Raw genomic sequence first — 1,013,428 nt, 5'->3', positions numbered from 1 at the left:
CTGCGTTTTGGTTAAAATGCTTTTGTTGAAACCTTACCAGTCAGCTCGGATTGCTGACTGATCGTACAATGGGGAACCTGGGGAGGCATTGGTAACTTGTTTTAAATCAATGGACCAAGTCACAGGATCCCATTCCCAATCACAAATCCAGTTTCTCTCTCTCTCTCTTGTACCATTACCCTCTCTCATTATTACTCTCTCTCATTGATTTTTACTCCTATTCATCTCCATAGAGCTCATGTTTTTACTCATATCATTTAAGATGGATTAGGAAGGTACTAGAAAGAAACACCAAGATGCTGTATGCTCAAATGAAAGTCTATATTCTTCACATCACTCTGTTGTCACTGTGCTTAGCCACAATATGCACCTGGATGAAGGACAGATGGCTGAAGATGAAGATGATGTTAAGTAGTCAGAGGTAAAGACTCTGAAAAATCAGTCAGCACTCTAAAATAGCCATCTGTCAGAGCTGTCTTCCCCAATACAGTAAAGATGGTTTATTGTCTTGGGGCTCTTCTGGGCTGCTACTGGACTGTCAAATAGCTAAGGCTGCAATGATAATAATAGCATCACAAACCAAACCTTGCTATTGTCTATGGCTCTCCTTGAAACTGTGCCTGGTCTTGCACGTTATCTTTGCTCCTGTCGACTCTTGGCTACTGCAGAACACTCCATGTTGATATAGAAGAAAACTTCAGCTTCTTCCGCATTTACAATCCTGTTCTACTTAGCTATTGAGGTCAGAGACAGTGAATTTCATTTCAAAGAAGACTTAACTAAAAGATTTTGAAAAGAACATTTAGTGAAGCATCAGTCTCACAGCCATTCTCTGCAGAGCTCATCGTGCAAGTAGTCAAGACAACAGACTCCAAGTCAATGTGACCCCAGTTCATTTCAGACTACTAACCTCAACCAATACAGAGGAATCAGATATATATTTATTTTTTTTACCAGCTAGTGAAAACTGTAGATTGTGCAACAACTGAATATGACCAAGATACCCATCATCACCTGGACATTTCCCAAGCCAGAGTTTTCCCCAAAAGTGGTCAGAAAAGGTTATTAAAAATGACCATATCAGACCTATGAAGTACCATTTTTATAGCAGGATCATTGGAATCGCCATACCTTTTGTGGTATAGTCCAGCTACAGTGGTCACGTAATCAGATAATCAATATGAGTTTCACTTTTTTAAAAGATGTTTTCTGTTGAATTTCCCTAAAAGGAGGTGAAGGAGTTGACTTGCTGATGAAACAAAATAAGTAAAAAGATGAGAAGAGGAGACAGTGATTGAAAAGTTGCTTGAAAGTTTTTTTTCATTTTTAAAAGCCTAGGTTCAAAAAAAAAAGAATTCAAGTTAATACCCATAAAATCATTCCCAAACACTTTTCCAAAAGGACATAGGATTGATTTACCCTGTCTAAAGACACGTACTTTTCTGATCATTCCACTGCATGATATGAGACATTTACAAGAATGAATAATGTGTTGAAGGGAAGACTTTGATGTTTAACGTATTTGAACACTAGCTTTAAAAAAAAAAAAAAAAAAAAAAAGGAGGGGGGCAAAATATTATACCAGTGAAGATCTGCAATTGTAGATTCCAGCTGTGGTTATTCATGCATACTAATATCACCTGTCATTTTCCTAATGAAATCCCAGTTACTTTTAGTAGCCCATCAGCTAGAGTTTTAGCATAGCCTACTATTTTTTGACTTTAACTAGTGCTCATTTAGAAGAAAACAGCAACAAAACCAGACAACAAAGTTTAAGATCTGTTAAATTACCCAGATATACAGAACTGAGGCCCTCATCCTGTTGCAAAGAGGTATTGCAGTCCACCAAATAATCTTGCAATCTAGTATTTGTGCAGCCCTCTTCTTATTATCGTTTCAACAGACTATAAGAAGAGATTTGAACAAATGTGATATTTGCATGAAGTTGCACAAAGTGGTTTTTTTTTTGAAAAAGTAGGTAGCAAGTTAGGAGAGAAATAAATAACAAAGCCTCAGCTGTCTCATACTTGAGATGTTTCCAACCAGTCTCTTATCTTTTCTGCTGCAGCTTCAGAAAAGATGGCAAGCTGGTATTATAGTGGCATGAGAAGGCCAATAGCCAAATAATTCCTCTTGCAGCGAGACACTGCCAGGTCCCTAAGGCTTCAAACTGCCACTCTGCTCATGCTGATGCAGAGGCTTTGGAGCATGTTCACTGTTGACCAAATGCCTGCTACAGCTGGTATAGAAGCAATGTAGCTAGATAGGGCAGAGAGAGGAATCCCCAACCTGGTATCCATCTCACTGCATTAAAAAGGCTGGAAGCCCAAAAGCCACGAGGGATTTCCATGCAGTGATTATATGCTGTGAACATTTAGTGCTGGTTCAGAAAGTAAAGGTGTGTGATGACTGGATAGCCCTGAATATAATCAATGTCTACTTTACTTAGAGCAGAATGACAACCCGGCATGCTGTGCTGTGGTTTCAGACAAGATGAATGTGTTTACTTTAGTAAGATGATCTTTCTGCTATACCTATCACAAACTCGGTGCCATCAATGCTCATTAGTGGGGTCACAGTTACAGCCTGCGAAGACTCTCGTTCATAACCAGCAGACCTACTCAAAGCAGCAGGCACAACACAAGGGTTAAGTACATAGGTTAACCTATAAGTGCTGAATTTTAACACCATCTTGAGGATGGTTCTAAATCAAATGAGGTACCTTAAAATCTGAACACATACTTCAGAAGCTATATGGAGATACACACCCTTTTAATTTTGGCTGGATCAGTCACTTATTAAAGTTACAAAGAATTTTTCTAAATGGAATTTGGGGGACTCTTCCTTCTAACACTGCAGCAATTCACATTCAAACATGGGACAGTTCTTCTAATGTACACACCGCACTGTGTTCTAGCACCTGTTGCTGCAACACAACGATGCACTGCCTATAAATTCCTCATATTGTATTAAAACTACAGGTTGACTCCACAGAGAGGATTTATAATACCCAGCACAATTGTAGGCAGATCCACTGCTTTAATGCTTGTGATATTGTGCTGGTGACCACACTGTAGAAAACAGCACACAGATAAAACCCAACAATTATCCAAACACGCATTAAAAAAACCCAATAAACCTGTCATTGTAAAACTGGAATATAAATAACTGCCAAGTCTAAAATATTCAACCCACATGCTTATATTTTACAAAGCTGTAATTTATAAACATTACGGCTCTCACCCACTTTAATAAGAATGAGTTGATCTCCCATCTTTTTAAAATCCAACTGCATAGTCCTCTATCCATTTTCTGTTATTATCTCCTACTGTAATTTCAGAATAGGTGCTTGTTTGCTAAGAGAGGATTATCCCTGTTCGCTGTGATCAAAGACTATTTGCATGGTCTTAGATTTACTCCACACAACAGAAAGCAATACTTGACCTTGTCTCTCAGAAATGTCAGAGAGGCTCAATCCACCTGTGCCTCAAAAAGGGAAGGTGGTTAGAACCTGCTTGACAGCTCCTGCACCAGGATCCTAGGCTGCCAACTGATGCTTTTTGATAAAATAAGAGGTACTGTGATAAGACAGAGAGAGACTCACACACTAGACATAAATCTATGGAGTTTTCAAGGACAGCTTGTATGTTTATAAGAGTTCTAGTAAAGAAAATAAGCGTTCAACAGATATATAAATGTAGTTTAATATTTAGCTATTACAGATACAGAATGTACCTCGTTATACTCCTTAAAATCCATCTCTACTTGTTCCTTTTGCATACTTTTTGCATGCTGAGGCTTCTGGTTTCTACGCTGTCTAATATCGTCTTCTGTCTTATGGCATTGTGTACAGCCTGAAACTGCTTTTTGATAGTACTGTTTTTAAAAAATTCTCCATGGACGCTGTTCCTAATCCCTGGAACAAATTGGTCTTTGGCTCTATCTGTCAGCTGACATCCAGGGATGATGACCTTTAAGTTCCTCCTTGGAACCCATTTGTCTCACTTCCACCTTTAGTCCTAAACAGTCAAACTTATGGTAATAGAAGTCAGTCAGCTCTTACATCAGTATTTACTCAAATATTATCAGAAAATACTGTCCAGGTCAAGTTTTATATCAAGGCACATATTTAAGATAGCTGTGCTTTTAGGTAGAAGTCTGTTTACTGAAAGGACTGGCAAAAAGACGTGATTTTTCTGAGATAGATGTTGAACTTAACAGTTCTCAGCTTGCACTAAAATTGCCAGGAGACCCAAAGAGAGGAGCAAATACAGCTGGAAGGATGTCGGTCCCTCTCCAACCCACCTGAAAGCCTATGAAAAAGTTGAACATTATAACTGGCTTAGAATAGTTAAAAATATTGTGGTACTGGAACTGCACTGAATTCAGTAGCTTATATTAACCTTTGGCCATCATCATCACAGTTCCAGCTCTGCCATGAGGCACAGAGGCTTGTGGACTTCTGCAGGTATTTGCCCAGGCTGATTCACTTGTAGAAAAAGAGCCTCATAGAATATTCATTACTTATTTGTCTCAGTCTTGATGCACGTTATTAAGAGATGCATGGCCCTCCAGCAAAATCTTCACAACAAAATTAAGAAACACAGCCAGTCATCATGTCAAAGTCATAAGAGATTAAATATTCTAAGTGCAGCAGCACAGGGGTAAATTAGTATTGTTACCTCCTGACCCTCAGAGCTGCACCCAATGCTGGCTTTAAACAATAAAATTAATGAGATTTTTAGGTTCCATTTCTTTTGAAACAACTACTGGCAGCTTGGGAAAAAAAAACAAAAAAAACCCCTCCCAACAAAACCAACATATTTTGGCAAATAAAGTTGACATTGACATTTTTAGCAAAGAGTAACTCTGTGGTGGTTTATCCCTGGGCAGGTCTGAAGAATCACTGCTGCCTCCAATATATGATGTTTTTCACAGGCACAGTGCATGTGTGAGCAATAAAGAACACTTAGTACTGTTTGTATCTGCCTTTAACAGAGATGTTCAGAATATTTAAATAGAAACCAAACCATTTCTAGCATGAAAGTCTTTAACGCCTTTTTAAAAAATATCATCTTAAAAAGGTAAGATCTAAGCTGATGATGGTGAAATTCCATCCGACTATGCCAGTGAGAAGCCTTGACAGATGGAAGTAGGATGACAAAACCAAACTCCTCTAGTTGAGTTGCGTTCACAAATATTCCCAGTAAAGGACAAAGTCCCATTTAGCAGTTCTGAAGGCTTTTTTTTTAATGCACTTGAAAATGAGACAGTCGTTAGGAAAAGAACACTTAAGTCTATATTGGACTATGCAAATGCCTGTTTCCTGTTCCAGCAAACACAACTTCTCTAGTTTTCAGTTTCTCCATCTGAAAATTTGGGACAGCTTCCCACAAGGGAAGTGGCAGAGTTTACTTTTATTAGACTTCTTCTCAATTGATTTAGAGACCATATGCAGCTTAAAGCAAATACAAGTCCAAAACAAGAAAAATATGGAAAACCAATGGATCTGCTACAATGCACCAAAAGAGCAGCACGGTGAGGGAAGCTGCAGGTAGACAGAAACACATAGGTATGACACACACGTTTATTCATAAACCCTTTAGCTGTAGATGCTGGGAAGACATTCTCTATTATTCATTAATTCTATGGTGAGCAGATAGATTAAGCATTTTTCCCTCTTAATTAATCTTGCTCTGGGCTATGAAATTGAAGAGCTTAATTTATTTATATATTTACTTACTTTGAGGGAAAAGTATTTTTCACCAAAAGCCTCTATGGTGAAACTACAGCTTCGAAGTCTCTGGCCTAACTCACAAGCATCTCACGCTGTATGTGCCTTTAGCCACTACATCACAGTATATAATTGCAGATACTGAACACTTACAGCTTTTGATGCTAAATACAGGGAGATATGTTATGTTAGTGGCTTGATTTTCCCAAGTACAGACATTAATAACAGCCATAAAGGAGAGATCATATTTCAGCTACAGAAAGAAGAAATGAAATGTAAAAGATCACATGCGTCGTTTTCTTTATGCTATTTATTACTATATATTATATCCAACATGTGTCCAATTGTATCAGCTCTCAAAAATTTCCTGACATTACATCCTTTAAAGTCTATTGAGCTGCTTTTGATTTACATAAACCAAAGATCAGCAACAAAGCAGTGAATAGGATACCTAGTGCTGAGCAAAGCTTGTGTTCATGCTGGTTATTCTCCTCCATCCCTCAGGCAAACAGGCCCCTAGGAGGATATGCCCTGACACAGGTTAGCGTGGACCTACATCAGCTGAAAATACGGGGGTTTCAATCGCTCTTTAATAGAGACAATGCTGCATTGAGCAAGCACCACTGCTTGTTAGCATGCTTTGTTCAACACAATTAGTAGGGTATCCTGCCAGAGTAAATACTAGAGGACCACTCAGGTGATAGACTGAGGTTATTCAACGTTTGACGAAAGGTTATGGGAATTCTCTTGAAACAGTAATTGTCTGTCACATGAAATACTGCAACTTCTTCAACACAGGGAAGAGGAAACCATAACATCAATTGGATTAGGGCAAGAGGAAACTAGAGGCATGCAGGTTAATACAGCAGAATCTAATGGACTTACCAATAGAGTCTAGGGTAGACTGGACAAAAAATAAAGAATAAAAGGCAGTTAACAAAAATCTCAAATTCAACTGATGTATCTGTATCTGAAATAACTGAGGCTGGTTTCCTCCTAGGTGTTAAAAATTCTTGCGGTCAGTGTGTGAATAGGGAACTTTTCCAGTATCAAAAATTTGAAAAAAGGATTTGGCATGTGATGCTTTACCATGCAACTCAAGAAAAGACAGAATGGCACAGGAAGAATAATGTATTTCTAGGGGTGAAAACATTCACTACACTATAAAAACAGACGCAGTAGTAATACATCATCTTAAAGATCCAGAGTCCAATACAAACATACAGCCACTGTTACCTGGCTAATTGGAGGTAAGTGAAGTTAATTGCCTGTACAGGCAAATGTTCTGGAGGTATGATTTGAGGAAATAATATTTGGGAAGTCTTCAGAATGGGCATACATTTTGATGCACACGGGTGCACCAGTCAGGTTTGGAACAGAGGGTACAGAAAGGCCTGAAGTAAAAACTTGAAACAATCTGGTAGCAGAGCCAGTAGTAACAGTCACAGAAACAACCTTACCATTGGCTTTAACTGGTCACAGACGCAGCTACTGAATACGGTCAAATTTGTTCTTTTGATGAATCCTTCAGTCTGTTTCTTACAAGCCGCTTTTTCCCTATCACACCTTCCTAAACTTTTTGTTCTCAATGCTTGAATGGAATATTTATTTACCATGGGACCCTGATCTTGACAGGGAGAGTGAGATGTTTTCATTTGACACATAATACATAAACAAGACAAATAATAATGGGCAGGAGCGATAGCAATACTGCATCTTTATAATATCCACTCGACATACAACATAAATGAATATATTGGATCACTCTCAAAATAGCCCAGTCTAAAATTAGATAAGTGAACACTGCCATGCAACACTATCATACTAAAGTAATTGGAAGAGCTGGGTGTAGAGACTAGATTTAGTGCTAAGAACATTCGCTGCCTTCAAAATGTAAGTTCAAGTAAGTGCCACTAATTGTGCATAGTGTTACTGTAAATTCAAACATGAAAACTGAATAATCAGTAATGAGTCTGACTTTTGTCAGGCAAAACCTTCATGTTAAGGAAAATCTGTATCAGAATAAGAGAACATGTGTTCTTTTACACCCTCCTAGCTTTCCAAAGCATACTGCCGGCAACTACAAGGACAGTAGTAAGATAAAAATACCCCAAATTAATCTCAAGTAAAATGCAATTTCTGTGGCATGTACAACAGTTCTAAACCATGTCCTCCGTCACTTTGTACTTCAATTGCGCAATTGTCTGAACTTGCAGCATAGATGACAACCAGAAAAAAAATATTGTTCTTTAAATGTAGCTGACGAGCACCTGAGCAAAGTGTGGCCACACGAGGGTTTCCTGGGCTAAGGTGAGTAACTGAACCATGGTCTTCCAGGGATTATGGCAGAACAAAACCGCTTAACTTGGAACAGTATCAGACTCACATTCCTCTGGACACAACTAGACTGTCGCGTAATGAGCTGTCAATACAGGAACGCCTGGTCTCCCGGCTAACAGAGTAAGCAACATCCAGGGCTGTATACACAGCCTCTGGCTGTTGAAGATGAAAGTCAGGTTCTACACATGTGAGCCACAATACTTTCACCTATTCGTAAGCTTCGCAAAGACAGGCATACACAGTAGATTAAAAAAAAACACTGGGTGACATTTGAATTGTGCCATTGTGGACTTACTGCAAAGCCTCAGAAACAAGATTTGGGGTGGGGTGTTTTTTTTCTTAATAATTTCCTTTGGTTTTTTTTACACAAGAAAACATCTTGTTTACCCTCTTATCACAGAGCATTTGTTTGAGATAGGTTGTCTTGGTTGAGTCCAACTTTCACATAATAAAAAAGAAGCAAACCCTAAAAAGCCTACAAAAAGCTTTAGCTACAACTATAAATCCTTCATGTTTTGTAAATTCTGGAACATCACCTTGAAGACAGAAGAAAAGACAGATAATGCGATTATGGCATCTGCTGCTACCAGTGTATTCCAGCCCACCAGAGAACTGGGCACCAGCAAAACAATGCCTGGGGCACAGTGCAATATCAGCATTAAATCCCAGACTGTAAACTAGCAATAATATCAAATAACACCAAAAGGCAGGGCTGCATCTTGGGAAATCTCCTTACCAAAGAAAGCATTAAAGTCCCATAGCTGTAAGATAACAAAACCTTAAGAACTTGCAGCAAGTTACAATTGGCAAGAGTAACCCTTTTATCCACTTTTTGTCCTCTGAAATCTCTCTCTTAAAGTTGTGGTACACGGTGGCAAATCTTATACTGTCTTTAAACAGCAAGAGAAGTAGCTGAATGCCTTTCTAGCCACTCCTCTGTGTCACAGTAAATCCTACAATAGATAATTCAGCTTTATACAAATTCTTAGCCTAACAGGAATTTGGGGATTTTGAGGTGCACAGAAGACAAAGGAAAAAAAGAAGAAGAAGAAGGAAGACAAGACCCTTTTTTTTTAAGGAATGAAAATCTATACCTGATAGCCAACAAGACACTAAACAGTGCCATGATGACAGTGCCATGATGGACAGAACCTGGTATGTTAGAGGAAAATTGTGTATTCTTCTGGGAATATATTGTCACAAGCCAGCTGCTTATACTGGATTAGAAAAGGGAATTAGAAAATACACAACCCAATTAAAAAGTAATGTTTTGTTTGTTTCTTGCAGTTCCTTTGCTCTTTCTTACTAATTTCTTCTCTTTTTCCTATTTACTTAATATAATATTAATATTGATATTCGCAAATAAATCCCAAGATTCATGTCTTTTTAAAATGCCTTCAGCATTTGTTTTCACACCATGGCCTGATCCTACAGCTGTAAATGGAACTACGCCAGTTTCCATCAGCTCAGAATACAGCCCCAAGCATTTCTTTGCTGACTTCAGTGGAAGAAAAACAGTCTCTAAACACAGTAAATTTTTCATATCATCATACCAAAACAAAAGAGTGCTCAACCTTTCAAGCAAAGACATTCAAACAAATATATAACATTTTCACATAGATTTCTAGAAAAGTTAAAAGAACAATTATACTGAAGGCAAGACAGGATAGGATTTTTTTCTCTTGCTCTGTGTTCCTCTGAAATGGAATTGTCAAATAACAGAAATACCAGTATGTTAACTCTGTTACCATCTAGAATAGTCCATTAAAACAACAAAGAGAGAAACAGGTGATATTTTAAAGCAGGAATGAAATTCCAGAAAACGAACTGTAGAACTGTCTGTAAAAACCTACACAGACTTTTAAAAAAATACCCATCTCAGATTTGCCAGATTTCATAGAATCATAGAATCATAAAATAGTTTGGGTTGGAAGAGACCTTAAAGATCATTCAGTTCCACCCCCTGCCATGGGCAGGGACACCTCCCACTGGCTCAGGCTGCCCAAGGCCCATCCAACCTGGCCTGGAACCCCTCCAGGGATGGGGCAGCCACAGCTTCCCTGGGCAACCTGGGCCAGGGCCTCACCACTCTCATGGGGAAGAAATTCTGCCTTAGGTCCAGTCTAAATCTTCCCCTCTCCAGTTTATACACATTGCCCCTCATCCTGTCACTACAAACCTTTGTGAACAGCCCCTCCAACTTTCTTGTAGCCCCTTCAGGTACTGGAAGGTCACTATAGGTTCTCCTGGGAGCCTTCTCTTCTCCAGGCTGAACTCCAACTTTCTCAGCCTGTCCTCGTATGGAAGGTTCTCCAGCCCTCTTATCTTTGTAGCCTCCTCTGGACTGGTTTCAACAGTTCCATATCCTTCTTATGTTGAGGATTCCAGAACTGGACACAGTATTCCAGATGAGGTCTCACAAGAGAAGGCAAATTCCCATTGTCCATCAAATTGAAAAAAACAGAACAAATCCAATTACACGAATTCAGACAGACCTGTGGACCATTGAATTCTCTATTGCTCTTAGAATGACAAGGATTTTAAAAGATGCAAAGCCCCAACTCTTTGTTGTTGAAGAGAAGAAAGAAATGCAGTTATTTATTAGGTTCTTTTAAATCCTCTGCAAAATTTTCAGACAAAAAGCTTACGGCAACTCCATTTATTCTAGCTTTCATAAGGCAACTTATACGATTAGAAAAGAAATAAAACTTTCTGTACTGAGTTGAAAGAAAAGGTTAAAATCAGAAAAGAAAAAACAGGGAAAGAAATCCTTACAAAAACTATGATCTTGCACTTCTAGTAAATTCCATTAGTCCTCAGATGAATAAACGTGTCCCAATGTCACGTGTGACACTCAGAATAGCTTCAATCCAAATAACTTCTCATTTTGGGAAGAAAAACTTGTTGAGAACAAGGAATCATTCAATACTCGTGTGCTCGCAAGTCCATTTTTCTGTTAATCACTGGCTGGTGTTCCCCAGCTAACCCAGCTCTAACCTCCCAGCAAATGGGCTCTCAGGGTGCTGGGGACCTACTGCGCCCTCGAAAGCATTCTGGTGAGCTTATTGAGTGCGATGCATTTGAATTTTAGATCGCAGAATTCCCTCCATCTTTCAAGAGATTCTTGTTTGATGCTTGAAGTCAGGAAAGTCAATTGAAGTATCATTCTTTTCTTTTTTGATTTATAGCATCTGTGGATTAAGTACCCGTTTTGGGACACTTAGTTTGTTTTCCTCATTGGAAACAAACTAAGACTTTTTCTTAAGGTTTGCACCTTGAATAATGGTTGTGTGTGTTTTACTGTATTGCACCACTATGTTTTATAAGAAAGCATTAGTCAAGCCTTATTTCCTGGAAGTTCACCAGTGATGCATTTGTATGTTGTCAGAATATGGCAATGACTCAAAGCGCTCTGTGATCAAGACACATGGGGACAAAAGGCTTGACTAACCTGGAAGGTTATTTCATTCATTGAAAAACAAAATCTAGACACCAAAAAAATGGACTAAAACCCATTTATCACAAAATGGTAATTTTGTTTCAAAATTTTCCTAACTTTCCACCCTTTCAAGTTTTGCATTTCTAAATGACATCCTCGTACGAAATGGGCCTAATTCTGACCCTAAGGAACTTTCAAGACTATTTTTTATTTCAGTGAAAAAATTTAAAGTATTAATTTCTCATCTGAATATTTCTCTTCACCAATGTTTTCATTGAGCCAACAAACAAAAAAACCCAGTTATCTGTAGATCTCCAGGGTCCATACCATAATCTCTGCTTTTTAGACCTTATAGGAGACAGCCTATTTCAAAATAATCTGCTCTGATTTGGGGCTTAGAGGAAAAGATGCTTAGTTCATATAAATCAATATATCTTCAGTGAGAAACACAAAGCTGTGCGCTTTCATGCCAGGCCAGGAACCGACCCATTTTCACTATCTCTTTTCAGAGATAATTTATTTTTTTTGTTTGCAAATACATGTGTTTCACTAGTCATAAATATTTAGTTAAAAAATGTAATTACAGAAAACATTAATGCAGCATTTCCCTATAAAAGTGCACTGAAATGCACAAGGTATTAAAAGATAGGGACATCACGCTATACAAAAATAGGAACCCTTGACAAAAGAGTAATGCTTTGAAAAGATAAAGGGAAGATCAATATGTTCCATCTTTATAGACTCTCATCTCGTATTCTCCTGTAGTCTCAAGGCAAAGCCTACTTTTGTCTGTAGTCTAACAAAGGGTATCAGTGTTATGAAGCGTACAGCAGTTCTTTCTTTATGCTCCCTGATAACTTGTCATTTATAATCAGTCTGAAATTCAAAACAGCTTTTTCTTTACCTGCCTCGTTCCCTTTGTGGTACAGCTCACAACTGGCCGCAGCATGGTACCTTGTTTCCCTGTATATAAAAGTTTGTTCCTTTTGTTTGGTTCCTCCCTGTCAAGCTGTCTAAATGCCCCACCAACAATAGCCGAAGAAGAAAGCTGGGTGAAGAATAAATCTGTTTAGCTGATGTACCAGGTGCTGCAATAATTCATCGGACAGTAAACTTAAAGCTAAGTTACATATTGAAAAGAAAAATACACCTCAAATATACCCCCATCCACCAACACTACTAATATTAGGTGATATGTGGGGTGGCACATCTGCACCAAGGGCATGCTGTCTTGGAATAAGCAGAATGGAGGCATCCAAATCCAGAGGTCAATCCAGAGATTCAGCCAAGCAGCCTTCTTTGCATTGCTCCTGAAAGTTATGGAAGGGAAATGTAAAACATTGCCCTTCAGGGCAAAAGCAATTGAAGAACAAAGCTTGTTACCTGTCACAGAAGTGCCTCGGCGTGACAGCATTTTCTTGTCTATGAAGAGAATATTTTCTTCCCTTTTTACCCAATTATCTGTATTTAAGATGTATCTGTTTACAAGAAGTCATACAAGATAGAAAAGGAAGTACAAAAATCCCACTCGCTTCTTCCAGAATAATTTAAAATAGATTCCTTATAAACACAAAGTCTCTGTGATATTCCCTGGTGTCTCAGCCAAGAAAGCTTACAGAGTCCTTCCGCAAGGTACACTCTGCCTCTGCTATTTATGCTCGTATTTAGAGGATGGGTTTCTGCCCAGTTGAATAGCAGAGTTTTGAGAATTTCTAGAAAAGTTAGCTTAGGAATAGAGGGAAGGCAAGAGGTCATTTGAGGAATCAGTCTGGGAAGCAACACCCCTGTATAAGTTCATGGCAAGGCAACTTACTGGAGCACCATTGTGAGTTGTCACTCACTGGCTCTACGCAAGAAAAAGGAATTCTCTTAAACATCAGGTGACTGATTCTTTTCCATGCGTCACTACTGTGGCTACTTACAATGAGATCAGAGGCAGAATGGTTATTTCACAGCATTCTAGAAACACTGCACAAAATAAGAAGTGAGATATTAGAGGGTGCAAATGACTCAGCTGAACACAAACTTTGTCCTCCAAAGCTGCTAAATGTACAAGATCGCAGAACATGGTACAGTGCAATGCTTTTTCAATTAAAAAATAAACAAATAAATAAAATTGCTGATGAGGTACTCCAGCACTTCTAGAGTTACCACAACTGACTTTTATACAAAATAAACAAAGCAATTTTGAACTTATTTTCAAAATTTAGTACTTATCAAAGATTTTTTTCCTTGATCATGTTTGAAAAACGTGGAGATCAAGGAGGACACAAACTTTTCATAGTTCTTGTTTCATTTCTGAACCCCCAAATCCATCATTGCAACATCTAGGATTGCTACGAAGCAGAAAATACTTTTCCATATTGACTCTGATTATAAAATCCCACTACTCCATTCATACAGAAGCCCACAAAAGTACGACGTGGGCTTTTCTAATCTGAGAAATCAGTCAAGACCTACACTTGCTTGTGGCCCATCAGCACTGTGCCTACACCACCAGAAGGAAGACCTTCAGTCTGGGGCAGCACAAGACGACTTGTATTGTTTCTTCAGCAGAGGCTGCAAATCAGACACTTGCTTTATTCTGACATAGTTGCATTCATTACACGTGTTAGAGCAGATAAAATAGTAGCTGCAAAGACAACAGAGTAAACGATGCCCACAACCAGCTCTCGACTTGCTAACACAAAAGGCAGCTTCTTTGGAAACTCAAAACTCCACTAGATTAACACCTGAGTTCTTCATTAAGAGGCGAATGAATACATGGAAGAAATGCTAAAAAGACAAAATCCTTTTGCCACAGACAAGGAACTGCTATGAGGAGTGAAATCTTCCAGTGAATTTTTTGTCTGGATGCTATTAGCACAGCATTCCTCTGCTCATTTGTAAGTGTAATTTATTAGTCATTGCAGAATTTTTCTCTGCAAAGTGGATTAGATGGTCCAGCCTTCCTTCTTTCAGATTGCAGAACATGCTCTCTGTTTAATAAGGATGTTGCATACTGTGTTTTTTCAGTTTATGCTTCAGTGACTATGACCCATGCTGCACTATAATGAACCAGACCCTCTAGTAAACTGCTGAATGTGTGATACATGAAATGCAGAGGATCACACTCTCAGATTGAAAACTTGCACTCATTTTCCCATAGAGCTTTCTCCAAGTCACCGCTTATTCTGTCTGGATGAGAAAAAGAGGGCTGATCCCACAGAAAAGCAGCTGCATGAGCTTCCCGCGTCCCCAGGGCTCTTGTGCAAGCAGTGATTTCTGGCCCTATTCAGAGCTGTCTCGATGCAGCTGCACTGCTGGGTTGACCCCTGCCCTTACACCCATTTTTGTTCCCTTTTTTTCCTCACCAACAACAGCACAAACAATATCAGTTTGTATAATCAAAATTATCATTTATGTTCAGTCTCTTCTCAGAGGTAGTGGGGCACACAGAAAGAGAAGTTTCATTTTGATCCTATGCTAAGAATTACCTACTTCTTGACCCAAATCCTACCTGCAGATAGGCCTGAAATTCATGCCAGTAGTGTCCATATTAGAGGAGGACTGGATGTAGCTCCTCTCCAATCCCACCTAAGCAAAAAAAGCAAATGCTACCCTACCATGGCATCTGAATAGGAGATGAATGAGGTAAGGACAGTAGACATGGCAATCAAAGCTCTTACGATGCCACACCATAGACAGAACTCTGTTTTGGCTTTAATTGATGCATTTTAAAATTAAATAATTTGAATTTTTAAATTCCAAGCGTCAAATAAATATGCCATTGTGTGAACTCTGGACCAAAGGAAGCAAAACATTGTATGTTTACTCCTAGTTTAGCCTGTAAGGTGCCCTCGTTTCTAGGTATTTTAGTGACAGCGTTCAATTCTGAAATGCCTCTAGCTGTTCATTAACGTCAAAGGAGGAACTGGAAGTCTCTTTGTTGAATTAATTCATTTCCTTCAATTCATGCTATGCTTCTTCACAGTTTGTGATCTAAGAAAGGATGTCTTAATGTTAAATATGCTTCAGGTTTGACAGTGTGCTATCTGCTACTTTGGTTTTCACTTCTCTAACAAATCTTTTGTTTCGTAATCACATCACACAAGGACTGTGATAAACACCACACAGGAACAAAAGAACAAGGGCGCCAAGCCCAATATAGAAGTTAAACAAGAGCCAGTTGCTACCTTATTTATTATTGCCCATCCTGAGCTAAAACAACAGCCAATCTCCTCCAAATCTACCACCTACAACCTCATCAAAACACAACAATAAACAAACACCCCCAGTTTTGGGATCAATGCCATTTCTTTCCAGAGGAACTCAAAGTCAGCTAGGGAAGCAAGCAATTCTTGAACGCTACAAATACCATCCTGGTCCTGCACTCCGTAGGTGACATTGGGCTCTCTCTGTGTTGCAGTACGCGGAGGTCCCAGCCACGCAAGCGGCTGCTCTTTCGGCATGCTCTGATGCTATGGAGCTGGTGCAACTTCAAAGTCAATAGGACTACACTCGCCGCACGGCTGATCCCAGCCCAATGCAGAGAATTATGTCATGTTCGCCAAAATATTAATGCGTGTTATGCTCCAGTGTTAACTAAAACAATTTCTTAATCTACTGCCTAATCCAAACAAACAAATTAGTATAATTGGAGTGTTTACGAATACAAAGCATAAAGAGAGGCAACACATTGTCTTGTTGTCATTCCTATCAGGCACCGATGTTCGCTTAGTTCTGCTCCTTGCAGTCTGAGCATACTGGTGTAATTGATGGCAACATTTATCATAACAGCAGTGCAAAAGCATCAATCGCTTGATGAATTTATTTACTCCTGCCCAGAAGTGAAGCTATGATTGGATCACTTTATAAACATCAAAGTGCTGTAGTCCTGGTCTGTTGTTGATTGCACTTAAAGGGGAAAAGAGAAAAAAGAAAACAGAGGGAAAAGACCATGATTGGGAGGCTGGAGACTGAGTGAAAAGACAAATCTCTTTGATTAGAGGAAAACAACCATTATCTTACCCAATAGAAAAAAATAAAAATCAAACACACTTAATACATCTGCGATCAACAGCCGCGATATTATCTGCTGCATAGTTTAGTCTTTTCTCCAGCAGTTTTTTTTCTTTCAAACCCACAGTATTCCTAGAGGTAGAGAGCTGTAAAGAAAGTATCAATCTCCCAAACCAACATGACAAGGCCCCTGGGCTTAGCAAAGCAAAAACACGAACCACATCACATTCCTATTTTGTGAACTACTTGTCTTCCACAGAGAAATATGGGGCCATATTCTCTTCACCCTGACATTCTGCAGTCATTTAAACCTGTACAAAACTCTGCTATTTTTCCTAGGTGGATTCTACACATTTTTGCAGATGGAAGTAAATCCAATGGGAAATAGGTCCTATGGCTCTACATATAGCAGTTTTCCAGATTCACACTCTACCTCTAAAGAGGCCTGAAAATCATTGCTGGAGATGCAAATGGTCAATGACACTCAGTCTGCATGCTAATGAAGTATGATTGTTTTTCAAATAATAACAACTAAAAGAGAAAAAAATATATTTTTTTTTTATCTTGTTGGCTCCTTTGACTCCTCTCTGAGGAGAACGGAGGACAGCAGGGTTGGGAGATGCAGGTTTCAAGCATGCAGTTACTATTTGAAGCAGTCTCTATCCAGTCTACATCACAGCCAGCAGTATCATCACAGGATGATTCACACGCTGAGAAACACACCAATGGCATTGTGGGCTTCAGCAAGGTAAAGAGTTCATGCTTAACGAGATCTTAATGCCTCATAACTCACTAGATAAAATTTATTTTATGATATTATGCTAAGAAAGCAAAGTGTAGTCAGGCCTGATACAATCAGGCTCTTAACTCCATGGTTAAGACTCTTAACTTAGTGCTTCAAACTGCTGAGAAACATTCCCAGAATAGGAAACCACAGGCACATATGGTAGTTCCTATATATAGACAAAGGAAATCAGCTTTAGGTAACCTTTAAAAGAAACCAAAACAAAACAATTCTGTGCTCAAGGCGTAAAATGGAAGAGTAACCCCTTTAGGGTCCCAGTTGGGCCAAGAGCTGCGACTCACTGTGGCTCTCACATATAATGTCTCATGAAGTCAGATGCTCACAGGCAGAGCCCAAAGCTGAAGATGCATCAACCATGCAATGCTTCCCATCTCTGCCCACTGGAGGAACCCAGGAAATCCTGATGTATCTGGTTACCGATGTTACACACCCCATGGAAAACCAAATGACAGCACAAAGACAGCCACTTGCTTGTGGATGTTTCTCACCCCTGAAAAAGGATGAATGGGGAATCGGACACCTCTTGTGCGTGAGATTCCTGCTTTCAGGGCAGTTGATGGGATATAGTAACATTACCTTTAGATAGCAAAAATTATCAAAATACAGGCTTCCCTGTAGAAGCAGGCAATTAGTATTTCCTACTACCTGCAGAGATATCTTTTAGATATTTTAAAGGTTTTTATGGCTGAACTGACACCTTTGGCTTTTGTTCAAGGGTTTTGCTGGTGCTACTTGATGTAAGTTTCAACCATGAGCTCTCAGAACACAGAAGGGCACTGACTTTCTTTGCCCTGAACAACTTAGTGTACATTTTTTGTTGCTCTTTCAAATAATAGCTTTTGTGCTCAAAGGTGTCACCTTTCACAGTACTAGGACAAGGAATTCCAAACTTACCTTGCAACAAATGAAATTTCAAGGCACGCTGTGGTTCATCCCAAGGAGCGCTGGGTGGTGAAGCCATCATCCAGAGCCTGTGCAAGCTCAGCAAGGTTAAACAGAACGCGTAGGTCAGAGATCAACGTGTTCTACAACCACTGTAGTAACAATGACTGGATCAGGCCCCAGGCAAAAATAAGTGGCATCTTAGAAGCATGCATTGGCCTCAAGAGCACAAAAGTCACCTTATTTCTTTAGTAGTTGCACTCCTTAATGACTCAGGGGCTTTAGAAAATTCCTGTTGAAACCTTTTAAATTCCCTTCCTAATTATGCTGCACCTACCTTTGAAGAGCCACACATAGGGCATTTTGTTATAAAAAGGTAGTACAAACACTCGTGCTCCCAATAACAGCCTGTGAAGGTGAATGGGAACAAGCATGCTGCCTCCTGAGTGCCTGCAGGATCACACTTGTTATAATCTAAGGATTGCTTTATGGGTTGGGCTTGTGCCTCCTTTATGCTTGATGCAGCACTTCAAAAACTCGCAGTCAGTGTCACAGAAAGAACAATAAGATAATCATAGTAATAAAACACTAATCTATCCTATTAACCTGTGCCTGGAAAATTGCAGCAGAGTTGGCTTTCAATAAAAACGAAGAAAGGTCTGAAGAAAAGGCAGATGGGGCAGATTTCCAGCATGGGGAAATAACCCACCAAATCCTGCAGCATCCAGTTACTAATGTTACGTACTCCATGGAAAATCGGATGACAGCAGCAAGAACTGCTCGTGGCACAGTTTCCATCCTGCTAGTCTGCTGAGCACACGACTTAAGTTAGTCCCTGGCAGCCCAGCCAGGGAGAGGGATGGCTATTAATGTAAAAGAAAAGCCTGCATAAGTAGGGGTAAGCAGTTTTTACCATCCCCACTGCTGTTCAATGAAAGGCACAGCTGCACCTTTCTCTGAGTTATCAAAGATCGCTTCAAAAGCGCACAGAATGGCTTTTACAGCAAGATACGTCCCATCCTCTCTCTATTACTGTTCTCCAAAGCAGTGGGACGTATTACTCTCCCATTAGCACAAACCTCTTGGCTAAAATATTGCTCCCTAGGTGAAATTGCTGCTTACAGGTACCCCACCACTACCTTGACCTTAGTTAAGTCCTTCAGGCTGAGGCTGTGCTCCCCTTGCCACAGAAGTGGAGACAGCCTTCCTGCTGCTGTACTTGGGACTAGAGAATTTACAGTCTTCAGGCAAATACCTCGTTAGATGAGCCAAGGTGGCCCCTGTTTGCCTGTGCTAAAGGATGTCGGGCAAAGCTTGGCTCTGCTGGGAGTTGGCTGACTAAACAAATGCTTTGAATGGAAGAACTGAGCACAAGATGATAAGACCACAGAACAGGCTTCAGTGGTTTCCATTTCACCATGAATCTCTTTGGTTTCTTCAAAAACCCTGGCAAGGAAGGCAAAAAGGATGCTCTAGTGACTTTCAAAATTCAGAGGCTTTCAACTGAAAGGAACAAATTTCTATCAAAGACAATTATTCTGCTTTTATTATAAGTAAGACAAGCTTAGTTCCTCAACAAAAAAATCACAGCAGCGTACAGCAGCTGAGGACTTTGCTCCAATACTAACAGCAACTTTACTGCAGTCTTTGCTTTGCTTCCTTTTTGCATCACAGTTCAATGACAGAAAGAAAAGATGATGGCTTTTCTATGTGGTTACTGCTCTTTTCACGTAATAAAATGGGAAGACTTCCTCTGGAGTTACACCTTCATGGAAGTCTGAGCAGCTCTTCAAGCCCTGATGTCGGCTGTTGTCCAGCGGAGGCTTAGGGGTCTGGAAGATGAGACGTGCAGATGGCCAGCTGGCTGGTCATGCACAATACAAAAGCTATGGAGCCAGATGGCTGATGTTAGGAAGAGCAGGAGAGATCAGCTTGATTGAACTCACTGGCATCATTTATGGTCATTTCAGGACAAGCATGAGAGCACCATCACGAGTATTGCTCTAAGCTGTTCTATCATTTGTGCATACCCTTGCTCAGAAAACAAAATCACATTCACCATCGCTTGCAAAATGCCCTCGATATCATGAAAGTAAATCCTTCCTTACTATCCAGATGTCCTTACTGGAGTCACTGTATCGCAGCTTTCATAGTTATTTAACTATTAATATTATTTATATATTACTTAACTATTCCACAAGCAAGCTGCAAAAGCCTAGCTAATTGACAGGAAATCTGAATTGCAGAAATACCTCTCAGGTACGCCCTGGGCTCCAGTAAGATTACTTGAGGGCGACAGTGAGATGTACAGCTCAGACCAACATCAGGACAACACAATCCCAGAGGCAGGAACAAGCCACAGAGCTGCCAGTCATATTGCTTTAGCCTGAGTCTGGTGAGCAAGACTGCCTCGCCCCAACCCGTGGAGGATAGAGCTTTCCTGGAAAAGTACAACACCACGGACCACTTTATAAACGCACAAAGAGTTTAGCTGTTCTTTTTCCATTGTCTTTCCACTCTCTGTCATCTCTTTCTGAATAATCTCATTCACTCATTCCTCTACACATCAAAAGGGTAACTAAGAATCACCGACCTTACAACCTGAAGAGACAAAAGGGAATCATGCTGTCAGGAAATTGGCAGGGCAGAACTATTGCACAGTCACAGAGGAGCATTCGCTTGGGTACAGGATCCAGTCTGGTCCTGACAGCGCTAATCCCCATGGGAGATGATCTCCTCAGGGTTCATCTCGCTTTCCTGGGGAGCTCTGCAGGAGCTCCAGGCTGATGGAGCCAGACCACAACGAGGAACGAGTTTAAACCTAGACTGAGGATGCTGTGGACCAAATCTACAGGTAATGTGAATGAGCACCAATGTCAAGGCAGATTTATACCAGTTGAGGAATTTGTTTTCCCCCCAGCCTACCTTGCAAGAATAAAGCATTTTCTTCCCTCAGTCATGAGACACTGGCAGGGTTTGCAGGGCTCTGTTTCCAACTCCCTCCAGAGCCAAGCCTGCCTCCTGAGGGCTGCAGCAGTCTCGCTTAGAATGTTTGGTCTTTTAATTCAATTCCCTTAAACCAACAGCATTGTCTAGGCTTCTGATTAGCAGACCAAATATGTTCTACATGAATTGCATAATTATATCAGCAAATCCATTTTCTTTTGTAATTTTTTTCCAGTTTCCCAAACCGTAGGGCTTTCTCCTCTGCCGAACTCCCCAAAGAGATGCCACAAAGCAAAGCAATCATGCAAAAAGATTTATGACAGTCATTTGTATACATGAGTATGCTCACAGACATTCAAGTTCCCTCTTCTGTCTTCTCCTTTTATTTAGTGTGAAAGCACAAGCTGTTCCCAAGTCACATTTATACATTTTTCATAAATCAGATACAGTACACATATCATTTTAGAGATGGACATGAGTGGGATTTGTGTGTTTTCTCTTTCCAGGATCCCAGCATATTTCATACTTTGTCCATAGTCGTTAGGAAGGATCAAATTTAATGAAAAGGGACACTCACCTCGTTGTTAATCATGACCTGACCTGGGCCTTCGCTCAGTGCCCCCGTGCAGGATTGGCACTACCTGAGCTGCCTGAGGAAGGAAGTGCGACTCAGATTCAGCTCCTGCCTCACCACTCTACTGTTTGGTCCTGCAGGTCTTAGCTGGGTACAGCCTGCTCCCGTGGAGTTAATTTCTGCACCTTCCAGGTTATATTCCTCCTTTGGGGGAGTGTGAGACAGAGATGAGCAGTAACACAGCAACAAAGCACACAACAGGCCTTACAGCACACTGCTCTGCAAGACCCAGCCGCAGCCCGGTTATTCATTAGCATTAAAAGAGTGAGAGGTGGTTAAAGCACATGATTTATAAAAAGAAACACTGCTATATGCATCTGCTATGAACTTACAGAACAAACATAGACATTTCAGTTAGCTTTTTCCCTCATCTCATTTATTGCAGATGCCTGTCCTATTTCACAATACAACAGAGCAGATGTAGAACACCACACCTCTACTAGAAACAACTTCTTTATCCTCAGGTTCTTGTCTTTAACCCATCTCATTCCCCTTGAAGAATAAAGAAAACTGCAAAGGCTGAGAACACATCTACATTTTTGCCCTACAGAAACTAACAGTATGCATACATCTCATCTTTCAATCTCCTGCTGAAAGAGCAAGACTAGTAGCTTGCTACTTCATTAGCCCATATCTGTCTTCTGCAGTTCTCTACCTTGTGCAAGCCGAATGTAAAAAATCATGGTATCAGAGAAAAGTTTGGGTTGGAAGGCACCTTAAAAATCATCTGGTTCCAACCTCCCATCATGGGCAGGGACACCTCCCACTGGCTCAGGCTGCCCAAGGCCCATCCAACCTGGCCTGGAACACCTCCAGGGATGGGGCAGCCACAGCTTCCCTGGGCAGCCTGGGCCAGGGCCTCACCACCCTCATGGGGAAGAAGTTTCTCCTTATGTCCAGTCTAAATCTGCCCCTCTCCAGTTTATACACATTGCCCCTCGTCCTGTCACTACAAACCTTTGTGAACAGCCCCTCTCCAGCTTTCTTGTAGCCCCTTCAGGTACTGGAAGGTCGCTATAAGATCTCCTCGGAGCCTTCTCTTCTCCAGGTTAAACAATCCCAACTCTCTCAGCCTGTCCTTGTATGGGAGGTGCTCCAGCCCTCAGATCATGTTTGCAGCCTCCTCTGGAACCATTCCAGCAGCTCCATACCCTTCTTATGTTGAGGATTCCAGAGCTGGACACAATCCCCCAGATGAGGTCTCACAAGAGAAGAACAGAGGGGCAGAATCCCCTCCCTCACCCTGCTCGCCATGCTGCTTTGGATGCAGCCCAGGACACGGTTGGTTTCTGAGCTGCGAGCGCACACTGCCAGCTCATGTCGAGCTTCTCATCAGTCAGCAAATGCTCAAAATCAGGAAGGATAAGCTCTGGAATTTGGGACCCTGATGGAGTTTGGACCGCCCTGTGACGGAAGGTGTTTTATAGCATTTGCAGAGGTTCCCCAATTGTTACAAACCAAGGAGGTGCATGGATACATATCACAGATCCACTTGGAGCGTACAGCACACATAAGACAGGGAACAGCAGGCGCTCACTCCATTTCAGCAGTTCTTTCTTCACCCCATTCATAGCAACATATATAAAACAAATGCAAGTGGCAGAATCCCTTTACGCTGCTTTGCATTCACTCAACACAGGTATAAACAACAACCTGAAGTGCGTGGCAGGGGGGAATCAACCCTCAGCACATCATTCGTCATGAGCGTCTGGCTAGCAACTCGTCTCATTATAGTATAAACTAGAAACACAGAAGCAGACTAGAGGAGTTCCTGAGTAGAATATCTATCCCATTACTCAGCTGAGTGGTTGCAAATAGTTACCAGAAAGCATTAATCTTCAGTATTCCTTGGATCATGTTGATGCAGCACGTAGAATTATAGGCCAGGGAAGATTTCAGTCTTCCACAAGTATTTTAGCCATTCTTTGCTTAACACCCAACCTCCTCTTACGATTGGTCTCTCAGGACACATAGTCTGGCTCTGTGAAAACTTCTAATTTAATTGAATAATCAGTTTTTATAGTGATGATGTTTGCCCAATACACAGGACTAATGGATCTTTATACAGAAAAGCTTTGAAATGACACTAAAAGATGTCAGTATCAGAAAATGTTCCATATTTTAGCAGTTCAGAGTAGCAAGATCACTTAAGCAGCTGAAGGTGGTGAAAGGAAGTCTATCAACTTACTAAAACAAGCTGAGAATCTGTCCAGTTTAGAGGAATGTGAACAAAATGTTTTTTTTATTTCTAGATACTATGTTATTCTAAGCCTAGCATGACCAAATTATGCTGAAATTGCTGATGTGTGTTGAAAGAATAAAGATAAATATGAAAAAAAGAGAGGAAAACCAGTAACCAATATATTAAGAAGGAAAAAAACAAAACAAAACAATTTCTAACAGATGGAAATTAAACCTGGGTACAGAGATTAGTCTCCTGATGTGGTTTTATTTCTAATCACTGTAAATGTCGATATGTGAAGCTCTACAGCTAGTCAAAGTGCGTCTGTCTCAAGATCTATGGGGTTTATACTTGGCAGAATGTTTCTTACAGGGACATTATCAAGCCACCACTCCAACTATAAGCTTAAATAATCCTGTAAAGATAACAACTAATGTTCCAATTAAAAACATTTTTGCCATCAGGTAAATCATTCTAAAGATACCTGAGTCTGATACGATAGACATTACAAATGCTGGTAGCATCCACCTGGCCCTGGGCCAGCAGCACACCAGCATATAATTTTATAAAAATTGATCAATTAAATTAAAATAATCTTTGAAACAAGCTATAATAAAAGTTGTGTAATTCCAGTGCTACCTATTATTTTCCTTGCCACTTTATCTACGCTGTCTCACTAAAACATTCTTCCAGGTCCTGGGTGAGTAATAAAATGGCAGTTTTGATGGTTTCATGACAGAACAGTAGATGAGCTACAGCTGAACAATTCAATTAATTCCAGTCTCTCCCTATGTTAAGCATTTCTTGCTCTTATAAAAAGTATTGAACCAGATCCTTTTCTAAGTCCCAGTTACTTCACCGCTTACAGCAAATCTCAGCCTTTAGAAGACAACCGTAATTAACAAAACCACTCGTGAGATGGCAGTTTTAGACAGAAAGTTCTTCACTGAGATATTGGCTTTCTGCTGGGCGTAGTCAGGACTTTGTACAAAAGAATGCCCACCAGTTCCTCTAGACCTCCCACTACAGAGGTGCTAAAACTCTGGCAAATCACATGAACTCACATCAGGTTTTGGGGCCATTTTGTGTCAGTTCATTCTCCCCTTGGCTCTGTACGCGTTGTCTATTTTCTTACGTAACAGCATTATCATCTTGCAGGGAGAAGCAGATGCTGGCTGAGACATGGAGCCTTCGGTCAAAAAGCTTTTGCTGGGGAAAACAAGTGATTTCATGATTAACTTAAGAGCTAAAAGTAAATGCTAATATGTATTGAAATGCATGGCAGCTGGTCGCCAGGTTGTTCAGTCCCTCTGACAACTGGTGAGGCTTGAATTTTTCTGGAGGGATTCTGCCTAAGGAAAATTATAAACATGCTATTGAAGTAGTATCTTTTCATTTTAAAGATGAGGTTCCCTGCTCAAGTAAAGATAATGATCATGTCATATGCTCATCCAACACCTTATGTCACAGAATCATAGAATAGTTCGGGTTGGAAGGGACCTTAAAGATCATCCAGTTCCAACCCCCATGTCCTAAATGGCTACAAGATAGCTGGAATTTTATTTACCTTTATAACATGCTCACTACCACACACTCATCTAGAGTCTGCAGGCTGGAGCACGAGTGCTTACAGAGACTCTGGAAGGAGTATTTTACTTAAGAAGCTGCTCATATAAAAAAATCCCATGTGGTCTATCTCTGCTGAGAAGGAAGCAGAAACCTACGCTGAACACCGCTCAACTTAAGATGCAGCTTTCTCTGCTACAGGGAATGTCTCTAGACAGTGGTGAGGCACAGAACAGAAAAGCAGCTAAGTAGCAAAACGCCCATCTATTTCCTTGGGTCTTTCAGTGCTCACTCACAGTGTTTAATTCACATCATTTGGAGAAAGCAAGATTTTTTTTAGCTTCAGATAAGAATTTAGATAAAAAGTCATGATTTCCGCACTGACAGAAAAAGTAGACTTTAGAGCTTCATCAGTCACCATCAGCTGTAAAATAGACTTATTTCTATTTAACATCTACCTGGACAGGGCTTAACATGCATTATAGTCACAGTCATCAAATTAATTATCATCAGTGCATCCAGATTTATTGCAGAAGAATATGGTCCATATGGTCTTAATTCCTATTTTCCCTTTAGTGACTGATTTTTTTTTTTCACCAGGTGTGAGGCTTACTGTCTCCACACATCTATAATTCTATTAAATTGATCTTTCTCCTTAGTTTCCCTTTGAAATTACATCTTCTAGTTCATTGGTATATAAGGAATCTTTGTTGCAGGTAGATAAGTATAATCCAATCCACCACCCACAAATCTTAGTACTTAACAGCATTTGCTAAACTTGCATACAAACACCATCCAGGTGTGACGAGGGGCAAGTTTCTGGTATGAGTAAGAGCAAAGAGTCAATTCTACCAGATCAGTTCAGCCAAAAACAACTTAGCACTTTAGCCAAAGCAAGAAAGCACACGGTTAGAAGTACAATCCCTCCCCACAGGAACTATTCCCATGCTCTAAGGTCAGGTTTGCTAAATGCTTTGCAGAATTGATGTTGGTGTATTCATCACCTTCAAGGATCAAGGTGTTGCTAATACTTGAAATATCACAATAGGATATGGAGGCAAACAGCCAATCCTAGAAAGAGATCATGGCTTTGTGGAAGCCACATACAGGTGGTTTCTGAGCTCAGTGTCCTATGAATAGCGAGAACATGAGACTGCCTCAGCCCCTCGGTCTTTTGCAAGAAATAGCACGTGTAATATCCTTTATCATGTGGAATCTACAGGCAGTTCTAGTGGGTTCTGGTTGCTTTACATGACTTTGGAGGGGAAAAGATTCCCCACATAAGCAGGCGCTGAGAGAGAACTGAGCTGTGGTGGTAGCACAAAAAAAGAAAATGGCAGAAGGAGGGAACAGAAAAACTGGAAGAGAACTGCAATAAATTCCATCTGATGTCCTTCACAAAGATCATTTTGTCTTTCATAGGCATTTACAATCATCTTGTAAATCCTGAAGAAAGAAATCTAAATTCTCAGTCTCACTTGCGAAAGAAGATAGAAGAGAGATGCTGCCCTGCCCAAATGATGACAGACTTCTTCAAGACGCTAATCTCAGGAGGGCGAAGTTTCCACTTTTTCACAACTCAGTATATTGCAAATGAAATCTATTGGCTCAGGCAGACAGAATGGGGAAATTCTATTTCAGTCAGCCAAGATCGATGAGCAGACTACTGACCAGTAAAGAGAATCAAGAATTAGCAAAGCAAAGGACTTTTTATAGAACTTTATATTGTTGATCTCCACTTGGCATCAAGAGTCTTCAGTCACAGCTTGAAATTTATTCCGACATTATAACCACCTACCCTTACTCCGACACTAGGACTTAACACGCCTTCTCTTGTTAATATCATTCAGCAACAGCTGCATTATATTACCTGTCAAATATTATTAATCCAATTCTGTTTTCATGTATATTTATCATTTCACTGCCAACCACAGTCAAATGATTCTGTAAGACATATTGATTTCCTGAATGAATTAAATGAAAAGTATCTGTCATAAGTTTTACAGGCAGTGGAGTGATTTTCAAGTACTCTTGTTTTTTTGGCTCTGTTTTGTTCCCAGTAACTCACAGATAATAATTAGAGAATAGAGATGTGCAACTAACGTTTTTTGCTTCCTATCATTTTACTTGCTTAGAGGAACTGTGGCACAGAGCCAAATATCCTCACCCTCCTCATACACCAATTCCACTTAATTTTACCAGAGGTCCGTGGGCAAAATATTATTTCACCACAACTACACATCTGAGTTGTTCCCAGAATCAGAAGTAACCAAGTCCATTTTAACAAAACCAATCTGTGCTCCTGCCCTTGCATTCACACCATAAGACCCAAGATATAGCAAACTATTGTGCATCTCCCACCACATTCAGTGGTGGGCTTTCACCAACTTCACCAAGGACAGATTTGAGCTTCACATCCTGTTCAAACAACTCCCCATTTACAAAACACTGCCTAGGTCATTCAGTGGACCACAGACTACACTCCTCCTTCCACAGCTGGGTTGCTACATGGCAAGAAGGGCAACATCTCCCCAGTTAATGGATATTTACCATTTATGTCTAGTATCCACATAAAATAACCAAGATGGGCTTGTTAAAAGACAGCTGGAGGTCTTGGTCATTGAACCCAAGAGTCCTGAGGAAACACAACCATTTTCAAGCAAGCCCCTTTCAACATTTTCTTCAAATGCAAACATAATAAAGTTCACTCCACTTAAAACAAAAAATAAAGTCCACAAGGACTTAAAAAATGACAAACGGAGAAGAGATATGTTAAAACAAACAGACAGTTTCCTTCAACCCAGAGCAGGAGGTGCCAATCACCTAGAGTTAACAGATGGTCCCTCTCAATGACATTCAAGTGACCGCTGAGAAAAAGTAATTTTTCCCCAAAACATCTACCTTTTCCTCCCAACTCCCTTCAAGTGTTGACAAACTGAATAAGAGCCTGTAAAAGCTTCTTTATCTCTCCTCCAGCCCATTTCTGAGGGCACCTTGTAGATGGCCCAGTGCTTGGAAAAAGCCATGTTACAGACAGGTTCAGCTCTTGCACAGGAACACAGCTGAATGGTGAGGCAGAGTGAATCTGATCCATCTCCATTTGATAATGTCAGTGAGAACGCCCAAATGACCCCAGAGTTGTTCATCTCTCAAGCTCATTGCCTCCATCCCATTCCCTAGGACACAAGTTCACCTATCATCATTATCTGCAGGCTGTAAATCTTCCCCATCTTCCAAAGGACAGAGATGCAAAATGAAGCTTGTTTTCAAAGATCATGCTGCCAGCAGCTAAGACAGATGTTCCTCAGAACGATACCAAATGAGCTGTGGAACACAGGCCGTTATGAGTTGGACCTTGTGTGCAATACATCAAGCTTTTAATAGTCAGGCCACAGCACTGCACAGGTGAGGTTTATTGCATGGTTTGTAGAACAGGTGTGAGATGTTGCTGAGCTGGGTAAAACAACAGCTGAGCAAAGCATTTGCTGCCTGTATCCTGAGCTTTGAACTTGCAAAAAGCACAGCAGCTGCCGCCCACACTGACAATGACCCTACCCGGCAAAGAAGACATTTCTCGAACAAGTGTTTCCACATTAGTAGATCACACAGAGAAAGATTCAGGTATAATGATGCATTTTTCCATGTTTTCCACATAAATACCTAAGGAGAGTTTGCCCACTGCTATTATTCACAGATGCAAATAAATATGAGAGATGATGAAATGGGACAAAAAAGGGACAATCCCTCACTCCCTGCCTTCCTCTTTTGGTCAACCTAACCTTACCCAAGTAATTTCTTAGCAGCAGCACAGAAGAGAAAGAGCTTGAGACAGGCTGAAATTGCAGGTGCCTCAGGCCAGAGTTGTGCTCCACGCAGAAGGATCATAGAAGCAGAAAAGCACAGCAAAAATATTTTGATTTCCAAGGGTGAAGTCAAGCAGCAGAGTCTGGAGAAATGGTGGGTTCCCACATGAAGGAGTTCCGAGGAGAACAAGCAAAGTGAGAATCAGAAAGGTGATTTCAGCATTTGCAATTGTGTCTGGGTCAGGGAAAACTATGCAGATTAAGGACACTAAGTGAGAGAAGGCTACAATATTTTTTATTCAAGGGAGTGACAGTCCAGATAGGAAGCCTGACTGAGCACAGAAAAAGAGTTTCTTAGAAGTGATAAAGCAAATGTAGTCTGTCCACTGCCTGAAGGAAGGAAATTTGGGGTAAGGCAGGGAGGAGATGGTATCTAGGTAATAGGCCTAGGTCGAACTGGGCATATTTCCTATGTGTTACCCTGATGCTTTATTACTGCATCTTGAGGTAAGATGCAATGCAGCTTGGTTATTTCAGCTTCTTTCAGGCAATGCAGCTTGGTTATTTCAGTAGGATTGCCTTGATTTTGTCCTTCTCTTTGAGCCCCAGCTCCCTGCATTTGATATTTCCTCAGTGAATTTTTCTGTAGCCACTGTGAATAAGAAAACTATGCTACCTCTACTCTCGCTATTCCCAGTTCTGCTGCTGCTATTTGCTCTGGAACTAGAGCTCTTTGCTTTGGCGGTATTGACTCAGGGCTCCCACAGCCCAAAACTGTGCATTAGTGCTGTTTGTAAAATTGAACAGTTACTCACTGAAATGCTTCATTTTTCACATACAGCCTGCACTTACAGTCAGCTCCCTGTGAAATACTAGAAAATATTCCGGAGGAAAGGTGAAATAATGGCTTTTCTTTTTCTTCCCCACCCTCCCATTGGATAAAACACGAAACAGCAAATCTGCACGCAGTGAGAGCAGTGCCTTAGCTTTGCCTTGACCCGGGCAGTTGAGAGGTTTCCTCCCTTCACCAACCTGCAGGACAAGTAATGTCTTTTAGAGTACATAAGAAGTGGTACTGGTATCCCATGACAATGAATGCTGCACACAGAGTATATCATGGACTGTAGAAGCATATATAATAACCCCTTTCCTTTTCCCTCTACCTTCTCCTCAGTATTACCAAAGGAGCTTGTGCGGCTTGTTGAGGAAGCTGGAAAATAAATTACAGTTTGCTCAATGGAGATTCAGACCTGGACCACGCACTTATGGAGAAAAGGCAGTCCCCCACCCCTAAGCAGGCTCCCCAGAGCTGCGGCAGGGAAGAAATACTTGATCTGAACATTCAGGTGCAGATCGGTGCTGTGCTCTGAAGGGGACAGCCAGACAGCTTTCATCTGTCAGCTGGACAAACCCCCAGGTCAGCTCAGCAACCACCGGGAGGTGACACAGAGGGGTATAAATTGGTAGTAAACTTCTCCTGGTCCTCCCTGGGAGCAGGAATGGCGTGTAGTTCAGAGGCTGCTTCTGAATCACAGCACTGCACGGCTCACGAACAACCTCAGCATTGCCGAAGCCACCCACAACCCTAAGGAACTCTCCAAGGAGCATATCAGTTTGCGGGAACTTTTGTCCCAAAATAACCATCTGAGGCTTCGGCCGGAAGAGGAAGCAACACAGTGTACATATTAAAACTGCTACAATGGAGGAGGAAATCGCCTTTCATTAATTTTCTGTAAGTGGATTACACCAAGCAGAGCATAAACAGTCCCACGGGCACCAATTACCAGGCTTATTCTATAACTGAATTGTCCTAAACAAGCAACATTTTAATTTGAATATCAAATACTTTGCACAGCAGGAAAGGGAAGGAAAAAAAAAACCCAACCTAACAATGCATTTGTTATGGATTTCTACAAAATTGCTGTGGAAACCTCTGTCTCCCCAGTGGATTGTGGATATTCTCTGCGCATATGCTCTGTCTGCACACCTCACTCAATCAGATGAGAGGCAGCATAGGTACATGCCACTTATTGTGCCAGTAACAAAATTGCTCCAGAATTTAAGGAGAGGCTAAATTAAACAAAACAAATTAAAACCAAAAACCACCACACACTCACAACAAAACAAAAAAAAAACCCCAACCCACATTGTTTCACTTTTAATAGACTAACTTACTAGACTTATTTTCTGTTTCTAAACATTTTGATGAAACTAGCCTTTGGGTATGATTTTTCTTCAATAAACTGCAATGCATAAAATACCTCATATCTCCAGGAACGAGTGAAGCCAATGGCATTAAAGAAACAGTACCCAGCACTACCCAGATCAGTCCACCAGCACCATAAAGCATATGTTCCCATGAAGATTTAGGGTTTTCTTCGCATTCCCCATCCAAGGTCTACCTTGTTCCTGAACTGCTATTCAAACTCCTAATCCAGTGGTAGAAGAGTACGTCACCCTCACATGATGAACCACTAGGCAGAGATGTTTGCTTGCTGCTCTGCAGCACAGATGAAAGGCTTGAGGCACACGCAATATAAAATGTTAAGGCCAGGTAGTCTAAGAAACTAGGTAATGGAGAATTCTAGTTCTCACTAGTGGGAACAGTAGAACATGATGCAAAGCTCTTGCCCTCCCTAAGACCTGAGCTAAAGCAAACCAGAACCAGTCAAAAAGAACAACCAAGGGACATAGCTTGTGTGTCATTGGTCTGATGGCAAACTTGGTATGAGTTGGTGAATTCAGTCCTGCTGTCATTAGCAGTATCAGCAAATGGCCAAAGATTAAACAGATGAAATTAGAAACAAGACAACCGAATGTTCTACTCTGTCCAAAAGAAAGCATGAAACTTCAGGGGACATGACAATTTTTAGAATCCCAGTAAAACACAGGAGTTTTGTCTTTATATTTCTATGCAGCGCAGTTGTAGCTATTACAGATCAGCCCTTTTAAGTCTTGGCCTCACTCAAAGACATTTTCAAGCTCCATAATTCCTGTTTGTGAAACTAAGAATTAGCTACCTGTTCAGGCTAGAGAAAAGTTCTAAGTGACAGAGTGGGTTATCCCAATATAAAAGTAGAAACTGCAGCAGGCAGTCTACTCAATGAAGTTTACACACACAGTCTGAAGGACATCTACTGTTTATACCACAGTGCACCTCGCTCTTAATTTTCACTCTTGTAGAACATAAGTTCTCCAAAAACAGTGACAATGCTGGTAAAAAGCATCAGAAAGTATATCTCCTGATCTGAATCTCCAACACACCAACTGACAAGGCAGATTTGCAAGAAGATATCCAGAGCCTTTACTGGTATAAATTCAGCAATCCTGCCACAGAACACTCGCCACTGCAATGTTCCGACAGACCACACTCTAAATTGAAAGCAAAGTGTTCTCTGTACAGATCTTAAAGAAATAATTTGGTTCTTAGGTGCAGACAGTGTTCTTAAATATCTTTGAAACTTGGAATACTAAACAGACCTTTTTTCCTGCTAGTATATTTTGAGGTTGTTTAATATATCACATAGATGAATGGGCAGGCAAGAGCAGCCTTCTGGAAACTGAGTTTGGTCTTTGCCCAAAACCATTATTTATTTCCATGTGGTAACAGAATGAACTGCATCATCTCCACTTGTAGGAAGTCCCTAAAGAAAAATGTGAGGGGAATTTTTTACACATAGAACAGAAGCTATTAAGTTACCTCTTCCTCAGTTTCATTAAGCAGAAGAAAATTTAGCAACTACTTACACTGAATCTAATAATCTTATTTAATAAGCAGCCTTAAACAAGGCCAAGTCACAGTGTCCATCCATTCATGTCTATCTATGTGAGGGCAGGATTAAGCCAGTTGGGTCAACAAGATCCTAAAGGAAAGAGTTTGTTGCCTTCTAAGTCCATCTGGCTGTTCCTATGCAGAAGCAGAAGTTGACCCGCTTCGTCCTACAAACTCCTCTGCTTCATACTGACGGATTAAAGGTAATCAGCCAGAGGACTTTCTGCCCAGATACAAAGTGCCTGGGGATCCTCTCCCCATCTGTAATCCCTCCTGTGCCAGCCTATGTCCTTCTGAAGCTCCTTCTGTCGTGACTTCAGTCCTGCATGGCCATGGTATACAGGCGTGACTGCTGGTGTAGAGCACTACTATACTGGTATCTCCCCTTTCTCACTGCTTTTTAAGGCTAATGTGTATTGCATGATTCACAGAAGAGGTGGAGACTGGAAACATCACTGAATCAGTTTCAGGTACCATTAATTTCCAGACTGTGCCACTACTGAAGAAACAGGAAGGACAGGCACGGGATATAATTTTTAGCCTTTCCTGTGGCTGTCAGGAGTTCAAGCAATTCTCTTATTCATTACACACGTGCTGTTCCTGCATTCTGCTTGCTGCCTGAATCTGGCAAGAGCCCACAATTCTCATTGAGCCCCATCAATGATTGCCAATTGAGGTCCCTGCTCCAACACAGACTTTCTGTGTCATCTTGACCAGGTCACTTCATCTCAGTTCTTCACCTGGGAAACATCCACAAGCTCTTACTCCAATGGAGCACTGGGATAAAATACAATTCACTGGAACAGATAAATAACCCAACGCAGGGATAATGATTCAGGGTGGCCCTACTTTTTCCAGCTAATTGGTTGTGCAAGCAATACTTTACTACAGAGGTCTCTAGGTTCTGTCCTCACACTTGTACAGCCTCCCTACAGTCCCTGCAACCACCACTGCACCCACACAGCTTGAATAGAGATGTGTTTTGTTCCAAGACACATCCACAAGTCTCAGTTTCAGCCTCTGCGATGAGATCTAGTGAATGAAAAATAGGAGCAACGAATTTCAGTCTCAGTAGAGAAGTTCCCTGTATATTTATGAGCTTAAGTCCAACCTTAAAAAACTCTTTTCCCCAGTACAGTTTCCTTCAACAGGAAGTCATGGATAAAACACAGAGAAGCTGCTAATAATAAAATGGTCAGGCAAAAAGAATAGATTTAGATTTTTTTTTTCCACATTACTACAAGCACAGTGAAATAGCAAGGAACACCAATAATTTATTTACTGGTCTTCAGTACTTCACATCCTGCTGTTTTTCTACCCCCAAACAAGACCCTGTGGGTTTAATTAAGTTTTCAGAGGAGGCATGGGAGATATGATTTCACTCAGTCTATGTCATTTATTCCATGTTTTCTACAGATACATGGTGAAAAACCTACATGGCACAATAAATCTAACATGGTGCTGATGAGCAATACACTAGACACACACAGCAAAACCCCCTTGTTCTAATGCTTTAATACTGTAAGGGATGACCCAGACTGAGGGAAGACTAGAAAGCCTCTGTCTGTACAGGGCAAGACAGCCCTCAAGACTTAGCTATCATGGACATCATTCTTCACCATAAAATGGGAGGAAGACGCGAAGGAGTCCCCTGACAAAGCTTTCCTCCCTCCTTTACAACATCTACATTGCATTAACTTATCCCTGGATATTTATAATATAATAAGGCTGGCATTTCTAGTCATACATTTGGGACTTCCACCGGCAATAAAGGAATGCTATGATCTGGACAAATCACCTAGGTGTGGGTCCAAAGCAGTAGTCAAACCTCTGAAGATGCAAATGGGCACCCATGACTGGGAGTTCAGCACTTGCAAAATCAACCAACAAACAGACTAGGATCTAGAGACAAGTTAACAGCTTATGTATTTGGCCCTCGGACTTTCTGTCTCGCTATATCACCTGCATTCCAGGAACAACATGAATATCTGACCTCTGAGGTTCTGCGTTGAAAGACTAGGGAAGTGCTCAGATACTACAAGGAAATGCATACACGCATCAGTACTTGTGAGGACAGAGATGCATGAAGACATAAGTCTTCCTTGGCTCACTTTCCTGCCTTGGACACAGAAGAGGCCTGTGTCTTATGACACATTTAGATTTCCAGAATTGATATAAAAGCGTGAGACAGAGGGTTATTTTCACTCTTCTGATGAAATCCCGGACTTGTTAACAAGCCCTTTTCAAGTCAAGCAGCTACTGCTTCCATTTCATAAAATGCTGTTTTCATGTTGAACACAAAAATACCCAGCAGCAAGATTATCCTGTCTTTTGAAGGTCATTTCTACCAGAATTGGTATTAACACAACCTAAACTTTCTGCCTCCAGGTCAGTATCAACATTGTCTCTTGACTGTCTTCACTTTCATGCACATTGACTCTATTGTCACTCCAGAGCCAACTTTTCTATCCTGCCTCATCTAACTTGTCTGTTCACTAAGAGTGGTTTGGGCCTAGACCCCTTGAGATCCTTCCAGGATAGACAACAAAAAGAAAAACTAGTTGTATTCAAGTTTTCCTAAGAGAAAATGGGCCACCAATCAGCATGTACTCCTAAGAGTCAATAATCTCCAGCAGAGCATCTGAATTTCCAAGCAGTTTCGCTCTGGCATTTTAGATGACCTCATGTGAGTGACCATTTCCTGCAGTTATCTTAAATGAAGAGGTTTTACTCAACCTACTCAACGCCTTAGCAGAACGCTACAAGAAGTAAGGCATTCAGGTATCATCCTTTGAGACCAAATAAGACCAATCCATGTTTGAGGAACATGACAAGAGCTCCAGAACAATAACTGACAATGGTTCCCAGCCGTAGGCCCTCTGTCTAATTCTGTAGGCAAAAAACCCTACTTAAGCTTGGAAGCCATTGTCAGTGTATTTTTCATGATCTAAAAAAATGACTCTCTCTCCCTGTTGTTTTTAAGTCAGCATCATAGAAGCCTGAAAGTGAAATATATTTCTTTATCAATTCCTTGTTTTTCTCCTCCTCTGCCACCCATGCACAGTGGTTTTCATATTGAGGTTCATTCATGTGTAGGGGCTGCTGGCATTGATGTATTTTGTTAGTGGGGTGGAGAGGTTTGTTTTTTCCCTTTTCTCTCTCCTTTTTTTTTAGAGCAGACTGGCACATTAATTCAGGCTGGCAGAGCGAGCAGATAAAGATGATGCTAATTTTGCAAGCAGAAACAACAGCCAGGCAGAAATGCTAGGCTCTTCATACCCAAGACATCACAGTAGGCTACCATGCAGACAAGCTAAGGACTCCCAGGCTGCAGTCCTGAGCCAGCTTTATTCTGACTGTACTGTGACTGAGCACCCACAGGTAGAAGGTTTCACTTGCTTTTGAAAGTACATTTTGTGGGAAGTTTCAAAAATTGTTTTCCCTCTGGCTCATGGAACAATCAGATTTGAGCCCACGTGCAGAGAGAGCACTCTCCCCTAGTTCCCTCCACAAGCCTCCCTTCAGTCTTGCTTGTTGTGCTTTCAACTTGCTGTTGAAAACCGAACTCTGCATCACACAACTTCATGTCCTTAAGGAAAAATGAGAAAGCTCTCTGTAATGATATTAGGGTATCTCTCAGACAAAGAGGATGAGAAATATTCTGTGAGCATCCCTTCCAGTGAGAGAGACAGCTGCCAGGCTTAATCGAACCAGTACAAATATTTTCCTCTCCTCCATGTCTGAAAATAAGGCAATCATGAAAGAAACCAGTTAAGGAAGAATTTTGATACAAGTTAAACCATTATTTACGCAGGTGCAAGTGCTTTAGCCCTACATCAGCGTAAGACACCAGAATCATTCTGCCATTTTCAAACCAAACTCTTTTACCCTATCAACAGTGTAGCCCATTTGAAGATGCCTGTTTCTATCCTCTTTATGTCAAACTATATGACGAACAGATCAAGGAGCGAACTACAGTTACTGCCCTTTTGACCACCTAGGCATGATCACTTGATCAGCAGCTCTAAGAACAGAGAAGCAACAGATGGACAACATACATTTCAGCAGAAAGAAGGTGGACCATATCATGCCTGCACGTGTATCACTTAAACAATGTCCGTTAAAGCTGTTCTCTCCTCTAGAGTCCACTTGATGCAGGAGGCTATGAATTCCACCCACTCCCTCTGAACTCCTCAGCAGGCCAGAGCACCAGCATCCTGAATTCCCAGAGAGAAACATTAACACGGTGAAGCTGCATCACCTAGCTTTTCACCAGCCAAGGTCAGTAGGCAGTCAGTTAGTTGGTCAAACACAACTATTTTGCTAAAGCATTCCGCTCATCCCGTGATTCTGCATTGCGCAACACCAAGCTGACAAGTTATCGGCCACATGACTGCCTTCTGTGTTGCTGTATCTCCCTTGCCAGGCTACATAAAAATTAGCTTTGATTTGGGTTTTTTGAGGGGGTTTGCCTGCCCTAGAGGGATGGAAAGCTGTTCACAATGTAGACAGAGGAGGTTCTGCTCCAGCAGCAGTCTGCTGGATTTATCCTCCTCTTCCCACGCAGCTAGTAGAGAAGTTCCAAACACAAATTTGAAGAGAAAGAAAAGCTGCTCAGAGGATGAACCTCTCCCACTGGTGATAACCTTAGCATATCATGTTTCCACCAGGCAGTATCTTTGGAAGCTTCAACAATGATAAAGTTGGGTTCTAATGGAAAGTTAAGAGACAGGATTGATCTTGGTCTGTCTCATGTACTTGGACTTTGTTGAGATTTATGTCAGAGTAAATTTATCTAATGTAGTTCTTTGCATAGTAACAACTTGTAGGTAAAATATGGACCTTTCAAGCAGTAGGGAGGAGCTCTCTCCTCCCCCAGGAAGCTAAAAACACACCAATTCACATGCTTCCCTTTCAGCCATTTATCATTTCATTAACACTACTTAGTGCCTCATTCAAAACTCTCTTCATACAAATAAAAAATAATTAAAAGAGATAGCGATTTGTTTATAAATGTTCCTGTACGAGCATCTTACTTTTCATGGGAACACCAGCTGTGGTAGCCACACTTCAAGCACTGTCTACAGGCACACGTACCACATATAATTTAGGCTCTTGAATAGAACTACCTCTGGGGTCCCCTTAGCAGGTAATGGCATCTTCTAAGGCTTTTGGCTAAGATTACTCACTGAATCTGTTTGATAAAAGATACACCATCTCCCATCAGGTTACATCCTGCTTTTTACGGGGAAGAAACGTAATGATCTAAAAGGCCTCTTCCATCCCTGGCATTATTGAGTAGGGCTTGAATAATTCAGACAAAAGTTAATTGTGGCTAGAATCAGTCCGACTACTTTCATTAGATGCAAGCTCTTTGCAGTGAAGAGGGAGGCTCTGTCTTCACTTCTAAAAAGAGCAGCAGTATTTATCTGAAGCGACCAACCTGCGCCAGCTATCCTGCAGCAGAGCCTCATGACACTGTGAGATAAAGTCATCACAGCAAACCCAGGGGAAAGGTCCAGGGTTGATCTTAGCCACTGTAATTCCTTCCTGAGCACCAAACTTAACAGATGTCTTTTCCCTTGCAAACACGTTGTCATGCTCCCTGATGCAATGGAGAAACCAAGGGCTTCTCTCACCCTGCTGCAGATGCAGGGCTGCTACCCAGCTCCCACAATGGAAAAAACACACAATATCAGTAACTTTGAGCTAAAAATCCACCTTTTAACTCCCATGTCTGTAATGGCTACGTCTGCTACCTTGTACACACCTTCGCGAGAGCTTTTGTTTGTGCATGAAGCCATTTAGCAGCAGTCATATTCCTACAAGGTATACATTTCAGCCCTCCCCTGAACACATGCACGTGCTTATATCTAGACAAGTTTGTGTCTGTAAAAGCTGTCACCTACCTTGGAAACAGGGAGCACGTTCTTGCACCTAAACGGAGGCTGCCTTGAAACAAGAGCTCACTTAGACATACGCTGCTATTTCCACTGAAAAATAATACTTCTACAACAATAGTGAAAACGTGGAAGAAAACTGAGAACAGGGAGAGCTTCAGGCATTGCTTAAGGTCTCTTGTAATATCACAGATTATTATCCCTCCATATTTGTTAGACGAGTTTGGGAGAAAGAGGAGGGATTGCTGAAAATTGGCTTTTAAATCTGGCTTCCCCTGAGAAAGATGGTCATGCTCTGATGTTTGTGGTATTACTTGATAAGCAGTGATTAAAACAGTAATCCCAAATTGTAATCAAAAGCAGTCAAGGCTCTGAAATTACTTTTCACTAAGCTTTTTCCCCTTTCAAAGACAGCCCTGTATGGTGAAAGATAATAAAACCACAGACGCTGTTCCAGTTTCATTTAGAAATATTTGATCCATTAATTTCTAGTTCGGGAAGGTTTTTCTCTTTTGTTTGTCTTTAAATCCACATCAAAAGTGGGTCTATAGTCTAGGAAGATGGAGGAAATTCTTTTTGCCCTAGCTGTTCACTCTGGAAGAAAACCTGATATATTTATACATCAGCACAGTATGAAGTAGTGAAAAGGTTTCCCCTTACTTAGTGAAGTGTTAGCTAAAATCAACCTTACTCATGCTTTCCCAGGCAATAAATGTCAGGCTGGTCCGTGTGATTGTTAGCAGCCTTAAGCCTCTCCTAATTGAAATGGTTTTGAGATTTCTAAGAAACAAAGCTCACGATGACTTGATTTCATGAGCAGAGTTTACTGCTCTGACTTCAGGATGATCTCTGCAGGATCGCTCGATGAAGACCCCATACGGAGTGGCTGTATTCAATAACTTCTACTTCAGCCCATTCAGCCAGAGCAACTGCTATGTGTTCCTGTTTCTCACATCAGGTAAAAAGCACAGGCAATAACTCATGACAGTTTGATTTTCCACATAGCAAATGGCAAACCAGCCATCAGTTTTTCAACAATGATGTTTCCAGAGAAAAAATAGTCACAATAGGATAGTCCAACACACAGGCGTATTAAAATTTCAGCCGTAAATAGAGAACTCCAAGTTTGAAAACTCTCCATTGGTCTGTGCAATGATTTGTGATTTTTCCCTTTCTGCTGATTTTGCAAGAAAACAGAAATAAAATTCATCAAGCTGTAAAAAATCAATAGTGATGCTTTGTCCTGTGTAATAGAAAACTGCAGAAGTTTATCAAGCTGAACTGCAAAATTCCCAAAGGACAGCAGGTCATATCTGGCCATGGGAGGAACTCCAACCGCTGTTTGTATGTCATAGCCTAGCCCCATGCTCAAGTTTTAGTCTTTATTATGGACATAAGGACAATACTCCGTGCTACCTTTTACGAAACACACTCTTCTAGCTCTAGAGCCACACTCATTTCTTTTAGAAACAACTTAGAGATTTCCACGTAGTAAATGCTGCTCATGGGCTACCCTGAAACACAGTCACACAGCAATCACCACTCCCATTTCCTCAAAAGGTAAGTTCTTTTCTAGTTGTATCTCTCCACATCAGTAGTTTTCAGTGTGGCATTTACCCACTGTGTCTCTCCTAAAGCCACCTGCCAGATGATACCAGATCAGCTGCTTCAGATGTGATGGAAACATAGATCAGCTTAAGCCTGAGAGATTGAGGATAGAGTGGAAAGCCTCCACAAGGCACCTTCCCATCCCAAAAGTGTTTGAAAGCACCAGCCTTTGGAATAACATCATTGGACAGTGAGACAGCAAAGCTTCCTGTGTGCATTGATTAACCAGTCAAACTCATGAAAAGGCCCACTAATGAAATTTAAATGTCCTTGATTTACAGAACTTGATGAAAGCAGAGCTATAACATGAACTTTTCAAAAACAAATTTCCTTGGTGATAAATGTTTCCCTTCTGTTTCATTTAACAGCTGGGTTGTGAAGATGAAGACAAAGCACATGTTTTATCTGTGGATTAAATTAAGCCCTGGATTACAAATCGTAATTGAACATAATTATTCCAATAGTACAAAAATTTAAGGTTGCCCTTGTGAGACAGAATCTACCCCACAGAGTAGCATTAACATGATCAAAATGGTTATCTTCTTCTAAAGCACATTCTGGCATTCTATTTTCAAGCAGCTAGAAAAACATCCTCAGTTTCTTGTAGAGGAACAAAAAACCCCAAGATACCTTTATGTTTTATGCTAGTCTATAAAACTAGCAAAGTGTAAACTCTATAAAATGGCTTTTAATCTAGAAAACGTTTACTTTTTACTGTACAATATAATCATCTAGAATAAATGTTGTGGGTTAAATTTGGAAAACAGGAGATGAAACCTAAAAACCCCTCCCTTTTAATGTCTGGAGAACAAACCCCAGCTGCCTTTCATAATCAAAAGACTTGAACTCAACAGAATATACCATTAGCAATGCTGGTCAGGTTAGCGTTGTCTCCATAGAAGGAAAATTCCTACTATTCTTTGCTCACACGGGTGCTACTGCTCATGTCAGTGCAGCAAACTAGATCTGACTTACAAAAAATGGCTATATGCAGGATCTGTGATAAATACAAATGCCTGTTTATCACTTTATCATTCAATCTCATGTTCTCACACTTGTGTAATTTTATTGAAATAAATGTAATACAAAAATGAAATAAGAAATGCACGAATTGGACTCCGTGTCAGAAATCATAAAAATCAAGACTACATCAAGGAGGAGGACATTTATTTTTCAGCACTGAGTTCACATCCTTTAGAGACAAAAAAGGTACTCTGTACAACGGATAAAAGTTGCTAAGCTGACATCATGTGTGCTATGAGGACATGCAACTCCCTGATCATGTCTAAAGGCATCAGCTCCTAAAATACAGAAAATCTCCACTGAGCAGAATCCTCAAAGAAACAACAGCTTGTTGTATCACAATTTAATAGCCTAAAATGCAGGTTTTGCCTGCTCAGCTCGCTCTGGCTGCATGCAATAGCTGAGAGAGCCCATTCGTAGTGGGGATTATGCACAAAGCACAGCCAGGATAAACAGCAGAGCACGCGTCACACTCACGGCGTACGCTCATGCCCTTTGGGCTATGCTATAAACACATGTGGGAGCATTACTCAGAGATTTCACCCCCAGGAGTAAACAGCATATTGCAAAGCCAACCAGTGTTCTTCTGTGTATCTGATGAATTATAATAGCTGGGAAAGGCACCATCCACGCTGCAACAGCACTATAACATATAACCCGGAACATTCAATCACAGTGTTTAGAGCAGTGAAAAACAAGCAATTTCCAGAAAGACGTGTCACATGGAATCATTGGAATTTTTAAAAGTACAACATGGGTAAAACTGTCAGTGTGTTGTGTGTGACATAATAAAAGTGAAACAAGTCAAAGGCAAAATTAACTCCGCTATAATTGTTCTACCAATAGCAAGAAGTATCTGACTCATCAGATGATGATTTTATCCATCCTCTCCAGAAAGATGGACATGAACGTGTTCAGTAATCCTCAGGATTATTTGGGATCCTATGAGAACACCCAGAGTGCAATGGGAATTCATTTTTCCTAGGCAGAAAGGAGCAGTGGACTCTCTTTGGAGCACATGAGTGATTACAGATAGAGGCAGGCAGAGCAAAAACCCGGTTCAGCATTAAGGTGAAGGCAGTATTTATAGTAACAGTGGTTGCAGTTCCTCAGCTCCCTTACTGCTAAAGTGGAATAGAACCGTGATTCAGAAATAGGAGAGAGATGACAGCAGAAGGATATGATTATTACAGTGGAGGGGCTTGGTTTGATGAACTGGAGGAGACGAAGCCCTCCTTAATGTGTAAGGCGGTCAGAATAACAAAATAAGAAGGTAACTCCATTCAAGACATAAAGATGAATAAGGCTGTATCTAGGAGAAAAGAAATAAGAACAAAACACAAGAAAAGGGAATACCTCAAGGAGAATCTTTGTTGTGCAGAGGACTACACCTTAGGTATACTGGATAGGAAGATAATAAAATAGAAAGGAGGATGAAAAATACACCAAGGAATGCCATAAAGCCTATGGCTCTCTTGACTCACATGGCACTGACCAAGAGCATTCTTGGGTTAACCATCTCTGTGTTTCTGGGATTTTGGGGGGGTATTGCTTCTATCACTTTGTTTCTATTGCAATAAATACAACAACATACTAATAATTTCAGTGCATGGTGAGCTTCCGTGCCTGACTTCTGTAAGGCTCAGGCATCTCCAGATGTGGACAGAGACTGTATGTGCCCATGTACCATAGACATATATACATCATATGCAAACTTCAATAAAGGTTAGACTGTGTCGTTAAACTGCATTTAGGATTCTTCATCACTACTGTACTACACTAAAGACTTGCAAACACAAACTAAAGCAAGAGCTCCAAACCTAGCAGAAGATTAACATAATGGTGGGTCACAAGGAAGAAAGCAAGACATTACTGGCTGACAAAAGAAATGTAATTTAAGCAAATATACACTCTGGCTGTGGTCAATTTTTCTTGGCATCACAGCACATGACAGTTTGAAAACTATGATTTAAAAGAAATTAACAGCAAACCTTTATGGAAGTTTAAGGGAAAGGTTTTCTAATCCACCTCAGAAAACACAGGTCTTGCTTTCCTCCACATATACTCGAGACTTGCTGTAACAGCACTGCATAAATACATATTTAAGGCAGAACACAGCTGTGCATCCAGTTCTGCCTCTCCTTGTAAACAAGTGAATTGGGGTCATGATTTGCAAAAAGAAGAAATTTTCACTCTACATTCAAAAGGTAAATAATGACTCTGACCTGTTCTGACCCAAGACAGTGCAGGCTGTTCCTTATCCATCACTTACTCTCGGTAGCATTCAGAATAGTACAATCTGGGAAGTAAATTAATCATTTTCTTTCTGCAGTGTACAGAATATAGACTTCTCTGGCTATAAAGACAACTTCTTTATAACATAAAGTTAATCAATAAAGATAATTAGGCACTTCTGGTTAATACGTCTATGTCACTGAAAAAAGGACAGAAAGTCCTGCCACCCTCTACTGAAATACAAACAAACACTGGAACAAATCCAACGGGCACAAAAATGAGCTAAGCCTATGGAATTTCAAAACTTGGATTACAGATCCTGTGTGGTTCACTCCAACCTGAACATTTCTGAATCTGGGAGGAAATCACATCCTACCTTATCTCCCACAGTCTGAGTCAGGAGGTTAAACCTCTATTCACCTGAAGCCATCCTGATTTTAGCGGATCTTTGAGAAATTTGTGGCAAGTGTCAATTGGTGAAATCCCTTGAGGTGACAGCTGCATCTTGGCACAACTCACCAAGATAAAACCCAGCTCTGCTCTGAGCACAAGGTTCCCACGACAACAAAAAAAGTGCCCTTACAAGACTGAAGCCTCCTTTGCTATTTTTGGGCCATGTCTACACAGCAGTTACAAAACTGGAGGCTGATTAACCTCACCCCAATCCCACAAACTCTGCTCAGGCTTCCTTTGATGCAAAGGGAGATTTAAGCAGTGGGAGTTTGTCCAGAGCACCAACAAGTCCAAATGTCCCACATCGCTCCCTCAGAGAAGTTCTTCTTTCCAATTGCTTCTGTGGCATCTACAGCTTTTATTTTTAATTCCTGTAAGCCACACTGTTGGTCTCAGATCACTGCTCAGCTCTGAACAGAGGAGGGCAAGATAAACCTCTCCAGCTAAGAACCAGAAATCTATAGCGATGGACAACGGGCAGATCATCTAGCTAATCTCCGCTTGTCCCACTTTAACTGAAGCTTTTCACAAACAAGTATTGATCCATTGTTCCACAGACACAAATCCTCAAGTAATTTTCTGTGAAAAGAGGAACTTCTTTTCTGAGGAAAGGGAAGATTTCTTTTAACCAGGAGAGATAGGGGGCAGTGGGGGTGGAAAGTAATCTGTGGCACCAGCAGCCACTCAGAAACTTTCCTTCTCACACAAACCAAAAGCTCTCTCACAAAGTCAAATAAACATATCTTTTGCTTCCACTACCCCTGGTGGTTAACATTTCATCCAAGTAGGATTTGGACTTCAGTTTTACTTTTCTTAGAGCTGTGCTATCGAGTATCTTCTGCTTTCCTTGCTCACACAGCGCCTTTACGCTGGGACTGTACTAAGCCTTTCCTGACTTTCAAATTCTGTACAGTATTCCTCTTTCTTGACTTCAAAATGAAGGTAACAGACAGTGCCGTGACTCTATCGGAGTTGTCATCCTCTTATTTTTGCAGGTCCCAATCTGCAGCCACATACAGTAGTGACCGGTCAGAACTACAGAACAAAATACCTAAATTTAGCTTTTCCTCTTCAGCATTTGAACTGTAATACTGTTTCTTTTCTACCAGCACATCTCAGCATGCCCACCACACTGATGTTATTTTCACAAAAGTGGTTGCATTCCAAAAAAAAAAAAAAAGAAAAACAACTAAACAACAGCTTACGAAAAAACTAAAAAGTGCTGGGCTCTGGTGGAGCTGAGTAACATTGTGAGATGATGACCAGAACCCAGTGGCAACATTCAGAGAACTGGAAGAACTAAAAGCCTGAAAGGATGGGAAGAGAAGCACAACTGGGCCACCGCGCCCTTACGACATAAACCACACTAAGATGCTCCACATCACTACTGGATCTTACTAATTTGCACCAGAATGGTGCTACAATTCCATGGGAAAGAGGCTGAAGAAGCCAGGCAGGACAGTGCCTGGAGTTTATCGTCACTACATAGTATAAACAGGAGAAAAGGGAGGCAGGAGACACGCCCAACCCTTCTATTCTATTTTATTTTATTTTATTTTATTTTATTTTATTTTATTTTATTGCAGAACTCTTCAGAAATTAAACTAGTTCACTATCTGGTTCCTACTGAGAGGAACTCAAAAGATCTCTGTTGCATTTTGAAATTTAACTTGTGTTAGCAGGTGGATCTCTCACTAGAATTTACAGGTCCTCAAACAGAATCTCACTTTCACCCCTATTGCCTGCGATAAAAAAATGGAAAGCAGATGATCACCATCTGATCCTGCAGATGAAGAATTAAGTATTTTTTCAGGTGAACAGGCATTTACAGTGCAGGAGAATAATAAGAAAAAATGCTCAGTTCTTCCCATTTTTAGTATTACATATTTTTTTTTGTTGTCCTAACTCAATGTCTAATTCTGAGGTCAGAGGCAATTTCACTACAATCAAAATGCCCGATCTATCAAAGATTATTCCATATCCTTATGTCACCCAGAAAAGTAGTTTAATTATTTTCATTATCTTTCGAGTTTTATTATTCTAATTATCTGTGTGCTTTTATTATCCTAAATATTGATCTTTCCTTCTAATTAAGCTTATAATTAGGATAGGAAGATATTGAGTCTGTAACAAATGGCAACAAATGGTATAAAGCAAATTAACCCTTTGGTGCCATGGGGGAAGAGGGAATCAAACATCTGGAAAACTTCTAATCCTCTCTCCACACACAACCAAGGATCAATCCATTGCCAGCTTACTGACACAGGTAAGTGGACTGCAAGGGCTTCAAAGAGAAGAGACTTTTCATTCTGTACCTGAGCTGAACTTTGCACAATATTCTTCTGGCCCAGGGCTACTCTGTGTGTCAATGCAATGCAAAGCATCCGCAAACAAATTATTCTTCTCCATATCTTGTCTTCTTCTGCTCCAGTGCTTAAGAAGTTATCACAGGATGTCATATTTCATTTGGGAAATCTATTTCACATAGTTTCTTCTACAATTTGCATGTGTTTTGTTTGCTTTTCACAGCATTTCACATGTAGCAGGCATCGGTACTAAAGGAAGAACTTACTTAGTGACAAATAATCATCAACATGCAGCACTACTGCCCTTCTGTTCAAATTTGGTCTTGCTCCCACTGAAGCAAAACTGACACGAGACAGCACTGGAAGTAATACTGAACTCACAGCATTAACGTATTTTGTAAACTTTTCCAGAAACAGAACATATAGACTATTAACAGCTCTGGGGCGAACTCATGATTATCTCTTTAAATGTACAATAACATTTTTCTCTTGCATTTTCCTCACAAAAAGACCCTCATTAAATATTTATGCAATAAAACAGATGAAGGTGACAATGCTACCTAACAAATAATTAGGCTTTCTTAACAAATTCCTCCAGTAAATTAAATCCCATATTTCTCAATGTTGAAATCTTCTTTCTCTATTTGAAGTTATATTCCAGGATTGTATTTGGCTTTTGGTATATTGTTTCAAATGGAATTATGTAGACAAAACTAAAACCAAAAGATCAGGATAAAGATGCTTATCGTAAAGGAGGTATAGGACTACTGAAGGCAGTTCAAACCAACACACGGGGCTCCTGTCTCATGTCTTCTAATGCACACTGTGCACAGCTTTAAAATTCCAATAGTCCCAGGGGCTTGATTTGTAAAGTATGCAAAATCCCTTAGTTGGAAATGGAAAAGCATCCAGTATGAAGCTGAGTTCTGCAGACAAAACATTATCATAATATCTGAAGAAGTACAAGTGGTCATTTAATTCCTAAGGAGGTATTTTCCAAGCACCTCTGCAAAAGCTAAAGATATTTCTGATTTTAATTCTAGGGTGTGTCTCAGAGAATGGCAGCCTGGCCAGACACTACCACTTTGCATCTTCAAGCTCATATTCAGATTCAGTTGACTGCGCACAAATTGTACACTGGGAAATTCAAAGGAGCCTTCTGCATTGTAACTGCTTTATCATCTGCTTGAGTAGCTCTGCGCTGCCCATCTGGAGTCACTGTCAATTCACTCTTAGGCTTGATTCTTAAAAGTAGATGCACAGCTTCTAAACCTCCTGGTCTGTCGCATACAGAGATGCCATCTGACTTGTTTCTGCTCCAGTATGACCTCCAGTATGACCAGGTCACTCTGCTCTTTCCTTCAAGGTCTAATGAATGCTAAGACAAAACGAACTTGCTGATAGAGGAGGGAAGAGGTTCCGATTGGCTTTCGTTCTGCCATGACTAGGAGGATGAATAGCAATAGAGACTTATTTTAAAGTACCACATAACATTAAAAAACATAAGAAGTGCATTTAAAAGACAAGTGTAGCTGAATGGGTGAATCACTCGCACAGTAAGCAGCATGTTCGTTTATTTTTCATTAAGAAGCCTGAAGTGCCTAGTCTTTCCTAAGGCCATCTGTGCACAGCTCCGACAAGAAGAGCATGTACCTGTCATCCGGGTTTCTTTCTTCAGTTTTGGTCTGCATCAGAATGAGACAGGTAAATTAAAGCAGTTTGCTGAAACATTCTACCCATTCAGGTAAATAAAGCACTCAAGTTTTAGATTAGCGCTGGATTATGCAGCCAGAATGCGTATTTGTAAGAGTTCAGACACAGATTTTTGTAAATGATGAATTGGAGAATCATGATTGAGACCTGAAACAACCATTAGAACTGATAGACAAAAATCCTGTAGATCAGGGTTTCTGGCTTTTATACTACAACCAGGTCCAGCCACAAAAGCAGAACTGTGGAAAGCATACTTCTCACTCTTCTAGATCTGCTGTGCCCATCATTCCTAAAAAGCCAGGAAGAATGACTCAAAAGAGCTCTCTTGTAGCAAAGAAAAAGAAAGTCTTGTACAGAAGACCCTAAATCAAAATCCTGGATATCACAACTAAATTAGCAGCTTCAGCACGTGATAATAACGAGAGCTTGCCTTCTCCCTGCATCATGCTCCCTCAGTCATGCATAGGTAATGCTCACTTTACCCTTCCTTTTTCTCATTTATCAGGACTAAGCTTTTCAGGACAGTGACCATACTCCTAAACGTCCCCATGCCTCCCACAATTTGAATGGAAGTCTCCATTTGTTACTGTACAAGAAACGAGAGGAAATATGAAAGGATCGTGAGAGGGCATCAGGCAAAAAATACTATTCAGATATTTTAAGTTCATCACCTTTAATCTATAATAGCTTTCAAGCTCATATAGATCTTGATATTGGCAAATCTTTATTCTGAATAAAGATATCAGAATTGGAGTAATATATTTAGACTCCACTATATATGGTTATGATTCGTGCCAAATTCCACATCTTTGACAGAACATGTACAAGGCCTCTGAAAATAATCCAGTCTAGATAAGAGCATTTATCAACAGCCTTAAGCCATTCACACGAGCAAATGGTCATAACCTGACAAGGCCAGCCAGATGATGAAATGAAGTCTTAATAACAGACCTAAGATATAAGTCGTCTGATAAACGTAAGCCACGCTGCTGCTGTCAAAACAGCATTGCTCTGAGAAACCTCCCATGCTAAAACAGGAGTCACAGTGGCTTCGCAATTGCAGAAAGCATTGTAGGTGACTCAGAGTCTACTAGGATTACAAATCACCCTTCAGCCGTTGTGCTGCTGGTGCTTCAGGAAAGGTATTCAAAGAAAACTCTGTGTTATTAATACACAGAGTTTAGACCAGATTGAAATATCTACTCTGCGTGAGTAAGGGTGTTCTGTTTTACTGAATTGCTCCCGTGCTGTACTAAGAACTTTTCTCAAAGTTTATATTTCAGAAAGGCACCTGTCTGTCGCTAAAAACTGCTGGAGATGGGGAAGCCATCACTTCCTTCTGCATTGTGCAGTCAACCTCAGTTATAATGCTGCCTTCAGACACATGATGTAATCAAACAGACGACCCTATGCTTTATTTTGTCCACTGAACACACAGGCCCTTTTCAATGCTTGCAGATAAGCCCATCACCCATGGGGATTGCAATACCCTCACTGTATTGCTTCAGTTTCCTTTGCCATGCCAGGAGCCATGATGATATCAGAGGGAAGTCCGTGAAGGTTACATAACACCAACATAAAGCACATAAGACAGTATCCTTCTTCCTGGATTACTCCTCCAACATGCTGGAAAAAAACCCTCTTACTGAGAAGAGTTGATACTAATCAGCACAGAGCTTGTTAACAACAAGAAATTGGCAGCTTGTTAGCCTGGTCACCCAAAGACACATCAACGTCTCAACAAGGAAATCTAATTGTATCATGATTAATGCTGGTCATTAATTCTTCGCCAGTCCCTCCCTCTCTCCCTATGTTTCCAAGGATGGTGTTTTTCCACCTTGGCATCTATAATATAGTTAATGCTGTGCGGCTAAAACACTGGAGAAGAAATGAAAGAACTTTTGTGTAATGCCAGATGGAAATAAGAATACGGGGTATAAGTTGCCTATGAAATGGAGATGATTATAGGCAGCGCAATTAGCAATCTGTGTATCTGCCTCACTATGACTCCCCAGGTCAGAACACACTCATATTGCTTCAGCGTCAAAGAAAGTATTTCTTTTCTACTGCAAGAGAATACGAAGCAAAAAATCTCCAAATAACCCAACTCCAAAAACATGTACCAAATTAATGGCAAACACAAGAGGACTCCAGTAGAGCGTTGGTGTTTCTACAGCAAAGACTACAGCAAGAAAACTGCCCCACACCTACTTTCAGAAGAAATATTTTTCCTTTACAAGTTAAGGGTGCATGAATGCTTCACTTACCTGCAGTGAAAAGATTCCTTTAATTCAAACTGAACTCAAGAAGCAATAACACTGCACATTTTTTTCACATTTTTGCTCAGTTAGCTTCATTTCCATTATTTCACCTGTGCTCCATCGCAAACAGCCCTATGGAGATCATAGTCTTTACTGAGCAAGAATGTGTGAGGCCACCTGAATCAACAGCCACAAAAAGAAAGATAAGAAGATTTGATTCTTCAGGGCTGACGCACCAAAACGATTTTCACACCACTTTGAAAGCATTAGCTTGGGCGTGACTTCTCATGAACGCCTTGGTCCAGCAAGTCCATGACCAAAAGTAACGATGCAATTACTGACAGCTCTAAAGTAAGGCAAGTAAGGCTTTTCTGAACTGGCAAAACCACAAAAAAAAGTCCCAACAATAAAACAAACACACCCCCAGCCAAAACCACGCAGAGGCAGCTAGAACAGGAGAGGTGGTGAAATTCCCTCTATTACCTTCAGCACTTTCTTTTTCCAATCTTCAGATTTTAAATGCACAAAAATCTCAGAGGAATTATACTCATTTTCTGAATGTGGCTGTTTCTTTTTTTAAAACAATTTAATATATTCCTAACATGAAACATTTAATGTCGGTTGCACAAACGTGTAATAAAATTCAGCCCTGTGGCTCTTTTACTGTCAAGCTAAATAGGATCCATTTGAAACAAACGTGCAGCTTTAAAATTTCTTCATCTGAATGCTCCTGTCTTTGAAGGGAGCAATTCTCTTCTCCTGTTCCCTACAGATCAACAGGAATTTAGAGGAGCAGTAGGAGGGAATGTTTCATCTCTGGTTTTGTTATGCCACCCCAGGATTTTGGATGGCAGAGCTGTACCCTACTGCATTGAAGAAAATGAATCCTTCCTTAGAGGCATTGATTTTAGCGGGTATTGGGAGCACACACAAACAGAAGAATAAAAGCAGCCCCAGATATTTTCAAAGGAAAGAAACAAAAGGGATTGAGATATGGTACAAGGGATATCTACTGCTAAGAGAAGACTTTTCCAAACCTAGATCTCACATCACTCCAGTTTACTACCCTATACAAACATAAAGGAATTGTTAGTGGTTAAAGGTGATCTGCTACACCGCCACTGAGAACCTAGACTGCTTTTCCATCCAGGAGAAGCAGCCTTTTGGTGGACAAGCCATACTTTTAAGGTTGTGGAACAGAGATGCATCTGAAGCCCTGAGAGGCTTTACTGCCTACACTTCACCACTGATCAATTCAGATTAAGCTCTAGACTGACACACACACACACACACACACACAGAGCATTTGGACCATGTCTGCCAGTTCAGTTCTATGTCAATTAATGTATGTGGGAATGACTGGGAGATTTACTTGAAAGTATGTTCCTGATCCAACGTAAAACAGTCCCGTAGGTGCAGCCATAACGTCTTGCCAAACGCTGTGTTGCAATCAATTATTTTGCTGTCAAACACGGAAGGGTTGCAACTCCAAAGCCGAGCAAGTTTAGTTAATATGAATGCAGTGTTAAACCAAACTGCTTTAGTATTATACATAATGTTTCAAACTGGTTTCCTAACACCTGAGTTAGGCTTCAGTCTTTGAAGAGAGCTGTTAATTTTAAGTTTTGTTCAGCAGTCACTCTTGGAGAAAATCAGTGGTGACTAGCAGAGTTCTGGGGATTTCTACCTACTCTCTATAAATATGTAAGCAATTTTCAGGCTAGGAAAGCTTCCCAGGAAGGTGTCATTAACTTTCAGGGTGGCATTTGTAGAAGGCAGAATTATCAGAGTACTTGCTTTGTGGCGTCCTCTGTTCCAGCACTGGCATTGGTATGTAAATAGAGAGATGCATTTATTATCCTGATTCTCTGTTGTCTGCTCCACAGGAAAGCTGATCTGCAAATCTCATGTTTCTTTAACATGCAGTAGTTGCACTACACAATGTCCACAAGAGACATCTCCACTTTCTGAACAGTCAACCATCCTTTTACTTTGCAAAGAAAAATATCTCATTATAAAAGTACATGCTGCAAGTATTATTGGATTTAACAAGTTTTCTGATTAAGCATGTACATGCAGCTTCGCAGGTGGAGAACAGACTAATGCGATTTAACGGGTGCGCTTAAAGAGAGAAAAGAAAGTTATTACGCCTTCATTTTGTTAAAAGTGTAGGTAGGGAGTTTTAAACACAAAAGGGGAGAGAGAAGGATGTCATTCACACAAGAACTTCAGTCTCACACTTACAACACTGAGCTTGCAAACAAAGCTTATATCTAACTGATTTTAGAACTGTGTTGAGTAAAATTAGACAAAACTACAGCAGAATAAAAATTTCTTTTAAATGAATCATGATATAAAAGCACCGATTTATGTTTCTAATTAATTTTCAAAATTATAATCACATTTCTAGTAATTAGCATTTCTGGTTTGCCAGCACGCATTAGCCACTTCATTCTTATGCAGCACAAGAATAAAAGATGAGAGTAGAAAATAAAACCAAAAAGCCCTCAATGCTGTGAGTTCAGAATTAAAAGGACAATGGTAACCTCCAGTGATGTGTAAAGCCCTACGGGGCATCTCAGTTTTAATTGGGTAGCAAAGATTTCTGCAATACCAACTACCATCAGTTACACAACGCCTTGCATCCTTTTGTCTGTGGCCATTTCTGCGGTGTTCCTGCAAACTGAGGCTATTCCAGAGCTTTTAGCAACAGGTTTGTTTTACACCTCTCCTTATGAATATATAACGTGAACTCGCCTGACGCTGGCAGAGTCCTGATGCATAGACTGCTCTTAAGAACATCCTTGCTGAGGTGAGAAATAGAAAGCTAATGCCAAAAATACACGTTATTCACCCAAGGTACTTTAGGAATGTGCCTGCAGAGGGCTGGTAAATGACGACAGGGTGTAAAACGTTGGGCAAAACCATTCTGGGGAGCAACATGCCTCTTTGAATGAAATTTTTCACAACTCCTCTTTCCTGGGTCACACACGTTGAATAGACCCAGGATATGCAGCGCTCTTCATTTGTATTTCTCCAGCACCATGTGCCTCAGTTGAAACACTCGGAAAAATTTACTTGTTGTAAAAGAAGAGTGGAAGTTAAGCCCTTGCAAGAGCACTGACAAGATAGGTTCAACTCTGTACTACTAGTCTGGTATCGCAGACCAAAACACTACATCCTATGGAGTATAAAGTCTCAATCACAGATGACCCAACCTGACACTGCTAAAGCCACGTAAGCCCAGAGTCATTCAACCGACTGGAAAGGAGTTATCTTTGAGCACATCGGAATAAAGTTATCTCTTTCCACTGGGCTTAGGCATCACCGCACAATAATTCCTTCAGTATCTGCATTTTAAAATGTCACACTTTCCTTTAGCCAGTAGGCTGTACTGCTAACTTTCGGTAGAGTTCATCTGTGACCAAAAGAAACACAAAACCAGTCCTTGCAACAAGTAAGCAATGTCGATTTTACATGAACAAAAGTCATATTCATTGAGAGATAGTACAGAGCCAGCACACCACAGCTATTCCAGAGATCTTATTTCATCATTTTCTGGCCCTTTTCCCAGTACACAAGATTCTTGAGCAAGACACTTGTCATCTGAGCATCTGACAGCAGTCACCAAGCACGGTCCATAGTGTTTCCTTTTCCTTTTATGACAGTGATGTGCTTTAAGTGCTCACGCTGTTCTGCACAACGTGGTCCCTTCACATGTAAGCGTTTTGAAATTTCTCAAGCTCCCAAGCTGTCAGAGGTATCTGTATAAAACCACGGCGTTGCAATGGCCATGCCTTGTGTGGAAATGATTTTTTGCTTAGTGATTTACAAAGTCCAAGTGCTGACTAACACCAGACTTCGAGGTCTATCCCTAAAATTCTGTCTACTTTTTATTCTGCTGTTTTGTCTATCCACACTTTTTTAATAGGAAAGCTCTTTCACATATTGATTAGGCCAGTACTGGAAGGAGAAGGCAGGTGATTGATGAACATACCTGTTCATTTGAAGTAGGTCTGAGGCAGCAATGGAATTAGTTGCTGACTTAAGTAATTTAGTCACAAAATTATGCTCAAGTAAGTAGCAAACAGAGTATTTCTGCTGTTCAGTCAGAAAGTCAACTTTGGATGGTCACAACAAAAAAGAAATTCCGTGCGTGACTTCTTTACAGCAACTTGGACAGATTGGTGACAACCTGGTGGATTCATGCAGGAAATCCATAGAACTAAGGGTTGAAAAAACACACCGTTTTAGCCAGTGATAAATCATCCCACATAGAATTTGTGTAGCTGTTATGTACTGACTGAGCAAATTACACCTTTTCCTTTTAGCTTACATCATGACTAGAAAGAATTACAGTGCTATACACACATAGTGAAACCTGTTCAGAGCACGCAGACACATTGATAAGGCAGAAGCTGCTTTTGAAAGACTTAAAAAAAATTAAATCTATGGTTTGATTGTACCGTGTTTCTAATAGAGGCACAGCAGAAATGCTTTCATGGCTTTGGCAACAGCTTTAGGCAGGCACCTAAACAAACACACGTCTTAAAAGGACAGGAAGGCTGACATGCAGCTCCATGGAAAGGTTTGCCCCATATTTACAGAGCCCTCTTCTTTACTATGGGCCAAATAGGCCCCTGACGGGAAATACTTGTTTTCCACCTATGGGTCAGGCATGCCATCCTGTTGAGGATGGGAGTGCACTTTTTGGTAGTCCATACAGAACAGCTCTGTATCTGTACAGTATTTACGGTACTGAAACACCAACACACCTTTGTCAAGTATCATTATGCAAAATTCTATGTGTATACAGACTGAAACTCTCCCTGCATCCCGGACAGACCCACGGTCCACAGGGCAGGTGCACCACGAGCTCAGTGACATAGCAACAATCCCTTTTCTCCACTCCCATCAGTGCTCAACACGAGCCAGATGCAGTGATGAGCAGTGATCACCATCTCCTCTGCTCCTCCTTCACAGTTCTCTGGATTTTATACAGTGGATTTACACCAGCAAAAGCCCTAATATAGATACAGTTACGCCAGCAAAAAGCCTCAGTCAGTGCCCTCTATTTTCCTGGAGGAACTGTATTTAGCTTCATGTCTACTGAGAAGTTCACCAGAGTATTTTAAACCCTCCTGTTGGAGAAGCCATTTGTGTCCATGAGGTACTTTGGCTCATATACTTGTACCACTTTTTAAGCATAGCCACACCAGCAAAGACTTTCTGGCTTATCAAGATACCTGAAAAGAAGTACACAGGCCACGAGCAGACAAGAAAACACAATTCAACATAGTTTGGTCTTGCTTAGTACTTTCAAAAGTGACAAACATTTCCACTTCTCCTGGCAACGAGGACAAGGTAGTCACCTCTTCTGCACACAACGCAGCCATTTTCATTACAAGAGCAGTACTCAAACCCTTCTCAGCTCCAGGTCCTTGAATTCTAAGTCTTATTAAGTTACTGTCAGGCAGAAGAAAGCGGCGAGTACAATAGCATAAAGACAAAGAGTCGGCATATCCTCACTGCAAAACGTAGTTGAAGAGATGAGTGCCTTACCTGGCTGAATCCACAGGACAGCAGCACCCACTACAAAGCTGCATCCATGGCACCAGAGTCCACCTTCCAGATCTTGCAATCCCATCACACAGTGACTGGGCAGAGCAGGCGAGGCAGTAGTTCCCTCATGGAAAGTTCTGAACAAATCTGAAAGACAAGACAACACATTGTTTTAAAATTAAAAATTATTGTTACATTTTCAGGATAACAAAGAACAGATGAAGAACAAGTTCATTTTTAAACCTAACCACCAGGCCCACCTCTGCCAAACACAAAGACATCTCATGAAATCACAGGCAAGGGAGCGCTGCGGAGGAATGACCCTCTCAGCCCAAATTCTGGCATCTCTGGGCAAGCATTTAAGCTACTGTTCAGCCTGTAGGGCTGGAAAAGTGCTGCCCTGTGAGCTTTACTGCCTCTATGCACCAAGGGTTACTCAGAGGCAGCAGCCACTGTAAGACAGAAGATGGGACCAGGGCTGTGACCCAAAAGAGCAGCTACTGTCTTCTCAACAAGATAATATATGTTATAGAAATACAATAAACAATGATACCGCATAATACTTCTCTGGTTTTGTATCACTTAAGGTTTGGGGTCCCTTCCCCATAAGTCACAAGCAAGTGGCTTGGTATGCATCTAGAATAAATATTTTAAACACCAGAGCAAAGACAACGTCCCTCTTCTTTCTTTGCCAGTCTCTTTACCTTTCAGCACTGCTAACAGGTCTGCTGTTTACAGAGCAGTGACAAAGCCTGATTAGGGATGCATCTTTTTCTTTTTTTGAAAAAAAAGATATGAGGAAAGGAAGGAGCAGATATCCTTGAGATCAGATGGTTCCACAAAACGTTTGATCCCTCAGATCAAATGCAATGTTTTTCCTCCCACTGTGTGCATGTGCACATCTGCACCAGCTTACTGGCAGGTACCACAGTCGTTAGAATTCCTGATCATAGTCACAAGAGAATCATAGCAGAAAGGAACAAACATTGTCCATTAAAAGACAGCCTTGAGTTGTTTTTTGCCAGTTTTCTTGCTTTAGGCTGATACTTTGGTGTTCATTCAAACCACTGAAGTCTCTTATCAGGGACAGCACAGCATAGAAGTTGAAATGGAAAAACACAGGCAATCCGAGTTTCCTTAGAAAATATTAGAAGGCAAAGTTTGAAATGTTCATTTTAAACTTCTTTCTCTTCACAGTTCTCTCTCCCTCAAAGCAAAGCAACGACAGTAAAGCAGGGAGGAAAAAAAAAAGAAACTAAAAAAAAGGAAGGCAGACGAAAAGAAAAACCTAGGAAGAAAAGATTACATCCTCAGGTTTTCCATTGTACTTTTTCATATCTATCCTCTTCCTAACCACAGAACAGGAAAATGATCTTCTGTTAATCACATTAAATTTAACCACCCATTAAAAAGTATTTTAATATTACCAATGTCACAAAACAGAGAAATCTCATACAGCCATATCATTGTCCTGATGCGCCCACATCATGAAATACAGTTTATATCAAAGGAAATCTAGGAAACCTAGGCTCTGTATCATCCTACTACCAAACTTTAATAACTTGTGTTTGCTAAGGATGGGAATGTAATGGTAGAACTAAAACTTCCACCAGAGCATACCAGAATTTGTCCCTTTCTCACTATTCATACAGATTTAGCTCAAAGGCAGAAGCAGAGCCTATGATGAGTGCAATGTCACAGCCGGGTACCTCACCCGGGACTGGGGGGCCCTTTCTTGGTCTGCTTGCCAACCTCAAAGTTGTCCTTGCCTGATCTGTGCCTGCAGAGTAGTGAAAGCCACTGCCCTTACAACACGAATGATTTCTAGATGCAAAGCTGTGCAACCCAATACTATGGAGTAAGTGCTCTCACACGGTTGCTTGTTATCTAACAGAGCTCACATCATACCATAGCTCAGCACTTCACTAATTTGTCAGACTATAAGATATGGAGAAATCCAAGTCCCTCTCATTATTTAACAGCCCTTGCGGTACAAATTCATTGGAGTAACCTGCCAGAAGTATCTCATCTTTTAAGCTCTTATTTTGAATCCATTTGGGTTTTCAGGTAACCAAGAAACTCATCTTTATTCGTAGGCAATTTGTTTTACAGCTGCCTGTAATCTCCCAACTTCCAGACCGAAAATCATTTAAAAACAAATGAGCTTCCCCGCAGATAAAATTCAGAATCTCTCTGAGCTTTCAAGATAATAAAGCTAAAAGGCAATGTTAAGTTGAAAGAGGAGATGAAAAACAGAGGAAAGTAGAAAGTTCCATAAAGTTCAGAATTCGACCTTAAGGCTAGAAGAAATGGGCAGAGAGTAAATTCTTCATTTCCATATGCCATTTTATGGAATTGGGATGAGAGGAGCAGCAGAGCACAGTATCTATATCTTGTTAGCATTGTTCATATCCTCGTGTGCTTTTGTATGCCTGTGTTTGCACTCCAGCTGGGCCCAGTGCCATCACACATTACACATTCACAGCTTCAGACTTTACAGCCAAGATTTTCTAAAGGCTGTAGGAGCTGGAGGTGCCTCCAATGCTGAAACATCCTAAGGCTTGGCAGCACTTTCCGTAACGCAGGCCTTTTTAAGGTTTCTCAGACTGGACATTCAAAGAGACCAGTACCATAATCATCAATTTGTGACAAAATCTGGCAGCAGCATGAGGCACATTTCCATATATATAAGCTGCTGATGGAATTGGTAGCCTGGTTTGCTTGGACATTTCAATACCACCTGATATCAAATACTGGATAATTGTAAATCTGCCTCTCTTTTCTCCAGTACTTTAGTGTTTTAATGAGCTGCACCAAAATGCTTTGCAGAACACTCTGCTTACTGTGGCATGTCACCTGTGAAATGCATCTCTCTGTGCTGGTCGGTAGCACTAACCCCCTGGTGCCCAATGACGGCAGCTCCTTCGTGATGGGCTGCAGAAGCACAGCCTCTTGGTGTCAACGGTGTAGCACAGTATCCACTCAGACTGCTACAGGATACAGCCCATGTCAACTAGCGCACAGATATTAAAGAAACTGGACTTAGACCCGACACGGGATGAGATTCCCTTCCCAACAAGCAGTGGAATCTTTGCCACTGAATGTGGAACGGCAGTCTTTGGTCTGTCTCTGAGTATTTACCACTCTCATCTTTATTTCAATTCATGCAGATGCTTTAAGTCCACTCTGAGAACACAAGGCAACTGCATGTCCCGTTTGTCTAATGTCAAGCATTAAAATAAATATATTATTACACTTTCCTGCTATTTTTACAGACTTGCAAAAATCTTCCCATGTATCTGTGATAATTGCAATCATACTCACCACCTGATTTAGTCACTTTTAAAAGGTTTCCCTCTAGACTTAAAAATTGCCTTGAAATCAATTAAAGTGCAAACATCCTTAATGTGTTTTCTCTCTCTACTTCCATGAAAATTCAGTAGTACATCATCATTCTTGTTTAGGCTCATTCTTTACCCCTTCATTCCTCTGAAACTGGTTTGCCACATATATGCTGCAAATGTCCCTCTCCGAGACGGTTCAGCTGCACTGGTCATCGTACCGTGGAAGGAACTGTGTACCGGTGGCTGCAGGGGAACCATCCTCCTCCTCTTTTACTCTACAAGATCCAGCCTTCGGTTTGTCCTAGAGCTTACACCTCTCAGCACATTTTGTAAGGCTCGGCATAAATGCTAATGTCCCCCCTGTGCTTCTGCACATCAGCACAATGTAAAAGACTAGATGAGCCTGAAGGGAGGAGGAAAAAAGAAACAGTTCAGCAAAGGAACTCCTGTACACACAACTGTTCTAAAAAACTTAGAAAGAAAAAAGGAGAAAGTGGGCAGTGCAATAATTTGCATGGATTGATTACAGATCTCACATCCAGGTATTTCAGACAAGCCAGGCTGGGAGAGTCAGCTGCATAACCACGGAGCAGGACACCGACAGGGTCGCTGTTGAAGGAACAGAAGACACTGGCCTCTTGCAATAAAGCCAAACTCTTTGAATCCCCATCTTCTCCCCACACAGGACCTTTATGAGAACAGAAGGAGACTGTCCTTAAAATAACTGGCACTGTGCCCCTCTAAATCATCGGTGCAAAGCAAACAAGTACCAATCAATAGTATCACAGCCACACTGCATCCCGATATGAGCCTAGGCTAGCAGAGCACCCCAGTACTGATAGTCCAGAAGTCTGGCATGAAGAGCGTTGAATTAGAGCCGGCCACACAGGCCTCCCAATCAAACATACCAGTTTCAGGCAGGCAGGAATGGTACAGATTTGAAATCACAGCCTTGACTCTGCAAAAACACATCACACCTTTCCCACTGCACCTCTGTGTTAGAGGAGCATGAAAAATCCCAGGGACTCAAGGGCTGATGGCAGCAGTAATTCAGCCTATGAAAAGTAACAGTCCAAGAGAGCTTAAAACAATCATGAAAATACATAATTTGAGATTAGTCAAAGAGCAAATACGTTTTTACACAACCGAGTTTCTGTTTCTAAGAGCACACACAGTGACACAAACACATACCAAACAATGCCTGTGCTCCAGTAGTGCCACGAGGGCTTCAACGTCACACATTACAAAGGTGTTACCCCACCAAGTGCACAACACCCTTGTGGAGACTCAATATTAAAATGCTGAAATAAGCACTGTGTTTTCTTTTGAAGGGAAAAAAACCCAACTATTTGACCTTCAACTCCGCAGCTTCTTCTGCACCCACCACATTCTTAAGGACGAAAAATATACTCCTTTTTCCAAAAGAAGAAGGCAGATCCATATCTAGCATACAGGCAGATCAAATGAATCATCATTTGTAGAAGAGTGATTATCAACATGAGCTGAGGGGTATATGATCCTGTTTGCACCATAAGAGCAACAGCAAAGCTTCACTGGAAAGATCCCATTAGTTTTATCTCACAGCAGATCCTCAAAGCTGCCCTAAAGGCACAACGTATTCACAAAGAAATATTTATTAACAAGATCCAGGCATTTTTCTATCTCTCTGGTTTGTAAAGTTTCACCATTGTCAAGAAAGATTTCCAAAATGAATTTTTTATTTTTCATTTTAAACTCAATGAATGAAAATAAAAGTAGAATAGAATTACCCTCAGTTCACTGATTCACACCAGCAGATGTCTGGCTCTCACCCTCACCCTCTTTCTGTCCAAAACAATTCATAGTATGATGCTCTAGGATGTGTCTCACCCTACTAAACCTGCACTCTCTGACTGTAAAATATATGGCTTTGCACTAGGGTTTTGAGCCTCATAAACATTTGTGACCATATTGAGGAGATCAAAGTCAATGAATGATGCATATTTTCAGCTACAGCGTCTTCAGTTACTTAATTAAATGCATCGTCACTGGAATACGATAAATGTAATTATTTCCATTGGATCAGCAACCCAGAATGCTAGTACTGGATTATCTAATCAAGAAAAAAAAAAGAAAGATAAAGAAATAAAACAGAGAAAGGCAAAAACAGAATTCCCAGCCTAGGACAAAGCGCCAAGCAGGACTGCGAGACAGGTCAGAGGAAGCAGTATGATAAAGTGTTGCCACAAATTTTGGAGATGAGAACTGCAGGATTTAATATCTGCAGCCACTTTCAGAAGCAACAGAGGCAGCACCTCCACCTTATCAACGTGAGCCAGAAAGCAGCCAGACCAAGGAAGCTCTTTGCATTATTTTTCTGCTACTCCTGGAGAATAAGGTGAACCCTAATCAGCAACGCATGAAATTGAGACCCTTTATGGGGAATGCTGGGAGAGGTCAAATTTCTTTAAACTTTGCACAACAGTTTTATGCCAGTCTTTAGGAAAATGGCAGATCACACAGTGAGTTAAAGATACTCAATGGTTTGGGCTGCTAGTGTCAATTTTCAGAGTGTATCTGCAAACACACACCCTCACGCACACCCCAAACAGACTGACACCAGGCTCAGTGGAACCCAGCATTATCTAATCTAACTGTAAAATATTCAGTAGTTTAAAATTCAGTTGTGTCAGCTGGAGTCTAATTTATCTCTTCCCTGCGGATTCCAAGTGTCTTTTCAAAGCTTTTTGGCATTAAAAAGCACAGCCAAAAAAAAGAGCGCAGAATTTATAGTACAAGTTCTATATCTCCCATACAGCTTTGTGCCAATATATGGGAGTTTTGATCAAAAGAAAAGACAAGTGTTAAGATAAGGTCATCTCCTCTAACATATACAGCACCTGAAATCAAAGGCTTGTTCAATTTGTCAGTAAGAAAATGGATATTGTGACCTAATTCATCTTCAAGAGTTAACATTATGTAGAAGACATGGGCAGAAAAAAATTTTTTCATCCTGTAAAATTTTGATATTTCCACTTGCCTCTCATCCTTTTTCAGGAAAAAAATCCTCAACCAACAAACCCCCAAAACCAGAGGAAATAATTAAACCATCTACAACAGCAATGACTGACCTGGAAGGTGGCAGAGATGCATACAAATCCCATTTCTCAATCAATTCAAATGAAACTTGGAATAGAAATCTCCCAATAGCAGCCTAAGCTCTGTCTCATACCACAATTATTTTAAATGTACAACTCTTAACAAAACAAAAAGCAACCCGACCCCCACCTATGGGTGTGAGTAACAAATTCTTTGAAATAGCCTTTCAAAGATTACTGTTGTGCCTTAAGATAACTGTGAAATCTTCTTGAAGTTGCCTCTTCTGAAAACCAAAGCTATGGGTGGATGAGAGATTTCAAGAATGGAATAAGAAAGTATGAGCTCTTTCAGCATTACAAGGCAAAACCAACAGGCTGCGTTTGAAAAAAAATGATGAAATCCAGCAAAAAAATAGATTTTAATCTATGTGTTTAAATTGTACAATTTAGCTCGTGCCCTGATGAAAAGACGGTCTGGAATTCTGGAATCTGTGTTTAGTACAAGGGTCATTAGAAACTATTTAAAGGCCTGTTTACATGTTGCTTAAATTCCTACACAAGTTGAGAATTAAGTTATCATCAATAAATTATTAATAAAGTCACTATATTTTTTTGCTTGATTATTTAACTGTGAAGCATTTATTGTCACAAAACTTTTATATGAACTTGCAGATTTCATTCAGGAAAGTATTTTGCTCCACCTTTCAGACAGCTTCAAGTTTTTTGCCTCTTCCTTTCTTTTATCCAAGCATGGGATTTCAGTCTTAAAATTCCACTGCACGCAATCCCAAGGAATGTATTGTCACAAAAAGAAAGTTCAAATAAAAAGGAAGCACCAGTTCCATTGTTTGATGCATTTTGTTAGAACATTACCAATTCTTTCAGAATGGACTACGATGAACAGCTTTGAGGACATTTTCAAGTTCAGAGAGTACATTAGTTGTGAAAGATTCGTTGGTTGAACTGTTGCCCCTAATACGCCAATGACAAAACAGCCTGTTTATCCAGCAGGAGTAGATATTCACCTTTAGAATTTAGGGCTACTCAGTCTAACATCCTCTACCGTCTAAAATAAACACGCAAATAGTTTCTACAAGTAATTAATGCTCCAAACTCCATTTTATAAAATTATCAATCTTAAATATTCAGAGTTTATAACATCCTTTAAATTCAGAGAATGTGAAAGGGTTTCATGAAAGCCCTAAGGAAAACCATTTATATTTTCTTTTAAAATTACCTGCCTTCCACCCTGGCTAATAATATTCATAATAGCAAATCAGCTGAGCACAAGCAAATTAGTATTACATTGGAAAGTGATGCATAAGTTTTTTTTTCCTGTCCCCCACACTGAATGCGTGTTTCCAATTCACTACAAATCTATCTTAAGAACAAATTCATGACCCTTTTGTTGTCAGATTTTTGTTGTTCTTGTTGCTGTTGTATTAATAAATGGAAATTGTATTTAATTCCATCAAAGTAAGCACCAGCCAATTTTTTCTTTCTCCAATCACGAGTGGAATTACAGTACCTTGTTTCCTTTTGCACAGCCTGTCTTTCCTCTGCCCTTTTGATTGTTGTCGATTAGTTCAAAGAGCAGCCAGTGGAAAGAAAAGATGTTAAAATAAGATAGCAAAGTCAAGCACCTTCAGTTCTGAAGATGTGGTGTACAATCTAATCCAGATTTATTATGATGATTAGAGGAAATCACAATTTAGGGTAAATAAAATAATTTGCTAAAATCTACACCGCATTGTAAGGAAGCAGACATTTCCATTTTTATGCAGATCCTTCTTATGAATGAAATAAATATTAATTTTACCGGAAAACTATTAAGAACTCAACCCTAAATAATACTTCTGCTCTAGGAAATTGAATACATGAAAATTCAGATCAGCTATTCATATGCTTCTGACACTATGAAGAATGTGAATCTCTCATCCAAAACATTAGACTAAAAAACAGCAAAAAGGTATCTGGGAAGAGAGGAAGATGCCACATTTGAAACAAATGCTTGTGCTCTTAAAAGACAATGGGAGTGAGTTAATTGCTTTGTAATGGAGAATGTATTGAAGTATGAAAACAATCTGCAATTCAGAGAACTGTTCTGTGTCCACAAGTCAAGAGTTCATTACCAATGCTTTACTCATTTATTTGAACATTGCTGTGCTAATTCCTACTATCATTTTTCTGCCTGTGTTAGATCTCCTTGAAGATCCTGTGTTAGATCTTCCTGTCTGGAAGTGCTGGAAGCAGATAACTCAAACCAGATGGTTATGGGGATACAATTGTTTGATAAACCAAGGTAATGAAACACCCTCCATTCTGCAACTAGGAAAAGTACCATGGTTTCTGTTGAAAAAAGAAATAAACAAAAAACAGGCATCAGGAGCTTTTCAAACACAAAATCAAGAGCAGTTATTTCCTGAGTTTTTTTAGAGAAAAAAAAAAAATTTAAAAAAACACCGTTTCCTGTAGGCAGTTTTGGAGACTAACACCGGGCCAATGAAGTTAGTCCTAAACCACATTTTAAAGCATCATTATTTTGTCCAGAAAGCAGAGGCTTATTATGTTAAGTACTTAAAGCTCAAACCAGAACAGTACCGTACCTGTTCTTAGGAAAGTAAGCCCTTCCCCAGTCATATATTGACTATATAAGACCTGTGATAAAAAACATTCTTGCATTCATTTCTTGAAGTCTCCTTGGCCCTTTTGGAACATGGCCTTGTTCTTCCACCCCAGAAATACTAAGTAATTACAGCTTGCAGCCTGGGACTCATCAAATATTCCACCTAAGTTCTCAGTTTCCCCTCTCTCACTGCAGGTCTCTCTCTGTGCTGTAACTCACGGATACTTTTGGCATCAATCAGAGTAAAATAAGCTGCTTACTTCCACACTAAGCTGAAGCACTGCCCTTGTGGGCAGTTTACACTCTGTTGTTAATATATTATATATTACAAGACTAGGCACTTTAGAACTTATTCACAATATAGAACGTCCACATCAATAGAATAAGTTCATCGTAGTCTGTTCTTACTTAATTGCTTTTCAGTAAATATCTTCAACCAATCTGTCCATCAGAAACCTCAATTCATTCAAAATTCATCAACATAGACAAATGATCTAAAATATTCCTCCACACAGTTTGTCAGGTGAAGTCCACCTCGGGTGGATTTGCCTAGACTGTTTCAGAAGCACGGAAACACTAACCCAAAGCTTCCTTTAAATTATAATTTGCAAACCTGACATGTTATTTATTTATCAAAGGGAACTGGAATTGTTTCCATGTTTCCCTAAAATAAATGTACCATGGAGCGTTGAGTCAGTTTAAATAATGTTGCCTTCAATTTAACCTCTTCGTTGCATATCAGTAAACCTTCAGACCAGACCTCGTCTCCAATGAAACCCAAATTCTAACAACAGCAAGTATCCTCACTGCAGCGGCTGCAGTGGCCTTCAAAACCCCAATCACTGGAAAATCGTACTACGCTAACGGAAAATGTCCGGTCTGTCTCTGAGAAAATGTGAGCTAATTCATATGTAAACCCATGTAACACAGAGTTTCATTTCTTCAAGCCTGACTCCCACCGATAAGCTGTTAGCCCAAATAAGGGGAAAACAGTTCTTTTTTTAACATAAAATTAGCTGCTGAGCAACCTGCTCATTCATTCCGTGCCCGATCTGAGCTTTCTCATTCAATGATACCGTAAACAGCGGGACCAAAAAGAGTGCTGGAAGACCTCAGGGCTTTTCGTTCCACTACTGTTAACACAGGATGCTTTGGAGCCCTGAGGGTATCTCTTGTCCAGTACTGGAAGAGAGGAAGTCAGACGCACCACGCAGAAAAAGCACCTTAATGCTGTTTTGAAGGCTCATTTAGCAAAATTCATGCATTACACTTGTGTTTCTCTGGTGGAATGAGAGGAGCGTTCCGAGAGGGCTGCGGGAGCATCACTAGGATGAGTGTGCTGGAGCACACAGCTGCACCCCAGCAAGCAGCCTCCCTGAAGCATCCACTGACACCCTTCCGAACCCTCACAATCTAAGTATTTTACTGCTTATTATTCGTATTTACCAAGATTGGATCACTAAAGGACTTGAATGAGGTACAGCCATTTATCCTTGCTGCTAATTAGTCTTCAATTACTGCTAACATAAGGTATCTCTGATAATTTGTCAGTTATTTGAGTTTAGGAACAGCCTTGAAAAGCATTATTTGTGACCACTCTCAAGCAGTTTGTTTTAAATCCACTTTTTCTTCCTTTCTACAGGGCTTCAATTCCAAATGAACAGCCTGGGTTTTGTTTTTAATTGCTGCTGCAAGAGGTGTCGCACTTAACTTATAACAGTACATCTCAGGTGGAATTAATCTCTCTCAGCTCACATTACTAATTATGTTGCATGAACAACTGATCTTCATCAGTGAGGAATCAGAAAAATATAGTGGAAAACTGTTTCAGATGGATCCCAAGACAAATGTGTTTGTTTTTTTCCAGACAACTCCCTAACAAATCCTGATTAACTCCAAATTGATTTAGGTTATACATACTGCTTTTGTTTAAAATTATTTTTCTTTGTTTGAGGCTATTGTTTTTATCATTTCAAAAATAGTTAGAACGTTTGGTGTAAAATGAAATTGAAAGCTGAACTATATTTTAAATATTATCCTAAAAATACCATGGACATAGCTGGGGAAAAGCCTAACTTCCTTCCTGAAAGCTTAGCCCAATGTTATTTTAATATTCTCTTCTGTTAGGACTAAAACTGTCCCTCAGAAAAATTAATTAAGCCCAAACAATACAAAACAAAATCCTGTGTCTTGCTCAAGGAACCTGCTGGGACCTATCTGCTCTACTGTAAGATCATTTAATGAGCACTCATTAAATTAACATCTACCCCCACAGCAAGTTCAGCAGTAAAAGATATAAGCAGAAGAGCTTTAAATGTTTTTTTCTGCTCTCAGGGCTCCTGCTGTCTCATTTGGTTCAGGCAGCTTGGATTCAGCGCCTCCGCACTCCCTGGAAGCTGGGGATGGCTGCAGAGCAGGTTCACAAGACTTCATTTTTACTGTAAATTTCCAGCATTAAGAGAACAAGAAGGCTTATTAGCCTCAAGCACAGCTGAATGTGAAATTAAGAATACTTCCCCAAAGGAGCTGTGCGTGGATCTGCACACAGCTCCACAGGGTGGCTTAGGTCATCCCTACCCCCTTGAACCTGAGAAGTCCCAGTGTGGGATCCCATCACTAGTTCCCCTTGGGGCTTCCCTTCAGCCAGGATCTCAAGGCAAGATGCTGCCTAATCTACTCTGCAAGCTTTCGTTTGTCTTCTTTATTCCTTGACTTTCCCAAATGCAGGGTGTTTGCGAGAAGCCTGTTGTCCAGCAGGGAGACTCTTTGCTGGCTTGTGACAGCCCTTGCCTGCAAACGGCTCATACCTTACAAAGCTACGCTAGAGTCAGACGGACACAACGGGGACAGAGATACAGTTTAATCTTACGCTGTGTTTCATATGCTTATTGCCCGTTAACTAAATAAACAAAAGTTTTCCTCTTGTGAGTGATTTGGATGTACTACTAGAGTGCTATGGAGACCAATACGAAAGTATCAACGTTTTATAGCAATACTTAGATGAACATAGAGAAATCTCAGTTAGGTTTCCTGCTGACTCATACACCCTGGGCAAAATGTAGATACATTGCTTAGAACTAAGAATGGGTTTGTTTTTACAGAGTTTGCCATGCTGTTTGCTGACTGGATAATGCACTCGGTTCAAAAGGCATCTATATGTACTTGGCACTTGGAAAATGCACACAATTTGATACAATTTTAATACTAAGGCACTACAAAATAAATTGCCAAGTGTTCATGATCCCTCAACTAGCAAACATCCTCGGCATAAGGGGAGGTTCAGGCTGGATATCAGAAAAAAATTCTTCACAGAAAGAGTCATTGGGCACTGGAACAGCTGCCCAGGGAGAGGGTAGAGTCACCTTCCCTGGAGGTGTTTAAGGAACGGGTGGATGAAGTGCTGAGGGACATGGTTTAAGGAAGTGTTAGGAATGGTTGGACTCGATGTTCCAGTGGGTCCTTTCCAACCTTGTGATTCTATGATTCTACGATAAGGCAAATAATGGCACATTAGGATAATCCACCAAGGACAATGACTTTCTTTTATAAAACCAGCCTTTAACACCTCCTGTTGGGGGCTACTAGATGACCTGTAAAGGTCCCTCCCAACTCAAAGCATTCTATGATCCTTGCTGGGCTAGAGCAGACTGCACTATCAGTTAAAACAGCACTAATGCAAAATCTATTCACATGCATGAAACGTTTCTGAATGATACTGGACTGTATAAAGAAACCGTATGAGTCAAACATAACTCCTACACGTGATGAGGAAGAATTGACTGGTTGTTAGAAAAGCAGAGTCCCAAAACGTCCTACAGGTTCTTGGCTTTTGCAGAGCTCAATTCCAGCACACAGCCCCTAACTAGTCTTGAGATTACTGCTGCCAGTACTGGCAGCTCTGCCAAGGTCAAGGAACGCTGGGCTACGTGCTGTACAGGCAGAGTAACAAACAGCCTCTTAAGGCACTTACAGCCTATATAGAGAAAAAGCAAGAGCCGGTGAACCTTGTTGAATCTTTCTTTGTATCCAAAAACAATCCAAAGGATTGCACTGTTGAGCTGGCAAGGACTTAGTTACCAACTTCTAGTCCCTTGCCTCCAGGTCTAGTCACCAGATGTCTGCACTTGAAGTGCAGCAACTCCAACCCACAGGACAGCGTTTCAGGAGTGTACTGCTGTCAGCTTTGGAGGCAGATCCTAGCAGGGGAAAAAGAAGCATTTTGGAGAAACAGTCACGGGATGCATATCAGCCATTTACAATAAACCTCTCTAAGACAAGAGCTGTAGCTGTTCCTCCAACACATTTTTTGAGGTTGTGCTGGAATCTTTTGGGAAATAACGCCTGGGGCAGCGTCGCTAAGAACAAACAGATCCTCTAAGCACAACTGGGACATGGCAAACCGGCACAGGGATATCAAGAAACAAAACTCTGCAGGGATATTGTGTAAATATAGCTTATTAAAGTCTTGACAGCACTTTAGCCTTATGCAAGCAGTAGTAAAAGCAGTGACTTCCTAAATAGTTCTCTTACTGAACAATGACAAAGACATTTCTACCCTATAACAGGCACTACGGAGCAGAGAAATTTTTTCTGGAAATTGAAGAATATTATATCTCCACTACAGTGTGCAGGAGATAAAAAGCTGTGGCCTTGCATGGCAGGAGTACACAAGAGGGTTGTATACAAGAGGTAGAAGTCTTTGATTTTGTTGGTTTATTTTACTCTTTGTGTTGTGTTTCACCCTGGGTCATTTTTCATTTGGGTACTCTTGACAGAGCAGGTGAGACAGAATAGTTTTGCATGGACAAGCTGCTTTAAAATATTAAGAAGGAAAAGGGGAATAGAATTAGAAGTAAATTTATTATGATGGAGTTTATTACAGGAATGATTTCTAGCGGTTAAGGATTTTCCTTCTGCCTGGAGTTTTTTGTTTTCTCCTCAGCATTTTTATTTTACTGTGCTTTAAGGAAGGAAGAATTTAACATGCACACTCACTTTATCTGCTCTTCCCTGAATCCGTAGCCCATTTTTCTCTCTGGCTGCAGCTGAACTGCAATAATGAAACTTCCTTTTGTTCTTGAAGCCGACTGCTGGGAGTAATGGGGGGCATCAAGGTCAGCAAAGAATCAACTAATGCATAAAGGACAAAGCACACAAGTTCTCTCCAGATAAACTAAGGTGATGCAGGATAAGAAAGCCTGAACTGAGGTTCTGCATGCTGCAGATCCCTGTAGAGAATTTCACCAAGCTCAAATCGGTGTTAAATTACATCTGAAACTGAGCAAAATTTGGAGGCATTCTACATTTACCCTGGTGTCTTTGATGTTGCTGCCTAGTCATACTTCTTAAAAGACTGTTGAAGCAGAGACTCTGGAGCCTGGGTTGCTTTGCAATAATGCTGTAGCCCTTAGGCCTCTGCTACTCTTAAATCTACTTTTATGAGCAGGCCATAAAGCTTGATATGGTGGAGCAGAATTACACCCTATGGCCAGAAGCAGTGCTCATCACTGTGGAAGGGAGGAAACAGAATCCATGCCCACAAACACAGCTTATGGCAATAAAAGAAGTCACACAGTTTAAATAAAGCTCAAATATGGAGATGCTCTTTCATGACTGACCACCCCCTTCTGTTCTGGAGAGCTGAGTTGTTGTTGCCATAGGGAAAATTTACTTTACTGATTTCTATATGAGTGATTAGTTTTAACGAAGAGCCAGGTATTTCAGTCTCGTATGTAATACAGGAAGAAAACACCAGCAGGCATCAACTAGCCTAGGATAGCCTAAATTTTCCTTCAAAACTCAAGAAGAAGTACTGATTAGCAGACTAGATGCCCCTAACCCATGTTCAATGAGTTTCCTTCTGTTATGGTGTCCCAACCTCCCTGTTTAAACCTACTCCTAGATCAAGTCCTCTTTGCTGTTTGCTAACCTTTCAGATCCCACTGTCCTGGTAGTCCAAATCCCAGGCCAATGTCAGCAGCACCTCCTAGCCCCGGATCAAAATCTGCCCAGACGGACATGTCATCCCCTGTCACCCCACACTTTCATGCACCACACCCTTCACCAACAAGCGTGTTTGGTTTTTTTTGGCACCTTCTGTCCTCTACTCCAATTATAATTCCTATCCAGTAACTCCCAGTTCTACTCCCAAACACTGTCTAACTCTAGAAACAAAATCTAGCGCAAACCAATGCCCATAAGCTCCAAACTCCACCTTTAACCATATGGTCCTCAAGAACAAGCAAATCCTACCTGCTCAACACCAAAGCTAAGCTGGTTCCCTGTCTTAACTGGTCATCTTCTGTCCCAGTCACATTCCTGCTGATTCTTTGTCTCAATATTCCTTCTCAGGACTTCACAGGCACAGAGGAGCTCATTGCCACTACCAGCTGCGAACGAACATGAATTACTTCCGAAAGAGAGAAAGGAGTGGGTGGAACAGTAGGCAGCATCCTGTTCTCTGATAGTTATTTCCATTCAGATGCTGAATCGGGGAACACTTTCAGATTAGTGCTGCCACTGTTTGGAACACACATCTTAAATGCTATTGATTTTTAAGATGATGAGTTCATTGGAGGAATACTTCACCATCTACAATGTTTTAGATGAAGTCATCATCAACTTTCTGGTGGCATTTGGAAAGCTACATTCTGGACAAAAAAGCTCTCAGGGAACATATAAATGCCGGGCCACTTTCCATTTTCCTGACCACTGTTCAGCTACAGCTAAGGAATACTTAGGCATTAATTCATCTCTGTAATGTTTTTTACTGAGCTACAGTCAAGATGGTTTCTCACAATTACCATCTCTGAGATGCTTAAAGCCCATGCAGTACATATCAGCTTTCAGATGCCTACACACGTTAAAGACTAGGTAAGCATGCATTCTTTTACCTTGCAAGTGAGGCAGCTGAAGCACAGACAATGCCCGGTGTCAGAGCAGTCTGCAAGCACCATTCATTTTACTTAGCAGAGCAAAGGAACGAGGTCATCTTGACACTGAAGATGAAGGTGTTTGTAGTTCTGAGCTATGAGCAAATCGTTTGAAGTGAAGCTGCAGAGCATGATGTTAAACAGACTTAGTCTTCCTCCGCAGCAAACTCATACCTGACAAACACACCAGCAAAGGGCCAGCAAGCACCACCTCAATTAAGAACGACAGTTTTTGCCATGCACTGACTGTAAAGTGGGACATAAACCTCCCAAATCTGATGTGCATTTCAACAGAAATAACTGCTTTGAGAGATCAACTAAAGCAAGTTACAATTTCAAGGCTACTGGCAGCCTTAACCACAGCATCTCTCTACAAGGCTTGACAGAAACAGGGCTGTAATTCCAGCTGTGTCAGCTTTGTCATCTTGAGAAGACTATTTCCAACTGCATAAAAAAATGTGACAGTCACCTCCAGCATCTGCTTCTTGAGTGCCAGGAGGAGTCCAGCAAGAGGACTTGCTGTTTACAAGTTTACTTACAATTTAACTTGGCTCAGGGCAAAGAGAGATCAGCTTATTTTTTTCAATTAGCCATTCCACGTACTGATGTGCCCAAGCCAACGCAGTTGTTGACGGCAGCACACATCGGCAGATCCGATTATTTTAACCTAGTTGGACACATGAAAGACTCCAACAAGAACTGTGCCTCCAGAGGATTTGCCCAAGAGGCAACCGCTTCACTGGGCTCCAGACAAGAAGTTAGTTTGAACAGGAGAAACTTATTCAGCAGAAAACATTTCCAAGGGACCTATAATTAAAACATGGTGACTTCACAGAAACAAAGCACGATCAGAGCGTGCAAGATAGTTCATAACGCAGATACTGCTTTCCTCTTAGGAATGGTTAAAACTCCTGGGTAGTTGCCTTTTTATACACACTACCTAAATGCTGTGTCTGGCACCAATTGATTGGAAATGTGCTAAGACATGGCTCTTCTTCCGAGAAGACCAAAACTCCATAGAACACCATGAAATTTTTTTTTCCAGTAGGAAGGGATTACAAGAATCAGAGGCCAAGTTTTATTTATACACACACACACAAAAGCATACAGTGTGTGTGCGTGAGCGCATGTGCACAAACTACTGTAAAACAGCCTCACAGCCCAAATGGAAAGATTAGTTTAGGCTTTCTTTAATACGACACTGACTCCTGACATTTCCTTTATAAGCGTTATCATACAGTCAGGATTTGCTGCTAGCAGAAGCTGCCAAAACCCTTATTCCCAAACCCGCTGCATTGCTTCCTTTTGCAATTGCTGCCAATCCCTCTTTCACACGTGACAAACACTTCACTCTACACAGCAGGACCTCAATAAAAGAGCCAGAAGGAAAGGGTTTTGCAGGCAGGGTAAAAGATCAAACAGAGAAGCAGAACAAATTCCACAAAGAACGTTTCTTCACAGAGAATTTTATGCCAGCAGCCACCCCTCACATAACAGGAAGCATCTTGCTCACATCAGCTTGGAAAGAGGTGATCAGCCTGGTGTCTGGAGTGTGCACCGTGCAGAACCTTGAGGATGCTTAGCTTTCTAAAAGTATCTGTTTCAGAGCAGACTTGATTTATGGCTTCATTGACATTGCATTACTGAATTACAACAGTGGGTGACAATGACACGGCAGCAAAAGAACTCCACAACTCCAGGCAGGATCAGCCGCACACGAGTGCAAAAGGAAGAAATGGCCCATGTGCACAATGGAGAGAGAGCGCACAAGAAGCAGGATGGGGTCTTACATGCTGAAAATAAGTATCAGCATTGCTAGTGGCACGCTGTTCTCCTACTCAAGACCACGTCCAAATGCATCTTAATAATGAAAAAAAATGACAACAATGATATGATGTCCTATACTAAATTTTTGAAATGTAATAGTGTTTTTTAGCAATGAACCAGTGACGCTACACAGACATCTCAATGACCCATGGCCAGCTATCAGGGAAAAACAACATTAAAGCAGATCAAATCGCACAACTATATGGAGGTAGACTCAAACTCTGGAAAATTCTTTTACTTATAGGCAGTGTAAGCCCTAAGCAATTAGTCCCATTAATGTCCTTATATTACCTGAAATGCTTGAAATCTAGACACTTGCCCAAGTTCTTTGTTCAATTGGTAAAAAGATGAATCAGAACGCTATATTCACCTATAAGTGATAATTCCAATTATAAATACCAAACTGCATTCTGCCTCACTAAATTTGATGTGAGCCAGTAATAACATGAATCTGAAATAGGCTTGGCTCAGCATTCATCATAATTTGGAATCACAAAATGACCCACGCAATAAAACTTCTGCTATTTTGTCCTGAAGTCTGTGATAGCTTATAACTGCCCTCCTGCAGACATATCAGCAGTGTTTTCCCTAACAATTTTTTTCCTTAGTAGGTGTAGTTGGCCAACAAGAACTGCGAATTGATCCATGCTTATCTTCTACTGGCTATTGCAAAAATCAAGCCCTTCTGAAACAGTGTCATCTGCGGTCTGCAAGATGAAATTAAACCTAAACTTATAGGCTTAATCATATTACTTTGAATGGAGTATTGATTGCAGCTAATATTATCATATGTTTTGAGAGGTTTGCTTGCTTGCTGGCTAGCTGTCACTGTGATAAATGGGAGCCAGTGGATAGCTGAAGGGGGATTGATATTTGTATTTGAGAAAATACCACTGGTAACTGTACAAAGAGAAACCTTCCATCCTCTTAACCAGCAAAATCACTAGATTTGAGGAGTCACAGTCACACCTACCCTAAAAGCAAAGGTCAGTGCAGAATATATGCCTATTTCAAATGGAATTTTGTAAGAGTCACTGCAGCTCAGGTGAGTTTGGCCCCTGTGTGAATAGCAGTTGCCTCTTTGAATTTCTGTAATGCTCTGCCGCAAAGCCTCTCAGGACAGTCATGCGGTTTAGTTTGGACTGCCCATGGCAGGTGGGTTGGAGCTAGACGATCTTTAAGGTCTCTTCCAACCCAAATCGTTCTATTATTCTATGACTGTGACCATTCAAATGCTGAGGAGGCATGGACACCAGATAAAGATGGTCCCGAGAAGCAAGTTATCAGTCTGGATTTCAGCCTTCCATGGTCACCGAGGCTACCTGCCTGCCTCTGCCTACCTGGCTGAAGCACCACAGGCAGCCGGAGACGCATGTATGTCCAGATGTTTTACCCAAGTGGAAGTTAAACAAATGTTCCTGGCCTGGGCTGTCTTCTATTACAGCTGCCTTCTGCAAAGGAATACCAGTAGGAGAGAGGGAAGCTCTGACTGGCAGGCAGTGTTAGGGAGCCAGGGTGAGTCGTAAGTGATGCAGTCTTTGCTCTTCCTACTTCTATATCCTATTTCTATGAAAGTACCCGAGAACTGTTAATTCTTGGGGCATTGAGGTTAACAAAACCTGCTTTCACATTCAGTATTTTAGCTTTTGCTGCATGATAAATTCATATTAATGGTAGAAGACAAAAGAGACAAGATGGAACAACATTTAACTTACATTTAGTGAAAATTAATACATTAATATTAAATGCAGACGTTACATGGAATTTGCTTACTCAGACTCACTCTATTACAGATTCACTGTATAAACAATTTTCCCTATTCAGTTTGCTTCCTAAGGAGAGCCTAAACAGATTTTACAGGATTGAACAGCAAACATCAGCTAAACCTGCCTAAAATAAAGATATCTGTGAAACTAAATTCAGGTGGGAAAAGCCTATCAGGTATTTTAAAACAAAGCTCAGTGTCATTAAAAAAAGTCTGTTGCTTCAGGTTACAGAAATAGCCCATCACCTACTCGTTTAATGTTTCAGAGTTACTTAGTAAATTCAGATTCTTCTTCAGATAGAGATTATGAAACCATTATCTGCATTTTGGAATATGTAGCAGATTGTAGTACAATCAGATGCAAAAATCTGTTTACAAGTTATATAACCTTGGTCCTTCCTTGGATCCTTTTCAGATGTACTGTCCCTGATAATGGCATCTGAATTACAGTGTATTTCTCAATGCCAATTACAGGCCTGTGGTTTCCTTCTGAAGTATGCTTCTCATTCCTCATTAAAGCATGTTCTTATCTTCACAAGTTCAAAGGATTGAATCCTGTTCTTTTTTTCCTTTCTCCTCTCGCTCTGTTCTTGCCACTGCTCCAACATACAGCAGAATTTCTAATGAGATCTTATTTAGTTTTTGGAAGCAGAATGGAAAAAGCATAATCCTTCTTTTCAAGTGACACGAGCTCAGAGAGGGCAGTCCACCTCATGAGGTGGTGGAACATTTTACCTGTCTGGCACACATACTTTTACCTGATGTCGACTACCAGGGTTTCTTGTACCTTCATGCTTGGACATAACTCCCTACATAGGCCAAATCTAGAAGAAATCACTTAGGTACATCTGATGCCAAGGACAGACCTGCACTGCCCCATTTCCATATTTACTGCCATGAAAGAAATAACAATATGAAAGTTAGATAAGACTCTTCATCGTGAAAACTCATCTGTCTCACAATTCAAGCAAACAATCAGCTTACGTTGGCATACAATTAATTGCATTTCCCTCAGTAACAATTACCCTCAGTAACAACTGGGCTTTTGCTCTGTTACTTTTGATTCTTTAAAGAAGAAATCACTGCCAAAAGCCTACTATTTTATCTGCATAATTTTTTTATCTTTATTAAAAAATTAGTCTGATTCATCAGAATCCTGAATACTCTAAGCAAAACTTAAAATGAGGCAATGAACGATTATTCTATCCATTTCAGAGACAAACAAAGAGATTGAGAGATGCCTAATTCAGGCACAGTCTGAGTACAAATTTACAACTCGTGTTGTACTCAAGATCCACGAAAGGGATCTAGAAACATCTAAATGCCCACCAGAGTTGTTCTGGTAAATATTAATCATGCAGAACTCAGTAGTAGTTAGTTTGTGAAAGTAACTGTTTCTGGACAGAAGCAACCCTAACTTAAATGTGAAACGTCAGCCTATAGATTATCCGTCAACTATCCATCATTCCAGGGGTGCTCATGGGTGAGGAAGAGCCTCATCCCTCTTGGTCCCCTGGACAGACATAGCTGTATATGACAGTGAAGGACAGGACTGGAAGGCCCAGAAGGTCACCCAGGGCTCATTCTGCAGGAATCCAGAAGTCTGGGTCCCAACTGTGTTCTCCACTAACTGGCCTAGCCAGTTCTTACCTTCATCCTGTATCATACTCTTGATATTTGAAATTCATCATGCAACACTGAGGTACTGTAACAACAGGTAAAAAGATTTTACCAGTTTTAAAGCCAGAAATGTAAACTGCTACACAAGACAGGACAAAGAGCATTACACTTTCATCCTTCTACAAATGCTTCCTCTCTCTCCACGTCTGAAGGAAAAACACTCCCCGTCCAATTCATCATTCAACACTCACCAAACCCCAGGAAAGGATTTTCATTGGTGTTAGATGAGACCATCCATCCATCCATCTTGTCTACTTGAACTACAAACACTCAAAGTACATATATCGGTGCTACAGAGAGCCCAAAGAGCCACGAGGCACACGGGTGGTGGCATGTTTGGATCATGAAAATTACCACCTGATGATCAGCAACAACTTCATTTTGAAAGGTTTATTTATACACGTAAGCATTTCCATTGCATACATCATAAGAATTATTACTCTATTCTTGAGTTTCTTTTAGTTTAGTCACAAGAGCAGGATTAAGATACATATCAGACAAGTCTCATTTTTGACTGCCTCCTCTGATGTTTCTAATGAGCCATCTGGATGACCTCTTTTTCTACAGTTGCCCTTACAGCAGCTTCTTAACATAAAAAGCAGTGCGAGTATTAAACTGTAATGGCATAAAGTTACTTTAGAAGCAAAGGAGAATGGTGTAGCTAGTTAAAGGAGCAAAAATCCTAGCCAGCTATATTCCTATGCACTCCCAATTTATGCATTAACTGGTACATTTCTTGCTGCAAAGCTATTTCAGAGTGGTCTGTGCAGGCAAAGCATCTTGGCTAACACCAGGCAAGCTGCTGTTGTCATGCACGAACAGCAGCAGTCTCGGGCAGGGAGGCCTCGGAAAAGCAGGCACTGCCATCTAACAACCCACCATAGACCATCGGCCGTGACCACCCTGATTGAAACAGAGACCTGACAGCAGAGGACCGAGTTACACCAGAGAACGCGAAGCAGAGTAAAGGCTTAAGAAAGGAGGAGAGGGAGAGGAGGAAAAAAAGAAATCGTGAGGCTTAAAAAAAGAAAGAGGGAGAATTGGGGGAAATAGCACTAAATGCAGAGTGTTGAACTGGGGGGAAGAAGGTGAAAGCTGCAGAGAGAAACAGAGCCAGAAAATAAATATCATAATAATAAAAGCTACCACAAATTAAAAACAGGAGAAGAAATTAATAAAAGGAAGAGTATTAAGGATTTAGTGTGATAGCTTTATTATTCTCCAAAAACCCCTTTAGTACAAATAACAGGAGAGACGAATGATATTTCTCTCGGCCATCAAATTTTTAAGATATATTTCATCCTACTGTATCTTATTCTAAATGTAATTTCTGCAAATACTGTATCAGAAGCTGGGAACACTTTCATGTGAGACTAAAGCTGGTATAAAGTCTGGAACAGGCATCAAATAGCAGTGTGCTGAACAAGGCATCATGGCATGAAATGAGATTTGGGTTTGGTTTTTTTTTTTTTGTTTATTTGCTTTTTAATATCAAACAGAATTTGAATTCTGAAAATAAAACCAGTATATTCCACCTTTGTTGCATTTCTTCCCTTTGCAAGTTCTATCAAATGGCTCTCACTGAAGTCTGAAAAAAAAAAATGTTATTGAAGGTTTCGGTAGACTCAAAATTACTGACCCTATCACAGTAAGACTAAATCTGTCCCTAAAAACATCTTGGGCTGCAGGTGGTTTCTCACACATATTTCCCAAGAGGTTTACTTGCTCACCAGCTGTAAGCACCAGACATGGAAGGGTACATGGACGACTCTCTCAAAGCTCACGCAGTACCCCAGTATCTCTTGAAGATGTTGCATTTCTACCTTCAGCTATCTTTCATTAGAGAAACTTAACAGGATGGCGCTGCCAAGGCCAGGGCATGGCCGATCGCCCCAGAGCCTTCTCAGGTTTGGCTAGAGCCCTGATACAGAACCACAACGTAGATCTTCAGCTTCTGCCTTTCAACACAATGGGTTTTGTTAACAGTCTCCTCATTCACATCTCCATCTTTCTGGGTCACTGCCCAGAAATGAAGCGGGAAGCCCAGAATGCTGCGTGTTAGTGGAACCTACACTGATTTGCTCCTTATCCCTTTTCCGAGATGGCTACTCTCCTTATGAAGAATCATTTTAGAAAATAAATTCCTTTGAAGTAATACAAAGCATATCCATGACTGAAGAACAGAGGCCAGCCAATAAAATGAATGGTTCGTATACTAGAACAAATTAAATGCCAGACTCTCATGCTTATCACGTGAACATGCTCAAATTCATTAATAGAAACTAGTCGATTCCCTGAAGTACATGCTGGGATAATAGAACAAATGCATTTGTACTGACAGTCATTGGTAAATGGCTAATCAATCCCTCAGTGCTTCTTAATTAGTGACTGCAGGAGACCCATTTAATTGGCATCTGATACTTGATTTGAACAGACAAATAAACTCCCATTCAGCCCCTCATTGGCAATCAACCTTTTTTTCCCCTATTAACTCTACTGTAGCTCCTGAAGAACGCTTCTGAAGACCAGAGCAAATTACCAGCTCCCTGCCATAGACTAGCTTGGCACCCTGAAGTATTTTATCATGATTTCAGTGCTGATGTTGCATTGAAACACCGCATATGCTCTACTGATTGCTCAATATGGTTTATATTAATACAAGTTGTAGGCTGTCACTGTTCAGAGAGTAGGTAGTTACAAGGCATGCATTGGTTACTTTATAACTGGAATAATTTATTGTTGAACAAGCAAGTTCAACAAGCACTATAAAATCAATTTATAATTTTTATGCACTTCATCCGTGCTGAAAAATGGTTTTGTTCTACGCTATTTTCTGACTATACCTCTTTGACAGAAAAAGGGGGAATAAAGCTTTTAAAATTGCATTTTGGTCAGCAATGCACTCTGGTAATCAAGATTAAAGATGACAGATTTCACATGCATAAGTTATGCTTACTTTGGTTTATGGACCTGAGGCCACCATGGAGTCAGGCATTCCATCGCGAAAGGAAACTATCCAAAGGTTAAAGAAAGAAATATACTTCGACAGAGTCAACCAAAAACTTAGGTAATTTGCATTAGCTGAAAAGCCAGTCCAGTTTTGTTTACTCCTTCACTGATTCACAAAGGCAGCTGGTGGTTATTCAAAGTTTCAAGAGGAACGGCAGTTTTGGAGGAAGTAAAACAAGGAGTACTAAAATCTTCAGTGGCTGTGCCTGTAATTGCTATGCATGACACAAAACACCCACTTTCCCAGTAGCATGAAATCCAATTAATACAGTTCTGGGAAGACTCAGTGCTCTAGTTCTGATGAAGATTTAAAGGTGCAATGACAGATTGTAACAGAGAGCTTGGCATAGCATCCCTAAAACCCCTGTTAATACCAGCTAGATTTACTCAGCTAGTGTCCAGCTGGTCAAGTTAAAACAATAGTTCATCCTCCCTCCTGCCAGTAGTCTCTGTGCATTGCGTTGTGTCACCAGATCAATTGGAAGGCATAGATTACTGGAATGGGTCATCCTGCCAGATAAATTGAACGCCCTAGTGTTATACAGTGAATAATCTCAGAAGAGCAGCCCACCACCATGCATCTATGAGCTGTTAGGGGATTAATGCATCACTGTCACCAGAATGCCCGGCTCAAACGCAGATCCAGCTGCTCCATTTTGTAGTGCTCTTTGCACTACATTGCACTTACAAAATTAAAGTCACACTTGCCTCAGCAACCAAGCTTTCTGTGGCCACCGCGTGACACACTGTTTCACAACACACACATATTTACTAAAAGGCACACTTAAGTTATCCTTAGCTGTGATTAACATTAGTGAAATGCCCCCTATTCACAATCTGAACTTTTCAGGGCCTTGTTATCTATTACTAAATCAGTTCATCATATCACAATCACCCTCTATACAGTCTGAACTGCTGTGTAGTTTGGAAATACAAATACAAGGGGTAATGGCTATAAAGTGGAGAGGGGCAGATTTAGACTAGACGTAAGGAGGAATTTCTTCACTATGAGAGTGAAGGCCCCAGGTTGCCCAGAGAAGCTGTGGCTGCCCCATCCCTGGAGGCGTTCCAGGCCAGGTTGGATGGGCGTTGGGCAGCCTGAGCCAGTGGGAGGTGTCCCTGCCCATGGCAGGGGGGTTGGAACTGGATGATCTTTAACATCTCTTCCAACCCAACTATTCTATGACTCTACTCTAATGCTATGCAATTAATTTTTACAATATTCAACCTCTTGGAATCAAACATCCTATGAAGCTGTTGCACCAGGAACTCAACAGACTGTAAGGGTGAGGAACACAGCGCAAGGCAAGTCACAATCATACTATGTCCATCTGAACAGAACCTATTGCTTTTTTCCCCACTGTGCAAGGTCAAAATCCTGTGTTTGACACATGACTGCTTAAACCCAGAGGGAAAGAGTTGAGAAGACACCGTTTGAAAGAACATGTAGCTCCAAAAGCTAAAACTCTAGCTGAAGTTTGGCAGAAAAAGGAATAAATATGCATGTTGGAGAAACTGTGACCTCAGAAGGTGGTGGCAGATAATATGCTCACACAAAAGTTCAAGTTTTACAGGATCATCTATCACCCGTGACAGTAGCTTGCAGTAAGAAAAGTTCAAACTGTGTAAAGCATCAGCACTACTTTCCTTCTGCACAGGAGGAGGATACCTCTCTAGGATTTTTATCAGTGGATTTTCAATGTCCTACCTATCAAACCGTTTAACACAAATACACATCTGAGAAAGGCTTAAAGTAGTAAACCACAAAAGATATAAAGGAAGATACCAATTTGAATCAGCCAAGCATCTTCCCCTTCTACTATCCGCAGGTTTCTCTTATTCAAATCTACCATGCTCGTAGACTTTTCAGTTGAGAAATACTCTAAATTCATTATGCATCTGTAGAAACAGTCTACCAATTTTAAGAGAAATACTGAGGTAATCAGTCCCAGTGCGTGAATTTCAAGAGTATGTAAGCTATCAGTGTGGGAGGAAAGATGACTTCCTATGGAAAAGGGAAGGAAGGGGCAATGATCATAATTTAGAAAATTTTGATTGCCTTGTTCACCACCGAAGGAGACCACAATTTTTTTTGTCTTAGAACACTTAACAGAGGAAAGCATAGGTACAATAGCAGCTATGAATAAGAAGGAAGATAATTTCAGGGATATTGAAGAGAAAGTAAACAGAGTTTAACTTAAATGGTAGATCTGTTAAAAGAAAGGTGGCAATATAAGGTTTTGAAGAAAAACAAGGAAAATCATACAGTACTCCATTTTCAAGTGAAAATTTCTGCTTCCGATTTCAGTTTTGCAGTTGAAATCTTGTAGCTGAAAGCAGGAAGATTATGGTTTGGGAATGCTGCTGCCTTGCCCAGGGAAACTGCAGCTTGGCTGCTCTTTGTTTTAATTTCCTTTTGTGGACCAGAACCCAGATGGATACCACCATCGAGGAGACCTCGCAGTTTTTCCTTATGCACAAACAAGGACAAAGACACTCATAAGAGCCGCCCAGCTCAGGAGCTCCAGCCATAACCGAGTAAAGAAAAATGAGACCACTAAATGGGAATGCCTACAAAATGTCACCAAACCTATTCTGTAAAGAGCAGTGATTAGTCAAGTCCCTTTAACTCACAAAAAAAGATATTTCTGCCGAAGGACATTCAGCTAGGCCTCCTGCTGAGCAACAGAGGCCTCCCCGCATGCTCTCACCTCTGTGCTGTTTTATTTATTTCTTCATCAACTATATCCAGAGCAGCGGGAATCTGCATCCAGTTGGCAAGAAGCTGTCTCTGGGTCTGACAGATAGAAGCCTTACAGCATAGGTCTTGCCTTCAGAGACAGATCCGCTAGCTCAAGCGATCTTGCAGAAGACACCACCAGAGTACAGCGTTATTTAATTAATCTCATTCCCAAAACTCAGCTTTGTGCATGTCCTTTTCAAATCGACTATAGGGTTGCCTCTACAGCTATGCCATTTAGATAACATTGAAGCAATAATACAATCAACACCTGAAGGGAGGTTTGAACAGCCTGGAAATGCAATTACTCTAAAACTGGGCAACGAACTGTACAAATTTCTTCCCCATCAGATCAGAAACAGCACTGCTTTCAGATTCAGTGTGAAAGTAATTTTCCCAGCCTAGCTTTTCCCCAGCAGCAGACTGATGAATCTTCACAACGCCTAAGGGAACGGCTGCGGTGCTCTTGGAAGATGCAGCTATAGGATGCGTAGGCATGTGGCACGGCTTTAATCTGCTACACGGGGTGGGAGCTATGAAACTTCAACAGGGCACTTTTTAAAGCATACCTCTGGAGTCCATCTGGAGCCACAGACACTTATTCAGCACCTCAGAGACTGAACCACGGCAACTGCCCTCGAGATCCATGCTGTTTAAAACAGAGCCAACCGCAGGCATACTGCACATCTTCGATCTCACCTATAAATACCACATTAAACATTGAAGAGTAATGACAGGCTAGCACGGCTCAGATACCAAGACATTTCAGCTTCGTAATGCACTTTGCCCTGACAGTTTCAGCCAGGGAAGGCTGCAGATGGGGGACTGATACTGCATACAAAGTGGGATTTGCCTGTCAGAGAATTATTGTCTATATAATTTAAAGTCATGCATACTTAAAGTATCTGGCATTTGTTATTATACTTTCCAAGGGCTTTTTAAATGGTTCCAGGAAACATTTATAGGGTGAAAAATAGTCCAAGACCTGGACTCCCCAAGATATTTCATCATTAATGGATTACAGAATTACCAAGGGAGGGCTAGAAATCATTCCTTAAATAGTCTCAAAGGTAATAAAATAAAACCCACTGAAAGACAAATAGGAACATGAAAGTCTAAATATTACTATTTCGGCTTTAATCAGGTTCTTGAGAGACCTAAATCCACTAATGTTAGTTAGCAATAAACAATAATAGCACTTACATGGACCTATTCAACTCTGAGATGTTATAAGCACTCATTCATGAGTGCAGAGGAGACCAGTGAGGCCAGTACCATTCTTCAATATCACCAATATTGGCTAAAACCTGAATTTTTGTTCCAGGATAAATGCTCATGGAGTGTAGTTTCTGTTCCAAACTTTAATAATAATCCTAAACCTTTCATTTCCCAGGCATTTCTAAACACACGTTGCTTCTTTTTAATTGACAAACCACAAAAACAATTAATGTCACTATCAGATCTGTTCCACTCTAAAAGTGGACCTTTTTCAAACATTTCAACTTAAGTTTTCTCTCAAAATCTAGTTCCATCTAACCAACACATACTGCAAAGTTGAGTTCTGATAAAGCTGCCTTTTCTAGGAGAGAAATGTGCTGGTCCAAAGGAAACTGCTGCAGCAGAAAGGATGAGGCTCACAGACAGTTATTCACATAGTGGCTCGTTTTCCAAATAAAAAAGTTTTAGATATTTTTCAGCAGCATTAATACAAAGAATGGAAAATGCAGACAGACTTCAGGAACTGGCAGGCGTGAAAAAAAGCCTTAGCTATGTAGGGAACACAGGCAGCAGAGTGACATGCTAATTTTCAATAAACATAACTGCCATAGCAATAAGTTTAATTTCAGCCATCCGGCTAAGCTAAAGGGCACTTATATGTAAGCCCTATCATAGAGAATTCCTTTTCTCCAAGCACTTGCCTAACGTATGATTTTTGGCAGTTATTAACAGTAGGAACCATTCACTTCTCAGATGCCAATTCAAAAATTATTAAACACACACGTACACAAATTACCCTGTCTTAATTATGTCTTCATCAAACGCAATCACAAAGGCTTGAACTTTCAGCTCAGCCACCTTGTGCATCAAAGTAAATGTAATCCTTCAGGCAGAATGTTTACCAAGTTGCATAACCCAGAGCAGTGGGAAACCAGTGTCACATGAAAAATTAAGAGCCTTAGTGTTTCTAAAAGCATTCCAAACAGTGGGGAAAAAGCAATCAAAATGCATTAGCAAAGGAGGGCATTCACACCTCCTCTGTACCTTTTTTTAAGCTATAAAAGCAAACGCCACACGAGCAAAGCAAATAAAGCTTAAATAGACAGAATTAATTAGAAAACAAAATAGTAATGGGAAAAGCTGCTGTGCTCTTTTTTTTTTCCCCATGCAATTTTCTGTTCAATAAGTGGGCACTTACAAAACCCAAACAAAACACTCAAAAAATCCTAGCACGGGATGACACCTCCTTGTCTTTCTTTGAGTAATGAACCTATTTTCTTGTTCCTTGAAGATAAGGTAACTTTTGACTATGAGAAATATAGGAGAAAGTTTTCTATTAGAAGTATAGGTCAGCTAGAGAACAGAGGCAGAAAATTGCCATACAGCAGTGACAGAAAGTTGTGGAAGATAAGTTTTCCAGATGTGCTGCCATCCTGTCTTCTTTTTTCACTTTCTGGAATTTCAAAGGCAGGTACCAAGAGACAAGACGAGTCTCTGATGGGAGCTGATTCATTATAGGGAATGGATCACTGAGAGGAGGATAACAGAAAAAAAAAGAAAATGAACTGAAACTTTTCTGTTGCAGTGCGGGGGTAAGCGAGGCTTACCGAGGGCTGCTTGTTCCATCAAGTTAATGCTGAACCCGAAACTTCAAATCACTAAGCTTGATGTTCCTTTGGAAAGCAAGGGATACAGAGCAAATTTCTAAGCTTCCCCAACCCTGCCCTGAATTACTCCGATGTCAAAGCTGAAGAGGAACACTGTTTATCTCAAATGAAACCAACATTTCACCAGCCTCTTCTCCCAGGAAGAAGCAAGGAAACTTAAATCCCTTGAAGCGTTTGAAAGGAAACTGTCTTTGTGTCCAGCTCCCTACATCCCCTGTTTTCTTTGGAGTACTTTGCTGGGTTGTGGGAAATGCTGAGATCTAGGATGCGAGTTCATAGCCATCTCCCACACGGAGCAGGATGTAACTGGCCCTGACATAAGGCTGCTTACACTGAGCAGAGCCTCCTGCAGCACCTACTGAAGTAGCAAAACCCTTCCGTTCAGAATGCACGCAGCTCTACTGCCACGGAATAGTTAAAATAAAGCACAATACATATAGAAAGGGCCTAAGTTCTTTTCTACATATGTGTGTGCACATACATAAACAAACATGGAGAGAGAGACTGACTCGAAACTGCCTGCGGGCAATCTCTCTTCCATCCTTACAGTTGCATTGGTGGGGAGGAAAACAGTCATCAAAACATGCAGCACCGATGTGAAGAACTGAACTGCTTTTGCATTTTAAATATTAATGGGGGAAAAAAAGCCACAAAATAAAAACTATTTTACCGCATTTTCTGTGTTTTATAAAAACCTCTCAAATGAAATGATTGAGACAACCACCATTAGGAAGCAAAAAAACCCCTTTTGAAATATTCACAGCTTCCTTCTGTTTTAGATACAGACTGGGTTTCTGGTTGTTTGTTTTCTAACACAGATGTCTAAGATCTTTAGACACATTATGCTCTCAATAATTATCTTCAGCCATAACCACCGATGCAAGCACAGGTAAACTTTGTGAAGTTAAAGTATTTTAAATAACAATGAGTGCTGTTTTGCCCCTTTCAATTCACTTGGCTCTCGCATTTGAAAATGACACCATCATAGACAACTGGCTTCTTGTTATCTGAAGAGCCATACTAAGAAAATCCACTCTTTTCGAACTATATGATATTTGTAGCTGGGAGGCAGGCTTATTTATACTCCTCTTGTTCCTTGTTTGGATGCAGATGAAATACTGGTGATGCAATACCATTGGTGAAACAAGCAGCAAAGAATTTAGTGATGCCCTTGATCTTCCCAAGTGATCAGACATAAGTACAGAAAACCCTCCCACACAAACGAATTTAATTTTTGGAATTCTTACTAGGATGTGAGGCATCGACATTTTCATAAGACTTGCAAGATTAAATACTTCCTCTCTCCTTAGAAATAAATGAATAATCTGCTGTTCGGTAAGAGCTGCCCTGCATACTCATGTCAAGTACATTATTCCATAAGCGTTCCATTCAAGCTTCTTGTTATTGGTCATGTTAGAATTGACAAAATCTCACTATGACATACATAAAGGCTCCTATCATCTCCAGTATTGTGGCTGTACTCTTGATCCTGTCAGGAGAGCTTAAAAACAATGTGTCGAGTCACTAAGCTGCTTAAGCAACAGATAAATCAAGGATTTTATAACACAGAAAGCAAGACTGGGTGACACCAAACCAGAATAAGAGGCGGCTTATTAGTACTGAGCTGAGGAGCTGTGCTACAGCATCCCTGTAGCTCAAACATCACTCCAATGTGACAGGGTGACATGAGAGATGGGGAAGGATCCTTCAACAATAGCAAAGAAAAGAACAAAATTAAATTCCCTGTCACTCAGCTGTAAGTGGTCTAATGAAGTGACAAGCAGATTTCCTGAAATAAAAGGAATGCATGCCGCTCTCTAAATAAAGACCATTCAACTGAAACCTAGAAGACGTTTGTGAGCACAAACGCTGAACTGGAAAAATCAGTTTTTTCGCAAAAAAAAAAAAAAAAATTCTGGCAAAAAAACATTGCCTTCCCCAGGTATCAAATGCTGTGTCTCAGCAGCAGAACTCTCCTAGGCCAAGGGCAAACATGGGTTCAGCAAAAGCTCGTCCTGCACTCAGTGCTGTGCTGGCTGGCTCGGCTCTGCTGGAGCGTCTCTGGGGAAGGAATGCACTTTCCTCAAGGACAATGCAAACCTACAGTTATAAACTCACTCTTGTCTTGAATCAAGCTCTTTTCGCAATCAAGAGAAACTCCAACAGAACCTCTCCAAACTACTTCCAGAGTGAAGGCAATTAGCACACAAGTCCAAGACTGACAGCACTGGATCACTTCCAGGGTCCTCCAGTGAAGCAAATCCTTCCCTCAGCACCTATTTAAATTGCAAGTAAAAAGCTTATAGTTTGTTTCATCACCAGAGTGCTGTGGTCACCTACTCAGAAACCACAGGCATTCAAGTCATCCCTCATTACAAGTATTGATCACTAGCCAGATATTTCAAGCACCAGTCCTCAGAACTCTGCACGATGGGAAAAAGAAATCTAAAGCAACCCGTCAGCGGCTGGAGAGAGGCCTTCAAAGGTGTGTAGCAGAATGAAATCACCACACTTCTGTCCCGGCCCCTGAACGGCCCACTTGGGTCCTTCCCTAGCCCTGCACTCCCATCCCTATACACAGCAGTTATGTGGAGGACATTCTCCACAATATAACGGTTCATGGTTCACTCAACGCCTTTCTTTTTTGAATAGCACCAAAAAACCTCAGACCTTTGACATGTAGCACTATATGATCACTGGGATACATTCTCAGTCTCCTTGACGTGTTATTTATCCCTCGCTTCCTCTCTGATGAAAATCAGGAAGGTCATATACAAAGATATAATTTACATTATGTCATGTAAATCATGTAGCTAATTAGAAAATGTTTTAACTGACATGCTCGCAACATGCATTTTCCCCTAAGTGTGAATGATGTACATCAACCGTGCTTCGGTATTCACTGACTGGTTTCCTATGGAGGCACTTCTGAACTCAGAAACTGGCCGTGAGAGTCCTACTTCCTCCAGTTTGTCTTACTTTCCTTTTGTTCAGGTACACGTCTGAATTTGTTCAGGAACCCACTCACAATTCAGCGAAAAGGCACCAAGGACAAAAGAGTTTGGGTAAATCATTTTAGCAACAGCTAGGGATGCCTTTTTGTTAGGTATCTTCTGAGAACTAGTCACACGTCAGCAGCTCATGCTCTGTATAAACAAAAACAAACTGAAGTCCCTGCTCTGATCACTTCACAGTATGATTCCAGTTAGGCAATGAACACTCCGAATTTATTTACAGTGACAGATACTTTAAATGTTGATGGTTCTCAAAGGTACTTTGCATGGCAATTGCCCTTTTGGTTAAAAAAACAAAAACAAAAAAAAAAGCTTACCTAACAAAGCAAGATGCATCACTTTGGGCCACTTGTAACACAGTGAAATACACAAGTCTGAATTGAGCTGGAACATATCCCATAAGGATGCATTAATTCTGCACACTCCAAACCCAGCAATGTTGAACACATCTATCAGGAACAGACAATTCAGATCATAACAGAGAGTGATTTAAGATGGTGCACCGAAGGGGCACGTATGCTGAGCCTCTCCTTAACTGGCCCATTTTTTTCAGCTGAGTTATCATTAACTGTGTCATATTTCATTACTGTGGAATCCCTGCTTGCAAACAGCATCAAAGGAAAATGCCCATTACAGTGCCTCTGCTAAAGAACCTGTTACAAATTTCCTTACAGCCCAAGAGGATTTCAGGTATCAGGATTCTTTTTTTCCTTATTCCAGCTACCATGATATGCACAAAAAAATAAGAAACATATTTTTTGCATTTTGGTGTCAGGCAGGAACCACAAAGCAAAGCCTTTACACTGTTCCTAGAGATAACAATTTTCCTGATCCTCCTACAGAGCTCAGGTAACGCCCAAAAGGCAGAAGGCCTCCAGCAAATCCAGAAAACTTCAGAAAAATCTGTTTTCTCATCCACCTAGATGGCTCCCAGGCAACACTGTTAACAAGACAAATGGTGCTCAGTCATTTTAACCACAAGCCCTCCATGTGGGCAGTTTCATCGTGTCCATCATCAGGGTATTCTTTACATTTAACCTTACGATTTACCCTTTCTCAAAACTGAAATAGGTTAGAAAGGACAGGTTTGGCTTACTTGTTCACAGCATTTTATCGACCTGAAAAGGTTATTACGATAGACTGCAAGTCCACAAGGTCTCTTGCACTGCAGCTCTGATTTCCATAAAGCTATAGATTTTGTGATTACAGCTGCTCTGTAAAGGTGTATTTAGCTAACGGTTGCAACAAGCTACACCCAATCCAGACCAGCCGAAAGCAGAGCCCCAGCGAGAAATCTTAGTGCACAGTCCGCTGTGAGCTATTGCTTATGAATTTGCCTTTGTAGAAACACAGAGCATTTGGCCATGCATACAGAGATGAGGTAAATTCATGCTGAAGACCCACAACTCCAGCTACACAGCGTCTTCCATCACCAAAGCTGGTATCCGGAATGTGCCATATAGATATAGCCCAAGTATTCAGTATCAACCATCAAGTATTTGCATCTCACAAGAGCACATTTGGGTCCACAGAGGACCTCACTTTGCAGCCCCGAAAGCTGATATTCATCATTTCTTGACACTAGAGCAAGGAGGATGCAGTCTCTCTTCTGGCTGCCATTAAGAAGGCCAAGTAAGATAGCTCAGGTGTAACAACAGCTCTTACAACCACACTACAGCTCAGTACGGCCATTAAGCTTTGGTGGCAGAGCAACAAGTCCTGCTTGGCATTCAAAGCCCAAGCCCAGTACAGCATTTCCCAGGCTTCGTTCCTGGATAAATCATCCTTCATTTTGACACTCTTCCTTCATCTGCCTTAAGAGGAGCTCCTCAAGGCCACGTGGGCAGAACAACCCTGACACTGCATTTTGCCTGAACATCTGTCATGCTTAGCGGTGGTCAAGCCATTTTCACCAGTGCACCTTCAAAGTACAGAAACACTTTAATCCAGGTGAATTTGCAGCAAGGAAAATAATGACTAATGTTTTCATGTCTAACATCTATAGTCTTCTTCCTCCTAACAAGGATATCTATCAGTGCTACGATAGTTGAAGTTAGCAAAGAAAAAAGGCCCTGACACAAGACTATCTTGATAAGAGATTGTAGCTGGGTTGCACGACCAGGACTGTCTGTCTTTAACACTTGTCAGCCTAAAATACAGCCATGCCAGGCATTCAGTGTCCACTTTCCTCTTTACAGGATGGCCCACGATTACAGAATTTGGCTCGTATTTCAGGACTAAGCATGGGCTTGAATGCCCCAAACCATATTTTTCTTTCACTCTGATAATGAGATATGTGGGTCTAGCAAGAGATATTAGCCCCGCTTACCACACTGCCAAGATTTTTCTCAGATGTAGTTCCTTAGACAGTTAAATCTCTATCCCCAAAAGGCTAAGGCACTGACAGGATGAAATAGTAGCCTATGCCATACTTTTCATAGTATTTTACCTTCTGTCTTACATGGTATTTTTATTTGCTTGTACAAAAGACTATAAAACTGGATTGAATTTTCCTGAAAAAAAAAAAAAATCACATAGACCAAAGTATTGCTGTGGAGCATTTTTCCTGTGCCAATCAACCTGCACAGAAAAACTTTAAGGTTTCTAGTCATAAGACCTTTTAAAAACCATCAACTATCCTCAGAGGAAAGACAGAAATCTTTGCATTTATTTGCTAACTTGATTGGTGCTTTATTTTCCTTTCAAGATCTGCTGAGTCTGCTTGGCTCACAGCCAAGGGATGCATTTTGCCTCTCTATTTGTATCAAGTTAAGAATGACCATATTCAAGCTGATGGGGAACAGGCTGGTAGGGAAAGACTATTAAATACGCCCATCTCCTTAGCAACAACCCCTTTTTCTCCAGCACTTTTCAAACTCTGGGTTTCAGTACCACTCCATGCTGACACAAACATTCTGCATCTTGACCTTAAGCAGATCAGAGCAGTGTCAACACTAAGTGTCAAATTCAGATGGAATAAACTGCTCTGAATCTCACCTTTCTTGCAGTCTGCCCTTAAGCTGCCAATGCTTTGTATTCAGGAAAGATCACTACTCAGAGGGACTTGTGGCATTTAATGTGGATGAACCTTGCACCAAAGGGCACCCGGACATTTCCAGTACCATATTGTTATTCAATCAATGACATTCTTAATTAAAGCCAAGTGAAATCTTAATCCGCAATGTGTCTGTTCTTCAAAAAAGAAAAAACCATCTTATCTCCAAGCATACAGTATACTTGGTAAGGGTATAAAAGTTTCTGTGCTTAACACAAAACCTTCAGTAGGAATGAAGATAGCATTTCTCTGCCCGTTCAGCAACTGTAACAATTAGTGCTCAGAGCTGTGTTCAAGCATCTTTCCCTAATGCCACAAACGTCAGCTACTGCTTCACACTGAACTTCCCATAAGCCTAAAATCTGTCACGTCTGTTCTATAACTTAATAGAGCAAAACCCAAATCCCTTCTCAGGGGGGAAAAACTGTGACCAAAGCACAAAGGGATTTAATTAAGAAACAAATCTTAATTTATCAGAACTGCTATGAACATGTAAAACCCCACAGGCAGCTCCTAGCAGACATGAGTCTCAGGAACAAGAGAACCTACCTTCTATAGGTTTGTGGTTGCTCTGTTTTCATCAGTGCTGAACAGGGGCTCCTATGAGCAACCAATGCCCAGTGATACCTCATCTGGAATACTGTGTCCAGTTCTGGAATCCTCAACCTAAGAAGGAGATGGAGCTCTTGGAACGGGTCCAGAGTAGGCTACAAGGATGATAGGAGTGCTGGAGCACCTTCCCTACGAGGACAGGCTGAGAGAGTTGGGTTGTTCAGCCTGGAGAAGAGAAGGCTCTGAGGAGACCTTATAGTGACCTTCCAGTACCTGAAGGGGCTACAAGAAAGCTGGGGAGGGGCTGTGTACAAAGGCTTGTGGGGATAGGACAAGGGGCAATGGGTACAAACTGGAGAGGGGGAGATTTAGACTCGACATAAGGAGAAATTTCTTCCCCATTTCTGGCCCAGGTTGCCCAGGCAAGCTGTGGCTGCCCCATCCCTGGAGGGGTTCCAGGCCAGGTTGGATGGGCCTTGGGCAGCCTGAGCCAGTGGGAGATGTCCCTGCCCATGGCAGGGGGTTGGAACCGGATGGGCTTTAAGGTCCCTTCCAACCCAAAACATTCTATGATTCTACAATATCAGTGAAGATCATGGAGAACCTTACGTGATCGGGCATGTCTTTCAAGAGAAGAACTCGCATGCCTCTCTTTTGATTAAAATCTTTTATAGGTCAGAATCAATTTGGGGTCTGAGGCTTACATCCATTTGCCTCGACAGCCTGAGGTGCAGTTAATCCATTTACACAAGCCTGATTGACTGTTAATTACTCCAGCCCAAACAATTGGGAATAACATCTTCCAGATCCACAGTCACCATTTGTTAGGCAATACCTGGCTCAGCATCGTCAATCTAGCAGAAGATCATTGTTTTTATGATTTCAGAGAAATTGCTCACACAACTGCTCACAAACTCAACTTTGCATACAGATGGTTGCAGGACACAGCACAGAACCAGAAAAATGAACAGTACTGCCACAATACAGCAAATTTTTCATTTGCCTCCGGAAGCCACTCTAAAACAGGTGTTCTGCTGGGCTTCCCCACTGGATATGCAACTCACTAATTACCGGATTTGTCTCAGGACTACTGGCACTAATTAACACTGCAGTGTAATTAATCAGAAATTCAAATTCCACTAAAGAGTGTCTATGCAGCTATTTCTGCTAGGCACAATACAGGAATTTTTATTGTTGTTGGGTTTAGCTTTTTTTTTTGCTTTGAACTCGCAGAAAGATTAATACTCCCAATATGAACAGAACTGATCACTTTCTGTTAAATAGCTTTTTGTCTTCTTGTATTTTTTTAAACTAAAATTGCTCTTACCAATCTCAAACACACATCCTTCCCTCTGCTTTTTATTTTTTTCTCAAAATACTGTGTTTTATTAATATGACAGTAATCAATACCTTAACCGTTGCTTGCTATGGCTCTTTCCCTCTCTGGCCTACGAGCAGCTCGGGCTCAGCCAAGGATTCACGCTGCCACAAATTTTAAAGGTATCTGCAGTTCTCTTGGTGCCAGAACTAAACTTTGCCTGCTCACAAACACACATTCAACACAAATCACAATTGTATTCTCCAGTTTACCTCAACACTAATTTCTCCAGAGACAAGCATGTTTCTTTCACTTTCTGGAACAAACGTGATGTTTGATCTGCCCTTGCAAGAGGCCAGGCCCCCAGATTTTTCAGGAGTCTGAAATACTCACAGCAAAGTGCAGATTCTCGGCTGCTTGGGCACCAGCTACGCATTATTGACACCAGACCACTAACACTTCACACAAACCCCTTTCCCATTCAGCTTCCCAGGCATCATTTTCTCCCCTTAAAAGTTTGAAACACTGGTGTCCTCTGATGGTAAACAAGAGAGGATCATGAGATACTGCATGGACAGGACAAGAGGGAATGGCCTGAAGCTCCGTCAGGGGAGGTTCAGGTTGGATATCAGAAAAAAATTCTTCACAGAAAGAGTCATTGGGTACTGGAACAGCTGCCCAGGGAGGGGGTCGAGTCGCCTTCCCTGGAGGTGTTTAAGGAACGGGTGGATGAAGTGCTGAGGCACATGGTTCAGGGAGTGTTAGGAATGGTTGGACTCGATGATCCAATGGGTCCTTTCCAACCTTGTGATTCTGTGATTCTGTGATTTCCCAGAATCTCTATTAAACAATTAAAGTGGAAATAACTGTTCCCCTTGGAACATTCTCAAATTGATCTCTGGATAACATTAATTTTAGCCACGCGGGAGGGAAACATCCAATTTTATTTTTACTAAAGCAGTGATTTTCGGTAGATGTGAATGAACGTAATTGGCTGCTGTAACTAACTAAATAAACTAAACTATGAAACACATAGCAGGCCATAAACACTAACTGCCTTTAAATAACCCTCCCTCCCTACTGTTACTCCTCTGCATCTCTGGGCAGGTTTGTTAATACTTAGCACTACAATCTATTATTAAGGTACTTCGTTAGCTATTTGTACTTTGCACTGCTTAAATAATTCAAATGCAAGCAACTAGAACGTTACATGAACCTACACTACAGAAGGTTCCAGCAGACGTTGTTTTAAGCAAATGCAGCACAGTTTGGTCACACACTATTTCACCAATCTGAGACAACCCTTCGGTCCCCATTCCAGCAGGACTTGAAGAAACTAGGACTGGAATATCCTATCTGATTTAAGGAGGCAGGAGGAGATCGTGCCATCAGCAGCTGCCTTTGAAAAAGTACATTACATTCAGATCAGCTAAAATCCAGATAAGCTCCAAGGTAAAAAGAAGCACAAGAAACCCTCCCACTCCGGCTGTCCTGGAAGATGTGGTGCACTGAGTGGTTTAGCAGCTGAAGGCAATGGGAGCTACAGGTGCTCAGCACATCTGAAATGTCACTCTTACTGTGGCAAGTGCGCTGGAGAGAGCAGAGCTGCAAACTAGCACAAACAGGGCTCCAGCCTGATACACTTTTAATGACTCAATTGGCCTCAAGATAATCAAAAGTTAACTCGTATCTTGCTAGCTCCTACATGGGGTAACATGATGTCCTTACTGGCTGTACACTCAAGAAAACTCCAAAGCCACACGGAGAAACTCCAGATAAGCTGCAGCAACTGAACATCAGCAGTTTGCTCACAGGACACACACTAATGCAGGTGCTTTTAAGCTTGTAAAAGAATAATTTAACACAGGTCTTGTATCCTGCTGAAAAACATGGCATGTTTTCAATCTCCCATTATATGTGCATGCATCAATGAATTTGTTTTCCAGAGTTCTTGTATGGAAGGAAGAGGGACTTTGCAATCATCCTGCTGATTATACCTACAGCTGGCAAAAATTAGGGAAAGCCAGATGGTGTCTCACCAATTGTCTGCAGCTGGCCACAACCAAAGCAGCTGGGGGAGAAAACACTCCCACCATACTCATCACAGAGAACACCACAAAAAAGAAATGCACCTCCTCCTAGCAAAACTCCAACTCATTTCTCAAAAAAAAAAAAGTGTGTTGCAGAAAATGGTTTCATGCAATTGTTGGGAAGAAGAGGGAAAAAACAAAAACAAAAACAAAACACGAACTTAGAAGTTCAGTTGTGTTACCAAATCAGTGTACAAAACTTAAACTAACCAGGTTGATTCCCAAGACATGGGAGGGAGGGATGTCCTTTGGCTGCAGATGCCATAGCTCTGTGTGTTTCTTCCGATGCTTCACATTTACATCTGCCAGCTTGATTTCCTACCGTCCTCTGTGATGCTAAAAACTTCCCCCCTCTAAGAAACTCACCATTGAGAACAGATGAAGCCCTAAGGCTCAGAAGCTGAACTACATATTTTTGAGCAAACACAGGCTGACTGGCAAAGAGAACCACTCATTAACACAAAAAGTGAGATGATATCATAGGCTGCAACGGAACACTGCTCTACTGAAGTGCTTACCTGAAACCCAGGCCTCTGATTTCATTTTACACTGTGCATGCAGCCCTGTCTTTGAATGTTACAGTCACTGCAAGCTGCAGGCAGCCATCCTCCTACCTGAACTAATCACAAAAGGAATCTGTATCTAAAGCTTTCCGTAACTCTCAAGCACCAGCTGACTATGAGGTAGGAACTGTCATTTTGATGATTTCACAGATGACTGGGAAAGGCAATTCCTTAAAGGGTCACTGACTTGTCTCTCTACAGCTTTAGCTTCACTGCATCCAAGGGCTCTTCAGTTCCCGAATCCATTCCCAGAGCACTTTCCATTACATCTCTCTAGCTAGTCACGTCTTTTAACCTTGCAACCCTAAGCTGATAGTCCCATAGCCCTAGAAAAATAGTGCTTCCAGACTCTGAATCTGTTTTTTCCAAAGCAGTGGTGGTAGCAAGCACTCTTAAATGTCTACAACAATTGTGCACATCTTATTATTCCCCCCTGCTTTGCTTCAGCAGGTTATCTTAAACTGCTAGTGAACACTCAGGAACACTTACACACCTGCTGGACCTTCACTGTGCTCAGTGGGTCAAAAAATTGGTTGGGATCCATCAAAAAAAAACAGGGAAAAAATCCCCTCCTGAACATTATTTCAGTCTTGGCAGGCTAAAAGCCACCGATATTCTTCCAGCATGACAATACAACACTGAATGACATCTCTTGTCTTTGTCAGAAATTGCAAAGGATTGCAAATGAAGTTGAAATGCTCATTTTCTTCAGAAGGAAAAAAAGAGAATCTCCAGAGATGTGGTGACAAACTATCAGTGTTCTTCCATCACTCCACACGATCGGGCTTTTGTTCTCATCCAACAGTCCATCTTTTCAAACTACTGATATTTTTGCAGCCAAGTACCACACAGCACCACTACAGAGCCTTAGAACAGCTTCTGCACTTCATCCCAGAGGTTTCAACATTTAAACATCAAGGAAAGGGATTCTTATGCATGCAGATTAGCCAGCTGTACCCTGCCCAGCTGCCCAGCATGAGACTGAGGATATCACCACCAGAGTTCGTGATGCTTCACAGATTGGCTTTTCAAGCAGGGACAATCTCACTGTTTGTGCATCTGACCTCAGAAAGAAGGAACATACACAGCTGATTTGGGAAAAGTCAATGTGTTCATTGACACTATAGCTACATAAGATGCTTCTTCATCCATAGCTTGAAGAATATTATCTGCCAACCCAGCCTAGCCTGGCACTAAAATCAGAGGTGCTGGTAGGTAAATACCTAATGGCTATAAAGTGGAGAGGGGAAGATTTAGACTAGACATAAGGAAAGAAATTCTTCACGATGAGAGTGGTGAGGCCCTGGCCCAGGTTGCCCAGGGAAGCTGTGGCTGCCCCATCCCTGGAGGGGTTCCAGGCCAGGTTGGATGGGCCTTGGGCAGCCTGAGCCAGTGGGAGGTGTCCCTGCCCATGGCACGGGGTTTGGAACTGGATGGGCTTTAAGGTTCCTTCCACCCCAAACCATTCCATGATTCTATGATTCTAATAAGAATAGTACTTTGGCATTGAATAATATGGAATGAGGAAGATTTTCTACCACCAGCAGAAAAATTATTAGCCTCCCCCCATGCCTATCCACTACTAGACCCACCTGCTTTGAAGACAGCGAGATTTCTTTGGTATGTTAGGACAACAGAGGACCATAAATTAATCTCCATTTATTTAATAAGCTCAAACCTATAATGTGCTGAATGTTTTCCCTGAATGAGTACCAGGTATATAACTGTATGGGCTTCACAAGATGAGAATGAAAAAAAGAATAGGTCAAACTTTTGTGCTTTAAGAATATCATGTTTACTTTTTAAAATTAATATTGCTGAATTATGCCTCTCTGTAAGTTTGATAACTTACGAGGGCAAAAATATTACCCCATGAACTTTTACCTCTAATCTTACCATATTGGAATGTAGATACCAGTAATGATGAAAAGATAAAAATGGAGATATATATTTTTCTTTTTTCATGCAAGAAACCTAAAACGCTGTAAACTGATGTCTTTCTACAGGTGATGATTCACTCATTAAAGCTAGAATCATTTTCAGACACTGAAGCAGAATAACATATCTGTGTGGGTATGGGGTAACAGGAAAACGAAAGTGATGGATAATTTGAAATGTTAAGCTACTATATTAAGAACATGTATTTATGACCAGAGCTAAAGAGCTTCAAAATTTTCAAAAAAAATAATTACTATGTTTTGGTTCTATTTGATTGATTTTCCTAGAAATGTTTGTTAAGCCGAAGAGAGAAAGATACATAAATACATACATAGATATATAAAAATAGAGATATTCTATATCTCCAGATAGATAGATATCTAAGTAGATAAATAAATAAAGTACCAGAAAAGAAAGCCAGACTAAACTGGTACTGGGACTGCATTGCTGCTGCTCTGGGCTCTGCTTTCAGCACACAGCTCCCACATCCCCAGGGAGCTCTCAGCCCACGCTATAAGGTACCACGTCAACCAACTCCACACGGACCAGCTCCTCATCGAGTGCAAACTGGCACTGCTCCAATGACTTAATCAGTATCTCGCTAATGAGCACCAGCAAACAACTGATGACTTTCTGCCGGAGGAGATGTGAACATTTTTCCTGCCTGCTGGCCTGTGACAAGCTTTTGCTAGCATGGGATGGTCTTTCCTGATGTGGTAGAAAAACAGTTGCGTATTGCGTTTGCATTTCTGGAAAGAGCTTCAGTGAGCGCTTGCTGCACCGATGAGACAGGCTCTCGCAGACTGCAGTCCTGTAAGACCCGGTCATGTCAAAGAGGACACTCTGACCACACAAGTCAAGTGGAAAAGTGTGTTTCAGACACACTGCCAGAGGAAATGAGCTCTCCTCATCCATGGCACATAGCTGTGCTGAGCCAAGCAGTTCCCCCCTTTACAGTGAAATCCCAGCATATGTGCAAAGTAATTAACGGCTACTGTTTAACTCCGAAAACCAAATGAACAGGGACAGAGCTAAAGAACATTTAGTGCCAAGAAACAATGGACCAGTTCTAATGAGGGACACAGCGCAGCACTTCCCCACTCACCCTGCACTCAGGTTCGTGTACACATAGGGCCACAGAGAAGAAAATAACTCTGTCCTACTATCCTAGCAGTGTTTATTACTGATATTTGTAACAAAGAGTACAGAGATGGAATCCAGCTGTGCTACACACAGACTCTGCCTCCAAAAGCATAACACAAAATAGACTGTAATGACAGATGAAGCATTTGTTAGCGAGTCACAGCCAGATTAAATGATGTGACCAAGGTTACACAAGCCAATGGACACCAGAATCTGTGTTACAGTCCCCTTTGTCTCCTACACCAGTAAACTGAGATGGAGATAGACAATAAAAACAGAGTCAATACTGCTTCGGAACTTAGGCTTAATCAGAGTCACTCTGATTTGCATTGAGATTAATGGCAGCACATAGAAAAGCTTATCAGTTTTATTGAGTGAAAACTTCATTAGATCTAAAGAAGCCGGACAATAATGGGCATGAAATTAATAGATTAAAAGCAATACAGGATCATGTAAGATTACAGACTGATTTCTCTCTAATAAAAGATGACATTCAAAGAATGGTAAAGGTACTTCCCCTAATTAATTAAAGGTGTTTGATCATATCTTCTCTTTCATTTAGACTCGATTTTGTAGTTGCATCACTATACTGGCGTTAAGAATTGAGGCAGTAGAAAACAAGCACAGATATTTTAGCTGACCTGAAAATAAGTGCTCCCATTCTCATCTTCAGCTGCTATTTCTTTCAATGCTGCCAAATGTTAAACAGACCCCTAGAAGCAAAGAGCTCAGCAGTTAATGTGATACAATTTATAGTAGGAGCTTCACCTATGTAAAATACAGCTCTGTGTCACAAACCTCAGTCGCATGGATTTCATACAGAAGATGCAGAGGCTATGCTGCCTTCCAAAGTTATAACTCGGCAGAGGAGCTGGAGCAACAAGCATATTTTATTATGAGAGGCTGCAGGCTTATTTATTTATCCAGGTTGTGCACCAGGCAGATGCTAGAAAGAAGATGCAACCTTTCCCCCAGGCTCGCACACATGGGCAATTATGCGTCTAAACTGCTCCCTCCCAGAGAGAGCCTGGAGTCTTGCTCTGAAGAACAGCAATTCAACACTGCGGGAAGCCCACACAAGTCAGGGAAGGATGCTGTGGGAACACAAGATAGCACCACAATTCTCCACCTTTTCTGAACTCTGCTCTTTTTCAACTGAAAACCAGTAGCAATCCAGCATTACATTTAATATCTCAATAAGGCTGGCAGCAAGAAGCCCTGAGCTAACAGGATATTAATCTCTCCATGTTTGGAGCAAGCACAAAGTCCAAGAGCAAATATGACCCAAATGGGTATATAAAAGGACTCTGGTTTTTGCATTTGCTTTTTGGGGAATCCCCTCAGAACTTTTGATTCAGACGGAAACTAGCAGGGGCAACAGGGGATAAAGAGGCATCTTCCAGCTACGGTGGCACATATACCTGACCTAAAGTGTTCAGGCACCGAGCTGGATGCTGCTGGGACCACCTCAGCTCACACTGATTGCCATTATCCTCAAGGGGCCACCCAAATCCAGGAGGGAATCAGTATAGGCAAGTATTAGGAGCTGCCGGTAGCTGGAAAGTGCCTTAGGATTTCCTTATAGTGAACTCCTATAATCATGCAAGCTGGTTTTACGGCAGCTCTGCAGAACAAACTGCACTTGAGGAAGACAAGTTTGGATGCTTCCTTTCTGGAGCAGTTGGTGGAGTTTCTGCAGGAATGCACCAAGACTACAAAGGGGATAGGCAAGCAAGATTGGCTTTTAAAGGTAAGGTCATGCTCTGGACACCTTCCCAGCATTAATTGCAGAACTGCCTGCAGTGAGCTCTTCCTTGTCGCGTTGCTATTTTCAAAATCATTGGTATACATCATGACAGTGTGACTTCAGCAAGGAGAAGGGCTGCCGATTAATGTCTTGACAGTAGCCTTTTCACCTCACTAAGACATTTGGCTTGTAGAGGTAACTGTCCATTTGTAGCTTCCAAATGAAAGTTGTCAGCTGTGTAAATACTGTTGGCCCCAAGGGAGTTGTGTCTCCAACCCTTATTCCAAATAGGACAGAGGCTGAGAAATCCAACAGACAGAATTCTTTGTCAGCTCCCTCTGAAGTGTTTATGCAAATGACAGTCCAGAGCATCCTTCCAGGCTTTACATTTTCCTTCCTTCCTGCATCTGCAGGCAGCACATGCTCAGCAGCTGGGTCCCTACCTTCCTTCTAGTGCCAGCTCCTGGCATCAGGAAATGCCAGCCTCTGAAAATACACATCTTTGAACTCCATTACAATTGGGACAAAATTCAACATGATTTGCAAAATTCCGAGTGCTTGGGTTTTGATCTGTTTGCAATATAAATCTCATGAGCTGTAAGATCACTTGGGGGCTCTAAACCAACTTGTGTACAGGTGAGAAAAATGTTCATTTAGTTTCTGGCAGTTTCTCACTGAGAGTTGTGTAGCATCTGTGGAAGGCAAGTATTCACTTTTGATTAACGAGAAAGGTTAAAAAACCAAGACGACTGTGAGCACAGCTATTGGCTTTACTCACATCTAGCACTCAAACACACAGGATACGAGGACAGGGAACCGGCCTCACAACAAGACATGAGCACACTTATGTATTCACATGAGACACAGTCCAATGAGACTTGCAGTCTGGAACCCAGATGCCACAAGCCTTTTAAGACCATAAGGAAAAGCCCAGTATCTAGAAGGATGCAGTCACCATCATTATGGGAGGACTTGGTCTGTCACACGCCTATTTCAATCAGAGTGGTGCTATGCCTATGTCATTTCATGCTGTCTGCCATTAGTCCAACCACAGTTCATTTGTAGATATTCTCAACAAAAATGCCATCGTTGGTGGTTCTGGAGCCACCTTGTCTTTGCTGTACTGGTTCCTCACCTTCCAGCTACGCTGACAGAGCAGACCCTAGTGAGCTCGGTGCTGCAGTGGCCAGCTGGGCAAGGCGGTCTCTACTTAAAGTTTTGGTTTATTAAGGCCATTAAGGCCCATCTCTTTCCCCACTGTTGGAGACACAATCATGCAGAGGCTTTTACTTCCGTATGGGGCACTGGCTTCCACTTAAGACAAGAGATATACTGACAGACAGATACAGAAATCAGGCTACTATGAGGCTCTAAAGTGCATCCTATCAATGTTTCCCCCTTGGTCTTCCCTCTTTCTCAGGTTTTCCACTTCATTCTTATTTTGCCTAAAAATCATTGCCTGTACTTCCTTTTAAAAATCCACCTGAGGAATTAGGTTTCTATCTTCTTCTGGCTCTGTATCTTAGTTTGTTTATATACCTCTAACCTCTCGCTTGCTTCCACACAGCTTCAGCTCCACCCACCTTCCCCATCCAGAATTTTACATTTCAGTCATGTTTGCTCTTAATCTCCTGTCTTCTTAGGAATTCACGCCTAATTTTCTTAACTTCTCCACATGGTTCTAAACCATCAAGACCTTTTATCCTACCAGTTACTCTCTCCTGCACCTTTTCTAATTCTTCAATATGCTTTCTGTAATAAGAACAAACCACTAAAGGCCTCTTTTCTGGCAAGTGGAAAGAGATTTATTAGAAAGAATAGAAGAATGTTAATAGCAGCTGTATTTCCTTTCTGTCTGTGACAGACGCAGACACCCATTTACAGCCTGGGTAGATCCTGAGGAATCAATCCTGCATCAGTGGCAAAATGGGAACAGCTGATCTGTAGGGGATTCAGTCTCCTTCCTCATCCACTCACGTTGTGCAGAGTACAGCTAACTCAGGCGACAGAGCAGTAAAAATCTGATGCCCACCTCAATGACTTTAAAGAAATTTCAGCACTTTTGCACAGTGCAGATACATTAAGGGCTGGGGCAGAACAAGTTCCTTTCAGCAGTTTTACCAGTCTGCTTCAATCTTGACCTAGAGAGATGGGGTCAAGCATTTCATTCTAAGAGCTGTCTATCAGCCTTCCTCATCTCTTTCCCGGCCATACAATACCACTGCAAATTCACAAGAGAGCTTGTTCTAAAGACAGAAAGGGTCAGCATCCTTACACCCTGGATGCCACCTGTGGAGTGGTCTAAAGGTTTACTGATGCCTAAAATAACTGCCCTGAGCAAAACCCCAGCATAGTTACTGCAATGTCACCAGTAATGGGCAAAATGCAAAGCAGTTCACAGAAAGTTCAGAGACTTGTTCAGACATCTTCGACTCACCAAGTTGAGACAATATGAAGGAGACTAAAGCATTTGCCTCATCTTCATTAACCCAGGCAAAACACGCTGCAGTAACACGTTGCCAGTTGTCATCATATTCCACCTCTTAATACTCAAACTAGGAGAAGCAGCAGAGTCTCTAGAGTAGAAACACCTCTAGCCTCTAGAAAGTAGTCCGAAATTAATCTCTGAATAACTTTTACTCTTCTGAATTACCAAAGCATTTCAGTTCAGCTCCTAATTCCCCATCTAACTCATAACTTGTAAAAGCCTAAAGTAAATTAACCATGCTAAACCATAACTAAACTTAGAATCCAAATCAAGATCTGAGCTTTGCCACTTTTGGTAGAAAAGTTTGGAGCAGTTTGAAGCTCCATTAAAAGCATTTGAAGCAACAGTAACCCATCCTGCAAAGATGATGATGACGATGATTATTATTATTATCGTTATTATATGTTGATGTTATAAACTGAGAAAATACAGTCGATATTTTAAGTTACTAGAATTTTTTTTCTTTCATCCTTGCTTCCAACTGCTGCACGTTTGATCTCAAAACCCCAGTCAGGCCTGCCAAAGATCATTTTTGCCTGGCACTTGTGCGTTTGTCAGTTCAGCCACTGAATTCTGCCACACTAGTAAAATGCCATCCAGTGTAAAGGAAAACCGGGGTGAATGGAGCTCTGCCAAAAGATACTCAAACTCATATTCCCACTTAAAAAGAGGAGTATACAGCCCACTACTGAAACGGGTGGGGCTCTAGGAATTAGAATGGGGTTTTTTTTGTGGCTATCCAAAAGGCACAGGTGGTTTATAGGGAGTAAAGACAGTGCTCCAGTTGTGGGAGCTGCTTTCAGAGCCTTTCCCTTCCTCTGCACATTAGCTCAGCAGGCCAGAGTGAGCAGATTGCTGAGGCCAAAGGGAGACTTAACCCCGAAAACACAACCCTCCAGGAACATTTTTAGGTTTGGTTGGATTTTTTTTCTTTTCATTTCACCTACTCTTCTAAAAACCTTGATGTTCCTTCTAAGAAGCAATGAGCAGTCCCAAGTGCTTTTACAGCAGCTTCCTTTGTTATGTATTTTCCTTGGTAAGAACACAAGGATATGAAATTAAACATTAGGGATTCCCAGGGTAATTGAGCCCATTACATTTCATGAGATTTCTACATTTCATTTAGCTTGAAATAAAGCAAAGGTTGTGCGTCTTTCCGGAGTCTATGGAGTGAAAAACCAAATGTACCTTTAACAGAGCTGCAAAAATTAGTCTCTTCTTATTAAATCATACTTAACAAATTATAGCAGTGACACAAGTTAATTGCAGAGTTATCTGGAGGATGGTAGAGTTATCATGAGTCACTCTGTAATTAGGAACAGAGCGTGACTTCTAACAGTTACCAAAGCTACCACACTGGAAGAAATTCTTGCAGTGAAATGATGAGCAGTTGCCTGTTATGCTCCACCGCGTTGCAGCCAGACCCTAATTACACGACTGCCATCAACGTCTGCTCCAATATCACTAAGTAGAAGCCCAGTTGCAGAGGTATTCACTGTGCCATGAAGATAGACCCTGTTCAGGAACTTTGTGGTGTGAGGAATTATAGCCTGAAAGGTGACAGGCAGACATGGTCACCAACGCAGTGAAGAGACGAGTGACAGCACCTGGTAGCACAAACCCTGTTTACATTCAGGGTGAACAGTTAACCACAGACTACAGTAGAAAGTAACAGGATCCCATCGCCAACTACATTCCTCTCACACGTTCTGATGGGACAGGAGATACAGCATATCACGTCTCTGCTGTTGAGAAGCCCACGGTCAACCATATGGGAAAGTTGAGAAAAGCAGCCCAGATTTAGTCTGAGAAAGAATATCAGCAGCATATTACTGGCTACAGGTCAGAGACCTGGTAAAGTGACAGCTGAGAGCTGTGGCACAGAAGATGATAAATGTAAAGCAGAAAATCACCCACATCTTGAGAACAAGAGGCAAAAAAAAAAAAAAAGGATAAGTAGGAGGCAGATGCTGTGACACTTTTAGACACCAGATAAGGAAGGAGAACAGAATAAAAGCCAGAATTTTCTTTCCACTAAAGGAATTGGCCTCTGTGGAGGCTTCTTTGAAGTTTCCTCCGGAGAGGTTCAGAAATGCACTGAAGCACCTACACATTGAGAAGGGTTTGGATGATCACAATAACTTCACACTGAAGAGCAGTAACATGTACTGCCCAAGAATGCCAAGAAATTCACAGTGCTCCTTCCCCACCCTCAAGTGTCAGGCTGCAATTGTTAACAGATAAATATAGAGACAAGTAGAAATATTTAATTAGCTTTAACGGGACGAACAATGTCTCTTGAGAAAAGTATCAGGAGTATCTAGTGTCTGCTCAGTACAGTCCTACAATTTCTTCAGAACCTCCTAGTGCTTTCTGCCTGCGGTTTCTCTTGGGTAAGAGAGTAACTGCTGATAAGAAGCCTGCATCAGTGTGGGGGTGCTCACAGTCCCTGAAAGATTTAGTGCTGCATTTCAGTAACAGCCCACAAAACATGTGGTGAAACTTCCTCGTTAAGCTGCTTTACAGTAAATCACTGCTAAACTGTAATTGCAATTTGCTTTTCAAGAATACCCATTTCTCAGAAGTCCATAAAAGTTCAGGATGAACATCAGCTAAGCCAAATCTTGCACTTCAGCCTCTTTGTTTTTCAGATATGAACTATCCCCAATTACCTTCCTTATACACCTCTGACATTTATGAGATCTATAGCCAATGCGTTCTGTGCCTGCTGGCAGGAGCACAGCATTATTCACACTACCAGATACCACTTTCTGTAATAACTCAGAGTGAGTGAAAGGAGCAAGCAAGGCAGACCAACCTATCTGCAAACAAAAATAATGTATTTACCTCTTCTGCACTACAAAAAAATAATTTTTCCCCCCCTTGCACATCTAAAAAGGGAGATTTGGGAAACAAAACTCTCATTTTAAGCTCTGTACTCTCCAAGGGTATGAAGTACAATCTCAAATGCTTGAAGGGCAGCGAAGCAAACAGAAATAAAAGAGTAATGATAGTCAGCTCTTTCTATTCAGTTCTGTCATTTGCTATCACAGCCACACATACCTTCCTCATGTTTCTGAGTTCACATCCCATCAACCTGGGGTTTGCGCGTTCCTAAAGTAATCAGTGTTTTGCAGAGGGTCCGTGGAGTACACAGCCCAGATTACCATTTTAAGAAAGGAGGCATTTGGAAGCTTAGTTCTGAAATGGTCTCTCCCAAGGCTCCCAACGTAATCACATCCCTGCATCTACTTTTTCACAAAACAGTTGCACGTCAGGAACTGCCTCTCAGTGATAGTGTCTGCAAAAAGCAGACCTGGCCAGACACATCACCGATTCGGCCACTTCTAGCAAGGTCTTGCAGATTCCCTGGAAGAAATGAGGGATCACCTGCCTTTGGGACTAGTTTCATTAACGGCCAAATCCTGATATAGCTGTGCCAGTGCAAATCCCTGGGACAGACATCTAAGCCACCCATCCAGCGTGAAAACAGGAGTGCTATCTTGGTGAAAAACTGCAGCTTACAAAAGATAAGTGCAGCTACATGGGTAGCTGAGAAATGAGAGCTGGATGGTAGATGCCTATTTCAGAGAAGGCTCTTTGGGGAACACTCTAGTGGAAAAACCATATGCCCTTCTTTCATATCAAATTCTTACCATTCTTGAATGTCAGAAAAGGGAGCTGCACAGTTTAGTACAATTTCTAACTCTCACACCAAGAATATAGCATTTTAGAAATGTAAATATAGGTACAAATGCATGTAGGGATAATGGGATCAAGAAGTGACACGGAAAAAAAGGATGGTTAATTGGATCTGGGTGGCATTTGCAGAGAGCAGCTAATCAACATGCCAGATAACGCAAGTAAATTTCATTACTGTCATTACTACATTCATTATCAGTGGCAATTTTCTCACTTTGGACAATGGAACTTACCTTGCCAGTGTCACCTTCCAATTCAACTGTACTTGGAGAGTACTGCTGTGAATTTTGTGTTTCTAAAATATAAACTGTATGTTTCATCCTCCTCTGTCCATTTTTTCCCTTCTATATTTGTGCCTTAAGAAACTCAGTAGGAAGAGTCCACTGATGTTTTAAGCTTATTCTCAGTGCACAATCAGTCAGTCCTTTCTGCAGATGTTTGTCATTTAAATATGTATTCCTAATTTTCAAAGTTTAATTGTAAGAATTGTTTTGCAGCAATACCAATTTTCAGGATACATGTATGTGAAGAAAATGGACTGTGGCAAATAAATTGTAGTCAACGTAGCCAGTTGTTCCTAGAAAAACTTGATTTCTATCTTTATTAGCTCCACTATCTGCTTATAAAAGGAACCAACCAATGAATTCTACTTACGAAAAAGAGGACGGGGAAAAAGGGGTTTTCTCTTTTGGCACTGACTTCCTGATCGCTAGAGAAATACATGTTGCAGAAACAATACACGCCGTGCTCAGTATTTTAATGTAATGGTCATTCTCTAATTTGTACTGCAGACAATTTCATCTCTAGGACTTTAACGGCTAAATTGCATAGTAAGATAGCAGGAACTAGGAGGTCACAGAGGAGTTTAAGATCTGTTTAGGATTTCTCTCCACAACAGAGCAGCATTTTTCACTCCTGCTCAATATTTGTCATCCATTAAATCTGCTTACAAGGTTAGTCGGGCAGTTCACACACACTCCATCTGGTTTCACAGAATGTCACATCCCTTGGTGACTAGTAAAGCTAAGGAAACCGAACAGCGAATAGACTGTGTTGCCTCAAACAGCGCAGGAACACAAGTAATGATGAGCTACATCCATTTAAGTTCACCCTCTGTAGTGCAATGTAATATAGGAATGAGTGGTTTACGATGCAAGAATTGAAATGATATATTTGTAGTTCCCCTGTAACAGCTCAAAGACACTTTTACCTTTACTGAGGAATTATAATCCCCTCGCCTATCAATCTCTGGGCAGCTCATTGAGAATTCTCTTTCAGGATTTGGCCCTGAATTCAGCAAGACTGCATAAGGCAAGTAGTGGGGAACATGCTGCCAAGGGGGTAACGAATAGGCCATGCTGTATTTTAATTATGGAAAAGAGAACAAGGTATTCTGACAGATGATGGCAGGCTGCATTGATGGTTTCTTTGATGGAAGCCTGTCTTGGTGAATGAAGCGTCTTTCAGTACAGCAAAAATAATGAGCTCCCTAGTGTAGGCTCAGCTATTTTTAAGAAACCATTTTCTTTCTGCTCCACAGTTATCAGCCAAACTACACCAATCCTTTCAAACACAGCTCAGGGTAAAAAAGAATAGCTGGAAAGGCACAGCAGTCCAGCCTGTCATTATGGATAATGAAACAAACTGTGCCGAGCAGCACTTAACTATCTGATTTAGAAATGCCACAATTTGATCAACAAGACCCTTTCCTGACTGCACAGCCACGCACTCACCGGCAGCACGGATTTTAAATGTAGATAGGCATCATCTCTGTTAACAGTCAGGTTCACCCACTACGTTCCCCTGAATGCTGCCGCCCTGGCCGTGGCACCTGGCTCCGTCATGGCACCTTCAACCGAGTCTTTATGATTTTGATTTTTCTGCTGGATTCTCCAATCCAGTCACTACAGCTCAGCTCTCAGACCCAGTGATAGCCTTCCCATAGCTTATTTAGGACTACCCTTCTCTCCAGGGACCATCAGACCCATCTGGCTCTGATTCCTTTAGAAGTACTTTACCAGAAGGCTCTCAACAGATCCTGTTTCCTCCTGGTCTATCCTAAACTACGCAAAAGGACACCAAGGATTTTATATGACAGGGTATCATGCGTATCATCCACAGCCACATTTCCCACAGATGCCACTGTTAAGGAGATATGATTTCTGATTCCGTTTAGCTAGGAGAACTGAGCATTTGTTGTCTTAAAATCATAATCCTCCATCGACAGGCCAACTACAACCCAGAGCAAAGGTGACCGTGTTGTACACTGGAGGAAAACAAACTAACCCCAATGCCAGGGCAAGTGTTCTTAACAAATGGCATATTTATAAGCAGACAGGAGGAGAAATTATTAAGCACCGAAATGAAAACTGACCATAATAAAACAGGCTAATAAAATGAACACCACATTCTAATTATGAGAAGGAAATAACTTCTAGCAATAGCACAGCCTTAATTAACCGCTACAAAAAAACATCGGGGTAAATTAAAACAGTAGCAAAAATTGGAAATCAGAAGCTTAATCAGAAGAAGTAATATTTTCCAGGAGAAAATAGGAGAGTTTGTCCCCCATTCCACACCCTAGAATATAATTTACTCCCTAAAATTATTCTGAGCCTAACTCTCCTCTGCAATGAGTGAGCATTATTGCAGTAACTTCAAAAGCAAGAGAAGCCCAAACCAAAGACCTCATTCTGAAACCTAAGGTGGCAAAAAAAAAAAAAAAAAAAAAAAAAAAAAAAAGATAGGTCTTTTCTACTATCATTAATCTTTCATGAGCCACCTCTGATTTCTGCAAATCTATTCATTATTTGAAAGTATTTCCCAAATAATCAATACGAATCATTCCCAGACTTTTACGAAAATATCCATTTCAGCAGCACACAATCCAAGTTATGCAGTTTTGTAGCACATTTCTTCTTCTACTTTGCCACCAGAAATGTTTCAGCAGGGTTGTAACAACAAGGATACAGGAAGTGCACATCCTGCCCAAGCTGCTATACTGCAGGACACGGAGAACATTCTTCAGTGAATTCAGACACAAAGATGAATTTCTTATACCCCGCCAGCATCCTCAAATATCATAAGCAAATTATTCATAAGCATAATTGAGAGGGATGCGGTGAATTCAGTTGCATCTTTCAGTCAAGCTGGAGCCCATTTTCAAAAACTTAGCCTTAGTTCATCACTGAGTAAAGCTCATTAGCCTGAATTATGACAAAAGGTAAGATTAGATTATAAAACTAATTCCTAATTAACAACAAATCTCTCTCACAATTCTCTGCTTTTAATATACATGAAGTTTAAAAAGAGATGGCCAAATAGCCATATAATTGCCCAAGTGTGACAGCCATGCTTGGAGAAACAACATCTACCTGCAGGACAGGTAGATGGGAGAGAAACTCCAGTTAAAGTCTGGACACAGTGCAGCATTTCTTCTCTGCATAGCTGCTTGGTCCAGAAACCAGGAAACCCTAAGAGTTACCAGGATGAACCACATTTCACGTGAGTCAAAACTCACCTATATATTTCAAAAAGAAGGAAGGAAGAGATCACCAACCAATTCACTCACCAAATACATACGCATTTATTTATTTATTTCAAAGAAAAACTCCTACAGCCCTTGCCCTGTACAAATTGTTGTATAGACCACTCCTTATAAATTACTAGTTGGCCTAAATCTTTCTAACCAAGTCAGCCCGAGGCATCATTTGCTAAAAATAATTAAAATTTGGAGAAAGTACAAAATACTTCTGACAGAGGTATTGTACCAGGCAGCCTCAGCTCCATGGACTGACATTCATAACTGCTGTAACTTCATGGGGAACGTTATTCCTTTAACTACAGCCAGTGCACCTCAGGAATTGGGCTCATCCAGCTGCATTTTGGCACAAGAGCCTTCCCAAACAATAGAGAAATCCACAGGATCTCTTTGCTTTTGTCCTGCCTCAGTTTGGATGAGATGAAACGCAGCATTTTACAGAGTAAGCCTGTAAGGACATACGGGTCCTGTATTTCTTCTAAATACCCTTTCTCACTCACTTTGGGCAGGGGAAGAATTTCATCGTACACAAGACAGACCGGAGCCTATGTGCAAACCCAGTCCTTACCTAAATTCTTTCACTCCGCTAGGACAATCCCCCTGCCTGAAGGTCCCCACTGTGGGCAGAATGGGATTTACCTCAAGTACAGCCACGACTCAAGCATGTCAAAGAACTGCTGTGGGACGCTGAGCGGTATTGACAGCTGAAGACTCCGTGCCTGTCATTTCCGACCCTTTGTGCAGGCATCGGCCAGAGCACGCAGCATCTGACAGCCAGAGAATAACAACCGACTGTGCACATCCCAGCGCTGCGGGGGAGAGACTTTGACAAATCAGCCCGGGCTGTCTCGAATTAGAGTGAACTGATGTTTTCTCCATGAAGCTGAGGACAACATAAGAAATCTGGGCTGTACATCCTGAAATAGAATTGGAAGTAAATATGGAATAGGTTCCCAGGGGGGCAGATAGTTTACATACTTGGACTTGGCACTTCTTTCCCAGCTGTCACTCCCAAAGAGCACCTGGCACTGAATGCAGATAAAAATTGTTTCTTTGGTACCCAAAGATCCCTTGATTGCTATTAAAGAGTCTGATCTAAAACCTCCTCCCTGAAAGCTTGCATCTGCAGGCTTACAGCACTTTATAGCACTTCCAGAGCACCTGGCTGCAGGATACTCCAGGGGCATCTTGGAGTCTCCAGGGTCTTTTGGGGTATGTCGCAGGAAGGATTTAACAGAACAGAGCTTCTCTTGGCACTTTTTGACTCCTTCACGGGCAGTCATGAGGCACACGCCGTTTTCCTGCCACAGCTGTGGGATGCAGTGCAGCAGCCTGCAGATAGCCTTCCTCATCCCCCTTCACCTCCCTCACCATCTACTTGGCCCCCACCCCTTCTTCTCACCAGCACCAGGGCTGCAGCAAGCCCTTGCTTCCCTTTATAGAGCTGCCGGGACTGCTGTGTCCAAAGGACAGAACTGCAACCCTAATTAATTACATGAATGCAAAATAAGTCGATATAATCACTCTGGGTCCCCACCGGTGCCAGTGGCTGCGGGGGCCTCCAGGAGGAGAGGACACTGCCAGTTCTGGCCACCCCACCACAAGGCTGAGCCCGGCAGCCACCACAGAAAGACCGCGGAGGAGCAAGGGAAGGGGATGAGGAGAAAGGAGCGATGGAGATGAGCTGTCATGGACTGAACGCATTCCCTGTTCCCCGTGCTGCTGGGGGGAGACAGGAGTCGCAACGGGAAGCAGAGGAGCTTTGAGTAAAGGAGTGAAGGCAAACGCAGAAACAGGGAGGGGTGGAGGGAAAGTGTTGTTTTACACTATATAAACCTATTGTAATTGGCAATCATAGAATCATAGAATCACCAGGTTGGAAAGGACCCACTGGATCATCGAGTCCAACCATTCCTAACACACCCTTAAACCAATAAATTAATTTTCTCCAAGTCAAGCTTGATTTGTCCATGACGATAAGTGTTTTTTGTCTCAACCCATGAGCTTTTTTAATCTCATTTTCTCCCTGCCGACATCCTGCTGAGGGGCAGTCAGAGCACAGCTGAGCGGGCAGTGCGCAGCCGGCCAAGGCCAGCCCACCATGAGAATACATCAAAATCTACTGCTTATTGTCATTTACTGCGGATAAGGGATTTTAGATGATGAAGGCTTTCTAAAATTAGGGAAAATATAGGAGACAGCGGTAAAGTGTAAAGGCGAAATTTCCATCTTGAGATCTTAAGATATTATACAGAGATGAAAGACCACATTATACCCACCTTTGTACTGGTCCTCAGAGCAAAAAAAAAGAAAAGAGAACAAAAGAACAGTATTCTTGACCCCATTCTAGCATGCTGGCAACATATGCGGCTCTATCACCGCTAATGGCTGAACACTGGAGCTGTGAACAGTAAAATTTAGAACATCTGCTATCTTATTGACAGACTTGCAGTGGGGAAATACAATCCTAATAGCTAGTTTTGGATCAGGCCTCCCCGACATCCAGCTGCCAGGAAACACTGTCAAAACACGCTTGTGGGGAACAAAGTTGTCCCCAGTTCAGTCTTCAGAAACAGTTCCAAATTTCTGCTTTGTCAAAGTAAACCAGTTCTGTAGATGCTTACAAAGTTCAGCACTATGGAATGGAAAGTAGAAGAAAAATAAAAACCATACTATGAACCCTATTTTTATGCTAAAACATGGGTTTAGTTGAAGAGCTGTATTAATCTTACATAGGATGGATGATTAACGGAGAAGCTGATGCTCCTGCTGATCAGTGGGAACACCAGAGAGACGATGGCGGTGTTAGGTAACAGTGTTATCACCTGATATATGTGCATGTTAGGTCCTGACAAATGAAGCTTAACGTTCCATAGGATATGTAAACAAATGGAGAAAAAGCTATGCTAAGGTCCAGCAACAAAGAGCATTGAAGAAGCGCAGACATTACTGGGCTGGAGAAAACTGAAATTCAGAGTAACAAAGTGTGGCTAGTGCAAATAGTGTTCTGTAAAATCATTGGCACAGCTGACACAAAATGCATTATCATTTATAATCTGACCGTGCCAATCTAGATGGAGAATCTGCTGAAATCAGACGGGGTCTTGTCCACTAAAGAGCTCCACACAGTGAAAGAGAGAGCCAGGTAACGAGACACAGTTGCCTGGCGATCCTCTGCCATGTCACGCTGAAAGACAGGGACATGGATTCTGTCAATAGAAAAAAATGAGTTTAATATGTATACCGCCTGGCCCTGCCTGGGGATGTTCTGGTTTTGTTGTGCAGGATCCCATCCCTACTTCGACTTCTTCAGCCTTTGGCTGTGCTGAGACACAACACCGTGAGCAAACTGCAGCCTGCGAGGGAGATGGAAGCACGAGGCCTTCAAAGTGCAGCTTCCATCTGGCTCTGCAGGAATGAGGTATTTCTCTTCAGGGTGATCAGGACTTTAGAAATATTTTCTTTCTTTTTCCAAAAGTAAATTCTGCTTTTAAACAAAAGTGTTTTCAGTCTTCTCTATGGCAAAGGAATAGCTGTGCTCAGACCTTTACCTCTCGCTACCCAAGGATTCCTATGGCCCAGAGCTGCAGCATCAAGGAAGCCATGGAAAGCTTTTGAAAGATAATGTGCATTTTAAGCCTTGCAACATGCTGAGAGGGAGGCAGGTCACCTTTGCTATATCTATCACCAGCGAGAGCTATGTTCCCTGGAAGGGAAGCAATTCTACTGACAATTGCAGACTCCTGTCTGTTTATCTATTTCTAAAACAGCTACAATGCAGATGCGAGAACAACGTTTGTTTGGATCAGTCCCCATTTTATAAAATCTGCTTTGTTGATGGGAAAGCAAGTCACACCATAGCTGGATGCAATTTAACTGGAAGACTCTCCTGTCACCCCTGGCCCCTGTATGTTTTTCTTCATGATCACCTAACAGCGACTGCTGACAGTGTTTGTACCTACTGCTGCATGAGTTTCAAAACGAAAGAGGACTAAGCCCATTAACTTGATTTTTTTTTTACTTGTACCAGTCTGATCGTAGCTCCCACCACAACTGTGGCACCACTCCCTCCAATCTCAAATCTGCAGGTGTAATTCCTAATGGGACGTGTCTCTGCCTATAGCAGGGGGTTGGAACTAGACAATCTTTAACGTCCCTTCCAACCCGAACCATTCCATGATTCTATTAACCTCCTTCTACAAGTTTATAAGCCTCCAATTGAGTTGTAGACAATGGGATTTATTATTTCTTGCCCTAATTAAAAAAAAATACATTGCTCATGTCACTTTGCATACGCTTCCACTGGCCCCATCTCTACTGCTTCACTTTCCTGAACTGAATCCTTTAAAAGTTGTTGATTGTGACTGTAGATCTCCTGCCACAGAAACAAGTTTTTTCTTTACAGTGTTAAAGTCTGTCCAGCTAACAATCTCCCTTTCTACATACACATAAATAAAGGAGCTGCTGAGAGCATTTTCAGCCTCTTATCACTATATTGGATGTTCCACACAGAGAAAACTGGAGCAGTTACAGTACACATTCTTTTATTTAATAGGTATCAATGCCAACTAGTATCTAATGGATGTAATGACTGAACATTGACATGCATATATTTCCAGCCCAGTTATTCTTTGGCAATAATGCCTGACCAAGATTGATGACTCTAATACCAAAGCAGGCTATTTGTTTCTTCTATAGGCTTCATTTTTCAAATAGCCTCAGATTCCCCTTCCCTACCCCAAGAAGAAGGGTACAGAAAATTGCAATGACTACCGAGATACCTATAATAGTTGAGTTGCTGTTTTCTCGGGCCACCAAACCACACAGGTCAGATTCACTAATGCACCAACTTGGTTTATTCTAGCATACTTCACATGGTTTTATACCAGTATAAAAGGCTCTGTCACAGTGACACATGCAGCTCCCTTGGTGAGGGATTCAGCTGCTGGTGCAGAACGAAACTTGAGCAGGTCTGATCTGAACACAACAGGCACATTTCACACATACTTATCAAGTGTCTACACAAGATTCAAGGCACTTCTGAGGAATAAAAGAAGAGTGTCAGCAGCACAATCAAAAAAGAAAACAACCAAAGCAGACTACACATGCAAGGCACCGTTTTTTCTGTTTTATACTGTCTTTAGGAGTTCCCAGCAGATCCCAAGGACATCTAAGAACGGCAAGGAAACATAGATAGGCAAAGTTGAGCTAGCAGGGACCAAGACCACAGTGTATGTGACTCAAAAATAAGACAGTTAAAGTTTGTCTTGCCTAAGGAGAATCCACTGGGAGGCAAAGTATACTGCGGCATGCTACAGATGGCAATTAACTAGAAAAAGAACAGAGAAAATGGGACAAAGCTCTAAAACAGGAAGTGGATATATTTTGCTCTACAAGGAGAAACCTGGCAATGTTGTATTTGTAGATCAACACGCCTGTGTTGATTTTATCAAGAGCAGTTTGAACCTGGCCTACTGCTTGGTTTTGTTGTTATATCTCTTCACTTTTTATATGCTTTTTACATAGTAGTCATCTATGTCTTGGGGTACATTTAAGAAACAAAGACACGAGCTTTGCTCCTTACTGGCAGAGCACATCCATACAACAGAGACTCAAAGGTTAGACACAGGAATGTATCTGCTTTTCCTGAATTCTACCCTTGTCAGAAACTGCTTTCACGTCCCTGATGTAACAACAGGGTCACTGTGACCAACACAAATGAAACAACAAAAAAAGGGCTGGGGGAGAGGGTGTCTGTCTTCCAAGAGCCTCCAAATGCAGCACAGTGAATGTGCACAAGCTCAGTAACCAGCTGTCTCTTTCTCAGCTCCACTCAAGATGCAGCACATAAAAGAGGCTGAATTTCTTGTGAGCCATAAGCACAAATAGCCTAACATTCCCCAAGTCCCATTTATATGAGATCTTAGAAAGCAGTAACACTTGTATGTCAGAGTCAAAGACAAAAAGCAATTGTAGAGATGAGTCCCCAGAGGGATCTTAGCTCATCCTTAGCCTAGAGAACTTCCTGCTAGTCTATTACACTCTTCCTAATTTGAAACAAAGTGTGATATATAGGAAAGGTTAAATAGGACTGATCAGCAGTGGAAAGTGCATTTTACACTGAATTAGGTAAGGGTAGACAGGAGTCAGCAGCTATGCTCTATGGTAGACCTGCACTATAGTGATCCCCTACTCTTCCTGAAAATCCTCTCCTTAATGACACATCACCACACTTATACACCCAAAAAAGCCCACAAAATATCACCGTGACAAATATCTTCAAAGAGAGCTCCGTCTTAGCTTTGAAGAGACAAGCAAGAACTTTCATTAAATTTTTACAACCTTGAGCCACGATCTCAGCCATACATCCCCGGTAACATTTCTCACACACTTCCTTCAACCCACTGATTCCACCCCATTTCTTTGCTTCAGTTTCCTCTCCATTTACACCAATATTTGCAGAAAAGTGGTTGAAAAGCTCACAATCCTGTAATTAAAGATTACAGGTTAGACAAAGGCAAATTACAAGGTCTGGATAGAGCACAAGGTCATTTGGTGAATGTCATTTAGGGAACACAAGAGCTACAAAAAAAATCCCAGACATCTATTGCTCTGAAGTATCCTTTGCTCTCAGTAATACCTCAGTCTAACTTATCTACTTCTTATTTGCTTCTCATTTTATTGGGAGGGTTTGCCTTTGAGCAAAGGTAGATCAACCAAGAACAAAGTCTTCCTTAAGCAGAAGTTGAGAGAGGTTAAATGGTTGGGAAAGGGGGCAGCACAGCAGTGAGATGCACCATTAAAATGTAAATACACAGAGTACCTTATATGACCTGTGGAAATAAAAACACAGCAAGCTCTCACTATGTTATTACGTACTCTAGTTATCAGGATACTCTAGTGAATGGCAATAGAAAAAATATGATCGATGTTATAGGCACACATACGTACTTCCATAGCCACATTTGTACACGAACAAAACCTGAGTTCTAAGAACTGAAAACAAATTAATGTCTATATTAATAACAGGACTATAGCATCTTTGTATTGGATAAAAACCCTCCTGTCTCAGAATCCACAACAATTGCACCTAATGCTGAAGCTCGGGTACCCCTCCAAAAACATCATGAAAGTTATCATAGTTTTCTTTCACAGCATTGCAGGATTGTTTTGAATGGAATCAGTCTCATAACTGGAGATGATTAACTATGAGTGTAAATGTATAATATCCTTCTGAGATGGAACACCATGTAGCACTCCCACCAACATCCCATTCCAGGAAAGAACAAGTGACCACTAGATACTTTGCAGGAGTGTTATTGTTGTTTTAGAATGCTATCATTACTTTCAATGCTCTCAGATGCTATTCATAGTAAAAGATACAAGGAACTCCTGAAAACCACAAAAGAGGCTGGTTTCTTTGTTTGTCAGCTTAGGTAGAAGTAAGGAACCAAAAGGCCTAGAAAGGAGCACAATGCTCCCATGGAGCACACTGCGTCTTGAAGATATGACGCTCAGGAGTTAAGACATTTTCTCCTCGAAGAGCTGTTTCACATTTAAAATCATTTGCACGATATGGGAGATACAGTACAATTCCCAGGCTCCTAGATCTCCAGGTGCTGAGAGATGCCTCAGTGTTAACTTGGTGAAATAACCTCCGATATATTGTAATCTGTTTCCATTTTGGTCCAGTAGACTGACTCTCAGTACAATATGGCAGGTGGTGATATGGCACTAGGAACTGTAACTCATAAAATAACTGGCTTCTTTGAGGCCCTTTGAAGTGATGTCACTATTCTTGGGATATTTTATAAAAGCCCTTGCTAAATGATGCATATCCTCTACTGCAGCTAAACAATAATTGATTTTTCTGTTCTGTCTACGCATTGTCCCATTGCCAACATATTTTTTTTTTTCATTTAAGTTCCCAGAACATTTTGTTGCCTCTTCAGCTTAATCGTGCCTTTCCATAAACGTAGTTTATGAGCCTCCCCGCCTGTTTCTGTGAGATGTGTGTGCATGTTCTATACATGTATCTCTCTATATAGCTACTACCTAGACAGGTGTATGTTTACTGACTGCACAGCATGTGCACGTAGCCTGTCAGGAGCTGCCGTGACATTGCTGTAAAATGAGATACTTTATCTACTTTGCTGCTGATCCTGCTCCCTGTTAAATATCTGTGACTGTGATGAATTACTTTGGACATTTTGGCTTATCATTACTGAATTGTACCCTGCAACATAACAGTCTGTGTAACACTAGGGAGAGATGCTTTGGGATTACGAGCTCTTTGTGTGCATTAAGACTCCATTTTTGGCCCTTTACTATTCTGGATTTTATCCTGATAGTAAAGCAGATTGTTAGCATCACATTCCTCTTTATCTGTTTGCCAATAACTTGTAACATCAAAATATCGCTGAGTGAGGAATCTTATTGCACTGCCCAGCCCTCCTATTTAATATTAGTACCTCGGGGAGAGGCACCTTACATAATGAAATAAAGGTCAGTCCTAAGTGGGTTTGGTGTTGAATAAAATGGATCCTCCTACTCCTTAAAAAAAAAAAAAGACATTAATGTCCGTAACACTAACAAGGAGCCCCGTATCAACATGCCCCTGGGGCTCAATGTGCCCATGGTCATCAGGCTGAATCCAGCCCTCTCCATCCTGCTCTCCAGCTGTGGACAACAGCTCAGCAGTTGTGTAAAGCCCTGGGAACAAGATCTACCTCGAAGGGCTTTTTCATTACTGCAATAAGCACAGGATTGAAAAACACAGCGTATTTTAAAGTTTTCAGGATGGCTTTGTGTAGTTCAGTCAGCTGAAGAGAGTAGCAGCCAGATATCTTCTGCTCAAACCACTGGTCCTAGCAGGCAGTGTCGTCTGTTGGTACTCTGTCCCATTAGGTCTTCACAGCAGTCCCTATTTTGGCTGGGGATGAAAGACAATACACATAAGGCTCTTCTTTGCACAGGAGCATTGTGCTTGATCAGCCCAACACCACAAAGCAGGGTGCATGCACTGCAGGCCCAGCTGCTTCACTTTGCATGCATGCTAAGGGTTAAAACACATCACCAGATTTTGTCTTTTTCTGCACTCGGGTGACTTTTCATAACTGAGGATGTGCTCTCTTAGTTTCTCAGCTGGGAATTTCACCTCACTAAGCTCCTGCGATTGCAGGGACCTATGACCTTCAGCATGCCTTTGAGCCCTCCTGCTCTTTTCTTATAGCACAGCATAGCTGAAGCTTGTGATTTTTACTTAAATTTGTACAATGAAGTATTTTGTGCTTTATGGCTACGTGAAGCCTTCAAGACGGATTCTTTGAGATGCTGCATTTACCCACACCCCAATCTTTTTTCCAAACTTGTCTTTCCAGGACTTGGAAGACTATTAGTTGGAACAAACAGCTGAAAAGCAAAAATAGTCTTTCCGAGAATTTGCAAACCAGCATATTTTTCTAGGAATTGAGCATTCCTCTCCCTGTAGATGAAATACATCTTGGGATCAACAGCAAACATTACTTCATCATCAGGGAAACATGTCTAGCAGCTCAAAAGAGTCCATGTTCGAGGACAGATCGGGTTCCTTCTTCACCAGACCTGAGCACATAAGGTTAAAGGATCAGTGAACACACCACACCTCAACACTGCCCAACAAGTACTTGTAGAAAGGTCTCCTCCAGTACCAACACCACATCATTAAATACAGCACGGCGTTCAAGTGCCTGAGACTCTATTTAAGTTCAAGTATCCCATACTTCAAAACACTGAATTTATGAGCCCTGGAAAGGGGCAAGATCCTGCCTGTGCCTGGTACTCCAGGTAAGAGTTCTTAGGGAAGCACTTCTAGATCCACTGCCACTCAATTTTCTTAAGTAAACAGTTACTATAAAGAAAAATAGAGACAGAACTTCTATCCAAAATGCCTGTATTTTGGTACCAGACATGTTTTTCAGACACCTTCTGCTACTGCTACAGCCAGACTCCTTGGGTGCCAGCGGCCCGTGTGGCAGGCTGGCAGCTGTGCTGTGTCTGCTGGAGAGGTAAGGGACAGCACAAAGAAATGGGGAAGCATCTCATTTACTTACCTTGCCCAGACTGCAACATCCAGGCTGCAGACAAGAAAAGGAGGGAAGACCATCAAACTAAAAGGTTTGCTTTGTTTTTGTTATTTTTTTTCTCTTAAATTAAATACAAAGTCTAAAGACTACAGCTTGCATAATTTAACATGTCTGTAAAACATGGAACATGCATAATTGATGCTAAACAACATGCTAATCACAATCAACTCATAACGTGAATAAAGGAGCAACCTACCCTCAGTTTATGTATAAGTAACAATGTGGAAACCTGCTGAGCTCTGTAGAACAGTTTTTCGCCCCCCTCTCTTACATTTGTGTCCCAGCATGATGGTAAGCCACAGCTTAGGCAGAAACCTACTCTATTATTTATGCTGAGCTTTGAACTAAAATGCTTTCCTCAATTTTATAAAAATATATATTACTTCTTCAAACTCATTGGTTTATTCTGTCAGGTCACTGTAAGAATAAGTTCCCTGCTTTAATTAAAAATGGGACAATCACGCAGTGGATGTCAGTAGTGGGGCAAGATGCTTGTTTCTCAGCACAGTGCAACAGAGTGGGGAAGTGATTCTGCCTCCATACCTGGCTTTAACGAGGTCACACCTCGAATGCCATGTTTGGTTTTGGTCCCCTTGTTACAAGAAAGAGATTGAGGGGCCAGAGTGTGTCCAGAGAAGAGCAACAAAGCTGCTGAAGGGGCTGGAGAACAAGTCTTATGAGGAGCCGCTGAGGGAACTGGGGTTGTTTAGCCTGGAGAAGAGGAGGGTGAGGAGATCTTATTGCTCTCTACAACTATCTAAAAGGAGGTTGTAGAGAGGTAAGTGTTGGTCACTTCTCCCAAGTGACAGGCAACAGGACGAGAGGGGATGGCCTCAAGCTGCGCCAGAAGAGGTTCAGACTGGACATTAGGAAAAATTTCTTCACTGAAAGGGTTATCAGGCAGTGGCAGAGGCTGCCCAGGGAGGTAGTTGAGTCACCATCCCTGGAGGTGTTTAAAAGACAGACTGATGAAGTGTTTAGGGACATGGTTTAGTAATGGCCAGGTAGAGTTCGGGGTGATGATCTCAAAGGTCTTTTCCGACCTGATGATTCTAGGATTCTTCCCATTCCTGTAGCTGCTTTGGAAACCTCACAGATGTCAACACAGTTATACAGGTGTCTATGCCTGAGAGCACTGCAAGATATGCCTGCATAGATGACCTGAGATATTGACCTCTGCCAACTTTAAGGCATCACTGAATCCCCTGGGGAGTTAAGTACTGCCAAGGGGATCCACAGCTGTTACTACTTCTAAGACCAAAGTCCTGCTTTTCTGGAAACTAACACTGATCTTTGCATGCAGTGTGCCAAAGCAAACTGTTCAGAATCAGACTCCAAAATTATGGTCTGGCTGGATACACAGATCTTGATATGCAGAGATCCTGATCCACAATCAATTCTGCTGCAAATATAGATGCCATCAGCAGTGATGAAGTACCTTCCTTCCAAGTATTCCCATTCAGAATGAAGAAAGCTGGTGTGTCTGCTCTCACAGAAACGGAGGATTTCTATGCAGAGGGGAGCCGAGGCGTATTAGAGAAATAAGGGAAAACATCAAGGAAATAAACCCAACAGTAAAAATACATGGAGCAGGAACTGCAGAGCAAGAGCAACAGGCGTGTCCTGCTTCAGCCAGCAAACAGCAGGCATTACTGCTAAGCCAGAAAGCCATGAACATCAGGATACTGAAAGCAGGGACAGAGCTCCTGTTGACTTCAGAAGGAATGAGACTGAGCTTAGGAGCAAATGTAATGTGAATTTTACGACATTTTCTCGTCCCAAGATGATGGCCTAGTTGGACTAAGAAGTATTGCAGAAAAACATAGTAGTGAATCCGCAAGAAGCTGACACAATACATACGACTTCTGCCTTGTCAGAGGTCTGGCTTTAATTAGAATTGATCTTAAATAATTTACATGGCATTTCATTCAATGCATGCTGAGTTAGACCAGGGCACTACCAGTGCAATTTGATGTATCCAGGATATGAGCTGAGAAGCTAAGGTCCTAACAGTGCATTTCTGTTTCTTTCTCCTTTTTGAAACCTGCTGTTTAAAGACAAAACACCAAATAATTTTAACCTTGCTCCAGGCAGACCTGCTCTCTCCCATGGAATATGTTAGCCGGGTAATTAAAAGACCACAGATAGCTACAAACAGATGTGAGTCATTCTGTTTTAATGCCAGAGCTGTTTCACCAGTGGCACTTCAGAACTTTGACATGACTTCCAGTGTGCCAAAACACTGCTCTCAGCTGATGGGTAAATGTTTAATGCTGGGGGGGGAGGGAGGGGGAAGGGAGGGGCACAACAAGGCAGACAAAGAAACAAAATATTGAAGAAGAATTGAGTAAAAGCCCAAAAGGAGGCAGACAACATTGCTAGGACCAGCTGTACTGAAGAAAAAGTGGCTTTTCTCTCATTGAAAGTACAGGCACCCCTTTAGAACGATGGCTGTACTGCCTGGAAAACTTAACTGCGCAGATTAACTGTAGTTTCATTCCCACTGCCCACTCCACTGATGCCTGTTAGGGCGAATTCTCAATCCTCTTTAACTTCATTCACTTGGACTTCAACATCTTAAGACATTAAATATTGTGTGCTTGGTAATTTAGCTAATTTTGGTGGAGGTGAGTTCCAAAGCTCTCGCACAACTCCTTGCACCAGCAGCTTGCAAGGATGCAAGCACAACAGGAGGCAAAGGTTAAGTAGAGAAGTATCTACACTGAAACAGTCTGTTTGCTGCAAAGGAAGAAAGAGCACATGGGACACCTTCACTGGGGCTCTGAGAGGCTCAGCCCCAGAGCCGCAAAGTGCTACAAAGCCAACTCGGCTTGTTTAGGTACCTTTGTGCACAAAATGTCTCCCCAGCCAACATGGGATAGAGGCAGTAGATCCAAATCAGCTAAAGGCAAGGACGTTATCACTGTCCACCATCAGTTTTCTGCTGGATATGTCAGTTCTTTCAAGGACCAGATACATAGTAGACAAAGAGACACCTTTGCATTCCCTTCCTATCTTATTCCTAGGGCAGTCCTGAGAGATCAGTATCTCCAGCACACCCTGACTGGAAACAAGTTTTGCTCAGTTCAAGTTAATCCTCCTGTGACAAAATTTTAAATGATGGAGGAGATGATGATGATGATGATAATAATAATAATAATACTACACACAGTCTTACATACGATTTGCAAAGTCATGCTGCTATTGGAGAAATCTGCAAAACAAGAGGCTTTGAACTGCAGGAAATTTGCTTCCTTTCCTCCTTCATACCTGAGACGTAGGAAATGCTTCATCAAACCACAGCCAGCAAGGACTCAGGGAAATGTTGATCAAGGAAGAGCAGGGAAGGCACGGTTCTTTCTAGCTGCGCAGCAAACCTTTCCTATTTACTAGTCAATGAAAGAAACAGTGTGCACATGTGAGAGAAAGATGGATTACACAGAGGGGAATCTGTGAGAATTACATTGCTGGGAATGGGAATGAAATTCATCTCGAAGACAGATGGAGTCGAGTTTGTTTACGAACCTGAACTGTGATATCCACTCAGTCCATCTGGCTGGCGCTGAAGGGAAGTCCTCTCAGTGGATACCCTGAAGTACTGTTCTGCTCAAGTTTGCATTTCATCTTTCCATGTTAATCCGTGTGTTATCTAGACTAGTGGCAAGGATATAACGTAGAGAAGACATCCAGGTAGGAAATTCCACACTCTCTTCCTGATCAATACTAGTAATTAAAAAAAAAAAGAATATCTCAAGGAAACTTGGCCAGATTTCACAGCGTTATCGCTGCCTTATCATGGCTGTAAACTGCACCAACACCACAAGCCTTGTACCACTGCCAGAATTTGGAGATCTCAAGATCATAGAGTCATAGAATCATAGAATAGTTTTGGTTGGAAGGGACCTTAAAGATCATGTAGTTCCAACCCCTTGCCATGGGCAGGGACACCTCCCACTGGCTCAGGCTGCCCAAGGCCCATCCAACCTGGCCTGGAACACCTCCAGGGATGGGGCATAAACAGGAATGTTTTTCTGGACTATTATATTTCATGCAACAGTTGAGGGGTCCAGACTGTAAGCACACTGATGTTCAAAGGGGAAGATAAAATATTGGATATTCTGTGTCAAAGTACTGAGAGCCTTAAGGAGACTGTGTGGATATAGTCAACAAGTAGCCTAGTAGAAAAACAACAAAACAAAAACAAAACACACCACCTCTTCCTCCTTGTTGTTACAATGAGTTGCTGACATGCAATAATAAACTGAAGTGATGCTGGTGACACGACTTAGAGTTGCCCATCTGAAGGAGATGAAGGGCTCAACAACCATAATGGTAGAACTATGCACTACAAACCATCTGTCTTTTTATATAGCAATAACATGCTATGATACAAAGCACAAAGGGCCACGAAAAGTTACCTGCGAAAAGTTCACTGCAATTTACATTCAACCTAGTTTGGCCACACAAACATTTCAGCAGAATTTGTATTTGTAAGGAAACACTTAATGTGGTTAAACTCCTCAGTCCACTTAAAGAGTTTTGCCAGTGGAATAGTTTCACATCCTGCACAAGCACAGAAATAGCAAAGCTTGCTACAAATGCTCCTGGGAGAGCTGAACCTTTGCTGATGAATGGGAAAACGAGATCTTGCAGAAGCTACACACAACATGACAGCTTCGTTGTACGGTCCAGACCCCGCCCGGGATATGCCACCACATCCCTCTATGGATTAGCTGATGAGAGGCTTCATTTTCTCACAGACAACAAATAAGTCATATAATAAACAGGTTATATTGCTACTTCTTTTCCACCAGGAAACAGAGCATATTTCCAGTTCTGCATTACCAAATAGAATTCCTGTTAGAGGGTCTAAAAAAAAAAAAAAAAAAATCACAGTAGACTTCCACACAGATGCCTTAGAAATCCAAAATATGTTGATGCCACTCACCAGGGAAAGAGAAGGAATCTCAAAGTAGACAGAGTTATGATCACAGACCCAACAGCTCAGGCTTCTGGGAAGCCATTTGCTTGGGAGCTTTCAGAATAGCACTCTTCTTTTAAGGCAAATCTTCCTCCCACAACAAGTAACTGAGCTCTGTTGCTATACTGGACAACTATGTGGAGAATTAGTAAGGATTTTTTTGTTGCGGGTTTTTTTTTTGTTATTATGGAGGTTGTTATTGGAATTTTTTTTTTAATCTATTGGGAACCAAGAGGATTACTAAAATTAGAGTTCAAGCTAATAGACCATGAAGGCAGAGAGGTCTTCCATAATCCCCTTCCTGATAATAAGGGAATTTGGAACACATCTCTGACAAATCAGTCTCTCTGCTGACTTCAAAGAAGCACCACAGAGGAAGAGATGATCCTTTGATTAAAACGGCATCTTGTCAGCATGGTCCAGGTCTGCAGTGGACCAGGTATAGTTTTTAACTTCGTTCAGTGGGGAGCATTGCAAACCCAAAATACATCCTCAGTACTGGTGCCACAACTTCATTAGACTCATTTGTCTTCAGGAGCAATACAGGCTTAACATCCCTAATTAAACAGAATGAATAAACTGAAAGCAGGTACCCTTCCTTTTAATATTTGCTGTGAAAATTGCCTCTGATTTCAAAGGAGAAAATAGAAACAAACCAAGAAACTGAGTAGGGTAAAGGATGATTATTGCTTTCAATTTAGCAGAGCCTGTTCTTCTCCACTGTGGATGCAGCCAAATTAGTCCACAGAACATCCAGTTTCTAATATAGCAGAGTGAGTCTCCGAGACAGCACCGTCATCTAGTGGGCAACTGCAACTACAACATATTTCTCTCCTCAAGCTCCTCCTCATCTGGGATCATGCTAAGTGCTCTTCTGATTTGGCACAACACTCCTGGAAAACCAAGCTGAGGATCCACGTGAGAGTGCTGCTCCTTGAACTCCCTTATCACCTCTATCACCACCTGGTACAGCGCACAGTTCCCTCTGGACTTCCAGCTATAACTGGCCATATTTTCAGGAACAGAGCTGCCTCTATCATACCTTCCCGCACTAAGTCTCAGATACTTCTTTTTGGCAGTCAGTGGAAAGACTCCTTTCCAGTGACAAGTGAAGAGTTCAGGCTGGGAAATAATGGACATTCATACCCGGAGGTATTTTTCTACTTGCAGTTCACACAGTAAACCAACCTCAGAGATCCCCAGTTACCACTAGTGCCCTCTTCAAAATAAAGCTTTCTAATAAAGCTATAGCAAAAATTTTTTTCTTAATGGTGACACTAATCTATCACTCAATTCTCTTTGTAGAAAACAGTAAAACCACCAAGCCTAGAAGAGTTGCAGCTACTCCTGATTCTCAGTGCTTAGGTCTGCATTCAGATCTTATTCTCCATGTTCATCATCAATCCATCAGCTATTCTCCAACACGTATTCCTCCAACTCAGCTCTCTTGCCTTCCTCTAACTCCTCTCTCAGTTCCTAAGATGACAGTGTCACCAGCTAAGCATTAGACCTTTCTTCCAGAGGTTGCTTATCAGTGAGGCTGCTCTCCCTTACCTCTAGCTGATGGAAGCAAGAGCAAAGTAATGAATTTTTACTATAGTCTTACATTTTGTCCTTCTGCAATCTCTCTGGGCAGCATCTAAAGCCTGAACAAGGATGAAGCTAGGACTGGGAATATCATATGGAAGTTACAACACTTACAAGTCTTTAATGTGCTGCTTCAAGCTCCTGGTTAAAAGCGGAGTCTTTGCTGTCAAGACATCTGCCTAGCTTTGAGTTGCAAAGTTTTTCTTCCATGTTCCCATTCATCCCCTTTTTCTAGCAGTCCCTCTTTCCTTTCAGTTTTATATCCTGACCAAAGTTTCCCTTTACAACACAGTTCACCCCTCCTCCAAAGACACAACTTCATTTGCTGCCTGTTGTGTTAAAAAGATAAAAGGACTCCACTTGTATAAATTTAAACCCTCTCTTAATAAAGGAAACCAGAGCATTTATGCCAGCAACTATTTACCTCATCATGTGGAATTATAGCCACATATGTGCTCCAAGTGGCTAAAATCCCTTCTCTATTTCTTTCTCTAAGAGGAATGCAATCAATTGCTAATGAGACTCCAAATGCTTCATTCCCAGCAGAGGAGGACAGAGCTATATTTAAAAGCTCAATGGCATAGGAAAAAGTGGAGTCTTAATTCCAAAGCAGACATGTATAACACAAATTAAACAGTCAAGATTAACTGCGTCACTTCGGGACCATGAAGTTTGCTATGATGAATATATTATACAAGCCTCATCAGATGCTATTGGCTCTTAAGATGCAGGAAGGTCAGACACACTGTCATCGTCCTTGGAGCGTTCCACTTTCCATTGTACACAGGGAAGACCAGAATACACTCAAACATTACCTTGAGGTGCTTCTACAATCCCTTTCTTTTGAGGGCTACAGGTACTCGGAAAGTATCTCCAGCTCTGAATCAGCCAGATTCATCAGCTTGTTGCCTCACTTTTAGATGAAATTATATTCAAATAAAGAGAACCCTCCCCATCCTCTTGAAGTGCAAAGATGCCATCATGAATACCAATCTTATTTTATCTGTCCTCAGAGTTCTACCTCTTGCCGAACAGCTGACACTCCATACCCAAAATGAGGTACTGATACCTTTAAAAAATGTTTTACCTAAAGTTTAACATTTCTAATTTTCAAATGACCAAACATAGTCAGAACAGGCTCACTGTGAACCTGCAGAACAGGTGTTTTTCCACTTTTCCCACTGTATAAGACCTCTTCCGCCTCTTAAGTTTTCCGCTTTCATGATAGAGCAGTACTGGAAAACCCGTGGACATGGCCTTTACTTTCATTTTGACTTAAAGTTAAGAAAACAAATATTAGTTTAGCTTTGTGGTGTAGATGACATTCATTTACCCAGAGGGCAACTAATGTTTCTAAGATTACATAAGCTTTACTGAAACTAAAATGAAGTTATAATCACTGAAACCAGCAACAGCAAAGCAAACCTGAAGAGAAAGCATCCAGCTTGCAGTATGTTTTTCAATGGGTAGGTGGCAGGGATATAAAACTAGGAGGAGGATCTCAAGCATAAAAACAACAAGAGAACCCCCTGATCCTTTGCTTTAAAAAAATATTCTCATAAGATTATATGACAAGTCTCACTTGAAGCCACTAGATGTCATTCTTGGACTTTCAGTTGAAGCAATTGTTTGGGCTCTTTTTTCTTTCCCTCTAGGTGTTGTGCCAGCTGCCACAAAGAATGAAAACCTTGCTGTCATTTTACATCTTAATTTAATATGATGGTTCCACAAGAATATATTTGGCTTAATGCTTATGGGAGAAGACACATGCCAAATGCCCCCCATATGAGATGCTGATAATTCAGGTCAGTGCATGATATTCTTAAAAGGAACACCAGCTTCAACAACTTCTTGTTTAAATACTGATCTTATCTCCTCAGCACTGGTTAATCCATTTAGAAATGCTAGAAGAAAAAGGTACCTTACTGCATGACTTTTTTTGTCATTTTCTATTTGCCAAAGCTAGAGGTGTAAAATGAGACAATGTTTCTGGAGGTATTGTTATTTAAGGAAACTCTCTAATGGAAGCAAAGTGCACCACTAACCCTCATTGCAAAATCCTTACAATTGACCTTGTGAGGACGGAAGAATACGAGTAGTGGAATCGAAAGGCATAAAGCAACCGGGTGAAAAGAGGAGGAGGAGCAAAGCAGGAGCACAGCACAGTGAGCAGACCAAGGCAGGACACCATCATCAAAGGGAATTTGAGAACAAACCTTATAAATTGCCAGCACCAGGATACGACTCCTCTAGCAAAGAGCCCTACATATGGCCATGGTTAACAACATGACAGAACTTGCATGCACTCAGCAACAAAAAGCACCCTGGTGTCAGATCAGACCACAAGGATATAGAAACTTGACACTCCAGACAGCATTATTCCAAGTACAGGGCTGTACAGCCCTTACACACACATGTGAGCTTATATGTTTTGCCATGAAGGTTACTTAGACGCTTGAGTAAATCCATCTGACCCTTTTTCAAGGCTGATTAATCAACGCACTGGATAAACATTCCCTTGCCAGCAGCAAGTGCACTTAGGCACGGAGTGATGTGCCCTCTGAGCTGATCCCAGCCAGGAAAGGTCAGTGCTTCACAAGGCACAGCCTCGCCTTGGTCCAGGCAGCAGCTTTGACATGACCAGATCTCAGGAAAGTACAAGTTTCAATCCTGGCAGGATTAACCCAGCTCCTCACCTTGCAATTTACATTTATTCAGGGGCAGGGGTTTTTAGGGGGAGTACACAGAACCACCCATAGAACTAGCAGAGGTATCTGCCAGCTCCTCCAGCTGGGGTCAGTTCCTTTGGACTCCTTTTTCCTTTCTACAGCCAAGTGGGAGTTTGCTGGTCACAGTCATCCCTGTTTCTCCCTACATAATGTAGAAGAGAGAGCAATAACCAACACAGGCAATATGTGCTGCCTTATTTTCACCAAAGCGTGGATGGAGGATTTCCACAGCCAGGACTCGTGGGTGCCTGTTCTCAGCAAAACAGCAGATGTGCTCCCGTCACCTGAAACATATCTCACTTGTGCTAACCATCATAACAGCCCTTTCCTGTTCCACTCCCCACAAGATCTGTCATGTTTAAGCATGTGGAAGTGATGATCTCAAGACAAATAGGCATACCAAAAAACAAACAAACAAACAAGCACGAAAGACTGAAAACATAAAAATTCAGATCAGGAAACTTGAAAAAAAAATGCATCTCATATAAGCAAAGCAACCTGGATGCAACAAACTCGCAAGAGAAAGCTGCACACAATCTTTACACAGAGGAACCACTGGAGAGTAGCGAATAGATCTAAAAAATGCAGTCTGTTTGTGAAGAGAGTAGGGTATTTACCGCTTGTGCAACACTGAACTGGAAAAAAATCTATCCAGCATCACTGAAAGGTCCTATTCTAGAAGCATCTTTTCTCCTGAGGCATATTCGGAATCGAAACTCTTACGCAGGGATTGTTTCATTTATTGCAAGCCATAGCCATCAGACAACGTGGTGACCACCGACAAGCAGTGCCACACAAGAGTTCAAAATGCAGCTGAACAAAGCTGTTTCTCCTGGACACGAAGGTATTGAACTTAGAAGTAGTAAAAGCTGTGGCTGAAGAAGCTTCAGTGGTCCTTATGACAGACACACAGCTGTAATTACAGCCAAGCAGCTGCTTGCTCTCAATCTTGACTCAGTCTTTTTATCATATGAAGCTGCTTCCTAATATAAGCAATCAACTTGACATCAACCCAGATGTTTTCTCCCTCTCCTGCACTGTCACAGCTACGTAAACTATGAAGTTCTTGAGCTTCAGCATTCCCTTCTCCTGCCCAAGAAATAGGACATCTGCAGTTGGAATTTGGGATACAGTATTACATCGCTCTCACAGAGGTTGTCAGTGTGTCCCCGTTCTGCTTTGGTGCTGTGAATCCAAGTGGCGGAACAGCCTCACCGCCTGATTAAAGAAGCCTTAATTTATGCAGACAGTAGACTGTAGCTACAATAAATAGATTTGTAACAACACGACATGACCATGTTACGAGGGGTAGCTGGGGATGAGTTCAGGGCAGGTGTTGTGCAGGATTTATAATCTACATCTGTACCACGAAGCAGCAGGCAGCTTATTTAAAGAGACAACGAGGCCTTGGAAAGAGCCTGAACAGTCTGACTTTTCTTTTTTTTAAGGGAGAAAAAAAAAATCCATCCAGCATTTGCACCGAGCCAGTGGTCCCACTGTACTTCTAACATGCTTAACATCGGGGAAAACATCTTAAGGGAGTTTGAAGTGGTAATGGGCCATGAAGCATATGGCAGTATTGTGCCATCTCGAGAGCCATATGTACAGGCCTACAAACTGTCGGGATGTGATACACTACAGATAATATCCATGATAAATTATTCACTTAACCAAAAATTGTACATCAACCCTCAACAGCTGGTAAAAGCTGGATCCTTGCCCAGTACATTAAGGAAGTTTGCTTCCTCAAAGCTCTACTGTTCTTTGGGGGATTTGAATTATGCATGTTACCATGAAAGCTAATGCTGTACATATGCATTCAAAGTTATTATTAACCTCATCAGGCAGAGAAGGAGCAGAGAAGGCAGCTGTTTTTCTAGCTCATGTGCTTAGGATGTGGTGATGTTCTAAAGGACTTGCTGAGAGCAAGGACATAGGAGAGGTTATTTTTCCCCTCAGATTACCTTGACAGTATCCAGTTCAACCTGAACCATCTCCTTTGAGGTGGTCACTGACAATGCTCACCCTCCTCTTCACCACTTTTATACTAGAAGAACTGAAAAATAATTCGTGTGTGTGTGACCTACCTTACAGTTCTACTGTACCTCCCAGTTAGGGATCTTTAAATGCTTTCCAAACATGTGAAGGGCAAAGCTGACGCAGCTCCCCGAGGGCAAAGCTGCTACATTTAGTGACAACACCAAACTCCACAGTCTCTTCCAGACACTTGCTTGAAGGGTACAACGCTGCAGAATCTGATCTTCTAGAGATGGACCATGCTGTCTTTGCTCGCAAACACATTGGCAAGCAGGGAACTGACCTCAGATCCTCAGTATACAAAACCTGAGAGGAAGCATTATAAAATTCTCGTGCATCTTTGAAAGCTGGAATGACTTTTTGTCAGATTTTGCACATAACTGCAGTGCTCAACAGGTGTGAGAAAAGCCCAGAAACGCATCTACACTACTGCTAAATTAACTCAAGCAAAAATCCAACTGACTCTCAATTATCTACCACACAGTGAAAGGGGCCGACGTAACAGTTCCTACACGTCAGCAGATCAGTACTGCATTAATGGCAGAAGCCAGGAAAAAACTAGAACTTACAGCTCCTTAACGTCTTCCTTCACCTCCAAAGTTGTCCCTGTTTCTCCTTCTTCCCTCCTCTGAGACAGGATAAAAGTTAAAACAGACCTGTTTTCTATTCAACTCGTGTATAACTCAGTCTTCCACTCACCTAAGGTCCAGAAAACAAAAATACAAGGCAGCTTTTCCTCCTCAGTGCAACATCCAGTATTTTTCGCAGCCACCGGTTCACCAATCCCCACTTTCTCAGCCTCTCCCAGCCCCTGGGATTGATTTCATAGAATCATCGGGTTGGAAAGGACCCACTGGATCATCGAGTCCAACCATTCCTAACACTCCCTAAACCATGTCCCTCAGCACTTCATCCACCCGTTCCTTAAACACCTCCAGGGAAGGCGACTCAACCCCCTCCCTGGGCAGCTGTTCCAGTGCCCAATGACTCTTTCCGTGAAGAATTTTTTTTCTGATATCCAACCTGAACCTCCCCTGATGGAGCTTCAGGCCATTCCCCCTTGTCCTGTCCTCTGTCACTTGGGAGAAGAGCCCAGCTCCCTCCTCTCCACAACCTCCTTTCAGGTAGTTGTAGAGAGTAATAAGGTCTCCCCTCAGCCTCCTCTTCTCCAGGCTAAACAACCCCAGCTCTCTCAGCCGCTCCTCGTAAGACTTGTCCTCCAGCCCCTCACCAGCTTTGTTGCTCTTCTCTGGACACGCTCCAGAGCCTCAACATCCTTCTTGTGGTGAGGGGTCCAGAACTGAACACAGTATTCAAGGTGTGGTCTCATCAGTGCCGAGTACAGAGGGGGAATCACCTCCCTGGACCTGCTGGTGACCCCATTTCTGATACAAGCCAAGATGCCGTTGGCCTTCTTGGCCACCTGGGCACACTGCTGGCTCATGTTCAGTCGGCTGTCAACCAGCACCCCCAGGTCCTTCTCTTCTGTGCAGCTCTCCAGCCATTCTTCCCCCAGTCTGTAGCGCTGCATAGGGTTGTTGTGCCCCAAGTGCAGGACCCGGCATTTGGCCTTGTTAAACCTCATCCCATTGGTCTCAGCCCAGCGGTCCAGCCTGTTCAGATCCCTTTGCAGAGCCTCCCTACCCTCCAGCAGATCCACACTTCCTCCCAGCTTAGTGTCATCTGCAAACTTGCTGAGGGTGCACTCAATGCCTTCATCCAGGTCATTGATAAAGACATTGAACAGAGCTGGACCCAGTACTGAGCCCTGAGGAACTCCACTTGTGACCGACCTCCAGCTGGAGTTAACTCCATTGACCACCACTCTCTGGGCCCGGCCATCCAACCAGTTTTCAACCCAGGAGAGTGTGCGCCTGTCCAGGCCAGAGGCTGACAGTTTCTGAAGCAGAATGCTGTGAGAAACTGTGTCAAAGGCTTTACTGAAGTCCAAGAAGACTACATCCACAGCCTTTCCCCCATCCAGTAGTTGAGTCACTTTGTCATATAAGGCGATCAGGTTAGTTTGGCAAGACCTGCCTTTTGTGAACCCATGTTGACTGGGCCTGATCACCCGGTTCTCTTGCGTGTGCTTCATGATAGCACTCAAGATTACCTGTTCCATGACCTTCCCTGGCACTGAGGTCAGACTGACATGCCTGTAGTTCCCCGGATCCTCCCTGCATTCTTAAGAAGCCTTTGATTTTCTCTATAATTTTATGCTGTATCTTCAAATACTGCCTGTACGACTGACACTTTTGTCTTGATCCCAAACAGCAGGAGCACAGATTTTGCATGAACTGCAGATGGGATGCCTGGGTCAGTAAAGGTAGCACCATTATCTCCTGCTTGGCACACACATGCTCTTGGCATTCATTTCCCGTAGCTCCCCTAGTCGCTCATTTCTCTCCCTTTCAAATATTTTGCTCTGCCAAGAGATTCAAGGCTAGGCTATCCGGATGAATGACCAGCTGCTGGTGTAGCACTGGCTAGAAAAGGGTTTGAACAACAGTTTGAGGGCACTTCACAACCCTTGGACAAATTAGACAGGGAAGACAGACCAGACATGCTGCTGGGACCTGGAATAAGATTTTGCAGCATTAAGTGATCCATTCTAGCAGCTGCTAGATAGAGCAATAATCTTTGAACATGGCTTCTTGGTCTCTTCTTCCAGAAAGAGAAGCTAATTAAAAAGGGGTTACAGAGAGATTATGTAGACTAAGGGGAGATTTCTGAAAGGCATAAAGAGCAGCTCAGCAGCCAAGATCTCCCCAAAAGTCAATGTGAATTAGGCAAATAACTCCCACTTGTCTTTTGAAAAGCTCTACACGCTTTTTAAAGCCTGTCCTCTGGTTAAAATAAGTAAATAAATTAATCCCAATCTCTTCTGGCAAAGCTGTGCATCACGTAATACATATTTCTGACCCTCTAGAGGATCAGTGTGCAATCCCTGTAAAAGAATTTTTGGTAGTTCCATTCCTTATTCCATCCCTCAAAAGATCAATCCTTTAAACATAACCCAGCAACCCATTCGACCTTTAGCGAATAAGGCCAGCACGTCCTCAGTCCTTTGTGCAAACAGCATTCATTGCCACTTATTGTGGCAATGCAACAACTAACTCAATGCGTCCCCAGTTTCCTAGAGACACGGAAGGAAGCAAAAATCCCCCAAAAGAGAATAAGGCTCTGCTTGCTCACTCTCCTCCCTAAACAGCAAATGGCTTGGGAGGCCAAAGCAGCACCTATTGCAAACGCAACAGCTCTTCGCTGCAGGCTCTTCTGGGAGACCCTGGGAAGAATTTGCAAGCTGCTGCAAAAGCCAACATCTCATCCTGAAATTCAGTGTCATTTACACAGTAAATGTCACTTAAAGCTAACACAGAAGGAGCTTGTTGCTATAATTCAGCAAGAAGTGGCAACAGCACCTTAGCAGCTCTTTTCCCACATCCATGTGTATATATAAAAATACATTTACCTAAAATTGCATTTAGACTCTCAAAGGTTTTCTAGGGCTAACATCAGAGCACCAAGCTTGAGTTTACAGTAGTAAAGTCTTCTACATGGTACAATCGTGTGCCGCAAGCTAGATATAGTTTAGACACTGTTTCTAATGGTGCGGGCAGTTTATTGTCAGTGTTGGCTGAATCTTTGGCCGCTGTGCTTAGGTAAGGGGGCTGGCCTTGCTGGTGGTTCTCAGACTAGACACACTTGCTCATCCATAACAGGACTGAGAATTATTAGCATAAGATGTGCAAACAACTAAACAACAATTCAGCTCAAATGACATCCGGTACTGCTAGTCTGGATTTTGGCTGGGAGGTGGAAACAAGAGAATAGTTTCTCTGTAGCAGACTTCTGTTCTCCAAGCCAAGTGTCAGAACTGCACCTCAGTATCTTAAGTAAGCTGATATCCTGATCCCAACACAGCAAACACAGTTGATCTTCCTACAGAGATTCAAACAGACACTTGGATTAGTGTTTCTGATAAGGGGAGGGAAAAATGAGGGAAACCCAGCACACAGATTTCATCATTCCTGGCTCACAAGCGGCAGAGGAGCTGCAGAGATCACTGCTGCAGCTCATTTCCCCTCCAGAATGAGGTATGGGAAGCTGGCACCTTGCCTGGGGAATCCACTTTGGATACTTACTGGGTTGACTCTGGTCATGCACTTGCAGCCCTGAATACAAGATAAAGGTATTTACAGCATTTAGTACAGACAAAACCTGAAATTTGTAATTGAGGCATCCCTTGAACCATTAAATCATGTATTGGTGTCCTTTAGGATATGCTCATCTGCTCTCAAACTCATCCATGCAAGTTACCTGAGAGCTGTAGAGCAAGCATACGGCAGGCTTGAGAAGCAAATACAGAAGAGCTGTGCATCAGACAATATCTTTTCTGTAGCCACACGTACATTTTGCTGCTCAAACCCAACCCACATGCTTGACACATGCAAACAAAATGTCCACCTGTTGAATGACATTACCTACGGTGATGTGCAGGATATTGTTATGATGTAAAACACTGGAATCTTCATTTTCTCCTTCCCTGACATAATGCAGCTGCACAGAATTGAGACATAATGTGAGAGCCTCATGAATCCAGAGCTAAGCTGTGGGAGACCAGAAGCAAATAAATATTTCACAAAGTGTTAGCACAAGACACGACAGCATAAATAAAACAAAAGTGTGAGGATAATGGCTCCAAATGCAATTTGGCTTAAGTCATCTGTGCCTTCAGAAATAGAAAGATGATTTATTTCAAACCTGAAAGACCTGAGAGCGAGGCAGCGGGGTTTTCTCGAGTTATTTATTTATTTATTTTTAATCATTATCTTTGACCTTTATGCAGGCAGCAAAGGGAGGAGAAGCTGTGGGTTGCTGACACAGTAAGTAGGTTAGCACTGAAAACATTCCTCAGTGGTCTGACAGACACCTAATGAAGTTACCTGAGATGATCAGTGCAGTCCCCAAACCCCTTTTTGCTGGAACTTGTTAACCGTGTGCCTGTACCATAAGCCCACGCTGTGGCCAGAGCCGATGAAAGCTTTTATATTTAATAGCCCTCAATGGACATTTCTGCCTTCAATTCATCCAATTGCTTTTTGAGCCAAACAAAGAAAAAATCAGCATCTACAACACCTTGTCCCAAGGCAGGGAAAAGCATGGCATGCACTGCGTGAGGAAGGACGTCCTGTTTGATTCAGATCTGCTGTCTGACAGTTTCATTTAATGCCCCTTAAGTCATATCCTGGAAGAGGCCATACATGGCTATGGCTGTTCCCTGTTCAGTTTTCCTGTTTCACTCAAGATTTTGCAGCCCTCGATCATATTCTTTTCAGTTATGCCTTTCCCAGGAGGAGAGTCCTGGCCATTCCCTAAGTCCAGTGGACCCTATTCAAGTCAGAGCAGGGCCCAAACCCAAACACACCTGTCCTGCTGCAGATGTCCCATGAATTCAAGCAGTTGCAGAACAAGGCTGGGCGTGTTGTAGCCTAAAGTGAACCAAGCTGCTGGAGTGAGGAAAACAACACTTCAAGCTAAGGCTTGCTAAAACAGCATCCTCGATCTGCCTTGCTCAAAGATCCAACCCCAGGCCGGAGGGGTTGGCAATTATGGGAGAGAAAATGTGCCTTTAATGCATTCCTCATCTCAGAGCTTAACCCCTTTTCTCATATTGCCTCTGTTCATACGGAGTCAGGCACTATAAAAACCAGGGTAAATCTTTGGCATTTATAAAGCCTTCATCAAGTATTAGTCCCTAATCTGAAATACTAGAAAACAGTAATGAAACAAGCATGAAACTCTGGAATTTGCAAAATATAAATTAGCACAAACTTAGGCCTTCAAAACACTATAGAGTCAGCTTGTGAAGCAGAGCAGTTGAGGATTTATTCACAGATAAGGGTGCTGGGACTCTCAGTAACACATACAAATTCCCATTCAGCAGAGGAATGAGTATGTGTTATGTTTAGCCACGTCCTAAGTTTCCCACTATCTGGAGCCTGATGGTGCTTTCAGCCACCAGCAGCCCTCTCCGGCTGCAGAAGAACCTCTCCCCTTTTCCACTGAAGTAGCTGGAATTTACCCACTCTGATTTCCCACTGCAAGAGGCGTGAAGGGGGGCTGGCAAGCTGCCACCCTCTTTCAGACGCAAATCTCACAGGCACTGAGCCAAAGGCAAAGCTGCATTGGCACCTCCAGCTCTCCAAGCAGCACAAGATAAGAGCAAGGTAAGGGAGAAAGTAAAAGCCACGTAATGCTTGAGGTAGGAGGGAAGACATGGGTTATGCACAGGCTGGCAAGTGAGTCATTTCCATTTAGGCAGCTGCAAGAAAAGTGGCAAGCAGTCAACATAAGCACCTTATCTCCAGCCTTAATTCCTATCACGGGCTCAAGCTCGTTCTAGGAAGAAGACCCCACTGGGGAATGCTGTTCTTGGCACTGCAGCTGCTCTAGCAGCTACTTTTAGATGCTCTCTAATGTTAGAGTAGGAGGCAGATTTGAAGAAGTGTGCAGATAATTATTTCCTCCTCTGAAAGCCCCGCCTGACTTGGCAATCCTGCAGCAAGTGCTTTAGTGAGAGTTAACTAGAAGGCCAGCCCTTCTTCTGCCTTCCTGCTTTGAGTGACTGGCAATAACACATTCAAACCCTAAGTACCCCTTAGCCAAAAAAAAAAGAAAAAAGAAATGGAACCAGTTACTGCACTCCTAGAAGCATAATATCTGGTTCGGGAGCAGCGCTCTCAGCCAAAGGCAGCCTACAATTTTCCTTTGCACAAAGACAAAGCAACAGTGACCATCTGCAGTAGGGCTGAATCGCTACTTAAAACCAAAGAAAGTGCCAAATGGCTGCCACGTGCACACAGATCCACCCGTGCAAGTCCGGTAGCTCCAACGGCACATGGCAGGCCATGCTGACACCCGCCAGGTCATCAGGAAAGCAGCCAGGAGGCAATGCTTTACTACTTTAGCACTGCATTCCTCCTCAAGAGCCATCCTAGAGGAAGACAAACCAGAATCTGCCATTTCCAGGTAGGTAAAGAGCGACACAGTTGTGGTAAAGAAGGTGGCTTTTACTGTGGTTTTGCAACCTGTTTTTGTTAATTCAACACCATGTAGGCTCAGGCACCTGTAAACCAGTTCGGCCCTGCTGATTTCGGTGGACTGAAGCCTATACACTTCAGTGGAGGACTAGATCCTCTGCGTTACAGCAGCAGCCTAATTGAATCCAACCCATTTGACTCTGAGGATGAATGCAGTAACACCACAAATATCCCTTACTGCCAAGGGAGTGGAGTTAGGCCAAGGCTGGATGTTTCCAAAATCCTACCCTGGAGCTATCATGAGGGCTGGCTTCGGCTCAGGAATTTAAGAGCATGACAAGGGTTAGAAATGTTACTCAGTAAAAATGATGGTCACATTCTCAGCTGGTATAATCTGGCGTAACTCCACTGACTTCAAGTGGAGCAACAGATATTTAGACCAGCTGACAATCAAATCAAATTACCCCAATTTGGACTGCGGGGAGGTACACAGTTCTCAGCTGCAGAACACAGCCACATAGATCAAGGCCATGTAAATACACACAGAAAAAAGGAAACTCTGGCCAAAAGAAATTGTAAAATCTTTAGTGAGCTTACTATCTAGTTCATATTGTCTTATTCAATTAGATGAAAATCATACTTGCCGAGGATTGTACTGTAAGCACATCCCACTCCATTGCTGTATGTGCCCTCTTCCCCAAAATGCATTTTCTTATCTCCCGTAAATATGTCCTATTTGTGTATGCTTGGCACAAAGTAATGCCATAGAGGGAACTCAAACACACCCAGTTAAGGTTTAAGCAGATAAAGAGCTCCACCCAGGCATGTATACGACAACCAAGACTAATTAGCCCTACCTGAACTCTGTGCAAGTTCAGATATGCTGCTTTTAGTATCCAAGCAGGATCATTTAAAACCAGCTAGAATTCCCCATGGCAATCTGGGCTTTATAGCCACATACTTAGCTGTCTTCATGAAGATGCACTTAAGAGTTACCTTTGATCGAAGAACGGTTAATCTTTTTATAGTCTAGTGAGCTTTATGTTGCCTCACTTACAACATCATGTTTAGGTAGCCCAATTTTCAAAAGAGGGTCCCTAGCACCTCCTGAATAAGAGATTTCTTCAAATTGTCTCAAATCCTCAGCAAACAATGAAAACATAAACTTCTGTGGTCCCAAAAGACTCGGCTAAATACCCCACCTTCCAACAGGAACCACCCCATCATAAGGTGATGGGTAACTCACACATCCAGCAAGATTACTTATGCAAGAAGGCAGCAATTTTCCTGGAATATCATGGCCAATTCTGAGTGATAAGAACTTTAAAAATCATCCTGTACCTATTGCTATTCATCTCGGTTAAATCTATCATCAGGGAGTAGTAGATTTAAACCACGACACAAAGATGTGCCATGAGCATTTGGAAGTCAAAGTTGCACTGCCAGAGTAATTCAACCTCATTCCTACCTTACTGCTGTTTATTTTCACCTTTCCTGATGATCCAGTGATTTTAAATCAAAAAGTTTCCATTTGCTACTCCTCCCAATAATCCTTCCATCATCAGTCAAGTAGCTTTCAGATGGTCAGAGTCACAAGCTAGCTTAACTGTGACTGACAATGGAAAAGCCAAACTCTTCCCAGCACATCCAACAAAAGAACAGAAAGGGCTTTTCAAGTGCCGAGTTTATTTTCTGACTGCAGAACCATCTGTAAACAGAATTCTTAGCCTTGACTCAGATTTCATGGGTCCCAAGGCACATGTCGGAATCTCTTGCAAACTCACCCCTTGCATTTATCAGCAATTTCCTTATCTGTGAATCATGTTTTGATTCTCAAGTTTATCAGACTCCCTCCTTCATTTATCAGACTCCCTCCTTCACATTCACCTTGTTTTTTCCATGACAAATGCAATCAACGCATTGCGTGTTGTATTCCACATCTTCTTGTATTCCCATAAACAGATGCTATGCATTCTGCTATTATTTTTCAAGCAAGAGCTTGGTAAGGCGAGTCCAGGTGCATCCTCTAACTGCCTCTCAAGTCATAGTTCCTATTCTCAGCCTCCCCTGTTCTGTCGCCGTTTCATAAACCAGAGTTGTCAGAACACAGCACATCTTTTCTCAGCTTGCCTCTAAATCACCTGCTTGGGTTTCCTCTTGTCTCATCTGTCTCGGCAGAACTTTTTTTCTAGACACATTGTTAGACATTCTTCACAAGCACACACACTAAACTAAGCTCATTCCCCTCTTTCTTGTGCCACAGGCTGCAGGTAAAGCAAACGTCACTGTCCAGGAGTGCGAGCAAGTCCTATGCATCCAGCAAGGTACAGTTGTAGCAAGAGAAATCAACCGCTTGCATCCAGCAGGCACTAGCTAAAATAGTCCAATTGCCTACATTTTTTTTCCCTTGGTACACTCAGGCTCAGGGAAGCAGTTCCAGGTTACCTCTCATCAGGCAGATGTTCTTTAAATGATTTATGCTTCTATCAAGCTTGATATTCCCACAGAAGATTGTTAGTGAAAAGCTCTGTGTAATCATTTATAGTGGGATTTACAATGTTTAACTTAGTAACTCTCTAACAGGATGAAGGTGGGCTGTGGGCAGTCAAAGGTCGGTCCCAAAGGAAGCCAAATACGATGCTAAGAGGAAACCAGAATAGGACTCTGAAGGGCTTTGTTCACATTAGAGGGGAAGCAGCAGAGGCTTTAATCATCCCTACCAAAGGCATGCACATGCAAGGAACAGAGGAACCGAGAAAGTTTGCCTCAAGTTGTCAAGGCTGGTGGGAAATGTGGTTTTAGACTGGGTTTTGGCTTAATCTTGCCCTCATTTCTTTCTCTGTTTATATTACTTAAGTTGCCTCGATTAGAGTCCTCTATTAAGGAAGCAGTCAGTCATGCAAATGGTTTTGTTGATTTTTTTTTTTAAGTGTTTTTAATTTATTCGCAGGCCAAAATAAACACATCTAAGCTAGAAAAAACACTAAAATGTAGTGTAAATAGCAAATAACCAATTGCAGCAGACTTTGGTCCCCCCTTGCAGTACCAGCATACTTGGGGGAAGAGCTGTTAAAGTCATTTCAGTGACATCTGCAAAGCACTAGGACACTCCGGAATTAAATTTCAAGTTTTAGTCATTTTTGTACTTCCCTATTTCTTCCAGGACTGGGAGGTAAAGTGATAGAATATACCCAAAAGGCTAGAAACACCACAAGAAAAGCTCAATAACTCCAGAAGCAGGAATCCCTGACAGGCTCCTGGGAACATCCTGAGTTTTCCTGCTCTGCGATGCAGCCTCCCCTCAATGCTCAAATAATTCAAATCAGGATTTTATGTAGCCAGGCTAACTTGAACCACCTGGAAGTGCCTGCTCCTGCAATCCAGGAATCTCACATTTATTACTCTGAGGCATTTTAATTGTCCTTGCTCCAGACTTCTGGCTGAATGACTACCCACTTCTGGTCCTGTGCATGATGTGCTCAGCAGCTTACCATCACGGACAGGACCACTGGGCAAGCTGGGAAGATGTATTAAAGAAAACTGAATTATAGTTCATTGAAGGAAACAGCGTTATACAGAAGGACCCTGGGAGAAGGAAATAGCAGCCCCACATTCTCCTTTTCAACGTACCCAGCAAAGCTTCTACACAGTCTGCCGCTATCTGCTTTCTGTCTCTGTTTCTTCACCTGTACAATAAGGTTTTATTTAAAAACCTCTTTCCAGAGCATGCTGTGAATACCCCTGCGGCAGCAGCTCTCACAGAACTAAGCAGTTCACAAATCTCTTATGGTTTTATGCGAAGTAGCTAACAAACATAGGCTTTTAAGGTCCATCGTACAGTAAGGGATGCTCGCTATCCTGAAGAGGTTGAAAGTAAAATAGCCTGGACATTCCCACAGTGGTGGGAGGAAACAGCAGATACAAAAGCAGCAGCCCCAGACAGAACGCGCCCTGCTCCTCGCCTTCCCTCAGCACACACAGCGCGGGCTCTGCAGCAACGGTAGATCATTAACAGTGCTACAACTGAAATCCTGGCTTTTCCACAAAGCCCACAAATACTCTGAGAAAAGCCTGACTGTTTCCTTCCCACCCACTTCTCCCCCAGGCCAGCTCCACTGGAAAATCCCATCCTCCCTCCTACATAGCACAGAGCAGGGTTTTGACAGTTTCTGGAAGAAAATCTTTTAACCATACACTTGCACCTGCAGCGCCTGGCCCTGTGTGTCACCAAATTCAGAATTAAGTAGCGCGGCTATTGTAAAAATGAGTTACAGCAAAAGCTCCTTCATCTCAGTCATCACAAGGGCTATATCCCACTTCTGTTTTGGTACCAGATGGCTCAAGGTCTATTTTTCAACAAGTGCTGTCTGCTGTACTTGCTGACACAAAACCCTTTGAGGTACAAGCCAAATCTCTCCCCTTAATATCTTTTTCATCCTCTTTTTTCCTCCCTTTTGGAGCTCACAAGTATGTCTTTTCTTAAGAAAAAGAAAAAAAATCTATTATACTTCAAAGGCCCAGTTGTGTCCTTCATTTACTAAAGTAGTCAAAGAATATTATGGGTCATTTTGTCACCATGGAAACCATAAATAGACCTTCAGGGTTTTGGAGAGGTGATATAGGGTTCTTTGTAGGGTGTAGGGTTCTTTGACAGAAAATAATAGGGATGGCAAATCAAGAAGACCTTTCATACGGACTGTGTGAAATGCTAAGGGTATCAAACATCATTTCTCTGCCACCGAAGACTACTCCAGGCAGCAGTTTAATATGGTATCCTCTGACAGCTGAGCCCAAATGGAAAATTAATGAGGCAGCATGATATATGAGTCTTTTTAAATCTCATAACCAGCCTCCTTTATATAATAAAAATGGCCAAATCAGTTTAATATTAGTGGAGAGGTTCTCGGTGTGTCTTTCTTCGGAGTCTCGTTAGTGCAGTGCTGAAGAGACAGTTTTGTTCTATTGACAGTGTAAGCCTAGCTGTTTCCAAGTTTTGGATTATCTAAATCAAAATAATTCAGAGCTTTATTGGTTTCTCAGAATACAGCAAAGACATGAAAGTGTAAGGAACACATGGGCTCTCCGAGGCACCGTGTCCTGCCCTTTGGGACCAGCAGCACGGGAAGCAGCCCGAGGGCAGTCCTGGCTGGACGTGGGTAGCCTGGGACTGTAGCCCCTCCTCTGCCTCCTGCCCACACAGCTTTCCCAATCCCACCCAACACTTGTCACTTCTGTCATTTTCAGGCATGCATGAAAAGAAGGTTTCTGATATGCTAGCTGCTATCAGAAAATAGCAATGTAACCCTCACTAGGTTCAGTCCCTGCTCATGCAGATAGTTCAACTCTGAGACATTAGTGTGGAAGAGAGACAAAATCTACTTAAAGCACAAATTTTCCATCTGGGTGCAAAATGCCTAACTCCACTGCTCCATCTTGGATGGAGCTCTTCATGCTACAGAAAGCAGATAACTCCCTCCTCCTCCAGCATTTCTGATCCTCACAGCCCTACAGGCCCCACCTGCACTGCAGGTCTGAGACCTCTTTCATCTTTTTTGTTAAGAACAAAAGCACACCATTTGGCATCAGATAAATTTTAAAGGTTCAGCTTAGCACTAGCTTATCAAAATTCTTTAAGTGTTGCATTTGACAAGACTTGTTCTTTCACAAGAAAAACTCTTTAATTACACAAACAACTAAAATCATGCAATTCCCAGATCAGACCTTTTCCACAGGTACACCAACAAACATATTCTCACAACCAAAGGCCAAGCTAAAGACCCACAGAGGTGAAAGAAACAGCAATTACAAATGCAGCTTAGAAAAAAAAGACTGTGTGGAGATGGAAGAATTCTAAACCTACAGTCTCCCAGCGTTTCAAAGGTTGCTGCTACTCTGAACTAGAACAAAACTCCAAGTTACTCGGCAGAACAGAGATTTCAAAATGCTGCTGTCTAGAAACATCCAACCACTTCACTAAAGTATTGAAGAAATAGCTCGAACAAAATAAAATCAAACCAAGCAGTCTTTTCCAAACTTTTGCGCCAAAACATCTTTGAAATAGACATCTTCGCACAAAATATTTCAACTGCGGCAGAAAAAAAGCTTCATTTGGTAAACTGCTTTATAAGAGATATTAACTCCACTAGCTTTCTCCTTGGAACAGTTATAAGCAGATCCATAATATAAAATCACCCAATGTGGTTCAAAAGTTGTGGCTTCTCTCTCATCCCCTAGCTAGAGCAGTATAATTATCTGAGCAGTATAATTATCTGAGCACCTTCAGCATCCAAGTCTCCAATAAAACACAGCGCTCTAAAGACTAGAGCTTCTTAACGTTCAAGCAGAGGGATCACCAGAATTTAGACAAAGACACCTCGCTAAATTTAAACCCTCAAGAAAAAAAAAAATTAACATACAGCAACAGAAGGAAATTGCTTTAATCTTCATTTAAGCTTCCTACCTTGTTAAGGCACCTCCCGGTCCTTTGAAGTATTATCCAAGCTTCAAAACACACCAATGCTCCTTTGCCTCTTACATGACAACTTCACCAGCTGTGGTGGTGCCGTGCATCTCTTACAAGGAACCACGCTGCAAACAGCCTTGGAGGAGCAGGAGGAACTTGGGCTCTCACTGTCTCCTTCATGGCACTCAACTCCAACACAGCCGCCTAGCTGTTTTCATGGTTTCTACCCCACTGACCTCCACAATCAAAAGGACCCACGTAAGCATATGCTAGAGCAACAATGCAGAGCAGGAGCAGCGAGCAAGAATGAGAGGTGGGATCCCTTAATTAGCTGCCAGGTCACCGGAGGAGGAATTGGATGAAGCTGTGTGAAAAAGGGTAGGGACTGGAGCATCACTGGCTTCAAAGATGCCCCACTTGGTGTGTTTATACTGAAATGAGTGATGCAAACCAGGTTGAACCTAGCCTCTCTGGTTATCTGTGGAACCTCCTGCACTTGTGCAAGGCAGAGGTGATGTCCATCTTCACTTATGCAGTTTTCTATCCTTGTTAAGGACATGGCTACTCGACTGGGTGCTGCTAGAGTGCCAAACCGGTGTGTGCAGAGATAAATACCCAGCAATATAGCAGAGAGAGAGAAATGCTAATAAGAAGGCAGGGCTGCTACTGCACTAACATTCCAGGTATTGGAAACTCTGGAGTGCCTGGGATTTTAATTCCTGCATTGTTTCTTGTATTGAAGATTCTGATTGGCTTTATTTCCCTAATGAACAGCATCATAGTACCAACAAATGCATTTATTGACTTAATAATATCTCCATTCCCATTTCAACAAGGAATCTTCACTCAGTGGGTGGAAAGAAAGACAAGGAGGTTATTTAGTATTTCATGTGAAAATACAGTTCATTGCCCAAAGCAAACAGTAAATGTGGAATAATGTGCACTTGTTTCCTTTATCATCTACTGGTGTGTGGGTTTTGTTCAGGTTGTAGATGCCAATGCTGTTACAAGTCCTCCTGCTCCCTGCAATACTGGCCACACTGCAGTGGCTGTAGATGGGCTGCGCTAGATTTTGCCTGGTTTACTCATCCCCACCTAAGCAATACCATATCCTAGGAGGAGGACTCTGAATGGCATGAAATACTGCCCAGTGACAGCAAGAATACAGCAGCCCCGTGTTTAAATTCTTCCTCCACTAAGTACGCAGAGACCTTTTCTTCCCTAGGCTCCCTAAATGCTTTATAAACATTTATAAACAGGCAGAGTGAAAAATCAATGCAGAGATACTGTGGGGAGCATAAGAGAGCACGGAAAGAAAAGACAAACTCAATGAAAAATGAAATAGTGCCCATACATTAGCTACCATCAGCCTTGCTCTTTCAGGGGTTTTTCCTTACTCCTCCCTATCCCAGGCTTTCTGCGCAGGAGGAATAAATCAGACCTTTTGTTAAAATTACCTGCAAGAAATAATGTGGTTTTAATAACGGGATTGTTTTTTCCCCTCCTTTAAGCAAAGGTTAGGTTTGGAAACTCAAAGATGGTTGGAGAGTTCTGCCAATAACTTCATTCTGCAGTCCCGACCGCTCTTAACTGCAGTAAGGAAATTCTTCAGTGACCATGCCCTGGGAAGGACGTAGGTTAGGAGAGAGAAGTCTACTAGCGCGTCACTGAAGAATTTCCTTGGTCAATCTTAAATAGTAAAAATTAGTGATCAAGCACTGAAAATTCATTTCATTGCCTAAGAAAGGTTCCTATATGTCAGAGTTCTTTCCCTGACCTCTAATTGGATGCTCCAGTTACCTGTATCAGTGACTCCCCACCAGACATCCACTTTATTTACTGCAGTTGTACAACTGAGATGAGATCAGTCAGATTCCACGGCAGCCCTTTTCTGTTGTCCGCATTTCACTGGTGAATTCAGACACCCTTTTAAAACATTGTAAATTTAATAACTCAGCCACAAGAAGCTTGGAACCTCTGCAGAACCTAGACAAGGCATGGTCTTGGCCTGACTTAACCTGCTGTGAGTTTTCCTTTTGCCTTCAGCAGGATCAACAGCAGAGTCTGAGACTACAACATCCGCTAAGAACATGCTCAGTGCACCTCGCCCGGGTACCTTATGTAGCCTAACGCAAACACAGTTATCTCCCTTACTCTGGTAGACCGCTAATAACAAGTTTATACAGTTCATCTTAAACAAATACTGGGGAAGTCAGTCCATACAGGGTCTGCTAAACTGCAAAGACGTGTTGCAATTGATGACACAGTGCTGAATTATACAAAGGAAGAGGTCAATGCCAGTAAGGCCATTTCTCAGAGCAGATTGCATGGAGGTTTCATTTAACACTGCCAACTCTGAACATGTGCACGGTATAAAGCAGAGCTTTTATTGTTCTATCACAGGTCCCTTATTTGGCTCTAGGAGGAGATTTAATAGACGATCTGGACTGTTAGGGGTTCTTTTTTGTCATTGTTAAAAACACCTAAAGCTTAGGCATTTAACAGAGAAAAATACTGCAGAGATATAATCCTCCGTACAGTAAAAATGGGGAGAAATAAATGCACTCAGCTTTGTTTAATTTTGTCTCCTAAGCAACCAACATATTGGATATTGTTGAGACCAAACCTTAGGTGTGTGAAAGTCATTAAAGCAGCCCTTCCAAGACTGCTGCAACTGCATTATTAGGAAATTTTAGATAAATTACACTGTCAAGACTGTTAAGTATCACCTTGTGCTTTTATCAGCCACTAATTAAGACTGAAACACAATGTTAATACCTGTCTTACTTCAGCTAAACAAACACAGATAATGTACACAACACTACCTATACACAGATAATAGGCACAACACCCCCTATACACGTTTGTCCTGTATTTTCCCGTGCATGGCTACGTGATCAATAAAGCCACAATGTTGCCAGAATAAGGAACCTTTAAAGAGTATACTTAGCACTGTAGGCAACACTGGTGACATTTTCATTTATCTTCCAAGGCAACAATCTTGAGATTGTGCTTCCAGATGAGCATGAGAGGAGAAGTCAGGTTCACAGAATCACAGAATCACAGAATCACAAGGTTGGAAAGGACCCATTGGATCATCGAGTCCAACCATTCCTAACACTCCCTAAACCATGTCCCTCAGCACTTCATCCACCCGTTCCTTAAACACCTCCAGGGAAGGCGACTCGACCACCTCCCTGGGCAGCTGTTCCAGTGTCCAATGACTCTTACTGTGAAGAATTTTTTTCTGATATCCAACCTGAACCTGAACGACTTGTTCTCCAGCCCCTTCACCAGCTTCATTGCTCTTCTCTGGACACGCTCCAGAGCCTCAACATCCTTCTTGTGGTGAGGGGTCCAGAACTGAACACAGTATTCAAGGTGCGGTCTCACCAGTGCTGAGTACAGAGGGAGAATCACCTCCCTGGACCTGCTGGTGACCCCATTTCTGATACAAGCCAAGATGCCGTTGGCCTTCTTGGCCACCTGGGCACACTGCTGGCTCATGTTCAGTCGCTGTCAACCAGCACCCCCAGGTCCTTCTCCTCCGTGCAGCTCTCCAGCCACTCTTCCCCCAGTCTGTAGCGCTGCATAGGGTTGTTGTGCCCCAAGTGCAGGACCCGGCATTTGGTCTTGTTAAACCTCATGCCATTGGTCTCGGTTCAGCCACTCACCAGGCCCCAGCGCTGGATCTCACCGTGCAGATGATCTACTGGTGTGATTTTTTAAAAAACCCGAGCTGACATAAAGGGACGCCAGTCCCAATTCAAACAGAAGCAGCAAAGCCAAACCATGAGTTGCACGGGACCACTCCAACAGCTCAAACACCAGGGATGATCCTCAAAAGGTGCTTCCCAAACCTCTCCTCCCCTCCTGACTTGGGCACAAGGGCAGACACATGCAGTGAGTGGTCTGCAGCCCCAGCAGCTCTGCTCTGCATTATTCAATGCAGGCGTTTCTGGTAAGATGAATGGCTGCAGCACATGCTGCAGAGCAACTGCTCTTTGTGAACCTGGGCAGTAACTCGTGAAACAAAAAGCCTGCTCCAGCCACTCATCCTGTGGCGTCCAGCTGTGCCCGAGAAACCAACGGGCCAAAGGGCCCTGACCAAGAGATCTGAAGCAAAAGGCTTGTGAACATCCACCCCATACCACAATTACTCACAGAGGATTCTCACACCCCTGCTCCCCAAAATATTACTTGCCCGAAATTCAGATGGGCTTTCTTTGTTGAAAACTATTTGCTTCTTTCACAGTAGCCATCTGCTTTTGCTTCAAACCTTGGGTAATGCTTGTGTGCTGTCAGCCTGAACGATGTCTCCAGCCCTTCGCAGCTGGACTTGCTTTCTTAATGCTTCCATGTGCAATCAGTGCAGCGCAGATCTTCCTCATTCAGACATCGACTTACTAGGAAAGAGAAGTAAAACCTGCATGAAAGAGGCAGGATTCAAGCCTCCTTAGCTATCATTACCATGCAAAATTCATGTCTTCTCCCATCACCATTTCTCCTCCTCCCCTGCATCTCATCTTTGGAGAAATGGTTAAGAACCCCAAGCTGGTCCCTAGTGAGGCTGAGACCAAGTCACTCATTCAACATCTCTCTCTGCTGTAGGTGGACATTAGCTTTCCAGCAAGAGTACGGAATGAAGACTTCAGCTGATACAAAATTAATGCAGTGCCACTAAAAACAGCCCACCATCTCCAGGGTTCCAATTCAATCACATTCCCTCATTTATAAAGAGTCTTGAACAAACATTTTATGCAAAGGTCTCAGATTTCTCATTTCAAAGGCTGTGAATCTCACAGGCAATTTAGAGAGTACAGAAACAGGTTAGAGGTAATTACCTTTAACTGGGTTGTATGTAAATTCCCTTGTGAATTCAGGGCAAGGAGCTGGCAGCTGAGCACTTCCCCAAGATATTTTGCACAAAATCAAGGGCAGTCACAGTGGTTACATGTGTTGGAGTAAGACAGTAGGAATGACCACTGGACACGACAATTCACCTTGCCACCAGAATCTCTTCAAGATTTACTTTAGTAAAGAGGTTTTACCCTTTATTCATGCAGCTGTTTGCAGGTCAGACTTCTTTATCTGGGTTATTTCCTTGATTCAAGCCAGTAGGTAGGAGCACAACTAAGCAAACAAAACAAAACAAAAAAAAGTTAAAGACCTAAAGCAGTTTTGTTACAGCAATAAAGATGGGAGAGAAAACAAATTACCAACCAATTTACTGAAAAGCTACGGTACATCTCCTTCTACTGGCATAATGGAAAGTGCTTTGAAAATGAGTTTCCAGATTTCTCATTTGTGGTGTGTTATAAGGACATGTGGATTTAATATCATGGGTAAACCCATTAATTATACAAGAAAGAGTGTGCTTTGAGTTCATGGTATCTTGTGATCCAGTATGATTCCTTCTCATTCTTAGTCCATGGTTCAGACAGAGTATGTCCAGTTGTCGGGGAGGATGGTTCTCCCTAGGCTGGATATGAAAGACCATCAGCAGCTGACTGTCTTGTACTCAGAGAACACAGCCTCTCCATCACAGTTATCTGGGGCAGCCTTATAAGATATAGATTATCCTATAAGATCTAGAATATTATAATTAATGTTATTAATTACATATCCTATAGGATATATATTCTATAAGTCATCATACATAGTCACCCGCAGCAGATCTCTGATTCACAGAATATGAGTGAAATCTTGAGGTCAGAGTCATTGCTCCTTTGTGCAATGGGAAAAGCACCCCCTTAGTTCTCAGATAGGCACAGCTTCAAGACAGGTCTCTACAGAAAATCCTACAGTGCTTTTCCTTGTGGTGGTGTGGATTGCTACGAACACGACCTGGGCGAAAACCAAAATCTAAGTGAGGAAGGGAGCACAATACTAACCCTTTACAGGAGTCTAATTCCTGCAATTAGCAGATCATAAGAAGAAAATCAGAGGAGAGATGGGGAATCAGAGGAGAATCAAGCCTTAGCATGGGAGCTAGGTCTGTCGGTATGCGAGGATAGACCAGAGAAAGCCTGATGCAAATCCTGGCACTGCATTCTGGCACTCTGATTGACCTCTTGGAGGAGATAACTTAAAAGTCCCTCTGTTTTTGTTCTTTTAAATACATGTACTGTCTGCTCCAGCTGCTTGGCTCTGGTGCTAGCTCGTGGTGCCAAGCCAGACATATTTGGCTTTGATACATAGTTGGCTCAGCCTTCAAATAAACCACTCCTGTATTGTCGTTACAAAACAGGAGCTCTTGAGTGATTTTGCTGGAGAGATCTCAGAGCAGCGATACCAGACAGTGCTGGGGTGCAGCCACGCTCAGGAGCAGCAGCAGACTGGCTGGAGGCAACAGACTGCTGAAGAAAAATCTTTCAACATCTGTCATTTATTCCTCAGTCCTGCATGATTTGCGACACATTAAAATTAGGCAGTGTTTGGACAATCTGTATATTGAGCGTGACAACTTATTAAAGTTTGGGTTTTTCTAATGTATTTCAGGATTTTAAGGATAACACTGCCCAAATCTAAGGCTGGTAACACTAAAACTGGGGTCCTTGATGAGCTTTGCATAGGAGCTCTGTTAATTCATTCACTCAGTTAAACTTGTGTCATCCTCCAAGGCAAAGAGAGCAGCCAGGCTGAAGAGAGTGATGGGAAGGTCTATCCTGTCACTACAGTTAGGATAGCCTGAGAGCAGGACTTTGATATCTGCATTGTCTTCATTGTCCTCTCCCAGTCTTGGTAGGATCATCCCATTGGCATTCATAGCATATCATCTCCCTACTGTTTAGTATACACAACATATGAAACACTGTAAGCACCAGCCAGCTGCAAGAAATCATCAAGCTCGGACTCATGAGAAAGCAAAGACCCTCTTGGCATCCCAGTGCGGCAGTTCTCTACTCTCCATCGCACAGCTCACCCCAGGGAAGCCTGTGTTGGGAGATGGGAACTTTGCGGGGTCTGACTGCAGAAGCACTGTTGGGGCAGGGCATACCCAGAAAGCAGAAGCAGAACAGAATCAAGTGCTTTTCAGCAGCCAACAGAGTGATCTTGCTTTCATCTGCTGTTAGAAGCTCTGACAACTGTGTATAATCTGCCTGATTTTCTCTAGTCCAAATAGTCTTAAAAATAGAAGTAGTTTAGCTTTTACGGGAGCTGGTCCTGGAGAACAGAAAGCTTGCTAGACCAAACAGTGACCATAGAGGAAGACTCCTCACTTTCATTCTTCCCATGTCTTCAGTATAACAGATTCAGGAAAACAAACACATCCATCAGACCCGTTCCCCTGAAACGCCAGAAGGGAGGGAGACAGGGAAAGATCGAGAGACATCGCTCTATTTTTAAACACTTGAGAATGGCTCCAGAATTACTGGGAATAGCATGGGAAGCACTTAGACAGGAAAAATCACCCAAGTACACATCCAATCTCTGACTGATTCCATGGGCTTTCCACTCAGCCAGACTTAGCAGGGATGTTTTCTTTCCTCCTGGCTGGGCTGGCTCACATCCCCTGCCAGCACACAACGGAGGAAGGCACCAACCTGACCCAGAGACAAGGCTACTGCTCTGCCCAACACGGCCTCTGCTCCTCCTCTCTGTGCTCCACACAGCCGTCTCTGTTTGCCCCAAAGGCTCTTTGCTTCTCCTTCACTTTGCCCACAAGCCCCGTGAAGGCTGCAGTTCCTGCTACAGATTCCCAGATAACTGCAGGGCAGTGCGTAAGAGGTGAGGGCTGAGGAGAAATGTGTGTGACCAGCAGAAGCCCAGAAACGATGGAGTCAAAATGTTGTTCAGAACAACAGAGGACTAACTTGCTGGAAATTAAGAGTAAAATCCTGACTGATATCAAAAGATCCAGCATTTTTTATTCACTTCCCAAAACTCCCAATGCCATCACAACAGTCTGGCAAAATTTAGGAGAAACTTATTTCAGATCTGAAAGTAGTCTTTTTGAATCATATTCTGGCATTTATGCAGAGGTGGGAGCTAAAAATTACAGCTGTTACTTATTTCATCAAATAATATTCTATTAACACAAAAAATTGAATCACTACCCAGATGTTAATACAAAACAGGTGTTAGGCTTTAAATATGATAGCATTTATGGATTTAGCCACATTAATATTATGGTTAAGACATACTATACTGATTACAGCTTTCATTTAATAAATGTCAGTGGCGCAGAGCATCATATCCTTTATTTACACATGGCATCCTTCCTCCACAGAAGAAAGAAACCAGAAAAACAAAGGGACTTTTAACCAAGCAAAGTTCGCCTCGGATTAAAGAAAGCTCATAGATTTAAGGTTTTATCAAACAAGGTGGTACGCAGCTGAACTACTGGCAACACTGCACTGGTTTTTATAATTTCAGGAAATACCAGCGATCTGATATGATATCCTTGCATGAGCAGTGCTGCTTTGCCCCTTCCCCCAACAACACAGGTTCATTTTCCCCTTTTCCTCTCAGAATTGTTGTACAATTTAGTTTGGAAAGACTTTGTAATCTACTGCTCCTGCTCTGCTCCAAAAAATGCTGACTCTGGAGTTGGCCCGAGTAGCTCAGGACAAGGTTTCTTTGCCAGGGATAAAGAGCTCAGCTCGGGGGCTGCTGGGTGAATGGCAGTGCTGTGGGGCAGAAGGGCTGCACAGATTGTCAGTCTCTCCACTCATCCTTTTCCTTCAGTTTTGGGAAGAACAGGCAAAGAACCCTGTTCAAAGAAAACCCTAGTATTTATAGAACGCAGTGCACCGCCCACTTCGGTCATGGGTAAAAGGCAAAGATGAAAAAAAAATTAAACAAAGCAGAATATTCTTTTGCAAAATTAAGGAAAAAGGTGTCCTTTGACATCATGGAATCCTGATGTGGTTGATTAAAAAAAAAAAAAAGAAACTTCAAGAATCCTCAGAAGCCCTGGCAAACCTTAAAACAAAAAAATATGAGATAAAGGGGAGAAGAAAGAAAAAGTGAACAAATAAATACTTCAAAAGAAAGGAAGCCAAGTACTGCCAAGGTGTAAATTTAATCTGCAGTTACTTTCTCTGTATATAAAGACCCCCAGTATAAATCTGCCACTTGCTAACAGGCAGTGGGTCCCCACAAGAGCCCACAATAACACCATCAAGCTCACACTTACTCCAGGGCTGCTCCACAGGGTCAGCCCGTCAGATACATTAGGAAGAGAGGAAAGGTTGATAACCATTCCTAATAGCATTTTGAAAGTAATGTTTGCACAAACCATAAGAACAATAGCAATAACATTCTATTGTCTCTAGGTTTCAGAGCCACTAAGACTAATGAGTTCATTTATAGCCCTGATGGAAGTAATTAAATCTGAAACTCAAAGCACAACATTCTTGTTTAGTGCTCTTTGAAACCAATATTCTAATGGAATGCTATCAACAGCTAATTGAAGCACTAATCTTGCTCAGGGTTGGGCCCATTGCCCAGATGGCTAATATGTCATTTTCTAGTCTGGCAAGCAACATCTTGCACCGGCTGGATAGAGCTGCGATTAGATATTTCCACATGATGCAATGGAAGCACAAGAACTTTTTTCAATCAGTCTTGATAAAGTTGTCCTTTAATGTCAATCATTTGATAAACTTCTTGCTGAAGTACAAGGACACGTCCTTGGATTTATAAATCAAAAATCTGCTGCCTTATCCAAATCAAAGTTCCTACCAACTGCACAGGAACTGCGATAGAGACACACTAGCAAGGTAAGTGCCCAGTGACTGCGATGAGGACAACTGAGAAGCTGAACAGCTTAATTTTCCTCCTATAGTTGAATCACTTAACGAATAAAGGTCAATATATTCTGCCAAAACATGTCCTTGCTGCAAGGTTTTGCACATTGTATATTCTGACAAAGGGAGGAGTGCAGTCATGTGTAAGATATATCTGACAAAGATGTCTAATCAGATGCGCAGACAGGAGGATTCTCATCACTTAATATTCATCATAGGGTGCCTTCACTGTCTGTGCCTGGGATGCAATACTCTGCTATTCTCAGAACTGGAGATTAAAAGTATCAGGGACCACGTTATCACATTTTATATGCAAGCAACGTGACTAATGTGATTTCAAATCAGCATATCAAATTATAAATAATTTTTTTCCTGGCAGGTTGTTAATTCCTTTTTTTAACTTCATAATGGGACAGCTTTGGCTTCTATTCTTTTCCCACTGTCTGCATATTCAGGTATTGTCACTCAATTGTATAATGTTTATTCAGCCAGACCCTCAGCTAGTGTAAATCAGCATAATTCTGTGAACGTTAGTGGAGCAGGGCCAGCCTACACCAGCTTCAAATGCCCTCCTGAGCATTCAGTGCACTCAGAAGCAGGGAGTCAATGAAGCAAGATAACGGGAAGAACATCCTTAAGGTGTCCAGTGATCTGTGTCTGCACTCTCTGAAACTGCGGTTTGAACTTCAGCCTTGAACCATGAATTAAGAACTACTCGCAGCATGTGTTTTTTCTTGTCAAGCACTGCACGAATCCTGGAGTTTACAGAGAAGCACGGATGCTATTACGCTTCTGTTATTGTGCATGCTGCTCACACCAGCTTTTGAAACTGTACAACTGGCTGTGCAAGCACCAAGCCCTCTGTAGAATGCATAAATAATCTCAAGAATATCCTGGTTTATTTATATTTTTCCAGCTGAGTGGTCAGAAAGAGTATTTTAAAAGTTACAAATGCTTTTAAATACTAAATGGGATATGGCTTAATGTCAGTAGAAGTCCAAATGCAGCATTATCTGGAGCCCTAGAAGGAGGCAGCTACTGCTGCCTATCGCGATACAATGCTATCTCGCATCAGAAGACAAGGAATTTCCTTGAGAAGTGAGAGAACAAAATATCTATGCTCATCCATAACTTGGTTTTATGTATACATCAACTAGCTGTTATTTTTGGCCCTCTACCCTTAACACAGGTTTTGTGGCTTTTCTTGCTATAATATAAGCTTAACATCTACTGCTAAGCATTTTTAAGTATTTTCCTGAAGTGTCTAAGAAGTGTAATCATTTGAGACTCCCTCAAAGACAGTGAAAGAGAGAGGCAGCTTCAAAGGACTGTTTAAGCTATCTACAGTATTAATTCCTCCTCTCTCTTTTCTTCCACTGAGTCTAGGAGTAGCCTAGAACAAGAGTTTCCCAAATTAAACATCATTTAGTAACTGTCCAAATCCCAGGTTATCTGGAAAACTGAAGTTAAATATGGTTCTTGACCCTTAAAAACTCAAGAGTGAGCAGGTAAAAGAGTAAAGGCAAACTTTACTTTGAGTTGGTGCTCAATGCACCAAACTGAAGCTTTGCTTTTCTCAGCATATATCTCAGAGTCAAGTAAACATACAGAAACAGCAACAAATTACAACTTTAGTGGTTTCTAGCATATCAGGACAGATGCTTTGTGAATCTGGCATAACAGACTGAAAACAATGTTGTCAGATGACCTTAAGGACTACTAGCCCTGCTTGTTCACTTTGCTTTGGGTACTTCCCACCACATGAGGGATCATCCGAACTGAAACTGCAGGCACAGAAAAGTATAGTTAGCTTAAAAATCCCCATCATGTGCTCCACTTCTTAAATAAGAACCGAAATCACATGTCCACACTTGACTGGGACAAGATGATCTGGCAGGGCACAGATCTGATATTAATGACTGTGGAACCACATTTTTCAGCATAAAGGAAACCTGAAAACCAAGGTAAGGTTTAGCAGTCAGGGATGTGATCCTGCTTCTTCAAGAGCCCTACTGAAAAGAGATATTAATGTCTCTGGTGGATTCAAGTGGCTGGGAAGCCTCCTTCAACAGGCATTAAAGCAAACACATAAAGAGTCATTCAAAATGTTTGGTTTACCATTCGTTCCTTTCCCTAGATTAAGAGTGGATACAGGCACAACAGGTACCGAACAGTGGTATCATTCCCCAGAAGCCTTCTGAAGACATCAGAGATTCATTGGCTTTTAATAGCAAAGCATGTAACTGTTACCACCGTATTCTGAAATACTGTTACCAGGACACATTTCCTATTATTTTCTTGTTACCATCCCCATTTAAGTTCTTAATTGGGCAGAACCATTTCACTCAAGCACGAAGAAAACCCACATGTGGCATGTTTAAAAATAATAATTAAAAGGCATGGTGAGCGATCCTTCAGCACAAACTCAACACAAAAACATACTAAAGCCTGTCTTGAAATGCACCCAACGGGTCGAACTGCTCAACAAGGTGTGAGCAGGTCCCGTGTTAGGAGACAGCACACATGCGTGAGGGTACAGGGGAAGGTATGGAGGGAGACGTGGTGCAAAGCTACACTGGGGAGGTGGGGATGTTAAGCACTTGGGTGATAGCTGTTAGGAATAATGAACTTGACCTTGTCAAAGGCCGTCATTATTGATAATAACAAAGTTCAACAGCATTATTATAGGATTTCAAAACTGTTAACCTTTATTGCTGGAGGGCTAATTGTGACCTTCCCTGTGTCTCCTTCACACCTAATTAGGTTTCTGTTGTAAAGAGATAAAAGAGTGTATCAGTGGGGCATCTTTTTCTGCAGCTGAATGAATTCATGAAAGAGGGAGATTGTTAAGAGAGAGACAGAGAGAAGGGGGGGAAATACAGAAAAAGGCAGGAGGTATTAATAGACTTTAGAATAAAATCCTGACAGATTCAAATTGATTCTGCTGCCTGAGAAAATTGAGTGCAGAGGGAATTAGATTTATGCACTGTTAAATGTAACTGCCTGGCACTATCCATACAGAAAGCTGTTAAAATGGTAATCTTTAGAGATGTATGAAAATTGTGTGTGAATAGACCAATGAGCCATCACTTGGAGCATGCCTTTTCTAGCCAAATAACACAAGACAGTATTATTATTATTAATAATGTATTACAAACACAATGTATTATGTATGTAATTTAATCACAGTATCTAAATGTATAAACAACAGAACGGGCACTCTGTAACTTTCTGTGCTTGTAGTTATATATTAACTTTTTTCTTTAAGGATCCCATGAGGAAAGGGAGAGTGCTGTTGGCAACCCTGTACAGCTGGTTACCAGCTGAGCCAGGGCCCCTTGTACCCCACATGGGAGAGCCTGGCTGGGTACAACGGGCTCATGATGGATGTCAATGGGTGTTTGGTACTGCAGCAAGGCAAGAAAGCAGGAGATGGCCTGAGAAAGGGCTCCTCTCAGACAGGCAGACTGGGTGGATGCAGGCAGCCAGCCAAAGTATCTCTGATAGCATTTTTGTGTTGTTGTTTTAACCTTATCAGCTAAAAATACCTGCTTGATAAACCTTCTAAAGGCCAATTTCTAGCAAGAGGCATGGACAGCACACCAAGTCAATGAGTGTTTTGAGTTACCATCTGGGAAGCTGGGAACAAGTTTCTAATAAACATACCGATAGCTCAGATTGAGTGGGAAAAATTAAGCTGGAAATAAATTCTTGATTTCCCCATTTGAATTCAGATCTGTGGTTCTTATGTCAGGCTTATCTCTGGCATCAAAGCAACTCAGAGTGAGATGGATGTTACCACTGATGATAGGGACAATGAGTGACTGATCTTTCAAGATCTGATTTAGATTAGAGGCTCTGATTTAGATTAGAGGCTCTTTTTATAACTCTAATGGCTGTAACTTTGCTCTACCCATATTTAGAAGTGCACACTCTGTAGTAATTGAGCTATTTCAAAACACAGCAAGTCACTCATTGGTTCTTGCTTCATCCCATCCAGTACAGGGGGCTGTGAAAAGCTGTAAATTCAGAAACACTTCCAGGTGAGCCAGATAGTTCCTTTGGACCTCTCTGGTGCCAAGCTTGAGCTCCTCACATACTTTCTTCTATCAAGAAAATGCCATTTCTACACAGAACATTTAATTCCCTAAAGCTTTGCAAAGAAGCATAGCCATTTCCCAGGCCCAACCCAGTAAACCATCAGCTAGTACCCAGTGCAAGGAACTGAACAAACCCACTCACATTTCCAACCAACTCTTTTATTTGCGAGCTGTGTGGTTACCTTGAAAGCTGCACATCATATTGTTTCATGAACGCTATTCCAGTTTTGTTCCAGTGCAAATACCAACAATTACTCATGTGGAACTTCTGTTTTTCAGCCACCCTGATGATGGCACTGATGCACCAGCCAAGAAGTAACAGTATTCAACGCTCCAGTCCAGACTCTGTGTGCTTATCCCTCTCCTGTACACAGTAGTATGTGGCACTTAACATTCATAAGGAGTTATACTGCCAAATGCCTACTCCAGATGATCTTTTTGGAGTAAGAATCCTCCTTACATATATCTATAGCTCACACTGCCACAGCAAAGCACAGTAAACCGGCATTTGAGTGAGGCACTGGGGGGAATTTCAGCATCTACCCATAGACCCACCACATCCCACATGTGCACCGCACCGATTCCTCTGTGTTTTCCACTCTGGTTTTGGAGTATCCAAGGTTCGTCTCCATCTTAACGCTGTGCACAGGTACCAAGAAGTACAGTATAAAGACACATAAACAGAGCATTTGATAAAATAACATGGACAAGCTAAGTCACTTGCCATGACTTCAGGGACTGCCTGCCACCAAGCGGATGGGGCGGCCACTCAGACGTACCCACTGCTGAAAAACAGCAATGTGGGCAAAGTTTTGGCTAACATGAGATCATTTTCCCTACCCAGTTGATTTAATTTTCTCTAGTTCTTACCTTCGTTCTTTATGAGGCAGCACTGAAAATGACTTGCTCGACTTGTAACTGAGTCACCTAGAGCAGTTTTCTTCTGTGCCTTTGAAAAATAGGTGTAGCCCTGTGCATTTAGCTAGGAACATAATTCACGGATATCTTTCCAGCTGAACTAAAATGTGATTAATCTGTGTTGAGTTCACGTAAACTAGTAGAGGATTTAATCTCCAGCAGATGGATTTTTCATTCTACTCTATTTTAGTAAAGGACAAGCCTCTCTGGTTGCAGAGTGGCTGTGATATTGGGAATTCCTTTCACGAGAGCTTTTAGAAGCTCTGAATGTAAAAATATTATAAAAGCCTCACATTGGTCAGATATAAACTGAGATATATTAATTTCAAAATGAGGTTTCCTGTTTTAAACTATCTAAAGTGCTGGAATTAGTTAAAGCACTTGCTAGTTATCCAGGAGAGCAAAGCACCAAAGCTGTGGAACAGCCTTATTTCCCTGGAGAGTGTTACCCTCCGAGGCTGGCCCAGCTCCTCATAAAGGAGTTCAAAAGGCAGGAAGAGCCCTTGATCCTCCCATATTTGAATCCCATACATAATATAGGACTTCAAGAAATTCTAGTCCACACAAGCACATGTACCTCTCCTTTAGAATTCCCTGAACTTAGGCAGGAATGCCAGTGGGATTATTACCTATGATGATTGTAAGCAACTTCATATTTAGTCTTAGACACAATAGGAACAAAAGAATATCAATACTGGAGTATTAGCATTGCCAAAATCGACAGTGTGGGAGACGCCTGTGTAATTTCATGTCTCCTGTCTGAAAAACACTGGTGTAAGAAACACATGGAAGTAACAAAAAATAAAATACTTGGCAACCTGCAGAGAAAAGCCATTCCTGCCCAAGTCCCACCCTGACCCACAGCTAGAGCATGCCCTGAAGGGAGGCTGTTTATATCCTCCTCTGGGAAATAAGATACGTTATCTACCACATCTGGTTCCATTCCAGTAACTCCAGAGTCAACATACTCCATCACGCTTCCTGAGCTACTAAGCCAGAGAAACAGGGTAGACCATCCATGCTTTGCCAGATAAGCAAAGAGTTTAATAAGCAAACAGAGAAAAAATAATGTTTTCAAACATTTTGGAGAGATCTATTAAATGCTTACTATAAACACAGAAAACTATGAAAAACTCTCATTGGTTTCTTACTTCAGAAGTATCCAAAATTTTCCTGGTATATAAAGCCTGTCTTTTATGGGCTACAGACTTGGCTAAAGATATATTTCCATGTGTATTTATGGAAAAACTCTCAGGAGAGTACAGAGAATTAGGGTCACAAGTACTCACAATTACCGGGATTTACTGCATAGGGATTTTTTTATTCCTAGACACTGTAAGATGTTCCCCACAACTGTCCTGGTTACACCTTGGCAGAGCACTAACCAGGCCAGTGTAGGTCTGATGATGATGATAGAGTGGCTGTGGAAGTTCATTGTCTTGTTTCATTTCCAAATAAAAGGGAAAAAGTACCAAAATTAAATGCATTAACAGCTTTTTAAACAATCAATAGCATTAACATTTTAAATGTATTTCAGGTCAGCAGAAGCAATGCAGTGACCACTCCACCAGGCTAGCGGAGCAGCAGGATTTTTAAGGATAAACAGAATAGTTTGAAGCACAGCTGATAAAGATCCTGGCCACATAGTAGGATTCATTTTTGAAACCTAAATGCTCGCAGGCAAAAAAAAACAAACACCAAAGCAGACAATGGGAGAAGAAACTCAAATATACAAACATAAACTGGAATTAGATCCAACACATTCACTAAAAGAAAAACTTCCTTCACAAAGAGGGTGATCAAGAACTCCCCCAGAAGCCGACATCCACTCATTTTCAGGTGAAAATGCCACTGTTCAGAACAGTCCAGAAAAGGAAAATGGAGTCGAAACCAAGTTCAAAACATGACTATAATGTCACAGTGCAGTGAAAGCTACCCATTCTCTGGCTTACACCATCCTACTCCAGCGCATAGGGTTGAGCGTGGTACAACATAGCAAACCACAGCACAAGAGCATCTGTGTTTCACTTTTGTTAAGCAGATGTTTTCTGGGCACCACACACTCTTGCTTTAATTTGCCTTGTTTATAATATCAAGCAGAAAACCCTGATTAACAAAATAATTGACAAGCATTTGAAGGTTTGAGGGTTTTTTTTGGTAGCATGTTTCATTGCAGCAGCTAATGTAGATTGACTCTTTGAAGTGGAGGAAAAATTGGGTTATGGTTGAAAGAATAACTTATCTTGCTCAGCAAAGCTAATGAAGGGCAGAAATAACTTTAGTCTTTGAGGAAACTCCAAATCATACTTAGGGATGTAGCCCTAAAGTGACCTACTCTCTCCAAAATTTGCTTTTTGCTTCCTCTTCCCTCAAAAGGATCCATAATTTTGATGCCAGCTCTACATGGCCAACACATCCAAAATGAAGCCCAAACCGTGCTCTGTCCCCAAGAGGTTTCTCACCCAGCTGCTCCACAGCATAGCTCACCCAGCAGGGCCATGGCTGCCTCCTCCATCACCTCTTACACTCTACCTGGATGACACACGGGCTCTGCTGCTGCCCTCCTGCAGGACACTAACCTCAGCGTTTGGTCCTCATGGAGAATCCAGAGGAGTGCAGAGCAGGACAAGGTCGGTGCTGCAAGTGCCGCCTTACACAGGAAGAAGATTCAGGGCTACACAATGGGACACAATCATCCTCTGACCCACCAAGGCCCACAGCCAAGCCTCTCCCATGGGGTGGGAAGCACTTGAGTACCATCTCACACACCCCATGGCCCAAACCAGCATACAAAGAGTTCCTTAAAGCCGTGACCATGGTACAGTCCAAGGTCATGAAAAGCCAAGCAGACACTTGGGCTGCTAGGAATACACAGGGAATAAACTTCCCTTCTGCCCTGCATGTTCCTCCTGGACTTTGGGGTCAGGAATTACCCAGCACTGCCTGCTCATGACTTCTATAATCCCCACCTCCAATCATTACGAAAAGCAAGCTCTCTGGGAACACACTCAAACTGGTTTACTGCTTAAATAGGCATATGCAATAACGTGTTGACAAAAACATATGGGGAAAATATTCCTCAGTATATTGCTGTGTGGAGATAAGTATGTTAGCAAAAGCAAGCGTTATGTTTTATTTACCAGGTCGGCTCATTTTCAGACTAGCTTTCTATAACAAAATGGCTTAATAATATTGTTGACGGCAAGAAAGACACCTATAAATAGGACCAAGACCTGTCTCTGGAACTTTTCCATTAAACTTTAATGGCAAGAGCAATAGCCTTAGTGTATCGCACTCGGCAAATTCTTTATTGCATTTCTGCCTACACTAACTTACTGTGAAAGTAGGTAACAGAATTAAGAAAAGATTTCTTTATTTGTTCACGAGTCAGTTTTCTTTAGGCTTCTCTATCCCAAAGCTTGGGTACTGGCCCCTCTAATACCCTTCTTGCTCTACCCTTAGATTCGGGGAATGGAACAGTAACAGCACTGCTTGCCAACACTGGCAGTTACCTGGTGATTCCATTCCCATCCCCATCACCATCCCCATCCAAGCATCACTGCCTTCGTCTACAGTGGGGACAGCTGGACCCTCCAGCCAAGCAAAAGGCAGTATTTTCTTTAAAGGAAAAAAAACAGTCCCACAGCTTTCTCTAGAAACTTTCACTCTCACTACAGTGCCCCGCTGTCAGGCTCACCAAAACTCTGCTTCTGGATGAGGTTCCCAGCAGGTAGGGTTCCAGAAGGATGCAGCTGCCTTAAAGTTGGCCCAAGCCATCCTCTGTTTCTATATTTAGTCACACCTTGGCCACACACAGACATTCATGAAATGAAAGACCAAACCATTTGCTTTCATTAGTTCCAGTGGCCTTTGCTGTATCTATTAACTACCGAATGTCCAGTCTATCAAAAATACAATCTACTTTCCAAGACTTTAAAGATTTTATGTATGTGCCCTCTATGCACATACTGCTACGTGAAACGAAAGAGATTTTATTCTGGGCGGCTCAAATGTTACATATAGCCCACTAGGAGTTCCAGGTGAAAAAAAAAATTTTAATAAGAAATGGTAATTTCTAGTACTGATTCCCATTTTAATTATTTTTATTTATGTATATTACATATCTATTATGAAATACTGATAACAAATGTTACTGTTTTAATTACTTATAACTAGTAATTATTTTAAGTGTGATACTGTTGGTTGCAAAGCTCTTTGTCTCTCCTTCCTCTTCAACACCTCCCCTCTTTAAATCTTTGTGGTGCGTACAATAAAAACAGCAGTGTACCTAGCCTGAGATTGCTTAGAAAGAATCCAGAACTGCATTTCTATTACTGGCTCTGGGAACGTTTATATGGATTTCTGAAAAAGATTATATATATCTCTACCTTTTAGTCATTTGGCTTCCTACAGGAATATTTCTGGTTAACGCCAATGCTCACCTGTCAAGCACCTCGGTGTCATTGTGGTGTGTGTGTCTCTAGACTCAGGGTTTTCTTTTTTCTCTCCAGACCCAAGGTTTTCTTTTGCTTTAGATGCATCCCTAGAGAAAGCAGTAGCAAATGTCACATATCCCAAATTGCTGCTTGGACTACTCCGCAGTCCTGTAAAAGACTGGGATCTGCAAAGGGAGCAGCACCCAAATCCTATTGATTTCAAAGGGGTTTGGGACATCAAAATTCATAGCTTAAAGGAAGACTGCAGTGTTGCTGAATTCCCAAATACTCAGAGCAGAGCCAATAATATTGTCACATTGATTAATAACTAGCAAAGGGCTGGGCAAAGCCCAGCTGGAATCTAAAATACACCGGAAAGCCCTTTGCAGAGGGGCAGGGAGGGCTGTTGCAGCCAGGGGTGGCAGAGCAAGAGGTGTTACGCTGCCAGGGGTCTGCACATAAAGCAAGACATCAGGAAAAAGCCAGGAAGAGAGTATATCCACACGACCTATGGAGAAGAGACTTGCAACAGCAGCTAATTTAAATATTGACAATGAGGGCTCAGATGAGAATTTCTCCTACCTCTCCCTCATTCATGATCTTATTTCATGATCAGAATTACAGACTGTCACTACGCCCACAGTGTTTAAAAACCAGCTCGTGCTTCAAGGAAAATCACTTCCACAGCAAGTACACAAACAGACACTTGGCATCTCATGCAGCCTGAGAAGAGACAGCAAATGGTGATGGCTTTCTTAGTCCAAGAGGTGTTTGAATCTTGTGGCCAGAGAAACAGACCCCACAGGTGCCTCTCTATAGCATCTTCCACGCAGTCTGTCCTCTCGAAGATGACTTCATTTCACAAGTGCAAAATTACCTGCTGGTTTTGATGTCCTCAGTGTCTGAGGACTAAGCCACCAACAGCTGTTCCCTTCTGCAAGGGAAAAATCCGTCACTCCTGCCCATCTTAGCAGCACAGCTTATGGTAACACTCACCCCGTTTTGCTTTCCCAGCTGTGTTCAGTTAAGAGCAAAACCTCATTTGCAGCTCTGTTACTCAAATTCTCTATCAGGTCCTGAACTTCCACCTCCATCACTTCTTGCTGTCACGGTTGATGGCTATCTCCTAAACACGATAGAGCTGCAGCATTTTGAACACCCGTAGCTATAACAGCCCTAAGCCGCAGGGCATCTGCAGCCACCACGGGTAATCCAACTACCAGACACTCGCCCGCTTCCAAAGCTTGACTGAAATGTCTGGCTGGAAATCATCAGCCGCTGCTCCGCACCAGGGCCGGTGTTTACCTGATCTGCAGACCAGGCACATCCACTCAGGGAGAAAAAAAGAAAATCACAGGCAATTTGTCAGAGCATTAGCTGATAATTCAGACAGAAATGTTAGATCTTGAGGCACAGCTCCGGGCTGCAGGGGAACCGTTATTGACTCTGACAGGTCCCTGCTGACATACCCACTCCCCCTCTAGGGGCAGGGCTACATTTAGAGACACTTAACTTGTATTCAGATTCCAGATGAACACAGCAAGTGGACAGCAGGGAAAGAAAGGGAGAGAAGGTCAGTGGAGGAAAAGAGAGCTTGCATGGTTAGCATTTGGCTTTTCTCCCCACCTCAGTAATTGTGGCCTAATTATTTCCTTTAAAACTCATTGACTTCACCATGATAATTATTACTCGGGCTCAGAAATAATATTCCTTCTGCTCAGAGACAGCTATTCCTGCCTACTTAATGCTACTTATTTGCTGTAATAGCTCAGAGTTCAGATTTAGACAACACTGAATTCTTTCGAGACTTGATCAAATGTTTCACAGCTATCTTCCCATCACCACTGGCTTCCCAGCCAGCTGCATTTATTCATAGTCTCTCAGGCACAGATTTTAAGCACCTTCAGGTTATTATTTTTTCTTCCTAGATGTATTCATAGCATCCAGCACAAAGCTGTCCTGAGCCTTCAATGACAGCTGTTAAGTAGCAAATAATAGTAACAATTGGAGCATATCTAATTGGGCTGCAGTTTTCAAATTTGGGTGCCTAAGGAGGTACATTATCGTTGAGCATGACTCTGTTCCGAATTTACACAAGTTGCCTTGACAATACCACACTTGCTGTCATATTTAGGCACCTAAAGACTCACCTGCACTTTTGGAGAGGCTGAGTACTGATTTTGGTAGAGCTTGGGTCTCCCACCTCTGAACATCAGAATAACATCTACCGATGTTTAAATGTATGTGCTCAATTAGATGGCTTTCTTGAACATCTGCGTACAAAAATATTGACTCTTTCTTTCATTGAAGCAAATGATGTTCATTTGTTTCATTTCCCTTTACCCCCGTTTCCACTAAACAATCTCTGAGTGCATTTAGTATTTCTCAGTTTTCGCTTAATGCTTTATTTCAGCCAACAACACTGCTATGAGTGGCAACGTGTGGTCCCAGATTCAGCTGCTCACACTCCTCTGCTAGGTGAGCAGAACACAGCCTGCTCGGGAACGGCATTCACACGTACAATCGGTGACTCTTTGCCAACCACCAGCAGCAGATGCAACGTCCCAGAGATCAATGAGTGCGGAGTTCAAAAGCACACACCTCCGGTGAAGCCTTTTCTCCTGCTTTCCCTCAAGATAGGGAGATAACTACATAATCTCCAAATGCCTTCTTGGCTCTTCCAGACTGTACTTAGACTGCCAGACTACCACCCAGACTACTGGGATTGTGGGGAATATTGTTGTACTGGTAGTCCTCACAGTCGATTTCAGGTGGCCTCTTCCTCAAAAAATATGGACACCAGCAACCTTCCAATACCTGAAGGGGCTACAAGAAAGCTGGAGAGGGACTGTTCAAAAAGGCTTGTGGTGATAGGACGAGGGGCAATGGGTATAAACTGGAGAGGAGCAGATTTAGACTGGACACAAGGAGGAATTTCTTCATGATGAGAGTGGTGAGGCCCTGGCCCAGGTTGCCCAGGGAAGCTGTGGCTGCCCCATCCCTGGAGGTGTTCAAGGCCAGGTTGGATGGGCCTTGGGCAGCCCGAGCCAGTGGGAGGTGTCCCTGCCCATGGCAGGGGGTGGAACTGGATGGGCTTTAAGGTCCCTTCCAGCCCAAACCATTCTATGATTCTAATTTTTTTATGTAACCCTAGGAGAAATCTCTTTGTTTGATTGTGGATTTTTTTTTAACGGAACTTTCCATTTTCGATTTATGATAAGTTCTGGGTCTACAAAACACCAATATCTCAGTGGAAGAAAAACATATTTCATTTGATTTTTCATCAGAATTGGGCAATTTTTTTTACACGGTTTGATTTTCAAACACATGGCTTGCTCCCAAGTTGGTCAAATTAGGCCTGGTTAAAATAAAAAATTTGCAGACTTTAGCATAACCGTAACTAGAAGTGCTGCCCAGTCATTCTAAATATCACTGAAGGCACCTACCTTACCCATCAAACAATTCATCCCTTCCATTAGACTATAATACCTTTTCAGGCTGCATATTCCTTTCACTCCTGCCCAGGTATTTCCACTGACTTTGGGAACGCTGCGCGTGGATTCAGCTAAGATCTGCTTGACTTCTGGCAGGTGACCAGACCCAGCTGCTCCAGTGGCTATCAGTGCATTTAAAATGGCATAAAGCCTTTGCTGAAGCAAGCACAAGTGCTCCCAAAGCACCATGTACCGATGAATCAGGGCCACAATGAGCATGAAGGAAACAGGATCCCATTTAATCCTGGACATGTGCAATAATTTAAAGAAGACCCTCTTACATCCCAGCTAGCATATAGGATGCAGCTGTTAACTTTCAACATGTTAAAGGCCAAAGACAATGAAAAATCCAGACACCGTGGAGGTTAAATCAGTGCATCATTTGACAGGGAACTGTAAGCCATTAACCTTTCCACTGGCACTCGCAATGAAGAGCTGGAAGATAAACACATTGGGTAGGAAACAAATTGGTTCATTCGAATGCTATTAATGTGCGTGCCCTTCGAGGCCACATTTATGTTTTTGGAAAATTACACATTCATGCATAATGAAGTGTGATATAGCTCATCGATTGCCAACAGGGTGCAAAGCCCATGATAAGGATTTATAGCAGGTGCCTAATTTTCTAAACATTTGCAAATTAAGTATTTACAAGCGTAATGCTGGCTATTTTATTGCCAGTTTAAGTTACTGTCATTTGAGCTTTTTATTTCACACTGAAACCGAGCTGAGCATTTAATACCCATGATGTGTAATTTATTCAAGAACAATTTGGTGATGTTATAGCGGGAATTCAGGCAATACCCAGAGACCCTAATTATGACACAGCTACACATAAACATAAGAAGAAATCCTGTGTCCTGAAGAACTTGTTCTTAGCTGACAAAAAACCAGACAAAGATTGTAATACACACTGCAGAGGAGAGAGATGTAAAGAGAAACTGAATGCTTTCCCCAATGCCACATGAAATGTCTACCATAGCTGCAAAAAATTACAGGCCTCCTGCCCTACACACCTGAGGCATAAAAGTAGATTCTTTAACTGCTTACTGATAACGGGTGACTCCCCCTGCCTGAACACCCTGGACCCCAGTGTCAGTGAATATAACCCAGCTACTGAAATAACTTGTTTCCTTCGGAAGCTGCCGCAGTTTACAAGTGAGCTAATACAAAGATTTCAAGGAATACTGAACAGAGAGAGCATGCATAAAAGGCAAAAGTATGGCTAAAAGAGGATACACCAACTATTATAAATATTCCTATTGCATCTGTTTCCTATGGAATACTCAAGGAAAACATGGGGATTCACTCTGGAGTGAGTTCATAAGAGACATTTTGCACAGCAGCAGCAGAACCAGATTTCATAACTCAGGACTTCCCTTTCAGGCTAATGTTACTGCAACCTGCATAAATGAACATAAGCATTTCTATAAACCACACAACCAATTTACACAACTTTTTTTTTTCCATTGAAAGACTGCTTTTCATATTGCAAAATTTCACTAAGTTGTTTCAATGACGAAAAAGCGCCTGTGACTTCTGCTGAAAGACCAGACCTAGGTCTGAAGTGAAGGATCAACCCCAGACAACTCATTGCCCCTCAGCCAAACCAAGAGATAGTCAGGAACAGTCCAAAGCTAGAGAGATGCTATAGCCATCCATGTGACCTGGTCTAGAAGACACATGGTGATATTTGTACCCAGGACCCTCATTCATTCCCCACTAGTCAGGAAGTTTATATTGTTTAACCATTTCCCACACACTGCACCATGCACAAATTGATGGGTGTACCTGGAGGACCATCAGCTCATCCCCAAAGAGGAACTGCCAGTGCTCAATCAAAATTCAGCAATATGTCTTTAACACTGTCCCTCTCCCACCTTCTGCTGCAGCTGCTGCAGCCTGGCTGGACCACGGGAACGGGGTCTTTGCTCTGGAAGGTGCTCATTTCCCCCCAACACTCTGTCTAGAGAAGGAGAGCATGAATGGGCAATCAAGTTTCAGACATGGAAGGGCTTTAAAGCTCAACATAAATGACTCCCAGGAGGAGGAATGAAGGGATGAAATAGTTCATACCGGTATTCTCCTCATAGGTAGAGAAAGCACGTTTGTCTCTCTCCAAAGGAAGGAGCAGGATCTCTCTCTCTGCCCCAGCAGTTGGTGACATATTCAACCTGTCAATCTCCTACTCTGAATCCACTGGTCAGCCATCTGGCTGGAAGGTAAGTAATTTCCCTGACTCCCCGCTTTGTGTTTTGAGGAGCTAACAGTTTAGAGAGAAGAACAGGAAAGATTACTCATTCATTAAAAATGTGACTTTCAACCCGGCCTAAAGCATTATTCCAGGACTATCATAATGAAACATGTAAAGGCCGCTACTTTTCGCTCTGCATCCCTGTTATAAGGAGCTATTGCTTTTCAGGAGATGTGTGCACGTTTGACAGGTACCACTGCACACCCAGAGAAATGTTCTCCACTGTGGAATCTAACTCATCCCTTCTGGTATAGATCTTAGCAGGATCTACACACTGTTAGGTATGTAGAGGATGATATTCTAGAGCACTTCTTGGATACTTAGTTCCCCAGTTAGGTTTCTCTCCTTAAAGAGGTCTTCACATGCTCACAACAGTTTTCCTGAAAATGAACACAGGTGTTGGGCTGAAGTGGGCTGTGTGAAGCCACTTCCATTTGGATGGCCTTACCTGATAGGAGCAATCCTCCTGCCAAATCCACTGCCAGTACCCACTCCTGTTGGATGCCAACAGTATCCTAAGCAAATTAACTTAGGAATCATAATTTAAAGAAGCAGATTTTGAGCTATGAAATCTCTCTTGTCCATATCACCTCATAATCAAAACCAAAATAGTAATTGCCTTTTGACACTGCCCAGACACATGTGATAGGAGCAAACTAGTCTTTGCTGCACATAAATACAGGTCTTGTGAATCAAGATAGAAATGTCTGACACCTTTCCTACTGTAGAGTTTTTAAAGATTAGGATCAACCGATCCAGCTGAATTCATGCCACACCCTGGAAGCAACTAAAAACATTAAGTATTTCTGGTCTGCTGGCAAGTGGATAAAATGATATCATTATGGGAAAACTGTTAATGCACAGTGGTTCAAGAAAAAGGAGAGAAGGGAAAGAAACCAGATAGGACTGGAACAACTCAAAGTACTTAAACTATTTTCCACTTCTTGAGAATGTATTTTCAAGGGTAGCAGGGGATGTTGATAATAATTGGTGAGCAAGCCCTGATGATAAGGGCTGCACATAGCTTTAGAACAATTGACCTTTGTAGAGGTTAAAATGGAGATTCTTAATCCTTAAGATGTTACTTCTTTTTCTTCTAGAGAGGTTGAATGAAACACCCACAGCTACAATGACAGATTTAGAAGAGCTGTTAACACCGGGGAGCATTTGAAAGCACCTATTTTCCTCCAAGAAGCTAAGTGGGGAAGCACACATGGGGCTCTAATTGTTTTCCTTAAACCAACAGTGCTGCCTTTCCATTCACTCTCGGGTATTACTCTCTCCTGGGAACAGCAGAAATAAAGAATTTTCAGCGTTTGAGTTGAATTTGGTGACAAAGCAAAAAGGTCAAGGCTGTGTGACTTTGAAAATCCCATCCTTTACCTGTGCCTGAAGCAACAACAGGAAAACAAGGGAAGAGATGGAAGACACAAAGTATTGTTCCACTCTTCTGAAATCAAAACATCTCAGTCCACTAGCAGAAAGTTCATGGACGCATGCACCTTCCCATATTGATTCATTATGAAGCATTTCACTCCCTGTGCTTAAATGAGTTTGAAATTGTTCTTGAATTAGTTCTTCAGACTATCTGTTTTTCCTTTTGAAGACATTATTTTCATCTTGCTATAGTTTTATAAGCTTGGAATAGAAAAGAGCTTGATTTTTAATGATAGCGTGCTATAAAGACACAGGCAATTCTCTTATTTCCTCCTTTTTTCCATTATCAACCCACATTTTCATGGAACTTCTCTATGAATGTGTGAAATCATCTCACTAAACAACAAAACATTGACATGGGGCAAAACTTAAAGTTAGAAGTGTTAAGTGAAGTATGGGCCCTGCATCGATAAAAGAGCTCTTGAAACTCGGCTAGGTCGAGTTCAACAAAACGAAGGATCCATACCAAAAGTGCTGGTGATCCTGTTATCTTCACGTTCAAGAAACCTCTTTCATCCTTGCAGTGTCTGAAGATCTTCACAAACTGAGAACACACTGAAGTCAAACAATTGGTTTGGACATTATTTCAAACCACTTTTACTTGTTTAACTTTCAGGATGGATATATTCCCAAATATCCAGCAGCATCCAATAATTTTGCATATCTGCAGTTCTGAAAAGCTTTATTTGTCAGAGACACAGTGTTCAACACTGTGACATCCAACCCTGATGAGGCAACCAAGATGGGCCACTGAAATCACTGTTCACTGAAGGAAGATCTTGCAGTCAACAGCATGTTAGCAAGTGGAGGAGGAAACTTCCTTCATTTATAGAGCAAATACTTAAGACTGTGCAGCATACCGATGGCTACAATCAGACATTTTTATTAAGGCTCCCCTCCCTTCAACCACATGAATGTTCAGGCATGGCTTATCACCTGTACAAATATTATTTCTGAATGCAGTTAAGCCTATGCAGGGACTCTCTTGAGAAATAAGCCTAGAGGAGCCAGTGATTCGTCATGCATGTCACGGATATGTTTATAGGGAGTCTGTACTGGAAGCAGAAGTCATGAATAAGCACATGATTTTGCATAGAGACATGAGAAGTTGCTGCCAGATACTCATAAAAACTATACAAGACTGGCACAGACAAGCTCTATAAAACTTCTGAGGTGATAAGGATGTGATCTTGGAAAGACTGACAAAAAAAAACTGTCACAGAAAGAACCTTTTCTCCGAAAATATGACTTATTTGGGACTTTCGATCATTCTAACCTTCCAGACTAAAAAGATGAGAGCTTTGAGGCTGGCAGAAAGCTCAGTCTACCCCCCTACATTTATCTTCTTTCTTCGCAACACAAACCTTTGCCCACTAAGAAAGACACCTTTCTCAGAACCAGGAGAGAGACATTTATTCACAGTCATGCTGTACTTGGACTTTTCTTGTGAATTTGTTAAAGAAACCTGGTTTTATTTCAAATTACAAAAGCAACCTGAGCAGAGGAGTGCCTTTCATAAATCACAGTGAGAACATATTGAGGTGATCAGAAAGCACCCTCGGCTGAATATTAAAAAAATGACATCTGCTAATGCATCCCCAAGCAGTTCTAGACCATGATTCACCCGAGGGCAACCACACAAGAGAGGTTATTCTTTCCTGCCCGAGGAGGGAGACAAATGCCTGTGAATCTTAAAAGCTGAAAACAAGCTTCCCACAGGAGCAGAGGGAGAACAGATGAGTCTTTACCCAAACGTACAGCTGGGGAATGTCAGCTCCTGCTACAGCCTCATGAGATTTCTCCATTAGGAAGCAGTGCCCCAGTTCAAACCTGCTGATGGGAACCCAGTGCCAAGCCAAACACAGAGCTGGCTGGGGCCAGGACAGCACGGGGGCTTTGTGGAGCCCAAGTGCCTGCCGAATAGCATCACAGCCCTCTCCAGCGGACCTGCTGCCTTCATTATCATCACAGAAAAGCATTTGCTGAGATTTTTTGTCAAACCATCAGCATTAGTTCACCTACAATTTACAAGCAAATTTACAATTGCTTGGTACCCTCCTTTTGGCTGCTTCATGTTTGCCCCCAACTAGTATACCTCAGCTCGAGATAAGGGTGTTGTTTTTAATTGCTATTTTTATTCTTAAGTTTAGAAGCAGCTGGAGAAGGCTGTAAAGTAGTAGTGCGTGCTTCCTCCCACAGGCACAAGTCCACAACCCTACCCCAACACACTCATGATCCAAAATGCCTCAACTGTGGTGCCAACAGCAAGACACAGAATTCAAACATGAACTCGTCAGGTTACAAGACAGCACTTCGGAGTGGTGAAAGGCACTACTGACAAGTGGGGGCCCCCCTGTCATCCGTGTACACTCCTCCTCCAGCTAAAAAGCAATGGAGGAAACCTGTATGAGCCTGAATGCAAAACAATCCCGCGCCTCTGAAACAAAGCCAGACGTGTTCATGTGAAAGGGAGACAGTTGTCAACCCAAGCAAGGCTCACGACAGCAGAATTACATCTCTTAATTATTACCAGCCTGGCTCCCCGAATGTTCACATTTTTTCACAGTTACTAAATACGTTAATCACTTCATGAACAAGGAAATCTGCAGATGCCTTTGAGGCTTTGTTAACACAGTGCCTAAGCCAGCTTTACACTCTCTTCTAATCCTCTTTAAGACAGTATGAGGCAGTGAAGTAGCCTATAATCAGTTTTTAAGGTTATAGACAATATCCCCACTCAAGCTGGTTGCCTAGAGCAACAGTGCAGGAACTGAATACTAGCAATGAGATTGGATTACTTGCCTTGTTTATTCATCCATATATATTTATCCTCTGCTCTGCCTACAGCAGAAGCAGGGATTTTTGTAGCCTGTGCCTTACACATCCGGATGCAGAGCAGAATTTATGTAAAAAAATGCAGACAGGCTTCAAGAATTAATCTCTTTCCACTTCTGATTCTCCCCTTTCACTCTCCACCTCAATACCTGAAAGTTCAAAACACTTCCAGAACTGAGACTGCTTGAGGTATCTTAGCAGCCATAACAGTCTTCCCACCGTTTCACATCTACACGGAAGCTGAAAGCCCTCTTCCGTGACTGCTGGCATCACCAGCAATAACTGGGCACCCCAAACCGCCTCCCGAGCTGGTGTACGCTCACCAGCAGGCTGCAGGAGCTGCTACTGCACCCTCACAAGCATCTGTCTCAGCCTGACCTGTGGGAACCCCCAGCTACCGTACGCATAAGGCAAATTGCTCAGTATTTGAAATCCACTGGTGAGAACTCAGCCCATCTCCCTGTTTCTCTCAGTTACAAGCATTCTAACTTCACCTCTCTTCTTTGAAAAACTGGATTTTCCTTCTGGCCACTTCCCTTTTGTACCTGTACGACCCAGAGGGCTGAGCTGGAGCTGTACCTGTACCTGTGGAGGACCAGGTCTCAGGGGGAGGTCTCAGGGGAAGGTCTCAGGGGGAGGTCTCAGGGGAAGCACCACGTATTTTTTAACATAATCTAGAGCATGTAACTTTTTAACTCAGCTCTTTACCAGTAAAATGATGTACTCATTCATGAAAAGAGATTAGAGGGTTGACAGATAATAAATGTGCCGAGAAACTGAGTTTTGAAGAGATCTAACTGAATGGCTGCTGAACTTGGCCAACAGTTGTCACTGAAGCAAAGAGGATGAGGGGCAGGAGTAGGGAAACTTAAAAAAGAATTCAAGATATTCCATTTCAGGACACTGTTAGAATAAAAAGCCTCATTTTGGGAAAGACGAAGTGTATCCCTTCAATATTTTCAAAAAGAAACTTTCTGGCTTTTCAGTTTGAAGTGTTTTGTTGTTTTCCTCACATTAAGTCACCTAAATTAAGAGGAAGAGACAGAGTTAAGTATCCACAAATCAAACCAGAACGTTTCATTTTGGATGTAACCGGACATTTCAGGCTGATCTGAAATGAAAGTTTTGTGGTTTTCATTTCATTGAAAAAAAAAGAAACCAAAAATATCTGTCTCAAACTGGCACAAAATGTTTCCCCCCACACCTCCTGCCTTGAAACTTGTCTTCGGTTTCTTGTCTAACAGAACAGGCCAGTGATTCTCACATCTTATTGCCTGCACTGTTCCTCCAGCTGTGACATACAGCCTGAGCCCTTTGGGCCCACACACTACTTGTCTGTGAAGTGTCTCCCACAGGGGGGTCCTATGTTCTACGCCATCTCTCTGCTTTTCCCAAACCCTCAGGAAATGAGCATCTCCTGATGGGACCCCCCTCCCGCCCCATGCCAGGAATTCCTGCAGATGGCACTGTGGGAGCATCCCAGCCCCCCTCTCCCAGAGGAGCCTCCACATCCTCAGCTCCCTGCATTACCCCCTGCACTCAAATTATTTCCCTGGCCTACTTTCTACTTCTTTTTTTCTCTCTTTTTTATTTTTCCCCCTTCCAGAGAAATTATTTATCGTAGGGATTGCCAGCGCTTAATAAACATCCCTCCAAGAATAAATTTGTTTATCTAAGGTATTTTATTATGCTGCCTTAGATAAAAGAGAAAGGGGAAAAAAAAATCCTCCTCAGAATATTTGTGACTGTGCAAACAGTGGAAGAGCGGTGTCCTTGAGCACAGTTTTCAAAAGGGAGGTTTGTCAGAAGCCATTTCAGCTGTTAAGGAATGAGTTATCTCCCAAATGAACAAAAAGAGGTGGCGGCGTAGGCCCTGGCAATTGATCCAGTGTGACAGAGACAGATTTGGGAACCTCAAAGCATTTTGTTCCAGGGGCTGCGCCGGTTGTCCTCCCGTTTCACCTTCTGTTGTCATCCAGCCTGGGTGGCGGGGGGAGGAAGATGGAAGCATTTTAAATTCAGGTTGCACAGGTTTCGAGTAGCAACACCAGACAGCAGGTCATGGGAAATCAAGACTTCTGTCACTCAATCCGACAGCGGCTTCTGCCTCTGCCTCACCCCCCTCCTTTTGCTGGTGTCGGAGCCGGTGTCTCTGTGCTGATGAGCAACGCGCGAGCAGGCAGATCCACGACACCAGTCAGGCTCCCCACGCCACAAAGCCATCGAGTAACACCAGCTGGGTCCCTGGCAAGAGCAGCCCTGGGCTGTGCGGGGAGATAATGCAGTGAAAGGAATGCTTATTAGAAGCAGGAAGCCTGGCAGTAGGATTTCTCATCCCAAATACAAGGTTTGCAGCACTATAAATAATGCATGTCAATCACCAGCATCCTGAAAATTAGTTAAAGTAGGTTATGAAAAAAAAAAAGAAAAAAAATTCACATTCCAATGTTCTCTATTTAAAAAGAGTTAGCTGATCATAATAGGCCAGTACAGGAAGAGGAGACAGTTATTAAAACCTCATTTTTTTTGCATGTAACTGTGCTACCAAGAGACAATATTTTCCAAGTTGTTGGATCCAACCCTTCAGCTTCTTCCTCCATGGCACTGCTTTGCCTGTCACACTCATGGCAAATCCTGTGCTCTAGGTCACAGCAGGTCAGCCAGATATGTGTCTGGCTCTCCCTCTAAGAAGACATCTGGAAAACTGCTGCCCATGGCTCCCAGCACAGCTGGCCCGTTCCCCCACGGATCTACATCACTCCCAGAAGGCAAAGCCCTCCCTGGTGTGCTCAAGCACATCACAGTCATGGAGCAGCAGGTGATCTTCCAAAGCTCTGGAAGGACTTCACTGAATTGGTGCTTTCAGTCTTCAGACTTCTGAAAATTTGCCGGAACCGGCCACTTTTCTCCCTGGCAACTGAAGGAGGGGAGAGTCCCTGTCTGCTTCTCTCTCTTATAGCAGCCCCAACCTGGGGACTCCCAGCCAAATCCAGCACTGCACAGCCAAGCCCTACCAAGCCCAAACCCAAGGTGTCAGCAGACACGCAGGGAAATTGCCAAGGAAACACCAAGGGAGACCGCCCTTGCTGAGCGGGGACAGCCCAGCAGAAGCAGGACCTGGTAGGAGCAGTCCTGAGGGCACAGAGGAGCACAGCTGGCAGCAGCACACCTGCTCTGGAAATGCAAAAGATAGGCATGAAACACACCAAACACTCACTATCTTTACAGTTTTCAATCCAATTCCTTTTTTGGTTTGGGTGATGGGATTTGCCAGTGCAGTGTTCAATGCCCTGAACATCACTGCTGCTAGACCTACTTTACTTTTTCCATGTTGTTGCTCGAGTAGAACTAATCGACAGCCTAAGCAAAAACAATTAAAATGGAGCCTTTTAAATTCCCCATCTTCATCCAATCACAACCTGAGTACTGCAGATACAATCAGTGTACTGGAGGCCAGCATCTCCCTCTGACTAGCCAAAAGCAATTTCATTACCAGCAGCAATTCAAGCAATGAGTCGTCCCCTTCAGGTCTATCCAAATTCCAGCTCCCATCGAACTCCTCCTTCCCTTGGCTGCAATCTTCTCCCTAATCTAACAATAATTCCACCAGCAACAAAACACAGCCACACTGGTAGAACACTTCCTCGCTAAAATTCCTCTGTGCACATCAATGATGATCTCTGCAACTGTTAAAGTAAAAAGAATATCCTAGGGAAAAAAGTTCTGAATGATCTGAACCATGCCTGACTTCCACCACCTCTAAGCGTACGGTCCTTTAGAAACCACCAGATATCATGGAAAAATGGTCCCCAAGGAAAGTTAAGTACTAAGCCAGTGATAATCTCATGTAATCACCACATGCATGAAAACAATCATCCTTCTGCATATGGCAACAAACCTTTCACTCCTGCTGGACCACACATAGGACTTCATAGAAGCTTTCCAGGAACTAACACCCATCCAAACATGCAGGATGCCACTGGCTGTTCCACCAGGCAAGAACATGTCTTCACGACAGCGGCTGGTAGATCTGTCAGCATTACAGGAATTAAAAGCTTTGACTCTTATCACAGCTGGGGCCTCCAGAGACTAAAACTCTTCATAGCATGGGAAGCAATTTGACTCAGAAAATACAGAAACATCCCCATCTGGCTTCCTGTCTAACCTGACCCAAACTTCGGATGCCACTCAAAAACACATCAGGGATCCAGAAAACTGCTGCCTCTTTCACATTGAAACAAATCATCCATTCAAAACATGGCACTTCCAGTGCAGATCCTGGGAAATAAAACATCTTCTGTGTTACTTCTAGAGTATAAAGTTCCATGAAAAGCAAATGGGACCCACGGAGATTTTTATTTAAATGAGAAACCTATGGGTTTCCTCTTCAAAAACTGAATGATTCAGCATAAGAAAGGAGCGATGTGTCACACTTTGTAGGCAAAGCAGAATATCTTTCTCCTAAGTTATAATCACTTTGGCTTTTTCCCAGAGGAGATCTATAGGTGTTCACTAGATCCCAACCTGTTTTGCAACCAGATTAAAACTCTCTTCACAGGGTCACATCCATGGAGTTAACCCCTTAAGGCTGTACTTCACTTAAAGACCAAAGAGCTCTTAACAAAGACTGCAAAAATGGGGCAAAGCTCCTCCAGGTTTTGCTGTATGTTTCCAACCAGAAGGGAATGAATGACTGACGGAGTCAGAGGATGCACTTGATGTCACAGTCAGGCAAGGATTACAACCATTTATATATTCTTAAAGGATAGTTAGACCCTGGTGTTAACTTAAGAGAAGTGTTAATGCATCAACAGAGCTTCCCAGTCCATCAGCCAAACCAAACACATGAGTGTAAGATGTCACAGGGGCTGGCACAAACCAGCAGCAAAAATACTAAATAGAACACCAAAAAAGCTAGGTATGATCTAAAGAAAAGCACCTGCTTCAGCTCTTCAACTGAATTAAGACTTTCATGGCACAAGTATGTTTTTGGATGTATTTACTGACTTCTGTAGCTATTTAGACTAGTCCTGACCAGGCTGCATTTCAAGTGAGGCTGCACTTCATTTCCTATGGCTTACACCATGCGGCAGAGCTCCTGAACTATCAATAAAATCAAATCCACAGAGAGTGCCTTACAGTCTTCTGTCCTGGGGCATTCTGTTGGCATGGGGACCTTGCCTATGTCTCATTTTTGGATGGCAGTCAGCATAGTGGAGCCTTTGTCCAAACTGGAGCTTCTTCTAGACTGAATCTCAGGAGGCCGCATTCAGCTCCTGGTTATGTCAAGCCTCCCACGTAGCTGTGAGCAGTTGTATGTCTATGTTACATCTCTGTTAAATAGCAATAATAATTCATCCTATGTCCTTTGTCCATTTCTGTTAAGACTGAGCTGTGCATCACAAAAAGCATTTCTTGCAATGTGTAAATACAGCATCTGGAATAATTCACCTTCACTACTTCTCTGTTGAGATGCTTTTAAGATAAAACTGAATCACAACAGTGTAACAGAGTTCAGTTTCCACTTAAAAGAGAAGTCTCTCCTCACAATATGGGAAAGCCTTGAAATGAATGTGCTTCCTATGCTATTTTATAAAAAGAGTGTTCAGTGAAATGCATAACATAATAAATACATGTGTTTAAATGCCATTTACACGTTTGTGACAAGTTCCAAAGCACAGATTCTAGCATTGGGATCAGACACATTTCATAGCATGACTACATGTAATAGAGTTGTAAACAGGAGACAATTTCATGGGAATTGGAACAGAACACGACTTACCTTCTACAGATAAAGAAGAAACAAAACTGGCTTAAGTTTGATTGTGATCACCACTGCCAGACACTGTGAGTTCAGTAGGCTCTTTTAAATGTTTTCACTTCTTTGCTTATATGGTCTGGATTTATTTTTTTTTATTTACAATGGTCAAATGCAGATCTTTTCTCTTAAGGAGAAAAAATAAAACAGTAATATGAAAATTGCTCAGGTAGTCAGCTGAGGTACAAGATTGCTCCTCGTTCAGGGCAGACCGGTTGCCTTACGTGCCCCTACAGTGCTCTGTATTGAGTACAGTAATTACACCACTTCCTTCCCATATGGGATTCAGTCCAAAGACATTTTACCAAGTTACAATGCTTTCTCTATTCACCCTCTTCAGAACAGAATAGTATTGTTTAGTTCAAATGGGCTTCCAGCCAGAAGACGGTCAATCATAACAAAGCGGTGACATTAAGATAAAGGCAAAAACTATGCATTATGAAAAGTATCCAACCCTTGACAGTTGGCACTTGAGTGACAAGTTTGCACTGGGGGCGTTTCATGTACTTAGCTTTTGTAATTTGGGTAGCGTTCAATTTCGCATTTGTGTTTATTTATTGCAAACCACAGAATCACCCTCCAGGTTTTCTCAATTTTCTCTTAAGGAAAATACAATGTTCTATTGCAATTAGGTAAACAAAGTTGGTTTTAACATAGACTTTAAAACAACATTGGTTTTTAAGACTGCCAGTGGCTCAGCTTGTTTACAGTTCGCGGTCTTGGGCATTTTCCCTCTGGTTCTCTATATGGTAATTTTGCTGTAGAAAATAGCTGGCACTGTCTAGTCTGCTTTTGTTTGATGATGTTTGTAAGGAAAGCTATCTCTAATAAAGTCATAAGGCTGAGACTATCTTTCCAGCTATCACACACCTACAGATTAACAGTGCTTCCTTTATTTCTACTTTTTTTCCCCTAAAATAGCACCCTTCGACCTCTGGTCTAGACTACCCCTTGTGTTTCCCTTCTGTGCTTCAGTACACCCCACTTTCGTACCAGTTCTCCAGCAAGTCTCTGGATATCCTCAAGAGTACCTGTTTGAAGATCTGCTGCGTCTCACCTTTCAGACTCTCCATAACAGACTAGTTTTTGCTCTTTCAGTGTAGGATTAGATAACCCTTCTGGGTTAATTTTCCTTCCATTCTAATATAATGGGTTTCAAACTGAGATCCAAGAGGGGAGGACAGTTACATGATTTAGACCCTAGATGGGAGCTGGGGAGATTCATAGTCTCTATTTTCTCATTTAATTTTATCTACATTGCTCAACAACACCATGCTTCCACTCCCATCTATAAAAGAGGACAATTCTTTCACTTAATCCACTTCTTTTCTTCTTTTTGCTTGGCTCTTTAGAAGGTAGGGAGTTACACAAAGCCCAGCACAGTGAAGTTCCAGAGTGAAACGGGGTTTCCAGCTGCCAGTGTAGTCCAATTACCTCTTGCATCCTTCCACTGATGTTATGTAGCAATCATACTTTCTGATAAACATTCTTGCATACAGAAGGAGTCTGTGTCAAGTTAAAATGTCCACAAAGAACATCTTCATTGGTTACCACATTGTCACTGCCCTCCTATTGCCAAAAGGCAAAAGGCAAAGAATGAGTACATATTTTTGAAAAATAACAAGATTTTGTGATACACAGCACACTGACCAAATACTTAATGCTTGTCTCAGTCAAAAATTCCTCCATTGCCTCTCATATAATCCACATTTAAGTGCTCCCCATGCACCACATCATCTAATTTCTCCCCTCTACCAGCCAGTAAAGGAAGAATTAACACCTCAGCTTTAAAGTCAAAACCACACTGAGACCCAGATTGATAAAAAGTTCAGGAGTGAAGTCCTACTGATGTCAACTGCCTTGCCTAAGAGCAGCAGCTAACAAGAAAATTATAACAGCTCTCAGGAGTCCCCTGGACTGTCACTGCATGGATGCCCCTCCTGCCCCTTAGTAGTTATCTTCTGAAATCTTCCAGGGTCTACTACTCAAGCTAAATGTGTAAGGAGAAAGAGGTACTGCTTCTTTTCATGACAAAAGAAGAAATAACAAACAAACTTCCAGGCAGCAAGCCTGTTCAGACCTGCCAGACAAAGATATTTTTGTGAGCTTATCAGATTTTGGTAACTGCCATCAGCTGATCTAATGCAGGATGGTGTGTTTCCCCGAAACCTTGCAAATCTTACATCCTTCAACCACTGCACTAATAATTCATTTGAAATAATTTATTCCTCCCACCCCCTGGAAATCTAGAACTACATTAAAATATTCATTTAAAGTATGTATGTTGAGGGAGAAGGGAAGCGAGGAGAGGAGGATGAACTTGTGCATTAGGGACATCAGACAACGCAGGGAACTGCAGTCTTGGGAGAATTCCACTTTTCTGTCTTGCATCCATCTCTCATCAGCCACATCGTTATCATCAATAGCCCCTGCACAGCCTGCTGCGCTGCCGTCATTCACTAGTCTCTACTCGCTTTCAAGTAGACACAAATCCTCACGGCAGAATTCACCCTTGTACTAACCGAAAGCCCTACTGACAGCATGGCATGTGCTATATGCAATCTGGAGAAACTGAATCACCCTTCATCTCTGCGTATGGATCTCCCTGGGCAGGAGAGTGTTAATGAGCTTGTACGTGATGCCTTGGATAACTGCAGTTATCCACGCTGTGTGGTGTCAGCTGGCTTTACCCTCTAAGCTAGTTAACTGGTTCCATTTGTCAGAACTAAAATTAATTCACACACACTCTCAACGTTATCTTAATTTGCTAAGTTCTACAGTTCAACCTAGATTATCCAAACTTCAATTATCCAAAACTCCCTGGTATTCAAAACAGGGTCAAGTCTCTTGACATCCATTAAGTACATTGAAAATTCCCTCAGTTATCAGAGACCTCATTTATATGAACATATTCCATATCCCCAATGGTTTTTATATAATTGAGGCTGAATATCAGTAAGGTTTTGATATCAGGATATTTTGACTGATAATTGAAATTTTCAGAGATAGCAATTATTTCACTGTATTATTTTTTGCCATTTTTTTTCTCCTGTCCCGAGAAGTCTATTTTATTAAATGTTCAGATTCTAACTAAAAACTCCTTTTGACACCCCACTGTGCACTTCCAGACATTCACCACCACTTCAATGTGACACATTGCTCTGCAGGAGCCCCTCAAGACCCTGAGCGAGCTGGGAGTGAAGCACAGAGGAAGACTGTGCCTCAAGTGCTCCTCCACTGGGATGTAAAAAGGGAGTTAGAGGTGGGCTCAGATCGATCACAAAATCTACAGTCACACTCAAGATAAGTCAGACTAGCTAATTGAAGCACGCAAAGCAACTCCAGCTAAGCACAAGGGACACAGCTACAGCCTGAAACATGGGTTTGATAACTGAACCCCAACCCCTGGAATATTAGACCAGTGCCTTAACAAAGACTTTTCTTCTCTATGTTTAACTGAGATGCTACCCAGTGCGAGAATCCAAGTTCTGTGTCATATTATCTACAATAAGAGATTCCACAGATTTCAAAACAAACTTTCTGCAGCTAAACATGGATTAAATCCACCTCTATGTTTTCAAACAGTGAGACAAATTTCACTGCACGTTTATCAATGTGTCCAAAGCAAAAGTTAACAGCAAAAATATCAATTAATATGGATTTCAAATACTTATGAAATGAGGCTTCCATAAATATTGCAAGTCAACTACTTTGTATCACAACTTATTAAAATTTACATTCTGTACTTATTTAATTAAAATAAGATACATTGCAATCAGTATAGGTAATGGAATGTGTACATTTTGCACAAAATTCAAATGTTTTCAGCTGGCTTAGCATTTCACTGTTGCAAACACTTTGCATAATGTATGAACTGGAGCTATCGATGCAGTGAGCACGACCCTGGACAGGACTTATCTATGAATGTGAATTTTGGAGCCACAAGCAATGAGCAGAGCACATCTAATTCACTGAACCACCCCTGCTCTTCATGTGCGATGCCATCCAGCCTGGAACAGATCTGCAGAGCTGTGAATAGGAGTGATGACAATGCTAGGGAAGGAACGCCAGCTCTTCACCATTTCCTCACCTACAGCCTTGGAAGGAATGGGTACTGTATGGATCTACCAGAGTTAGAACAGGTGCTACCTCTCAAATTGGCTCAGGATTATGCAGGCATGTCTTTCTTCATAATGTATCATAGAGTGCTTTTACGTTTCCGAAGCTCTAAATACACCAGCGGCACATCTCAGTGAACAGAAAGGCAGTTTGGCTTGTATCACAAAGAACATTTACTAAGATCTCACACACAGCTCAGCACTGTTCTGTAAACATTCGAGAGATTAGGCTGTACCTCCATTCATCACACATGGAATATGAGCAAGCCCGCTAGGTACACATTGCGTGTGAAGAGGCTGAGAAGGATCGCAACACTGCATGGAAACTACAAAGAAACACTTGAATACACTTTATGAACTACTTATGCAAGGAAGCGCAATCTAAAGTGCCAATAGACAGCCAATGGCTGTTACCACTAAACTCTCCAAGTTCCTAGACATGTCACAAGGAAGAAGACTGAAAAGGTTGTATCTCCTTTCTCCCTATATGGAACACCTGCTCCTGATGCTTATAGCACACGCATTGCCTCATCAGTAAATGCCAATAATATTCGTTAGTTGGTTATTATTACTTCCTTACTGGAAACTTTTAAGAGTGAGCTTAAGCATTTGGTGAGCGAAAGACTGCTGTAATTATAGAGATAGAACTGTTCTCTGGAAACAGCTTTTTTGATTGCATGCTGTGTGCATGAAAAATATGTTCCATAGCAAACCAAACTACTAATTCATATGCTTAAACATACACATGTGTACTATTAAACTAACTGCTAGCTTTAGCAGAAGCAACAGTCTTAAGATACAAGAGCTGGTAAGAAAAAGCACTGGCATCTCAGCGTGAAATGATTTGATGTGAAAAGCACAGACTGGAGGTGATTGTGACATGATACGTCACCATCCCGCTCATCCTGATGCTCATTAGTTATTTGTCCTGTCTCTATCCAGCTTGAGAAGGGAGGCAAAGAGGAGAGAAGCAATGCTGTGAAATCCATGAACAATCTGGACGCTCTTTCAGCTCACACTAATTCCAGTTGATACGAACTTAGTATGCAATGACAACCACAAAAACAGCCTTGTTAGCAGTGTCCTGGAAGACAGACATTCTTTTTGCTTACCAAATCTTTGGTTAAAAATAGCTGCGTTGTCTAAGCAAAGAGCCTTGGTAGAGTAAATTTGCTTGCTCTGGGGGAGGACGGCTCATCCTTCAGCACAAAAAACAGGAGAACAAAGTGTAGGGATGAGAAAGGAAGCAATAAAAGTAGAATATTAACAGCAGCAATAAAAAAAAAAACAGACAAGGAAGGTTGAAAAAGGTCTTATGAGGCAGGCAAGCCTAGGAAGTTTTGGGAAGGAGGAAAAAGCGTTGTGTTCTTGTAACAATCAGATCCCTCTTGGACACTGAATCAAGAAAAGACCAGAAGAGACAAGTTATAAAGTGTCCTGTTTCTTGGGCTTAAGATAGAAAGCTGCCTTTGGGCGCCTTCTGTAGACCTGTCCAATTAATGTGTTTCTTATGCTTTAAATAAAATCAAGATATATTCAGAAATTCTGGGAAGTTCCATGAAAAGGATTCCAGAGCTACACTTGCAAACTTACATCTTCAGAAGTATTCCAAGAGGAACTGCATTATTTAATTTTATCTTGAGAAGTCAAACCCCGATGTCTGAGAGGAAGAAATTAAGTTCCTGTGAAGTTTCAGCCACTGAGAATCCACACATCTGCCTTCATCATGTACCTCAAGTCACAACTTTCCAAGAAGCAAGTGATATAAAGAGGATAACTTTCCTAGATTTGCCCACTTCAGACAACAGAATACACTCACTACTCACAGAAAAAAAGCCTTCTGGATTATTTTCAAGACATGGTATCAGCAGGGGAATCCAAATCTGTCCCTTCAAACTGGAAAACAACCTTGCACTCAACAGCACTTGACTTGAGAAAGAATTGCAGAAACAGATCCTGGCAGACAGCAAATCTGGTTTGGATACAAATTAGGTGGCAGTGAGGCCTGGAAGCAAGGGACACTTTCCTCCACCTTAGGTCAGTCTTCAGCACGCTACCCTGATAAAGCTAAAACATATCTTGAATTGCCTGCTTTCATAGGCTTTATCAAGCAAAGTTGTTTTCCGCTGATCAGCAGCTGCACCACCAGGAAGTGAGCAGCTCTCCTCGCTGGCCCCATGTGCATGCCTACAGTAACCACATTAACCGCAAAGCATGTTTTTATCTTGTTAAGCCGCTAAGCTCTGAAGTGTTCCGTTTAGTATGGTAATAACAAGGCTGAGTGATAAAGCTTTCAGTGGGTAGAGAAATAGCAGCCAAGATCTCCTGTGAAGGGGACATGCAGTTTGTTTTCTTTACACGGATTCTTCTGGACATGCCAACACAGAAATAAATCAAATTCCGTACGCTAGATAACACCCCGGCTATGAGACAGACCAACAAAAGCTGGGAAATCAACATTAAAGAGATGCTGTTAGCTAATTTAGGCCAAGAAGTTGCCCTGTCAAACCTGATAAGGATATCGTCTAGATATTAACCACCCAATAGAATAAACTACACTATTTAGGTACTTAAATGTTTTTAAATAAAGCCAATATATTGCTGTCAGTATCTACAAAAAGAAGTTACTTTTTCCATGTTTTGGTTCTGCATGAGTAGTCCCTTTATGAAAATAGGAGCAGTAAATACACCCACCCAAGGTGCTGCCCCCATCTTGCTCTCTGCCACGAACACACTGAACAGTCATTCTCTCCACCCAAAACACTGTCTTCATTCAAATTAGGAGACTGATCAAGAACCTCTCTCACAAATTGGACCTGGAATGAAGGTCGTGTGAAAGGGCTCAGGGCTTGTATAACCTCAGTGGTGTCACTGCCTTTGGGCAATCTACATCAGTTCTCTGACCAGCTCCCCACTGGCTGCCAAAGATCCACCTCCACTTTTCTTGCCATAGAATATCTCAAATTGGAAGAGATCCCCAAGTATCAACATAAGGATGTTCTGTCTCCAACCATGCTAAAGCATTCGTCAGGATTCAGACTATTCTACTGGTCTCATCAGTGTAAACTGCTTTTCATTTTTTGCGCTCAGGCCTCTCTGATGGGAAAGTCCCATTATAAATCAAAGGTGATGTTCATCTGCAAATCAATTTAAATTAATGGGAAGTTATTCAAGCATCTACAGATGAAGGAACCCAGACATTAATCACTTATCTGGCTATCACACCTCTCTTCTTCAACCAGCCTGCTTCATCTCAAGGCAACTACTCTCAGACAGCTGGAGATCAGTGGTTCATTTTTCACCGCCACACATTTGTGCTCTCCCTCCAAAGGGTAGTTTCAAGTCTAACAGTCTGCTTATGGCCATCTCCTGTACTCACCCAGCAGTTCTAAACAGTTAAAAAAGGACAATTTCCGTAGTGTTTCTTTGTTTTGATCACTTCCAATAGAAAATAAAGTTAACAAGGGGAAAAAACTTTCACAGAAAAGGTAGAAATCTGGTTGCCAGCTCCTAATCCAAGTGATTCGTTCTCCATCCTGCTGCAAAACAGGATCCAAAGCAGCCACATGCATAAAAAGACTGAGCCCACCATCATCCTGCTGTTAGTGATGGGATAGTCTGCACACTATCTGTCCCATGCAAAGATGATCTCACAAACATTCCCCTCGGCAAAGACCCTTTTATTTTGCCCAGTGGAGATCTGAGAACCATGATAGTCCCAAGAGATACACAGTTTTGCTTCACATTCCTGGTGCAGACTGAATAAGGAATAAGATCTTTATGAGTGGAGCTCTTAGCACTTGGAATCAGCCCCAGGTAGTCTGCATTTTCGTTCATTATTTTAACATCTAACTATCTTGTCACGAACAGCAGCATCAGTTGCTAATTTGCAGATTAACTGTTCTGGTCACAGAAGCCAACACCTTCTGTCTCCAATATCACTGGCCTCTGCCTTTTAAGATAAGAGAAACTTTATTTTCTTTTTAGTTTAATCACTGTGAAACAGTCTTTTTGGAGACATAAATTATGCTACTTCTGACCGGCCAGCTTTCTGTTCAATGCACCGTTTTGCAGCAATGCACATTTCCTCTGTATATCTACTCCGGCAGAAAACAAGAAGTTCAAATACCAAAATGGTGAAAATACCTTCAGATTTAAATTTACAATATTCTCCTGCAGACAGCAGAGCTCTCATCAAGTATATGGCCTACTGCTCCGATGAACTTGCTTCTCCGAAGCTGAGGAGTGAGGCTTATTAATTCACGATTCGCATCATTAGAAGCCAGAAACAAAAGAACTAAGATCTGATGCCAATAACTACACCTGTCCCCAAAGACAGCATAGACATATCTGCAGAGTATTCATACAAACAGTGTGAAGTGCTTGGTGGGAAACTGGAGCTCACGTACTGAGGGGTGGAGAGGCCCTGGCCCAGGTTGCCCAGGGAAGCTGTGGCTGCCCCATCCCTGGAGGGGTTCCAGGCCAGGTTGGATGGGGCTTGGAGCCCCTGACCCAGTGGGAGGTGTCCCTGCCCATGGCAGGGGGTTAGAACTGCATGGGCTTTAAGGTGCCTTCCAACTCAAACCATTCTACGATTCGGTGATGATGACAGACCTAAACAAAGGAAAACAGATCTCCCACTACCTGCTTACTTATGTACAGGGTTCTGACTGATGCTTTTCCAGACTTTATAGAAACAGCAGGTTTTGCAGCTCCTAGCAGTCTGCCTGGCGAGATAACTGCCTATGCCACTCATGCCCAAAGCTGCGTCTGAATGGGCAGGGAAAACAGAAAAATGTCAGGTAGATCACCAAAGCCACGATTGCTCCAAACACATGCTTTAAATTGTCATGACTCTTCAAAGACTAGCAAATCTGGGGCACAATCCAAACTGAATGCTCCAGCAGTAGAGCAAGGCTTGGAGATGTTACTGCTCTCTGTCACACCGGACCAAGGATTTGGCCGCTTTGCAAATCAACAGGACAAAAACACTCAGAAAGGTCAAGTGCCATAGGCTGAAAGCAAAGGGTGGGATGCAAAGAACAAAGAGAATAAAGTAGGATTTTTAAAATTCTTTTTTTTTTTTTTTTTTAAGGATAATTGCTGCCCACATCCCTTTCAGAAACCCATCAATACTGCCATCCCTCAGAGTTGTAGGCACTTGTCTGGGAGACCAGCAGCTGGTGTTGAACTCACTAATCTTGAATTATCACAGTCTGATCAGCAGATTAATCTGGATAACAACTCAAAGCCATATTGGACTATTGGTGCTCACAAGGGGCTGCATCTCTCTAAACAGCTCTGTATGGCACGGCTGGTATCTTTGCTGTGGACAACCATGGATGAACCCTGCAGAGCCCACTCAGCTACCTAGAAGATACTTTAATCTCTAAGAAAATCGACGGAGCACTTGGAGGGACTGCAAGAGAAGCCTGCAAGTTTGTGCTCTGCAAGGGGAGCTTTCAAGCCACCTTCCAGACATGGGTTTCCACGTAGAAGCAGGCAGACTCCACCCTGCTACACACCAGCTGGGGAAAGAAACACATCTCCACCTTACACAAGCACAAAGAGTTAAAGTGATCTCCAGCCTCCGCTTCCCAATTCCCCTGCACAAATAAAGAAAAACACCAATCAAAACACAAGCGATCCCCCGCTGCAACAGCACTAAGCCTTTTGCACACAAGGAGTTAAGCAGGAGCACGTGGCAGCCCACTGCAAACTGTCCCACCGCAACTTCTGCAGCTGCACCAACAAGTAGATTTGCAGGAGTCTCAGCCCCTTCTTCACAATCCCTAGTGCTCTTTTCAAACACCATTTAGCAAACTGTGTCAGTCTCCACCTGCTCCCCCCAACAGACCTTCCAGCACCCTGTCTGACACCACAGTCATTAACTGAGGTTGGTGGAGAGGCAAACACATTGTGACCATGTTCTGGACTATAATCTCTTACACAAATCTCAGTGCCTGACAGTTCTGGTAGTTTTATCAACCAGGGCTCTCCAGCATGTGGCCTTTAAATTTCATTCTCCACAAACACTTTTGTTTCCATTCCTTACTATTCTTCTCCATCCTGTTATCACCACATCACATATGTACTCTTCCTGACCCTGCCACCTTCCACCCTTTCTTCTCAACATTCTTCTAAGCATTCCCTGCTCTTCCTGAGGCTGTATTTTAAAGAGCCATGAGTTGATAATGGAAACCCATGCTAAAGTTGCAGAGGAGTTTACTGGCATCATCTAGTAAGTAGATGATAGGCTGCAGAAGACAGTCTGCAGGTCTCCAGCATGGTTCCACTCAACCCCTGTCCAGACTAATACCTACACACTCAGGCTGGGAGAGCTTACAGAGCAAGGGAATACATCCATCAGCTTGCAGAAACAGCAGAAGCAGACACTCCTGTATCACATTCCCATTCATAAATGATAAGCTGAAGCTTTTTGTTCACTCTATGAACAAGCAAAAGGGCTGAGGCAAAGACCAGTAACAACCTCTGTTATCTGCAGTGGGTTCAGGTAAGGACTGCCTTGGAACAGCAACTAAAAACTGAGTTAAGCCCTTACGTATATTATAAATTCTTAGACAAACATTAACTTTACAAACAGGCTATATAAGAATATTTTGGCGCCTGCAACTTATGAGGTAGATATTCCAGTATTCTCTTTTTCATAATATTTTAACTCCTATGTAAGCTCACTAGAATGCCTATCCACCAACACAAAGCATGGAAAAAAATGAAATGAGTAGTTAAGTCAGTCAAGCGCCAACTCCCCTACAGTTACCAGTTCCCTACTGGAACCTCAATTACCTCCCTCTCACCACCCACAGCCCACGTCTCCCCACCCTCACCCTAAGGAGCTGGCACGCACGCTTCATTCCCCTCTCAGTCACTGCTTATTCCAGCTGCTTAGATTTGAAAGGGTTGATGTGGCTTTCTTCAATTAGGCTGCAGAAAGTTAGGGTTGCCTCATACAAGGGTGGCACAGAACTAGGATTACTGCACAGGTTTCTCCTGACGAGCATTGGAGGAGGTTGGATTGGGATCACTCCAAGAACTTCAGAAAACCTCCAGATGCAGTATGCAAATTCCACCAGAAACTTCAGCTTGAAAGTAACGTTAAGCATGTGATTTTGGCTTGGTCCTTTCTCAACGACTGGACTGCTGCAATCCAATGCAGTCTGTGGGAGTTCAGCTGCCAATTCTTTTAAAAATATCAGTATCTGGGAGGTATTGCTTTCACGGTTGGAACCTTGCACAAATCAAGCACTCAGCTAAACCTCAGGGGGTTCACGCACTGCAGGGCACTGTGGATTCAAGAATGAAGATGCAACAGAGAGTGAAGAGAGGAGGAGAAATTAAGACCTTGAACATTAAGATTTGACTAACTGGATGAGACAGGATTATTAGAAAAGGGGGAATGGGAAGGGAGGGAAAGGCAGACAATTTTCCCTAACCTGCCCCATCCTGCCATTAACATTTAAATTGAAATGATGAATTACTGAAATAGCCATGGTCAGGGCCTCTGTATCCTTCTCTCGCAGTAAGTACCATGATGCATTGTCATGTACAAACAGCTCCTTCATGAGACACCAAAAGGCTCTTAATAATGGATATTACACTTCTGCAATGATCGCAGTGGAAAGCACCCAAAATTACCAGCTTTCTTTGCAGAGTAATTTGTTATTTTAATGCTGTCAACCTGCAGAAATAGATTTATTGTTATTAATAATAGTGATTTGCCACATTTTGCTAGTTAAATTACAGTGCTGTATAGTTAGTTCCACAATAAAGGACTGGAAGTGTGCCAGGAGATTGCTCATAGCTCAGTGTAACAGCAGTTGGCACAGTTCCCATTAAGGCATTAAAATTTGAGTCAGAAACATAACAGATGCAAAACAAAACATGAGGTCGCTCGCGGGGATTATATAAAAACAATTAAAACAAATTAATTACCAGTTATGTTAGTGTTGCTCCGTGTACACGTAGAATGATTACAAATCCATGCAGAGGTCTTTTAAAGACCATAAAAGTCAATAAGGATCCCTGAGGGACTATGAGGGAACTTTCGGTTTCCAGCATAGCAGTGGGTTTAGGGAGACGAAACACAAGGAAGCACGGGCTGTGGGACAGGCTCAGCTTCCCAGGAGCAGAAGCAGCTTCTGGAGGCTCTTGAGGAAACCCAGGTACATGAGTTAGGAGTGGAGAACAAATTACAGTCTCTTGGTGCTACAGATGGAGGAGGAGCCCAGGGACACAAAGCTATGAGCTATTTGGGCAGCCCTGCCAAATCACCCTGACCCAGCTCAGAAAAGCTGAACTGGAGCCAATGAGATAAACTGGGGTCGAGGGGATGCTTAAGAGCACACAGTAGGATACACTTCATACATATGAGCAGTTTGTTGAAAGAGGCTGCATCAATTTTCTTCTCATCTACCCCTAAGCAAAACTGAAGGTTTCTGCTCCTTACAGAAAATTTGCTGGGAAAGCTCTATAAGGAGTCCACCCGTACCTACACTTATTTTCCAGCCATTTGTGCTACTCTTTGCAAAATAAAAAGGGGAATTATTTTTAGCATGTTAATAGCTTTCATCATTATCCTACAGTCGGGGCAGAAGCTGCAGTTTTCCTGTAGAAGGAGGGATCAGCCACTACCAAATACTGCTGAAGACCTTCTCACAAGCCTTCTCTGTCCTCCTGCTACTTCAGAAATAAAACAGTTTGAAACTTGAGGGTCTGAATTTCTTCTAGTACCTGTTTAGCCCCAGTGACTTCAGTATTGTTGCTCCCAACAGTCATTGTCGAGTCACTCCTTCAGTACTGTCTCCCCACAGAACCACTTTACCAGCAGGCCAGCACAGCTCAACAGAAAAAAATATCAGAGCTGTTTAGCTCTTCTTACATCCTAAACCTGTGATGTGGTTGTTACAATCCTTATCTCCCTAAGATCAGCAAGAAAGAATTGCCTTTGAGTTTTCTATTAATTCTTTAGTCTTTGGACAGTATGATCTCAAATCACGTCAGCCCTCTCCTTCCCAGTGGCACAGGCAGAATATGCATTTTCTCCAAAGGAACAATTTGCCTGGCACCACAGATTTAGTTGACATGGTCTGACCAGCAGACATAATCATTTTGCCCAATTCTAGCAGCTGTGTTTGAGCAACTATCTTTTAAAAACTAAAGGGTGTTGCACATGGCACATACTTGTGGTTTCTCAATAGGATTCTCAAAGCATCCGTTCATATGTACAGATGTGAGCCATGGTTTTACCTATGGGATATTTTCTCTCCCTCTTCTTGAGATCATGGGCATTATGTACTTTTCAATACATCCAAATGTAAGTCTTTCCTTGGATATTCACTGGTATTTTCTGAAGATGTGAAAAACAGCCTCATATCAGAAACTCCAGGCACACACAAACCAGAAGAAGCAGTTAGAGAGGTACAGATTGCCTTAAGAGAACCAGGACTTTCTGGAAAAAATACAGCAGCTGCAGCTTTCAATTATAGCAAAGTTTCCAGAACTGAAAGAAAACTCCTCGGGCAGCATATGAGGTGTTACCTTTCTGTTTGATTGTTGTGTCTAGTTTTATATTACCTAGTAAAAGTGCATTAGTATTCTAGCATCTGATTAATGGTGTGAAAACATTACCTTAGTAGTGCTCTCCAAGGGGTGATTTAGTTCATATTCCATCCTTTGCAAAGAAACAGGTATGAAATAATCATACCAATTCTGCCTATTGTACATGAATAATATCTAATAACAAAAAGAGGAATTTGGTCTCACTACATGCCTCTCCCTCTGTCCCCTATGTTTGCATATCCAAACCCCCATTTTTCTTATTAGAAAACTTAGTTCTTTGTTAAGTGTCATTTATATGCCTGAAAGAGCACAGGACGGCACCCAGTCCCTGCCCTCAGGAGCACAGCTCTCTTCTTCTCAAGACACTAGCAGCAGGCAGCACTGCTCCGGGAGGTGCTCTAGATGCACTACCAGGACCAAAGCCACTTATAATCACTTGAAGAGATTATATCACTTGATTTCTCTCCAACACTCCATGTATCCAAATTAACCCACAGAAACTTCTTTTTCTGATTTGTTTTTTTTTTTTTTAATTCGCACAAATGTTGGGGAGGAGGAGAAATAAGCGACACACAGCTCTGCCGTACATAGACCTTCAGGTGAGGACAGACAGGTCAGGAAACGTCCTCCACCACCATTCAGCGGAAATGCACCCCCCTCCCACGGATCGTGTCCCTGGGTGCAGACTAAGCAGCAAGGCAGGGAGAGGCTGTATTTAAGAAAGAGGACGGGTCTGTTATCACTTCCTGCAGGACATTCAGAAATGGAGAAGGGGGATCCGAACTGGTGGTTCTTCTCACTCTTTTCTTCTTCACTGTAAGGAGGCTGTGGTCAGCAGACAACCTGTCTGTGTCCATTCCCCTGATGACAGAAGGACCCCCAGGGAATAAACTGTGGCTTTAACCATACATCTACCACTAACATTTCACTATTTGACCTTTGGAGAGTTGACACAGATCAGCAAAATATTTCTCATCAATAGAGAGCATTTCCCATCTTATGTAAACAGTTTCCCCCTAATAACTAGAAAGGCTGAAGAAGTTTGGACAAAAGTAAGGCCTAGTCAAGACCTGAGGTCTGCAATGAGAACGTACTTTAAGCAGGGATTGCAGTCCCTGCCCGTCAGGATACATTAATAGGAGTTGTGAGAGGAGTCACAGAGATTTATGCCCCTTTATTCCCACCGGAGCAGCACAACACAGCCTGTCACCCAACCCCACTCCACACGCAGCAGCACAGCACCTTTTCCTGCAGACATCCCTCTACATCCAGCCTTTGACCATGAAACATCAGCACACTGTTTTGCTGACATACCCAAACCAAAGCCCGTGAGCTGGCTGCTGGGAGCAGCCCTGGCAGGTGGCGAGTCAAACCCAAGCGCTTTGCTCTAACTTATCTCTCAAGCAAAAAGAAATCTGCAGGCCCTAACTTCATCCTGTTAAAAAGCAGATGGAAACAGTAAATCTTGATGGGTATCACCAGATGTCACTGTTGTACAAAGTCATCCAAGTTGCATTTCTGGGAGAGCAGAAGGGAAACCTGAAAAGACCCCTCTGGCTTTTCCCTCCCCTGTCCCCTCGGCCTCTCCACACCCTCAGCAGTTCGAAAAAGCGTTCTACAAGAGAAGCAGCAGCAAAGTTTGCTCTCTGGCAAGGGATGATTTCAAAGCCAGTTTCTTAAAGCAGAGGCATCTGGGGAAGGAACCACAGTGCACCACGACAGCTTTTGTTTCAGGTTTGATATGTTTATAGCAAGGTTTATTTTCTAGTTTTGTTCCGATACCTTTCTTTCTGCTGGAAAGCTAAATTGCAGGGCTGCAACCACTGCTATCAGCTAGCAAAGAGATAACAATAATTAATGCTTGGTAATATTGAGCCTAGAATGTCTTTTGCGTGATGCTGCCTTATTAGTTTCAGCAGGGATTCTCTGAGATAATCAAACCCAGGATTTTAGGCTTCATATGCTTGAAGTCTGTTTCATAGAGATTTTTGTGTACTTCCAAGATGGCTTGGATCTGAGCATTTGCATTCCAATAATAGAATATTGTTCTCTATCTGCAAGATATCTATCCAAAGAGCAGAGCAGCAGCTAGATGAGCTTAGGTTTGAACGAGAGATGCACAGAGCAGTGTCCTTTAAAAAGCAAATCTGTTGAGGAAATAATTTCAGCTAAGAAAATAAACATAACTGGCATTGCATCAGAAGAGCAGCACAATAATGTTGATCTGCTAAAGGAACACACTTGATGTTTTAAAACAAAACAGATCTGTGCAAGGAAGTGCTTGCTTAAAATATGAGAGTATTTTTATTCTTCAAGACACATTTAAAAACAAAGAGAAGACAAAATATACACACACACATAAAGCCCTTCAGCCCGAGCATGGTTTGTTATGTATCGTTAGCTATTCCCAAGGTGCCGAGTGTTATCTGAATGCGGTTTGTGCAGTAATCCAGAACCAATTATGTATAATAGTTCTTCAGCAAAGTACATTGAAGAAAATAAAGAAAACATGCTGATTGACAAATACACTTCTTCGCATTCAGGTCTCATGGTGGCACTTGGTCGTTGGGTCCCGGATCCCCCTGAGCTCATGAGCAAAACCAACAGTGGCAACAGCTCCCAGCCTGCAGCACAGGTGAGGAGAGGGAGCACTGAGACTCCGAGGAGCAGGGGGATAGAAACGTGTCACCCCCTCCAGCCTGGCGGCACTCTCTCCCAGCCCACCGAGGAACGCGTATGCTGATGGCTCGCTGAGCGCGATGCTAAGAGAGATGGGCATAGCAAGTCTCCACCGGTGCCACGGAAGCGCTGGCCTGAGAGACTAGTCAAGGTATTTCTAGGGCAAGCATTAATGGTGATTAGCCAGGGTTTTGCTTTTCACTATCAAGGCATTTAAAAGGCAGCTCTTTCTGCCACAAGTCCTGCTAGGAAATCATCTGGAAAGTTTGACTTTGGCACCAGGTAGGTGGCACAGTAAATACATTAGTGGTTAAAGGTAACTACTAAAGAACCTTCAGTTACTGTCAGTCCTCATTCCAATACATCAGCCGTACACACTCCACACTTTTCTTATCTACAACAATTTTTCCAGTGTAAGACTCCTGCTCCCCACAGCTGGGTGATCAGGGACGCACACACCTTGCTAAGGCCACAGTGCAGGGACACGGGCAGCGGCCAGGTTCCACGCCTTGTTCTGGCACACATGTAGCTCCTGCTGTCCCATCCCTGCTGTCTGCTGATGGATCTGTGCAACCACATCCACACACAGACAATGATTAAGACAGGGTTCTCCTAAACTGAAGATCACAGCATCAGAGCTGTGCTGGGTTGATACCTTCAGTCCTTATGAACATTAACACAACCCATTCCCTTTCCTCATGGCTGTGTTTTCACATTAGGCTATTTTACCTCACTCCTCGTTTCACAGTTTTAGAGCAATTTATTTTATTTCTCATCAGCTTCCAATTAGGCTCAGCTACACACACCTCCGTCCCTTTTTATTGCTGCCTTAAGCATAATGAACAAAGGAAAAATAAGGATGGGAAACATATCAGCTTGAAGGGAGAAACTCACGGGTTACTACAGGGATATGTCTGTACCTCAGTACAATTTAAATTATTATTTTATAAGGTACTGAAAGAAAAGCACAGAGCAAATGGCACGTGAATTAAGTTCAGATCATTCCAGAGTGAAAAGTACTACAAATAGAAATAAAAGAAAAAATAACAGGCCTACTGACTTTCCCAAAATACAGGCACGAAGTTGCAAAATGATATTACAGCCAGAAAAATGCAGAGCTAATGTGTACTGTGGAGGTTGGAGAAACAAATCTGACATGCAACAGTTGGAGAAGGAAGATGCTCATGAGGCACGACAAGGGGAAAGCTCTGGGCTGATAGCAAGCGCATTTTCTCCTCGGGGCCAGCACAGTACCACTGCAAAACTCTCTCCCTCTCCCCACTATCCCCTGCTTTTCCAAGGGTCATAATTTCAAATCACTTCTACTCTCAATAGGTCACAGTAGAAGTCTGAAAATCCCCCAGACTTTCCTCCAGCTCATAAACACACTTTCTTTAGGGCAACCACTCCTGCACAGGTGCCCACCAGCGTTGGTGCCTCGCGCTGAAGGCTCTCCCCAGCATCGGCTGTGCAGCACAAGCACCGCACAGCAGCACTCGCAGCAGGTTTGGCTCAGCGAGAGGATGGGCTGTTCCTGGCCAGTGGCGTTGGGGCAGGCAGGTTTGAGGCCGTTAGCTTGCGAGGCACAGACGGGAAATGCAAATCTAGGACAGGGATAGGAAGGAGAAGGAGGGGGAAAGAAATTGCCCTTCCTAATTGAGAACAACAGTTGTCTGAAGCAGATCTTTGAAACAATTTACACCCCACAATTAAGCAGATTTTCTTTTGCTGTCAAAAAAACCCTTCTCAATGCAGCACAGACGAGCAACACACATTGGAAAAACACTCAACCAAGAGGCACAGCAGCAATGCTGCAGACTCCAGCTGCACTGGAGGATTCCTAAAGACAAAGAGGTGTTACAGAGCTGGAGCAGCTGCTTATCTTTACTCTCATGGCCTTAACCCCTGCAGAAGGCTGGCAGAGCAATTACAGCCTTTCCGAGCTGGTGGTTGGACCCTCTGTGCTGACTGCTTGCTCCTGGCTCCTCACCTACCATTCCCCCACTGACAGTGCACCCAAACCCCCCTTCAAAGGAAACCCCAGCCTCGCTATTCTTACGAGGCACGGGGGACAGCTTGGCCTCTGAGAGAACAGCCCAGCACTGGAGAACGGCTGGAGTACTGACAGGGGATAACTGCTGTCACCAAGCCAAGAGCAGAGTCATCGGGGGCTAAAGAAAAGAGCAAATGTTTGTAATCAGAGCTGCTGCAAACTCACTGGTTCCTTGCTAAGCCCTAAGAAAAACAAGGAGATGAAAAGTTGGCTTCTGCTCTTTTTAGTAGGCACTGGAAGTGCCTTGGCTCGGTGCAAACCGATGGTGTTTACACAGCCTCCCCATTGCCTCCCGCCTGCATTCACTCTCTAAGCGGCTTCTGTTTACAAGCAGCAGGGAATGAGATCTCTCTCCATGAAAATGGATCATGTCAGGGTTAATTAATCTGACCTGAAGTGACACAGCCAGGAGCAGCCACTACGTCTCCTGGTAGGGAGAAGCTATATATAGAGCCATGATATGATGAGACATATCAATCACGGAGCAAAGAAAATAAAAAGGCACTTTGATCTAACAGCAAATTGTGCTTTGCGCTCCCAGGAAGGCTGTCCAGCTGAAACACTGCATGGAAGTTGACTATGGTATAAAATGTATTTTCAGATGTGGCATTAGGGATCTGAACAGGCTGGACTGCTGGGCCGAGACCAATGGGATGAGGTTCAACAAGGCCAAATGCCGGGTCCTGCACTTGGGGCACAACAACCCTATGCAGCGCTACAGACTGGGGGAAGAATGGCTGGAGAGCTGCACGGAAGAAAAGGACCTGGGGGTGCTGGTTGACAGCCGACTGAACATGAGCCAGCAGTGTGCCCAGGTGGCCAAGAAGGCCAACGGCATCTTGGCTTGTATCAGAAATGGGGTCACCAGCAGGTCCAGGGAGGTGATTCTCCCTCTGTACTCAGCACTGGTGAGACCGCACCTTGAATACTGTGTTCAGTTCTGGACCCCTCACCACAAGAAGGATGTTGAGGCTCTGGAGCGTGTCCAGAGAAGAGCAACAAAGCTGGTGAGGGGCTGGAGAACAAGTCTTACGAGGAGTGGCTGAGAGAGCTGGGGTTGTTTAGCCTGGAGAAGAGGAGGCTGAGGGGGGACCTTATTACTCTCTACAACTACCTGAAAGGAGGTTGTGGAGAGGAGGGAGCTGGGCTCTTCTCCCAAGTGACAGGGGACAGGACAAGAGGGAATGGCCTGAAGCTCCGTCAGGGGAGGTTCAGGTTGGATATCAGAAAAAAATTCTTCACAGTAAGAGTCATTGGGTACTGGAACAGCTGCCCAGGGAGGGGGTGGAGTCGCCTTCCCTGGAGGTGTTTAAGGAACGGGTGGATGAAGTGCTGAGGGACATGGTTTAGGGAGTGTTAGGAATGGTTGGACTCGATGATCCAATGGGTCCTTTCCAACCTGGTGATTCTGTGATTCTGTGATTCTGTGATTTCCTGGTAGTGATTTGCACTTTGAAAGAAGGGACTGTTAGAAGATTTGTGCATCTTTAATAGGGAAATTTCCTTATTAGTCTGGAGGTTACAGCTGTGAACTCAGCAGCTTTCCTTCATGAGGGTGTGTGAACATTGTGCTCAGTTCAAGCTGCAGATTTTGTCTCCCCCCAATTTCTCTTGCAAATCTGTCTGAGCCCAGAATGCAAAGCAAAATTCAGTCAAATATCCAGGCAAGGCCACACAAAGCCATGAATTTCTGATGGGAAGCTATAAATCCATCGACAGCTGCTCCCAAACATTTCCCAAACCTCGAGGAGACTTCAGGAAACAGGTTGCAACTGAGCTAAGAGAACTCTGTCAGGGTGCTGTGCTTGTTCCTCACCTATTGTCAGAGCTGATGGGGAAAAGCAAAAATCCTCCTTGCTTTCTCTTCCTTCTCATCAATTACCTGTCTGTAGAGTCAACTTGCTGAGATCAGGGCCTTCAGGGGCCATTTCAGGAATCAGCTGATGTTGTTGGACAACATAACGATCAGATTAGGCTGAAATCTCCTTGTAACACAACACAACATGATTTCACTGCATGTGGTGTAGAGACACATGTTGTAGAGACAACAGCCCCAGTATGTACTATCAAACACACACCAAGAAGAGATGACCACCACCCCAAAAGACTATGAACCAGCACCAAAGCACTATGTCAAAAAAACTAGATACAAACAAAAAAAGCACAAACCAATACAGAAAGGAAGGTCTTGTTTCATTGGCAAAATAAAGCCTGTAGCAGCAGTGGCTGCAGCGTAACGCAGGGTAAGCGGGCAGCAGCTTTCCCTAACTGCAGACGCTCTACAGCACCAGCGTGCTAGCAGCCACCTCGCTGAGCTCTTACTGCACCAGACAAGAGAAGCGGGAGCTGGAATGTGGTCTTCAGAGAGCCCGAAAGTGAGAAGGGAGCCAATGCAAGGTGCAGGAACAGACTAAGGAAAGATTGGACATACTCAATATTGAGGGGGTCCTCACAAAGCAGCAGCTTTGATTTGGTGGCATGTTGTTGCTGCTCTCTGAGGAGAAAGTTAGCAGCTCAGAGCAGTGTTTTGACACGCTGCCCACTGTGTGGATGTGGGATGCTCCTGCAAGGAGGCAACTTGCCTGCATCACACCAAGAGGACACCTTAAATTCAGATAAATCCACCAAGAAAACACCTGCCCTCATTGCTGATTTCTGCTCCAATCAAGATATCGATCCCCATATCCTGGATTGCAGTCAGGATCAACAGGAGGCAAGATTGTATTGCACTGCCCACAGGCACTGGCTGACAGGCCAGGCTGATGCGGTTCTGCAGCCTATGGAGAGCAGAATAGATAATGAAAAATGCTCCCTCTTGGCCTTCAAACAGATTAATCTATAAATATTGATAGCCCCAAAGATTTAAGTGCTCTATTTATCCATGACACAGGTGAAATCTTAGTAACAACCAAGTATCTTCCTGGAAATGGCTTGGGTTTATGTCCTTTCCCAGCCTGGGGAGAAGAAATGGGCAGCACAGTGCATCACCAGCCTACCCAGAGATTGCCACGTAGGGCTAACACCACTGCTGGCTGCTACAGGGAAACCAAAATGAACAGCCAATATGTGTTACGACAAAAGCAGAGCTGTGGGATGGGGGCTTTTCCAGTCTCAGCTGAGAGACAAGAGGGAAAATTATTAAAAAAAAAACCCAAATTCCAGCAACTCTCTGTCTCTGAAGTAAGGCTCAAGTGACTGCACAGGGTAATGACACAGTGCAGGTGCAGCAGGGATTTGTCAATGACAAACATGTGTGAGAAGAGTGTATGTTTATCCTGTATGTACACCGTGAAAAATATAGCCCCCCATCGGTACCACGCCTGAGCGCTGCCCTGCTCAGCACAGCCCGCGACTCAAGACAGGCTGACAGCTGGGTATTATTTATGGCAGCTTTTCCAACTAGGTAGACATTTACAAATCAAAATAACTGTCATCTGTGTTGTCTGAATGCAATTTTTGTTGTGTTTTATCCTCTGCTTTCCTCCACCTACTGTATTATTAACAGCCCTCAGCCTCTCTCTGCCAATCTCCGTCTCCCTGCGGATCCTTTCCCTGTATGCTGCAGCCCCCAGAGCAAAGCCCCTTGCCCGGCAGATGGCACTCAGCAGCTCCCAGGAAACCCGCATGCTTCCAGAAACCTCTACTCACCAGGCAAATGATGGGGTAACTGAGATTTTGTTCTGGTTGACACTGTGTCAGGGATGCTAAGCCCCTCAGGGCTATCCAGGGAAATTGGAACGCAGCCCCCCTGCCACCAGGAGGGCAGGACACGGATGGGTGCTGTGCTGTCACCCAAAGCGCCCAGCCTGGACCCAGGGAGGGAAACAATATCTGCTTCTCCAAAGCACATCAGCCCATGGTGTATGGCTGAAAGGAAGGGAGGAGCAGGGTGAGTTTTGTATTGTCCTTCAAAAGCTGCTAAGGCAGCCAAGAAGGTAAGCCTTAGAGCAATTTAATTACTAAGAGGGTGGCAGGAACCATCCAGTTCATCACTTCCTGAAACTCCAAGCCAAACTATTGAATTTCATGGCGGGGGGGAGGGGGCTGGAACTAGATGATCTTTAACGTCCCTTCCAACCCAAACTCTTCTATGATTCTATGATTCCTTCTTCCCTCTCAGATGTTTTCCCTGAAAAAACAAGTATGGGGCAGCTCCTGCTGGAAAACGCCCAAAGGGAATGTGCCCTAGGAGCAGAATTTGGCTGTGAGCCTCTCAAGAGGGGAGATGACTTCCACTAGTGCATGGCAGCCAGCGCCGAGTTCACCTGCGTTCTCGCCCTGGGTTTTCTGTGCAGCCACGCAGGAGCGAGTTCCAATGATAATGAAACAAACTCCGCCTGCAGTTCTGCTTTCCCCCACAGCAGTTTCATTATGGGAATAAAAATAGATAAATAGATAAATAAATACAACCCCCTTCCTTACCTCCAGAATAATAATCACCAAAAGGCTGCAGAGAAAATTTATTTTTATCCCTTCACTGCAATGGGAACATGCATTTGTTTCCTAAGAATTGCATCTCTTGAATCCTGACCCGTGACCTGCCTGTAAGCAGTACCTGCCTCGAGTAGAGCGTGGTACAGCGGGACGTATGGCTGAGAAGCTGGCGGGGGGTTGGATTAACGAGGCCTTAAGGAGGCTGCAGCCCTCCCCATTAGCTCTCTATCATGTGCAATAAGAGCAGCCATCCTACTGTGCAGCCCTTCCCATTCCCATGGAAACCATTGGTGCATCCAGCAAGGAGTATAAACAAACCTCTCGTATGAACTTCATCCTCTGTGTTATTTTACAACCATGATGTCGAACACCTTTATTCGTGGACACAGACACCTCTCTGTTTGCAGTGCACCAGCACAGTGCTCTTCCCCTTTGTACCTACATACAAGCCAAGGGAGAACAGGCAGGCAGAGGCACGAGAGCCCAGGGAAGTGAGAGACTGTATCAGGGAACACAACAGGACATGGTCAAACATCACATCTAACAACCACATGGAAGAAATACTCCTACAAGCAATTTTAATTATCCTGTATGGACTTTTAAAGTGACAACACAGAACGGTGCTGAAGAAGCATCTACAATACATATAATCAAGTAGCCGTGCAAGAAATAGTCCGGCATCTTCCACTCCGACTGTAACGCCCATACTTTTCGTAGAGGAGTGCAGGCTCACCTCAAACATTATGACTTCTGTTAGATACTGAAGATGATTGGGAATATCTGTTCTGAACCCACCCACAATGCCGGACAGGGACTTTTGGGCAACAAGTCCACCACTCACTCATAAATCTCTAGAGCTCAGTGAGCAGTTTTTGTTTCATTTAAATGATGATTTAAAAAGGTCAAGTCCTGGGAGGGACACACAATATCCTTAGGTCTAGTTTTAGTGATCCATCTTTAATCTACACACACTATCCACTCACTCACACACACACCCTTCCTGTCCTTCCATAACCATTTCCAGGGAAGAGAGTCTGTCCAAACAATTTCCACATTTGCTCCACAGAAAGGATTAGATACTGCATAGTATAAGATCACCTGCTGCTGCAAATCAGGATCAAAATTGCAAGTGCTATCAGCTGCCACGCAGCACTTCTCCAACTCCAGCCCTTACACACAGGCAGAACTGAACATTAGAAGGAACAGCAGCAAAGAAAATGTCAAATATTTCCAGGTTTTTTTTGCCAGGTCCCCAAAGCCTGCTGCCACCTCCACTTTATCAATTATTATTATTATCACTAATAATTATCAGATTAAACTCCATGCAGAGGAACTTCTCCAATTAATTACAGCCAGAAATAGTACCAACAGAAGCATTGCCAGACCTAGATCAAACTCCTGAATGACTCTGTGAACCTGTATTACAGCGGTGAGACTCTTGACAGCAAGGGGAAAATATCCTGCTTGACTTTGTTGGAGTAATTTTATTAACTCTGGCTGGTTCTCTTAGTTGACAAAGTGACAGGATCCTGGGCAAAATTTCTCTATGTGCTTAGTACATCTTTGGCAGGTGTCAAGGTATATTCTCTGGCTTGTCACTCACCATGCTGCCCTTTAGATAGTTATTATTTCATGTAATTATGATTATTACATGCTGAGATGCCATCCTTATGAATAGCCTCTGGTTGCTGTCACTCACTGCAATGTGATGCGGGAGGATGAGCTGTCAGGGGGAAACTGAAAGGTATGAAATTGCCACATTTCTCTGTTTTAAAACAAATAACCTCATGCTTTTGCCGGTTATCCCATTCCAATCCGAGTGGCATGGTCAGGACAGAAGCACTTGGGCTGCAGGGACAGAAAATTATCTGCTATGAAGCACCCATGCCGGAGCCGCACAGTAGCAGTAGCTGTAGCCCACCCACAAAATAACTGCGACGTGAAGGTGCCAGGAGAAGGAGAAAGGATAACAACCATTAAGATGCACACCAGTGCTGTATTATGAATTCTCTGTGGCATTTTTCTTCCAGATACGCATTCTCCTTGGCTTCTCAATTCAAAATAGATTCTACTTTGCACGGTGCCTAACTTCCAGGCAGAATGCGCACTGGGGTATCCTAACTTCATCCATCCCAACTTCACATGCGCACGTGGCAGCTGAGCTGCCTTTTGGAGCCCTCCATTTACTACAGAGATGGCAAATTGCACAGGATTCCACGCCACCTCCTCAAAACTCATGCGGTCAGATAAAATTCTGGATTTTGCAAAGGTGAGGTTTCTATAACAGACATACTTAATGTTAGCACTAACTGCCAAGAACTCTTGCTCTGTGACTGTTTCATGTGAACACTAAGTCAACTTGGATTCCTTCCAAAGTCTGTTATAGACTGCTAATTGGCCTTGGGCAAGTAATATCGTACTTCTGTAGCTCTGTTGTAAAATGGAAGTCATGGTATTTTCTGTCAATTCTTTGGACCGAGTGTTCCTTCATACATGAATGTCTGAAAAGTGCAATGCAAGAAGGCCACAATCTCAACTAAAGCTTTTTGGAGCAGCTGCAATATTAAAAAAAAAAAATTAAAGATACACTTTTTCAGTTGATTTCTGATACCTAACACTTTGTACAGTACAGAGCTTCCACGGGGAGATTTTCACAATTACAAACGGGTCCATACTCATAAATCATCTCCCTACAACAGCTGAACAAATCATTTGTAATGATTCATTTCCTTGATGAATTTTGCCTCTTTTTCTGTTTGCAAATTACACGTGAACAGAATGAGATTTTCAAAATTGATTTTTTCCAAGCCCTCTCCTACCCCAGGGAATTTTTGAGAACAGCTTTAAGCCTTGAAAGAACTCCAGACCCAGCATCCTTGCCTACTCAGAGCTCGTGGTCAGACCATAGTCGCCCTTAGCAGCCACCACCTTATTACAAGCACAGTTGCCGTAACCACAAACTGTCCCAATGGCATGCCTGAGCTGCTCAGCTGCTCCTGTTTCTTACCAGGATGAGTACAGCAGTCACCATCAAGTTTCTAGTGCAAATACTCAGAATATCTAGGTTTGCAGTCCTCTTGGAGATTAATTTGAACAAATATTTCCCTTCCCCATGAACACTGCTGCCGGTAAATGTGCTCACTAAAATATTCACAGAAAGCTAACACAAAAAAAGGTGAAGCGAAGGTAATATCGAAGCCAGGCCTGCTGAAGCATTTGCTCAATTTAATATCTGGTCCCGCTCAGACATAATTCTCCCTGCTCGGGAGTTTTCCCATATCTGGAGCCATGGACCATACATAAAGCTCTCAAGTCATGGATTTTCCCCTCGATGCTCTGAGTAATCCCTGTGCATCACTCCCTCTTCCCCAGCGTACGGAGCCATCTCGAGCCACAGCAGACCCAGAAAGGATGTGGGGGTCTCTCTCAATGCTGAAATGAAACATTTGCATCAGATTTGTTGCGTGAGCAAGACCTGCAGTCTAAGACCCAAGGAGCAATCGACTAAAAATAACATCAGAAAGCCACCATCGGGTACAATCCTGGACCAAAGGAGCACAGATACACCCACAGCCCAGCTTCGTCTGCAGGCACAGGGCAGGGCAAGCTGCTCTTGCAGACACTCAGTGGAGTCTTTTTGGGTTGCAGCATGGAGCACGTCTCCGACACTGGCTCCAGCCAGCCACCACGGGGAAGAACCCCCACCAAGGGGCAAGAACAGTGCAGACACATGGAGTCTGTGCAAGTTGACGCCACGTTGCTAATGAAGTGAAGGGCGGCAGCGTAGAACTGCAGGCTGTGAGCCCAGACAATGAGACTATCATCTTCCCCAGTGCCAGGAGCCATTTCTCTTCCCCTGCTTAGCAGGCCCACCTCCCTTCTTCCAGAGCATCCTCAGGTTGATTTTCAGCACTCCTTGCCCGAGCCGTGCTGCTGGGGTTACCCCGCTCCCTCCAGCTGGAGACCTGCTCTCTGGCTGGCTCTGCACCTCCGCACTCGCCTCCCGCAGCCATCAGGGATCCTGTTTCCACTTCGCCAGCACTGAGCTCTGCTCAGCTCCAGGGGGGCAAGGCAGATTGATAATTAAATCCGCTATTGAGATATTCACATTCTGTTCCCTTGCCATTTAAGCAGACATAAAACATTTTATTATTCTGCTGATTTAGGAACCTGAATTTAAATATTAGAGTATTAAAGCGATACTTAATTAGTTGACTGAATGTTCTCCCTTTTATCAGTGTTGACAGATCTTAATTATAGCATGGGCTGTGAAAGCTGATAGAACAGCTGATGGCAGCAGTACCGCCAGGAATACTAAAGTGTGTCAGAATTACTTGTCTGTTTTCCCTCTTCCCTCTTGCTCTGTTCTTCAGGCACGCTCTGAAGTCCTTGGCAAACAGACCCAATGCTGTAGCCAAGCCTGAACAGTTTGGCATTTACTCTCAAGGACATGAGAAACTACTCACCCTTGAGAGAGCCAGGATAATCCACAGGCCCAGACTTCCAAAATAAAACCCAAATGATGCGAAATTATCTCCTGGTGAATCGTTCTCCTATCCACTAATCAAGCTGGTATGAGGATTACCATGGAATAAGAACACTGAGGTTACTTATTTATTTAATCCCCACTTCAAAGTGCAGTTTATGCATGTGGGAACGGTTGCCTCAATGAAACCTGACCTTAAGGTTTTCGGTTGCTGTCACTCATGGCAAGTCCCTGTTCCCGTGACAGCAGGGCTGGCTCTGAGGCCAGTCTGCCAGGTAGATGAAGGTGTGCCCCTGGCTCCTACCTGCTCAGCCAAAGCCAGCCCTCACCTTTGGCCAGCACGGAGCCACCACCTTGGCACTGCGGTTTTTTGATGCCACCCGAAAGAGGCCGATGGTACAGACTACTCGTTCACAGCCCAGGGCTGCGCTCCTCCCTCCGCCGTGCTGCAGGGATGGACGGCTCTGGCAAGGGGCCTCTGCTGGGGTGAATTACATCTCACAGCAGCATATTCTTCACCTTCCTGGGATAATAACTATTGTCCACCTTCAGGGAAGGTGGCTAGCAGCAAGAGCGTCTTGAAGAACGTATATTTTACCTGCCCCCTGCAGAGGCCATTCCCTCTGAAGCAGCAGTATTTAGCACTGCTTTGCAGCAGTACCAGGGACAAAACACAGCATAGGCACGAGGAATGAAGTGGCAACTTGGTTTTGTAAAACCAAGCCTTCATGAGCCCATGAAGTCGGCCAGTCGCTTGTCCTGGATTCCCAGCTCACTTGCTTGAAATCTACCGTTAAGCCTGGCCTAGGGCAACACTATATTAGATTTTGGTTTTATTTTCCTATATATTTCTTTTAACATGAATTAGGACATCTGCAGCTTTGTTTAGAGCCTGAAGTCTCACAAAGCACTAGCAGAAAAACTCCACGTCACCCAGGAAAGCCATTTAGCCCTGTTCAGACTCCGAACTCCCAAGTACAGCAAATACTGTCCCTTAAGTGCTACGACAGAGATGGTGAAGGACTACCAAGCTCCAGTTTCATTTCTGCAGGTCTACTGCTTAGTAACTGGTGTAGTAGAGTCTGCTTACACTATGTCGTTTGCAGAAAAAATTGCTATGAAAAACGTGTAGTAAATGAGGTAAAAGCAACGCGTTGAAGCCAATTGTCTAATCAACTGAAGTTAATATCCTAAAACAGTCGCTAGACACCAGAAATACAACATAGTTCTCCAAAGTGCTGAACACTGACTACATTTTAGCTCCACATCCCTGCCCAGAATACTTAAGGATTAGTAAATTACCCAGAACCAGTTTTATTCTGGGAAAAAATGTGGTAAAAATAGTGAATAAAATTAGTAATTTTCATCAGTTTGTGCATTCTGCCTTTAGCTCCTTCCTTTTATGTCTGCAGAGGAAAAGAAGTTTAAATCCCTACAGTACATTGATGCTTTATAAGTTATTCCAGCATGAATGATCTCAACCTCAGGAATGATATGCGTAACCACTGCCAGACTGGAGAAAACAGGCATAGAAGAAGAAACCCTTTGTTGTCATCATTCAGGCATGTGATGGGTCACAATACCTTTTCTCCAAGTACCATCCACTGCTCACAGATGTTCAGCACAGAGCCACACCACCTCCTTGCCAAAGGAACATTTGATTTCCACAGACAGTCACAGCTGGAAACAAGCCCTTTTTCTTCCCACTGTTGGATGAGGTAAGTAACTATTTTGCGCTTAGTATGTGCAACACACTGGGCAAGCAGAGGACCTCTGCACTGCCTAAAGGCACCTCTCTGCTACTCTGTCTGTAAGTGCAGCCTTACCCCATGAGGGCAGCAGGACACTCGTCCATTCTCCAGTGATGGCCAGTGCTCTCCAGGAGCTCAGCAGGGGCTGCTGCATGCACTCTAGGCTCCAGAGGATACATCAGAGGTTCCCAACAACGCTCATATCCTGGTAAATTACCAAAGTAACAGGGAATCATTTTACTCAGGTTGGCAAAGAGCCGAGGCACAATTATTTTAAACAGTTACAACAATCCAGCCATTCTTAAGCTGGCCACCCAGACCACATCCAGGAAAGCAGAGACTGGGAAATCTGGAAATTATCATTAGAAGGGTAAAAAAATGGGTGTAGAGTCTTTTCCGTAAAACTGTTTTCCATTCAGCACTGATAGGAAGACTAGTTCTTCCATTACTTGTGCCACAAGCCCAGCAAAGCAACAAACACTGATTGCTCTTTAGTAACAGCTTTATAGCGGCCTAGCCAGACGATCAGGTTTTTCCATGAGTAGATGTTCCTCGGACATGGTTTCTTATTGCTTTCTACCTCTGATGGTGCTGGAAAACCAACTTCCTACCTTGCAGTAATTTAGGCTTTTCTGCTGCTGGCTGGTACCCAAATAAACCAGAAAATAATGGCTTAGAGGAGAAGGGAGATATTTACTCAGCTTCTACTAACAGTCCCCAAAAGTTCAAGGGGCAGCTTTGACTTGAAGCCAAATGATTTTTCCAGATCAGGCCTTCATCCATCAAGAAGGCAAAGCTGGTGTTTGCTGTTTTCCTCCCTTGTGCCCACAGCTAATTCCAGCCTCAGCTGAGGTTGAGCTGGGCGAACAGCACGATACAGTAAAAGACCACACGAAGTGACTGCCAAGGGCACGTGGTTTTGCTTCAAAGGTTCCTTCCTACCCTCCTCAAAATCCTTGCCGCCAGTCCATTTAGAAAACCTAGAGGCAGGATGGCAGCTAAGGGTTTTGTTCTTGCCAAGGCTGGTTTTCTTCTCTAGCACCGCCACATCTAATCACTCTGGCCTTTGTCTGGGCCGAAGGAGCACTGAAACCAAAGCAAGTTCACAAACTTTGGAGAGCAGGTGCTGGCTCCCTTTCAGAGCTTTTCCACCCAGATAAGCTGTGCCAAGAACCCATTGCGGAGCACATTGTTGTGTGTCAGCAGCGGCAGATGTGAACAGTGGCACGACAACAGCCAGCAAACCGGACCCCGTGCCTGCATCCAGCTTCCTGGAGCGTGTGCTGTGCAGAGCAGCTGTGCCCGGCTTCTCCAGGACCCCGCGTGCCACTACCCATCTGAATAACCCAGACCTGGGTGCTCTGGCCCCTGTGCAGCCGTGCAAAATGACAAGTCTCTTGCAAGTAATTTGGTGGGTGTTGAAACAAAAAAAAAGAAATCATCCTTGTAACAACTCAGTCCACAGGACAGTGCACGCTAGAGGAAGGATTACTCTGCAAAGATTGCTCCTTTCAAAAACCCAGTGCTTACCTGCATCCTGCCCTCTGTGCAGGAGCAGGAGCCAAGGAGGACGCTCCTGGCCCCAGAGCCATCCCTCCACCGCAAGCAAGTGGCAGCTCTGTCAGCTGCTTTGGCAGCTCAAGTCGCCCTGAGGCCATCGTAGGGGCAAAGCACGCATCCCCAGGGAGGGCACCACTGTCCCCAAACGCTATCATCACCACGCTGCATCCAGCAAGCAACTCAACCAGTCTTTGGACCTGACTCACATTAAGCTTTTCTAGTTTAAAAGCTAAACTAGCTGGGAGCAGAATTGCCCACACTGCATCCCTCTGCCTCTGGCTCAGCTACAGCAGCAGGATGGGATCAGTGGGGCCCTTCTGGCTCCTGGCCTTGCCTTTATAAACACACTTAATGATCAGCAATGATGTCTTGGCGGCTTCACCAGCTTACACTAATGCCCATGTGCTAGAAGGGCATTTTGCCTGCTTGCAAACAAACCAGTCCCTTTTAACAGGGCAGAGATTTAAGAGAGGCAGCCTGCAATGCGCAGCCGAGTGCCAGGCAATCCTTCCTCTGCACCAGCCCGGCTCCCTGCTGCCACAAAGCTTCTTCATTTAATGAACCCGACTCCCCTGAGGAGGGAAAAGGCATCAAACAGAGGCAGCATTTCTGGAGGTCTACTGATGTTGGTTCACAGCAGCCCTTTCTGACAGGCAAGGAGACACTTAGCTGCCTCTCCTGCTCCCCCATGCAGTGACTGGGACACCAACCAACAGGGACAGGCAATGAGTTAATTTATCTAGTTGAGATATGCAGGGCTAAACGCCACAGCAGCATCCTGCCCAGACAATAAATCCACCCGCGCTTGGGCTCAGTGCACTGTGCAGACTATCCAAGGCAAGAGGCAACAGGCAGGCAGCAAGAGAAATGGTCTGCCAGACTTCCAGACCCCTCTCTCCACTAAGGGTGCCCCGACGCTTTAGGTGCTATTCTCCATCAGTTCCTCAGTGACTCCCAGCCCTAGACTGGTAAAAAGGCAGCAGGATGCAGTTAGACCTGGGCTGAGTTTGTCAGGATTGAATCATCATCAGTTTGCATTGCCAGCATGAGATTTCACATCAGCCATCCCCAGTGTAGCCCTCTGGTTTTGCTCGCGTGACAGCAGCCTCTAACCACCTGCCTGGAGGATGCTCAGCCAGCACAGCTGCTGCTCAAGGACTTCCCTGGAGCAATCAAGCCTTGTGCGTGTCAAAGGATAATGTTATTTTTTTTCTTCAAGGTACCCCATTACATTGTCATCCAAAGCAAATCCAGCATGTTGCAGAAGAGCACATTTCAGAGGTCCATACACCTGGGAAGCTGCCCTCAGAGGGAGGAGAAGAGGGGACTGTCTCAAAATTGGACTGTGCTTGACAAACCAACTCTCATCACTGACCTCAGCAAGCTTTCTTCCCACCCTCAACACTTTTCCGCTGCGACAACTGCACTGAATGAGTTGTAGCTTCTTCCTGGTGTATATTGCCTTTCTTTGGACACCGTCCAGTGCTTGCCCCACCAGTTCCCATTCTGTCTCCAAGAAGCTGTCACAAGTGGAGCCACAATAAACGTAATACACAGACCACAGCTTTCCAAAGAGTTGGCAGGCACAGCCAGCAATGATAAAAGATCAATGAGAATTTCAAGTGTTGTTTTAAATGCCTGTTAGGCTGTGAGCTCCCTACCTTTGATCTCCAGCCACACGCAGTGTGGGATTTCTTTTCTTATTTAATTTATATACACACAGTGGCTGACATGGTTAGGGTAGCACAGTGACATGAGCACTAGAAACAAAAGCTGTTGCACGTAGAGTCCTTCCTTCAATGATCACAGAATCACTTACTTTGGAAAAGACCGTTAAGATCACTAAATCCAACCACGATGTACAGGCTGAAATAGAAATACAGAGAAAGCAGATCCAATGTGCAGGCTGTGATCATGAGAGATCCACAGGTAGCTATACAATATTACAAGGTAGACACTAAACTGACCCTTCCACAAACCCTAAAGAAAAGAATATTCACTAAATAAAACCCTCCATACTATCACACAAAAGAAACACCAATGCCTCTTCCTCCAGATTTCTCTGTAGCTAGGACATCATTTTTCTTCAATGACCATCAACAAGAAGAAGCTGCATCAAATATTCTCAGTGCACAGCCTGCAAGCCTGTGTGTTACTGCATAGGGCTTCTCACTCTACACAAAATGGGCCAGATCCTTCCACCACCGTGCACCCGGCCCCAGTGCCCTGGTGCGGCGCTACCCTGGCTTACGGTTGCTGCGGCTGTGACCCTTCCTTCCCAATCGCAGCTGGCATTTCTCAGTCTCCCACTGGCAATGTAAACCAGTTTGCAGCCAGCTGTAATATCATTTCAGCAAGCAGCACAATAAATCAATGGCTGCAAATTAAGCATTTTGTTTACAGTCCATGCAGCAAGGCTCCTCCTTGGATGCAAAGCCAGCACCAAAGAGCGCTGCCCTTGGATTTCATCGTATCCAGCCTGAACTGTGCCCAGAGGAGCTGACTGGCACACTGAGCTGGTGAGCAAGCTGTGCCATGCTGCAGGGTATTGCAATACGGAGATACCCATGCAGGGACTGCTCCAGTCCTGCTCTGCTCCTGCTCCTGGCAGTTAGCGGTTTGCTGATAGCTCATGCAAGCTGCCATTTCCAGCACCGCCTGTGCCTGTCTGGAAGGCTCCCAGGGACAGCGAGAGGTCTGCCACTTCCCTGCCTCTCTCCAGCTGTCCTTGGGAGGCAATGTGAAAGCGTGCAGGACCCCTACATATGGAGCAGCAGAACAGGTAGGAAGGAGGAAGCGGAGAAGCTTCTGCCATCAAGACTCAGACTTAATTGCTGTCACTGCTGAGGCTGTGACAGACAATATACTCTCACCACCACTGAGGGATTAGTGTGGTCCTTTTCCCATACAAACACTTCCAGCCCCAGTTCAACTCCCAGCATAATGATTCTTGCCCTCACTCCCACCCTCCTGATGTGTGAGTGACAAGCTCTTTATTGGTGCTTTTTACGATTCCCTGGTAACGGGTATATATCTCCCTTTTGGCACTTTACTGCAGAGGTGAGACTTCAACTCCTATAAACCACCAACACCAACGAATCAAACAAGTCCCACTCCCCACATAAGAAGCACAGAATAAAAGCACAGCAGTAATTCATCTACACTTTCTGAGGTTATTGTCCTCTCCTTTTTGTTTCATTCGAGCTGCCACTTTCACCCTCCCTCCCAGTTACCAGCTCTCCCTTGTCCCAACTCTGCTATCCACGCTGGCTTAAGGAAAAATCACTTTAGGAGTTTTGTTACAATTGTCCATCTAGCAGTCCCTTCCTACACAGTTTAACCACTATAACCCCTGCTTCTGGGCCAGAGGTAGCTCCAGTCACAGAGCAGACAGGTTTGAAAGACCTTAAAACAACTGCTTTAAGCTAAACCCTAAACAGCACTTGGGTATCAGAGGACCCAGAGGACCGCGGTACAAGATGCCACACTGACACAAACAGTGGTAACCTCAAAGGTGCACTGCACACACACACAGGGACAGACTAAGAGAAGAAACGGAGGCAAAAAAAAGAGGAGGGGAAAGAAAGAATTACACATCAAGTTAGGCAAACGACACCCGAGTCACAGCCCCGACAGCCTGGCCAAAAATCAGTGAGTTCTTTAGGCCTGGCAGAGTGGCGCCACACTCTGCTCTTCTTGTTGGAAAAAATGAACAGAACCATGCCAAAAAAAAACCAAAACCCACCAGCAATCCTGGCAGTATGCAGCAGATGAAACACTCACGTCCAGGCATGGCTGTACCTTACTGCCACAACAGGTTGTTCCTGGAGCAACAAATAGTGGCAGAAGGCAGGTCAGAAGCAGATGCTGTCTGACTCGTCAGAGGCAAGAGTAGCTGTGCAGCCCTCTAGCAGGATGCTACGGACAGAGGGAGTTAGCACGATGAGAGACTAAGGACATTGGGATGAATCAGTCTCCTCTCCCCTTCTGCAGAGGATCTGCTGGACAGGAGCCCTGCAGCCAAAAGCCCTTCTGCTCCATGGTTAACAGTCATGAAAACCAGGCTGCTACAGTTTTCCCACTGAACTGTGGGCTTACATCTGAACAAACAAACCTGAAAATACCAATGTATGCAATCTGTCTTTCTCCTGCACATTGGTCCGGGAAGCATTACTTGTATCCTTCCCCAGACGCAGCTTGAAGGTGACTTGAGAACAAATAAATGTTACTTCTGAAATCTGATGCCGGGGAACGACAGGACTGCAGCTACAGCACAGGCACCTGGGGCTGAGCCAGCCCTTTAGATCTGCCTGGTCGACTGTGCTGCTCCAGTCCCCAGGTCTACCTTCTGCCTAGGGGAGCAAATGGTGATCGATGAGCAGTTGGAAAAGAGATGGAAAGAATAAGTTGAGGTCTGCACACATGCTTTGTTTCTTCTGAGCGCCCACCCTTGTTTCTGCTTGCAGTGTGCACTAGTATGGAAAGCCTATAAAAGGAGTTGTTGCTCCCGTCCCTGGCCAAAGGCTGGTCACCTCCCCCAAGAAACATGCAAAACGCTGTTTGCTGGTAACGGCCATGCAGCTCTTTCTCTATACTCAGGAGAGGGCTGCATTTTAACAGCAAAGCAACCCCTGCACTTACTTGTAGTTAGCACAGTGGTTGTGGATCCTTTGGGATTGGGGACATTATGTATGTGAATGACAGCAATATTTCATAGGATGACAGTGATAGCCAATACAGACCGTTGAGCTCTCTGTGAGGAAGCATTATGAAGCCCATAAAAGCTGCAAAGGACTTTGGAATTGCCATCAATTTAATGGAGAAGATACTGCAGTGATAGGCAACAGGTAAAAACATGAGAAAAGATTACTCAGCTGAGACACGAGGGAAATGGAGCATCTCAGCTAAAGACCACAAAAGGAATGAAGCAAGCTGAGGACTGAACACTGGTGCCTGCACATCAAATCATGGCCGTAGGCAATCACACAGTAAGATTTTGAAGGTAACAAAGGGAATTCATTCCGTAACTTACTGTGAGAGTTTTGAGGGGGAGTCTGTGGTGTGCGGGTTGCTTGTTTGTTTTTCCTGTGGACTGTTGAAAATTGATGCTATATAATTATGTGTGAACACATCTTTTCCACATTTGCAGCCAGCTCACACTTTGAGGAAGAGAGGAAGCTATATTTACTCTAGTTCAAGTGCTTTGACTCCACGCAGAGCCAGTGTGGAACAAGCCCCCAAGCATCCCATGGGGAGTGCACAGACCACTCTGTACTCTTCAACCCCAATATTATCCCTCACTTGCTCCACCATCCCAGCCATAGCAATACAGATACGCTGCTTCCCGCAAGCTCAGAATATAGCTGGGAACCTCTAAGCCTTTGCTCATATCTCAGATAACGCTTTCATTTCAGAGTGAGGTGGGTACAGGTACCCTGGGATGAATTCAACTGTAAATATTCAGAGTGATTCATTGTTTGGCTTTTCTCTCCTATCTAAATAGCTGGAGCTGTCAAAATTGATCTGAGATTTTACAGTACAATACTTTAGAGAGAGAACAAACCGTGGATTTAATTTGCCGTTGTGGCCCAAAATAGTTTTCAAATATCAACACAGGCAAGATACACATAAAAGAGACTATTTCCTTGTGAAGGAAGGCAAGTCCTCACATCTCCATTTAACTGTCTTTCTCCCTGGAGGAGCACAGCAGAAAACTGAACATTTGAACTGCCTCCCTCTCTGTTTTCCCGTAGCCAGATTAACTGGGAGCTATGGAAAAATCTCTTTTGCTCATGAAAAATCCCCGCTTGTGCCCAGTAAGCTGCCCAGGGTAGGAGCAGAGCTCAAAACAATGAGTGGCCCTTGCTTTCTTATATGATTAATGCAGTGTTTATAAGAACAAAAGATTATTTTTGTTCAGTGTGTATAAATGCTGATTTCTATTTCCGTACACTACAGCCTCCCTGCTCCCCAGTGAAAAATCAAAAGGAGTGCTGGTCATGCAGCTCTCGGATCCAGGCATGTTCACAGGTTTGTGCACTCCTCTGCGAGCACGCTGGTGTTCTTACTGTGCCAACAATCCTCTTTCCCCCTTGCAATAAAAGAGCCTGACTCTGCTTCCTCCTCCATTGCAGGGAAGCTGCAGACACAAGAGACTGATGGCAGATGGGAGACGAGTATCCAAGTATAAAATTAGCTGCTTACAAAAATAAAAACCAGATAAAATCTCATCTGGTAATTCCCACATCTCCAGGATCTGAGGTGATGAGTAGCCTCTCATGGTTTCCTTCCAAGTTTGCCACAACACCTTTAGTAGGTATATAAAGACAGATGTCTATATCACCACATATACTGGCTCGTCATACTCCCCTGGGACACACTGTTCATCTTGGGGTTTAATCCCAAGGTACTACACACTACAAAACACCGCCCTGTTGAGTTTGTCCATACAGCATCAATAACTTGGTTTCTACCATCTTTCTTTGGGATAACACGTTCTCCACGGGTAAGAAAAAACAATTTTTTCCAGCTGGAAAAAAAACATGGGTGCTCATCACTAAAGCTTTCTAAACACAAGCTACTGCTTAGGTAAAAGGCAGCCAAAGATACGGGTGGGTGCTAGTTGTAATTCAAGGCAGTTCACATCCCACTATGAGCACAGAAACATTCCAATTACACGAAGTGCTAGAGGAAAAGATAACATTTTCTTTTGTTGGTTTCACTTAAGGAAAAAAAAAAAAAACAGAACAAGGCAGTTTCTTGAGAGAAGGACAGCTTTCGCAGCCGGCACCTTCCAGCATTTCATGCAAAAACTATCAAGCAAGCCACTGTGAGGCAGTATTATATTGAAAAAGAAAAAAAAAAAGAAAAAGAAAGAAAAAGAAAAAAGGCAGCATTGGCAGGTGAAGTTTCATGAAAAGAAAATTAAGAATTCCTCACAGACATACCACCACGATCATCTCAGGGGTTGTGGGAAAGCAAAAAAAGGACACAAGCAAAGAAAAAAGCAAAGAGTGCTCTCAGTTTTTACAACTATTTTTCATTGTTCTGTTTGGATATCAAGTAAAGCTTTTTCTTTGTTTGAGGACACAACATAAAAGTCACCTCATGTACATTTTGACCTTTTACTGTGTGACTTATATATTATACTCGGTCAAAACAACCAGCTTTTAAATCAGGTGAAGACACAGTGCTCCCACCAAGGTTAAGGGCAGAGGCCAAGGCACACTCCTTGGGTGGAAGACCAATGATTATTTCAAGATAAACAGATAAAGCAATTAACGTTTGTTACAGATTAGAGATTTGAAATAAATTGGTCTTCGCCCAAGACACAACCACATTGCAGGTGAGACCAGGAATTATCTGTGCAGTCTAAAATACTAAATATTGGGCATGGGAGCAAGAGATTGAGCAGAAAACCTAGGTGACCACAGGAAAACCACTGGCAAAAGAAAGAGCTCTCCAGGTCAACTGTTGACTGAAAGAGACCTGGAGCCAGCAAAACACTTCAGAGTCTGAAACTGTGGTGAAAGAAATGGGACTTGTTGCACCTCTGCTAAAGAAAAAGCTGTGCCAATCACCTACCTCCATCTTCACACATCCTCCCAATGACCAGGATAAGCTCTAACTGGAGGAAATGCCATGAAAAGATGCTTGTTGCGCTTCCATGGCCTTTGTATCCATGTGACAGCAACTTCGTGCCTCATTTTCCCCTGCACAGCTAAGCTTTTGCTTTGCCCGATTTCTCTGAGAGGTAGAGTGCCTTTTACCGCGGGTTTCTGCGCTGTGATGCACAGAGCAGGAGAGATGCTCCAGTGACACAGTAAATCAAGAATACTGCGCAAACTCCATGCCTTGAGGCTTGTGACTGCAGCCACGTGGACACCATACAACGAAGAAGCGTTTCCAAGGGGGAGAGACACATATATAAAAAGGAACCTGGAGACAGGAGGAAGGGGCTGCTTCCCAAACCACCAGGCTACTCTCCAGAAGCCACACTGCATCCCACTAGACTCCCAGCAGCAAGCAATTAATAATGCAGCGGCTGTCTGCTCCTGCAAGAGACCCAGGGGAGGCAGGCCAGCAGCTGCCTACTGCTCTATTATTGAACAGATCTGAGAACAAACGTAATCTGTTTTTCCATTTACTTTCCAGGGATTACTGCATGCTGTCTTTGTCTAGAAACTGCCTCCACTTTGCAAGCCCTCTTCCATCCATTTGCATATCCCTGATCAGGCTCTGTCTTCAGAGGGGCTCCTCACTTCATGGCACATCTCTAGTTCTCAGACCTCGTAGCCAAGTCATGCTGCAAAGTTAAACCATGAATGTCTAAGAAATAGGAGAGGAGGACCCAGTCTCACGGGCTTCCTCTGCAGAGTATGTGAAGAGGAGAGGAGCTGTAGATGAAACAACCTGAGGAAAGCTTGGAGATACTCTTACAATTTTTAATTTAAAATAAAACAACCCCCAATACAAGGAATTGGATATTCATTGAACTGCAGCCACCTCTGCTCACTCTCAGACTCAACCAACAGGAGATACTCCCACTGCCAGGGATGCAGGCGTGGCTCCGTCAAACAGGGGTCAATCTGTCACTTCATTCACTACTACTTTGTTTGCCTTACAGTAAGCAACACCCGAGTCATCAAGGAAAGAGGGACAGTTATCTTTTGATTTACCCAGGACGACATACTGTAGCAGAGGTCTCTAACAACTCTAACAGATCACAACTGCAAAGTAAACCTCATCTCTACACGCATCTAACAGAGGTGAGTGGAAGAGGACAGATTCTAATATGAACCCTCTGAAGTGACTTGGACCATATCACTACTAGCACCGAGAAGAAAAAACATCTTCCCAGCAGATCATCTTCAGCTGGATCGTTATGGCTGTCCCACTAGCAGATCTACAGAGCAGTGCCACTCCGGCAGTTTGTAAACAAGGTTGGTCAGAACAAGGCTCAGATTTGTTATTGAGCTAAGGACAGATGGATGATAAGGGTGACTAATCCCTGTTTGCTGTCCAAGAGGCTTTTCTGCAAGATCTGGAGCAGAAACATGAAATTACCATTCTCCAGGCTATTTCTACACAGTTCCCATTTGCATCTGTCAGCAGGTGGCATGGGAAAGAGAATCTCATCTCTGCTGCCAGAGGCAAGGAGACCATGGATGACTCTTAGGGATACAAGATTTTCTGAAAGCACTGTGTAACTTTCAGGCTCACTGTTTCTGCTTTAATCCTCCCAGCACTCACTACACCTTTTCTACGTGAAGAAACAGCTTCAAGTGTTGTCGTGAGCTAATAGAGAAGTCTTAATGGGTCTGCACATCACTGCCCAACCTGGAGGCAAATGTTCCTCTGCATTAGAGCAGGGTTATTAGAGGAAAAGACACCCTTTGCCGTATCAGCTGGCACTTCCAGCACCAAACAATGCTTTCCCGGCAAAGACATGAAAACTTAAGAGGAGAGGAGGAAGAAAAACAAGATGAGAAGAAAGAGAGAAAAATATATGGGGTCTGTCAGTGTTACAAGATGTGCTAGCAAGGGAGCAGACAAATTCACTCCCATGGGGAAAGGACATCTTATCATAGGCTTAGGCATGAAGAACTTGGCTGTTGTATCTGGTAAGCACATGCTCACTTCCATGTAGTTATGTGGCGTCTCTGTAATCACTGCTGGCTACCAGCATTTCACTACAGAGTTAAGTCTCCATCTAAGGACATGGTGCCCCCATAACAAGACCTCAGCATTATGGTAAGGTGCTGTTACTCTCAGGTCTAACCTCAGAGGTGAAGGAGTCAGAAAAGCTTGTTTGCCAACTACACACCAGAGACCATTTAAGAGTTACTCAAAGAGGCTTTGTGAAGGCCAGGACTGAGAACAAAAGCCCTTTTGGTACAAATCTGTGACAACACTGAGGTATATTAAACCACGGCACACAAACCCTTTAAACAGCATGAAGAAACAGTTAAGCAAAACCCACCAAAAAACATATAAAAACCATACTTGCAGAGCAGGAAAGGGATGGGGGGAAATGTACAGTGCTTTCTGAATGTCTGGCTGGGGAGGAAATGTTTGCGAAAAGAAAGCAAAGACCCCAAGGAATCCATTAAAATCAGCTTCACCACAACGCATTGCTAGGGTGGAAGGCCTAATAATGCTCTAAACACAGCCTATAACCCAAAGCACAGACCTGCTTTTTTGAGATTTGCACCCGGGGAGCATATGTAGTACTACTTTTCAGAGATATCTTCCTGCTACAACATCTTCCTCTACCAGGAGGATATTTGATGTCCACGTGCAGTGCACTGAACCAGAATGCACTCCCATCTCAGCGTCTTGAAATGCCTGAGAGTCTCTGGAGCCAAACACAGAACTGGCTGAGGCTGTAGCACTTTGCTCCCATACTGTGTCTTCAACTGAAGGCCTCAAAGCTCTTCAAAAACATCACAGTGCCAGAAGGACCTTGCTGGAGCCAGTATTAAACTCATTTAGCTGGTGAGTAGACAGAAGCCCCGACATGATAAACAATCTTGAATCAAGATTGAAGAGCTATGTAATGGCAACCCAAAACAATCAACTCTTATTTTCCTTACTTATCCCAAACCCTTTTCTGTTCCACTGGTAATGTGAAGGGACATTATTGCAAACTTCTCCCTCTTCATCCCCGTTTGCTTTGAGACAGCAGTGGCAAGAGAGTTACCATGGCTGCTTTTACCTCTCTGCTACTCAAACAAATGCAGTCACAACCGCCAAACTCTGCTCTCAATCTGTAATCATCGTGGGCAGAAGATCAGCCTGCAGCATAACAACAGGTTTTGGTAAGCAAGAGTGCATGCTGCACATCAAAGTGCTTGGCTAGCAAGGCTGAATACATTGAAGTAATAACTTTGAGCCATCCTTCTGCCACATTAAGGACACTGATCAATAAAAATGCCATATTGAACAGTGTAATAGAGTTGTTAAAGATCATTGCTGCTTCTTTAGCTAACAAGTCAGTTTTTGAAAGATCAGTTTTATATGGAACTTAAGAAGATATATAAACATTGGCAGAGATGACCAGTGGGTACAAATTGATGTAGTTCCACAGATGGCAGTGGAATTGCTTTGATTTAAAATCATGCAGTATTATGCAGTGGTAAATAATACCCATTAAAATTACATGGAGGGTTAGAACTGAAGCTATTTGCTGTCTTTAATCTCCGTGCCATGGAAGTCTCCATGGCACTTTACTTTAAACATTGCCAAGATACTCGGGGTCACCTCTAGGGTTCTAGCTGGTATCATTGATCTGTAACTCATGAGTCAATTTGTTTCCTTCAGACTGAAAACCAAGGATGGCAATAATGCAATCGAACACTTCAGAAAGGATTCCCCACCCACCACTGATACCATACATTCAGTATAACCCATCACACCATGCAATTACAGAAGAGACCAGCAAAGACGGATGTGCTTGGGAATATTTTATGATCTGCATTCATAAGCAAACACAGGACATGTGGTCATAATTTCCATTTTTTTACCTTACAGAATGTTTTGGGGTATTGATATCTGCCACCCAACTGCAGATATCCTATTCCAGTACAATGTGCATGGAAGAACAGGCCCTGAGCACCTGCTTATCCTCAGTTCCTCCTTACGAAAAACACTGGTAGCCTGTTTCCAGTCTCACCATTTTCCCAGTCTGGCTCAGCCACCTCGCTTTAGGAGAACATTAGTGCGTAGTGTTGCAATATGAGGTTGACCATCTCCATCAGTCTTTCTGGAAGCTGCTCTGTCAGCAGCCAGCATGGAAATAGAATCATCTCATCTGATCTCTGGAGCTATGTAGGGTCAGGTCTGGTCGGTACTTGGACAGGAAATTAGTTGAGAAGCCAGGCACTGTAGGCTTAGGACCTGATAGGATGCATCCATGAGTGCTGAGGAACCTTCGTTGATGTGACTGTGAGACCACTCCATAACCTCTGAAAGGTCGTGGCAATCAGGGGCAGTTACTGAGGACTGGAGGGGACCAAATGCCACTTGAATCTTGATGAATGGCAAGAAAAAGTGTCTGAGAAACTACACCTTGATCCCTGGGGAGCTGATGGAGCAAATAATATTGGAAGTGTTTTCCAAACACATGAAAGGTATTCTCTTCCTGTATCAACCCACTAGAAACAGTGGGGGGTAAGGAGGAGGAGAATGCAGGGCTCCTGCTCTTGTCATAGCTACTGGTATAACCCAAACTGATTTGAACCAGAAGCCCTGCTCCAAAAAGAGCTTTATTTAAACAAATGTGGCCTCTGTTAGGAGAAAGAAATAAGGCCTTCTTTCATGACTCTTCATGCTTCTAGAAGTCTCCACCCTGATCCCACGAATACCCGTTGAAGGAGTAAAAACCTTCACCAAGGTGGCAGACCCTTCAAGGACCATGTACTGGGGTGGGCATGGGGGCTGGTTCAAAAACCAGGGGTACTTTGTGAAGGAAGCGTCTGCTATACACACAGCATCAATGATCCGCAGAAGCCCTAATCTGATCAGATCAGATTAAGCCCAGTGAGATCATTAAGATTAGCAGGATTCCAAGGCATAATATCAAGCTTACTTCCCACAGGAATTAGACAACTCAACTCAGTCCTTGATATCTTCCCCTTTGGCTCAGGCGCTATATTTCAGCCACTGCAAGCAAACAAAACTGGAGAGAATACAATCAACGCAACAGAAGAATTTAAAAAAATTGAACATTTTCCTGCAAAAGTCCACCATACGCTTTGCCTGGAAGTGGATTCTGCGAACATGACTATTATCAATCCCAGAACAGAAGAAAAGACAAAGTGACAAAGAAGTAAAGCATCTCCCCTACAGCTGTGCCTAAGGGTACCTGAGCTGGTACCACCCATCCAAGGAAGGTACTTTGGTATCAGCACGGATGTGAGAGTTTCAGCCCAGATTCCTGCACCCAGCCTAGGTCAACTAAACCATGCACACACCGCTGGTCAGCAGGCTCAGGAGCTAAAACTGTCCTCATTGTCCCTTTAGGCACCACTGGCTCTCAGATATTGTTTTAACCCCATGAATCCCAGAGCTCAAAATAGGCTTTTTCATCTTTCAGAGAAGGAAACCACTTCACAATAGAAGGCAAGAGATTAAACGGGTTGTTATCAGGGCCTGATTCTTTATACCAAACAACAGGTAAGTGGAGAGAGAGAGATCTCCTCCTTCCTTTCCTATCCATTTACTTCTCTAACCACAGCAGACATGTCTTTAGACTCCTCCGTGACTGGTGTCACTGAGCACAGCAGAGCAGACAAGCTGCACGCAGCCCTTTGCTGGCATAGTTTGCTGTACTGCCTTCCAGATGCTTGGCAGTCAGCAGCTTCCCAGCTCATAAATTGTACAAGACTCAAAATGAAGTCTCCTGACACCACTCCTGGTTTATTAACCCCATGAGGCATTAGGGGACATTTTAGAAGCAGAATGACAGATAAAGGGAAAGGTAATGAAGGATAAGTGGCTCCCAGACAAACAAGCTTTACCTCCCCACACAGTGGTGCTTTTGGTCACATCTTTGAAAAATTAATTCTTGCTATGGCTTTGCCACCTGCCTGCCTCATCTTCACCATTTTTGCACTAGAAATGCACGTGGTTACAAACAGCTGATGACTTTCTAAAGACCCTGGTATAACCGTGAGGGAATAAACAGCAACGCACCACATTGTCTTCAGCAAGATATTTTGAGCAGCAGTATGCCTTGCCCACAAAACTCATGTCTCTGTGATCCAGCATCTTTGAACACCTCTCCAGGTGCTGGGTAGTCAAAGAATCCCACTTTCCCTGACTTTTAGGAGGAAAACCTCCAACAACTTCAAAAGCAGCAACATTTTCACCTTATGAAAGCAACAGCTGCACAGGTGCAAAACAAAGATGCTCATTTCATCTTGTACCACTTGGCATAAAGGACAGCACATAGGGGGACCCTGGTGTCACTTCTGTCTCATTCCAGCCACGGTCAGGTAGAGAAAAGCACTGTGACACCCAGACCAGGGCTTATCCACCTCCTTATCATCAGAGCCGCATCAGCATGGCAATGACAAGGGATGTTACGGCGACCTGTACCGCTAATAAGCTGCAAGGTCTCAGCATTTCTTCACCTTGCTGGCCCTGTCTAGTGAGCAGTATCACACTAATCTGCTTATTTCACCTCACCTCTGCCTCAAGTTTCCTGCCAACAACAAAACCCATTCGGTGCATTAGGCACGCCTTTGATTGCAATCACCCTGCTCCATGTTACATCCCGCTCCCGGGAGAGGAGAGCCTGTCGTGTTTTCCAATTCCATGCCCCAATCTCTTTAGACAGATTTCACAGTAATTGTAAAGCTGAGCCGCCCAGACTGCACACAGCGCCTTCGCTTCAATGTTTATCCAAGGTGCCGCACATTTCCAGCTGTGATCTGTCAGTGATTATTTCCATACCCTTCACTTCACCCTTGTATGCAAGCATGTACCGAGGAGCGAGCAGTAATTAAAAGAATTGGGGTCTATTTAATTACCTTCTGACACGATAACGCAACGGCTGCCTTCAAACCAGCACGACTCCCAGCAAATCGAATCTAACGGCAGTCGAGCAGCAGCGTGGGACCTGCATCCATTAGCTCAGGTTGCCTCTGTTTGCAGGGAGGAAAAAAGCAGCAATTTCCATTTAGGAAGGGAACAGCCACTTTCAGACCAAAATCTATTGCAGAAGCCAATGAAATCGTAAAAAGGGAAACTGTCAGTGTGGCCTTTAGGTTGTGGAAGCTTTTGGCCCTGGTAGGTTTAGTAGGGAGCAGACCGGGATTATTGCAGAAAGGAGGTGGGGGTTGCCCAAATCCACCCACATGAACCAGAAATTTTAGTTGCATGCAGATTTACAGTAATTTGTTCCTCAAGCAGAGGAAAGGTCTCTTCCCACACACCTTTCTCCTCACTCCTTAGCAGCAGCACCCGCTTTTAAGAAGTTAATAGCTTGGGAAAGCAACACAGAAAAGAAGCAAAGCCTGTGCCTCCTGCAGCCCAGAGACCCTGTGAAGGCTCTCAGGAAGGATCCAGACTGTTCATTCACAGCTTCTTCCACAGGAGAGATGAACTGTGAATGTCTACCACTATGCAGACTCAGGTCAGGCACCTCAAAGCCCTGTGGTCCCTAAAACAAACTCCAGTAGCCTGCAAGTCCCAGTGTGACCTCATGCAGTGGGGTACTGGGACTGAGCAATTCCACATCCACCTGCTCTCAACTTGCTGTTGTGTCAGGACATGACTGCTGTTCCTCATTGCCCTTTCACCCTGGTTTGCATGCGCATATGAGTTTGAACTTGTGAAAGGTCGTGGTCCTGCAGAAGGTCTTCTCCAGTTTGGGCAAAGGGCATGGAGCTGTGGGGGAGGATGCCCACTTCCCTGCCTCCCAGCAGGTGACCTCAACCGTCCCTCTGAAGGAGATGGCTTTTAGCAGCTCTTCTTCTCTAACAAGTCTCCCCTCTGAGCTGTACCCTTGATCCTTTCACACACCTTCTGCCTTATGGGAAGACAATTATCTTCAGAGATCTTTGGAAATTAAGGAAGTAAGGGCTCAAACACCCCTGTACCAGGAAAAACAGAGCATCTTCAGGCTCTTTCAGTCCTTCCTTTGGGGATGGTGGCTTCCCACACCAATCCATTATAAGCCCGTGGTAAAAAAGAGAGGATGTAGAACCCACAAACCGATAGTCTGCAGAAAAGAAAGAAAAACCAAGTCGAAAAATGTAACCACACACTCTTGAGCTCACCAAGAGACAACCAGAATGAACAAGGAAGGGAGATCTTACCAGATGACAGCAGAGTCCGTGCCATCAGCCTGATTCACACCAATGCAGAAGGAGCTGCAGGAGCGGAGCTCCTCGGAAGACAATGCGCTTTGAGTGTTGTAAGTCACTTAGGAACTCACAAATACAGGCCAGGTGTTCCTTGAGCAAGATACGCTACCATTTCCTCCTTAAGCAGAAAGCCCTATACATACACTGTCAGGGATATTAAGCAAGACTTTTTTCCTGCAAAAAATTAAGTTAGGTGAAAATCTCTCCCCCATATACCATTCAGTGAATTCTGTCCCAACTTATTTATTTTTACTGGTGCAAAACAAGTAAACAAGACAGGTATCTTCCAAGGTGTTTGCTGGACATATTCAAAATACATGATGTTCTGGTTGATTCTGGATGTAAGAATTCACATCATCTCTGTTCTACCAGGGGCAGTTTCTCTGAGAACCCAGTGAGAATATTCACATTAATGATTTGAAATTCATTCTCTGGAAAAGTCCTGCATGCTTTGTTTAAAATTCATTGTTTCTTGTAAACTCATTCGCTAGAATATTAATAGAAGGAAAACATATAAAAGGAAGAAATGCAGCTGACAGGAATTTGGTTAAAAATTCAAGCCAATATTCACAGGACTTTTCAATTTCCCAGCTCTGGGTTGCATAATTTTCAATGCACAAGCCCTAAAACAGGCCTGAATTCTTAATGCTATTTTGAAAAGAAAAGACATGATGAATGTTTTGGCAGATTCTTGATTTCCTTTTTAGCTCACTGTGAAGTTGTGATTGAAAATGCAAAGAGGCATCGCAAAAAAAAAAAAAAAAAAAAAAAAAGAGAGAGAGATGAAGGACAGGATATTATGCAGGAGGAATAAGCATGAATAGCCAAAGGAACCAAAAATTAATACAAGTTTGGGTCCAAAGCAAGTCTGAATGGCGCACAAACCCACTTGCCTTTGGTGGTGCCCTGTAGGGGTGGAGAGACTGCTAAAGGAGACAACTGATAAGGCCAGTGGCTTCGAAAACACCCGTGGATTCCTCTCACACAGCCATGGAGGAGAACTCCAGGGGCCAACAATGACTGCTTGGGTGGCCAACCCAATAAAGCACTCAGACCCTGTAACTGATATACCATTGCATATAATTCCAGTAGACAAAATAAACACTTATGATCTAGAGTAATATTATTCTAAGTTGCAGAATAAAAGAATTGTTGGGAAAGGTGGGAGGGAGAAATTACTGAAGTAGTTAACAATGAAGAACTACCCTGCAATTACACAGATTGCTGCCTTTTGATGGGGTATTGGTAAAGCCACGCTGAATTAGCACCCAAACGCTTCCAACAGGCATGAACTATTCCACTGCCAAAGCTGTACTTACCACAAACTCTGCAAGAAGCAGAAGACTTGGCCTTAGAGATGGCATCTGCTCTCTCTCCACCCCTTGTTTCTCCTTTCTCTACAGCCGTAATTGAGAAAATCACCAGCAATGAAAGGAAGTCAGCTGCTCCCAGCCCAGAATGAAACAGGGCTGGAACAGCTGTACTGCATCTTTTTACAATAATCCTTTCTCTACCTGTCTAACTAATAACAGTTTCATGAAGAATAAACCCTGCTACACCTGAAATACTGCAAAATAAAGGGATGCCCTGGCTCTGCTTCATCAGCAGCAATGAGGGGACAGCACCAGAGCAAACTGGTGTTATGGCTGTTATAATACCACTTGCAAGAAGAGCCAAGATGTGAGCTGGCAGCACTGCTGCAGGGGGAAATAACATACAGAGGGAGGGGGGGAAAGCGCATTTGAATATACAAAGGCAGCAAAGGAGGAGCAAAATGAGAAAGGATCTCAGCAATGCTAGACATAATGAAGAACTGCTTCCCCATGAGAGTGGTGAGTCCCTGGCCCAGGTTGCCCAGGGAAGCTGTGGCTGCCCCATCCCTGGAGGGGTTCCAGGCCAGGTTGGATGGGCCTTGGGCAGCCTGAGCCGGTGGGAGGTGTCCCTGCCATGGGTGGGCTTTAAGGCCCCTTCCAACCCAAACTATTCAATAACTGTATGAATGCTCCCTACAATACAGGTGACAACAGGACGTCCCTGAATTATTTCTTGAATTAAAGCAAGGGGGGGTGACATCTAAAGGTATTAATAAGGACTGAAGTAAAACGAGCAGTGTACTAAAGCAATCTCAAGGCAATTTCATATGTAGGGAAGACAAACTGAGGAAAACCGGTTGCCAAAGGGAACCAAATGATGGTAGATAAAGTACTGGAAGGACTAACAGTGACCAAAAAACATATTGTGAATTGCAAACAGAGTCATTTCTCCCTTCTGCACTTTGTAACATGAATGTAGAGGCTTGACGTGACTCTGTTACACTAAGTAAAGGAAAGACAGCAAGAGAGAGTATCATGTGTTCCCCTCATACACATGCCAAGACCACATAAGACAACCTGAAAAAAAACCCATACGCAATGAACAACAGTAACCAAGAAAATAAATAGCAGAAGATATTTCACTCAGTCTTTATCCAAGGACAAGCAATTAACCAGGATCTGTTTAGGAGCTGGAACATGACCGACAGTAATTAAGCTCACCAGTATAGGCCAGAGGAGTGAATATCCTTCACGGAAATTGCAGCTGCAATTTCAAATGAGCAGAGCACAACCATCTGCACTGGAGTCTGGCTGTGACAGCTGTGTTTCAAGACTTCTTCAGATTTCCAACATCCTTTTAGCCATCTTTCATCTGCCACGCCAGTCCCCTCCCTGAAGACAGCCCCTTGTGAGAATGCCAGGAAAAATGAACCATCGAGCGTCAACTTAATGCAGGGAAAGAGTGGGGCCAAATTCAACACCATCCTCCATGCAGGGCATGACCAGAGAGGAGCAGGTCAAGGACACGTAGTAAGGTAGTTCAGCAGTGCTTCCTCCACTTTGTAAGTGAGAGTAAAACCGAGGATGACTGAAGCCCTCTTCCTTCATACCTACGGTCCCTCCTTACGCACATCATCCATGTCCTGGCACTCCCCTCCCTTTCGGAAGCATAAAATGAGCACGAAGAAGCAGCAAGGAGTTCATCCACAGAACATTGAGCCACTGATGGGCAGACAAGGCTGGGACAGCAGTGCCCAAACACTCCTGATCCTCCGTGTTTACAAACAGTGGCTCCAAGGGAGACCTATCATCATACCACACCAGCAATGCATTGGCCACAGCTCCAAAAGGAGGTCCCAGCAGTGTAAAAATACCACCCAGAGCACTGTTTGGTGTTGTTACTAAATCAGCCTTTGAGTGTCATTACCATGGTAGGTGGCTGTGACACCCTGAAGCCCTCCCTGCTGGGCTGACAACAGCATCACTGCGTGGCTGCCAGCGAAATCCTCCCACCAGAAATGGGATCTGAATCCGACCGCGCTCCCTCGTTCACCCCAGCCACAGGCACACGCTTCTCAGAAGGCAACACGCTCTTTGCAAGAAAAACCCAAACTGCTATCACTTTAGTTATGTGCTCGGAGGGAATACTTCACTGGTGAGAAGCATTTGCAGAGACTCTTCCCAGGATAAAAATCTGCCAGCACAAAGTGCTGGCTCCCCAGCAGCTAAAATCCCCATTGCTGAGCGTGGTGCACCTCCGAGCCCAGCACAGACAGGACAGGCCCCTGGGTACATGTCTGCAGCAGCGGAGAGAAGTCTGGATAAACCACAGAGCCATTATCAGGGGTAAAATTAGCTCCTGTTACTGACAGCATCTATCACTCATTCCTACTCTAATCTCTACCAGGGGAAGGATTTACAAGCAACAATGATGAAAGAGAAAAGGGAAGAGGAGAAAAAAAATCAAAGCAATACAGAGGGGAGAAAAAAAATCAAAGTGAAGATAACAAAAGCATTTGTGAGGCTGGAAGAAACAAACTACATTACATTACAGGGACCAAGGGATCCTTATCATGCCCAGATAAGATTTTCATTCAACGCGTTGGGATTTTTTTTTTTAACTGCTTAAGAAGATTCAAATACATTGCCAGGTAGCTCCAGCTCAGGATTTTCTTCTAGCCATGCACTGTTGCAGCAGCGTGCCTCAATAAAAATTCTAAGGAAACAAATACAATGGGAAGCACATCAAAAGGACATAGATGATGTAAGAATCTTACTGAACAGTTACAGGAACTAACATTGGGGAAAAGATAAAGCGCAGATTTGATGTCAATGTTATCCTTTATGAGGTTTATGAACTCTTAAAAAGTTTATTAAAAAAACTATTAATCGCAGAATAATCAGTTGTGATGAACATACAGATCAATGGATAGCAGACTATTAGATAGCATATGTTAGTAAATGCATAAGGCAGAAACTAATAAGTCATTATGAAAATGATTCTTAAATATGACGAGGAGAAGAAAGCAAACCACTAATAGTGCTGTTTGTTAGCTCCCAAATAATCTTTACTTTGTTTGCCCTCATTAGACCTCTTCAATTCTTGCCAGAGTTAATCATCGTTAATAAATGAAACTTCTGGATGCGCTATTCCCTGAGCAGCCTACAGGACAGCCCTTGTCCTGCCCTGGAAGCATGCCGCTACTGCTGCCTGCACTGCAGACACGGATACCTCAGCTATTCATACCAACGTCATCCAGAACAGTGCAATTAAAATGTGCCTTTTATGCCCAGGTTTCAGAGCACCTGATCAATAATTCTTAATGGAGCCACCCAGCGATCCATTCACACAGCTCCTGCTCACCATTGCTGCGTCAGAGGGAGAGCTAGCCCTGAGCTTCCAACCTGACTTCATTTCACGTCACCAGCTGGAGGTGTCAGGGGCCCCTCTGAATCAAATTATAGAGGAGAAGTCAAAAAAGAGAGCAAAGAGCCTGCCCTGTCTCTGGAGTCTCACAGTAGACAAGTCTCCGAAGAGGCTTCTCTAAGCATTATAGGAGACTTGTGCTCCTGAGCACCCATTTGGATGGGAATGCCTGCAGGATACAGGCTAATGGGAGCTGGGAGCCCAGTACTCACAAAACACACCAGCCGGAGCCGCTGCCGTGGCAGGTCTTATGATGAGGAGCAAAAAGAGAACTGTGTCACTATCTTGCCACCCAATAGTGTTCCCCTTGTTCCTCTCCCTCCCCTCTTGGCAAAGGGAAAGCATCAACATCTCTCTTCAAACAACATGGAAATGAATGTGAGGAAATTACCCATTTGCTAAGAGAGGCTATGAGTATGCGTTTGGGGAAGTCTAATTTACATTTCTGGGCCTCAGAGCACCCCTAATAGAATTTACAGAGGTTTGTGAAGATTGCCATCCCAGCTAATCAAATATAATAAATAGCTCTGACTGAGCAGATGACTCTCCTACAGCACTGTGGTTATCAGAGGGATCGGTCTTGATTTGAGACTCCATTCATCAGCCTTGCTAACAGGATTGTGCAGAGAGTGATATTTGACAGAAGCGTTTTCGAAATTCCTAAATGGAGAGTGCACATCGAGGGAAACAAGATAGATGTTTCCATTACCGTGACTGTGCAGGATGTCTCACCGCCCCCGGCTTCCCACCCAGCAACAAACGACTGACGAACACATGCCATTACGGTGAATATGGTGGCCACCGATTCCTCCTTGATTTGTTTATCTGAAAAAAACAATGACTTCATTCTAGGGATGAAGGGTGGCAGGAACCCAGAAGTAGCTTGTGCTCACGGGTGTATATCACACTGACATGCAGTGCTGAGGCTCTGCCTGAAGAAGGTGGCAAGGGCAGGGCAGCCCAGGGGGACACACACATGCAGGGAGTCAGCATCAGCTGCTGCAGCACCTTTCTGCAGCTCTGGGCAAAGGGGTTATTAAGGACTAAAGGCCAGAAAGGACCTCCTGATTTAGTGACTCGTGTATTCCACACACAGAAACATCATATAATCCCTTTCTCCAAGTTATCATATATCCCCTTAAAATCAGTTTGGATTTTAGACTCCACCGCTCTCACTGGGCACCCTCATCACTCTGTGTTTTGTCTTGATCTTAACCTGAAAGAATGGCTCTCTGCCATGAGTGTTTATCCTTAACCATACGTTCAAGGAGGAGCAGTAATCCCTCTCAACTTTTGCTTTGCTAGGCTGAACGTCCAGGTTTATTTAACCTCCACTCACAAAAAAACCCTAAAGTGACTTCTTTTTGCAGCCATGCCCACCTGAGCTCATCTTTCTTGGTCACCTGGGGCAACACCTTTGTACAGCAGCATTAACACATCTCTGCTTCTACTAGAAACACCACAGAGGATACATTTCAGATTTGCATTGGCATAATAATAAGAGTTTGGTAACTCTTCCATACACGTTGATAATCCCCAGTTCCATGAGTGGCTGCAGCAGCGAAGGGAAGGAGGCCGATCTGATTTACACTGCAACGGGTGTAACGGATTCCACAGCCCTGGGTGGAGCATGGGTGTTTGCTTAGGTCCTATTGCAGGTGGGTTTATCCCTTGCAAATGCTTGTCCTTCCCCACCTTCCCAGGATCCTCTAGACCACTGAAGCTTGTCCCAGTCTGCCTCCACTGCCTAGGGATGCAGGGGGATTCACTCACACTTGGAAGAGCTGTGATGAAATAAGCAGTTTAACAGTGAGAGGTCGAACTGGCCTCACTGTAGTATGGGCAGGTGAGACCTGTTTGCTTTGAGAAATTTCTCCCGCAGCAGATTAAGCCTATGATGAAGTGTTAATGACAGACACATTAATTATCATCACCACCTCCCTACACTTGCACAGTTTTTGAGATATGGTTGAGATCAACTTTCAGCACAAAAATATGCTCTTCCATTTCCAGGGAGGAGGCTAACGCAAAGCCATTTTCTCCTGTCAACAGCACAGGAGGAGGGGTTGATCAGATATAGCAAATTGCTGAAGGGCAGCATAAGAAACTCCATTCCTGGCCCATCTGCACAGCAGGCAGGTACACACGTCCCCACAGCACACAGGGAGCAGCAAGTGCTCCTCCCTGTCACAACCTTGGACCTGGGGGCCTGTGAAGGTTGGTGGCTCCTGACAAAGAACAGGGAAGAGGGGCAGAGACGAACAACACAAAAAAAAACCAAAAAAAACCCAAAAAAAAAACCAAAAAAAAAACCCCAACCAAAACAGGAATCAACAAGTTCTCTTGACTCATCCGTCTAGGCAGAACATTTTGCCCTAGAATTTTAAACAACACAGTAGAAAATGGTAAATCATAAAAGTTGAAGTGATCCCCTGTATTCTTCCCACCTTCCTGGAGCCACTGCCTTTGGCAGAAACAAAGGGGACATGAAACATGCTGGAAAAGGCTTCTCAGTTCATGCTTGCTTCTTCCACAATGACCTTGAAGGGCCACAGGGCTGCAATTTGCTGTCCCAATGTGAAACCAGAATCACTGAGAATCCTCTTCAGAGAGAGCGCCGTGCTTATGGGACAGAGTGGAGCGGGGGTAAGTCAGCAAGGAACAGAGGAAGAAAAAACTATTTAAAAACATAAAAGGAAAGAGGGAAGCTTATTCTGCAAGTCAAAACCAGCTTGGCATTTCCAAGCTAAATACAAGAGAAGCCTCTGTCCGCATGCTTCATTGTAACACTGTTGCTCTAAATCCCCTTTTATCCCTTTAATTATGCATGAAAAAACCACACGACCTCCCTGCTCGTAGGCTCAGCCGAGCAGTGGCTCATAGAGCAGAAGGCTCATTATACAGCTTTAGCGGGGCTGAGTGCTCTGAATTATTTAAATCTCCATTAAGCCTCCACTACGGCATATCTATGTGATAAACGGATCAGGTGCCGCTGGATTTCTCCCCTGGCCAACCTCCTCTTCCTTCTCCTTCCCCCATCTCTCCTTCCTCCTGCAAAACTCAGTGGGAAGGGAGATAATTGCCAAGAGGGAAGGAGTTTGCACTCGTGCTACCAAGTGTTCCGTTGTCATTTAAAAAAGGCCAACTGAGCCAAGTAATAAAGACACTTAATCAGGATTAGCACTAGAGGGCATGATAATGTGGTCAATGCATAACTTGTTTAATGGCCATTTCATTGTTTAAATTAAATAAAACTTCAATCATTATGTTTTCCTTCAGCAGTGTGAATGCCCTGCCCCATTCCCGCAACATCACTGCAGAGGCACATAAAAGCGATGGTGTCTTGCCAGAGACACGGGTTGTCCTGATGAGGAGGCTCTGAGTAACCAACACGGCGGGTGATCTATTTTGTCCTGCCCGTTTTCTGTTCCTATGCCCACTGTTCTTCAGGCCAGTACCACAAGGAGAGAAATGGCTCAAGGAGAAGCTCGGAAAGGTGGACTGAGGGATCTCAAAGCACAAAGCATGAGGGATTTGTGGAACAGACTTCTGGCTCCAAAAAGGGGGGAAGATAAAGCAATCACAGTAAAACCTAGCAGCCCCTGCATCTTCCCTAGGATTCAGAGAGCTCACCCCAGATCAAGGATCTGTGAAGCAAAGGACAAGATTTGCTCTCCTTAGAGAAAGTTTCCTGCTGCCAACGACCTCTTCAAGCATGAAGGGGTGGAGAGACGGAGGCAAAAGCTTCTCATGCTGCTATTCAAAACACCCCTTCATGGCATGAGCAGACCTACCAAACAGCACCACAAGGGTGGGGAAAGCTCCGCATAACACTTACAATTTCCTTGTTTTCTTGCACCCAAGGACAAGCAGGCACAGGTGATATCAAGTCTGGACACTTAGCAGCCACAAAGTTTGGAAAAGATGTAACAGAAGCCCTAAGTAGAAATGCTTTCAGAATATTTTTAGTTTGGGGAAAAAAAAATCCTTTTTAATGGAAAATATTGACAGCCATTCATGTATCTCTCCTTGTCCATCTCAACACTAGGGAAGCAGAAGGATGCCATGGTCCTTCTATCACATCCCATCACTGGAGACCAGGCCAGGCTGACAGGGACCTGGTAACCACTGGCCTTGGTACCCCTGAGAATTCATCACCATAGCACAGTCAGCTCACCAAGAGCTGTGTAGCACCTGTACACCATCAACAAGCCACGTGCATCTGTCACCTGAGGCAGAAACAGCCACAAAAACACACCTCAGTAAAAGAAACACTCAGAGCAAGTCAGTCCGCAGTGGTTGGTAAGGGAAGCAACAACCAAAAACCACATTTATTACATCAAGTTCATTATTCCCCCACACACACCCCAAAAAAAGAAGCGCACAGGATTTAGCTCCTGGCTACCACAAGGTTCCTGGGTGAGCATTAATAAGACCCAGATCTCTGCACACTTTGGCTTCTTGGCTGCAAGATGGAGATGAGAGTCCATCTGTCACCCCTCATGGCTGCAGCAGGCTGGAGCACGGTGAGGGGAGTTTGGAGGTCGAGATAAATGGTGAGGTCTCCACACTGCCTCAGGAAGCACTTGCTGAACAAGGCAGGATGCAGGTGGAGACAAGGAGCCGCATTCAGTTATTTGTTTGTGAAAGCAACTGAAAATGTGCTGAGGAGGAACGAAAAAGTCTTTGGTGTTAAAAATAACCTCTGCCAGAAAAAAAAAAAAAAATTTTAAAGGCTTCTTATTTTAAAGGTTTCTCTCCATATTTACTTGAGTTAAGTGGAGGCAGCTCAGTGGCAGCATTTTCTTAAGACTGGAGAAATAGATGCCAGGACTCTAGAGACAGGTTTCACTCATATATCATTCCCTTCCCCTCCAAGAGACACGTGTTACTTTGACATCTCTTACTAGAATTTACAGTGCAGTCATCCTGTCAGGGATGTGAAGGCAGCCTTGCTGCCAGAAAGCTGCTGTCAAGCCTGCACTGTGTTCAGGAGACAGCAGTTAACCTTGTTTAACCACGGTTTTTACCTAAAGAGGCAACAGAGACAAAGAAAAAGCCCGGTCTGCCCCACCTGAAGCTGCTTCTGCAAGGGGACTATTTGATGTCTGCTTACACCACCAGTTTTTTAAAACTAGTATTTATTTTGCTGCTCTGGCAGTGCTTATTTCTTCAAGATGCAGGAAGGTGATTAGAGCTGGGTATCCTGTTCCCGGCTCCGCTCTTGGTTCCCTCTGTGTTACCTTTGGGAATGGCAGGGGGGAAGCTGGACCTCGTCTGCATCTGTGGCAGCGCTGGGGCTGCCCTCACCCTCCCTCTGTGTCTCAGTTTATCTCAGCCTTGCCAACTCCCATCTGTATTTTTAAAAACAGCATGAGTCAGGCATGAGTCAAAAGTTCTAAAATGTAAGGAACTGGCTTAAAATTCAGGCTGCATTTTAAAGAGGAAGGTGCCAATTTATTATTTTTTTTCTTGTGTGTACATGAAACTTCCATAATGACCTCTACATGCTGAGACTTTCTTTTAAAAGTCTGAGATTGACAGTAAATACACAATATTTACAAGCATGAATCATCTAGGTTTACTCAATAAGCATCCCTTTTGCTGACAATTCAACTAACTTAACGATAACAAGACAGACTTTCCTAGGGAAAAAACATAAGGCACTGCCTCCCATTACTAGTCAGGCCAGGATAATAATAATAATTAGGTCAGGAGGGGCACTCAGACCTCAGGGCTTCACTGGGTGCCCCTAGACCAGAGCTGAGGGGCTCTGCCAAGGGGAAGGGCAACCCCCCAGCCTGCCCCCACCCTGGGCAGCCAGGAGGCCCATGGGCCGCTCCTAACTTCAGCAACTCATCATACTTAAGTGCCTGGAGATGGATAACCAGAGAAACTTCAGTATTAAAAGAAAACCACTATCAGTTTCTAATGCAATTAACAGCCCCCTGCCAAGGGAGCCAATAAGAGCACTTCATCAGGCCATTATAACCCTGGAGGGTAGAGAGAAGCTGCCGCGGTAACTCCTTTAATTGCCCTTAATGTTTCATTAAACACAATTACATTTAAACCTAAACTGTGCCATTTGTTGTGGTTTTAATTAGACAAAGGGCAAGATAAAAGGATTGGATTAACCCTCTTCTTCCCTCTCTCCCCTCTACTAGGGGCTGGAAACTGGATTGACGTAGGGACGGAGCACATACACAGACACACACGCCTGGAGAACACCAGACTTCAAGGAGGGGAGAAGATGAGACCGGACTTGAACTCATTAGGCTCTCCCTGATGGGGAAGGTGAAGCAGGGGAGGTGCCCTTCCACAGACTTCAGAGCCCTCATTCTGCCTGCCACTCACCCACCAGCAAGGGTCCCAGCCCCTCCCGAGACCCCAGATCCTCCCCAGCTCTGCAAAGTTCCCGCTGAAGTCAGGATTCCACAGGTAATTTCCTTTGATCAGTTCGGGCCACGTGTGGGGGGGCTTCCAACTACAGCCCAGCCTGAGCGGCTGCTGGGGCAGAGTGGAGGAGCGAGGCTGGGAGCTCCAGGGGAAACTGCCTGGGAGGAAAGGCATCCTCTGTTTCCATAGCCACATGGCTAAGTGTGAACATTTCTCGAGCTTGTGCACATCCTAGCTCTCCATTTTAACCTTTTGACATCACTTCAGTAATTTCCCTTTTATATACCCCACTTTACACCTCACACCATTGATTAAAGTCTCTCCAAGATTACCAGCTTGTTTCCACGACCTGCTCTGCTGACTTTTGCAAGGGGAGCTGGCAGGACACCTCTGCTCTGAGCCCTTCTTCCAAGTCCTTGCTACAGTTCCAGACTTAGTTGGGTTTTTTAAATACATTTCTACAGTTTTATTGGCACCATTCGCAATTCCCACAGCCACACTCGTTACTGATGCCTTTCCTCTGTTGGGGAGATGTGTCAGCCCAACACTTCTAAAGAGAGGCTACTATGCTGGATATACACAGTCCCATATGCTTGTAAAGCCATTCTTGAAACACACACACAGAAAAAAGCATTCAAACACTTATTCTAGTCTACTAAAAAGGAAAACCATTTTTTCTTTTACCAAATCTATTCAGGACTTGCTTACATATTGCTTCTAAGTTAGGTCGAAATCTTAAATGCTGAAACTCTGCACCCCTGTTCGATGTCGCATAAAGCTTTGGCAAACCAGGCTGTCTCCTCCGTCTTTTCTGAGCTTTTCAGTGACTTAGAGGAAAAAGAAAAGCAGATTCAGCTGCAGTGGCACACACCCAAATCAGACCAAACTGCTGAAATGCTGCTCTGATCAGAGATTTATGATACAATTAACATTTTCGTTGGTTTCTAATGACTTCTTTCTTCCTTTTTCAAGCTGACAAGAGAGTAGGAATAGCCACAGGGTATAATCAGACTGTCTGCAAGGTGGAAGGGAAATGAAGCAGAGCAGAAAGGGGCCCTCTCGGAAGCAGGCAGGTATCATTATTGTCTCTTTGTGGGAGCATTAGCACCATTGGAGGGCACTCAGGCACCACTGGAACAAGAGCAGCATAAGAACTTGAATAGAACGGAGAAGATGAAAAGAATGAAACAGGCACTCAGTGACAGGTCTGAATGGTCTCCTTTGTGCCACAAGACTTGCTGAGATTTTGCTATCACTTGACAAGTGCCAAAACTCCACAAGTCTGATCCAAAGACTACATCTGTCAACAGGAAGCCTCCCATTAGCTCCAGGGAAACCTAGCCCAAGCCAAGGTATAATAGATCACATACCACCGTTCCAGGGAAATAAGTGAAATCCATCTTAGAATTCTCACTACTAATTTTCAGTGATTTTTCACAATGTATTTCATCATCAGAGCGTCTACTCACATAATAAATCAATGCTTTTGCAGAGCTGCAAGTAAAATGAGGGGATGGAGCAGATGAGAAAGATGGTAGAGAAAATGCATGCCGTCGCGGAGAAGGAAGTAATTGTATCCAGAACAAGCTCCCCTTAGTCCATTAACACAGCTAATTGTGTGCTGCAATGGTTCACAGTGACCTCACCAGTCTTGGAGGCAAAACCTTAATATTGCCACTTGAGAGGGAACTGAGGCACAGGCTAGGAGGCTAATTAACACTGCAGGAGGGCAAGAGCCATACCTGCAAACTGGGTCAGTTCATACACAAAGCAGAGGCAGGAGACTTCGAGTGGGAACCCGAGCTTGTAGAAGAAGTTACCAGTCTTACTAACTAAGTGGTTGTTGGCCAGCAGCCAGCTGAATATGAGCCAGCAGTGTTCTCAGGTGGTCAAGAAGGCCAGCAGCATCTTGGCTTGTATCAGAAATAGTGTGGCCAGCAGGACCAGGGAAGTGATCGTCCACCCTTTACTTGGTGCTGATGGATGAGGCTGCACCTCGAATACTGCGTTCAGTTTTGGGCCTCTCAGTACAAGACAGACACTGAGCTGCCCGATCATGTCTAGAGGAGGGCAATGGAGCTGGGGAAGGGTCTGGAGCCCAGGGGCCAGCTGCATGGAGCAGCTGAGGGAACTGGGGCTGTTCAGTCTGGAGAAAAGAACATCGTTCTCTACAGCTCCCTGAAAGAAGGTTGTAGTGAGGTGGGTGATGGTCTCTTCTGCGAAGTAACAAGCGATAAGACGTTAGGAAATGGCTTCATGTTGCACCAGGGAAGGTTTAGACTAGATATTAGGAAATATTACTTTGCCAAAAGAGTTGTCAAAAAATAGAACAGGCTGCCCAGGGAAGAGGTGGAGTCACCATCCCTGTAGGCATTTAAAAGACGCATGGATACAGCACTTAGGGACAGGGTTCAGCAGTGGACTTGGCAGCATTAGGTTTTCAGTTGAACTTGGTGATATTAAAGGTCTTTTCCAACCTAAACGATTCTGTGATTGGGCTAACTACTAGGGGAGAGCGCATCGTTGCTCAGCATGGGGAAATAAGTGCCACCAGAAGCAAAAAATGTCAGAGTAGCAGCAGTGAGACGAAAGCTAGACTTCCACTCTGAGGCTGTGGATAGAGCAGAGCACGGTGGCTGAGGGACCAGAGTGCCACAGGGTAGAAACACAGGACTTTGAAGCAGTCAAAAATGGCAAAGCAGGTTTCAAGCTGGCAACTCCCTGTTACTAGATGTGCACTTCAAAGCTACTAAAAGAAAAGATTCAGGGAGGAAACGCATCTAATGTTTCATTTCCAACTTACCCCATCATTCTTTTAATTCTCCATTTTCCCAGAACTAAAGCTGTGAGTGGTCCAGTTAGAACAATGCTGCCTCTTCACCTCCCTGCAAGCCCCATGGCAGCCTCTTTCCTCTCTGCTGAGGTACAGAGAAAAGAACATCCCTTCTGACCATTGCCATGGCCAAGACAACCCAACATTGGCATGATGCTATTGCATAACAGAAAAAACCTGCAGGAGCTGGGGACTCCATCAGTGGAGTCTGGCTGCCTACAGGAAAGCTCCACCCACTGTTGGAGAACATGTGCTTCACTCCTTCTACCTCCAGCATTAAGGAGTGACCCTTAGGTTTGAGCTTTGGGGAGCAAGAGAGAGTGAGGGGCAGCAGGGTACAAGGGAGTGGGGAGAACAGCTGTTAAGCTCTTACAGATAATAAATTGAATAGCTCTGAAATTGGACCCACAAGGATAAAAGTGTTTTTAGTGCCTATAAGATCGACTATAAACTCAATCTGTCAGACAGCAGCAGCTGTTAAAGATAATGGTCCTGGTAAATTTAACTTCCCAACTGCCACAAAGGGATTAGTGTGATGTTAAGTTTCTCCCTTCTTTGAAAGGGAGTGAGGCAGGGGGAAAGCAAGCATCAAAACCCCACAAGATCTTAAACATGCATCTCCAGTCAGCTAATCAAAAACCTGCTTTGAAGAGCAAGGATGGGCTGAGCCCCCATGGGGGAGAAGAGATCTCCCTGAGGCTTTCAGGCAGATGAATACCTCTAGGCTGCTTTGATAGGATTCCACAAATGATACCAAATATTTGCTAATCAGCCAAGGTCAGCAGGGAAAGAAGCAATTCTCTGCTCCGAAGCCAGACATTTCCTAATTATTTAAGTCCACGCTGTGACTTTATCATAAGCTCTAAGCAAAGAAAAGCATCTATCTGGACTACCTCTGAGCAGATGGTGACTCAGAAGCGTTCCCTTTCCCTCCATCCTGCCTCGCCCTGGAAGACAACAGTCTTTCATCTGCACCAGGCCCTTTTGGGACCGATGCTCCTTCCCATAGGGGCTGCCTCACTCAGCCTCGGCATAGGGTGCATCAGGGCAACGAGAGACAAGTCCTGCCAAGAGAAGCCTGGAGCTGGCACAACACAGGCAGGCAGTGGGTGTTCTGGCTGCTCCTTGCCATGGATGCACTTGCCAGCTCACAGCAGTGTTGCTCGTACCAAGTGCCCCACCAAAATCCCAGGGAATTCTATCGTTGAACCAGCGGTGTCAGGGCCTGGCCCACAGAGAATCAGACAGAAATCTCTAGATTGACAATGTAATTCTTCCAGACCTATTTCCCCTGCCAAGCAGGTAATACAACATGATTGAGAATGTGTTTTATACAGGCCACTGCTCCAAAGATGCCATTCACAGCATTTTTAATATGATAATCAAAACTACTTAGGCAAAGGCAGCAGGATTTGGCTACAAGAACAGACCAGAGCAGTTAACTTCACCTGACAAAGCACCTATTGCAACCACGTAACCATAATCAACTTTCTACCGAACAGAGCAAACAAGACCCTAACGGTCCTGGAGAGAAGCGAGGAGAAGGGCTGGCCTCTGCACTGCATTCCTACCCCTGTCCAGCTCCATACAACCACACTTCCAGCATGGTTCACAGCACAACCACTTCTCCAGCCCCAACCCTTCCCAGGGCACAATGCGGGGATGTGAACCTTTCCTTAGCACATATTCCCAATATCCTGCTTGCTTCGGGATTACAGAAGGATTTTATCTCTAGAGGTTTTCTTCGCAGCTCGTTTTTCAGCTGCCTGAGTGGGACTCTTGGACTCCTGCCACTCTGACGGAAACCTAGAAGTGACTTTTAGTGAGGAGACAGGGAAGAAGTGGTTCCTTTGGAAATGTTTTTACTCCAAAGGGGATGAGATTTCTCATGTGCTTAGCATAATATCTGGGCCTTGATGGATCTGGTGTTCACTGGAGTGAAGGATATGGTGTCAAATGCAGCATAACTTCCAATCAAGTCCTTGGGAGAGGATCATGCAACTACTTCGGAGCAATATCCTAGAATTACTTCCCAAGACAAGGACATTTTTCAAGGGGCTGGAGGACTAACTCCTTTTGGATGCATTTCAGCAATACTTAGCACTTGTAAGGTCTCAAGTCAGAAACAGAGCAAAGTAAACTAGCTTTAAGCTACTTTGAGACAAAAAAATCCTGATTTTATTCAACACTATCGATAATTTATCATTATTGTTATTACCCAATGATGGAAGAAGAGTCCAATCAAACCTAAATACACAGAATATCTGGGGGAGTTTACAGATACACTAATGATCTCAGTCTTTAGACATCTCATTGCCACTGGAAAGCCCTGATTCAAAAGCAGCTCCTCCACCTCTTGTCTCAACAGTGGTACATAAGGACAGTACAGAAAGGATGTAGGATTAACCCCTGTAAAATTCTTTATCACTGCAACCATGTACAATGCAGCTTCTGTCACTGTTGTCTAGCCCCTCCCAGCACTGAACCTGGGAACTTTACTCCCAGGAACATCCAAGATTGCAATGTGAGTTCCCCTAAAGTGATACCCCAGCCATCAGCAGCCCCATCCACAAGGCACACACAGAATCACAGAATCACAGAATCACAGAATCACAAGGTTGGAAAGGACCCATTGGATCATCGAGTCCAACCATTCCTAACACTCCCTAAGCCATGTCCCTAAGCACTTCATCCACCCGTTCCTTAAACACCTCCAGGGAAGGCGACTCGACCCCCTCCCTGGGCAGCTGTTCCAGTACCCAATGACTCTTTCTGTGAAGAATTTTTTTCTGATATCCAACCTGAACCTCCCCTGACGGAGCTTCAGGCCATTCCCTCTACTCCTGTCCCCTGTCACTTGGGAGAAGAGCCCAGCTCCCTCCTCTCCACAACCTCCTTTCAGGTAGTTGTAGAGAGTAATAAGGTCTCCCCTCAGCCTCCTCCTCTCCAGGCTAAACAACCCCAGCTCTCTCAGCCGCTCCTCATCAGACTTGTTCTCCAGCCCCCTCACCAGCTTTGTTGCTCTTCTCTGGACACGCTCCAGAGCCTCAACATCCTTCTTGTGGTGAGGGGCCCAGAACTGAACACAGTATTCGAGGTGCGGTCTCACCAGTGCTGAGTACAGAGGGAGAATCACCTCCCTGGACCTGCTGGTGACCCCATTTCTGATACAAGCCAAGATGCCATTGGCCTTCTTGGCCACCTGGGCACACTGCTGGCTCATGTTCATGGCTTCACACACTGGCAATCTTCTCCTTCCCCCCACATTTCGTCATGATCTCAGAAAGAAAAAAGAAAAAAAAAATAAGGGGGGGGAGGGGCTGGAAAAAAAAAGCCTCTCCAGGCCTCCAGGTTAAACTGTGACCTAATTCAATCCACACTGCTGTCCATTATTACCAATGCAATTATTCCAGACAGGTTAACTCAGCTTTAATTTATGTCAATCCAATTACCTTTTTTTTATTATTATTTATTAAATAAAAAGATCATTCTTTGAATGATTTATGAATACTGGGTCAGCCTCCCAAGGAAAAGACTTGGGAATGCTCAAGGTCAAGGTTGGCCTCATGCAGGAAAACCGTCCCAGAGTTTGTAGGGAGAGCTTTACTCACCTTGTCTTTCTCTTTGTATTTTAATTGGATCTCTCATACAAGAGCCTATGGCTCCCAGGATTCTGCTCAGTGAGCAGGAATGGTATTCTGATTGCAAATATGTTTCAGCTGAAGTAAAAGGCACTTAAATTAACTAGATCTCCTTGTCTGCTGTAGAATAATGTGACGGCTGAGCACAAAGCCTTCCCCTTCAGGGGAAAAAGGAATCCAGGATGGAGATTTTTCAAAGGCACAAAGGGGAGTCAGATATCTAATTCTCACAAACACCCACTTACTTCTCCTTTGTCAGCCTTCTCTAGAAGTCAACAGCGGGCATGTTTTAAACAATCCTGTCACTGCCTTCACTCCTACTTTCAGTCATTTCCAGGGTTCTGGCAAACTTCTCTGAGCAACCAAATAGCTTGTTCTAAGGTGGTGTTAAAACATTCTCGGCAGCTCCTCCTCAGCTGCCTGCAAAGCCTCAGCCTCTCTGCCACCAGTGCCAGGACTGAGGCTTCAAGAGATGCTTTGCTTTCGTACACTTTTAGAGCCGAGAGGTATTCCACCTCCCTCCAAGCAAGCACTACAGATGACTCAGTCAACTCTCACTTCTGTCACTTACTCATCCTATGACCTTGGCAAACTCCTTTTGACTCACGTGCCCCAAAAATTTCCTCTCCCACAGAGTCACATAACCTCTCTGCCTCCCGCCCACACGCAACTCAGACCAGGCAGTATAGCCCCTGCCAGGGAGCAAATGAAATTGTGACCCAACAGCTTTTTGACTGAATATCTCCCCAACTCCTAGGCAGGCCACGAGCAGAGCCGGTTAAGTCTTTAACATATATTCCTCAATTATTTTCCCCCAGTGTTTCTAATTAGGACAACAAAAGTTTTACTTGTGGATCCCATACCATTTCAAAGGCTTGGAGTTAAAACCCTGAGAGGTACCTTGACAATAACAGACAGTTGCTGAAGTCAGTAAGACCCAGTTTCCCAAGCCCAATTCCAGCAGCCAGGAAGAGACTCTATGTGGGATGGTGCTTCCAAGGGAGCCCTGGAGAAGAGCCCCAGGGGTTAAGGCCACAGAGGCATGGTGAGTCACAGGAAAGAGGATGTAAATCCTAACTGTATCCAGATGGGGAAATAAAGGGAAGAGACATTTCACAGATGAAGAAGAGGAGGGGGAAAGCATCTTCAATCAAGAATACAACTTTAACTAGTCTCCTGAAAGTTCTTCCTTCATCTCCTTAGTTGAACCGAGGATTACCTACACCTCAGTCTTAGCCAGACAATTGGACAACAGGGCCATCCAAAACCATCTTTATCAAGGACAACACAGCAAATCCTGTGCCTGAAACAATGTCCAGACATCCAAACACGAGTCACTTCAGTATCCCAGCCAATTTTTCCTCAAGGCAGAGAAGCCAGGCACTCAGCTGGAGGGACACCCCACAATGCCAGACACCCTCCTTAGGGCAGAGTCACTTCAAAGCAATGCCATTCAGAGTGAGGATAAGAGGCGCTACCTCACCCTTTCTCCACCTCTCTTGCCTTTTCATCCTCACTCTACCCAGTAACTCCAAGACAGCCAGGGGAGCATTTGTTCCCCAACCCACTCACATGGCCTTAGAAACGGGACTATCCCTTTTTCCCAAATACAGCTTTTTATTTAATATCCTGAAAATAATAATCCATGTGCACACATTACTTGTCATTGACTAGATATTGCCATCCTACCCCAGCTTTCAATGAGGACACAAGAAAACCTGTAGTAGCCTACTAACAGGGTACTCTGTTCCCAAAGACACCACATTATGTGGTGAAGGACTTTGGAACCTTTTACAAAGTTATTTGCTGGATAAGGAAAACAGCAAAATGCACAAGCCTATTACATTATTCCTTTCCTTATCCTCAGGCTGTGCCATTAATAAAGTACCGGAGGAACTCAAATTTTGCTGTACAGCTATAATAGATGTCCATGTGCTTCTCTTGAGGACTTCTCGAATGCTCCTTTGTGGAATGCACAGACTAAACTCATTACTTCTGAAGCAGTTATTGAGTTGTCTGAAAACAGACAAATGAAAATAAAACATCAACCAAAAATAACAGCTTTTGCAAAGAGAAATGCGTTACTACAGCCAGAGAATGTAAAGTTCCCCATTCGCAGACCAGCAAAGCAATGTGGATGGGCTTCCCTGGAGGGAAAGAAACAAACCAAACATTACCAACAAAACAACATCAACACCCAAAACAAAGCTAAAAAGAGAAGTTCATGCCCACCCAAATGGCTTTGAAATTTCCATCCCAAACACCAAAAGGGTCATCTCTTGGGCTGGGACAGCTTTGTTTCAAGTAGTGCTGCTCTGTCCAGCCTGACTGTAAGGGCTGGAAGCAGCCAACATTCCCAAAGGCCCAGAGCTCCTTCTCTGTTGTTTTAGGCAAAGCATCGAGAGAGCATGTCAAGGAGGAGTAACAGTGACAAACATGAGGGGAGCAGCTGTATTCACTTTCCCCAGGGCTATTTTTTGCCAAGTCTTTAAATAATACTGAAATCCTTCACTCTCCTCCCACCACACTTTCTGTCACGGATGCCAGGTTTCTCCCAAGTTACCTATGACCTGGTACTGTATTTCCCAAATGTGACCCCTACTTTTGAGGACAAAGTCTAATATAGGCAGGTGAAAGAAAAAGCCTCGTAGTTCCTGCTGTGAGAAGGCTGTCTTTGGGTGAATACAAAGGAGAGTTTGCCCTCTGCAAACAAGGACTGGAAACACTTTCAGTTCCAGCCTGAGTATGCGCTGAGGGGAACCAGTCCTGCAGAATCCCATCTCTGCCCTTCATTCTGAAATCATTCCTTGAGCAGGCTCCAGCTCAGCATGTATTTTCATTTCACTTGTGACACACCAGTGCTGGTTTTCTGCCCACCCTTTTCAAAAGCAAGAAAGAGAAGAGGAGACAAGAAAGAAAAAAGTACAGCAAAAAAATGATGCCACTCAAGAAATGGCACTTAAGGCAGTCTCCACTACATCAGTAATGACAGTCAATAGTGCCTCCAAGGACTTGCTTTCTTCAAGTCAATACTACATTCTGACAGCCAGTTTATTCCTAGGATCCATGAGCCTCTCTTCCAGATTCAATCTTGCTCAGACAATCATTCCTCCGAGGCTTTTATCCAGCTTACAGATAGTACAGCGATACAAGAGACAAACAGTGAAGAAATCTTACTGCTGCTCTGCAGAAATGTACTTCAGTAAGTGGTTTTTCTTACCTGCCGGGGTCACCCGCGGCACTAAGGAAGTCAGAGGTCACTAGAAATAAGGCAGAGATGCTTAAACAAATACCTCATCCATGATTCCACACAGCTTAGGCTTCAGGCAATCCTCTCCCTACAGCTTTCCCTCTTAAGAGATTTACCACTCTACTGGCTTGCGTACACATGCACAACGGGAAGGCCAGGCAGAGAACATGACCTTCTAACAATCCAAAGTCTGCAAAGCTCATTTCAATGATCCGGCTGCCTAAACCAGAGCTGAGACGGTATCCACTGACACTTATCACCAGTTTGGGTGTCTCCGCACAGAATACTCCATCTTTGTTGGAGAACTGCCCATCCACATCACTAAAACATCTTCAGTGGACAGTCTGTTTCCTCAGGCACCAAAGAATAAAAACATAGTAGTCTTTAAAGTAGGCTTAGAGAAGAGAAAGCATATACTACATTAAGTTAGTTCAGTGCAGTAAGCCCCTGGCTTTCACCTGCAAAGACACAAGCATAATTGCAATAGTAAACAATCAGAGGAAAGACACCCCCCCCCCAGGACGTTAATGGGTTCTGCAGAGATCAACAGCAAAGTCTATGCCTCGGAGAAAGCAGCCTTAGTAGCTTCCACACCAAAAGGCAGGTGCTTTGCATTCATCATCTCCATTGCTGTCCCACTTCTGCTCACGCCCTTGTATTTCAGGAAAGCCCATCTCTGCTATGAACCCTGGATGGAGCCTTATCTGGAAGGCACATTCTGAAGGGACTCGTTCCTGCTGCTGCACAGGTCTGTTTATAAGGTGCCTGCCAGCGGTGGGTTGCTGGAAGGAGCAGGGGTTTCCTTGCCAGCTGGTGACCAGCACAGGCAAAAAGAGAGTCACAGTCAATGCACCAGCTGCTCCCAGCGCTGAAAGACCACGGTGGGAATGTCACGTCACAGAGTTGCAGTGGTGTCCCTGGGGTGCTACTCCTTTCCCTTCTTATATGCCAAAAAGACTTTGATGAAATGAAAGCTGTCTGTCAAAGAGCACCTCTCCCACCAGCTAAACTTAGCTCTGCTTAACACGTCACCGAAGCCTCTGCCCTCTTTCCTGCACATCTGATGCCTGGAGTGAAGGGGTTGACACGAAGCTCACACGTACCACAGAGAAGCCACACAGCTGGTGTTGTTCAGTGAGCAGGAGGGCAAGCCTGGGAAACCAAGAATGAGATTTTTTTCCAGCACCCTACACCTTATGCCGACCTCTGCCACACTGGTAATGGAGAATTACACTCCTGAGGGCAAAACTTCCCAGTGTCACAGAAAGTTCACCATCTCAACCCGAGAATTTTAGATAAGGTTGGTGACTAATGAGGTCTGGGGAGGTATGGATTACTGCTGTTTGTACAGCTTTATAGAGGAAGCTGCAGGAGTGCTCTGTAGATGAAATCAGTACATATTTGCACATTAATGTAATTTAACCTGAACTCATTCTATCTTTTAAACCTCTGGAGTGGCAGGGAAGACCCATGAGCAAATAGGCAAAGAATATCTTTATTATAGAAAGGCTAAGGTGACAGTCTACCACACATCAGACAGAGAAGGCTAGCAGGAGTCTGTAGATCCAAGTGAGAACAAAGAAGACTTCAGCAAAGAAATACCTTGAAGGTGCTCTCCACTACACACATAGAAAAGGAGAACTTTGCCTGACAAATGCAGTTAAAGCGTTGTAAACCTATACACCCACAAATAACTTGTTTGCAGAGCTGTAGTCTTAGAAGGAGCTGCTTTACCAGAAACAGATGTTTGCACAAAATCCCCAGAGGCTTCTGAAAATCCCCTGCAGTTAGGAGCTGTCATTATCAGTATCTGGCATAAAATAATGCCAAGGACTGCTCAGTTCCCCACAGGGCAAGGTAACTCTTTTAGAGATTTTGTCACCTCAGCCCTCTTTTGCTTGTTCTGCTGATCCAGGACAAACTCACCTTGCTGGCCCAAAGCAATGACGACAGGTTGACTGTACTGCTTGGCTTTGTACCAGCTCAGCCTGTCCTTCCGCAGATGGTGCAGAAGCATAACAAGTCACCTCCGGTGCTCTAGCTAATTCAGCAAATAAGAGTACAGGCTGGGTGAGCTCGTAGCACGCAGAGCCTCAAATACCGACTGTGGACCCCTGACCTCCCACAAAACCTCCACGGAGATTGCCCTTCAAGTGCAGTGCATTTCAGGAGACCCACATCTTCAGCCCAGCCATGGCCACTGTACAGCATAGACACACCCTGAGCTGGCTCACCCACAGTTAGCAAGACGGGGCTCAGTAAGGGCTATCCATGCAACCCAGACAGGTGTTCCAGTCATGCTGAGCTCCTTGCTATCCTTCCTGGGCAGATCCCAACATCTGGCCCAGGTCCTCACCCTGCTGTATTCACCCCCCCTACAGCATGACTGCTAGCCTAAACCTGCCAGCTTTGCCCAGCTGGAGTCAAACGTCTTTATCGGTAATAATGAGCATGGCAGTTCGAGGAAGGGACTGAATCAGAACAGGCTAAGCAGCAGATAATGCTGAGTCAGACTAGATAAACTCATAGCATAACCCACTTTGAAGCAAGTTTCCTCCTAAGCACATCTCCCTCAGCAATAAGAGGAGAGGGAAATAAATATACATCCTGGGAAGTGACTAAGGACATTGCTATGGGAAGTGTCATGAGCTGTAGGATTTTCCATCACACCTTCAGGGTGAAACTGCACCAGGGAGAAGGCAGAGCTCTTTCCGACACAGCTCCTTTGTTCTGCACTGCAGCCTGCATGCAGGAGAAGCACTCCTCTGGCTCTCATTAGACTGGGTCTGCTGTTACCCAGCCTTCTGACTGGAATTGCTCAAGTCAAGGAATCCAGAAACAGTCTGGACCCCAAGTACATTTTGCCTGGACCCCGTGAGAGTCTCAGATATGCAGCATATCCCATGTGCTTGTGATCTTGTGCTGCTGCCTCATCTCAGCCCCACTTCCCACCATATGAAGTACAAGACAGTGGCCAGTCGATCCCAAGTGAAGGAAGCAGACTGCTTCCTGCCAGGCCGATTGCAATAAAATTACAGAAGGAGCTTCAGTGAATTTAAGCAGCCTCTGGTAAATACTGCACAGGCTTGTTTAGCCTGTGGCTCTTTACACGCACCCACCAGACTCTTTATCTGTTCCAACATAATGTTTCTTGTGGAGGGTAGTGTTATGCAAGGCTGAGCAATGAAAGCAGAGATTGTTACCAGCTTTAACAAGCATTGGATCATGCCAAGAACAAGTCCCACTCTGTTTTAGTTGCCTCAGTACAATATCCCACATCTTTTCTATAATAATCAGATGCTCCCACACTGCAATCGGGAGCAGAAGAAAAATGACTAGTAAACAGACAAACGACAACCTCTTTAAAGAGCTGAGAGTACTGCCAAGAATATTTGTAATCTGATTTCATCCCTACCTCTTTGCCTTCCCTGACCTGTCGCTGGACCTCAGGGTGATCTGCCCAGTGGTTTCCAGGCTGTGGTACACAGATTACTTTTAAGTGTACTAAGAAAAGCAAACTGAGTGGCAGGCTGAGATTCATTACAGACCTACATCACTGACTTAGACTAACCATTAGCTCATTTATGAAGGAGTTTCACTTTGTTATAAGTCATTGAAAAAAATTTAGTCTAGACGGGTGATGTATTTACTTTATGAAAAAAAATCCACTTAGTAGACTACAACTTGAACATTACTTCCCCACTATCTACAATGCCAAAGACACACTTGAGATTGAAACAAACTTCTAATCATTTCCCCGATACAAAGACTTTTGTTGAAAAACATGTTGGGGTGTGCTCCCTCCTGGGCAGAAACATAAAAAAAAGTCTATTTACAGCAGAGATGAACTGTAAGAGCACAATGTGCTCTGCTCTGTGCAAGAGAGCAAGAACTGCAGCCACTTGTCACCTCCTCCCCTGCTAGCCGCAATCCTGAAGTGACACACACAACAGATTTTTTTGAGGCATGTAACATAACACACACAAAAAAAGCAAAAAGCAATCTGCTTAAGCAAAGGGCTTGAACAGCATACCTTGCTGGGAAAGAGAAACCCTAAGATATCAGCTTGGAGAACAAGAACAATTGCTAGCACACAAGACTGATGCAGACAACACACTAAGTGTCATGCTACTATCCCAGATGTCCACAAGTGGCCATCCAGGAATCCAGCTGCTATCTACACTCGTGCACTATGTCCAGCTTCACAGATCACCACCCAGGTTTAAAGGGGTCAGGCTTTAAGGGACATAAACTTCAGAGGCATTTCCATTACCCTCACTGAAGTGACGCTGGTTCAACAGCTGAAGGTCACCACCACCCTAATTTAGGGCTCCAGCTTGCCAAGAACAGCAGCCTGTACCAAATCGATCATTTCCTTTGTGTTTTTCCTAGGCTGACTTAGCTCTTTTTTCGGGAACAGCTAATGGAAAGGAAAAAAAATCACTGCCTCCAGATGAAGCCCCAGTCCAAGCAAGCACTGTACTAAAAAATTAACACCACAGTACAGGTGGTTGTCTGCTGCTCAGGTACTGCTACTAAAATGGGTATGGTCAGGGTGGGGAGGGTGGTCAACAAAACAGCCCCTGTAGTCACAGCGGTTAGTTCATATGACAGCTCTCACAAGCATCCCTGCAGCTTCCGCACACTTTAGTGGCCGCACCAAGACCCTCAAGAGCACACAGCACAAGAATGCTTGTGTGTCACAGGAGCCCGTGGGGAGGAAAAGTAGGAGGCAGAGGGCAAAGGGTTAATTTACACCTTTCTGTTGGAAAATAATCACTGGCTTTAACAGTTTCCTGCAGAAGATGGGGCAGAAAGGGGAAGTGTACCACGGCTTGTAGCACACCTAAGGACTCCTAGCACCTCCAAGGCTCTTTCTAATCTCGTTCCAAACCCAGCCACATCCCCACACTGATGAATGCAGCAGCAGCACACAATTTCAATGCAATCAGAGGAGACTGCTCCTTCTCTGAACGCTACTCAGGACTCAGCCTGGGTGGTGGTATGCAGCTGTGCAGGAGCAATCCTCAACAGACAGAGTGAAGCTGCAGTTTGACTCCAGTAAAATCTGGCAGTAAATTCCTCTCCTCTTACCTCTGAGAAAGGAGGTCAGATCAGCTGGGAGTGAAAGCAGAGAAGATATATGCATTGCTTCAGGCCAGGAGAGATTAATTAGTTAAGCAGCACTTATTACAGTGAAGCAAAACTTCAGTTGGCCTCTTTAAGGCATAATGGGACCCATCCTCATGGGCAGACTGCCACCACCACACAAAACACAGTGGTTTCAGAGGGACTCTGCACTAAGCCAAACAGACAGCCACGAAAAGACTGAGCAACAGCAAAGTCCCTGCCTCTGTGGGGTTCTGCCATGGGGTTTAAGGTCCACAGTGAGAGACCGGTATGGAGTTTCCAAGAGCTTCCCTGCGATGTTCTTCCACTAGGACATGAAGTTGGGCTCTCTGCTCCTTTCCTGGTATGCAACTTGGACATAAGCTCAAAGCAAATGAGCTCAGTTTGTCCAGTTGTCCCTCATAGGGCTGGAGCAAATGTTTCCATGGGTCTAGACTAATACAGCTCTATTTGAGGATTTCCTCTCTGCACATGGCAGTGACCAGGAAAATGTATAGTTCCAGATGAGGAACTAATAAAAAGAAAGATTAATTTAGAAGTTAAATTAGAAGGAAAAAAAAAATAAAGAACTCCCATCATGTACTCAGTTTTGATCTTACTGAGGTTCTACCTTCAACTTCAGGAGGGATAAACTCAAAAATGAAAAGGCATAAAATTAAAAATAGAGTCTGTGATCTGTGGTTCATCCCTGGGTAGAAAATGGGAGATTTCTTTAATTCCTACAGACTGGTGGATGCTTTTGTCCCTTCTCTCTCCAGAAATGAGTAATCATCCCACCCCTTGAGCACACAGACCTTACTGTTAAGGGGAGACAGAAAATGGTATAATCTTCACAGAGATGTAAGGGAATTGCCGTGTTCAAAGAGATGTAACCACCCCAGGAGGAACATCAGAGAACCTTTACAAGAGGAAAAAGCTCAAAAGAGCAGAGGGCTGGATATCCTGCAGCACAGACATTTCAGAAAAATGCCAGCCTTCAAAGCCTCACAGAGCCCTGTGACTGAGCACAAGCCCTCGAGCAGGTCCCAGCAATTGCCTCTCCAGGCCTTTAGGCTGCTTCAAATGCAGAGCTAGCACAAGACACTGACAACACAAGTCTTTCCTCAAGCCTTCAACCAAACCTCACCATCTCTTCAAGTTTCTGCTCCTCTACCCTGCTAGGGAGCTGTCTCTAGCCTTCCGAGGTGGACATTGAGGGCAGGTTACAACCAAATACATCCCCAGACAACTGCTTCCTGCACACAGGCACAGCAGAAACATAAATCAGTGTTCCTACAGGGAAATTCCACCCCAGCAAACTGGATCTTTTCCATGATGGTTTCATCCTTAATTCTGCTCACCATGCTTTGTCCAATGGGTTAAAACCCAAAGTTATTTATTATTAGTCAGATGGTCAGAGTTCATCATCATCCCTAGATTTACATCTATAAGTCTATTGCGTATCAAACATGGTAAGGTCTACCCTCAGCCTCCTTTTCTCTAAGCCAAAGAACTCCAGTTTCCTCAGCCACCTCTCAGAGGGCTTGTTCTTCAGCCTCTTCACCAGCTTCGTCACCCTTCTCTGGACACACTACAACACCTCAATGTCTTCCTCTCAGTGACGGGCTCAAAACTGGACACAGTATCCAAGGCACAGCCAAGTGGCAAAATAGTAAGATTTGGAGAAGATGAAGGCTTATCTAGTGCTTCCCAGCCCCACAAGACCTATAGAAGAGTGAAAAATCTGATTTCCTGAAAAAATACCACGATCTCTGTGGCAGCACCATGACACTTTTGCACAGCACAGCATTATTCCACTCAGCCAAGGACTTTCCCTACAGGATGCACAGTAAAACAGCTGCAACAAGTGCTTCGATGCCTTCAGAGGGATAATATTCTTGACAGTAAAAATACGAAGCCAGCACAGCTATTCACGCTCATTTACAAACAAGACAGTGCACTAACTTATACTCATTTGCATGTGAAAATTATTTAAGCATTTACTATACATTGGGGTGATCAGAACAGCTTTGGAGCCGCTGTTCTGTGGCCATTGTACCGTACAATTAAATACATTTCATTACTCATTTCAGGAAAAGCATCCACAGTCGCAAGGGAGAGCTTGAAGCAGATGACAGGAACGTTACATAAATGTTATTGATTTCGTTTCTCCAAACGCTCACGGAATAAGCCAGATAAACATGCCAACCAGTTTTGCTCAATAATACAATGCATCACTCAGCTTTTCAGCAGAACATATCAAACATCAGCTGTGCATAGCGTGTACACTCGATGCTGCCACAAAGGACCGAGGAAGGAGGAAGTGGTGATCAGATAAAGGGTCCATATTCACTCCACAAGAAGCAATTCAGCAGCAGCTAAATTTCCCAGAGGCAGGAGAAACATAGTGGTATTTCCCATATACACCTAACATTTTAAAATATTTCTTGAATTGGCCTATTTCTTAGCAAGAGCTGGAATAACACAGGGGTCCTGCTCATCAACACAGCAAGAAAAACTTCAATCCTAGTTCTATAATCAACAGTAGACAAAGACAATGAAGGAGAAGATATCTTGTTCTTCCCACTTTACAGATGGAAGATCCAAATGCTTAATGTGGTCATACAAAAAAAAAAAAAGTCTTCACATTTTTTTGTTAGAGGCAGGAAAAACAATGCTGGGGAGGAAATACCACCAAAAAGCGCAGCAGATACTTATGGGCAGATCATCTGTAAGAGACGGCGTTCCAAAAAAAACAAACCAACCTATGTGGCCAAGTACAGGGATAATGTTGTCCTCATCTCACCCACACCCTCTTTCCCAATATGTCTCTTTTTTCATCAGCTAGAGATCTGACAAAAATTCTAGATTAAAAAAAAAAAGTAAAATGATGTAACTCACAATTCTTCCATCTGCTCAGTGCCTGTTAGCTCACAAACCAGGAAAATGTTCTAACAGCCGTGGCAAGGGGTGGATGGACACACAAAACATGACAACAAAGCCCAATTTTAGTACGTGGACCATCTTGGTGATGATGAAATCTGTTGCTACAAGTAATTAGCTTTTAATGCCTAATGATCTACTGTTCTTTTTTTTTGGACAGAGGGAGAAGAAGAGGGTGTAGAAGACATAAAATACTAACTGCTTTAATCTTTCAAGGATTTGGGAACAGAGTTTGCTCTTTGATACATCTAGTTCCATAAATCTCAAGACACAAGGACAGAAAAATCAATGGGTAAGAGAGATGGATCACTCACCTGAACAGAGAGAAATGAGTCAGCTTGTATCCAACTTGCCGATGAGGCCTAGGCAATCTGTCAAAATGTGTTTTTCAGGGGGAATAATCCCTTTAACTAGGAGGGAGAAGCCACAAGTAACAGTGAGGTGAAAACTCAATGAAGGAAGGTAAGAATTCCCAAAATAAAAACTGCCTAAACTGTGAAGTATTGTTTTTCACTCCATTCAAAAAGTACAGGACAGCACAGACACATTATAGCCTCACTGCTGTATCACATGCCAAAGAGATCTCACATGATTAACCAAAAAATATGGACATTTCATCTGTTACAGAAGCTAAAACTCAGCACGGGTAAAAAGAAGGTCAGAACAAGTATCAGGATTTTAGATCTTAATTACAAGAGCTTCTTACTCAAGCCTTAGGGTGGGATGTTCAAAAGCATTTCACTTCTCCCACTAAAGCCGGATGCAAATTCATTCATGTATTCAGAGCATTTAACGTGGGAACAGAGTGAATTCTTCTCCTGCTCTTGGTGTGCCTGGGTTTTTTTTAAAAAACACATGGCGATACCCATTACGGTTCCTCAGGACAAGCCCAGGGAGCCAGCAAAGGAAGAAGGAAAGTGCCACACAAGCTGGCCAGCTGTCTGCAGCACCCATCTCTGTGGGGAAGGGCTGGATCACTTGTCCTACAGGACTGCCACTCAGGCACACAAACCCAGCTGTTACCAGGCCACAGCGATAGGGAACAGCAAATGCTTTGGCAAGGCACACTCAAACCATTTGAGTTCAGACTCCTTTGTGGACCACATGTAGCTCAAGTTTCCCCTCTAGTGACTCAGCTGCCTCACCCTCAGGTATTTTTAGCCTGCTTAGTTAAGATTTTTTGGCTATTTCCTCATACCAGAATTTCACCTGTTGCAACTTGCAATCAGACTGTGTGGGGCGTTCTTAATTTCCTCTCAGTGCATTTTGTGGGCAAGTACTTGGGTGTCAGATGGGGGCCACGAGGAGGGAGGCGAAGCAGGTGGTAAAGAATTGGAGATGCTTTTCCTTCTGTTCCTTCTGTGCTGGCAACAATTACTGAAATGCCACACCAAAGCCACCCTTTCTGAAAAACTTCAGTGGGTACAAACGCAGCAGCGCCCATCTGCTTAGCAACACGTAGTGCCAGCAAACACTGTTTCCAAGTCTTAGGATGAGGTTTGCAGATATGGTGAAGTTACATCGGGTTCCCAACTCCAAAGACGGGCATTCAGACAGGGAGCAGGGCAAAAGTGGCCTTCCCACAGCAGGATGCACCTATGTTTCCCTTTTGACAGCACCACACACCAATAACAATCTACTTTATGATCTTGTTATCTTCTGTTATGACATTCAGATGCATCCTCTTCCTCTATTCCTTCAGTACAAGGATCCTAGAGCACAGGAGGAACATCTCTAATCAGACACTAGCTTTCCCCTCCTCTCCTCACCAGCCACCCCAAACATAGCTTCAAATTTTCCCAAATGCATTTTGACACTTAACCTGCTCTCCAAACCCAGTTCTATAAGAGATGTCTCTATGGCATGAGCTACACCTTGTAAATGCCCAGTTACTGGGGTGCTACATGATTTCACATTCTACTCCTTCCCATCTCTCAGTGAGCTCCTTCACCTTTCTCAGTGAAGCTCCTGACCAAGAGAAATCCTGCTTTTTGACATTTCAAAAGAAGACAGGGATAAGTCCAAAAATCAGTTTCAACAAAAACAACTGAAGCCAAAGGAGCTATGACTGCCAATGCCAATCCAAGTTGCTCTGCATGGTGACAGAGTTCCGGCACTTGAAACTCTCCGTGGCTCAAGTGGGACTTCAGAGAGATTTATAAAAGAGAAAAGGGAGACACGTGGTGGAAAGTGAACCAAAAACCCGTGCCAAGCACTAGAAAAGGCAGAAAAGGCCCAAGAAAGTCAAGAACAGACAGAAAAAAAGACAAAAGAGAGAGTTAGAAGTGCTTGAGTGATCATAAGAAAATGATGTGATCCACAGCCCTCTACTGTGGGTGCTGTATAAATAATTATTAATTATGTTGTTGATTATCTGTATGAGCAATAGAGCTAATGAGCTGGTTTCTACAGGAGACAAATACAGCTTCGCAAGAGCAGGGCAGCCATTCTGCCAAAGGCAAGTAATTAGAAACATTTCTTCTCTGCTGAAAGTTTGCTTTTTTTTTTTTTTTTAACCTGAAGACAACCAATACACACTGTAGATATTTGCTATTAAAAAACCCACTCCCTTCACAGTCCCAGTAGACATAAACTGAATTTCCCTTAATGACTGCGCCCTATTAACTGGAACCTGGAGCTCTACTTTGTAAGCAGCAGGGCTCCTCTTTGGAGGCTTGGCCCCAACGGGCAGGAGACATCCAAAGGCTGAGGCTTAAAACTGCTTTGTTTCACTGTGTACACCATATTGCAGGATGGTTGGCATGGGAACACAGCTATGGAGAAGCCTGTAGTGCACAATAAACAGCCTCCATAAAACTTAGAAGTAAATAACCGGGGACATAAAGGGTAAACCCTTCACCCATCACTGGGAGAGCTCGGCAGGTTGAGGAAGAAGGAACAGCCCTTCCCATGGTTCTTCATCCATGCCTGAGAAATGCCTGCTTCCAGGATTTTTGTTCTAATGTTATTGCTTTAAAAGCCTTCAGCACAAGCATATACTCAATATACTCAACCCCTTTCATCTCCCAGTGTCTAAACCACAGGGATACGAAAGAGATACAGTTTAGCTGCTGTCATCATTTATAGCCTTGAATTGCAAGGTGCTGGTTAATGCCAGGACAGAATGTGAGAAGCAGGCTGGTACAAAGGGGCAGGATTAGACAGTCAATATTACATGGGTTTCTTTGTGAGAGCTGTCAGTAAAATCCTAAAGCTACTTTCTGGCAGTGGATGTTCAGGTCCTGATCCAGCTAACTAAATACAAACAGTTCTAGTCTAGTCAACAGAAGAGCTCGTGCAGGTTAAGGAGGTACATAAATACCTGTTTGGCTCCAATACTGAATCAGCAAAGCAAGAAACAGTATCAGTTAAGCTGCCTGATCAGCAAACATCATGTGTCCGGTATGTAACTGCAGGACCGTAAATACCATCGCATCCCCTGTGGGGTTTTATTTAGCTGGTTGGGCAAACACCCTATCAGTTACAGCATCTTATGCAACACCATCTTGCCATATGTTCACAAGATGACACAAGAGGCGTGAAGAGGTGACTGACAGGACAACTACTGCCAGTCACCACATCTACAAGCAGGGAGAGTGGGATACCCTGACCCACTGATTCCAGCCCAGGTGTCCCACAAGCAGGCTGGCACACCTTGGAGAATCATAGAATGGTTTGGGTTGGAAAGGACCGTAAAGCCCATCCAGTTCCACCCCCTGCCATGGGCAGGGACACCTCCCACTGGCTCAGGCTGCCCAAGGCCCATCCAACCTGGCCTGGAACCCTTCAGGGATGGGGCAGCCACAGCTTCCCTGGGCAACCTGGGCCAGGGCCTCACCACCCTCATGGGGAAGAAATTCCTCCTTATGTCCAGTCTAAATCTGCCCCTCTCCAGTTTGTACCTCTTCACCCTCATCCTATCCCCCACAAGCCTTTGTGAACAGTCCCTCCCCAGCTTTCCTGTAGCCCCTTCAGGTACTGGAAGGTCGCTCCAAGGGCTCCTCGGAGCCTTCTCTTCTCCAGGCTGAACAACCCCAACTCTCTCAGCCTGTCCTTGGATAGGAGGTGCTCCAGCCCTCGGATCATCCTCACAGCCCTCCTCAAGTCCTTACTGCAGTCACCTCACCTTACCTGGTTGGCCCACCAGCTGGAGACACCAGCGGCTTCCTCGTGGACTGCCACACCTAGCACCCATCCATACTCTGTGCCAGTGCTCACTGGAGAGAGCAGGGAGCACCTTCCAAGCGAAGTGGGTGGCTTAGGGTTAGCCAGGATTGCAGCCTCACTGCAGGCAACCATCCAGTACTGGAAAACCTGGAGATATTCAGTGCCTGTGTTATGAACTGGAATTTAGCACTGCAAACACTGAGTTCTGGAAACAATCTACAAACATGTCTGGCTGCACAGACAGCTGCCTCCTCCTTCTCCTCCCCAGGGGCTGCGAGGAGCCTCCAGGAACACAGTCGTGTTTGTGCAGCAGGAGAGCAGGCAGAGCCCAGGCAGCCCTAACACCATGCTCCGCCCAGAACCGCAGAGTCCCCAGCTGATGGTTTACATTTCCAGGTGAATTTCTGCCCAAGCTTACACGTGAGCCTAATGGGACATCTGACTTACAGCTACGGATTAACACCTTAGTACTAAACAAAAAAAGCTCTTCCATCTTCACTGAAAAGCAGTGTTAACCCTCTTCAGTTCAAACCAGGCTGTGATTCATTCTCCCACACAACTCAAAACCCCAAAGCTCATCCAGCCCTTCTAGCACACCTTTAATACAGTTATATAATGATTCAAGATAACAATTTTCTTATTTCACATGGAAAAGAGTGTGGATATCTTACATGTTTGAAAGTATCACTACGCAGTAAATACTAAAAATTCCCAATAACTAGGAAAGGCACCCAGGTGCCATTGTGCTGGTGCAAGACAAATTCTCCATCCTAGCTACCTCTCTGGCTCAGAGCTAGCTTTCCTCTACTTGCCAGTCTCTGAACATCTACTAATAAAAGGGAAAGGGCAAGTTTCCTCTACAGAAAAATTCTCCTTCTTCCTCAAAGTCAGATGAAAATTAAAAGTAGTTGGATCCCAAAGCCACAGAAGTATCCTCTGCCACAAATCAGGAATAAAACTTATAACGCTGCTTCTGCATAAAACAGGGGGTAGGGGGAAAGGAAGAACAGTAAGATGATCAACAAACTTCAAAAACCTGCAGCTTCTCTCCTAACATTCAATTTTGCCTCTTCTTTTACAGCAACACGATTTGCAACTGAAACACCACAAGCATCTTCTGGATGGTCCTTTTTTCTGATCTCATCCAGGGCTGTTGTTCCAGCATGCTGACCTTCAAACTGTAGAAATTTCCTGATTCCAACTGAAGCACTAGATAAAACTTACAAAACACTGACCCTGTGGATTTTCTCAGGAGACAGGAACGTGGAGGATCAAATAGACTAAGCTGGAATTCACAGGCTTGCCGGCACTCTGGTTACAGTTTGGACACTGGTCTTCTGCAAGGGCTGGGAAAAGTCATTCTTCATTACATGCAAGACAGACCAGAGCAAACAGGATCACCTGTAGACTCAGAACTATGACCTCTAAATAACATCCATTTTTCCCACCCCCTCTAGCAAAAGCAGAGGCACATCTTATGCCAACTTAGCCTGAAGGCCTTCTGATGCAGCTTTGTCCACAGTTTGGAAGGGTGCAGTAAGGAATTAGTACACATTTAGTCCTTCAGGGAACATTTTTTTTTCTTAGTTTAAAGAAGAAAGCCACGGTGCAATGAAATAGGAACTTTAAAAATGTAACTTTAAAAATTAGCACCCTGGGCACTGCCCTACACAAGCCGTTTCACTCAGCCAGGCCATCCGCTGCTGTATTAGACACAACCCACAGCGCCCTACGTACTCCCCTACACTTTCAAGGGGTCAGACCAGAGCTCGCAAACAGGCTTAGAGCTGCCAGACAGACCTGGCTTTTTCCTCCCGCTTTTGTTCTTCAGTAGCCATGTGCTGGTAGCAGGGCTCTGCATCCTGAGGTTATTACACATTTCTCTAATGGATCCCCACGCATAATAAATTACCTCATTAATGAATCGATTTGAAGGAAGAGTTCACTGCAGGGGCCAGGAACCTAAAGACACATGCCTATGCCTGAGCAAGTCAGTCAGTTCTGCAGTAGCACACCGTGCGTCCTGCTGATGAAGGTCCTATTAAATCACCTTGCATTTCTGCTGCTCCTTCTCCATCCCTACCATTACAAAAGATATATAAGAACTCCTTTTGCCTTCGTAAGTACTTGTTTGTGGAGGTCTGGTCTCATTCCTCACAGGCCTTTCCATTTTGGAATGTTTGTTGTTCACGTTAAGGGAGTTTGTGATTCTAGCCCTAACTTTTGCAGTGTTTGATTTATTTGGATTGCAGTTCATTTGGATTGCGACTAGAGACTGCAGGGCCACCCTGAGGGCTGTTTGCAGTCTGCAAAATCCCAGGACTACAGTGTTTGCTCGCTATTGCTGTGCATGAGGAGGGAATGAAGTCTGGAAACAGCTGTCCCGAGCTGCTAACTGAATATTTCCAGATGAACCCGGGAGCATACCTCCATGCTCCAGCACCAAGCACTACCTTGTAAACAAATGCCCTTATATAGGTCTGTGTGGGCAATGTTAATTATCTCGAAATAGCTTCCAGAAGCCTCAAATCAATTTATGAAAACAAAAATTAACTTTCCATATAAACATAATTACAGTGAGACAACAGTATCCAGCCTGGTGCTAGTGCTGTTTTTGGAAGCTGGGCAGAAAGCCAAATAAGTTCATTAGGCAGTGTAATTAATAATGGTTTTCCCCTGCTTTAGGAAGCCCTTTATGGTCCTGAGAGGCAAAGGTACTGGGGAAAAAACCCACAGGTGATAAGTTTTAAAAGGTGCTTCTGTAACAGTGATTTATTTTAGAGCCTCCATGTGAACATATATTATTTAATGAACATAAAAAAACCCCAGAAAAAATAGCACTGCAGCAAGATCTGTTCAGTCTGCTCAAAAAGGTGCCTAGGAAGACTTTTCTTGAGAGGTAATCACCAACTTTCTCCTCAAGAAATGAGCACCACCCTCTTTGCAACACAAGAGGAATCAATCTAGCACTACGTAACCAGCTTCCCCTGTTCAGTCCCCACCTCCGTTGCGCTGTGAGCCTAGAATAGCGGGAGGAGAGGAGAGAGAGGAGCCAACAAGCAAACACCATTTCGTGTTTCTGATCCAAGCAAAATACTATTATCAAGTAAATCTGCTTATTTCCTATCAGCTCTGAACTTTAGTCTCTTATTATCTGGCTACAGACAAACATGCACATTGAAAGCACGGATCATTTTGTCTCTCAAAGTGCTTACTGGCAACGTGCAATCTGAAATGCAGGTCTTCCATGCATGAGAAACCCACATCCATCATCTTCTGTTCCACTGAGCCCAGAAAGCACATGCTGGTTTTACTAAGGAAGAGCCGGTCAGTGGTGATAGATACTGCACTAGATGATGAAGATAAGAGTACAAGAGGCGAGCCATGTTTCACTGTGCAGTCATTGCCAAGGAAGCAGAAGGTCAGAACTGTTCAAGTCACCCAGCATCTAATTAAGAGAAAGTAAAAGCAGAGAAAGACAGCACCATCTCATCATGAATATCTAAATACTGAGACTTCTAACAGCACAGCCTAAATGCCACACCCTTCTCTACCCATCTCTGACCAGGCTCCCCCTTGGAGCCTTGCGCAGCCCACAGACTAACATCATGCAGCAGCAAAGAGCGGCCAACGCAGCAGCTGTCAGTCACCGGCTACTCTGCTGTCACCCATCTAACAGCAGCAAAGCCACACTAACCCCCTCATACAGTGGAGCCGCCCGATCTCCAAGCGGCCACTGTCACTTCCCACCTGCCAGCTCTCCCTGGCGCTCTATCCCCCCTCCAACTGCGGATTGACAGGATGAGTTATGTAGCTCTAAGGAAAGGATTGTTTGTGTATGCATGCCCTAAAGCCAAGAAGGTTGACAACCCTTGCTCTCTAACATCCCAACTCAGCTTCTTGATTGGTTGCTCCACTTTCCTATAGCAGGGGAGAAAAAAAAACCCAAACCATTATGTATTGCCTGGTGGAATAGACAAACCCACTGCTCAGTGCCTCTCAGCACACCGCTGCAGAGCAACGTAATCTATTTATGAATGGCAGCGGAACCCCTAGATTGAATTACAAGGCAGGTATTCAATCAGGCAGGATGTGTAGCTGCTTTCTAACAGACTGGAGGATTAAGAGAGCGATAGCATACATGCTTTCCTTCCACATGACAGCATCTCCCTCTCCTCCCCTCTCCAACGAAGCAGCTAGCAGAGGCTGTACTTAAAGAGAAGAGGATTTGCAGTGCTCAGGACCCACAAGAAGGATTAGAGAAAGGTTACAGAGAACATGCGTACAAAGACAGCTCTCCTGTATCATCCCCAGCAGAAGGATTATAAGACAGTCTGCGTGAGACAGGGCAAACACACCTGAGCTACCAGGAGGAGAAGAGGGTGCAGCTGGAAGAGCTGGCGGCTGCTCAGTGCCGCACAGCCAACAATTTGCACAGCGTCTCAGGTAAGAAGACTGCAGCACCTGTTTGCAGCAGAGATTGAAGACAGGCTTCAGTTTTTTAAAGGCCTGCGCAGTGTAGAGAATTGCAGGAAAGAGACTGCAGTCAACTATTTTTAATGTTCCAGTAACACTCAGGGTTTATCATCTCCAAACTGCACTAGGTCCTGCACAAGCAGAAGACGGAAAGAGCCCCTTGTCAGAAGAGCACATCACACGCAACATAGAGATTCCTACTTCACCCATCGCTGCCATTCCCAAGGACACAGGTTGTAGCAGAGCGTGTCAAGGAAACAAGGGAGTTTGTTGCTTTGAGCCCAGAAAAGAACCACAGTGCATGGATGTCAAAGTTGTCAGACAGAAAAAGACTGCAGTCTGGTACAAGAAGACAGAGGACAGTGTTTCACATGATGTAGGAGAGAAATCCTGCCTGATGCAGCAGGATTACATCATGTCTGACGGCAGAGGCCCATTGTGCTCTCGCTTGTAAAGGAGGATTACTGTATATCTGATCTGCAAGAAGGATTATTGTGTTTGAAGTGGGTCGAGTACAATCAGGACAAACTGAAAGGCAGTAATACGCCGGTGGAAGGTTTCGCTGGATTTATTACAGGGCAGATAGAGAGCAGTGTATGAGCAGTGTATCATGAGCAATGATGCACCCACACACGGAGACAAAGCCCCGCACCTCCTAGAGATTATTTTACACGTGACACAGAACCACTGCTCTGCCAGGCCCCAGCTCACCTGACAGGTTACTGGACAGGAGATATCTCCAAGTTTGTAACAAAACCCCATGCAGTTCTTGGGGTAAAAAATAAAAAATAATAAATAAAAAAGCAGCCAACTTCTCGTAGTTCTCTTAATTTCAGCCCTTTTCAGTCCCATCTGATTCAGCGCCTGTTTTCAGCCCTTTCTTTGCTCATACTTTCCTGTGCTTGAATGATCACCTCTTTTTATTTATAATTAAAATCTTAATTGAATTTGACAGTGATAAACATGCAATGCACACTGTAATGTCTTACAGTATATTAACTTTGGGACATGCATCTATTGCATTTTCTGTTATCAATACTCCAATAAACTACCCATTAAAACTTATTACAAGAAAATTGAGTTTTCATTGAAATTTACAGGACTGGTCTATTACTGCAGAAAACGTATCAGGGAAGACATCATAGCCATCCTAAGCCAACATAAGCCAGACAGCACTTAAGACACCGGATGGCATTTATCAAGATATTGACTATAAATCATTGCAACTGGAACTGGAAGAGAAAGCAAAGTCTAGCTGCCTGTTGGGCTCTTGAAGGCCTTGCTTTGTTTTATGCTGGGTCATCCCTAGATTTACCTTTAAGAATTTTTTTTTTTTTAGTTACCATCCCATCAGCAGGGGAAAGCCCTGTATCTCACCACCCGACCTAAAGGTGTTGCGTTAAGCACCACTTTGAGCTGAGGAGTAACAGCCATGGGGGTTTGGTGAGACTCATGCCAGGTACAGAGTATGCAGCCTGTAGACTGCAGATAACCCTCACAGCTCCTCATCTGAGCTACGAGGAGGTTCATACTCGGGTCTGGCACAAAAAGGCATCTCTTCATTAATATTCCCCCACAAGACACACATTTCATTCTTTCCTCTTTCTCACCAAATCCTCCTGCTAGAATCTGTCCTTCAGGAAAAACAAAATTCTGCAGCAAAGCAAGAGGATTTGCTGTACTTTCAGTATATGACAGAAGGGAGAACAGATTGGGACTCCATGAAGAATGACTCATTATCAGCAAATAGTTTTAAGTGATGATTATTTCATCACCACCCACCTAGCTCTCCTCTCTGTCTGCAGGCTAGCGCAAAAAGAGGGCAAGAGGATGACAAGAAAGAAAAATTTAGGCAGACAACCTTACCTCTTGCTTCCTTCTCCCAGGATCAAGAGCAGAACTGTCTAAAAAAAGAATGTGCAACAGGCTCCAAAAACCTGGGGTTACAGATTGGGGGCTTAAGGGTTTGGGTTTTTCCTTCCAAAAGCAGCACGTAACGTTGTCTCCTTTCTTAACCTATCCAAGAACGCTGAAAAACACTTTCAGATATCTGCCCTCTCCCTGTGCAAACATATGCTGAAACTAACCCTTAGGGACACTAACACCCTTGCAGTCATTTAGCAGATAAACCCTTGCCTGGAGGATCAAAGCTCAGTTGCAATGTGCCAGTTGATGTTGCTGTAAATGAGCATTAGCACATTTGGGATCCAGCAGGACTGGTGCCTGAAGGTGAAGAATCCCACCCTCCCAGTTAAAGGCATCAGAACTCCATCAATAGCAGGGTACCGAAGGTCAGAGCAGCAAGAATGAAACGCTTGCAGGAATACGTTGCTCTCAGCAACTACTTCCAGCAGTGAGCTGCGTTTAGGAGAATAGCTGTAGAACAAATCTAGAGAGAGAGAGAAAGAAGAAAATCACCACACACACTTTAACTAGAGAGGATTTTTGAAACCGTATGACTCAAGGGCAACCATACAATAAAGTGGAGATGTCTTGCTCCAGGCATGATAGCCTGGCTTCTCCAGTCAAAAGCAGGAGAAATGGTAGAAGGCTGGAGGCAAGGAGAAAAGGCAAGAGAATGGGGCACCCCTCCATGGCATTGTGTCCCCCCACACAGCCTCTGAGCAGAGGCAGCAGGTTCACAGACAGGGTTTTCCAGGATGGTCTCTTGTCCAGCTCTCCACACAACAAAAAGCTGCTTGAAGTTCCCAAACACTCTCAGAAGGATCCTCTGCAGGGGAACCCACTCACTAAAGAGCTTTTTCCACCACCTCCCCAACCCTTGCTGGTGGGAGAGGAACATGGGGAGTTCTGTTATCAAGAGATAATCACGTCCTCGGGGCATTACCAAGCATAAAATGCAGCTGTGCCTCTGATCCTCTGGCTGCATTTACCTCCTCATAGGCCATCTTCCACCTGCCCTAAAGCTGCTTTTAGTGCTATTATGAAATTGTTTGTACCTCTACATTGCTGTAAATTATTGAGTAGTACTGGAAACCCTGGAAGGCATTACTTTGCATATCTAAAAATAAGAAAATAAACAAAACCACTTTCCATCAGAGCATCCACTTAGACATGGATATTCCAAGAACAATAAAAAAATTGCCACAAAGCCTTAAAAAATTCCTGGCAATATTAAACACAAACCCACACTGTGAAAAATGGCTCACAACTCCTATCATTTGAATATCCACACATTCTCACAAGCATTTTGCATCTCAGCTACCAGCATAAGTTGCATTTTGCCGGCTTCACACGGCTACCAAAGCTGGAGACAACCACCATCATCTAGTTTGCCAAGCAGTAATACAAACTTAGAATATTCAACTGCTTTTTTTGCTCTGAGGGCTACCAGCCTCACCTAGTTTGACCAGTAAGACTTACATCTTTTGCTTTCTTCCAAGACTCCGGGGAGTATAAAAACCTATACAACGGAAAGGAAGGATTTTGCATATAGTTTCTCCTGCAGAATTTATTAGGAGGAAGAATTTAAAGCCAGATGGGTTTTTGAGATGATCCCTAAGGTCCATTGTCAGGCAGGAGCAAATCAGGAGGTAGATCCCCATCCTTCCATGACCTCTGTCAGGATTTGACCAGAAAAAACACTGCCACGCTGGTACTTGCCACCACTTTGTCCAAAAGGACTTTAGAAGACAACCAAAGATTGGAAGAATATAGGAAGGGAGGAGAGAGAAAAACTGCCATCAAAGTAACATAGCTGACCTCCCTGTCTGACAGAGGTGGAGTCTGAAAGTCTCCATTACCCAACAACTCAGCCCGCACAGGGTCATGCAAATCACCACACAAGACAAGGTCACCTTTTGTCTCCATTAGCATTAGCCCTTGTTTATTTTCCAACCTTTACTCCCAGGAAGCTGAAAGCCCAAAACAAAACAAGAGATACAATTCCTTTCCCTGGACACTTATTGCATTATTAAGCATGGATTTAAATAAAGTTTTCTATCTGTATGCTAAATTGCCTTTTTTTTTTCCTTCCAACTTTGCCTGAGGGAAACCACTCTTTGTTTTGGTTTAACTGAACACACATTAATTTTATAAGAACGGGCAGGGGGAAGGGCTTCTGTCTCCACAGATTTATAGTCTTTTCATGCCAACTGGGAAGGAAATTCTCACATGCTCATGTAGCATCAGACTTCTCCCACAAAGCTCATATTTACAGAAGAATGTAAAGTTCCCCAAGGGAGTCTAGGAGCTGAGGAGACTATGAGGATCTGTTATTTATATTATAACAGTGCCCAAGATTTTTGGACATTGCACACATTCAGGGGAAGACACAGTCCCTCCCTGACAGGGTTCACGCTCCCAGCAAATTATTCACTTTCAGGGAAATCAGCAGGAGTTTCACGTGTTTTTCTGGAACGGAGCTATTAGTTCACACAACCCAGAGGCAACCGGATGCCTACGTCTGGCTACTCCAGCAAACAATGAGCTACTCATTCAGATCATAGTTGCTGTCCCAAACTTGCCAGACAGGATTGTGGTCAAGCAGCAGAAGAGCCACGCTGTCCCAGATGCACCGATGTACCCTGGAAGCAACACCACTGAAGGCACTGGAGCTGATTGTGAAAGAAATTTGTGTGTAATCTGACTGATTTTACGAACTTGCTGAATTCCTCAGAGTATGCTGAATCAACCAGCTGCTGACAGAGCCGGTGTCATCACTTCTCCTTCAAGCCACAAGTGATTCATCGTAGTTCATGTAACCCGTTCTCGACTTGTGTATGCTGGAGGCACGGAGCGACGGAAAGCTGCGGCGTGGTTTGCCCTAGAGCCAGAGAGCACTTTTTTTCATAAGAAATCCTTTACTGAAGGGAGACAAATTGTTTCACACACCTGAAGACACGCACTGAGCTTACAGAGCCTTCCAGAATGAAAAAGGCTTATTTAGACCTTAACCTTCCTTTCATTCATTTTGGATTTGCCCAAAGTGTCTGGTGGAGGTACCATGAGAGCTTCCTAAAATATCTACCTACAAAAAAGAAAGGGCAAGGTGGGGAGGGGGGTGGCAGGAGATGGAAGAAAGCACACAGGCTATTCAGTCTAAGAAAAGGCCCAGGATGGGTGGGGAAAGAAGAGAAAGGCCCAGTGAGGGTCTAATGCATAACAACCTACTGCAGGCTGGGAAGACCTAAACCTATCATCTGCAATGCATGTGCAGAACAGAGAAGCGATGGATTTAGGATTACAGAAAGGAAAATGTAGTTTAGAATTAAGAAAACTCTTTCTATCCCAAAGAATAAGATTCGTGAATAGGAGAGACCATGGCACCTCAGCTTAGGTGGTCTGCAAAGGATGGCTCAAGTGCACATGGCCCCATGCAGGCTGGGAAAAGAGGACTAGATAGATTCATGGAGTCCTTTCTGCTCGTACAATCAACAGGGAACTCCTGAAAAAAGTAGTACAGACATTAAAAAAAATTCCTGACGGTAGAGCTCTGGGCCAGGCACATGGGGAGTATCACCATTACATCCAAATCCCTCAAGCATATACCAGACAGGCTGCAACTGAATGACAGAGCTCCAGGAGGCAGCTGGAACCTGCTCAGGGGACCACCACAGCCTTCCCATCCTATCAACAGATTTGAGTACATCTAAGTCACCAACACGGACCAGAGGCAGAACTAGCAGAAACAACTCTTTCCCAAAGCTTGCCCATGGCAACTCTACACACAGGATTTAGCCAGAAGTGCTCTCACTCCCAGACCAAATCTTCATGCAGCTCAGGCTCTCCTGCAGGTGATCCAAGCGCCCCTGCCCTCGGGGCAGCAGACAAGTGCCTACCAACTCCCTTTCCACATCAGTTTTAATTTTTCTTATTACTTCTAACTTCTGATAGGAAGCAAAGTCTGTTCTCATACAGAGGTTTGTGAGTGATGAACATCTGTCCTTCTGCGTACGGAAAGCTGCCAAATCATAAAGCTCCATCCTGTTTGTAAAGCAAGCCCTGGGGTATTATTTTTCCTAAAGTCAATGATGTCACAGAAATACTACTTGAAAACAGGATCTAAAATTACACTCTTGAGTGCAACACATTCTGGAGTTTTCGTTGGCACTGCTAAAATTGTTCTGTTGTGTTTTTCTGGCACAGCCCATAGTCAGATAATTGCTTGGGGCTAATCTTGAGAAGGCAAAATACACAAAACCAGCACAATTCCACTTCTGCTCCATCTTCTATTAAGAAACAAATATTCTCCACAGCATGAAGTCAGGCTGTCTTTGCCAACAAATTCTACTAAATGGAGCCAAGTGAATTTGGGGAGCAGGGGTAGGGAGTGCAATTTTAACAGGGCCAAAAGCTTTTGTGAATGCTTGCATAGCCAAATTGTTACTTTTTTTCCTTTTTACAAAAAGGGGGGAAAAGAGGCTATATGAATTTGTTTTATTTAGTCTGAACAACCTCAGAATTGTCCCCCTCCGCTAAGAAATACACGTGAATAAGGGAGAAAAGGGGACACATAGGCATTCACCCTGGTCTGGCTCCAAGCAGAATTTCATAACTGTTCCAGGCAAGTTAAATCAGCTCTTTAAAGACCATTCCACATCCTTAATTTACTGGTTTATAAAAGATTTTTTGCATTATCCCCCCTTATGTTCAGTAGAAGAAACTCCATCCCAAGAGCCAGAGCACATACAGCCACCATGGTGAGGTGATAATAGGCAGTGCCAAGTCCTGCTTTCAAGAATATGCTTGCGCTACCAGCAGCACAATTGGGACAGATATTATGTAATTTAACCAGATATTCACTTTACCGTATCTGGTAGAAATAACCATCAGACTGGCATTTTCGCCTTGACTTTGCTGCTGTTTATGGCAACTTGCTGTACCTCCTGTTGGCATCCAGATACTCCTTCACACGAGCACCTTAGGATACATGGAGGAACAGCCTTGCTCCAGCTAAGTGGCACATGCAATTTGACTCAATATCTTGTTTCCAAAGGTTTTACAGAGGTTAAACCACCTTTAAAAGTTCCATAATAAGTCTCTCTCTGTGAGGAGACATTGTACAGGAAGAACAAAAAAAGTATATATTTGACCACCAAACCAATATACTGCAAGGGTCAATGAGTGCCAGGGTACCTAGCTTGGATCAGAAGTCATCCATAGTATTTGATCTGACAATACAAGCTGAGACTGCTATAGGAAAGGCCAATCCCCTGGGCTTAGGTTAAGAAAAATCTTTGGCAAAAGCTGACTGCTTAATACTGTACAAAGCAAAGTTCACATTCCTTTTTGAGCAACAAAGTAAAAGTCTGCACGGGAGAAAAGATGGAGAAAAATACATAGGATGCCACCTTTCTTTGTACTCAATATCTCAAGGTGCTCCTAAACATTGTATTTAGTATCTCAAATAATTTCTAACACGGTCTGTTAACTTTCTCCAACTTCTGTTAGAACGCTGAACTAATCTGAGAATCCCAAACCTGAGTGGCCCATTTTACAGGTGGTAGGCCAGCAAATATCAGTCTTCAGCATAAACCCAGCATCCTACCTCTGCAGCTGCCTCAAGACACTCTATTCCTACATCTTCTATATATTAGCACAATAACAAACAAAATTCTATAGGGGGAAACAGCAGGATGTAAAATCTGCTTATTTAGGTGCATTGCCAATGCTTTCAGTGAAGCCATCCCATCCTCCAGCCAGCTAAGAGTTCTAATCAGAACATGAGGAAATTCAGCTTTAGCTGACAGCTAAATTCTTGAAATAACCACAAGCCATGGTAATTTTGGATTCTGGTTTCTGTCATTCCCTGTCAAGCTGACAGTATAGCATGCAATTTCTGCAAAGGAGAAAAGTCAAGTTTGTTCAAGATAAGGCCCTGAGATGGTTTATTTATTTGCAATCTTTATGGACTGTTTAATGACCTCTAGAAACAGGCAGAATAGGGAGTTATATGACAGATTTCAGTGATTTAGTGCATCAAGAAGTTGCACACAAACTCCTCTGCCCAACAGAACACTTCAGAGAATGCAAGTCAAGGCACAGACAGTGTCAGGGGAAGTCTGCTTAGGGCCCAGGGAAAAGCGAGTGAAAAAGCTGAAAGCTCTTTAAGGCTGAGCACTAGGCTAAAACCAACCAACCGACACAAAAGAAGTCAGCTTCCTATTCATCAAGGAATGCTGTTATAATTTCACTTAGAGATACGCTGCTTTTCTTTTGAAGCTTTTATGACATTTTGTTTGCAAACACTTTAGTAGTGCAGTGATGTACATTTCTCATATGCCAATAACTCTTATTTATGTTTCTCCTGAGCCACATCTCTGTGAGCTGGGATCTTGCTTGGGAGCCAGGACAAGTGACATCTCTTTCAAAGCAGTACAATTCAGTGGCTATTTCAGTGTCTCTCCAGAGAGATGAAGGAAAAAAAAAACCAAACCCAACATCTTAACGTGTGCCTTCCTCAGCAATTTATCCAAGGGGCCCAATGCCTCCCAGACAGGAATTAATATTTCATATAAAGCCCACTGATTATCCTCACAGAGCTTCCCAAAATGGCTGGAAGGAAAGCGATGCTCTGTGTTGATTTCAACTGCTGGATTCCTTCAAGACAGATTGCTACACCATGAGGTAAGAAAACACCACAGCAACAGGCGCTTTTGCTTTCTTATTTTCTTTGTCAGGCTTGGAAAAGCCCAAGAACAGCCACTCCTGCTTTATTTTGGCACCTTTGCTATTGATCCCAGATGCAGCTGCAGAAACATTAAAGAGAACTGCTCCACACTTCATCAAAACTCAAACCCCAACTCTTCCCAGTTTGGGCAAGTACTCAAGTCAGTTTTGTTTCATATAAAGTTTGATCCTGATTAGAATATGCAGATATGTTAAAGAAAACAAAACAAACAACTATGCATAGCCTGAGTGTGCAGACACTGAGGGAACACAAGAGATCAGGCTTCAACCACACACTCAATCACTTGCTTATTTTTGCACATCTTACCCTTCTGATTTCTGTTTGGGACAGGAACCTCACGCTGAAAACAAGAGCAAATACCTGGAGATCAGCCTTGGCACAGGAGTAGAAGTTGTAGGAAACTCCCAGGAAAGCCAGCACTTGCACACTTTGAATTCCTATCCTCCTGGTTCAAATCAGCCTCTGAACTTGATGCTAAACCAAACCAGAATCTCAAGCCTCCGGGGCTAGCTTAAGGCTAGCTTATTATAATAAAGTGCTTATCAGCTATATTCATCCATGCAGTCACCCACCAGTTGCTCTGATGGAACTTGGTCAATAGCACTTCCAGTTGATGTTATTTAGATTATCCCTGGAGTGGTAAATGGCATCAAACCAAAGGGAAAAAAACATCTATGAGTGTGGAGCATGTGCTTCTTTCTTGCAACTTGTTAACCTGCTCTTGCTCTAGCATGCATTACTGCCATTCCCTTAACGCCACGGCTAAGTACTCTATTCTTTGCTGAGAACATACTTCCACAGCAGCACAAACTGATAAATCCTGGGAGGCTGCAGGTGTCACTGCTCAACCATGCACTCCCACACACTGTACAAGAAAAGTTTCCAAACAGGCTGCAGATCTTGAGAGGCTACATCCCTCGTAGCACGGGTTGCACAAGAAGAGTACGCAGTAGCTTCATGGGCGTGAAGCACCTGGAGGGCTCCCTGTCCTCCCTGGAAGGGTTTCAAGGCCCTCAAAGGACATAAAAAGGTGAAGGGAATATGCTAGTGTGGAATACCAAACTAATACTGAATGAAACTGAGTGACCTGGGTGTCTCTGCACCAACAACTGAATAATATCTAAAAGGAAACAAAACGTGGCTCCCGAGTTCCCTCCGTCCGAGGCTTGCTACACAGAAAGCAAAGAACATTGGCTTTTATACTCTCTCAGACAAATAAAATATTTGTGCCTTTTGCCTGTGGGCTATGCTGATAAGAGCTGTGCCTTGCGAAATGAACAAGCTGCCCTGGGGCTGACGGATGCAGGGAACAATCCCCAGGGGACTTGGTACAGCAGCCAGGGAGCAGCCTCAGCCAAGGGGCAGCGCCTGGTCTCCAACTGCATTTACCACCAAGGACTGGACCGGCCGGGGTAAGACACCGCAAGCAGGCAGTGCCGAGAGCCTCGTATCGTCTTCCCTTCCCAACCCTCACTCCCAAAGCGTGAGGTCAGCGTGGTTGTCTTCCTCACAGGGGAGGGTGTGTGTGGTGGGTGACAGTTTCAGAGAAGGAAAAAGAGATGGAAGCAGGAAAATGTCAGGAGGGGTCTTTTAAGTGTAGCAAATCCACTATCAGGATGAAGTTGACACCTTTGTAAGGCTGGCGTGCGAGTCCAGCTTCAAAGCCAGAAAAGCTTGAGGCAGGAGTTCCTAGAGGGTTTCAGCCTTTCACGGGGAGCTCCCGTTATCTGCACATCACTGGGCTGCAGCCTCACATTCACGTTTCCTTCAGCATTATAAGGAATTTCACTGCAGGCGAGTGATGCTTTCAGAAAAACAGCTGTGTGGGAAGGCTTTATAAACAACATCTCTACTCCACAGCTAACTCATTGCTATTCCAGGACACAGCCTAAAGCAGCTCACAACATTCAGTCGTCCCTCACAGGTAGCCAGAAGATGACAGACAGCAGGAAGGTCAGTGCCTTTGCTTTGTAGTCATTGAAGACAAGTAATGGCAGCAACCTACATGCTCAGCTGCAGCTGGTCAGCAAGTCTGACCACACATCTATTCATTGCAGTGTCATTTTTTAACAATCAAAACTTCGCAGAACAGTTTGATCAGGTACTAGAGTTGGCAAAACCAGAAACAGCCTGCTGTCACCCCAGAGGGCAGCCTGCCTCACTTGGGTCAAACGAGGACTTGAGCCCAGTTCTCCTAAATCACTGGCAATCTCTTAACGCACTATACTTGCCATTCACACTAAATTAAAGTTCACATGTTCCTGTGGCTTACAGTGCTTATCTTGCAGATAAAAGACAATGATTGGAAAAAAAGTGAGTCATATGAAGACCCACAACCAGAGACAAAAACAAGAATCACCTGAGCCTTTCCCTAAAAAGCGTCCTACCCCTTGACTCCCTTGTGTTTGAGCCAGTTTCTCCACGTTGAGCACTGTGCTACAGCCACCAAGTCCCAGCTGACAAAGGCAGGCAGGGATCCGTGCTCTCCGGGGCTTGCACAGCTAGAGCAGGAGAACTAGAAGTCACCATCAGAGGGCTGTAGCAGCAGCCACCTCTCATGCTGACTGATGTAGGCTGCAGTCGCTTCACGTTGTTTTCTCACCTGTGTCTGAGGAGAGCAAGAGACAGCCCTACTGACACGGCAGGCTGGCGCTGCGCAGGGAGGGAGGGCAAGCAGCACTGTTGGATTCCAACAGTTGTGTTTTAGCACTGCCCTGAGGCCCCGTGTCACAGATAAGAGGCCTGTTAAGCCTCAGGCTGTACAAGTACAAGACAGGCAGGTAGCTCCAGGCCCAGGACACAGGTTATTTCAGCTAAAGATAAGGCAACAGGGGAACAAAGTTAGCATGAAATGAAAGCGGGTAGCATGAAAGGAGCAGTTCTAGGATACCAGCCACTTGTTTGCAGATTGCATCAGCTCAAGAACAGGTTTAAATCTGAACTCTCGCTAGTGTCAGAGATGCTGGCCCTGACACATGCCTTGGAACAGCTCTAAGGCTTCTGCAGCCATTCACCAAGTAAAAATAAACTCCAACCATACACCCGCTCCATCTTCTAGCACTAAAGTAGCCTCTAGAGAGGGACCAGAAACGCAGAGGCATGCCGGAGACTGGGAAAGCTTCTCTTCCGATTTTGGTTTTAAGATAATACTGTGAGCAAGGGAGGTGGTCCTGCAGGCATTTATTGGATGACAATCCTCTGCCTGACAGCAAACAGTGAAAATGTTCTGCTTAAGTGTGGCAAACAGGCAGTGAAAGCTGCAGCTCTAACCAACACCAGGGAACAGCAGCACATAGAAAGGGGCGAGAAGGCAAAGTGTTTATGATAGACTATTGGAAAAAGGTCAAAAAATCAAAGTGACTATCAGCTTTTTGCAACAGCATCTGGACACACATTTACTGAATGCACTGGTGACTAGTGTAGAAATCCCAGGAAGAAGCAGGGGGCTGGAGCATCGATGGAGCCGTGACATCTAATCTGGGGTGACATCTCCCTCTGGCTAGAGCAGCAAGATTGGCTTTGCCACTACTGGAAAGGAGACTGCGGCAGTTAAGAACAGAGCTGCTCAGGGAAGAAAAAAAGTAGTATAGTGGAGAGAAACCAGAATTCAGTATTATTTGGAAAGCTGAGGTACAAATTAGACGTGGTCTGAAGAAAGAATAAAGAAAGTGCTAGAGTATGATCCTCATTGTTTATATGTAGTGACTAAGGAAGAAGGGACACAGTTTGGGGAGAAAGGCCAAGTACCAACTGTGCATCAAGCCGACATTACAGTTGTGGTGAGAGCCGTTTGACACAGATACTGTCTTGAAGTGGGGAAACCACTTCCAATAACACAACCTGCAAAGCCTGAAATCAAGACAGAAGGAAGATGGGTGCAAGCAAAGGCACAGATTGAGCAGGTCAGATCAATCTGAGCTTAAAACTAAAGACACCCTAGAAAGTCAAAATGAAACACGCCTGTTTATTGATAGATCTTCGACACTGAGCTAAATTTATAACCAAGAACACTTGAAAATGAAACATTCTGCAGAGACGTGGTTATTTGCACAGCTTTGGTTAACACCCTTCCTGGCAGTGAAAGGCACTTTATTGCGGTAAAGGCAGTGCAAGAACATTGCTGCTGTCTTGTCACCGTGCCTCACATGTGTTAATCTCTGCAGATTTTTGCTCTATGGGTCCCTGTGCAGCCTTCATATCCACAACCAGAGATCCTAGGTTACTCAGGTACCAGAAGGTCATCAGTTGCCAGCACCACATTACATCCCAACCACCAGCCAGAACAGAGCAACCAGAACAGCCTGCAGAGCATGAAGACAGTCTCATATCTTCCTCCACATCATCCAAGCCTAAAGAAAAGAATACCCCTTTCCAATAAATCCCAAGTCTGTCATTGCAGAGGGTCACAAGACAGACTCCTGAGAGAGTCACAGGCCTCATGCTGTCACTCATATTAATGATGCAATGCTTTATTAATTGGAGTTTTCCTGAACAGCATGTGTAGTAGCAGCGACACTCATAATTAAATAGGCAGGCAGCATTTTTTTTTTAAATGAGCAGAGAGTTAATTGAATTCTGGAGTCCCTGTGATCAGCTGTGAAATTTATACCTGCAATTTGTGCAGGCAGCAAGAACTAGAGCCTTTGGGGCCTTGTTATTCATCAAAAATAGGCTGATTTATTTGTGCCAAGTATCTCTGTAGGAGGCTCTTGGGCCCGATGTACAGTCACTTTCCTCCAATTAACCTCCCTGGCCTAGAGGGAAAAGAGAATTAGACATCTGTTAAAAGCACAAACCTAGTCTTGAGAAAGTAGGCACATTTCAGTGGAAGCCAGCTCTCATGCGAGTTAACCTCTGGCCACCAGGAGTTGAGGAGTTCCCAGCATGAAATACGTCAAGAACAGCCATGACAAACTACGGAGCTAAAGTTACTCACAAATGATAGGAGGTGGAAGAGACCTGACATGAGTTAGCTGGACCAACCTGCTTCAAAGAGAGCAGGCTTCACACTGATCCGTCTGTGAATATCTCTAGTGTCTGTTTTAAGGCTTCTACCGATGTTAGTACCTTAACAACTGCTACCCCTCCAAACACCCAATTTTCCTATCTCTTAGCTGGCCCCACATGTAACCTCCATAGGCACACAGCTAGTTTGCAAAACTCATTTATCTTTATCAGTGGGTACATGTTGCTTCTCCTTTTATTTTGGGCAGCAGTAGCTGTTTGCTCACTGCTATGCCCTGTGACATACAGCTTACGTAGCCCAGAGCCTCGTGCATTACTGTACTTGGAAAGTCAGCCTTAGCTGCAGAGCAACAAATTCTGGGTTAACCGGTCACACTGGATCCCAGCAGGGACATAAAGGAGATCACAGGGATAAATAGAATCACAAGCACTAAACCCTACAAGCTCATCAGCAAGCAAAGAGCCTCAGTCCTCCAGACCTGACAGGGCAGGGAGTCCCTGGCTTAGGGGCCAGCTCTGAGCCCCCTGGTTTCATTAACAAGTCCTACGGTGCAGGCCAGTAATTCTTCTCCCCCTGTTTTTTCTCTCACTTGTGCAAAACTCAGTTCCCAGAGGCCTGTGCTTTGGTCAGCCACTTTTCATGCCGCCTTTCTTTCAATTCCTTCTCCATCTGGATAAGTCCTTGTACAAAGACTGGAATTGGTTCACCTTCTTAGCTTCTTTAGGTTGGAGCTCAGCACAAAGCTGCTCAGCATGGTGAAAGCAGTTGTTTCTTAGTGTGAAGAGTTTGTACACGCTTTCCGGATACTTTCCAGCCACAGGCCACCTCATGTCAGCATCTCAAAGACCAGACAAAAGTCAAGCAGAAGTCTTGGGGACGGGAGCTGTATCTCCATGCTGTATAAGTTCTTTCTAGACCTCCTCTTAGGACCAGTCATCGCTCAAGAGCACCCATGAAGCCATACAGCAGAGCCAGGAACCAATAATACGCTTGCTCAATGGATTTTTCAGTCCAAGGCAAACTCTGCCAACAATATGACAACATTGTTCTTCATCACTGAGACACTGCACCAACGTGCATTAGCTAATCCTCCTCAAGTGCGTGGGAAACAGTCTGGACTTCAACAGTTGGCTTTTATAAAATCTTCCATCAGAAATGGCTCCAAGGCATAGGCAGATCTGCCATGTGGAAAGTCTGGAGAGCCCACAATGTAACTAGTTTTGCATGGGAGAAATATAGGCCAGCATTTGTATAATAATGTTTGCTTTTACACAGAAAATCTGAGATCAGAATGGCACCTGCTAGTCTCAAAAGCACACCAGAACAGCATAGCCGAACAGTCCACGCTGCTCTTGTCCACAGTAGATAGCAGCATCAAGTTTTTATCTTCACCATGCTGTTTATAGCTATGGGACTCGTGACTTTTGGTTGAGGCTTTTTTATTTGTTTGTTTTAATGCTTGATTTCCTTTGAATGGTTGGAGTTTGGTTTGCAATTTATTTGGACTGTCTTGGATATAAAGTTTATCTTGTCCACCATCCAGGAAACCCCATTACATATCCAAGTCTGCTGGAAATTGTGGGTGGCCAATACCACACCTACCTTGAACGGTTGTTCTCCCCCATCCAATACCACTGGTTGTTTTCAGAAACATTCAGAGGAAAAAAACAAAACCCAAACACATAAACCACAACACATACGCAGTATTGACAGCCCAATTAGTTGTCAAAAAATCTTTGTTTCCTCATAGCTAAACGCAGCCATTTAAAATGAGCAGTCAAGACTTGTTAACAACTCTTGTAAAGATCTTCAAGGATGCCCCGTGACATCAACGTGACAAGAATCTATGAAAAACTGTTTGTATAGAAGCTGGTTTCACAGGCAAACTATTTTATAAACAGATAGAAACTCCTGTTTGTATTTAAACTGGTTTTTTTTATAAATATATCCAGTCAAATGCAATGGAACCACCAAGCAGTTTAGGTGGCTGTTTACAAAAGACGACAATAGCAGCAAGTGCTCCCCGAAGCTGGCCTGAGAACCTCTTAATGGGACATTTAGCTCCCCAACACACTTATCCTTTTGCCGAAATGCAGTTGCCATACAACAATTGTAGCCTGCCTGCATTGGAAAGTCTCTCCAGTAGGTTAAGAATTGCTCCAGTAACTCTGGAGGTCTGCAGCAACCTCACGACAACAGGAGCCCTCCATCTGAATCGAACCATTCTTTAAGGGAGGCTGCTTTCAGCAGGAGTCCAACAGGTACCTTTGCTCACTGAAGTAGACAGTCCTGAACAACAGTCCAGGTCATTTGTGCTGACCCAGGAAACTTCCCGTTGGCCTCCTGCTACACACGCTCCAGCCCTCCCAAGCACTTAGATCTACGCTTAACCACCACCTATCGCGTACAAGTTCACAGAGTTGAGGAAATGCCACAGTGTATTTTCAGGAAAAGATATAATACACGTATAAGTGCAGAGAAATACATGACGGGTGCCAATAAAGAAAATGAGAGTCACAGGTCCAGGGTTATCTCAAATAAAATAGGCTGGCATCAGTTTGGTCTCTAGAGCCACCTTCCCAAAGGTCCCAGACAACTCATAGACCACAGACTGAATTCAGAGATACGTTAGAGCTACTGCAGAGAAGTCAGGGCACAGCTGCAAAGAGGAGAGGGTTTGCAAAGCAGTTCATGACAGAAGGTCCTCAGGAAGATATTTGCTTTAAGAAAAAAAAAAATATATGCCTACACGTAAACACTCTTACAATGAAATCAGAACATTTACTATGAAGTTATTTATGCGACCTCTGCAGGTTTAGTCATAGACAAAAACATTGCATCCATCTGTCATCCTGGATAAGAGAAGCGATCCATCAAACCTAATAACTACTTCTGGAAAGTGGGCGAAAACCACACTCGCTTAATTGTGCCTCTAAGAGACAAAACCTCTCTTCTCTCTCTGCAGGCAGACAGGAGCAACCGAGGTTCAGAAAAGGTCCTGTAGGTCCTGAAACCCTACCGGACACCAAAGGTTTACTTCAGGTCTCTTGAAAAATCCTAAGCAGCAGGAATTAGAGAAGGATAAAGCCCCGGGAGGCTCTCCGGATGGGCCGCGCAGAAGCGACCTTAACAAACAGGGGGGTCATCTCCCGCCTTCCTTCATCCTTCCAGTTTCCCGATGGCACAGCACACAGAGGGGGGGACCCCCACACCTCCCGGCAGAGGGGGGCCGAGCAGCCCCTCTTCACCCCGAAGGAGCCGCCACAGCTGCTCCCGACAGGACACAGACCCGGAGGGCCCTGGGGCGGCCCCCCGCCCCCCCAGCCCTCCTTAAAGCAAACCACCCCCCGAGGCCGCTCTGGCTGGATACGGCCCCGCCAGGCCGGGGAGCCCCGAATGGAGCCCCCAACCCCTCCTCCACAACTGCCTCGCATCCGCTCATTAGCCCTCACTAATGAGCCGCGGGGGGGGGGGGGGGGGGCGGTTAGTTGCCGGGGCAGCCGTTCGGAGGAGGGCAGGGGCATGTTCGGCAGCCAGGTGGGAATAGGGAACCCCCTCGTCTGCACAGGCGAAGAGGGGTGGGCTCCGCCTGTGGGAGCCCGGGTGTCCCAGCCCGGCGGTACGGGTGTCCCGTGCAGCCCCCGCCCTGCCTGCACCGCGCTGGGACCGGCCTGTCCGCTGCCTAACGCAGCACCCCCCGCCTGCCCGTGCCCCGCAGCCCTTTGCACCCCACAGCAGCTCCTCTGCCTGCCTGCACCCCTCAGCCCCTTGCACCCCGCAGCATCCCCCGCCTATGCGCACCCTACAACAGCTCCTCTGCCTGCCTGCAACGCCCCGCAGCATCCCCTGCCCGCCCGCATCCCGCAGCTCCTCCGCCCGCCGCGCCCGGCTCGCTCGCCACAAGAGGGGGACAGAGCACCGCAGTCGCAGCCCGGCCCGGCCGTGCCCGGCCGCCTCTCCCGGTGCGGGATGGGATGCTCCCGGCCCCGCGGTAGCTCCGCCCGCCGCTATCCCCCTGACCCGGGGGGAGGGCAGCACCGACGCCGCCGAGGCGGTTCGCCTCGCTCCTTGTCCCAAACATCGGGGTCTTGGGTCTCGCGTTTTCCTACATTTTCCTTTTCCGTGTGGGAGAAGATGGGGTGGTTCCACACACCACCCCCAGCCGTGGTCCCGCACCACAGTCAGATCCAACACCGCGAATAAAGTTGTTTATTTAAAAGATATTTGAGCAGCCATAAGTGACAAATCATTATTTAATTCCTTCAGTACTCCTGGAAATAACATCAATCAAAATGAATGCATCTGCTAGCTAAATATGAATGTAATCATCCATTAAAATGTTAACATTTGTGAAGACTGTTTATTAAAATAAAGCGATAAGAACCTCATTGTGATTTGACAATAAGCTAATGTCCCCTTAAGGCAGAATTTGAACACTAAATGTTTGGAACTAGATAACATTTTAAATGCCCCGTCAGTTTATAACTCCAGTTCTTCTGTAACACGATTAAGCTTTGCATTGCAGCCCTGGAAATGCGTGTCCTTTTTTATCCTTGTGCGTATACATCGCAACATGGGCCTTCCTCTCCAGCCATGTACACAAACGGTGAATTCACATAAAGAGCAGAAGAGATGAGTGCATGGGATAAACTGAAATAAAAGCCGGTTAGTATAACCCTACCTGATCCAGTAGGTCTCACGTGGCAGCAAGAAGAGCTGAGTCAGGAGTCAGCTTTCCTGCAGGCATGTTGATACTGGGAGAGGTGGACAGAGGAGCACCCTTGGTACCCAACAGTACCCGTGGGGAGTCCCAGGGGGGACTCTCATGGAACCTACAAGCTGTCCACCTACCCAAGCGTGCGTGAAATACATGGCCCTGCAGACCACACTTCGCTTTTATCCTTGTATACATTCCACTTGGACATGCACGGTGGTGTCCTCTACCTCAATTCAATTCTTTTTCCTCTTCTAAGAAGCTATACATGTAATTAGATAACATTCTGCTGTAGGACAGCTGACAACTATAGGCAGGTTTCATTTTGAGTTACACTTTCAATTAAGCACATCATGTTGGGTCCGCTTGCTTGTACATAAGCCTCAGCTCCACAAAGAGTTTGCCGTGTGCCCTTACTGGCGTGCAGGAGCCACACAGCGCATCCGTGGGCACAGAGATCTTTGGCCTTCCCTGTTCTGCTAACTTCAAATAGGACTGCGACAAATTCAGTTGCCTCCTGTTTGCTATGTCTAGCGTTTCACTGGGCAATTCCAAGGGATCCAGGCTCTGAGTTCCTTCTGTGCTTTAATCTCCAGACTTGAGCTAGATCAGTCGTATCGCCATAGAAATCTCATGTATGCCATTGTCCTTTGATAGGTGCGGTTTTATTCTGAAGTACTATATTCACCACGTTAATTAATAATAATCATATGGTATTCATCTTGCAGCAACTTACTCAGGAACTGAACTATTTCAGAACCCATGAAACTGTTAAGCTTAGTCATAAAATCCTATGTTGAAAGATAAAACTTTCAATAGTGTGGGGAGAAGGGAATTTTATATCCTTGTTGGTTTTAGTGTGTACTCTTTAAAAATCTTAAGGATTCTTCACACATAAATAAGGACCTTCTCTACAATTGTATTTCAGCTATTCTGTTTGGATTTAGTAAACAGTGGCTTCATAATTCCCAGTCAATTCAGCTATAAACCCCCAATCACCAGCAATTCATTACATATTAGCTTTAACAGGATAAAACCAAATTCCTTTGATAACCACAAGAAAATTCTGAGAGGTGCCTTTGTCCTGGAGAATTTCTACTATCATTCAGCGTTAGTCAAGCACTAATGGACATTAAAAAATAAAGAATTGCTGGAGACTGTAAAAAATACATCATTTCAGCTTTCCCATGTGACTGAGGCCTTGAGAAATCGACTGGCATAGCTATAACAAAATAATTATCCTGTTATAGCTGTGCCTGTATAACTCCTCCACACGGACACTCTATTCTAAAATTTAAGTGACTTTATTACAGAATAATTACTCGAGGACTTGAGTCCAGAATGAGGTTGTGCACAGGAGAGTTTTACCAGTGTGGCTCTGGTGATTTAAATTCGCTGTACTAAGAAGGTGAATTTTGCTGTGCAGACTCTCAGGAGAGTCTGCTACCAGCATTAGATAAGACATCCCAATTCTGTATTATCTGAAAATTGAGCTTGTCCATTGTACGTGGCACGGCATGCTATTTTCCATGCACTCTCAAAGAGGCAGGGCATCTGCCTCCCAGGGGAATGTCCTTTTGCAGCTCAGACGGAAGGACAGACAGATAGCTCACAGCTGGGGAAAAAGAAGTGGGATTTGGTAAACCTAAGGTTGCATTTTTCAAGTGTACTATCAGTTCCGTTTGCAAATACAAGCTCTGGATGTCCAGCCTTCCCACCCACTTACCAACACTTCTAGCTGGAAAAATACACCTCCGATGCAAAATTCGCTCTCCTTACTGGTGTTCCCCTCAGAGGTTTTCAGAAGCATGCAGGGATTGCATGGGTCACAGCTGACCTTTTAAAAATGCTGTGCTCTTAGCAAGTGCCGTGTACGCGTGCTGCCAAGCGTCTGCCTTCGGGAAGCCGCCTCTGCCCAGCTGCTGGCTGCCAGCCTGATTTGGCTGAGTCATCCTGGCCACAAGTGATTCATTAAAGCCGTCATCACAAGCCGCATTCTTTTAACGAGACTTCACACGTCTCCATTAATAAATGTTGTCACGATTTGGGATGTGGAGACACAAGGAGAACCTCAAACATGGAACACACAAGGGACTTGTAACATCCTTCTCCTCCTCCTATCGATTACCTGCCCGATGAGACGGCGGGTGCTGACCGCGCTAGAACGGGGAGCCTCGTCTCGCCCGATCTCGGCAGCAGAAGCAGCCGTGGTCTCTTTGCAGAGACCACCCGGGAACCTCGGGTGCTTCAGACACAGAGTCATTTACCGCGTGTTTGAAATCGAACTGGTGGAAAGATCTTGTTCGGTCCCAAAACACAGCTGAACTGGCGCACAGGAATCAAAGGAAACAAGCAGTCCTATTAACAGCAGAATCAGTGAAGCCTGGTTTGCTGCACATTTCTTTCAAAGTTGAGCTCCTCTGTGGGTTCCCTCATGCCTAAAAAGACTGAGTCCAAGCCTTTCCTTTGATGCACATGCGTTTAACAGGGTCTCTTTTGCCTATTCAATGTGGTACATTTACTTAATTGTAAAACCTCACTCCCCCAGATCATATTTGCCCAAGATTAAACAATAAGGTGTGATAATGTGTGTCTCCATCGGAAACAGTAAGCATTACCCACTGGTGAAGGCAAACAGACTAAGAGGACAAGAGCACAAGAATGAGCTAATTTATAGAAGTTTGAGGCCTTTAACTCATGCAATTCCTGCATCCAAGACTTTCTGGTGAGTTATTATAGCCTGTTCCAGCGCTTCCCTGTCTGTCAGACAAGGATAGTACCACCAGGCTCCACACTGATATAATGCAATTGGAGTAGAATCATCATAATGGCATCTGGAGACCAGGATAGGTAATTTCTATTCAAATCTGTTTTCAGTGATAGTGAATTTTCTTGTTTTAGTTCAGTTGGACAAGGAAAAAAATATTGAGGAAATTTAAAGTAAATAACTCTACCTGTTAGTGAGCAAAAATTAGAAAATACCCATTTGCCCAAACTGAGAGCAGGTGACCGCTGGTTTTGTTACGCAGTAATGCACTGACACCTCTGTTGCTCTGCAGAACAACTTCCAGCTGTGAAAACCCTTCTGGTGTCTCTCAAAACCAAGCCACTACCCTATGCTTTCTCTGAAAGCGCTGACTCTGGTACTCCAGATGAAGTCTGTTTGGTGGGAAAAGCAGAGCTCTGTGCTCTCCCAGGGATCCCTGTGTGAGAGGGGTGGCTCCTCAATGAGCTGTGAATCACTGCACAGGGCAGCTGGGGAAAGGAGTGGGCTGGAGAGAAGACATGAAACCTTTTTCTATGCATCTTCCTTCCCAAGTCCAAAATCAAGGGGACTAGCCACATATGGAGCGTCCTGCTTCCAAAGAGCTTTTTTGAAACTGCTCCTGTTTTCCCCAGAAGTTTTGACATTCCCCATTCTGGACTCCTACTCGCACTGTAATGGGTTTTATTTCATAGAGGGGAGAAGGAGGTTCTGCAGCATTAGGAAGCAAGGAAATACTGAACAGTTCATGCCTTGCAGTTAAGTGTGTTCCAGGCTCCATTGCAGTCAGAGCCAGGAGCCCAAATGACATCACTGAGGCAAGGATTTCACTCCTGGAAACTTGGGTTTTGCTTTGTGTTTGTGTTAAAGAGCCTGGGAACCCATGCTTGCCAAGGTCAAGCAAAGCTAGCAGGGGCAGCACAATGCTCTTCTCCCCTTTCAAATCTCAGGCACAGCCCAGACCACTGCGTGTATGTCTGTGTCTGAATTATTTAACTGTCCAGCTGGTTAAAAATAGCACACCAGCAACTCCCTTTCCAGCCTTTGACTGTTAAATGGGCGGTCAGAGCCCAGCCAAGTGCGGAGGTCACGCCTGGGCTGCACATGTGGACGGGGCGAGTTGGATGCCTGAGGGAGAGAGAAGCATGTCACTGCAAAGCCTGGTTCCAGCACGATGATATCAGCCTGCAAAAGAAAAGCAAGGCAAACTCAGAACATTATGAAGCTGCCAAAGAAAACACTGTCTTCACAATGAACAAAAGTCTGATTAATTATTAATTGCCTGCCAGCTAATTAGCATTCCCTTGGGCAGCTGTCTACAGAATGCCTTATATTTCCAACCCACCCTGGGCCAACATCATCTATGCAAATGGCTTTGGATCAGAGTTAGCAACTGATTTGTTGCCTGAAACAAGTTTTTCCCCTCCTCTTTCCACGCTTTTCTCCTGTCACCCCACTTTTCTCCACCCAGGGGCTTGAGCTCATTACAGTGTCAGCTGAGCAGAAAACATCTCTTGCTGATGAATTTCTTTCCTGTTCTGGTGCAGGTGGTGCATTTCAGACCACCCCCCAGCAGCCACCCCTGTGCGGGCGGTGTGACGGGAGGGTGTCTGCGGTGCCCCAGCCCTGGCAGAAGCCTGGCTTGGCTGCTGTGTGGCCAGAGAGGAGGGGGAACAGCTCTGGGCTGCAAGGAGCTGACGAGCTGCAGAGGCAGGGACCAAATCTTGGCTTTAGAACTGAAGGCAGCATTTAGGAAATTTGGCATCAGCTAATGCTTGCATTCAGCTCCTATTAACGTTAATGGGACTTACGCACATGCATCAAGGGCAAGCAGACCCCTTACGAGAGCAAAAGCATAAATTACAGCTAAGTACAGCCAGAGCAAGCCTTCAAATTGCTGTTTTACCATGCGAAGAAAGATGCACTTTCCATTTTAAGAACTTAGCAGCTTTAATTATTTTTTTTTCAAAGGGAACAAGCCAATGCTGTTGGTGAAATACTGCAGCAAAACACGAAATTATCTCCGTTTAACATCACACTGCTAGCAAAGGCTATCCATAAACCTATGCAAACCAGGAATCTAGTTTAGGATTGCTGGTATCTCCAAGATGTACCTCTCTGGGGCTTAAGTGTGTATCATGCTGTTCCTGTAGTACAGGACAAATCCCAAAGAGGGTTTGCCATTTCCCCCAAGAACTTCACCCAGCCTCTGTATTTTACACCCGACACCTGCACATACCTGCCACTCATATTCATTAGATTCAAACGTGCTTGAGAACGTAACAAGAAGCAGGCAAAATTTAGAAGGAAAGATAGTGAAGAAAACAAACATCAACTACGGAGTGCTCTCAGGTGTCACATCTGACCATCAGTAACCAGGTGTACCAGGGAAGGTGAACTGACCTGGAATCCAGCAGTGGTAATGGGTATCTCTCCAGCACCTTCACTGAAGCTCATACTGATGCTCCAGCTCCAGAGATCTGAAGAAAGATCACTTCCCTTGCAGGCAAGACCAGGTGATGAAAGATGGGGGTGATTAGAGAAGTCCTCATTAACAGGAGCAAGGGATCATCTGGCCAGAGAGAGTTTTCATGGTCTGTTTACACATATTTTTAGAACAAGGAGTCCTGCATCTAAAACTGTGCGTCCTCGCTATTACTGCAATATGAACATCATAAGTGGGCTGTTTTCCTACCCCAAAGCCAGAAAAGAAGTTCTGATGCAGCAAGGCAATTGAGTTAGAAATGGTTGTTTTCAGGGTGAATCTGTGGGAAGTTCCTTGTTTTTAGGCAAGGAACTTGATCTGCCCAGTAAAAAATAAAAACGCCCTAATTACCACAGTCAAATTCTTATTCTCATCCTACAGGTTTACTGTGCCTGCTGCCTTAGCTCTAACACCCCCCCATGCCAAGAAGGCAGTGCGTTAGTCAAGTATGAGACCATTAAGCTACATCTCTATAGGTATGTGATATAACCCCTTGAAATATATAGGCACTGCAGAGGAGCAGAACATGGTTTTGTAGTACCCTTGTTAATAGTTCTGCAAAGAACCTGCAGCCACGATGCACAGCCAGATATTTTATTAGACTACATTTTCCTCGCGTACATGAGTCATATAAAGTACATAAACTCATGAAGGCTGACTAAGACTAGCATAAATCAGGGATAACGCCACTGAAGCCAACAGAGTTGCTCTGGGGTGAAAGTGGCATAAATCAGAGGCTGATCAGGTACACATTTTCTTTAAGGTAGACAGACCATTAAGTGGCTTACATAGACTTCTTATCACATTACAGTTCTGTAAGGTAAATAACAGTCACCATGCACTGGATATAATGAATTGTAGCCTGCAACATAGAGCAAATGGCCATTTTTCTCAGGGAATCTTTCAACTCGGAGCTCTGGGACCAAAAATAATGGGCAATATTCACCAGCATTCACGTGTGAAGTTCCCATTAGTATTAACAGGTGGTGTGTGCCCAAAGTCAGGATGTATTCATCAGCAATCTGAATTGGGTATTACCGAGGCTGCTGGTGTACATTCCAGTTTCATCCCCAGCAATGATCCTCCCAGGGAGCAGCCACAGCTCTTTACTCACCTTTGCACAGCACTTGCACAGGAAAATATTTACTCAGTGGCAGGTAGAGCTGGAATCGGAGGAAGTGGGGCGGTCTTGTATTGCTTACTTCGGAGCATCAGCCCCCAAAGCAGCATTGCTCAGCTTCACACTGATGGCGCCGCTCAGCCCAGGGCTCAGCGGTGCGTGCACTGAGCACCCACGAAAGGCGATAGTGTCAGGGCTCGAAGGCTGGACGGTAGCTGAAGCCTGAAGCTGGTGAGAGAAGGGAAGTCACAGGGCCAATTGGTAACAGAGCTCATGAAGCCTAGTCTTCAGCTATAGTCAAATATTCTGTTGTATGCTACCACCTTCCCACATACACTCTAAAAAGCTGTAATCTCTCTCTCGCTTTCCCATAGAGTCAACTATATTGACTTCAGAGAAGTTTACACCAAGTTTACATTGAAGAAGGTGTTAAAAGAAATCTGATCCCCAAAATGCAACACAAATATAATTTAGAAAACTTACTGATGAATTTTACAAGATAAATGCCCAACCAGCCCTTTTCCCTCCCAATAAAGCCTGCTTTCTGCCTATCTACATGTATGTGTTTTACCATACCCTGCCTAATTTTTGTGTTACATTTCAAGATGACTTGAATACTGAGCTAAAGCCAGTGTAACAGGCGACCAGACTTTAGCTAACACAGCCAGCCTGTGCATAAGTACATAGCTTTACTAACAAGGACAAATTGCTTCCTGCCCTGAATTGCACCTAAGAAGAGCCGTAAGCTGGTTCAAAACTAAATATACGCCACAGCATATGTGCTTGAATACACACCGCAGTGTATGTGCTTGCTAAGAAGGTCATTAGAACACAGAGCTTGGGGAGAGTGGTGTGGCAGGAGAAAATAAATACAAAAATAAGATGCAGTGGAATCTGCACAAGATTGAAGAAGTGAAAGATACGGAAGGCCAAGGAGCACAGCTGCTTGAAATAATTCCTTAGAGAAGAAACAGTATGGCTGCATGCCTTACCCTAAACCCCCACCTCTGAAAGTATGAACCTTGGCAATGCTATTCCTGCTCTACCCAAGCGATAGGATCTGGCACTACAGAGTACCCTGCAGAGTGCACAAAGATGAGATGGACCATCCAGCCTAAAGCATTAGGTACCAAGATTTTGAAGTTGTTGGCTGTGCAATTTAAAAGATTTTGTTTTGCAAAGACTTTCTTCAGTGCAGTAAGATGGACTGCTTGCCGCTCCAAATACAAGGGCTTAATCCCAGAGTTATTGGCCCGTAGATTATGTGTCCAAGAATACTGTCCGTACCTTTGACAAGCTGTAATTAGTATAATAGAACAATGTAAATAGGACTCTATCTTATAGATGACTGTCAGGGATACAATAGAGGGGTCGGGGGAAGCTAATCCAGAAACACAGTGTGCACCCCCTTAAGCAAGGAATTTGAGTGCAACTAAAAATAGAAGGTGAGACTATCAGACAGCTAAATTGCCAGTGGTATCTTAGCATGGATTCAGTTACATTGCTCAGCGACCCTCAGTGAATTAAATAGATTGAAATGCTAATGATAGAGTGAATTCCCAGTGTAGAGGTGGAATAAAGTAGTCAGATTAGGTTTCAGACAAGGTGAGTTCAATGGCGGCAGGGAGATCAGAGTTTGTTTAGATCAAAGGTACAAAGGTAGTTTGTCTAGATGAGGGTAAGGAGATGCTTCTTTAAAGTTTAGGGGCTCCCCCATGTTAAGTAGAGCCCCAAAACCAGTGTAGACCTGTCAAGCTATTTCAGTGACTGTTATTTTATGTGATTTCTATCAACATTAGAACATTTTTCACTGGTCTCAATATACTCTTCATGGCACTGTCATTTATCTCCTAATTAGTTAAATGCTACTCTGGTGATGGATGTGTGATAGTTCACCTGGGCTGTCACTCAGATTTTACTTATTTCTTCTCAGGTATTCTAACCAGCGTACAGCTTTGATGAAACCATAACTGTGGCATTTATTCTGTTTGCAGGCTCACTCATACTATGACATCATATCTTCAAAGCAAGCAGAGGTTCATCCTCAGTGCTCCTCCAAAAGCTCAGGAAGCAACATTGCCACAGAAAGGAGACACAGGCTTGATCGAATGTCTCACCTGCCATTGCACAGATTGAGCCCAGGCCACCTGCTTAACAAAATTTAAACCCTAGACTAATGATAATGCAAAACGATACCATGCACAAAAAATAAGAACTGAGCCTGAAACTCCATCCATTTAGAACAACCCTGGAGTCTCTCCATAGTTCGTATGTTACTACATAAATTCCAAGATCAATTTAGCCTTAAACAACTGATCCATCCCTTCTCATCCAAGGTCACACAGCGAGTCACTGCCATTAGATTAAAAAAACCTTGAAATAAGATGCACTGTCTTAGCAGTGAGGGCAATTAAAGACCTTACTTGACAAGATAGGGGGCTCACCATCACTTGGAGCTTAAAAAATGAGATTAGGCATCTTTCTAAAGAATGTGTTTCCATTCACTGCCCTTGTAATACAGGATAGTTATTCTCATAAGAAAGTGACATAGCAACTTGTCATTCGACTATAAGTCAGTGGTGTTGTAATACGTCAGTGTCAGTTGTCTGTTTTCATTACAATAAATAAATAAGAATTATGTATTCCAGAGAAGAAAAAGCAACCTAAGCCTATGTAAGGTCAGAGGAGGCGTAGCATGTCATGCCTGTGGGAGTTTCTTTTGCTGTAGTGCTTACGAAGCTGTGGGCAGGAAATCTGAGTTCTCTGACACCCATGTTTTTGGTCTAAACACGAGACCTCACTGCGTGGTCATAGGGTTAATTACTATATAAGAGAAAATACAAGAAACTAAGATTTTCCATAGTAATAATTTGATTTAGGTTGCTCTGTTCCAGTGATAAGATTCTAAAAGAAACGGTTTTCAGCTGGCAGCTGACGCTGCAGAAATCAGCCCCTCAGCCAGACGAGCTGCTTTTTGAGCTTCTCAGACACTGCATATGGGATGGGATTCACTTCTGCCTTGCTCTTCACTGGGATCAGTTCTTGGTTTAGTCTCAGTATTGCTACAGGAAAAACACTATGTGGCCAATATTTGGGAACTGCATGAGACTGCTTTGATGACTGCCCAGGAACCATCATCCTCAGCATTGAAGGGTAATAAGAGTCTGGGACCAATTCTCTGCTCTACCAGTGAATATCTGAGTAGCTATAGTCACTCAAGCACAGAGAGGCTGACAGGAGAGCCTCACCCCTTGCGTTTGCAGTCCAAAATGAGATTCAAGAAGTGGAAACAATTCCTGAGAAGCAGAGCCCTGGTGTGCTCCCTCCATTCATAGTAACAGTCCACTTTATGCCAAGTGACTCATTACCATGAGTGGAGGTAACGCGATTCAACCAGAAAAGTACATGCAATTTGCATAGACTACTTTCCCATTCGGTTTCCATGCTGTATAGTAACAGGGACTGCCTTCAAGACGAAAAAAGGAAAGTCCCATGAGTAATTCTTTGCTTCTGTGTTAAGAGGTAAGAGATTGAAGAGACATTTAGATATGGCAGTCTGGAAAAAAACCCTCATATTGTGAAGAAGGAAGCCTTGTGTTCCAGTTATTTCTAATGTTGTGGAAGTGAAATGAAACTAGTGTTTGGGGGATGTTCCAAACACCACTTGAAGTAAGAATAAATGTTTCTTTGCAGCCCATGGAAGTCAGTGCTGGAAGGAAGAAAGACGAGGGAGCCTCAGACATGAATTGGATGTGTTTCAATATTTGCTTTTCTTCCCCAGCTGGATACACCACCTCATCAGCCTCTGGACAAAGATGCACCACTAGAGAGCTGGTGATGGCCTTCAGACTCATTCCTTGCTCTGGACACTGCAGCATTTCACAGAATGAAGCTCAAAGAGAGATTTCAGAATTCATGTATCAGACCATTAACCTAAAACGAGGATGTGATTTCACTTATAGCTCTGCACTGAGATGCAGTAACTGCAGAGGGTTGTTTATCATTTCTCTCACTGAAGCACTTGCCGGCAGATAGGAATAAGCAACTGGTTCCAGTGAAGTCTCAAGGGCAAACCCAAGCTGCTTACTTTGTGCATAAACGGTTTGATGTGACAGGGCATGGGGGAAGCAGAAAATCTGTCAGGCAAAATAAACAGGAAAGAAAATATTACTTCAGAATAACTCATCCCAAGTAAATTGAGCTTTCTGAAGAAGCAGCATGCAAACTATTGGGTTTCAAGAGTTTCACCCTGGCTCCAGGCAATGTGTGATGCTTCACTTGACAAACAAGCCAAGCTCCAGAACGACAACTTCGCTAGAGTAACAGAGCAAGGAGGGATCAGAGAAAACTGAAGTGACACACGGCTCACCAGATACAGGGTTTATTTTACCGTGGGAGAGCAGTCGGGCTTTGGGCAAAGTGGATAAGCATACAAACTTGAAACCCACAAAACCTTTCCACACACTTTGAATCAACTGCAAAGTCAACTACACTGTATTTTAAGAAGTATGCAGAAGTGAAGTTGCACCTCCTTACAGCAACACATAAAAAGATATGCAAATCAGCATCCAACTACAAACCTGTGGCTTTACTCAGTTTTCCATCCAAAGGTTTATGTCTCATGAAGTCTGCTCCCTCTGCTTTGCATTTCTTATCCTTCCGACCCAGTGGCTCAAAGGTCATACCTACCTAAAATTGTGCTGCTGCTGGAAAAGGATGTTCAGCTCTGCCCTCCTGGAGGATGGGATGTGTCACTGCAGGGCTGGGTGAAATTACACCGTCTACAAAACGCTTCCTTAATCTTCCGAGGCACTTTTCTTAAACTGCATACAAGAAACCAGCTGGAAACTAAAGACAGGTAATAGGAGGGCACTGCAAGAAAATATAGAATTCAGCAATAACAGAGGAAAAATCAAATCCCTATGAAATATCTGAAAATCTGCTTCACATTTTGATCTGGTTCAAAGGATGCATCCCCTTGATAGGAAAATCAGGGCTCAGGAGAGAATAGCAGATAGCAAAGTCTTCTCTCAGCACAGGATCATTCCTGGTTCCCACATCCCAGATAGTCCCAGAAATCCTTCCCATTCTTACCACGTAGTTCAAACTCCTTTGCTTTCCCACAGCATTTGAGCTGTGCTCCCAGCCACACAGGATGCGTTTGTTTGTGGATGAATCCCTGTGAGTCTGTTCTCAGCAAGAAACATCATCCAGAACTGGGACACAGAACTAAGACATAGAAAGATCCACAGTTGCTTCAGAACTTCCTTTGAAGTGGAAAAGCGATGCCCGTTCTGGAAGACCTTGCAACAGGGGAGACCACCCAGGTGACGAGACCATTGCTTTCAGCTGATGAGCAGAAGGGTGTGGGCTCTCCTCAGGACCTGGCAGAGGTTCCACAGCAGTTTGGGGATCTGCTTCATTTGTGCTGCAGGAAAATTTCAGCAGACCCAGTTCTGGAGTATGTTTAGTACCATGCACATTAAATAATCCACATCAGATAAAAGTGGGCATGGATTATTTTAATGTGAATTAAAATAACCTGCAACTAATTCCTGATATAGGTAATCTCTGCTAATCTCTGCTGCAACCATCTCTCCAGGATTCTGGAGACAGCAGTTCCATCCTAGCAATCTCCTCTCACATCTTGACTCCCTCTCCCACCTCTCACCCGTCAGATGGCCAATGCTCAGGGCCCACATGGATGTTCTTGCTCTGTGCATCCTTTAGCAGACGGAGGATGAGACAGCTCTGTCCCTTCGCTGTTGCAGAAGCGCTCTATGAGGCACTGTCAAACAGACACACAGCATTTCTCAACACTACCAACTCCTTGGCTTTCCCTAAGAAAAAGGGTTGTTAACTAAGGTTTGTTTCATTGTTTGTCTGTTTCAGAAGAGGGGAGGGAGGAGAGGAAACCAGCCGCAAGCTCTTGTAAGCACTGATACAACCCTAAGGGCTTCTCCACATTAAAGCTGATACAGCAGTGTAACTCCTACAGACTGCTATTGTGGTTTGTGTTTGCACTCTCTGTTCTTTAATTACAACTGTTGCGACAACTGTTTACAAGACCACTTGCGGCTCTGTCTTGGAAATCAATTCAGATGTCAACAGTTACATCGTGAATGGGCTTGCAGCAAATGGTTAAAGGCCATAAACTTGAGATCAGAAAGTGTAAATCTTAAAAAAAAGAAAGAGCTGTCTTCTCAAGGCATATGACAGGGAGCTCCTTGACTAGGGAGGACACCAGCGGACACCAGTCTCTGGTCACCAAAGGGATGCATGCACAGTGGTGTGTGTGCACCCAGTGGGTCAGTAGTGTTGTTTTCTTCTTCATTGATGACATGAACACATAACGTTAATAATAATCCACTTTGTAAGTAGGGATAAAGCCTCTAAAACATAAATCTTTGTCTTCTCAGCATTTCCCAGGTTCTTTTGCAAGTGGGCTACAAGTGGTAGTGGCTGGAAAGCTCATCTCCAATCGAAACCCCCTGGGGCAGAGCTCCGTGAGGAAACGGCAGTCAAAATGTATGAGGTGAGGCTTTACAAATGGGGAACCGAGGCACAGGATGACTAATAATAATGATACTTAGCATTTATTTATTGCTTTAAAAGGTCCACGCCCTTTACAGACGTTGACCCTCACAGGACCCTGGGGAGAGGTGACTGGCTATTATTATCCTGTTTTTCACAGATGGGGACAAAGAGGCTGAAACGTGGCATTCCCCAAGCCAAACAGCTGACAACCCGTAAACATAATTCTGTGCTTTAAGTCCAACTCAAGTGCTCCACAACCTTCACAAAAGAAAAAATTGCAGTCATTCTCCTTCTGACCAACTTTGTCTTATTGCTCCTTGTAGTTGCAGACATGCAGAGCATCCTCAACCCTTTTGTAGAAACAGTTGGTTCGAGGCCAAGCTGAGGTGGCTTCAGCCAGGAGGGACAGATGACTCCTTGCCCCCGGACAACCATCTCCCCCAGCCCTGCCTGCCACAAGCACTCTAAGTATGCATCCTTGTTGGACTCTCAACTCATACACATCCAGCAAACCATTGATTTTATTCCTCTGGTGCTTTCTATAACAATCCTCTCTTATCCTCCTGCTTTTCCAGCAGAAGGGGGACCACACAGGGCTGAGAATGGGTCTGAATGATGATTTCTTGGAGGATAAATTAAAAAAAGGGAAGCAGATACCAGGCAATGTTGACATAAGTCTGAGTGGAAATTAAACAGTTTCTCGTTAGCAGAGTGAACTCCTGGCACAGACCTGGGAGAGCAGTAGTGGGGTGTAAAAATCAAGGACAAAGAATCCTCTGCCAGCCTATGTAGTTATAAGATGGAAATCTTAAATCTGTAAGAATAGCTGCCTGGGACACATGGGATCAGACCTGCTGATGGAAAAGGTCTCTCCAGCTTAGTGTTCCTTCCTTGAAATCACTGAGCCGCTTAGCTCACAGCTCCCAAGGTTCGTTTATTTAAAACGTTCAAACAACAAAGTTGGGGCACCAAAGTGGTAATCAAGAAAATGGCATTGCAACACGCAGCTCCAGCTCTGTTTCAGGCACTTTGGGCACTAATGTCTTTATTTCCTGAAGGATTACTCCCTTCCCCACCTGTGGCAGGAGCTGCAATAGGAAAGGTCCTACTTGCCAAGGCCCTGGGATGCTTTGCTGTAACACTGGCAGTCCCTCACTCCAGCGGCACTCGGCCTCTGTCACACCCAACTGCTCCGATTCATTTGGCTCTGCTACTGAAATAAACAGCCAGGGTTTCCTGTGGTCGGCATGCTCTGTGGACACGGATCATAGCCTCATTTTGTCAAGACTGTGAAGAAGGTTGTAACGACAGCAATGGGAGTTGGTGAGATTGAGTAAAATGTTAAGAACTTAAGTTCAAGAAAGGAGACTCTCCACTCCCCTCCTTGCTCTCCCAGGGTGCATTCTTCGTCCCCCCAAAAATTGGTGATGCAGTGGGCACGCTTCCAGCCAGAAGGGATGAAAGGGATGGGTCAGAGGCCAGGTCCTCTGTCCTGACCCACGGGGGTGTAAGAGGCAGCTAAAACCCATCCATCAAATATAAGTGCTTGGTTATCGCAGAGGGAGTGCTTGGGCCTTTGTCTCCATGGGAAGATTTCATTGGTATCGTTCAAGGTATGAACACAAATTGCTGAGATCCCTCGGGACCCTTTTTCGCTAGAAAAATGTGAGTCCTTAATGCTCATTAATTAATTCAAAGTAGGCTTTGCGGGAAATGGTACTTTTCACATGAATCAGTGGGTTATATTAAAGACCAGCTCTGCATATTTTATTTGCTGTATGATTCAGCAAAACTCAAGTATGCACTTAAGTTTAAACACAGGCTTAGTGCTTAGTAAAGTCAATGGAAGGTTGCTAACATGCTTCAGTGAATTGGAGCTTATTTAGACTGTGTGTGATTTAAGGATAGGCATCAGCGGTCAAAAATTGCCAATACTTTACCTCATGCTGTAGTACCTGAACACATCCTCCTTTTCTTTTGGCTGGAAAACTGCTAGCACTAAAAGAATAAACAAGAAAGACTCAATAAGATTCAGGTGAGGCTTGCTTAAAACGCAGCAGAGATTCGTGGTCATGAGGCAGAAATGTGTAACATTTTCTACAGGTCTAAGTTAGCCCCTCTGCAATAAGGGCCAATATCCCAGTTTTCTGCTTTCCGAAAGCTGCTGCACCAGCAGATTGAACTGCTTTGTGCCAAGAGGCTACAAGGCACTGCCCAGATATGTTGGAGAGAGCTTGTGAGACTGCTGTGTGTTTTTGGAAAGCATTAGCAGCCTTGGAATGACAAGTTAGTGCTATAAAGTAGAGAAGAGCATCTACAGATCATCTGTGATTTTTCTGCCTGGAATGTAGCAGGCATAAAGCAAGAACCACAAGAAGGCAATTTCCCATAGCTCTCTTCTTCTGCCGTAAGAAGACAATATAAGAGGGTCCCAGAAGCAGTAAATACATCATCCTTCAAGCTGGGGTTGCCTTGCAGCTGAGGCAACGGCTGCAATATTCAGGCTGTTCCCCATTCTCTCCTGCCCTGCGGAGCCTTTGAAAGGGCTCCTCTTTCTCCACGCATGCAGGGTGGGCCACCAATGCCTGGTCATTGTGCTTTCACCTTAGAATATGGCAGCGCTGTGCTGCACTTACGTGATCCTGTAATCATATATTCCTACAGATGCCCTTTTCATACACCTTAAATATTTCACAAATACATGTCTAAGGACAAATCTACTGCATTAACTCGTGTATAGAGCGTACTTATTTTCAGTGAGGTGGCTAGGATTCCTATAAGTATAATTTACCATGCAGTATGACAGAGCTGGGCTAGAATGCACCGCTTTTACTCGCTAAAATACAATAAAATATGCTACACCATGTTTCACAGATGAATCACTTCTAAACCATGCCTTTAAGTATTGTCTGTCACTGCAGTTCCTTGTTATAAAGCTTTGTGAAAGCTAGAGAAAAAGAGAGAGAAATTGCCCTTTAAATCTCAACAAAGCCTACCATCCAGGAGAAATTAGGGACATTTGTTCTTGGAGTCAGAAGGGTTATGTAAGAGAAAGCTATACACAACAGGTTTTATTGAGGTGGAGGTGAGGGGAATGTATTTTCAGTTATTTATTTATATTATGTTTTATTAGAAGATTGTTGAAGGGCCAGCTCACCAACAAAGTGGCCCCCAAGCTCTCTCCCAAGCAGCTGTGGCCCAGCAGGTGCAGAGAATCACTTCACACCCCCCAAGCTGCCAGGCCACCAGGGAGGAGACCCAGTAGAGCAAAACTTCTTGATACCTGCTCTGAATTATCTCCCAGGCAGAGAGTCAACAGCATGGGGATGAAGCAGGGGAATGGGTCAGCCAAATCCTCTACAGACAGCGTGATGCTCCCACGTTTAGTAGAGGCAGAAAGCTGTGTAGTTTATGCATCAAAGGAGGACAATACTAGAAAGAATGTCCTAGAGCCCAAGTCCACAGCAGTCACAGACAACCTCAGGTGCTCAGACAGTTATGTGGGAAACAGCCATACAAAATCCATGCCAAAGGCCTTTAAACACTTTCCAATATCTAAAATAAAATGTCAGTGTGAAAGACTCAAAGGATAAAAAGAGAGCAATAACAATCTCCAATGAGATGTTGTGAGTCCGGCCAAAGACTTTCTGTTCCTGATGCAATTGGAAGGATGCTATTAAATCATCTCCACTCACCAGATCCTAAGGTTTTCCAGCATTCCCTGGCTTGCCTGCGAGGGCCCTGGGGCCAAGTGTCAGGTTATCCCCTGGGCGGCTGAAATCCTTCGCAGCCCCAAGTGTTTTTCTGTAGATTGCAGCGGGTTGTTTCATAGCCAGACTCCCTGTGGGCTTTTCTCTCTCTTCTTTAAAGCTACCACTGAAATCATGTAGTAAAAGCAAAGCTGGAATTACAGGGCTGTCACAGCTGGTGGCCACAGCTGCAAGTTTGGGCTAGAACACATTGTTCTTCCATCTGCAGATGTTTTCTGCTAATAAGATGCTTACTACTGAGAGATTTTCTTCTTTGGGGATCTACAGCATGATCCAAAACCAAGGTCAGAGAAGAAGTCCACTTTTTCATTTACCATTTTGGCAGGATAAACAAGAAACCAGGAATGCTTCAGTCCCATCTGACATGAATATATAATGCCTTTGTTATTCACTGCCTGTCAAAAGTTTTATCAAGACACAAGCTCAGGTTTAGAAAGATATTCAAAAGCCATTAAAATGCTGCATGATGGAAGAAAACTTGACCTTCAGAGAAGAGCAGCTTGGCGCAAGCACAGGAGTTATGCACGCCTGGTGCAAGGGTGTGCATACACAAACGGCCTGATCCCTGCAGGGACCAGCGTTAGAGCCGCACGCGCCAGCTTGCATGTTAGAGCTCCACAGCCCCTTGTCCACTGAAGATGAATATAAATCCAGAAAGTTTCTCCCCCTTCAATACATTGCAGAGAAGCCTCCTCTTCTAATTATCTGAAAGCAAGCATTTCGACTATTTCATCCTGAACCACAGCGTTTGGCCGAGTTTAAAAGCCACTGGATCATGTCCTACTGCCTTTTGTTCACATATATCTGAAAACAATGTTATAAGGGGAAAAAAACCCTGAGTATCAGCTCAGTGCCATTTTTTCTGCCACCTTCAAGGAAAAGTGTGATTCAGGATGACCAGAGATGTTTTTCACACCCCACAGAGCTCCGTATAGCTGGGAGCAGCTTCCCGCTTCGCTCCACCCACAGAGTTTTGGTTTTCTGTCTTGGGCTGCACAGCTGAGTGTGTCTCAGTACCAAAAGCATTATGAAGCCAGTTGGACTAATGCTCCCTGCACATTTTGTAAACAGTTTGAGACCACGGGGTTTCACTATGCCTCATGACTTCTCCAGAAGGACAGTGAGTCAGAACTGGTCAGTGAAGGAAGCTGTTGCGTCTGGGACCCCCACTTCACTTCTTTCAGAAGCTGGAAGTTGAACATTATGCTTTTCATGCATTTCTAGTTCACTTTCTTTAGTTGCCCCAGCGATCTGGGAAGGGGAGGCATGGGAAACAGAGATTTTTTTCTTTTCTCTTTTTGACAAAACCAGAAAAAACCCCAAACTCAGAACTACCAAGTCTCAGTTTTATGCAAGAAGCCTCACGAAGCTCTCCTGATCATTTACATGCAGCGTACCTGTCTCCAGGAGGCTGCAAGAGCCACTTACGCCACTTTCCATTCAGGATCACCAAGTATCGCCTCACCACGTGCCCTGTGGTCGCTGCAGTTGCACAAACACAAACATACGATGTTCACACCAGCGCCTGACAGTTTTGCCTGCCCCTCACTGCCTTCCTGCCTGCATAAGCCGCATGGAAAGGCTGAGTGCATTTGGAGACAGCACAAATCTCCACCTTATAAAGCGGTCCACTCAGCCTCTCTTTTACCCCCAGAGATTTATGTATCCCCACCATTTTAAGTAAACTCTCTTCCAAGAGCATGACTGTAAAGGTAAATTCAGGCATAAACCCCCTTAGGTTATACACTTTGAGTTCCCTGGGGATTTGCGTGGTTCCTGCAGTCTCTCCGCTACTCAAGCTCTCCCACGTACTCCATAATCATTTCCAGCTTCCTTCACACTCCTTGATTCAGGGCTATAACTCAGACTGTCACCCTCTGTGTTCAAGAGGTCTCTTTGATAACTCCTCAACTCAGCTGGGGCTCAGCGTTCATGCAGAGCTCCACATCCCTGGGTTGAAGGCGCTCAGTGCAGCGATGCCCTCCGAGGTGCCACTACAAGAACTCTGCATGCAAGACCTCCAGAAACAAAAAACAGGAGACAGAGGTGAACCTGCCGTGAACTGCCTGAGATGAGACCTCTGAGGAGGGCAAGCACTAACAAGCCCCTCGTTGGCCAGGTCTGGCAGCAGGAGCAGTGCAGCACACTGCAGAAAACCTCCCTGCCCACAGGCAGCTTAAGGGCTGTTATTGAGAGAAAAAAAATCCTGTCCTGGACTTTTATGTACCTTGTACTGGAAAATACGCATCCATTTATTTGGGGACAATGAGCTCTTGGCTCATGAGACCTGTGTGGCTTTTAAGACCATGTATTTTACATCCGCCCTTTGAGACCGAGTAGAACTTGTCCTTGCTGCAAATAGCTTCCATAAAGATCAGAAATGGACATTGCTTTTTGCCTATTGATTTCATGAATGAAAAATGTGCACATGGCATGAGAACTGAGCGTTTGCACTACCAACACTTGTATAATTATGGCAAAACTACACATTAATGAGGGATCGACTATGTTTTCCTTAAGTGCAACGTGTATTTAAAAGGCGACGGCTCCGAGAGCTTTTGAAGTCAGAAGCTGTTAAACAGCCAGCGGCTGGAAATTTAAAATTCCTTCACATCGGGGCTCTTGGATCTGTGATCAATAAAGATTAAATCAGACAGAACTTTTCAAAGCCTCCAGCTTTATTAACAAATAGGAAACTGAAATACTCAGGCACAGCTGGAGACACCTGTAAGGAAGATCTTGGTGCCAGGAGAGAGGTGAGTGGAAAGAGCATCGCTGCTGCAGTGTTGCAGCAGCCACACGAGCGTTGTACCAGGCTAACTCATCTACAGCCACAGAAATGAAACCTAGATGCTAATTTTCCTTTCTTTGGTGCTTGCTTGACTATGTTCTGATCGCATGCCAGTCTGCAGAGGTTTCCTGCCAAATTTCTAGACACCCTATTCCTAATTGTGCTATTGTGTCCCATCAGGAGCTCTCCATCACAACCGCACAGCAGTTGGTATATGAGGTTTTGCTTCCTTGTTGACCACAGTATTTTTATCCTTTTCAAAGAAGAGGCTAGATCTCAGCTGCCCTGGGGTGATGTTTCTGCAGGACACCAGAGCACCTCAGGCAAGGGAGGTGGATGGAAGGAAGCTCTCTGGAAGCAGCTCAGATAGTCACCAAGTCAAAACCAGTTCTGGAAGCAGACACACCTGCAGGCAGACAGCATAGGGGGAGCAGAGACAGCTGCTTTGGTTTTTTTTCCATTTGCAAAGTTCAACGTCCCTGGGTTTATTCCAATAAAACCTGGTTGGTTGGGGTTTGTTTGTTTGTTTTAGTCTTAAAGCCTTTCAAAATCTTATTTGGGCACCTCGACTGAAGATGGAGCAGGTCCTCTTCAAAGCTCTGAGTCAGGATGCCATCACAGGGGACTTATGCAGGCTCTTCCAGAGCCTTTTGTAGAACTTGTTTCTGCTGTTACTTAAAGTCCTGAGGCCTTCAAATTACAAATGAAGTAGAATTCCCTCTGCTTCTCATTCATATCACAAAGCAAGTGGACTGATTTGTAAAAAAACCACTTTATGTTACATGAAGGTCAGCTGTTCAGATTTCTGAACATTTGGACCCATCTGACTGCTTGCAGATCCGCTTTTTATGTTGTCTGGTCTTTAGATCACTATACAAAATGGTTCATGAAGCTGCACAAGACACGGGTTTGCTTACGCACATCAGATCAGCATTTGGGCACACCATCTGCACTCAGCATGCTGTATTTTTTTGTAGCGGCACCACTTAACTTGAATGCCATCAGTGATACCCTACAGGCTGGCCTCAAGGTTAAATCTGCTGTTCATGTGGTGAACCTCGCCCACTGAGGCATACGCGCATGCTAGCAATAGCCGGGCAATTAGCAGGAAATTTTTAAGCGAGGTTAAAGAGCTGAGTGCATCACAGAGAAGGCCAAGGACTGCAACCTCCAGGACAGGAGTTAAAAATAGGACATTTGTACAGCACTAGAGCCTCCAGGATGGGTTTTAATCTCTCCTTCAGCACACTGTCCCCAAATCTGATCAGTCTGACCGGGATTCACTCACTGCCACTCGGCTTAAAACTCCCAGGCACAAAGAAGAGCAATCAGAAGTTTGTGCTCATCTGTGCCCGCTGGTAACAACCTCCAAAACATAGCCCACAGCTGTAGCTGCTGAGGTCAATGAGTCTGTTCCTGTTCCTCTGTGCAACCTCGTACCATACCTTGCCCAGCTCTGGAGCAGGGGCAGGATCGGGAAGTCCTCTGTATTCTCTGAGGTGTGCTGTCAAGAAATGCCTCGTTAAGGGCTTACAATACAGTCTCCCTTTGCTCCTGCACAAAAAGCAAAGGGGAACAATTGATCCAAATATCTTTTTTTTTTTTTTTTAATCAAGAAAAAAGAAAAGAAATTAAGATTCTGTCCCTTTCCTGGCAGTTTTCCATTTGGGCATGGATTGAATAAAGTGTTAGGCCCAGGGCCCATAGAAGCCGAGTCCAGGCAGCAGTTCTATAAAAGAGGAGCAAAGATTAAGAGCTTTGCTCTGATCGGATCCAGAAATCAATTTCTTCTTCTCATTGCGTTCTTTTTATTTACCAATGTTTGCAGTTTTACAAGAGTTATAAATATGCTGCCTTTTGAGAAAAAAAATAGACTGCTGCAAAATTAAGAAATCCAGTCCCTTTCTTTTTATATCTAGCAAGTGCAAGCTACAGAAAGACATTTCCTTCTCAGGAGACACTGTATCCGAACCCTGTGGTTTCATTTACAATATTTCCTGCATGAATGAGCTAAGCCCTGTTGTAGCCACATCTTTGGATTTACGATGTGGTCAACAGTTTGTTATTTTCTTCTCTGCCTTCCAATTGCCTTTGTCTCGCTCGGGTGACAAGAGAGGCTGAGGTGAGTCATCTGGCCCTTGGAAGCTGCTATGCATCTTAACCAAGTGGCAGCTTGAACCTCCAGGAACCCCGGTAGCACGTCTCAGCCCAAGATGCATTTTAATGACAAATCGCCGAGATGAACACGGCTCAGAGCCCGAGTCTGTTGTCCTCAGCACAACATCATCGCATTGACTAGCGGAGCAAAATGTTTTATGTTGCTGTGAAAGGAACCGACACGGCTGGAGATTTAATCATTTTGGATTCATCCTGGCATGACGCCACTAGTGCGTATAAATGGAGCGTTTAATGTTTAATGTGCTGTTCTGACTGAGCTGTGACCTTCTCGCGCAATTGCATGTTGGGGATTTCCAATGCCATGTCACTACAAGCAGCATTGCCACTTGAATCGTTTGAAGTGGGTGAAAACCACACAGGCTGACACAGCAGCCTTCCCATCAGAGAGCCTGGTGTTCCACAAAGGCCGGGCACCAGCCTGGGACTGGCACGCTGGCCAGAGCGCTCCGCTGGTGGCTTCTTGGCTCAGCAGCACACGGCTGCGGTGCACAGCGCGACACTCCAGGATGCGATTACACTGACCGTGTCAGTGCCTATTAGATCACTGCAGAAGTTCGTCACTGGGTTTGGAGAAATATAACAAACTGGAAAAGAAGGTTTCACCACCTGCAGGAGGCTTCACTCCAGCTTTCCACGGCTGAAGACCACAGTAAGAGGAGCCTGGATGTCCTGTATCCCTGTCAAAGCATCAGGAGACCTGGATCTCTGCGTTACATTATGCAGAAGTAGAATAAGTACTGAACTATTATGGAAATGGCATCAAAAGGGGAAATGCTTGTTTTGTGCATATATTTTTCTTCCATTGCTCTCCCCAACCCAGCAAAACAGCAGACTTCTACAACATGCAAGCTTCCTGACGATGCCTTTATCAGCCAAAACAGGGATTGTTTGCAATGTTCCTCTCTTTCCCTCTGCTACATCATTTTTATTGGCTTACTCCATTTCCACTGCATGTGCTTCTCACTTTTTCACCAGAGGAAATGAGCAACACACAGGTTAGACACGAGAGCAATATTAAAGAGAAGGATTGAAGAGCACTTGATGCAAATTAACCTAGCTACTGCTGGGATAGCCTAGCTGCAAATTAGCCTAGCTGCTGCTCCCGCTCTGACATCGTTATTGTTTTTTAAGAAATATCTAAATGCTGGAGGAAATTCCAGGTGGTGGTGTTTGTACTTTGCCCCAGCATGGGTCAGACGGAACACAAAGCGAACTCCCACACGCTCTGCCCCAAGGAGGCTGCACTCTCATTTCCTCCCGTCCTGAGAATCAGACATTATTATTTGCCCAAGCATTTCAAATACCAAATGTGGCAACATTTGCTCTAGCCAAACTCGGCATTACTGCTGAGAAATCATCTCTCAATCTGAGATACCTTTTTTCCTTTGGAGGCTTCCTCTTTATTGCTAAACCTTACATCCCTTTCAGTATCTGTTGAGGTTTTTGGTTGGGTTTCCTGGGACTGGAATGGACCTCAGGAAACTGCGTAGTTCATCTTCCTCAGGGAAGGACTGGGTAATGATGTCATCCTGCCAGATATTCACTGTTCTTAATGACCTTTCCAAGGTGGAGGTCTTGTAACCTCCTCAGATGGGCCATTTGAGTGCTTCATAATTGTAGAAAATATCTGTCACCTTGAGAAATTCTCCATAGTATTATTTCAATCCTACTCTACCGTCTGCTTCACTTTTAGTAATGACATCTCTTATCATCAGTGAAAATCTCTGACTCAGTATTTGCAGGACAACAGCACTCACAGGCATTGTTGCAGTGAGAAAGCTCCCAGGGACAAATGGATTTCAAGAGATCTGCTGAGCTATAGTTGTAAGGTTAACTCTGGATATAAGGAGAAAACACAGAGGGCTTGTGAGATATCAAGAGAAGAGCCGGGTTAGACAGAGGTGTGGAATTGTGCAGACAAGATCCGTCCTGACAAGCATCAGTATCCAGTGGGAGTCCAGTAGGAGGTATGGCCTTCTACTGGGCAGCCAATGCAGTCAAACGTCATCCTTTCTGGTCAGTGCCAGGAGTGGACTGTCTACAAAGTAAGCGTTAGCCTGCTAGGAAGGGGGCAGGAACTGGCAATTCAGAGCAAAGCACTGACACCATCAGAGAAACTATGAGGACATTTGCTCATTATTAACATGGATTGATCTTGAATCTATGTGATGGAAGGGGAAACACCTCCAAGTCATCCCAACTCTGTTTACTGTTAGCAATGAGCGCTGAGAAGGGAGCAGCCTCCTGGAGTGCCTCCTGCCACATAGCCATGTACAAAAGGGCAATACTTTTACAGAGCAAATAGAAAGGCTGGCAGCTGCAGCAAGGAGTTTCCTAGTGGGAAATGGTTCAGAGCAGAGTGAGGCTTGCTGTGGTTTCGGTTTGCATGGTCCATCAGCTTTCACCTCCAGCAAACGCTAGTGCATGCCCAGTTCTCTGCAGTATATGTATCATGATACATAATTCAGCTTCTCTGGTAGGAAGTTGATCGGGGTTCCTCACCGAAGCACTTAGCCAAACTGTTCAGAAAGACTGTTGCACCTCATTCAACGGCTTCCAGCCCCAGCTGTTTCCCGTGCTGTGAAAGGCAGTTGCAGCCTAACAACCTTTCTTGTTGCTCAGGCCTCCAGAATAGAGAACTGTTTCTACTTTTCTCCTGAGCCACTCACATGGCCCATGTCTCTCATCCCTCATCAGCTCTGGGTGCAAGGAGCTGAGTCTCAAAAAGGACACAGCTGGACACGTGGCTCCAGGGGTTGAGCTCACCTACTAAATTCAAAGTCAATACCACTGAGGGGCAGAAGACCCTAAGCACCTCCAGAAGGATGCACCTTGCCAGCTTTTGAAAGTATTCCCAGATTCCAACGTGATTTTTTTTAAAAAAATATGTTTTTTTAAAAATCCTCTCACATAGAGAGGATTTTTTAATAAAATACTATTTGAGAAAAGAATAAAGTTGGGATTTTGTTGAGGCCAGAGGGCCTAGATAACACCACTGAGAAATGAAATGGTGCTCAGCTAACCTGACTAATGGGCTTATCTGAATGGTCTGTGGGTTTTCCTTTGTCTCTTGGCCAAAACTTGAGAAAACACCTGCAGCAAAAATCTTATCTGCACTCTTCAGTTTTGTTTTCTTCCCTTCCCCATCTCCTGCACCATGTGTTATGAATCGTTTTTTTTTCCCTCCCACTATTCCATTCATCAGCACAGCACTGGTTTTGTTAAAATAATGCTAATTTATAGAACTAGGCTCCAAGCTTAGATTTGGAAGTCTAATACATCTCTTTTGTTCTACAAACAGCAACAAGATGGAAGTAAATCAGTGAAGGAGGTTCAGGTTAATACCCCTGAGCTCCCAGGAGAGACCGCGTCAATGCAAGGCAGTTACGGCACTTGATCTGAGCAGTGGTGACACAAAGGTGCTACGAGTCCCTCTCAGTCAGGTGCCAGTGCCCACCCTAGTAGATAACACAGAGATAGAAAAAGGCAATAACCAAATCCCAGCTGGGGACTCCAGCTGCTTACCAGCAGTTTAAGGAAATTTTGACCAAATTAGAGCAGCTAAGTGTTAGCTTAAGGAGGATAAGGACACCTGAAACGCTTGCGTGTAGCTTATGTGGAAGGACAAAGCAGTGCATGTACCTGGCTGCAGGGAAATCAGGTCCCTGGGATTGTTTCACTGGAGAAGGAAAAGGAGGGATGCACAAGAGAATAAAACAAAGCTCCAGCTGTAGGTTTGGAATAAAAGTGACTCAAGCCTGCTGACACTGAGAAGAGGAGAGGGGCAGGTAACTGGGACTTGTCCTTGATACAACTGCAGTGAAAGCTACAGGGACAAAAGTGGCATCCTAGTCCTGAGTTAATTTATAAAGTGAAGAGCAAGAAGTAGACAGAGGATGTCAGAAAGATGTGCCAACAGAAATACCACAAATACCAAGAAACATATCTGGTATGGGATGCATCCTAATGTTCTTCAGAGTCATCTCTGTTCCCCTCAGCCTGGTGACTCTGGACTCTCCTTATAGTCACAGGAGAGAGGCCCATTTACAGAATGATTCATCTGCCCTATTTTAGACACTTACTCTAGCATACAGTGACTCATGTCCTTGGGGTGCCCATTTCTTTCCTATAAACAAGAGTCTAGACAAGTAACTCAGATGTAGACATCCACAATTAGATGTCTACATTTGGACAGATGAATTCTGCCTCTAATGTTCGACCAGAAATCAACCTACAAGCTATGCCAAAGACAGCCGTGGTTGATAGCCACGATACGAAAGAGAAACAGGGTCATTCATTCTTCTTGATGGGGCATAGCTCCCTGCACACAGCATTTAAAGCACTAGCTAAAAGATTAACCATCCTGTGAATAGCTGTGAAAGTACTACCGGAACAGCAACAGGGGCCAGTAAAATGAGATTCATTATTGCAACTATTTTTCTAACCTGCACCTGTGTCTAACTGCTGTCTGATCCCTTTTCAGTCAAAGCCATTTGGCAAAAGGAGGTACAAATCAAGCGAGTTGGTAACGCAATCTGCTCTCAGTGTGGGTTGGTAATGGCATGGGTGGGCATCTGATCATGAGCTTGCACTCTCCCAGGCTTGAGAGGCCACAAGCAAAGCTAGTTCTGAGTCTTTTGTTTATCCCACAAAGGTCCCCTGTACAGCTGGTGCTCTGTGATGTGTGACTCTCAAAAGCCCCTTGAGGCTGGGGTAGCTGGCAGGATCATGGGAGGCTTTAGGAACCAATAATCTAGGCAAAAAGTCAGGTCAGACCACTGGAAAGGCTTTTTGTTTTGACAGTTTTAAAGTGTTTCTCATTTCAGCCTGTCAGTCTGATTTCCTATGGCTCATACATTCACACTGTCTGTGTCTCCCTCAACGACTTTGAACTCATTGAGCAATTTCAGCCAAATTTGACAGAGAGATAACAGCCTCAGAGACGATTCAGTTCCTCAAAGGTTTGTAAAAATAGACATCCAGCATAAAGGAGAGAGATGTTATGAGTAACCTCATCTGAACGAAAGGCTGCAGTGTGTGCTAAGCCATGATTGGGCACCTGAGAATCCATGAGGAAAAGAGCTGTTGTACATCTCTCCAAGCCCAGCCCTAAGGAGGGTTTTCCTTAACTCCCTCAGCAACATCCACACAGCCTCAGAGCAAGCCAGGCTCAGTGGAGCCCAGCAGCCATAGAGCCCCTGGGTTATTCCTTAAATGCATTTGGTAACAGTCAACTGACTTTTCAACATAAAGTCACCATCCTAAAAAATAATTTTGTTTCAGTGTTGCAGCTGCAGTGTAAATTCAGGATATTTATCTCACCGAGCTGAGTGTTGGAAGAGAAAGGTAAGCGTTTTCTAGTGTAAGGTGTTTGATGGAAGGTTCCCCAGCAGCTCCTGGCGTCGGACCCCGTCGGGCAGCAGCTGCCTGGGCTGCGGTTCTCAGCACTGTCCCTGAACTGACCCTGCGCTGGGAGCACACCACAGCCCTCGCTGCTGGTCCTGGTGAGCCCACGTCCCTGCCCTTGGAGGGGGATCCAGGAGCTGCTGGCTGTCCTTCCCACATCCAATGGACCAGGTTGGGGAGCTGTCAGATGGCTCCCGGTGACACTGAGCTTCAGCTGTGCTTTGAGTCCCTCGAAATTCTCCGTGTGCTCTGCAGCAACCGGAGGAGACACCTGGTAGCTCAGTGAAGGCCCCAGGGGAGCCCTCTTGCTTTCCACTGGTAAGGAGTGAGCAGACAGGAGGCTGCCGACACCACAGCCACAAACCCAGGCAGGGACCAAGGAGCCTTGCAGAGAGGAGAACCTGGAAGGGGGGTGTAGCTCTCAGTCGGCTGGCATCGCAGGGGTCAGCCTAACCAGGCTCACATCAGGATGCTGCGGTTGTGGATGAAAAAGAAAAGCTCTGTGTCAGCAGGGAACCTTACGGGCTCTGGGCCAACTTCTCCATGGCTCACTCCCCACCAAGAGCGCTGCTCTGGGAGCCCAGGGATGGAGGAAGCCAACGCTGAGCTACACCTGGATGCTCCTTGTGCAGGGTGGCTGGGGGCCATTCCCTCTGCGTGCCAAAAGGACTTGACTGCAGGAAAAGGGCAGCTGAAGAGTGACTAAAAAGTGAAACCCTTTCTCAGCATGAAACAGCCGTGGGCACTCCCGAGCCAAAGCTGAGAAGCAACCAAAAGGGCTTTTCTGTCTTCACCTCCTGGCCCAAGTGGTGGGATTGGCATCAAGTCTGCCAGGCCAGTGTTAGGGTTTCATTATAAGGAAACACAGTTTTATCAGCCTGCACAAAACCTTGCAGCATCTGGGCACAGGAAGGGCAGGAGCTGTGAGAATGGGGACTGAGGGGGAGGAAATCTGCAGTACCGTCTGATTTATGATGTTAACCTCTTAACCCTCTCCTTTCCCTTCCCACACCACCCTAAGCTGTAGCACCTGCAGAAGCCTCAAACAGCTCTGCTGTCCCAGAGGAAGCAGTCACTATAAAACAGCAAGCGCAGGGCTCCGGCTTCCCCTCTGCTGTCCCTCACCAGAGCACTGCGGTCCAGCCCTGCATAGCCAATACCTGGGAAATTCCTCGGGGATAGCTGGAGGGGCAGACCAAAGCACTGTGTTTTTATTCCCTGTCTGACCTCATCACTCCCAAAAGTGGCAGAAAGCAGGAAAGGCCATAAATGCGTGCTTGCGGCCTGCCACACTTTGTGGCAAAAACAAAAAGCCACCTCACCAGCATCAGAAGTCGGGGGTGACTCCAGGGGAAGAAGCACATAAAAAGTTCCAGACATCCTGAAGTGCTCAAACAACGTGAAGGCAGGTTTTCAGCTACCCTGAAAAAACACAGATAACCCAGAAACCCACATCTCTCGCTTGCCAGAGCTCTGTGAGCTGGAGAGGAGCTCAGCCGCTGGGCAGCCAGAGCTGCCTGGTTGCCAGAAACTCCTCACCAGCAGCCATGGAACAGCAGGTGGAGGGGAGATGCTCTCTCTAGGAACCACCTATGTCACTTAGGCATGCACCATCCACAAAGGCATTAACTTACTCTCAATACAGGTGTTTCCCCTCAGCATAGCTTCACCTGCAGTTCAAGTGGCGTGAGTGCAACTTGCTGTCCGATTTATCTTAAATGAGCTCTATGATGGTGTTACAGAAACAAACCTCTCTCCCCTTCACAGACAGGATGTTAATGGGCAGGACCAAAAGCCAAAGAATACCAGGCCCTCACACTAGCTCTACAGCAGCTGCTGTTCCATCCAGACTGACAGAGGGACTGAAAAAATCACATCGCACTCAGCCAAGCTCTTTCAGGTGGCCTCCATTGACCAAACGCTCTCCCTGCTACCTTCTATTCCTAGATAGCATCACTGTCTCTGATGACACATTAGGGCTGCAAAGCATCCTCTGGAAACCACATGAGAAGTGGGCTTTGCTCCACCAGCTGAGCAACTATGGAAGAATCTGCTGGTGGGGTGCAGAGCTCACACAAACACACCTGGAGGTCTTTTCCAAGCTGGTGATTCTGTGGTTCTACGTGCCTGTGGGAGACTGTGTTTACAGCAGTGGTTTTTAATGGTTTCTTACACACTGTTCTGCTGATTGATAGCTTACCACAGAGCTGTTAACGCAGCAATATCCCAACCCTATTTACAGACATCTCTGTACATTTACTTTGTCACAAGTAAACTCTACATGTGGTAATAAAGCTTAAGGTAATGACTTCTTCAGCACAAACCCAGCAATTTCCTGTCAGCTTGGTTTACAAATGGCTAACTCTGGGGTTAATTTTCAACTGTGGCTCCAAAGATGGTGACGCAAAGTGAGGATGAGGGGAAGGAGAAGCTCTAGGCTGTGCCACTGTGAGCTGTGGCACCCCTGCTCCAAAGGATGAATATGATGGGGCAAATCCACCCCATGTTCCTGTGCCTTTGCCCACAGGCACACTGTTTTGTCTCTTTTCACCAACAGGAAAGCAAGTGAATGTCAGCCTCTGTTCTCAGGCTAACTTCACATTTTAATGCATCCTCGATGGCTATACACAGGGGGTACGGCATTACACGCAGCAGAGCAGACGAGCAGCCTGAACCAGCCTGCAAGTATCTGTGTAGGCTTCAACAGTTCTCTCTGGAGCATAGAGAAAGAGCACCGTGATGCTCTAAGCCAGTGAGCTGGGCTGCAGATTGCCTGCACGCACTTCCTCCAGCCATCTCACTCTCTACATCAAGGAAAACAAAGAGGTTATTATTGCTCTCTCCTGCGTGCATCAACCTTCACTTGAGCTTAACATCTCCAGCCTCCTTCTATAATTAGTGCAGAGAGAGGATGTCTGAGAACAGGAGTCTATTTTAGGTGTTGTGAGTCACCTTCCAGAGATGAACATCTTTTTTTTTTTTTTTTTTTGCACTGACCATATAGAAAGATACCCAATATAGATTATATAAATATGCATCGAAAGCTTAGAGTATACTGCCCTTTAACTGGGTTATGATGTTCTTCCTTAAAAATGGTGTGAAAACACTTTGTCACACTGAAATCTAAACCTCTGCACCTAGGAGGGCTGTCAGCAGCCAATGCAGGCAGAGGGAATAAGACTATGCTGGTGAAGTTTTTGCAAACCACCTCAGTCCAGCATGCTCATCCCACATGAAAACAGCAAACCGCTCTGCCCTTGTCCTTGTGGGGACCAGTTTTGCTTTTACAGACACTGAACTGTAAGAAAACAAGAGAGAAAAGTGAATGCGATTCCATCTGTGAAAAAAAAAAAAGGCCGAAGGATCAAGATTTCCTCTTGGCTTGGTCTCCAAAAGGTAGGTTTGCATATAAGGCTTTCATTTTTGGCCATGGCTAAAAGAAGAAGAAATTAAATACAGGAAAAGGAACTCTCTTGTTGCAGTCCTGCATATTTGTGGAAGACACGGCATTAGGGGAAGGTCTGCACTGAAGCTTCAGAGCTTTTCACAGTGCAGCCCATGCTCTAGGGGCTTCTTTTCCCCTCATCTTTCTAGTTTTTCTTATTTTTTCCACTGAATGTCTCTCCACTTATTCACAACTATTTCAGATACAAGATTTGCATTGTTTATCAAGATCTATTCTGTTTGCAAGAGTCCAGTCCTTTACCTTTTTTGCTTATTCTTATTGAGACCTCACTTCCCACTGTTTCACTTCTGCCTCGAAACTCCTTGGTCTCCTGTTTCCATTATGAGCTGTCGTGCTTTTTTTCCCTTTTCCCTCTCCTTCCCTGTTCATCTTCTCGCAAGATCCCCCTTCACCCTCCCCAGCTTCCACGAAGGTTTCCTCAGCCTCTCCCGCATATAGTTCAAAGCTTTAGAGACTGAGCCACGCTTCAGCTCTGTGTCCTCTTGAACAGTGCGCAGAATATGCTTCTTGTTATTTTTAAGAATTTGTTAGAATTAAATTCCAGTAAGAAATCTGCCACCATTGCGTGAGATAGACCATTAATCAAAGACAGGGGCCTCTCCCCAGCTGCCTGGGCAGAGACCAGTCTGGGATTGATAAATCACACCTGGACGTAACCAATAAATCTGAGCAGTCAGTTGCTTTTTATGAACAGAAATGGTGGGGGCTCCAGCCACCAACAGAATTTGGGTGGAAGGGGAGCAGCACCTGGGGATCCTGATGTGTTTCTCTTCCTATTCCCTTGTTCCCTGTTGCACCTGATATCCGCTGAGCAGAGCATGTCCTGCTATACTTGAATGGGAAACATTTAAATTAGTCTCTGGGGCTTTTTGGAGGAGCATGGCAGGAGCACAGCTAGCGCGTCCTTCTGCTGGTACAGGAGGATGGTTGTGGCACAACCAGCACAGCTTTGGCCACCTGGGCTGGCAGAGTTGGGGAAAGGATGCACTAGGGTTACAGCGCTGCCCCAGGACACAGCAGCTGTGCCATCCTGCCGGGGACTTTGCGAACTTGGGACACTTCCTCCTTCTACACCTACTTGTGCTACAGGAAAAAATTCACTGTTCTGTCTTAGTGAAGCAGAGAAGGTCCTCATGAGGGGCAAGTCTGGACTTGGATGCAGCGTCCTGGGACTTCCCAACTCCTTTCACCCAAATGTCACTGCCTTCCTCTCCACCAGGTCCTTGAGCAATTCTCATGGTTCCCACGCTCTCTTTGAATGCTATCTGAGCTATCTGGGAAACATATTCTTCACCCTCCTTGGTTGGAAATGATATACCCACATAACAAAAATCTGCAAAAAATAGGATAAATCATTAATTACATATCTGGCCCTAGACAACAGAGCAACCGATTTTGTCTAAAAGCACAGGGTCAAGACAAACCCACGTGCTGTAGTAGTGCCCAAAATATCATTTCCTGTTTTCTCCAGATCACAAACTCCCCACAGTAAGCAGCCTTTCATACCTATGCATTTCACAAAGCTGAACACATGGTTGCTAGTAAACACACACCAACCACCTACACTTCAGATATTCTGAAGGGAGGATCAGAGACATGATGTGATCACAGGAAAGATCAGGCAAGACATGGGATAAATGTTTCCTCCCACTGTCTTCCTTTTCTTTTCATGTGAACATCATCAGGATGGCCTGGAAGAGCTTTCCTGACAGAAGCAGCAGTTTCTCCAGAGAGCCAAGAACACGCACAGGCAGCGTGGCTCAGCTCCTGGTCCAGGAGGAGCTGTCTGCCAGCATTTGCTCAGTCAATCATGGGAAAAAAGTGCTGTTCACTGATACGGGATCTATTAGGCATTAAAGCACAATTTATGTCTAGAACTTCAAATTACAAAGCTGCATTAAAGGCTGTATTTCCCTACCGACCTTGCTGCAACTGAGGATCAGAAACTCGCTTGGAAATTCAGAAGTGTTTTGCAGTGAAGCACTCCATGCTGAGAGAGAGACAATCATTACTCTGTGATGGCTTTGCTTGCCTCTCCCCAGGCTGTGATTCACTGGATACCAAAAAGGACCTCTGTTATCTAAATGTCCCTTTTTCAAAGCCAATCTCTGGGCAAGGAGGAAGAAAGCAGAGTCTCTTCTGGGCCTGTCAGTACCATGTCTAGGGGATAAATTTGTCTGCTCTCCTGGGGCATCACACACAGATCTGGTTTAGGTGGTGTGACCCTGCTGTGTCTACCATCGATGCAGAGCATCTGGCCAAAGCACCCACAGGGGACAAGCACTTGCTGTGATGCTTACACTGAAACACACCAGTGAGGCAGAGGGTTTTGATCCCACTCTGGCCCAGCTCAGGGCAGTGAAGAATCCCAGGAAAGCTGCCAAAGCAGCGTGTCCTGCTCAGACCTCTGACCAATACAGGAACGCGCCCCTTGCCCTGTGGGAAGCACCACAGAGCATCCCCATTCTCTAGGTTGTACAAGAAACCACAGCCGTGCTATGCTGCCAGTCCCCAGACTTTTGCTGTGATGGCAGCCACAGCACCAAGCAATACGCTCTCCTCAGCCACATAGAAATGCGGCAGATTAGGATGCCACAGACAGTGAGAGGTTTCGTAACACTCCTGGTTCACCTCTGGTGTCCACAGCATGTGCCTCATCATGGAACATCTACCCAACATCCACTCCCTTGGCCATAATCAGCTGCTGTGACATTTTTCCCCCTCTCATAAACAGGGCTGCTCCGATATTTGTTCACAACATGGGCTGTGTGTAGCATCAGATGGGGATTACTTACTGCCAATTACTATGTTAAAGTTCAAGTGGAACGATGTACTAATTGCCTTGTTATAGCTATTAAAGCTATGTTATGCAAGCAAGGCACTCTTAAGCGTATCTGCATGCTGCATGGTGATACACGAGGTATAATGTGATCTGCTAAGAAATAATTACTGATACAGTCATAGCCTCTTTAATAATGTATAAAATATATTTTGTGTATATATATACACACATTTAAAGTTGTATTTATATAACAGAAACTCTCAAGCTCAAGGTTTGCCAGTGGGATCTGCAAGCTACTGAAAGCAACACTCAGTGCCTAGCCACAAAAGCCATTGCACCCTACTGACCAAATCCAAACCCCTAAAAACTACAAAATACATCAAGAAGTACCACACCTACAGAGAAGAAGGGAGGAGGCATGTCATCTCTTCCCAATAACCTTACAACTGAGGGTTGCTTTACTGGCTGGCAACTGGCCAGCACAAGCATTTCAGTGATCCCTGCCTTCCCGGAGTCTGATCCCTTGCTGGAAGGTTTTGGATGTGCCTGTGTAAAGGAAGCCCAGTGAGATTTCAGGCAACTAAGCTCTCTCTCTTGCATCTTTGCGAGGAGTTAATTCATTGGATCTTAGAGGGCTTACAGGAGGGCAAATGGGAGAGCTGCTGGGGAGATTGGCAGCTGCTGGGGAGCAAGGTGATGGGAACCTTGGCTTTGTGCAGCTGCGAGAAAAAAATAGCCTTGCAGATCCTCACTTCCCACCAACACGACCATAGCAGACCCGTGGATCAGGTGCTTAGCTGGGTTCATCTCTGCTATTTGGAGACTATATGAAGCTGTCAAACTGTCGGTAAGACATAACTATTCCCTCATGGCAATGTTTATGGAAGGCAGGATGAAAGGACAGAACGAGATAAAATTAACAGACAACTGTAGAGTTTTATCATCAAGCAGGTTTACTTAATAGCTCTCTTATAAGTTTGTTTTTCTGCAGCTTCAACAACACTCCTTGCACGATTCCTGTAGAATGTCTTTGTGGTAAGGCCATTCCCCGGCCAGATATATACTGAAGTGTTTTACAGCTGAGACACAAGTCCAGCTTCCAAAACCACAGTTCAAACCCATCAGAGAGGAGTTCGCCTCCCCAGATTAGAGGCCATTTTAACCCAGAAACATAAAGACTCGGAGCAAGCTAGAGGCGAAGTGCAGAGCATGAAGCTCCCAGCCTGAAAGAGTAAGTACCTCCATGTCCCGTGCCGTTTGCCAGGTGCCTCTGTCCCTCACACAGCTCCCAGCTGGCAGAAGGTGGCTCTGCCTCTCCCAGTCCTCTCATGGTGTGCAGATGTGCTAAAATAATCTCAAACCGTCGATTGCTGCTGCCCCACTGGTCTCCAGGGGATGCTGTGTGGCCAGGGAGGTTTCAGCCCCCTCCATATATCAGCAGATACCTCACTCACTATTGCGGGACCAGAGCAAGGACAAAGATCTCAGTTTTGATTTCTTGAAAGGCTCCTTTGCTGACTGGTTCTCTTCAACAGAGCAAATGCTGTGGCCAGCACCTTCCTCCGTGGTTGGCTGATTGATTTTGGAGATTAAGGTAAATAATATGGAGAAAGAATCGTCTTTTTGTGCCATAAAAGCACACAGCCTGAAGCTTTTTTCAGCATGCAGAGGACGAGGACTGTGCAGACCTATTTCTAACACCCAGTAAAGTTGATGGAAATACTGCCGATTGTTTCAGTGGGCCCAGCTGAGGAAAGGCTGGTGTTTAAAGAGTCCTTTAACCCTAAACTCAGTTCTCTGGGGCCCAATCTGGTCACATTTCTACTTGTGTTTTTCTGGGAGATTGCTGGGGAAGAGGAGGCAGATAACAGCTGGATTTCAAAAAATAATCCTTGTTTTCTTTCTGACTATTTGATACTGTAGCTTAATTTTATCAGTAACTCAGCAGGGTAGAGCAGTGGTACCAGCTAGCACTGGGCAGGCTGGTTGGTCTCACCACAGACATGCAAGCCTTTCAGTTTTTATAACCTTGCATCAAAGGGAGGGCAGAGCAATGAACTCACTCTGGTGTAATCTTTAATAGGACATCTGCGAAAGAGCAAGAAGCAAGTAGAGTTTTACAAAGACAGTAATGAGAGATTCAATAATATTCAGGACTAAATATGAGCTCCTCTAAACTATTCAGGTTAAGCTCCAGTCTGGATGCATCTTATAAAGACTGTACATCATGCTAGACATAAATCTCCACTATAAGTAAGCAACTTTTAACAAAGAAATAACACTGCAAGCTAACCAAACAGCTTCCACACAACTTCACCTCCAGCTTTGTCTCTTGTTAACCATGGCCCAAGCCTTGCTTGGGTGTCCCTGCTTCGCATGGAGACCTTGAACAGCAGCGTGACCTAGTGCACAGAAACCCACACCTGTGTGACCATTTGTAGGGCTCAAGCTCACTTCCCCCAGGCTCCCAATAAATCCGAGCTCATCTGGAACAGGTGCACTCTCAGAAAGTCAACAAATCCACCTAGAATCAGCAGGACTCACGTTGGTCCCTCTACAGTCCAAGAGATTAAAGCAATATGCCAGCAGGCCTTCCCTAACGCATCATCGTGTGCTTTAAAGCCCCGCAGGGGCACACTAACTCAATTATCGCATGATGTGGATTCCTCACCAACCCATCCCCTAATAATGAACAGACCTGCAGGTTCCAAATCTTTAAGGGGAAGGAAAACATCACCAAATAGATTAGCTCCACAGTTGTGCTCTTAATTATGGGTCATTTAGTTCAGTTAATCAATAGGCAGACTTCTTTAACCGGCTAATTATGCCAAACTGTTTCCACAATGAGCAGGTTTGCTGCTAGTTGTTAACCATGAAGGGATAATATTTCACTGTAAAGATAAGGACTGGCCCAGTCCTCAGACAAATGCTTTGCAGTCCATGAGTTTGCATTGTCATTGGCTGCAATTTAACCTGTTCCACACCAAATGGATTTACAGCTGGCACAAAAAGGCTGGCTTCTCAGGGCTAAACCACTAGGGTAAACATCTGGCAACCTCCTCAAATGCACCATTCTGATAATTTACTCTCCAAATCCCTCACTGTTCAAGCTAATCGGGAGCTAAAAATTACCTATGCAATCCAAGGAGCTGAACTTCTTGGTGGTAGCCCAGGTAAAACCCACCAGCCTGTGTTGCCTTTCATGCTGCGCTTATAGTTCCTTCCCTTGCTTTGCCAGGTTCCTGGAGCCTGGAGGGCCAAACCTCCATTTGCTGCCTTCAAAGAGCAGATCAGCATGTGGAGGAGGAGGTTTCTCTAGGCTCCTGGTTTCTCAAAACAGATAAAAGGTCAAGACAACCTCTTGTTACTCATAGTCATTTAGAAAAAAAGTGGATTTTGTTGCACACTTGAAGAACAGATTGCTGGATTCAAGGCCCCTGTTGAGGTCATCAAATAGTTATTGCAAGAGAGCAAGATAAGAGCTGAGTGATAGCAGATGTTTGTAGCTGAATTTCCTGTCTATTTGTTTTAACAGAACAAAGTAATCCATGCTTGAGTTTTGCTAGCAACTTACTTTAGCTGAAGAACAACAGCTTGCTGAGTGAGCATCCTCAGAGACAGTTCCTTTAGCCAGTTGGTGGTCTCCACTCCCTGATGGGGTGTTTAGACATCCCTCACTGGAATGGCTTCACTCCTAGCAGCAAAGGATAACAGAGCTGGCACATCAGCTCAGAGACTTTGCTCGGTGCTTGCACTGACTTCTTGAGTGACTCTAATACAAGCCACAGTTCTTGCCCTACTCGTATCTCCTATTCCTATTTCCCCATCTTATTTCCCCTTCCTAACTCCCATCTACCGGCAAACAAGACCTTGGCTTTCACTGCTTGAGAAAATCCATTAATTGTACTAAATAAATGCAAATGTAAGCCTTGGCAATAAGTATTTGCTAAAAATTTATCTCCACGGAAAAGCCATACTGTCGTAACTACACCAGGATGACTGTTATAGTTCAATGCCATTGTAAAAACACAACTAGAGACAACAAATAAGCTATACTAGCAATATTAGCCATCTTTACCTAGAGGAGAGATCAATGTGTCAACATGAGCACTCTGAACCACTTCAGACTATGACATGGCTAACTCAGCCCATCAAAATGCACTGCATCGGGTGGCGCAGCAGCCGATGGCCCACAAGTTGCCTCTGCTACCTCTCTCCGCATTTCTAGTGACATTTTTGGGACCACTTCACTGCATTCTCAAGCACAACAGGCCTCAATAGCTACAAGCAATAAGTTTGTTGCAGGTAGAATTTTTATCTTTGCTTCCCATCACCTTTTTTTTGGCACATGGAGCCGTATTGTTTTGGAAAGGAGCAAGGCCTAACTTCCACATTTTTCTGCAATCAGGTCTTTCTAAAATATATTGTTGGAGTGAAAGCTTTATGTAAGCTGTTCAGTTTTAGGTGCTATTTTCTAACCTCCTTCTAAGTTTACTAAAATATTAAAAAGATTGCAATGTTGACTAGGAAAAACAGAACTTAGACTTACAGAAAAAAAGGGCTTCATTGAGTCACAAAATCTTGAACTGGTGATAAGGTTTGTGGCCAGAGCAGGTTTGTTAACGAGCTGCAACAATTTCTTGTTGGAAAACAAGGTGTTACAAGAAAGGGTTGCAGCCAGATTTCAGTGGAGTTTGGGCAGAACTGCAGGATCGACTTCCAGGCTCATTCTAGGTTTACTTTTGAAAAGTGCTATTGAGATTTAAAACCGCTCCTTGGTAGTAGTATAAAACATAGTACATTCCCACATGCAACCAATTTACTAAGCTTCAATGCATCTGCCAGGAGCTGGAATTCCAGCCTAGAAATTGGGAAGCAGAAGCTTAAAGATTTGTGTAAAAAACCCAGAGAGTCTGTTTTTATCCAGATTGCAAGAAAACAATGGGATAAGGAGTATTCCTTTGGGACACACGGTGCCAGACTGCAGATGTGATTCACAGAGACATTCAATCAGATGGCACATCAAAAGCAATGGTAAATTACACGTCTTCAATAAAAGAAAAAAGACATTAAGTCATAGATACATGGCCATGGAGGAAGGCAATTAGACTTCAGCATTATTTGTTAAACAGGCAAATATGATACATAGTGAATTTTTTGCGGTAATAGCCATTCCTGGTCATTCATTTGGAAGAGAATATATCTGTCACTTGAGTGAAAACAATTGACAGCACCATTTATTACCTTGCATGCTTCAGAAAAACAGCACAATTTACATGTTGCCCTTTGGCACCAAGACTCTGAGCTTGCTCAGAAAACAAAGCAAAAATATCCACAGACCTGGCAGCAAGGACTGAAGCAACACCTGACCTTATGTGGTTTAAACTTCTATAACAGTGAACTCTTGTTCAGCCCCTGGTTATAGTGGAAATAGGTTCTTGTGGAGAATCCACTGTTTCCAGACTCGGAAACACAAAGGGTCACGCAGAGGTCTCTGTATCTGATAGTTCAGAGAGTAACATTTTAGCTCAGATCCTCTGAGTTGTCTCCTGGGAGTTAAATATATTTGCTTTCCTTTCAGAGGCTTTAAAGGGCTGGATCCATCAGACAGGAGGAAATTTTGCCACAGCTCACTAAGATAGATCTTTGCACTAAATCTTATCTTTACTTTTCATATGAAGGCAGCCAGATCCTTGGTGCATCTGAGCCCTTTAGCCCACTGAAAAACAGGCAAACAAACCTAAGGGAAACACTGTGTTACTGTAATAGAAAACACACAGCCAAAAAATAGTCTAAGTGTGCTAAAATGCTGCCCTTTATAGTAATGTCTTTGCAGTATTAGCTGTTGGTTGGTGTTTCTTTAAGAAGTTTAGTAGGTTTCCTATGGCACTTGTTACAAATACATGAGATTCTTGAATCCAACAGAAATATTTAGCTTGAGAGCGGCTATAAACCTCTATCAAGTACTTCTGTATACCTCAGCAGCAGGAAGTGGTCCTAAATGGATCAACTGGAAAATATCTCACACCCCTCCTTACTGGATTAAGCTCGGGTTTCAGGTTTATGAATGGAGGCTCATCACAGCCAGGCACTGGCGAGACTTTTTCTCCCTGTGCAGAGAGGACTCCACAGCTCCAGCACACCGATGCAAGAGCCAAAATAGACTACTTTTCCCACCACAAAACTGCTCAATTTAACAAAGCCCATTCCAGCTCCTTTAGGATCATGCTGCTCTTCCCTTCCCTGAACCTGCAGAATGGGCAGGCCAATGGCTTGTAACTCTCTCTCCTTAGATTCTTGTTAGACTTTAATTTTTGAGCAGGCTGTTATGTTTATTTTCATTTCCCCCCCCACTGTTTGAAAGGTTGAGAGACTGGCCATTTACTAAGATGCTCTATTATTCCTGAGCACTGTTCTACACATTGTAAAAGCCTAGGGAGATTAATACAGCTGGTGATAGCACTCACTTATATTCTTAACACATATCTTAAGCCTTCATGCTTCCTCCCACAGCATCCTGGTCTTTGTAGAGCTATGAAGAAACTGTCACTCTGCGGTGTCCTATTCTCAGCACTGGGACACAAGTATAAGAAATAAAATGAGACCTCGTGTTTTGGCTGTCTTAATAGACGATGTTAGCCTTTTGCTGTTACAGATCATTTGCAAAGATCCAGGCTGTATCTGGTTTCTTAGGTGCCCCCCCCCCAAATTCCTAGAGATGATAACATATAATCATATAATATATAATAATATATAACATATAATCAACATATAATTTTTTCTTTTTTTTTTTTTTTTTTAGAGTTGTCACCAATCTGTAGTTATGTTCTCAAGTAAACTGCTGATACAAGTGTACCATTTACTGTAATTTCTAGCAATGCTAAGTAAAGGTTTATTTTTTTTTTCTTTTAAATACTGCAGCATAAAATTCCACCTGACTCATGGATCATCTCAGAGCTCAAAAATACCCTAATCTAAAACCTTCATTTGAATTAATTGACTTACCATGAAAAACACTAGAGAGACCTGGACAGCCCGGAGCCGTGAAACCCCCTGTCTGCAGCAGCAGATCAGAAACCACTGATGAATCACAAGCCCTTGTTATAAACAGCAAACGTCTGGAGGTTTAAACATCTCCCTCTCCAGTAAAGAAACAAAGACTCTAGGTAGGGGTTACTTAATGTTTCAATATTCAGAGGTTACAGCTTCTCTTCAGAACATACTGTAGATGGCTCTCATTTTTACACTGCTCTCTGCACAGCCAGATGTGCAAAATCCATGTAATGGGATTTTGGTTTTGTTTCCTCCAGGCCAGTAGTGTTTATTCTCTTTTTCAGAGCTGACACAGGGGTCCTGAAGAGGAATTATAAAGCTATGCCCAGACTGGTCATAAGGCAGAGTCCAGATTTCCTCACATTTGGAGTTCCCTTAACCAGATCTAAAATTCTTTGTCCTGTTCCCTTCTCTGCCTCCTGCTCCACATTTGCCGTCTTCTTAAAACAAACAAGATTTGGCAGTGGATGAAGTAGCACAGTATCAGGCTTGTAAGGCAAACAGAGGTCACCTACTCTATCTCTATGGAGTCTAAAAGCAGGGTACTTAGTGTTATTAGCTTTTCTGCACGAGTGATCAATCCCAAACTGGACATATGGGTGCCACAGACAGACTGATAAAAGCAGCATTTATTTTTTCTGAACGGGTTATTTGCTACTTACTTGCGACTGCGATAACAAACAGCAAGCTCTACTTCAGCGATATGCTGCTATCATACTTTGTGACAAGGCTAAAACCATCAGGCAGACAACGAATAAAAAACAGATATATAAAAATAGAGAAAAGTGCTCATGTAAATGCAAAGGGAATACTGTAAGGCTAGATGGACGTCTGCCTAGATAGACCTAAGAGATAGACACCCTAAGTTGCGTCCTTGTCATCCTTGTTCCCAAAGCTACTTCTGGTACTTCTCTGTGGGGATACCTGAAGGTATAAAACAAGCTTCTGCCTATTTTCGGTAGGCGGTGTAGGGTTGCTCTACCCACAAAGACTTCACCAGAAAGGCTTTACAACATGACAAAACACTGCTTCCCTTTCTCAACCACACTCAGAAATAACAAGATGTCCAGCTCTTTCCTTCACAGCCATCAGTGAAGGATGAAGCTGTTGTTCCTGAAGGTGACTACAAGACCCATCACATCCCTTATTCGGCCTTCTGTATTCTTGAGTGTCTAGAAGGAACTGAAAGAAGCCATGTCCTGGGATCACGGAAATCCAGGCAGGTCACTGCCTCGAGTCCAGTCATAGCCTCTTGCAGCATGAGCACATCACCCATTTCTTTAAAATACTCCCCCAGCTGCTTTTATTCTTGTTTCACTTCCCTCCTCTGCCCTGATCTTTGACACTGCCAACCTCACAGATCTTTCAAGTCCAGGAGTCAGCGGCTGCGCTCACTCTAGTCACTTCTCCCACACACATCCCAGCAGTGCCTGCTTGCGTTGCTGCCTGGCCTGAGGCCTTTTGGAGAATCACCTGGTCCACCACAGCAAGTGAAGCAGGGAACATCCTACAGGGTCTGAAATTCACTGCTTTGCTGCTCCTCAGATAATTCCATTTATAAGCAGCACCCTTTCCATGTGGTGAGCATGATGATGTACGCTAACAGATCTGAGTTACTTGGCTCCAGAAAGGTCTTTCTCCCACCAGGAAACCACCCCATGTGGGCTGAGGATCAGAGTCTCGTCTGAGCGCAGTGGACGCCAAAGGAACAGCACGATAGCCAGACCCTGTAAAAATCAGGGCACAGAATTTCCCTTCACCAGAAGCCTCCACTTAGATCGCCTTAAAGCCACAGTGAAATCACAGCCCAAGCTGAATACACCCCCTGTTAATAACAGGAATTTTTTGTTCATTTCCAGATTAACTTGAAAAAAATCACTATTCAAAATAAGGAAAAATATTTCCATTTCAGATGGCTTTACGAGTTGCTTCAAGTCACTTGCAGCTCAGCAATTCGAAATGTCGGCTCTTGCAAATCTGTCTACATTTCTTGGCACAGCTTAGTTTTCCGCTGCAAATCCCATGCGATTAATCTGTTCCTCAGAAAGTGAAAAGCAAGCGAGGAAGTCCAGTTGCAACAGAAACCTATGGGAATCTTTTAATGAGTTTTAATAGGAACTGAACTAAACCCTGGGTTAACTCGAGACGTTGGAACAATCCCCAGCTTGAGACAGACACAGTAAATACTTGGGATGCCAGACATCAGGAATGGACTGCAAAGACTGACCTTTCTTATCCCTAGATAGCGATACGCCAGGCTCTGGCTGACCAGCACAGACACTTGTAGGGCACACATAAATAAGAGCTGTACCCAACAGACCTGGGTCTCCAGGGTTTGTGATAGTCAATTATCATGGCTGCCCCTCAAGGGTGATCAATAAATGAATACAAACAGGGCATATATACACCAGCCGTGTGTGCAATGCATCTTTTATGGGAGCCACAACTAGCGGTATACCGGCGTCTGGCAATTTGCTTAACGCACCCCACATGTGGGCCACCCACGTGCTGCAGGCCGTTAGACTCACGCACGCCAACGAGGGGCGGCTTTGCACCAGGGGAGATTAGGAAATCTCCTCAGGAGCACCTGTTCCTCTCAGCTTCATCCCCGGCTGCAGAGACAGCATAAACTACAGGAGATAGTGTCAAGGGAGAAAGTCTACCCGGGTTTCAGATAAATCACAGGAATGAGACACTTCACAGGTCACCTTGCCCAGCTCCCTCGACAGCCGCAGCCACCACCACCACAAGGCTTTCACCTCGCCGGTGTGAGTGCCTCCAGCAGCCATCCTGCAAGAGCTTGTTAGTAAAATAAGCCCACGAGCACCTCTGTTCTCCAAGTCAGACACTTGAATCATGAGATCATAAATAGAACTGACTGAATCATAACTAATGTGCTTGATAGCTTTCACTGCTTGCTCGCCTTTTGTCTCGCACGACAGGCAGAAAAGAGGACTTGGAGATGAAACGAGAAGCCCATGATATTTTGTCACAGCCTCGGAGATGTTAGTGAGATTTGCTGGACAGCAAACGTGCTTCTTGCAGCGCAGTGTAAAACAAGCTGGCTGCGTCCTGTCCCGCGCGCCCCAGCACTGCGGCGATGGACACGGTGCAGTCAAGCTCTGAGCACGGCAGAGGAGGGCCCAGCAGCAGCCCCTGCGGGAAGCGTACGATGGAGGGAGGGGAGCAGGGGGTGCAGCCCCTGCACCCACCGTGCTAGGCTGTGCAGATGGGGATGTATGAGAATTGTGGTGAAAGTGTGCTTTTTGTCTATAACAAGAGAGTGAGAACCACAATAAGTCATAGAAATGAAGGCAACTGCAAAAAATCAGCAAGAGCAAGGAAGATATGCTTCCTTTCATCATCCATAAAACAGGGATAGCAATATTTCCTTACCTGACAGGTAAAGCATTTCTATAGGTCACCAGTTATTGGGTCAGGAGCGTTTTCGGGGACTCAAGAACAAGTCAATGCTCAGGGAAACAAAGGCTCTTGTCCCAGGGAGTAATAGGCAGGGCAGCTGCAGCCCTGCCCCTGAGCACCTGGCACCACAATGGTGATGGGTTAAAGTTAAAACAGACCATCAAGTCCATAGGTGGTGCCTGTCTCAGCAGGGCTCAGGGCTAGACAGGGCTGTGGCAGAGCTGGAGACACCTTACAGCATTCCTGGGAAGAGAGGATGGCCCTAGCCTGAGCTGAAATGGGCTCATGGATACCCAAGTGGTGCCCCTCAAGGCCATCAAGGCTTATTAGTGCCCAACAGTCAGGTGCAGGGGAAGGTCTACTACAATCGTCCAAAAGCAACTACCGTGAAGACAACACAACTGTTCAAGAACCACCCCAGCCACAGCAGTCCCCGTGCAAGACATGAGCCACTATACCATGGGGCCACTTGTCCCATTTCGTGTGCCCCGTTGCACCCAGCCCAGGCTTTGATTCAAGGGGCAATCCAAAATGCAAGTGGATTTGTAATCCCATGAGCAGTGTAATCCAAAGGAGATCGTGAACAGCTTTACTCCATTGGGTTGTAAGAAACATGCTCAAAACTGCTGATGAGGTTATTTTTATGAATAGCAAATTAATTATAGGTTTTTGGAAGGGAAATTGATGTGGGAGAAGATAGATTTTCCAAAATGTCAGAACATTTTGTTTCAACATTTTTCAAAATGAAAATGTTGACATTTTGCAAGGAAAAAAACTAATTCAGATTCTAGTTTAATGTTAAATGTGGATTCATCAATAGGAAAACTCAAGAAAATAATCCATTGTATGTCAAGCACTTTAGAACTTACCTCAAAATTAATTTTGGTGTGGGATTTATTTAATTAATAGAACTCCTCTAAAAAGCACAGATTTCAGCTGCCCTGAAGTGACACAAGCCGGTTTACACATTCAGGAATTGAGACAGAAACTCTACCCTCAAATTAAAGGAAGGGGGGGAGGAGATAAACCAGCTTGAAAGAGCAGCACTTACTGAGACACAAGGAACAGGTTGGGAGAGGACATGAGATGTACAGGACTGAACAGTACAGATCACAGGGGAGATTATTTTAAGCAAAGAAAATGTCCCCCCACTGGAAGAGGATAGAGAATTTGACATAACAGGGCAAAAAGTCGGATGCAGAAGAAGACAAGGGGCTTTGCAAGCACATCCCCATCAGGCTAAGCCCAACTTAGGAAATTATAAATGCTTAAATAAACATGAGCCACTTTATTATTCCTCTGTGTCTCAGATCTTCCTCACCTTCTGCCTGGCTCATTTACTACAATTATATGCTTGTAAACAGTTTATAACCTGAAAGCTGCATTTTCCCAGTAAGTGGTCACCTTAAACTCTTCTGCTTTGACTGTGGCTAATTTTCCCCAGGTCACACTGTAATCACTGAGTAATGGGACCAATGTGAATTGCTAGGTCACTTGGTTCAACAAAACTATCTCCAGCATCCAAACCACACATGCAACTGTGCTTTGCTGATTACTGTGACGAGCACTGCTTACACAGTCAGAGAAAAAATAAGTCATAAGTCTTAAAAAACTTACCTAAATTTGCCCTGAACACAGGACACGGGCTGCTGTATTAAACCAGAAAGCGTAATAATGAACTCTACACTCATCTAGTTTTGCTTTCTTGTTGGTTGTGGCGTACACATTATGAAACCAACAAAGTGGAGCCTACTCTGCAACGGTGTAATTTTCTGGAAACCTAGATAAGCTTCTCCAAGCCATTCAAAGAACTGGGGCTCAATTGCCTTGTTTCTAACTCAGTCCAAAATCAGCTTCATCAGAACCTATACAGACAGGGGGAACTGTATGAGCAGCTAGAGGAGCCATTAACAAGACTGGCTTTTTTAATGCTTTGTTTGGTTTTAGTTGCAAGGTCTGAGCTGAAATACCACTGACAGGGACAAAGTTTATTACAGCTTCTCAAACGGGAAGCAGGTTTTGAGATGGTGTAGATGAGTGTGACTCCACTGAAACAAGTGGGGTTATAGTTTATCGTAATTGGTAGTCTTAGTCTGTATTTTCTGTCCTCTTTGACACTGACTGTCAAACTGCATTGATTGCCTGTACTGGCAAAGAAAACCCAAACCACAAACAGAGAAGAATAACCGTTCCTCCCACATTTACGTTAGCAGATTTTGCTCTCTCCTGAATAGGATTAAGCAGACCGTTTTTCTCCTTATTTATATACCCCTCTTCTCTCTTCCAAAACCCACAAAATAAAAATAAATAAGAAATGTGGAGTTTCTGTGAAAAGAAATACATTGCCTAAACCAAGCTTGCAGCATGAGCTTCACAGCTAAGCAGTGTGATGTCTCAGCTTCCCTTTGGAGAAACAATCTGAAAGTGAAGACCTGTGCACTCCCCCAGGCCAACACACTGTGCATTCCTCGACTGCCTAAACCCTAGCAGCGGAAAGGAGAAAGGAGGCTGTTGCACGCAAGGCACTACAGGAAGCCGGCTCTTTGTTTTTGACATAATCATCCGTATTCTAGCTTTATGAAAAGTTCAGAAAAGGGAAGGAACGGAAAATCACTGTGACAGTGCAACCAAAACTCAGGGATGCAGTGCGGTACTTAGCAGTGTTTACCTGCTCCAATAATTCTGATCCCAGGGCAGAGTGCTGAAGATTAGCTCCTGGCCTCATTAGGCAGGGTAGAATTATGTGAGTTAACAAAGTAATGCTCTTGGCTTTCTTTTGCATTTTAAAAGTGGCTTGAGACCTATAAAATCCCTTTGAATTTTATTAGAAGTCTTCCGCAATCATTTTTCATCCTGCAGCCCAGTTGAGCCGAACTAATAAATTAGAATGTTATCTGCGTGGATATCCATTAGAGCTTCAAATGAAGATTATTAGAGCCAAAAACCTAACAATGCTGATTGCAACTGGGGAGCAAGCAAGCTGGTCCACCACACAGTGGGCACCAAGGATAATGAAGGAAGGACACGTACCCCATGAGCCCACAGGGGATGGGCAGCATGAAGAAGAGTATTTCCAGCTGCCGGAAGAGCAGGCTTTGGACACCCTGAGCAGGCAGCCAGAGGCTGGGAAAGCCAGGCAGGAGCCCATTAGAAGTGAGTATGTGTGAAAGGCTCATCAGGCTTATCCTTACTGCACAGTCCAGGTGAGATTTTGATCATAACGAACCAGTACTGGTTGCCAACATGCAAGTCCGGGGCACAGGTGAACTGTGCTTTTCTCTTGAGCTGTCTGCCTCAGCTCAATCCCTGCTAAACGCAAGAAGGCCACAACACGAATATAAATAACACATCTTCCTAGTTGCTGCAGCTCCAGGCAGTGTAGTGACAGACACAGTTTGAAGTTGGAGTGATTTATTCATTCTTGGCATCAGCTTCCTCCAAATCTTTTGCTTTTCTTCCTCTCCTATTTTGGGATTTCTGACCAAAACATCAGCACAAGTAGAGTGTAATACTATTTTGCTGTTTTGCGAAGTTCACAAACAAACAGGCAAACTGTAACAATGAAGACAGTCCATAAAAAACAGGTGTAAGATGGAAAGCAGATGCTGGGAAATTGTCTTTTTAATAAACTTCAGCAGCAGTTCTCTTGGCCTGAGTGCTACTCGCCCAGTGAAAGCTGGTAGGATGCTGGCTACAGTTCTCACTGTCCTGATCAGAGAGTGGAGGAGGGCAGCGGGTGGCTGGGTTTGAGGCTCGTTGGGGTAACGGGAACACATTGCAAGGGCAGAGCTGCTGCAGCCCCCGAGCTCTCCATGCCAGTCCCAAGTGGAGACCCAGGACTGCCGGGGGCCTCTGGCCACTGGGGAGCCACGTGCTGCTCCCCACAGGTTCTCCAAGAAACTAAAGGGCCCGATAGAGCCACAATGAGGAATTTAAAAGAGCTCTATGCAAACACACAATGAGCCTTCAACAGGCCTGGCCACTGAATGCCTCCTTCAAAGGGAAAGCCGCCATGCAAACATGCTTCCATCTTCTTGTGCTCCTCTTCCCTACCCTGGCACTCACTCATTATTCTCCCTGCTTGCCTGCCTTCCCAGACTCATTCTCCTTCCTTCTTTTCCCTACTGATTTATTTCTGTCCCCTCTTGAAGGAGTTTTTGAGTCGTTGTGAGCAGGAGCCTGAGGGTTAAGGCACAAAAAAGCACCCAAGTACGCGCAGGCAGGGGAGTGCAAAGGTAGGTTAACTTTCTTTGTCTTCAAGGTATTTCCCAAGGATTACTTTCAACTTCTCAACTGCTCCAATTGCCACGACTCTGTTTCCCAAAGGACAGGCAGCCGGGCAGCCCAGGTGCATCGCGCAGGGTGCTGTGCACCCAGCACTGCTCTGCTGTGAGCTGCCAGTGTCTCAGCTTCCCTCGGAGCAAACTACTCGCAGGGCAGGAATTTAAGAGAAAAGCCATCACACACCGCCTGGTTCACCGAACCACAGCAGCTTGGTCATGCTTTCCTGGTTTCCTTTTGCTTACCTTATGCAAGATCCATCTCCCTGTTTCAGGGCTCCAGCCAACACTCACCTCCGCAGCCCCCACCTGTATTAACACCACACTGACATTAATGCAGCCATCACTTGTTCTTCCCCAAAAGAAAAAAGCTCCTGCCTGAGCTGGGTCTCCTGATGTACTACCCAAAGTGAATTTCAAGATACATCTCCAAGCTGCTGCTCTTCCCCTGGGGTCATACTGACACCATTTTAGTATGTCTTTATTTCCAGCCTGCCTCCTGTTCATCTAATTCCCTTTCACCTCCCACTCCTGTCCTTCATTATTCTTCTTCTATTCTTTTCTAAGAGGAAAAATGATTCTTTTTACTCTCAATCTCTGTTCCTTTCCTCCTGTCATTCCCTTCATGTCTCATCCACGATGATACTTTTGTTCATGCAGTAACTAGTTTGCTCTTTCTCCTCTTCCCGCTGGGCTACTTTGATCTCCTGTTCCTGTGTCTGTTTTACACATTCCTTTTCCTCCCTCCAAAGACACATCAGTGTATTTTCCATCCCCTCCTTCTTAGTCATCTCTCTTTTCCTGCTCTGATCTATTCTTGCTGCATCAAACTTGTTCCATGTGTTGACGATTTTAAAACCTGTTCTATCACCCCGATAAGCATTGCTGTAAATACTGGAGGATACAGTCTGTCAATCCAGTCACCCTAAACCAAAACAGGATGCCACTTTAACACCCTGCCTTAGCCATGCTTTATTAAGAAGAACATCTGACTCCCAAAGGAAGACCGAACACAGGGGGCACTTAGGATGATAATCCCTGGGTCACTTCAAGTTCAGCAGATCACATTGCAGCACAAACCTGGAAGAGCCCCTGGGGACTCACCCCTGTCACTGCCCAGATCTTCAGCAGGAAAGGTGCCAACCAACAGGAATGGCCTTTCCATTGTCTGTAATCCCATGAAAATGCATAAAACTCACTTGCAGCTTCATAGAACTGTGGAGAAAGGAACTTACAGAGCTGTGTACTCCCAGTTACAATAAATCACAGCAAGATTTGGTGTCAAGCAGCAAGGAGCCTGCTGGACCCCACAATGGGACACCTGAGGGTGAAAGGCACTCTTCCCCTCCACTTGACAGCCTAAAAATCATGCCTCTCTGCCCTGGGCTAAAGAAGACATCAGCACCTTCTGCAACGTCTCTTCCTGATGAAAACTCACTTTTACCTGACCGGGCCACTTTGGGGAGAAAGCGGCAAATAGCAGGAACGGATGGCATAGGTACTACTCTAGCATCCTCTCCCAACACTGAATAACACTCCCTCAGGGGCAGGCCCTGCAAAATGGCCTTTTGCAGCTGGAGCATTTGGACACAGAGCACAAATGCTGTTAGGTGCCCAGCAGGTGCCCCTGGCGCCCAGGCTGGCTGCCAGGCTGTTTGCCCTGCTGCCTCACCTCTGGGCTTGGATGAGCACCACATAATCTGAAAGTTACAACAGAGTATTTTGGCCACTTCAATTCACAGAGCATCATCCAACAATTTGGAGCTGGGGGACTGGCACAAATGCTGGCATTCAGGCCTGGAAAAGAGAAGAACCACTTACTTCATTTTCCCTGGTTCCAAAGTGCAAAATACGAGAGCAAAGTGATGTCCTGCTCATGATATGACTGGTTTAGCAGCAAAGTGAATCCAAGTTAAAAAGCATCATTGATAGCAAAGGAAACATGCTGTTAATTTACCAGAGCATTTACAATGTCTGTCCCAGAAACCTGGTATTGTTTTCTTTTACCTTTCACAGCCATTCCCAAGATAACGAGACTCATGATAAGGCCAAGATTTCCTTCCTGATCACCAGCCCTGAATCTTCCAGGCTCGCTAATGACAGCAACCTGTAAGTGAGTTCTGTGCGCGATCAAGCATCCATGAAATCATAAAGTGGCCAAAGCAATATTTATGTCATTGCAAAGGTTAGGTGCAAGACTGCCCTTTGCATGTCCCAGATCCAAACCTGGTTTGTGTCTGAGCTGAGGGGAAAAAAAATGAAACCGTCAAGGTGAAGCAAGTCTCAGTGATTGCTTTACACACACACATGCAGTGCGTTGTTTGATAATAATGGCCTGAAACATTATGCTTCCACAATAATATAACAGCATCACTTAGAGTCATTACATGAGCATAATGTGGCTCAATTTGGCGGCACGGAGTTTGCCTTGGTTTTTTTTTAGTGCAGAAAGGAAGGACTAGAAGCCTCGTGCACCTTTGTGAGCCCATACTAAATAATTCCACTGAAATAAAAGTTGCGATGCCTAAAGTCAGATCAATCCCTGGGAAATTAAATTACCCATTTAATGAATAAATACAGTTATTTCTACATAGAGGGGAACAGTTCAAGTACCTGACAGGCATCTATTGCCACTTTGACACCCAACTGCGCCTGCTGCAAGTGGGCACGGGTCTTCTGCGTCCTAGATGCCAACTCCATGGCTGTGTCTCAAGTGCAATAGGGGATCTATTAGAGAATGACACAAGGCACCTATATTTGGGCACCTGATTCACTCCCCCATCATCCTGCAATACAGGTGATGTAGCATGATAAACCTCAGCATGAAATTGTCCTCTGTACAATTCCCAGCCCACCTCTTACTGGGAGCTCATCAAGACCTCAGAAAATCACCTCTTGGAACCAAGCCAGTTGGTTTAACTAGAAAGGCATAATAAATATTAAAGAGCCTATATATTCATGGCATAGATATAGCATATATTTGGGCCTCCTGTTTGAGGTTCTGCTTACCAATAGCAACCAAATTCTGCCCTGGGAGATACAGTGAAAACCTGTGGACTCAGATCAGACTATAGTCAAGGGCAGCATTCGTTCATAAATTGAAGTGAGACAGGTTAATGGAGAAGAAAGGTAATTTCATTATCTGAATCTGAACAGATCTCATCATATAAGGAAAAAACCCCTTAATGCAGTGCTGATGGCAAATATAAGTAGATACCTTAATAGCTATCATCACTGACCCAACCAGGCGAATACCTAGCACAACTGCTGTGCTAGAAAACAGCTTCAGACCTACCAGTAATATTTCATTTTGAACTCAGCACTAGCACAGCACCCAAGTATTTTGAACTTGGAAAGACATATACACTGCATATGCAGTGAACTCCTAGCCTTGAGGCTGAATGTTGCTTTATTTGGTGAAAAATTGATTCAATTTGTCAGGTGAATAAAATTCTTTATTAAATTTGCCTCGTTGAAAGTGTGCCTGTGTATTTTACTCTTTCATTAGAGTGCCACTGAATTTGCCTGAAGTAGTTAAGAATATCATAAGTGATATATAAGTAACAGTTGGACCAAGCCACAACAGAAACCTCCCATGCTTTGCCTATGAAACTGAAGGCTAAATGATGCTGGTTTCAATTTCTCCGTACCAGAGGAGAGCAGAAGAGAAATTAGACTAGAAAAATGTTTAAAAAAATAACAAATGAAAGAAAATGAAAAAAAAAGAAAAACCTCAAAACCACCTCTCTTCACTCATACACACGTATACAAACACTGTCAGGAAGGACAGCACAAATATTTCAGAATTAGCTGTGAAGCTTGTGAAGTTCAGCAACAGGCACTGGATCAGGGCACTCGGTGGAGCTGCCTATTCACCCTCTTCTCCCTCCTCCCACCCTCTCTGCACAGAACGCGCCTGACATCCTACGCCTGGGGAATTAATTTCAGCCGCCTGGGTCTGATTTCTAATTAAGATGCAGGATGCACAGTGATAAATTTCCTATGGGACACTCATTATATAGAGCATATGAATGTGCTGTAATCAGGCGTATTTGTTGCTATGGAAAAACACAGCAAGCATGCAGAACCTTCTGTGTGGCATCTTTAGTGTCCCTGCACTCGAAGTACTCAGATTCCTTGGCAGCACACGGCATAGCAACATGTTATCTGGCACAAAACCAGAGGACATAAAAGTTTCAACTGAAAAAACTTGCAGGGCTTGTTAGCCCGTTGCATCTTCAAGGGATGTTAGACTTGATGGTTTTGCATTATTTCCTCCTAAAGTGCAGAGATCAAAGAAAAATATCACAGGCAGCACGAGTCTGACTGTATGATCTCTTCCTCCTCCTTCCTAAAGCCTTTTGTCTTCCTCTTGTATATAGTGGTCTCATCCATTTTAGGAGGGGAAACGCGACTATTGAGCCATATCTTCAAAGTTTTCCCTGCCATGATTAAACAGGTAAGGGGTATTAGCCTGAGCACCACATAGGACATGGCCCAGGTAGGACAAGCTGTGCTAAAACAAACAAGCAAAAGGAAAAAAGGGAAGAAAGTCACCATGCCTATTAATTAAGACCTCCGCTAATCCTTCTATGAGCAGCTGATAGAGTTGGGGAGGGTGCCAAAGTACAGCCCTCTCTGTGCCACTGAATTAATGGATCCAAGTGCTGCACGGAAATTCTCAGACCATTTGTTTTTATGCCTCCATTATTTTAAAACATTTAACCTATAGTCCAGACCCACAGTGCTGGAGCACGTTCCCCAGGGGCTCCCTCAGTCTCCACACACATCGCCTGCTCCACCAAAGTGACAGGGAGGTAACGTGATCACTCCCATCATCTTTAAACAACACCTAGCTCTGTGTTTCTGGAGGCTTTGACCCAGGAAAAGCTTTTTCTAACACTGTGCTTGAGGTGAGAAGTGAGATGGTGTAGCTGTGAAGAGCTGCCAGTTGCGTTTGGGTGGCTGGAGTATCGGCCACGTGAAAAGCCACTGGAGGTGCTGAGCAATGCGGCTGCCGGAGTCTCGGTGGTGAAGCAGGCATCATTAGCCGTGTGCTGCTTAATGCGGAGAGAAAATTAGTTGCAATTCGGGGTAATTTCTACACCTCCCCTTTGCAGCAGGCAAATTAGAATATATTGTCTGGAAATAAAGAGGGCCATAATAACCAATTCTGGTTAAACACTTAAACGTTCAATGCAGATGTAATGAAGAGTAGTGTTTTTTTCTTCAAAACATGAGTTTCCTTGTATTGCACTACAGCAGCACTCATGTTTCTGTTCACCTCAGGCTGGAGGAGAGATCCCATTTGTACTTGGGGGCTTAGCACTGCTGAGCCTATTCAAAAAATAAAGGTAGAATGAGTTCATCTATTTTCTTTTTTAAAGTTAGCACCAGTCCGCTGGATTGAGGGGCACTAAGCAGAGATTCCACCAACTCTTTCTGTGATTTCTTTCAAGATTAATGGATCCTACTTCAGTAGGAGGATTTTGGAAAAACCTAAGTGCATGTGTGCATGAGAAGAGAGTGTTAAAGCCACCAGGCTCAGAGAGACAACTCTCCACTTTCCTCTGCTCTCACTTCCTTGCCTGAACTCCCCAGCATAACACCATGCTATGATATCCAAGAATGGGACAGTCCAAGCCATGACAGCCACTTCTGCAAACAGCTGGAGCAAGACCCCACTAGCTTGTTACAGATTTCCACTCACCCTTCCTCAAAATTAATCCATCCTTGTTTGATTTCCCTGTGTATAAGAGCCAAAATCCTTTTAGAGAGATCAGGCATGTGAGGGTGGCACCAAGAGCTGCAGCAAGCCAGGAGACGAATGAGACATGTACCTACGCACATGCTGGAGATGTGCTGGCCACGCAGCTATCAACCTCACTGCTGGATTTGGCTGACAGTGCTGAGAAACCCTGCAACGTAGGAAGGAAATCCAAGCAAGCTAGTAATTTACGGAGACCTCCACGTGTGCATGGCCCACACACAAGTTAACAGCAAAGGAGAGTCTTTCCAGCAGTCTTCTGCTGCCATGGCCAGCTGCCCAGAGGTATGTGGGGCCTCCCAGAGTAGCAGCAATCATCCAGACTGGCGCTGCTTATCAACTTTTGCTAGCGTGTGTGCAGTAAATTGGGAACAGGCCAGTTCTAACAGATAACAGCATACAAACAGGTTTCCTCACAGCGCAAGAGAGATGGACTTGGCTTTGCTTGAAGTGTGGCTGCCCAGAGAGGAACACACAGCCGGGGAGGGACATAACTGTTCAGGGCACCCTGTGGCACCACTGTCTTTCTTGTGCTGATTCTCATTTGAGCACCTCAGGGTACTGCACAAAATCAGGTTAATGCCACCAGCCCTGTTGCTTTTGAAGACTGCCATCTGGGGAACAAAGACTAACAGGGTTCTTCTGAGTCACAAATAGAGTAGTGAAAAAGACGGGGGCTTTGTTCAGGTTTGCTGCCCCACTGGAAGAGGTGGCGTTTCCTCCAGCTCACACAACCCTAACCACCACCACCTCCCAGACCATCTCCTCTAACGCATGGGCAGAACTGTGCACACAAACTGAAGGTAAGCAGGATCTTCTGCTTGATTGCCGCTTCACATTAATTCTGAAGAAATTCTCCCTCACCCAAAGAAGTTGTGTTTCATTTACCTGCCCCCTCCTCCAGTCTGCAACGCATTTTGAGGAGGCACCGTTATCTATGTACAGCATGTCTTATGCCATCCCAACAGCCTAGATGGTGTAAAACGTAAGCCTACTAACTTAATAAAAACTTAGCAGCATCTCAAGCTCATAACTGTCTCCAGAACCAGTACATTGATGAAAACTAATGTCTCTACAAAGACGCTGGGATATAAAACCAAGCTGACAATAGATGGGCAATTGCCACGCTTCCAAGTCCCTGGCAAGGGGACAGGTTGATGGTGAAATGATACTTATCGAACTCAAAGGAAAACTGTTCAAAACATTCTTAGTCTTGTTAGTGGTGCTTATATATGAGAAATTTGACAAGAAATGTGAACACGCAATTTCTCAAACAAAACACACAAAAATGAAATTCCCCTCCTACTTCAAGGGAAGAGTGTCTCATTCGCTGATGCCAAATACTGATTTAAAACACTGACAGATGCAGACCACTAAAACTTCCCGTAATGAACTGTGGTTTTCAGTGTTGGTAAAAAACCTCAAAACACAACAGGAAATGAGGCAAAGGTTTTGTTTTATTTCCCCTACTGTTGCTTACACAAAGGGGAAATCATGATCATTTGTTGCTGAATCCATAACGCAAAAAGTAGTTCTGACCATCTCATCCCTCCCACCCCAGCACAAGGCCCTCGGTGCTCCCATGCACAGGAGCGTCTGGAGGAGCAGCACCGAAAGCAGCACAGGTCTAGGTTATGCATTGCTAGAAGGTCCATTGCTGATTTAAGGTCTTTGGACTGCTGCTTTTTTGGAAACAAAAGTTGCAAAACCAGTTTTCCTCTGTGTCAGTTCTACCTCTCCAGCAGTACTACCCTGGTTACCACCGGGGGCTTTGGTTTTAATAGTTTTGGGGGACTTTTTGACTCTGTTGAACGGATTTAGCTTTGATCTCTCTGCTGAAATGTTTGATAATCCTGTGGGGTTTTTCTTTCCTCAAGCAGCAGAAACTATCGTATAGGAAGTTTTGAAGAAGTGATTTTTGTGTTACCCTTTTGTGCACGTGCAGCCTCCTCACACTTCCCATTGCCTCCTTCCCATTCTAACTGCTCCATGGTGAAATTGCAACACTAAACAAAACATGATGAAGCGCAGAGAGGTGAAAGCTTTTTAAAGCCATGCAGTCACCAGAGAGACAGCTGAGGAGTGCAGGGGTTGCTGTATTACTGCACCCGTTTCACCTGCTGGATAACTGAGTGTTTATTCACAGAAGCAGAAAGGGCTGTTGTGAGTTCACTTATTTCTTATCTGAGTGTGCTCATGATGCCAGCTATGAGGACAGTACCAGTAAGTAACAAATGAAAAAAAAACCTCAAAAAGACGGCCTTTCTTCCTGCTTTTAACTTCTGGACCACACATCAAAATCTCCCTGATTTCAGTGCTTAAAATTAATGACAGTTTCGTAAAACTTATAGATGTCTTCAACTCCAAATTGAAGGTGAATACAAATATTTGAAGTTGCACTCCCGGTCTTGAGGGCTGACCACACTCTCAGGCTAACTAAGCCTGCAAAACTTGAAGTACAACAGCTACTCTCCAAAACAATTTGTGGCTAGAAACTACAGACAGACCTGTTTTAAAACTCCATGGAAATATTGCAGACAATATTTCCCCAACTGCATTCAAATTAGCTATGAATCTGAGCTGTTAACTAAGGCAATATTAACATACACGTAGCAGAGCAGTTATTGGCAGTACCAGTCTGCCTGTGTCCCACTGCACCTATTCTCAGAGGACAGCAAAGGCACAAGACCAGCTCTCTGAAGCAAGTGGGAGTGCTGCTATCCTGTGAACAGCATTAAGCATAAGCAGTTGTAGACAGGGAAGGAAAAAAACCAATGACCTTGTTTCTTTGAGGACAGAGTCCAAAGAAAAAGCAGTAAAGATCCCAGGACTGCGTCACTTTGGTAATTCAGCCAGAAGGTGCCATAAATAAGGTCCGCAGGCCAAGATACATTAAGGAGTCATGAAGACAGTTTTCCCAGGGATAGAGATGGTAATCTCTGCTCAGCTGCAAAGGGCTGCAGCTGCTGAATAATTGCTTCAATACCAGTGGTTTCACAGACAGCTTATCAGCCTGCCCTGTCCTGCCCTTGGAGTGGGAGGTTAAAGTCCAGGGACAGAGACAAATTTAGAGGGACAAAGAAACGATAAGAAGAAGGAAGAGGAAGGCCCCTGTTTGCTTTCCATCCCCCTTCTAGTTCAGAAAGATAAGGACCCTTTTCTTTTTGTTGGAGCAATAAAGGGAAGTGGATTAGCTGTGTTGGCCAGGATTTTCCTTGTGGACTTGAGGGACCGGGAAGCAGTGAGTTTGAGTTGTCCAGCTCCCTCCTGATGTCCAACTGCTGCTGCAACAGTAGTGATGCCAACTGTCCCAGAGGTGATCAAAGCCTCTTTCAAATGGGGATTCACCCCGATGTAGCTACTTCCTAATTAAGGTGAAAAAAAAATCATTAATTTCTACCACTTTTGTCAGATCAGATGTGAATTTTCTAGCAAGAAACAAAATGTATTTATTAGCTGGGGCAACAGCTGCCAGCTAACAATAAAACAATACCCAGCAGTTCCGCACACAGGAGTTCAATTATGTCTGTTCCAGCCTGAAAGAAGACTTCTTAAGGCATTAGAAATAAATTAAGGACATCTTTTAAACCTGCATCCATCAGTAGTGAGACAGAGGACAGACGGAGGGAAGAGGGAATCCAAAAGCTCCAACAAAGAATTTAACCTCCTATTGTTTTCAGGAATAATATATTATAGAATGGTTTGGTTTGGAAGGAATCTCAAAGCTCATCCAGTTCCAACCCCCTGCCATGGGCAAGGACACCTCCCACTGGATCAGGTTGCTCAAAAACCTCATCCAGCCTGGCTTTGAACACCTCCAGGGATGGGGCATCCCCGACTCCTCGGGGCAACCTGTGCCAGGGTCTTCCCATCCTCACAGGAAAAACTTTCTTCTTTATATCTAATCTAAATCTCCCCTCTTTCAACTTAAAATTATTACCCCTCATCCTATCACTACACTCCCTGATAAAGAGTGTCTCCCCATCTTTCCTGTTGGTCCCCTTTAGGTACTGGAAGGCTGCTGTAAGGTCTCCCAGATGCTTCTCTTCTCCAGGGTGAACAACCCCAACTTTCTCAGCCTGCCCTCCTATGGGAGGTGCTCCAGGCCTTCGTGGCCACTTCTAGACTCGCTCTCACAGATCCGTGTCCTCCCTGTGGATATACAGCACAATGTATGATGTAGAGCAGTATATTGTGCTGAACAGCATTACTGTGCTTAGAAAGTACATCGTCCTCTCTTGGCAGCAGGACTACATTCTGCTTCTGGACTCAAAAGCTTTGGAGCAGTGGGAGCCTCTTGCCTGCAGGGCACAGGGAGCAGACAGCCCCTGTAACCTCAGCCCAGGACATCCCACTTGACTTTACACCTGGAAAGGGCCCCATGGAGAGGCACAGCAGATATCTCAAAAAAACATTTTGAGTGGTTATCCATGGTTACACTTGGTTTTGTCAGACAGTACAGCACAGCGATGATGTCACTTCTGAAAACCACAGTTTAGCATAATTCTTAGGTGCCTTGATAAGTCTCATTGAACGCACAGGAAATTAAGCAGATGATTATCTAATCAAAAGCACAAACTGCAATAATTTTCCCTTATCTCCCCATCAACCTGGGATCTCAAAACAATTTACAAAATGAGTAAGTCAAGACACGTAATAATCTCCAAGAGCTGGTACTGTGCCCATTTTACAGGTAGGGAAACTGAGGCACATAATTTCCAGGCAAAGATAAGCATATTTTCCCATTACACTCTCAACAGACTCACTGAAACCAAGGAGATGACTGTTGAAACATTAGGATTTGCCTCCTGAATGAAAGGAATAGAGATGGCCTCAAAAGTCTGCATCAAGTTACAGAAGAAAGCATGGATCAGACAGGAAAAGATGCAAAGAGCACCAGCTTCTTGGTGCAATGACAGGTCTGCCTGTTACAGGCACATACAGGAATTCTCCCTCTGTTTATGAACAAGTACATGCATACGTCCCTCTTTGAAATTCACTCTGACGTTGCACTGTTGACTTACCGGCCCCTCTGCAGCAAAGGAGGGGTGATGGATCCACATTAATGTGCATCCCGGGAAGCAAGCACATCCTCAGGGGAGCAGCATGATTCATTTTTAATGATACATCCCTGAGTCTGTAGGCCCCATAAGCCAAGAATTACAAGCCTTGAAAGTCATCATCACTGACGGAGCTGTTGTTGGTGAAGGAGGGTTTCCAGCCCAAGTGGGAGTCGTTACAGCAGAGGGATCATTTTAAAATAAGTGACAAGAATATATTAGGGGAAAGAAAATTACACTTTTCAACAACTGAAGAAAATAAAAAAAAAAACACCACCCCAAACCACTTCCTGCCAGAAAGTCTGATTCAGAAACAAGACAAGAAGGCAAATTACTTCCCCCTGTCTACACTGCATGGAGCAAACCTACACACATAGGTCAGAGGCCTAGCAAGAGCCTGAGGCTAAACTAATTATTGTGATTTGCTCGTCTTTTGTAATTAATCTAGGAAAGGCTTAAGGCTGTTAGCAGCTTTAAAGAAGTAAATCTGAAGGACCAATTAATTAAAAACAGCAGTGCTTAATGAGGACCTTTTGGTTCTCTCATGTTGATTGTTATATTTGTTGAAAGTTAAGTTTCCGCTGTCTGTCAGATCTTGTCTGGTCTTGTAGAATAGATCTTCTTACTTGGTGCTTAAGACTTGACACTGGAACAAAAGCTTTCGATTACAAAGCAATTTGTGGGGATTATAATGGAATGAGCTACACCCACGCTCCCTGATTTAACAATCAATTTGAAGCAACGTTCAGTTCAACCAAGAAGCCTTAAGGACGCTGAAACTACAGTTTCTATCTTCTGGTTCCTCTCCTCCAGACCGGACCCCACGGGTGTTAATCACGGAGGAAGGCTGAAACACGAACCTCAAAACTTCTTTTGAAAGTGAAAATAGAGATGCACTTTTCCTTACTCAGTCTTGCCTTAAATTCACAATTAAGCACCCATCTCTCTCCGCATTTTCTGTGTAAGTGTAAATCTAGTGCAGATCATGAGAATCATGGCTTGCTTTAACCCACAAGCGACAGCTAAGCATCACAGCGATACAGTCATGGCTTTATCTTCATACACTCAACATTACATAGCCAAGAGTCAAACCACGTCCTGAAAGCATAGTCACACCCCTGGGTCTGCTGTTACCAACAGTCCTTCAAAGTAAATGCAGTTGGGTGCCAGAGAAACAAAAGATGTTACGGAGGTCACAGTCAGCAGCTGAGAGAAATGGCCAATTCCGTTCCTGCTGTCTTGGGCCTGGTATGTTTAGGAAATCTTATGCAGTATTCTTAAACATGTGGAAAAAGTGTTGATGCTTTAGTTTATTTAATCGAGTGAAAAATTAATTCACCCCAAGAACATCCAGGATTTGTTTCTGTTAAACTGGATCTATAAACCAAGTCCTAACAGCAGAGCTCTGCCAGGGGGGAAACATGGACCAACATGTTACCTACAGACCCTGAGGACCTTACAAAGAACAATAATATTACTCACCAAGCAAATGAGGCATCTGTCATTGGCAAAAATCAGGACCCTCTACTTATTTGCTGTCCTTATATAAAATATGCAAAATTGCCAGAAAAAAGACTGTAAAGGCTTAAACAAATATGAGAGGAATAAAGATCAGGTTACCAATTTCGCTCCCGAGACAGCCCTTTGTGAACAAAACTGGACTATTTTGCTTGGCAAAAAGAGGAAACATATCCATGCTATTCTCTTTCCGACACCTTCTCTGTCATCTGTCCCTACAGCTAGCATTTTTCACATGCAGCAAATTAATTTTACATTCTCAGCAGGCATCCCTTTCAGAGACCAGCCAACTTCCTGATATTTTGTGTTCATTTTTTATATCAGCAGATCTATTTTAAATAAAAAGCTATGTGTTTTACAAAACATGAGTGCCAGTAACACAGAGGAAGAACGTGACATTTTTCTCTGCAGGATATTTTGACTGACACATGAAAAAGTCTATAATCTTCCATAGGCTCAAGCTGCTCATGTTGACATCCAAATGTTTGGTGAAAAAGAGCTTGATTGCCGTCCATGAAAGGTGTAGGCTTCTGATTTAGTCTCTCCAGCCCAGAAAAGAAACTGACCTGAAGCTTTTTCCCAAGCTATTTTATTTTATTCACCAGTCACAAATGCAGCAGGTGATTTGTCTTTCGACTGCTTAACTGAATCTCCACACAATATCTTGTTTATCTTCTTCACATTCTCACACTACCAGCTCATCTGTGCCAGCTGAGCCTGTCCCAAAAGCCATCTCAGCTCATTGGTCAGCTTGGTGAAAATGCTCCCTAACTCTCACAATTACCTGATCCTTAGCTCAGAAGCCCCCTTAAAAGCTCCACAGCTGTGATGCCTCTCAACGCATGGAGATCCACCATCCTCCTGGAGAATCAGTCACTCCCGGCAGAACGGAAGCATCTGACACATCTGTGGAACTGAGAAAGCCTTCCCCATCCCACACAACCACTGTACTGCCTCATCTCAACATTATTCAGCTTCAAAATCCTCCTAGACAGCAGCACACAGTCTCCTTGGAGCCTGCTGTAAAATTAGTCAAGCTCCAAAGAAGAGCCAGAGCAAAACTTTATTAATTTCTGGAATCCTTATGGTTCTGTACTTAAGTAAAAGCACTCCAACACTAAGACAGAAAAACATCCCCTAAGTGTTTTTCCCCCAAACACAACAGTGTAAACTCCACAAGCTTTGAGTCATCATTTCAGATGGATTATTTCACCGGTGATGGGGAGAAGCAGAGGCTGAATTCATCCCTCAGCACCTGTATGGCATGGAAAACCTGCTAGAACTGGGTGCCACTGTGCAGAAACCCCCAAAATCAGCTCCACCTCCCAGCAATGTGCAAGTAGACATGATACTTGTGTGAACAAGTAGCTAATCTTTCCAGGACGATGAATGAATACAGATTTCAAACTGACCCTTGGGTCCACATCAGCCTTTATGAGTAAGTTTACAGCTGAGCCATAGCAGCACATAAGACAGGAATACACGACAATGAAAGACCTTATTTTCAGTGGAGAGAGAGGCCACCTCTCTGTGCTTCAGACTAGGTTCACATGGATCTATTAAACAGTTTTGGGGTTGGGAAAGCTGGTAGTTCTCTGCTGCATTCATGGCACTTGAAATGTTGGATGCACATCTATGTTAGCAGGTGTTGATAGGCTCATATTTCACTTCTGAGCCAGACAGATTCGGGGAACATGGTGGAAGGAGGAGGTTATATTCTGGTTCTTCCAGATCCACAGAAGTTTAGTGAAGGAACTGAAATGGGGAAAAATGCACTTCAACTCATCCATTGGGGTGCAGGTACACACCAACAGCTTGGGGTTTGGACATGGGTAGCCAATTTTGGAAAACTTGGAAAACTGCAGAGCTAGAAGAGGTTGTTACAGAGTCACCACAGGGCTAGTGCTTGAAAGGACCAGAGCCCTAGAGTTCAACCCTGAGCCTCTCATGGTCACATAGCTGTGGTTAACCTAGGATTTTTATCTAATTTATTATAAGGAAAAAATAAAAGGCAGGAGTGTAGGAGACGAGGGACATTTGCTGCCAAGCTGTTTAGAAACAGGGCGAGCCTGAAGGATGAGGCTGGCAAAACCATACTGCCTATATTCAGTGTTAGTACAAGCACGAGTGGGCATCGCTGGACCCAACCAGCTTCAGAGCTGCCAGAGCTGGTACTGAGAAGGGCTGAATAGTCTTAGGCGCTCTGGGACCTGCTTCTTGCAGAGTTCCTGGTTTGGGAAAGAAGATATTCATACATGAACTTTCCCCTCTAACTCCATGCGTCCCAGTGGGTCTCTGCTTTGACCCATCCCGGCACCAGCCATGGAGCCATCCCCATGTCAAAGCCAGGTTCAGCCAGGGTCCCCAGAGCTCTGTTGCTCCAGACCTCGTGTCTTTGTCAGCCCTCCCAGACAACAAGAGCAAACGCAATATGCCACAGATCAGAAGTGGAGCCAACAATTTTCATCTGTTGATACTAAATAACGAAGCAGACTGAATGCCTCTGCCACAATGCAAACAGGAGCCTTGCCTGCATTTTTGCTTCACTTACTGAGGGAGACTGGGGTTTTTTCAGCTTAAAGGCACGAAAGGGAATATGAGCTATTTAACCGAGTGCTAAAAATTAAAGCCACTTTAAGATATTTTTCTTCTTGGCATAAGGCCTCCCAGATCCTGATTTCCAGCAGATCTCAGCTTGATGCTGTCAACAGCTTTGCATACACACTCCTCAGCCTCAAAGCTTGGGGAGAAGCATTTTAGATACCCGTGCCTGCTGAAGCATGTTATGAGGGTAAAAGGGGCTGCCCACAGTGTGCAGCATTGACCTTGGCATTACCTCCCACGTGGGTCCCCATGGCTGTGACCACCACCACTTTGGACAGGGCTGGAGACCTCTGAGGAGCATTTCAAGAGGAATGGGCTGAAGAACCATCACGGAAGCCCCTCCCTCATTAAAAAAAATGAGATCAGGAAGATCTCTGAAGCCAATCAACGACTAACCCATCTTCTCTCTTTCAACAGTTCAAGCTGAAGATCTCAAACAAGGAAGTTCAACCACCACAGCATTTTGTTCCACTAACATGACTGTTTCCTCTTCCATTTTCTTGTAGCACAGGGATAAAGCAAGATTTCCAGGCATACACAAATCCACAAAAATTAGGACCCCTTGATCCCATTTATTTCACCTGTGTAACAAAGAGCATTTAGCACTACAGCTGTATGAACTTTTGGTGATAACCATAACTGCCTCAGTTGCTTCCTAAGAGATAGACTTGTCTTGGGAGCAAGACCTGAGGAACCTCCTTGCCAGCCAGAATGAGCTGTACTTGATGCTCTGGATTCTGCCTTTATTTACCTTCATAGCATCACACGGCATCACATTGCCCAGGAATAAAACGAGATTTTCTTCATGACAGAAACCTGATGCTCAGGTCACTACCTAGTAGGAGGCAGAGGGAGAAGAGCAAATAGTCCTATAGAGAAACCCCTCCTCCCCTCAAACCGGAGTCTGGCCACAAACCAGTTTGTCTCCAACAGCTGTGGCAGTGTTGTGCGTGTCCATGCAGTGAACTGAGTCATCAAACTGATCCATTATAAACTGTGTATAGACAATTTTGCAACTTCTCAAGCATGAAGGCAAGACTAATCACTCTGACTAGTTGGCGTCACAGACCCAGTCCACAGTAGCTGTGAAGGGGACAAAAAAAATCCTGGTCCAGCAACATTAATTTATTGTTTGCTTAGTCTGATTTGATAAAGACCATGGCAGCATCTGGCTGCTTTTAAACAGAGGGGGCAGAAGTGCATGAATATCTGATTAGTTGAGTATTATCTCTCTAGATCTGGACATCAGCATCTCTCTAGGATTAGGAATTTTGCATATTCACTTCAGAGCAAGACCCTGCTGTGAATGAGGGAATCCAGTGGTGGCTGGAAACATTGATCTCAGACTCCCTGCAAGTCACAAAGCAGAGAAAAAAATAATGTTTAGTGCTTTTTCCTTTCCTGTAATTTAAAGTATATAAAATAATATAGTAAGATATTCAGGAAAGGAACATCTAACTGCTGTCTTATTGCTTGGTAGCAATCAGAAGATGCTTGATAACATGTTTGCAGCTATGTCACTAGTGACCTATCAGCCTCCTTACATATGAAGATAGATGTCAAGGCTGAGCCATTGCGTATTCTTGAGATACAAAGGAGAATACTTTGAAAAGTAGTCCCAGAGCACTCCAGTCATCACCATGAGACGAGGCACAATAAGACATCTGAAAAGCTGTGGCAGTTGTTTTATGTCTGATATGTGTTTTTGTGAATAGCAGCTTCAGTAATTTATGTTCTTGTTTGAAAAGCTTTTTGTAGCCTTAATACACACAGTGGTTAACCCTTCTACTCCTCAGCTCAGGAATCTGTACAAGTCACTGAAAACAAATAGTGCTATCCTTGGCTCCATCTTCAGCATCCTTTTCACACTGACACACTAACGCTCCTTATTTTTCATGCATGTAGACTAGCTGTATCCCTAAAGCACAAAAGATACCACCAAAAAAGTATTAACACCAGACTTCCTCTACCTTTCCACAGCCTACCCCTCCCTCAACATCCTTCATTTTATTTCTTTGGGGCCCCCTCCTTTCCTTCCTCAGGAATCCATCCTTTGCTGCCTGTACAAACGCTGCCATCCAACCCTTCTGCAAACATTTTGCAAGGAATCAATTCTCTAAAGATCAATTCAACACCATTTCCAGACTTTCTTGGGAAATATAGGTTTTGCAGAATGACCTCTATGAATCACTCCCAGGTACAAGGGAACCAAAGTCGTACCCAGCAGCAGCTAACATTTTTTAGCTGGTAGAATCTCAACAGAAATATTTACAATAGTTCTGCATGTGCTTGTACATGCATAAAATGCAGGAGACAATTCAGAGAACAATATCATGCACAACAAGAATAGAGTGAATAATTGCTTATAACAATAATACCAGGACAAGAATATTTAGTTTTATATGCCAGGAAAAGAGAAAACATCCTTGCCGTGTAGAGGATACTCTTCTGCCTAGATGCATCTCTCCACCCTTAGCCTGTACTGTCCTGCGCCCTACCCTGCAGGTTTGAGACAGTCAACAAAACCCTCTCGGGTAGCTAATGCAGGGACACAACATACACCGAGATCCTCCAAGGTGTTCACATGTCAGTGGAAAAAAGTGATACAGTAACACATTTGTATGATGTCTGCAGCTGCCTCTGTTGCATTGTGCTGCCACTGCATGTCACTGTTAAGACAGAATGGCAATGAACAACAGGGATTTTAGGGAAGGCTACAGAAGTCTTGTAGTGATTGACCCCCCCCAGTTCTCAAAAGTTGCCCTTGGTTGTGTCTTAGTCAGCCCGTCCCTCCTAACACAAGAGCAGAGTTGAAGACCTGAGGCCTCATTAGCATTTGGGCCGAGCTGAAAGCAGCATCAGAATAAGTACATGTGCTTGGAAGAGAGAAAAGGGGAGAAAAGATCTGTGAAAGAAAGGACACCAGAGGGAAGGGAAAAGACCAGTGGTTAAAGACCACTTGCAGAGTTGAAGTTAAATCATCACATCTATCAGTGTTCATCAGCAATAAGGTCCTTATGAAGTTCATAGCAATAACAATATCTATTTCTCTACCAACACTACCACCACCACAATCTCAGTCTTCTCAGAATTAATAGCAGCTAAACAGACACCAGTTCTTTCTACACCTTGCTGGTATGCTGACAGCCTGTCAGAAGAACAACTCTCAGCACCACTGTAACAGTACAACCTAAACAAGACATTAATCAGATTAATCCGTACTCTCTCCTGCCCCTACAGCCACAAGAGACTCTTCACTCAAGTGCAAGTCCTAGACCATCTTGTGGTTGGCCTTCTGTGTTGTCCTCATTTCTAGTTTATGAGATCTGAGAGACTCATTTGAAATTAAACAAAGAAGTAAAGATTAGGTGTTCTGTAATTTAGTACTTCCTTTGCCTGCTTTATCTTTTGCAGCTTTTGGCAGAGAAAAGAAACAGCAGTAGCCAAGATGGGCTTTTTCTGTGAATCCACATGGCCTAACCAGACACAAGAGCAAGTCACTTGACTCTAGTTAGCAAGCTGAACTTTTATCCAGGGTCTCATTCCAAATGCTACACTTGAATTCATTTTGCCATCAAGCCATGTGGTTAATGAGACTCATGGAAAACATATTAAAAAATAAACCATAGAGCAGATCCAGATGTTCTGAAATGCTAAACTTAGTGCCTCATAGTCTTCCTTCTCTATCCAAGCTTTAAAAAATTCCTAAAAAACTCAAAAGCATTCCTGAGCTGGTCTGTAATGAGCCATTACTTCATACTAAAAAGTATACTCTAACACAGACTTAAATAATCAATCTTTTAGCCATAAACACAATTACCAAAACACTTTGAAGGTTTGGATCAACTTCATGGAAGGATAAAAATTCTTTGCTCTCTTTCTTATTTTAAATAAGACTCTTGTTTCCAATAAAAGTTAGTTTTCTCATTGAAAATATACACACAGAGGCAAGATAATATCCCCGAGTATCAACAGAGCAGTAGCCAAGGAAGGTTTGCAGGAAAGGAGGTAAAGGCACTTTGCACCTGATTTTCAAGGTGTTATGCACAAGACAGGAGAAACCAAGCTCAACAGCACTGCCTTGCACAAGCGGCTCATCTCTCACCAGCTTAATTAGCACTCATCACCCATCTTACAGGCACAGAGGTTGGAGTTAGAGGGCTACAGCGTACCACTAGCACTGCTCTTCCCTTATTTGAAATCACTGAAGATCTTCACCTCCCATGTAAATCTACATTTCTTAAAACCTTTCTGTTTTTTGAGAACCTCACAGTTTCAAAAAGTTAGTGCCTCCATCACCATGATTTCTGTGGAAATACTCACGTGTTTCTGTTCCTTGAAACAGAAAATGCAAAGCGCTTAACTACAAGCCTTCCTGTTATACAATGAAAATGGAAAGGAAGAAAGGAAATCTTTGCTAGTTATACTCAGTTCTGGAATCAGCTGCTATTTGCACATTACTCCTTCCTCCCACTCCTATATTTTATTTTGAATGCAAAGATACTTAACCTGATCTTGTCCCCTTGGGCTGGCCAGGAACCTCCTGAGTTCCCTACTCATACCACAAGTTAGACTCATTGTTAAATAACTGCCAGGCCAGAATCAGTTACATCATTTTTCCCCTCTTCTTTTCCATGTCTTGTCTAATAGTTCCCAGCTCACCCCTATAATACAGCTTCCTATAGCTTTCAGACGGTCTGAGAAACAATGGAGATCAATATTTATTTTTTATAATCCTGGGTGCGGTAATTGAAGCCTTACGTCCCTGAAAAGTAGTTGGGGGTTACTCACTGGATGAATATTTCAAGTGCATTAATACAGCCAGCCTTACTTTCAGCCATGAGAAGCTTTTTACTGGGAAAGAGATTAAGACTAGGACACCAGGATGAGCCAGTTCAGGTGATGGCCATTCTCTGTGTCCCTCAGGCCCAGTTTTCATGCTCATTTATACCCAAATACCAAGAACAAACTAGTGAGTCAGTATGCTTGGGCGCTTTTAAGAATCCCCTTAGGGAACTCATCGCCAGCTATAAACACTTCACTACATTTGAAGTCTTGTCCTACAAGCTTTTCTTTACCTATGGAGTGCAGAAGCCCCATAAGCCTAGTACACTTCCTAGGTGAGAAAGTGTTTCTAATCAATGAAATGGCCATGCTTCAAATTCATCCACTGAGTTACATTAAGATCTAGAATAACAATAGATTTTATGCTTTAAAAAGAAAGTGAAAATGTATGTTTTTCTATCAAAACTTGCATCAAAATTGTCACTAAAGTCTTCCCATTATCACAAGTTTGGTCATGTCTGTGTGCCCTCTCTGCACCTCCCTCTCTTTGCCAACCCAACTGGAGGTACCACTTTATCCAGACCAGTTCGTGTCCAATGTAAATTTTACGCATTGGTGAAGATTTCCCCAATAGGCTTTACGTAATAAAAAAGAACTGTCCAAGCCTACCTGCCAAATAATTTCTTCAAGTTCTGGGCCTTTGAGACTTATCTTAATTACATGTTGCAGATCAGCTTGAAAATCAGTTCCAAAACATTTGGAAATTAATACAGTCTGCTAGCTTTGTAATTATAAAAAGCTAAAATTACTTTGAAGTTTCAGTTAGAGAAGACTGATGTTGCAATTACTCAACAGAGCCATTTGCAACTCGATTGTCAATGGGGGTCATATGTTCATACCTGTGCATGAACCTGAACCACTGAAGGGCTGGACACTACAAAACACAAACATCCAGGTATTTCTTCTTAATATGCCGCCCCATAAGACAATCTTCTATAAACTAAGAAAATTAATATATTACATACTGGTTTAATTGTTAGTTACAGTTGCCACGTAAAGCAGTATATATAAAAGGGCACTGTGAAAAGCTGGTATGCTTTATAGAGGAGGCCAGCAAATTATGGCTCAGCCTTATGGAAACGATTAGCACCTGCGTATCAATACAAAGCAGTAAAGTTCAGAAACCATGATCTCAGCTCTTGGCAGAATGAATGTCTTAAGCTTTCCCCGGCAATAAATCCAGTGATTACTGAGATTATATTAATTTAAATTAACGTCCATCATTTGGTTTTTGTAGCAGCATAAACAATCAGTTGGGCACATGTCTTAAAGGTATTACTTTTGCAAACAGGAAAGATGAGCCCCACAGGAAGACTCGACCCTATGACCCATACTCACATGACTCTAGGTCTGATATACATGCCGAGTAGTTAAAAATCCATCAAACTTTAGAAATGTCTATGATGAGAATGATTTCTATGATCAAAATCTATTTTTCATTAAAAATGGTAACCTCACTCTCCAAATATTTTTAAACATATATATACACATGCAAAAGTAAATTCACTCTGCCAGCAGAGAAAAAACTTTGCAGGAATTTAGTGACAAGCAACTATATTTGCCAAACATCCTAACAAAATAAAAATACAGTTCAAAATAATTCCTATGTAAAAATTGCAGTTTGGTATTTTTGAAGTTGTTTTGGTTTGGGGTTTTTTCTTACTTTGTTGGGCTCATTTTGATTACTGTTATTTGTATGATGGAATGTAAAAACCTAACTGTGAAAATAAAGATTGTAGAATTAAGGTCCCTTGAGTTATTCTGTCCCTTTCAGCAGAACACTGCAATCAAGGGGGTATTTTTCCCGAGAGAAACGTACCATGCAAGGGCCACCACAAGGCCTGTTCACGAGGGCTGGTGCACAGCCGTCTGGGTTGCATCCAACCCACATGGCATGCAGGAAGACTGTTCACTGGGAGACCTGCTAGGTCATAATATTCATTTATCCTTCATTCATATATGCTGTAATTCAGGAAAAAAACAAAAACCCTCAGTTGCTGCTGTGGTAAAGTAGAAGCAGCCAGGACCACGGGCTGTGCATCCAGGCAGAACCACCAGTCTTCTCCCACAAACACACATATGCAGTGAGGAAGAGGAAGGCAACTTCCCCACCTAGTCACTTCTTGCAGTCTTGGTTCCAGTTCTTCTTACAGACGTGCAGCCCTTTTTCATCAGTGGACCTGCACGGGCATCGCAGGAAGGCCGTAAATACCTGTGTGTCGTTAGTATTGACTGTCTTGGAGAGTAGAAAAAGTCATTCTTCTGTGTATCGGCACCAGGGGGATGATGAGCTTAGTAAGAACTGGAAGAAAACAGCAGGATAACAGACATCACCTCCAGCTGCCTGCAGGGAGCTAGAGGAAGACCTGGCATCAGCCTTGGTGCTGCTCGCTGGGGCTGTTGATGCTCTTTGCACAGCTGAGCCCTTTGCAGCAGCAGCTGTCAGACTCCACGCAGCTCCCACCACACTCACAGGGTTCAGCACCCAACCAGTCCTGCAACCTTAACACAACCCTGCAGCACTAAGCGACACACCATGGCCCAACACCATCTCAGCCATCCCTTAACTGGCACCTACAAACTCCTTCAGCACAGACGGGAGCTCAGGCAGACAGGGCATTACTGCATGCCTTCCACTAGGCACCACTTAAAGAAGAAAAGACAGTATTTTGTCCCTGGGTAATACTACCACTTTCACTTAATTAAAATCTTTTAACAGGCTCTGCCTCCCTCACACCTCCCTATTAGCAGACGCTTTATTCAGAATAGAAAGATTAACAGCATTTTCATCGCTTTGATGTTACCCAGAACAAATTAAAAGTTAAATGACTCTAGTTAGTCACTTCTAGAGTACAACGCCCTGTGTTATGTTACCAGTTGGTATTTTTTGCTTGTAGCCAAGCTAGAAAGCAATAGGATATTTGTGTGTTTAACAGCAGGCAGATCTTCTGTATTACTGTAACACTGTCTTAAAGTTTTGAATAAAAATCGTGAGATCACAGGTATTTGAGGAGTGGGAATAATCTCTCTATTCTACATTGTTATGCAAAATTATTAAGATCACTGGTTTATAGCTCTGTTTACCCTAGGGGTTTGTTTCACTGCCATATCCTGTTGTTTGGTAGCTTGACTTCGAACCAGAACCCACACAGCATCACGGCAAATACCAACTCAGCCTGTCAGCAACAGGAGAACCACTCAGAAGTGTCCCTACATCAGACTGCCAGATCAAGAGTCTTGAAAAATTAACACTATTTTAGATGATCTTGTGCTTTGAAAGTACAGAAAAGGATGGGAACAAGAGAGGGTATGAAAATAAGCCAAAACCCAAACTTTGTTTATATGCCTTTAAAAGAAAAACACAAAAAAACCCCACAAATTTGGGTAGGATCTTTTTGGTTTCTAGTAGGGTTTACCCCACCTTTTTATACTGCCTGTGCATTTCACCATGTCACAAAACAACTGCACACTGAGAAAGTTCATTTAACTTCATTTTACACTTAAAAGAGGGACTCTAAGGCCTTGATCCATTTTAAGTCCGTTCTCATCAAAAGGTCAGTACCTGCAACCAGAACTAACCCTTGCCTTGACTTGTCCTGGCTCAGAGGAACTTATTTACTGTCAGGTTAAATCAGATCCCAATATCCATCTAATTACAGATCCTGTTCCTGACTTTGCATGGCAGGATATGCCTCAGAGGAAGAGTCAAGGACTCTGTTGGGGCAGAGGGAGAGGCAGCTGCCCTTGCCAAGACCCCTTTGACAGCAAGACTGCAGATCCAAAAAATCATTCAAGTTATTCCATATCAGAACAGCCCGAACAGCAGAGCCAGAACATGACACAGTAAGGCCCCTGGTCCAACAATCCAGCTCAGAGCTGCTCCAATTAGATCAGGTTGCTCAGGACCATCAGGTAAATCCTGAGCATCCCCAAGGATGGAGACCCCCACATCTGGGCCCCAGTTCCAGTGTTTGACCATCCTCATTGTGGGAGGGGGGAGAAATCAACAGCAGCAGGAGCAGCTCTAACACCGCAATGTCAGTAAAGAGATTTAGCCATTAATTTTTTTTATTGAATGTGCAATCTAAAGAAGTGATGGTGTAATTGCATTACTGCCTCACCCCCTTGACATCTGCCAAGCAGGGCTGACGAGAACATGTGCACAAGAGGGGAAGAGAAACTATTTGGAGAACTCCTTGCTTGCTGCCCATTTGATTGCTGAGGGGTAGGTTGTTCCTCTCCCTTCACGTCAAAGCAAGCTGTTGTTTCACTCCTCCGATAAAGCTGTTGGTATGGTAAATCCAGTATCAAGATAGAGAAAGTTCAACAGTGCAACAGTTCACTGAGTGAGCTGTGAAGCGCACCCATCAGCAGAGACGGTTCCTGCAGAAGCGACTGCTCAACCTGTTTCTATTAAAAATGTTCACAAGAGCTGCTCCCATTCCATGTGGGTATTTAGATGCCACTTTCCTTCCCAGACAGAAGCTTTTTCCTCAGTGTAGCTCATGGCAGAGGATAAAATCTGTAAGTTGTGAAGCCCAGCAATTCCTGTTTACAGGCTTCTTACTGTAAGTTGAATCACACTGCTCCTCTCGGAATATTTCATCTGCTCCGAGCAGTGGGGGAAATTGGCTCCTTCCTTTTGTCCTTCCATTTTGAATAGAAAAACGAAGTAAGAGGGGGAAGTACCTCTCCAGCAGCGACACAGCCACATCGGCTTGAACCAAGTCCCCAGGTTTAAGCCCAGTTTTTTAGACAATTAAGATTTATGAGCTCAACAGGCACTTGCGTGCCCATGTCTGCCTCTCTCTCCTCATGTCTGAGCACCCAGACAGGATGCCCAAGCACATCAACCAAAAAGGCTAATGGTATCTTGTGGTGCGTTAAGAAGAGTGGCCAGCAGGGGAAGGGAGGTTCTCCTCCTCCCTCTCTACTCTGCCCTAGTGAGTCCCCATCTGGAGTATGCGTCCAGTTCTGGGCTTCCCAGATCAAGAAAGACAAGGAACTACGGGAGAGAGTCCGGCAGAGGCCACAGATATGATCACAGGACTGGAGCACCTCTCTTACGAGGAAAGGCCGAGTGAGCTCAGCCTGCTTAGCCTGGACAAGAGAAGAACGAGAGGGGATCTATGAGTGCTTATAAACATCTAAAGGTTGGGTATTAAGAGGATGGGGCCAAATTTTTATCAGTGGTGCCCAGTGACAGGACAAGGGGCGATAGGAACAAACTCAAACACAGGAAGTTCCACCTGAACATGAGGAAAAACTTCTGCACTGTGTGGGTGCCAGAGCACTGGAATAGGCTTCCCAGAGGGGTTGTGAAGCCTCCTCTGGAGACATTCGAACTCCACATGGATGGGCTCCTATGCAACCTGCTCAAGGTGAACCTGCAGGGAGGTTGATCTGGATGATCTCTACAGGTCCCTTCTAACCCCTAGGCATTCTGTGGTCAGATATCAGCCCCCAGGTCCAACAGGCCCCCCAAGACTGCAAGTCATCACCCATCTCCCCTCGCATCCACCACCTCCTATAGCTTTCCTCATCTGTCTGCAGAGCAGCTGCCCCTTACCAGGGCCATGAAGCTGCACCTCTGCCTTCACATTTTCTCATCTCTATGTAAAAGCATGATCTCTACCTCCCAGAGGCAACCATGAGACTACAGTAATGCTTGAAAATAGAAAAGCCTATAAAAGTTACAATAATTAAAATTCCATTCTAATTCCTATGTGTAGGGGAGGGAGAAAAAGTCTCTGGCACATGTTTTCCCACTGCCACAACAGTTCATGCATTGTGTTATAAAATTTTTCAGTGCCATTTATTTTTATTTGGCCTGTGAAATACTTTGGGGAAGGCCTCCTCATAAATGGCCCATAAAGTTTGACAGGAACTAAACCTCCCACTGTTTTTGTGACTGATATAAAAAAGAACCAACTTAGTTGGCACTCTTAATGCATGTTTTATGGCAAAAGGAAGACTATCCCTCTGTACAAGCAGTCGATTCCCGAGCAAACCAAGTTCAGTCCTGTAAGCATCTTTTGTGCCCTTTTATGAGGTAAGGCTTTCCTTATAAAGCTCTGGCCTCACCACAAATCCACTTCCCTCTGGGCTCATCCATTAATAAGCACTTTCATTAAAATTCCACCTTTCTTAGAGAAACAGCCAAGCTAATTTAACAGGAAATTGACTTTCTCCATCACCCTCACATCTGACTGCGGCGACAGAAGCCAGCGTTGGCCCAAGACATCTGGTCCATTAGCATTTCTCCATCATGCACCCATTTGCAAAAGCCACACTGTTCCTTGTACTGTTTTGGAGAAGAGGAAACAGGAAGGTCTCAGGACAGTCACTTTGAAGACGCAATTGCTTTCAGAGAAACACCCAGAAGTAATTAACCCATTGTATTTTCCGCTATCACCAGCCTCCAAGCAAGTATGACATAGCCCTTGAAAAGCACAGGAATAACGATGAAGCTCAGGACTGGGACCATAGTAATGGCACTGGTCTGAGGATTATCGGTCCAGTCAAATGCACAGAACATGGAAAGCAAGAGGACATTTAGAGAGATTAAATGAGTGACAGCGTCACACAGAGTGAAGCAGAGATCTGGCTCTCAGTCCACTGCACACAATGAGGGCATCATCCTCCTGGAGGTGTTAATCTATCACTAGCAAAATAGGAATCCTACAGCAATAAAGAAAACCCCCAACTTCACAACACATATTATGTTCCAGAAAAAAAAATTTCGTCAGCACACCGATATTTTGCGATCAAAGAAGTGGGCTGAGTTCATCAAGTACGTTATCTGCATTCTGTATATTGGCAAATTTGTAATAATTAAGAACTTCTTTAGCTTTACTGTAAAAAAAATCCATTTTCTTCTCCTTCAGCTTCCAAGACAAGCTTTCAGGTGGAGGGTTGTACATAACACCACTGTATTTAGAAATGAGAATCCAGAAATGACAGTGACTCCATCTGTCCAAAAAAAAAAAAAAAAAAGGCATAAAAGAAATCCATATGAATTTATTTTGCATTTTAGTGACGTATCTCTGCGCATTTCACAAGAAAATGTCCAGGGAAAATGACAGGTTTATTTTTAGCCTTTCTTTAATCTTTGCAGAGTATGGCAGCAGATTGCAACCCATCATAAGTGTCCCAAACTAAGCTGAGATATGCTGCTGAAAAAGAATGGGTTTGGATTGACTGTCATACTGCAAAGATATGGAGATGTTCTTAACAACCAGCCCCACTCCAGCAATAAGAAATTTGATCATATGCATTTCATTCTCAGTGTCACATATAAGTGGGAGATACATTTGTCACTGGATAATACATTCAGAATTAACAAGAAGAACTTGTCAGGTTTTGGCTGCAACCACTGAAGCTAAAGCCTAGAGCGAAATAAACTGTCAGATCAGAGCTTTGTTAAAAGGATTAAACCCATTCTTAAGGGTGGAGCTGTAGAAAAGCTTTTAAGCTTTATACTTACACCTGAAAGGTTTTAAACTGAGATTCTAACAAAGACTGACACAAACCAAATATTTTTAAAAACAACAGCTAATCTGAACTCTGGAGCAGGACCATCCCCAGAATCAGCTGTGTTGTGAGCCATGTGCTGAGCAAACGCTGCTGAGAAACCCTGGATCCGTCAGGCGGTCACTAATTACTGGCCACATTTTTTGGCATCTGCTCAAGTTGCTGTAGAATCGGGAACTGTTTTGTAAGTTAGTCTCATTACGGACCTACTATAGTAATTGATTTGCACAGTGGCCATGTGGTAACTCATAAAACTTTGCACAGGGGTCCCAATTCTGCAAATATTTCTTCCTCACTTGGGGGGAACAAAGCACCCTCTGGAAGTCATTGAGTTCAGTTGCACTCCCAGCCTGCAAGTAAGCATTAGGAGTGTCAGACAATTGCATTGCAGCCTTTATGCCACAGAAAAAATGTTTTCCTAAGTTCAGTTAATTGCAAAATTGCACGGCATGATACCCTTGTGAATGAAGTAGGTGTTACTGTACCACTCATTTTACAGTTAGGGAAGCAGAGCTATGACTCAGAGGTGCAGTGAGCTGCTCAAGGTCACACAGTAGCTCAGTCATAAATAGCACCCAGGTGCCCCACTCTTGCCCAAGTCTGAACTTTCTCACACTTATTCAACAGTATTTTGGAAGCTTGACTTCAAGTTCAAAGGGGTTTTGAACCCACTCAGTGTCTGGTCCATCCCGAGCCTTCTTCACCCACCCCTTAACCTAGCCTGCTCTGAACCACGTTGCCCCACTGTTCATGACCCTTCTGCCACAGCTTTATCCTCAGCCGGTCAAGCCAGGCACAGGCATCTCCTTACTGGCACTAGGGTAAGGAAACCCTTAGCAATGGGCACCAGATAAGCTGCAACAAGCAGCACAGCAATGCAAATATTGCAATGCATAATTACATACATAAAAATAAACTCTGCAGCAGGAAGGCTGACAGACACCAGAGCTGCTCACGCCCATTTGTGGCTGCTGCTTGCTGGGAAGAAGCTGTCAGGGTCCCCCACAGAGGTCCAAAAAGGGTGCATCAAGAGGGGCATCTGGAAGCCAGTGAGCTGAGGAGGTACCTTCAAGTCAAAACATCCTCCTACAGCTCTAACAAAACAACCCTCCTACCAAAGAGGCCACAAACCTGGTTGTTAGATGAAAGACTTCACTACCAGTTGTAACCTAGAGGCACAAGCTTCCGAGCACATCAGCCACATATAAGCCTTTTACATTTACATCATCCGCCAATAAAGTACAAAGTTAGGTCATCCAAGCCCCTTGCAAAGCCCAGGCATTCAGTTAAAGATTTTTAGCTAGCAGAAGTTCACCTCTTCCTTACCTATTTGGACTCAAGGCAAGATTTCTGGGTTCTGCAGTTGTGGGAGTTGAGCTTTACAGGACTAAACCTCCGTGAAGTGCAAAGCACCAGCAGTAGACCCCCTGGCTTTACAGGGGCTGCAGTCCAAGGACAAAGCAGAGCAGGAACAAGTCTGCATCAGACAAGTCAGATGCTTTTCTAAAAGTGCCAGAAAGAGAATTCTGATAAGATTAAAGTTTAGCTATTCTGAGAGACATCAGATGGTACAGCATCAGCGGTCTGAGATCATGAGAACTGAAGTCTAATCTAGTTATGGTATTGCTGTGGTCGCCTTGGAATATGGGCAAGTCTCTTAAATTGTCCATGTCTCTGCTGTACGATAGGATATGTCTCTATTGACTTCATCTGTTCAGGTCATCAAGTTATCAAACCACAGCCTGTTCCTCAGCAGTGCAACACCCACCACAGCTGCAAAGCCTGTAGTAGATAGCTTCTGACAACAATCTCATATTTAATGATGGTCTAAATAGAGCAATAGATATTACTAAATCTTAGGAAACGTGTTTGGGGATTTTTTTTAAAGCAAGGAATCCTCGTTTCATATATGAAGCCAATTTTGGTCCAAAGGAGGCTCCTTTGCCCCACCTGTGAGGAAAGGCACCATGTCATCACACTTTCTCATGATCAGACCAGGGTATGAAGCATCAAACCTCCCAACACCTTTAATAATGAAGTACCACAACTATGCAGTGTTGCTCCTCATGTAAAGCTGTGCTGCTCCCCCTTCCTGCTTTTTACACCACCTACTTGGTGTTCTTTCTTTAATATTCAAACTCAGTTCTAATAAGTACCGTACACTCACTGAAATACCTATATACCCCTGGTGACCGTCCGTGCCAGGTTGGTGCTTTCACTAAAATGAAAGCAAATAAAATAAAATAAAATAAAATAAAATAAAATAAAATAAAATAAAATAAAATAAAATAAAATAAAATGTGTAATTACGGTTTGGAGAGCACTGGTCTCAATTTTTCTGTTCTCAAAAGTCCTCTAGGGAAACAAAGAGTAAGAGCTGCTTATCGATTTCATCCTCCTGACGCTCACACACAAGACTTGCTGGAAAACAGGACCCCTTGCTAGAAATCACCACTGTCCTCAGCTTCCCCAGGGAAAGAGGAGGGGGGAGGAGAAGAGGAGGCACTTGAAGAAAGAAAAAAAAAAAAAGAGGAAAAAAAGGAGAAGAAAAATGAAGCGGGGAAAAAAAAGAAAAAAGAAAAAAAGAAAAAAAAGAGGGCAACAGTTTCAGCTTTCATTATAAGCACTGTTATATCAACAATGGCTGGGGAACAAAGGAAGCCATTTCCACCAGTTCCTGCTTCAATTAGTTATTTGAACTAGTGAAGATTGTGCCACTTTATCTCCCCCTTGTAACATAATCATTGTATTTTACATCTCATGAGAAAAAAGGCCTGCCAGAGGACATTATCTGGCTCTGGGTCATACATCACAGGAGATAACATCGTTATTCATGTCAAAAGGGATGATCAAGGTCTTCCTGTTTTATCAGCGATTAGCCAGGAAAGCAAAGCTGCTGCTGGTGCTGGCGGGAAGCCAAGCCTGCAGCACCGCCGAGCAGTCCCTCAGCCGACACGGCGAGACACGGCTCTCTCAAACCAGTAAAATCCTGGCTGAGAGGGCAGGCGCTGAGCCTTCCTGAGGCACCAGCAGCCTCCTCCGAGAGAGGGTCTTATCCTGCTCCCGCCTGCGCTCCGGCACACGCCATGGCCCAGAAACCAACCGTGTCCTGCGCTGCATCCAGAGCAGCGTGGGCAGCAGGGAGGGATCCTGCCCCTCTGGGGAGACCTCATCGGGAGCATTGTGTCCAGCTCTGGAATCCCCAACATAAGAAGCTGTTGGAAGGGGTCCAGAGGAGGCTGTAAAGATGATCCGAGGGCTGAAGCACCTTCCATATGAGGACAGGCTGAGAGAGTCGGTGTTGTTCAGCCTGGAGAAGAGAAGGCTCAGAGGAGACCTTCCAGCGACCTTCCAGCACCTGAAGGGTCTACACGAAAGCTGGAGAGGGACTGTGTACAAAGGCTTGTGGTGACAGGATGAGGGGGAAGAGGTACAAACTGGAGAGGGGCAGATTTAGAGTGGACATGAGGAGGAATTTCTTCCCCATGAGGGTGGTGAGGCCCTGGCCCAGGTTGCCCAGGGAAGCTGTGGCTGCCCCATCCCCGGAGGGGTTCCAGGCCAGGATGGATGGGCCTTGGGCAGCCTGAGCCAGTGGGAGGTGTCCCTGCCCATGGCAGGGGGTGGAACTGGATGATCTTTAAGGTCCCTTCCAACCCAAACCATTCTGTGATTCTCCAAGGTGTGCCTCACTGGAGCCAAGCCAGGCTTTTCGCAGCTTGGGATGCTCTGGGAGGCTCCTAAGTCCCTCGGGCTTGAGCCAGGCTGCACACTTCATCCTAAAAACCCCTCACCTGGGCTGTTGCTCTCTTTCTTTCCTCCCGCCTGCTGTTTGCACTGTTCTTTCTCATTCCTCCCCAGATGGCATTGCATTAAAGCTGGGGCAGAGCTCAGCCTCTGGCTTTGCTGCTTGCTGAATTATTCCACTTCCCAAGCACCTTCCCTTGAGCTCAGTGCTCTTCACTCCTGAATGCTTAGCATATTCCCAATTTAAGCATCTCAAACAGTTTACCTACTATCTGAGAGTAACAGTAAAACCTACCACCTTATCTCAGCTACAAGCCCAAAGGGAGTTAGAATTCAGTGCCTTGTGCAGCAAACACTAACAAAAAGAAAAAAAAAAACACTGCTATTTGAAAAATATACCATGTTGAACGACAGAGGTACATTCCACAGTGGCTTCCTGAAGTGTCTTAGCCTTATGTGCTCGATGTAGGGTTCATTGAACCAAGGAAGTCTTTGCACTCACTGAGCTCTGGCACTGTATCCTTTGGCAGTAACAGAGCATCATGGAAATTCAGTGCCCCAAATCACTAAGCAAGGAGTCATCTGAGGGGACTTTTACCGTCTTCTCCCACACAACTGAGAAGTCCATTTACCATTGGTACTGTTGTAAATCAAAGCACTCAGAAGATCCTGTGCATGGGCTGGATAACTCATTTAAGATCAAATCTTTACAAGTTTTGAATGTTGCTAAAATGCAAAAAAAACAGTGTGATTAACAAGCACAAAAGCCCATAAAGGATACACAATCTCCTACTTCAGGGAAAATACTTACTTCAAGTGCACATTTTGGATAGATCCATTGTGTAGGTTTTATAACTCTCCCCAGACTGGAGGCTATCATTGGCTGGGGGTGAGGAAAGATGGGCACAAATTGCTATATCAACACACTCCAATAGTTATTCCAACTATTTCAACAAGGGTTACTCCAGCTGAGAGCATAACATGCAATTATGTTGCTGCAGCAGCCAGCCTGAAACTGCAAGAGTGTTAATGGCAAAAATAAAGTGTGAACCAAAACTTATTAAACCTTGTGATACATTAAAATAATACCAAAAGAAATCTGAGACCAAGTGCCATTTCCCTTCAAAGGGAGATAAAATTAAAAATGACTCAGCAGCTATGAGTCAGGACAGGAAACTTGTCATAGAGCCAGCGATTGTAGCTCCAGTGGAAATGGGCACAAGGACTCCAAATTGCTGTTGCTGGTGTGTTCATCATCACCAGTACTGCCAAACACGACGTGTGACCCATCTGCAGAGCCACATAGGACAAGCTCACCCTGAAGAGCTTGGGAAAGTCAGATGTTCCTCCAGATGAGTTATGGAAAGGAAACAGAACTGTTCAAACAGACCACAAAAATCAGCCAGGCTAAGCCAGCACAGCTGAGGCTCTTGCAGGTCACACAGTGAAACAGAAAAACAGCAAGAGTTTGAGGACAGAGTCTTTTTAGAAGGGATTGCACTAAAAGGCTGGGCAAGGCCCTGTTCCTGCCTCAAATGCTGATTTCAGAGTAGTGCTTCTCTCCTGCTTATCTACAAGACTAAGGCAATGACGTTGATCAACTGCCCCAAAGAGCAGGCAAAGGGCACAGTGAGCCTTCCAGTCCTTTTGAGTCTGGACACAAAAGGACTTGAACTGCAGGACATCTCATCTGACCAGCCAACAACTGAGTCATCCCAGCTCTCTTTCAGCAGAGCTGTGGCTTGGGATTGCCACAAATCTCATGAAACCAAGGCTGAGAGCAGCACCCTGGCAGCTGCTGGAGCTTAGGGCACCCCAGTGCAGGTCAGATACAGACCCTCCTCCTGTGCCCACTCCAGCTCCCCACAGCACGGTAAGTGCCTCTCCATCCTGGGGGCACTCCCTGACCAGGACCAGGGGAAATTGCACTAGAGTTTTGCTCTGCAACCCTCAGCTGATGTCCATGCTGCTCATTAGGCAAATCATGGGAAGTTGAGCTGTGCAGAGGGAAGCTACGGCCAATGTCAATCATAAAATTCAAGCTGACAGTTGGTCTTCCACCCACAGACATCCTGGGCAAAATATTTAGTCTTCATGATCTCTATTTACTAAATATGACGGGATCCCAACTGGGAAAGGCTGGCAAGTAAACTCGTGAGTGGTTACTAAACCCTGCACCACTCTTTGGAGAAAGAGCCCAGAGATCACTGTCTAGATAGAAAATTCATGAAGTTTTACTACAGAGATCACATAAGCCCTGCAACCTTTAATAAAGCAATTGTAATTACAGAAGATTATTATTTTTTAAATCAGACGTTTCAAGTATCAGGTATATAAAAACATTTGCACAAGCTGCCAAAAAGGAATAAAGCAAAATATGTAACTCTCCCGGTAATTAACATTCATTAGGGATAATTTGCATGTGATCTATTATCAGATCTAGAAATGCCAACCCTGAAGAACTGCCCAGTTTGTCCTTTGGGCATACTAGCCTTGCTCATATCCTGTCAAACCTCATATCCAAAGACGTCAAAACACCAGCATAAAGGCAAGGTACTTGCCCCCACAGGAGGATTCTTATCAAGTATGTAGCAAATTTTTCATAGAGCACAGCAGCAGAAGGTACAAAGTAAAACCCATATCCAAACTCTAGTAATTAGCTAATATATCATGAATGTAGTCTAATCTTTCTTTTGTCTTCAAAGGTGGTCTAGATCATCCTCCTGGTAGAGTCCTCCCCAGGAAGCAAACTCTCTCCTGTAGGATTTCCCCACCACATCTCAAGCAGTTTCCCACGACCCTCGACCCTGCACAACCCATCAGTAACACCACCACCCACAGAGCTCCAGCCCCTGCAGCTCCCAGACAACTGGTTCAGCAGGACTGCTGGGTCTCTCCCGGAGCAAAGCCAGAAGCACTGGGCCGATTCCAACCTGGCAGGGCCACCTGAACACAGACCAGACCCTGGTTCAAGCTGGAAAGTTCTATCACAGATAACCACTTCTACAACCACCCTAGAAAAGCTTTTTGGGGTTGTTTAATGGATATTCAAATACCAAGAAGATTAAATCCATCTGCAAGGATTTCTTGTGGAGGAATTGTGCACTACAGAAACTGTACATACTGCTCCAAGCCAAAGTGTTATTTTGCATAGGCTGCACCACATGGATGTTTTTATTACTATGCTTCATAAAATATTTCTGAAGTTTGCTGGAAGATACTGTTTCACATGCCACCAACAAACACACAGCTTGCTGCAAGCTAGTCCTGACACATATGCAGAGGAGAAGGAAAAAAAAAATCACACCTAGAGCCTTTTCAAAAGCTATATACTCCATGCATTGCAGAGATGAAAGCCATGACTTGCGACGGATGGGGACATCACCGGAATCCCATTCATGCAGAGCTTTCCCAGGAAGCCACACACTCACCCCATCGAGAGGGTTTTTTGGATCTCACAAAGAGGGCAGGACAGTTATACTGTTATACTTGAATCCTGTGTTCAGTTCTGGGCCCCTCACCACAAGAAGGATGTTGAGGCTCTGGAGCGTGTCCAGAGAAGAGCAACAAAGCTGGTGAAGGGGCTGGAGAACAAGTCTTACGAGGAGCGGCTGAGAGAGCTGGGGTTGTTTAGCCTGGAGGAGGCTGAGGGGAGACATAAGCTTACAGATACACCCTGCCAACAATACGGCCCCCTCCACTACCAGATAGCTCCCACCCATTCTGCGACTGTCACAGTCAAGAGGGAACCAGAATAGACCCTCCAGGTGTCCCTTCCAACCCCTCAGCATGTTGGAAAAAGAGTTCATGGGTAACCAGTCCCCTGCTCACACTCCTCCTCACTCTGTGATTTTCACTTCTAATGCTGTAACAGATGCACATTAACCGCACAAATGAGGTCCCCATTATCTGAGCCCACACACATTTGTTTCAGCCCAGCTTGTTTGCATGGACATTGCTCATCACCACACTTTCACATCCTCATCTTCCCCACGGCATCTCCAGTAACTGGTGGTTGCATCCAGACCTGGAGCAGCACCCCTCCACGCCTCACCAGCGCTGAGAGGGTCAGCAGGGATAGGGTCAGCCAAGCAGCTTCAGCTGGTAGCAGAGAAAATGCACTTGAAAAAAGCAGTGTTTAAAATAAATGCAGAGTGATAGCTCTGCTCAGAAGTGCTGCTAATAGGCAGCGGCATGAAGAAAAAGAATGTCGAATGAAAAAGCATTTTAAGTGGTGCTTGTTTATTCACCGATTTCTTAGGTGATTATCAGCTTGGCATATCAGATCTCTGAAAAAATGACTTTTAACTCTCTTACTGTGACAAAATAATAGCTGGCTAATAACGCAATGACTTTTAAACCATGCTTAACAGGGTATATTAATGAAGATATTCCCAAACTTCTAAATTACTGATATTGATTATATCTATGTAACGAGGATGGATTGGATTTCAATTTCAGAGTTAATGCAGTTGCTGAAATAATTTATTGGAGATGAAAACACTTCCAAGTCAGTTATTTTTTGGTTCTTTAGAAATGTTGACTTTGAAATACTTTAACAGATTACAGAATTCTTAAAAGGGAATGTCTCAAATTAGTCTTTCGTATTTCAGTGTGGTGGTATTTCCTCATGATTTCTTTGCAAATTTATTACAAGCGTCTCAGAGTATGGATCCAATATCTAAGTCTGAGAAGCTCTTAATTTTTTGAACCTTAATTGAAAGCTTTACCACCGAAAATCTGAGGGGCTTCAGTCAGGATCTAACTATGGGAAAAAAATGATCTACAATTACTATATTTCCTTAGGAGTCAAAGGAAGACTAGAAGAGACCCCTGTAAAAAGAAATAATTATCAAACACATAGACGTGCAGAATTTCTTTAGTCTGTAACCAGATTAGTATTTCATTTGAATCCTTATAACTTTATGGAACAAATTACTAGGAGTCCAGAGTCACTGTCCCATTGTTGCAGGATGGTGCTGTCAGTGCGGTTAATAAACCCTTTACAGATCCAAATACAGATACTAGAAAAGAAAAGACTTATCTGTGCAAGTGTAGAAAGTTGGGGGTGAGGGGGAGAGGAAAAAGTGCTTATCCACAGCTCTGAAATAAAAGCACAGATTTACCAAGCGCTTCTAAGAACACATTTGCCAGAGAGCCATAATGCCTTGAGATTAATATTACCGAATAAAAATTACAGAGTATGACACTAAGCAACACTGATTCCTGGCTCAGTTGCTGTCCTAGCCTTGTTTGTTGCTCCTGCCGCAGATCCCCTCGCGTTCTCCTCTGGTCTACTTTCACCTGTAGTTCATCCACAAAACAAGAAGAGACTACAAATGCTTATTTTCTAACTTCCTATTTTTATCTGGGTTCTCTATAATAAAGAACTTGAAAATAGCGTGTTCCAAAAATTAAGATCACTTCCTTCCCTCCCTTTCCTGGTCTGATAGAAGCGTTACAAATATGTAAAACTTTAATACTTGAGAAAACAAGGCCAGGAGTGATGGGAGCCACACAGGTGGCCACAGGCAGCCCCAAAGCCCAAGGGTCTCCTGCCCTCACGGGTGGCCGTGGCCGGCTCCCTGGCACAGAGCAGTCATGTCACGTGCTGCCCCAGTCCTGCTTCCCACGGGACAGGGGCTGCACTGCCCTACACGGTAGCACCTTCCTTGCCTCTTGGCTCCAAGAGCCACCCCTCAGCCCACGGGAGAGGACAAACACACATCCATGAAGCAGGAGGCACTGCAACCCCAAACAGCCTCTGCAAACAGCTGCTGGACGGAGCAATTCACAGCAACCACACAGTCCCGTTCCAAATTGGCCGTAGCTTTCCACTATTACATTCCTACAAACCACATGCTTCAGGAAGATGACCCAGACCAGAAGCTCCACGACTTTCCATTCAGCACTAACCAGTCTGGGTTATACTAACATTTTTAAAGTAGTCCCCCAATGTACCTGCCAATATTTAAGAGAGGAGGGGGTGTATCTGGAGGAGGGAGCTGTTTAAGATAAAAGCGGAGATTTGTGGGGCTTTTTTTTGCTCAAGACTTTGCATATGTGATCAGTAGCCGGGGATAATTTATTGACAAAATTTGTGGCAGATCAGACAAGGTGTTTGTGAGATATGGGACTTTGAAAAATGAGGTGCAATTCAGCCTTTGAAATATTCCTCTAACAATTTATCGTCAAGCCGTATCTCAAAACCCTCTTGGCCTAGAAACTTCAAATTTGCTTTATTCAAGAGTCCTTGGCTAGATTCAGTGCACGGGAATACTTTAGATAAGGTCAGAGTCTTATTTACTATAGGCTTCCTCCCCCCAGTCTATATTTTTTTTCCTTCTTTCAGCCTTCAAACATTCCTTCCATCTGGAAAGAGACTACAAGACAGGCTTTGTCAGGATTTTGGCAGGGGTTAGTTGCTGCATGGAGACATGAACACAGACGCACTAGACATTTTTAAGCTCAATTAGCTCAGCTTCCAGAAGACTAATACCTGCTCCCCAACTGGACGCTGGGATCTGCACGCACTGTTGTTTGATTCACTCTTGCTGGAACAACGCAGACACCAATACAGACCAATTTTGTAAACTACACAAAAATCACTCTTGTTCAGAGATTACACACATCAGCCGAGGCAGCAGCCTCCCCGCACATCAACAGCAGGGGGGCTCTCCAGGACCAAGACATGAGATTCCAGGTAAATCTCATGCCATTATAAGGAAAAGAAGAAGAAAATCCTTGGCTACAACATTTATTATCAAGGTTTTCTGTGTGTATTATGGCTCAAATGTTCCAAATTCACAGTGAAATTGTCCCAGACAGTAATAGGTCTGCTGGAGCCAGTGTTCAGAGAACTTCGTTAACTCAAATACTCCAGTTACATTCAGGGTGTGTCTAGGTAGGAAAATTTGGCAGCATAAAGACAGAGCATCAGTTCAGGTTTATGATTACACAGTGGGACAGGTTTCACCTAGAATAGGAAAGGAAGCTGGGAGGAGAGTTTCATTTCGTTGCAGTTATTTTGAGAAGAACAAAAATACGAAGCCTGCAGCTGCTGAAAGCATAACTGCATCCCAGACTTATAGAAGTTAATTTAGTTCGTTATAGTATTTTGAAAAAAATGGAGAACTCATAAGTTCTACAAATGTTCCTGATGGCGTGAAACCTTGGCTTAGTCTCTAACACTTAGAGAGACACGTTAACTCAGCTCACCTCTCTGGTATCAGTACTGGTTTCTGGCAGATAAAAGGCACTCAAGCTTCTGTAGTCAAGGTAGCGAAAGGAGAGGGATGAGAGCCAGCACCTTCTCGGTGCATCAGAAGACATCACCCAGCTTTCCCTGTCAACGTTTCAGCCGAGAGCCAAAGCTTCAGGCTCTTCACCCCCCTGCTAGTCCAGAGGACAAGGATAGACACCAGGACCTCCTCTCTGACCCTTTTATCACCTCCCTCTTTACCACTCCCACAAGCAGTCCTCTGCCTGCCTCACCTGACCCTCATCTGCACTGTCCCTGGAGCAGCACCGCTGTGAATCCCCATCTGTGGCAGATGGATTCGTTTCTTTGACCTCACAATTTCAATAATCGGGTAGGCTTTTCACCTGTCAGCTACCTTGACAAGGAAAGTGATGTTGCAAATAGGAAAAACCCAGCGAGGAGGAGGGGAAGAGAGAAGAGGGGGAGGAATGACAAGCCTTTTCCTATCTTGCCCCGGGTGAGTGTTGCAAATTGGCAGCAGCAGTAAGGGAGTCACCCAGGGTTACCATGCAATGATTTGAGTATTAACAAGCATCCTTGTTTTTTTGGTTTTTTTCTTTTTTACGTCTGTAATGTATAATTAACCCCTTGGAGCCAAGGAGTCTAGCAGTGTCATTTTTAGGGCTGATGTAAAAGGTGGTATGGCATGTTGCACTGGGAATTCCTAACAGCCCACCATCAGAGGTTTAATCAGACACAATTTATGCCTTCACAGTTCATTATATATTGGAGCTTGCTGGAACCTTTCTTGTTATCGTGTACCAACATGCAACAAATCTGTGTAATCTCCAGTTGAGTGTATTGTCTCACAAGTGCACTTTCCCCACAGAAAAAAAAAAAAAAAAAAACAGTAACAAGATATTTTTAAATAGTCTAGACTGTAAATTGAATAGAAGGAGGTGCAGGCTGAGAATGAAAGATATGAATGTATCTCCTTTAATGTAAGACAGCGCACGTACGTAACTTACTTTAACTCTCACAGCTGTTTTGAAGCACACAGAGGGAAACCTGAATGGAAAGGTTTAACTTTTCTGGGCTCTAAAATGCTTCTGTTAAATATGTATATATTACTTTTCCCAGATGCTATTTCTTAATACCCAATATGTGCATTGTGCCAGCGAGTAAACAGATCAGGTAGCAACGGAAAAACATTTATTAAGATTTGTACTAGACATCAGCAGGCTGTCCAAAGGAAATTGCTAGGACTCCTGGTTTTATACTAATAGTGTCAGCTCCAAGAAAGTTGGAGCTCTGAGTCACTTGGTGCTGACTGCTGCACATCTGCCCTGACTGCAGCCCCCAGCGCTTCTTCCTGGACTTCTGCATTTGGTGCTTTTGGCAGGATGTTGCTTTTGTTGGTTGGTTCATTGATGACTTTTTTGCCCCCGCTGTGTATTGAATGTGTACATATAAATTTCAGCCAGTCTGAGGACAAGGAATGTATCTTCTCTCCTGGCTCCAGCAGTGGTTCTGCATTGGTCCATCCCCACGAACAAGACTAATGAGTTGTGCCTGGGAAAAGTCACATCAGTCTGAACTTCTTCATATTTGAAGAACTAACAGATTCCATCCATCTGGAGACATCACCCTCTGGCTCTTTTTTGCGCTAGTGCTAGTAATGTACATTTAAAAGACAAGACAAAACCCCCCAAAATACCTTAGAGCCGAGATTCTCACATAACCAGCTCAGTCAAGAAGTTGGGATTTAAATATTGCACAAAGCTTAAAAATCTCACAAAGCTTAAAGTCTGGTTAGCAGCAAACAGGGAAACTGAAATATCTTTAGTTTCAAATAAAAAAATTAATCACCCAAAGTTCTTTATTCATTTAAAACAATCTGCTAAAACACCTGCACTCAAGACAGCCCTGCATGGACCACCACCTGATCCACAGAAAGAAGGCAGATGACAGACAGGAAAAATGCAGTATTGTGTTGCATACGAGGTACAAGACAATTAAATGACTTGCTTTAAATCACAGGCAATATAAGACAGGAATGGAGACTGAATATAGACCTCATAAAGTGCTAGCCAAGATAATTAGCATAAAGCTGATATTCAGTGCCAGAGAAGTCACCCAGAAGTCACAGTGTCAGCAGCAGCAGGACGGCTCCCAGGTAACACATGCAAATAGATCTTCATTGCAAAATGTAGCAGGATGCTTTTCACTTTTTCACCTTTCAAAGATAAGGTCTCAGCGCAGACAGGGATGCTACCAAATAAAGAGGATTTACTGAAACTTGTTTTGCAGCGAACGCTGAGCGGCAAGTTTATCTTTGCTGTAGCGATGCGACTGGAGGAACGGGGCTGCGTTATCTTCATTCAGGCCTTGGAGAGACACAGAGCTCCTCCAGCAAGGACTGCAAGAGATAGCAGGATCGCATGGCCTGCCATCGGCTGGGGGAAATGTCTTCTCCAGGGATGACTCAGCTCTTCTGTTCCCAATCTGCAGAGTTAAAAGGAAGACATTACCGATAAGACTTTTTAAGGTTAATATGTGGAGAAACCACTGATATACCATGGACTGCTTCCTATGACACGCTTGTCCTGGGCATGTTAAGGGGAATGCTCTTCTCTTTAGTGTGGGTTGGACAAATGCCTGTCAGACAAGGTATGGATACAAAATCATGTCTGTCTCAGAAGAGTGGGACAGAGTGAAGGACCTGTCCCAGTCACAAGTGGAGTTCCTCAGGGCTCAGTACTGGGTCCAGCTCTGTTCAATGTCTTTATCAATGACCTGGATGAAGGCATTGAGTGCACCCTCAGCAAGTTTGCAGATGACACTAAGCTGGGAGGAAGTGTCGATCTGCTGGAGGGTAGGGAGGCTCTGCAAAGGGATCTGAACAGGCTGGACCGCTGGGCCGAGACCAATGGGATGAGGTTTAACAAGGCCAAATGCCGGGTCCTGCACTTGGGGCACAACAACCCTATGCAGCACTACAGACTGGGGGAAGAATGGCTGGAGAGCTGCACAGAAGAGAAGGACCTGGGGGTGCTGGTTGACAGCCGACTGAACATGAGCCAGCAGTGTGCCCAGGTGGCCAAGAAGGCCAATGGCATCTTGGCTTGTATCAGAAATGGGGTCACCAGCAGGTCCAGGGAGGTTATTCTCCCTCTGTACTTGGCACTGATGAGACCACACCTTGAATACTGTGTTCAGTTCTGGGCCCCTCACCACAAGAAGGATGTTGAGGCTCTGGAGCGTGTCCAGAGAAGAGCAACAAAGCTGGTGAGGGGGCTGGAGAACAAGTCTAATGAGGAGCGGCTGAGAGAGCTGGGGTTGTTTAGCCTGGAGAAGAGGAGGCTGAGGGGAGACCTTATTACTCTCTACAACTACCTGAAAGGAGGTTGTGGAGAGGAGGGAGCTGGGCTCTTCTCCCAAGTGACAGGGGACAGGACAAGAGGGAATGGCCTGAAGCTCCATCAGGGGAGGTTCAGGTTGGATATCAGAAAAAAATTCTTCACAGTAAGAGTCATTGGGCACTGGAACAGCTGCCCAGGGAGGTGGTCGAGTCGCCTTCCCTGGAGGTGTTTAAGGAATGGGTGGATGAAGTGCTGAGGGACATGGTTTAGGGAGTGTTAGGAATGGTTGGACTCGATGATCCAATGGGTCCTTTCCAACCTTGTGATTCTGTGATTCTGTGACCTCTCTAGGCTTACTCCAACCTCTTTGTTCAGCAAAGATGAACAAAGATTCATTAATACAAAGATGAGAGAACAAGTCCATCCCAGTCATTACGACAGACCATACTGAAAAGGGCAGTTGGAAGAGACTGCCCTGGGGAGCTGGGTACAAGCCCTGAGCATGAGCATCCCAAAGGTGAAGACTGGCAAAGCACTTCTCCAGCCTCTGTTCTGTCCCGTCTGCAAGCTGACAGCCACTGCCCCAGCGTGGGGAGCACTGAAAGGATCCTCCCTCAGACACATCCTGAGGAAAGAAAGCTGCTGTGCCCTGCAGCCCTGCTGGATTTTTGGCAGCCAGTGTAAAAGTATCTTGAAATTATGGAAAACCGTCAAGAGTATTGAATGTTTATAGTAAAAAAGCCAAGTTACAAAGAATCCAGCCAAGCCAGCATATTACTCAGTTCCCACTCAAAATCCATCTCACACATCCCCCCTATAGGGCTGTGGATCACATCTTTAAATCTTGTATAACCACTTCCTTTACTCCTGCAATACTGCGCTGTGCTACCAGGGCATTTTCCCTGGTGGATGGGATTCAATTATGTATTCATTGCTCCACAATGCAAAGTCTCACCACAGAAGAAGCAGAGGTTACAGAGACATCATTTGCTAATCCTCAACTATGCTTTCACACTGGAAGGTGGGGTTCAAGCAAATGTCCTTGCTTCCCATCCCAATGCACCCTCCTGGCTGGATTTATATCAAAAAACAAACTCAAGAGGCTAAACCACTTGGTGTAATCAGGCAACAGCTGTAAAAGAAAAAGCAGCGGTGGGCTGCCGGCAAGTGCTGGAATGCCATTCATCTCAGCTGGGGCTGTAATTGAAGCCAGCTGGTGCTTAAAGGTGGTCTGGAAGGTTTTGTGGGGACCAGCCCACCTCTCCAGCATTTTATCCACTGCAAGTCGGATTCCAACTTCAGTTGTTGTCTTCTACTCCACAGCCAGGCATGAAGCCTTCTGTACCTTTCCTACAATTGTCAGAAAATGGGGGAAGCTGCTGGTAGGTGGCAAGGAGTGTGGCAATGCAGCCATGCCCACTCCTTTTGCACCCTCATCCACAGAACACCAGTGCCCAGCAAGGATGTCCTCCCCACCCCACTGAGACCACGGCGGCTCACCCCCAGGGTGGTGGGAAATACCAGTGTCTAGAAAACCCAGGTTCAGTACCAGAAGGATGGTCTGGCAAGGAGTTTTTCAACTGTAGCATTATTAGCATGAAAAAGGCAATTTAAGAACATGATAATTGCTTCAAGCCACAAACAGCTATTTTTCAACGGAGTGTTCGTTTCCCTGCCAAGTTAGGAATGGTCTAAACTTCTGACCCAATGTCTACCTCACACTTTGCACTTCAATTCTCTTTCTAAACCTGGTGATTTAGGCTATTCCAGTAAAAGAAGCAAAGAAGAAACCTCAGCTCATCCCTGTGTTAAATGTAATTGATTGCCTCCGAGAAGGGACAACTCTACCAAGAGGGAAAATGACAAAGTCTGTAAGCTAAAAGCCCTTATTCTGATTATTGCAGATTTCTCACACATCCTTTTTTCCACTCCTGTGAACAGCTATTGTCACATCAAAGTTCATAACATCAAAGTTATGACAGAGCTATCCACCCAGGAGCTAATAATTCACATATCTTACAACCAGGAAGTAACTTGGGCTTTAAGCTCCCCATTCTGGGATCCACATTAGAAACCACTCTTCCTGGATCATTCCTTGCATATCCAAGCAATCTCTCTTTACTGCAGGAAAAAACACATTTGGTCAAAGAGGCACCGAGAGTAAATAAGTCATTAAAATCAAAACTGTCAAAAAGAACCCCATATTGAGTTTAGGCTAAGCAGAACGGTTGTAATCTCGATTGCTTTGGTTTCCATTGCCAACCGCGCAGACGTACACACCCAGAAATCAAACATTCCTCTGCACTTCAGTGGAGGGATTGTGACAGAGCAAAAGCGGCTTCTGTGGGTGTGTTTCATTATCTCCCCTTAAGCCCATTCTGTTGGCATCTGTTAAGAAATCACTGAACATTATTAAGATATCTCTTAATTAGCGTTATCTACGTTACTCTCCAGTTTTTTTCATAGGCAAGACAGATTTCTTTACAGCTGCACAATGTCAATAAGTGCTCGATGAGATGAACCTCAACCTCACATATGTTCAACTTAGAAAGAAGTGTAGCTTAAATTTGAAGTGTCCATCACACGGAAGGAGACCTGATACAGAGACTGTACTTTTCCATCATGTTCCAGCTGCTCCCTAAACAAGAGTGTTATATACAGACCTTCAGCTGAGCAGGGCACCTCCTCGGAAAGGGTATGGAAGCTATTAAAGTTTAAAATGCAATCGTGCATGAAAGAGAGGTCATTCCTTCACGCTGCTTTGAGTTAAAGCAAAAGAAGAAAAAGGGAAAGTATCTCAGCTGATTAGAATAGGCCAATGGAAAAGGAACAGAAAAATGGAGGGATGGGGGAGAGATCCCAGAATAACTTAGGCTGCGGTGAACATCACTTGATGTCTACACGATGCCCAGCAGAAGCAGCCAGGCAACCCAGTCATGAGCACTGGCACGTCACTGACCCACCCAGAGAAGCTGGGTGAAGGTAGGGCAGGGTTACACACCCACTTTGCACAGGGGTAAGGTTTTCTTCATGACTGCTAGCATTTCAAGGTGAAAAATGCGAGACGAGAAGCAGCTTATGTGCAAATAACCATCAACCAGTCACAGACCAAGCTCTGTCCTTCCCCTTTGCCGAGCTGCTGGCACAGGGCAGGGCTGCACAGGGGGGCAGAGTGGGAAACACCTCCCACCCTTCCCAAAGCCCATCCACACTGCACACCGCCCCCGAGCACGCCTGTCTCGTGCGTGGCCCAGTGGGAGGAAAGGCTACAGCAGCAGAGGGATAGAGGCTACGCTTGGGGCAGGGATTTTTTTTTTTTTTCTATCATGCACTCAGCTGAATTATGTGTCGTTCACCAAAGGTGATGAAAAATAGGGGAGTGGAAGGGCAAACAAAATTCCCAGCTATTCCACATGTGTAGCTCAGATGAAGCACGTCAGAAGAGCAACCTGTGGTATTAGTAGAAGCGGGACAAATAGTGACTGCAGTAAGGAATGCCCCATTGATCCCTTCCTCACCCTCCATCTCCACAAACCTTTTCCACAGAGACAGGCATGTTATTTTCTAACAGGGAAACTCCAGAGAAAAGGAGGGAAATGGTGAACTGTGACTCTGCAGCAGCATAAAGTTCTACACATACTGTTTGTAAAATAATTCATTTTTAACCTGCGTCTCTGTCAAGCTCCAGCATCAGTTGAGACTCATAGAAGCAATAATTTATAAATTATGAACAGTAGCAAACAAACAACTTCTTTTCAGCACCCACCATTGCTTGTGAAATACATACAAACCCCCTAGAACCTCAAGGCATCAACTGAAGAAACTTGCGAGTATGAGTGTCCCCATCAATCAGAGTGACCAGAGCATCTAACCACAGCTCAGAGTAGCAGAAAACAAACACTTCCAACAGGCTGCTCTCTATTTTCTCCGGTGACTAACAGCTCAGGGGGAAAAAAATTCACAAGCAATTTATGAGTGGGAAAGAAAAGGTAACACTTGAATATTATTCATTGCAAATTATTCATGCTCTTTTTCATGCAAGTAGACTGTCCATTCATCAAAATTTTTGCTCCATCCAGGCCTGGGAAACAAGCTGTTACTCATTTTTATTTTCTTGTATTGCGCTCAAGGTATAATATATAAGGAAAGTCATATTCTGCTGGTACACAGGCAAGTGGCAGAATTACAGAGAAGCAAAGCCGCAGGCAGCAGAGCCGTGGGGCTGCACGCAGCTCTCCTGGGGGAAGGGACAGCACTGCTGGGGCATAAAATCACCAAGGAAGGGCTATTGCCAGTGCAACGGGGAAAATACAGACTTCAGATTGCACCCATCCTTCAAACACTGTGAATCCTGAAATGCGGTTTATGGAAAGCAGGATGCAGTGGTGGAACCCTGCCATCCCCTCCAGCACCTCACACCGATGCAGAGGATCCCAGCACCCCAGGGAGACTCCTTGCACCCAGCTCGTGGCTCAAATGTTAAGGACACAATGCCTTCCCGCTACCAATCCTGGGCACTCAGCCCTGTCTTTACAGAGACAAGACAGTGACGTGGTGGAAAGACCTGAATGTTCCACCAGGTGGTCAAAAGCACCTTGGCCCCCCGTGTAAGAAGAGCGGCCGGTGGCGTGTGCAGAAGGCAGACGCATGCACCTGCGCACAGATTGAGTCATTGCATGTGGCAGGTACCAGACGGGTCTTCGCATGCATAATTATTCAATCTGCATTTGTGATAATTGCCTGGGCGAATCCAGCACGCAGGTGGGTGTTATCCTGGGTTTGTTAGGCTGCTGATGTACTAAAAAAAAAAAAAAAAAAAAAAAAAAAAAAGAGTCAGACTTGCTTATGCATTCCTGTTTTGTTGTTTTTCCATTTCATTGATTAAAATGTGAGAGTGAATTTAGCCTAAGTGAATGTCAAGGACTCTCTTGCTGGAAGTAAAACTAGTTCAGGCGGTGCTCTGCAAAATTTCCAGTCTGGGCCGTGCCAAGGCAGAGTGTCCCAACTTGCTGAGCTCGGTGCCGCAGCCAGCACTGCCGGTGGGGCAGGACCCAGAGGTGAGGGTGCTGCCACCCCAGCTCTGCGGCATCCCAGCCCGGTTCATCCCCTCTGCTCGGGCTGCTCACTGCAGGGGTGAAGTCAGGCAGCCCAATGGGAAAATGAGCCAAGCCGGGCTTGCCTGGAGGTGTCACCTAGAAATGCCGTGACCTTCGGTCTCCTGCCAGAGCGCCAACCCAGCACGACCCTGGCCAGAGGCAGGCAGCTCCCACTCTGCTCTGCAGAGCAAAATGTTTACCTAGAGCCCTGCCTTTCTGCAGCAGCTGGAAAGTAGGCTGAGATACAGGAAACATGACATCATTTGCCTTCTCCCAGCACAAGATAGATTAGCTCCTTTGTAAGGGGAAGCAGTGGTGAGAAACACACACCCCCAGCAGTAAATTCCACTATTACAGAGACACATTTATTGGGAGATAACAAAAGAAAGCTGCCTCTGCAGTGACTTTTTGGATAGAAAAAAGGAGACATCTATTTTATTCTTTTGAAGTATATACTGTGTAGGAAATGGCTAGCTTTTTACAGCTGGCTGTGTTTTCAGCTATAGCTTTCCCCAAACCTGCTCCTAAAGCTATGTGCTATATGAGTCACTCCATCAAATAAAGAGCAATAATAAGTTATTGTGAGCACTAGGCTTTTAAATTTCTCAGTCTCCTCATCTGAAGAATAAAAATTACCCCCCTCCTGACTTCTTAACTTTGTTGGACAAACTTTAAAGCTGTGGCTGAAAACCAAGCAAAAGTACCGAGCATGCTACTGTAGTGCAACTGGTTTCATGTAGTTCAAAGTCAACATTCCTGGGTTCATTTCCCAGCTCTACCATGGCCTTTTCTTTTAATTTTTTTTTCCTTTTTCTATTAAACCTACAGCAAGTCATTTGATGAGTTTCTCCTCAGTAAAACAAGCCTCTCCTGAAGGACACCAGAAGGTCCAGAAACTGAGACGAGCAAGTTGCTTTAAATCATTCTTTGTTTGTAGTCAAAGTCAAATAAATGAGTGATGAAATTAGTTACTTCTTCCTGAAGAGATTAAATTTTAAAGTAAATGTTACTCTCCTGCAGCCCTCATATCCAGCTTTTTTTTTTAGGATAGAGTCGGGAGCTGATCAGATCAGGGACTTTGAAAAGCCAGGTTGTCCACAGCAAGGTGCTTCTGGTCAGCCTGGGTTAGCTGGATTGAATTCACCAAAGGAAGACGTAATTGGTATAGATTTTCTTCATCCAGGCTCTCGTAATTCTGTTTTCTGTATTTTCCTGTTTCTCATCTGAGGTTCTCTCTCGTATCACGCAGCTCCATCCCTGTATCTCCGTTCCTCACTGATTTGGATGGCTGGGGACAGGATGAAATGTCCCATCAGGGCCTCTGCATAGAAGACAGGTAATTTTGTCATTACTTTGGGTGGTGAGGGCGACCTTATTTGTCTGCAGCAGCTGATGGAGCTCCAAGCCTTGTGCTTCACACCTGCAAAGAAAAAGGAAACCATTTCTCCTGGTGTCTCTGCACACACTACTAATTCTCACAGAGCCAGAGAGCTTGCCAGGAGGGAGTTTTTTCAAGAAAGCAGATCCTAGCGAGGTCTGATTTCTAGCTGGGAAATGCATTATGCATCTGGTACCTTGGGGAATCTGTGGAGAGGGCTGAGAGAGGCTGGCAGTGGGTAGCTATTAAATATATTGCAGCTATTATTATTATTATTACTGTTGAGAAGGCAGGCACTGGGATATCATTGAAGGAGGCTGAAGAGAAGAAATATAAGCAGCACATAGGAAATTAAACCATCTTCAGAAAGTAACCCAGGGAAATGCAAAACCAAAGTAAAACTAGCTGGAACAGGCTATTTTTCTGCAAATGTTTCCACATTCACCCTGTCACCTCAGCCGCAGCCAGAGCCCCATTTTGCACTAGAGTGGAATGTCTAAACCTAGGAGAAATCCAGTGGAAGTAAAGGTTATGTGCTTAGCATGAGATTTTGCAGCCAAAAGAGCTCGTTGACTCCAGGGCTCCCTGGGTCAGGGATGCGCTTGTACAGATTTGGACGGAGCTATTTTGGGAAGGATATTGGCTCATTCTCAGTGGCTGTGCTTGTGCAGCCATGTGTGCCTGGGAATATGCAGGACCAGGTTACCCTGAACCGTGAACACTGGTTCACAGAGATCAAAGTTACGTGTCCCTGTAGGACTGCAGATTGGCAGAAGAAGGAGGTGGTCCAAGGGCAGGAGCAAGCAGATTGCAGAACAGGCAATCGTTCCCTGGTTTTGGCGGCTATACTGCCTTAAATGCAGTATTTCCTTAGGAATAAAAATAATATCCATTTTAGAGTCAGAGGCTCCATCCAAAGCCCAGTGAGGATGAGAGTGATTCCCAGTGCGCCTGAGACTCGGCCCACAGTGCATGTTTCTCTCCTGATTTATGGGAGGCCGAAGATCACACTCCCAAGGGCTACTCAGCAAAGAACAAACCAAATTAAGGGTGCTACCTCTGGAAATCAGATTTCAAGACAATTAAGTACTACCGAAAGATTACTGTTTGCATCACCGTCCCCAAAACTGTAAAATTCTGCCTGTTATTATTCCTCAGAGATGCTGCAGTAGCACACATTTCTGTTAATACAAATAACTCTTTCCACCCATAAATATCCTTGTAGCTCTCAGACATCCCTCAGCTCTTTCTGTCAGTGTCCTAGATCTGCTAGTGCTCTAAGAAAAACATACACCAGAAGAGCATCCTTATTATTCCTACTTGTAAAGATAGTCCTAGGAAAGTAGATACCACGACCCAAACACTGTGCTTGATGGAAGTAAATCACAGCATTCTCATTTAAAATATGATGGTATTCAGGGCCCCATGTCAAAATCTGGATCGGCCTGTGCATGGGGCTACACAGACTTCCAGCAGATAACCTCTGTACAAAAAGCATAAGGAAATGGAAAAAAAGGTGTGTTGAAAGCACACCTTTATTCCATTTTGTTGAAAGAAGAACTTTAGGTTTGTTCCTACTCCTTTCTTCTAAGGAAATCAATGGGACTATTGTCATCATTTTCAAAAGAAGCAAGATCAGGCCTTTCACTGAACACAGTAAAACACAAAGAATTACATTTTCCCTTCCCCAAAATACTGCATGCTGCTCGGCCAGCCTAGCTGCTCTGCTCAAGGCAGGCAAAACAGCTGCCACCTTGGACATTGGCACCAGAGCACGAAGGCCAATTACATTGACAAAATCCAACGCACACCTCTTCCCAGCTGCCAGGCCCAGCTCAGGTGGTCACACCTTTCTGGATAGTTGGCAAAGCCTTTTCCCGTGCTGGGGAGGTTCAGCACCCTTTCCCTCTTGCCATGGCAGAGCTGAGGATAGATGTTTGCCATCCTCCTTCCTCCTGCCCTCCTAGGGACAAGGCGGTACACGGAAGCAAAGCTCTTCCCATGCTTCTTTTCTTTTTCAAAACAAAGTTACTTTTACTCCAAGTTAAACTGAAAGTTTCCAAGTGGAAATGACATTTATGCTGAAACGCACACCAGGCTCCAGTGCAGATCGGCTCTCGGCAGCTCGAAATCTAGTGGTTCCTTTGCTGGAGTAGAGTGCAAGACACCTTTTGTTTCACACAGCACACCACACTGGCAATCTTATCTCTGCCCCTGCTATTATTTTTAGGGGCTTTTAATGAATGAATGCTTGCTCACTTTATCAGATATTTGCTTCCATAAGATGGTAATCTTCTGCTTCTGCTCAGAGAGTTTAACACACCACATCCTACTGTGGAGGAAGCTCTCCAGGTGTGGCTTCCAGCATGCAAGAGATGCAGTAGTAGACATCTGCAAAGACGTCTGTCCAGTGCCACGTGCGGTTAGCAGGCAGCTGTAGGCTCTCCCCAAAAAGCAGCACTTCTTGAGTAGGTGTCCCCAGCAGCAGGGTCCCACTGGGAGCTCTCAGACAGCTCTCTTCCACCCCCTCCATCCCAATATTCAGAAATGTTCTAATGTCAATGAAATGTTATCAAAACTGGTGGTGAAGGAACCTGCAAGGTGTGCCGTGGAGCAGCTCTGTTTCCTGTTAACAGCCTATCTCAGGGAGAGCATGGCTCAACCCAGCACTGTGCAGACGCCTGAACCAATGGCCAACCTCACCCCAGCCACCCTGCAGCTCACCAGTGCTGCCACCAGCAGCTTTCCCGGTGCATCCCTTCATCAGCGCTCCACATGCTCAGCGACACAAATTAAACTTTCTTTCCTAAGGCTTCATCCGGCTCCAGGCTTGGCTTATGGGCAGGTTGAGTCTTGTGAAAGACAAGACCTAATTGATTGCAGAGCATTTGGTGCTGCCACTGGCTGGTTAAACCAGGCAGGGATTTCATCTTCCCTCCAACTTCCTGTGGGAAATGCAGCCCCAAGGTTCCCCTTTCCCTACCTCACACAGATGGAAATGTGGGAGAGAATCTGAGGCAGACAGATTTGCCAGTATGGGGTTTTAGAGACCCATCTAGTACCTACAGCATCCTTCTGTCTATGGTACAAGACGGAGTGATGTTCCACTTGGTCAGATGCTATTCCCCTTTTATCTTTTAATTTCCAGCCCTGCAAACAAGTACATCTGCCAAGCTCCATATAAACAGAATAATGGGTTCTCTGGCCAGCAAGAAGGTATGACTCATTAATTGCTTTACACCACAGTGTAGAAAGCCATCAGTGCCTGCTATGGCCGGTCTCCTTACAGAAAATACATATTTGGATTGTATTTTTCAAAGAAGCTTCTCTGTGCTCTGCCACAGTTTGCTATGCAAATTTTGGTGTTAATTGCACCAAAATGAGAAACATATTACTTAAATCAGTGCACTCTTCAGATGGGCATCAGTGCGTGCATGTGATATTCTGCCAGATGTTATTTTATTACTGCAGTTTAATACCTAACCATCTGCTTCCTTCTTATTTTGTCATGGTTTGTATTCTCCCTGGGACTCTCTTTTCTGTTGCACCGGCTTTTATCATCTGCATTATGTATTAGGATGGCCAAGGCTAAGGGCTGGCAGGATCCCGAGCACAGCATTTGTGCAGAGAAGCAAATGAGTGGCAGATCGTTAAAGTAAGAGCATGGAACTGATACTCCAATTGGACCAAAGAATGCAGTTGATAACAAAAAAAAAGAAAATAAAATCAGGGTTGAAGGGGGATTAGCTGTAGCGATCTCAACTCAGATAGAGCATGCTATGCTCTTGCAGACACCTTGCAACTTGTACCACATTGTAGATTAAAAAAAAACATAATGGTTTCAATCCTGTGAGGGATGGATTGGATAGAAATATTTTATTAATTTATTTGAAATTAGGGTTTTCTCTCCTTTCTCTTCTCAGACTGCTCAATGCTGCAAATGCCCAGACAGACAAAAAGAAGGGACGTGAACAGGGATTTTAGCTCGACTTCTCCATTGCTCAGTACCGTGTTACCAGTTGTAGCCTGTGCAAGCTGAGGACTCTGAGGTGCAGCACAGCTGCCGACGTTGCATAAGGGCAAGTGGGAACACAAGGCAGTGGAAAATGCAAGAGGACTTATGAAGATGAACGCTTCCACGTTTCAGGAGGACAGGACTGCTAACAACCACCAGGAGAATGCAAAACCCCTTTGAACATGAACATTCCCAGGTGTTTTCCCAAACACTGTGAATAACAATTAGAATTACGGGATATTTATTTTTCTTGGTTTCACTTACTCATAATTCTTCACTGACTGAAAATCATGTACATGATGTCAAGTAGCCAATTTGCAGAGGTCTTTATCAAACCTCATTTTTGTCAAATAGGGCCACATTTCACTGCTTATGATATTCACTTCTTCTGAATATTTTCTTGATGTACTTTAGAAGGAGCTTCGTTTATTCTCCAATGTCTGGCCAGGGAAGGGAAGACGTTGGGCCAAGTCGTCACAGGAATGTAAAAGTGAAAGAGGCAGTCAGAAAGAAAGATAATCTCTTTCTTATTTCTCTTTCATTTTTTAGGATAACTAGAGCATGTTTTTGGTTTTTTCCAGCTCTGTTGCACATGGGTATTTTCCAGGGTTTCACGGCTTACCAAAAGCCAGGAGCCCTAATCAGCAGAACGGGGACTGACCACCTTTCCCAGGCTCAGTCTAGGTCTCGGAGGCATTTCAACATTCCTGCTTCCATTAGGAAGTGAGATTGTTCAGATAATACATTTTACCAACATATAAAGCAATATTTTCAATAATTCTGTCTAGTTTGTTGCCATTTTATTCTCTAGTAAGAGAAAATGGATAAAAATGACCTGACCTTTTGTTAGGAAACTTCCAGTAGGCTACAGATAATATTACCTAGCACTTCATATCCTCAAAGCATCACACAAATACTAAGTAATGGATCCGCATGGTAGTTGTCCGGTACAATAAAAAGCAAAGAACACAGCGTTTACACCAAGTGCCAGGAGCACAAGGTTTAGCCCTATCTACCATATAAATCTCACTCATTTGGAGGAGCATGTGACACCAGGATTGTGTTACTGCCGTGCCATCCCAGTTCGCTCAGTGATATAACTGTGTTGTGATCACAGCCCTGTAAAGACAATAAGACAAAACCAGTTGTGTAACTAACCCATTTCTGGCTCCCTTTTGGTACAGAATGAAATTAACTTCCAATTGATTAGGAATTAAAAGCATGACAGGGAAAATAACCCAAATGTACTGCCGAATGGACAACAGACCTGAGCAGTAGAAGCTCCGGCCTCCAACCTTTAAAGCTATTAACCCTGGCATGAATTTTTATTTAGTGTTAATTAGGGGACTGGCAGCAAAAATCAATTAATTAATTACATCTCAGATCCACTGGAAAGCATAATGGAAATCAAAGAGAGCTAGATTATCCTGTATCCATAGAGGAAAGACTGCTGCAACAGCTCTGGATGATAGCACTCCTTTCTTCTTTAAGTGTAAGAAATAAGTGTTTAGACCAAAAAATATATAATATCTGAACAAAATAATTTCTCCTACTTGGAGGCCAAACCCTTCCTTGACTTCACCTGTCCATCAGGACAATATCCATCCTCGGGTCCTGCTTTCATTGTTGCCACTGGGGCTCTCTGCTCCTGGGAATTTCTTGTGTCACTCTTGCAAAGTTCACTCTTCTCCTACCTGCTTACAAAGCACCACCCACAAACTACCCCACAAGTTCAGGTTATGAGAGCTCTGCAGAAGGTCCAGAGGGGAGATGTTTCTGCAGCACTCAAAAGGAGACAACAGCACATATCACCATCTCCCTGGCCACATACCTGTGGAGAACACACACATTTCTTCATTTCATCTATTTCAACAAAATCATCCACTGGGTTTAGGTTTGCTTTGTTTTTTAATGCCCAAGGTACAATTAGCTCGCTAATGTTACTGACAGTGATTAGCGGATGCTAATTACAATAGATTTTCTGTCAAATTACATGGTGCATAAATATGGCCTGCCAATCTAGTTCAATTTTCAGAAAAGAGGGAGCAAGCCGAGGGGCTGGTAGTGCCTGCACCCACAGGCAGGCGCTGCTGGCAAGCGTCTACGGGGCCAAACGTGGACATCGATTAACATATCACCCATCTTGTGCTCCGTTTCAGGCAAGCAGGTTCCACAGGGGGGTGGGGGGGTTATTTGGGCAGGACGATAACACTGGGCCTTTCTGGCTTAAAGATACAAAAATAAAGACTTGAGCGAGCCTGTGTGGTTGGGGGTGGTGGGCAGGGGAGCATCAAGATCTGCACAGGTCGATAATCTCCCAGTGCGACAGCTTTTGTGCTGTGGAAAGTGTTGAATTTCATTGCCTGGGATGTCTGAGAACAGCTGGTTAACACAGTCTTGCATGTCCTAATTCAAAGTATTTTGATGGAGTTAATCAAGAGATATTGCCGCACTGATTGCGTTCCCAGCCTGCCTGGGAGTGTGCCGGTGCCAGACTCCCTCGCTCGGGGAGGATGAGGCGAAGGGGAGCGTTGCTGCAAGCCTCTGCCAGTGGTCCTATTCCTCAGCCTATTTATCATTGCCACCACGGAGAATAAATATTTATAAATGGTGTGTCAGCTCTAATGTGATAAATTATCTCCAGTCATCACATAGATGGTTCAAGATGTGTTAAGCTGGTTCTAAACATTTGGTTAAGAAAACGTCTGAGAGGGAAGTCAAAGGGGGAAGAGAGAAGAAAAAAAACACTTGCTGAAAAGGGAAGGACAGAACTTTTACCCGTTTGACTTTGCACCGTACTTGCCCCACGTTTCCAAAGTGCAAGTAACCTGCCGAAGTACATTAAAACTCTCTTGACTAACCCCAGTTTATTGTAAATATTACAGCAAATCCATTGTAAACAGCAGCAAGAGGCTTTTGGGAACCTATTAATCAAAATAAACTGCTCTGGAAAATGCCTCTGCTCAGCTTGTTTAACTAGCGCTGCAGCTCCATGCTGCATAGCTGATTTCAAAATATACAATTTATTGCCTTGGATGTCTTTGCTCAGAGCTAGATCTAAATTCCTCTGGGTACTTTAACATACAGTTAATCAAAGCACAATGCCACCCCTATCATATTTACAATCTGGCAGGCAATTAGTCAATAATAAATAAAATGCATTGGAAAGACAAATGATATTACTGTTTATGTATCAATAGGCTCATAGGCTCAAAAGATTTATCAGTACCACTGGAGAGAATAAATATTTATAAATGGATGTGTCACTTATAAAGTGATAAACTATCTCCAGTCATCACATGAAGAATGCATATTTTCAAGTTGACATACTTTATTATCTACCTAATCATTTTTCAAAAGGTGTTTTTCAACTTTATTAGCTGTACTTAACAACTGGAGGAACTTATTATCACCGTCACCGAATTGAGGTTGTAGAGCAAAGCCCCGCTCAGGATTTCCACTGCAGGTTGTACGGAGACAATGAAAGATTTTCTTTCTCCTTTGCTATCCTTTGGCCCCAAGTGAGTACTCAAAGTCCTGCAAACCCTATTTCTGCCAGTAGAACAACTTCAAAAAAAATTAAAACCATAACCTTCCCCCAAATAATTATTTCAATATTCAGAATATTTAAATTTGTAGTGCCATTGATATACAGACATTGGAAATCCACCGGGACTCAAAGAAAATTGATTCATTCTGCTATGGTTCTGTACTGGGGGGAAGTAGGATTTGAAACTGGTACAGAAAATTATCTCTCTCTAGGATTCTTCTCTCAAAATCTCCAAAAATGGGAGCCCTGTTCATACCTAGTGCTGCTATAAATGAGTAATATGCAGTGTCAGACCTAAGTACGTAGTTTAAAACCTACTAATTTTTTGTATAAATATTTAAACAGGATTGCTTTTTAGGACAGTATCTTGTGTTAGCAAAAGTGTGAATGAAGTTATATTTGTATAAAATGTTTACACTATAGCTGTATTTGTGGAGGAGATTTAAACCAATATAACCGTATCCACACTGAGAAATGTTCAGAGCAACAGCACAGAAAAGAGTAATTTGTTTCTGCTAACATCCTCACAAACAGATCATTAGCTAATGATTAACTCAGCCATATTTATTTATAGAACTTTGATTTCCATTTTATGTTATTATATTTTATTTTATTGACTGAAAAGCTAAAGCAATATATTCTAAAATATCTATACAACTGTTTCAAGGCTATTAATAACCCAATAAATAAGTTTTAGGCTAGAAGGAAAAAAAAACCCGGGAGCCAGGCCCCGCAGTCCCACGAGGACAGATGTTCCCGTGTGTGCTGGGATGCTGCACCTCTGGATTCCCCCGCCTCAGGGGATGGAGCTGTACTCAGCTTGCACATTGAAACTTGTGAGTAAACAATGGAAACTGGATATTCTCCACATTTGCAAATCTACCATGCCAGTTACACCTGATAAAATTTTAAATGCTCCCTTGAATGAAGTTTTTTAAATGCTGCTGTTGTTCTCCCACTCATTTTACATTTGAGTTTGGCAGCAGATGCCATTAGTGAACATTCTGTGTCAACAGTGTCGTGATGTTGCTCTTAGAGATGTGTCAAGTACCGTAGTGTGATCTTGTTGCATTTAAAATTAACCACAGTAGTAAGACTGTGCCAATTTCTCACATTAGATCCCGACTGAAGCCAGCAAACGTGTCAGGTGCACAGAGCGTGTTTCAAGAATAAACAAGCAACAAAGGAAACTCCTTTCTTCTGCTGCTTTTCGCTTTGCCCCATGTCTCATCACACAAATTAATTGCTAGGTAAAAAGCCTTTCTTCTGCTCTGCTGTACTGAACAGCCTGCCTCGGCGAGGAGAAAGCAGAGGTGGGAGCTAGCTAAACGGCCCAGACCCCTGGGAATCCTTTAAGACAGCCACTTACAATCTGGGTTTAGCTTGTTTCACATTCATTATCCTTCAAAGAAATTAACTTTGGAAGCAGGACAGGAATTTAGATAAACCACACAGATTTGTTTACTTAGGAAAAAGAAAAAAAAAAGCGTATTTTAGAAGTGAGTTGCTCAGATCGTGTTAGGTAACAGATCTCAGTTTAAATGCACTTTTTCCCCTGGCATAGTCAGAGTTCTCTGCAAATCATTTCTCAGTCTAAATCTTCAGTTTCTTGGAAACCACATGACTGATGGTCCTCAATGTTCAAGATAATCTATTGCACTTTTAGCTGCAGAGTTGCCCACTCAGCATTATACATGGCTCCAGTTTGCACCACTTGTTTTACAAGGTGCAACACCAGCTTTACATCCTTCGTAGCTGAAGCTCTGACGAGTTTTTTCCTCTGTGATTTACACCGGGGGAGATAAATCTATTTGTTGAACTGAGAAACACTGATGTTCAACCATTTTCATCTTGCTTATTCACATAAAAAGGTTTAGGATAGAAATCCTGAAGTGTGTGTACAGGAACAGGGTTGTGGCAGAGACCTGATGTACCAAAACCCAAGAGCAGTTTGCCCAGCGTCCCTTCAGGGCTGGCGGCAGGATGGGTACTGCAGCCCTCCCCCACGGCACCAGCCAGGTTTTGATGGAGCATTGGGTAGCTGCAGTCTCTATTGCAGCAGTTAAAAGGTCTCATGCAAACATAACATTCAGCACAGCCCTTTTCTACAGCTTGCCTGTGCATTTCTATCAAAATACCTTTCTCGGCATCTGGGTCGTGTGACTATTCCTACCCTTCGCTTGCTTGTTGGCAAGCAAACGATCTCCAAGGCCCACGCTTTCCAGGTGTTTGGCACATAGGAGGGTCCTCCCCAGAGCCGTGTGTGTTGCATTAGGGGTGACACGCTGCTGCCTTGCTTCTGGAAAGGGGATTGGAACTGCATGATCTTTATGGCCCCTTTCAAGCCAAGCCCTGCTATGATTCTCATCCAGCGTCTGTTCTCCACTGCTGCTGGTGGGCCCGTGTGTGCCCGCCTCTAGTGACCGACCTGAGGATTTCCCTCTGCCAGTGGCCATGCCAAACACCAGACTTGCTCTTCTCCTACCGTACTGATCGCTATGCACACTTCCTTGCACTGCTGAGACAACCCAGCTGTGCGTCCAAGGGTACAGCCGTCCCTGTGCATAATTGCTTAACTCCACTCTCGCCATCATCAACTGAGCCCTCCTAAGCAATCACACCCACAGTGACAAACATCCCTGTGATTGTCAGTGACCCAGTGCTTTGATGTCCTCTTGTGAGCAGCACCTTGAGCTCACAGCAGTGGTCCCTCAAGTGATCCAAGGTTTTTAATGGGATGAACATTGCTAAAACACTGTCGCACCAGGAAAAACTCCTCGTCTGGCAGGCTGGTGATGCAATCCATCAAAGAGAAGGCTCTCCACAAACAGTATCGCTGCACACAGCCCAGACTTCCCCAAATGACTTTGGTTTGTAACAAGGATGGTTTGGTAAATCCAGCCACCTTAAAAACGTTTGGAAAAAAAAACCCTGCTTGTTTCATAATAGAGTGCCACAGACAAAGTCTTACGCAACCAGGGTGCCATTACATCATTGACTGGAAAAACTGCCGGAGTGGGGCCACCATCTCCCTTTAGGGCCCTGCCAAAAGCCCTGCCCAGCTCCTGCGGTACCTGTCCGAGTGCGATGGAGGAGCTCACCCCTAGCTAGACCCTGCTTCCTTCACCCATGGGCTGCAGCCAGGTTCTGGCAGGCTCCCCACACAGGACAGGCGCTGCCACACATGCCGGCGCTTGCTGGAGCAGAACAGGGCGTTGCCGGGGCCAGGTCAGCCACGGTCCCCCTCCCTGAGCAACCACACACTTGTTTTGTATGGCTGGGATGAGGCTCGGTTGCTGCCTGACCCGACGGAGGTCTTTCCTAGGGAGGAGAATTTTTTTTTGAGGGCTTGCAATAAAACAAACTGCTGTAGGCAAAACAACAAGCGGGGAAGGCTAAGCTCTTCCTTTGGGTTACTTGAAGTTAATTCTTTGAAAATAGCAATCTCTTATCCAACTGCATCTTGCCAAAACGTTTCCAAGACAGACATCAAATGACCTCCAACAAGTTGCCCGGGAACTTAGGTTAGTGCCAAAATTCCAGGAAAATATGAGCACAGGGAATAGTGCCTAAGCTCACCCGTGGGAGAGGAGACTACTTATAGTATGAAACATTATTCAAGTGTTAGTAACAGACAGGGAAATGATCTTTCAAGTTAAGTATTTCTCAACTGAAGATGGCTGTTGAATAAGCCAACATCAAGACTCAGAAGGACATTTGAAGGAGGAAATTCCTTAGAGCAATGTCTGTGCAACCAGCATTTTCCTTCTAGTAGTTGATCAAAATAGCAAACAGCTGGTGGATGGTTGGAACGTTTTAAAACATTTCTTTCAAGGTGCTTTATTATGTTCTTAAAAATAAATACACATCCACACATTCCCCCATTTCACAGATACAGTGAACATGTACCGCCTGAGGACCATTTTTTAGTTGGTGAGTTTCTTATTCATGAAAGCAAAATCTCTCTTCTGATTTCTTTACAGCAGTGGGACTCAATTTTATTTCTTCTTTTCCCAGTAGCTTGATAGTCCTTCTTTACCAGGTGAACAAGTGCCTTCATATATCATAGAGGAGAGGGTGACCACAGTGCAGTCACGTTGTCATTGTGCTCACGCTCCCTCCCGGGGCACAGCCCCTCGGCAGAGCATCCCAGCTCAGCGGGGTATTGACAGGGACTTTCTAAAAGGTGAGTGAAAAACCCTGATTACTTTATGCATGAGGGGTTTGTTTCAATTGCTGCTGTGAGGACTCCCCAGAGGTCCTAAAAGCTAAGGATAGATTTTGAAAAACCACATTCTTGCATGTGGAGGGATGAAGTGATGACTGCACTGCTCAGTTCCCTACAGCAAAGGTCAGCAATATAAAAGCAAAAATAAAAATCTCAGCTCGCAAATTGTCTCCCTTTGTGAACGTCTTGCCATCAGTTAACTCTTACAACAGCCAAAACATCTGCCTGCTCCCAAATCCCTTCCATTCCTTCATTTGTGATTGCTGAGAAGATGAACAAGCCTCCCCATCACACCAGGTCACCCCACCTTTCAAAATAGGCCTGGATCCACACACTCTGCTCATCCTCCCGGAGATCTGTACTGGTACCAGGTAGCATCTCCTACCCCTTAATCTGCAACACCTTAACTGCAGTGAGTGAACAGTAGGCACCAGATGGAGACAACCCAAGACAAGGTGAAGCAACTCTCCAAGGCGAAGGGCACGGAGTCAGCGGCACACAGCTGCTGGGAACATTGCGACCAGTGGGGGATATGGTGCTGCACATCATGCATTTTAACACACGGTTTAATTGGATTCATTATGAGAACCACATCCCCACATTATGAATACCAGACGGTATTTTGCAGCTGCAGTCATAACTCAGCTTCATCAAAAACCTGCAGTGGCTGGGAGCGAGAAACAGCAACGGCACCCAACTTTTCAAAGGACACAGGACAGTATACGGCTACAGGGAAGTACACGCAGAGCAAAGAATAAAGTCTGGGCTTTGATTTCCTTGATTTTAATGACAGTTTTCACCTATCAGAAGCAGGAGCTCTTTTGACTATGGATAAAATAAAATATATACATATAAAATAATAAGTAAGTACAAGCATTGGAAGTACAAGGTCAGTGCTATTAACATACTTATGGGAACATCAATGCCAGTTGTCAGATCAAGCTGTTCTGGGGTTTAATGTTGCTGCAGAGCCACACCACACACAGTCTCACTTGTCTTCTCTCTTCTCCGTCCTTTCCTCTATTCTCAGAAAATTACTGTGTGCAACATTAGAGACATGTTGGAAAACAAGGAGCAAGTCTTCACTGTCCAAGTGTTTTATCACAGGGGCAGCCATTACTTTGGAAGAATGGAATCAATCCCTTATAAAGAGAACTTTATTAAATCACCACTCTGTCTGGAGTGACATATAAAGACAACACAGACTTGTGCAGACTTGGTACAACATGTGACATATCCATAGATATTGGTTAACTGAGGCCCTACTGAGCTTTTCTGCATCCACGTGGCCAGGCAGGGACCTTCTGGGGACTCGGAGGGTGTCCCCCCACCAACAGGGATGAGCACACAGCAGCTCTGGCCGAGTGATAGAGGGGGCAGGTGGGTTAACATTACAAGATCCTTGACAGGGAATGGCAACGCTTTCTCTTTTCCATCATACAGCAACTAAATATTTGTATTGACTTGATAATGACTATCTTCTATTTCCTTTCTTTTTTATGATATCAGTCTCTAAAGATCTCTCATACATTATGCACAGGAGCACACATGCACATTACAGGCTTAAAAAAAATCCTCATTGAGCCACGCCAGTTAAAAAGCATTACATGCAGTGCCCAGAATTCCTTTCTCTATCTTTGTCCTAAGATAAAACTTTGTTCAGCAAGCCAAAGGACATAAACCCTAAAATTTCAAATGAGCTGATCGTCCCTCTTTCTTTACAGCCTTTTTTCTTTTCCCCGTTTCAGAAGTGCAGTTGGTCCCAGCAGCTCTCTGCTGCCTCACGTTAGGTGAGCGTCTCTCTAGGAGGTAACCACAGTCTCTTTAAACTGAGATGAGCCAGAACCTGAAAAAAATCAGGGGTTTGGCAGGGCTTAGATCTGAAGCTTTAGTATGAGACTCTCCGAAGACTGAGAAAAGGAAATTTCACAGAATGGGTGTTATAAAAAAGAAAAAATCCGTAATCAGTCTAATTTGATAACCAATTTGTCTCAGCCATGCTCTCGCCCTTGCTTTTGAAATGAACATTCTTTGGAGACAAATGTCAGAGAGCCAGGCTGCAGTGTGAAATCCATTGCAAGCACAGCCGCCAGATGTGTTTGCTTTATGAACTTCGGATTTCCTGAACCTCTTGGTTAAAAACCATGTGTTTCTATTGCTTGAGATCAGGGGCAGCAAATTCAGTGGCTAATGATCAAACCATAGTTATTTTTTGAGAAGTTTCATCAGTGGATTAAATGCTCAATTCAAGCAGTTTGAAATTTCCCAACAATTATTTGGTTTGCAGACTCACTACCTGGATGCAACATAATCTAATGTGGTATTTTCAGGTCTAAATGCTCCATAATGAACCCAAACTCGTCTGCTGCTAAAGTCTCACAGCCAAGCCTATGAGTTTCATCAGTCTCTAGAAATACAGACTTCTGATGCAAACTGTAAAATTATCTGTTTGAGGGAAATCCTAAATCACTAAGACACACATGTGCATTGGAAAAGGCTTGATTTATATGGTTGTAAAACTCTGGCAGGAAAGATGGCCTCTTTGACTTATAAAGAAAACTGGAAGGAGGAAGCCCGCTCCATTGGCAAGTTCAGAGTGTGAGATAGTCAGTGACATTCTTGTCTTACCTGTGAAACAATTTTTGACATCAGTGTGCTAAGGAACATTGCCTATGCATTCTTATTGATAGACTTGCTCGTATTACCATGGTATCAAGGTTCAAAATTAGTATTTTAGCTCATGCCACACAGCATCCGTGGGACATGCCCCCTTCTCCTTGAGCTCACAGCACCAATCAAAGAACGCTGAGAGGAGCGGGTCCCCACAAAGAAACACTGACAAAGCACAAGGTGACCACAGATGCCCCAAATCCAAGTTCATTACCATGTTTGCAAACTTCATCTATGTAGTTACCTGTTACAATCACCCATTTTTACAGAAAAGGGATTAGATTGGTATTGTGTAGGAATCTGTAATTTCTACACACTTCACTCTAAAAATCTTTCTGCTGGGGTCCAGACAAACAAGCTGAATCACTTGTCCATGCCTCCCTAATCGAATTCCTTATGTCTGGGAGCAAGGCTCATACAAGGCATTTGTTCCACATTCCCTCACTTCAAGACTGGACGTGCTTCAGCGAGGAACCTGCTGAGCAGCACAAACACCACTGAACCAGACCCAGACTGGGCACTGCATCCGGTGCCACGATGGTGCCCCCAGCCAGCTCCCTCCTTGACAAACCCTTGCCTTTCCACTTCTCTCCTATGTCCTCTCCACCCCGATAACTATTCCTGCTCCAAACGGCAAGAAAAGCACTGGGGATGCTACTCCTTTTACAGCTTATCTGAGGGAACAGCACAAAGGCATGAATTCCCCAAACAACCTCGGTGTAAATTGATGACCAGGCAATAAACCCATCTTTAGATAAGTAGAACAGTTTGTATATGCTTTTGTGCATGCACCTGCCTGTTCAGCGAGTCATCACTCATTTCACAGTTCGTTTCGCTGACTGTGGTCTACAGGTTTTATCTTTTTAATTGGGCAAACAATACACACCTTGTCTTTGCACATAAAGTCCAGTGCTAACGTGCATGACTCCTACAGGTTGTTTTTTTCAATCAGCTCTTAGTAATGCTGCGTATTTAAGGTGTTCCTTCTCTTGCCAGTTCCCTATCTGCAATGAAAACATTCAAATTCCTGCACAGATTTTGATTCTACCTGAGGTGAATCTTCAAAAGCTCACGTCAGTGGCAATTACAGCCCAGGCAGAGAGTCCTTTTGATTTCAAATTGTTTTGGGACAGGCTATTTTCTAAAAAGAAAATCCAAGAATTACGAAACCCCTCTCACTCCCAAGCAAGGAGTCTAAAGCAGAAGAAGAGCAGGAGAATTTTAGCAGTTACCCTACTTTGCGTGGTTTCTCTGGGAAATGACTGAGGATTTTTTAACTACACAAGCAGTGCACTACAGCGACAGGGCTGAGCACCTCCCACAGAGGCCAGCAGAGTTAACACGGTTTAGAATCATAGAATCACCAGGTTGGAAAAGACCTCTTGCCTCATCGAGCCAACCACTCCTATCTGCCACTGAACTGTGTCCCTGAACACCTCATCTACCCGTCTTTTAAACCCCTCCAGGGATGAGGACTCCACCCCCTCCCTGGGCAGCCTCTGCCAGTGCCCAATGACCCTTTCTGGGAAAATTTTTTTCCTGATGTCCATCCTGACCCTCCCCTGGCACAGCTTAAGGCCATTCCCTCTTGTCCTGTCCTCTGTCACTTGGGAGAAGAGTCCAGTTCCCTCCCCTCCACAACCTCCTTTCAGGTAGTTTTAGAGCGCAATGAGGTCTCCCCTCAGCCTCCTCTTCTCCAGCCTGAACAACCCCAGCTCTCTCAGCCGCTCCTTGTAAGACTTCTCTGGAACAAGTTGGTTTATACCAGCCACAGTCCTGGTCTGAGGGAGCAGCTAAAGCAAAGAGCAGACAAAATAGACACGGGAGAGCATGCTCCTCCAGCAGCCATTTTCTCCCATCTTCTACGCTTGGCATTGCTCACGGCTCTTAGGGTTTTAAGCCCCAAGCCCCAGGGTCTGGCAGCAGGGTCCTGGCGGGGGGATGCACACCAGCCCCGCTTGGTCAGCCCACGGCTGCAGTGGGAAAGTTTCACCACCTTCTGCCAACCGACTCTGCCCAACTAAACTCTGATTTGGGGGTCCTGTTTGAAGGTTCCAGCAGCAGCACCAACCCAGCCAAAACTCAGCTGAGCCCACCTCGGAAAGGACAAGCACCCGTTCCTGCTGCAGCTCAGGCTAATGCAGCAGGAGACAACTGCTCAAAAAAACCATGCACACGCACTGCCACACACACACTTTGCAGCGTGATTAGTTTTTGGCAAAGACATACTGAATGTAGGGGGGGAAAGTGCTGTCTTTGTTGTAGGATGCAAATGAGCATCTTTTTTAGAAGCTGAGAAAGAGCCCGAACTAACAAAAATTGCACATTGACTGAAATAAGCCAGGCTGCCTTTCAGATGTAGACTTCAGACAGAAAATGAAACATATCAAAGTGTCTGATTTGACGTGGCTTGCAGCTGCAAGGCAAAGCGACTGTCCCATTTTTTTCCCCCTGAGGCGAACACTCAAGATTTTCTTGATCTTATCTTTGTCTTTCTATAAGTCTTTGAAAACCATCTGTAGAGATTCATAAAGGGTATTTGTGTTTTAAGTAAACTGCAGAAGTGATCTATACCGAACAGATGGAAACAAATCAAAAAGCTTAACGGGATGCAGAAAACCAGCAACACTTAGAAAAATACTAGATATGAATGAGTAGGCAGGTTGTCTCCCATTTGTATTACGTTTGCTGTGGTATCTCTTTCCCTTAGCTATCTGCCCGCATGGTCTGCTCTCACTGCTCTTCTGCTGCCCTCGTTCATGGGCTGAAAAATCCTTCCCAGCTGCATTTGCTCTTTGATGGGAATTGTTCAGCTCCTTGGCAGAGCCCGAACATCCAGCCAGAGCCCTTAACACAGCTCCCTTGGAAATAGATTGCATTTGACAGCAAAGGGTTCTGATTTTTCATGGCTTGCCAAAACATTTCTGAACAGATAAGGTGGGGGAGAAAAGTGCTTCAAATCAATCTCCAGCACGCTCAGGGATTGTGCGCTTGTTTGTTTGTTCAGGGTGATGTTTTTTTGATTTTAAAGAAGCACAAGACTGCTTCCTCAGTACCAGCTTTTCATAGAAGACACAATAAGGTACAAAATGATGTGTGTTACTGGAGTGAGTGGGTGTTAAATGGGACTTCCTGAGCATATTAACAAAAGCAGCAGAGAAAAAGAGAAAGAAAACTTAGCGAATTTTCCCCGTTGTTTCAGCCCTGCATGTTTTTCCCTCTCTCCATTAGTCAGTGCCCCATATGCCCATTTTGGGGTGGCTGCCCTAGTTCAGCTCAGTCATTGTAACCTTGAGCACAACCATGCTTGGCCACATCTTCACCACAAAAACTATATGTCAGAGTAGTTCTTGCTCTGCAATGTTCCCAGCAGTGGGCCAACGGAGGCCGGTCCCTGCTAACACAATGCCTGGGCTGTATAATGTATCAGCTTCCCTCATAAAGACCAGGTTGGATGGGCCTTGGGCAGCCTGATACGGTGGGAGGTGTCCCTGCCCATGGCAGGGGGTGGAACTGGATGATCTTTAAGGTCTTTTCCAACCCAAACTATTCTATGATTCTATAAAACTGCACAGGTTCCACACAAATGCCCAAACGGTTGCTCCACGCTGTTGCTTCACAGCTGTTTGATAACCCCACTCCTCCGGTGGTAGCAATACTCATTTTATTCCCAGCTTACTTTTATTAATGGACAGTTTTTACCTTTTCCCCCTTCATCCTTTCCTTTTCCTTTCTTTTCTTACCAGTCCTTGATAGGCCCAAGGCAAGGGCTAAGGTAAATCCCAGACAGGATAGTTGGGGATGGGAAAAACTCTTGGAGTGACATTAAAATCCTTTTCCTGCTTTGTTTCTGTAGGATGTTACATGACAGAAGTTCAAGATACATGTGTGTTTCTATTGAGCTACTTGATTTATTACGGAACTGAGACACAGGTTCTGTCTTAAGCGTCTTGGATGGAGGGTGATCTTACCCTACAGTCCCATCTAGTCCTCAGGATGGACACTAAGGACATTCCTGTTCCTTTGGACTCCAGAACCACATTTTGTTTGGGATCTTCTGACACACAAAAAGGGCAGAGAAAACCACTTCAAATGAAGAAATGACAGGGTATGTTCCAACTCCAAATTGTCCTTCTTACACTAAGATGGAACTCCAGCTCTTATAAACTGTGGATTGAGCTCAGTGCAGACCAAAGATGCGTTCCCATTGCTGTCAAAGGGAATTCACCTTTGACTTTGTGAGAGCCCAGTGGGACAATGCCAAAAGCATCTGAAAACCCAGTTTTTCTCTCAATGCCAGGATGCAGAGTAGGAGAAACTCCTGGACATCCCTGCTGTCAGTCATCATGGGCCTGTAGCCACATCGCAAGTAGACATGGGAACAGTGATGTATGGGCAGCTGTGGTGGGAAAGGCCCTTCAGCTGACCGCATCTACCCACAAGTCCCCAGACAAATCACCACACTATATTACACACCATTTCTCAACAGCTCTCATAACCATTGCCTAAGAAAATCAAGCATTTCTACATATTTCTTTGCTCCTCCCAGAGGAGCTCCACTCAGCTGCACTGCCTTCTCTAGAGTGGAACAGGCAACACCAGCTCCATCCTTGTCCATCAGGCCACACTCACCAGGCCATGTGGAGATGGCATTCTGGAGCATTGTCAGGCTGAATATATCTTTTTTCACCCCTGACCTGGGGTGAAGACATCTCCGAGCTCTGCCTTCCAAACAAAGCACAAGGTGTCCCATACCGTGGACCCAATGAACCTTTGGTATTTGGATCTATGCAAGTGCATATTCCCAGTCCTACCCACCTACCAGCCTAGAGAAACTTGCACGCAAAAATAGAGGCAATACTGTGGTCTGATATTTTTAGAAAGGGAATGCATATGTAAATTATTCCCCTGAAAATGTCTCTGTGCGTCAGACTCTCCCTTGATTCAGAGAACATCCCTTCTATCTTTTCCTCAAGTACACGCTGTGTACAGTGAAGCTTAACATCTCACGGAATCTGGTGGAGGAGAAGGTTGCTGCAAAAGTGATTCATCTATCACATCTTTCACAGTTTCAGTAAACTGGAACAGTGCAAACTTCTCTGCCCCCAGACTTGGCTGCACGAGAGCTCCCCGACTTCTCTCCCATTCATAGCTTCATGCGCAAACAGCGAAGAGTGAGGAGCATGGCTGGTTTCCTCACCTCCGCATCCCCAGCCTCCTGCCGTATGCTTCCTGCTGAGGATGCTGTCAGAAACCAGACAGGCCCATCTGGTGGGAACACTTCCCCAGGCGGAGCTTGGATGCGGCTATTTGCTGGTGCAATGTTGGGGTGCACCACCAGCCCTCTGCAAACAGGAGTGAAAGCAGCTCAGAGGCGAGTCCTGCATCGAGACCATCCCACTGGCAAGAGCTGAGCTTGTGCTGGGGCTGCTCAGCCCCAGGCAGACCAGGCATCCCACCTGGTTCAACACTGGGAAAAGCAGAGCCTCCCAAGAGGAGGAGGCTTTCACAACCACCAGAACAGGCAGTTGTGTTCCTCCACCTCCGCATATTCACACCCTTTATCGGTGTATCCTGCCCAAAACTCCTCCGGTCCTGGAGGCTGCTCAGCAGGAAGGTGTGCACCAGCAGGCATCTCGCCAGCGCCCTGTGCTTTAGGAAGTAAACAGTACATTCCCCAACGTTATGTTCGATCACTGTCCAGAAGCTATTAGGAAGCTAATTAAAATGAACAGATCACTTAAGTATTCAGAGTTCATATCCCATTAATTCAACAGTGGAAGATACAGAGAAAAAGACAAAAGCTGAAGAAAAGGCCAAGGACAGTACGGCGATGTTCTTTGGTGTAGATTTCCCACTCCCCCTTTCTTGTAATACAAAAGATAAGTCTGTCTCTTGGCTTATCTAGATTCACTTGTAAAGATTAAAAACACACTTCTTTGCCTTTGCATTCTGCTGTAAATGATTAGCCTGTGGTATCGTTAAGCAGGGCGCTCTGCCAGCCTAAGGATTCTGATTTAAGCCACAAAGAGACTGAGAGCAAAACCGGCTGCTGTCTGCTCAGGACCAGCCAGGCAGGCAGGACCCTGCTGTTTCCCTGCCCTCCCAGGCAGGTGGGGAGATGCTGCTGCGCAGGAGCAGCGATGCATCCTCAGCTCTGCAGGAAGGGCTGGCCCCAATTCCTGCACCAGGAGAAGGGAAAAACGAGCATTTTCCAGCTTTCTGGCACTATTTGGGAACAGGGACAGCAGTAGCCAGGCAAGGGGGTAGCTCCCAGCTGGGACAGCTCAGTGACCTTGTCTCCAAGAACCCGTTTGGGCAAAGCTGGCTATAAGACGGGAGCAGCGCTCAAAAAAGCCTTGGGCAGGACTCAAGGAGGTGTCCCCATGGAGAAACACTTGTCCCCAAGCACATCCCAAAAATCCAGCTAAGCAGAAACGAGCATGCTGTAAGAGAGGAGTCAGGTAGCTCTGAGGGTGGGAAATGAAGTCACAACACCTTAAAAAAATACATTGATAAATAGCTGTTGGGTATGCTCAGGGACAATCCCGCAGCCTGTAAGACTTGGATATTTCTCCAAGTCTTACAAAGGTCTGTTTGCAATGGTTCAACATACAGCCCCAAAGAGAGAAAACTCTCAGAGTGGCTGTGGTCCAGATCCCCACCTCTCGCTTAAGGGTTTATGCTGCTGTATCACTCTGAAGTCTCCTGCTTTTTATCTCTATTTAAACCTGGCATTGCAGGCACCTCTAAGTCATCCTTGTCTCCCTGAAAACATTCCTGGGTCAGAGAAATTCAGCTATAGGCAGTCTGCTGGAGAACATATGTGCTTGTAGCCTGAAAGCCTGCGATCACAGTCCTATGTTTTGGAGCTCTTCAGCTTAAGAAAACTTAACCCAAGGAAATTAATTTTTTTTTTGTCACATTCCAGACAAATGCAAATGAATGTATTGGTATTAAAAGACCATGAAGAATGGGGTTAATCACAGAAACAATGACCTTTACGTACAGCAGCTCAGCCATGGGCTGCTATCATACATCATAACATTAGAGAGAACCACTTACTGACACAAACCAGCAAATAATAAACAATAAATCCATCAACCAAAACTGAACCTTGCGCAATGCACTCCTAACAAATCATAGATTAATTTGCCTAATCCATCATTTATTAATCCTTCATCCCCAAGAAACACACATGAGTGCTACAACTGTGATATCCGAGTCTATTCATACAGTCACGGTGACTCAGGTACAGCCACTCACGGGTCCACCAGCTGAGTTTCCCACCTTGAACAAATATTGCCTATTCATTGCAGATTCCACATTTCAGACAGAGAACTGGAGCATCAGAAGTTCTGGATTTATGAAGCCACAAAAATAACCATCAGGTTTTTATACCATTTGTAACTAAGACAATTATACTAAATGTAGAACATTGTATGCACTACACAAATAAAAATTGCTAATATCCAATGTTAAAGGAAAGTAGAGCTGTAATCCCTACCGTTAGGTTTATACAATGAAGCTCATTGTATAAAAGCTTGCCTGTTAGGGAGAGGTCCTTAATAAAAGGAGAAAATTAAGAGGATTTTTAGGTTTCAAATGCAGTTTCTCCCTGGAGCTCGTTAGGGTTTTACAGCCATAGAAGCAGCAACACAGCAGACCTGGCTGGACAATGTACAGCAGAGGTGACCACCTTACTAGAAGTACTGGAAATTTGCAACATATTTCTGCAGCCACCAAGTGCGAAATGAAAACATCGGAGATTAAGTGCAATTAAAATATTCCGAACTTTCTGCAGGAACAAAAAGCTGCTGCAGTTGAAGACAAAGGTGCAAACCAGCAACTGGTACCGAGTTTGCAGCAGGAAAGCGGGCAGAAAAGTGCTCCACAGACACCCTTGCTACTCAAATCTACCCAGCTTTCCAGGTTGGGTGGGAAATTTTGCACAGAATTCTAAAGCATCAGAGAAACCCAGCAACTTTTCCCCAATTCATACTGACAACTTCCAAAGCAGGGCTACCTAAAACACTCGCTTACTAAAACCATTAATAGACACAAGAAGGATGTCTAACCCCAAATGAGAGCTACAAGTCTGTTTCTAGTTTGAAAGAGAAAGCCAAGAAGAATGCAAGGAAAATATTTGCCCGCGCGAGCCAAATTATTCCAAAGTTAAGTTGTTCCCCAGTGTTACTGTCAAGTCTAATTAATCTGTTCTTTGCAACACTGCTTGCATTTGCTTTAATTGTCAAGTGACACAACAAAGTGACAGTGCCAAACCTGCCCGAGAGCTGCAGCAGGACCCTGCAGCTCTCTGCCATTAAAAAATTAACCCCTCTTACGTTCACGCTCATCCAGTGCATCAGTGCTACTCGATCCTCACCAAGCAGATAGGTGCAAGTGTGCAGGGCTGCAGGGGCTGGCGCATCCTTTCCAGTCACAGGGATGAGGGTATTGCACTATGAGAATGCATGTTCCGATACTCAACAAAAAAACAACTCCAAAAACTTTCCAGATAAAGCAGGAGCAGCAAGGACAGCAGGAGGGTCATGTTTTGCTGCCATACTCTGCAGCGATGAACAGCAACTTGCCTTGATCCTGCCCCATCACAGAAGTCTCCATCTCCAAGTATTAAATATTGGTTGAAGGAAAATGCTTTCAAATATGAAAGGCAGAAGAGTTGGATTGAGAACGAGAATGGACACCACAGGCAATGTAAATCCAACAACAGCAGGATCTTTCCAACATCTCAGGGAGAGGGCTATGCACTCCTAACCATGTCTCTAGGGTAGAATTACAGAATATAAATATTTTTGTGCATAATACATATAGTAATGGCTGAAAGCTGGAAACCATGGGTTAACAGAAGAAACCACTAGAGTCACCTGTGTCAAATACATATTTAATACTCTCAGAGGAGACCTATGCCAACTGCTTAGCATCCAGAAACTCTTTAAGAGCTACTGTCATAAGCTTGTGATCTAGTTCATAAATAATCATCGAACGAAATGATTTATAGATTTGCTGAACTGAAGTTTTCCTTTCTCTGTTCTTCCTCCAGCTCCTCCTGGATGGCTGGATGAGGAGGCAAATGGGGACGAGGACACAGCTGAGCTGCAGGAGGTGGGCTGAGGTCACCGTGTGCGGGTTTAAGGGTACATCTTGCTTTGTGAAGGGCAGTGTAAAGAGCTGAACCTGGCAGGTGGCTACTGGGCTTGTGGCTGACTCCAGGACACTCCTTGGCTCCCAACAGCCATGCCCACAGCTGGCAACTGCCCTAGACTAGGCTACTCCAACCCTGCATAGTATCATTCAGGTCCTGGCTTGTGCCAAGCTGGGAAAACATATCCTGAGGTGGTGATGTTTCATTTATTATCTAGATACTAATCTCAAAAATCCCTGTTTGTTTTCTCCAGTTATTCCTTTCTCAGACGGTCCAGGCCAAATGCAAAATTACACACTCAAGTGCTATTACATTTATTTATATAGAGATAATCATATATTTAAATCACAACTTGATCTTCTAATTTCAGTTCAACACTGCTTTGAGCCAGAGGCTGTAGTTTGTGACCTCCAGAGGTTCTTTGCAACCTAAATTATTCATTGATCCAGTGATTTGTCCTTGACAGAATTTTTCCATCTCTTTCAACAGAAGTAACTTATTGCAAGTCACAAGGAAAAAAAGGTTTAATAACAGGTATGTCCTGCTTTGAAGGTGTTTTGGATTCAAAGCTTTATAGGAGGTAAATATATTTAAAAGGGATTGCAGCCTTTAAAGGCAGGCACAGGATGCAATCCTGTAGCACCCTGCCCAGTTCCACTGCTGGCACAACTGCTTGCGTACGCATTGCTATTTGTTTGTATACTGGCATCCAATTACATTTCATAGTATGGAAGACGGACTTAAATGTATTATGATGTATTCTTTTTTTCCTGGTTGCTGAAGCCCAGATTTGCTTGTAGCGATTTACAGGTTGCCCTCCTCTTCCTGGGAGCTCCAGGCAGCTCCCAGCAGCACATTAATATCATATTTATAAATAACTTGGGTCCAGGTCATTATTGTGGCGCAGAGAACTGCTTGCTAAGAGATCACAAGAACTGCCTGTCTCTTGCCGAAATCCGGGTGTCCCAGCACCCTGCCTAGCCCAGGGTCCCCACGGCCCTGTCTGCACCACGGCACAAAGCAGCCCCAGGTGTAGCACGGATCAAGCCATGCTTGTGTCAGGCTTTGATGTTCCCAGGTGCAACGAGCTTTAATGGTGCGGTGGAGTGTTGTTTTTACACAAGATTTATCAGTACAGTTAACATACAGCCACAGAGCTGCTATTTGAGCATGCCCTGAATGTTAATAAGTGCACACAAGACAGGCTGCTGCTGCAGGTACACGCTAGCGTTCACCTTCAAAGAGCTTTATAAACATTAGCTTGGCGAGTCTCACCTCCGTCTCCCGAAGGAGAGCTCAGCTCCGTTCCACAGGGAAGAGAGGGAGGTGTGGAGGTCACAGACAAGCTTTGTGATGGGCTTGGGAGAGCAAGGATTCAAAAGAGATTTAAGTGTCTTATTTTCACATAGACATTTATATAGGGCTTACACATTGTACTGCCTGGAGGAGCCTTATACTTCAGCACACAAGATTTTTGGTGGGTTAGGATGTATTTTATCCTGAGCTGTGTAATTTCTCAATATCCAACAGGATGAGCTGCTCTGTAATACAGAGTTCTCAAACAGAAGCTTTGTCAAATTTTAACGGAGAATCATCAATGAATCCCCACTGATATCTTAGGGACATCCAATAGGAGACTAGAAAAAATACAGGAGAAAACATCTGGGATCCTTCAGTGAAAAACCAAAGTATCATAGAACAATATAAAGCTTGATTGGGTTTCAAGAGGTCATCCAGTCCAGTGTTTCTCAACCTTTAAATAAATCAGTTAACATCGTGGTTTAGAGGTCACAGACTACCTTGTGCACTGTTGGTACAATTGTCTTACTTGCAAACCTAGCCAATATTTGCACCAGTGCTGAAGCATGGGGTTTTTTCTTGTCCTATTTTCCTTCTTTCAATTCCTGCATGATTTATTTGTTTTCCTAGTTGTCTTCCAAGCTGCCCCATGATGTCCTGTGGACACTCCTAGACCAATTTTCCCTGGCTTCCTAATGACGCCTCATCTTTCAACATCACAGGTCCCAAAGCCATCCACACAAGCTCAAGACAGAACCCCTTTCCCTTCAGTGACCTCCCTGTCACACCCCTGTGTCCATCTGACAGCTCACCCAAGCTCAGACCTCCGGTAGTTCGCCTGCCTCACCTCGGTGCTTGCTGCACGCAGCCGCCCTCTGATGTTGCCTCATTATACACCTCTATAAACACAGCATCCCTCAATATACCTTCTGCCAAAATATGCCCAGTGTCTTCAGAACAAAGATGGGGTGAATAAGCTTAACATAAATAAATGGGTCTTATTAGGTCCATAAAGAAAGATCACTCTGAGATATTGCTGTGCTTTACAGATCCAACCATGCTGTCAAACAGAAAAGCCCAGCAATTCAAATAGGTACTAAGTCTCTAATCCTTGTAGCTTACTATCCTGCTCAAATTTTACTGTATCCTGAGCTTTGCTGCAGGAAAGATTTATTACCAGATATGGAGACATTATAATTTGTGCAGCCTCTCTACAAGATCCTCCTGCCCTCTCCCAGAGCTATCCCCACCTGTCCTAAATAGCCATCCAGGACTGTGGGCACAAAAGCATCCACCCATCAGGATGCACATCCTTTGGAATGACACCAAGCAGGTATTTTTCATATTCAGACAGATGGAGGCAAGTGTTTCCCACACCTTTCCCACACCTCCTCCCTGGAGCAAACCCAGCCCATCTAACTCCTTTCCTAACCACAGGAACAGCAATTCTGTGTGGCTTGTGTATGTAGCTAATGCACCGAGGTCTGTTTTTTGTTTAAATAGCTGTGAAAAGCACTGTGTGTGTTTTACCCAGAGATATATTACACTTGATTAGGCGGTGCGCTGGAGCGCGAATGGTACAACAGGAGACGGACGTGCTTAACTAGCGGTTTCAGCCTGCGCTCCGGTATCGGGAGGTCAAGGGAAAGATTAACTATATCTGACTGCCGTGTCAAAACACTCAATTGGAGCATTTATAAACCCACAGAACTAGTTGCCTCAGTCGGCAGAGTAGATTTATTTCCTTCCGCGTAGTTCCCGCAAGGCAAACCAGGGCAGTTGCCAGGGCCAAGTTTGCTTTTGGCACCTTCCAAAGGGCAGAGAGATCTGAAAGGTTCAGATTAAAGGCTTATAGTGATAGGACTAGGGGGAATGGCTTTAAACTGGAAAGTGGCAGATTTAGACTAGATATAAGGAAGAATATCTTCCCCATGAGAGTGGTGAGGCCCTGGCCCAGGTTGCCCAGGGAAGCTGTGGCTGCCCCATCCCTGGAGGGGTTCCAGGCCAGGTTGGATGGGCCTTGGGCAGCCTGAGCCAGTGGGAGGTGTCCCTGCCCATGGCAGGGGATGGAACTGGATGGGCTTTAAGGTCCCTTCCAACCCAGACTATTCTATGATTCTATGATGAAGGTGTGGAGATTCCAGTTTGGCTCTTACCTTCAGCCAAAGATTGAATCTGGAGGGAATGATAGTGATTTTCAGTCACCTTCCCTTATGGGTGACAAACAGCCAGGTAGACTGCAACTCTGGAAGTAGCCTGTCTAAATGCTATTTTAATAGAGAAATAAAAAATCCTATTTCCCCATTCTTCAACGGGTGTAACATACACATAGTAGCTTCTGTGTTACAATCAAAACCCTGGTGAAAAAAAGCCCTACTTTTCACGTCAAGGACATTTTGGTTTTCTTGTTCTACGTGACTTTAGAAGTGTCATTCTGCGTAAAACAAGTTAAAGGCAATCCCTGAAGAGAGGTCTCCAAAGGAGTCTCTCCTTATCAATGTCAGCATCCTTTTTAGGGTACAGCGTCTTAAATTCACAGTTAAATCTGGAACTGCATATACAGCTCTTAGGATGCAAATCTAGGCCTTTTCATCTCTGTATACAGCTCCACCGAAACAGATTGAGCAGTGCTTGGTGTGACTGTCCAGCTGCAGTGTGTGGCCACTGAGCATCAGAATTTGGACAACTGGGACTAGCATTTTTTTGAAAAAACCTAACTTCACCTATACAACACCTGCACGAAGACAGAAAAAGTCTTTGCTTCCCTCCTGCTCCCACATTCAAGAACATTTTCTCAGCAGCCAGGCTCAATTTTATCCTACTTGTTGTCATCTCATGTTGCCCCCTTTTCCATGTCCAATTCAGTGTCCACCACGTGATGGGGACTGATGACTTATTTCTCCCTACTTCATCTATGGTTTCAGCATCAAGGTCAAGACCAGAGACTTCCTTAGCATTTGAAGAAAAAGTTGCCAAACACAGATTGAGGTTCTCTGTGTGTTCTGCAACAAACAGTGCAGACACTCTAAGGTGTCACTGCTTCCAACGCTCTGCAAGAGCACCAATTTTTATGTATTTCAGGCCTGTTAAGAGCAACTTTGCGTCCAGGGGCAGGACCAGTGCACCCAAGAGGTACCAAACCTTGAAAAACTCATCCTACAAACTGTCCTATGCATTTCTTGGCCTACTCCAGGCCACACAGACTCCTCAAACTGACCATAGTTTGAGGGTTCCTGCTCTACATCCCAGTGCACAACACAGATGTGCCCACATTACCCAGGCAGAAGACAGCAGACAACTTCTCCACTCAAGTTACCGGAATGGTTTTGGGTTGAGACCGTCTGAATACACCAGATGCTTCAGCACCCTGAGCTATGCTGCAGGGGTGCAATTTTGTTTTTAAACTGCACTTAGCAGCGTTCTGACTTGCAGATTTCACTTTTTAATAGTAAACACATTTTGTAGGTGCCAGAGAACATTTCAAAGCATTTCAGTGGAGTCCTTTTACCTTCACAGCCTGGGGGCACATACACCGAAACAACAGCAGAAATCCAATTACTGAGGAATATTCTCAAGTGCATTTCCATAGGTAATTTGTTTGTCTGTTGGAACATGTAAAGTTATTTTTCTCCACTTCTTGATGCTGTACCTCGGGCTCCTTGGTTGAAGATTTCTATCCAAATTGCACAGTAACTACCACTGAAAGGAATCCACATGAGTGCCGCCTTCTCCGAGGAATAAATTGGCCAGCATCTTCCAAAACCCAGCAGCCCTTACCCACGATTTGACAAAACTTTCATCAGCCAGCCACACTCCAATGCCTGCTACTATCTGAGCTTCTCATCTCCCAATCAGTTTGACTCATAAAGACATAAGAAGCCTAAAAGTATTTTCCTTCAGCATCCTGTTTATTGATCTAGCAAAGAGCTGACACAGATGTACAGTTCTAGAGACAGGCTGTAATGCAATCCCTTCATCTGCTGTCAGTCAAAATCTCACAAGCTTGCTGCTGCCATAAGGGGAGGAGTGGCCACTCTACTCATTTTGGGACTATCAAACAACCCAGCCACGACCTTTGTCCTCATTAGGGAAGTGCCCTCAGATTGACACCACATCCATGCTGTACGTGCCATTATGGTACATCTAACTCCTCACCCAGGAGTCCTCCATGCGCTGGACATACGCGGAAGAGGGCACAACACCCTTCCATCCTCCTTGCAGCTGAAGAAGAGGAACCGTGTTATGAACCAATGCAGAAGCCACCTCTGCAATACCCCAGCTTTGGTTGTCCTCCTGCCCCATCGGTGGGTTCCTGAACCTCAAACACAGGGTGGGAACCCCAGCTGGGTTCCTCCCGGCCAAGTCAGTAACACATGACAGGTTCAAAGCACAGGCTGGCCTCTAAGGGGGCAGCTTCAGAGCACATCATCTGCTCCGCTCATAAGTCAGAATCATTACCACTGGTGAGATATCATTGCGAATGAGTCCATTTTCAGAAAGAGGAGACAAAAATTAAACAGTCGAAGTTTGGGTCAGAGTGACAAGGAATATAATCAGAAAGGAGCACAGATGAACTGCCTGCAAGTTCTACGGATAATTCAGGGCAAATTAAAGCATCTGAAATCCTACTGAGAGCCACTGATTTAGAATTATGAAGTTAACTTGCAGCAATCATTTTCTATATGAAAGCAATTATGGATGGGTTAAAAGCTTCTGTTATTATGGATTGTGTATGGCTGTCACAGAGGGTTCAGTCTCCTAGGATGAAATTTTAGCCTTTGTGAAAAGCTGCTACATCTTGTATGCCAAATCTTGTTCACCCATCAGAAAGACGTTGAACATTACCCATTTTATTAACCAATGCAAATGCAGACAGCCAGGGAGAGGTAGGTAGGGAACATCCTGCTCACCAATAAAACACATAAACACATATCACCATGGTTCACTTCCCAAAATAATCACATAGGCTCAAATGTGCAGCTGTGATGAATGGCAAATTTCCAAGTCTTAATGCATCAGAAAGCAGAACCATTGTTTGCAGTGGTCATCTCTTAAGGGAAAGGAAAAGTCAAGAGAAAGCTTGTGAGGAACCTGCAAGCACAGCATCAACCCCTGGCACAGCATTGCAGTGCCTGCAGGAAGGCCACCAGCCGTGGTGTCAGTGGCCTCTCCATCTGCTATCGTGCTGCTACCGCAGCAGAGCCTCAAAAGCACAGGCTCAAAACCCAGCAGCAACTCACAGGTGGGCTACTCCTGTGAAACAAAGTGCTAAGAGAGAGCAACAGCCTGGCTCCTGGCTCATCCCCACTGCCAGGAGGGAAGGGATCACTGGGAGTCTAGTGGCACAGCTCTTCCTGGGAGAGACAATCCACACGTCTTCCCTCCGTCACACCCAGAACTAGGAGCGAGCAGCCCACCAGTCACACTGTCTGCCCTGCCTGCACCTAAGCCAGCCCCGGTCCTGCAGCAGGTTCACATAGCAACAGCGTGCAAATGGAGCTGACGAAACCACTTACCAAAACAATCTATTATACCCAGCCTCTTCCTTCTCTTTATTCTTAATTGGGCTTTATTTCTTGTTTGGTGTTTTCTGTGCAGTTAAACGAGTTGACAGACCTTTTGCTTCTGGAATGAAAATGAGATTTTGACTGCGACACGCATGGCAATGAGCCGGGCGCATGAGGGCATCTCCATCATGTGTCTTTCAGGGACGAGAGTCTGAAAAGGGGAAAAGGAGAAATCTGCCCAAGTTCTGGTGGAAACCAAACACTCATGCACAGGTGATCTGCCAGTAGGTGCGGTGATGTGGAACTATGGACTCCTCGTGCTACAAAGGCAGTGAGAGCAGAAGGGGTCCAAAGCAACAGCCAGCCTCACCCCTGGACCAGCCCCTCCAGTGGCAGGGAGCAGCCTTGAGGCACCACAGGCATCGTTAGGCTAACGGGGCAGGGAGGCCCTCGCTCTGCAGGGGCCAGGAGGCTTGAAAGGGAGGCTCCAATAGCCAGTGTGGACCCAGAACTGATATTAGCTGTTATGATAAATGAGATTTTGTGTCTAAACACAGAGGGTTCTAATAACAGCACTGAACTCGGCAGCCTTGGAAAGGCCATGAGCACTCAAGCTTTGCTGCATAATGGATGAGAGGGAAACCCACAGTATTGACAGTATGAGCAAAATGCTGGTTACAGAGAAGCGGAAGGCAGAGGTGTTCGTTGGTTTCAACGGAGTGCAGGTCCTGATGAGCAGACAAGGCAGCCCCTTCTCATTACAGCAATCCTCCACCTCATCTTTCCCGGCCAGATCCTGGACCCTGCTCCTCCTGCTCACCCCAAGGGCAGGTGCAGAGATTTTTAGCAGGAGGGTTAGAAGCCTGCACGCACAGGGATCCCTCAAAGGTATTTCTGTGCCTTTCTTCCAATTTCATTAGTACAAGAAAAGCTCTAAACTTGGCACATGCAGCCAGGTAAATGAGGCTGAGCACCTTTGCCATTTCTCCAGGGCCATGCAGGAAGTCTGTGGCAAAGCACAGCTCCAGGCACTGCCCAAACTTCCTTCCTGCAGTCTTTGGACAACTTGGACATCGATCCCCTGCATGGATTCTTAGTTCAAAGGTGAAGGTGGTAAATAAGTAAAACAAGGATTTCTAGGAAAGCAAATCTTTAAGGCAGATTTGGAGTCAGGATTTCACTATTCCCACCTCAGGAGCTCCATTCAAAGGGATGTCTTTTGGGGAAAAAAATCCCTAAGTTGGCCATAAAAACTGATAAGTGATCTCTGGGAAACAACACGAAAACAAACTCAATTCTTTTCCCTTTCTGCTCATTTTTGCTATGAAAGTTTTCCATGGCATAGTCAACACAAGAAATTGCACCCATTTAGCACTATTGATCCAGCTTACTTCAGTAACAAACCATATTAAGTTAAAATCAATACCAGTCACTCTTAAACTGATTTAGGAGTGTCCACACAAAGGGGCTCACACCAATTTAGACAGATCTGTTTTGTAACCAATTTAGTTAAAATATGCGATCCAGGGCCTTAGCCGTGCTTGGAACAGCCTGCAGACATTAATTCCCAGGGTTCAAAGGCATTAATTCCCAAGTCCTATCAATAGCTCCCAAAAGAGAGGACAAAAAAGGTTAAGTGTCACTGACCAACGTCCATCTTTCTTGGCAGAGCACGTAGGTCTCCCTAGCTCCAAAGCCAAAGTGCTTGGGAGAAACCCAAAGACCTCAGGGTTAATTTATTATTGCAGCTCAAACTTTGCATCAAAAAAAAAAAAAAACAAAAAAAAAAAAAAACTAACCTGAAGATGTTTGAGAGAAACAGATCAGGAAGCTACACTTTATTTCTCCCCCTGGAATATTTACTCCACAAGATACATGCATTGCAGATAGCTTTGCCCACTATAAATCCACCAGCACTGTGCTTTACAGTTCATTTTGCAGCAACACCCAAGTGAGCAAGGTTAGGAAGTGCAACACAAGAAAGAGTTTGGGTGCAGTATATCATAGTAGCTCGGCTGTGTTTTAACACCTTTTGCTGGTTTAATATCTAAGGATGTGTACATGTGCAGAAGAGGCTCGAGGTGAACACTGAGGAAGGAAGCACAAATTCCATCACACACCATGACATCATAGCATCACAGACAACCCTTTGAGCCAGGCTATAAATCTCCATAGCAAGGAGAGGAAAAGAATTCTTCCTTCAAAGGAGATGAGCCTTTAACATTTAATGAAGTTCAAGCTCAGGGGTCTCCATCAGACACAAACCCTGGCTCCCAGGGAAAGGCCGCAAGCAAACATTGTGTTAACCTTCTTGGCCAAGGGCAGGGAGCCCAGGTCCCATAAGGTCCTTCCACTCCTGTGTCTCAGCCCCCCAAAAGATGACACACCATTGGGGAATTAATAAAGTTAGCTTAAGCTTGAGCTTTGGAGAGCAACTTTATCAAAACTTTGTTCAGGACTTTGGAGATTTTTGAAGTAAACATCAGGCTGAAGCAATGGTGGTGGTGGTACATCTATGGTGAAGGAGCTAAGAGGAAAACAGGTTTCCCCTCAGGTGCTATTTGCCATGATAGGAGAGGCCTGTTTGGAAAGTTCTGATGGTGACCAAGTTAAGGATTAATACCTCCTGAGGAAACAAAAAATGAAAAAGAAAGGACTGCCCTGAAGTTTTACCAAAAGCATCACAATTGAGCTCATCCAAGAATCAGCAGATAAAGCTCAGAGCTCATGCGCTGTTCTTCCCATGCCAGCTAATAGCACAAGGATCCTCTGTCTCCAAGGAGAGGGTGGGGATGAACCAAGTAAGTGAACTCCCAGCAGGCAAGGACTTCAAGAAATCATCCAGGAAAAGAAAAAATCAAGTCCCAACTTTATCCTCTTGCAATAAAGATAAAAAGACCTACTCAAAAAAAAAAAAAAAAAAAAAAGCCATAGAGCACAGATATATTCCCCTCAGGGCTTTTTAATACCGCAAGAAAAAAAAAAAAGTGTGAAATGGTACAGGGCCAGTTTGGCTCAAAACCGGATCTTTAAGCTGTAGTTGCCCTTGGATTCATGATGGTCACAGAACACAGGATGGTCTCCAGAGCACCTATGCAATGCTGTTGGGCCAGCAGAGGTAGGACCGAGGTCTTCCACCCAAGGAGCCACACACCTCTAGTCTCTAACCCCTGTTAATTTATTTCTCCTCCTGCCTCCTTTCTCACCACTCCTTCCCTGGAGCCGCAGGCATTGTTTCCCATCCTTACTCATTAGCTTGAGAGATCAGGATCAGCAAATGCACTAAGAGCCCTCCAAAAGGCAGGAAACACCACACTTCTTGCTGCTCATCCACCTACAAAATATACATGTTCGGGCATCTTCTTACCTAAGCTGCTTCTAAACCTGCTGTGCAGAAGTGGTTTGGGGTTTAACTTTCAGGCTGTGATTCTACTTTGTGATGTTCTGGATATCTGGAAAAGGTTTTTAGATCATTTTCCCTGCTGTTTCTAGGTAATTTGTTTCAGAGAAATTCAAGAGTCCTAGTCTTGTTGCAGAGTTAAACATAGGAATGTTATGGAAACAACATTAAATATTTGTCCTTCTGCTTTTTTTAAAGTTCATTTATTTATTTTAATTTAAAGCCTCAGGCACTTAGATTTAGCCTCTGTTGTTCTATAAAAATAGAGGGAATGAATCTTTTCCCCAGAATAAGGTAATCTTTCACACTTGCTACTGGTATAGAGCGCCACTAAAGAGGGATGAATCCTGCTGAGATATCCTGCCCGGTGCCTCCAAAGGCAATAAGTACTTGGGTCTCAGAAGACAGGCAAGGTTTGATACTTCCACCCCAAGATCCAGGGCAAAGGACTGTATCCCTACACACACACCATCGTATCTTCACATGAACTGCTCCAACCACTGAAGCCCATGGTCACACTGCAAGCCAACACATTTGAGCAGGGTAACCATCGTCTTTCCCCAATGCTATACCAAAGCCCTTATTTAACTAGCAAAACACTCTTGATCCTGCTCACTCCAGAGACCACGACAGAGCTAGAAGAGCTGGCATCTGTCATCATGTTTAATACTCCAGCTGAAAGACCGAGCCAAGGCTTTGTGAGCCGTAACGCATGATGACAAATTTCAGATGAAGGACACTGACCACGTGGCCACGATTACCATCAGGGGTTTATTGGCAGTGAAAGCCAGCACACAGCCATTTAAGGCCTTCTGATGAAGGAAAGAAAATCCTATCTGGTAGGTGTTCTGATGCAGGGAAATACAGATTAGGAGTCTTCCTCTGGTGGGCAGCCACTTTCCAAGTCATTGAATCTAAGCAAAAAAACCCCTCCATGCCCTTATCAAGACAAAGCCCACATTTGTAGAAGCTTCTGCGGCTCTGAAAAGCATCCTCACTGCCAAATGCTAACACCAACTGCATTGATGGTGGTGAGAGGGTGACATTTTTCCGACCTCTTCTATTTGAACACATAAGTACGTTTTTGCTGTGCCAAGAGCACTCTGCAACAGGAAGACTTAAAACCCAATTTCAAAATACGCTGCGTGCAGTGATAAGAAATTAATCTATCTTCATTATCTAATCTAATGCATGCAGCAAGCCCCCTGCCACCCCACCAGACCCACTCTGGGCTCCTCTGGAAGACCCCAGCACGTTCTGCACAGGTGCCTCAGATTCTGCTCTCTCAAAGTCACAAAAGCAGCTGGAATAGAAAAAACCTGCAGCACTCCAAAACAACCCCTCCCAGTCCAGCATCTGAACTCCCTACCAGCCAGCCCTTAATTCAATCGGATTCTCAGAAAATGCCACAAGTCAAGTCATTTTTGCATTATTCCAGCAAAAGTAATGACAAAATAAAATTGGGGTTTGTGGTTTCAAAAGCAGCACTCAAGTGCCTATCAACCACATCCTCATGATTCTTTGAGCTCTCTGTTTCAAATCAGAGTTGAAGATGTTTGAACCTTCCTGCAAAGTCTCACCCAAGAGCTCAGACTCAGCCAAGCCATCGCAGTGGCTTGGTGCCCCCCAGCACTTCCTCTCCCTCCCGTGCTGTGAAGGCCTGATGGTATCAACGGTCTGCAAGGCCTTACACACAGCTCATGAAACTGCACTTGCCTCTGCTCAGCCAGCCAGGAAGAAGGTTAAGTCAATGACCAAAAGAAAACATTGCCAGGCTAAGGAGGAAGGAGTGTTTCTCCTGTGATTGAGAACAATCTCTTTCTGCTGTGATTGAGAACAAGTGTGCAGAAGAGACCACAGGAGAGGCAGAGACTGCGAGTGTTGTCCAAGTCCCCCTGCCCACTGTCCCTACCTGGCCTGGTGGTCTTCCTCTCAACCTGCTGACCATTCATGAAGACCATAAATGCTCACATCTGCCTTTAAATTAACAGTGCACGAGGAGCAAGCAGCCTCGATCCTATTCCACACAGGTGCATGTCATGCAAAGCAGTTCCCAGTGCCCGGGAAGAGCCTCTGGTAGCATGAGCAGCCGGCACCCATGAAATGGAACCCAAGAGGACAGCAGTGGAAAGGTCCCAGCTCTATCCCACACTGTGGTTGTTTGCCAGCTTGCAGAATGGGAATAAGCCCAGACCACCGCTCTCCCACATCAGCGGCCCACCATGGGCAGGTCAGGAAAAGTCCTAAGAGAGAGGGACAGAAGACACCCCAGACCTTGTGCTGCATCCATTCACAGGCCAGCAGCCATCGGTTCAGCACAAGAGATTAAGAAAGTGGCTTTACCACATCCTGGCAATCCAAGATTTTTTAAAAAATAAATAAATAAATGAATTTAAAAAGCCATTAACTACCATTGGTTTAACCAGGATTTGCAAAGCACTGAGAGATACTCAGGCAGCATTAAGTGCAGGCTAACATCATCACATGCTAATCAGTAAGTGTCAAGATGTACAGAGGTGCATATAGATCTAAAGAGGCACTTAGGAGTACAAGAGCCCCCAGGCAGGCTAAGCGCCTCACTTACACCTCTCCAGGCTGTTTCTTTGCTCCTGGAGCAGAGCACTGGCATTGGACTCCGGAGATGCAAGGCTTCTAGGTGAAAGCCCAGGGTTTGAACGCAGCAGGGATAAGGGCATTGCCTGGGTGACAGCTGATGGGATCAAGCCTCCCTAGTCCAGGGGCATCTTTGGTTTCTCAAGCTGCCTTGGCTGCTGAAAGCAAGCCCCTTGCCTTTGAGATGAAGCACCAGAGGAAGCAGTTTCTCCAGTCATCCTACCTCAAAACTAAGTCTTGTCTTCTCTTTTCCTTACCTTAAGCAATGAATGCAAGAGATTTATTGCTTCTTAACAAGTGCCACAGAACATCCATTTCATTAATTTACATGGGGCGGGGGTGGGGAAAAGGGATGCCAGTTCAATAAATTCTCCCAGACTATCGCTTTGAAACAAACAACTCTGCTGATCCAGGCCCGTGGATGTCACAGCAGAGGCTTTTATCCAAATGAGCTATGCATTCTCAACAGAATGACTAAAATGCTTCAAGAAAATAAAAAAGAGAAAATAAAAAGAGGGTGGGGACAAAGAAGCCGCTCTCTACAAAAGGCAGCGTATCATTGACACGTTGTTTGAACTCCCAGTGGTGTATTAAAAAAATAAAAATAACCCCCCTCTGAATCACAGCTGCATCCTCAGCTTGCACTGCTGTGTTGTTTTTGCTCAGAGGGAAAAACGACATTTGCTAAATGCCTTTTTCTTCTCCCTTTCCCCCCCCCACCCAGAGAGGAAAAAAGTGTTTGTTTTTCTTATGCCCCGTGTTTACCATGCAGATGGTGCGCTCCTCTCCCCTGGGACTAGAGAGAAAGCAGAGAGTGTTTGGAGAGGGGTAGCTTCAGGGAGGGATCCTTCCCATCTGATTTACTGGCAAGGCTGGAGCAAATAAAAGGGATAGTCTTCCCCCCACCCCAAGCACAGCAGGGCTGCAGATGTGAACAGTGAATACAAAATCCTGCCTGAGCCAACAGCATTTCTATGACAATAGAAAATAAATAGCTCCATATTTGTTTATTTAGTTAACTTAACTTCTGAAGGTTTCATTTTGTGCTACTGAAGAGGAGGAAATGGGATGAGATGAGGGTAACCAGGCAGCTCCACTGCTGCCAACACCAACCCTCGCAGCAAAACTCAACGCTCTCGTGACTGCGTCACATCGGGGCAGCCTGCAGGGATACAGTGCTGGCCCCTCATGAAGCCTGCTCACAAGGACCAAACACCCCAAGTGTGACATGTCACAGGGTGAAGGGCCCCAAGCCAAGGGGCAGGCAGTGCCCTGGCCACCTGTGCGCCCCCCGGGGACTCGAGGTTCAGGGGTTCCTCCCAGCTCTGCCCCATTTGGTGGCCAAAGACCACCACACCAGTTATGGTGCCTGCATAGCTCTACAAGGTCGCATTGTTCAGCAGCTTGTCAGTGCACAGGGTGCTTGGAGGATACTTGACATTGGTTACTTGGTGTCGAGGGGCTCATGCTGCTTCCTGTGCATTCACCAATACATCCAGGATACCAGGGAAGGGTGGGCTGAAGGTGGGATATAGCCATGATGGAGATGTAGGGTGGAACATAGTGTGTGGCAGGTGCCTTTCTGCATCATGATGGGAACCTTCTTTTCCCACACAAACAGCTGCACAACCTCAGAAGCTGTGGCACAAAGACACTAGACGAGCAGAGGCAGAAAGATGAAGCAGCAAAACATTAATAAAGGCTACCCTGTCAGTCTGTAGCAGAGCCAGGACAGGAAGTTTTATCTACTGTCACCTGCTGCAATGCTGGTTTCCATTAAATTATGGCTTAAGGACTTGCACTTTAATTACGAAGGCTTTGAGCATCCATGTTTCCATTTTGCCTTTCCATTTCTCTCTTACAAAAAGCAAATCGGAGACAGACAAATACCAACATGTGCAAACACATCCTTACCCCTACCAACCAGAAGAACATATCAAACAAATCCGACATCAGTAGCTCAAGCACATACTGTTCCCTCTCCACGCTACACTCAACGCATTTTATGAGGAGCAAACCTTTCATTCGCACACCTATCTCCAAGATTTAAATCAAAGATTTTGTCTTTCATTCCTAAAGCAAACCAAGAAAACAAAGCGAGAACCCACGAGGCAGGTAGCTGCCCCTAAGGTGGAGATGAGCCAACAAACCCACCTGTGATCCAGGCCCACCTGGGGCTCATTTCAGGATCAGCACTCCAGTGGCAGAAAACCAATGTCAAATTTACTGGCAGTATCTAAATGTCGGGAGCAGCTGCGGGGGACCGGTCCCCAATAACCCCCAGGAGGGAGGCACTGACCTGCAAGGCAGGAACATGCCTGCAAAGCCTCATGAGCATTTTGAACATGCCCTGTCCTCCACAGGCCTCTTGCAAACTACTGACAATTGAGTCTCCTAAACCTGATATACCCCATTTCACAGGTTTTTACATCATTACCAGCATACGTACTCCACTTAGGCCCACAGCCGAGGGATTTTCTGCTCCCCTCCAGGCCCCATGTCGTTCCCCCCATGGCTCGTGGGCACCGGCAGCCACTGTCCTCAGCAACCTCTAAAGGCAAATATTGAGGGTAAAGCTTGCAGGCGTTTGTTTAAACAGTTCGCAAATACATGACTCGTATCACAAAATGTTTGATTTGATCCATTTTGCCATTAGATAAGAGTAAAAGCAGAGAGTTTCACTGAAAATTGAAGCCACTGTTTTTCCCCCGATAATTACTTATTTTTTCTAGTTATAAAAAGAGGGAGACGTTATAAAGCGACCTTCCAGCACCTGAAGGGGCTACAGGAAAACTGGACAGGGGCTGTTCACAAAGGCTTATGGGGATAGGATGAGGGGCAATGGGTATAAACTGGAGAGGGGCAGATTTAGACTGGACATAAGGAGGAATTTCTTCACCATGAGGGTGGTGAGGCCCTGGCCCAGGTTGCCCAGGGAAGCTGTGGCTGCCCCATCCCTGGAGGTGTTCCAGGCCAGGTTGGATGGGCCTTGGGCAGCCTGAGCCAGTGGGAGGTGTCCCCACCCATGGCAGGGGGTGGAACTGGATGGGCTTTAAGGTCCCTTCCAACCCAAACTATTCTATGATTCTATTCTTTTTTAAGACTTATGTTTTCTGATTATTTCCAGACTTGTTTATTTAAAATCTTCCCACAAATACTGATATTTCTGCTGCCTTTGATTTCTATGATGCTCATCACTGCAGTATTTAAGCACCTCACAAATCTCAATCAGCCTCAGTCATCCTGGGAGGTAAAAACATATTAACAATCCTATCTCAGATACAGATAGACAAAAGAAGCATAAGAACAATGCCAACACTTTACACCAAGGGCTGAAGCACGGTTCCTCGCTAACACAGCCTTATTTTGAGAGCAGGGAGGTAAATGGGAGCTTCAGGGCTCCACATCTTTCTGGTGGCACATCAGGAGTGCACAACACAGTGAAGCAGCTCCAGGAACTGTGGCAAAGCCAGTTCACCTGGAATATGGAAGCTAATTACACTGTAGTATCCTCACTGAAATATTTCTGCTCAACATGGTGCAACACCTAAACCACCCAATCAGTTTTTTGAGAAGTATTAACCTAAATTCAATCCCATTTATTTTTTTTCCTGTGTTCTGCTATGGATCCCATCACCACTCTCTCATAACTTTCACTGGGCTGATCAACAGAGTATCTGCAAGACAATAAATTGCTGTTATTCTAATTTCAAAAGTAAGCACTGGAGCACAGGCAAATAGATTTTGTTAGCTGCTATCAATCACACATCTACAGCACAACAAGGAGACAGACACCCCAAGTCAGAGGCTCAATTTAACATCCGTTCAGCTGTTCTACAGTTCCTCCGAGATATCAGCTGGGATTTGACCTTGTAGCTACTTGAGCAAAGATAGGGAGCTCTAATAGAACCTTCAAAGAGACAGTGTTACATGGCTGCTTCCTATATCATGCAAAGATAATACTGACACGCTTTTAAACTATGCATTATAAAAGAAGGCAATGCAAAACTAAAGCTACTTGTATTTTCCCCAACAGAAGTTTACACACACCTGGATAAGGCATCACCACACAGTGGCACAAAAGCCCTCTCATTTACCTCCTACAGATCCCACTGACAACTTCTGCGACCTTAAATAGGAGATCACCAATTTCTCTTCCACCAACCACAGTCTCCCATCCTTTCTTTCCTCATTTGTTACAAATTAGATACATCCCAGCCAGTTAGATAATAATTAAAACTAACTTCCAGGGCTCAAAAGCTTTTAGGGCACCTGTTCCCAAGTTAAGGCTAAATTTCCTTCCAGCCAGCGACTGGTATGTTTCAGCACAGTGTATGTGTTTGTCTCCGAGTGGCTCTGCTGCCCTTCTCACAGCTCCAGGGCCATGTGTGATGCAGGGGCTTTGATTTCCCCAGTCTCATGCCCACCTCAGTGTCTGTTCTCCCTTTATCTCTCCTTGCTGCAAGAGATAAACACCAACACAATGAACCAGAGCTCTTGGTCCTCTGCCAAAGTCCCTTCCTCTCTGCAAATTGCCCGGAAGAAGGGTTGTGACACCAGCCTTTGCGTTGCCTTTTTTTTTTCCTTTCTTTTCTTTCTGCGATCCTGCCCTGTTTCCTGGAGCCTTTTCCCTCTCCCTAGACCAATCTCGTTGCAGCTCCCTGATCCGTACTCCATCACATCTGCTGCCTTTGCAAGCACTCCCCTCACACGGAGTGTGCAGTTTCTCTCACCTGCTCATTTGACACGCTATAAGCCTTCTGTTTGCTAAGCTTAGAGATTATTCTGCCAGCCAGGAAACCATGTGAGATTGGTGGTGAGACCCAAACTGAAAACAAAACTTGAGACAAAAGCAGTCAAAGAGTCTGCGAAACTGCTCAGATTAGCAGCAGGCGACAAAGAGGCTTTTACAGGGAGGCCAATAATGCTCTGCCTTTCCTTAGCTGTCACAGCCAAACGAAATTGCTGATCTCAGATGCCAGTGAAGAAGGAAAAAAGATAACAAAGCTTGATCCAAAGACAAACTTCTACCAAAAGTAGCCTTTGGCTGGGGCAGGATTGGGTAAAGCCAGAGCTGCTCTCCAGGGTGAGAACTGAATCTCTGCTCCTCATTCTCCTACTGTCTCGGCAATGCTCATCTTTATTTCTCCCTCTGGAGCAACACGTGGACCCATCATGACTTAGATTAATGGCCTGTGGAAGAACATAAGTACTTCCCTGTTCCTCCGCCTCCAGTGCCGGGGCGGGATGGCAGCAAGGGCCACCGGGCCAGTGGGAGCTCAGCCCAGCACACGCTGCATGGGGAGGGACGAGGAATTTGCCATGGATGGTGGTCAGCAAGATGTGACTGCCTCGAGTTAAAAGCAGAAACATTTTAATAAGAAATGTGCCTCTGAGTCACGATGCTCTGGGGACCAGTGCTGAACTGTCTTATCCACCAGCCTTGCTAGGGGACTTTCATAAGGTCAGGATCTGGGCTTAAAATTGCCCAGCTGCGAACAGAATAAACACTTGGTCATGTTTGCTCACTCAACCTAAAGGTGAGTCACTCGTAATAACTTTCAGAGGGAAAATTATATGAGTAATACTTTGAGAAAAAAGGAATGAAAAATACAGGGAGGGAGATTGCAATGCATTTAATAACCACGAGCCCTTGCAGAATCATGATCGCCTCCAAGAACTGTTCCTAACACTCACCATCATTTGATTGCACTGCTCTGGAGTGTGCTAACCCTAAAATGTTCTGCAAATACATTTGTGTCACTCAGACCTATCTGTGTTTAGAGAGTGTCTTGGAGAACACATTAAACACTTCAGCTGCTAAAGCGAGTGTCAGCGCCATCCCAAGAGCCTCTGAAGTAAATGATGTTGTTAACCACATCATGGGAATACTCGTATTAATCTCCCAGCTCTGTGCAAACCTGCTTTGCTACGCCAGAGCCACAGGTGTCAATGTGGGCACACTTTCAGCTGGCAGTGGGGCGAGCTGGGAAGCCGGACCCTGCTGCCAGCTCCCACTGAGCTGCAAATGGAGGAGCAGGCAGGAGATGCTGGCCAGGGCTCCCCCACCGCCTGCCAGCCTTTCCCTGGCCCATCAGGCTCCTGACAGCCCCTGTGCTTCCAGCCCAGCAGAGCAAATCCGGGCCGGCACATCAGCCTGAGCAGCCAAGCCTCTGCCCTGTGTGATAACCTCAGAGCAGGCAACCAGAGGGGCAGGAATGCCTGCTGCTGGGTTATTCCCCTCAGGCTTCCTAGGAAGGGAGTACACAGAAAACTGGATCTTTTTTAAGGAAAAGAGCCACAAAAAAAGCTGCTTTTCTACAAAAAAAACCCTTTGCGTAGGGGTCGGAGGACCCATGATATCTCTGGGCAAGATCATAGAATCACCAGGCTGGAAAAGATCTCTTCCATCATCGAGTCCAACCATTCCTACCTGCCACTAAACCACGTCCCTGAGCACCTCGTCTACCTGTCTTTTAAATCCCTCCAGGGATGGCCAGCAAGATGTGCCTCAACAGGAGCACTCAGGAAAGGCAGGGGACCGATGGCACACAGTATCGGCTCAATGGGTGCCCTGGTGAAACACAAGCATCCATGGTGCCCACTGCGAGCCCAGCTCAGGGCGGCACAGTGCCATGCAGGCACTCCTGGTGCACAGGTTTACCAGCGGCATGTGCCGTTGGTGCCTGTACGTGCATCCAGGCAGTACCAAGACATGGCTGCCGGGTGGGCTCAGCAGTGCTGCTGGTAGCAGAGATGGGCACAGGTGAAGCAGCCGCATGCCCACAGCTGCAGCTGACAGCTCAGGGTCACATCCACACCACACAGCTCCCCAGGTGCTGAGCTCAGCCCTGTGGGAGGCAACATCCAGGCGTTAACAACTATTTTGACACGCAGAACTATACTAAGCCCAGTAAAGCAACATTGCTGCCACAAGCAGAAAAAAAAAAGGGTTTCCATGGCTATTGCAACCCATCAGCTCTTCTAACCTCTTCAAATATAAATGTTTCTTAGAAGATTTATTATTAATGTACATAAAATGCATCCTTCTGTCCTATTTCTGGTTTCATTCCTATGGAAAGATGTGTTGTACTTCCAGCAGGCACTCTGGAAAGGTTGACAGGGCAGTAAGCACTTGGTTTACCTGGCTGCTATCCCCAGGTTAACGTGTTTGCAAGAGAAAATGTTGTCAGAAACATTAGGGGCAGTCTCTAGGGACAGCACTTTGGAAGTGAGGGTGTTCACTCCTGGATGGATGATTCTGCATCCAGCAGAGCTGCAGGTGCCCCAGCTGCGGCGCAGACAGATCCCAGATCATGGTCGTGCCCGGTGGGCTGTGCATGGCAGAGCGAGGTGCTCTGCTCCAAGCCATCAGCTTTTCCTCACTGCCCTTGTTACTTTGCACCAGGACTCCTGGGCAGCAGGACTCCTGACATGGCTGTAATGTAATTTTGCATGTGTTAATTTCATTTCATGGCTTTGCTTAATATCAGTTATTATTCTGCTGAGATCATAACCAGGAGCGGGTGAAGCTGGTTCAAAGAAAATAGCCAAGCCCACGCCTTTCATTTCCCCTCTCCTCCCAGCTGCCGTGACCTTTGCCCATTGTTAGAACCAAAATTGAAATAAGCCTTTTCTTTCTGAGGCTCTGAAATACTCAGTTCTGAGTCAAATTCATGGAACAAGGGAACTGATTCAGATGACCACAAATTATCGTTTCAGTTCCACCTTAAAGCTGTTCCAGCTCCATCAGCTCTTTTCTTTCCTCCTTTTAAAATGCAGCTGGGAGCAGCCCATTAAGAGGTCAGTTGCCACTGAGGATGGAGGCTCCGGGCTGTCCCTTGCTCCTTCCAAAGGCCCCGCACTCCCAGAGAGCATTGTGGCACACATCTCCCACGCCGCCCAGCCCTGGCAGGGGACAGATCCTGTCCATCACCACCTTGCTGACAAACCAGCACCGAGCTGTGGCAAACATTGGGTGAGTGGCTGATGAGACATGAGCTAGTCCTTTGGAGCAGAGGGGGATCACTTTGTGGTTTCACCAGCTCACAAACAAACCAGCATCTGGTACTTTATCCCCTGAGAAGTGAAGAAGTCCCACCTGAAGGACTGCTCTGAACAGTCTTTCTTGACCATAGCACACCGACTACCAGCCACCAGCACGTCTCTCTGCTTGGACACCAGTGCAGCCTGCGCAGTTCCTGGGTGAAGGTTAATTGCATCAGCGTAAGCATTTTTTTCGAACCTCACCTTGTTTCTGAACCGCAGGTTTGTAGTGGTGCAGCCACCTTGGTGTAGCTACACCCATGCTCAGTTCTCCGGAGTAGGTAAGCCAAGCCCCTAGGAAACAGCTATTATGGGTTCTCTGAGTCACCGTGTGCCTTCTCCAGTTGTACTTAAACCTGATACTGATCCATACTTTTGTTGAAAGCAGAAATTAAGCAGATGAACAAGTAGTTGGAAAGGCATTTTAAAGGCTTTTTCATCAAAGGTAATTTCAAAATATTTTCCAACTCGGCATTCTTTACCATAAATACACCACCCAGGTTTCCAGGGGCCTTTGGGGTAAGAAGATCAGTGCTGCAAGGAGGCATCTCCTCTGCCAAGGTCTGTCATTCGAGGAGCTCCTACTTGCAAAATAACACAGGCACCTGTTGTTTGTTTTGGCAATTCCGAAAGCGCAGTGTTCTCATAGACTCCACGCACACGCACTGGCTCTGGGAGAGCTCTTACTCTCCGTGCTGGAAGAGATAGTGTTATTTAAATAAAACAAATCCTCAAGGTTTCTGTGTGGTTTAGCAAAGACTGCATGGAAAAAACCTGTGCAACTGTCAAATAGTTGAGATTCAGGCCCAAAGGCCAAGAAAATTGTCTGTTCTTGTCTTCACTGGGAGGAAAGCACACTAGCCATGCCCTTGGCTGAGCACAGCCACTGGGAAGAGAAGCACTTGTTGACAAAGAAATGAGATTTGCTTTTGCAGCACCATTTGCTACCCAGTCCCAAGGAAGTCTCTCGAGTAACGTGGAACCTACCCGTCCTTAGGTGTTTCATGGCTGTCTAGAAACGGGATGCGACGCATCTCCAGGCTATGACGGGCTCAAGTCAGAATGACAATCCTGATCTGGACATTCAAGAGTGAATTCAGAAAGCTGAGAAGTCCTGCCCAGTTACAAGGGCTCGGGGAGGCAGCGCAGTCAGCCACACTGCACAGAAAACCATAAAGGAGACAAAGCTCACACTGACTCTGGAGCATGAGCATAAGATTTGTCCCCTTAGCATCCCTCGTGGGTCATAATTTGAAGCCAGTAGGAGATGCACCCCCACAAACCAGGCTTTAAAAGCCCTATGAGCTAGTGCCGGCACACCTGTGGGCAGGCTTGAAGGTGTGTTGGTGCAGGACTCCAGATTAGGGGCAGGCAGAGGACTCTTGGCACCACACTAGGGAGGATGGGACAACGTCTGCAATGAGGATTTCTAACCTACAAAAAAACCCAACAATGGATATCAACTGATTCACGCGTGAGGTAGCCATCTTAACACCCAGCTCCTTTCCTGAAGGTTTGTTCTCTACAGTGTTTATGCAGAAAATTTTTTCAGACACTCAGGACAGTTGTGATCACTCACCTTAATGTTCAGTATTTATCCATATCTTTCTCCCAGTAGTTAACATACGCAAGCCAGCCAGGCTTAGCAAATCTTTGCCCTTTTCTGCGTTATTGATCTGACATTTCCTCTGGAGTATTTCAATGGAGAATTAAATTAACGCCGCATCTATGGACATTACCTAGTTAAAACAGACCAGCTGCACAGTCTGGCACACCCTTTGTTTAGTCAATCACAATTTTCCTTTTATTAATTTGTGAAACCTTGTAGTTATTTCTTAAAAGTGGAAGATGCCATTAGTAATGCTAATGAAAACTACCGGAGTCATTACACCCAGCGCTGTCCAGACAGCCCTGAAAGAGCTCTCTCCATCTTATGAAGGCCTCACTCTGCAGTTCCCAGGCAATAACAACGTGTTGTTTGCTTTTCACCAGACATGTTCTCAGGAGAAGATATACCATTAACTATGTCCTGCCCAGACATAACAGCTCACTACTGAACTTGGAGCATCTCCAGGGATGCCCTGAAACAGCCCTGCATTAGTCCTAGCAGCAAGGAGAAGACAGCATGGGTGTGAAAGGCATCTTCTCAGCTCTTCCCCTCGCATCCCATGCTCTCTTTTCAAGCTTAAACTACGGGGTTATTTCCATGGTTAAATATTCATTTTCCCTTTTGCTTTTATGTCATGGAAATGTCATTGAAGGATCAGCAGGAAAAACAAATGACTTGGAAAAGACTGTTTGGCCTGAGGAAGAGGTGCCCTCAGCATAGCCTCAACTGCCTTCCCGGATTTACAGGGCTTTCTTCGGTATTTAATAAAGATTGCTGTTTTGACAATAAAGAGAAACATCTGCTGCCTTGTAAGTATCTGGCCTGCTTTAGCAGCCTTTCTTTTTCCTTCTTAAGAGAACAGTTTGGTTTGATTAAGACTGAATCAAGTATTTTATACTTTGATACATCTCCAGCTTGTTGAAATTGTACCTGAAATCTTTTAAAAAAACCCCAAACCCCATACCAAAACAAAATACTGCATTAAATGAAAGTCTGGAGGACACGTGAAGACCTAGGGACTTCAAAGAAGCACTTCCAAGGCTGCAGATTGGATCTAAAGACCTTTATATCGCTCCAGCTGTAAAGGAGGCCTTCAGATGGGGTCTGGGCAACGTGCTGGGCTCAGGCTGGGGCTTCACATGCACAAAGCTCTCTTGCAGCTGAGAAGAGTTCCAGTTTGTACACACACACAAACATCATGAAGACTAAAAGAGTGCAAGATCTCCAGGCTTCGACCATGGCTGTTCTTCTCCTCAGCTGAAAAGCAAAACATCCAAGTGTTATATCCTTCTGGAGAACTTAAGAGATGTCATGGGAGAAAATGAAGATGATCTGACCCCTGCAGAACTGGGTCTTCAGAGTGAAACAAAATGAGCTTTCAGTTTGATTAACGATAGTAAATACAGAATAAAGAAAACAAATCTAAGCTGATGTTTTTTTATCACATCTAAAGCTCTGAGCAGGAATCAGTGCAGACTGGTTAGCTCCAAGTATAAAATACTTGTGGATAAATAAAAATCCTTATGCCGCATGCATTGCCTTGGGCTACTCCTCCATGGAATGCCTAAAAAGAGGGTTTTGCTGTACAAGTACTTGGTGCTTTTAAACTCTGCCACTTTCCATTTGCAGAAGGAAAGCTGCAATTGAAGATGATAAATGTTAATGTTGGTAAATGCACCATGCCAGGTAAAGTCATGTAGTATTCAGACAGATGATGGCTCTCTGTAAAAGTGTTTCAGCGGTGCAGATGAACCCCAGAGGAGCCCATGCTCAGGGCTGGTTTGATGCTAGTACACACTCCAAGCTGCTGCTCTGCACTGCATTGAGACCAGTCATGGGGCAAGGGATTAAGTGCACACTGCAAGTGTGCGCAGCCTCCAAGCTGTGGGGAGAGACATCCTCAAGCTTAAATCTCACCACCTGAATAGCCCTGCTCAGCAAAAAAAAATCTTCTCTATTTCAGAGATAGGGAAATGATGCGCTACACTTCCTCGTACAGCTTAGCTGATGCAGTTTAGGAATAATCCGCCTTGCTTCTGCTATCAAATATAAAAAAATCCTTGCCTCTATGCACCCAAAGCTTCCAGTTGTGTCAAAGTGTGCAGTGCATTTTGTAACACATGCATAACATGGATTAGGCTGGGACCACTAAACTTCTTTCACTTGTAAGATAAGAGGTAGTTAAAGCTCAGGTCTCCAGAGGCAGAAGGCAGACACAGTTCCACCCATGCCATCGAGTCACAGCCACCTCCAGCCCTCTGTGGTGAAACCCCAGGCAGACCCAGTGCATGGGGGACATCGCCTCTCCCCCACCGCAGGCATGACCCAGGAACCACCCTCACTCAGGCCTTTAGCTTTTTGCTTCTCACAACAACAGACGTTTAATTCATTCCCCTCTCTTGTAGTTTAATTGTTCAAATTATGTTATAGGATTGGAGGAGGACACAAAACATACAAACCAAACCCCTGTAGACATCATGACACCGAACCACAATCCGCTTCTCTTAGCAAAGAAGAAATCACTTCATGTCAGCTTCTGCACAGCCACTTTCTTCGGCCAAGACAAGAGAGTTGTTGGAGCAAATAATTAAGGAATATGATAAAACACAACATTAGCAATAACTGCCTTTACTGATGGGCCTTTGAATGAGATGCACTCCGTATGCTGCCCATGCCCCCCTTGCTGTCATTTTCTTGCTCTGAACAGATTTGCTGAAGATTTGAGCCCTAATCTGTGCAATGTAACATTAGCTCCAGCATTTGTATTTGTATGCTGATCTTCTGTGGTTAGACGTAGGCTTTGGCTCCCAGGGGGACACCCTAATGCAATTTGGTAGTGTCTGTTCCAAATAACTGCATATTAGTTTTTACATGGAGAAAAGGTTCTGGTTTTCTTCGTAAAAAAAAAAATAACAAACCCAGATGATTTTTGGTGCCTGACCCTGGTGCTTACCCTGCATTTCAGAACTGCAAAGCAGCAAACACATCCCCCGACTTTGCCAAAAAGCGTCACATCCAGCTACCCAAAGCAAAGCGTGCACAGTCTCTGGTCACTGCTGTAAAAGCCGCCTGAGGGTGTCCATCCAGCAGCTCTCCTCTGGCACAGCCAGGCTCCGGGCTGGGGGAAGCTGGCACGGCACCACACGAACAGTGAGCCACACTCTGCAGCCTGGCAGCAGCACCCACTCACGTGAGCAGCCCTCACGACCAGCCCATAACACATACGTGGTTACAGAGACAGTGGAATTATTCCTAGCACAGAGTAGATCCTCAGCAGATGTAAATCAGTGAGAGTTCACAGACCCCATTCGTACACCAGCCCAAGAGGAGATGGCTCCAAATCCCTTCACACTGAAAACACAAGCAGCCAAGTGCAGACCCTAAGCTGCTACCAATTAATGTTGTTTTTATAACGTGCTCAAAATAAAATGGTCCATGTCAGGAACATTATCTGAAAAGGGAAGAGCACCTGCTACTCTTATGGTCACAGTCTCCCTTTTTTCTTTATCTTGGGCTTCTGACTCCTTAATCTGTTGTGGAATGCCATTTAATTAAGCATTTTCAGGGTTCACTCTAGGCCGTGGGATTATGCCGTAAGCAGGCAATGTTGGCCTGAAGTTGCGATAATTAAGGCCACAAAGGACAGCTTGGCACATTGTCTAATCAGGGAGCCAACATAAATATGCCAGAGCTGGTACTAAATATTTCCATGGTAGAAGCATTCAGATCTGCTTGATGGGGTTTCCCCTAATCATACAAGGAATAGAGGAATAAAAATGTGCATTTTTTAGTTAAAATAAAGATGCTAGGCACATTTTGACACTACAGCACCTGTCCAGGTTTATAGCTTTTTAACGAGGTATTACCAAGCCCCAGAGATAGGAAGAGCCGTCCAGCGTGCAGCCCCACTGCCTTCCATGCCCCAGGCTCCAAAGCAGACCTCAACCCCTGGACATGTGAGCAGATCTGCAAGGTCAAACCCTCTCTGTACCAGGACTCAGTGGTGACCCGAGGGAGCCGCTGGGACCCCCGCCGGCAGAGCGGCCAGCGTGCCCCCGGGGCCAGCCATGCCCGCTCCCACGCCTGCTGCAGCCACTCGCCTTCACGTCCGCTCAGTGGAAGAGGAGCGTGGGCCATGCTCGCCGCAGGGGAGCACCGGCACCTTCCCACCAGCTCCACAGAGCCATCACTTTCGTCCAGCGCAGGGGACCACAGTGAGTGGGGCAGCAGGATCTTTATGGCACACTTGGGCTGATTTGGGGGAAGTAAAAGAAGAAACAGCCTCCAGGGCCCAGGGTGTTCACTTGCCACGTTCCTCTGAGCAGTCGTTCACTGCCCATCGATGTCTCTAGAGGCTCCAAGTGCATTCACAGTTCACATGAAGAAAACTGACCCCCTTCTGACACACTGCGAAGGCTTTTCTTGTATTCCTGCCTTGGCTTCTTCCTTTCAGCTCCTGCTGAGCTGCCCAGACTACTCCCCGGGCATCACCTCTTCTCCCGTCTGTTTTCCAGCCTTTCCCTCCCACTCCAGCCCTGTATTCCACACCACTGCATTGTGCAAGTCCAGGAAAATGCCCGTGGAAAAAGACAAAACCTCTGTACATAAGACCAGTACCCAACTGGCAGGTTTCTGTGCTGGTGATAGCCAGTAACCACCAACCGCCCGCCCGCAGGTGACACCCATCCACTCTCCCAGCCTAGAGTGCACTCACGGACAGCATTTTCTGGCATTTATCCCTTCTCCTCCCATGGGACAGGAATTTACACAACGAAATGTTTTTTTCACTGATAATCCTGTCTGCTTTCCTAGTTTGTTTGGGCTTCTTATCTGCTGAGAGAGGTCTGGGTTATCCTTCAACATGCTTAAACACAGCAGATGGGTACAACCAGCTCAGCTACCTGCTTGAAAGTCTGTGTTATGGTTATACTAGGAAAGCTTACATAAATTTCTGTGAAAATTAATGTGTGACACTACAGTTTTGGCTTGAAGGACTTCTATTTTTTTCCAGTATTGTCAAACATGAAAAGTTCACGGTTTAGGGATTGTTAGCAATGGTTGCAGTGGATCCAGTGGGTCCTTTCCAACTTAGTGATTCTATGATTCATATAAGAAAACAACAGAGTTTAAGGCATTACCTAAGAAAAGGGAGAATGATGCATTCAATTTAATCTATGTGAATATGAAAGGAAGGAAAGAAGTCTGGTTAAAGAAAAAGAGAGAGAAATAGGAAAGAGTCATATAATCTAGGAACAATTTCAGGTAACAGTCTCCTCTGGTTGCTAAATTGCAAATTTTATAGGACAGGAAGAAACTTGTATGCCCCCCAATTATAGAGCACCTCGCACAAACAGGGCTTTGGTCTCTTTGATCAGATGCACGAGCAGATTGCACAGCTGCAATTCAAATGAAGACTTGCAGAGCCAGGCCATTCTCCTCCTTTTACGTGCACCTGAGCAAAATGCAAACCAGACTTGAAATAAGCAATATTCTCCCTTTTTGTTGTCTGCTGATCAGGCCATGGAGCCAATAGCTTCAGGGCTGCAAAAGCTGCATTACTTTCCCCAGCGCCTCCTCATTAGAAACGTCCCCGAAACACGCCTGGTGTCATATCCATTTAGTGTTAGGTGACAGGCATTTTCATCTCTAACATTCAGTTTAATAGTGGTATTATTACTTTTACTTGAGTGCTTTGATTTAAGCCACAGGAGATGTCACAAATTAGTGTTTACAAAACTTAACACGAGGGGGCTGTCAGTACTTGCTTGAAGACAAGGATTTAGATGGTTGAGACCCCATTGCGGAGGTAACAGACTAATTACAGAAGCCAGGGTACAGAAGGATTCCAGACCCAAGTGCCACCTCAAGCAGAAGTGAAATTAATGATGCTCAGAGTGCAGCTCAGAGGCCCAGTGCAATGAAGCCTCTCCCTTCTGCTTTTTCTTTCTTTGTGTTTGTTTTGTTTTGTTTGTACACAGCGCAAGAAGGAATTAAGAGAAGAGTGAAGGAGTTCAGTTCAGCTTAGTAGCTGCTCCATCTGCTTACGGCAACGTGCATCCTGACGCTGCCTGTTTAATACATGAACACACTTAAACTTTAAGCATCTCCCAGCTAATCTCACTCATAAAATGGCACTAGAGTTGTATGTTGCAAAGGGAACAGATTCCACAAACGTCTGGATGAATATATTGCCTGGTGATTCAAGAAGACAACTTGCCCTACAATCCAAAAATTCTCTGATATTATGTGTTAGGTGGGAGATTGTGTCCTAACAGTTAGTTACCTAAGTGGAAGAAATCTATTTTGCATTTTGGAAAATCTGAAAAAAATATTTAATTGCTATGATTAATAAACAGTCAGGAGAAATACAAATTTTATAGATGCATGATATTGAAAATCCCTCAAAGTAGCAGTAGAGCAGAGATCAGTGTTCAGAGGAATGCAGAGTATCCCTTAGAAGTGCAGCTCTCCTAAGAGGCCCTTCAGAGGTCTTCCCGTGTTCACCATTAATAAACAACATGCCACTAAAACCACTATGGCATCAATTCCTCAGCAATGAGAAATTTTACACAAGTGCAGACTTCTTTCTGAAATGAACATAGCATCAGAGCCATGGGGTAGCGGAAGGGCCCATCAGATATCTCCTCTCCAGCCTTTCATCATGATTCATTGCGCCATTCAGTGCAAATCACAAGCTACAAATTGCATTATCAGTACAGCTCTTTTTAATCAATTCAAGGTACTGATGTTTAAACATCTTCTGCACTAAAAAGCAATTGCTGTTTAGACCCAATTTTTTTTTCCTTAAAGAAATCATTCATTCGTTCTCATAATTGCTTATCTCTCAGAGGAAGATAACACAGACACAGCTGCTATTTCAAAGGACGTTTTATACACGTAGCTCAGTCACATCTGAAATACAGCAGAGATTCTCTCTAATTCAGGAATCTGTTGCTGACAGCATTGTATGACAGCGCTGCGGACTGACTTGCACTCACAGCAGAGGTATTTAGACGCTGTGATTTGCCTAAGGACTTCTGCTGTTCAGCAAAACATGGCAACAGACACTCGAGATCACACTTAAGTGATTGTCTAAAGAGGGCTGAGCATCTCTACACTGGCTTTATGAAGCTGTTTTCCTCTAGATGTTCCTCGCCTTCCCTCTCCCAGCCAGCCCCAGAGCACCCCCATCCTCGCCCCATCAGCCCCCTCTGCTCAGCGGGGGAAGGTCAAACCTTGGCATCACCCCCACGCTCCCCCTTCGGGCCACAGGCCCACCTCTCTAATAGAAAACCTCAGGAAAACATCTGTGTGGTAAATAAGGTCACGTAATGCTGACGGGGTCGACAGCAATCTCTACCTATCTGGATTTTAAAGAGGAAATATGACCTTGCCTTTAAATGGACTATCTTCCTTTTCTTCATGTAAGTTCTTCCTTCTGCCTACAGAAGGAGATGTTGTTTCCCCACCTGACAAAGCCACGCAGTGAGGCTATTGCAGCGAGGCACGGACCCTGCCCATTCCACCACCCCCCTCTCCCACAGCAGAGCTAAGCACAGTGTCCAAGCACAAGGGTTGGGATCTCCGAAGCTGTGAATGACCATCGCGATCATACATCTTCCATGTAGCAGAGTCCATGGGGCCTCCAAATATTAATGCCAGTGGAAAACCAGAGATCTCTCTTAGGAACGCTTACCTCCTGACATCACTATTGCTAGTACTGGAGAATTCACCAGTGCTTGGGTTGTTCCAATGGTTAATTACACTCACTTTTAAAAATATGGATCCTTTTTCTGCTGACTGAAACCTACACCAACAAATTAGCCAAGCTAATCAGTGCCCTGACTCATTACCCAATATCGAAGAGCAGGAGGAAGAGATGAGTTAAAACACATAGGTAATATAGGTTCTAGAAAGTTACAGATGAAAATACCCTAAAAACTAGGTTAAATTACCAGGAAGTTAAAGCACATTAGAAAACAAGAGGGTATGCATCGATAATCTACATTTCAGAACAGTTATTCAGACATTTACAAGAGCTTTCAGATGCCTGTCTCCCTCAGACCTCTCCAAAATGTGACTCGGAAAATGATTCCCAGCAATTTCCTCAGAACTGAAAGAATTCTTTCAACTACTTGAAATTTTGCTCTACAGGAACGTGGCAAGTGAACGGAAAGAGAATGCGAGGAGAAGAGGATCCCGGATCTCACCTTACTGCAATTGTTGCCGCCAACACAGTGTGGTGATTTCCCCACCACTTTTAATTTAAATAAACTCCCAATGCAGTTCCACTGCTAAACATTGTACTTAATAACACCAAAGCTCACTGACACTGCTAACACAGCTGGACTGCCAGCTCTGAAATGTCAGCTTTCTTCCCTACACTGTGAAAGCTCTACTGTTAATTTTGACATCTGGTTTTTAGTGAGATGTATTTCTCGCAGAGCAAATGCACACTGACAAATCTGGGGCCCTCTGTGTATTTTGGTAAATTGCAATCCATTATGAATATATATCTTCCTATAATGAAATGTTAGCTTTGCAGTTGTAATGCAAGCTGTCCAAGTATCTGGTGGGAACATTTAATAACAATAACGTTTTGCTGAGGATAACAGTTACCTCATTTAGGAATTCCTAATACACTCTCCTGGATGAGTTTTTTCCCCCTGATTTAATAGTACACAGGTGAAAGCAACTAGGTGATATTGAGATAAAAAGCTGACCTGGCAGCTTAGAGACTCTCTGCAGAAGAGGCAGAACATTGACATGTCTGTAGCAGTTCCAACTGGGATCTTGCTGACAGCAAACATCATGGATCAAGACAATCCTAAGAAGATGCACAGCTCAATTACTGCACAGCACGAGCCTCTGAGTGTGGTTGTGAGCCTGGCCACATCTCCCAAGGACCTGGGGGCTGCGACGGATGCATTGAGCGTGTCCTTCCCACAGGGAAGTAAGCAAGCATGGTAGAAAGCATTCCTGCACCTGCTTTCCAACTCTGCAAAGGAGTCCTCGCCCTTTTAGACAATTAACTACCTTTTTTCCCTTCCTTAAGCCCAAATGATTCTGAACACAAAATTAGCAGATCCTGCTGCAAAAAAATCACATCTGTCCAAGAGGGATTTACTGAGCACGTAGGGTATGTTTGAAACAGAGATGGCCCAGCACCACTGCACACCCAACGAGCGCTGCATCTCAGGACTGCGCCTTCACATGCTGCTGCCAAGAAATTCCGCACCAGCAGCTGAAGCACTGCTTGCAGTCAAGGCAGGCAACTACTCGGGGCAGCATTTAGGTCTGATCTAAACAGAGATCCACTTGCATCAGTTGGCTCACTTCGACCTGGCCCTGGATATGTCTTCCAGTAAATCACCTCTTGTCAACAGGAACTCTGGCTGCCTCTCTGTTTTGCATCACATTCTACTGCCATATTTCAAAGTTATTTAACTTAGCCCAAAAGCTTCAGGAATATCTGACTCTACCAGATATCAAGAATTCTGTTAAAAAAAAATAATTAAAAAAAGGAGATAGCAGTTGTATGAACTACATCAAATTATGGCAAAAATTCCACAACAAGGCCTACATACCAGACGAAGAGACCAAAGAGGTATTTAGACATCAGCATAATTTGTAATCCTTCATTTCACAAGAATTACTCTCTATTTAAAATGATATAAAATAAAAATAAATTAGAGTATAGCAGGAGAAGGCAGCTTAGCAACAAGAGGTGCTACAATTCCCTGAACTTTATGAGCAGGTATGGTGTAGAGGGGGGTTCTCCCGAAAGCTCTGCATGCAGACTCTATGCAGTAGCCACGCAAAGTTTTACAAAACTGGCACAATGCAAATAACATCACAGGTTCTCAGTTCTTCCAAATTGCTCATTATGTTTTCCTCTGGCACATCAAATTTAGCGTGCTTTCCAACACTTGCCAGGACTCTGACTATATAGAATGAATTAGGATGTGGGTTTTTTCCATCTCAAATTGATACTTTGTCCAGCTACTGGAACAGTCCTGATCTTTGTTAAAAAGGAGTTTGCACCATCTGTGATTACTGTCGAATTTATTATTATACTATTTGGTTGTATTGTATTTTAAAGGACTACTTCATAGGAGAGACGCGAAGCTCACAGTGGGAAGACTTATCTGACATTAGGGATCTGGATCAGGCCCCTGGTGAGTGGAAGAGAATGAATATTAATTCTTAACTTTCCTATTTGAGCATGACATGCCCCCAGGCCGGCTGCTTGTCTTAGCAGCAGCACTATCTCCTCTTTAGGCATGACAATATTTGTCAAGCGTAATGCTCATTAGTCTGCTGTGTGGTCAGGCTCGCAGTGTATAAACACTCTGAAAGATCAGGTAGGGACTAAAGGTCTGCTCTTTGTGGTCAATTATAGCTATCAACATTAATGATGCCGCTATGGAGAGCTATGCAGGGAGAAGAGAAGTGCTTTTCCAAGGTTAGTCTTGACAACGTACCTTGGCTACAAGGAGCTGGCAATGAAAAATGTACTGTGCACCTCCAGCCTCTGTCTAACCCTCTCAGTGATTTATTTCAAGAATAATCTAGTGGCTTTTTTCCTTAAAAAAACCAACCAACCCACATCTGAATAAAAGACAAGCTTTCTAACCCGAAGTGCATTCTCTTGTATCCTTCAGCACTCACATTGTTGATGATACTTAAACCTGAAGTTTAATCAAAGAGAGAAAAAGCAGCACATGGGCTGATGAAAGTTTCCCATTTCCATCGTTTTGACTCTACATTGTCCCCCAAACCCAGGATTTCCCAAGCAAAGCTGAGACTTTGGCTCTGTTTGCTTAGGGAGAGTTCTTGTTACAGTTCCTAAGCAAACTGGGGAAAACAACATTTACTTTCCCCCTTGAAAAATTATACATCTTTTCTTTTTAATTATTACTATTATAGGCTTGTAGATCTCAAAAAGAGAAGGGTAAAAATCTCACTTTAGTTCTTACAGAAGCAGAAAGACTCAGCAGCATTTAAAAATATTAACAAAGACAAAAAAAAAAAAAATCGCTATTGTAAAACTAACAGTATGGATAACGATCCGCAACTGGCAACTGTTACTAGCATGGGAGAAGGACCCCTCGTCCCCTCTGCTGCCAACCCACTGCAGAGCAGAGCTTCAGTGAAAGCATCACCCATGAAGGCAGAAATAGCACAAGCTTTGGAAATCCTTATATAGATTCCCAAGCCTGTTGGAGCACTATAAATACAAATGAGCGTGAGACAGCAACAGCATGTCCTGGAGCCCCAGTGAAGTGTAGCGTACGCATAACCACCTCAATGAAACCAATCCATAGAGAACTAGGTAAGCATGGATATTCCCAACCGAAAAAACAACCCCAAGAGCGCACAGTCTGGCCCCAAACAGGAAATTATTTAAGTGTATGTTCAATTTAAGCAGGACTTAAAAACATGTGCTTAAGTAAAGGACAGGTTTAGTGCTTTGCTGAAGGAGGAATGCTTTGATCAGAAACATCCTTTGTTTAACCTGTGACTATTGATTTCATTTTAATTGTCATCCATCATCTTTGCCAAAGCAGTGTAATAGAGCACCAATACTGGGGTCCTGGCCACTTTCCATTCATTTAATTGCATTTATTGGCCTAAACAGACCCCTACATGTAACGTTACTTATGTACTTGTCCACGGAGCAGACTGCACAGCAAATAGCAGCATTCAATATTCGATGTGTTCTCTAAATAAGAAAACCACATTTTCTATAAGTGAGTTATAGCTCAGTCAGTAATTCCAACTCTCAGCATCCATGAAACCCCGCAATCCATTTATGCCAGCTTTGTAGAACTGACGTTTGCTTGGTGGTCTAAAGCCTTTTATTTTTCTCTTTTCCTTTCCAGCATGTGCTCTCGTACTTACCAGGGCACTTACAGTATTATTTAGGTTGCCGCCTGTGATATTTTCAAGCTACTAGAAGACAGTTTCTTAGACATTTTCATAATGTTTTGAAATGCTGATGAGGATTTAGCATTAAAATTAATGGCAGCCAGCCGTGGTCTTTCAGATGTGAAAGACTGTGCAGTATTTTCTGGGAAAAAAAAAAAAAAAAAGGCGGGGGGAGAATAAGGGGGAGAAGAATGGAGATATAAATAGCCAGTCTTGCTTTTCTCCAGGCAGGATCCTTTTAATCATGTAAAATAGATTTTAAAGATTAAAGACTCTAGGCTCTGTTCTGCCTTTGCTCATGTCTCATATCACCAAATTTTTTGTATGTAATTTGAATGAAAAAGGACACACACGGAGCTTTCATTTGCATTACCCCAAACTGGAATTTCCTCTTGAAGAACATTGCCCCTACCTCCTCTCCAGTGAGAGGAAAGCCATCACACCTGGGTGGAACAACACAAAATAAGAGAAAACCCAATTCCAAATCATCACCCTACTCCTTGGACTTCGAACCTCAGTTTTTCTGAGATTCAATTTAGAGCTATGTCTTATAAGCTGAAAAGGAGACAGAAGAATTACTGGTCCAGCAGCTATATCTGTATATGTATGAGATGCAGTCCCAGATTTCATCCAGACATCATTGTACTGCACATGGCAAAACCTATGTTAATTGAAACAGGAGCACCAGCACAGGGAAAACTGGCTGAACTGGGGAGCAAAACCTCTCTCTGTCCTGGCCAGGAACTACAGTGATATCAGGGATGTTCTGCAAAAACTGCCAAAAGTAGATGGGAGGGCGGAGAGGAAAAGCCCAGCTCTACAGAGAAAAGGTGAATCAAAGTCCTCCCGTGGGAACAACATGACCTGACAAAAACCAAGGGAGATGCTGGGAGGACAGAGTAGGCCAAAAACCTAAAAATCTGGGGCAGAACAAACTCTCCATGCACATCAAGAGTCCATTGACAGGGCTGGAACCAAGAGGCTTCTGCTGCTTGCATGATAAACCCTATTTTAGCACACCACTCCCTCTCACCAAGGCACAAAACACAGCCGGAGTTGCTTCTCAGCATAGGTCAGTCTTCATTCTTAAATTTATTCTTCTAATGTAAGTTGCAAACAATTCCTCTTGCACATTGACTAAAGTATCCTTTCTCCAGATTACACTCCTCAGACCCATAGTCATCATCCCATCTGGTTTCCAGTCATGCCTCCCTCCTGGAGCAGAAGCCCCTCATCTCCCCCATGACTCTGAGGACAACAGAAAATCAGTGCTGGAATTTACTGATCTTATTGTTTGCATTTAGTAGTACTTCTCAAATGAAGTATAGGACATATAGATAATTCTCCTTTATTACATTTATAAATACCTGAAGTGTCTTTACTTTGTTCTGTTTGGTAAAACATCAGTGGCCTTATCAGCCTTCCTTAAGGAACCACAGAAGGTCATCAGCTGTGAACAAGTATTCTCTCCACTAGACATTCTTTCATATTCATCAGCAATAGAAAGGAAATAAAGGACACTGTTCATCAGCTATAAATCAATAAATCTTTCTAATGACGTTTGGAATTCACCTTGAAATCCTGGCCAAACATGACAGTTTTCTAGAGGGCTTCATCTCCACAGGTTTGAAGAGCAGCCCTGTATCACACACAATGACTTTGCACGCAGCCTATGGAAAGAGAGACAGATACATAAGAGCAGAAAAGCAGCATCTGAGTGTAAGAAGCTATCTTGATTCTAAGCAGTGCCGTCTCGTCGGGACAGTATGGTTAAAGTGAAAATAAATGCGTGCAACTCTACAACAAGAAAATAAACTGTCTGTAATTGCAATGAAAGACTTTGTCTCGACAGCCCTGGAAATTAAAGTTCACAAAGCACATATAGTGTGGGAAGTGTCAGCAGAAACCTCCTACACGTGCCTCCACTGGTGCAACCGGGGTACAAGGGCAGTGTGTTCCCAGCCTCTCTGCTGAAAATGGCCACCAATGTTTTCAATTAATTACAGGTGGTTTTGTACCACAGGCACTGATACACTTGGAGCTGAACGAGAGCCACTCCCCTCACTGCACAGATTGCACATGTACTCTGCTCACCCGCCTGCAGATGTGTTTCAAGGCCCTGACCTTAGTTTTTAAAGCCCTTAGTAGGCAAGTGCCTAACAAACCTTGGAGACTGATTGGTATTCCCCAATCCAAAGCAACGGTCGTGATTGTCCTGAGTAAGCAGAGCTGAACAAGTTGAGGACAAAACCTTCCTTGCTTTCTGCATCCAAGCCTCCTGCCACCAAAGTCTCAGCACTTTTACTGAGAGCAGACCCTCACCTGCAGTCCTGCTACAGCTTTCTTCCCTGCTGCTGCGGTCATGAACAGCACAAGGTAAAGAAATCCTGCAAAGTAAGACACTTCTTCAGATCTTCGCAGTAAATAGTCATTCTGAGACCATACCCCCACGAACAAAGGGACACTTTTTCTTAATTTGCAGTAAAGCAGAGTTGGCAGAGAACTTGAGAGGTCACTACCTCATCCCTGTTGGGTGATCGCAAGGGGAGATCAGATTGTGGAGCCCTGATGGAGCAGCTCTGCAGTTAACAGGAACAGCCCACTTTGTCCGGAGCAGCCCAGACAGACTCCTCACACCATGACCCTCATGGAGTTGAAAGAAGAAAATCCCTGTTACTGATGTATTAATGCTCCCTGGCATGCTTATCAGCCTCTTCTCACTCTTCCACGTGTAGCTTTTGTGCTATAAAACTATGAATAGAAATGCAGAATTAGCCTGCACCTCAATGCTGTATCCCTCCATCCTCCTCACACACTATTTCATACTTTAATATCAACTTTAAAATATATGAGATGCTGATGAGCTGAAACAAATCTAGGTCATTACCCCCACAGCGCTAGCACCTTTCTCCTTGTTGCCTTCTTCTCCTTTGTAATCACCCTCCCACCAGCACTGTCCCTTCAGCATCAACGTAAAGCACTTGCTCGGCCGGTGCTGAGCCATGGGAGGGTGCTTCAAGCAGGCACCCAGACCTTCCAGCAACCCACCAAGCACAGCCCTCGTCCTGCTAAGCAACTCATCCCGCTGTTCCTGGCCTTTGAACTTCAGCTGGTCACACACGGTCCTTTGAGACAGCGTGTTCATCTGCTTTCATATCCTGCTCCATTTTGTAAGTGCAGGTTCCTTCAAAAGAATAAGCAGTAATTACTGCAGCCACACCTATACTGGAAATGCCTGTGCAATGATCTGTAGTTCATGCTCACAAAGAAAACAAAAGCTGTAAAGAAATAAGCATCCATTCACTTTGAACTTTGCTATCTGGTCCTTTTCTGCAGCAGGGACCTGATTCTTTGAAGCACTGAGCGCACGGCCCCGAGGGACTTGAGTTTCTTCTCACACATGCAAATATAAATCAGAAGTTGCTCTGTCGAAGCCAAGTAAATTACACAGGTGTAAGCTCGATGTGAGAGAGAGGGCTCCTGGATGTCAGAGGCTGGAACAGGTGCCCTTTCATTTTTCACATGGTGATTTTTCATTTTCAGCCACTCGGTTCTGCATGGCTACTGTGGCACATGTACAACTGTGATGCCATAGGACAGGATGGCTGATATTTAGGAGGAATCACACGCTTAGATCAATGCACACTGCAGGTATTCAGCTGGAACCAAATGTGTTGGAAGCAATGTAAACCCCAGGGGGCTTGTTCACTGATCAATAAACACAAGGAATGTATGCCACTGAGTTATCGCGGCAGTGTTAATTGTAGCTATACAGGATTTTCTTTTTTTCTGCAGCGCTAAAGAAACAGGTAACTTCAAGAACTATGGGTTTTACAAAACAGACACGATATGGAAAATACATTTCTATTCACTTCTCTGGTGTTATATATATAACCTCATTAGAAATATATAACCTCATTAGAAGCTCTCAGTGCTGCTTCATGAAAGAGAAAAGCTCCATAGCGCATCCAATCCCCTGGTTTACTACAAGTGACATTTAAGCAGTCACCTGGGGAAAAAAATCCCAATGGAAGCAGTGACAAAGCTTACCATTTGAAAAAGGTCAGACCTTCTATTCTTGCTCTGAATAGATGGTGCTGACCTTAAAACCCTCCCAGTCTCAGTTCTGCTCCTCATAAGCATATGATGGAGTAGCCAGCCAGGGCAATTCTACCCAGGAGGAGATGCAGGGCATCATTGCTCTGCAGAATTTTCTTCTTCCTCGTTTTCACCTTGACAGATTACAGACAAATCAACTCATCTGTGAGCAGGTGCTCGGGAGTATCAGCAGCACAGGCACCAGTACAGGAGCACCAGGCAGGGCACAGGATGCAGTGGGGAAGCAAAGAGCCGCTCGCCAAGGTGCTGGTCATGAACAGAGAAGGCAAAATCGCAATAGCATTCAAAACCCTGGTGAACAGGACATTCTGTGCAAGTCTGATAGAAAAGGGGGAGTCGCAAAAACTAACTTTAACATAGGCAATTCAGAGCAGGAATTGCCATTTAGCAGCTCTAGTTCAGCTTCTGCAAGAGTCTATTAGATACAGACACTACAAAAAACAGTCTTATTTAGCTGGAGTTATCTTTGCAAGACTCCTCTCATTTCACTGATTGAAAACTCCTCCTCACCCCTCATTTGCATGAGAAAAAAAAAGGGTCGGGAAGATGGCAAAGTAATATTTCCACTCTGCTGATGGAAACTAAACCCGTGGTATGACCTTGAACACAAGGTCAGACAAGGATCTCATGGCAGAAGTCAAACCCAGATTCACGAGGTTCTAGCTCTGGAGCTTACGTGTGAGTTCATCCTTATTCCTGGCACGATTCTCCCAGTCCGAACCTGTAAGAATGCAGTGCTACACATGCTCAACTTTACTGAGAACTGCCATCCTTGCACCATGTTGTCAAATAAAACCAGCACCGTGCCAGGTACCTGGATGCAAACACGGCTCCCTCCCCCCATCAGTACAACTCTCAGAGGCTGATCCTCCACACAGGCTTCAGAAAAAGTAGAGTTCTGACTGAGTCATCCCGTGGGATGAAACAGGACAGCCCACAGCGGCAATCCCAAATGCTGCAGTATGCTAGAAAATAACTCCCTAACTGCTGCAGTCACGAAAATACAATAAAGATGCCCTATGATTCCATTTTTAGTCTCTTTTCAATGCAGTGCTGCAGTTTGTCAGTCTTTCTTGTCCCAGCTGGAATAGATGAATTGCTGATGCTTTTTAGGACCATTGGCAGACGAGCACAATAGAAACATCACTCAGATATTGATGACTAATGCACACAGAATGCTTCCAAAAACTGTGTTGCCATCGCAGCTAAACAAAGCATACTAAATTAACACTCACATGGAAGGAGACGAGCTCATTTCTACATGTTCAGCATTCAAATGAACCTATGGCACCACTGCAAAACTCAGCTGAAACCAAAGACTGGCCATGGTTCCCTTGGAAGTTCCAGACCTCCATAACCCTAACTCGGGTTTCACGTGGGCAGCAAAGCCTGGAACATCTCTCAGGGTTTGGGATTTCATTACAGAAATTTCTAGCAGCTACCTGGAGATCTTCTCTTGGGTCACAGACCTAAAGCCTCCAGGTATAATTTCCACTTTAAATTATCCTTGCCTTGCTGTAAAAGTGACATGTATTACTTGTAACACACAGTCCAGCACATTTCAAAGCTCACAGAAGTCTTTTACCAGCTCAAATGGATTAGATCGGCTTCTTCATGGGAAACTTCCTAGACAGTTTTCCCTTTAGGACTGGAAGTAGTCTGCTTGAACGCAGCACAAGCCAGGGCTAACCTGCAGAGGTAGAAAATCCTTGCAATGGCTGAAAATGGTCCTGACAAAAGAACTAAACGCACAGAAAAAAGAACTAAAACAGCCAACAACTACCTCCGATTCTAACAGCAAAGCAATGGAGCTAACAGACCAATAAAGCAAAAGGAAGGGCTCTCTGTCTGGAGCGGGATTAAGCAGATGACTCACGAAGGAGTTCTGGTGCTGTCATCTCTGACTAAACCTCAGACTGAAGTCCAAATACGAAATGATCTGACTCGCAGGGAGTCAGAGCAGCCCGAGGGAGTCAGCACTCCCAGCTCCAGTTCCCAGTTTGAGCACTCCTACACAAGTGAGCCATCCACTTGTAAAATTATAAGCAAAACCCAAAATTCCTCCCTGCCTTGCACGGTCTTAAACTTCATATCATGACGATGACAAGACTTATAAATGTAAAAGCACAACATAGACCATTTCAAGTCTGAGATACAGTGCTGCTTGTTTTGTAGCTGAAGTAAGCATCTAAACATCTGCTACTTCTGAAATACTTTGTGAGGATTTATGTTTTAATGCAGTTTGAAGTTGTCTTACATACTTTTTCCTAAACCCCTATTTAGGTCATAGGCTGTTCTTTGGATACAAACAGAAAAACAGATCTCCAGCTGCCTGTTTAATGGTTTCAGACATCACCACCCTTAGAGCACCTTTTTGTAACGATGTCAATCATATTTACTCGGGGAAAACTTTTATTGACTCGCAGTGTGGTTTTCGCGATGCCATCAATTAAGAACACTAGATACCGACTTGTACTTCATAGATAAATACCGAACACTCTTCTTCAAACAGGAATATCACCTCTGTGCTGCTGGTTATCACAACTGCCAAAACCCAAACAGGGGGGATATATTTTAACAACCCAGCCTGACATGCGCTGTTTGAAAGCTCCCTTCCAACAGACTGAACCTATCCTCATGAAACTGGAGAGGGGGGAGAGAGGAGAACAGGAAATGTTCTTGAAAATAGGAGAATAATAGAATGTTTTTATACATCTCATGGATTTCTGTTTCATTAGATTAGAGAGCAGTGCCTTTAATGTAACTAACATGTGGCAACCACAGGGTAACCACAGTGCATAAATCTGTCCTGCAGCAGGAAGCTAAAATGCAGCAGGATTTGCTTCCACTGCTAGGAAAGAATCGAAAAACCTTTTTAGTACTGATTGCAACTGGGGGTGGAGGGGAGGAGAACTGAGAATACACTAATAGCAACATCCGAAAACAGAAATATCATAGTATTTGTGGGTGGGGGAAATCAAAGATGCCCCAGCATCCTGCAAACGCTCCCGCTCATGCTCCAGATTTGTTCTTGTTGGAAAAAAAAGCAAATCAATAGATCTGATAGTCTTCCACTTCAGGAAAATGCTTGCAGAAGTCTTAAACAACAAAAAATATATTCAATAACAGCAGTTAATCATAACACGTTCTGAGATGCACACATTTATGTGTGAAAACCATGCAGGCTAGAGGAATTGCAGTTAGGATACGTGGCTCAAATTACCCTGTTGTTGGGAAATCACTGTTGATTTCACTGCTTTCTCTCAATATTCCCGTCAGGACTGCCTCTCCCTTGCTTTGTTCCCCAGACAGCCCAGCATTTAACAGATGTCCAAAGTAAATCATGATCATTTGGGAGGGCAGAGGAATAGAGTCTAGATGGAAAAAATCACAGTCTAATAAACCAATCAAAAAAAGTACCAGCACACTACGGGCTATTTCAAAATAGATTAGGGTATCTTTTAAATCCCTACAAGACCATTTGTATTTTAAATCAAAAGACCATATGTCATTGACTTTCCCCTGAGTAATCTAAGTGACGAGGCTCTCTGAGGTGCAGTAATAGGATCTAAGGGAAGAAGTGGGTATTATTTTACCCGTGCTGTGATAATCTGGATGCATCACTGCCCAGCGTCATAAACTGTGAAGTGAGAAGCATGAACAGCTCTTTCAAAGCCCTCATGCATCTGGAGACTATAGGAAGGAGGGGGAACAAATCTCAGTGAGAGGAAACAAACATTTAAAGCTAATGCAGAAACAACATAATACTTTTTAAAATCCACAGAAGAGGAAAACTATGAAAGCTGGCTTCTCGCCTCTCCAAGAAGGAAAAAAAGCAAGGCAGTAGCAATGCCAGGAACTAACTGCAAGCAGAGAGCGTAGTTCTTAACAATCAGTGGTATTTTAAAACTCTTCTTGAAGTTTTGAACGAGACCCTATAATTAAGAAAAGAAATCAGGGCTTACCAGTTACAGTCTGTCTGGAGTAGGGAGGGAACCGATACTATAGGATCTCTTCCACGGAGTAACGCGCTCTGCACAAGTACCAGGAAAAGAAAAAAGTAAAAAGTTGTTACAGACGGCAGCAGCCACCCACTTAGGTCACACAGCGGTTTCCTTCCCTTTTCCAGCCAGCCAGAAGATTTTCCCTTGTCTTCCCCTCCCTCAGAGCGAGTCCCGGGGCACAGCCTCTTCCCACAGTGGGGTACCCCAGAGCCGCCACCTCTGGCAGCATCGCTGCCCTCCGCACAGGGAGAGGGCTGCTCAAGGCACCCAGAGAGCCTTCCCAGCCAAAGCATATCAGGAAGGGGAAACCCAGCCTTTAAACTGCGCTCACGCAGACTGCGGTGAACAATGCCAGCAGCCAAGAGCAGGATTATTTAAAGGAAGAATCAACTCGGTTCTGCATTGTGTCTGAACTAATAAATTATTTTCAAAGCATCCAGACAGAAAAAAAAGTGTCATTACATGTAATTATTTTTAAAAGCCTCTTCAATGTAAACTGTGCAAGTTGGCGCTACACAAACTGAGGAACCCACAGAGATTTCTCTTTCTGGAAAAGCATTCTTGCTGGCAGATGTTTCCCAGGAGATAGCTGTATCTGCTTACCCACCTGCATCCTCCACAGCCCACCTGGAACCATGCAGACACTGCCCAAACAGGGCTCACAGTTCCTCCTCCTCTTGATTTGCAAAAATATTTTCTTGTGTTGGCCCACAGACAACTGGGCTTGAGGGGCAGAAGAGTCACTTCATTGAGAGAAGATCGATCTCTTCACCTTTTCGAGGGAAACAAAAAGGTGACAACTGACAAAAATGAGAAAACTGTTGCGTTCGATTAAGTCACCCATCATAACAACTAGAGGTGCTTTCACAAAAACCACACCAACAGCAGGTTGCCCTACGCAAAACTGCTTTTCTCCGAAATACCCCTTCTCTCCTCACCACTTCCATTCACAATACAATGACCCAGTGTTCCAGGCTTTCATTTATTTGCAGGTCATTCGCATTTAATTCCTTCTGTCTGTTATTTTTCTTACACTTTCCACAGGGAAGACAGATAACACTACATAGAACCTATAAGCCAGCAGGACCCAAAGAAAAACCCAGGTACAGCTTGAGCAGGATTCATACCTGCACTGAAAAAAAAAAACCCAAAAGCTTATAGACTGATCTGTGAGTTGCTCCCAAATTACTAAGGGTGATTGGATCTGAGAAACATAATAGCTTTGTACATCAAGCCAGTCCTTCTTTGACTCCAGATGCAAAATTACCATTTTTCTGCTGAAAGGGTGATTTCATGCCATAACTTGCATGACTAAGGTTTTCAGAGAAGACTTTTGTTTAGATAAGGACAAGAGATGCCCTGAGGCTTGTATTGTAACATTATATGGATATATAGAGAAAGAAATTTTTTGTTGAGCTGAGGGAGTAGTGTGATTTTTATCTGCGTGATTACTTACTGACAGACACTGGGAATAGTGAGATTCTTCTTGACCTTTTTTCACCCCTGCCTGGCTGCAAACTTCACAGCCAGCCTGCGTTTGCAGCACCTGGGTACCACAGGCAGCCCAAGCGGCCGCTGGTTTCTCTGCGTGATCACCATCATTCCACTGGATTCTTTGCTCTTTAAAACAGAGCCGTCGGCCGCTTGAAATCCAACTTACAGCCAGAGGGAAAAAAAAATAATCTTGGACTGACAATGGTCCCAAAGGAAAATGGTCAACAAAAAAAAAGCTTCTTCTGTGCTGGTATTTTTAACAGCTCCTGGGATTTGCCCTCCACTTGCATTATTAAATAAGCTTGCTCTTGCATTGCTTTTGATATACTTTCAACCTCCAGCTAGAGTAATCTACATTACAAAGCAACCTGCAGAGCTCTGGGTACAACAGCGGTCTGGATGGTCACCAGGAAAGCACTGTGCATGCTGATGCTCTCCCCTGTTTACCACTTCTATGGTGGGTGTAGTCCCTTCATTAAAGCATGACAAATAGTGGTTGGATAGCAGGGATAATGAAGGGATATGATTAACTCTCCCAAGCACTTCAGGAACATTGCTGGAAACTTCATTGTGTATCTTGTCTGAGGCTATTCATTATTCTTCTTGTCTTCTACTTGAGACAGTAAATAATCATAATTCAGATTACTAGATAGCTGTAAAACTCCACATTTTGGCCTAAAAATTAAATTCTCATCAATTCCTGAACTCGGGAGCAAGCAAGAGACTGAGCAGGTTTGATTCAGTAGTGTCTACAATAGATTCACTAAAAGGAAAACTAATCGGGTAACTATGCTGCCTTCGTATCCGCAGATCTCAAACCAACTCAGAAAATGAAAAGTTATTCCCATTTTACAGACAAGAAAGGACGAATGGAGTAACTGGCCTTCAAGGTATGACATATAACCTTCAACTTCTGAACGAAGAAAGCTGCAATAAGGCAACAGAGAAGGACTGTTGTGTAAAGACCCTGATCTGCTTCCTCTTCTGTAACCTCCTGTCACCCCTGGAGGCAGTGAACTGCCCCGAGCCAGGGCTGCAGCCGTCTGTTTACACAAGTAAGCAGCAAATGGCTTGTCTCCAAGTTCGCAGCTCCACACATTCCCCCTCTGCCTCTGCCTTTAATTGATATCCCAAATCAGAAGCCTTGAGCTTGTCTTTAAACATCAACAATCTCAGGCTCAACCAAATGCTTCTCCACGCAGGAATACGAAAACGGGCAAGGCAGCTACTTCGGTGACCGTGAGCCACAAACGAGTCATGTAAATGGTACCATATTTCACAATATCAACTGTCATTTTTTGGTGATGTGGAATATTTTGTTTTGTTCATCCATCTAAGCTTCAAAAGACAAAGTCAAGCTTTCTTCTAGCCAGAAAAATATCAGTGAGTGCCCATAAGTGCAATGACTGTAATTGAAGTGATATAATTCAGTGGTACCAGTAAAACAAACACTTGGTAGCTGACAAAAAAAAAGTAAAAAATTAAGCCTTATTAATTCAAGCAAATGGCATAAGGATATAAAAACACAAATATGAAAATAAATATGCACCTAAAATGCGTTCTAACTCTGTAAACTTCAAGACACTAAAGAAATACTTCCCATCAAGTTTCATTATTGATATCATCTAAAGAAATCTCTTTCAGCAAAAGTTAACGATGTGAAAGATTTCAAAATGAGAGGGTTTCCCCCCCTATTTTCACTTTTAAAGTACTCATGGTACAGCACAGTGGCACTGTGAGGAGGGAATCAAATCCTCCGTTACTTTCAGCTTAAAGATTCTTCACACTTCCAGCCTTACCCTTGTTCAGCTACAGGAAGGGAAATCATCTGCCTTGGATTTTACTCCACACTTCAAAACAGCAAACCCATCCAAACAAGAACTGCTTGTGTACAAGGCAAGGACTTTGTTTTGACTGGCACCTCGGCAGAATTATGACCTACTATCATCAAAGCAAATTCTGCAGATTATAGGGTAAGCAAAGCAAGTTTTCTCAGTTTTCCAACTTCTCGTCATACACATATTTTTGTAATTAAACAGGTAAAAATATACGGGAGTTGTAACCTTGGAATCAATGCAGTAAACTAGTTTAAAAAAATTGAACTATCATCCACACAAAAGCTGTTTCCTGAGCATATGAAAAGCACATGCAATTTTATTACATATATTCTTTTAAATAAAATCCTATATTATTTTGTGGACATGCATACATGTAATAGAAGTGCTTAACACTTACATCCACACCACACAGTCACACAAGTGCACAAGTACGCTGTTCTGCAGTGGAAAAACACATTTCCTTTGCACTTGTCTGTATCTGAAATATTAATCTTTCCTAAGTCTTGTTTTTGCATTAGTGCTCATATTTGTGCTTTGGAAGTAGGTGCCAGGTCTGAAAGCTTCAAAAAGTTTGAAAACCAAGTTAAAACTATTAGAGCTTCATTTGGCTCTAACATCACATGAAAACCTTTGGGCTGACTTTAGGAGAGATGTTTCTTCAGGGGGGGAAAAAAGATGTCAGAGCTATGTAGTTATTAGACAGATATTAAAAGAATATAAATTTGAAGGGTTCCTGTAAGCTTTCTTAAAAAAAATCACAAAAATTTGAAAGACGCAACAAGCCAATCTGAATCAGACACCAGACAATAAATACTGGGCACAAAGACTGAAACAGAGGTCTTTATGAGAGCCACCATCTCCTTCCATAGCATATCATCACCTCGACAAGATGACTAGCGCAGCCAGATACTGTCAATGCATCTCTAAATGAATAACGTAACAGGTAAGGACAAGCAGTTAAGATTTTTAGGCAAAAACGCAAATAAGAAATTCCATATTTTCAAAAGTCTGGTTTCCATCAACTTTGACCTCAATTGGTTTCTTACCTCTCAAACATTTGTTTTCCATAATCCCATTGTTCTAACAAAGCTCTTTTAAAGTCCTCTAATCCATGTGTATTTGTAAAGCCATACAAGTCCTTTGTTGAAGCTTCTGTTCTAATCTGGGAACTTTAATTTTCAGAGAGGCCGATTCCTTAGTGGTGCGGAAGCATCAAGATGAAGGTTCAGTGAACTCAAGGTCAATAAGTCATGCATTTCTTTTGACTAGCATTTGTTCTTGACAAGCAAGCTGCTCACAAATCCCTTTTGCAAGTTTAAGGCTCTGTGTAGCCTGCAGAGACAAAATTAGAATATAAACATCTACTCACTAGAGAAAACAAGGGAGTTATTGTCACTGTAAAGAAGGAGACATCTAAACCATACCCCCTTCTGCATTAATTCCATTATTGTGCACAGGCAAGCTGACAGTTATACCACCAAGTCAACTGCAGTTATCTAGTCAAATGATCATTTAATGTTCTTTATTTTACTTTTTCTAAAGAAAATTGATTTCTTGCTATTTATGTGCAGAGTGTTTCATTGTGCTGTGATTATAAACTAGACTGAATGCATTTCCCACCGACTCCCTGCAAAGTGTGTTTTACAATCCTTCCTGTTTGTGCAACACAAGATGTCTTTTTTAATCACCAGTCTGTTTTTTTAAGTAGGATGCATGCTTCTTTGTTTACCGAGCAGCTCTGAAGAAGCAAGGCTGGACTCCAGCCTTTAGACAAGCCACCACGAGGCGTGGAAGAAAACATCCCCCATAATGATGTTTGCTATGTAAATGGCAAAACTGCCCACAGCCCATTAAACATCACCTAGGCTTGGCAGATATTGGAAGTTTAACTTGTAAGGACAATTTCAAGGTCAGGTTGGGGGTCGTAATCGTCACTCGTGACACATGGGGTGTCTCTTCTCTTGTGCCATCCTGCACCTGACGGCCAGCACCCGGGCAGGGGACACGGGGCCGCGTGGCTCCAGCTGGTGGGGATGGGGAAGAGCAGCAAGGCCGGAGTCAGCTGAGGCTGCACAGCACGAGCACCAGGACTGGAGCTCCCATTTCTAGATCCATTCTCCCATGTATTCAATTGCCCCAGTATCTCTGCAGCACTCTCCCAGCATACAGAAATAACATGGGATGACAAAAGAGGGAGTGCTACAGCAAACAGTGTTTGAGTGATGAAAAAGCAAGGCATGGCCAAACTCTGCAACCAGACTGCACTGGCACGCGCGGTGGGCACGGTGCTGAGAGGGGTCCGGGGCACTGCAGCCTCACCACAGCACTAAGACCTGCGGCTCCCGCTTCCGTTCAACACAACAGGAGAAACATCTGTATTGCAGGAGTCCGTATGCAATTTAGCAGAGGCTTTTCAGGGGTGTTTTGCTAATTACTTCATCTTTAAGGAAAAGAAGCAATGGCTTACTTGAGACAGTGCTAACTTTCCAGCTCTCCTCAAGTACTGCTAATATAATTAGTTCAACCACCCCCAGGCTGAGAGCCTTTTAAGGACAGACACTTAGGCAAAGGTTTTGACACACGTTCAACATCCTGTGATTATTTTTTTTTTTTCTTCCTTTCCCACATCTCGCTATGTAAAACCTTATTGCTGTGCGAAAGAGATGTGTGAAAAATCAATCTGGGACCTTCACAAGCTATTAAAAACCTAACAGAGCACTACAGGTTTACCACTAGCAGTTAAAAAGAGGCTCTCCATGGAACTGTGTGGGAAATATTCCATGTGACATAAGGATTTTTGACAGAGTATTTTGAATAATCCAACAACTACTCACCTAGAAAAACACAGTCACTTTCACAAACACATAGCTCTATAAATATTATTTTACTGCTCATGTTCTACTATCCTTTTAAAACCATGTCATGTGGAAATATTTATTTGGAGGGAGGGGTTGGACTTCATTGTCAGTATCAACTGTTAAAAGACAAAAAAAGAAAGACATAGGGGGTTTGTTCCCACCCCCTCCTGCATGTTTGCCTTGTCTGTGATGATCCATTGATTGCTTCTCAGATGAGAAGCAATACCTTCCTCCTGCCTTTATTCCACGTGTGGGGGGAGCAGGTGAGGGGCCCCGGGTGCTGCGTGGCGCACGCAGGAGGACATCCCTATCCCAGCAGTTTTGCCGCTCAATGCAGCATTGCAAGCAGGAGGTTATAACAAGGCAACGTGCTTCCAGTGGAATTCTGGATTTCTCTCTCCTCCTGAACACCTTTCCCAGCCACGGTTCCTGCTCTCTGAACACCTTTCTGACCGCTGCACGTTGCTGTCTCTTCTCCGTGCCTTCTGCACGTATGTAGACTGAAAATACAACAACGATGAGCCTTCACTACGCTCTCCTCCCTTGTGTGCGAGGGTTTGTCATCTGCTCCCCAGGATATGTGTTACAGGTCATACTATTAAATGCTCAGGATCAACAGCACCAGCCATTCCCTTCTGGTATCAGCCCCTGAATTTTTAATGGCTTGCAAGGTTAAAGCATCCCTCTTCCGCTGGAGCTACAGTAGGCATTTGCAGACTTGTTTAAGACTGCGGTGCTAGGATTAAATGCTGAACTTCAATTAGAGTTCACATGCAAGGAGCTGTGAGAATTGTTTGAGGAGCTGTGGGTACTCTGGAGGCAATATTCCAGCACGGCTGTGTCTACCTCCCCACCCAAACATTAGAGATTGCTGCGCAGCTGACAGCGACTCAAGGCCTCCTGAAAAAACTGCTGCTGTCCAAACACCAAAGGACATCTGACAAAAAGCAATTGCTATGCCAACACTACCCTGGCTTCAAAGAGCACAGAGGCAAGTTTGGATTCCAATATTACTACATAGTACCACGAAGACTTAATGACCTTTGCCTACTTGACTCCACCGCAAAGACTTACGGAAGGCATCCTTTTGTCCAATGTTGAGCTGGATGCTCAAAGGATCCTGTATCAAAGATGTTACTGTCCTCATCCCCTCTAGCATCCCTCAGACCCTGAAACAGAGAGAAACACTCAGAAAAAGATGGATCTTGGCAGATAAAAATTTGACAGAGGCCCCCCCTCAACAGCTACAACAAATTGTTTTCTTGGCTGTACAGAAAATTCATGAAATCTGCAGTGAATAGCACGGCACAGAGGTCAGCAAAAATACAAGAGTCACTTCATCAGCACGAGTGTCAGCCCTTTGCCCACAGTAAAAAGTAAGTTCATCACAGCTCAGCTCAACAGGGACAAAACTACATTTGAAAGAAAAAAAAGGGAATAAACTCACCTTAATCCAGTCTTGCAAAACCCTGCTCTCACACTTTCCAGCTGCCCAGACTGGAGAGTGTTATGACACCTCTGCAGGACACATTTAATCAGCAGCATGACCTGACCTGTTCTACGGGGAGGGCCCTTTATGTATGCTTTCCAGCTCTGACCTGTGCTACAGCATTGCAGGAGTTTACCATTACAGCACACTTTTCAGTCACAGAAGCGTATCCTGTGTGGCATATTAGCTCTCCGTGAGCTAAAAGCCGTACTAGCTAACTTGAGCCACCTCGGCCCTCGGTTGGTTAGACAGAAGCTCACTAGCTCTCTAAATGACACCTTTTGCATGCCCAGCAATGCCTTTTTAATGGCATAATACCCTAAACCAACAACGGCTTCTAGAAACAGACACTTCCCTGGCTAGATGCATTTCCCAGAATTCTCAAAAGCTGGAGAAGGGGTATTCCAGACGAGCACATTAAGCTCTACATGAATCTGTGCATGCACTTTATTTTGCAGACAAGTCATTAGCAGAGCCATTTTCCAGTCAGATTAAGAGGAAAATCCAAGAGCTGTAAAGTTGAACTTGCAGAGTGCGATTCTCTGCTAGTTGGGAGAACTCTAGTGAAAATTTCAGCTAAAGCAAGTGTAAGACAATGCTACATGAGACCCAGCCTCACTGGAATCACCAGGACACTGTCCATCAGCTTTAACACGCCTAAAGGACATGCCATATCATCCCATTCAGTGACCACGATAGTGGAGCAATTCCCAGGAGAGGTTCAATCATGAGTGAGAACTACGGTGAGGAAATGACCCTCCCATGCTCTGGTTTGTTTTGAGGAGAAACCCTCACATCTCTCTTGCCATAACTCCACTTCTCTCAGGTTCATGAGGAAGCTCACCCAAGTGTCAGTTATTTTGGAGTACCTCCAGAGGAAAATGTTTTGATGGTCATATTCTGTACATTATTTTTCCAGGAGAGGAAATATGCACTTCATTATCTAAAGGAATACAGACAGCCCACCATGCTCTTGCCTGACTGGCTCACTTATCTTGATAAATGCCAGCTAAGATCAGGATTTAGTGCCACTAGATGTGTCTAAAACATGAAGCTATCATTACTGTGTCAGCACCAAGGATTGTTTCCAACCACGATAACGGCGGGACCACACTTTGAGCGAAGATTTTAGTCTGAAATGGCTCCCACACCAGCCAGTTCCTGTTACAGCACAGACTGTTCACCCATGATTAGGAGCTTACCTCACAGCTCAGGGCTGGCAGAGCCCATGTCTGCAACAGTTGAGAAAAATCTATTTGATGCAAGCCTGAAGAACAGTTGGTCAAGGAAAGAGCTCCAGACTGCAACCAGCCCTGCCACATCGATCCCACGACCTGGTCCTCCCACACTGTCAAAGCCCTGTCAGCAGAGACACGTGCACCACGTACATCGTGTTGATGCAAGAACAATTTTTGTACCACCTTCTGACACTGGTCTTCAAAGCCTAGGTTGGCTCCAAGGTGATTCATTTGGTACTAACAGTGAGACAAGAACAACTTGAATTCTTTCTGACCTGACTCAGCCCAACATTTAAGCAAAACACTTAAATGCTTACCTGTCCAGCAAAACAGTGTGTGGTTTAACGTATGAAAGTTAAGCAAATGTTTATGTGCTTTGGACTGTTGAACTGGCAGCTATTATACCAACTGCTACATGTGTGTATATAATTATAGATAGACAACAATTGTTAAAAACGTATCTATAGCTGGTTTTAATCTTAGTTTTTAAGGGCTCTCGGTGGGTTTGTAGAAACTACATGGCCCTGCAAACAATTTCATACATCATTTAGGTTGGTTTCCATTTTTCCTAGCAGAGATCCATCCCCACAAGGCAGCAGGATGTGCTTTATCCCCTTAAACCAGCACCTGAAGCTGTGCAGTGTTTCTGTTCCTATCAGACAGAGTGCAGAAGATTTCACATAAATATAGATTTAGGACTTGCGGCTTGAAAATGTGCAATGTCAAGTGTCCCACTGAGTTTTATTGAGTTAGCTGTAGCAGTGTCTACTACCCTGTGTTGTATGATCATTTCAGACTTTAATCCCACCTAATCCTGTGCTATAGGGTTTATTCCCCTCCATCCTCTTAGCCTGAAAATTTTGGCATCTAAATCACACACACTACGTTACTTATTTTCAAAATTAAGATCAATTTGGCATCTTAAAGTTAGGACTTTGGCTGATGACAGGGCTTGTCAAAGACCCAATAATGCTTGTATTCTCACCTCCTAGTTTTGTCCAATCTTGCCTCAAACCACATTGATTCAGTTACACTGACAGCTCCCCACATTTTGCCCAGCTTACATTTCAGTTGGTGGCATCTCTTAGTTATACTACATTGTAATGCAAATTGTTTGCAGCTATTCAGCATAACACCACAGATTTCAGAAGAAGTGGAAATCATGTGCCTTTTAATTTATTTCCTCCCCCACAGCAAAACAACAAGCATTAATTTACTGTCCCTAAAATAAAAACACTTAGGAAAAAAAATCAATTAATTTCCCAATGAATACATGCAGCATTAAATGTTATTTGTTGAATGGTCTCACTGGCTCTACAGGGTTAACATCAGGTGGAAGCTTGTGTTTTGCTTGAATAGGAACTGCCAGTTTTGGAGCAGATTCAGTTCATCCTTCCCCATCCCCATGGGAGGGAAGTGTTTTTAGGGTGCCCAGACACCACAGAGGCCACAAGCTTGTTGCAATTCTCCAGCTGCAAAGTTTAACATTTTTTAATCATTTTGTTTCCATAAAAGAGGCAATTATGCCTATATTTTTCCTAAAAACGGAGAGAGATGAGTCCACAAAGAGCACAAGACTTAAAGGGGAGACAGTAAGCTGGCCTCTTAAACAGCTTCCAGTGGAGACAGTGTATTGCACACTACTAATGCTCCAATCCCTAGAAAAACCAAGGATCCCGAAAACAGTTAGGGACACTGCAAGGTGATAATGAACTTCATAGACTGCAAAGGCATCATTTGAAAAGCTACATAATGTAGCTTAAAGCTGTCATCAGGGCAAGCATAATTAAGCAAACCAAAGGGAAAGACAAAGAAACAGCTTCTTGTTCTTCTTGTGCTTCTGTGTTTGGTAAGAGCTTCCCAAGCCACAGGGCTATCAACTCAATTTTTCAGGCTGAAGCTTTCAAAGAGCCTGTAAGAGAACTTGAATCCAATGCCCCCAGTCAAAGACAATAAAATCTTGTACTTCTCTGGGGTTTGGCTCTGAAAACAATAATGCCTCAGAGCCTTTCCTTTAAGCTCAAAGGGTTCAAGAGATTCAGTGAGAGTGGTTTTAAAGTACCCAGGTAAGAATCTATATGCTAGGTAATTGCAAAGTAGTTCTCACCCCTTCCAAGATGCAATTGGAGCAAAGCACAGGAGAGAGGAAGGATGGCCCACTGTCTCCTCTGCTAGCCAGGACTGGGGAAGTCAGAGTTCATTCCCCCACGGCTGCTAACGTCTACGAGTCACGCTTCCTTTTTCTGCATGGACAACTCATCTGTGCAGCCAGAGAGGCTGTGCTAATAGTAATCCTTTACCTTCCAGACTACTCGTAATTAGCTGCTGCAGCTTCCTGGTCCCATAGAGGCCTCGAACTAGCAGTGATACAGTACGTGACAGATCAGAGTAGAATGGATTTTACCATGAAAGCAGCCGTGAATATCTTACACAGAGGTTGAGTGCAACTAACACGCTCCAAAATCATTCCACTATCATGTGTTGTCACTATTCAACAACTAAAAAAAATATATAGATACATATTTTTATGCCTTGAACTCTCTTCTTTTGACAAAACACTTTTGCTGAGAAATTTGGAAGGTTGCTACACTGCTCTTACTTTGTTCCATGTCCCCTGTGACAACCACATCCTGGAGTCTATTAGAGTTTAAAAATACAGCAGCAAGATAAGCAGTGGCAGGAAGATAGAAGAATTCAGAACTTTGAGACTCAGAAGAAAAGATATTTCTAATCTCTGCTGAAAATATAAGACAAAGCGGATAAGGCAGACAAGCACCGGGAGGCAGTTACAAACAGGAGGACAGGCTGGAAAGAGGGAAAGAAGGGAGGGGGAGCTTCTCACAGCAGCAAGTGAGCTTGATAGCAAGATGAGAGAGAGGTCATAGCAAGACAAGTACAGCAAGCAAGTAGAGCTCCAGAGAGATGTGGTTTAGAAGACAGGTCAGGGCAAGTCTACATCTATGCTTTGCTTTGTTCTTATTTTTGGCTTTCCACATACCTTCAAAAGGATAGATTATCAGATAAGGATTGATGGGACAACATTAAGACAGAAGGTTTTTCCAGCTCTATTGTGTGCGTGACATTCCTTCCCCAGAGATCTCACACATCTGGGGATGTAATTTGCAAAGCACGCACGGAGAACTACACGGCAGCACTGCCTTTGGTTAGGAATTTGATCAAAGGTGCAATTTAAGGTGGGTGTTTAATAGCCTTGTAGCGTTTCTTTACTATAGGATTGTACAGTCCAGCCTCTAACACACACTTTCATGCTATCAACAGGTGCTGGGAGGCATGCCAACGGCCAACATCTTGTCTCACCAAACTCTTCTGCCTTTCCTGATGGTGTCCATGCACTCCTAGGTAAAGGAATTCTAGACCTTTACTGCTTTAAGAAGATTCAGCCGCCTCAGCTAAAGAGCAATAATTGGTACCAGATGCCGATTTCCTGAGGGCTAATACTACAAGATAATATATTGGAGGCAAAAAAACCGCAAGTCTATATCATAACAATGCCCTGGGAATGAGGGGGAGATGTAAATGGAAAGGCTGGTTTCCACTGCAGCACTCAGAAGTGCCATATTTCTAAAGGTCAGAAGAATCTGTATCATCAACATTGAAAAAAAAATGTTGGCGAGTAACAGTTGGAAAGAAAGAATCAGCAACGATACAGCTGTCCAACAGTGTCGCCAGTGATGCTGCCAAGGTGAAGAGGACCCGATGTTGCTAGCTTGCTGAATACACATTAAGACACTAGCAGAAGATACGGGGGCTGAAACAGGGGGGCAACTCTTGTTCTAAGATTTCAACTGCTCTCTTACAGGAGCCAATAAATTTCTCCTTTCTCTGTACTTCTTTCCATTCACCTTCGTGATGAATTATCTCCAACAGTTGCATTCCCAAAGCATTTCCTGAGTTATCCACCATACTCACTAAATTTTGACCATTTATGCCTTGCATCAAAACTAGACTTCTCAATTATTGAGAAAGCCAAGGTCTTACGTTGCCACATGGACTCAGGCAGAGAGCATTGAAAAAATCACTCCACACTCACTTTCTTGCAGAACTTCTCCAATAGACACACGCACGATGCCTATCTGCTTGGCACACCACGAGCCGCTTCCGTCCCAGCAGGGGGTCAAACAGAGGACACGAAAGAAAGCAGAAGACATGACATGGATAAACCTAGGCAGGACGGGACAGAGCCTGGAACATCAGGGAGATACGCATAAAGGTGTCAGAGGTAGAGGGAAGCGGTAGCAGGGATGCAGGGGAGATGGGAGAGCTAAGGATACTGCAGAGGAAAAATTATAGGGAATAGGGAAAAGCTGCCAAAACTGCTGCAGTGGAGGAGCGCACAGGAGATTCATCAAAACCCCACTACTCGTGCAACAGCTCCTCTCTTATCGTTTAATATTCAGTGATATTTTATAGCAGCAGGATATCCCCGACTCTTCCTCTGCTTTGGAATGTAAATAGCAGCTGTCTCTGTATTTTGTTGGTGCAGAGGCACGCTGTAGGCATGCTCTGTCTGTGCTATCAGCGGGGCCTCTCAGGAGGCAGCCAGGAGAAAGCCTGGTTTGTTAATCTTGACAGGGCTTAGGAGAGAGATCAGATTTGAACAGTTCAGCATCAACAAGACTTGGATAATTCTAGACATACAGAGAAGAGCTTTAAGTACCTAAGGAACCCTCTTGGTGGTGATACTCAGCCGCTTACAGAGGTAGGCAGGAGCAGCGAGGATTATCCTTTTGGATTTAGGTCCCTAAATTCTTCCTCAAGTTCCTCCTTAGGCACCTATTCCTTTCTGTAAATCCAACACTCAAAAAAAAAATCACTGCCCCTTCTTTTCCCTGTCCATGGAGGTATGTTTAAAAACGCCTGACTACCTGAATAAATCCAAGCATCACTCATTCAGTCTTGAGGGTCTTACAGCTTTTTTCAGTACAGTACTGCAATATCCTAGCGAAACAAGCAGCGGTGCAGGAACCAACAGCTACAGCAGAACTCAAAGCAAAAATATTAAAAAAAACCACCCACAAAAGGACTGATCTCCTTCTGTCCTAGTGACTGCTGCTGACCCAGAGATTACCTCTGGCTTCCCATCAAACCGACCACAATCACACAACTGAGGTTTAGAGGGCTACTCATCACTTTTCCCTTTTTACTGCAATTTGCCCCAAGAACCCCTCACAGGAACCTTTTCTATTATCTTCTCTCCTTTACTAATTATGGAGGAGTAGAAATATTAAGATTCCCTTGCTGGGAACGTGAGGATTCCTGCAGAGCTTGTTTCAATGTAAATCTCCTTAGTAACAAAGGAAATGGAGGGGAGGTGGGAAGAGAAAGAGAGGAGTCTGCACAGAATTTGCAGTCTGCCTTTCTAGGAGGCTTTTCTGCCATGCTGCTCCAGAAACCATTCAGCCTCTCCCCCCCACGAGTACCCCTCGCTGCTCCTAACTTCTGGCAGGGATCATCCAAGAGGAATGGTTTTTTTGCAAAGTTCTCAATGAAGTATCAGCTGTTCTTTAAGGAGATTATGGTGGGAGCATTCCTAATGCGTTGACTCCACTGTGCAGCCAGCCTTGTGATTAAATGGCTCAGCAAAGGTGGTTTCCAAGGATAAACTGTGCCAGGGATGACAACATTTCCTCATCAAAGAGGGGAAAATCTAATAAAAAATAAGGAGAAAGGAAAACTGCTCTAGCTCTACAGCTATTATTAGTGTCTCGGAGCACTGTCACTGCTTTGCCTCTGCTGTCAGATGTCACTTTGCATCAGTTCTGGGCAATGCTTAGAATCAAAATGGTGGGACTCATTTAATTCCGCGATGCATGACTGGGTTCTGCAGCAGGGCCGCACAGAGGGTTAAGTGACCTCTTAACACTAGTGGGAGCACTGCTCAACAAGTTCAAGGGGGCTCTCCAATAATTTATGCAAACACCTTTTGGCATAGACTGGTAATTTATAGTAATTTATACCTTCTATCCAGCTGCTCTCGCAAAGCATAAAACAAGTCCTTACAAACAAGTTGCAGCGCTCAGTCCTGCTGTCCCCTAAAGCAGCTCCCAACTGAACTGACAATCCAAACAGGGGGTAAAAAGAGACAGCTGAGGCAAGTAAATGACTGATGTACAGGGGACACTTGGAATCCAAGTCTGCACCCATAAAACAGAGTGTAAGACAGCAGCAAACCCAGCCAGCAGCAGCACAGCTGAAGCTTTTCACGTACCTTCTCCAACATTATGCTTTTCTATATTACTTCTGCTTATTAGAGAATCACCTTTTTCATGCACATGTTTTTTCCCCCAATTTGTTTTCCAGGGACAGCTTCTCAAGCTGAGCAGCTCTGCCTCTTAATGAGAGCTGCACCCGGCGGTTTCTGACTGCATTCTTTTCTGCTTTGAGGAAACGTTATCAACATCCCTCGCACCCCGTTCTCAAGGGATCCAGATCATGACATGTCTTTTTTAGTGTTCAGGATGACTGAAGGGTTAAGTTCATTTTGCTGACCATGTGGCAGTTTACTTTGAACTTTATGTGTAAGCAAAGTTAATCAGAGCTGAGCAGACCTACACTCACCCTACAGCATTGTCATTACACGCTTTTAAAGGCCTGCCTTCACTCTGAACTGAAAGCCACAACCACCAAAAAAAAAAACACCTAACTAGTTTTTCTTCTGATCTTAGTCACCTGCCAACACATTTTGCTTGCTTCAGAAGAACACAGCGTTGTTTAACGGCTGGCTAAGTGCAAGTTAAAATGGCAGCTTCAGGAAAAGAGAACCAAACCCCCAAGGTGTCAGTGATTTATCAAAGTGGACTGAAACCACACCTTAACATCCAAGATGTACATAGATCCTCTATTTCTGAGGCGATTTTTTTTGGAAGCCAATTTAACTCCTCCATTCAAAACACCTATTAGGTATTCAACACACTTGATGTGACTGGGAGTAATGTCATGCTGACGGCTGCAAGATTTCCGCCAGACTTGTAGATCAGAGTACCTGATGGATTATGCTTCCAAGTACCTGCATAGCTCTGAAGCTTACAATGACTGTCTGATAGCATTCTTTCTGTCCTCCTGCATCAGAAATCTTGACTTTAAGGAAAACTTTTCATTGTTTTGACCACAGTGACCAAACCTCAGAACATAAAGAGCTCTTCATTGAGGAAAAAGGGATTATTATTTTTCTTTTTTTTTTTTGAAGACGACAAAACACAGCTGTGTATGCTGTGAAATAACATCAGGAAAATTGGAGCTGGACTAAAGTCATCTTCATATACCGACACATACCTGATGAACAGGGAGAAGTTAACGCACTGGCATGAATTCTCCACGGTCATCCTAGAGGAGGAAGACAGCTGGGACAGTGGCTTAATGAGACAGATCCTACAGCTCCCATTTCATCCAGGGCCCTGTCCCCTCCAGGGCACCGCTCTATTACAAGTTTGTTACAGGCCTTGTCTTGCTACTTTGAGAGTCAAAAGCTCCACTAAGCACCCTTTCTTTCCCCCCACTAGACCAAGTCAAGAACATCCCCAGAACTACAGGCGGAAGGAAGAAAAATCCCAGGCATAACTCTTAGAGCCGATAAGTATCACTGAGGAACTCTTAGGTTAGAAAGCACAAACTAAGTTTAATGATCATCCGAAGATAAAAGCGGGAAAGCCTTTGACGTCCAACGTTAGGACTAAATGCTTTGAGAGTCAGGCTCCTTTCTTTCTAAGGTCTGAATTTGTCCTATCTTTTTTAGCAACAATGCTACTGATAATACTTTTCTCCTTCCCCCAAGAAAGAGTAGTAATGCCTCCTTTAATTTGTTTTCTCTTAGATGTGCCTTTGAGCTTTTCAGAGAGACACAACTCTAAGAGAAGTTTCATCAACTTGAAATCGTCTTCCTTCGGTTCAATCACAGATAAGGAAATTTGAGCAACCAGCATCCAAAAAACACCTCTACACCAAGTGTAGGAAAAAAAAAACCAAAAGGGTAACAAAGTACATCCAGCGCCTCAGAAATCAGCCAGGCAAAAAGCAAATGGCTAAATTCATAGAGGTGGTTTCTGCTTACGGAATAGCTGCTCAGCCCCAGTTCTTTCATTAGCATTGCTCTAAAGGGTCCCAGGGACTTTCTTTTTGAGGTGGAGGGAATTCAGAGAGCTGAAAGATCACTGTAACTTGGCCTGTGAAAAATGAGTAGGTGTTCATAGTTCATTTCCCAATAGAGAAAGTCATGCTCATCACAGAAACCATCATCATGCACAGAACTAATAGCCGCCCTGCTTGGCAGGCACACCCATGCACATTAAGGAAGCCTTGCACGGCACTAGCTTTTACCGTGTCTGAACAACAGATTTTGGTTAGCAAAGCTGTCAGTAAGGCACATTCTCTTTCCAGATCTACAATCAGGTGAAAAAAATAATTATGTTGTAAGTAAGTAAATAAAACCAACACAAACCAGACTCCTGAAACCACAAACCAAACTGAAAACTATGAAGTACTCACAAAGAGCCCCCCTGCTCCCAGACAAGTGGGAATAAAAACACACTGGAAAAGTCAAACACAAAGAGGAAAACTTATGGATATGGGAAGAGTATGCAAAGCTAACAAAGGGTTGAATAAATGGAATTCAATGTGCTGCCATTTCTGTGAATGAGGAACATCAGCTGCAGTCGTTGGACAACCGCTGGATAGGACTTGATATTTTTCCATTCCTGCCGTAAGCAGAGGAGAGTGCAAGGCTTGGGAACAATATAGCACCAACTCTTGGGATTCCAACAGGCAGTTATGAACCTATGCAGGGACTCAGCCTTAAACCTGTACAAAGTCTTACAATACCCCACAGCCCCTCTAGAAGACCTTTAGCAACTGACTTCTGCTTGGATATTGCCAAAATAAACTGAAGTTGAAATAAGACATGGCTGAGTCCAGTTTCACCTTGATTAGTATTTACATAACACACAGGGAAATGCGAGAAGAGCATATAAATAATGTAGCATTGCAGATCTCTCAGGTGGAGAGAGTTTTTGCCATAGCGTTGATCTTCAAGTACACAACAGTTCACTGTGCAGGAAGCCCAAATCATCTTCTCTTTGTGCAAGAAAGTAGACTTCCAGAAGCTAAACCACACAGGTTGGGTTGCAGGCTGGTGATTTACTACACCAATGGGTCTAGCAGCCCAAGGGCTGCATTCTGCATAAGATACTCTTGCAGTTAAAAACTTAATGATGGGGAGTTTCCAGACCTGGTTAATGTAGAAGACATCCTCCATTTCCTTAACTTCTTTCCTTCTAGTGGACTTGACATTTCTGACAACACTCCCAGGAAATGTAAACTTGGGAGAAGCTGGTTGTTGGATTTTTTCCTCCTGTTACAGTACCACCACTTATCCACTCAGTCTTAAAACAAGTTGGGAGTACTCCAAAACAAACTGTTATGTAGGGATGACTCGGTGCCATCACTTTCCGAGGCAGCCACACAATGCAGTACTACTCAACAGCCACAAGGACCCTGTGCCACCTGTAAGAATAAATTAGTTTCTCTTCCCTGCTCTCATTCTTTTGTTGGAGGAAGCATTTAGTTTCATGGCCGGTCCATGTGGATAAAGGTGGAGGGCATCTGGTCATATTCAAGAAAATAATTCCAATTCTTTCTTTGATTTGAAGAGACATTTCCACTGCTACTTCACCCACTTAGATTTTACTGAACATTTTTATTTTTTAAACACACCACAACTCCTACCGCGCTGCTTGACTCAGGTGCTTTGGGGAGAAACAGCTATATCCGATTCTAGTTTGCGACTTGCTAGGTCCTGGGAAGCCATCTGCAGACCTTCAACCCATGTGATGAAAAATGGTTAAGTGGCAAAAGTGACGGGTGGGCAGAACCGATGCTGTACTTCTGCTGGGTTACAGCCATGAAGCGAACAGCCAAGACTATTACTATCAGTAAAAGAAGCATCTAAAGCTCTTAACAGAAAATATCTTCTGATAAGAGACTCGTCCTGAGCCAGCAAGAGAAGCAGCTCAAAGACTCAGCATTACTACTTCCCTGATGCATCAATGTCTCACAAGTTTGCAGCAAATTAATGTCATTTTCAAGCACACTGTTAGGAAAGATTGCTTAAAATTAATTAGCTTAGTAACAATGGCCTGTCATTATGCTAAGTCACCAGCATGAGCACATAAGTTACAATGACAGCTCAGGGTATAAAATAAGTGCCTTTATATTGAAATTTGCAAAGTGCCTAGCAGTCAAATGCCAATCTATTCACTTCTGGTAATATGGCATAGTTTCTTCTTAATAAACTGTTCCAGACTCCCACACAAAGATATGCCTTATTTTACTACAGAGAAGTCTTTCTACTTCATACAGTGACCATGCCCAAATTTAGAAAGCTTTTTAAAGTGTATTTATTTGTACAGTGTTGATTCATTCAATGTCAAGTTGAACGTGGGATTTAGAACATGACATTAGAAAAGCTGAAGGTAATGGAAAATGAAAACTCTCTCTTGGGTGACTTACCTAGGGATGCATGATAAATCGAATATAAGGATCGCATTCTGAGGGGTAAGAACATCGTCAGCCCCACATTCAGCACTTTACAAGATTTCCCCAGTAGAGAGGGAAATAGTTATTGCTATAATTATTTCATAGTTCCAGTCAGCTGCATTCAGTTGTACTGTTATATTCCAATGGCAGGAAAATGGAATACAGTAAACTATAAATATCTGTCAGAATTCCTTTGAAAGGACAACAGTTAATTGCATAGCTTGATCTCCTGCCGTGCAGCGCTTGCATTTCAGGTTAGAAAGGTACAGATTGTTATTGATTTAATTCTCTTGAAACATGTGCGGTATAAAACTGTTCAAAAGACTTATGGGGGAGAAAAATATGCTTCCAAAGGAAGTCCTACAGCACAAGATTGTGGCGGGCTACCTTCTTGTGAAACGCTTTCTGAAATTCAATACAATCCCTTCCAAAGGCCCTCACAGCCCCCTCATAAATTTGGGCTCCTTGTTTCCTTTGCAGAAGTGAAATTAAATCAGTGAATCAGATGAAGAACAAAAGATTAGCAATAGTACGAGGCACAGGCAAAAATAGTCCTGTGTGTTAAGAATAATTCAGCCCTTATTGCGCACACACACTCTAACAGCAAGTGATCCATTTCAATCTTCCCTGGTTTCCTTTTATTTAGCTTCCAGTTCTACCTTTCTCCTTACAAAACTATTCCAGGCAGTCAAGCCAACATTTTAACTACTGGATTCTCCTAAGTCTCTTCGAATCCACTCTTGATTTAGTTTGTGCAAAGTTGGTCTGACCACCCAGAGGCATCAGGGGACACAACTGTGCACCAATCTGTTAAGACTTGTCCACTCTGGGAATAAGTTCTCCCTTACATCCATCGACAACAGGGAGGGTGAAGCCCTGTTAAGCACTTGTCCAGCTCACCTACTTTCCATGAGGGGTAACTTGACCCAGTATAAATTATGTATCATTGTGATTTTTGCTAGTCTATGTTTGTGTTTTACCTGCTGCTGGCACAAAGAGCACTGAAATCCCCAGTGCAGAGAAGCCTTTATTAGCATGTTACATAGGTACTAATAAACTCCTTACTCTCAGATACTGCAATTAAGACGACACATCTTCCCAATGATTGCTCTAAAGAAAAAAAAAATTACAGAGAAAACACTGCAGAAATCTTTTAGAACCTGTTTATCATAAGTAGCTGACCACGTATTAAAGTTACATTTGCACACCCTGCCAGGCTTTATTAGGAGAGCTCTGGGAGTTGTAGATGGTCAGACACCTCTTGTCCAAGTTAGACTTCACTAGCTTCCCCTCCTAGTTTCCAAGCTTAGAAGAGGAAAGCACACCTACAGTCTTAATTTCCAGGTTTCCCAAGGTGGGTGATGGGCTTTGTTTGGTTTAAGCATTTTTTTTTATTTTCAACTATTAACTGATTGATAACATACACTGAGAGATTAAAATGAAATGTATTACTTTAACAAAATTAAGAGTGAAATGAGCACAACCTACGCTACGTAGAAACAGAAGCAATGTCTATCCAAGGAAAATTTCCAACAGTTGTGATAGCTGCACCTTCATAAAGCTTATTGAGAAGATTTTCACTTTTATTCACCCTTAAGTACCATGCACCACATGACATACCAAGCAAGGTAGCTATACACTAGCAACATTCTAAAAGCAAGTAAAAGAACCATTAAATAGATCACTGAACCCAACAGGATTTAGGCATACCTAGTCAAGCAAGACATAACATCAGCTACCGATCGCTGTGCTGCCGGGCCTGACAACAGAGACTTCCAGCAGCTTTCAAACTGCACACGCATGGAGCAAGAGGCAGCACATACCCTGCCAGGCCTGCAGCCTCCTGAAATCTGACCCACGCACATGCAAATCTCCGGGCAGAGAGCATCAGACTTCATAGGGCTGCAGGCAGGAGTCAGAGCCTGCCCACATGGAACAAGTTCGACAACCAGAACCCACAGGAGGTCAGACAGGCAGAAATACAGGCGACAGCTCCGGTTAGGAGAAGAGTGGGGAAAGTTTTACAGAGATGAAGTAGGCATGAAAGAATCTCTGGGAGTGGGGGAAAAAAAATAAGATAGAGACAGATTTAAGATAAGACGGTAACAGCAGACAGGATGCAAATGGGGAAATGTTCCAATGTTTCTACCACCCTGCAGGATCTCAGGAAGCATTTATGCTCACCACTGTATAGGTGAGGGGAAAAAAACATACTGAAAAATATGTTCTTCATGGGAGAAGAATACTAGGGGTTTGTCTTCGTATCTCTATTTTCCCCAGTTGAAAGTAAGGATAAAGATAACAACATCCAGTCCTGAAACAACTTTGGGAACTAATATACAGTCAAGTAAAATTAAGCTATTGTTGTTAGCAATCACCTTCTCTCAGACATGATATCAGACAAAAAGAATGGTTTCTCTGAAGAAAAAAAGAGCATCATAGAAACTACCATTCACACTACTACTACCCATAAAAAGATAAAGCATCAATATCTGGCTATTACAGATAGATGAACTCTTTAAATTTCTTATGAAAAATCCCTCCATCTACTAAAAGAAGGCAATTCCCTTCATTACACAGCGCTCCCCACAACCCTACCTAACAGGAAAGCTTCATGCCCCAGAGCTGAGTTAAGGAATGCCCCTCCCACCCTGTCTTTATGTCTTCCCAGGCCAGCAAAATTACCCCCAGGCCAGCAAAATCACCCCCAGGCCAGCAAATTCACCCCAAGGCCAGCACATGGAAGCAGTTAGTAAACAAGGGGAAGGTCAGATCCAGCGCTCTATGTGTTGATTGCAACCACACATTTTTTCCCCAAAGGCAAAAAGAAGCATACTTGAGCCCTTAACTCAGATAGGCTGAAGCTGATTTATTGGGGTGATTTAGATCTGTTAAAACAAATTTAATTTTGAATACAATTTTATATCAATTAACAGAGTCTCACAAGTATAGCCATTAAGGAATCTCTTTCCAAAACCAAAGCCAAATATTCAAGATTTATGAGACTGACTTACCATATTGGAAGTAACTAATTATTCGTAATGATTCTTCGTACTCTGACAGTGATTATGTATTTTCAGTGCAAATGACCATGATGAAGCAAGTGATAAAGGCAGCCCATGTTTGTGGGGAGGGTACTGAGAGGTTAAGACCCAATTGTTTTAGCAGGGTATTGGGGTAGCAGGGGGAAAACCAACAAAACAGCTAAGCCCAGCGACGCAAATCCCAGCTTATTTAACATCCTGAAGTATGTTCTGGTGCATGTCAGAACCACGATGAAAGCCTGTGGTCTATTGCCTTAAGCAATTTTGCATTTGTTTATTTGTTCGCACCTTTTGGTTGTCCTTCCATCTTGGACATGACAGTCTTCGACACAGCGAGGCCTCACAGATGCAGCTCACAGTGCTCACAACAGTGTGTGGCGCATGTTTGGGGAGAGAGGAACAACACGGATTTAAGGCCTGATTCTCATTTGCAAAGAAGTTTCTTCAGCCCTTGCTCTGATGGCACAAGGCAGAAAAAGCGTAATAGCAGCCCTGCTTCCAGTTCCACAGGATGGAGGAAAAATCTCTGGATTACTCTGCTCTGATTAACATCCCTGGGAATTCAAAAAGGATAGTTAGACAAGAACTGGGTAGATTTTCACATCGCCTCAGGCTACAGAGACTACAAAAGCGCCGCCTTTCTCATCTTTTCATAACTTCCAGTCCTACCTCAGACACAGGAATAGAGTAATTGAGAACAAAGTCCCCGTTCCAGTGAGGTGTTCCTGTGCCAGCAAGGTTAATGTCCAGGGACAGGCTCGTGGTGAGCTCAATGCCGTTCACGCGAGGGGAGCTGCTGTTCTGGTGGTGCACTCACTCAAGCCACCAATCAGGGTCTAACCGCTGATCCTCAAAAAGCAGAGGCAGAGCAAGTTGGCCATTAAAATCTGCAACGACACGCGTGCGATTAAAATGTTAATGTCAATATTGTAATCAGGGTCTGACTCACAGGACAGCTGGTAAGAGACTTGATCTGTATCGCTCAGCCCCGGTCACCTGATGCAGACCAGGGTTACAAAAAGGTTGTGCCCCATCACATGGCAGGGACTGGCATTCACTGGCTCATGTGGCGAGCTGGCGGCTGGCTGCCCGAAGGGGAAAGCAAATCAATCACAGGCGCAATATTGGTAAGTCCAGCTCCTTCTGTCCTTCAGCAAGAGGAAAGCTTTTCTTCAAGTTCCCTTGATTTCATCTAAGCTGCAGCCCTGTTGCAAAGGTAATCGAGCGTCTCTTGTCCACCCGTAGTGCTGCTGCTCCTTCTGAGTCTCACTGGCCCATCTCTTTCGCTTCTTTTGGAATTTTCTGTGCTCCTTTCCATCTAGCTGATTTCTATCCATTTAAGCCTGTGGTAAATTTTGCCCGGTGTTGTCTAAGCATCGAAAGAGCTATAGTCTGCAAAGCTTCTTTTCAGTAAATTCTGGATTAATGAAGAAGGCCTCTCTATTGTTGGAATGTCTAATACAATTATGAACTGAATGAACGGACTAGGCAGCAGTGGAGGGCTCCCAGGTTCGTGGCAGGGAATTGTCTGTTTTAACATCCATCTGTTTTCATTCCCTCTGATCCATTATCATTCACCTAGAGTTATAACATGATGAATATCATTGTGTGGAAAGCCATTTGATGCTGGGGGGAAAAAAAATCACTGTAGGTCTGCCTTCTATTGAAAATGTGAAATTGCCTCGGTGGAAGGAAAGGCATGATTGATTCAGGGATGCTGTTTCAAATAGAGGCATCCTTTCAAACATGGGCTGTTTGATTTTGTCAGTGCCTTTGGATGACCCTTCTGCCGTGCCTTTCAACAAAAATATACATATATAGCGAACTTGGGATAACTATGGATAATCATAGTGCTGCTGAGTTTCTGGAGTTAATTGAAAAAAATTGTATTCATAACTTTCCCCAGAAGGCACCTTCAGTTTACGTTCACAGTGACATTAAACTCCTGTACGTAAACACATAAGCGGGATGAGAATCTTGATGACCCTGCTAACAGGAAATAAAGAAAGGAACTTTACAGGCAATTTCCATTGTCCTTGTTGGTCAGCAAATTTGGAAGTGAATGAAAAAAAGAGAACTGGAAATGCATATTAATGGTGGAGTACCTAAAGCAGAACGGAACCGAAATGAGCGCCACCAAGAGAAACTGTTATAGATTCCCCAGCTTATCTTTTTTGACTGCCTACCCTTATGATGTACTTATAAGCAAGATAGAATTTACCTTGTAAATTAAAGAGCAGGCTCACAAATATAAAAACAGCTTATTGAACTCAGTGTAAATGCTCTTTTCTAGAAAGTGACACTCAGAATATTGGTGAAGCAAACAGTTGTCAAGTTTTATCCACTATTTATCTGGCTGTATCTAAACTCCAGATCTCTCACTAACAACCACCCCCTGGATCCTAGTTAGAACTTTAAAATACCATTCACCTAAAAAAATTTAGTACCGTCCCTTAAAGAAACAGGAGAGAAAATACCCCATTGGAAATACACAGCCCAGCAAAACCCACAGCAGAAAACTGCCTGACTCCCCACTAGCCTGTAATTACCCAAGGAGGCAGCTAGTCTTAGCTATCTTCCTTGTTTAATTGGCACGCAAAAGATTATAGGATTTTATTAGGACACAAATGACACCAATACAAGTGTGATCGAGGCATGCAATGCATGAATGACTATTGGCATTAAGAGGCTTTGTACGACACATGGGATTTTTACCTTTGGTTTTAAATTGCTTAAATTTAAATGGTGCTCCATTTAAAAAGGATGATATTTATTTTAGCTTCTGCTTAAGTAAGGTTGGGGAAAGCTGTTGTCAGATACCAGAAACACTTACTTCTAAAAGACTCTGTTGGGGTCAGGTGGAAGGAGGCTAATTTTCGACTGCTCCATTACTACAATTAGATCAGGAATATATTAAAAAAAATGCAAACAAACAACAAAACCCAAACAACAAGGAAAGGCAGGCATTGTAGTCTTTGATGGGTATGTTAGACACCCAGCTATCAGCTTGTCACAGCCATGGGCACCAGCCGGAGGAAGCCTCCACCGCTGGTGATGATTGAATGGGAACACAAGTGGGAACAGGTGACAGGAGACTTTTTTGGCTTTCCTTACTTCCATGGCTCCCACTAACACTGAATCTCCTTCATGGATTTTCCTCTGCATATATATGAAGCACAGCGGACTTCCTCAGATTTTATTTCACAACATCCTTCTAACTTCTCTCACATCCAGAACTGGAGGGTACCCCTGGGGAAGGTGAAAGCAGCTGAAGACATAAGGAATGAAGCCAAGTCAGTCAAATGGAGCAAAGCCAAGCACACACACGGAAGGGAGTACCCAGGAGTGATGGCAACGCACAGTAATATCTGACTGCATGCAATAAAAGATGATAACAGAAGGATTAGGTCCTGCTACCACTGCAATACGTGCGACAGCTAATGCTCTGATCCAGGCACACCTCCCTCAGCTGATGCTGTCCTTGGAGGTGGGCACTGCACAACTGTTCGGCTGGCCACCAAGCTGGTCCTCTTCCCAGGGAAGTGCCCAAGGGACAAAGTGTCTTCCAAGGTGAACATAGCCCAAAAAAGCAGGGAAACACAAAGACAACTGCAGCCACCTCCTGCATTGCAGAGCCTGAATGAAAGCTCATCAAGACGCACAGATGGGGAGCAGGGGGAATAGGAAGGGTCTCCTGCCTCCATCTCCATGATGGCCTTCACCCTTGGCTCCCTTGCGTTGGTCTGTGTCCCACCTCCAGCTCTGGCTGACCAGCTCCCCTACACCCTTACCACCAGCTTGTCCCCTGATTTGTCCCTTGACCCCCAGGCTGCTTCCTGGCTCATCCCTCAGTTCTTCTCACGTCCCTCAGCTTCTCCTGTCCCCCTCAGGTTGTCCACAACCCCCAACCCATCCCTCAGCCTGTCTCTCATCCCTCAGCTCATCGTTTAACCCCAAATTTATTCCTGACCTCATTCTTTGTCCTGGCTCATCCTTTGACCCCACAACTTGTCCCTCAGCCTGTCTCTCCTCTCTCAGCTCATTGGTTAACCCCCAACTTCTCAGCTTATTCTTTGTCCCTGGCTCATCCTTTGGCTCTCAGACTTGTCCCTCAGCTCATCCTTGTCTCAGGCTCATTGTCTGACCCCCAATTTGCCCCTCAGCCTGTTTCTCATCCCTCCCTCAGCTCATCGTTTAACTCCCAACTTACCCCCCAGCTTGTTCCTGGTCCCTGGCTCATTATCTGTCCCCCGAACTTGCCCCTCAGCCTCTCTTTTATCCCTCAGCTCACTGTTTAACCCCGAATTTGTCCCCCAAGCTCATTCCTGATCCCTGGCTCATTATTTGACCCCCTAAACGGACCCTCAGTCTGTGCCTCATCCCCCAGCTCATAGTTTAACCCCCAACATATCTCTCAGCTTATGCCTGGTTCCTGGCTCATCGTTTGACCCCCAACTTGCCCCTCAGCCTGTCCCTTGTCCCTCAGCTCGTTCCTGGTCCCTGGCTTATCCTCTGACCCCCAAACTTGCCCGTCAGCTCATCCTTTGACCCTGAAACTTGCCCCTCAGCTCATCCTTGTCCCTGGCTCATGCTTTGCCTCTGAGCTCATCCTTGTCCCTGGCTCATCCTTTGACCCCCCCAAACTTGCCCCTCAGCTCATCCTTTGCCCCTCAGCTCATCCTCGTCTCTGGCTCATCTGTTGCCCCCCCAAACTTGTCTCTCGGCTCATCCTTTGGACCCCCAACCTGCCCCTCGGCCTTTCCCTTCTCCCTCAGCTCACCCGTGTCCCCGGCTCACCCTCTAACCCCCAGCCCGGCCCCAGGTCGCCCCTTGCCGCCGGTGTCCCCCGGCGGGGCCCGGCCGGACCCAGCGGGTCGCTCCGCGCAGGGTGCGGAGGGGGAAACTTTGGCGTTGGGCGGGGGGCGAGGCCGGGCGAGGCGGGAAGGAGGAGGAGGAGGAGGAGGAGGAGGCAGGGGGGCCGGGGGCACGGCCGGGCCTGCGCCGGGGAATGACGCGCAGCTGGCAGCCCTGCTCATGCGCGGCCGGCCGGGCGGTGCTAGCGCCGCGTCCCAGCTCGGGGGAGAATGGGGCGGCATCCGGGCAGCGCCGACTGAGCGGCTGCGGGGGGCCGGGGCCGCGCCGGGGCCGGGGCGAGCGCCATCCGGCCAGCGGCGGGGGGGGGCGGCGGCGGCGGGGGGGCCGCAGAGCCGCCCGCGGGGGGGCGGCGGCTGCCCGGGGATTGTCTCGCTCGCTCCGCGGCAACAAAGTTGGGCGGCGAGCGCGGCGGCGCCCCCGGAGCGGCGCTGCCCCGGGGAGGGGGCGCCGCGCCTGGATTATCCCGACCCGGGTCGAGCCTTGGATCTGCCTCTCTGCTCCGCGCCGAGGGAATCCGACCTGTCCTGAGCCGCACGGATTCCCCCCCCCGCTTTTCTTTTTCCCCCTCCCCTCCTTTCCCCCTCTCTGCCCTTTTTTTAAAAATTTTTTTTCCTCTTTTTTTATTTTTTTTGGGGGGGGGGTGGGGGGTGGAAATTTGTCAAGGTCATTCCGTGGATTTAATATTTTTTTGTGTGCCGCTCGCCCCACCGCCACCCAGCCTTGCTCTGTGGATTATTATCATCGCCCTGGATCCGAGGGTCTGAACAGCAGGATTTTTGTTGTTGTTGTTGTTGATTTTTTTTATATATTATATTTTTAATTATTATTTTTCTAAGGGGCTCCGTGGTCCGGAGAGAGAGAGAGAGAGAGGGCGAGTGAGTTGGAGGGGGGCGACTTTTCTCTTCCCCCCCCCCCCGCCGCCTCTTATTAAAAAAAAAATTAATTATTTTTATTATTATTAAATATTTTTCGCCGCGTCTCCGGCGATGGATGGGAAAATCCGCCAGAGCCGGCGGTCGAGGTCGCAGCGGGACCGCGTGCGGCGGCGGGAGGCGGCGGCCCGCGACCCGCGGAACCAGAGCCCCTCGTCGGGCTCGGAGAAGGAGCCGAGCCCCGGGCAGGAGAAGGGCGGGCAGCACTGCACCGCCCCGCGGGGCCCGCCGCCCGCCGCCCGCCCCGCGCGGCCCCCGCGCCGCCGCCGCCGCGAGTCCAGCTCCCAGGAGGAGGATCTCATCGATGGCTTCGCCATAGCGAGCTTCAACACGCTGGAAGCGCTCGAGGTACGAGGTGGGGGTGGGGGGTGCCTTTCCGCCTTTCCTCCGTGGAGGGGAAAAAATAATATATATATATATATATATGGGAGAAGGAAGCCTGTCGCTTTCAGGCTGCCGGGGTTTGCAAATAGCGATTAATGGGCATTAATCCTGGTGGCAGCCCGCGGGGAGACGGGGGATGCGGGCGAGGAGGGTGGCGAGACAGCCACGGGGCTCGCAGCCCCGACGGCAACTTGCTGCACCCCCCTTCGCCGCCCCCTCGCTTGGCTACTTTCCCCCTGCTCCCCTCCCCTTTTCAGGTTCTCCCCTTTTCCCAACCCCCTCTCTTTTCCCAGCCCCCTTCCCCCCTTTTCCTAGTTCCCCCCCCCTTTTCCCCCAGCTCCCTCCCCCGCTTTCCCCTTTTCCCAGTCCCCCTTCCCTCCCTCCCTTTTCCCAGCCCCCTTTTCCTAGTCCCCCTTTTCCCTTAGCTTTCACCCCCCCCTCTTCCTAGCCCCCTTCCCCCCTTTTCCTAGTTCACCCGTTTCCCCCAGCTCCCACCCTGCTTTTCTCTTTTCCCAGCCACCCGTCCCTCCCTTTTCCCAGCCCACCCCCTTTTCCTAGTACCCCCCCCTTTCCCCCCGCTCCCCCCACCCCCGGTTTCCCCTTTTCCCAGTTCCCCCTCCCTTCCTTTTCCCAGCCCCTCCCCCCTCTTCCTAGTTCCCCTCCCGTTTTCCCCCGGCTCCCCCCCTTCCCCTTTTCCCAGCTCCCTCGCCTTTTCCCTGGCTCCCACCCCCTTCCCCTTTCTCCTTTTCCCCTGGCTCCCCCCCTTTCCCCTTCTTTTCCCCCTGGCTCCCCCCCTTTTCCAGCTCCCTCCCCCTTTTCCAGCTCGCCCCCCCTTTTCCAACTTCCCCCCCACTTTTTCCCTGGCTGCCCCCCGGCCCTCTTTTTTCCACCCCCCCTCTCCCAGCTCCCCCCTCTCCCTCCGGCTCCGGTGGGTGTTAACTATCACTTAGGGCAAGTCAAATGTTTGTTTGGCGTTTTAATTGGCTGCAAAATATTCTTAGCGTGTTGGGATGGTCCAGTACTGTTGTGGATGGTGGAGCTTCCTCCTCCCGCATCTCCCCCCCCCCCTTCCCATTCCTTTCCTTCCCCCCCCACCCCATCCCGGCTCCAGGAGTTTGTGTTTGCATTGCCAAAATGTTACTTTATCTGTCTCCGGAGATTGTTAGCAAATGGCTAGTGTTTGACATTTTGTAGAAAAGAGATGTTTAAATGGATAATAATCCCTTGGTTGTAATTCCCATTTTTGAAGTAATTGAACAAATTCTTCATCTCTTGTTGACTGTACATATTTTTCTGGTGTTAATAGGCTGGCAAAAAATATTGCTTGTCTAACTTATTACAAACAATATTTGCTGAGCAAATACCGCCTGCCTTGTCTGAGCTAAGTTAAGCAGAGCAGGAAATTTAATATTTTCAAAGGGGCATTGACAAACTGAGACTTTGGCTTTTGATTTTTGTTTTGTTTGTGTACGAGGGGAAGAAGTGAGTTGTTGAGAGAAAGCACCGAACAAGTGGACTGACTGGTGTAATAACTTGAATTCTCAGTGAGTGTGAGCAGCCTGGGTGCCTTTGCCCGCTCTCCGTGACACACCATGGTAAAAACGTGGGCTGAGTTTTGGGTGCTCTCCCTGCTTCAGATTTCCTCTGGCTTCTGTATGTATTAACCCGAGTTGCGGTGGTGAAGGATTCTGTGCTCGCTGGTGAGTGATGTCAGATCTGCCCTGGGATCTCTAACGTCAGACCTTAAGGTTCCATCTTGTTTGTGGGCTTTGCTTCTCCCCAGCTCACCCCTCCTGCCGTGCAGGCCTCTGGGGTCTGGTGGCGTCATGGCAGCGGGGAGTTGCTCACTCACAGGACCAACTTCTCCAGCTCTCTGAGGCGGTCCCTGTGCTCCCTTGGAGGTGGCAGCGCTGGCCTTGGCCATCTGCCCTGGTGTCAGGGCAGTGCACCCTTGGCTTGGGGTGCTGGGGCATCCGCTCCAGAGAGATCCTGAGCAGCACGAGGTGTGTGGGTACCAGAGGTGGAAAATAATGTGTGTGAGATTGGTGATGACCATTCTTTGGCCTTCTGTGGTATCATTTGTGGGATGCTGTCCTAACAGGAAAGCCAGCTGCTTTGTCTCTGCAGAACTGATGGCGAGGGAGTGATCTGCTTTCCTTGCACCTCTAAAACCAGCTATAGACCTGTCTGTAGCTTAGGTTTTTTTTTCTCTTGGGCATGCTCTTAGTCAAATGTGTAGCAGCAGGTAGGTCCAATTAAACCCCTGAGCCTCTACTGAGCTGTCAGCGTAGAAAGTAAAATTCATCTTCCTGCAGAAGTTCTCTAGCATGATGAGCACATTATCAAGAAATAGAATTCAAATGATAGTGCAGTCCCTCCAGGGCTGACAGGGAAAACTCTGGGCTTTTCAAATGGGATAAGCCTTGTTATCAAATCAACCAAACCATAACCTTGATAACAGGGTGCACGAGGACAGAAGGTGACCTTAAACTTCTGCCCCCTCCCCCGCCCCCAAAGTACATCTGTCTGTGGGAGCGCGTCTGTTTTTTCTTAATAAAAAAATGAAAATAAAACTAATTATATGCAAGTCTTTACAAAATGGTCCCCTTTCAAATTCTTGCAAAGCACTTCAGTACCACGGGAAATGAATGAATCTCTCCCGTGTTTACCAGCACGCGAGAGAATGCGTACACTACAGCATCTTGGATCGTAGTTGGCACCTCAGAGGTAATGGTGCCAGCAGAATTCCTCTCTTTCTTTCAGATGCTGTACTAGGAGGTATGTGGTATTTGAGGTTCTTGGAGAACCACTACTGATCGTGTGTATTTTGTAGATCCCAGTAACACTAAAAGGGAGAGGATAACCCTGCATTGTGTGGATTTTTCCAGGCAGTGCTGCCTTTGACCATGGGTGATGTCTGGCAGATTTGATGCAGCAGCAAGGGAAGGGGATTATTAGGGAAAAACTACTTAAAAGCAACATATGCCCATGTAAATGACTGGAACGGCAAGGTCGTGGTGCGTGGTGTGGAGCTGTGCTCTCCACTGAACTGGGCTGCAACAGGTGTTTTTCTTCCGCTTTGGAGGAGATTTGCCTTTCAGTGTGTATTTGCTTTTTTAAGAGTACTTAAAATCTGCCGTGATTGTATTTTGTAAATAAATAAGAATTGAAACTTTCCATGTTCAGGAGGGAGAAGAAGGAAGTCGGTAGGCAGTCTAAAAACAGTACCCAAGGAAGAAAGTCTATTTCATTTAATTTCTAACCCTAAAAGGAGCTGTTGTTGCACGTGTGGTATTTTGTTGTGATTTTTCCTTGTGTTCTTCTTCAGGTTTGTTTGTCACTTGATGTTACGGTGAGCTGTGATTACATTTAAAAGGCTAGCTAACCTTTGGGTTTCCCCCTGGAAATTATATTTCTCAGTGGTTAGGCAGAACTTAATGGTAGAAACATTTGAGTTTTGTTTCTTTTTGTTTCAAAATATTGTGAATTCCCCTTCCCCACTTAAGAAAATTGACATCCCTGGTGTTCCTGTAAATAAAGACTGCTATGCATATGCTGTACATATATATGTATTCTTCCTTTGTGTTGACCTGGGAGTGCAAGCTGTTAAGGTTAATACTGAGGGATGGCTTCATGAGGTCTCCTTTCGCCATTTGGTGTGAGTTTTAAGCATTCTGGGTTTTTATTTAACTTATGTGGCAATGTTTGCTTTGGCAGTTGTAGTCTGAAAATACTGTGTCGTGTTTCTGTGGTACTGCTTAAGACTTAAGGATCCCCTGTCCTGCCGTCTTTTATGTTAAGACAGATTTGATTATATATGTATAGATTTTTAATTTTTTTTTAATTAAGAGGGGGGAAGCCCACAGACAAACCATCAGAAGCCTGTTTCTGTGTGTAAGAAGTTAAAACTTCCCTTTTCCCTTCCTTCCTTCCTCTGAATATTCTTGTATAAATCCGGCTCCAACCCAGGTTACGTGCAACTGATGTATATCTAGTGGTGGGGTTTTGAATATCCAGCCACCAACATGACTTTGGAGTTAACAGCCCAGAAACTTAGTTTTCCTGGACCACCTTGAGGTGGTTGGTGAGAGAAGGGTCTGCTGGAAATGCATTGGGTGATGGTGCTGCCCAGGAGATGGTTCCTGTGCAGGGGGGTCAAAAATGCCGGTGTGCTGAGAAGCGGGGGATTTCTCATTGCCTTCTGAAATGAATGGTATGTATGTGAGCATGTGTGTATATTCATTACGTTCAGATGAAGCTGCTAATTATTCTTGAAGGTGATTGGTGAATCAGAGCGAGAGAATCTAAATGAGTGAGTCGGTAGTTGAGGGCTCTCTCTGATCATAGCTGTTCCTTTCAAGTACGAAAAACAGTGCTAAAAGGGAACTTCATCAGAATGTTAATGAATGCGATCTTTGAGAGCAATTGTTCTCCTAAAGTAGTTGTAAAGACAAGGGGTTGTGTTTTCTTTTTGGCTGTTGTTTATCACTTTTACAGAATCCAGCAAAGCTTTGGAATGCTGTATGGAAATTTTAACTTTCCTGGTGTGCGTGTGTGCGTATGGAGTTTTTAGGAATGTTTAGCCTATTTATAGAATCTCGTGGAGAACCTGTTCACAAGCGTGCATGGGGTGAAGTGTTGTACGGAGACAGATCCCTGAGCTGAAAAGAGGCAGACCTTGACTTCATGTGGGTCGCGTTGGAGTGGTGGTGCTGCCTTTGCAAGCAGAGTTGGGGCCCATCTGCATCTGCCTGCAGACCCAAAGGAGGTTAACGCTTTGCCCACTCTTCTGTTCATATCCAGTGATAAGTCACAGTCCATTCTCTGCTCTTTGCGCTTCAGTGTAGCAGAGTTTAGAAAGCCTGATGGTGATAGTAGACTTCTGGACAGAATCCATAAGTTCTTCAGCTGTTATCTTGATAAGGCCGTTTTCACATGTGTGTTGTACACTGTGCTGTTACTGTTGCTCTGATCTCTCATTGATAAGAAAACCCGTGTATTTAACTGCAGCTTCCTGTTCCAAAGGTTTTGTACTAGCTCCACTGACCTAGCTATGTAACTTCACATTTATCATCGTATCTCTGTATATGTACACTGCAGCTTAGTTTGTTACATAGCTAGTCTTATGTTCTCAAACAAGTTTCTAGATATTTAAATATTTTTTCACTTCTACGTAACTGTCAAATGATGGTCTATCAACTTAGTGTTTCTGATGGCCGGTTATTTCTTTGAAGAAGTGCTTAAAACCTCAGGAAAGCTAATGGTTTTCTGGACGGTGCTCTGAAGGCTCTACATACCTTTTGGTTTTCGTGAAGGCTTATTAGTCTCTGTTCATTTGTCCTCTCGGCTGTAGGTTTTTTTGCATATTGTCCAGAATGGGTAGTTAAGGTATTTTTGGTCCAGTTAAGGAATGTGAGGTGCTTAACAGAGAGCTAAAACAGAGGGATGAGCTTGGAAAGCCTGAGGTATCTGCTGAGGGGAGCTTAGCTCCCTGTGAACTGCAGTCTGGTGGCAGGCAGTGGTGAGGAGGTATCTTGCTCTTCTGTTGGAGCTGGAGTTCTTTACCTCATCGTCAGCAAAACCTGCTGAGATCAGCGGACGTATTTCGCACAGGAGAGCGAGCTGCACAACAGGAGTGAGCGGGTGCACGGGGCGTACAGCCCTGACCGGGGCGATGCCTGCAGCCAAGGTCAGGGGACCGTTAGCGAGGTAACGTGGCTGCGCTGGCATCGAAGGAGGGAAAACAGCTTGCTTCCCTGGGGCTCGGCTGTGAAAATCCCAACCAAGCCCAGGGGTCACCCTCCTCCCTACTTGACGTCCCGCTTTTAGCTCAGACTGCTTGACCCTGTCTGAGTTTTTTGAAACACTCTGTTTTGCACAGGTAAGATGTTTTTGATAAAAGGAATGTAATAAAACGAATGCTTCACTGCAAATAGTAGATTATATAGGATCCAAATTAATATTTGCTTGCAATAGGAGATTTGATTTCTCGTCCAGTAACTACTGAAAACTTTACTGTTCTCCAGGTGTAACTATCACAATGTTACTTTCCAGGAAAATAACAGTGACCAAGGAAGCTGGGTTGGATGAGATTAGCCTGGCAGATTTTACTTTGTTTCTTTGACAGATTCCTGGTTGCTCTGGGGAAGGGCTGATGTATCACACAATAGTACCTCTTTAAAAATTCATGTGGGTGCGATAATGCAATACCTGGCCTGGGGACATTTACGCTGATATAAAGGTTTTGGGGTGATTTGGTTTTTCTCCTCTTGGTATCCTTTTCTCCTTCTTTCTGTTTCTTGATGTGAGGAATTGAATGCTGATGCTTAACAGGACCTGTGGGCTTTGCACGTGTTCGGATCCTAAACCTGTGTGTGCCTTAGCTGAGGAAAGTACCACCAAAATGTGGATTCTGCTTCGGCTTCTCTAGCATCCTGACCCTGGTGATACCAGGACCCGGTGTAGTTTGTCTGCCCTGCTACAGCAAGTGCGTGAGAGTGAACGGTATCAGCAGAACAGAAGCACCGTGTCTTGCGTGATGCAATATCTTTTTAGAGTAAAGGTTTGAAATACAGTACGTAGGACGTGCATCTTGGTATCGGTTGTATGTGAACATCCAGGTGTAAGCGAGAACAATTTCCAATTCACTGCTCTTTAATGCCTCCAGTTTATCACAGTAAAGGTATAAAAGAGTTTTATGTGGGTGAAGTGGCTCTTGCTGTTTAAATATCTCCTGGCTCTGCTGTGTTCAGCACCTGGGGGCTGTGATCGCTCCAGCCGTGCTCCCCACGCAGAGAAGAGAGTCGGGGCACTATTTTACCGTCCCTGTTCCACCTCCTTGAACAACAGTCTCTTATCCAAAACTAATGAGCTATTAAGAATGGATTCAGATGCTGGAAGGAGGATCGGTCTTTGTCCTTAATCCAAAATGTTTAAAATGGAGGAGAGGGTTGAACAGCTTCAGAGCTGCCTGGGCAAAACGTGACCTGCGTTTAGTTGTCGGTCTAGTTTCTCTGGTGTAAGCAATTGTGAAAGCTGGGCAGGTATGAACTGCACCGGCTGCAGGGCTCTCCCACCCTGTGCCCAGCCAGGCCGGCAGATGTGTCGCGCCTTAATGACAGTCAATTTTGGTAGCTTAATTACCGTGTACTGAGTGACTGGTCCAAAGTTCAGAAATACCTGGTGAGAAGGAGCACGGGGACAGCTATGTACATAGCGCTTCATGATCCAGGATGAATGGGGAGTATTTCCTTTGTAGCTTTGTTTTGCTTCAAGCCAAAAAGGGACTAAACTTGAACAAAAGTTGCATCTGCAAGGTCAGTGGTTGGCATGGATAAGGGGATTGAGGGGATCAAAATGATTTCCCTGAGCTACTGGCTGCAAAACATGGGCTTATGGCACCATTCCTGTCTCTCTCTTTGTGCTCAGAGCAAAGCTTTTTTAATCTTTCCTGGCTATGTATAGTCGTGCCACACAGACATGGCAATTTGAAGTTAAATGTTCTATTTTGGGGACTGCTGGGCAATGTTGGCAGACCAGGGGAGCTGCACTTGGGCTCATCTTCTCTAGTCAAAGCCTGCCTTGCTCCCTTCTGAACAGGCTGTGATAGGCCTTCAGAAAATATGCGTGTGTGTGTGTATGGTACACTTGTGCCTCTACTCTAAAGGTGAAATTTATAGTGTTTGTGGTTGGATGTCATTGCATTATCTTCCTCTCCAACAGATGTTCTTTCCAGCTTCGTAAAAATATATCTGTAATTGTTTGGTGGTGAGTTTTTTTTTTCCAATTTTAAATATGGACTGATTGATGCTGGCATATCCCTGTTCTAGCCTGTATTTAGTGAGGAGATGCTTAGGTTAGGAGGAAGTTGCAGCCCAAGCAGGGAACCAAATGATAATTTAGGGCTTCTGGATATTGAGCGGGCTGTGGTGTGCTGATGGACGCCAAGGTCATTTCTTTAACCCCTCCTGTTGGTGAGTGAGTCTGTATTTTCTTTAACAGCTCTTATTTTCTACAAAAGAGCTAAAACTGAAGAATTTTAGGGGAAGAAATGTCTTGCTGAGCCTTACAGTGACATCAAGTGCATCATCTAATAAATGGGTTATTGCTGTTGATTTTTCGGTGGCTCATAAAAGTCTCTTGCACTGCTGTTGAAGAGGATGTGCAGGCTTTTTACTCCACTTAGCCTGAGCACATACTCCCACTCAGGGGGAGCGAGACTCAAGATAGTATGCAGCTAAGAGATGTTTATGGAATCAGTCAAACTTGATATAAAATAATTATGGTGTTTTGACAGCTTGTTAATAACTTGCAGCCATTGGAAGAAATGGAATTATGGTGTTCTTGGTCCTTGATGGAACCTTGGCATTTCTTTCAGATTGTAAAATTCAAGAAAAAATGTGAAAGCCATTAAAATAGTTGGATGTGATGCCTGGGAAAAATGATGGTCCGCTTAATTGAAAAAATGCCTCAGTCTGATTGAAGTCCATTGCAGTTAAGTTCTGCACGCTTTCTTGTATTCCTAATGGAGAAGGAAGAGGGCTGATTCCCCCAAAATCTGTCTAGGAGAGGGTTTTGGGTGTCACTCTGTTCTTCTTCTTATCTGTGAATGAAGTGGAAGGAAATCCGAGCGAGCATTAGACATGAGAGAGAAGTCTTGTCACCTGTAATGACTAAAATCCCCTGAAGTGTTGCCAGCGTGTACTTTAGGAATCATATAATTATATGATTATTGAAAGAGACATAAAAGACCTCATGGCAAAAACCTTAGAAAGGGGGAGGGAGGGAATCCGTATGCAAATGAAGATACACAGAATTTGCTGTCTCTTTTTTTTCCTAGTTATTTTTCAGTCCAAAGCTCAGTAATTGCTTTTATGGGGATTACTTAATAAAACTGGGGCATGCAAAGGAGGGAGAAATGGTTTATGCCTTGTCACAGGGCTGGCTTGCAATCCTACCGAGTTGGAGTAAAAATGGATTTTTAAAAGTAAAACTGCAAAGTGGGTTTTTTGCTAACAGAAAATAGCTATTTGTTGTAATGCTATCCTACAATAAAAGTGTTTTGTGGTCTGGCGGTTAGCAGAGGGGCCCGGAAGTTGAGATAACGGGGTTTTCTTTCTGAGTCTGCCACAAGTTTCCTCTCTGAGCTGCAGGCAGGTCCTCTCATTGCTGCCTGTCTCACCTCAGCTGCCAGCGCCATTGCTTGCGTATCCGATGGGAGGCTGGATTTGCCACTCAGGGAAATTCATGTCACCTGTCTGACTGGAGGGAACTGTCTCCTGTCTTTCAACCCTGGCATGTGTAACTTGAAATGCTGGCTGTATTTGTGTGGGACGCAATGGAGCCGCCGGTGAAGGAGCTGCTCACGCCTTTGGTGCTCAGTGTTCCCCGTTTGCTGTGCGAAGGGGCAGCCGTGTGCTTGCCCGTGGTCGGATGCTGCCAGGGATGGGTTTTGCGCGGGTGCAAGTACAGCACACTGGGGCACTACTCGCAGCTGTGTGCTGGATGCTGTAACGGGGAGCCACTCCGTGCATCGGTGTCCTCCGGCCTGGCGTGTCGCCTGGGTAGCTCACAGCCCAAGTAGAAATCTGCCAGCAGATTTCACAGATGAGAGTGAAATCTCTCGCCTCTGCCCCACGCCGGGTTGGTGTGTGCTGTGCAGACCTCTTTCCCGTGGAACGTACTGCGCACCGCGCTGCCATGTGAGCGTGCTGTGCTCTGGGAGCTTCTGCAGTGGATATTCAGTGTGAGATTTACCCCAGCTTTAGTCCCGTGTCTCCTCTTAGAGTTAAAATACAGGCCTTGACTTGGAGCTTCTTAAGTTCTCCTGGGCTTCATCAGTCCTTACTGATGCTATGGATTTATTATCTTACTTCTCATAGAAGCACTCATTCACTGGGAAGCTCTCCTGATGCAGAACAGGCCCATATCTCAAGAGAGGTTGTGTTGCAAGATAGGCAAAAACCTCCTTCCTTTTTTCTCAGACTTAGCTAAAGCACTCGGTGCATTAAAGAAAAAAAGAAAAACTCCCACTATACCGCTGTTAGTGTTGAGTTACTGAATGTTTTGCAAGATATCTCCAGAAAAAAAGAATTCCATTTATTCTGGTATTCGAGTTTAAAGCTAAATAGTACCAAGTTGTAATATGAATTTGCTAATGTGATTTTTAGCTGAAAATGACAATGGTTTTCCAACCAGATGGATTCCATAACTTGCCTGCTATCAGCTCATCCATCAAACTCTGCAGATGTCTGCATGTTCATTATAATGTGCACATGATAATGCTGTTGATTACATCAAACAAACTGATAACCCTAGTCAAGCGCTATTACTGTGTTCCAGGCAGCCCCCTGGTGTGTGTTTGGTGCGGAAGGGGATGTTTCTGTCTGCAGGCTGACCCCACAGGTACTGGGTGGGAGTTTGGAGTTGAACTACTTCCTCAGATCCTTTCCATTGATATGGAAAAAGCTGCATCTGTGGGGTTGACGTATCTTGTGTAGAGAGAACCATTTTGTGACAACTTCGATATAGGCACTGACTTTTCCGGTACAGTTTGTATTTGGAATAGGGTTAATGAAACAGAAATGAGAGCCCCTGGGCTGCACATGGGCTGTGAGTTGATTTCATACAGCTCATGGCTTTTCTTCCACATGGTTGAGTGACACTAAGTCGCGTAGGGTTTGTGACTTAGAAATTAAAATTTTATCTGCATCCAGGCAAAAGTGCTCACAGGGTTTGATCAGAAAAAGGTTCCCATGCCACTTGCAAAGTCATCTGTATGAGTTTTAAGCTTTTTGCAAGAAAACGTGATCTTTTTAGCAGCTGTTGGATAGGACGTTGTCTGCTGGAGCCTTGCGTTAATGTCAAAGCTGGTTGCCTCAGTTAGAAAATGGGCTTGTGTTTGGCAGGTGTAGGACATGTCATTTCCAAAACAGAGGTTGTGAACTGCTGTCATCGGGCCCTGTGTAAACTCCAGGGTGATGACCTCGGATAAACAACTATATGTAGTTTGCTTCCTTGACAGGTTCCTGAGAATTCTTTCTGAAGTTGTTTTTTTTTTGGTTTTTTTTTTGTTTTTTTAATAAAACCAACACCAAACTGTTTACACAAGCTGTTTCCACATAGAGCATCTTTAGTTTCTTGGCTTCAGCCGTGTTGTGTCCTGAGAAATACATTAGTGGATTGGGAGGTCTCTGAGCGTATTGCCTGGTTTTCCTCCGCCCAGGAGGAACTCAGAGTTGTCATTGCTGGGCTTGTGAAGTTCGTGGTCTCTAGACACATATTGCTCTTGTGCTGCAGCTTCAAGGCGAGCATGCTGCTGGGCTTTACGTTCTTAAAATTATTTCTCTTTATTAGTGAAATCTGTTGTGATGCTGTGGTGGTAATAGGGTTGTGTGGGCTTCCAGGGAAGGGTGTTCAGGGTTCCCTGTTGGATAGGAGAGAGGGCTTTGCTGGTTTCCTGGTCAAAACATATCACTGGATTTTCTTTACTGCTGCCAAAATAAATGCTGCAGATAGTCCAGGGCCAGGAATGTCATCATCACCGGGTTACTGAGTTTCTGCCTGAAGGTCAGCTAGCTGTGACTGCTACTAAATAGTTGTTTGCTGATAGGTTGATGGTCTGTGCTAATACACCATGTCTGGTTCCAGGTCTTTAGCTTTGTGCTTGGCATAAAGAGATGTGGCCCAAACAGGGGCGTGTTTTATGGTACTTATCTGCAACTTTGTTTGTAAGATTGCTACAACCTGTAAGGATATTTAATTTGACCTTAAAAAGGACAGAATGAATTGCTGGTGATTGTCTGTGTTAAGTACAATGTGCTACTCATCTAATATCATATCATTTTGTTCATTTAACGGTTCTTGTGTGTTGCCAGAGAGATTGGTCCTTTCTTCTTAAAACTTCTGTAGCCATTGGCAGACTTGTACTTCCACCACTTACTGTGGTCGCTTGGAGGTGAGAGGTTTGTGCACTGTACCAGAAGGACGGAAAGACTACCTGTTCACGCACAGCAGCGCTGGGCAGCGAGTAATATTGAGTCACAGTGAAAGGGGTCAACCTCAACGCTTGTCTTGGACTTTGGCCCAACGGAGTCTGGCTTTCAGTAGGTGTCAGGTCTGGGTTGAATGGAAACCATCTGGAGGTGGCTGGTTGGCTGTTCTGCTGTGCGACAGCTGTCCCTGCTGTCCCTGTCCGCTTGGGCTGGGTGGGAATCTGCTTCCCTAGCGCGTCCATCCTTTGCAGCCGAGGCAGTGTGGCCAGCGACTGGGGATGGTCTTGAAGCGTGGCAAGTTGCTCTTGAAGTGTGGTGAGGTGCTGTAAAGCAGAGGATGCCTCAGCGTTCAAGCTAGGAGATGGGGAGGTTGTAGTTGTATGCTTCCTGCAAGTAAATAAAGCTTACCTTCATTTGGGGTATTTCTTGGTTTGATTTTTATGTAATTCTGATTTTCTGCTAGTTACCGGTAGGTGGAATTTCACTGTTTGAGTGCACTTACCTGGACAAAAAGGAGCAAGAACTGAGGAGAGGGAATAGATTTTTGTCTTGAATGGTAGATGAATTCTTTTTGTTCTTTTGCGTCTCTCTCCTTCGGTGCGTGTGTGTGTTAAAATTCCCATTCCCTGTTTATAAATGTTTAGCAGATGAAGTCACTGGTGTTTTTCCTAGTATTACCTTTGTGAGTTCAGAACATAAGCAAAATGTGATTCTTCAGTCAGTCTCTGCTGAATACTGTAGGAATAATGAGTCTGTGCCTAAAGCGTAAACCCAGACGCAAAATGCATGCCAATAAGAATACAGACCTGGGGGGAAGAGAATACAAAGTGTAGCTTAGGTTACCGATTTTACTGGAGCATCCCACACATATTGAGGTTGGGAGGGGATTAATCACGGTGTAAGACTGGCCTTTCTGATGGCAGGGAGCATGGGGGTCTCTCTCCCCTGTGGCAGAGGGATGCTCTGGGGTGAGCGGCAGCTCGCGGCGGTGCAGTTTAACCAGCCCGCTTCCAGAAGTAGTCCTGGAGGGGGAGAAGCATGGGGAAGAAAAATCAGCTGGCTTTATGTCTTCATTGCAGTCCAGACTTTTTGAAAAGAGTAAATGCTGATGGTGTCTTGCAGTGTGTTGCTGATGATGGTGAAAGAAACAGAAATAGACTGACGTCGCATTGCTTGTGCTTCCCAGGTAGCTGCCAAACTAGAAACATTCAAATGTCTTTTTCTGGGCACTGCAGATACCTTTCAAGATCAGAATTTGGGTTGTAGCTGAATTATAAGGTAAAACCTTTGCAGTGACGTACCGTTTTTTTTTTTTTTAAGACTTCCCAGTTCTTCTAATAATACACTGTCAAGTTGTAAAGCTAAATGGGCTTTAAATATCATCTGTGTTTAGCAGCATTTAGTCGTTGTTTTCTGTTTTGTTTAGGCTGAAGAAAGAAATGGTGTTGTATTCTCTTTAAACTATGGCCATTGAAATGTTTTGGGGTTTTTTTTCTGGTTTTTTTTGATAAAAAAATTAGAATTTGATTACTTAGTGCTACTCTTCTTAATGTTGAAAGTTCATCCTTTGCCCCTGCTCTCCTTAGTGTAGATTTTGTAAACAGCATCTAAGGATGTGTATCTGAAATACCTAATTAGTGTTGATATTTCAGTATCTGGGCTTTTTTTTCAGCACTAAATGTGCAGAAAATTGAACCTATACCCGAAGTGAATGCATGTGATTTGAGTTGGGGCTCAGGGAAGAAACAACCCGAAAGCTTCAGACTGAGTTATTTGCTGGTGCGGTGCCTGTACTGTGTTCAGTGTGCCCTATGGAGGGAAAGGCAAAAAAGGAATACCTTAAATAATACCTTACTCGCTTCACTCTGTGATTTTAGAAAAATCTGCCTAGGCGAACGCATCCTGGCTGGGGTAGATCTCTGTTTGGTTGATATTATTCTAAGCGCGATAAAGCATTGTTCACACCTTCTTGGAATGTAATATGGGAATAAACGGGAAACCCAATCTCCTTAGCACCGCGTGTTGCGCAGACAGGCCGTGCCCTGATACAGGGATTTATTTCATGCATGGTGGCCTAGACATGAAACAAATGTGTAGAAAAGAGAATTAATCAAAAATTGAAAGTGACAATTATGCAAACATTCCAGCTGAGGAAGAAGTAAATTCTTCTCTTTTTTTCCATGTGCTTGACTTGGGAGCCAAGGAGCAGCCTTGCTTGGTCTGTGTGTTTCTATCTGTCAGATCTCTCTCATCTCGCCTGCTTCTTGTTTCATTTTCTTTTTTTTTTTTATTTTTTTTTTTTATTTTGACCTTATTTTCCCTTTTGTTCCATGGAGTCATTCAATCTTTGTACTGTGCGGTTTGTTTACCTTGCCAGAGAAAGCGTTAGCACCCTTCCCCTTAGGAGCCCAGGGCTGCCTCAGCCCCTTGCTGCACAGCACTGCGTCCTTCACTCCGTACTCGGGTACCCAAACGTGGTGACTGACAGGGTCCAAAGAGCTTCCTTCAAATTTTATTTTATTTTGAAGGGAGGGGAAGCTGGTGAGAGGAGAAACAAGCTGTGAAAATAGCTCTGTGTTTAGACAAACACCCTTTTGCAAAGCTAAACGACTGGATCTTCCACACTGCTTGGTAATTCCCATGTTTGCAGGAGTAGAGAGCTGCAGCTCTGACCACTTTAATCTGACATAAGTACGTGTTTTTACTGAAGGGGATGGTCCTTTCCTGCCCTGGCTGCTTGTCCTGATTACCTCCCTTGTGCCAGCACTAGCATTTATGCTGCCAGGAAAACTTAATTCCCTGGTTCCCTGCTCTGGCTGGCAGCACAGCCAAGCAAATGCCCTTCTGGCACCGGGGAGGCAGGATGCTGGGGAGAGGGGGCTGCTGAGCAGATGTGTATTCGTTAAAGAAACCCTGCAAATATGGCCTGAGCCTTGGTAGCAGGATTTACAGCTACGTGTTCTTTCTGTTGTTTAGGTTGTCTTCCAAGTCAGGGGTTCGTCAAAGTGGATGGTGTAAAATAATGGTGGTGCTGGAATGACTCCAGGCTGTTAAGCTTGTGAAGTTGGGATGATGTGATCAAATATGGAGTATGGGGGAGTGACTGAGGATAGAAAGGATTACTTGGAAAGATAAAACCTCACTCGCAATTTAATTGCTCTGAAAACCCAGTTTCTACCTTGTTTTCACTGATTAGTTTCAATGTGACAGGGTGAAAGAAGAGACAAGCTTTTGTTTGTGCTTAGTGGGTGCTTGGAGTGGGTGAAGTGAATCTTAACTCTATTGATGAGAGAAAGTTAAACGTAGTTAAGATGGCAAATGGTCTTTATAGCTCAGTTTACAGAAGAAGTCTTTCTTTTTAGACTTCCTTTCTTTTTTTCTTCCTAAACTACTTCCTGTATGTGTGTTCTATGAAGGAGAAGTCCATATTGGATATTAAATCCAAAGAGTTGGGGTAGAAGCCGCTCTTCTCATCGGTGTCATTTTCCCTGCTGTAATCCTATGGAGGGATTGAAGAAAGTGTCGGAAGGATAAGATCAGCATTTGAGCCGAGCTAAATGCTGGCTCTGCTGCCGAAAATGGTTTTAATGGAGGCTGGTTGTGTGGGGAGGGTAAGAAAATTGCACGCAAATTGTGCAAATTTCTAAATAAAAAGCATTTAATTGCATTAAAAGAGAGGGAGGGACCCTCTTGTGTGCACATCGGAGACTTAGTGAGCATAAGTAACCTCTGTGGCACAGTAGTCATTGACCTTGTCAAATCATGCCATTGGAGGTCATGTGTGGTGAAGTGGGTTGCCACAGGGGATTAGCACATCTGGGCAGAGGGTTTTTACGTCTGAGCGTGCATGCCACATCCTATCTCCAGCAGCGCATATGGATTCATCAAAAAACGCATGGAGAGACAAGATGGGAAAGCACCTGCCAGAAATGAATGGGAGAAACCTGTCAGGAGGCAGGGGCTATCTTGACCCAATGGCAGGAGAAGGAACAGTTGGTTATGTTCTGGACTTCCAGCTCCAATGAGAATGTGGACTTGAAATTTAACTGTAAGAATCTTGTGAGCTTCCCTTGGTAATCTCGTAATTAGGTAGTCTCAGACATGGGGCTATCTTTTTCACTTGATTTCCCTTGCAATTTCATGTGTATAAAGGTTCTTTGATGTTCTGCCTACAGCTGTTGGTTTGCTATGAGCAGGTACAGCTTTGTGCAGGTGGGAGGCTGATTTGCTTATGTCCTTTTTAAGGTCAAGCGCTTATATTTGGGGCTTGAAAATATGAATAGAGGATGATGTTTTGTTGTAAATCTCAAAAGATAAGAAATGAGATGACAGTGGTCTATCAACTCCTATGTAGAGCTTAACATTTACCGTCTAGACTAATGAAGATACTAGGCCCATTTCACAGATGGGAATGCCTGAAGCATAGGGAAAGCAAATAATTACCAGCAACTGATACATTTGCTCTGTGCCTAGAAGGAAGAATATTCAAGGCTTTAACTTCCCTGCTTTATTGAAGTGTTTAATCGCTTGCTGGCATGGCATCCTTGATGTCTAAGCAGTTGAGTGTGAGGTTTTATACCAACCTGTTCTGCTTTGCCTCCTGTGTTACTCTGAAATTCTGCCTAGTTGAATTAATTTCATATACTATGAAGAAGGCATTGAAAGAAAACTATTGGTACTTCCAGCGGAAGATAGCTGGTGTCTTGGTAATTAAAAGTGGCCTTAATGCTGAAGCTAGTTAGTCTTTGTGTTTGCCAGTAATGGAAATCACTCATCACTGGTTTCTGTTGCCTCCTGGATGAGGGGAGAAATGACTAATGTGTTGTTCCTGCCTTAGACTTGGAAGGAAGCTGGTTGTAGTTACTGAAAGACTAAATGGTGCTGGGTTTCTATACTTGTGCTGAATTTTTGCTAGGAAGGAAAACATGGGATTTCTGTGAAGTTATGACTTTAGGGTAGTGCTAGAATAGCATCAGCAAAATGATACTGAAAGTTGGTTGTTGAAGGTACTTTGTAGGAGAGAGTACCTGTCCTGACAGTTGTGCTCACAAGTGACACACAGCAGAGACGCAGCCCAAGCTGGAGATTTCAGCACTGGTGGCTTCTAAGGCTTCTTCAGAGGATACAGAGCTCTCCACGGACAGACTTGAGACTTCTGGGAATAGATATGTGTTTCATCGTCACCTTTAGAAGTTGCTCCTTGACTGCGGGGCATAGGTTAAAGTCTGGACTTGTGTTGTGGGAGTGATGGCGCCTGGGTCCTCGTGCTGCGTTGCAGTACTTGCTCTGCCACAGTGTGCCCAAAATGTTAGACCGGACTTGGAGAATTAAGTGATGCAATTACGAAGTGGAGGAAAAAACACTTATGTGGTGGCTGTGATAGATTAGTCATTTTGTACCTCCAAATAGCCAATTATGCCTCTGACAGGCTTTTATCTGACCAATTTGCATGTGCAGTCATGGTAACTGGGTTTGCAGATTAGGCGCAGAATTTCACGTGTATCTGATGTCACATTTTGGTCTCATATGCTTGGTGGTTCCTGGAAGCAAACTACGCAGACAAGGGATTCTGTATAACCCATTTTCATTAGCTGCTTTTGTGTTTTCCTTCACTCTCAAAGCCTTTTCACACTCAAAGGAGACAAGGTGGTTTACTTTTATTGTAGTCCTTATTCTTTTTGTTTCTTTTTTTTTTTTTTTTTTTTAATGCCTGACAGGTGATGTAAAGTAGTCCCAGCTCCAAAGAAGCTGCAGCAGAGATTTAATTTATATTGGCATTCTCGGCTGCGTAGTTTGAGGACAATTGTCTGAGGGCTGGGAACTCTTGCTGGAGCTGCAGTGTATTCCAAGAGTAGATATGAAAGGAGGAGAAAAAGTACTGGAGGAAAGAAGGGAAAATAAACTGAAGCAGCATGGAGTGACCAAGGGCGGAATTCTGCCTTGCTGAAGCTAGTGTCAAAACTGTCTTCACTGGCACAGAGTTTCTATATCTGAGCTATGATTTTGATCTTAACTCCACAGGTGTGCTGAAAATTAACAAAATGGTAATAGATTTAATATTGTCTACCTCGAGAGCTAAGTGAAATCTTAATTTGAAGAATATTAATTATTCAGGTAGCTGAATTTTGGTAGTAAATGTAAGCTCCATTTCTGTCAGGGATTCGGGTCAATTTAGCATGCTGTGGACTTTGTGGAATCTCTGATAGGAACAGTCTTTGAAGTGGAGAAATGGCCTAAAATATTTGCAGCTGGCTTTTTAGAAGCTTCATTTTCTTCAAATAAGCAAGCTTATTTTAAAAGCAAACAAAAAACAGTTTGCAAGTGCAAGAAAAACAAGATGCTTTTGAAAAAGCTATTTTTTTTTTCACGTGGGCAGCAGCAACTCAGCTGTAGTTACCTTGGTCTCCAGTGCTGCTAAAGACAAATTAAGCTAGTAAAACAGTATCTCACAACATCATAGCAAATAAATTAGTTAATCTGTGTACAGGTTTCTTGCTATGCCAAATTTAAACTGCTTAAGCATTTTGTCTTTTAAGGAGAGGTTGAGGTTTTTGTAAATGTAACCTTTTCAAGGGTCTGTAAAACAATGCCTTGTCAAGCATCTGGCAGCCTTCTCCTGGGTTCACGGAATAAAGATTGCCATTGAAAACTATTTTAAGGAAATTATGTATTTATTTTCTCATAAGTTACAACTTGATCTTAAATTAATAAGAAGATTTTGTGTTAGATGTTAGGCTCTGGGGAGGTGGTTGTATCCAGCTCCCTTCCCGTGGTGTTACCCTGCTTCATTGGTAGCTGAAGAAGTTTCTTGTTCTGCATCATATACTAGTTCTACACTAGCTATACGTGTGTGCACGCACACACATGCATGAGCACCTGTGTTTCCTCCCTCCTGTGTACTTAAAATAGTTGGGTCAGTCTTGGATTTCTTGTGAACTCCTGTTTGTTCCTTTGTTCACACCACCATGTATTTCTGAACAGAGCAGCACCTGTGAAATCTCCTGGATTTGTATCAAACTTACTGTTCAAATAAATACAGGTGCACAAAGCACCTTGTTTAAGTTCTCCAAGCTCTTTAAACTTGTGAGGCTCTTCATGTCATGCTCATTGAACGTAAATTTGACACCCAGTTTTAATAATTTAATTTTCACAGGTACCTTCTCTGCAGCAGCTATTCAAGAGCCCCTCCAAAGTGCTTATAGCACAGTGTGTGGGGCCTGGAAAAATCAGAGTTGAAAACTGGGACGTGTCACTTTCTCCCCCCTGTATAGATAAGTTATTTAATCTCTGTCCCTCTGTTTCTTCTGTAAAGCAAGGATAACTTATCTCACGGTACTTCTACTGCTTGGTAGTTGTAAACCCTGCATGCAGGATCTTTTTGATAGGAAGTATATTAAGATTAAAGTACAGGGTGTTTTGTTCTGAAGAGTTTGAGGATGAAATTTATAGGCAACCGTAAGCTGTGTGTTTGTTTATGATAAAATTGGGAGATGAAGTATAAAGGAACAGACACTGGTACTGGCCGTGTAACTTGCAGCTTTACATTACAAACAGGCTCTTGTTTGTGGTGATAATGGCAAGAAATCCAGTGTATTCTACTAGCTACAAATAGCTACATGGGGTAGAGCTTTTTACTCCATGAAAAGGAGCTTTTTCTCATTCTCCAATCAGTCTCTCTGCTGTTGCAGATCTTCTCTCCACCTGTTTAAGTAACGGAATTTTTGTTACTGTAACACTAAAAAGCATCTTGCTGCTGAACATCCTGTCTGTCACTGTCTTCTCCTCTTTCAGTTTTTTATATATTCTCAGGATTTAGTTTGTGAAATCTGCCCCTGCCTACCCCCCACCCTCAAATCCTTCGGCTTAATCAGTTGGAAAGCGCAGACAGCAGCCCAGCAAGGCAATAGGTTGCTCTCGATTGTCTTTCCCCCAGTAACTGCTCCCTGCCTCTCACTGATTCTGTAAATGCTTGTGGACTTATACTTTCTCCCCGGCGTATGCAGCTCTGGCATCGCTTGCTGGTGCAGCCGGGATCGCTGAAGCACACGAGAGTGCCTGGCAGAGCTGCCTGGAGCAGGTTCCTTCCCGTCCATGCTGCCCTTGGGATTTCTGTGTCTTGTGTTCCCGAGTTCTGCCAAGTGCAGTTGGAACCCTGCTCTACACGTGCAGGGATTTACTTGCCTCTAGCTCTTCTGGATATTGTGTAAATACTGAGGGGGGCGTTGAAGTTTGTGTGGATGCTGAAGAGTTTTGGAGGGGGAAATTGGCTTGGTGCCCTTGGGGATGATGTGATAACATAGTTGTAGATGGCTTTTCTCTCTAATGGATCCACCGTCTTAAAGCTTTTTCAGTGATAAGATTCAAAATTGATTTTTAATCTTCTCTGAGGGGAAAGATGAAAAACTGAAGGACAGTTTCTCTTCCAGACAGTACACTTGGATATTTCTGGATGTGTACCTTCAGGTCCTTCTTCATTCCCAGCCCCTTCCACAAACACAGTTCATCATCTTGTTGTGCTAAGGATCATTCCCTCGTGGTTTTGGGTCAGAAAAATGTCAAAGGCTTTTCATACCTGGCTTAGGGGACTTGTTAATAATAGTGGACTGATGGGAATGGATGTCCTGGAAAGCTTTCCTGCAGTGGATCAAAATCCAAAAACACTCAATCCCAACCCCACCCAAACTGCACAATACATATAACCAAGACTGCGAGCAGTTTGTTTCACTAGAATTCAAGCTGATGCTCTGTGCTATTTAGCCTGTGACTTGGGTTAAATGCGCATAAGAGATTGTGCTAGTACAACCCTTGGATCTTGGGAAGCAGGAACACATTATAGTTCAGGCAGCCATGTGAAAGGCTACTTTAAAAAGAGTAGAGGGCCATATTACTGGTGGTGTAGCTGGAATGACTAGGAGAGTTACCCATGGAGGTACCCTATTAATTGTTGCCAGGGCTGGTCTGCATCCTTTGTAAGTCCTTGTATTTAAAAATAATAATAAAAAATTACTTCCCTAGCCTGGTATTAACATGTTTGCATAAACTAGTGTGAGTCTGGGCTAGAGCATGGTCTCTAGACCCTGCTAGACCTCTAGATTGCTGCCTAAAGAAGGAATCTTGCAATGGCAGAGGAGCAGCAGGAGAGAAAAAGTCCTTTGGGATGTTATTCCTATTATTTTGCTGATACCTTTCTAGTAAAGCCCAACAAATTGGAGATGAGTGCTTGGTGGCAGAGAAGCAGGCCGTGATGACTTGCTGCGGTCAGTGTGGGGTGTATAGATGCGGTATATCGTTACTGGTGGTTTTGTTCATCCTCTGCCTGTTGTCGAATTCTGTGTCTCTCTCTCTGCTTTCCATGTACATCATGGATGGGGAAATTGCAGAGAGAGTTGCACAAAGCTGCCTTTCTTGTCATTTCTGCTTAAATCTCACGTGACGGTTGGACAGAAGCTGTTTTCACTGCTTAAAGTGAGGGGGAGGTGAAATGGGTGGTGAATTTTTAAAGAAAACTATGTTTGCTGATTTTTCCACATGCAGGAGGCTTGTGTTTGTGGTGGTGTGGACAAGGAAGCACCTCATTATGCAGTCTATATCGGCTCTATAGTGGAGAGAGCTCGATTTCCTCCCGAGTACTGGGTTTCCCCCCTTGTCAATGAATTTGGATGCCCCTGTGAGTTATAAGCCTCTTCTGACGAAGGAGATTGATTCTGCCCTTCCTTCCTGACCAGCAGCTGCGGGGGGGAGCAGGCTGCAGGGGGAACGTGTCACGTGCTTTGCTTTTTTCCTTCTTTCTTTCTTTCCTTTTTATTTCTCGTTCTCCCTCCTTTTGGTGGAATGTTGAGTGCAGGGCGGAGGAGTTTCTAAATCACATTAATTGCTTGTGACACCACTCCGGGCTCTCTCCAGAGCCGACCAGCCGGGACCAGTCATCCCCCCTCCAGCATGGCCAGACCGATTGGGGCCGTTCATTTATGAGAACTGGGAAAAACACCATTCAAGAGGGACTGGGATTTCCTGGCTTGAATGCTAGGGGGGCAGGACCGCAGCTGAGCCATGGGTGGTGGCAGGTCGGTGATGCCGTCGAGCTGTGCCCTGGCAGGGGCTTTGCGGCTGCACGCTGCAGATTAGCGAACTGCAGGAAATGGCAGGGCCACGCTTCCGCCATCTGCTGCTGCCTCTCCTTCGCCCTCCGCGTGCTGGGCTGCTGGAGGGCTTTGGAGGTGGAATGGGTGTGCTGGGGCATGTATGGACCCACCACAGCTGAAACGAAAGGGTAGTGAGCTGAATTATAGTAAACACTGAAAGCGCAGAGACATAGCCGTGCTCGTCCCCCCCCCTCCATCGCCTCCTTCACCCTGAGGCTGGTGGCTTGCAGGAGGAGGGCTGGCTCGCATCTGCTTCCCGTCGGGCATCGCTCCTGCTGCCAGGGAGTGGGATGGAAATGGAGTCTGAACAAAACACTCAGGCCGCGGGCTAAAAGCAGAACTGGAGCTGATCCCTGTGTGCTTGAGCTCCGAGGAAGCTTCTGGCCGGCCTACGCAGTGCCTGCCATACGCTCGGCTGGAGTCCTGCGAGGTCCAGTAAGGAGAGGGCTGCTCACACTGTGGTCCTTCAGACACTGTCCCTCTGGCTGAACTGTAGACTGCTCTGTTTTCAACTATTCAACGCGTTACTTAGTGCTGGATTTGAGACGGTTAGCTTAAATGTGTTCTGATTTCCTGGTGGTGTGGCCACAAGGGAGTTTGGGGTGTTAGAGGTCAAGGGCAGCTGGGCACAGTGAGGGGAGAGCTGGTTGCATGGCTCTTGCTGCCGGGCTCAGGCAGCCATGGGGACACGGTCCTGCCCATCTCTTGTTCTTACAGCACCTGTAAAGGAATTAAAGCTCAGGTTTGAGGTTGTGTTTTAAAATCGTGTAGTCGGCAGAGCAACAGTTAGGACTGGGATACAGCTCTGCGGGGGAAGAGAGGAACAGTTGACACCAGTGTTTCCCATCGGGTTGTCTTCATTGTGGTACTCCTAGAGCTGTGTGGGCTCTGACTGTAAATAATGTAACGCCACCCACCCTCCAGTCTGCTTCCTTTTTCATTTAGATCTCTGTGTCCGTGGACTTCGGGCAAGTTCGGGTCTAAAACTGAGATTTTAGTCTGTTGTAGAATCTTACTTTCTCTTTTTGTTTCTGGCCTTTCTTGCTCGTTGCCACCTTGCTCAGCTCTTCGTGTGCTGCTGAACTTGTTCCACCACTTTACTCACTCTGAAGGGTGTGGAGATGGTGACCGGGCTGTGGCTTGCTTAACGGGCTTTGGCTGAGCAACGAGTCCGGCATTGTGCGAAGGCTGCGAGCGGGTAACGTTACACCAGGCTGGCATTCGTGTCTTCTGAGTTCCACAGTACTGCTGGCTGTGGGGGAACAGGCGGTAGAATGAGCACCATTGTTTGCCAGGGATAATGTCTGCACAGTGTGAAAGTCAGCTGGAGACTTGACACAACAGAATTGCAGTGTGCACACGATTCCTGCAGCCCTTGGGACAGCCAGCGCCTCTGTCTGCCCGCGTGTCTTCTGGTGTGGTCCCCTTCCTTCTGGGAGGGGGTCAGGCAGGCTGCCGTGCTTCGGCACATCTGAGTTTGTGCAGTAGAGTTGGCGTGTCTGACTGCATACGCGGAGTATAATGCAATGTTTATTGGGAAGGCTGGGTGGATGATCAGTCTTGGTTTCATTTATTTTAAATAATTTTATGCATGTATAGAGAAAACAGCTGACAAGAAACAAAAGGTCATCTCGCACACGCGCTCTGAAAAAGCACAGCAAAAATACATTGAGATTGCACCAATTTTCTTTTCCACTATGGCTTTATTGGACAGGAGAAGAAATGGGAACATGGGGAAGGTATGTCGGAGAGATGACCTTGTGGAGTCCAAGGCAAAAGTACTTTGTCCAGAAGCTTACAGTTACTTGTTAAAAGCTGTCACCTTCCTACCCCTCTCTTCATATCTTTCTCCTATTGTTTTTTGCATCAGTCTTGTTGTGTGGGTTTGGTTGGGTTTTGGGTTTTTTTTTTGGCTGGCTCGTTTGCTGGTTGTAGGTTATGTGGCACTTTCTCATCTGTTCCCTCTTAGTCCTGTTCTCTTCTTTCTGGTTATTTAAATCCTCCTTTGGCAGGAAGGAGCATTGAGTAGTGGAGACAGGTGGACATGTGAAGGAGTAGCAGAAAGAGATTTAAACATTGTTGCCTGTCTTGAAAAATGGCAATCTTTTCCCCCAAAGGATTGAACTCTCAAACCTGGCTGTGGCAGTCTCCCTAAATTGGACTTTGCTTTCTCTGGGAACTATAAAACTAGCAAATTTTCAAAACCTTTTGCTAATGGCTTACTGAGTGAAGATCAATAGAGATGCCAAGAGGAGCCAGGCCTGGAGAAAGAACATATAATGCAAGCTGCCTGATTAATTTGCTCTGGAGAATAAAAACCCTCAGAGATGAGAAGAGGGTATAAAAGAAGCAGTTATAGACTTCCTATCCACTGAGTAGAAAATGTTAACTACTTCAGTCTGGTAAAAGGTTTTCAGCGTTAGTTTTGTAATGGGACATAGTATATTTAGTGTAGGAGGGAATAGTCAGAGCATAGACAAGACCCCCCGCTTGTTCCTCTGCCACCCAAAGCCATCTTTACTTGTAATCTGTATGTAAGGGAAGTGCTGGAAAGGAGACCTGTTGGGTTAAAAACTGGCTTGTGTGTCTGCTTCTAGTCCTTTGTCAGTGCAGGAGTTCAAGTAGTCCTGACCATAAACAACAATAAGAAGCTGTTTTCCCTTTTGGCAGTTTCAGTCTGTGTTTAAAAACACTATTTCTTCAGGAGAAATAGAGAGTCGTGGCTGTTCACTGAGTCATGTTTAACCATCTTTGTTGGGCAACCGCATCTGGAATGGAGCATGTCATGGGTGAGTGGCTGGGTTGTGAAGTCGAAGATGGGCGGTGAACAACAAAGCTGTTAGAAGCACGTGTGTGCTTCCTTCTCAGATGTTCCTAATTCAGACGACTGCATCCTTCCCAAGCCAAGAGGCTTGCTTGCTCGTGATATTATTTCAGTGTTGTTGGATTTTCTTATTGGTGGCTCAGGTTAGAGAAAATTCAGTGACAGAGGCTGTTGTTTTACACACTCTTCTCTTCCTGTGATGCCCATGCTTGGACCATTGATGGTAAAGAAGAGAAGTCAGGAATTTTCCCAAGTGGGTTTTGGCCAAGAGGCTGAACTTAATGCCTTTCCTCTGCTTAGAAAGGCTTCTTAATCACAGGTGTTCAGAACTTCAGATTTATGTCCTGGTGATACTTCTCTAGCAGCAGAGGTGTAGTGGTGATTGAGTAGATCCTGGTGTGATTACTCAGGCTTCCTGCAGGACTGCCTTTCCACTGAGAAGAAAAATGTTATCCGAAAATCTTGTTTTCATGTTTGTTCTCAAGCTGCTTAACATGCATGGTTTATTTTTAGAGAAAACAATGTCAGCCAGATTTGTGCTAATTGTTGGCAACAGTATGTTAGCCCCTCAAATGCTGACAGGGAGACAATGTTTGGTGATTGCAGCCATGCAAAGCTAAAAATGACTTTAATTAAACAATCATGAAGTATACTTTGCAATGGAGGAGTTGAACAGTGGGGTTTTTTGTTTGGAGTTTTATTTATGTAGTTTTCCTCACTCAGCTGATTGCAGGTGTTGTGTGACAAATTGGATCTCGTAGTGTTCTGCTTTAATTCTCATGCCTGGATATTTGAAAAAAACCCAAAAAGTACCACCTCTGAATTGGTGACAAGTTCCTCTCCTCGTTCCCCTCCTCCTTTGCTAGCATTGTGTGTAATTTAATTAATTACATTTATTTGTGGGTTTTGTTTTTTGATCTGCTCTAGTAGGAGTTTTGGTGGCATTTCTTTGGTTGCATTTTGTCAGATCTTTTTTTCTCTCCTTCAAATATTTGAAGACCTCAGGTCACTTCATAGTGCTTGCGTCTCAGCTTGGTGATAAAAACTGTTTCTTGCTTTGTGGGTCACAGCTTTCCTGCGGGCCATATTGTGGGGTGCAGCATGGCTGGGTCTCTCGCCTTGCGTGTAAGCTGCCCTTCCTCCATTGGGTCTGGGGGGAAGCCTCCAGGTGTGTGGTCTCCAGGTACAGAGGCTTCAGTGAGACCTGAGAGTGCTCTTCATTTTCCCTTTGGTTGTGGGAAGGAGAAAGCCAAACCCATCGTTTGGGGACTCCTCATTTGGTCATGGTAGGAACTTTAGGGACAAAGATGCAATTGGTGCCCACCCTTTTTTTGTCACTAGGACACTGGTGAAGGTGCATGGGTCGCTTTTGAAAGCCCACCAGCGTGAGTTTCCTCCACAAACCTGAGTGAGATGACCGTCAGCCTGCTGAAGTCACTAGGGTGCTTCAAAGATGCTACTCTGTGTGATAGCAGTGTGAATGGTAACTGTGCTGCAAACCAGCGAACTCGTGAAAACAGCTTCTCTCCAGGCTGTGCTTGTAATGGCCTCAAGCTCCACTCTTTTTGAGATAGAAATCAGCCCTTCTATCTCTTGCTACAACTGTAAAGACGCTAGTGGTGCGTCAGACGTGCTGCAAAGAGAAAAGGCTTCTGGCTGCTGCCAGCCTGCCCGTGGCTTGGAGTGCCACCAGCTATTTGCTCCTTCTGTCCAGAATTGAATAGCACAGTGCGTTTCTTGCCCCCAAAGTGTTTGATTTCCAATATTTGTCCTGCTGGCTAAGGATTACAAAGGTGACCAACCCTTTAAGATGGGGAAATGGGAACAGGGAGGAGATATGATGGATGGAACTGGAAGGCTATTTCTGGCTGCTGCATCTATTGGCTGTGGTGTTTCACTTTCGGACAAATCGCCTGTAATTCACTGCAGCATCACCCAGCTTTGACTTCCCTGTCGTGGTTTGTGGTCGTGGCTTTTCAGCTGCCATGCGATGCCTCATGCAGTACAGCTCTCTTGTTCTGATGATTTCCTCTGCTCTTTTTACCATTGAGATGCCTGCTCAGGTATATAGATTGAAGATATTGTATACTTCCTGTATTGAAATTGAGTTGTAGCCTTTCAGAACAAGATATTTAGTGAGCATTGATGGGCTGGGTGCTTTGGCAAAGAAGGGGGGAGATTGCTGTGGTGGGATGCCCAGCCTCAGTGAGGGGCTGGGACGGGTGTCATTGATGGAGAAAATCAGAGCGGCTTGTGCTTTTGGGGCCGCAGACGCAGGAGCAGTGCAGCTTTGGTCACCCTCACTTAAGGTGTTCACGGTGATGTTAAGACTCCTGTCTGAAAATTCAGTTATCAGTAGCTCTGAAAGGGTAAATCTGTGTGGAGGGCTGGGCTGTCTGGCCGTGGAAGCATTACATGATAAGTTAGAAGACTGTCTTGTGGAACTTAGAGGAAAATAAATTGGTGTTACTGAAGACCAGCAAAGTGGAGGATAGTCAGGGTATTAGAGATCATCATGTCTGACTAGTCTTGCATGTGTACGATGGATTTAGCTGGTCATCCTTTTGAAATTTATTTTCTGCGCCTCTGCTTATTTTTTCCTCCAATCAAAACACTTTCAGTGCTGCACTTGTTTTTTGGTTTTCTTTTAACCTCATGTGTGACCTGATGAGCATCCTAGATATTGTTTTGCTGGCTCCCATGGAGCGTGGAGAATGCTCCACTGAGCAGTGGGATGGTGCGGAAGAGCTCCTGAGTGTTTTGCACTGTCTCTGTCTCAGAGACATTCTGAAACCTCTGAGAGTCTGGCTTTGCCTCTGGAGGAAGAGGAGCATTTGCTGACTGAAGACACACAAATAGTTGCTGTGCAGCTGGTGGAATCACTGACTAATTTGGAAGTGTACTTAGGCACCATGTGGTTTATTGTCAAGTTTCATTATAAATTTGCAAAATCTCAATAATGAAGTTTGGAAAGGAAAAAACCCCACACTCAGGAATGATAAATGTTCTCTAAAGTAATATTATTTAATTTATTTTTAATTTAATTTTTTTTTTTTTAATCTGTACATGCTTGTAGAAGTTGATGCTTCTGACTCCAGGGAGGTTCTTGTTAACAGCCCTGCAGTCCTGTTGATGGCAATTGTAGTAAATGAATTTTAATAAATACAAAGTTATGCTTCTATTGCACTTCTCTTACCCTGTTGAAATGCAACCCTGATTTGGCCTGAAACACATCTTTTTTTCTGTTGTTCTATAGAATGATGAGGCTTATGGGGCTTTTTCTTTTCCTTTAGAAATCAATTATGTATTTTGTGATGCCAGACTAAACAGTGCATTCCAGAGCAAAGAGCAGAGCAGCTTGACTCTGAATCTAGTGTTGTATCTTGTCTACCTTAAATCTGTAGCCATTTTTAAACCACTTTAGAATTAATTATCTAGGCTTTAAAGCTCTCCTTCTCTGGCTCCAGTAGCCAGCCATAGAAAGGAAGACTTGGGTATAAATAAATGGTGTTGCATTGTATTCTCTGGTTTGAAGACATCTTTTTTTTTTTTTTCCCCCTTCATTTATAGCCTTTCAAGTGGAATTGCCTATTGAAATGTGACTATTGGTGTTGAATCAAGTGGCAGGTCTCCACAAGGCTTCAGAGTGCTGTGCAGTGACAGTGCAGAGGAAATTAGGTGTTTCAAAGAACAGGACAAATTAGAAGGCAGAGCGCGCTTCTTACGGTGTATTAAATCAGCACAGTTTTAAAGGGCCTTTGAACTTATTTTTCAGTGACTGGGTCAGAAACATGCTGTTTAGTTTGACAAAACGTACTCTTTTCCCCTTTTGTTTGCTTGCATTGTGGGTCAAGTGGAAGCGAGAAAGGAGATTTTTATATAAGCAAGCTGGCCCAGAAGCTTATATCGGTTGGGTTTGTTGTTGGAGTTCTCTCGGTATTCTTTTGCACTGCTGGCATTGGTCTTATGTTCTTAACTCTTGCTGTTCTGTGATGTTTATTAAATCTTTTTGCCAGCCACAACTCAAAACACTTTTGCTCCAATGTGTGCTGTTGGCCACTGGAATTTCTTCCAGAAAGTAAATGTATTTGTGTAACACCTTTGGAGAATCTTCATCACCTTTAGCAGTTTGCAGTTTAATTTGATACTGCCATAAGCTGTTCTTATTCACAGCTCAGTTACCCAGTTCTGCCTCTGTCCACCAGTATCTATTTTTAATTTAAAAAGTGCTCTGTAGAGCTCCTTGTTTGGCTTGTGCATGAAAATGTACTAGGAAAAAAACCCAAGAGACACGCTCGTTTGTGGCTGGAGGAGCTGGATCCTTGTGCAGTGGATTTTGTAGTAAATAAAAAAACAGCCCCCTATTGAAAATGGGCAGTATGACTATTTTGGCCCATATTAAAATTAGCTGATATCAATATTGTTTATAAATAAATGATTACCCAGTAAAAAGGGGAGAGCATCAAGAGGGGAGTGACAGACAAATTGCTGTGTGCCTGTGATAACCCTTTTTACCCTCCTCCCATCTTTCCACTAAAATGCCAGGCAGGTGGTTGTGACCATCTTTGATCAAACAGCTTTGTTTTCATTCTTTGCTGTGAGAAACTGCTCCAATTTTAGTAACGTCATGGGTAGAAACAAACTAAGAAACTTGGTTGGAGGAGACGTAGCATATCCCAGTTAGCCAGGAGAGGTGAAAAACCTTGCAAGCAATCCCAAGCAAGCAGCCAGGAGTGCGGCAGTGTTTGTTTTTGGCAGGAGCTGCTGAATGGATGCTGCTTGTAGTTGGAGCTGCCGGTGGCAGGACACTGCCAGGGTCAGGCTACAGCTCGGATTCAGGGACCAGTCAATGGGTTTCCTGTTTCTCTCTCTCCTCATTTCTTCCCCTTCTCCTTTTGCATAGACCTTTGGAGGGCTTCATGTTCCTCCCTGGCCCTGGGTGCCGTAGGAGGAGGAAGGTGCTGGGGTGGTGAAATCCTTGGCAGCCTAGTAGCTATTGCCCATAGGAGGAAGGTCCAGGTGTGCCCTTTGTGCTAATTTAGACACTGAGAGCTGCTTGTATTTCAAAGCATTAGAGCAGCAAGCTCTGCAGGGAGTGCCAAACCGGGACAGGGCAGCTTTGGTGAAGGGAGCAGGAGCTGCTGAAATGGCTTCTGGCTGTCGCTTTGTGGTGTTGGAGGGCCACCGTGGTGCCACGTCTGTGCAGAGATCCAGCCAGGCAGGTATGAAATCAGCATGGGTATGGTGCATTAAGTAGATTGTGTCTTGTAATGTCTGAGTTTGATCAAAGTGCTGTGTAGAAATGAAGGCTTTTGATATGAATGAAATACCCTGTTGAAAGATAAATAGAGGAATTCCTTAGAAAGCAATTGAGAAATCTGCTGGAAGAAAGAAAATACATTTACAGATGGGTGGGAAGAACCCTCTCCTTTCCCGAAGCATGTCCTCCACTGCTGGTGTCTCTCAGATGTCCGTTATCTGTGGCAGCTGGGTGGTCGCTGCTTTCCATGGGGCAAAATTAGACCAGGAAAGGTGGAAAAGCTGGCGAGAGGGATCTTTTTGCATGACTTCTCCCATTTCTGCAGCTGGCCTGAATGTACTGTTTTCAGACTGGGCTATTAAGCTCTTTTACACCCAAATTTGCAGTTGTCTGTCCTTTTTAAAGGTGTTTCACGTGGAGAAAAAAAGTGTATCTCAAGGTGTCTGAGACAGAATGGCACCAGGAATGAACCTCAGTAGCTTTTACTGTAGTTACTACAACTGGCCAAACCTTGGGGAGCATCTTAAGAAGCGCAGCCAGAAGCATGTGCAAGTATAAATCTTAAATCAGTAGTGAAGTGTTGAATCTCATCACACTGGGAGAACAGCTATTTTCCTATGCAGCCATCTGAAGATGCCTTTATTCTTGGTTGCGAAGTTTCACTCTCCAGGATATTGAACTCGGGGTAGCAAGTGGAGGGTCCCTTACACAAGCTGCTGGGGGCGAAGCACGTGTGGCTGTCGGGGACGCTGCTGTCACGCCGAAAGGACTTGACCTCCAGGACAAGGTCTCTGAAATTGCCACATGGTGCAGCATTTCAAAGTTGCTTTCTGTGTCCTCCTCTCTGGAATCTGAAAAGGAGATAACAGTTGAATTAAAAAAAGCAACTCAAAAAACTAACACTCTTCCCCTCTAAGCAAAGAAAAACCCCCCTATCCACCCACAAATAACAACAAAAAAAAAACCCAAACCCATTTTAAAACTAAGTTTCTTTATGGTCTCCCTCACCCCTGTTTCTTTATTGCTTCTATTCTTTCAAGGAGGAAAAAACAAAGCATAATTTGTCTACATTTGTAGATTACAAGAGAACTACTCCGCTCAAACTAGAATATGAAGTAAAAGTCTAACTATAATTTTTCTGGGTAAATGGTTTCCCTTAATATTCCAGGGCAACCACTTTAAATATTTGCATTCCCTGTGTTGCAGTTCCTAGGTTGAAGCAGCAGAAAAATCCCCCAGCAGCTTCTACTGAAATGTGAGCGGAGATCTATTATCTAGCCCACAGTCTGGTGTTTTTATTAATACCTTTTGTACAGTTTACAGTTCATTAACACCAAGTTGGGAAGTTTTAAATCCAGACAACAAATACTTGCTAATTAGAGTTAATGGTTAGCTTGTTGCAGCTGTAATCTCCTGGTTTGCTTTAATGGCTTTAAAAAACCCCCCACATCCTTAAGTCTCTTTTTGTGTGGCAGAACTATTGGAAAATTGGTCATCTCCTGGCAGGGAATGTCAGTGTTATTTTTCTTTCTCCTCCCTACAAATCAATGATTATAACTAAGTTTTCTTCTTATGGTTACCTTTTTGGCAACTATGCAAGGGTTCAGATGTGAAATACAGCATTTACATTTCTGTATCAAAGTGCAAAATTGAGATGCATTGGCTGTAGTGCTGGAGAGCCTGCTGCATTTTTCATATTCCCATTTAGTGAGAGGCAAAGATTAGCTGCAGCTCAGTCATCCTGCAATATTTCTGGAAGTAACTGAAAATCCATCTAATTGCTAAGCCAAAAACTAATAAAAAGCACATATGTGCAACTCTCACAAAGGAAAGCAGCTAGAGATTGGAAGGCTATTGTAATCTTATCTCAGTGGGGGGAAAAAATTAAGGATTTATTTGGCTCCAGTTATTCTCTTTGTCTGCTTAGCTGTGTCTGATGAGAATTGATAATGACCATCTTCATACAAAGCTGGTGTTTGATGAAATTCTCCTCTTTCTCCTTGGGTGCTCATTGCGTTGCTAGGCTGGGCTCCGGGTAGCTGGTATGGGTGAACTTCCTTAGCCCAGCTGGCTGACAAAACTCTGGGACTGAAATCTGAGAACGGCTCTTGGGGTTTTTGAGAGGGTGTTGACCCCGCACAGGCACAGTGCGTGGCCAGGAGCCCTCACTGTATCTTTGTATGCCTGCAGGCTCATACCAGGGCTGAGCTTTTCTTGCCATAAGTTCCTCTCGACCCACCTTTTCTTATGGCTACTAGAAGTTTTAAGTTTTCAGTAAAAGGTACATTATTTAGGAGTTTTCCTGAATGCTTACATAATGTCCACTTTGTATTCGTGCTGGGATCAAAATGTGCCTTTTTCTAAGGTTAGGAACTCTGGGTTTTTTTAATGATACTATTTAAATACTAGAGCCTCTTGCGTTTTGTGTTCAACCTAAATTAACTATGGTCACATAGATATTGATAGTTACACCTGTTAAACAGGTACACTGCTGAGTTAAGCTCCTTTGGTTGTAAACTGAGGGCAGAGAGTAAATAAACACCTTGGTGTGTTTCCTTCATAAACATACGTGAGTCAGAGAGGAGTTTCCAGTAGCGGCAGCTCCTTGAGTTGGTTCACTTCATTCAAACATGTTGGCAGTGCCCTCCATAAGTGGTGGGGACTAAATGCTAACTTGAGATTTTAAATACTGAAACAGTTGCTCTTTCCTACTGGAAAAAAATCTTGAATTATTTCCTTTCTGAAGGAAACGTGTTGAAGCTCTGGGTGGAAATGGTTGGTGCCTGTTTCTGGAAAAACCGATGTGCTGAGCTATAACCAACAGCTACGTTTATTCCTTTCAAAACATGTGCTGGAAGAGCTGACCAGGAAGAATTGTGTTGGAGATATTTGTGCGTGGGAATCTGGTGCTCCTAACTGGGCACATGAATACTCACCTACTGAAGAACTGAGTTTGAAGTTTAATAGGCAAGTGTAACTGTTGAAAACAGTTGTTCTACTGTTAGTTCAGTGGTGCAGAGCCTTCTCACATGTTTACAGTTAAGGAAACAGGAGGTCCCGTGGGAGGTTGGGGGGAGTACTTGGAAACACACTCGGGCTCTCTGCTGGATTAGCTAAGGCTAATGCTGTATTCCTTTTTCTTTTTCTTCTACTAATATTTTATTAGCCAAAAAAGCTAAAAATTGCACAAAATCTGTACAGAGGTGCTTCTAGTTGATTTCTTATTCCCGAAGTCCTGGAGGGATTCCTACATTTTCTGGTAAGCTGTGAAATGTGTTTCTCACTGCTGCTAATATAAACCTTGCTAATGAGACAAAACAAGAATTTGATTTCCCCAAGTGTGGACAGACCGCGGTGGTGTCCCTGCAGCACTAGACCCCAAACCCTTGTGGTGCAGCCCAGCTGCCTGTCCTTGCCATTGCACGTGTTGTACCTGGTCTGATCTTTGTGCCTTTCTGCAGCTTCCATCCAGGCTGAGTCAAGGAGTCCACCCGTCCTGCTGCCTAAGGCCCTCAGTGGAGCCTGCAGGACGTGGCACCTTTGAATATAGTTGCTGTTTTATTTGAAATAAAAAAACCTAGAAGTTGGTTTGCCATATATTGCATTTATTCTGTGAAGAGGAATAAGCTGTGCTACAATATTATGTCCTTTCAATGAGCCTGTGTAATCTTCATTCTGTTTAATGAGCTTCACGCACTCTGGACCAGATGGGAGATTGCCTAGCAAGGCTGAGGGAGGTTGTGTGCTGGCTACTGCTCAAAGCTCTTTTGGGTCTTTTGAAAGCAGAATTAAGACTTCAGGAAATAGTGTTGTTTGGCAGAAAACATAATGAAGTACTGCATTTTCTATGAGCACCTTACCTCATTTCTTTAGCAGAGATTCCAGCGCTGGAGCAGTGAACTCCGATGAACTGGAGCTTTTTCTGGTTTCTCAGTTTTGGGGTTACATGCTGTAGCTGTAGAGGTGGAGATGTCTGACAGCTACTCCAGGAGCAAAACACTAACTTCATCATCAGGCATTACATTCAAACCAGTGTGCATCACACTGAAACACCACTCTGTCTGGGCACTGCGCGGAGCCAGAAGCAAACTGAAAGTGGGCTGTTGGAGCTGAAATAAGTAAGAGAAGTTATTTTTCAGCAGGTAAAACAGAGCTTAAACAACTCCTACTTTCTTTACTTTTTCATATGTGTTCATACTTTTTCATATGTTTTCTTGTGATGGCAGTGGCACACGTTCTGGAGAAGCAATAAGGAACATTAATAATTTGAGGAGCTTCCTTAGCTTTGCTTCCAACTAAGCTGTTTATGAAAGGCATGGTACTATAGAGGGATGGTATAACATGGTTGGGAAAGCAGAGGGTGTGGAACTAAGGCAGAAAAGTGCAGCTATTGTTTGACCTACTCGAGCGCTGTGGCCAAGTCCAGGGCTGTGCTGTGCTTGCTTTGCTGTTGAAGATGGGAGACAGCTTACCCCTAAGGAGCTTGCGTTCCCTGTGGGTAAGCTGGCGTTCTAGCCTTTGCTTCCAGAAGGAGAACAAAGGCGTGGACTCACTCAAGTAACTTGTCTGCTATTGCAGGATGAAGTTGGTGTGTGACTTCCCTGTCCTTTTCCTCTGTGGAGACTCCCTGCACAACTAGAGGCAGCTCAGGCTTTTGAATAGTTTTTTTGCCGATTGCATTATTTTTGTGGGAAAATACTATGGAGGAGGCTTAGTGGATGAGGATTGCCATCTATGCAACTCCTTCAGACTTGCTTTCAGAAGTGTCTGAGGTGGAAGGCAGTGAAATATGTCTCACAGCAAGGCTTATTTCCCTCCCGCCTGCCTTTGAACAGGTTGGGTTTGATGGCTGAGGAAATGGCAGTCTGACTTGTCTGTAAGGTCAGTGGGATCCAAGCACTTTCTGTTAAATCTCTGTTTCTAATAATTTCTGAAGTTCTTGAAATCGGTCCAACGCTCATTTCCTACTTTGTCAGGAAATTGTTTTGCTGCTTTATTGAATGAACTGCAAAATAATCCCGAGGAGGGGAAAATGTCTTAAGGAGAGCCTCAGCAGTGCTTTAGCTGCTGGTGCCTGGTAAAACTGTATAGATCAAAGGTATCCATCTAGCTTTTTTTGTCCTTATTGCTTTCAGAAATGATACTAAATTGATTCTCAGGGAACTGGAAAATGCTAGCCTGAAGTTAATCAATAGATGCACGCAATATCTCTCCATCTGTACTGGCAGGATCCTGGTTGATGGAGGAGTAGCTTTAGGTTCATCAAACTCTGAGAGCAGCAGAGGAAAATCTGCTGTGAAGTTGTTCTTCCTCAGAGATTTAGTGGAAGATTTGAGCTGTGTCGATGATCTTTTCCTTAAGGCTCCTGGGCTGTTGTTTTGATGTTGGGTTATAGCTGGTTTTGGTGTTGGCCTCTTGGAATGTGCTCTCTTTTGGACGCAAGGTCTGGTCTTCCACCTCTGTGGCCAAAGAATGAAAACAGCCCATAAGGAATTTTACAATAGTGTAAATGACTTCTAATTTACACCATTATGGAAACAAGACCTCTTAGTTTTCTCTCCTTTTGTGGGTTGTACTTGGTATTTACTTTATTATATGTTCTCTGATAGTGTCCCACCCTCTCGCTGCATAACTTGTTTTCCTGGAGGCTGGACCTGCCTCTGGTTGAAAATATTGCCAAGCAAAAACTAAATAGCTGGCTCAGATTAACTGCTAGAAAATGTTTCTACTGAATCTGTGTAGGAGGAGAAAAAGGGAGAGGCTGTATCCTGGCTGCAAAATAATGCAGAAATCATAAGATAAGTAACTTCCAGTAAGTAGTAAGCTTTTTCACTAAGTTGATATTAAGAAATGTGAAAAAGTGACAAAATAATAGCGCACTTTTAGTGTTGACCTCCTTCTCTGCACTGGCTAGGCTTCTGCTGTGCCTGCCAAAGCCCAGGCTTCATATAATAGATGCTTTCTTAAAATAAAGCTTTATTGAAAACCAGTGAGAGGCTTTAGTGATACTAAGCCCCCCCCACCCAGATATGCGATGATCAAAGGGTTTTTTGTTTTTAGTTTTGTTTTTTTTTTTTTCCTGTTAGGGTAAAACTGTTAGTGTGATTGGGGAAATTAGAGAAGGAATTGAAACTTGAAATGATTTATTTTTTTTTTTTTTTTTTTTTTTTAGAAACAGACAGACTTGGTGTTTTATTAGGAGGTGAAAGTGGTACTTCTGAAGTGCTGCTGAGGAGCTGGGTCCAGATCCATCCCCTCCTGGGCTGTGTCTGAGGCCAGAACAATACATGAGGCCGGTGCCAGAAGCCTTTTAAGGGAAACCCTGGCTGAGGACAGCCCAAGCATCCTGCACCAAAACCCCTCCAAAGGGCTAAGTAGTTCCCAAAGAAATGTCCCCTTTAAGATGCCAATGTCTGATCCGAGCCACAAGCAGCTATGTAAAAATCCAATGGAGTTTACCCAATTGCTGCTTCAGGGAGGATTATGTTTGATGTTTCAGTGGATGCCTTTGGGAGAGTATGAAATTCCTTCCTGATAGCAATTTTGGAGCATGAGAGAATGAACTTTGCATCGAGCCTTGTGACCTGCGCAGCCACATTGCTTCCCTGGAGCCAGAGGCAGTGGAAACAATCCTGAAATAGAAGCTCTAGGTGGTTAGATAACATATTGTAAGGTTCTTTTTGCCACAAATGTAGATGATCCTGGGCTTGTTTGGTGCTCAGCATCCTCCTCCTCTCTGTGCCTCCTGCTTTCCTCTCCTGACTTGCTGCTTGTTGCAGCCCCCAATGGGAGCTGATGGAGCATGGCAGCTTGGAGAGCCAGCAAACTGGACTCAGTTGTTGGTGCCTTTCCACTGGTGATGTTTGGAAGGAACACCTCTGTGATAGTACAGTGCCCCTGGTCTCCTCCTGCTCTCACGCGGAACGGTGCAGATCCCTGGGCACGTGTGTGTGGAACAAAGCACAGCTCAGCTGGAGAGTCCTGCTGCTCTGGGTCTGTGCCAGGCAGTCCTGCTCATGTTCAGTATTCCCCTTTCTAAACTGATACAGCAATCCAAAAGCATGTGCAGTAGCTTTGCCTGTTGGTATTGCTCTAGGTGGGAGTTCTCTCTAGGCTTATCTCTATCTCCTCTAAGCAGGGATGTGTCAGACCTTAATTCCCTTGGGTCTGTGTCATTGAACCTCAGCATCTCATTTTATCCCGTTATCCAGAGACTTAAGAAAGATGGAGCCATCTGAGTGCTGCAGGAGTGCTGAGGCTGGGCTTGAGTGGTGCTCCGGGAGGATCTGCCTGAGCCGCTGATACAGGTTTCTGGCATTGCTTTTCAGTCCAGTGAGTTCCTGCTCCATCTGCTCACAGGCTTCAGCCTGGGCTGAGCCCCAGTGCTCATGCTCCATGAATAAAGAGCTGCTGTGTGGCTTCTGGGATCCTTAATGCAACGCTGGGAGCTGTCTGATTTGTTTTTTGCTCTTAAAATAATTCCTCAGATTTTAAGAAGTCTTGAGCACAAATTTCATAACAAAGAATCCTCATATGTTACGCAGAGCTCAGACTGTTTTGCAGGAGCTCGTGCTTTATCTTCTGCAAGATGTTGCGTATTAGAGGAGAGGGCTGGGCGTGTGTTTGTGTGTGTGTATATGTATTCAGGTGTCTCCCAGGACCTCAGGATGCTGCAGAATTCCCCAGGGTCTGGTGCTTGCTAAGGTGCAGGAGGGTTGGTTAAAGTATGGCCTCAGCCTGTATGCAAAGTGTCTGAGATGGGGTCTGTGGGCTGAGATAAAAATAAACTTTTCTTTAATCACCTTTTTAACTTCGAAGTCGGGTGAGCTGGGTTTCACAGAGAGCTCTGGATTTTGGAGGTTACTCAGACATCTCTTTAATTGTTCAGAGTCTTACATTCCTCTTTCTGCAAGGGGAAGGAAACCACCACTCTAAGGGTTAATTGTTTGATAGAATTGATGGCTCTATCAACTCACTTGACCTGGTAGTTCAAGCTGCAGTGTAAATGAACTTCTCACCTGCAAAAAGTCATCACGTTAATTCTCACAGAAAATAAACAGGTCATTCTGCCCAGAATACAGGGTCCTAGCTGGTGAGGAAGGAGTTGTGCCATTTAAGCATCATGCTCTTTCGTCAGCCCAGGCGTCACAAGTTTTAATTCAGCCTCCAAAGAATGTTGGAGGAGTTTTGAAATCTTTTGTTACTGATACAAAGCCCAGAAAAATTTCAGTGAGAAACCAAGCTTGGTTGTCCTCCAACAACAAGGCACACATTAGGTCCCGCTGTTGCTGCTTGTGGTCTGTAAACATCTCTAAAAGCTGACTCGTAATAAGGAGGAGCCAGGCTTTTCTAGACACGCTCAAGAAATGCAAAATATTACTTCCTTCTCCTTTTTCTGTTTAGTGGCTTGGATACCAGCTCATGCATATCTAATGAAATTTAGTATATTTATTCAGAATAAGTGTATCGGATTTTTTTTTCTTTGCTAGAACTATGTAGTAGGAAAGACAGGCACACGTCCTACTTCTCTTTTACTTCTTCATGATGGGGGAATACAGTATGCTGACTAACCAAAGACAAAGATACTCTTTATCAGACTGAGAAGCTAGATCAATGCAGATAAAAATAATGATAAAAAAAAATCCCTACCATTAGAATTACAGCGGAAGTTCTGGCATAGGCTGAGTTACAGCTTGCTTAGTAAAGGGCATTGCAGTGGGAGAGGCATTGAAGTCCAGTTCCAGGTAGAGAATCCCTTCTGGGTTTCCTTTGACCCATGGAACAGTTTATAATAGCAGATTTTCTTCATCTGACTTGCCCTCACTGCCCGTGTGCTGTACACTCTGCTGCTGGGTTGTAATTCTCCAGGTAATAAAATACTTTGTCGTAGAAATCTTCACCCAGGCAGGGGTGCAGCGCTGCCGTGGAGCTGGCAGGCGAGGGCTGTCATGGCTTGACTCTTTTTCAGTGTTATCTGAAGGCTGAAAAAGAAAAGAACTGCTAACATCTTTCGCAGCAATGGCCGTGACCCGAGGGAGGGAGACCAGAGGCATGCACAAGTGTCATAGTTAAACACTTAATAGGATTTGGGGGGATTTTTTTTTTTCCAGGTTTATTCTCTTAATTTTTCTGAGGTCTCTGTAGAGCTGTGCCATTGTTCAGTGAAGTTAAAACCAACTAGAGCAGAAGTTCTGGTTAGACTTTGAATTTTCTGGTTTAAACTAAGTTAAAGAGAGCTTTCAAGGTCAATATGTAGTTGCATGGTATGAAATTTAATTGATATTTTTCTTCCCTGAAGCATCGACGTATTAGCAGGCAGCTCATCACTTGCATAGAATTCCCCTGGACATCATTAGATTTAACCTGGGATGCTTTATCTCTGAAGGACTTCTATTCAAATTTTAAACGCTTTCTTTTCCCAGAAATATGTGATAAATTCTGCTTAATATCTCAAAGTAAAGTATGCACAATGAGAAATCGAGGAGGAAGAGGGATTTAAGTGTGGGAGTGCACACTCATAATGCTGAGCAGAAATGTTTCAGGAGGAAAAGGGTCCAGGAGCTGAATTTAAAGCTTTTAAGAGAAAAACAAAGCGGAGAGTTTAAATACATACATTTCACCAAGTTAAAGGTAAATTTATGTTAAAATATTTTAATGTAAAATAACAGCGTTGTCATTATATTCCTTTATAAATGGACAGAATGCTTAGAGCTCAGTCCCAAGGGTATTAACAAATGTGTAGAAAACAAGCACTGCTTGTTCTCCAAAGAGCACATTTTGGGGGATCATTTAAATCCTCCAAAGGTAATGTGCAAAAAGTGCTTGTGCCCTTCAGAGGCTTGGACTCTCTTCAAGTTTTGTGCTGAGTATCTAAGCAAGACTTTCCCCATTATTAATCACCTTATACTTAAGACCAAGTTTTTCATAGCTAATGAGATTTTTCCAGAGTGGACAGTACCTGAACAGTACAATTAGTATAATAACATACAATAACAGAAAAATTATCTGCGAGCCAAGTATTATGTGATTCCTGTGTTGGACTCGCTCCTATTTATTCTTGGCAAGAGATCAAGTACCATAAGGGAGCAGTGATGCTTCCAGAAATCTGTGGCACGTGATGTGTTTTTCTTGACAAAGGCACAAGGCGACGTGCCATGAAATGTCAGCTCCCTCTCCGTTTCATAAGTGAGTTTGTTCCTTCAAAGGAGACAGCAGCATTTGTAATCAGGCAGGTGAAATTGTTAGGAGGAGCATTCTATGCCCCTTCTCGAATGCAGGTCAAGGTTTTCTGTGTAATCAAATATATAATGTAATTTGTATTTACATAAGTTAGGGTGAGCAAAACCCTGGCCTGCCAGAGAGGGGAGGGGTTTCATTTTCTTCCGTAATTAAGTGAAAGGAACAGTATCACTTTTATGTTGATAGCCTTGATTAAATTATTCTTGGACTCATTATTAAATGAAGCATATTATTAAATATTGAAATGAAGACTATTATTTTTTGTATCTGGATTGGGAACGAGGAAAAAGAAAACCAACACAGGGATAAGTCAGTTCCTTTATCCAAAGCAGTGCTGTTTCTGTACGGACTTGAATCCTCCAGGTTTGGAGCCTGGAGTGGAGATGTTCCCGTGTGGTGGAGGGAGGGGGGACAGGCGGTTGTTACTCCATGTGTGTCACAGCCACGTGGGTAGAACGATGCAGTTCTTGTAGGTGCATCATGAAGTCTGTCAGTGCTTGGCATTGTGCTCTGCGAGCTGGTGCCCTTCTCAAAGGGATCCTGTCCTTGCATGTACTGAGAGTGATCTGCTGCTGACTTACAGATGCGTATACCTCTAAAAGCAGGTGCTAGCTCAAAACATATGCCTAAGTGGATAAATAAGTAAAGTGATATTATGTTGCTGCTGTGGTAGGCTGTAGAGATCCCAGCGAGGTTTGTGCTATGCCAAGTCGTGCTCGGCAGGGTTGTGTTGTACTTGGCTGCCCTGAGAGCCGCGTCCCAGGGGTCTGCAGAGCACAGGCAACGGGCAAAAGGGAAAGAAAAACTCTTAACCCTCAACTGCGGGAGCTGGGCTTCGGGTTCTTGGATTACAGTTACAGTTTACTAAAGCCATGTGAAAGGTTTCCTAGAGGTTTGAACTCTTTCATATTTATGGCATCGTATGTGTGTGTGCATAAAGCAACGCCCCCCGCCTGCCAGATCTCAGAGTGTATTTCTGCTTTCAGGTGAGAGTGAATCTACTTCTTTGCTTGCAATTTATGGTGAGGAACTTAAGTTGGTAGAAGGATGCTTGAGAGACACACATGATACCTCCGGAGAATTAAGAATATCAGAGGGGAGGGCGAGCGAAATTGTTGGGTATGAGTTTCAGTCTGTTTGGATTTCCTGTGTATAAATGAGTCTGATGGGGGATCCTGGGAACCTAGGCTGACACAGACACAAAAATTTCTTATGAACACACCAAGTGTTGTTTTAGCTATTTGTGTGGTACCAAACCTCTTTATAAAATGTGCTTGTTTCTGGGATAGTAGTTATACAAGAAAATAAAATGCAGTGAGGAGTGCTTTGGATGGCAGCTGTACTACATTATCAGCACTTCTTAATGGCAATGGTGTCTCTCGCTTGATTTAGTTCGGTTTCTGCCTTTGCTCCTGTGATAAGGTGGTTGAAGCAGAATGACCCTTTCCCCTGAATGAAGCTACACATTTTTAATTGATATCCCTGACATGCTCACAGTTCTCGAGGAGTTTCCCTTGTGCAATTACTGGCCTTTTTCACATGATTAAAAAATAAGAATTTGAAATGGCGGAGGAAGTCTCCAGATCAGAAATTGGCTGATTTGAAATTCACCCCATGCTGTCTTATGCGTGACAGCTTGCAACGTGAGCTGAGAGAACAGCAAAACTTCATGTAGTTGCAATGTACCCACACTGTCTTCCACCTCCAAAGGTGCACCTTTGCCTTGTATTGACTCCGAATCCTTGCATCGCCCCCACGTCTCATCAGCTTGGGATTAGAGGGGAGGGTGTGTGAGAAACTTGGTCTCTTTTCCAGGGGTTTGAGAAGTCCAGCTCTCTTGACTCCAACTGTAGTAAAGCAGACATGAAAGTTCCTTTTTATGAGTAACATCCTCAGTGTTTCCTTTCTGCCAGATCTCAGAGGTGTGATTTCAGCTGCCACTGCTGCAGCCTGATGATGGCCTGATGGCTCCGAGCTTTTGGGTTTGCTGAGCCCATTGCTGTCCCCTCCCATCCCTTCATTTGCTCTGTCTTTCTGTAGTCTTCAGACGTGTGCTGGTCTCTGAAACGGGGAGTGGCACCTTACCAAATCATCACAAGGATGATTCCAGTAACGAATGAAGCTGTATTAATTGCAAGAAAAACACAAGAGTTAGTAGCACAGCAATACATGTGTTTCATAAGGCTTCCTTTTGCAGCTCTGGTGGATAAAGTGTACTGCTGCTCTTGCACAGTTTGTTCAGTAAACTTTCTAATACAGCAATTAAAAGTATTTAGTTTACTGTTGCATTGATGGTGCTGTTAATAGTCTAACTTGGTAGGAATGAGTGGAAGTTGATGCAGAAGTACAGACAGGCCTTGCTCAGTGTCCATTTTGTTATTTTTATTAGTGACAGATGTATTTTGTTGGCATGCTGTCGCACACAGCTGCACTGCATCAAACTCCTCATGCTCTTGGAACTATACCTTAAAAAAGAAAATTAAAATTGTTTGGACTGTAGAGCTGAATTTTAGACTGGGTCTACTGGGGTTTTTGTGTAATTACTTCAAAGTTTATCCCAGTCTTGCTGAGCAGTGTTTATAAATCAGGTTTCAATAAAGTTTGCACTGTCAATAAACCTTCTGAATGACTTGGCAGTCAGCTCTTGAACTGTCGGTGGGCAAAGTACAGATGCAGCCTGTCCTGTGTCACGAGCGTTACTGAAGTGTCAGATTAGATGAGTATGTAGGGTCATAGTTTTCTGTGTCTTCTCCTGTGCTTGGGACCTTTGTGATTTTGTAGCCATTTGAGGACCTTCTCCTGCTGTGTTGATTCACACCTTTAAATAAGGAAACCCACCGTGTGCTAATAAGATTGATTCCAAACTGGCAGCTAATGGAACAGATCAAACGCAGCAGGGATGCTCCGGTCTTCCAGAAGTCAAAGTTTTCATTATAGAAATGTGGGAATGGGAGACTATTAATTTTGTTCACTTGACAGTTGTTATTAAATCCTACTTATTTCATACGCTCTCGATTCTTTTCAGTTTTGATATTTCAGGGTACAGGAGATCAGGGCAGGGGGGTGGGAGGGGAATGCCCAGCCACTCTAGAAGGTACCAACAGAGCTGAAAGCCTTTTTTTTTTTTTTTTATGTTGGAGACTTGGGTTTGTTTCTGCTGCATCTGTTGCTAGAACGTCCATTATGAAACTACCACTACCAGTGCTGAACGTGCACCCTTACAGCTTGCCTGGCGGCTTGGGCAGACAGTGTTGTGTTGTTTATGCCTGAGCTTCCTCTTCTGAGGTTTTTGTAACTGTAAGTAGAAGCAGAATGTTTCTGCTTACATGCTAGCACCATTTCTAGGTGGAAAATGGTGTGAAAAAGAAGATCTTTTATCCAAGTCTGCAGGGGGATTTCCTCAGCACATGTAAGCCTGAGTTAGGAAACCAGAATCGGGAGAACCTGGAAGATAAGATCCTTTTGTTTCTGTTAATGTTTAGGGGAGCCTTCCCAAGATGCTTGCAATGAAGGGTAGCGTGGATTTTATTTTAAAGCTGTATCGCACTTAACTTCATTGTTCGACTGAAAATATCTCAGTGCTAAATCAAACTAAGCACAAATTTTTCCCCCTCCTGTTTCTTCATTGCTGGTTTGATCCCTAGATATAGGGGATCAGCAGAAATCCTCCACCATTTAGAATGATTAGAACTGGCTGGTGAGATTTTGCCTGTGGGGAATTAACTGATAGGAGCAGTTTTACGGTACTAAAGCATGGGTCAAACGTGTGGATGAGTTGTGTGTGTGTTTCCGCTTCTGTAGTGAGCAGAAAGGGAGATGCAGTAGTCCCCCAGCACCTTTCTGTAGCCTTGCCTGCTCAAAATGTGCTCCTACACTTTTTGTCTGACTCTGCATATTTTGTTTTTTAACTTTCCTTCTCCTGTTACGCTTGCATTTCAATTACTCATATTGTCTTGTACCTCCTTACGTACCTTCCTCAATCTGAGCAGCCCCTTTCTTTCCAAGTGTCGTTCCCCACCTGCTTTGCTGGTTGTCCCTCTGGTGTGGAACCTCTTCAGATGGTGATAGTGACTAATGACAACACCAATTGTGGTTGTCTAAACTCTTATTTTCTCTGGCATGCATGCACAAATGGAAAGGCTAAGGGGTCTGGCAGGCCTCATCACGGCAGCTTTTCACTTTGCTACATTGCCCACCACCACTCTCATAGTTGCAAAAGTTCCCTGTATTTCTTGGAGCAATAACACGGTGCCAATCTGAAATGGTACGGCCGTGTGGAAGGGAAGAGTTCGAGGTGCTCGGGGTGCAAGTGGCTCTGGTTAGCCAGGAGAGCAGAGGTGCTCAGCTCTGCGGGGAAGGGTCCCCACTGCTTATTTGTTCTTCCGAAGGTCTGTTTTCCGTGTGCCACTGCAGCTTTCCCATTTCCCAGGCGGTCAGTGGAAGGATAGGTTCAAAATCTTATGCTATTAGATCCTGTTTTCAAAACTGGCTGAATCTGATTCTTTAGTCTTTGCTGGTAGGTTTGAAAAGTCAATGTGACTTTGCCTGAGTACTCCTTATCCTGTTAAGCCTAGGACTTAAATTGTTTTGTTAGAAATGGAAGTTAAACTTCTGGGTTTTATTTATTTCCCAGAAGTTTATCCTTATATTCTCAGTTAATGTTCCTGGTTACTTTTTCGGTGCTCTCAGCAGACCTGACCAAACAGTTCCATTGTAATAATCCAGGCTCTTTTCCACATCAGTATTAAGCCAGGATTTTTAAGGAGAACGTCAATCAAACTGACGTTGGACGACCTCTGTCCTTCTGTGACTGGCTGACTCTAATCTTTGCTCTGAAGAGGCCTGTGACCACTTTAGCGGGTGATTGGTGAGTCTGCCCTGCATTAGCATTATCTGGATCTGTGTGCTGTCTGGCCATGACAGTAATTCACGTGTGCACAGCATCCTTAATTTTCAGGGACTAGAAAGATATGCTTTCTGTTAACGCAGTTCCAAATGTCAGAGAAACCATTGGGAAGTGTCGAGGGAAGCAAGAGAAAACAAAGTCTAATGAGTTTACCAAATTAAATGTAGGCTTATGTGTCTGTGCATGGGGTTGGAGACCACCCTCTTCTACAAGGCGCCAGTCTTCCTGTCCTTCCAGTTAGCGCGTGAGCTCTTCAGAAAATGTTCACATTGGGAACCCATCCATCTTTCAGAAAGTACCTTGCAAAATTGGCTCCAGTTACTGTTTTCTGGGGTTGGCTTCTTGTTACTGTTGGGGAAGGGGAGGCTTGGTTTGGGCTTTGGTTTGGGTTTTGATTGTTAATCATCTGAAATGTGGCTGCAAACCATCTCTGGCTTGAGTTAAGACAGACCTGTCCTTAAAAGTGAATAATTTTCTGGCTATACTTTGCTTACTATATGTGTGAGCCAGAAAGTGCTCTTCACTCTCAGAAATCCAACAAGCCATCTGAAGAGCGAAGTTCCTGGTGAGTCGAGTGTCTGTCTCTTGACGTGTATATTGAGCCAAATCTAGAAGTGCAGCTTTTTCCGTATAAGAGCAGATTGATGTATACTGGGTTTGTCATAGGTGCTGCTGGATGCAGGCATTGGGGAAGGTACATGTGCGTCATAAGCAATATTTAATATCACTTCTGAAATAAGATACTTTGTAATTTGGGTTAATGCATTCAATTTCATAATTGTTTTTAGGGAGAAAATCTTTCTAATGAAACACTGTTTTACCTTTCAAGAATTATCCTGAAGTGACTAGATCAGCAGAGATTTTTATATCCAAAAATACAAATTATTCATCTTACTTGACTGCGGTGTTATTTTTTGTTGTTAGAAGTTGAGTGCATTGGTGAAGGCTGTGGAGCTTGGGAGCTCTGAATGCAGTTAGCTTTATCAGTTAGATTTTATGGATATGATATTGAGGCAAAAAAGCAAACTATTTGCCTGAGGTCAAATTTGAAATATGTGACAGTTAATGATGTCTCCTTAGTCTTTGGTTACCTTGTCTGCTTAGAACTTGGCAGACACTATTTCCCTTTCTCCCTCCCCAGCCCCCCCCCCCCGCCTTTTTACAGCACAAAGCACTCTGATTTTGATGTAAGCTTTTAGCCTTTGATTTAACAGTACTGAAGCTGCTGTAACATGGTAATGCTGAGCTCTTGGAGTCTCTTGTCATGTAGTGATCATCATTTGGACAGAAGTAGCAAAAGGATTCCAAATACTCTAATTCCTTTTCTTGTGTTGTCTGCTGTCTTGCTAATAAATTCACAAAGCTTATATGATTAAAAACTTGAGAACCTGGTGCACTTTCTGCACTCTAATTAGAAGTGGTAGAAAACTTGAAGCTTTGTTTGAAGGGCCAGAAGAATCTGAAGATGACTTAAAAGTTGGTTGCCGGTAGCAGAGGACAAGCCTGCGGCACTGTCGTGGGGTTTGCTGCTGGGGCAGGATGTGGTACCTGGCCACCCCCTCTGCAACTCCAACCGTTGTGTTCAGATTTCTCAGTACAGTGAATGTCTGACTGAGGTGAAACCATCTCACTTTGACCGTGTATTTTTGCACAGCACTGCAGTCACCGACTGCGGTGTGGTTGAGATACTGAAGTGAACAAAGAAGCGTTGGTAAAATTTCAGTGCTTTTTGCCAGTATCTAGTCCACGAAAGCGGTCGGCTTGTGTGGTGATACTCTGTGTTTAGTAGTTCCAGGTTTAAAAATGGCTTTTTTTTTTTTGTGTCCTCCAGACCCAAAGATGGTAATTGCCTCTTCCCTCTGTAGGCTGATGTGCTGCAGGAGCCACACTCCTCCTCTCTTTGCTCTCTCCTTGTCCCCCTGTTGGTGGCTCAGGGCTGTCCGTTCTGCAGGGCCAGCTCAGTGTTTGCTGAGTGGGGGAAAAAGGTCTACGTAGTAAGTTTTGAGTGAGGCCAGTGTTTAATTAATAGGCGGCTGGAATCTTTGTGGTGGCTGGCCAGCGTGGTCTCTGTAGCCACGGGTGAGGAGATGATGTAGGCTGGAGGCCGCTGTCATGGTCAGTGTTGGCCACCCCCACTAAGTTAGTGAAAGCCATCGGTGCTCTCCTTCTTGAAGGAAATCAAGGTAAACCAATTCCACACTGTGCACAGCCCTCAAAATTTCACTGCGTGGCTTTAACCATAGTGCTGTTGTCTGTCTTTATTGGGATTCTCTTGATTTACTGAAGTAAATAAACATAATTTCGACTTTGAGTTAGTGCACAGAGTCCTGACTGGGAAGAAGTGTGTTGAGGAAATCTCCCGATAAACTCTGGCGTCTTGCCTGTTTACCTGAGCCTGACTAATGCTGAATGAATCATCTCGGTACAGCAGCAGCTTGGGAAAAGGCTCTGCTTCCATGCTCTCCTTCAGCCTTCAGCTTGTCAAGCAGCACAAAGCGCGGTGGCTGTGGTGTGGCTGTGGCTCGGGATATGGTAGTGTGACACTCCATTAGGATGCAACGTGCTGGACTTAAAGCAACATGAGACTCCAGCTGTGAGTGCTGGTGCTCAGTCCTGCCCTGGATCTCAGAGAACCAGAAGACAAGTACCCTGATCTGCTGGAAGCTTGATTTTATTAAAGAGTAATCAGCAGCGGATATGTGAGCATAATTTACTGACCATCAGATGGTCTCTTTAAACATTGCACTGAATTAAAGAAGAAAAACTGCCATGCATGATTTTATTGTTTCTTTATGAAATACAGCTGTTGAGTTTGTATTTTCCTTTATTATATTCGCTGTCCCTCAGCCATTCATCATTACAGCTCTCTGGAGTCATGATTGCTCCCCGGTCTCCAGTATTAAAAACCCATCAGAAGAGTCCGGTTGGAATTTTCCAAGCATGCACGGCATGTTGGCATCGCAGTTCTCATTAATTTTTGTGACATTAAGGGTTGGGATCCCACAGGCAGTCTTTTGGAAATATTTAGTTTCCATGAAGAAAGAAGCAATGAGGGAATATTTTGCCTTCAAACTACTTATTTTTTTCCTTTATTTCTTTTGTAAGCGACTAGAAGGCAACGCTTCTGTTAGACCATTCGTGGAAGCTCCCCTCCAGCAGTAAATGGGAGCGGGTGTTGTGGTTGGGAGGCTGTAGCTGGCACACTGAATGCTTGAATTAAAGCTGCATCTCTGCAGGTACATATTTAAAACTAAAATATTACAGCAAGTTAAAACAACTTTGGCAGCATGTGCAAATTACTTGGCAAAAGTGTTAATTTCCTTGTTAAACGTCGTAGCAGAAAAGGCCTTTGATCCCTGCAGCCTGTTGGGAGTCCTTCCTAATTGTTATCAAACTATCCTGTAGCTTTTAACAGATAAGGCCTAATTAGCTAAAGTGGTGCTGCGTTTTTCAAAATAAAGCGTGCCCCCTCGATGTTAGGCACCTGTGTTTCTGTGCTTTCAGCTAGAATTACATATTTGGCGCTCTGCCCGACATATGACTTCAAGCGGGAGCCGGTGTCCTCTGGCAGTCGGTGGCTTCCAGCCGCAGAGGAGAGGGAGCTGGGGATTCCATTTCCCCGTGGACCAAGCACAGCGTAGGAATAACCTCCTTCAGATGGAAGGCAGAATTTTAAGCATCTTTAATGCCAGGGCTGATGTGAAACTCTTTTTGTGTCCCTTGTGCTTGTGAAAAGGAAGAGGGGAAAAGTGTGTCGATGGAATAAGTTCTGGCTTCCTTGGCTCAATATAAAGAGTCTTCTCCACATCAAAAGATCACTTTAATGATTACTCTGAAATCTCCTTTGCTACTTTTAACTTCAGGCTATTAGTGAGGCCACCACAGAGAAGGAGGGAAGAGAGAGGGATGTTGGAAATGTGAAATACTTGTCTCCTTCACCCATCTGCTTCCAATGAGAAAACTGAAGCATTAAGGATTTGGTTCAACACCTGTTAGGTTACTCAAGGAAATACAAAGACTTTACCAGATGTTTAAGAAGAAACATATGGCAGGCAGGGAAGGAGAAATTGTGCCAATTTGTCTGTTTAATCAATCAAACTTGTAACAATCAATGCTGTTGTCCATACTCTTAATAAATAGTTGTTCCCGTGAAGTACTCTTTTAATGCAATGTGGAACTTCACTAACTGCCCATTGCTGTGGGCAAAATGAATGATGTGGTGGGTTCTCCTTCCTTCCCTTGCTGATGGTACAGGGCTTTTGGATTTTTCTTGCCCCATGTTTCTGAGCTGCAAACAAAAGAAATGAATTCTGAATAGATCGAAATGAGATCCCTAACAACCTGCACAGTTTAGAAAACTCACTTGAAATTTAGTTACAATGAGTACCAGGGAAATTAAAGAACATACATTTAGTTTTGTGAAGGTGGATGTTGATTCTTTGAAGTTCTGAAGCTTAGGTTCCATCTTGAGTCTTTTTTTTTTAAATATATATGTAAAAACATAAAAATACCAGCTTTGTTTTCACCACAGGCTGCCACCAATTGCAGTTTGTCTTGGAAAAATATTGTTGCTGTAAAACCAGAGAAGCTCCTGTAGTGGTGTGAGCTGGGTGTAAAAGACAACAGTTCTAAGCAGTTTCCTGGAGAAACGCCTTCCACCAGTTCCCATTGAAGATGCTTTTGGTCCAGGCACCTTCCAGGATCCCTGAGAAAAGTATAAACAAGTTGAGGATGCTGTGGTAGTCATACAAATGTGGAGCATGTTAGGATAAGCAACTTGTCATTAGGGGCAGGGCACAGTTCAGCTCCTGACATTATCTCGCAGTAGTTCACCTTCTGTCGCATCCTAATGATTAATCACAGTGCTGTACCATGTGTTACCAGGCAGCCTGCGTTTGCTTAACAGACACTAACTACTATACATACTCTGCTGGCTTAATCCCTGGTGGCTGTTTTCTAGTGCTAACAATGCTGAACAATGGAATATCATGACAGCTTGTGATTGATTCTTTTTTTTTTTCCTACTTTGCAAAGAATTGGGAATTTCCTTGTTTGAGATGTTTACTTAGCCACCTTTTACTATCAGTGGTTAAGTAACGCACTGGTTCTTGTTACTGAATAAGTTTTAAGTCCTCTCTGATTCAGTGTTTGACTAAGTTGAGAATCAGGGTATTTCCCTCCTCTGAGTTCCCTGTGTGCATGTGAATTTGTTGGTGACTGAGTACTAGGTCAAGCAGGGTGGGAGCATTTGGAGCTCGGGCTGCTCTGGTTTGTTTCAACTCCTCTGTGCATCTCATTCCTCTTCAGGCACTGGAGATGATGAGGGAGACTGAAGGACCTTGTATGTTTAAAAAGTCTACATGAACATCTTTGGAGAACAGCTCTGCAATCTTTTCTTCACTAAAATGCAGGTGGAGGTAGTTTTATTCTGTTTAGGAAACAAAAAAACCAGTTGTCACAGTGAGTATAGAGTTTTCAAAAGGGAAGTGAGGAGTCCTCTTGGTCTCCGACGAGTGAGCTGAACAGGAAAGCTCTCTCCAGAGAATCTAGGAACAAAATGATTTTAGAAGGCACTGAAGACAGCTAAAGACAATATTTTCCTTAATTCATACCTTTTTGCTGATGTCAGAAAAAATCTTGTTCAGACCTGGATCAGCGTATACTTATCTGTCAAGCTCTTTGTTAACACAGTGATTATTGTTAAGTGAAGCATGTGCTGATCTGAGTCTAAATACGTTTTCCTTCTATTACCTGACACTTCATTAATTACAAGATCCCTTTGCTGTAGGAGCAGATCATGGCAAGTGCCATCTCTTTTCCTTGGTGGAGCAAAGCCTGGGTTGGGTGCTGCTTCCAGCAAAGGGATGTGGAGGGTGTGCCGAGCCTTAAACTGAACTGCCTTAAAACTTCGTGCCTTCTACCAAAATGCGATTATTAGTGGAGAAACTGGTTAGAAAATAGCATTTGAGAAAAGCTGAACTTCTAAGTGGACTGCTGCAGTCTGAGTAATTTAGGGCCATTTCTTCCCTACCCTCTGTACTGCTGTAGCTTGGTTTTCTGGGAACTAAACATGCCAGAAGGTGGAAAGAGAAAGTACTGTGTGGTCTCTCCTTTTTCCTCAACCTCATGTAGTCGTCTTGATTTTTTTGGATAAACAGATTCTCATTTGCTGCTATTTCCAAACACTTTTTTTTTTTTTTTCCAAACTACTATAGGCATTGTGTCCACTGAATTCCATTCTGGAATAATGACATTTTATGCTTTGCACTATGGGCTAAATAATGCCTCTGTAGAATTTTTAATTGTTCTTTCCCCCCCCAAGTTTCTGAGTGTCTGAAGTAGGCTTTCCTACTTTAATCCAGATCACTGGGATTTGCTTATATATCAGATGCAAATCTCTTTGCATCCATAATCCTTCTTTATAAGCAGTTGTTGACTTTTCTGTTGATTTTTTTTTTATTTTATGCCCTATCTCAATGGGTACATATGTTCCGAGGTTTGAATTTTTGAAGAGTGCATCCCAAGTGAGTTATAAAACAGATCTGTGCTAATATGGCTTGACAGTCTGCTACGAGATTTGGAGGAGAATTGTGCTAAAATACAGTAATTATGCTGCTGAGCTCATGCATTTGCTCAAAGATATAAGGATGTATAATAAGGATGTAAGATAGAAGTTTAGAGTTGGAACAAAGACTTTGTTTGTTTGTTTGTCGAACTTTGAGACCTGGAAAGTACTGTGGTCTGGTATCTTAAACACTTGCTTCTGTATTCACTCTTTGAAGAAAGTGTAAGGGCTATACAGTGTTTGAAAAGATATTGAGGATGGGATAGGGAGGAGCTCAGCGCTGGCGCTTGTGGCTGAATCATTGCAGCAGTAGCTGGTGCATCCATTCCCTTGCTGGTTGGTCCCTTGTGTTTATGAGGCTCAACGGTGGATCCGGGGAGAGGAAGCAAAGTTGATAATGTGGTCAGAAGATGCAGTTGGATTAGTTTTTCTACTGATCTGCATTTGTTACTTCCAAGGAAAAACGCTCTTCTAACCGCCAGTACCAGTGAACCCCGTGACCCATTCTGTTTTTTCGAGTAGGAATAGTAATATGGACCAGATCTATCAGCAGCTGCACTTAACACAGTCTTCTGTTTGGTGCTTTAATAATAGGAAAAGAAAGAAAGAAAAAAAAAAAAGTAACATTTTTTATCTTATTTAGAATGCACCTAATTAAGACAACCAAAAAAAGACATCCAGATTGTAATAGCAAAATATGCTTTAATCACAGTGTGACCCTTTTATAATGGTTTTCCTGTCATAAGTGTAATTGCTAATGCTTTGATACTTCCACCGGAGTGGTTTACAAAAGTTGCAACATGAATATAGAAAGAATGTGTGCTAAGTTTTGGAGTTTTAGAAACATCAAAGCAAATCTGTGACATTGATTTTTATTCTTTTGTTGTTCATTTGCATATTCTTGCATCTGTAGGGAAAGCAGGTGGTGACTAACAGCGTGTGAATACTGATAAGGGCAGTTTGGGCTTCATACAAGGTGGAAGCCCCAAGCAGTGACCCATGTTCTATTAGTATTTCCACACAGCTGCTCACCTTTTAAGGCAGTTGTTACAATATTTAAAAGCTAACTTTTGCTGTCACCTTGTTGTAGGACAATTTCCTTGTGTTGTGACAACAGCAGAAATGCTGGCGTGTAGTGGATTTTCATTGCTTGAGATCCCTAAACTTGCAGGCTCCTGTGCCACTTCCCTCTGACTCAGAGTTTTATCTCCTACCTTGTGGCAACCCAGCCTTCTTTCCCTTACCCACACCTCGCAAGATGCTCTACGAATTAAGGGGTGTCCGGTGGTAATAAGCTTGCTTGGATTCTTTTGCCCAGGTGATAGGAATTTATCATAAATGTAATGAAAAGCTGCTCCTTGAGGGCACGGTCCAAAAGCAATGCCAGACATAGAGGTTTGTAGCCTAGTAATGTGCTGGGGGTGAGCTGGTGGGTGTTTATGCCGTCTCCTTGGTGAAGAGCTTAAATGACGTTGCTACTAATTCCTTCTCTAGAAAGTGTGACTCTTCCCACGTGTTTATCCCTGTTTGCGTGCGGGAGCTGCTTCCCACCGCCGGGGACGTGCAGTGAGCAGGCTGTCAGTTTGCGAGGCAGACAATTGAATCAAGGCACTAAAACATGCCACTCCAAAGCTGTTCAAATCATCGTAATGTGAATTATGAATTTATTACAATACATATTACCTCGGGGGACGGAGAGGGAAGGGAGATCTGAAGGGGCTGTTTGTAAACATGTAAAACAATAAGTGTTTCCTGTGTTGCCACCGCGGCAGCGATCTCGCCTGCCGAAATAAAACCTAAATAGGTGTGTGCGCAGGCAGCAGCTCACCTGGGGCCATGTGGCTCTCAGTGGGCCAGGTAACAGACTGCTTAACAAAAAAAAAGGACAACCCTCTGTAGATTTGTAGATAATTGATTTTTTTTGTTTTGTTTTGTTTTTAAGTCCCACCCCCTCAATATTGGCCGTTTTTACCTCCCCCATCCCATCTCTTCCCACCTCCAGCATTTTTTCTTCTCTCGAGCAGCCCCTGAGCTGCTCATCTCCGGGTGTGCCCAGAGCTTTTACAGCTGAGTATTGCCAAGCGAGTGGCAGGAGTGTGCCTGGGTTGGTGCTAAAACGGGCTCACGCTGAAGCCACGAGGTTGTGGGGTACATACCTGTGGGAGCGGTGCTGTCTCAGTGCCCACAAACCAAGTGACACTGAATTCGGCGTCCCGGCTGCTTTCTTCCCAGCTACACGTGCATGGTCTCGGCTTATCGCGTTGCTGGCAGCCCTGGCACTGTATGTCTGCTGCTGAGGTGCTGTCAGTTTAGTGCTGGTTTGGGTAAGGTTTGGAAACATTGGCAAGCTCGAGCCCCTCTGGGCTGAGCCGCGAGCACACGAGGGGCAGCTCACACTGCAGGTCTCCGAGTGCCTGGATAGCCTGAACAGTGAATCTTTCTTCTGGGTTTTGGCTCTCCTCCTGCTCAGGGTAGCATGTCATGTAGCCTGTGCAGCAGTGGGCACATAAAGTGGAGTGAGTTTTGCTAAGAGATTTCCTGGAAAACATTGATAGGGCTTTCACTGGCCCAAATGGTTTCCCTGTGAAAAGAAGAGTTTGGTGCCAGGAGAACCATTTCCCACCTTTTGCTCTGGTGTTCTCCACTGTGCAGCTGGCGGAGCACACATCTTGGTTCCTGCAAGATGCCAGAAGGCCAGACCTCTGAATCTCACAGCACGCTGCTTGTGGAGCAGGAGCGCTGCGCTGTTGGAAGGCGTAACGTGTCCTGTGCTGGGGACAAGCTGCCACAAACAAGAAGAGGCAGCGGAGGCTGGAAAACCACAAATTCCCCAGTGCTTCCTAAGGGAGGAAAAATAGTGCATTAAAGCACCCTGTTGTGCATGTGGGTGCTCAGCATTTCCCCAAACAGCAGTTTTGTGTGCACGGTGGGGGATGTTCTGGTTTTTTTCTTAGTTTTTTAGCAGCAGTGGTGGTGCTCGGTGTAGCCTCAGCTGTGACTACTCAGCTGCTTTTAAAGATAAGCAGGTAAGTAGGTGCTTTCGTTGCTCTCATGGTGCAGAGTCCTGCTAACCGCTCCATACTGTAAAGCAGTGGATGGGGCAGGGAATTTCAGTCATTACTGACCAGGAAAACATAATGGAGGGACCAGCAGCTTACAGAGGGATGGGCTCCTTATCGCATTTCAGTTTGGGAAGCATGCTTCAAGTGAGCCCTGAAGGAGGATGGTGCTGATTGTTACGGAGATAATGATTTATAAAGTGGAGAACCTAAACTTAGTGCCGACTGCGTTGCCAGCGTGTGCTGCCTGTCCTTAGAGGACTCCTGGGTATGCTGCATTGCAAGACTGCAGCAATTTGGCTGCGAGCTATATTTAGCCTATTTATTCTTTGTTGGTGTATAGTGTGCAGTTCAGTGGAAAACTTGGTCTCTCCAGAAAGGAGACTTGAACTGGAGTCAAGACAGAGAAAACACCATCTGTCTAGAAAACATTTTTCTTAAGTGATTTGAAGGGGAAGGCTGTGTATGTAAGATATATGTATGTGTTGCTTGGTTTGCTACTTGGATGTTTTATTTAAAGTTTGTTGGTTTTTTTCCTTCAGTAGTCTTCCATCCTTTAGTTATTAAATTCTTTTAAAAATACAGTCAGAAAAATGCCCTCTGTGGCTCAGCTTTTTAGACCAGCTCTTTATTAAAAAAATATATTTTATTTTTTTCTACTCGCAGTGAACAACAACTTCAGTGCTGGGGTAAAAATCAGCTATGTCGAGGAGATTATTCATGGTGGAAGCACCCTTAAATGTTGAACAAAGATTAGACCAGTTGTGTTAAGGAAGAGAACAGAGCAACAAATACTGTCTGTCTTAAATTTCTTACAGTTTGGATTAAAGGTTTGTAGACTTAACTGGTCATCATGGGCAGGATCAGGCTGTCCGGTGGCTCCCAGCTGTTCATGCATGCAAGACATATTTGTTCTGTGTCTTGCCAAGGAATGTGTGCCGTCACTTCAAAATGAGTTGAGGAATTGTCTCTGGGAAGCATCTGCAGCCCGAGATGTACTCCGAGGGGATTTCCTGCTTTTCCGAGACCAGACCTCACCTGGCGCGAGTGTTCAGCCTGTGGAGTTGCTTCCCTCTGTCTGAGCAGGGCTCTGGACTGACCTTTAGGGCTCAGCAAGAGGCTTTGTTGTGAAAAGTTTTGATCTGGAAAAGGCAAACTCCGTGATTTTTCGTGTTGGAGGGAGGGTTTTTTTAGGGGTTTAGGTTGATGAACTGTTACTATCAATTGGGGAACATGGACTGGAGAAACTGCAGTCTGTGAGTTAAGTAGGGATAGAGACAAAGTGGCATCTTTTCATGTGTTAGCTCTAGAAATACAAAGATTTTAAGTGCCATTTGATCTTAAAAATCAAATCTTAATTATTGTTAGATTATTGAGCATTATCTGACCGATCTGGAGATGCAGTCAGGCCTTAATTTGAACAACCCATCATGTTAACCTGACTGAACATGCTCAAAGGGGGATGGACCAGATGGTCTGCAGAGTCCCGTCCAACCTGTGCTCTCCTGTGATTAAAGCCAATACTCAGTGTTGGAGCCTGACCACCTTTTCAAAGAGGTAATAGAGAACACGTCCTGGTGCTGGCTAGTGGAGAAAAGATCAATTCCAATAGCTTTGTTCTGTATTATATTTCACAAGTTCATCCAGTGTCCCTACATAAAGATACAGGTATCCTACGTACTGCTGTAAAATGACTGCACAAAGAAATTCTGGGTAGATTGTACACTGAACAGAATTCCACCTATTCCTTGGGATTTTCAATAGGCAGTCTTCATGCAGATAACATTTTTTTAGATAACATTTTCTTATTTTGAATAATGTTAGATGTGAAATATTACTTTTTATGGCCATGCAGTATCTTTTTATTCTATTTCTTGGGTGTCTGTTCATCTGTCTCCGTAATTATATTTTACTTCATGGAATTATGCAATCCATCAATGTCGGAAAGGGCAGGGTGGCTAAGGGTTGCTCTGAGACTCATCAGACAAATGCAATGCATTTCTGGCATTTGAAATTGTATTCTTATTAAAATTGAGAAATTTCTTCTCCCAACCCCTCCCCAGCTTACACGATTTAAGAAAAACCTTGTAGAATAGAAATCTCAGTTTCTTATCGTGTTTTTATAAATTCAAAATTTAATTTAAAATAGCCTGTGGTGAATATTTTTAAATGAATTGTTCTTTGGCTTTGATACAGCATGCAAATATCAAAGAGTCTGGCCGTAATGATGTGTGATCACTGCCTGGCTTTTCTTGCTCTGGGGACTCTTCATGGGAGAACTTAGGGTCGTGCTTGGGAACAGCAGCGCTGACTGTGCTGAGCTTGGGAAGTCGTCAGCCTCTGAACTGCACGTGTGAATAAGTGCTGCAGGAAATGCCTCTGCGCTTCAAAAGGTGAAAAACAGGAATCAGAGCACAGGGTGCTTTTTAAAAAGCCTGAGTGGTACCTGGTGGCTGTTAATGACCAGATTAGAAAAATAAAAATTAAAAAGTCTTTCTGAATTTTTGTTAAGTTCTTAAAAAGAAATAAAAAAGAGAGTACGTAACTTACTTAACATATGCTAGGAAAGACTGAAGCAAGCTTTTCAGGGGTTTAAAATGGAAAATGCAAGGGTCTGGAGTTTTGGACACACTTTGACATTTCATGGCCTGCATTCATCTCAGCTTTCTACCACAGTGAATCCATATCCATTTGGGCCTGGCAAATGTTGGGGAAAGATGATGTCATTGGTCTTTGCTGCAAAGGATGCTTTTTGGAAGTTGGTCTCAGTTTAGTGCTGCTATAGAACCACACTTCTTTCAGGCAGCCTTACGACATGTCATTGCAGTTCTTGATGCGCACTGGCGAGCCAGGTGCCTGGATAGCGCGGAGCCGGCTGCCGAGCCTTAGGAAGAGCTACAGAAAGTGGAAGGAAAAAAAGAAAAGAAAAAATAAAAAAGAAGCAAGTTCTTGGCCTCACTTGGCACTTTGAGAAAGTTGTGGTGATAAAGATGGACTGTAGGAAGGCTACAGGGATGGTTTTGGTGTAAATCTGCTCTGAGCTGTAGTGCTTTGAAGCTCATTTCAGGATCTGTATCTAGACAAGGCTGTGTTTCACCTCAGCAAGTTCAGTGTTTTGGAACTGATGCATTTTATTCTACTGGGGGAAAAATAAACCTGACTTTTTAATTTGTGATGCGATGGTAGTTTTTTTCCCCCCTGCCTTGATTTTCACAGGGTGGTGAACGTTAGGCAAGCAGGTGTTCTCCTCTGACTCTCCTCCAGCCTTTGCCATGCACACATCCAACTGGATATCAGCATAAAGCACAAATATATGAATTAGAGAGTCATGGTGATAAGTGGAAGACTGCAGGTGCACTTCAGCGCTCCAGTCTATCAGATCCTTGTAGTTCGGGGTTTTCTCTTCTTCCCTTTTCTTCCTGAGCAGTTAAGCATAAAGGCCTTGGGCTTTGCTTCCACCTCCTTGAATTCTTCAGAGCACACATCACAGTGTCTTTAAACAGTGTGAGATGTGTGGGGACCGAAGGCATTAGCAGAACTCTGGGATTTATTGGCAGATTGACAACGTGATAGGCACGCTCCCTTTCTTCTCTGTTTGTCACTCTTTGATACTTCCCTTTCCCCCCTCAAGGGGAGGGAGGAAGTCCCACTGTAACCATAAATGTCTTCAGCGTTTGTGCTCTGCAAACCCCTTTATCTGAGCTTAAGACTTACTTTATAAAAAAAGTCTGAAGTTCACCGTATCCTTACAGGTGCATAATTTACCAAGCCTCTTGTGATAGCTGCTGTCTCGCAGAGAACCCGAAATGGAAACTGAGCTCATTAAAGCCAAATTAGTTTAAAAAAGACAAAAAAAAGTTTCTCTTTTGTGGGAATGCTTGCAACTAACATGAAAGCCTGAGATACTGCTTCTTTGTTGGTGTGAGAGTAGAAAATGAGGCGATATCTCAGGGAAATGGAAGATCTCTCATGATCTGTGTGAGGGAGATCAGAGAGTCAGCCTGGCTAGACTAGAAAGAGGTTAGTTATATGCATAAGACTGGGACCTACATCCAGCTCTGGTTATCTTAATTCCCCTGTGCCTCCCTTCACAAGGTTTTCAATGGGAGTGACAAAAACTTTCTCTGTCACTTGCATCTGTTCTTCCTCTTCCATTTAAAAGTCACTGAAATCCCAGAGTGCCGCCTGTGTGGTTCTGGGTGTGTTTTTACCGATTGGCGCAGCTCTGAGGGTAGCTGCACAGCACTGTGTAGGTGCAAAGTCTTCATCCCTGAAATTGAGGGTGCACCAGTTGGAGCAATTTGTTTTAACCGATATAAGATGGCACCGATTGACCCTCAGTACTAGTTCACTCTTTGCCAGCCTTGACCTCCCTCCCACTGCAGCAGCGAGCGGAGCAGCGCCAGCCAGCACCGCTTACCCTGGATCCTCTGTGTGCAGCAGATAATGCCTCAAAGCTCCTTCCTCCTGCGCATTTAAAGTACACAGCTGTATTAGAAGATTAAGTTACTTTGAATGCAAACAGCTCCCCGTATTGTAACTCGGGCTGGTTTTCACTTTGTTCCACTTCAGATATTGCCAAGACTCGCTGTGACTTTTTTCCCCCCGTGAAGTAGTTGAAGAGCATGAAATTGTTTGTGCTGGATAACACAGTAACCATGGGGCTGTTCCTGTTATCTTTAGTGTATTAGGCAGATGTAATTTTTCTTGATATTTTAGAGTTTGAGTTGGTTACTGTGGGTTGGTTTGTTTGGAGGGGAGAGAGAGGGTGTTTGCTTGCAATTTTTTGGGAACGTGTATTATTTCTGCTACTGATTTCCTTTTCTGTAGAGCTTCTTTCCTGCCTGGCTTTGTACCTCACCAAACTGTCAGAGGAGGAATGAATACATTTGGTAGAGAAATGAAGCCATTAATTCCACAAGATATTTTTAGTGATACTTCAAGATCTCAATTTGATAGGAAGGACTGGTTAGAGAAGGGAACCATGATGACTTCAGACTGAGCAATTAACTACTTAACAGCTGGAAAAAAGGTTGCAAGCGATGTGATTCTTCACACCAGCAGCACTTAGCAATTCCATCCACAGTTTTAAAATGCTTTGAGCAGGAGATTAGTATCTTGCTCATTTTGCAGATGAGCAAACAGAAGTACAGAGGAGAGATGAATAGGCTCAAGCAGCAGGTCAACAGCAGAGCCAAAAGAATGAATCCCAGCCGTCTAAATCCGATCCCTTAGAGCCGAAGCAATAATGTTTCCCCTAGGATTATTTCATCTCCCAGTACTGACAGGGCCAAAATTTTGAAGGATGCTTTTTTTTTTTTTAACCCCCTGGTTTTTGAATTACATTTTTTCTTTAATGCGCAGTGTCTGTGAGTGAGAGCCTTGGAGGGGGAGAGAGAGAGAGAGTGTCTAATGCTTTCCAAAAACTGGAGGCCCCTCTTTCAGGTGTGAATGCAGCACATGTCATCTTTGCAATACCCATTGCAGTGTTTAAAGACCTCTTTAACCTTTAAGAGACCTAGTTCAGTGATCCTCGGATGCTTACGGAACCCCCGGGTCAGCGTTCTCATGGCCTTTTCTGTACCCTTGGTGATGTTTTGCAGCAGGTTTGAGAAGGGAAGCAATGGAAGCAGGGTTCTCTTGCTCCCTAAATCACAGAATCAGCCTGTTGCATGGTGGGGAGAGCCAGGAGACCTCCCCTTTCCTCCTGGTGCTCATGCTGCCGATGCTGTGGCAGATCAGTTTGGTCTCCCCTGCCTCTGCACTCTTGGCACTCTGATTTGATGCAGTTATTCCGTGGCACTGATTCACCGTTAATCATGAACCTGCAGCTAATTTGCTGTTTGAGTTTGGCTGTGGGAGTTCATCCAGGCTCTGCATCTCACTTGAAGTCTTGCTGTTCCCCCTGCCCTGTTGTTCTTTACCTCGGTTTAAAATATATATTGTTGCTGGCATTCAAATCCATATCTGCTCCCAACATATGCTATTGGCACAATACCAGCAGATGCTGTTGAGCAGTATCAAATCTTAAAGTGCGGCTGTGTTCTGAAGGGCAGCTCTGAAAATGGCACTGTAGGGCTCCTCCGCTGCGTCTCAGTGATTTATGCATTAAATTCTCTCTTAGAAAGTAAAACGTGTTCGTTGGCTGTTCGTAACAGTCATCTTGACCAACTAAACCTGTAAGTCGATTTGGTTTTGCGGTGGGCTCCGCAGGGTGGAGTGGGGCTGGTGTGCATTGCGTGCTCCTGCCCTCCTCCCTGTCCCTGTCTCAGCCTAGCAGGATGGGCGCTCTGGGGCTGCGGAATGAGGCATTTGCCAGTTCCACGGCATTCTGGCTTCTCTTGCAGATCATAAATATTTCCATTTTGCTATTTAATAACAAGTTGGTCACGTTTCATTTAAAGCTCTCTTAAAAATGCAAAATCCATTTGGGAGGAATAAAAATTTTGGAAATGTTGACAAACAATTTGCATTGTCAGGAGTGGGGGTTTTATTTTAAAAAAAAGTGAATGAACACTGAGGTAATACTCTTCTTTCCCTCTTCCCATCCTTATTCTATTTGTGTTTGTTTGTTTGAGATTAAATGATTATAAACAAACTTACTGCACAACTGACTCTTTGGTTATTGTTCCTCCTCCTATGAAGAGTGGTGCCATCTGGCACATGGACAAGTGGGGAAGATTGATGGCTAACAAAGAGCGCCATTCATTTTATCCTACTAGATTTGGACAGAAAGCAAACGTTTTTAATCAAATCTATATGTTTCTAAGGAATATTGGCTGTTGAAAATTTTCCATCAGCTGAATTTCCCTCTCTTCCCCCAACTTTATCCTGCCAGGCTGATTCCATGGACGGGACAGCACGGATGGTTTTTCTCTTGTGTATCATTTTCTTTCATATTATTGAGAGTGGAAAGGTAAAAGGCTGTTTGGTGCTCAGGAGAGAGAAAAGGGGGAACGGTTATGTGCTGCTCTTACAGTGCAAATAATCTTAAAATGTAAGAGCGTAGTTCTTTTAATGGCCTTGCAATGAATCATGCAAGACAGCCGTCTGAACAAAACACACAGTTACTTTCAACGAAGCAACCAAAACATCAGTGGAAAGTTTGCCTGGAGTGGCTTTTCATTTTTCAGAGAAAAATGAATCATTTATGGATTCCCTCTACCATCCTATCTTCTCTCATTAATTACACAGTTATGGGATACCCAGGAATTTAGGATCTGTGGGTCAGAGGGAGTTGAGCCGTGCTGCTCAGCTGGGAAAGGGAGATGCAGCCTTTCCTGGAAGGGCTGCCTCGTGGTAGAGAGCAGCCCGGCCACAGCGTGCCGTGGAAATCCAAACCTCTCGGGAGAGGGAGCTTGGGAGAGGTTCTGGGAAGTGTTTTCGCTTCCCTCAAAGGGATGGTCCAGAAGTGCACAGCTCAAGAAAGGAGGAGGTTAAGTAAGAAGTGATGTGTTTTCAGAGTTCAAGGAATATTGTTTCTGGGGTTTAAATATTGCTGCAGGTGCTAGGTAGGTGCTGGCCTCACTTAGCTGTGTTTCTTCACGTGGCACACATAATGAGAGGGGCTTCTGCTTCGTGCGAAGATAAAGAAAAAAGACTTGGCAATTTGAATATTAAATTCAGATGCCTTTTATGATACCTATAAATTAATAGGATTTCATGCACCGCATTCAAAAGCGTTGTAAAGAGGATATGGGATATGTAAGGATAAAACGGATTTTGTAGCACTTTATAGCTGTGGGAAGAAAATTATTTTCATTTTGATTTTTTTTAATATATTTTTTTCCCTTTGAAGTCTAATAAGGGAGTTAATTAGCTCTAAGCACCTGGATTTGAAGCTTTGAAAATGATCCTTTCATTGCAGTGTTACTGAATTTTCTGGAACGTTGCATCCACAGGTACGCAGCCTTTCTGTGGCGTACGCAGCCTTGTACTGCGCGCATGTGCCTGTGTGTGGAGGCAGAGGCTGTAGGTCAGCTCAGAAACTGGGACTTGAAAAAGGATTATTTTTTTTTTTTAATAATGGAAAGTTCCTGCTATAATAAAACATACTGTCTCTGATAAGTGTCTGCATGTCCCAGTTTCTTGGACAGTCTTGGCAGTGCTTTCCCCTACTAGTTCTCGTCTCTGCCTTGAGTAAATAGATAGTGATGATGATGCAATGTGGAAGTGCTGGCCCTGAAACTGCTGAATGGATGGTCAGGCCCTCTGGGCAGCAGGAATGTTTTCCCAGCGTATGCCCTGCAGCCAGAGCCCTGCTGGTCCTCACCAGGGAGGGCACTGATGGAACTTTGCTTAGGATGGTGCCGATTTCAATAAGAGCTTACTCTGGTTTACATGGCTAGATCTTTCTTAAAGGTCATTGCTCTCTCGCTCCTCCGGCTTGAACACAAGAGTTATGGATACTTGGCCATTGTGTGCCTATGGGTTAATCACAGTTTGTTGAAGATGGTGTTAAACTTGTCCTGTCCCTTCTGCTTTGCTGTGGTCTTGGTGAGGAGGCACAGCTCGAGCCGTGCTAGGGCAGCCTGGGCCAGCGCTGGGGCTTGGAGCCAAGGTCCCCCTGCCAGGCAGGAGCATCAATGGGAGCTCGGGCAGCTGCGCCGGAGGGGAGGGAGCAGCCCTGCTGCACGGCATCTGAGGGAGACAGGGAACCAACTGAGAGAAGGGAGTGACTGTGTTGACGCAGAAAGTTTCCAACTGTTGTATTCATATAACAGTTCAGAGCTTAAATTGCTCTCAAAGCAGGCAGATTTATATCCCTTCCAAGCCTTGCTGTGTACTGTTCCCCTCTTCTTTTCTTCTTGCCGCTATAAATCTGGATGTTCTTGTTGATATAAATAGTCTGGTTTTTAAAGAATTTGACTAAACTTTGTGGGCACTGAATCAAGTCTCATGGGCTTTGCATATGGTGATTAAAATTTTCCTTTATCAGTCTTTAATTTTTTTCCTTAAAAATATTTCCTTGCTCCTTTTTACATAATAGGAAAATGTCGAAAGTGTGTTTCAGTGATAGGGACATTTGACATTTGTGTTTGAAAGACAAGGCTTCTGTCTCTCAGATTTTAAGATGGTTGGTAGAATAAAAGAGCTTCTGAAGGCAGCAACATGGCCAGGAAAGGGTTTGGATTGGAATTGTGCATATTCCCTTTTCCCTTAAAACATGCTGATGCAGCCCCTTAGCAGGACAGAAATGGGAAGCAGTGGAAAAATGTGAAAGGTTTTATTTTTGCTTTTCTGTGCATCTCCACAGAGGCTTTAATAAAAGACTCCAGCGATGGTGCTAAATGCCCGTGGTGCTCCTCTGTGGGCACCCTGAGCTGTTCAGTCCCCGGGAGGGCACAGGGTCCCCTCTCCCCCGGTCTGACAGTGCTGTGCCAGGCTGGGGACAGCCCCAGCAAGGGCTCCTTGGGGTAACCCGCAGGGCTTGAATTTTTTGAGGGGCTTGGTTTCATGTGTGAGAGCTGAAGATGTTCTCGTATTAGTGCTGTGAAGAAAGGGCTCTGGTAATCTTCATGCCTGGCGGAAACCTGTGGGTGGGGAACCAATACACAGCTGCGCTTGGGGTTTCTATCTATCCTCTCCTGACTGGCGTTGGCGATGTTCTTCATGTCTTGAATGTGTACTGAAGCAGCAGCGTGGCTAAGCAAGCTGATGCACAACCCTTGGAAGCAAAGCGGAGGCTTTCCATTGTCTTCAGTGGGTTGTAGATTAAGTCTCGGGAGAATAATAATATCGTGGTTTACTGGGCAGTAACAATGCTAGCGGTGCTGTCTGACTGCAGACAATAAACTGAGCAAGTTATGGAAAACATGATAGCCCTCTTCTGAACAGGAGAAGTGTCGCTTAGACGTGAAAGCAATTCATTTTACATACTGTGGCTGTGGGAACTTTCAACAGGGTATTTTGACGTATGGCTTCTATGTAGATGAAGTGCCAGACTTCAGCCAGATAAGGATACCAGTGAAAGCACTCAGAGCAAAGTATGGAACCTTTTCTGAAAGTTCCCAGGTACGTACACGTCTGCAGCTTTGAGGTGCAGAGATCTGGCACAGAGATGCTCATTGCATGTGTGATGCGTTAGCTGGGAATTATGAGTTTGCTGAACTGTGCGGGGCTGGGCACCGGAAATAATCTTTCTATAAGATCACACCTTTAACAGTTGTGCTCTGAAGCTGGCAATGTGGTTTGTCAAGTCTAAGGAGGGAAGTTCTTTGTTTTTTCAGTTATTTTAAGTAAAAGTACTGCACCTTTTCACTGTTCGGGGTGTGCTTTTGCTGATTAGACCTGCTGCCATCAGGAATCTCTGAGATTCGGTTGATGAGGTGCTCTGGGTTTGATGCTGAGTTAATGAAGTGGACTCTCAAGCATCAGCACACTTCCTGCAGAGGGATGGAAGCAGAGCAGTGTTTGAATATTCATACAGGTTTAGCTTCCAGCATAGCTTCTCCTTCCCCACACGATGGGGAACGTCTCCTTTTTCTGTTCACTGGATCTACTTTTCCTTTATAAATTTTGAGTAGCTTCATGTGGGAATTGGAAAAATGAGGGATGTAGGGAAAAGGAATAGCACTTAAATAATACAGATCTTGCTTAACCAGAACTGCTAGGTGTCAATAGCGTGGGTAACAACTGCTTTTATCACACACCACAGCATAGTCTCTCTGGCACGTTTTAATATCACTAATCAAAGCTGTTTGATAGAGGAAGGTTGAGTTTGTGATTGCTGACCTTCCCAGCACAGGCCAGCCAACAGGGGAGACCTTAGGCTCCCAGCACAGGTATGCCGGGGTTGCTCAAGGAGAGGTTTCAGAGGCATGGCTGAGAAGGCAGGGAGTCAGGTCTTGTTTGCTTCATATCCTTAGGCAGAATTGCGTGTTGATCCTTTAAAAGAAAAAGGGGAAGAAAAAGAAAACCGCAGAAAAAATATTACTTGCTGCGGTGGGTTACTGCTGACCTGTGTTTTCTGGGGTATCAGTGCAGCTGCCAAGAGTAAGCAGGGCTGAGCAAAAGGCTGGTTCTGTGCCATGGATGCAGGTCTTAACATCGCCTCTTGTACCCTGCAGCTTGTTGTCAGTTAAACAGTTCGGAGCAGGAGCAGAAATTCCCAAGTTGTTTGTCTTCTGATGGCTCATTGAACACCAGCCTTCTGAGGAGGTTCTGGAGCGGGCTGGGCTCTGTCTCTGTTTGTAGCACAACACATGCAGTCAGGGACTGCACGGAGCAGATTCCTGCGGCGTGGGACTGGGAGGTGCCTGAGCAGCTCAGGAGGCAAATGATGGCCGGGAGATGAATGCAAAGCCCTCCGATCATCTGTTCTTCCTTCATAGGAGAAAGTCCCTTACACAGCAACATGAAATACTCAAGGGAGCTCACAACAGTGGGTGTATCTCACTGAGCCTATGGAATTGTGGAAAAGGCATCGTTTTTGTTATATGAGCAGAAATGGTTCATCTATTCAGCGAGAAGAGTTCTTGTGAGGCAGCAATCTCAGGATTTGGTGGTGACAATGTCGGTCTCTGCACGGAATAACAGCGTGCCGTCTGTTGTTGCTGTCTTTACTCGGTGTTTGTCCAGCTTGCACGATGTTTGCGGTCCTGTTTGTTGGTTTCCTTTGTGGACAACCGTCTGAATTATATAGCTGCTTTAAAAAAAGAGTGGGTGAAAAAAGGCCATTGTGTTTAATGCTTATTTAAAATAAGGTGTGGAAGACCAAACAGACATTAAGTCAGTGTTTTTAAACTGGAGGAGTGCAAATCCTCAAGGAACCCAGTGGTCTGATCCTCAGAGGTAATTAGTAGGTAGCCATATTAATTTTAATGGCAGCTCTGAGCTGTTAAAGCCTGGCTATTGCCTCTGTATTTTAAATATTATTAAATACTACATGCTTTAAGTACTTTATTGCTCTCATTTAAAAAAAAAAAAGTCAGCTTGTGCATTGGGTGCCTCATTTAAGATTATTTTTATTTTTAGTGCCCGCTGGAAAACGGGTGCACTCTTCTGGGAGGGGAGTTGCTATCAGGTTAATTGTAGCCCTGTGCTGCTCAGAGCTTTGGGGAAATCCTTTCAGTCTGTGCTTGGCAGGAGGCACCGGGTGATGAAGATGTGTGTTGATAGTCCTTGGCTTTGAACATTTGTCCAAAATCAAAGCTGTACCTCGACACCACATTTCACTGATGAATGTTGGGAGCATCATGCGATGCCACAAGAAGTAGTTTGGTGCTGGAGGCAGGGATAAGTGGTCTTGCTGGGTTTTAACAGCCTTTTATTTCTCTGGCTGCTAGGTCCAGTCCTTGGGTGGCAGAGGCTGCTTTGAAAGGATCCCATTCTGCGTTTGCAAAAGCTCTTACATGCTTGCTTATCTTATGTCTCGTCTTACTCCCTTGCTCCCCTCAAGCAGGAGCCTGGGATTCACAGGCATTTTTAGGTCATGATGTAGTCCCTAGTGCTCCTGATGTGATGCAGGTAGGTGGTGTTTGAGAGCATTGCTGTGTTGCAAGCAGACAGTCATGGCTTGAGCAAACGTGCTCACGGCAGGGAGGAAGAATGAATTGCAGTGGTAGGCTGTGTGGTGCCCAGAAGTCTCTTGCAGAGGGAAACTGCTTGAGTGCAGATCCTTTTGTACCTGATTCAGGTGTAAAATAGATCCTGCAGCTTCTCCTCTAGTACCAGTGTCCTTCCAACATCTCCCTTTTACTTGGGTGTGTGTACAGAGTGTCAAAACTTGCCTATTCTTTCTATACTGAATGATTGGGAGAGAGAGAGTGGTAAAACTAAGCCACTGCCATCTCCAAGCAGCCTTATTTATCTGGCACTGAAACTTATCCCTGCTTGCAGTTCCCTGCCTTAACAAAAGGCTGTTCAGGAAAAGAGTGAGCCGTCTTGTAGGTGGTTCCCTCTGCCTCCCACCCGTAGGAAGCAGGCTGCCAGGGTAGTTTACATGTTGGTATGCCAGCTGATTTTGGATTAACATAGAACTCCGCCCATGCTATTATCTTCCAAGGGGTGCATTTTGAAGGTAGATAGTACTGGAATGTCTTCAGAGGCTCCTAACAGGATGCTGAGTTACTCCGAGGTGCTGTGTTCGGCGTTCAGTTGGCACTCTACCGAACACGCTGATTTTAGTCAAGCAGATGTCTGTTAATCTTTGTGAGAAGCTACCTTGCCATTCTCTCAAGCACAGTGTAGAGGACAGATGTTTGATGAAAGCGCTGAAATATTTAACTAGGGTATTTTTCCTTCTGCAGCCGAGATTGCTTGTTGTGCCTATTAATCTTTTACAAGACTTGCATCTGCTCAAATGTGGGTTGTTTCAGGCTTCAGATGAACTTTGTGTGTATATGTGTGGTTTGAAAGAGTGGTATAATGAACAAACATGATGTGTATATGAATAAAGTGAATGCACAAAGCAGAGGAATTAATCTCTCAGTCGCCGAAAGTCTCTTCCAATAACAATAATAAAAAATATTATAATGCCTCTTCTCCTATGAGAGTTTATTCTCTCTTTCAAGGGTGTCTTTATCCTCCAGTTTGTATAATAAAGATTTCAGTTGGCATGTCCTGAAAGAGAGCTTGTCCTTTCTGTGCATGGTCTTGTAAAGTCTGGATGCGGTATTGCTGGGTAGCACAGAGCTTGTCTGTCCCCCTGTCCCTTTCGTCCGTCATCAGCACAGGGATTAGACCTTACTGTGCAGGAAGCCCTTGCTGGGCTAGCAGAAGGGAAAAAGGCTAAGAGGTAGTTAACCCCTCATCTCCAGTTAGCCACTGTCTTGTTTATGAAGGAATTCTTTTCGGCTAAGACAGTACCTTTCTGTAACGCTTAATTCTTCTGCATAAGCTTCTAATCAGAGCCACTTGTGTTTTCATTTCCTCTTACTACAACAGTTACACTTCCACCGTAGCTGGTGACTGAGACACCGTAAACGCCTTTGATAACGTGGCAGATTGAAAAACCAAAGAAACGGCGTGCATGCAGAACTTCCCCCCACCCCCCCCAGGAGTAGCCTTGTTGGACAGCATTTTATACACTGTGTTGCCCTTCAGACCTCCCATCCCAATTAATACTTAATAAGGATTAATACTTGTAAATTAATTAAAAAGCTCTCTGAAACACATTTTTCCTTTGCTGCTGCCTTAATGGCCCATAGGTTTTTAAAGTCTGTTCTAGCCCACTTTTCTTTGAATGTTGCAAGTCTGAGCTTGAGGTCCAGTATTGTATTTTAAATATCTTGTGGATGTAATCCAGTTTTTGTTCTTTTTAAAATTAGCTGGCTTATGAATTTACGTTTTCTTTTCCCTATGTGTTAACTTAATCAAAGCAAAATGGGAAATTGTCACATAAACTCATTTAATTTCCCCCTTCTCCAAATAGATGATAAGTTATTCACACTGTATTTTTAGAAGTAAGAGTAACACAAGTTTGAAAACAATTTTAGCATAGCCAGAGCTTTACAAACCATGTTGAGAACATTTTAGGATCATTTGATGAGCAGCCCAACCTCAGATGCTTGTTATCCAGTCTGTGCTTTAAGGTCTGGAATTAATTCAGTTTGAATAAATAAGTTTTTTTTCTCTACATATTCATGTTTTATGTGCGAGATTAACTTCATTGGTTTAATATCCACTAGATGTTTTCTGTTGGTGTGAACCTGCCTGCTTAGGATGATCTCGCTCATGTCAGAGAAAGTGACTCAAGTCCCAGCGATGTCTGTTCTGAGTAAATGTTCGCAGAAAATGTCCTCACTTAATTTTAATCGAAAATTAATTGTTAGCTGTCTGTCTTCTTTTTTCATGCCTCGTGTATTCTGCCCAGTAACGTTCTTCTTCCCTATGATTCATTAGCCTTTAGATTGCTTAAAAATATCCTAGACAAGGAAGACATATTAGCAAAGTCGTAACTATATTGGCGGATGAAAATAATCTCTTCTCAAGTGTCTACGTGAGTGCCAAGATCACATCATGCGTACAGAGAATAAGTGAGTGGGCTTCTGAGTGAACAGGCTTCAGAAGGGCTTCTTTTGTTAATCACTAGCAAAATTGGTCAGAGAGCTCACAGGCTTTAAAGAACAGTCCAAGTGATGTTATTCTATCATCTTTTACTCATTGTCATAATGCTTTTTTAATGTAGTAATTCCTTGTCATCACCTGTGCCTCCTGCGAATTTTCTTTTCCTGGACATGAAATCAACTATCTGAATTCATGCAACAGTGTTGAGTCTTGCACGCTGCTGAAGTTAAGTAAAATATAGGAAACTCCTTGGAGGTATTCATAGGATTGCTATATTAATCTCAGCAGATAATTACAAATTCATTGTGGTCTGTTTACCTGACACGCACATCTCCCTCCCGGCAGTGCTGTGTGGCAGTCCTTGAACATTGCTATGTGAAAACAAGTAGGATTTTCTAAATCCCTGGTGTTGCCTCGGAGAAAAAAATCAACAATGGGGAAATCATTATTCTTATTTGAAGCATAATTGTTTCATTGTGATGTGCCCTGATTTTCTTGTTTTGCAAGTCAGACCCAGTTGAGGGAAACCATCCCATGGAAGAGGGACGGGAAGAAAATCCCAGCAGAGGTCCTGTGCGTGTGCCGCTGGGAGCTGGAGGGCTTGGGAGGCTGACGCTCGTAGCTGCTTGGGTGCGACTTCCCTGCTGATGGCGTTCAGCTGTTTTTATGATGGATGAGCAAAACGTGGGGTCTTGGGTTTAGCTTAAGGATAGAAGAAGTGGCAGAACTAACAGACTTTGTCTGAAATAGTGAGTGTGCTTGTATGGGCTGTTTATGCAAAACACCACACAGCTCTAAATATGATAGTTGTGCTGCATCAAGGGAGGGGGAGAGAAGGGAAAAAAACCCTGAAGTGTGACCTGAGACCTCTATTTATATGCGTCAGGTCTCCATCTGTTCTGCAAACTTTTATAAGGGCGTGAGTCACAGCGTGGCAGTGGCAGGACCGGCTGTGCCCCTGTCTGCGTGCGAGCCTGTTTGCAGGTGGAGGCTTCAGCTGCCCTGGCAGGTCCATGGATCTCACTTGGACAAAGTAATAGTGCCTGTCAGGCTTTCCTTTTGGTTACCTTCATAGGTTATTATGTAGGACATCCGAACTGTCTTTCTAAATACAGTGCGATTTAATACAAGGAGTACTAAAGGAGTACAAGGAAATTAAAATGGAAAGCGTAAGCAAGGCAGGCATTTATAAATGATTGAACTAAATTACACTCACTAGAATGAGCTGCAGCTGTGACAGCGATGTTTCTTTCTTCAGGTAAATAACATTACCCATCATTATTGGTTATGCTAAAAAGCCATAATACTATGTTAACGTGCCTTATTGCAGCCTGATAAGTCATAGCCTAATCTCCATTACCAGACTGCCCATAAATATTAGAGATCTGTGGTACGGGGAAGGTAAGGAAGGAAATCTGGTTTCGGTGCAGCAGTGTCAGTGTTGGCTGGGCTCTGACGGCACGGGGCCGAGTCATCTTACATAAAGCAGTTCCTGTAATGCCTATGATGACTGGTTTTATTTAATAAAGTATAAAGCTGTATTGTCACTATAAATTTACTTTTAAAGAAAAAAAGAAGAGGTTAGTTCCAAAAAGCCTTGATAGCTTTCTCACGCGAGGAGATAGAAACAAGTTTCAGCTTTAAGGCTGCAAGTGTGTTGTGCCACAAACGCACCACCACTACTGTTTGCACTTCACTAAGTTACTGCTTTTTGTGGACAATAAAACCGCAGGCTGCTGAAATTATATGCTATAATAGTGGAGTCAAACCCACATGCTCAGTGATACTGTGTTTTTGACATTTTATTAAGTTGATGAGCAGGTAAAAGGTTGGATTCTCCTCTTTCTGCCCCCCCGCCTTGCTGCTAGTGATTGAGAGAAAATGGTGAAACCCAAACCTTTCCAGTTAGCTGTTCCTGGGAAACATAATTGGCATTTTTACTACTTCTTGCCAAAGCAGTCGAGGATGTACCTCCTTTTGGATGGCGTGGATGTAAATGACGTTGTAGTCAGTTCAGTTTGAACTTCTTCACTTTTGAATTCATGGTGAATTTTAACCACCATTTGTTTATTACAGAAATCTTTAGACTGAAGTTGAGGTCAATGGATTAGCTTTGTTTTGTCATCCTTTCAGAAAAATTGCATGCCAAATCTGCTGAAACAGTTTCCTTTGAAAAGCTTGGTGCATTTTATTCTCTCCTCCCTATTCTACAGGGCAGAATGTGCAACAGCAGCATTTGTAGTATTTTAAAATAACAGGAGGGGCAAAGGAAAGCTTGATACCATTACGTGACTCACCGTCGGTAACTGCCTTCCCAACTCTGCTGTCTGTTCCTTGGAATTATAATAAATTGTGCTATAAAGAGCAGCACGTATATACCTGTCTTGGACAACTTCATCCCTGCAGGGTGGGAGTGGGAAAGGGAGTGCCCTTTGATGGATCTAGAGGTAAATTCTTTGGGGCTCTAATAGAGCAAAGGCTGACCAATAATTGGAAGAATCCTGTCTGGGACAAGGGGATGAAGAAACTTTAGGCACAGCTGTGTGAGAAAATCACCATGGAACAAGTTATGGCATGAAGCTGGCGTGACTGGCTGTGTGCGGTGAATGCAGGAAGGTCTGTCTGTCTTGCCTGGCTGCAGAGATCGGTCAGTCTGGATCTGGGAAGGATGTCCACAGCAGTGTAAGGATAGATATATTTGTAGTATTTTTCCTGGAAAGCAGAAGTGTGCATGGCATCGTTCTGAAGACAACCGTGGTTTTTCAGAGATAAAAATGCAACTTATTTCCATTACTCTGTTGTGTGTTTCCCTCTGATTCAGATTTGAATTTTGCTGGGTTTTTTTTTTTCATTGTTCTCTGTTACCATTCTGTGCTTTCAAAGCTTGCTTTCCTTGCCTCGAATTTATTGAGGGACCATGAGGGAAAAATGAAATGAAGCAATATATTTTGTCTGTCATAGTCTTGCTGTCCACTGAGTCTTTGTGGTACCATTACTCATTTTATGACACATTACCTTACCTAGTTGAGTTTTGCTCCCCTCTGTGTGTGTGGCTGAATTTTTAAACATGTTTTTGTGGGTTGCCGTGTACCCTGAACCTGAATAATATGCTTTTTATAAATTCAGTTACTTTTTGAGCTTTCAAAGCTTTCCTCCCCTCACCCCCCTTCCATCAGTCTGTATTTGTGAGAGCTCTCCAGGGCTGGAAGTGAGCTTTATCTTTGTTGACACAATTAGTTGGTTTGCAGCATGAGCGTGACAGTGACTGTAAGCACGTCTGGTGGAATGCAATTACAGAGTAACCACAGATCCCCAAAGAAAACTGTAATAATGAAGATGATTGAGGCATCTTTATTTCTGCCGAGCTCTGCACCGTAGGGGTGCACGTGACAATCCCAAAGCTTCTTTAACTTACAGGAAAGTTCAGAACAGCTAGCTTTGTTGCATTTGTTGTGGTAGCATCCAGTTCTATTCCTCACCAAGATGATCACTGTCATAGATGTTCAGTGAAGCTACAGGGAAAGTCTAGGAGACTTCACTGAAGGTGGTTAGAGCTGGGGCTGAGCACAGCGTGCTGGGTGCTTTCCTTACTCCTTCCTTGCAACCTCCAGATGCAGTAGAAATTATTCCAGAACTTTATATAACTTCTGAAAGAAGTTCTGAAGTTTCTTTTCCATGTCTGGAACCTACGGAGTCCTCTCTCTGTGTGTGTGTGTGCAGCTTATGATTCCTATTAATAACAATTGGTTTATAAAGTGTGGTTACTGGAGTTGGCAAGCGCGTGTTGGCAGCGAGGCAGCACAAGAGTCAAGGAGCTGAATGCAAGCAGCAGGCTCTTAATGCACAACTACAGTATCCTTGTTGTGCACTTCTGAATTATTATCTTTGGGCTATACTTGCATTAATTGCCTTTTGCATTCAGCTGCTAGAAATGTGAAGATTCTGATGGCAAATAACTGGCCGATTTGGTAGTTGTATTGGTTAAAATGGGAGGTTAAAAATGTTTTCAGTGAGAAAACTTTTAGCTGGAGCCTACAATTAGAGATCACAAACTGGTTCTAAAGTCTGACTCTGCTGGCAGAGTGTTAAATACATCCCTAATCATAACAGTTTGATTTTGAGCATTTATTATAGTGATCATTCATCTGCAGCTGAAGGCTGAGAAGTGTCTGTGTAAAGCCCTTAGTAAATCACAACTAAAGGGCAGGCATTAAAGAATTCAAGAGCAGAGAAAGAAGGCGTATGGGCCAAACGAACTGGGGGTTTTTTTGCCCAAAGTGAAGTTGCAGGCCAGGCTTTATGTCCCCTCCACAATCCCCCTGAAGCTTCTCTAGATCCTACCTTTCCTGAAAGTAAAACTTAATTTTTTCCCTCTGCTCTCCCAGACTGTGAATCATACTGCTGTCTCCCTTGGCACGAACGCATAAACTGTGTCTCCACAAAGGGCAAGATCAGACCAGTTCAGGAACTTAGGCTGTCAAGTCCAATTTAAAGAAAGAGGATTTTTATTTAGTTTAGATTTTTCAAATGTGAACATCAGGAAGACAAAGCCAATAGCATCTACCGCATTATTGCTGTGTTGTGTTTAGGGTTATAAAGCTTACTGTAATACTAAAACAGACTGGCATCTGTTTTGTTTCGGCTTTAGTGATTGAAAAGTACCAAAAAGCCTCATGCTTCTGAGACAGAGTCAGATAATAAGGCAGGAAGGGTTAGCCATGAAGCCCATTCAACGTGAAACTGTTAACTCTGCTAAAATCTCTCCGTGGGTGACTTGGATGTTGGTAAGGATGTTGGTTTAGAGGAAAATTCTTTTAAACATAGACAGTAATTTCATAATTAGCCCTTAAAATTACATGGTAGTGAAAACTTGGGAAACATTAAAGATCACAAACGTTAAAACATCTGTTTTAAATTCTAGCTGTTCTTGTCTTGATCCTTCTTGCTGCCCTTGGAAAAGGAAGTGAAAAAGACTGTGCTTTGAATTAGCGTGAGGGCTAGTTAGAATAGTAAAGGTGATTAAAAGCAGCTACTGAACATAAGCACAGGCCATGGATCCTCTGAAAGGACAGTGAATTTCTGTACAGTCAGAAGTATGTGTGCACTGAACTGGGAGGTTACACCTTCCCTATCTTTTAATATTCACTGATGGTGAAGTTTAGTGTAGATAACATCACTTTGAAACATCCTTGGACAGACAGTGATAACTTGTACAGTGCACAGAACTTTCTACCTTTTAATCTCTTAGCACAAGCTTCTTGAGTCGAAGTGGGGCTTCCAGTGAACAGATGACCACAGAATTCACTATTTAAAACCAAAAAAGGTCTGAAGATTTCGTAGAAGGGGTGTAAAACTGTTTCCACTGTTGTTTTTCACTTAGATTTTTCATCTTTGTTTCAGTGAAAGCCTGATGCTCAAAAAAAGACAGAAAATGATGACACTGGAATAAACTGTTATACCAAATTACTAGAATTTAATCTTGGTTCCCCGTACCACCACCACTACCACCTCGTTTTGCTTCCTCCAGAAGCTGATAGTTGTTTAACTGTAAATCCATCTTTTTTGGCGTTCCAGTTGCCCAGTTTGTACATACCCAGGTAGTTTAAGACTACATGGAAATCCTTCTTTTCAAACATGGGCATTAAAAACCAGTTCAGTTCCTAATTGTAAGGCCACTTATGCTTGAACCGTTTAAAGTGTTTTTAGAGCTTGCTCACTGGAGACTGCACTTACTTACAACATTATTCTAAAATTGCTCCTTTCTGTTTAAGTACGTGGAACCACATGGCTGGATCAAGCCTTATAATTATCCTCCACCTCTTAAGAATGTCTGTGTCCAAACAAAGTTACAGCCTGAAGCTCTGTAGGCTGGAGCTGTTTGTACCATTGCTTCTGTCTTTGGTACTTGAGATGAGGCTTCTTGTCATGTGAAGCGTTTTCAGCGTCCCCATTGACAATTATCTAGACCAACGAGTTGCAGATAAAAAAAATACAGGAAAATCAATTTAGCAGTCTTTAACTTTGTATTGTAGAGAAGGGAGATACAACTCAATTGCCTCTCTGTAATAGTAGAGGTGTTTCTAAAATTGTGTTGAAAAATATTTGCATTAATGTTTAGTCTAAACAGTGTTTAAGTTATTTTCTATCTAATTCCTTCTGCCTCTACTGACTTTATTTTTAAATGTCAGTTTGCTTTCCTGTAAAATTAAGTGTAAGGTGATGACTAATATCACAGCTTTACCCAACAGCTTACACATTTGCATATTGCTGGGGCCTCATTCAAACGAAAAAAAGACTAGGTAGGAAAAAATCCTTTTGGGAAAAGGACTTGTAAGATCACCAAACCTGATGTTTTCTGAATGGTAGTTTTCCCATCAAATCCATGTCGGTTTCTTGCTTGTGGTTGGTTTGGTTTTTTTTGGTTTTTTGGTTTTTTTTTTTTTTTGTGTGTGTGTGTGTTTTGGGAGCATCTACATGAAACTTGGAAGCCCAGATCTGCCCCAGCTCTAAAGGAAAGAATGGAGTCATGTCCTTCCTTCTGGAATAGGTGGTCCTTGCAGAGAATCCAGAGCCATTAAGTGCCAGTTCTGAATACCTGGTGGAGCAGACAGTTTCTGGCACTGAAGAGAAAAAAGCGGAATGGCCTTTTTGTTAGGTCTGTAATTGCACACATGTGGTGATGAGACATGGATGTGTTGAAAATTAGCAGTGGAAGTTCAACCTCTGGCATATGGAATCCCGCCTGGGGTTTATGGTGCCAGCAATGGGCATATCCTGAGCCCCGTAACACAGCAGACAGCCACGGGTTGCCTTTGGTTGGTTTTTTTTCTGCTTTGACACGGGCTTGTGTCGCTTGCTGGATGTGCTCTCGGGTGCTCTGGATTTTGCCACAAAGCTGGTCAGTATTGCAAAGGTGCAGCCAAGGCAGCGGAAACTTGAGACGGGGTATGCCAGGATGATGAGACTCGATTGTGTTTAACGCCTTGCCAAAAGAGCAGCGAGATCTCAAAGTTAGTGATCTTGTCATCATGGTACTCTCCTGCCTCTTGTCACCTTTATTCCTGTTCTACTTACAGGAGTATTTTCAAGCTCAAAAAACGTTAACACTTATAGTTTTAAGTGTCTCTTGAAAACATAACAGCAAAATCTTGCATTTGTATATGGCAGTTGAGCAAAGCTCAGCTAGTGACATCTTCAGCCTAAATCTTTGTTCTTACGGACTTATGGATTCCCCCCATTCAGACAGCACATAGAAGCCCCAGGCTTTGCCAGAAGCCCAATTATTTGCTGGACTCTGCACTGTGCTACCTGTTGAACCTGTTACTGGCCACTGGGATGTTAACCTGCTGAATTTACTGAAAGTGGGGTATTTTCTGACTGCTGATACTGTTCAAACCTCTCAAATCCACAAAATCCCCCAACACTGTTTTCGGGGCAGAGTGTGTGTAATAGATGTACCTTATCTCTTGCAGGGTGGTCTAGACTGTCGTAGGAGTTTAGAAATAAAATGTATTAATAATTCATGTCCATAACACCAGCATTATTATTAGCGTTATTTATGCACAGCTACTTTGATCCTCGTTTCTTCAGTCTTGGCTGCAGTGCCAGGGACACAATACAGCTTGTGGCTTGAAGCCTTGGTGAGGAAAGGTGAGCAGGGGTGGAGGGAAGCTTCTCTATGTGGAGCAAAACCAGCACTCGAGTGTGATTTCTGCTGGGAATGGGGCAAGGGGATGGAAGGGGAAGAAAAGGTAAATATCTTTGAGGTGAAGAGCACCTCTTTGTTTAAACTAACTTTTGTAGCTTAGTAAAAAAAAAAAAAGCTTGAAAGAGGGGAGGAGGGTACAGTGAAGGGAGTTGGAAACTGAAAGCATTAATGCAGCAGCACAGCATGATGGTCTGTCAGTCAAAGATGGGATGGAATTGCTGTGCATCCAGCCCAGACTGCAAGGTGGAGGTTTGAAGCTTAAGCAGAGCCTTTTAGCTGCTGTGGCAATACCTGATGCTTGCCTGGGAGAGAGGAAGCCTGGGCTTGTGGGGGCATCCCCTGCCTCCCAAGGCCTGCAAGGATCCCAGCCTGCATGTATGCCAGAAGGATGAGCTCTTAAATGAGCTTGCAGATAGAATCCATGCCCCACTTTCAAAGGCGCAGTAAGTGTGGGGCAGGGGGCGGGCGGGAAACTGCCTGAACTGCAGGTATGAGAGTGTGCTTTATTCCAGGCAAACTTCTAAACTACATATTTCCAATACGCATTCCTAGCGTTTATCAAAGACTGCCCTGAGCCATGTTATGTTTCTCAGGTTTTTGTTCTCAGGACCAACCTACCCTCAGTGTTAATTAGCAAATAAATGCATGACCCACGCTTGGCTAGCAGCGCCCCAGCTCTCTTGTCAGCATTTGAAGGAATAGTACAACTTTCATAGATTCCCCAAACAAGCTCAGTCATTTTATGTTTGGAAAGTTTGAGCCAACTGCTCCTACTTCCAAGAGAAACACTGCCTGTTCACCCACTTTACCTTTAAAACAAGAGTTCGTATGGCTTGTGTTTTGTAGTCTCTCTCGTGGGGCTGCATAATTGCCCTCCTGAAATTTCTTTTACTATAGAGTAGGGGCTTTCAACTTTTTCTTTCTTGAGTTCCTTTAAAAAAATAAAGTAAAAGGAGATTGCTGAGGTGCTAGTCCCAGTGGAGGGAATTTAACCTTACTTGGTGATTGGTTTGTGTTACTTGTAGATGCCTCTTACAGTCTCTTTCAGAAGTATTCAAAATAACCCAAGCTGAAAATCAGTGCTGTTTGAACTGAGGTGACTGCTGCAGTGCCGTGGCTTCTGTACCCTCAGAAAAGGATAGGCTGTCTGTGCCATCTTTTCATCCATTCCATCTTTGGGTTTGTGGAACGTCTGTGAGGGGTCAGAGGGTTGCTGCTAGCCTTCACCAGTTTGAGAGGGCCGAGGGGGAAGTGAAACGTGCTTCAGGCAGCTCTGGGGATATCGATGAATGAACATCTGGGAGAAATTAAGTATTACTTACTGCAATAAAGAAGCAAAACGCAAGGTGGCTAATAGCCAGGAGATGGCTGATGATAACAGAGCGGATTACATCTGCAAACTGCACAGGGGTCTCTCCTGTTGCCTGTACCTCGCACCTCTCGAGCCTATGGATGGCACGGATTGTACCTGTGCCGTTTCTCAGGCTTTCCCCAGCCCCCTTTCAGTGGCTCTTTACGCCATCGGGCATCTGCTTTCTGAAGTCCTCAGCAGTACTCTGGAGTGACTTGTGACCATGACAGATGATTCATAAACACACGTATCTTGTTTGGGTGGTCAAATTGTGATGCCTTTCAGGAAGCCGACCTTCATAGGAGGAATTTTCAGAAAATTGGGTACCTGATTGTAAAAGGGATCAAAGATGAGTTTTAAAACTGATGCGAATAGCCATCTGGTATTGAAATAGTTTTTCTTCTCAAACATTACGTCCTCGCCTGATGGGTCCATTTGGTTTTTGGCTTTCAGTTTGTATGTATGAACTTTCTCTACGCTTTCTTTTGTATCTTGGCCAAATTTATTTCAAATCATGATGAGTCTATCTCTATTTTACTTGATTAAGGTAACAGTTCTGTTTACAATGCAGCTAATTGTTAAGGAACCAGAAGGTCTGGATTTCTAAGGAACTTCAGAATTTTCTAAAAAGCTTAATGAAATAGTTTTGGTAAATTGACAGTTTTCTCTATAAAAACAAATTAGACAAATGATGTGTTCAGTGCTGTCAAGTGTCAACAGTGGCTTGATTAATGCAAAGTAATGTTGTCTGGCTGACTGTAGCTGTCCATAAAATCTTGAGTTTGAATGTGGAGTTGGACATTAATGGGCTAGGGAGCATTTTTCTCTCTTGATGGTGGTCCAACCAGATTTTGACTGCTATTCCGAATTTGGATAAGTGCAGGCCAAATGATTTGATTTGGATGTGCTGTCTGTGTGAGAGGGAGAACGTGGTTCTTGGAGGTGCTTTTCAGGAAGGATTTTGCTTCACCTGCTGTCTTAGACATGTTATGTCATGCTTCAGCTGAGGGCTGATACACCACCACTGCCTGTTGCCTGACCAGTGCCCATCCCTTCCCGCCCTGTCCCACCACCAGCCCAGGAGACTGGTGTTCCGAGAAATGCTGTAAGAGTTCATACAAGCCTCTGATCCATCATTATTCTTTTTAATTATAATAATGCAAAGCCATTTGGCAAAAGCAAGATATAAAGATGTGGCTTATGGGCATAGTATTAAGCGTTTAGCAACAACTTCTGATGTCTCTTCCACACACTTTTTGATTAAATGGTAGAGAATTGTACTTACTAATAAGCAAGTATAGAGCACTGCAGAACATGATGAAACATTGTCTTTGTGTATAGTTACACAGTTGCATTGCTGTAGTTGGATTTTGCACATATTGGGTCTAATTTCTGTAGTCAATGAGAAGTGTTTTGCTGGAAGCTATTTCTACTGGTCTTGGCTCTTTGGTATATCATTCTATGCTTATCAGGATGTTCCGATTTGCACAGAAGATGAGAGTTACGCTTCATGTGAGCAATTTTGTTTACTGCCACAGAGAAAGCGAAGTTTATGTGCAGTGCTTGGTCATTGATGAACCTGAACTGATTTCTACAAACCTGCCTGGGTAAGAATTTGAAATACAATTTAGAGTCCCAAGTGTGCGGTGAGCTTACCTAATACAGGCAAAGATATTTTCTCTGAAAAGCATCTTTCAGGTGCGCTGTTGTCCATCCCTATTTATTTCTAGTCCTACTCGCTTGCCAGCTGATCTTTGACCAATTTAAATAAATTGACCTTTGGGGTTTTTGTAGATAGAAAGGAATAAAGATGCAACTAAAATGTTGTGAAAAAATCTGGATTGACTCTAGGGATCTCTACAGTGTGTTATCTTTCCTTTTATCTCAAACTCTGTTCTGATGTGCTTTGATCTTCGAGGATTTTTAAAACATGCCTTTTTTTTTTTTTTTTTTTTTTTTTAATGTGCAATTGGCCACTGAAAAGTTTACAGCTTCCCGGCATGTGTGCTGTGTAAGGTGCTCTCAATCTATATCCACAAAAAAAATCCTTGAGCCCCTGAGCAGGCTTACTGTGTATGATAATACCTGAGGTGTTACACAGTGTGTTTCCTCTCTGGGCACTGAGGCTTTTTAAGGATTTGGTTTCATTTTTCTAATTTTACACTCAGGGGAACTGGGAAATAGTTGTTGAAGCATGGGAGTGGGGATGGAGAAAGAAGGAATAATTTTCATTTCCGGAAGGAATGGAGGCACAAATGGCAACTGCCTTGCCTGAAAACCCAGGCTGGTACTCTGTAGTGTTGCACATGTTTTTTTCTCCTGGACACGCAGGCCTGCAGCTGATAATGTATATGTCTGGTGTTCCGTTTACATGAATGTCTATTTTTGTTTTGCAAAGGTTTGTAGTATCTCATGAAGACGTGTTTATTGTGCCTTAAAATTCAGTTTTCCCGTGCCCAGTTTTCAGCCTCTGGAGGACTTCTAATATCTCAGTTGAAACCAAAGCCTGGTCTTTCCATTTGGCTCTGGCAGGCATTACAGAGTCTAAACAAACAAAAAAAAAATCTGTTGAGCTTTTCTGTTTATTTGCATTACAGCCTTACTCGGGCTCCGGTGGAACAGGAGTATGGTGTGAGGCTGCAGTGAATGCAGTACAAGTGGTGTTGGGGGAGAAATAGGTGGAAGAGCATTATCTCCTTCCGACTGCACGTTTGCACTGTGCGTCCTAGTAGCTGAACGTTTTCATGTGCTTAACTAATTTGTTGTAAAACAAAGCTAGCTGACATCGATATTCTAAGGAATCTCAACTGGAAATAGTCATGCAAATTACTTGGCACCTTTCAGTGACCAACAAAGCCATTAGTTTCCTTGGAGAATTTAGAGAGGAGCATTAATTAAATCAACAGGAATGGACAGAGAAACATGGTTGATAAGCAGCTGTTCAGAGTGAAGAAGAAAAGAATTTGTCAAGCAGGACACAAGTTTGTGGGGCAGAGGGAGGTCCTTTAAATACTTGGATGGTGGCTTCCAGTCATGAGAACCCCCTCCTCCAAATCTTTCCAGCAGTCTCTGGGAAAGCATGAGATCATGGAAGCGACTACTGATCTTGGTGACCCTGCTCTGCTAATGCCTTCCCTCCCGCCACCTCCTGAGAACTGGCACAGTTTTCCTGCGCCAGCAGGCGCGTCTATCCTGCCATCTGTACTGCACGCAAAGAGGCAAAGGTGCCAAATTTCAGCCAAGGTCTGGCAAGAGACTTGTTCTGTTTGGGGTGGGAGACTGAGCAGAAATGGAGCTCCTTCCCACACACCTTCCAGCTTCTCTGTACATGGTGCTGCCTGCTCTTCTGGGAAGTGTCTGGGTGACATGGGTTGAGAATCGTGCGTGTAGCCTGGAGCCACTGCATGAGTAGTGTGTGTGTTCCTTAATTTATCGAGTTGGGCAGAGCAGGGAACATGGTGAATAGGCAGAGAAGAATTGTGTTAGTGAGCAGATTTGCAGTCCTGATATGATCATCTTCTGCTCCTCTTCACCTGCTAGTGGTTGGCTCTGTTTTTTTTTCCCAGTGCGCTGCTCAGAGCTCCTATAAACTGCAATCAAACTCGATCTTGCCAAATGCAAGTTAAAATGTCAGAATGTTTCTGAAATGCTTTTTTTAAAAACAACAGACTTTTAAGGTGCTTTCCCCACTGGTATTTTCTTCTCTTTAGTCTTCCTTCTCCAGTGACTCATGAAGTGATCTTTGCTCCTGTGCATGAAAAAAAAATGCAAGCATTATGTTCATAATACGTAAGATCACACAGAGGTTCTTTTTGCTGGCACATTTGTACAAGCTTCTATTCTGCATGTTGGATTATTTTCATTCTGGCTTCCAAAATTCATGAGCGAGGGCACGATAGGTTTTTGTGTTGGACAGAAATCAAAGGATCTGGAAATGTAGCCAGTGAATATACAATAAAAGCAATTATCACATGCAACAGTATGTAAATGTGTTTATTAGAAATGTGTATGTCCCTTGTTAGTGTGTAGCTTAGTGCCACAGTGTCTTTGATTCTGACGGTGGTCGTGTGAAAGATAATAGCACTGTTTTTCCCATTTTGCAAAGCTTTATCCTAAATAACTTCCCCTTCAAATTAATTCACTTGGCCCCCCTTCAGACATACTATTATTTTCTTTTCTTACCAGCCATTTAGTGATGTGGTTGACCTTGGTTTTCATATCCTGCAGGCCAGATCAACTACTTCCTGAAAAACATTTGACCAAGGGGAAATGCAAGGCAAGACAGATTTCTGACGTGTTCTGCTTTCTGCGCACAGGCTCGATGGTGATGAGGCAGGAGGAGCTTGTGGAATAGCTTCGGAGGCAGCTGCAGCAGTGGGAATGATCAAGAAATTCTCTTTTGGAAATCTTTCAGTGCTGCCTCTGTGCTTAAAAAACAAACACCTTCCACCCCACAAAAACCCAAACAGAAACAAGGTGGTGTGCATGTAGTTGGGCAAGGGAGGTTTCTAAACCTAGATAAGAGAGAAAATCTGATTGACAGCTGGTTAAAGACAAAGGTGATGCGGTGCAGGTCTGCGCTGTAGGAACATTTTCTGCAGCACCGGGGGAGCTTTTGTTATCGTCTTTACCTTGAACCACATCTGCGTAACATCTGTTGTTTTCGAGGCGCTTACCTGTCATTAAGTATACATAATTAAACTTAATTTCATCTGAAACTCTGTTTAATTTCTTATAATGACTGCACAGGCCGGTTTTCTCTTTTGTGGGGAAACTTTGTTAAGGAGTGTGCTTACAGCAAGTGAGTCTATCCTAAAATGTAAGAGCAGCAAAGCTTTTGGCCTTGAAAATAGGGTGAAGATTTCTGAAGAAGCACCTTCATGTTTCTGGCAGGAAAGATTTCTTCATGTCACAAAGTTTGTCTGATCCAACCAAACATCCCATTCCTGTAGCAGTACTTTAAAGGGAATTAAATAGAACATCTGTCTCGTGTTTGCTGCCAGAGACCACGCAAGGCGAGGGCGCAGGTCAGCCTCTCCATGCCTGTCTCTGGTGGTCACTGCACGGTCACTGTTAAAATGCAAACCTGGTGCAGTGTCTGCTGAATTCATCTCCTTTCCAACTTGTGAAAGCCATCCTGAAGGCTGCAAGCAGGAGAGCAGTGCGTGTGAGCCAGGGTGGCTTTGGGAGAGAGGGGAAAGTAAATAAAACATGCCGACTGTGGCTCAGGATATAAAAATCCCTTCCTTCCTGTAAGCACCGGTGCTGGGATGGGGATCTGCACAGTGACCGGCGTTCACTCACTGGTGACTTTCCCAGCAGCTGTCATAATGTTATTCTTTTCCACAGCCTCTTTTGTTTTTGTTAAGAAATTATTTCAAACATTTCAGCCCTGATCCTGTGAGAAGGAATTAAAAGTTTTGTCAGCTGAGCTTCATCCACCTCTCCATCTCTTCCCCCTAAAAAGGCTCCTTATGGAGCTTTGGGTTTAATTACTGTCCGCAGAGTCCCTGGGCACTGGGCGGGCGAGGGGCCGAGCGCCGCTTGGGCCGGTGGAAATGGCAATGCCCTGTGGCGAAGCAGCTGGAATAGACTTCCCTGCTGTGAGCGAGGGAGACCTTAATGAGAACTGAAGGCTTGTTCTTGCTGTGGGATACGGTTCAGGAGCCGGCGCGGGTTGTCGTGGGGTCGTGCGCTGGGGATGTGCTGGCGACATGGTGGGTCCTGAGGAAGGGTTGGGAGGAGGGGGTACAGTGTCCGTGTGTCATTGTCCCTTCAGCTGTTTATTGAGGAAAGTGTTAGTAGGAAAGCCCTGAAGACTGGCTTGCTGCACGTTTGCTTCAGCGTTTGTGTCTGGTGGAGGGCCATGGAGGTGTCCTGGTGAGCTTGGCCACGACACTCAGCAGTGCCAGCGTGGTCTGCCTGGCTGGAAAAGCCTAGACTGAGCCCTCGGAGCCAGAAGGGAGCTTCTATAGCCTCTCCAGGATGGGGACTCGGGCAGGGGAAGAGGAAGGGACAGAGCCCATCCTCCTCCTCTCTCTGTCAGCAGTGATGCCTCAGCTGGGCTCTGAAGGGTGGCTCACCGGTCCCTTTCGCTAGCAAACAGCCCTTCCTTTAGCGGCCCAGCTGCCAGCCTGTGTCTCTGGGCCATGTTGTCCAGAAAATGCTGAGATTTTGGGGCTCGTTGCGTGCTGGGGGCTGCGGCGGGTGTGTGGGGAGGAGCGCGGGAAGGGGCGAGTTGGAGCAGCGGCGTTGGGATGAATACAGAGTTTGTGGTGAAAAGCTGTCGGAGTTGTATTTGAGGGTGAAACTGTGAGCATGGATCTTCCGGCAGGAGGGGAGAAGGAGCAGTGCTGAGAGCTTAACCCAGTGGTAGGGCACAGGTGGAGGCAGGAGTGAGAGGGAAAGCCCTTGAGCCAGGCAGGCAACTGCTGTGGAGCTGCCGAAAGCAGAAGCAGGCGGCTTCACTGCCCCTTGCAAGCGCTCGTCAGGGTGGGTTGGTTGGGTCCCGTGTGGGTTTGGGAGGCCGTTCCGCTCCTTGAAGCGGAGTGGGTTTGGAACCATCTCTGCCATAGCTTCAGCAGCCCCTCTGCGAGCTGCCAGGCCGAGGGCACCAAGGCATAGTCGATAAGCACAGTGGACACTCAAGTGAGCTGATACAAAGTGGAAAAAGTAGGAAAGGGAAAAGAAACACAATCAGAAGAGGGAGGGTGGGTTGTTTCTGTTGGAGCAGTGCTGCTCTTGCAGCATGTATGTAGAATGCACACACTGCTGTGGCACTTGGGGATCGTCTGTCTCTGGAGACCTTTTTTCCTTTCTTTTTCCCCTCCAGTTAATTTCACACAGAAGGTCACGGCCTTACGTGGTCATGGCTGATTTGCAAATCCCTGCCCAGGCTTTCCCTGGTCGGAAGGGTTGTGGATTGTTCTGCTTTCTGGACTATTTGCTCAGGGTCTTAGTTTGACTCTGGTCCACCTGCTTGTTATTCATACCGGCAGAAGTCATTCTCTGCACTTTTGCCTGAAGTTAAGCTGTGATTTTTCTCATTTTCAGAGTGATTTGCCTCTCTCCTGATATAATTTAGACAGGGAAATGTAATCAATCAATCAGCACAGTAATTGCCTGTTTAGCGTTGACGACAGTTGAGAGATTGCCTTGCATTTAATGAGTCCTGTCTGGTGGAGGCAGAGATCAGAGGTCGGCACCTCCTGACTCCAGGGATCCACTCCCCAGGGAAGATGTGGTTCTTTTGGAGGAGACACAAGGAGAGAGCAGTGCAGCTTAACTTGCATGGCTTGTTGTACTGGTGGATGTCCTTGAGAAGAATGGCAGTGGTGGGAATTTGTGGGATCATGGCTGGCTGTGTGGCTAGCCCATCATCATAGGAGCAATCTCGGTTGATGTTTCAAGTTGCTCAGAGATTTAAAGGTGGTATTTGCTCATCTTTGGCAAGGTGGAATGGAGGATGTCATCCAGAATTTCAGCTGATAAAGGAAGATGTTTTGTAAACTCTCTCTCAGATATGTCTCTGAGGAAGAGGACATGTACATTGAAACAAAGGGAAGGCACTGCTTGCCTGTAGGACACATAGAAGTAGTAACATAAGCTGGTAGGCAGACTGTGAAGATGAAGATTCCAGGTATGGTTTCTTGTGATATTATTTTAAAATTCATTGACTTTATCAGGTAGCAAGACCTCAGTGTGTTTTGGTCAACCTACTTTTCTTGTCCCGCTCCGTAGTATCTTGCTGTCTGGCAGATGTTCGCAGCACTGTCCTGAAGTCCCTTTTAAAAAAAGCAGTAATCCTGATAAATGGCAGTTCCTGTGGAGAAGCCATTTCAAATCATTGGTCAGTGAACCACATAGTTCTGCTTCTGTAAAATCACTACTTCTGCTACTTGCAGTACTAGAAACATGTTAAACATGTACGGCTTTGTCCCTTCCCCCACTTTCCCTTGACAGCTGCTACGTGGTGATCCCAGACAGTTAACTTTCCCTGCCATTACCAGCGGGAGCTGGCTGGTTGTGTTCAGTGACCACCAAAGCCTCATACTTTTTTCCAACAATTTGATTTCAGAAGTTCTCAACTGCAAAGTAATAATAAAATACAAAATCAACAAATACTAGTTGAGATTATGACAGAAAAATCAAGTAATAAAAAGGTCAGTAAATGGCATTAAAATGTAAAATCTTGAGAGCACATAAAAACAAACAAGTTTTTGAACAGCAAACAGCAGTGGATTTGAGCACTCCAGAAATCTGAGCCTTAGTCCAGATGCCGGCAGTTGACTGTGTCCAATTAAACCGTGGGCATGTCTCATTGGTAAGCAGTTCTCAGTAATACCGGTATGAGCAGTTTCGTGTTTCTCCTTCCCACACACATGAGGTGCTGTACCAGTCTATGTTTCTGAGATGGCTGAGCTCTTCAGCTGTCTGGAAGCTGTCTGGTTACCCACCCCATCACCAGTTCAGGCACCCGGATGATCCTTAGGTCGCAGTGAGCTGGTTTGCAAAACTCATTCTCAGCTGTGCCAGCGCAAGATAGTGTCCTTCCCTATGATTTTTTTTTTTTTTTTTAAGTGAAATGAGGGTATAAATTCTTTCTGTCATTCTCTATTTCCTGATGTGAATGGATGTTGAAATAGTTGTGCTGCCACAACTTGCAGCGGGGAGCATGCAGTGGCATGAGAACGGGCATGGGGTGGGCAGCAAAGGGAGACGGCTTGACAGGAACTGCTGTAAACCACCGTTACTGCCAAACGCATCACATCACCGAACCAAAGCTTAAGTGCTACAGGAAGATTCAATAAATATTCAACAAAAGAAATATGTCTATTGTGAATTAAATAAAAAAGAAAATAATGCACAGTTGGGCATCTGGGAGGAGGGTGCCTGTAGCTTGCTGCGGAACTGCTCTTAACAACTGAATGTTTTTCTGCTTATTGTTCAGACTTCCAGTGGAAGTTTGATATTTGGTTTCTGAAACCCATCTAAAGGCAGTCTTTTGACTATGTAACACATTAAAAAAAAAAAAGGTTTCCATTGCAGTTGAGATGGGAGATAAGCACATCTTAAACTATTGAGTGTCAATAAAAAGCAGCTGTTGAGGATTTTACTGTGGGTCTTTGCAAGTTATGCTTTTATTGGGGTGTAGGGGTGTATGTCATCAGGTAGTGTACAGAAACTAAGACAAGATATGGTTCTAGAAATGACACTGAAATGCTGCATCTAAACCAGCCAAGAAGCAAAGGATAAACCTTGTCAGGTCCCTTTTCTCAAGGCTCTTTGGAGCCCTGGGTTACGTAAGAAATGAGTTGCCAGGTTTCCTACCTTGCTGGCTCCTGCTCTGATTAAATAGGGCACTTGCTCTCTCCTGCCCATCTCCAGAGGCTCTCTGTGAACACCAGATTGCAGAGCAGGTGCTATGTGGTCCCTGCTCCCATTCTCTAGCAAGGTGATGGATTGCATTTGCTTGTGTTTTGCACCATTAGTTCATCTGTGTTACAATTTAAGTAAGTTGCTTGTTCTCGAGGAGGTTAAAAAAAAAAACACACCAAAATCAAACCCTCACCCTGCGTCTTTATCCATGCGCTTTTCAGTACTGTGAAGTAGTTGGCACTGTGCTGCGTGGCAGTATGAAGCCATGCATTGCCAGAAGGCTGGCAGGTATTTTTAGTGTAGCCTGTTTGGCAAGGAAACAGAAAAGTGTCCCTCTTTTCCCCCTTGAAAGGAACAAGGACTGCAGGCTATGGTGTGGTTGGATGATGCTCAACTGTAGGTTTTTCAAGTCTTATTGGGGTGACTGGTTGCCTTCACCTATTGTTTGTAAAGAAATGTTTAATGCATGGGTGCTCCAGTTGCCACAGCTGTCTTAGCTTTTGCCTTTCCCTGTCTGTCTCTCTGCATTTTTTCCTCTCTTTGTCTCAAATTAGCGCCACAATTAAAGTGTGAAGCCTGCTGGCAGCTAACTAGTAATTACTGTACAATGAAAGAGAGGAACATCTGTCAAAGCTAGGACAAGATAACAGCTGTAATTGATTGCCACATCATGGAGCTTGACCACCAGCAGATGGCTGGGGCCAGTTTTTAATAACCGATCACAGCAGTGGTCCCGGGAATTCGGTGTGACTCTTCTGAGGTGACTCTGTGAACTATACCTGTTAAGAAGCAGCCACATGAGGCTCTATCCTTTTGCTTCCTTTATTTGAATGTAGTTATTTATTTTTAAATCTAGTCTCACCGCTCACGCTGAAGCTGTACCAGAGAGCAGCATATGTGGCTGCTCTCGCCAGGCAGGGAGTAGCAGGGAAGAGCGAGCGAGGCACTGGAGCTGCGAGCGATGGCTCGATGGGAATTGGCAGCACTTGGCGCTCTGCAGCACAGGAAGTGCCTCCAGTCAGAAGCACTTGCAGAGAAGCACAGAAGCAAGTTCAAATTCATTGCAAAACACAGGCGTCCCTTCAGAAGCAGCTTTTTAAAAGCTAAGGAAAGGGCAAAGACATTTATTGCAGAACATGGGGCTCCTGCATCAGAATGAAATCACTCTATTGGCAGAGTTTGGTCCATTTCCCCTCCTTCACAGCTCCTGCTCCCATATCCTGTCTTGCCTCTCAGTAGCAGAGTTGACAGCAAAAGGTCTGAGCTTATTGCAGCATCGCAATTCATGAAATCTGCAGACTAAGACTGACCGAGGAGCTGTCATTGTTTCCACTACAATGTTGGCGCTCTGTTGGGCTGCACTGTTAGAGCATGTTTGTGGCACGTTCTCTCCTGCGCCAGAAACGCTGCCTAAGAGGTAGAGAATGAATAATCTGGAGACGACGTTGTAACTTTTCCTACACAAAATGGCACTTGCCTTGTGGTGGCAATGACAAAAGGCCCAAGGGATCGGGTCTGTCCTTACTCTACAGTTTTCCTTTTCTAGTTGCATACATATATACAGAAAGCACGTGGGATTTTTTTCTTTTCCAGTGTCTCCAAACCCAAAGGAATAAGTGTGTATGGCAGGGGAGTTGGAGGAATCTTCTGTTGTTTTCCATTAGAAAGAAGAATGTATCAATGTAAATGAGTTGCAGAGACTGGATGTGAATCCCAAACACTGCAGAGATCCTGAATAGCTGCTGCCATTCAGCTCTCCTGGTGCTCAGTCATAGGGTTAATTGTTAAACAATTAGTGCTGCATTTCAAAGGCAATAAGACAAATTAGCTCAGGTATAGTGAGCAGTTTCACCTTGCACGCTACCCTCCTCCCATCCTTGCAATGACTCAGTTGGACAGAGCTTCCTGGGTTATTGTGTAAAACAGCAGCTTGTTTTAAACAGTGCAATCTGTCATTAATTCAGCTAATAAATCACAGCATAAGAACAAGAGTCTTGCAAGATTAACATCTACAATCAATTGGGAATTACAACATTGGCTTTCATAGGCAAAGCTGATCGTTAAGTCATGGAAAATTTATTACCTTACAAATCTGCTTATAAAAAGTGTTGACTTGAAGCCTTTATAGATTGTACTTATTACTATCAGATATTCACAGTTTTTTGATGAAAGGTTAAATAACTACAGTTGTTGTGCTCTGCTATTTCATTGAATTACAAAACGCGGTGGGCAATTTTCTAGAGTAGACTGATATTTTTGTGGAATGATCCTATTCAAGTATGCAGTTCTTGTGAATCACAATCCTCTTACCATGACAATACCTATGTTAAATGTCAGAGGAGGCCAAAAACATCTTGTTAAGTGTTCAAGCGAATCTTCAAACCATATTTGCTGGCGGAAACTGAAGTGAGATGTGTTATTTTTCGTTTGTGGTGGGAGAATTCTGTTGGAGTTACAACACCACCATTGTCAAGGCTTTCATATCCTGTAATAAAAAAAGAAAGTCTGTGGAAGTTTCCTGTTAAGAAAAACATTAGATATCTATGCAAAACAAAACACAGTCCAAAATACATACAGTATAGTGCATCCTGGATCTGTTGTTAGTTTGGAGCGTTCTTCATCCCTAAAATTAAGCACCTGCTTAAGTGAGAACAGGGGATTCTTTACCTTAAGTATCAGTGTAATTTCTGTTCAAAATAACCAGAAGGTAACGGGACAGTGTGTACACGGCTTTTGTGATGTGGAGAACATGTAGACTTAAATTTAATTGGAAGTGTTACTGGATGTTCCAGTGGCAGCTCACCCTGAATGAGACTGAACAGCTGAATCCTGGAGATAACTAATATAAAGTTTCTGTTGTTCTTTGTATTTTTAATAGTTGCTGTGTTTTTTTTTTTTTTAAAAAGAAATATGCTGGTTTATAGATGTGATCCTGGTAACTGGTCACTTGGCACCTGGTTAGGTATGTGGGAGTCGTTTCCTACTGCTGGTCAGGGTGTTTCTCTGGGCTGGAGTGTTTGTGAGGTGCTGCAGAATGGGTATCTAAAGGATCCGAACCCAAGTGTTGTTGTCTGCTGATTTGGGAAGACCTTTCCTTACCTTGTTTGTACGTATGTTGTCTCTTGCTGTGTACCTTCCTTGTTTTTTAATAACAGAAGAGCTACAGGCTAAGCTGGAAGCTGGTGCAAAGGCAGCAGTCAGTGAGTCAAGACGCTCAGCGGTTTAGGTGCGGGATCTGGAGCCCGGCTTGGTGGAGGCTGTGGGCAGGAGAGGAGGTGATGTAAGCATCTGGGGCGCGTGCCAGTTTGGTGCCATTCATGCTGCACGCCGCTGTGCTGGCAGCAGCCTCCGAGAGAGTGCAGGGAAGTGAAGAAATGGAGGGGGAGGCCAGAGGATGTGGGGAAAAAAAGCTGTGAAAAAAAAAAGAAGAAGAGAGAGCGAATGGAGGAATCAATAAATGAAGAAGAGCGTTTATGTTGAGTGAAGAGGGTACGGTACCAGCTGGGACTACCTGACGCCCTCATACAGCTTCAGAAATCGACTCCCCGTCCCTTCACCCCTGTGCCTTGTTGGTGGCACCTCGGGGTTAGTGTGCTTTGCATTTATACGCATTCCAGAGAGGCAGAAACAGCGGCAGCCAGCACACTTGACATGGAGAGCCCCTTTGTGCTCCTGACTCCCACGTGAGCAGCAGGTCAGTGAGTGAGCAGAGTTTGAATGAGCAGCCCTTGTGTCTTCGTATGTCTCTCTGATCCCTCGAACAAAACCAGCATATGAAAGGCAGTAAGGCAACGTGAAGGCCTCCTAAATGTCACCATAATGTCAACAGCACTGGGAGTAGAGCAGCCTCCAAAGAGCAGAAAGCTTTGTAATATTTATAGAAACAGAATTTGTTAAAAATACATTTGCCTGTTACAGTTCAACCTTTTGGCATCCTCACTTCTTTCAGCTCTGGGAGTGGGTGATGGTCTGAGAGTCTGTGTGTGTGTTGTGTTTCAGGTTGGGTTTAAGTTGATGCAGTCAGTCTGGGATCCTAGCAAACGCTGGAGATCTGAGGCTTTGGTAATCTGGTACACCAGGGAACAGGCATCGCTCCTTAAAAGAGCTCAAAGCTTTTGAAATAAACCTTTGCTGTCTTTCTCCATGTAAACATAAAGGGCCTCAGGACCCATTTTGCATTTGCAAAACAAGGGTTTGTGTGGTGCAAAGCAGATAGTGGCTTGTCTCCTACCATGTAACGAGTTGGTGGCAGTGCGTGGGATACCAGGCACCCTGGCCGCTGTCCCTGCAAAACCTGGTTTTGTCTCTTGGTAGCTTGGCCTCTGGAACTGACTGCAGAGAACAAAGCAGACCTGTGTGCTTGTTTTGCAGAGCCTGCTGCCTGTAGCTGCGCTATCATCATGGTGTGTCTTGTCACCATGATCACAGGCACATAATGCTTTTACAGCATAACAAAATGGACCTGGAAAACAACCAGGAAATGGAGCGAGAGAATGCTGTGAAATTATCCCAGCTAAACCTGTCTCGTGCCCCGTGTTGCAGCGACGGCACTCCTCTTCCACGCTGCCAGTCAAATAGCAGTGGTGGCTGGCAGCAGGCGGGCAGCGTCCCTGACCCAAGCGGTCAGCACTGTTCCCTGGCACAGCCCCAGTCCATTCCAACAACGGGGAGCTACTTTTGCTCTTAGCACTGTTGAAAGCACTGCCACTTAAGAACGGGAGGCTGGATCCTCACCCGAAGCTCCCATACAAGAGAAAAACTGCTGCCTCTATCAAGGAAGAATTGCTGTTTCTCTTCTTCGTTGTTTATTTTTCCTTGCTCTTGATTTCTTGCCCTATTCTGAAGGGTCAGTGCATCTCCAGCTTAGGGGAGCACCATCTTTGATGTGGTCGGTCAGCACTACATCCAGGATTGTTAAAAGACCAATAACGGCTTAAGAAATGCTGTGAATCTCTGTTTCTTCCCCTTCCCCCATTCCCCACTCTAGTTATGTACATTCCTAATGCTTCTGGCAAGCAGAACTCTAGAAGATGCATTTGGTTTCTGATTTCCAGCTTGGTGCTACAGAAACCTGGGTTGCTGTTCCCACTTACCTGTGTTTTGTTTCAGCGAGGTGGGAAAAAAATATCTCCAGCCCTACCAAGTCTCTATTCTTTGGGTTGATCAGGCAGCCACCGTGTTTTAGAGGGCAGTGTAAGGCTAGATATGACATGTTCCGTTTGGGGAGTAGGAAATAGTGCTTTTGTTCTGTGTGTTTGACATTACACAACATTTCCTGGTACCAGATTTGCAACTGGGCTGCCCGCCTCTCACTGATGTCGTCTTGTGTGTAGCAGCATGCTGGTAGAGCAGAGCACTTATTGCCCTTGCTTGCTCAAACCATATGTTTTGCAAAGGCATTTTCTCCCTCCCTCGCCACTGTTCTAAGCAGGAAAGGTCCAACAGAACATGTAACAGCTCCTGCTCGTTTCCCTTCCCTGCATATTGAAGTCATTGAAAAAGACACCACTTTAGTACTGCGGACTGTTTTCAGTTCTCTGCTAGAGCTCGGATGCAGAACCAAACCCTGTTCATGCATTGCTATTTAAGCAGGGAAACCCAAAATCTGGGATGAGACATTTGGCCAAAGGTGATAACTACACGAGCTGCCCTGAGTCCCAGTTCAATCTGTGGGTTAACACAGTGATGTCTTTACATTCTTTGCCTCCTCTCGCCGTCAGGTCTCACACAGGAGCTGAAAATCCAACCAAGCAAGTGTGGCTTTGTTAGAGTTGTTTGGGATGGCTGCAAAGCGAGTGGATGGAGTGGTGCTGCTTAGTGGATTAATAGTGTTTAAATGCCTGCAGTTATTGGGCGCTTTGATTACTGACCACTTGACTGCGGGTGAAGGACGGCTTTAACATGTCCTTTTAAAATTACTTTCAGACTCCACAGAGAATTATAAAATTGTACTTTTCCCCTTCCAACAGAGCTTTTAGCAGTGCTGTGTTACCTGCTTGTGGCATACAGAAATACGTGCACCTTTTTGGTATGTCTCTCTTATCAGTCTCTTCTTGTACACTCTTTCCCTGTGGGCAACTAAATTACTCAGGAGGGAGGAGGAGGAAGATTAGTGAAACGAGTGTTTATCTGTCTTAATTAGTGCTCTGTTGACAGAAACTATTTTGAGTATTTGCTGCACAGTACTTACTGTTCATGTAAATCTTTTTTTGCTTGAATTGACATCTTTATTTCTTGCATTAAGTTATCGGTACAAGTTACCACAGCTTGCTACTGATTTCTGTTTGCAGCCAGACACTTGGTGGATTTTTGGTCAATCATTTGCCCTCCATTTGCCTACAGGGTTCCCATAGGCAGTTCTTATGGTACAAACTGGTGGTTTGAAACAGGGGAGCTGAGCTCGGGTTAAAAAATGAGTTCCCCTGATTTTGGACCGTCACTGACAGAGGTTTGGGGCTGTGATGCAGCTCTTGATGATGAATTTAATGTGACAGTACCCAGGGTGGCTGCAGGAGGCCTCGAAGAAAGAAGGTGGCAGGCGTGTTGTCTGCAGAACTAAACAAGAACTTGTTTTATGTCGAAGTCTCAACCCTGTGTGTTTTCAGAAGGTAGAAAAGAAATGATGGGCAGTAGAGCAAAGGCATTCCTTTTTTTTTTTTTTTTTTTTTTTTTTGCGGAAGTTATTAATCCTCTGATGCACATGAGGTTTTTTTGTGGGAAAAGCACAGCTATTCTGCAGCTTGGAGAGGAAGTAAAAATACCTCATGGTTTTGAAGGGATTTGTGGATTCATTTGGGTCTTGTACTATATGGAAACAATCCAGCTCTTCTAGCCCAATAACTTTCTGCAATAGGTGCTCAAAAGCTGCTGTGGAGTTCGGCAGGGGAGTGACAATATGCTCCCCCTAGAGCAGCATGCATTAAGGTATGGTATGCATTGATGTCCAGCGCTGAGCATCCTGCTGCTCGTAAATATCTCCCCTTCACAAGCTAGAGAGAGCGCTCTCTGCGAAAGCCCTTTGTAGCAGTGTGGTGGTGTACGATTGTGTGCCAAAGAAAACCGAAATTCCTGGCATGATGCGATGTTGGTGTGTGAAGAGGCAAATTTCTCCACTCACTTAAGAGGAAAGGTGTCCATGTAGTGTTGTTCTGATTTCGAATTGTTCTGGTTAGTAGTGGCTGGTTCAATCTCAGGGCTTTTTTTTTTTCCTAACTCTGAAGTGAAAACGGCAAATGACCATGAAGGTGAAAGTTCACCATTGCTGATGTTTGCATAGTACCTTGAAATCCTTAGGTGGAGCGCACTATAATACAGTCTTTTAGGCTTTGTGGTATCGCACTAATAACTTGCAATGACAATCCCTGCCTGTTTTGTTCTCTCCCATCTCCCCACTCTCTGCCTTAGGTTTTTACAGAAGTGTGGCAGGACCATTTCAGTTTTAAACAGAACTTTTCAATTCTAGTGTGAAAACCTGCCTGCCTCCCTGTTTTACTGACTCCTTGGGTAATGTCCCTTTAAAGCATCCACTGCTGCCAAGGTCTGGAAGCTGTGGTCACTAAATCATTTAGAGCTGTGCTGTAGCTGAGGGCTTCCAGCTTCGCCTTTTGTTACTGTCACACAGTGGGACCTGGAAGTGAGCCAGGGCTGCAGGCGCCTATTGTGCAGGAAAGCCGCACATCTGCAGTGGAAGACGAAAACTGGATGTCAGCTGCCTGAGCAAGACTTCTCACAAGTGGCGGTGTAAGGCCCTGAAAAGAGGGCTGGCAGGGTTTTTTTCCTCCTTTTTTTTTTGGTGCAGCCAGGCTGCTCCGGCGTGTTTTGAATCCTGATCTGTTTCTGTGTTTTTAGGCTTTACCTTCCATTTTGGTGGAGGGGATAGGGGTGGCAAGAGAAGCGTGGCCAGAATCTTTATAACTGTAATAGACTGCAACAAAAGGGCTATTCACATCTTGATGAACCAGGGATTTACGTGCATTAGTCCCCGCTCTGTAGGAGAGGGGAAGACTGTGATGAATGCAGAAAATTCCTCTATTCTGTGCACTCCTCACGTGTGTTGTGTCCCCGCACCAAGTCAGTCCATGGTGTCTGACAGGGCTGTTCGCTATAGTAATAGGGAATCAGCAAACTCTGTACTTGGGTAACGGGAGGATCAACAGTTTCTGCTCTTCACTTTCTTGAACGTTCACACAGAGCAGCCTGAGCTCTTTTATTTATTTTAGCTTTCTATTACTTTAATTTTCAGTCCAAATGCGTGCAAACATGAATTAAGTAGGGATGGGTTTACATCATAGCCAAGATACTTGTTAAATGAAATTTGTGTGTAATGTATATATATAGTACATAAACAGCATGCTTGTCTCGTTAGTGTCAGAAGCAATAGCTCCGAGTCTGAACATTTATGTTGTAGCAGTGCCCACAAAACTTCAAAAAACATCCGTGCTGCTGGATGGTGTGCGAGCATGGGAGCCTGTTTCAAGGACAATATTTGCAGTGGTAAAACAGTGCTTGATAACAGGGTGGAGTAAGCCAAAATGAATGAGCTGAGGAGTTTACTCAGAAGTTCCAAATAGATCTGAATTATTTTCCTTGAGTTAAGTGGATAACTATTTCCTACAGTGTATTTCGCTACCCATCCCACCTCCTAGCACTTCCTCAGAGGCTCTTTTCCTGAGAGATGCTGAGGTGAGGCGTAATCCACTGAGTCATTCCGTGTAGCGACTGGGCTGAACCCGTGCTCTGCGGTTCAGGGGGAGGGTTGGACAGAAGCTCCGTCCGGCAGCTGTGCGTCCTAAGCCGGCACAGGGTGGTGCGGTTATGGTGGAGCCTCAGCGTGGGGCTCACGCCGTTGGGGAGCCTCGGGCTCCCGTTTAGCCTTTGAAGTAACTGAAGCTACTGATGTAAAATGTCTCATGAATAGGATGGGGGCCAAACTTGCTGTGTTGCAGGGTTATTCTGAAAGGGTCTGTTGACTGGGGAGGATTATTCGGAATAGCAACGTACCTGTGTTACGTGTGGTGTAATACAGAGGAAAACACTAACTCCTGTGGCATCCAGCCCCTTCCTGTCAACCCTTGGCGTGTGCTGCCGTCCTTTTGGACTGCAGAAGTCTGGTGGGGGAGGTGCGGCTTTCCTTTAAAAACAAAGTGGAGGACAGGAAGGAACAGCTGGTCAGTAAGCAGCCTTCTACTGATGCAAATATATTTTCCATTAAGACACAATTGGAACCATGTACCCACAGTAAGTGAAGAGCCAATGCTCTATTGCACAGGCTTTGGGGATGGAAAAGTGTTTTTGTCATGTTCCATGCACTCTGTTTTGGAAATTCCTTCATTCAGGCTCCTGCCTGCTGCCAAAATATGAATATATTTCTAGGGACATGGGAAAGACTCGAGTTCCTCATTCCTAACAAAAGCAAGTTCTCTGAACCATCTCCTTGGGCAGGCATAGAAAGAACCACATTTTTTGTTTCTTCTTTTAGTATTTAAGCATGACCCTGTGCTACAGTTCATGAAGTCAAAGCTGTGAATCCCCACCCCCCTGAGGTTTGGTACTAGCTGTCTTCATTTCTGGGATAATATGCCAAGAAAACTCTCTGGATTTATGAAACCACAGCCTGACTGTATTATGCCAGCAGTATATTTGGAAATGCAATTGGTCTCTTGAAATTAAAAATAACAGTGAGCTATCTTTCATATGGCTCTCGTACTGCTGATACAGCTAATGATTAGAGAAGATTTGGGAAGAGTTATAGCAAATCATAAAAATAAATCGGAACCTAGGTAATAATTCAAGAGGAACCTTTGGGAAGTCTAGGCAAGTCATGTTTTCTTGACTAGAGGTCATTCAGCCTTCGTACTTTCTCACTGCACTCAGTTAATTCTGTACAGCCTGCATGTTAGTGACCTGTATCTGGTCTAACCGAACTGAAGCTTTATTTTTGAAGAGATTCTATTTTGCAGGACTCTGACAGTTTACTTTTATAGTTACTAACAGCTGTAGTTGAATTTTGGAAGATGGATTAGCCCTCTTCCCTTCTTTATTCCTTGCCTCAGCGTAGCTCACCTGCAGTACAGACAGACAGAGCCGTGTTGAGTATTGGCAGAGACATCACAGAAGAACCCTGGAACTCAGCGCAAAACGCTGATCATTTTGGCTCTAGTTTGGATGGTGGTTATTTTGGTTGCAGACGTGGTGCTTAAAACACCAGGCAGAGATCTGCTAGGGGAATGACAAGATTGATTCTAAAACTGGAGCTGCTGTGGTCTAGAGTGGGGTCTGATTTATGAACGAAACAGCCAAGTTTGATCTTGAGGATCATGCTGATACTAACAATGCTGAAGTGGGTCCTAATAGGCAGGAGTTTGAAACAGAAGCCCAGAGAATTACTGATGCGTTCGTCTTTGTAATTGCTGTCCAGGGGCGGGGGTGCAGGATGTGCGTGTTGGTGGTTAGCGCTGTGATGGTCCGTAGCTGATACTGACTGCCAGGGTTTTTCGATTATGCAAATGACCGATGCATTTTTAGTGTGGCACTGTTCAATTTTTAATGTAGTACATGGAAGCATAGTGATATTACTGCCATTATTTAATTAGAAAGTTGTCTGGGTAACCATTGCAATCCTGCTTTGAATTTTTGCATGTTAATAACTGCTTTATACAAAGTTGGGAGCACCCGATTTTAATAACATCACATGTGTAAATACTCTTGTCTTCAGATTGCTAAGACCTTTTAGCAATACTGAGGGGAGTGAAGCAGTCTGTGTACAAATGTTTAAACTTCATTTTGACCTTGTAAATCCTGTTTTCTCCCCAAGTGCAAATCTGGTGCAATGCAAACAGCAGTGCTTCAAAAATAACCCTAATTAGCAATTAGCTGCAATAAATCAAGCTTGGATGGTGTGCTCAGTGCTGTTGAATTTGATAGTATATTGTGGCACAAGTTGTATAATAGACATTTAAGTGTTTTAGCTTGTGGCGCTGCTTTTCTCACATTAAGTAAAATACCTAAATGTCATATGACTTTCGGCAGCGATTTGGTTGATCGTATATACTCTTCTCATTTAATGGAGACCTGCTTTCTGCGTAAAGATAACAGATAATAGGTAACCATGTGCTTCTGAGGTACCAATGTCTTTATTCAGTATTAATAAATACGAAACTTCAGCCGTGCTGATTTCCTTCTGAAATGCCTCAAATTTAAATATAATGATTGCTGATAGCAACCAGAAAAAGAGTCATTAGAAGGGTCTGAGGCTAATTGGCCTTCTGAAAAGGCAAATGGTATTTTGATGATGTTCTAACTAGAATGGTAAGTGCATTTTTACGGTCCCGGATGCATGAGTTTTCTGAGGTCCCTTAGAAGTAACTGGAAAGCTATTTAGCATTTTGTAACATCTCCTGTGCTGGAGATGCGGCTCTTTTAGGAAAACAAGAATCTGTGTTTCTGAAGCAAATCGTGAGTAGTTGTGGTTCTTCTGGTGGTCTCCGATGTGGGAGGATGATTGTTCCCCATAGCAGCAGTGAAATGCCTCCTTACCAGGAGATTAAAAACATTTAAATTTAATGTTTTCTTAAGTTGCTTTTAATTTTTCATTGCAATGAAGGTTTAATGCACCTTTTTGTACAACTGTAGGGCTCTGGCTGAGTGACCCCAGTGATGTGTGGAGTCTTTAAGGAGCAGCAAACCTGCTCTTGTCCCCCAACCCCTGTGGTAGGGAATTGCCCAACGGCTCCGAGGAGGCGACTGCGCGTCAGTCCACAGTGCTACCACTGACGCTGAGTGACTAATGGGTACTACACCCACAGACTTTTCATTCCTGTGACAGTAATTTAAGGGTGGATTTCTTTCCTTGCAGTGGGTTTTTTTTGTTTTTGTTTTCTTCTGGCTAATTGGGACATTTATTGCACAAGGGAGTTCTTATTTACTCACTTTGAATACGTCTTTGAAACTTTGTTTCACTGTTAGGTCAGTGTTTTGATAAAGCAAATCTGGATTTTTGTGGAGTCTGCCATAAGTTTTGTCAAAGTAAAACGTCAGTGTAGTATTTAAAAAGTAAATACTGATGAACCAGTGTCTTTAAAAACAGTGATATTGAAATAACTTCGTATTTTACATACATGATATTTTACATCATGTTTTTGTGTTATTCAGCGTTTCCGTGAGCTGGATGAATATTTGCTGTTGGGCATCTGGGTCAGGTGCTGAGACTGGGACCCTTATCCATTGATTACCAATCTCGTACCTCGGTTGAAAGATTACATTAACTGGGTTTATCATTATTTAAATTCACCACGATGGGAGCAGGGTAGCCTGATGTTACATTCCAGGTCTCTACAATGGCTGTAATACATCTGTTGACTTGGGCAGACAATGGGCTTTGCTTTGCTTAGAAACGGTCAGTTTTATTATGGAAAAGGTGACTTTAATGTCCCTTACACCTCATTTTATTTCAAAGAGAATGAAATTATTGATACTAATTAAGGTGGTGGATCCCTAATTTATCATTAGCTATGTTCTCCGTGTAGTTTTGCCAATTCCTGTCTTGATTTTTATCTGTGTCTTACGGAATATAATGCCGTTCTTACAGGTCACTCTGCAGTTTCTGGATGGCCCGTGCCTTGCTGAATTTGTATCGAGGCACAAAGTGTACTGTTGTGTAATGATGGGGCAGAGAAAAGCAGGTGACCTGAAGTCTGATTTCATTTGTAGCTGCAAGAACTCTTGGTGACTCTGTGTTCCAGTGGGTGAGGAAAAGCATTGTGTGTTGCATGATAGAGTAGAAAACTGACGGTTCCTTTTTGTGACTTAATGAGCTTTGAGGAGGAGGGGGAAAAAAGCAAGGTGTACTTGCAAGCAAGCCCAGTAAAAAGTGATTCTAGATGTACAGGTGGGAAGGCTCTTTTGTGGGGTGACATCTGTGAGTTGGAAAAGAACCATTTATGGGTGATGATTTGATCCTTATGCAGAGAGAGAGTGTGCGTGGCTTTTCATTTGAAGTAAGTGCTTCCTCTGAGATTGTTGTTAAATCTTTTTGTCTTACCATTCCTTACTGTCTCTGCTGAGCTTTCCTGTATGTCATCGCTCTGGGGCCAGTTGTGACTTGGAAGGCTGGCAGCTGCTTTTGAAGGAGCTCCCAGGGTACAAACTCCAACAGGGCTGCCTGGTGGGCAAAGCGCTGAGGTTGCCTCCGGGGGTCCCTACCCTCCGGTGTGCTCTTCTATATACTGGAAGGTAGGGTTGGCCGAATTGAAGTTCAGTTTGTATTCTCTGCAGTAACTGAGTGTTGGGATTGATGCCAAGCAAAGAGAAGCGTCGTCTTTCTCGGTGTGTTTTAGGTCTTCTGTTAGCATGCTTTGAATTTGTATGCAAAGGGCCCTCTCGGTCTATTTTGAGGACAGGTAGTTTTGTTTGGGGCGCTGCTTTAAAGGTTGCTGGCTCTTACTCAAGTAATAAGTGAAATCCCTTAACAACTCCAAGCTTAACCTGGAATTTGTGTTGTCCTCTCCATAATCTAACTCCACTCATAGCTGCCTGTATGTCATGTAGTAGCAAAGATGCCGATGGCGTTGTCAGCACCAGTTGTCCCTCTTTGCAGCCATTCCTTGTACTGAATTATTTACTACTGGGATTTATGCTGCGTATATAGTGTAAAAGTTTTATCACAGCAATTGTGCGTGTAAACTAGTACTGGATACAGAGATGGTCTCCAAAGTGTCAGAAGACTGCTAAAGGGAAGGACTTCTATTTAATTGGTTTTATCTGTGGCTCCAGATTTATTCATTCTTTTCTTTATCTGTAGTTTAACAAATAATCATTCTCCATAATTTGACACATTATATGGTTGAGTAATTATGTTCTAATTATGGAATCCCCTAACTGCAAGGTATAGTTTCACAAAAGCTTCGGGTCTTTTATTAACTGTAGGCGCATTTCCATGGGATCTTTTTTCCAAATGAATGTAAGAATTGCCAGTGCTGGAAAACTTTATATTCATAACATGTTTCTTATTGTTCAGACAGTGAAAAAGGAATGAGTAATGAAGAGAAGAATGAAAGTATTGAAAGGCAGCTGTTAGCCAAAAATCTTAGGTTAGAACTTTCAGTGCAGTCGGCAAAGATCATGCTACTTAAGCTGAACTGAGAGGGAGGAGGGTATCTGAGTCATAAAATTACAGCATTATGTATAGTAGCATAAGTAGGATATTTAAGTATTTTAGTGTACCTGTGACTACCATCTCTTTTTAATGACCCTTTTCTGGATATCTTTAATTAAGGAAAGCACTGAAGTGCATATGTTCGGCTGTTACAATAACCCGGTACTTCTCCAAAGTGGAAGTCAGCAGTTGACATTTCAAAAATAAAATAATCCGATTTATTAAAGGCTTAAAACACAGTGAGCGCAACTTTAGCCAGGAGTGCATCATCGTCACCATCACCATGCCTCTTGTGGGGGGTATCTGAGAGGCTTTTGTTGCAGGATTTTGGCCCAGTGTTCCCTGATGCCTGGATAAAGGCCTTGTATTGTCTTACAAAATGTGCTCAATTACAGTTGCCTCCCATATATTTATACAGGTTATTTCCAGCAATCATGTTGTTTGAATATTCATTTCTGTGACACCCTTGTTTTCTTTGCACGGGGCAACATTGGGAGTGCTTGAAGCAAACACTGTTGTGCCGGTAAAGCCAAAGGTGCCGTGTGTGTAAGGTCATTTTTAAGGAGTTTGGAAATATTAGCAAATGCACAAACCAGCAGCGTTACATGCTTTGCCAAAGCAAGCATTTGTTAGTTGCCAGCTATTTCCTGCTGTATTAAAAATCTTCAGGGGAGAATTGCCTGCTCCTCTGTCCTCCTCAAAAAGGCTGGAATTAGGGCTGTTATCTGATATTATATAAAAATAATGTATTGAAGAGCTTAATATTCTTCTAAAATGTACTTCCTAAAGCTGATGTGCCCTGATTTTATTATAATGTTAACATCTTGCATCTATTAAGCCCTGGACTTGTTATGAGATGCTGGACACAGTCCCAACTGTGTAATTTGATGCTGTTTTGTTTGACAAACAGGGTCTGGAGCTCACAGTTGCCATGGTGTGAGCAGTATGTGATAAATCACAGGTGTAGTGCTTAGCTGGGAGCTACTGAACTGTTTCCAATGCTCTTCAGAGCACGCGGAGCTGGTGGTGGAAAGCAGACTTTCAGACCTGTTTTTGGGGGGCTGTGGGATTTGGTGGGGGTGGGAGGGAAGCAACAGAGGAAAAACCTGAGTGCCATTCCTGTGGGTGCGTGTGTAAAGGCTGCATCTCCTCACCTGCATGGGAGTTGGACGTTTTTGTAACTTAGGATAATACCACTTCTTGTTTAGCTATCTGGATAATTTCTAATAATTGTCTTCAATTTTAGCAAGGGATGAAGGAGATTGGTTTTCCTGTACTTGAGCCATGCCAAATGGACATTAAAAAAATACAGCTTCAGGCATCGCTTGGGACAATTTGAGGGCAGGGATGGACACAGCCTTACATGTGCCCCTGCCCAGACTCAGGACTTTTTCTAAGTGTGTTTGCCAGGGTAAGTTTTTAAAAAGAAATGTGTGGGGATTTATTTATTCAGTAGTCTTCAGGCAGAGCTACTTCGAGATAGGTGTCGCATCCTCCTGCAAAGTCCAGAGAAAAAGAGTAGATCATGGATAATAAATATTCTTCTCTGCCAGCAGAGTTCAGAGGGGGAAATGCACGATCTGATCCAGAGGTGGACTGTCCTTTAGTTATTGAAATTGATGTAGAGAGACCTTTGTGCAATGAAGTTGACCAATCTGGGTTTGGATGGTAGGTGTTATTTCTGTTTAAAATTCTGTGGGAGAGGTGTCCTGAGGAAGAGGCTGTTACTGCCTTGCTTGGTGACAGGAATTGTTTCTGTACCAGAGGGTAGAATTTGGCTCTTTGGAGACGTCCTGTTAAATGCTGTAGGGAATAGGTCATATGTGATGTGTTCATCTCCTTGGTCTAATTCCCTATCACCAGTGCCATTAAATACACCATTACCAGCCATCTTATGTAAATGATTTTTCCAGTCTTTTCTCTTAGTTCAAAATACCATTTTGGAGGGCTCTTGATTAGTTGAACTCAATTTGCTTGAAGGTTAGCATGTTAAATTGGTATTTGGTTTTCATTAACCTGTGCAGTAATATCTTGTCATTAGGAAAGGCCCTTTGCAGGGTCTCCATCATCATTCATTTCTTGTCAGTAGGTGCTTTGCTTTTTCTTCTCCTCTTTTTATCCAGTTCATACTGTCAAGGATGCTGCCTTAAAAAACAACTTGTCCGTTGTACCATGTAAGAAAAAACTCCCTGGCAGCATGTTAACATAGAAGTGTACTGTGTAGTGGGTTCAGTCAGCAAGAGTATCACTTTGGTTCTGGATCTTTATTAATCAGTATTTAATTAGGTTTTGGTGAGGTGTTATCATTGTTACAATTCCTTAAGATAAAGAGTATTTCTCTGCTGACCGAGGCACGGTTGAATGATGAAAAATAGCACTATAAAGAAAGAAATCTGGAGAAATTGGTCATCTTTTCTGCAGTGGCAGACTTTCAGGAGACACAGACTAGAAAATCAAAAATCTACTGCTAAGAAAGGAATTTTTTAATCTTATATAATGATAGCTTGTGTGTATATCTGCAGGAAGGAACATAAAGGCACAGTTCTAAACGTATGGTTGCAGCAGACTTCTGAATAATGCTTGGACTATCTATTACCCTGTAATTGCTACCTATCAAAGCTGCATTGTATTAATATGACTGATCATCTTAGGTGGTTCAGGCATCTCCTGCTCCTGTTCTGCCCGATGCCTCATTTTGAAGTACAATCATGTTTCTTCCTCCTGATCCATCTCTCTCCCTCATACCAAATTGATAAAAGCAACATATTTGAACATAAATAAAATTAATGGAGTAATAAAACAAAAGAAATTGTATTCTACTAAATCCTCTCTGTTTGCTTTGCTTAAAAAAACAATACGTTACTCCAGGGATAAAGAAAAGCAGCACAAGACAAGCTTTGAATCAAACGAGTTTCTTATGTGCTTTCCATCTCAAAAGAGGGAAGCATTCATTGAAATGCATGCTGTAAGAAAGCATAACCAGCAAGTTAATTTTTCGTGTCTGAGACTGGCAGTAGGATATGGAGTGAGACTTTTTCCACACGCTGAACAAAAGTCAAAATTGTTGGAAGTAATGATGGCAAATTCCTGTCTTTGTGGAAAATGTGAATATCATAATTTTTCACTCATAGGGTGGAAATTCTGCCTATTTATTGGTTTTATGAACTCATCAGTTCTGGATGCAGAAACTGTCTTGAGTTTTGCATAACAAAAGTATTTAATATTTAAAGTATCGTCTTTTAAAAATTCTTCTTTCAATAAGACCGCTTGTGGAGGTGTGACGGTGAGCAGCTCCTCCCCCCTTTCATCGGTAATTTCACAATTGCAATACGCGCCCCTAGAGTTGCGGCAGGAACCATATCTCAGCTGAAATGTTGCAAGTTGGTGTCATGTCTTGATGAAAACTGGTGACCAACTGATACTGTCCGTTCAACTGTAGGAGTCTTAGTTTTCTGTGCAAAGCTTTGTTGTATTTGTTGTATTTGTAAGAATTATAGAAACGACAGAAAAAAAATATTAAAAGTTGCTCCTCACTTACCTTTCCAAATAAAAAAAGAACAGAAACAACTCAACACGTAATGCTTCATTAAACAGGTTTTTTATTTTCTTTTTCCAGTTCGTTTACCAAATTTTTGTTGTCTTTTGGGGTTTTTTTTATGTTGAATTGCACAAATTTGTTATTGCACTTGAATACTAGCAAAAGAAAGAAAGTAGAGCCTGACTAAAATGTTATTTTCCTGTGAAATGTCACTTTACCAGAAAAATCAGCTTTTGAATCCTGAGGTGTCACAGTTTTAGATTTATTAGACTCACGTGCGTTAGTGTCTAGGGTATAAATTGTGTATATTAGAATTTTGTTTATGCATAAAGTTAGGTTGTTTTGAAATGGAAAAAGTATTACTGGAGCTTGTGACCTAACACAGATAAAAGTTTAAGGCATATGTTTTTCCCTTTACATTTTCATCTCATTTGTAACACATTTGTGCTTTCACGCCTAAGAAAGGTTTTACTTTTTCTGTGCTAGTACTGGCACTGACAGACAGTGCAGGATTTGTCCCTGGTGTCACACAGGCCTTGTACTGCCTTCATTCAGCAGTTCCAGCCTTTTTGCTTATGCTAAGGAAGCAGCTTTCCCTCCAAATATCAGCAGAAACACCAGAGGTGATGGAGGTGCTCTATCTCCAAAACGTGTGCTAATAAAGAACTTGACAAATGGATCTAAACCGAAGTCCAGAAAAACACTGTCTTCAAAAGCTAACTATTCCTCTCTGGGATGAACTCCGAGTTTCTTCAGCCCTAATCAGTTTGAAGCAAGATGTCATGAAGTAATCAGGCTCAACTTAGAAGAATTGCCTGGGATTGTTTCAGGCCAAACTGTCAAGAGCGAAGAGTGGAGCAATAGCTTATTGACTCTAAAACCTGAGCTCACCTTTGGTACGTCTACATTCCAGTTTAAAGAGCTCTTACAGTCTCTTTCTTGCCTGCCTCTCAGCAGCACTGTATGGGCAAGTATATTCTTCTGAAGAGTTAGCTTAGGGATGTAAATAGGTGGGTTTTATGAATAAAGTGTTTTTCTAGGTTGCATGGCGCGGTCCCCCGTGTCGGAGGGCAGGTCGCAGAAGCCCAGACGCTACGTCATCCTGGGCACGTGGCAGAGCGCATGGTGGGGACCGGGTCCTTGCATGGGGCTCCGGGTTTCTCCAGCGACCCACGTAGGAGCCGACTGAATGGGCGTCTTCAGGGAGGGGCAGGGGGAAATGTCGTGTGGAAAATAATTTGCAGAGCAGACGCTATGCATCGATTTTTTTCCTATTGCCACGCTCCAAACTCACCAGGTCTTTGGGTGTGTTTTTTGTTGTATTTTCTTTTTGACATTGCCTTTTGAGAATACAAGGCTTCCTCTGCTGAGAGCGGAAACTGGATCAATGTAAAAAAAATAAAAATCAGTTGCTAAATATTAGGCCGAATTATATTAATCTGTGGTTTAGATGAACCCGCCCAGCCTGGGCAGCATGTGAGGCATCCTCGGTTAGCCATGGAAATAGAGCCTTTCTGCCTGGACTGAGCTCTGCTCTCTGCCCGCCGCACTCTGTGCAGGCAGTGCTGGCTCTGGGTCAGGTGTGGCTCCCTTGCTTCCACCCTAAACCCATGGAAAGTGGGAGGAACTTCTGGGAGAGTAAAGGAGGGAGTGGGACGTGCAGTGTTGACAGCAGGAGGAGGGTGTAGGGCACGGGCTGGAACTACACCACGTAACCAAGACTTGGCAGGTATCTTAACTTTAGAGTGTAGATTGTGTTAGGGATTGCTTAGAAAAAAGGCTTTGTGCCATCACTCTTTAGCTTCACTTGGAGGAAGTTATACCAGTTCTTGTGTGCATTTATTGTTTTTATTCTGCTTTAAACCGCTTTTGGAGAGGCAGAATAAAAAACTTAACTTGAGTGCCGCCAGGAAAATGAAGCTAAACAGTTGCAGGCTTAAGCTTTCAGCAGGAACAGCTGGCACAGGCACGTGTCCAGGCAAGTGACATCTTGACTTGGGAGAGGCATGTGCCACTTGTGGTAGGGGTTGGCTCAGGATCCTGGGGCCAGTCCTGGAGTTTTGAACCCTGCAGAGGTTCTGCTAATGCTGGGAACTGAGCTGGGCAGGATCGTGTTCAAACTGCTCCCTCCGTTTCTTCCCCCCAGGGTTCTCTTTTCATCCATCTCCTGTCCCTGCAAGGGAGAAGCCTCGTTTTCTTTTTCTTGCCTGTTTGGGCAAGTGGGCTGTGTGAGAGAAGGCCAGAGCAGGAGAGAAGGGCTCTGTACCTGTCGTGCTATGAAGCAACAAAAGGGAACACAGGAGAGCTCTCTATCTGTAACTGTGTCCTGTGTCTGTCACACCTTGTGATGGAAATTATTTCACCCACTCGCTGCAGAGTGGGTGAAAGTGGATTTTCCCTTTCCTGCATGCATTCGGTGCAGAGCTAGGATTTTATCGTACTAGTGTTGATGGCCTGTCATTGCGGTCCGTGTGTGTAGGAATTAACATCCGAGAGTATGCCTTCCAGCACATGTGCGCCAGGGAGAACTAAAAGCATATTTGCTTTTCAGCAATAAAATGTGATAATAGATAATTTAAATCTGAGGTTTTCAGGACAGTACCTACAGATGATGCCTATGAATGTTCTTGGGAAGGAAATCGGGTACCCGGTTTCTTTGGGCCTTTGCTTTGGGTGCACGTGTGGATTTGGTTGTGTATGTTGCAGCATCACTCTAAAGCATCTTGTGTCTCAGTGCTCAGTAATGGCAGTTTTACCAGCAAATCCTAGTATATTCTACTAAACTTAGACTTGCCAAAACAGACTTTACTGAAAATTGGAGTTTAAAAAGTTGTAAAAGCTGATCAATCATGTTTACGACTTTCCAGTTTTGCATAGCTATTTCAACGTCCTAAAACTGGTCTTCAAACGTCACACCTTCCAAGACTTCTGGATCAAAGCTTGCTTCCTCCAGCACCTCAGTTTGTGTTCCAACCAGGCAGCAATGGGGATTCTGTTTTCGTGCAGCACTGTCTCTCGCCATCTTGAAGGAAGGTTTTAGCCTTTTTGGTGTAGAATCTGTGGATAATTGTCAAGGGCCTATAAAAGCTGGTTAAGTAAAGCAAGTTTGTCTGTGCAGTTGAGCAGTGGATGGGTGTGAAAATTCTTAAGATGTCTACTGGAAAATTGGCAAGAGGTCACAGTTTTGCAAAATCGTTATAGGGCCTTTTTTTTTTGCAGGATTTCTGGTCAAAAGTAAAAGAACATGAAATAGGCTGTGTTAGTGACTAAATAATCCCCTCCCCTCACGAATAAACTCTTTTATGAATTTTAAATGAATCCATAATACCGTTTGTATTTTATATATGTGTTCCTTTTATTTTATTCTTTTTTTTGTTGACCAAAAAAGAGCCTTTTATGGGAGTTCAGAGAATTTATTTTAATTGATGTGTTATTTACACAGTGGTAATAGCTCCTTTGTAAAGATATCTTTTGAAACTTTTTAGCATGCATACTATCATTTAAATTCACACACAGAGACTATTTAAAACGTGTATTACAATGTACCTGTGTATTTAGGGGCTTGTGTGTATTATTTTATCCCAGTGGGTAAATCCATCTTTTCACTCTTTATTTAGGGACAGTTCGGTCTGTGGATTATTCAGCAGTTGAGCATGCACATTAGCTTTGTGAGCTCAAACGGAGATGAGATGTTACTGTGGTTAAAAAGGAAAATACCCCCAAAACCGAGGAGTGAATTAGGTGGCTTTGTGCTGCTCTTGGGCAGCTGGACCCTCTAGGAACTCAGAGATATTTTGCGCCCAGAGCTATGTTAGTGGTGTCAAGCAATTAAAGAAAAACCTCTCGCAGTGCACAGTAGTGCTGTTGCCTCTCGCCCCTGCTCTCTGCATTCCCTCCAGGCTCCAGGCAAGCGGCGAGGAACCTAAACAGTTTTAATTTAAGAAAGAAGGCTTCTCTGAATTCTTGGCAGTAGCTCTGCCTACAAGGAAAGTAGAATAGTATTTTCTTTGTCAGAGGTGCTGTCATTCGAAATAGTGGCAATTGGTGGGTTTGGAAAAGGATGCTTTTTGAAGATATAATTCTCAGGCTTCAATCTGGTTGCCTTTTGGGTGGATGAATACCAATGGCAAGCTTAGTTCCAATCTCGTTTTCTATGTGTGTTTTCACTGAGACCAAGAAGAAATATCTTAAGGCTTGCTTGCCTTTCTTTTTGTTTTGTGTTTTTTTTTGGTTTTTTTTGTTTTGTTAGATTTTTTCAAACAGCCTACAAAACCAAAATTGCTGACACTTAGCAGGAAGCTTTGCTGCTGTCCAGAAATAATATAAATTCTGTGTTTCTCTCGGCTTGTTTACTTCCACGAGTGCTACCATGAAAACAGAGTCTTTCTCTCGGGAGAATTTGTCTGCTTCTGGGGTGTTATTGAAATGTAGATAATGATCAGTGCTGCTTGTTCTTCAAGGAACACAAAGCAGTAGCTTCCAGGTAATAGTGGGCTGGTATCTTGTTCGTATTTAACAAAGCATATCTTGGTGTTTGAGGTGGATCAGGCTTATGCAATGGAAACATACAGGCAGGAAAGCAGACTCCGGCAGCTCTTTCCCTTGCTAAATCATCCTTTGCACAGAGGAGCAGTGTGTTCTCGGGACACTGCCACCCACCTGAGTAGCTGCTTGTGCCAGGCTTTCTGTGTGTTTTTTTAAACAGTGCTAAGCTATGACAGCTGCAACTGAATTCAGGGCTGGAGTGGTGACTGTAATCCGCTCATTTTTCTTACAAGAACTGTGACTATTTTTGCTCTGAAGTCCCTTCAACTATTGGGTGAATGCGGGAAGGGTACAAAAGCTGGTGAGAAGCTAAAAGAAATGGAATATGGAAATTCTTTCTCTTCAGTTGCGGGAGCGGAACTGAAGTTGATAAGCTTCGTGCAGGTACAAAGGAGCATCTTGCAAGCCTTGGACAGGAGCCTCTGTGCATTGCTTGCAATCCTCCTAATGTCGACTTTTTGATATGCAAAAAGGAAAAGGATTGGATTCAGGCATTGGAGACAAGGCAAGGCAAAAGCATGTCCTGAAGAATGAGCCACTTGTACCTACTGAAGTCAAGCAAGCAGATGTCTTTTTGCTCACTTGTACCCCACAAATCTGGTATTTGCTGCTGTATAAGCAGCTCTGCAAGCCAGTTTCTGGAGTATCTTTTCATCAAATCACACAAAACTGTTAATCAGCACAATCTATTTCAAGGAGGAGGAGGACATGCAGCAGAAAAAAAAGAAAAGCAGTAGCTTTTACTGGGTCTACAGATTTGGAACATTGGCCCCAGCCAAAATTTCTGTTGGCCCTCTGTAATGGAGAATTGTAGTTGCTCCTATCTGAAATGATGAAACTTGCATCTGCGTCTCTTTTTCTGAGTCTTTGGAGCTGTTTTTTTTTTCCCTCGGGATATTGGTTTCTCTTACATACTGGTTCTGCACTTTTCTAGCACTTGGTTGTACCCAGAAGTTTTGTTGATGGCAACAGGGGGACTGCTGTTATAGCAGTATTTTTCAGCTCTAGGCTGATACTATTAGTCTACTGTGAACCATGCATAGAACAGACCAGAGCATCGGTCCTGCTGGTAAGAACAAACGCTGTTCCTTTGGAGAAAGCTCCCTTGCTGGAAGCTGAACGGTGACTTTTAGTTGGGTGTTCCCTTCGCTCTTTTGAGTTTTGACATAAACACTGTAATTAACTTTTGATCACTGTCAATTTTCATATGCCCGGTTCCATGGAAATGTTAATGTAAGACAGCAAAGATGTAGACAATTATCAGCTCTCAGCCAACTAATGTATGGGTGTATGTCCTGCAAAGTGCTTTAGGTTTTTGACACCCTGTGTTATTTACCATTTTCCCAAATATCTCACAGACTGGTGAGAGACAAAGCTATCAAAGCAGGAAGTGTCAAGCTTTTGGCTGTCTTTAATGGGTCATTTTGACTGCTTTCTCCAGAACCCAGCTGTTCTGAATTAATTACTCTTAGGTAGATGTTACAGAATTTGCCTTCTGCATGAGCAGAGGGAATTTTTCCACCCCCATTTTTCAGCCTACTATTACCACTACAAGAGGCTTGTCAGCCTTCACTTCTTAAGGAAGCCAGATTTTTGGCTTGGGTTCAAACATGTTTCTCTGCTGCTGTCTGTGTGCTCTCTGATCTGCTATTGGAAACCAGTTTCAACTGATGCTCTTCCCCAGATTTCCTTACCCCGCTCCGCTGGACTTTTGGGCTTCATGGCCACTTAATAGATTTGTCAGTCTATTAAAAACAAACAAAAAGATCTATAGTGAAGATACCCTAGACATCAGGAACCTGTACTACAATAAGAAAGGCACAGCATTTATTAATAGCAGTATTCTTATTATCTAAAGATTTAATGGAGAAATGATAGACTGTCCATTGACTGCAGTGCATGAGTTTCAAGGACCTGAATTCCCATGTTAGCAATTTGTATGGGTTTGTGATGCTTTCTAGTTTGTGTGAATGTGACCTGCATCTCAATGAAAGCAGCTGGTGGAGGCATGAAGTGGAAAGCACGACGTTTAAACACATAAAGACGGCTGCTCCAGTGGGCAGACAGTGTCCTGGGACCTTTGTGTTCTCAGCTTTTGGAAGTTTTAATAACCATTTGGGGAGTAGTTCAAGCAGCAGAGGCTTTGTCCCGTGCATTTATCGGTGTGCTGTGTTCAGATTGTTTCAGCCTGTACTGAAGTGTCAGTGAGAGGATATTCAGTGCGCTTGCGGGCAGGTGTTTTTAAGAAGTACTTCTGTCTAGGGGAGAAAGTAAGAACACCTCCCAAACTTCCCCTGTGGCATTGTGAGAGGATGCTTAAACTTGACCAACTCCCAAGTCAGCTAGCTGAGGCGTGAGGGACAGAGAGGAGACAGTGCTCTCTATTTACCCAGTTAGGAAATATTAGAGGATTTAGCAGCTGCTTAGTTGTGTGGAGTCAAGGTTTATTGTGAGGTTTGGGTAGTCTTTCTGTTATTTGATTTTCTTATAGGTAACTTCAAATAGTCATTAAAGAAGAAGAAAGGCTACTTCCAAACTCCCAGTGCTTTATGGGTATTTTTCTATCCCAAATTATCAACTTTTAGAGATCCTGCCTCTATAAATAAACCTGTGGCTTCTCCCTACTTATCAGTTATTGCAACTTACAGTTGGTGCCACTGGGGGTTCTCAACTCTGCTCATCAGTCTCAGATTTGAGGCTGGGCTTTGCCCTGGACCCTTGATCACGGCCCTTCAGGGCCGCTGCAGGAAGACTGTGCTGCCCTTGTTCCTTACTGGTGACAAACTCCACTGTGGATGCAGTAGTATGGTAATTGCAGAGGACTTGATCCATTGACTAGACTCACAGTGACTTTACTGAGCTATTCTTCACCCTAATTTCTCTAGTCCTAAGTCTGCATGTTTAAATAGGAAACAACTATCAAATGTACAAAAATATAAATTCAACAAAGAGTAACTTAAAACTTAGCAGTTTTAAATCTAGGCCTTCTCCCAGATTTGGGGAGTACAGAGAGCTATTTGGGTCACCTCTAGCATTTTTTAGTGGATTTACTCCAGCAGTCGGAAGAACATACCCCCTCCTGCTGTAACACACGTTTGACAGACTGCGGAGTTCCCCGGAGCCTTTGCCTTGCCCGTTCTGGGCATCACCTCCCTGTTCCTACCTGCTTGCTGCTAGCAGGTGGTTCACTGCTTAGTCTTCATATCACGGCTGAAACCACAGGAAGCATCTGTGCCAAAATGAGCGTTTTCGAGTATTTATTTATTCAGGGCTAAGGTTTCCAAGAAGCCATGTAACTGTGCAATAGTGGACGTAGATACATGATACGTTTTCCTAAGGCTTACAAAGACTCTTACAAGTAGATGTTGGACAACAGTTGTGTGATTTTTTTGAAGTCTTTGAGAATATTGGAAGAAAACAATTAGATCAGGTTTGGGTTTTGGGAAGTTTGTTTGTTTTATTAAGGGATGTACTTTGTGTTTCTCCATTAGCAAGGTTTGTTCAGAAACCGATACACTTCCACAGTATTTGAAATTATTGCTGCAGAAAAAAGCTTCACTTAGCTCTTCAGCCTCTCATTCAAGTAAACAATAGTGTGCATAGCCCAAAATTTGGCTTGCAGGCAAAAGCCTGTTTCTACTGATGCTGAGACAAACAATGTTAATTATATCAAAGAATCGGCCATGTATGTTTAGTGCAGATCTCTGTGTGAGAGCTCCCACTGACTCGGGGGGCATTATTTGCAAATATGGCCCTGTCATCCAAGGGCTCCTGCAGTTTAAGGGGTTTTGCTTATTCTCTTTTGATCACCACTTTGCACTCTTTATTTTTTCGTGGGTTTGTTGCTGTTTGTGTTCTCTGTGGCCAAATGTGTGTGTGTGTGTAAGCCTTGATTTAAGGGAGGATTTTTGAAAGAAATAAGGATAAATATTTTCCAAATTATGTCAAAATCTGATACATTTTTCGGCAATCTGACATTTCAGGGTAGAATGAGGATGGAAACATTGTGCTTCAGCAGGCTCATCACAGTGATTTATGTAATGTTATCCTTGCAGTTAAATGCCTAATCTGCCAGATGATGCAGTTGCGTGCTTAGATACGTTTTCCAAAACTTTAAATTTTTCTGTTCTGAAGGAACAGTAATAACAAGTTGATTGGAAAGAACAACAGAAAGAAACACCCATTAAAAAAAATCCACGCTCTCTTAAGTCCCAGGAGTGAGTGTGGGCAGGGCCTCGGCAACCCTTTTTTGGCAGCATCATCCCCCAGAGTTGCCTTGGGCAGTGGTCTATCAGATTTCCAGACAGCAGCAGCTGCTCCAGCTGGCAGACTTCACAGCTAGTGTGTTGCTTCAAGTGAAGGGAAGGCTTTTCAGGGAGTGGAGAAGGTGGATAGTCTTGAAGTCCTGTGTTGGGATTTCATTTGTGCCTTTGGTCTAAAATTGAGAACTAATTTAAGTGTAGCTTCAAAATGTGGGAGGCTTTGTGGCTGGAAAAGCAGGTCAGGAGGAGAATGGAAAGGACTTGTTCAGGAACCAAGGCTCTTGACTCTAACAAACTCATCTGTCTTTTTTCCACTGACCCTCTCCAAGCCTAAATAGTAATGTTTCTTTCTTCCAAGTGCTCCTCCCGACTTGACCTTCCTGCCTGTAAAACAGTGTCCAGGTCCTCCTCTTCTCTTGATGGCTTCTTGCCTCTCGTTGCTGACCTCTTCGGCATAGATATTATACCCTTTCTTTCTTTGCTCTGCTTGCATGATTGTTCAAGATGCAATTTAGCCATAATCTTTCTGGCTTGTCTCTGACTGTGCCATCCTTGGAGTTGCTGCATTTGATTAAAAAAAGGAAGGAAACCACCTTCAGAATTAGTGAATGTGAGTAACAGGCAAGAGATTTGTCCTAGAAAAGCCCGTGTATTTGCTGAGTGGGGAGATCTCTCAGCCAATCACTTACTCATTTGTTTTGTTACCCAGCCTGCCTTGGCTGCAGGTGTTCTGGTTTCAGAAAGGCTGGCTACTCTACTGGTGGCAGTACGTGTTTGCTTTATCTTTAACCTGACAAGCCATTTGTGCTCCAGGGCATGTGTAAGAAGAATTAAATGCAAACAGTCAGAGTCCTCTGCAGGTTAGAGACAAGAAAGATAGTGCAAAGGGATTAAGGATTAAAGGGAGAACAGCCATAAGCGGGATGGAAGATTCATTTATGCACTTGGCTCCAACTAGATAAATATTTATGAGCAAAGGCAGTGGATGGTTGTAAGAATGTCTGAGGCTTGTATAAGCAGAGCAAATATAAAATTCTTGAAGATTTTGGCACTATTGATATAGTTCAGAGAGGGGTTTTTTTTAGCAGTTTGAAGGAGTTAGGAACATAGATCCCATTAAAGCCCTCATGAACTAGATGTTTATGGCCACTCCAGTTCTCTTCTAAAGTTTGAAAAGATTGTATTTTTGAGCTGTACTGGATCTATTTTTGTTATTCTTTTCACTTGCTTCTCTTCAGAGTAAGTTTTCTATTCACGGATTTTCTCTATGGTACGTATGTTGTGCTACCCTCACTGCACAGTATGTTTCAAATTATTGTGTAGATGCCAGTAGAGTAAGTAGTGCAAGGTGAGAGGGCTCTTTGATCTTGGAAGTTGTTGGTTTGTCTTTTTTTCAACAGGCAACCAAAAAAAAAAAAAAAAAGCATTGAGGGGAGCAAGAAATCTCTTAGTGAAAGAGGTAAAAGAAGGATTCTTTGAAAATTAGATGGTGACACTAGTCCCAGTTCCAGCAAAGTTTCAGGGAGATACTTGGGGAAAGGCTGCAGGGAAGCAAAGGACGTTTATTGTTTGCCGTGAAGTATTAAGTGATAATGAGCGAGTATGCCAGCACTTAAAGTGATTTGATGCTTTGGCTTCTTGACTGGCAGCAGTCATTTGTACAGTCTCGAGTGTCTAGGTTGTATTTAGGCTGCCAAATTTGCTAGACGAGATAAAGGCTTTACACTGACATGGCTAAAAACATTGGCAAGCAGCAAGAAAGCTCATTTATGTAATTTTTGTGATTAGTCGTCTTATGAATATATTGAAAACTTTGTTTTGCAGAGATGAGTCGAACCATCACTGCGGGAGTGTTAAAGCAAAATCTTTGCATGGGGCAGACGTGCAGTTGTAGTGCTTTTGGAGCGGTTCCTGGAGCTGAAAGGAGATTGAGGAACTTGCCTTGGCCTGTGTCATAAACTTACTTCAGGAAGCCCTGCTAGCTGTTCTGTCAGGCAGGGTAAGGGGATTGTCACTTCCACTGGCACAGAAACCACTGAAAAATGGCACAGCCAAATTTGCCAGGTACTTCCCTTGGTCTCAGTCAGCAGTGGCACACAAACTGCTTGCAGAGTGGTGTGGGGCCGACGTGAGAGAGCCATCACCTTCTCTTGGGCTGAACGTCGGCGTAGAGCTCTGAGCCTCTGCTGCCGGGACCTGCTGCCCACGCCCACCGCTGGCTCCCTGGCTTACTCCATGCTCTTCCTACCAAGTACAGAGAGAAGCAGCAGCTTCCTTCCACCTCAAGGTGTGTTCAGGAGTGAGGATTAAGTGCTCTTGGGGCTCTGGCTACCGTGTAATATGTAGTGTTGCCCCTGAAAATGCCACTTGATTTTGATTTCCTACAGCCCTGCTGCAAGAATTTATCATTAACAGTTTTATCCTGCTGTTCTCCTGAGAAAGTCCAGATTGTCGCCTTTGGGAAGTTTAGCTAGGTCTGTCTTTATAAAGTTTTGGGAAGTGGAATCTAAGGAAGGATTTAATGTAGGAGAGTTAGACTAAGTTCTACAACTAGCATTAGGTTTTCTTTCTGTTCAATTGAATTGTAGTACAGAATCTCCGCATTGACAAGGATCAGTCAGTCACACCCTCACTCTTTCGTAGATGGAGTTACTTGTGTATTGTTTGGTGTCATTGATCCATTAATATTAATTTAATGTTAGTGGGTGCTGCAGTATTGCAGACTTCGAAGGCACAATGCTCCTTCAGCTGGATTCTGTATCAGATGGGTTTTTGCGTTGGGGTACAAACCCGTTGAAGAATTGGGTCATTAACCATAAGCATCCAGGGACCCCAGTTTGGGTCATCAGTCGTCACAAGAAAGAACAAACCCCCTGTAAGACAAAGGACGTGCCCTACTCCTGAGTCATCCCTGTCTTTGTGTGCAGGTGAGACTTCCCGGCAGACCAGAAATCCTTTTAAAAATGTCTCACTAGTTCAGTTCTCCCTCTGCATCTTTCTTTGTAATGTGCAGAGGCAGTGAAAATACATTTCACATTTTTCCTTGCATTGGCTGTTTAGGCCTCTGAGTAGCATTTAAAGTATGTGGTTTGCAGATCTTAGGTTTGGAGTGGCTCAAGATCAAAGTTATTTTAAAGGTTAAGTTACATGTGATTTTGTGCCATCAGGAGAACTTCTTAAAGAATAAAATTCGCTTTGATTGAGAACTAGCAGCAATCTAAGAGAGAAACAGCCACATTTTCATTGCCTTCTGTGCTGTGCAGGTGTGGCAGTGGCAGTGGCAGGCACTGGTGTCATGAGGATGAATTCTGGGTTTTAGACCCAAAGGATTCAACTGCATACGTGCCTCTTCTTCAGAGCATTCATTGCATCCCTTTTCTTACGTTTGCTTGTCCGTCACAAACTCCTCTCTAACAGGGGTTGTGGAAACATGACGTTGGCTGTACTTGTGGCTTCTCTGAGAGGCTGTGGAGTAGCAGAAAGAATTGGCAATATGATATTTTGATATAGAGAAATGTAATTTAAGCACAAAATAGGCACCTCAGCACCTTGCCTGGATGAGCTCCTGCCCATTCTCCACCAGAGCAGCACGCCCTCATTTAGGGTGTACTTTTTTCTAGGTTTTAGAAGAAGCTATGGAATAATCCTAGAAAATAACTTGTAGTATTACAGGTCAGCATGCATACTCTTAATTAAAACACCTTATTTTCTTCATGTAGGGCTGCAAAGCGGGGTTGTCCTGTGCAGCTGCGCACTGTGAGTTAGGGTTGCAGCTGCGTGGTGGAGCTGGCTGAGCTCACGTTGGGGCTGCTCGACGCTGTAGGGCACGTCTTGCATGATCTTGTAACTCTGCTGTCTTACTTATTTGGAGAGCGTTGTTCTCATTGCACTGAAATCTCTTTGCATTACAGATAATCTAATTCTATCATGTTAGGATTAGGGGACCCCACTGAGAAGAGTTAAGAGGCCCAGCTGTTCTGTGACTCAAAGGCACAACCCTGGCTTGTCTAATCTGGAGAAGGCCACCCGAAATAATCCTGGAGAGTTTCTTCTGGGCAGGAGCTTTCCTTTCCCTTGCTGGATGTGCTGCCAGCGCTCCCCCAGGCGCAAGGAGGGGCACATGTGTTACGCCACTGCCAGCAGCAGCCACCAGATGTGCAGTTCTGCCTTCTAGAAGGGGCAGTGGCAAAGCAAGCAGCTGGATGTGGACCCTTGGACACGTGAAATGAGATTTAAGCTGTCTGCATGGTAGTGGTAGCTTTTTTTCCCCTGAAATCTCTTGCAATCAGCAGTGAAGGCCCCAGATACTTGATTCAGTATATTTTGATGTTGAGTGGTTTTGTCCCGGCTTTGTTATTTTGTTAATGCAGATGTTTAATAGAAGCAGCATGAGAACTGGAAGGCTTTGAAACAAGGCAGGCAAAACAGAAGCAGCTTCCAGAAGGTATGTTTGTAGTAGCTCCTTAGCATAACACTATTGAACTTCTTTTAATCAGTGACCCAGGGAAAAAAATTAAACCATTACTCATAAAGTCCTCAGATAACACGCAGATTAGGTGGAGTGCAAGATAAGGAACAGGACCTGAGTGACTGCGGTTGCTGTGTGAACACTGTGTTCTGGTGCAAAGAAATGCCATACTCTAGAGACAAAGTGAGGGCCCTTCTTGTATAATGAGGAGGTGGAGGAGGGGTGGCTGTCTCCTGAGAAATGGCTATACTGAAAGACGCGTGGGTGTCAGGATAGATAACCACCTGAGGGTTCACAGCCTAACTGTGCCACGATGGAAATCCTTGAATGTATAGACAGGGAGATAGTGTGTTGGTGTCTGTGTAGGTATGTGTGTGTGTATCTATCTATCTATCCATCTATCTATCCATCTATCTATCTATCTATCTATCTATCTATCTATCTATCTATCTATCTATCTTTCCATCTATCCCCTAAGTTGGTGGTTGTATTGCCCTGTTTGTGGCATTGGCAAAAGTGTAACCTGAATGCAGTACTCATCCTGGTGCTGCAGTTCAAGAAGGATGTTTAAAAATTGGAGAGACTTCAGAAAAGTGTCACGAGAACTGTTAAAGAGTCAGAAAATCTGTCTCACAGGGAAGGGCTCTAGGAGCTCTGTCTGTTTTATTGTAGGAGGGTAAGGGGTGACATGATGAGAATTTATAACAGCCTGCATAGGGAAGAGAAATTTGATAATAGAGAGCTCTTCTCTCTGGCAATCAAAACCGTAAAGAGATCCAGTGGCTGGAAGGCTACAACACTGATACATTTAGACTAGAGATAAGCTGCAAAATTTTACCAGGATGAATAATTAATGGCTGTAGCAGTTTATCAAGGGTTGTGTTGACTCATTAATCTCTGGATATCTCTGAACTGAACCTTTATAGACAAGAGGCTGTGTTTCAGTCTGCGATTAATTCGGGCAAGTCTGGTGGGCTGTGTTGCGGCAGTGTCCCTCAGTGAGGGATTTTAAGGCAGTAGATTTTTCTGTTACAGCAGTCTGGGGATGAATTCTGTCCTTGTTTACACCTGAAGAGTCAATGCTGCTGCCAGGCTGTGTGAGTTTTAAGAGTGCTTTGTGCCCTTGCAACTCTTTTTTATTCTCAAAGGTCTTGAACGGTTACAGCTTGCAGGTGCTGCAAGAGCTCTCGCTAGGAGAAGTGCATTTTTGTGGTTAGTTGTGTACCAAAGGGAAGTGGATCTCTTTTTCCTTGTCATGCCGCTATTTCTGAAGATGCAAAACCATTGGGGAACAGTGTTGTCCCAGGATATTGCACACTTTGTAAGATGATGGATGGTCAGTAGGAACTTTTGAAATGGGAGAGATGGGGGCACTTAGCACCTTTGATGCGTTGGTCCCTTTCATTTGCAGCGAGGAGGGTTTGTGTTGAACTGCACTGATGTGTGTTTGTGCTGATGAATTATCTGAGCCTTCGCTTTTTACAGAGCTGTAGAGGATCCTGCCTGCATTACAGGGGAATATATTAGGAACTGACATTAATGTTGTTGAGAAAACATTGTAATATAGGTGCATTAAAATTACTAGGGCTCTGTGCACTCTAATCTCTTCTTTATGAGGTTTGTGGTTGTTTTGCTTCTATGTCACCAAGTGGGTCATGACTCAAATTTAGCCAGCACTGTTATTAATGCCGTAGCAAGCCTTCAGCAGGCTATTTTTAGCAATCAGGGCTGTTGTTGAGAGCTTGCGATTGCTAAAAATGCCTTGGAATGATTTCACAAGTGATACTGTCTGTGGTGGAATTTGCGCACCAGCTGTCTGTCTTCAGGCCAGTTGATTGTGTTGACACGTATTCCCTGTGATTTGTCATCTCTGACTCCCGCTTTGCGATGGCTGTGACAGGCGTGCTATCAGTGTCTGATGGGAGAGAGTGAATGAGGGAGTAAGTGACAGCAGCAGCCTCATTACTGACAGCTCGGGAAACACAGATATCACAGGGAGGACTTTGGCCTTTGCCGAAATTTGATTTTTCCCTCTACCACCCCATCTTGTGAAGCACACCTCATTGCTGTTATCTTCCCTGGGGAGTATCCATTCCATAGCTGAGGTCTTGGATCCCCTTGGCAGTAGATTAGACTAGACATTAGGAAGAAATTTTTTTACTGTGAGGGTGGTGAGGAACTAGTACAGGTTGCCCAGAGAAGTCATGGAAGCCCCATCCCTGGAGGTGTTCAAGGCCAAGTTGGATGAGACTTTGAGCAACCTGATCTAGTGGAAGGGGGACTGGAACTGGATGATCTTTAAGGTTCGTTCCAGCCCAAACTATTCTATGATTCTATGAAATACTTTCCTGGCTTAAGTGGCTTCCTCCAGGCAGAATAGCCACTGAGCACTATTTTGTTGCCGATGGTGGTCTTCTATCCAAAGGTAGTGGTTCTCATCCAAGCCAAATTCTTAGAGAGATAATGTCCCAAGGAACAAGGCTTAAAGGTGGGATCACTGAGAACTGTGGTTCTGGGTCTGACTTGGCTACTAACTTCTTGTATAGTCTGACCACATTTGAGTCAGTTTTCCCATCAGAAATGACAGGGTAAAGGAAGGGTGTGAGATTTGTACGTGAAGTGATTACATTATTAAAATTTAATACTGTATATCCTGCATAGCTTTCAACCTGCAAAACCAAAAAGACTTGCTAATAGTGGTAGGGGCTGTCGTTCCCATAAACGGAATACACATAGATAGATATAGTTGAGAAACTACACTGGTGACTGTTTTCTTGGTGAGATTACTAGTTCAATTAGTGGAATGAAAGGGTGTTAACTCTTACCCAGGGATTCTAATGTGTTTTAAATCCTGGAAATAGAGAATCACGGCATGCCTTTGTGTTCTGTGGCTGAAAGGGAGTCAAGGCTGCTGTGATAAATGACTATGAATTAATTTCAGTTTTTCTGTTTTATAATAAACCCACTGATGAATGCAAAAAGTACAAAAAATTCAGCTCACAGACCATTTGCTCTGGTCTCCTGAATTATATCTGAAATACTCCCCCAATTCTTTCAGTGTTACACATATGTGGATTTCATATAAGTGTGAAAATATGCAAGGAGGCAAATAGGCAGCCAGTAATGATTTATAATGCTGTAGTATTTTTGCCTCCAGAGACCCTGATTCAAATCTTGGCCCAGGCCTGAAGAGGAAATGAGTTTGGTTTTAGACTAAATCTTTGTGGATTTTTGTCCACATTACAAATGATGTGCGGCTTATCTGGCCGTTGGAAACCTTCCTTGAGTAAAGGCTGAATTAGAAAATGTATTTTAGTAAGGCTTAATGGGGAAACGTGTCTGTCTGGGTGAAGCGCTGACCAATTTGCATCACTGGTCTCTGAGCACAAAGTTTGGCAGATATTTAGAAAGGGAGACACACAGACTGTTAGAAGGGGGAATATGTAGAATTTGCTATAGAAGAAAGCAGAGTTTCTCATCACCAGTCTGTAGCGGGTTTGTAACATCTTGTTTTTTATATATACTATTATGTTCCTGTTCTTTAGCTCAGAGTTTAGCCGCATGAGAGACCCTCTGTTCTAGCACAAAGGGATCTTTTTCTTTTTGTGTCAATCTGAGCCAGACACAGAGTTGTCTGTCTTGAAGGTGAAGTGACTACACCAGCAGCAATAAGTAATGCTTGAAAGTCCCGTGCACGTGCCTCCTAAATAATTCAGCTGGCGGGTAGCTTGCGTTTCCGCTCACTCTTCAAAATGAGTGCGTTATCTGAGAGCCTGCTTGAGGCTTTTTGGGCTTGAATTCTTGGAAATTATTTCGGAGGAAGGTATTTGAATTGTACCTAAAATCATCTATGCCAGAAAGAGCTTTTGGGACAAGAAATGCATGTAAGCCATGGCGATGCTGCTGCCTTCCTTTGCAGAGGTGGTGTGGAGGACGCTCGGCCCCATCCCTGCAGAAGTGCTGCAGGGGACCTGCTCAGGGTCTGCGTTCCTGGCTGCGAAACTGCTGCTTTTATTCCTGGGCAACCTTGCTGGAGAGCCCAGATCAGTTTGTTTTAGAGTGCATGAATACCAGGGGGAAAACCACATCATATTCTTGCACTACCCTCAAAAGAAGGACAGCTTTCCTAGCCCAGCTATTCAAAAGATTATCTTTTTCATTTAGTGTTCCCCTTCCAACATCTATTTCCTCTTCTTAGTGCTTCTCTTCAGTAACTCGCCCAAGCTTACCTTGGCTGAAGGCTGAGATTAACTCTGTGCAGGCAGCCTTAAATGGTGAATTTCAAATTCGGGAAAGGTTGCAACTGAAATATTCGGGGGACCAAGCAGCAAGGCAAGAGAAGGCCTGAGGGTATGTTGGACTGACTGAGGAACTCGTCAGAAATCCTGTGATACATCTATCCTTGCTGCCAGGGAGGTGAGCACAGAGCTGGTTTTGGGACTCCCTTGGTAAATTAACTTTGTGGTAGGAATCTGACACTCTGCACTGGGGAGTGAAGAAGAAAAGCGGCTTTAGGAAGGTTGGCTCTGTGCTCTGCGCTGAGATCAGAGTGGTCTGGAGCTGTTCAGATGGTTGATCACGTTTAAATTTTAACCTGTTGATATGAGTCACTTCTGAACTAGTCATTTCTGCATGCTGCCTTTAGTTTTTGCAAGCTTTTATGGCCCAAAGGTTCTCTTCAGGTGTGTGTTGGTGATCTCTAGGATCCTTGTGGTTGTTAGGCAGAATAAATCCAAGCTCTATGTTGCTTCAGGTTGGATATATACTGGTTCATTTATTTAACAGCTTGTATTCTGTGAATTTGTCTATTAGGAGTGATATCTGTGATGGAGAAAGAAAACACTGTTGTATATTGTAACTGATTAACACGAACACAAGTGAGTTAGGCATTTTAAAGCAAATGCATCTACTGCTTCTAAGCAGTGTTTGCTGTTTAATTATCATTGTGCATCTCTGAGTTTGTGCTAATTTATTAGTTAATCCATTTAATCTGTAATAAAGAGATTCAGACCTGGAGTTTCATGTACTGTTCTTTTATTCCCCCTTACAATTAACATCTTTCCTTTCACTCAATTAATAAGTCAACGTGTCATATTCAATTTTTGGTCCCTTTTGATAGAAGGGACTTATAAAAGGGTGCAGTGATAGGAGTTTCTTATTCAGGTTTCTACTCACTTAATACAAGCTCTGACTGATAAGCGTAGCTGTAAATAAGTATGTATATTTTACTGCAGTGTCCTTAGGTATCCTTAACACTTGAGCAAAGGCCTGTGAGTTTATTAAAAGAATATGAGAGCCCTTGGATTTGGTGACCTTTTTCAGTCAAACTCTGGAACTTAATCGTGTCTTCTGAGTGAGACGATTTGACCTTTATCAGGAATTTTAAACCTCTGGACCCAAAAAAAAAATCAAAAAAATCTACTTCTTTCAGAGTAATTATAAGTATGTAGATAGATATAGCAGTGCCATTTCTTTTTTAATTGGACTAATTTGCTCTATGCAAATATGTGCAGATTCCCAGCATTATTAAAGCAGGCTCAAGTGAAAGGACATTCCTGGGGTGGTTTGTGTTGAAAGTAGTAGCATAAAATGCATTTTTTTGCAATATACCAATTTTTGTCTTATTTTCTTCCCAGTTAATATGCTTCCCTATGAAAATCAGGTGTGGGTAACCAGTGTGATTGCTTATGCTGATAAGACACGTCAGAAGAGAAGACGGTCTGTGGCTCATGCCACGGTACTCTGCAGGATCAAGCTTGGCAGGCAGAAATCTATTTTTCCTCCGTGAGGAGGTTACAGGGGTCTTAATGAAATCCTGTTTCCTCATTGTTTTCTAGGCCCAAACACAGGGTAAATCAGCTCCTTCTGCAAAAGTGTTCTTTGCGGGAAGAATGAAATCCATGCTACTGAATGGATAAATCCAGCTGCAGTAGACTATTTCCTTTTCCTCTGCTGTACGCTCGTACTTTGCATGCTTGTTTTATGTCTGTAACCCTTATTAAACCCCTTTATTTTTGTGTGGTTAGCTTTAATTCATAATTCTCCTTTTAAATTTTTTTTTATTTCCTTCATCTCTGTAACCAACAAAGCTGCATTAATCCTTTCTGTATACACAGAGTCATAATCTGTTGGTGAAAGTATTATCCGTATTTCTGGGCATCAGATGTCACAAGCAGAGAGTTTAGGGTTCTCTCTTTTTCTTCACGTTGCTGTAGCCGCTGGTTGATAGGGTGGTTTTTCCTTCATTGGATGGGGGATAAACCACTCTTCCTTAAGTAGCCTGAGAACTCTGTAGCCCATCATAAGGCTTTTAACTTTGTAACGTACAGTTCCTTTTCTTTTAACAGAGAAGGAACAGAGGCAGGGAATGTTGGTACTGCAGAAGGCTTGTACCTACCCTTCTGCCTGGTGCTTGTTCCACCTGGAGCCTTGGTAGGAGCTTTGGAAATGGTTCTCCTGCAAAGGTCCTGAAATTTCAATCTCGGTTACTTTCATCTGTACTTCTCCGAGAACTGCGCTTCCACAGCAAATGCTAAATTGTTTGGAAGGACTACATATGCCTCAGGATCAAAATGCAACAGAAAACGTCAGCAGCATGTCTTAAATAAACATCTCTGTCTCTCTTACAAGAGCGTTTAGCAGCTCTGTTGGCAGATGTTTCTATAAAATGTTAAATACTGTGCTTTCCTAAGCTCCAAAATGTTTGCAGTGCAGTAAATAGAGAAGGACAGGGGAACGAGCTGAGGAAGGTATGTAAAAGAACAGGAGAGCCTGGAAGAACTAGTGTTGCTTCGGAAACAAAAAGTGAAATTGGGGCCTGGAAATCAGTATTTCATTGATGACACTGGGTTTTAGAATTGTTACATTGCTTTAGCTGTTTAAAAGTCTAGAAGGCAATAGGAGCTGGTTTAAGTGAGAGGTTTTTTCGTTCTTCTGCAAGTTCAATATATCAGGAGTTTGTACGTGCATTTTTGTGTCAATAGCCTGATGTGTTTAGCTACCAAGTTTTAGAAGTGCAAAACCTGAATAGAAGTAGCAGCCTTTTTATCTCGTGGATCCCTTGCATCCTCTTCTAATGCTAATCTATTTTTTCTAATCATTTTTATTTTGATGTACTAATTGGAGAAGGAGCTTGCTCTTCCTTTCACAGTTCCCCTTTGTGTTTTCCATCTCTTCGTTCCTGCATCCCACAGTGTGTTTCAACTGGAGCTCAGGGTATCGTTTGTTTAAAAACTTCTCAGTGGCTTTGACTGAGGCGGTCATGGGCACCACTTGTCACGTTCTGTTCCCTCCTGAGTGAGGTCAGTCCTGCTGCCTCTGTGCCTGTCTGGTCAACTGGGTCAGCGAACTGGTGCAGTTGGTGATGCTGCTGCCCAGTGTCTGTGCTGGTACTGCATCGGGAGCTGCTGAAGCCCTTTGAAGTTGCCCCACAGATGACTGTATCGCCCCTTTGGCTGGGGAGGAGGGAGAAGTGCTTTCCCAAGGTAGTTCTCCGCAGCGCTGGGGTGGGTAGCAGGGATGGGTTCTCGGCTCGCTGCTGCGGAGCGCTGCCCCTTGCGCCACCACCTCAATTCCCTAATTCTCATCTCCTTGGGTGCTTCTGCAGTCTGTTTTTCTTTCAAATACTTTAGATGCCAGACCTGTGATACTGTGAAGTACCATAAAGCAAGATTAGATAAGGAGAAGTAGGAAGCCAGCGCTGAAGGCCAAGCCAGTGGGAGTTGTCTAAATGAGCCTTTTGCGTGGTGCCTGAGTGGGGAGCAGCAGAGCTTCTGTTCCACACCTCTGTCCCCGTGCTTCTCTGCTCTGGAAAGGAGCAGCGTGGTTCGTGCTTGTGGCAGGCACTGAGATGCTGAGACCAGAAATTAGGCATTAGGGGATGGAGCTGGAGAAGGCACTTCGCTGCGAGTGCTGTTGCCAGTGAAGTTGGGGAAAGGGTAATTGGCTTGTTCTGTAAAGCCAGCTGATCTCTGTGAATGAAAAGCAGATCAGGCTCCCGGGTTTGACGACCTTGTATAAAATACTGGGTTTTTATAAGTGTTTAAATATTTCTTTTCCCATCTGTTCTGTGATTGCCAAACAGATTTGCTAATGGCTTAAAATAATAAGACAAGGGGTTGACTCCAAAACTCATGGCTCCTGTTTGGTCTGGAAACCTTATGGCCCTTTTTAGATAAGCTTATTATTTGTTTGTTGCCAAATGAACTTATTTTATTTATTTGTACACCTGAATTGTCAGAATAATAAGAAAAAAATATCAAGGATCATTCGTTGTTGTTTGGCATAGATTTAGTTGAGAATGGTAGCTAATGAACTTCCAGTGTTTTAACATGTTCATGAAATTTTCTCAATGAGTTCATGAGGGAATTTAAAACAAGGATAAACCATTTTTTTCCTCATGGCATCTTTGAGGAAAGCATAGTAAACGTGCAGTCTGTCAGGACAGCGAAAGATCATTAACGCTAAAGAAAAATGATGTTTTTATTTTCAGAGTTCTTGGAGTTTCTGTTCTTATTCAAAGTTTCTCATTCACTCGAAACTTCATCAAATGCCCTTTTTGTGCAGAAGTAGTGACTTTCTGCTTTGCGTGGTTAAAAACTTAAGGGTTGAAAACCACATTTGATTTATTCGCAATATTTTCCTTTGAATATACTGTAGTGCCAGAAAGGAGACAGTCAGGCTTTGTAGGATGCTGTCCAGTATCACAGCAAAAAGGAAAGATGGAAAACTGACTCTTAGATGCCTTCACTCTTTAAATGTAAGAATTGGGAATGGTATGTTGGAGTCTGGTGGGCATCAGTATTTAAAAGCGACCACCTTACTTTGGACCATTGCTCTGAGTCACCCGTACTTGACATGTTCGGATTTGTTAAAAGATATGTTCCAGTCTTGGTGGCTTTGAAATTTTGGGTATCCAGGGAGGAGGGATTGTCTCTTCCCTAATTTGTGTTTGTGACAGTGCTTTGTGTTTTCCTTGACTTTCTGAAGCAACGTTTTAATGTGCTCCAAGGGAAAAAGCACTCACTAGGAGGGAAAAAACATGGTTCTGAGGCCCAAATCAATGGGAGGGACCCAAGGACATGGGCAGTTAAAACCCTTTGAACTCATTTAATAAGGGAATTGTTCACATTTGAAGCTTGATGTCTTTAAATCTGAAAGAGGGTGATTTGGGAACCTTTGATCACATTTTAGGGGATAGTTTCTTCCCAAATAGCAGCTACAGTTTTTAAGTCCCTTTTAATCCCCCTGCCTTGACCCAGCTGGGGTTTTGGAGTGTCAGAGGATCACTCGTTTGAATGGACTGTCCTGCTGGATCCAGAGCATGATCGTATCAGGCTAGCCTGTGTTCACTTGTGTGGGACGCTAACCTTCAGGAAGAAGACAAGGTGGATAGGTGGGTCTGTTTTCTTAAACTGTAATCAGTTTTGTTGGATTCCTCAGTGATTCCTGTTTTTCTTGAGTTGGCATAAACTGTGTTAATGATTGTTCTCTCTCCTCCACCACTGTGACTCTCCTTATCTCAGTGGAGTTAACAGCTGCATAAAACCATGTAGGTGAATGCAGAATTGGACGTTAGATGTGACAGGAGACATCCCACTGGTTCTTTTGGACAGATTGCTGTTCATGCTGTTACCTGAGTATTCTCATTTCCTTACTCTCAAATCATCACTTAAATGCCAGAAACTGAATTGAGAAGAATCTGTGCATTTTGTCGTGGTAGCAAGAGAGAAGGAAGGGGTGGCTGTACCATAGCTGGGAGCCCAAGCTTTAAGAAGCTCTAAGCCGTGGAATAACATGTTGGTTTTGACTGCCATGCGATGCCAGGAAAGCGTCGTGCAAGAGTGAATGTAAAAACAGAGTGAAAATGAGGCTTTTGAATTTAGGGATTAGCTTTGAGGCAGGGAAGGAAATGTGATACCCTCTGCTTCAAATCTACACCAGGAAAAGCATTTTGCTTTTTTTTTTTCCCTCACGTGTACAAGAAATTGCCAGCCTTCATATTGCCCTGAAGTTGCTTAACTGGCCTAATATTTCCAGTGTGCTTAGCTGGCTTCGCAGACTCTGAAGAGATTTGGAAGTCCGTGTTGCTGCACTAATATGTCACAGTATCTGTCGGCCAGGAGTCTCTTCTGTCCTCTGCATACGTACGCCCGTGCTAGCCAGATGGTGCTGGGTTTGGGTGCCATCCAAAGCAGCGCATTAGAAAGGCCAGGTTATGTGTCATATTGCACAAGCCACGAAGAGCTGCCAGTTCTACACTTCTGGTAACAAACAGCTTGATTTAATGTATTGATCATGTTGTCCTTGCTATTCTTGAGCCGATTTTATCCAAGACACTCAAAAGGATAGAAGGTTGAAGCAGTACAAATCCTACTTGTTGCCTCCTTTATAGTTAATATCTCTCTTTGCATTTACTGTGTGTCCTAGAAGAATCTCTCTGACACTGACATGAAATCCTTCCTAGTGTCAGAAAGAGATTTTGACGTTGTTTAGCTGTCGATTCTCCTGGAGCATGGTATGATCTGTGCTGGACGTGTAGATTCTCCTCCGGGATTTGCCAGAGAACTGATGATTGGTTTGGGGCAAGTTGCTTTGTATTTGTTCCTTTCTCATTCTGTAAAATAAGAGGTCAAAATGCTGATTCCCTTTGTGTTGTGCTTTAAGAATTGTTAATGAAAAAGGCCTGATAAAAGCCAAGTAGTGATGTTATTTGTGAATTATGAAAGAACTTGTCCTCACCTTCTCAGAATGCTGTATATACATATAAGTATGTGTAATTTATTTCTTTTCCTAAGCGAAGGCTTTCCCTATTGGAATTTGAAAGCTACAAATCTCATCTGTATCAGTACCAGCGTAATGTACAGATGGGAGGTACTTGTGGAGAGAGAGATGGGGGATGTACTGCTGTTAAGCACACGTTAATTAACGTGGCCCTGTACTTCCCAGATTGCTGCCTTGTGTGGGATGGGTGGATGTTTAAGGTGGTCTTTCTGATTTTGAAAGCCTTTATACAGTCTATTTCTGTAAGGTTTGAGAAGACTTCTGCTTCTGGCATTGTTGCAAAAAGGGTGCTGATCTCTGCCTGCTTTTACAGATCTTGCTGAAACCTGAGAACTTAGCTTTTAGAATTGTGCTCGGTCATGGTGGGGACCTTGGGAAATCCATGTTTTCAAACCTTTATTCTTTGAGTACTTCTCGCCTGGTGTGTGAAATTTGCCCTTCTGCCTTTTGATTTGCCTTCTGAAATGTAGTATTCTTGATATTATCTTTTTATCTGCAGTTTTTACTGCCATATGAATTCCGTGACACTTAACACTTAGAAGCAAGATTATCAAGGGCTACGAGAGAGAGGCTGTGGTCCGTTGGGTGCTGTGGTTGGGAATAGGGCTGAGGTGCTCTTAGTGGACAGAGGTGGAGGATTTTGCAGATCTTGGTGCCACTTTGTCGCTTAGCAACGGCCTTGGAGATGGAAGTGGCAAAGGGGATGCCTGCCCTGCCACCATCCAAGCATCCGTGCTCTGCCGGGCCAGGGGGCTTCACACGCACACAGAGGGTCATGCTACTTGGGTACAACGTCCCATGGGACTGGGTGGGCGTTGTGGGTCTCCTGGGTTACAGCTGTGATGGGGCTCAGAGCTTTATTAATAAACAGTACTTGTGAAATGCTTTTATAGCTCTCACTCATCTTGAAGGTTCTTTGTATCATAACACTATTGAGAGCTGTGCTGCAACTCTTTACCTGATTTTATGAGGGCTTATAAAAACAGTTTTTAAACCAGATGTCTCACATGTGGTTGTGTTGGGAATTGGTGGCGGAATCTGGATGAGAATTCGGAATGTGCTTGTTCGTCATTGCTTGTGCTATCGTAGCAGTAAGAGTTGTTAGGTGTGTGCAGGTGTGCAATATGATTGTGAAGTCAGTGTTTCTGGTTATCTGCGTGAGGAAGCAGATAGCTGGTGGAGATGTTAGCTGTAATGGGGCTTATTAAGAGCTATGAGACAGAAGTAATCACCAGAAACCCTGCTTCCATGCAGGCTGTTCTCCAGGGTCTCTGGTCGCATCAGTTCTGTCTTAACCCTTCTCACATTGACTGGATTTTTTGGTTCTTGCCATAGTGTTATGCCCATTTGGACAAATAAATACAGTGCGCTACATCGGTGTTTCTCGTTCTGTCATGTTTGCTATTGACAAGATGCTGTGAAAGTAAATGAGAAGCTAAGTTAAGCCCCTAGAGACATGAATTGTGACATGTACGAGGGCTCTTAACTGATTTGTGCGAGTTAGCAGTGATGAAAGCTGCTGCTCAGTATCGTGTTTGAATTCCGGCTTTCATTTCAAAATTGAGGGTTAGCAGCAAATGGAAAACTTTGCATGAATGCCCCTTTCTCTAGTCTCTGACTGGTAAAGCCTTATTCCAGATAGGAAGAAAACAGGTTCTATAAACCAGATCGCCTTCGGTTTCAGGTCTGTAAAGTGCCGACAGAGGTTTCTGCGTCTGAAAACCTGTTATTTAGCATGGGTTGAGGAAGTGGTTGCAAAGAGGCCCCTCTTAGCACTGCCTGGGTGAGGGAAACCCCAGCTCCTCTAGACACAATGGAAAGAGAGCGGCAAAACTGATGAAAACTCACACCTCTGGTTCTGGTGAGACAGCAAGGAGTGATTGATGGCCCCTGCTCTGTCGAGGCCTCTCTCTGCAGTGGGTTATTGTCCTGTCAGCTCTGCCTGCCCCAGGCCTTATTTGACATGCTTGGATAAGTGGATCACATCATTTTGATTCTGCACATGTTCTCCTCTCTGCAGCTTGCTGGGTTTGTTCACTCTTGAGCTTTGATTGTCTGATGTCCTGGTGGAGTGTTTGCTTGGTTACTTCTGCCTTAGTGGCGAGTGAGGCTAACCGGACGAAAGTACAAATCCTCCCTTCTCTCGGGAACATTAGTGAATGTGCTGATTTATCTGTTCCTTCTTGTTCAATCACAGGTTGGTGGTGTATTTTGTCAGTCTCACAAAGTCTGTCTTCCTATTAGCACAGCTCTTTCCCTACATTTCTTGCTTTCATTTTCATCTCCCAGAGGACACTGGGATGGAAATGAGAATGAAATATGGGTTTCCTTTTAAAAAAAGAAAATAAACCTTCAGGGCTTCCTTTTGGAATGTGATGGGATTGGACTCCTATCTCTTATCCTTTGAAAATCCCAGCTGGAATTATTTAATGTCAAGGCATGGAATTTCCCAGTGTGAAATTCATTGCTGGCTGAGGATGCACTGGGGATTAGAGAGACATCACTTCGCCAGGGTAGCGTTGCTGTCACCGCGGGAGACCTCGCTGAAAGGGACGAGGCTGGTCTGTCCTGCTTCAAAGCTGAATCTTGGGGATGAGATTCTTCAATTCCCATTGAGGTTACATGCTGTGTGACTGACAGCTGGATTTGGGCAGAATAAACCAGAGTGGGTAACACTTTGCACTGCCTGGGAATAGAGAGAAAAAGTGAGAGGCCAGAGCAAAATTTCCCTAAGACCAATTCATAGCTGGGTGATTTTTCTCATTTGGCTGCATAATAAAAGGGTCAGATCTGATGATTACTTTAATTTTGCACCAGAAGAAGTAAAATAAAACCCTGTGGTATGGAAGCCTGATGTCTTGCAAAGCTTTTGCTTAGATGACAACATCCTCCGTTGGAGAAATCTCTAAGTTTTGGAGCACGTCTTCTTGGTTTCAAAGTAGTTGATAAAGAAAAGCCCATTCAGACAATACCCAGGGTAACCACTAAATGCTTTTTTTCCCTTCTGATCAAAGATGATTATTTTAAGAAGGCATCACTGTCTGTATGTTAGGGATCTATAAAGCACTTAAGCAAAATCTAGGCTGATGGCTGCACTGACTGGTGTGGTGTTAACGAGATGCATCTTTGTTTCTGAGGATCATAAATCAGCAGTGGGTTAGGTGATGGAGGGAGAGAGGAACAACTCTCTGTCACAGCAGAATAACCTTTCTGGCCTCTTTCTCTAAACTGTTGATCTCTTTATAAAAGAGGATTTGCCCTGCTGTTCTAATAAGAGTTGTAAAATAATATATGTGTAATTAGAATTTAATAATGATTTGTGTGACTGGATCTACAGCATAAGCTGGTTCAAATGATTGTGTAACCTTTGCATTGTGTTCATTATCTAATGTTGAAATAACAGCTGGAAGTTGAGAGACTGACATGCAGTTTTAAAATTACAGAGCTTGAAATTGCTGCTGTCTGTAAACATATGAAAATCTATTAATGACCTTTGAGCTCTCCAACTGAAAATGTTTTGTAACATAGAATACATCAAAATTGCCTGCTACTATAGTGCATGTTTCCCCTTTCTCAGCGATTGCCTAGGATATAAATGAACATTTTGTTCCTGACACAGATACCAGAATATTTGAAACTATTCTAGGAAGCCCTAAGGATATATGGAAACATTTGGTTGCTTGTTGTTTGTTCTAGCAAAGCAGTTATAGATGGGCTGCTCAGGAGCACATGGTGTGCTAAGCCACCCGACGTGGGAGAACATAGCTGCTGGCGAGACAGACAGCTGTAGACCTCTGTGGTACAAGACATTTCTCCAGAAGCGTGTTTGAGGAGTGATGAGGGTGGCACAGATGCTCTGTCCTGGGCTTTTCATTAGCGTGTGTGACATTTAGACATTTAGAAAGGCATTTCTCTCCTGCTAGAAGACACCTCACTCAGAGTTTTCCCCTTAGATTGAAGTAGTGAGTTACAGGCAGCTGTTTCTGGAGATGGCTGGCTTCTACATATTTCTTGTTGTTGGATCATTTATTTTTCTTCTCATTTGTTTCCTAGCCAAAAGAAACTATCATAGGACTAATTATTTAATACACATTCTAGACCTCATGACAGCTGAACTGAAAATCGTTGCCTACCACTGAGGGCAACTGCGGAGTTGGTTAAAAAATGCCTCTAGTGCCATAGCGTTTAAACATGAATTAATTTATCATGCAGCACCAGGGATCAGGATGTGGCTGTTTTTCTTCTGGAGACTCTCAGCTCTGCAGTAGAGTTGGCAGAAATGAATTTGCGAGCCTTCATGTCCTTCAGCACACTGTTCTCAGCACAGTGTTCATTTGCTTTGTGCAAGCTGTGTCAAGCTGCAGTTTAAGCTAAGCTTGCAGACTGCTTTGCTGTCACTGAGAAACATTCGTACCTCTGTTCTGCTGTGTCTTTGGGAACGGCACCCCTCCTTCCTAGGAGGGCGGTAATGAAAAGCGTAGGCTGGAGGCAGAGTCTCAAAACATTCACAGCTTCTTGCGGAGTGACTGTGTTTGAGGCTGTCACCATGTGGGAGATCTGTCTGGAGCTTTCGTTCTGTAGGTGCGACCGCCTTAAGAGCAGTGCATTTTTAATGGATTATGTTTAAGAAGCAACTACTGAAAAAAATAAGAAGTGGAGACAACATGTGGGGCTGAATTAGGAATCCTAGAAAATAAATTAAAACTCTGCATTTATGTTTAGTGGGTGGAAATTCTGAATTGCTTAAGAAATGCAGCCAAAGATTCTTGAATACATGACCAAGCCACCCAAGGGTACAGCTATACGCTTTAAGATTCAGCTGTGAAGCTGTCCACACAGTAGTCAGTGCAATCATAGTGTCGTGGTGAGATAATTTGCACTATGAAGATCAAAACTTTAAATGCAGAAGATGGAGACCAATTTTGGCGCCTGCCTTTGGTAAATGAGCCGTATGCCCAGTCCATCTGCCCAGCCTCAGGCTGGCTCCGCTCTGTTTCCAGAGTCCAGCTCATGGAAGCATGACATCCCACTCTCAGCAGAGGTTGAAACAGTTGTGTCTTCTGCTTTTGTTAGTAATTTCAGAGAGAGTGTCAGTGTTTCTAAGTATTGCTGCTCATAGCGACAATTAAGGTGGAGAAACCTTTTACTGAACTTTTAGTGCTTTCCTGTTTCTTCTGACTAGTTTGGCTGAAAATGGGTAATAGTGAAAGCCTCCGGCTGCCATACCAGTCTGTGCTGGTAGGACCCTCGTGCTTCCTTCCTCAGCAGCTTGGGGCCAGCTGGTGCAGCTGAAGGCTTGGGGTTGTGTTACCTTCCTGGCAAGACTGGAACTGAGTGATGAAATGGCCACATCTGGCTCCGAGCAAGGAGCTGCTTCTTCAGGTCCTAATTCCGTCACTCAATGGGAGCTGTTTGAATTCAATATGCGTGCCCGTTGGAGTAATCTGGGAAGGAGGGGAATTAGTTCAGATGAAGTGTTTAAAGGCTGCTCTGTAAGTAGGCGTGCGATTGGTGCCTGTCAGCCGCGTGGGCCCCGCAGTGTCTCGGGGTACTGCACGCTTGAGGAGTGGCTTCCCAAAACACTGGACCTGGAGCACGTGCCTGACCGTGCCGCTTACTTGCTGGATAGCTTTGGAAGTTAGGTGAGATTAATATCCCCCAGATCACATTCTTTAAAATGGAGGTGTGAAGCATAGTCTGTTGCTTGTGAAATGCTGGGCAGGGCGAGGGCAGCGTGTGGTGCTGCTGCCACCTCAGTTGTTGGCTCTTAGGAGGGCACTCACTGAGGTGATGGGAATTGGCAGAAGCGGCAGTTCTTGTGCAATCTGTGTGCAGGCGACATGTGTTCTGCACTCAGCACTCGTACCCAGCATTGCGACGATGCAGCTGAAATAAGCTGAAGTAGGTGCTGTCAGATCAGCACAAGCTCTTTTCCGAATCCTTCATACACTACATAAACCGGGCAGGCTGAGCTCCCAGTCCTGGCTGAGAGCAGCTTCAGCCAAAATGCGCTTTTCTCTGCTGTGGAAGCTGGGCAGGTGGCCTTGTGGTGTGCCTGGAAAAGCTGGGCCGGCTGGGCTCGCAGTACGCCTCATTTCATCTACCTGAAAATGGTGCCCCAGCTCCCCTTCAATCATTTAAGCTCCCCTGCTCTCTGACACACTTTCTGCTGACAGTAATTCTGTGAGCGCTCATCGGGCATTTACTGCCATCACTAGAGGAAATACTGATGGCTTAAAATGGGATCATTTCCTTTCTGATGGACAGCAAGCACCTGTGGGAGTTTTAATAGCTGCACGATGTGTCTGGTAGTAGGTAGCAGGGAAGACGGGTGTAGCTCTCTGCAGTGAGGTGCCCGCAGGCTCTGAAGAGGAAACTGGAGGAGGGGGAGAAAGCCACGACTGCCTTCCTGTTCAACTTGCGGAGTGCAGCCTAGAACAGGAGGTGCTGTGTATCCATCTCCCCAGTGGATGATGTGGAGAAGGGTTTATACTGAAAACACAGACAGTCAGATGCTTGTATTCGTGTAGATTTCCTCGACCTCTTTAGAGAAGGTATGTGCTCTAAACGTTCTTACCCTAAACTGCTGTGAAACACTCTGTTTCCTGGTACTGGGTACTATCATGGAGGGAGAGAAGTCTGTTTCTTTCACGGAGTAATTAGAAATGAAGAGAACAGCACCGGTCCCCTTCTCCCTGGTGTTTTAAAACACTTACTGCTCTGCACTTTATTTATTCAGGTCTTGTGCAAGCAAAAAGGGCAATCAAAGTCTTGTAAAATCATTGCGGATTGAAATGTACTTCTAAGTAGAGCGATACCGACCTTCCCTTTTGTAATTTTTAACTACATTTTGTTGAGGATACATTTGTCCAGGGTATCTCTTCTTGGTACAGTGCCTTCATGGTCCTAGCAGCAAAGACATTAATTCTCGGGAGAGTTAACAAGTGGGCGGCTAGCAGAGTGCCAGCAGCTTGCTCTTCAGCACTTCACAGGTGCCGGGAACACAGCCTTTGGTAATAAATTTGACTGTTTCAATTACAGTGAGTTTCTTGGTTCATCCACTTTTATTTTTAAGTTAAATCATGTATCATAAACCTGCAAACCAGTGGCAGCTTCAAATGTCTTAACATTTCCAAAGCTGCCTTGTCAAAAAGTCATCTTATTCTTGATCTAAACATGTGACAGGGTCAGAGCGAATGTGATGCATTTTAAAAAGCAAGAGCCAAACTCATCTGGAATATGTCAGCCACAAAAGGAGGATTGCAGTGTAAGGTTAAACAAGCGAGGATTTCATTTGCAATCATCTTAATTGATATTGATTTTGTAGCTTGAATGTAGGGTCAAAGCAAAAGTATCATTTCAAATTCAGACTTTTTTTGCCTTCTAAAAAGCTTTAGTGGCTTTGGCCTAAAGGGTAGGGGTCTGAGTTACTCAGTGAAGCTCACAATGGAGCAGAAGAGGGTGGGAAAGTAAAACGAACCAAGTGTGTTAAGTTACTGGGAAAGTGAGAACTTCCCCATGCATGCAGAGGCAGCCTCCTGGCTGGAGCTGCCAACGGACTGTGCCTCCCCAAGAGCCCTGAGCTCTGTGGAGAGCAGAGCCAGCCTGCGTGGCCAGTGAGGCTTCCAGAGTGCCGCCTCTGGGCCAGCCCTGCCTCCGCTCCCTCCTCATCGCTGCCTTCCCTCCCTGCTCTTTGTACCCTGCAGCTCTCCGAGCAGAGCCCTCAAATTTCTCATCCTCTCCTGACGTTCAAGTGTGCTCCTGCTCATTTGTAAGATCTCCACTTGCATTTGCTGCCTGTTAGCCATGTTGAGTTCAAATCCAATCACCTTGGTGGTCCTAAGCAATGCCCTCTGGTAGAGTTACCTCTTATCCCATTCCTTTTTTCTTCCTTTTTTTCTCTCCTTATTATTCACCTCATTTCATTTGCCTGTTGGCTACTCCCCTCTTCTTGTACTGGCTCTGTTCCTGCAGCGGTTTCCCTCTCAACGGACCCATCTTCAAATCCGTGCCTAGAAGTTAATTTCTTTCATGTACGTTTCTCATGTATATCTCCGATATTATCTTTCCATTTGAATTACTGTCTCCTGTCTCACCTTTATGCAGCTTAATGGATGGTAGCCTTACCTCAATAGAGGTCCTGTCTGTATCTGTAACGTTCTCTGTCTAGAAAGCACGAGGATATCAAGTCAGCATTTGTTTCCACATTGTTGTTCCATAAACTGGGTATTGGGTCAATAGGAATATTTAGAAAAGTAACCTAATTAAAAGTAAATCTGTTTCAGTTTCTCTCCGAGCCAGAATCTCTCCCTGAGCTATTAAACAAACACGTTTGACAACCCTACTGCTAATTGCGTGATAAAGTTGGTATAAGGATAGATGGTGCTTAGATCCTCGGGGGCTTTTCCATTGCAATTTTGCTGAGAGAAGCTGGAGGCAGAAACGGGGACAAGCAGGGTCAGTTTTAGAGACAACAGTGGGGTTTTTTTTTTCCCCATTTCCTCTGTGTGGCTCCTTCTCCTGTTTGATGTTTAGTGGGATATTTCACGTTCCACAACTTAAGGAATAAGTGCTGCAATGAAGAGTTGTGGAGCGAGAAGCGGGAAACTGTTTTCCTTCTGGGAAATCAGCCCATATAATCTTCCAGTGGGCAGAGGCGATCTAGCAGGAGTGATGGGGAACCAGTCCTTGGCTGCATGTCTGAGCCTTGCAGTGTCCGATGGACTCTGGGGACAGGATTGTTGTGGAACTGATTTCACACCAGGGCAGCATTTTGAGCTGATGTTCTAGGGTTGAGGCTAGTTACTATATTAATCGCAGGTGTTATTTTTGTCCTCTGCACCCCAGCAGTGTGCTTGAGGGTTTTCATCTAGCTCTGTGGGTTTTGCATGTGTTTTTTATGGTTCTTAAACTGTTCCCTCTGTATGAAAGGTATTTACAGCCTCATCCTCCCTCTGCGTGCTTTCTGAGATCTCAAAGAGCTGTGTACACTCAGCGGATGAAGGCAGAGTTTGAGCTGGGCTGGGCAAACACTCGGCGGTGACTCCAGCCAGCAATGGCTGTGGATGTGGGCTTGTGCCAGGGCTCTCCGGGCTGATCGTTATTTCCTGATCAAATAGACAACACAGAGCCCGCTGTGCTGCAGAACCTTGCTGTGGCATTTTAGGGGTAAGAACGGTCTTGTTACAGAGCTGAGGGCCGTGCACCCTCATTGTTCACTGCTTTATTTATAAACTGAGTGGTGTGCACCTTGAGTGTCTTTGAAGATTGCAGCAGTGCCTTGCTGACAGAAGAAAACTGGCTTTTCAGGAAGGAGTGTTCCAGTGATTAGGGATGTCAGCGGCTCTGCCACAAGCAGAGATGTGATTGCATAACTTTAACTACCTTGGGCCAAGTTGTGATGGAGAAAAAAATCACAGAAATTGTTTTTATGGACTCTTAAATCTGTGGCAGAGTCTAGGTTACATGCTCGGGTTGCCTGTGCTGAGGTCTTTGCTGGTGGATCTTCACAGCTACTGGTGTGCGAGGCATTTCAGCTGGAGCTGGAGGAGATACCACAATAACATTTTCAGCTGAAGTGGTCTTTGATGTCTGTACATCCAAATAAGCAAGTGGGGAGATAGAATCTGTATGTTTCGTGGAGTAACTGCCAGGAAAGAGGCTCTAAGGAAAGGTCTAATTCTTCCTTATCTGTAACCATGCAGCCAATTAGAACCATCTGCTCTCTGTCTGCAGCCTAGGCAGACGAGGCGCTGCAGATGGAGAGGCTGGAGCCTGCCCTGGAAGGTGTGAGAGAGATTCCTAAGTGAGGACAGGTAGGAGACAGCCCTGGAAGGAGGGAGTAGTAAGGAACAAAATAGTTTTGTGTATTCTGGAACAAGTTTTGGCAATCTACGTCCTGGAACCAAGAAGAGAGCATGGGCCTGGATCCACCAGCCTTCTCTGCAGAAGGGGCTTTACTGGCCCTGACAGCAAATGTAGCCAGGTCTGCTGACTCCTGGGTTGGGCAGCAACACCAGGGCTGGATTTGAAGAGGCTTTGACCTCAGGGCGTGAGCGCAGACATTGTCGCTATGTGAAGCCCTAGGCTTTATGTGACATATGAGTACCTGCTAGTCTGGGCTTGTCTGGGGGCAAGGCTCCAGCAGAACAGGTTGTAAGAAGACCAGTCTCGCCTGCCGGCTGGGACTTCTGAATTGAAGTCAAGGTACATCAATAAATGTTCACTGCCATGATGTGCTGCATATTCTGTATGTGCTTAAATTTGTCAGGAATTGCCTGTGCACAGGCACAGATGGACATCCAAAAATAGTAAGCTCTTGTGCTAAGTGAGGTCCCCAACTTGGAAGTCATAAACTTCAGTAAAAGAGCAATTGCTGGAAGGCTTTTTTAGTAGAGTAAATAGAAAGGAAACAAAGGAGGCAAGAACGAAAACCCCATTAGCCCCCTCCTGCTCTCTGCCTGAGTCTGCCAGGGGTCTGCGATGAGCGGCACAGAAACAGCCCTGCTGTCACCCTCTGTCACCAAGGAGGAGTGGACTCCTGTGTCCTTCATTCCCAGAAAAACATAAGTCCTCTGAGCTGTATCCTGTGCTGAAGTGGGGAGCAATGGGACTGTGGAATAGGTTTTCTTGATATGGGACAGAGAAACTTGGCTCTTTCTGAACGGCTGTGCTGAAGACGCTTCGCTCTGCTTTCCTCCAGCCGGCAGCCAGCAGCAGCCTCGGCTACCAGGGTTTGGGTCTTGATTCACGGCTGTTTGGAAAGTGCTTGAGATTCTTGGATGCAAGTGGCACTACAAGTGAATGCATTATTTCCTTGGCTTTGATCCAGCTATGACTGTATTCCCTGATTTAATTTTGCTAGTAGTTCAGTGATGAGACAGACAAACCTTAAATCGCCAAACCAAATGGGGATAAAAAGCTAAATTTCTAACTAGGGAATTTTGTAGGATTCAGTAAGGGCAAAAATGTAGTTTTACTGACTAGTTGTGTGGGAAAATGAATCTTATAAACCCTGCAGTGGATGTGCCGTGTGTACTGAGGGAAGACTTTCCTTAAGGCTTTAACAGGGGCCCAATCCCCACATGAAGCCAGCTAGAATTAGAACCCAAAAGGCAGTTTACTGCCTTGGATGGAGTCTTTAGAAGCATTACACACTGAGCCAGGAGTGCTTTATTTGCTGATGCTTTGAAGTGGTGGCGTTCCCCGGCTCAGCCTCCTTTCTCTCTTCTCGGGGCCCCATGTCACTTCATGCAGCATCTTCCATGCATCCGCTGTCACGTTGCAGCTGCATCTGGCTTTTTGAAGAAGCACGCATTTTGGGTGACTTGTGTTTCTAAAGTTTTGCTGAGTATCAGTTAACAGATGTCATTCCCATTGCACTACTTTCTGATTAGTTATTAAAGCTTAGCGTTTTGATTTCTGAGCAGCTTCTCTGTAAATAGGACACTGTGACCTCCTTTAAGTGGCATCTTGAACTGCTGCTTTAGAATGTTATCTTGAAACTAAAAACCGAAGTGAGCAGCTAAACACCAGTTTGTATTCCTTGTTTTTTCATTCACGGAGAATAATGCCAGACAACCGTTTTCCCTGCTTTTTCACTAGTTATGGATTTGGCAAGCTGAGCTGTGTTGTGGTGTGTTGTGAGCCTCTGAGACAGTGCGAGTTACTTTCATTCTGGAGGAGGGAGGTTTCTGTGGGGGTTTTGCCACTTGCTCTATGTACTTGTGCTTTAGGAGGAGCTTGCCAGCCACTCAGGGCCCTGTGCAAGTTGTGTAAGGACTAATTGCCTTTGAGCCTGGGGTGGAGTAGGAAACAGCTGTATGTATTTTATCATAGTGATGGAAATTTCAATGGCTCTATGACCTTAAAGAGTCAGAGCATCATCTTGCTTCTCGGTGAAGGGTAACTTTAACCAGCGAGTGATTTGGAGTGGAATCAGCATGTTGCACACTGAGGCAGTCAATTCAGCAATTAAAGGAGTGGGGGAGGAAGTAATCTCAAGCAATCAGCAGGGCATTTCATCCCAATTCCTGATTTTCTTTTTTTGTTGGGCTTTAGAGATACTAGAGAGCTAATGGTTTTCATGAGCTCCTCTGCAGCAGTGAAGGTGTGTGCGCTGACGTGAGCGAGTTGAACTGCAAGCTCCATTCACCTGGGATACAAATATCCATGATGTAATTCCTTGAGTCACAAAGTGAGGCATTTAGAAAAGGAGGATGAGGCATTTAGATAGATTGCTGTGTCTGGGGTTGACAGATTTTGGCTTGGCAAGCAGTTCTTTTAAGCATCCAAATCTGATATGTTTACCTCACCTAGAAAATCAGTTAGGACAAAGATTCTGCAAATGATTCCAATATGAGTTTAATATTTACCCTTGAGGTGTCAATAAAAGGCATTGGAGAAAAAATTGTCTGGCTGTAGTGAACTGATGGCATAGTGATTTGGCGTATTATTCCTTAAACTCTTTTTCTCTGTAGTATGTGTAGGAGGAGAGGTCAATATGTTGTCACCAAGAGTTCCGCTTCCAGTGCTCAGAGATGCTCAGGATAGCAATAATAATTTTTTCCAGATCTCACTTCTTGTGTTAATCGTTCTGACACAATATACCCGTTTCTAAATTCTGCTAAGATCATGTGTTATAGTCCTGATTCAGGGCAGACATTTAACACTGAGGAGTGTTCAAGCTCTGTGTTTGGATCCCATTGATCTCAGCTTGCTTATTGAATGCGTGGTAGGTTTTAGAAGTGCATTTCTCCATAGGAACACTGCTGTGAATCAGAGACTGTCAGGCCCAAGGAGGGGGCTGATATGTTGCTTTCCGAGATCAGAAACAAAATAAAACCCACCTCTTTGTTTCAGCTGAATGGTTAAAGGCTTTCCTTCGGGACCCTGACTTGTTTACGTGCTGTTGACGTATTGTTCCTGAATTAATCTGAAGAAAACTCATTTTCATAACCAGTTCTAGCATCTCTGAAATTAATCACACACATAGCCTGGAGAGTATTCATCCTAATCTAATCTAAAATTACTGTTTGCATTGTGCGTGCCTAATTATTCATCTTAAGTCATCGCTGGGAAGAACATGCTGTCTTGTTTGTGGTTTTATTCAATATTTATATTGCTTAATTCTTAAAAGTAGTCTCAAAGAACTTAAAGAACTTACTGGGTTTTTTTTTTTTCCTCCTTTACAGAAGGACATGTCTCTAAAGCCTCAGGAGCGGAAGGAGAAATGGGAGAGGCATCCAGGAAAGAAACCTAGAGAATCTGAAAACTGTGTGTCTGCTGAGCCAAGTGAAAATGGCCATAATAATGACGCTGGAAGCTCCGAGAGAGAGGCAGAAAGAGGCAAAGAACGGATGAAGAAGAAACTCCCCTTGAAGCTATCAAAACAGGTAGGGAAATTCATTTCTCTTCTGAAGTGTCTGTATGGTGGCACTGGCTGCTGTGAAATTGTTGTCCTTCTGGTAGGTCTGGATTGTTAATAAAACTGGCTTCTCTGATAGCTTGTGCTGGTGAAAGCTTACAAGACTTCTGGCCAAGTGTGCAAAGCCTCTGTGACAGGAAAGCTAAAATGGAAGACTGGTGTGCTGAGTAGGGTGGAAAGGAAGGAACAGACCTCCATCGTATCTTGCAGCTTTGGAAAGATATGGTAATGCGCCCCAAAGGTTTGTGGCTCTTATGGTCTCAGACACTAATGGAAATCCATCAGTCAGACCATGGCATTCTTTGGGAAAACATGCTTGTTAATGTGTACCTGGAAGGTGCAAACATGAACATGTCTATCTAGTGAATCAAGTTCACGTGTCCCAGAATGGTATGCTGAGAAGGAGAGAATATTCAAGTATTTTAGGAGGGGAGTCAGTTTGGAGGAAGTTGTGCTCTGGTGAGTCTTTTCTCTGTGCCCTTCTAAAATGTGGCAAAGCATTAATGAATTGGGAGTTGTGATGCTGGAGAGGATGATTGTGGAAAATCCCATCTGAACCACGGTGTGTAGAGAGCCCAGGAGGTGACAGAGGGGAGGCACAGTAGCTGGCAGGCGATTTATCACTGAACTGCTGCTCAGCCGTGAGATTTGTTGGTGACTTAGTGTTCATTCATCAGTTTGAAACCACCCGGCACAGCAGTCTGTATCTATGAACAAACACTTTCCCAGGTGTCTGTTAGCTTGGTGCCAAGTGGCAGCTGGTGGGAAGACCAGTGTGCTTGACCTTCCAGCATTTGTTCTGAGCCAAGTACACTATGATAAAAACCTTTTTTTTTATTCTTCGTGATGCTGAGAAAAAAAGGTGTTTAACCCAAGCACACCTTCCGTTCTGTGAAACTAATTCTGTTTGTATGCCAGAGAATGGAAGATTTGAGTTGTCCTGTTACTGGAAGTGTTTTTTCAAACTTTGACTATTTTAGGATCTGAAAGGATCATTAGATTATCTGATGTAACCCTTGCATAACTTCTCTACTACATACAGTCTTTTGTGATTGTATTGTAGCATCTTTGTTCATAAAGGCTCACGTTTTACAGTAGAAATTCTGACAGTGGCCTCACTTTTCTGGGGGGCTAATTAACCAGTTAGCAGACTTTTGGTTTCTTCCTTTAGATTTAAGAAAAAGTAGTTGGAAAATTTAAATATGCATGACTTATGTAAAGATGTTAGTACTTTTCAGCTTGCAAACATTTAGGTAGGAAACCTTGTAACCACACACTCCTAGTAAAATATTTGCTAGGTTTCTTTTCTTTTAACTTTCCAGAGTGATACAAAATGTTTTGGTTGTAGACTCCTCTGTGTATATGTAGTTAAAATATATCGTGTTTCTTCTTTGTTTTTCTAGTAGCTGGGTGATAGGTTTTCAGGTCTCCCTCTGGGTACAGGTGCAATGAGTTTGTGCACAAATATTCATTCTGTGCAAATTAAAATGACTTTTTATTATAGGTGAATAGATGCACATTTTAGTTTTGATGAAAGTTTGAGCAATGAGGATCTTTTTCTGGACGTCCAAACCCATAAATTGCTAATCATGGATGTCACCCGGAGTCCCTGGCTTTGGTGTAAAATGTTTAGAAGCAGTAGTGCTGGCTGGTGTTCCTGCCTCTGTCTTACACCAGGATCGTGGCACTGTGCTTCATCAGCTGCTGTGCCTTTGTAAAGCTGCTGTTGCGTCAGGGTTTTTTATTTACAAGCATCGATCCAACGACCCTTGCAAAGGACACATAAAGCTGGCTCACTTTCTGCTCTGGTCCCTGGAGCAACTGTGCAAACGCTGATGTTGATGCGGCAGAGAGTGGTGCAGTTGGAACATGGAAACAAGAAGTGGCGCAGGAGGTCATTGGGTCTTGACTACAACTGGCGTCTCTCGAGCCTCAGAGCCTGGCTTTAGTGAATACTGCCTTTCGCTGGGCTGCGGAGTTGTTCCTTCGGGTCTGTGGTCGTGCTGCAGCACGTGTTTCGGGTGCTGGCAGCACCGTGGGTGTGCGAGGCCGCGCACAGGTCCCCTCTTCCCAGAGCTGAGGCCTCACCCACTGTGGAGGTGAAGAGGGTCACTCACAGTGATGTCTTCTATCTGACATTTAAAACCGAGTTTTAAGTAGTTGTGACCAGTAGGGATTTCTTGACACTTCTTGGAAACCTTTAGGGTCGGAGTTTTTGTTACACTGGCCAAACTCCAATGTCTGTCAGTATACACTGCTGCCTTAGTTTACCAGACATTTAGATTATTTGTATTTCAGATCTGAAAAATGAAGACTGTTAACTTTTTCTTCTGGCTAGTGTTTGGCTGCCTTCAGTGATTAAATAGTGTATTTGCTGCCATATTAATGAAAACCTGAATTCATCTTTCATCGTTTAATCTGGTTTTTCTCTGTAAGTAACAAGCACCAAAAAGAGCAAGCAGCTTGCACAAAGGGTATAAAATAAAACCTGTGAAGAGTGACTCATTAATAGCCTCTTGAAACAAGGCACAATTAAAATTCAGCTTTTACTGAAAAGGGAGTTTTTTAAAATACCTTTTATTATCCTAGCTGATATGGTTGTGAAACCAGACAAGTTTTCAGGTCTGTAAAGCTGAATAAAGCAGCAGTAAAATCTAAGCTAGATAATAAACTAGGGTATTCTTAGTTCAAACTAATTATGCAAATGATATAGACAAGTTCAATAATTTTTCCTTTTTTTTAATAACCACAAAGTTCACACCTAAAATTCTGGCACTTCCTGCCAAGCTGTCTAGACAAATTGGCTGTTAATATTGTTTCCTGGAATTTAAGGGTGATTTTTGCATCTCAGGGTTATTAAACATAGGTTTATACCTAATTCGGAAAGCTTACTGTAATTAATGCTAATTATATTGAGATGTTGCTTAGAAATTACTGTTCAATTTGAAGCTTTCCTTATACTCTCATCCCTTCCCTTCACAATGCTACTGAATTGTCATCTTTTCTGCGCAGCCTCCTCTAATAAATCAAATTGGGCATTATAATTATGGCATTCTGCTAATCCTCGTAGAGAGGTGCGAAGTGGTAAGCTGATTTGAGTGCCAGGTTGTCTGCTTTGTTTAGAAAATTAGATTAATACCTCAGTCATTTTGACAAAGCATCCAGATTCCTATTTGCTCCTATTTGGTGTTTCTGTACCTCAGGGCATGGGGAGGGGGATTGCAGGAGCCAGTCTGTCTTTTCCAGCCCGTTCCTCTGACTGTGTATAAAACTCATTCAAACACATTTGTCCCCTGCTGTAGCCAAGCACAGGGAACAAAGGGCATTTCAAGTAGTCGTAGGTCCTTCAGGCAAAGGTTTGTCAGGAGCTGGGGCTGTCTCCAATGCACGTGCAAGGGGAGAGCTGCAGTTTTCCAGTGGGAGGCAGCCAAACGGTACGTGGTCACCAGGGGTGTATCGCAGAATGAGAAGGCGTTTTAGCATAGCCAGAATGGCCTGCAGTCCAGTGTGCCTCTCTCAGAGCGGGTGGTTGCCTCCAACATGTGAACAGTTGTTGGAAATGAAGTCATTGGCTTGTTTTAGGAGCCATGCCTGAGTCCAACCCAGCGTGCTGTGGAAGGGAGTCCCTGCCCTAGCGCCTCTCTGAAGGGTTGCTCTATGCTTGAGTGTAGAATTCACTAAGATGAAGAGGGAGATAGAAGGTGAAACCTCGTAGTTCCAGTTGCGCTTCCTTGCATTGTCCTAAGTCATTCTTCTAGTTTTTGAAGACCTTTGAGTCTGTCTTTTGTTAGTCTTAGCTGAGCTGTTCTGCTCTGTACTGGGATCATTTTTGGAGCTGCTTATTCCTCTGAATGTCTGAGCAGCTTGGGTCCACCCTGGGTGTGGAACAGTGGGTATCTTTTGAGCTTCAGGACCCATTGCCATTTCTGTACACAGACTGAATGTGGTCTGAGCTCCTTCTGAAAAGAGTTGGTGCTAATAGGAAAGAATTGCTGATTTTTCAGGTTACCTTAACCTCAGGCTGTGTGGGTAGCCAGCTTGGGAGCATCACGCGGTGTTGTCTATGTTTAGATGTTAAATGCGGCTGTAATAATACTCTGTTCTGCAAATAGTCATTTGTCATGAAGATGAGTGTCTTACACCTCCTCCTTCCTTTTCTCGCCCACTGTTTAAATCACCCAATATGAGGAAGAGTCTCAAAGAAGCCGAGGAGAACAGCGTGGTGTAGCACGTATTTAGTGCTCATAAATAGCATGCTGGGTTTGGAGTGGGGGAGGAAGGGGCAAGAAAGCTAACGCTGTCATGTTGCTCTGGAGGTGTGAGAACTCTGTGACTTCAGCAGAGCTTCCTGAAGGGAGGGAGGGAAGGCAGAGTGAATTCTTGTGTCTCGTTCATGCCCCAACCTTTGTCAAACTGCTGAGCGTTATTGGTGACTCATGTATATTGTTGCTGTGGCTCTGGCTGGACTCGAGCTGCTAAATTGCATTAACATATTTGATTACCTGTTCACGTGATTTTTCTGTAGTGCTCATCAGCTCTTCATCCAACAGTCATTGATGACTGTAACACCTTTCACTGCCCCCAGGAGAACCCTGCTCTAGGTTACTGCTGAGCTGAGCTAAAGGGGATACCTCAGCCATTTTCCACCCAGGATGCAGGTTGTTTCTTCCGATGTGTAGGTGAAAATTGATAGCTTTTCTTCAAACCAGTTCCATCCCCTTGGCCCCATTTGCATCAGTGCTGGTATTGAAAGACTATGGGGCATTTCCCAAGGCAGAATGAAACAGTCTAGAAATTCATCTGGCTAATGAAATGCCTTGTGTGGAGTGATTCCTTTGGCATCACACTGCTTGTGCTGACGGTTAGGCAAGAGGAGCATGTAGCTGCTTGATTTTTATTTGTGTTTTTCAAGATAATGATAAATGGTAAATCAAAAACTTGAATGTGCTTTTGAAGCTGCTGGTGGGCTGGAGAAAAAGCGTTTCCTTAGGGATGCTGGAGTTAGAGATTGAAATGTACCTTCCCTAGCTGAGGCTCAGGAGCTGTGTAGGAGAGCGAGCCTGAAAGATAACCTTTGGAGTCTTTGTCTGTAGGCCAGAGGTCGGAAACGGATAAACCTGGACCTCTGTGTCTTAATAATGTGTCATTTGGAAGCTGAATTGTGTCTAAGTGGATCTAAATATAATAGTAACTTATTCTGTTATGTTTGGTATCTCAGGCTGTTGAAAACAAGCGAATTCTAGCCAGCTGACAGGGGGAAAAAAAAAAGGGAAAAAAGAAGATTGCCTTTAATGTGGGTTCTGGGAATTGGTTTGGTTTGGTGTGTGCTGCTTTGGTGTTTGCATTTCACTGCTTTTGAACACTGAAATGATACAAACTGGTTTCTTTTTGTTTCTAATTGATGTTACCCTTTTTGTTAGCAGATATTGTTATTTAAATGTTCTTTGAAACTAAACAACAAAGCAAAAGGAAAAAAAAAGTCCAGTTTTCTTTTAATCAGGAAAACGTTGCTTCGTGTATTGCTTAAAACAGAGATCCATTCCTGCCTTTGTAAGTACAAGAATTTACGGTTTGGACACGAAAGCTCTGTACCAATTAGCTTTAAGTACACGTTTCTGATTGCTGGGAGGGTTGGGCTATTACCGTGGCGCGTGTTGTCTGCGTGAAGTCTCTGTAGGGCTGAGTCCAGCCAGGCTGGAAGCCCGGGAGGTGGCTTGCCTTGGTGCTTCGGTTCCCTTCAGTGTGAGCCAAGGCCGTCGGTGGAGGCAGCTCCAGTGAGCTGTGGAGCTCAGGTTCAGCAGAGCCTTTCCAAGCCCAGGCTCACTTTTGAACACGTGAGCGGTCTCGCCGGCTTCCAAGCTTGTCCTGCGGTTGCGGTGCCGGGGCCCTGTCCCGCGGGATCTCAGAGGAGGTCCTTCATTCCGGCTGCACAGGGCTCCATGGCGCAGACACAGATGGCCTTCGCCTTGCTCGCTCGCGCTAATCCCCCAGTGCAGGGACATCGCAGCTGCCTGGGAAACCGCCGGGGAGTACTGGGGCAGAGGACCGAAATGGGCAATACAGTATTGAGTCATTAGGTTTGCTAATCCAAGGCCTAAACCAGCCTCATTTCAATCAATAGCAATCTGTTTGCGCTGTCAGGAACTAATTTAAAAATCTGCTTTAAGTCCTGGTAAGGCACTTGGCATTCTGCTTTCTGCATCAAAGTGGAGGGGAAGTGTGCGCAGCACAGCAGTGGCAGGAGGAGGAAAAATCCTTTGTAAATAAATACTGGATGTTTATTTCCCAAATGAATCCCTGCTATTACAAAGAAATGCTGTTGTTTTTGCTAAATTTATCCAATAATTCATCCAGAATCTTCAAGTGGCTGCAGAGCCTACTGTGCAAGAGAGGGGGGAATTCACAGTGTGTTTAGTGTCTTCTGTGTTTCTTTAAAGTGCTGTACGAACCTTAGACAGTTAAGGTTTGTGTTCTTGATGTAGCACAGGTAACTTCATTGCAGGATTGCAGCTGCCTTTTGAGAACTACAGCCCTGCTTCGGCAGCTGATCTCTGTAGCGTACCGTGCTTCAGGAGCACTGGAAAACTGTGCCCTAAAACTGTGTGGAACTACAGCAGGAGAAGGCTTTTGTTCAAGCTGGAAAAGTATATTTCAAAAAAATTTCTGCAGTTCTGGTGGGGAAACATAAATTGAGGAGACAATGTTTGTTGGAAGTGGAGGAGGAATCCAGCTGTTTCTAGACCAGCGCTGAAGCTTGAAACAGAACCATATGCTGGAGTTTACTACACTGCAAATAGTGGTTTCTGAATGGATTGATGTGAAGCGTGTTTTGGTTGTTGAAATTGTTCCATGTAGGAGAAAGTGGCTTCATGTTTTTCACTGATTTATTGAAATATTACTAATTTGTCTGGGCCAGCGGGTTCCCCCTTTTGTAGCTGACCCTTGTTTGCCAGTCTTGCTGCTTTGCTGCTCCATGTACCAAACTTGTCCCTGGTCTTCTCAGACCTGCCTGATCCCCCCAGCGAGGCTCAGCTGGCTCGGAGTGCAGCTCCTGGAGTGCCCCAGCACAAAGCGTGGCTGGGGGATGCTGGCTCCATGCTGGATCAAGCCCGGCTTGCTCATCTGGACCAGCACCTTACTACCACGGGCTATGCTCATGGGCCGCAGAGCAGGCAGAGGCAGGGGAGCCGTGGGGGCCAGGTGCAATGTCTTGCCATTTGCACTCTGGATTTAAGGATCATAAAGCTGTTATGATACGTTAGCTGCCCTGCTGTGTTCAGAACCAGACCCTGAGGCTTTGCCTGCAGCGTTGGCATCAACCTTCTTTATCCCTCTGCTTTTCCTCTTCTCCAGAATTCCAGTCTGCCCCCATCACCTCTCCCACTTAACAGCATTTGGGCAACAGCAATGTGTTCAGGCCTCCAGATGGCTGCTGGCATTTCTGCTGTGTGTTAGAGCAGGTCTAGAGATCACGGTGATTAAAGCATTGGATGCTGCCAGTGGACTCCTTATGCTGCCTACCCAGAGGAACCGAACCACGACATCTTTAGGGGCCTTGTGTCTGCATCTCAGTTCTCCATCTCAGAAGATGTGGTAGCTGCAGACCCATTGAAGAGTGGCTGGGCAGACCTCTGCAGCTGGAGACGCGTGTGGACGGAACAACGGAACAGAACTGTCCGGAGGAAGCTGCTCAGTGCTGTGCTCGTCTCTCAGGACTTGTCCCTAGAAACAGGGAAGACTTGGCCTGATGGTCCTGGTGTTCTCAAAGTTAAAAACAGGTCAGAAAATTGAAGTGATAGGGAGATAGTTGGGTCACACTGCTACAGCATGATAAAGTTGTGTTGTATGGGCGTGAAGAATCAAACTAGTCATAAGCTCCGTGTTTCAAAGCTCTTGCAGGTCACTTTTAACTTCTCTGCCTGTAGTTAGATGTCTGATGAGGACCTTTGGTTACATTTGCTTAAATATAGCCTCAGACAAGAGCAGAAAAAAAGAGAAACAAAGCAATGCTCCTTCTCCCTGATGTTCTGTAAGTAGCTGTGAATGAATCTCTACGATGGCTTCTTTTGAAAGGGAGAAACAAAGAGGAAATTTCATTGCTAACAGCTTCTGTAGCATCAGATACCATAAAAAAGGTTGTCGGTGGGCATTGGTTACATTGTTACAGAAGAAGAGCTAAATGGTTTGTAATTTAGAGAAGGAGATTTAATTACATGAAGTAATTTACAGGAAGCTGTAACCACTTGTATCTTTTTCTCTGTTGAATTTAATTGGTTGACACAATGCACAAAGTTGTCTTTATTTTCCTCCTTCCCCCCCCCCCCCCCTTTTTTTTTTTTATTTGTATATTCGCTTTTGGAGAAGAGATGTCACTAGGATAGAGCGCTTCTGTTGTATCGGGTGATTTTAGCAAGTTGAAGAATGGAGAAAGACAGTTTGATTTGAATGGTGCTCTGTCTCCGCTGGTCCTGGTGGTGTGTGCTGTTTGAAGAGATTCAGAGCCGAGGCTGGAGGTTTTCCTTGCACATCTCTTCATGATGGTGAGATTGGACGTGCTGCACGCAGCCTCTCTTCCTGAGAGAAATTCAGGTACTGCAGAGGAGGCTCAGACCTAGAAGGAGCCGAAGCAGCCATGGCCATTTTGCATGTTGGACAAGAACTGCCTAGGAGTTATTCCGCCTTGATTTAAGCGCTAGCTAGCTAAAGTTTTTGCTAGCTTTGTGCAAGGGTTAGGGTTCTATTAGGGTTCTATCAGAGATCTATTACCTAATTACAGCCCCTGTTCTGGGGTTTGCACTAAATGTCTGCAGTAAAATACAAAGCCTCTGAATGGCAGTAGGTGGAGTATTGATCGCAGGTATTTTTGTCTGTGTGTGAAACGAGCCTGGTTAGATGTAAATGACAGTATACTTTCTCTAGCATGCTTACCAGTATAGTAACTAACCCATCTGCGCAGCTGCAGTCTAAATCTGAGCTTATTTAAACCAAACGTAAAAATGACATCCCAATGTCACTTGTGGTTGAGGCAGAATAGATATGTTTTTCATGAGATACTGTTGCTTTCAACACACAGAGCTTGTTCTTGCTTACTTCTGGCCATGGATCTTTATTTCTGCAAGAGACTGCTGGCGTCGGTGCGCCAGGAGCTGTAGCAGAATCACTTTGGCAGTTGCCAGTCTTTGCCTGAAGTCATGTAATGGCACTGGTCCAGCTGACTTGGCTTTCCTCGTGGAAGCTTATCAAAGATGATGCTGTTTTCTATCTCTCGGTTGCTGTCACCTCACAAACTCCAGCCTGGGGCAGTGTTACCCGCCTCCCTCCACCTCTCCTCAGTGTGGATTCTTAAGGGAGCAGATTTTCCTACTTCTGCCTGATGGATGGTTTACATGAGCTGTGAGAACATACACAGCTTGAGTAAGCACGTCTTTGGTTTGAAGACATTTCTTAGGTAAAATAAGCACTTATTTTTTTCCCTTTAGTCCTTCAAACAAGGTTACTAGTAGCTCCTCAGATGAATGCTGTTGCACTATTTATTTGGCTAAGTCAGTCCATGAAACCCATGCTATTTTCTCTATCATTTTGTCTAAACAAAACTGAAGAATTAAATAACACCAGCAGGGGCTTCAGGAGTTGGTGACAGATTTAAAGCTCTTCCACACTTACTGGTTGAGAGAGTCCTGAGGCATAATCAGGTATGTATGTACCTCAAGAGCTTATATGAGAACATATAAGTCTGTCTGTAGATTTTCCAACTGTTAGCACTGTAAATTGGTTCTAAAATTTTTCTGAAGTTGAGCCTTGAAATTAATTATTTTTTTTTTTTTAATCATACCAAGGAGGATATTTTGAATGTTAAGTTTAGGAATTATCTCTGTAGACTCTTACTATATGCAAAATGTGGGATTTTTTTTCCTTTTTTTTTCCCCCGTGGTAGTTTCCTCTCAGGTTTGTTTCTTTGCAGTTGGAGTTTTTGAGATTATAAAGCAAAGTAGTATTTGGGTAGCTGCTGGATTCTGAAAGGTAGTGTCTAATGTCAGTTGTGTAAATATGTGCGGGTTCTTTAATTTAAAAGCAAATCTTCTGTCTTCACCCTTTCTTCCACATTCCACTTTCTTCTGGGTAAAGGCTTTGATTTCAGCTCTAGGGAAAGGTGCATAGGTTTGATTCTTCCTTCAGCTGTTGCAGATCCAATGCAACTTCAATAGTAATAGGTTTCATTTTGCACTCTGATGTTTCCTCTCACTGCCCTTCTTGACTCATTGACACTGAATATTAATAACAAGAAAAAAACTTTTTCCAGGGGAAACCTTACCCACTAGAATAATATTGCTAAAAGAATCCAGGGACGAGGTAATGGATCAAGTAGTGGATGCTGTCCTGGGCAGCTGGAATAACAGTGCCGTGATAAATAGCCCTCTGATGCTTTAGTATTGCAGCCTCCTGGAATGTGGTGCTGGCTCAGATAGTGTTGTCTTTCTGTTGGTTCTCAAAACTTTTGAGTGGGTGTAGGGCAATATTTTGTAATTAAAGCGACATTTATTCGCTGCAGTGTCAGTCATAGGTATCTTTTTGGAGTTAGTGTCTCAGTCCTCTACAACAGGAGATGGAGACAGTTCAGCTAGTCAGATACATCTACCGTGCTGTACATCTGCAATTGTAATGGGAAAAGAAATGTGCTTTCCAGTTATTTTTTCAGCTTGTGTGGAGCAATTTCAGTGTTTAAAGGTAAATGGGGGTGACGTGAAGGAACAGACACATTACAAGTGTTGCTTGAATTGAGATTTTTTTAACTTACTCCCCATTTGTCCATGTGCTCTTCTTCCAGGTGCATTCTGCCAAAGCCAATAAAGTAAAAAATAGAAAAGTTATTCTTTGCTTACCACATAGGAAATAATCCCTAGAGCAGAGAACAAAGCCTAGACCTACAAAAGGTGACCCCGCTCTGACAAGCTGAATTCCGTGTTTTCTCAGCACGCATCCGTGATCTGTCCTGCACACGTCTCCTGCTCTCCTGGGCCCTGCTTACCAGGGGACAGGGGGGCCTCGTCACTGCATGCCATTTTAGATTGCTTCCCCATTTTCATCCCTTGCTTTCCTTGCGACTGGCTCATTTTGTTCATAAAGCCGCTTGTAATTGAGTGTTTGACAAAGAAGTGTTTACAAGCAGTGTTTCTTGCGCATAACTGCCTAGCTGAGGGGAATAACAATTTGGGTCTGAATTTCAGCCCTCCTTTGTCACTGTCATATCATCGTCGGTGCTGTCGCTGTCTCTGCTTAAAGGGAAAGATGGATTAAAATTGTTTCAGGGTATGGCACCGGAGTGGGGAATGTGTGCCGTTTGAAGCAGCTTGTTACTGCTTCTTGTTGGTCTGTGCTCGTTCTTTGTTCATGTCTTGGGTTTTGACCACACCAAGCTGCGTGCCGACTACCGTGTGTAGAGACTTCTGGGGTTTTAGTGGTGGAGTCTGCTAATTTAGAAGGAATTTTATTCTGGTAATATGAAGTGTAAAGGTTGGAGTTCTGCCAGGTTTTCAGCCTGCTCTACCCATGATGTAGGGTGATATGGTACAGACTGTAGCCATCCTAATCTGGGAAAATGACTGGAGTTCAGTCTTTATGGGTTGAAACCTGCAGTGTAGACAGGACCTGTGCTATCGAAATGAAAGTCTAGTTTAGCTATTGCTCAGAAGGAAAAGGATTCTAGGATCGAGCTTGTTAGTTCAGGCAGCATGTGGGTGTTTCAATTGTCCATGCCAAAACCCTTCTGCAAATTATGCCGACTGGGCAGGGTGTGGAGGGAGCAGAAGCAGTGAAGTTATGCATGACTAAGGAACAGCTCAGGCTTTATTTAGACCCATTATAGGTCATTTGGGTACTCTTTTTTTTGTTTTTTTTTCCTGAGGGGGGGAGTGTCTTTTAAAGGAGCTGCTGATTCCATGTTTGCAGGAATTCCCATGTTGAGTCAGAAGTGATGGGAATCGGCACATAGTGAATAAATAAGCAAGGACAATTCCAAGAATTGCCTACTAATAGCTGGAGGCACCCGGAGCTCGGATCTGACTCCACGTTGCGGGGCTGAAGACGGCAGTTCCCATTAACGTCAGTACCAGTCGGTGACTGAGAACCCACGGGTAGAGATGAAAATAAATCACAATGTATGAAACAAAAGTCATGCAATCGGGCATGAGTAAGAGTGGTACTCAGCCATTTTGGCTGATAAGATTAACTCCTTCCCTGCTGCTTGAGTGCCAGCAGGAAGCAATTTCTGCAGCAAGTCTACTAGTATCATATCTGCTTTTCTGGGTATAGTCATCACTTCATGGCCAAAACTGATCTGTTAAGCAAAAATGGATAAACAGTCACAGCCTTACTGACAGACTAGGAGTAGGCTAATGCAATGGCTACACTGCTAGAAGCGTCTCTGAATTAATGTTATTGCTTGTCAGAGTGCTTTGACTGTGGCCATGTGCTGAATTGTTAAATTCTTATATAAAAAACACCACATGACACTCACATCTAGAGTGTCTCTTATTTGTCCTCATGCAGAATAGCTTTGCAGGTGTTTTGCTAAGACATCTTCCCAATCCCCTTAGCCTTATTCTGAATCATCCTCGTGAATTGAGTAGCTGGGTAAATAAACAGTATGGTTTCATATGCCTGTACAAATGCTGGTCTTTTACAGTCCTTCGCTCTAGATGTTCCCTCCCTGTTTACCTGACTTGTCAAGAGCAGAGGGAGAAGAAAAATGTCGTTGTGACAGCTTCCTTCCCCCCCCCCCCCTTTACAGTGAAGCAAAGGAATAAAGGGATTATTTTTTTTTCCCCAGACACTCTGCCCGTAGCAGCAGCACCAGGGATCTCCAGTAAATTGATCAAGGGACACATTTGACCTTAAGGCTGCTTGTTAAAGCACATTGTTATAGGCACGTTGTAATAGCAGATGTAATAAAGTCTACATTGTCCAGGGGCGGGGTGGGGGGGAAGAGATTTTTCAGTTGGGGGAGGGTGGGGGGTTGTGTGTGTTTGTGTTATTCAATAGGAACTGAATTGTTGTCTGGCAACCTTGGGTCACCTCATATAGGTGTAAGCCTAAGGCAAAGCCAAAGGCAGACAAGTTACAGAATGCATTATATGGGAGCTTGACAAATACCTGGTTGTTATTATTTATTGAAACTGAGAGCACAGGGAAGAATTTGGCTTACGAAACACTATTTCAATTGCAAAATGAAAGAAAATGTGAGTTGTGACAAGAAATTAGCAGTGATGTAGACCCTGGAGGCTTGCGCTTGGGTAGTGTGCCCTTACCTGAAGGGGAGCCTGCACACACAGGCTTTTGGTCCTGAGGAGCTTGGAAGAGCAGCTGTTGGATGTTCCTCAGAACCATCCTGCTGATGAGGGCTGGATTAGGAGGGTGCGTGAGTGGGAGCTCTTACAGACTTGTGAAATCTTTTGGGAAGAGGCATCTTCGTGTAAAGAAGGGAGTAAGCTCTCTGCTACTCCAGTCTTCTAAACACAGATGAAAAAAGATGGTCTTACAAGAAGTTACCACCACAAGGATTCAGTTAGTTGAGAGCCTAAATCCCAGTGACTTCTTAATATGATCTGCTCCTCACTCACTTAAGCATTTACATAAATCTCACTTAAGAGGTTACATCTATTTCCATTTTTGTATTCTGATACCTCTTACTAGAATAAATGTGTTTCTTCTACTCTGTTAGATCTAGGCAAACAAAACGTGCAAGCTGTTGCAAGATGTATGTTGTGCTCCGTTAATGGGATTCACGATGGGATTTCTGATCATTTCAGAGGCTTCCTCCCGTGCCATCACGTGCTTGTTTTCCTAATGGTTATTATTTGTTTATTTTGGTAGAATGTCTTTAACTTACATTGGTAATGAGAGGAATTTCTACTGGTTCAGCTCTATTCAAGTGCAGAATGTAGAAGGTGGGGGCTTATTTCGCAGTATCACCATGATGTGACTTAAATTGATCAGGTATAGCCTGCCACTCAAAGACCTGTTGAGATGTATTCCAGTTGCTTAAGGTGTAGATGTTAAAACAGCTTAGTCTGAAAGGCTTTTTAAGTCTTTTTATGCAACAAAGGCTTTTAATACAGCTGCACAAATGAGCTGTTAGTTAATTCCTAGTTGAGTATTGACTTACACATTGACTTGAAACTTGTTCTGACAGAATTAGGATTTAATGAGTAAAAGTCAATCTTTCCTTTCTGTCTATCCAAAAAATCAGCCGTTTCCAATGCATATGTTGAAATAAAAATTAAACAATTGCCGTGATCTTTTCACTGCCAGATACTGGCTTTCCCCTGGTAATCACTCCATAAGGAATTAACCTCTATCTGGTATTTTTATTTCTGGATCGAATTGGAGTCTTGATCTCTAGCGTGACGGTAGTTAGTATCTGAGTTGGGTTTTTCTCTGTCTCCAGACATGGCAGACATGTAATTTTAAAACCCTTTTCCTCTTCCTCCTCAAAAAATACCTTTGTCTGGCAGGGGAAGAGAGACTATATTCTTGCCACTAGTGCTAATAGGTGGAGTTGTTGAGGTTAAAGGATTTATGCTACCAAGTTCTGTCACTAAGTTGTTGGGCAAGGGCATAAATTACCTAGCTGTCCTTTGTCTGGTTGCTTCTTTGTAAGATGGAGATAGTGACTTTTACTTCCTTTTTAAAATGCTTACAGTATACGGAAGAAAAGCAGTAGGGGACATGGAGATTACTTTATTACCATTTGGGAAAATACAAGGTTGTTTTTTAAACTTCAAGAAGGAAGGGAGGCGGTTGTTGCTGCAGGAATCTTGGTCTTGCTAGCAAGGCTTAAGGGGCTGGTTTTACGTTGTGGAACATCGTATAGAGAATTGACTAGATTTGGAAACAGCAGTGCCACGTCAGTTCAGAGCTGACCCAAAGCATGATAAACTGGTTGAGGACATCAGAGATATCACTCTATCCAAGCTCATATTTCTGCATCATGCCATGTGAATGTGCCCCATTAGGTGCCTGGGAAGGATGCCAGCTTCAGTTTCCAAGAGCTTGCTTAGAGAAGCTGTTCGATAATGGAGTCCACCGAGAACCTTGCAGAAAGCTCCAGCAATTGCTGAGGATGATCTAATGTTGGTATTAGTCATCATCTCACGATTGAGAACTAGGTGTGAATACTGAGGGTGTTTCCACAGAACAAACCCACTGAAGGATCTTGGTAGCAAACTCGCTGGGCCAGTTTTCCAGCCTAAGCATTTTCTTTTTCTCATATATAAAAACCCTCCAAAGGTCTCCCAGGGTGAAGAGCTGGTTAGAAATACCGAGTGTATCATTTTGTGGTTTTCTGTCTTTAGTAACTGGCTTCTCAGGAAGCTTTAGGAAGGAATAGATCCACTTACGTATGCTTGAGAAAGGACTCAGGTATCTATTACTCTGAAATAGCCCCACTTGATTACACGGCTTACAGTATGAGATGTACATAAAGCTGATTGCAATGGGCTTAAAAGGGGCTGTCAGAGCCCTGGCTGACCAAGAAAAACATTTTCTGCAATTCAGTGTGAATTCAACCCTTTTATTCTTCCCAGCAGTGGGAATTGTTTATGTACTGCCTTTAGCTCAGAGACCCAGACCTTCACCTCCATTGTGGTCTTCTGATCCTCCCTGGAGTAGCTGCCTAGGAGCTATTTGCTTCTCCCTCACCGAGTGGGAAGAAGCGAAAGGAGTCGCTAAGGTCCAGCTAGGTGTGAGGGTGGTGGGTCTGTGCTTTTTTCTTGGCATCCAAAAGATTTTCCCTAGCAGAAGATGGGAGGAGAATAGGAGCTGCCAGTGAGTTGTGTTGGCAGCTCCCGTGTTGTGGGTTACATTCTGTTTTATGAAACTAACTGGAGAATATTCCAAATTCCTAAAATTCTGCCTGCCTAGCAAAATCAGGGGGGAATGTGGCATTAGTAGCCATGTGAATGAGTGCTTAATTTAGCACCAAGTTATGAATATTCAGTGGCATAGGCTTCAGCAGAGATGAGGAGCAGGAATGTAAGCCCACAGGGATCCAAGCTTGTTAACCTCTGCTGCCTTGGGCTCTGCTGCCCTGTCTGTGTGCTACCTGGAAGGGAAGCATCACAGGTGCATTCATCCATGCCACAACTGAACCTTCATTTTGCTCTCTAGATGTTCCCTTGGAGCTGCTCATGTGGAAGTGGGACAGTTGGGCTTTGTGTGAATGCGAATGCATGTGCATGTCTGTCAAGTTTACTCTTGCAGCTTAACCATAATTCATTACATAAAGCCTGTTTGTCACACATGACTTTAAATATCTACAGGCCAGTCTCATGGAATAATTCCAATGTGGATTTCAAATATACCAAGGTAGGTGCTGCTGTTTGCTGAAGATCTAAGCGTGGAGAGTGACCGTGGCTTATGATGGGCATCTTGCTTATAACCCAGTGCTGCAGCTGCCTTGATTGAAGCACCAGTAGGTCAAGTGACTTGTCAAAGGTTGCACAGTGAGGGAGCAACTCCACTGACATTTGATACCGGGAGCCTTCTGTTTCCCAGTCTGCTGCTGATTTACACTTTCATCCTCTGGTACACATAACTGCTGCTTGAATTAAGCTGTGACACGTCTTCACATCAGTGTAAAATTATTTCAAGTTAGATCTTGCAAAAGGAATGTCGTTCTTTCTGCAAACACTGTGTAGCTTTAGTCCGTTCCCACCTGGTTCGTACGCTGGTTCAGCACCACTGACTAATAAATTACAATTATTGAGGTATCAATTCATCATGTCTCAGTGATGGCGTTGCCTGTTCCACTGCATTGACCGAAGCCCTTTGCTAGCTGGCTAATGTACTGCGGTTCTACTCTTTCTTGTCCCATAATGATGGGAACCCTTGTACCAATTTGAATCCTATTAGATTGCAATTAATTTCTTCCCTACTCCAAACTGAGGCTGAGTCAAGTGCTGTTCAGTGTTGAGCTTACCACACAGATATATCGAGAGGGTGAAGTGATAAGAAGGAACCCAGTCTGAGCAATTCTTTAATCTGTGCCTCGTGTTCCCCATCTCCCCTGACTGCAGTTATTAGCAAGCCAAATTTATTGCTTTGGGAGCAAAATGTGAGCAAGTGAGGAGAAGAAGACTATAACTTGAGGAGAAGCTTTAGGAATGGATATCGGAAGGGGAACAGTTGTAGAAAGTTTGACTTGTGGTGGAGGGATGTCTGTGTTTTGATATAAAAGGGTTTTTTTGCGTTGCAGTGGGACGTTCCCCTGTGAGGCTCAGTGAGTTGGCTTTGTTTGGCAGCGAGTTGCTGAGTGCATGGGAAGTCCTGCTGCAGGATCCCCGGAGGAACCCGTTTAAGTGTTGCTCTCATATTCTTGGTATGGGGAGCGCCTGGGCAGGGTTAGCGCTATGTTAGGGTCATTCTTTTGCTCTCTACGTGTGCACAGGCTCAGCCGAAGGGGCACAGACCAGGTTAGACCAGGTGTGCTGTGAGCTCCTCTCCGAAAGGGACATACTTGGGGCCGTGGGAGATAGTGGGAAATCTTTAAATGTTCTTCCTAAACCGACTCCGTAAATGAGAATGCCAACGCACAGTGAGGTCACCTAGAGTAGAGTAAAAAGCAAAGTTGCTCCACTAAGGAAAAATGAAAAAACAGCTTGGGGCAAGAGCCCACATTTGCTCTTCTTGTCTCAGTGCAGTGCTGAGCTGTGCTTTCGTGCTAGAGAAATAGTTAAATGTCAGCGTGCAGCCATAAAGCAATAGCTTTGTTTTATGATTTAAGCTCAGATTTCAGAGAAGGAACTTGACTGCACCATCAAAATGCGGTTTCTACTGGATTGGTTTCTACTGATCCTTGGAGGCAAACTAGATTAATACTGGGAGGAGACAGATTTAGAGTTTGCCCTGCTCTGTGGTTTCTATAAACTGAGGAATACTTCTGGGCTCTTTGTTGCTCTAGCAATTTTCTCTCTGTTGGATGATGACCCTTTCAATAAGTGGTCATCCACATTGAATTTTTCTGACTCAGAGCTTAAAAAACAGGTTTTTTTATTGACTATAGAATTCCCATACTGTAGCTTGACCTCGCTGTCAGCTTTCTTTGGAGACTATACAGAGATTTCAGCTAATGCCAAAAGAAGCTGTTCACCTTTTAAGCTCGCTTTCCCCTGGCTCATAATCTACATCTGAGCAAAATATAAAGTATTGCTTATCTCTTATCTGCAAAGCTTCAGTAAGCTCTGGGCTACGTGTGCGCTACCCGGCAGCAGTGACGCCGCTCTGTCAGGCCCTTGGGAACCACTGCTCTGCTTCTCTGAGAGGGGCAGAAATTGGGGTAGGCAGGTTTTAAGACAAAATGAGCATATTGCTTTGTTTTTTTCTTTACTTCCTTTACTTTATTTTTACTTCTAGCCTGTTATGGCCCATAGGGATCTGTTTCTTGCAGTCGATAGTACAAGAGATTTAATCAGTTCTGCTTGTTGTTACGCATTTGGATACATGTTCATATGTATGATTAAAAAAATAGCTGGCATGTGCTTTCAGACCCTGTTTTCAAAGAGCACTCTTCTTGAGGAGAGAAGCCCATGTTAATTATACTTGCAGAGTATTTTGTATTTGCATGTATGCTTTGGAAAGTTACTGTCTTTCATTAACTTATGCTTGCTGTCAGATATTACATTATGGGCCTCCTTGGTGCAGTAAAACCTTCAGAAAAGAGAGTGGGTAGAAACTTAATGTAAATCCAAACAAGGAAAAAAAGCCTGTTGCATATTATTTAGAATTTGCATTTGAAATCTCATGTTGTATTTATTCCAATTTTTTGTTGGGCTTTCATTGAGAATTTACAGATCTCTGGGGATATTAGCACGGAAAAGTTACTTGAGGTTGTGTATACAGGCGAAGGAATGAAGGGGGGGAATTTTGCCTGATGCAAAGAAATTAAGAAAGCTGCTACTAAACTGTAATTCTAGCTTTTAGTTTGCCAAGTTGGAATGATTTTATCTTTTAATGTTGAGGCAGGTGCTCTGAACACCATGTGCTGATTTTCTCCTTAATCAATTAAAGTCATTCTGTTCTGCTGCGTAGATTTACTGTCTTACTGCTGTCAGTAGCTGAAATAATACCTCTAAACAAGGCGTAAAATGACTAAAAGTTGTTGTTTGTGTGTAGTTGTGTTTGGGGTCTTTACGCTGGAAAGTAATGTTTCAAACCTTATTTATACTACATAAAAATCCCCTTTAGGTACTAACACAATCATAAAAGGAAGAAGGGCGGTTTTTTTGATTGCAGTGCACAAACAGGGTACAGAAGGCATGAGTTGTCTATAGATCCAGCTATTACCTTCAGCAGATTGTTTCAGGTACTTTACTCCTTACTATGTCCTATCTAAAACACGCATAATGTCTTCCTATTACCTGCAGAAGTGGCAAGTTGACATTTTGTGACCATTAGATACTCCAGTGTTGATGAGAGGCTTGGATGATGCATGCTGGAGACCGTTCTAACCTTTCGTGTGCCGGTAGCAGGCATTTGGCTTTCAAAAACCCCCATCAGGACAGAGCTAATATGAAGCTACTAAAACTACATTTCAGATTGAAAAAAATAGTGCTCTTGATTATGAGTCAAGGGTGCAAATGTCAGTCTCTGGACCCCATTGAAATGTTATGAAATCAAGCTCGAGAAAACAAAGGTTTTGAGAGCATCTTGCTAGATGTGTTTGTGAAGGGATTTCGTGCTGGGCTTCTGCTTTGAATTACTTGGTGCTGGAACAGGGCTGATTAGCAAAGGAGAGGTTCTGACTTCGCGACTGAGTACAGGGGTTGAACGCAGCCTGCGCGAGATGGTAGGGTTTTGGTCTGTACTTGAAGATATCTCTGGATGATGGATCCCCTGATTTACGCTTTAAAAAAAAAAAACAATCAAAAATAAAACTGTGGAGGGATTAGGTCCATCAGCCTAGCGCACACTGAACTGTGCCCTCTTCAGCGAGCGGTGCTTCATAGGAAGGGAAGTGCAGCGCGGATAGATAAGCACATTGAGATGGAGCTGTGGGGAAGCAGTGCATGGCCAGGTCTCCGTTCCGGTTCTGGGCTTTGAATGACGTACTTCCCTGCCTTGGCTCCATCTCTGCCACCTTCTCTGCCTCGTGAGAATTGCTTTGCCTTGCCGGCTGCCCCAGTGACTTCAGCGAGTGTTTGAGGCTGACTCTGTGAGCCAGCTTGCAGGCAGAGGAGTTATTTTTACAGCTTACGTTACTAGAGGACCTGGCCTGCGTTCCCCTCCTTGCGGCTCTGCCTTCCTGTGCTTTGCCAGAGATGGGAAGCCAGAATATTTCCTAGTGTGTTCTTGGCAGTTTCGGCTTGTATCTCTCCGGCAGGGCGGGGTGCGGAGGTTGTGCGCCGTGATTGCCGAACCTTTGAAATGTTTGGCTCTTCTAATTGCTTGAATCTCTAATAAATATTAAATCTCTACAGAAATGATCTTGTGCAACTACTACAAAGCATAGAAGAGTAGAGGTTAAATTGAAAATGTGGTACATTGGACTTCACAGCGCAAAGATAAATACGTATTTAAGCTGAAGTTTAAATGAACGGTTCCTGTGGATATGTACTGGTGGGTTCAGAGGGTAATTTTTTTTTTTAGCCTTAATGTATTCCATTCGAGCTGCGCAGATCTAATTAGTCTTGACGGCAGTGAAAGGACTGTGGCTCTATCAGTGGTGTAGGCAAACTGCGGAGGGAAGAGGGAAACCAGACCTGATGTTGTTCTGGTCTTTTTTCTCCTTTGTCATTAAGGTTCATTTATCGAAGTCCTATCAACCTGCAGATGGTTTCTGTTGGTGGCCTGGCCAAGGGGGCTGGTCCATGTGCTGCCTGAAATTGGGACTGCAGTGTGAAGGGTGGGTTTTCGAGAAATACTGGAAGGGAGTAAAACTCGGGTTTTACTTTGACTTCTCTTAAGCTACTGGTTCTTTGGAGAAGTGATTCATGAAGAAAATAAGTGATAGCCAAACTTTTTTGTCCTTGGATGTTTTTGCTTATCTGTCTTCAAGGGATGTGACCATTTTCTACCTCTGCAGCTTGACGTGTCCAGTTTGGTTTCTTACAGAAGTGATAGACTTTGTGTAGATCCACTTGTGCTCTTCTGAAGGGCCTGTCTGGAAATTTCCCAGGAATACTGGAAAGCACAGAGGTATTTTCAGGTCAAAGATGGCTTGAAAATAGTAAAAAAAGACCATTGTATCACATAAGAATCAGTTGATTAAGATTGCATTATTCTAACATTAATCACGACCATTTGCAAGTCAGCAAAATTGTATAGCTGCAACAAAAATGGGAATTCAGCCTAGGGCTTTTGAGAATTCCAGTGGCTTTGTTTTGTAAGCAATCAGAGATAGTCTTATAAAGCAATGAATAATTTAGGTTATGATGCACAGATAAGGAACCAGAGTCCTGTATGCTGTTCGATCCAAACCTGACGTTCAGACTCATAATTGTGCCCTGAAAATAGATGGTACGTCAACGTAAAATGTTTAAATCTTTATATTTGCCCTTTAGGCAAGTAACTTTCAACTCCTGCAGTTATGAGGGCTGCTAAAAATGCTTGATTGAAGGATTTAGATTGTCAGATCACATGAATCAGGGGCTTGAATTTAAGAAAAATCTACTAAATATAAGAAGACTGCCAAATCTCTTGAGTTAATCAGTGTGTTCTCCCATCACAATGGTTGTGCTTCATTTTGCATTAGAATGTTGTCTAACAGCAAGTGGCACTTCTGATTCTTTTGTAATTTCCAAGCAAAATGCTGTTTGCAAAATAAACATGCTGAGAGTTTCCTAAAGGAACGTTAACAGCAGAAGTGAACTGCACAGCTAGGTCAGTCCTTTGGTGGAACAGAGGTGGAGGTACTCTCTTAGTTGCTGCAAAGATGTGAGCCCCAAATTGTTTTTTCCTTTCCCTAAGCTTGAGCGGACTGCAGCTGTGCTGCATCACGTCATTGCGGTGTGGTGGAGAATGAAGCAGAACCTCTTCCCACTGCTGCTGCTTTTCAACACAGTTGACAGTAAGACAAAGCTGAATTGCTGTGCTACTGTTGCTAGAGCACTTCTCTGGTCGAGTGGCCCGAGGACTGCTACTACGCAGCGTGGCTTGAGCACCAGCTCGGGACAGATCTTGTAAATGGAATGGAACGTTTCTCCTTTGTATCAGCTCTCCTGAGGGAAGGGAGGGAGGAGAAAAAAAAGAAAGGTTTACTTAACCCCTATTGCTGTGGACTAATATGTAATTAGAATACTAATGTAATTCATGATATAATAAAAATATATTATAAAATAAAATAAATTGGGGGCACTGATGGAATGGCCTGGCGTTTCTTCTCCATGTCTTTTAATGCTAGACAAATTCAGGCCAGAAAGTCATCCAGCTGTAGCAGTGAAGCTTATATAGCAATGAACCAACTCTGACTGGGATACGATCACAGCTTTCTTCGGCCAAGATTAAGGTTCTTGTTCAGAGCAGCCTTCAAAATTTAAGAGGAGGTGTCATTAATGGGCATGCTTGCTCTTATCTCTTCACACATGCTGCGAGGTTTATCTGCCTTATGTTCATGAAACGCTTCCCCAGAAAGCTCGGAGCATGAATGCAGCACATGGTAGTTGGTAATAATCAACTAGCTACAAAATTCACCTTTTGTCATTGATTTATTAGAATTATTTTTGTGGTGTTGCAGATAGGAAAACTGAAGGCAGGTGCGTGATAAGTGCTGGATTAGTTGTGGGCATCCAGCGAGCAAACAGGATAGTCAGAAGGAGAGTAGAGGTCCCCTGTACTCCATACCTCTGAGGGCTGTATGTCCTCACTCTTACTAAACCTGCATTACAAGTGGAGATAACTTCCAAGAGGGAAACCACGGGAGAGCAGTCAGCCGCATAGTGGTATTTGAGTTTGTTCCTACACATGGGCGATAAGTGCTTGGTAGTTAGATAGCACTGTAGGAAAACTGCGGGTAAACGTTGATTCATGTTTTTAAGGGTATCCACTGTGTGAGCGGGGGAGGTTCTGAAGTTGTCTCTGTGCATGTGTGTAGGAGGTATATTAAAGATCCAACTTGTGAGGGTGCGAATTCATGCCAGAATGAAGAAAAGAGAACACTCAAAGTGGAGGTTTGCCTTATGGTAAAATTCCCGTGGTGCATCAGTGAGACAAAGATGTTGCGAGTCTAATACTGAGGTTGTGTGATGCAAAGGAACTAGAAAGGAAACCACAAAACCCTGCTCCCAGTGCAAATGAGAGCAGTAGTGGCAGTGAAGATTCACGTCTTTCGAGAAAGCCTCGGTCATAGGCTGTGTAGAGGGAGTCTTGTCTACAGGTCAAGGTGCTGGACCTGGTGAGCTGTTGGTAATATGGGTCTAAAACAAAGTAATGAACTGTCTGAGAAGTTTGCATGTGGCCTGCTGAACTTTCTTGGAACAGAAGTTGTAGGAAAAGGGAACTAGGACAATACACTGGTTAGCAGCTGTCAGCAAACCCTGCCAGAGTGGTGCTTATATTTTCGGCTTCAGTTGTTCTCATAGAACACACGCCTGTGCGCATCACCAGCACATCCCACTTGGAAAGAGAAAATGTCCCAGGCACTCCTGCAGTGCCTGCCACTGGCATGCCACCGCTCCACGGTATCTTTTGGTGACTTAACTGAATATTTATGGCACAAAGCAGGAGCCTTCCAAGCCAGTCAGACCCAGTCTGGAAGAGCTGAAAATACGACAGCATGAGTAAGTACCATTTGAGAGTATCAAAGAGCTATAATAATGTGGATAGCATTACATTAGAAAACCAAGGTGGGAGGATTACATGAAAGCAAAACACACAGACAGGCCCCAAGGGGAGACCATTCACCACAAAGGATAATCTCCTACGGGATTCAGACCCAAGAGCACATTCCTCTGAGGCTGCTTTAAAGCATCCAGGCAAGACATCTAAAGAGAGAGAAAAATTCATAACGCTTTTTTTATACAACTGTGTGTAGCTGGAGCAGATGCGGCAGTCCCTGGTCTACAGCTCTATGCTTTTGTCTGGACTCCTACATGTTTTCCTCCCTGTGATCTCTTCCTCAGTCTAAGAAGCATTTTTATTTTTTTCCTTCAGGGAGAGAAGAGGGGAAACATCTTTCATCTCTGTTTTGGTTTTGCTTTTGCGGTGCAGGCAGTGCTGCAGCCAGACCCAGAGTGTTCCCTGGGCATTGCTTTAACTTTGCAGGACAGCGCGGCAGTGTGACTGCAGCTGTTCCCGCAGAACTGGAAGGCTTTTCAAGGTGGTTGTCATTTAATCCTGGTGGTTGACAGACCCAAATTCAATAACTAGTAGTTTTTATCTTCTCCCCTTCCCAAGTCAGCTGTCTTGAATAGATGCTTTTTACAGCCCTTTTCCCCAGACCTCCTTTGGAGCAACTGAATCCCACGTGGATTTGTATATGTGCCTAAACATGTAGCACGTATACATTAACACAAAGGATAATATATGGTCTCGGGCATGGCAGGTTTAAACTCTTCACAAAGCTGTTACGTTGCTTTGCCCGTTAGGGTTTGGGAAAGGGGTCAGGAGGGGAATGCTAGTGGGATACCCTCATTCCCCTGTGGTGGAAAGGCGGCAGGACCATGAAGTTCAGAGGTGCTGCTGTTCCCAGCGTGGGGCCCCGGCAGGAGTGGAAGGAGGACTGGGGGTGTGGGGCACAGGTTTCTTGCATCTCTGCAGACGATAGCAGGGTCCAATAGTGGGGGTTTCTGGGTCAGAACAAAACCCTAGTGCAGTTTGTCATTTCAGCTTCAGGCCTCTGGGAACAGAGAGACTTTTATTGTGGGGAATGTGCTGGGGAAGGAGCAACAGCAATTAGAAAAAAAAAAAAAAAAAGTCCAGTCTCTCTGTGTGACAGTAAAATATTCAGAGAAGTATGTGCTCTTTAAGCAGCCGGCATCCTGAAACAAGGCATTGGCACCTCTATAATACGGAAACTGAAGCAAGATGTTTGAAAAAGACAGATAGACAGCTGGTTTGTGCCCAACCTGTGGTTGTACGCAATCCATCACTGCCAGGCCTGAAAACAAGCAGGAGCTCACAGGCACTGGCTTCCTGGCACCGTGTCTATTCAGCACAAGCTCAGTGGTGGCACGAAGCTTTTCAGGGCTGTGGAGAGATGCAGACAATCCTTTCATTCTTCTTTCGTTGGGGAAGCGGCTGGTAGGTGGAGGCAGCTGAAGTCTTTGGGCTGCAGCAATTCTGCAAGAGCTGGAAATTGGATGTGTTTTTCCTTGTCATAAATCAGCACCAGCACAGGGGCTGGTTGGGTCATCAGCGTTGTAAAGAAAAAGGCAAATGAAGCAGGACGAGGGACTGTTTACAAAGGCATTGCCCCTAGTGATAGGACTAGGGACGGTGGGTATAAACTGGAGAGGGGCAGATTCAGACTAGACATAAGGGAGAAGTTCTTCACGATGAGAGTGGTGAGGCCCTGGCCCAGGCTGCCCAGGGAAGCTGTGGCTGCCCCATCCCTGGAGAGGTTCCAGGCCAGGCTGGATGGGCCTTGGGCAGCCTGAGCCAGTGGGAGGTGTCCCTGCCCATGGCAGGGGGGTTGGAACGGGATGATCATTAAGGTCCCTTCCAACCCAAACTATCCTGTGATTGGGCTTTGGACAGGAGGTTATGTTACAGAGTTTACTCAAAACTCTTTCACCATTCCTGCCACATTATTTTGCTAGCATTTTTTTGTTGTTGCTGTTATTCCAGAAGCTGGTAATGTGATAAAAATTCCTTGTCACCATAGTGCCAATATTGGTAGTTCCAGTGCTGAGCTTTATGCAGAATGGGATTGGCGTGCAATGCCAACTTCAAGTGTCTGGTAGTAACAGTTACAGCTTTTGTAAAATCATAGGAAAGATGTTACAAAATCGTGTGATTAAATATCCTCTTAGAAGCCTTAAATTGTAGAACCATAGAAAGGGCCTGATTCCAGGTTTTGTTTTTTGTTTCATTTCCAAACTTCGACTTTTAACCGTGTGCGTGTGCTACCTTGTGCAGTTCCTTTCGCTGCCTTGATAGGCTGAATAATGTGCCCCCTCTCCGCAGCAGTTGGATAAAATACTTGAGGAGTTACGTCAACGTAACTATTGACGTGTTTGGGGTTCACTCTTTGTTGTTTCAAACACGACTGTCTCTGGAATTTGGGGTTTGATTTCCCCATACCCCTCCTCCCCATTCATCCTACTACACAAATATTGCACAATCCCAGTGATCTTCAATGACTTCTTGCATTTTATTTAAGCGTGTTTACGACAGCTTCTCCTGGTTTGGGAAGATGGTTGGTAATGATGTATATTCCGGTAAAACTTGACACAAACAAACAAGCGATTCTGCAAGAAGTCCTACTCAAAAAAACCACGATGAAAAATACAAAGCCTGTGATAGAGTGTCTTCCTTTGGTAGGAATTGTTTTGCTCGTTATATTATCTTACACAACATGACCACACCACCCGCTGCTCTGACTTTTGAAAAAACAAAACTGTTCATCCACGAGCCAAGAAGAACCAGAGCGATTCTAAATTATATAATTGGTAGAGGAAATGACTTGTTCAGTCAGTCTGGTTACTACTGAACAAGACTCTCTTCGTCTACAGCAGGATATGGATCAACCTTTACAGACTTTCTCTCACCCACAGGTGTCTTCAGGGCTGTTGGTAGGAGCCAAAATGCCACCCATGGGTGCTGGTGGGTCCAAGTGCTTGCTGGTGGAGTCTGCTGAGTTGTTAGTCTCCAGGACAGTGCCCTGGTAGGCACAGGCTTAGTATTTTATAGCAGGAAACCCAGGGACAGAACTCCTGGCATCATGACTGCCCTAAAATAAGCTGTCTGGCCGTCAGTCAGCTACACGGTGCTGCCAACCTAAAAACCACATCCCAGCTGTATGCAAACGAAGCAGAATTATGGCAAAACTGCGGTGTTTCACCTTCCCAGTGTTTTAGCTTAAGACAGATTCATGCATTAGTTGATTAAGACATCCTTTTTACTAATGCTTTTTATTTTAGCAGTTAAGAATATCTCAATTGCCAGGGGCTTCACAGGAAAATTCTTCTCAGCCTCCCCCCAATCTTATCACTGTCCTCCCTTTTCTCACTTTGCATCCACGGTTAAACAACAGTTTCCCAAAAAGGAATTCACCTTAAGGGTTACTAAGTTGTTTATTTCACAGGGACCCTAACACCCTGCAATTACCCCGCATTTTCCCTGCAGACAACTGGAGGGTTTAATTTGTGATATGTCTCTGGTGGGCTGTGTCCTGCCTTTGTAGGGGGCAGAGCATGTAATCTTTAAGTGGTTTGGTTGCTTTCCTCTCAAAGTGCTATAGTCATGTTAGAATATGTTTTAAGGTTTTGAGGATAATAAATGTTAATAAATCCCTGGAAGTGAAAATAAAAGTAGAGAAGCGAAGTAGGTGAGATACCACTGCAAGCCTGGCTTGTGCCTTGTGGATCTTCTTTTAATAGCAAAAAAAAAAAAGTGACATCAGCTCTGCTGCAGGCATGAATTAAAGATGAGAACTTAATAAAACTTGTTGGAGGGGAGAGGGAGGAAAGAAAGTGGAGCTAAAGCAGCGATGTCTTTATTTTTAAGTAGACAGCACCACCTCTGCTTCAGCTCTTTGAGATGGTGATGGAGAATAACAAAAGCAGCACCCGAGTGGTCTGTGAATCAAAACTGCCCTCTGCTGGGAAGATCCAGCATGAAGGAGTGTTTCCAGACAGCATTTCCAGTTGATACCCAAATGCTTAATTACCCTTTTTTTGCCGAGGAAGAGGCTGGATATCGTCCAGGACATGCTCAGCAGTTGCCTGTGCTGTTACATGCCCAGTAGGGATTGCAGCCTGAACACGTCCCTGGGTATTGGTGGAGTCTGATTTCGTTAGGGTTTGACATCACGTGTGCGTGGTTGCTCAGTCACAAGTCTGTCTGTTAGGAACAGAAAGCAGGAATTTGCATTTGCAGTATTGCCACATGAAAGATAAGAATCTGGGTGTGAATACTGTGCAGATAATATCACTCTTGGCAAAGAAACAAGTGATAAAAAGGGGATGGAGCTAGGAAGGAGCCTTCTGTAGCCCTGATTTAACTCATTTGTTTTGCGTGAGCAGCACTGATGAAACACATAGTGTCAGTGCCAAACTACACACTCCTCCAGGGAGACCTTGTTCTTCCAAGGCTCCAGACCTCAAGCCCAGACACCACCTGAGTCTGAACTGGCAGGTGATTTGGTTGCCACAGCTGGAATATTCATCTCATCTCTGCTGGTCAATCCAGCGGTTCTTGTTTCTACACCTTCCTTCATTTATTTTGTGGGGTTGTACAGAGGTTTCAAGAGTGGAGAGTGAAGTGTGGGCAATAGGTTGATGTGAGTGACCATAAAGCATGTTAGTAGGTAGATGGTCAGATGTTTTCTGCAGGTATGGTGGGGTTCCGTGTGTGCACAGCCTTCCTGCAGCGTGGCTCCTATAAAGCTGTGTGCAACCTGGATCTCCTTCAATTTCAGGAAGAGTCTGCTCCCATGGCACAACCCCATTAGTCTGTGAAAGGAACTATTTGCATGCAGAAGTATGGCTCTCACCAGTTAGACCCCAGCTGCATGTTCAGCTGCTGGCCTTCTCCAGCTAGATGCTGCTGTTCTGATCCCTCAGTCCTGTGCCTCTGAGAAGGATGTAGAAGCACAAGAGGGGAAACTGAACAAAGAAAGGAAAATGAACTAAAACCATCAGCTTAAGGCGTATAAGGTTTTAGCTCTTTTAATAGTCTGTTATGTGCATTTTAGCAATTTCAGTGACAAAAGCTTTTTCTTATCTAATTAAAATAATTTATCATTACATCTGGAGCAAGAAGGAATTGATCTCTCTAGCTATTTGTAATCACGAAAGAATTTTAGAAGATGAATAGTCAGATATAAACATAGCAGAAATCAGAGCAAACAGATAAACTGAAATTAAAAATATGGTTAGTACTAGTGTGCTGTTTGTGCCCCTTGGGAAGAGAAGCCGCTGTATGATGTGTCATGTTCATATTCTATAGCAGCAAGGAGTGATATTGATGGATTCTGAAAGAAGAACTGGCCAGGAAAGGAGGGAAATAATCCTTGGGGCTATGAAACAAGCCTGAAACCCTCAGGGATTTGTAACGGAAGCCTTTTTCCTCAAAGGAGCTGTAGAGCTAGTGTCCCAGGTTTCACTGCGCTGGCAGTGGTTGACTTTGGCAGGCAGGAGTTTTTCCTCTAATTGTCCTTGAGAAGCCTTTGATTGTTCTGCCTTCGCTCGTGGGTGGGAAGGCAGCTTTATTTAAGGAGGAATAAATATTTATTCTCTTAGAGAGCTTGCCACAGCTGCTGCTTTGCAAGAAGATGGTGGTTTCAGTTAGAAGCAAACTCTGTGCTTTTATGAATTTGCACCTGCTGAGCTGTGGTTTGGTTTTGAATGAATCTATAATCTCAGAGGTAAAGTTCGCCAAATGTGGTAAGTTTTGACTGTCTAAACCCAGTGAATTATTCATTCCTTTCTCTCAGTACCGTGAAATTACCACCTAAAACTCCTGCCTGCACTCTGAGTGGATTTCTTAGTAAATCTGACTGGCGTTTCAGGTGCGCAGCCGTTATTTGACCTGTTTTCAGATTGGGTTTCAGAAGAATTGCAGAGCTAACTCTTGTAATCCGTAATATCTGTGAATTCCGACACAGAGGATTTTGGTGCCTAATTCAAATAATTTATTGAATTGACAGGGTGATTTCTATTTGTTTCTATTTACAGCTGGAAATGATAGTTTTGAAGTACATGAAATGCCTCTGTTCAGTGTAGAAAGCTGTTAACTCTGGAACCTACTGACAGTTAAATATATTAACCATTAGAGTGCATGATGTGCTTGGTAAGAAGGGGGACTTTAGTCAAGTGAGGGTTGTGGAGGAAGCATTTACATTATTAATATGCTCTTAATGGCGTTTGGTTTCTTCATTACTGGGTATTTGTTGGCTGTTATGGCTGCCTGTATTGACACTTAATGCTGCTGGTGACTCATGGATCCAGAAATTCGCTAATTGTCCTTTTAGACGTTGGAATAGGCACACATACTGCAGACAAACCCCAAGTCCAAATGCCATCAACGTAGGATTTTGGTAACTGGTTTCTGTCAGAGTTTAAGCGACTTTTTCGTAGCTCTCCTTTAATCTCCTCCAGTTTCTTCATGCCTTTCCATGCATGCTTCCCTGAGGGTTTTTTACTCCTGTAGGGCTGAGAGGTTCGAATCACACCTTCCAGGTAGTGAACACGGATCACAAAGGTGAGACAAAACAAAACAAAAAAAACATTTATCATAATAATGTGATGCTTATTTCTATGTAATACTTGATGTGTTCAGAGGCAAGAGTGACAGTAAGGCTTCCAGAGGGATTTGTTTCTCAGTTCAGAGCCAGGATACAGTAATCTCATAATGGAGAGACTTACGCTGGACTGCTGAAAAAGGGCAACTGCTAATGGAGCCTCTCCGGCATGGTGTCTTGGGGTGTCCTGGGACCACACATGTGCTTCCTCTTCCCTTCTGGAAACTTAATGGATAGTCCGTGTTGGCACATGCAAGACAGATGTGTTATGTCTTTCTTGCAATGGGAAAACCATAGCAGCTGGTGGTGCCCAAGGGGCTATCCCAGCCTCGTGTCCCAATTCTTCTTCCTCCTAGCAAAAAGCAGAGCTTTAGCAGCTTAATGCCCTTGATTGTAGGTTCATCTGGTGTGGGTGGATAGGTTGCCTCGGGAGAGAGCAGGGCGGAGGTGATGGAGAGGAATGACTTCCTGCAAACTGATGGTTCTACGTCCTAGTGGAATTTGGTTTCCTTACATGTGCTGGAGTTTCCTGGGAAACATACAGGAAGTGGTTTTAATTGCAACACAGGCGTCAAAGCGGAGAACTGCACCAGTGATGGAAACATCCACAACTGAGAGTCCATGTTGAGTTGACTTACCAGAGGAGACCCAGCCGAGAGAACTGCCTTGCCACCTCAGCAAGGCTCCAACACATGAAGCAGGACCTGTGCCTCCCCCTGTTAATTTGTCTGCTTAGCAAGATGGGGGCCTGTACCGTGAGGTGGAGCGTTCGCTTTTGGTTGTTCCCCATGTTGGTGAGAAACAAAATACCCTCCGCATAGCAGTCCCCAAAGACAGTTGTTCTGCTTGTGTTTCTCAACTTCGCACCTCACTCCCATATTTCTGCATGGAAAAAACATTACTCCTCTCTGTGTACAAAGTAACAGAACACAAAGCCACACCTTGTTGCTCTTTTGTCAGCATTTCAGCATGTGATTCCTCTGCAGAGAAAGTTTAGTATTTTCTTGAAAAGCTAAAGCCGGCTGCGGTGCTGCCTCTGCGGCAGCTGGGGAGACGAGGGCAGCCTGCAGCTTAGCAGTGTGCGCTTGATGAGGTCAGACTTGCTTGTCTCTGCCTTCCCATGCTTTTCCTCTTTCCAGTTTCTGATCAAACAAGGCCATCCTCATAGAAAGGAATGCCAGGGACTCTTAATGAGTCTGGTTCGCTTGGTTTGAGAAAAAAATCCCAACTATTCAATTTTTTTTTTCATATTTCATTAGTTCTTCTAAAAGGAAAATAAATGCTTATACAGCAGTCTTTGTTATTTTGATCATGATTCTTTTCAAAGAGGTGTTTTTTTCTGATAAGACGTCGTGCAGTGTACATGGAGCTTAATAGTGTTTGGTCATGAAAAATAAACTTCAAGAGGAAGTTCAAATTTAGGAATTTCCTCTTCTGGTGAAATATCAGGTTTTGCTTGCCATAGAGCCTTACAAACAGAGCATTGCTTTTCACCTCTTCCTCAGAAATTGTCACCCTGGGGGGACACGTAGATCGATCTGCAGCAAAACATGCAGCTGGGTAGGTAGAGGGAAGGGAGACTGCAATGTTTGGTTGCTTTGTTTGACATCGAGGCGCAGAGGTGGCATCCTGAAGTCCATGATTAAAATCTTTTTGGTTTGGATATTCAAAAATCAACAGAACAGAGGTCTTGCAAAATGTGCCATAGGAAGCTGTTCTTTTTGCAGACACACTGCTCTGTGTCTGCCCTCGCTCCCTCATGTCCTCCCATTGCTGGAAGGTGATGCCTCCTGGGCCTGGGCCTTCTCCGTGGCTTCTCCTCTCTTGAGCATGCTGCCCTTTGAGAGATGTAGCATCTGGTAAACTCAGGGATATGCCATCAACTAATCTGGATGAAACCCCATCATCCAAACAGTGTCAGTGGAATGGGAGTTTGTGAGCTACCTGGAGTTGTCGTGTGCGTAGGAAGCCTCATGTTTAGGAGGAATGAAAGATTTGTTTGCCAAAGAATCATGGAGAGTGAAATGAAGAGAGCAGTAAATGTGACACTAACTTTAAGCATGTTTTAGTGTGAAACTTGTTAAGAAACTTATCTCATTTTGCTTTCTAAGCATAACCTGAGCCACAAATTGTTTCTAGAGAGCTCTTTTATCTACTGGTATCTACGTTGGTGACCATCCTCTGCTGTTGACTTGGCCTGGCTGTAGGGCCTTGCCTGCTGTTGAACCTGAAGTGTTGCTGAGGACCAGTCTGGCTGGTGGTCTGATCTGTTGCTGACTGAACTGATGTTCACAAGCATTTAAAGATTAGCAGCATTGTGATTTGCAGAGCGTTTCCTTCCAGAGGGAAAAGCTGCTGCCTTGGACCTGTAGCGCCCTGGTGAAGTGCTTAAGCACACCTTCTTTGGGATCCTTGCAGTCAGGACATGGTTAAAATAAGGTGCTTGAACCGTTCTGAGGCTGCTGATTACTGAACAGAAGTCTGAGCTCAAGAAAGCTATTAGTATGCACAACTAGACTTGTTCTCTCGCTTCATTTTAATGCGAATAACTTTATTTTAAATTGATGCTGGTTAAGAATTGGGAAAAGCTTTTGGAGAGAGGTTTTTTCCTTGCTGTTAGAATAACCTCATTTCAGGCTCCACAATGAGACTTGATGTGGCAGCTCCTCTTTGTTGGAAGGTTGCCCCAGGTGACTTATGGTTCATGCACTCTTGTAAGCGCTGTTAATTTGTGAGGTTTCAGTGGTTAGATTGAACTGCTAAGTGGGCTTAAGCATATAAATGAGGTCAGGAGGGAAGAGAGGGAAGAATCCTGCAGGTTCCCACTTGGCATTTGTACCCAGGCTGCATGTTTTATGGAGATTTTGTCCTAAAAGGAAAGTTCCTGTAAAGTCATCATTTTGCAGAGGTGATTTGCAATACTTGTCCAAACCTGAAAACAAACCCTGCTTGGTGTGGTGCCACTGTTGAGATCACTGCTGTCATGCTGAAATGCAAATTTGCCACTGTTTGGTTTGGATCATTTTGTGGTGCATTACAACGAAGAAGCTACTCAGATGCTGATCCTTCTTTTCTGAGGGGTTTTACTAGGTTGCTCCATTAGGAAGGTGAAATAGCAGTGTGGGGTCGCACTGCTTGGGTAGTGAAGCTTAGGAGGATGCAAAACTAGATGTAGAAGGAACATATCATCATGTAGTTGGAGACCCTCAAATACAGTAGTTGGAGCAGTTTGCAAACAATCATCTTCTATACTTTACTTTAACCAGCTCTGTGACTTGATGTTATAATAACCTTCACGTTATAATTATCTCACTGAGGTCCCAGGTTACACAAGGAATTTTTTATCATTTCTGGGATTTGATATACCCACTACATTCACTCTGAAAGTTTCAAATACAGTCATTCAGCATATGTATAATGGAGAGTATCTCACGAGAAGCCCTCTTTTTGCATCTTGATATAGGTGTATGACCCTGTGCTCTTCAGAGTTGACAGGAGCGGAGCCTTCAGTGGATGTTCAGTCAAACCAAGAGTTTAAGGAAAGTCCCTCTGTTCCTGGCACCACACCAGCACTCCTATCGATTGAAGCTTTTCATCTCGTGCTGAATTCTTGCAGAAGTTACTGCACTGTTTAACTTTCAGGCAGCAGTTTCAGAGGGACTACTGATAATGCATAAAGTTAAGCACTAATGTAGGATAAAGATCATCTTCAAATCTGTTCCCTGCAGGTCCAGATACGAGTGGAGTATCTGGCAAAAGAGAACTGGCAGCACTGGCTCTGGTCTATGGGCAGCTGCTCATTCATGGATAAATCAGAAGTTACTTGAAGGAACCGGGCCTTGAAAGAATCTTTTATTTCTGAAAGCATAGTCTGATTTTAAACAGCTGTCTTACTGACCCAAGCGAGTAAAACTTCTGTCTTTTTTCATAGACCATTAGGAACATGCCTATTCAGTAATAGTGCAGATGGCAAATGTTTCGGTACTATTCAAAGTCTGTTGGGCGAAGGTGACCGTGGTGGTCATGAGATGTTTTCTGTAACAGCATACCGTGGTTTCAAAATATGCTTTTACGTTCTCTTGATGCTCATTTTCTCAGTGTTTAGGGTTTCATTAACATTGCAGTGATATCTTTGGTTGGATTTAATTTGCATGCAGCATACTTGCTTGAAAAGGGGTGCGTGGCCGAGTCTTTGGTCCCTTCATGGCTGATGGGTCCTTCCTCCTGAGTTGCACAGAACAACCCTATTCTCAGCTGCAGCTCTGTGCACAGCACAGCAATTCAACTTTGCACTGTTTCACTTTCCTTTGACTTCTTCCAGAGGGAAAGGCTTGTATTGTGGCAACCTCCTGTTCTGTAAGTGCAAGAGCACAGGTAATAAATGGATCACCTTGTGATTGTGGGTCTTGCCCAAGAAATATGCTGAATGATGATATAATTCGTTTTTTTAAAAACATGAACAAGTCTGTGCTGGCAGACAGGGCTGTGGGCAGCCAATATGCCTGTATGTGAGAGCTGTACGATTATTTTGGCCAACTCAAGACAGTTGCCAAGGGACATGGGTTGAGACATTCATCTGCACATGGTCTCTGTTGAAACATCTGCTGAGTTTTGCTTGAGGGTAAAATTACCCAGAGACTGGAGAGAAGAGTAATAAAGGGGTTAGAGAACAGCTCTGGGACATCAGCTCCATGTTAGCAGTGCATAGCACTCTGCGCTAGCTTTGGAGTCATGCTTTTGGGTTTGCAGTCCACGCAGATCTGCAAAAGCACAACGCATCTGCTTTGCTTACCTAGCCAAGGCATAAATGGGTCTCTTCTACCACAAGTGGTGGTTTGAGTGCCCTGTTGAGCTCTGCCAGGAACGCAGCTCTTTGCTCTTCACCTGCACTGGGAAGAGCTTGGAGAGCAGCTGATCGCCTGAACCACTTATTCCTGTAAGCCTGTCCTGAAGTCTGGGCAACTGGGCACGTAAGAAAGTTTGCAGTGAGATTTGCCCAGGAACATACTTAAACAGAGTGGGAAAGGATGTTTTAAAAAAATTAATGTGTGAATAAATAAATAAATATATATATATATATAAAAAAAAAAGTACTCATCCTGCAAAACCCCCTTACCATCAGCACTATTTATAGGTGGGGTATCAGAACCCCCCTTAAGAGGTGGGAGCTGATGACGCTGAGCACATTGCAGCCTATTGCATTTTTCTTGTTTACATTGTACTATGAATGCGTAGAAAATAGAGGAAGAAGCTTAGCTACCACCCACTGAAGTCATAGTTAATACCAGGGTTTGGATGTTAAAGCATATATCACCAAAGTGAAAATGTGGCAACCTTGTTATGTTTGTCTGCTCTGGCTCTTCCCAAATATTAGTCATAGGCTACTTCAGCAGTAAACTCAGAAAAGAATTCCTTCTTTTGGAAAGTATAACCACTTTTTAGAACCTTCATAAGTTTTAATTAGAAAGAACATGTAATGATTTTGGGATTGAATCCAATTTCATATGCTGTTTAAATCAAGAAATAAAATTATTTCCATCAAGCCTTTACTTCAAGGTTTGTAACTGCTGGATCATTTCCTTTTTCATCAGTTTCTGAATTTTAAAATGGTTTGTGAACTTTAGTGAAATCATTTATAAATAGCTTTAATGCAGAATAGTTAATAACTGAATAGCACAGGCACGTAGTGAAATGAGTCTTGTTTGCATAACAGCATTTGGGTTTAACATTGGCAGTGTTTTTCGAGCTACCTCCCATATCCTTCATTTTTCACAGGGATATCTTTGTCAGCAAGGAAGATTTTCAGGGGCTGATCTGAGGTACATAATTGGAGCAGTAAGACTACACACACAAAGTGTCATTTAATGGATGAGCCTCATATAATTGTAGACTGCTCAGAAGTAACCCAAGAAGCACTTCCCCAGTAGCTAACGCAGAGATGTAATTAGATTTCTACATAAGTGTAATTAAGCTGATTGCATAGAAAGAAAGAGAGTTCATAAGGTTTTTTAAATGTATGCAGAGTCATTTTGTCTCAGCTGTCTTGTCCCTAAGCTTCTGCTGTATTTGTGTTGGACTTAAAGAAATAAGAACATTGCTGTGTAGCAAGCAGTTACCTGTAATCTGGTGTCCTTCCCCAGAAGGGTTTTCTGGTTGTTTGGGTTGGAGTGGAGCTGGGTCACAGTGGTGCCCGGCGCAGGGTGAGGCTGTGCCCTGCAGTCAGCTCAGGGTGTGGACAGTCCTGGGGCGAAGCTGCGTGTCTTTCAGACAATGTCCTAATGAGTCAGTGGGGTTGGTGAGAGTAGGTGGCACCCTGCCTACTTCTTGCTTGGCTTTTCTGTGAGAATTTGCCTGGTGGAATCATCTGTGTGATTGGGTTTTGGTTTGTTTTGCTTTTGTTTTTCTTCTACTGTTCAGTAACTTTTCGGTTGGCTGACATAAACCAGGTGAGGAAAGTCCGACAGACTCTTAAAAATGAAGTGTAAATAAGGGTCTGAGGGAGGGAGAGATCCTGTATTTACTCTCTATAAGAAACCCTGTGCGTAGGGCAGAGCCTGCGCCCAGATTCACTGGGCTGTTCAAGGGAAGAGCGACACCTGAGCTGGTGCTTCAGCTAAGGCTGCTTTTCCTTGGGAAAGCTGGAGCTCACGTCACCTGGCAGAGTTCTCCAGCATACAAAAGTGGGATTTGTGGGATCCAGGGCTCAGTTCGAGCTCTAGGAAACCTGAATGTGGGTGAAGGAGTTCTCTCAGCTTCTCTTATACCCACATACACTACAGATTCCAGCTCAGTTGGCTATGTTTTTTCCTAATCAAGAAAACCATCGCTGTGGGCACCGGAATTGCAGCTGGATGGGGTGCAGTTCAGACCTACACCAAGGAGGTCAGGGGTGTGGTTTAATGGCAGATGGGAATGGTGGGACTCGATCATCCAAGAGCTCTTTTCCAGGCTGGTGGTTCTATGATTCTAAGTGCCAGGACGTGGCTGCCTCGCTGAGGACAACGCATTCACCTCAGTGCATCGCCACTGGTCTTTGGCAGTTCTGCTTCGGGGGGGGGACGGTGGGGGGACACACACACGAGTGAAAAATCAATACTTTCAGATCCTTTTCTGATTTTTTTAATAGTGTTATTTTGCCTTTCTTTTACATTTATTGAGGAACATGTGTCCGGATCAATGGCACACGTCAGTCATTCCATTAGTAGTTATTTATCCAGTACACCTCATGGAAGCCTAAACTAATACAGCTCTTAGCTGGCTAATAGTATGGATTCAGAGGATAAAAATTTGTTCCTTATTTTCTTATAGTAACACTTAATTACCTTTTAAAACAATATTTCATTCTGATGTCCTACAAATAGCAAATATAGGATGTAGAAAAATGTATCTATTTCCTTATTTGTTTTTTCTTTCAAACTGTTGAAAGAACCATAAATACTGCCTGTGTGTATATATATGTATGGTTTATGTGTATATGTACGTACATAAATATGACTTTTAGAATACCTATTGAAATGTTCTCAGAACTATGTACTTTTATCTGGTATGGTCCTGGCGTAAGAGTACATCAGTACAGAGAGGCAAATGTAAAATACCAGTGGAGTTACCCCTGCAATACTGACCCTTCATTCTTTGCTGTCAGAAAACCACCTTATGTCTAGGTATAGAGTGGGAGGGAAGTTAGTTATCAGCTTAGCACTTCTATGGAAATCTGTGTATTTGTTTTGAAATGCTTTCTGCATTAATAATTTTTTTCAGGTTATCATGTTTAGATGTTGTTGTTCCTTGGGAGCAGGTTGCTGTACGCACCCCGTACCGCACAGAGATAGCATAGCTTCTGGTTTTCCCAGCCTGGTTTTTGAAAAACGCTGCTTAAGATTTTTCTACATTTAAGTAGTGCTAAAGAAAATGAGAATGTTTGCCATAATCAATAATTGTTGCTAGTTGTGAGCATGTAGAAACACAGAGGAAATGTAGCTCTGAATTAGGAGCATAAAATACAGGAATGCTTCAAGCAGTATCTAACAAGGGAAACTATTTCGACTCCAGCAAGCAAATTTGCGGCACAGAGGAGAGACAGAGGGGACTCTGTGGATTTCTTGATACTGCTATGAATCAAAAAGCCTTGTGACTGTACCGCATGTTCTGTGGATTCAGCATAACTGATGAATGGGGTAAACTGGCAGCATAGAGCACTGATGTTTTAATGCAAGAAACCCACATTCCCCCATTTTAATCAAGTGTGCAGGTCATGTCCTTGTTTCTGCTCCCAACATCGCGGTGTGCGATTGGCCCATACCCGCTCTTTGGACCAAAGGTCAGAACTGTCCTTAATCTTAACTTTGGAGAGGGTGAATTAGAGGCAGGTGAATTTAGTTGCCAAGACAGTTGTGGATAAATAACTGTTCATCCGTGCATCCAGGTTATTTCCTTTCCTCTTGTGAACAAGGTTACAGAGAAGTTCCAGCATCATTTTGCTGGATATATTCTTATATAGGTAAACAGTGTGACACCTGAGTCTTGCACAGAAGTATCTCAAGTTTGCTGATTTCTGTTTCCATACTTGAGCATCTCTGAGTGCTTTTGTGGTGTAAACCCCAACATATGGCTTAGAAAGCTGATTGTAAAATATAGGTGCTTTTGTGTAGGTATCTGGCTGCCTTCTTGGTAACGACCATAACTGTTCTGCCTGACAGCTGTGCAGTGATGGTACAAAATGAGTTGGTGGATCCAGTCCAGAGTGACAGCATCTGCACTTGCTGGCTCAATTTTTCATTTGGCAATCCTGACTGAGAACCCAGTGATTAGTTTGGCACAGAGAACGAAGCTCAAGCCTGATCTTTAGAAGAGTTACTGCTAGGTCAGCGGAGAGGCACACTGCTGTACTGGGAAGGGTCACACCTTCAGGTCTCGTGCTGGGTTTTGCTGTGTGTAAATATGACTTCAGCATCTTAGAACGACTATGCAAGAACAGGGTTGGTTCCAGTGAAATGTCTCGATACAGTGGTGCCATGTGTCACGTGCGCTTGGGGATCTGAAGAAGCAGTTGGGGAGGTGGTGTGGAAAGGAGGGAAGAGGAGAAGGAAGTCTCTTAAACTCTCACGTTCTTTCTGTTGGATTATGGGCCTGTTGCTGTCTCTTGCCGGTCCAGCTTGCTCCTACACAACCCTTCATTCCCATCTTTTTCCCTTTTCACTTCTGTTTATGTTTCTCTCCCCATTTACCATGGGTTGTACTGACTGATGGAAAAGCAGGACGTCATGCCGTGTGGGCTCAAAAAGAACTGAGTTTGGGGCTTTACAGACATTTGGTAAATATTTATCTCGTGTCCTGAATGGGCCACGTTTCTTCAGCAGAGTTTCAGAGTTTATGCTGGTGCTTTTAGCTATTCAGGTACCTTAGCTGAGTCTCTTGAGCCAAATTTAACTTATTCTGTGGGTTTCTTAAGTGGTAGCATTTGTTATCTGCCAGGTGCTAGTAAGTTGTGTGATTACAACTGCTTGTTTGCCTTTGCCCTCTAGCTCAGACAGCTCTTGTAGGCATCGCTGACTGAAGAAACACCATCTGGCTGTGGCTGCAGGATGCTGGGAGTTTTCCATCTTTCAAGTATTTAGAGCTGGAGTCTTTCTTTTACATTGTAGAAAGCCTAGAGACTCTTCCAGCTCTGTTTTTCCCCGTTTCTTTCTGAGCTGGAGAATGTCTTGTACCCTCTTACTTACAGCCACTTGCTTCAGGCATGCATTGTCAGAGAGTGTGAGGTGTTCAGGGCTGACATAGCTTTTCGGGGTTCCTGGCGCCCTGGTCTCTTGGTAATGCAGAGGAGAGTGTCCTTCTTGAAAGGTCTGATGGAGAATACTTTTTCTGAAACAAATGCAGATGTTAGGAAGCAGGTCACAGGTTTGGGGGTCCTGTGTTTTCCCAGGACACAGAGCCTCTAGGGCTGGTCTCAGGAGAAAAAAACCTTCTTCGATGAGGGGTGTGTGTCGAATGCAAAGGTATGTGATAGCAACTCCAGTCTGACCAGGCTGTAGGGTTTAAGACTATTTCTACCAAGATGGAGAGAGAGAAACAGGCATGAGAGATGCTATTACCATGCAGAACTAAAGGCAGCAGTGAATCAGCTGGGGGAACAGCAATATTTGAGCAGGACGGTTCTCATCTCTCTCCCTGCTCTGTGGTTGCATTAAAAATGTTTTTTATAAGATATCTGTGTTCAGTCTAATGAGATAATGTATCCTCCCTCTGTATGTTTATAGCTGCTGTGATAATGGGCAGTGGAACTTCACAAAGCAGATGTAATGAAATAAACAAGAAAACTGCTCAGGACAAAGGGGTTAAGGACGACGAGCTCTGTGGGTGGGAAATGTTTGTGCTCCTTGCTGCGCCTTTGTGTATGTAATGGTGGCTGCAAACAGATTGTTTTTTCCCATCCACCCTCCAGTGGGGAAAAACAGGGTGTTATTTTCCTTGGAGAAATACCAAGTGTTGGAGGCCTCTCCCATCTCCTTGTGTCAGATGCCCTTGATGGCACAGTCTGTGGAGGAGCTGGATAATGGGCTTCCAGGAACATGCTTGAAATACAGCTTATGCAGTCCTGCATGGAAAGCCTCTCTGGCTCTGCTTTCGGGCTCCTGTGGTGTGAGGATTAAAGGTGGCCTGGAGAATGACATATGTGTTTTGTTGCAGTTCCTGAGATTTCAAAGTTTGTTTTGGTTTAATGTTGCAATAAAAGGAAAAGCTTTTAAATATTGTTTGCAACATAAGCATGTGTTGAAACACCTCATTTTGGACAGCATCGGTGAGGATCAGCCAAGTAGCTATTGTATGTCAGACAGCTGAAGGCAGCTTCATGTTGGAAGGGAAGACAACATGCAGATGCAGATTGGAGTTCATTAGACTGGCCTTTTTCTTTGTTGTAGCACTCTTGTCATCAGAGAAAATAACATTCTTACTTTGTTGGCCAAAGCCGGCGCCTAACAGCCACCTCCAGAAAGAGTTTGCTCCTTAATGCTACACGGAGTGCATTTATTGCGCAGAGTTTCGGAGCAGGGTCTTGGAGCCTGCTGCTCCCTTGGTGTAGGGCAGCTGCGGGTCAGGGTCGTAGTGAACTGAGGGTTTTGTTGGATTGTGTTGGATTTTTCTCCTCCATTTTTTTGAGTAGTTTATTTTTAGTAGTTTTATTTTTAGTAGTTTATTTTTAGTAGTTTATTTTTTAGTTCCCTGGTGGGCACAGTTGCTTCTGCTTGGGTGCGGGAGCAGCGGTGACCTGGAGAGGAAGGTTCCACGCTTCTGGCCACAGTGTCGGCTTGCTTCACAGTGAAGTATATGTGAAATTATGTTCCTAAGGCTGCAGCACACATCAGTATTTTATGCTCATTAACCTCTTGAAGTTGAGAGATTATTAATATGAATAAATCTTGGCAGGATAGAGGATCTAGGGGAGAGGAGGTTAAATTTTATTTAATAAAGTAATATATCTCTCCAACCAGCAAAGCCCCAGTATTCTGCTTGGAGCTGTGTTCTTCAACGACAGCAGTTTACAAGAGCTGAAACAACCGTAGGCTGTGGGGTGTGACTGCAGGTTTGTGATATGAGTTGAGCAATACTCTTCCACAGTTTCTGGACAAAACCACCTGCAATTTTAACAGCACACTAAAGAGTTTTTAGTTTTCAGGCAGCACAAGCTATGACAAATCATCGCTTCTTTCAATTAAAATCAATAATGATGCAAGCTAAATAAAAGATTTAACAGCGAGTGGGGTGTCTAGCTGGCAAATTGATTTTCTTTGGGTACAGGTGAATGTGCATGACGGTACCTTCGTCTTTAAATAATTTCTGCGATGAGAGACACAATCAGCTTTATTAATGTGACTGTTCTTGTATCTTCTAACATAAATCAATGCCTGCTGGAAAACATCACATAATTGATTAGAGATGTCAAAGCAATATATTAGAAAGCAGTTTACTAATCTTTGCCAAGTGGATTAAAAAAGATGTTGACTGTAGAGGAGCAGTACGAGTTCATATTCCCTGTTTCAGAATAAAATCTAAGTGTACTTTACACAGGTTTAACAAAAAACAATAATCTACAGGATTAACATCTTCCCTGCGTATTGTACTACTATTGTAGCTCAAATGTGTGATCAAAACCAAGATTGTATTGTTTTAGTGGCACAACTGAACAAAGTTCTGGATACTTGACGTTTGCTAATTGTTTTCAACTGTGGAAAGATCACAAAGTGGCTGGGATATTGTGAATCAAGCTGGTTAATATTACACTAGAAGGGATAAGATATGAGACTGAAATGTCCCTGAGTCCTTACCTTCCTTATCTCTTATCACTCTCTTTAATAGTTATCGTTTTAGATTAAATAACCTGTCGTATCATAAAATAATTTAGTTTATTGGTACACGATATCATTTTGCTTCCTATTGTCATTTTTTTGAGCTTTCAAAAATATCGAAGGTCAGTGTTTTTGTGGTCCCTCGTAGCAAGCACTTTTCAGTTCATAAGTAAGGATGTTGCTGCTCAAAAGATACTGATTTCCACGTCTCTAATTGAAGTTTATAAGAGAATAAACCAGAGGAGAGGACTTTAAACGGTGGGATTAGAAGTCAGACACAGTTTATTCAGGTTGCAGCGCTTTTCTCTGTGGCTTTAAGAGCTCGATCCTCATCTCAGTTTCCTCCTCTGCAAAATGGAAAGAAGACTCACCTTACTTTCCTTACTCTGCCTCTAACTGCTAGTTAAACATTTTTAAAGATTTAGGGGATGGAAAGTCCTCAGTGTTAATAATTAACTGACTCTATAACTGTCCTGTACTGTAGCTTTCACTTCTCCAATTTTTATGTTTGTCTTTCATTGTTAATTTTTGTGACTTTCATAATTTCTTGTTCTCATGGCAGTGCAGAACAATCTCGCAGTGTCTAGTGGGCAGTGCAGGGTTGTGTTACCCCAAATAGTCGTGGACTCTGGTGGTGTGGGAAGTTCTTCCAGCCTGGGCAGGATGGGCTTTCCATGGCAGTTGGTGAAAACAAACCTGGTTCATTGTGTAGCTGAAGGTGGGAGACAGGAGGGAAATTGTTCTGGTTGTGCCTTCCTCTTTAGTTTCTCTGTTGTGTGGGTGCACCTGTATGCTGTGACTGCTCCATTTCAGTTTGGGGTGACGAAGGTAGAAGTACTTTGATTTTTATTTTATTTTTCTGCTGGGATTATTCTGCTTTCCCTTTTCCCCTCCTTCTCTGCCCTCAGCTGAAAAATGAGACAAGTCAAGTCCGATGAAGTTAACAAAATGACCCAATTCTTTACTGAACTGATTTGCCAGTGCTGTGTTGATTCTTTTTGTTGTACTCTTAGGTCTCCTAAGGGAAGGATGTTCTCTGCTGAGTTGTGCTCACCGTCTGTGAGCCTCTGTCGCGTGCGATATCAGCCACTGTACACTGCTGTGCTGCACACGTTAGTCACAGGAACAAATGAGGCCGTTCCTCTCCCTGCGCTCATGGGCTGTTGATGGGCTGCTCTCTGCTTGACCTCCAGAAGCACCATCGGGCAGTTCTGGTGGTGGTGGTGGGCCTTTTGGCATTGAACATCTGCTATAAACTGGAGAGCAACTGACTGCCCAGGAACCCCTCCAAAGCTGTGCAATGCCTGCCTGAGGTGGAAGGGGCTCGGGTTGCGTTGGCTGAATGGATTGAGCTGCTTCCTCTCCACTACAGTCTCTAGTGAAGCGTAGTAAACCTGCGTTACTGAAACATCAGTTACATCATATTGACTAGTGAATAGAAATCAACTAGTTAACATTCTCCTCTCTAGAAAAAAAAAGTAAGATTAGTTTGCCCATAATAAAGGTCATAGAGAGTTCCGAAGGAATAAAATACAATTCCAAATCCTCTACCAATTTGTGAATCATATTAGTATTGATCAAGAAACGTTGTGTGGTACAAAGCATTGAGTGGGGGTTTAGGGTGACAGTTGTGGTGTGCAATTCTGAATACAGAATTTATGTTAATGAAAACATTTCTGGAGCCTGTAGCATTCAGATCATGAATGGGAACAGGAGTTCTGAGTCTCAGCTGTTCCAGCATACAGCAGATGGTTAACTTGCCTTCTAAGTCTTTACACAAATTGGGTGAATTTTCAAGACTTCCCATGATCTTTTAACCCATTCCCAATTTTTTTTTGAACGCAGCTAAAGGAATAATTTGCCAATCAGTTTCAGGCTGTAGAAGGGAAAGCGTTTTGCACTAGTGAGAAAGCGTCAGTCAGAAATCAGACCTCAGAATCTGACCTGCAGCATTTTGCCTCCTGCAGGCTTGTTTGCTAGAAGCTAGAAACCCTGTCCTTGAGGCCGCTGTGAAGTGAGCGGTTTAATGCTTATTCTTTGATAGTCCTGGATGGTGGACCACATAGAAATGCTTAGTCTTGATGCCCTTCAAATTATTCCACTATGAGAAATAATGTTATTCTAAGCAATGTTTTCTTGTAATATCAGTGCTAATTTCAGTTTCTCGGAGTATTTTTGTTCTCTGGTCTCACAGAATCTGAGTTTTGCTTCAGCATCTCTCATGCGTTTTCTTTTATTCCTTCATGAGGAATTCAGTTTGCTGCAGTAAAATAATCTTGGTACTGAAATAATAGATATATTAAAGTATGAATTGCCTTGGTGGCAATAAAGTGTGGGGGTTGATTGCTTTCTTATCAAGGAGGGTTTGTGTTTGAGTTCACCGAGTTGTAAATGCATTACATTAGGACTAAATTTAACCTGGCTTGGTTACATGCGTGAGTAATCCATGAAGACAGGACGGATTTATGTGGCAGTGATTTAAAATATAGTAGTAAAAAATAGGAGCTGCTTTCGTGTTTTTTATTGGCAAAGAAGCTGTCAATAGTATTGAAAGAGTAGGTAAGTAGCTATTTGTAAAGATTTTAATGCAAAAAGACGGCCAATCAATAGGAAAGTTCTTCTAGATTGAGACCATTCCTAGTCATCCGAGGAGGACCTCGGGCCATAGCACAGGCAGGAGATGTGACACCAGGAGCTGGGGTGGCAGGTGCTCCTCGGGGCAGAGCAGAAATCCCATCCAGCAGCTGCAGCAGCTCCCAGGTTTTTAGGGCTTGTTTACAACTTAGGAGAAATGACCTGAAAGAGCTCAGCATGCAGCTCTTGGCAGTTTACTTTAATTCAGTGTATTGAACTGAACTGGAAAAAGTTCCTTGTCTGAACGGAATATCACTCTTCAAATTCATATCCTGCTTCAACTGGGAGTCATTTCCGTCTGTAGTCAAGCTGTAAGAGTTGTGAGCAGCGGTAGCCAAGCTGCATTGCGCTCAGCAAAGCTCTGAAGAAGAGTGTGTGCTTGGCTCTGTGGCAGCAGATTAGCAGGAAGATGTCTTTGCAGCTCGTAAGAAAAATATGACGTTGATTACCTTTGGTGATTACACGCAGAGAAGCCAGTTCTGTGTTCTCAAAACCTGGCAAGTAGCACGGCAGCAACTTGGGTAATACTGGTTAGAATCGATCTCTGTCTGTAAGTACGAATGAATGTTTCTTGTTCCAGATTGTACAGCTCAGTAAAATGAAGTGTTTTCAAAAACAGACTATTGACCCCAAAGTTTTATTCTTACATTGTATCAAAATTACCACTTTACAGGGTAATTTTTCAGGTTAATTTATAATATCTGATGAGAAAGTTGTGTTAGAAGGAACTTTTGTATGTCAAGATTAGGAGCATGGATTGACCAGGACTGTGTAGTTTGGTGGCGAGTGAGTAGTTTGGCTGCTTCTATTGAATTTTAAATTTAAAAAGTCCTTATTAATCTACTCCTGTGACAGTACGGACAGCTGCTTTGTAATCTGAAAAACCTGGTCTGAATTAAAAAGATCAAGAGGCATGAACCTAGTCTCTTGCTCTTGTTGAGTTCACCAGCCTGTTCCGTGGTATCAGAGGAGACTTCGGGTAGCGTGAAGTACAGCTTGCCGGCTTTAATAATTGCTTTGGCCAAACAAAAATACTCTGTGTGCAGCAGAAATACCCTTGTTCGTTCTACCCTTTATGCAGCCAATGTGAGCTAGTATTTTTAGACAACTCCTGATAAATGATAAACATAAGGGAATCTGAGTTTCCTGATTTATTACTTTTTTCTTTGGTTTCATTTGTTAATTTGGTTAACTAAAACATTGTCTGGCACCAACAGTTGAAATGGTCTCTGTTGGAAGTATTTGTGATTGCAGTGACTGTGCACGTACCCTCTGTTCTCGCTGGCGATGCCCCTTGCCCTTTGTTGCTCAAGAGCAGGAAACCATGTGTGAGCAAGTGGATGAGGGAGTTCACACACGGCAAACCGCACTGTGTCCGGCGTCGGTCAGTGCAGGTGGGTGCGAGCAAGGGCCTTGCATGGCAAAAGCTGGAGCAGAGGGATGTTTGTCAAGTTGTAGGGGCTTGTTTCCACGGGCCTTGCTCTCAAAATAGGATTTTGCTTTCAAGGGCAGACAAGGAGGAAGTGAGTCTACAAAGCCTGAACAGTGTAGTTTTAATTGGAGTCATACATCTTGATGGAGCAGAGGTAAAAAGGAGGAGACCATATGGTGTAACCTTTATTTTTGTTGGGTCCCCTGATAAGCCGTGGATCGATAAGAAATGCTGCTCCATTGGCTGGGCACACAGGGTGCAGTTGTCTCTGATAAGCATGTGTTTACTGTCTGCCATAAATGCCCGAAGTGACAGTTTATGACGGGTTGGATTGGATGTTTTAAATGCTGAGGGGATGTATCATAACTGGGCTTTCATGGGCAAGTTTGCTGTGCGCTCAGGGGTTGGCTGAAGAAAGGAGTTGAACTGTTACGTTGATTTGTTCTTGAAGCACATCAAGTGGACTCGGGGGTAATGCACAATCCTTGCAAAAAACTACATGACAGAGACCCGTTTGAATACAATATCCAGTCCCAGTAACCCCCAGCAGAGAGCCATGGAGGAGGAACACGAAGGCGGTGTGTATTTTGGTATAATCTGCACATCTTCTTGGAGCTGGATGATTGTTTTCTTCCATTGTGTTAGATATTATGCTCTCTGGATCTTGACGTAGCCTCCTTTAGAGTAATATTCAAACGTGTGAAGATTTTCAAACCCAGTAAATCAGTTAAGTTCTGTTGGGTTTCCATTTATGCCGGAGACTCTGCGCTGTCCCATTTGGAGGTATTCAGGGATGAAAAAATGTTTAGTCTTCACGTTGTAAGAGAAAGGAAAGAACTCATTGCTCTTTGAGCTCTCGAGGGGGAAGGGTGCCATGTTATATTTATATGTTCAGCTCTTACTTGAGCTGGATATTTTTTTCTGAAACTCAAGATGTATTTTTTCTGATTAGAACCTGAAGACACTCCATTATTTCTGTAACCACGTTTAAGTTTTCTAATTTAAACAAATTAGTTTGTGTTTCACATGTTGGACACCTTGATTTATAGAGGAAAATGAGGGCTTGCATCTGTTTTGTCTCTTGATTCGTTAAGTTTTGATTGAAGAAAGTTTTTTAAATAGGGTGTAAAGGAATTTTCCATCCGTAGGGAAGGGATTTCTTGGGTTTTGCAGCATCTGGTTGGAGTTTTCTTCCCTGTGTGCATATGCCAAGAAATCTTGAATTGCTTTTCTTGATTTTGAAAGTTCAACCTGAGGGAATTGAGCGATTTCTCTCGTTTGCACCATTCACTTTCTGTTTGTATGGAGACAACAGCGCTACCCAAGTCAGTTATGGCACCACGGAAGGGTCTGGGGTGCAGTTTACTCCAGGAACTTTCTTCTAGTTAGTCGAGTGACTTTAGTAGCTCTGTCTGCTGTTGCTGATGCACTTGGAGATGGTGGGTGTGCCCAGAGCAATTGCGCAAGATGCGTGCTGGGCTGCCCGGCCTCGTGGGAGCTGTGGAAAGCCCAGAGTAAACTCGGGTGGTTCTAAAGCTGTTCTGCCCTGATTTAGGTACATAAACATATGTGCTAGAGGCAAGTTGCTGCTTAGCTCTGGAGACGCAGCAATGTGTTAGTAGCTTAATACTGCTTTTCTGCTTCAGCGTATGGAGAGAAATTATTAGGAATTGTTTCGAGGAAGTGTCTAGTGTCCAGAAGAAACCACATCAGATCGACTGATGCTTCTGTCCAGTTGAGATAGCTGATTTTGTTTGGGTTTTGAATATCACTTGCCAGCTACATTTAGCATGAATAAGTATTTTCTCGTGTCCTATGAACAGGTGTGAAAAGCCTGTTACAAATGGCAATGGAGAAAAAGATGCTGGATTTTCTGGCCAGTGAATGGCTTTTGGAAGAGGAGACACTGACCTAAAAGGCTCTTGATCTCATCCTGCCTTGGGACACATAGGTGAGGTGTTCTGGGTGAAAATCCCACAGGGCTGCAAGGGGAATATTTCTATTGTGCTACACCCGATTACACCAAGGCTGGGGCTGAGCTTGCGTCATGTTTGATGCCTTTTATTTCTCTTTCCTTTCCCACATAGCAGTTTGTGACAGATGTAGCCACTGCTTTTAATGATGGACCTTTGTCAGGCCAGGAAAAATGGACACTTGAATTCAGAGAGAAAATAATGATCCTTTTGATTAAGCAAGCTGGCGTTGGTGGATGGGCTGCGCACACCGAGGGGGAGAGCTCAAAGGGCACCTGCCCGATGGCACACAAGCGATGGCAGGAAGTGTGCCCAGCTGTAAAGGAGAAATATTGGCCCTGTGTTTGGAAAGAACAGAGGAAGAGAGATTAGAGGTTGAACTGGAAAGAGTGTTAAAATATTCTTGGTGTATGATGACTGTAGCTGTGGATTTAAATTGCTGAAATTACCTTGTCAGGATGCCTTATCAGTTGCTGTTCTAGTGATTGTTTGGTTTAGATAAGAACTCGAGTGCGATAAAACCGTGATAACAGTTTAGAGATTACAGCTCTTTTGAAACTGCTGGCACTTGTTGGGGGCTTGCTGAGCTGCCTAGAACCTACGGTTGGATTTAGTCCACTGCCCGTGTTTTTTTCCTCTGCCCCCCTTCTCTTCTTTTGTTTCATGTTTTTGTTTAAGTGCTTAAGCTCTTGTTTTGGATGGTTGTTATGTTGAGACCCGCGGCCTCTTCTGAGCGCTTTCTGGGACAAGCGCAGAGGAAGTGCCCGCGCTTGAGAGGTGGAAGTGAATGCTGAGGGCAAGAAGAAAAATAAGGTACTGCTGCGCCTGTTGCCATCTGATCCGATTTGGGGACACTGAGTGGTGCACGGTGTCAGGAGCTCTGGGGATACGAAAGGCTGGATCGCTCAGCATGTTTGGTAACGTTCTCCTGGTACATCCCAAAATACAAAGGTCCTGTAAAAGTCTTAGTTTACAGCAGTTTATTTATTAGGGGTGTAAAATACCAGTCCTTAAAAACCTCCCCGGTGTTTGTGTCACTTATACCAGTTTTGACTGCTGTGTTTTGGGGTTTGTGATTTTGTGGGTTTTTTAAGTAGGGGCCGGTAACAACTCTTCTTTTGAACTCTTCCCATACATGTGTGCTGGATGGAACAGAAGTAGGGTTATGGGAAGCAGTGTGGTATTTTTGTCCAATTCTTGCTGCAGGTGATTTATGTGGTACAGCAATGTGGCCTTACTTTGGTTCTGCCTTTCTTCTAATGAATTATGCACTCAGCAGCAGTTCCACTTCGGAAAGCGTGTGCTGCTTTGTGTTTCAAAATGACTTACATTGATTTGTCTTTTGTGTGAATATAACTTGCAATGAGGAAGGAGAGAAACCATGGAACTTAGATGAACGGTAGGAAGAATACTGAAACTTTAGGACTCTGGTTAGAAAATATAAGTTCAGAATGAATTTTCATGCTGAAAACCCTTTTTAGTATTCTTTTCTTTTAAATTTATGCTGATGCCTTTTGGCTTTATAGTGAAGCAGTGCATTTTTAGCCTGTCCAACCAAAGGATAAACTTAAAATATTATGAAATAAGCATGGGGAAGAAATGTCTGCTGAGATAATTACACGTCTTGTGTATTAATTGTATTTACACAGTGCTGAAATACTCTGCCACTGATCACAGTTGAACTTTCCTGGTTTGGTAGGCAGCAGAGTTGTTGGCATTACACCACTTGGCTTCTCCTACCTAAAAGCATTGCCACCTTAAACACTGTATGGGTGACTATGTGGTATTGCCAGCACAACAGGATAGTTGTTCTCCTACCGAGCAGCAGTTGTATCATAGTAATGTGTAACAAATACTGCTGGTTTTATATCCGTATGAAAAGGAGTGTCCTGTTAGTAAAAATGGATCTCCACCTTGCCTTTCACAACTATACCAGCTGTATTTTTGTCCTGTGGTTGTGAGGGTGTGGCTCCGCCAGGAGCAGTGGCCGGCAGAGCATCAGGATTGCTGTTGCTGAGCCTGGCCGATAGCTAACTGGGGAGCATTTGCAAGTGGTACATTTTTATCTTCCATCTGCAAGATTGGAGAAAAGATTATTTGAAACAAGATGTGAGGAAACCTGGACTGCACCTTTGGGTTCTGAGCTAAAACACGTGATAATGTGTTCACTGTTGAGCCCCTGAGTCGAAGTTGTGGAAAAGCTGGATAGTGCAGAGCTGGAAGATGTTGATTACTAGTGCTGTTCATCCGACCAGAGAGTCTCAAGATGCCCAGTGGTTGCAGCTTCCTGTGGTGTGCTTGAATTTGTTTTGCAGTTTGTTGTGGGTTTTGACTTGATGTTTGCAATGAGCTGATTTTGTGTAGCTTACTGATTTTCTTTTATTTTATTTTACTTTAGTAGCTAATCTTGTGTAGCCTCTGTTCCACCGTTCAGCCTGATAACGCGCTGAGTGTGCTCCACTTGGCACAAGCACGACGTGTTCTACAAAGTCCACAACAAAACTTTGGACCACATCAGTTTGACTATCTGGGGATATGTAAATAATTGCAACACAAAGTACAGGGGGAGCTGCATTCTGGAATAACCAGACTTTGCTTTATTGATGGTTTTGTTTTGGAGTTTTCCTTGTTTTTAAACTGGAAAGCTTCATATTTTCCTGTAATAGGGGAGGAATCTTTTTGGCAGTTGACTTACTGAATGTACACCCATGTATACTTGCAACTGCCAAGACACACCATCTGAAAGCACCGGTAAGAGAAATTAGTAGTTAAGAGGCTATATATTGGTTATGTCTCAAAACATCAATTTTATGAAGTCACTGTGAGCTAAACCTTTTTTTTTCTTTTTATATGTGGATGAAAGCATAAACATGGTGAGTTTCTGATGGGGCAGCGTTTGTGTTGGAGCTCTGGTTCCTCTCCAGGAAGAGAATTTTTGAGATCATGACAATAAAGTGTCTGATGTGATGATAATTTGCTGATTTTTGTAGTACTTGAGTATTCATATTGGAGACATCCTGAGAGGCGTGGTGCAAGGCATCTCTAGCCCTAGCGGAGAGGAAACTGGGTAAATAGGGCAATCAGAGTTGGAAGAAAAAATGATCATGCTGTCTTTTCAGAAATACTGGACTGAGGTGTAGGGTGACTCTGTGATTTCCTTGGGGTGGTATAGGAGACGTGTGAAAGAGTAATTAAGCGAAAGAGGAACCACAGCAGAAATACAACTCCAAACTCTTTGAGTTATCAAATCTAATCAAATAAGAATGAACAAATAAGCTACCCAGCAACTGAGGTACTTAATGAGTACTGGGTTAGGTTCTTCTTAATTGTGTTCAGTTGCTCATGGGCTGTATTTTCAAGTCTAGGTTTATGACTTGAGACTGTACACTTTGTTTTTTAATCTTAATGAAAGCTCAACATTTCTTTTATTCCAGCAAATTTCAGAACTTAAGAGGATGATGCCAAATCCTCATATGCCTCACAATAAAACAAAGAGCTGGCAGCATTGCCTTTCTCGGGGAAACTGTGGAAATATCCTAGGCTTGCTCCAGCCGTGCTCTAATTTGAGGTTTAATGCTCTGTTAATACCAGCCTACGCTTGCATCACTTGAGTAGATGTGGGCTGGAACTGGTGAGAGCGAGGAGTCACTGGCTGCCGCCTGGTGTGGGGATGGTCAGAGCTTGGAGCTTGCAAGAACTTGCAAAGGGAGAGTTGGGTGGCTCTTACCACCCAGGTCAAACTATGTGTGAGGATTGCAGATGAAGTCTAATGTGAGCTGCGGTGGCAGTTTGGTCTGTTGTGGAGTGACTGACAGCTGGTTAATCTCCCATCAGAAGATTGCGGTCGCTGGCTTGGGTGAAAGTAGTCCTTGTGGGTGTCCTCCCTTCAGTGGGCACAGGTTCACAGAGGTCCCGTGGGTGCAGTCTCACTGACTCCTCTGCAGGGAGTGGGTATCAAAGCTCTGGTGGGACATCTCAGAGAACTCTTCGCAAAACTCAGAGGTTTTGCTTTTTACCCTGAAGTTTCATTTTGAATATCGGTTTCGTTTCAGGTGATGCTAAAAGTGAAACTCAGATAGCTCTTCTGGGCTGGAGCAGTTACCATAGGAAATCTCACAAGTGGCGTATAGCTTGCATGCAAAGCAGTAGGATAGGGAAGCCAGATGATAGATCGTTCTTCTGGTTCTTGATAAGCATCTTGTGGAGAGTTACAGTTCTGCAGCTGCAAGACCCAGATGGCCCTGCTGTATCCTGCTGTTGCTGTCTGGATGTTTTGACTCAGAACGCTTACAAAAGGAGATATCAGTTTACCCTTTCCTTCATTACGTTCTACTTTGGCATTTAGGTGATAAACCCTACATTTCCTCTTGTGATTTGGTGCTTATAGTGGCGGGACTTCCTCTGGAGCCTGGCTTTGAGTTACTCTTACAGTATTCGTGAAACTATGTGTATCTCCTACGTGCAAGTAGTTCTGTTTCTGTTCTCTACCACCAAAAATGCAGTAACTTGAATAGAACAGAGGAATCAAACATGCAGGTTTTAACGCTAATCTCTCTTGCTACCGTGGACCCTACCATCACATCTGTCAGAAGGAAAGGGTGGTGACAAAACTGCATCCACTTGGTTTCCTTGTCTTCCTTTATGTGTGTGTGTGAAAACAGAACGTACTACTGAAACCACAGTGCTATTCCTAAATGCAGAGAGGTTCAGAAGTTATGACTCTAAAGATCTGTTTTGTGACCTGCTGGTCACCTTTTTCATGTCTCTTAAGATGTGAAGAGTCTCACAGTAAAAATTATATGCAATTACAGTGCTCAGAACAGCTTCAAAGTGGCTTTGGTAATTTTGGGTTTGAGTTTGACCCCAGAACTAGCTCAGTTGCATGGGATGTCAGGCTTACATCTTGAAGGTCATGACTAAACCACACCAATTTGTTTAGCTGCAGTGAAGAATTTGAATTATTCTGGGTTGGGTTATTTTTCCCTTATAAACTCTCAAGAAAGGCAAACTTTAAGCTACCACACACAGCTGGTGTTTCTAATAAGACACAGATGTGTTTTGGGATCTCTCCCATCTCCTGCAACATTTAAATATAGATAAATAGAACTTAATCAGCTATAAATAACATCATGTCATGCCTGTGGATCACTAACCTTCTCTGAGACTCCCATAGGACTAGGGTTAAGCTTAATTACTTCAGACTACTACAAACAAGAGAATAATCAGCTGTGGGATATTGCATGGGGGAAGGTGGAGGGAGCGTTAAGAAGCAAGTCAGCATCCATAGCCTGTGATGTGATGCCCAGGCATTCAGTGTAGGATATTTTCAATGTTTCAAGACCAATGGGATTCTCTTGTTCCCTGTTTTGGACTCAGTGTGCTGGAGGTTTAATGTTGCTACTACATCTGTGAGTGGTGTTTTATAAACAAACAAACTCACTTCAGGGGCACCTATGAACTCTGTTTTTTCCCCTTAGGGGGAACTGCTCAAATTTGCTGGAATAAAAGGGTGGTGACTGCGACTCTTTAACTCTGTTGTAGGTGAAGGGAAGTTATTTTTCTGTGGTCATTCCATATTGCTAATTTAGGAAGGCAGCTCAGTATGCCTGGTCTGGAGTATGGTGGCCATCAGCCACAGGCAGTTCTCCTCAGCTGGGAGAGTGACCATCTGCTTCCAGCGCCAGGGCCTGAGGGTCTGGCCAGGATGGCCTCCATGGGACCACATCACTGGGCTCTTCGTTTCCAGCAGCTTTCTGCTGACGGATGTGTGAGGTAGGTGTTGGTGAAATCACCGAGACCCATCTACTGTGGTTGCCAGGTTCTGCTCTTCCTGGCCAGATGTTGCTCAGCGCAGGACGCTGCTGTTGCCCGTGCATTCGCTAGCTGCTCTGCCTCCCGTGATGTGTAGATAACATAGGCTACCACCAATCAATAGTGAAAACAGCTGCTGTGGAGGCAGTGCCATGTTTATATATGGACTTGGATTTCCTCCTAGTACTCAGTGCAAACTACCGTCATCTTCTGATCCTTTTTGAAATGTAGGTTTTCAGTCTCTTGTCTGCCTCGGTGTGATCCTCGTACCTCTTGATGCTGCCCTTGAGCTGAAATATCTACAATGTGCAATCAGTAGTAAGTTGTCTTGAAGCATTTCTTATGTTAATACCGAGATGACGTGCCGATTGGAACAAAATGTCCTTAGACCTTTGCTCAACACATGCAGTTGCAGTGACCATTGCTGTCGCTCTTACAAACAGCAAGCCGTGACAAAGGAAACTAATGCCCCTAATTGCTTGGTTGTTGCTATTTGTATTGGTGTGAATGAAGCACAGTTTTGATTAGTAATTTATTTGGTCTCTAATATGGTGTTGGTTAATTGTCACTTCTCTCAAAGCACCGGTGAGAAGCAATTTCCTAGACATTTTCCCCTGTTAGCTTCTGCTCTTGCATGATGATAAACATACACAGGCTTTGTGATTTGCATAACCTTTTCCCAGCTGCAGTAGGTTTGAGCTGTAGATTTGGTTTTTATGGTAGACTCGATGTAGGGCAGAGCTGTGTCCCACTTCTCCACTCATGGTATGTTGAGTGGCCAGCAGGAAAATTTGGGTGAAGCCTTGGGTGACTGCCAGGAACTAAGGGAACTCTTTACAGGTCTCCTCATCGCAAGGCTGTCTGAAAGAACAGCAGCGTTTTGGCATTCGTGGTTTGATTTGTGGTGTAGATTACATGAAGCTCAGCTGCATGGAGTCTGGGCGTTGGTTTTGATGTGTGCTGCTGTCCCCACACCCCTTTTCTGTCCAAAGCAAGAGCAATTCTTGGGATGTACAGTTAACAAGAGATTGCCTTTTTGCCTTTTTTACACCCCCCCCCCTTTTTTTTTTCCCATTGCTGTAAGCTGCATTTCCTTCATGGAAATTTAATTAAAGGTTTCTGCCGGGGATGAGCCATCTGCAGAGGGCTGCTGCGGTGGCACGGCGGCCGCCTGGCTGGGGCAGAGCTGCCCCGCAGCAGCGCCCGCAGCCCCATCCCGCACACGCTCCCTGCTTGTTTGATTTCCCCTGCTGTGGGCCAGGCTCAGAAAAACAGGGGAATATTTATTTATAAGCTGTCTGTACAGATGTTTTCATTGTGGTTTGTGGTGCATTGGTGCCACTTAGTGGGGGGAGAATTGAATTGACAGCTTTAACAGGGCAGGGGAAAATAAGGAGAGCCAGGTTTCATTCCAGCCCCCGCCTCCACCCCCAGCAGTATTTCTGCAGTCTAAATGCAAATTCAGGTCTTCCACCGAGGAGCTTCTGCGGGTCCTGGCGCTGGCTGTGGGCACAGCAGAGCTGGCAGGCTGTGTCCTCGCTGTAGTCCTGGCAGAGGAAGCCTGCACCGAAAGCACTGCTGGATATTAGGCTAGATACTCTGGCTGTGCTGATAGGAAAAAAGTAATCCAGCCATGCCTTGTGTTATGCAAAGTTCTGGCAGACTTAACAATCATTCTCTCACGGTGTTATGATTTCCACTGGTTTAGGTGTAACGGGAAGGATGATGGAATGGGATGGTGTTAGCTCTGATTCCAGTTTTGGAGGAGTCAATCTATACGAAATGTTAACAGTGTTTATTCAAAATCACTCAACTGGATTTTCTATTGATTTCCCTACGTAAGGGCCTGTGGGGGAAAAAAAGAAAATCCTGTGCTGTGTTATTTGTAAGCAACATATTCTGCTCCCAATAAAATACTAAAGGTAGCTGGGAAGAGGCAGGGATGTCTGCTCTTTGTGGTTGTAGAAGCAGCCGTCAGCCACAGCTCTCCACCTGAGCCTGAGGGTTCACTTTGGTACCTTGAGTTGAGTTCAATTATTGAGTTGCATTTTGGTTTTTTGTGCACGGGTTCCTTGAGTTGTTTCTCTGTGTTCCTCTGCGTGTGTGTGGCCTGTGCTGCTCAAGGGAATCTGAGCCTGGCTTTGCAACTCTCTATTAGTTTAGTCTATTAGTGAAATTTCTGGGCATGGAACAGTTACACTTTCCGTCCTTAAGAAAACATACCGTGACCATGGATTTCACTTACCGGCCTCAGTCATACCTACTGTAGCTGTCATCTTAGCCTGTGCCATTACCCTCTGCAGGAAGAGCAGCTCTTCGCAGAGGTTGGCAAGTCCCACCTGCTGAACCAAAGGCTCCCGGAGCCCTTGGTGACTTCATTTGTGCACTACAGGACTCTTGCTCGCTCAAGAGAGAGATGAAAGCTGGTGGGATTGCATGTCCTGGTGTCACCTCTCCGTAACTCTGCACACAGCTGTACCTTCTGTGTGCCCACAGCGTGCTCCAGTCCTTCCCACTCATGCAGCTGCCGAGCCGACAGCTCCTGGGTGCTCCGTACGGGGCACAAATGGTGGCATCTTCTGCCTCAGTTCTGAACCCGTTCATGCCTCTCTTGCGCTCTCACCAGAGGGCACTGCACAACGTGTTGCAGCCTAATAAATAACCTCTTAACCTGCTTAGCTGCTTTATGCTCAGTGGCATGTTTTACAACGTTACCTGGAGTCCTTGAATGCTGGTTCCCATGGCAACCTGATATAGCATTTTTATTCTTTATTACTATCACTCTTTTATTGCTGCCTTGTTCAAATGTGCTGTCATTTTTATTTTGCCTTGGTGTATGTGTGCGTGTGTGTGAGCCACAAATCTGCTTCTAAAAATTATATTATTAAACAATTTAGTGAATTTGGGGAAAAAATGATGATCTGTCACCATCGATTTCATATTAAATGGAGAAGCAGACCATAAATGGAAACAAACCATAAAGGAAAAATAAACCACCAACCTCAATATTAATACAGCCAGCTTAGGACGTTCAGTGGAGGTGCAAATAGTTGGATAAAAGCAAATTAGCAGGAGAAATGCTGCTTATGGAGGGGGAACATTATAATCTTTATTTCTATGAGAGGGCATGCTGACAGCATTGAGATGTGCTTAGGAGCAGGTTCAGGCCAGAGACGGTCATGGGAGCAAGGATCTAAATTGTCTTTAAGGTGAAGCTTGAAATGTTTACAGAAGGAGCTGTATGGTCCGATAGGGAACTGCCAGAAGTTAAGCTGGTGATATGGATCCTTAATACAGACCAGGTTCTGGATAGCTCGTTGTTTAGCCCATATATATATGCTATGTTAATCCTGTCGCTGATGTGTCCTGCTTCTCTGTGAGGGCCAAGAAAGACTTCTTCTGGACTCAGTGGTAACTGGGCGTCAGGTGTGGGGGCAGAAGAACCCCCCTCACTGAAGGACTGGAGGTGGAGCTGGATGTGCTGGTCTTGCAGTGATGCTCCCTCCCCAGTTGCTACAGTCAACCGTTGGCAGATTTGTTGTTGGGAAGGGAGGTGGGATTCCTGCCGGTGGGATTAACAGTAACTGTGGGCAGAGGGCTTGCTCTCCCTCTCGCTGCAGGCACAGGGCATTCCCTCAGATCATGTGGGGATTTTACCTACAACGCGTGGGTTTGCTGTGCAGGAGATAATGGGTGGTAGCAGTGGGGTGATGGGGATTTGGAGGAGCTGAAAGGGTGGTGGGGATTTGGAGGAGCTGAAAGGCATTCCTTTTACAGACCAGCTCAGGAGTGCTGCCAGGACTCAACAGGGTGCTCCCAGCTCTCGTGGGGCAGGGGGGAGCCGTGGGGCAGCCGTGCGGCAGGACACGCCCCACAGAATCCTGTGTGCTGGGAGTTGTTTGGGGCCAGCTAATCACAACCTACAGCAGGATGGGGATTTTCTTCAGGGCAAAGACTGCATTTCTGGGAATGTTGAAGCAAGCGGAGTTAAAGGCAGTGTGATTTTGTGCATACAGGAGCCAGCTGGCAAGCCCCAGATAACAGATATCTTTCTAAGCACATGGTAGGAGTAGTGCTGTGTTCAATGGCTCCCTTGTACATGCTGTTGTCTTTCTTCCCTGCTCTAAGTATTAGGGGGCTGCTATAAAAATATTTGTTCTTTCTTAGCTGCTCTGTCTAAGTCACTCTTTCCTATCGACTGCTGGTGGGGTGTAAGTATCCCCTCTGCAGAGGGAGGGTGTTGAGAGGACCGGGGTCAGGGCTGCCTCCTCAAGGGTGATCTCCAATGTTTAAGGAGTGGAGAGGCATCATTTGGAAAGCTATAAATTATCCGGGACAGCACATAGAATTTTACCGCCTGCACTTAAATCCTACATTATATCTTGTGCCAACAGTAAGGAGGATCCAGCGGCCTTTTCTGAGGACACTAACCTAGAGATTCAGATGCTTTGGAGGATGTGTCTGTCCTTCCAGAAAAATCTGAGTGTCTTTCCCCCCACTCCCCACCCTTCATTCTGAGCAAATTCCTGTATTTTGGGGTGATGCTTTTGTAGCAGGATAGATTTGGCTGTGAGACTTCGGTGGAGGAATTTCCTCAAAGCGCTCAAAGTACATCTTTGTTCCTCTCCAGAACACAAAGCAGAACAGATATAAACTGGTCTGTAACCGGAACTCGGTCCTTGGTTCGGAATTGTAGAGAATGAGTCTACCTGGGCAGGACAGCTTTTCTAAAATGAAGGCTTCTCTAGATTGCCCGACAGCTGATTATTAAGAAGAAAATTAGGTAGAGCATCATGGGGGAATTACTGGGTTTCAAGGAAGCAGGTCTCGGTCAGCTCCGAGCTACAGCTGTGCGAGCCGCTCAGGGAGAGAAGGAAGTTTAGGAGAGTTGAAAGTTTCTTAGAGAAACAAAATCTAATGGCACAAGTGTGAACTCCCCTGATGGAGAGGACAGATGGGAAACGTAGTAAGCCATCACTTTAGCTAAATCACGGGCTCTTTAATGACCTGAAACTCAAAAGCAACATAAAAATATTGGAGAGTACGTCGAACTATTGAGAATAATTTTAGCATGAACACACAAAGAAAAATGAGAGGGACAAAGTCCAAGTGAGCTGCAATTGGCAGTAGACATAAAGGGCAGCCAGAGGGGTTTCTATAAATGCATTTGCAGCACGAGCTGAGCCAGGGAATGAGTTAGTCCACTGCTCAGGGGAAAGGAAAATCTCTCAAAAGATACAAGTGAGAAAGCAGAAGCGCTGAATGAGGTTTTTATCCTTTCTGCTCTTCCTGAGAGGGTCAACCGGTGCCGTGCAGCCATCATGCTATCAGGAAAGAGGAATAGAATAGGTTGGAATATTTGAGTTAGCAGAGCCTGGAGGAATTCAGCTCTGGGTAGTTAGAAAACTGGCTTGAGCTATTTCAGTGCCATTAGCCAATCGTCTTTGAAAATCTGTAGAGGACAAATAAGGCTTGAGAAGATTGAAGAAAGGAAGACTTAATGGCATATATTTCAAAAGGGGAGCAAGGGAGGAGCTGGGAAGACTGTAATGCTGAGATTTTTTTTTTTCCAGAAAAGCATGATAAAAGTGATCAGGTTGTTTTGAAGCACATAAGAGGCAGCAGCCTCTGGAAGAGCTAGAGACCTGCAGCTCCCACAGTAGTTGCTACATCTGTTCCTAGTTGGATGGCACGTTAGAGAGTGTGGTTATTTGCTTTGCAGATCATGCTAAGCTGAGACAGGTACAAGCACAGCTGACCTCAGGACTAGGATTCAGTGGAGTCTGTAATAATAGGAATTGTCTGGAAAAAAGAAGTTACAGCTTAGCAGTGTGGCACAAAGGAGGAATGAAAAACTGTAAAAGCCCAGAACGGGTCAGGTACCTGTTCTGCCAGGAATGATAGATAAACAAGTGCATGGAGTGTTTCGGGATTACAGCAGGTCACGAAATCATAGAACAGTTTGGGTTGGAAGTGACCTCAAAGATCACCCAGTTCTACCCCCTGCTGTGGACAGGGACACCTCCCACTGGCTCAGGCTGCCCAACGCCCATCCAACCTGGCCTGGAACCCCTCCAGGGATGGGGCAGCCACAGCTTCCCCAGGCAGCCTGGTCCCTGGATCTGCAGTGCCATCTTGTTGTAATGCAAAAAAAATCCTCTGGAAATAGAAGTATGGTTTACTATAAAATATGCAAGGCGTGCCATTCATTTAATTCCATTCTGGTGATGAATGCAATGTATTTAGTTCTGAATGTTGCTGTTGAAGGAGGGTACTGGCTGTCAGAAGAGGCGTTAGGAAAAGCTTGCCTCAAGAAGACCATTTAAGCATGGGGACCAGTTTCCCTGGGGAAGCAGCAGCTGAAATGAAGCAAGAGTACCCTCAGGTGGATTTTCAGCCAAAGATAAGATTTATTTTACTTTTTTTTTTTTAAACTATCCTTTCACCTTGTAGCAGAAAAGCTGAGAGATTTATTCACGCCCAGGGAGTAGTTGTGGAAAGTAAATGAAAATGCGAAAATCCAACTTAATTGGAAGAATAAGAAGCTTTTTTGGACATGCAGGTAACCAGGTGAGACCTGAGCTTTTGGGCATCTCATTAAAAGACTGTGTACCTGGATGCTGCTGTTTCTCTTTTCTATTGCCCCCAGGTAGCCCAGCTGGATGATGGTAATGGTAAAGGTCCAGCCTCTACCTGGAACTTCCATTTGCTTGGTACTGTTATGGTTAAAGCATCAGCAAAACTGTAAACTATATTTTGGGTTTTGTGTACTTGAAAGGTAAATTTTCTAGTTTTATACTGTGGTTTGAATGGTAGTGAGACAGATCCCTAATTTAAATACTGCTGTTTTGCATGAAATGCTAAAGTACGATGCCTGGAAATTCCTTGGTCCATTGTTGATTTTTCTTATGTCCGATCTTGCTCCAAGGGTGCCTGAAGACCTATTAAAAAAAACCATAAAAACCTGAGTAGACAGAAATTAATACCAAGTTCTTCAGAAGGGAAATGGATAATGTAAGTGGTGTCTGGGGTGACATAAACATGTGGACCCCCCCTCTTCCAGTCTGAAATCAGGCTTAAGATGGAGATGAAATAGCATCCAGAAGTTTTCATGACAGGAAGAGTCTTCAGACATCAGAAGACTCTTTAATTATGGGCAGAGTGATTCATTCAGTGGTCGGCATCTGTGTCTCATTAAAATATGAAATCCTTCACTCTTTCTCCTTTAAATATGAAGGTATCCCTGTTTTATCTTTTTTTGCTTAGCAGAGCTATATTTTATGTCAGATCATTGCAGGGCACCTTTCGAGTGAGCCTGAGTTATGTTCAGGTTATTTAATGCTGAAAATGTTGAGCAAATATAATTCACCTGTGTCGCTTTCTCCAGAATCTTTTCTCCTTCAGCAACCAAGCACAGCAGAAAAGCAGCTTGAAATGAAATTGGAGGATTAATTTCAAATTATTTGGGGAATGGGCATAATCAATAAAAATAAGCTAATTTTTGTGGTTTTTCCTGCTGAGCCCTGATCATCAAGCGAGGCTTTTCCTGAAGCAAACTATCTCAACAGGCCCAACACAACTCCTGCGAAGACTGATGGGGGGGGAAAAACCTCCCATGGACTTCAACGGGAACAGCCTGCTTTGAACTGACTTTTATTGTGGTGGGGAAATATGCGTTTTGTCTGCAAGAGATTGACCATAAATACCTGTGCAGACAAGTACATCTGTGGCTTGGTACAGCGCCGTGGAGCTGCCTGAGCAGCAGGCGAGATAATGTCAGGTTAAAGCCTTTCGTTACGTCTTTCTTGCCCCTACCCCAACAGAAATAAACTACCAAGTATATTTTGGATCAATAAGGAGGATTTTCAGGCTAAAAGGGTCACTGTAACTTGCCAGAATTTCCATGTTTTTTCCACTGTCTTGCTATGACTTGTTCGATTTTGGAAAAAGAGGGTGTGCACGTACAGCATTTTACAACAAATTAGAAGCAATTAAGTGTTTTCAGTCTTCTTGTACCATTTGTGATTAGTACGGGGGCTTTTTATTTTACTGCCTCTTTCCAAAATGCATTAAAGTTGTCAGATGTAAATTGGGGGCATCAAAGCTCTTTCTGCATAGGGTTATGGGCTGGTCTGTAGTGCAAATTGCTCTGGATTTTCCCAATGTATCCAGTGCCAAGCACAAATTACATTTTAAAACCAATATTTTGTTTGGCCAGCTTGTTTTAATCTAACAGTGTTCAGCAGCTGTGAGGTTAAATTCTGGTTTGCCAGTTGACTTTAAGGTTTGAAAGAGAAACAGCAGCAACAGATTTCTCACCCTGTGATAAAATGATGCTGGAAAGAGTGGGAGAGGAGAGAGCACGGAGATGCCTTAATTTATCAAGGGCAAGCACTTAGCCACACAGCCATTTGTTGCTCTTTGGTGGTTGTTCCAATCTGCCCAGGATTACTGAAAAGAGGGAGAACTAGGTGGAAAGTTGGGACGAAAATATATAAGGAGCTGGAAAGAGGGCTGACTGCCAAAATCTCTGGTGTTACTGTTGGCCCCCAGCTTTGCTCCTTGCTTGTCTTGGCACTCTAGTTGCAAGACAACTATATTTGTTTTACTGTTGTTCATGAAATCTGTCTGGCTGCAGAGCAAATGGTGCTAAGCAGTAGGGAGATTTCATCTCATGAGTCATCTGTGATGGGGAGTGGGACGGGAGGGTGATGATTTAGGTCATGCGGGCTGGGCCGAGAGGCTTTCAAAGCTCTCTTTCATCAGCCCTTCTTCAGGAAGAAATGGCCATGGGATGAAGCCTCCTCTTTGCAGACTGGGGCAGCAAACACTGGTGTGGGGCTGGCTGATAAAACAGAGAATTTAGGATGAACCACGAGCATCTTCTGCTGCCCCAAGTGAAAGTAGGTGTGGGGAGTGGGAGGAAGAGTGGTCTGCTGGTTTCAGCGTTCTGATTCCATAGATTAAGTCTCGAAGCAGCAAAGAGATGAATTCACTTCTCTAAGCCTTGTTCTTTACCTGCGTATCAGAAATCACACCAATGGCCAGCTTGCCAGAGCACTGTGAGGATAAATCCACCAAGGAGTCTAAAGTGCTCGGATAAATACCTGCGAGAGCACTGGGAGGCATTTGTGCTTGTATGAGGGATAAGTGCTTTATTAGTAATGACCCGGAAAGGACAGGTATAGTAAGCACAAGCAAGTACCTCCTGTAGTTGACAGGCTCGTGGTATAAATCACTTGTGGAATAAATGACACAAGAGAATTCATGCTTCCTAGAGGAGATGGAAAGAAGTCTCTGCTGAGCTTAATAAAAATGAAAATTTGATACTGGATAATGCGAGTCTAGAGGGGGGTCAAGTCTGCTTGACAGGAGCTGTAAGGTCACAGATTAAGTAGGTGCCCAAGTCAGTTGCAGCAATATACAGGAGATTATTGAAGGAAAATGCATCCTGGGAATCTCCCTGTCAGAACAGAAAGATCTGAGATATTTGAAACAAGTGGTTTTGCACTGCGGAGTTCAAAGGAATCATTGTAGGAAAAAAAAACCCAACTGTGTATTTGACATCATTCCTTTAAAACAGCCGGAGTGGCCTCCAAGATCCTCTGCTTTTGGGCTTTTGAAGGTCCCTGCAAAACAGGAGGAGGTTGCCCTGTGCTGTGCCAGCCCGCAGGGTCTGGTGAGCCCAAGGCCATGCACACAGCATGGGATGGAGTCCCCGGCTCCCTGCCTCCTGCCTCCAGCCACATGCTCCCTTCCCTCCCGGCCACTAGCACAAGTGCTCGTAACTGCTGCACAGCGCTCAACCGGCCAAAAGCTAACATGAAAAAAAAAAGAAGAATGAAATTAGTTTCTTTCCGGTTAATTTCCTGAATTGTCTCACCACTTAGTCATAAAGGTGCTGGTGCAAGAGAGAAGGTGGGAACATATGGCTGGGGGCAAAGGGAAGAGTGGGAATTGGTTAGCTTATAACTTCCATTGGCTAAAGCTCTGCTATGGGACTGTCACGTCTGGGCTCTTTTGGCTCTGTCTCCTTCAAATGGAAAAAATGCATCAAGCCGAGGTCAGGAGTCCTTGCGCATGTGGCAGCACACAGGCGGCTGCTGCTCCGTGGTGCCACTGTGTCTAATTTTTCCCCAGGCGTCAGCGCTGCCGGCGTGCTTTTTGCATGGCGTGTTTCAGTAACGGAGCGTTGGGGGCTGCATCCTTCCCATGTTCTTCCAAAACCAGAGGCAGCTGGGGGGTGACAAGCAACTCCTCCTGCATTGTGGTGGTTGCAGCTTGGAGGGGATGCAGGAACGTACCTGGACAGGTTCTGTTTGTGAAAAAGCATTAATTTTAGCTTATTAAGCCACCAGGTCTCTGAACTTAAAGTTGTGGCCTGGAAGTAGCTGTAAATTGTTTGACTGGAAATGAAGCCCAATTAGCTGCTTGCCATTTTTCCGGAGTTCCTGCACAGATGTTGTGGAGATGTTTGTCACAGCAAAAGGCCTCTGAGTTGGTGGAGTTCATCTCCATTGATACAGGCTTTCACTCTCCTGCAGTGATGTTCATTGGCACCAGACTTTAACTGTAGAAAGAAATTATTTGAGAAAAGGTCTCTCTTCTGTATAGCTATTTTTCCCCCATTATAATAGTTCAGTCTTCTTCTGCTTGTCTAATTCTCCCTACTCTCCAGTATTCACATTCGTCAGGCATGCAACAACTGCTACCAGTTATTTTCCCCACTGTGATCGCTGCAGAGCCAAGTTACGCATCTCATGGTTTAGAAATTTTCTTTTAAAAATGCATTGCTTCAACTCCAGTAATAAGGACTTTTTTTTTCCTTTCAACAAGTTTATTAGTGTCTAAAAGACAGGCCAATGTACACAATTAAGATGCACTCATTCTGGAGAAGTGCTGCCCTCTCCCTTCTCCATGCAGTGATTGCTTGTCCGTATCCAGCCAAAGTGGCACTTGCCCAGGCTCTCCACCTTGTCATGCCGCGCACCACTGCCTCAATCGCTGTTACCACCCAGGAGGACTGGATGTGCGAGATGTGCTTGTCGTTCTTCAGATGCAAAGCCATGACTCTCTGCCTACCCCTTGCATTACGTTGCTGTGTTGAGGAGCTGCTCGCTGCCCTGGTAATCTCACAGCTAAACTCGGGTTGCGATTCAAGAAGGAAACTTTCACTGCTGCTCTGAAAATAAAAGCAATTAATTTGGAAAGAGGTTCATGTAAAATCGTTATGTGTCATCCTGCTGCCAAGGTATCTCGCCAGTTGGGTGGTAGTAGCATGGTTTTTAATTTCTCTCTCATTATACAAACAGGATGAAAACCTCTTCCTCTTTATCCCTGAACGAAAGAAAAAGCCAATGATTTGAACAGATGTTTTGAAATGGGTAGCTGGCTCGTGGTGGCATAGGGAAGCAGCATGGTCTTTGAACAGAGCTTTAGGTCATCTGCCCTTGGTGCTTCCTTTCTGTTTGCTACCTCGTATCGTGCCTAGGTGGGTCCCTTTTCCAAAGGACAGGGATCACAGAGAGAATGCAAAATGAGAGACGCTCATTACAGGAAAAGCTGGCAGATTGTGATGGATATTAAACAGCCTTGTTGAGCCCTCAGGATGATGGGAGAAAGAGCGTGCCAAGCCCTTGGGAGTGGCAGCGGAAGAAGGTGACTTGAGTGCTAATGGTGGGAAGGCAGCACCAGAGAGGAGGAAGGGCTGGAGATATGGGGACCTGGAATTGTGTGGCGTTCCCTGGACAGAGGGGAGAGATGGAAAGGTTTTGGATAAGCACCAACTGGTGAGACCCAAAGTCTCTGCCAAGTCATTTATGGTGGCTTGAACGGCTCCTTCCTCATGTGGCCCAAGGAGGAAGCCGGGGGTCTCCCAGGCCCCCTTAAGCTAAAGAAATCGCAGCAGTTTAGCTGCATCATTTTCTGAGGACACGTAGTTGAACTGTGGTAGTCAGTTAGGATGAACGTGCAAATTGTTTTAAGAGTGGCTGATGCAGATCAAGTGTATTGGAAATAGCTAATTTGAGAGTGTCCGTTCAAGGGACTTACGCCAATTTAACATCATCAATTTAGACATCAGCAGCTGCATTAAGGTGTTTGAATGCAAGCTGACAGGGACAGCAACTAGGAAATGGCTTGATCATGCATTTTTCATTGAAACTATGCATAAGGCTACCAAAATTCATAAAAACATTGAGGCATTATAGCAGAAAATTGTGATATCATCTCATAGGGACTTGGTCTTTCAGGTGAAAGAAGGGATCTTAATTTTTTTTTAAAGAGAATAGGGGAAGAGCATAGTTTATGTACTTTACGCTTTTATCTCTTAAAACATTTCAGAAACATTCTCCTAAAAATTCCGATCTTACGACTCTGAGAGAGGTGTATTTGGGTCTGGACGAGTCAGGTGCCCCTGCGTGTGGGATTATAGTCTAAAATGAAAAATTAAATAAACTGTTTCTGCACATGAGTGGTTGACATCCCTCAGAGTTGCTATCGTGCATAACTAAAGTTGTTTTTTTATGCAATATATTTCTTCCTACACTTGAGAGAACTCTTCCCTTCTTCCTCCTGCTCCATGGTGTTACTGCGCTTCCCTAACTACAATTAAAATGTTGACACCTGGCTTGGCTCTGCAGATTAGGATTTGATTTTCTGTAATTATATGTTATCGCTCACATTCAGTAGCAATTTTACCTTCTGTACAGTATGATAACACTTATTAATTCAATAAAAGAAATCAATTCACAATTTCAAAATGTAACACCTTGGTAACTGAGTACTAACCAATCAGATTATGCATCTGACATTGTGCCTTGTCATTTAATCAGTAATGGGTGATTGCAAAAGCAGATATATGTCAGATGTTAATTAAGAATAACACAGTTTGGGACCATAATGTTAGCAGTCCCTGCTTTGTTATGATGCTGTGCTGAATATAGCTAATATTTGACTTGCACTTACGTATTATTTACAATAAATGGAACGATAAGGACATTTAGTCTGTCTCTGTGTTCCAACAGGTGTATTAAATTTTCTTTTTAATCAGTGGAACACACTGAGTGTTAATGGACTGCCACACAGTACGTGTCTGTGGATGTGAGACGTGGAGGTGGTTTTGTTTATGGTGAACGTGCTCCATCTTATCTTCTTGAAAGTTATGTAGTCTTGCTTTTCCATGGCTTTTTTATCTTCTCAAAATGTTTTACTTGGCATCTGCCAATCAACTCTTTCCATCAGGTGGTGTGTACCACCTCTGAATCTGCTGGAACCCTTCCCACCCCTCCCGTTGTCCCTTGCAGCAGATAGTAGGTGGAACATGCTCTCCTTCCCTAGTGACCCTGCCTGGAAATGGCTTAACCACAGACGGGTGACCGATATTGCCTCTTGCTCCATTTACACCTCTCACTTTCTCGCCTTCAGGAGGTCCTCAAGGTCTGACCTCATGGTTGGCCACAAGGCTCAAGCCAGGGCTTGTTCCCCTCCTTGCTTTGGGCAGCGATGAAGGACATGCAGGACCTGTGGCCCCTTATTTTATATCTTTACTTTAAAGACCCATTTGTTCTGTGTGATTAGGACCTATTAGTCCAGTTAAATTAAGATGAGAACGGGTGAAATATGCCTGAAACCCACATTTCAGCTTATCCAAATGTAATCATGCTGACACAACCTTCCTTTCTGATTTGTAATTAAGTTAGATCCAAGGCCACCAGCTATTAAACTCTACACAGCAAATGTATAAGATGCAAGGAATCTCCAATAAAGTTGTAAACTTCAATTATACGGCACCAGCTCAGGGTCCTGAGCTTCATTGGACACGTACCTAATTTTATTATAACAGCAGCATCCTAAGTGAGCTGCTCTGGGGCATAGTCTATTCGTTTAACAGTCTGCATATTCATTAAACCTTACAAATAGGCATCAGAGTTTTGTTTTTAGCAACTTATTCAGGCAAGAGGGAGGCACATTCAGCATTAGATCACTTATATTTTCTGTTTGGTAAACCATATTCATTCAGAGCTTGCCTAAAATGTGGCAGTTCCTGCAATCTGGGGTAAATTTTCGCATTAAAGTGATTCACTGATGGCTGATAAAGCAACATGGACCTTGTTGCGACAGTGGAGGGTTCCTACATTTTTTAGCAACAAGCTGTTTTCCCCTCCTTCTATTTTACCACCAGGCAAATGCAACGTTAGTTTTTCCATTTTTTACAAATCATCCTTAGGTATTATTTGCTAATGCTGTGATTTCCCAGAAGAAAAAGGTGCTTCAAAATGATGTTCTTGGTCATTCTCTGCATCGTGATTTCATATACAGTATTCCAGGGTAGATGTTTGGTTTGGCTTCTCCTTTTGTTATTGTCCCTCCATGTAATTGAACCAGTTGGAACTTCAGTGGTTTAAGCAGAGCTCTGACAACTCATACCCTGATGTGTGAATCTTGGCTTGTTACTTGACTGTGGCTTTCTTGAACTTCTGAGGGAGCAGAGTGTTTCCTTTCAAGTGTGCATGCCAGTAATGAAGCAATCTGCTGTTTTGCAATAACCAGTGGGTCTGTCTGGAGAGAGCCCAAACCGTGGAAACTGGGTTTTAAACTGTCTTGTTGCATTAAAGTTTAGGAAACACCTTGTCCCTTCGAGAGGTCTTGTTGAGCTGTGGTATGTATTTCTATAATGAAGAGATAATTATGACCTTAATTCTAGCTTGAAAAAAGGATAACTTCAACTTTTTAATCACGAGAATTTTTACCTCTAACTTGGACCTTACTGTAGGTTTTCTCAGTGTCCCTCAAAGGATGTAAAAAGGTTCCTCTTGATTCCCCCTTTTCGTTACTTTCCATTCTGCTGCTTACACTGTCTGTGCAGGGAAATCCAAGATGATTAAAGGTTCCTGAATTGCCTTTCCAAAAAAGGATAGTGGGGCTTACAAAATTTTGATGGATTGGTCCATTTATCACAATGCCCACAGACCCCACACCCAGAATGGTGAAATGATAATAAATGTTGACTGTTGAGCTAAGGATGTGAAGTTATCCAGCAGTAAATGTTTTTAAGAAGTTCCTGTATTGTAAAAGCTTTGGTTTTTCTGTGTGAATTTCCTTAAGGAGAAGAAAAAGATCACAAATATTGAGTTGGTTCAAGCTGGATTCTCTGACAAAGAATCAGATCATTATTTCTTTCCTCGTTAGCTTTTTATGTCCACAAAGTAGAGCAGAGCTAACCGTTTCCTAGTCCATAGCATGGCAACTTGGAACAGTGCTTGGTTTTAACAGGGTCTGCTGCTTGTGATGTACTGTGTAATCTGTACTGTCTTCAAAAGCGGGTGATGAAAAGGAAGGACCTCTTACAATGATGGCAAACAAACTCATTCTTAACCCTTTCCTTAGTGTTGGCTTACTGCTTCTACTGAACAGGAAAATGGTCTATAGTTTGAGCGGGTCGGCACTTGGAACACCCAATAAATGTGTGTATAATAAAGCATCTTATAGATTTAGTGGGCAGGTCAGGGTAACTGACTGGCCAACACCTACTCTGGTGGTGCGCCAGAAGGGATAGGGCTTTGCTTCTTGTAGTTCCTCCTCTGAACAGGACCTGGGTGCAAAGCGTGACCCTGGGATTTTCACAGCATGCTATAATTTAGTTGATACTGGAAATAACATGGAACTACTGAAATTAGGCCAAGATTCTGGTTTGTTTGTGATGCGGGAGACTTCTATTTATCCTTTAAAAAGGGATTTATAATGGGATTCTCTGCGTGTTTGTGCATATTGAAGCAGGAACAAATCATGGACTGCAGGGTTTGATCAAGCTGGGACAGAGCACTGATTTTTAAAAGGCAGTGCTGGCAGAAGCGGTGCAGATTTTATGAATGCACAAATAACCTCATGTCACACAGGGATTATTCCTTTAATATGTTTATGCCTTTATCAAGGATGGAATGGCTTTGTTGCCCAGCCATATAGCATTAACTTGCTACTATCTGAGAAATAATACCCATTAGTAAATTCTGACTTATGTGTTTATTTCCCATGTTCCTTATCTGGTGTAAGTTGATATAAATCCTTCTCCTGCCAAATCAGAACATGGATGAGTTTCCTCTGGCAAGAAGTGATACTGCAGCTTGTCCTTTAGCTCTCGGGCCTCATGGGTTTAACATCAGTGGTTTCACCTCTTCCTGTTCAAAGGATAACATAAGCATTGCTATCTGTGGAGATGCATGGTGACAGAGTAATCATACTTCGTACTGAAGATTACCGTGTTTTTGGCAGTCACAGATAAATTCATCCTCACAGACTGAGCATAATGACATATGTATATGTATAACTGGTTTCTATTTAAGAAATAAAAAAGGGAGAAGGGGGCAGGCAATAGTAAACATAAATGCGCCTGAGGTCAGAGCTGGAGGTAGAATTCAACGCCTTGTTGTGTGTGCCTACCCCAGTGCCGTTCTGGCTGCTGGATGACAGCCTTGTGTTTTGCTGGATAAGCAGATGTCCTGGAGAATTAGGTATCGCTGTCTTAGGCCTGATGACAAGACTTCAATCTGCTCTTTGACATAGAGGCTTTGCCTCTTATTATGTCTCCACATGTGTATTTTCCTACCCAGGGATTTTGTGGAAATGACTGCTAGACATTGAGATGAGTGAACCTCCTCAAGGTCACCTTCTTCCATGCACAGGTCACGAATCGAGTCTTCATAAAGCTCTGTGGTGAAAACCTTAAGGATTGCAGAGCTGAAAGTCTTTGTCCAACAGGACTTATATATGCCAGTGAAACTGGAACTTGAAATAAGACATTTAGAAAACACCTTGAACTAAGTATGTTCCTTTCTTATGTTTAAATTTGACTACCGTACACACCCAGTTTATCTCAGTAGTTTCATGGCCGTTAAGAAGGTTCAGTGTGTTTGTGGAGCTGGCTGTCCTGTATCAGTTGTACTGCCTTAAATAACACAGATGATCAGTTAGAAGGCAAGTAAAATTTTGACCTGTAATAAGCTCTGCACTTCAACAAATACCATTTCAAGACTTCAGCATTTTTTACTAGATTGGGGAGGATACAATAGAGATCTTAAAATGCACGGTTGATTTAGTTTAAGCTGTCATATTAAAAGATGGATAAAACCAGAAATAAGCTCTCACTTTCAAGGTCATTATTTCTCAGTTCTAGGTCATTTCATGGATTTGCCAGCGTGCTGCAGGCCCCAAGAGCTGAGCAGGTGCTTATCCATGGTAAAAGTTTTTACTTTACCCCACTCATTATTGCTGCTGATTGGTAGAGTAAAACCTGGCTTTCCACCATGATGTAGGGGGACAGAGACACTTATTTGCAATATTGGCATCTCTCCTTTCTGTTGAAGCATGAGATTTGTCAAAGAATACTGTGAATTTTTACCACGCTACTTGAGACTGGCTCTTTATCACCTGGTTTCTCTATGGGAAATGAGAAATCCATCATAGCACCGAAGCACTTCATTTCAAGGCAGTCTGTGGGTCTCTTGAGCAGATGGGAGAAACTTGGATTGAATTAAAACCATATTGTGAAAGGTGGTCATTGTCCTATGCTGTGTGTGTTTCCTGAATTTACTTAGGAGGATGTTTAGGAGAAGGGGGAAAGCACTAGATATTGTGAGTTGTCATCCTGGGAACGTAATCACTGGCACGTGTCTTTCGTTGAGGGAGCTGTACTTCAGAGTTCATCAAATGCTTAAAATTAGTCCACAAAATCTGACCATTGCATAACTATTCCTGTTTCAGCCGTGCAAGGAATCTGTGTCCTGTTTTTATGCCAGCACCCCTTCTTCCATTTCCCTTGCCCTTCCTATCTTATGCTCTGTAGCGGTGTCTCATTGCCGAGATCTTGGTATGTGACTGAGAAGATAAAGGGATTCCGGAATGCATGAGGAAAAGTGTCTGGGAGTGAGAAACGCTATGGCCCTTGGTGGCTTACAGAAGTGAGTAGATTTCATGATGGGTCACTTGCTGTAAAGTACCTACTGTAGAATCTGTCGCATACGTAGGTCCCACTTGAGTCTTTACAATGAAGCTTTCCAAGGTCACCAGCGTGCAAACCTTGTGCTGATCCTCTGCACGCATCTGTACTTAATGCCGAAAGTGTGGTCCAGGTTGTTCTCAATAGAAATGTGAAGAGAAAGCAATTTTGTGGGAAGATCAGAGAACAGCAGCCCTGGCGTTTCCAGGACACGTAAGGAAGGAACAAGTGTGGTGGCTGGGGGAAGGTTTAGGAGAGCAGCAGCAAAGTTAAATCACTTCAGCTCTGCTTAGGGCAGTAGCTAAAACTTTCAGATTTGAAGTTCATATGATCAATCTGAGAGACTCTCCTACCAAATCATGTGATGAAAGCCAGAGCAATTAATGTCAATGCTCTCTTACAGATGTCCCTTGGACAACCACCACCGCTCTTGGACTGATAGTAAGGAATTAAAGAGCGTCTTTCACAGTGTCTGTCATAGTACCATGAGTTGCTTACTTGGTTTATGTTTCCATGGTATATCAGGAACAAAGAGACCTGGATACAAAGCCTGTTTGAAAATTGATCCTCAGTGAAATGGGAATTTACGAATGTGGCCTGTTCTTCTGAAAAATAAAATTGAGCTTTACCCATATTACTATTAAAGTATAAAGCTTTAATTATGCCCTAAATCCACTCCTTTAGCTGAGGGGCTTGCATGATTAGCATCAAGTTAAAAAAAAGGGCATCTGGAGAGGCTGTGTGGTGCCTTGTTTTCCCATATGTGAAATTCTATACAGTACAAATTATTAAACACTAAACCTCCGGAGGAAGATTGTAATGAAAAATTTAGCACTCCCCCATCAGGCTGCGACTAATTTGCCTTCTGACTAGATCTGAAAGAATGGAGGGCTGTGCTGTGGTAGTCCTTGATGAGTAGCTGGCAAGAGGAAACGAGTATTACTATAATACAGTGCCACAGGAGCAGCAGTTTTGCAGTTCCGTAGCTCAGCTCACTACAGGGCAGGCAAGGTAAAAATAAAGAAAAAATAAATCACCGTTTTCAATCAAGGTCTGTGGGCGTGTTTCCCATTATTTCTATTTTGATTTCAGCCTCAAGTTCCCAATTTTCATCTTGCAACTCTTCATTGTAATAAAGATGTACACTAGAGAGGAGGCTTAAAGTGGATGCTGTCTGGCTCATGCTTTGGGCGATGCTCTCTGATTCATGTGCGTGAGCATACGTATGTCTTCTCCCACGCATGGACTTGCACTCCACTCTTCTGCTGCCCACACCTGTGTCCTGGCTCAGGGGATGCTGCCTGCACCACGCCGCGCTCAGACCCAGAAACGTTCAGCCCTGTGTGCTCTGAGGCTTCAGATGCAAGAGCCCAAGCAGCTGCCGCAGAGCCTGGATTATGCCAGGCACTGCAGAGGTGGGCTACGGGATCCCCTCTGCTCGGGCTCCTACGCTCTGAGCGCCGAAGCCCAGGAGGTGGGGCAGTTCCTGGCCCATGAGGGATCTGCACAGATGAGGTGCTCTTCTGGTGGACACCATCAAGCCGGGACTGAGCGGCGTGTCAAAGCTGGGCCACTGCTTGTCCTGACCCTGGGGGCCTGTTGACCACTCGGTGGTGTCAGGGACCGTTCTCAGGAGATTGTGATGGTGTTCATAAAAATACGCAACAAATAGTGGAACGTGAGACTACCTATTTTACATTTGAGTTTGTAGAACAACATTAGCATTCCCTTTAAAATTGTTTATGAAGCGTTTCCCTGATTTTTTTTTTTTGCAGAATTTTGCAGGCATGAGGCAAAAGAATGCCAACGCTACCCTAATCAAATTATTTCTTGCCCAAGCAGCCTGCGCCATCATGATCATCACTGTGGGAGAACTAATGCTGTTGCAGCAATAGGCGTATGCTGAGGGAACTTGCCTTTTTCTGGCCTCTTCTCCATGTTTCTTGCCAACAAAGGAAGGGTCCTATGTGACCTCACGTGCAGATTATGTCTTGTCATAGCTGGACACGGTTTTAACAGTGTAGCGGTAACCTTGTTATGTGCCCTTTATCCACTGGCTCAGAAAGCCCCTGAACCCCCAGTTTCCTGGAGGAAGGACTTCCCTCACCACCCTTAAGTTCATATTTGCCCCTAGAAAACAGGGATTTGGTTTGCTTCAGTGCTTCAGAAGGAAAGGGCTGTAGGCACAAAACCCCCTCTCCCCACGGAGTCAATCTAAAATCTAGATTTTACAGTTTAAGTCCAAGAAAACTCAGTGCTGGCAGATTGCTCCTGGCCCCTGCCTGGCAGGGTGTTGATTAATAATTTGAACCTGCAAATCCTCTTTCAACTTCTGTGAAATCTAAATTGTCCATCTGAGGCTTGCTTCTTTCAAAACAATTCTACTGTGATTTTCACTGCTGGCGTAATTCTTTGTAAAATAGATAACCCTGTCAGTGGCAAAGCTGCGCCGCACACCTGGAAGGCAGCACAGCTGCCTGAGTGCTGGCGTACAAACGGAGAGAGTGGGCGACGACTGGAGGAGATCAGAATTTAAACTGAGTTCAGTTCAGCTCTATCCAGCTGTAGTCTCTTTCCTTTGTCCTAGATCTTTGTTCGTTTCAAGAGATTAGTTTTTAAGGCTGAAATTTTGAGTGTAGAACTTGAGAGATTGGAATCTCAACACCTTTAGGAGTCCAGATGCTTGGAGCACTTCAGAAATTCGCAGCTTTAGGACTCACCAGATAAAAATGGTGCGGCTGCTTGTTCACTCTTTGAGCCTGGTCGTGCCGCTGTGTTCACCCTGTGGGCAGAAGGAGCTGGGTTTTGGGGGGAAAAACAAGAAGAAGCTGGGTTTGGGAGGTAAAACAACACAGCTTTCTGTGAGATGAGTTATGGGCTTTTCCTCAGGTAGGCTTTGAGGTGGCAGCGTGCTGGTCCTGCTGGATGGATGGATTTGGGGAAGGACAATACCAGGCATTGACAACCATTGATATAGTTGTGAACTTTGCCTTGTTAGGAGACACTTTCATGTTTTCTGCTTAGATATTCTGTTTCTCTTTTGGCTTTTTTTTTTTTATGGTTTCAGGAAAAGGATATTGTTTTACTCTTGCATTAGTGCAAATCCATGGTAATTCTGTAAATGAAAGAAAAAAAAACACACCATGGGTTTAGAAACCATGAGAAAAAGAACCACCTCTGGTGTTATTGAAAAAGGACCTTGTTTGCCCAGTAATTCAATATTGTTCTATCATCTCAATAGTGAGAGTTCAGCTGGTAATGGCAGCACATTACAAGAAAAGCTGTACAATTCAAACATGTTGTAAATCCAACTAATAAGTATGAATTGATTTTAAGGGGAAAAATTGTGCACAAAAATAGGCTTTTACCATATGTTTCAACTCTACGAGAAACCGAACTTGAATGCTATTTCAATTGGCTTTACCTATTGTGTTGCGAACTTTTTCAGTTCTGTCAAGTTGTACTAGAGCTTTTAAAATACAGATGGTGGTAAAATCCCCAGTGGAAAACAGACTTTTATTTCAAACTTCAGTTCTGTTTTTTTCTCTTCTAGTTCATAGCAGATTTTGACAGATCAGAAGAAATATTCACAGCTTGATGCAGCTGGATTCTTCTTTGGCATGAACAGAAACATCTGGCCCCAAAACAGTGCATTTTACCAAAGGGCCGAAATACATGCACACGCATCTGTTGTGCTAATATATTTTCCTGTGAACTTAGATGTTAATTGTTTTGTTTTGCTGAGACAACAGTGTTGGTTCAGTGAATAAGATTGTTTCCTTTAGCTTTCTGTTAATGGTTTCCTTTAGCGATAATATTGTTTTAAATAGGAAACTGTCAGGTACATTGTGAATCGCAGCAAGGTAAAGTGTTTCCAGCAAGGATATTGATAGCACAATGGTATCTAGACATGTGCTGTTATATAGAATTTGAATATAGACTGAGACAACTGTTAGCACAAAAGCTCCATGTGAGACCAGTTTTACATCTCAAGGAGACATGTTCAATTTTTGCATCATAATTTTAGAGGCTTTTACCATTCCCACTTGCTATTTCTAGTGTCCTCTTGTTGCTCATCCACAGGTGGCAACAAGGGAATGTTAAAGATCTGAATAGTTAGTTAGTTATCTGCGCCAATCCGTAGTTCTGCCTTGGTGATTTTTATTATTATGGGCTTTGTTTATTCTCCCACACTCACTCTTACAGAAAGGACTATTGTTCAGAGCAGTCCTTTTGCTGACTTTTGGTCTCCGAGTTGAGCTTTCAGTTTTGTCACACTTGGTAACAGCAGTTCTGGGCCCCGCTGCTGCTTGTAAAGCTCCCGTGGTGTGACAGACCTTAGTCACTTCCCAGATCTGTATCCAAGGGACTTCTAAGCCTCCTGCCTTCGAGCAGCTCTCAGGCGCAGGTCATTCTGCCCCATGTGAAACTTCACTGCGCTGTGTAGCAAGAGCAGCCCTGAATCCCATCATATCTTCCCAGTAGCAAAGGCGTGCCCCCTTACCCCTCTTCCACAAAGCCTTCCTGCCTGATGGCTTCATTTTTTCGTGCTGTATCTCTGTGCCTCTTTTGACTAAAATATTTCTTATGGAGATGTGGGGTTTCCATGCGTTATCCAAAAACCCCTGCAATTCCTTTTTTTGCATTCTCATCAAGCCCTACTCTGTGAACAGTATACTATCTTTCTAAGAAATATTTACTCATGCATCATCCAGGGAGAATGATCTTGTGGTTGATATACGAGAAGGTTGCTTTTAAAAGCTGCAGTGCTTTAAGCCATTCTGGTTTCTCTGTAGCTTTAGTCCTTCCTTTATCCCAGGTCCATTGCTTGATGTTCCCAAAGTTATCGATCTTTTCATTCCTTCTGAGAAGGGATGATAATGCTATACATGGCGCATCCTTGCTGTTTAAACTTGATGGGTATTCACAAAGCACCTGGAGATGTTCTCAGAAAGTACTAGTAGGTATATCTTGCTATTACTGCATTATCCTATATGGTGTTGTTTGTGTAACTCTGGACCTTCCCATTGAAAAAGTAGAGAAAACAGATGCTTATTACTATTTAAAAAGCCCTTCTGCACCGAATGTGACAAGGAGGATAAGCATTTCCTGCAGCTAAGGCCGTTCTTGCAGGAAGGACAGCAGGCAGTCTCACTGGGTTATTAATTTAATTTTGCTTCAAAAGCTGCTTGTTCTAGTTCAAGTTTGACTGATTCACAGCTTATTTAACCTGAAAAAAATTAAGGTTTGGCTTAAAGCTTAGTAAGCACGCTATACACCATTTACAGCAGTCTAAATCAGCTTCAAATTAGGCTTTTAGCAAAACTAGTGGACTTGTTTATTTCGGTGCTTGAGAAGCCTTTGTGTGCTCTGTGAACCAAACGCAGGCACAATGGCTTGGGCTTCCCTGGGCCTGACTTGGGCAGGTTTCCCCTTTCCTCCTCATCCCCAGGCACAGCTGTACTCCTTTCCAAAAGCCACCGGTGCAGCTTTGCTCTGCTGCGTCAGTGAGGAGATGTCAGAGCAGCTGGGTAACCTTCGGCCGGCGGTGTGAGCCTCTGCCTCGTGGCTACTTTGCAGTTTGCCCTCAACTGTATCAGGACACAGTTTACCCCTTTGGAGTATCATGGCCTTCCTGCTGCAGGGAGAGGATTAATCTTCAGCAGGGCATGCTGGTGTGTGGCAGGAGTTTCTTCTTTTTTGTCTGTTGCCATTACAAGCAGAACAGTTTGGGATTGGCTCTTGGAGGTCTACAGGTCGTGACAAGCACTCAGAACGAGGACACTTGGGTTAGCTTTTCTGTCATGACAGAAAACACAGTACGAAATCCAGATCCTGCTTTGTGCTCAAACTACAATGCTTCAGCCAGTCCTTTTGTGCCTGAGAGATTTTAAAAACTATAGTTGTAGGGAAAATACAGTGAATGCCAAGCCAGTCTTGTGATGCACATCATAAGAGACCCAATAAGCGTTTTCCTCCATCATAAATGGATGCAGTCTATGTTTTGTAGGAAGATGGTAGGGCAGGCTCCCAGCCCATCTGCTCTGAGCTTTCTGGGCTTTCTTTACTTCCTCGCATCCTTGGGTGACGCACCGTGTCCCCTGATGATGGGATGTGTCAGCCGGCTATTTCACAGAACTCTGGGCTTAGACCGACAGCCCTGCTGCCCTCTAAAGAGCTGCATCCTCTTCCTCAGCTGTGAGTGGTAACCTCAAAGTTCACTGATCATTAGATAAAATAATTGCCACCCCTTTTTAGTTATTCAGGACTGAAAATTACCAAAGGGCTTCACCTTTGTTGCTTTGGCTGTAATTATTCTTAGATTTGTTTTCTTCAAGATGTCAAGCAGCAAACAGGATATCCCCTGGGCATTCGGAGGAAATTGCTTCTGTGTTTCTTTGAGGAGCTGGCTGTGCTTGCTGTGGCAGTTAGAATGCTGTTTTCTCAAATAAAAAAAACTTGCACTGGTGGTATAAGTTCTCATGGCCTTTCTGAAAGTTTCCTTGACAACAGTAAAGTCTTGACCTACCACAATGGGTGATCACAACCAGACGGCAGTGAGGGTTCAGATTGCCTCTGCTGAGAGAGCAGAGCCAGGGACTTGCTTTCCAGTCCCAGAGAGGTGTAAGGTTGGCTCCGATTTTTACCGGAGTGGCTGGATTCATCTGCTAGTGTGAGGAACCTGAAGGAAACGGCTCTGGTTCTTTTGGAGACTTACTGAAGCAGTTGTGGTTAGCATTCCATTGCCTGTGAGTGACGAGGGGTGGTTGGCTGGGGATGGAACCTCTGCCAGGAAAGGACAGGGCCCAGAAGTCCAGACATATTCCAAGTAGGGGCATGCTAGGGTTTGGATTAGCAATAACAGCAAGTCATAGAACCAGGTAGAAGTTGGAATAAAAACATTGATGATGATGTGCGTGGGAGTTTTCTCTGCTTTGCTGAATTCACATGATACCACTGGTCACGCCAGCCATCCATCAGTTCCCTCTGCATCGAAGTGATGCTTCTCTTGCCTTTAATGCCAGCTTTTCCCCAGCTGCTGCTATGCCAGAGCCTTGCTCCTAGGTTTTTCTTCAGAAATAACAGGGGTGGGTAACGAAGATCAGTTCAGGGATGTGATTGTGGGCTGGCTTGTGGGGCGGCTGAAAACATGCGGTACTAGCCCCGGTCCTGGGGATGTGAAAGTCTGGCTGCGATCTCCTGTGATTTAATCTGTGCCACTGTAGCTTAACCTCACACCAGTGCTGGGCAAAAAAAAATATGTTTGGATCTCTGTCTGGTGTTCGTTTCTGCTACATGTGAGTTTCCTGTTCAGATGCACTGAGGCCAGGATGGGATATACTGCCCAGGGTGCAGGATGGGCTCGCGGCTGTGGCTCCGTCTGTTCAGTGCTGTCATCTTTGTTTCTGTAAAATTCATCATTCCATGGGCAGCCTTTGTATTTATTTATTTACTTTGTTTCTTTTCTTTTTTCATTTTAGTCTATTAATTGCATGTGTGACTTTGTCTGGAAAAAATTCATGCAGTTTATGCATGCCTACAGTAGCATATGTTTTATATGTTGGGTTTATAGGGATGGTACTGATTCCTGAATTAATTTGAACAGCAAATTGTTGTTGTATCTGCACACAGTATGTCTTTTCTTTTTTTAACATGTATTATATGACACACATCTGGTGGTGTTTTAATTGTGTTATTGTGGTGCCTCAGAGTCCTTGTAATGAATTTGAAACCCTACTGTACTAAACATGGGATTTCACATGAGACACTCGGAGGGTTTGAGTGAATAGTTGGGCGGAGTACGGTAGCTTTGTCCCTGCCTTGAACTATGGACAAGAGGCCACAGGGTTTGGAGGCTGCCGTTACAAAATCTTCCTTCATCGCTGATCAGCATCAGGAGGGTAACTTTTGTTCCCAGCTCTAAGTAAGGAATGGTCTGCACTGAGTAAGGAGTTTGATTGATCTCTGTGCTCTGTGTAAGAAGGACTTGGAGCAGTTGAGGAACCTGCCCGAGTTTGTACCATGGGTTAGGCTGCAGCTGCCATAGGTTGTCATTTCAGAAGAGCTTTGCCTGGCTGGCTGACTGGAGAGGCTGTAGACCAAGCAGCCTTCCAAAGCCATTCCTGTCCATACTGTATCCAAGACAAAGTGGCCTTTCTTCCCTTGCTCTTCTGGGACTGGATTAGTTCCATTTGGTTATAGTGTTGCACTGCAAGATGATGTGAATGTGCTTGTCCGCTGTGAGCCTCCCAGCTTTTCCCAGGCAAGTAGCTCTGTTCAGCAGCGGAGTCTCTCCTCCACAGTAGCTGCAAGCGGCCACTTTCCTTCCTCATAAGCACAGTGCCGCTCTGCTTTGGGATATGTTGTTTCTAGTCAAGTATTTTCCAAGGAATCCAAACTGATGGCTAAAACTGTCTTCTCCTCCCTTATTTATTTACAAACAGGTATTGTTAGCACCTATGAATTTTATCTGCAGTGGATTTGATAACATTTTACTCAGCTGTTGATGGAACTCTTGAATAACTTTTAAGCTTCGTTTAAATCCTTTTACCTTCTGTGGCAAACATTGATGATTATGTATTGACAGTACTTTTTGAGAAATTAGCCGATATATTCTGCAGTTAAAATTTGCTTTGTTAATGTTTGTATAGCCCTAGTATTTATCAGAATGTCTTACGGTATCAGTGTATCAAGAATCCTACATGTATCACATTTACCCAGCTCCCTTTTCAGCCAAACTTATGAAGGAAAAGAAACTTAAGAATTTTCCAGAGAACCCTGTTGACTGAAATAGTTTAGTTTAATCAATTGAATCCAGTATTGGGGGTTTTCCTTCTTCTGTTCAAGCACACCGTCATGGCAGTGTGCCTACAGCTGCCCCATCGGTCCCGGTTGCTCCTTTGAAACACTTCTCTCATACTTGTCCTTTTGCAGTTTTCTCAGTCACTATTCCAAGATCTATAAAACATCTGTGTGCCCATGATCTCCCACTCTAGGGCTTGTGCAACAGCTCTGGGCTTTCTTCTTAGCAAATGTTGTCTGATATCTTCCTTTTGTTATCAGAAGATGGAGGAATGAGTCTGTTTTCTTCCCAAGGACAAAGCAATATTGCATTGAATGTTTTGCCTACCTGACATGATTAGTAGTGTTTAACTTGCTTTTGGGGATCTTCTCTTACTAAAATCAGTTTTGAAGGTTACCATCACCTTCTGTCTTGGATTCAAAACCTTTGCCATTGGTAGCAAATATTACTAGAAGAGAAATAACTGTAGCATACAGAGAGATTTTTCTTGGTTGCATTTCCTAATATATTTTGAAACATCTCCTGCAGCTTTGGACAGTTTAATATGTATATTAAATCTGCTTTTGCTTTGAACATCACAGCTGTTGATATTAGCCTTTAATAGATGGTATCTGTATGCATAGGTGGTAGCAATGTTAAAACTGTCAATTCTGATTGCCTCTTACATGATGTTTAAAAGCATTGTGTAAATTCAGCCTAATTTGGTGTGTTGGCTCCAGCTGAACACAGCTCTCTTCTTGCTAAATGGATACTTAGTGATCCGACCTCCATCCTGCTTGGAGTTTCATCCCTTACAGTGATCCTTTCGATATGGTCAGCTGCACTGGTGTTGGTAACACTTGATGCATCTGTTGTGTGAGTCCTGAGCGGATCTTTAGAGTATCCATTTCTTTCCCATCACCAAAAAAATGTGCAAAATCAACTTCTCATTTGATGCATATTGAATAGCAGTTTATAACCGAGAATCACAAGTCTGAATCACCTTAATGTGAAACTTGAAGCTACAAATCTTATTTAGTAACTCACTCATAGGCTTTCAGCTCTCTCATGGAGTATTTATTGGAGGCTGTTCCTGTCGACCTGTCGCTAAATTAAAGTGTAGTTGGGGCATCTGATTCTGGCTGAGCTTTACAGCTGGGGCAGTAATTATTAGGCGCTGCCCTTCCGTTGATGGTAATTATGTCTGTCCCTTGCGCAGCTATGGCTTCATCGTCATCTCCCAGCTTTACAGGCTGCTTCTCTTCAGTCATCAATTACTGGTTGTTTGGGGGGTTTTGTGCCTACAGGTGCCTCCATTTGTTTATAAACACAGAGAAAAGTGCTCCGATAAGTTTATTTGGTTTCTCAGGGTGAGGGGGTATGAGGAGTCCTGACTTTTTTTTTTTTTTTCTCTAGCAATTGCTTGTAGTCGCCTTTGCAACAGGACCTGATAAATCCTCGCTGGTGGTGGGCACTGGTTTGTTATGTGTTGTGCTGGTTTGTGGCTGTAGCCCATGAATCATAAAATTGCACGTCACCCCTTTATCGCCTCTCCTGCCTCTCCAGAGAGCCCCAAGGGCCCGTAGGTGCCATCTGTGTATCTTGTTGTGGAAGGCAGCTTTCAGCTAAATTGGTTAGGAATGCTGTTTACCCTTCCCCAGTCGAAGTCTCACTCCTGCAGACACGCTAGCTGGCTGTAACCTAAGCAGGTCTACGCTGACACAGTTTATCATTGACGTATGTCAAGCCCAGATTTTCCCAGCTGTCTGCCGCCATCTGCCAAGTGCGGCTGGGGGCACGCACGGTGCAGTTTGCTATGCGGGCCTGATGGCAGCTGTAAAATCGAGCAGTTTTGCCTGCTTAAGCACCAGCTTTTTTACAAAATAAGCATTAGCTCTGGCATTGTAGCTCGCCTCCCGGTCCTGAGAGCACAGGCCGTCTCGGAAGCGGTGCCGGCTCTGCTCCGCAGCCGAGGCCACCTGCCAGCCCAGAAGCTGTGGCAAATCTTTGCGGCGGTTCCAGTGCGTTGGTCAAGCTGCAGAAATGCCAACCGCAATGCTCTTCAGGGCTTCTCTGCACAGGGTGCTAATGAACACGGCTCTCCAGTCCCAGTGGCACTGGCCCACTCTTTTAGCCACACTGCTCAAAAATCATGAGTTCAAATGTAGTTTCTCTCTAGTTTGGTATTTAGAAAGGCAAAACAAGTCGGGCAATATTCAGCAGAGTCTGTGTGGGCGCTGAAGAAAGCTTCGTCCTGCCGAGCGCCTCTGTGGTCCTGGCACGGGCTTTGCTGTGCATCGCTAGCAGCACCTACAGCAGCACAGAGGTGTGGGACCAGACCTGGAGAAGCATCTCTCGGAGAGCCAAAGCTGAGCTCTTTGGAGGATGTTTCTGTGGTTAATGGGAGCGCCATACAGGAACTCCTCCAAAAACTGCAGAGGCAATGCATTGCAGCAAATAAGCTTGGTCTCTATTCATTTTTAAAGATTTGAAGTGGCCCTCATGCCGAGTTGCAAGATTTGAGATTAGAAGTTAGGTTATTAAGGAGCAGTTAACATTGCTCAAGGAGCTGAGGAACTAGCACTAGTTATTAAGCGTTTTGATTTTTAAGTAATGTTACTTTTTATTACTTACAGTAAGTTATTGTACTTGCCTTCCGTAGCAGCCGGCTCTGACAGCTTCTAAGCACAAAAATCCTTTGCTAATGTTAATTCAACTTCTCTGCATCCCAGAAAGGTAAAAATTAACCACTGTGTTACAGACTGCTAAACTGCAATGCAGGTTATCTAAGTAATTTATACAGAGGAAGCAGGTAAGTGAGGGTTAGAAACCAGAAGTCTGCATGCCAGTCAAATCTACAAATGTAAGCTTCTAAAACCGATACAACTTTCTGCATGAATATAGTTTGTTTTTCTTTTAAAAAATAGATTATTTTCTTTCTGTATCGTAAGTTAACACTGCAGCTGTTTTCCTCTTCATCACAATAAGTAAAAATGGACGTCATATTTAAAATGAGTTATAGCTAAGGTAGCCAATCACAACATCCACTGCAGCACCACCCAATTAGAAAAACTGCTCTAATTTAACCCGATACTGCTGTCATTTTTTAAAATGAGTCCTACTTCAATCATAAAATCCTTGGTCCATAACATTGCTTTCTACGCCATATGTCCTTATTTAGAGGGAAAAAAATGATTGCACCCTTAATTCAAAGGGAACGTTTCCCTCTGAGCCAGAACTCAATAAAATGTATCAAAAAAATTGTGGAAAAGGGCAAGCAAAGAAAATCAAATTGCAGTGTGTGAAACGATTTAAGGAGGGACCTGGGGAATACATAATCTCCAAACTGCCAAGTTAGAGCAAGTATAAAATATACAAACAAGCCTGATATTTTTCCCAGTTGATCTCATTATGAGGTATGCTTGGGATAGATAAATTTTGTTAGAATGCATTAAGGCTGGATTTTCAAGGAAACAAGTCAGAAGTAATGTGTTTAGCTGATTCCACCTTGTTTTGATACATGGTGTTTTTCAGGTTTAAAGAAGTACATTTTTAAAGCCAAATGGTTTGTTTTGTTTCAGGCATTAAAACCAGAGGTAACTGGGTGACTTTCCACCCCCCTCCTGGAAAAACAGACATTTATAATTTCAGCGTGCTCTTTAATCATTGGGCTAGAGCTCTGTGCAGTGTGTTTCACTGCCACTTATTGTTGCCTGCTTAAAATACACTAAACTAGCCTTGAGTGCAATCCCTTAACAGACTGTTTCATCTACAAGTAGTACTTTTTCCAAGTCTCCAATATATTTTAATTAAATTGACCATTTGTATTTATTAAGGCAGTTTACTGTCTCCTGCTGCAGAAAGCAGCTACTGCTGATAGTCTACCAAGAGAAACACAAGCTTATCTGGGAGCTGATGATAAAATGAAGCATAAGTTAGCAAAAAGGTCTTACCAAAATATTGTTTAAGCATTGTCTTTGTGATTTTTTGGGAAAGGGACAGGCCATACAGTTAGTTTTGGTAAGATTTTGGAACAGTTGCTCTTAACGGTTCTTGTAGCCATGAGGAATCATAATCTTTGTTAGCATGAAATGTTATCTACAGATAATTTTTCTTCCTTGATTGACTTTGCAGAAACAGTTGAAAAAGGGTACTTTGTCAGAGCAGATGATAGTCATTACACACTGATGAGATGTAAAGTGGCGTTCAGCAGTATTAGTTTAGATAGATGGTCTTGGTAAGGTGGATTCATCCCTGTCTGTGGTGATCTGAAAGCTTGGACCTAAACTCTGGGACTTGGATGCCTCTCAGCTGTGCCTGCTTATCTCCAAGTAGCTTCTGCCAAAATAGATTTGCCATGAAGTCAGTAAAACCCTGCGTCTGAAGTCTGTGTTTGGCCTGTCCTTTCTCTTAACACAAAAAAGAGTTGATCTTCTAGAGCTCTAAAAATATATTAAACTTTTTGTCTGGAGAAGTTAACTTGTTCGTGGAAGGACGTGCCTTGGTTGAGTGCTGCACAGAGCTTTTTCAACCCTTCCGGTCTGGAAGGGCTTCATTGTTTTTGTGGAACTGTAGGGAGGTGGGGTCATTCCTGCCAGCGCCCGTCACTGATGGAGGTGAGAGGATTTGTGGATTAATAGACCTGTCTGAGCCACTGGAACAGGCATCTCTGAGATAACTGCTTTAATTAGGTCCTCCCCAAGGGCGTTGCTTTCTATCTTGCCTTCAGAACAGCACAGAGGGAGGTTGTTCAGAATTTCTTTTCCCGCCCATTTTGTAAGAAGCAGACACAAACCCAGGCAACAGCAAGAGGTTTAAAATGAGGCCACTGTGACTTTAAGAGTGCGAAAAAAATGCCGTTAAGGAAGGAAATAAAAATCCCACAGCCTGTTGTAGCAGCTGTAGCTTCAGATCGTGTGGAAAATGAAGGCAGATGATTCAATTTGGCCTGTGCCCTGAGTACATTTCCAAATGCTTCTGTGTGTGCGCAAGATAATGAACAAATATATTGAGATGGCACAAGATCAGTCCGAGTTTGCCGCTGCGCAAGCCGTGGAGCTCCCAGTAGAAGCGCACTAGCTGTGCCGGGTTAATGGGGGTGAGGGTCGGGAAGCCCAGCACCTTTCAGAACAACTTAAGAAAAGAATTTGTCTCCTTTTGCCCCAGGCTCCCCGTGGCACTCAAACGGAGCTTGTGATAAATCGAAGTGTATTTATTAATAATGAGCCGGGGCAGCGTGCCCGTGATTTGAAAATAGGTGTGCCAAATAAAAATGTGCTTTCCTTTGACATCCAAAAAGCTTAAGTAAATGGAGAGCAGGCTGATCTATTATGATTAAAAAGCAGGGGCTGAGAGCCAGCATAGCGGTAATGAAAAAGCCCTTTTAGGGAAGCAAGACCCCATTCTGCCCATTCATATATTCCTCCACCCCATAGGAGGAAATAGGGAGGGAGGAAGCTGGATGGGAGAGATGAAAAGGCAGCAGCAGTCCAGGACAGCAGAGCTGGACTTTAATGAAAGCTGGAGTTATTACCGGAATGAGTTATGATATATAATCATGCTACATGATGTCCAACAGCGCAAGGTTCATAATTCTTGGCTCTGAACGTGGCTTGGGACTGTCCTCAGCCACCTGCAGCATGCAAATTGATTGTGGCCTTACAAACCCTCTGTACCTTGCCCCCGGGTCGTTCCCTGCTGAGCCAGCTCCGGCTGGGAACGGTGTCTTTCATGTTCTCAAACACGGATCTGCAGTTACTAGTAAAAACTGGACCGTGGCTATTGCAGATAGCCGGGGTTGCCTATCACAGGCTTTTCTGTGAGGTCTGTGGCGTTCTCAGGTCTGTAGCCTTGTGGAAAGCTACATTTCTCTGGGTTTTAAGCAGCACTGTGTTTCACTGATGCATTTGGAGAATTCTGGTAATTTCAGTGATGAAACAGGCTCTGCTCGAGTCAAACTTTGGCTCTTATTTTAACATTTTGGTGCATACATCCTGACATGAACATCCTGCTGACTGAGGATCTGGAGGAGGGCAGGATTTGGCCTTTGGAAGAGATAAATTGCCAAGTGATTTGTCTTCTCCTGTCTTTTTATTTTGTTCCAGCTTAGCTGTCCTGAAGTGACACAGTAGTCAACCTGCATTTAAGAAAAGATTCCATCCCTGCCCCCAAAGCTCTTAAAATACTTGGAGCAGACCTCAAGGCAATGTGATCAAACACACTCCAATTTGGCCCACGAGATGCTTCTACCTGCTGTTCCATGCTGCTGTTTCAGTGGTGGCACTGACTGGAGATCGCCGTCTGGCAGAGCGTGGAGAGGGGCTTGGCAGCCGTTGGGACAGAAGACGGCAGCGGGCAGTGGGAATGCTTTCAGACAGGCAGAGATAACAAGCTGGAGAGGGGGTTCCTTCCTAAACACTGCATATTAGTGATTTTAATGCTTTTGTAGGGCAGCTTTCTCCAAGCAGGAAGACAGCTTCTCTCAGACGTTCTTCCCCTGCTCCAGCCTACATTAAGTTGGGTTGTTTGGCTCTTCTGAAGTATTTAATAATGGTGGCTGGTGTTTCTCTAATGCCTGTGTAAATCTCTTGCAGCATGCTGAACAAGAGAGCGTAGTGGCGTTTGCATGTGAACTTGTTTGGTTCTGTGGGTGCTGAGGCATCCGTGCCATCCCTGGGCTGGGGGCTCACCGCCCTGTGGGATGACAGAGACTTTCCACGCTCCGAACAAACAATAACCTTTTCAAAGAGAGAGGAATACTGTGTTTTATAGTAGAGGTCCATCAGGGACCGCGGTTAGGAGGAATTCCTGCAACTCAGGCAAAAACACCCAGAGAAATCACTAGAAATCAAACAGCCAAGGCAGAGCAACTTTGGGAAACCAGCTTTTGGACAGTTTGCTAATCCCTAGGTCTGCAGAGAGTGCCCATGAAACCAATGCATCCATTTAGCAGAACAACTTGTCCTCCTCGTTGGGTCCTGCATGTGGCTCATTAGGGTAATTACTGATGAATTAAGGCAGCTTGGCTCAGCGCTCTGGCCGCGGGTGTGCGGGCTCCCCTGCTGGCAGGCAGCAGGTGTAAATGAACAAGATCTGTCAAAAAGGCTGATGACCCTCTTAATTCACAGCAGCAAACTGGGGACAGAGGTAGTGCTGCAAGTTTAATAATTGATATTTACTTGGAAAGGTTAATGGCAGCACTGATGCTTCTAATTTGCTTGCCTGTGCAAGACCTTGTCAGGTCAAATTGTCTCAATTTGTTACCATGGGTGTAGGTGTAGTTTTCCTTTAATGAAATTTGGAGAAAAGGAACAGGTGGTGGTGGGAGCCAACAGGAACTTCAGAAAAACAGCAAAAGGTTAGAGTCTGGTACCAGTCTGGGTGAGTTTGTGCTAACTTTAAACAGCTGGCAGTTTAGTGCTTTTGAGGAGTTCTGGTGGTCATTTGCGCTTGGCAGGGTGAAAGGATTTGGAATGGTGTGATTTATTTTTGGTTTAATTGCAGTTGTCTAGAAGTTTAGGTCAAAAGTGTAATAATTTTGACAGGCTTTGATGTGCTCCTTGGTGGGATTGGTAAAGTTATGCATCAGAAATCAGAAAGCTGTAGAATTCAATGGGTATTCTGTATTTAGGGGAACCGTAGCTCTATCCTGTCATAGTTAAGTGGTTCCTATTTCTGGGAGAAACAAAGCACCTGCTGTGCCTGGAAGCTTTGAAATTAGCGGATCGGATACTTCACGTCCAGAAGTTTCAGAAGAGCTGGCCGATGACTGGGAACCGGTGGAATTGGGGTTTGAGTAAGTGAAGGAAGATCCTGATGATGGAATAAAGCTGATGTGCCGGTGTTTTCGAAAAGCTGTAGTTAATGAGGTATTACAACTTTTCCTGTTGGCTTGGCATCAATCCTAGGCAAGATGGTGGGATAACTGAAATCGTGGTTGGTTAATAAAGACCTAAAAAGGAATAAAGTGAATGACAATCATTATGTATATTTAGAAAAAAATTATCAAATTTACTTAGTTATACATGGGATTGGGGCGCAGTATTCATGTGGTGTAGTTAGATTTCTGTGATTGATAGTTTTGTTGGCCTTTTTATTAAGGAAACAGTCAACATGGATTCAGCATGATGGATTTCAAGGGGTTTATTTCCTGCCTTTATACCTGATGCAGGCGGTTGAAAATGCAGGCTCACTGTTGGTTGGAAATGCTTCTAGCAGATCCCAGCAGGGATTATCTCTCCTTGCTGTGTTGTTTGAACATTCTGACATAGGAGCGAAGATGAAAAATAGGTCTTGATAAAAGTTTTCAAATGGGCAGCATTTTGGAAAGGTGATTTGCAATGGCTGAGATGGAGTGTTGATGCTGAGAGCAGTGGTTGCGTGACAAGGTGGCTACGGGCAAATTTGTATTTCTAACACTTGTTGTGACCGAGTCTAAAAGTTTTATCCTGAGGAAGAAAGTACGCTGATGAGGTGTGAGGTGGCAGAAAGGCACGCAGAGTAAGGACTTGAACCAGAAATGTACCGGTGCTTGAATGTAAGCATGAAAGTTCCTCTGTGCTCTTCCCTGCAAGCCTACACCAAGTTATAGACTGCAGACTGGATGAGTACCGGAGCTCCTTCTACATACAGTATTGTGACTATGGTATTAAACATAGCTGGCGGCTGTATCAGGCATCCGTGGGAGCGCCGTGGTCAGCGTGCTCCTGGGGTTTGGGTTTCAGTGCCTGCGGTGTGGCACTGTGCCCACCTAGCACAGTTCCTCGTGCCTCCAGTATGCTGCTTGAACATACTGGAACTCTGTCAGTGTGTAAACCCTGCCAGCTACTGAGACTGCAGTGAAATAGGACAGAAAGAAACAAGGGGATTTTATTGCTATTAAAAGTACCAATTTGTACAAGCCGACATTTTAAATAGTGTAATTTAAAAGGAACCAAACTGATATGAACAGAACCTATTAATAAATTAAACACTTCTTTCCATGCAATATTTCACAAGGGAATTAGCAGAATAATTTGTTAGTAAATGAGCCCAGGAATGAAGCTGTGAATGACAGATCTATCCCGTCCTATCCTTTTCCTCTTCGCAGATGTAAGCAGGAAGTTGCTGTGTTATGCTAGAAGCACCCCTTCTCTCTCACGTTAGTAATACGTTCATACATGGTCAAGCACAACTTCAGAGAAGCCCCGTGCATTCCAAAGCATCCTCTCTACGGTGCCTTGGGCACAGGAGAGAAACATTGAATAAACTGCTGTTGGCGACCTCGGGAACAGGTGGCAGAGCAGTGCTTGAAAATCTCCTTTTTCCCCCTCCTTCTTCTCCCTCTAGATGAAGGTCCCTACAAGCAGAAGTGGCAGAAATAGCGAGGAAGACAGCATCAGGGAGGCCACAAGCTCTCAGCGGAGCAGCTCAAGGGACCGTCTCAGTGATGTAAGTACCATTCAGGAGAAAGCATCGCTTCATTGCAGCAATTCTCACTGCTGACATGGCTTTTCATAAATCTTGCTGAACAAATGTTGGCATCCAGAGGTCACTGTGTAATAACTTTTTTTTATGTCATGATTGAGTGTTATGGCATTAAGTGGTTGAGCTGCCTTGCAAACACTATAATCATGGTGCAAATAATATGATAAGTGAAAGATCAGAGATGGGAAAACAAAATGGAATTGTTATTCCTTGGGGAAAAATGGCTCGATGTTTTGTTTTGTTTTCTCAAAGAAGTTGTGTTAAAAAGCTTTTTACAGTATCTTTGGGTTTAGCTACTGCACGTAATCATGTAGTTTGGGTGCAAAGTCAGTTCATCTAATTTTATGCTTCCTGCCTCCAAGATATGAAAGGTTTTTTGGGAAAAGCCGTCTTCCTCTCAGAAAATGCAATGATATGTTGAGTGAAATGTTATGATAAAACAAAAGCAAACGGTGCCTTAGTGTGTAAACACACAAATGGGCTTTTGAGTCACCAAGAAATCAATGGCAGTGCTGGGGTAATTTTATATGAAGGCTTTTTTGTGTTAGCAATTAGCATTTCACCTTCATTAAAACATGATTTTTTACTAATTAGGACCTTTCCCGTTAGGAGAGATTTAAATGAAGAACAATAATCAAACGCTGGCACGAGCATGTCTGAAATATTAAATTTGCCATTTCAATGGCAAGCCACAGAAATCCCAGAGCAAGTGGTTTTCATGTTGAGTTCTATTAATGTAAAATATGCTTCATAACTAAAACCTGTCACAGAAAACGGCTCACCCCAGCTAAATTCAATTGGACAGTTAATTTAGCTTTAAAATTGAAAACACTACCTCTGCTTCAGGATGCAAAAGGAAGAAGGGGGGGAAAGCCTTTGATAAGTGTAATGTATTTGCTATTAAGGCTTTCAGAGCCCATTCTACAGGAGGAGAAGGGAGAAAAGGGGGAAAAAATGGCTCCCACAAATGTGTTTAAAAGCTGAAAGTATTTATTAAAAATGTCAGCAGAAAAGTGCTTTTGGCAGATTAAAGCGGGATTCAGCTTGACAGCTCTGACAGGGAAATGTGACAGGGGAAAATTCTCTCTACACGTTTGGAGTGCGAATGGGGCGCAGTAAACAGCCGATGCAGTGGGAGGAAGAGAAAATAACATGTCCTGTGATCTGCTTCCAGGATTGCGAACCCACGCATCGTGGTGGGCAAAGTCGGTGAGGGGTGGGCGCTTTGGACAAACCCCCTGGCTGCGGGGCGTCTGTGGCTCTGTTATTAGGCAGTAATGATCATAATTTTATACATACATACATTTATGTGATTCTCTCCTTCCCCTCCCCTTGGCTGGTCCCGGCAGGTGTGTGAGCAGAGGCGCCTGTAGCATTGCCGTACCACGATGTGGGGCCACAGCTGAGGACTAACATACTAAGACGTAGTGATTAGCTCAGGTCAAAGTGTTAAGTAGTCTTGGAGACTTTTTCTTGTTAAGCCGATGCACTTCTAGTTTTTTCTTCTCCTCTCCCTTTGCCCCTGAAGTTGCAGGATCTGAGTCCAAGTGTCTAATTCCTGCAAAATCTTCAAAGCTAGCTCAGCAGCCAGTGAAATCCAGTGGGAAGTGGGCACTCGCTTCTTGTTTAGTCAACGGGGACATTTGGGCAGTGCCTGAAGGCCGGGGCACACTTCATAGCTTTGCTGGAAGCTGCTCTCGTGACCTGGTGACCCGTTGAAAATGAGAATTTTTCAAATTAGTAATTAAACAGTTTGAAAAGTGAGGTTCATGAATCGCTGAATGCTCTTCGTTCATTATTTGATGACTGCAATTTAGCTTTAATTACGTATAACACTTCCTCGCGTACTAGTAAATGTTCTGTAGTCTATTTAGTGACTGTCAGAAACTCTTAGAAAGTCCCACGGGTGCAATCGGATGGTTTTCTCAATTTGTGTGCGAAGGAATAGGTGGCAGGCTTTTTTCTTCTCGCAGAGAGAGCAGGGAAGGGGAGAGAAGAAGATGCCATGGCACTGGCTGTCGATCCTGCAGGGTGTTCTGTCCAGCCATGCCTGGGCCCTGGACGGCTCTGCAGCTGTATGTTCCAGCACGCTGTGGAAACAGATGCTGTGCAGCTGAACTGATGCAGCCCCTTCCACGCGGCACCAAGGATTTAAAAGCCACAGTACATTAAGGACGTATAGCGAAGGCGAGGACGGCTTTTCCTGGTGGTTAGCGGTTACAAATAAAGGCTCTGGCACATGACTGCAGAGGTGGCTGCCTGTCCTTGCAGACGATGCTCTGCGCCAGGAGGCACCTGGGCTGTTTCTCACCCTCGCCTGAGCGGCTCTCCTGCTGTTTCCTGGTGCGTTTGGCCCTCAAGACTGTTTTTCGTGCTGCCTCTCTCTCCTATCTCTTTTTCCATTAACTTGGGTGAACAATGGAGTCAATGAGGTGGGAGGCGGCAGGTTTGGCTGCCGTACGGCAGCACGCAGCAGGTGTGGTGGGAAATCTGTGTATGGAAGTGTCAGCTGTAGTGCTTGAGCGTCGCCACCTTAGGAGCACTGGAGTCTTCCCTCCGGCTCCGTTGTCAGCCGTCATTGAGAAGGCACCATTATGAACAGCTTAGCTCCTCTGTGTGATTTGTTTCTTGAGGTGACTTGTTCAATGGGATGCCAGCGAGTTGTTCTTTATTTACATTAATGCATCTCATTAGTCTCTAATGAAGTCAAGAGGTGGCCTGGCCTGTCGTGAAATAATTGCACTCTAAAGAAAACTGAAGCAAATGATTGATTATGTCTTGCACACACACACACACACACACAGAGCTATCAGTCTGTCCGCAACAAAACCCAGAGTGTTTTGCTGCTTCTTTGCCGCAATGAAACTTCTGTTGGGAGAGAGGGCCACAACTTCGTAGTGAGACAGCGATTGTCATGTGTAGTACATCTTTCCAGACATTACATTGAGTGCCACTTATTGTGGGTCATCGGGGAAAAAAATGCTTATTATGGTCTAGTGAAATCATCTCTGGCTGCAGAGGTTTGGTTTGTGGAGGCTGGTCTCTTCTTCAGGATGATGAAACTTCAGAGCAGAAAGCCAGAGAAGTTTTAGCCCAGGTTTGCACAGCAGATGGTTGGTGTATGGGAGAGGAATTCACTGCTTGTTTATATTCCCAATGTTGATGTAAAATTCCCTTAAAACCTACTACAAAGCTGACATCCCTATTACACATGTACTCTTGAGTCTTCTACAACGAACACAGAGTCAACAGCCTTTTTCCAAAATGGGATTTCCCTCTGCTGTCTTTCATAGTGAGGTAATTGGAAGTTGCCAGAGAATTAAGAGCCAGATAAGCCATGTTGCTATTTTGTTGTGTTGACCCAAGTAAAAGTGCAAGGCTTGGGCATTTTGTGTTGGGTTTTTTTCCCCCATGTTCCATAATTGTCCTAATCTTTTCTGATGTCCTGAACAGTCCAAAAATCTACGCAGAGCCTTGTATAATGGCTTTAACAAAAAAAGGGTTTTATCTTTTTCTTGACCCATCAGCTTAAGAACTGCCTGCTTTTTAATGGATTTTCTCCCTCACTAAATTGAATGGATCGTCCCTCATTATCATTTAAATAGAAGCCTCACTCCCTGTGAACATGGAAAATTTGAATGTGGTAGTAGAGCTGTGATAATTTGAAATATTCGGAAGGTGGGGGCAAGGAGGGGGAGCAGGCGGCAGAGTGCAGAATTGCTGAATGTAATTGTCATGGATTCTCAATTTTGTTGCCACAAGATGGGAAAATAGACTAATAATTGTCTTCCAACCCTAGTAGAATAGTTGCCCTAGTTAGCTGAAGCTAACACTCTAATTGTCATGGGGGCACAGAGATGAATGAGGATGTATGCAGGGCACAGTCAGGGCTAAATTGAGTGATATACTAAGGCAAAGAGCAAATTGGCAATTATTGGCCCAGCTGAAAAGGTTGGCAGGTGCGCTGCTTTCTCACGAGCCCTTAGGGGGAAATTGGAAATATAAAATATCGACCATAAATACTCACTGATTAGGAAATATGTTGCAAGAGGTGCTGGCCACTTAAGAGTCAAAACTCTCCTTTTCAAGGGATTGGTTTCAGCTGTGCATAAAACCAGCAAGTGCTGCTGCTAAGTTGTTCAGAGCTTTTTCCTCTCATCCTCCATCCCCCAGGCTATCTTTTCTAATTTTCCGTCATCCTGTCCTCATATGTTGGTTTGTTTTTTTCTTTAAACATAATAAACGAAAAGCAGTCTTTTAGGAAACACGGAGATTTTCCTTTCTCTAAATGTTCTTTGATAAGTGTTTAGCATACTGTATAGACTAGATATAAAATTCTCTCTCTGGTAGATGAATACAGAATAACTTCTGTTCAGACAGTTCACTGTGATCTGCTTTTCTTTGTGTGCCATCACAAACACTATCTCCCCCTTCCCTCCTACTTTATGTCCCATGCTTCCCCTCCTGGGGCAAAGGGATTAAAGCAGCAGCAGGGTACAAAGCTGCAGGTCTGTTACGTGTGCCTCAGGCTGAAGTGCCTTGCCAGAAGCATGATCAAATGAGCCTCTGATGTGAGAATTGGACCACAGTCACACCACAGGTCCGTATTTATCCACTTTGCAAACTTCAGCATGCGTGGGACGCCTGGTCTTGGCTCTGGGCAGGGTGGTGGTGGGACAGCAGAGCTTGGCATGTCTCAGCCCAGGAGCACCTCAGTGCAGTAGTCTGGGATGTTAATGAGTGCACTGAAGGAGTTTTTTTGAAGGCCTGGGATAGCAACATGTGGGCTGCAAACTCTTTGTGACACACACTGTCCGTTGTTCCCCATTTCCTGGCTTACTGTATGCAGTTCATTAATTTCTAGTCAGTGGCCATCTTTCCTTCTGCTGTCTCTGGCCATCAGCTCTAGGAATATAAGCATCTTGGTTGGAAGCTGTTCTGTAGCTTATCAAGCCAGTTGCAGATGTTTAAAACTTGTGTGGTATGATAGCTTACTGACCTGGTTTTGCAGTATTTCCAAGCATACCTCTTTGGTTTGTGCAATGTAATAAAATAAGTGAACTAAAGAACACATTCAAGTCTTGCATGCCATCCATAATCATTCACCACGTATTGCAGTTATCCTGTCAGGTCCTGATTTCTAATCTCAGTGAACATCAGATGTGCTCTGTGACCTTTGCCAAGCCAATTGAACTCATTGTATTAACAGACGGGAGTGTGACTATGGAAATTAATTGCATTGAGAGACTCCGTGTTAAGGTCTGGGATATCTTTTGCCCTTGTTCCTTTTTGCCCTCCTTCCCGCTTACTTGTCCCATTCCCAGGAATTTGAGTTTTAATAAGGGACTTACTTGGAAAGGAAATACTAGATTTCTCCAGTATTGAAAGCTGAGTGAGTATTCTGTTGTTGAATGTTCTGTGAATGACCAAGTGGACGGGTAAGTGTGCACACTTCCTTATGGCCCAGTCCTGTTTGAATGCAGAATTGGGGTAACCAAGAAATACTGGAAGACAGGTACAGCTAAGGTGAGTTTTCATCTTGGAAAAAAGCTATGAACGTAACAAAAAATTCTTTCCATATTATTGATTAACTCTGCTGAGTTGTAATCAGCCAGCTCAGGCTTGCGCCATTGGGCCATGTGGTAAGTTCAGGCCTGTGATTTGGCAAAGGGGAGATTAGGCGCTAAAGAGGAGCTGGGAGGTCTGCCTCCATGACATCCTCTGCTGGGGACTTCTCAAGTGACACTGGGCACATCTAAGTCTTCCTCTGCCTCAGTTTCCACATTTACATGGGAGTAGCATAAATAATAGCGGTGGCGATAGTCCTGTGCCCACACAGGAATAGCTGTTTGCCCAAAACAATTATTTCAGTAGCTGGCTTGGGAGTACTTGATAAACTTTTGCTTTCAGCCAACAAAAGTGGCACATTTCAGAAAAGCTGCAATGAATTCTTGACATTTCTGGAATGTTAATTTAGGTCTTTTGGCCAAAAAGGAGGGAGGTAAATACTAAAACACAAGAGCTAATTTTGTGGTTGTGCTGCCATCATCTGCTTTTATCTAATCCCCTTAGAGTCAGCTTGTATATCAAAGATACAAAAGATCCGAATTGAAACCTGCCTGATGCGTTGAGAGTTGTTTGAGGTGTCCTATTGCCTTGATTATTACTGGATTTTAAAGCCCTTCCCACTGTCTTTCTAGTTAAATAATTAACACAAGGGCTTTAAGAAAATAAACAGAAGGTGTCTTGATTTTTTTTGCATGACCAGAACGGTGGAAGGCCGTGCTTTTATTTATACAAGGGAAATAACTTTTCATGTTAATTTAATAGATGATCTGGAAAACCTGCTGAAGGTTATTGGTGAGGGTTTGATGATTTTCTTTTCTAAATTGCAATCATGGTGTTTATCAGGAATAAAGGAAGAAATCTTTTAAATACGATTGCAGATTGCAGTGTAACTCAAACTCTCAAGGACATTGGTGAGGGGATAATAGAGTCTTTCAACACTGAGATTTTGTCTTTGCTGCCAAAGAGGTGTATTTTTTTATACCCAGCGTAATTAACACAAGAGCTATCCCAAGGTAGAAATAATTCAGTCTGTGACATAACTAAAATGTCTTCTCTGGGTTGTCTGGTTTTGGTTTTAACCTTGGGTTTAAAAGGAACCCAAAATCTTTAGTTGTAAAAGAGCAGATCATCTGCAAAATATTATAAGCCATTTATCTTTATGCACAAATGCCATCTAGCACTGTAGTTCCACTTACGCGCCATTAAATGCACAGACCACACTCATTTTGCCCCTAACTACTAACAGTCTCCCCTAGAAACCCAGGGTATTCTAGGCAGTGCTGAAAGAGGTGTGAGAGGCACAAAAGCTCAAGCCAGGCAGAGAGGGCCTCTGCCCTCCTCGAGAGTCTGCTCAGGATTCCTTCACGCGGCAGCTGCGGCCAACGGGAGCTGTGGCTGCAGGCTCAGCACGGATGCGGCTTTGCCGGAGAGCTGGCAGAGCTTGGAGCAGGCAGCGCTTGGGCTGGGTCGGCATGGTGCTCTCCCCATCTCCCACCACTTCTGGGGTGTTGGGTTTTGCAGATGTGAAGGCTTTTTGGAAGGGAATGGCATGATAGCTGTTCCTGCTGAGAGTTGGCGTGAGGTCGTGTTCTTCTGTCTTTGAATTGCGTGTTTGGTTGCATCTTTCCTGCCTGCCATGCTTTCTTCAGTGTTTGAAGGCCAGAACGGAGCCTGCTTGGCTGCCTGGGTTGCAGCCGTAAGAGCTGGTTTGGGTTCTGGTCTTGAGTGAACCAAAGCTACCGGGCAGGTGCTGGCTGGTGCAGCACTAACATGAGTGTGGCTAGCTTTGTAGTGTAGTGACCATCGTACTCTGCTGCTTGTGGAATCTTCATAGTGGGAGAAAATTGTCTAAAATATGAGATAGACTATTTTGAGAATAAGAATTTTATGTAAGCTCTCCATATAAGTGTTCCTGTCCTGGAGGTAAGAGCCTCTGTAAGTCATTCCAGCTGAAAACTTGCTGCAGTAGCTGCTCTCGCCAGACAAGAGCTCATTCATAGTCAAAGGAGGTTTCTTCAACTTTAGGTAGATGCCAAGTTAAACTGCCACTAAGATTTCTTAAATTTGTGACCACAATTGATTACTTTTCTCGTTATTTGATCTTGATATAGAGGCATATGGATTGAGCTATGTTTATATCATCCCCCAAAGATTCTTTTTCTTTGGAAACATCCATCACAGTTGCACGCAAACTGTTCTGCTCTGGCACTCAGAGCTGATATTAGCTGGGGGTTTCAAAGCTTCTCCATGTGGCAGTTGGTATGGATCCTCCTAAAGAGCCCACAGTGTTCCCAGCTAACCAAAAAAGCAGTAGTGGTTTGTTAGATGTGCAGAAGAATGCACACCAACTGCTCTGGAGAGTGTGGGAGATGGCTGTGCACAAACCTAATTGTTGGCCAGGATTTTACAAGTTGAATCCAAAGAATTCACCAGTTACTAACTTTATACATGCAATAAAAATTCAGAGGGGGACACACCCCTTTCCCACCCTTTGATTTCCAGGAAATTTACTGTTAAAACTTATAAGGGAGGAAAAAGTTCTTAGATGTGAAAAAATGCCAAAGTAAATTGCCATTCAGTTAAAATGCCAAAGTAAATTGCCATTCAGTTTTAATTATTTCTGATGTAACGCTTTATTCAGCAACTGTTTTTATTGTTTTCTCCTTGGTGGTTTTAAATCAGTGGCCTGCAGATTCCTGGGGTTCTTGAACAGCTTGGGATGCCTGAAAGTTATCTTAGAAAAGCAGGTCTGTTGTTAGCGCGTTTGAGTTTGTTGTCCAAGGTCTGCTCCATCCCGGGAAGATATTTTGGGCATGCACGAGACTCAAAGATTGAAAATAGCTGTTGAAGTGAAAATGCTCTGAGAGCTGTTTCCCTAGAGAGAAGCTTCTAATGAAACCTCTTGTTTCTGTTTTTGGTTATCATTTCCAATTTGTTAGACCTTGTCAATCTTTGTTAAGTCTGAGTTGTCTGGGGGTGGGGTGGAGAGAGTGAGATCTGCCACTCTTTCTCCTGTCCTTCTCCCAGCTCTCCAGGCAGGCAGTTTGCCCTCTCCTCCTTTTGACGTGTACTTCAGGTGAACTGCCTATCCATAGTGTCAGAAGAGATAATTGTGTTCAGCTGCTCAACATACTTATGTAGAGAGCAGGATATGGTTGTTAACCTTTTTTCTATACAAGGTTGAATTCCATGAGTTGCTTTGTTCTCTTTTTTTTTTTTTTAAGTGTTTAGAGAGAAGGGTAGATTTGTCTTGTTTTCTCGAAAACAGAGATAAATACTACTGCGCTTAATTTTACCAGTCTGTAGCTTTATTTCTGGGCAGCTTACATCAAAAAGGTGTGCAAATGGCTTTCTACTTCTCTGTAGTGTTTGAAGGTAGAGGCCAAATCAATGTGTATGATATGCAGAAGGCAGAAAGTTAAGCACTGTTAGTGGTTTGTTATTACTGTCTCAAGCTCCCCTTTCCGAAGGTCTCCTGAGCTCCAGCAGGACAGAGGTGCAGGCACTGCATGCCAGGGATGGGGGCTGACACCCCCTCACCCATCAGCTGCAGACCTGTGCGCGAGACCTGCGAAGAGCTGTGCCACAGGTTTCCTTCCGTCTGGCACCCTGGTTCCTGTGCCAGCTGGTGAGAGGGCTAAAGGGGATCTCTTCTTCCTCTAGCAGCACATTCATTTAATTGTAGGGCTTTGCTGTTGTCTCTTCTTCACCATGAAAACTTTACTGCACGGGCACTTGGCTGGCAAATTGCTTCTCTGGTGTCCAGGGCAGTTGCAACACAGTGGCATAGGGCATGCATGGGCAGACCAACAAGACAGTCGAGTCTTCCATTGAGTGCAGGAGTCTGGAAAGGTTTCTGCGTGTATCTATGTAGCTTTGGATCAAAAGGTTTGCAAACAGGTTGTACAAAGACACTGTTATCTTACTGGTGGAAAATTACAAGTGTTTGCAGTAGCCTGCAATCAGTTTGCATCGGTCTCTTTGGGATATTGTGCTATTGTGGTGGTTTAGTAATGCGGTAACTTCTGGTGCTGCTGCGAAAAGGCAAACAATCCTCAAAGATCAGCCTGCAACAATTGAGCACTTTGGTTCAGGCTTTGTTACCCACTAGAACATCAGTCTTGGAAACAGGAGTGCTAAGGCTCCCTGATTCTTGTTTAATAAAATCACGTAGCGAGGGCATCGTGATTATAAATCACACTTGGAAATTGGCCTGCAGAGGACTTGCTAGGTCATGTGGTGTCATATGCCACCACTGTTCCCAGCTTCTTTTTAATTTCCGAAAAGAAGGCGTAGAGCAGCAGCTGGAGATGGAGGTGGAATTCATTTAGCTGCTTCAAGAAAGCCACTGCTAGTGAAAAACAGCAGCTCGTCAGTCTTGGGTTGTAGAGAGGAGAAAGGGATCCAAGTGACTGGAGATGGTGTACTGAAAAGGAACAGAATCAAATGATTTGGCAGCGTGTGAAAGAGGTAAGGACGTGGTAGAGAAAGGAGCAGGAGGAGCTGAAATGAAGAGCAGGAGTAAACAATGTAATTTAACTTATTCAAAAGGGACAGAATGCTTATTAAAGCTCTGAGAGATGATAAATTAGTGCTTTGCTGCTATTGTTTTTTTCAGATAGAGTTGTCATACGGTAATACTGCAGCAACGAAGGCTGGAGGCTCATGAATTCATAGAGGGGAATGGAAAGTGGGATATGTGGTCTCATGTTTGAAAGTTGGAGTCGGTGAGGCAAAATGTGCAGCCCTGATTCAGGGGAGCATCTTTACACACGTGTGCTGTTCCTTGGAAACTGCATTACATGCTGAAGAGGGATGGTTCAAAATGCCTACTCTGCTGCTGTGAAGACGTATCCCACGCTGGGAGCTTTTACCATAGTTGGGAGGTGTTGTCGAAGCCCTGCTCTAGCTTACAAAACCCTTGTCTGAAATAGTCCCAGAGCCTTCACCTGGAAATGCTCTTTTGCTGCTGCTCCTGTGGCAGCATGCAGAATGTCAGAAGATCATTTGAGGCGCTCTGGTTGTGAAGTTTCGCCCTAAGGAATACTGGGCTGGGGGAGGGAATCGCAAAATGATTCTTATCTTACCTTACACAGAATCTCTTGCATTACTTACTGTGGCATATTGTTTCCTCCCACAGAGTTCTGCTCAATCGCTTTCAGGAAGAGGCTACTCCGTAAGTCATTTTACAGCTAATTCTTTCACTTCTGTTGATGTTGATTGCAGAGGTTTACACTACCTATTGCATAGCCACTGACATGAAAGAAATGCAGAACATAAAAGCCAGAGTTAGAGTACAAGGCTGTCAGGCACCCGGCAGGGAGCAGCCCTGGCGTGTGAGAGCGCATTAAGCTTCTGGGGGCTTCTTCAGTTTAATTTTATACTTACAGGGAGGGTTGCTTTGTTGATTTATAGTAGGTTTCAGCTGGATAGTCACCTCCTGAGAATTAAAAGACATGAGTGGGGAGAGTTTTCAATACCGGTGGGAGATGCTTCTCTCCTTCCTTCCCACATACAGGTTTTCATTTGTGCATTAAATATAAGAATCAAAGACAGAATTACTGAATTTTAAGAAGAATTGTGACCCTCACCAGCGCGAGCAAAATAAAAATCAGTATTCTCTTATTTACAAGCTCTCTTGTTTCCCTAGGAGATTGTTGCAGGTGGTTTTGTCATGGGAGTGCCATAGGTACCACTGCTGTAGGGCTGGTGCTACAGGGCCAGGACAGGTCTGCATGTGTATGCAAATGTAACAGTGATGTTTAATTGACCATTTCTGTTCACATGCCTTTTGTTTGTATGTGCAATAATAACATTTCTTTATGTAGAGGTGGTATAATTATTTGTTTATTTTGGGTTCCTTCGCTGCTCAGCTGTCCAAAAAGGCAGGCACATAGACCTTATTGTATATACCAGTAAGGAAACAGGAGAAGGTGTGAGCGCCTTAGCAATGTCAACATGAAAATACCTGGAATTGCATTATATCTGACTCTCCTAATGGATGTATATGATGTGTAGATAGCTGTTCTGATAGCCCAGTCATTCAGCCACTGTCATGTATACTTCCATTGCTAGTGCAGATGAAGGCATATGCTGGTCTGGCACACAAATCTGAACGAGGATGTCTCAGTCCAACTAACAATTCCTGCAAACGCTTATGGACACTAAGTGCTGATTTTGTGACCTCTGCCATGGTAAAGTTTTGCCTTCTAGGTGTAATGGTCCCAAACTCTTCTTCTTCCCAAGGGCTCTAAATGCTCACTTTTCATAGACCAGAACAAGGATGGATTTTATATACTTCAGGAAGTTGATGTGGTGATTTGGTACACGATTTTTTTTATGCTACTATCACAGAAATTATTTTCTTTCAATAGTTTATGTTGTGTGTTTAGAGCTGTATGATGGAACCTATGAGCTCCTACCTGGTGCTATGCACACAGAGGAAAATTGGTGGGCAGTGCAGAATTTATGGTCTGATTTCATAGCTGTCATGTGCTGTTACACATATTATCAGAAATTCGTAATACAAGACTAAGCCCATTTTCATCATAAATCCATTACAAAACAGCATATGTCTTGAAAAGTCTTGCGATTTTAATGAAATAATGTCAGAAGTTTTTAGACGGTAACGACATGTCTCCCAAGTATCCTCCCATCTAAATCTTTCCAGCCTCCCAGGTGAGTATCATTACTTACTTCATTGAGGGATGAGGAGTTGTTTGTTGTAGGACCAGCTGAGAGCTGCTTCCCAAACATGGGAACAGCTGGATTCATCTAAGCTTCTAAAGGCAGATGCTGTAGCTTCTATTTGTCTGTAAAATGCCATGCATGCATGCCTGTGGCACCCCATAAATAATAATGAATCTTCACAGATTTTATGACTGAGGGCATGGTTTGGGAATTAAACAATTTCCCACTGGCTATAATGTAGGTTGCGAAATCTTAATGGAAAAAGGCCAAAGAATTCTTTCTAGAGTGTCAAGGCCAATAAATCATAGGACTGTTTTTCCCTCCATTGCTGGCTGTTATGAAATTTACTTTTGTCTCTCAGAGAAATGATTTTGAGAAAATCTGTGGCTCCTTTTCTCTGCTTGTGTGGGGATGAGGTTCTTTTATTTAGCCAACCCATAACTTCTCCAGGGAGGCGAGAGCTTTCTGTGTGCCAAGATAGTATTTTGAGATCATGAGTAGTGTGAGCGGGGTCGCTTTTCCTTATGGGTTGTCATTTTCCCTATTAAACTGCCTTCTGCCTCACCACGTACCAGCTGTTGAGGCTGACCATTTCCCTTCAGGCTCCGATGCTGCTCTAAATTGATTTAGCATACGGCAGAGACTATCACTTCCAGCACTGCCAGACCTCGCTGGCCCAGACCTGCATTGGAAGCTGATTCTCTCAGGTGGCAGAGAGATGTTCGAGACAGCCGGCCCCAGACCAGGGGTTGTCCATAGGATCTTGTAACAGTTTTCATTTTCTCTTGAAAGCAGCTGTATCTGAAACACTCTGTCAGTGTTTTGGTTCTGCCCCCGTTTGCATCCAATAGGTTGGTTGTCAGCATGGTGGAAGCACGATAAAGAATAGTGCTAGCAGGAGGCGCGGTGGAGACGCCGACCTTGCGTTGAGTGCTCCTCCCTGTTATTTGTGCTTGGCCTGCGTTGTGGAACACTGTCACTTGTGGAATGATGATACGTATCGTTACTTGGTGAACTTCTTGTACTGGGTTTTGTAAGCAGCTGCTTAAAGACCACAAACTATTTTGTGTGTGTTCATTTCTAATTAGCTCATTTTGAATCTGCACGCTTCACCACTCGCTCGCTTCAGCCGTCCTTGCAGGGATGTTGGCTTTCAGAAACATTTGTAGAAAAAGGGTGTTTTAAGGAAACGTGCATTTACAGAAAGAGGACCTAAAACCTGTAATAGTAAACTTGTGTGAAGAAAGTCAGTGCAAGGTTCAGCTCATCCAGCTGGGCCAGAGAGAGAGAAGGCAAGCGAGGCCCATCTGCGCGGTCAGAGCAGTTTGATGTTGAAAGTCTCAGCAAACCTATATAGGGTACAGACCCTGGAGCTAGAAGTAAGAAGAAAATGAAATGCAAGTATCTAAATAATAATTCCTGGGTGTTGAATATACCCTCATTGACTTCAGGCTTCCCCATGGAGGCTACGTGCCTGAATAAGGACTGTGCTTGAAGTAACTCCATGAAATTCAGGTGTTGTTGAAGTTACCACGTAACCTCTGGTTAACTTCAGCTGCACTTATACTTAAACTGTAGCCTCAAAAGTAGTGCTAACAGTGACTTGGCACATAGTTTCACCGTTTATCTGTAGATACCGCAGCCAGTTCCTTATAAATCTATTTCTCAAAATAAAGTTTTGAACAGCGTTTACTTTTACGTGGATAACGAGACATAGCTATGTCCGTATTGTTTCTGCAAGCTCCTTATCTCATCAGTAGCATGTGTTTCATATCCTTATCTTAATAAATGTATACTTCCGCTGTGCTGAGAAATAGAATGCTAGTTTGTTTATGGAGGTTAATGCCTTACTCCCTTTATGACTTGATGGTTACATATGAGTGATAAACGACTCCAGCCATTTGTCACACTTCCTGCACACACAAATGAGATTAGTGATTTTAGTCAGAAAGGTCTGTCTGTCCTCAGAGCAGACAAAACAGATTTTCGTTTTGGTGGCAGGATGGGAGGCCTGTCTGCCTGAAAATGCACTGATTTGTTTAAAAGATGTGCAAAGAATTAGAAATTGGCTGTATGTCGAGCTTCCTATATTTATCACTGGTATAGATCCAGCCTGTGAACTACTTTTCAAATTTATTTTTGATACTTAAGTCAATCTAGGACTTAAGGTAGTTAGAAGTGATTACAATGAACATAAAATCAGTTCCTACAGTTTGTTATTAATGGCTAAAAAATTGCAATTGTTTATAAGGTTGAGCACATCCTATCGACACACCCAAGCTGTACTTGAGCTTGACTTAGTTTTGAAGAGAGCATGGAAAAGGCTGGATCTGGGAATATCTGGTAGCGTAAAAAAATAAACAAAAAACCTCTTCCAATAAATTATGTAGTTTATTTATAGAGCATCTGTGCAGCTGTTCCTCTTCTGAAATAGAAGGGGTTAAAGTGTGGCGTGAAAAAAAAGGATTAACATGAAAGCATATGGCAAATGGACAGCCGGTGAACCAACCTGTCTGAGTGTACCTTGGAACAAAAGTACAGGAGTGTGAGACGTCTTTGTTTGGTTTTATTTGTTCTTTGAAGATTTTTTTTTTTTTAATAAAAACACTAACATACACTTGGCAACAGCAGCAGCTGATTTTTATTCTGAGCTTCTGTAAAATATCAAAGTCTTTGCAGCCTAGTCAAATCCTTGGCAGCTCATCAAATTCTGTTGATTTTACATCTTCCTTGTTGAGTGCCAGAAACCGGTGTCTTGGATAACTTAGACTGCAGCTCATGGATAGAACGAAATGTGCAGAACACCATAAGGCTTGCAGAGACACTTGGGTCATCCAGAATCAACTCAATGCTATCTGCAGCCTCCTTCTCTTCTGCTTAGTAACACAGCCTGAGGATGATCATCTTGTTACTCAGATGAAGCTGGAACCTGAAGTCGCGCAGGCAAGCGCTGTGTAAGCTTTGAGCACTGTGAGCCCCACTGCATCATCTGCCTGTACCCCAGTCTGCTCCTTCCTGACTCCCTCTCTCCTCCTATAGTGTGGATTTCTGGAACAGGTTTTCCAGTTCCTTCTGATGATCCTTGTAGCCTTCCAGGACTCCTCTCCTGTGCTGTGCGGTTGGTGAGAGTGTAAAGTGGGGTGGTTGCCCAACACAGCTGCCTGTGACTACCTTAGCCACTGAGATCTTTTTAGCTTGTTCCCCCACAAACACTTTCTGGGTCAGCAAGTGCTGAGCTGTAATTCACCTGAATGACAGCATGGAGACAGCGTCCAGCACAGGCAGCTCGTGGGAAGGAGGAGAGATACGAATGACTGCAAAGTACTAGGTAATCATCAGCCTAGGAACCGTTGACTCTTTTCAGGTTTATATACCCTCATATACCCTGTAAAGCTCTTTTCATGGCCTGTTTCAGTTTTATGCCAGCTCAGTGCAATCCTGTGAAACCTTGAAACAGATGGTCCCCACTAAGGAGGCTGTTCCCACGCCAGAGATCCTTGGTGCGTGTGCGGGCAGGTTCACCGTTTCAGTGTAATGGTTACAGAAGCTCGCTGAAGATTATGCCAGCAACATTCCCTTGATCCGCTCTGTGTTTCAAGGATGCTCTTGTGCTTTTAGGCTGGAGACTAAATTGTCAGACTTGGAAAAAACCCTTCAACAGCATCTTTTCTATAGAGTTTACAGCTTTCTGTATAGCTTAAGTCAGTATTGCTTCCTAAACAGAGCGTGGCCCGAGTCCCAAGGTGATGATTATATACCTTACCATCTTTGAGATTGCTGTAAAGAAACTGATGTTCTGTGAAGGATAAATTTCTGCATAAAGATCAACAAAATTATTGCTGTAAAGCATAAAATACTAATGATTGGGAACTCTTGAGTGTGCTTCAGCTCATGGGTGTGGAAGCACGCATGGTGACCAGAGGCAAAGTTGGATTGTAACTGATGGGGTTTCTCCACCTGCCAGTCTGTCACACAGTGATGAAAAATCTCTCTTGTGTAGGTAGGTAACATTTGTTAGCTGGGCTGGAAAATTCATTGTATTTTAGGACCTCTGATAAATTAGCATTTTTCTTTGCCAAAAATCAATATTGGAAGCAGGGCTCTTGTTAGGAATCTAAAACTCCTTGAGCTGGAGCCAAATTTAAATGATAAAAGTGAATTTAATATGTTTTTCCTACAGTAGTGTGCCTGTGGGCTGGCAACGTGAGCAGGACTTTCTGGACGAGATTTATGAATAGGGAGTAATAATTCCAAAATAAGTATCAATCTAGTTTTGCCATGATGCCAAGTATAAAAGAGAGATTATAATTGTCCTTTTCTTCTGGATAAGTCCCCTTCAGGTGGAGCAATACCATGTCTTTGAAGGCAGATACTCCATTAGAAAGAGAAAAGACAAAGGGACTGTAATAAAGTGGTGTGGCCTGTAAGAGCAATGACAGCACAAAGGATTTAAAAATATAGGAAAATTATAATATGTGATAGATACGTAAAGCGTTCTGGAATGAGTTCTGTTTCAGACAGCAGGTATTTTGGAGGGTTAGGAATATAATGGTGGGTGTCAAGCATTTAACCTCCTAAATAGCCTCGCTTTACAAGAACTATCCCCATGTTTAAATTCTCCTGGAGGAGCTGAGTTCATAAGAGTTTGTTTGCTCCGAGTGCTGTGTGGGACGGAGCCAGGTTGCTGTCAGGCAGCGCAGGAACTGACCTCTTGGCTCTGGAGTCTGTTCCATAGCCCATGAGCTCAAATGCTGTTGAGTAATTAGTACATATATTATTCCAGATCCGTGGGAGTTCTTGAGGGTTTTTGAAATGTCCCATGAAAAGTGTAAGCAGAAGTACAAACCTAAATAAACTCCATACTTCAGCTTTACAAATAGTGAGGTCCACGAACTTCCTTGCAACACGTTTTCCTTTAGAAGTTTCCTTTTTGTCAAAGTCTGTTTCTTCTTAGATGACCTCTGTTTTTCATTAGGATGGAAAGTCCCATAAATTTTCACTCATCTCCGCAGCCGTAAGTGAGCACAAAGGGCCCTCTCTGCGCGAGTCCCGCTCTGCCGGAGCCCATGGCCTCGGCAGAGGGGCTGCTGCCGCGGCTCCTGGTGCAGCTGTGCTGGCAGCCCGCTCCCCTGGGCCCTGCGGCCGGAGCGGGATGGGCGATGCTGGTTTCCATAAACCCCCCAGCTGCCGCCAGCTGACACCACCACCCCTTGGAAGCCCCTTAAGGGACGGGATATATGACTTCTGTGTGATTTTTGCGTGCGTGTTTCATCTCCCCTGCTGTTGCCCTTGGCTCGGGGCGCGGGGGGACAGCTCTCTAATCTGACTAGAAAGATGCTATTGTTATACAGGCACATCCCCTGAAATTCCCAGTGCTCCTTGGCTTTTGGGGTAGGATAACCTTGCTGTCACTGGCCTTGCACGTTAAATGAAGAGCTGTCCTAAATCCATCTTGAATTCACCAGCTTGGAAAGGATTACATCCTGCTGAAGAGGAAAGGCAAAGGATTTTGAGAATATCTGGTCTTTATTTCTGGACCTTTTTGATTAAGACTGTCCTGACGCAGTTGTGTCATATATATGCTGTAGCTTTCTTTGTGTGATAGGGCAAGGTATTTGCTTGTGTGTCTCAGCTGTTTTCACATTGTTATTTGCTCTTTTGTCTCTCTTTCCTTACAATCCATTTCCTTGTTTTAACTTACTTTTCATTCTCTTTAACCATCCCAACAAAAAGATGATTAAAACAGACGGTTGATTAGAATCAGAGCTACTTACCTGATGAGCACAGTGAACAGGGGTTAAGCGTTGGGGCCTCTTGGGCTATTTGCTTTTGATTTTTCTTTAGTTCTCTAATAGTCTTGTGCAGTGAGAATTGGCATTGCAAGGGTTTCCAACCTAGAGAAGGGGTTACAATCGCCCATTCCTGAGGGCTGCAGAGTGTGCTGGTGTTTGTTGTGCTGGTTGTTGGGGTAGGTTCCTCAGAGGAAATTCATTATGAGGGGAAACAGGGGTTCACGCTCTCTTGTTTTATCTCATATCTCAATATGCCCTTGCAGAAACCCGCACCCAAAACCACGGAGCGTAAGGGGAGCAGCAGAGGAAATAACAGCACTGCTAACTCAGAGCACTGTTGTAGAAATAAAAGATGAACAACATGTTTTGTTTGCCTTAATAGGAGGTGAACAAGAGGGAACAAGGAAAAGGGATCGAGTGCATGAGCTGCTTTGTGGGTGTTATTGGCATTAGAGAACACCGTCAGTTTTCTTAAAGCATTGTAAGGTGTAGAATATTTAATTGTGCAGCTCAGTGGAATGCCCTGTTGTACTTATGCTCAGGGAGTGATTGCTTATCAGTCCCCAAATGGTTTTCTCTGCATTAAACTGCAACAAAATAAACCAGTCCAGAGAGGGTAAGTTATTTGGGTTGGTGATAAAACCAGTCACCACACATCCAGAGGGTAAGGAAGGTTTCCTGTAGGTTGGAGGTCTTTACTCAATTTCGTCACTTGCATTTTCTCCTTGTCTTCTTTTTTTTTTTCTTTTTTTCCAATCTGGGGTATGTTATTAAAGATAGAGAGAGATCTTCAGTTTCTTCCTTGTCCTAACAGAAGACTTTATTTTACTAAGCAACAGCTGCAATCCTAATTCAGATCTCTCACCAGAGCAAGCTTTGGTAACATGCTGAAGGTGTGGTGGCTCTGCTGTGAAAACTGCAAATGGGGGTGAAATCTGCTGTAGGGTGAGGTTTCTTTCATTCTCGCTTTATGTTTCATCCTGGCTGCAATAAAGTTGGCTGCTAAAATGTGAATATACTGGGGCATGTAATTGTGCTTGCAGTGGAAAGGCAGCGCTGCTCTGTTCCCAAGGGGTGAGAGAAGTGGCACTGTGCTCACTTCTGTAAGAAGGTAGAAGATCAGGGGGGAGCCAGGGTCTCTGCCCTGCCTTGCTCAGAGTGGTTAAGCTTCTACTGCGAGAGTAAAATCACTGCTAAAGAGGCTGGATTTCTCATCTTGCTTGGCTAGAAGAGGAGCATTCAGATGGAAACCTCGTCCAGCCATGTGAAATGTTTCTTACACTGCATCAGTGTCACTTCCCGCCGCCTTTGCGTTTCAGCATCGCAGTTCCTTTTGGTCGGCTCCAGCCCCAGTCACCCTGACTTGCTGGTAATGTTTTAGGAAAGTATTCTTTCTCCTTATAGCAAATAAATAAATAAAGCTGTGAGAGATTCCTCCTTATATGGTGCAAAAGGGCCAGCTGTAATTCTAGAAAGTCAGGGAAAGCAGGGCAAGGGCAGAAATGTAAATGAAACCGTTGCGCGTAACTTGTCTGTGAGATATGAATCACGCAGAAATGGAAGGCCTTTGCGATACCCTTTGGCAGCTGGTAAGGCCGAGTTCTCTGCTTTTTCCTCAGCTCTTTGTTTTATGAAATGGCTCTAGGGAGGTAGTGGTGTGATTCTGAAATTCAGGCATTGCCATACCCAGAAGTTGGTCATTATAAGTATTTTCTTTAAAACCCCATGATCAACCAGACTAACTCATGGAGAAATTTTTAACTTTCAGTTCCAAATACCAGGGTTTCAGCTTGGTTTTCGAGGACTGTAGCTGTTCTCTTCATTTTTCAGCTCATCACAGGTCAGGAACTCGAAGGCACTGAGTTTGAGTAAAACAACTGTTCATCACTCTGAGCTCTGCTTTGTTTTTGTAGGAATTGTCTGCTTCTGTAGCACCTTTGGTTTCATTACTTTTTTTAAAGTTTGGTTTACTGACCTGCTCTTGGAACAGATACAACCACCAAAGCTGCTTTTTAATTAGCCCTGTGGTCCATCCGGTGTGTACGTGCTAACATCTTCACTGTACAATGTACTTCCAATGAAAGGGAACAGCTTGCCATAGAGCCTTGTAACCTTGAGGTCAATTTTGAGCTCAAAATTGCTTTTGATTATGGTGTTAGTACGTGTCTCAAAAAATCCAGCAAGCACTTGTGGTCCTTATGTGGTGCTGCTGAGTTAGACACTCAAATGATATCACAGCTAGATTTAAATGGAATTAACTCCTCTATTTATAGATTCTTTCCAGGTGCATTACTGTGCTACTGGTTGTGAATCTTATGAGTTTTGCAACCATATGGTGGAAAATTGTTGTATAATAGCATCACTGTGGACACGTCTGCAGTGGTTTGTACGGGAATGTAGCCTGATTCATACATTAACTGCCTGCATTTCACCTCTGCTCTATATGATAGATAAGACTTTGTGTGCCTGAACACTTAGACCTAGATCTATAGTATTCTGAGGAACTTTCCTGTCTGATTAATTCACTACATTTGTTCTCCAGAAAGCCTCACGACACTGGCAGTCTTTGAGAAGCGTGTTAGGACTGTGTAGGTCCCCGGTGCTTGCAAACCTCAGTTCAGTTTCTTAGACTGGTATTTCAGTACCTGTAGACAAAAAGAAGTTTTGGGTTTGATTCAGAAGCTATGGGGTGTGGTTCTTAGTTTTTTTTGAACAGAGTCATACTAGATATTGGGTGGGTCATTCTGCCTTTGAAACCAGCTAATCAAAGCAAAGTGATTTTTTGGACCTGTTGTAGCAATTAGAGTGATGTAGATGAAGGATGGTGTAGACTGCATAGTGTGTGCTTTAATTCATGCAGCATCATACTCAGACCTGTTGGCAATTAATTACCAAAGGAAAAAATTTGTTATGTTGAGGTGGGTAAAACATATACCTGTTTGAGTAGATAATGAAACTCTGCTGTCAGCCGCGTGGTTAGCTGCTTTTTTGCCTTCTATAACACGCTTTCTACAAACAGCTAGAGCTGAGCAAGTAAAAACATAACTGTTGTCTGTGGGGTTTCACCCTGCCTTCAGTTGTAGAATATGGTTTTATATTACTCTTCATCAAAATTATTCTTGGTGAACTGATTTCCACATATTGTCAGATCGTTGTAACACCAATTAGAATTCCAAAAGCGATGTCCCATTGTGTCACGTAGTTACAGACACCAAATGGCATCAGTGGGAGAAGTTTCTTACTGACCTCTCTAGGTGAGGACGAGGACTTGCAGGCTCTGGGCAACATGAGCAGCTGGGCAGCTAAGCTTAATGCGATACTCGTAATGAATCAGAGATACAATATTTGTTCTCAAAATTACTCATTTATAAGGCTGTTCTCTATAAGCATTCTTCACAGCAAAATACAAGCATGTGTTGGCACAAGCGTGATTGTAAGGCTCGTGATCAAAGTTAGATCAAACCTCCTTTTCCAGTTCGCAGAACACATTTTCCTCACTGTATTCATGTTGCTCTTCCAAAGCTGTTTGATAGTATCTCAGCCAAGTAGCACACTGATTTAAGAGAAAAAGAGCTTGAAGCATGAAGGTCAGGATATCCCAGTGAAGACGCCCGAGGCCACTGAGCACTGTGTAACTGGCAGGTCTTAAGTTGTAACAGGTGGAGGAGGGTGGTCACAGCCAACTCCTAACCATCATTCCCTCCCACTAAGGACAGGCTGTTCTCTGAAGAGCCCTAATTCTGTTCATTTCTAGAGAACTCGGGGAGAGGGCGGGAGAGAGTAATAAATGGTCCCTTGAAAACAAGAGTCAGTAATACACGCCACGTGACAACCTAGACAGACTATTTAACTGCAGCTGGTTTCCTGCTGAAGATTAATTTCAAAGAGATTGTGAGAACACTCGAACAGGAAGCTGCAACTTCACCAGACAGTTTCGGTATCAGTGTCTTATCTGTGGTCATTCCACTCTACAGCTTGCGGCTAGCTTCTGGTTAGCAGAGAAAGACACTTTGAGCTGAGTTGGCATCAGTTCCCACCTACTTAATCAGTTAAGTTGTGAGCCGTGTGGTTAGCTCTAGTCCCCTGGTTGTCTTGTGGATTGCCAGTGACAGGAAGGTGGAGATGCATTGAGTGGTTCAGACAGAAATAGCTTGGTTATCTGGTCACCCCAGAGACTGATAAAATTATGTGAGCTCTTTTCTGAGAAGACATGAAAAAAGTAGAAACTGTTGTCTCTAGCCACCTGAAGAGTTTTCAGCGTCAAGGGAAATTTTGCTTATCTTAAAAGCCTCAAAACTGTTCACCCATCTTCACCGCTGCAGCCCACAGCAGTGGTTTCGACTCTCAATGTATGGAATGAAGCTAGCAGACTGTCACGTGCAAAGCTGTAAAATCTTATTGCGGAAACGTTATAGATCAAATCTTCCAAAATTACTTCGGCACTTCAGGTTCGGAGATGAACAGCTTGAAAGATACGAGAGGAACCAGTCTTTTCTGAGGGAGCATGTTGCATATTTTTAGAAAAGTTGGCCTCTTTGAGTCTCTTCTCAGGAGTTTGGGCATGCAAAGTGTTGAGTCACTTTTCAAAGCACAGCCTGCTTGGTGAGCCTGGACTAGTCTGGAGCCAAAATGATGGTGGCTGTGATATGGGCATCAAAGGTTGAAACAGGTAGTCATATCCTTGGGACCATTTAGGGCGTGTAGTTTGGTTTTGTCATATATTTGATGAGCAAACCTCAGGATAAGAATGTACAAGCTTCAGAGGGAAACCTTGAGCAAATGAGGTTTTAAAGTAGTGCTTTTGAAGAGGCCCTGGGCAGGTGGCTCTGAGCAAACCTCAGTGCCTGAGTTTCTCTGGCCTTAAAAGGCGATAGTGGTACTCGTTTCATTTGTACAGTGAGATGTACAGATGGGGAATGCTTTAATATGTACTAAAATGGGAAAGGCAGTTCTGAACAGAAGGTCCAACTAGTTTTTGTGTCTTGTGCCTGGCATCTAAAGAGCCCTGTGCTGCTTGTCCCCTACGTGACCATCCCTCTCCTCGCACCAGGCCCCTCAGCTTCTCCTGTTCCCCGGCTGATGTCCTGTGGGTGCTGCCGAGCAAGCAGCTGGCGTGCCTTACAGCTGTGGGGGAGAGGCTCCCGTGGCCAGGCCAGAGCCCTCACGCCCATCGGGCCGTCGCTGGGGGCTCTTGTGCCCTCCTTGGTGCCAGCCTTGTGATAGAAAGTGGGCTCAGAGGCAGGACTGCGGCAGCACAGCCTCACCCTCTACCTGTCTGTCGTCAAAACATCATGCTCAGTTCGCACAATCTGCTGCGTATTTTGTAGCGGTGACGATCACCATAATGGGATCCTGCTTGTCCGTTGTTTTGTGTAGGTTTTGAAATAAAGCCTACGTGTTTGGAAGGGCATGTGTCTGTGCGGGAGGCATGTGGGATGCTGTTGTCTGCTTACAGCGCTTGGCTCGGGCTCTGTCAGTGACAACCATAACAATCACTGCATTTTTGACTCTAAGCTATTTCCTTTCCTGGTGCAGATTATGTCTGGTATGCATAACGTGTTAATTTAACAAAGCAGTTCTTTTGATACAGCTTTAATTTTTTAACAACAGCTCGGAGGCAGTGATGTACAGATTATATAGTGTCAGTTTCCCAATTAAAGTTTTACAGGAAAATACTCCGGTTTAGCTTTAAGCTTGTGTTGAATTCTTCCTTCTGGCACTTGTGCAAATGGAAACTGTGCTATTGCAAAGCATCCATTTGAAACCTTGAAATATTTATTGAGGCTGCATTGAATACTGAAGCAGGAATCTTCCTGTAGGCTTGTTGATGTCTGTCATACGCATATATTTTGCAATTAAATGTCTGTAAGCTTGTGCGTTTGCATGTGTGGTTGGTTTCTTGTGTTTCATTTTTTGCAGGTTTGTTGTTGTTACGCTGTTTTTCCTGAGAAATGTATTTAATGCATCCCTTTTAAGAGTTCATATGAAATCTTATCCAAGTCAAGACCACATCTTTGATGTAGAGCATAATGAATAGTGAGACTCTTGCTAATTGTTGTGCGGAACACTGAGGAGGTGGCTAAACTGCTGCCCTTCCTAGAATGTTAGACCTTGTGAAATCATTCCTGTGGCATAATGTGCCTGTTTGGAGTATGTGGGATGGAGAACACTTGAAAGGACTAGAAGAAAACATTTCATTCTTAAAACACTACTCCCAAACAGAACAATTTTATAGGTATTATTCCTTCCCCCTTTCCCTTTCTTCCCAGCCCTTTGTCTTGGATAAAATCAGGTCAGTGACTTTTCCTGTTTGTATCACCTGGCAGCAACAGGGACTGACATATCCAAAATTGTCAGCTGCTCTAAGAAGGCCTGTGAGCCAGAGTGTACTCCAAGGGATGTGGTTGTGTGGAGTGTAAACTGAGACACAAAGGGCAAAGCAGCATAGCACTGGCATTAGACAGGACTGGAATACAGCAGCTCCAATGACGACGGAACACGGCAGTGCGAAGCTGCAAAACCTTGTGCCCTGGTCTGTGCTGTCTTGGTGACAACTCTTCAAGTCCGACCAGAGGCGTGGTCCAGCTCAGAAGGGTCTCACCCAGCTTGAAGTTATGACTGGAAGTATCAGGTAATTAGTTTAGACTAACCTGCAGCCTGCAGTAGCGTTAGTCACTGCCGGATTTGCAAAGAAGCGTGGTAGTATGAAGGTCTCTGCAATTGCATCTAAATTTGGCTGTTAGTGGGGAAAGTACAGCGGCTTTTACTGGAGAGTGAGCGTGACCTCTGAACCTGCGGCAACCCAGCAGGCTGGGACTGGGGCACGCAGCTTCTCTGCCTTCAGAGTCTGAAATCTCTGCTGCCAAAGTGCCAAAGAAGCCCCCTGGCCTGCTTTGAAACCAAATGCTGCCATCTCTTGTTTTTATCATTCTCCTTGTTTTCTTTCTTTTTCTATTTCCAGCCGATCTCTTTGGATTAGTCCTACTGCTAGATAATTATGACTTTCATATCTACATCTTTTTCTCAAGCTTGGCTGCATTATTTTTGGGCAGTTATTGTAGACTTTTATTTTTAAAACATATTGTGTCCTTATTTGCATATTTGCATTTCAGAACAAACAAACAATGATATTTTTCTCACAGTGCATCATTCCTTGCATATTTTCCTTAACAAGTAGAACTGTTTCAAACATGCTAGAATCAGCTTCATTACATGAATCCTATTTATGGATCCTATTTAGAGGATTGGAAGGGAGGGAATTAAAGGAGCTGTTTCCACAAACACTGTGTCTGGTGCCATGTGAGAAGGTAGCATAAGAATTGGTTAATAATATTTCAAAGAAATTACAGCAGTTCCATAGAAGACAGGCCTGCCTTCCTCCCTCTCTCTCCCTCCCCCTCCATCCCTCTTCCATAGAGACCAAGGGCATGAGCAGAACAGAACACACAGATCTGTTATGTTGCTGTACTATGATGGGCTCCTGATACATATATGAAAAAAGTAGGTGTTTATGTGGAAAACAAAAGCCAAGACATTCATTATCAAAGCCAAAAGAAATGGATTCTATGACTTTATTTGTATAATGGCCAATGATCAATGTGAAGTTAATCGCTTTAACTGAAGGATGTTTGCACAAGCTGACTGCTAGCCTCTGCAGCGCCGATGGGCTTCACCGTGGACCAGAGAGCACAAGTGTGGTGGGCAGTGTAGCCTGGCATCTGTAAAGTCTGTAGGTTTTAAACCATCTTGAGCGGAAGGAGTAACAGCAAACCAACCCGGGGATTTTGGGAAGTTTGTCTGTTGAATTCTTCAGTTGAATCAAGGTGTTGGGTGGGCAGGATTGATGTGATAGTTGCCTTTTGGAACTGAATGCTGAAATCTGAATAGTCTTACAAATACAGAAGTAATCAGTTCCTCAACAGCTTCCAGTAGTACTGCTGCACTGAACGAGGAGCGTAGTGGAAGTTGTTTTAGGTAGTGTAGTTTAAATGAAGTGTACATGTTCAAGCATGCATTAAGAGCAATGCAAATGAACTTTAGATTAATCTGGTATTTAGGAAGAAGGCTTTTGGTGTGTTTTTAACTAAAGTATCCACACACTTCCCACCTTTTTGGCCCAAAGTGCTGTGACACAGTGTGCACCAGCATGTCTCGCACTTTAAAGTTTCTGTTTGGGTGGTTGGGTCAGCAATCAAAACAGATCCACTGGGAAGATCAAAGAGGAGGGCAGGTTCTCAAAAGGGAAAGAAAAATTAGAAGGGCAGTCTGGAGTTTCACATTAATTTTCTTCATTGCTATACTGGACAGCCAGAGAAAGTGAGTGGAAGATTGTTGTGTGAAGGGGTTGAGTAATGTTGAAATGTGCAGAAACAAAGCTGCTGCAGGGGCTACTGCCAACTCTTGGGTGCAGGGCCAGTGGGACAGATCGTAATCTCTGACTGCGTGAAGGATTCATCATCTGAGCAAGGTGTTCGGCATTGGCTGGTTTATCTGGGGCTTTGGGGGGGCCAAGAAGGGGGTTTGGGAGTTTTCAGCTTTGTTTTACTTGAGGAATGGGATGTTAAACAAAGATCCACAGTAGGACTAGTTTCTGCTTCTCCTCACGGATGTTTTACACCTGATCTGATCAAAACCTTATCTCTGATCTCTCTTTGCCTTGGGCAAACATCCTTGTACATATTCTGTTCAGGTAGCTCCTTACCTCACTGGCTTTGGACAATGAGTGAGAGAACAGCAGGATTTTTTTCACCTCTGTCAGCAACAGCGGTAGGAAGTTGCAGGAATCCCAAGAAAGCCCAATATACACAGGGAGTGGGTCTTTGCTGGCAAAGCAGGACCACAGCATGGCTGTGGCTTGTGGCTTTACTGAGCGTGGTGTTTTCCATTCACCAAGTGCCTTCTCAAGTTGATTGATTTTGTCAGAATTTACTTTAAAAGAAATGAATTCTTATCAGTGGTTGTGAAACCTAAGGCAAACATGTCATTGAAAATAAGCTTGCAATGGCTTGATCAAGATCTCGTGAATTGAGGTTCTCAGACATTTAAGTGTGTGCAATTGCTGTAAAGCTGGAAGCACAGGTAGGAAGGACTCATTATTAAAGTTACATTGTGAGGAGCCAAATTCAGAACTTTATGAAGACTTGCTGCTGGGATTTTGGATTTCAGGCTTGTAGTAATGTGCTTTTAATGTTTTGGGTTTCAGTTTGGTCAAAGTCTGTTGCCCTTCTACCCAAACTTCCTTTATAATAGTAGGCTTCTCTCATACCTTACTTAGAGTCTCGGTGGTGGTTTTCAACCTCTCCAGTTTGCAGACACCATAAGAGAAACAACACCAAGATTGCAGAGCTCTATGTTTTGAATTTAAGGCCATCTTGACCACAGGCTTGCTTTTCTTAGCTACCTTTTTACAGCTCATTTAAGAAGTGCTCAGCAAAGCTGGAGTTCTGATATCCCGGAGCTGAAAACCTGTGGCTTGATGCAGTGGGGCCCTGTTTCTGGCTCCTGCCTCTACACGCTGCCGTAGCACGAGTACTGACAGGGCAAACAAAGTTATACAGAAATTTAGTTTGATAAAATGTACTTTTGATGTTGGTGAAGTTGATGTGTTCTGACTGGAATTGGTGTTCCTTCTGACTGGAGTTGGATTTGGATCCATTTGAGTAACGCGGTAGTCTCCGATGCCTATTTCATTTTGTTGCAGTGGTATTTTTGTGGCACTGTGATGCTGTGAGAGTTGTAAATGATCCTGTTACTCAAGTAGACTTTATAATTTGGTTGTAAAAATTGCTTTCCAGCGAGACTCAGTTAACATGTTCATTAGTCACTGAAGTGGCCAACAGTAGTGCGACTTGTGGCTTATTTTACAATATGTACTTTTCTGGTTGCTTGCACGAATGTAATACAAAAGTTGCTTTTATATTAATCTTTAAAGTCGCGGCCTTGAATGCTTGTAATTTCAGCATCCTGAATGTTAACCAACAAAGGAAGCGTGGTTTTGTGTTCAAAGCGCAGGAGGAGGAGACAGAAGGTCTGTGTTGTATTCCCAGCACTCTCGTAATCTGGCCGTGCGATCTCGGGCAGGCTGTTTGCTGTGCCTTGCCTGGCTCATGTGTGGGGCGGGGAGACCTTCAGGGTGCGTTGACAGGTCTGGTTGTGTGAAGGCTTTAATGGTTTATGGGATCTGTTCGTGGAAAAATGTAATATTGTTTGCAGTGCAGGAATCCTTGGGTTTAAGAAGTTACCCCAACAGCTGAAAATGACATTTCTTCCACTTCTGTCCGTGGCTGGCATCTACCATGAACGTCTTCATCTTCAATGCTATTTCCCCCCCGTTTTATTTTTATATTTTGCTGCCAGGGACTTGAGCAGATGGGGAATTTCAGAGTCAGTACAAGCGCAGGTGATGGTTTATCCCTGAATCCTGCCTATTCCTCTTGGAATAACCTACTCCAAGGTTACTCCTGCCTGAAAAATTCCCACAGAAGCCGTGCACGTTGTGTTACAGATGGCCCCTTATTAACTCTGCATTTCCCCAGTTTCTTTGCTTTTCCAGGTTTGAGTTAGACGTCTTGATGTTACTTCAGAGCCGTCCTTTTGATGGCTGGGAACGATAATAGCCTGTGTCATCTGCCCTTTAGATGGAAGGGTTATGGCTCGTCCTTTATTCCTCGTCTCTCCCTACAAAACCCGTCCCACAATGCACCCGAGCCGCTCGCAGGTGTTCCCGTGGCTCTGCCCTCTCGCATGCACCGCAAATTAGTAACAGAAGCTAATGGCCCAGCATGCGGCCATCAAAGGGCTGACAATTCCAGCCTTTCCAAAGACCCCTTTATGTCAGAGCCCCCCACGAGACCTGTCGGGCTGAACAGACTATTTGTCTGTCCCGGTGTGCGGGCTTGCCGCAGCGCCGCGGCCGGCTGCTGGCCTCACGCTGCGCCCCGACTGTTGCTGCTAGCAACAGATAAAAATCACCGCTAACCGCAGCGGGACCCACAGCACATCAATCATCTGGCCCAGATAAAGGCCCGGGGCCTTTGGCCCTATCCCTCGGTTGTTTCTAAATAATTTCCAGTGGCTGAGCATGCTATGGTGTAGGCTGGGTAATTCAGTCCAGAAAACTTCATTTCACTAAAAATGCTTTGATTCTTTTTTTAAAGACTGTTTTTGTTCAAATAGATGTTTGTTTCGAAAGGGGGAATTTAACTGATGAAAGGGATGCCGTGAAAGTTCAGAGTGAGAATAATAAATAAAACTGTGTGGTTAAATGTAAAGTACAACCAAATGGGCAGCAAAAAGAATTGGCGTTTACCAGGAGCAACAAAGCAGCTTCACACTTTAGAAGCCTCTCTTGGCTTCAGCGTCATTCAGCTTCCTGAATTTATATATGTTTAAACAGAGATTAATCTTTATATATGGATAACATCATTTCCACCACACCTTTATTAGGGAGATTTATAACCGGGTATCAAATTACACTTTTAATCAGCCCAGTTGATTTTTCTGGTAGCAGCAAATCATATTTGTAACTCTGAATAACTAAACAAATTTGACAGTAGCAAATTTTCTCCTTGACGCAGCTAATTCTTCATCCTGTCTTAATGTTCTGCTGTAAAGCCATAAGAAATGGTGATGCTTAGAGCCTGACAGACGTAGGTTTTGTTCTTGCCTCTTAGCAATCCTTCAAAAAGGAAACCATTGCAATTGAGGGACACACAGGCTGGATAACAGGGAAATGTGCTCATTAGATAAGCCCTGTATTGCAATCTCGCTGCTTGTGCTGTAAGGCTAGGGTAGGCAGGATATAGTGGAATATTGAAGTTAAAATCAAGTGTTGGGTCAGAAATAAAATCTCTGTGGAAACCCTAAAAATTAAATCCCAGTCAGCCTGCCTTCTGCACAAACATCTTTGCATACTAATTGCATGGGCCTTTGTGTTATGGTAGATGCTAATTACCACTAGTTCTCAGTGGGAATTGGACACCTAATTCTCTAATGCTGTTTTTAACCTCCCAGCTTACAAGCCATGCATTTTGAGGCACCTCAGTCCTGCTGGTATCTTCAAAGCACAGGCTTGATCCAGCACTCGAGTGCTGCTGCTGCTGTTTAGGTGAAGAATCTTGCAAAATATTGCAGCATAGGCAGCATTTCTTGGTTGGAGATGATCATAAACTTCAACAACAGCTGGAACTTCCTCTCTGAGTCCACTGGAGTCGTGACACAGAAGCTGGTTTGCTTTACTTTGTGTTGCTCGTATGGCTATGTTAAGGCTAAAAGGGACAATTAAAAAGAGATAAATTCTCATCTGGATGGTATTAATGGGAGCTGAGGCTTTCCTTTCAGCTGGACTGGACTTTATCCAGTGCCTTAACAAAGCCCTGAGTTTCTGAAATATGACTTGTTGCTTTGTGGAATCTGGTATGTATTTCATACTTCACTGGATGAATATGGTATCTGTGAAGATTTTGACAAGTCTTCTGTAGAAACAGGAGAGGCATTAGCCTGAGAAAATATACCTGTGCAATACGTCTTTCAGTATCTTCTCTGAAAAGAAAACAGATTTTAAGATTGATCCTGATGAATTTTGGAATAGGAAACAACAAAATATTTTTCAGCCAGCAAGGTCACTGTAAAAGCTGGCATTGGATCTGGATGATGTGCCATTTCCCTCCTGCCTCTTCTGCTTTTTTCTTTTTTCTTTTTTTTTTTTTACCTCTATATATGCTGCCTAAGAAATAATGCAGGGAGTGACAGAGAAGGGTAGGCTTAAATAACCCTGAGGATGCTTATCTTCCTTGGCGTTAACTTCATACCCACATGCATTATGTGAATGGGCCAGGGAAACTGTTTCTGTGACAAATTGGAGTGCAGGGTAGGTTGAACAGACTCAGTTCAATTTTAGGTAATGGTATACAATCAGCTGTATGGCGATGCACAGTGCGTGGTGGAGTCCCTCATTTAGAGAAGTTTGAATGCATAAAGCCCTATAAGGAACACTGTGATAACTCAGTTCCTTATTTTTAGGAAGAGCTGCAGTGCGTACAATTAGCTCCTCTGTTCTCTCCTCTCCCTTCTTTTAAGACAAGTAAAGCTTCCCTTCATCTCTGATACTGCCTTGTCAGGGCTGAACTCTCAACATAGCTGCGGTTGCGAGGAGGACGGGGACTGCGACAGAGATCCTCAGGTAGGAGATCGACAGGCACACTGACACGGCCATTATTATTCCTTGGCAGGCAGCGTGGGTTACTCTTCCATTGCACCACTGTGTGCATATATCAGACAAAAGACAGTTTCAATTTGAATGGGAAGATGAGTGGAGTCAGTGCTTTGCTGCAAGCCGCGTGATACCTGGGCAGAGGGGCCTCTAGAATCTTAACTAACATGCTTAATCCTTGCTATACGGCATGGCTAGGATTTTGCTGAAAGGTTGCTTGTAAAAAATGTAACAGCACTTGTTGATAAATGTTCTTTATGTTAATTTACTGCCGTGTTTGCAGACAGATGCGCTGACCTAGAGCTTCCCACACGCTCGTGCATATCCCTAAGATGGGCTAATTAACTTCTCCATCTTCATTTCCGTGGCAAAGCCCTTTAAACCGAGTTATGCAGAACAACTGAAAGAACACATTGGGCCACAAGGAGGAGGACACCCAGGCTGCATATAATTTATGCGTTATGAAGCACCCAATACTGGGTATCTTCCTTCAGTGGGAAGACATAAAAATTTCCTCTTTAATGGGTAGATGAGAGTTCAGTAAATGGAATGATCAGAAAGTCAAGATGCCATTTCTCCTACCAGTTTTTAGATTATGTCATTTTATGGAATGGAGGCTCTCAATTCCTTTGTAGTAATGACATTTTTTAAATTTTATTTGCCCTCACTAAGTTGATAGGAGTAGTTTTAACCTAGACTTAATGTGGGGCATTCTTTGGGCCAAACGTAGCAGATGTTAATCTTGGAAGTAGTTCCTCTGAAGAAATCCCTCAGGTCAGCAAACAGAGCAGATGCTTACCCAAACTCAGAAAGCTGTCATGTCTTGCTATCTACAGGCATCCCCTGATTGTTTGTTGCAGGCCATGCAGGCCCTTCACTTCATAGGGTTTTAGATCACTGCAAACAGTCATGAGGTGTTGAACAAAGGGCATTTCGTGTTCAAGTCTAAGCTAGTATGTCAGACAAATGCTTTGTGATTCTGCAAAAAAAATCCATGTTATCCTGGTGCTTTAATAGGATTCCATTCCTTGGGATGGAAGACATGGTCCTTTTATAGAACTTAGAAGATCTAAGAGCATTTCTTGGTTTTCTATGCAAACTAGGCTGTGACTTTTGAACGGCATTATGAATTGTAAATGGCACCTAATATGTGTTGACATAATCTATTACTCACGGACTGGTTGTAGGTGTCGCTCAAAAGTCTGCTCTGACACCCACCCGTAGTGGTGCTATTTATTTTTTATATATGGTGTGGTTGCCAAAGGGAGTCCAGAGCCAGTCTCCTCCCAGGATCCCCCTGAAAGCTGTTTCTAGACATCAGCAATCCCAGGAAGCTTCATCCTGCTTCTTAAGGCTTGTCTGATAGGTGCGCTATGGGAATAATTTTAATCACAGTGACTGCTGGTAGGCAGGGGGAGCTTCACTTTATTTTTTTTTTTAATTAGATACAGATCTGCTGGCAACATTTTCTTCCATTCGTGTTAGATTGATGTCTGTCTTGACCTAAATGGTTCTTAATAGTCATAATTTCCCAGTGTTAGTGCCTTAGTTTAATGGTGTCCACCGGTTGTTGTATGCCGTGCATTACACTATCGATCGCCATCCTGCTCAGTGTTTCTAATTACACAAGAGGATGAGACAACGTTGTTGTATCTGGCAGTTTTCCAGTATGGGTGTGCTAACATTGCAGCCTGTCTTGCCATTTCTTTGAACGTAGTGTTGATCCCACCACCTTGTGTGTTTAAATTATTGCTAAATCGCAGTGTTTTGAAGCCACAGGAATATTGCTTAAAGAACTCTTCTTATAAAACAGCTCATTAATATGTGTGCTATTCAGGGTTTGCCAAAAGTTTTGTGGCCTGTCTTGCCTCCTCCACTCTTCTCTTCTCTCTGTCATCAAAATGTCTGCTGGAAAGCGTGGGCAAAATTGATTCCCCTGTGGCTGTTTCAAACTACACAGTTCGGGCTCATCCTTTGATCCCTCCTCATGACTTTATTTCATTATCCCTTAAGTATAAGGAGGAAAGTTAATGACATCATAAAAACTAGAACTCTATAAAAGATGTTTCTGCTGATTTACTGCCGATGTACTAGCAGCATGTCATATAACTGCCCATTAAAGATGGTGAGTTGCTCTCCTGCCTGCAGCTTTCCTTATCACCAGCCCTTTTATTTATGACCAGATTATAGGGATTGGGTGTGCATAGTAAAACATAAAACTTATTTTATCGTGCATATAATTAACCCTTTAATTAAGAATTAAGTTGCATTCATCCTCCTTTTTTATTTAGAAAAGTATTATTACATATTCCTATTTGTCTTCAAAGAGCTTAATGTGTTGCTGAAAATGCTGTTCATTCTTTCTGGTTATACCACACCAGTCTTTCCCTTTCCAAGCATTACCTAGACAATTCTGATCAGTGAGGAGAGATAATAGAACAAAATCAAATTTTTCCTGCTCAGGGAAGTTGAATTTGGTCTGTGGAAACACTGATCTTCTTGCTCACCTACTTGTTAAACTTCCAACTCTTTATACATGCTTCCTCCAGCTCCTTTGGATACCTGGTCAGCTTGGTAAGGAATTAGTTGAGACCACATTTCCCGTCACGGAACCCATTACCACTTTCACTGTAATGGTGATTTCTCCGGTCGTGCAACTTCGGGCTCTGGCTTTGTGCAGGGTGTACTTCTGTGAATCCCTCTCCATTGGACTCGGCGCCTGCTGTTCTCAAACAGAGCTTGTCGTTGTGGCTACCAGTAATAATTCTCAATGCCAAACAGCCCTTCCTCCCCACCTACAACTCTAGATACTTTGAGAGGAGCTTCATACTCTGAAAGCAGGGCTTCTCTTAAGGTATCTGCACTTGTAGATGGGAGTGAAGAAAAGGTTTGGTTGTTCAAAGTGCTTCATTACTCCTGAGAACATTGGCCAGTGAAGTTACTTGCTAAAAAATAATCATGTTCTTGTGCATCAGGCATTTTATATTAATGCAATCGTAATGGTTTGTTTGCTAGACACTGCATTGGATCGCGGTCTTGGGAATGCACTGCGATCAACTTTATACATTATTAAAAGCTGTTTATCTTTTTGTCTTTTACCCAGTTAGTTGTGCTGATTTCATTTTGCTGATCATGAATTGCTGACAAAGAATAGACATTCCCCAAGTGAAAAGCAAGAACAAAGCTTTCTGTTCATACTGTTTCTATTACCCAGGCTTTAGATTAATACCTACATAGTTCTTGAGAATTTGTGAGAATTATTTTTCATAGCTATTTTCCTGGGTGTTCCTTGGCTGTAGTATGGATTTAGGATTTCCATGTGCAGTCCTGGTGGGCTGTCCCAGGGAGGCATAGTGAGAGGGACACCGTGCCGCCCAACTTTTTTGTCACTTGTCTCAATTGGGAAAACCTCTCTGGTGGTTTCAATTGTTTTGAGCTGGTTTCCTCCCTCCCCTTTCCAGGAAAGAGAAGGAAATGTGATGTATGATTGCATAAGCTTGTTTTTTCTCATGTGAGTAATGGAATAGGAGAAGTTCCAAATGAGGAAGTCATAAAGAAAAATAATAAAGGAAGGAAGCAATGAATTAAACTCCCGGCGCTTTGTTGTATGGCTGTGATTTATTACTTTCAGAAGGAATTCAATCTCTGCATAGAGTAAGATGAATATAATGTTTAAAAATGAAGTATTCCTGTGTCCGTACTGGACCCTGACTGCTTGTGATCAGCTCACATACACTTTATTTAGGATACAGTAGATATCTGTAAGCTGGCAATAACACTGATGCTGAGAGTCTAGACAATAGGCAATGGAATTATTTTTGGTATATCCCCATTTTATGAGGAGTCAAGAACGGCAAGTACCACACTGTTCTGGGGAAAAGCTATTGAGCATGAAATACATTCTTAATTACAAAACTGTTTTAGTTGATCTGATGGCTTTAAATGATGCAGTACAATGCGATTGCCTTCAAGGCGAACCTTGGTACTTGTGTAACTCCATAATAGGTGGGTGTTCAGATTGAATGGAGACTTCCCAGGTCCCTGGATGTCTTAAGCCTGAGATTCAGAACCCGTTGAACAGGTGAGGGAAGCCTTTTGCATGAACATGTTTTTACATACTGGTTTTAAGGGTGATGCTATCTCAGTTTATTGGCTTAATGAGAAAAGGCTTTCTAAGTCGTGAAGGTTTGATAGTCTGTGTATGCGTTGGACCAGGTATTCCAGGAGCTCCCCTCCGCCTTGTCTGGGCTTCCAAGGATCCTGTGCTCATTGAAAGCTTAATTAATTAATGAGTAATCAGTTCTCAGCTCTAGGGTATCAATTTGAAGGAAAAATTGATTTTCAACCCCAAATGTCTTATACTTAGACTATTTATATTCTGAAACTACTGTGCATGTCATAGTCCTATTTAGAAAAGTGTCCAACTCCACTCAAGGGCAGACAGCCTGAGGAATAAATTAATTCTTACTCATCAGAGGATGAGTATTACAGAGGCGCTTTGAATATCAGCGAGATAGTGAGAAGGAAGCAGGTGATTCTCATACCTGAATTGAAATTGGCCAAGTATTTAAAATGCACATTTCATTGCTGCCAGACATTTACCTAGCATGAACATTAACAGGATGAGAGGGAAAAAAACGAGAGTTTCAACAATAATTCGAAGTTCTCTGTTTATAATGTGAGAAATCATCAATTAATTCCATACCTGGAATAAAAGATGCCCTAAGGCCTACCATCTGCCCACATTTAAACTTGAAGATAATAGATTTGGAAGAGAAGTTTGTAATTATTTGCTAGGTGGTTCTGATTAATTTACAAGGAAAATTGCTAATACCGATAGCGTATTACCCTGGAGCCAAGTGGAAATCACAATATTGCAGAAAGGGATACCTTGTAAATGATGGTTTGTGCGTTATCTGTTAGGCTGATTGGATGGTCTGATTATTTTTCTTAAGACACTAATGGATGCATATAAGATTAGAATGTGCTTTGGACAACATGACTATAATTCTCACCTAACAGGCTGTAGAAAATAGGAAGTAAATATACCCCAGTGGCATTCTTGGAAATTGGAAGTGCTGAAGGCTAGATTATGAAATTATAATAGATTTGCACCGGCATGACTGAGATCAGAATCTTGCCTTGTAGCACTGAAAAATACATTTATGGAGTGATCTATACTAGAAGCCTCGGAAAATATCATATTGGGAATGCATATGAGCAGTCTTCTCTGGCAAGTACCCATGTGCTTTAAAGACGTGCTGAAAAAGCCAGTGTAGAGTCTTGCATTAAATTCCAGTTGAACCAGACTTTACTGGACTATAGCCCAGTGGGTATGGAAGAAGATAATTTATCTGGAACTCTGAAATATTTAGTTTTGGCTGCTATTTACTTGCATGGGAGAACACTGTGGACCTTCTGTGCAGGGCACCATCATGGTTAACGGCTGTACAGCTGCCTGATTAAAGACTGACCTTTAAAAAGAGTGTGAGTTCTGTGTTGCCAAGATAGAGCTGGAGGAGCAAAAGGCGTGTGTAATGTATGTCGTCCTGTGGTAACAGAAGAAAAGAGTAGGGTGAACCAGAAGACCTCTGTCTCCACAGCTGTTGGCCAGAGTCACTCCCTTGGCTTTGCTGCCTCTCCAGTTCTCTGGTCCTCCTGTGTGGTTCAGTCAGTGATAGCAAAAGCCAAGGGGAAAAGTGTCCTTACAGGATTATAGGTGGGTCTTAAAATTTGAGTAAAAGAGCCTCATCCGCTTAAAATATCAACAACCCCCACCCAAAGAGCACCTCCCTCCTTGTGGCAGAACTCTGCCAGTGTGCGTTTACCAAGAATGTGTCTCCCTGCAACTCTTCATCCCATCATCTGTGTCTCCCTCTTCCCCCCAAATAAAAGCACAGTGCTCTACGTGAAAAAAATGAAGAAACATCAGCAAATCACTACCAGTAACATTTCCGTTGCTCGGGGGCGGAAGTTGTAAGCAGTAGCCTTGCTGTTTCTTTTCTATGATCTTTGTGCTGGCTCATACTTAAATGCTGTAGGGATCATTAGTCCTAGATGTTATCAGTTGATGCCTAACAACTGTATCTCGTCTATCGTTTCAGAGACTGTAAATTTTCACTTAATGGAAAAAAAATGTTTTATGTATGTATGACAGAGGTTTCAGGCTTTATGCTGATCAAGTAAATAGGTCTGAGGTTCACCTTCATGTGATAATTAAATCGTTTCTCTCCCTCTCTGAAACGTGATGTAATTTGGTGCAGCCAGTGAGACACCTACATTCAGAGCATGGGATGACTGGACAATGATCACAGCAATGGTTGCAGGCAGATTCCAGTCTTCTCCAAATCTCCCTTTAAATGCAATAACGAGACCTTTGCACCATGATAGAGTGAAATTAGAGCTGCAGCATGAGGTGTGCATTAGATTTTGAAACTCCTCTGTTAAAAACCTAATGGGTTTTGTTTTCATTTACACAGAATGTTCTTGTATTCTCAAGTAAACCACCTTTGTGACTCACTTTCAGTAAATAACAGCTCTTGTGCAACAGCTCTTGGCATATTCAAGAGAAATAATATTACTGTGAGCAACATTCTTCCTGGATATAGAAATTACCAGCTTTGAAGGAACACAGTAAAATTTTAAGGCCTTGGTGCTCGTTCTCAAATTGACATCTTGTCCCACACCATCAAGATTGTATGACATTCCAATAAAATAATAAACACACCCAGTGTGTTTAGTTACAGTACAAAATAAATGTCTCCTTCAGCAGAGGAGCACCTTACAGATTTTTTATTGTAAGTGGTAATTGAGTTCGCGTGTTATCCCAGAGTATTCAAGTGGTCTTAATAGAAAATACAGGTCCTTGTTCATCACTGGGACAGTGTCATGTAGCTGGGACCGAGCCTGGAAGCAGAGCGTATTTGATCCGTATGCTCAGTAGCTCGTATGCATACCCTTGTGGCTGGTGACTTACACAGCATCTCCTCAATTTCATCAGACCAAATAAGTTATGAGTTTTAAGCCTCTGACAGCCTGCTGCATTTTAGAGGGAAGAGGTATCAGTCATAACAGAGGAAACAACAGATTGGAATAGGTTCTTGTTTTCCTTTTCTGTTTCCCAATCTTGTGTTTTCGCTCTCATTGTCAAACTTTCCCTTACCTCATCCCTTCTGCTGCAAGCTCTCCTTGCTGCCACTCATCTTTAAATAGTCTTGATAACTTGCAGTATCTGTTTTGTGCTGGTGGATTGTTGCCATATGCCAATATAAGTTGTCAGCGAGCATCTGAAGCCGTCAGCTGATCCACTCCTCCCAAGTTCTCCTGCTGTGTAAGCCGGAAAGCCTGCCCAGATGCCCAGTCTTCCCCCCAGGACCAGGCTGTGTCCAGGCTGAGCGTGCCCTTGGGGTGCCGCTGGTGGGCAGGGACAACTGTGCTGGTATCACACCTCACAGTGATACTCTCAGGCATCTGGGCAAGAGGTTGTCTCCATGGTCAAGTGCCTCATTTAAAGGAGAGCCGGTAGAGCAGCGAGAGGAGAGGCCTCGGTGGCGTGCAGAGGCAGCCTGCAGGGTGTGGGGTTGTCTGCGTGCTGTGGGTAGGTCCATGAGCTCTCCAGGCTTCTCCTTGCTCTGCTCTCCACGGCTGCCGTGCAGGGGAACTGCGTCTGCCTGGCAAAAGGGTGAGAGATGTGTGCTGGGAGAGGGCATTGCGTCTGTCTCATTCTGCATAAACTTTGGCAGCGGGTTCAGTAATGATTTCCCTTGATCTAATTGTTCAGACAACTGTCTATTTACCATCAGTATTTACAGAGCTTTCGTTGAAGCTAAGCAGACATATGCTTTTTGTCACTATCGCAGTGTCAGGAAAGCGGCACACACTCCATTTCCAACACTTCCTTTTATTGTCCGAAAACTGTTCTGGAGAAACTGGACAGGGTACCTGACAGTTGCATTGTCTTGCCTGGGTCCACTGAGTTACACTTCAGACCTTCATTTTCAGAGAGTTTTATCTGAGCATAATGTAATTTTTTTTCATCTGGTTACTTTTTAATTAATATTTTGTAACTGCTTACAACTTGGGAGGAAAATGTTTTTGATTTCTCTTTTATTGGGTAATTTTAATTATTCACATCATTGACTTCATTAAGTTAAAACACGGTAATATTATGTGTGAAACAATGGTCTTTGGAATGAGAGAAAAATTATTCCTTTTTTTCTTTGAAGCAAAGTGACTGAAGCACCATCAAAGCCGAACATCCCTGGTGCAGGCAGACAGTGCCGGGTTACCGAGGCTCTGCTGCATCCTAATGGGCGATGCCCGCAGTCTTCGCCCTCTGCGCTGACCTGGAGGATCAAATACAAATGGACATTACTTTAGCTCCTACTTCTGGAAGGGGAGGAGACCAGGCTAGTTGGGAATGAGCCTGGTAGTGGGAAACCAGTGGCTGAGAAATGGTGTGCTGGAGAGGACCACCAGTACACCACAACAGGGCAAGTGAGGGCGAGTACAAGTGGGGACAGTAAGGATGAAACTGGGTCTGTGGAATTAGTTATTCCAAGGACCAGTCAATCGAGAATAAACTCTCTTCCCTTTACGAGGGCTGAAGGTTCATCAGCCCAGCTGAAGTGCATTTACACCAATGCACGCAGCATGGGCAATAAGAAGGAGGAGCTGGAAGCTGTTGTAGGGCAAGGTGACTATGATGTCATTGCCATCACAGAAACGTGGTGGGATGACTCACATAACTGGACTACAGCTATGCTGGGATATAAACTCTTCAGGCGGGACAGGGAGGGTAGGAAAGGAGGCGGGGTAGCCCTCTATGTTAAAGAGTGCTTTGATACTCTTGAACTGGATTACGGTGAGGATGGGATCAAGTGCCTATGGGTTAAAATCAGAGGAGCCCACAAGAAGGGGGACTTTGTGATAGGAGTCTGTTACAGAGCACCCAGCCAAGAAGAAGCAGCTGATGAGCTCTTCTATAAACAGCTGGGGACAGTCTCTAAATCTCTGCCTCTTGTCCTTGTGGGAGACTTTAACTTTCCGGATGTCTGCTGGGAGTACAATACAGCAGAAAGGAAACAGTCTAGGAGATTCCTGGAGTGCATGGAAGACAAATTCCTTGCACAACTGGTTAGTGAACCAACAAGGGAGGGTGCCCTCCTCGACCTGCTGTTTGTGAATAGAGAAGGTCTTGTTGGGGATTTGACGGTTGGAGGACGCCTGGGATTAAGCGATCATGAGATGATAGGATTTTCAGTTCTAGGTGGGATTAAGAAGGGGGTTAGCAAAACAGTCACATTAAACTTCCAGAGGGCAGACTTTGGCCTGTTCAGAAGGTTGATTAGCAAAGTCCCGTGGGAAACAGTCCTTCAGGGCAAGGGAGCCCATGAGGGTTGGGCGCTCTTGAAAAATGAAATCCTAGCAGCTCAAGAGCAGGCCATCCCTGTGTTCCGGAAAAGAAGCCGGCGGGGGGAAAAGCCAGCTTGGTGGAGCAGGGAGATCTCAAGATGCGTCAATAATAAGAAGAAGCTTTATGTGCTTTGGAGGAAAGGACAGGCATCTTGGGTGGACTACAGGGACGAAGTGAGATCGTGTAGGGAAAAAATCAGGAGGGCCAAGGCCCAACTAGAAATAAAACTCGCTAAGTCTGTGAAAGACAACAAAAAGTCTTTCTACAAATACATTAACAGGAAAAGGAGGATGAGGGAGAATATCCAGTCTCTAGTGGATGCAGAAGGAATAACAGTGACAGGGGATAAGGACAAGGCTGAGGTACTTAATGCCTTCTTCGCCTCAGTCTTTAATAGCAAAGAAAGTTGTTCCTTCTGTTTACAAATCCAAGAGTTAGAGGGGCAGAATGAGGCTCCCATGATCCAAGAGGAGGTGGTTGGAGACTTGCTTGCCCAGCTAGACACCCACAAGTCTATGGGGCCGGATGGGATCTACCCAAGAGTATTGAAGGAGCCGGCGGATGTCCTTTCCAAACCCCTATCCATCATCTTCCAGCAGTCCTGGCTGACTGGGGAAGTTCCACTAGACTGGAGGCTGGCTGATGTTGTGCCCATATACAAGAAGGGTTGCAGAGAGGATCCGGGGAACTACAGGCCTGTCAGTCTCACCTCAGTGCCAGGGAAAGTCATGGAACGGGTAATCTTGAGTGCTATCATGAAGCACATGCAAGAGAACCGGGTGATCAGGCCCAGTCAACATGGGTTTACAAGAGGCAGATCTTGCCAAACTAACCTGATCACCTTCTATGACAAAATGACTCGATTACTGGATGGGGGAAAGGCTGTGGATGTAGTCTTCTTGGACTTCAGTAAAGCCTTTGACACAGTTTCTCACAGCATTCTGCTTCAGAAACCATCAGCCTCTGGCCTGGACAGGCGCACACTCTCCTGGGTTGAAAACTGGTTGGATGGCCGGGCCCAGAGAGTGGTGGTCAATGGAGTTAACTCCAGCTGGAGGCCAGTCACAAGTGGGGTTCCTCAGGGCTCAGTACTGGGTCCAGCTCTGTTCAATGTCTTTATCAATGACCTGGATGAAGGCATTGAGTGCACCCTCAGCAAGTTTGCAGATGACACTAAGCTGGGAGGAAGTGTCGATCTGCTGGAGGGTAGGGAGGCTCTGCAAAGGGATCTGAACAGGCTGGACTGCTGGGCCGAGACCAATGGGATGAGGTTTAACAAGGCCAAATGCCGGGTCCTGCACTTGGGGCACAACAACCCTATGCAGCGCTACAGACTGGGGGAAGAATGGCTGGAGAGCTGCACGGAAGAGAAGGACCTGGGGGTGCTGGTTGACAGCATGAACATGAGCCAGCAGTGTGCCCAGGTGGCCAAGAAGGCCAACGGCATCTTGGCTTGTATCAGAAATGGGGTCACCAGCAGGTCCAGGGAGGTTATTCTCCCTCTGTACTCGGCACTGGTGAGACCGCACCTCGAATACTGTGTTCAGTTCTGGACCCCTCACCACAAGAAGGATGTTGAGGCTCTGGAGCGTGTCCAGAGAAGAGCAACAAAGCTGGTGAGGGGGCTGGAGAACAAGTCTTACGTGGAGCGGCTGAGAGAGCTGGGGTTTTTAGCCTGGAGAAGAGGAGGCTGAGGGGAGACCTTATTACTCTCTACAACTACCTGAAAGGAGGTTGTGGAGAGAAGGGAGCTGGGCTCTTCTCCCAAGTGACAGGGGACAGGACAAGAGGGAATGGCCTGAAGCTCCATCAGGGGAGGTTCAGGTTGGATATCAGAAAAAAATTCTTCACGGAAAGAGTCATTGGGTACTGGAACAGCTGCCCAGGGAGGTGGTCGAGTCACCTTCCCTGGAGGTGTTTAAGGAACGGGTGGATGAAATGCTGAGGGACATGGTTTAGGGAGTGTTAGGAATGGTTGGACTCGATGATCCAATGGGTCCTTTCCAACCTGGTGATTCTGTGATTGATTCTGTGATTCTGTCTGTGCTTTTTCATTTCTGTTCCGTATCAGAGAGACTAAAACAAGGTGTGGATAGGCACAAAAGGAGACACTGGAAACCATATGGTGTGTTTGCTGTGTGGTTATTGATGTCCATCATCTCGTGGCATCCTGAAATGCCAGTCACTGAAACATCTTTGTTTTAGTGGAACACTTTCAGCTTTCAATCTCAGGCATCTTTTTCTTGATATGGATTTGCTCGATTATATCTCATAGCATCAAAAATGAAAATCTTCTAACCAGCAGAATCATAACGTCCCACCTATCGTTGTGAAGTCCACATTGTTGGCAATATTGCAAATGAAAACAGGAAAATAGGGCGTGAAGGAGCATTGTTCTAGAAACTTCAGTGCTCCTTCAGTTGGATTTGTTTAGACATTGCCTGTGGATTTGGTTATTTTTAAGTTCCTGTTGTTTTTAATAATTATGTTTATTGTGGCAATGCGTAAGGATCACACTTGCACTAAATCCTGAGTCCTGTGGTGTTTAGGACTGTGTTGTCCTACTCAGTTCTGATTCCCTTCAGCCACTGGTCATCCTGTTTTTCAAACTGGCTGCCAAAGTCATTGGCACCTTCTAATAATTGTCTGATTAGGTGCTTATCATTAGAGAACTAACAGCATTTATGTTTTTGGTACCGGTGCAGGTGGGGCACAGATGAGGTGTTAAAATCAGTGTCACGCAGGAGCGAACTCACCTCTGGTCCAAAAGCAGTTGAGCAGCGTTGGCCCAGAGCAGTTCCTGCAGGGCTCCCAGGGGGATGGGCGCCGGGTGGATAGCTTCATTTCTGCTAGCGGAGAACGAGCTGCGGGTGAGGGGCATTGCGGTGGCAGGGCGACACAGCGGGAGAGCGCAGGAGTGCAGTCCCGTGTCTGCTGGGCGAGCAGGAGCTTTCGCTGGTATCTAGTCTGACTAAGTAGATTAAATAATGTTTTTTAAAAAGTGGTAGCGGGAGCTCCTGCCTTCAGTAGATGGGTTTTGTCTTTTGAAGTAAAATGAAACTGAGAGCTGCAAATTGCCCGTCGGTCATATAACAGCTCTGGTCTGAGGAGCCACTGGCTCCGGTGCCCTGAAATCATCTATCAACCAGGACAAGAAAATTAGACTTCCAGGCTAATTTAACATTCAAAAATATATAAACAGGCAAGTAAGCATGGCTAAATCAGTCCTTGAAAAGTGTGTTTTGAACTACAGAACATTTCTGTCCTCACAGAATGACAGTTAAAACATTGCTGTTAAAGCAGTAAATGAAATTTCAGTCCCCTGTCAAAACAAGCGGCGCTTTCCTCTGTGGAGCTCAAGATGCCGAACAATAGGCAGCACCTTTCAAAACCGCATCTTCATTATACAGTCAGGTTTCTAATGTAATCTTTTCATCCATGAATAGTGTATTATTTCTCCATAATGCTTTATAATAAGTGGACATTAAATTAATGCTACATGACAATGGAATTCCTGCAGAGTTATGTACTACCCTGAGATGACTGCCAAAGGAATTTGGTGTGATTAAAAGGAGACAGCGGAAGCGGCAGGTGGGGGGGCACTGATGGTTATTGCAGGAGCCTGAACTGAGCTGAGGATAACAGGACTATTCAAGAGTTCCAGGCCTGAGGGAAGGCTAAGAAAATCCACAAGCCCAAACCTGAACTCAAAACATAAATGTTCAGATTTGTTTTCCGGCTCAGGTTGTTAGGAACATGATTGCTATTCTTTCTTATTTATGTACTTGCAACTTCAATAATTAAAATGCCTTTTTCTTAATTATGAGCAGGGGGATGCTCACGTGAATTTGGCTCGATGGATCAGAGCTGTGGGAAGCTGTAGCTGAGGGAAGGACCTGGTCCTGTGTGTCCTGAGAGGGTCCCCAGCAGTCGCCCCCACCTGTGTGCCAGGACTCCAGCCTGCGGGGGTCTGACCGGCTCCTTTTCCTAGGCCACCTGGACACAGTTGGCATGACAGGTGACTGCAGTGCGCACTTCCAGCTGGTAGCATTGGGCCTTCTTCCACCACATTTGCTTCCTGTGTTATTCCTGGTGTCCTCTGTCCCACCCAAGCACATGGCCTCAGCTGCGTGTGACAGGGATGCCACCTTGGTGGGCTGCACTGTAGCTCTCTGATTCTCGTGCACTTTGAACTGAAAAGGACAGGAGAAAATTGTAACTGTCTGATGTCCGTGGGGAAATCTGATCAGTTCTTTAGGAGGTCTGTGATGGGGCTACGCCATGTGCATAAAACCCTCACTGGCAAGAGATCTGGGTTCCTCCCCTTTCTCCTATCCAGGGTACTGAGTTGCGCCACCCTAATGAAATATATTTGTAAGAGGGAGTAGGAACCAGGCATGAAGAACAAAGAGCACCACCGTTTGTCATCTTTAACATGAGGGATTCTCTTGGGCTTTATGGTTGGAGAGGACAGGAGGAAAAACTTGTGTTCATCTCTTCTGTACAAAGCAGAATTACAAGTAAAGGAGAGCTCTCGCTCTCTCTCCATTCCCCTTGCCCATCCCATTGCGCTGCCTCTGAAAATACCAATTTTAATCTAAGTGAGGACTCAAGAGCAGCATATTCATGAAAGAAAAACAAAATGTCTTTCTTGTGAGTATTATTAACAGCCAGTGGCAGTCAGTAGGTGTTTTTCTCATGTGCTACAAAGCAGGAGCAGATAGTTAGCCGAGCAAGCATGCTGTATCATTATCCCTGCAGAGAACAGAAGTAGCAGACAGTTTCCTTCCTTCATGGCAAACAGCCTGTAAATGAAATCTTCTCTCTGAAGATGTAGCAGAGGCCAGATGGGAGAGGAAACCTAACCTGGAGTGTGAAAACGGCATCCTGCTGCTGACTTCTAGGAAGAGAACAAACAGTCAGGGCAGCCTACGGGCAGCCTTTGACCAGCTCGGTCGGTGGTAGGTGCTGATGAATAACTGGGCAAAAGGCAGCGAGAGCTGCTGTTTTATGCCACCGAGATGTTATTTCAGGCTGAAGCAGGAGCCATTTTCTCGTTGGTGCAGCAAGAACTGTGTATTCCGTTGAGCATCTTTGTCTCTCCTGGGGCTGCGGTGACCCCAGCCCTAGGGGAATCTGCAACGCTCATCCTTTCCACTAAAGAAAGAAGAGATTGAGTAGTTCAGTCCAGGGAACTGCAGCCCTATTTATCTAAAGGAGTGGGGATTTCTGCTCCCAGATTAGATTTATCCCTAAGCCTTACCAGAAGAAACCAGCATCGCACTTCTGTGTGGCCCGCGCGCCAGCTGCCAGAGCGGGTGTAGGATTGGTTGCCTGTATTGCTGAGCTGTGACCTTCCAGAAGGACTCCCTGCTTTTGTGCAGCCCTTGGTAATAGTTCTCAAACTTAATGCCAACATTTCACTTTGGTTTGGAGTAATCATAAAAATGAGTGTCTTTTAAAATAAATAAGCGAAGCTCGTCTTTGTTAGGAAACGCTACCTGAGGCTGTCAAATAGCCATGCTGACAGGATGTTCCGTTTCCACAAAGCTGTCTGTATTCAGGAGGGTGTGATGTGCAATTCACAGTTGGCTGCAGCTTTCTACCTCTTCCTAAAAGAGCTGCAGTCTCCTCATGACCAGAAGTTACTAAATCAGACTACCCCGAACACTTTATAAAGTCTTTTCAGGGAACTCATCCTTCCTTCTCCTATTTGATGCTCCGAAATACAATTTTTTTAACACCCTCATTGAGCCAAGAAATACTACAAATAATTTAGGTAGCATAGAGCTCTTTCTTCTTGGTGCCTTAAAGTTAACAATGCCTGCCAGTGGTGTACTGGTGGCAAATAAATGTAAAAAAATAGGATTGCCTCAAAGGATGGCTCTGGAAAGGAAATAGAGATAGCCAGAGATACGAAGATAAGGAGATACAAAGAAACAGCGTGAGCTGATTATTCCCAGTGCATTGTCAGAGACGAGTTGCACATACGTCAGGTACAGGGTTACCTTCCTGTGAACCAGAAAGTATAGATTAGTAGCAGACATATCTAGTAAGTCTCGATGGTCTGTTGCGCTGATCAATAACATCAAGTTCTATCTTCCTTTTCTCTAGATTAAAATAAGGCTGCCTGGCGGTTTGGCAGGCCCTGAGCTGGTGTGAGAGCCGGGGCAGGGCTCCGGGCCAGCCGCCCTGGGGACTGGTAAACACTTTCCGTGACAAGTTTGCCTGACTTCTGTAGCGAAGTATTACTGGACAAATAGTAACAGCAGGAAACATCACAAACATTACTTGAAAGGGCTTGGAGCAGCAGGGTTTTTGTTTTTAACTGCATGGTAGTAAATGCAACATATTGTGAAGGAAAAAACTAGCAGTAGTTAATCTGTACCTGCTAGCAGAGACTGGCTTGTATAATCTCATAAGAGGACAGGATGCTTCTGTTCAGGGTTGCAAGGAAAGAGAAGTTCCTTCTCCCGGTGTTTTCCTCGGGAAGTACCTTTGCCTTTCGTGCTGAATTATAATATATTTGTTTCACGCTGAAATCAGAGCTGTGTCTGGGGACTCTCCAGGCCTTCCTCAGCCCCAAGCCTGGGTGGGCTTTAGGACTGGATGGAGTGAAGCCTGGGGCGGGCTGTGCCTCGCTGCCCCTCTGCTGCTCGCGGCCCCTGTTACTGAGGGTGAAGAAGGCGCTGCTGGCAGCTTCTCTTCAGACAAGTGGGGCTGCAGTTCCCTGGACTGAACTGTTCGGTCTTCTCCATCAGAACACAGGTACTTCTCATCCTGCTCGTTACTTTTCTTTCCCTGCACCCACTCTTCCATTTTCTCACCTGCTCACATCCTGGCTTCTATCCTTCTGACCAAGGCGCTCCAGGATGATGCTTCATAACCTGCCGTGCTGAATTGGGGTTGACGATGCATGACTTCAGTGTCTGACTGTTCAGTGAAATCTTTTGTTTAATTGCAGACAAACAATTAACTGTTCTGTTCTAGATCCACAGGATGCTGACCTGGTAAACCCCCATTGGTTATACTTAACTTGTCCACCCATAAAATGGGTTGAGTGTCCCTACTGGAACAGGTAACATTGGGATAAATGCTCTGTAGATGCTGAAGGCTTTTGAGGAAGGATACTGTGAAAGGGCAGAGAGAGGTGAGCTGGGAAATAGGCTGGGACAGGGCCTGCGTTGTGGTCCTAGCTCTGCTGCTACTTTGCTACGATGACTTGGTGACTGCATTTTGTAGAACTGAGATTCTCCCTTTTATAAAATGAGGTCTTTGAATTAGACTGGGTGATGAACTTCTTACCAGTTGCCAGTGTCGTTAATGCTGAAGTGATACAGGATATGCCACCTATGTAGCTCCAAATTTATTGCACAAACTGCATTACTAAATAGCAAATCTGATCCTGGTTTGCTACTTCTTCCACCTCTGTGAGGAAATACAGGTGAAGTAAATGAAGAGCACAGTTTCTTCTCTGTTGCCTTATTCTGGGCTGTGACTTAGGAAGTGAAGGTCAGGATGGTTCGTTGCCTCTCTCAATGTTTTTTGCTTTTAAATTTATGCTTTCTTCATCCTATTCTGCTTGAATTTCAAAAACCGATAGGCCAGACTTTTAGCTGGAGTAAATTGTCATAGCTCCATTGATTTCAACTAAGTATGTCAGCTTTCACCAGTGAAAAATCTGTGCTGTAAGCTGAAATGATTAACTTACAAAAACATTTGATTATCACGTTTATAGTTTTCTATTGTTTTAATGTACTGTGACAAAGTCTTTAGAAGGTTGATAGCTCATGATTGAATTATCTTTTTGTCCTTTCTTAAATTTTATTGCTTTTGTTCTCTTAAGGAAGGAGCTCTCTTTCTCTGTGTTTTGAGTATTTGTTTTGTAGTGATGACACTTTGCAAAGGCTGATGGAATCTGAGCTCCATGGGAGTCCAACAGGACCTTCTTCTTTAAAGTTATCACTTTAAATCTCTACCCATAGATGTACTGCACCTGCACACTATCTGCAGGTAACGCACAGTGGTGTGAGAATGCGTTTGAGTTTTAGGGTTTCGTGCAGTAGGACGGGTCAGCAGCTGGGATAAATGGCCTGTGTTGTCTTTATTTCACAGCAGTTAAGAATCTGGGCCAGCATGTAAAAACAATTGGGGAGAAATTTCTATGTAACATAACCTTACCTCCATGTCAAAAGCATTTGGGCCGATTTGATGAAAAGTGTCACAAAGCACCGTGTAATGGCAGAGAGCATGTTGTGAAAGGAGGCTGTGTCTCCTGTCGTACTGTGCCATGTGCAGCTCCAGCCGTTCTCCTCCAGAGGTGAGTTGGAGTCAGGAAAAGCAAAGAAAAATTTGGTTATTTTATGCTTGGATTTCGTGTACACAAGGGAGAAAAAAAAAGGCCTTGCCTGCGCCTAGTACTGGGAGGAAGTAATTATTCTGGTTTTATGCAATACCTTTCCCCACACCGAGTGACACAGGGCATTCATCATTTGCCGTTTGACCTGGTTTTTATAGAACATACTTAAATGCAGTTTAATTTCATCAAGATTTATTCACAGTAAATTTCCAATTATTACTCATGTCTTAACGGCTTCATCCAGAAAGCTTGAAGCTTTTCCCCAGCACATCATCAGATGTTCTTTAGCACTATAAAATTAGTTAGAAAGTAATTTTCTTAATTTGGTTTCTTGCAACCAAATAAATGAAAATCCATCTCCAGCTGAAGCTACGGGATTTAGGGTTTTCCTTTATTAAAGAGAAATGATAATCTATAAGTAGGGATGTGGCTGGGGACGAATATTAACTACTAAAAGGCTTATCTGCCATAATATCTTAGAGATGCTTCGGCAACTACCGATTCCCCATTGACATTTTTTTATATATTTTGCTTGCGGCAGGAAATAGGACAGCTCTTCTGTATCCTAAGGAAAAAAATGGAAGATTTGGTTAAACACCATCTCTTCTGCGTGGCTCGTGACATGCTGGAATGAAAACAGCAAGGACCCTGATTTAATACAAGTTTGACACCAGTTCAGGGAAGCATTTAAGCATTTGCTTAAGTACATTCCTGTTCAACAAAGCACTTAAAACATGCTTAGCTCCGGGCACTTTCTTTAAGTCCTGTTAATTTTAATGGAATTTAAGCATGTGCCTAACTTTTAATAGATATTTAACAGCTTGGCTGAGTGGAGCACTACGGTTTAGATAGGTGACACTGGTGTTCTTCTGTTCTTCTTTTCTGGTGAAAAGGGAAATAATTCGCCGTGAATACAATTAGTAAAAGACATTGAGATGTACAGTGATTGAAGATAGAGGGAACAAAATTACATACCACAGGTGTTGCTGACAGAAGCTGAAATGAAATTAGACTCCAGTTTTCAGTCTCCTTACAGAGGTCTCTTGCCTTTTCCATCCTTGGTTAGACAAAATTGTGATGGGTACATATGATACTAAACATACACCAACCACAGAGCTATGCTGGAAGTATTTTATCTGAAGATCAGTCACTGGTCCATCCTTTGTTGGCTAGTCCAAGCCAAGAATTTGGGAAGCTTTTGGCCGTGACAGTAAACAGTCTAAGCTTCTAGACAAGAAAGTAGAGAAGGCCCTAGGGTTCCTCTTTATTTGAGACATAGAACTTGTGTATTTATGGAAGGGGGCTCGCCGGTCACTAGGATTGCTGCAGTGACAAATGGATGAGCTCATTGAAGGCTGACCCCCAATGTGAAATCCCAGCCTCCTCCGAAGCCTTGGGCACCTACGATCCTGTCTGAGCAAGGCTCAGTTTTGAACTCTCAGGCTCTGTCTCAGTGTCAGTATTCACATTGTGAACCCTATTCCTATGGAATAAGGTCCTGTCACTTTGCTCCATCATCTGCTTGTCAAATTTTCCATGTTTTGTTGATTGACAACGTTGCGTAGGCTGACCTCAAGCCATTTCCATAAGCACGGGCAATAATCGGGACACCCAGCAGCCAACATTAACCATGCCAGCTCTCTGTCTTCTGCGAAGAAATACATAAAATGTGATAATGAGTAAATGAAGTGTGAAGGCTTTCCTTCCTCTGATTTATGTGCAGAAGTGTTTCTAATTTTCCTGATGTTATCTCCCTTTACAGGATATAATTACCTGATTTACTTGATTGCCTTCTGGGAATTTTTTTTATAAATTGACTTAAAATTGTTTATACTGTTGCAAACTGATAATTTCATAAAGTGCCTGCTAATCTGCTTGAGTTGTTTGTTGTATTTTATTTTGTATTTTTCCTCTTTGCCCTTCATTACTTCCATTTGCAGTTATTATGAGAACTTGATATCATGTTTGGGACTAAGCTGAAACTATAATAGCTTGTCAAGACTTTCATGTCATTGTCTCAACATGTTACTAAGAATAGACTCCCTTATTTCACTTTAGCAAACAGAGAGAGGGCTTTAACTTTTAATATACATGACAGCACCTCAGGAGGTCTTAAGAAAAGGTCTCCATGTGAAATGTGGTGCATAAGATCCCGCGTATCGTTAGTTTAGTTATATTCAAACAGATGTTGGTAACAAGTTCTTGGGCTTCACTTGTCTTCAGTTCCTAAAAGCTGAAGGCTGAGCAAGGAAACATGTTTCCTCTGTCCTTGAAGAAAGAAGGGGAGTTCAAGAGCAATTCTTGGGCTTCCTTGAAATTCGTGACTAGAAGATAATCCTGGGCATTTTTATTTCTGGTCATTGTATGGGCGTAGAGTAGCAGTTTATGCTTTGAAATACCTTAAGCCGTATTTGGAAACAAACAAGCATGTTGAAAGGCATCAAGTATTGCTTTTGTATTTTACATTTCTAAATAGCTTGTAGATGCAATCCTTGTGGGTGCCTCACTGATCTTTGTATTTTCAGAGAGGAAGGCAATTTCTGGAGATGTTTTGTGCGCGCTTTATTCTCCTCAGCAGTCGTGATGCCTCCCTGGTACTGCGGCAAATTAGTCGTTTGACTCAGAGTGTCGTTGTGTCCTGGCTGGCCTCTGCTCTGGGTGCTCTGTTCACATCTCACACTGAAGCTCTGGCTTACATTTTCATGTCTCATCCTGTGCCCATTACCCTGGCACGAATGCTCTGGTGCTGAGGAGGTACCAGTCAGAGAGATGCTTCCAGCTCTCTCGGGGCCAGCCTCGTGTGAAGAGCCCTGTGGCCAATGGGTAAATGGGCACACACCACAAATCTGCTGCCATTGATTGTGGTGGTGTTTCAGTAGCTTTTGGTGCTTTTCATTTGCGTTGGTGACTTTAGATGTGTTACAGTTGGGGAAGAGCTATCAACTGCTTGGAGTTGTTAAAGAGAGAGATAATTATGATTTTATTTAATAGCTCCTTTAACATTCTGCCCTGTCTTATTACCATAAACTGAGCACTAAGCGAAGTGAAGCAGCCTCTTCCTTATTCCACTGGCTGTGTTTATTGTTATTGCGCACACACCCCGCTGCCGGAGCTGCCTGTCGCTTGATAGCTTGCGTTTGCTCAGTGATACTTTACCTCCAGCACTCCCAAAATGGCATCTGTTGCCCAGAGGCCACATGCTCCTCCCATATAGGCAATTGTGCGATCTGTAAATAGCTATTAGACTGGCATGGCCTAAATTAACTGCAAATTGACAACTCAATTGTAAAACAAAAAATGACCTAGTAATTAACAAGATATTTCCATAAAGGCATAATTACCATTTAGCAGAGCGCTATTTGTACTTCCCTTTATTCTAATAAAACTTTACTCCTTTTTTTTTCCCACTCTTCTGCCACAGAAAATATTATTGTTCCAATCTTTATCAATTTTTCAAGCTGACGTTAGAAAAATAAAAGAGGATGAGTGAGTAGTCTGTCCTCCCCTTCCCTCTCCTGCAGGGAAGAGACAAGTTGGTTTGTCCTGAACAACCTTTCCTTAGCAGGGGTTTGGTTTCTTTGTTTTAACTTGAGATAGCATCTTAACTATGCTCGTCTAAGTTAAAGGCCTCCCCACTTTTGTCACTTATGGTCCATGGCTGCTTGGCTCCCCTGGCTGCTCTTCCCCACTCCCTTGTCCCTTCTCCAGCCCAGGGAAATAATGGCACTGATGAGCTCTTATCTTTTTGTCACACTCCTGCCAGCAGAGGAGACAAATTGATTTATGTATGTGGCATCCTACTCCTGATAGTGCCATAATTTACCACTAAATATTGCTTTGACACAATAGTTTTGTAACAAATACATAATGCATATTGCTCTACTTTCCCTCCACCTCAATCGGTTTTTGAATTAATGGAGTGAGACTCCCTCAATTCAGAGGAATCTCATGTCCAACGCCTGCGTGGAGCCTTGCAGAATACCAATCTGCCGCTTCTCTTCCTTCTCTGCTTAGTGTCACCTTGAAATGAAGCTGGCTCCCCCGTTAGGTTTTTTTCCCCTTCCTTGCACTGTCAAATGAGGCAGTTCTTCACTCCTTCACAAGGAGTGATGCTTTACTCAAAAAGGCCTGACTTGATTTATTAGATAAAGAAATAAATGGTGTAAAAGGCTGGAAGGCTTCGCATGTCCTTGCACAGGGCTGAGGCGTTCAGTGGGAGCCTGCCGCCGCTGGTTTCATCACACTGGAGCAACGCGCTTGGAAATGCAGAATTCTTTTTTAATAAAAAGGACAGATTCTTTCTGTCTGGGTTGATTGATACACTGCCTCTGCCTCCTGTCCTCACTGCCGCGGAAGAACGTATCCCACCAAGGGGATTCTGCATCCTCACTAATTATTCAGGCAAGTGAACAGTTCAGTGCTGATTTTTTTTTTTCTTAGCAATACCGTCCATAACGATTATATCACTAAAATCATCCTCATGCTTTCTCATCGCTTGGTTTAAGAACAAAGCAACAGAAACAAAGGTGAAATTGAGAAGTAAAGAGGTCGGAAGCTTTTCGGAATACGTGGTGAGAAATGCAGGCTTAAGCTGGAAATGAGGCAAACTGAGCCTGACTGACAAGCAGGAGAGGTAGGAGGACTTTGGTTTTTTCACTCCTTTTGCCGGTGTACATCAGACTGAAGCACGGTTTTCCTCAGTTAACCTTATGGGTACTTTAAAAAACAAAAACAACAGAGGGAGAGATTTCTTTTTATGAACTATTCTGTAAGCATTTTGTAGTGCGAGGGAGATTGTGCCCCCATGATGGCATTTGAAATTATTCTGCATTGGTATGATGAGCCGCCTGCTCAGGCTAATAGAAACCACCGAGCTTTGCCCTCCAGAGCAATCTGCAAGTTGCCATGATTCCCAAAGCTCACAAACGTAACAGAAGCCCTGGCTTTTTTCTGTTTGACTGTTCTTTGTGATGCCCCTTTTCTCTCTTTCTTACTTGCCATTTCTTCTTTCCCAGCCAAGGGGGAGACAGCCTTGAGGTATAGAGAAGTATGAGAAGTAGCTGCTGGCCAAATCCATTGGTAGCACAGGGCAAGCCTGGCGGGGGCTGAGATGTCGGATTTAAAGCTAAGCATTTTTGTGTTGGGTACTGAATTCAGGTGTCCTATCCCACCTCCCTCATCCCTTCTTGCGGTTCAAAGCAGCCGTGCACCTGCTTCGTGGCAATTACCCTGCGTTTGTGTGCCACTAATAATGGATGTTTGCTCCCTGTAGGTCTCATATTAATTTTCAGGCAAGCTACACTATTGAAAGAGAGAACTTCTGAAATGATTATGGGTTGTAAACTCTTATCTGGCAAATTACTACATATTTCTAATACGGTTTCAGTTGTCAGGGATCCTTCCCAGCCTGTATGCTTCCAAACAGTCCTATCAGTTATGTTTCTTTTGACGTCCGAGTTGAGCTACTGTCAGCTTGCTTTGCAGCGGTTTCGCTGTGCTTTTGCAGCTTGCTTGTGTAACCAAGTACAAGAATCCCAGGGGAGTCTGAATCCTAAAACAGTCATAAATGAAAAGTTTGTTTGGTATGATATTTTATTTTCTTGCTGTGAGAGGTTATTTACAGGCAGGTCAGATTTGAATTTCAGATGATCATGGAAAACAGAGATGGAAAAGGCGGCTGTATAAGTTTTTTTGCAGATGATGGGGCTGTGCCCTACTGTGCGCACGCAGCTTGGCTGCTGATGGCCAAAGCGGCAGCAGCCATTCTGCCTGTCCCCAGGAAGGTTGCTGAAATCTTGCAGTCACTCTAAATTGTCTTTTTATTTAATAAACCTTATTTTTCCATTATGCATAAGCCAAAATAACAGCCTTAATGTTTCCCCTTTTTAGGTGTCTGTGTGATTCAGTGTATTTTTCACAGCATCGTTTTAATGACAACATACTTCCACTCCAGCATTGCATTCTTGCGTGGCTGTTGCTGTCAAGGCCTTCTTGTTTAATCCATTCTGTCATAAGTCATGAGCAGATTGCTTTGCTTCCCTAATTATTTTTGCTGCTTGATTCTCTCCAGTTGATAACATGACTGTAATTCAGGAAGGTCTGTTGCTGACTGTGGTCTTCAAGCAGTGTCAAAGCTGTTAGACACAGAACGACGGATTCTCCTCTGTCATGTGGTGCCCAGCCGTACATCACAGTGTTACATCATTAGTGTAAGTTCTTCAAATCGACGTATAGAAGGGAAAATGTGTGTGACCCAACCAGCTAGTCTTAACTAAGACTGATATTAATGCTTGTACTTTGGAAACAGAAGACAGTAATATTGCAGCATTACATTGTCCAACAAGTTATTTGCTCCGACTGATTTCACAAGGCTGCCGTAGATGTATGCTGAGTATGTGATACCAAACACAAACCTCTTGATGTTTTAACCAGCCTTTACTACTGCCCATTCCATGCTTTTGTTGTCTTTTCTCTTTTGGGGGAAGATCTATTGCAGCATTCTTGGTTTGTACCATTCTATTACTTGACCCCAGGAATTGTCATGTTGTCAGACGCTCGTGCATTTTGGGAGGAATGCTAGGGGATGTGACTCCTTCGGCAAACTTGAGAGCTGTCATTACATATGGCCAAGAACATTTGTTACCCAAACCAAACAGCATTTATAGTTGTGAGATATTCGTATTTCTTTCAACTCCCTCATTTATGAAATGCAGAAGGCAGTGCTGATGAGAATTATGTGCAGTATTTAACAAAGACAAGGCTGTCAAGTACTGGATTACTGCAGTTTTCTTAAATCTCTCTTCTCCTTGAAAATCATAGCATCAATTTACTATAAACATTGCCTAAGTAACCAACACTGAGCCAACTCCTTTCATTCCTCTCTTGTCTGAGAAATCCCTTCTTAAATTGCTCACTAAAATTATAGCATTTAGGGAGAGAGAAATAGCTCACAGCCATCAACATTATCTCTTCAATCTTAAGAATACCAGTGTCTTATCACTTAGGCAGTTGTTGAGCAATTCATTTCTCTGCCTCTATGCAAGAGGAAACAAACCAGCTGGGTGCCTATGAGAAACATTCATTATAGTGCCAGAGTAATTAAGAGGTTCTCTTAAATGATAACTTTGCTGAGCTTTCAGATGTTTCTAGAGTAGGATGCCTGCTAAGGTTGCAATCTATGGGCTACATTATTGTCAGAGTCGGTTAATTACTGTCCTACAAATCATTAAAGTGTAAAAGAGGAGCAGTGCTGGTTGCTGCCAGTTTTGTGGGTGTTTAGAAGTCCGGCATCATGGAAGAGAGCATCAGTGAGGGCAGGAAGCATTTCGTACATTTGGATGGTTTGATCTACGTTCTGATAAACTGCTTCCTTTAAACCCTGTATTTCTCTGTATCTTCTCCTCCAATTTTCTTTCATGTGTTTCAAGGAGCTATGATCAAGATTCGATTTTGCCACAAGGAAAAGAGGCAAAGTTGGAAACAGTTGTTGATTAAACGAGTGGTTCTAACTTGCAGGATTACTGCAAGTGCCTGTAGATAATCCTCAGTGAAGCTTTTAGTTGAGCTTGTCAACTAGATCCTTAGTTGTCCACAGAAGAGTAATGCGGATGACGTTTACCTGTGTCTTTAGAGTTTAGGGTCCATACGTATGCTGGTCTCTCTGCTTTCTCCAGTTTTATCACTTCTTGCTGCTGAAAAGAGTCCAGAAGATATTTTCCTACTCATGTGGTTGTGCTAATTTTGTGCAAAACTTTAATCCAGATCACAAGAATCTGAACTCTTGTTGGCTTCTTTTAAGATTAATAGCATTCTGAAAGCAGCCTTCCCTATTGCTAACAGCAAAGGTCTCCCTCCTTTGGTGTGGGTAAGGTAATTCAGCTCATTCCTTACAAAATTGTCCAGAATTTGGCACGTGTCAGGAAACTACCCAGCCTTTGAAGTAGGGACAAACACCAGCTAAAGTATTTGTGCCGTGGTTCATGACCACCTTAATATTTCCAATCAGGGGTAGTGGCAGTTCAAGTACAATGAAGCCAAGTGCACTGTCTAATAAGGTTGTATAATTTTGATATAACAGCCTAGCTCTGTTGTACTATTAAAGCTTTAAAATATTAATGCTCGTTAATGGTGTCACTCAGCCATTTTATATGATTAGTTTTAAGTCTCTCTTGGGTAGGCAAGAAGGGGAATTTTTAATGAAATGTTCCCTGCTCATCTGACCTGCTGTATTACTGCATGAATGCCATTTTTATGAGGCAGGTTTATGACGTTCATTACTCTGCTCCTTGAGCCACTTCATGGCTGCTGTAATTTTTAAAGAAGAGATAAAAATAAGTCAGTTCTTTCTTTGCAGTCAAGAAGCTCTGCATTCTAGCTTTGACCTTTAAGCTGTCATGCATGGATTAATCACATTTCAGCTGGAGATTGTTTTAGACTTAATACTGGCAGTGGACTGATTAGCTTACTTGCCTTGCTGGCTACTTCTTAAGGAGGTTTGTCAATGATTTAAACAAAAAAGATACACTCCAAATAGTTCTGTTTCTAACATACCAGCTTTGTGTAGGTGTGTGCATTCACACAGGTATACTTGCACATGTCAAACCTACGTGATAACGCATATCTTTTTGCAAGGATGTATCCTTAGTACTACAAATACAGGTTCTTGGCACAGAAAATGTGTTGAGCAGCTCTGGAACAGGAATCAGAATTCCTCAGTCATGCTGCAGAGCTGTAGCTAAAGAAGTTTTTAATTTGGGAAAAGGAAGAAACTAAAAAAAATTACCCAAAACATCAGCACTTTCACAGCTGTTTCCAGGTGAAACGGTATCATGTTTTTATCTACTCTAAATGGGATCAGAAGTTTAACTGCAGCCAGCAGAAATTTGGCAGAACAGTAGCACGGAGCTGCTGCTGTTATTAGCAACAGCATAAGGTTTGTGACCTTTGATAAGCAAATCTGGTGGGAACGCTACGGTGCAGTACGCAGGACTGGCAAAAACAAAGTATTTCATGATTCAATAAACATTTAAAGAAAGTTCTTGAAGCAGAAAAAGAAAAAAGTGGTGCCTTGTTCAGAATCACAGGGTGGGAGAGGGAATTCTGCCCTTGGAAGGTGCAAAGTCATAAGGGGAACTTTGAACATGCTAAGTGAGAGATTTAAAAATCTAGGGAGTCCTTAACTTTTATAACGGAGTGGTTGTTTTTCCTTTTGCTGTCAGAACATTCCCGTAGGCACTGGAAAGTACAGTTGCTTCCTAAACCAGATGTTTTGACGACGTAGGTGAGAAATCACATCATAAAATCTTCACTTACATAGCGAGAGCTGCGGTGTTGCACAGTAAGTGAAGTTTTTAGCCAATATGTAAGGTCTGCACATACTTTCTTCTTAAAAATATTCTGCACCTCAGTGTAACACAGCTCTTTATTTGGCGACCGGGTAAAGACCATGGCTTAGGTCATTAGCAGGTGTTGGGAAAAGACAAGAAGGGTGAAGTCACTTGGTGACCCTCCTGCTGCCTCTGTGCAAAGCCTCAAAGAGCAGCCAGCAGGACCGTGGTGAGCGTTTGGATGGAGAAATAGCAGCAATGAGAATGACAGAGGAGACTAGAGTCACAAAGCTCAGACTGGGTCTCCTGCACAGAGGAGCAACGTGACACCCTTGTGATGTGCTGTAGCGTGCAATAAATAGAGACCATAGCTTGCCAAACTGCAGATAAAAGACTTCCTTTTGCTGGGGGTTTTGGGGTGATAGAATCAATCATGACAGCAGAGTCAAAGTGGTTTGTGCATTCAGCTAGAAGAACCCTGTGATAAAAATAAAGCTGCATAATAGATATTATGTAGATATACTTCACTGTTTGATAGTTGTATATCAACGGAAGGTGAAGATATTTTAGTCTGGCTTTTAAAGTTTCTGTTTGCAAATGGCTGGATGTGCTTTCTCCGTGGTGTCATCGCATTCATGTGACCTGTGAGCTCCTTTCTCTCCCCCAGAGCCCTGCTGCCTTCGTCATATTGTAGTGATTTGAGGTGGGGATTGAAGAAATACTGCTGCAATAGAGTAGCTGATTTTTTCTTAAATATTTAAGAAACCTAGTTTTAATTTGTGACAGCAATTTGAGTAATGTCACAATGTATTGTTGCAGTACATGATATTACCTAGCAAAATGTAAGGCTCTAAAATATAGTATTTTAGAGTCCTGGTTGAGAAACAAATGTATTATGTGTGCGTACATCTGCTTCTACTAAAGTGACAGGTACTAACTGTGCTGCTCTCCTCTTCCATTCACCTTTTTAATATGATTATCTGACTGTTTCAACAGAGCATAATTTGAAGAATGGATTATATACTGAACATTCTTAATAAGACATGATAAAAGAGCAGTTAATTTACTCCTCCTCTCAATTCCACATGAGCTGAGTGAAATTTCTGCCAGTCCTTCTTTTGTGGAAAAAACAAAAATCGTCGGTGCTGGGAACTGGTCTCAAGTGTCCTGGTTTCTTACTTACCTTTATAGATAATAAGACAAAGCACGATACAAATATTATCACATCAATTAGATTCAAGCAGGAATGATAAGATTAATCCTGGTTTATGGACAGTTGTTCATAGATGTGGCCGATTATTATGAAAGATAGAGTTAAAATAGAAAACCTGCAATTCCCTTCCATTGGCCCCTTTCCCTTAAGGAAGACTTTCAGCGCAGCAGGGACAGCCTTGGTGCCACTGAGGATGAGGTCAGGAATGTGATACTTCTCCAGTCAGAGCACAGACCACCCTACCTGTCATTATCCTTGATGATAATATTTAACCACATCAGCTTTGCAGTTGAAGCCCTGCTAGCTTAATCCTGACCTTTTTTTTCCTTGAAAATGATGGAGCAGTGATTTCCTCTAAAAGTCAGCAGCTGTACCTTTATCCTTTTTTCACTTTACGTACCATTGAGATCTCAGTAAAAAGCTTTCTCAGGAAAGGCTATGGAAGGGGTGAGGTACCTAGATAGTCTTTTATTGGACAAACTCTCATAGACGGAGAAAACAGACAAGCCCTTCGTTAGGCTGGGAGCAAAAGTGTCAGACTTCACACTGAGCGAACAGGTAACTGGAATGAGCTTATTCTTCTTTAAGCATCTCTATTTGAAAAAAAAAAAAGAAAAAAAAGTATGAAGAAGCAAAAGCGAATCCAGCTTAATCCATCACGATACAGCATAACACCTCCTGCTAGGTGGTTCTATTTTCTTGGAAGGCATCAGGTAATTCAGGCAAATGCGAGGCAAAGTGTGTGCCATGTGGTTCAAAGCTCAACTCAGCCTCAGTCTGTGAGGGATCAGCTCGTCATGAAAACAGAATAATTATCTTAGCCTGGATAGGGAAGTGGCTTCGTGTTAAGTGACACAGAAAGTAGCTGCTTTGCATGCTGAAATACCTATTTTCCCACAAAAATGCCTTTCAACCACACTCCTCCCTGGCTGTGCACGATAGCTTCTTCCCCTCCCCTTAATTCGCAGCATGAGATCTGTCCTGGAGTACTAAACATGATGCAGGTAGTGCTGCACTGCAATGGACTTGAAAGGATATAGTTAGATACATAACAAAATGCTGGTTTAATGGAGTTACGGAATCAGTAAAGTAAAGGTGGATGTGCAGACCAGTCAAACACCCAGTCCTGCACACACAGTCTTTATCTACCTGTTCACTTCTGGTTTTCCCCGGTCACAAACATTGTAAAGTCTTTGCAGTGTGACCTCGGGCAGGGTACTTACCGTCTGTGCCTGGTTACCTGCTGTACAAATGCAAATACTGTCAATATTTGCAAAATGCTTTGTGATTCTTGTTGGGAGCTATAGAAGAGCAACTTTTTAACAATTATTTATTTTATGTGACCTACATGCTTTTATTTGTACATTGTGCTTTTATGGCATGAAGGCTTCTAAATACCCTGCGGCACATTGTGTTCCCTCTGCGGGCACTAGAAAAGAAACGTGTGTCTGTTCTGTGTTGTGTGTGACCCTCCCAGGAGAGTGAGGCAGTGTGGGTTTTAGAATATCATGGACAAAGTGATAAAAGAATGGTAATCCTGCAGCAGCAAAATACAGTTTTAGAAGGACAAGTCCTTGCAATGTCTGGATCGTGAAGTCACAGTCTCCAAGGGGCCCTCCCTCCACAAATGAGTTGCCTGTGTGTCTACCTGGTGCTTACGTATGCTCATAAAATGATTCTAAAGACAGGCTTTGTTCTGTGTTACTTCCCACTTTCTAAATAGTGCCTATCACCCCCTTCCTCCAATAAAATAATCCTAGAAGCCAGGCTAATTGGTGGCCTTCCCATTGAATTGTATGTCATGCAGCTGTCTCTGAGACGGCTATAAATTCCAGCAGTTATGTACCCTGAGCTTCCAGGTATCTTTTAACGTTTATTGAAAAAGACAACATTAAATTACAGAGCCTGAGTAGATCTCCTCCTCTCCTCCCATCTGGCAAGAGGCTGCCCTGCATTTCCGTGTTCTACGCTGTGGGTGAAGCTTGCACGGACCTTTGATGAATTCACAATCAGTTCCTTGAGGTTACATTTTCTTCCATCATATTGAGTATTTATCAACACATGGGACCTTCGTTTACATCTACCCTGTTGTTGTTCTCATAAATACAGCCCGTATCAGAACCTCACTTGGAAGGACTGGTAGGAAGCGTAGTGTTGCAATAGAGCAGCTCTTATGCTAAGGCACAAAATGCAGAAACATCGTCTTTGTGGTGCCGGCACCTATCAGCACACTGCTAATTAACGTTATTTATACCTCACTTCTTGAAGTCTGGAACACAACCCTTCCATTTTAATTTGAAGTCTAATCTTGAAGCTGAAAGATAAAACCAAAACATTACATTTGCATGTAGATATCTGTTAGGAAACAATTTGGGCAACAATTAAGATAGAGTAAGAGGGGAGAAAATTCCTCCCTCCGTGTGCTTTTAAGGAAGCACCAGAAGATAATTTTTTTCAAACTTATAATAATGTCAAAGAGGTGTAGCGAGTAGCTGGGGCTCAATTTCATCAGTGTTGTACTGAAGTCTCTACCGCTGTCATCTTTCATGGTCTTTCCTTCTCTGGCTAAGCATTGTATGTTTTGGATTAAAAAGGACTTCGATGTCTGTTTGGCAGCATCTAGAAGGAAATGAACCTCAGTGGACCAAATGACTGGAAAATTGTGCTCATGCTGCCACCAGTTATCGTTCACTGAAGGTTCCTTGTAGCCAGAGCCTCACTTTACACCAGTTACTGCCAGCAGGCCCCTTACTTCTGTATGGAGGTCAAGAGAAACCCTGGAGACATCTGTTACTTGTAGCCTTACAGGTCTTGTAGGCCTGTACCATTATGTAGCGCGATGCTTGGGGACTCTACGTGGTTTTTGCCTAGTCACCACCCTTGGCAGAGAGCATGCTGCCACTTGCATGTCGTGGTCAGGGAAACAGGCTTGACCAGTCCCAGATTGGTTATGTTTTTTCTGCCCATTACTCTGTGTCTCTGGAATTTTAATTTGTGGACATCTTGGAATACAGAAGGTGCTGCAGAAGGAAGCTCTCCTGTCTGCTTTTCCCCTGGGTTTTGCTAATCTTCTCCTTCAGATTAGTTAAGGTATATCTTGAGTATAAGTAACTAAAATTTAAATCACGTTGTCTTTACGAGGAAATAGCATTCATTTGCTTACTGGATAAGCAATGGATTAGATACTGGCCAGTATTGTTTGCTGTGGAAGGCAAGCACTTTTAGTTACTAAAGAGGCAGAGTTTGTGCAAAACAGCAGCTTAATAAAAGGTGCGTTTGGACAAATGGTGAAGTGTTTGGGAAGACGGGCAGTTCAAGTCACTTGTGTGCAAAATTGTAACATAAAAAGGAATGAGGTGTTGTGTTGAGTAAGGCAATGAGCTCTGCCAATGTGCTGGGATTGCAGAGGTGTTCTAATAGATAGAAAAAAGTTTTGCCTGCACTGCTAACAATGTGTGTGACCTTTCCGGAGAAGGAAGAAGGTCAAAACAAGGAGATATACCTGGCTTGCGTCAATGATAAGATTCTTAGTAGTATAGTGAAGAAGATGTTATTGAACATTGTCCTCACAAAAGTGATTACCTGCCTGAGATTTTCATCCTGTCAGGTTCAGCTGAATCTGTCTGCAAACGTTGCTGTATGCACCCGAAAGAGGGATGTGGTGTAACCTCGTTTGGTAAGCTGCGATCATTGTCCGTGACGTGAGCATTTATCAGGCGTGTTATGGATGCCCTTAGCTGGAGTCCACAAAGGGTGTGCTGCTTTCCGACCCAGCCTACAGAGGCTTGGCTTTAATTGTGCTGCAACCATCCGTGCTGTTGGTTGCAAATCTTTCTGCTTTCATTCCTGGGATATTGGCAGAAAGGGCAGCAGGACGTTCACAAGCAGGACTTTGAACTGAAATGGATGCAGACATCAGTCCTGCCTGCAGGTCCAGCCTGGTGCATGCCTGTAGAGTGACTTCTTCCTTCCACAGCCACAGGCTCCCAGTATTTCAGGAACTGTTTGCTGGAGCCACTTTCATTCCCACAATGTTAAATTGTTCCGTATTTCAATTGTATTGTAAATCGTGTAAAGCTTAATAATTAGCATCCTTCTTAAGTGAGGTGTTTGTAGGTCAGATGCACGTATTAGTTGAGAGTGCCAGTCATAAATGTGCCTTATTTTGTAGTATGAGATTCTGCACTCCACGTACAAGTAAAGAATGTGCTGTAGCTGCTTATTAGTAATTATCATCACTCTGTGTCCCGTGTTCTCTCTAAGCATTATATCATTGCTTTGTAATTACATTTCACCACTTAGAGAAGTGGATGGGGAGAGGAGTCAGAAAATCCTCCTTATCTTCTTTCCCAAATGATATTTTAAAACTGAAAATCATAAGTTAAACTGCATCTTTATCTTACATTACTGTTCTCCTATCATGTATGCTGAAGATGGATATTTTATTTAGAGGGGTTATAGACAGGTTAACTGACTTCTGACTTAGTGAAAATGCATATTTCTCTTGGAAGTCCTAGATTCTAAAACTGATCTAATTGTTCTAAATTTGGTGAAAGCTGTACTCTGTTTTCCCTTCAGAGCTCTCCCATATGCTAATGCTTATTTTATATCATAAATATGCAGCAACAGCACTCGTGGGTTTTCTCTTTTTTCACACCATACATTATGTTACATGTTTGAGAGCAGAATTCATCATTTACACTCTGAGTGACTGGAAGGATGCTCGGTGCCGTGCACAAGTTGTTTGGGTTGTCCCTGTCAGAGAATGGTGGCAAAAGCCTGCACATTTGGATGGAGGCAGTGGCTGTCTGGGTGGTTCTCGGAGGATCTACTTTATTTCTAGTTTATATTTTCTGACTAGATTTTAAATGTACTTCAATGATTATGTATTCTCCACTAAAAAAGCAGAGGGGAAAAAACCCAAAACAATAAAGCCAGCAGAGTGAAGTGAGCACTCGGTCTAGAAAGTCACGCCAGGAGGCAAGGAGAGGAAGAAGAAGTGGGAATGGCCAATCTGAGCACTTCGCTGTAGCTTCCCTTTTATTTCCAGTACAACAAGCTGTAGGTCTTACTTCCAAAGCACTTGTTTAATTACAGCTTTAGGAACACAAAGCCTGTTATTATTTTAATGGAAGGAGCTGAGACTGAAATAAAACTGAGCTGGGCCCATGTCTTTTCCTGGCAACTTGTAATTTCATGGATGGAAAAAACACCTGTTCAGTAGGGAATCCTTATCATTATGTTTTAGATTTCCCCATTAATTTATTTTACAGTCTTTAAGCGCATATACAGATGGAAAGCAATCACGTTTAAGGTCTCTCATCGCTCTCTCCCTAGGAGTTATGGTGGTTATGTCACGTCTTCATTAATTTACTGCAGGCAGGCTCAGGATTTACCTGTGCTGTGAGTGCAGGCTGGTAATGGGGGGAAGTGGGAGCGTGCTCCGCAGGGCACTGGGCACCAGCCATCTCCATCCACAGGAGAAGTCCTTGTTAAGACTAAAATGTTAATCTTCAGCTCGAGCCGCCTTCCCAGAACTTACAAAACCTGAGCTTTTAGCTGAAGGAGTTCAAAAAAGTTGAAAAAAGGACCTTGGAGTCCTTGGAGGCTGAATGAAGCAGCATTTGGTTTTGTAGGTGGCTGCCTAGGTGCGAACCCCAGGCAGTGTTTGAGGATAGGGTGTTCCGCTGGGGCTGGCAGCAGCAGTGTCAGCAGCAGCACGAAGGTGAGCTCTGCCCCTGCGGCTGCACAAAGTGCTGAGACTGGAAGCATAAATAGGAGAATTTCCTGGAGGTAACAGTTGGGGTCACAGCCATCCGGCTGGATTAGAATGAAAGCAGCAGATCTGTACGGTGCTAAAAACAGGGAGTTCATTCTTTGGTGATTTTCTACAGAGGAATGTATGGTGATCTTTAATGTCCCTTCCAACCCAAACTATTCTATGGTTCTATGGCATATCCCTGCCCATGGCAGGGGAGTTGGAACTAGGTGACCTTTAAGGTCCCTTCAAACCAAACTATTCTATGATTTTTGTGCTGTAGGTTTCCACTTTCACTGAGCAGCTCAAATTGGTATCAGTGAACAATTACAGATACTTGATGGCTGTTGAACATGAAAACCAAAGGCACCAGGTGGTGGCACACCACGTCTCAGCAGTTGGGTGGCGGTTGTTATCCAGAAACCTCTCAGTGATGCTGGCTCCGTGGCTGCATCTTCGCTTCAGCAGAGCCGGGAGAGCATCAGCAGGGAGCGGCTGTGGCCATTCCCAGCAAGCTGGCTTGGACACCACCACACGGCAGCAAGGGAGCAAAAGCCTCCCGTGGAGTGGAGTGGATTTTTTGCCACTTCTCCAAGTTTTGGCGCTAGCAACGTTAGAGCAACCACACGGGCAATAGGTTGTGGTGCAATCACAATGGTGGTACCCTTCCTCGAGCAGGGTTTGGTAAGGCAGAGGAAGGACTTGTCATAGGTTAAACTGAAGTGCTCTTATTCCAGCAATTTGCTATTAATAAATATGCATAAAATTTAAAATAAAGTAGTATGAATGCTACTTGACAATCATTTGACTTCACATAAAATCCCTGACAAGGAGTGACATAATCAGTTGTGGGGGGAGAGCAGGGAGGCTTCTCTTATTTCATCCTCCCCTCCTTCATTCCTCTTTTAATAAAGAAAACCACTTTTCTTTGTCACTATTTTAATGATTCACAGGGTGCTTCACAGCACAGACATAAATCTGGAAATCAGCTCTCAGAAAGAATGAGAGATTCCTCTTCTCTAAATCACAAAAGTATGCTGAGCTCTTTGTAAATCCCCACAACAATGTAATTGCGGTTCTCCCATCATTATGTGGAATGTTTTTGGTGGCTTGTTTACAAGCTAAATAAATAGCTGTGCAAAACATCTGGAACCACAGCATGTCTTAAAAGGCTGCTTTTAGCAGAGCTTAGAATCTCAGTTATTGCTGGTCTTGAGTCTTTCTGATCTGATTGGGATATATTAAGGGACGGTATGGAAATATTTGCCTGAAATATGATTAATGCTCTTTGTTACTCATGGTGAAAGTTAAAATGATTAGTGCTCTGTGGAAAAACAGCATCGATCTTTCTGTATACTAAAAATCTCATACATAAAACCAGTTGCAACTTCCATGTGCTTGAGTGGTTCTACTGTCCGGCTGATGTCAACTGCCTCCAAGGACAGGTGGTTGGGCAGAACCAGGACTATGAGACATATAGGAACATCTGTCAAAATCTTAGGAGAATCCTGCAGCTGCTAAATTGGGATCCCAGTGGGTTTGCCTGATGCGCTTTGTACTCTGGAGAGGTGTTGGGTTTGTTACCCTGCAAATATGTGTATGAAAAAGAGAAGCTACATTTTTTCCAAAGTCAAGCTAATCCATTGAAGCTTTAGCGGATCAGTTTTTATAACAGTAAATAATGATAATAATAGGCTATGGCAGGCAGCTTAGTCTCTGCTGAAGTCTCAGCTGAAGCATCATGACTAACCCTCAGCTGCATCCATCACCTCACAGTAATTGAATGTTTCTCAGCTACAAAAATCTTGAGTACTGATTTCAAACTTTGCACGTTTCTGGTTTTGAACCCAGTGTTTCACATCCCCTCAGATTTCTTCAAGCCTAGTGGAGTGATCCTGTTTCAGCCAACTTTGTAAGGTAGGTGGGAAAACTTGTCACTAGGTAAAGGTTTTCCTTTGTTCCAGGAGGAACATGCTAATTTTTCTTAGCCTATGATTCCTTTGAGTGGCCCTATGTGTTATGAGCTGTTGGGTGGGCATTCTGGTTGGGTAGGAGATAGGGTTTGGAGTGAAGTGCCTGTGATCTGGCTCAGCTGGAGATCTGTCCCTGCCCTGGGGATGCCCTGTGCTTCATCCTGGTTGCTCTGAGCAGATCAAGATAATTATCAGTTTTGTTCTGCAACATCCAGTGGAAGTTTTAGTTCCAGCGCTCATGCAAGGACTTAGTAAATCAAGATGAAACGTATGATAGTTACTGTGCTGGTAAATCATGTTGCCTGGGTCATTGCCCACATTAGCCTAACACAGCAGCTCTTGTGATTTGTACGGGCTTGTCAGTGCAGCGCTGTGCCCGGTACAGGTCTGTGCCTTTGTTTTGTTCCCAAAAAGGAATTGTGCACAGGCTGTCCCAGGACAAAAGATCTCCCCTGTGTTTTGGCAATGGTTGTATTCATCTAAAATGACTGTTCGAGTCCAGGACCAAACTGGAGTGCAAAACTACATGAGGATCCACTGAAAAACTTTCTATAGGTAAGGACAGAGAGGGGCCAGGATAGATCTCCAAAGAGCAGGTCATTGATCCGGCTCAAGAGGAGAGAGAGACCAAGTGGTCCTGCTCAGAGCTGTGATGCTGTGAACACTGTGGGGTGATGCCCTTCCCAAAAATTCCAGTGTTAACTAGTCAAAAGCCAGTGTTGGGTAGTAGGGCCTGGAGGCTGGGACTTTCCATGGAGCGTTTGCCTCATTGTTCTGATTTCTCGGGTCTTCAGAAAACATCTGGGATTGTCATATAAAGTTGACAGTTCTCTAGTAGACTCTTTTTTTTTTTTAATTGATTTTTTTTGTCATTGCAACAGTTTGAGAGCAAATGCGGCAGTAGCCATGACTCTTGAGACAGATGGATCTTCAGAAGACTTTGTATGAGTGTGGGCCATTTGCTGGGGGAACTAAAATGTTGAGGGTGGGGAAAATTGGCAGATTGCTGTCCTTGTCGTATGCAGTGGAACAGGACTGACACAGAAACCTTAAGTACTTTTTCCCATCAGGTATTTGGGAACTGTTGTAGCCTGCTCCTGGCCCTGTGAAACATTAATAAACTGAATTAAACCAAAACAACTGAGATTAATATGTGATTAAAACAAGCTTTTCTAGGCTTAGCACTAGTTCTTGTGCTGGTTACTGAAGACAATGGGAATTGCGCTGTAAATTTTACAGGCAACATTGAGAAAATACTAACAGTATGTTTGATGGTCTTTTACACTGCAATTAACAGTGAAAGAATGCTTTGGGGAAGGGTTTTCACTTTTAAATACAAGATTTCAGGATGGAATAAGACTTTGTTTACTGGTCTGGTATTGAAATAATTACTGTTAAAGCGTGACTTGAGCAAGCCTGATTGCCTCCTGCGATGAAGGGTGAGAGAATGAAATTCCCATTTCTAGCAGAGGAAATTCTCTTTCCTTGTGTCGCTTGAAGGATCTGTTGTGCTCGGCCGCATTAATTGAGTCCTACTGATTTCAAAAGTTCTGCTTTTCGAACTTGAAAAGAATTGCACCAGTTGTAAGTTTTATGAGGAAAAATCTGTCACAGAATAGGCCTAAAAGGGAAAAGAAAACTTGTCTGTTCAGGCTGGCCAACTGGCACGGCCCTTTGTAGTAGTAAAATGGGTAATTTTCAGCCACATGGGCCAGGGAAGATCCAGAGCTGGGCTTTTTTCCTCCCTTCTTTCAGAAGACTTTGGAGACTTCTAAAATAAGCCATAGTTCAACCCAAAAAAATAGCCACTTGAAAATCACTTCCATCCGTGGCCGGGGGTATGTCATACTCGGGTTTACTGGAGCTCTGCGGAAAGCGTACGCACTAGTCAAAAAAAAACAACACAAAAAAAGAGGGAGGGGGGAACGTACCTCATCTCGTCTTTCTTCAAACCACCCCTTCCTTCATGCGCCTTCCCAAATCTGTCATAAAAGGTATCCCAAGGTGGTTGTTAGTGAGCTCTCCTCATGAGAGATGATTAAAGCCAGATGAGACAGAGCTCCGAAACACAGTCCCTTTGTTAGAGAAAACAAAGGCCTTGGTAATCGGATTCACATTGAGTGAGGCACTTAAAACAGCAAAGTAACAAGAAAAATCTGCCGGGTTATGTCATAACTGCCAGGGTGGGTGTTTTGTTATTTTAAAAGAGCATGACCGTCTCATTTTTTTACTAGCTTAGTCTGGTATATAGAAGTGGAAGATTTGGAAAAAAAAAAAACCATCCCCAATTGTAACATATTTTATGCAATTGATAGAGTTTGGGACGCAGAAGGCGACAGGATACAAAGCAGGTCACTGCGCTAGTGCAAAAGCTATAAAGCAAAGAGCTATTTTTATCTGTTCGCCAATGTTACAACGTGTTGTGTAGGATATACCCTCCACGAGCCTTTGGCGAGGGCGAAGTGTCAATCCCAGTGTATCAGTCATGTTTAAACCTCATTTGTTTGGCTCGTGTATAAACTGTTCAGCTTCCAGTTGGCTCATAGAGCCATTTTCCATAGCTCGGGAGCAGGCGTGTACAGATGGGAACTAGTAGTTGTCACCATCTTCTGCTGTGTTTGGGGAAAAAACTAATAAATACCAAATTGAAGGGAGACCTGAGCTGTCTTACAGATTTACTGCAGAAGTGCATGTCTTCCAGGCCTTTTATCATCGACTTTGCTCTGAGCACTAACGGCACAAGGAGCAGCCGAATGTGCCAGGTTATCGGGTCTCCAAAAAAGCAGGTCGGTGTTACTTATGGAGGTGCTAGTGAGATCTTGCAGGAAGGATGTGAAGTGGCTTTCAAGAATTGCTTTTCACTGTGTCATGGCAAACGATTTTAGATTTAATATGCAAATGTCTGCCAAAGAAAAGTATCTGGTTTGGCAGAGACTGATTTATTCCATCATAGGCTCCAGAGTAAAAATAAAAACAACTACAGAAAAAAAAAAAGAAATCTGCTCTGAAGATCCCAGCGCCTATAAAAGATTGGTCTTAAGAAGAGTTAGCAGAGTGTTGAAAAACGGCATGTCTTGTTTTCCGTTGAAACTTGGCTGGCAGTCTTGGATGGAAAACCCAGAATCGCATAGTCTAACACCCGCAAAGCTCAGCACTTTTCAGCTCACATTAAAACACTTGTAGTCATCTGCTTTCTTGTAGCAAAGGTGTGACACAGCTCCTGGGAAGAATGGGTGTTTGATTACTGGGTCAGTCATTAGGTAAGGGATAATACTCATACCTGGCTTTGGAGATGGTGGAGATCTTGTTTATTAAAATTTTTCAAAGCCCTCTGGGGACTGAGGCACTGAATTTCCATTAATTTGAATTAAGCACCCAGATCCCGCTGGTAACTTTGTAAAAACAAAGCTTTCCTGCCTCACAGTTAATGGACCTCTAGTTCAGAGGTTTAGGTCTGGATCCCAACATCTCCAGCAGGGGTTGTAGCTCCCAAGCTGGGAAGGAGAGGTGCAGGGTGAGGCCACGACATGTTTTGCAAATGTAGTCAAGCTCATTCCTTTATCAGGCCACCGAGACAATGGATAGCTGAATGATAGTGGGTTTTTGGTTTTTTCCCCTTTTTCTTTTTTTTGGGGGGTAGGGTTACTCTCCCTTGAAGAAGCTGAATGAGCTGCAGCTTTTGTGCTTCTCAGGGTGTCTGTCTTTCTCTCTTTGGCAGCATGGTCACTTGCCTGAGCTCTTGGTGTTTCTCTGTCATCTCTGTTCAGACCGGAGTTCCTCTGGAGGTCTGTCAGCAGCAGCTTTTCTCTGTGCTGGGCTCTCCTGGTTCTCATTTGTCTTCTGGGTTTAAGCTCCCAGGAAGAGAAAGAGAAGACATCTTTGGAAGACTGGAGTTCGCATTTCATCTGTGCTTAGTTGGGGAAGGACCAAAGGGATTTAGTTATTCTCTCCTTGCCCTTTGCTCACTCTGAGAACAGAGGGAGAAAAGTGCCAAAGCTGCTGTTTGGCTGAGTTGTTCCAGGATTTAGAGCCTAAAGCCATGTCTCGTTTCTGCAAGGCCCTCATGCTTTGTTGGTAATCTCTGAACTGTTTCTTCAAGGATGAAAAAACCTCAGTCACTGACTGTGAACTAAAAAAAAGTCCTAGGCTGGTGCTGATTTTGCTGGAGCTGTGAACGGAGGCGGGTGTATTCCACTGGGGCATAGAGGTATTTCACTCCTACGCATGCGTTGTTGTGTATCTCTTCTTTGTACAGCACGAACGTAATTTCCCAAGACTCTTCTGGAGGGAACAATTGTGAATACAACCCTTAAGATCTAACTAAGCTCTTGCATCTTTGGTCTTGGTAGACTTAGTATGATACAAATTAAGTCTAACCTGTAAATCAATTTGACAGTTGTTCAAAATTGTCTGGGAATGGCAGTTGAAACCCATTTCTACAACATCTGCAAGTGAGTTGCAGAAGCTCATGCATTTGGGGAGCATCCAGGACAGAATAGATCAATAGACTCTCATCTAAAAGAGATGGATAGAAGAGCAGAACCAAGCACCAGAGCACGGTCTTCCTGGGCTCATCTCCTGTGATTCACGTGTGTCAGGCAACCGCTTGGCATGTTGAAAGCGGTGAAGGCATAACCTATTTCCATGCCAGCCCCAATTAGAAATACCAATAGCAGGATAAAAAGCAGTTCAGCATCTAGAATCACTCTGGGGAGGAGAGAGCCACAGCGCTTCTCGTTGCTACAAACCCGTTCCACATTTGTCTCCAGTTGGGCTTATTGCTCACAGAAACCTGAACTGCTTGTAATGCACCAGATGTGCAAAAAGAGCAGCCGTTCCTCTTGCTATCATAGGCAGCCACACTTACAACAACAGCGACTTGTGCTTTGATTGCTTGTCTAAAACTAAAATTCAATTATGCAGTGCAGGCAGGCTTTGCTGTGACACAGAGGGTTAGAAATTAATGTTAACACTGTTTCTGGTTAAGACTTTTTGTGTTGATAAATAATTCATAAGGCAGTTAGCTCTTTGAGTCTGACAACACAAGAATATATTAATACAGTAGACTCAGCTAAAGGTCAGCCCTGAACAGTGAAGCATCTGAGCCATCTTTTATTCATTTTCTGACACAGACTCATTAATTATTACCGCATTTGAAGGTCTGCACAGGAAAAGTGCTAATGAGAAAAAGGATATTGGGTTTGATATCTGACGCTCACTCTTTGAAATTACTTTAGATTAAAAAAAAAAAGAGCGGAGAGAACAATACAAAACAGGCCAGGTAAGACCTTTTCTTTAATAAAAACTTACATAAAAAAAAAATGAAAGGCTAAAGATAGAGTTGGGAGGCATCATTGAATCCAAAACAGATGGTGCTGGGTTGCAAGTTTGATTGGCTGTTGAAGTTTCTGAGAAAGAGAATATTAATATGGAGATGATTAAAAGATGGCCCTTTGTAGGTGAGATGCGGTTGCTTTGCATCTTGTTTGTTGCCTTCAGGCTTGTTTTCCACATCTTTTATCACGGCTGACCATTTACCTTCTTACACTGTTTATCATCTCCAAATGAGGATCGCTTTGGCTTTGTGCTGTTGTTGCCTGATGTTTTCCATACTTTTTCCATGCCACGTTGTGTTTAAATACCTTACAAAACCTACCTTGATAACACTCATCCACACAGCCATCTACCCCTACTTTTCTCCTTCAGCCCGGTTTCCTAAGTAAACCAGATTTATGCAGTGAAGTGTGCTCATGTGTCTGTCCGTGTTTCCCCCTGTGTAATAATTTTTTAAGCCCATCAGCGAGTTGTTCTATCAGGTTTGATGGAGCAATAAATATCTCAAACCCAGTAAATTCTTGCAGTGTTTGTAGGGAAAAAAAGAAAAGAACTCATCTTCAATATTCCTGCTAGCGAAAATGTTGAAGCTTTGGCTTATGCCTTATTAGATATCAGAGAATTTGTGCTAGAAGAAACTCTAAAGCCCAGGCCAAAGACAGTGGGGCCTCGTTAACAGTTCTGCTTGGGGAAGTGTCCGTAAGGTTCAGGGTGTGAGCAGAACTCTGTTTATCCATAGGACAAATGAGATAGCCTCATGCTTCTGAATTCTTTAACACAGATATGTTTTTATATTTATTAACGACTACACGAGCCAGATCTTTAGTAACTGCTATAAATCAGTTCAGTTCATGGAATTCAGTGAGCTGTGATGACGCCAGCATGATGGATACGTTCGATGTATGTATGTGACTTGAAAAAATACATACTTCCAGCTCCTGGACTCCCAAATAATTGCTTATCTTTAACATCAAATTAAAGTCAGGCCACCAGTACACCCAATATTCTTTACTGCTTACCGTGCATTTCCATGTAGTCGCTCAGGATGTACCTCAGGTAGAACTGCTCTGCTTAGGTTATTGTGGTCTAGAAAACATTTCTTTCTTACATAGTGATGCTGTGTCTGTGAAAGAGATGATCTAAGTTTTCATGTGTGCTGGCAGATAAATGGAAACCTGTCCTGTATGGGCAGAAATAAATTATTTATCTACTTTGAGTTTCAAATAGTCTTCCTCACAAAAGCTGCGTTTTCTTTAAGTAATGTGAAATGAATACTTTAAAAATAAAGCTTTTCTCCCTGTAATCAGAATTGTGCTAAAAGGTGTGTCCATTACTGATGTGAAAATTGAGCCGCACTGATATACAGTTCTAATACTGTGGGGTTAATATAATCGCTGAAGAGAAGAGAGTGCAGGAGTCGAGACCAAATTTCTGCCTTTAGCTTTCATGCCACCGTGTCTTGGAAGTGCTTGGTGTGTGGGAGGGGAGAGCCCGCTTCTAGTGCTGCACCATAATTCAGGGATGTCGTGCTTCGTCACAGATAATCCTGTCTGCCTAGAGGAGTTTACAAAAACATCTTTTCTCTTCCAGAGTAAAACATCTTCACCTTCACAACCTGATTGCAAACCTACAACTTTCAGTACAAAGTCACCTGGTGCAGAGAGCAGCTTAGCCTCCTGCAAATAAGTACCTGTATTTGTTGAAAAGGACCGGGCTGTGATTTCTTCCTAGTTTAAGGTGAAATTAATAAGTCTTAAGGTAAATCTTACCTTGTTTAAAAGTCACCTGGTTTTTCAAGAAGGTTTTGGAATGCAGAGCCCCATCTCTGTCTACTCATATGTAATAGCTGCTGGTAAAATGTAAGAGACCTTCCTTTTGTCAGACCTCAGCTGAGTAAACTGGCAAACTCTGTTCACTAAACCAGTGAATGATGTTTCAAGGCTGTGAAAATATTAGCATGTAATGTAACATCTCTGGAAATGTAATGTTTGCTACAGCTGTGTATAAATTTGTTTAATGGGTCTCTAACTCACCATCAGACTCATAAAGGCAGCCACTGTACAGGCTATTAGGCTGCAGTAACTTAATTGCTCGTTAATTGGGTAATTAGTGCTTTGTTTTGCTTTAAAGCCTAAACACTCATAAAAAGTGAATTAGCTGAGTAAACAAGAATGGAATTTTCATGATATGCTGTCCCAGTTATTGCACATAATTAATCAACCTTTTATTATAGTTCCTTTTCCCTTTTTTTCCCCTCCTGGTGACTGGCTCAGGTATGTTGGGTAAACATCCCAGCTCAGACCCCAAGGAGAGCACCCCAAGCGTGTTTCATGGAGCTGAGGCTGGGACCTGCATTCCACGCTCAGGGGTGGTTTGTGCACAGCCTGCTGAGCCCAGCACCGCCCTTGTCTCTCTCTCCCGGGAAGCAGAGAGGTTCACGGGCTGCTCAAGTGGTTGGGACCCAATGGAGCCAGGTAGCTCCTGGGAAGTCATACAAGGAAGGACTGATTTACCTCTTCCCATTTCCCGATGTGCGTGGTGTTCATTTCCATAGCTCAGGCTAATCTAGCAGAAATGTAAATGAAAACCTAGCAGCCTGGAAAACTGGTTTATTTAACCAAGATGTGCATTAACGTCTGACTATTGCTGTGCTACTTTAGGTATTTGGGCAAGAGATGGGCCTGCAAATGAATGCACTTAGCAGGAAATGTTCCTCCTAGCTTTAGCACAGGTAGTTAAGCTAAATATTGGAAGAGGAAAACGTTAACGGAAAGCCTATTTGCACCCAACTATTGGAGGCTTAATTTGCACTCCCAAGCAGGATGGCAGCCCCTTCGTCCCTGCCAGGGGCACACAGAGTTTTGAATGCCACAAAGATTGCAATTGCTTGCACTGCTTAAACAATGAGTGTCCTTAATTGGGATTACGGCCTTTGCTCTAACGAGCAGTTGCTGTAGTGCTGTAGGTGCTCCACAGTGCTCTTCCTTACATTGCTGGGCCTGACTGTTTAATGATGTCTTAATTGGCTTTGAGAGCTCCTCAAGAGGAAGAGAGCAGGAGAGAAAGGAATTGGTGCATAATTTTTTATATTTATTCTTGCTTTAGAAAAAATTTTAAAAGGAGGACAATGGACATAAAATATTATTCTTGTAGTGCAAAATCACATGTAAAACTTTACATGTGAAGGATATGTAGGTTCTAATCTAAAGCGATGGAAGTTAATTCTGGATTTCCATATTGAAGGAAGGTTAGGTATTTACTGGTAGAAGGCAATGTCCTAGTTGCCTGAGCATGCATCAAGTAAGGCTAAAGGATTTGGCTCACAAAGAGAACACAAAACACAGCTAAAGTGAGTCCCGGTAACTTTTATATTTGCCACTTGTGGTCAGATGTTGATACTAAATATAAGCAGAACTTTACTGTAAAAATTAGACCTCTTTTATTGCAAAGCAGTTAAGGTTTTATGAAGAATGGCACCAATCCACAGAGACTTTTTCCTGGTGAGCCGATAGAGGCAACAGCTGCAAAGTTTGACGCACACAAAGTTTAAGTTTTAGAGATCTTTGATCTGGTTGGATACATGGAGTTAACTGCTTCTTTCATGCAGCACGTTTTCCAGATTCAGCACTGTCTATGGTTGCTTTCTTGGCTGTATGGTCGTCAGCTAACGAAGGGCTGAACGGTCTGTGAACAGGAGCACCAAGCTGTTCTCTCGAGCATTGTAGGTCGGCTGTGAATTGCCTCCTGGGAGTGGAGTTTCTTACAGATCTGGTTTGTTGTGTGCTTTCATTTAAACCCCATCTGTCAATAACATGCAGAAGTTTGCCGCGTAGTTGTTGCTATGTTGTAAGAGATTAGAGCTTGGTGGTGTTAGCTGGTGGTGTGACTGGTTTTCTAGCATTCCGAACGCCGGTTGGATGTGTTGTAGTCATGTCGTTGACCGTGAATAGATCGGAAGCGAAAGGAAGGACTGGCCAGATTTAGGAAATGAGCACTTGGAGTTCTAACAGCTGGATGGATCCTGTGTTGATTGTCTCTTACAGATCTGGCATTTCTTGAAGTCACTAGTTACGGAATAAATGCTCCTCTTTTTTGGACTGCATTAAGTCCACTAGACCATCACTTGTTGTTTTTACTTCTTGAGACATTTGACCATATAAAACCTATAAAAACTCAGGAAAGAGACTGTCTGCTGCATGAAAATAATTAGGAGGAAAACTGAGTGTGTTTTTAATGAAAAATTTGAGACTATTTGAAATACCTTGTCTCTCTGCTGCACTTTTATTATGTATTCTGCAAAATTCTCTGAAAAAACGCTGGCTTCGGAAGAAACATGTGAAAGGTTTGTCATTTTTTTTTTCCATGTAATCTTATACCCTGTATCTTTTTTTTGAGTAGCATTCCAGATAAGTTTTGGAGAACTGCAGAAAACTTTTTCTATAATTTACACTATTCGTGTATTTTGAGGGTTATTTTTCCCTTTTGCAGAGATTTTTCCAGTCTACAATGAAATATTGGCTCCTCCAAAACTGGAATTTTTTAAGTTGGCTCAAGGTATAAATGCCTGAGATTAACAAGTTTCAGCCTTTTTTTACGAACACATATTAAGCTATGTGTAAAATATATATTTCTACCAAATAGCAATTTATCGTCTATTAAACACAGGCTGTAGTGTCTGGCACAAGCTGCAATGAGTAGGCGGCAGGTTTCTCGTTAACCACTGCATGCCTCTCCGCGTAAAATACATACATCCATCCACGCTGATCCGAAACAGGGTGCAGATTTGTAAAGCAGAGTACCACTGAAGTGAGGCAAATTGATTTATTGTTTCACAGTTGCGTAAGTTCTGCTTGTGTTTTGGAAACTTCCCCTGCTGGATGGTGATGGAGAAGGAGATGGGAAAGGAGGAGACTACCTGATAAGCACTGGTGTGCAAGTTGTATGCTTTCTCTTGGTATAATAATCTAATAGGACCTGTCAGCACCCAAATTGGAACCCCTTCAAGTGAAGACAGTCTTCAAAACTGAAGCTTCTTGTCTTTTTTTGCCTTTGACATTGCGTGCAAATACACACGCTCACACACATTTCTAACTGAGTGAAAGGCAGGCTTCAGGTTTAACCTGTAATCACTTGGCCAAATTAAAACCCTTCCACTTTCTCTCAGGAGCTCTCTTGCTGCTCCATTTTCTCTGGGGTTTTTTTCCAGGATTGTATTTTCCCTTTTTCATTGGTGAGGTACCTTCCTTGAAAGCACAGTTCATAGTGGAAAAACTTTCTAGCTGGATGCTGTGCGTTCCTGACCAAAACTGAGTTGAGAAAAAAAGTGTGCATTGATAGAGCTGAGGGTGTTGTTACCTGGAAGCTGGCACTAAGTTTTTGTGAACCGAGTGCTCTAATAGGGATCAGAGACGTTCATGGCAGGCTTGTCATTAGATGTGACTACCTAGTCGTGAAACCAGAGATGGCAAGGGGGGGACAGCATTGCTGTGGAAGAGTTGTTGTTAAGATGTCACGCAAAGGGTGATGTGGGATTCTTGTTTTTCAAGCATCCTTCCCTCAACCCTTTGGAGAAAACCGGGGAAGCTGAAAAAGACAAGCAAGCAGACATTTACTTTCCTCCACAGCAGTTCTGGGGTGATAAAGTGGTTTGGTTTGATGTTACCGTCTTTATTACTGCTTGTGTAATAATAAGGGTGACGGTGTTTGCACGGTGGGGATACAGCAGAGTCCAGCTCTTGGAAGGCCACAACATTGTTTGGCAGCTGCCCCAGGCTCTGCGTTGCAGGGAGTTTTCAGAAGGACAGTGAGGGATGATAAAGGCTGATGGAGAAGATCAAGTTGATAAACAGTCGGAACATTTTCACAACAGTACCCAGCAAATCTGAAGACAGATCCACAGTAACAGACAGAATTATGTATTATATATTGAAAAATACAAGCATGGCATGCTTTGTAAATGCTGGATAGCCAGCTCTCCTGAGCTGGGGTTTACAGCCTATTAAATTACTCTGGGCTGCAATCTGTTATAATAAATCATTTGCATAACACCTTTGGAGCACACTAACAAGCAGAAAAAACGAAACAACTTTTCCACTGAAAAGCTTGCAGCCTGGCCAGTGAAAAGTCACAAATGGGGCAGTGGTTCATGAGAGAGGAGGCAGAAAAATTATTGCAAAGGAGGAGGCTTATTATTAGCAAGGGAGGCTTTCCAGGGGGCAGGGCTTTTTATAGTAGCTCAGATAAAGGAGAAGAATTGGGGCTGTTGGGGTAACTGAAAGATGAGGAGAGAAGAAGATCCTAGAACCTATTAAGAAAAAAAATAACAGAAGGGGATTTCGATCTTTTAGACTACATGGGATCAAATGCATTACTACTCTGAATAATGCCCCCATTTAGCTCAGTTAGGTGATGGATTTGAAGCTTCAAAGCATAAATGAAGCTAAAGGCCTAGATAACCTAATGCTGTTATAAATTTTGAAGACCTGGTTTCAAATACGATTCAGGGGCCTCAGTGAAATGCATTTGGGGATCTCAGCTCCATCCCTGTTGGGTAATTGCGTACATCACAGAAACATCACATCGTGGCATAGCGCTGGTGCTCTGCCAAATGCAGGCTCCGAGTCTGCAATAGCAAGGGCAGCTGCAAGTTGTGATTTAGGAATGTTGGCTGGGAGACGTGGAGGCAGAGTCTACAAAGTTTCTGCCTAGAAAGCATTTGAAAAAAGGAAAGAAAAGAAATCTCCAAGTTCATTCTCTCTTATGGAAAAAAGCATGTTGGAAAAGAGGCAAGTAGTCTGTGCATTTGCCAGTGCCCCATTTTCCTAGGTTCTGAAACTTCTGGCAAATACATCAGCTGTATTCCCCTTCCCTTCCAGGTTACGTGTAGTGTGTTTCAAATATTTTTCTAACAGTCTCCAAATCACAACATGAGAAAAGAGGGAAAAAAAGTCTGAATACAGTGTACTAGGTCAAAGATGACATGCTAGCCTAATGCATAACAAAAGTAGCTGCATCCATTAATGTTGCTATTCTAAACCTCATGGGCACTCTCGATTGTGTCCACCGCTTGGGAATACTGACATCTTTCTCTGTCATCCAAAAATATAGAAAAACTTAGGCTGCAAACATCCTCAACTCTGTTTGAGTAGCTCTAATTTACATGACTTAGGTAGGCGTAAAAGATGAGAAATGACCTTTTCAACATGACTTCAGATATTAAAACGATCTTACAATCTTTTTATCATGAGAACATTTCGCAGAGTATTAAGCTCAATAAATTACCTTTTCCCCAAGCTGCTAACCCTCGGTCCCTCAGGGGCAGCTGCAGCAACGATGTTGGTTCACGGCCTTCTTATTTTAGCTGAATTGCTTAATTGGTATGTGTTCTACATCCCCGATTGAGTATTTGGAGCACAAATGAAGGTTAGAACCTTTGCGCTAGTTATCGACTGGAAGAAAATTGATTCACGCTCAGGAGTGCAGTTGGGAGACGATTCACAATCCTCCCTAGGAAGGAAAGTTCCTGCTCTTTTCTTTTTCCCTAGATTTCTTGCAAAGGTCACTCCGGCTGAACACTGTCATATTTTTGGTTTGGTGTTTGGTTTTTTTGACACAGAGAATCACTGTTGGAGAACCGGAGTTTTCGTTTCCTGACATGTTTGCAGCTATACATGGAATCGTGAGACTGTGGATGCTCTCCTTCCCTCTCTTGGCCTCCCTCTGGTCTTGCACCTGCATTTTTCATTCCCCCGGAGATCCTGCTGTGTGGGATTTCCTATGGAAAAACAAGTTATGATTCTCCCAAGTGTTCTGCACTTTTGTTGGATCCAAGAGAGGGGAAGAAAGGGTTATGGAAGAACTCCCAGCCTCAAGATGTAGCCTGTAAGGTGACTTTCCAAGGTCGTGTTTCCATTGTACTGAACATCTTTAGTTCAGTGACTGAAAATAAATCCTTAAGTAAAGATCATTCAAGAGGAAGTTTAGGAATGCCAGAAAGTGACAGCAAAATTTACAAAATTGCTGCACTGAACAAATTTAAACTAAATACCCGTGCCTTGTATTGCCTAATAATTGCTCTTTTCTTTGCAAGATGATCAAATCCTTGTGTGCATCAACTGCCACAAATGCCTTTATTTTTCTGTGATTTCTGTAGCAGGAACCTGAGCTTTATTGTGGCCTGTATTCACAGAAACATCAAAATGGCATAGATTCAGCTTTCTTCCTAATGTTCATTAAAGGGCAAACATGTGACTTAGCCAGCCTCAGCGAGATTCCCTCCAGCCCTGCGAGCGTGCCAAGAAGAGAGGCGAGGCAGCCAAAGCAAGAGGCATTCCTGGACTACAGTGCATGTTACACATAATCCAGAAGGGAAATGGAAAGCAAAAGCTTAAAAGTCAGACAGACACAGAGGGGGCAGCAGGATGTCAGCTCAGCATGTTGACATGCCACAATCTGTTAGCTCAGTCTCATTAATACGGAGCCCAATGAGAAGGAAGGTAGGCAGGATTGGAGGAGGAAATTTGGCAGCGTCAAATAAACCCAGATAGAGGCACTGAGATACAGTGAGATGCTTGGTCTGAGGAATGTTGTAACATCGGAATAGAGCTCAGCTCTTGAATTTATACATGAGGAGTGTGTAACCTTGAGTGTTTTGTTCACTGGGTGGTAACTAACCTGATAGTTTTCCCCATTGCAACAAGGGGCGGAAAAACAGTAGAAATTGTGATGTTTCTGTGATAGATGGCCAGGTACTATGGGACAGCATATTTGCTGTGACAGGTCTTGCCTCTGTAATCCGTGCAATCGCTGGACTCTGCAGAGTTTGGATGGGCTTTTGGATACCATCCAAGGGTCGGCAGCTTTCCCAGGCACTGCATTGGTTGAATGTTTGTAGAGGCTTCCGCCAGTGAGTCTGCTGATACCTTAAAGGCGATTTCAGTGTTGGCCATCACCTGAAGATATGTAGTTGCCGTAGTCTGAAGGAGCACATGGAAACGCTGGAAGTTCTTCTATTTGGCCTTTATTTCTTGTATTTCATAGCACCCTATGTTTTGATTGAAAGTCTTTTGTTGTCACTGAGAGTCTTAAAACTTGTGATAAGCATCACAATAGTTTAAATATATAAGTTAATACTTCTTCTGGTAAAAAAATGTTTTGGGTACTTGCGTACAAAGTCCTGTGAAAGCCTAACAGAAAACGATCTGCTGCGTGGAATGTAGAGAAAGGTATTGCTGTCCTGGAAATCTCTAAGGGAAAAATATAAAAAATTAATCTACAAATTTCTGCCGACATTTAGAGACGGCAACAGTCTGTAGTTCTATTCAAGCCCTGTGGACGTCTCAGTTTGTCTGTGGATTTACCCTGAGCATGTTGTGTATTATCTTTGTTTTAACACAGCTAAGATTTCAGAGCCAAAGTCAAATATCAGTATGATCGGTGACTGACCATAAAAATAAGTAACTGGAGCACTCCCCTGATTTTTGGCACTTCTGAAATGGTTTTTTTTGGTATTGTTTGGAAAAGCCTCTTGGGAGCTTCAAAATGAAAACATTTCCTTATGTTTTCTCCTCCATTAAGTCTGGCACTGAGCTGGAGGTTACTCTTGACTGTCAAACTGTTAGTGTTTGCGGTTTTAGTTTTGGTGGTTTTTTTAGAAAAGAAAAAAAGTTTTAAATAATCTTTTCTAAACTCTCTTGCATCCCACAAACTTACAGTTAAAACAAGACTGCAGGCAGATCATGGCTTAAGCAGAAAAAGCAGTATTTACTTCCTATGTTGCGATACTTACCCAGCCTTGGCTTGTGGCACCGTGCAGAGCCGATAGGAACAGCACACAGCTGAGCAAATGCTTCCTTTCTCGTGTGACCACGTGTGGGGGCACACAGCACCGAGAGGTCTGTGTTGTAGCTAGGTCCAGACCTCCTGTGCTTGCAGGAGGCAGGAATTTCACCTTTCTCAGTGGAGGAGACACCTCTCCCAAGGAGCAGTGGGCACAAAGGCCGGCCGCGCTTCCCCAGGGTTTCCCTTCAAATATGAGTGTGTTAGGAAACGCTGGAGATTTACAGTTGTCTCATCAAACGCAGTGAGTTGCCCCATCTCCAAGCAAACGTCCACCGTGCATGACCCACCTCATGGACCATGTGCTCTCCTCTGCTGGATTGGTGACAGGAAAGGAAGTTCAGCTTTGGTCTTGGGCCTTGGAAACTCGCTGTCAGATTTCTCTTCTTTTAAAAGAAAAAATATGTACACACATGGATTTTCCGAGGTCTAAACATATTTATAACTCTTCTAGTGACCCATAGGGTTATCCTGGCTGGGTCTGTGCTACGACACGGCTGCAGTTCATTTTGCCCTTCTGATAAAAGCAGCGTAGTGCTTAAACCACTTGAGATCTCTCTTCCTTGAAAAGAAATATGTTTGTTATTAGGCTGTGTAGGGGAACATAAATAATTGTATTGCAAGTGAGATAATATTTGTAGCTTTTATTTATATTTTGAATGCTTGCAGCCAAAGATCTAAGGAGCAAATGAGCAAATAAACTTGTTTTTCCACTGTCTGTATCATGCACATTGTGGATACCAGACATCAATTCTGTAACTTACACGTTATAGAAAAGCTAACTGTAAATATGTCAACATTTTCTTTGTCGTCCCAGAACACTCAATAATCTCTTAGATAACTTGGATGTAAGCTGGGGAGTGCCATAGCCATAAGGCCCAAGGCTTTGAATTTGATTCATATTTATATGTAAACTTAGTGTCATATGCAGAGATTTTGATGTTCTTATAGCAATTTTTCTTGCCAAGGGGGCAATTTCCAATATTTGATTGTACTTAGAGGTTTTTGAGTGCTGTGCTCTTCATGCCTAACATGCTGTCAGTTCTGCGACCTACACAATGGCATTGAGACTGCAGCCCACGTTACCTTCCCTTCTGACTGTCCTTTGGCAGTGCCTCAGTTTCACCCTAGATTTTTACCTCTTGTACGTAGAACTTTCTTATCAAGAGAAAGTCAGTCATCGACGACGTCTCCAAGCTTTCTGAGTCAGCAAAAGTACCAAACCTTTGGTGGTGGTGGTGGCAACTTGAAGGTGAAGTGATGGAGGCATCGAGTGGGGAGACCTTTGGGGTTTCCACCTTCTTGAAACTTAACTCATTTGTTGGTAATGAGTCTTCAACTGCATCTTCAGGGCAAGAGCCATCGTAGTTAACTTAAGCGTACTAGTGCAAGGATGAGAACATGTCCTGTCTTTCTTGAACATGTTTTTTCCTTGTGCCTTGCTGTTTGTGTGCCACTTGTTGTTGAAAGGTATAGCCAAGTTCCTAAAAGACAGGAGTCCCAGCTGTTCTCAGAGAGGAAGGGGGAATATAGAGACACCAAAGTTTCTCGATGCTTTTGTAGCAGTGCCCATGCCAAGCCAGGGACACAAGCTTCACGGGCAGAAAAGAGCAGGGGGGTCCAATTCTCACCCCACCAGCTCCAGGCTGGCAATCCTCCCTGCTGGCAGCCAAGCCGCTCGGGACAGCCTCCGGTTGAATTTCCCAGCCTGGAAAATCTTCTAAGAAAGGAAAAAAAAAGAGTTAAAATGAAAATAGTGAAGACATGCCAAATGGTAGCCAGGAAGCAGCGTGCAGTGTCCAGGCCAGAGGCCGGCAACGTCTGAGCAGAGTCTGACACGCGGTGATTAGTTGTTGCGGGGAGAGAGGCCACTGCCTTGTGAAGGAGCAGCACACGTCAGCCAGCGGTGGTGGCAGTGGGGTTTTTCAAAAGGAAAGAGCTCCCGAGTCTGCTTCTAGGAAAAGCACGCTCGCAGCGCAGAAGGGATGACTTTTTCCCAATAGATTTTCATTCAGTGCACTTGTGACAGAGGGAAGAAGGGGAATGAGCATGAGCTAAGTGTGCTTATGTTTTCTCTGCTGTAGTCTTCCAGAGGACTTTTTTTTGTTGGGTTCCTCATCGCAGACCTTTAATCCAGCATTAGAAGGAGTGTTGTGCTTTGAAACTGTCTGGTTTACATTGTCACTCAGGCTTTCACGGGGTGGTTGCATCACGGTTTTTTCTCATGAAGCTACAGTTATGCAAAAGCTATTTCTTTTCAATGAGTTGAGCAAGTTTCCTCCTCCTTTCTCGTTTCTTAGAAGGATAACGAGAAGCAGACAGTCAGGTTGAAGCAGGAACTGAGAAACGTTTATGAACACTTGGTTTGAATGTGTTTTACTGCAAAGAAGCTAAAGAATCAATATATATTTTAATTGCCACCAAGGAGGAAAAGGTGACTTACTGACAAAACTCCATGGTCTGTGTTGGGTGGAGTTTTGGGGGGTTATTTTTGTTTGCATTAGTATCTTTCAAATTGCCATTTTTAATTAAACAAATCTGACGCTAGTCAGAAATTTTGTTTCTTTAATGCAAAAGAATACAGATTTTGCAAGATTGTCTTGCCCGTTAAGATCAGGATGTAAGTTTATCAGATTAAAAGAAAAGCACTCTTTTCTTTGTTCTGAAATGGAGGGTTGGTTGTTTTGCATTCCTAACCATCCTGGGTCACTCAACCGCAGAAGTCTTTTCAAAGGTATTTAAATTGACAACATAGCATTGCTTTTGCCTCTGTTTACATGACAGAGAATTACATAAAGGGAGGGGAACTTATCAAGCTGAATCTTTGTTATCCTAAGCTTCTCTTTGGAGTAGAATAAATTACAGGATCAGGTTCTTCTCCAAATTCACTGCTGAATTTGGTGATTGTGTAAGTGAATATGAAATCAAGACCTAGTTTTTTGGAAGTGGTGGAATACCTAAGTACAACCAAAAAGCTCTTTGATGTGGTCCTATTTTGCAGTTGTAGTTTTTAAACACACGACCAAGCTTTTGCTTAAAACCTGCGAGACAAAGATGAGGATTAGGAACCACTATTGAGAGAATATTTGAGACTCGGATTTGCTTGTGTGGAGGAGATCTGGAAAAAGGGGAGTATTTGATGATAGCTTTTGCTTCTTGTGAAATACATACCTGAATGGCACAAGGTTCCACATGGATGTCCAGTGGGGGCTGTGTCTCCATGACAGCTGTGGTCTCATTCCTTTCTGAGACTCCCTGTTTTTTAAATAGTTCCATTGGTTTCTCATGTTTGGGTTGTTATTTGATACTTGAATGATAAGATTTTTCAGGTGTGAGGACTGTTTTTACTCGAGAGCAGCTTAAAGTGGCCAAGGAACAGAAGAAGAGAGTAAACAGTTAGCATGTTCAGGAAACAGACTTCAAAGTTTGTTGTGAGAGTAACATTCTTCCTCTCCGAAAGTTCAAAATGCCAGAGTCTAAAAGCCACTCAGTACTTCAAAAGCAAAAGTATCGAAGTAATGCATAACCTTCTAGATAAGGTTTCTCTTGCCAGCAGGAAAAAAGAAAGTAAGAGCTAGTGTGTGTGTGAGGGAGACGGACAGAGAGATGCAGGGTGTGGTGGCAGGATCTGGGTTGCAGCTGCGGAGATGGTTTTCCTCAGTGAAATCCTGAAGCAGGGCTGGAGAGAGAGCCAAGATCTCGGGGGGGGGGGGGGGAGCGCACTTGGCTTCATCCCATCTCTCAGTATTCCTCATGGCAGGAGGTGGGATGGGGCAGGAAGCTGGTTCCACCCACTATGTGGCTGCTCCTGGTCAGTCCAACAGTGTGAAAATTGTTCTTGGCTATATCAGAGATCTTATGTGCTCAGTGTCCACCACATGTCTCGGTATTTCCAGTCCTGTTTCATAAAATTATGTCTGCAGTGGTTTCGGGATGCTCACCGAGAGCACAAGGAGTGCTTGGCAAGTGTGTTGCTGCATGCAGATTTTTTTTGGAAAGCAAGTCCAAGTGGGAACAATTGCTTTCATGAATCATTGTGGTAATAGAGAAATTCTCTTCTTTATTGACCTCTGTCGCATGGCACTGATATCAATCAGTAGTCTGTAGCTATGGGAAGCCTTATGAACATTATTCATTCAAGCAATAAACACCAAAAAAAGCATCGAGGCTGCATTTTGTTCTAGTTGCAGCCTTCTTGGCTAAGGACTCTCTCTAATCTGTTGTGACTGTTTAAAGTTTCATGCATATATTCATTATTATTCCCCAATTGCTGCAAAGACATTTTAGCTATTATTTTCCCTATTAAAAGCATCATTCCCCTCCTACAAAGAGAGTAAGTGTAAACAACAACTGGTGATGGTCAAGCAGGAGCTGTGTAATAGTATAGCCTGTACATTGACTGTACTGCGGGGGATTAATTTCAGAGACACCTTTGCCGTGAGGTCGAATTTTGCTTTCTCGTGCTGCTTTCCATCCTGATATTTAGTAAACCAGTGGGTTAAGCTTCCTGCCACCCTCTGTAGTAGGTTGCACTGTCCCATAGAGAAAAAACAGCTGTCTCTGAAGCACGGAGCATGAGCCTTAGGCACAAAGTGGTGGGTCTGCTAGAACAGGACTATGCCTTTAGCTCCACTTCCAAAGCTGCTGCAGCCTTGAGCAAGGAATTCCCGGTTGCTTCTTTAGTTTTGGAACAGCAAAAGCCTGTTGTGATATGTTGGTACAACACCCAGCCAAAGCTTGGGGAAGGGCAATGATGGAGAACTTTTTTTCCTGCTGTATCACCAGGGGGTAGATAGATGGATAAAGATGCGACTAAAAATATTTCCTCTGTTTCTAGCTGTAGCAATTAGACTGCACTTCCCCACTGATGTGTATCAAATGGATGCATAAAACCATACAACTGCTTTTCTCCTCAAAGGCCCATGTACGATTGAATATTTGTACTCTTTTCAATAGCAGTACAGCTGCACCAGGGCTAGCAAAAATCAAATGCTCATGTAGACAAGGCCTATTTTATCCTTGCACTCGCCAGTTTTTTTCATGACATTGTAGTAAAAACACCTGAGCCCTGTCTATTTTCAGATACGCGGCTGTTGAAAAATGAGTATGTTTTGTAGTGTACCAGAGACCGCAGAGACCGAGCCTCTTGGTCTATAACAAATACTGCTGGAGAACATTAAGCAGCAATTCACTGTTTCATTGGCAGGAAATAGGATGTTTTTGAAGTGTGACAACGTGTCTGTTTAAATTTTGATGAGAAGGAGGTTCACAAAAGGTAATAAAGCTTTGCTAACCATCCTGGAGTGCTTGCTGGAAAGGTAGGTGTCTGTTTTCAGTGCCAGCTGATGGGAAGGAACATTCATGGGCAGATGCCATGACACATTGCTCATTTGGTGTATGTGTTCCCCATCTATTAAGACAAGGGACAGAAAAGTGTCACTGGCCACTGAGCGTTTCTCACGGCTGACCATTACCTCAAACATAATCTATTCAAACCTGCTTGAGGGATGCCCTGGAAAGAGCCCTTAATTAAAACTCATTTGGAATTAGAGCCTGATATGGTCCGGGTAGCGAACAGCACTGCTGGGAGGGGAGGCTCCTGCTTTTGTGTGTGTTTATTTGTTACAAATGCTATAGGGCAAGCCCAGTCCTTTCCCAGTTGCCAGGGCCTATGCTGTTACGATATGGCACAGGCTCTCTGTGCACTGGTTTCCACCTGCCTTTGTAAGGCTGTTATCCTGGTGTTTGAACAGTGTCTTTGGAGCAGATCTGTGCTTCAGGAGCACTGTGGGATTGTCAGACTCTTCCTGGGTCATCTCGTGTGCTTATCTTTGCAAGGTAGAAAGTGAGTTAATGAGGTAGCTCCATTTCAAAGCCTGGTGTCTTAATCCCATTCTCGGCTTCTGCTGGGAACGGTTAGCAACATTTACCTTCTACTTTCTCAGGCGTCTGAGATGTACCTTCGACTCTTCCACATTTTTTTTTGTTTGTGTAAAGTACAGTAAAAACTGCAAACAGGAAGGATGCATGAGCTTGCCTGCTGGTTATGAAAGCTCCTGCGAGCGCCAGCTTGGAACAAAGGAAGCACTGAAAAAGGCAACTGTAAAGAAGCAAAGGATTAATTTTAATGCAGTTTAGAAATTCCAGCAACTTTTTTTCTGAGTGTAGGATAAACATTTTAGTGAATTGAGTGAAACAATCTGGAGGAAACAGGGATTTGTGTTCTTCTTGATGGAGTTGATCCAATTTTTAGTGGAAATTATCCTTCAAAGCTGTACTGAGGACCAGATTTGAAAAACACAGCCCTTCGTATCAGGCCTGTTCAGATGAATCAGTGTTCGTTATTTGTGTTAGACATTAATGCCTCATTGCTTAATGAAGGTAGGTGTTCTAGCATAGACGGTCTTTGCCAAGAGCCTTCTAGACAGCTGAACTGGGGAAGGAGTATGTGAGAGGAGGAGGAAGGGAGGTTGGGTGATGAACCAGCACCAACAGAGAATGTGGTTTCCAAATAAACCAGTGTAAAACCAAAGCTGCCTCCCCACATATCCCCTCTCATAGCGCATCATCCATGGGCTCCCAAGACATTTGATTGCACCTACCTCTTCCTTGTATGCATTTTCTTAGCTGGGAAATCACACTGTCTCTGAGCATGATTTATTCAGGCTCCAATTGAAATGTCATAAATCGTGGGATCTGACTCGGTGGAGCTGTGCGGCTGTCCAAAGCACCGGGGTAAGGAAGGGCACAGCAGATGCCGAAGGGTGTCACCTTCGCAGCTCAGTTTCTTAGCCGTTATTCCTGGACTTAGTCATAGGCTTAGGAGGAGAACTAATAAAACTATGATGGACAGTAGTGGATATACAGCAGCCCAAATGCACCACGTCTTCATTTGACTCAACACCAAATACAGTCTACAATTTTCATCTACATCTCTTCAAAGCAAAAATAAATAAATATAAACCAGATTTCCTCACCTGTTGTACATTACTATACGTATCTTTGCAATTGAATCTAAAAGAGATGAAAAGACGGTTAATTACCATACATCAGTGTTTCAGATTCCACAGATTCTGGGAATTATGACACTATTCAAAAATTGTCAAAGATTCCAAAAGAAATATTTTGCTTCTCATCAACAAGAAAGTTCCCTGTCTGGAAACGTCTCATTCCTCCAGCATGTGAGATCCTGTGGTGAAGCCATGACTGTCCATTGCACCACACTTTTGGGTGGAAAAGGAAGCATCTGAGAGCAGAGTCATTCCTGTGGGCGTATTCCATTTCATAGATTCAGTAGGCCAAGCTCATCACAGGCTATTTTGCCATTAAGTAACTAAGACAGAGGTTTTGGCCCATCTCTTCAGAAGTAAGAATTGTTTATCATGACTCCGTTGCCTGGTTCCTCATGTGTCCCAGGGGGATCTCCGCAAAGTCAGACGTGAAGGTGCGCTGGAGACCTGGAGACAGTTTATCTTCCGCTGAAACATCCGATCTTGATTTTCAAGTGTTTCAAGGTACTGCAGTGTTAGCGATGGGCTGCCCCATTCAGACACTTGCCTTCTGGGTTTGACAAGAGGATACATCTGCCACACCATCTACTCTTTACTTCTTTTTACTTCTGTTGATAATTTAATTTATTCCATAATTGCTGTAGGTAGTTATAAATCACTGCATAGTTTTTCTCTCTGCTTTTGCTGTTTTTAATTAGATGTTACAGTGACAACACTATTGTTCTTATAACTTCAGGAAGACAGAAAACACTGAAATAAGAACTTTCATTTCTGTAAAATTTTCATTCCAGTTTCAGAAGACACATGAGGGGGGGATGAGTCGAAACTCCCTCACTCCACCAACAGAGAAACTGAGGCACAGCCAAGCTGGGTGATTTACTCCAGACTCACATGGCCTGTGGCTGCCTTAGGAGCAGAAATCCCATCTCCAGACCTCAGGATCTCTCAGACAAACTGGGAAACTGTTAGGTACTGTGGGGCCCCCTCAGAGTTTTTCACGTCTCCTTTTTACCTTTGTTTCCTCTGAAGAAAGGTGTAAAAGAGGATTGCTTTCACGAGATATGCATAAAAAGGCAGCTGTTACCAAGCTCTGAATAGACCTGATTAATCAGATGTATCCACACCAGGATGTTGTTTGCCTTGTGTGTAATTTGGAGTTGTATGTTTTTAACTCTAGCACACCTTAAAAACCTCTCTAGATAATTCTCTGCAAGTCTTCTCCATCGATCATATGGAATTTTTCAGCTGAAATCTGCTTTCCATTTACTTTTCACCTTCAAATTGCAGTTCCCCAAGGTCCTTTATAGAGAACTATAAATTGTAGATAGACGTTTTTGATTCTTTTTATTCAAGCTTAATATCTTGCTCAGTTAGTGAACCCTTAGGAATTGCCGTGTGGCCCCTTATAACCAGGGTGGTAATAAAGTGGCGGATTTGCAGAAACCCTATAAAAATGTGTGCAACGGTAAATTGTATTTAGGCTACTACTGGGGAGAGAGGCTTGAATGTACAATTATGAGAAGGATGTCCCTGAAGAGAGATTTCAATCCGTTGCCATAGTCTAAATCCTCTATCTTGTGGTGCACAAGGTAATTCAGGCATAGAGCAGAGGATTTTTTTTATAAAGAGATTATATTACCCATCTCCTCTGTTGATGGATTTTATTGCACAGGTTCACTGAGAGTTTTATTATTGCATTACTTGATCTGTTTTTTAGGTTCCTGAAACATCTTAAATATAATAATGAGTTCAGCTGTATGCCTGCGCTTGGCTCCTCCCGATCTGTGGCCGCGGGTGAGCTGGCAGCCGGGGACCCGGTGGCCCCCAGGGCCGAGCAACCCAAGTGCCTACAGTGGATCCCCTTGCTCTGATTTCCCAGAGAATCTTGGATGCTAAACAGACTTGTCAGATATCGTCTAAATAACGGATTCCAGTCCTTTGCCTTCTTCCAGAATAGGGCAAGGGCGAGTCATGACGACGAAGATGAGATTGCTGCGGGATGTACCCGTGATTGGCAGCCTGCTTCTGCTGCCGAAGTTCCTTCTGCCACATCTCGGTTTCAAAGGCAGCTGCTCAGATAACGAAGTGTCATTAAGAGGCACGACACTTGTCATACCATTTCAAAGAAGTGTTGTGGTGTTACCAAAAAAAAAAAGCATTCCCATGTGGAAATCATGGCATAGCATCCTTCTTAATAGTGTGATAATGTGGAGGGCAGTCTTGCTTCTCTTGAAAGAGATAAGAACTGTTTCCTAATTGACAAGGGCTTTTGTATTGTGTTGATAGGCCTGGTTTTTAAATGGGGTATAATCCAGACCTTTGAACAATAATCATTTTTTCATCACAAGTTTTTTCCATATAGAAAACATAGAGTTTTGCCTGCTCGATTGCATAGTTTATTTTTGCTGTTGTCAGAAGAGTGGCAGTGGTAGATCTATCTGTAGTAGTAGTTCAGCACTCATACATTCTGTTTGCTAAACCAATCTGAAAGCAGCACGGGAATATAGATCACTATTAGAGTGAATTCCCATACTGCCAATGTCAGAAATGATGCGATGCTTTAGTAAAAGAGCTGTTTCCACTGGTAGCAGTTCCCAGTTTGTGATGACAATTATAACATTAGACAAAAATGAGCAAAAAGGCCCTTCGTTTTGAATTTCAGTTTATAGTTCAAACATGGCTAAAAGTGCTTTTCCCGGCGACCTTTTTCTCCTCAGAAAGATCAAAGCAGATTGCGTTTATTTGATAGATATGTGTGTGCATGTATCTGCATTTAATAGAAGCTTAATAGAGAGATTTGGGGTTTGAAATATGCCAGAAAGTTTGAAGCTTGCTTGAGTTCATTTTGTTCCTGAGGATCTGCTGTGTGGCAGCATTAGGGACTTCTGCAGAGGACTTGGGCTGAGGCACCAAGCCTCAAGCTTTGGAGAGCTCTTTGTTCCTGCTAGGCTCGGTCGGTGCTTTCGGCTCACGCCTTGTGATGATACCCACCATTGACACCTTTGGTCCATACCTATTTCTCTGCAACCTCTGAACTGCACCTTGCTTGTATGCTTATGCTGACCATGTAGCATCCACCCCGAGGAGAGCATGTTGACATGCTGGTCTTCATCAGGTCTCTGCTTGTCACTGTTATCTGCTGGAAACAATAAATGTCTCAGTGTGAGCAGTTGCAGACTAGTGTGACGAGGAGATTACAACAGTGGGACGAGGCAGCTGCAGTGTCCTCCGCTGGGAGTAACACTTCAGTAGGATTGTTTGAGAACTTTGCTGGAGAGCCTACAGAGAAGGCCAGATAAGTATTTTTTCTTTAAACTCTAGAAGATACTCTTTTTTTTTTATCAAGAGCTCACGAAAGTTATCAAACTAAATCCCAGAGGGAAAGTTCTTCCCAAGGCAGCACAGGTCACAGTCAACACAGTGCTTTACCAATAGGTTTCAGTTCATCTGACTGTCCCTAGAAAAGAGGTGATAACTTCTCCGCCTTCTGCCTGCTTCTTACTTTTCACTGAGACTGATATTGAACACACCAGCTACAAAGAGGTTTAACTCCTATCATCTGTGTTAGGAAGCAGTTGAGACCCTTGAATCATAGTGGGTAGGGAGGTTACCCATAAAACTAGAAAAACATCCTTGGGCTGATGCTTAGGCTGCATCAGGAGTCACTGAGCCATCCCAGGGCCACTCCCACGAGGTTTTCCTTGGTCAGGGCGGGGCTATGGGCTGCAGGACAGACCCTGAAGGTACTGCCATGGCTGAGATGAGCATCTAAACAATTGTGTTTGATTTCTTCTTCACCTTAATTTTGTTTTCGCAGATGGGTACATGTGCGGCCGCACAGAGTTCTCTTGACAAGAAGGGGTTTCTGTACACTGCAGGACTTAATGAATCCAATTTGCAGCCATTTTTTCATTAGGAAGCAAACCCTCAAACAAGTTTGCTTGAAAGTTAGTGTTTGTAGCTTACGAAGCTGTGCTTGTTGGGAGTAAGGCAGTGTTGCTGGCTCGTCTCTCCAATTGAATTCTTTTTTTGCTGTCCTTTCCTGTGTTTGTAACCCAGTGCATGACCTGGATCTAGGGTTTAGGATCTAGCATCTAAATGAGGGGGTGAACTGAAACCAGTTAATATCCTGCTATGAAGGTGATCTAGCAGCTCGGTTTTAAAGGAACTGTCTCTCCAAACTGTGTAAATTTGCTTTATTTTGCAGTACATGAAGAAACAATCTACTTCGTTCTTTAAGATACAGGTTCCTTTTTGTGTTACCTGTGCCTTGCGATGTTTCTGATGCTGGTGAAATAGCAAGTATCAGATTTTTATGTTCAAAGATTCCTTGGGGATTGCATTCAGTAGAACCAAGGCAGCCCGCCTGTGTGTAGCAATCTCTGTGCTATAAGAGATCCGTGAATGAAAGAAAACCCTGGATAGCTAGCTGGAGACAAGGGAAATGGTCTACTGTTGCATGGCCGAGGACAGTAAATCTGGCAGCCTTTGTTAGTGGATGCTTAGCTGATAATGAGTCTCAGCAAATGGCCTGCGTTCAATATAAACTCCTCTGTGTGTTTGAATGTTTCACCAGTCCACACTATAGTTTAAACTTTATGCTTCTAATTTTACTCAATGGACACCAGATGAAATGAATACAGGAATAAAAAACACTGTGTTTGAAATATAGGCCTCTGAGCAAGGAAAAACCCTGATTTTTTTTCTAAACCCAGATGAGTCACTTACCCATGGTAAGACATGCCTAAATCACTCGAGTATTCTCCATCTTTTATTAAGCTCAGCAGGAAAAGAGCTTAAGCCATGATAAAACTGACCCTGCAGCTGCGTTATTTTGGGGGGATAAATAAGCCTCAACGGAGGCCGCTCTGATTTCATGATTACTTGGTCGCGAGTTAGTCACTGCTCTGGTGGCTTTGCCTGGTTATAGTCACCTCTGCTTAACCATCGGCTATGATCAATTCAGCTGTACCTATAGAGTTTCCTCTTTGTGGTGGATGTGTAGGAGGCTGAATTTTGGTTCTCATGAAAGCGAGAGAGTGAACGGTAGCCAAGCATGGTGCGTGCAGGTGGTCTGCAAGCCGCCCAGTCATAACTCTGCTCCGCACCTCAATTCGGACCTGAAACTGCCGCTGCTATTTGAGGTCCAACTGCACCCACCACGGCTTCAGCAGCACGGAGTTGTCTCATGTTTTGGGGATATCGACATGTTTCCACAGAGACAAATCTGTGATTAGGAATGTGATTTGCATTAGGAGTGGAGATATATCATTTTTTAAACCCGGATCTTTAAAATGTCAGGATTAGATATTAGTGCAGTTTGAATGTATGAGCAAGTAATAAGCAGAAATAGACCTCTGAAATGAAAGAATTGTAGAAACAGACAAGCTTTTCATCTTCTGTTCGGTGATGGATCTTTCCTTTCTTAAGTTCTGTCTCTTCGATTGGACTTTATCTTGATTGGATTCAAACCTGAAAAACAAATACACTGGGTAGTAATTTAAAAATACAGAAGCAAAGAGAGATGTCTCGAGGTATCAGGGGACAGGGAGTCTCTGCGGTTTGGTACTGTGTAAGTTTCCCCTTCCACCTATGGTAAATGTCTCTTTAAATGGCAAATATTACATCAGTTTTAAATTCCATCTTTAATTTTTGAATACTGGGATGTTTTGGTTTTTTGCAAAGCCATTTCCAGCCCTGTTTCAGCTCAAACTCTCTGATTCCAGGAGTATCTGGAGAAAAACTGGAGAGATCCACTGTCTGAACTTGTAAGTTATGCACAGTCGTTAGGCCCATCTTCTCCCTTGGAGGTTTGGTTACGGGATTTCTGCTAAAATAGAAACCTAGTTGCTCATGCCAGTAGTACTGGTGACTCACGTGCAGATGCTTTCATACTTAAAAGTGGTGCAGTTTGCTGTCTCTGCAGCTCCAGCGTGATAAATGCTTTGGGCCAGGAGCAGTGGACAAAACGTGCCCTGATTTACCCCATGATGTTCTCAGTGAGGGGCTCCAGGACACAAACCAAGCTACAAATTGGTCAGCCTGAGATACTGATATGAAAGTCTACAGGACACTTTTCTTTAGTCAAAACTTCTCCTTTGTTGCATTAGCTGCTCTGTGGTAGACAGATTTCACCTGCAACTTTACAGTGATCTGAAATGAAAGACGATGCTTCCTACCGTGGCAGGAACAAAAAGGATTGGAAGGGAAGAGCAGGCAGGGAAGAGACAGCTTCGTTTGATTTAAAACAAACAAAAAAAAGAAGTCACTTGGCAGGAGTGAAAACTTTGAAAAAAACCAAAACATTTGCAAAGGATTCATGCTAGCTGATCCTGAAAGCGAGCAGTGGAGCCCAGGAGCTCCTTTCAGAAGGAAGCTGGTCAGGGTCTCAGTAACCCCAGTGGGAGTCTGTGCCAGCGGGAGGAAATTCAGCAGCAGTGCAGGATTGACTCCTGAACTCGGCTCTGTTGTTGCCCAATGCAGAGTCAGAAATTATTACAGAGGTATATTTACTTTTTTCTTTTTCATACTCGAGCCACCACAGTGTTGCACGTTGAAGAGCCGCGAGCTGAGGTCACAGGAGCAGCAAATGGATTTTGAATTCTTCTGTTTATTTTATCAGGCTGTGTATCTTTGGAATCAGATAGTATTGTTCTGCTTGGGCCACGGGAATCTGGCTCAGAGTGGGACCAGAAATCTGACTTCCAAAATGCTCCACACCCAGTACTGAATTCTCTAACAGATCTGCCAAGTTCTGAAACAGCCGTATGTAGACGAGGTGTGCCAGTGTAGCCTGTCCAAAAGACACAGCGCAGCATTGGCCTTTGGAAAGTCAAAGTAATAATTTTACATCAGCTATTTGTCCCCACTCCCAGCAGATGTAGAGTGCAGCCGAGTATCCATCCTCCAAATTTTGCTGGTAAGGCAAATCTCTGAAAGATATTTCCTGCAACAAAAATATGTGTCCCCTGTAGGAGAGGATTGTTTGCTCCGATAAGTGTAGCCAAGGAGTGAAGTGTGGAAAAGAACAGCTGGGAAGAGCAATATTGTGCCTTGTTGCACCCAGAAGAGCTGAGGGGGGCTGGAGACGGCGGCAGTGGAAAGCTGCATGCCTCGGTGCTGTGATGTGGTTAGCTGAGAGCATACTGCAGTCACAAGCACATAGAGTAGCACGGGTACTTAAGAGAGGCATGTTGAGGTTAAATGCACTACATCTTCCTTTATCACCACTCTGAGATACAGAGCTGATGAAATCAATGTGCTTGTTTACTTCTCCTTTGACTTTTTGTCTTTTGTTTACTATGTTTCCTCTAAACATGAGCAGATATCTCTCAAAGACCAGGATGGCATTCATCAACAACAGCTTATAAAAGAAGAGAAGGAGGCTGCTAGCATTCTTTCCCGTCACTTGATTGTAAAATGAAGACTTAATATTCTTAACAACTTTTTGCTTTTAGAATAGATGTTGAGTCCCATTGCTCTTATAGGCAGGGAAGTGGTTTAAACAGTTGAGTGAAATCTCAGCAGATGGGAAGGAGAAAGTATTTTGACTGGAGGGTTTGCTGCTCATAAGTGTTTGTAGTTGTCAGGAACTTAGAACTTCTGGACTTTGGTGGTAAACACTTCTGGGGACAAGGGCCCTACTTACAGATCTGTCCAAATCACTCATCTGAGAGTGATGTGAGAATCTCAGAATCTCCTGCCAGCTTTACTCCTGAAGGCTTCATACCGGGAAACCTAATCAAATGTTGCCTTCTAATTCCAGTGTCCTTATTAGAAAACAGTGGTAAGTACCACTGTGACTGCCAAACCCCTTATGAGTTTAGTGGTACCAACACTAGTGAGAGGAGTGCTGCCCAGGTTCTTGAGTCTCAAGCAGTGATGTGGTGTTACATATGAAACTAAGCTGTATGAGCCAAACATAGGTGTAGGAAACACAAAACATTCAAACTAGGAAATTTTGGTTCTAAAGAAGAGTCTGGTTTCAAAACGCTGCTTCGGGAGAGAATCAGTGTACGTGTGTGAACTTTTTGGCTCCACCAAGGACTTCAACACTGACATTGTGAAAAGTGTTTCCTTGTTTATTAATGTTTTTAGCTGTAGATTCTTGCCTAACTTCAGAGACTTAAGCATATGCTAAATCTGCCTGCTTGTCAAAAAGGCTTTCTGGGAAGGGAGGTTAATGAAAAAATGGTCTCCAGTTCACAGTTAAGACTTCTGATCTTGCAGCGTGTTCTGTGCTACTGAGTTGTGTTTGCGTGAGGATCAGTGCAGACAGAGCACGTAGACTATGCATGTGACTGTTGTCTTGTCTTTGTCCAATACTCTATTCTAGAATAGGTGGTATGATGAGAATTTTGATGCAGAATAATTTTTAAAAGCATGGGGCCATGGATTTAAGAAGTTTTTGATTTGAAGAATGATTCTTAGTGATTCACCTGAGGGATTTCTCTCAAACTAACAAGGAAAGAAAACATTGAGTGGTTCAGACTTCGAAGACCTCATCAAATTCCTGCTTCTGCTATGGTGAATTTGATTAGGGAAGGGAAGGAGTTTCACCTGATCCCAAAAGCTTTTGTGTTATACTTGTTTCTTGTTAGTCCACTAAACGGCCTTATTCTCCTCACACTTGATCATGCCCGACCTACATGTAAGCAAGCAGCAGCTCCTTTTTGTAACCTTTAAAAAAAATCCCCTCAGCTGAGATTTAATAAAGGTACAGCTAACTTGCAAAGCATCCACACGTCTAAAGTCACTTACTTGAACAGAGATTTTAGATCTTCATGCAAGCCATGCCAAACATAGGGGGATCTTTCTTCCCAGTTAAAGGGTGACATTTTGGACTGCAGAGAGTCCTGATAGAATTGCTGTGACTGGCAGAGTTTCCCTGGAGCCCATTGCCAGACTGTCAGCACAAAGGTACATTTGGACCTTTTTCGGGGTGATGTGCAAATATTGGCTTTTCTTGGCATCATGTGAACTATCTTAGTTCCTGTACAAACAGGCTGGCATTGGGAGTGCTCTGTCCTTAGGAGGATAGGCATTTTAGTGTCTGTTCTTTAATGTGAATGATGATGGAAGACACTGTTGGCCAGTGAAAATACATTGACACGGTCACATGTAGCCTATAAAATTCCTGTTGCTTTTAGGTCTAGCTGACAGGCATCCTTTAGACTTGAATATTGCTATGTAACCTTCCCAAGGACCTCTGGAGCTGAAATATTTGACAAGAAAACTGAAGCTCAACACCAAGGTCTTCCCTGCTCATGAATTTTTCATGCTTTTGTTTGAAAAATGCTAGGCAGTAAAACCCCCTCTTATCTGTGCTGTAAGGCACAGTAATTAACATCCACACTGGGAAAAAAAAAAAACCAAACCAAAACAAAAAGAACTGTCTTGTTTCTGTCGAAACTTAATTGCTTTGTTGATTTTATCTTTTGGGTTTGTGTGTGTTAGTGAATTGCCCCTACTCCTGCTCTCTTCTTTCCCTTGGTCTTCCTCTCACCCTTTCTATCACAGATTCCAGCGTTGTTCTCCTAGAAGTCAACAAAAGGTAGACTGTTGCCTATGTCCAGGTCAGGATTCATCCTTTAATCCTACATTTTCCATGAAGGAAGATCTAACCTTGCAGAAAGTTTGCATGATTAATGCCTTCCTTTGCATTTAGGTGCTGTTGAACTGTTTTGTCATGGTCTGCTTAATGAAGCAATGATGTCTCACTTGGCTGCTAAGGCTGAAACAGTCCCATACAGCAGTGACTCCATGCTGTGCTCTTCCTTCCCGAGTTTGTATTGCATTGATACCGTGTGTCACAGTTCTATTAAAATCTTGATATTTGATGTTCCAGTCAGAACAAATCTTGTGTCAGAGCGGGGCAAACTAGGTTGATACAGGCTGGCACGTATCCAGGCATGCCTGGATCTCACAGTGGTATCCCAATAAAACATCGTGAGCCTGAAAATATATCCCAGGAAATTATCTAAAGTTTATCTAAAAGCCCTTCAAATATGGAATAGTATTCCCTGTCCTTGAAGGGGATCACCTTTATCCAGTGCAAGCCTTGGCACGTTCCAGGTGTCCCTTCTCAGGAAAGAAAACATGATGCTTTGCTCTCCAGTTCCTTCTCTGATCTGCACTCATTAATGAACATGACCAGAGGAAAAAAGTGCACAAGATTTGTATTCTTCAGTCTTTCTATGGTAACTGAAATGAGCTTTTCATCTTGTTGATGTTCCTTATAAACTGTGGCAGTGGTTTTGAGTCACTCTTACAAGTTTTGGTAGAGGATTATGAAGATCAAAACTCCTGTGCAACGTTGTCCGGTCCCACCAAGCTCGCCGTCTTTTCATATCAATCAAGAAAGAGGCCACAGTCTAAAACCAAACAACAGATGAAATAGCGCCTTTGCGTTATTTATTATTATGTATTTGCTGTGACTCTTATTAAAGAGAGGGATGTGTGGATCGACACAGAGCAGTACCCCTAGGCTGTTACCCGAAAGTCAAGCACAGTTTGCCTGCTCACTGATGGGGCTTCATTGGCTTAGGGGGTGAGGAAATACACATGAAGCAAGCTTCAACCTAAAGCTGTTAGAGATCAGGAACCCACCTTGCCATCCCTCTCCTCCCCACTGACCCAGAACCATTCTCATCGCGCTCTCTAACTTCGTTCCCAGTGCTAGACTTCAGTTTCCCAAGAAGATTTTAAACCTCTCGGTGCTAGGAGTCATTTTTCAAACGCACCGCAGATGAACCGAGGTGGTGCACGCCCTGTAGACACGCTCATGCTGATCTTAAGGGCATTGGCAGTGCCTGTGTTATGCACTGTGGGCAAATGTGTGATTGCAGGTGTTAATGGAAAGAGAACTGCATAGCCTGAGTTAGCTTTTTTTTGGTGCAAAAAGCTGTGCATGGTGCACAAATAACAAATTATTGTGCATTGTAAAGAAACACAATGGCTTTAACCGACTCATTGATGTGATAGCAGAAGTGTAGGAACAGGTTAACCACTATTCAGCTCACTGGCAAACTTTCATAACCCCTAATTATTAGCTGCTTTATCAATGAATATCTCTTTTTTTCAAGTGGAAAATCCTGACTCTAGTCCTTCTTGCTGCTGAAAGGGAAATGAGTATGCTGATTACCTACATGCCAGTTGCTCCATCAATTCAATGTAGGAAAACAATTACAGTTTGGAAAATTTGCAGTTCATTTGCATTAAGAGAAAAAAAATCTTTATTCAAAGATAATTATTGCTTAAGACTCGCTACAGAAATACCAATGGGTTTTTCTCTTAAAATATTGTTTAATATTCATAATGTGTTACACTGAAGAGAAGTACATATACTTACCCATCTGTCAAAGGTAGGACTCGTGAACAATAGATCTATTCTACATGGGAAGTGCAGAAAGCTTTCGCTAGGATAAGGGTCATTATCATCATTAGTGTTATCATTTTCATTAGTGTTTCCTCCTTAAACTCTGAAATAAATTGAACTAAGACTTTTCAATGGTTAAGAATCTGAGGGAGTTTAATTAACCCGTTAAAGAAAATTCCACTTCAGAGTTCAAGACTGATGAGGAAAAATTTGACTTGATGTATTTTAGTTGATCAAAGCACAATCCGTGGAACAAAAGCTTCAGAAGAGATTTTTTTTAGCCTCCCCTAGATGTTGAAGAGCATTAAGCCTTTAAAAATTATCATTAATGTGTGTCAACTCCCCCAGTTTCGTTTTCTAGTGACTTTGAGCAGATGTAGTTCACATTTATAGCCAGCATGATCTTCACCAGCTGAACATTCATGATTTTATGAAATAAGACCCTCGAGACATCATGTTATATTCCCTCAGGGTGAGATGTACCCATGAAGTGACTCAGATGGAAAGCTTGTATCTGTTACACTGACTAAACTTTCTCTCTGTGGTGGCACCAGGGCTGTCAAATCAGTGGGCGGCGTGGTATGATTGGCAGTACCGTTCTGAAGGTCGTTTTGCTCAATGTATTCAAAGTGAGACAGATGTGGGGTTTTTTTCAGTTCTCACTCTGATTAATTGCCTCATTCAATTTCAACTCTATTGCAGTTAAACATTAATTCAGTAGGACTTAATAATGTATTCATTTATGATCTTGCTTGTGCATTAATGACAATGATTTGCTGTTTTTTTAATTATAGGGATCCATGCAATGCGTATTTTACATCCACTTACAGGAAAATGCTATACACTCTCGTTCTTTTATGTCAGATAAATTAAACACTCAAAGAAGTGCTGAAGTACTTTATGAAATATTTCATTCTAAATATTTGCTGCAAAATATGTATGGCTACAGACGCTGGCTTTAAAAACACTCAGAAAAGATTTGTGTATACCTAGGGATTACATCTTTTCATACATTGTGTGAGTGATAGTCCTAGACCTCTACAAAAGCACACTACAGAAAAATGTGCGTCCTGCTTAATAAGAAAGTGCCTTTGTTTCATTTCAACACTAATTAGGAGGTTTGCTTTGTTTTGGCTTTTTTGTGTTTCCGTTCTTCCCAGTAATTGAGGCATTGGAGGACAAGCTGTTTAATGTGGTCTCTGCATCAGGACAATATGCTTCCAGCCACTGGGCATATCGAGCGGTCCCCTCTTTCCCCATCCCCCAAATACTGGTCTTGAAGTTGGCTCACAAAGACATTGCTAAGCTGGAAGTGCAACTGCGTTGCATCCGCAGTGGCTTTAAGGCTGCATGGGTTTTGTGTTACTGGGGCTTTCCTTGGTCACGTTTCTTATTCCATACAACAGACTGTAGCACAAAACCTATTTTTGTTCTCCAGGCCTATTTCTGCATTGTAAAGGAGATCAAAAGTAAATATTCATGTGCCAATGTTTCATTGTTTTGTTCCTATTCTTTGGGTACATTTCATCTTTATTGTTCTTCCAAACCGAAGGGTAAATAACCATGCAGTCTCCGCTCCTGCCGATGTGGTTACCCAATCTTTACTCAGTACTTGTATAGAATTAGAGCCACAGGCCTTCTCCGCGTGGCACTGGGCATGGCTACCTACTGGGATTTTTGTCTCCTTTCAGACACAGCTGGAGCTGGAACTAGTAGTTTTTCTGGTAATCCCTAGCTGGTTACCCAGTTGTGCATTAATGGTGTTCCTGATGGCACAGATGTGGTTTTCTTATGGTCCCGTTAATACTACACATAGTCCCTGCTAGCATAATTACTTAGTGTAGCTTGAAAGGCCTGATCACCCACTGCTCAAATGACACTTTAACGGGGATTACAGTTTTCCAGCTCAAGCGTTCAGTAGCTTTAATTAAGCAGGAAAAGGCCAGATGAGTAGCAGAGTCAACATCTCTCTGTTGGATGGCATTCTGTTTTGATCCCGAGCTGTTTATTGGCCCTGTGTGAGTGATGTATTGGGATGGTCTTTTTTCTGTAAATGATTTTACTTATTCTGCTGTGAGACACATATTGTTCACCTGCTGCAGGTTTCATTCTTCCCCCCATCCTGAAGTCCGGTTTCAAAATTTCTGATGAGAGCTGGACAGGGATTTCAGATTTTATTCTCTTTTTCCACTCTCCAGTCTGAAGCTACATCCTTTTTATTCCCTTGCACATGTCAGACTAAATATTCTTTTCATTCGAATTACTGCAGAACTGCTTTTGGGAAGATACTTGTTTGTGTTCCGCTAAAGTCATTAGACCTTAATGTTTTGATTCAGCAAATATTTACAGGTTCCTGAGCTGAGATATCTCTATATCTCATGAGTCGATGGGAGTGTTTCTGGTGATGATAGAGGGAGGTGAACCAGTGTTTTTCAAATAATTAACAGCTATGTCTTCCTGTCTTAAATATCTTCATCTGTCTGTCTTAAATATCTTCACTGGGGCACTGAATTCTCCTTCTCTCTCCCTTTTATACATTTGTTTATCCACTTGAAATTTATAGCATTTCTTAGTGTCTCATCGGTTCTTCAGTCTTTGGGCAGTTAGTTTAAACTTCTGCACCATTCTTTATTTACTGATCTGGATTTCATTGGGGCATCAACCAGCCTAATCCAGAGATTCTAATTAGCACTTCACGTCTTCAAAGCATTGTACAAATGTGAATTAATCATATATTAATCATGCTGAATTTTATGTTGGCTTATGTATTCTCTCTCATGTGCTGTGCATTACAACCTGTCATATTATGAGCCATACTGTTTGAGAGATGAGTCCAAGCTCTTCAGCTTTGTGTTCCTCAAAAGAAAGTCAATTGTCTTAAAATAACTCCTACTCTTTTTCTTCATTGTCATTAGCATTCGTCTCTATCATTAGTCATTTGAAAAATTACTATCCTTATTACTATGGATTGTCCAATGATGGTTGCCCTAATCGGTGTACTCGTATTTCTGCTTATTCTGGTTGTTGATTCACTTAGCTGTTTTCTGTCATTATGTGGGTTCTAGACTTGCTAAATGCTGTGTAGTATTGGTTTGATTTTAGAGAAATAACGTGTAGTGCTTCTCCCAAAATTGATTCTTTTTCTTCGCTGAGCCATTTAATTAATTTGGAATCTCCCTCACTCTCCTTGCTATTTGTTTCTAGATAAAACAGTAAGAAGTTGTTAGCATGCCGACTGTAGGTCATTTAATGAGCTCATTAGCACTACACTAGGGTTGTCTGTTATAAATGTGATCCTGTTGCTCGCACAGTGGTTGTGGTTCATGTCTTGTCAGGCATGACCTAACTATGGGATCTACTAAAAATAAAACCACAGCAGGTTTATTTTTAAAAGTTACTCCTTGACAAAAATAAGCAAATTTAATTGTGAGGAAAATTAGCAAGAGACCACCTAATAAAGTGTCCTGCTCTCACGCTGCGGGTAAAGATTTAGAATCTTGTCCTATCAGATGTGCGTTCCATCATTTCATGACAGGCTGAGAGAGCCGGGGTTGTTCAGCCTGGAGAAGAGAAGGCTCCGAGGAGACCTTACAGCGACCTTCCAGTACCTGAAGGGGCTACAGGAAAGCTGGAGAGGGACTGCTCACATAGGCTTGTGGTGACAGGATGAGGGGCAATGGGGATAAACTGGAGAGGGGCAGAGTTTGACTGGACATAAAGAGGAATTTCTTCCCTATGAGGGTGGTGAGGCCCTGGCCCAGGTTGCCCAGGGAAGCTGTGTCTGCCCCATCCCTGGAGGGGTTCCAGGCCAGGTTGGATGGGCCTTGGGCAGCCTCAGCCAGTGGGAGATGTTCCTGCCCATGGCAGGGGTTGGAACTGGATGGCCTTTAAGGTTCCTTCCAACCCGAACTATTCCATGATTCTATGATTTTCCACCATCAACAGCTCATTGCAAAAGCTGGATGACTTCCAAGCTTGAGTCAGATCCTGGTGGAGCGGTGTTAAACACCGTAATGAGCAGCAGAGCATCTGAGGCGCCAGGGCATTTGTAGGTGCTTCAGGATCCTGTTGAATTCCAAGTTGCTGAGCATACTCAGAGGTGCTCAGAGGTTTATTTCTGATCTGAACTTCTATTAATGGTAGCATGGTGTAATTTGCTTAGACATTACCATGCTAATTACATGCTACTTTCCATACTTACCATGTACTGTATCTCCCAGAGGAAAATACTGTATTCAGAAAAAAAAAAGATTTAGAGTTCATACACTTAAAAGAATGCATAAAACTTCGGCAGGAACAGAATATTAAAGCGATATATCTTCCTAATAACCAAAATAAGCAGCATTCTGTCGTTGCTGTAGGAATTTTTCAGTCTGCCTCGGTTAGTTATTTGAAATGTGTTAGGATGATGGTTCCCACTCAGATATTTAATTCATTTGTCAACTTCTTTAGAATGGAAAACTTCTGAGAACAGATTGCGCTTAAAACTTCGGTGAACTAATTGCAAAAAGCACAAAATCTCATGTGTGAACTGAAGTTACAAAAGCACTTATATTTTAGACTGAAGTATACTTTTTACTGGCATTTAATGGCTCGATACTGCATTTCTTGACATTACATTAAATCAGATCAATAGGGTGAATGAGGAAATACACCACATTGTGCATTGATCATGTGCGTCATTGTCCTTAGAGGTCATCAGATAAGAAAATAAGAGAGTGATTTCTCATTTCTTATTTTCAATGAGCAATTACTAGTAATGTTGAAGTATATTATGCATCATTACTTGGTCAGTGTCCTTTATTAAACAAGGAGAAGTGTAGAGGTTTAATGAAAGGTTTTTAGCTAACCAGGAAGTTGAAGAAGTAGAGGAAGGGAACTCACTTGGAGCAAATTTTTTATCAGAAGTTTTTATCAAAAGACAATTTCTTCCTTGGTTCTTAGCAGTGTGTTCTCAAAACGGGGACAGAAAATCGAGGCACTGAGTCATACATTAGACTGTTGCTCAAGTTAGGAAGTTAACTCAGACCTTGCTTGCACTCTTGCCTTCTAACCACTTCACTGCTTTCAAACCCTCCAAGGTATGAGCAGCAGAAAGAAAGAAAAAATGAATGTTGCCGGTAGCCTTGTAATAAAACTAATAACAACTATTTTACTAACTTTTGGTGCAGTGCAAGAGTACCTTCATGGCATTGCAGGCAGTGGAACAGCCAGGGTAAAGAAGCAAACATCTAGCAAAGGTGGCTGATGTGCAGGGCAGTGTGTCTCGTTCTGCTTCGCTAATGGTAGCTATGACAACCATAGGACATTAACTTACACAGTGATTGCAAACCGTGAGCATCAAAGCAAGTAATTAGGAAGACAAATGGGAAGTCTTGATAGATTCTTCCATCAAGATCAAAGCTTTATATAAATTTTCTATTAATTTGGAAACAAGCACTGAGATTATTTGTATGTTCTGTTAGGCTATCAATGAAAACTGGGACCAAAGCAGGGGTTTTTGTGATTTTTCAAGGAGGGACCACTCAACCCAGTCAAAAACTTTCTTAATAGCAGTGATAGTAGATCAGGAGAGCACTAGTTGAATCGGGCCACTGGAGTATTCAGCACACTCCTAGATACTTTCAGCAAATATATAACTGTGCTAAATTTACATTGTCCTCATCATTACCAGGAACATTAACTGTAGCTCAGAAATTTTAAGAATGCAGTATTTAATCCATGGCATGTGCTTCTCAAGATTCGTAGGATTTGGGGATTTGGTCTCAGTACCTTGAAATCAAGAATGGAGACATGCTGATTGAAATACGATAACCTGTGCCGTATAGATGCTCTGAACTGACAGTCTGTGGTCCCTTCTGGCTTTATGCTCCAACCTGTCTTTATTAATGAAAGAGACCCAGCAGTGTAAATCCTGTGGTTAGCAGGAAGTCCTCAAATAATAGGAGGGATGATAAATTGTTCGAAGCAACAGTGATTAATTATAATGTAGGTCATTAGGCAAACCTTTGGATGGGCAAGTTCTCTGCATTTAGGGAGTTTAGAGTGAATTCGCAAATATCATATTTCTCATTTTCCCCTAACTGCAAGCATTTCGATAACCTTAGGCTGTATTTCCCTATTTCCAAGATTTGCTTTTCTGAAAGGTAACTTATCTAAATTGAGCAGGAGTTTTCGAAATCTTTGAAACTTCCACAGCACTTCATTGAGTATCGAGCTTCATGTAGGATGCAGCAATAGTCCCTAGAGCATCACTAACTTCTTTCTGTTGGGATTTTGAGGCAGGCATTAATATTTGGGTTGGGCTTTCATTTTTAATTGATGAGGGAAAAGACTATCTGCCTTTCTTTCCTTCTTGATAACACAAGCTTCTCTTTAGTAACTTCAAACACCCCAATTCTTCAGTTAAAGGCGAATTAAGTTTTCCTGTATTTCAAATTAGCTCTCTGAGGGTGGCATCAGCTCTGTTTCTTTTATGTTTAAGTCCCAGTTCTTTAATCTGTTTCTAATACATTCTGTTCAGCAATTTTGCATTTCTGTTTTAGTGGAAGCAGTCCTGATTAATTCCTTCTTATGACATCTGTGGCTGCATCCTAGATTAAACCTACTCTAATGCAGAGCCTATCATTAAGTGTTAAATATTCTTGCAAGGCTACTCAAATTAGATTCAACATCAGTGGATCATTTAGTAGAGAGTCGTTAATTCTCCATCTTACAGCAAGGCCACATTCTGGTGATGCTTTTAATCACGAGATTATTGAGGTATGATTTGAAAGGGATATGTTGCCCATATTTTGCCTTTGGGCAAATTACGAAAGGTCAAGTTGCCAAGGAAACAAAACTAAGATAACATTACTAATTCCTGAGTCCAAGCGTTGTCTTCCCTGATAATATCATTTGCTCGACATACATGCTCAGAAGAGATACCAGCTAACAATATCTCGGCCATATAGTTCCACAGAAAATGGCTTTATAATTCTTGCTCTTCTAGACAGTGTTCGTAGTGATGACAAAGTGTATCAGAATACTTTGCCTCTATAGAACTTAAAGGTTGGCTGATTTGATGGTTTACAGGTATGGTAAACATCTTTGCAGATTTATAGAATGGAAAAGAAGGAAGGGAAAGGCTAGGATTTACATATTCAAAGGTAGCTGCAAACGTAAGATTCTACCAATCTTGACAGTCTTAATTTACAGCTCTTTAGAGAATCCTGATGTTCGTGAAGAGTACTTGGTAACACAACTTCATTAAAGGCACCTCAAGTGGGACACTCAGAATCACAAAGCTCTGAATTTTTTCTGCTGGTCATGAGTCAGGCCAGTGGCAGAGCCCGAAGGAGCTCTCCAGAACTTTCTGCTATCCACACTGTCGTGCTTCCTCTTCTTCTGTTTGTTTGGGGTTTTTTTCATTGGCTATTCCAGGTGGGAAGCCGTAGTATAGGATTGACTCCATCCAGTGCAGGGAAACCTGTATGGAGTAGTAGCACGGTTGATGAGTCTTTTCTTGCCCCTTTCTCCCTTCTGTCCATGTATGTGTGTGTGTATCACGTGTTGTTTGTCTTTGTGTCTAATTCCTTGTCCTTCCTTTGGGCAGCTCATGAAAAAGGAATCATTTTATTCCCTGAAGTATCAGCATCTGAGATTGTGGTAGATTCTCTCCTTAAATTTCCATTCTGAACAGTGTTGTGTCGTAGGGCACTGCATAATGAATACGACCCTGCCAATCAAGACACTCTGTTTTATATCACTTATTACTAAATTGAAAATGGTGTTTTACTATGGCAATAAAGGGCTGGTACAGCATGAGGTACATTTTTATACAACTCTATGAACTTTGTCATTGAAAACATTATAGCCTTGAATTTGAGAGCACAGTGGAAGGCAATATAATTTGATTACCTATATTAATCAAGTAGAGTACAACATATAAAACCAGTAATGCATAAGTCTGACTGGAGCCAGATAACCCTCTTGTGCATCTTAGAAAGATTTATTTTCAGTAATATAATTCATTTGACATGAAAGTATCATAATTGCAGTTGCTAGGAAGGATTTCTTTCCTTTTTTTGGGAAAAGAACTCTCATGCGTTCAAGAGCAACTTGTTCTTCTAAAGCTCTGCTTACTGAAAATTGAAAACAAAGATTTGTTTTTGTAATTGTGGCAATTTTTCATTAGCCGGCTGAGCTAACAAAGTGGTTTGTTTTGAATGCTATTTCTGCTTCATAAACAAGTGTGTTAGGTTTGAATTTAAAATAAAATTTTTAACGTACATTAGCATGAGACCCTGTTGTTCTTGACCTGTGCTGCTAAATGCTGCCCAGAAGCTCTTGAGCTTTCAGTTATCTGTGCAAGTACTTTGCATAAATGCTGAGGAGAGCCTTCCCACACTCTAGCTCCATGAAAACCCTTTGAAGCATATTTAAAGACACCTAATTACTCTGCAGTCCATGAAAACCCCTCTTATTACCCCACTACGTTCAGTAGTGACACATACTAATAATAGCATTATCATGAATTGTTATTTATGCATTTTACTGCTACGTGTGGCTGCAAACCACACACGAGTTGGGTGGTGTATCACAGCTGATACAGTAAAAATCATAAGTGAAAAATAGCTACTGGCTGTGCCACACCTCCCGTTGGGGTAGGGAGTCCTGTCGACTTCATTGTGCCAGCGCACACACTGAGAGAAGTTCAGACATAGCGGACAAGGTATTTTCCAGTTTTTCAAGCAGATTTCATGTTCATCTTTGTTCATAACAAAATATTGGAAAATGAAAAGGTTCTATAATTCAGTGTACTGTCACTCCATGGCAAGTACGTAATAGCTTGTTCTATCTAATTATTAGCAGTTTTATCATCATGCTGATAATAATGGCTACAAATTAGAGGTGATAAAGTTCATTCCCAAACAGGCAGTGTTTGTAGTCCCATCTCATTATCGGTCCACAGTGCAGTAAGTTGGGGTTTGTTTCCATTCTTGCTCTTTAGTCTTCTTTCTTTTTCTCTTATTTCCCCTCCTGTTGAGATGTTTCCTCTTTCTTTTATTCTCTTAATTGCTCCAGTTTGCATTAGCTGTCACTACTGAGGAAAGACTTTGACATGTTGGAGGTTCTATTCATAAGTGACATCTGTCCACACAACTAAGCATTTGCACATCAGTCCTGGAAGAAAAATACAAATAAAAAAAAAATCTGTAGTGACAACAGAAAGGTTAAATGTCCTTGAGCCTCTTCAGAAAGTCTCAGGACAGTTTAGCTAAGGATACTAGCATTCCCATCTTTCAGCATGTACTACCAGCCTTTGTCTTGATCTTTGAGGTCAGTGCTGGTCAAATTGCCTTTGCAGTCTGAAAGCAGCACAGCGAGGTAGGAGGCTCCGTCTTGGAAACCATGGCATGGACAACAATCATTAACATTTAGGGCTGGCAAGAACAAATGAGTATGGTGGGGGTGCAGAAGAGAGTACCGATGTGGTGGGGAGCATTTACGATTTCATCTGAAATAGCAAATATCTGTTGTTTCTTTTTTAAATTGCTTAATGTTTTAAGAATTGTCATTTAGTGGCCCAAAGAAGTATTTTTCAGGCAATGGCATAGGCCTTGAAGCTCTTCTGTTTGGCTTTATCAAGTCATAATTCTGTAAGAGTGAATATCCAACTGTGTTATTTTCTTACTGAATTAGCTTGCAGTCTCTGCTAATGCCTTAGATAATATTGAACACACCCGGATGTAGGCAATGCTTGTCCTTTGCTTCCAAGACTTAACTACTTTAATATTTTTAAGATCTAAATGGAACAAAAAGGGGAGAAAAAGATTTAATTTGTGTTTCAATAATGTTAATGACCACTGCTGGAGATTTTTGGGATGGGGGAAGAGATCTGTTTTTCCTTTTCATATTTTAAATCTTTTCTATTTCTGTCTTGGTGAATTCTTTGTTCCACGGTTATTTTACTGTGGCAAGTGAGGCATCTATAACTTAAGGTTTATTTTCAAAGCAGTGGTTGAAATCTGCAAGCACATGCTCTGAGAGTTGCCTTGGAGGAGTAGGTCTTCTGTTGATGTCTTACTTCTTGTGCTGTATCTTTTACGAGATTTGAATTTTCATGTTCAATAATGTAAACATTAATCGTAGCTATTGTAAGCTTTCTATTTTCTAGCCACAGCAACATAAACCTTGGTACAAGTTAAATAGCAGCGGTACTAATAATATCAATTATTATATTAATTATATGTAAGTATTGTAAATCCTGTCCCTGACAGCAACAAGAACTTCTCTGCTTGGTGGTTAGAGGCGTTCCACAAAACAAAGCAGCTGATCCACATAACCTTCCTATGTTCATTGAATTAAAAATGAACTGTACTTCATTTTACTGAATTGATGTGCGTTGAGAACACAGTGGATGCTTTAGATTGTTTTCCAAGTCCAAAGCTCCTAACTGAAGTGTGCTAGCATATTAAATACAGCATCATCAGGACACATTTCAAGGTGTGTAGCCTGTCCCCCCAGCGTCACCCCAGCTGAATTCAAATTGGCTTCAGCACATTCATCCTGCCAGGTCAAGAGTAAATAGTTACAGGGCACAGCAGAGATTTGCCTTTGTATCTAAATGATGCCAGCTGTGATTCAGAAATTAATCCCCACTTCTGAACATTCATGTTAGATTTTTTTGGGTGTCCAGCTTGCATCTGAATGGAAAAATCTGTGATATACCTGGAGAAAACTTCAGAGGCATCAGGCAGATGTCTTCATGCATACCCTGGTATGTTCTTTTTTCACTGCACCACTTGGATTTACAGGGAGAGGTAATGAAGAATCAGAATCAGCAACATGAGAAAAAGTGTGTGTGTTTGTGTGTGTATGAAAATGAAATAAAATAAACATTGATGCGAATGACAAACCACAGCAGGTTTCATAACCAGAAATCCATCACCCTCATCACCCTGACTGTTATTAAGCAAAATAGTAAGGTATTAAGTAATGCCTTTCTTCCTGAATTCCACGCTGAAATCCCCTCTAACAGCTTTCTGCAGTTAGTAACAGTTCTGCACCAAGGGAAGACAGTCATACATGTTCTCCACTACATCAGTATGTAAATAAAACTTCCAAACAGTCACATACCATGGAGTCAGAGAGCTGAGAGTAACTGAATGCCTTCCATTAGAGCAGGGGTACTTTAACAAATCTTGTTATTTTGCATTGGCCGAGTACTTTTTGGTGACTCTATAATGACATGGGAATTTCATAGTAATGGACTAGATTTGCAGTCTAAATAGAAGAAAACTGATGTTTATAGTAAGTGGGGAATTACCAGACAGATCATTATGGCTAAACTGGCTTTTGGCTCTATTCATATTAATTCCTAAACTCCTCCTTAATTTTAAAGAAAGATTATACCTCCACCCCCAGCCCCAACCTGCAGCTGCCTCTCATCATTGTAAATAGTGGCTTTAAGCCACTTTTCTTCCATTGGACATATCCTGTCTGGGCATATTTTTATTAAACAAGATTAGAATTGCTCTGCACTTTGAGTCACTGCAGATCCTCTCTTGGTTTTTGCTCCTCTCTGGAGAGGGTGGGGTACCAAAGCAGCTGGGGCAGTGGGGTCCAGGTAACTCCAAGCCAGGAAGCTCCTGGTAGATGAGAGGCAGCAAGGCAAGATGTGTTTTGCAAGTGATTGCTCTTAGTTATAGCTTAAAACTGTAGAATAAGAATGTAATGGATGTTTCTCTGGTTCCTTAGTGAAAACCCGATTACAGCACTGAAGCTGTAACATCTCCAAGAGTGTCTTCTCTAATGAAAAGAAAATGAGTGACAGGTGACACAATGCCCAAGGAAGGGGAGAATGAAAAGAGCTTGTGAGCACTTCAGAAGAGAAGCAAACTGCATCTCTTTTCTTGTCAGAGTCTCCTCCATTTCGTAAATTGGTGAAATGCAGCGTCAGCCATTCAACTTTACGCGCACTGTCCTTTCAATTACCCAAGCATGGCTGGAGGGTCGCACCACCAGAGCCACGTGGAAATGAGTTGAAATAGGAAAAAGGTGAAAAAGCTTCAGTTCATTATTTGCATGGTCCTTGCAAATGCTGGGATAAATTTGGCCTGCAATTCACATTATCCTTTGGTATAATCATAGGCATTACAAGTGAAAATGAGCTCCTGCATTGTCTGATCTCTCTTTCTTGGCAAATATGGGCTGAAATTAAGCATAAGGTTGTATGTATGCAGTTGGATTTCTTTGTGTTTCCCAAGGCCTCCATCCGAGGGGTACCAGGGTTCTGCAGCCATGGATATAATGAGTCAATCACAATCGGTAAATTGACTTAAAAGCAGCTATATCAATCTACCATTAAAGAATTAAAATGAGTTGGAATAGTAAGAGATGAGATATTGTATATTGAAAGAGATATATTATATGGAGATAGATAGATAGATAGATAGATAGATCAATCGATTGATCGATCAATCCACATTTTTCTAACCATACAGTAGAATAGATTGATACTGGAAAAGACATCATTAAATCATCCAGAAATTATGAAAAAGCATTATACTGATATATTAAGAATAAAGTAATATAAAGATACGGTAAACCAGCCAGAAAGCTTCTCTTGAATGTGGTACAGACATTGCTGTGTAGATGGCATTGGATGCTGACATTTCTGTTTTTAATGAATATGTCTTTATTAAGTGCATATATAGCAGGATTCATCTGTGTGGACTCCAGTAAAAGACTGCATTAATGAAAGATATTTCTACCTTTCCTACAGGGAACAGCAGGGATGTGGGAAACCAAGAGAAATCTGGTGGTTCTTACAGCTTTCTCAAGACGGGTTGGTCACTCTCTCCCATGAGCTGGGTCATTTTTAGACTTGGCTTGAAAGTAGGGAGCTGTAGATGGTACTTTGTAGATCTCAAGCAGTAATTTGTGATTATCCCTTTTTTTCCTAAAGTGCTTTCCCGTATATAGGTGCGATAATAAAGAAACTATTTTCGGCATAAAAGATGTGCTTGTCAAGCCACAGCAATGATTTTCCAGTTGCTGGCTTTTTTAGTTGTGCAGCCTTCTAATATTTCTGCTTGAATTCTTTCACGACAGAAGCAAATGAAAATTACACCGTGGTTTTTAGGTCTGTGTTCCCTGATTTTTGCTTGTCATGTCATGAACTTCTTCGAAGCAGTGAAATGGCAGCCCATCTCCCTGAGAGCTCCAGACAGATTTCTAAAGTTGTCTTGTTAACAGCTTGTCAGAAACCTACATTTCAGTCTCGCTGAGTTTATATCATGCAAAAAAAAAAAAAAAAAAAAAAAAAAAAAAAGTTGTTGGAAATTATGATTTTTACAGGTTCTGACATTTTTCTAAAGAACTGAAATGCTCAAGGCTGCTGTCTCCCTTAACAGGCTGTGCTGTTTTGAGTAATATTCTGCGTTGCATCAACTGAACATCAGAGCAACATTCAGTTTCTTCCCTTTAACATGTTCTTTGAATTATTTAAGGTGTTTTGATGTTGGCTAGAATTTGTAACAAAGTCCTCCAGCTTTTATCCTAAAATATCAAAAAGGTTGAGATTTTTTTCCTCCCCCCCTCCCTTTTCTCCCTCTTCCCTAACTCTTCCTCCCTCCCTCCTCCTGCTTTTAATAGATCCTTGCATGGATCATCAGGGGACTTTCTTTTATGTTGTACAGCATGAAATGACTTAGTGAGGGTCTTCCTGATTAATTTATGAGTGCTAAGGAAAAGGGAAGGGGGGAAGAAAACAGTCCTTGAGGGACTGACCCTAAGCTGCAGCAGATCAACTCAATTTTATGGAATGAAAAGAGACTTAAACAGCATTTTTAGCGTCGGTTCCTCGACCCACAGAGGTAGGGAAGCTCCCTGCGTCTGGCGGGCTGCAGCGGGGCGAGGGGTGCCCATCTCTGGGGTGGCTGATGGAGGGGAGTTCAGCTCTTCGCAGCCACCGAGCGCTTCTGGAGTTAATGCCGTGGCAGAATGGTGGATTAATGTGCTCTGCCTCTGAGGGACAAATGCTCTTTTTTTTCCCCTTCCCTTTTTCCCTCCCCTTTGCTCCCTCCTTCCCTACTCTGGCTTGCGGATGACAGCTGTTGGTCACTTAACAAAATGTCCTCTTGATTGCTGCCTCACAACAGGGGCCCCCTCAGACCAAACAGCGCACAGCCCGCACAATGCATCACTGCCCCTCAAAATTAGTTATAGTGCTCAGGGCTATTCTCGGCTGCCATCGCTAATACTCTCTTGCTGTTCTCCTCTCTCCCCCTCCGCAGACAAAGGCTCAGCCTATACATCTGTAGTGCTTATAACCTCCCCCTTCCCCCAGCCAAATGCTAAGGAGAGAAAGGGGGAAAAAAAGAAAAAATTGCCGCCCTGAGGCTCAATCTGTTTCTTCCAGCTCTGCCCCAGCGCTTGGAAGCCCGAGCTGGTCTCGCCATAGGGAGGCCCTGACTCATTTCATCAAACTGTCAGGGAAGCAGTGGAGCTGAGAGGACTCTGCTGCCTGGGGCAAGTTCAAGTCAACATTCGATTTCCGTCCCCCCTCCCGGCCCCCTCCTTTCGCCTGGACACTTTCTGTGCTCTGGATCTAAACTTCTCCCCGAGCTGCAGCAGCTCACAGCTCCTTGCCAGGAGGAAGGACTTGTGGGACCTTATAAAGGACACAGTGGCAAAATTGCTGCAATAAATCAGTGGCCCTCTGACACTTGGCGGTAGCTTAATGTTTTGGCACTTTCTTTCCTGTGTATGCCTCAAGTCCCATTAGCAGGCTTCTCTGTCAGTCTGGCTCATGATAAAACTCTCTCTTCCTATCATCTTAAGCAAGCCCCTGCAGACATGAATCGAATGCCAGCCTTAATAGGGAACAACATCCTCCCCCTGCACACACAGGCGTGCATCCATACGTGCTGCCAGTGCCATGAGCAGCTCCAGGGAAGTGAGCTCAAAGGACAGGGCGAGGGGGCAGGCTGTGAAAAATAGGCTTGATTTCACTTCTTCCTTTAGAAGAAACATTAACAGACTGGGATTTAATCCTAATGCCTCCCTGTGCCTCGCTATTAAGAGAAAATTCAGTAACTAAATATGGCCAGAAATAATAAGATAGCAGTAACGTAGCCATCCTCTGGGACTGTCTGAGTGGGTGTACAAGCTCCAAAGTTACCTACACTGTTCTGGTATTTCGTACGACTTCTTATGTGTATATTCTACCCTGCCAGCTTGCATAGTAATAGTATAGATTGTATATTTAATATTTTGTCCTCCTCTTCTTTCAGCCTTATACTTCCCCACACAATTTTAGTTGCAGGTAGACTGGTTAGATTACATGTTCCTCTGGACTGGGATCTGTTTTTTCACACGGCCAGCTTAGATGTCTCTTACCCTCTGTTTAGTCATAATATCTGTTGGTATATGTGTTTGTGCGCAAAGAAAACCAAACCTTTCTTTCAGCTGTTTGGGCACTAACCTGTGACTTCTGCACTGTATGGTGTCTCGCTCAGTAGAGCCCTGTAGCCTTGAGGCTGTGTAGGCACACCTAGATTGTAAATCTCCGGTTTTGGGGGGATAGGAAATACTGCATTTTTGTGAATAAGCCAAAGTGACTTCTATGCAACTCCCAAAAGCTTGGAGATCATGGCCCTATTTTGTTTAACACTGTGTTTCTCTACCCCTAACCGATGACACGACAGCCACCTAACAGCCAGGGGTTGCCAATCTTGTTGCAGTTTTGCAAGGCTTGGGTTGGTTTTGGTTTTGTTTCTTTGAGCTCTAGTTTTTGGCATGAGGTAGTTTGTGTGAGAATCTGATTTTGTGTTAAGCAATGTAGTGCCTTTACTATGTGAAGAAGACCTAGGTAATCTGGAAGTCAAAGTGTTGGGGACAAGTGAAGAGTCAAAGGATGTTTTCTGGTTCTTAAACTCACTGAAAACAACATCCGGAGTGACAGTACGAGCAACTGTAATGCTCACACTGCTGCTTCTTTGAGTAAATGCCTTTGTGAGGAGCTTGGTGCCAGGGCAGGTGTCCCGGAGCACAGAGCCTACGTTCAGGTGCTGCTTTTGGGAAAAAAATTCCTGCCTCCCTCATTCTAGGCTTGCTCCCTTTCTGCACTCAGGAAAAACTAAAATTACATGGCTTAAAACCCCCTACAGCTGTGCTAATTGCCTTTATGCTGTGGTGGAGCCTGCAATGACACCACTGAACACCTCTGACTCTAGGCCCACCAGCAAACCTTTGTAAACGGACACGGAGCTGTACTTGCAGTGATACAAACCTCTGCAATATCAGTTGCTATTACATGGAGTGGTCTGATTTATGCTTGTATGTCCTGTGAACCACAGTGGGTAACGTTCATATTTCCCATTTCAACTTTAGCTTGTTCAGCATGAATTAGAGGGTTGGGGTAAGTTAGGGGCTAATTTACAGTGTAGTGCAGGCACCCGTGCTACTGGTGGCATCTGCATCTCCATGGTGAGGGAAAGCCCTTTGGCAAATATGCCATTGCCTGTGTTTTACAGTAGCCACAAGTCCATCTTTCTCCCCTATTTATATGATTTGTAACTCCTTCCCTAGTGAGAACGGCATGATGGAAGACAGTCTTGAAATGTGAATTTCCACCTCAGCAGTCAGATAGCAAAGCAAGCCACGGGACCTGCCTGGTCATCACATGTGGGAGCTCCGTCTCTGATTCCTCAGGTCTTCTGGGTGGGAGAGGGGAACAGGTGGGATAGAGCGGATGGGGGAGTTGCTGCAGTCGCATAGTTGGGGATTAGGAAAGCACCTGTTTCTTTGTCCAGAGCCTGGACGTTCACCTGGAACATGGTCTTTAGGCTGCAGCCACCAGATCATGCCCGTCCTGGTGAACCCACAGCTGGTTTGGCAGAGTCTTTTTGGCACTGGGTTGTCATGGCTGCATATCTGCAAAAATTGCGTTATCCTGCTCTATGGGACAGTAGCAGGGGGAAGAAGGGAGGGGTGAAGTCTTTTTAAGGTACAGTGAACCATTCTACCTGAATTATGCATTGTTTCTCCTTAACTTTACCTCATGGGAGGCTTTTTCTGACTGGAATCTATCACTGGAGGAAATTGTTTCCAAAAAGCAGAATAGTTAGGGGTCAACTTTGCAAACATTCTTGATGGAATTGAGGGGCAATTGGCACAACCCAGTGAATAATCCTTTTAGGAGCCTTTATGAACCCTGCACAATGGCTGTTTACAGTTTCGCTTATAGACCAGGAGCGTTAACAGGCCTTTAGAAAAATCCAGGTAATTGAAGCTTTTGTCTTTCAATGAGTCCCCTGTAGCTGTCAACAGTTGCCATTCTCCACATTTTCTTAAAACTTTTTTGTTTTGACAAGGGCTTTTGTCCTCCAGGACAACAGCTTCGTGGGTGAGCGCTGGCTGGTGGCCTTGGTCTGCTTGGCCCTTGGGAGAGAGCGTCACCCTCCTCCTCCTCACCAGGCCAGAATAAGCTGTGTTTTAAGACACGAAAAATCCTCTGGGTCAAACCAGAGTTTCTCTTATGACTTCATTATTCATTTAAAGATACCAGCGAGGCACCAGCCTCTGTCTCTCTTGCTCAGCCCAGGGCTTTGCAGGAGCCGGCGGCAGAGGCGAGGAGGCTGGAGAAGAGTGGCTGCGTGGGGGCCGAGGGCTCTTGCCACAGAAACCGAACCAGCCCATTGAAATTGTGTTTTATAACTTCCCTCCAAGGGAAGGGATCAACAGCGGTTCTGTTTTTCACAGATCTGTCTGGGCTGGGTTGGTTTTGCTGTTGTTGTTTTCAGTGCTGTTGCGTGTTCAGCAGCCTGTGGGTTCCTGTTTCTCAGTGTGAATGTGGGAGCCTGTTTCTTTAAAATAAAATGAAGAAAACCCAAGTGAATTCTGAAGCTTGGGACTTTTTCCACCAAAGCTGGCTGTTTTTTTCTTCGGGAGACGGTGGGTGATTAACATGGGTTGGTAGCCATCAGTCTCAAGCTCTGTTTTCCGGGGTGCTGTATGTTAAGCTGAAGCCCAAATTTTATTGACAAAGGTGTGTTAATTCTTCTTCCACAATCTCCTGTCATCTAGACTGCTTAGTAGCTTTGGGTTGGTTTGGGGCTCTGTTCTCATGTGGATGAAGATGCAGTATTTTGATGGTTTAAAAGCCATGTGGTAGAAATCAGCACAGGGACAGTTTGTGTGCGTGAGTGAGTCCTGCACAGCCAGGAGAGGTGGAAGAGAACAGCCATTTTCATAAGGCAGATGAGAAATTAGGCAGCTTGCTGTTGGAAATATCGTTTTTAAAGCACCTGTCTTGCAGTCCCAGCTGCATGGTGGGCTCCGTGTCTGCAAAGAGCCACATTCCATGTGAATCTGCATCCACAGCCCTGCTGACTTCTTCAGCTGCGAGACTGATGCAGTCATGACGAAAATAAGGAAAGTGTAAGCTGAAATGAAAGAAAAGTCTTTGCTGTCCTTTCCATTTTAAAAACAATTAACCAAGGAGTATGTACAAATCTCGAATGGGGAAAAATGTGTCCTCAGAGAGCAGATGTGTCCTTCATTGGGATGTCTGGGTATAAAATTTAGCATGTGGATTTGATGGTTCACTGGCTTTTTGCAACTTTCGCTTATCTGCATGAGACAAAGTTGCATATTGGTACAAAGCAAAATTAGGCATCTAAACAAAGCAGTTCTGCACCTTTTAGTAATGCAAACCATCTGTAATAGGATTTTATACTCATTATAGGGATACAGATTTTTGAGGTCAAATCTGTTTTCAACAAGAAATATGCTGGCTTCTTTTTTTTAAATATAATGCAATAAGAAACAGGAAGATGAGTTTTGTTACAAAAACAGAGAGCGAGACTAAAATACTATGTTGTATTTGATTAATAATGGTTACTAAAGTTTCCCAAAACTGTTTACATCTGCTCTCAAGTATTTCTAAGCTAAATTTATTAAGGTTTACAGTACTGCATTTTTATTAAACCAGGGCTCGTAGGCAAAAGTGTTTGACTTTTTAATGATAACTTCAAATGTTTTCTAGTCAATGCATTTCTGAGTTTAATTTATTTGATTCTTTTTATTACTTCAGTGTATCGTCCTATAAGTCCCTGTGAAAATTAAAATTTGTATTGCTGTTGTGTAAGCCCACCAGTTTAAGTAACACAGGGCTGAGTGTACTAATTTTTATGCTATTTTGTGATAGGTGTAATGCGGTTGTAACGTACTTCAGTCTGTTCTGTGCAGGAGGCTGAATCACGTCATCAAAATATTCTGCTTCTGAAGTATGAGTGTGCAGGTTGAGTGAGCACAGTGATTAAAATGGTAACTTAGGATACTTAAGGTGCATACTGGGTTTAAAGGGTAAAATAATTTGGTCTTTGTGACCTGCTCAGTTACACTAGTGATTTGGGGGAATGTGTGCTCCCTGGAGCATTCTGACTCGATCGCAGCCCCCCAGGTGGAGGTAAAAGGCTTCCTTTGAGTCAGCGGGTGTTCCTCTGGAGCATATCTATAATAACAAGCCTAGTGCCGTGACTGCATCTTCCCCCACCTCGTTTGTGTCACTTTGTCAGCATGAATTAGCTCTGTCTTGAGCAAGCTCAAATGGGCAACCTTTGCCCAGCAAACCTGTTTCAACGGTGATGGACAATTAGTCCAATTCCAGGACTGCTAATAGTCCATGGCTACTTGGCATGGATTTAGGAGGGTCAGCCCATGGCTCTGCTGATGGTGATTTATCAGGACTGATGTTACTTTTAATCTGAACATCTGTTTTGTGGAAAAACAGAAACTTTCTTTCCTATAATAATTTTCATAAAGCTTGGTGACAGAATGAAAGTCCCCCAAAAAAGGCTCGAGCAGCTTACGGGAAGGTATTTGCTAAAGATACGTCTGTCTGATGTTCTTGCCTTCCATGCACAACCCAGCTAGGGCTTTATACAGTCTGCTTGCATTAGCAGTGGTTATTCCCATCGGCCTTGCCCACCTGCTGCTCCCTTGCCCCTGCAGAGCAGTGTCCTGCCTTCCAGTAATTTATTCCATTTTTGCTTTAGATTCCCTTTTTCCCCAGAATGGTTATGGGTACGATTAGATCTGTGCTCATCCTGCTAAACAGCTGGATCTCTCTGTGAAAAACATGCTGTGGGTGAGGTGGGGCAATGTGAAATGGTTTCATTTTGAAAGAGAGTTCTACTTAGTCAAGACTATAGAAAAACAGGTTCCTTAAAAAAAGCATTTCCACTGCAGTTAAATGGAAATAAGGAGTCAAACAGAACACTGAGCTGCCTTCACGGCAGAATCACAGTGGGAGCCTCCTCCGCTGTGGAGTGGGTCTTTGGTGCTCAGTGTGTTTCAGAGAATTTAAGAGTAAAAGGTTCCTCAAGTGTTTGGGGGCAATCTTTTCACGTGCCAAATAGAAGAGGCGATTAAACGGTTTCTCAAAAATCTGCAGAAAACGAAGAATGTCACAGCTGAAGTTTCTGCTTTGTAACTTTAGGATAAAGGGATGTGACAGGAAAGATCCCCCCTCCCGGCTCGGTGAGGAGCAGGAGCTGATCAAAATGACCACATAGATCTGTTCCTTCTTTTACATTTGTGACATCCAGGCACATACATTCTTGTGGACTTTTTCCACATTTGTAGCTTGTCATTGCTGGCTTGTGCAGTCCCATCTTGTTGCCGTGAACTCGATGGGGTGCTGCCAGCTCCGGAAACCCAGCCGGAGCATCCCCCTCAGCTGCTGTGTGAAGGAGGAAATTCCAGTGGGGCACAAAAGCTACAAAATGCAGTGGCCACTTTGTGTCAGTGCAACAGACCCCGAGAGATTTATTTTTGTCCCCGGTTGTAAATCTTTCTCAGCCCCAACCAGCAAGATGTGTATGTCCTGGAGTGTGCAGTGCTCGAGTTATGTTTCCATCGTTTGCACTGTGAAAATAGAGCATTTCATTTTCTGAGGCTGTAAGAGATTACGCTCTAAAACTCTTTAAGTAAACACTTCCTCCTGGGATCGTGATCTCATTCAAAGTAAAAACTGTACCAGAATTTATGATGTATTTTAATTACTATTCTTGGTACTGCTCATTAAATTAGAAATTGATTGCCAGTTTCACAGTTTCCTTGTTAGATGACAAAGTGCTTATCAAGGTGAAGCAATGCAAAACTGTTACTATATATTCCCCAATTTGGGATGATAAAAAGGCACGCTTTTTGTTGTGGTATTCATATTACTGTTATTATTATAATGCATCGATGATTGTCTTTTTTGTTTAAAGTTCACGTTCCCCCGTCCAAGTGAGAGTGTAACGTGGTTTTCTATAATAAGAGAGAAATTGGCTTTGTCTGGTTTATGCTAACAATCTCAAAGCCATTACTGCGAACATTGAAAGTGTGTTTCATTGAATGGAGAACATCATAAGCAGCTATCCTAGGATTTAAGAGGACGATGCAAAAGATTCCATACGTAAAGGCGTTTCTCAAAATCTTTTTTTCTCTCTCTAATCCACAGTGTGACAGCGAGAGCGATATTGACGATAAGGTAAGACTGAATTTTCTTCTTTCATGTGCTTTACTAGCTTGGATATTCCCTCATAGTCAAAATAAGAATGAATTTGAAATAATATTTTTCCTCCAGTCTTCATGTCAAATCTAAAAATATCTATAGTTAAATGACAAACATTGGATCAAGTACTCTGTGATCCTCAGTAGTTTATGTTTGCAGAAAAAAACTCCCATTAACATAATAGTCTTTCTTGATTATTATGTGAGCATTTGGTGAGACCCAAGTCATAGCATTAGTGCTGTTGCAGAGGAAGTTTCCTCTGATAACTTGTCAGGACCCCATATTTTATTTATAGTAACCTTTGGAGATGTCAATTTTGTAATCAGTTTACAAGATGGGACAAGTGGTACCTACCCTCAAAGGCAGCGTGGTAACTGTCAAGGAGTGTTTTGTCATGTTGCGTGCATATTTATCACAGAGCGATGATTTTTCTGACCTTCTTTTGGATGCAGAGGTTGGTCGTTGGAAGGTTCTAGTTGTTTGGTTTTGTGTAGGGATTTCTCGTTTCACCTTTGCAAGGAAAACAGAGAAGTCCCACTGCATAGCAACAGTTGCACCACACTTTTAAGCATCAAATGTATAAAAGACTTGAGTACCCCTTGATGACTTCTCTTTTGGCAGAATAAACTTGGCAGTCTCAGGTTAGATCTTCATCAAACTTTTATCATATTTTGGCTGTCCAGTCTCTTGCATTCATTCATGAGAAGCTGTGGTACACACGTTTTTACTGGATCAGCACTACAAAGTAAAGGCTGACTGCAGATAGCCTGGTCTCCTTGGCAGCACACTTGCCTGCTGCCATACGTTGGAGGTTACCACGACTTCAAGAGACTACACTAAAAGCTTCTGCTTAAGTTTGGGGTTTTTTGTTGGTTTTTTTTTTATTATTATTGTTGTAAGAGCTTGTGAAGCATTAAGGTTTCTTAAACTTCTTTTAAAAATCCCATCAGATACCAAAAATCCCTGGAGTATGGCAAAAGCTGTGTTTTGAGATGAAGGCTTGATGGAAGAGAAACATTTAAATCACATATGTTGCATGAAAGATACTGTACAAATTTTATTTTATGTATGTGTATATATGTAAAAAATCACTCCCTGTAACCACCACAACCCCCTGAGTTCTGTTTCTTACAAGGTTACACAGCAGCAGAGCTGATGGCAGGGGTGGTGAGGGTGAAAAATTATTCCCTACAAGCTGAGATACCGTGGGGTTGAAACATTTCTTAGACTGCCCAATCAAAGAAAGTAAAAGCAGTCACTTAGAAAACTGTTTAAAGATCTGCCAGTCAAACCTCAGATGAAGTTGTAAGTGACATGTAGTTTTATTATACAGCTATGCTATTAATGATTATCTAAATTACACTGGTAGACCCAGCTAGCAGCATTACATCTGAGACTGACGTTTGTTAGATTAGGTTTGACTTCACCTTGTAGAGAAGAAATTGAAATCTGAACAACATTGATTAGCTTTCAGAATGTGGGATCTGAGGTTACCTTCAGAGGAAGCTGCATTGTGTTTGGCTGGTAACTTACTGTCCTTTACAGCAAATGAAAGGCTATTATAGTGTTCTTTACAATTAATATGGCATTTTTTTACATATCTGTAACTGTAATTTGACCTTCCAGGCTCACATATTTCCCAGCTACCTTCCCCATAAGGTGACTCCACCTTAATAATGTTTCTTTTCTTCGTAAGGAGCAGCACAAGATCATCATCTTTCTATCTCTTGCCTGATCTGTAGAGACATGAGACATGACTTCGGTTCTATTAAATAGGTCTCTGGAATTAAACAGGGTTGCTTTCCCTGTCAGCAAAGACATGTGCACATGCATGTAACTCACCAAGGTTGAAGTAAAGACGCTTCAAACCTTTCATGGGAATAATGTAAATGCAACGTTGCCTTCCGGCTGGGAAAAACAAGGGCAGCCTGGCTCTCTCTGCTGATACCTGGCATGCTCTGCCCCCCTGGAAATTCATTCACTAATTGTCTAAAACTTAACCTGGCTGATGCAACAAGGAGCTATAAAAATATTGTAATCCTGAGGGATTACACTGAAGAGTGGGCTTTCCCCCTCCTATATGTGGGAAAAATGTATCTTATAATAATGCTGCCTGGCTGTTGTGAGTAGATGGGGCACTCGGCGTTCTGTCTAGCCCAGCATCGGGCTCCTCAAATCACACGGCGGGTCGGCTCCATCTCACAGCACTACAGAACGATCCTGCTTCCCTGCTTGGTCAGCAAGCAGCAGCTTTCCCTACAGCTCTCTCTCTTTCTCTCTAGGTACACCTACACGCGCTGGCACTAATGAAGGGCAGGGCAGGAATTACTAATGTACTTTTTATTTGCATAACACTTTTGGTTAGTCATAAACAGCGGGTCACTGACTGTATAGAACTCATGAGGAAAGCAGACAGAAAAAGCAGATCACGTACAAGTACAAACTGAGTCAGTGACAGAGCTAGAAGCAAAATTGAAATCTTCCACCTCCTACTTCTCTCTGTACCACGCTACTAACTATCCATTATTTATTTAGTTCAGACATATATGGGCTGTTGAGCTCTTAATGTTTTAAAACATGGACGTTAGAGTAAAATTAAGGCTTTACCCTCACTGCGTTGAAAAATATCAACACGCTCCTGATGGGTTTGGTGTTTTTCCTTGTGCAGTGTTGTGCAGTACTTCAGGGGAGAAAAGTAACTGAGCATAGTCAGTCATACGTGTGGTCCGGCAGAATCGAGGAGCCATTGCTTTAGTGCAAGGTACGGCCTCACAACAGATTGTGAGGGTGTTTCCAAACAGCGCGCTGCTGGTTTTAATAATCGGAGGACAGGAGATCAAGGCTGGGACTCGTCCATCCCGTCTCCTTTCTGAGAACTGTCTCTGGCCAAGTATAGGCTTTCACTGCTGAAATCTCAAAGTAAGTAAGTTGGGTGGTACTTTATCACACCTATCATTCTGTCACCACACGCTTCTGGAAGGACTGTTCGAAATACCTCAGCTAATAAAGTCAGCTGTCCAGCCATTTAACCGAGCGAGAAACTTAGCAAATCATCCCAGAGATGGAAATGCAAATCCTGTTTCTGTTACTATATGTTCATTGAAGGACATCGGCTTGGACTCTGCAACTGTTTGGAGAATTGCAGGGTAGTTTGTTGAAGCAGTGGAAATAGTACAGTTCTTTTTGTGAGGGAGGAGGGACAGAAAGAGAGTTAGTCTGATAACCCTATTACACTATCTCTGCACTGTGCAGTAGCTGCAATGTGGGGCTCATGGTCCATAAACATTGTTACTGAAAATATATACTTCCTTTAATAGCAACAACAGCATTAACAGATAGCAATTACCCTTCATTTTCAGGAACTATAAAGTCTCCATTAATTCAAGATTTATGTAGTTATAGCATTTAGCACAGGAATAACACCACAGAGAATTGGTTTATACACATGTAATGAGAGAGCTTATGGCATACTTTAGTGAACATTAACATAATAGAGTAATATAAACCATCAACAGTTCCACTTATTGTCTCTTACCTGCTTTAGCATCACTGTGAAAAGTGGCTAGCAGCTTGGTAATGTGTTCTGTTAAATGGTGTTCTGCAGAAAGCCAAAAGTCAACTTGTGTAAAACAAGGGAATGAGTAATCTCTGCTCGTTACTCCAAAGTGTTGCTCTCATTTTTTAATAACAGTGTTCAAGATTGCGTTTTAAAAAAAGCCTGTTTCTTTCTTTGAAAGTAATTCACTGTTCATATTCTTTCAGTCTTGGACTTCTGTCTGCTGTGTGCGAAATTGTAGGTTGTCAGCTTAATTACATGGCCCCGCAGTGTAAGCGAGCTCTCCAAATCAGGGGTTAGATATCAGGCATTCCTTCATTTAATGTCGTGCTAAGTAAGCTGTACAAAAAATGACACCGTATTTCTAAATTGGATCAGTATTTACGGTATATTTGTTGTGTAGTTTTGGGGATTTTTTAGCTATAGCAACCAACCTTTGAGACTGGTAAAGCTATATCCAAGGTGGAAGCAAAAAGTTTTGAAGTCGTGTTTCTAAAACTGTTTTCACACTGCTTTCTGCAAGAGCACAGTGAGTTTATTAGGCCCTGCTTGTGGTGATGTGAACTTAGCCTTGCCTGGCTGTTGTTTGCTGTGCTAATTTGTGAGCCTCGGTAGGTGCCTGGCAGTGTGCAGCAGCGCCCGAGAAGAGGTGATTTAGCACTTGGTACATGGGAGAAGGGCCACACGGGAGTGCTGCGATTGCTCCCCCACGGGCTGGGGTCCCATCCTGCGGTGTGCCACGTGGATAGAACTCATTGCTTAAGGGTGAGATGAGAGACAGCAAAGTGACTCGGATAAATAAGGGGGCACAGTGTTAACAGCAGCGCTATTTCAGTATGTGAGCAGCCTCATCGTTGTCCAGCTTTGGTTTTGTAGGTATTAAGGTAGAGGGGAAGGTTTTAGGGGGCATTTGGGAGGGAAAATCTGGTAGCTTTATGGCTGTGGGGTTACTCTCTGTAGCGAAAGGCATAGTGGTAAGTAGTAGAGAGTGCTTATTTGAAAGTTTAACAAGCAGGTGATCAAGTCAGACCAGTGAGAGATGAAAATTTACATTGATACTGAGTGTTAGTGTTGGGAAGATGAAGTAAGCTGTGAAAGAGTCGTAACATCAAGAGTGATAGTTTGCAATTCAGGAAGTGGGCAGCTGTGTAGGGAACAAAGCCACAGACTAGGAAAATGATCTTGCAGCAGCTTTTTGCTTGGCACAAGTTATGTCTGCCATCACCTGAGGAAAGGATAAAATGATAAATGAAAGGTGAGATGGTGTGAGCTTGGCCCGGAACTTAGTTGTGTGGATGATCAGAGGATGCTCATGTTATAGAGAGAAAGGATATACAGGGCTTAAACATAGGTTGGATGTCAAGGTGTAGGGTGTGGTGTGAATCAAAGAGAAAACTGAGAGCTCTGGGCTTGAGTGAGAGGTGGAATCGATAAGAGTGGAAGCAGTGAGGAGAGTAAACTGTGTGGAAGATCTGAGGAGTGCAAGTATCACTTCTGTTTCAGCTGTGTTGACCTTGAGAGGGTGTCCCACAGGAAAAATCACAGTTTAGGCAGCAGGAGGAAGGGATGTAATAATGGAGATCCAGGAGTTGCTGCAGTATAAGTGGTCACTCTGTGTGTGTGTGTATGTGAAACTACCCAGAAGTAAGGTAAAGACAGCAGATGAAAGAGTTCAGGGAAGATGGTCTTGATGATGCTCAGAATTACAGCAGGGCTTACAGAGGCAAGAGCAGAGAAGACAGGAGCTGTTGGAGCCCAGGGAGGGAAAAGCTGTGTCAGGTAGCTGCTGGTCAAGGAAGGTGAGATCTAGGGAAGGGGTTTATGAAAGACTTTGGAAGTCCAGGTGCAGTTCAGTGGGGGAGAGGAAGCCTAACAGCACAGTGTCTGTTCCCAAAGATCCCACCTCAATCCAGATTTCTCTGTGCTTTGTTGCGCCTTTTCAGTCCTTCTCTCATGGCCTCATTTTGTGAGTGCACCAGTGCAACATCAGCGTGTTGTCTGGTGGGGCTGGAAAGAGCCGCGGTCCCTGGACCCTCGATGGCCCTCCTTGGAAGTTCACAGGGACAGTTGTTGGTAGTACTGTTGCTGGAGGCTCCTTTCCTTCCACTCCCCACATTTCATCTAGCAGTGGAAAAAGTGGTGTCTGTCTGATGTTGTTTCCACAAGGCTGTAAGTTGAATTTGCACTTCAGATAATCAGTTTCTTCCTATTTTTGAAGCCTGCACAAACCAATGTCCTCAAATTGGCTTTGTCTGTCAGTAAATTGTCCCATTCTCTGAGAAATCAAACTTGGTACTTTTCCAGCAATCTCAATTCTTACTGGTTGCTGCAGAAGGGAGAGATCAAATGTGGAATTGAACCGAGGGCTTTTACATGGCAGTATTTGCACTTCAATCTGTGAGACTTTTCAGCTGTGACTAATAATGAGAAGCCTCGATTTGCCAGGTAGTTCCCGGCTGGGTTTTCAGGCAGTGTTTAAGTTATCCTTTCACTATAGCATGCTTTTGCTTACAGACAGCAGTGCTGAACGCAGTTGCAGAACTGTGTGTGCCTGGGCAGCGTTGCAGGTTAGCAGCAAGCAGGAGTAGAGCATATACACATGTGCATGCATGCGTAGGCACAAAATCAGTGTTTCTTCTAAGGTTTAATTCTTACAGACTGCAAACCCGGATATATGGAGTGAAAACCAGTAAGAAACCAGGCTCCCATATAATAGTTACTGGTTAAAGGTGATTAGTTCTCTTAATGGAGAAAGTCTGTGTTTGACAGATGAGCTGCATGTTGTTTTTAAAAACAGATCTGCTTTTTAAATAATATCAAAATATTGAATTTTAAATAACCTTGTAGCCCTTGAAAGATTTGGGTGCTATGAGGTAACGTTGTTGTCAGTACAGGAAAACAAAAATTCACCACTCACCCGGTGAATTCATTTTATTTCATCATTCTCCATGAACAGACTTACCAGCAAAACAGCATCCTGCAAGCCCACGGCATACCCAGTTCACTCAGTGTCTCTTTGGGAAATGCCAGATGGAGGAGAGGCTTGGCGTGCCCTCAGCTTATGTTGTTCCACCCACCATGTGAATGGAGAGACACAAAGGTTCCCACTGAGACGTGGGGCAATTGAGTTAGGCCCCGTGAGGCCTCCCAGAGGGAAAGGAGACCTCCAAGTTGTCCTTCCAAACAAGAGGGTCTGCAACTCCAGTAGAAAATATTAGTAATAATGGCCTTTCTTGACCTTTGTATTTAAGTAGAGCAAGAATGCAACTGAAAAAATTAAACAGGGTCATAGCTTCAGCATCAGTGTTCTCCCCTCCTACTGAGATTTTGTGTTTTTCTTTTATCCAGACAAAAATCAAATTTTAAGTACATTAATCTGTACATAGTGAGCTGAGTCATCACAGTCTGTGGTGTCCATATTCATTCTTGGAAATGTAGAAAAAAGAATTTCAGAGCAAACAATGAGAAGAGCCTTCTAGTTTGCTGACAAAAATCCATCATTAATGCACATAAAAGAAGTGAAGAGATCTTATGGAGAGCTCTTGGGCAAGACAGGATAATACCAGTTCTGTCACTGGCAGTCAGTGTGTCCCCAGCTTTCTATTGTTTCGTGTCTCCCTGTTCCGGTTCCCCATCCATGAGCATTTTCTTATCTTACCAGGGACCTTGTGAAGTCACTTTTAAGATCTGAGGCAACAGGCAAGAGAACACTCTTGTACAGCTGTCTGCCCACATCAAGAAGCCCCATTATAACGTAGCCATAAATCCAAAGGGCTACTTGTGCAATGGCAGTAACTCCTTGGAAGGTGATCACACAGAACATAGCATAGTAGGCAGAGGATAGGAATTGGCAATTGAGTTAGGCAAGTCAATTAATGACATTAGATGATGTAATTAACTGTAAAGATACGGAGATGAGAATTTTGGAGGGTGCATACTCCAATAGCTGCAATTGCAGGCCCTCATTTGTCTTGCAAAGTACCTCATATCTGTATTCCAAAGTTGTTTTCCCAGGTTAAATAATACAGAAGAGCACAGCGGGCAGCACTGTGCATCCTGTGTGGGCGTAAACAGTACAGCTCAAGTATGGCCCAAAAGTCAGCTTGGGGTTTTGTACCTTTCCAGCAGGTCCAATTTGCAGTAACATCCAAACTAGGTTTCACTACAGGAGTTTTCCAGAGGTGGCAACAACATTTGGATCAGTCGTGAAGACCTGAAGTAATGTCTGCCTCACTTTGCTTGGGAATTCACCCTTACCTAAACCATCATAACTGAAATTTGCCTAGGTGAGTCTCCTAATGCTTATCAGCTACCGTTTTCACTTATTAGCTGCTTATGAAGTGCTGGTTTGTCTGCAGGATCAGCAAGGGGCTTGCCACGGCTCCCTGAGCGAGGGCAGATGTCTCAGTCGGTGCTGCCAGCCTTTGCTGGACCCCTCGGGGGCAGGAGTCCCATGGAGCTGGAGTCCTGGCTTTCCACAAACACAAGCCACACTGAGTGAGTTTTCAAACAGAGAAAACTCAGAGGGAAAGAGATTACAAGAAGTGTTTGTAAATAAGCCTCCCTCTGCTCCTTGCAGAGTCTCCCCTTGGTCCTCGTGCTGCTGTGATACACACAGCTGGATCCACGTCCCAGGCAGCTGGGAAAAACGTTCATCATTCATTCGGCTGTGAGCCTTCAGCTCCAGCTATACCCAGGGTTTAGGCGGTCATTTTTCATGGTGTAGGCCAGCTTCTTCCCGCCTCTCCCACTCCCCCTGGATCCCAGCAGCACTGTGGAAGTCTTTGCCAGCAGAGCAGGCTCTGTTGCTCTCCTTGCTGGAATCAGGAAATGAACCTTCCTCTGCCCACCCTTGATGCTCAAAACAGTGCATAACACTCATTAGCTGCAAACAGGACAGTTTCCTGTTGTCATGAAGCTCCAGCTAGAGTACCACTAGCAATTCCATGTTAGTGATGATTAATTTCTCGCTGCTGTAAAGATTGTGTGATTCCAGTTACTATTTTATACTTTTTAACATTTCTTGATGATCTTTACTTTTACCCAGCTGCATTTTTCTTGAGAAGTAAGGTGTTTTTCGCAGTAAATGGCTCACATTCAGTTTTGTAATGCCTGAAAATTAAATCTGAAAGCTTCACTTGATTTCTTTCTGGGGTTTTAAGTGGTTTTCCATAGTTTCTGCATTTTGATGGGTTTCCTCTAATTTTGTATGATACCTGTATGATTATCTGAGGAGTGTGATTTTTACATTTTAGTTAAAGCTGTGCGTAAGTCCAAAACAGAACAATGGCTTAAATGAGGCTTCTATCAGTTCTTGTCTGCATAAGACAAGATGATGGGTGCCAGCCGGATGAGTGCAGGTTAAAGCGAAGGTAAACTCTGTTGCTTGGGCTCTGCGTTGCACGCTGTTGTACAGCTCCCATCCACACTGTGTCCAGAGTCTTGGAAGCACCAGCAGTTCTCCTTGACCATCTCCACTGATGCCCAGTCCTGCTGTCTTCAGTGGGTTGTGTTGAAATGTCTCAAACACACACAAGAGGTTCGGTTTCAGAGTGCACAGACCAACTCACAGCCTCTGTTTCCCTGCCCTTTCCCACACCTGTGTCAGAATTAGTTGGAAATCTTTGCCTAAAACTTGGGCAGCAGCTGACTTAATTTGTGGTTTACTACTCCTGACAGTTTATTGGGGAAGCAAAGCGCGCCTTCATCTCCAATAATAAACAGCCCACCCGCCGACACTTTGACAGACTTAATGGTTTTTTATACAAAAATGGACAGACTTAATGTTTCGACTGTAGCGATCATCTGTCCTGATCTCCTTAATGAAATTAGATTAAGTGCACCTGGGAAAATGCTGAGACGGCACATTGCCTTCATCACCTTCCTTAATTTAAAACCAATTTGTGGGGAAAATATCCTCTGAAGCTGAGGGAGGCAGATAGGAGGGGGAGGGAAGGGGATTTTAAAATCTATCTGGATAGCTACTGGCAGTTTTAATTCCTTTCCCTGCTGGCAATGTGAAATATTAACAGCCTTAAGAACTGAGAGTTTAAAGACTTACTAACCTTTTGCCTTTCTTAAGGGGAAAAGAAACAAAATAAAATCTTAACCGTCAAGATCACATGCAGGGACAAAGTCTGGTACGTGCTGGGCCTCAGAGGTGGGGCAAGACAGGGAAGAGAGACCTGGCTGAAATAGGAAAGTTTCGTCTTCCAAGATCTAGATGGTGTTTTCCTAAAATGCATTGTAACTGCTAGGTGTTAGTGATGCTTACTGTCTGCTGTTACCTTGATAATGATTTAGTTGCGCAGAAACGTAGTAATTTGCCCACATAGCTGTGAAATCAGCTGCAATATATGTACAATATAACATGACCTGAAAAGATTACAGATGTTCCTTAGGCCCGTTCTGAAGAAAGCAAGAAGCATGTCTTTTGATTTAAAAATGAAGCATTATGAAGAATAGCCGCGACTTTTATTTTTCATGGATGATTCCTATTTTCCTACTCCACTGATTGAATACATGCTGATAGTTCAAGGTCTCCCACTGGTGAGGTGGTCAGAGAGCAGAGTAGTCTGTGATAGGCTCGAAAGTCTCTTTGTAGCAGGGTTTTAAATGTTTACAGACTTTGTCATTTGGACTATTACCGTCCGAGCTCAGCAGAGCAGTTGATTTATCCATATCCTGTCTCAGATTTCGGTGTGTCTGGAACCATAGTATTCATCCTAGACATGGGCAATTTCTGCTGCTTGGAGATGCTTTTCTTCATTTGCTTTGAGTCAGCTTTGCTCTTCATGAAAGCTCTCATAGGCAGGTTCTGCAGTGACCTCCACCTTTTGTCTGGCCACTGTCAGGAACACCCTGAACCCACTCCAAAAAGGAAAGCCTCTTGTAACTCCAGAAGTGTCTTGCGGAAGGCTTGGGTTTTGTTATGGTGATCAGCGCATGATAACTCGTGTTCCTTCAGCTACTAGTGATCCCAACTTAGAACCTCACTCATGTTAACCTTTGAAGGAAACGTCATTCTGAATAACCAAGTTGAAAGTCCCACAAGAATTGTGTTTATTAGTGAGCATGGGGCCTGATGTTCAAAAGTGCTTCTTGCCCTAATCCAAGTTAGCAGCATCTGTGGATGCTCAGTGCATCCCCAAATCTGTTTAGCCATCTTCATCCCCTTGACAGGAGTCCCTGTCGCTGGGACTCCTTATGTAAGTGGGAGTTTGCACAAGTAGCCCAATTGCTGTCAGTGAATAATTTAAATGATTTAAGCCTCAGACATGCTGCTTAATAATGAGGGAAATCAGCCCCGTATGTCCTTGTCCATAAATACTAGAAGATGGGGACAAGTCACTTTTAAATGGGATTCATTTATTTTTAAATGGAATCATGATAAGTGTTTTAAAGGTAATCAAGCATGTGTAGCTATCCTGAATATTATAAATATAAAAGAACATTAGCCTAAAATTGAAAGGGATCCCATTCATATATAAACTGAGTTAGGGATATCATGCGAGGATAAAAGTGCGGAGTAACCTTTCATAACTGACAAAGATTTTAAAGTGTCTGTTCTTTTTATTAATTGCTGTGAAGGTGGCTGAAGTGGCCAATATGTGTCAGACATGTCACTATATATTATGGACACTCAGATCCTAGTTACTGAGTGACTGCAGTGACTTTTCCCCTCTTCAGATCTTTAGATAACCTCACCCTACCAGCAGAATATGAAGTTGGGGGAAGTAGAATACCATGTATTACAGTTACTGAGCTTGTCCCCATAAAAAGACATTGTATATTCCACCAAAAAGGTCTCCCTCCCATCCTTGTTGTGAGTTTCTTGTCCTGCTTTTCAAGATCCTCCACCATGCTGCCTTTTCCCATTTCTCTGGTTTTGTCTGATGGCATCGCTTGCCTCTCCTCTGCTTGGCCCGTGCCTCTAGGCTGTAGGCTGGTAACCACTCATTGGTGGTTTTCTCCACAAGGTAGGCTACCTGTAGGACGAATCCATGGTTCTTCCCCACAAAGCCTACCAAATCTTATACATAGGATTTAGTGGTAGTTTGTTTACTGCAAATGGCACGTTTTATGGTTCCTAAGACAGAGAGTTTGCACTCCTTTGGAGGAAATGACCTAGCATTTCACAGTCACTCCTGGAGTACAAATAACACGCAGAAATTATTTGTGAGCATGTTTTATGCAAAATCTGTTAGAAAATTGAATAAACATCATTATTCACATTTTCCACTGAAGGAACCGAAGCTCAGAGAAAATGCAACTTACTGCAGTCCCACAATGAATCAGTCAGAAGTGTTGCGGGACACAACTTCCCAGTCTGCTTGTTCAGCTCTGTGCTCTAACCCCTTTCCACGGAAGTCTGGATGGCAGACTGTGCCGTCTCAGCCCAAACTAACCCTTGCATGTTTGCCTTCTACACCCAAACTGTTTCTCCTGGTGATAGACAATTCCTGAAAACATAATTGCCTTTTAGTTGGACTGGAATATGTTCTGGGTTTGCTTTGTTAAGAAGCCATAAAGCTTTACATATTATGTTGTAAGTCATCTTCTTTCTAAGGCTTTAGAGCCTGTTTTCTTAGCTTCATCAGAGAAGTTTATTTTAAGGTGGTAGGCTATCAAGATGGGTTTTGGATGGCCGTTTCCTTTGAAGTCTTAACACACAGATCATTTGTGCAACTGCAACAAATTAGAAGGTGGCTCTGGAGAGGGAGAGCAAGGTTGGAAGAAATGACAGCGTCTCAATGTATATGTCTGTGTTTGGTCAAAACAATGTTTTTAGTTATCTTCAGCCTTTTGAAGTCTTTGCAACTCTGGCTTTGTTTCTGCTTTGTACATCATTGCCAGCAGCCATCAACAGCTCAAATATGGAGAAATTGGCTCACAGCAGCACAATAGGTGATGATGTACAGTATAAACCAGATGGAAGGCCGAGTTGCCTTAGATGAGTAAAAACTTGTTTTCACTTAAGAATCAAAATAAATCTAAGATATAGGAAAACTGGGAAGGAAATAAGGAATAGGCTGCACACAGGAGAAGGACGGCAGCAGGGTGCTGGTAGTTGTGCAGGGTACCTTGCACCCACTGCAACCCTGTACCTGGGGCAATGGCCCCCGGTCGTGTTCTGGGATGAGAAACGAACACTTTCAGCATCCCGTCTCCAAGCCAGCTGCTCCCTTGAGGAGCGGGTTACGTGGCACTCGTGGTGGTGTAGGAGCAGGCATGAGGGCTGCTGTTGGGAGCTGCTGGATTTGGCATCATTTTCATATCATACATGCAGGAAGGAATGGCAACCTAAGCTACAGCTAGCTAAAATTATGTGAGTGGATTTTGCACCAAATAAATTACTTTTAGGAGACCAATCCTAGTGATGAGCAGTTCTGCTTCTAGCAGTTCACCAACTGTTCTTGTAGTGTTCCCTGTCCATATTGAGACATGGGGAAGGGGAGAAGCATGCCTTCCAGCTAGATGAATAGTTATTTTTAGTAGCAAAGTCAATTAGAACTAAAGCAGGTCTGTATTAAAGTTAATTCATATTAAGAATCGCATTGCACTAGCTACCACTTTCATCTGGAAGCAGGTGCAATTCCATCTGTGCTGCTTGCTTTTAATGTGGTCTGGTGCAAAAAAAAAGGATGGGTTTAGGCCATCTTATTAGCTTCAAAAGTTATCATACCCCATCTTAGCAACTCTGCAACATCACTGGTGCTGAATTGTTTTGTCGGTGCTGCCAGTTTGCATTGCAGTGGATGTAAAAGAGGCAGAAGTACAGTTCCTGCCGGGGCAGTCTTGCAGTTTCAAAATACAGTTCTTAGCTGTTCAACTGGTGAACATATTCTGTATAATAGCTGCGCTGGAAAACATGTGAAACAGGACTGTAAGCCCCAGTGTTCATTAGACCCAGTCTGGATGCTAATTTCAAACTTCCCTCCTCCCTCCCTGCCCCAGCTCCTTTTTGCCTTCCCTCTGCCTTTTATCTTTCAGTGCAGATAAACAACCCAAAATGGGTTGAATGGAGGTGTGAAAGGAGATGTTACATACCTCTCTAATGCAGCGCTCTTCTTCCCCGTATTCAGCAGAATGACTGAGTGATGCTAAAGTCTAATTATGGTACCTAAGTCTCCTCTGCGTCAGTTTAAATACACGCTGACGTGCTGTGGGACAGCGGATTAAATGTGTCCTAGTGCCCTGCTAAAACGAGACCTGAGTTATCACTTGTTCCCAAACAGGCAAACCAGCGAGAGTTGGGCGTGTGTTGGAGCCTGGGCTCGAGCAGCACAAGCGGCCGCTCCCTCTGGCTGGCTGATGGCGGGGACTCGCTGTCCCGTGGCCTTCAGTGGTGGCATGGCTCAGGCTTGTACCTTAGGCAGAATTCCCATTCATCACGCCACTGTAAAGAGCAAACATTTGGGGAGCAAAATAACTCTGCGGCGAGAATCGGATAATGTAGTTCAAGTCCGTGGCCTAATTCCTCTGATGATGTTGTTTAAAACATTATTTTCTCATTACCCTTTGTGAGCTGAGCTTCAGAACTCTCCATTAAAAATAACAGCAGTGGCTTGAATTAATTGGTTAGAAAACATTTCTTTCTCAGCCATGTTCCACAACAAAACCTGGGGAAGCCAAGAAAAATGCTGGCCCAGATTTGAAGGCGTTTTGTCGAGAGGCCCGAAGACCATGCGTTGCTCTGCGGACAAACCCGCGCGTATGTGGGGCGGTTGGAGCTGCCGCGTTATAGAGGAGAAGCAGCCAGACGGGCTGCAGGGCTCTGAAACAGTTGCTCGCCAGATTCTGATTTATTTGACAGCCCCCGTAATAAAGTAACTATTTGTCTAGCTCTTCCTGATTAGTCTGAAGAGGTCTGCCAATCTGAAGAGGATTGACTAGTCAGGAAACCACTGGTATTTTGGCTTTTCTTTGTCCTCAAGGGTTGTGATAGTATTTGCAATAATTTCCCTTTTATTAAGTTTGGCATTTCAAAATAATTCACTGCTGCAATGTGAACATTTTCCACATCAACAATAAGTCTATTACGGAGAAATTTACAAAAACAAAATGACTTCATATTGCTTGCAGATGTATTCTGTAAAAATAATTGTTTTTCACTAGATTTTAATGTTTCTAGGCCTTTGTAAACATAATGCCTAAATACTTTTATTCAATAAACGAGACCTATTCAGTAATTGCTTGCACATTTGAAGTCCAGTAAATAAGGAGCAGATTTCGACCAAAATCTGTGTATCATTTAAGCTGCTTAGGTCACAGCCCTAGGGTGGAAAAGAACTGGTGAGAAACTTGTGCTTTTAGAAGTGGAGAACTGTGACTTCAGAAAGCAAGACAAATAAGCCCCATTTCTCTTTAATTAGTGGATTCCTGCTTATGGGCCAGGCTTTCTTTATTCTTGGTTCAGTAAGGCTGGGAATTCAAAGGAGGCCGGAGACGTTAAGCATTCTGTTCTCTGGACTTTCTTTATAGTCTGGGAATACCAAGTCCTTCAGGCTCCTTTGGAAATCCCATCACACAAAGCTGTGTTTTTGCCTTGAATGCATTGTTTTCAGGTTGGAAACACCATTGTGCCTGGCTGGAGAAAACTCACACACATACACACAGGCGGAGGGGAATTGCAGCTGGTGTCACTGTGTGTCCTGGTTTCAGGTGCGTTAGGTTTAGTATGTACTCTTTTTAAAAGCCAGCAGTACAGGAGACCCCATTGAATCTAGGAGGATCCCTCTTGTAAGCATCTTGTGGTTTTAAGCCTGGGCAAAATGTCAGCCTAAAACAAAACAAAAAAAGCAGTGCATGAATAATTGGATATTGCTTGTCATGCAAGAAAAATAACTTATAAAGCAAAGTAGAATCCAGAAATAAAATTGAAATAAAAACAAACAAATACCACATGTATTGTAATTCCTGTGTGAGACGTGTTTGGTGGAGTCCTTAAATCAACCAGCTTACAGGCTGCACTGATGAGCTCCCATTGTGCCTTGTGAAAGTTAATAGCAAGTGAAGTATTCTCGGTGGTGGTTTGTTTTCCTCTACACATATTTTGCAAGACACAGAGACCTTTTAATGGAATCAAGGAGGGCAAAATATCTCAGACAAGGTAGCTTATAAGATAATGTGGAGTTTTTGCTTGGACTTTGCTACATTCTGTTCTCCAGACACTGTATTCTCATGGGTGAAACTCCAGCCTGGTTGAAGGCAGTAATAAAACTCTCTTCAATTTAAATATGACCAAGATTTCAACCAGTATCGGCAGACATACACCTCGTTTCCCCTTAGGCCACCATGGTCTCTTAACAGGGCAGTGCAGGTAAATAGTGGCAAAGTAGCCTTTTCATTTGATAAAGAGGTGGGTGCAGGAAATGAGCGGTCATCTCTTGTGGCACCAAGAATGTGGGACACACAGTGGGTCACACTGACCCCGTTCCAGGTGACAAGTCATGAAAAGCAAACCCTTGGAGAAAAGCCAGCATTGTATGCATCAATCATTAATCTTTTGCGTATGTGTATGACAGTGTGCTTCCCTGCCATGGCAGGTCATTCCTGGCCAGCTCACTTCGTGTCTCAGTCCTTCTTCTTTCCCCCTGCTATCCGAAGAACAACTACCATTAAACCACATAAAGCTTTGCAGCTGTTTTCACACATAATTAAACTGTCCTGGGTAATCCTTGCCCAGTGGCCTTTTGTACGTTGATGAGGGAACAACACTGAAGCCGCTGCCGTGATTTGATTACTGGGATTCCTGTGCAGATGAGCTGCTCCACAAAGGCAGCTCTGATGTTTCCAGAGCTTGGTGAACCTTCGCACAGGGAAGAGCTGTTTCTCCTTCCTCGTAGCAGCTGACGGTGCCTGCACAGGGTGATGTAATGCACAGAAAGGTGAAAGGTGTAAAGTTACACAACTAGAAATAATCCTAAACCCAAAGGTGTAATCTTACTTGTTTTCAGTTAGCAGGAAGGAGCGTAAACCAGGAAGACTTGGTCAGAAGTATGAGGAAGAATTCTCTATGAGTTACTACAAGCATATGGACTTTCCTCTACCTGTAGCTGATTGAAATCTTTAGCTAATGAAGCAAGTCTTCTTTTGGTGTTGGGTTCCAAGGAAAGGTCTGTTGAGTGATGCTGTAAGTTACCATTGTCTTATTGCTGTGTCAAAATCCCCAGAAGCTTCAGCCACGAACCATATCCGCACTAGGCTACGTACTTCATGGAAGGGGTGTCCCCACACCAGGGAGCTCATGTTCCAGGGAAAAAGCAAGAGGAGGAATAGAGTTCCCATAAACTGCCGTGGTAAGCAGTGCTCTCATTATACCCAAGAGGCCTAACAGCCATCAGCTGTGCTGCCGAAAAGGAAAATTTTGAGGTGAATAATGAGGCAGCTCTGTCGATGTTAGTGGGGAGCTCCTCCCAGGTGTGAGGAGGCACAGGGCAAGAAGTGAGTGCGGGAGACAGATCCCAACCTGTTCTCCTTTGCAGCTGGGCATGTAATTGCTCTCCAAACAACTGGAAAATGATGAAAGAAGGGGAGATGCAGTGTTTTGTGCAGTAGCTGTGTTTTGTAATAACCTCAGTTATTAGAGGAACTGAGGTTTGCATCGCAAGAAAAACAGCCAGGTTGGCAGGCTATCCCTGTAGTCTGACTAGATGTGAATGCATGGAGTAAGGTCACATCAGAGTAATTGGATTACCTAATAAATAGCTGGATGTGGGTCTGTTACAGACAGGAGAGGCTTGCAGAGCACTCCCACTTCTTTAATTGCAGCTTTAGGTGGCTGATAGGAATTGGGAGGTGTTGGGAAATGACATTTACAATAGCAGGTTCAGAGGTATTGCTCATGAATCAGTGTTTCGGTGCATCTCTGCTCCAGTCTCTGTCATGCAGCTAGGGTTTTTTATCAGTACTTTTTTTGGTCCTGTGATTTATTCCTAGCATTCTTCTGGAGCTGCCAAGGCAAGGTGAAAGATGCTTGTCTCTCGGTGTGTTTTTATAAGTGTAAAGTTCAGGGTTATTTTCTAAAGAGGAGATGAGTATGGAAAATCTTGTCCGATCTCAGCACAGTCTTTTTCCTTGAAACGGCATTTGTCTCTGTCGTGTGCAGGTGACTTCATGCTCTGCTAGAAGCCTCTCACTGACAAACTGTACTGTCATCCTGGGTACACAAATTATCCTTGTTTATTTTAGGGTCGCTTGAGAGACATGTTCTCTTCGTTCTTCTCAAAGTCACAAAACACAGAGGTCTCTCCCACCCTCCTCCTAGAAACAGGGCAGCAAGGAAAGCCAAATGTTAAGGTTGTCCTTCAATTTATACCACGAGGCTCTGCTTTCATGTGCTTACAGTCTGGACAGACTTCTTCATTGTGGATTTCTTTGTCAAATGTCTTCTTCAGGCTGAATGTTTTGAGTGAATTTCAACTGAAATGCTTCAGCACAGGGTGCTCTTCCACCTATTTCTTGCTGTCGGCAAAGTTCTGGAGAGGAGAAGATAGTAGATGGCAAAAGCACATCCCATTTATGCTTATAGCTTTTCCTGTTGGCATCCAGCAGTGCGGAGGACGACGGCAGAGGCTGCACGGCTAGATGTGGGTCTGATGTGGGGACAGGAGACCCACAGCCTGTGAAGGGGTTGCCGCGGGGGCCTGAGGAGATGAAGGAGCCGGGGTTTGAAAACAGAAAGTTTACTACACAGGGAACACACGCGTGCAGAAGGAGAGCTATATTAAGGTCTTACAGACAACCCTAAGTTTTTTTCCCTCCATTTTTTTTTTCTCCAGTGTTTTACTGCAGATGCATAAGCATTTATTTTTTCATGCCTGGCTGTATGGCACATGAAATGGGTGAGACTGTATAAAGAGTACTGTTAAATTCTGTGTGAGCCAAAGAGCCATCCTAAAGTGAGAAGAAAAGTGTTTATCAAATGCTTGTGTATGTTTTAGGGTGCAAACAGATGTTCTGTGTGTGAAACTCGGATAGAAAGATAGTTTAGCAAAGCCTCCCCTCCCCTTTTGCTGTTGCTTTTAGGGACATATCATCAGCCTTTCAGAGATCAGGTTCTGCAGATCACACAAACCGTTGGTTTTTGTTAACAAGGTTTGCCAAGCTCATCCCTAGTTGTAAACCTTTATTTCCTGTAATTTAAACAAATGATGCATTACAGAAGTGAGTCAGTTCCTCAAAATATAGATGTATTTCTGCTAGCTGACTAAATGGAAGCCTGGTTTATCTATACTGCTGCCTTTCCCAAGGCCTACTGCATTCGATTCTTCTCTCAAATACTCTCTGAATACTTCTACAATCTCTTCCAAGCACAAATTGAGTCTGAAGACAGTGTTTAGATAAGTTTTCAAACCACCGATATTTGAGTGGGTTGGAAAAAAGGAAAGCATTCTTTTCTAGAACTGGTGCTGCTTTCCAGAAGAGCAGGCATGTGTTTGAGATGGTCTCTGGCTTTGTGTCTGTACCAGGGTACTCAGAAAAATTATTGCAAGTCAACTAAAAATGATAAAGCCAAAAGCCAATGAAAGCGTTTCCACGTGGACATTACCTTTTGAGTGTAGGTGGCTTTTCATTGCTGCAGAAATCTAGAGTTGTTTTGTGTCATAGAACTATTTTAATTAACGTGCCGTATCTTTGAACCTTTACTTGCCTTCTCTTACCTTTCTTTGCTCTTCCTGTATTTTGGGTATCATAATACTAGTCTGAAACTCAGAAAGCTCCATCTGTTGCCTCTGGTTAACTTTAATTCTTCTGTCTAACCTGTCTAACTTGCTGTCTGATGACCTACTAGGCAATTGTTTTTAATACACAAGCTAACTATGAGTTTGCAATGCAAGGATTAAAAACCAAAACAAAACAAAACACTTCATTCAGCTTCTGGAAAGCGTAGGTTAAATTGTTTACGATACTGCTTGTAAGCTTCTTGAGTATATTTATTAAAAACAGCAGAGTTTTGTAACTGGCAGCCTCCTTGTCTTCTGCTGTAGTGTCTTTGGTAAGCACTGAGAGAGAAGATGATGTTTGCTTTTGTCTGAAAAATCCGAGGTTGGGCAAATTGCTGGCTAGAACAGAGAGTTCATCAGATCGTTGCAGTCAGCCAGGGAGATTGGCCCAGGCCTCAAGACACCTGCATAAGAAGGGCTGCAAAACCTGTTGTTGGAATGAAGGACGTGCAGGGACTCTACCTAAACTCTCCTTAGATTTCAGCGTAAGTGAAAACAAATGTTCTGCTGTAAATATCCCCCAGGTGAATATGTTTATTCTCTTCACAGCTTTGAAACAGGCTTCAGGCTAGAGAGGCTCCCTGGAGAGGGAATTTAGCGCTCTGAGCCAGAGGTCAGGGTCAGGTCACTTTGCTCCATTTGAAATTTGGCACCTAGGTACATATGGCAACGGCATCATCCCAGGGGCTGATTTGCCAAATCAGATTGCATCCTCTTTCATTGCTGAGTGCCAAGGCTCTTATGTCAGTTGCCTCCCTGCAAAGCTGAATGTCTAACACCCCAAGACCTGCTTCTAGTACCAGCCCCTTCCAGCAGCTGAGCTCTCCTGGAAGCAAACAGAGCACACCTACCCGATAGTACATTTACATAGTGCTTTTGATTTCAAAACATTATTAACATTAAAGGCAGAGTTGTGCTTGCCCCTTAGAGGCATTTACCAGGAGCTCTTCCTTGCTAATACACAAGCGCGGTAGGGTGAGTGGATGGAAATCGTAGCCTCCATAGAGGCTGGTGCAGACCCTGCCTGGCAGCCTCTCTAGGGAAGCCAGCACCTGCCAGAAATTCCTGGAAAGCTTATAATCAAAGCACAGAAGGAAGTAGAGACATTGGAAAAGGTAAATAGTAACAAAAGAGGTATCCAAGTGTGCTTGCTTAGCTGAGTGCAGAATCCATGATGCTCCCAGCATTATCGCACTTGAGTCAGAGTCAGGTTATTACAAAGACCCACGTGGGATGCCGTGGTTATCTTTATGCCACAGGTTCTAGCAGCTTAATTAGGTTGGTGTGGGTAGGAGGAGCTTGACAAAAACCCTCACTGCAAATAGTTATGCTGAGAAACTGGGTTTCCCCAGTACAGCTTTGCTTTGATAGGTTCTGTTACTGGGATGAGTTGCATGCAGTGTTTCACTGATACTGGTATTGATAGACGTATGTTGTTAACGGCTCCTAAACCTCTATGTTCTTTCATGTCCTTTCTTAAAGACAAAAAATGAGGCATGGAAATTAAACAATGAAAGAACTGCAGCAAGTTTCTGCTAGTGATTGTACTGAGCTTCAGGTTGTTTTTACTCCTGCTTCTGTACCTAAGCAGCTATAAGAGGCATCTCTGTTGTGTCAGTCATCTGGATGCACTCGCTTTTGCAAGCACTAGGGCAAGGAGGCTGCAGGGGAGGGCAGAGGAAATGCTGAGATGGAGAGGGAAACTTTGGAGAACTTAGAAGGTGCTGGAGGCTTCAGCTTGCTTCAATTAGTGGAAGTCAGTGTGTACCTCCTTCCCTCGCTGCCTACCTTTGATCTTTCTTAAAGGTGTAATGCTAGAAACAGATTTAATCACAATACAAAATACCTGTGAAATGCAGTCTGTAGCTTTTATGATTCTTCTCCGAAAAGGACCTTGGAGATTTTAGCTTTTCTTCTAGCCTTGGAGATAGACATGTTCATATAACCCTGCTGTTTTATCATTCGTATCAATAATGCGCTTGCTGCTATGATTGAGCATTTCCTGATACAAAATCTGTGCCTAAAGCTTGCTAACTCTGAGTGGTTTTTGGTTGTGATGATTGTTTTCTCTGCTGACGCCGGGTGTGAACAGTGGTGCTGGATAGCGCGTTCCCCACCTGATAATACTGTGCACACCCTTTGCCCGCGGTTTCTGCTGAGCAATCACCTGGCCTGATTTGTAGTGCTCTCCTCTGCCTGTGCTCTCTTTTCCCTCCCCTTTCCCTCATTTTTTAACATGACAGAGGGTTCATGTGTTTAACCTTTAGAGGCATTCCTGTTGGTTTCTGTTCTCCTTGCCAAGAGGATGGGGATGTTTCTGAGTAATGAAGACTGGGAGCAGGGTGGGACTTCAGACCAGAAGGTTGTGTTTATCTGCTGCAGCATCCTCACCGCAGTCATGCAGCTCAGAGGAAAGACAATCTTGTATTTCGAGTGACTGGAGCCTCCTCACAGCTGATACAAGTGCCTTTCAGAAGAGCAGCCAACTAAATGCCCATTGGTATAATGCTGCGTTCAAAAGTCAGTGAAGAATTTTTAGCCCATCAAGCTACTGAAAGCAAATGTGGGCCATGTTTTACCCTAATTCAGTAAAATAAAAACCAAGCCAAACTGTTTTGTAAAAATTACTCTTTGATCTTTCCTAATGCGCAGCCTGTGTTAGTGGTCACAGCTGTCCAATTCTCTCAGCCTGTTTCTGCTCTCCCTGATGCCATTTTTACACTGGTGCCATTTCAGTGACGTCAGTGGAGCAGTTCCAGATTTATACCAGCAGTTTGGCAAACCCCTGGTGTTTAAAAATCATGAGTCAAGCTCCAGAAAGTAATGTGATTTTTCTTAAAAGTCATTATTCAGAACAATGCATTGAATCAGGGCTCTGTTTTTTAATCTATCTTTTAATGCTTCTGCTGATGGGTGCTTTTCGGGTGGGGGTTTAATGTGTCTGTGAGGTCTGGAAGATTAGCTCTCAGTTGCCAGCAAAAGCCTGACTCCTGCTCAAGTACAGGACTCCTTTAGCCCTTTTAAACTTGGAACTTGACACTTTTAAAGCAGAACGTCTATCAGATATTCTTCTTGCTGTCTGGGCTGCACTTGGAGGGAAATCTGTTTTCTAGCCCAGCCTCTGAGCACCTATATGTATATTAAATGTGATAATTATCAACACAATCAACCATGATTTTAATCAAGGTAATCATCAATATAACAGTCATCAATATTCCATATTAAAATCCTGAGTATTGTCAGCATAGCATCTCGGTAAGAGCAGTGTGCCATTGATTCACCTCTTTGTTGACATATTTTTACCGTGTTTATAGTCAGAACACAAAACTTCCTACCCATAGTGAGTTTGGGTTTAGCTTGAAACCACAATACCAAGAAGGTAGCCAAGTGCTCAGGCACACAGCGAATTAATATTTTATACCGATGGTTGGATTAGTTAAACTGCTCGGCAGGAAAGCCTGTGTGTGTATGCACTTGCATGGGTCTAAACAATGCTTCCTCATATACCGAGAGGAAGCCAGCCAGCGACTCCTGTGATTATGGTTTTGTCTTTCTGTTGCCTATGCCGGTGCCTTTTATCATTTATTTGGAAAGTTAATGAAAACAAGCTTAGTACAAGGAAAAGCACCCAGCAGAGCAGCCATCAATGCTGCAGAAGTTTCTTCTTGCCTGCTTATAATTAATGCCTCTTCCAGCAGAGAGAGACTTCATGCGGCAAAGCCAGCCAGCATATGCACCAGACTGCTGGGACAGTGATTATTGATAATGGCTGGGAGAGGAGGCAGCCTTGGGTGGAGAGAAGCCAGCATGTCTTACCTTGTATCGAGGAAAGTGTGAAAGCCATCATTTGTGTGAGAACAATTTAAAAAATGAGTCTTTCTACCTCACCTTCCTCTGCCACATCCACCCCAGCAGCTCTGGGTGGTGTCAGCTGTGTCGGAAAGACTTGGGATAGATTGAAAGTCTCCTCTGCGTGCTTGTGCACAGAGGCCACCTGTGTTGCCTGAAAACAGTGAGCAAATGTATTTTAGGAATGAAAGATGAACTGAATGTGGCTTTTCTGCTCAGCGTAAAGCACAGACTGTGTGAACTGGAATTAAATATACCTTTAGCTTAATGAGGAAAGTAGGTAAGCATAGTAGAGGAGTGATGGATGGTGATCTCCACTGAGGTGGAGATCTCCTGCAGTAAACATAGTTCGATTCGTACTGGCTCGTGGCACCAGACTTGCTGTAACTCCTGCGGGTCTTGGCCTTGGGCTTTGGAGCTATTGTCCCGCACGGAAGTGCCTTCAGCCGAACTCAGACCAGGGTTTTTCTGTGGCATTTCTGTGTAGGTGGTGAGTTAGTGATGCAGCAAATTAAGTGCTTCGTGAGGCTGCATTAATGACAGGCGTTCTCTTACCCCATCTCATATCACATATCCCACTCAGCATCTGAAATAGGCAGAATTAGAAAGTCGTGTGTGTTCCTCCACTGAGCCTGCTCTTCTGACATCATGGGACAAATACTCAGTTATTTTTAGTGCTATACTGAGGGCATAAATTGTATCAACAGCAACTGAAGTTGCTGGAGAACTTTTTGCCCAATGACTGAGGATGCTCATTGGTAATGATGGAGCCGAGAGGTACTGTTTTCTTAAAATGAGAGGCCACTTTCTTAGATAAGGCGTTACGTTTTTCTTATAGAAAGCCACATTTTAGTTGATACCTACCTGCTGTCTGGAACAAAGAGCGTTAAAAGCTCTGACTTACATCCATATCAGCAACAGGAGAAGGCATTTGACTGAATGGCCTTATCTACAGAGTATTGTTGGTGTGTCACTATTGTTTTCTCAATACACGTTTCTTATTCTTGCAGCTCTGCCTTTGGGACCCCGATAACAAATCACTATGTCAGTTAATTGTCTGGACCTTTTTCCTTTTTGCAGATTATTAGATGAGGTGGTTTAAACACTAAGTGCAGGATATCACTGATGGGCCTCTCTTAAGCTACTGCAGTGCTGGGAGAGATACCTAGAGATATATGTAGGTGTAGCTGTTTTCAAGAAACAATTTATCTAGAGGGGGTTAAGACTTAATAGTGTTTTAGTAGGGTTTAACCTGGTGTGAAGTTCAATGGCAGCTGAGGCTGATGTAAGCTGGGGCTGCTGTAGCCCCTCAGGCTTGGCCACACGCTCTGCTGGCGCCACCGTCACCCTGTGTTCGTGCAGTGACCTTGTTCCATAACTCAGCTAGATGAGAAGTTTGGGGTACTTTTCAGTAGCTTCTCTTCAGCTCTGGATTTCTGTGTTACTTCATGAATGCCAGTGCTTGCTCTGAGAGGAAGATGGGAACATGCGACCTGGGAGCCCACACTGCTGGAAGCTCCCCTGGCAGAGCACCTAGCTATCAAAGATAGAGGAAGTTTATTTCTAATCAACCAGTCTTACATTTCAATCAAAGAGTTTAAATTTATACACATAAATAATTCATGCACTTATTATGCTACACATTCAGAATGCGGAACGCACATTAACTTGTCCTTGTCCCACTCTAACAGATCTGCAAGTGTGATCATCCCTGTTTTATTAGGAGAAAATGATACCAAAGGTGAGATCTCGGTGCATTGACATTGACAGCAAAATTCTTACAGACCCTGGTGCAACTAGATTTTCACCTGAAATAGATGAGGTTGCTGGCTGTTCCCTTTAAAGTAGTAGTGGCACTCCTTCTAGCTCCAGTGCAAGGATTGTGTCATGAAAAGGGTATTAAGGTATTTATGTAGCAGAAATGAGTGAGTGTGGCGTCGCCTCGGTGCTCCCAGGAATTAATAACCCTGCAAGGATTTGAATGCAGCCTACCTGCAATGCCATTCTTAATCCACAGGGCAATGCCACCTCTCATCTGAAAAACAGATCAGTGTGATCACTAGAGTTTTATGCTAACAAACCCTTGCTGCTTGTGGAAGGATAAAATTTAACAATAAGCTTGATTGTGTTTAGTCTTTAAAAAAAAAAATCTTTGGTTAGCTGCTGAAAATATATTTTTTGCAAGGGTAAGGCTTTGGCTTGGAGGAGGGTAATGTGCCGTCCTGGTAGCTGCTCTGTTTTGTTTATGCTGTTCTGATTCATTTTCTTTGTTTGGTTTCTACTATGGCAAGGTCTTGACTTGTTGTTTTTTAGTTTGAGAAATTTCCATTTCCTTTTGATTGAAGATATAATTTAACATTCTATGTAAAGATTGTATTACAGCAAGTGTCACCTGAAATGCCTAACACAGGCTCCAAATCTATATGAATGATGGGTAAGCCTTTCAAGTCTTATAGAGCAGTCATGGTTGATCCATCTTTTGCTGCTCTAAAGCTCCCTGGTTGTAGGGCTCTGCCTTCTGACATTTCAGCCTCTGTGTTTTAGCAATCCACTCACAATGCACCACAAATCACTTCTCCCAACTCCTTAAAAACAGCCAACTGGGAGAAGGCATGAACCTGACACAATGCCCATGCATTCCTGGCCACGCTGGAGGAGGAGATGGAAGCCCCTGCCTGATGCTGGGACTGTCTGGTGCTTCCCCTGGCCGGGCTGCAGTCAATCACCTGTAGCTTTGCCAAACGTAAGCTGTTGGAGCTGAAATTTTCCATGTTGTGTGTCTGTCTGCAGCTGATTTCCTTTTCTTTGAAAGTTCAAATGAAAATATTTGGCCCCCTCCAAAAATAAGATGGAGCTCAATTAAATTGCTTTGGTCATGTTATAAGCACTTGCAAGTGGTTTGCTAAGAAACTTGCACGCCTCCACACTTTGGACCAAGGGTGTGGAATTTAGCAGGGGCTCAGCCTCATGTAAGAGGGATGCCTTTTGCTGTGTCTACAAAAGTTGCGTCAAATCCAGCCAAGTCAGAATACCCCTACAAGTATCAGGTTGCGCATTCTCAGGGTTTCAGAAAAAACCAAAGTCCCCGTGGTTGCACAGGTAGGCTTTTGAAAGGGAAATACTGTTTCCTAAGTGCTTTACTGGATATTCTGTATGAGAAATTTCCCGGAAGGCAACCCCATAAAGACATCAGGGAAAAAAAAAAGAATATTCAGAATTACTTAGCAGTCGAGTACACAAGAAACCCCAAATGTACTAAAAGGGCACCTGATAAGATCAGTGAAAAAATGCCCATTGCTGACACTGGCTCTGGAATGCCATGTAAATCTGTCAGCACTTGCCTTTCACACTTTTAATTGAAAACATAAAGGGGTGGGGGGAGCGTTTGAGCAGATAAGCTAATCAATTGATTGATTATTTACAAGGAATCAAAATTAGAGGGACAATGATGTCTTTTTAGAGAGGCGTCAAAACAAATTATATGATTAGCAGGTTACCCATATGCAGAGTTTGACATGCATAACACAACTGCACCCATTTGTACACAAAGCATGCATCAGGGTTTTTCCTGACACATTTTAAGATAATTTAACATGCCTTTCTCTAAACCGCAGAAGTAAAGCCATAGCGCATTAAGAATGAAAACTGTAACTCCGGCAGCAAGTGCTTGTCTAGCTCGTGGGTGCCTGTAGAGGTTTCAGCGCAATTGACCATGACTTTGCTGAACGGAGTGGGGCCAAATCTCTCTCCTGCTCCTTTCTGGGCCAGAGACAGGCACATGAAGAATGTGTGTTAATGTGCACCATATTCTCAGCCATCTGTTGACCCCATCTGACTTGCTCTTGCCTGTGCCTATGGGGCTGCTCTCTGGGGACAGCCGGCAAAGGTCAGGAGGGCACCAGAGCCTTGTTGTAAGCTGCCAAGTGGCAGTACCATCTGTAAGGCGTTCTTCCTCTGCTTCTGTTCCAAATCTGCCTTATTTAGGATGATGGGCAAGTACATTGATATAATTAGTTTATCCTGAAAAAGCCCACCCCCACCCACAACAGTCGGCAGTCCCATCCCAGCTGGAGCAGATCCACCGGAGGGAGAGACCTGCAAGTTCATTCTGGTTGTGTTGTTTGCCCTCTAAGCCCATGGGGGTAGGTTGGCCAGAAGCAATTTCTTGCGATGAATGGTGTAATTTGTGCCAAGTGTTATGAGAGCACTTTTTTTTTTCTTTTTATTAATATTCACATATTTAAGTCCTGCAAGTGTGATTGCCAGGACTCCTGTCTGGGGATGGCTAGCTTACCTTTAGGGTATTTTGAAGTTTAAGTGCCTTTCTCAGTAGCAAAGGCAAGTTCTCAAATGCTTCCCCTGGTAAAATTCACTCTTGGATGACTGCTATAATCTTGGCAAGCAAAGGTGAAGGTTCAAGCACAGAATCTGGTCTCCTCTCCAAATTGCCTTGATTATCTTATCTCCAAAGTAGAATTATTTTGCACAGATCTTGCTGTTTGGTATTTTTTCCTTTGCTTTCATCGTTTCAATTAATACCATCCTGGGGACACATGAGCCCACTGTAAAACATCATCACAATGTTTGAGAGTGGTTTTGAGATCTGCACGTATGAAAAACTGTGTCAATACGAGTCAGGCTTTTAAAAGTGGTGTTTATAATACCATAATGCCCTGTATCTAGGTCTTGAATCAGAACAGGGTGTGGGCTCTTTACAATGGGAATACAATAACATGTATTAAATAACATTAAGAAGTTACCGCCAGTACACAGTAGCCAATTTTCCAATGTTAATACCTGAGAACAACACATAGCAAGTGAGGCTGGCCGGGCTGGTGGCCTCGGGCCAGCTTTTCCTGGAGCCAATCCCTGAAGGCAGCCTGGCTCACAGAGAGCTCGCTGCTGGTGGGACTGAGCCTGCAGCACCCAGCACCCATCTCCGCATCCTGCAGAAACAGGAGCGGTGGCTCAGTTGTCTGTGCGGCTCCCGGGGGAGCCTGGCCTGCTTCCCCACTGCTGCCCTTGGGAGGCCGGATGGGCAGCCAGGGTTTAGAGACCTTGATGTGAAAGTGTGGATCTAGATCCCCAGGAAATCCTGTTAAGCAACAACAGAAATGCCTGGGGCAGGGGAAAAAAAAAAAATCCGTCTGCTCTAAGCTGTGGCCCTCTCATTTGCGTGCAACATATGTCCTCTTCTTTGCACGTCAAAATAACCCTGCCCCAACTGCCTCAAGCAAAAAGGTTAGATCTGGGGAGGAGGCTTATGCCAGGACAACTTTTAACACAACAAAGAAATTCTAAAAGAGTAAAGATAATTAAAAAGAAGAGATGAAAGCTAGCTCAGACAGCTTGCTTGACAGAGCCAAGTACCTCCCAAAAACTCAGGGAACCTCTCAGTATCCAGAACTGTCCATCATCCACCCTGTTTTCCTCTGGCAGCACGATTTGGCATTTTGAAATTAAAATTGTTGTGCTTCTCCTGCTGACTCATATGTTGTGCATCTCTCTTCCATCCAGATTTGGGATGAAGCCTTGGCCCTGTGCTATAAGCCTGTGTTATCCAGGAGGTCAGAGCAGTTAGTCAAAATGGATCATTCTAGCTTTATAGCATCAAAGTCAGTTAAGTCATTGGCAAAATTCCTGCTGATGCCTATAAATGCAGAATTTGAACTATATAACCCCGAGACGTCCGAATGGCTGGCTGTGTGATTCTCTCTCTCAGTCCAGCTCTTCTGTTTAGAAGTCCAGAGACAGTCTGCGTATTTGCTTTTCTTTTTGCTGCAGGCATCCCATGGATTTGAAGTGCTGAGCTTTTTTAATGACAAGAGCAAAGCCTTATTTCTTAAGAAGAAAATGTGGTTTAAATTTATTATTTTTTGAGTGAAATGAATGACTTGAAAATACCCCTAATCCATTTGTTACCTTGTTCGCCGTGAATTTTCTTTTACCTTTGCAATAAAGGGAATTTATTTTTAATAGGATCGAGGGGAAAAATTCTAGGATCGGTTTTCACCATATTTTTGCCTACAGCTAAAATCTCAAATCTAAACCATAAACCCTTAAAATGATGAGGAGGAAAAGATCATTAATAACCCTAAAACTGGTTTTGAGACTCGCCATAAGAACCTTATCTGTAAAGGCAATGTGTCGGTTACACTGACTTAGCAATAACAAGCCATAAAAATAAAACGCACTGCAGGCCTGAAGCAAGCATGAAAGCCCAAAATGTGCATTTTAGGGTGTTGTGTGGTGACGTGGCTGTCTGGGACACAAAAGGGGGCTGTGTTCAGGGTTTCTGCATGAAGACGCACCTGCTGCGCTGCACCTCGCCCCAGTACTTGGTCCAGTAGCTCTTGCTCTTGCTCTTCGTTAGCCCCATTACTAGGAAACATAGTCGGGCTGTGGAGTTCATTGTGGCACTGGGGTTGTAGCCATCAACGGATTTGTAAAACAGAGGGCGGTTTGCCGCATGCAGGTAACCTACGGAACCTTCAGTTTAGGTGTGTGCTATTTAAAATGAAAACTAGCCTTGGATCAAATGCCCAGTTATCTTTGTGTCTTCGCTGTGGGCTGGAAACTCTCCGTGGGACAGGCAGAGCTCGAGCTCGAGTAAGTTATGCAAGCGCTATTGTGTTAGACTTGTGTAAAGACTAAATCATTTTAGCCTCCGGGCTAAATCACTTGATTGGATGGAAACCATTTAAGATGAGACTGTTCTTTTTGTCTTGAAATAGCTTATTCCCTGGCCACAGTTAAGTAGCTAGAATGTTTTGCTTGGTGGAGTGTGTGACTGTGGGGGGTGGAGAGCAAGGGAAAGGGAATTGGGACTCATTTTTGTGGATATCCCAAAATAACCCAAAAGAAGACAACCCAACCTGAAATGCGAGAATTCCCAGAGGCTGCTTGGTCACAGGATATATTTCCACATTGTATTAGAGTAATTCCCTGAACTGGAGAAGACAGAGGCAGTATTGGCTGACTTGTAGTTTTACTGCCCGGTTGTTTATTAGCAATCCTGCTGTGCAAAAAGCATTGAAGAAATGGAAGTTATTCAGAGGCGACTCTGAGCCAGACGTGATTGTTAGCAGCTTTAGGGATTTGGCTATTAGCTGGTGCGTTCTGTGGTAATGGAATATTGTAAAAATGTTTATATAAAAAAGTGCAAATGTCAAGGCCGTGTGTGCGTGTGTGAATGCCTCTTCATACAGTAATGATTCTTAGAAGCAAAATTTACCAGAAGTGTAACAGGACAAAAAGTTGCTTTGGCAGATTTGCTTGGGTTTTAATTTACTTTGCTATAAAACAAAGTCTTCTGCCCTACACTGCACACCAGGCCCAAATTATAGAGTTTAGAACCCCAGAACTGTCTGACCTGACTGCTGATGATCGAGTCAATTCCTTTTATTATTGCCGGGAGGGTTGCGGTGGGCTGCAGGATTGTGCACTGAAAGTACATCGGTGCTTTTAGGGTGAACTGGTGTTTTAGGTCGATCGGTAGGAGACAAATTGGAGCTTTCAGCACCCACTAAAGAGATGGAGGTAATTTTTTTCTCTTTTTCATCAGCAATTTGCACAGCGATTTCCAGTAATGGGGATAGGACACATCACAGTTTGGGGGCCAAGGGTGACTTCAACAGCAGGGCATGAACGTGCAACCCTTTATCTCCAGCACACCAGCTCTCAGCTTCACCTGACTGCTCTGCTGCTCCCTTCCCCCAAAACTGTCACCCTTTTTGGACAGTCATAGAAGCATAGGTTAATTAAAGCTATCGTTACACAGTTGTATTCAGCTCCAGCCCGCACTTGATGGGTTTCTGAATCAATCCCCTTTCGTGCTGTCTTGGGGTCACTGTTTCTGCCTGTTTCCAAGCTTGGATAGTGTAGTTGCATCAGCGTGCACTCTGAAGGTTATCTGTCCAACCAGTAGGATTACAATGGCAATATATTTCTTAATGAAAATGTTGATTCTGGAGTACAGTTATAGGGTCATTTACATTATTATGCACATAATCTCCACCATAATCTCTTTCAGAGCAGGGGGTCTAGAATGACCTTTTAAGGTCCCTTACTGTACTGCATTTCTATGATTCTATGAAGTCCTTGCTGAAAACAAATAAATGTTATCAACATTCCTATAAATTATTCATTTTTTAAATCCACTGGTCATTATAAGATGATTGGCATAAGTAATAATCTGTGTTAGGGATGCGAAGGAAAGCGAAATGATGAAAAGCCTCCTTGGTGTTGTGCTGCTGTTTGTCATCTTTTTGGAGAGAAAGAGGGGTCTGTCAGACCTCCAGCTTTGCCGTTGGAGGACCTGGGCTCCAGCCTCTGCACTTCCACTGCTTCTTTTGTGGTCTTGACAAGTCATTAGGGAGAGACTGGAACACTGTTTTCGGAGCATCTTCACTGCACTTCGTCTGGCTGCCCTCCTATTCCCATCCCCTAAACTGCCCAGATTCGCAGACTTCATTAATCAAAACGATCCATAGATATCCAGCCAATTGTTTCCATCTCCAGCCTATCCTGCTTCTGTTTGGCCTATAAATAATTTTTAAATGTGCTTCTTACCTATATTTTTATTTTTCTGGGTCTCTAAAGGACCTTTGCTTCGCATTTCAAGTTTCAAAATTTGATTGTAAAAGATAGTTATTCTGTGCATAAATTCTGAGCCCCAAACCAGCTTTCTTTTTCCTCGGCTCACCGTCACCTTCCCCTGATGAAGAGGCCAGTCGAGCTGCTTTCAAGTGAGCTGCCCTGTGGCTCAAACGAATCTGACCTGCTGCTTGGGGCTGCCGTCTCGTTCTGCTGTGCTCGGATCAGTTGAGTAACCACAGATACGGGGCTCCGTTGCTCCCCAGCTAACCAACTGCTGCGTGGGGACAACAGTCAAAGCAAGGAATAAGAAGTAAAGCTGCTCATATTCATTTGGCTGCGATAAATGGGTTCAAACCATAATTCTTTGGTTTCCTCTGTAAGCACTTTTGCACGCTATCCCTATAGTTATTATTTTTAATCCCTGTGAACTCACAGCATGGGCCGGATGCTGGTGACCGTGCTGGTGTGGGTTACACAGCTCCTCCAAATGTTGATTTTGAATCTCACTTTAACTCAACCAAATGTTGCTGGTGGGCTCAGATAGGTACAATTAGCTCACTTAAAGTGATGCTTCCAGTGTGCTGAGACATTTAAAATTAGGACCAGAAGTTAGATGGTTAATCTGTAAAGCTCAATAAAGCCCCCTGTTTCATCCAAAGGTTGTCAGAAAATTCGTTCCACATCTGCACAGAAAAAAGCGAGGTGTAAACTGCCAAGAACCATTTTAATGATGGCTGGAGAAAAAAGCAGCCAGATGGCAGGCTCTGCTGTGGCTGCGGTTGGTATTTAACTGCTTTTTTATTGGAAAAATATGGGGTGAAAAATTGTGTGGGACTCATTAGGCAGCCTGCTGCGATTCTGATCAGCTTGCCAATCTGTTCAGTGTGGCAAAGATCCAAACAGCCATAAATTTTTAGCAGCGGCTTATAATCTATGACTTGGAGCTTGTTAAACCTTCTCTACTCCCCCCACTTTTGTACACTGCTTGGTTTGGGGTTTTTTTCCCCTTTTTTATTTTTTTAATAAAAGCTTCAGAGCTCAAGCTGTGCTGAAAAAAAAAAAAAAAAAAAAAAAGGAGGGGGAGATAAAGTCTCTCACAAAAAGCTCCAGTGAATAGCACGTCTCTTTGCTCCTTCTCAAAGTAAGACTCCATAACACTAGTTTAATTTTCCCAACTCTGCATATTAACTAAAAAGTTGGGCGTGCAGCAACATCTGAAGAAAGGAAATGAGTGGTGTTATCTTTTCATTGGCATAGAGGAGCAGTGGAAATCCTCCTCTTTTGTCGTCTTCAGAGCGAAGGAAGGGTGTCCAAGGAGAAGGTGGGTTTTGCAGGCAGGCAACTCCGCAGCGTTTTACCTTTTTGCCGACCGTGAAGAATATGTGCATTTTCGAATTTCATAGCTTGGAGCAAAGTGTCGGGATCACAGTGTGACTGGCGCTCAGGGGAGATGGTAAACTGCTGCAGGGTTTTAATTTTCCATCGTAGTGGTGTCTGGATTCTGAAGGATTCACAAAGGATCCTAAGAGGAAACTTAAATCTTCCTTTTTCTTAATATTTGCATATTACAGAAATCGATTTCAGACAAGAGAAAAAGAGGTTTTAGAGGCTGCTGTGATATGTTTCCAAGTAACATACACAGAACTATTGATCTGACCACTTTTACAGAGATGGAAAATAAGCAGCCAGCACTCCTTCACGGGAGTATAAATATTGGTTTTGAAAGATTTATGGAAACCAGCGGCCAGCAGCAGTGTATATGGTCTCTCTTATATGTGCTGTTAAAAATACTGAAGTATTTCTCAGAAATTGCCCCAAGTAGTGAAGTAAAATTGTAAGCCATGGAGTTTTGTTGCTTGACTGCATCATTACTCTACTGTAATATTTTTATAATGGTTGTGCTGAACTCGCGCATGCGTTTGTATCTGTGCATGAACACTGCATACGTGCCAGAGGTTCAAGGTTATTTCAAGGAGGTATTTTAAAGAGAGCAGCGAGCCAGTTAAAAAATGTTTATGTAAATACATCTGTGTGCAATTGCTGTAGAGCTGGATGCAAGTCACAAACAGCTAAACCAAAATCTTCATTGCTTGGCCAAGGCAAAGGCGTTAACTTGACTCCTGCAGCAAGCGAGTGGGACTTGGCTGATTAACTTTGGTTTTATGTGCAGTTTTGAATACGGCAAGTGCGTTCAAAAGAGCATCTGTATAACCCAAGTTGTCAAATTATTTTGGTTTCTTTTTATTTGAACTAGCATTTCCAATAAATTGTCCCTTCTCATTATATTTTGGGACAACAGCGTAACAGAAATAGAGAAGAGTTAGCAGACCTCCTTGCAAATGCATTGTTTGTTTTAATGCTGGCCAAGCCTTCTTTAGCTAATTACCCGCACTAGAATCAGAGCCCACGTGGATGGATGCTCTTCTGGTTATGTCCAAGCCTTCTCTCTATACGTGTACATGTTTCCTTCACCTTCAAGCGCTATGGCATTTCTAGCTACTAGCTGGTGTCTTCAAGCTTTTAGCTTTGTCTAGAGCACGCATGTAAATAGGGAAGATAAAAGGTTACTTCTTTCCTTTCACAGAATTTATTGTAAAGAACAGAAAAGAACAGTATGCAAAAGCCTAGGGAGGTTGTCTGATATTTGCTATAAATAGAATACAATCAGGAATTCTTCATGTTGTGAAAAGAGGATAAATGAGCAGATAGTGGAAAGAAAATCCAAAGGTGCAATGATCTGCTTGAAGTCCTCCTCCGCTTTCTTTGTTCTGCCAGTGGGAATATTTGTATATTACTGTTCAAAGAAAAACTGTTTTCTTCCTAAAGTAATAACTTATGAAATGTGAAGGACCCATTTTTATTCACATTGACTCGTTTGTGTTAGAGAAAATTGGGTTTTTCCTTCTCCTAGTACAGGACTTAGAGGTTTGGGACTGGGGCTGGTTGTGGGTTTTTTTGGACATTTCTGCCACTTGGAGTGGGTTTTCTTTAAACAAAAAGTTGAATTGTGCCTCTGTCTGTCTTCCCAGCTGGCCTCAGACTTCGCAAAGACAGCCAATTTTTCTTCACTTCCAGGAAACTGGTTTATTCCTTCCCCTCCCTACCTCAAAATATATACATTCATAGCCCAGCTCCTCCCCATTGAATAGCAACTCTGGCCCTCCAGCAAATGGGATCTGCTGAAAGGTGTTGAGAGGTCTCTGCTCTCCGTTGCCGCGTTCTTGCTTCTTTCTGCCTGTCTGTGGGGTGTGCAGCCATGAAAACAGCCTTATCACAGCCTGTCTAGCAATGAGCTCCATGAATACTTTGTCTGTTCCCCAGGATGGTGTGAGCACAGTGCGCCTGTCACTCACGGCAGAGCTGGGAGGAGAGCGGCGCGGTGGCAGCCGAGCTGCTGAGTTCTATTTGATGTGAGAGGAGGAGGCTGGAGAAGGGCTACTGTAGTGTCACTGAATCTTGCAATATTACTGCAAAATGTTTCCGTAAAGACACAGCTGATGGAATTCTCCAATGAGAGAAGAAATGACGTTAGTGTGAAAGAAAAATTAACCCATGCAGTTATTGAGGAGACTTGGCAATAGAAGCCACCCCACTGCAAAGTCGGCGAGAAAATTAAAGGAATGCACACTGTATATATTTAATTAGGTTTTCATCTTGCTCTTTTGAATGCGATTTTCTGATGTGGTAGGGAGAGAGAGAGGAAGATAAATGGACAAAGATTGATTCTGGGTTTCTGACCTTTGGCGGTTCATTGGAAACAAGAATTTTCTATGCATTTGACTCCAGTAGTTTCCACTCGGAAGAACTTTTCCTCCTTGTTTTGAAAAAGTGAAAAAATGGGATGGGATACAATCTTCCTAGAAACTGCTGATGTTGCCCCTGTCTCTAGAGGCTTCCAGGAAAGGCTAGCTGAGATTTTGTGAAGTGAATGCTACACTTGAGGCAGATTCAGCCTCTTCCTCATTTGACCATCAAATAAGCATTAAATAGGAGGCAGAGGCTGAACTCTGTTTGGATCATTAACCTGGAAAGGAAGGGCTAAGTGCACTACTACTTCTCCAAACAATGTTTTCTCTTTTTGCACTGCATAAAGCAAAACATCCTCCTAACCAATCTCTTCAGACCAAGATGGTGTCTGGAAGGCGATGCCCTCGGAGCTGCGCCTGTTGCTGCTGGTCGGGTCGCTGGGCTGCTTCCCACGTGTTGGGAAGGGGAGCCCATAGGAGCTCAGAGTGGTTCTCAGCTTGGCACAGTCACGCTCCAGTGCACACGTCCACCAGGATCATCACCTGCAGAAGGTGAGCAGTGCTGCTCTCAAGCAGCATCTCCAGGGCTGAGTCTTTGGGTTAACAGATGGACAGGAAAGATTTGTCTGTAGTCGCTATTATTTAAAGTGCAGCAAGGATACCAGCTGGCTGGATTTAGTCAGTATCTTGCTTTCCTATGCATCATCAATGTACAGAAAATGTTTGCGCTATTTTAAATGCCTTGTTTCTACACACAGCAGCTTTGTGGGGGTTCCAGGGCCCTCAGCAGTGCTGGGGTCGGCAGCCCCTTCCCCATGCCACCTGCCGGAACAGACTGCTGCGGCAGCCGCACTTTATAAGATGCTCTTTTAAATAAATAAAGACATCTCCCAACTGATGCTGGCCCTTTACTTGTTAATAACACTCAAGTCCTTTTGGCTCGCTGGAACATCCCTTAAGAGCGGGGATTCTGCATTAAGCAACTTGTTCTGTCAGGAGCGATTCGCTCTGCGCCAGGTCTGGCCCGCGAAGAGGCGGCCCTTGTCTGCGCAGCCCCTGCCTGGAGAGGAGGAGACGCGATAAATGAAACAGATTAGTCATCTATAGGAGGACTGGATCGTCTGTCTTCCCAGATCTCTAAGCTTCCACTGGAAAGATCTAATTTTTCAATCAAGATAATTCAATTAGGAGGTTTTAATTAGGGAGTTGAAGCTGATTCTCCCCACCCCTTTCTGTAGCTGTCAGCCTCTGCACAGAAGTAGCCGTGCCCTCCATCCCCACTTCTCTTTTATTTATTTATTTATTTTAATCACTGATCATCCAGGTGGAAGAAAGCAGGGAAGGGGAAACGATGATGAAGGGAGAATGGGGACATTAAAATATATATATATATAAAAGAAAAACCCACAGCATGTTGTGTCATTACAAAGAGCCTTATATTACCCGGAGCTTCTCCATCTGCTTTCGGTGGGCATCCCAGGAGGACTTGGCGATTATGAAGGAATTCTCGGAGGCCATTACTGGGAAGAGGGAAAAAAGGCTTGCTGCAGACAGCTTAATGGACTAATTTGTAACTGTGAGAGCAGGAGAAATGAGTTGTTGGCCACGTTTTAATTTGACAGCGAGTGGCAGAACGAATGCGAAATGTGATGAGTGAGCAGGCGCGTTCATTTTCGCAGTGCACTTTGCAAGGGCCCCTTTGGCTTTCCCGTGGGGGCTGCCACTGTTATTTTTTGCCTTCCCCGCGTAAGCAAGGATGGTGGGAGCGAAGCAGTGGGGAGGTGCAGGATGTGAGGACGAGTTGGGGGAAGGGAAGCGTGATCAGGCAAGCAGGGCTCAGGATCCCATTTTATGCCAGCTCTAGGAAGACAGAGGAGGACAGGCTGAAGAAATCAGCACTGTACGTCTTAACTCTGTGTGTGAAAAGTGGGAGGAAGACACCTTATGAAGTGCACTTTGTCTGTACATAGCAACTTCTCCGTTTGTGGTCCACTTGACGAAAGGTCGTGGGTGATAGATCAGGAGAAATAGTTTTTGCAGGAGAAACTGGAGCTCCTAGACAGGCTCGTGAAGCTGATGTGTAGTTGTTGACCCTTATCCAAAATTCAGGTCCTCACTATAGCCACTCAGAGGCTATTGCCCGCCAGTGTTTCTACAGACGTGCTACATCCCAGAGACCTCCCTATCACTCTGATGATGCCCAGTCCTACCCATGCTCATTGGGCCATGACGTTAATTCCAGTGGTATCTGACACGGAGCCAGGCAAGTATAGAAATCGCCCCCCCGTTCACTGCCCCCGTGTTTAAACTCTGACAGCTATCTGATGGGGGGCAGCAGCCAGCAGCCTCCCCTTGCCTTGAGGTGCCTCTGGGCACCCTCTGGACTGAGGCTCCTGCCTGAGGGCGAGGGCAGCGCTTCGCCTTCCCTGCATCAGGAGGGCTCTGTTCCACACTGACATCTTGTCAGATCGGTTGGTCTTTAGTGTGTGATGTTTAAAAATCGATACTTCCCCACCCAGAGGCTATCATAGAGCACTTGTATGAACCAAAAGATAGGTAAATAAGTATAGTTCTGTAGAAGCTACCTTGCTGGCAGCCAGTTCTCACCATAGTTTGCCATCATACACTGTATTTTTTTCTGTTACGTATTCTTTACTGAAGCTCGCATAAGGGGAAGAAAATCTAGTTGGCTGCTGTGTTTTCCAGTGGGTTTTCTTCAGCCGCCTGTTGTTAAGTTGTATGATCAAAAAGAGAAAAGACTAATTCTGCCAGAAAACACACATGGATCGGTAATAGAAGAAATTGATATATATGAGCTGATATGATTATTTATGGCTCTCTTCCCAGGCTGCAGTACCAAGGTATGATTGTGCCATAAATTGTGTGACGGTTCCTTGCAAGACAGCGGACAAAATATCATCTGACACGCGTGATCAGTTACAGAGGTGGTCTCAGGGAGTCTACATGAAAATCAGACAACATGCCAGTGCTCTCACTTGGACTGTTGTTTCTTGACGCTATGTACTGTATCAAGGGCTCCTGTATGGGGTGAAGGATCCATCGTGGGGCCGCTCTGCGCCGTGTCCTGGCAGGGGGACCACTTGGCAGTGCCAGTGAAACCTAACCGCTACAGTTCAGAGGAGCCGTAAACCTTCCACTTAGGTTTTTCAAAGCCTCTAGAAGGAAAATGCTTTGATTTCTGGATTATGGGAATATCAAATGAGGAGGAAGGCAGAAGGACCTTTCATATTTTCCCCAAGTGCGTTAGCAGGGAAGTGAATGTGGCCTATGAAGAGGTGACTGTAGGCGGTGATTTCGTTGTGCAGATGCTGGAGTGTTTGGGTCTGTCAGGGAGCGAGTTGTCTTCACAGAGAGCGCTGGCTGGAGCAAACTGCTGTCAGCAGCGCATCTCCTAACGCTGTGCCTTGAGGACAAGGGATCCTGCTGGATCCCAGCTGCAAGTATTGCAGGGTCAGGCTGGGAGCAGTTGCCTGTTGTTATTTCAGTCCGGAGGAGGATACGCTGAGCCTAGTCCAGACCCAACACGTCAGCAGGAAGAGTCCCACTGGCTTCAGTATGTTTTCCTTCAAAATTTGTATTAGATCTGAAGGTCTCACTAAAAAGCATCATGGATAGAGCACTGAACTGGGACTCTTCTGATGTTGACTTGCATGGGAATCCTTGTGCAAGTTTCTCTTAATGTTTTTGCTAGTCTTCGTTCTTAGATTTGTTCAGGATTTGTCCTTTTGAAACCTACACTTTTGTGGGGAGAATGGGGAACGACATTGCCCTGTGCTGTGTTAGCACTGGTGTTCTTGGTTATCTCATTCAGCCGTATCACTATCAGCCTGCACACAGGAACGAGGAAGAGCTCTGAGACCAATTTTACCAACATACTGAAATACGATATTTTCACTTACGTGTGTGCAGATAGAGTATGTGTTCAGTGTACCTACCTCCCAAATTAGGTAGCCGTGCACATGCCTAATGTAAATTCTGTTTTCATGGATGCTAGTTTTGTACTGATATAATGCTGTGAGACTTGAGAGGAAGGTGAAGTCGAATTTCATCATTATCATTGTATATAGTTTCTGAAAGTTAACTCAGCAATTAACTCATGAGCGTGGAATTGTGGGTAATGTTTGTTTCCTTTTTTTTTGACAAAAACACTAGATATGTTGAAAATCTCCTCCTTATGGCTTTCTCTTTTACCTTTTGATCTTTCTTACTGTAATAGTCTTTGACAAAGCTTTCTGCCTTTTTTCAGAAATGTGGGCAGTTGGATGTGTCTGTAGAGGCGTGTGCCTGCAGTACTGGAGTGGGTTTCTGTTTGTTAATTGTGGGTTTTTTTAAAAGACGTCTACAAATGATACATACAGTCCTGGTGTATCGAAGTTGAACAGTTTGTCCTGCAAGATACAAAGGTTCATGACCTCCTAGTGTGAGCGTCTGCTTTAAGAGACCCTGGAGTGAATTTGTCTCTACCTTAGTAGGACTACAAGAATGTGGTTTTATTATTGCTGATAACAGGTACACAACATCCAACTCCCCTTGATTTTATAAACATTTCTTTAAAGATAGATTAACCTTGTTCTACAGCTTTTCATTATTCACCTTAACTATATGTAATGCTGTTAAAATGGGGTGGGAGAAGACCCAAGAAGACAGAAGCGTACACTTGGTCATGGCTTAGAGAGAGGATGACAAAGAGGAGGGAGATGATTTTCCCTATCAGAACAAAACATTGGCCTTGTGCCTCCTTAACTCATTAAGCCTCGGGTCTTGCTTTGGTGTTTTGATAGAGGGTGACAGGCAAAGGACCGTTTCAGTGCTTATGTTCATCTCACCTACTTGCTCGTTTCATCTCTTATCTCTGAATACTGATCTCCAGAGGAGAAAGCACTGGGATTTCTCCAGGCTGTCACCCAGCCTCAGGATGTGATTAGTTCAAGGCAGCAAGGAAACTAAATATAAGGAAGGCAGAGTGTGTATGGCTGGATCTATCAAGAAGACTAAGTGAATGAAATCCATGCCACCTCCAGGACTTCTGTTCGCACCTCGACCTGTCCCATTTGAACCTGGAAACACATCCCTCTGTTTGCTATCCTGAATGCACAGATGTATGAATGGAAACTGAAATTCCTAGATAGCAATAGGCAAGATAGTTCATTTACCCAAGACGTGATCTTCCGTGGGGATTCCCACTCGCTCTGGGCCATGAATTCCCCTGTAAGCGGGATGCAGGTCTGGAGAGTTGGGATTAGGGAAGCTTCGGGCTGCTTCGTTCCCAGGTAAAACGTTTCTTTTAGGGCTCCTGTAGACTTCTGCGTGCCCCATCTCCTGGTTCTGTGGTACCTCGGCAAGCAGAGCCAGAGTTCGGCGGTTGCCTAAATTCCTGCCTTAACGCAGCCTCCCTTCTCAATTCAGCAAAGCTCCTGCTGCTGCCACTGCCGCTCACCCCCCCTTTTACCTTCCAGCTCACTGCGTCTGTTCCTGGAGGCCCCGGGAGGCTTTAACAACCACTAGATTGTTAGTGACAGTCAGACACTTTAACACTTAAAGTAGAAGGTTTGATTTAATCGCAAGGCTGTCATTTATTATTTGTCTGCTGTGTTCCGCTGGGGCGCCCGCTGATCAACTGCCTGCTCCCACGAGGGCTTTTTTTTTTTTTTTTTGTTATGTCTAAATCCTCAATACAAATTGCAGCGCTCCTAGATCTCCCAGCGGGACCCATTACCGCCTGTGGGGCATTAAGGATCATTAATAGTGCTGTCAGCAAGCTAGCCAGTTGGTTAGTTTCTCATAAATAGGAAATTAATCCATCTACTTCATTAATAATGCCGAGTGTAGCTATTTTGTTGCACTTGATGTAAGGGGCCTTGTGTTTGTCTGTAATGCGATAAGACAGGACTTCAAATTAGCATTGAATGTCTGATACAAGAGTGCAGACTCAATTACTTAGTGGAAAGGTTTTTGTTTTGGTTGGGGTTTTTTGTTGTTGTTTTTTTTTTCCCCAAACGTCTTTAAAGTTCTTGAGCAGCAAGAAAAAAAACAAAACTGATTTGCTTCATTATTTGTATTTTGCAGCTTCTCTTTCCGTTGCTTGCTTCTGCTTTTGAAGAATAAATTGTTGGGGAGGGAAACCAGTGAGTGAGAAAAGGGGACCACACCTGGCAGGAAAAGCAAAATGCATTAATTAGAGACGGGGCTAACTAGCAGTGCTCATCCTGCCGTCTCCTGAGGGGTTGGGGGAGTGTTGTGCTTTTTACCTGCATCATATAGTCAAAGAATCATTACAGCGCTGATGGGTGTTTTATTTCACTTTGGAGGAGGAGGAGCAGTAATAGTATAGGTTAAAGGAGAAAATGAGCCATGGTAAGAGTCATCCAGCTTTTTATGAGAAAATCATTTACCTACCCAGCAAACGCAGAGTCCCTGATGGGTGGTATTGGAAACTCTCAGAGGATATGAAGAATTCTGAGTACATTTATCTATTGCATTTCTAATTAGTTTTACTCAATAATATTTAGGCACCAGGAACACAATAGAGGGTTACATGGCAGTTATCCATAAAAGTACTTTGTCCTGTGCTTCTGTGCTGTTCAGATCTTCCTGTGTTTCCTTCCTTCCTATAACTTTCTCATCAGTGCTTGGGAAAATACAAGTAATTTCTCAGCCCTAATAATTAATGAAAACCCTTTTGGGAAATGAATGGTTTCCCTCTTACCCTTGAAACCCCGTGCATTTGCCTTTTTGTACTTCAGCCTCATGAGTTTGTTTTCAGCCAAAGAAACAAAGAGTTCAGCTAGGATGACTGACCCTTCTGCGGCTGGAGTTTCAGTATGGAGAAGCACTCAACTTCTTGGGAGTTTCATCCAAAGCTTTGGTGAGACTTTGCTGGCCGCCTCCTTTCCAATACTTCAATAATTTGCTTTTACTGGCTTTCTAGCAGTATGCTGTTAAGTAGCGTGTAGAGGAGGGATTATAAACATGTAACCGTATCAGGTCCAAGCCTATCTCTCGGGCTCCAAGGAACTGCTACAACATAAATAATAATCATTGTAACTAATTACTGTTTGGGCTTTGGGGAGGGAGAGCACTTGTATTTATTTTTATAATGGGAGGCAAATAAATTTCTGAAATATCAAGAGGAGGGAGGATAGTGCTTCTACAAAGTGGTGAGATAAATAGATTTGGAAACATTCCAGTTCTCAGAAGCCACTAGTCTGGAATGGATATTTTCTGTTGACAAACTTGTGCAACCATGTGAGGTGTGCAGTGTTTATTTCATCAACCATGCAGTAGAAATGCATTTTCCAAACGTAGTGTGTGACCAAAGAAGTGCAGTGCAGCAGCAGGGGTGATCCCAATATTCAGAAGAGCTGTGGGAAAGGATTGGGGGGATTTCCATCCCAGGCAGTGGAGACATTAGAATTGTTTGGTAGATGCATGTTGCACTACAGTCCCTTCTGAGAAATGGCCCCAGAGGGCAAAATATACAGAGAAGCACAGGAGGCATAGACCCTATCTCTAAAAATCTCACTATGGGTGTCCTCAAACTCTAAAAATATTCATTGTCCAAATACCAGTGATGATTCCGAATTTCACAATCGCCCTCTAGGATACACAAGAACAAAAGTATTAAACCAAACAACTTGGAGTCTAGAATAGCACTGAAGGGGGATGGAGGGGGGGTTCACAGTTGAAAATTCTTATGTGAATTGTGCAGATTGGCACTGCTGCCAGAGATTTGGGGGGGGGGGGGGGGGGGGGGGCGGGCGGGGCTTAACTGCTGCCTTTTCCTGTTTGGAAGTGTTTTGCAGTGTACAGTGAGTAGCAATCACAGCAAACCATCTGTCTCCATGGCCCCTCACCTATGTATTGTTAGAGACAGTGGTGCCGAGAATCCAGTGGCCGTAAAAAGCTCAGCTGCAGCCAAAATCCTAATGCACTTCCAATTCCCAGTGCATTAGGCTTGGAGAAGTCTGCTGTGTATTATCCCAGGCTCTGACCAGTTTCTGTAAGAGGTTTTCTGGTGCTAAAATCTTTGCAAGCATTTTTGTCAAATGCTTAATTCTTTAAAACTTAACCTCATTACACTCCAGTCTATTTCTGTTTCGAAGGAGGAGGGAGCATGGGAAGGATCTTTTTCCCCTGAAAAATGTCCAGCCAACGTAAGTTAGACGCTTTGGAGGTTCCTTTATTGTAAACTACAGGAAAGGACTTTGGCAACGTGTTGAAATCGTTAGATTAAAGCTTTCCCTTCCATCACCCCCCATTCTGCCATTAAAGACCAATGCTGCTGTAAACAATTTATGGCTTTCTTAAAGGAAGTCAGATAATCCTGGCTGATTTGTGGCCATTCCTTTATTGCCTTGCCAAACTCTGCTTTGTCATTTCTGCTTGGAGGAGAAAGCACACACAGCCACATATGTTCAAGTTTCTGACCTCGTTTTGACTGTTATGAGAGAGTGAGCACATGTGTCTTTGGGGGGAAAAAAAAAGAATAAAAGAAAAAATCCTGGAGTAAAAGAAGAATAATTTCCCTAGTAATTATGTCTTTAAGAAATATTGGGTGTAAAATACACCATTAATGATTTTACAATCACTTGGCCAGTCAGGCAGGAGAACTGGCTGACCCAACCTCGCAGAGAGCACTGCTCCACATTAGTGTCAAAATGGATGTTTAGTCGAGTGCAGCCATGGTGAAATTGGAAGTGGAAAGGAGCCAATGCCTCTTTCAGAGAGAGAGGAATAAAAAACCCACTCTTGTTTTACAAATCTCTCCAGGGATGATGAAAATGCCTCTCTTCAGCATCTATCTCCTCCTTAGTTCTAGATCAACACATGTGGTAGGAAAATGTGTTCTGCATAGATATGTGATGGCTTCGGAGAAACTGTGAAAATAAAAGGGGCATGTTTCTCCACCCTGCAGCCCACCTCCTCCTAGCATTTTGAGTAATCACGTCACCAATTAGTGAATATTTGTTGTTTTAAGCACAGCCTGTAGTTTGCACATAATGACAGTGACCTGGCACGTTTCCTGATTAGACCTGGTTTGCAGTAGCGTTTGTGCGTTGCCCCGCTCTGTCTGTAGGTGCAGCCTAGTTGGAGATAAAACTACACAAGTTTGAGAGTGACGTTGTTGTGTCAACAAAGAGCATACAGAAAGACAGGAATTTAAAATGAACAAAAATTAAAGACCATACAACAGCACAGGTACAATTTTATCAACAAGAAGTCCTGTTATTGATTCAACTTGTTTGGTTTTTTAGGAAACTAGTTTTCCTGGTCAGCAGAAGCTGGGTCTCCTTCTTCAGCAAAAGCTTTCTTGGTAGACCCTTTTCAGCATACACAAGGTCTAAGCTGCAGGTATTCGTAGAAATTAGAGTTGGAGAACGTGTTAGGTCACTTGAGCCATCCCACTGACAAGATAGTATTTTCTATTTAAATACATTTGCCAGTTCTTGTCCAATTCAGCCTTAAGTGTACCAAATGACAGCTTCTTCAGCCCTCCTTAGGAAATCATTCCAGAGCATAATAGCTCTCACAGTCAAACAGACAGCTCTTTTGCATGCAAAGCCTGGTTCTCACTTAAACTAAAGGTCATTTCATACCTACCATGGCCCTCTGAGATAACGTAGAACAGAAACTATATTTGTCCTCATGCTACAGTCTCTTGTGCAGCTAGAACAGCACTGGGTGGCCTGAACATAATTGTAGATAAGACGAACAGAGCCTGAACCGTCTTGTTCTTTATTTTGTCTTGTCTTACTCCCATCATCTGTGCACGCTAAATAAACATCCCACCTTAGCTGCCACTCCGCCAAACTGTGCTTAGAAGTCCAAGAGAGGACTACCTCTGAAGCAGAGCATCATATGTAGGGGTGGGTTTGCATTTGCTGGAAGCAATAAATTTAGCAGTTGAAAATTTGTAAAGCATAGAGCTTCTTCCAGCCTACAATTGCAAAGTGTTTCTTAGGTATTAATAATGTAGTAAATCTCCTATCTCTGATGTGACCTATATGAGCATTGTCGTGAAACAGATGATACAAGTGAGGTACAGAGATTAATTTTCAAGAGCTATCCTCTGAAATACCCAGCACAAAGGCTGTTGAACACTCAGTACTTCTGTGACTGTTGGAGGGTTTGAAAATGATCAACTCCCCTCAAGTTGGGCCAAAAAGGTTACAAGAATCATATCCAGAAATTCAGGGACACAGAATTATTTTGCCCCCTTTTTTTTTTTTCCTTAGAAATTGTGATTCTGAGGTTTGTGTCCAGAACCATATGGCAAGTATTTGATGAAACCAGACTTTCCCCTTCTAAGAATCTACATTCTTGGAACTTTCTCAAAAGCAGGAATATCGAGTCTTGTACCATAATGGTGAGTTCCTCCAGGAAGAGAAACTCAATTTTGAATCAGGAGGGATTTTGAAAAGTTAGGAGCAAGGAGGTTCTGATTTGGTTCAGAAATGCCTGCAATGGAGAAGGCATGCACTGGTTTTACTGCCACTGTGCAGCTCCATATGCTTTACATATCAGCTTCATTTTTCTTTCCTCCTCTTTTGTTCTGTCCAACTCAACAGTGCATGAAACAGCAAACTAGACTGGAGGTATCTCAGTTGTAAAACATCATTTGAGAAACTGTTAAAAGCTCTCTTGAATGGAGCTGCATCCATGTTTGTGGTGGGGTTGCTATGATTATGTTATGAAACAGCATTCGATGCAGTACAAAGTGTTGCCACAGCAATAATTTCCAATGTCCAACTCTAACAATAAGTCATCCCCAGATCCTTACCGCAGAGGCCCGGGCTCTTTGTTTACAGTGAAAATGAGGATTGTGAGACTGCGATCCCACTTGGCTTAAGCGAGAGTTGTAGCATCTCACCAGCGTTGCATTAATAAGAAAACTAGTAAGAACCCACTTGGCTGAATCGTGTCTTCAGTGAGCCATGACCGCTCTCCCGACCAACGCTGAGCGGGGCTTTTCCTCAGAGGTGTCAGCAGTTTTCCACCATCAGCCAGAAGGTGTTCTGCCCCTGGGGAAGCAAGTCCCGGGGTGGGAGAGCTGTGCAGAGCTCTGCCACATCACAGCAGTCACTGCAAACACCTCAAATTGTTTCTGTGAAGGCACACCTAAGGGTGGCTCCTTTCCAGTTTCACCATCAAACGGCAGTTGCATAAGCTTGGGCTAATACAGCTGTGGAAATGCCTCCAGTTTTTCAGAAAGTCGTTGGTACATGAACTAATCCTTTCAAAATACATGTGACATCTGTAAGTTCTTACTAGTTTCCTTATTAATCCGACACTGGTGAATAAACAAGAGTTGTTACAGTGCACTCTGCCACATGCAGAATGTGGCCACGTGAAGGTGCGGGTTGGACCTCAGGATCTCGTGGTGCCAGGCTGTGATTAGCCAGCCCCCCAGACATCACCTTCGCTCCCACGAGATGCCTTTCCTCTATGGCAAAAGAATGTTCTTTTCGTATTGATAAGTATTATGTAATAAAGGGACCGTGTTGTTACAGATTATTAGTAGTAAATATGTCACCCTCTGAAGTATATTTATTTTATTAGCCTCTTCCTAGGACAGACTATTTTTCAGCTAGTTATAATTTCTCCCACTTATTCTTTCCTTAATAAATTTTAGAAGACTTAATATGTGCAGTCCCACAATAATGAGAATTGCCTTTGAAGATATGCGTGTACCTTTCTCAGCCCATTTTTTAAAAATGCTTTATTTTGTGTTTGGAACAAGTGATTTTATTGTTAGCAAGTAGGACTTTTTAGGTTAAAGTCATAATCGATAGCCATTGCAGAAGAGCTCAGAGGACTCTGGATTTGTCATGCCAGGGAAACCTGGATAGGCTTCTGAGATATGGTTCATTGACATCTGATGATGGTTTAACTTAAACGATAAAGGGATTTTCCCTATCACTGTGTTTTGGTGATCATGTTCCACTTCTTCACTGACTTGTATCTGCCAATTTCCACTACTCACAGAAAAGAGAAACGGTAAATGAAACACTGACAAGTAGTTTTTTTTCAAGAATATCTGTCAGCTGCCAGCTTCCACAGTAGTCATTCAATCTCTTTAAACTGTGCGGTCTCAAGTGGGAGCATAGAAACAAGCATTCGGCACGTTCTCTGACCTCTTGGAGCAAAGCTGTTGCGCCACTGCTTGCTCTCCGCTGGTGGCTGTAGCCAGAGGTTGTCACTGAACCATTTCCCTTCATTTTGGTTTAAAATCATTGAACAATCTCACCCTGCCAGTTCTTTATTGACACTCTGGATTTATCAAGCTCATAAAATTCAACTGGATGTGAAATGCTGCAATTAGGCTTCAGTAATGTGTGTGGTTTTAACATGAAGTCATTTCTGGTTTTAATCCTGTCCCTTCCTACTTTTTTGTGTCACAGTGCTCCTAATCTTTGAAAACGCATCCCATGCACTCATGCGGCAGCTAATTCCCTCTGCGCGGGCTGGGAGCCCTCGCTTCCCCTCCAGACCCAACCCGCTGCAGCTCGGTCAAAGCAAACCCCATCTGGCTAATTTATGAGCAGCACTAATGGGTCCTCAAGGGACCCTATCAGCTGTCTCATCCAGGACACGATGGCCACAACACAAACCTCTGGGGGAGACAGGGGCGGGTTCTGGGAAGAAGCTTGGGATGAGCTGGGGCACAGAGAACAGGAAAGCACAGGCTGTCTCTGGGGGATGGAAGAATTATAATCCCCACAGCTACTGTTGTTCTGTCTCTCATGAACTCCAAACAAATGTCTCTGCATCATCAGGTCAGAAATCTGCAAAAATAATTTTGTGTGACATGTTTTTTCTCTCCCGTATTTAACATCTGCCCAGTCGATAAATAATTATTAAGCAATGATATGAGCACTGCGCACGCAGAAAATTCAAACTTTAGTTTCAGGAAAATGAATTCATCTAGGAAAAACACCTTTGTGCAATAAAGACTTGAGAAAGTAAAATGAGATTGTGGGCTTTCTTTCCCCAGGCTTGGATATTGCTTTATCAATACAGTTCTGTCAATAAGCTGTGAACAAACGCAGGCCTTGTCAGATTTACTAACTAATCACAGAAAAGTGTTGGCAGGGCTTAAAGGATCGAGTGACCAGACATAGTAACTCATTTTAAGTGTTCCTGCTTGCTCCATTTTTTTCTTTTTTTTTTTTTTTTTCCTTTCCTGCCGCCTACTTTTGCTCTCTTATAGGTGGATAGGACAGCAAATATCTTCATGCAGCACCTTCTGTCACACAGAAAAGAAAGATGTGCACATTCCACTGATTTTGTTTATCTTCATAGAATCATAGTATAGTTTGTGTTGGAAGGAAGTTTACAGACCATCCAGTTCCAACCCCTGCCATGGGCAGGGACACCTCCCACTGGCTCAGGCTGCCCAAGGCCCATCCAACCTGGGCTTGAATCCCTCCAGGGATGGGGCAGCCACAGCTTCCCTGGGCAACCTGGGCCAGGGCCTCACCGCCCTCATGGGGAAGAAATTCTTCCTCATGCCTAGTCTAAATCTGCTCCTCTCCAGTTTATACCCATTGCCCCTCGTCCTATCCCCACAAGCCTTTATGAACAGCCCCTCTCCAGCTTTCTTGTAGCCCCTTCAGGTACCGGAAGGTCACTCTAAGGTCTCCTGGGAACATTCTCTTCTCCAGGCTGAACAACTCCGACTCTCTCAGCCTGTCCTCGTACGGGAGGTGCTCCAGCCCTCTTCAGCCTAGTTCTTGAGCCACAGCCACAAAAATGTGTATGTGCATAAATAATGTCACTCATTTAGTGCACTCAAATCTTTACAAGTAAATGTGCATCATTATGCACGTGTGCAGTCTGTGTGAGCATGCTGCATAGTAGATTTTTAATTGAAGGTGCTCCACTGGCCCTGCAGTGATTTCCACCCTCGGCTTTAGTGGAGCTGTTCATTTGGCCACTTGATAGCAGGTTTTCCTTTAACTGAAAAGATGAAATGAGTACATTGGAAATGCTTTTTTCTCTTTCTCTCCATAATTTCTGTCATGAATTCCTCTGTTTTTGCTGTTCGTTCCCTGCTGGCAGTTGCCATCTGTAGCAATTTTTCTTCTGCCAGAAGGATTGGCAAGCAACTCCCTCCAGTGCCCGCATCAGTGATGCCTGGGTGACAGCCCGGGTGCCGGGGAGCTGCACTACCTCCACCTCTCCCTCATCCTCTCCACCCACACGTTCATACGTGCACAGGCTCAGTATGCCCCTTTTTGAACAAAGCTTTGCTGCTGGTGGCCTGATGTATCTATCAGCCTGGCTTGGGACTGCCACGCTAGGCGTCTCCTGTGCGCCCAGAGAGGGAGGGCTGCACTTCTCCTCCACCTTTTGCAGACATGGGAGGGTTTGACTTCAGTATTGCTTGCTTGAAAGACACCCCTTCCCAGAATCAGTAGGTAGCTACAGCTCAACTTTGCTTTCCATTGGGAGAGTCAGGCCTTAAGTTATAGTTAATTAAGGCGATAGCCCCTGTTAGAAATGCCACAAAGCGTGTCAGGAGAATCCTTTCTCCGAAAGACTGGTTTTAGGTTCAAGGCATTAATCTTTGCAAGAGGGAGGTAAAGAAAGGAAAAATGGGGTTCAACTGTGAAAAATCTTTAAGCCACAAATAAATGATGACATGTTGTCATGACAAGAAGCAGATCCTCCATTTTCTGATAAATGCAAAAAAAAAAAAAAAAAAAGTCTTTATTTAAACTTATACGTATTTCCATATTTGTGAATGGTTATTAACCTGCTGTGCTGCTGATGTGATTTGCAGGATAGAGCCAGTGTTCTTTGTTGGAGCCAAACTTGAGGTTATTAGTTGTAAAGCAATGGATATGTCTGTGTACATGTGTGTGCACAAGATATATGCTTGCACGTACACTTTTGCTTCGTTTAGAGCACCCGTTCTGTATTCCTGATGTCTGAGACTCTGCATCACCTTGAAAACGGTTCAGAGACAATGCTTAACTCAGTGTGGTGGTGGTGATCTGGCAGCTAGAAGATGTGTTGGGGTTATCACTGCTGCCATAAATATCTGTGAGACCTGCGAGGAGCTTGGAGCAGTGGTTTGGCATACGCAGAGGCAGGACTCATCTCCTCTTGTATTCGCCTGTCTGGGTCGGGGTGAGCGGGAGGGAGGTGAGGCATCGTGCTGCCAGGTTCAGCCCTGGAGCTGGAGGTGGTGCAGGACCCACCGGGTGCTTCCCCTGGCGTTCCCCCCAGGTTGCCCCGGCAGGGGATGGCTGCTGTGATGCAGCTCTGGCCATGGACGGAGCCCCAGGCTGATATTAATTTCTCTTTTATCTGCCTTAGTTAGTGTGATGACAGTGAAAACAAAGCAGTGTGTTATTTCCGACACTGAAAGAGTAACATATGGAGGAAAGATGGGGGTCTCTGATAAGCCAGTGACTCACTTTTGTGACTGCAGTTGCGGATCTCGCAGGACCTGTGTGTGTCGAGCGTGGCTGTGGTCCCCTGCGCTCGGTTAAGCCTCGTGCCTGTGCGTGACTTGAACGAGGATGCGGCACTGCAAACCCCATCTCTCCCTCAGCGCTGTTTTTCCTTTCCAGACCCGCCCAAGCCCTGTCTCCAGCTGTGTTTCCCAGTCAGGTTTTTCCCTCTGTTTTGCTCGTGGCAGCCCAGAGGAGCCGACCTCAGCTGCCTGACAGCACCTCGTGGAGGGAGTGTGGTTGTGTTGCAGCCAGCAGCCAGAACGGAGCAGCGTCCCCCAAAAGTCGCTGCTGGTGCGGGAGCGGATTCAGTGGCTCGGGCTCTGGTGGAAAGAGTAAGAGCTTCTCTCTCCCCCAGCTGTCAAGGAAACTCAAGGAGGCGTTCAAATGAGAGACACATGGATGTTTATAATTCACAGTTTTGCCATTGTTGTCACCAGAGATTTGTTCTTCCTGCTTGGTGAGGGGAAAAAAGGAAGGATAAAATTGGTACCATAACATGGCCAGACATAACTTGTTTGAAAGATGGGCCTCCAATTATTTACTTAAGGAAATAGTGGGAGATTTATTAATAACCTCTGGCGACTTAAATAGCTCTAGTGATTTCCATGTGTGACCTGAGGCCTCAGCCTTCCTGGCTGATTAGACACGAAACCCAACTAAAGAGCTGACCTGGTTGGTTTCAAGTGCTCTGCTGGTTAACTCCCAGATGTGAGGCCGAGGCAAAACAACGTCTGTCAGAGCCATTACGGAGCGCTCCGCTACAACAGATTTAATCTTGCCTCTGATTTCAGAGGAAACAGTGCAGTAGGAGGGCTGAAGCCATAATGAACTCTTAACACAAAAAAACTATTCTCTGTGCATCGGAGAATGAGCAAAAGTCCTCATCTATCACTGCCTGTGCTGGCGAGTTCTGCACCCGTTTGTGGATATGTCACCTTTGTCTTCTTGACAAAAAAAAGGACTTTTTGAAAAATTAACCCCCAGAATACTGTATTTTTTTTTTTCTGGCCATGTGTACCAGTATTTATTTCCTGGGGCTGGTGTCCATATTGCTGCCGGATGGTTTTGCCAGATGTTGTCTATGTAAGGTATCTGGTCACCCTGAAACATCTCGTAAGGTTTACGTCACAACAACAGTATCTGCTTGTTCTCTTTGTTTCCCTCCCAGTAGAAGCTGCCATACGTTGGGAACAAAACCTTTCCTAAAAAATCACCGAAGAGCCCTCTTTCTGCCTTTGCAGCACCTCCAAATAAATAGGAGAAAAGTATGCCACTAAGGCTAAGGAAAAAGAGTAGACCAGAGGGAAACATTTAGAAGTGGGGGGCGCTGCCACCGCTGGGATTTGGTTGCAGTTACCGCACTGAGTTCAGATGCTTTCAAGTTCGGTGTGGGTAACTTTTGTCCCAGTTTCCAGTATGTGACCAGCTGACAGGGATGAGAAGAATTGCTAATGCCATCACTTACGGACTTTTTGTGGGACTAAGAAACAAATTAGGGAAAGACCGCAGAAATTAAAAAGGCTGGAATTGCATTGGCGTAGCGTGGCTCTGATTGAAATTAAGGAGGCATTCAATTACCAAATGGCTGCTGGTGTCTGACCTGAAAACAACCAAGTCTGATGCAACGAACTGAATAAAACAGCACTGAAACATAATTTAGATCTACTTGGGGAACATACCGATGATGTGGAACTCAGTGCTGAGTTAGCATTCATCTTGATGCTTGTCTTCAAAACAGCTCCAATACTCAGGTCTTGCTCATGCCTCTTCTTTAATTTTGCAAAATTTATGACTACTAGAAACTGAAAGAAATAAAAGTTTGTGTTGTCTGAAAGTGATAGCTTCAAACAAGGGGAAAGAGGAGGCTTACCTGCTTCTGTGCGATTTATAAAGAAAGCTAAAGCTGAAGTCAGGGGGTTGGTTTGTTCTGTAAATCTCAGTGATTTTCTGCTAGACATCTAGAAGTGCGTTGTCCAGCAGGCACTTAGGGACTAACAGAAACTGCAAAATTACATGTCCATGAAGGATCATCTGATGGAAAGCTTGAAAGAAGAAAATATCTTTACTCAAGCTGTTTAGGCTATTTACTGCTGAAGTTTCTTGTGTTAGAATTACAGTGGGTAAAATCTCAGTACGCATATACACATATTGGTAAAAAATATTTTGGAAGGTCTTTGTACAGCACAAGGTAGCAAGAAAGGGACAAATGAATGCTTATTTTAAAAAAGTCTTTTTAACAATTAGTTTTACAAGTGCTAAGAAGTAAAAACTTCCTGGCCTAAGCATCGCCTGCATCTGCAGTTGTACTGGTCTAGTGGTTGTACTAGTGAGTAAGGACATTACTTAAATCATTCATCTTAAACTATGCAAAGCTAAGCGTGGATATTTTTCTTTCTTTTTAAATAAGGATTAAATAGATTTAGCTTGATCTTATTTAAAATTTGACTAGGCTTAAATCAAATTGGAATGAAACAACTCATGTAAGTTTTGCCGTGCGTTAGCAAAACGGGTTTTAAAACCGGTGGAAATCTGTATGTAGACGGTATGTCACTGTGAATTAGGCTATTTAATTAGTTTGATGTCTCTGGCTAATGGTTAACCAAGGATTTTGGTTCATGACATTTTCATTACGACTTGCAACAAACTCATACAGGTTAATTCCAAATATGTGTCATGCTCTGTAATTGAGATAAGAGAGTAAAGAATGTGATAAAGAACTTGTGCTATTTTTAGGCTCACAAAATATGAAATTTAAGCTATATCTGGGTGCTTGCAATTTGGGACTTGGTTGTGTCTAATAAATAGCTTTGACCCACGTCATAGAATATCATGGGTCTCGGAAAATGTTTTGTTTTTCAGGCGGAGGTGGAGGCCTGTTTTTTTTTAGATGAGGTCTTTTTTCCTGCCTTTAGGGGATGAGGAATGCATTTAGATCACACTTTTAAGCTCCACAGTGCTAGAAATTTATCATTTTCTGTTTCATCGAACACCAAGATTCTCACAGAATTACACTTAGAGATGTGCTTCAAGAAAAGCACCAACAATCATAAGGCTTAGGAATTGCACTGTAAATAAGTCCGAGAAGGAGCTGTAGGCCTCAGAGTTATTTCCCTGTTGCTCTGCACCCCATTGAAGCAAACCCCTCCTGCATAAAATGCAGTAATAATTCCACTTTTGCAAGACATTTGGACACAGCGTCGTTTAAATTATTTAAAGGAGTATGACTCAAGGAACTCTGCTGAATACATTCAGCTGTTTCACCAGAATTGGATTCAATAGGAATAAACAATTTATTCTGTTATGTCTAATATCTTCTTCAGATCTTTTTAAATGGGGATGGCAAGAAGTCCTAGATACTTTGTCACTGAAGTGATGAGTAAACCTTGTTTTTTATTGAGGATCGTGGAAAACTTTTCAAGATATGAAAAATTAGCAGCGTTCTGCATGTTACCAAATTCCCTGCTTTGCAACAAATTTTAGGGCTTTGTTGAGATCCAAATATTGCAAAAGATCAGAGGAATTACCATATGGGGACAGTTTGTCTAGCACAGAAATCCCTGCTCCATCAGTGGTCAACAGGAGATGCTCAGGAATATTAAGAAACAGGATTGCACAGGGTGAACCTTTCCCTGGTCTTGTCCTCCCCACGTCTGGCAATCTGCACCTTAGGAACTTCCTGAGCCAGAGGTCATATCCAGACCATTGTATTTAATTACCACTGGTGGACTTATCCCCCGTGAATTTGTCTGATCTCTTTTTGAACTCATTTATATTTTTGGCCTCTGCAACATCCTGTGGTAGTGAATTCCACAGTTTAATGACATGTCATGTGGAAAAACTGTTTCCTTGTGTTTGCTGTAAAAAAAAAAAGCTTTACACGTTTCATTCAGCAAAACTGATTTCAGTTGAAGTTAAACGTCAAAACTAAGCACTTTTCCAAAGCGAGGTCTTGGTTCAAAGCTCTCCAAAGTCAAGAAGAAGCTCTGCATTATTTTTTTGCAGAATTAAAAGCGTTTTAACTCTCCAGGCTTGTTTTACGCTAGTAACATATTTTTCTGTCACTCATGCAAATTATGTGAAAGAATTTGGTCATACCACTCAGAGGATGGATTGGTAACCCTTACAGCTAATTCAGTTGTTGTTATTGATGGTGTTAGTAGTAAAAACCCACTAACACCCAGCCTAGGAGTAGAGTGATAGCCAACATATGGCACTAGCTGAAGTCCCCGAGTTTCCTCAGAATTTCACTGATAGCAAAAAGCATTTGTGCTGGAAGTGGCCAAGTGTTATTTGCAGTGGAGTATGTTTTACTTCATTTTGACCACTTCAAACAAGCACGTTGTAGTAGCCTGCTCTAGTTCTTGGTGACATTTCAAGATTTCAAGTCAACTGAGAATTGGCCCAAGAAGTACTCTGGGGCTTGAGAGGGAGCAGTTTTAGAGCCTTTCAAGAGAAAGGGGAATACTTCTGTTTCCGACTGTGTCATTCTCCCAGCTCAGCCTCCCTTCCCTCTTGCAAAAAGAAAGAAAACACGCCTGGGAGTCCTCAGCGAGCTGCTGGCTGCATCCAGAAGCCTGGAGCTGGCAGGCTGAGCGCTCACTTGGAAGCTGTGGGTCCCTGACAGCAGGCGTCCTTTCAGAAAGGAAGAGGCAGGGAAAACACAATGAATAACTGAAATAACACAGCGATCCCAAGTGTGAAATGGAACATCAGCCTCCTCCTTCACTGATGGGATGCAGCGGGAGGGAGAGGGTGCCTGTTGTTCAGCCAGCAGATGGAACTGGGGCAGATCGACAAGCTTCCTGGCATGCAGCCCCTGCACTGCAGAGGCTTCTTCAGGAAAGATCGGTGCACTTGCCATTTGTCTGTTTTATCCAGCTATTTAGTGTAACAAAAATATAACCTCTGCCCATAATCCTCACCCTGTTCTTATGCCGGTACAGAGGTGTCAGCTGGGCACACCTGGTAAAAGCGTTAAGGAATTGTTCAATCCATCGGCTATCCCTCCGTGTTGCCAGGCGGCCAGTATCTCCACACGGGGCTCTTTGGCCTCTTCTAAAATGGAAGTGTGAGAACCCATACCTCTTTCCATAGTTGTCTCTTAGACATTCCATCTTCTAGTCTCTTATGTCTTAATTGTGGAAGTTTTTTCTGCAGCTTCAGGGGCTGCTTGAAGATGACTGGAATTCCAGAGGGCAGACCTGTCCCGCATCTCACTGCTCCACTGGCCAGAGAGAGCCAGAAAGAGAGGCAATGTTTCCAAAGAAGGGATCTCATTTTAGGTGTTACTATCAAGAGGTTTAGTTAATCTTTGCCTGTACTGTAAATTTGTTAACATAGGTGCCAAAAGCTAAGTACCAAAATCCATTTTTGAATTTTCAATTTGTCTTGATTTCCAGAGCTCCTTATCTCATATTGACTTAGGTATCTAATGACCCAATTCATCAAATAGTTTAAGCATGTCGCTAATTTTAATCAAGTGCGTAATCCCACGTTTAGTTAGGCACACATATAAGTATCTTGCTGAATGAAAAATGGGTATAAAGCCTAATTTAAGGCAAATCCCTGCCTGAATATATTGCCTTTGTTCTTCATGAGGAAAACGAAAAAGGGAGGATTTTCCTAAGGAGTCATTTTCAGGGCAGCCAACAGATCTTCATTGTGGAGCCAGGAATCTGCAGGCAAGCTCTTCCCCTCCGAGTGTCGTCTGTAACGTGTGGTGGCTGAGTCTCCTCTGAGCTGCTCCTCATCCCCTGACCCTCGCCTCCCTGACATCCATTCCCCTTGCCTAACAATGACAAATGGAGTTATAATATTGGTTGTTGAACCATAAGCTGTAGATAAATGTGCTTCTGAGAACCACCATTAAGTCCCTAAATGGATTATATATATTTGGTTTAGAAACCTAATATTTAATATTAGTGTACTCTCCAGCGGTTGGCTTTATTTCTCTTGATAATCTATTCCCACTCCATTTCCTTTTAGATTTCTAACCTCATTAAACCTTTCATATCACAGTTATTTTCTGTTCTAAACAAAATTAAAGACATACCATCCCCAGATTTTAAGAGTCTAATTTTACTCCCGAACTGGAGAAAACACAGAGATAAACATTCTTTTCAGTGATGAATTTTAAAACCACTTTACGAGTCAGCTGGAATTGCTAACCATATTGAGGATTGTAAAAGTCTGTGAAAGGCAGCATAATAAATGATGCTTGAAATGGCATTTGTTGTATGGGAGTTCAGATGCTTACACGGTATCTTTCCCTTCTCGTTTCTGTATAAAATGCGAGGATGTATCTCACGTCGTACAGTACCTTAAGAATTTATAACATTTTGCTTCTGGTCTGATTGTCTGCAAAGAATCTCAGTTACCAGCAGGGGTTCCTTAAATTCACATGGCCAGGAGAAAGCGGCATCTGTGTAATACTCTGCTCCCAGTGTGCACATTAAACGGGTTTTTCTTGATCAAGGACACATTTCTTCCTTATCATCAGGCACTTTGGCACATTGCTTGTTCTGATATATAGAAGTATTGCAGTCGGCCTTACTAGGCACATTAAAATTGTGTTTGACCATTCTTCTTGTTATACAGTGCCCTGGCCCCTACAGCGGCTGCTTTAAGAAGACCAAAAAAAAAGCCATATATGTGGGGTTGAAAAGAAATCTGCAGGCTGAAGGAAACTCTGAAATACATCCTATATTTGCCCAAATCTATTTCTCTTTCCTTTGTTTTCCTGTAAGGCTTATAACGCCTCTGCTAATTACCAAATAGCCTTAATGACATTGAGTCAGGGTTACACACCTGATAGGCCATCTGCTCCTTCTCTTTCCTTTTCCACCAGTCACCTGGTTGAATGATGACATCGGTGTGTGACATTTCCATCATAGCTGATGGTGACCTCGTAAATACAGGATCATGGCTTCACAGCAGGTCGAGCAGGGTTGGAGGCAGAGGAGATTTCCATTCAATAAAACGTGTCAGAAGTGGCACAATTTTTGTTTTGTCGGTAGAGTGGAACCTTTATATGAAACAGCTGAGAAAAATCCCGCCCACCCTCTTTTCTGTAAAGGTGAAGTCTCTGTTGCAGGCCTATTGTATTTGCTGGGTGCTTCGAGTTCCAGTGCCAAGACCTGCAAGTTGAATATTAGCAATTAGCACTTTGCGTCTTAAGAAAAACTGAGGTTCCCTTTGCCTTATGGCAGGGGAGACCCTGTTCTTTTCCATCCGTGTTCTGCAGGCAGGGAAGGCTGAGGCAGGGGCAGGGTCCCCAGCATGCTTACACTGCACATCACTAGCCAGAATTACCACCAGTGGCTCCTGTCCCTTGCTCATCTGTTAGTCTGTAAGGTGAGAGCTAACATTTTAGGGCTTTAAAATCAGAAACAGGGGTCTCTGCAATTTGCAGAAGCTCTCCACATGCCACAGGAGCAGGCCCGGTGACAATAGGTATTTGTTTGAGACAGAAAAAATGATAGTGAAATTGGCTGAGCTGTTTCTGATCACTGAAGTTCCTGCTGATAGCTTTGTGCTGCTCTTGTTCAAATTCACAGTGAGAAACAGCATGGTGCTAATCGCTGAGAAGTTCTGGGAGAAGGATGGTCAGCAGGGTGCTTATATGAAGAGGGATGTGATAAAATGATAGGGAAATAGGTCTTTATCCTGACCCTCTTCCTCTCCCTTCCCGTTGTGCAGAGCAGTTACCGATGACCAGAAGCTTTCCTGGCAAACTCTGAGTAGCCGTTTTGCTAATTTGCATTCGTTTTCAAGGGTTCAGCATCATTGTCTTTAATAGGATGCTCTAGTCCGGGACTTGTTTGTGGCTGTTTATGAGGTCCCTACGTTTATGTTCTCCTTCTGTTTCTTTCCGCCATACATAATGTCATTCTGATGAGGACAATATCCTGGAGTGTTGCAGGAGGATGCGTTATTACCACAAGCCTATTTTCAGCCAGTTTCCACCGGGTTTATTTCACCCTGTGAATTCATTACACTTTTGCTCACCTGTGTTAGATGTGTGTGACAGTGTTATCGTCCCCCTGTCAGAGGGCAGGAGCAAGCGGCTGAGCTGCTCAGTTTTAAGTTCTAATGGCTGCTTATTTAATAAAGTTTCATCTTCACCCACCCATAGCAATCATCACCTTAAAAATCACCTCCGTTATATCCATTCTGTTCTCTGCTGCCGAACAAATCAATGCACCTCTGACAGTCTGAGATTGTGTGAGTGTGCAGGAATCCTGAGGAATCGATGGCACCCAGGTGCAGCAGAGGGGATTAGTGGTTTTCTCCTGGGAGAAAGGGCTGGAGATGCTGGCCTCTGTTCTCATGACTCAGCAGCTCCACTCCAATTTCCCCTTTCAAATACAGAGCAGCAAGCTCTAAATCTTCCATGCCTGAGTGCAAAGTGGAGAGCCCAATGCAAAGTTACATTTCACTTTGTGCTGACAGATAGAAAGCCATGATAATGTCCCTTCTTCATGATGAGTGACGGGTTCCCACAACACAGGATAGATCAGAGTGCCGCTGCAGAGGCCCAGGCAGGGCCAGGAGCTCGATGCTCATGTGAGAACCCAGCGGATGTTGTTTGGTGTCTCACCCTAGGTGGGATAGTTGCCATCTGTTCTATAGCAGCGGTGTCTCAGACTGCAAATCCTTTCTGGTACCCCCAAAATGCTGGTGATTGAAGCAGTCAAATGAAGTGCAAGCCTTTAAGGTAGTCGGTCTAGGATAGTTTTGAGGTTGGTAGGAGGTCGAGGTGAGAGAGCATGCTTCTAGTCCAGTGCAAAAGTGAAGGAGAGACAAAGGAATTTAGATACAGGGTTGGTTCTTGTCACCAATATTAAATTCACTCTTAGGCATTAATATGGGGCACCTGAATCAATCAACACTGAGCAGCCATCAGGATGAAAAAGTCAGATCCTTATGATCGTAAAATAGTGATAATCCTACGCCATAATGCTGATTTTTCAGGCTTGCCATGTGCAAACCCCTCCCCCCACTGGCTTTAGTAGACAGTTACGTATGTTTCAGAAGTCCAGAATCAGGCTTTTTTTTTTTTTTTCCCCACATTGGAAGAGACTCCTTTCTGCAGAGAAAAATCTGCAAATTTGCCGGTAGGTCACAATAAAAAGCTTTTCCATCAAAGGAGCAAGTTTCCTTCCCTTTGAGCTCACTGGTGCTTTCAGAAGCTCTTCTCGTTTATGTCCAACGTGCCAAGTCAACTCTTGGTTTTCCTGTCTGAGTGTGTAGTAGACGCTCAGCATGCCTCGGACTGACTCCGCGAGTTGGGAGCAGATGTTGGCTCTGTGACAGTCTGTGTCAGCAACGTGTTTTGATAAGAACAGAGTATTCCCAGCTGGTTCCTTGAGAGTTTTTTCTCCTTTACTCTGCTTTCCTCCTCTCTTCCTTTGAGCCCTTCTTCATAAGGCTCAGAGCACACATTCTGAAAAGATGTGCCCAGCTTGTTTCTTGATGTTCTTTTATTTTCTGCATCGTTCGTGTTTTTAGACTTTTTTAAAACATTGTCCTTCATATGGTTGAGAACCCCCCCAAATTCAGATTTTCCCTCACTAACTAATTTCCTTGGAAGAAAAGTCTGCATTTCTTTCAGTCTGGCAAGAGCATGGGGAGATGCAATCCCCGTTTAATGTAGCTCTGCCACCAGAAACCCAATAAAAATCCAGATTTAACACAGCTAGCTGCATCCATTCTGGGAGCTCTTGGTCTGCAGCCCAGGGCTGAGCTTTGGTATCACTAATCTGGGCGTGCTGTGGAAGATGGGCACAGCTGAGCCCAGGGAGTGTCAGCGGTGGAGAATCACATCCAAATGGGAGTGCATTCCTTGCCTGAAGCCCAGCAGTGCTGTCAGCCAAACCATGGGTTTCTGTCAATGTGTTACTGGCCTCCAAATAAAGAGCTGAAGAGGCGGAAGCCTGTGATGTCTCTCTAGATTAAATGTGGGAACCGAAGTTCATCCACCATCGTGCTTATCTTCGATCAGATTCAGTGGATTCAGTGTTAGATTCATGTTAGAAGACTATTGAATGGGTTGGGATAATTCTTTATTCCACCCCCACCTTCGTACATCTGCTTGCCTAGTAAGTTGTGGTTGAAAAATCCAGCAATCCCTTATTTTAAATACATATGACATTTCTGCTGCCTTGGCAGGGCAGGAGCTCTTTGCTGGGCCCACGCTTACAGAGGATGCTTCAGAAATACATGGGTTTGGAGAGCCACTAGCCGACCTCAGGCACATTGTTGAAGCAGTGTGTGATTATGAACAAGTTACTTGACCTCTTTATACTGTGGATCTGTAAAACCGGGGGGAAAGCAGGACCTTCAGCGTTCCAGACAATTCACGTCTGCTGTATTCTCTTGGGATACGGTGAACCTGCATGAGCCATGCAGAAGTAAATAATGCATCTTTACCAGGAGTCTGTGAGACCTGGTTGCTCACCTGTTTTCTCCTGAAGTCTCAAACTCCCCACAGCAGTTTCTAGGTGAACACCAAGTCTGGGGACTGTCCTGTAACAGGAAACCTCCGTTTCCCTTTTAACCAGGACTTCAACCCTGCAAAACAATCAGCCCTTCCCTTTCCATTGAGAGGCAGCAGTATCTAATCAGGTTTCACTCCTTTGTTGTATCTATTGATCCTGAGCACTGCAAGATGCAAATTGCCATGCCTGACAGGATTCAGGGTGTTTTATCATCAATGGAGAGTAATTATCCTTGGCTGCACCAATATTGGATTGTTAAGCCCCAGGATAATGCACAAGGTAAAGACATTTAGAAGGCAGTCCACCTTGGGGATTTGTGTAAATGTGATGGATAGAGTGCGAGCAGGATAGCTGAATTACAGCCCGCAGGGACTGACAGCTGCATGGGGTGTAGCCTTGATAATCCGCACAGAGAAGATAGTGCTGCAGTTGGTATTGAGACACAAACTGTGTCTAAAGCTGTACCTTTCCCTTTCTGTTTAATCCTTGTAATGTGTGTATGCTGAAGAAGAAAACATATGCAAGATATTGAATGGATTCTGTGCGCTGGCAAGGCTGGCCATGCAACTTCTGTTCATTTATTTATCTAACCATAATTCAAGCTTTTCACGAGATCATATTTTAGAGGCACAAGGGGGTTGCGTACTTATTTCTTTTTCTGTGGATTCCAATTCAGTATTAAAAGCGGAATTATAAATGAATAAGTAGGAGATACTTTTCTTTTTTTGAAAGTATCTGGTTAACCATTGCATATTCCTGCGTATAAAGTAGTTAAGCTGTCTTAGCTGTGGGGAGAAAATCTATGTCAACGGAGATGCCATGTTAGCTGACTAATCCTCGACTGATAGCAGCAAACCTGAAAGTGCACTTGGGGAAAAAAAATCTCTTTTTCCAGAGTTATCCATATGAGCTGAGTCTTAGACCTGTCACTTGTTTTTTTTTTTTACACCAGACCATTTCCACAGTAAACAAGAACAGAGATATAAAGAGGACAAAGGAGCATTGGTGCCTGAGAACTGCCGAGGTGAATGTTGAGGGTGGTTCCCGAAGGCCGTCACGCTTCAGATACAACATGAAACTTGCAAGCTGCGAGTTCTGTTAACATTTTTTAATGTTTTTAGTTGCAGTTTTCATGTCGAGCATTTCCTTGTGTTTGACCAAGGCCATGACTAAGATCAGCCAACTTGCTTGGCATGCAAAGCATGCTTTATTCTTGTGGAAGCTGCTGAGGACAGTGAGGAGTAAATGCCAGAAACTTTAGCAAATAGTTAGTGCTTTACCAGAACTGTGCCGGCAGCTCCTCGTAGCTTTGTGCCGGCAGCCAGTGCCCTGTGCTGCCACGGAGGCATTGGACTTGCTGTGCTCCAGAAGGATTTTTCTGACATCCTTCACAAGTGCCCCTGGCTGCTTCATTTCGCACGTTATCGTCAAAGTGTGCAACAAGCTCCTTACATGGCTCCATACTTGCAAACAAGCAGGAGAGGGCTTTGTTGAACAGTCTTTTTTAACTGCAGGTTTGAAACAGGAGAAAACTGAGAAAGATTAAGAAAATTGTCTCGCGTACCTACGCTGTTTGTCATGTTTTTAAAAAGGAAGCAAATCTCACAGATGTTTGATTGCCCAGTTACAAACGCACCGCTCGGGAGGGTGGAGTCCAGGGAAAGTCATATGGAGGGGAGCCTGATCCAGTGGGAGGTGTCCTGCCCATGGCAGTGGCATTGGAACTGGATGATCTTTGAGGTCCCTTCCAACCCAAACTATTCTATGAGTCTATGAATCAGCACCACTGTTCCCCCTCTTCTGTCTATCGAAATAGCCCCCCCAGCCAATCCAGGATGGGGCTCTGTGAAGGAAGGGAACCGGTGCAATAGGAGTTGATGGCGGTTTGGGCTTCTCCCCCGTGCCCTTGGCTGTCAGGGCAGCCCAAAGCGTGGGGGATGCCCTGCAGGGCCTGACGCTGGAGGAAAGGGGCTCCTGCAGCCACCAGCCCCATCTGCCCTGCCCCGGACATGCCGTTGTGCTCCACCGGCGCCCTGCAGGTAATTGAGCTGCCTGCTGCAAGCGCAGGAGCCCGCAGCCGCGCAGGTAGGTGCTGCGAGCCAAGCAGCCCAGAGTCTCACATCCATAATTGGCTCCCGGCAGTGCAGCAGCTCCCACTTCACCCCCCCATGTTCCCTGGGAGATTGCAGTACCGTTCCTCCGCCGTGCCTTGCCCCGCAGCCTGGGCACGGGGCAGGCGTGCCTTAAATCGCCCGAGTGGGTTACACACGGGCGGCCTCGAGTCGAAGCAGTCACAGATTTCAATGTGCGTCTGCTGCTTTTCTGCCTGTGCTCCGCGTGCACTGCAGGGGGACGGTGGGGCTGCTCCAAGCTGTTGGATTTGTGACCAGTTTCTGTGTAGGCAGAGCATTGTCTTTGGGGAAGTGTTGTTGCATGCTCTCTCTTTCCCACAATACCTCCTTTTCCTAGAAGAGAACCCAAAACTGTGCAGTTCTGCAGCTGGAATTTGCCATGGCTCTTAGAATTCTCTGGCATGCAGAGAAGCAGGTTTCTGACCAGCTGACAGGCTTTCTCCGCAGGGCTAACCATTGCTCTCAGCAGGGGATGCAGAAGTAGATCCATATTGTAGCTTCTAAAGATGAGCTAAAGACAGAATTCCAAACACAGCAATCCTGGTGTCTGGGGAACTGGAGATCTAATCCCCCCCATTTCATTGCAGGACCTGAATCTGAAATGAGACCAAGCTAAAAAAACACATGAGCTGAGAGTTTGGGCTTTTAAAAGGGGGGAGGCACCAGCTTGGAACCAGGGCTCGCACCTGGGACCTCTCCTGCCCCGTGGCATTCTACCAGAACACAAAGCTTGCAGAATCCCATTGTCCGTGCAGATATTTTAGATGAAGTTTGTATGACTGGAGGATCAATACCGTATGGCATGTGTGTTAAAATAAAAACATGCGTGCGCTCATGGCTGTAGTTGCTGTATTCCACACAAAAGTAGTTGTGTTTTTTTTTTTTTTATTATTGGGAAAATTGTTAGATTTGATGGTGGTATGTAATTAGTAGTTTGCCAGCAATAATTACAGGGCTGTGCTCCAGAATAAATGATGTAGCATTCCTGTGCATATAATATGGTATACCACAAAACAGGAGTTGGAAAATTGCAGCATTGCTGGATCTTCATCTATCTGACATGTTGAAGGGGTTTTGTGCTCTGATAGTTTATGAAAAATAGCAACTATGGTGCACTGTGAACCAAAAGGCTTTCTTTGTTAAATTAACCACAATTGCAACCACAAATTATGGCTTCACAAACTATAGATTTAAGACTGGCTTTTCATAAATAGAGCTTCTTTGTGTTTTAACAAAACATACATAAAAGAATGGAGCTGTAGAATGATGCCAGAGTAGCTTTCAAAATCATCAGCCCATTCAAGCCTTTGGAATACAATCATAATATTTGTTTAAACTTTAATATCCAGGAAGGGAATTCACAGAAATCCCATAAGCTTAACACAGTTCTGATATAATTTCTGTGTGCCTTAATGAAATAATAGCAAGACAGTGACCTTAAAAAAGATGGGATTATGTACATTTAAAAGTTCGTGTGTATTCAAAAGTTTCGCTTATGTGAGTGAATAATTGGTCACTAAATGACTAAGCAAAGGTTCTGCAAAATGAAATGTGGCAGAAAAATCTTCATGTGGATTTTTTCTTGTACGCATCACAGCCATATATGCGAAGGACCCAAATCTTTCGAAGTAGACAGAGTATTGCCAGTTTCTATCAAAGGTGCATTTGCCCAAAAAGAGTTTTCTCCAATACTGGATGATTGCTGTGGATTTCTCCAAGTTTTAAAATATCTTACAGATTATTGGCACGCTCATTCCCATTTTGAAAGGCATACTTTTGGCAGCAGCAAGCTGAGGAGAGCCATGTGTTAACATCCTGGTTTAGCAATATGTATTCCCACATGCTAAGCTCTCGTACAAATGCAGTTTTTATTGCTATTGACTTCAAACAAAGATGCTTTGACATCTAGAGTTGTATATGTTACAGATGCAACGCCTAACCATACTCATGCTGTATATTTTAGGATGAGCTGGCTGCAGTCCCAATTATATGATCAAGTATAAACACGCCTAGGATACAGGGCCCCATACGGAGAGTCCCTTATCTGTGTTGTGCTGTGTCGTACTGCACTGCAACATCTTGCCATGTCTGATATTTTGTACTCCAGCTCATTTGCACGTTGTTGCTTAACACAATATATAAATAACACGTAGGTGCAGGCAACATCGCTCAGCTTCTGACTTTGAATGCGGAACAAGTATCGTTAACGTATAGCTTAGTCGCTCCCAAATCCACAGCCCAAGCATCACCTCCCCAGAATTGTAGCCTCTCCATTACTTTCCCATTCCGTATTTTCTTACCCTCACACTAACAGTGAGAAGGAGGATAATAATTCAGTTAGGAAGCATTTCTAAGAAAGAAGAAAAATTGTATTTGTCAGCCAAAATCTTTTGTGCTAAGTAGAGGAACTGCAGTTTAAGGCTCGGTATTTTGGAGTGGTGGTTGGCTGTTCAGCTTTGGAGCAGTAGAATGGTTTGCTGGGTAAAGTCTTTAGAAAGTTGAGTAAATCATTCGTCTCCTTCCACTGCGGTCCTCAGAAGGAAACCAGAGTTCTGCTTCACTTCTGCATCCATCTTCACTAGAAACCTGAGCCCATAAGGGCCAGCTGGGGCTTTCTTTTCTCTTCATAAAAGCTCCAGATTTTGTCGTGGCTGCTGGGCGCTTGGGGTGGGAGGAAGGTATGCACCAGCTTTCACTTGGATTCACCCACTGCCTGTGGCCTTTAGACTTTCCCCAACAACAGAAATCCTGCCACTCCTTTCATTTGCATCCAGGAGAAAGTTGAGCAGGCGCTTCTGCCCTGTAGAAGCCCCCCATTCCACGTCTCCACAGCATCTTGCAGGCTGCTCACAGGGAGGTTTGCCCGAGGGAGGTCCCAGGGGGCCGACAGGTCCACGGGGAGCTGGGGGGCCCTGGGGGCTGCCCCATGCTGGTGACCACGCTTGGCAGGAGTCATAAATACAGTTCTCGCCTGTCTCTGTTCTTCAAAGGTAACTGGATTTGTGCTTAAGGTTTCCACTCCTGTAGCTGGCGGTATGTACAGGAGTTCTTGTAATAATAATGAGCTGTAAATATTTTGCATCTAATTCTGAAAGGTTACTTCAAAGAAATATTTCTTCATATCTCTTGGGATCTTTTTTTCTGTTGAAATAGACATTCATGAGTGAACTACTGCAATTACAAGGATGTTTAGAGAATCACAAAGGTATTTATTCTTGTCTTGGCTAGTTTATAGTAGCAAAAATTGCAAGTGGAAAGGCTAAGAAAACGTATTCTAAAAACAAATGTGTAATTCTGTTGTTGAGAGTTAGAGTCAACAGTGTTTATTCATGAGGCTTAGCTGCCCCGGGCGAGAGCAATCAGACTGGAGGTACCACCTCCTGTATCCTTGTTCTCTTTAATTGGAGCCATAGCCTTGGATGCCCCGAGGCGAAGGGCCGTCTCTAACCATATTCTGTTCGGTTTATGAACGTTTGAAAGTGCAGTGGAAAAAAACATTCTTTTGTTTAGGCAGTTTCAGACTTCCCCTCCCTTTTCTGTTCAGCAAGTGAAAATTGTATGTCAAAATTAAGCTCTTGAGCAGCTATAGATTTTGCGTGTAACATGATAGTCCGATGGCTAAATAGTTTTGCAGCGCATATGTTGTTAGGCCTGGGAGCAGAGCTGTGCATCACCAGGGACGAAGACCTGTGGTGCAGCTCCTGCAGCCGCGCTCTCGGCAGCGGTGGCAGCTCCGGGTGCCCGGCAGGCAGCCTGGCGCGCCGCACTGGCCCCTGCGCACGCCCTCCCCAGCGCACACCCTCCTCTAAAGCAAATCACAGCATATTTGAACAGTTTCACTGCAAATTCCTGTGTCACTTCATTCCTATTTTTAGGCCCTGGTGAGGGTACCCAGCGCAGTTACCAGCCTAGAGACAGATTCAATAAAAGATTCAATAAAACCTCTCTCCGGCTGCCTCCCTGCAGAAGCCCAGGTGGGGACTCGCAGTGCAGGAGGTGGCTGGCGTCTCTTATTGAATCTAGCTCAGAGTTTATCCGAGCTCTTCCTGAATGTTTTTCTCTCTCTGCTGTAAAATCCTGATTTCCTCACAACATCTTTATGCAACACTATCGTTAAGTGCTTTCTCCTCCTATTGTCAGCACTGCTAGCCTCAAACCGCTTGAAGCTTTTGGCTCCAAAATAAGAAGTGTGGTCTGGCTTAGCGTTTGAGGAGTCCTCTGTGCTTTCAAGCACCAGGCTGGTCTGATAGAGTCTTGTCCCAAGGGGGGGGCTCTCCACCTGAGACAGGGATCACTGGCAGAGCGTCTGGTTGTGATCCTGCAGCCTCAAGTCAGACCTGAGTAAAAGCAATAGCTGCAGCCCCTCTCACCTCATGTCTCTGCGAGCACTCGGGCTGCCCCCCATGCCCTGGCGTCCCAGCACCTTCAGGAGGGGAGTTCAAGCTCGGTGCAGAGTGCTGGTGTGGTCTGCTCAGGCTGTGTGTTGGATGTTAGTGCTCAGAGAGCATCTTGAAAAGGCGAGAAAAGAAGAATACACCCCATCTAAGCTTCACTTTCAATTGCGCCAGCCCGCTGCCTGGTCCCACTGCTCCGAGAGCAGAGTTTGAGCAAGTAACACCCAGCATTGTCATCTGGGTTTGCGCATTCAAGGGCTGAACCGAGAACACGAAGTAGACATCTGAGATTGCACCCTGCGTGCAGCACTTACCCATGAACTCCCCGCCTTTCTGGAAGGGTGTGAAGTGGCTTTTGCTGCCACTGATACTGCTTTAGTTTTCTTCTGTCCTGCTTCAAGCCAGCTTCGTCCCACATTGTGTCTGGCTGCTATTGAAAGTAGGTAAGAAGAGAAAGGGACAGTGTGAGAGGTGACTCGATGGGCCAGATCCTTGGCTCTGGGAACACTCGTCCTTCACCTGCAGGGACACACGGCCCGTTCATCATCCTCTGTAGATATATACAAGTGGAAACTTCAGGCTTTTCAGAGCCCCTCTGGAAGACTGGCCTTTGATTTGCCACCTCTTCTTAAAACAAAGTTACCAAGTGGCTTACAGATATCCCAGATTTCCTAGGATATCACTCCAGTTGTATCTTCACTGCCGCAAATGCAAAGGCTTTTAAAGACACCTGTTTACTTAGGTGTTTTGTGCAACTGGCAAGGCTTAAGAGTTATCCCTGAATGATATCAATTCTGGTGAAGAGTATGTCATAGCTCTGGAGGCTTTATCGAAGTAACCACGTGCTTTCTGGAGTGCAGGTTTCAGATTTGAGTTTTTATTTAAACTCTGGTCTTCTTGGGAAAACGCCTCCCCTTCCCTCCTGTTTTATTGCCCCTGATCCAAGGCTGGACCGTCTAGAGGATGGCATAATATTTGCTGCGTATCTGCCTTGACAAATGGCTGTTTCCCACTGGGATCCATCGGGGTTTGCTGGGCACCAGGGGCAGCAGGCTCCCTGGCTTCCTTGACAAGAATATTTGTTTAAATGCAGCAAGTCCTTTCTCTGGTGTTGTCTTTGCAAAATGTGGAAGGGTGAGCCTTTTGATGTTTGTTATTTACAGTGTTTTCACATCTGGTTGTCATTTGTGACACAGGCTCTCCTCCTTTTTCTATCCCTGTGTCTTCCTGTAAAATTCATTTTGAACATATCAGCTCATGTGGCTTTAATGTGTAGTAGTTGGCCAATGCATTTAGCAGGCTTATAGCAGGCCAATAAAGAGGTAACTTGGGTCATGCTGTGCGCTCTTGTAAATTTATCCCAAATTAACCCTGATTGGCATCCAGGTCCCCTGCGGCACAGATACAGATGTGCGTGCTCTCCAACGTCTGCAGTTCCTTGAGGAGCTGCGCCATAAATCCACAAACCCCGGTGACCTGGAGTCCGGGTGGAGGGTTTGGGCATGTTGTTGCTCCTGTGCTTCACGGCCAGGAGAGCTGGCTGGGGTGGGTGCCCGCAGGATGCTGGTGGTGGAAGAGCAGTTCCGTCTGTGCATTTACATGTGAGAATCCAGTTGGTGTTACAAGAGGGTGGTGTTCTCCCTGAGCAGCACCGAGACGCGGACTGTGGTGTAAATCCTTCTTGTGGCTCCCCATTTCATGCAAGTGGTTTGAATATCTTCGTCCAACAGGTTTCTTTGGGGCTTGAATTAATTCGCCTTCCTCTTGGAACATGCAGCGTGGGCATGGCAGAGCAGGCTCTTTCAGCTGCCTTCGCTTGCAAAGGAGAGCAGGGGAAGATCAGTCAGAGCAGCCAAAGCATCGCTGCAGTCCTGCAGTCAGCCAGGACGCGAAAGGGAAAACATACCCATCCATTTCCAAATGTCAGCAGAGATCCCCTGGAAATTATTTATTGCGTCTGCTGTCGTATTTAATGATTTAACAATATACTAATAATCATAATATATTAACTTTGTGTAGTGATATACCGATCAATATAAAATAATGAACACATCTAATGGATTTAATAGTATACAGATGTTTACTGCCTTTCTCCCTGAAGCTTTTCAGATGATGTCTCGAGGCCAGCTGAAAGCGGCGCTCGGGTGGTTCCGCTCCCTGGCCCCAGAGGCAGCTGCTGTGCCGGGGCCATGCGCGGACACCCCAAAGGCTACAGAGCAGGCGTGCAAGGGCAGGCGGCGTGGAGCGGGGGGCTCAGGGGGTGCACCGGCCCCGCTCGGGCAAGGGGCAGAGCAGGGGCTCCCCGACCCTGTGGGTCACGTGGCTGCGGCAGGCGCTAACCAGGCGCGGCAGGCGGTGCGGATCCTCGGCCCCTGTGGCCATCGATTAGCCATTTATTAAAGCACCTATGAATCACCGCAGTAGTAATTATATTTTAAATACACCTACTAACAACTGTTTTGCAACGTGTGGGTTAATCACGATTAAACATTTCCTTTGCTTTTCTCTTCTCTCTCCACCCTGATCCAAATTTCCCTGGGGCTCTGAATGAATCCAGGGACACAGAAGGCTGCAACTAACATGGAAAATAGAGGGAAAGGAGTCCAACCTCAGTCCATCAAAGGAACGGGGTGGGGAAGGAGTCGTGCACACACATGCACACCATGCGTGCACACGCCTGTACGTGCGGGGAGAATTAACTCTTGCTCCATGCAGTCTTTGGTCATGTGCACGCACACCCCCCACACGCAGTGTGCACACAGAGACCGCTGCGAATGCCCAGGTACCAGCTGTGTGCGTGGACACACACACAGAGGACATACACGCACACTCAAACTGCACACACCGCGTACGGCCGCTCTGCCTCCACCCAGGCCACACACATTGATAGCAGCTCTGCACGCATGCAGGTGTCGTGCACACACAGACCGTGTACACACCTGCGCTGTGCACACACAAGCTGTGCACACAGTGACTGTTCACACTGACACAGCTCATGCACAGGCGGCACAAAGCTGTACGCCATGCACACACACACACAGACCGTGTACACACACACACGCTGCTGACCTACAGACTGTGCACACCCTCACGGGCTGCACACGCCCCCCCATGCACGCACAGGCTGTACACACACGGGTCGTGCACACCGTACACACCCAAGCAGTGCACAGGGACATGGGCGGTGCACACATAGGCCAGCAGTTGGCACAGTCATCACCCATATGCACACTCACCCCATGCACACACACCCCCCATGGGCACAGACACCCCCCCATATACACACCCTCCCATGCACATGCAGACGTACCCCATGCACACACACACCCATGCATACACACACACACGTGCACACACCTATGCACACACAGGCAAAGCCCACGCATAGCATACACATCCCATGCACACACCACATGCACACACACACCGCCCATGCACACCCCTCTCCCCATACACACGCCCCCATGCACACACCCCATTTGCACACACACATGCACACACATCCCATGTACACTCCTCTCCCCATGCACATGCCCCCATGCACACACCCCCATTTGCACACACACGCTCACCCCCAGTGCACACACAGCCCTGCACACATGCCCCCTGTGCACACCCTGCATGCACACACACTCCATGCACACACACTCTCCATGCACACACACACACTCCATGCACACAGACACACACGCTCCCCATGTACACACACCCCCATGCACACACACACACTCTCCATGCACACACTCCCCATGCACACACACACACACACACACTCCATGCACACACTCTCCATGCACACACTCTCCATGCACACAGACACACACGCTCCCCATGTACACACACCCCCATGCGCACACACACACTCCATGCGCGCACCCCGCCATGCGCGCTCCCGCGCTCCCGGCCCCGCCCCTGCCGTCCCTCCCCCCGGCGGGCGGGGCTGGGCGGGGCTGCGGGCGGGGCCGTGCGAGGCTGCGGGGCTGCGGCCGCTCGTGGGGAAGCGCGGAGCCAGGGAGCGCCCCGCCGCCGGGGAGCCTCCGGATGGGGCCTGGCTGGGGGCCGCCCTGCCGCGCTGAGCCGCCGCCCGACGGATGACGCCGTTTCCGTTGGTTTTGCCTTTTTTCCTCTTTTTGCTGCGTGCCCGCGGGGTTTCTTTTTTTCTCTCCGCCGCGCGGGTGATGGACCCGTAGCGCCGCGCGTGCGGGGCTGAGCGCGGAGCCTCGCCGGGAGCGGGAGCCATGCCCGAGCCGCCCGGTGAGTACCCGCGGGACCCCCCCGCCCCCGCGGGGCACAGCGCCGCTTCCCGGGGCGGACCCGCCGAGGGGCTCCGTGCCGACAGCGGGGGTCCGGGGAGGGGGGCGGCAAGGGTGGGTGCAAAAGGGGGAGAAACGGCGCCGCGGATGCGCTGTGCTCCGGAGCTCCTTTCGCGTGTGGTTTCGCACATTCCTCCGGCGCGACCGCGTCCCCTGGGGTGGAGGATGGAACCGGCGCCGCGAGAGAGCGAAGCCGGGCGCCTCCGTCCCCTTCCCCCGCGGAACGGGCTCCTACGCGGGGTTCCCGCGGCGGGGAGGATGGGGGTCCTCCAGCGCGGAGAGCTCTGAAAACCGGTAACGAACTTAAAAATAATCAGAATTAAAAAAAAAATTTACAATAACCTACATCGAGCCCGGTGTGCGCCGGAGCCCCTCTGCGCACAAAGAATGACAAGTTGTGAAAATGCTCCTCGTGGGGTTTTTGTCTCCGTGTGCCCCTCGCGCGGGTGCCCGTCCCCCCTGCGCCCCTCATCATCGGCTCCGTAGCGAAATTTAATCCCATTAAGAAATTAAAGCTTGTGTGTTTGAAAGTGATAAATTTGAAAAAAGGAGGGGGGGGGGGAGGAGGGGTGAAATAAGATTTCCAGGTCTGGTTAACTAAAGATGGTTTGGAAAAAGAGCTCGGGAATAAGGCGAGGGCAGAGGGAAGGCGAGAGGGGCGTTTTCGAAAGGCTCGTGGTCTCTCTGGATTTTAAACTGGTTTTTAGGCTCATGACATCTTCCTGAAGTTGCGCATTTATGGGGGCTGCTTGCCAGCTCATCTTCTCAAAGCATGGGCCTGATTTTTTGTAGCGTTGCGGTATCCGAGGTCCTTTTAACCTAATTTGTAACAAAGATAATTTCTTGTTATGTAAGTTACTGTTCGGAATGATTGCTTTGGGTCGTGGGGATCGTCCTTAACCGGTCTCCCTGTGCCGTGGGGGCTAGAATTGACTTTGCTGCCGGTTCTTGAAAGAAAGCCTCGCTCAACTGGAAAAGGCTGCCGAGGTTTTATGGAAAAATAGCGTTTCCCCATTCATTCTTTCTCGGGGGTTAAAATCTCGGGTCATCTCTGGCCAGAATGTAGTTCGGAGGTTTATGTTTATGTATAAATCCGATTTTCCCCACATACACTTACAAGGGAGAGCTTTGTGATGTGTACGCACAGCATTAACTTCCTGCCAGTGGCAGACTTCTAGTGCTCTCCTCAAGAATTTTCCGCCTTACAAACAGCGGTTCCCTAACACTGGCCTGTGCTAAAGCCAAAAGGCACTGCCTCGAGCTGCCCAGTTTCCCTTTTCCAGAAGAGATTAATGCCATAAAACAAGGAAGGCAGTATTTTATTTAGTCGGGTGCTGAGTTTTTGCTAGTACAGAGCGATTTCCTTATTTTATTTTATTTGGAAGGTGGGTTATTTTGAGTGAAACCTTAAGCCTTGTTTGTCGGAGAGGGGCAGTCTGTTCTCTTAAACCAACGAAGAAGCAGAATATATGCCGGTGTTATTCTGTGGGACACGCAGTCCTCTCTTGGACCTTGTGGCCTTCTGCATCAAATAGCGGTGCGATGAGTAGCTCTGGTATTTTTGAGTTGAAAAGGGAACTGGAGTGTGCTTCGAATTCCAGTGATAAACTGCAGCTATTTAGCAGTCGCTGATATTTAATTTGGTCTGATTTTGCAAGAACGTTTGCATTTGAAGTGTTAACTTTCAGTAAGGGCTGCAGATATTAGTGTTTGCTGTTGTTGCTTTTCAAACTAAAAGCTGCTAAGATGTTTAATGGTGATATGCTGACAAAAGTGGCGATGAAAAGGGCTGCATTCCTCGCTGAGCCTGTCTGGGCTCTACGGAACTTCGGGAAAGCACAGATGTGTGTGTTTTCTGCCTTAAATCTTTCCTTTCATGGAGTTTTTTTCCTTGCTCTTGACTCCCAGCATCGTTGTGCCGAGTGACCCATAACAGCTCAGGATTGTGGTGTCTGGATGTGTTTGAATGCGAAGCAGGCTTTTTAAAGCTGGTACAGTAGAGTCAGTCAAGTAAAATTATTTGTATCACCGAAATAGGAAATGTAAGCTGGTTAGTTTTAATGAGTTGATCAATTTACAAGATCTGAAGTCGAGCAGGTACAGGAATGTGTTGCTCTCTCCTTAATAGCATGTTTGAGCAAAGATTGGCATTGTGCATCAGAAAATGGAATTTTAGGCTTTCATGCAGTCTTTTATCCTTCTGAATAAAGATGGAAATTCTGAACCAGGTAAAGAAACATATGGTTTTACCAGAAATTGTTTCCTAGAATGATCAATTACAAGGAGATGTAATGAGAAATACACTCCTTAGGGAGAGGAAGGAGGGATTGCCATTACATAATATCCCTTGGAGAGTTTTCTGTATCGCATAATGAGGTTGGTGATGGAGCATTTGGGAAAATGCCTATGGATAGGAATTTTTTCTTCAGATTTCCTTAAGCAAAACATATGACTGAAAAATAGACTTGTTAAAAGTAGTACTGATAGGTCAGTAGGTGGGTGCTTTGCCTCTGTACATATTTCTTTTGTTCTCATTACTACTAAGAGATTAGGTAACCGTAAGATCAAAACGTCTGCAAAGTGAGAGGTGGTAGTGAATAATTTCCTTATTTATTTAACATTGAGGGTAAACTATTAAGGGTTTATGTTCTCTTCGAGGCTTCATTAAATTATTTTTGTTTATCTATTGAAAATAGGTCCTAAAGGAAGAGGAAATCTCTAGCCTTAGTGGTGGAAACACAAATGGCTTTATCCTCGTGCTGGTGAAAATGAAATACGTAGAAAGGCGTATACGTGATGTTGTGAATTAAGTGAAACTTGGTAGCTGGGTGTATGTTGCCGAAGTCCTCCTAATACCCAAAGGATTGCCTGGGAGCTGACTTTCAGATGGAGAAGAAAGCGCTTGTTAAAAAGGACTTAAATACAGCCTTACATTTTTGTAGCTGTTGCCTTAATCAGGAGGGTAATCCATCTCCACAGAGCTGCCCACCAGCAGAGTTGGCGCTGGGAGCCCTGCAGGAGCGTCCACCTCCCGGATCCGCCGGCCAAGCTGTGCCCGCGTGTGGGCTGGGGTTTCAGCCCCGCCGGCAGGAAGGGGAATGGTCCTGCACCTCTGCCTCTGCAGGGGATTTGCTTCCTTCGAGCTGCTCATTTACAGTCCGAGCGTTGGTGATCCTGGTCATTTTTCTGGTGGCTCGCCCTGCTCTTGCCCTTGGAGTTACGAAGGTGCTGCTGCTTCGCGGGTCCCCAGCGGGGGAGCTCAGCTGCTCCAGGTGGGTTTGCACAGCCATCCCTGGGTTCTGGAGCTGGAGGTGCAAAGGCTCCTTGGAATCCAGGCCCTGGTTCCAGAGGTGCATGGATAATATTTTGCAGTATTTTGCGTGCCACCGTGTGGCTGCCGGGGCACGTTGCAGCTGGGATTCCTCTGGCCGCCCCGGTTTGAGTGTCATCTCGGTGGTTTTGTGTCTCGGGTTAGGGTTGGTTGCCGGTTCTGGTTCACCTCACGTTGACTGAGATCCTGATTGTTGGAAATGCACAAGGGAGCGTTGCTGCTCGCTGCTGACCAGAGCATGGCTTTCAAAGTTTAAGGCAGGGCTTGGCTTTCCAGAAAGGGGGAAAGTGGTGCTGGGTTTAAGCACTGAGAGTTTGCAGAAAGGATTTGGTAACATAGAAAACTTCACCATAAAGGAAACCGAAAATGCATGTGACGGATATTGGTAAAGGGCTTGATGGCAGATGGTGACGTGGGATGGTAACCTCCCTTACTGCCCCATCCCGTTACGGCTGCCAGAGTGTTACAGAGAGAGCCCTAACCATCCGTGGGGAAACGTCTCCTCAAGATAGCTGATGTCATTTTGAGTGGTAAGAATGCCAGACCTGTGACCGTCAGTTCTTGTAAGCTTAATCTAGGATGGTGCTGTTGGCATCTGTATAGGAAAATTGGTTCTCAAAACATCATTTGTACCTTATGGCTGCACTGAAAGGGTTAAAAGATGAATAAAATCGGTGTTCTTTAAAGCATAACAATAACGTCGCTTCCTGGTGCGTGGCAGGAGAAGAGCTTAGAGTTTACATGAAGACGGCATTTCAAGGTGGCTGTTGTCACCAGAGAGGTTTCTAGCTTGCTTACAAATGAGATTTGTTTTTTTTTTAATATTTTTAATTTTGAAAGTACTCAGCCTAGCTTATGTTCTTGTGGGAGAAATGTTGAGTTGCCATGGAAGGTAGCCGACAAGGTTTTAATCTTGAATTAAAGCAGCAGACTAGATTGTTTGCCATAATGTTTCTGGGAAGGGTAAACAACAATCTGTACGTGGATGCTGTTTCCTGCAGTACTGATGTACCAGAGGAGAATCAGGGACACAGTGGGTATAAATCCCTGTTTGTTTCATTTCCGTGGAATAATCGGCAGTAAAAGTGTTTACAGTATTGAGATACCTGCAAGTAGAGCCTTACTCCAAAGCTGTAGGCTGTAAAGTTGTAGCGTGGTCTGCCTCCAAAAATGGTTGGAAATCCTTCACAAAATCTCTCTTAACCACATCCCTCCATGTCCCGGGATGAATTGGCTCTCTGGCAAAGCTTTCCGTCAAGGGTGGACTGTAATCCTTTAATGTTACTTCTTCAGTGCAGATTACGCAGCGAGAAATATTAGGAGGATTAATTTTCACCTGTCACTGCCAATAATAGATAACCTTGATACAGTGACAGGGCTTGGAATTTGGGGAGCAGAAAAGGCATTTAACCCTGTGGTGATTGCTGCAGGGGACCAGGTGGAAAATGTTGCCAGAACATGACCTCCCTGCTCACTGCCACGAAAGGGAGAGACGTGTTCGTCTTTCAGCTTCCTCGTCTGCCGCCAACGCTTTGCCTTTATCCGCGAACGTGCGCTGTAAAATTTCCTCGGTGCTGCAACGGTGGCACACACGCCTCGTGCTAATCAGCCCGGAGGCAGACGTTGGAGACCTTTGTAGCCTAGTCTTTTAATTCAAATGCAGTTCTGTTGCTTTTCATGATTTCAATTCCCAATCTGACTGGTATTCCTCATCTGCTAGCTGAAAGAAGCAAGCTAATGAAGAGTGGCTTCATTAGGCAGAGTGCAAATTTAGCCTTGCTTCTCTCCAACAAATGCGGCTGAAAAAACATCCCAGAAGTAACTGTGGTTTTGGTCTTCAGAGAAAGCGGAGCTGAGGTGTTTCTGCTCCCTTTCAAAATTAATTACTAGCTCGCATTAGATGAGCTTAAAAAATGTAGGCCTGCATTCTAAGACAGTGAAGGTAAATGGGAAGGAAAAAATGCCACCTTTCCCCCTCCGCTTCTCTTTTATTTTTTCTTTTGTGCTGAAGTTTAAATCTACAATCTGTTGAAAATGTAATGGGAAACCAGCCTACAGAAAAATGCCATTATTCATATCATCCTGAGCTCATTTATTTTATCTGCAGTAGTAATGATAAGACAGGCTGCTTGGCAATGCTGATAAGCTGAGAAATATCTTAGAGCTATTTGTAAAAGTTAAAGCAGATCTCAGTACTGAGAGATAGGGAAACTGATGAGCCTTTGGGCAATCTGCAGAGCTGAAAGCTAATAAAGATTTTAATAGGAAGGCCTCATTAGGATTAGGGAGAAGATCTGTTATCTGGGATTTACACAACACAAACGGTGGGGCAACTTTAATTTTTTGCTTCTTTGTGCGTTAAATACTGTTGCTGAATGTGAAGCCTTTTAATTCTGATCTGGATCTCTTCATACGTTCAAGGAGCCGTGACCAGCTGTTGGCTGAGCAAGATGGAAGGGCGCGGTTTGTGTGGGAAACGCATTTGCCACATGTGAGAAGTGCCAGAAAGCTGCCATATTCAGGAGCCAGTCAACTTTTGGGGATGCAGAAATAATAGTTGTTTGCAGGTGCCTGGGAGGCGTTCTGGTAGTGTCTGTTTTCTGCTGTGAACACTTCTAATGATGCTCTTTCGGGGCCAAAAGTTTAGAAGGAAGTTAACCCGTTGCTGTTGTGCTTGTTCTTGTGATGATTTAGATCAAAATACCATAACTGAAGGTGCTGGAGCATGTCCAGAGAAGGGCAACGGAGTTGGGAAGGTTCTGGAAGTGTTGTGAGGAGCAGCTGAGGGAAACGGGGGCTGTTTAGTCTGAGAGAAGGAGGCTGAAGGGAGACTCCATAGCTCTCTACAGCTCCCTGAAAGGAGGTTGAATGAGGTGGGTGTGGTCTCGTCCTCACAAGTAACAAGTGATAGGACGAAAGGAAATGGCCTCAAGTTGCACCAGGGTAGGTTTAGATTGGATATTAGGAAAAATTTCTCCACTGAAAGGGTTGTCGAGCACTGGCAGAGTCTGCCCAGGGAGGTGGTGGAGACACTGTCTCTGGAGGTGTTTGAAAGACACATAGATGTGGTACCTACAGACATGGTTAGTGGTGGAGTTGGCACTGCCTAGGTTTAAACAGTTGGACTCGACCTTAAAGGTCCTTTCCAACCTAAATGATTCTGTAGTTCTGTGGTAGCTTGTCTGCCCAGTTCAGCCTAAACGGAGTGTGAACTCCAAGTCCCTCAGTGGTGGCTTTTTCGTTAGTTGTTGATCACAATATGGGATAAAACTATTCTAGTAGAGGAGGTGTCTCCAGTGGAACTGGGGTTGGTATGGTAGGAGTACTGTGCTGTGGGTGACCTGACCGAGTGGTGTAGTGGGTTATACCGCAGGAGCAATTTCACGCACCGTGTGCATTCCTTATATGTGTGATGTACAAAACGTGCACTTCTTGGGGACCCGTAGTGTGTGCCAGCATCTATCACGTGGGCTCAGCTGTGCTGTTCCTCGTAGGTGGTCAGGTATGTAAGGTGTGTGTAAGCTGCTGAAAAAGCATTCGTTTGTCCAGGATTGACAGATATATTTAATATTTTTTCTCAAGGACCATCCAGACGTTTTTTGTGGTTGAACTGGATTGTAAAGCAGAGGAGAAGCCACACTGGAACATTCTTCAGTTTGCTTTTGAGGGCTAAGCCGTGTCATAACCTGATTCTGCTAAGCTACAGTTTAAATGTTTTTACATACGGCCAACGATCTAGTTGAATTTCTGATGTAGATGAAGGGGTTTGTGAGGTGATAATCATGCTGGCTGTGAAATGCCATGTGTGTGACCACACCTGTGTTTGGGAACTCTGGTTTCTTCCTTGTTTGGAGCGCATGTGGGTACAGGAGTCTTGGCTTCTCCACCATTTTCATGGCACAGACCAACTCCTCTGTTGCTGCTGGATCACATAACTTAGTGCTAACTACAGTAACGTGCTTCCATGGAAGAGTAATATTTATAAAGTACATTCTTGTATTTTCAGTTGTCTTAATGCAACGTAGCAGCCAGAAACCAAAAGGAAGTGCAGCACCATGAGCCACAGAGAAGTCTGTTCCAGACCGTAGTTCAGGATCTGCTGGTTTAAACCAGTAGTTTCCTGAGGCCTACAGTGGACAGGGTAATGATGGATTTAACTCCATGAATTCCATCTTCCACATGCTTAAGGAACTTACTCAGAGCAGCCGCAGCTGTAATCCCTCTCCTGTGCTCTCCCCAGTGTGGGGAACAGATGGGCAGGAGCTGGGAGGAAAGCACGCTGCTCCGACTGCCCAGGACCAAACAGTTCTCATCATGAGCTGGTGGGAGTTTATTGCAGCTTGTTTGTAACAAGTCACAGTTCATGCAGCAAACCAGCACGGCCTCCTAAAGAACTAGCGTATTTGCACGTAGCATGTTGCTCAAGCAAGGCTGCCATTTGAGAAGTTTCTGATATTTGTTTGATATGAATGAAACTTTTTGTTTTGTCTGTAGACCGCAACGGAACTGGAGCTGACTCGTATCAGGAGTGCCTTGATAACAAGCAAGGTATTAGATCAAGTCTCTCCAACATGGGCACTTGGGACTGATTTAGCTTGATTTCTTGCAGCTGAATCAGTTGCTGTCTGTCTCTCCTCGCTCTCTGTGTCTCCCTTTTTTCTTTTTTCTTTTTCTTTTTTTTTTTTCACTGTGCTAATTCACCGTTAACAGTTTCCATGTCAGCTAACCTGCTAGCTCAGGGTCTCATTACACATTTGTGATAAAGCTTCTTGTTTCTAGCACCCCAAACCTTCTGTTATTAAGAGTAGGACGTGGGAAGGTTGTGAGGCAAAAGTAGCACGTGCACTTGCTTACAGTTTTCTTCTTCCTTGAGGTTCAGTTGCACAGCCAAGCAGAAAAATGTTAAAGTTGAGTTAAGGGAAGGCCATGTGCTAGGCTGGGTTGCCTTAACACCAGGCTCTTGTGATAACTTGTGTGCTTGACAATGCTGACTCAGACCTCTCCAGCCTGCTGTCTTTTCCCGCGGCGCAGTTGATAAGAGCTGGAAAAGTCTCTTTGGACTTAGAAGGAAGTGATGATGGTGAGGGAAAGGAACCTGTTATTCCTTATCATATTGTAAGCATGGAAAGAAGAGTCACGTCCGGTAGTAAAGGACAACTGCAAAAGTATCTCAGAAACGGCACCCAAAGGCAAGAATGATGATGTTTGTATTTAGAAAAAGGGTTGGTGCATTGTGTTCTCTTCATGATGTCCTCTCCAAGAGCTGCAGTAAGTGCTACTGACATCACCATAGCCATGTAGCGAGTGTTTGAGCCTTCTGGTAACCAGGGAGAACAAGCACCCTTCAGTCCAGAACTTCATTCATGACAAGTGACAGCAAAGAGACAAGAGGGAATGTTTTTCCTGACTAGGTTAGAGGCATCAGTTACATGACAGCTTTTACCTTGCTGTTGACCCAGTAGCTCTGTGACAGTAGCTAAAATATCGTTTGATGAATTTCTGACCCTTCTTGCGTAGCTTTCTAAAGTAGTACCAAGAAACACACAAAAGCTATCCCAATTTTTGGTGCTTGGTTGAGTTTAATTTTCCGCTGGTGTCTTTGCTTTCAGTATCCATCCGTCAGTGTTTCTGTGTGCTTCAAGTCAAAGCTGCCGCGAAGTGCATTCCCCCTGCTGCTGTTGGGTTTGGGATGGGGTTGCCTGGGTGGGTAGGGTTTGGGGTTTTTTTTGTTTTGTTTTGTTTCTTTTCTCAAAGAAAAAATATCCATTGTCTCTCTGGTGACCTTTACGCTCAACTTTTTCACTATTTTTCTCTACTGGTTGTAGTAATACTAATCATTGCTAAGCTTTCCATTTCAGAACTTGGAACTGGAAGACTAATGTGGAAGAACTGTAATCAATAATGGGCTTTTTATTAGATTAAGTTTTAAAAGTCTTCCAGACCAATGTAATTCAGGATGTGCCTTTGATAGATAGATTGTTCCTGGGGAAGAAGAGTTTTTTCCAGTAAATTTTTTTTCTAGTTGGCTGGGGGGATTTGTTCATTTGACATTTTGTAGAAAGCAACTGAGTTTCACTTTCTAGAAAAAATTAGCATTCTCATTTTTTTTAAACCAATTGCAGCCCCTTTATTGAGTGTAAGTTACCCTGGCTGCTCTGGCAGGCAGTGTTAAACGGTGTTCGATCTATCCATCACTTGCAGTTGTCTGTCAGTATCCTGATTTTTTCTCGTAGTGTGGTTTCTGGTGGGTTCCTTTGACTTTGTTGTTAACATGTGAACCAGCTGTAATCATTAAAAGCGGTTTCAGATCAGTAATGAATGGATTTGGTTTGGTAGTTATCCACGTCTGTGCTACATCATCATGTTTAGAGTACAACTTTTTAAGAACACGAGGTTTAAGGTAAAAGTATAAGCTTTAAATTGTAGTCAGTCCCTTACTGTCCAATCCCATTATGTTTTGCAAGCATGCCATAGAGTTGAATCCACCACTTGCAACAATTTACATAATGTAAAATATATAACTGACAGCAGACCTATATTCTGGTTGCTTTCCGTTATGTTTATAAACAAAATACCACCAATGGTTAAAAGTAGCAGTGTGACTCCTTAAAAGTATTAAATCTTCGAGCCATGTTGAAATGCAATTGCCATGGCTTCTTTTATAACAGCATGCTTGTCTCCTAGAAAATTATGCTATAATGAGGTTTGGTTTATATATTTTACCCCTTTCTTCATTAAAGTGCTATCTCTTGGAAGGAGCGCTTTGTGTCTTGAAATACTGCGTGGTTAAAATGAAGGCAGGTTTATAAGGATTTAATGTACTTGGGAGCCAAGGTTTTGCAGCTTTTGGCAAAGATGTTTTAACAAAGGGCTTTCATGGTAAGGTGTGCTGTATTTTATCCAGGCACTTGCTCAATGAAGATTTTCAGTGTGTACTCATAGGCAGCTGCGTGGAGAAATTCAGAGGGAAACGGGCCTCTGAGAGCTAGTTGCCATCTTGGCTGTACTACGTCTTTATTCTTTGCAGTTCAAGCTCTGAATTTTATTTACCTCTTGAATCAAGGAAGGCAGTGTCCAGTCCCGTGACATGCAACAGTGTGAGCAGGTCACTGAGGTTTCTCTCCTTAGTGCTCAAAGGCAGGGTGCAGGAGAGCATGCCGGGGACAGCCACAGTGGGACCGTTCACAGTTTCTCAGAGTGAAACTTGGGTTTTCAGTCTTTTGTTTCCAATATTCATTATTAAAGTCATACCCTAAAAGCAAGACTTTGAATGTTTGTGGGTTTGGAAATGAAGAGAGGCGGCAGTTTGGATGCGTTGCCTCGCCACCGCAGCAGAAGACATGTCCTGAATCTGCGTCTTTCTCTGGGATACAGTTAATACCCACTGTTTCCTGAGGGCCAGGGGGTTCTGCCATGGAAAACAGGTATAAAATTACTACCAGTCACAGATGTTGCTGGAGCTTCTCAATAGGAACTCAGTGTTATTATACATAAAACAATTCTGTTTAAAAGGTTAGGCAATGAAAAGCACTTAGCTAGGGCTGTGGTGGCAGCCAGGAGACATAACCTCACATCCTTTGAAACAGTGCATTGCGAGATGGTCTAGGAAACTCATTCCTTCTTTGTATTCATAGAAAAATTGTATTTTACTTGCTTTTCAGTGGTCTTCTCTCCGTCCCCTTGCTTTCGGTGGGCTGGCAGTGGGTATTTCGTCCTGCTGGGCTCTAGCTTTCCAAGCAGAGCTATAGGAGGAACTCGTTTTTTCCAACTTTCTGTTGCTTAGAGGGTATGACGGTTCTGTGTTTTTTCCCCGCAGATGAATTAGTTGATATTATTTCGAGATGAACACGGTTTCATCTTTCTGATGGTACTGTTGACTTTGTAAGACTCTTTATAGTTTTCCTCTGGTATTTTACACTACCTTTCTAAATTCAGTGCTGCTTATTGATTTTTGTTAGCTCACCTCTAGAGGGAGGATGAATGTGTTCTGTAGCAACGTTTGGGAACAAGGACAGGAGGTAGTTCATCTTGACCGTAATCAAAATTAGGGCCACAGTTCAAGGCTATTGCAATGCCTCGGCCCTCAGGTTAAGAGGACTGAGTGCTCCTACCCTGGCTTTGGACTGTTAGTGGATCTCAGGAGGGTTGCTGAGAAGTTGCTTACAGGGATAGGACGCCTGTAGAGTCAGGCTTGATTTCGAGTAGATGGCCGTAAGCTGAAGACTTTCACCCTGTTACCAGTTCCCTGGGCCGTGCAGCCCCAGCCTGTGTCATCCTATTAGTCTTGATACAACCAATGACCTTGTTTGTGTGAGCATATTAAGCATCAACATTAATGTCTAATTTGACTACTTTGAATTCAGGCAGGCTGTTATCAATCACCTGGGCTCTCCTGACAGCCAATGTGACTGGGTGGGATATGAGGGACAGACAAAATTGCATGCTTGAGCCAAAACTCTAGGAAACTGGAAAACTACTTGTGAGCCTGTGTAGCTGATATAATGAGCTGTTGGTGGAAACAACTGGAAAGCAAAAGCAAGGAATTTGTGGTCTTGGTAGAGGTTTGTTCGACCTTCTTCCTGTCTGTTAAATGCCCGCATGGTAAATGAGGACTGCCAAGATACAGAGTGCACCTTTTAGAGATGTTATTGGGAGAAGTTTTAACTGATTCCAGCTTTTTGATCCCTTTTGAAAATAAGTTTCAGCTTGGCAAAGATGAATTATGAGGCAGATAAATAAAAATGGCAGACTGGCACGGCTGGATTGAAAAGTGTGGTCAAAAGAGTTGTCGCTGAAGATGTTATTTCCATTAAATGTTTTGAGATTTAATATTGATTTCAGTGAAATTACCCTAAAAAACAGATTCCCTCCAAGCCTTTATTTTTATATATTTGTTTTGGATCTACTTTAGGAGGCAGAAAAATGGAACTTTTGCTTCAAACAGATTTTCTGTTTTGAATTTGGCTTTTTTCACTGCATGAACCGTTTTTAAAATATTATTTATTGCTTGTATTCCAGTCATGCCTGTGCACTCTAGTTATGGGCGAAATGTCATTTTGCTATACCACAACGCAGACTGGCAGGGGTGGGATCGGTTTCTACCTGAAAGAGCTTTGGGTTTGTATTTCTGACTGGGACTGCATTGATTGCCAGTGCCCATTTAAATAAAAAAAAAAAAGAAAACAAAACCCGCTTCTCATTTTAACAATATGTTTGGCTGCCTTTTTGTTTAAAGAATTATAAATACATCAGCAGATTTTCACAAAAGCACATATGCTTTCTTCCCGATGAGCGCGATGACGCACTGAGATCCTTGCAAGAGGCCTTGAATCTCCTTCAAGTAGAGGATAGCCCTGAGGTTGAAATTGAAATTTTAAATAACTCTCTTCATTAAAAGGATGCTGGCGGGGCCTTGTTAGCCAGAAGAGTTGCCATTTTCTGACTAATTTTTTTTGCCAGCATGGGAACAAAGAAAGAAAGGGGGAGGTGGAATGAAAGCCTGTGTGAGTGTATGTACAGAGGCTGCAGCTCTCTAAACTGGTAATGGTATCTGGAAAGAGTCCAGGCTGTTGTAAATATGAAACTTTTGTCATATTCCCCAGCTTCTTTGGACTCTAGGGTGGGCTTTATTAGCTGAAGGTCTACCATTGTGGGGCTTGGGGGGGGGTACTCTCTTCTCCCCGAGACCCTCTGATACCCTTCCTTGAAAGGACAGCCCATTTATCCCTGGGCCTGAGAAGCCCGCTTTCTCTTCAGTGGCGCGAAGCTGAGAAGCTTAAGAGGCATATTTCATCCCCCCCACTGCTGCTTTCAGGGAGACAAACAGTGTTTATTCGTTCCTGATTTATTCCAGTTGAACAAAAAATAAAATAGGAGGAATGTGTGTGTGCGCACCGTGCACGCACACACAGAGTTGACATTTTTTTTGAACTGGTCTTGCATAACGTCCACATCATCACACGACCACAGTGAGCGGCCTCATGGTGCTGCCTCTTTGTTTTTACCTAGGTGCTGGTCTGAAGATTGATTTTAGTAACATGAGAGGATCCTGGGCTGCTATCAGTGGAAAGAGAAAGGGCTGGAAAGGGGTGACGGGGTAGCAGCAGCCTGAGCATCGAGGTGGAATTGATTTGTGGCAATTAAGCATTAAGGTCTGCAAGAGCAGGACCACCCGCCGGGAGAGTGGCTTTCCATCACCTGCAAAAGATGAATGGCCTGAGGAGAGAGCAGGGCAGGGGTTTCGTACTCAGCTACCTGAAAAGAATCATAAAAACACACTGTATCTCGCTTCTGTATCTTGCAGCCCTGTTCATCACAGCTAAATCCCTTTGCTGGGGATTGCGTGCAAGAGAGTTGGAAGATAGAAATGCTCGTTGCTTCTGCTGCGATTGTTTTCTCCGTTTCTCTCCCGATCTGGTTTGAAATTTGTCAGGAGGTGTCCTGCTGATTTTCTTCTTGCTACTATTTCAGCAGAAATGTCTTCCATACACGACTCCCAGCTTCTTAGGGTTACTTATTTCCTTGCACTAAGATTCTGAGTATAGAATGAATAACGATGAGTAACACATGCAGTGAATAACGTTGTGCCCCGCAGCTCTGTAAAACACTCGGTAGCAGTGGCTGGGGCACCTGGGCCAGGAGTCCTCTCTGGCACAGCCTTGCTGTGCAGGACACCTCGCCTCCCCGTGCCTGTGGTTTTCCGAGTGGAAAATGAGAATACCGGCACTGTACACAATCCTGTTTGTTTGGGTGACCATGAAGCCGCAGCCCAAGTTGGGCCCCCTTTTTTGCAGAGGGCTCCTGTACGTTCTTCTGTTTTTGTTGTTGTTGTACTTGCCAAAGGTTGAGGATGAAAGAGGAGATTGCACTGGGCTGAAAGAGCCTGTTGGCATTTGGAACCTTCAGGAGATTATATTTCACACTGTAGAACTCTCAATCTTTCAACCTTTGATAAAAAAAAAAGTAAAATACTAGAGAGCTTGGTGTGTGAACTGCTTTCTGCCAGTTTGCTTCCCGTTTGTGTTTGAACAAACAGGCCCCAACAACACGTAAGGGGGCTTCTGCGCTCTGCCCTCACCTCTGCTGCAGGCTGCTGCTCCTGGGAGGCGCCTCAGTGCTGCGATGAACAGGAGCAAATCACATACTTACTGCATCTTGCATCAAAATCTTTGTTTTGCTTGCCACCTTGGGCCACGTTTAAACCAGATTCTTGGTACTCGCGTTACAATAACTTCAATTTCCTTTGCCAGAACAGAGATGGAACCATATTAAAAATAATTGTACAAAACTATGTTTACTTCTTGCAGTGAGGACCCATGTTTAAAGATGGATTTTGCTATTATGGCTCCAGTGCTAGCGTAAACAGGGTATAATGGAAAAGGCTGTAAAACAAGTTAGGGCTGTTGGTCATCTTCGGGGGGGAAAGGAATTTTCATAATGCATTTCAACTGGAATAGATCCAAAGCTTTGGGCTGACCAAGCACAACTAGCATTTCCATTTTGAAGTCTACTATGGCAGCATGACATGGGAGTGGTGGGGCCTCTAATAGTGCTTTTTAAAAAGTAAACTGCACAAGCCTGTGTGGGTTGGGGCCACGTATTTACTTTTGGTTTGTGGATTGGACTAAACTTGTCATTCTTCGCATAAAATAGAACAGAGTGAAGTTTTTAGATGAGACCTCCTTAAATACACTGCAGACTCCTTTTAAAGGGGGAAGTGGATTCAGGGGAGAAAACTACTTTGCAGTCTTCGTAAAAAGTTCAGAAGCTGCATATTTGACTCTTTCTCCAGATCGGTTAACGTTGTGGAAAGATTTTCATTACTCCAGTGATGCACCATAGATGGCAGCAGGATACGTACTTGCTTAGACCCCAAGTTTGATGATAAGTGATGATAAGTTTGATGATAAGTAATGTTGTTATGTGCTTGGCAGAGCAAGCTCTTCCCTTTAAAGTGGAGTGGGCAGAAATTACCTCATCAGACAAGATGCCTTTGGGCTACTGCCTGCTGTTAGGTATGTCCCAGACAAGATTTATTTACTCGGTGTGAACGGATTGTTTCCCTCTCCCACCCCGAATCTGGCCTGCGGTAGCTGTTAGCAAAAGAGTTTTTCATCTCCTGTATCGCAGGAAGCATTTTAGCTCTTGCTGAAATATGAAGCTCCCTTCCCTTATTAAAATTAAGAACCACTTTCTCACATGGCAAAGTGATAATAAAGACTGAAATTGGATCTATAACTTCATGAAAAGAAAGAGAATTTTTTAAAGACAAATCATGCATGGTAATACCTCCATTGTTCTCTCACTGTGTTCTTTGTATTGCTTAACTCCCTGCTAACAAAGGACCCATAACTGGAACTGTAAAAATAATCCAGGCATTTAAGTCAAAACTCGAAAGGCCCTTGGGAATGTCATGCGAAGGTATGCCCTTGAAATGGTGCTTTATCAATTGTCTGAACAGGTTTGGACATCCTAGCCCTGAGGACCTCTCTGGGAATTTTGCTGCTGGCTGCACTGGGGTCCGGATTTCACACTTGGCGCTTTGTCCGTATGGGCAGGCATTGAGCAGAGCTGTCTTTCAGGCTTTAAGAAATTCTGACTCCCTCCTCACAGGCAGGCAGGAGATTTTCTAGTTGGTTGCACTTGTGAATTCTAGTTAAGGCTATTGCTTTTGGTCTCCCCATCTTTGTCGCTTACTTAAACAAACATGCAAACTGGAAACAGACACTTGCTCGAACTTCAGCAGCAAGTGCGTCCTCAAGATCTCGTTACTGATGTAGAACTTACACTGAAAGCGGTTTTAAGCTGAGGCTCAACCCTGCCATTTGGGCAGAGAAGTGGGGAATTTTATTCTCAGTTGCCATTCAGGTGTCTGAACCCAGCTGGTTGGAAGTATGACGGTGCATTCCCTGAGCTTGAACACAGATCAGTACAGAGTACAATATTGTAAATTGAAGCAACTAGTACATCCCCACCAGTTTATTGCACAATAATGTGTTTTTAAAAGTACAGGTCTGTCCAGGGTCCGAGTCAGTGGGAAAGGAAGGTACTTGAATGAACGGTGATGAAATCTGAGTGCAGATTCAGCTAACCAAGGACCTTCAAAACTCACTGGAACATAGAAGTTAGCCCTGTTTGAGCAGAAAGTTGAGCCAGATGAGCTCCTAAAGTCCCAACAGTTCAGTGACTGTAGTTCTCTGGTTAGATGTCTCATGCCTGCCAGAGTATTTGAGCAAACCACTGGAGTGCCTGACCGTGATCATTCTAAACATGGACATCGTCTTCCTGTATTCTGTCACAGTTCAGGGAGAGGAAAGAAGAGTCACCAGAGCTGTAGCAAATTCCCCTTTGTCCTCAGTCTTCCATTCATGGTGAAGTGGTCAGATCTGTTAAGAACTGGTGTTGATGGAATAAGCTCTGTATATAATGAAAAACAGGAACTGAAGAAACCATAATCCCAAAAAGCTTGACCCAGGGCTCCAAGAAAACTGGAATACTTAAGTTACCTAATAGAAGTTCTCCATCAAAAGATAAAGTTTAGGACAAATTATTATTAAAAAACCTTCTCATCCTTCAGGAACAGTATCTCACAGACTGTTGTCAATCCAAAGTAATTCCACAAAGCTCAACAAACTGACTTCTAGAGAACTTGTTTGTAGTCAATATCAAGAAAGTGAGCTACGTGCCCCTCGTGTCGCTCTCAGTAGTTGGAAAGGAGCGTCGGAAACCTACGTCCTGTGCACGACACGAAAGTTTATTAGGCTTCTCTACCGCTCAGGGGATGGTGTAAATGTTGTAGTGGCTGAAAGATTTGTTTTAACTTCTCTGTATGTAGCTGTGATGGAATATGCAAAAACTCAGAAATTCCTTGAAGGTGCCTGGAGAGACCCAAGCATGGTGTTGGCAGGAATGTGTGTTGGAAGCTGCTCGGCAGAAGGACCTTTCTCAGACTAGTTTGCAAAAAGTAACAATCACAACTCAGTATAGACAATTAGAGAAAGTTAGAAGTAAGTTAATTTTTCCCAACTTTTTCTTACCTAAATACAGCTAACGAGACACGCAACCCCCCCTCACCCTCAACGTGGTTGTTCCTCACTGTAGCCATGTCCTTGAGGGCTTTCCTTAATGAGCTGTCTCCTTCTGTCCAGTATGGAGAGAAAAACAAGAGAGTTAGAGACCTTTCTTTGTCCCCATGTGATTTTAATCTGATTCATTCATTCCTAATCATTTTGAGGGATTATAAAAACAAAACCTGTTAAATCTTGGTTCTTGCTTCTTTTCTTTCTCTCCCAAACACCATCATTTTGTTCCTTTATCGTGCTGCATTTCTTCACCCGTGAATCGGCTGCCTTTTTTTTTTTTCTTCCTGTATAACAAAAGTCGGGTGGGAGGAAGGGGGGCGATGGGAGTGCTGCTTTCTTTGATTCGTTCAACACATAAGTGTTCCTTGGCCTTTCATACCGAGGAGTGGATGCAGCTCTTGAACAAATTGGACCTACTTGTTTGCTGGCCTAGGCCATCTTGTTATCCAGCCAGCTGTGTTTTGATCTTGGAGGGCCGTTTGAAGATTAAATTGAGACATCTTTTGTTACTATTAAGTGCAGTAATTAAATCAGCTCAGTGTTATTTAAGTGTGGAAGATGTCGCTCCGCTGGCCCATGGGTGCCTGAAGTTGCCATTAGGCATATGTGTTGGCTTCCAGTTAACTAATGATGAAGAGGTAGGAGAAAAGAGCCAAGAGCTCTCTAAATAATGTTTCAGCTCTTTCTGGTTTGTTGGATCCCCTCCTTTTTGTGTGATGTTTCTTCCCTGTCTCTTCTCAGTTCACGAAGAAGGTTTTGAGAGGGAACTCAAGCTTTTGCAGGTGGAGAGCTGGAAGCTCCATCCTGAGCGACAGGATATTGTGGAGCGGCTTGGGGTGAAACATGTAGGTGAAAACGTGTGGCTGAGTTCCCTGGATTAGCAGCTGCTGCTCTATCTCTTGAGTTTTGCGAGTTGTTGGCTCGGTGAAGGACAGAGGAGGCTGAGCTGTCAGGATGGATGCAGTAAATGAGGCAAAGTTGGCTGCGTCCTGCTCCCCCTTTCCTCTGCAGGGAGGAGTCTGCCAGTCAAGTCAGCACAGCGAAGACATTTGTTCCCATGAGGGTCATTGGAATACAATTTGCTGGTGAAGACTGGCCTGGCTGTGAAGTGGTGGCACCTGGGAGCTGTGAGCTCTGGCTTAGGCCGGGGCTGGTATCCATTCAGAGGTCACCTGGGGCTTAATGGGGTGAGAGTCAGTTGCCCTTACTCGGCCCCCTTTGCCTCCCTGCTTGCCGAGCAGATTGCTTGAGGGAAGCGGCTGGAGGTGATGATTGGCAGCAGCGAGGTAGGGACAGAGAGATGCTGGAAGAGAAAGCGAGATCCTCTGTGGGAGAAGCAGTTCTTCAGAGGTCGAGTATGTTTTAATGCCGGGTTAAGTTGCTCAGCAGTATTGGTTCATTGCTACTGGCAGCGCTGATCAGTGGAGCGTTGCCTTGCTCTTTCCTGTCATGCCCTATAGAAACCCCGTCTTACCTCCTGAACATACAGCTTGCTGCTCTTCTGGTTCCCACAGTGAAATTCCGCAACTCTCATTCATTCTTGATGGGGGAGCAGCAGGCAGTATCACCCACAGCCCCTTTCAGCAACCACGCTCCCTCCCCAAGCCCGCGCTCCAGCCTTGTTGCTGAGCCCTCTTGTTAGTCTGTGCTCCTGGATGCACCCGATTCTCCGGCTTCCATCTCCAGTAATTGCCCGGCAACATCTATTTGCATTGCTTTGAACGCTTCTGTGTTTTATAGAGGGGGAAGTGTATTTGCACTGGAAGTGTTTCTGAGCTGTGGTAAGGGCAGAAGTATGGCAGATGGGTGGGGATGAGAGACTCGGGAGCATGATGAATCTGTTTTTCTTACCTTGTTTAAAATTGCCTGTTAAAATTCAGCAGCCGCACCTCCCGATCAGCCTAATGGTGTCTGCCATGTTGCGAATACAGAGTCATTAGTTGGTCCGATTCATGCATGCTGCGGTAGGAGGGTGATGTGAATGCAAAGGAGCTGGAGAGAATAGGAGGGAGGGCAGGGGAAGGAGGGGGAGAAGCTTGGTAATACAGTGACAATGAAACATACGGTAGTCACACTGGAAAACTTTCTCCTTCATTAGCAGGGATCTGTTGAGTTTCTGCTCACATTAGGGTAATTAACACAAGTACAGATTGTTGAACATCTGTGCAGTTTAACTATATGGCCGGTTCCCAGGCTTTAAACAGGGCTGTGAGGAGCCAAATGCAAAGCAGTATGAAAAGCCCACACACTATTCATTTTAGCGAAATTAGCATTTCTGGATGAAAGCTGATGTTGCACGTCGGCTATAAATTTTCCCTGGCCCGTTGCCAGGTTGGCTAATGATCTGAGGTTAGCGTTCATTAATAATATTTTTAAATTTGTTACTTTTAATATTCAGGAGGGGAAGTTCCTATCTCTCTCTTCTCTTCTTAAAAGGCAAAACAGAAAGCAAACAAAACAAAGCATATGGCTGTATCATACCTAAATGTGTTTCTGATCTTTTTCCAGTGGAAACCCAGGAAGGAATTGCTGGTTCAGCCTCTGTTGGGGGCTTTTGGCTTTGTGGAACCACCAAGGCTTTTTGGTATTCCTGACCAAAATGAGGTTTTAGTTTGCCAGCCTTGTAAATGCCCGGGAGGCTCTGCTTCCAGGGTGTTGTGGAGATGAGCTGTGTACACGAGGTGCAGAGTTTTGTCTGCAGGGTGGTGGTTATACTGCTTCTTGGTATATTAGCATCCCATAACTCCGTCTGGGTGTACTTATGGAGAACCTTCTGCGTCAATGATCCCAGAGGACTTGTTCTGTGGCATCTTGGAGCTTCCTCCTTGCTCATTTTCACCTTGCCAGTGCGAGAGTGCGAGTGGCTGGGGCACGAGGCTCAACAGGCTCTTGAGCGTAATGGTTAGCAGCGGTGAGTTCTCCGCAGAGGACCCTTCACGCCACAATTGCCTCTTACGTCTTGGTCCGTCAGAGCCAGCGCTTGTTGGCCTGGAGGCTGTGCAGCAAAACCGCTTCCCGTGGGGGTAGGGGCAGGCCAATTTTTCCTTAAATGCATGATTTGTGAAGCCGCCTTCATCTGGCATCTCTTCGCTGAGAATTCATCGTCGTGTTTTTGATAGTGGGTTTTAAGCTTTTTTTCCCCCCCCCCCCCACTTTGCACATAGAAATTTTCAGTGGGAATTTCACACCCGTGGTTTCAACACATGACCACTCACAATTTTCTCTTCCTGATGTGATTTGCCTTGGGACTTTTTTCTAACCGTCCTTTGGTGTTTCACAGTGTTCCCAGTCGTGGATTGGCTCGGGTGCTCTGGCTGTGCCTTTACCAGAGCCTGTGAGCAATGTAACTGCATACTTGACTACACAAACACACCTGCTTTTGTATACAGTTAAATTAAACACATTTCCACCATGCTAGAAACTGTGGAAGTGGCTGTGCATTTGAACCGAAGTGTGAAAGGTGTGCCAGGATCCACGAAACCTTGGTGTTCAAAAGCGAAGCGCACAGAGATCCTGTATCATTGGCTTTTTTTTATTAGTCATATTATCTCTTTCAGACACCAATTTAACATATGCAGAAATAGAAAGAAAACCAAAACAAACAAAAAAGACCTGAAAAAATATGACCGGATATTTTCCACAAGTGGCGTTAGCGTTAGGCAGAATAGCCCCTATAGCTGGGACAACAGCCACTACACCGTGAGTGTCAGGGAGTTTTATTTAAACAGAGAAGACGTTCATGTGTGAAGAGGAAAAAAGCCTACCAACATGCATGAAAATAATAATTCTTCTTAGCACCATTTTGTCCCTGCTGTTTTCACTAAGCAAAAGAAAAATTTCCATGGTGTTTTCTCTAATGTAATCCCTGTGGGCTGATGTGAACAGAGCTGACCTTTGAAACTCCACTTAAATTTTCGAAGGTTTGTGTGGTTTTTGTTTAATTGGGAAAAGAAGGGACTTGATGGCTGGGAGGAAACACAATTCTTGCCAGCAGTGCAGAGCTTTAGTTCTTTAGTTCACCTTCAGCCCCTGCTCTGTAACGGCTTGCATTGCAGCCCAGATTTGTGCGTGGCATCACTTGGTATTGTTCATAGAACCACAGCATCATAAAATCACCAAGTTGGAAATGACCTCTTAGATCAAGTCCAACCATTCCTGTCTGCCACTAAACCATGTCCCAGAGCACCTCGTCTACTCGTGTTTTGAATTCCTCTAGGGATGGGGACTCCACCACCTCCCTGGGCAGCCTCTGCCAGTGCCCGATCACCCTTCCTCTTGGTGAGATTGTTGCCATTTCACCCACCAGCTCCTCTACAATCTGCAGACAAACATCAGAGCTTGCAGAGCTTTGTGTTCTTTGTGACCAAAAAGCCTTCTGGGACCAAAATGCAGTCTTTGCATTCAGTCCTGGAAATGTCTGGGCTCCAGGAGCACCAGCACCTTCCTGCCCGGGAGAGCCCCGTGGATGCTGTGCTCAGCGTTTTATCATGGCAGGATCACTTTCTAAGGTGAAGGTGTCCCCACAAGACAGACTTGCTGAATCATATTAAACTGTGCAAGTTTAGTTAAATCCGTGATTTATCTTTGAAGCAGTAATTTAGTTAATCTAGTCCAAAGGGAAATTTGGGCTGGCCTACTTACTCTTATAACAGCTTAGCAGATAATTATTTGTCTGTGTGCACGTGGGTGCGCACCAGCTTAGTTAGGAAAGGAAAAATTGAGTTAAATGTTTATCATCTATATATGATTTCTTGCCCTCTCCATGAAGGATGCCAGAAGGTGGCACGTTGTACAGTAACAGCGAGGGACACATGTAGCTCGGAGAGCATCAGTAACAAGACAGCGGGGCATTTGCCCTTCTGAAGAAGGGTAGGCAGTGAACGGAGCTTTGACATTTTCTCTGCAGTAGTCTTGCCAAAAGGATCCTGAATGTTTGGGTGAGAAATGTTTGTTTGAGCCTAAATAGGAAAAACAATTTTTTTTTCAATGGGAAGCAATACGTTTTACCTGGTTTTATACAATCATTTCTTAAACCAATGAATGATCCCCATGTAGACAACTCTGAAAGAGTGAAAGGAGGGAGAGTTGTCAGCAGAGACTGGATTTCAGGGGATTGAGAGAAGGAGTTTCTTAGGGACACTTCCCTCTTGAGCATGGATTATAATATTCCAAAATCTGTAGAGCAGCAGAAACCAATTTGTAGTTTGGATGGGGGGGAAGTGTTGACACTTCATGTTTAGAAGCTTCCTCCAGCAGTTTAGCTATTTGGTGTACGGACGTGCAAGTATCAGAATACTCTTGTGCACTGTTTGTTGTTCTCTGTGCTGATGGCAAGAAGGTGGTGGAGGGCCGTGTTTACGGGTCTTTGAGGCATTAGCGCTGCCTGCTACAGGGACGTGCAGTATGAGAAATTGTTCAAATTAATCACAGTGTTACTGTGTTAAGCAGTTTGGCTTTTTCCTGGACTTGATGATAGTGTTACTTTGAGTACTGGCAGAATTGTGACACTTAAGATGATGAGGATTTTCACTGTTATCAAGGTTGACGTCTGTGCACCCTGGATTTGTATTTCATGTATCTCTGCTTGGGTTTTATTTAGTCTCACTCTGGGAAAATCCAGCTCTGTACAAGAGAGTCATGCTCAGGAAAGAAGAACAGTATTCCTATTAAAACAGGCTGATAGTCTTGGTTTATTTTCACCAACTACGAGGCAGAAACCAAAGTCACCTATTTGGGTATGTGGAACTGACCATGAAATGGCTGCTATATCTTCAGATACATGGCCAAAATGAAACGCAGTTTTCCTTTCATAATGGCCCCGCTATGCCTCAACCCTGTTTAAGAGTATTTCCCACAGACTGGACTTAAAATGCCCGTTCTGTTCGTGAAGAACAGAAAATGGCAATGTGTCCAGAGAATTGGCTTCAGAATTTTGTAAGATAGCAAAACTGCAGCTGGTGAAACAGAGCTATCAGCCTTGAGATGTGTCCGAGACCACAAATAGTAATTTCACTTCCAGTGAGACTACGGATGGGTTTTTTTGCAGATTTTTCCAGCCTGTACACTGTGCACCCCTCCCTGGTTGGGAGAGGCTGTACGGCATGCCCTGAGAAACTTGAAGATATCATTTTGAAGCACTCCCAAAGCTTCCTTGGAGGTTTCATTTATCACTAAGCTAATTTCTGTGAAGCAGCAAGATCTCTTGTTGTACACGATCACTTTGAAAAGGTTGTTGTGTTTATTTAAGTACCTAAAATAAGCTCAGAGAACTTGAGGCTGTTACTTCAGCTCGGGTGTGTATTCTCAGCCACCTCTCAGACCTTTATCAGACCCGAGACAGAGTGCATCTTGCTAACCTTGCAGTTGCATGGTTGGAATTATCTCCATTGTGTGGATGAGAACACTGAAGCAGATTTGAAATTACTTGCCCCAGGCAACCTAATGCTGACAATGGGCCACACAGTCCCTCAGCCTCTTTCTTTGCCAAAGCCATTCTCTTGTGTCCACGTATGGAAAAAAACTGAGCAAAGCTAGTGGAGAGTAGTATTTGTTGTGATAATAATGTGCGTTCAGTCCCAAAAGGCCATTGGACAGTGATGGATACATCACTGTGAAATTAAAATCACCGAGAAATGCGCAGAAGGAAAGGCCAAAATGATCGTTGCCGTGCACGTAGGTGGACATGGGAGCACGCAGGCGGTGAGATGAAGCCAGCAGCGTTAGCAGGATCCGTCAGCCCCTGCGCCAGCCAGCCCATTTGCATTCTCCTGTCAGGGAGCTGGAAGCTGCCATGGAGCAGTTTATCCTGCAGCCCGCTCTGGCCTTGAATTATGCATGACCAATTTATCATGCCCCCAGCTGAAAAACTAATTGTGTCCCTGGGATATATTTACTAGAAATTGTAGTTTGCTGTGCTGGGGTCCCCAGAGTGTCCGGCAGAGCAAATGACTGGGAAGTTGGAGCGTGTTCAGAACAGGACTCCTGGCTCTGCCAGAGCCACCGTGCCGTTGGTAGATTTTTCACTTCAACTGCCTTTGTAAGGGCTCCCCCCCGCTCCTTCCTATTTTTCTTACACTGCATTACACTTAATCGGGCTGCAGGAGTCCTTCCAGTAGTCTCCAGTTGTAAAAAGCACACTGATGTGCCTGGAAAAAAGGCAATTTATTCAGGAAATGCCAGCCAGGTTGGAGGGAAGAAGGCTGGGTTCTTCTGTGTGTGGCTTTTATTTTTTTTATAAGCACAGTGTGGCTTCGTGTAATGTCTCCAATTACCATGAACATCCCCTCCCTCTCCAGGTCTAGAGTGATGAGATTCCCTAATTACTGTCATTTGAACGAGAGGTTGGGGAGGAGAGGATTTCTTTTCCTCATACAGAGCTCATGGGGTGGGCTTAAGCTTGCAAATGGTAATTTCTCAGCAATGAAATGCCAACTGTCAAACCTGTATCTGGCTGTAAACCCTCTCATAAAGGTAAAACCGAGCCATAAAGATCATAGGTGGGGGCGAGGTTTGAAAGGGAAGGAGGTAATTCACCTGTAAATTAATCACCAAGTTCTGTCTGTCCTCCCCCACTTGTCATGGGAGGAGGATGTCAGGGAGTTAATCACAATAAAGGAGTCAACAGTAACATGACTTCAGAGGCAGAACAGCCCTCTGGAATCTTGCGCTCCATTTTTCTTGCCCTCCCTGTCCGGTCTCATGCAGCTCTGCCTGACGCAGGTTGTGGCGAGGAGCGCATGTCTCGAGGGTGGCCGGGACAGTGCCAGCCACTCCACACGGCTTCACTGTTGCCATGCTGGAGGATAAATTGGGAGGCTGGCTTTTCCAAGAGGTTGGGAGACTGCAGGCTGGGACTTGGGAGAAAGGGATTGCTCCTCTTCCGCGATGAGCAGGCTGTGTGCTCCACAGCCAGGCTGGGTTTTCCCGCTGCCTTAATGGAATTCCATGCGTGTCCCCTTGGAGGAGAGCTGTAGGAATTTAATAGGGCTGCAAGAAAGGTGCTGGCAGAGGTGCTTTCTTAAGTAAATTCAAGATGTATGAAGTAGTTTGTGTAAACTATTTGCAGCCAGCGTGTTGCATGGGAAGCTGAAAGAAAAGGTGGTTTTGTTTTATGTTTCTGAATGTCACAGATCTGGATCAGCTTTTAAACATTCAGAAGCTCTCTACAGCTTGCTTTCTTCTAGTTCCCCAAATTTATATTCATCATCGGTTCCCCAGAAAGATCTGGTAAAAAGATTTTGTTCGGGTGACCATACATCTTGCTGCAGAAAAAGTAGAGCAGATGTGCTGCGTGATGAGCCATGCTCCTTTTTGCTGAAAGATGTGGTACAACCAGCGTAAAAGTAGATCTGAAGCTTGTAAAATCTTATCACGGAGAAGGCATGAACCAGTTTTTCCCTGAATGCAGGTAGCCAGAACAGAACCAAGACTACAGAGACCAAGGTTGCGTGGGCTACCAAAGCAGGACTGTATCTCCTCCAGCCCTGGTGATTGGCAGTAGGCACGAGTCTGGAGATTATGTCCTTGTAGGATCTAACATTGTAAGGTTGCTTTGCTCCGGTTAAGCTGTTGGATCTACTGGTTTCTAAAGGGCAGTGGTCGTGGGGCCCAGCAGCTCTCTGTGCAGAGGGGCAGAGGAAATCTTTGAGCTGAGTTGGGCATGTTACAGTCTGGTTTCCTGGACAGTGTTGTAGAGCTTATTAAATCACTGTGCTTTTTAAGCAGTGGGGACAACACAAGAAAGACTGGGAGACAGGACGGAGGCCAATTCCATGTAGCAGCAGTTGTGCTGTTAAGGAAAGGGTAGGAGACTATGAATCGCAGCGTCTTTTGTTAGTGTTTTTAGCTGCAGTGGCTCAGTGTCTGGATGCTCTTGCCCTTTCATTAATTAGACACATTAGCGAGTCCAGGTTATGCTGCTTTTGCTGGTGCTTCTTATTAGCTTGTTAATGATCTTCCTAGGTTTCAAGTGCCTATGAATGTGAGTTCTTGGATAACTTGAGTTTGGGGCAGCCATCCTTGGCGGGGTGTCCTGATTTCTCCTATGAAAATCTTCCATCTTTTGTCCTCTTCCAGCCCCTGTTAACTTGTCATTATAAACCGAGGGAGAAAACACTGGCACTGTTGCTTTATGGATATTTCTCTGCCCTGAACCTGCCTCCTATGCTCTTTCCAGGGAGCTTATCTGTCTGACAGTTGACAGCTTCTGAGTGGCTCTACTGGTTTTTCTTACTCTGTTTTGTTATTCAAGCCCTTTTGGCTTCGCTGCTTCCTTCAGTCGTTGTGGTGCTCTGCTTGAGTTGCCAGAGCTGCCTGATTTTCTCCCGCATGCTTTGCTGCTGCTGTGGCTGCGGTGGGGCGAGAACTGCAGCACTGTGCAGGAAGGGTCGGGGGCAGAGGAACTCACAAACAAGCCCCAGCGGCAGCCCAAAAGATGAAAATAAGGTGGTAGAATTGGGGTAAAATAGAAGTCAGCATCTGTTTTATAAGAGGGTACGTGACATAGGCAGATGCTGCCCTCAGTTCTTTCTCACCCAAATATCCTGTCCTCCATCCCTTTCTTCTTCCTCCTCTCTCCCTCCGGTAGCTGGGAAACAACTCAGTGTCAGTTTTTGTTTACTCCTATGCTTAAAGCTATGTAAGTAGTTAGAGAAGAACAAGTTATGATCAGCAAAGAGGGGGGGGGTTTATGTTCCTTTTTGAGAAGGGAATTTTTTTATTCACGTTTAAGGGCTGAGGGGTGTTACACTGACATCAACTACAACTTCAACACAGTACTTGCTACCACAGTTTCAAATCAGTGTGAACAGAGCCAGCTAAAACACCACTGTGGCTTGGGAATCTCGGGGGAGTTGAGCCCCGTGTCCTCGGCACGAAGTATTTCTCAGTGTCAACGTGTTTGTCCCAGTCAGGAAGAAGAACTAACAGCAATAGATGGGCGAGAGTGAGCAACCCGTTTTTTTCTCATCATAAAACCGTGGAGGCATCTCTGGAGACGTGTGCCCATACAGTGGCTCATCCACATCCCTCCCTGGCCTAGGGAGCTGTGGAGGAATTCTGAGTGGGATGCGGGAGAATAAACCTCACTGCACTAAGAAATGCCGAAAATGTCCATCAGAAATGCTGCAAGTATTGGGAGACTGCTGGAAGCGTTCCAGTATCAGAGTCTTTGTCTCCATCCATCACAGGCACTGCAATCTTTGTGCCCCCAGCTTCAAACAAGGGCTTCACGCTGTCCTTGCAATCTGCCTTTATGCAGCGGAGTGTGGAGGCTTCTAATTACGAGGCCGAGATGCGCGGCGGGTGGGGAGGCGTGCTGTGCCCCACAGCCGCGTACCTGATTATCCGTTGCTGAGGTCGTTAGAAGGGTTACTCCTGAGTTTAAGCCTGCTCCACAAGACCTCTAATTATATGCTGCTCTGCAAGTTGCATTAAAAAGAAATTGTTGAAAAGACAAAGGACAGAATAACATTTCCTCCCTTGTCTTCCCCTCTCTCCCCCCCTGCAACACACACAGACACACACTCCCCCACCTCTCCCTGCTGGGCCCAGAGCTACTTTTCACGCTTGAGTTGGTGCAAGCTCTGATAAAGCCATTGAAAGATGCAGCAGGGAGACAGAGCGCTCCCAGGGACAGAGGGAAGCAGAAGAGGAAGCCGAAGTAAAATGACCCCCTCCCAGGTAGATACAGCCGGGCACTGCTTGCTGAAGGAGTTGTCCCACAGAGCAGAATTAGAGAAGAGATTAACCGTCCTTTATTGTTTTGTTTCACTTCCTAGGGAGCAATGTAATGTGGTTTCTTCCATCGTGAAAAACCTGCTTCAGCTGGAGCTCCGGGAAGCCTGAATCACTATAGATAACACATTCAAAGTGCAGTATCCCTTGCACATGCTGCCAGTTCTCATTTTAATCTCCCCAGACATCAGAAAAATTAAAATGTAAAAGTCTAAGCTATGCAGTTGAGTGACATGAAGGCTGCACTTGCTGCAATGCAATTTCCAAATCGGGGACAGGCACACATGTGTCCGTCCCTGTCAGAGATAACGGTTTTATGTGTGCTTTCCACGAGCCCATGAAGTGTACCACTAACAGAGATAGAGAATTGAATGGGTTCTTCATTACCGCATGTCTGGACTACTAATGAAACTAAACCCAGGTTGATAACAGTAGTACTAAATATTGTCAGTGCTTCTTGGTGTAATGGTAACATTTTCAATGTACAGTGGAGATTATTAGAGGGGTATCTGCAGTACCAAGGGTAATGTTTTTTCAGGATTGCTATTTGGAGGGGTATTTCTTTATTACCGTTTGCATTATAGTAGTACCCCAAAAGCCTGAGTGACAGAACCAGGATTTCACTGCACTCAACGCTATACAAACATGGCAAGGGGGGAAGATATTCTGCTGCAAATTAGGTTTTTTGTGACATGGCTATGAGGCTTTTTCATTGCTTTTGGAGCTGTAGAGAGACTCATATTTGAACAGGAATTTCAAAGTCAAAATGTCAAAGTTTGAGTCACTTCTGTACTGGAGAAGCTTGCAGACTGTCATATTGTACTTTACTGTAATCTGTGAGCTTTAAACCTTGCGCAGTCTCTTAAATATCTCAGCTGTAGTTCTCTATTGTATGCTCCTTATTTCTTAGTAGTTTGCCTTCGTGTATTCTGGTGTGCAATGCTGGATTCACTGCCCACCCAAGGCACTAGCAGCAGGGAAAGTTCTGCTCCTCCTGTCTGATGCGATTTGCTTTACTCCTCCCGTGTTTTCTCGTATTCAGTGTGTCTCTTTATGTAGTGAGGGACGTCTCTGCAGCGGTTGCTGGGGCTCTGCTTAGCCTGGCTGAAGAGAGGCAGCAATGCAGCCACACTGGCAGCACAACGCATTACTCCTCTGCATTTGTTCACCCACCCCCCCCAAAGCATGGGTCGAGCTCAAGGTGTGAGGTTGAGCGCGCTTCCCTCTTGGTCACCTTGTGCTCAGCCGTGTTGCTCCCTCCAAGGCAAGATCTGAAACCATCAAACGATCACTCATCCGTTTGTCTCGTGTGTTTAATGTGAACTCATAAGTCTCTCTGTGTATAAGGTGAGTAATAGCAAACCGTGAGCCCGATAACCCAAAACGTTCTCTGTGCATTGGCTTGATGTACACCTTTGCTTTCTCCTGTCCTGCTTTTCACTGCTGCCTGTTGAAAGGTGATCTGAGTGTGATTACTGTGGGTCATCGTTCCTAGGAACCTACCGGACAGCAGGCTGAAAGTAACCCTTATTCCACTTGCGTTTTTATGTGGTTTTTATGTCTAGGCAAGATGACACAAAGATATCGGCTGCCTTGGAATTACTCCAGAGAGCAAAGTCTTTGTTTCAAATGGTACTTGGAAATCTTCTATTCACCTCTCATATTTTCATGGCATCTGTGTCCAAGCTAGTTCAAAATCTGTTTGGTTTAAAAGTATCACATTGCTTGAGCTGGGACTGTAATCTTGTCTTTAAGCTGGGTACAGGAGTGCTGGTACTGTTGTGTTACTTCCCTTGTCTTGCTCACTCTTCAGTTAGTGAGCGCCTCTTGTTGGCTTTTCGGGTCTTGTTCTGTGGTGTCTCCTTGCCTGAAAAGGTGCAAAGAGTTTTTCAGGGTTTTTTTGCGTGCATGGTTTGTCAGATTCTTCCACCCCAAAGTCTCCAGAGTCTGCAGGTTGAGTCATTTTTCTGCTGGCATGGGCTTGTGCAAGAGATATTACTCAAAGATGGCAGAGTGTTGAGGCTTCAGCCGCGTGTTGTTGAAAAGCCTCCAGAGGGACTGTCTTGTTCATTTTGTCAGTTTGGAAATAAAAGAATTTATAATCTAGAAGTAGTGAAGATAAAAGTGAATTTTGTTATAGTGCGTTTCAAACCTCTGGATATATGCAAGTCAATGAAGCAGACAGCATCTGCAGGCGTAGCTCACATAGCAGGAGTCTGACACCATAACCCATTTCATTGAGCAAATGGCATGGACAACTGCTGCTTTCGAAAGAGCACAGTGGCTTTTGTCAGGACATCTGCCAAGGAGGGGCAGAAAGGACACTATGTTATCATCTAGTTTGAGACACAGCACCTTTAATGTGATCATTTTCCCTGTCCTGGAATCAAAACTGTCAAAATTCTCACCCTTCCTGTCAGAAGTCTGGCTCTCTGGTTCAGAGGCCAATTAGATCATAAAATTATAGAATAGTTTGGGTTGGAAGGGACCTTAAAGATCATCCAGTTCCAACCCCCTGCTGTGGGCAGGGACACCTCCCACTGGATCAGGCTGCCCAAGGAACAGCCACACCTTCCGTGGGCAACCTGGGCCAGGGCCTCACCATTCTCATCGTGAAGAAATTCTTCCTAATGTCGAGTCTAAATCTGCCCCTCTCCAGTTTGTACCCATTCCCCCTGGTCCTACCCCCACAAGCCTTTATGAACAGCCCCTCTCCAGCTTTCCTGTAGCCCATTCAGGTACTGGAAGGTCGCTATGAGGTCTCCTCTGAGCCTTCTCGTCTCCAGGCTGAACAACCCCAACTCTCTCAGCCTGTCCTCGTATGGGAGGTGCTCCAGCCCTGCAGTCATCTTTGTAGCCCTCTTCTGGACCCGTTCCAAAAGTTCCATATCCTTCTTACGTTGAGGATTCCAGAGCTGGACACAATACTCCAGATGAGGTCTCACAAAAGAGGAACAGAGGGGCAGAATCACTTCCCTGGCCCTGCTGGCCACGCTGCTTTGGATGCAGCCCAGGATACGGTTGGCCTTCTGGGCTGCGAGTGCACGTCGATGGCTCATGTCGAGCTTCTCATCACCCAGCACCCCCAAGCCCTTCTCTGCAGGGCTGCTCTCATTAGTATCAAGATACCAACTTAGACAAACCAGATGTCACTCAAAAACCTCTAAATTAGGAATGGATGGCTTATTATTTTTTTTTTTTTACCATGTGTGTCTTTCCATTGTGTGTTGGAGATGGCTTTTAGGTTTCTAAACAAGTAAGCACTAACTGAGATCACAGGTACATGGTCTCTATTTGTAGAGGTGAACCTTTGATGGAACTATATTTCTTAATTACTTACAAAGACAAGATCTCCTGGCTGTAGCCCAGGTAGATCTGAAATACCCGCCACAAGATGTTGCAATGGCGATGCAAAAGAAGTCTGCTGGCATTTATGTGAGGTGGTGGTTAAATGTGCCCAGGAAAATGCATGTGCTAGGCTGATGAAAGCCCGAGCCCTACAGCTGGCATTAATGCACAGTGACCTCGCACACTGGAAGGATGTGCTGCCATATACCATGACACTGATTGCCCCCTGGACTGCTTCATTTCAGCACAAATTAACTTTATACTTTACAATGTCTGCTGCAGATTTATGCTCTGGTATGTTTGTGGCAATGGTCTACATCCGCTTTAGTTCGTGATGTGGTGAAATGTATTGAAACAACCGGGTCTGCAAGGACCTGGAGGGATCCGGGTGCAAAGGAAAGGATGCAGATGAGACAATGAACGCTGGCAGTTGTCTGAATTGCAGTGCAGCCTCTTAGCTGCAGCTTCCTGAGCAGCTGTGAATTTTTCTGTTTAAAAATCTCGAGGCAAACCTCTCCCACTCATCTAACGCTAAGGAAAATGTTAGTATTTCAATTGTGTTTGTATTTGAAATAAGGGGTGAGCAGGTGGAAGAAAGGGACTTCTTTCTTTAGTTCTATCTCTGTGCTGTATGGAAGGAGAAAGCATGAAGTCATAGGGTCAACAAGCATGAGTTGGAGTCAGAAGGTTATGGGCTGAAAAAGTAGGGGAAGAAATAGAGGTCTTTATTTGTGCCACTGGGTAGTTGAGCTTTTTTGGCCATCCAGTTGTCACAACCTTGGGACCGTGACCAGACCTGTGGATGGGAGGTTTCCTTTTCTAACACTTCATCCAGTTGCTCCCCTTATCTGTCCCTGCCACTCTTCAGGGCAGGTATGTTTTAACTGTATAATCAGCAGCCGCTGCTCAGTGCCATATCTCCACGCGCACTCGTGCCGTGGCTCCGGCTGGTGGAGCTGGACCCGCAGAAAGCCAGTACAGATTGATTCAGCAGAGACTGGTGCCAAAGACAATTGGCTGCTGCCAGCATGCTACAAGAACGCCCTGCAAATGGAGCAGGAGTAAATATGAATCTTGCAGAGATGTTTGAAAACCAGCAGAGCGGGTGACTGGAAGATTAACTCTGCACGAGGACCCTTTGGAGAGCAGAGCGACAATAGCAGTTTCAGTGCCAGCTTTGTCCCAGCTGCCAGAAGGGACTTTGTCAGGGGAGTCCTTTACGATGGTGCTGGTCCCCCAGCTGCTGGGACAATTGTTTGAGACCACTGGCAGTCAACATGATTAAAGCAGCCTTCAGGCTGCTTTATTTTACATGGGCAGTTATCCAGTTCCAAGGGTTGGCTCAGCCTGGAAAAAGATGTAGGCGGAAGTTTGCAATATCGAGTCCCCTTCCACATCTCTTCTTCTGTTTGAGGATCAGACCTGCCTTTGTGGTTGATCTGTGGTCACCCCGGGTTGTGCTCCATGAAACTCTCCCGGTTCCCCTGGGTATTGATTGATGTGACAAGATAGCATCATTTTTTTATTTTCTACATAAAGAAGACATTTAACTGAATTAGTTATCTACTTTATTGCCTGCCAAATAGGGATTTTAACTGTATGAATTAATAACACAAACCAAGAGCACCCTTAAAACTTTAATGCCTTTCTTTTTTCTTAAGCTGTGTTGCAGCTGTTAGGTCATGTTTACAATAGAACTGCTGATAATGGAGTTACTCATCTTGTGTCAGGATGGAACTGCAGGAACCAAACGAGACTGCGTGCTCATTCCTTGGTTTATTCCTTAGGCCAGGTAGAGCCTTCCCTTTGCCTCTGTATTTTTGAGAAGGGGAGCTGGGAGGTATGTTTACCCAAAAGGATTTTTGTCCCAGTGGGAATGGCCCTCTTTTGCTTTCATCTGCTTTCTTTATGTCAGTATGTAAATATATGTAAATGTATACAGGGGCTTGGATTTAGTCTCTTCCTCTCCCCCCTCCCATGTATAATGTATGTGTTAAACATGTAATCATTAATCAACTTTGTGGGGAGTGGAGACAAGAAGGACTCTTTGATGATAGATGTATACTTGTGACTGTGCTTCTGTGTGTGTTTATTAGGCAGCACGGTGCTATCAAAAGAAACTCCAGGTCCCCAAGGATAAGAAACAGCGCAGGGAACAAATGAAGAGGAAAAAACATCCAACCCTTCTTACTGTAAAACCCTCTGTCTTCTGCCATCTGTCTCCTTTTTTGGAGTGGAATAAATTGGGGAGAAATCTTTGAATGAGGTGCTTATTTGCAATGCACAGAAATGTTAACATGGAGCAGAAGCAAAGTTACGGTTAACATTGCCTCTGATAGCTGGGAGTGTTGGCGGCGGGATGACATTATCTCTTCTGTCTGTACACGCTGGCAGTGGTTTAGAGAAAAAAAAGCCTCAGGTTATCAGGCGCAAGCACAACTGTTTCTTAGGTTTTAATATCGTGTTTGATGTTATGGAAGGCGCAAATTAAAGGTGGTCATTGCCCTGAAGTGTTCACAGCAAAGACAACAAAGCCTCCACTGGTTTTTCGTGAGTACCCAGCTCGGAGTGTGCTTCAGGCTGCTCTGTGTTGCATGAGGAGGACTTGGCACGCTGGAATTACTTGTCTGGAGATTAAGGTAGAGGGATTGACTTCTTTGCGTTTTTCTTACCCTGCAATAACAGTAGCAAGTCTTGGTACTTGAAAGCTTGGATTAAATGTAGGAAACCAAACATTTCTTTGGTTATGTTACAGGGAGCTTATTCGGTCTTGCAGAGTTGTGCGTGGGCTCTTGCACAATATTGTGTTGTCCAAAATTATAAAGTTGGAATCGACAGGTCTGGGGGCAAAATTGAAAATACAAATTATTTACATGCCTTAGATTATTTTTTCATTGCTCTTATTCAGCTTCTGCACTTGCGAGTGCCTCTTTTGTGAAATAGCTAGTAAAATATGTATTTTAAATGAGCTTAAAAAGGGGCTTTGGCTCATTGGGTACAGAACTGCTGCACCTTTTGCTTTGCATTCTTGCAGAGCCAGGCAGGAGACGCCGAGGTCTGATTGGAACCACTGAAGTGCATAGGAAACAGCAGTCCTGGCTCCATCAGCCATCTGCTCCAAGTCCAGCGATCAGTCACCAGCTAGGGGAGCAGGGGAAGGAGTTGTGTGCTAGTGGGGAGCATTAGCGAGACTGGAAGGCAAATGGGAAAAGAAAAGTTCTATTTTCTGCAGTTTGCCCGGTGAGGAGAAGCAGATGGCTCAAATATGCCAGGTGTGTTGGGGTGTATCCGGTTTTATTTTAGGAAAAGAGAAAAAGCCAATAACATCTCAGGGAGGATATACCCAACAAAAAGGTGTATACATTTGCTTTGGACTACGCTAGGCTATCTTTATGATGAGACAGCAGCTTCATCCACTGTGGCTGTTTGTCTTCATGTTCTATTTCTTTCCTCCTCCTGTTTGCCAAAGTCAGCATTTCCAGATTGTTTTACAGATAAGCTGAAAGCCACAGAAATTCAGAGCCTCATCAGAATTTTCCTAAACTGTTGGCTATTAAAAGTCTACGTTTTTCGTTTTGGAGGCCTTTCTGTCACTTTATTTTTCACAGAAGCAGTAAACAAGGCATTAGTTTAGGAAAGTGCTTCAGCTACAGTGAGATTAAGCACATACATGGAGCTAAGCATTTGTTCAAGTGCTTTTCTGAATACACATTCTAGAAAATTGATGTCCCTTTTACTGCTCTTGCTAAGCTAATCAGAAGATGCTGGGGTCTGATCAGAGCCTTTTGTGCATTTTCAAGATAGTGTCTCTGGAGGATCATTACACACATCCCTCTGCAGTGAGTACAAGGAGATTGTCACCAGGAAGGTGTTAGTCACTGTGCATTAACATGCAGGATTATTCTGCCTCTTTTTTCACTGTAGGCTTTTCATCTCCTTACTAAGCAGGCACAGTCACGTCTGGGCTGAGATCGCAAAGGCTCTTATAACACTGCTCTTGTACGTCCAGTTCAAGAAATAAGCTCCAGTGAAATGAGCTGTTATCACTTATGTGACTTCAGAAGAGAGATACGGAAAGCGCACTGGCTTCAGCCCTTGCCACTAAGAGGCCAAGGGCAGATCAGCCAGGACCAAGGCGTGGGAACTCAGCTCCTGACAGTGCCCTTCCTACTCTGGAGGGGCTAATGACCTGGCTAACTGGAGTTGTTGCTGCTTTGGCAAACGAGCGCATAGTTAGCCAAAGAGAGGTCAAGTACAGCTTGCTCTCCTCTTCCTTCCAAAAGCATCTCCTTTGCAAAGCTGAGAGTTGTGCACATGCACCAGTGATGTTGCCCTTCTTCAACTGGGCCAGCTTTCTTCGGCCCCAAGCTGACCTGGCTCTTTGGCAAGCAAACTGAGTGTCTTGGAAGCTCTCCAGTTGGTGGCAGAGCATGGCAAGCATTAGCCAGTGCCTCGAAAAACCTCCCTCTTAGGGGTAACAGTGAAGGGAGAAGAGCAAAGTTGGGTCAGTGGTGCTCTGCTTATTCACATGTCCATGAGCAAACATGGGAGGTTTTAGAACACAAAACCTTTGGCAGACATCAACCATTCAGGCAAATGAAACTTCACAGGCAAAATCGTATCAGCACATATGGAAAATAAACCTAGTAATTGCCCTGCAATTATGCCTTGTCATAACAACTGCTGTTAGATGGACTGTCCTGCTAGAGAACACCGCCTTCCCAGTACAAGCCATGCACTCCATCCTTCTTGGGACTTGCCAAAGTCCAAATCTAGCACATAAAACCATGGTTTTGTTGGAAATAGTTGTTTGCTGATACAAGCCAATAACTGGGCGAAGTTTCATATGGTTTGTGCATGAGGAAATGGCCTGGGTTTGTGGTCAGCAGCTGGCATGGTATAGATTTGACTGCTTTAAATGTTTTGTAACTCCACCCAGATAGTTGCTGTAGAACAAAAGAAATACATTTGGAAGAGCTGCATGGATGTAGCTGATCACACACTGGCCCTGTTAGCTTCAGCTGGCTTTTAGAGCTCCTGTACCCAGAACATTGAGAACAGTTTTGGAAATAAAACTAGCTGTTCCCCATGTCAAATCAGTTTGTGCCTGTACAGATGGTTTCTCAACTGGAATTGTCAGTAACATCATCGGCAAAGGCTTTGAATGACGTGTATTTGGTTTTGGAGGATTTTTTGTTTTGTCTCTCTGGTTGTATTCATAAAGAAAAAGTTGCAAAGAAAAGAGCCAAAGGAAAGTCAAGAGGCATTGTACAAGAAGGAAAATATTATATCAGGGAGTCATAATGTATTGGAAGTGAAAGACCATTCCCATCTATTGGGGATTTTCTCAAGAATGTGAAAATACACGTCTACCAGAAGAATGGAAAAACATGGGCTGACACTTTGTGGGGTTCAGTTAAAAGAATATAGATCCTTTTCCTTTCATGTCAAGTGGCCCATGGAAATTAAATTCTCTCTTTCAGTGCAGGGTGGAGCTCCTGTCCAGAATGGATCACAGCATGGTAGTGACTGTAAAGAGGTTTTCTTTTCTACTATCTTGCTCCATAGGCATTCACTAGAAGAGCACAGTTAGGATATGCATCTGGAAAAATGCATCACCAGGCGCAGATACAGTAACTCACTAGAACCCGAGTGTATTTTAGTCTGCTGTGGATGACAGAAAAGAAGCTGAGACGAGCAGTGTCAAAACTTACTTCCCATGAACTTTCTGTCCCTATTTCCTCACACACTTTGACTTGTGCATGTACAAACCTCCTTCTGTAAGAGAGAAAGTTAGATTATTTAAATACCATGAATAAAGTTTGATTTTAGAGGAAACTTGGAAATAAGAATGGAAACCTGGCTGGTGAGGACAGGGAAGATTTCTAGGCTTTAGATAGAGAGCCCAAAGAGGCTCAGGAGATCCCTCGCCCCCAGATTTATAGCGTGGCTGTCGGTGCCGCGGCTGATTTCCCAAGGAGCTGAGAGGTGAAGGAAGTTTGTTGTTGGCTGAGTTAGTCTTAGATCGGGGGAGGGCAGCGAGATGCAGGAACTGAGAGTCTTTAAGTTTTTTGAGACAAGGATGAGAAGACTGTTTGTGAAAGCAACTGGAATGGGGCATGGAAAAATCCAGGACGGCTGTTTTACCCACGGGGTGAAACTCTCTCTTTGGTTTGGACCATAGCCAGTGGCACAAAGTAACAGAAACTTTCGAATTCACGCATCTGCTGCTTGGCCGGTCCTCACTGGAGACTGTCAGAGCAAATGGAGCTGCCTGTTCTGGAACCATTTTAGCTAGAATCAGCTCCCAGAAGATGGTTGTTAATAACTCATGTCTCACCAGCCCCTCTCCTCCTTCGCTCCACTCCCTACAAACTGGGCTGAGACACCATGCAGGAATTTGGGCGCTCTTGGGTAGGCCAGCAGCAAGGTGAGGGGCTCTTGCTGAGGTAATCTGCTAAAGCCATTGCCATTTCGCACAGCAGCCACAATTCAAAGCGCAGTCGCGTTTGAACACTAGACTGGCTTTTCTGTCTGGTTTAATGCTTTAAACAGGGCTGTGCATTCAGCAGTTATTTGTATAAGCATTCTCCAGGCATTTGAAAGACTTCTGTTATCCAGGAAAGAGGAGGGAAGAGGCCGGAAGGGATTACGTGGGGCAGAGTAGGGGCAAGCGATAGGGGAGTAGCCAAAAAGGAGACATTTGGCCAAGCCTGGTGTGTGGGTGAAGGTGGGCAGACATGATGCTGCACAAAGACTTGCTAGGGCTCCCCACACCTGGTTTTAAATCAGACAAAAGCCTTCCACCTTCTGTTGCTGGGAGTTATGCTCTTTAGAGCCGAGTTCGACAGTTGTTATTGCAATTTTGTGGTGCTCCTTTGATTTACAGCTGTTTTTACGACCATTGAGACAGCCACAAATCGAGGAAATCTCATAAAACAGAGAGTAAACGTCTCCTTCACAACCCAGGCAGAGTTTTGGCATCCGCGCTTATTCCATAGAGCAGGATGTGTAAACAATATTGTGTCCCCTGAGTGGCTGATATCAGTACAGTTAAGTGGTAACAGCTTGAAAAATGCATTTCTCGTATATTAGCGGTAAAACTCGAAATGGGCCCCCAGGCTAAAGTAAATTGGTGACATTTTGCAGCAGAAAAGGAAAAAAAAAATAAAGGCAAGAATTGGAAATACAGAGCCCCAGCTTTGAAAGCAGTGGGACTGGAGCCAAAGTTGGATTTATCTGCATTATTGCAGTACAGAAATAAATGGATCCACCACACTTGTTGCAAAGCATATCTAATTGGAGAAGACAGATTATACGTCAGCTGCAAACAGTGGACTGCCCCCTTTGCCACCTTCATACACAGAAGAGGAGGTCAGTGAATACCATATTTAATCAAAGCATAATGATCAGAGCTTTTTTCTTGAGTACAGCACAGGAGAGATGATTGGTGCCCCTTTTCTGTAAAAAGTAGGTGAGTGCACTTCACTGCCTTTGAATGAGTGAAGGGCAGGAAGCCAAATGCTGTGCAGATGTGAACCATAGTTATTCTTCCATATCTTCTCCTTCACAGCCTCTCTTTGTAGGTAAACTTATATGTTGGTCCTAGTTCCCTCTTTTTAGGTGTTCCTAATCCAGTCTGTTGAGTCTTCAAATACTGCTGCACCCCCTGGTGTGCCTTCTGTTGTGGGTCAGGGTGTCCGTGTGCAGGGATGGAGCTGCGGGAGCGGCTAGTCCGACAGGGATGTTTTTTTCCCCTGAATCATGGAAACACAAGACATGAGAGAGAAGGGTTGATGGGCAGACTTGATAATGAAGTTGAAGGAGTCAATTTGATAGACACTGGAGAGACATCTTCTATAATTTCACCATGTTTCGAGATTACCACATTCGTATTGTTTACCTGATGAACATTTGATGTTTCCTTGATGTATAGAATTGCTGTTATCTGATTGAGGTGATGGGAGGTATCATCGCCTTGTCGCTTCTTTGTTTGGTCACCTGTGGGTCTGCTGCATAGAACTCATGGTGGTCCAGGCCAGCTCAGATCAGCCTGGTATCCGTACGTGGAGGACAGCTATGAGAAAGCCTTCCGCAGCTGTCTGCTTCATGGAGCATGGCAAGGAGTTTTCAAATAAAAAAGCTGTCACTCCTTTCCTGGACTGATATTCAGAATCTACTTGCCCGTTTCCAATTAACTAACGGTTATTGTTAAAACTTGGGCATCTGCAAAGGTTCATAAACCTATAATCCGGGTGGTTCAGGAAATAGTTTTCTCATTGGATCAAGAGAGGAGGAGAAGGAAGATGATCATTCATTTTTGTCTGATTTTGCTTTCCGGTGCTGTCTGAAAAGAGCCTGAAGATGTTCCATAAGGCTGTGGCAGCCCTTGTCTATATTTCTGCAGTTTCCACGGGCAAAATGGGAACAGGCATTCCCCAAGATAACACACAAGCCCAGCAGTGCACGTGGTAAAGCTGCAGTCAGTGACATTTTAATCCAGCGGTTATTTGTTGAATTGTTTAGCAGTGTGTTAATAGGAAGGACTGGGCAGGTTGCAGTGTCTGCTTATGAATGTCTTCACATTGGTAATATTTTTCTTGAAGTTTTACCTTCTGGCATCATGTTGCTGCATGAGAATCTGAGCTTACAAACGTATTGCGCTTTGAAGGAAAAATCCAGCTGTGCCTTGGTCACAAGGATTAAACTCGAAAATGTAAAATACAAATGGATGTTGACAAATGCAGACAGATGCCCAATTTGGTTTCCTTTAAAGATACATTAGTTTTTAAATCTCCACAGTGTGAGTCCCCTTGGTCTTTGTAATTATTTTGTCCCTGGCACCAGCACAAAGCCAGAGGGCTGCAGAAGGTAGCAGTGCTGAAGTAAAGGAAGAGCAGTGCCTGAACCATGGCCACTACAGCAGGCAAATCTCCTAAATCACTGTGCTGTTACAGTGGATGAAGTGCTCGGAGGGGGCAGGGCCGGCGCTGCTCTAGTGCGATTCGCACGGCTGTAATACTCATCCTGTAATAAGAATCTCTCCTGTGCGTAATTCTGGTGGGATTGTGAACATTTCCCAGTAAAACCTCTTAGCGAGGCTGCTGAATTGAAAAGAGGAGATAGTTCTTCGGAGGTGTTGCCTGCCTGAACCACACGCTCTCCGCAGTTGCAGCAGGAGCTACTCCAGCTTGCTGATGCTCCCACGCGCAGGCACATCCTTACGCCAGGTGGTGGGTGCTGGGGGGGCCAGTGGCCCCATCTCAGAGCTCTCAGTCTCTTGGGGTTTGCCTGGGGCGTTCAGTATGAACGCACCCATCGTGCTGCGACTTTGGGCAAAGCCAGGGATGTGTTTTGTGTACAAACCGAGTTGTTTTCTACCTAGAAGGGGAGCCCACTTTGGAAGCCCCATCCTCCTCCTGGATTGCACAGCTGTGAAAGGAGTGGACCTGGGAAAGAACGGTGCTTTTGTGCAGCACAGTTATGTGTTTAACATAATAAATGTTTATTGTCCTCTGGAGCAAAGGAGCAATAGGCTAAATTATAGCCTGGGGAGGGAAAGCTAGAATCATGAGGCATAGGCTGTTAATTATCTTTTTTTTTAGCTGTCATAATGTACTGGCGTTCGCCTGCAGCTCACCCCCTCCCACCGCTCCATTACCTCCACCACCGCTATCTCTAAAATATCTGCTTCCCATACCACTGTGCCCTCCTCCTCTCCGGCCTCCTGCTCTTTCATTTGTAAGGCATCTCCGGCCTCCTGAGAGATTTGTGACTTCTCTCCCAGCAGCCGCTTATGGTGATAAAGGTCCTCAGACTGCCTCTCTCTGATTAATCAGCCCTCATGCAGCCTCGATAGGGTGTTAATTTGTAAACTCAGTGGACAGGCAGCCGTGATAAGCCTCCGCAGCTGCTGTGTGTCTGCCGGGGGGATGGGCAGATAAGGCTTCAGCCCTGGGATGCAGCCAAGAAATATTTTGGAGCAGTGAATTAGAAACAACAACAACAAAAGAGCCTTCTGCAGAGGCACTCCTTTGAGGTTGCTGCGGGTAATACAGAAAGTTTCAATAGCGGCGGACAAGAGCTGCCTTCCTGATAAGCTCGTGAACCCCCGCCCTGGAAGGGGCCGTGTCAGGATTGCATCCGTAGCTGCGAACTTGTATAGAGGGATGGCCGTGTGCTACGCGGTGTGGTCCTGGGCTAGGAGGACAATCCGATCTTCTCTGTATCTCGTGTGTTAATGGCAGTTAGCCTGGTCCTTTTCAGAATGGTTGGGCAGGGCTGTCTGACAGAAAAGGGATGGAAGCAAAGAGCATCCGGAACAGCAGCAGTATCAGATGATTTCTGAGCATTCAGCACTGTTTGCTATGATGTGGCTACCATAAAGTGCTCTGCAGCGTCCGCTACATATTTAGCATTTCCCCTCAACAGCAGGCTGCATCCTTGGAGTATCACAGTGGTCTGGGAAGCAGCAAAGCGTGGTGTTACGTTCTGAAATACCTGGGCAGATCGGAGCAGGCATGTATTTCTGCTTACCTTCAAGGTGGTTATGTGGAATGTTTCTAGTGTGGTCGTGCAGTTTTCCTCTTTTTATTAAATTGATTGCGTTCTTCAAAAATGGAAAGGAGGAGATATTCACTAGATTTTTATCGGCTCTTTGGTTCAGCTGAATCCTAATGATTCTACCATTGTTGGCCTCTCTAATTGTTATAATATTATCTGACAACACGCAATAGACCATGGAAGCGGTTCCTTCCCTGTCTGCCAATGCAGGTTGTTATTCACTACGTTCTTGAACTGCAGCAATTCTCAGACAGACAGTGACCTTTTTATGAAATCAAATGTCTTGCAAAACCGTCTTGGTCTCTGAACTGTGATTTATAGGCGTTTGTGTTGGAGAAGGCTGCAGGTGGGATTTGGGTGACACATAATTGGTTAAAAGATAAAATAAAATGAAGGTTGTCCTGCTGGTATGGCGATGGCAGGAGCTACAGGAACGAATTGCTTGGCAGTGCGGAGCCTGGCCCTCCTTCTCCCGCCCTCCTCCGCTGGTTGCCAAGTCCTGTCTGGCAGGCCGTTACAATGATAAATGCAGGTAGCTGGCAAGGACCACAGCTGAGCGTTTGTTCTAGCATGCCAAGCCCTGCTTGGCATTCCCAGTTGGTGCCAGCATTTGCACTCTTACTCAGTTTGACGGAAACCAGGACATGAGGTGTAAATTTATGTCCGCATCCTTCCAGGAGAGAGTTGGGATAATGAAATGCCAAGGCAGCCCTGGGAGCAGCAGAGTAATTTGGTCGGTACCAAACAACAGTCTGCCACCTGTCATGTGCGGTGCAGTCCCTGCTCTCCCCATCACTCTTCCTACAATGCAGCCTTTGAATTATAAGAAGTTTTAGGTAGTTCTGCAAAGAGCACTCGCCATTCTGTTTGATTTAGTGCAAATAAAAACCCATGTCCCAGCCAAATAGATAGTCTGGCTAGATAGTCTCAAGCTGTAATGACAGTAATACAGCCGACTATAGTAGTATGTTATACAGCGTTCCCAAGCTTTCCTCCTCGTAGGCAGGTTTTCCACTATGTTTGTAGCAAAAGCTACAGCAGTTATCAAGTTGCCTAAGTCAATGTCTGTGTAATGGAAAAATTTTAAATGTGGAAGTCCAGGCTGAAAAGCTTGCCTGTCGAGGAGGGGGATCAGCTCTTGGGAAAAGGCATGAGATCTGTGATGTCTGAGATGTTTAAAAACAGATCGTGCAATGCCCTTTTACAAGCGTATCATGGTGAATTGTTTCTCACTGTCTGGGGCAGGTGTCAGTCGCCCTTCACGGGGACACGCTGCTGCTCTGAGCTGTGGCAAGAGCAGCAGACTGAGCAGTGACACGGTGGGACTGTCCTCCGCGTGCCAGTCATAGAGCAGACTGCCCAGAAGCTGTCCTGGAACACCCCGGTGTGAGGAGAAGAGCAGCAACCTTCTGCTCTTCCTTTTTGTCCTGCTAACGGTGACTGGAACTTCCTTGGTGGAATAAGCCAGGACGAGGAGCGTACGAACATGCAGTAAAGGGGAGATCTGTGCTGGTGAGAATGGAAAATAGCCAGGAGTGTAGAATCAAGGTAGGTTTTGGTAGCAGTTTGGGAGCTGGAGTTTAAGGGAGAAGAATACTGAAATAAGGACCAAGTGCACCTTAATTTAAGTTAGGACATGCAGGCACAGTAATATGAAGTATTTTGGCTGGTTTTAATGAGGAACAGCTGGAAACCTTAATTTTCTGGTCAGTGTCTCTGCATACAGCCGAGGGCCCTTTTTGCAGCTGTATGGCCAGCCTTGGTGAGGCCCAGGAACTCCCCAGCTTCCGCCCTTCTGCTCCTCTACTAACATTTTTTTTCAGTGCATGTGTTTATTTATTGGAGCTGAGCTGGTGAGGAGAGGGAGTTTGATCTTTTCCTTCGGGAGACAGCAACTGCTCAGAGGAAGATGAATCATAAAGCATGGCTAATGGAGGGGATAGGAAGGGGAAGACTCTGGGCTACAGCCGTTCTCCAGGGGCTGGAGGGATGGTTTGAGAAGAGAGAAAAGAGGAGGCAAGCCCATATCCCGAGGCTCTGATCACAGACATGCTGTAGGTCAGGCATCCTGCTGCTTCCAGAGCATTAGGTCACTCTTTGTCACGGTAAGAGGCACATCTGTGCAATAAGCTGACAGACCGCAGCAGCATATGTTTAAGAATTACAGTCACTGCTTACTCTAAACTAGTTTGTTCTATCCCCAAGTGGTTGTAAAACGGTGAGGAACATGCTCTGGATTCAAAATGGTGTATTTTAAGCTTACCACTCTGCTGCCAAAAGAGAAGGTTCAAAACAAAACCGTAATGTCAAACTGGCGGAGAAGCAGTGGGCTTGGCTCCTCGTTGCCCTGCGCTGACTGAATCAAACTGTCTGTACAATGCTTCCTTCAGTGCCTTCCAGTCATCATCCACTTTGACTTGCTTTCCGTTTGCCATCACGTAAATTCAGTGTAATTCAATGGTGAATTGGGACCAGTGAACTCTGCTTCAAGGCTCCCTATGGCCTAATTTAATTCTCTGTTCCCAGACTTGTGCTAGCTTCTCAAAGGGGCTGTTGCAAAAAATAGTCATGGTTATATAAACTACTGAGAGAAACCAGCCTTCCTGGAAGAAAAAGTGCTGAAGAGAGGAGTGTGTTGGGAAAGGCCCTTTCCAGGACTATAAGCCGTGCTGAATATGCGTGTGAATATGTGCGAGGTGGGAACCTGAACAAGTACGTAGCTGTAAGAAAGTACAATCCAAGAAGCTTTTTGTTTCTCATGGACCTTCTATAGAGTGAACTTTCATGTAAGATATGGAAGACACATACCTCCCAGAGGTAGCCTTGAATCCAAGTTGAGCTGAAAGTATCTGGGGCATTTAAGGCATTGCCATGTCAATAAGTAGTATCCTGTTCAGGATGTTTGTGCTGCATGTTTTACTGTGATGTGTTAGCCAAAGGCACAGCTGAAGTTTTAGGATTATTGCCAGAAAGATGGAGTTCTGTGTGGCATTCAGTTTTGCTTGGGGAATATTATTTATTAGTCCTTATTTGCATTGAACATGAACAGACAGAATTTCATAAGTCGTCCTGACCATCAGCTGGAACCAGATTTTTCAGAACTAGCTGGTCACCATTCAGGTATCTACATGGACTTTCGGGAATGCTCCATACCCGGTAGCTGCAGTCAGGTTGGTGCCCCACAGGTAGCTGCTGGGTGCTGAGCCCTCTTGGAAGTCCAGCCTGTGAATTCTGGGTGAAAGTTTATGGAGGGAAGGGGATAGGTGAATGTCGTGGTGTGTGAAATGACTGACTTGCAGGTCTAACCTGTCTTTTGTCATTTTATTTGAGCTCTGATTTCCTTCAAAAAATAATTCTGATTTTGAAAGACCGTTGGTTCTCTTGAAACATCTGCTCACAATGCAGGCAGTGTTACCCATGGGTTTCTTCTGTATCCTGGAATGTGTTAAATGCTTTCTTGGTCTTCTGGGTGAATTTTAGTTTGTTTTGTGTGTGTGTGTGTGTGTGCACTTTCTAGGGTCCTCTTGCCCCTTTCCACATGTATCGATTTCCATTTCCAATAGAAGAATCGCAAGCCGAACAATACCTCCCTGTTTTAGTCATTGTTCTTATGTTACGGAATGAAGGGGTCCGGTGTGAATGACGTGCAGAATCAACTGGAAGCTAGTAAAGCAATACTGATATGTGCTGAATTTCCCCGCTAGACGAGCGATTAAGTGGCATGGGAGTGGTAGGTAAAAGCAGGGAAAACAGATCAAAGAGAAGAAATAAAATTGATCCAGAATTTTCAGGTAGCATCTGTGCTTTATGGTGAAAATTTCTCTAAGGGTATCCAATGCTTCTAGTTTGAAAATCTCCTGGAGAAAGGTTTTCTTGAGAGCTTTTTAGTGCTTGCTAAGTTCACTAACAGTGTGAAAGCAGTCTCTCTTGAGATTGGCTCTTGGCTGTCTAGAAGATAGGCAGCCATCCAGAAATAAACTGTATTTTACTGCCTCCTTTTCCTTCTGCTTGCCAAACTGGACTCATGCTTTTGCCCTGTGTGAAACAAACCTTCCAGGTCCCTGACACCCCATCCTCATGTCCTTGTGAAGCAGAACCACAGCCTTATTAGCCATTTCCCAGTGTCTTGTGATCGAGTGCCTGCAGCATCAGCCTTGAATGTAGCATTGGGTACTCCAGGAGACTGCATGAAGATCCGCAGCACCTCTGTTGTTGATGATAAGGAGTACTTTTATTCCCTGTTAGCTGTTTCACAGGCTGCAGAGAAAGGGAAGAAAAGAAAAAATAATTACTGTGAGGCCTGACATAGTTAATAATGCTGCCTCTGTCAGATGATGATGTTCTGTTATATGTAATCATTAAATTATTAATCTGTAAGAGCTCTTGCACCTTTCAGCTGCCCTGGGTTGGTGGGAACCGGGATGAATGAGGCATGGACTTCATTCTGCCTCACTGTTCACTTTCAGAGGAGAGGATGTGCTACGTCCTTTGTGGTCTCCACCTTACATTTTGAGGAAAAAGCTGCCTTTTGCGAAGCTTTTAGTGCTGAAAATGGAATCGGTGTTTCTATGTGCTGGGTTCAGGGGAGGAAGGGTGAGGGATCTGAAGGAACACTGCTGCTGGTCTGCTTGCTTTCCACCAAGCAGAAAAGGGTAGAAATGTTGTTTTTCTCTGCAGTGCATTCAGCCTGGTTTCAGACTGTCACAGAACTGGGTGCACTCTCTGCCTCATGCACCAACAAAAAAGCAATTTGGGGGTCAGTGAAAGACTCGTGGGGTGCACTGAGCTCCTCTGGCTGCCCTTGTTCCCGAGGTGGTCCTTTGGGGGGGGGGGGGGGCGGGGAAGGGAAATTTCTGGTTTCATTTTGTAATCAAAATGTGTGATTTTCTGGGATGGCTTGAACCCTTCCACATGAAGGACTCCAAACGCCTGGTTTGGCTCACAAGGAAAGAATTCCACTTTTTTTTTTAATCCCTTCTTAAACATATGCAAATGATTTGCTTGAAACAGCAGAAAATTTGGGAGGGGACTTGTTTTAGCAGATGTGTTGGTTTGTTGGATTTTTTCACTCATTAGTGGGCTCCCTCAGTCACATAGGTTTTATTGTATGCTTTCTTTAGAGGGTGACCGATGGAATTGAATGATGTATTCAGGCTCTTCCTCCCCCAGATTCCCTCCTGCCCTTACGGCAGCTCACAGAATATCCTATAGCACAGACATTCACTGTTTCAGAATGGTGCTCGTGCCAAAATCTGCTCAGATCTGGAGCTAGAAATCACCAGAAGTGAGAGCAAAAGTTACTGTAAGTTCTGGGTCTGAAGATTTGTGTCTGTAAACTGTGGCTGTGATGTTGATAACTCTGCTCTGTGAGTGTTGACTCTGCTTGTTGAAGGCAGTGCCACACACTGCTGTCCGAAGACTGAGCAATAATCCGTGTGTTTTACTTTCCCTTAAAAGTGAATTTTCTTGCTTGTCTTTCTTAAACATTGTTTTTTAGTAGCTGTAGCACTGAGGTCTTTAGCTCGTGATGAAGCACTGCCAGCCTATATTAAATCCTTGGCACTGAATTAGGCAGAAGGGGGTGAGCTGGTGGTTGCTGTAAAGCGGAGTTGGTGGGACCCAACTTCCCAGATGGGGCAAAGCAGAACGCTTCTGGCTGGGGTGGCTGCTGCTACCGGCATGGGTCCTGCAGCCAGCGGCTCGCTCAGGACGGCACCCAGGGAAGGGCAGCTCTTCCGAGCGGGCTGCTGGTGAGAGAGCTTCTCTCCTGGGCTGCACATCCCACACTCCAGCCTCAGAAATGTAGGATTTGTGGCTCAGCTGCCGATTTACAGCTTGGGCTTTAGTGCAAGCCACACCAAAGTTTCATTGCCTGTAAAATGGGGGAATCTTATTTATCCACCTGCCACGTGTCCTAGGGCTTAGGGAGTGCTGTGAGGCGAGGTCCCGGCTTTGTGCAAGCTGTTAGCATGGGTGAGTTCCCAGAGCCTGCAGATGTGCTCTGCATCCGTGGTGACTTTGTGTTGATTATAAGTGAAAAATCTTCTAACAATGGGTTGTAAATTCAGAGTTGGCTTTCAAACATTTTATGCACCACTGTTGTTGCTGCTGTGTGACGCTGTTACACTTTCTTTGCAAACCAGCCTAGGCAAAACCTTGTTTAATCCTGGTTCTTCCTCTCTTTAATCCATGCAGTGAAGGGATCGTGCAGGTAACTGATTTTCCCTAAGATTTTAGGATCCTTTTGCTGAGCTGTGTAACGATCATACATGCCACAGCTACACGTGCAGCTTTGTCGTGGACATGATTCAGAATTTTTTTCTTATGTGTCTCAGCCTCAACCTATTTTTCATGTTATTTTCCCTCTCTTTTTTATGCATTTGCATTAAGTAAGACATTCAGTGCTTGCAGTGCCACTTTCCTTAGAAATAACATTAATAGATCACTCTTTCTTGCTTACTATATCTCATGCAGATCTTCTTGCATTTTACTATTTGTTTTTGTCCTTCTGAGTCGTCATTTAAAATATATGACAGTGTAATACAATTCATAGTGCTCTTTATCATGCAAATCTCCCAAGGCACCTTAGAATAAAATCAATAAAATAAAAAAGAAAATCAACTTAGTTCAGCCATGTGTTGAATGAATTCATTATTTTTAAAGCAGAGCCGGGGGAGAAAGGCTTTTTTCACTTTCAATATCTTTTGCTCTTCAGCTTTGTACTTCACCCCATTTTATTCGTGCAGCAGTCAGTGCCAAAACGTTGATGATATTTTCAGCTCTCTTGTAGACGGTAGAAATGTTGATGGTGCTCCCTGCTCCCAGACCAGCTTTGGTTCTGTAGAGGCTACTTGCTATTTTATCAGATAGCAAGGAGGTAAAGCTTGTGCTGAAATAGGTTGACTGTTTGATATCCGTGGGGGGAGGGAAGGAAGCCATCAAATTAACTCATAAAAGCTTTATTTACGATGAATCCCTGTCTGTCATTATCATCTTGTCTGTAACCCAGTGACCCTGATTATCATGAAGCTGTTTACAAGGTTTAGGTTAATTGGATTTCTTTAACTATTTCCCAGAGCCGTGAGGAGCACAAATACACTGCCTAGAGTTCAAACAGCATAGTGCAACCCAGTTTGCGAGGAGAGGGGCTGCTTCCGAGAGGAAGTTGTTTTGTTTCATACTCAACTAAGTACATAGCAGCATGTACCTATCATTTGGCATAATATTAAATAACACCCTCTTTCATACGGATGTGTTCAGTTGCAACTTGTGTTTCCAATACACAAACTTACATTTTGCATGTTCAGCAAGAAACGAGCTTATTTTCAATGAGAGAGGCTTTGAAATGGTTTTTTGTTTTGTTTTTTTTTTCCTTTAGCTTGATAGCAGTTTCACTGGTTTTGTTTTTATATGAGGAATCATGGATAAGATAGCTGTGCATTGCATGGCTGCCTAAATAAACGAGACAGGAGGATATAGTTGGGTGAGATCAGGACAGTACTTGTGTACGCTTTGCTTTCATCTTCTTAGGATGCATGCTCATTCTTTAATGGCACAACATTGCGCCCTCCAGGTGCAATGTGTAATTGCAGGTCTACAGATAACCAACTTGTTTTATGAGCTGTGTTTTTGTGAGCAAACCTTCCTAAATTCTCCTTCAGTATTACTCACCCGCTTTTTCTCTTTCCTTTTCAGGCTTCTGTAGGCTCTGAGAAGCTGTTCTCCCCTGCAGCAAATAAAGGTAAGTGATCTGGAGAACTGTGTTCCTTATCTTGGAGGAAAGGATTTGAGTTGTGAATCTGTATCGGGCAAATAGTAGGACATCAGCTTTGCCGGCGCCTTTAATTTTGCCACACACATTGTCATAAAGATCAGCTTTACGGGCTTGTGATGATTAAGTTAAAATTATGAGCTGCATTGTCTCAGCGTGGGGTGGGACTTCTTCCCTACCAGTTAGATTTGTAAGAAATGTCTTAGGAAGAGGGATTACTGACAAAGGACAAGTCATCCTTTACTGCAGGGGATATGCTTTTCCCCAGTACGATCACATCCTCGTTTATTTTAAACAAAGCAGTATTTCAGTGTTATCTGTATTATCCTCACACGAGCTTGCGCATCCCTCTCCTGCCAGTGCACACAGAGCGGTTGTGTCTGTGTCTTGGCTCTCCAAGACAAGGTGGAAGGTGCTCAGTGACTTGCAGGGGTTTGGCCCACAGCTTCCACTATTAATTGAGAGTTACTTGTGATATGCAGTGGGTGTTGCTAAGAGACTGCGCCGGCTCAGATTCCCCTTGGGAGGCACGGTGACTTATCTCTAAATACACCAAGCTCAGTACAGCTGTAAAAGAGGACGACTCCAATTCGGTGTGTTCCCAGGGATGATCTCGCTGAGATGGATACTGGGCAAAAATACTGAAGAAAGAGCCTCAGAGGGCAAAACATGGCGCATGATGGAAGGCATTGCTCTGGGAATGGTTCCCCTTTATCATGCGAGGAGGCTGGTGGCGTGGCTTTGAAAGAATTGTCAGGATGTACGGCTTTTCTGCAGTGTTCTCAGAATTCAGCTACAGAATAAAAGCAGTTCAGAGCAATAATGAATACTATGGACACACAGAGACCCCAGAGAGGGGAGATGATGTCCATTAGTAAGAAGTGATGAAATAGCTTTCTTAGGTTATTTCCAGAGGGCCAAGAATGGTATAACTTGCAGTTCTGTAGGATTAGGTGCTGGCCTTGGAAAGGCATTTTAGTGGTTGTGTGCTCCACCACCTGGATCCAGGTCAGTTTATAGCTGGGCTCTTTAGTAGCAGCAGGTATTAGGAATTCTCTTTCTTTCCAAGCTTTGCAGATTTTTGATCCCAAACATGGAAACTGATGACAAGCCTGTTATGTTAGTACGTTTGCAGATATTTTTAAGAAAGTATGCAGCTTTATCTTGAGGAAGGAGGGAAGTTTAAACAAATGCTAGGGAAGAGCATTCATCTTCTCTCAGCCTTGGCTCACTGATAAGGCAAACCAGATTGCCCATACGGCACTATCTCAGCAAAACAAAAACCTTGCCATCCTGCATAAATGCGTGGCACAGAGATCTGCTGGAGAGACTTATGTTGAAGCGATAGCAGCTTTGTTGGCTCCTCCTTGTGCTGAAGCCTGAGATCCCCCCACCCCTTCATATCGTGGAGCAGCTCAGCAACATGAGTTTTCAAAATACCTGCCTATCAAGAAGTTAAATGTGTGAATGGCTGCAAATTTGCTGTCTTGGAGTCTGTGTTCACTGCTGTTTATATCCCTGTAACTTAAGCCTGTTCGTGTTTGGTTTAATATGAGAGTAGATGTAGCCAGCTTTGGGAAGCTCTGAGTTCACATCGTGATTTTTGTCCTGGACTTCTTTTACCCTGGCCCTGTACCGGTGGAGCCCTGCTGATCGGCATGGGCTGCGATCGCGGGCAAGCTCAGCGTTCGGCACTTGTGTTGAGAGGTGAGAGAAATTTCCCTCGGCGAGATTTTGTGCAGAAACCCAAACAGCGCTAAATTCTACCCCTCGACCTGTTATCACTCCCGCAATGCAAGAGCCAGATTTGTCTCTCGCACATGCAAATGAACGCTGCTGCGAAGCCACCGGCTCAGTGATGCCATATGGCCAGGAGAAAGTGACTTTCAAAGCGTTGCGCTTAAATTCCTTTTGTGAGATAAGAGCGTTGATTTAAGGCCGATGTTCTCCGGGGCTGGAGCCGCGGTGGCTGCTCGGGGAGGGGATTAGCTCAACACGGTTTCCTGATGGGCACACGCGGCACAGCACGTGCTCATCCTCTCCCGTAGGCATTTGCACTATGCCCTTCTTTTGTAAACACTTGCGGCCTTTTTGGAGAGATATTAACTAGCAAATCTGAGCGTCCATGCTACACCTTTTATGGAAGGTAACCAGGCTTTTAAAACACAATAAAGTGGATTCATTGTCCGCCGCAACTCCCTCTGTTCCCACAGACTTTCCCTGGGGATGTGTTTGGCCTTCCGTATTTGCTTTATGCTGTCCTAGCTTATCAGCAGCTTAGCAGTGCAATTAAGTATTAAGATAGACCGGTTTCGCTTATTTGAGGCTGGAACAGCTGTAAAACGTAACCTTTGACCATATTTCACAGCTCCACAAAAGGCCCGAGGAGCAGCGTCTTTGTCTGGGGTTCTCTGGGTAAGGTTTGTCCTCGCCCCCTCCCTGCCGCAGCGGTGCTCCTCCTTTGACACCAGTTCATCTGCAACAACAGATGGGCAGCGTAGATGTCCACTTCGGGGACCGGTCGCTATTATGTGGCAGAGAGAGGTGTCGTGACCCGAGGTGACCTCGGTAGTCACAGCTGTGAAATAGGCTGAATGGGGCACTTTGAGTTTCCAGGAGAAGAGGAGATTAAATCCTCTGTGTAAGGAAATAATAATCAAAAATAAAAGCAGAGAATCTCTGATTTGCTATGCTGACAGGTCTTTGTTTTCTGACGCAGAAAAGCGATTGTTTAGCCAACTTGTCACTGCAGCACAGAGTTACAAGGGCATTTGCTGCCAAGAGCCGGGTGTTCCATCCTCCTAGTGAATAAATTGATAAACAAATAATAAAGGTCTGTTTGCTCTCTCATGCAGCTCCTTTCTCACAGGAATCTCCCTGCCATCCCTTTGCTGTTTCTGAAGGGCAAGTGCTGTGCAGGGCAGGGGAGGTGTAGGCTAAGGCAGGATCCATCCGTGTCCCTTTGTCTCCAAGTGAGTGGATGAAGGCAGAGGGAGTGAGGGTCATGGATAGGAGGGCAGATGCTTTGTGAGGCTGGGGAAGTGAGAGGAATGTTCACCCTGGAAGGACCTCTGCCTACCTCCTGTGGTGGTATTTTTAAGTGGGGGGGGGTGGGATAGTTTGTATTTTAAAGACTCAAGTGTTGTGTTCCTGTTGCTGGCTCCCTCCCACAGTGGACTTCCCTGATGGATGTCACTGGATTTGCTGCAGACCTGCTGCATGCTAGGGAAAGCGAGGGAGAGGATGTGTTTCCTACCACGGAGACCTGCTGAGTCCCCAGCCGTTGAACCTTTGGCCGCTGATGGGGTTAAGTTGAAACAGATATCTGAAGTTAGATGTTCCCAGATGGCTTCAGCGTTGGCCAAGACCCCTGACGAGGAAACTCTCCATTGCAGAGTAAGCAGAGAGTGGACAGAAGCTAAGGCATCCCTGTTCTTAACTCCAGGCAGGCCTTGGGTGTGGAGATGCCACCCCGCCTGATGGAAGGGGTGTCTAGGAGCCCCAGGGCATCAGCCAGTGTGCCCGTGGAAGAGCCAAACCTGCTGGCCACGTCTGCTCTGCAGCCCCGGGGAACGCTGGGCAGCAGCTGGAGGGACAAGAGCTTTGAAGTTTTTGAAGCCAAGTACATTGCTCCTATCATTGAATCAAAATCAGACTGGACAGGGAAGGAGCGGTGTAATCCAGCTGCCTAGTGGCACGGAGCGCCTGGCCAGGACCCAGCTTTGCCCTGGGCTGGTTGGGGGCTCACTGAGCTCCATGTCTCCACTTCCCCCTCGTGCAAAGTGAGGAATAATGCTTGTCGGCCGAGTGCGCTGAGAGACTTAATTAATGAATGTTTATCAAGCGATTTATCAAGAGATCCTTTTAATGAGAGATTCCATAAACAGCGCAAGGCTTCATTTTCATGGCAGTAATAAATGGCAGCAAAAATAAGTCTTATCCTTCCCCCGCATATGCACCCCCCAGGAAAAGAAAGATTGCTTACCCTCCGCTCTCACTTCTCCGTGGGTTTCTAGGCACAGGGCTTTGAAGTGTGATCTTTCATCATGAACTGTACACATCCTCAAAGCTCTAAAGCTCACAGCCTGTGTCTTAGCCCTCTGACAAGAGGGAGGCAAGCTTTGTCAGTGTGCAGGTCATAATTGTCAGCCATGGGATGCACCGCAGCCACCCGCCCCTGCGGGCTAATGCAGCTTATGGCTCTTTGAAGTTCCCTCCCTTCATTTTCTGTCCTCTTGACCACGATTCTGCGCCTTGGGCCAGCAAGAGAGATTTCTTGTTCAGAGATGACACTGAGCCCTGACAAGCACATCTGAACAAGAGAAGAACCCTTGTTCCTCTGAGATCACTGCTCCATAATGTTGTTGCCTTAAGGGGACTGTCTCTCTTTTTCTCTCTGCTGCTTCTCTTCTTCCTTTTTTTTTTTTTTTTTTAATTCAGCACTAAACTATCACACTAAATCGTTTTAAAAGCTGGAACTACAAAACCTCCAGTGTAGGACATGCTGTTAAAAACTGATGTTTATTACTGTGAGGTAGGATGAGAGGGGAAAGGAGGGGCAGCGGGGCAGGAGCAGGACAGGAGGGCGGCGAGTCCTGCCAGGAGGAACCTGTGAGTGCCTGGTGATGCAGAAAACAACCTGAACGCAGCTGGGCTCAAAATACCGTGCTCAGTGCAGGTTTGCAGCAACGCAGCCTAATGGTTGCTCAGCGCTGACATGAAATTCAAGAGCCCAGTGTCTCCAGCGCTCGCCGTGCTGCCTCCGTGCTTTGTTTGCCTCTGGTTCTCCCTCCAGTTGTCAGAGTCGGGGACTGGTATAGGCTGGGATGGCATCTCCTGTGATCAAGGGCACCTCTCCTTCAGGGCGCCTACCTACAGTGCCAGGCTGTAGAGTTTTCCATTGCACGAAGATCTGTGTAGGCACAGAGAAGAGAGTTTCACTGCACCTGGTCAGGCAATCGGATGTGTTTTACCTGAATAGAGATCAGGAATAATATCGTGACTTTTCCCAGTTTCCTGCCTGGGGTCCAAGATGCCAGAGAATTGGAGAGGCGTCCTGTGTCTTGATCTCAGTTTTATCCCCAGGTTCTGGTTATGTGTTGATGAGGTCAGTGTCCTGTGTGTGATTACCTGCACAGTCAGTGAACTCGAGAGGGGTGATGATTTACAGCTCAATCTTTGCACAAGAGTCCATCATAGTTACAGTCATGCAAAAACTTCCACAGCAGCGTCTGTAATAATAAAGTAATGCATTTATTTAGATAACAACTGCGTTGCTGTGATTTACACAGTGCTCGGGATGCTCTGCTCTGCAGCTGCTACACTCCCCACGTTGCATCTCTTGTGATTTTATCTCAGTCTTACATTATTCTGTGTTTTTCACAAAACCTAGGCCCTAAGGGGGCTTGTACGAGAATCTAAGCTTTAATTTCAGGTTTTAAGCAAGACTTTAGTCTTCCTGGCCACAGAGAAAAGCCTGCAACTCTGATTCTTCTGTGCTTCAAAGCCAGCAGGCAGTTGAAAAGAAGCCCAAATACTTTGTCTTTAACCTCGTCTTAAAGACGCTTTGTGATTTGTAAGTGCTTTGGGGGTTGGCAGTACTGGATAGCCTGAACTACCTAAATCCAGCATGTGAACCCATCCCAGCATCTTCTTTTGGAAACATTCTATCTGGTTCTGTCACTGCCTGGATGAGCAGTGCATATGCATATTTATAATTGTACAGTGGCCTGGGAAGGCGCAGGAATTTAGTTTTCAAACAAGGTGGGTAACCAAGATAGTCACCCAAGTCACAGCCAGTTAGCCACATTGCAAAACAAAGCCAAACACAGAAAATAGCACGGTTAAGCACAGTTTTCCAGTCTCTTTTCATTTTCTGATTTTTCAGTCTCTGGAAAGCTCGCAGCCTTCCCTTTGGGAGCAGGAGTGTACTCTGTCTCCCCTGTTAGCTATGTTAAATGTATTTAATAGTAGCTGAGGATACAGCCGTCTCCACCCATAGCAGCTGTCTGTGAAAGTGCGATGCACAAGCAGGAGAGACCATTCACCTTAACCACACTATCCAGTTAACTTCATAAAACTCAGTTAGACTGCAGAAGTGGATAGTTTATTAACTTCCATACAAATTGAGTGTTGTATTCCTCCGATAGCAGAGCTGTCTCCTGCAGACAGAAGGTTTTGCTTGCACTGTTTGCCATGCGGGTTGCACAGCTTTCTCCCAGTTTGTCTCCCTCAAGTGAGCCAGCATAGAGCTTTCTTTGTCACTTCAGACTGCAGCCAAGAGAGTTGAAAAGTTGGATTATAAACATTTCCAGGCCTTCTGGTCCGTGTCTTGTGTTTTGTGCTGTTATTTTAAGGATGTGGGGTATGTTGCTGCATTCCTGTCAGTGGGATTAGAATGAATAGAAGCAATACTGTAGGAGATAAAATGTGTTTAATTATTTATTTGAGTATTACAGACTGAAATTACTTTTTGATTTAAAGCATCCAAGTCATGGATATGTTTTTGGAGGAGAGAGAGTCAACGCAGAATCATATAGGCACAATTACCAAGGGTAATGTAAGAGGTCTCTTTGCTCAACTGCCCTTCCTCTGCAGAATTTGTTCATTTCCTTAAAGACTTCAAATTCTAAATGCGGCTTTGTTAAGTATCAGGGAGAGCTAACTGCATGCTGTGCCTTGCCCACCAAAACATAAATAAAATAAATAAAAGTCTTCGTTGTATAAATGTTATGAAGTGGGTGGTTTATTTTCTTTAATTATACTTTTTATTTAAAATAAACTGTAAAAGCAAAATAATATAGATCCGGAATGCGCCAGCACAAACTCGTATTGATTGAGTAGGCGCATTCTAGCTTTTCTTGGTTCATGAGAAAGTAGATAAAAGGACCATCAAACTGTAATTCAGTTGTGGAGGTTGCAATTCAGAGAGGAGGGAGCTGGCCTCTTCTCCCCAGTGACAGGGGACAGGACAACAGGGAATGGCCTCAAGCTCCGCCAGGGGAGGCTCAGGCCAGACATCAGGAAAAAAATTTTCACGGAAAGGGTCATTGGGCACTGGAACAGCTGCCCAGGGAGGGGGTGGAATCCCCTTCCCTGGAGGTGTTTAAGGGACGGGTGGATGAGGTGCTGAGGGGCATGGGTTAGGGAGTGTTAGGAATGGTTGGACTCAGTTATCCAGTGGGTCCTTTCCAACCTTGTGATTCTGTGAAAAAACAAGAGAGAAAAAGAATTCCTTCCAAATTCATGCAGTAGTTTATGTTGCCCAGACTTCTAAAGGACAGTCGAAAGATGCATCATTTTGGTCTTGGTTTATTGTTTGCTTATCTGTTTTCCGGAGTGGTGAAAGCCAAGCGGATAAGTTCTGTTCCCAGCCATGGTCCAGGATGGCAGGATGCTGGGTCAGGTTGTAGCTCAGCACCACGAGGATGCTGTGGAGAGGTGATATTAAGAGCAGCAGTTCCAACCCCCACAAAGCTATCAGATCTTCTCGATTCTGCTTTTAAAATACCACAGAGACATGTTTAATTCATGTAAGTTTTTGTAAAGCTTCAGTTTCTTAGGAAATTAAATATTAGGTATAAGCTTCCTTCCCTCTTTGTGCCAATGGCACCAAAGGGGGGGTGAGGGCCAGTGTCCATGCCCTTCGTACAGGTCTGAGCACGCCACAGCTCCGTTCACATGGGGTGGTTCCTCGTGAAGGGGAGTCCTCCTCCTCCTCAGCTCTGGGCCAGAGGTGTGTGCTGCCCCGTACTGGGCTTGGTCTGGGTTTTTTAAGCTTTCCTTTCCGTGCTGCTTTCCACCCTGTGCTCTGTGTTTCCATTGGTGTGAGGCGGTTTGACAGGCACTGATGGGCAGCTGTCCTGTGCTCTGGAACAGCCCATCGGGGACTCCCGGTGACACGGTAACCTGTGCTTGGTGCAGGGCAACTTGGCGATACAAAAGTAATTTGACGAGGCGATGGGAGGTAAGGCTGGTGCAGGGGGGAGCTGGATCTGATCCCAGGTCGGCTTGGGTTTCCTTCTGGGCGATCAATGGGAGTGATCAATGAAACCAAGGCGTGCTGTTTAATTGCAAATAGATCTGGTTACTCATTTGTGAGCGATGCTGGCAGGGTCTGTGAGTCCCAGCGAGGCCCCAGCATCCAGCAGCAGAGACTTGAGGATAAGAAGATGCTGCCAGCATCTCGCTGCTTCTCCCTGTCCTGTCACCGTCCCCCAGACACCGAGGTCTTTCTCCCGGGCAGGGATGTGGCTGGTGAGCAGAGCCCTGCTATCTCGGTCAGCCTGCGGCAGGCAGGTTGTGCTATGGTTTGCGGCATTTTTGAGTGGATTGTTTTTTAATTTTAGCTTCATTTGAAATCACTGCCGTAAGTGATGTAGTTCTCCGGTCCTGTCCCATGGGAGGAGAGGAGGGAAGGCAGGTTAAGGGCTTGCTTTCAGCCCACAGAGTTCTTGCCATTTTTTCCTTTAATAACTGCATGAGCTGTGCACGCACGTGCTTGCCACTTCTCTCACCTCTGTGCTTCGCTGGCCATCCTTCCTACTAACAAGGGCTGAACACAGTTCCCTGCGGAGCCTGTTAATGTTGCTTCCGAGCTGCCTAGGGACTCGCAGCATGAGGCTTTCCTTCCCTATGCTCTGTGCACTCGGCCTCAGGTCCTGGGCTCGATTCAGCCAGGTAAAGCCATACTGACGCCATTGACTTCACTGGATTTATTTGGGTTTACACCGATGTGTGAGAGAGCAGGGCTTGGCATAGCGTTCGTGTTTGCTGGTCTGTGTTTCTGAAAAGGATACTTGTTCTAGCTTGTTGAGTTTTTCTCCAAACAGTAAATATTTTGCTGTAAATCGCTGGGGCAGAGAAGTGACTGCACTGCTTTTAGTTCATTTATTTGCTTTAAATTGATGGCAGAGTCTTACAGGAGGTAATAGGAAATTAAAAGCTTTCTATATTTTTTTTAACCATCCTGCAAAATTTATTGCAGAATTATATCCTCGCTATGGGATTTTGTCGGACAGTTCAAAAAGCCTGTGGAGAGGTTGTCGTTTGCCATTAAATTTTAAAAGTTATTGAAGTAATTTTTATGGAACCCTAATAAGTTTTTGAAGAAACATATTGGTTTCATCACTAATAAATTCTTTAAGGCTTATCCATAAGGGAATAGTCAGACTTTCCAGTGAAATGGACGTTAACGTTTTGCCTGTTGGAGATGCATTCTTAAAAGGTATCAGGAAGGTGAGTGGTAAAGCTAAGAAAACCTGATTGCACTGATCTTCTAGCACTGTCAGATGGTGGGTTCTTCACCAGTCAAGCTACTAGAGTGTGGGTGGAGATGTTAGGAAAAATGAGTTGTTTGGGGTTTTCTTTAAAGATGAGGAAGAAGATTGCAGAGGGAGCCATACAGATAATTCCCGGTGCAGGGGTTAAACTGAGACGCCGGCGTCTGGTTCAGTCCACCATTACATTCAGGAGAGGTGCAGCCTTGGAGAAGAGGGATGGGTGCTGCCTGGAAGCTCCTGTTCCTCAGGCACTCCTGGTACTTTCAAAATAATAGAAAAGAATGCTTTCACTGTGCTTTTCCACTGCATCCAGAAAAGCACACGGGCTTCTCCCCATGAAAGGAAAGTATCAAGCTGGCTTTGTGCTTAACTTAGCGCTGTTCGTATGTGAGCACAGAGCCACCTGATGAAAAGCGAATGGGCTAGGAGGGAAATAAAATTGTGTAATTGCCAGTTTCCTTCAATTCCGCTCGCTCTCCCGTTTTGCATAAAGGAGGCTATTTAAGTCTCAGCTGGAGTGGGGTTTGGTAATAAGCAAGCATCTATGAACCTGCATCTGCTGCTGGTGTGTGCTTAGTTTGTTCTGTGTTTCCATATCTGATATTGAGAGAGATCAGTCTCCTGACATGGAACCCATGGAAGAAGGGTTTGTCCCTTTAGGCCGATGAGTCCTTGTCCATGTGATGTCTTGAGAAGTGTAGGACCTGGCAGCATTGCCAAAGATCACCTTGGAGTTTGTAAACCCACCTCAAACTGAACTGACTCTTGAATGTTAAACTGCAAAAGCAAAGCCAGAGGTCACTCCCTGGGAAGCTGTCCACAAAGCAGAGTGGCAGAAAAGGGCCAGCCTTGTTGGATGAAGCAGCTAACATTTTCATTTTCTCAGTGCTATGTGATTTGGCTTCCAAGCAGCTAAGCTTTCCCTGGCCAGTTGCTTTCCTAAGTGACTGACCTTCTCTGGGCACAGCGAGAGGCACTCACAGTGCGAGCTGTGCAGAGATAACCTGATACAATACAGGGCTGAAGGCTGGAGGAAGAAGTTTACAGTGTGAGCCTTAAATGTTTATATAATAATGAATGTTGGTGTTATTTTTATTATTGAAGCAGGCTTTAAAGCAGAGCTAGAAACCTGAAACCAACAACTACAATATGTCCATTACTGATCAATTTAATAACCAAAGTGGAGCAGATTATTTATGCCTTTCATTGGATCAACAAACAAATTCTCTGAGCATAATGTACCTTTTGGCCTGAAATATTCTGGCATTACCAGCCAGTCTCTGGCCCCTTAATGTCACTCCAGTGTACATGCTGTAAAGCAGCCTGAAGCAGACATCTGAGGGCTCCCCACTGGCAGTGCAGCGTAGTTAGCCAAGCTGAGTCCCGAGGCCGGGGCAGAGGAGGGCCTGGGTCCAGTGGCTCAGAGCAGCAGAGCACCGTTTCCAAGCCATGAAGGCAGGAGAGATTCAGAGAAACTCTGAAGATACTGCAGGTGGTGGTAGGAGCTGTACCAGGAGCTTTGCTGCCCCTGAGAGCCTGCGTCATCTCAGGACTGGTGCAGTGAGAGAGGCTGCCTTCCTCAAGAATGCAGTTGTTATAAACTAAGAGGAGACCAGTGTGGCTACATCCAGCCCCAGACTGGAAAACACTGCCGCAGAAGCTCTCCTTTCCTACCTACCCTTCCCCTCTCTTCCCAACAGATGAAGAGGACTGGGTCCAGGTTTTTGGCTCAGACCTGTGCCAGCTGCACATTTCCTTCACCAAATGGACACAACTATAAACCTCTTTCTGCATCATTTCCTGCAGGCCTGTACTAAGCATGCCACCCAGGTGTCCCTGTGTACAGCCACTTCTTGCTGAATCCGCTTCTGTTGGCGCTGGTGGGCTTGCCTCCACGTGCTCACGGCAGGGTTCCCATCACAGTGGGTTCATTTTAAACAAACAAAGAATGTGCTGTGATTTGGGAGAGTCTTTCCCATCGGGTCATATCAGAGTTTCTCTTAAAAGGGAAGGCTGGTTTTTGTTTTGTTTTATTTTCTCTTTTCCCCTCTTTTAATATGATCCTGGCAATTTTGTTTTCACTGAAATATTGACTGGCAGCATTGCAAATTGCCTGCATGCAGACAGGAGCTTGCCAGCACTTTCTTATTCAGCTAGCCGTCAAGGTTGTGGATTCCGCCACAAGCAGTGCCAGGAAAGCTGTTGATGAAAAATATTCCTAACATCTGTGAGTCCTCTCCATCCAAATGAGATGTAGTTACATTCTGCTTTTCCCCACGCTGCTTCCAATGCGTTGCTTCGGACACCTAGAAATCCCTGGTTGCAAATCATAAGCTGATCCGATTTGTGGCTCCATTTTCAACTCTTGTCAAAATCCAGTATAAACTGCAAAGTGCCCTTCCCCTGGTCATAATACGAGAAGAGTATCGGCCTCCAACCAGACAGCAGACAGCGTGCATTTCTTTGCCCCGTAAGTCATTTGATCCAGATGCCATCCCATGCTCTCTGTAGCCGCTGTGGTCACAAGCCCACAAGGAGGGTCTTGTGAGAGCCGTGGAGGGAGGACACAGCTCCGAGCATGCGTGTGTGTTTGTGCACACGCACTCTTCCGCCCGAGCAGGGAGGGGACCGAGGTGGGGGGGAAGGGCCCGATTTCCCTTCCACCCTACTTCTACCACCACCACCAATTCACAGGCCAACTGTTAGATAATTAATGTGCCCGGCGGGGCAGGAAGAATCAAAAGCTGTTGTGTTCCCAAGTTTTCTCTGGCTCCGAAAGGCACGGATTGCTGTGTATTCTGGCACCTCGGAGCGGGTTTTCCTCCCTCCTTCGCCTCCCCCTTATTATCCCGTATGTGTGCTGGAGAGGGAAGTGGCGTTCCCAGCCCAGCAGGGGATGACTGTTATTTCAGACTAGCAACAGGGGAAAAGGAACAGCCTGTTGCCTGATTGATGTTTGTTTTTTGTGGACAGACACCAAAGGTTCATTAGAGACGGAAGGTTTGGGAGGAGGGGGGCGGCAGCAGGGGAGACGCTCACTCTTAAGGAACTATTGTACCCTTGCTCGCTAACCTGGCTCTGCACTTTCTTTGACTTCTGTGAATGTCTCAGTTGTACCATTTTGGCCCCGGCGACTTTAGGAAAATATACACACCACAGAGATTTCAGTGAAAGCTCTGCGATGAGGGGGTCAGGGGAAAAAGGAAAGGGAGGAGAGAACAATGCAGTAGGTTTTGCTGTGTAATTAATTTCAAATGTGCTGCTCATCTGTTCTCCTCAGGTTTCAAAAGGTATGAGGGGAGTTTGCAAGGCTTTTCCTACCACATCTGTGTCTTTCCAGAGGTGGAAATGGAAAGCATCTTTCCGTCCATCTGTGAGTTTGACCAGTCTGGTGACGTGGAGCGCCAAGTGAAGCACAAAGCAATGCTGAAAATGTTGATACAGTCCAGAGGTGGAGGAGAGGGAAGGTCAGGAGGCTTGTGGAGGAGCTTCTCCTCCTACCACGTTAGCTAGATGAAGCTAGAGAGACTGAGGAGGTTGGTATTTGGTAAGGCAGATACCTCTACAAAGAGTTGTTAGTCCTGTTAGTGTCTGTCGTTGGTCCTGAAAAGTTTCCAGGTTATGGTGCAGTTGAACTGTGCGGTTTGTTTGGGTCAAACTCTCGCTTTCTCTCTTGCTGACTTCGCACCTTCGAAAAATCTTCCTTAGTATATTTATGTGGGGAACCAAGAAGTTAGTATTAAATCTTTGGTATTAGGGCATCTTGAGTAGAAACAGTTCCTTCTGATTGCTCTTTCTCAAATATCATCTGTTGGACTGCTGCATGACAAACGAAACAAGGGCTTGGCATCTGCCGTAGACCATTGTCCTTCTGTCCCTTCCCTTCAGGTCTGAATATCGATGAAGTCATACAATTGCAGCAGTGAAGAGAAATGAAATGGGCCCGTTAGGTTATTGACTTCACTGCTCTCAACAAGATGTCTAGATGCTAATTTGATAGCCCTATGAGTCTTTGCCAGAAAAATCAGTAAAACAGAAACATAAACTACTCTAAATTACTGCTAGTGCTTTAACAGCTCTGTTTTCAAATTGCTCTTTGCTTAGATGCTTGCACTGAACCCTGGAGCTGGTGAATAATGACCTCTTATTTAAACACGTGGCTACTTTATGATCCTTTGCTCTTAGAAAAAACAACCTGAATATCAGAAGGTGAATATTTCTGAAGTTTGGCCATAAGGAAAACATTTCTACAGCACGACTGAAGAAATTGTTCCCTTTTCTGGTCAGAAAATAATTCAGTACAGCCACAACATGCCAAATACCCCAAAAGTACTTGAGGTGGGCGCTTGTTTGTGATACAGTCCTTCTCCAGGACACCAGTGCTGGTATGTGACTAGTAGAGCTTGACCATATAGTGATAAATGTTTCTGTGGTTCTTTGGAAGGTGTTTAAATACTGCAGGGGTGTTTCAGTCTGGGTAAAGACATATGCCAGGTTTTGTAGACTTTCTAACTAAATAGGCTTTCTGGCACTGCTGTGGGCTGGCTGCTGAAGAGCTGTTCAGTGATAGCGTGTCACCAAACATACGTGCAGGCGTCACCAGCTGCTATGCGTGGGGATGGGTGGGCTTGTGCATCGTGAAACGGCTTCAGTGCAGGTTGTGAACAGCCGAAGTCGATCTGCAGAAACAAAGAAACAGTGAAAAACCCGGAGTTCCAGAATGTGCCATATCTGTAGAAGACTGCTGTGACTTCAGACTTTTTTTCTCTATAAATTACTTCTGGAGGAAAGGGAAATCCTATTTGGAGATTATTCAAGCCCACTACCACCTCCTCTTTATGGAGAGAAAGGAGGCAGATCTGAGTCAAGTCCAGGTTTAATTTCCTGATTCCCCTCCATAGGAAGAAATATATCTTCCTTTTAACTCCTGAACAAACAACTGCATTGGCCACATCACAGAGAAGTGTCTCTTAGATCACCTCCAGATAAACCTGGATTGCAGTATTTGCTCTTGACCGTGGATCTTTCTGTATTTTGTGCTTGCCAAGTATCTTGAGCGGTACCTGAGATCTCCACAGAAGGCAAATCTATTCCTCTGCTCATTGCTGGAATGGGGACCATATCCTAATTCCCTGCACACATGGAACAGCCATAACAGCGCTTCGGAGCATGGCAGGAGTACTTTGAATTCTCACTGTTTGATCTTGGCCATGCCTTTCCTGCTTGTCACCTCTCCCATCTTCAGTTTTGGCAATAAGGGAAGAAGAAAGGCAGACAGCACAGCTGGAGAGGGGAGGTGGGGAGCGAGCTGCTGTCTTGGGGCTGCAGTTCTTTCCCTTCTGGGAGAGCCACTGTCTGAAAGTGCCAGGCAGCAAACCCAGCCATGCCCTGGGGGTCCTTTTAGAGTTAGAATTCTTTACATGTCAATTACAGAGCAAGAGGTTAAGGTACGTGGTTAGCCTCAGCATATTGTGGGATTTCTTTCCAGGGCTCAGGATTAGAAAGTTATTGTAGGGGGAGGGTTTTATTAAAGAACAAAAGCAAAGCCCCAAGGACAGTTTTGGAGGTCCAGCTGTTTTATCTAGCACAAACATTGGATATATTATTTATGTGGGAGAAGGTAGAGGCTTCTGCTGGTTACCTAAAGCTAGATCTCAAAATCCAGAGCAGAAGACAGGCTCAGTCCCTGACCTGACCCATCAGGCTCTGGGAGTGGTACGATGTGTGTAAAATCCCCTGTGAAGCAGGGAGAGCCACCCCACTCCTTGGCATCCTCAGAGATGGAGGGAGCGGGTGTACAGACATTATTTATTCTCTCTGTCCCACTATTCTGGTGGGGGGTTGCGAGGGAGCCATCAAAGCACACAGACGTGGCAGATGTGCCTGCCATCCAAATGACTCCCACAGGTGCTTAATAAAACCATGGGAATAAGAATTTTCTTCTCTTTTTATTAGTTGCAAATAATATTTTTTTCTTCTTTGAAGGATTCCCACCACCTGTTCTAGTCAGCCAGCGAGGTTTGCTTTAAAAGACCATCTTGCTCTTTAAAAAGGAGAGGAGAGGGCTGGGGTATTGCAAGAGCCTTGAACTGCTCCGAGTTTGCCTTTGGAGAGTCACAAGGGAAGAGCAAGAACAGGGAATGCCATAGGGAGGTATTAAATGAGGCCCTTTTGGTTCTCTTCTTGTAGAGCATAAAAATGCCCAAGGCATGAATACTCTGTTCAGATTACTCTTGAACATTTAAATGTCTGTTCTGGTAATTTATAAAATGAAAGGGTGGGAAATGCCTTACATGAGGAAGAAAAGTGAGACCTTTACTGGCATCCAGCACTAGTAATGCAGGAGTTGTTCTGTACTGCTTTGGGAAGAGGGAGAGAAGGTGGGTTTATCTTGTGGATGCAGCAAAGCTTTAGTCCCTGGAGATGTGGTGTGGCATCGGAGAGGCCGACTGCTCCCTTCTGCCTTTTTCCTTCTTCCATGATGGGGAATATCCTTGCTTTCTTCCTGCCGCTCTTGGTTGTATTTGGTCTTAGAAGTGGCCGGGATTTTCCAGAAACGTGAGACACTGCATTTAAGAGAAATCTGGCGTTGGTTTTAATGAATTAATGTGAAGAAAAGTACCTGTTCAGAGCAGCTACTCTGAGCCGCCGGCAGCCTGACAGCTCTAGGGCACGCGGGGTCTGTGGGAATAGCCCAGCTCTGAGCCAGCCTGCCTGCCAAACAAAGGGCTGGGGAAAAGCTTTTTGAAAACACAGAAACACCTCCTGTCTTCAAGGGGTTAGTCCATAATTTTCGTTGCTCCCCATGGCTATATATAAAATAATGGGTGCTCTGTCCCTTTTGGCCCAATTTCGTTTTGTGGGGTGGTCATAAGGTTGGATATGATAGTCCCATCATTTCCATTAGCCCTGAGCATGGCCTGCAACAAAAACACTACTGCTTGCATTTTTCATGTGATGATTACCCTGCTGTGAAGTCCAAAAGCCTGGCATGGACCAGTGTTGTATTATCCTATCTTCTGGCAAGAAGCACATGGCTCTGTGTAAGATGAAGAGGCGCTCTTGCAATTTGGGTAGATACCCAAGGAAATGAAAATGGATGTGGCTGGGAAAATCAGAAGGCAGGGCGGAGGGATGAGGATGCTGTGCGGGGCGTGCGCAGCAGCCCAGCTGGACAGGTTTGCTCTTTTTTGCAGTCCCTTGTCCCAGTCTTGCCTTGCGGGGCCTTGGCTCCTCCAGCTTCACCTGTAGTCCTTGTCACGGTTGCGTCTGAGGGCTGGATGGGATTTACCATTTGCCTTCTGGTTACAGCAGAAAATTAGTGGAAAGGCAAAATGCTGGGTTTAGGATTAGATCCTTACTTCAGGCTAAAGCTGAGACATGTCAGAAACTGATGTTCCTTCTGTTTTGTCTGGAATTGTGGTTATGTATTTGTTGTAGGTTCTCCGCTATTGACACTGCAAAGTGAATATAGGTCAGTTCACTCTTAGCAGGAGGAATCAGGAGGGTGGTGTGGATTTTATTACTTTCAGATATTTGGTCTAGAGGCATTCATGCTGTCAGAGCTGAATCAAACTCTCAGCCAGTTTGCACGCAACATATGCGATAGATTTCACAAATGAATATGTTAACGTGGGAGGAGGTGGTTCCCTGAAACTAACCGCCAGCAGTTTGGAGTGTTGTCCTCAAAAACAAAACCATATTGTGTCCTCAAAGGCAAAACCAGTGGCACCAGAATGTGGGTTCTGCCCACTGGGAGATGAGGAATTTCATTTGTGATCATTGGACTGATTAACCATTTGAGGTCCATTAGAACAAATACATTTCTTAAAAGAAAGAATCCCATCCCTGCAAGATCTAGTACATGATCTCCAGTTAGTTTAATATGAGCAAAGTGCATCAAACCATTGCTGAAAGACTGAGTTGAGGACCTGCATCATCACTACCACTGTCTTTGTGAGCCTCTTTGGTGTGCAAGCTATAAATTGCTTCTAACTGCACAGAGGTTTCCTATCAGTTGCAAATACTTACTATTTATAAGCCTTGCCTCACGTGGTGGGCAGCACTCCTCCAGTCTCTGTGATCTGGAGTTCGTGGGGAACAAGTGGCTTTGGATAGAAATACGAAGGCTCGATTCTGACTTCACAGTGAACTGCTTACGGGGAAGTACAGATGTCATGAGTGAAAGATGTTGCCTGCTGTGCTTATGTGGAGTGGAAACTCAAATATTAGCTTGGGACCCCACTTTCCCCTCCTAATGTGCAGAATCCAGGATTACAGGAATTTGCCAAACCCGAGTTACTGCTTAGTGCTGGGCTTCTGCTTGTTTGTGTTTCTGCTGTTTGGAAAAAGAGAAGACTTGAAGGAAAAACTTAGAGTGAATTCAGTAGGGTTGCTGGTACACATGGGAAACATGTGAAAACAAGAATATGAATTATGCAGCAATTACTGTCTTGGGAAAGTATCTGCAGGCTAAGCCCAGATACTTGTCTCTTTCTTTCACCCAATTCTCAAGTGAAAATGTGCAGCAGTTTTGTGTCTGTGATTATTCCTACAGATGTCTGAATCTGTACTTGTTTGCTGCCTAAGATGTACATTAGTACATCTGTCCAGTTCCAGCTCAGAGGGTAACGTGGGGATTGTGAGCATTGTGGTTTTCCTCCCAGCAAATCCCATCACCAAGAAAGCCAAATACATCAGTTTGTTAGGGCACTCTACTCACTGACTACAGGGAATAGCCCTTGTGCATGTCAGAATCACAGGTGTCTCCCATGGCCTTAGGAACCTGCAGCTGAAGGTACTGCTTCCACCCAGCAGACTTGTATAAATTGTTGTGCTTATGCCGAAGAGTCATTGCAGAGCCATTACGGCATTACGGTGAATGTCAAGGGATTCCAAGGAGCCAGGGGGAAGAGGAGTGAAGAGCAAGCATTTGGGTTTACAAGTCTTGAGTTATCCTTTCAGGCTTTTTGCACGTTGAGGCTGTCATCGCAGCAGTCAGTGCAGCCTTGCACCATCCAACACCGTCCAGCCTTGTGAGAGTTCTTTCCACAGCCATAAACTTTCATACAAGAGGAGATTCAAGGGTACCTTTTCATTACTAGAGTGTGATTCCATTGCAATGCACAACACAATGTTCCTCTGTTAGATCTTACTAAATGCCAGGTCTTACATTATCCTCAAGCATTTCTGGCACCAAAGAATTTCCAAAATTTCTGCTGCCCATTGAAGAATTCACACTTCATCAGAGGAGAGAGTTGGAAGGAGCTTTGCAGCTGTGTTTCACGCACTCTGATGTCATGCTGAAGGAGTTTGCCATCTGCGGTGTGGTGAAGTACCCTTTTCTTTCCCTTATTGCATATCAAGACACTCTTCCTGTTTTGAAGGAAAAGCCAATTGTCTCTCACATTTTCCTTCTTGAGCACAACACAACGCTGTCCTTCACGTGCTGTCTTGGTCTCAAAGATTGTCTCTTTTGAGCCAGGCAAGACAGGAAAAGATTTTTCTGACGGTTTTGATCACAGCTTCCGATATGGTGAGTGGGAACAACCACAATTTCTCAAGTATCGACAAGTTAGAAACTGAAGAAAAGCTCCTCTGTAGTAGAACTTTTATTATCAGTAGCTAATATGTGTGATTCAACACCCCATGTGCGACACAGTCTAGTTTTCTTGATCTTTGTAGTGGGTGTGTTTAAAGGAAGAGTGGACTTTTTCAATCTTAAAAAGCAGAAGACCATCTGTGGCTTCCGAATGGTGTTTACAGACCTTTTTTGCCTGTGCTGTGCTTGTCGGTAGCTGTATTTATTCAATGCTCACTCTCTGAATTAAAACATTGAGGCAGCTCCTGACATGCTTCTTCCAGCACATCCTTTTGGAGTGAATATTTGGTTGCCATAGGGACCAAATCCAAAGGGCACACACCATTCAAGTAAATGTTGCCTGATTAACAACTTGCAGCTTGTCCCTTAAATATTTTAATTATCCATGATGCAACTTGAAATGTTGTTGAATGTATTCAGACTGTTAATTTCAATATCTCATCTTTTTTAAGATACCATTCCAGCAGCTCTGGAGCTGGAATTTGACCGTGCAAATAGGAGCAAGGTGGGAGACATTATTGCTCCCGAGCTTGCAAGAAAATACTAGTTTTTCTTCATCTTGACCCTGAATTTTCAACAAACTTAATGGAAAGAGGCACTACTGCATAACTGCCAGCAAAATGGAGGCAATTTGTTAGCAGCCAAACGTGTTGTTTTAGAGTAGTAATGTGTAGCCACTAAACCTCAGGGTGGGATCTGCCTGGAAGGTGTCACCTCGTCATGGCTGGGAGTGGGGTGGGAGGGCAGAGGGAGCTGCTGGCTGGGGGCGATGGCCCCTCTTGACAAGCACCAAACCTCAAGTGTTTTCCCACATTATAAGCGTATCAGCAGTAGCGCTACGGCAGTTATGAGCTGTGAGGGCAGGCCGTAACAGATAAATAAGACAGGATTTTGCTAATTCGGGCAGGATCAGCCACTCCTTTCAGTTCCTGTTTAGCCAAGACTAAGTCACCTTCCGGCAGAACTTTCCATTCTCACGACTCCAGCCATAATATCAGGTATGGAAGTTAGTCAAGCTGCTGAGAGTGTTTCTAAACAATTCTGTTTGCTGCCGTTTTCCATCTTCCAGTTCTGACTTTCCTGGGCCTTTCCAAGCAGGTTTGGCGTGTCAGTTGCTGGTTGCACACAGGCGCAGTCGTTCTTTTTCTGCTGTCTTCTGCCTCCTGGCAAAGACCGCTGCAGACTTAAATCCATTAGAAATTATTACTGTTGTCCTTGTTATCCCTGAAAGTTTAAATGGCGGAGTTTAGCACAGAGACTTCTAAACAAAGTCCAGTGTGCCAGAACAGTGGGTCTGGTAGGCACAAATGCTCGTTTCCTTGCATTGCCTGGTGCGGTGTCCTTTTTCCATGCGTAGGCTGAGCCTTGGCCGGGGCTGTTTCATCACGTCCAGCAGTGAGCCGGGGAGGGGCAGGAGCAAGAGTGTGACAACCCTCGTAGACAGCGTCCAGGCGGGTGTAGGAGCAATCTCAGCTCAGTGCCTGCAGCCTGAAGGGCACAGTATGAACTCATCTTGATTAGCTTTGTGGCGTGGGTCCATCACCACTTAATTGGTTGCCAATAGCTTCCCTAATGAGGGATGATGGATGGCGCTCAGGGGCCTCCTTGAAGGGGCCAGCGGATCAGAAGCAAGGATGCGTGCAGAAATATGGCTCTCACCTGGAAAGGACGTGGGAGCCAAGCGGCACATCAGCACTCGGAGAGCCTGAGCGTGGGCAGTGCCTCTTTTCCTTGCATCAGGACAAGCATCAGTTGTCTTCCAAGGCCAAGATGGGAATTTCTGTGATCCTGTGTATGCTTGGCTGGTTCAGGGAGTCATTCCCAGCAGAGATGACCTGGTGTTTGAGAATGTTCTTTCTTACCTTTTTCTGGTTTTGGTTAGCAAGTGTGCTTTCTCAGCCAGCCATTGGCTTAGCTTCTCCAGGCTGGAAGGTCTGAAGGGTCATTCCAATCCTCTGGAACTGTCTCACTTTTGATTTTACTTTAAATGATTCTTTGGGAGTTCAGACTTCTCTGATGTCATTTCCAAAAAAAAAAAAAAAAATGAAAAAAAGAAAACCTTCATAAGACTGTGCAGATGAAACAAAATTGTTGTCTTAGCCCACACAGGGTATTATGCAGCCTGGAAGATCCCTTCCTTGTAGCAATAAGAAAAGGATTTGGCATTTAACCTCTTGAAATTAAACCAGAGTGTGAACTTCAATAGTTCAATCTTATCAGGGCTTTGCTAGAATAACAAATTGTGAAAAAATGTAATCATGTCTCCAATGTGACCTTGGCAGATCTGCCTCTGTGATGTGAGAGAGATTAGGTAACTCTAAGCAGATGTCTGTTTATTTTGAAAATAATAGTTATAAAATCTTTTTTCCCCAGTTTGTTTGCACTGCCTGTGAAGGATATGACGGAGATTTGTGGTCTGCATGGAGCTCTCTGTAACAAGCTGCTCTATTATGCTGAGCAGTAATTGCTCGTGGAGGTTTGAGTTATTGATCTATTGGTGGGGGTTCAATTTCAGCATAAAGACCTGTGTTCATGATTTAATTGGAGTGATTAATAACTCACTCACAGGCTAGATGGGAATCAATACGAATTTCAAACAGCAGAAGTAGTAAATTTTCTCCTGTAATGTAGTATTTGGTGGTTTATTATTTGCCCTTGTTTGACTAATTAAAATCATAAGATTCCTTGGTATATAGCAGTTTTGGCTGTTTAAGAGCTTGTATCTGGAGTTGAGTATTTGTGCTTGCTTCCTTTCATGTTGGGGGGGTCTTCCTAATAGCACATTTACCTTGTTGCTTCTCTGTCGCTCAGCTTAGGTGTACAGTATGCCATTAGGGGAAAAAAAAAACAGAACAAAAGAAGACAAAAACACCTTTAGTAAGTAACTACATGAAGCTTTAGCAACGTTTTGTGGCCAGGGCAATAGAGTGGCTTGTACATCACTGTTTTTTAGGCATCCAACATCTGCTTAGGAGCAACGCTGAAGAGATTTAAGCCTGCAGTGTTTGATCCACCATTATAGCCCTAGATTAAAAGCCTGTATGAAACTTTCGATCTCATTACAACGCCAACATCCACAGTAGGTGCTTTAGCTGCAAATCCGGTTTCAGCTTTGCATTGAAATGTTGCCAGAAGCAGCATTGCTAGAAAAATGCAGTGTGACTTACTTTGGGAGGATTTGAATGGTGATCCTTCTTCTTTGTGCTCTGGCCCCAATCCTTGTGTTTGGCACCCATTTTCATTCAGCTCCTGCAGCTCTGGAGTGTCGTCATGCATGCTTACGGCTAACATGCCTGGATAGAGCATGGAGAGCTCCCAAATCTCTAGGAATAAAACATCCCATTAAAGAACCATAAAGCAGCAAATCAGCGTCAAGTCCATAGGTCTTAATGCTGCTGCTCTCAGTCTCTTGGGGAGGGGGTGAAATCTTTCTGTGCTGCAAGCTTTTGCAACAAAGGCTTTTACCTATGTAGCTGGCTAAGGAAAACACTTAGCACAGTGGTTTTGAATCTTTGTTTTGATTTCCAGAGTCAAATAAGCTTTCTAGTGCCTATGCAGATTCCTGTGTGGCAAATTAATCCTAATGACAATAGACCTTTTATTTTTGATTAAGATTCACAGACATCTTGATATATACATGAGCCACAAATTGAAAACATTGACCTGGAAGTCAACTTTTTAATTTTAAATAAATGTTTCTTTAAGAAATCTCCCCTACTGGTCCTGAAAGTACCAGACTAAATATAAATATTCCACACCTGCGTTTTCATTTGGGTGAGAAGCTGTAGGGTACTGAAAGTGGAAGGAACCAGGCTGGAGTCAGGGGTGCAGAGCCCCAGAGGTGATCAGGGTGTCCTGAAGCCCTCGGCTGCATCAGCATCGCTGGCGTGGTGGTGACCAATACACGGACACAGCTGAATGCTTCCGTATGGGTGTGAGAGGAGAGAGGAGCTCTCTCTGCTCGGGTGTGCTCCTCACATGAAAACCATGGAGCATGTCAGCCCTTCACTCTTGGGAGTTGCTGGTGTTGTGTTAAAAACGTGAGGTGCTTTCTTTGTCATTACATTGTGAAAATGGCGTGAAGATATTTTACTTTTAAACTTGGACGCTTCAGGAAGGAGAGGGGGGCAAAAAGACACCCTTGGAAGTTAATTCTGAGGGCCAAGCTGACAGCTTTTTGCCACTGTTGCTTTCTTCTAGGTTGAAAAGCTGAAGGCTTGTTACAGCCCCAGCGTACAGCAATCTAGCAGGTTAAATGACTCGGGCAACACAGTTTATTAAAACTGGCAAGTGCTCGCTCCAGTTCTCCTCCTGATAGTCAGGGCTGTCCGGGAGAGTAATTGATAGTGGCAGCTGTTCGGAGGGTGTTTCAGATTGCAGCAAGGCGATTTGACTTGACAGACAGCTCTGTACAAATGAACTGAGTGGCAGGGGCCGAATCCAGAGCGGATGCTGGAAGGAGCTGGGCGGCGGCAGGGGACGGGCGGGGGAGCTGTGTGGTGCACACAGACCCGTTCCACGCACGTGGGCAGCTGCGCGTGCCCGCATGAGTTCCAAGCCAGACACCAGGGTTCCTGCTTACATTCAGCTTACTTTCCTCTGTGAGGAAATACTGCAGTTGTTTGAGGAAAACTATGTTCTGAAGAGCCTGTGTCACAGAAACACGTATGCTTAACGTGTGCCGTACGCTGCTGTCATGATGAAAGTTTAACGTTTGCTTCACAATAAGGTTAAGAATGTTTCTCGTTACATACCACAGAGCCTTCCAGACAGTGGTTTTATGTACAAGTCCAAAGTCTTTATTCCTTAATTCCTTAACTTAAGCTGATTTGCATTAAAATGGGAGGAGAAACTTGGTGCCCCGTATGTTGGAGAGCTGCTGTGTTGTAGCTGTTCTTGCCTTCCCTTTGCAGACCAGGCTATTGGTCTAATGTCTTCAATAGCCACCTTCCTAAAACACAGTGAAAAAGCCATCCATATAAAAGCAGAAGCCATCTGAGGATAAAGAATTAGCACTTAAATATTGATTTTCACTTGTAAGCATGCTGCCAGTGTCAGTGCTATCATTGCCAATGCAAAATGCTTTATTTTCTCTTGTGCTTATACATGTTGCATATCCACAATGCATTATGCAGGACTCTAAAAGCTTATATTAAAACGAAAAAAAATGTTTGCTGAGGTTCATTGAATACTTTCATTTAGTTATTTCTTTGTTTTGCGCTACTGCTGTAAAATCATGCTCCTCTGTAATCTTTCCCCATGCTGATGGTTCAGAACTCATCTCTGGGACTCATCAACCAACTCTGAAATACTCGCTTCTTGCCACGTATGTCCCTGTAACTCCTGTGGCAATGCTTTTGCAGCATTTCTTGCTGGAATTATAATATGGAGCAGGGTTCACCATAGCCAGCCTGGCTTATGTCTGTTTTCAAGGATGTGTACGGGGCGGATAGATAGGCTGCAGATGGTGGCGGTTGTGTTTCTTGGGAAATTGCCATTGGTAAAGATGTCATTGATGGATGTCGGAGAGGAATTTCTTTCTCACATCACCCTATCACCCTTGCTGCTCGAATACAACGAGGGAGACTGCAGAAAGACGTCTGAATGACACCACTTTTCTTTTTTTCAAGAGACAAAGGAAAGGCATGCAGGCAAGATTAGATTATTTCCAATCACATTGTACGTGTGTTGACAGTCGCCTTTCAGCAGCAACCAGCAGCTTGCAAAGAGCAAGAGGCAGGGCTGGAACTGCTGTTGCCCTAAGTACTGTTTGTATAACACGGTAACTGCTTATTGGAGTTCTCAAAGCAGCCTTTACATGTTTAATCCCTTGCACTTGAGCTACTCTTAATCAGCTTGAAAGCAAATGCCTGTAACAGAAAGGTTTAATTTGTGTCTGGGACTTTCTGTATTGTATTTAGCCTGCAATGCTGTGTTGTTACACGCTGGCAAGCCTGTCACCCCGTGCAGCCACGGGGATGGGCAGTGCCTGTTTGTTCCAATCACAGATCTCAAATTCAATGAACTTAAATATTGGGTACATGCTGATGGTCTTTCAGGTTCAGATAAGTCCTTCTGGAACACACTTCTTGCGGCAAATTCAACTGTGCTTTGCTTTAGGGTTTCCCTTAAACTTTGGTTGTCTTTTCTACAGATTTCCGGCAGCAGTAATGAAAGCTCTCTGTGCTTTTAGAAGTTATTGAAAGTTTTCATCTTTACCAGGTGGAATTGGAATGGGATGTAGCCCAAGACACAGGGAGGCTGACATTTTGCAACACACCAAATTACAAATTAGTTGTTCAAGGAAACAAGAATTACTAATCCCAGGTCATTGTTATTGTTCTTTTTAGAGCCCCTTTTTCCTTGTGTCTGGCAGTCAGTCATTGTTCACCACCACCTCCCCCTGAGATCAAGACGTGTTTCACTGTTCATTTAAGAAAACCTCTCAATGGAAGAAGTCCAAAGTGTTTGGTTAGAAAATAAACAAAGTTGGCATGCTGAAAAGGGGTAGCGCTCTGCATGGTGGAGAATGGCAGATGTGATCCAGCCTTCCCATAGCATGGCTGGAACATGAATCATTGCAAATGTCAGATTTCCTGTGAAGGGACGCGCTGAACTGACATGCGTTCAGGTTTAATTAAGGTTGAATTATTGGAGCTGACTGTCAAGTCTTAGGCAAATTGGCTCAGCCTGTTATCATTAAGCATGAAAATTACTCTAGGACTTGGTGAAAATAAACACATTTTTCCCTCTGGAATGTTGCGGTGTGGTCTGGTGGGTGTGTGCGTTTGTCAGGGCAGTTGTGCTCAGCTCCATGGGTCTGTCTGCGCAGAGGGGCTGGGTTAGGAGCTGAAGTACAGAAATTTCTGAAAGGATCTCGATGAAACCTGAACCAGTTTGCTCAAAAAGGAATACTCATTTTATTTCCTTGGGAATTTTCCGTATGTGACCACCAGCCAGCCTGGTCAATTGGAGGGAACTTGAGCATACGAGAGTGTAGTTCCCTTAGGAGGGACTTTGGCACATCTTACAGAGAAACTGCAGAGTTTGAGATCCCGATCAGAATGGGCAACATCGCTGGTTAAAATCATTAAAATTAATTTTCTGAGGGGTTCCAGGGAGGGAAGCTCTGATACTTTCATGTGAATGGAGAGGAATTCATGGAGTGGAATCTTGAACTGGAGATTTTTGTGATAGGAATCATGCTAAGGATCTTCTTAAGCACCTAGAAGGCTAGATAATTATAACCTTCAAAATTCATTGTTTCTTTGATTGCATGGGGAGAATGGTTTCAGGATTCAGGAGACCTCTGGATTATGGTTAGCTAGGGACTGGCGTATGGGAAACAGACACTGAACAGGTAGGAGTAGTGCTGGTAGAAAAGTATGAAAGGAAAGAAAGCAACTAGGACATGTTCTTCGGGGTCAGGATGTGAGCAAGTTGTGGTACGGCACTCCATGGCGTTAGCTCAAGTGAGAAGTTGTAAGCCTTTGCTTAGAAGTGCCTTTTGTGTTTTCTAGAGTAGTGAGACATCTGGATGTGATGTATTTCTATTTGGGCATTTGTTTTCCATTGTGTCCGTATCTGTTTTATCAGAGACTTCAGTGAAATGCCTAGATGTGAGAAAAGTTCCCTTATGAGAAGGCTTAACTTTCAAATACAGGCAGGTCCCAGTGCCTGCTGTCGCTGTCTTCCTGTCCTTTTTCTTCGTGGCTTGTCCTGCCTTTGTTCACTGTGTTGTTTCCTTCCCTTCACCCATTGCAGTCCACCCTTGAGTCAGACACATGAAGCAGCTTCCCTCTCTTGTACTGCATTGGAGCCATCAGAAGGGGAAACAGCAAAGTCACCCAACACCAGGGCTCACGCGCTGTCCTTCTCACGTGGTCATTGAGAAGGCTTTGGGGGCTTTGCCACCCCTGACATGCTTCTCCACGCTTGCCCATGGGTTGACCCCATATCCTACCCATCTCAGTGCTTCTCCTTTTGGCTACAAATGGAGAGAAGATCCTTACACTCATGCCTGTAGCTTTTCCAGAGCGGGGGCAGGAAAGCATCAGGGTGTTTTCATTGTTGAGAATGAAGCACAAACCAATTTCAGTACTGCAACCTGACAAATGCAAGCGGGGAGCAGAAATTAGTCAGGTAGCCCTAGCAGGAGCTAATCCAACCAGGCTGGCTGGTCAGTTCAGGCAGCAAGGGAGCATGAGCTCTTGCTTTGAGAAAATTGCAAATGAGAACTAATGCTGAAACCACAGGGAATCAATAGTTGTGCGTAAAACTGGTCAAACAGCTGCTTTTAATGCGGGACTTTATTGATTTGGTTTGGATGTAATTGACTTTTTTTACTCAACTAACTTTTGTGGTGCCAAGGTGTTTGGAATATACACCATTAGTCTCCATTGCCTATAATTACACAATATGAAGTTTAACTCTGTAGGAGGAGGCCTGTTGGATGGAAAGAACTAATAGGCTCTTAGGAAACCTATGGTCAGGAATGACACCAATTGCTTTTAATGGGTAGCTCCTGAAAAACAGTGGGATCTGCAGCTGTGAATACACTTCCTCCAAAATGTGCAGGGTGGGAACCCCTGGCAGGGTTTCAGTTGTTGGGAACAAAATCTGGGGAGAATTTACAAACCTAGATGGCATTATAGAAGATAAGGATGCACAAGAGCAGTGAGAATTTGATTTTAGAAATAAATCTTTGTCACTCTAAATAACTTTGGAAGCAAGTCTAACTACATCACAAAACCAGGGTACTTGTGCTGCATGAAAAGAAAATTCATTTAAATGCTTTAGCCTTGTATTTGTTGTAGGGAATAATTTAGGGCCACCGGACATTGTGTCAAACCTGTAAAGATGTATAAGGTGCTGGAAAGTATAGGGTTGGTTGTACCTGCTGCCAGCCAAAGCACTGGTGTTTGGAAAGGTTTGTGTTCCTCTTATTTGTGGGTTTGAGGCCACAAATCCTCAGATACCTTCAACTGATAAATATAGTTCATGTGTTTGGCATTTTTTCTCTTTTCACATTCTGAACTTATATATGTGTAGTGATTGATTGATTGATTAATGAAGGAAATGGTGCAATGTTGAGAGTGCAAGATGAGCCAGAAGCAGTGTTGGAAACTGCCTTTTATCTCGAGGAAGGAGATACCATCACAGCGTGGGCATTTTCTGCACAGAAAGTGAGCTGCTGTGCTCCAGGCTCTGATCCATCGCTATCCTCCTCTCATCTAATGCCAACGTGGTGCTGCTCAAGTCGTCAAAGCCGTGGCAGTGAGGACTCTGGCTTTGCATAGGGTGCATTCACAAATGCCTGGTTAGAGCGTCTGCATGGCCAGAATTAGCTCGCGGTGTGCGTTATTTCCACACCTCCTACTTCAGGAACTGGCTCAATCCTTTGATGAGATGGGAAAATTTCAAAGGTGGAATTTGTTGATGAGGGTGTTGGAAACATGTTAGTGAGTGTAGGTAGCTTCTCTTGCATGTCTGCGAGAGAGCTAAACCCAAACAGCCTCTAGCACCTTCGGGAGGGTAATAAAAGCACGTAACCTAAAAGTCAGTGAGAAGTGCTGCGTGTGCACAGTGGGGTGTGTAACACATGGACGGCATTAGTTCTTGTAAACCATGAAGAGCTTTTCTTGTAATCAGGGGTATATGTGCACTCAAGGATACATAGATTACGTCGGAAAGGTGGTTACAGTGGGAGTTGAATCACATGTTGGTCCTTTCTGTTGTATTCAACCTTTTGGATACTGCTTGATCTGAAATATCTCTGCTTTCCTCCCTTTTCCCTTTTTCCTTTCCAGCCTTTTAACACTTTGGGCTGCTTTGTTTAGCTTAATTTGGAAAGAAGGAAATACTTGACATCATTCTATATGGAATTCTGACCTTAAATGCATTTTGTGAGTTTGCAGCATTTGTGTGATAGTTTTGACATGCCATGCATACAGGTGTGTGGAACGGTTAGGGTGAGCAGAACTACACCATGGGTGCTGACTGCACTTCTGACTCGATTCTTACAGCCTTCGCTGTTCTGTTCTTCCACACAGGTGTGTGGCCAAGGAATGGCAGTGTTGCATCTTCACTGCAGAACTGTCTCACCCTCTGCTACATGAAGATCCTCCCTAGAGGCCAAATGGGATTATCAGTAATGATTAGTGCTTCGGTCGTGGTGTGTTGTGACCTAAGCACAATGTAGACTAACTTGAAAGAGTGTTGAGAAAACTAAATATCTTTAATGGTCAGCCTTGGTTCGTGAGTTCATTATCAGCCTTAAAACTTATAGTGAGCAGGAAATACTGAAGCAGTAACTTGAGACATGTTCACACTCCTACTGTACATAACCTTGGGACTCTGTGGAAGTCACAAAGCTGTGTTTTCTTTGTAGTATACATTCATTTAATGACAGCCAAGTCTCTTACACACATGCTAACAAGTGCCGTAGACTGGCAAGTCAAGGACAGTGGAAGGACAGACACACAAACACACATCCATCTTGTAGCAGCAGTGCTCCCACGATGCTCCCACGAGCTGAAACATGACTTATTTTTTCTCAGCCATATGTTTCCACCAAGTAGAGAAATAAATGCAGACCTTTCAACGTGCGCTTTGTTCTTTTTCTCGTTGCTCCATAAGGTCCCACCTTGAATGACAAGCCAGAAGCAAAAGCAGCAAATGTCCCAAAGGTGTCTGGACTAGAGCGGAGCCGGGAGCTGAGCACCGACGTGCCCTTCACCCTGCCTATCCCCAGCCCCCAGCCAGTTGCTGCCGTTGTGACTTCTACTTCCTCAGCGCCCACGTCAAGCGCCAGAGCAAGCCCACTGTTGAAGAAGGAGCCAGTGATTTCAGTACCAGCACCACCAAGGCTCACGCCTCAGCCGCAGCCTCGGCCACAGTCACAACCTCAACCTCGGCCACAGTCACAGCCTCAGTTAATACCAGAGCTGAGGACCCAGCCTCCGAGTCACATCCCTCCGCCTCTCAATTACCAAGTGCATCACCAGGTGGCCCACAACGGACTCAATAATATCAGGTATGGGAAAGGGACACTTGTGTCATCTTTATGCTACTCCCAGGGCAAAAATTATTTCAAAAGGGGTAGAGATTGCTGCAAGGCATGACAAGAGCAGTCTTAATTTCGAGATGACGCATGGAGGTGTTTAAGGGATTGGGAGATGAGGTGCTGAGGGGCATGATTTAGGAATTGCTAGGAATGGTTGGACTCGATGATCCAGTGAGTCCTTTCCAACCTAGTGATTCTATGATTCTATAAGATTTTCTATGTGTTGGCTATTCGACTTCGTGTGCTGACTCCACAGGCTGGAATTTCCAGCAGTGGTGGGTCGCTGTGAGAAAGGCACATGTAACTGTTGGGCAAAATTCTTTCAGGTCTAGTTTTCAGTGAACTTTTGCACTGTCTTCTCTGAGCCAGACAGTTCTTGCCTTAGAAATTTAAGGGCGTTGAATTTTGAGCAATTCTCTTTTTTCATATTCAGCAAGACTTCCACTGAAGTAGGTTTGTTCATGGTTATCACACTTCTGTTCATTCACCAGCATGAAAAAGTGGATAAGTGTGTCCGTAGAAGAGGACTCCATGTAGGCTGAGAAATCTGCTTAAATCTCACATGGTCAGATGTAGCAGGACGCTTAGCTTCGCTGTTTAAATTGCCTCCATCCATTAAGTAGTGTGGATGAAAAGAGTTCAGAAGAAGAGTTTTTAGAGAGAAGAGTTTAGCCAGTCAACTGGAACCTGTATAGTCTTTTTGCTGGTACAGAAAACATACTTTGCCTCCCAAACCAGAACTAGGCTAGTTAAACAAGGTGAGAAGGCTGATTTAAACATGGTGTTTGGCTGATTAAAGGTCTAAATATGAATACAGAGAGCTGCCACTGATGTGTGTTTCATAGTATCCTGCATACTTAAGGTCTCTTGTGGTTGTGGGAATTACGCTAAATAATAACTGCAGCAACGCTGCCTTTCAGCCCACAAAACTTAGATGACTTGCAGTCGATTAAAAGTAAAAGAAAAATATTTACAATACAGAATTGTTATGAGAATAATTTTATTAATATGGCATGTGCTTGCATGCTTGTGTGAATGTAACTACAGAGCATGCACAGCAGATACAGCTTGGTCCTAAAGTCGCTCATGCTATGCAACTCTGCGCTCAGATTAACAGAAAAAGGAATTAGAGTAATTATGTCGTATGATCACAAGGACACACATGGCCACTGCAAGGTCATCAGAGGCTAAATAAAGGTGGAAAATCCAGCGGACTCTGTGGCATTGATCAGTATCTCGTAGATAGCTCTGAGGACTGTAACTTGCTCAAGCCCCAGAGGAGATATCACTCTGAAGAGCCCAAGCCCCATCCTGTCCTGTTGGAGAAGTTCAGTAGAATTTGTTACTCTCTTCACGGTCATTGAAAGAAACGAGGACATAGGCCTGGGGAGATCAGCGTTACAGAGCTGGCTTTTTTTCTGGTAGTGTATTTTTTGCAGTGTTTCAGTCTTGTATTGTAACACACTCTGTCTCTCTCTCTCTCTCTCTCTCTCTCTCTCTCTCCCCCCTCTTCCCCCCATCTTTTTCTCTCTGCAGCCGGAGCAGCAGTGCTAGCAGTGCAACAAGCATCAGCCTCCCGAAACACCTTCCCCTCTCTCCCCAGATTCCTCCGCACCATTCCTCCGGCCCGGCTCTGCCCCTCTCCATCTCTAATCTTGCTACCTCGCACTTCTCTCTCAGATCGCAGACCCAACACCAGCACCATCCGGCCATGTTCGCCACCCCACCCACGCTGCCACCTCCACCAGCGTTACCTACCAACAGCCTCGTGATACCAGGTCACCCTGCAGGTAGGTTCGCTTCTTCCAGGGCTGATGTGCCGTGCATGCACTGGAGGGTGTTGAGAGATGGGCTGGCTGGTGGGCAGGTGAAAGAAAGTGGTGCAGACCCCTCAGCAGGCAGCTGTGCTGCCTCAGAGTGAGCACTCAGAGTGCTCGTGAAACAGGTAGAAGACATGGATGTGCTTTACCAGATGCGAGTTTGTAGAGGCAGCACTGTAGCTTCCTATAAGAAGTCTTTAAAACAATTTTTTTTCCTGAAGAAATCTCTTCTGCAGGGCATGAGTTTTCCAGTGGGCTTTCCACAGTCATCAGATTTTTTTCAGATCAACAGAGGACTATAGTTCAGTTTGCTATTCTCCCCTTCTTTCTCCCACTCAAATGAAAGCTGCTGATGTTAGAACTGACTTGAAGAATATGTTCCTAATCATCACAGAAAGGTGTTCCAACTGAACACCTATCCCCTACTCAGATCCTTCCACAGGCAGCACGTGCTTCCAGCAGCACATGACCCTCTTGCCTGCGGCAGCACAAGCTGTCCTGTGTGCCCATGGCTGCTTGGCCTTTCAGTCTGAGGCAGAGGCAGCTCAGCAGACAAGCTCTGCTGTTCAGCTCTCACTGTATTTGCATCCTTTTAAAAGTGTCCTTTGTGCACCCTGGCTCCCATTCTGTTGTCACTTCTGCCCTAAATGTCCTGTTTATAGCTTATCCATTAGCCTACAGCTGTCCCTGGAAGAGACCCTGGCAGCTGGAGACTTCCCTGCAACTTTCACTTGCTGGGGCCTCCTTTTGATGTGGCATTTGACTCCACAACTAAGTCAGCAGGGATTAAACAGGATAAACATTTTGCAAAAAACGTGCCTGCCGTTTCCTATAAAGCCAGTAAAAGGAAGAGGCAGAGGCCAGATTTGCTGCAGAAAAAATCTGACAGCCTTATGTCTCCTTTTTTTTCTTCCAGGAGCTAAATAACGTCCCATTATTTATAACTGCTTCTTTAAGTGAAAGAAAAATGTAAATTGGTCCAAAGTGAGCTCTCAGAACGATGATAGACAAAAGTGCCATGGGTCCCTAGCCAGAAGCAGGACCACATAGGCCAAAGCTGCCGGCTTTCACGGGCCCTGGCACCATCTAGAATTTCAACCACATGGCTGGGAAGATGTTGGCAGCACTGTGGGAAACCTATTCATTGCTTCCCCTGTTCAAGGCAAAGGACTACTGTGATGGAAGCTTTGAAATTATTGTGAGAGGAAATAGCAATGTGCTCACTAAAAGCATGATATTGCAGTCACTGAAAGCAAGTGTGTTTTCATCATTAACTTCAGGAGGTGCAAGATCAAGTGACCTATTCACATTCAGCAGCTTGCCAGGAAACAGTAACAGTCTTGCTCCTACTAAAAGGATTTCTTCTGCAATTTAAGCAGGAGAAGCCTAAGTTAGTGGAAGGAAAGGTCTGGGCATCTAACCCTGCAGACAGTGAAATGCCTCTTGTCTGCATTATACAAAATGCCTGCAAAATGGCACATCATAAAATCGATACAGAGTGCTGCATAGCCAGGAGCCTCTGTTGTCGTTCACAGAAAAGTTTCTTGAGAGTATTGCTGAGCAGCGCTGAAGAGCTAGGATGCAGTGCCACGAGCAGCATAGTTCTTGCTGTGCTGTTCGAGTGCATGTGTGCTCTCTGTAAAAGCTCTGGCTTAGAAAAGCCATCAGAGAGGTTATGGCCCTTTGAAGTTGCCTTTTTGTCATCTTTTTCTTCCCCGTCTTTGGAGGAAAATGTGCTCTTCCTATAAATTTAACGCTTGTCGCTGTTCCAGAGAAGAGAAGCAGAGCTCAGAGCTCCTGTGTTCACTGATGATAAAAATTCAGGTCCCTGAATAACAAGAACGTGCTTCTGATGGCCTTTGTTGCGTAAAAAACCCTAAAAGCTTGTACAAGTAACGTAGGAGCAACCCTTGTGTGGGCTGCTGCCCTCTGTTCAAGGACACCAAGGATGGCCCTGATACAGGATCCACAGAGGAAGCAGCGGTCTTTGTGTCTTCTCTTCTGAACGTGAGGGTTCCTAGCAACGTTGGCAGGATTGAGCATTCTCTGCCACGCCTGCCTCGTGTGCATACACAGAGCAGCAGTGTTCAGGCGTTCAAAGGGCTGCTCAGTTACTCTGCTCCTACTTGTGGTGTTACATGGCCAGACCCATGGGACGAGGCGTCACTGGCAGGCACAAGAACTGAGTTCTGACCCTAATATTGCCCAGAAACCATCACTGAGCTTAGTTATTTCTTGGCAGTCCCATCCTTGCTATGAAGCAGCCACTCCTCCAAGCACCACACCGCTTCTTCAAACATCTCCGGGCCTTTTGTTTTCCCGACCAAGGCCAAAGTTGTGGTACAGGGCTGTGGGCTGGAGCCAGCTGCAAATCTATCAGTCTGACTTCAAGTCTCTTAGAGAAATTGGATATCGGAGCACCTCCAACTGCCAACTTGCTTTTATCTCTCCCTCCAGAAAAGTGGATTATCTTGATGCTAACAGAAGGATTCAGTTTCTTTAAGTCATGCCAGATTTAAATGCGTAAACACACACACATATATATGAAATCATACTCATATTCTCTAAAGAGGTTAGGTTTTGGATCTCAGTGCTTTCAGCCTAGGTTGTTTTTTTTTTCTTGTTTGCTTGCTCCAAGAAGAATCCATTAAAGACTTTTTGTTCCCATGCCTTAGGCTTCAGTATCACAAGTACACATACTTTCTGCTTTTGTATTAATTATTGTAAAGACTGTAGCAGTACACAGTACTTGCTCTTAGCAGTACATTTATTACTGAAAAGCAAATGACTTAGACACCCAAAATTTGCTTTCAAAAGTGACTTTCAGCAGAGTGTAGGCTTCTAAGTGGTAGCAGAGACCTTGAAATTCCCCATCAGAGTGCCTGTTTTTAAAGATCTTAATTGTGTCACTTCAGAAAGTGATTGATTTAGACACTTCTAAGGTTAATCTAGAAAATGTAAGTAAAAAAAGTGCCTGCAGAATATGAGTGCATGTATTCTTCTCCCCAAAACCACATTCACATTCAGTTCAAGCTGCTCTTCCAGGGGAAGATGCGGAGAGGAGGCCACATGTCATATGGTGGAACATTTTGTTTCCACAGCCGTTGCAGCCTTCATGAGATCTTGAGATAGCTCAGTATTTCTTCTGTTCCCACTGATTCCTTCTCCGTATTTTCTCATAGGAGAAAAGCCTGGAGGCAAGGACAAAAAATGGCAGTTATAGCCTGTTAGAAATTCAGGAAAAGACTGCTCAGTATTTAGGATCTCAAAAAAAAACCTTATTGCAAACAAGGCCTCAGTTTGTAGGATAGACATTCTTGGTCACTGTGTGTATGTCCTGGGACTGAGGAGGAGGAGGAGGAAGGCACAGGGATCTGTAGAGAAATGGCCATTTCAGCAGGTAGTTTCCAGCCGCCCAAATCCGTGGTTATCTCATTGCACGTAGAGCTTGTCAAAGCTTTACTTCTTAACTGCATGTATGGTAGAGTGTAATAGACATGTTAGGCCGGCCATCCGTTTTCAGTGTACGTGTATGCTTCTGAATTTCAAACCTCAAAAGGAAACAGGTCAGTATTACTCATTTTAAAGCTGTTGTCTCTGAGGGTGCTGCCCAGTGTCTTGCTGGTGCGGGAAGGTCCGGCCACTGTGCCACAAGGACCAGACCACCAAGGTCCATTCCTGGAGACCCCTCGGCACTGTGGCCATCAGGTGCCGGGGAGCAGGAGTAGTCCGTCGGGTGGCAAAGCTGTGCGGGGGTAGCGGGGCCGCGGGTGGGGGGCCGGGGGCAGATGCTTGCTGACGCCCCCGATGATGTTTTCTGCTGTGATGACTCATGGTGTTCTCTCTTGTCTTTAGATACCAGCCTGTTGATATCATTCAACCAACCAATCATGTATTGCCAGCCTCATTCGGGGATTCTGATTGGTACTTTGTCACAGGCATCTCTCTTACCTCCACCAATGAGTCCTCACGTAGAAAACCACCACAGCATGACCTGCAGAAACAGGGAATGCCAGGTGAATATTGACTCTTTCTCCTCCGTCTTTGTGGTACTCACAGGCCCACGGGCCTCTGTGTCTTTTTTTTTTCTCTCTCTCTCTCCTCTAGATCACGAACTGCTCAGGCAAGAGCTGAACAACCGGTTTTTGGTTCAGAGTTCGGACCGGGCCGCTGCCTCACTTGGCCCGGTGCCGCTGCTGAGAGCGGAGTTTCACCAGCACCAACACACGCATCAGCACCAACACACCCACCAGCACACATTCACTCCTTTTCCATCCAGCTTGCCCCAGACGCCGCTCATGCCGCCCTCTGCACCTCCCATGGTGCGTACCCCAGCCCAAAATGTGAGGATAAGTAGAGCATCTCTGGTCAAAAAGCCTAACCCACTCTTGTCAAACAAAACCCGGCCCTCTTTGTTTCAGCCAGGTGTGCTGTCCCTCCCTCTCCGATCTGGAAGCCTTGGAGAGGCAGGCCCAGCATTCCCCAGTTTCATTCAGAGCTTCCATACCAAGACTTCAGGTCCCGCCATGCTGCTACCCATGAGCAGATATTGCACCCATGAGACAAGTCTGGAGGCCCTTTAGTTTCCCGCTCCGTGTGTCCTACTGTGTACTTTGAGTCCCCATTGGGCAGAGGCAGGTGACTCACCAGAACACACCGACACCACGGGACTGGTTGTCTCCGGTCCCAAACACATTCCCCACAACTCTTTGTGGTGAGGCAGAACATACGTGCTCACCCAGGGCTCTCACCTTAGTGCAGCATCTCATCTGATACAAGTTTTGTCCCTCTTCCTCCTAATTCCCTAACCTATATTAATTTTGACATTTATTATTTGATTACATCAACAAGCACTAATTTGTGTGTGGATGCTTCTTGTGGGAGAGATCCTCCTGGCCACCTAATAAGCGTTAGGGTTTTGCCATTGAATTTGCTTGTAACACAATGGGACTTCGCTGCAGCTGTTACAAAATTGTTAGAGCTCTGCTACAAATTGATTTTGTCAGTACTTTAGTCTGCATTCTCTCCTGTTTTCTGGCAATTACTTTTTGAGAGTGAAAGAACAAGACTCAGCTTTTCTGCTAAGGCAAAAGCCAGGAGTAACAGCAAAAGCAGCATTTGGAAAGAATTACTGAGAACTCGGGAAGCTTAATGTTTCTCATTTTTCTTTCCCACTGGTGACTGCCCAATGACATTCTTGGGTTATAAGCTGCTTAGCAGCGAGACAATTGAAAGTAATATCACCCACCCCAAGTCCAGCCCCAGGTGTTTGCTCAGTGTACTCATGCGTAAGCACCTTCCCCTCTACATAGAACAATCTCAAAACTTTTTCTGCCCCTCTCTGTGTTATTTCAGAATCCTGATACCTGATCCTGCGAAAGCTTCCTCCCCTCCCACCCGTGCCCGTTGATGTCAGCCTTCATAGCAAAAAACAGCTTGCAAGGCTCTTTTGTTATATTTCACTCACATCTTCTTATATTCCACCAGATCAGATCTGCTAATTCCAACACCAGAAAAGAGTGTTGAAATTTACAGCTGCATGTGTTTGGTAATTTATGGTATTTACACTGGAGGGGACATGGCTCCAGTAATAACTGTAATTAATGAAATTACAAATCTACTCTCCTGCACATAGAGGAGTGTGAAACAGCAGCTGACTTGCCAAATAAGCAGTTTTTCATGGGATCCTACAGCTCCCCTTCCCTGCCTTCTTCCCCACTCCTTCCTCCCCACCAGAATGTGCATACTGTTCGAAAATGTGTAAATGCTTTGGTTTTGCTTCCAAGGAGGGACAGGGCAAATGGTTGTAAAAATAAATATGGGGCACAGACTGCACACATGGAGGTGTTAGAACCCTTTGGTGGAGCAGAAGAGGTTAACAGTCAGCTTTTCTCCAGACGCCCTCTCTTTAGCAGGAGAGGGGGAATATAGAGAGATTTGTGCTACTAAAGCAATTAAGGCCTTTTCCAAACAATTTTGGCACTCACAGGAACCCATCAGCTGGGGAGTTGGTATCAGTTGCCCCTCAGTAAACACTGGAGTCTGATGGACAACGCTCCCTCCCTGCTGGTCTGTGGTTTATTTCAGTGTTCCAGGGACAGACCTCGGGTTTAGACCTGGAGCTGGACATTCCTGTGTTTTGCTGTGCTGCAGAGATCAGGACTGTCCTCGTAGTGGAAGGACCACATCACGTGGTGCCTGCAAACGGGGATCTGCGGGGTGGCTCAGCAGCAGGCTGACCAGCCCGGGAACGAGCACCTATGTTTCCCTTAGGTTTGGGAAATCAGTCTGAGACCCCGATGAGCGAGTGTGGGACAACCAGTCAGTACTGCTCTCTTAAATGCTGTGCAAATGATGAGCCATGATGATTTGTCTGTGTTGAAATCCTGATGGGTCTGTTACTGCTAAGCCAAACTCACCAATTTCCTTTTTTTTTTTCTCTTCTCTTTCCAGTTTGACAAGTACGCTCCCAAATTAGACAACCCTTACTTTCGACATTCCAACGTGAGTGCTTACCTTTCTAGGTGGTGTCTTTGTTAATGGTTCTGCTTGCACTTCTTTTGCTCGTTTTCCGTCAATCGGTAGTGTTTTGATTCATTCATTCCTAAAGCTCTTTTTCCATCTTGATATTTATTTTTTTCAAGGTACAAAATGTTCTTTGGGCTTTTTTTTTTTATTTTTAATCTTTGCCTATTGCATTTTTGCTGCTGCGGCTCTATATTGCTGTGCCTGGGATGGCAGGGAACGCGCAGAAATTGCTAAGTCAGTGGTCATTGCAGTATCTTTGCAGCTGGTGCTTCTCACAGTGCAGCAGCCCGGAGTGCATGGCTCTTTCACAAGATTTTGCTCAGGTCACAGGAGTAAGTGAGACTGGTGGTTTCTTCCTGGTGCTCCCCACTGCTCCAAAGCACAAAACCTCTATGTTTTGGGACTTGTAAAGCTGCTGGATGTGCTCAGGAGAGGCCTCAGCAAAATTAGTCCAACCTCAACTACAAGGTGGCTTGCACATTGCCTGTGGTTAGTGTGCAGTGCAGCATCTTGTGGTTCTTTTTTGCTTTGAAAATTAAAAGTAGGTGACATTTCAAAACAGGACCAATTTGTTTGCTACTGCAGAAAAAATGCAAAGTTAACGGAAGTGAACATAAATCTCAAATTATTCCAATTCCTCTAAAAATCATGAATGCTCTGTGCTTCCTGCAATAGTCCACAAATTTTAAAGGCACACTTGTTCAGCACTATCTAGAAAATTCATTAGATGGGCGCATTTTCCAAGTTTTGGCTTTGCTTTTAAAAAGCAAATTTAGTGTGTATTTTCACTGTGGCACTCATTCAAGACCGACTATTTTTGTATGTGTCAGGCTTGGCACCTACCTCCATTATTGTTCAAGTTGTCCTGTGACATAAGCATTTCTTTTTCTTTTGTAGTTCTTTCCAACCTATCCTCCAGCAATGCCTGGAATGCCACCCATGCTTCCACATTCAGGTCCCTTTGGGTCACTTCAGGGAGCATTTCAACCGAAGGTACAAACTACTTCTTCTGAAGGCTTTGTTCTTTTGCTGGGAGAGAAACTGTATTCAGAGTCGTGTCTCTGGTGATTTTGTGGCACGTGACTTAATGAGCAGAAGCGCAACACGGGGTTGGAAGTGATCACCCCGCAGATCTTTGTGCATCCTCTGCACAAAGCAGCCAGCACTTTAGCAAAAATTTTCTTTTGGCATTACAGATCATTCCTTGGAAGGATGTAGTGGTTCGCTTGGGAGGTCAGCTGAAACTGGAGGAGAAGCATACAGTCAAATGTATTATTTGATTGAAATATTTACAGTTAATAACAGGAAGATGAGTCTCAAATCATTTTATAAATTTAACAGACTGAGATTGCATAAGATAAACTGTGTTTATTCCCAGAAAAAGAGAAATTGACTGTACAAGTGTGGGAACAATAGGGAGAGACTGCTGTAAATGGATAGAGCAATTTGCAGGAGCTGAAATTTTATTCCCAGCTCCGACACTGTCTGACCTTGGGCAAGTCGCTTAAATCTTCTGTTCCTCAGCTTCCTCATCTGTAAAGTTATCTTCCAGTGGGTTTTATAAGGGTTGATTAATGCCTGCAAGCTTGTTTGAGATAGTGTGTTTGAAAGGTGCACTGCAACTGTAACATATCATTACAAGTAGTACTGAGTGGCATTTGGAAATGTTGCCATGATAACCACCATTTTCAATGAATTCTGTGGTGTGCACTGCGTTTTCTTCTCCCAGACATGTTCTTTTTATTAACTATTTTTAAATGTACAGAAAATGTTAAATCTTTCCAAACAAGAAATATGCGTTCTATCTATGTAGCATTAGTTTGAAAAGGGGTCATTTACTCTGTTTTTAAGGTGGTGTGTTTAGCTTCCTTACATATCGTGATTTTAGAGATTTCTTGTCTTGAACTGCTTTTCCATAGAGCTCAGCCACTGTGTTAGAAGGCTTGAAGGACCAACACTATAGCCGGGCCATTTCAGGTTGCGTTTGGAAGGGCATTTCTGTAATCATACCAAGAGCCTGCTTCTCTCAGCAGTCTCACTGACCTCAGTGGAAGTCAGTAATGAGCAACTGCTGCAAGTAAGGCCTTTTAAAGCCTTCCCACTTAATGTTTTTAATGGAAGCTGGAGTATTTCCTCAGTACCCATCCACACATTTTATTTTTTGGATGAGAAATACCTTTTTTTCAACAGGAATTCTATGTATGGTGGCAAAGAGAAGCAGTTGCATCTAAGCAGAGCAAGCAAGAGGGAGAGAACATAGCTGTCCCTCAGTGGAGTTTGTCCGCCAGTATTAATTGTTGCTGTTCTTGCAAGAGATGCCAGGGAGGCCCTGCAGACCCCAAGCTGCTAGGGAGCTTGACCATGCAAGAAAAAGAGCTGCACAAATATGGTGGAATTAGCAAAATTTTGCTAATGTGAAAATAGGGTTCAGGTTTTCTGTAAGGCTGCTGTTAATGAGGAGCTCTTGATAGACCAATAGCATGTGCTCCTGGTTTCCATCTTCATTACAGAGCTTTATAGATACCATCTCACTGTAAAATACCTTAGAACAAAGAGAAGCAGTTATAAAGCAAGAAGGAAGAAGTGAGCACAGACCTGTTGCATCTTTAAACAGTTCTTAGTGCTATAGTATAACTAGCTTTAAACTCATTTTAATGATGGATACATAGGACATTTGCTAGCTTGAGTTTAAGCAGCACAAGGTCACGCTGTGGTGCCATGGTTAATCACCAGCATCACCGATCTCTGGCCAGAGATCTGTATTTACATGCAGTCTAGCATCTGAAAACAAGAGGAACAGTTTGAGAAATGAGTCTGCCACTTTGGCACATTGTTTTCCAGTTTCCTAGAGGACACCAAGCTGAACCGCTGGGCAAAGCCACTCTAGTTGTCATTACTGCATCATTTTCCCATGCTCTCTCCCTCCCAAGCTGTTTGACTAAAGCCTTCATAATTGCTACAGACCTGATGATTTGGGTTTGGCACACTGAATCCTGCACTTCTTGCTTTCTGAAGCGGAGGTCTTGGGTTTGTTTTTCCCCTTCCTGTGTCACTTGCCTACAGCTGTGAGTGTAAATCCACTGCACATAAATCCAGGCTGACGGTAAACTTCTCAGCGAGTTTCCCGAAGGCCATTTCTCACAAGCTAAGAACTTGAAAAGGTCAGAAGTATTCCGTCTACTTTGCTGGAGGAAGCATTCCCATCTTTCTCTAGGGGACAAAGGGACAGAATGACACCATGCTATTAACATGTTGTGATCTTAAAGCTCTTGCCTGTATGATAGCTGTAACTTATTTGCCACCTTATATATACCTCAGCTAACAGACAGGCCCTGAGAGCACAGATCTGCCGGGGGAGTCAGTTGACTTACCTACACATGCACACAGGAGAATTCTCTTTTTAATGAGTCTGGAAGTTACGTAGTCTTAGACAAATTAAAACCTATCTTTCCTCCCACACCCATGATTTTATTCATTCCTTGTACAGTTTGACTATTTGAAATCTACTATAATTTGACCGAAAATGTGAGTAAAGTAATCTCTTGGGGAATGAGGTTTAGCCCCTCTGCACTCAGCTGCGTGGAGGCACCAGGTGCAGTTGCTCTGGGAGTGGGAGATGGATGAATGCCAGAGTGAGAAGACGAACGAGTTCTTAGGGATCGTCTAGGACAGGGCAACAGGTGGGATCCAGGGGAGGAGGAAGAACAGGGATTCATTCAATGAGGTGTTTAATTCTTGCTGGAAAATGATGGGATAAACAATGCAAAGCTAAAAAAGATCCACAAGCACATTCTAAGGTTTCTCATTTTGCCTTGTCAAAGCAAATAGATGGGCTGTTGCCATTTTAGCCGTTGTGTTTTCTAGCCCCAGAGAGAGAGGGGCCGTGGTCCAGTAGGTGGGATGTGGGACTAGGATGCTTGAGTTGTTCTGTTCCTGACTGCTATGCTGGGAAACATGGAGGGAATCAATCCACCTCTCTCAATCTCTCTCCTACTGCCTGCTTGTTTTGTCTAAAGAATAAGCTTGGGGGGCAGGGACTGTCTCTTCCCATCCACTTACCTCCTGCGCAGCACAATGGGGTTGTGATTTCAGTGGGTCTTAGGGGTGTTGCTGTAATGCTGTCACTGCTGCTAAATGATGATAGATGACATGGTGGTTAAATGCTGTTGGCTGTCAGTAAGAGATAACATTTAGCACTAATGTAGCAATATGCGTGTTCAAAGTACAGTACAAACATGGACTAATTAATGCCATTAACATCAGATAGAGATGTTAAATGTACCGCTGGTATGATACAGTATTATTCACTCTCTATTCTTGTCTTTCAGACTTCAAACCCTATTGATGTAGCAGGTAGACCGGGCACAGTCCACCATACGCTGCTGCAGAAGACTCCAGGGGTAGGCAACAATACATAACATTTCTTTCAGCTTATCTGAATTTACAGTAAGCATGGTGATAGCTCATTAAATAAAAAAAGAAAGAGATGGCAGCTGGTAAGCAAACTGGCCTTCTAGACTGGGAATATGCAGTCAGGACAAAGGTTTCTTTTTCTAGTGAGACAACAGTAGTCCCCACCAGTTGTGAATACAAAGGGATGTGTTGACTTCTTTGAACAAAGTCAGAGGGAAATGGGGCAGGAAACCCCTTCAAGGTCTTTCCTTTAAGCGTTGCTTGGAGAGCAGTTTTATGCACTCCGTTTCAGAACGATTATAAGGTGGAGAAAAGCACTGAACCGTTCAGTTGCTGGCATGAAGCAGCTTTGTTTATCATAAAATTCTGCTGAGTTTGGTGCAAGGGATGAAAGAGAAGTTTTAATCCTTCCTTAAGCCTTTTAGGTTTTCCATGTCACAGGGGACTTCTCTGGAACATTGCTTTCTAAATGCTTCTGCTTGTTCAGAGGAAGGAAGTTCTCCACCTTTCTGTATATTGGCTAGTTTTAGAAAGACTGATTGTTTTATTTCTTCTGTTTTATTTATTTTTTTCCGTAGGTGTCAGACCCTTATAGGCCTCCAGTAAGAGTAAGTAAGGTTTGTGGGGGATTTTATATACATATATCTGTATACACACACGCTTCAAATATTGTGCATGTGCTTTTGAAATGTAACATGTCCAGTAGAAAATTTCATGCTCATCCTCTGCTTAAATCAAAATGTCATAGTTAGTTCTTAGCTGCTTCTGATTCATAATGTTTGGGTGGAATCCTGACCTTATTTTGCATCCATTTATGTGCAATAACAGTTTGCAGTGTGAAATAAGGGTCACAGAAGTAAATGACTGTGAGCATGAACAGACATTCACCAGTGATCAGATTCAGTGGCTTAGGTCAATGTGTTTTATTTGTGCTTCTGATGTTCCACAAAAATGCCCTGCAGCTCAGCTGAGAAACATTAACTCGTTCAGCTTTGGCGCTGCTCATCCCTGGTGGCTGTTTGTCCGTACCCTTTTCCTCCCCAAGTAGCCATGATATCCATGCGTGACTTAGCTGCCGTGCAGCAGGGATGAGTGAACAGAGCCTTTTTCAGAAGCAGAACTGCTAACTATGACTTGCTTTCTCTTAAGCATGGATGGCATACTGTTCTTTACTGACATTTATTTTGGTTTATGAAGGGGGGGAGTGCAAGTAAGAAAGAACAAGGCAGAGATCTTAGGTCTCTATGAGATGAGGAAGACATCCCACATCTCACGTTCTCCCTGCTTGTTTCCTTCTTAATTTAAACATCATCTGCTGCAGTATGAAAAAAAAATGTTGATCATCTATTGTGCCGTTGTAGTAATCAGTCTTTCTCGTTGCTTAGCTGCTTGTTTGACAGTAAGGGAAATGAAACGTTCTATCTGATGTAGATTGCTAACGTATAAATTAATCTAAATTCTTGTGCTTTCCATTGCAGAAACCTGGGAAGTGGTGTGCGGTTCATGTACAGATCGCCTGGCAGATCTACCATCACCAACAAAAAATAAAGGTAATTTAGACAGTTTCTGGAACAGTGCCAAGTCTTACAGATTATGTTTTAGCAAGTAATGAGCAGGAAGCAGTTAATGTTGGTGATTCTCAAGCTTGCCTGTATCAATTAACTAACACTTTCAATCCTTTAACATTTATTGTGGCAACTGTAAAGTTTATCTGAGGGCGAGGGAGGTGGGTTGAAGAGTAGCAGAATGAGCGGGAGATTCTAAGTCCACAGCCAGGAGAGAAGAAGAAAGGAGGAGGTGGCAGGGTGTGATTTTGCGACAAATCCATCTTTTTATCAAAGGGTACATGTTAGTGTCATTTCTCTTCTGTACTAATGCCTCCTGTGGAGTATGGAGTATTACCCCGTTCCTCATTAAATGACCAATATGGTGAAGGACAAACCGTAGAGCAAGCGAGTGTATTGATAGTTACTGTATTAGAGATTGTTGGGCTTTCTGTACTGCGGCGATGATAGGAAGAGGGAGGGGGTTAAAACTCAAGAGGAAGCAAGGCACAGGTATGCTGGGATGCTGACAGGCTCAAAGCTCCCTGTGGCAGGCAGAATAGCTGATAATGGGACTTCTCTAGCATTTTATTTTTTCATAAATGCTGTAATTTTAATTTTCATTGATCTCAAATGTTAGATTTTTCATTCCTGCTGTGATTTTATTGTCCCATTAATGAAAACTATTCAGTGCTTAAGTAGGTGCACTGTAATTAGACCCTCTACAAGTTGTGCATTTCTGAATTTTTTATGAGCAAATATACCACCTTTAAGCTACTGAGAGACTTATATGACTTAGGTGTAGTTCTGTCCAAGCTTACTTCTACAGGGGAAGGATAAAAATAGCCTCTAGAGGAGCCTCATAATTTTCTTAATCCTTCGACCTTGTCTGCGTACTGAGCTATAGTAGCTGCAGGAAAGGCATAGTTGAGGAACATCTCTCTCTCTCCAAACCAGAGAAGCAGAACAGATGAGTCTGTCACCCAGCTCAAGACTTTTGTTGGCAGCTTTCTGCCTGCAGAATATTTTTCATCAGGCTGAGAGGCCAACTCATCCTGGGGTGCAGCGCGTTCAGTGTATCATGTTGCATGCTCCACTGTGTGTGCTGAGGGGCTGAGAGCTCACTTCAGCCCGTACTCATGCGAATGAGGCAGGCAGCTGAGAGGCTGTGGAGCAAAATGGCCTTAGAGATGCTGTCAGAGCATGGCCGCGGTACGTGACCAGAAATGCTACTGTCACTCTCGCTAAGTGTCCTTGGCAGGGCTAAGCAGGAGTGAGCCTGAACTCTCTCTCTCTTTTTCTCCCATAGAAAAGAAAGTGTATAATGAGATTGTTTTTATATCATTTGACAGCAAATGCAGCTGGATCCCCACAAGCTAGAGATAGGTGGTAAACTTGACCTGTTCAGCAGACCTCCCGCCCCTGGAGTGTTTCCAGGTTTCCATTATCCACAGGATCTTGCCAGGCCTCTGTTTTCTACTACAGGTAAGGGAAGATCATCATTTGTTGTAAAAAAAAAGTCAGTATGTATAATGTGTGTCTCTAAGCTCTGTGTGCCTCGAAAATTGAAGCAGGCAGGATTGGTTCAGAGGGGTGCGGGGGCACTGGTGACAGCTGGGACTACTGGGCTCTCCGAGCTGCTGAGCTGGGCTCTGCCACCCCCTTCAGTGCAGGGTCCTCCACACGCCACTGCGCTGCAGCACTTGGCTCTTACATTTGTGTCTGTGCAGCTGGTTCTTATGTGCCTGATTAATAGGCTATGGAGTGATTTTTAAAAGCAATTTTGACAAAACACTTGAAAATGTTTCCATTGCACAGGATTGGAAATGGCCCTGGTCTCTTTCTTGCTTTTGTATTTGCCGTGTTATTCTTCTTAGCTCCTGCACTCACCAAGCTTCTGTTTGTTTTCTGAAAACAAGTGTTTTTTGTAAAAGGAGGACTTCCGTAACAGCATTGACAATATCACAGAAGGTGTATTTGGCAAGTGTTTGAGTTTTAAATATAAAATCCCCCTGTGTGTTATGAAGTCCAGCAATCTCGCTTAAAATGGCATATTGAATTTTTTGAAAACAAAGAATTAAATACACTTTACATTGATCGATTGCTTTCCAATCTGTTGGAGAAGTAATTACAATTAATGCAATTACCAAAGTGCATTAAGCCTCACTGTGCTGTTCTTGATGGCTCTGACTGCAGGAGTCTGCAAGTCTGACATTCTAGTTTTGGAGGTCTCTCTGAATTCACGTGGATGTCCATCAACCAAGTGTTGGTTTTGTTCTGTTCCTGGGGTTAACTTTCCCCCTATACTTTTTCAGATTTTCCTTCTGTGTTTGAGATGCTCAAGTCTGCCTTCTGAATGGGCTCTGTCAGTTGATGAGGTGTGACTTAGCTCTCTGAGTATGTAATTAATTGGCAGATATTGTCATTTTCTTTCCTATCTTTACTCTGGCTTGATGATGCAGTATTGCGCTCTCATTCTAACTCGGGGCAGACATGATCATATTCAGCCTTGGTTCAACCCCGTTGAAATGAATGAGTTAGAAATGTTTTTAATTCTGTCCCCAACGTAACTGCAACAGATGAGGATCAAGCTGAAACCTCTGTGAGAATTGATATTCAGCTGCAGTTGTCAGATAGCCTTCAGGAGCTCCAGCAGTGGTTCAGTCTTTTTGCCGCTGTCTATGGATGGAAATTCTTAAACATCAAATGCGCATTTGTACCACATATAATCAGTGCAGGTGTTGGCTGTACGTTGTAGGATGCTACCCTGTATCTTGGTCTCTGTAAAGGTACCTTAATAAGTGTGGGAGTAAGGTATTTATTGCATTTGCTTGCATGCATAAGCACAGCTTATTTACAAACCTCTGACTGTTTTTCTCTGGTGGCTCTTCCCTTATCACCATCCTCAGTCTTTCCTGTGTGGTTGTTACAAGAATCTTGTTTTGTGTGTGGTTTTGCTGCTGAGGGTTATATAGGGCAGAGTTTACCCTAACAGGCACAAAAGCACCAGTCCAGTCAGTATCTTGAACTTCTTGTCTTAAAGATGCGAGCATGGCTTGCTTTTCCATTCATAAAAGGAAGAAGGCAAGTAGTATGGAATAGAAACATTAAAGAAGGCAAATTAATAGAAAACTTTCACTAGAGATAAACAACCTTACAGCAACTTGTCCATGAGTACATTAATCACAAGAGGCATCACACGGTAAATCTAGGTAAAGAGTGCTATCAAAGTGAACAAACACTGCAGCTGTAATATATAGATGAATAAATCTTTTACTCTGCAATATCCGAGGCATTCTTTTCACCTTATCGAACAAGCGTGCAGTTGATGTGAATCATTGGTTCTGCTGCATTGCCTGGTTACTGTGGGAGACATAAGTTATCTTAGGGCCACCTGTCTTCAGGACGGATGTTTGGCTGCCTGGCAGGCGCTATGTTTAATAACCACCTGACAGCATGCAATGCCGCTCCTGGCTTTCTCTGGAGGATTTTATTATCAGCCTGTGTAGTTGAGTTTGTAAGCCGTCTCCTTTGAAGAAATCTCCTATCCATTATACACCTTCTGAAATCTTAAAGGATTAGAAAGATGACAGTCTCCATCCGTCTTGAAGCATTGGAGCAGTCAGAATGTTTATAGATAACTCCAGGCCTCATTGCTGTGGTCTCTCTCAAGTTTCCTCAACTCATTTTCTGGCTGCTCAGGTTTGTGGTGCCCATGCTGGTAAGGGATATGCAGTACTGTTTCCTTCTCTGATTTTATAGTCAGCTCATCTTCTGAACACATGGGTGCATTTTACAACGACCGTCTGTTGTTCAGCTCTGTCACCAAGAAACACCGGGTCAGGAGATGATCAGCACCTCCATAAAACGCTGTTTGGGCTTTGTTCAGAATGCAGTTTCCCCTGTGTTTATTAATTTCTTCCCTCCATTTCCCCTGACTTTTGCTGTGACCTTCCATGATGTTATCAGCACTGATAACGTATGGTGGAAACATGCATTTGATGTTGCTTGGAGATAATGAGCAGGAACTTACCAGAGCAGGTCTGCCACTGGTGGGGGAATCATCTGTATGGGCCACAGAGAAGGCAGAAGTCTTTGTGGTGAAGGTAACAGGAGATCTGGAGTGCCAGGTGGGAGGAGAAGGATCATAATCCTCTTTCCTATAATAGAAAGTTATCACTTGAGAAAGCAGTGATAGTTGCTGTTAGTGAAGAGCCTGTGTTTATGCCCAGTGTGGCTGCTGATGTTCACTGGTGTTGACCTGTTACTCCTGCCAGTAGGAAGGGAGGTTAACTTTTTATCAACAAAATATGCGGGACAAGAGCCCTGAAAGGTTTTGCTTAGATGTTGGTCTATTTTTCGCATGACTTAAATTGTCCTCAGGAAAGTGCTGCCTCTGTCATTGTGTAGAATTACCAATTTCTAAAGAAACGAGACCATTAATGCACAGGTATGGCAGGTCTTGCTTTCAGCAAGGGAGACAGAAGTTGGTTTTGCATCCAGGCAGCTCCTGAAAGTTACGATTGTTGCTAGTTCTGCTTTGTCTGCAGTAGTTGGAAGTCCTGGCTGGGCGGAGGCACCAGAAGGATGGTCACAGTCGAAAGGGCTGGGGAGGGCTGGTCTTGTCAGTGTAGTACTTGAGCCACAGAAACATTTTGTCACACATCTGAAACGTAAATATTCAAAAGTTGATTTCAGGTGCATCCTAAAAATCATCTCTACTAATCACAGGGGGCAAAAGCCAGGCCCGTGAGATTGCCCAAACATACTGCTATTCGCAGAATATGTCGGAGTTAATCCTCCAATAAACATGTACCCTAGCGTCAGGTAGCAGCAGTTCTTTTCACACTGTGGTTGCAAACCCCTTAGGGTCCACGTGCATCTGCCTGCAGAGGAGGCAAATCTCCCATTTTCTGCTTTGAAATGAGAGCAGAATTTTCTGCCTGAGCCAGGTCCACCTTCAAATACAGGACAGATCTGGTTGTCTCGGCCCATTCTCACCCCTTGCCTCAACCTAACATAATCCAGTGTGCTCAGCAGTGGTGTTCCTTTCCCACAAGGTAGTGTGGCACCGTGGCAATGAGCACTGTCTAGGAAAGGGAAAAAAATACTGCAGGGGGGAACCTGTGGATGCAGGGACAGATGTGAGAGCGTAGATGGAGCTCTCATGGGAGAGGCATGATGGATGTTCTCTGTGTGCCTGTCATTAATAGTTGTTTCATATAGACTCTAATCAGTCGCTTCCGAGCACCTTCTGTCTGGGCCCATAACCTGGGCTGACCCTTTTTAATGTAAACACAGAGTAATGACTGAAAATGCCAGACAGAGAGATTCACTTCTTCCTTTTAACACAGGTGAGCAGCAACACTCAGTGCAAGGTCTCCTCCTGCCTCCTAGTGCCCACAGACTCCTTTAAAGGGCACTTGGAAAAACCCTGCCTGTAGCTCTCTCTGCTGATGTTTGGGGTCTTCCCCTGCGTGTGCCGTGTTTAAAGCTGGCCAGTACCTTTCCATCTGGCTCTTGAATGTGATGATCAGGACTTCTGTGTGTGCCAGCAGTCACTTGCCACTGAACTAAAGAGGGCTCTTGTTCTCACAGGTGCGACACATCCAGCCACCACCCCTTTTGGTCCATCACCTCACCACAGCAGTTTCCTGCCCACTAACCACTTGGCAGGTAAGTGTAAGTAAACCCTGCCTTCACCTCCACACCTCCGACCCTTTCCTGGCTCTCCGCTGTGGTCCTGCCTCAGGGCGCTGTAGCACTAGGGGAGGGAGAGGCTTAAGCAGTCTCAGGAACCAGAAGCCCTCCCATCCCCCCAGCCTCTGCTCTCCTCCAAAAGAGGGGGGCAGGATTAGCAGACCCTCTCCTGCAAGAGAAGAGGGCGTTGCAGGGCAGGCGAGGCTGTCACCACTGGGGCGCTGCGCAGGAGCCGAACTGTGACCTGTAGAGCCCATCTGTGCCGCTGAGCTTACCCCAGGAAATAGGGAGGAGATATATGCAAAAGTACCCGAACAAGCCACGGCTTAAAATCGGCTCCTCCCATACCATTTCTCACCTATCAAAGTTCTTGGCCAGGTTCTTTGTTAAAGTTCACTGAACAGTTCCTGGCAAATAGCTGTTCTGCACATTTTGCCAGGCTTTCGGTTTCCTAATTGGCAGTAAGTAGAGCCCAATTTTCTCCAATTTCCTCATTTTAGAAGCTCACAAGGAGCTCACTGCTAATTAAAGTTCAAGTTCTGTTGATTAAAGTTTTAGTAACACTCATCCAATCAGTAAATGTGGCATGCCACGTGACCTAGTAGACTTTTTTTCTGTTGCAAATACCCAAATTTACATCAATCCCTGAACATTCTGTCAGAAATAGCTGTATCTCTACAGAGTCACTGTACTACTTACTATCAAAGAGGAAGGGCAAGAGCAAGTATTTAAAAATAAGTAAATAAGCAAATAGCTGTTTGCTTAAAGATCCGAACTACTTGTGCTGTTTGCCTTGATATTTTAAATGTAAGGATATCTGTAAGGAAGTGGAGAACATTGCACCTCCTGTAACACAGCAAGGTAAAGACTTTGAAGAAACAGTCAAAAAGCCAGTGAGAAGAAGGAGGAATTGTTTAGACATGACCAGTAGGAAAGAAAACAAGTACACCAATATAAGTTAATCCATAGCCATCTCTGAAGTGCAGAAACCTGAGTTGGGCTATATCTGCTCAGAGAGGAACCTCTACTGATGATGGGTACTTTAAAGAAAAAAAGGGCAGGACTTTTTATAAAAAGTGACAAGTGCCAGGAGCCAAATAGTCAGACATTTGACTAGAAAAGGTAAGATTCATGTTTTGCCTCGGGATACAAGCCTCCCATGCCTTTGTCATAGTAGCTCCTAAGGCTACACTATCATTTCCACCACCATTGGGATCAAGGAAGCTATAACGGGAGAGGATTTAAGCACAAACAGGCAAATGTTGGTTGGTGTAAGGATGTGTATCCATAGCCATTAGCTTAGGACTGTCTCTGTGCACTATTACAAAGGTAGAAAGTTGTGTACAGAAACAAGAATGAAGCGATGCATCCCCTCAATATGCTGAGCAAGCAGCCTGCAGAGGTTCTTCTTCCAAGGCAATTGCAATGCTACTGCTGCTATTAGTACTGATAAGGAGGAAGAGTTATAGCTCAGCAGCAGCCACCTTAATTTCAGCTATTAGACTTTAATTTCTACCTCCCCTCTGACTGGCAAAGCAAAGTTTATTACAGCACCTGTTTGCAGAGTGAGCACTGAATCCCTTCTCCATTTTAACATGATGGGAATTTTCTGTGCAAAGAACCTTGCAATGAGAAGGATCAGCTTAAAGTCTGGCCTAATCCTACTTGGATTCAGCCCGTAAAGAAGGGGAGGGGTGCGTTTCATTCTCCAACATTCTTGGCTAAATGCCTGCTAAATCCCTGTTTGCCTTTCCAGATCCATTTAGCAGGTCAAGCACCTTCAGCGGCCTTGGGAACTTAGGCAGCAATGCCTTTGGAGGATTAGGCAGTCATGCTCTGAGTAAGTACTGGCTGGGTTACTGCAGACAAACATCCCTTCCAGAAAAGCCACATGCTAATATTTACAGCAGCTGGTGGTAGTTTTTAAAGAAGTTTAATTCCTAACCTCCATTCTCCTATCTGAAAACACTGCACCTAAGATTTCCAGGTCTCTGCGGTGGGAGCTTTTCTGCGTATCACAGACATCACTAGCTGTGCTCTATGTCTCCTTGCTGCTGAAGGTTGGTACCTTGTGTGCTCCTAGAGGTGCTAGAGCTGCAAGACCCCACTGAGTTCTGGGGCCCTACGGGTACCTAAAGTAACACCCTTCAACGGTGAAGATGTGCATTGGGACAGCTATTGATGATTCTCCTAATTCAGCGTGTAGAATCCCTCTGTAATGATTGTCTGAAGTGTAAATTACCTGTCTAAATGATTTTACTACAAAAACATGCTACCTGTAGTCAAAACGTGCTTTGAGAGCCACACATAAGGGAGCATGCTTTTGCATCTCATGGTGCAACAGGAATCAGTTGAAGATTGATGGAGGAAAATCTAGTGACTGTTCTGAAAACCCTATAGTCAAGCTCTGTTTTCATGCACACACATACATACCACCAACTAGTCTGGTTTCTTTAACAAAAAAGTCCCTGAATCCTCAGCTGCAGGCAGCTGACTGCTTGTAACTACGCATAAGTTAAAGTTTCTGCCAGTGAGAGGAGCTGAGGAAAAATATTGCTTTTATGCTGGAACTCTTGCTAGGGTTTGGGGGAGAAGAGGAGCTGGGCCTTTTCAGTCATCTCTGAATTACACAGATGTATTGTTAAAGCTTCTTCCGCCAACAGCCCTGAAAGAGCTGGTGGATCTTACACCCAGTGTTGAAGTGTCCACCTGCTAGTAGCTCCTCCTCACCATAAGCTCCACATTAAAAAGTCTCGAGAGAACAGTTCTGGTTGTGATTAGCATTGTGAAAAATGTATGTGTAATTATTTGGTCTGAATTACTTTTAACTCTTCCCCCCCCTTCCATTATTTTAGCTCACAACAACATTTTTACTCATAAAGATGGCCCAAACCTGCAGAATTTCAATAATCCCCATGAGCCATGGAATAGACTCCATCGGACCCCACCGTCCTTCCCAACACCTCCACAGTGGCCCAAGCCCACTGATTCCGAACGAAGCTCCTCAGTGACGAACCATGACAGAGACAGAGAGCGAGAGCCAGAGAAGAGGGATCTTTCTCTGAGCAAAGATGACAGAGACAAAGAAAGGTGAGCAGTGTGTGCTTCTGAGCACTTTCTTCTAGGCTTCTTTTTACTCTATATTTTTTCTATTTTTTCCAATCTTAAAATCATCTTTAGAGCGAAACGTTGCTTGTCTTTGAAGCACCTGGTAGGCCTCTCCTTCAGATAAGCACAAGTACTAGCAATACAGAAAATGCTTCTTTGCCTTTTAGGATTTGTCCTCAGTGGAAATACGGTGTGCCAGTCCCCACTGGTAGGTTAATAACAAGCACCAGGCTCGGGCAGTGCTTGTGTCACTGTGTTTTCAGGGTGCACTTGGTTGTTTTCAGTGCAGTTGCTTTAGGATTGCTGTATATTCTGAAACCATGAAGGCAGCGTTGTGATGGGTCCTTCGGAGTCAGTCTAGTTCTTGTTACTGTGCAGATACGCTGATGAATACAAATGTTAGCTGGACATTAACAGGATAAAAATGCAAATGCCTGGGTCTGGAGCAGTGTGGATATATCCATTAGTAAAACTGATTTTTAAAAATTGCATTGTAGACAAACCCTTATTAACGATGACAGGACGGGATCACCTGGGCTTCGGTTACTTTATTAGCTTCCAGTTACATGATTTTGAAGCTATAAAGCCCTTTATGTTTCAGAGCCTGCTTGTCTCCAACAGGCTGCTTCTTTGAAGGCGGTAACAGCCTGCAAGCCTTAAATGTGTGTATTTGAGTGGTGGTAGGGGGGTCAGAGTTTGCCTGGAGTGCTTTTAATGAACTCTTCAGGCAGTGCCCGTGAACAGGGTTATATGGAAGCAATAGGCTGAAAATCATCTTGCTTGAATGTTAAATTGTCTGACACCCTTGCATGGAAAGTCATTCAGATGGAAGCTCCCTTCTCGGTTTTAGTGCACTTCATTTGCAAACCAAGGTCACTTTACACTCAAGAGCGTTCACACGGGGGTTAACATCTCCATTACACTGCTATTAATTCAGCTTGAGCTGTCCTCAGCATCCCTGGTTGGACATGGTTTTAATAAACCACATCCTTGACCAGCAATCAGGACTACCGCAGAGGAAGAAGTCTGGGTTAGCAAACGTAATCCCAAGAGATAAATGCTTCCACAACTCCCTGAAACACCTCCAGCTTTCAGCACTTGGAGGTCTCGAAAGCAAACCCGGCATAAAACGTGGGCATGAGTGAGCCTCTCAGCTGCATAATGCGGTTCTCTCAGTCACACCATCATACTTTGCACTAAAGTGTGTCTCATTCAGAGCAAAGTGCTTTTAAGAGGTAAGCATTATTTGTTCCCCTCTTAAAAAGGTGGGAGTAACTGTCACTAATTGGCTTGCTCAGACAGAGGTGCAGTTAGAAAGGTAAACCCCACTCTCCTGCCTGTCTCTAAACCATGGACATTGTCATCGAACCCTTTGTTCCTCATAGCAGGTCCTCGTGAAATCAAGGTCCATCACTCTGTTTCATGGCTTATTTAAGGATGTTTTTTCTTTATGCAGTAGCTTAACTACCAAAGCTGCCAACAACAAAAAAATCTACTGGAGCTTCTTGGGAAAAGCATCACGTTATGGCTGCTTCCAGTCAACAAGGCTGTCTTGTGGATGACCTGCATTTGTTTCTGCAGGCTTCTGTGTTGTGTGCCTGGGTCCATATTTTAGGAAAGGAACCTGAGTTAAAGGTGTTGCAGGCAGGAAAATCATTGTCTGGCAGCAGGATGTATATATAAATACACAAAAAAAAAAAAACTGTCTAGAATTCCTCTTTCCCTCCATTCCTCAGTGAAGTGGCCGTTCCTTAAGGTGAAGGGACTGTTCTTTCAAACGCATCCCCAGTCCAGTCCCCAGGTTTGCAGACCTTCACAGCGTTGTTGTTCTGTACAGTATAGGAAAGAACGTAGCGCTTATCTCCTAGTGTTGTGTTGTCACGGCTACCTGATGCCAGCAGAGCTTTTCAGATCATTTTCTGCGCGCTCTCGGATTACACTAGACACAGCGCTGGGCCTGTCCAGCATCACATGTGTGTTTGTTCCCTCAAAACTAAGGATGTCTGTTCTCTCCTTTTACAGGGACCTCTTGGATAAAAACAGACATTCAAACAGATCCTCACCGGCATCAGCTCCAGTGACACATCAGATAAGCAATCTCATCCGCAGCAACAGCCAAACCTCCAGCGATCCCATCAGGCAGGTCAGCCTCAGTGAAAGGGAGAGGTCCAAAGAACCTGAACGAGAGCACCCCGACCGTCTGAGAGAACCACCCATAGCAGAACACAAGATTAAAGAGAGCCGTTCCCCAGTGAAGGAGACCCCAAGCCATGATAAGAGACCCTCTGAGGACAACACAAAGCCAGTAATCCAGTCTGTATCCCCGTACAGCAAACCTGCACTAAGCGAGAGCTTGAAGCTTACCAATCTAATGAGCAAGGATATGGAGAGAAAGACAGAGCTTCCCGGTGACCTCCAGAAGATTAAGAATGACATCAAAGTCAAAGAGGAGAGGAAAGAAGACAGTGATGTGCTGGTGGTAGGGTCTGAACCTTCACAGCACTCCCGATCGGTGGAGCATCCCCCACCACCTACTTTACATGGATTATCGTTGCCTCACTCGATGGCTGCCTCTATGCCCATCTCCATGGGCAGCGTGCACCAGATGAACAACATGAATGTTCTGGACCGCAGCAGAATGATGACCCCGCTCATAGGCATGAATCCTTTGTCAGGAAGAGAGAGGCTGCCGCATCCTGGATTTTCTTGGGATCCAATGAGGGACCCATTGCGAGATGCCTACCGGAGCTTAGACCTGCACCGTCGAATGGACTTCCAGCTCCGGACAGATCCTATCCATAGGTTCCCCACCACATCTGGATTTTACGACCATGAGCGTTCTTATAGAGACAGGGAACCACACGACTATAACCACGAAAACCTTCTGGAAGCCCGCCGAGAGCAGGAGCGGTTGCGGCAAGTGGAGGAAAGAGAGCGCTTGCACTTACGGGAAGAACTTGAGCGTGCCAGAATGCACCACTTGCACTCGTCCCCCATCGAAAGTCACCTGGCACACGTGCCATCCTTCATGCCTCATTTAAGCGGGATGCATTACCCCAGACTGAGTCCATCCACTGCCATGCACAACGGGATTTTGAACAGGAACCCGCCAACCGCAGCGCTGAGCGCCCCTCCACCGCTGGTACCAGCGAGCAGCACCAGACCTGCCTCCCCACGCAGGACTACCCCACTCACAAACTCAGAGTCCAGGGACTATTCCCCCTCTAGGAACCCCAAAGAAGTAGAGGCACGATAGTCCCCAACATTGAATTTTAAACTCGCCTGTATATAAAACAAACAAACAAAACAAAAAAACAAACAGGAGAAAAACAACAAAAACAAAAAAACAAAAAGCAAACCTTTTACAAAATGCACTGCTGTAAACTTTTTTTTTAATGTAAAATTTGTAGAAGTTAAGCACATTTCCATAAATAAGGGGGTCGGGGATGCAGACTTTCCAACAAGAAGGTTGCTGAGAATGGGAATTTAATATATAGGTATTGATTTTTTGGTTTTGTTTTTCATTTCTGTGCTAAAAAAAAATGAGTTAAGAATATCAAGTTTGTACATTTTTTCCCAAATATGAGAAACATTTTTAATGGATTTGTATTTTTTTTAATTTTGTGCTCTTTATTCACTTAAAAAAAGAAGAAATTTTGCTTTTGTTTTTAGTTAAATTTGCATTTTAAAGGCCTCAGATCCTTAAGAAAAAAATACCCAGGGTTTCTTAAAAGTATTATTTATGGAAATACTGTAGTTTTACAGTCCACTGTGAGGTTCCCTTCTGAGGCCAATTGATCACTTACCTTGGTACTTTGGAACCGAAGTTACAGATATATATTAAAATATTAATAATAATAATAATGTACAAAACTGTTTGTTTTTTGCCTTATTATATTATGCAGAAATTTAAGAGGAATTTTTTTTGACTTCTTGTTTTAAACAAAAAGAAAAAAAAAACAAAGAAAACAAACTGTAAATAATCTGTTAATATAAATGTACACCAATATTAAATTCTTAACATAGGTAGACTTTATAAAAATGGTTTCTAGAACCACTCTGGTTATTTGTTAACATGGTTACAACTCATACTCTTGTCACAGTCAGAAATTCACGCTCAGAAAGCTAAGTACGGCATATATACTTCAACTATGCAAGAACTCGGAGGCAGGTCGTAGTGGATGTTGGGGGGAGGAAGGTTTAAAAAAAAAAGCAACCCAAAAAACAACCAACTCGCAACTATGGAGACAGCATGGAAGTGGCGTGCGGGCAGGAAGAAGGATGCTTGTGTTTAACAAAAAAAAAGAGAGACTGAATTTTTTTGTCCAAACACAAGGGACAGTTCGTCGAGGAAGGAAAGAGAGACACGCTCCTGGAAGGGAATTTTGGTTTCCTACTTTTCAAGCTGGCAAAAGCAGATGGAACTGGCACAGTACCATGCGGCAGACCCTTTCCTTATTTTTTTTTCCTTTTTTTTTCCTCTTTTTTTGTGTTGTGGGCAGGATCGCTGGCAAGCAAGGACAATTTTCCGTGGACCCCTTGTGCTAATTGTGCAGTGTTCTTATTGGAATCTGTATACAAGACAAAGTAGAATTTTAGGAGTGCAAAAAAAAAAGTCTAATGGTTGATTAAAAAAAAAAGAAATTCTGATATATTATCTATAGTACATGAAGACCATAAGCAAATGTTTGTTTCAGTGTGGTTCTGCCTTGAACTGCTTTTTGGCATGATTTATTTTTTATTTCCAATTTTACTTTTCATCCATATGTAAATTTTGCCATGTTTTACTTGCTGTACCATTCCCCCCTCCCTTATTTTATTTTTCAGTGTCCATGTTTTATATATCCTGGGCTTTTTCTCTCTAGTTAATTCAGCCATCCGCTACTATTTTCTTGGCTCTGTAACTCTTGTTTCCCCCCCTCCCCATCCTCCCCCCTGCACCCCCTGTAATTTTAAACATTCAGTTTCCTTGTAGATCAATGAAGATAAATACAACATTGATTTTGGATGAAAAAGGGAGTTGAGTGTTTGTGCGTGGCAGCCAGCGCTGACGCTGTGTTGATGGTGCGTGGTGGCTGGGAAGAGGCAGCCGCAGCCCGTGGAAGGGGCTGGCGCTGGGAGAGGGGGTTATTTTGGTTGTGGATTTCTCCCGGCAGAAGGAACGTTGCAACGCTTCGGAGGCGATGGCTGGGGTGGACACGACCTGGGGAGGAGAGAAGGGCTGCAGCTCTCCGCCTGGTGCTCTCTACCTCCTGCCTCTTCTGCTGCTGGAGAAGCCAGAGTGGGGAAGGAAGCACAGCTTGTTTGAAGGAATCGCGCTCCCGGCATCGCTACAGGACAGTTATCGCCTCGAGCACTGTTCTCCCCATGCATTTTCATTTCCTTCCCTGGCTCTTCCCCTAGGCTGAGTGCAGACATCTGCAGGGGCATGGAAAAGTGCTCCGAGCCCCTTTGCTCTCAGTAACTGATTTAGCAGTGGGCGACTGTGCTTTAACAGCATGTTACAGCTTCTGTTTTTAAGTTTGCGTGTGACTAAATTACCGAGCATAAAAAAATAAAATGAAATAAAATAGCAGGGTCCTTAATCTGATGAAAAGAGGCTTAAAACAAAATAGGCATTAAAAATCAGCACCTGCTCTCCCAGCTGAAATTGGAGGAACATTTAACACGTGGTGGAAGGGAAAAGTGTGTTGGACTTGGCATAAAAATACTGGTAATGCTGGCTGGGCGGGGGGGTTGTAATTCTCACCCGGTGCCATTGTCCAACGTGGCATCTTGTTTGACACCCCCTTAAACACAGAGCTGCATCTTCCCGGTGCAAAGTGCGAGCAAGGGGGGAGGTTAGGGCACACTTGGCAAAAATATGAAAGTGGACCCTACCCTTTGGAAGCATTTGGTTTGTGTACAATTCAAGAAGCAAGCATTAAATCAATGCCATGCTCCCCTGGCATTCCTGAAGGATGGCTTATTGCAGCCACACCGGTGCCAGAAGAATTCATCATGACTGATGTTGTGGCAGCCTGAATATTAAAAGGAAATCAGCGGTTTGCCATTTACTGTATCAGGAGGCATTGCTCTTACGCTTGCGGAGGATGACCCATCAATAATGCTGCACTGCGGCGGGATTCCTGTGGAATTACGCAGTGCTGAATATCAGCCTCCTTGCGAAACGGTTCATCATGATTAATGATATTATTACCTAAACAGAGAAACTAATTAATTCAGCCTTATTCCTTGTAGCAACCCCAGCTGAGCCTTCTTCTGCTAAAAAGAGCTGTTACAGAAGGGCTTCCTGGGTTTTATGCGTTTCTACTGCTGTTGAGCTTTCATTTTGTGCAGTTTTTACCATTTTTATTATCCTTTCATCCATCTCCCTAGAGATTTCCCTCAGTCACCAACAAAGGGTGGCATCTAGCAGACAAATGACAGTGGGTGGCAGGAAGAGGATGGGATGTGTAAGGTCCGTTGCTCACCTCGGGCAGCCTGTGTTTAAAGAGGTGCTCAGGAAGCGTTAGGAGGGAGAGCAGCTCTTGCACTATGTCCAAAGCAGGTGCCACACACCACTGCAGCTCAGTGGAAGGAGACCCAGTGTGCACCCTCTTCAGGTAACGGGCTGATCTTGGACTGGTCAATAAAACATCATAACCAGAATTATTTGTGAAAAAGATTAACTGGTTTTTGACAAAAAGTTCTAGTACTTCCCTAAAAAGCAAGCTTTATTGCCTAAAATAGGCACATG

The 1,013,428-nt window shown here is 43.9% G+C and overlaps 1 protein-coding gene and 1 long non-coding RNA gene across 23 annotated transcripts; one reads left to right on the top strand and one right to left on the bottom strand.

Annotated features, from left to right (window-relative positions):
• Nucleotides 1-283,731: 283,731 nt before the first annotated feature.
• Nucleotides 283,732-472,044, bottom strand: LOC128853919 (uncharacterized). The gene is made up of 12 exons (XR_008452747.1): nucleotides 471,922-472,044; nucleotides 471,295-471,352; nucleotides 468,750-470,039; nucleotides 453,217-453,311; nucleotides 450,331-450,616; nucleotides 446,560-446,724; nucleotides 445,914-445,981; nucleotides 298,479-298,536; nucleotides 294,691-295,429; nucleotides 289,996-290,229; nucleotides 288,800-288,968; nucleotides 283,732-287,581 (listed from the first exon to the last, which is right to left on the bottom strand). It is a non-coding gene; the product is annotated as an uncharacterized LOC128853919 (long non-coding RNA).
• Nucleotides 472,045-473,964: 1,920 nt separating this feature from the next.
• On the top strand, nucleotides 473,965-1,013,124 carry FBRSL1 (fibrosin like 1). Of its 22 annotated transcripts, none has more exons than XM_054082211.1 (20): nucleotides 473,965-474,616; nucleotides 618,027-618,227; nucleotides 708,949-709,050; nucleotides 719,795-719,830; nucleotides 831,448-831,477; nucleotides 911,627-911,680; nucleotides 953,554-953,599; nucleotides 983,150-983,546; nucleotides 985,113-985,366; nucleotides 989,252-989,739; nucleotides 991,850-991,900; nucleotides 992,822-992,917; nucleotides 996,253-996,324; nucleotides 996,916-996,954; nucleotides 997,816-997,887; nucleotides 999,234-999,366; nucleotides 1,003,480-1,003,557; nucleotides 1,005,338-1,005,421; nucleotides 1,006,437-1,006,671; nucleotides 1,008,712-1,013,124. In XM_054082211.1, exons 1-20 carry the CDS (start codon nucleotides 474,323-474,325, stop codon nucleotides 1,009,943-1,009,945), a joined length of 3,996 nt encoding a protein of 1,331 aa, XP_053938186.1. In that variant the 5' UTR covers nucleotides 473,965-474,322; the 3' UTR covers nucleotides 1,009,946-1,013,124. The 22 variants fall into 22 exon arrangements, with proteins under 22 accessions (XP_053938186.1, XP_053938202.1, XP_053938206.1 ...); XM_054082227.1 differs by having other exon boundaries at nucleotides 473,966-474,616; nucleotides 985,257-985,366; nucleotides 989,504-989,739; nucleotides 1,008,712-1,013,123; XM_054082231.1 differs by having other exon boundaries at nucleotides 473,966-474,616; nucleotides 985,257-985,366; nucleotides 989,252-989,412; nucleotides 1,008,712-1,013,122.
• The last annotated feature ends 304 nt before the right edge of the window (nucleotides 1,013,125-1,013,428 follow it).

This window comes from Cuculus canorus, chromosome 17, assembly GCF_017976375.1.
Source record: "Cuculus canorus isolate bCucCan1 chromosome 17, bCucCan1.pri, whole genome shotgun sequence".
Classification (NCBI taxonomy): domain Eukaryota; kingdom Metazoa; phylum Chordata; class Aves; order Cuculiformes; family Cuculidae; genus Cuculus; species Cuculus canorus.
The sequence above is the reverse complement of the archived record's forward strand: the minus strand, read 5'-3'. Positions and strand labels throughout refer to the sequence as shown.

What these genes read in the sequence shown, in the direction of transcription:
- FBRSL1 (XM_054082211.1), top strand. Translation starts at nt 474,323, where the DNA reads ATGGATGGGAAAATCCGCCAGAGCCGGCGGTCGAGGTCGCAGCGGGAC. An exon ending in CTTACTTTCGACATTCCAAC is followed by an intron (nt 991,901 to 992,821) that starts GTGAGTGCTTAC and finishes TTTCTTTTGTAG; the next exon opens with TTCTTTCCAACCTATCCTCC. An exon ending in ATCACCAACAAAAAATAAAG is followed by an intron (nt 997,888 to 999,233) that starts GTAATTTAGACA and finishes ATCATTTGACAG; the next exon opens with CAAATGCAGCTGGATCCCCA.